At 36.3% G+C, this 1,153,433-nt stretch overlaps 4 protein-coding genes across 7 annotated transcripts; all 4 read right to left on the bottom strand.

The window, feature by feature from the left end:
- Positions 1-6,982: 6,982 nt before the first annotated feature.
- LOC145688404 (metal cation symporter ZIP14-like) lies at positions 6,983-518,678 on the bottom strand. Of its 4 annotated transcripts, none has more exons than XM_081762589.1 (8): positions 518,533-518,678; positions 247,882-248,041; positions 210,952-211,121; positions 175,326-175,442; positions 173,065-173,253; positions 101,447-101,645; positions 21,232-21,416; positions 6,983-7,287 (listed from the first exon to the last, which is right to left on the bottom strand). In XM_081762589.1, exons 2-8 carry the CDS (start codon positions 247,991-247,993, stop codon positions 7,132-7,134), a joined length of 1,128 nt encoding a protein of 375 aa, XP_081618715.1. In that variant the 5' UTR covers positions 247,994-248,041; positions 518,533-518,678; the 3' UTR covers positions 6,983-7,131. The 4 variants fall into 4 exon arrangements, with proteins under 4 accessions (XP_081618715.1, XP_081618714.1, XP_081618712.1 ...); XM_081762588.1 differs by lacking the exon at positions 518,533-518,678 and adding an exon at positions 512,224-512,305; XM_081762586.1 differs by lacking the exon at positions 518,533-518,678 and adding an exon at positions 364,306-364,726.
- Positions 518,679-781,772: 263,094 nt separating this feature from the next.
- Positions 781,773-955,967, bottom strand: LOC145688405 (uncharacterized). The gene is made up of 3 exons (XM_081762591.1): positions 955,811-955,967; positions 850,960-851,092; positions 781,773-783,949 (listed from the first exon to the last, which is right to left on the bottom strand). Exon 3 carries the CDS (start codon positions 783,912-783,914, stop codon positions 782,601-782,603), a length of 1,314 nt encoding a protein of 437 aa, XP_081618717.1. The 5' UTR covers positions 783,915-783,949; positions 850,960-851,092; positions 955,811-955,967; the 3' UTR covers positions 781,773-782,600.
- LOC145687411 (uncharacterized) lies at positions 933,320-937,482 on the bottom strand. Its single transcript, XM_081760869.1, has 2 exons — positions 937,419-937,482; positions 933,320-934,128 (listed from the first exon to the last, which is right to left on the bottom strand). Exons 1-2 carry the CDS (start codon positions 937,480-937,482, stop codon positions 933,320-933,322), a joined length of 873 nt encoding a protein of 290 aa, XP_081616995.1.
- Positions 955,968-1,069,712: 113,745 nt separating the features above from the next.
- LOC145687757 (E3 SUMO-protein ligase KIAA1586-like) lies at positions 1,069,713-1,078,950 on the bottom strand. Its single transcript, XM_081761203.1, has 2 exons — positions 1,076,657-1,078,950; positions 1,069,713-1,070,809 (listed from the first exon to the last, which is right to left on the bottom strand). Exon 1 carries the CDS (start codon positions 1,078,914-1,078,916, stop codon positions 1,076,658-1,076,660), a length of 2,259 nt encoding a protein of 752 aa, XP_081617329.1. The 5' UTR covers positions 1,078,917-1,078,950; the 3' UTR covers positions 1,069,713-1,070,809; position 1,076,657.
- Positions 1,078,951-1,153,433: the final 74,483 nt, after the last annotated feature.

Here is a 1,153,433-nt window from a genome sequence, read left to right on the forward strand (position 1 = left end):
ATGTGATATTCTTTGGAAGGTAAGGCATTGCTTTTCAAGGCCATAGGGACGATGTTTGTGCGGATAATTGGATCTCAGATGGTGACGGTGCAGAAACTAAGTTCAACGAGGGCAATTTTCGAGAATTGCTCAAATTTAGAATGGCTTGTAGTGACGATCTCTTAAAGGATCCCTGGAAGAAAGCACCGAAAAGGACCATTTTTGCCAATAAAACCACACAAAATGCCCTCATTGAGGGTTGTGGATGAGAAATCACGTCTGTAAAATTGTCAATCGAGTGCGAGAGGATCAGTTTTATTGTATTATGTTTGATGAGACTACGGTCGTTTCGCACACATCTCAGCTGTCTTTGATTCTAAGGTACGAACACATGGGTGAAATAAGAGAAGATTGCTTCGGTTTCATTAATCCTCCACCAGCATAGCTGAAAGGTTAGGGCATGGGTTCGATCTCGGAATCCGAAGACGCAGAACCGCGCGAACTCTCACTGACTGGAGGGAAAATTGGAGAAATTGTTCTACCTTTGCTACGAGATTTCTCACTCGACACGAAAAACTGCGTTGATATTGGTACAGATGGTTGCGCCGCCACAACCTCTCAAAGTCGCCGAACAGTGCAGGAGATCCAGACGGAGGCTTCAATCGCGCTGCACTGTTCATATTGTAGTCACAGCCTCAACTTGTCCACCTTCAGGTCGTCGTCAGTAGAGTGCATGAGGAACTGTCTGGGAACAGCGAAAGATATCATTGCGTTTTTTTACCGCATCTCAAAACGTAATACTGCCCTTAAGCTTACGGTTAGTGGCCAGTTGGGGACATTGTGTGAAACGAGATGAGTTGAACGAACGACGCGGTATTACAATTTCACGTGAAATTGCAATTAATAAGTGAGGCTCTACAGTGTGTTCCAAGTGGTCCGAGTTAGATACAGCAGCCAAAGCATGGGCCCTTTCTTCTGCCATTCACGACATCGAGTTTATCGTAACTATTACGTGTCTTCAGGATGTTCTCACGATAACCCTCCCCTCAATCGACTTTTGCAGAAGACAAATTTAGACATGAACGCAGCGTCAGATGCCATTCAAGACACTATCGCAGCATTAAACAAGAAACGTTCAAACAGCAAAGAATTCAAGGCAACTTTCGAAGCAAAATCCAGAATGGCTGCTAGTGTCGACGCGCAGATTCAAACTCTTCGTCTCACTCAAAGACAAACACATCGTACGACCTTCAGGGTAGATGACACGACATTTTACTATTGAAGAACTGTTTACATTCCGTTGATAGAGTCGGTTGTAGAAGACCTCAAAACTCGTCTTGCGCAGGAAGTTTTAAAAGTATAAGGACTCAAAATTTTATTGCCAACACGCGCAACTGACTAAACTCTGAGCAACAACTTCCGCATTCTAGCAGAAAGATTTTACAAAACTATCGAAACTCAAGAAAAAATGCTGTTTTCCCTCTTTAGTTCTGAATTTGCAATCTGCACTTCTAAATGGAAGAGAATTAAAGAAAAAGGTGGAACTTTATCACGGACTGCGTTGGAGGCCTTGCCCATCAGTGACGAAGATCTTCACGTGACTATTCGAAAACTGCTTCGCATACTTGTAACCTTGTGTTACGGATTCCACGTTAATCAGTAGGTCTCATATAGTCTCGCTGCTGAAAGGGACATTTAACTCAACATCAACTCAACTTGTAACCCTGCATTCGAGCGTGGCCAGTGCAGAACGATCTTAATCCACATTGTACCGACTGAAAACGTGGTTGCGATCTCGTTCTGGCGAAAAGCGGCTGAAGGGACTAGCACTTTTAAATGTCATAGGGACACTGTCGTAGATCACGACAATATTATATCGACAGATACGGTTTGAGTGGTATTCGCCGAAAAGCGTGTTTGAGTGTAACTTGTAAGTTCTTTTGTCCTTTTGTTTAATTCATTTCACTAAAATACAGAAACATTATGAGCGTTCTAAAAATGTTTAACCTGATATTTTTTCTAGCGAAATATTTAGTAAAGCATAGCCACGACCAGGCCTGTAGACAGAATATCTTTTTGGTAGAGGGAGTATTGTGGGGAAAATTCCTTAGCAATTATATCTTTCACCCTCTTTTCCTGAATCCGTTTTACCTTTCTTTTTTGGGGGGATTTCGGGGAACTATCCCCCTCCACAACAAAGAGCCCCCCTACCTTCAGATTCATGATCAAATGTGCAAACATTTGTTGTAGATTTTGGTTAATTGAAATCAAAATGAATATTTACCATTTTTCTACGTTGTTATAGTTCTGTTATAGTTATTTCTAATAGTTTAACTTCATCAAAACTTTCATTGCTGTTAACCTAACCTCTATGTATCTTTAAAATGTAATTTCGTGATAAATGTTCCAACGTTATTTCAAATAAGTATACTTAATATTTACTTTTAAAGGAATCATAACACAGCTGAGCTGACTCACTGTGGAAAACAATGCAAGTACCAAAAGCAAAAGTTACTCTAACAGTAGAAACAAAAGATAGTAAATTGTGCTCAAGCGTCACAAAATAGAAAATACTATTGCTTAGAAATACAACCTAGCATATAACGAAGTATGAAAATCTAACGAAGCCATAAACGTATTAAAACATATTAAATAAGTGAAACAATTTCAAGGTGGCACCTACATTGTTTTCTACAGCGAGTCTTCAATTTAGCATTTTTTGACCATTTCCTTTCGATTATATATATATATATATATATATATATATATATATATATATATATATATATATATATATATATATATATATATATATTCACTGCTTATTTCAATTAATAAGTGATAGCAGTTGACAAGCAACTTTATTTCCTGGCCCAAATTACTTGCATGTTCGGAATGATAGTCAGTACAGCAAATCCCATGAAATCAAATTTAGCGTTTTGCAGTAGGTGGAGTTTATTTATTTATTTTAGCAAATTCATATGTTTTCTTTTCTTTTCTTTTTTTTTCTTTTTGTTTTTTGTATTGCTCAACTAGGGCTTTTGGAAATTCCGTTATGAGGAGAATAGTGTTTAATCATCCTCATTATTATTACCATTATTGATTTTAGATTTTAAGCGATCCATATCATAGTTCATGCTCAGACTTGGAGACCTGAGGTTTTCACCCTTTTGAATCGAGTCCAGCTTTCCACGCGTCACGAATCTGGCAAGATGGTGCTGCCAGGACTTCGCCTTTGCTTTTATGATGTGAAGGCCACGTTACTGCCATGATGTGTGAGTTACATGTCTCTTACACAGGCTATAAACAAAAGTCAAGCTCCTGGAAACAATATACAGGGTGGACAATTTATCTGGAACATTCGTGATAACGGAGAAACCAAAGGAGGGAGAAAAGCGAAACTTTGCATGAAGCAACTTGTAGAAGGACAGTTGCACCTCTCCTTATTTCCATATCATTAAATATTCATTAATTTACATATAACTAATTCTTATATTTTCTCATTTTCTGTTTCTTGTATATATAATTCTTTTTTGTCGAACCAGACAGGGGTATAATGTAGTCTACAATCATTTTGATCCTTACTAGGATTTGATCGAGAAACGTATAACCGTAAGACCTGGTTTACACATATCACCCATCGGGATTGACTGAGAAGTCCAGGATCTCTTATTGCCACATCTTGAGCACACTGCCCTGTCTGAACTGCTCTATTAGAACTTTTATGACATCTTCAACAAATTTTGATGCCACGGACTAAGGGGAGCTGATAGATTGGGGAAAATGTAAGCTGTCTTCCACCTCCAGTGCTCGAAAGCTTGATATCACTTATGTATGACAAATCTGGTCATGAGTTTGACTTTTTAAATTTTCCATGCCGTACTCAGGAAGTTGAAAGATGGGTCAAACTTGTCACAGAGTCTACAGGAAAAGTGTACGGACTAGAAAACAGAGATGGCTACATTTCTGCAACTTTGCTCTCAAGACGCACAATGAAAAAAAAAATGATAAAAACCTGGACTTATGGCAATGTCTTTGAGTAAATCAACGTAATTTAGCACACCCTAATTGGTAGGATGGTTGGATAGGGTATGGGTGAAACTCAAATTGCAGCCACCTCCTCGTGATGAGTTCTGAGTCATTTAAAGAAAAAAAAGTTCTTGAGAAATGGGCGAAAAGCTGCAAAATCATTATGAAAATAAAATGTATAAAATCACTCACATTAACGAATTATTAACAAACATGACCTCACACAACCAAAATAAAGTACTTAGACGCAATAGAAATGCAGAAAAAAGTAATCTGTAATTTTCTTACGTAAATGTAAATGTTGGTGTCTTTCGTCATTGCTTTTAAACTTGAGGCCGTTTGCGCGACCTGAAGACCCAAAGTGTGATTTTCTTTGTTATTTTTCCATTGATTAGCCCGCAAATATGCAACTTTTGAGCCCTATTAGAATTCGATACTCGAAACTCTGAGTTTTTCTCTCCATCCTAGTAGGCATAGTACCGAAGTATTTATGACTTGTTTTTGCACATTTTAACACTTTCAATCCTGGGTTAATCTGACCTTGTTTATTCCAGTATCCTGGGGTTTTTATGCTTTAAAAAATATAGCACATTGCTAAATAATAATAGACGCGCTAAAAACAATGCACACAAGTTTTTGGACTGCAGATTTTATTATGAATATATACTTTGGTGATGCAAGAAGGTGTAGTTTGCTACACTGCTGTTTGAAATATGTGCTTTTTGAGCGAATGAAATAGAAAAAATAATACTCCCGCTGCGTGTGAAGCGTGAGCAGTGACAATGGTGTGTAATAAAAAGCGGGAAATATGCGGGAATTGACCGCTGGGTTCCGTTATTGTGAAGCGACGATTCTGTGTGATGCTTTCCCGAACAAGGTCCAGAAGGTCGTCTGTGATAACGGTAGACCTCCCACTGCGCTCCTCATCATGCACAATTTAGCGTCCTGCTGCAAATTGTCTACACCAGCAACACACTATCTGCTTGCTTATGACGTTAGGCCCATGGACCTGGCACAGCTGATTATGGATTTGAATCGGCGCTATGCCCTGTGCATTGAAAAACTTTATAACTGCTTGCACTTCACACGCGACGGGAGCTGGAATAGGAAACCACTTCCATCTTCAACCTCTGCCACGACGCTTCTGAGAGCACTAGAAATGTTCCGTTGGAACATGCGCCAAGGACCTTACTCTCTCACGTCAATGCAGTCGCTGCGCGCCACATACAGATTCCTAGCCGTGATACGCGTGGGAAAGTTACTTTCTGGCTGGGACTCGTACAAATATTTGTATATGGATATTCTCATGTACAGTACCATGCCGAGAGGCGAGCGGGGCGACGGCCACAGACGCCGAAGTAAGGGGGCCAAAATTCGGGAGGAAAGACAAAAGATATACATAAAATGGAAGGAAAAGTAATAAAAAGTGGTCAAAATAAAGGAAAAGCATAGTTTATTTTTGAAAATTTTATTGGGCTTTGCGCCAACGTCGGTGGCGCTTCGCGGGAGGTCTGTCGACTTTACTCTTATATACGGGGGGAGGGTGCCAACGTATACTCTCGTCCGGGGAGCTAATTTTCCACGGCACGGCACTGCTCAGGTACTTACTTTTTAAAAAAAAAAAAAAAATCGAATTCAGGTTCCAAATCTAAATCATCAGTTAACCTTCAGAACGGGATCTAAATTGTACTCTTTCGAAAATCTCTGATATTTCTTCTATATTCATTTTACTTGTTTCAAACAAGACAACTTCTGAAAAATAGTTTTCGAAACAAAATATTCCACTATATTATGGAACGTGCTGCAGTCAAACGCAGAAGGTTTATCACAACAATTAACCTGCAAACGTTCGTTTACTCTTCGCTGGATGTCAGTTGAATAGTATTTTTTGAAGAACTGAGTCTCGGTAACTAGTTAATACGGCCGGAAACCGACCGGAACACGTAATAGGTTACATAGGGTCTATTACGTAAAAAGTGAGTTAGACTCGGGCTACGGCGTTTTGGAATAAACATAAAGAAAGAAAAAAAAAAACGAATCTGACTCGGGCTTAGGAGTGTTAAATTGCGTTACGCTCTGCAATTTCTACAAAGTCTGGCACGGAGTGACACCTTTGAAACTGTAAGCAGACGACTTAATATATATTGTTACCGTCAACACAAAATTAATTGTATTCAGTACTATATTTTATCATATTCACTAGCTACATTTTTTTTTCAGTATCTGTTTTCAGATATGTAAAGGAAAGAATATAATACTCAAATAACAATATTTTACGTTGTTCATATAGTGTTTTGATACTACTTTGGCCCTCTTTTTGGACATTAACCTCCAAAATAGAACAGATGGGGTAAATTTGAGCGAAACGAGACAAATGACTGATTTGTATTTATGTTCTCGTTTCACCAAAAAAAAACTATATAAGAAAAGACCTTCTTTTAAACTGGGATCTAACCACGGTAACCGATGAACCAAAAGCACACACCCTGTCCAGTATACTTAAGAAAAAATTCCATTAGTATTTGTGACTCAGATTGTGCTATTAAGCATTGTACATTCAAGTTTCAGTGACAAATTCAAATGTTTCAGAGTCAGTGTGCCTCTTCAAAATGTAATGTTAATTATGATATGATATTTGGAACACAGCAGAAAACAAGACAGAGTATCGAAGGCTTATCTTGGGAGGATGTTGCGAAAGGAATCCTACAAAAAGATCTCAAATTTACATTGTATAAAACTGCATACTAAGTCAATATTCAATTTATATATATATATATATATATATATATATATATATATATATATATATATATATATATATATATATATATATATATATATATATATATATATAAGGGCTATAATGTAGTATAAACATTTTATTCTACATTAGCTGTGATAAATGCTTCAGATTTTCAGGATACGCCACTGGATTTAGCTTACAGTTTTGCCATTTTTGTAATAACAAAATGAATAACTAATGAATGGGCAAATGTTTATTTCCAAAATAAGTTACACACATAAACACATCAATATCAATCGTTTTGATAGGAACATTCTAAAACACCCTCACACAACACATTTCAGCATTCAAAGTAAGACATTTGAGAATTTCTTAGTTTATCAGAAACCAAATTTTAAAGCGTCGTTATATTTTGTGATTAAATAAACAATTGTTGCTCCTGTAAAAATTCCAATATTCTGCATCAATAACGCAAATGCAACTGTTCGTGGGCCTGATTCTAAGGCATCTTCAATCATTTGGCCGAGTTCTGCCATCTGGAAAATAATTAAGATAAGTTACATTATAAATATATTATCGTGATCTTATTACTTATTTATCTCAGTAGGGAATCAAATTACGTTAATACATTATCAAGGAAAGAAAATTAAGACGATAATATTTTAAACAGAGCTATTTTCGTATCTTAGAATATGCGAAGGAGATATAGCGATGAAGTGTCCACATCTGCACACACTGTAATACATTGTCCTAGTTAAATTAAACATATTCTTAAGTCATATTTTTCGGTATTACTCACATACAATTCATAAGATTAGAAAAGAAATATTTGCTAGCTTTTCAGCTAGCAAGAATGACACCTACTATTAGTTTTATCCATTCAAAGTATGTGACTAGCTCTGCTTCCGGAAAGTAAAAATTCCGGAATTGGCCATCACTACTTCAGAGGAAAGGCATAATCTGTTAACAACAGTAAAGCTGTATATTTTTGTACAGTTAAAACACAAATAATAATAATTGCAAAAATACCAAAAGCACTTTTTTTTTTAATTTTTAACCATATAATTTATGTGATAAAATGATTCTACAAAAAGAAGCTTCAAAAGTGTCATCATTGTAACTTATGAACAATGACAAAATTTGTAAGAAAACCTAACACTGTAGTATTTCCGTATATGTAAAATAAAAAAAATACACAAAATAACAAAAACAAGCTTTTTTTTAACCATATCATTTATGTGCTAAGATGATTCTATACAAAAAGTTTCATAGTTGTAACACCAGCAATGGCACAATTTGTAACAAAACTTAAAACTTTATATTTCCGTACATGTAAAATACATGTAATTATATATATATATATATATATATATATATATATATATATATATATATATATATAATTACAAAAATACCTAAAGCAGCCTCGTTATGTTTAATCATATCATGTATGTGCTAATATGATTCTATTTAAAAAGTTTCAAAGGTTTCATAGTTGTAACTTACGAACAATGACATAATTTGTAACAAAACTTAAAACTTTATATTTCAGTACATGTAAAATAAAAAAAAAATGCAAAAATACACAAAAAGCACCCTTTTTATTTATAGCCATACCATGTACGTGTAAAGATGAATGTGCAAAAACGTTTCAAAAGTTTCATAGTTGTAACTTTTGAGCAATGGCACGATTTGTATTAAAAAAAAAAAAAAACTTTGTATGCCCATTAATGTTTGACAGTGGAATCTTTTGCAAGGTTTCTTAGAATCAACCTTTCATTTGACACCTGGATGAGTCCAATAACTTTAAAAATAAGGACGTTATGGTAATTTTAGTTCCATGATGCTGAGTGTCGGAAAGTGAAATTGAAGGAAAATTCACATTTTTTAAAAAATTCTCCCCAGTACATTTCTCATCTAAAAATCCGAAAAAAAATAATAATTTAACGTAATTTCATTTGTATTTATGCATGAAAAAAAAATTTGAAGAGAATCTGAGAAATTGAAGCACGGCCATGTTTTAAAATTAGGTGATTTGGTGTGTAATAACCCATGTCTTATATCATCTAAAAGACGAAACATGCATATACACATTTTTTTTTCTTGATTGCAAAGTTTGGCACGATACACATACTAGTTGCGATGGTCATTTGTTCTTAAGATGAGAACGATGATACGATTAAAAGACCCATCTTGAAGTGGGTGCAATCTATATTCCAAAGTTATTAAAAACGCTTTCGGGACCCCGAAAACTATAAATTCGACAAACAGTCCAGTAACTTTTGACATGTTATTGGTCATATCTCCCAGCCCCTCATTCTGTGAAGATGAGGATGAATTTGGATGTAAACGCCATTGAGTGCATCACTATTCATCTCAACGACCCAGAAAACTATGGGTAACACTCTCGAATCAGTCCTGTGTTTTTATATGACACTCTTCTCAACTTCCATCCCTTGGAGTATCTGACTACCACACCGGAAAGTGGTACAGGAATTTTTTCTTGGATTGAAAATAATGTCTACCACGTTTGATAAAAGTTGTTCCAGACATTCCGGAGATTCGCTGTAATATACACTTATACATACATTAAAATATTTAGAGTTGTGTGAGCAACGTCTTCGACACTGCCCATGTAAATTCTAATCCAGGTGACGTGCTCGGTCATTCCAAAACGTGACATTAAATGCCATTACAATTCTAACAGTTTGGCAAACCCAAACTATGGATTAAGCACTAATCTCAGTCACTTGAGACATTTTGTTTCTCATCCTTTATCGCCCGCCATGACGATGGTGTTTGAAATGTTTGAGTTGATTTTCAAAATGAAAATGAAATGACATCTTTGAGTTTTACGTCCCACGCTTATGGCGGCTAGGCTAAAATAGACGGTGATGATGAGAAATGAATGAAATGGTGAAATAAAGAAAGTGGGAAGAAACGGGAGAACCCCGAGGAATCCCACGCACGCGGTGTTTGTCCACTTGTAAGCTGCTAGCCCCACTAATTGTTTTGCATATCAAAATGTAATATGGTAATTTACATATATAATTTAATATAATTTAAAAGCCAAATTAAATAATAATTTTAATTATATTAGGATTAATTCAGACATATAAATATGTATAAATTGAAGTATTTATATTCAAAAAGGGTATTCATATTAGAGTTCAAACGTATTACTAAAAAAATCTCTAAGAAGCACTCATCTTCACAAAATTTCAACTTTGGCATCACATAACTGGAAAATTCGAGAAACCAAGAGTTCAATAACCTTTGAGCTAACATAGTTGCTAACCTAAAGTAAGGGGCATGTCCAAAAAAAAAAAAAAAGGTTTATAAGGTATATTCTATAAGGAACAGAAATCAGAGAAATGAAATGAAGTTAAAAGCATTGACCAGCAACTATTGTTATTTCCAAACTCAACCCTATTGTCTGCGGGTACACACTTTAATGCTAAATTTTTGTGACAATAGGTGCTAAAAATCCAATCTGACCTGTATTTTTACACCTCTGAAAAAAAAACCGTTATGTAAAACTTGGCTGGTAGGCTAGCCTGACAGAAAAAAATAAAGAAAACATAGCATTTATGTGAGGAGTACCAGATTTAAAGAGTATAATATTAATAAGTAATATTTAATATTAAAATGTTCTTGGAAATTCCGATACCAATTAATAAAAATGTTTTACGCGGCCCCGCATCGATACTTCGTTTCAAACATGCTTTCCATTCAGTCAAAACTATTTTCGCAGCCACTTCTGAATGAAGGCAGGTGGTGTGTCTGGAAAGGGGAGCAAGCAGACAACTCACTACCAAGACGGATTTTTTTTGTTTATCTAGCATCTGAAAGGATGACAACTCCAAAAATTAAAAAAAATAAGTAAAACAATTATGTGTCATGTTGTACTTAGGGTTATTGTTTGTCCTATATAAAGGTTTAATCTCACTTTATTTATATCTTGATAATGTAAACAATAGTGCAGACGAATTCTTCTTCAACCCGCCACCTGAGCGTAGTTTAGAATTCGGCCGCCAGAGGCGGCAAACATCAGGGGCAAAAAGCTTCTGCTTTTCCTAACTGTATCCACGCTCTATACTACAAATAAACAAGTTGTAAAAACTATGATTTGAAGTAACGAAAATAAAGTTTGGGAAAAGGGAACATACTGGTGTGGTGAGAATAAGTTTCAAGTGTATGGGTGAATAAAGAAAGTAAAGTGACAATAAGTAAACATTTAATTATTTACAAAATTTGTACATATGACGCCGTCTCAAGTGAGGGTGGCACATCACAAAGGGAAAAGGTCAACAACCCCAAAAACAATGAAGGAGAGAGAGTCTAAAACTATTGAGAGACAACCAGCGGAAGTAGATACAGAAACTCAAGGGATAAACAGTTAATTCGTGGTTAGCCGTAAGTTCATCGACTTCAATTGTATTTTCTTCTTTCAGAAACTGTGTTCAGTTTATTGTTGTGGTGATGTAGGCATGGACAGTCAGTGGACCCTGGTCCAGAGATCTATTGAGGTCGTTGTGAGGACGCGGAGAAATTGAACAAAGCTAGTTATTACTTTAAAAAAATGGATCTTTTTTGAGTGATAGTGCAAGTATCTGTGCTACCGAACGAAGTTGTAAGTGTTTCGTGAAAACTATGCGTACATATTTATCTAGATATTTTAAAAATTAAATAAATAAATAAGGTAAGGAGTTATTAGCCACGCTAATAAAGAAAATGCGGAATTGTAAAAAAAAAAATAATGCACAATTGGCCTGCCTCAGAAAAAATTTTCCTTGAGAGAGTGTAATGTAGGCAACGTATAGATCACAAAAGTTCTTTATTTCTCTTATAAAGCCTATTTCGGTGACCAAGTTCCCGAATCCAAAATTTCTAAATCAAGGCAAGAAGGACTTTGTCATAAGCCTTGTTGTGGAGGAAGAGAACATATTCACCACCCTTCGAAAGGAGAGCGGCGGAACACAAACAGGAGCAGAAGATATAAGATTAACCCAAAATTGGAAAGGATAAGATTTGGAGAAGGAAACACAAAGAAGAGGATCACTTATAGTGAGGAGCGAAGGGAAAAGGACAAATCTTATAGATATGTACACATAAACAAACAAAAAGAGAAAGAAAGGACTTTACCCAAAATTTAAAATTCATACATTGGATCGCTCGATTCTATATATACATACATATATATATATATATATATATATATATATATATATATATATATATATATATATATATATATATATATATATATTGTGTCTGTGTATAAAAAGTGTATAGTGCTAGTGAAGTAGTGAAATAAATCCATGTCTTGTGATAATCCGATCTTGGTGGTATGATCTTTTAGATGCTTACAACCATCCTGGAGGCAGAGGTGAATAGCCTACTTTTGCATGTTTGCTAATCTCTTTTAGGGGTACCGCTTGGCCGGGTCCAGAAGAGGCTGTGAACACGCTTTCCCAGTCTTCATCTAAATTTTTATCTGATGGTAAAAGATTCTCTGGCACAAGATGGCAGAAGTAAGTGAGTTATAATGGCCATACCAGAGAAAGTCGTCCAAGGGGCAAGGCGACTATAAACTTTGAACTCACGTGGGAGGAGGATATTAATTTCTAAAAAAAAAAAAAAAAAAAAATTTCATAAATCATTTTGGCTTAATTTTATAGTTTCAGTTCGTATAAATCCCAATTATAACCTTGTTAATCTTTTAAGCTTATTAGATAAGTACATTACAAGTGTCAAAATTTCCTCCACCCATCTCTTATGTGCTGGGAAATTTGAGATTATATTCATTGTGGTGACTTTAAGTAACTACTTAACGACGACCATCCTGCTCTGAACACGAGAGAGCCCTTTACATGGGGATTATCCAGAGTGATGTCCTTAACACACTATAACCGTCACCAGGTTATAGAAGTATTTTTTGTGGACTCTCTATATTTCGTAAAGACAGTGATTATTTTTTCGATTTATACGTTATTCTGCGACGCAATTAAGCTCTTTCTTCGGTGGGAATTGCTTCCTTCTCACGCAACTGGACAAAGAAGTCTTTCATTGTTTTTCATATATATATATATATATATATATATATATATATATATATATATATATATATATATTTAAACATTGCTTTGTGCTGAGAACATTTCAGTAAACGGCAAACTTTTTCAGTTTCTCCCTGACATATTAATATGCACAGTATATATTCTACAGTTATTTGGAACTGAATTAAGTGCTTTCTTTAATCGTTTATGGAAATATTGCAGTAGATTAGAGCAGACCAGAGTAGACCAGGTGTTCAAGCGTCAGATCGTCGCCTGCAACATCGCTTTACCAGATCGTTATCTAAATGTTTCCACAGTCGAGTTATCGCAATGTCTCGTGCGTCCTGAAGAGTGGACTAAAATTATCATTAACTCTTTTTTATGTTCTATTTGCATGTACGTACAGGTGATTTAACCTGAGTGCTTTTAAGAATGAACTGCCAACATTAATTAATGAACCAATGCAGCTCGTATCTCGAACCTCTTGGTTCGAGGATGTTACTCCACGTTTCGAGGCAGCTACCACGCACGTTGTGTCGAGCATTAAGTATAATATTTTGCTAAGGGCCATAAGCTATTAGCCGGTGAAGGATGTTTTCTTACGGCTAGCCCCAATCAATAAGTCCCAGGTTCATTGTACCTAGTGCGTTAAAGTTATAAACGCGCCCTCCAACATTAGCATTCCAATTTGGAGACTAGGAAATTTCGTTGAAGACTCGTGTTGACTCTTCACGACTGTTTGAAGCAGAGACTAGATTACCACGCGGGATTATCCCGGCAAGACTTTCCCCAGTGCGTCAATGGTGTGAGAAAAGCATTTATAGTGAAATCTCAATTATATTCTTCTGTATATATATCAAAGTGATAAAGGGCTACAGTATACTGAAAAGCAAAGTGTGATTTTTATAAAGGAAATAATTATACATAATCAGTGTTAAGTGTTGTGATTGTTTCTCTTCGTTATTTTTCTTTTTAATTGTAATCTAATAAATAAGTATAATGTCATTTAACCCAGTGTGTTTTCGTTGTGTGTGAGTGATGTTTTTGTGCGTTATTGTCTCGATGACCATCTGATCGTCCGTAAGGTTTTCGAGACAAGACATCCGAACTTCTCGGCGCCTAATGCTCATCTCATCATTGAGTTCGACGAGGAATTTGGGAACAATTTTTAATCCCTTCTTGGAGAGGTCTTTCAACATCCTACCCAGGTAAGTCCAGGCCTCAGGAGAATACTCACTGGCAGGACCACGGAGGAGAACGATGGACAGGCAACGACCAGGCGATTACAAATATATGGTACCGACCCGATACCTGGGCTATTACACCACCACAATGAATTGATTTTGAGTTTAACGTCCCGTTTTGCAGTGAGGTTATATGAAACTTGGACCTACTAATTAATGTAGAATCCGAACCACATGAGCTTCCGCTGGTGGCTGAACCTGGGTCTCCCACGCCGAATGTAGGTACACTATACGCTTAGCCACAAAGGAGCTTTACGATGGGAGTTGAATTTGGACTTTAACGCTATCTGAGTTGTAATTATTACCTGCGACAACAAGAACTATAGATTCGATACTAATATCGATCGCTTTTACTGTATATATATATCCCCCTCCAACTCCCAATAGCTTATCCCGACAGTACACTTTTTTAAACTGTAAGTACTATATGTAGGATTTTTAAAATTACTCCCGCATGCCAGAATTATGATGGAACACACACACATACACACACACACACACACACATATATATATATATATATATATATATAGGGTGTTCCAAAAGTAATGGTAAAAATTAAACCACAGATTCCTTGTACCAAAACAAGAAGAAAGTTTATTTGACATATAATCCGGAAGTGGACGGGGGCACATTTAGACAGCTGCGAATATGGGGAGAAATGAACTTCGCACTTAGGGAATGGAATTTACCGATTTACAAAACCGCATTGAGGAGCGTGTGAACGGTTACACAACACACCGGGAGTGATGGAGCGCATTCGAAACTCAAGATTGGCACTTTTGCATAGATGTGGGAGGACAGCACTTTGAACATCTTCTCTAGGTACGTTTATTGTTAGCGCGTATGACTTAGTAGTTTGTAATGCTATTCTGTGTAATATACTACGTTACAAATATAGCACGTCGTCGTGGATTTTACTTGTTATTATATGACACGACTAGTTACACTTGTTCTTATTTCTACCCTCTCTCTGCAAGTTTCTATCTGGTACACAACTTTTCATTGCTCCCTGCGATTATGTAACAATGCTAAGTGGACTTTGCTTTAACTCGCGTTCTAGATGCGCATGGAATCGTGCCATGGATAACAACCTTTTTCTGTATGGCTTCCACCTTTACTGCACTGTTTCATTACCCCTGCCGTACAGACATTCGGTGAATCTCTAAATGTCGTATGGAAAATCTCTAGCGCATTTATGTAACATGCGTTTAAGATGTCAAGCCGATATGATTTTTATGTCTTTCTGAACCCCCTTCCTAGCTCTTATCACTATTACGCTGGCAGCTGTGAAGTTCCTTTCCCCTACATTTGAAACTGTCCGCCTCCACCCTTGTCCATTTCCAGACTACACGTCCATTTTTCTTGTATTGATGCCAGGAATCTGTGGTTTCGTTTTTCACCATTACTTTTGGGACACCCTATATATATAAATGGCGCAGAGAAAGAGACCACTTCCACACACAAAAGCATTGCAGAGTATTGAACTGAAATCCTTTGGAAAGAAATCCTATTCTGCCTTCTTTCTAAAGTATAAAGAAGTTTCTTAGACATGACTTCGTGTTCGTAGATTCCCTGTTTACATGGTTTTGGGGTCGTAAGTTTTGTGTATCGAACCGAGATTCGAGTTTGTATAATTTATGTTAATACCCGCATATTCTCTTTAACTTTCAAGGACGTAAATCACTTGCTGTAATGAGAATATTGAGAAGTAACCTGAGTATGACAAATAGCTGCAGATAAATACACTACACAACTTCTTTATTGCTTTTAAACGATTTTCTTAATTCGTATTTAATATTCACATATAATATACCGACATTGTGTCAACACCTCCAACATCTCAGATCTTTCATTTTAAACATAATGATTACTCACGTCCTGAAATGGTTATATGAATATATATAGGAAAGTAGAATTTCGTACACAAATTTGGTCCAAACTTGAATTAAACTCACGACCTTACGATTTGATGTTTCACGGTATACCACTGAGCTGACATAACGACTACGGCCAGCTTTCTCCTAACGATATATAGCTAACTGAAGTTCCAAACAATGGCATTTTTATCCGCTGCAAATTATGTTGCTTTCTTTCTCCTTTCTCTTTTTAACTTTACTATGCATACGAGAACTGTGTTCTCTGTGTTTGCTTTCATTGGAAAAGTTCCTTTACATAAATAAATGTCCTTTTACATATGGAAAGGTAAACGACAAGCATGCATGTGCTGACATTAATATATGGTTCCGAAATATTGTATCATTAAGTATTTCACTCAATGTTATTTTTTTTTCAACACTTGGTGACAAGTCTTATTATATTTAAAAGAAGAGAAACATATCTGCACAACTTGACTTGATTACGAAGGTTGGCTTTGTAACGTACATACATTAGCTTATGTAAATATATTAAAATCGTGATATGCATATAATTATTTTTGCCTAAAATTTACATATTCACATATAATTCATTAAATTACTTTATCTTTTATATTACATATTTTGCTCTACCAACATCTTAAACTTAAAAGCTCTACCGACTTAGCTAGTTATTTACATATTCATCAAAACATTTGCATTTCAAAAGTAGTATATTCAAATTTATTTAAATTTTAATTTAATTTACATAGTAATTAATTTATTTTCCACGCTACGGCCCTTCCCCTTTAACAGCTTGGAGATTCGAACTTTGTTTACTTGTTTCCGAAGATACCCGAAGTTGGACTTCGAAAATTTTTGCCTCAAAACAGCAATAAACAGTGCGGTCATTCTTTACGGAACAGCATGTACATATTTAGAAAGTAGTCTATTTTGTAGAACAACGTTTAGTTAAATCTACATGTTTTGCAACTTTACGTTTTGTGCATGTTTACAACATGTAATATAATTTTTAAAAAATGCTCAGTCTTCTCCAATTGTGGTTTTCCTTAAATCCTTTCCATTTAATTTCCGTCCGACATTAAGACCCCTTACTATCCGATATTGGGCAACCGTTTTTCCAAACTAGAAAAATGCTAATTTGTACCAAAGTGTATATATATCTTTCTTTTAATATATTCTTATTGCTTCGAAAGCTTCAAATTATGATCTACGAAGGCAACAGATCATTTCGAAGAGGCTACATCAATTAAATATATGTTGGTAAAGTTTTTATTCCTTTTTTTTAAAATAGTATCCGATATTAAGCCCTTTCCTATATTAACATTTATGTGCAAGCGTACATCAAGGTGTGTGAATGTATTTGCAATTGAACTTGTGTACCAGTTTCCCTTTACCCTCTTAGAAAAAGCCCTACGAGCGTCTTTATATCAGTATACTCTAAAAAAGTCTTCTGCCGTTTATGAATACAGTATTGCGCATGTATGTACAATGGTTCATGGTATAATTGTAAATTTTTGGCCCTTCGCTTATGTGGAGTGAAATTTCCAGAACTCATTTAAGTGAATACGATAAACGCACTTTTGTGTCAGGAACTTCATCTATGTCAACTGTCGTGCATCCAACAGTTTGGAAAAAAAACTTCTAGTAATAGCAAAATTGATCTTTCACTTTGTCCCCCATTTAGTTCTTCTTCTTCTTCTTCTTCTTCTTCTTCTTCTGAATGCTATTTTCAGATTGGCTGAAGGAAAAGAAAAAAAAACATCCACGTACAAAATCTAGTGTGATCATGTCTTGCGACTTAAAAATAGCGCCTGACGCTAATAAAATGCCACCTTCTCCTCCTTTCATTGTGGAGTTTTCATAATTTGTGCAAGTAAATAAGATATGCCTATTCTGCCCAAAGTTTGTTCATGTGTATCGAGTGGATCAAACGAACATGTAATACTAGAATACTTTGAAGATATGATAAAAAAAAATTAAAAAAAATAAAATTGTGAAATTGTTTAAATGTCTTGTGATCATGCCAAACATGATCGCGATCCAGGGAATAATTGACTTGACTTTATTTGAGTTCAGCGTCAGCACTATATGAGATGTGGACCTACAGATTAACGAGGGATCCCAACCACATGAGCTCTCGCTCGAAATCGAACGCGGCTCTTCCACGCCAAAGGTGCGTACGCCATCCGCCGAGCAACGAGAGAGCTCAAGTAATAGCTATACAGTGTGTTTCAAAACAACACCGACAACGTTTGGGAGGTGATTCCTGATAAGGCAAAAGGTATAGACCAACCTGGGAGTACAAATGCTTCCTTTCGGAGTTATAGGCTGCCGAAAACATGAAAAAATGAACTTTAAAAGGTACATAGCTCCTAAACTATAGGACCTACCATAGTCGGGTCAAGAGTTCACTTAGGAAGTAATATGTGCCCTATCCAAGAATCCATGTTTCAGAATCCTAAGGTACTCACGCAACAACTTTTATAGAGACAGTTTGGCCCCGGGTATATAATTTGAAATACTCACCAACTACCTGTATAAAAATTGTTGCGGAAGTACCGCAGGATTCTGAAACATGGATATTTGTATAATGCACATACTAGTTCCTAAGTGAAGTCTTGAACCGACAACGGTATGCCCCACAGTTTTGGAGCAATGGACCCTTAAAGTTCAGTTTTTCATGTCTTCGGCAGCCTGTAACTCCTAAAGGAAGCATTTGTGCACCCAGGTTGGTCTATACTTTTTGTCTTATCTTGGTGTCAGGAATCATCTCCCAAACGTTGTCGGTGTTGTTTTGAAACACTCTGTATATAAAATTAAAGAAATTAATGTTTCATTAAATAATAAGATTATTCACCGATCTCTCTGGGGATTAGAAAATTCAAATACTAAATTAAACACAAACCATCTGCAATGATGATTTTTTATGAGAAAAGAAAGAGAAACATGATGATTTTAAAGTATATTTTCGATTGAAACTACAATATAACGATAAATATAAACACCTGAATAAAATTGAATCTACCGGGGTTAATACGGTATGAGACGACCGTCATTAGCCTGCAGCTCTGATTCGTCACGATATGGAGATGCACATTATGAATGTTTTCAGAGAAATATTACACAATTTCTCTTAGTGTATTGCTATTTCAGAATGCGTTTCCGATGCGTTACCCCCGCAGCGAACGCGACCAAGGTGGCTTCTCGGTGATTTTACTTTCGCCAGAGTTATAAATCATACTGTGAGTCAGGGTTTACAGATTGTTTTTTTCAAGTCCAGGTCTATAATAGCAGAGTTCCAATACTCTGCACATAGCATCTTCCAAGCAGTTGTTTCTTGCTAAAACCCCCTTGCGTGGCAACATGTCTTTTCTTTTTTACTTCCTTTAGACATCTTTTAAACAGCAAGCGGTCTATTCTTCCGAAACGCACCAAATACGCTCGAGCAGACGTTTTCTGCGCGTTTTTATGGCTTTCGCGTTTGCAGCGCATTCTGATTAGCCACCCATATTTAAATACATGGTCAACGTATTCCAAGCGTACGCATCAGCCATAAAATCGTTGCGTACGTTTCTATTAGCCGCGCAGTTACAGCGCAACACTCAGTGTCAGTTCCGTCTGTGTGTTGGGAGGAGAATGCAAGGCACTTGGCCCCTAACGGCATTTGGAGCGTCATTACGGCCAGATTTTGAGCTCCAGAATTTTCCAACAGTGTATGTTAGGATATAAACATCGCTTTTAGAAAATATCTACATGTTCGAATGACTTACGAAAAATAAAAACACTACTGTCAATATTTAATATAAAAGACAGACAAGTGTATAAATAATGCAGTTCCTCATTATGAAGTTTCCGCCATTCCCCATTCTCATTCCACTTGCGTCCGAATATTCGTTCCAGGATTTTATTCTCAAATACTTTCAGTCTGTGTTCTTCCATCAGAGTAAGCAGCCATGTTAGGCAACTATGCAGCGCAACAGACATGATTATAGTTTTATATATTTTAAGCTTCAAATTCCTCGACACAATTCGTGACGACAAGATTTCGTACTAAATAATAACACGAATTTCCTTTCAGTTGACATTTATCATTTCTTCGTGGACATGACTTTGGTCTGTTAACACTAACCTTACATATCTAAAAGTATCTACTTTGTCGAAAGTATTATTTGATATCTTAACGCATTCATAATTTGCAGTATTACGAACCCAGCGAACTTCCACGTATTTAGTTTTCTCTGTATTAAGATCTAAACCCATGTCCTTGTAAGTGTTGCATTTCTTTCTATTATTCTCCTATCAACCCCTGTTATATTTATATAATCAATAAACGCCATAATCTGATGAATACCATTCAGCTCTAGGCTTTGGTTCTTGTATTTGATTTTTCTTATAGCGTTCTCCAGAACAGAGTTGAATAACAATGGTGACAACGCATCTCCTTGTCTCAGGCCTGACGGGAAAGCTCGTGGGCAAGAATTCATTTACAGTTTACTCGGACTGCACTTCATAATTCATTTAAATACAGCTTAATGAATCTAACTTTTTTTTTCGGTATTCCAACCTCTGTAAGAATGTTGTACAATGTTTCCCTCCTAATCGAGCTGGACGCTTTTCTAAAATCGATAAATAATTAATGTACAGAGGAATTGTATTCCCGTTTCTATTCAAGTATTTTTCAAAGTGTTAATCTCTGGTCGGCAGTTGATCGATTTTACCTATATCCGCACTGGTAATCTCCAATAATCTCATCTGTGTGTGGAGTCAATCTTGATAATAGGATGTTCGAAAGGATTTTATAGGATGTTGACAGAAGAGAAATGCCTTGATAATTATTACAATCAGTCTCATCGCCTTCCTGTAAGCTGGAACAACAATTGATTCTTTACCCTCCTATGGCAATTCATCCTTGTTCCAGATAAGGAGAATGAATTTGTGTATTGTGTTGTACAATTTTTCCTCTCCAGCTAGATCCCAAATGTAATGTTAGACTCCAAATTAACATCCCGAGAAGTACGTCGAATATGATCATCGAAAAAATAATCATAAGATTGTGGCATTTTAAATTGATAGTTTTAATTTTAACTAGTGTAAGTTGCTTTCCCGTACATGTACATTTCCCGCACAATAGATTATCTACAATATCCAGTATGTTAATATTACATTCAATTAGATTGTGAATTAATATAAAAATGAAAATCAAAAGCTCCCTCAATACATTGATTAGCTGTTTATTAACAATGTCAAATGTAAATTATTATAAAATGAAGCTCAAATGGAACAAATAGGATTCTTACCAAGTCTGCTAGAGATATGTACAAGAAAAGTCCTCCTGCAAATGCGAATATGTAAATGTTAGCGTTCAGTTCTCCAAGTAGAATTCCGGCAATAAGACCAATAAAAGCCGTGCACGCAGACAAGAAATTAAGAAGTACAGCCCTTTTCATTGGCATTCCAGACTGAATCAAAACTGCAAAATCACCTGAAAAAGAAAAAAAATGTTTTTAGATGCCCACACATTACGTATATAAAATGCTATCATATGTCACGAATAAACTGTCACTACCACAGAGTCACGAATATTTTCATTGAATATCGCCTACGCGAAAAATTACGACTATAAAAAAAAAATAATCAATAATACGAACAGTATTTTTTTTTACATAACAAGCAAGATTAGAACGTAAACTGGCATGTCGTGTTAATCTATCAACTATGTGTCTACAAACGCAAATACAAATCTCTAGATATGTTTGATATATATGCATATTAAATATCCGTAGAACCGAAATTTATTAGTGCAAAGTTGCCCAAAATCTATGTAGATCTTTCTGTGAGAGTACAAGGTGTAATGGATGACATTCATAAGTCCTAAACGGCATAAGTCCTAAAAATATAAGCACTAGCCCTAAATTTTAGAGGTCTTGTGCCGTTTAGGACTTGTGCCGCGAAATGATTTTTAGGACTTGTGCCGTTTAGGTATTGTGACTTTTTCATTCACTTGCGTTAGTTCTGAAATTCGCCACCACCACACGAAATTGCGACGATGCAGCAACTAGTAGACGATAATGTTACGAACATAGCTAATTCCAACGGTAACATCTATATTTGTACGAGCTCGTACTACTAAGATTATTATTATCATTATCTGTTCTGCAGTTATACATGATATACATTGTATAATCTATTTCATTCTAAGAATTAATCATATAATTTTTAAAAAATTTGTTTCTTTCAAACGGAGATACGAGAATCCCAAGACAAATTCCTAAAAAAAATATAAAATAAAAAATAAATAAATAAAAATGTTAAAAAGCATATTATACCAGACTTCGGAAACCAAGCAAACATTCAGAATTGCAATATATACTGTGTGGAGTGTATTTTATTAAGAGTAGAACAAAAATCCACCAAAGTTTACTTAATTAGTACAATAGCTCGCTAGACATTTCATGAGTGAGCATTAAATATCAACTGTATACATTAAGAACGCAGTAAATTTAAAATTGAACAAGGAATATATATTATGCAATACAGTTACTATATTTCACAGTGTGTTTTGATAGAGTTGATATGTATAAGCAAAAACAAACAAAAAAATCAACAAATGACGCTAAATTACTAATGTAATATGCAATGCAATACGTTTACAGCAACTACTACATAGTCATTTAGGGGATGTAGCTTTCAAATTTGTCTAGGGCAGCAGGCTTTTTATATATTAAAAGCAACCCAAAAGTTTATTTCCAGATTACGAAAGCTTCAATAATTCCCGTTCTGCGTAATCTTTGGAGGTGGGGAATTTTGTGCAGGGAGGGATTTCTTCTAGGATTTTTTTCTTATTTGTAAGATATTATATAAGAATAATACCTATTTCTTCAGGTTTCATCATAAATTTTAAATTTTATTCTACTTGTTCTTCTCGGAGAAATGAGTAGATACAGTTTTGTTATTAGCAATATTATTCATATCATTTTTAGTAAAAATGAATGCGATTTTTTAAATACCTGCAGAAAAATGGAAAATTGATTGACTCAGTTGCTAGAAAGTCGTTTGCCATTGTAACTGAAACAAACATAAAACAAACTTAACTCGGTCTAATATAAAGTGATTTCAAAACATTTTTTTTCAGTTTTCCAGTAATTCATGTCCAGCATGCTAAGGTTAGCAGTAAATAAAATGTATCATATTTCAAATCCGCAAGACATGTTTGGCCATACATTAAACAAATAATCCAAGAGGGTGCATAAGACGGCCCTTATCCCCGATTATCTGACCTTTTGATTTGGTTGGAACTCTATAAAAGCATACAAGTATTTGAATGTATGGTATTGATATTTTGTATTGGTGCTATTTACAAGCTTGTACATTGACAATATAAATATTTGAATAAAAAAATGCTATCGCATATAGTATAGAATTATATATAGAAGACAAATCAACTGATAAGGTGATGCTGAATAAGAAGTTGTGATGTACAAGATTAAGACTCTTTCTTAAGGGCCTTCTTATGCGTTCTCTTGCATTGTTACTTAATATGTGGCCAAACATCTCTCAAGGATGCGAACTGTGACACATTTTACGTACTGAGAGCCTTAGCATGTTAGAAATGAACTTCTGGAAAACTGAATAAAATTTTGATGTGAAATGACTTGATATTAGGCCGAATTACGTTTGTTTTATGTTCGTTTCAGTCACAATGTCAGACGGCTTTATTGCAACTGAATCAATCGATTTTGCATTTCTGTGCAGGTGTTAAAAAATTACATTCATTTTTACTAAAGTAGGTGTGAATAACACTGCTAATGACAGAACTGTATCCTAGTCATTTTTTCCGAAAAGAACAAGTAGAATAATATCTAAAATTTATGATGAAACTTGAAGATATGGTTATTCTTCTTACAGACTTTATTAGAATTACTAAACAGATTATTACGAATGCAGGACAAAATCCAAGAGGACAAGACCTTGAAAATTCTGACAAAATGAACTAAAATCAAACGACAGAATCATAGGCGCAGCCTAATAAAAGGATGATTATTCTTTTCTTCAACTGTCACACACCTTTGACAGAGGGAAGGTTGAAGGAGACTACAATTGATGGACGATATCAAAACAGAAAAATCATACGTGAAGAGAAGGACGTTAGAGGAAGACCGTGGAGTACGGAATCTTCTCAGCTGCAGCAAGTGACTTGCCAATAATGGCAGAATACCTATGATGGTGATGCTGTCATGCACCTAAAATGTTATCTGTAATTCTTCACTTTATTGAAGAACCTTTTTAAAAATACTGAAAACTCAATAAAACACGTGAGACTGTTGTACAGACGCTCAAACTATTAGACTCACCCTCGAAAAATGTGAAATTGATGTTGGAGTCCTACTTTCTGAGTTCTTGAACATGTAATTTAATTGTTTAAACCACCAATATAGGACCCTTCGTTTGTTTACTGTACACTTGAAGTGGTGATATCACCGTTGAACAACAGTTGGTATTAGTAGAGAGGGGGGAGAGTTTTGAAAGTGGTATTTCAGTTGTAGACAGCTATTGTGGTTTCTAACAACAAGTTACAATCTGAAGTATTATGCTTACAGTCGTTAGTAGTTACCACATTCAAAGCGTTCAACAGCTCGAATGGCCCAGTTCAAAGTGATCTTGACGTGTTTTGTCTATTAATCTTTTATTCTATGAAGTCCTGTAATCGCGGCATAATTTGAAAATCCAGAGACCTTTCTTCCCGTAAAGTGAAAGTTGTCAAAACACTTTCGGCGGAAGGAAGACATACACAACGACAAATTGCTATTAGAGTTGGGGTAGGGCAAAAATCTGTGAGTAAAGTCTCCGTTACGATGAGCAAGAAACAAATGTATCAGCAAAATAGGCTTTGGAAGTGTGGGCGAGATCCAACGCTATCGATAAGAGGTATCAAACAACTAAAAAGATTGGCTCTGGGGAACAGAAACGCAACTTCTGGAGAATTAAGCATAAAAATGGATGAGTATGATGTAGACATTTCGACTGAAAATGTTAGAAGGATTGTTGAAGCACTCAGACCAAGAAAGAGTTGAGTTGATTTTGGTTTAACGTCCCGTTCAGCAGCGAGGCTATATGAGACGTGGACCTTCTGATTAATGTGGAATCCGAACCACATGAGCTCCCGCCGGGAATCGAACCCGGGTCTCCCACGCCAAAGGCGCGTACTCTAACCACTTAGCCACGGAGGAGCTCCCAAGAAAGAAAGCAAAAATTACTCTAATCATTGCAAAGAATTCCCTCGAATGGGCACGAGGCCTAGATCATTGGACTGCTGATTGTTGGAGAATAGGAGTTTCAGTGAAGAATCATTTGTCTTCATGTCTGGTGAATGTTCAAAATATGTGCGACGTCGACCTCTGGAGGAATTCAAGTTGAAATGCCCTCAACAAACAGTGAAGCATCCTACTTCAGTCATGGTCTGGGGTGTGATGTTTGTCTTCGGGCCTGGGAAACTCTATAGAGGAGCTTGCCCCATTACTGGGCTCTTCACAATTCCGGACAGTACTAGTTTTAGCAGTCCGGCGTTAGGGGGCAATAGCTGTTCTACATGCATCTGTAGCATTTGCCAACAGGGGTGATTGTTTGGCTCCACTTGTCTGTCGTGCATGCCAGTCTCAAGTAAATCGCTGAAAATTGATCCTCGCTACTATCTTGATTACACATGTAACTTTTACAGAAGATTTGCACTCTCCTCAGGTAAGTGAACTAAATTTATCTTACTCTCATAATATTTATTAATAATTAAAGAAGCGTGCAGTGTGGAAGCATTAACTAAAATTTCCATGGTCTTTAGTTGGTAATATTTTTTTTAATAGATCGTGTGGTCCAAATACCGGACATTCCGAATGTTCCCAGTACCGGACAGAAGAAATTACCCAATTAGTCTTAGCTGAGAATATATTTAGGGTAAACTTGATATTTTGGGGAACTTGATACAAGGATGGCTACATAAAAGAAATGGAAACGGGATGAAGAAAGTATGAAGAAAGCTGTGGATAGTGTGTTAGCGGGAAGCTGTATTGTTCACAGAGCTACTGGACAAAGCAGAGGAAAATATTCTCACGGAGTGTCTTATTTGTGGAGGTTTCAATGAGGATTGAGTACAGTGCTCCAATTGCCGAGGATGGTCACATGTTGGGTGTAACGACAGTGAAAATGTTGATTACTTCATTTGTGAAAATTGTAAGCTTACTGAGATGAAGCACTTAATTTGAAAAATATTTTGGCTTTAATTTCCTACACATTATTTTTACTATAGTCTTAGTTTTAGTATTATTGTAGAAGCTTATAAATATGTTGCTTGTACCAACTCTTGTAACAGTAGTCACTTCTGTGTACAATTTAGTAGCGAGAGAAACATTGTTGCGGTGAAGTGCTATTTTATTTTATTTTATTTTTATTTTCTACTCAATTTTCATACTTTAAACCGAAAGTACTTATAGAGGGTATAGCTCATCTTGTCAGCTAATATTGTAAGAGCTGCATTATGTAATACTATTAACATAGCAAATAAATTGCATTTCATAACTACAACATACCATTTGCTTGCATATTTACAACCACTCCTCGCTTTGATATTTATAGTAATCTGTCCGGTACCGGGAACAGTCTTTTGACCATGCAATTTTGAGCATTTTAGAAAATTGAATAATTTAATGTTGAAATCTTATAATAAAAATGTTATGCTGTGATTATTGTCAGTGTGTTTTCTTCTATCGATTTGTTGATTGATTCTTACGCAAATTAAAAAAATGGTTAGGTGCCCGGTACTGGGGCAAGCTACCCTATATTAGAGGGATCAATGAAGCACGAAACATGAACTGAAATGAAATCTTTAAGTTTTGCGTCCCACGGATATACCGGTTAGGCTAAAGGAGACGGTGATGATGAGGGATGAGTGAAATGGTGGAATGAAGAAAGTGGGAGGAAACGGGAGAACCCCAAGAAAACCAACGAGTACGGTGTTTGTCCACCACAAAGTCCACACGGCGCGAGCTGGGATCGAACCCGGGACCCCAAGCACCAGAGGTGAACGCTCTACCACTGAGCCACCGCGCCCCCAATGCAGCACAACCAATATATACAAGTTATTCAAGAAGAACTGCTTTCCCAGACTGCAATCTGGTTTGATGACGCCCACTTCATCTTTATGCATGATGGAGCGCCATGCCACCGGGCAAAACCTGTCACAAAATTATTCGAGAACAACGAAATTAGTGTTCTTCCGTGGGCGGGCAATAGTCCTGAAATGAACCCGATTGAAAACCCCTGGAGCTTCATGAAGGAAAAGCTAAAGAAGAAGCATATTATAACCAAACATTAATTGATCGAAGAGATCAACAATTTGTGGTATCATGATGCTGAATTGAAGTCAAAATGTGCTAAAATCGTATATAGCATGACACAAATGATAAAAGACTTAATAGAGAATAACGGATTTCATACGAAATATTAATCTTTGTATGAGAGATCATTTTCTTGTAAGTATTCCATTTCATTTTTTGTTTCCAATTCAGATACACACACCGTAATATATTTATATTTAAATGTCACGTACGCATTTGTTTAATTGATATTGAAAAACATATGCCATGACCACAAGAAATTAGAACAGAGTTACAGAACAGTAATTTGGACTAAGTTCAAAGGCGTTTTCTGATGTAATATTGTAAGAACTGGAAAATATTCAGAAACTGAATGTTGAGTCTAATCATTTGAACACGTCTGTAGTAAGTATAGACTATATTTCAAATTTTGATCTCTGCTAAAAAAATATCTTGATCAGTATTTCAGAATTGAAATAGATAAATATTTATATAACGCTCAAAATAAGGCTCCTATATGCTACGTCATGAAGATGAATATTTAAAAATAATCAAATAACATCATAGTTATTTTTCACAATTAAAATCAATAGTCTAACAATAACATGCTGATCGTATCTCAAATGTATTAAATGTATAATAAATAAGAGTACCCAGAACTTTTCATGTGGGTGTGTGTGAAAGTAATTAAAGCAAATCTACCCTTTTATTATTACATTTTTAGGAATAAGTTTTATTGGGTTTTCCGTATTTTAAAAGAAAGAAAATGTAACAATTTGTCCCCGCTCTCGTTACTACAGCCATCATATGCACCTACATGACTTCCGATGTGCATAAAAACACTCTAGGAGTCAAGCATTTCGATGCTACATTTCCTTTAAAAAATCATTCCAGCATAAAATTCCCTGTCTCGAAAGATTAGTCAAAACGGGAATTCCCGTACTGCTTAAGATAAGATCATTATAATATTTTCTACGAAGTGCTGGGGGCCTTTAGGCAGAACGGGAATGGATCATGAAATCGAAACTAAAATTTCTAATATGGAGACGTGTTTATATAAAACAGACCTTTTTCTCTACATTAATAAAGGCCAGAACACTTGAAATTTTATTTCTTTTTAAAGATGTGGCAAATGTATCCGGAACTCGTAAATTTGAGGAAAGAACTTCCATAATAAACTCTCAATGGGGATCGAACTTGAGACCCTATGTGCGAGTCACACGCGCTAGCAACTACACAAGCGGGGAGTACTGTTTCAAGTAAAAGCTTCACCCTCTTCCTACAGAAGAAGAACTTCTTTGTAATTCACTTGCATATAATACCAGCATGTAACACTTCCCAATGGTAACATTCCGATTTTGATAAAATTTAGCAGGTAGATACTACACATAAACTAAACGAATTCGTTTTTTTTTTTTTACTTTCTGTAGAAAAGCGGTTTTAGAGAGTAAAACCCCCATCAAAAGTTTTGAAAGTTGACGCCCGAAAGGCAAGAAGAAGTGGATCGAAGTGAATGAAATTGTGCACAGATTTTGTAGATGTAAAATTAAAGAATACATGTTTTGTATTTTCTAAAAAAAAAAAAAAAAAAAAAAAAAAAGGTTCTGTGGGGCACGGATCCCCCCAAACCTTTGATCACGAAATGTCAAAAGTGCTAAATACAGTATGTCAGAAGTGTCTAAAGTACATGTCGAATTACAACGAAACTTTGTCGTGACAATATGCAAAAAATACATAAATAAAATAAAAAAAACGAATACGTTCTTATTTTTAATTGTCTGCGTTAAAACGGTGTTTGGGGTAAAAGCCCCAACCCAAAATTTTAAAAGTTACACCCGAAAGGAAAGAAGTGGACCGAAGTGAATGAAACAGTGCACAGATATTGTAGACGTTAAATGAGGGAATACGTATTTTCCTTAAAATATATATATATATATATATATATATATATATATATATATATATATATATATATATATATATATATATATATTGGGTGGGGTACTCACCTTCTAAACTGTTGATTGCGAAATATTAAAGGCGCAAATAAGTGTACGTTAGAATTTTCTAAAGAGTATGAAGAACTACAACGAAACTTTGTCCAAAAATGGGTGGGGATAAGGCCCCCCTCGTAAAAACACGTGTTTTTAGTTTGTCTGGAGAAACAGTTTTGGGGATAAGTCCCCATCCGAAAAAAGTAAATATTACCGTAGTAGCGGAGGAAGGAGTAGACCGAAGCAAATGAAATTGTTTGTAGATGTAAAGTAAGGCCTCTCTGGTTTCCCAAGTGTCCGCATCCAATTTGCTTCAAATTTGGCACTTCAACAGTAAACAGAAAATAAATCGACACGTGTTTTTGTTTATGCGGAAAAACATTGTAAGATTAAAGGGGCCTCCCGAAATATTATAAAATACGCTATACTGTTTGTGCTTACTGTTGATGTGCCAAATTTGAAGAAATCGGATGGGGACAATTGTTGAACACGAAAGGCCTTATTTTATTTATAATGCCTACACACAATTTCATTCGCTTCGGTCTACTCTTTCCGCCACCCAACGCTTCGGTCCACCCAACAGTTTCTTCCTTTTCTTTTTTTTTCAGGAAAATACGAATCGCGTATTCCCTAATCTTATGTCTACAATATCTGTGTAAAATTTCATTCACTTTGGTCTATTTCTTCTTCTTCTTGTCTTTTGGGCGTCAACATTCAAAATTTTGGGTGGGGACTTTTGCCCCCTAAAACCGTTTTTCGCATAAAAGGAAAAAAGACACATATTACGTTTCTCCGAAGAAAATAAAAAAGAGCATGTTAATTTATTTTTTGTGTTGTCCCTACACAAAGTTTCGTTGCAGTTCTTCATGTCCTTTAGGCACTTCTGACATACTGTTATTAGCATTTTTGATATTTCGTAATCAAAGGTTTAGAGGGGTCCGTGCCCCACCCAACCGTTTTTTTTTCTAGGAAAATACGAAACACGTATTCCCTCATTTTACGTCTACAATACCTGTGCACAATTTCATTCACTTCGGTCCACTTCTCCTTGCCATTGGCAATCTGGCAATCTTACAAAGTCGAATCCCACCTCCGTACTCACGACGTTGAATAAGGACGCAAACTCAGAAGCTCAAAAAAACAAAAAAAAAAAGCTATTGCTTCTACAATATTTCAACGGTTCGCACTTTAATACATCCATTCCCTAACCATGGTTGCGGCATTGATTAAACGTAATGTTCTTGTATTAAATAGATTTATTTTAAATATATATAAGTTTCTCATTAATTTCAATTAAGTTGCTGTTCAAAGATCCTCAAAATTTCAGTGACGCACTATGGGCTATAATCCATTCTGTAGCCACCCCTGCTACAAACTACAGACTTAAATATTCGAGAAAGCATTTCAGTAGTAAGTAGATGTCACAATACTATTATGAACGTACACTGAAAAAAAGGTTTGGTCAGATTGACCAAAAAATAGGTACTGGTTACCAAATCGTTTGGTCAATATAGCGCCAACCAAACGTTTGGTCACCAGCTCGAAATCATTTGGTTACGATTTGTTTGGTTGCAGAAACCTAGTATTTGGTCATCATTACCAAATATGCATTTGGTAATTTTGACCAAATAATGACCAAATAAGTAGGACTTGGTTGGGAATACCAAAAATTTGGTTAAAATTATCCAGGTTTGGTGCTTGGAACAAAATAAATTGGTTGTAAATACTAAACCTGCATTTAGTGAATTTGACCAAAACATTTGGTAACAACTACCAAATACTGTTGGTACAGGTACTAAACTGAAATTAAAAATAGAAATGTCACTCTTTTGATTCTATTAAAATGGGTAAAAACTTCCTTAAACCTCCTAACCCGTTCCTACCTCTACCCTACTTATACCTATCTTACTCTACTGTGTCCTATCCTATCCTACTCTACTACACCTTTTAAAGTGGTCGTACATATCAATGCGCAGCTGGAGCGTGTATTGTAAAGTTTACTTAAGGCGCATTTGTTGTGCCAAATTTACAGTCAATAAAGTAGCCAATATGCGTTAACTAACAGTAAAGTAACACGAACGAAAAGGTAAGCTCACCTCGAAACACGTTGACTAGCAGCGGTAAGTTCCAAGTTCTTAATGTATTGCTCACGAGATCCATTGTGTTGCTGTCAGGTGACAATTACTTATCACTTCACATCATTGAGACTTTGGTGTTGAAAGTTGAATAGTGTAGACAAAAGTCTGTTTCACACACATCGTTTGAATTTTGAGCTGTGTAAACTTGTGATGGTTAGATAAACGTCTTATTTGTTTTTCTTTGTTTTTTTTTCTTTTCGGTAGAAACACTATATACTTTCACTCATACGATCAAACCCGATCCACACCTTCATACTCGCCATGCTTACCCAGAAATCAAATGGATACATGTGACCTTGTAACTAAACATTTTGGTCAGGGAAACCTAATCACTAAAGATTTGGTTCGCGTAACAAAATTAAACAACTACTATCGCTTTGGTGAAGGAGGTCACACAAGTTTATTTACGTCTTTTGTTCACATGAGTTCTGGATTAAAAGGTTTCCCAATCATCCCCCTCACCTGGAAGTATATACATGCTTTGCCAACCTCTGCTTGAGCTTGGGAATGACTCAAGTAGAAGGATTGGTAACAACGTGTTTGGTCGCGTCCGAACTATCCAAAAAAAATAAAGATTAGCGAAAAATGTTGATTTTTACCTTTCTCGTTTGAATGAAAAGTTTGTCGCGAGGGATAGTTCACTACACAAGCATGATTGAGACTGGGTACGTTCCGCGACCTACTCTCGCGTCAATGTCTAAAACTAAAGACAACAACAACAAAAAAAAATATAAGGGAAGCAACAAGATTGAAATGCCGGGACTTAATTATTAACTGTTCATATTTAACAAGAAGCAAAATTGACAATCTTACATGCACTGGTCTCTACATGGAAAGTTTTAGTATCCATGTACACATGAACTGAAATGAACAACAAGCATTAAACATGAGCACCGTAAGACAACATTCTCATCATTCGTACACACACAACGTTAAAGTTCCTATTTTGAATAACGACTTTTTTTTCATGAAATTTCCTAGCTAGCTAAACACTGTTGAAGAATATCAAATTATATACAGAAAGTAATTATACACATGCGATTTTACTTTGTGGTGGCCTACATTTATTATTATCCTTTTTTTTTAAGCCGGCGTTCGCTATTAGTGGAAGGCGATGTATTGAGCGTATAAAATCACTATTCGAAAGACACGGTCACTCTCACATTAAACTGTTGATATATTCCTGAGTCAGGCGGATTTTGGATAATGCTCGCACGAATCACTCGATGATTGCTCCTACCACATCAATTTACATTACTTACAGTTTGGTCTTCCAAGAGATGGTAAGCTGGTTCCGTTGTCTTCTCGGGCGTGCTAAATTACAATTCGATAAAATTTCTTGTTTTAGAACTTTCCTTGATAATACTGCAACTATTGCATTTAGTCGTCACTCACACATGTTAAAGTTACTTATCCACACCAACTAAGCATCGATGTTCTATTAGAATTACACTTATAACAAGAAAATGTCTCGCGACTCGGGTTACGTTTTGCACCCTTCAAATCCCAGATCTCGATTACTTGGCGCACTTCTTGATTGCACAAAGCATGTGAGTAGAGTATACTTGGGACGTAACACAGTTTCTGATTGGTCAGTAATTGAAAAGTTGTCCAATGACCACTAACTTTAGGAAATCACCGGAAATACGAAATGATCCAGTAGTTTCTGGAATGTTCTCGAAGCTACACAACCGGAAGTTCCAATGTCTTCGAGACAAAGAACCATTGCTCTGCACACACACACATTCACAAGGAAAGTCAGTTTGTGGCGTCGAGGAGATGTCATGTACTGAAAGAACGTGATCATAGTTGCCAACTGCTAGGTTCATTACCCAAAGTCGATTATGAATTTAATAAAATGTGCACATTAATTTTTCTTGCTTCGATGGTCGATAGCACAACCAAATGTTCTAACCAAAATATATAGTGCTCATGACCAAACCTGTTTGGTATAAATACCAAATTTTGGTTAAACTAACCACATAAAGTGACCAAATGCCCTGGCCAAAGAAATTTGGTATTCCTGACCAAGTCTTTTTTTTCAGTGTATTTAATTCCAACGGAAACAGGTATGTTAGTAAATACTAAAATTATTATTAATAATGATAACGAGTAAGAAGTAGTTAATTGCGAGTATAACAACTATTTGCTACTGAAAGACTTATATAGAATAAATATATGTGTAAAATAATTTACTTCAGAACACCACAAGGAAAGCAAAATTTATGACGTACATAACTAAAATACAATGTAATGTTACTAATATGATGTCAATGGTGTGGAAATGGAGAAAAACAGACATTATGAAAGATGGTAGCGCCATAAGAGATTTTTAGGTCCAATGCTGTTTAGGACTTGTGCCGAGAAATGATTCTTAGGACTTGTGCCGTTTAGGTTTTATGCCGTTTAGGTCTTGTGCCGTTTAGGACTTGTGTCGTTTATGACTTCTGCGTCGTCCCCGGTGTAACAAGTGTATGTAGGCAAAGTAAAATCAAATTACTACATTGATTACACTGTTCAACAACGAAAATTTAAATTGAACAAAATCAGCTAATTCTTATTGATTTTGTGGTGCTGATCACGAATTTGAAAGTTATTTTCGAATATTAGCTCTACTTTTCGTTTTAAGGCATGTCTAATAATAACGCTTTAAAAATAAATATATTCGCTTCGTTTGGGGTAAAATGTTTTACTGATCCGGCAACACTGGAGAAACTATATGAACGCTTGGTTTCATTGTGTTCCTTATCTCTGTAGTGTTCTGCTATTGTTAGAAAATACAGGTTTAGTGCAGTTATCAGCGTTTTGGGTGTGACGTTTGTGTAATGCAGGACATAAAAATACAACTACAAGTACGCAAAAATACTGGTATTTCGAATGTATATTTTTAATAGTTGTCGGAACTATTTCAAGTGACATTTTGAGAATTTCAATAAACAAAAATGCCGCGAAATTGTGTAAACAGTGCGGATAGCTTCTGCTACGGGTGTGGGGAAGTGACATTTTCCTCACAAAAGCAGACTATAACACCACTAATAAGAAAAGCCTATCAATATTACTTTGGTTGTAAAATTGGAGACCAAGATAAATGTTGGACATCCCACATTGTGTGTAACACTTGTGCCAGCAATCTAAGAAATTGGATTAATGGGAAGGGGCGCTCAATGCCTTTTGCAGTGCCCATAATTTGGAGGGAGCCAAGCGACCACATCAGAGACTGTTATATTTGTATGGTTCCTTCCGTCAAGAAGGGAATTTCCACGAAGAAGAAGCGGGCCTTGATCTATCCTAACATTCCTTCTGCAATGCGCCCTGTTTCACATGGAGAAGGACTACCTGTTCCTGACCCACCTAAAGAATACGATCTTTTTTTCTGATTATGATCAAGAAGTTGAAGCTCCTGAATCAAGTACTTCGAAGGACCCTACGTTTGTTGTAGAAGAACCTCCATGTGAACCACATAGACTTACTCAAGAGGAACTAAGTGATCTAATCAGAGACTTGGACCTCTCGAAAAGCAAAGCCGAAATTTTAGCGTCACGCTTAAAGCAATGGAATTTATTGCAGGAAAAAGTAAATATTTCAGTGTATCGGAATAGGGAGAAGATGTTCACTTCATTTTTTACTATGGAAGACACACTTGTGGCATGTACAGATGTAAATGGTCTCATGAGGGCACTTAAAATTAATTACGAACCTACGGAGTGGAGGCTCTTTATAGATTCGTCCAAGGTGAGTATAAAGGCAGTGCTTTTACATATTGGAAATGAACTTCCTTCAATTCCTGTAGGTTACGCAGTTCATATGAAGGAATCTTATGAAAACTTGAAACGTTTACTTCAAGCCATTAAATATTACGATTTTCAGTGGCTCATTTGTGGTGACCTTAAAGTAATAGCACTGTTGCTAGGTATGCGGTTAGGGTATACAAAGTATTGTTGCTTTATATGTGAATGGGACAGTAGAGATCGTGGATCTCATTACCGCTAAAGTGATTGGAGTACCAGAGAAACTCTTCAGCCGGGAGTGAAAAATGTGCAGCATGAACCACTGGTAGATCGTAACCGACTTTTGCTTCCCCCTCTACATATTAAATTAGGTCTTATGAAAAGTTTTAAGAGCATGAACCAAGAGGATGAAACCTATTAGTACCTAAGAGGACAATTCCCTCGATTAAGTGATGCCAAAGTTAAAGAGGGTGTTTTCATAGGGCCACAGATTAGGCAACTATTCAAAGATCACAAGTTCGACGAAATTCTCCAAGGTGAGGAGAAAACTGCGTGGGAAAGCTTGAAGAGTGTTTCTTCACAGTTCTTGGGAAGACACCGAGCAACAAATTACAAACAACTGGTAGCAAAGTTGTTATTGTGCTACGAAAATCTTGGTTGCAATATGTCTCTGAAACTCCACTTTCTTCATTCAATCTAGACTTCTTTCCCGAAGATTGTGGAGCAGTAAGTGACGAACATGGTGAGCGTTTCCATTAAGATATTGCAGCCATGGAGAAGAAATATGAGGGAAAGTGGAGTTCTAACATTTTGGCCGACTACTGTTGGACTATTGCAAGGTATGCTCCAGATGTAACCTACAAAAGGCAAGCCAAGCGAAGACGCTCAAAATAAAATAAACATAATCCTGTACAAGGGATCACTTGAAACTTTTGTCTACATTGCAGTGTAGTTCTTGCACAAAAAGGTATTTGTATATATTTTTCATGTTTTGATGTTAATACTGATTTTTATTACGGAATTGTTAATGTTTAACTTGACCACGGTTACTTTATTTTCTGTATCGTTGTGAAACTGGTATTTGCGCAATTTTGAGAAAGGAAGTACAACGGTATAGAAAGCTATAGGTTAGGGTACTTCTTAACTCCCCAGCTTATCACATCACAGTGAAATAGATAAAAAAGGGAAATGTAGGTTTTTACAATGATTTTGCTTAAATGTTCTATAAATATTAATACATTTGTATATATACAGCTACTGTTGTACAAGGGTTGTTTTTTTTCACAACCTGAGCTAAGAAAATTCTTCTATTATCATTTCCTTTCATATTATGCTTAAATGAATGTAAAAATCGCAATTTCAAATAATTTACATACTTTCGATCAAAACTTGTTGAACAGTGTTATCAAAACTGTAGTATGTCAGCCTATAGAATAATGCAAAATAATACAGGAAATTATTGATACACACTAAGTATCTTCTACCCAACTGACATATTTTAAAATCTAGAACTTAGATATAATTTAAATAATGTTGAAAGAACCAATGATTGTGTTAAGCTTTCAACCACACATGCGTTTCTGTTTCGATTTTTTTTTTTTTTTTTTTTTTTGCGTGTTTAGTTTTACTCACATTCCACATGCACTTTGTAGAATAATGAAGACAGTGTGTTACAAGTAGAGGCAAATACAAATGTAACATCAAACATAATTTATTCTATACTTGTCTCATTCCAAGCCCTTAAACGTTTGAATTTTCATTTAGTAGTTATCTACGTAGCTAAATGGCTAACGATCGTGGTCTCTGTGTCTGTGGTCCAGGGTTTGATCCCTGTCGCACTATTTACTGGAGATAAAAACTGTAGTATATAGCCACGGTGCTGAAAATAATGTTAAACTTTAGTCAATTAATCACTTAATCAATTGATTTTTTACAGAACAAATTAACATTTTTAAAGTTGATATCTTTACCTCATTCAAGGAATCAAGGTTTCTTTCACTTTAATTTGTAATTGAAACAAATGTTATCAAAATAGCCATTACTTGCTTTATAACCAGTGATAACAATATTCCAATTTTTAATTGAAGAGTCAATAAATTAGCAAATTGTATGGAAATAAGAGACAAAATGATAGAACAACTGCACTAAACTTTCTCGCTCATATTATTTAAATTAATCATATCGTGATGTAGTTGTTATGGAAACGTTTATTTACGAAATATGAACAAGATTATAATAGGCGTTTTCAAAGCTTGTGCAAAATATAAACTTTCTTTTTTTTTAATTTAAATGATAATTAAGTTATATGTTGTACAATGAGAAAATCGCCCAGAGAGATCACATTACCAAGAACTGACTACTCCTTCAGGAGTTTTTTCCTTCTGGGGAATGTATTAATAATTTATATAATATTAGGTTGTTATTAAATTATTGATATTGAAAACATAAAAAAAAAATCGCTAGATCTGTTATTGACAAAACTGCAAGTTTTGATTGTTATCCTTCTATATTATTTGGGGGAGCGTAAGAAAAAAATATAAGGATCTCCTGGAGAATAAACACCGACGTTTAAAGCCTGGACATCATACATTGAACTGTTTCCCCTTTTGGACGAGCGTACATACATCAGGAGAACGGATAAATAAGCATACGAGATCCAATAAGCACTCTCACGGCATGTAGGGGCAACGAAACATGATAATACATTGTAACCTCGCATTCGATTGTTTCCACAATCACTATACTTTCATCTCCCTTATCGTTGCTCACTAGTAAAAACCAAATTTCAGATTTTGTATTTCTCTATTCTGTCACGGAAATATGATTTCTTCTATAATTTGTGTTCCATCAACAAGCGAGACCTTTGCCCAACAAAATTGTTTTTATAAACGCCACAGTATTCTCAAGCCTCCGATTTCGTGTCAATTTACTACTCTTTTCTCAAAAGGCTTATCAGATTCTAATGCTGGAAATAGTCCTGTTTCTTTCGCAGAAATAGAACTCTGTATTGGCGACTACAGTAGCAGATAAGCTGTGGTTTAATAAAGACTTGACCTAAGGTCCATTGACTCACCACCTACTACAATCCCTGCTACACTGGACTAATCACCTACTTTGACCTAATCTTACCTACCACATATTACAGTCCACTATCACTTATTGTAACCGTGAGTCATGATGCACCACAGATTGACTAAAGAAAGTAAGTCTATGTTTGCAGCAAAAATACTTGTGTTATTACTTATAATGTAATACATTATTATATTGAATTTTACGTCCTAAAAGGAATATGTAATGAACGCTGAACATTTTGTTGTCGCCCAAAATGTGAATATCAAAGAATGTCACTCAAATATCGTTAAGACATAAATGAAAGAAGATAAGAAAAAACTATAGTGACACATAGAGGCGGAAGAAGAATTCAAGATCGAAGAAAAAAGGAAGAAAGGCTATTGACCATCATATACAATGTACCGGCAGCAACGATAGATACGGATAACGTGTCCACAGTAATAGAACAAAACTCGAAGATTAGGATGTGGAATTGGCAAAGAAAGAAGTAAGATCACAATTTAGAAAAGGGCCAAAGAACGATACCAGATGTCATTCGGTAATTCAAGATCCTCTTGATGTTGAAAAAAAAACTACTGCATACAAATAGGGAATATAATTTATACGAAGCACTAACCATCAAGGATACTGTCTCCGCTCCCTTGATGTGGGACATATCCAAAGATTTTGCAGAGAATACAAACCAACATGTAAGATTTGCGGATAGAAAAATCACGAGAAAAACCTTTGTCCAGAAAAGGATAAACCCAAAATGTGTATACTATGCTTAAAAAGGAAGAAAAGATGTACGGCTTTCAACGAAAAGGGGTGCCTAACATACAAACTGTTGTGTGAAAGAGAAGTACGCCGAGTTGATTATGGATAAGTAGTACATTGAACTCATTTTGAGTAGCAACAAAGACTATTCTAGTAAACCTGAGAAACGAAACAGAAGGTGGAAAGTTTGATTCTGACGAGTAGTAAAGAAGACCGATTATGGATGAGCACGTAGATTTAGTTATTAATTTGTATGAATATATTTTTGACAACATGGAGGATTATTCTCAAAATTGTATTGATTCAAGCAGCAGGAAAACGTTTTCCGTTTTATATCGCAATTCTAGCAGTATATGTATTTTTTTAAAAAATGAATTAGAACTAACTACTGTTAGAAAAAAATACATATAGTTGAAGTTACATCGCATTTTGGTGAAATTGAATTTTACAGTATTAATAACTACAATAAGTGCTATGTATATAGGGACCATAATTGGTGTGGATGAATACTTGTTTATATTAGTAACAAATTAATAAGTAGGCTATTATATATTATTATAGATGAGGTACACGGTGTAATTGGAATATAAATACATTGTAAATCAAAAGGTTTTACACTAGTTAGTGCATACAATATGAACAAGTATATCATTAATGGATTGATGGACAACATGAAGAATGTACTAAGGAAATTTAACATTGTTTTACCAATGGTGCGATTGAAACATTGAAATATCTACAGTTTTGTGAAAAGTATGATTTCTTCCTGATAAATATCAAATATCCGACCAGGTTAACAGGTAATAGTAAAATTTTGATTGATTATATGCTAGCGAATAATTTAAGTGAAGTTATCACTGTTAATATTAAACTAGTTAATGTTAGTGACCATAACATTTTAATATAAAACATGACATTTCAACGTGAATATTATTATGAAAATAGTAAGAATCACTTAATTTTACCTAAAATTGATTACAGAATATTGAAAAATTATCTTAGGAATTATACATATATATATTTTTTAATGCTAACAGTATTGATGAACAATATAGTCGTTTGATAAGATATTTAACACAACAAATTCAAATAGCTAAATATAATAATAAACGCAGTCTCCAGAAAAAAAAATATATATACAAACCCAAGTCATATCGGGTAAATGAGGATTTGTTAAACTTGCAAAAGCCAGAGATAAATAATATTCCCTGATTAGAAAAAATATTGTAAATATATGTAATCAGCCTAGGGAACTTAGAAATTTGATAGCGAAGTCAAGACAACAACTAATGAATAAGTGCTATCAAAAAACATGCAGGAATCATTGTCTAACAGTAGGATATTGTGCGGATGTATTAAAATTATTAACCAATAATAATAATAATAATAATAATAATAATAATAATAATAATAATAATAATAATAATAATAATAGTAATAGTAATAATAATAGTAATAATAATAATAATAATCAGGATTGTATACGATTAAAAATAGGGAATACTTTAGTTGATAATGAACACACACCTAAATATTGAATGAAATTTTGTAAATATTGTATTTGTATTTATTTACTCCATTTAAAACCAATATACATTTGGTATTTGGAGGGTTCAGACAGTCCTCTTTCTTACAGTAAATACACTTAGAAAAAGAAATATGTTACTACTATTTAATATACATTATTGTAAAGATAATCTGTTACGCTGTAATATACTTTATCCACCAGGAATCTCTTGAGTTTCTTTTTAAAAACATTTATATTTTCTTCATTTTTTTTATTTCTCTGGGCAGCTTATTGTAAATTTGTACTCCCATATGGCTTGGGCCTTCCTGAACTAATGTTAGTGTTGTAAAATATTGTCGTCTTTCATTTTGTTGTCTGGTATTATATACGTGAATATTGTAAAAACATTAATATCAAAGATACCCACTTTGGAAAATAAAGCGTTCAATATGGGTATTCTAATTAACTACTCATTCTTTTTCACTCCAATTACCCATGTGGAAACTATTAGAATTATTTGTACTTTAAAAAGAAATGTAAATGAAACGCGAAATGGGTTTCATAATGAAATGTTAATCAGGTGCAATTACACAATAATTCTAACAATACCAGAATAAGTTTTTTTTTTTTTTTTTTTTTTGCTCTAGGTGAATTTTCAACCTAATGCAAAGTTGAAAGTTAATTCCAATTTATAAAGTTGGTGATAAGTTAGATCCAAGAACATATGGAATTATATCTATATTATGCTGTGTTTTAAAAGTAATTAAGAAATGTGCTTATAATGCAGTGGTAACATATCTGGATTCTATAAATTATTTTTACAAACATCAATATGGTTTTAGAAAAAAATGAATAATTTCAATGTTGTAATTGATATAGTAGTAGAAATTCAAGAATGTCTAGATAGCAATAAACTTCAAGAAGAATTACTTATTAATTTGATAAAAAGCATTTGACACACTCAAGCATAAATATTGCTAATAAGAAAGCTAGAGAATACATGATTCAAGGTATATATATTTCTTGGTTCAAGAGCTATCTGTCTGATACGTCACAATATGTTTTAGCAAATGGAAAAAATGAAGTAATAATGTGAAAGTAGAATATGGTGTATCGCAAGGTTCCATATAGAAACAGTTACTCATCATAATCTAAGTGAATAGTGTACTATTACTTAAACTAAGAGGTAGAATCATTTTGTTTGGTGATGACAGTGTTATATTTTATAAATCAAACACTATAGAAGAATTGATATCATATATTAAGGAAGACATGTCTACAGTATATCAGTGGTTATGCAAAAACTCTCTGTCTTTAAAGTTAGAAAAGTCGAATTATATAATGTTTCACAAACCGTTGGCAAGATAACTTTGACATAATTTTTATTAAGGATTTGGAGATGAAAATAGTAGAATGTACAACATATTTAGGAATAGCAATAGATCAACATCTAACTTGGAAATTGCACATTAAAAGTTTAGAAAAGAATATAAATGTAGGGTATTTATTATGCATCGCTTTAACAGTTCTAACAGCAAATATAAAAGGAATGGTGTATAATGCATGCATACAAGGTCCTTTGATATATTTGTGAACTATTTGGGGACATACTAATAAATCAAAAATACAATCACTCTTAATATTACAAAAGAAATATATATGAGTTATGTATGGTCATAATAAAGAGTTTGTTCATGGAATCAAATATACTGCCATTTGACTAATTATAAAAATTCATTCTTGTATGTATGCGCATAATGTACTTACGCGTAACATACGTAATGATTTGCTTCTAATAACGGAGAAAGATATCTATAATTATACGAGGAGAAGGGTGAAATTGAAATAGAAAATGTTAATTCAACAACTAATGGTATAAATAGTGTTATGTATAATATCATTGAAACTTTTAATAGGCTACCTCCACAAAAAATGAAACATGCAGAATAAATATCAATATTTACAAAAGAAACTTTAAAAATACTTTTGGAATAAGTATATTGAGTAAAACATAAGTTATAAACATAAAAAGTAGATGTAGAGATATTGATACAAAAATACGAAGATATTACAAGACAAAAACACAATCTCCTAACGCGAGCTAATGCTCGCTGGGACTACCTGATTCTCATTCTTTGCTTTTCAATCTTCAATACCGGTCAATATTCCATATGGGAATGGGAATTTTGGAGTAACCAATTCCACTTATGAAATAAAATATAAAATATGGGAAATCTGGAGGGTACCAATTTCTCTTTAAGTAATTAAGTAATAAAATAATGAAGTTTTTTTTTTTAAATATAATCCCGAGGCACAGTAGTGATGGATTCCATCTTTATGATGAAAATAGAGTTTTGTGTAGTCATGATCCACACATTATGTCAAACTTACATGATTATCACCCAGTCATCCCGTGTTCATACTTTCTTTTGAAGAAGTAATTCTGATAACTGAAAGTTCGTTTGCACTACTGATATTGGCCATATTGCACATAAAAATGTTATTTATCCAAATTAGAAATCAAGAATATTATAACTTACATGCATATCTGTAGATGCATTCACCCGAGGAAAAGAAGTTATATCTTTGAAGATTTTTTACATTACTAAAAATCTTTATATATACTCACAGACAGTTTTAGTGTGCATATCAAAAATAATTACTGATTAATCTTCTTAATGCAGAGGAGCGGAAAAATAATTTAGAATTTGGTTATCCCTCTTTTGTATTTCGACTCCATATTGGATAAATAAAGAAATAAAAAAAGCTTTTGAACATCTCTGTCTTTAAATCTATCTTCTGTGCTGGAAGTAAAAGGCATTAATTAGTTGATCTATCGAAGTATTCTTGAATTAGGGCACAATGAGTTAACTACTTGGATGAAGCTCTCACCAATGATTGCTTTAATCTGCTTCAAAGTACTTAGCAAAGAAACCAAATTTCATCTAAATCTTCCTTTCATTCTAATCCTTTTTTTCATCCAATCTTACGATAACCCGGACTCAGAAACAGTAGGAAATGTATATAACATTTTTTATATGCGAGAAAAAAATAATTGCTTACAATTTCCTTGTTATTGTTGGAAGTCATTCTTTTATTTGCTGTTTTCAGGTAAAAGGTAATAGCCATAAATAACTAAAGCAAGCAAACAAAATAATGCTACTGGCAGTTTTGTTGCTAACTAAGAATTGCTTATCTCTAATTGGCAAATGAGAAAAGAATTATCAAAGCAATGATACGATATAAAAGCTGCTTATATTGTGCTTATGTTTAAGGGGAAAACGGGAGTGTAAGAATATTAATAGAAACGTGAGGTAAAGATTAATCGACTCATTTTTAAGCAGGAAGCAGAAAAGGAATTCCCATTCAGTTCCAGCCATTTTGCCAATGATAATAATAATAATAATAATAATAATAATAATAATAATAATAATAATAATAATAATAATAATAATAATAATAATAAACTAACAAACTCTATGGCCTATGGAACCCGGAGATTCAATGCCGCGTTCACAAAAGCTCTCCACTGACTTCTATCCTTAGCTAACTGCATCCAGTTTCTACTTTGTATTCCGATCTCTGCGAGATCCATCTTAATATTGTCCTCCCATTCTCGCCTAGGTCTTCCTAATGGTCGTTTTCCGATTGGTCTTACAGTCAAGACTTTGAAAGCGTTTCTACTTTCTTCCATTCTAGCTACATGACCCACCCACCTAAGCCTCCTAGACTTGACGACCCTAACTATGTTGGGTAAACCATATAAATTATGTAGTTCCTCGTTATGAAGTTTCCGCCATTCCACATTCCCATTCCTCTTGGGTCCGAATATTCCTCTCAGGATCTTGTTCTCAAATACTTTCAGTCTATGTTCTTCCCTCAGAGTAAGTGACCATGATTCGCAGCCATACAGAACAACAGGCATGATTATCGTTTTGTATATTTTAAGCTTCAAATTTCTCGACAGAATTCGCGACGACAAGAGATTTTGAACCGAATAGTAACACGAATTCCCTGATTTTAGTCGGCATTTAATTTCTCCGTGAATATGATTTTCCTCTGTTAATATTGATCCTAGATATTTGAAACTATCCACTTTATAAAACGTATTATTTAATATTTTAACGCATCCATAATTTGCTGTATTCCGGTCCCGACGCACTTCAATGTATTTAGTTTTCTCTGCATTTACTTCTAAACCCATGTCCCTGCAGCCGTTTGTTAAGATCTCTGCATTTCTTTCTATTGTTCTCCTATCATCCCCTATTAAATTTACATCATCAGCATATGCCAAAACCTGGTGATACCGTTCAACTGTATGCACTGGTTTCTATCTTTGATTTTTCTTATGGCGTATTCCAGAACGAAGTTAAATAATAATGGCGACAACGCATCTCCTTGTTTCAAGCCATTTTCTACGTGAAAGCTCGTGGACAAAAATTTTCCTACCCGTACTTTACTTTGGGATTCATTTAAACATATCTTAATTAATCTAATTAGTTTTCTCAGTATTCCAAGTTCTGTAAGAACGTTGTATAATGTTTCTCTCCTAACCGAGTCGTACGCCTTTCTAAAATCAATAAATAGTTGATGTACCGGGGTATTGTATTCCCACTTTTTTTCGAGTATTTGGCGAATGGTAAATATTGGGTCCATAGTTGATCGATTTCGTCTAAATCCGCACTGATAATCTCCAATAATTTCATCTGCATGTGGGATCAGTCTTGCTAATAGAATATTTGAAAGGATTTTATAGGATGTTGACAGAAGAGAAATGCCTCGATAATTATTACAGTCAGTTTTGTCGCCTTTCTTGTGAATTGGAACAATGATTGATTCTTTCCACTCTTGTGGCAATTCTTCCTTGTTCCAAATAAGGAGAATGAGTTTGTGTATCTTGTTCCTCAATTTTTAGCCTCCAGCTAAAATTAACTCAGCCGGAATTTCATCTACACCCGGAGATTTGTGTTTCTTTAATTTCTTTATAGCGGTTTCTACTTCTATTCGGTTCTGGAATATACGGTTCTGCGGTGTGTATCTCCTTTTCTCCACGCACACTAGTTTTTGGTTTCGTGTTAAGCAAATCGTCAAAGAAATCTTTACATCTATTTAAGATGCTATCCGTGTCTGTGAGAACTGTACCGTCAGATTTCTTTAATATATAAGCACGAGGTTGATAGCCTTTCTTAAATTTGTTGATTCCCTTATACATGTCCCGGATGTGTTTATTTTTACTATTATCTTGTATTATTTTAGTGATGCCTTAATTTTAGCTTTCAGAAAATCGCGTTTCTTTGTTCTTAAAGTTTTGGAAGTTTCCCGCCTAATATCTGCGAAATTTTGTGTAGTTATTTCATTCGAATTTTGTAGCCAGCATAATTTTGCCTTTTTCTCTTCTCTGCTATTTTTATGAATTCCTGGTCGAACCATGGTTTGTTCCTACGATTTCCGCGTGTCCCAAGTTTTCTTTTGCTGAAATTTTAATGCTATCTCTATTTTAAATACATGTATCTCCAACACTAGTGGACTCCGAATCTTCTAAAGCCGAGAATCTATTCGAAACTTCAATCTGGTATTTCTCTCTTCTAATTTCTCTAAATTGAATCTCTCTGTTTTCGGACAATGAATATTACCTTTATACAACGATAACCTCTCTCGTATTATCGCTGCTACCAGGTAGTGGTCAGTGTCACAATGAGCCCCTCTAAACGACTGGACATCACTTATGCTAGATTGCCTTCTTCTATCTACTAAAACGTGATCAATTTGATTATGTGTTTTCACGTCTGGTGATGTCCAAGTGTATTTATGAACGTCACGATGTGGGAATTTTGTACTCTTCACGATTAGGTTTTTGGATGTTGCAAAGTTCACGAGTCTAACACCGTTGTTATTACTTTCCTTATGCAGACTTTTGTTTCCTATAATCGGTTTGAAAATATCCTCTCGTCCTACCTTCGCATTGAAATCCCCTAATAGAATTTTCATATGGTATCGCGGGAGTTGGTGAAATATTCGTTCCACTTCTTCGTAAATATTGTCTTTTATATCGTCATCCTTATCTTCAGTTGGGGTATGTACTTTTAAAACAATAATATCACACCACCGTCCCTTAAGAGTAATAAAAGAAAGCCTGTCAGTAACAAATTCAACTCGTTTAATTGTTGGTAATATACATTTATGAACGAAACCATGTTCCTTACTGGTGATTTGTTTTCCTTCCCCGTAAAAGAACGTAAAATTTCCTGAATTCACAGATCCATTTCCTTCCCACCTAACTTCCTGAACTCCTACTACGTCCATCCTGTATTTCTCTAACTCAGTCGTTACGGTTTTTAACGCGCCTGCCCTATAAAGACTCCTAATATTCCATGTTCGAAATCTCATGTCCATTTTCTTTGGCTGAGGTCGTGCCAAGTTATCAGTTCTTGTCCGAGGCTTTTGTGGATATTTCTGAACAAGTGCTTTTTTTATAAGATGAGGTTGTTAGTAATACCCAAACCCCCAAGCTGGAGGACCACTCCTAGTCGACTGTCCGTGACTGCTTATTCAGTATATTCGCAACTAACATCTATATCTAGAGGCCTTCTCCTCGATCCGCAACCTGAGGACGCGCCATGCCGTGGTGACAGGAACCCACGTTACACGGAATAATAATAATAATAAAATTAATTATAAACACACCTTTGGAAGAATCAAACATTGAATTCATAGTGTTAAACACAATAAAAATATAATTTTGGAAGGTTACATTTATTTATTTTCTAATATTCATAGGGGAGTAAAAATATCTGTTTTTGTACTATGACGTTGATAAACAAAGAAATACTGCAATCAAAACAAAAATGCATTCTAAAGTACTCTGATTCTGAGTTTTCCCTCTGATAATTTATGCTGAGTTAAGTTTCAGATGAGGAACAGGACATTGACTCCAAACATGTTACATGAACTTAAACTACAATGTGGTTCATATTACAGTAAGTGTGTAATAAAATTATGTATTTCAAAATTTTATACAAAAAATGGTATAGTAGTACTTGTACTACTTAGATATAAATCGATTCATAGATAAACACGTTTTCTGCTGGAAAAAACTGAACTGCTCAGATATTCTTAAAAGGAAAAAAAAAAACACGATTGTTCTTTTAAAAGACTTTCTATTGTACTCATAAATGTGGATTTTAAAAAAAAAGAATCTTGCCTTTCTAATAAAGGGCTGGTACAGAGAAAATAAATATATTACGTATTTTGTCTCCGTCTTGTCCAAAACTATAGCTGGTTTAAACCTTACTCAATACTCTCTTCTTGTTCATCTCAACCATAGGTTGGTGGGCAATATAGAAATTTTCAAAACTTTTCTCTCGCTTGGGAAAGCAGTTTTATAATTTGATAAGGCCTCTTCTTTCTAACTGCATCTAGATATTCTATCCTTGCTCTTCTTCTTCCTGGTTTTCCTTCTGCCTTGCCCTCTATCAGCACAGTGATCCAATAGGAATGCGCACGCGGAGCAATGTTGGGGGGCTGCAAGGCCGGGCGTTATGGAGGGGAGCCTTGGGAACAGGTGTCGACCGGCGGCAGTCGCCTGCGTGAGTTAGTTGAGTGTGGACCGCTGTGTTAGTGACCTCCTGTTGTAACGCCTCATCGTCAGTTGCGATGGAGCGAAATTTGGAGCAGTGGTACGCCATCAAGTTTTGCGTCAAACTGGGAAAATCAGCGACCGAAACCAAGGACATGCTTACGCAGGGCTAAAGGAGGATACCATGAGCCGCACAATTATCCCGTAAAAAGAAGGTCAGAATGTCGAAATCGAAAGTGAAATCGATGTTGATTGCATTTTTTACCGTCGTGGCATTGTCCATAAGGAGTTTGTACCTCCTAAACAGAATGTAAATGCAAAATTTTACGTGGAAATGCTCACACGACTGCGAAATCGGATCACACGCGTGCGACCAGACCTGGTGGGGAAATGGAAACTCGACCATGTCAAGGCGCCGTGCCACGGCGCGTAGATTATGAGGGATCTCCTGACCAAATTCGGCGTTCCCACGTTGCCTCACTCCCCTACAGCCCTGATGTGGCACCGCCAGGCTTCTTCCTGTTTCCCCGTATCAAGAGGCAGCTCAAGGGGTATCGTTTCGACTCGGTGGAAGCAGTCCAAGTGGCAACGACGAGGGTGCCGAACGGCATCCCGGAGGACGACTTCCAAAAGGCCTTCACGACCTGGAAGGCTTGCTACCAGAAGTGTGTAAATGCCCAAGAGGCCTATTTTGAAGTGTATGAAGTCGATGTACCATAATGTTCAATATTTTTTTTTTTAAAAAAGCAGTCCTATTACTTCTGGATACGACCCTGTATTATTCAGCTGTCTCTGTAATCTACTTTCAGATTCTTCAACGCTCTAAACATGATATTCCAATCTACGTTGTCAAAAGCTTTCTCTACATCTACAAATGCTATCACAATTGTATATTATGATGTGCTGTTCCATGATCAACTGTAGACTCAGTATTGATTCCCTTGTTCCTCTTTTCCTCCTGAATCCAAACTGATCCTCCGATAACCGTTCTTCGATCTTCCCCTTTATTCGTTGTGCGATAATTTTGCACAGTATTTTTGATTCATGGGAAAGCAATCTTAACGTTCTGTGATCTTCGCATTTCCGTGCGCTTTTCAGTCTTCTGGATAAGGCATTGATTAAGAAGATTTGTTTGTTTAAATTATTTATAAGCTATACATATGGTTGATAGTTGAATTAAAAGTTTTTACCCACCATGAGATCCGTGAAATTTTATTCCCAAGCAACTACAAGGCTCTTCAAAGTAGGATGGGTAGCCAGACATTTTGGAAACCTAAATGTGCACATAAGAAGGAACATTCAGGGGTTGAGTTTCAATAAAAATAGATACTCTAACACATTGACCGCCATGTGAGCTATATGTGGCTCACACCAAACTGTTAAGTGAGGCCCCGTGAGCCATATATGGCGCACACTAAACTGTTAAGTGAGGCCCCGTGTGCCATATATGGCTCACACTAAAATTGACCGTGGGGCCCCTGAGTCATATATGGCTCACGCGTTGACTTTTGTTTAGCACTAATCTGAGGCCCTACGGAAAGGATTATATTTTCTTTCTCAATACGATGTTTTGGGTCAAGTTTGTGACTATATTGCATGTCCACTAGCTCTTCAAATTATACACCCATATACATGGGAATTTTATGAAAATGTTAACTTCCTGAAAATGCGAAAATACAACTTGTTTGGGCTTTTATTCATCTGTGGTACTGCGCATTTTAGAATTTACCATATTCAAATAAGACGTACCTTTAGACCTCAATATTCAATAATCCAAGTTTCTTTAAACCAGATCTGGCTCCTAGGGAAAAAAAGAAACGTGCGTGTGGCTCACGCATTTTGTTCAAGCCAGGAACCAGATCTAGTTCAAAAGAGCTTGAAATACAAGGTTTGTCCGGAAAGTAATAGGACTGAGTCGATTTAAAAAAATATATATTGAGCCAATCGTTACAATTCTTTAAAAACTTTCAAAATAGGCTCCTTCTGCGTCGATGCCGCGCTGCCAGCTCGATTTCCAAGCATTGAAGGCGTCAGGGAAGTCATTCTCCGGAATAGCCTTGAGAGCCGCGGTGCAAGCTGCTTGGATCCCGTCTGTCGTCTCAAAATGCTTGCCTTTCATCGGGCGTTTCAGGCAAGGAAACAAAAAGAAGTCCGGGGGCCACATCTGGGCTGTAGGGCGGCTGCGGAAGCGTTGGGATGCCGGCCTTGGTCAGGTAGCAAGGCGGTGTGAGCCGGGGCCTTGTCGTCGTGTAGCTTCCAGTCGGCTCCGATGTCTAGTCGGACCCGATTGACCCTTCGTTTGAGTCTCTTGAGCACTTCCACGTAAACCTTGGCGTTGACGGTTTGTCCAGGAGGAACAAATTCATGGTGGACGATGCCTTTGATGTCAAAAAAGACAATGAGCATCGTTTTCACTTTGGATTTGCTCATTCTTCCCTTTTCTGGGCGAGGAGATGCCGGCGTGTGCCACTCGGAAGATTGCCTCTTTATCTCGGGATCATACTCAAAGATCCATGATTCGTCACCTGTGATTACGTTATTCAAAAATTGGGGGTCACTTTCACACATGTTCAAATTTTCTTGGCACAATTCCATTCGCCGCAATTTCTGGTCTTCAGTGAGCACTTTTGGGACAATCTTCGTGCACACCTTGCGCATGTTCAAATGCTCCGTCACAATTTCAAGAACCACAGTTTTTGGTAAATTTAACATCTGGGCAATTAAACGAATACTTAGGCGACGGTCTAAGTTCAAAACTTTGCGCACACGAGTCACATTGTCGGTGTTTGTCGAAGTCGAAGGTCTTCCAGCACGGTCTTCATCGGCGACCTCTTCCCGGTCCTCCGAAAAGGCCTTGTGCCACCGAAACACACCACTTCTTGCTAAAGCATCATCTGGGTAAGCCTGCTTGATCATATCAAACGTCTCTGTCGCAGATTTACCGAGTTTAACTCAGAATTTAATCGCGTACCTTTGCTCTAACGAACGCTGCATCTTCGGCTTGCACCACTCACAGAAACACGTCGCGCGAAAAAGCCTGTTCTGACTCTCCGTGTGCTCGGAGACAACTGACCAGCCGCTCGTTCGTTAGCTAGGAACGCCCTCTAGCGGATCCAGTCGGTGCACGCACGCTCCGAAGTACAGTCATGGCGGAATAAAATCAGTCCTATTACTTCCCGGACAAACCCTGTATTGAATACTGAGATCTCTAGGTACGTGTTATTTGAATATCGCTTTATGGCCTGGTGGTGACCATAAGGCAAACATATGTTGTCTCCATGATCCATCCTCAAAATGACCGTAAGGAGTCAAAGTGTTAAGTACCTAGGATAATAATGTTGCCACATTAAATAATACTCTTTAGGGAATTGCTCTATACTGAACAGACTTCTCATGAACCTATTTGAAACATTAGTTAATTCCGTAATGACATTATCTGCTTCGGAATGTGATTTTTCAAAAGAAAAGTGTCCTTGTGTGTGTGTGTTCGAGATAGAGATGTTACAGACAAACGAACAGAAGGCGTTACGTAGAAAACAGACAGGTAAATCGAGGATATTCGTTTCGAATATCAAGTCCGTTTCTTGATAGTTAATTTCCTTCTCGAAATGTAAGCTGTTACAGACTATCATATGAATAGAAAGACAGACAGGCAGTCCTAGAGATTAAAAATAGCCAAATAAATCAACTATACTGATTCCGAAGCTAAAGCTTGTTAGTTCTTATCGTTATTCAGATGAAGGTAAAGGGCAATACGGACATAACAATAAGTCAGAACATTAAAGAAGACCAGAGTAACGAAAGGAACCCGTTTCTTATATGTAGTCAATTTATCTATCTGCAGCACATTTTGTTCCGGGACGCAGGTAGTTACATAACTTATATACACAATAACGGATAGGTCATGAAGTTGATGTCGAGTCTGGTGTTCATTTATTTTTCTAATGTGAAATTTAAAAAGAAATACTCATATAAACTCCCATTTTCTGTCCGATGTACTTATATTGGAAATGACAAAACTGTTGCAGAGCTCCCTCGTGGCTAAGAGGTTAGCCTACGCACCGTTGGCGTGGGAGACCTGGATTCGATTCCCGGCGGGAGCTCAATGTGGTTCGAATCCCACATTCAGCTGTAGATCCTTGTCTCATATAGTCTCGCTGCCGCGAGGGACGCTAAACTCATAACGAAATCAAATCAAACAACATTATTGAAGTGACTTTACTTGTGTTGGCAAAGTTCTCCGTTTGAGCGTTCTGTGAAAGAATAGTTCTTTCCAGAAGCATTTACTCCCACTGACAACTAGTGATCTAAGGCATTAGATTTATCCCAACCCCCCCAAAAAATACTATCTTGGTTCATTTTAGAAGTACAATGTAAATGATAAACCACATATTCAAGTTATTAAATAATTTGATTTACGGTCATGTCACCTAACTTTGTGACCTCAAATACTTCCGAAATAACAAAAAAAAAAAAAAAAAAAAAAAAAAAAACATAACAAATGCAGTTACCTAAGAATGTACACGTGTCAAGGGCCTATAAAATTATGTTAAACAGCAAGGTCCCAGGGGTCACATCATAGGGCCCCAGGGGCCAACTCTAAAAATTTCAAATGAAAACCCCTACTTTTATTGCAGATTCTGATTCTACGATCAAAACTAAGCAACTTTTACCTGAAGCACTTTTTCGTTGTTTTAATACATAGCGTTGTAATCATAAAATGAATATCATCGTACGTACGTCCCCTAACTTTGCGACCTAAAATATTTCCAAAATGACAAAAATGTGACAAATCTAGTTACGGAACAATGTAGTACCCATATCAGAGGCCTATAGAATTCTGTAAAAAAAAACAAGTGCCCCCAGGGGACAAATCATAGGACCCCAAAGACGAAAATTTCAAGTGGAAACCCCCTATTTTTATTGCAGATTCTGATTTTACGATCAAAACTAAGCAACTTTTACTTGAAGCACTTTTTCGTTATTCTAATAGATGTGGATGTAATCGCAAAAAAAAAAAAAAAAAAAAAGACTATCATCGTACATACGTCCCCTAACTTTGCGACTTCAAATATTTCCGAAAAAAAAAATATAACAAATCTACTTACGTAAGAATGTCAGGGGTTTATAAAATTCTATGAACAACAAGTGCCCCCAGGGGTCCCACCATAGTGCCCCAGAAGCCAACTTGAAAGTTTTAAATGAAAACCCTTATTTTTATTGCAGATTCTGATTCTGCGATCGAAACTAAAGAACTTTTAGTTGAAACACATTTGCGTTATTCTACTAGCTGGAGCTGTAATAGCAAAAAAAATTGAATATCATCGTACGTCACCCAAGGTTGGTGATAATCTAAATACCTCGAAAAACACACTTGCAATTTAAGTACGTGTCCAATCATTTTGGAAGATCTATTCAACTAACACAAAATTAAGTTAGCTTCATCTTTCTAAAATTCCAAAGATAAATCTTCTCCATGAATGCACGCAACGAAAACACACTGGGATAAATGACACTATACTTATTTATTAGAATACTATTGAAAAGAAAAATAACGAAGAGAAACGATCACGACGCTTAACACATATTTTGTATAATTATTTTTGCTTTATTAAAATCACACTTTAGAGAAGTATACTGTATACTGTATCCCTTATCACTTTGATATATAGGCCTATATATATATATATATATATATATATATATATATATATATATATATATATATATATATATATATATATATATATATATATATATATATATATAAGATTATAATTGAGATTTCACTATAAATACTTTTCTCACACCATTGACGCACTTGGGGGATTAGCACTGGGTGGGGAAAGTCTCGCCGGGATAATCCCACGTAGAGTCGACACGAGTCTTCAGCGAAATAACACAGCCTCAAAAGTGGAATGCTAATGTTGTAGGGGGCTTTTATAACATTTTAGCGCACTAGGCATATGAACCTGGGACTTATTGATTGGGGCTAGCCGTAGGAAAACGTCCTTCACCGGCTAATATCTTATGCCCCTTAGCACAATATTATACTTGAAGCTCGACGCGACGTACGTGGTTGCTACCTCGAAACGTGGTGTAACACTCCCTGAACCAAGAGGTTCGAGATACGAGCTGCATTGGTCCATTAATCAATGTTGGTAGTTCATTCTTAAAAGCACTCAGGTTAAATCACCTGTATGTACATGCAAACAGAATATGGAAACGAATTGATGTTAATTTTAGTCCACTGGCCACGACGCACTAGACATTGCGATAACTTGACTGTGGGAACATTCAGATAACGAACTGATAAAGCAATGTGGCTGGCGACGATCTGATGCTTGAACACCTGGTCTACTCTGATCTGCTCTAATCTACTGCAATATTTCCATAAAAAGATTAAAGAAAGCACTTGATTCAGTTCCAAATAGCTGTAGAATATAGACTGTGCATATTAATAAGTCAGGGAGAAACACTGAAAATGTTCGTTACTCACTGAAACGTTCTCACCACAAAGCAATGTTATATATATATATATATATATATATATATATATATATATATATATATATATATATATATATATATATATATATATATGAAGAAAAAACAGTGAAAGACTTATTTGTCCAGTTGCGTGGGAAGGAAGCAATTCCCACCAAAGAAAGAACTTATTTGCGTCGCAGAATAAAGTATAAATCGAAAACATAATCACTGTATTTACGAAATATACAGAGCGTCCACAAAAATACTTCTATAACCTGGTGGCGGTTATATACTCTAGCTCTCCGTTGGGACACGAAGTTTCAATTAATAACCGGGCATAGTGTCAAAAGGGAATTAAGTTATTCATTTTTGCCATGTTTATGTAGATATGTATAATACGATTTGATTTGAATATAGACCATGCGATTTTACCTGAGAGGTAAAATTGAAACTGAACACGTAAGGTTGATCGGTAGATCTATTAAAGTTTAAAAGGGCATAATTATTTTGTTGTTATGGTTATGTAGATGTGCATAATTACGATTTGATTTGAAACTGCATATAATTCCATTTGAGAAGTGGAAGTAAATATGAACATGTAAAGTTGATCGGTAGATCTAAGAGAGCAAATAGGCTCTTATAAATTTAGTGGAACAAATAACATTTGACCAAAAGACACATGTGTGTCACCCCTATGTCATGTTCTGTAAATACTTACGGTTGATTGTAAATTACGGTCCAGCAACGTAGACGCCATGATAAGATATTGGTAGCAGTAGGCATTATTACAGAGAACCTCTCAACACTAAAGCTGTATTTCTACTGTATATCAACCGCTCTGAAAGTAAGTTCTAACGCTCTCGATGATACGAGGATGAGCAATAACCAAAGGTCATGTGCTGAAGTAAGGGTAATATTTAACGAAATAATTCACGTTCCACACAATCCCATTTCGAGACCTACTGTCGAGTGTATCGTAAGACGCGTCGAGAAAACGGTATCTATAAAGGATTGTAACATTCCTGGTCGACCGAAATCGGCGACAAACAGCTTAATGTTGTTGTCATTTGTTGAAAATACTCAGGATTCATAAAGCTGCGGAACAATATGACATTAGTTCATGTCTGCGAGAAGAATGTAGAAGAAAATGAAGTTCCACCCATACAAAATTCATGTGATACACCAACTGAATGAAGATGTCTTTGATCGCCGTGTAAAATTTTGTAAAGATATGACGAAACAAATCAATGATGATCCAACGTTTCTTACCAGCATTGTGTTCTCTGATGAAGGCACGTTCCATCTAACGGTTACATTAACAGACGTAATAGCAGGTTTTGATTTGACAGCAATCTCATTGGTCCTTTCAAACACACTCTACATCCTGAAAATTTGAATATCTGGACGGCAGTGCTAAATATACAATAATTGGGTCTTTTTTTATTAATAACAATTTGACTTCTTAACTGTGTGAATAGATGATTCGAAATCAAATAGTTCCAGCAATGAGATATACTACAGAAGACAATTTTGCCCACATATGGTTTCAACAAGATGTACAAGACCGCTCAACGGTGTAAATATGCGGCAATTTCTTAACACGACATTTCGAAAATAACGGATTTGCAAAAGAGGTGAGATTGGGTGGCCCGCTCGTTCTCTGTTCCCCTGATTTTTCGCCACTATACTACTTTTTCTGGGTTTATCTAAAACTCCGAATATTTTTTCTATATCAAACAATACGAACCACTTCGGATAATCTTTGTCAACGGCTTGTTGATGAAGTTGTACTTATTGAACGGAACGTCACCAGGAATGCAGTATTTGTGTTTTACCGTCGAATTGCTCACTCCAGACCACGAAAGGTGTGCAGTTTGAGCGTATGTTGTGAAGCATCAGTTGCACTTTGTTCATCTGCCAATTTTAGACAACTAAGTTGAGAGAGGCAAGCGGACTCATGATAATCAAGTTCTTCGGGGGAAAAAAAAGGAAGACACTACGTGGCTGGTAAAGCTGATGTGTAGTTACACATTCCGTAACTAGGGTAACATTAAATTTAGATAGCAGGAAACGAAGACAAGACAACGTTTTTTTTTCTTTTATTCTCTACTTTCATGTGAAACGGAACTTTCAACGAAGTTAGGGTTATGTTAAATCCAAATGTATCAGTCACCCCTCCCTAACAATTTAACTGAACTTTGAGAACGTATTTAAGAAGCAGATGGATTTCCTGCCTCTGGAATGTAAAAAAGAGTGTGCCAAGAATTATACTATCAAACTGATGTATGTTGAATTACAAACGGCGCTCAACTTGAGCAGCTTTGAAAAGGAACATAACACGCATGTGTTTATAAACAGAAAATAATTTTGAGTTCTCTCTAATTTAACATAAGCTGCATGTCATTGTGACTAAGCAAACTTGAGTTACTAACCTTTGAAATCGTGAAGATCATTTAAATAGCCCTGTATATAGGTTAAAATTCTTTGGGCTTTATCCAGGTTTTGTAATTTTTTCTCCTGTGAAATCTCCTTTGTCATTTATGCTTTTACGTACTAGTGTGAAATAATGATTTTATTCAATCTGTCCATGTCACGTGATATTTAATAAACATATTGGTCTACTTGACCTTTACAATTCTAGGGAAGATGTTTCTTGCTGCAAAATACATCATTCTTTTTCATATCGTAATTGTCTATCATGGTCGCATTGAAATGTAAATGAAAACAATTTTGTTTTATACTAAGCCTTTTTAAAATATTGGTCACATATTTCGTGCTTTTTAATTGCATGTGTATTTCTCGAGTTATTTAGTTTATCATCAATCCAAGGTAGTGTACGATGATATTCATTTTTTACGATTACAGCGCCATCTATTAGAATAACGAAAAAGTGCTTCAAGCAAAAGTTGCTTAGTTTTGATCACGGAATTACAATCTGCAATAAAAATAGGGAGTTTCCATTTGAAATTTTAAAGTTGGCCCCTGAGGCCCTATGATGGGACTCTGGGGGCACTAGTAGTTAACAGAATTTTATAGGTCTCTGACATGGGTACATTCTTACGTCACTAGATTTGTTACATTTTTCGTTATTTCGGAAATATTTGAGGTTGCAAAGTTAAGGAACGTACGTACGATGATATTCATTTCTTTTTACGATAACAGCGTCATCCATTAGAATAACGAAAAAGTGCTTCAAGTAAAAGTTGCTTAGTTTTGATCGTTGAATCAGAATCTGCAATCAAAATAAAGGGTTTCCATTTGAAATTTTAGAGTTATCCCTGGGGTCCTATGATGGGACCCCTTGGGGCACTTGTTGTTTACAGAATTTTATAGACCCCTGACATGTGTACATTCTTACGTAACTAGATTTGTTGCATTTTTTGTTGTTTCGGAAATATTTGAGATCGGAAAGTTAGGGGACATACGCTCGATGATATTCACTTTTTTACGATTGGGGACGCGGTGGGTCAGTAGTAGAGCGTTCACCTCCGGTGCTTGGGGTCCCTGGTTTGATCCAAGCTCGCGCCGTGTGGACTTCGTGGTGGACAAACACCGTGCTCGTGGGTTTTCTCGGGGTTCTAGCGTTTCCACCCGCTTTCTTCATTCCACCATTTCACTCATTTCTCATTATCACCGTCTCCTTTAGCCTAACCGGCATATTCGTGGGACGTTAAACTTAAAGGTTTCATTACATTTTTTACGCTTACAACGCCATCTATTAGAATAACGAAAACGTGCATCAAGAAAAAGTTGCTTAGTTTTGATCGTAGAATCAGAATCTGCAATAAAAATACAGGGTTTCCATTTGAAATAGAGATGCAAGGGCTCAAAAAAAAAAAAAAACGTTTATTTTTGGAAAAAACTCGTTTTTTTTTTGCTTCGCTTTTTTGCTTGGGAAATTTTGGGCTTTTTTTGAAAATTCTGCTTTAAATTGATAAAACAGATTTTCTTTCGCTTCTCTATAACACAAAAAGTCATTTAAGTAGTGGTTGATGCCAACACTAATGTAAAACCTCGAAAATAAACCATGAATTTCGAAAAGATATTTCAAACAGTTTCAGTTCTCAACATATTTACATTATGAATTCCAAAGTATTAACCAATGTATATAATAAGATTTTTTTAAAACCTCCTACATATAAAAGTAAGCAGGGTTGGCAAGAACCATGGTTGTTTTTGAAAATGCCAAAAAGCCCGTTTTGGGGGGGAAGTTTAAACGAGGTTTTTTGGGTTTAAACCAGGTTTTTTTGGGTTTAGATATTTTGCTTTAGGTATTTATATCACATATTGACAGAAATAGGTTTGTTTCGCCGTGGTGTTATTATGCAACAACGGGGTTATGGTGGAAGAGGTCACATAAGCTTAAAGAAGTCCGGTCAGAAAATTTCTTAAATTGAGAAACTCCCGCCCTAGCCACCGGGAAAATCCCGTCATTACTCTAAATGTAAAACAATAACGGAAAAATCCTGTTATTGCTTTGCATGTAAAATTTGAAGGTCAACGTATCATAATCAGTACGCTAAAACTGAGGTATTAAATTACAAATTTAGTACGTACATATCATTGAAAGTACAATCCAAGCTAATGTTGGAAGCTACGTAGGCAATTTATGTCAATATATTTAAGCAACCTTGGCTTCTTTATAAAACAACAGGCATTCAGGCATGCATAAATATACAATTTAGTTTCGTTTCGTATGTTCAGGCTTAACATCCTTACGTAATACCGAGGTTATCAAGGGGAAGACTTTCGCTTAAAGTTACATCCGAACCGCTACTTTGTTTACGCATGAAAGAAGAGTTGTGGTTCGACCGAGAATTGAACATGGGACACCTTGATTAAAATGTAAAAAGGAATCAAAACTAATGCAGATGGTTTGATGTGTGGAAACGTCACCATGAAGTTCACACGATTCTCATTTTTCATTCTTTTTATTTTGTTTTTATTTTTTGGTTTAAACCAGTTGCTTATTTTAAAAAAGAAAAAAAAGCAGTTGGTGTAAACCAGCCAACCCTAAAACTAAATACTTCTTTTAAAAAATACTCAAATAAGTAGCAAAATTCTATGTAGTTTTTTTTACTTCAAAATATTCCATACCCTCTTTTTGGAACAAAATAAAATTAAAATAAAACATAAGAAAAATACTTGATTAATATGATACGCTTAAAGGCTGCACTACTAGAGCTTTTGGTTTTGTATATTCTTGAAATTCTACAGTTTTATTTAAGCACCATCACGGTTTACTCATGCCTCAAGTTAGGGGGGCACGGTGGCTCAGTGGTAGAGCGTTCACCTCTGGTGCTTGGGGTACCGGGTTCGATCCCAGCCTCCGCCAAGTGAACTTTGTGGTGGACAAACACCGTGCTCGGGGTTCACCCGTTTCCTCCCACTTTCTTCATTTCACTCATCTCTCATTATCACCGTCTCCTTTAGTCTAACCGGCATAACCGTGGGACGTAAAACTCAAATATTTCATTCCTCAAGTTTTCTGTATGTTTAACAAGAGAGATTCAACATATGAACAGTGTGAGGTAAGAACATGGTAACCCAAAATTTTACTATTTTAAGAAATTAGAAATTTTCTGCTGCACAATCCATTTTGAAAGTCGTAAAGCTGATTTTTCACATAAGACTATACATGAAGGATTAAACGAAGCGGTATGCGTTGCTGTCTATCTGGTGCTGCATAACTCAGCAATTAAAAAATTGTTAGTTACCATGTCCTTGGCTCACACCCTTCATATCTTTATGGAACTCTCCCCACCCCACCACCACCACCAAAAAAAAAAAAAAAAAAACTACGGAATATATTTAAGATAAATACAACTGCACAACAAAGATGACTGAGTGGAGCTTTTGCACTTCTATCGGGAAGTCCAGGATTCAACTCAGCATTCGACTATTCTGACAAAACTTTCATTCATTCCATCTATGAAGTAGAAACAGTGCGTGTACTGTGAGTTGGCCGACTTCATTTCTTATTGTTTTTAAATCGTTATTATTACTAATTACCAGCAGTGACGGTTTTGCGAAGGTTACGGGGACGGTCTTTCGGACTGAAGCCTGTTCCCCAAAATTACGGAATGTCATAAACTTTAAGCTCCCGTCAAATAAAAATTACGAATGTTTAGAAAAACTAAACATTAGTAAGAAAAAAAGCCTCCCAAAATACTTTTCTTGATCTGCCACTGATTTTCAGTATAAAATGATCTTCAACATTGTATCCGGAAGATTATCTCTAAATATATAAACGAAACGAAATACAGTATTAGTTATGCCTGTACTCATAAACTTCAAGCTCCTCCCAACTAAAATTATGACATTTTAGAAAACGAAACAATCAGAGAAACCCACCCCAAAGTACGTTTCTAAATCCGATACTGATTATTTGTATAAATTAATATTCAAGGTTGTATCCGGAAAATTATTGCTAAATCGTTGCACAGCTACAGTATAACAGAAATGTGGAAGTACGGTTTGACGGATATATTGAAAAACGTACGCTTTGACGGATATATAGAAAAAGGTAAGTTTAACTTTTGCGCTAGAAGCTAGAGTACTAAGCTCTTAGAAATGAAACACAGATGACAAACTGAAATGATCCCGAGAAGAAAAAAATGACGATAACTCAAAAGTTAAAATAAAGTTAAACATCCTCTAAAATTGCCCTCAAATACTACATTCTTCATGTTAGCTTTAATTCGTAAAACATGTGCTTTATCCATCTTGATGGTGAATTTTAGAGCGAAATATGGCATTTAGGTCATGGAATCCTTATCTAACTATAGAATGTACTATGAGAAAGCTATTTAGATAGAAAAATCATGAAAATGGAAAAAAGCCAAAATTTCCAAAATTCTCGTTTTTTCCCAAAAAAAAGCCAGCTTTTTATGTGAAAAAAAACCATCGATTCAAAAAAGCCGGCTTTTTTGCATCTCTAATTTGAAATGTTCAAGTTGGTTCCTGGGGCCCTATGATAGTACGCCTTGGGACACTTGTTGTTTACAGAATGTTTTAGGCCCCTGGCATGAACACATTCTTGCCAAACCAGATTTGTCGATTTTTTTGTCATTCCAGAAAAAATTGACGTCGCAAAGTTAGATGAGACACCCTGTATATATACAGGGTGTAAAGAAAGATTGTTTACAACGCTTGGGAAGTGATTCTACAGATGAAAACAACTAAAAATGTCTATGTAACACAATGTCCATCTCGAGCTCCCTCGTGGCTAAGCGGTTAGCGTACGCGCCTCTGGCGTGGGAGACCCGGGTTCGATTCCCGGCGGGAGCTCATGTGGTTCGGATTCCACGTTAATCAGTAGGTCCACGTCTCATATAGCCTTGCTGCTGAAAGGGACGCTAAACTAAAATCAACTCAACTCAACAATGTCCATCTCGGCCTCCTAACCGAGTTACGGACGTCCAAAAGGGTTGGAAAATAAACTTTGAAGGCTAATTTTGGCAAAACGACAAGAGATAAAAGGGCGGTGTTAGGCGGCCCACACAGACTCTCAACATGGACTATCCAAAGATACTAAGATTAGATGTGTACAAGGCCAGAGCAAGGGATTCCCTAAAGGATGCGAAGCATGCCGCGGACGTTATGAGGACAAAGTGAGGTGAGAGGATGTATGTGAAATTTTCATGCATACAAAAACGAATAGCTGAAGTGTGTATGCGTATGCAAGATGGCGGAAGAAGTGCGTGGTTGCATAACCGCACAGAAAAGATGAGCAATTTCAACAGGTTTATTCAAAGTATGTGTTCGAGAAAGTAGAAATGGTAGTCCGGATTTGTGATAGGAACATACAGCGCTCTACATAGGGTCGACAGTTGCGTAAGTAAAAAGCGCTAGTAGAGAGGTGTTGAAACGTTTACGATAGAGGAACCGAAACTGGTTCCGGTGATAGTACTTGTAGAAGACAAGCTGCAGCTGATTACTACAATTGCAATACAAACAAAAGTAATGAAAAACTGAGTAAAGAGATTCACAAAGTGCGGCAAGATGCCGAGGCATGGCAAAAGTTTGAATTGGCATCCATGATTCAACGTGTGATTCTGCGCGTGGAGAGTTAAAAGGCAATTCGATAAGCATTTAATAATGATAATAATAATAAGAAGAAGAATAAGAATAAGAATAAGAAGAAGAAGCAGAAAAATTAGAAAGAGGAGGAGGAGGAGAAGGTGGTGAGGAATAAGAATAAAATTAATGTATTATTGTATTAGTATTTAGTATTAGTGTTAGTATTAGCACCGTCACTACCAGCATTGTACTAGCTACCTGTTGTCTCAAATGGACCGACATCAAACTATAATGACCTCCCTAAATATTACAGATGCATATGTAGAATATGCCATGTGCCTCTCAATGTTATGTGCGCATGCGTACAAAGATTCATCGAGACACTCAGCGTGTGTGTTGAAACTGTCCTCCATGAGCAGCATTGCACAAGCGACATCGGTTAATAACAGAGTGCCTGGTACGGGCAAATAGTTCCGGTGAATCGGAAATTCGCGCCGCAGCAATAAAAATACGAGCCACGAGTTCTTCGGCTGTTTGGACAGGTGTTTCATAGACAATCAGTTTTATTTCACCCCAGAGAAAGAAGTCTATGGGTGTGAGATCTGGCGAGCGAGGTGGCCACAATACTGGACCACCCCTACCAAGTCATTGATTACCGAAAGTTTAACGCAGGAATATCCGTACACATTGGTCAAAATGAGCAGGCGCGCCGTCATGCTGGAACCAGAGCCGCTGTCTCAATGCCAAGGGTACATCCTCGAGAAGTAGAGGTAAGACCTCACGCAATAAGGTAAGATAATTGCCACCAGTCAGACGTTTAAATAAGATGTACGGTCCAATCAGGTAGTCATGTATGATGCCACACCAGACATTCACAGCAAACCTGTGCTGATGCTGCTGCATAAGGGTTGCGTGAGGATTATCCTCAGCCCATACATGACTGTTGTGGTCGTTTAGTACGCCTGCTCTGGTGAATATACTCTCGTCCGTTGAATCCCGGCTGTCACTTATCGCCTCGCGATATATGAGATGCGTATCAGCAAGCTCAGTAAAGGAGTAGACCGCCATTCTATCAGTTGCACTGTCGTTCACGGTTCTGGGAGTACCACAATGATAAGCGGTAAAACCATTTAAATGATTATTGTTTCTATTGTTTCTACTATCATTCACGTGCGAGTTATCACTTGTCCAATTCTATACACTGAGGCCCTTTACACTTTACGCGAACACTCACACACGCACACAAACACTCGCACAGAAGCACCAAAATAGCATTTACTTGGCGGCATCAACTATCAATGCAGCTCCAACTAATTGTGGAATTCAGTTACGAGCCCTGTGCATTAGATACGGCACTTAGTGTCAAACCAGAGACAGAACCACACATGTTGCTTAGTGAACGAAGCAACTACGTCACTTGCAGCCCGGGGACGCAATTCCGTATTGAATCATGGAGAAACTTATACATATACGGATCCTGTCATTCATAGCGGTGTTTGTGTAGGGCAAAATTAACGAGTGATGAGATTTTTTTTTTAGAAGTACTGGAATTACATATGAATCTACAAATGTATTACTAGTTACATGTTAAGATAGTTTGTTTTTCTTTTCTTCTAAGCTCCGCAAACGAAACTGAGCTCCTAAACTCACCCTTGCGATTACGTGTAGTATGAACGTTGAACAGTTTTGGTGTGTAGTAAATCTGGATGATTTCTCATGGTGTGGATAAAATAGATGAATGCAAAATCAGCGCTAATGTCTTCGTGTTGAATTATTTTCCTTCCAGTTTTTTTTACCTTAAAAGGCTCGATACTTAAGCATAGAGTTTTGCTATTTACTTAAGGCCCTTCTAAACGTTCCCCACAACTCCCCTCCCCCGATTTATGAAATTCGAGTGAAAACTGAATAAAATATGCAGGTTTTGGAAAGTGTGCTACATAGTGGTTATAATACTTATAAACTAAGAAACGATTCAAATAACATTTGAGATATTTGATAGGACAGCCTATGACAATCATTTGGCTGCCCTCAAAGGTATCGAATATCTTTTCTGGAAATCAATTATTTAAGATCACTTCATAGAGTTCTATGATCAATGTGTGGCCGAATTTTCAAAATTCGACTACTTACTTTCGTTTTCCCACAATTTTCAAAAACCGAGAAACGTTGTGGGGAGCGTTTAGAGGAGCCTTACAGAGAAATGGGAAGTCCTTAAATTCCACAGTAACCTTGTCATGTCGTGGATAAATCTTGGAATAATTGATTTGCTGTGTATCAAATTATGTTAATAAATAGTAAATATCTTGCTAGACGTGACGCTTAAGAAACGCGACCACACTTAAGTCATAGTCTGTCGGTTATAAAGAGCTCTGCTTTCTCCTTTCGTAATGAAAGGCAAGGTTGCCAGATTTCCAACACTCCTCAGAAAGCTATCCCTAAATCTCCTGGTAACTTTTCGCTTTAGAGGTGTTTTACTGCTTCATAAAACAGTGGGCGCTGTTGGTTGCCCGACGCGTCAAGTACGCGAGAGGATCATTTATTATTATTATTATTATTATTATTATTATTATTATTATTATTATTATTATTATTATTATTATTATTATTATTATTTAAATAGTCATCGAATTGCCTTTCACCCACACGTTCAATCCCGGATGCCAGTTCCCACTGCTGCTGTGTCTCGGCATGTCCGTACTGTGTGAATCTCATTGCGGGTGAATTCCAACTGAAGAACACTCCATTTGTGTGGATAATTTCGTCGAAACAAGAAGTAGTTTAAAATTGTGCAGTCTCGCAATATCTTTTATACTTCTAACTACAGTTTGAAAAGCTTAGTCACTAAATAAAACTTGCTTCAATAATAAGAGACAAGTAGAACCACTGTTCAAGCTCAGTTCATTATCGAAAATCCTAAAGTCTCATTCAAATGCTCTTTTTAAACAACAATGGCAATGATTAGGAATATTTTACTTTTTTCAATGCATAGTTCAATGCATAGGTAATCTACAATTATCCGAATTCACAACTGTGTGTAATCCATAGTATTGTCATAAATATCCTCATTTTTTTTAACATTCTAACGCAGTGGTCGAATTCAGCCTCAACTATTCAGTTTTCTTTCTTGCTGTTTGTATTGTAATTGTAGTAATCAGCTGAAGCTTATATTCTACAAGTACTATCACCGAAACAGGTTTCGGTTCCTCTATTGTAAACGTTGCATCACCTCCCCATTAGGGTTTTCTAATTACGCAACTGTTGACCCTATGTAGAGCGCTGTATGTCTCTATCACAAAGCCGGACTCCCCTTTCTACTTTCTCGAAAAAATGTTTTGAATAATCCTGTTGAAATTGCGCTTCTCTCCTGTACGGTTATACAACCACGCACTTCTCCCGCCAACTTGCATACGCATACACACTTCAGCTATTCGTTTCTGTATGCATGAACACTTGACACACACCCTCTCCCCTCACTTTGCACTCATAACGTCCGCGGCATGCTTTGCATCCTTTGGGGAATCCCTTGCGCTCGCCTTGTACACATCTAATCTTAGTATCTTTGGATAGTCCATGTTGAGAGTCTGTGTGGGTCGCCTAACACCGCCCTTCTATCTCTTGTCGTTTTGCCAGAATTAGCCTTCAAAGTTTATTTTCCAACCCTTTTGGACGTCCGTAACTCGGTTAGGAGATTGCCATTGTGTTACATAGACATTTTTAGTTGTTTTCGTCTGTAGAATCACCTCCCAAGCGTTGTAAACAACCTTTCTTTACACCCTATATATATATATATATATATATATATATATATATATATATATATATATATATATATATATATATATATATATATATATATATATATATAGATAGATAGATATAGATATAGATATAGATATATGGGCGGATCCAGGATATGATCAAGGGAGGGGCTACACCATATTTTGCCGTTTTATCCAGTGTAAAGCAGGATTGGATCTGCCACTGTATATATATATATAAGGATATGTCTTATTTTAGTTAATTCCGTGTTGCGACACATACACCCCCAATGTATTCTATGTAACTATAAACACGCGTTAGTGAAATAGCAGTTGTCTACTAGAACGTTAGCCCGTGCCGACTTGATGATAAAATCATGAAATGATGTTTTAATTTTATAATATAATTTATAATTTCCAACCGTGATAATGGAGAAACTAAAAGAGACAGAGAAACGAAACTTTGCACGAAGGAACTAGAGAAAGGGGACAGTTGCCCGTGTACTGGCGAATATCATTGGATGAACAGTGTTGTCTGCTCAAGAGAATTTTTTTTAAATAGTATGAAATAAATTGGATATCACCGTTGGAAGCAATTATGAAAATAAAGACTAAAGAGACTGTAAATGCAGAACAGTATTGCAAACTTCTCAAGAAAAAACGTGAAATATGTGTTACCGCACACAGGGAGTGAGATACTAACGTTGGTTGCACTTTAAATCAGATATTTACAAGAACTGTTTACGCTTACTCTAAGTCTAGGGGGATCCGCTGAACATTGTTGCCATCAACAGAAGGGAAAAATTGAGTTTGGAAGAGATACAATAACTCGCAAAAGGTCTAGTGCTGTATGGTTTAAAACCTATAATGCAAGGCAGAAGAGCATTAGGAGTAGTGCCGTGGTTATGTGAGATTGATAACTCACGTACTGCCGGATATATTCGGTATCTTGTTAAAGCATATAACTAAGGTTTGTAAAAGATGGCAACGTTGCACAGCGGCGGCTTTTTTTTACTCTTGATGTCGTCATAGTTATCAGCGTCCTCAAAAGCCCACGAGTACATAATCTAATGCAAATTGAACGCTGTTTTCATATTTTAACAGGTTGTTGGTATTCCAACCCGCTGTGCAGCGTTGTCACCTTTCACAAACCTTACTTGTCAGCCTTTACAAGATATCGTATATCTCGGTCAGTTATCGATCTCACATAACCACGGTTCTACTCCTCATGATCTACCGCCTTGCATTATAGGATTTAAACCATACAGCACTAGTGAACTTTTCCGAGTTATTGTAGGTTTCCCAAACTCTATTTTTCTCTTCTGTTGACGGCAACACTGTTCAGCGAATCCTTCTAGACTTAAAGTCAATGCAAACACTACTTGTCAATATCTGATTTAAGGTGTACAAAACGTTAGTACCTCTCTCAACACATATTACACGTTATTTCTCGAAACGTTTGCAACACTGAACTTCGTTTACAATATCCTTTGTCTTTATTTTTATTGTTGCTTCCAATGCTGATATTCAATTTACGTCATTCTATTTACAAAAGCAAAACTTAATCTTGGGTTGGCAACACTGTTCATTCGGTGCTGCTTTTCAATACACGAACAGATGTTGCTCTTTCTCAAGATGCTTCGTGCAAAGTTTCGTTTCTCTGTCTCTATTAGTTTCTCCGTTATCATGGTTGGAAATTCTAAATTATGTCATAATGTGGAAACGTCATTTTATGATTTTGTCGTCAAGTCGGCACGGGTTTGAAGTTCTCGTAGAGAGCTGCTATTTCAGTGATGCGTGCTTATGGTCGCATAGAATACATTTGGGGTGTGTGCGTATCGCAACACGATATTATATATATATATATATATATATATATATATATATATATATATATATATATATATATATATATATATATACAGTGCGTTCCATGAATAACACTAAGGTCCATCTTCTGAAGAAACCAAGGCAGATAGAAACATGAAACCTTTTGGAACCTTCAAGGGACATAAAAGACAACATTATTCTGAGAAGGAGAATCCCCCACAAGGGGGGCTAAAGGGGGTTACTGGGGGTAACTCAAAAATTTTGAATAGCAACCCCCATCGTGTGGTACCTCGTTTGAAAGTTATCACGTGTATTGACCTGTTCTGGAAAGTGCATGTTGATTGCATGTCCGTAGCCAACATGGCTGCCATCCGTAAACTATGATCGAAGAAACATTGCAAACCTGTAAGCAGAGAGTAACATAGTATGATTTGGATCATTCCTCATTAATGCAGGAAATGCTCGAAGTGTGCACCGCCCACTTCCTGGCAGTAATGTAAACGTTGGACGAACTCCTCTCGAACACGGGTAAAAGTCATTACCGGTATAGAATGACAGGCATCAACTATGCGTTGGCGCAACTCCGCAATGCTGTTCGGCTGCGTGCGGAACACTATAGTCTTCAAACAGCCCCAGAGAAAAAAGTCGGGTGGAGCAAGGTCTGGCGAACGGGCTGGCCATTCAATGGTGCCGCGACAACCAATCCATCGTCGCGGAAACTCACTATCTATATAGTCACGTACAAGGCGGTGAAAATTGGCAGGACAGCCGTCATGCTGAAAAACGGGCGGAATCTCTCCAAATTCTTGCGGATTCTCTTCCATTGCCTCGACAATCAACGGTGCCATAAAGTCTTCCAGCAGCGCCAGGTACTTCTCACCCGTTAATATTCCATCGATGAAGAGGGGCAGATTATGTGATTACCTAAGATATCCGCCCAGACATTCAGCGACTCTGGGTGTTGAGTGTTGCCTTCACGAAATACATGAGGGTTTGTGTCACACCAATATCGGCAGTTATGCCTGTTGACCTTGCCATTCAAGTAGAACTTACTCTCATCGCTGAAACACACGTTTGTCAGCACAATGGTCCCACGTGCCAATGCCTCACACATCTGCTCATAAAACTCGATACGCATATCGGGATCATGTTCACTTAACTCCTGGACCATATGTAGTTTGTATGGATGGAAGGTATGTTTTTTTTTTTTTTTTTTTAAGATTCTGTATGTCGTTGTGCGTGACACACCACACGTTTGAGCCACAGTTGTTATGGACTGTTGAGGATGCGCATTCAGCTCCGCCAACACTTGTATCTGTGTTTCTTCCGTAGCAACACTAGGGTTTCGAGGCTTTGGGGCATGGTCAAACTGCCTGTCGTAAAGAATTTGATTAATAAATGGCGTACAGAAGAAACACTAATTGGGTTCGCACATTTTGTTCATTGAACAACCGTGCTGTTGCACTGTACGAACGATTCGTAGCACCAAAGAGTAACACAATTTCAATTCTCTGTTCAAGAGACCACATTATGTATGCAATGTAGGATGATCAAACGCACCAGCACAAACACACGTCTACGTCCGTCAGACCTACTGTTCCGGGTTGTAATATAGCGCACTGTTGGTCGGAAAAGCACATCTGATAGTGGTGCACAAGTAAACAGAGTAGCTTTGCTAAAGTACATGTGTCCAACACCAAAGCGCCACCACGGGCAACTCGTCGTCATGAACTACATCTCCTCGTCCGTAAGAGTAGCAGTTCGACAGTAGCGCAATGGTAAAGTGTTGGTTCAGTACACGTGCGGTCCGGGGTTCGAGCCTCGGAGGGTTCAGATTTGTCAATAATATTATGGTGCTCTCTTTTCTATCGGTTTCAGTTCAATTTGCATGTTTTGTATTTGCAATACTGTTATAGTGTTAGTTGTGTGGTATGTGTATTATGCATTCGTTCCAAACTAGACCTACGTTAGACTTTAGAGTTTGTTGTGGACACGGTTTGGCTCTATACGCGATTACTTTTCCAGAGAGGTACCACACGATGGGGGTTGCTATTCAAAATTTTTGAGTTACCCCCAGTAGCCCTCTTTAGCCCCCCTTGTAGGGGATTCTCCTTCTCAGCATAATGTTGCCTTTTAAGTTCCTTGAAGGTTCCAAAATGTTTCATGTTTCTATCTGCCTTCGTTTCTTCTGGAGACGAGCTTTAGTGTTATTCGTTGAACGCACTTCGAAGATCCTTTACGGATGGCCGCCATGTTGGCTACGAACATGCTAGCGACTTACAATTTTCACAAATGGTCTTTACTCATGATTACATTTCAAACGAGGTACCACACGATGGGGGTTGCTATTTAAAATTTTTGAGTTACCTCCAGTAACCCCCTTTAGCTCCCCTTGTGGGGGATTCTCCTTCTCACCATAATCTTGTCTTTTATGTGCCTTGAAGATTCCAAAAGGTTTCATGTTTCTATCTGCCTTCATTTCTTCTGGAGACGAGCTTTAGTGTTATTCATTGAACGCACTTCGACCGTCCTTTACGGATGGCCGCAATGTTGGCTACGGACATGCTAGTGACTTACAATTTTTACAAGTGGTCTTTACCCGTAATTACCTTTCAAACGAGGTACCACAGGATGGGGGTTGCTATTTAAAATTTTTGAGTTACCCCCAGTAACCCCATTTATCCCCCCTTGTGGGGGATTCTCCTTCTCAGCGTAGTGTTGCCTTTTATGTCCCTTGAAGGTTCCAAAAGGTTTCATGTTTCTGTCTGCCTTGGTTTCTTCAGGAGGTGGACCTTAGTGTTATTTGTGGAACGCACGGTATATTAGTTCTTCATTGTCAATTAATAAATATAGTCCAAACAACTGGTAGAGACGTTTTAAAATATATTGTGTTTCTCTTTCAAGGTCGTAAGAGGCAAAGTTGTTTTGAAAAAGAAAAAAGTTAGATTGTTATAACTTCAAAACATCATGAAATGAAAAACAAAAACAAAAATAAAAAAAGAAAAGAAAAGAGCAAACAAAAACTTCTACACTGGAGACGGAGAATATTGCAAACTTAAATTATGGAATAACTCAATGTTTCCTTGGCAACGAAATTCATATTCTTCGTCAGCTAATCTAAACCACAAATAGACTGTACGTTATTCGTAAGATACACATTGCAAAACTTTTCAGAATGGAGCAAATACACAAGTCTGATATCTTGAAAGCCAAAGTCAAAGCAAATGTACCATAAGCCACTCATTTTCTCGTGTTTGTGAGAAAACACACGAACCTATACTGTTCCTTTTTACTCAAATTTCCAGATGAGTGAAAATATCGGCTACGTTTTTCAGAGATGTTTTGACTTTCTTTGGGGAAAAAATGTCGTTTCCATGAACATAATTGAATATGTTATTTTGTGTACGGTCTGTCAGGAATGTAAATGTCACTGTTTTTTTTTTGAGTCTGGCATTCCTGTGCTCTGACCATGAAGAATATGAGAATTAAATCAATCAAATATGTAGTAAGGATAAGGAGAACATTCTAACGTGAATAAGACATTGCAGAGGGGCACAAGCTGTGAATACGAATAGTGCATAGTGTAAATAAAGGACGACATCGAATAGAAAGCCAGAAACAACTGCTAAATGGAGAATAATAGTAAAAATTGTCGAATTGGGAACATAAAGTACAAATACAAACAAATACGCCGACACTTAAACGTCTACCAAACCCGTGATGTTAGTGTAGTGATTAAGGTGCTGAGTTACAAATGCAAAGGACATGAGTTCAATTCCACTTGAAGGGAATTTTTTATTTTTGTTAATACCGGTAATTAATTCAGTTCATGAGAGATGCTAAAAGAGATCGTATTACCCTTTTAATATCTTAAGTGAAAACGAGATGAAAATTTCAATGACATTTATTAGAGAAGTGAAACCATGAAAACGAGGAAGCAGATATATCTAATCAGAGGTATGTTTCAGAGGGCGGTGATCGAAAAAACGGAATTTTCCCGAATTTCGAACATGTGAACCTCTACAATAGGCAAATTTCTTCAGAAATGTGCCAGTTGCAAAGACCAATATGTCAGAAATGTTAGAAAATTTCTAGGCAATTTTGCCGATCATCCTCTGAACCAAAAAAAAAAAAAACGCTTTCAGTTAAAAAGTTACTATCTTTGTGTGTGTCTATCTATCTATCTATCTATCTATCTATCTATCTATCTATCTATATATATATATATATATATATATATATATATATATATATATATATATATAACGCTTATTGTGAATGCCATTACCACCGTAATTTTCAGCGCATTGAGACTAAACTTGGCACACAAACATTAATTGTTGAAATATCTTGAATGAGTTCGTTAGCCAGAATAATCAGATGAAAATGTTCAAAATGGTGGCCCTTCAAACTCTTTAAAAAGTTCCAAGGGAACCAAATTTCGCCCATAAATGGATATTCACAATGTTTGAGTGATTTTTCCTCTTTTACTGAAATACTTGTGTGTGCAGGGACTTATCCTCTTTTATTGAAATATTGGACCCGATTAATCACCTAAAGAAGGTTCACCCCCTTTCGCTACAGACAGGCATTTTTGGGGGGTGATATTTTCCTAACGGAACAAAACGATTGTTAGTGATGGTGTGAAGTTACACATTGAAAGCGAAGTAACTTGCGAAACGTGTTATTTGAAAGAATAATATAATATGTGTGCTTTCTCCTAACACAGAGAACAGTAAATCATGTATTTCGAGTTCGGGAGCGTGAATGGCGAGGAGTGTTATTTGATTTGCTTTTTTAGTAACACATTAAATTGCAAATAGTGGTAGGCAACATTAGTGGTAAGTAAAGTAATAATAATTATATATATATATATATATATATATATATATATATATATATATATATATATATATATATATATATATAACAAAAAGGTGTTGTTTGTGGCAACGCAATATCTTATTCAATTCTTGATCAAACGTAATGATTGAAACGCAATATCCCCCTTAAGGCAAAATATTAATAATTTATATCGAGAGAACGGGAAATGGTAGAGGGATGGGAGCAACGTTGAACAGTATGCACTCATATGACCCATAGAACAATAAGGGATTTCAATGCTAAAAGAACGAAGAGGCATTGGTATGGGGAATCATGGGACCACGGCAGAGCCCTCTTTAGGCAAAATGTCGATAAGTTATATCGAGAGAACAGAAGGTGATAGTAGGATGGGACCAACGTTGAACACAGTGGACCCATAAGGCGCATCGAAAAAAATATGAGGGGGCGCCAGCCAGCCTTACTTATTTCCACATGATAATATAAAATTATGCGAAATATACGCACTAGTTGGCTAATAATATTTATTATTATTATTATTATTATCAACAGCGTCTTTTCATTACGTGTGCATGTTCGACATGAAACCAAAAAGAAGATCCATCATTCGTAGAAAGAATAAGAATAGACCGTTACTTTAACTGTGAAGGACGACGAAAAATACGAAAATGTGACAACCTGTAGCGAAAAGAAAAAAATATTTTTCTTAAATGGATAAAAAGTCAAGCCAAGATATATTCAAACTCAGGTGGCCGGCGCGAAAAGCCAGTGCTTTGTGCACTCACACACTGTCTCGTTAGGGATTACAACCACTGCATTAACAGCTATCACTTCCGTGAGTTGTATAGTATGATCACGTGTTCCTTCTTTGCTGTAAGTCGACAATGTTCTTACATGTAGAAGTTAAACCTACATGCTATGTAATGCATGAGGTATTTAGACCTACATACTCTCCATATAATGTAATAAAAGGTTCATGCTGGGAATAAGAAACAGAACATTGCTTGAACAAAATGGAAACTATTCGCATCAGAAGAAATATTTATCTACGACGCATGCGCAGTAACATAATTCAGAATAGTTACTGTTTAGTTCAGTAAACGAAAAAAAATGGTATAAAAAACAAAAAAAAAAAACGTGCCGTATCAACGAAGTCGTCCTGAGTTGACAGACGGAAAGAGACGTGTAGTAATTCAACAACTTTGGTTAAATTGATAATTCGTTCTTTATCCTGTAATAGATTGCATCACAACTTTACGAGAGAGCAGAGAAAGCTTTACTAACCAGATCATATAGACACAAATGGATGTAACAGTGAGTACTAGACCTTGGATTTAACGAAAGCCGTTTAGAAATTCAGTGGTTTGCAGGGTTGTATATTCACTAAAAGATAAGACACAATACAATTCTTCATACCTCAGCTTCCAGTAGCTAAATACATGCAATTTCTGGTTAAATAATTAAACTGCTGTCGGATTTTAGCACATGACGTATTGCAGGATACAAAATGCTTTGCATTACTTGTTTGTTTGTACACAGGTATTATTTTAGTGTTCTCAAAGGTTGTGTGTAAACTAGGGATGGCCAATTCCGGAACTTTTACATTCTGGACTCCCGAAAGTAAAACCGGACAAATTCCGGAATTCGGAAAAAATCCGATTTGGGAAAAATTAAGAAATTAAAAAAATCCGGACTTTAAACATTCCGGAATTCGAAAAAATCCGGAATTTTTACGAATTCTGGGATTTTTTGAATTCTAGAATTTTCTTAATCCCAGATTCATTCTGAATTCCGGAATTTTACCGAATTACATTATTTTCCGAAATCCGGAAAGTGAAATTTCCGCTTCCGGAAAATTAATTTCTCTCTGTTAATATGTATTGTGGCGGACATAAGTCTTTGACCAGGTAATGGAGACTGCTTTGAAACAAATGCAGAGTATGAGAATTAAATTTATTATATCTGTAGTTTCGTGTGGAGAAGAAACAAACTTATGAACCAAAGGTTTAAGTGCAACTCATGTTATTAATATAAACTTTGCTGAAGATTATTCACTTATATCATCATAAAAGAAGTACGAAAGACGTTTTGAATCGAAGAAATATAACATACAACTTTGCAAGCGAAGACAAAGGCATCTAACGTAACCACACTAATCGTTTACCGCGTAATGATCTCGGTTCAGTGGTCAAGACGCTTCACCAGTAATCTGGAGGGTCTTGGTTCGAATCCACGTTGGACACTTTTTTCTTTACTATAGGATCTTTGATGTCGATTGATAGGCGATGACATGTGCTTTATTATATTCAGATATTTGAATACTCGGATGTTTCAATACTTGAACTAGCAAATCCTCAGGAATAATAATAAACTAATAATAACACTTAGGTCATACCATCACAAGCAGAAACGTGATATTTCGAAATAATATTTCGGTTTTGTTTAATGTTGCCCACAGGAAGAGCAATTTCTCATTTCGTGTCTAAAACAAACAAAATAACATGAAAATTAACATTTTACATTCGAGACGGGACAAGGCTAACTCAAATTATCGTCTCGCTTTGGAGATGAGAATCGAGACGAGATGAAAATATCGTAAACGTTTCTCGTCTTGTCACGATTCTCGAAATAGTGTATGTCCATTCCTTAAGTAACAATTGCTCTGTAGACTGAATCTTATAGGCTTTTTGTTACTTTGCATTTCAGAGCTCATTGAATTATGGTCTGCGTAATTATTTTTGTAGCAAAGCTTTTATATTTACCTCTGCATATCCTAAAAATTAGATTATTATATACCTTACTGTTGCTTGATATTCAGTTATTTTTATTACAGTTATTTTCCTTAAGACATACAGTAGAATACGTTCTACCTGAAATTTTAGTGGAACGCTTAATTTAAAATTTGGGTAGTTGCAGAGGTGTGTCGTGAAAGTACGAAACCCCTTCCCCGAAATCTCTATTTTTAAGTAAGTTTTGCCAAATTTTACGGCAACTTTAAAACTTTAATTACCATTATTATTATTATTAGAGGAAGAGGTACAAATATGGAATACTATTTACTGTTTGTTTGACGAAATCAATATATTTGCATAAATTAACACAAAAAACTCTGTAAATACTGTGTAACATATCCTTAAACAATATCCAAATTTTGTGCTGCGTAAAGGAATGGGAAATATTTATAAACATCAATTTCCAATAAAGTTGCAAAATTCTTACTTTAGAAAACGGGGTACAAATATGGAATACCTTGAACAGTTTCGAACAAACACTTTCAACAAGCAAAATTAGTGAGCTAAAAAAGTTGAAAATTAAACCAAGTTATAGGAGCAAAGTAGAAACCAACACCACTGACATATTACGTCATTGTACAGTTCTCTTACATAAGTCACAAACGTAATAACCATGTTCATAACCTACACAAGCAGTGTGAGCCCACTCAGTGCACATCTGGCACATAACACATTCTTCCCCTTCCTTAGCACATGAAAATTTGCCCGAGCAGAAGATGCATTCAGCGTCCTCACTATAGGGTGTTCCACCTTCACCAATATCAATATCAGAAGAGTCGTCTCTCACACTAAATGGACTATCACTATCACTCGCAGTGTCGGACGTTTCACATCTTGCTGGTCTTCGTTGTCTCTTGTTTCGTTTGGCACATTGCTTCCTTGCTCCCAGAGACATTTTAATGGACGCTTCATATGGTGATGAAGTCAGAATATTGGTAGTTCCTGATTTTCTTCCCCTTTTCTTCCCTACGTTGGGCACATGCGATATGTCCCATGGAGTAATCACTGCACTGCTGGTAGATGCTCCTGCTTCATCGCCACAAGAAACACTCCCACTGCTTCTCCCATTCTGCTCAGCTTCACTGACACAGTCCGTTGTTCCACTAGATGCAATGAAATCTGCGTCTGTGAAAACATTCCGATTTACTGGGTAGAGCCCTGTAATTCGAAAGCCATTCACGGCGATCTCACCAGTCTGGCATTTGAGATGGGCCTTACCAAAGAGTTCAGCAATGTCCATGTTAGTGAGAGGCCTATCATGAAGCCTTAGCCACATCCGCACTTCCTCGCTATAGTAAGACTTCAGTGGACTCATGAACGTTCTGTCCAGTTGCTGCATTTTGTGAGTAGCATGAGGGGAGAGGCACAAAATGCAGACATTATTCTCTCGACCCAAGTTAATGACATCTAAATTTCTGGAGTGGCTATAATGACCATCCAAAATCAAGAGAACAGGTGACTCAGGTGACGGTTTCACTTTGTCGATGAAGTGGAGGAACCATTGGGTAAAGACATCATTCTGAATCCACTCTGAGGGATGACAAGCAGCGACAGACCCAGGCGAGGCACCTCTCATTAGCTGATTGTTCATGTTCTTGTGGGGGAAATGAACATGGGTGGAACGAACATTACACTAGCACTCATGGAAGTTAGAACTGTCACCAGAGAACTTCTCTCAGCAGAACTTAGTGCTGCCACCTGCCGCTTACCCTTCACTGCAAGAACTCGTGGTACTTTGCTCTGCACCACACTCAATCCAGTTTCGTCAACATTAAATATCCTGTCTGCTGGATATTTTTTTCTTCTCCATTTCTTCAGTTAGGAGGTCGAAAAATTTGTTGACATTTTCCTTTGTGAAGCCGGTAGCCCGTTGGAAAGAAGTTGCTGTTGGCTTTCGAAACGAGCATCTATCCTTATGCCTTTTCAAGAAGAGGCGGAGCCATCCTCTACCAGCTCTGTCTCCCAGAAATGGATTTGGAATCCCGTTTCTTTTGGCTATCTGAAAGGCCATTGTTTGTAAGTCTTGTCTGGTCAGTTCAAAAAATTTGCTTTCCATTGTTAGAGCATATTGAAATAGTTGTTCTAGATATTGAAATAGTTATAGAAATATTGAACTAGCAGGTGACAATTTTCTACCTTTCGATGCTGTCGCCATATCTACAGTTGAAACACAGTTCTAGAATAAGGGTCTAAATATGGAATACCAGGTATTCCATATTCGAGCCACTACTGTCTTGCGAACCAAAACATCAAAACACTCACAGTTCGAACAATAGAAAAAACTAGATATATGGTAATGTCGCTACTAATGTCCTCTTTCCAAACGAACCGAAGTGTATTTGAGTAGGTACATGTATTAGAAATATACGACGAAATGCTCCCTACCTACAAAAAATTCACTTCACCGGGAAAACAATCAAAAGATACCGACGCGTTGCTTTCGGCTTTAAACTCAACAATGACTAGTTTTGTTAACAAAGGAAGGAAGGAGGGATTGTTTCACAGTTTTTTCGCTAGAGTACTCACGTTACATTACGAGATATTATAGTATTCCATATTAGTGCCCCTATTCCATATTTGTACCTGTTCCTCTATTATTATTATTATTATTATTATTATTATTATTATTATTATTATTATTATTATTATTATTATTATTACTGAAGTGTTGTGAATATAATGTTTCACCCTGTTCCACCCAGCTCCTGCCTAGTAGGCATTGAGCTGGACAAACACTGTGTGTGTAGGTTTGCTCCGGGTTCCGCTTCCTCCCACTTTCTTGATTCCAAAATTTCTGTCATTCTCATCATTGACGTCTTGTGGAGCTTACAAGCAACGTACATAACAACGCAGGATCAGATCCGACACAAACTTCGCCCAGAGAACACATAATAGAAAATAAGAAAAAAATGTCAAATTGGAGCTGCCCCATACAGAAACACCAGAGATATGCTCCGCAACATAGTGTACCACGCGACAATATGATATAAGGTTAACGTCGCAAGATACCCATTTATATCGAAAACGGAAAGGATGGGCAGCACCAGGATGATATCAAGATATTTGATATTTTATAACACTGACTTGGCGGCCATCCTGAAAGCCGCGATCTTGGATATAGCGTAAGGTATTGAAATGAGAAGCGGGTAATGTGATATATGAATGTGAGGTAAAATGCAAAAGAAAATCCAATGATGTAACAGCGAAAAACATATGTGTAATGTGTGGACGGGACGAAGTGTGGAAAACTCGGGCAAAACAAACGTGTGTTCGAAGGACAGAATAATAGAGCAAGACCCCACGACTTTGGTACGCGACAAGTAACTGCAACAGTGTCTGTGCATGGAAGTGCATCTGCTTTGACAGATTATGCATTTCGAGGATATTGGGATTACGTTTGGGGCAGCGGAAACCACAGTTGCGACCCGCGATACGAGCGCTCGTTTGGTGGACTACATAAACTACAAAGAACTATCTCTTATGGAACAGCAATTCGGCAGCTCGCTTCGGAGTGTAGGAGATATCATCTTGGATTGGTGATCAAAAACACGACCTACCTGGGATTAAAGCCCACTCCTGGACTACGTTTTGTACGTTTCATGTTAAATTTTCTTGCTGTTTCGTGTAAACAAAGGACATTTCGACCCACGTTTGCTTAAACAACACTATCTGAAACAAAGTGTATACGGATGAGAAAGCCCAGATATTTCTTTTCCTTTGCGCGGTTTGCTACACTGTTTCACAACGGTCCCAAACAGTCAGAATATCAAGAAAAGGCGGCATTCTGCATTGACTCGATGAATTCCATGAGTTGTTGCAGTCTCCCACTAGAAGGCTAGTTTACCACACAGTGAGCTCGAATTGTATCTACTGGTTTAATTGGCACATATGGAAGGAAATGAACATGCCAGCAGAGGCCGGCAAGTGAGAAGTGATAGTGTGTTTATGGCATACGCAAGCAAAAACGCGCAATATTCTGTGTAGTAAATGTGTCCACAGTATCGCTCATCTACAAACACCAATGTAGAGTTGCAATGGCGAACCCTCTCACTGTGGCATTACTAATGCAAAGTGTACTTCCAAAATAAGTGTACATCCAATAGATATAACCGACAGTGGATGAACGACAAGCAACTGAACCCATGCTGAAGAATTTGAACAACCATGGTATAACAAAAGTGAATGTGGATGAGACTCTCGAAACCAGTAGGCACAATTCGAGACGTCTCATTGTGTGGTAAACTAGCCTTCTAGTTTGAGACTGCAACGACTCATGGAACTCATCGAGTCAATGCAGAACGCTGCCTTTCCCTGATATTGTGACTGTTTGGGACCGTCGCAAACAGTGTAACAAACCACGCGAAAGAAAAAGAAACATTCGTAAAGAAATGTAAGCTAGAACTTGGCTGGGCTGGGTGAGAACATCCGTACACACTTTGTTTCAGATAGTGTTGTTTAAACAAACGTGGGTCGAAATGTCCTTTGTTCACATGAAACAGCCAGAAAATTGAACAAGAAACGTACAAAACGTTGTCCAGGAGTGAGCTTTAATCCTAGGTAGGTCATGTTTTTGATCACCTATCCATGATGATATCTTCTACACTCCGGAGCGATCTGCCGAATTCCTGTTCCATAAGAGATAGTTCTTTGTAGTTTATGTAGTCTCCAAACGAGCGCTCGTATCGCGGGTTGTAACTGTGGTTTCCACTGCCCCAAACTAATCCCAATATCCTAGAAATGCATAATCAGTCAAAGCAGATGCACTTCCATGCACAGACACTGTTGCAGTTACTTGTCGCGTACCAAAGTCGTGGGGTCTTGCTCTATTATTCTGTCCTTCGAACACACGTTTGTTTTGCCCGAGTCTTCCACATTTCGTCCGGTCCACACATTACACATATGTTTTTCAATGTTACATCATTGGTCATCCTTTTGCATTTTACCTTACATTGATATATCACACACCCCGCTTCTCATTTCAATATCCAAGATCGCGGAATTCAAGATGGCCGCCAAGTCAGTGTTATAAAATATCAAATATCTTGATATCATCCTGGTGCTCCCCATCCTTTCCATTTTCGACATAAATGGGTATCTTGCGACGTTTACCTTATATCATATTGTCGCGTGGTGCGTTATGTTGCGAAGCATATCTCTGGTATTTCTGGATGGGGGCAGCTCCAATTTGACATGTTTTCTTCTTTTCTATTATGTGTCCTCTGGGTGAAGTTTGAGTCGGATCTGATCCTGCCTTGTTCTGTACGTTGCTTGTTAGCCGGCATAATCATTACTTAAAAACAAATTTTCTTAGGGCTCTTGTGAGTTCAGTATTCTATTTTCAACATGAAATTTTCCCCGAAACATTCTGTTTAACATTTAGCTAGTTGTAAGGACGTATGCAGAGGAAATGCCCTAGGTATGGGCACGAGTCGAGTCAAAGGTAATTTTCTCGCGTCGAGTTCCGAGTCGAGTCACTGTTTTGAGGTCGAGTTTCGAGTCGAGTCGAGTTTGATAAATGGCTCGCTCGTTCAGCTCTTTTTAACTCGTTTTGAAATCATAGCCTGATTAGACTAGGAAGTGAACGCCATGAGAAATGTAAGCAGTAATGTGGAATAGTTTTAGTGTTGCTCACGACAGGGGTGTATCTCGTCTTGTACTTTAGTGCATCTTGTGGGGTACTTTTAATGTATCTCGTCTCTCCTCGCTAACGAGGCAACATATTTTTATAACGACACAGTCTTAAATGTCGTGAACACCAATATGCAGTTCTTAACATCAAGGCTGAGATTTGCACGGTTGAATTTTTTAGCCCAAGCAGAAGCCCAAGCCGGGTAATGATATCAACCGGCTCGGCTCGGTTCAACTGAGCGAACTGCTAGAGCTGGCTTGATTGGGATGAGCCATCGGCTCGATTGGGATGTGCCATCGGCTCGGTTGGGACAAGCCATTGGCTTGGCTTAGTTGAGCCGATGAATCGAGCCGGATCGGTTGGAATGAGTCACCGACGCGGCTTATGTGAGTCATCGGCTCGAGCCAGCTCCGTTGAAATGAGTCTATCGGCCCTGTTCGACTCAGCTCAACTGAATCGATGGCTCGAACTGACTCGTTGGGTATAAGCAATCAGCTCAATTCGATTCGGCTTGGATGAGCCATTGGTTCGAGCCACCTCGGTTGGGTGAGCTGTTGGCTCGAGTCACTTCTCGATTTAGCTCGATAGTGAATGAGCTATGTACCGAGCTACTCGAAATGTTGACAGCCCTAAATCCGGCCGTGTCAGCTCCTGGACAATATGACAATCGAACCTTCGGATGCTTTAACAGAAACTAAGTACAATTTGTATTCATCACGATACATAGTAAATCCCTTCCTTTGGGTAAAATACTTTAGATCATGTATGCGTTATATCGATATTTTAACAAAGTATGCATACAAATGTAAAAAAGGATGGTCCCTATTTACAAATTTTGGTTGAACAGATATATGGAACGTGTTGGAAATGGCAAACGAAAATATTGTTATTATTTCTAGCAGGAGTGGAAGAACTTAGAAACAATTCCACAATGAAACAATAACGTTTCAGACATATTTATGACTCATACTTTAAGTATTCATGAATTTTTACTAAACACGCTAAGTTTTCAGAGATTACGAATCGAGATTGTAGACTGTGACGTCACGGTGTCAGTATTTCCACTGTGAAGGAATTCGTTTCATCTCTAACTTGTAAGAACGAGAAAAATTGACTATTTTTCTTGTTAATATACATCAGAAATATCAACCTTGTAAATGATAAAAAATTCTTAATTGCCACAGAGGGAATCGATTCGCGGACACCTAAGTTACGATGCGAATGCTCAAGCCACTACCTTGAGTTTTATTGCACTTATATAACATGCAGAAAATTAACAACCATCGGGCAACTGCCGTAACAAATTAAATCAAGAGAGCAGCTCTAACAATAGCTGAACTCATTAAACATCAACACATAAGAAAAAAACAAAAACAAAAACAAAAAGAAAGAAAAAAGAAACAAAATTAAACAAAACGAGGCATTCTGAAGGTGACTCTTAGATTTTCGCCTAGATTCAGACGTACGGGAAGGAAAGAGTCTATATCAACACCACCTCTAAAAACCGACTAAAAAAACGCCGGTCCAACTCAAGAGGGAAGAGCTTTCAGCGAATGCGTCGCAAAAAATCAAAATACGTACAGGCATCTAACTAAGGCATGTAGCGCTGAAAATAAATTATCGTACACGCAATTAGGAAGAGCACCGCATGATGTTTCGCTGGTGAGAAAAAACGAAAATCTGGAAATAGCAAGTAATCAACAGTGAACTGATGCGGTGAGCGGCGGCTAATACGACCTAACATCTCCGTCAGACTTCTCCAAATTCAGGAAGTATCTGCGCACTGCGTATATCGAAGGTCCAATGTATCTTCTTTATTGCATTTTTCACAAATGGCATCAGAGGCGCGTTGAACAGCAAATAAACGTGCCCAAATAGGAATGAGCTGATGGACAACTTTAAACCAGACTTTGTGCATGTAAGAATGTAACACAGAATCAATAGTATTGACCCAGACTTGTGGACAAATCACCTGCGGGAAATGGTGGAGTACTCTAAGGCGCGTCTGAGGATGTGTTAACTCTGAAAAGGTACGATAAAATGTACGTGCGTTGTGACGGGCGGAGTCCATGATCATTCCAGTGTTGGACCAATTACGAATTAAGTTCATAACATAGGACGGACATTGGGCAGCAAACTATATAAAAGGAGGGTTCAGATGATTTTCATAACTCAGCCAGAAGCAACGTATCCACGGCTGTGTTACAGAGTCTCCAATGAGAAGAGCATTATAGAAATCGCACATGAACAATGTTTGGCATTTAAGGCGAAGGTGATCTAAAGTTTATCCGCCACGTAAACTCGGAAGGTAAAGTGCTGTACGGGGAATGCGGAAAATGAAGTCGCGCCAAATATGCCAAAAAACAGGGACTCAAACTTGCGTGCATACATTTCTGGTAGTGGGTAAACTCTCGCCCGGTACCACAGTTTGGAAACCACATAGTCGTTAATAAATGGAATACGATGTAATATATGTAGTCTTCGAAAACGCATGGAATATAAGAGTTGACGTACCTGTCATAACAGTGGGGACCAAAGCTCATCATAATGTTGAGTGGGACATGAAGTAAAGGGAATTCCTAGGATTGTTAAAGACGTGACATGAGGTATGGGTGGTGTACCAGGCGCATTTGGACGTAAGTGAAAACCATGGAACTGAGAAACTTGTGTTTTACGTATATTGTAGTGGAGACTGGAACAACGCGAACATCGCTGCAAAACTGGAAAACATTCTATCATAACTGCGGGATCCATTCCGGTGATGTTCATATCGTCAACATACGCAAACATATTTTGGCTGCGAAACATGGAGGGGCCAGGAAAAGATAATGTGGCCAATCGCCGAAGTAAAGTGTGTAGCACCAATGCAAAAAGCATGAAAGACAAACTGCAACCCTGGCGCAAGCCTCGTTTTAACGGAATAGCGGGGGATAAATGGTCATTAATCTGAATGCGAAAGTTCGCTGTAGCATAAAGATTGGAGACGACTTGCCGGAAGGCTAACGGGAAGCCCCAGGCTTCCAGAGTTAACGCTAGGTAGGCATGATCTACGCTAACATACGCTTTTTCCAGGTCCACCGCCAGTGCTCTCGTGACGGGAATGAAAATACGAAAAACATCTCTGAGTGAACGAAGAGTATACTGGAGGTTATGGATCTCATGGAGTGTCGCCTGAAAAGGAGTGATATAGCGACGAATAATTGGCAGTAGCCGCGAGGTGAGAACCTTCGTGAAAAGCTTTAGGTCGATTGGCAATAAAGAGATAGGGCGGAAGTCTGAAACCTCACATGTGGAAGATTTATTAATAAGTACCACGACAACGGTGTTACGCGAAAAGCTACTCCCGATAATAAATTGTTAAAGATAGTGACGAGTGTTGCACTGAGATGTGGCCAATAACGCCTATAAAATGCTATATTCAAGCCATCGATTCCAGAGGCACTACGACCTTTATCTTTCTTGAGAACATTGAAAATATTATTTTCAGTGATGGGATTCATTGATAGGTGACCTTCTTGATCCGTGAGTTGGTGGGGAATCGTGGGCAAGAATTCCGGTCCATAAGCATAATCCATCGGCTTTGCATTCGCAAAATCGATATAAAAGCATGTAAATTCATTTAAAATCTGGAAAGCTTCGTTGCTAGTCGTCCCGTCACTTAAAACAAGGCAAGGGATGTAAGTCGAACGCCTTGTTCGTAGAAGTCGGTCAACGTGATATATAGACGCAGTTTCCTCTGGGAAACAGTGGTAAAAATCCTCAGAAAAATAAGCTTGCAGCGATGAATGCATGTAGATCTGTCTCAATCGGAATTTAGATCGTTAATACGTGCTAAAGGAAAGCAGATGGAGCCCAAAGCTCACAAATATCACTATAAAAAAATTCGTGCAACTGACGAACGTCTTCACGCGCGACTCGACCGCGCCATTGAAAAAAAACTACGGATTTTGGGCTTATAATATGAGTTCCACCATGACCCGACAGTTGGGTTTTCTTTCTTTTTTCTTTCTTTTTTTTCTTTCTTTCTTTTTTTCATATTACACCAATAGACAAACCGAGTAGAAAACACAGCCACCACTTCCTCTCGTGACATAACTTCAGTATTAATTTTCCAAAAAGAAATATCGCGTGCTGCATCTATGAAAAAAGGCAATTTAAATGCCACTTCAATGTCGGAGTGGTCCGAAAAAGGCAAGGGAAGAGTAAGCAAATGGACCACTGTTGAACTTAAAGGTGCCGTTAAGTATGCGCGGTCGATTCTGCTCTTAGTCGTCGAACCACAGAAGGTAAAATCATGCGGCGAGTTGGAGACACTGATCGCATCATGTAGCTGCATAGCTCGCACAAGCTCCTCCAATGCATAACATGGAGGGGTGAGGGTGACACAATCTTGTGGGTTAATTACCGTATTAAAATCACCTATCAAAATACACTGATTAATACCGGGCAAAATTAAGACGGGATTGTGTGCGCATAAAACTGTTCCCTCCCCCGTACCATCAGATAGCCAGACGGAGCATACAATAGAAATCAACAAATATTTTGAATGAAACAACGAATGGCCCTCCCCTCGGAAGATATCAGCACTCTATCATACGTAAGACCCTTCCGTACCCAAAGTGCCACCCCTGTAGATGTTTCACAGTCAATTATTGCGTGGTAATCACTAAGAAAGTCTAACGACGAAAAAGTTAGTTCAAATATGCCACATACGTCGGGGTGACGGTGCTCAATAAATTGTTTAAGGAGGGCCTTATTAGACGCTGAACTGATACGATTGATGTTAAGAGATAACACTGTAAAGGAATTTACCGTCGACATTTCGTTACAAAACAAGAAATAATTAACAAAAATAACATACTCACTTCAAAAATAAGATTCGTCATCGTCGCACCAGAGTGAAAATGCTAGATGCAACCATTTCCCCTCGTGCAATATAGCTCTCTGGTGTCTCGTAACACAGAAAATAAAAATAACCATCAAAACATACATAACCAAAATATTGCCACAAACAAATGCGCACTGTTAGAATAAAGATTCCAAGGACAGGCACACCTACAGTTACGTGAGTTTCGAATCAGAAATAGTATGCACTTGCGACCTGGGGTAACGTGAGTGTTTTATCTGTTCCTTTAACTGCATCAAGAAGTAAACTCAATTCTTTTTTCTCGTTGATGACCTTGACACACTTCGCCTTTTTGTTGCGAAGCTGGGTCAGGAAAATCAGAAACATCACCTTGAGGAACTGTAGGAGAAATGATGACTTCTGCCTGTACTGGAGAGGAGGCACTCGACCCCGGAAGATTATCAGACAGCGAAACACTAGCTGACACTGGACGCACAACAACCAGTGGCGCATCTTGTGATGTTTGGGTTGTAAATTTGATACTGACTCCGCCGAAACTGCTTGCTCTGGTGAAAGCACCGATACAGGGCGTGGTGGTGGACTTTAAAAAAATCATTTGTTTTTCCACTAAAAAGTATCGATAATTCAACAAAGAAATAATTAGACCATGATAATTGAAATTCATCAAATTTTACCCATTACAAACACTTTGCCATTTTATATAGTAAATGTCAGATTCATCGTTATTGTAACAGAGCGGTGCTTGAGCGATTGACCGTAGAAATTCAAACTCCGATTAGTTAGAATTTCAGAACCTGATTTTATTATAAGTGTAAACTCTTTCGTCGGTAGAGAAGAGGCCGTGGATCAAGTGTCAGAGTTGATGACAATGTGTATTGGTGGGTCACTGGTTCATGGTGTGTGGTGGGTCAGAGTGGGTCATGGTGGGTGGTGGGTCAGAGTGGGTCGTAGGTCAGAGTTGGTCACGGTGGATGGTGGGTGGTGGGTCAAATTTTCACTGACTCACGACTCGGTTAACTGGTTTGGGTTCGGTTCAAACTTGAAACAGAATATGTCCGTTTATTTGAGAAAACAAACTGTAATTTGGTTCAGTTTTGTTTGAAAACAGACACTTTTCAGAATATCCGTATATATTTTACAAAAGTTCCAAACGATATGTAATGGCTTCGTTTTAGGTTAAGTTATTATGTGTCTACTGTTTCACTTTTGAATGGAATTACGATTCCCCATATTTTTTCTCAATATATTTTTTACGAAAAGACGTTAATGAGCAAAACAAAATATAACTGTTTTCGGTTCGGATTGGTTTGGGTTAACAGCTTGAAAATGTAATCTTTACTTTTAATGTCCCACGATTATGCCTGTTAAGATGAGGATAACTATGATTAAACCATGTGAATTATGATGTACGCATTGTTGGTATGAGAAAGTGGGAGTGTCCTGAGAATACCCACGAGCACGCTGTTGTCCGTCTCAAGCTTCCTTGCCTTGAGAGCCCACCAATCAGAAAGCTTAGTAGGCGGAGTCTCAGTTTCGGTTCCCGGTGGGATAGCCTTTGAAATATTAAATGTCGTCGATGTATCTGTTTTCGTGTCCCTGTCGTTCAGGGTTAACGGAAATAACTGTAAAACGAGGAAAAACGAATATAATAGAAATAAGTTACGGAGATATTTTCGGTGAATCAGAAAAAAGAGTGGCCTGATGCACCAGGGTCCAGCTAAGGATTCGAATTACTCTTAATTTCTTCTTCATGTTCTTGCGTGTTTGGAAGTCATTTTTAATTTAAATTTGAATTCTCTGGACTATAGTATTTTATCATGACCGAAATCAGTGTTTCATCGTTAATAAAATACTAGAATCCTTAAAGTGTTCAATTTGCTACATAGACGAGCGTTTCTTGAATTTTACTTAACACATCTGTCTCAGGGGAGTGGCTTGAGCATTCGTTTCGTAACTTAGGGGTGCGCGGATCGATTCTCTGTGTAGAATTTTTTTAAAAAAAATAGCATTTCCAAGGTTGAAATTTTTGACGTATATTAACATGACAAATAGTAAATTTCTTTCGTTCTTACAAGTTAGAGTTGAAACGACTTTCTTCACAGGGAAAATACTGACAACATGACGCCACAGTCTACAATCTCGATTCGTAATCTCCGAAAACTTAGCGAAAACTATTCATGAACACTTAAAATATGAGTCATAAATATGTCTGAAACGTTACTGTTTCATTGTGGAATTGTTTCTAAGTTCTTCCACACATACTAGGAATAATAATAATATTTTCGTTTGCCATTTCCGACACGTTCCATATATCTGTTCAACCAAAATTTGTAAATTGTAAGTATTCTTTTCTACATTTGTATACATATTTTCTTAAAATATCAATATAACGCATACATAATCCAGTCTTTTACCTACAGAAAGGGCGCTACTGTGTATCGTGATGAAGACAGATTCTACTTAGTTTCTGTTAAGACATCCGAAAGTTCGATTGTCGTATTGTTCAGGAGCTGACACCTTTTTCCCCTTCTTTTTCCTTCCAAAGTATCTTTATAAGGCAATTCATCCTAATAGAGGGTCAAAAAAATTCTTTTCATTTTTCTTAACTTCAGTTTGCTTATTTGCATTTTAATAGGACGTAATATTGAGGTCTCAAATATTCAGTAATAATAACAATAATAACAATAATATAGAAGATAAATTCCGTATGAGGACATACTGCATTAAAATCTGTAAAATCCCCCATAGCGTTAGGGAAAAGTTACAAAATTATGGGGATTGGAGAGAAGTGTCAGGATCATCAGGACATGTCCTCTGCATAGTTCCTACAACTAGCTAAATTTTAAACGGAATGTTTCCAGGCAAATTTCATGTATAAAGTAGGCTACTGAACTCACAAGAGCCCTAAGAAAATTTGTTTTTAAGTAATGGTTATGCCGGCTAAGAGACAGAAGACATCGATGGTGAGAATGAAAGAAATTTTGGAATCAAGAAGGTGGGAGGAAGCGGAACCCGGAGAAAAGTTACACACGGTGTTTGTCCAGCACAACGCATACTAGGCAGGAGCTTGGTGGAACAGGGTGAACCATTACATTCACAACACTTCAGTAATAATAATAATAATAATAATAATAATAATAATAATAATAATAATAATAATAATAATAATAATAATAATAATAATAATAATGGTATTAAAAGTTTTAAAGTTGCCCTAAAATTTCACAAAACGTACTTAAAAGTAGAGATTTCAGGGAAGGGGTTCCGTACCTTCAAGACACACCTTTGCAACTACTAGAATTTTAAACTAAAGAGTTCCACTAAAGTTTTATGTAGAAAGTATTCTACTGTATGTCTTAAGGAAAATAACTGTAATAAAAATAACTGAATATCACGCAACAGTAAGGCATATAATAATCTAATTTTTAGGATATGCAGAGGTAATTGTAAAAGCTTTACTACAAAAATACTTACACAGACCATAATTGAATGAGCTCTAAAATACAAAGTAAGAAAATAGCTTATAAGATTCAGTCTACAGAGCAATTGTTACTTAAAGAATGGACATACACTATTTCGAGTATCGAGACAAGACAAGAAAAGTTTACGATTCTTTTCGTCTCGTTTCGGTTCTATTGTCCAAAGTGAGACGATAATTTCAGTTAACCTTGTCCGTCTCGAATATAAAATGTTAACTTCCATGTTATTTTGTTTGTTTTAGAAACGAGACGAGAAATTCCTCTTCTCGTCGGCAACATTAAACAAAACCGAAATATACTTTCCAAATATCACGTTTCTGCTTGTGATGGTATGACGTGAACTTTAGTAAGCTCCTAGCTTTTATCTTGTACGAGAAAATAATAATTTTTATTAGTTTATTATTATTACTATTATTATTCTTGAAAATTTGATAGTTCAAGTATTGAAACATCTGAATATACAAATATCTGAATATAATAAAGCACATGTCATCGCCGATCAATCGACATCAAAAAACCTAAAGCAAAAAAATGCCCAACGTGGATTCGGACCGTGACCCTCCAAATTACTGGTCAAGCGCCTTGACCACTGAACCGAGATCACAGCGCGGTAAACGATTCGTCTTTGGACTAGTTACGTTTGGTTTCTTTGCCTTCGCTTGCAAAGTTGTATGTTATATTTCTTCCATTCAAAACATCTTTCGAATTTCTTTTATGATGATATAAGTGAATAATCTTCGGCAAAGTTTATATTAATAATTTGAGTTGTTCTTAAACCTTTAGTTCAGAAGTTTAATCCTTCTCCGCACGAAACTACAGATATAACAAATTTACTTCTCATACTCTCCATTTGTTTCAAAGCAGTCGCCATTACCTGGTCAAAGACTTATGTCTGTCACGAAACATTATTCTTGCATCTCATCTCTAGATGGAGAACTTTGAGCAAAGAAAATTGATCATTCACCTACCGTACAGCCATTATTTTATGCGAATAAAGATGTTACCTGGTGTGGAATCGAACCGAGGTTTTCTTACTGGAAGTCCAGCATGATACCCAGTGGTGACTTTAGAGGGTAGTCACGGGCCTACCCAAAAATTTAGATAAAGTTTTAAACGCAAAAAGATACTATAAAGAGTAAATATGCATGGTATGTCCGGAAAGTAATAGGACTGAGTCGATTTAAAAAAAATATATTGAGCCAATCGTTACAATTCTTTAAAAAAAATCAAAATAGGCTCCTTCTGCGTCGATGTAGCGCTGCCAGCGCGATTTCCAATCATTGAAGGCGTCACGGAAGTCATTCTCTGGAATAGCCTTGAGAGCCGCGGTGCAAGCTGCTTGGATCCCGTCTGTCGTCTCAAAATGCTTGCCTTTCATCGGGCGTTTCAGGCGAGGAAACAAAAAGAAGTCCGGGGGCCACATCTGGGCTGTAGGGCGGCTGCAAAAGCGTTGGGATGCCGGCCTTGGTCAGGTATCTGTTCACAAGAAAGGCGGTGTGAGCCGGGGCCTTGTCGTGGTGCAGCTTCCAGTCGGCTCCGATGTCTGGTCGGACCCGATTGACCCTTCGTTTGAGTCTCTTGAGCACTTCCACGTAAAACTTGGCGTTGACGGTTTTACCAGGAGGAAAAAAATCATGGTGGACGATGCCTTTGATGTCAAAAAAACAATGAGCATCGTTTTCACTTTGGATTTGCTCATTCTTCCCTTTTTTGGGCGAGGAGACGCCGGTGTGTGCCACTCAGAAGATTGCCTCTTTGTCTCGGGATCATACTCAAAGATCCATGATTCATCACCTGTGATTACGTTATTCAAAAATTGGGGGTCACTTTCACACATGTTCAAATTTTCTTGGCACAATTCCACTCGCCGCAATTTCTGGTCTTCAGTGAGCACTTTTGGGACAATCTTCGCGCACACCTTGCGCATGTTCAAATGCTCCGTCACAATTTCATGAACCACAGTTTTTGGTAAATTTAACATCTGGGCAATTAAACGAATACTTAGTCGAAGGTCTAAGTTCAAAACTTCGCACACACGAGTCACATTGTCGGTGTTTGTCGAAGTCGAAGGTCTTCCAGCACGGTCTTCATCGGCGACCTCTTCCCGGCCCTCCGAAAAGACCTTGTGCCACCGAAACACACCACTTCTTGCTAAATCATCATCTGGGTATGCCTGCTTGATCATATCAAACGTCTCTGTCTCAGATTTACCGAGTTTAACACAGAATTTAATCGCGTACCTCTGCTCTAACGAACGCTGCATTTTCGGCTTGCACCACTCACAGAAACACGTCGCGCGAAAAAGCCTGTTCTGACTCTCCGTGTGTTCGGAGACAACTGACCAGCCGCTCGTTCTTTAGCTAGGAACGCCCTCTAGCGGATCCAGTCGGTTCGCGTACGCTCCGAAGTACAGTCATGGCGGAATAAAATCAGTCCTATTACTTTCCGGACAAACCATGTATTTTCAACTTTTTATATTATGGTAGATAATTATTTAGCAAATAGCATCAACCAGTGATGTGAAATTTATTTCCTCCTGTCATTAATCAATCAAATGTTTATATGTATCCATAAGTGAGGGAGCAGGCCTACCCAAACTTAAAATCCGTCCCCTGATGGTACCGATACTCCGCAGTTTACTCTACGGAAAATGCGTTTTCAACAAATGGTGAAGTGATCCTTTCTAAGACCAATAACATGAAAAGAGGATACTTGAGATCAGTGAAGTTTCGAACGGCACTGGCATTTCCTGTAAGTGTTATTTGTCCTTTCCCAAACTACATTCTTAAATCATCTCCGTGATACAGGTGTGTGATTCCTCCCTCTTAAGGATTGCTCGTTTAGTATGAGAAGTCACTCTTCGATTCTGCATGACCGCTTTGTAAAAAAATCTTTGAGTTGAAAAGAACTTGAACCTACGTTGATTAGCTGTATTACTCCACCAGCTGTATTATAAGTCCACCATGTTACCCCTACACTATCTTCCCTCAGGAAACAATAAACTAAATATTAGTAAGTTCAGCCCTGATGTTTGGAGCGAGCCGGTAATGTTCTTCCTGCAATAACATTTCCACCAAAGTGCATGCCGAAAGTCATTTATTCGATGACCTGGAGACAAACTAAATAACATGCAATGCAGGAAAATTACAGAAATAATAACATATTATACAGTAATTTCGCCGTGCATATTCAAAAGTACGCTTATAATAATAATAATAATAATAATAATAATAATAATAATAATAATAATAATAATAATAATAATAATAGTAGTAGTAGTAATAAATATTCACCTTCACAGTATAGTTTTAACCTCAAAGAACTACTTACGTATTCGTGCGAGTGGACATTGTTTCGAGTCCATTGGGGACTATTCAACACAGTGATTCTTAATATAGTTTGACCACAACTGTAAGTTCCGTCGTTAGAAGCTCAGCTGTTTGTTTTAGTGTTTCTTAGCAATTATTATTGTTAATGTTTAGTACTAATAATACTTTTTGTCTTTGCTTATTGCTTTTATTCTTGTCTTCATTTCGAAAGAGAAGAATATCAGAACAAATGCCACCATAATTAATCTTATTTTGCATATAAACGCCATTCGCAATTAGTAAAGAGCAAAAATTGAACGTTCCGACGTAGCTGCAAAACGTAAAGTGGTGCAGGTCGAATCCATACTCATGGTCATTAAGAATACAATAATCACATGCCTTAATCCCTTGACTACGATTTCTACGCTGAGTAAAATATAAATTATCCAATTTCTATACTGCTCCCATTATACTCAAGTTTATACGGATGTTTTTCTTTCCTTATTACAAATAAGTTGAAGATGTGGAAATAATTTTGATATTGGCGATCAGTGACAAAAATCCGAGTAAACACTGTGTGCATTCTTTACCATAATGTGAATATAGGGTGCATGTCTTCATTCGTCTTTCTCTCTTCATGTCTTTCTTTATCATGTCTTTGTTTCCCTTTCTTCTCTCTCTATTTATCTTTATCTCTTACTCATTACTTCACTTTTTCACACCTTCTCTCTTCTCGCACGCGTGCTGCGTCAGAGTTAAACCGGACCTCTCTGAAAAACGTATTGACTAACCTAACCTAAACAGAAGGCTCGCAGTACTCAACGTAGAAATTGTAGTCGAGAGGTTTAAGGCATGTAGTGATTATACATAGAATGACAATGAATATGGGTTCGAACCCCTCCACTTCCATTTTTTTATTTTTTGCAGTTTATTCCCGAACGTTCAATTTTTATTCTTTACAAATTGTAAATGACGTTTACATTCAAAATAAGAGGAATTTTGATTGCATTTGTTCTAATATTCTTCTCTTTCGACATGAAGACAAGAATAAAAACAATACGCAATGACAAAAATATTATCAGTAATGAACATTGCCAATAATAATTGCTACGAAAGATTAAATAATTATTTTACCATCTCTCATGTGATGTATGCATTATTAACAAAACTTTAAAAAAAATTCCTTGCGGGGGATTCGAACTGACGTCCCTTGCATTTGTAATTCAGCACCTTAACCACTATACCAAGATCATTGCGTGGTAAACGTTTAGTTGTTGGTATATTTGCTGGTATTTGTATTTTATGTTCCCACTTCGACAACTTTTACTCTTTTCTCTCCGTTTAGCAGCTGTTTTGTGCTTTCTATTTTGGTGTCGTTCTCTATTTACACTATGCACTATTCGTATTCACAGCTTGTGCCCCTATACAATGTCTTATTCAGATTAGGCTTTCATTCTTGCCCCTCGGTAAACATTTGATTCATTTAATTCTCATATTCTCCAAGGCTGGAGCGCAGGAATACCAGACTCAAAAAACAGATGTACATTTATTTTCCTGACAGATAGTACTACTATGAGCAAAATAAATGACGCATCTCTTTATTTCGAAGTTTTTTGAAAATATCCCCGTTTTCTTTACACGTTCGAAATTTCGGAAGATTTCCCAAGCAGGACAGGTTACTAACAAATACGTTTTTTAATATTTGTGTTAGATATTAGCTTAAAATAAATAAATTAGAAGCAAAAAGACATTAAATCGACATAAATCTCGAGAATTACCAACTCTGCTAAAGTGGGAAATTTTCAAGAACGCCAGGGAATTATGCAGTTCAACACGAAGCAGCGACATCTGTGTCATTGAGAGAAATGTGGATTAAATCTACAAACAAACTTTTAACGAAATACTTCTAATATGTTTTATTATGTGCATTATCTGCAAACTCCAAATATATAAATCTATGTCAAGTATTAACGTAAAGATAGAGCAAAAAGTGGAAATTATCTATGGAAAAGGACGAATTAGTAGCGCGACCGTAATGAAAAATCGTCTTTACCGGAACAGGATCAGTTTACTTAAGAAAACAAAAATAGCTCAGTTTGTTATAGCAACGAGTCTTTATGCCGAATGTAGTGGGTTTGAACCTCATGGAAGTATCGCTGTCATTTTTATTACTATGGTTATTTAATTTATTTTCTATGTGGTAAAGAATCAAATTGTAATATATGTGTAAAATTCATGACGATACCAAAAAGAGAAAAAAAATATCGTTGTCGTACTTGCATTAGCGTCCCTAATTTTGTTTGCAAACAGTTTCGTAATTATTTCCCCTGTGCTTACTGCTCATTATATGCTCGCTGGCGCATAACGAATGTTTCCCAGTAAATGTTAATTCTAATTTGGAGAATTCTATAAAGTTTCACAATCTTTATCACTAGATAGTCTTCTATCTACTTTTTTCTACATTTTGATAACAGATTTCCCTATTAAATGTTTAATTTTCCCTATATATATTTAATCACGGAAAAGTTTTACAATGTATTTGTCTTAAATTGAAATTGTTTTGAATTTACCACATGAGGTAAGTAACCCGAGATACGGACAAAATCTCGCGGCCGTAACATCGCCGCCCAAAATCTCGCCGGCCAAAACCTCGCGTGGCCAAAACCTCGCGTTGCCAAAACCTCGCCGCGAATGAAACTTTTCTTTAAAAGTTACCCAATGAGTTTCTTAATATGCAATTCCACATTACAAATAATAATAATAATAATAATAATAATAATAATAATAATAATAATAATAATAATAATAATAATAATAATAAGAAGAAGAAGAAGAAGAAGAAGAAGAAAAAGATACAAAACATTGTGTGCGTGGGCTTTCTCGGGTTATTTCCGTTTCCTACCACTTTCTTTGTTCGATCATTTCCTTCATCCTGGTCATCTACGTCTCCTCTAACTTACAGGACATAATCAAGGGACGTCGTAAAAACTCATATATTATTTCATACTTTCATAAATATTATTAGATTTTTGTTAAAATTTTAAGTTTTTGGAAGTTCCAAAGTTCATTAAACTAACCCCGTTAGTTGCCATTACTTTTCTTATGCAGACTTTCTTTCCCTATAACCAGTTTAAAACATCCTGTCGCCCTACTTTCGCATTGAAATCCTCTAATACAGAAATAGAATTTTCATATAATACCGCGGGACTTGGTCAAATACCCGTGATACTTCTTCTGAAACAGCGTCTTTTATACCATCATCCTTATCATCTGTTGGAACATTTACATTTTGGTCAGGCGAGATTTTGGGTATGGCGATATTTTGGGGCGCGAGGTTTTGGAAGACGAGGTTTTGGCAAGGCGAGGTTTTGGCCCGGCGAGATTTTGGCCCGCGAGGTTTTGGGTGGCAAGGTTTTGGCCCCGCGAGATTTTGGCCCGCGATGTTTTGGGCGGGCGAGGATTTGGCCAGGCGAGATTTTGTCCCGCGAGGTTTTGGGCGGCGAGGGTTTGGCCCAGCGAGATTTTGGCCCGCGAGGTTTTGGGTGGCGAAGTTTTGGCCAGGCGAGGTTTTGGCCCCGCGACAGTTTGGGTGGCGAGGTTTTGGCCAGGCAAGATTTTGTCACGCGAGGTTTTGGGCGGCGAGGTTTTGGTCAAGCGAGGTTTTGGCCCGGCGGGATTTTGGGCCGCGAGGTTTTGGCCAGGCGAGGTTTTGGTCCGTGAGGTTGTCGCCGCGAGGTTTTGTATCCCAAACCAAATAGCCTGAAGGAGAAAAACTCAAGTAACTGATATTCTATGTAAAAGCAACCTATTGTAGAATGATGATACTTCTTATCTTCAGCACATAATCTTTACGTTAGAGAGTCAGACAGAAAAAAAATTCTGTTTTCTCCTTTCCTATGGCCACCCATCTTAAACCTCTATATACCATTGTTCGTCTCACAAAATTTCGGTGCTCCAAAAATATTCATATAATAATAATAATAATAATAATAATACTAATAATAATCCTGAATATGCCATCCTTACATAATGTAAGGATATCTTAGTTTCTTAGTTTAAATCTTAGATATCTTAGTTTAAAATGATTTCTTTAGTAATTATATGAGCAACCATGTATGAGAGGGTACGACGTTTTATTTTGCCCCTCTCATTTCAGTACCCTTCCAGCAGAAAATAATTTCTGATAAGCAGGGCAGACAAAATGAATAAGAAATATATTTACAGATTCTCTGCCCTTTCATGATTGGAATATCACGTAGCATTTTTTTTTTATTTTACCAAAGATGGCCCTGTGCGGTTAGAGGTATGTAACTAAATAAATACCTAATATATAGCGCCCCTTGATTGTAATATCCATTTCTTTACTTGTACGAGGGAGCCCCTACACAATCAAAGGTGGCAAAAATAATAGGAAAAGTGTCTATTGATTTCAGTGGAGGATCCAACACGAACTCCTGGGGGGGGGGGGGGAGTGAAAGATTGTTTTGATGATGTGAAGCTGTCAGAAATTACCATTTAACTAAACTAAACATAATAGTGGGGTGAACCGGAACCCAGTCAGTTTAAATTGATGTAAAGGTTTAATTTTTGGCTTCATATTAAAGTTTTGGTTTCAAGTGAGTATTTCAGTCCGAGTGGTCAATGATCAAATCTCGTGGGGGTTTTCACTGTAGGTTAATACGGCCCCCTTATGAGAAAAGGGAAAAATATTAAAATGTTATAATAAAATATTATAACTTTCGAATTTTTCGTCTATTTTAAACAAATTATTGGCTTCATATTAAAGTCTTGGCTTCAAATGAGAATTTCAGTCCGTGTGGAAAATGATCAAATCTCGGCTCTTCGGTGTAGGGGTTTCGGCTTCTTTATTGGACAAGATTCACATAGCTGATATTGCAAAATTGTTTTGTATACATGAGTGGAAACTTGCACCATTTGGTTAATTTTACCTCTTATATTTTGCAGATTCAAATTCCAAGCAATAGTTACTTCGCAAAGCTAAAAGAAGGCACTTACTGGTTTCATTAAAACGAAATGTCTTTTTTGAGAAGTTGTCATGGAGCAGACGAACGAACAGGCAACCAAATGTTGGTTGAGTCGGATGGTTGAAACTCGTTAAGCTTGCTTCAATTATTATTATTATTATTATTATTATTATTATTATATGCTCTATTATTATTATTATTATTATTATTAATAATAATAATAATAATAATAATAATAATAATAATAATAATAATAATAATAATACAGCATTCACCTTTGGTGCATGGGGTCCGTGGCTCGATTCCACTTCGCGCCAAGTGAAATTTGAGGTGGACAAATACCATGTGCATGGGTATGGGTTTTCTTGGGATTTTCCATTTTCCTCCCACTTTCTTCATTTCACCATTTCATTCATCACCATTCTCCCTTAGCGTAGGTGCATAATCGTGCAACGTTAAACTAGATATTCCATTTAATTTTAATTTCAATAATAATAATAATAATAATAATAATAATAATAATAATAATAAACAATTAATTCAACTGAAAGGACTGTAATTTATGTTGACGGCAATTATCATAAATATGCAACCATTATAAAAACAATGCTTTGAGTAGAAAGATAATCCTGTCCCAAGTGTTAACGAATAAGCAGGAGAAGAGACATGTCTCGAGAAAGAGACGAGACGCGCTTTGTGACATCTAAAATAAGATATGACAAATGTTTTGGACACGAGATAGCTTTTAAAATGTCTCGTCTTATATGGAATGTCTCGAAAACAAAAGTCTAAGTTTTATTTTTTTTTTTCAAGATTTTTCTCTCAAAAGTAGCTCTCTGCCTTAAAATTAATAACGGCATTTCTGATTTAAAAAAGATAAATAATACCTAAAGTTAATAGTTAACTTTTCGAAAAGAAGCTTCATTAAGGGTGAACCTGAAAGATGTCCACAAACTTTGGGAGATGATTCATGACATCAAAGGGAGACAAATGGTCCTCTTGCAGTTTTCGAATTCAGCTTCGTTGTCAAGATACAGGGTTGCCAACTGGCCGTGTTTGAGAAACTCACTGGGAATAAATACAACTCCAAGAATAAACTACAACTCATATATTTTTCAGGTCAATTGACTTATACCATGTTGCAAGGTTAAATATTTATTTATGAAGTGTGTACAAAATTTGCCTGTGTCTTTTCTGAGAAAATCGTCGAGAAAAAGTCACCTCCAAGAATAAACTACCCCTAGTATTTTTTTCCAAGAGAAATATCTGATACTGCAATATAGGGTTGTTAATTAAATATTGATTAATGAAAAATAAACAAAATTGTTAAAACCATTTTGGAGAAAATAGCTTTTTTTCGATTTTCGGCTGTTAGTAAACAACACTTATTTTAGGCGATAGGAAAAGAAATTCGAAAATATCCTGTAGGAATACTATTTAAACTCTAAGTTTAAAATCTGGTGTAGATACGTTGAACAGTATGGCCTCTAGGTGTGTGCACAGAAAAGTGTACCGAACAGACGTACCGGAAGGACGGGTATCGAAAAATCACATTATCGGCATGTAGATGCCATGAAGTATGTAAATCCGTTGAAATCTGAATTTGGTATACTATTTTCAAAATCACCATATTTTCTTCTTTTTTTTTGTCGCTCGAAAAAGAAAAGCCTGAGTTTACCACAAAAAGCTAGGGAGTTTACCAAAAAATATTCAATTACAGGGCCACCGCACTAAACTTTTTCAATTCAATTTCTTAACTGTGTTAGGCCACAGTTGTTACTGAAGTGTGTATTTGGATAATACGAATCGATTGAAGAAAATCCACACTACAAAACTAACTCACACTTTGAACACATTTTCATTAGACATATAATAGAGCAATTAATGCAATAATTGTTTATAAAATATGAAAAAAAATCAAATGTCATTTTTGAGAAAGTCGTTCAAAAAGAACACGTCAGGAGTAACTTACCTCTTGTGAATTGTTTCGAACAATGAGTTAAGATATACTTGGGTTATTAATGAAATATTTATTTGCGAAATTTGAACAAAATCGCCTGTCGTCCGAGAAAATTGTCGGGGAAATAAGCTTGACCCCCAAAATAAACTATCCGTTGTAATTGTTTTTCATAGAAATGTCTTATACTAAAATATAGGGTTATTGATGAAATACTCATTTATGAATTATCAATAAAATTGTCCGAGTAATTTTTGAGAAAATCGTGAGGGAAAAATGTGACTTGCTCCATACTTTAATTTTGCAGGTCAGTGTTCGAAGTTAAATTTGGAAAGGGAACAATCTTTATTTCATGGAAATAATGCACCAGAAAGACATCTTATTTTCGGGGCTCTTCGGAAGGACCCAAGGGTACCTGGTGGAAAAACTGACCTAGGTTTTTTTCCAGAAAGGCAATATGATATGGAATGACATATATAAGTTATAGATACCTCTCACATTTGAAAGGTCGTCTTATTTAGGATGAGTACAATTGACGTGTTGTGCACAAAAGCGGGCCAACACAATAATTTGAATTGGATCACTACGGTATTGCACATAACAGAAGATAAATTAGCTCAATGCAAAAAGAAACTTTGATTGAAATGAAAGGAAATAAGTTAACTTTTACTTGGGTCAGGTTTGTATTCAAAATAAACACTTTGTCGTCAGTATGGGTATAACTTTAAAAAGAGTGACAGGCAGGCCACTTTTGTGTCCAACGCGTCAATTTTAAACCTCTTCAATTTGACAAATTGAGGTGTACTCCTTGGAATGTACAGTACATACCTTAGGAAATGAAAATGGGTAATAGGGACTGGTAGACCTTTTGATTTGGCAGCTTGAGCTATACCCCTTTTTTGATAATGAAAACTTTGTTTAGAATATATTCGTTTTAGGTTTGAGCTGATAACAATTTTGAGAATTGTGAGAAATTGATATATTATTTTATTTTATTTTTGAATCTAGGACCAAGTAATGCTATTCCAGACGAGTGCAAGCGTTTGCGTAGCTAGATTTATTTATTTTATTTTATTTTATTTTATTTTATTTTATTTTATTTTATATTTTTTGATAGGGATGTTCCTTTAGTTCTGAAAATTGTTATGTAATATTATGTCAGGTTAGATTAAAATTATGAACACTGTTAGGAAAAACGATTCAAGTCAAAGGGTTTATATTTGAAACTATTTTGAAATACTTTATGTTTGTGTGGCAAAACAGGTCAAATTGAAAATATTGTTCCCAGCTGGCAATACTTGGTTATTCGTATACAATTTATTTCGTAAATTAATTTCCGACATTAGAAAGAAAGCGAACTGAGTTAATTACTATTACATTCCTTGGGTTTATTACATTAGTAATTTTGTAAAGCTCTTACCTAGTTCATGGGGAAATTCCTCACAAGCTATCGCGATGCTTATACTAACTCCTGTCAGTAAGCTGTCACTGAATCCTGCACCAATTGACATTCCGTCGACAAAGTTGTGAAGACCATCTCCAAAGATAACCATCCACGCAACAGTTGCAATAGAACCATTCTTTAATTTGTCAGCGTGATGAGTGTGGTTATGAGATTTCTGTAAAATTAAATAATAAAATATATGATTGGTGATCATTGTTTTCATAGAATCAACTTCCATAGTTTATAGCGGAGGTCCACAAGTATGCTTCGACAGTGTATTACTGTGAAATTCCTGTGTTTTCGACTAAAATTTGAAAAATTATCTTCTTTCAGCAATTTCTAGGTTATAGCTGGTTATGCTTACTGAAAGGTGATTCATAAAATAACTTTATAATTTGATTCACTTACAAACAATCCACTACAAATATGAGCAATCAGTTCTGAATTATACAACAAGTGTGTAGAATGAATTTTATTACAACAAATGGCAGAAGTTCTAAACGGCATACATCCTGAACGGCACTAGTCCTTAAAAATATTTTTTTCTACAATTGCGTCTATGCAAATAATATTGTATAAACTCTACACACAGATAACAAATGATACCATGTTCCATAGAATATTTAAGTTTGTAGTTTGTATCAGGGGAGCCCAGCAATGACCAGTTATTGAATCCGTTGCAGCTGAGGTTGTACAGAATATCTGCAATATCAATTCTTATAATCATGTGAAATATTCTCCTTCCTTTAACTTCTATCTAGAACAATTAGTTAACACTGCAGTGGTCGCGCGTTCTACTATTGTAGAACAGGGGTTTTATTTTTGAAATCCTGAACAATTGCCATCACGCTCGACCTTGAGCGGTTATGTACCTTTCTCCGAAAGCCTTTTGTACATTCCAGTCTATTTTCAGCCCTTATACTTGCAACTTCTCCGATTTGTTCCATGATTTCATTCGTGTTCTACTATTGTAGATCGCGCGACTATTGGCGTACTGGTTTGTTTCGTATTAGTGATTTATTTTGCTTTACATTTTCACGTTATTTTTGTCGAATACGTGATTGTATATATTTGGAATGTCAGAACATAACAGAGAACAGGTGCTTCTCTGGTTAGAGGAGGCAGAAAGTGACTATGAAAGTGTATTTGGGATCGAAGATGTGAAGGAGCTAGAGGAAGATTTTGTTGAATAAACAGTTGAGTGCAGTGATACCGAAGATGTACCAGACATTATACCGTAGGAAGAAGAAAACATTGTATAGTATAAGCCAGTGTTGAAGTCACGGGTCCTGCTAAACTACCTTCTCTCGACATACGTGCGTTTTATATCGGTAGGGAAAGAAATTTGGAACCATCTCGCTGGTATGTAGATCCCATAACGCCAAGAAACTCACGAACTCCCAATTTGAATATAATACCAGCTTTTCGTAGGCTTGGCCCACAAGACATTATGTTCATGCCTAATTGATGATGAGCGTACATGGTGTTAATGCTCTTAATACATTTAGAGCAAATAAGAACGATGAGAATGCCAGACGTAAGAACGTTCTACAGGATCTAACTTTGAGTTGATAAAACCAGTGAAAAACCATGGAATCCTTGCCAAACAGCTTCGACACAGAGGGAAACTTCTGCTTGGCTTCAGCAAGGGTGTTCCATCACCACAAGACAGAGCTTTCGGGATAGGAAAATGTTTCTTTTGAGGCCGTTCTCGCAACAACTCAACAAGAAAAAAAAATTTGGAAAATTCCAGAGAGGGGTGTGCCCAGACAACCAGAAAAGCCTGTGTGACGATTGCTTGGAGTACACAATCATTCAAAAAGATTACATGAAATCATTCTACCTGTATTATCTATCATAGAAGAAGGTTTATGCTGTTATTTCAACTTACACCTAAACATTTATTAGATCTTTCGTTCGAAATTGTTAATATGTTAAATAAGATATACCTAATGCTTATTTTTGTTAATATTCTCGTATTAATCAAATAAAATAATTTAAAAATATTTTAAAACCTGTATAAGAATATAATTAACATACACAAGATCGAATATTGCTAAAAGTCATAACACTATAGAAAAATACTGATGTTCTACAATAGTAGAACGCGCGACCACTCACGTAACGGTGGGGGGCGCGACCAACGCAGTGTTAACTTGATGATACTAAAAGAAAGTTTGCATTGGGTATTTAATAATATATTAATGTGATCTAATGTACGATATGTAATTAGAGTTTAATTTGAACTTGTTCTTGCTTGACATTTTTAAATCGAAAACCTCAAACAGCTCAACGTTGAGAAACAAACCAAAGTTCTTTGGTAGACCTGGCACTATCTGAATGTTTCTGTTATTGTGTAATGCCTTTATATCTGCAGTCAGTTCCACTTTACAGAGGGAAACACAAAACCAGCGTGACCGAGTGGCTGTCATATTGGGTTTTGGCCACCATCTTGGTTTTACTCCACCTGTGAACTTGAAGACATGCCAATGGTTCATTCTGACTACCCATGGGTAATAAATCAAAGGAGATAAGCTCAAGTAAAAGTTTCTCCATACATGTCTCTCTGGTCCCGGTCCACTCAGGAATGATGGTTAGTTAATACATATTTTGTAGGCCTAAATTATGCGCAATAAAATAACTGTAAACATAAAATATTTAATGTAACACATAATTCTTTCAAGTATAAGGATGTAAGTGTCAAGCGCCAGCGCCCTCTCACATTGTTGCGAGCGCTTCTTAGCCTCGGTACCCTATTCGGCCGCATATTTCACATGGGTTTTGAGCCAGTCCTGAGTATAAAATCTCTGTAGCAGATGTTTATTACTGTGACTGAGAAAAGAGCCAGCTGTCTCGCACTGTTTTACCATCAAAAGATTGGTAGACTTGCTTGATATATTACGAACAGTTATTAGCTCTCTCCGTAATGCCCTTTGCATTTCGAATCAAAGAGTTTGTTACCCAGTAAGCTCCTACTTAAAGAACAATAAAAGGAACACTTTGGGTAACAATTCAAACGGAAATTGAGCTCCCTCGTGGCTAAGCGGTTAGCGTACGCGCCTTTGGCGTGGGAGACCCGGGTTCGATTCCCGGCGGGAGCTCATGTGGTTCGGATTCCACATTAATCAGTAGGTCCACGTCTCATATAGCCTCGCTGCTGAAAGGGACGCTAAACTAAAATCAACTCAACTCAAACGGAAATTATATGTAAAAATGTAAAGTTTATATGGACAATATAATTATATTAATATGCAGTTTCAACTTTGTGTTTCTAATGCATCTATTTCAACTTTGTGGTTCGCCAATATAACTGTTGATTGAATTCTAATATAATTATTGTGTTAAACTCTAGGATTATTATATCATCAACAATAATTTATAATTTACTTATTCCTCATAAAATTTGATTTTTTCTTACTCTCATTTACAGTCAATCGTATCTAAATGAAGTTTTAACCAGTGGCGGCCCGTGGGGGAAGGCTGCAGGACTGCAGCCCCCTTAACGTAATTCCATACTTCCGATTCGTGACTTAATAATCAATCTTTATATATTGCACTTTTTACGCGCGTTTTGTTGTTCAATTTTTCACCTCTTAGAAGCAAATTTGTTGTTCCGCTTCACTCCCTGGGACTGCCAGTACAATCTCGCTTGGCCTTTCTTACGATGCTATGATTCCACTTCCTCCTCTTTTTAGCATGTCTTTACTGGTAACGTGTGGACTGCTTTACATGCAGTCCTTTCGAGTGCTTAACAGTTTGCGCAAGCGCGCCCTTCTCATTTTCTGTTCGTCTGCTCTGATCAACGATGAGTACGTATATTCAGGCTTGCCAACTCCAGGGAAATATCCTCTGGCGAATTCCATCCAAAAACTTTAGTTTCTGACTTTAGCTTCTTTGGTTAGCAACGTTGAGTATACTTATGTTGTTTGGGGTTTGTTTGTTTGTCTGCTGGCGGGATGTTTATAGTAGGCAGCTGATTTATTCTGTGCAATATTCGATTATATTTAATTCTTTGAAAATGCGATTATATTTAATTCTTTAATTCTTTCAGTATTTGCGTGGGGGACGCGGCAGAAGTCCTAAATGGCAGAAGTCCTAAAATGCAGAAGTCCTAAACGGCATTAGACCTAAAATGCACAAGTCCTAAAAATTATTTCGCGGCACAAGTCCTAAATGGCAGAAGTCCTAAAGTGCAGAAGTCCTAAAGTGCAGAAGTCCTAAAATGCAGAAGTCCTAAAGTGCAGAAGTCCTAAAGTGCAGAAGTCCTAAAATGCAGAAGTCCTAAAAGGCAGAAGTCCTAAAAATCATACCGAGGCAGAAGTCCTAAAGTGCAGAAGTCCTAAAGTGCAGAAGTCCTAAAAATCTCTTGTGGCGCTACCATCGCGTCCGTAAGAAGAATACTGTCAATCTGTTAGTCAAGTTTTAGATATACTGTTTCATATTACAGAGCCTTAGTTCTTACAAGTTATTTGTATAAATACATATTCTATCGTTCTGAAATAATAAATAAATAAATAAATAAATGAAGCCTATTGTCTTTTCTTACTCTTTCCATGATATATTTCTATGTTGACAAAATTTTAACTTTCTACCAAATGTGATTCCCAGATCTTTCATAATGTCTGTTTTTCTCTATTTCCACACCATTGACTTCATATTCGTAACATAATATTGTGTTTTAGTTATGTACGTCATAAATTTTGCTTTCCTTGTGTTGTTTTGAAGTAAATTATTTTTACACATATATTTCTTATACAGAAGTCTTTCTGTAGCAAATAATTGTCATATTCGTAATTAACTACTCCTGGGATACGGCTGTTTCGGTGTAAGACGTTTTGGTGCAGGGCGTTTCGGTGTACGGATTGCTCGGTGTAAGGACGTTCGCCGGTTAAGGTGAGGCTGGTTCGGTGTAAAAGTTCTAATGTTTACACCGAAACGTCCACTCTTCAAAATGAAAATTATTCGTTAGGGAGAAATAAATTCACGAAGTAGAATATATAAATTAATAAATAAAATAAAAATTAAATGTTTCTGTAATTGGCAAGGGTTACTTATTTATAGTGAGTCCCCTCGCTTCACTCTATGTCAGAACTTCTTATATCCTCAAATGTTATAATTATTAATTGATTGGGAAAACGTTTTACGGTAATGATATATAGTAAAAAAGTGTGTGATGCATAAACATTGTGTACACCACACACACCTTATTACGGCAATAACTGTGCACAAATCGCAAAATGCTGTACAATCTTTGAAAGAAAATTTTCAAACACAGATGGTTTTTCTTCCAATAACCGCTTTTATATCATGCATACCCAATAAGAAAACTGATTATGAATCAGTGATGAGATCTTAATTATATTATTACGGAGATGTAAATTCATGTTATAGTTGTAGAGAAGGACAGTGTCAGAAAAATGTCTCAATAAAATTTTTAACGGCCTAAAGAACACAACAAGAGGCTGAATCCTACCAGTTGTTCCTGCAGAAATTGTTTCTATTATGAGTTACTCTTTTGTTCTTAAACGTGTTTAATAATTACAGCAAATGAAGGATGTTTATAATAGAATGTGAAAGAATACAGTTTTAAAAGAATTAAACTACGTCAACATGTTAAAATAATTAAAAGAACCTAATTAATTAGCCACTTTGTACTCTCATTTGCTTAACTGGAATAACCGAGGCCTAAAGGAAAAGAGTTTTCTGCCCAAATCTTATAAGCAGTGGGATATTTTAATATTATAGAAATTGACCCTCCTTCCCCTTAGAAGTGTAATTTTCAAGATACTGAAACATATAGTATTTTATTACTTTTAGTTAAAAGTTCAAATACCGAGTTTCACGCATCTAGCTAAAACAAATCCTTCCTTAATTTATTTACATATTTTCTGAGTAAGTAATGGGGAATTCGAACATTTAAAAAGTGCTCCCTTTGCTCTTTCCTTTTTATGTGTTCAATTTTCAGTTTTTTTTTTTAACAGGAAAGATTATATGCCAAGTTTCATTTTACTAGCTTCAGAAACTACCCTTTAAAAAAATCTTGCCCCGCCCGTTTTACGATACTTATTTCCAAAAATTCTTTCTTATGTCCTGCTTTCATAAGAAAATTATATTTTATAATTAAAATTTAACGACTCTACTTGTAGTAGTATGCCCAAAAAATCACTCATCTTTACTCTTTTATATAAGAGTACAGAAGATAAATACAGTCAAACAAATGGATTTCCATGAACAGTTTCCGATTTCTTATAACTACCTGATTCGTACATTTCCCACAAGCTGTGATTTTAAATTTACGCTCTGCCAAGGTCCAGGTTTCAAAAAGGAACTAACTGGAAATATAATAATATTATGTATTTGTGTACATGTGTAATATGTATACATTTATTGTCTTATTGAAGCTTTCGTAATCTGGAAATAAACTTTTGATTTGCTTTTAATATATAAAAATCATGCTCCCCTAGAAAAATTTGCAGGCTACACCCCTAAATGACTATGTAGTAATTTCTGCAAAAATGGCACAGGACCTAAAATTTAGGTCTAATGCCTATATTTTTAGGACTTGTGCCATTTAAGACTTATTAATGTCACCCACTGTATTGCATAATAAATGTTCTTTGCTCAATTTTAAATTTACTGCGTTCTTTATGTATACAGTTGGTATTTAATGTTCACTCGTGAAATGTCTAGTGTGCTTTTGTCCTAATTAAGTAAACTTTGGTGGATTTTTGTCCTACTCTTAATAAAATACGCTCCGCACAGTATATATTGCAATTCTGAATGTTTGCTTGGTTTCAGAAGTCTGGTAAAATATTCTTTTTAAACATTTTTTTATTATTTATTTATTTATTTATTCTTGTTTTAGGAATTTGTCTTGGGATTCTCGTATCTCCATTCGAAAGAAACGAATTTCTTAACAAATTATGTAATTAATTCTTAGAATGAAATAGGTTGTAAGGAGTGCGATTTAAGTTAAGGGAACTTTGAATTTTTGTAATAACTTTTTTTATTTCTTCAGAAATGACAACGCATTTTAATATAATAAACAAATGATATCTGAAAAAAGAAGTAGTTTACTATTTGACGCTGTAGACCCCCTTGCGGCCAATTTCTCGAAGCTTGAACAGGAACTTCTGGAAAAGCGCTTGTCCACTACTTTTGGCACTTCTTTTGATATTTCCGACCACTTTGTTTTGCATATCTTTCACATCCTTGATGAAAGTAAGCTTTTTAGCCATTTCGAGTTTAACTAGAGCCCAAAAATGCTCAATGCTTCTAGCCTGAGGAAGTTCTGACGCATTTTCGTTTTTATCGACAAACCCGATGCCAGCATCAGTAAGCGCGTCTCGCACTTTTTTCACATAATGCGAGGATGCTATATCGAGCCAAAACACAATTTCATGTCCAGTGAACTCTTTTTGTATCCATAGAGAAAACCTTTTCAATGTACTCTAAATATTGGTCACCGTTGGTTGTCCCACTTCGAACAAGAGCAGACGAAACTTTACCTTTAGCCGCGATCGCTTGCCAGATCAAAAACTTTTTCGTATACCTGTCTTTAGGATTCACGAACTTGCTAGGATTAACTTGACGTTTACCAATGTACTATACATACTTGGAAACAGGTGCGAACGCTAAGGTTTGGTAATAGTAAGTTTCATAATCAATTATCACAATCTTGTTTGCGAACTTCTTGTCGGAGAGTTTGAGGCAGTTGATCTTAGCGCGCTTCTTCTGTTCGTCTGCATAAAATGGTGCACTTTTAAATTTTTAATCTTGAATCCGTATTCTTTCTTGATTTTCCTTACACTGAATTCAGAAATTTGATATTTTTGTCCTTAAAAAACGGTTTGACAAGTTAGGGTTCTTCAAGAGTTCTCGACTAATCAAAGTTTTCACTTTTTGTGTGCATTTTGAAATTGAGCAACCAAATTTCTTCTTTCGTGATGCTTCACCAGTCTCCACATAATTTTTGAACATTCTATGCACTGTACTATAAGGATATTCGCACTTAAAATGGTTTAAAGCAGCCGTAAAATCAGATGTGCACTGGTTCTCGTAAAATTGGATAAGCCTCCCGCGGACAGCCTTGCCCTGTTCGTCTGTCATTTACTTCCCGTTTATGTTTACGCGCTCACACTTAGCATACACTCGTAACATACTAGGACAAGCAAAGGGTGAAACTTTCATTGAGATCGAACGAGTGACTTTCGTTTTATGCGTGCTTTTTGCCAGTAACCTTAACTTAAATCGCACTCCTTATTATGTAATTCGTGTATAAGTGCAGAACAAATAGTGATAATAACGATCTTAGTAGTACAAATATAGCTGTTACTGTTGGAATTAGATACGTTCGTAACATTATTGCCAACTAGTTGCTGCATCGTCCCAATTTCGTGTGGGGGTGGCGAATTTCAGAACTAAAGCAAGTGAATGATAAAGGCACAAGTCCTAAACGGCAGAAGTCCTAAAAGGCAGAAGTCCTAAAGTGCAGAAGTCCTAAAATGCAGAAGTCCTAAAGTGCAGAAGTCCTAAAATGCAGAAGTCCTAAAGTGCAGAAGTCCTAAAATGCAGAAGTCCTAAAGTGCAGAAGTCCTAAAGTGCAGAAGTCCTAAAATTTAGGTCTAGTGCCCATATTTTTAGGACTTCTGCATTTTAGGACTTCTGCACTTTAGGACTTCTGGATGTCACCCTTTGCGTGGTGTCGTGCGAGTAATCTGGTGTTACGTGTGATTTTTATCTTCTGTATCAGTGTTTCCAAAATACAAGTGAAAAAAATCTATGAGATATGAAACTATAGAATTATATATTTTTATTTTTAAAGTTCTTTTAGAGTGGTGTGTTTCGTTCTTATGAGTGGCCTTGTTATTAGCCAAAGCCATGATGGCGCACCTGTAGTGAGTGGGGCTATAAATTAAGTCGAAGCAACAGTGAAAGAGGTGTATCCTAATGCTTATTTTGTGCACTGTTTTGGTCATCAATTAAATTTTGTAATGGAGAGAGCTACGAGACAAAACACTAAAGCCAGAATACTTTTTTTCTAATCGTTCTGCTATCCCGGTTTTCTTCTCGCTCTCATAACAGAACAGCAGTTTTAGATTCTTGTTTTACAAAGCGGATACCCAGATGAAATTTTAAATCTAGGACTGTTAATGTGGTATATAAAAAGCAGGAAGAACTAAAAGAATGTTTCCAAATTTTCTCAGAATCCGAGACCTCAAGCACTACAACAATAAATGAAGCGTCTGCCTTGTAGTGAGAGAGATATACCCTAATGCTTATTGAATGAAGAATTTTTTCTTAGTTACGCAACATCTAGATATTCTATATAACCATCACATAGTCATCATATAGATGCAGCAAAAGTTCAGTCATACTTATCTGCTTTCACTACTGAAATTAATAAAATCAGGGAATCAATAGGACTAGTTGATACCGAAACGTAAAATCAAAAACAAAAGATAATTGTTTCAAATATACAGTCAAGAGCAGACGCACCCAAAGAAATGTGATGTTATTTTAAACCAAGTAAACCTGCGCTTCCACTATACAGACCATTTATCTATATCTTCACTTCTGCAGAAATCTAATTTCGTTCAATTTAGAGTTTCGTTTTCCGAAAAAAATCTTCAATAAATGTACAGAGCTCTTTCCTGCTTTTGATAAACTCTGTGAAGTGCTAGGGGTCCCGGGTTCGATCCCAGCCTCCGCCAAGTGAACTTTGTGGTGGACAAACACCGTGTGCGTGGGTTTTCTCGGGGTTCTCCCACTTTCTTCATTTCACCATTTCATTCATTACTCATCATCACCGTCTCCTTTAGCCTAACCGGCATAAACGTGGGACGTAAAACTCAAAGATTTCATTTCATTTTATTTCAAACTCTGTGAACTGAACTTAGTGTAGTTTGTGCAAGAGAAGAGATCAGGAAACTTGGTGGTGTTGTGAATTTCCTTCAGTATATTATAAGCAGTGTTTCTTTCAGAAACTATGTTCCGTGGGGGCACACTTCGTATTCCGGGGGGCACTGCTGGTACTATTCTATTTATTATTATCTTATAGACGTAATATTTTGGTCTCCTCCGGGGGGGCACTCTCAGAGCTCCAGGGGGCAGTGCCACCCTAAAAACATGTCTGGAAGAAACACTAATTATAAGCAACAGTCTTGCTTCCACTTTTTCTGAAGAGCTAAAACTTTTGAAAATATTCATAACGCTGCCCCAAACTAGAAGTGAACCTGAATGATGCTCTTCTACCCTTAAAAGAGTGAAAACTTTTCTAAGAAATACAATGAAAGAAGAATGGTTAACGGCACTTGCCATGCTATCAATAGAAAAAGAAATGTTTGAAAAGATCCCTAACTTCAATGATAAAATTATCGAAAAGTTTACTATAAGGAATGACCATCGTATGGAATTAATTTCTAAATAAGGTGTTTTATTTTATGCAGCCCTCCTAAGTGTAAGTAACACGAGCCGCCACTGGTTTTAACGGAAAAGAAGGGAGAAGAATGAAGATGCCTTAACGTTTTAGAAAAATCTAAATATTATATTGTCTGCAGAAATTATTGCTTTATTGTAATGCAGTCTTGGGAAGTAACGTAATGCAAGTAACGCGTTAAGTAACGTTTGCTAGTAACGCGTTCCATTTTTTCCAAAGTAACTGTAACGGTAACGCGTTAAAAAATAAGTAACGTACCTAGTTTGGGTTACATTTTTCGCGTTACATTTCGGATGAGTAACTACAATATATGTATTTTTTTTCGGAAACAAATGTTTCTTTCCTTAGTGAATTTTTCAAAATGGAAGAATGGGACATGAACTACGTAAGTCAGTGACCGACAGTCAGTCACCGACACAAAGAAACAGACAAGATCATAGTGCCACTTGCTGTTCTTGGAAGATGAGGACAGCCTAAGGGAAATCACGTGTACTAATTGCAAGCATTTGGAAGATTTTGTCGTAGGTTTTGATAGCTCCAAATCAATACATTCAGTGAGTGAACTATGAGTGCAATTGTAGCGGTTGTCTATTTTACTTTCATTGGTGTTACTTTTAGAAAGATGAATAATTAAAATATTTTATTGTTCGAACATTTGAAAGAATACTATTTCTTAAAAGCTGAAGATGATGGTGGACAGATTTTAAAAGTAAAGTTGTGTCCCGGCGGAAAATATTTATCAATAATTAGAGTGCCATAATTAACGATATACAGTATGGAGTTAATATGAATAAACTGTGTTCTGATGAGCAGGCTTACTTTGTTGATGTAATGTTGGTGGTATGTAATATTAGGGTTCTTTTAGATCAGTTTGCATATCCTAAAGTCCCGTTGATTATAGAGTTTGGAACAACTAGCTTTAAAAAGCATGAATAAATTTTAGTTAGACTATTGGCAAGTTTTGATCTACATTCAGTGCCTGTGTTTTAATTTTGTTACTTGTAATGTTTCTCTATATTCTGTATTTTTAAATTTTACATTACAACATTTATTATTATATAATTAGTTTATCAGAATAATAATAAGCTACCATTTTTTTCTAACGCATGGGGATGGGCAGGAATGAAGCGAAAATTCGACTCGAATTCAAGTCGAGTCAAAGGTAATGTTCTCCAGTCGACTTCCGAGCCGATTCACTAGTTTCGGTGTCGAGTTTCTAGTTGAGTCGTGTTTGATAAATTGCTCGCTCGTTTTAACTCGTTTTGAAATCATGGTTTGATTACACTGGAAACCGAAAGCCAAGAGAAATGTAAGCCCAGCAGTAATGTGGAATACTTTTGTGTTGCTTACGAGAGGGGACACCGCTCGCATTTCGTCTCGTCTCAATAGCGAGACCACAAGAGATTTTTTAATAACAAGCTCAGCTCGGCACAGACCAACTGAGCCGATGGCTCGAGCCGGCTCATTTGGGGTGAACCGTCGGCTCGAGCTGACTTGGTTGGGATGAGCCATCTGCTCGGTTCGGCTCAACGGAGCCAAGGGCTTTAGACGACTCGGTTAAGTAAGCTGTTGGCTCGGCTCGCTTCTCGGTTCAGATCGATAGTGAATGAGCTGTGAGTCGAGTTGCTCGATTTGTTGACAATTCTAAACCCGGGCCGAGTAGTTCTAAAGATATTTGGCCAGTGTCCTACAGTATTTAACAGTGTTTGGCTCGAGCCCGAATACTCAACCTAGACTCTCAATCCAAATTCAGAAGCTCGTGAACTCTCAGATTTCACGACTACCGAGGTTGGCAATCAACTAGATTTTTAGTATTCAAATACAAACCGCCTATCTTTCATGTTTATACACAGTGTTGTAATAATAATAATAATAATAATAATAATAATAATAATAATAATAATAATAATAATAATAATAATAATACAAGTAGTAGTAGTAGTAGTAGCAGTAGTAGTATCATTAATAATAATTATATTGTCTATGTAAAATACTTGAAGAGAGTACTCGAAACTACACACCGGATTTGGCTCGACTCGACTCGAAACTCAACCCAAATTCGAGTCGAGTTGGAGGAAATTATTCGAGCCGAGTTCTCGAGTCGAGCTCAAAGATGTCTGTTTCTAGTCGAATCGAGTTTCAAAGAAAACTCGCTCGTGGCCATCCCTACGAGTAACGCAGTATGGCATTTTAGTCAATGTTACATTATATGAAAATGTTCATATAGCTGTCAAGTAAATATTTGTCCTTGCATTTAAATAAAGCGATTCAGAACGTGCAATAATAATAATAATAATAATAATAATAATAATAATAATAATAATAATAATAATATAATAGTGGTACTAATAGTAGTACGGAAAATTGAAATAATGTTTTTTTTTTACATATTCAAATTCCAGACCTAAAAGTAACGCGTTAGTAACGCGTTACTTTTGAAATAAAGTAATAGTTACTTTTTGGGGCAAGTAACGCGTTACATTTAAAAGAAAGTTAAGTAACTTGTAACGCGTTACAGTTTTACAAATAACTTACCCAACACTGCTGTAATGTTGGATTGAGAAAAGTATGATGTTTATAATTATCTCTCTAAACACAATCTAATGCAGTCGAAAATATGTTTCAATATTGTAAAAATGACAGAAGTAAATACTTCATCGTGCTACAGTTGTGACATTAATGTAAAATAATGTTATACGTTTATATCATGACCCTAAGTTCTATCTCCTAACATAAACTACTTAGAAAGCACGTAATAAAAGTTAGCTGGAAAGAAGTGGAGTAAATCACATATGAAGGTTTTACCTTAATAAACTAGCATATCATATGTTCGCTCTCCATGCTGGCTTCGGTATCATTCCTATAGGTAAGTGAGAGCAATGAGAGTGGCAAGAAAATAAGTAATACTAAAATAATACAACGGATATGACCAGGAATCAAACTCGCAACTCTGTACAATAAAGTTGTATTGTAGAGATATATAATGACTAACTGTATAACCCCAACGTATGCAACAAGACGTATTGCATTAATGTTGAATTTATTAACTTCATAGATGTACACTCATGTCCAAAATGATTGTCGCATATCTATAACTTTCTTTTTGTAGAATATAATTTGATAATGATTTTGCAGGATACTTTTAATACTGATACTATATGTGTAATCTGGAAATGTATATTTGTGGGAAATTTCATAGCAAAAGAATTATAAATATGCAAATTAGAATGAGTAAAACAAAATGTTGCTAAATAGGCAAGAAAGTTTTATTTTCGTTTTATTGTTCTTATTTACTGCTCTTGTGACATGAAATTTGCCACATACATGTCTTTGCCGATTATACACATACTAACATTATAAGAAATACCGGCCGAACTCGTTGCCAAATGATATTCCTACAACAACATATTTATAGACAGGCGACAAGAATTTTGGACATGAGTGTACGTACTTACTTGGCTATAGTGTAGCTAAAGTAATTTCAAACATTATGGTTGCTCACATACTGAGCTCCTATATACAACTTAGCAACAAGTTAACGGAGGAAACCCACTCCTTACAATAAAACAGGGATGACTTCCGAGGAACGCTACCCCCATTGGTAAAATATAAGGGTAACCAGGGCAACAGTGAACACTTTTTGTAAATCAAAGAATTGCGGTGGAATGGTGACAGACAAAAATGCAATATGTTCTCTATGTGAAAGCCTGTTATCTCTAATAACATACGCAGTTTAATTGCGGCAAATCAAGCAGAGGATACAGAGGAATAACATAGTTTTGACGAAGGAAAAATTTTGTACTCTTGCCCCATATGGTGGGGTAAGAGTAAACAATGGTTGGGGCAACGATGTACAGTAGAATCAAAACATAGGAACGTAGGCATAAACACCAAAAAATGCATTGAATCATAGATATATATGTACTGGTTACATGGAACTAAGGAAGTTATAAAATACCCAACAGATTAGTGTCAAATGGAACTGCCAACAAATGTTACAATACTGTATGTCATACATGTTATAATTACAAAATATGAAAATAGGAGAAATCGGTTCAACATTCTTCACAAAAATGTTACTTGCGGTGCACACAGTGGTCATACACGTACACAGACTGCCTTTAATTAAGATTGGAACATTATTCGTGAGACCACTCGCATATGATACAGGAAATCCTCATTTCACCGTTTGTTGTATCTGAAAACAATTCACAGCTGAATTGGGTGGGCGTACCCATGAGTGTGGATTACTTTGATGCGAATTTCTACTTCTTTTGTGTTCTCGTGCGACATGAAATATGCTCAACAACTCGGCCTGCGAAATTTTAAACGATAAATCAAACGTTTTGTTAGTAGTCTATAGCCGCCAACTTCTATCTTACCTCTGAAAATGTTTTTTACTCAATGTTACATGTTGGCTCCTACATTTTCTTTACCCAACTTTAAAGCAAGCAGCAAGTGTGAACGTTCAGACTTGCCCCGTACACTCTTGCCCCGCTTCAGGTATCTTCCAATTATTGTCTGCCATCTCCCGCCAGAGCACTTTTTTCTTTTGCGTACCACTGATAAGAAATAAAATCTTATACAGCTTTTCCAGGAAATATTTCCAATCTTGCGCCTTCCGCTGAAACTACATTATAAACTGTGACACTTACGACGAATCTTTTACTTCTTTCCTTTTGTAGCAAACTTTCTACTCTGCTGCTCTTCACACTGCACGCTCCAGGCTCCCCTCCTCTTCCGTTCCTACATGTGTCATGTCGAACTAATTTTCAACATTCGTTTGTTTACCGATGTTACCACTTCTTCGTCAATAGCATTTTCACTCTTGCCCCAGCGTTCACCTTTGCCCTGGTTACCCATAATCACTTATCGCTCCAAATGAAAAGAAGAACACTACCCTAATATACCAATTCTTGTATGCTTGCAATAATCACTATATGCATTAGATACGTTGTATTCCCTTAGCTAGTAGCAATTAAAGTTTAATGATTTACGGATGAGAATTTCATCAAGAGCTGTCACTGAAATGGACCAAAAGCGTGAACAATGACAACGTTAAGAGGAAAGTTATCATAATACACAAGCTATTTTAATAAGTCTACATCATATCTTATTTTTTTCTTTATCTCTGAATTAACTCTCTCTTCGTCACCAAGGACACAGGAAGAGTGGACCTATAGCATTAGATCAGAACCATCCCTGGAAATGAAACTTAAGTGTGACAGTTGCATCATTACCATTTTTATTTAATTTTTAAATAAATCTTTTAAATTCAATTTTGCGTATAATTATGGACATTAGTGAATATAATTTTCATTTTCATTTTTGTTTGTTTAAAGAGCCAAAGAACATTCTCTTTATTTTCCCTTACTATCCGAGAAGTAAGATGTTTTATTTTTTTTCTGTATACCTGTCCGTGCGGCGAGGACAGTTGAAAGACCCTTCCATTGTCTCTCAATACCACTGCCTAAGCCACATACGTAGACCACACACAGCAGAGTTCCCGGCGTGAAAGCAAGAAAGAAGAACAAAACAGCTTTTAGCATCTTTTTGTGAAATTGAGAAAAATAATAAAGTCCTAACACGTTGAATAGAATCCAAGTAGAAATATAATCTCTGCGAATTTGTCAAAATCACAGCATAGACCATATGTCGCCACTCAGAACCAAGATAAAATTTTAACATAGAACTGTGAAATGGTCCAAAACCATGCACGAGACGACTAGGAGCCAAATCAACTCTCATAAAAATTTTCGATATAACATGTGAAATTTGAAGGAAGCACGTACGTTAGAGAAACGACGCCCGAACACCGTAACTAGGCGGAGACCAAGAGAATCAAAATTTAGGACACCAAAATAACTTAACGAATAAGAGAGCAGAGACGAAATCGAAGACACCGTTAGAGGCGTATCCAAAAAGTTCGGCAGGCTAAAAATTCAAAACTCCAAGTGAGTCGTAAAATAATTCTTCACCGGGAAACAGCGTACCACCGCAACACAAAAACATACCCGGAACTTACACACACACTACAGTCATAATCAAAAGTTAAGTTCACAATAACAATGTGCGGCTAAACTCACCGAAGCCGAGTGTACGAAATTACAATCTTTCCTTAGCATAGTAACCTACACATTGATCTTCTTCAAAATATATTTATATATATAAACATATATATATATAAACTTTGTAACGCTGCTAATATATATATATATATATATATAGATCTCGAAACGCCTACAAACATTGTTTTTTTTGAGTGACAGAGTTTCGTACTTATAAACGTAATCACGAGCTATTACAGACAATTAGAATAACCTACATACGCACCGAAAGCACTTGAACTAGTTTTAATCATACATAATCAGTTTTGAAGTATTATACACAATGCTTAAAAACAATAAACACTGTTTATCCGTGTAACACTACACTTTTAACACCGAGAGTGATGTTGGTGCAGTGAGACGTCTGAAAGTGCTTTTAGTGAGAGTGCATCCTATCAGAAATGGACCAACAGAAGCCCCACCTTGATGGATCAGGAGACGCCCAAGAGCGACGCCCCTTCCAGTTTGAGAGGAGGACGCAGCGGGAATCGAAGAGAGGAACTCCGAATCCAGGACACTTCTCACGAAAGAAGGAAGCCAGTAAACGCAGGGACATCTGTATGTGTGTTGTGAGCTTGGTGGTGAGAGCAGTGTGTACGACGAAAGGCAGGACCCATCCAAATTATTTTTTGTTGATTCCAAAAGGGAAATTTTCGTCATTGAATAAAATGCAAGACGTTCGCGATATAAAGTCGGAACTATTTGAAAACTGTTAATGTATTTACACCGCGTGGAGAAAAGATTTTCCAACTCGAACTGTAATTGCTAAACAATTAGAACTTTTTTTTTCTTTTTGAGCAAGGCTTATTAAAAATAGAGATACTTTTTAAAATGATACTTATATATATATATATTCTGTGACTTTAGTGAATATGTCGTTGTTTTTATTAAGGAGATAGTAGTTTAGGTCATTTCTCTATTTGTCGCTTAGATTTTTTTTTGATAACATATAAAGAAAGTTAATTTAAAAGTAGATCGAATGACGGGTTGTAGACCTTTAACGATGAAAGAAGTATTTACTTTAACATATGGAAATTTGTATGAAGTAAAAATGCATCATCTGCACTATGTACATGTAATATGAGAACTTTAAGATAATTTTGAACAAGACATAATAGATATTCCTAGAAAATATATTCAAGACATTGCTTCAATTGTCCAAAGATTATAGTGTTTGTAAAGTAATTTTGCATAGAAGTGAACGTACTAAATGAGTCTATTTCGATCTATATATTAGTAAAACTCTAATAAATAATATTGTAATGAGTCATCAAATATATGTTACGTAAGAGAGCTAAAGGATTAATTAGTAACTATGATGTATATGCGACTAGTCTCGCAATTAATCATTTTCTTGGTTGGAGATACGTAATCCATAAATAAAGCGGAACCGACATTAGTACAGTCAGGTAGAATACAGATGAAAAATACGAAGTAGGCTAAGTAAAGCCGCAATTATTACGTCAGTCTGATCCTCTAACAATCGAGCGATCAGACGTTTATGCGCATAAACTAGACGAACAAACTAGAGGAATACATGAAAATGTCCGGCCGTATACCAATCCTATTAATGATAAAGAGAAAATCATGAAAAACTCAATATATTCAGATTAAAGAAATCTCGAGAGACGTCTTGACATTTATTATTTATATTCATGTGTTATTTGATTTTTTATGTATGTATGCATGTATTTACTTATGATTTTACATATATATATATATATATATATATATATATATATATCGATATATGTTTGTGTCTATTAATTTTCTACTTGTGTTAATATGAGTATATATATGTAGCCTTTATGCATAACGAAATGGTAATGCTACGCTCATTGATTTTATGTATTTGATAGTGTATGCTTGTTAGGTAAATGTCAAAGTGCATATTTAGTGCACTTATTCTCATTCTCAGTTATTAATTTAAATAATTAGAAATGGTTAGCAGTCAGGCAGTAGGTTTATTTAACTCCTTTGGATCATTCTATGCTTCTTTCATACTTCCCACAAATCTCAAATCAAAGTCATGACTTGTTTCTCAATTTATTTTATTTTAGTTCAAGTTACTTCAACTCATTTCCACTTACTTCAACTAGTTTAACTCATTTTAAATCATTTCAATACTTAGTTTTCACCCGAATAAAATATAGGTTATTATATTCAAAATTCCGTCTAGCTATGTAATATCTTAATCTCGTAAATATTAAAAAGGTTATAGTCAAAATAAATCAGCTAATCAACGTAAACTATATACTTAGCATATGATGTCAAATAATTAGGTATTTTTCAAATGCAAAATTGTAATTTAACCAGTTTGGTATGATATCTATGTAAATCAGGAAAGCTCTATATAGAATGTAAACAATGTAAGATTGCATCTAGCACTGGTTATAAACATCAATTCCACAGTTTGTTTATTTGTGTCAGGTTAATGATAACAATTCATTCACTACATAGTTCAAGAAAGAAAGCCCCGAGGTAATTTACTTAAATTGATTTCTTTTTGTGTTAAGGCCTTATGCCTTATTCTGAACATTTGTTGTCAGAAAACCCAAAATTCAATATTAACCTTCAGCTTGCTTAATTTTTTTTTAGAAAACATTTTTTTGTTATTGTTTTCATTTGCTCATTAAAACTTTTATTACATTGTTAATCAAATTCGTAAGCTTTTTCTTTCATAAACAAGTTGTATCCCAAACCTCAAGCATATCATTGGTTTCCAGAGGATCTGTTAGGCAAATTAGGCAATATTAGCATTTCTCGACTATAGTGGGGATTAGACTGATTTTCAAAATTTTCAACTAAACTCTAAATTCTAGATATTCGTTTATTTTCTGGTTTTATTCTTATTACTACTATTATTGTTCAGTCCACTTGGAAAGTGAGAGTCAGTCTAGTTCGTTCACACAAACCAAACATTAGAGCAAAATTCTCTTTCAGCGTTGCAGCATGTGAATTCAGGATACGTATGCGAATAATATCAAGTTTCATTTGCTTACACGGTTTTAGAGGGATCTTATTTCCCTAAAGCCCTGGGACACCGCGGGGAGATAGGATTTCCTAACCGTGAGATCAATCCTTATCGAGTCACAAACCATTTTAGTTCGGGGAACGAAGACTTTAACGGTGGTGCAAGGGAATAAATAGGGACAGACGGAATGTGAACCCAAAACCCGCTGTCTATTTTTTTATTTTTATCACTACAAAACTTGGCGCTACAAGCGATCACCACCGGGATCTTTCTCTTTTCATTTTTCAAATTTTACAAAGTTTTCTGCACAATGGGTACACAGCTCTCACATTTCAAACAACACTCTTTCTAAGTGGCTGGTTGTAAAGACAGCTCCATCAGATATCAACACCACATTGTGATTTCAGTATTATATCATCATTACCGCCATATTTCATTAAGTAAAAAGCGATATGTGACAAAACCATCTATTTACGAAAGATGAACAGATATAACACCATTTAGATTTTTTTACTGCTTTACAAATATCATATGTATACTTAGACATCGCTGAATGGTGTCAATTTCTGCTATACGAAAGTGATGTTATTGCTGGCCAAATTATAGCTGCCTTTTTCTTGCAGTAGCTGTTCTTTGGTGCGTTTGACTATCATACATTTCTCTTGACATTTCATAGATGGCAAGATTCGATATGGGACTATTTATTTCAACTTTTGATATTTCTCAAATTGATAGAAAATCCGGGTAAAAAAATCGCTGTGTTAAAAAATCTGCCCAGACGTTTATTTTTTTAAAATAACATTTCTCGCTAAAACAGGACGTATAATAACCCTGACCTGATCAATATCCACAATATTACAAAAACATTCTTGAATATTGTTACATGCTGATTGATGCTTGTACTATAAAATGATCCATAGAAGTCTACCAGATAAAATATCACGTCAGGAGTAAGCATGTAGAGAATTTTCTCGTATGTAAATTAAATATGATGTGTTCCTATTTCTTCCTGTCAGATAATCTATGAGCGATAATAACAAACAAGTTGATAGAGGTGATATAAGTGGAACCAATTAAATTACCAATTGCATCACTCTGATTCATGTTAACAAAAACAACAAACTTATAAATTCTGGACAAAAAAGTCGAATACACAAACACACACACACACACACACACACACACACACACATATATATATATATATATATATATATATATATATATATATATATATATATATATATATATATATATATATATATATACCCACTCCACCCGGAAAGTAAAATATACTGTTTGTATTATATTATTTTTCGCTAATTAAATTATATCGTGAGGCTCGCCAGTAATTATCACATTCAATGAATATACCAAGCAATTAAAGTACAGTAAATTATATTGAAAAACATGTTTACTGTAGGAATTAATGCATGATTATTAACAAAGTTTTATAATAAATGTCGACCATCATCCCATGAAGAAAAACAACAATTTAACATTTCAATTAGTGAGCTGTTTGTGTTTCACTTCAATAATTTTAAATTTATTTTTCACTGAGTTTCGTCTATAAATGTGGTTGGATATCTGAAATTGTACGATTCAGTAGTATATCGTTGACATTTCCTATTAAAATTGGATAAAATAAAGTTCATATATGATATTACATATTGCAAACATTAGTTCATTATTGCAAGTGGAAATCAATCCAACAATAATTAATAATAACGCACAATCAGTGATTATGATATTTGATAAGAATAATATACTTTGTTAATTAAGCTAGTCTAGTATTAGCACAATTTAAATAACATAGCACAACAAATATTTAAATAGCACACTAAATAAAAGAGTTAAATCTGCCCGTTAAGTTTATTGTAGTATTTTTTAAGCAGACTAATAAAACTTACACATTGTACTATGCATAACATAATATAGCGTTTGTATAAAGTACACTGAGAAAAATCCATTATCCGGACAGCGGTATATTGTACAAATACAAGGATTCGTTATGTTTACTAAGGAAATATGTACGGGGCGTACTTTATCCATATGCTACACAGGTATTGCCTTTTACCCGCTTAGATGTTACATTACGCTGCTGCAGGATATCTGACATCTAACAATCTTCTGTACATTACATACGTATACGTATGTTTCATATGTCAGCTATATATTGTATACGTCCATCTGTGTGTGAGATCCTGACCGCCTATAGACACTCTTTCTTTCGCCATGGCTGACGTCATTGAACTACCGTCTTTTGCTTGCGAAACGAGGTTGTTTACAAACGGAAAATAAGAGAGGAAGGAAACAAAAGCCTGGGTAAGTACAATAGTTAACTATTACTTTAGTTAAATATTCCATTAATTATATATTCTTTTAGTGTAACTTGCTTTAATATAGTACTAACTAAGTAATGTAGTTTAGGACAATTCTTACTATTGTAACTCGTTAATGATTGAGGAGAATGGAATGGGTGAATCTGAATTTTGAGAAATCTTTGAATATTAATGTTTTGAAACATTTTACGTTTCAAGGTAGCAAAATGAATGTTATGTGTTTATTCATTCCGTTTTATATGTGACGATTTATTACTTGGTGCAGATTTACTACAGGACTGCTTAACATAATTGCTAATAAACCGTTTTCAGCGCGAAAATTTCCTTGTGTAGTGAAGATTTAGGATTTAGATTTCTGGGTTTTCGACTTCAATGGCCTTGTTATTCCGTCACATATGAGGAATGACTTTCCTCGGTGAGTACACTATCCGGGGAAAGGAAGGGAAGAAAGGATTGGGGAAGGAAGAAAACGGCCTGGGACCTATATGTTAAGTACCACTCCGGCATTTGCCTGCTGTGAATGAGGAAAACCCAAGGAAACCTCATTCAGGATGGCTGGACTTAAAATCTTTTGATACTTTTTCGACCGAGTTCTCCCCCGGGATCGAACCCGGGACCGTTCGCACCGAAGGCGAGAGCGCTAGCGACTACCCTACGCGGGGCCACTTGTGTAGTCTAGAAAACTCATTTTTACTAGGATATTTGCAAGATTTTTTTTCTTTTAGTTTAACGCCCCATGATTGTACATCAATGTAAGAGAGAAGGTGACGATGAGATACATGATAATGGTGGAATCAAGAAAATGTAAGGAAACTGGAAAGTGTTAAGAATAACCACACCTACAGTGTTCACCAAAAGCCTATTTGTCGGGAGCAGGAATCGAACCAGGGACCTAACGCGTCTGAGGTAAGCGCTCTACTACAAAGCTTTCTTTTGTTTAAAGAACTTGTTTACATTGAAACATATATATTTTACGAAGACATTGACATATTTTACAGCCTCACTGAAATTAAAAAAAAAAGTAGTCAGGGAGAGTTTACTTGTCAGATTTTTATTTTTTAATTTAATTTATTTTTATTTATTTTTGCTTTGTTATGTTCCCTAGTTAATTAATGTTTGGGTTACTGAAAATTAAAACCTTTTTAGTATTATTGTTATGTCATCACTTTGGAACCAAAAAAGTTAGATTTTTTTTCTTGTGTTTTCATATAGGAAGTTGGTAAGTTTGTGCCTTAGCATTGGTTTGGTTTCTAGAACGTAATTGAAGGTCATGTTGAGTTGAGTCTTGGCGGGTTTGAGTTCGTGAAGTGTCAGGCACTGCTTGTGCTCCTGTCTTCTGTCTGTGATGTTTCCTGGCTTTGGGCTGTGAGGTACTTATGTTGAGGAGTACCAACGCAGGCCGCGTGATATACAGGTAGCTACAACACAGCTTCAACAGCTACGAGTCTCAGGTGTTTGAATTTCAGCTTTCGTTACGGCGTGACTAATGCAGTATGGTACTAGGTTCAAATTCTATGGGTGGTAAAAATGGTATATTACTTTCGTGGTGTGGTAAGAAATACAACGTAATTGTTATTAGTTTATTAGTGTTTCTTCATAGTATAGTTTCACTATTTCTAGAAGGAATTAAGTATTAACGAAGTAATGAATAAGCAAAAGCACACTTTGATTGACGTTAACTATTTCTCATACTCCATTGAGAATGTTTTGATCCTCAGTTGCGCAAACATCCAGTGTGCGTTTTTTTGTTTGCTTACACTGCCTTACAGATGAGTTCCCTCGTGGCTAAGTGGTTAGTGAACACACCTTTGGCGTGGGATACCCGGGTTCGATTCCCGGCTGGGGGCCGCGGTGGCTCAGTGGTAGAAGGTTCACATCTGGTGCTTGGGGTCCCGGGTTCGATCCCAGCCCCGCCAAGTGAACCTTGTGGTGGACAAACACCGTGCGCGTGGGTTTGCTCGGGGTTCTCCCGTTTCCTCCCACTTTCTTCATTCCACCATTTAATTCATTACTCATCACCGTCTCCATTAGCCTAACCGGCATAACCGTGGGACATAAAACTCAAAGATTTCATTTCATTTTTTCGATTCCCGGCCGGAGCTTATGTGGTTCGGATTCCACGTTAATCTGTAGGTCCACGTCTCATACAGCCTTGCTGCTGAAAGGAACGTTAAAATCAACTCAGCACTGTTTTACAGATGCAATTGTTCGATTCCAAGTTCGAATGAAGCTTTTTACGGGCAGGGGGCGACTTTTATATATACAATCCAAGGATTTTAGTTATCAGCCAGTGATGCAATATATAGACCTATATATATTACAAAATTGAAAGTGACTATGTTTGTGACTCTTAATCTCTTAAGAGCTGCGGTGGCTCAGTGGTAGAGCGTTCACCTCCGATACTTGGGGTCCCGGGTTCGATCCCAGCCCCCGTCAAATGAACTTTGTGATGGACAAACACCGTGTGCGTGGGTTTCCTCGGGGTTCTCCCGTTTCCTTCCACTTTCTTCATTCCACCATTCCACCATTCAAAGGTTTCATTTCATTTTTTCTTAATCTCTTTGGAATCTTGTACTTAGGTTTACAGCGGAAGCGACGAAATAACTCGACTCATCCATTGTAGCTCTTTTCGCAACCAGTGTTGCCAAAATGTTGGCAATAAGTTTGCGAAACGAGAGGTGACGACTCCAATTTTGGGTGAAAAGTCGCTATAAAAAATAATCGAGAAATTCATTGTCTATAAGCATTGTTTTAAAGTTGTAGATGTAAACTAAACAATATGTTCTACTCACTGGTGCAAATCCGGGGGGGGGGGGATGACGGATACATGTCCCCTCCAATCCTGGAACTGAGGGGGACTTCTCCCCAATAATCCGATTTGAAATGTGTTTTTTGGGAGAAATTTGATTATTTTTGTCCGATTGCTACAAAGGAACGTGAGATAAAATAGAAGTCCCCCAGAATAAGCCTCAAATCTGCAGCCTCCCAACGCTGAAGACAACTCTGATCCTCCACAACATTGTTTTTCAACTTCATAAGTATTTCGGACATCGCCAAAAAAAAGTATGGTAACGGTCTTACCCCCCCCCCCTCCAATGTTGAAGACAGATTTGCGCCGCTGGTTCTACTCACATCTTTGTAAACAGGGCGCAACCAATCCTTTAATTCAGGGATCATTTCAGGTTGTTTCAGGTACTTTTGTTCATATTGTGGTCAAAATAGTTCCGAAATAGTTAACACTACAGTACTTACGTTAAGCAATTGTTTTGTAAAAGAAAAAGTGCAGAATAATTAAAAGACCTCAAAGGGCAAATATAACAAACATCTTCTTCGCCTTTATTCACGCATCTATAGCTAATCTTGTTGCTATCGGTAATGATGTATTACGTGTGTCTCTCAACGGAAACTCTGCGAACTAAAGGACATCAAGTTTGTAGTTGTTCTTCGTTAGAGGGCAAGGGTAACATAACAATGCAGGATTGTGGGGCAGTGAGTACGCTGTATTTCCAAACTCTTCATCAGTTGCGCTGATTAAAACAAACAAACAGAAAAAAAGAACGTAAAAACTGTTTTGAACTAATAATGCTTCTCTACAGATGAACATTTTGTTTGCAGCAAAAAGTCGCTAAATGTGTAAGTAGGTAAATCGTCATTTAAAAATCACCCAAAAAAGTCTCCAATCGGAAAAAATATTTTTTGTCGCTATCGTTTTGACCGGGACAGTCCTGTTTTAGGGGCGTGTTCCGGCCGTCCCGTCAATAGATGGAAAAAACTAGTATTCGTCCCGTTTTATGTAAATGAAAGAAGTAAATAACAAACCCAGTACCTTTACTCCTCTTAAAAGTATTAATAATTAATAATAACAAAGAGGCAAAAATTGAACTGAAATTCCCTATATTAAACATACTCTATAGTTCGCAGTACTGCTCGAAAGGCAGCAGAGGTTTTAGCAGTTGGTTGTGTGTTGAACAAATTTCAACGTGTCTTTCCTTTTTGATAAGTACCCGCTCTGTAACAAAGAGAGAGAGGAGGAAATCTGATATCAAGGCACTGATAAGAACAAAGGTAGATCTAAAAGTCTAGGGTTGCAAGAACCTGTCCCGTTTTTAACTGAAAATTTTATGGTCAACCTACGCTATCGTTGAGGTCGAATTCCCCTTATTTAGCGACTTTACCCAAAATTGGCAACATTGACCCCCACCGAACAACACCCCGTTATCTTTAGCCTAGCCAGTATAATAGTGGGACGTAAAACTTAAAGATTTCATTTCGAACAACACTCTCAGAAACCTATTGTTATACCATTCCCAAAACACCCTTTTGTACAGTTCTCCCTATTCGAAAAAAATTGTAAATAGCAGTGTTCATAGATAAATATGGAACTCAATTTCCCTGAATTTTCCAGGTTTTCCAGGTATTAATTTTGCAATTTCCAGGTCTAGTGGAAGAAACTAATAGTACGAGAACACATAAATTTTAAGAATACTATATTTATATATTTGAGAATGGCCACCCTTCTACCCAATGAACGATTGCAATTAAATATTGAGTCACAAGAAAATAAATAATTAAAATAAATAAAATTTAAGTTGAAAAATATTAAGTTGAGAAGCCTACTAAGGGAATTATATAATACTTTTGTTCCATACTTGAATACATTGAAAATATACAAAAATATTGGCTTGGGGAAGAAAAAAGGGCCCGCGAAATTTTAACTGATTCTTATAGTACTCGACGACAGAAATAAATTACTGAAAGAATTTTCAAAATCGGCGCAGGTAAACATGCAGAAAATCATATTTTCATGTACCGGTTCAAAATGGGGAAGAAAAGACGACCGCGAGATTTTAACTGATTCTTGTAGTACTCGTTGAGGGAAATCGACTAGTGAAGGAATTTTCAAAATCGGCGCAGGCAAGCATGAAAAAAAAATCGCATTTTCATGTACCGGTTCAAAATGGGGAAGGAAAAAGAACCGCGAGATTTTAACTGATTCTTGTAGTACTCGTCGAGAGAAATCGATTAGTGAAGGAATTTTCAAAATCGGCGCAGGCAAACATAGAGAAAATCTCATTTTCATGTATCACTTCAAAATGGGGAAGAAAAAAGGACCGCAAGATTTTAACTGATTCTTGTAATACTCGACGAGAGAAATCGACTAGTGAAGGAATTGTCAAAATCGGCGCAGGCAAGCATGAAGAAAATCGCATTTTCATGTACCAGTTCAAAATGGGGAAGAAAAAAGGGCCCGCGAGATTTTAACTGATTCTTTTAGTACTCGACGAGAGAAATCGACTAGTGAAGGAATGTTCAAAATCGGCGCAGGCAAACATGGAGAAAATCTCATTTTTATGTTCCGGTTCAAAATGGGGAAGGAAAAAGAACCGCGAGATTTTAACTGATTCTTGTAATACTCGACGAGAGAAATCGACTAGTGAAGAATTGTCAAAATCGGCGCAGGCAAGCATGAAGAAAATCGCATTTTCATGTATCACTTCAAAAGGGGAAAGAAAAAAGGGCCCGCGAGATTTTAACTGATTCTTGTAGTACTCGTCGAGAGAAATCGATTAGTGAAGGAATTTTCAAAATCGGCGCAGCCAAACATGGAGAAAATCTCATTTTTATGTTTCGGTTCAAAATGGGGAAGAAAAAAGGACCGCAAGATTTTAACTGATTCTGGTAATACTCGACGAGAGAAATCGACTAGTGAAGGAATTGTCAAAATCGGCGCAGGCAAGCATGAAGAAAATCGCATTTTCATGTACCAGTTCAAAATGGGGAAGAAAAAAGGGCTCGCGAGATTTTAACTGATTCTTGTAGTACTCGACGAGAGAAATCGACTAGTGAAGGAATGTTCAAAATCGGCGCAGGCAAACATGGAGAAAATCTCATTTTTATGTTCCGGTTCAAAATGGGGAAGGAAAAAGAACCGCGAGATTTTAACTGATTCTTGTAACACTCGACGAGAGAAATCGACTAGTGAAGAATTGTCAAAATCGGCGCAGGTAAGCATGAAGAAAATCGCATTTTCATGTATCACTTCAAAATGGGGAAGAAAAAAGGGCCCGCGAGATTTTAACTGATTCTTGTAACACTCGACGAGAGAAATCGACTAGTGAAGAATTGTTAAAATCGGCGCAGGCAAGCATGAAGAAAATCGCATTTTCATGTATCAGTTCAAAATGGGGAAGAAAAAAATGGCCCGCGAGATTTTAACTGATTCTTGTAGTACTCGATGAGAGAAATCGATTAGTGAAGGGATTTTCAAAATCGTCGCAGGCAAACGTGGAGAAAATGGCATTTTCATGTATCACTTCAAAATGGGGAAGAAAAAAGGGCCCGCGAGATTTTAACTGATTCTTGTAACACTCGACGAGAGAAATCGACTAGTGAAGAATTGTTAAAATCGGCGCAGGCAAGCATGAAGAAAATCGCATTTTCATGTATCAGTTCAAAATGGGGAAGAAAAAAATGGCCCGCGAGATTTTAACTGATTCTTGTAGTACTCGATGAGAGAAATCGATTAGTGAAGGGATTTTCAAAATCGTCGCAGGCAAACGTGGAGAAAATGGCATTTTCATGTACCGGTTCAAAATGGGGAAAGAAAAAGGTTCCGCGAGTTTGAACCGCTACGATGTATGTTCACGAATGTGCCCGTCTTCTCAAATTTAGTTAATTACTGTGACACTGAAACATGTGACACAGAGTCACATTGTGGATGACTCTGCAATCGGCAACCACTGCACATATACTCCTCCCGCCCCACAGTTTGATTATTTCGATCCATTCCTCACGTGCTAACGGCATGGTTCAACATCTGCAAGAAAGAGGTCAATGTAACGTTCAATTGGCAATAGCTTTTCACCAAATTAAGCTGCATGAAATCTGATTGCATATTTGACATACTGAGAAAATTCTAGCCCGTGGCCATATGTATCACATATCCCATCAGTTCATAAAAATTTTGAACACAAAATTACGGTCGTCCGTGTGACGTACTCCCAAAAGGCCTAATGTGTATCACCCACCTCACATTCAATGAAACCACATACGTGTAGAATTTAGAAAGGAACTTCTTATGATGTATACAGGATGTCTCAAACGTTCCCTGATATAGGGTAACTCTGTTATTATCAGAGTTACAACAAAATGTAAGAGGAAAAACATCTCGAAATATGACGTTTTCAATCTAAGGTGAACACTTTTTAAAAAAATCGGACGAGATGTTTGTGCTGTATACTCTTTATGCACCCAATTTTAAATGAAAATGCAACGTTGTCATTTACCTGGACCCACAACATAAGTGAATGAAGTTACTGTTTGAAACGGGGGCTGGCCATCGACATGTTAGCGTAAAAGACAGTAACTTCACTCACTTATGTTGTGGGTCCAGGTAAATGGCAATGTTGCATTTTCATTTCACATTGGGCGCATAGAGAGTGTACAGCGCAAACGGGTCATCCGATTTTAAAAATTCCTTCACTTTAGAATGAAAACATTATATTTGGAGACGCTTTCCAAAGTAGTATAATTTAGTTTGTTTAAATTTACAATTTAATACAAGTAGATTCGGATTTACATGCGTAGGATTCTGTATGCATCTAACTAATGAATTCTTTATTTTCATGCTTAACTTAGTGACTTGGCTTTGGACTGCAACTGATTATTGTAACCCATTATTGTTTGAGAAGAAAGAAGATATCCGAATCTTCATTTGGAGAAATCAAACGTCTATTGGAAAGCTGGGGATTACATTCATTAATTTCTACATTTCAAGGTGCGTAAATTATATATTCTGTGTTTATTGTTAAATTACTATTACTATTATTGGGTTTAGAATCAATCAAGCACTTCATGATTAGGGATGCATTCGAGTCGAGTCGAGTCGAGATTTAAGCCTGTCTCGACTCGTCTCGAGAAAATGTTGTCTCGACTCGTGTCTCGACTCGAAAATATGTTTCTTTCTCGACTCGTGTCTCGACTCGACAGTCTCTGTCTCGACTCGACTCGAATTCGAGTCGAGACGTCTCGAAATTCGAGTCGAGACAAAATGTACGAGTTAAAATATACGCACACATCAGCCAGACCATCATGACTACCTACCTAATTGTCAGTATGTCGACTTTTGGCATGGATAAAAACGGCGACACGTCTTGGCATACACGCAATGATCCTTGATAGGTCACTGGAGAGAGCTGGCACCACATGTGCTCACTCAGGTCACCTAATTCCCGTAAATTCCGGGAAGGGGGGGCGATGTGCTCTGACGTCACGTTCAATCACATCCCACAAGGGACATCACTCAAATGTCCGGCTCCAATTTCAATGAAACTTTTTTTGCTGATAGAAGGCATGTATGCATCATTACTTGTGATGACAAATTTTTGCCATGGTGCATGTTTTCTATTTTTTTTAAATAACTTTAAAGAGTTGTGATGTGTTTATTAGAGATTACTACAGAAGTCCCTTACTACCCTTTGTAAACGGAGCGTTAATGAAGAAAAGTGAAGAAAAACCATGTGGATACATATAAGTTCTGGGGGGAAGTCGTATGGTAGATATGACCTTGATGGCAGCCATCTTGAAATCAACCATTTTGAATTAAGGTCAAGTTTTCAAAATGGGAATAGGGTAATATGATACATAATTTCAGGCTAGAATTTAATTAGAAAAATAATGGTGAGGTTAGTTTTAAGATATTAATATTAATTGTTTTTACTTACTGTGTGCGTAAGTCCCTTCTTACTTTCGTCTCAAGACCTGTAAATCGATCGCAACGGCAGAGCCCGGATTCGCACTAGTGTTTAGAAATCTTTAAACTCACTTGAGGCAATATTTGTGGATTATTGTATTGTATTTTGCCTTTAATTAAATTTGAACCCACTTCATGATCTTGTGTAAAGTATCACTAAAAGAGAATTTCTGTTTTATGGAGAACGTAAGCATGGCAATTATAAAAGGTGAGTAAGGTGCGTATGTATTTATAAGAAATTCTTTTGTGGTTCCGCCAACCTATTCTTTAGTTTTTTTTAAATACTCATATCTCATAAATAAAACAGCTATTATAAAATCTCTTACCACTATTCTTTAATACTTATAAAATTTTATTTATTGTAAAAGCACTGGCGAGATATTTCTTAACGCCCACTAAAATTATGGTGGAGCTCCTTCGTGGCTAACGGTTAGCATACTTGCCTTTGGCGTGGGAAACCTGGGCTTGATTCCCTGTGGGAGTTCATGTGGTTCGGATTCCACGTTAATCAGTAGGTCCACGTCTCACATAGCCTCGCTGCTGAACGGGACGTTAAACTCAGAATCAATTCAACTCAAAAATATGGTTTTGACTTTATTATGATGTCATTAGTTTAAACGCCCAACTGCCCAGTAATCAGAAATTAAAGATTATTCTTTGGGTTTTGGAACATTTTGAAAAACGTGAAAAACTGGTACTGCACCGATACAACACACCTTTTGGATTTGTCATAACATGTCTTACATAGCTTTGGTTCGATTCTCAACACGGACTGCAACTACCCGTTAAATTGTGCATCCGAAAGGCACTCTTTGTTAAACCTCGCTTATCACCGCTCATCTTAATAATATATATAACTTCACCGCGAAGCAAATGTTGCATTTCTCTTTTTTCATCCTAACACAAAACCAAACTAACCACAGCTGTGACACGAAGGAGCTATTTCGAAAAGAAACAAGCTGTACTTCATAGAGATGTGTACCAAATGATAGAAGTATAAAGTATTGTTTTCTTTCCTGTTTATTGATATCAGTTGGTGTTCTTAATGAGTTTACTCATTAGTTTAGAAAGAGTATATATGGAATTTGGACATATGTTGTACGTATTCTCCTGAGAAATTGATGAGACCAGAAAAGTTATAAGGACAGATGAAATAGGTTTAAGCGGATCTACGTGACTTTATCAAATATTTATTCTCCGTAATGGTACCACGCGGAAAACTTGGTATAGGCCTACTTTTATCTTTGCCTCCCTCTGTTAGCTGTTTTGTATCATATATATCGGATGGTTTTGATATTTCTTCTGATCATTAAAACAACAATGGTACCTGTGTCCGCAAAAGCACAAGGTAACTTCCTATTTGTTTTGGAAACAACAACCCATTTCACGTGTGCGAGAGAAATTGAGCACAGCGAGATCGGGTGTATACTCACGGTCAGTTCGCAGCAGGAGTCCATGGTAAAAGATTTGGCTATCTCGAAAACACTCGCAAAACCTTACAAATACAAAAAAACTGCGCTTCAAAAAAGTTTAGACACAGATGTTTCAATTTTCTTTTAGCATCTTTCTTCAGCAAAAGAGTCGGTTCATTGTATTCGAAAAAGGGAAGGGGGAAAGGGTGAATTTATATTTTATGTGGGGGGTAACGTTGTAAGTAGTATAAACAATACATACCGCTTCCGACTCTGTACTGAGGCACTTCCTTTAGCGGTATATCACTAGACCTATCCTGACCTTCATCCCACCTCAAGTTGTAAAGTAGAAAGGGACAGAAGTATTCAACATGACTGCGCACTTGAGTTTCAGTTCACAATACGAAAACCAGTAAGCAAGTAAACAGTCTTTTGTAGGATCATGTTTTACTTCTTGAATTTATTTTTGAACATTTCTGTGAATTCAACAACAGAACGCAGTAGAAATACGGACTAGTTTTTACTCCAACCATTACTTTCGCTCCAACCCAGGGATGCCACATTTATGATTTCGTACTAGATTTAGTGATTTTACTATTGAACTAGTGATCTAGTACGTACTTTGGGTAAATAGGAACATTCTAGTGATTTTTTTGCATTTTTTTCTGATGCAGACAAATGAGAAGGAAATGGTTCTTAAAATAAAAGGAAGAAGTATATTGCAGTTCAAAACAAATGTAGAAACCTTAAATTATTTTTCTTTTCCCTCTGACTGAATGAAACCGCTGCTGTGTAACGACCTTAGGTAAACAACGGCTATCTTTGGTCCGCTACCTCCTTTTGTTAGCCGACATGAGATGGGTTACTTTTTTTTCTGGAAGAAAGTGAAGAAATAATTATCCAGTACATTTACGTTTTGTCAGGCACACAAGCGCAGTCTGTACATGTTTCCTAACGAATTTTAGCAACATAACATAAATGAAACATATGTACCAGAAAATAGAGGCAGTACAAACGGAAATTTTCATCTGTGACACATTTGATGAGAAATATAGTTAGATGTCACGTGCAAGCAATCTAAACATGTCCTATCCTGTAATTCTATTCGTATGTTTATGTAGGTGAGACTGAGAAATCAAGAAACAATAATAACTGGTTTTCTTCCAGGGGAAAAATCTAAATGTGAAGGGGTGTTACACTGGGACTTTAATTGCGTCCTTTGTACAAGATTAACAAGTAATAGCAATTTTTTAATTTATTTTAGTTCTTGGGGAGAGGAAGATGGAAGCGAACCCTCGTAAGGATCTCTGCAAGGAAACATGAATACTATCCGCCACTGTTTGTTACATTACACAATATATATATATATATATATATATATATATATATATATATATATATATTGAGTTTTAGTCAGGGTTTTCATTCTGCAGGAGAGGGGGGGATAGTAATACCTTACGAACATTTTCTATTCACAGAGTGTTGCAATGATAGCATTTCCTCCATTATAACTTGGCCAAGCTAGTTGCATTTTATGTAAGGATTAAGTTAGCCTAAAAAGCTTAAATTTCTATGGCTGTTTTACTCTGTACCCATGTTTCTCATTTTCGGTCTACGGGACTCTGTGTCCGGAAATTTTCGATGGCTTCCAAGTCGGAAAATAAGTGTATCAAAGGTATATATATTATATCTATGGTTATATGAGGCATGGATCTACAGTTTAAAGTGGGATACCGGTAACAACTTCATGAGCTTCCACCGTAAATCGAACCAGAGTCTCCCGCGATCAAGGCGTATGTGTTAACCATACAGCCACGAGGAAATTCACATAAGCACACACACATATAAATTGTTGAGTTGATTTTGACTTTACCGTCTCTTTCAGCAGCGAGGATATATGAAATGTAGACCTACTGATTAAAGTGGAATCCGAACTACATGAGCTCGCGCCGGGAATTGAACCCGAGTCTTCCACGGCAAAGACGCGTACACTAGCCGCGGAGTTCACATACACACACAGAATCAGAGTCCTCACACACCAAGGGTGAGAGCTGTGCCACTGAGTCACAGCGGCCACGGGGCCAGGTCGAGTCCACTTTACGTTCATAGTTTCTTAGTACATAAATGTTACGATTATGAAATAGATTTTCCTTAATGAGCTGCATAAAAACAAAAGCTTTCGAAATGCATTAAACAATTAGCTCGATTTGAGTGTGAACTTAAAGTTATATCAGAGTGTAAATACGGATACGCACCAAAGCTCGAAAACTTAATACACTATTTCTCCTATATAGTCAGCATGTATCAAGCAATCGTTCAGCTTTCATTTGAGAGGATGGAAATCGAAGGCCCCTGAACAACTATGTTACTAATGTGCGGAATGTATTTATCTTACAGTGAACTGTTTTGATGCCAAGTGGCCTAACTCCAAAATTGAAATTTTCCAGGAGTGAAAGTTGAAGTTCAATATCTCATGAACAATCCATATTTCTTTTATGTTGGGAACCAAAACCATAACTACTGTATGTAGTTCATTGTTTTATAACTTAGTGTTTACAAAAATCCTTTTAAAAAATACCTATTCATATAAGTGAATGGTACTTATCTGTACTAGTTCTTGGCATCCAAGCAGTCCATTTATTGTAATACTAGTTTAATATACCCATTCTTCGCATGGGGGCTGTATTTGGAAGTCAACACCTGTGGAAGTATCACCATTCATTTCAGTGACCGGGAAAACTATGGATTTGACACTAGTATCAATCAATATGGGCTATTTATACATGTCTCGGTATTCCTCACCCGCTGACACCCGGCCCGCATACAGTAGTAGCTGAATTTGCAAGTCATCGCTGATGGAAGTGTCACCATTGATCTCAGCGACCGTGAAAACCATGGATTTGACACTAATGTCGATCAATTTGGATTACTTTTACTACATGTCTCGCTAAACGCCCCCCTGAGACCCCCTGGTTCCAATTTTGACAAAAACGCTTCGCCTTAGACTGGGACCTGGACCAAGGTATCCGTGACCAAAATTTGGTAACTCTCGGTCAACTTGTCTGGTCCCTAGGTCGGTCCCAGTAAACGTCCCCCCCCGAGACCCCCCTGGTTCGAAATTTAAAAAAAACGCTTCGTCTTGATCTGGGGCCTGGACTAAGGTACCCGTGACCAAATTTTGGAAACTCTCGGTCCACTCGTCTGGTCCCCAGGTCGCACACAGACAGACAGACAAACACACAAACAAACTCTTTATTTTATTTATATTAGATAAGATATACTATGTAAAATAGTCTCGTATCATAATATGTGATTTACAACAAATGTTATATTATATATTATCCGTAGCTCGTGATATGCTGCAACATATTAAAGCCTCAGAATAGTTGGGCAAGCGAATAATCCAGAAGTTACGTAACCCTATTGCGTTCATGGGAACGAAAACACAATAGTTATAACTATGCTAAATTACTATAGACTACCAACTGCTCATTCAGAGAATTTATGAAGTTCACTTTATCGCAATAGTTTTATACAAACTAGATTTAGACTACGGATAATAGTTTTATACAAACTAGATAATCAATTATTATTATTATTGTCATTATATTTGCAGTACAACCAAATGCAACGACATTAACTATTACTTCTAATTAACTGAATTGAGCTGAAAATTAAATCTTGATCTTTAAAGATTAACTATTAATTTTATGCGTTCTGTACCTTTCTGAAGGAATAAAAGCTGGAATTGGTTTCAAGGCTGTTTCTGAGTGAATACTTTCTTCAAAATAATATTAAAAATTATAGAAAGATTTTCGAGACATTCGAGTCGAGTCGAGATTTTTAAGAGCCGTCTCGACTCGACTCGAATTTTACAAAGTGTGTCTCGACTCGAATCTCGACTCGAATTCGAGTCGAGTCGAGTCGAGATTCGAGACATGTCTCGACTCGAGCGCATCCCTATTCATGATATTTTATGGGGATCAAGATGGGTGCCGGATAGATCAGTATTTGAGCGTCAGGCTCTTATTTCTTTTCAATTTAATATTTAATCAATGGTTATTTTTCTCCCTCATTATTCCACCAAATCGTATTCCAAGATCATATATCCATTTTTGATCGATATATCCATATTTTTGATCTCTTTCATATTTCTATATTTTCGATTTTTGATATTGTTTATATTTCGATATTGCTGTATTTTTCGATATTTCGAACAAGTTTCGATAGTTTGTCCATATCGATTATCTATATCTAAATTCGGATATCCCAAAGCCCTATCGAACCCCCTCCGAAATGAAGTTTTTGGCTATGGACCTGATTAGGGATGCGCACGAGACAAGACGAGACAGAATTTTTGTTACGAAATTCGAGACGAGATAGAGCTCTTCCAATAGAAATGGATCCAGTTTTCGAGACGAGACATAACTTTCGCGGCACCTTTTCGAGAGGAGACAATCTCAAATCTTTTCTCTTGCGCATCCCTACACTTGATCATGAGGTATCAAAAAAAAAAAAAAAAAAGTTAATGAGAAATACCGGTAACATGTAAATACAATATAGGTAGCTAAAACATTGTTGTTTTCATTCTTCAGTAATGCATTGTTATTAATCTCAGGGGGGCGCGGTGGCTCAGTGGTAGAGCGTTCACCTCCGGTGCTTGGGGTCCCTGGTTCGATCCCAACTCGCGCCGTGTGGACTTTGTAGTGGACAAACGCCGTGCTCGTGGGTTTTCTCGGGGTTCTCCCGTTTCCTGCCACTTTCTTCATTCCACCATTTCACTCATTTCTCATTATCACCGTCTCATTTAGCCTAACCGGCATAATCGTGGGACGTTAAACTTAAAGATTTCATTTTTTTATTAATCTCTGTATTTTATAGTGTATTCTCAAGCTTAAGGTGATGTATAATTAAATTTTGAATTCAGTTAACTTATTTTGTTTCTCAGATTGTTTTTAAAATGTATGTACAAACGTTTATTTTCATTCTTGAGAGTTTAAAGTGACGTATAGTTATTAAACATAGTATTTAATATTGTACTCTTAACGTGGAAGTGATATACAGTTAACTTTTGAATTCAGTTAACATTTTTCTCTCTGAAATTGCTTTAAAACGTATGTAAAAACGTTTTTATTTTATTTCTTGAGTGCTAAAAGTGATGCAAAGTTATTAAGCTTACTACTTTATATTGTATTCTTAACCCTAAACTGACACACAGTGCGTTTTTGAATAAATTATGTCAAGTTATTTGAGTGACGAACACTGGTAGAAAATCCTGACTACTACTGGAACATTTTGATTTTAAGGTGACGACTACTGGTGCAAGGATTTTAAAATATTGTTTTTCCTCCAACGGCTATTCCTTTTTTTAATTCTAACTACATGATCATTATAGGAAGGATCAGTGAGTCTTTCCAACTATGGTACAGCTCCGAAAGATTCACGATGCTCAGAGAAGAGACAAAATAGTGTTTTCAACCTTAAAGTGAGAACCACTGGCGTTTTTACCCTGCTATGCAAAAGTAAGTGAGTACTCCAATGGGGTTCCAATGCGGTACTTAATTTCTGCGTTTTAGATATATGGAAATACATGTCTCTAAAATGTAAAGAACTGATTTTTTTTTGTACTGAAAACTGCAACTCGGTAAGCCTTATGGATACCGAGGTATGGGAAAATAAACTATATGTATGTGGGGCTTGCATACTTGACGCTACAATTCGGAAATTAAATTAAAATATGACTAACGGCTATCAAGATGTTGTCAAATAAAGGGAGGACCAACACAGTTAAGGGGTTTTCGTGTTAGATGCTAAAATTTCCGAAATCGGTCATGGAAAGTTAATAAACACCAGTAGCAATTTCATCTTAAAGTAATTAGATATCTTCATGGAGTGTTAGAACATCATGGAGTATACCAAGATTAAATTTTAAAAGCTTTGAAAATATAATCTTACATTTGTAAACAGTATTTGAAATATGTGTTTACCCAAAACTTCCAGCTAGTACATCTAACATCTGGAGAAACACTGAAATAAAAGCGTACGAGATCTTGAAATTTCGGAAACAATTATTGGTGGCAACAAAATTAAATAAGATGGTACTTCTATGGGTTAAATGAGTACCTCAGTACAATTTCGATCGAAAGATTAGTTCAGTCCTAGGTTTTCTTCAGGCAATTCCAAGGGTTCATCGAGCTGTGCAAAAGAATTAAAATTCGCTGTCAATATCTAAAATAGTAACCAAGATATAAGGAATTATATATTTTATGACGTAAAATAGAGATCTTTACGGATTTGTACTTTTGGGTCTTTCCTATAAGAAAAAATTCAGAAAACTACTGTATATACCTTAATAGACAATTCAGTGGGCGGGGACACAGTAGCTTAGTGGTAGGGTATTTAACTAATCTTTTTTGCAGAAACTATTGGAGTATTCACTTAACCCGTAGAGATACGATCATACTTAACTCCCTATTTAATTTTAAAATTAAATAAAAGGAAATATTTCAGTGTAGCGACCCACGATTACGCATTTTAGTCTCAGGGAGATTATGATTAAAGCAAGTGAATGTTGTTGACAGAATTGATGGAATGCAAAGGTGGGAGGAAAGAGAGTACCCCGAGAAAACCCACGAATACGATGTCCACTACAAACTGACTTGACCGTGGATCGAACCAAGAACCCAATACACCAGAAGTAATCACTCTACCACTAAGCCCCCGTGCCCCCGCCCATTTAATTGTCTATTAAGGTATATACGGTTGTTTTCTGAAATTTCTTCTTCTTACAGCAAATACTCAAAAGTACAAATCCATGTGGGTCTCTATTTTTACGACGTCATAAAATGCATAATTCCTTATATCTCGCTTGCTATATTAGATATTGACAAAAAATGTTCACTTTATTTCAGAGCCCGATGAACGCTTGGAATTGTCCAAAGAAAATTTAGAGCTGAATTAATCTTTCGATCGAAATTGTAATGACGAGTCTGAGGTACTCACTTAACCCATATAAGTACCATCTTATTTAAATTTTGTTAGGATCAATAATTGTTTTCTGAAATTTCAAGATCTAATACGCTTTTATTGTCTCTGTAGCTGCTAGATGTACTAGCTGGAAGTTTTAGGTAAATACATATTTCTAATACTCTTTACAAATGTCAAAATATATTTTACAGAGCTTTTAAAATTTAATCTTGGTAGACCCCATGATGTTCTTAGACTCCATGGAAATACCTAATTATTTTAAGATTAAATTGCTACTGATGCTTATTAACTTTCCATGACCGGTTTCGGAAATTTTACCACCTAACACGAAAACCCCATAACTATATGGATCCTCCCTTTATTTGACAATATCTTGATAGTCATATTTTAATTAAATTTCTAAATTGTACTGTCTAATATGCAAGCTCCACGTACCTATGGTGTCGCTTTTTATTTCACCATATTTCGGTAACTGTTAGGCGTACCGACTTGCGGTTTCGGTAAACACACACCTCTAACGTTCTTTAAAACATTATTAAGACATATTTTAGAATATTTAGAAATAAGAGTTCTGCGAATATCATGGTACCGAAAACCCCCATGAGGGCGTGTGTAGTGTATTTAATTGAAACTACTTTTGAGGTGTTGTAAGCCCTCGTAATTACGTTTCCGAAACAGCACCACCTAGTACGCAAACCCCACACTTCTATGGTGTCGCTCTTTATTTTCCCATATCTCAATATCCCTAAGGCTTACCGAGTTGAGGTTTTAGGTAAACAAATGTCAGTTCCTTACATTTTAGAGACATACATTTCCACATATCTAAAAATACAGACATTAGGTACCCCATGGTACCCCAAACACCATTGGGGTACCCACTTACTTTTGAATAGTAATACATTTTGAGTTGTTCAGCATCAATAAACACTTTAGTTTTTCAACGTGCAACCCAAAAGTCCATACCTGACCGAATAGATTTTGTCCATTTAATCTCAAAAATGTTAAGATACTTTGTATTGTTAAGTACAACCAAGTAAAGCACACTGAATTTAATATTTTAAATATTTTCTGATTTTTGTTTCAGGTATTTCGTGCATCAAAACAAAACCAGGATTCTGCTTGGAACACATTGAAAAGAAGCAGTGTAGGTTGTGGCTAAAAGTACGTCCTTTCTGAAGACAGACCCAATTGTATTTACATTCTTTTGTACGAATATATAACCCTAATAAAGATACTGTACTACAAATTATTTCTTTCTTCCATAAATTAGAATAAAATATTATCTCTGTTTAAAGAAAATGTTTGTTAGTGTTAAGTCATTTCAACTCTTTTTCTCTGTAATAAGAACATTATCCCTCGCAATATTTTTTTATCTTTGTGCTATTACGATTGGATGAAGTAAAATTCTATACGAAGCACTATTATTTCAGACATGCATTAATAACTAATGCATTGTTCTGTATGTAAGGCAATGTGTATACTGAACATGTCTAGCGAAGGTGTTCTTTTACTGGGAATCCGAAGAAAGAAAGAAAAAAAAGTTGGACTTACCAACGTATACGTCTTCGAATTCTGGACTAATCCAAATTATGCAGAGAAAACATTATATATTTCTTTGTTGCTATTTCAGATGTATCCTTTATCCAAGTCATATGAAACGGAGACTTCATACATCGCTATACTTTGTATGAACTATGTTCCGTATTTACTTGATCACTTTGTAACTTTATCTAGTGTTGACAAGGCCGCAGGTGTTAATCGAATAGTTTAGTGTATCACTCATGTCACCTTGTGACTAAGGTAGGTCCTGTCGGTATATATATGGTACTGGGTTCAATTAGCGATAAAATACATTTTTAGCGTTAAACAAATGCAAAAATCTACACGAAATGAGATACCGTGATCTCTGACTTACGGGTAACACCAAGCAACTAATGGTACTGAGTGTGATTGAGTTTACTAATTACTATTTGGCTAAAATCAGTGTTCCTTTATGTATAGTTTTTTCGTGTTTTGAATTGCAAAGTTTAAAAAAACTGTTTTAAATTATTGTGTATATATATCTTCCGAGTAATTCTGAGAATCATTGCTCTTTCTTTAAGCAATGTATGAGACTGTTAAACTGCTCGTTGCTTAAAATGTTGCACTAAGAAGGATGCATCCAGGAAAGTCCAAATTTTGCAGAATGTCTAGAGCAGGGAAGAATAAATATGTTTAGTCGATGGCTGCACAACGCCTCCGCTGTCACCACGTTGTCACACAGCGAATACAGCGGACGTTTAAGAATATTCTGCACTTACTATTAGGTATCTGCCTGGGAACTTTGGTGCAGCTACCCAGTCTCCTTCTTGGTGTTGCATTTTTAATGGCGAGTACTGAGTAGGAATCATCTTGTGAGCGAACACGTTTTCGGCTGTCAGCATACTTTTAATTATTGCGACATAAAAAAACATACCTGTTAATTAAAATGTACACAGAAGTTATTTCTGGAAAATTCTATTCAAGCCTCTTGTGGTAACAACTGCACTTTAGAAGAAGATACTATTAAGGAAAAGAATGAGGTAAAATAATCTTTATATCGTACAAGCAATGGATGATAACAGCTTAATAAATGATTGTACGTAAATCTTGTTTGAGTTTGAATATAGGATTGTATATGACTGTGCATTTTGCATTATTATTGAAGTGCTGCAACTAACTGCAAACCATATGATAAATTCTTACAGTAATATATCACATATTGATTTACTCTGTATGAAAACGAAAATAGCTTAACATATGGTTAACCTTCTTTGTGCCCATAATTTTAAAATTAACGCTTGTGTCACTTTTCAACACTTGGCTTTGCAGTAGCTTTCCAACGAATTAGCAGGATGCCCAAACTTACAAAACACCCTGCAGGTAAATACATTTCTTTGGACAGTTTCACTGCTCTAAACTAAGATTTGCAAAGTGCAGCATTGTTAATTTTATTATTATTGGCACAATGGAGATCAACCATATTTTAAGCTATTTTTATTTCCATACAGAGAAAAACAATATGTGACAACATTACAGTAAGATTGTATCATGCATTTCTCAGTATGTTGCAGCACTTCAATAATGGTGCACTATACGTACAATCTAGATCCTGAATATGTCCAATCCATATATTACAACAAGGCAATACGTATGCGATACAGGTAAAATCCGTATATTTCATATGGACAATCTATAAGCTACATACATCCAATCCATACATTACATATGGCCAACCTGTACGCGACATACGTATAATCTATATGCTGCATGCAGACAGTCTGTAAGCTACATATGTGCACTCTGTATGGTGCATACGGATATTCTGTATGCTGTATCGGGACAAGCTGTGTGCGACATAAGGAAAATCTGTATAATACATACGTACAATACGTATACTGTATCTAGTCGTACGTACGGGGCACAAGTACAATATAGATGCTGTCTCGGGGTTGAACGCAAGAAACACACGTACAGAAAGTATATTGCATACTTCTTGAAATTATGCTCCGTCCTGATAGTCAGTGTGTGTCGTCATTATTAACCCACATGCTACATACGATCTTGACGTCACAAAGCTAGATATCACCTCCGTATATACTTGTTACTGAAGATGACGTCATACGAATGACGTCATTGCACTTATGCAGACAGTTTGTATAATACATACTTCTTCAGCTATACGTTTGCTGCAGGATGTTATATACGGTTGTACGTTAAGTCCAGAAACTACAGGAATTACGAATGTAACCTACGTTTTTAAGTATGCCACCTACATTTTTTTTTCTCAGTGTAATTACGGGATTTTAACTCTTGTCACTTGGCTTGTGTGCGAAAGAAATATATTTTTCTTTTTGCAGGCTGAGAAGAAACTGATAAAATTTGCCCTGGAAAGATGAAGTTGATTCGTCATCAGGTTTCACCTCAACCTGACTTTAACTAAAACTTTTGGCAGTACGGTATCGGATGAACAGTTTGATGATATTGATTACTGAATGACAGTGTTGTGGGACCACTTTTAGTGAACAAAATACGAACAGTGCTGTATACTGTGATATACTCGAGCGCTACTAATGAAACATAACATATCACCGTCCCATTTCAGTTGTCACGTTCGTGCAAGTATGGACAGGCAGTTTCTTGGCAGAAGAGGATCCATTGCTTGGGCTTTTCGTAGTCCTGACCTGACGTCTTTGAACTCTTTCCTTCAAGAGCACGCAAAAGATCTGGTGTACTCTCAGAAACTTAAAGATTCAAATAACCAAAAACAGCTAACGAAACTCAATCGTGTTCATCTCACCACCGGCTATGCTGCCAAAAATATAGCAGGATATATAATATATATTGAACATATGAAAGGGAATCTTTTATATACCACCATCCCCGAAAGAAAAATCAGGTACACCTTTTAATCGCATAACCCAATGTTTTTCATGTACCTACTTATATGATGACTGCATGAAACTCCAGATATATATATTTTGTGCACATCACGTATTACTCAAACTTCTATAGCTGATTAAAATATAACAACATATCAAGTTTGATTCAGGTCGGATGATTTCGGTTGAACTCATACGCTATACAATGATCGTTGATTTTTTCCCGTGAAAACTCATATAAGGATAGTAGTAGAAAATGGATCGATCTGGCTCAGCATTGGCCAACTCAGGAGCCCCTGGGAAATTGAGCACCTTTAACCGTGAACCCACGGTCTTTTACGACCTCCATTTTAGGGGTGAATTTGTTCCCTTTTATGAGGACTTTTAGGGGGTTTACTCGCTCTCTTTTATGAGCACTTTTTAGGGGTGAACTCGTTCCCTTTTATGAGCATATTTTTCAACCCCTAATTGAACATAGCAGATAACACATAAAATTACGAACACAAAGAAGAGCAGATAACACATAGCAGAGACTACGTAACATAGCAAGGGTGAACTCGTTCCCTTTTTCCAACCCCTACTTTAACATAGCATAAGACTACGAACACATAGAAGAGCATAAGACTATGTAACATAGCAGAGCTAATACAAGAGTATGGCTTATTTTCCAACCCTTATTTTAACATAGCAGAGAATAAATAATATTCATTCCCTTTTATGATCACTTTTTAAACCCCTATTGGAACATAGCAGATAACACATAAGACTACGTAACATAGCAGAGGTGTACTCGTTCTCTTTATGAGCACTTTTTCAACCTCTATTTTAACATAACAGAAATGACAAAAGAATACGTAACATAGCAGAGCTTATAAATGCTATGGCTTATTTTCAACCCTTATAAGACTATGTAACATAGCAGGGGTGTACTCATTTCAACGCTTATTTTAATATAACAAAATAGCAGACAATGAACAAAGATTAGAATCGAACACCCAAGGTCTACAGAGAGCCATTTTAGAGGGTGTATTCATTCATTCTTTTTGAGGACCATTTTTCCACCCCTAATTGAAATTACATAGCAGAGCAGATAATAATATTCGTTTCCTTTTATGAGAATTTTAGGGGTGTATCCGTTTTCTTTTCTGATTACTTTTTCAACCCCTATTTGAACATTTTAACAAAGCAGAAATTTATGAACACATTCTCCATTCCTATTTTAACGTAGCACTGATTTCGTTCCCAACCCCTAATTTAACATAGCAGAAATGACACAATCATGTCCCCAAACTACTGACCATCGTGAACAACGGTCAAACTCAAAAACAAACATCATATCGAGGTGCTCTTTCCACATGTAGTAATTGGTCATCAACTAGTACATGTTAAAAAGTACTGACCATCGAGGTCAAAAATCAAACTCAGAAAAGAATCCACATACTGAGGTGCTGTTTCCACATTTAACAAGAGGTCACTAGGTACTACATGTCTCAAAATTAGTGGCCATCAAGGTCAAAGTCAAAATACTTAAAACCTAATAAGTCGGAAACGGATCCACATATTGAGATGGTGTTTCCACACTTAGTAATTGGTCATCAACTACTACAAGTTCCAAAATAATTATCATCGAGGTCAAAGGTCAAAATACTTATAACCCAATAACTCGAAAACGGAGTCACATATTGAGGTGGTGTTTCCACATTTAGTAATTGCTCATCAACTACTACAAGTTCCAAAAATAATGACCATCGAGGTCAAAGGTCAAAGTACTTAAAACTAATAACTCGAAAATGGATCCGCATATTGAGGTGCTGTTTCCAGATTTAGTAATTGCTCATCAACTACTACATGTTAAAAGGTACTGACCATCGAGCAGAATTTCTGTACCTTTTTGGGCTATTCAAATGGACTAACAAGAAAGAAAGCAAAGATATGCCATATTAACTAGCTGAGAATTATATGTCATCTTTTATTATTTAAACAAAACGAAGGGCTAAATTTGAGAAAGCGAACATGGATCATTTTACTCAAATTTGGATGGAGTATATATCTTTGTATGAACCAGAAAAAAATGAATAAGGTCCATTTTAACTAGTTCAATATTTCTGTACAATTTTGTACAACACAAATAAACGAAAATTTATTTTTGTATCAATCACAAGAAAATCAAAGAAGTGTCATTTTAACTAGCTCAGCATTTTGTACCTTTTTGTGCTTTTCAAATAATAGAGGGAACAAATTTCAGTAGTCTATTTTATTTTTGTACCAATCAGAAGAAAAGCAAAGATATGCCATTTTAACTATTGAAACAAACGAAAGGATAAATTTGAATCACCTATTCAATTTTGTACCAACGAGAAATGCCCTTTTATCTAGCTCAGAATTTTATATAATTTTGTACTACTCAAATAAACAAAAAAACGAAGAAGGTTCATTTTAACTAACTCAGACTTTTATACAATTTGTACTACTCTAATAAACGAAGGAACAGAGTATTTATTTTTGTACTAACCAGAAGAAAAGAAGTGAAGATTAGGTGGATTATTTTCTTTTGTAACAACTGGAAAAGAGAAGAAGAGCCACTTCAACTATCTCATTATGTACTGTTTAAACCATTTTAACTAGCTCAGAATTTATGTAACTTTTTAACTACTGAAATGTTCTATTTTTATATCAATCAGAAAAACCGAAGAAGGATCATTTTAACAAGTTCATAATTTCTGTAACGGAAGAATAATTTCGATGTTCTACTTTTTTATACCAACGAGAAAAAATGAACTAGCTGAATATACGAAAGAATAAATTTAAGTGACCTATTGAATTTTGTACCAATAAGAAATGCCATTTTAACTGGCTCAGAATTTTATTACTCAAATAAACAATGCAGTATTTAGTTTTCTAGCACCGAGAGGAAACAAAGAAATTGCACCATTTTGGGGTATTCAAATAAACAAAGGACTTATAATTTGTGTCAACTCAAAATCAATTAAACGAAGTAATGTATTTGAGTGAGCTATTTAATTTGAAACACCGAAGCAGCATCATCTTACCTAGCTGAGTATTTCATACAATTTTATATTAACCAGGGAAAGCAAAAAAGGACCATTTTAAACTAATCTAATAAACGAAGGCATAAATATGAGTGAAACCAGAGAAAAAACGAAGAATTCCCATTTTAACTAGTTCAATATTTCTGTACAATTTTGTACTACCCAAATAAACGAATGAAGGGCCATTTTATACTTGTTTGTACCATTTAAAAACTGAGGATAACTTGAGTAGTCTAAGTTTTTTGTACTCATTCGAAGAAAAGTAAAGATGATACATCAGCTCAGCTGAGCTGTTTTAACTAGCTCAGCTTTTTCAAACCTAATGTTGCCATTTAAATATGGGTGTTCTAACCATTTATAAGAGGCTTAAATTTTTATGCCTTTTTGTAATATTTGTACCAAACAAAAAGAGCTATACAAATAAACAAAGGAATAAATTTGTAATAACCACAAAAAGCGAAGAAAGACCATTTGAATGGCCTATTGAATTTTATACCAACGAGAAATCTCATTTACAGGCCATGTTTTACTATGTAAACAAACGAAGGGATAAATTTGAAGAAGCGAACATGGACTCAGAATTTTATATCATTTTGTAACACTCAAATTTGGATGAATTATTTGGTTTTGTACCAAGCAGAGAAAGTAAACAAAGGTATAAATTTGTACTGACCAGAAAAGCGAAGACATTTAAAAATAAGAAATTTATTGGAGGTGTCCTATTTCCTTTTGTACCAACGAGAACCATTTTTAACTGGCTTTGAATTATATATCTTATTGTAATATTTGTAGCAAACAAAAAGCAAGGAAATACCATTGTAACTAGCTCAGAATTTCTTGACCATGTTGTACTATTTAAAGAAGCGAAGGGATAAATTCAATTTTTCACCAACGAGACATGCCAGTTTAACTAACTCAGCATTTTATACCATTTTGAAATTTTGTAAACAAAGGAATATACTTGTACTTACCAGAAAAGCAAAAAGAAGAACTTTTGTACCACTCCAATTAACGAAATAATAAATTTAGGTGTTCTACGTTTTATACCCACGAGAAAAAAATTAACATCCATTTTATTTAAATAAACAAAAGAATAAATTTGTACTAACCAGAAAAAGCGAAAAAGGAGCATTTTAACTGACTCAGAAGGTCTATACCATTTTGTACTATTTACGAAGGGATAACTTTTGAATTTTAACCAACTCAAAATTTTATAACATTTTATAATATTCAAATAAACGAAGAAATAAATTCGAATGGAGTATTTAGTTTTGTACCAAGCAGAAAAAGGAATCCAGCAAAGGCGAAGAATGTCTATTTTAACTAACTCAGCATTTTATACCTTTTTGTGCTATTCAAATAATCAAAGGAATAAATTTGAGTAGTCCATTTTATTTTGTACCAAACCGAAAAAAGCAAGGAAATACCATTTTAACTAGCTCAGCATGTTATAATTTTTTGTGCTACACATTTGAGTGGTCTACCCAATTTCTTGACCACGTTGTACTTTTTAAACAAACAAAGGAATAAATTTGTGACATCTTCACTTTTATAGCAAGCAGAAAAATGAAGGACTACATTTTGTACTAACTCAAACAAACGAAAAAATAAATTTGAGTGGCTTAAGCAAAGAAGATCAATAGTAACTAGCCTTTCTGTGTTATTAAAATAAACGAAGGGTTAAATTTGACTGACCTATTGAAGAATGAATAAATTTTGTTTGCTTCTTTACTTTTGTATTAGCAATTAAAAAAGCAGAGAAGGTCTATTTTTAAATAGTTCAGTATTTATGCACTTTCTGCACCAACCAGATAAAAAACAAAGAAAGATCATATTCTGCTACTCAAACAAACGAAAGAATTTCTATACCTTTTTGTGCTATTCAAATAAAGGAAGGAATAATTTTGTGTGACCTATTCAGTTTTATAGCAAGCAGAAAAAAAACCTTTTAACTTTATACCAACCACGAAGGCCCATTATAACAAGCTCGGTATGTTTATACCATTTGTATTACTCTAATAAATTTGGGTGGTCTATTTCATTTTGTAACAATCAGAAGAAAATCTCAGAATTTTATACCTTTGTGGTGCTACATTTTGTATATTTTTGTGTCATCCAGAGAACAATTTAAATTGACTCTCACTGACAATTCAGTTGCCGGTAATTCAGTATTTTAGCTCTAACTATTATTTACATGTGCTAGTCCAATGTTTGTAATCTATTAAATTTCTAATATTACAATACTACAAATTGATACATTTATAAAATAATATAGTTAGCAGTTCAATTCTCTGTAACCCTTTGTAATTTTAGCTATAATATGTTCTTCTATTCATACACAATCAAATGCATATGCTACAGTTCATTTACAGAATTAAATAATTGTTTATCTTTCTCTAAAAACATTTCTAATAGTTCTTTGATATAATAATCACACACTGTAATGTATTCATATACCAGATTATTTTTTTTATCCAAAGTATAAGTGTTTTTAATATTGCAACCTTTAAAATGCTTCTTTAAATAAAGTTTATAGATTTTCTCTGTCATTTCACGTTTAATTAAGATCGTCCACACCATTTGTACTAATTCGTAATCATACTGCAGCTAACAATTGTGATCTTTTTCATTTTTATTATGTTCAGAACATGCTTCGCATAATAATACTGAATTTGGTGTGTACTCATTAAATAATTGTATAACACATATATCACTAATACTTTCACTATTACAATCGCAATCATTAGCTTCCATTTGAAAACAGCTAATATTTGAAACACTGTCATCATCACTTTCAGGGAGTATTTCATCATTATATCTATTAAAGCGTTCAAAATAATACACTTCTTCTATTTCTTGTGTTGGATATATGATGGTTACTTTATCACGTAATTCATCTGGCAAATCCGGGTCATACGGGTGAATTAACAGTATAGGTTTTTCGTTTTCACGCTGAATTTCTCTTTCTCTAGGTGAAACATAAACAATCCCCATGCTCCTCAGCGAAAACGAATCAAAAAAATTCAGGTGTTCTATGCATTCTCCGTCTTATATTACAATCAAATAATATGTTTCAAGGCAATACAAAACAATTCGTTAATATAACATCATGATGTATGTTCTATTATTTTCCAAATATACTCCATAAACTTATATTCCATTATAATACATAAATGCAAAAATATATATTTGTCTTTTTGAACTTAGACGAGGAAGGGAAGTCTAAAAAATAATTGAATCGTTGAGCAATAGGCAGTACCTTAGGACCCTCACTATACTAGCAATACAAATGCTAGGTAACGTATTCGTAACGTTGCTTAAATATCTGCAGCAACAGAATGAATAATTCAGCACTTTTTATAGACGATGTGCAACATGGAACTTTGAAATCTTTTCTTTTACTTGATGAGTTGATTCTTCTGCTGTGATTCAAAATGACCAAGCATGCTGTCATGATTTGTCGTCCTTCATCAGTTTTCTTTAGTACGCTAATTGCTATGGAGTCTGTTCTACACAATTAGGTTAACATTGAATTATGACGCAACTCTGGTTTGTTAAATCTCACGTTCAAATATTTTATGAGCCTTACTTACTGATGGTAGAGTCAATTTAAATTGTTCTCTGGATGACACAAAAATATACAAAATGTAGCACCACAAAGGTATAAAATTCTGAGATTTTCTTCTGATTGTTACAAAATGAAATAGACCACCCAAATTTATTAGAGTAATGCAAAATGGTATAAAAATACCAAGCTTGTTATAATGGGCCTTCGTGGTTGGTATAAAGCTAAAAGGGGTTTTTTCTGCTTGCTATAAATGTGAATAGGTCACACAAATTTATTCCTTCCTTTATTTGAATAGCACAAAAAGGTATAGAAATTCTATCGTTTCTTTGAATAGCAGAATATGGTCTTTCTTTGTTTTTTTATCTGGTTGGTACAGAAAGTACGTAAATACTAAACTATTTAAAAATAGACCTTCTCCGCTTTTTAATTGCTAATACAAAAGTAAAGAAGCAAACAAAATTTATTCATTCTTCAATAGGTCAGTCAAATTTAACCCTTCGTTTATTTTAATAACACAGAAAGGCTAGTTACTATTGATCTTCTTTGCTTAAGCTATTCAAATTTATTTTTTCGTTTGTTTGAGTTAGTACAAAATGTTAGTTCCTTCATTTTTCTGCTTGCTACAAAAGTGAATAAGTCACACAAATTTATTCCTTTGTTTGTTTAAAAAGTACAACATGGTCAAGGAATCGGGTAGACCACTCAAATGTGTAGCACAAAAAATTATAACATGCTGAGCTAGTTAAAATGGTATTTCCTTGGTTTTTCGGTTTGGTACAAAATAAAATGGACTACTCAAATTTATTCCTTTGATTATTTGAATAGCACAAAAAGGTATAAAATGCTGAGTTAGTTAAAATAGACCTTCTTCGCCATTGCTGGATTCCTTTTTCTGCTTGGTACAAAACTAAATACTCCATTCGAATTTATTTCTTCGTTTATTTGAATAGTATGAAATGTTTTAAAATTCTGAGTTGGTTTAAATGCTCTTTCAAAAGTTATCCCTTCGTAAATAGTACAAAATGGTATAGTACTTCTGAGTCAGTTAAAATGGTTCTTTTTCGCTTTATCTAGTTAGTACAAATTTATTCTTTTGTTTATTTAAATAAAATGGATGTTAATTTTTTCTCGTGGGTATGAAACGTAGAACACCTAAATTTATTATTTCGTTAATTGGAGTGGTACAAAAGTTCTTCTTTTTGCTTTTTCTGGTAAGTTCAAGTATATTCCTTTGTTTATTAAAAATTTCAAAATGGTATAAAATGCTGAGTTAGTTAAACTGGCATGTCTCGTTGGTGAAAAATTGAACTTATCCCTTCGCTTCTTTAAATAGTACAACATTGTCAAGAAATTCTGAGCTAGTTAAAAATGGTATTTCCTTGCTTTTTGTTTGCTACAAATATTACAATAAGATATAAAATTCTAAGCCAGTTAAAAATAGTTCTCGTTGGTACAAAAGGAAATAGGACACCTCCAATAAATTTCTTATTTTTAAATGTCTTCGCTTTTCTGGTCAGTACAAATTTATACCTTTGTTTACTTTATCTGCTTGGTACAAAACTAAATAATCCATCCAAATTTGAGTATTACAAAATGATATAAAATTCTGAGTCCATGTTCGCTTCTTCAAATTTATCCCTTCGTTTGTTTACATAGTAAAACATGGCCTGTAAATGAGATTTCTCGTTGGTATAAAATTCAATAGGCCATTCAAATGGTCTTTCTTCGCTTTTTGTGGTTTTTACAAATTTATTCCTTTGTTTATTTGTATAGCTCTTTTTGTTTGGTACAAATATTACAAAAAGGCATAAAAATTTAAGCCTCTTATAAATGGTTAGAACACCCATATTTAAATGGCAACATTAGGTTTGAAAAAGCTGAGCTAGTTAAAACAGCTCAGCTGAGCTGATGTATCATCTTTACTTTTCTTCGAATGAGTACAAAAAACTTAGACTACTCAAGTTATCCTCAGTTTTTAAATGGTACAAACAAGTATAAAATGGCCCTTCATTCGTTTATTTGGGTAGTACAAAATTGTACAGAAATATTGAACTAGTTAAAATGGGAATTCTTCGTTTTTTCTCTGGTTTCACTCATATTTATGTTTCGTTTATTAGATTAGTTTAAAATGGTCCTTTTTTGCTTTTCCTGGTTAATATAAAATTGTATGAAATACTCAGCTAGGTAAGATGATGCTGCTTCGGTGTTTCAAATTAAATAGCTCACTCAAATACATTACTTCGTTTAATTGATTTTGAGTTGACACAAATTATAAGTCCTTTGTTTATTTGAATACCCCAAAATGGTGCAATTTCTTTGTTTCCTCTCGGTGGTACAAAACTAAATACTGCATTGCTTATTTGAGTAATAAAATTCTGAGCCAGTTTAAATGGCATTTCTTATTGGTACAAAATTCAATAGGTCACTTAAATTTATTCTTTCGTATATTCAGCTAGTTCATTTTTTCTCGTTGGTATAAAAAGTAGAACATCGAAATTATTCTTCCGTTACAGAAATTATGAACTTGTTAAAATTATCCTTCTTCGGTTTTTCTGAATGATATAAAAATAGAACATTTCAGTAGTTAAAAAGTTTATAAATTCTAAGCTAGTTAAAATGGTTTAAGCAGTACATAATGAGATAGTTGAAGTGGCTCTTCTTCTCTTTTCCAGTTGTTACAAAAGAAAATAATCCACCTAATCTTCACTTCTTTTCTTCTGGTTAGTACAAAAATAAATACTCTATTCCTTCGTTTATTAGAGTAGTACAAAATGGTAAAAAAATCTGAGTTAGTTAAAATGAACCTGTTTCGTTTTTTTTTTGTTTATTTGAGTAGAACAAAATTATATAAAATTCTGAGCTAGATAAAAGGGCATTTCTCGTTGGTACAAAAATGAATAGGTGATTCAAATTTATCCTTTCGTTTGTTTCAATAGTTAAAATGGCATATCTTTGCTTTTCTTCTGATTGGTACAAAGATAAAATAGACTACTGAAATTTGTTCCCTCTATTATTTGAATATCACAAAAAGGTATAAAATGCTGAGCTAGTCAAAATGACCCTTCTTTGATTTTCTTGTGATTGATACAAAAAAAATCGTTTATTTGGGTAGTACAAAATTGTACAGAAATATTGAACTAGTTAAAATATACCTTATTCATTTTTTTCTGGTTCATACAAAGATATATACTCCATCCAAATTTGAGTAAAATGATCCATGTTCGCTTTCTCAAATTTAGCCCTTCGTTTTGTTTAAATAATAAAAGATGACATATAATTCTCAGCTAGTTAATATGGCATATCTTTGCTTTCTTTCTTGTTAGTCCATTTGAATAGCCCAAAAAGGTACAGAAATTCTGCTCGATGGTCAGTACCTTTTAACATGTAGTAGTTGATGACCTATTACTAGATTTGGAAACAGCACCTCAATATGTGGATAAATTTCGAGTTATTAGGTTTTCGGTACTTTGAACTTTGACCTCGATGGTCATTATTTTTGGAACTTGTAGTAGTTGATGAGCAATTACTAAATGTGGAAACACCACCTCAATATGTGACTCCGTTTTCGAGTTATTGGGTTATAAGTATTTTGACCTTTGACCTCGATGATAATTATTTTGGAACTTGTAGTAGTTGATGACCAATTACTAAGTGTGGAAACACCATCTCAATATGTGGATCCGTTTCCGACTTATTAGGTTTTAAGTATTTTGACTTTGACCTTGATGGCCACTAATTTTGAGACATGTAGTACCTGGTGACCTCTTGTTAAATGTGGAAACAGCACCTCAGTATGTGGATTATTTTCTGAGTTTGATTTTTGACCTCGATGGTCAGTACTTTTTAACATGTACAAGTTGATGACCAATTACTACATGTGGAAAGAGCACCTCGATATGATGTTTGTTTTTGAGTTTGACCGTTGTTCACGATGGTCAGTAGTTTGGGGACATGATTGTGTCATTTCTGCTATGTTAAATTAGGGGTTGGGAACGAAATCAGTGCTACGCTAAAATAGGGGTGGAGGATGTGTTCATAAATTTCTGCTTTGTTAAAATGTTCAAATAGGGGTTGAAAAGTAATCAGAAAACAGAACGACTACACCCCTAAAATTGCTCATAAAAGGAAACGAATATTATTATCTGCTCTGCTATGTAATTTCAATTAGGGGTGGAAAAAATGGTCATCAAAGAGAATGAATGAATACACCATCTAAAATGGCTCTCTGTAGACCGTGGGTTTTCGATTGTTATCTTTGTTCATTGTCTGCTATTTCTGTTATGTTAAAATAAGCGTTGGAATGAGTACACCCCTGCTATGTTACATAGTCTTATAAGGATTGAAAATAAGCCATAGTCTTTTATAAGCTCTGCTATGTTACGTATTCTTATGTCATTTCTGTTATGTTAAAATAGGGGTTGAAAAAGTGCTTATAAAAGAGAACGAGTACATCTCTGCTATGTTACGTAGTCTTATGTGTTATCTGCTATGTTAAAATAGGGGTTGAATAAACTGCTCATAAAAGGGAACGAGTTCACCCCTAAAATGAAGGTCATAAAAGGGTTCACCCCATCTATGTTACGTACTCTTATGTATTATCTGCTATGTTCCAATAGGGGTTTAAAAAGTGATCATAAAAGGGAATGAATATTATTTATTCTCTGCTATGTTAAAATAGGGGTTGGAAAATAAGCCATACTCTTGTATTAGCTCTGCTATGTTACATGGTCTTATGCTCTTCTATGTGTTCGTAGTCTTATGCTATGTTAAAGTAGGGGTTGGAAAAAGGGAACGAGTTCACCCTTGCTATGTTACGTAGTCTCTGCTATTTGTTATCTGCTTTTCTATGTGTTCGTAATTTTATGTGTTATCTGCTATGTTCAATTAGGGGTTGAAAAATATGTTCATAAAAGGGAACGAGTTCACCCCTAAAAAGTGCTCGTAAAAGAGAACGAGTACACCCCCTAAAAGTCCTCATAAAAGGGAACAAATTCACCCCTAAAATGGAGGTCGTAAAAGACCGTGGGTTCGCGGTTCAAGGTGCTCAATTTCCCAGGGGCTCCTGAGTTGGCCAATGCTGAGCCAGACCGATCCATTTTCTACTACTAAGGATAAAAAACAGTTCTCTATGAAAAGAAATGACGGATTAAAATGTATATATATAATGCTTTATTTAGTAACAGTGGGAACGAATCAAATTCTTAGACCCATTTTACAACTATTAGACTAAATTACTGTATTTTAAATGCGGTTTTCGATTTCTAACTTCACTACTTTGGTGTATCTTTCCTGAAGCATACACACCAGATGCTTCACTAGGTAAGTATTTATTGATATAACATTTTTTTTAGCAATTAAGAAATTATGTACTCCCATGCGCAAAAAAAAATTGCGCGTATACTATAACGCACGATTTTTCTCAATTATTTCATTTCCCTTATGTTTATGGGTAAAATTCATTTATTAGTATGTGGAGATAATAGAAAGCAATCTATCTAAGGGGATATTTCCAAAAAATATAATAAAATAATAAAAATATAAGCAAAAAACAAAATTATGTTCGGTTTTGTGTATACTGGCAATAATGTTTTCGAGGGAATTTTTGGAGTAGCACAGCACGATTGTAGAGGGAATTACAGAATTGGTAACAGAACAGGGGGACAATTGAATCAAGGAACAGGAAAGTGGAGTAAAATATTGCATTTATTGACTTAAATCTAGGGTGTAGATTGTCTGCCAAATATGAATTAGCTTCTGTAACCAAAATGTTGTACGGAAATATATAAACAAAGAGAAAAATTGTTGTCTTAAGTTTGGAAGTGACATGCTCTATAGCCATGAGCATTTATTTCTTAAGAAAAAGATAAGCAACAAAAGAAAGTCTGTGTGGTCAACTGGGTAGAGTGACGGTTTAGTAATTCTTATACTGTTTTGACCCCAGATCGAATCTCGTCCGATCCTGTTCAAGTTTTTTTTTTACGAAACATTATAGAAGTGTATAATTTGTATGTTAATAAAATAAAGAAATAACTTTTTGTTTCCTCTGATGACGTATTTATTTAGAATTAGTGTACTATTAGTAATAGCCATTGGTTTCAGTTTATGCTGTTATATAGCTTCTTTTATCATCCTCTTTTCTTGAAAAACAAACATATTTGTATCCAATAAAGTATGAAAAATATATATAGACAGAAACAGACATCTTAGTATCAAACGTGATTTATCGTGATGAAATAAACAAGTTTCCCGTTATTAAAAAAGAAAACTATAGAAAATCATTGAATTTGGTCTTTAGGTTTTTAGTATGCTATATATATCCTTTATAAGACTATACTTTATAAGGCAAGATGTGCAATCATACACACAAATTTAGCTAGTGGTTGAAAGATGTTTTCGGCACAAATATTTTACAAGTCTAGGTGCATAAAACACCAATACGCCATGGTCTTGACCTTCGTTTTTTCACATTATTATCCGACATATCATAGCAGGTAAAAAGCAGCATCAATCGGCAAGAAAAACTGTAAGTTGTGGTCTTAGTCTGCTTTTGATGCTCCGGACTCGATCGCCTAGCACGCCCGTCTATACCTTGACTCATACGTCTATCATTCAGTGCAGGCACATATCCAGCTTTACTTTTCGGAGGGGGCCCGACACGAAAGCTCGTAAGCACGTAATTCTAATGTTTCAAAAATATCAATAATAATAATAATAATAATAATAATAATAATAATAATAATAATAATAATAATAATAATAATAATAATAGTGCAACAGTTCTGTATTTCTCTTAAACATTTCTTACTTTTCATTTATTACTTGTTTCTTAAACATTTCTTACTTACCGGTCAAACTGCATTCTAACACAAACGAAATCAAAAAAATATTTTCTAGAGACATGTAAGGAAAACTGTCTGCTACGTATATCACATAACAAAAATAGCAAATGGCAATGAGTGTATCGTTCTAATACAGTAATGTTAGAAACAGAACGGAAACGAAATTGTAATCCCATTTAAAAGTGTTATTTAATTCCACCTGGTATCAATGGCATTACGGTATATTCTTACAAGTAACACTTCCCAAGTGTAACACTCCGATTTTGATAAAATTTGACAGGCAGATACTACACATAAAATAAACGAATACATGTTTTTTTTATTTTCTGCGGAAAAACGGTTTTAGGGGGCAAAAGCCCTCACCCAAAATTTTGAAAGTTAACGCCCGAAAGACAAAAAAAAAGTGGACCAAAGTGAACGAAATTGTGCACAGATGTGGCAGACGTAAAATGAAGGAATACGTGTTTTGTATTTTCCTGGAAAAACGGTTAGGTGAGGCACAGACCCCTCCAAACCTTGATCATGAAATATCAAAAGTGCTAGAACGAAGAATTCCAACGACACTTTGTGTATGGACAATACGCAAAAACTAAAGGAATACCTGTTTCTTTATTTTCTGCGGGAAAGTGGTTTTAGGGGACAAAAGTACCCATCCGAAATTTTGAAAGTTGACGCCCGAAAGGCAAGAAGAAGTGAACCGAAATGAATGAAATTGTGCAAAGATATTGCAGACGAAAAATGAGGGAATACGGGTTCCATATTTTCCTGAAAAAAAACGTTTGGGTGGGACACAGACCCCTCCAAAACTTTGATCGTGAAATATCAAAAGTGCTAATAATAGTATTTCAGAAGTGCTTAAAGGACATGAAGAATTTGAACGACACATTGTGTAGGGACAATACGCAAAAAACAAACGAATACGGGTTTATTTTCTGCGAAAAAATGGTTTTAGGGGGCAGAATTCCCCACCCAAAATTTTGAAATCGTGCATAGATATTCTAGACGTAAATTGAGGTAATTGTGTTTCGTATTTTCCTGGAAAAAAACGGTTGAGTGGGGAACGGACCTTCTAAGCTGTTGATTACGAAATATTAAAAGTGCAAATAAGTATACGTCAGAAGTTCCTAAAGAGTATGGAGAATTGCAACGAAACTTCGTATAGGGACAATTTGCAAAACAATAAATGAAATGCGTTTTAATTTGTACGACAAAACAGTGTTGGGGAACGCCTAGAGCCCCTCAAAAAAAGTAAATATTACCGTTAAAGTGCAGGAAGGAATTGACCAAAGCAAATGATATTGTGTGTAGATATTGTATAGATTGTATGTAAAATGAGGACTTTCGTGTTTTTAAGATGTCCCTATCAATTTTGGCACATCAACAACAAACAGGAAATTAATCGGCACGTGTTTTTGTTTATGCGGAAAAACATTATAAGGGTTAAAGTTGCTTCGTGATATACTACAAAATACACTAACTGTTTGTGCTTGTTGTTGATCTGCCAAATTTGAAGAAATCTGATGGAGACGCTTGTGAAACACGAGAGGCTTTATTTTTCATATCCAATATCTACAGGCAATTTCATTCGCTTCGGTCCTCTCCTTCCCACACTCAACGCCTCGGTCCACTCAACAGTTTTTTTTCTTTCTTTCTTTTCAGGAAAATACGAAGCACGTATTCCCTCATCTTACCTCTACAACATTTATGAACAATTTCATTCAGTTCGGTCCATTTCTTCTTGCCTTTCTTGCGTCCAATTTCAAAATTCTGGGTGGGACCTTTTGCCCCCTAAAACCGTTTTTTCGCAGGAAATAAAAAAGCCGTATTTGTTTATTTTTTGCTTATTGTACTAACACAAAGTTTTGTTCCAATTCTTCGTGTAAATTTAGGCACTTCTGGCATTCTGTTATTAGCATTTTTGATATTTCATGATCAAAGGTTTGGAGGGGTCTGTGCCCCACTAACCGTTTTTTTCCAGGAAAATACAAAACACATATTTCCTAATTTTATGTCCGCAATATCTGTTCACAATTTCGTTCACTTTGGTCCACTTGTTTTTGCCTTTCAGGCGTCAACTTTCAAAACTTTGGGTGAGGGCTTTTGCCCCCTAAAACAGTTTTTCAGCAAAAAATAAAGAAGCACTTATTTGTTTATTTTATGTGTAGTATCTGCCTGCCAAATTTTATCAAAATCAAAGTGTTACACTTGGGAAGTGTTACTTGTTAGAATTATAACAACAACGCATTGTCCACAGTTTGGACACTGACTCAAAGTAATCTGACATAAAAGAACCTCAAAAGGGAAAAAGTAGGTTTATTAAAAAGTGCTTGAGGTTTGGTAAGGGACAGCTTCCAGGACCTCACGCTGGATACGTCACTGAGTCAATGCATGTATTTGTTTCTTGCAAAACATGATAATTAGATGCGTAATATGTAAAATTATATCATAGTTTGACTTTTAATAGGTCTTTCCTTAATACATCCATATTATCCGGCGTTCTGCCTGCCTGTTTCATGTCGGATAAGCGAAACTCTACTGTATTTTCAAAGATAGCATATACACACGGCCTAGAGGTCTGCACGGGCCGGAATTTTTAGAACGGACCCGGCCCGTCCCCTTTAATTTATAATCTATAGGCATTAGCGGATTAAGGGCGGAGCCAATGGAGCCCAGGCTTCGGGGCTCCAAACTCTCTTTAAAATCCCTCTGTTTAATACTAAAATATAGTAACCAACTTATTATATTATAGGCTTCAGACCGATGCTATTTTTTCCCCCGCTCGTTACGCTCGTGGTATCGCTAGATTTAAGTCTTTCTATCAGCAGCATTTACCTGTTAATAATGAATGCAATTATTTAATTGTTAATAATGAATTTAACTAAACTAATTATTCTAAACTTAGAGCACATTCAAATATTACAGCATAGTTCTCGGTAGTTCCATATGCCTATGAGGCTGTGGAAGGCAGAAAAGAAAATTTATGCACTGGAACTATTCTTAACATAGGGCCCCCTTAAAACAGTCGGTTCTAGGTCCCCAAAACCCTTAATCCGCCCCTGTCTATAAGCAATATTTCACGAAAAGCTGGTATTTTTTAACAAATGTGTTTGTCATCAAGTTTTCATAAAGTAGTCCCTTTCTCCTTTAAGTAATTTCAGAGCCCACGGTGTTTCAGTGGTAGAGCGTTCACCTCTGGTGCATGGAGTCCTTGGTACGATCTATGCTCGCGCCAAGTGAACCTTGTGCTGGACAAACACTGTGCGTGGGTTTTCTCGAGGTTCTCTCGTTTTATCCCACTTTCTTCACTCGATCATTTCATTCATTTCTTATCATCACTGTCTCCTTTAGCCTATCCGGCATAATCGTGGGACGTAAAACTTAAAGATTTCATTTCAAATCATTTCAATCAAAAACAGTTGCAGGAAGTATGTAATTTCGAATAAAACAAACTACTATATACAATTCTGAGTATATTATTCTTTTATGAAATTCTTGCGAACCTTATTTCTGAATCGAAGGGTAAAAAGACTAAATTCACTATCTTATTATTATAGATCCATTTCAATTGAAGCAGTTGGAATAGTTGAAAAAAAAAAAAAAACATACTCTATATTCCAGTGTGCCACAATCGGTATAACGCGGCACACTGGTGTGTCCAGCAAAGTGAATTGTGTGACGCAAACATTTTCCTATTACTTGCAAGAATATTTGTCGAGCTTCTGCTATTTATTATTATTATTATTATTATTATTATTATTATTATTATTATTATTATTATTATTATTATTATTATTATTATTATTATCAACGATTCTTCCATGGATCAGCTGTCTGTATACGGTTAAGCAACCACAAGTATCACATTGAGGGAATGATTATAATTATTTACTTTAATAGTAATACAAAATCTATTTGCTTGTATATTCTACCGGGAATAACTGCATCCGTCTAGAAAGCTAGGACTAACAACAAAGGGATCCGAAGTTGTGACCAAACACCGCCCCAAATCGTGAGTGCCACAAGTTCACTTCTACGCCTTAGCACAATAAGGGCTGTTGCGTTCAGGGAGAGAGAGTAACAACTTAATTCCATTGCAGTTATATGCTTATTAAATGTTAACTTATATTTATAAATTATGTAAGTGATCGTATCGTTTTCTGTTCATTATTATTATTATTATTATTATTATTATTATTATTATTATTATTATTATTATTATTATTATTAATTCTTATTATTATACATTTCTTATTACGTTGATTGCCATGTGTATGGAATTCCATACACACGGCTCTCCTGTGCAGTAGAGCGTGATTATTTTCCATACGCAAACAATGTAGATATTCCAAGTTTGTTGTGTTCGTTCTATAGCTGTGTATGTAATTAGATACATATGGCGTAGAAATCAAAATTTAATGTCCATGCCACGTATATGCAAAACCATACACAAAGACATTTATGAACAAAGACATTGAGTTTGAGTTTAACGTCTCGCTCAGCAACGAAGCTATATGAGACGTCGGCATACTGATTAACGTGGACTCCGAAGCACGTGAGCTCTCGCCGGGAATCGAAGCCGGGTCTTCCACGCCAAAGGCGCGTACGCTAACCGCTTAGCCACTAAGGAGCTCATGAACAGAGACATTTAAAAGAAAGGCGAAAACAAAGATGTGTGATGTGATTTTGAGTTTAACGTCCCTTTCAGCAGCGAGGCTATATGAGACGTGGACCTACTGATTAACGTAGAATCCAAACCACATGAGCTCCCGCCGGACGAAAACAAAGGCCTTTGCAATTGACAATAATCGTTTGGACATTTCAGTCGCACCTACCTATTATTAACAACATTTCTACGATAATTTCGTAACATTGTATTATTTCTTTTGTTGATTAGCTTGGTTAGGCTTATTTAAACACTTCTATCTTTGCACCGACGTGTCACATCTCTTGGATGAAAATACACTAGCTCTCACTGGAAATCAAATCCAGAACCAATGCACTTGAACCATTTGACCACAACAAGGCACATTTAAAAAGAAGTTTCGATTTTGTTCGGAAAATTGTGATTAGGTGTAACATTAAAAAATATATTTAAGAAAGAATACGGAGCAAACGCACTGTACTTTCTCGCTCGAATTTTTTACACTGACTTATGTTAGGCTGTAACTATTATTAAACATTTATTTGGGAAATTGCGAATAAAATAATGTTTTGGAAAACTTTGCTAGAAGAAACTTCAGGCCCAAAAGTAAAGTACCCATTTGTCATATTTTCGTTAGAAATAACTTGATCCATATATTAGAATTATTAAGGATATAATTGTATGTGAACTATAAGCAAAAGCGTCTGAGTAATTTCTGAGAAAATCATGAAAAAAGTCACCCCCAAGAATAAATTATCCCTTGTGGATCTTTTCAGGACAAACGAGCTATGCTATATTGTTAGTGTTTTCATAAAACATTTATTTATGAAATACGAACACAATCGCCTGAGTCGTTCTTGAGAAAATCGCAGGGTAAAACTTACTGTCAAAAGTAATATACCATTTCTAGTTTTTCCGGATGAGGGAATTATACCATATACCTAGGTTATTTATGTCACATGTATTTATAAAATATGAACAACAAACATCTCCTGAGTGTTTTTTAGGAAGGTCATCGGGAAAAGCTTACCCCCGAAGGTAAACTCTTCTATCTGTAATTTTGACAGTATATCGAGTAATTTTTAAGCAAATCGTCGGGAAAAAATTCACTGTCAAAGTATCTCTTTTGGATTTTTCTTTTCGGAACAAACGAGCTATACCATATTGTAAGATTATTACAGAAAATATTTTACTGAAATTAGAACAAATTTGTCTCAGTTATTACTGAGAAAATTGTCCAAAAAAATTCAACCCTTGAGAAAACCACTTCTTCTGTATGTTATCGGAATAAACGATTTATGCTGTATGTTAGTTTATTAATGAAACATTTCTTTACGAAATATGAACAAAATTGCCTGAGGCGTTAATGGGAAAACTATCGGGGTAAAGCTCACCCTAAGATTAAGCTACTCCTTCGAGTTGTTTGTTAGGTTATTAATGATACGTTTATTTATGAAATGTGGTTGAGAAAATTCTGCAAAAAGAACGCATACCATACAGTAAATTACACCATATATATTTTTTTCAGAAAAATTATTCATATGTGGTGGAGATTCGTTAATAAAATATATATTTATAAAAAGTAAATAAAATCGTCACAGCTTTTTTTACTTGAGAAAATTGAATTGTTTTAAATTTTAATCCTTCAGTAAATTACCCTTACTTTTAGATGTCGAAGGACATAAAATTCGAAAGATAGTATGTTATTAAAACGTTATGTCTAGAATTCGGTCCAGATACGTTGAACAGTATGGCCTCTATTTGAGTGCGTGTAAAAGCGTGACGAACCGAGAGACGAATAGATGGACAGACATCGAAAAATCATTTTTTCGATATGTAGGAGCCATGTAACTTGAATTCATTGAAATCCGGTATTCGGTTTTTATAACTATAACCACACTTTCTTCTTTCGTCGCTCAAATGTGAAAACGAATAGGCCTACACCGACACGTAATGTGATAATTTGTAATCCCAAAAATTTAATTTGTTATTTTTAATGTGTTGTCACGCTAGAAAAAGAAGCTTATGTATGTTAGATCATTTTATTATCAGTTTTTCACGCTACTGTATAATTCGTCGGAACCATTCGTGTTATTCACAAAGAGAGCAGTAAAATTTAGTTTTGTTTAAAGAAAGCATTCTTGATTTTTTTTACAGACTTCCATTTGTTGCACTTGTTGATATGAAACAAAAGGAGAGAGAGAGAGAGAGAGAGAGAGTCAATACTCTAAAAAGGAACACACACACACAGAAACACTAGAACAGACAACGAGCTATGGCTGTGATTGTGTTCGTCACGCTGTGTGTAAAGCTGCAGGTCGCGCTTGCTTTGTTTTCTACAGACACACTCGCAGTGAGTTGAAGTTTGAAGTTACTTCTGCTGTGTTAAAAAAAACGGAGAGGGAATGATTAAGCATACCATACCATAAACTAAAAACAATCGCTATTAGTAATAAATACTAAGCTAATTCTGAATAAATACGTCATCAGAAAAACAAAAAGTTATTTCATTATTATATTGTTTCGGTTCTTATTAGCATAACAATTATACACTTTCTACAATGTTTTGTAAAGCAAAACAAATTGAACAGGATCGGATGGGATTCGATCTGGGGTCAAAACAGTATAAGAATTACTAATCCGTCACTCTTCCCACTTGACCACACAGACTTTCTTTTGTTGCTTATCTTTTTCTTAAGAAATAAATGCCCATGGCTATAGAGCATGTCACTTCCAAACTTAAGACAACAGTTTTTCTCTTTGTTTATATATTTCCGTACAACATTTTGGTTACAGAAGCTAATTTATATTTGGCAGACAATTTACACCCTAGATTTAAGCCAATAAATGCAATATTTTACTCCACTTTCCTGTTTCTTGATTCAACTGTCCCCCTGTTCTGTTACCAATTCTGTAATTCCCTCTACAATCGTGCTGTGCTACTCCAAAAATTCCCTCGAAAACATTATTGCCAGTATACACAAAACCGAACATAATTTTGTTTTTGCTTATATTTTTATTATTTTATTATATATTTTTGGAAATATCCCCTTAGATGGATTGCTTTCTATTATCTCCACATACTAATAAATGAATTTTACCCATAAACATAAGGAAAATGAAATAATTGAGAAAAATCGTGAGTTACAGTATACGCGCAATTTTTTTTGCGCATGGGAGTACGTTTGGAGGAATGGGATTTCAGTGAAAATCATTTGTCTGTTTACTGTATTTTCAATAATTTTAAATAGCAAAGCAATCTAGATCTTGACTAGAGTGTTCTACTGTAAAATTTAGTGTTACTTCGTCGACCAAAAGTTAATGGAATGGAGCACTTAACAAATTAAAAAAAAAAAGATATCTTTAAAGCAATTATGTTTTCTAACTTAGATTGATGAGCATTTAATTATCTTTAAATATATTTTCTATCAAGACAACTACGGCGACAAGTTTTTACATTAGTTAATTGAAATTGAAATACATAAAGATAGGATTATAAGAACACCTTTATAACTTAGATCCACGAGGGGATCAGATAAGTTTCCCGCCTAACATAATAAGTTAATTCATATTTCGAAATACTTACAGTATGTTATATAACTATATTTTATATAACGCAAAAAATCGTAAATGTATTTCAAATACTTCTCTTTTGTTGCAGGTTTGAAGTGACCATGACGAAGCACATTGCGGCTTTTACCAAATATGAGAAGAGAATAGTACTTAAATACATCTTCTCAAAGAATATGGGAGCGAAGGAATTTTTTGTTAAATTGACACTGACAATGGTTAATGACTGTCCTTCATACAGCACAGTGAAATCGTAGGTAGCAGAGTTCAGGAGAGGCAGGAAGAGCACCGAAGATGAGGACAGGCAGCGAGAGAAGGTGTGGAAAACCCAAAACAGTGGTGACCGTGGAAACCGTGGGTCGTGTGCAAGACATGATCCTTGCAGACAGGCGAACTGGTCTGTCAAGTATTGCACAGAACTTCTTGGTATGACAAAATTGACGGCAAAAAGGATGTTCAAACTCCTCCAGCTGATCAGAAGCGAACAAGACAGGACTGTGGACAGGATGTGCTGCGTCGCTTTTTTGTGAGTGCTTCCAACGTTATTAAACAAACTGTTATTGTTGATGAAACGCGATTATACGTATGTGATCCCCAGTAGCGTAGCATTAACTTTCGCAAAGGGGAGACAGCACAGGCGCACCCACGAGGGGGCTGGGGTCAACCAGGTTCCGACATCCCCAAAACTTCTTAAGTCAATATATTTTATTAATTTTCTTAATAAAACTATGCTTGTTTAGTAGAGAAATTATTGATGTAGAATGAAAATTTGATCTTACATATCATCTTTAGTATTTCTCTTATAGAAACAATGTAGTTCCATATTTTTTTCTGAAAATATAGATGAAAGTACTTTACAGTTATTTGTCTTGTCGAGTGCAGAATAATATCCGTTCAATACTACATAAATGTAGTGGCTTGGATCCAGGGCCGTAACTTGTGGGAAGCAGGGGCAATTGCCCCCAAGAGAAGCTCCCCGCCGTTCGAGGGGGACCCATTTTAAGACAAAATTTGCTTACTCCATATACGATACGAACATGAAATTATAAATGAAGCATCAAACAGATTCACTACATTACATAAATAAAACAAGCACACAAAAGGAAATAAAAGAGTCGTGGGCCCATTTTAGTAAAAGAAAAAATGTCTGCTATTAGGGGTCCTAGAGATAGTATTTATTCGTAAGGCTTTGAGATTTGTCAATATTGTCCCCTTAATTAATTTGTCATGTGTGGAACGAGCCCAGAGGTGTAACTAACGGCCCCGCAGACCTTGTCGTACTTGAGGGCCCACAGGCTCCAGGGGGGTCATAAAGAGTAAGAGAAAGATGGAAAGAAGGGGCCCAAGAATTAGAAAAACAACTTTTCTAGGGGATCCAAATACGCGTATTAATCCTTGCCCCCAGAAAAATCTAAGTTAGGGAACGCTGCTTGGATCCCCCCAAACCCTGCACCCCTCCGCCATGAATGGAGTTAGGAATTGTCTACCCGGGCAGACCTTTTGGTCAGTGTCAGACCTGTGGAACACTTTCTACACAAATGTGGAGTTAGCATATAGGTGGCATTTTATTTTTTGTCAAAAAGTTGGGTGCAACTCCACCCTCCCAACAAAAAACTGGGTGCGTGCCTGGTAGATATTATTATTATTTCTTCTCGAGTTCGGAACCAACATTAAGTTGTAGGGCCATGTCTCATACAGTTTCGGTGATGGAAAGGAATATGAAACTCCTAACCTAATTTCGTTATAAACTGATTTTTGCGCGGTTGCACTACTGTATATAGCATGTGGAGACTTAATTTTGATCAACAAAACCCTCAACGTTTAAATCAAACAACTATACCGATAATAATTCATTCTGAAGAATCTCACAAGCAAACCTTACGTTTGGGTGAATCGAGTTGCTGACTGAGACACATATGAGAAAGTAGTACTAAATGTGGTCAGTATTTCAGTGAAGTTGTAGGTGCGAAGCTTCAGGGGTTTAGGAGATACAGCTTCCAGAACATCACATGGAAGTACAGAATAGTCTTCATACAGTTGAAGATAAAAGCTCTGTAAGACCTCTTGTAACGACAAAAGGTAAATAACAAATATATGGGTACATATTAGGACTAGGGGGAACCCATATAATAAGGATATACCTGACGGCGGTCATCTTGAAATCCGCCATTTTGAATTAAGGTTAAATTTTTAAAATAGGAATAGGGTCATGTGATACATGATTTAAGGCGGAAATTTAATCAGAAGAACAATGGTGACGTTAATTTTGATTTACGCGCAATTGGTAAAATGTTACAGGGAAATTTAATATTGTTGCAGCATATGTATGTCATTTACCCCACCTTGTAAGTTTTGTGTTAATGATAATAATTAATTAAAAAGCAGGTGGATAAACATTAGGTCTATGGTAAGAGTTGCCTTGATGGCGGCCATGTTCAAGTTCGCCATTTTGAATCAGATAAAAGTTTTAAACAAAACGCATGACATTGACACCTTATCAATAGCAAATTTTACCATTGACAGTGACAGTGAAAGGGTAGACAGTGTATCATAGCATTCTAAGCCACTGGTGATCCCGAGACCCGGATTACTCCGTATGATGTGGGTTCCTGTCACCACTGCGTGGCGCGTCCTCAGGTTGCGAATCGAGGAGAAATCCTCTAAATATAGAGGTTAGCTGCGAATATACTGAATAAGCCGTCGTGGACAAAGGACAAGGAGTAGTCCTCCAGCTTGGGCGTTTGGGTGAGGCTAACAACCTCATCCTGTAAAAAAAAAAAAAAAAAAGAAAGAAAAAAAGAAAAAGGAAAAAAACACTTGTTCAGAAACATTCACAGAAGCCTCGGATCAGGAACTTTGCATGACCTCAGCAAAGGAAAATGGACATGAGATTTGGAACATGGAAGTCTTTATAAGGCAGGCGCGTTAAAATCAGTAACGAATGAGTTAGAAAAATGGAGGATGGACCTAGTAGGAGTTCAGGAAGTTAGGTGGGAAGGAAATGGATCTGTGAATTCCGGAAATTTTACGTTCTTTTACGGGGAAGGAAATAAAAATCACCAATTATGAACAGGGTTTTTCGTTCACAAACGAATAATATCAACAATTAAGCGGGTTGTATTTTTTTTTATTACTCTTAAGGGTCGAAGGTGTGATATTATTGTTTTAAATGTACATACCCCAACAGAAGATAAGAATGACGATATAAAAGACAGTTTTTACGAAGATGTGGAACGGAGATTTGACCAATTCCCGCGATACCATATGAAAATTATTTTAGGGGATTTCAATGCGAAGGTAGGATGAGAGGATATTTTAAAGCCGATTATAGGGAACGAAAGTCTACATAAGGAAAGTAATGAAAACGGTGTTAGACTCCTGAACTTCGCTACATCCAAAAATCTAATCATGAAGAGTACAAAATTCCCACATCGCGACGTTCATAAATATACTTGGACGTCACCAGAAAGAAAAACACAATCAAATCGATCCCGCTTTAGTATATAGAAGAAGATAATCTAGCATAATTGATGGTCGGTGTTTAGGGGAACTGATTTTGACAGTGATCACTACCTGGTAGCAGCGATAATAAGAGAGAGATTGTCGTTGAATAAAGGAAATATTCAATGTCTGAAAACGGAGAGATTTAATTTAAAGAAATTAGAAGAGAGCCAGGTAAGAGAGGAATACCTAATTGAAATTTCGAATAGATTGTCGGTTTTAGAAGATTCGGAGTGCATTAGTGTTGACGATGGATTGAAATTTCAGCATTAAAATAGCATTAAAATTTCAGCAAAAGAAAAATTAAGACACGCGAAAATACGTAGGACCATGGTTCGACCAGGAATACATTCAACGGAGAAAAGAAAACAGCCAAATTACGTTGGTGACAAAATCCGAATGAAGTAACACAAAATTTCGTAGACATTAAGCGGGAAACTTCCAAAACCTGCAGAACAAAAAAATGTGCATTTTTAAAGCTAAAATTAAGGAACTTGAAGATAATAGTAAAAATAAAAACATTCGGGACATGTATAAGGGGATCAACGAATTTAAGGAAGGCTCTCAACTTCCTGCCTATATATTAAAGAAAGCTGACAGATCAGTTCACACTGACACAGAGAGCATCTTAAACAGATGGAAAAATTTCTTTGACGAATTGCTTAACATACAGCCAAAAATTAACGTGCGTCTAGAAAGGGAAAGACACACCGGAGAACCGTATATTCCAGAACCTAACCGAATAGAAGTAGAAATCGCTATAAAGAAATTAAAGAAACACAAATCTCCGGGTGTAGACGAAATTCCGGCTGAGGTAATTTTAGCTGGAGGCGAAAAATTGTGGAACAAAATTCCCAAACTCATTCTACTTATCTGGGACAGGGAAGAATTGCCACAAGAGTGGAAAGAAGCAATCATTGTTTCAATTCACAAGAAAGATGACAAAGCTGACTGTAATAACTATAGAAGCATTTCCCTTCTGTCAACGTCCTATAAAATTCTCTCAAATATTCTATTAGCAAGATTGACCCCACACGCAGATGAAATTATGGAAGATTATCAATGCGGATTTAGACGAAATCGATCAACTATCGACAAAATATTTACCATTCGCCAAATACTCGAAATGAAGTGGAAATATAATACCCAGATACATCAACTATTTATTGGTTTTAGAAAGGCTTACGACTCGGTTAGGAGAGAAGCATTGTACAACATTCTTACAGAATTTGGAATACCCAAAAAGCTAATTAGATTGATTAAGGTATGTTTAAATGAATCCCAAAGTAAAGTCCGGGTAGGAAAATTTTTGTCCACGAGTTTTCACGTTGAAAATGGCCTGAAACAAGGAGATGCGTTGTCGCCATTATTATTTAAATTCGTTCTGGAATACGCTATAAGGAAAATCAAAGATAGCAACCAGGGCATACAGTTGAACAGTATTCACCAGGTTATGGCATATGCTGATGATGTAAATTTAATAGGGGATGATAGGAGGACAATAGAAAGAAATGCAGAGATCTTATTAAACGCTTGCAGGGACATGGGTTTAGAAGTAAATGCAGAGAAAACTAAATACATTGAAGTGCGTCGGGACCGGAATAAAGCAAATTATGGATGCGTTAAAATATTAAATAATACGTTTTATAAAGTGAATAGTTTCAAATATCTAGGATCAATATTAACAGAGGAAAATCATATTCACGGAGAAATTAAATGCCGACTAAAAGCAGGGAATTCGTGTTACTATTCGGTTCAAAATCTCTTGTCGTCACGAATTCTGTAGAGGAATTTGAAGCTTAAAATATATAAAACGATAATTATGGCTATTGCTCTGTATGGTTGCGAAACATGGTCGCTTACTCAAAAGGAAGAACATAGATTGACAGTATTTGAGAACAAGATCCTGAGACGAATATTCGTACCCAAGAGAAACGTGAATCGGGAATGGCGGAAACTTCATAACGAGGGATTACATAATTTATACGGTTTACCCAACATTGTTAAGGTCATCAAGGCTAGGAGGCTCAGGTGAGCAGGTTATGTATACAGGATGTAAGAAACTAGGAACGCTTTCAAAATCTTAACTGGAAGGCCAACCGGAAAACGACCATTAGGAAGACAACATTAAGGAAGATGAGAGGACAACATTAAGATGGATCTCGCAGAGATAGGATTACAAAGTAGAACTTAATCCAGTTGGCTAATGACAGAAGTCAGTGGAGAGCTTTTGTGAATGCGGCATTGAACCTCCGAGTTCCATAGGCCATAGTGTTAGTTGGTTAGTTAGTTAGTGAGTTAGATCCCGATACCAAAACTCAGTCTATGCAGTGATATCATAATGGGTCATTAAGGCCGAAAAAAATGCCGCAGAGAAAAATCCGCTCGGGAAGTGATGGGTGTCATTTTGGGGGGTTGTGAGGGGGTAATACTGAGCGTATATCTGAGGAAAGGCACTATATTGAATGCTGGGAGATATGTGAACCTGCTGGAATAATTGCGTACTGCATTGAATAAAAAGAGGTAAGGAAATCTGTCTAAATGCATGGTCTTCTTGCAAGACAACGCTAATTGCCACAAAGCAGCAATCGTAATAGACGAACTATGTGAATTAACGTTCGACATCATTGACAATCCCTCTATTCTCTAGATCTGGCCCCCTCAGACTAATATTTTTTCCCAAAACTTAAGATGCACCTGAAGGAACTGACTTTAAAGACACTGATGACGTCATAGCAGCTGCAGAGGCATGTGTGCGGCACAAGACGAATTATTTTATTAGCATGGCATATAATTGCTGCAGGATCGTTGTATGAAGTTTGTCAACCTACAGCACAACCACGTTGAACGAAATGCTGTTAGTATGTACCTGACATTATGTTTTCACTCCAAGGCCATAAACTTATCTAACCCCTCGTACAACGTATATTTTCCTTTTCTAGTTGATGTTGATTTTCCAGCCAGTTGAGAACTCAAAAAAAATTAGTACTCAACTTATTCTACTACACTAACCTTGTTTACTGCATCAAGCTGGTCGAACAATAATCCATTAGCTAACTCGTATCCATTGATGTTTGCCTCATTTTTCGAACAAGGTAAAGATGAAACACTGAAACTAGTTTCAAGTTGTTTGATTGAGGTTTCAGTTGAATTAATTTGTTTAGCTACTTTCTTTAAGACAGGGCTTCGTTGACGTGGTTTCTGAAAGTAACACATTGCTATATATTTATCACATTTTGAAAGTGTAACTAAGAATATCGCATTATTGCAATATGAGAAGCAGAAATTGTTATGAGATATCTTGAGAATAATCAGTTGCCTTATGAATTACTACACTGGATTCCTCGAAATGGAACATCTTTGTTTATTAAAAAAATACTAGTTGTAAAATGCACTAGTTGCATTTTTTATACTGGTCTTCATAAATGAGTATTTAATATTATTATAACCAAATTTATAAATATTTCCATGCCAACCCAAGAAATTATATAGAATTATACATATGTAGAGAGAGATAGAGAGAGTTAGCAAATTAGTCAAGTTATATTTGTTTTGAAATTTGAAAAAGAAAGTGAAATGCTGTTGCGTTCCAACATCAAAATCTAGCTATTGTCAGTCGATTAACACACTCTGCTATTCACTAATCAAATACAGTGATGAAAAAACGCAAAATTTGGCACTCAACGAATTTGATCTTAACTGCCTTAAACTTTAGTTTTCTATATTCATTAGATGCGCTGAAAGGAATGTTGTGTGCATGAATACATTAAACTATAACGTGATGAATAATATCTGCAAATTTATAAGATGTTTCGAAAACATTCAGTTATTCTAATATTTTATGTTATTGGTACACTCACACAAGTGTTATACACATGGTAATCCAAATAGTGTGGATAAATTGAAAGAGCAGATTGAACATAACGTAACAAACATGTTCTTTCAGGATTGAATTTCGGTGGACTTAAGTGGCTAAACCAAATTTTGTCTGACTGATCCACTCAAATTGAACTGAACAATCTGACCTGTATGTGCGTGTGCTTCTAATGGAATATACTTCGCGCATACCATAATATATCTACACCTGCCAAATTCACTGGGTACACAACTACAGATTGACGGATTACGTTGTACATGTACCATTTAGAAGTGTCCCCCGCTGTACCACTGATGATGACTGTAGATAGTTTTCATTTCAAAAGTGAACATCGGTTATAGACAGATATATATATATATATATATATATATATATATATATATATATATATATATATATATATATATATATATATATATATCCATGGTGTCTCAAAAGTCCCCTGACATGGAGTAACTGTTACTATTAGAGTCACAACAAAATGTAAGAGGAGAAACCATCTGCAAATATGATGTTTTCAATCTAAAGGAAGACATTTTTTTTTTAAATTGGACGAGCCGTTTAGGCTGTAGACCCTTTCCGCGTCCAGTTTTAAAAGAAAATGCATCGTTGCCATTTAACAGGACCCGCAACATGAGCGAATGAAGTTACTGTTTGAAGTGGAGGCTGGCCATCGACACGTTAGCGTAAAAAACGGTAACTTCATTCACTTATCTTCTAGGTCCTCTTAAATGGCAACGTTGCATTTTCATTTAACATTAGACGCATAAAGAGTCTACAACCAAAATGGCTCGTCTGATTTGAGAAAACTCATTCACTTTAGACTGAAAAAGTTATATTTGGAGACGCTCTCCCCTCTTACATTTTGTTGTTCTGTCAGGAGACTTTTGAGACATCCTGTATACATACATACATACATACATATATATATAAATATAATTAATGTATGCTAGATTATTTTTTTTAAAATGTAATGATGTAATTTAGTTGGTTTACTTGGTAGTGTCAGAGAAACTTTTTTTTCTCACTTGACAAAACTAACAAATCCAGTCTTTCAGCTGAACATATAGAAATCAATAATTTTCATAAATTATATTTCTTAAGTATTTGACAATATTTACCTTTTTTTGTACAATCAAATTACATGTAATCACTGTTAAAGAGAATAAGCATATGAATGCATACGTGTCAATATTCTTGAGAACGCTTAATTAGGTAATAGTGTTCATCAGAATCATATGTGGACATCTGCCAAAGATATATTAGGTAGCCCATCAAGTTAATATTGTAATAGCAATATAAAAAGCATTACTAATGAAACTAGAGTTACAGTTTCTTTAAAAAATTTAAAAACAAAACATTAAATATAGTAAAATACGAATGTCGCGAAACATACCTTTCTCTCCTGAATTATTTTGCATATTACTTCAAACATATAAAATATCCAGAAGCTTGACCAAAGGTATAAGGCAGTGGTCAGATAATTCTCGTTAAATGATTTCAATTGAAATCCCTGCAAAATAAAAAAAAATAACAATAAACAAATAACTTATTTCTTTAGTTCATCGTTGTGTAGTACTGTACTTTAGATTAAGAAAGGGTGCAGAAAATATACTTAAATCTAAAAAAATAATAATTCTTCACCAAAAACCTTAAATGGTCTGTTTTAGGATAAACGATGTGTCAATAATAATAATAATAATAATAATAATAATAATAATAATAATAATAATAATAATAATAATAATAATAATAAGCAATCTCATTTTCCTTTAAAACATTCTAACCGAGAAGTAAGTATTGTATTTTGAATTTTGATAAATAAGCTGGCAAGTCAGGCTCAAGAGACACAAACACTATACATAAGTATATCCTTCAGAAATATAATATTTAAAATTCGTGGTTGCAGTGAAAGTGTATCGTACAATTGACATCTGCATATAAATTATGCGTGCGTAACTAGGAATAACTACTAGCGTTATTATTATTATTATTATTATTATTATTATTATTAGTAGTAGTAGTAGTAGTAGTAGTAGTAGTAGTAGTAGTAGTAGTAGTAGTAGTAAAATGAAACCTCTCAACTTTGACACTCGTCTACCTGGCATCTTCGACACACAAATTAAAAAAAAGAATCGAATATTTAAAAGAGACACCACAAAGATAAAGGATAAGGACCAAACGTTAACAGCAAGTTATGATCTGATGATTCGCGATATAAAATAGCTGGAATTCCGAGACGAAGTGACGAATAACGAAACAGAAAATATTACATATTATCCTGAGAGAACAATTGTGAAATTCTGAGAACATCTAGAGGATGGGTCACTAGAGTGGCCAGCTGTATTTAGTATGAGAAAATTGAAAAAAAAAAATCATATGAAATCTTTGAGTTTTACGTCCCACAGTTATGCCGGTTAGGCTAAAGGAGACGGTGATGATGAGTGATGAACGAAATGGTGGAATGAAGAAAGTGGGAGGAAACGGGAGAACCCCGAGAAAACCCACGCACACGGTGTTTGTCCACCACAAAGTTCACTTGGCGGGGGCTGGGATCGAACCCGGGACTCCAAGCACCAGAGGTGAACGCTCTACCACTGATCCACCGCGGCCCCTATATGAAAAAAATTGGTAGATAATGTGGAATAAAGAACAAGCTACAGAAGGGGAAATAAACCCTTGTAACTCACTTCTCCACGTAAAGTTCAAATTCTGAAAACAAGCATATACCGCAGTGCAATTTTGGGGGACATGGTAGCTCAGTGGTAGATCGTTGATCTCTAGCGCGTGAGGTTTCTGGTTTGATCCGTGGCCAAGTAAGTTTTGGTTGGACAGCATCGTGTCCGTGGGTTTTCTCGGGTTCTCCTCTTAACTTCTACATTATCATTCCAACAATTCTTTCATCATCATAGCCTAATGGGCATAACCATTGCATGTTAAATTGAAGGGTTTCATTTGATTTCTTTGAAGAGCGATTTTTTTTCCCTCGGAATGTTGTTTTCTTGTATGTGTGTGTATTTGTTACTATATGTGCTACTGTTCAAGTTAATTATTCAATGAATTTCTAATGTACGTACTTCGTACAGTATGCACCCTGTATTGTCTTGCACGTATTTCAATATGAAGATATTGTAAAAGTATTCAGCAAGATCACCATGATATGTACCCTAACAGCACAAGATGTGTTAGGCATGTGCCATTTAGGTGTCCCAGCTACTTTTTTTAGATACCCGATATTTGGCACATATGGTATTCATGTGCTAAGTGTATACTTCAACTAACTAAAGATTTAGGTACTTGTTACACCTAATTGATATTTGCGACTATGTACACTCCGCATCAAAAAAAAAAAAATGCGACAGCTAACGCTGTGCAGCAAGGTCATCCAATATACACCTTATTATCCCATAATCGTGTCAGGTAAAGAGACCTCCTCTCTCTTCTCCTTTTTGCCCTGCCATAATAAAATTAGCTAACAACATACGCGCAATTCTAATTTCAAACTACACATGTATTAGTTTAGATAAAATGAAATAAAACAGAGACGAAACAAGAATCATAAGTTGATGCAGGGAGAAACTGAAACACACACAATGAAAAATTTAAACCAAGGAATGTATATTGCACAGAGACACAGAAATCAGGCAGAGAGAGAGAGAGAAGAGGGGGGAAGAAGAAAAAGAAAAGGGAAAACAGATAAAAATGTGGAATTTAAAAGTAGTAAGAAAAGAACCTAACATTATAAAATTCCGTTTCGAGAAATCGAACTGTAATATAGAAATAACGTTTGTTTCTATATATTTTTTCAGAGCTATTCGAATATATAGAGGATGCTTTAAACATTCATTAAGTCATTTTCATAAAGGATAGTATACTCAATTTCAAGTAGAACTGTATATCTACAAGGCATCTAGGATGTCAAAAGTTTAACACACGCTTTGTTTCCGTGTGGTTCGGTTGCAAATTCTGTAGTGTTCATTGGAAGTGCTGATCCAAAATACATTATAATAAACCCAATAGGTAGCGTAGATCATATCCTCTATTTCAGACTACTAATGCAAACTAAACAAAAAAGAAACTAAACGAAAAGAGAAAGAAAGAAAAAAGAACGAAAGAAAGAAAAAAGAGAAAATTGAATGAGTGCTATTTTACTGTTACATTTCTGTCAGAAATATCATTTATTAAAAGTCCAAACTGTATCGTAGTGGAAACTTAAAAATGTTCAGAAGGAAAATTGGAGCTTTCTTATAGATGTAGCATGTTACAAATTTCAACGTGAATAAAAGAGGTTGAATTATAGGATGGAAACAAATTTTGTGCCGACATAGCATAAATAATATTTTGTTTTCAAATAACCAAAGAGGTTACCATCTTCTTGTCCTTTTCAAAGATTTATCTGTTCCGAAGATTCAGTATCGATTACATCTCTTGCGTATATAACGTATTTCGCACAGATAGAATGAACAGGCTACAGCTCAAACGGGTCATCGCGTCGGTCGGATGATGTAGGTTAGGCGATAGATCACCACTGGGTGGAGGATTCAAACCCGTAGTGACCCGCTAATTCGACTGAGACTCGGTACTCTAGTGGACAAAAAAGAAGTTTCACTTATCCCCTTAAATTTAAACAGTATTTCTGTTCGAGATAAGCAGGACTGCAGATGTTATCCCCAGAGCACGAAAAACACGATGCTGAAGTTCCCCGTTACCTAGATTTTCTTGCTCCGTTTTAAGTTTGGAACACGCATACGCACTTGAAGTGCGTGTGTGTGTGTGAGAGAGAGAAGGGGATAAGTGAAAAATGCAAAGACACGATCGGGAATGTCAAAAAGAGAGAGAGGGGATGAATATAAATATGAAACATACTTAACATTACAGTGCATGATATAGAAGGCACAAATCTTTTTATTCGAATTATCGCGAATGATGCACTGTAAGTTCTCCAACAGAAGATGAATCTCTGTTTGCAGCCTAAGTGGCCGCGGTGGCTCAGTGGTATAGCGTTCACCTCTGGTGCTAATGATCCGGGTTCGATCCCATTCCAAGCGAAGTGAAATTTGTGTTGGACAAACACCGTGTGTGTGACTCCCTCGTTTCCTCCTACTTTCTTCATTCGATCATTTTATTGAGCTCTCATTATCACCGTCTCCTTTAGTCTAACCAGCATAATCGTGAGACGTAAAACTCAAAAAAATCATTTTATTTTTTTCTGTTTGCAGCCATTATTTTATGTGAAAATCATAATGCGTGATGGGGAATGGAACCGACATTTTTCATTTGGAAGTCTAGCACTTTACCACTACACCACCGATTTCCTTACCTAACGTTGTTTAACAAGTATTGTAGTGTTTGTTTTTGAGAACGACAACAAGTAAAGTGTATATGCAGATCAATGATGTGTCTGGAATGTCCTGGTAATTACCTTGCCCTTTCCCAACCAACATTCGTAAATTGTCTCCACCATGATATAGGTGTTTTCTTCCACTTTCTTACGTATTGCTTGTCCAGTATGATAAGTCGATTCTTCACAATCACTTTGTAAAAATATCAACTTTGCCGTGAACAGGATTTGAACCTATGTTATATATTTGTATTATTCATAATGCCATTACGTTACTCTTACACTATGATGCGACCTGTAATTACAAGGAAAATATTACCTACTTTAGTCCTGACCTTTGGAACGCACCGGCTTCTTTCTCTAAGGTTATTTACACCAAAGTGAACAACGAAATTAATTTATTCGACTACCTACAGAGAAATTAGTGCCCACTAAAAGAGGAAAAAACATACAATCCAGGAAAAATTACAAAAATAAAACGTATTTTACAGTAATTTCGCCGTGCAAGTTCATAAGTACCCAAATAATAATAATAATAATAATAATAATAATAATAATAATAATAATAATAATAATAATAATAATAATAATAACCTATATTATCAATTGAAAGTAACTATGTTTGTGGCTCCTAATCTCTTGAACCACCCGACCGATCTCGATCAGATTTCCAAAATTGATAAGACTCTGACTTTGAAGCTTTTCTATCATTTCACTTTAGCAGATGAGCTTTGGGGAAGGAGAGGGGAGATATATGAAAATCAATAAAACGTAATAACTCTTGAACAACAAGAACGATCTCTATCAAATTTTCAACGTAGATAAGGTTTGGATATGGGACAACTTTTATCACTTCATATAAACAAATGCAAATGAAAGTGACTATGAGGGGAGGGAAGGGAAAAGTTAAAAAGAATGAATAAAACTCGATAACTCTTGAACCAAACGATCAATCTCCATCAATTTTTTTAACACAGATGAGGTTCGGGCCTAAGATGATTTTTATCATTTCACTTTCTCAAGGGGGAATTTAGGAGGGGAATGGGACAAGGAGATATATAAAAATAAATAAAACTTAATAACTCTTGAACCATCACACCAATCTCGATCAAATTTTCAACCTAGAAATAGTTCGAACCTGAGATAATTTCTGTCATATCACTTTGACGGTATAACTTAAAGGAGTGGAAGGGGCAGCGACATTTAAAACAGAACGAAAAATGACCGGTATTAGTGGCGAATCTATCATTCTTTGAGTTGTTGAGATTAACAGTTACACATCTGATGCTTTCTAAATCCAAATTCAGCCCCTGAAATTGGAGGAAAGGAAAACATATAAGTATGATCGAAATAACCAATATGAGTGTCGAATTCATTATTTTCCGGCCCGCTGAGGTGAACAATGACACTGCAGATCCCGTGTCCCACAACAAAGGTATGGGAAGGGGATATATAAAACTCATCGAAAATGTCTGATATCAAAGAGCGCTTTAGTAATAGTAGTAGTAATAGCGCTTTAGTATTAGTAGTAGTAATAGTGACTGAGTAGCGGAACATATTGCTACTTTCTTCTCAATTTAATCCAGCGAAGCGGGTAATTGATGCTAATAATAATAACAATATTAATATTAAAAATAATAATAATAATTGACAATTATACTGTGGATGAGAAGTTTTATTATTATTATTCACATAATTTTGAACTTGCACAGCGAAATAACTGCAAAATATGTTTTATTTCTGTATTTTTTCATGGATTGTATAATACAGCTATCTAACATAGGTTCAAAGCCTGTTGACGCCAAAGTTAGTTTCTTTACAAAGTGATTGTAAAGCATCGACTTATCACACTTGACAAGCAGTACGTAAGAATGTGGAAGCAAACACCTGTATCATTTTAGAGACGATTTACGAATGGTGGCTGGGAAAAGGCAAGGAAATTACCAGGACATTCCAAACACATCATTGATCTGCTGTATACACTTTACGTCTTAGGGGCCGCGCTGGCTCAGTGGTAGAGCGTTCACCTCTGGTACTTGGGGTCACGGGTTCAAACCCTGCTCCCGCCAAATGAACTTTGTGGTGGACAAACACCGTATGCGTGGGTTTTCTCGGGGTTCTCCCACTTTCTTCATTCCACCATTTCATTCATCTCTCATCATCAACGTCTCCTTTAGCCTAACCGGCATAATCGTGCGACGTAAAACTCTAAGATTTCATTTTTCACTTTACGTGTTATCGTTCTCAGAAAAAAACACTACACCATTTGTTAAACAAAGTGTGGGTAAAGCAATCGGTGGCGTAGTGGTAAACTGCTAGACTTTCAAATGAAAAATCTCGGATCGATTCCCCATCAGTAGTATGATTTTTTTCGCAGAAAATAATGGCTGCAAACAGAGACTTAACTTCTGTTGGAGAACTTACAAGGCATCACTTGTGATCATTCGAGTAAACAGTGGTGCGTTCTACATCATACACTGCAATGATAAGTATGTTTCATATTTATATTCGTCCCCTCTCTCTATTTCTTCACATTTCCCTACCCTGTCTTTGCATCTTTCACTTCTCCCCTTCTCTCAGTCTCACACACACATGCACTTCATGTGCATGTGTGTGTTTCAACGTTAAAACGGAACAAGAGTCCTATATACCTGATCTGGAAAATCAAATTAACTGGGAACTTCGGCATCGTTTTTCTCGTGCTCTGGGGTTAACATCTCCAGTCCTGCTTATCTCGGAGAGAAACATTTTAAACGCAAGGGAATAAATGAAATATCTTTTCCATCCTCTGGATTACCGAGTCTCAGTCGAATTAGCGGGTCACTACGGGTTTGAATCCTCCACCCAGTGGTGATCTATCGCCTAACCTACATCATCCGACCGACGCGACGACCCATTTGAGCTGTAGCCTGTTCATTCTATCTGTGCGAAATACGTTATATACGAAAGAGATGAAATCGATGCTGGATCTTCGGAACAGATAAATCTTGGGAAAAGACTAGAAGATGGTAACCTTTTTGGTTATTTGAAAACAAAATATTATTTATGCTAGGTCGACACAAAATTTGTTTCCATCCTATAATTCAACCTCTTTTATTCACGTTGAAATTTGTAACATGCTACATCTATAAGGAAGCTCCAATTTTCCTTTTGAACATTTGTAAATTTTCATTACGATAGAGTTTGGACTTTTAATATATGATATTTCTCATACAAATTTGGTAGTAAAATAGCACTCTTTCAATTTTTTCTTTCTTTCTTTCTTTCTCTTTCTTTCTTTTTCTTTCTGTTTCGTTTTTTGTTGAGTTTGTATTAGTAGTCTGAAATGGAGGATACGATCTACGCTACCTACTGGGTTTATTAGAATGTATATTGGATCAGTACTCGCAATGAACACTATTCGGAGTATATTGGGTGGCCTAGCTGCACGGCGTTAGCTTTCTCTTTTTTTTTCTTGCGGATTGTGCAACAAATGTTGCTTTTATATATCTGGCTTAGCTTCGCACTGTTACAGTCATTTGTCTTTTATTTCGTCACTTGGAACATGAGTGCAAACTTTTTTAGATACTTATGACACGTAATTGATACCTGCAGCGTCACAGGAATGACAGTCAGCTGTTTGCATTTGCTCATTCGCAGTACAATGCACGGTTCTCGGGCTTTCGTCTCCACTTCCTGTTTCAAATGGCAAGCGATAATACGTATCTGCGTGTAATTGTGAATAAAAGTAATAAGCCTATTACTATAAAGTGGTTGGTGCCTATAGAAATAGAGTTCTTGCCTAAGTCAAGATTGGTAGTGCTGGAGAAATTTTGTTTATGGCTGTTGAAAACACTGTTAATGGACTCTGCGCCGTTGTTTCTCTATTTTGTTTCTTGAAGTGTCAACTTAAACTACTCTTGCACTCAGGTACGCAATTCCTACATCAATCTCAAACACCCGAACCGCTTCTCTTACACAAATAGTATTAGAATAATGTGTCTGAGGAAGGCTATTATATATTTGTGTTATAGCCGAAACTGTAACACAAATATATAATATTAAAATATACTACTTTGGTCAGTTGGAGTTTTATTAGTTATCTTGAATTTTCCATAGCTACAATGAATAATTTATAAGCAGTACTGTTGGCGAAATTGATAATTTTCCGTACGTTCTTATTCTTTATTCTCAACATAGTAAATATTGAACTGATCACAAATGCATGAAAAATTCATCTTAATTTTTATTCATCAGTTATATGGTCACTTTCTTCTAAATTCATCTTCCAAATTTAAAGCATTTGTTGCTTCTTTTTTCTAAGCGATTGTGTACTAGCAGCAACAAATGCATCAAATTTGGCAGATTAATTTAGAAGAAACAGATGGCATAACTGATGAATAAAAATAACATGAGTCTTTCATATATATGTGATCAGATAATTATTTACGTATGTTGGTGACAAAAATTAGAACGTTCTCAAAATCATCAATTTCTACAAGTGTATTGCATACTTAAGGGGAGTACGATATACAGGGGTATATTTAACAAGTACTAGGTACATTCGTTTGAGGTAGCAGAAATGCATAAGGTACATGCTAGGCACATACATAGCATGTGCTGAACAGCAAAAGCACATGATCTGTACGTGGCTGGAATGTATCTAAAGTACTGTCGACGACATTTGCTTCTGCCAATAACATACTTAGAACATACTAGGCACGATACCCAGGTATATGTAAGGCATGTGCTTAGGAGCGGACATAGACAAGCCATCCATGACTATCACTTGCCATCTGTGTGCTTTCTCTCTCATATGTACACAAGGCACATACAGGGCACATTCCAGTGTACCTGAGTAGATTCTTGGCATCTTTTCGCCCAAATTATTGAGGCAGTTTGGATTGTAGCAGTTCCTAATGATATATTCCGTGGCGATTCGTGACATTTGACAGTTCTTACTGATATATAATAATTGTATTCACGGATGGTCCTTTTGTAGTGTGACAATTTGAATGAAACGTATACTTTTCGCGCGTATTAATTAATCACATTGTATATGTAAATCACACAGGCATATAATAAAAACTACGATAATATATGCACCTATGAATTACTAAGCGTACGGACGTTTTATACGGAAAGAGAATATGACGTATAATGGATCATTTCCGTTGTTGGAATTTTTAAGAAATGTGAATTCGACAAGCAGGATATAAAAAATCCTTTAGAAATGAAATATGCAGATCACACACGTATAACAAGTTAATATATTTTTGTTATACGTACTACTAGCAGAGACTGGAAGATTAGTAAGTTCTAACTTTGTAGTTTTCTTGTTTTGTACTTGTTCATTTTTATACAGGAAGGGACATTGTAAAGGAAATACATGTAGAACACATAGTAATTGTCGGGAGTATAAGAGGACGGAAGTGTTTGTCTTTTACCGCGATTTGATTGCGTATTTTCACGCATTGAAAACCATATCACTCGGTGTACTTATATGTAATTATAAAGTAACTAAGATATAGTATAATATAATATGAAGGCTACAGGGAAGCTAAATTTTTCATTGCGCCGGGACTCGAACAAGGATTCTCCCACGTGGAAAACCTTACGCTAAACCTTTTGCTTGCAGTGCGAACTTGTTACTTATATGTAGCTATGAATTGTGTAAGACTTATATCAGGTGTATATAAATTACAAACAAACTTATAATGGATAGGGAGGCATGACACTGCCGAGATTTGAACAAAGGGATTTCCAGCTAGAGTGTCGTACGCTAAACCTTTTGCTTGCACTGCGGAGGTTTCACTTATAAATGTTATAAACTTTACTGTATAAGAACAAACTTAGATTGGGCAGGTAGTTCGCAGAATCCGCACCAGGAATAGAACTAGAGCTCTCTCACATGCAAAGCCAATATGGTTGGGAACATTAGTGCTACATTGAATCTTATATTTTATGTTTCTTTTGTAATTTGAACAGTCGTAATACGGTAACTAATTGCATTTTTTGTTTGCTTTTTTCTGTTCTAGGTCCTGAAGCAAATATAAAATTATAGAAGCGAGAAAGAAGCAGGGAGCGACAAAAGACGTGGATTTGAATTGGATCATTAATTAAACAAGAGATAAACTAATATTCGGTATTATATTATTATTATTATTATTATTATTATTATTATTATTATTATTTTCAAAATTTTGTTCCTTTTCAGGTTTTTATTCATTGTATACATATATTGATTGCACTTTTCATCTTGTATTTTACAAAAATGGAGTTTTATTTTCAAGAGGTTAACGTTGTTGACGAAACAATTTTCCAGAGAAGACTGAGAGGCTGAGATATTGCTGATTGTTTTTTAAATGCTTGGCAACAGGTAGTTGATCTGCAAGCAGCAGGGTACATTGAGTCTCCCGAAACTGTAAGTGATCAACTATCGCTATTGTACTTATATTTTAAGAATAATCAACATATCGTATTGAATAATGTGCACTCAGCAGCGGACATTATTGATCTATTCCACCACGGTTTCTTCCGTGAACAACGATTGTATGATGCGGCATTTATGTCATATTTAAATTATGTGGCCTCTGAGAAGTAACAGGTAAAACGGGTTAGTGATAAAAGTGTACCTGAGTTTTTTTTCATTTATGGGAAATCGTGAAAATGCTCAATCAGAACATAATGATGATGACTCACTACATATTGATTGGGCATTATTAGATGAAATTAATTTGGACGATCCATTAGAAATTCAAAATTCCGAAAGAAATAACGAAACTGACTTTACAGAGATGTTGTGACAAAAATTGCAAGAAGTTGAGAAAAAAATGCGCGTATGGATCGACTAAATAATGCGCATTATTCAGAAGATATGCAGCCCACAAATTTTCAGCGCCCCCATTGCTAGGGCGTGAAGGGAATGACACAGATTGTAATGTGTTTGAAATTGTGGGGGAAAATGTGAAAGAGTACTCGCGTTTCAATATGATAGGGGTGGAAATTGTTCTAAAACCAACGGCGCAACATAACAAATCCCATGGTTTATATTACATCCATGATGGGTTACGCGCTCTCTACCGTTCTGAGGGATACACGACCCCACGATTTTGTCGGTTTAAGAACAAATTACGACAGAGATCTTCTGAATATGGAAGTGTTTATTTCTTGGCGAAACGTCAAAATTTGAATACCGATGTGGTTCTTACAACGGTGGAGAACGTAATAAATAACAACAAATTACTTCTTTTAGGGAATCAAATAGAATTTCGGTTTGACATAGTTAAAGGATTACACGGATAGGATGTACCTAAGCGCGCAGTGGTAAGAAAATATACCGAAATGAGTATTTTTTGAAGGATCATGTGGTGGTCGCAAAGGTTAGCGATTTATTCTGTCTGCCAAAATCCATAGTATATTGATTTACAAAACATGAAGAAAACTAAGGATTCACTATGCAATATGAAACTGCCTATGCGGAAAACATGGCAGAATAAAGCAGAGGAATTATGTAAGGATGCAAAAATGTACGTTGAACCGAAACAGGGATTTGATTTGGAATATGTAGTTGCTTTTCAAAATTATTTATTGAACAATAATTACCAAATTGTAGTATATGAACTACCGGATGATTCAAGAACGGCTGTGGTACGTTACCCAGAAATAAATGCGCAGAAAAATATATTTAATTTGTATCAAAGAGGGGATACTGTGGGCCATTTTCAACCTATTAAGAATATAAACGCATTTATGGGTAAGAGGAATTTCTGATTTTCGTGCTTAGACGGATATAATGCATCATCTACGGCTCATCAATGTCAAATGAGATGTTCGTTCTGCGAACATTCCCATATTCAAAAAACAGTACGAAATTAGTACATTGAACACAATGTAGTAGGAACTTTGCTGAAGGCACTTGTTTTAATAATCATTTAGCACTTAATAAAGTAAAGAAATCCACATGTGATTACGTGAAATTGTGCAATTCCTGTTGTGTAATTTACGATATAAGAAAAGTAAAATCAGCTCACGTATGAGGCGACTATTATTATAGTCCTTGTAAGGTGCACGTGACTGTTGGTCATCGATGTTTCGTTCAAAAGTGTAAGCTAAAACGCACTGAACGTTTTTTGTACATCATATTTGTCGTGGAAACAAATAGCACCAAATAAGAAAGGTGAACGGGAGCATGCTGTAAATTTGTGTTGTTGTTTAAATGTATGTTTTCACTGCATAAATACTGGATTAGATAGTTTGTGTTTTAAGTGTGTAGATAAAATAACCGGGAACCGTATGTTTTCTTTACAACCATTGAAGCGTTTCTTGAACATGTACTTATGGAAAGGCCAGAGTACCAGATCATTGTGGCACTTGACTACAACAATTCGCGATATGGTCTATTTTGTGTTCGACACTTATTGAGAAACAAAAATAACTCCCCATGTTCTTATGCACGGGCAAAAGATATTTCAAATCAGTATCAGTAATCGATTTTATTTTCGGGATAATTTTCTTTATCTTGATGTAAAATTATCCAAATTACCGAAAATATGAGGATTGAATGTTTAATTGAAAAAGGGTGATTTCCATATGTAGAAGAACATCAAAATTATGTAGGAGAATGGTCGGCATTGCATTACTATGACCCTGACTCACGTAGTACATGAGACTGGGTAGAACGTATGCTGTGGCATGAAGAGCGAGTACGGAATGGTTATGTTTTGATTTTTAGAAAGAATTGTTGGAGTACTGCCGTAACGATGTGCGTATTATGACGGAGGTAGTGATTAAATTTACCTCCATGACTGAAGAGAAAACGAATGGTATTCAATGTTTTCTTTCCAGCACAACTATCTCCAGTGTAGCAATGTTGACATACCGGTGTCATCAATTGATCGAAAACATAATTCCAGTTATACCTCCAAACGTGTTTCAACTTACTCAACAACAGAGTGTTAAAGCATTAAAGTGGTTGAAGTATATGGAACACGTAACAAATAGATCTATTGTTACTTCGAATAATGCGTTGGAGAAACGGTTTGGTAGATATAAAGTCTATGGTTTTGACCCAAAAGCAAGTACTATATACCAATTTATGGGATGTTACTGGCATTGTTGTAAATTTTGTTATAAAGATAATAGAAATAGCATTTTATGCAAAGAAAATGGTGCGTACAACACTTGACAAGATATAGAAACAAACAGTGCACTACCGCAACTATCTGAAAAAAAGCTAGGTTATAATTTAATAGAAATCTGGAATTGTGAACGGGAAGAAATGGTAAAGCGTGATAAACATATACAGGCTATCTTCGAACAACCGTGCAAACATATCCGTGATTCTCTCGTTCTGAAATCTGCATATCAAGGATGTAGAACAGAAAATTTTAAGTTATATATAGACTGTGCAGAGGACGAATACGTGGCTTGCGTAGATGTTACTTCGTTATACCCCTCAACAATTTGTAAACGAGGCATGCCTGTGAATGCACCTAAAGTACACTATTGATCCAATGTTCCCAATATGCGAAACATTCATGAGCTTGTAAAGTGCAGTGTTTCTCCACCCTCCGATTTGAATTTTCCAATCCTCCCTTACGTTACAGGGGGCAGATTGTTCTTTGGATTATGTAAATCGTGCATTAATGAACAAGATGATGGCAAATGTACGCACATAGATATTAAACTATCATTACCAGTACGTTCTGTACCCCGGAATTACACAAAGCATTAGACAATGGGTACGAGCTAATTGAAATTCACAAAATATGGGAATTTGATTTATTAGTCCCGGAAAAAGGTGTTTGTGAAGGATTATTTGGCTCATACGTCAAACGCTTTTTACAAATAAAACAATTAGATTCAGGATTCCCTGCTGAATGCAGTACAAAAGAGGAGTCGGAAAAGTATATTGAAGAATATTTCAGACATGAGGGCATGCAACTAAATTATGAAAACAGAATATTATCTAGGCCTACGCAGTACAGCGAAGCTGTTTTTGAATTCGCTGTACGGGAAATGAGGTCAAAGAACAGGCATGTCTCACTGCACAATTGTTGATACAGCAGATTTTTTTTTTACATTTTAACAGATCCTAATATGAATTTCAAGTTGTAACACCAGTTGGTGAAAATCATCTAATTATTCACTATAAAGACTGTGAGAAGAAAACATCCCATTGGCATTTTCAAATTTTGCGCTTGCGGCATTCATAACATCATGTGCACGACAGTGGTTGGATGACCGACTAACAAGTATTGGACAGCAGAATGTAATTATATTGCGATACGCACAGTATCATGTTTATACAAGGAAAAGATGAGCAACTTCCATTAAACTTAAGTACTTATTTGGGTGAGTCACAAATGAAGTTCCCGTGGGTTCGGAAATACGTAAAGTAATAGCATTAGGTACAAAGAATTACGCCTACGCTTTACGCAACCCTAGTGGAAAAATGAAGTATGTATATAAAATTCGTGGAATAGCATTAAATCACAGAACGAGTGATAAAATTAATTTTTATAGTCTTTTTGATTAAGTGACGGGGAATCGGTGGAAAACTGCAATTGAAACGCCATCCAAAATTTTTCGGAAAAAACAATAATTGCGCATCTTTTCTCAAAGAGAAATAAAAACACATCGAATGGTCACTAGTAAACGCAGACGAATAGACGCTGACATAGTGACTGGCGTACCAAAAGTGTTACTGTTCCGTATGGCTATAAATCTCATAATTGATTGTCCACATACTTGTTTATAAGGGAATAAAAAGCAGAGTTTTTATCACATTTTTCGTTTCCAACGAAGATGTTATGTTTTCAACATCCCGGCACTATTCTCGTCGCAGGACCGTCACGCGCTAGTAAAACTCAATTTGTCAATCGATTAATCAAAGAAAGAAATGATGTTTAATGTTTCCTTTAAAGAAATTGTGTGGTGTTTTGGCACAGTTATACCAAACTCGGACGTTGATGAAAAATACGTTTTCTGGAAGGAATCCATGAAATAAATAGTTTGGATATAAGTGGAAATTCGTTACTCATATTAGATGATTAAATGGCAGAAACAAATGACGATGTGGCCAAATTATTTACAAATTACGCTCACCATAAGACATTAACCGTAATATTTATTGTTCATAATTTATTTCCAAAAAGCCGGCATGCTCGAGATATTAGTTTAAATGCACATTATATAGTGGTATTTAAAAATTCTCGTGATGAGTTACAAATTGAATATTTAGCAAGACCAATAAGCCTCGTCAAAGCAAACAACTCGTGAACGTGTTCGAAGAAATTACACGGAAACCGAACACGTATTTGCTGTTTGATCTTACACAACAAACACATGATGCTCTACGACTGAGAACGAATTTATTTCCCGGAGAAATAATGCATGTGTACAGTAGTGTTAAAACCGCGGACGCCGTTTTAAGTTTAGTTGGCATCATGATATTGAGGTAAAACATCATTATAATACGCTCTGCAATCTTGCGAAATGCAAGCCATCCGATCGGGAACTTATTCTTCAAAACGCACCGTGTGATGTGATTCGTACCATATCACAAGTGGCCAAATACACTATAAAAGGAATTATCCCCATATCATTAATTCATAAGTAAAGGCTCCGTAGACATAAGAAGATCCCACGTGCTTTCCCGTCAAAACTTTCTTTTAAAATGAAAAAAGAAATTATTAGTACAGAAAGTTGGTGCATTCCTTACATTAATTCTCGGGCCACTCGTTGGTGCTTTAGCATCAACTATTTTTAGAAGATAACGTAAAATGTTATTAGTTCCGGAAAATGCACTTCATCGAATACAATCTAGTTTAAAGACGCATAAACACATCAACCAAAACTAGATAAAGATATTAGTAATATCTAACAACGAACAGATTTGAGTAGAGAACAAAAATGTAAATTGATTCAAGAAGTATTACATCAAAATGTGCATTCCGCATCAAAAAATTGCGAAAGCTAACGCCTTGCAGTTAGGCCACATATACACACCTTCTTATCCAGTAATTGTGTCAGGTAAAGAGACTCCCTCTCTCTCCTCCTTTCTTCTCTCCTATACTAAAATTAGCTAACAACATGAGCGTAATTCTTATTTCAAACTACATATGTATTAGTTTCGATAAAACGAAATAACAAAACCGGGACGAAACAAAATTCATAGGTTGATGTAGGGAGAAACTGAAACACACACAATGAAAAATTGAAACTAATGGATGTCTATTACACAGAGATTCAGAAATGAGGCAGGGAGAGAGAGAAGATGAGAAAATAAGAAAAAGTAAAGGGAGAACAAATAAAACTGTGGAATTCAAACCTAGTAAGAAAAGAACATATCATTATAAAGTTTCGATTGCATAAATCCAACTGTAATATAGAAATATCGTTTGTTTTTACATATGTTTTCAGAACTATTCGAATATATAGAGGATGCTATAAATATTCATTATGTCACTTTCGTAATGGATAGCATACCTAATTACAAGTAGAACTATAGATCTCCGAGACACATATAAGATAATGTCAAAGATTTAGCACACATGCTTTGTTTCCGCGTGGTTCGATTGCAAATTCGGTAGTGTTCATTGGACGTACTGTTCCAAAATACATACTAATGAACTCAGTAGATAGCGTTGATCATATCCTCCATTTCAGACTACTAATGCAAACTGAACAAAAAAGAAAAAAACAAAAAAAAAACGAGGAAGAAAGAAACAGAAAATAGATGACTTTTATTTTACTGCTAAATTTCTATCAGAAATAACCTATATTAAACGTACAAAGTGTATAGTAATGGAAAGTTACAAATGTTGGAAAGAAAAGTTTATGTTCCTCATGGATGTAGCATGTTTCAAATTTCAACGTAAAAAAACATTGAATTATAGGATAAGAACAAATTTTGTGTCGAACTAGTATAAATAAAATTTTGTTTTTAAATAACCAAAGAGGTTACCATTTTCTAGTCTTTTCCGAAGATTTATCTGTTCCGAACACCCAGCATTGATTTCATTTCTTCCGGATATAACGTAATTTGCACAGATAGAATAAACAAGCTAAGAGCTCAAACGGACCATCGTGTCAGTCGGATGATTTTGGTTAGGTTATCGACCAACACTGGGTCAAGGATTCAAATCCGTAGTGACCCGGTAATTTGACTGAGACTCCGTAACCCAAAAGATAAAAAAGAGATTTCACTTATTCCCTTGCGTTTAAAAAGTATTTCTTTCCGAGATGACCAGGACTGGAGATGTTATTCCCCAGAGCACGAAAAACACGACGCCGAAGTTAACAGTTAATTAGATTCTTCAGGCCAGGTATATCGGGCTCTTGCTCCGTTTTAACTTTGGAACATAAAGTGCGTGTGTGTGAGAGAAGGAGATAGGATGAAAAGTAAATTATGCAAAGACTGGATAGGGAAACATCAAGAAAGAGAGAGGAGAGACGAATATAAATATGAAACATACTTATCATAGAAGTGTATGGTGTAGAATGCACACACACTGTTTACTCGAACCATCGCCTGTGATGCCTTGTAAGTTCTGCATCAGAAGATAAATCTCTGCAGCCATCATTTTATGCGAAATAATCGTACTTCCTTGATGGGGAATCGAGCCAAGATTTATCAACTTCATAGTCTGGCACGTTAGCATTACACCACTGATTGCTTTAGCCAAACTTTGTTTAACAAATGGTGTAGTGTTTCTTTCTGAGAACGATAACACGAAAAGTGTATACTGCAGATCAATGATGTCTTTGGAATATCCTGGTAATTCCCTTGCCCTTTCCCAGCTAGTATTTGTAACTCGTCTCCATCATGATACAGGTGTTTGCTTCCACATTCTTATGTATTGCTTCTTTAGTATGGTAAGTCGATTCTCCACAATCACTTTGTAAAAAATAAATTTGGCGTGGACAGGATTTGAAACTACGTTCGATAGCTGTATTATTCATTACGTTACCCCTGCACTATCGTGCCATTTGAAATTACAAGCCAAATATTACTTACTTTAGCCCTGATCTTTGAAACGAACGAAAGAGCACAAACAAATTGACTTATTCGACGGCCAAGAGAGCAATTAGTGACCACCATTAAACCAAAAAGCATACAATCCAGGAAATATTACAGAAATGAAACATATTTTACAGTAATTTCGTCGTGCAAGTTCAAAAGTGATTAATAGTAATAGTAATAACAACAACAACAATAATAATAATAATAATAAATGTTCACATTCACAACACAGTAGTATATTATTATTACTGTTACTATTATTATTAATATTATTATGATTATTATCAACACCATTTACCTGCCTCGTTGGGTTAAATTGAGAAAAAGTAGTAATATGTTCCGTTACTAAGTTACTGTTTAGGATTACTAAAGCGCTCTTTGATATCGGTCATTTTCAATGTATTTTGTGTATCCGCTCCCCACCCTATGATGTGGGGCACGGCACCTGCAGTGTCATTTTTGATCTCAGCGACCGGGAAAACTATAAATTTGACACTGATATTGGTTATTTCGATCATTTTTTATATCTCCCCCTCCTCCAAGTTGAGGGGCTGAATTTGGATTTAAACAGCATCAGAAGTGTCATTGTTAATCTCAGCGACTCCAAAAATTATAGATTCGTCACTTACACCGGTAATTTTTTGTTCTCTTTTAAATGTCGCTCCCCTCCCCATCTCTTAAGTTACACCGTCAAAGTGATATGACAGAAACCATCTAAGGTTCGAACTTCACCTAAGTTGAAAAATTGATCGAGATTGATTTGGTGGTTCAAGAGTTATTAAGTTTTATTTAGTTTTATATATATCCCTCTCCCATTTCCCTCCCCAATTTTTCCTGTGAAAGTGAAATGATAAAAATCAACTCAGGCCCAAACCTCAACTATGTTAAAAATTTCATCGTGATTGATCCTTTGCTTTACGAGTTATCAAGTTGTATTTAGTCTTTTAAATCGTCCCTCCCCTCAACCCTAAGTTATGTCCTCAAAATAAATAGATAAATACCATCTTAGGCCCGAACTCCATCTATGTTGAAAATTTAATCGAGATCGGTCGGGTGGTTCAAGAGTGCTGAAGTCACAAATACAGTCAATTTCATTTTAATTTTTTTCACGTCTTCCCCTCTCCGGCCCCTGCGTTGCACAGTCAAATTTAAATCATAAAAGTCGTCCCAGATCCGAACCTTATCTATGTTGAAAGTTTGATAGAGATCGGTCTGGTGGTTTAAGAGTTATTACGTTTTATTCATTTTTATATATCAACCCTCCTACCCTCCTCTTTCCTCTAAATTTTACCGTTAAAATAAAATGATAAAGAAGCTTCCCAGGCCCGAACCTTATCAATGTTGAAAATTTGATCGAGATCGGTCGGGTGGTTCAAGAGACTAGGAGTCACAAACATAGTTACTTTCAATATTATAATATAGGATATTATTATTATTATTATTATTATTATTATTATTATTATTATTATTATTTTTCGCGTACCTTTCAACTTTCAGGGCGAAATTACTGTAAAATATGTTTTATTTCTCTATCATTTCCTCGATTGTATGTTTTCCCTTTATCAGTGGACACCAATTTCTCTCCAGGCCGACGAATAAATCAATTTCGTTCTGCACTTTGGTCCAAATAACGTTACAGGAAGAAGCCGGTTAGTTCCAAAAATCAGGACTAAAATAATATTTGGCTTGTAATTACAGATGGCATGATAGTGCAGGGGTAACGTAATAGCCTTATGACTAATACAGGTATCGAACATAGGTTCAAGACCGGGTTTACGCCAAAGGTGTTTTTTTTACAAAGTGATTCTGAAGAATCGATTTCTTCTACCGGACAAGCAATACATAAGAATGTGCAAGCTAACACATGTATCGTGATAGAGAAGATTTACGAATGCTGGTTGGGAAAGGGCAAGAGAATTACCAGGACTTTCCAAAGACATCATTTATCTGCAGTACACTTTTTTCGTGTTATCCTTCTCAGAAAGAAACACTACACCATTTGTTAAATTAAGTTTGGCTAACTAATCGGTGGTGTAATGGTAACGTGTCAGACTTCCAAATTGTAAAAAAAACTTGGTTCGATTCCCCATCAGGTAGTATGATTTTTTCGCAAAAAATAATGGCTGCAGAGATTTATCTTCTGATGGAGAATTTACAAGGCATCACTGGCGATAATTCAAATAAACAGTGTGTGCTTTCTATATCATACACTGTAATGATAAGTATGTTTCTTATTTATATTCGTCCTCCTTTTTCTCTTTCTTAACGTTTCCCTATCCTGCCTTTGCATCTTTCACTTCTTCCGTTCTCTCCCTCTCTCTCACACACGCACTTCATGTTCCAAAGTTAAAACGGAACAAGAGCCCGATATACCTGGTCTGGAGAATCTAATTAACTGTTAACTTCGGCGTCGTGTTTTTCGTGCTCTGAGGAGTAACATCTCCAGTCCTGGTCATCTCTGAGAGAAACACTGTTTAAACGCAAGGGAATAAGTATAATCTCTTTTCTATCCTTTGGGTTACCGAGTCTCAGTCAAATTACCGGGTCACTACGGATTTGGGTCCTCGACCCAGTGGTGGTCGATAACCTAAACAAAATCATCCGACTGACACGATGGTCCGTTTGAGCTCTTAGCTTGTTTATTCTATTTGTGCAACTTACGTTATATCCGGAAGAAATGAAATTAATGCTGGGTGTTCGGAACAGATAAATCTTCGGAAAAGACTTGAAAATGGTAACCTCTTTGGTTATTTGAAAACAAAAATTTATTTATACTAGTTCGACACAAAAGTTGTTCCCATCCAATAATTCAATATGTTTTTTACGTTGAAATTCGGAACGCTCTACCTATGAGAAACATAAACTTTTCCTTTCCAACATTTGTGACTTTTCATTACTATACAGTTTGGACTTTTAATATAGGTTATTTCTGATAGAAATTTAGCAGTAAAATAGAACTCTTCTATTTTCTATTGCTTTCTTTCTCTTTTCTTTTTTTCGTTGTTTTTCTTTTTCTTCGGTTTACATTAGTAGTCTGAAATGGAGGATATGACCAACGCTATCTACTCGGTTTATTAGAATGTATTTTGGAACAGTACATTCAAAGAACACTACCGAATTTGCAATCGAACCACGCGGAAACAAAGCATGTGTGTTAATCTTTTGACATTATGCTAGATGTGTCTCGGAGATCTAAAGTTCTACTTTAAATTGAGTATGCTATCCATTATGAAAAGGAATTAATGAATGTTTAAAGCATCCTCTATATATTCGAATAGTTCTGAAAACATATGTAAAAACAAACGTTATTTCTATATTACTGTTGAATTTCTGGAAACGGATCTATATAATGTTATGTTCTTTTCGTGCTACGTTTGAATTCCACAGTTTATCTGTTCTCTCTTTTATTTTTCTTCTTCTATCCTCTTCTTTCTCTCTGCCTCATTTCTCATCTCTGTGTAATAGACATCCATTAGTTTCAATTTTTCATTGTGTGTGTTTCAGTTTCCCCCTACATCAACATATGAATCTTGTTCCGTCTCGGTTTTGTTATTTCATTTTGTCGAAACTAATACATGTGCAGTTTGAAATAAGAATTGCGCTCATGTTTTTAGCTAATTTTAGTATAGGAGAGAAGAAAAGAGGAGAGAGAGGGAGTCTCTTTACCTGACACGATTATGGTATAAGAAGTTATATATTGGGTGGCCTAACTGCACAGCGTTGGCTGTCGCAATTTTTTTGATACGGAGTGTACATTATAAATCGGGTCCCAATCGGAAAATCCAATTGTTGACTCAGAAAATGCAAGTAGTCATACAGATAGTGGTATTTTAACTTGTACCTGATATATTACAACCAGTACCGAAAACGTTTCAAAGGAAAACGGATTTATTACTTTACCGATGCATTAATTCTCATAAGATATCGTGGGATCAAACAGGTACAGTGGCTATCCATGGAAATGTTCCCGGTTCCAATATTATCGATTTAGTGAATGATGTTGTTCGTTCACGGAAATATTCAACACAGCCAATAGAATTACAGCCATTTAAAACGTTATTGGATGATATTAATGTTCCTCGAGAATTTATTATTTCACCCACACCAGGAACACCTTCACCTGCTTTTGCAACCCCGAAAGTGACTGGCAGTAAAATTCGAAAACGGCATTCTTCTTCGACTGCACTATCTCCTGCAATAACAGCTAACGTATTCTGGTATTGGAAAGAATATAAAATGTAAATAAAAATGACAAAAATTATTAAAAATCTATTACAAGTTTCAGATCCTGCAACTTTACCCAGTATTAGTAAATTAGAACGTAAAACGAAATTATCCCGAGAGAAAATTAAAGAATGGTTAGCACCACAAGATGTACATACACTGCACGCCCCAATACGAAAAACGTTTCCACGGAAACAATACTATGTTAGTGGTCCTAACGAAACATTACAATGCGATATGGCGGACATGCAAAATATTGCAAAGTGTAATGATGGATATCGCTATATTTTATGTGCAATTGACATTTTTCGCGGTACTTGTATTGCATTCTTGTAAAAACAAAGAAAGGGCCTGAAATAGCTAATGCAATAACTTAATTTTAAACCAACTGCCATCCTGGTTCACGTTTAAACTGATTTAGGGTCAGAATTTTATAATCGCCATGTAATGAGATTGTTTAAAGATTTTGGAATTCATCATTATAGTGTACATTCGGAAATGAAATGTGCGTTAGTAGAAAAAATGATTCGTACCATTAAAAGTTAAATATATCGTTATTTTACTACAGAAAATACGTATCGGCACATTGATGTGTTAGATCAAATTGTACACAATTATAATCATAGTTATCATTTAACTATTAAAATGGCACCTGCAGAACTAAACGATTCAAATATCAATCAAGTGTGAAATACGCTGGACGGAAAGGCTGTAAATAAAAAGAAATGAACGTGTAAAATTGAAGTAGGAGATTATGCTCGAATTACTAAATATAAACATAAACATGAAAAAGGTTACTTGCCGAATTGGTCTCGAGAAATATTTATCGTTGATAAGTGTATGAAATCAAATCCTGTAACTTATAAATTAAAAGACTTAAATGGTGATAAAAATACAAGGAACATTTTATGGTGAAGAATTACAAAAAATATGTCTATGCTCAAACAAGACCCATTTAAATTGAAAAGTTCCTCAACGTAAGAAGGGGTGCGTTTCCGTGAAATGGTTAGGCTACCCAGAAAGTATGAATTCGTGGATTCGAGTATCTAGAATTCAGTCTGCATAATGAATTCGTCATTGAAACACACTTCATTTTAAACGTTCCCCTGGAAAATGAAAAAGCAAAATACGTATTACCAGCGGGGACTTGGGCTCCCCTTCTTTTCAGGTCCAGTTTATCAACGGGGTCATGGAATTGGTAGTATGTTTAAAAGTTTATTTCGTTTTACATTACCTTTATTAAAGTAAGGTGCCAAAGCTGTAGACCCTCAGGCGTTACAAACGGGAATACAAGTTGCAGGTGATGTATTGGAAGACCGTCCGTTTAAAGAATCCGTTCGTGCTGGCGTAGAAGAAGCTGAATAAACATTAAAAACGAAAGCTGCAAATAAACTTAGTTGTTAACTGGTAGTGGTAAGAAACGTCCACGAAAGCGTAAGGGTCCTGCTATTGTACAATTCGGTCCTCCGGTCAAACGTAATCGATAATATTCGGGTGATATATTTAGCTAATCATGGTTTTATTCACTGGAAGTAGTCCTGAATGTTGTACAAGTGAACTTGATTTGTTTACTATTCAATGACTGAAACTTCTATTGAGTCATCTTTCACTCTTGAATATCGTCCGGTTTCTACTTTATCGTCAGAAGGACCAATTGAATTTGTTGTACTTGGTGAAACTGGTAATTTTATACCCACTGCATATTTTTATCTTTATGTAAAATATAAAATTACAAAAACCGATAATACAAATTTAGTTGAGGCGGATATTGTTGCACATGTAAATAATTTTGTTCATTCGTTATTTAGTCAAGTTTATGTTTTGTTAATTGATAAATTAATTAGTACATCTTCTAGTTCATGTCCGTACCGTGCTTATATCGAAACGTTATTAAGTTATGGTAGCGATGCCGCTCGAACCCATTTAACTGGAGGATTATGGTATAAAAAAAATGAAATGAAATCTTTAAGTTTTACGTCCCACGGTTATGCCGGTTAGGCTAAAGGAGACGGTGATGATGAGAGATGAGTGAAATGGTGGAATGAAGAAAGTGGGAGGAAACGGGAGAACCCCGAGAAAACCCACGAGCACGGTGTTTGTCCACCACAAAGTTCACTTGGCGGAGGCTGGGATCGAACCCGGGACCCCAAGCACCAGAGGTGAACGCTCTACCACTGAGCCACCGCGCCCCCTATGGTATAAAAATACTGCAAACCGATTTAATGTATTAGGCAATGCAAATACTAGATTTACCAATCTTGCCCAGTATGTTAGAAACAGTGCATCATTCGACATGTATGGCCGCATCCATGCTGATATTGCTGGTGTGGGATGTATGCTTCCTAATGAAGTAAGTTTACGTGTAAAATTACATCGTACAAAAGATATGTTTTGTTTAATGTCTGCTGAAAATACAGCATATAAAGCCAAACTTGAAGACGTAATACTTCACGTGCGGCGTCTAGATATTGCCGACTTAGCTATGCAAATCAATCCTGGCATGGGACTCATTCCAGCCAACATACCTTTTACCCGTGTTGAAACTCGTACATATGCCATTCCCGCAGAAGTAAGTTCATATAATCTCGACAATTTTTCTTTGGGTAAAGTACCAAAAGGTGTCGTTATAGGCTTTGTATCAAACGCTGCATTTAACGGCCAACCACATGTGAACCCTCTTGAATTTCAACATTTTAACGTTAACAAATTGCAATTACAAGTTGGTTCAAAATCATTTCCACCGACACCCCTCACTCCTGATTTTGCAAATGGATTATATGTCAAACATATTCCACTCTGTTTTCCGGTTCCGGTATATATTATCAAGATCATTCACATAATATTTCCCGTGAGGAATTCAGACATGAATACACTTTGTATCCATTCATTCTATCTCCAACATGTACAGTACATTAGATGATCTGGGATATCATACGTGATTACCCTGCCAATTTAAAATTATCATTTTCTCAACCTCTACAAAGTTCCATTACATGTATTGTGTACGTCGAATTTGATTCTCTCCTTCAAATCGATAAATATAGGAATATATATACTGATCATACAATGTAAAATTACGTCATTTGAGTTCCATGAGGGTTATGGTTCACTTTTCCGCATTTAACGATAATGATGATCATATTGTTATTAAAGAACTTGCAATAGTAAATCCTGATATCCGCTTTGTACAAAGCTGGATTTTTAAACCACCATATCCATTACATGAATTGTGTGTGTCGCTCATACTTTCGAACAAACATCTAGTACAACATGATTACGGTATTGACTGGTACGATGGCGCTGTAGATTACTCGTTGTTACCTACTATACTGAAACAATATTGTGCTAATACCTGTACTTTGTATACTTATGGTAAGACACGTCATGACTAACTGCAACAACTATTGGAACGGACTGTTGTGAATTTAGAAGATTTATAGTGCCCAAAAGCTTCTTCCTTGGGATTTCATGTATACTCTTGTAATTATTTAAAACACAGATTTAAACAATTTAAGTGTTGTGCGTGTGAAGCTTTATTATATGCCGAATACTGAAAAATCTATGGTTATGTTTTATACGTAAATCCAAATAGTGCAACGTATGTTTCATCAAAAATAAAAAAGAGGAATAAAGTAAGGAAGAAATAGATTAATAAACATGGATAGTCATCAATTATTAGAAGTGTTACTAAAAGACTGTATTTGTGGTGAAAATGTGACTCGAATTTATCCCATTGATCCTTTACCTATACTTGTTCAACACCCAGTAGGGCTGATTATTAATTTGGACAAGTCTGATTTCCCTGGTAGCCATTGTGTAGCGATCTATATCGATAACAATAAACATGGGTACTATTTTGAATCTCTGGCACAGGGTGTGCGTAAACTAATTCAACAGATCCTACAAAGGAATTGTAAACTCTATTTTGTAAATACTGTACAGGTTCAAGATAATCATTCTATCATGTGTGGATATTTTGTATTATATTTTCTGTATTATATGATACGAAGTGTCTCATTTGAAAAATGTATAGCAATGTTTAATCATAAAAATAAAAGATAATGATAAGCTTGTCAAAAATGTAGAAAACACAATGAAAAAGTAGATGTTTGTAGATTTTTAGAAATAAATAAATACCATTTTTTAATTTTTTATGTTTTTTTTTTATTTCTCCATACAATATCTCTTTCTTATAATAATTTTAAGATTAAAATGAAAACATTAAACTTGCTATGTCCTTATTAAGGGTTGTGGATCGCTCCTTTTTCCACCAATAATTCAATTGCTATGCATTTCGATATGCAAATGCCGATTTTGATTCTGCTTGCTTATGAAATGAACAAATTTCATTACAAACAGTACATTGTAATTCTGCTAATGGTGGACAACCTTTTGTTTTCAGATCCACAAGGTTAGCTAGTGCAAAGGTTTTCTTTATCCAAATGGATTTTTCTCCACCTTTACATAGGAAGGCTGCATCTGATGCACAAAAATCATACATAATATTCCGAATATGTGATACGAGATAGCCAGTCTTACTAGACCACGACAAGCCATGTAAGTGGTTTGCAAGCCAATCGATTTGTTTTTTGACAACCTATTGGTAAATCGTTAAATTCACATGGTACGTTTACTAAACAATGGAAATTTAATGTATCATCACACTCAGTAAGACACAATTCATATATCATAAATTAATTCGGGGAAGTCTTAAATCCCTGAATGTCTACAATACCATTATGCCAAACTGAAGTTTCACACGAACGCTCCATGACAACTGGAATAAGAATTGTCCAATAAATTTAGTATTTTTTACTTTCAGCAGTTTTTAACATAAAGTTTGTGATTGAAATTTGACGATGCCGTTCATGAAGATTTCAAACAGTTCTACTAAAGTCTTATCATGCAACAAGTGTTTTCGAGAAAAGTTCCAGGATTGTGCTGCAACCACTTATTCCATTTGAGCGTAGGTATATAGTTATAGTTTGTAACACACAACTTTGACTAATGTTCTGTCCACAATTTTCACTATCACAATACATGATTAATAATAATAAACGAAGGAAATCAAACAATTAAAATTGAAAACAATACACAATTCACCATATGTCCACGTACTTCTCATAATCTTTCTATAGTAAAAGTTTCACTAGCGTCGGCTTATATTCAAAGTCCCACACAAGTCCTCGAAAACGTTCAATAAAGATTAATATGATCGCAAAAGGCTGTGCATGCTTTTTTCTGTAAATTGATAATAATTTTTCGCGAACCTGATATTTTGTTACAGCATCTACAGCTTTCCGTTCAAAAGATTCCGTATCCAACACCAAGCAATCATGTGTCCATTGACTGCCGTCTCCGAGCCCGCACTCGAAACAAATACATATATCGTCTGGTTTGCAGTATATTATACAGTCTTTTATACAATCCAATGATGTTCGTTCTTCAGTACACTCACATGGTAAATTCAAAAATTCTTCCAACTCCCAATTCTGCACCGAGGAATTACTGACTGTTGGTGAAGGTGTTGTGAGATATTCTTCTATTTCATGATCGGCTCACAATACATCAAATGACGGGAAAATTTCTGTTTCCAATGGCGGAGGTTGCGGGCTCACCACCGGTTGGGATGTCCCCGATAAAGACATCCAAGTTGGCCTTGGTAACTCCCGTTTCCACTTTCCAGTGGCAGAGGTTGCGGTTCAGATAAAAACTCTGTTCCCAGTAAAGATGTAAATACATCCAATTTAGACGGGGAAATTTCTGTTTCCAATGGCGGAAATTGTGGTGTCACTTCCTGCATTGTTGAAAACTGTGTCCGGCGAAACTGATGACTCTGTTAAATCACTTTCACCTCTTGTACTAAGATTCAAAGGTTTCGGTAAATCCTTGTTTTCAAATCAAATTATAACTCTTTTTCACTAAAAACACGGGTATTTAATATTCTTCGTCCATCACGTGATATCCCATTCCACATCATCCGATCTCCGCAAATATATTACCTTCTTACACGTGTATGATCTGCATATTTCATTTCTAAAATCATCTTATATCCTGCTTCTCAAGTTCGCATTTCTTAAACATTGTAACCACGGAAAACATTCATTATACATCATATTCTCTTTCCCTATAAAACGTCCGTACGCTTAGTAATTTATAGCTGCATATATTATCGTAGTTTTTATTATATGTGTCTGTGTCATTTACATATACAAAGTGATTATTTCATATGCGCAAAAAATGTATGTTTCATTAAAATTGTCATAATATAAAAGGACCATCCGTGAATACAATTATTATATATTATTAAGAACTGTCAAATGTCAAGAATCTCCACGGAATATATCATTGGTAACTGCTACAATGTCAAAAATATCGTCAAACTGCCTCATTAATATGGGCAAAAAGATGCCAAGAATCTAATTACCTGAGGGAACATGATAGGCATATGCCTGCTATGTAATTGTACTGTTAGGGTATGTACTGCTCAGCGCATAATATAGTATATTGATGCATGTAGTAGTGTAGTATTGTTTATTACGTGACAATGTGACATTCCTATGGTACAAAGTTCTACCCTTTTATCTTGGACAATAACACAATGAAATCCCTTCAATTTGGAGAGTTTTCGAAGGAACTGTAGGTGTTCAACTTAGAATGATTTCACTGAATTAGTATTATTATTTAAATACAAAACACGAGGTACATCAAGTGAATTTATGCCCCAATATGAGTCGTATGAAACACTTTCACTACTTGAGTGCCGTATATACTATATGAATAGAGTATTGTTAGCCTGGTCTACTCTAATTCAAAGTGAATGTGGGGGTTGTAGCTTAAAGGAGAAGACCAGACTAAACTTAGTGAAATATCTGAAATTTCTCTTATGAGCATGCCTTTAAAAGTTAGGCAAAATTGCGTGCAATGAAGCTAAAACTAATTCAAGTCGTGATTAATGAAACTGGTGTTCAATTTAGAGAAAAGCTTAGCATTCATCTTAAATCAATTTATTGGACATAGGACTCAGTGTTCCTAGATTGGATGTGTTTAGATGTCTGAAAGATTGTGTCGAATAAAAGAAAGGAAATCTGGCCAAAAGAATGTCATACCTCGAGCATTACTGAATCCATGTTGCCAAGAGTCCTTCTCTGCAGCTCTGCTTCAGATGTTATAAAATGTCCTTGGAAGAATGAAACTTGGTAATCGTATATCACTTGATAGTAGGAATGGTTTACAAATTTTCTGAACACTTTAAAAATTTAAATGAAATATTTTGTATCGTTACTTTGAGCGTGGTATTACTTCGAAAAGTGACATGCTTGTCTGTTTACGATTTACGACTCACTGCGTTTACTAGTTCGAAGCGTCTCTTTTAGTCCGCGCTCTCTCGACTCTCGATCCTTTACTCTCTCTGTTCCCGGTCTTTTACTCCCTCGGTTCCAGGTCTTTTACTAACTCCTCTCTTTCCAAGGAAACAGTTTTATGTAACTGAAAACATGAGAATGCAGATTTCGGAGATACTTCAAGACAACAATGGCTCCAGCCAGCAGTTGGAAACTCTTGAGAAAACTCAGTTGAAAAAGAACATTCTGCTGACCAAAAATCCTTAAAATCTCAAGACGCAATCTTCCGGATAATTTAAATTTTGTTAATCTAAGAAATTTCTGGAAGAGATGAATACAAAGATTCTTACAGAATTTCAAATATTTCCGTACACCATTCTGAAAGTAATATGCTGATTTAATAGTGATTATTTAACAGTTATATAATGGCCTCATTATGTAAATTTTCTTTAACGTAATGTAACTAAGTTGCAGTATTTGCTTTTCGTAACAAAGATAACAATTCAAGAACAATTTAAATAATTTTTATAACGCTATTTCCTCCTTCCTTTGTCAAGTAACGTGATTTAATAAACACAAGTGATTATGCAAATAAAATTAAGTTAAATTACTTTCAATAATATAATGTATCGTAGCGTTACCAAGAATTGAACCCAAGTACTATAGCATCTAATAACATCCCATAACAGTATATAGAAACTATGTGTGGAAGCTCACCAAATAATTTTCTTTTACAATTACTAAAATTTAGTTTCATAAAAAAAGAAAATAACTGTACATTATTATTTATAAGCCCCGAGGTTCTCTACTAACATATTATTTTTAGCATTATTATTAGTCAGCTATGAAATTTTCATGTGCATGCCCATCCATAGAGCTCGCAACGTCATATGCACGTGCGCTGATCCTTGAGCCGAGGTTGCACGTGACCCCTGGCAGTGACGACGCCAGCTTTAATTTCGTAGGGAGGTAAAGGAGGGGCAGATATATGTTTTGGGGGACAGCTATTTTTCATGCCAAAAATAATAGTTATATTATGTTTCACTTACATTACAGTATAACGTGTATTTCGTTGTTGTTCATTACCAATTGCAGTAAAAAAAAATTGTAAGCACATCTTATGAGGCTTCTATGCAAAATGGGTTCTACACGTAGCATTACATTGTGAACGGAACTCATTACTACGGTTGTTTTCATCACTTACAACGGCAACACTGGAAGAGCTGTGTACACAAATGGTCTTCGCAGTGTCCTCACGTCTATCCTCGTCGTTTCGATGGACAGTCTTGGGATGCTATTGTAAACTATTGTGATCATTTACAATGGAAATTCTCGAAAACACTACGGACACAAGTAAACATTACACCATCCACACATGCATCTTGTTTTTCTCTTGTATGCAGAATCCTTGTGCTCGAACATTTTGAGCTCCTTTCCGATTATCGCAGTGTCTGGCTAATTCGCGGATTCGAAGAGAAAATATTACGAGTCAATTGCAGGTATGTAAGTAAAAAATTAATTACGCTCTTTTACTGGATTAATATAATATTACAACCCAGGCATGCACCAAGAAATTTTTGTTCCAAGCTTTGGGGTGTTCCAACACTACAAGCCACTACGTATATGTACTATTAAACGTGTATTATTCTGTACCCGAAAAGCCGATAAGTAGCTGTAAAATACTTCCTATATTTTCAGAAATATTATAGAATTAGATTGTTTTTATAAGAGAAAGAGCACAGATGAAGTGTAGAATCAAATTTTCATGCCGCATCATCATTTTCATGTTCAACAAGTAAAGTTTTATTGACAAAATGTAGAAATATATGTTAGGCTAGGAAGACTTTTTTGGGGGGGGGGTTAGTGGTGGTGGACTTCACTCGTCTGTGCGCTCCTACTACAATCGGCATTGTCAAATTTATCTACATTCGCTCTCCGCAAACCAAGTAAATTTATCATCATCAACAGAGATATTTATAGCCGAAAGTAAATAAATAAGTACCACCATTTCATACCATTACTACGGAACTTTTTAATACGTACTGAAAACGTTCCTAGCTGCATGGAAGCCTCATTTAAGGTTACAAGTTTAAATAGCCTAAAAAGTATCATTCCCAGTACGTACGATAAAAACTGTTATAGACTGCTATTCTTGAATGTTTAGAAATATAAAACTATTTTTTTTTTCCCTTCGGATTGTTTTCCATTTTATTAAAACTACTTCAAATAAAATAGAAGCTTGAAACCAGTAAGGAACGCACGCTCTAAATGCATAACCTTGAGTAACATAGGGATAATACAGTACATTCCATCTCGCGAGCAACTTACCTAAGGCCTTCATGGATCCGTGGAAGAAAAATCTCGTAACATCGACTAACTTTGAGGTGTTAGAAATAATATTAGCGCCTCATATGAGGTTGTTATGCACGAAAGGGTTAATAATGAAATTCTTATTGCGTTTTCAGACCTATCTGAAACGATCGTGTGCCCAACCAGCGAACTTTAACACGTTCGCTGCTGAGAACAACCATCGGCGTCCAGTACTGAATTTGGCATATGCGCCGGACACCTTTCGGCGCTTGTCCCTACAGCTGATTCACTTTCCCGCCAGCGCTAGTGCAGGTATTGGCGGGAAAGTCAATCAGCTGTAGGGACAAGCGCCGAGAGGCGTCCGGCGCATATGCCAAATTCAGTACTGGACGCCGATGGGCGTCCTCAGCAGCGAACGTGTTAAGAACATCGAGATCACAGCTCTCATAAAGAGGTAAATTCATGAGGAAACCAGTGAATCAATATGGGACTCTCCTCCGTTATACACAATGGTGAAGAAATGAGTGGTACAGGATTTAAAAGTGGTGATTTTTCAACACATGATGCATTACATCCAGGATGACCAAAAGCAGTGACTGTCCCCGAGATCATGGATGCAATTCGTGACATTATTCTTGAAAATTGCAAAATTTCAGCACAATCTTTTGATTGTGTGTCAAAGATTATGGGCATTTTTATGGAACGTGTCGGTAGCATAATTCATAATGACTTGGGCATGCGCAAGTTATCGGCATATTGGGTTCCCAAAAAACTATCAGGAGATTAAACGAGTGAAAGAGGGACGACGTCAAAGGAAGTCTTCTCCCATTTTGACGATGATGCACATCAACTTCTGTCACGAATAGTAACCATGGACGAAATGTGGATGTTCTGGGTTAAAAGTGGAACTGAAAAGGGTGGGGGGAGGGGGGCGCATAACGTCACGCAATCAACTTTGTCTATCATTGCCCATTGTAATTCTTTTAGAAAGTGGGGGGACGCCACAGATATTCTCTGGAAGTGAGGGGACGAAGTCCTCCGCGTTCCCCTCTCTTTTACCCCTGGTTGGACTGCTACGATTCTGAAACAAAACAACAGTCAATGGAGTGGTAGCATTCATTTTCCGTCGCCCCAAGAAGTTCAAGAGACAGAAGTAGGCATTCTTCTGGGATAAGGACGGAGTCGTATTCATAGATTGCCTGCCCAAGCGTCAGACATTTAATGCAAAATCTCAGCATTACTCACAAAACAAAGAAAAATTGAAAATACAACGCCGCGGAAAATAAAAAGAAAGGAATTTTGTTCCTTCAGAAGAATACACCTTTTCATCAAACACTGCAAGCACAACTGACCTTGCATGATCTAGGATATCAATGTCTAGTTCATCCTTCTTATTCCCCAGATTTAGCTCTGTCTAACTATTACTGATTTCGCAAACTCAAGTAACACTTGAAAGGATGCCATTTTAGGTTTCACAAGGATGATGCTACGAACAATGGTGCGAGGAAGTCTCCAGATTTTTTTAACTGGTCTACAAAAACTGGAGCACTGTACAAGGAAGTGTATTGAACCTCGGCGAAAGTATATAGAATAACTAAAATTTTACCATTCCACGTACGAATTTTCTAGCAGTTCCTCGTACATTTCTACTCAATAGGTAGACGTTACGTCAGTGCTTGGAAGCAAACTAACTAAGCAAGCACTAATTACTAACTAAAGATCAACACTCTGACAATACGTTTCATTGAGACTAATCAATTTGATTCCATATCTTTATTATTATTTGCAGTAAGAAAAAGCACAACTCTTTTTATCTCCTTCATAAATTAACTTCTGGTACTCGCAAATTAAGCTGTTATAACATTAGACGGGTATTGAATGCTGTGAATAATGTTTCAGAAAAAAAATACAGAATCTTTAAATAAAACAAAATGTGTAACTGGAAACTTCAAACCTGGATCAACACACACGAGTTATTTAACCCTGGAAAGCTAACATGTTCAAAAAGTTACATTAAAGCTAACGTATCGTAAAATTTACGACTGGTTACAAAAACTTAACTACATACATATCTTTTTACAAACTGGGACTTTAATGATTACAGTTGGTAAGAATACATATGAGTGAACATTTTTGCAGCCAGTTTGGTTGTTCAAACTTTTTCCGCGCAGTACACACAGCATTTCCCACGTTGTTATCCGCAGATCGGCTTGTTGCAACGGCAGCAATACATTGACGTTATTCTCCTCTTGGCTGATGGACAAATACCACAAATTGTGCGAGTCTGGTTTTTGGACTGGACAGCATTCTTCTCTGGCACCGGTATTTTCAGGATATCAGCAATGGATTGCCGGAGTTTCCGGGGCAAATTTGAGTATTGAATCCGTTCTTGAAGCCATGGCTCAATAAGGCTACCGTGAATTTTCATGGCGAATTTTCTTGTAGAAAGAGGCTTTTGACCCATTTTCATAACGTTGTGAACATAAATGAAGTAGTTATTAACCAGGGTTATGTTTATGATCCCAAAAAGAAGACACACAAGGTCCATCGTTTGGTGTTACGGCTGCACGACACGTTTGGTCCAGTGCATCAACGCCTCCTTTCGTTGCATTATAAGTCTCGATAAGGTCACTGTCACCAATACCCGTTCGATTCATTTTTTAACTTTCCTTGAATAAATACTATAAAATAAAACCGACACTTTCACTAAAATGTATCTGCAAGTTCACTCTAGAAGTAGAAAATAATAGTAAAAATGTTAAAAAATCCAAGCGTTATTCCTAATGTATCGTAAATCTTACGACCGGCTAACGAGTTCATATAGAAATACAGTCAGAAACTAAGAAAAGTAAATACTGCCCAACAATGCAGGCTTAGTAGAAAACGGAACTCAGCGGACTAGTCCATTTTCGCCGGGCGAGGGGGAAGGAACATCAAAATATCACAACTCTCTCGTAAAATTTACGACACGTTAGCTTTCTCGGGTTAATGTATTTAATATAATTAACGATTTTACCTTCCTTCTGTTTCTAACAGGAGTTCATCCAATGCGTAGGAAACAAGTCGACCAACTCTATTGTTGTTATTTGCTAGGCACAATGAAAAGTTCTGTTTTCAGTTGAATCTGACATACAATGCTACCTATTCTCACTGTTGGAAACTAAAAATCATAAGAAAGAACTATAACTAAAATTTACCGGGAAAGACGATAAATTAGAGAACAGAAATATACGTGCATATCAAGATGCTCAAAGAAGAAAGCTTGAACACTAATCTGCCACGTAGTAAATGTATAGATAATATAATTTGCCAATGAGATTGGTTATGATACTGACGTATAAAAATAATCTATGTAGAATATTTTAAGATCGTAGAAGTCTGGGGGGGCCGTCCGGGTTACAGTCAGGGGGGCAGTAGTAACCACTACGAGGGCGCTCGCTTCCCTTGCCCCCCGCCCCTCTGGCGTCTTCACTGACCCCCGGATCCTAATACATTTGCTTGAACTTAAGCAACTGACAACAAAGATATCTATTTAATAATTTATGTCAATCGAATGACACTCGCGCCGCCATTAAAAGTAGAAACATGTTCTTGGTTTAACGCCCCACAATTATATCAGAAGGTTGAGAGAGACGGAATATCAACATGCTGTAACAACATGTTGCAACATACAAAATATGAACTTTGTATGAATACGCTTAAAATAATATTTTATTTTCAAAAAAAAAAAAAAAAAAAAAAAAAAAAAAACGGAAAACCTTGATAATCTGAGTAATTTGCTTAATAGTACACTTACCTCAGGTATTAGTTGAAAAGTTGATGTAGCTGTTAACGAGCCTACTGCAAGTCCAATGAATAAATACATCACACGTTTCTGATATTTTTCACTTACTAATGGAAAAAATCCAACACCAACAATCGATGACAAACTTATCAGACCCACGGAGAGAATGCCATATCCCCATACTAAAAAAGAAACAAACAATTGTTGCATTCTTAAGTATATAACTGTGACTACGTAAGGACTGATAAATAAGCTACAAACAATACCTCCACATATACAGAGAGATCACTGAGGCACAATTGCCACTGAGATTGTCAATTTTAGACAATGCAGGTAGTAAAATATCTAATAGCCACTGCTAAAAACTAAAGGCTAAAACAAAGAAATTATGTTTTATATCTAAAGCGGCATATTACAAGTTTCTTTCTTCTTTGTACACTTTTGATATTACTTTTTGCAGTGATAGTGATGCATTAACTGATATAACAGTTCATATTGGGCAGATACGGTTTTCCTAGAGACAGTTCAAGGAAAATAAATCAAACGTTACAGTCTGGGTGCTATTTGCTGCGAGGTATCATGACCGTTGCATGTTAGTGTTCGGGAATGTTGAAGTCGTTTCTAAGGACAATAATTCCGTAAAATGGTTTATAATATTGTATAATAATTATTAAACTGAACTAAAACTAAAATCTTGGTCCAACGACCAGGGTCTGCTAACCGACTTGTGGCATTGAAGTGATGTGTGGTCAGCACATTGACTCGTCCCTCAGCCCTTAATGCTGCATTTCTAGACATGAGTTCGCTATTCCTTTTTCTCAAAGCGTTGAAAAAGGAGATGGCTAGTTTGAACAGTCTTCGGTTTGAATAGAAGGTTAGTGGAGGAGATGAAACCTATTCTTACGACGCTAAATCAATTGCAAAAATCCACTTTTTGATATTTCTTACTACTTTTGACCTGATACCTGTCGAGAAATACACGGACCGGCGTACCGTTCTATGAGACTTTAGGCATTATTGGACAACATAGTTCGGAAGTCTGGTACTACTAGTAGTAGTAGTAGTAGTAGTAGTAGTAGTAGTAGTAGTAGTAGTAGTAATAGTAATAATAACAACAATAAAACAATAATAATAATAATAATAATAATAATTATTATTATTATTATTATTATTATTATTATTATTATTATTATTATTATTATTATTATTATCAGCTATTCATCCTTTTACGTTAGTGTACATGAAAAACATTTTGATACTGTGTGCAATTCAGACATGTGGCCTGAAGGAGTATTGTTCACAAGATTCGTGGGACGTTTGAAGGATGAAATAAAGGTACCCACGTCGGCAAGCGATCGGATTGGAAAAGAGCAACAACAGGTAACTAGTACATAATCAATGCATACGAGATATTTACAACTATACTATCAAAATTCTAATGGTTTGAACACAAAAGAAAAAGAATTTACAAATGAAATAAACTGTAAGAACTATGATTTTTATTGTATAACAGAAACGTGGTATAAAAAGGAAAACTGTTATCTTTCTCAAATCTCTAGAAACTACAGTGTGATACAAAAAGATAGAAATCTAACTCTCACAAATAAGTCTAAAGGTGGAGGGTGTTTACTTTAAAAAAAAAAATGAATATTCTTATGAAATCCTTAATCCCACTGACGAATCCTTAGACATTATTATAGCAAAAATTTTAATTCCTGACAGTACCCCATTGATTTTATGTTTAGTTTATTTCCCTCCTGACATGTTACTTCAAGATTTTAGTAACTACTGTGATTGGCTATGTTCTTTTGTATTGACGAAAGATTTTAATGTAATTATATTAGGAGATTTTAACGCAGGAGGCATAGATTGGATTTCAGGTAACATAACAACTAATAATTATTATTCGAAGAAAAAAGCAGAAAAAATATTTGAATTAAGCAATATTTTAAATTAAAACAGAAAAATAAGTCATATGACCATAGTAATCCGGGAAGAGTATTAGATTTGTTGCTGACAAACTTGGATAACAGTTCTATGCATTTTGATATCCCACCACTGACTAAAGTCGATCGCTTCCATCCCCCATTCATGTTTGAGTGGAAAATTATAGATAGTGGCAAATATTGTCCCGTTCCTCAGTACGATACATATAATTTCAAACAAGCAAATTTCCTAGGTATTTACAAGGGCATTAGAGAAATTAACTTAATAAATAATTGCAGTAACTGTGTCAATGAAACCACTGAAAATTTATATAATTTAATTTATTCTGTATTTAACGAGCATGTATCTAAGAAATCAATTGGTTGTAAACAAAAATATAAGGATCCATGGATGACGCGAGAATTGAAAGCACTAATAAACAAAAAAAAAAAAAACTAAATATTTTGTTAAAGCCAAAAGAACAAATGATGACGTATAGTATCAGAGATATTCAGACCTACGAAAACTTGTAAAAAAGAAATACAATGAAGCAAGAAAATCTTATTATTCAGGTTTAGAAAATAGTATTTATAAGAACAGCTCATATTTTTGGAACGTTTTTAAAAAGTCTGACTGTAAACAATTACCAAAGCAAATAAATTGTAATGGTATGCTAATTCAAGACACTATCGAAATTGCTGAAGCATTTAAGAGTGTATTTTATGAAGCTTTTAACTTAGAAGTAGGTCAAGAGGTACTGCCTGAGAATATCGTTGGTAATAGTGCTCTAATCGGAATTCCTACCGTTACTGATTTAGATGTAATGCAAGCAATTAAACTAATTAAACCGAACACTACTCCAGGTCCAGATAATATTCCTTATTATGTAATAAAAGCTTGTGCAACTGAACTTTCAACTAATTTAGGAAATATATTTAACCTTTCATTACGTACAGGTGTATATCCTTCAATGTGGAAGCAAGTATATGTTGTTCCGGTATATAAATCAAGTGATAGACAGATTGCAAGCAACTACAGGCCAATAACTCTTGTCACTGCATTCTCGAAGATATTTGAACTAATTGTCCATAATCACATATATTTTAATGTAAGAAACATCTTAAATGAGTCTCAACTTGGTTTTTATAAGGGCAAGTCAATTGTAACAAATCTAATTCATTTTACAGATTTTACCTATAACGCACTGAAAAATAAATTGCAAGTCGATGTAATATACATAGATATATCAAAAGCTTTTGACTCTGTCAGTCATAAGTATCTCATTAGCAAGTTATCAAATATTTGCTTGTCACCTTTGTACATTCGCTGGTTTGAAAGCTATCTGTCAAACAGAACTTACGAAGTTAAAATCGGACCTGTACATTCTAGTGTAGGCTATGTAAAAAACGGAATACCACAAGGGTCGCCCTTGGGCCCTCTCTTATTTTCATTATTTTTAAATGACCTGACAGAGAAAATAAAATACTCTAAAATTCTATACTGACGATATGAAGTTATTCAGATTGGTCAACAATGAGTTCGATAATTATTTACTGCAACAAGACTTAAATGCAGTAAACACGTGGTGTAGAAATAATTTTCTAAAAATTAATGATAAGAAAACAAAATTTATGACATACACCAATAAAACTCAATATTATGTCAGTAAACATGAGGTCAACAATGTACAAATTGAGAAAGTAAGCATTATTAAAGACCTAGGTATTACATTTGACAGTCAGTTAAAGTTTTCTAATCATATAAATTGTATTATACAAGGTGCCAGAAGGATAATAGGTTTTATTTTAAACAGTGGCCTGTATTTCAAAGAGATAAAACGTATGTATTTCTATATAAATTACTTGTAAGACCAAAATTAGGATTTGGTTCGGTAATTTGGAACAGCATTTCTAAAACTTCGACAAACAAGATTGAATCTGTGCAAAAATGTTTTATTCGACTGCTATGTTTTAAAATGAAAACGAGCTATTACTCACATAGTTATGAATATTGGGTTAATTATTGGGGTTTAGAGTCTTATGAATAGACGAAAAATTTCGACAGAGTATGCATGCAAAAAAATACTAAACATTTATATCAGTGAATATTGTTTACAAAACATAGGTTTTAAAGTGCCAAATCATAGCATAAGAAATACCATGATTTTAGTTCCTCTGAATTGGAAATGTGAAATTTTAAAAAGATTGACATATTCTTTAAGCTCATTTTAGACTTATTGTATTAAACAATGTGAAAGTTTTATGTGATCTGACTGATAGTTTTTAATCAATGACGTTTAGAAACATTAAGCCAAATGTAATTTTATGACTGCTGTTCTTAGCTTCTTGTTGGTTTAGATGGGTGGAAAACTTGGTAAGTTTTACTGCGTTGACAAGGAATTATTTCTGCTTAACTGACTTTTATCTACATTGTGTTTTATATTAGTACACTTCTTTTTATTGTTTTCTTTCTTATTATTTACTTTTAGTAGTATTATTCCATCGCATACTCTGATACCAAGTGATGTATTTTTGCCAAAAGCTGTTCGCGGCACTAAAATAAAGATTATTATTATTATTATTATAACTTTATTTTCAGTGCCGCGAACAGCTCATTGGCAAAAATACAGCACCATGTTAAGACTATTATACAATCATTTAAAACAGACCAGAAAATTTGTGATATAGAATGAATATTGGTAGGTTAAGACCCTTGTCAGAAGTTTAATATATTCACATTACAAGATTAAAACTGATTATAAAATAAGATTAAAATAGATACAGTCAATATCATAAAATACTATTAATAGAGGTATGGAAATTAAAGCTTCAATTAACTATCGTTTAAATAATGAGTCAACTTTGCTTAAAATTTCGTATCCTCTATGTAAAAGATCCTGATTACCTATTGTCATATTTCCACATAAAATATTGGTTCTTTGAATAAAATGTTATAACTAAAGATATTCTGAAGATATATAATAATAATAAAATCAAGACCCTTGTCATGAAGTTAAAACAGTTTAATCTTTGAAAAAAAATAATTAAATAAAATAATTGCTCTATTGTTTCTCCCAACATATGTTCATTTTAAACTGTTATAAGATTGTTATTGTCACTCTTAATATTTCACGTTTTGAATTTAGTACTATCAATGTTGATTGACTTCTTACACTATAACACGGCACTCTTATTCCTATATTTTCCAAGCCGTAATCGCTACTATATTTATTATCCAATACCATTTGAATAAATTATTTATCCATAAAATTTCTTCTTTCTGCTAGAGATTGAAGTCCCCAAAAAGTTAACCAATATTCATACTCGTGTGAATAGTAGTTCTTTTTTTTCATTTTATAACATAGCAGTCGTATAAAACATTTCTGTACTGCTTCAAGTTTGTTAATAAGTATATTAGACAAACTGTTCCAAACGACTGAACCAAATTCAAGTTTGGATCTAACAAGTGTCTTATATAAGTACACATAAGAACTACCATTTAAAAAATCAGGGCATTGATTAAAGATAAAACCTATTGTTTTTCTCGTTGATTGTACTAAATTATTTATGTGATTACTAAATTTCAATTGTCTGTCATAAATAATACCAAGATCTTTAATTTGTTCTACTTTGTTTATTTTTACTCCATGAATTTTATATTTACTGACAAAGTATTGAGTTTTATTAGTAAATGTCATATATCTAGTTTTTCCAGAGTTAATTGTTAATAAATTATTCTCGCACTTGGTTTACTGCATCTAAGTCTTTCTGCAGGAGATAATTTTCATACTCATTATTAACTATTCTAAAGAGCTTTATGTCATCTGCGTATAATTGTATTTTTGAGTATCTTACATTTCCTAGTAGGTCATTGATGAATAGAGAAAAAAGAAGCGGACCTAGGAGAGACCCTTGAGGTATTTCCTTCCCTATTTGACCTTGACTAGATGTTACCTTGCCAATTTTTACTTTAAAAATTATATTTGATAAGTAATTTTCAAACCATTTAATATAAGACCGTGATAGGCCAATGTTTGATAATTTATTCAGAAGTAATTTATGATCAATAGCGTCAAAGGTCTTTGACATATCAATATATATAACATCAACCTGTAAATTACTTTTTAGTGCAAAGTACGTAAAATCTCTAAAATGAGTGGGATTCGTTGCAATCAATCTACCATTATAAAAAACATGCTGCGTATCGCTTAAAATATTCTTTACATTGAAATATAAATGTTGGTGTACGATTAACTCAAAAATCTTAGAGAATGCACTTACCAAACTAATAGGCCAATAATTTTTAACATCATATCTATCGCCAGATTTGTATATTGGCACAACATATATTTGCTTCCATTTTGAAGGAAATACTCCAGTCTTTAACGATGCGTTATATATAATAGCTAAATTTGACGCTATTTTATTACTACAGCCTTTAATAATATAATATGGAATGTTATCAGGCCCAGGTGTAGTACTTCCCTTAATTTTACTGATTGTTTCAATTATTTGTTTTTGTGTGATAGATGGAGTACAAATTGGTACATAATTATCATCATATTCTGTGAGTTTCAGAACCTTACATTTTTTTTTTATTTTGGTTGGAATCAGAATTAAAAGAATTATGAAATACAACTTTAAAACATTCTGCTATATCTAAAATTTCTGACACTGATATATTATTATATTTTATCTGTTTTGGTATGTTTGTTATGTGATTGTTTGGATGTTCTCCAGAAGTACAAACTGTCATTACAAATACTGTTCTCCAACGTTAAAAAGTAACATTTTCTAGCCTCTAAATATTTCTTTTTGGACAACTTTCTTAAATCGGAGTACCTCTGATACCATATTCAATTATTTGATTGTTTGGCCTTTATAGAATATTTTGTTTTCTTATTTATTAATGATTTAAGGTCTCTATTCATCCACGGGTCCTTATATGTCATATTATTATTATACAGTTTCTTTGGTACATGGGAATCGAAAACTTCATATATTTTGTCATACAAATTTTCAGACATTTTATCTACATTGTTGGTAGGATCATTAATTTCATTTATTTTTTATTGCATAATAAACTTGCAAGAAATCAGCTTTTTTAACCCACAAAAACCCAAACATTGTTCAAGTAAGAATTTTTGAACCAAACTTTCATGGTTCACTAAATGAGGGTCTTAGATAACAGAAATGTCTCAAAAAGTGTTTTTCAATGAATTGGAAACCCAATGTGACACCTGTGACTCAGCGAGGAACAGACGTAGTTTACAACTTTAATTTAGCACATGAACAATTACTATTTTCCAGAGTAATTACTGACCCTTCTAGATACAGGAAAAATAAATTATTACGGATTTAAATACTTACTTATCATAGGAATAAATAAAATATATCCGGAAGCTGAAAGGGGCTCGAGAACTCCATCAGCCATATGCAGCTACTGACAAGAAAAGTTGAATAAAATTGCTAAAACCTGAAGAAAAGGAACGAAACAAAGCTTGCTACAAAGGTTTATGTGTGGCTTATAAAGTACAATGAGTATTTGTGTTAAACGTTTGAAACTAACTTTATAAGGTCAACAGGAAATCAATGTGACACCTGTGATACACTGGGGATTTGTGGGTTAAAGTCATAATTACTGGTCTGTTTTGTATTCTTTTTTTGATATATTGTTTCTTATAGTATTTCATGAATATACAAATGGTGGGTGGAAATGATCGATTTTAGTTAATGGTTCAACATTAAAATTTATTGTACTATTTTCTATATTCGTCAGCAACAGGTCAAGTACTCTATCTTTATTTACGGCATCATAGGACTTACTTAGATGGTTTAATTGGAGAAGGTTGCTTTATTCTATTACCTTTTCTGCTTTTTCCTTAGCATAAAAATTGCTAGCTGTTACAGTTCCTGTTTTCCAATCAATTTCTCCAGCATTAAAATCAGCTAATTTTATAAAATTACTTTTTATTGTCAATAAGTAGGAACACAACCAATCACAGTAGTCTATAAAATTCTTTAACGGTAGTGTAGGTGGAAAATAGTGCAAACATAGTAAAAGTGGTTTATTGTCAGGGATTAAAATTTTTAATACCATTACGTCCAACCTATCGTCAGGAACTTGTATCATTGTATACGAGTTTTTATTATTTATTAAAATCATACACCCACCTCCCTTAGATTTATTTTCTAGTGCCAGGTTTCTATCTTTCCTAATGATATTGTACTTATTTGATAATTGTACGAAATGTACATTTGTTTCCTTTAGCCATGTTTCTGTGGCACAATAGATATTGTAATCTTCACAATTTACTTCGCCCGTGAAAGACCGTTCTTTTGTATTAATACCATTTACATTTTGATAAAATAAGTGCAAGACACTCATATTTGGTTTAAGCTACAAATCAAGACAAATTTATTTACCTGACTTTTCTTCCTTTTCGCTCAATTCAGTTTCAGTTTCTTCTACAACTATTTCACTTTTTAGACGACCCATAAACCTAGTAAACAATACACCATCTGGCCACACATTTACATTACATACAGTATCAAACTCATTTTCTTGTACACTTACATAAAATGAAGAGTAACTATTATGTTTGTTTGTTTTTTTTTTTTTTTTAAATTTTACGCACTTTCCAACTTCAATATTTACACTTTCTTTCACGAACTCACTAACATCATTACAAGAAACAGTTGGGTCAAGCCGTGTAACGAATAAAGCAGCCACACGAGGGGGTTTCTTATTGACCTTTAGCTTATCAGTGTTCATTTTTTCTTTCATTAAATAGGAACGATTTCTGTTAGCTAGACCTGACTCATGCATTTGGTTTGTTTCTGTCTCTCTTGCTTGGATATTACGCTTCGAGCGTTTTGTAACAACCTGCCACTCACTATCACCCACACTTCTTCTTGTGAGTACTGCAAGCTTATTCATTGACCTTCCTGGTTGTGTTTATATTTTCACCTTGTACACCGTTTTCTTTGTTTGGCGATGGAGTATTCACTACCTCAGGAAATGTTTTAAATTTGTTTCCACTCAATATTAATTCACTCAATTTTATATTTTCTTACTTAACTGATATTATTTCAGCTTTCAATGAATCATATTTTTCATTCATGTCCTTAGGGGGGCGCGGTGGCTCAGTGGTAGAGCGTTCACCTCTGGTGCTTGGGGTCCCGGGTTCGATCCCAGCCCCCGCCAAGTGAACTTTGTGGTGGACAAACACCGTGCTCGTGGGTTTTCTCGGGGTTCTCCCGTTTCCTCCCACTTTCTTCATTCCACCATTTCACTCATCTCTCATAATCACCGTCTCCTTTAGCCTAACCGGCATAACCGTGGGACGTAAAACTTAAAGATTTCATTTTCATTTTCTTTCATGTCCTTTAATATTGATAACAGTTGACAAAGTTTATTTTTCACTGTGTCACAACACGTGGAACAATTTACATCATTTCTATTTAAGACTGTACCTGCATTTTCATCATCTTCATAATCACTTATTTCAGAGTCTGAATTCTTGCTCTAGCTGTCAATTTGTGTCTTAACATTCTTCGTCAGTATGGGGGTGACCATTGTGTTGTCGTCCCTGTTCCTTATACAATTTTGACATTTGTACGTTGATACTAACTAGAAAATGCCTCTATTAACTAGCTCACAAGGAAGGGTCACGCAGTGGCTCCGCTGAGATCCGAACGAGACAATTGTGTTTGCATTTGATATGCTATAACTAGATGAATCCCAAAGTTATACGTGCCACCGGGCGGAATATCGTGAGTTACAACATATTTTGTAATGTAAGAACTACAAAAAAAATTACCTGGCAGAACAGTTTGAACCGAGTCATTTGTTCGCAAACGGTTGGGTAAGAGGAAAGCTCGGACAATACGTATCCCATCATTTCCAAGGACACACTTTTTCGGATAAAAAAGTTTGCCCCAGGGTCTTCGCAGGGTCCCAGGCGGCGTCCAACTCAAAATTCTCAAATGGCAAGAGGGGTTAAGTAGCGCATCGTTTGAAAGCTGTTGTAAAATAAAAGAAAATGCAGCAAGTCTCGACTCTCTACGACAATCCAGTGCAAAATGGCGACGGGTCAAGGATAAACAAAAACTTAATTGAAAAGTCCATGGTCACCCCTATAAATCTTAAACGGTGTGACAAATGTGAAAACAGGAAAGGAAGTGTGGCACTATTTTCAAAGTACAACGATTTAAGTGAAAACGTCTTGTCCCAGCGTCCCCACATGGTCCCAGGTGGGGTCCAACTAGAGTTTCAAACGACAAGAGAGGTAGCACATCGCTTGAAAGCTCTTGTTAAATGACAGAAGATGGATGATCTCGACTCTCTACGACAACTCTGTCCAAAATTGCGGCGGGTCAAAATGTAAATAAAAGCTTAATTGAAAATCTATGGCCACGTTGAATGCAAGATGGCTGCTTAAAACCTATATCGAAAGGATAAGCATGCCAAACTGGTGAAGCTAGGAAAACCAAATTTGGCATTAATGATGATTAGTAGGTGACGAAAATATGCGAAATGTTCAAAAACGCGACATCTTGAGTTCAAAATGCCGCACTATGTATCGAACGCATGCTTTTATGGTATTTGTGTATTTGCGTTTATGGTTAATAGTAGGTATCCACAAAATATCAAAGAGTATAATCTGTAATACAATATGGCTGTCAGCGTAAAAAAGGAGTTCGTATATTAATATGTTATTTCTTGGAATACTGTGACCAAACTAACCAAGTTTTACGCAGCTCGATGTACTAAAATGACTTACACATGTTTGGTACTACTCGCCAATCTTGCAAATCAATCTTTTTTTGTATATTTGGCATTGCTTGAAGTATTGCAATCAAACCAACGAATGCCATACAAATGTAACCATCACGAATACGTTGCAATAGAGCCCCCAACCTACTGGTCAGCAAGTCCTTTATGCATGAACTACGTATGACAAAATTAGAAAAAGTACCCGAAGGTATTCAACTTTTGTTTAGCAGTATGATTAGGAACTACATAATTTATATGGTTTACCCAACATTGTTAGGGTCGTGAAGTCTAGGAAGCTTAGGTGGGCGGGTCATGTAGCTAGAATGGAAGAAAGTAGAAACGCTTTCAAAGTCTTGACAGGAAGACCAATCGGAAAACGACCATTAGGAAGACCTAGGCGCAGATGGGAGGACAATATTAAGATAGATCTCGCAGAGATTGGAATACAAAGTAGAAACTGGATGTAGTTAGCTAAGGATAGAAGTCAGTGGAGAGCTTTTGTGAACGCGGCATTGAACCTCCGGGTTCCATAGGCCATAGAGTTAATTAGTTAGTTAGTTAGTTAGTATGATTAGGAAGTCAGAGTTGTGTGTTCATCGCATATTCGTTATATTCAAGTAAATGATGTCCAGAGAACCGTGACGAACAAAACGTATGTGTTGTTACCGAATGAAATAATAGTTGAAGTGAATCGAAATTCAATTGTTCTTTACTCTTCCTATTGTTTATAATACATAATAGAGAAAAATAGAGATTCAGATTTGAACTGTTATGAATGATATAGGTTTTAAGCGGCCATCTTGGATTCAAGTTAGCCATAATTTTTCAATTAAGCTTTTGTTTACATTTTGACCCACCACAATTTTGGACAGGGTTGTCGTAGAAAGACGAGACTTGCTCCATCTACTTTCATTTAACAAGATCTTGCAAACGATGAGATACTTTACCTCTCTTGACATTTCAAATTTTTAGTTGGACTCCACATGGGACCCTGTGGGAACACTGGGACAAGACGTTTTCACTTAAATCGTTGTACTTTGAAAATAATGCCTCACTCCCTTTCCTATTTTCACATTTGTCTCACCTTAAGACGTATAGGGGTGACCATGGACTTCTCAAATGTTTTTGTTACATTTTGACCCTCCGCCATTTTGCACAGGGTTGTCGTAGAGAGTCGAGACTTGCTGCATTTTCTTTCATTTTACAACAGCTTTCAAACGATGTGCTACTTAACCCCCCTTGCTATTTGAAATTTTTGAGTTGGACCCCATCTGGGACCCTGCGAAGACCCTGGGGCAAACTTTTTTTTTATCCGGAAAAGTGTGTCTTTGGAAATGATGGGATACGTATTGTCCGAGTTTTCCACTTACCCAACCGTTTGCGAACAAATGACTCGGTTCAAACTATTCTGCCAGATAATTTTTTGTAGTTCTTACATTACAAAATATGTTGTAACTCACGATATTCCGCTCGGTGGCACGTATAACTTTGGAATTCATCTAGTTATAACATATCAAATGCAAACACAATTGTCTCGTTCGGATCTCAGCGGAGCCACTGCGTGAACCTTCCTTGTCAGAATTTATTTACCTTTTCTACTACTGCAACAAACGAAAGAATAAATTTGGGTGTCGTACTTTTTATACCAACTTCAAAAAGTGAAGAAGGGTCATTTACGACAAGCTCAGAGTTTTATACCATTTCGTACTATTTAAATAAACATAGGAATAAATTAGTACTAACCGGGAAAAGCCGGAAAAGGACCATTTTAATTAACTCAGCATTTTATACCTTTTGTTCTATTCAAATAAACGAATGAATAAATTTGAGTGGTTTAAGCAAAGTAGGTCCATGTTATCTAGCTCAGCATTTTGTATCTTTTTGTGCTATTCAAGTAAACGAAGGGTTAAATTTGAATGACCTATTCAATTTTGTAACAAGCAGAAAAATTGAAGAATGAATAAATTTTGTTGGCTTCTTCACTTTTATATTAACGATTTGAAAAGCGGAGAAGGTCTGTTTTAAATATCTCAGTATTTATGTACATTTTGTACTAAAACGAAGGAATAAATTTGGATGTTCTACTTTCTGTACCAACCAGAAAAAAACGAAGAAGGACCATATTCTATTACTCAAATAAACGAAGAAATAAATTTGGGTGATCTATTCAATTTTCTACCAACGAGAAATGCCATTTTAACTACCTCAGAATTTCTATACCTTTTTGTGCTATTCAAATAAACGAAGGAATAAGTTTGTACTAAACAGAAAAAGCGAAGGTCCATTCTAACTTACTCAGAATTTTATATCATTTTGTAGTAATCAAATAAACGAAGGAATAAATTTGTGTGACCTATTCAGTTTTGTAGCAAGCAGAAAAAGGAAGGAAGTGCCATTTTGTACTAGTCAAATAAACGAAGGAATAAATTTGGGTGGCCCTTTTAGTTTTGTACAAACCACGAAAAAAGCGAAGAAGGTCCATTTTAACTAGCTCAATATTTCTGTGCCATTTTGTGCTACTCAAATAAACGAAGGAATACACTTTTGTGGTCTATTTTATTTTTGTACCAATCAGAAGAAAATCAAAGAAGGTACATTTTAATTAGATCAGCAATTTATACCTGATTCTAGGGGATTAAAATAAACGAAAGAATAAATTTGAGTGGTCCATTTAGTTGTGGTGCTAGATTTTGTATAATTTTGTGTCACCCCGAGAAAGGGCACGACATTTAAGATTGTCTCGATCTATTGCCACCTTGTTATCGAGACGAGATGAGATGCGAGCAGTATCTCCTCTCGTAAGCAACACTAAATTAATCCACATTACTCCTTACACACTATTAAAAACACCATCTTAAATCTGAGAAACCGTTTCTTATCTGCTCACCGAGAATATCTTTTCTTAGAAACAAGAGTTTGCAACTTTCATCAATGAGAAATGAAGTAAAGTATACGAGGTTGTACAAAGCGGAACGAAAAAAAATACTGTTACTTTCCTCATGAATGAGAATTGCCAAATCTCATTTCTAAGAAAATATTGTCTCGGTGCTAGAGGTCTGCAAGGGCCGAAATTTTTAGCCCAGGCCCGGCCCGGCACGTGAGTTGATAATGAGAAACCCGACCCGAGTCCGAGATAAATTTTAGCCTTTAGGCCCGCGTCTGTGTGATAATCAAATGAGCCCGAATTACACCAACTTAATAATGAATGCAAAGTTGTATTTTTATTTACAGCAATTAGAGAATTAACTTTGGAGTTGTGTTTAAAAGTTCTCCAGAAAAAAAACGGTCCCATAAATATCGTTGGGCAGTATATTTACAAAGTTAGTCCTCGAAAAGCCCAAGAAATATGGTTGTATATTTAAAACTTTACGGCCCGAACCCGGCCCGGGCCCGAAGTGATCTATGCTTTGTAGGACCAAGTCCGGCCCACGGGCTCAGCCCAAGCCCATGCAGACCTCTACTTGGTGCACACATCAGAAACAGTTTCTCAAATTTAAGAGATTATTTTTAACAGTGTATTTTTCATGGCTTTCGCTTTCCAGTCTAATCAGGCCGTGATTTCAAAACGAGTTAAAACGAGCGGAACGAGCGAGTCATTTATTAAACACGACTCAACTCGAAACTCAACCTCAGAAACAGTAACTCGTCTCTGAACACGACTCGAGAAAATTATCTTTAACTCGACTCGTGCCCGCCAATATTTGCTAATTATTGGAATGTTGTTTTATACGTCATCAATGGAGCCCACCCTTTCCAACAGAATATACAATAATTTCTTTCTTGGGATACCTACGTAACAAGCCTTACCTGGGTACCTACAGGGTGTCCATAAAGTCCGTTGTCACCCCGTCTACCTGCAAAACGACTGTGAATATGATAAAACGCAGAAAAACGTCCATCATTATTTTAAGGGGTTGCAATTGGGTGTTGTAAAAGTTTCACCCCAGACCCTCCCCCAATAAGGGTATGGGAATAAACTTGAACATTTCAAATGGCAAAGCGGCCGAGTAATTCGAAGAGGCTCGACAAAAGATTATTTGCTGTAAGTTCTAAATTTGCTAGGTTACCGACATATAAATTGGCGATGAAATCAAATTTTGGAGTGAAGGCCTTTGATGAGTTTTAGATATCTATGGTTTGTGAATGTTGCCCTTCTAGTTGTTTTTTTTTTATTTGTAGGTAGAGTGTAAGTATCGTAAATACGTCTATAAAACGAGAAAATAATGAATTATTGGATGGAGACTTCGTTTCTTTGCATATTGTCCTAGTTTGGGAAACGGGGGCCCATTTTGCTGTTATAGGCCTACTGTATTGCCATGAGAATAAGGTTTTATGGAATATTTATGTCAAAAGTGGGAATAAAGAGTTGCGAAAATATCGACATCAGAAAAAAGGATTAGTACTACCGCAGTGTATAGAGAAATTTACACCCCTATCCCTATTTGGGGGTCTGGAGTGGAACTTTTATAGTACACCATTGCAACTCTTTAAACTAATAAAAGGCGTGTTTTACGTTTTGTTATATTCGCAGTTGTTTTGAAGATACACGGGGTAGCAACGGACTTTATGAACACCCTGTTTACGACAAACTATCATGCGACTGCCAAAGATTACACCTATGTAAATCGCCCGAGAGATCAACTAAACAAGTGACTCGAAGATGTAATGATCTGGTATATATATTACATTTAAATACCTTATTAACCCAATAACTTATTAATTAGAGATCTTACTTTGAAATATCTTATGCAGCAGCCATCTAGGCTGATTCATTTTCCTCTTCCGTATCTACAGTTCGGAAATTCTTCCTCGATATATTATAGATAACATAACGGATCGGTCTAATATAGAAAACCTAACAAACTGTTTTCCTAAACTTAGTGCAATATTAATAAACTACTTCAAACTGTAGGAGAAAGAACTATTTTGTGAAACATAGAAAACATTCTTCGGTAAGACTACTCAAGGAAAATTAATTACGCAAATATAAATGTGTAAATAGGTAGCAATACTAAACGGGAAAAAGGAGTTCCTAATAATATAACATTGCATTTTTTTTACCTGGATTCCTCCGAATGTCATAATGTATTTTGATGTTTTATAATTTCAAATTGATATTTCATTTAAAAAGGAAATACAATGCTAAGTGGTAGAGTTGTTGGAAATGATAGTATACAAATATATTTAAAATGTTAAGAAAATGGCTGCTAAACGCAAAATGACGGGATATTTCTTTGAAACTGTCGTACGGAAGTGGGGTGAGTAGTCTCGTTACAAATGATCGATCTTGAACTTCTGGGGAATGATTCAATTAATACTAATTAGAAACGTAAAGAACGTACGTTGTTTCTAGTTTATTTTTTCTGCATTTCTCTCCCTGTATTTTCCCACAAAATGGTGCAACACTACCTGCTAACTTCAATCTGCGTGGACTGTTACTTCAAGTTTATTTCCTAATTAGCTTTTATGATCATCCGGTGTCAGTTGAAGTAGCTAATAAATTGTTATTTGAATTACTTTGTGTTCCCAGGACTTTTGTTCCTACATATTGTTTCAATATCTGATAATTCAAAGGAAGTATCATCAAGGTTTTAAGATTTGGTGAAAACTCAGGCGCAAAATTAATCTTGGATACAATTTAAATCCTAAGAATTTTTTCGGGAATGAAAGAATCTGACGATGGCATACCTTTGGGAAAGAGAGAAAATGAGGAAGGAACTTCAACTTCCTCAACAAAAGAAAGTGAGATACATGTACAAAAATTAATATTGAAGTAAAAAAGTAAACAAATCCCACGTGCAGTGCCACTCATTCAAAATGTGTTCGTCGTAATAGATTTTTTTAGTAAACATTCCACTTAGCATTCTAATCAGCGTCTGATCTGAATTTGATTATACAAATCACCAAAATTTTTCTCTGGTACTCCCTTCTGGAACCCTGGATGTGTAGTTCAAATTGCAAACTTGCAAGGTACAGTACACTCTTCGAATTATATATATATATATATATATGTATAGTCTGCAACCGAAGATTTTTATCACTGTATATTGTATTATTTTATTCGATTTCAATTACTATCTCAGAATTAAACTACCGTTAAGAAAGCAAGTGATACATTCCTAAAACAATGAAGCTGACGATAGTTTTAATAGAGAAGAAAGTTATTTGCAAACAAAATTTCCGAAACGCAATATTAATAAACTACTTCAAGCCTTAGGACAAAAAGTAATCTATTCAACCGTAGAAAACATTCTTCGCTAAAAACCGCTCATGAAAAATTTCATTAGATTTGGTAGAAAGAAATATTCCCAGTGAATATTGGGTTTATTTTTCAGGGAAAGTATATGGTGTTAATGAACTGTATCGGAGAACTTTAAAAGGTGATTCTTCACGTCAACGTAATAAAGAAAGTTCATGTGAGCATGTGGGAAAAAATGCATAGTTACTTAGCAAGTGCCGTTCAAAACACTGAAAAAAATGCATCTGAGCACGCAACATTCCGAGCTTTAATGTGCCAGGGAGCTGGCGGTTCCTAACTGTTTCGACTTCGTGCCGATACATTCCGTGTTCGGTGCTATCAAGTGTTTTTTTTTGTTTGTTTGTTTGTTTAATTTGCACCTGCATTTAAATGCGTACATATCTGGGAATAATGTTGGGAGCATGTATGGGTATTTTGCCCTGTAAGGAGTCCTTAGAGCACCATTGCACATAGTTGAAATATGCCTTTTTAGGTGGAGTATGCGTGACTTCCTTTATGCCGCGTGTTGAAATTTATTTCTTCCACGTTTTTGAACGCCCCTTGATCTGAACCTATATGCTCTTCTCCATAGGTTCATATGAACTTTTCTTATTTTGAAGTGAGGAATAACGTCTTAAATTTGTCGGTATAGTTTTTTTTTTTTTAACGCAATGTATAATGCGCATATAAATGAGTGTATACAGAGTTTGCTATAATTTCCAAGCATTTGAGATTTTTGAAGAACGTCGAGACCTGTACTCCATTGTTTTAAAGGGATAACATTTTGAAATAAATAGTATCATCACCAAACAGGCAAACAGGTGAGCGGGAACAACTCAAATATTTTAAATGACAAAGGATATAGAGGAACATATCGTTCAAAGTAGGTTTAACAAAATAAGTAATGTGGTACAAGTTTTTGGTTGCTCGGTGGGGACTATCACAATACCAGATCAAAGTCAGGCTGTATAAAAGGTCGTTGTCACCTCTATAATTCCGAGCTTACTGGAAATATGTGAAAACTATGAAAAAAATCCTCAAGTTTCGAGGAGCTTTCCGAGCAAAATTAAAGTGATCTGAGGACGTACCTTAAGAGGGACAGAAAGACCTATTCAAAAATTGTAAATTGGAATATGGATTGTGTAATGCTTCATTCAGAAAGTCTTCTCACTCGAATCAACATACTGTAACGTCGGGATCGGTATGCTACCTATATTCGAAATGGTAGAGAATTGAACGTCGAGAAGAACTATTCTGTTGATGATGAGTAGAAGCGCTGACGAGAAGGTGAAATTTTTATTTTGACTGTGTGCTATTCTCATCTTCTACCTTGTTTTGAAAAATAAATAAATAAATAAATAAATAAAATAATAACAGGGATTTTGTGTGGATAAAAATGTACAATATCATTTACTTCCTTAAGCCATTTCAAACGAAATATTTATCTACCTCTTTGCTATTTAAAATATTGGAGTTACCCCCACCCATCTGTATGTCGATGTTACTGGTCGAATTCACTTAACTCAAAATATCAACCTCTTAAAATAGTGGGATACTGATCTCTGCGTTACTTGCAAATTCCAACGTTTCGGAATTATAGGGGTGGCAACTGAGGTTATGAACACTCTGTACACAAAGTGATTCAAATAAGAAAACGTTCCAAAATCAAACACAAACGGGGAGATTTCATCGGATAAGTGACTTGAAATGTATTTTAGCCTAAAGGAGACAACTAATGAACGTAAATTAATGGCTTCATGAGAAACTACATGCCTACATGGGAATGTGGGGGAAAACGAGACAATCCCGTGAACGCTTACGCTCCTTGGGATCTCATCTTGGCTACTTGATTTTACTTTTCAGGAAAAATGAGTACATGCACAAAAAGAGTACATACATTATGACGGAAATCTGGGTCGCGCCATCCAAATCGAAACTAATAAAAAACTAGTGATGATTGCAGAGTGAAATAAACTCTGGAAGACAATAAAAAGAATCATGCGCTAAAATTTCAATTCAATCTGGTAGATGTCAACCACTGGAATATGTTTGCTGCAATCTAACAGCGAGATGTGTAACCTCTACTACCGTTCTTCCACTACTAGAAAAAGGGGCCAGCAACGTTCACTGTTCTTGTGATTAACAGGCGAAATGCGCATGTGAACATGGCTTCCATTAATAGACCAAGCGTGCAAAAAGTAAATGCACGTGGCGTTTAAAGAGTTAAAGTCATATTTTTCCTTGACGATATTAATGGATTTATTCTAGTAACGAACTCGGCTTAAATAATCGCTGTAGCCATTTATTGAAAAGGACGGATTTTTTTTTTAATAGTTTCTCGTTCAAGAGTCGTAGTATGGAGTAACGAACAAACTAACGTTACATTTTCCTAAGTCTCACTCGTTTGATCCTAATAACCGATACGGATTAGTGCAAATGTTATAGGTATCCTCGTCGCCAAAAGTGCCTTTACATCACCATTACGGGTATGTGACCGCGCACTACTAAAAGGAAGGGATGGTTGCATAAGGAATTGTGATTAAATTTAAAGACTTTTTATTTTGACTAGGGAAATAACGTAGGTATAGGGAGTAAAGACATAGATTTGAAGCATCAGCGCACTGTCATCTCTGAAGAGATTCGTATTATCAGTTTTTCAATTTATTATCTTATATGTTAAGTTAATAACTGCTAAGAACTGCTACTAGCACTTTTCACTCTTCAGGAATATACTACAACATGTTCGCAGGACAATTTTGTAAGTAATAAATCTATGTGTAAATTATTTCATTCGCCTCACTGTAATTATTTGAGAAAGGAATATGTTTCGCTGTAGTAAAGCAAGGACCGTAATAAATATAGATAAAGTTCTTATTATTAAATAAAACACAGAGGTATTTATTCCCTGCATATAACAATATAATACAGTAACAAAGCAACATCATAATCACTAACGCCCGCAGGATTTTTTTCTTCCAACGGGGGGGGGGGGGCAAGACCGATATAGAGCTTTTCGTTTTATTGCACTATATATGTTAAGTTAAAAGTCATAACATTTATCATTTATAGCGTATAGCGTCTTTCGCAGCTGTAGCCTATTAGTCAGAACATCCATCTCCAGACATGATGTTGAGACAATAGAAAGAAAGAAATATGAACAATGGCGTAATTAATTTTACTTCGCCCTGGATCGATCGATCATCGGTTTACACATACCCCCATTCCCCCTGCCCCAGGTATTTCAGCTGCTGTGTTATATACGTATATGGTTCCATGTCAGAGGGGCCAGATAATAGGTCAAAGACAAAAAGGCCCGAGTCAAAACGGCCCGTGACAAAAGGGCCCGAGCCAAAAGGTGCATGCTTGAAACGGGCCGGAGTTGAAGGGGCACCTACAAAAGGTCCCGAGTCAAAACGGCCCACGTCAAAATGGCTCGATTCAAAATGTCTCCACAACAAAAAAGCAGGAGTCAAAAGGGCCCGAATCAATACGACCCTCATCAAAAGGGCCGGGTCAAAAGGTTCCCATGACAAAAATACCAAGTAAAAAGGGGCATGTCTCAAACGATCCCGGATCAAAAGGGACCCCGCTAGAAAAGGGCCCGAGTCAAAATGTCCTGCGTCAAAAGGGACCGGGTCAAAAGGTCTCCGCAACAAAATGGCCTGAGTCATAAGGGGTCGAATAAAAACGACCCTCATAAAAAGGATCCCAGTCAAAAGGCATTGTGTCAAAAAGACCCGGAACAAAAAGGGGCTTCGCTACAAAAGGCCTGAGTCAAACGGCCTCACGTCAAAAGGGCACGGTTCAAAAGTTCTCCGCAAAAAAGGGTCTGAATCAAAATGACCCTCATCAAAAGAGCCGGGTCAAAAGGGTCCCATGACAAAAAGGACCAAGTAAAAACGGGCATGCCTCAAACAAGCCCGGATCAAACGGGACCCCGATGGAAAAGGGCCCGAGTCAGAAGGGCCTGCGTCAAAAGGGACCGGGTCTAAAGGTCTCCGCAACAAAATGTCCTGAGTCAAAAGGGGTCGAATAAAAACGACCCTCAGAAAAAGGATCTGAGTCAAAAGGCATTGCGTCAAACAGACCCGGAACAAAAAGAGGCTTCGCTACAAAAGGCCTGAGTCAAGCGGCCCCACGTCAAAAGGGCCCGGTTCAAAAGATCTCCGCAACAAAAGAGCCCGATTCAAAAGGTTCCGAATCAAAACGCCCTCATCAAAATGGCCTGGGTTAAAAGAATCTCGCGACAAAAGGGTCCGAGTCAAAACTGTCCTTGTCAAAAGGCATCCACAAAAAAGAGCAGAAGTTAAGAGTGACCCCCCGCGACAAAGAACAAGAGTTGAAACGGACCAATGAGAAAAGGGCTCGGGTCAAACGTCTCCGGAATGAAAGTGTAGGAGTAAAAAGGGCTCGAATCAAAACGACCCTCATCAAAATTGTCGGATCAAAACGGTCCCACGACAAAAGACCTCGAGTCAAAGGGAACCTGCCTCAAACGAGCACGGATCAAAAGGGACCTCGCTACAAAAGGGCCCGAGTCAAAAAGGCCGGGTTAAGAGGTCTCCGCAACAAAAGGGCCCGCGTTGAAAGGCCTGAATCAAAACGCCCCTCATCAAAAGGGTCCGGGACAAAAGGTTCCCACGACAAAAGGGTTCGAGTCACAAGGGCTCTGCGTAAAACGGGTTCTCGTCATAAAGGGGTCCCGCTAAAAAGAAAGACCCGAGTCAAACGGCTCCGTGTCAAAAGGGACAGGGTCAAAAAGTCTACGCAACAAAAGGACCCAAGTCAAAAGGGGCCGAATCATAACTTCCCACATCAAAAGGGCCTGGGTCAGGAGTCCCACGACATAAGGCTCCGAGTCAAAAGGACCCTGCGTCAAACGAACCCGGGTTAAAAGGGGCCCACTACAAAATGCTCGAGTCAAAAGAGCCCCACGTCGTAAGGGCCCAGGTAAAAGGTCTCGGCGACAAGAGGACACGAGTTATAAAGGCCCTGTTTTAAAAGGCCCCGTTCAAAATTGTTCCGCGACAAAATGGCCCGAGTCATAAGGGCGCTGCGTTAAAAGGGTCCGGGTAAAAAGGTTTCTGCGACAAAAGGGCCTAGGATTACTGGGTGTATTAGGACCTAGGCTGCGATTTACAATGGAGGGCCTTCAGACTATAATACCAATTTCTAAAATAACGTACAATCAGTGGCGCAACCAGCTATGAGCTCGGGGTGCCATGTCCTCCCCGAAACCAATTTGGTCTATCTTATACAGTAGTCCTGCATACAAAATTTGGTGAAATTTAAAAATAGATCAATGCATATAGGAATATTGAATTAAGTCAAAGCACTGTACGAAAAGAGAAATATCTAGTGAAAATCCCTACATTTATTTCTTAGAGTAATAAATGTTAGTAAATAGTTCGTCATTTTATGCAAAAATAAAGATGTACAAAATAATAATTATAGCGCAAATTTTAAAACTTCTAACCATTAGTAATAGTAAATTTGTGAATTGGAATATTCATTTTAACGCTTTTTTAGCATGCTAATAAGGATAACTGAATTGTTTGTAATGAGGAAAATACAATCTTTCAATTTTGTCCATATCAAATGGTGCAGCACGTCGTTGGCCGACTACTGTACTGGATATTCTTGGCCCCTCCCGAAATAAAATCTTTTTTGCGCCACTGCGTTCAATGAACATCTGCGATGAGCCATCGCGTTATGCAGTTGCAAACTCGTTGTTACTTGACAGTTTTTGCAAGCTATGATTTATCATTGGTCATTGGAAATTTGATGTCACAGCAAGCACAGGATTTCCATAAACATAAACTTTCATGACAATATTTTGTAATTATTATCGTATTGCGACACGGGGTGTCTAAAAAGTCCCCTGACATAGGATTACTATGTTCTCATCAGAGTTACAACAAAATGTAAGATGAGAAATCGTCTCCAAATATAATGTTTTTAATAGACAGTAACTTCATTCATTTATGTTGTGCATCCAGGTGCGTTGCATTTTCATGTAACATTGGGCGCATATAGAGTGTACAGCCCAAACGGCTTAACCGATTTGAAAAACTATTTTACTTTACATTGAAAACATCATATTTCGAGACGGTTTCCTTCCTACATTTTGTTGCAACTCTCAAAATAAGAGAGTTACCGTATGTCATAGGACTTTTGAGACACTCTGTATAGTAGCTGAAACACTAAACAAATAATAGCCAATCGCTTTTTACTATGGAATAAACATGACAGCTTACTGAAAATTGTAACACTAAAAAACTAATAATAACTTTTGACTAGGGAATAAACACGACAGCTTTACTGAAAATGAAAAACACTGCTGAACCACTAAACAACTAATAATTTTAAAAAGTTAAGATTCTTTTCAGTTAAGATTATAAATTGTAGAGCTCCTGAATAACTTTTTTAACAGACACTAAATTTAGCATGTTTCTTTAAATATTCATTAGTAAAAATTTGTCCAAAATGTCTTCACACAAACTACCTCTGAGATTTGTTTACTCTCTAATTTTAACTTTGAGAAGCACCTTTCACATGTCACTTGCGTGCATGATAGAGACAACGCGTATTTGTATACAATGTATAAATTATTAAAACAACTAGACTGACAGAAATTGGTATAAAATTTTCCCTGTACATGAAAAACAATTTTTACACGGTGTTTGCAGCATCATTATCACTCTTGCCGTGAATCCCGTCCAAAGATGTTCCGTCTCCCATAGCATATTCAGATGCATAATCATCATCATCTTCTTCTACGGATTCAGGGGCGTCATTGTCTTCAGGATCATCACAAACCAGAACGTTTTGTGACAGAGTGTAATACAGGACAGAGAACTGCTGGTGCTCTTTGTATATTTCCTCATGTTTTATATATAGTTTTTTTCGCAAGAATTCTGAAAGCTCCTGCAGACACACCATTCTTCTTGATTTCCGAAATGTGCTTGGGATCCAACATTTGGAGTTCTTTTGGCTGCAGAAATCTATCGCTGACACATGTAACAGCTATATTCGGAATTTTCGTTGAAGTTTTCTATTCTGAATAAATCATTTTCACTTATATTTAAGTTCTTTCCCAGTTCATCTGCCGCAAGCTCCCCTGACATTTTCCTCTTCTTTAGGTTTCTTCTGGGCGGAAAGTCTTTATCCATTGCTATCTGTACACCAGATTGCGCAAGCTGTTGATTTATTTTCAAACAAAATATTTATATTCTCGAAAAGCATTAAACAGACATCTTTTGCCTCTATTTTCTTCTGAAGCTGCTGCTGCAAATATGGACAATCGTACAACCTTTAGACTTGTAGGCAATTTGTAGAAAATACCGTGTGACAAATTCGACTTCTAGACAAAATACCGTGAGACTGAAGGTATTTTGAAACAGACTCCGTTTCTGTAAACAAGTTTTGAAACACATAGCACATCATTACAGTGTTAAATTCTGTCAATTTATTCAGCTAAGTTTAGCTTGAAATTTTGATTTCGCATTAAAACTCCTGTCCTGTACGCCATCATTGCGGAACAATAAAAACGAAAGAAATCTTGATGATGATAGACCGTTTTCCAAGTCTTGGATTTATGTTTCGTAGCGAAAGTCGTTAGTGTCGACTACCGCATTCAGTGCCTTGTTTTTGCTCGACCGTCGTGTTGCACCAACTTCTTGAACTTTTCGTTGCCTGTCATGTCCCTCGTGGCTTGTATCAATTATTTTCTTCAAAACATCCTTTCTTTTGAAGTATTCAGACAGAACATGGCACCGGTTTCAACTACACAAAATAAGTTGCAGCTTCAGGAATGTACTCAGTCGAATTTGTCATAATCAAATTAAGAGCATGATACATGCATTGGGTGTAAATGATTTCACGATTATCTTTCTCCAGTAATGCCTTAACTCCTTTGTAGGATCCACTTAAGTTAGCAGCTCCATCAAAAAAGAAGCTTACAATATCAGACATGAAAATATTGTTGGCATAAAGTACTTTTTTTATTTCATTATAAGTTATTTGTCTTGTAGTGTCATTGTTTACGACAACTGCTAACAGCCACTCAAATACTTGACCTTTATAACGTAGAGAATTACTATAGCCAACTAATTAACCACTGAAACATCTTGGATAGATTCAACCATTATGCTGAAAATGCCCCACTTTCATGGCGTCTTCTACTGTTTTCTCCTGCAATTTTGTAAACGTTTTTGATAGAGAATATTTTTTTTAAAAAATGCGCGGTTTTTCCATTTTTGAGTTACCAATATTGACCTGCAACATGTATTAACATCCATAAAGGACCAATCAGTCTGTGGTTAAATATGTACTCAACTACAAACCTGGACCCAGTCTTCAACGATTAAAGGGCCCCAACTGCCCAACATAATGAAAAAAAGGTTCCAGGTCCGAACAGCTCAACATGATGAAAAAAGTGCCTAGGAACCCAAGTGCTCAATGAAATCAAAGAAAGGCCCCAACTGCCCAATGTAATGAATAAATGACCCAGGGCGCCAACTGCTCAATGTAATGAAAGATGGCCCAACTTTCCAATATATAGAAAGTAGGGCCCAAGGCCCGAGGTACAAACTATATCAGAGTTTCTGATAATAAAAGACCATAGTGAAAGATGGACCTAGCCACAAATTCAGTAACAAAAGAACCCTATTGAAAAAGATAACTTACTGATTGACGGAAGGATGGAAGGGGAGTGTGTGTTGGCAACATAATAAGAGTGATCTACCGAATTATTTAGCTTTCTTCTGTTTTAGCTTTTCTCTCCTTCTCTTTCTTTCTTTATTGTTTCATTACTTTTACTGAGAGGGCCTAGGCCACGAGTGTGGCCTGACGGCCCTGGTCAGTCCGCCCCTGACTCCCGTCTTTCTGAGTTTGTATTCTCGTGACAGGCCAATTAAATTTTATCTATTGTTGACCTTCCCCTTACTTCTAAAACTCCATTTCTATCCCTGAATCAAAATATAGTATGAAAAATATTATGTGGAAAAGATTAGATTAATTTTGCTGTGAGAAGATATAATGTATATATGTAAACAGTGTTAGTGAAAAGTATTGGGACAGAATAACAACGACATGCGTGGACAGAGGAAAAAAATGTTACAAATGGTATTATTGCAAAAAACTGCATTGATTTGAAGTGTGGTCACCATGGAAGGCATCTTGAATTCCGCCATATTGCGTATCACACAATATTGTTTTAAACATAAAAGGTTATTATATTACACTTCAACTTAGGCTTGAATATTCCCACAAATGAGAATATAAACTCATTTTTGACACATCATCTGTTTGAGACAGAATGCGCTATGTTTGACATATCTATCTAATAGAAAAATGTATCATGATATGCAGTAACAAAGAGACGCATAGACGGAGAAAAAGCAAATGTTACAATTTGGCATTGGTGGAGAAACTGCGTTAAATGATTTAGTGTACATCATGGCAGCCATCTTGAATTCCGCATTTTGTAAACCACACAATTTTTTTAAATAGAAAGAGGTATCTGTTGAGTTTTGATTTTGAGATTAACGTCCAGTTCAGCAGCGAGGCTATATGAAAAGAGGCGTGTGTGTCACATGAATTGATGCTAGAATCTTCCTATAAACTGCATTCATCGCCCGTTTCAAAAGCATCGAAGTCTACATTATTTATTATTTCCGTAATTTCTCCCGGAGAAAATACGCCATTATCATAAGAACCACGACTTGTCGCGGTGGTATTCATAGCCAAAATTTCAACTAAAAACAAGAAGTGAATTCTAAGCAAACTACAAGAAGGATGTTGAAACAACCATACACACTTCCACTGGCTAATGGAAAAAGGAAAACAAAAATAGCTACACGGTTTTGCCTTTTGATTACTTATATTTTTTTTGGAATATGTACTTGACACAGCATGCCATTTAAATCTACGCATTACGTGACCTGTACGTATGAAGGTGAAAAATATTCGTGAAAAGAAAACAGAAGCGACTAGTTGTATGCTGCTTTTGTTTTTTAACAGTAAATTCCGTGTTCCACTGCCGAAACTGTCCTTGATAGGTACGCCTTGACTGAACGCCTTGTGACAAGAGGGCAACTATAATTACCCATGGGTCCCTTGCAGCTATACAGCGAGCTGTGTTCGTACTGTGTCACTATCTCTCTGCCCCTGTCTGTGTTTGTGAAAATATTGTTTGATTTTCATGCTTTGGGGTAAGGGATAAGACACCCTTGCACACCTTTCGACTCTGGTCCGTTTGACTCAGGGCGCGTTTGACTCGGGCCCTTTCGACCGGGGTCGTTTTGACTCGGGCCTTTCTGGCTTTGTCCTTTTGTCTGGCCCTTCTGACATGGTATCATATATATAATGCAGCAGCTAAAACACCTGCGGAAGGGGGCGCCTGGGGAAGCATTAGTAAATCGATGGTCGATCGATCCAGGACGCAACAAAATTAGTTACACCGTTCCTTCTATTCTCTCGACATCATGTCTGGAGATGAATGTTCTGACTAATGGGCTACAGCGGCGAAAGACGATATACGCTATCAGTGATGAATGTTGTGATTTTTAACTTAATATATAGGGAATAAAACAAAAATATCTATATCGGTCTTTTGCACACACACCCCCTTCCGGGTAGAAAATATCCTGCGGGCGTTAGTGATTACGATGTTGTTTAGTTACTGTATTATATTATTCTATACACGGAATAAATACTTCTGTGTTTTATGTAATAATAAGAATCTTATTTACAGTTTTTACGGCCCTTGCTTTACGACAGCGAAACATATTCACGTTCAACGCAATCAGTTGCCATTCTCAAATAAATACAGTAAGGCGAATGAGATAATTCACGGACAGACTTAGGACTTAGAAAAGCGTCCTGCGAACATGTCGTAGTAAATTCGTGAAGAGTTAAAAGCGCTAGTAGCAATAATTAGCTCAGTTGGACCCTACAGTCCCTTAGTGAATTACATAAATCTTATAGATGTTGTATCTTTTTCTTTCTCTTCTTTCTACATCGTGTCTGGAGATTAATGTTTGGACAAATAGGCTTCAGAGGTAATTTTAAAAAGTAAGATGATATACGCTATCAGTGACAGATGTTGTGGTGTTTAACTTAACATATAAGGCAATAAATTGAAAAACGGAGAATACGAACCTTTTCAGAGGTGACAGTGCACTGATACTTCAAATCTGTGCCTTTACGCGCTATACCTACGTTATTTTCCCTAGTCAGAATAAAAACTCTTCAAAATTAATCACAAATTCTTATGCAACCATCCCTTCGTTAGAGTACTGCGCGGTCACATATCTGTCAGGGTGATGCAAAGGCACTTTTGGCGACGAGGATACATATTTAACCTCATGCCAACATATATATGCTGGTATAGATGATTGTGATGTATGTAAAGATCTATTCGAAAGTTTGCTTCATTGAGATGATATTTACGAATCTCTCACGAAAATACGAAGTGATGGATTCCGGTATTTAAAAAAAAGAAGAAGCTAAACGTCATTAGATTTGGAGACGCTCTGACTAAATACAACATAATTTAAATTGTCATAATAAGCATCTTGTCGTTTCATGCTAGGAAGTTCTCAGCCTGAAACCAAGAATGTATTTACTGACAATTCGTGATGCACAAAATACGAAACAACAGATAATTAAAAAATATGTGGCTGCAATGCCCATTTTACAAGAACAGAGTTATGTAAATATTACTGTTTGAGTTTCGGCTTGCTTTCATAAGTAATGTAAACTACAATACCACTACTTACCCATTTTCTAATAATCGGAACGTTGTTGTGTTCCATAAAGGAAAATTTCTACCTGGAACAAATTGCCTAACAATATTCATCAATTATTTTATCTGCAAATTTAGCCCTAAAATATGTTTCCGTTGTTTAAAAAATCAATAAAACGTGTGCGGCTATAATATTTCCTCAAGTTATAACAGCATTTTCCACATTTCAACAAACATAGCACTTACTATTTTTTTTTAAAATTAAGGGACACATTAAACAACTTATACTCTTTCCTTCCTTGACCTTATGTTATCAGATCTACCCTACTCCATATTTCGTTTCGACGCGGCACTTCTAACAACTATTAGAATCACTGAATTAAAAAGAAAATAATCACAGAAGACATATTTCCAAAATCATGAACATACCTGTACACAAAGCCTCAATAAAATGTCTAGAAAAGTTATTATCCAGTAATACTCTTAAAAGTTCGTAAATCATTCAAAGCGATCATTTAAAAACAAGGCAAGAAAAGGTTCATTTTGCTATACTGGATATACGTTAGGCGCTACTCACACCAGAAAGGTTGGGAACACGAACACAACTGGAAAATATGAACATTTGACCCACCTAACAAAAGAGCCTAATTAGAATAGCATGCATAAGACAACGCAAAGTCATCAGGCAGAGCAATTGCAAATTCATGTTGGTTGTTCAAAATGTCGAAGCGAAATGGCTATTTGATGCAGTATAATGAATATTCTCGGCTTAGTTTATTTTACTTTTTCAGTAATATTAAGAAATCTATCTTCAATGTACTAAAATTTTCCTCAAAATTGTGATCAATGTTGGCCTTGGAGTTTTACTCAGATCATTTAAAACAGATTGATTCAGAGGGTGCCTACAATGCGTGCGACCAGATAAATCTCACAATACATCTCCCTATACGAAGTTTTAAATGATTGACTTCCTTTAATAATAGTTTTTTTTTTTATTATAAAGGGCTTGAGCTAGGTAAATATTTAATAAACCATTCAAATTCTTATTTGGTAAAGGTAAACTAGGTGCCACCAGTCCACTGAAATGTATTTGGGTTAGATCATCCAACCATAACAAATCATTTTCGTTATTCTTTTACCGATTACCAGTGACATATGACGTTCGTTGAGCGGAAATATCACATTACTTTCTCATTAAAATTAATCCTGGATTTACATGTTCTTACCTAGTTAACGGGAGTGTCCAGGAAGCACAAACATATTTTTGAATAAAGTACGTTTGACTTAGAATGGTAGACTGTTCGAGTTTAGTTCAGTTTGGAAAATTATGTATAGTGAGTTCAGAGTCATAGCAAAAGTCTTAATATCCTATTCTCTCTGACTGCTCATGATTCGGATACAGGATCGACAGTTCCATAGAAATCAACACACAAAATCAATTATCATTTTCCCGATTTGTTTGATATTGAATATCTTTTGTAAATTTCCCTTGTCCAATTGCACAAAATCACTGGAGTCCGTTTAGCGCTATATTATCCTATTTGTAATAGAAAAACATGATAGTACATTAAACTAATTCCTAGTAGAAAACAGTCACGCGTATTGGTGTCACTGCTTGCCTGCCTAATATCAATATATGTCGCTAACGAACAGCGAATCTGCAAATTTAAAACCAATGTGACGATTTAATTGCAATTTAAAAGCTGAATTACTTCAATTTAATTACTTAAACATGAATAGTGTTAATACTGAACATGAAGGTGCTTTGCTGTTTATTGCCTGTACGCCACTAAAAATGTATCACCAAGGAGAGAAGATAGCAGCAAAAATTGGCAGGCAGAGCCCACATATTACAAGTAAAAAGGATTGAAGTTACGTTAATTGTAACGCGTGACAACGTGGAGACAGCAGGACAAAAATAGCGACGCTCTGTAGACCTACCATTGGTGGTTAGAACGGCTGCAAGACGGCGAGACGTCGAGAGTATGGTTTCTTTGGATGTTATTCTGGGGCATGGCAAGCTATGTGTCTTCGAACTATGGAACAGCTCATTAACTGTAGCTGGCGCAGTTTACAGGTGTGAGAGGCATTATGCATTTATTGACCAGATGTATTCAATTGGTGAGAAATCGAGGGAACGTGCTGGCTAAGGAAGCAGAGGAACACTATGTCTAGCCAGGAAGTATACGACTGTACGATTTTAAGGTGAGAGCACCTGTTATCTTGCTGGATTAAAGGCAGGACCTGCAACAAAGGGATTAAAATCGGTCCAACCCCGTAAATGCAGCATTGGCTGTTCAAATATCCGTCAATGCGTAGTGAGCACGAACGAGTAAGGAATTTAATGGCATCTGATACTACAATACCTAAACGTCAGTTAAGCTAAGGAATTCTCGACAGATAAATGTTTGTCATTGTGAATAAATTAAGAATGATCTAACAGCAGATCGTGGGCCTTAATAAGACTAGATTTATTTGATCAAGTTTTAACTCCAATGCATTTCACCCAATTATTTTATAAATGACAAAATGGTTGACTGTCTCTGAAATTTTGCAGCAAAAGCGTTTATTTCTTTACTGAGGCTAGGTCTTTGTTAGCGTAAGAGAAAACCATTGACTACCTGATGCTTAATTTTGTTAAATAATATTTACAAAGAAAAGAAAGAAAGTTAACTTTAATACTGTACGCTTTGACTTTGGTAAGTGAACATCGGGATCATTTTTTGCGAGGAGGTAGTGCACATTTAAAGAGTTGATATTACAAACTGGGAGAGCGCAATGGGCATAAATTAGGGAGAAAAACTAATTCTCAAAAGTTATCTACTAGCCACATATACTGTTCGACGCGCAAGCTTATCAAGTGATGACGTGGCAGAGTGAGAAAAGTGCGCAACTCATACACAGGGTCTCGGGTTCGATTCCGGTTTGCGTCAAGCTTTATTTTATTTTATTTTTATTTTATTTATTTTTTTTTTTTTTGCTTCAACTAATAAAGTAACCATTTGTAACTATAAATGAAATATTAATTCATCGTATGTTTATAATGAATAAAACAAGGGAAATTTTAAAATCACTTGTAAAATCTTTCAATGTTCCATGTTAACTAGCAAGAAAATTTAATCTATTCCGTACATATATTGATATCACGAGTTGTTTTATGGTTACGACAGTCAACGGCACCGATTTCTCTGTAAATTTGGGGGGCATTCATAAAAAATACATACAACAATACATGCAACAATAAAAAATACATACAAAAATTCATATTCATAAAAATACATGGGGCCGACATGAGCTTGGGGAGACAGTCCCCCCGGCCCGCATGATCACCACCCTTGACGACAATCGTTTTGTAATAAATGTTCTTGACGCTTTGTGTCTACATCTGTTGACAGATTGCGATTTACAAAGGAGTTGAGTGGGAAATCCCCTTTGATAATACTGGATGTTGCTATAACCAAAGCAGAATTCCCTTTCATTCCCCTTGTAATTCTGACACTGTCAACAGATGTAGACACGAAGCTTCAAGAACATTTTTTACACAACGACTGCAGTAACAATAATATTTGCGGAAAAGATTAAATTTTGTTCCTAGTTAACATGGAGCATGAAAATAATTTACAAGTGATTGACAATTTCTATTGTTTTGTTCATTATAAGCATATGGCAAATTAATATTTTACTTATAGTTACAAATGCCTACTTTATAGGTTGAAGCAAAAAGCAAGAAAAAAAGTCTTACTCGAACGGGAATCGAACCCGAGACCTTTGCACGTGAGTCGCTGATTCTTCTCACTCTGCCACGCCGTCACTTGATAATTTTGCGCGTCGTACGATATATCAGTCGAGTAGAAAACTTTAAGACGGTTTCTCTCCGTCATTTTTGCCCATTACGCTCTCCCAGTTTGTAATATTAACTCTTTGAATGTGCACTACCACCTCCCAAAAAATGGCCTCGAAGTTCACTTACCAAAGTGTGCCTTTTCCTTGTGAGTGTTGGCGACCAAGTTTCGTTTCGGCCATGACAGTCAATGATGTACTGCAGAGATGATTTACATTTTGAATGTTTTATAGGTCGTGTTCACTCCTTTGTTTCAACATTATGAAATGTATTTCAGATAAAATGTACAGTGTCTATAAATCACAAACGGTTGAAAATACAATGGTGGAAAAAGTGAGATAGGAATGTGTTAGAAAGCACTTTGAATAGACTACTCTGCTTGTCCACAAGCATCTCTTCTCATGTCTTATCGGGAGCTACCACAAAAGTATGTAATTTGATATATGATTGAAACAACTTTTGTAGGAAAGTATTTTTGCACACACATACACACACACACACACACACACACATATATATATATATATATATATATATATATATATATATATATATATATATATATATATATATACGCACGTGTATGTATGTGTGTGTGTGTGTGTGTATAGGCACCATTTACGAAATAACTACTACTTAACTGTGAGTTTATTTGTGGTAGAATTTATAAGGAAATCGTAAACGGAGTTTGCAAGGGAAAAAAAACTTTTTCCTACAAAATTAGTTAGTTGTCTATGATAATTCTAATAATGTATCAAATTACATACTTTTCCATTAATTTTCTGAATGCCTAAAGGGCACCATGATAAAAGTAGTATAAGGCAAACAGAGCACTTCATTCGATAGGCGAACTGAAATCTTATTTTACTTTTCGTTTCAACCTTCTCCCTCCAACTAAGTCTTATTGGAAGTTTTGTTTGAAAGTGTAAGAGTCCTCAACTGAAAGGTGGCCATTTCGTAAACGGTGCTTCACTCGAAATAATTTTTCCAAGAAAAGCTATTTGTTTTTTCTATTATTTTTTCAACTATGTAAAAAATACATACCTTTCATTTAAACTACTCCCAAGGCCTCATGAAATGGGGTTCTTTGTGACAAATAGAAGATTCTATTCAATGTATCCTCTGACATTTTACTTTCTTGCTTTTTACTTTCGAGCAATGAAAGGAGAAAATTAAGTATGGCAATCGTGAAAAGAAAATCGAGTTCGAGATATTAACGAATTTATACGTGTCATGGAGCATAGATGAAGAAAAAGTGATTTTATCGACAACTATCCGTCTGTTCCTCTATTTATTCTGATGTACATTCGACTAGAAGCCATATCGTTCAACGTACTTCAACAAAATGTTAAACTTACAGTTTTCATGTGATTTTCCAGGCTGAGTTTCGAAATTTCTTCCTACCTCTAAAATTAAGGGTGGTCTTACTGAAGAATGAAAACGAAAATTTGAGATTTTCTCGAAAATAGATCTAAGGATTTTCTTTATATTTCATAAATAAATTTCTCAATAACAAATAAATACTATAATATACGTCATTTCTCTGGAAAAATCGAAAATAGGTAGTTTACTATTAAGAATTGGTTTACGTATAGCCTATTTTTAATATATATACGATATTTTTAAAACCGTCTCAAGCGATTTTAATCAGATTTTACAAATAAATATTTCATTATTAACCTGACAGTATATCATTGTTCATTTGTCCTATATATCTACAGTGCTTACAAATATTACCTGTTTGATTTATTTGGGCTAACAATTCCATGAAAACATTAAATATAATGTTCTATCTTACTAATGAGCGTAATACTACTAAATAAGGATTTAAAATGTAAAAGTGTAATTTTTGCCATTTTAAATTTTTTGCTCTAATTATATTTATAGTTATCCAACAATGTAATGAAAAAAACAAAACAGAAAAATATATTTTACTTTTCAATAATGGAAGTTTATCTGAAACGAATGTATTTAGCTAAAAATACACAATAGAGTATGTATTTATAAACTATTCGAATAACATTATATATTTGAGAAAAGAAAAGTATTCTCTGAGTGAAAATTCACCATCCTAGCAATAACAGATAAATAATCGTCTTTGCATTCTAGGACCAAAATTTACATTATGGACCAAAAATGTCAATTCTAATAAGAAAGAGGAAACACGCTATGACATCTGTATCGTATTTTTTATCATTTGTTTTGTAACAAATAAAATACTCCTCGGAAACAATCTATTATCATTAAACTAAATATTGACCCTAGGTACAACAATCACCCCTCTGCAAAATTACGTTTCCGCCAAAAACTACTTTGGTATTATTCTCACTGATGCAGTTCTTTCGTAAATTTTACAGTATGAACCTGAAATATAAAGCTATCAGGAACATACTTTTTTCTTTATGTTTGCACACATACATCCACTCATATAAAGCAAAACTTGAAAACTGTTTTCGGAATTATCAACTTCCAGTAGTTCGCCTCTTTCACTGTATGAAATTTTTCCCTGAATTTGATATTTTCCCGATTATGGGCTTTACCTTTACGTTCTACCACTTCATCATATTTCTTACGAGTCTTCATCACTTATTGATAATTATTTCTCTTTACGTGATTCATTACTTGCTCATCAAAATATCAGACTGCAATTTTATTTCTCATGCAAATTGCTGGTAAGTCTTTAACGAGACGCTGACAGGTGTCCCATTTATGACACTTGACAACAACAACAACAACAAAAAAAAAACTCTGTTATTATGAATTAGAAATATGGATACTACTATTAACATGTCTTCTTAATTATTATTTTTTTCTTGTTTACTGAACATTATGCACACACAATTTTGGTTCCTGTAAATCATTTAACAAATTGGGTATAACAACGAAAATTGTAGAAATTATCTACAGGATGAATTAATTTCTTTTCGCTCCCAAAAGAGGTTTCCAATGAAAGTTATAAGGTACACATGCAGTTAGAAAGGAAAATATTATAATATGAAATTTTATCATAAAATGTCAGCTGATTTTATCATTTGAATAATTATTAACCACTTTAAAATATACTTCAATAAATTATATGTTTGAAATGGGTATGTTTTTGCCTCAAAACCTACTAATAACACCAAATAACTTCTGTTTTTTTTAATTTAAACTTGCTTTACATAAAACATTTTGTTATTAATCATACAAAAGCACAACAAATATGAAAAATAAGGACAGATTAATTGTTGGAAAGATACACTAATTAAAGCAATAAATACATTCTAAAATGCAATACATATTCACAAATAATGTAAGATATATGCAAATATCAAACGAAGTTTGAACCTCATAAATTTGAAACCAAAAGAGCGTACATTGTTTTTCTCTTGAAAGGACTTTACTCTCATTCCTCCAGAAGAAAGACAAATTGAAATGACATGCCACTCACATGGAGGGCACGTGCTTTATAGGAAACAGTATCCAGTGCAGCTCCCTTGCGATTTCATTTGGCAGTCGAACAAAAATTTTGAGAAAGCCTGAGAGTCTATCACTTAATACTTCATAATTATCCCCCAGGTCGAGCCAAGTGGGCTTTGCTGTTCATAAACACTGAGTGAGTGGGTTTTCTCGGGGTTCTCGCATTCTCATCGCCACAGTCTCCTTTAACCTACACGACACAACCATGAGACATAAAACTGAAATAGTTCATTTTCATTTCATTTGTTCATATTTTAGGCCTATCTGCAGTAGCAAACTCAGGGTGTACTTATGTGTCAAATTTGGACAAGGTCAAAAGAGCCCTATAAAGCACACGCGCACAATTTACAATATTCCATTTTAAATTTCAAATTTGAAACTGAATCACAATATGTTTGGAAGCAACAAGAAGATACACCAATACAAAATATGAAATGAGATTTCATGTGAATGTTAAGGAGGCCAAAGACTACACGTCAAACGTGATCAATGTTGGACACAGTCCCTGAAAAGTGGATACAATTTAGAGTTTTCCTCTTTTAAAGTCTAAATTCAAATATGAATCCTCATAATTTACACGAACTAAAGGAAGGTACAGTACTTTATCTCAAATTTGTTCTAAGCAAGTCAATGTCTGCTCAGTTACAAAATTTCGCGAAAGGTGCATACACGATACACTTCTCTTTCTTCCTTCCTTCCTTCCTTAATTGATTTCAGAATTAGTTAAATGAAAAAAAAATACCAAATTGATGTTTGCTTCATGGGATAGTTCCTAACGCACTACATCTACCTTTCTTGTTTCGATACCGTCCTATGACATTATTATTTGAACATTATTCTTAAACAAACAAAATGAATTTCGTAAGAAATATTCCAGTTATTAACATAGATTTTCTCATAACCGTGAATCAAGAGCTCAAACATAACTACTAATAATAACATATTAATTACCTTCTGCTGCTGTAGGCTTTAAGCCTAAATCTGGTACAATGAACGGATTTTCAAGAAGGCTGTTGTTGCTTCTATTATCTCCACGAAGCAGCAAAGAACAAACCTTTTCCATGTATTGCTCCTTTGATTGATCTTTGACTTTTTCATCCACTGAAGGGCACTGAAATTAAAAATACATTATTATTATTATTATTATTATTATTATTATTATTATTATTATTATTATTATAAGCGGCTGAGGACAACATGGAGAAGCATGAGAGGAGGAAGAAGTATGGCCGACCATAGGGCTCAACAACAGAAAGCTAAGCAATTATTCGTTCCGCGCGTGAATGGCCACAAAAACGAAAGTCAAATGTTTAGTAGTATATGCATGATAAGATCTGCTATGTTGGGGAACATGAACATCATGGCCACCATATTGAAAGTGGCCATGTTGAATTTTGATTCACAATGTTAAAGAAAAAGTAGGTTATGTGGCGTATCAAATAGCACTGAAATTCTACCAGGAGTTCATGGATGTTAACCATCCTGTAGTAACTCTACTGTGAGTTGAGAAGTTCCATGCAAGAAAGCTGTGAGGGGATGTTTGCACAAACGTCGAAATAATATGTTTGACTTTGGTACATTGTCAGGATACAAAACAAATAACCAGCAATATCTACGTGCAAAAAGCGACTTGTAACAGCCTGTTCTAATGAGAATGTCGAAAAGGAAATATGCTCTAAACCATCTACAACATGTTGGGACGGGATGTCTACAAAAAGAGTATAATGAGTAATTTGCTTGTGCAAAGAATTGGCAATATTTCAGTGCTAAAGATGGATAGTTGTCGTCGCGTTAAAACGCCCGAAACAAAGGAGGGCTGGGAATTACAAGTACAATTGAAGGGTCCAGGGGAATAATATGATAAGTCACATTTTGCAAATTTTACAGTACAACAAATTTAAAGTTTGAAGTTATATATTTTTCAAAATGTCATTACAATGTAATGCTTATTGTTGTTAACATTCATTTTAGTTATATCTTATTGTGATTGGATATTATAAAGTATGAAAAATAATATAGTAGTAATACTTTTTTAACAATAAAAAAGTACTGTGCTCTGTTTACCGGGCTTATCAGAGTTTTCCCCAAATAATCACTACTGTCTTGAAATTGATGATAATTTTATATACAAAATTGCTGTAAGAAATCTAATAAAAACACATCGTTGTAACACTTGTACATATTATGAAGTCTTTTCAATGGTGCTTTCTTGATTTACTGTGCCTTTGGAAGGTTTGTGTAGTACTCCACTGCTTTTAAAGAGAAATAGTTTTACAGTGACTGCAAATCTGCATATTTTTCTTGAGATATCTCCAGGAACCCTAAAAAATGATAGGCCTAGATGAGTGATGCTTTTAAAATTAGTTGAGGTGAAAACAAGATAGGTTAGAGACAGCATATAGAAGTAGTGCTGTCAATCGGGTCGATTCTGACCCGAATCGGGTCAGCTTTCAAAAATGAAAAATGAAATCTTTTAGTTTTACGTCCCACGCTTATGCCGGTTAGGCTAAAGGAGACGGTGATGATGAGTGATAAATGAAATGGTGGAATGAAGAAAGTGGGAGGAAACGGGAGAACCCCGAGAAAACCCACGCACACGGTGTTTGTCCACCACAAAGTTCACTTGGCGCAGGCCGGAATCGAACCAGGTCCCAAGCATCAGAGGTGAACGCCATTGAGCCACCGCGGTCCCCAGCTCTTTTCAAGTCACTGGTTGATCAGCTCGGGTAATGGATAGTCAGCTAGGGTCGTGTTACGGGTCAGTCGAGTCAGCTCGGATCGGGTCACGTGTCAGGTTGGTTCGAACATTTTTGTTTCGGATAAGGTTCCGGTCGGATTTTGGGTCAGCTTGAACCGAACCAAAACAAAAATGTTTGACCTAACCTGACCCGAGCTGACTCGACCAACCCGTAACACAATCCTAGCTGAATCTACTCATGACTCGAGCTGCCCCAACCAGTGGCCCGGCTCGAGTCGGAATCGACCCGATTGAGAGCACTGTTTATAAGCTAAGTTAAACATTTGTAGGCTAGTTTACGTTAGGGTAGGTTATGTTAGTTATTTTGTAACGTGTAATACGTTAAAACTTACCATCATAGGCCGAGGATTACCAGTATTTTTCAAATGTTTCGTAAGATCATCAACTTTTCCGCGATCAATAACATGAGGTGAAGCGAATGCAGCTTTACAAACAGTGACCTCCTCTGTCTATCCTTCTTGTACCACCCGCAGTCGGTATGAATATGATGCATCACAATAAGACGCTTCACTCTCGTTTTTCCTAGGCCTACGTCTCTGCACAGGTACTATTACAATTAGGCCTGACAGGTATATGTTAATTTCATCATTTGACACCATTTCGTTCATTCGTCTAATGATTTCTTGTTTTCCTACATCATTAACCTTCTCAAAACGTCGTTTGCAGGTGCACTCTGGGCCGGTCTCATGGCTCTGTCGTCTGAGTTTTGCATTACATCTCGAATTCTTCCATATGAAAGTTTTTTCTTAGATGTTGAAGGTGGAGCAGATTCTTCTTCACTCAGGGAATCATCCATGCTTTGATCATTACCACTGGCCACAACAACTAAAGAAACCCACGTTTATTGTAAACTTCACGTAACTAGAGCACGTTTCTGAACGGATACTGTGAACAAGTAATTTCTTAAATGGCCGATATCAATGCTGATAGTTGTATATACAACACAACAATAACCTGGACTTAACAGCGTTTTCCCCAGAAGGTCGTGGACTTAACATATTCTTCCCCAGGATGGGTTTTCTTTACTCGTAAATATTTTCGGACTTATCATAGTGTTCCCCTCGTCATTAAATCAACAGAAACGTCCGTTTTCATAGAACAACACTGCATCAAAAACAAAAAATACCGATTTTTGGACTTATCAGTTTCTTCCCCTGGACCCTTCAATTATGATGTGATTCTTCATAAGCACCACATAAGCAAGCATACTGATAAAGGTGCATACCAATCTATAAAGGACAGTTGATGTGAAGAGTATCTTTAAGAATGTGATGAAAGCACAAGAGCTGTTCACAGTGTCCACGCTTGACGGAACAGGGATTATTGCCTGATGTTCGTGACATTCTGATGATGTTTCATAATCAAAGAAAAGGACATTGAAGTCTGGAATTTTTACGGTTGCTCTTCAAGATATCCCAGCCATGTAGAAGGCATGTTTGAAACTGGTAACAAGGGAGCACTAAACTGGAAGTGCGCAAAGGCTTGGAGACGGTGAAGTTGTAACGATGCCATACATGAAACCCATCAATATGTAACGCAGGATCCGTGATAAACCTCACGTACTGTTTGTATGTGCTAAAGAATCCAACATCGAGAAGTTCAATAGGTCGAATGCATTTAGGGGTCAAGCCCGTAGCCAGTCCAAAACTGTGGGGGGATCAGTACATTCCCAAGCATTCCACAAAAATTTTAGGATGATCAGTAAAAATTTAGATTGAACCTGGGGGTACCAGTTTCTTGTGAAACTCAGTATTATTCGGAACACTGGAATGTATCAGTTTATCATCTTTCTTACAAGAAATGAATCAACCATCACCAAGAAGTGATTCTTGCACACATGTGCCAAAAAAAAAACTTCCTAAAGAAAAAAAAACTTCAAATCATCCTTGCACATATTTGCTGATTTTCTAGCAAGTGCTTTGATATTCGAAGGCATGTCAGGCATCTTTGCAGGAAATTGATGATCTTTCCCTTCTCTCAACTATTATGCATATAAACACACTTCTACTTTTGTCTGTGTACAAACCAGAGTTCTCCAAGCTTTAGTTTTCGCGTCATACTAGTGAGACTCACAGTGTTTCTATGGGTGCTTTTTACATGTTCTTCTCAACTCACAATAGAGTTACAACATAAGGGTGAACTCGAATGAACTCCTCGTATAATTTCAGTGCTTTTTGATATCCCATATAACCCACTTTCTCTTACATTGTGAATCCAAATTCAAGATGTCTGCTTTCAATATGGTGGCCATGATGATCATATTTCCCAACATATTGCAGAACTTATCATGCATCTACTATTAAACATTTGACCTTCATTTATGTGGTCATTCAAGCGTAGAACAGTAATTGTTTAGTTTTCTGTGTTGTTGAGCCACATTTCTTCCGCCTCTCATGCTTCTCCATGTTACCCTCAGCCGCTATAAATTTGCATATATATATATATATATATATATATATATATATATATATATATATATATATATATATATATATATATATATATATTTTCACACCTTGTTTCATATCTGATACATGTTGTTCGGCAACTCGAGTACCCCATTCGAACCCTTCCCTGGTAAGATATTACGATATAGATAGATAGATAGATCAACCTAGGTGTAAATATGCTTCTTTTCGGCTTTATGACCAGCAGAAAATTTATAGGGAAAATGGAAAAACGGTCATAATTTGAGAAGAAAATGTCGGACCAAAGTCGGGTGAAAAGAAATGTTCATTATCTTTGGTTGTATATGATGTTAATGCACAATTTGATGAGTAGCATAGGCGGCGCATTGGATATTTCCTGGGGTATTTTTTATCAAAAGTTGGATGAGAAAAATAAACAGAGATCAATTACATCATTTCAACAAATAAATATCATAGTACATTGTTCAAGTTAGAAGAAAACTGTTAGAACTCGACAGATTGTGAGACAGAGAGTTTTGGTGGTAGACATGTCAATCAGATGATAAATGTGTGTAGATTACTTGGTCTCAGTGTATCCTTTCATAATATGACTTCAAGCAATACCAGCAATGCAATGCCACCACGTATCATGATTTCAAGCAGTGCCATCGAAATCCAATCTCCGTAAGTATTGTACGGGATCCTTTCCATTTCGAAAGGAGCCATTGCCTCCTGAAACCCTTTTCCCGCAAAAATAACAAAACACGTATTTCCTACTTTGAGGTTATCTTTTTATCGGGAGAGTTTCGTTTCTTTAATGTAGCCCTTTTAGTCAGGGGACCTTTTTTTTTAAAAAATGGGCCCTTTGAACCCTTTAACCTATTTTCCGAAAGAAACAAAAAAAAGTGTCGGTTTATTTTCGGTCTAGTACATATGTGCCAAGATTGAAGAAAATCGAATGACGAGAAACGCTTTTGAAGCTACCTCCTTTGCACTTTCACTTTTTGGACTTGACGGGCTTTTACCCCAAAGTCTGCAATTGCATCTGAGAGTTTGCTTACTTAATGTAAGATGTGGAGACTGCGGAGGCACAGTGGTAGAGCATTCGCCTCTCGTGCGTGAGGTCTCTGGTTCGATTCCAGCTCGCGTCAAGTGGACCTTGTGTTGGACAAACACCGTGTGGGTGGGTTTTCTCGGGGTTATCCCGTTTCCTACCGATGTATTCATTCCACTATTTCATTGATTTCTTATCATCACCGTCTTCTTTAGCCTAACTGCGATTAACACTACTATTCTCTGTCCTTTTTGATTTTATTTGTTTCATGATACACTAACTGTTAATGTTAAGTGTGATATTTAAATGTTCGTGGATGTGAATTGTCTGAAATGAAAACTACACAAAATGTCGAGTTCTATGTCCTACATTTCTCCCTTTACGCATAAGGAAAAGGATGATAAACTAAAGTGAATCGTTACGAAATAATTGGGGCAACAGGAATGTGGGGGAAAACGAGAAAATCCTAAGAAAGCTAGGGACACGATTGTCCACCAGAAATTATCCTGGAATGGGATCGATTAAAGGACCCCTCTCACTAAAGACGAGCATTTTGCATTAAACACATCGTTCCTCAGTGAATGTGAAATTTCGAGGGAAAAGGAAGAAAGGCAAGTATTTACAAGAACATTTGAGTATGTCTGTCTCTGATTTGGATGGGTTTTATTACTGTTAAATCTTGAGCTTCTAAACAGACATTAGTGCCAGTAATTCTAGCTTTCGAACTGCTTTGCCTTAACTAAAAATGAAAACTGACTAAAGCAAATCACTTGTAATAAATAATAGTGTGATTAATTATTTGGTAAAAGTGATTTGATTTAATCAGGTTTTATTTTTAATTAAAACATTAGTACTATAAATGAGGGTGATGTTTATTGTTTTTATCTTTTTTCAATCTATTGGTATGTCAAACACACATAAGGATAGACCAATAATAAAGAATTTATTTTTTTTCAATCTATTGGTATGTCAAACACGCATAAGGATAGACCAATAATAAAGAAAGAGTTCAAAACGTATAGAAAGATGGTGGAAATTCTACACACAATTGTCGCTATCACACACACACTTACTAAAATGTGTTATTTAGCAGCTACACTATTACGTCAAGCAGTGAAAAGCAGTTCCTTCGTCGTTGTGTTGTGAAGTCGACTTTTTGTTGAATAGGAAAGAAAGTGTAAATAATCTTCGTTGCTTGGAAGTGGATTTCCAATTATGATTCTATATCGGGAATAGAATAAGGTGAGTGTTAGCAAGACTACACTTGAAATTACTAATTGAGCCTTCATAACACATAATAAATGAGTCGAGTAGGGAATATCATATAGTTTGCATTCAGAATGTGTTCACTAATGGTACAGAGTTGCGTACACTACTCTGCTGTATGATTAAATTATTAACCTAATTACCAGATTGATTAGCATAATAACGTAAGAATATTTTCAATCCATATCATGATATAGACCTTAGAAATTGAAATGAAGTCGAGCGTTACCACAGAGTATTCAATTTATGTACAGGATAATATTCTGTTCGATAACTAATAGCCTACAAGCTACACGATGCTACATGATTTAAACTTATTTTGGAACTTCCACTAACGCAATGTACCATGAAACACTCGTATGGTACAATTGTACCATGGGTTCCCCAAAGGGTTAATCCCGAGCAATCGTAATGAGGCAAATATTACATCGGTTTAATGCGAGAGCCATTCATACGTCATTTCATGACGTACGATCAAGCTCCTGTAGATGTTTCTACCGCAGTGTTGACAGAAAGTTCGGATCAGTGCCCCATTCTGTGCTCCGAAAGTGTGGAAGTTGAAACAACCAATGCTGAGTGGTATTGTCAGACACTGAAAGAAAACTAAAGTTTGGTATTCGCAGGAAGCAGCCTAGACTTCTTAAGTCTGACGTTCACCTTTTGGAAGATAATGTAAGATCACACTCAGCTGTAAAGTAAAACAATATTGCAACCCTCGATTGGGACCGCCTTACCATCCGCCGTACTGTCCTGATCTTGAGCCCAATGACTTCCATCTCTTTCTGGCATTAAAGACAGCTCTCAGCGGAAGACACTTTGGAAACAATATCGAATTTAGATACCCGCAAAGTTGTTTCCTAATGAAGATTTTTTAAATTATTTTTTTCTAAATAGAGCTACTCAAATGTGAAGCGGTGTGAAAAATCGATCAGAGATCTTGGTTTTAAGGTAGACAAATAAAGTAAACCTTCCTTTGTATTTTCGCAGTATATTATTTATCTTGCATAAACAGACGTATTCATAGCTGTCAGGAGAAACTGATTTTCTGACTTACCCTCGAACATTTAGTTGTAATTGTTCTTTAACTACACGTTATGTTAGATATGAAAGTTTCTAACAGGCAAATATTCGTATAAACCTAGTAACTGAGTTCCATTCATTTCCTTTTGCTAAAAGGAGTAAGAATGGGGCGTAAAATTCTGATAAATTTATTGTCCTTTTCTATTGTAGTTTCAAGTGTTTCAATTTTAGTGACAAATATTGTACGATAAGAGCAGTGTATTCAAAACCTAAATGTAAAAAGTGTACTCGCAGATCGACTAGAGGCTAAGAGAATCAGGATCGTCTAATGTTTGCAAGCACGATACAGAGTGCAGAAGAACAATAAGATCTATGGAGTTTAGAAGAAGTGTTGCACCAGATGGCAAATAATCCGTCTACAAATACAGGCCAAATTGGATAATTTATTGGCACAACCCACGTGATTATGTGAAGAGTTGTGCATGAGTAACAACTTTACCCATAGAATACGTAAAGAGTCTTAGCAATAACATAAGCTTACTACATCCCAAGGATAAAGTTTGCCCATTAGTTTCTGCAGTATTGTAACCAGTCTCCACAGTTCCCTTCGCTTATTGTTTTTACAGACGAAGCCATGTTTATGCGGGAAAATGTACACAACTACTGGCATTCGCATGTATGGACGAAGAAAACAAACATGCAGCAGTTTATCAAGGATATAAGCACAAACTCAGTGTCAATCTGTGGGCTGTTATTCTCAACAATCAAATAATTGAGCCATGCCTTTTGCGTTCACGTCTCAGTGAAGACATTTACAGATGTTTGACAGACGCGCTAACGGAATTGTTGGAAGACGTTCCATTAGTTATCAGTCAGGAAATGCATTTCCAACATGATGGAGCGCCTGCACATTTTGCGCAACTTGTTTAGTGCACATTTCAATGAAACATTTGGAGAGTGACGGATTGGACGCGGAGGACTTATCTCTTGGCCACCACGATCTACAGATTTCAACCCTTCAAACTTTTATATGGGGATATGTAAAACATCTTGTATGTCAATCATCCGTACATTCAAATGAGTAGTTGGTCGCTCGTATTACTTCTGCATGCGGTGGTGTTACAGACTTACCCAATATCATGACTCGACTCCATCACTAATCTATCGCTGTCACATCTGCATTGAAGTTCACAGGCAACATTTTAAACATTTCTTATAATTTTGAAGATAACAATTTCTAACGTAAGATGATAAGAAAATATATAGGCAGTTCAATAGAGTATTAGACCAGGAATAGAGACATCGAGGATATTGCTTATTTTTCTCACTGCTTAAAGTAGAATCTGAACCCGCTGGGATTTGTATTCAAGAGAAGTACCCTCATAAGATATCAAATCCGGGACCACGCCCATGAAAACCACCTGCCTTATTCATTCAGTCCCGAATAAATACACTGAGAACAAATAGTATACTCATGTCTATCGTATGATTCACGTGTCTAACACCAAAATTCCCTATTTCTCCATCTGTCGAATTATAACAGTTTTCTTCTAACCTGATAATGTACTATGATATTTCCTCGTTGAAATATTAATCCTGATTGCTTTATTTTCTTCATCCAACTTTTGATAAAATACCAGAGAAATTCCCCAATTTCTTTAAAGGTCGCTTTTACGCCGCTTCTGCACAACATTTAATTGTGCATTAATGGAATCTACGACTGAAAGAAATGGAAATAGGCCTACTCTTTTAGCCAACTTCGATCTGATATTTTGTTCTCTAGTTATTGTTTTTTTTTTTTTTTTTTTTTAATTTTCCGACAAATTTTTGGTTACTCATACCACCGAAAGGAAATATATTTTTGCGCAGATTGGCCTATACTTTTTGTCTTATCTTAGTGTCAGGAACCAATTCCCAAATGTTGAAACGTCCTGTATACATATAATTGTGAATGGAAAGATAATTTTCCATTATCTAGAATTAAATAACTGTAATTTAGGGATTTGAGTGTAATAGGATTTGGAATTTAACATTACTCCAAACATTTACTAACATAATGAGTATTGCAATGAAATAAATAGTGAGCTGTTATTGTGAATATTTTAATACAATACTAAGCATATTTCTGATAGGAATTCAAATTTTGATTTTCCGAGGAATGTAACATCCCCGTTACAAATGTAAGATAAACCATAAGTTATTCACCAACAGAATTTACATAACATATGAAAACGAAAAATACAAGATAAGACTGATTGAAAGCATATTACTTGGAATTATTACGAACGTTCTCAGTAACACAATCAAGCAATTATTTATCTGGAAATGACAAGATCTTGAATATCCTTTAAAAAAAATTCGCACTCGTATCGGCAGTATATATAGCTCTATTCAAGAAAAAGATAAAAAAAAGATTATTTATACATTATATTCCTGCGAAACAATGGTAGCTCTGTTCATAGTCTGTTTTACATACCAAACATACGTTGATATTTATTACACAAACATCAACAACCTCTCCCATTATTAACAAATTAAATGTTAGGCTTTGTTAAAATTAATTATGCTGCCGGTTCATAATTAATTCTAAAAAATATTTTTACAACAATAAACTGCATATCGATAGCATAATAAGCTATTTGTCCAGAAAAAGTGTAAATATTATTTTATAATTGATATTTGAAAGCAGAATAATACTAATATAAGTACTTCAGAAGTTCATATTTAAGGAAATAAAATGTATAATGTGGAATAAGTAGAATCCGCACCTGTATACTGTGTTTAAGTTTCAAGGCTCTCACACCGAAAATGGAACATGGGATTGTGTGTGCTAGCAAATGTATCAGCTAGATTCAAGCTGTTGCGACGGCTAATGCTCACCGAAAACAGTTGATTTAGTGCAATTAATAACTTTGCGGTTCAGATTTTTAGTTTCTCTTCCATAATATCGACTTTGCTTCAGATTTTAATGATAATAGTGTTCATACAAGTTAAGCGTTACATTTGGAGACATGTATGGAGCATGCAAGTACAAAAATAATTTTAAAAAAGGCACAATTTTCTCTACATTCCATTGAGGTAAACTCCTATGCATCTAACATTTTCAATCTGATACCAGTAGAATGAATTTGTCAATATTAGTTATTACGATATGATTTCTTTTATTATCTTGAAATGATAATAAGCGTCTTAATGTCAAGGAAAACCCCAGGATGAGATAATAAGAAACAAAATATGAGAACTTAAGTTCTGGTAGCTTATCGGTTAAATACCTATCGTCATGAAAACGTTACTTAACACAGCTTAAGGAGGATGATATGTATATAGACTGTTTTTGTATTTTTCTTAAAGTGTGAACTACTTAAAAGCCTACAGATTAACAGATATACGGAACCTCTCTTCCTTAACAACGTTCTACAAGGTTCCACAAGGCAATAGTTTCTCTTAAAATAGAATATTGTTCCTCTATCTGGATAATGTCAGGTTCTACAAACTTATCACGGCTAAACTCAGTTTTAAACTTCTTTCTGGCGACAGTACCTTTCAGAGTATCTCGCACACATGCGGTAAAACAGCACGAACTATTACGAAAACTAAATATTCAACTTCGTACGTGACACTCGTCATAAAATCGGTGACTTCAAATATCTCTACAAACTGACACATGGCCAGCTCAGATCTGAAACGTTACTTTCAAAATTGTTTCCAAATTTCATTCAGATAAACACATAACACACATCTTTTTCATATAGTACGACTTAGACTGTCAATAGTTGAGCGCTCTCTGTTCTACAGACTTCCGAAGTTATACAATGAAAAGTCACATACCCCGTACATTTATGTAATTCTGAAACTGCACATAACTCTGCACTACACCTTTTTAATGGATAATTTCAGGTCAGCAATTATCAATTTTTCTTATTATTACTAATGTTTATTATTATTATTATTATTATTATTATTATTATTATTATTATTATTATTATTATTATTATTATTATTATTATTATTATTATTATTATTATTTTGTCATCTTTTAGATTTGTTAAATATTTCAGTGTAAACTAGCGTTCAACAGTATCTAGATTTACGTTCGCAAATAAATAAATAAAATGTTTTTGCAAATCATAGTTCAGTAAGTAAAATACATGTTTTATATTAATAATACTATCGTGAAGAGATTCTGATGATTGCGTGTACTTAGCGTCACAATTGTAAGCAGTAAATGTAACGAAATCATGAAATTCCTAAGGTATTTTACAACAATGCTATAAAACAAGTCTGCGTGGATATTTAAAAAATCGCATCTGCATCCGTATCGCATCCGCAATATTTCAATCTGCATCTTCACCCATATTTGCAGCATCTTGATCCAGTACTATCTCTTTCTAATCAGTTGCTGTAAATAAAACGTATTAAAATTCATGCAAACAAACAAAAACAAATAATGGAAAATATACCTACTAACTCAAGTTCCCTTCAAATACAATATTTTAACAAGAAAATCGTCAATCTCCTGGTACAGTTCGCGGTATAAAAATTGTTACACAAATTCTAAGTCCAAATTAATAACAAACTCTTGTCCCGTTTTCTTATGCATCCAGAAATATATGTATCAATCGATTAGTTGCTTCTAGTATTCAATCCAACTCCTCCCCCTCCTCCACCTCCCCTTGTCTAAAGCAGTGTGTGATCCAGTACACTCTTTCCATTCAGCTGAGAAAGAAACAAGAATCAAATTTACAACGTTATATCTTTAAAACAGTCTTTTCCATTCGTTTGTTCTGAAATATTTTTAAGAGCCTAAAGTTAAAAAAAAAGTATCATAATGTTCCCAGAGCTTCATAAAGACCTTTAGTTTCATTCTTTCCCTTCTTTAAAGACTGCAAGCTAGTAAGATGTTCCCTAAAAATATATGGAAATTGCTAATAACGGCAGTAGGTTTTGTGCTTCCTAAAGACTGTAATGCACGCACAGAGCTCTAAACTATCTACTGACAGAAATGAGTGTTGTTCAATCATTCATTTCATTTCTTTTCAGTAATTGCAACAAAATGTTCCAGGGGGTCATTTGGGCAGAACAGGAGGGTGTAATTCTCCCTCCCTTGAGCTTCATAAATACGTATTGTTTGATCAAATGTATAGTAATACACTAAGAAAAAAGTCAAAATCTTATGTCGGCGGAGACTCTCCCCCTCCCCCCGAATAAAATCTAAAATGACACTGCTTTTAGCAACAAAAACTATAGAGTTACGAGGGCACATTGCTAGAGAGCTTACATTTGGTTTCAAGAGTCGAAAGTTTGATCTCAAGCCATATTAGTTCCTGGGCGACATTGAGAGAGAGAGAGGGAGAGAGAAATTCAAGTATGGAGACAAAGAGGAATGATTATTATACTCAGATTTAGAATTGGAGGAAAATGATCGGACAGCATTCGTATTATGAAGAAAATTGTGATTTTGTGAAACAGAAGAAGGGAAGGTTTCGAACTGGCAGGATCACATTAGGCAGTTGTCGAATTAAGGCGAAGAACTCTTTTTAGAGCATCAGATGATTACGAAGGCAGAGAAAGATCTTGAGAACTGAGAAATTAAGAATTTAAAAAACCTGAACCTCCTGAGAGGGGTTTCGAACCACGAACCTTGCAGTTAGTGATCCATGACTTTAACCATTCTGCTACGGAGAATTCTAAGTGCTCGTTTACATACGTTTCCTTTAGCTACGTTGAATACTAACTTAATGGGATATTCCAAAAGTTGACTCGGTGGATGCACCGTTCAGATAGGACGTAAACCTCTTGTAACTTAGTTACAATGTATCGTGGCGGATATAAATCATTGATCAGGTAATGGCGACTGCTTTGAAACAAATATAGAGTATGAGAACTAAATCAATCATATCTGTGGTTTCGTGTGGAGAAGAAACAAACTTATGAACCAAAGGTTTAAGAACAACTCAAGTTATTAATATAAACTTTGCCGAAGATTATTCACTTATATCATCATAAAAGAAATACGAAAGACGTTCTGAAACGAAGAGAAGTATCATACAACTTTGCAAGCGGAGGCAATGAAACCTAAAGTAAGGAGACTAAAGACGAATCATTTAATGCGTAGTGATTGTGGTTCTGTGGCCAAGGCGCTGGACCAGTAATCTGGAGGGTCTTGGTTAAAATCCACGTCGGGCATTTTTTTACTATAGGATTTTTGATGGCGATTGGTCGACGATGAGACACGTTTTATTATATTCAGATATTTTAATACGCGGATGTTTCAATACCTTAACTATCAAATCTTCATGAATATGAATAGTAATAATAATAAACCAATAAAAAATATTCTTATCTCGTAGAAGATTAAAAGCTACGAGCTAATTATCGCTCAGGTGACAAGCAGAAATGTGACATTTGGCAAGAATATTTTGGTTTTGTTTAATATTGCCCACGAGAAGAGGATTTTTTTTTCATCTCGTTTCTAAGACAAACAAAAAAAAATGAGAATTAACATTTTACATTCGAGACGGGACAAGGGTAACACAAATTGTCATCTCGCTTTGGAGATGAGAATCGAGATGAGACGAAAAGTATTGTAAACATTTCTCGTCTTGATTCTCGAAATAGTGTATGTCCATTCTTTAAGTAACAATTGCCTTGTAAACTGAATCTTATAGGCTTTTTGTTACTTTGTATTTCAGAGCTCATTGAATTATGGTCTGTGTAGGTAATTTTGCAGCAGAGCTTTTATAATTACCTCTGCATAGCCTAAAAATTAGTTTATTATATGCCTTGCTGTTGCGTGATATTCAGTTATTTTTATTATAGTTATTTTCCTTAAAGCTTACAGTAGAATACTTTCTACATGAAACTTTAGTGAAAGCTTTCATTTAAAATGTGGCTAGTTGCAGAGGTGAGTCTTGAAGGTACGGAACCTCTTCTCCGAAATCCCTACGTTTAAGTAAGTTTTGCCAAATTTTAGGGCAACTTTAAAACTTTTAATACAAGTATTATTATTATTATTATTATTATTATTATTATTATTATTATTATTATTATTATTATTATTATTATTATTATTATTATTACTTTAGTGTTGTTAATTTAATGGTTCACCCTCTTCCATCCAGCACCCGCCTAGTGGGCATTGTGCTGAACAAACACACTGTGCGTAGGTTTTCTCAGGGTTCCACATCCTCCCACTTTCTTTATTTAAAAATTTCTTTCAGTCTCATCATCGACGTTTTCTGTAGTTTAGCCGGCATAACCATTCCTTGAAAGCAAATTTTCTAACGACTCTTGTCAGTTCTGTACCCCGACTTTCTACATGAAATTTTGCCTCCAAATATTCCGTTTTAACATTCAGCTAGATGTAGGGGCGTATGCAAAGTATTAGTCCTGATGGTTTTGACATTTCTGTACAATCCGGCTATTTTGTAACTTCTGCGTAACGCTACGGGCAATTTTACAGATTTTAACACATTGAGTCCTCATGCAGAATTTGTCTTCTATATTATTATTATTACCATTATTATTATTATTATTATTATTATTATTATTATTATTATTATTATTATTATTATTATTATTATTATTATTATTATTATATTACTATTATTATTATTATTATTATTACTGTATATTTGAGACCTCAATATTACGTCCTATTCGAAAGCAAATAAGCATACTCAAGAAAAATAAAAAGAAATGTTTTGGATTCTCTATAAGGATTATTGCCTTATAAGAGATACTTCGAAAAGAAAAGAGGGGGAAAAGAAGGTGTCACCTACTGGACAATATGAAAATCGAACCTACGGATTCTTTAACAGAAACTAAGTTGGATTTTTCTTCATCACCATACATAATAGCACACTTTCTTTGGGTAAAGACATTGGATTATGTATGCGTTACATTGATATTTTAACAAAATATAGAAACAAATATATATAAAAAGGAATAGTTCCTATTTACCAATTTTTATTGAACGAATATATGGAACGTATTAAAAATGGCGAACGAAAATATTATTATTATTATTTCTAGTAAGAGTGGAAGAATTTAGTAACAATTCCACAATGACGTTTCAGACAAATTTATGACTCATACTAGGCCTGAAGGATGACCCGTTTGTATTCATGAATTGTTTGCGAAAGACGCGGAGTTTTCAGATAGTAGGAATCGAGATTGTAGACTGTGACGTCATGTTGTTAGTTTTTCACTTGCGAAGGAAGTCGTTTCAATTCTAAATTGTAAGAACGAAAGAAATTGACTATTTTTATGTTATCATACTTCAGAAATATCTACATTCTAAATTATAAAATTTTTCTCAATATCCTCGGAGGGACTCGAACCGCGGAACCCTAACTCACGATACGAATGCTCAAGCAACTACCCTAAGACCGCTCTTTTAAGTAAGACTCAAGAAATACTCGTCTATGTAGGAAATTGCAAACGTTTACGATTCCAATATTTTATTAACGATTAAACACTGATTTCGGTGATGATAAAATACTATAGTCCAGATAATTCAAGTTTAAATTTTTAAAAAGACCAACAGTATCTCCGTAACTTATCTCTATTATATTCGGTTATTCTCGTTTTACAGGTGTTTCCAGTAATGTTGAACGACAGGGACACGAACACAGATACATCGAGGACATCCAATATTTCAAAGGCTCTCCCACCGGGAATCGAAACTGAGATCCAGCCTACTGAACTATCTGATGAGTGGGGTGAATGGTTCGTTCTCAAGGCAAGTAAGCTTCAGACGGGCACATGGTGGGACGTGCTCGTGGGTTTTCTCGGGACACTCCCGCTTTCTCATTCCACCTATTCGTTCATCATAATTCACTTGGTTTAATCAGTCTTCCTCAACCTAACACGCATAATTGTTGGACATTAAACGTAAAGATTTCATTTTCAAACTGTAAACCCAAACCAATCCGAAACGAAAAACATTTGTATTTTCTATTGTTCATTAACGTGTTTTCACAAATTTTATATATAGATAAAAACATGGGGAATCGTAAATCCATTCAAAAGTGAAACAGCAGACTCATAATACTTTAACCTAAAACGAAACCATTACATATCGTTTGGAACTTTTCCAAAATATATACGGATATTCTGAAAAATGGAAATATATTGTCTAATTTCAAACAAATCCGAACCAAATTATCGTTCCTTTTCTGAAATAATCGGACACATTCTGTTTCAAGTTTAAACCGAACCTAAACCAGTTAACTCAGAGATTGCATGGGTCAATGAAACTTTGATCCACAACCCACTGACACAGCACCCACCGTGAGACCCACGACCGACCACCCACCGTGACCCAGTCTGACACATGACCCACCGTGGCCCACTATGGCCCACCACCCACTATGGCCTACTCCGACCCACACTCCACCATGAATTACTGACCCACCAAAACACGTCGTCATCAACTCTGACCTGATCCACGGCCTATTTACCAACTAAAGATTTTACACTTGTAATACAATCAGTTATGAAATTCTAACTAATCGGAGTTTGAATTTCTACCGTCAATCGCTCAAGCACCACTCTTACAATAACGATGAATCTGACCTTTACGATATTCAACGGTAAAGCGTTTGTCGTGGGTAAAATTACGATGAATTTAAATTAAATTATGATGGTCTAATTATTTCCTTGTTGAATTATCGATACTTTTCAGTGGAAAACCGATGAAATTTTAGTCCCAATTCAAGGTCAGTAGACCAACGTACAGAAGCTTATATTACAAATTTTATGTCTATTTTTCTCACAACTTTATGAGTTGCTTGCCATGTGCTTTAAGCGCTCCATATAATAAGCAAATTTCTGCAATTATTATAGTAGAGAGCGCATGGTAAGCAGGTGCGGATCCAGAGGGGCGATCGTCCCGCAGAAGAGTTAACTTTCTTATTTTGTATATAAATAAAACCCAGAGTTCGGAGCTCTTAAAAGTAGCTTTAAGTAGCAGTATTACAACCCATCACCCCCTCAGAAGTACGTCCTGGATCCGCCCTTGATGGTAAGCATATATGGATATATGATGCGAAGCACTGTATTGTTTGTGTCTCAACCAATATCGATTATTTTCGATTAATTTTACAAACTAACCGACTATCAATTTACCATATATAGAAATTGTCGCCCCTCCCCATAAACAAAAAGTTTAAAAAATGCTAGGAGACGTTCTGTTCATTTTCAATAAAGAGATAATATATTGAGTTTCAGCTCCGTAAATTGAAAGGCTTGTAAGATACTCATTTTTGTTTTCACCAAATTTCGGATCCCCTGTATTTCTAAGGATATTATTATAAAGAAAGCAATACCATAACATCCAAGTTTGAATTCCTTTCAACGCAGCTAAAGGAAAAGTATGTAAACGAGTACATATAATTCTCCGTAGCAGAATGGATAAAGTCATGGCACGATAACTACAAGCTTCGTGGTTCGAAACCACTTTCGGAAGCTTCAGATTTCTTAAATTCTTAATTCCTCAGTTCTCAAGATCTTTCTCTGCCTTCGTAATCATCTGATGCTCTAAAAAAAGTTCTTCACCTTAATTCGACAACTGCCTAATGTGATCCTGGCAGTTCGAAACCTTCCCTTCTTCTGTTTCACAAAATCACAATTTTCTTCATAATACGAATGCTGTCCGATCATTTTTCCCCAATTCTAAATCTGTGTATATAAATCATTCCTCTGTCTCCATACTTGAATTTCTCTCTCCCTCCCTCTCTCTCAATGTCACCCAGGAACTAATATGGCTTGAGATCAAACTTTCGACTCTTGAAACCAAATGTAAGCTCTCTAGCAATGTGCCCTCGTACCTCGATAGGTTTGTTGCTAAAAGCAGTATCATTTTAGATTTTATTCGGGGGGAGGGGGGAGAGTCTCCGCCGACAAAAATTTTTCACTTTTTATTAGTGTATTACTATACATTTGATCAAACAATACGTATTTATGAAGCTCAAGGGAGGGAGAATTACACCCTCTTGTTCTGCCCAAATGACCCCCCCTGGAACATTTTGTTGCAATTACTGAAAAGAAATGAAATGAATGACGGAACAATACTCATTTCTGTCAGTAGATAGTTTAGAGCTCTGTGCGTGCATTACAGTCTTTAGGAAGCACAAAACCTACTGCCGTTATTAGCAATTTCCATATATTTTTTTAGGGAGCATCTTACTATCTTGCAGTCTTTAAAGAAGGGAAAGAATGAAACTAAAGGTACTTTATGAAGCTCTGGGAACATTATGATACTTTTTTTTAACTTTAGGCTCTTAAAAATATTTCAGAACAAACGAATGGAAAAGACTGTTTTAAAGATATAACGTTGTAAATTTGATTCTTGTTTCTTTCTCAGCTGAATGGAAAGAGTGTACTGGATCACACACTGCTTTAGACAAGGGGAGGTGGAGGAGGGGGAGGAATTGGATTGAATACTAGAAGCAACTAATTGATTGAGACATGTATTTCTGAATGCATAAGAAAATGGGGCAAGAGTTTGTTATTAATTTGGACTTAGAATTTGTGTAACAATTTCTATGTCGCGAACTGTACCACACCAGTCAATTAATTTTAGAGAAAATTATTTTTCTTTGCATTTACTAATTCGTAAGACATAAATGTCTTTACTCAGAACACAATGGTAAAATGGAGTTACTTTAAAAAATGAAAGAGAAACTCCAGAAAGAATAGTAAGTCAGCTTACTCAATCCTCCATAAAATCAGATTAGTACGTTATATTTGTTATTGCGTTTAAATGCATATAGAGATAAAAAAAAAGAAAACACCTTAATTTTGTTCTGTCGGTTATTTGTTCCGAGATTATAATTACGCTTTTATTAAAAAATATAAATAATTAAAATCGTTGAGAAGAATGATCACTAAAATTCTTGTCTTTTCACGAATATCTGCATTTTTATCTGCCATCCACATAAAAACTAAAACATATATCCGCAGAAGCGATCATTGCACATGGAGAACAGGTTTAATGGAAACATTTATTCCCCTCCTCTCTTTAGAATGAAATTGTAATTATAACAGTCTGTAATGTCATCAATTTTCACCCAAACCTTTTACTATCTCTTTGGGGACAGGAGCTGAATTTGGATTTAAACTGCATATGGATTGTCACTATTTATCTCAGAGACCCCGGAAACCATATATTTCACATTAATACTGATTTTCTCAGATATCTCCCCTTGAAACTCCCACCCCTCACTCCCATGCCGATGGGGGATAAATGAGGACTTTATCGTGTACAGATCAAACAAATCGTTCACATTCTCGCCAAGCTCAGGCGTACCTCAGGGATCGAACTTGGGACCACTCCTATTTCCCATTTATATTAAAGACCTACCGGACTGTATAAGTAAATAACATAAGTTACTGTTTGCTGATGATCCAAAATCTATATGGAAGTTAACCCAGTTCAAGATTGTACTCTTTTGCAAGCGGACCTGTGCCACATAAGCAGTTGGTGTAAAAATAATTATATTGAACTAAATACCAACAAATGTAGTGTAATGTCATACACCAGAAGACATTCCTGTATTTCATTTGAGTATGTAATTAATGAACAACCACTACTTAGGAAAAATGTAGTCAAAGAACTAGGCGTGTACTTTGATCCGAAACTTAAGTTCAGTGCCCGTATTGAACATATTACCAAACGAGGCATTTTGCAATCTAGGACTAGTCATAAGGTTAGGTAAAGAATTTGAAAATATCAATACTTTGAAATCATTATACTATGCGTACGTATGCACAAAGCTTGAATATGCGTGTACAATTTGGGATCCTCAAACCAGTAAAGTTCATGCTCGAAAAAATTCAAGCTAAATTTCTGAGATTTTTAACGTTTAAGGACACAGGTTTCTACCGAAGTAAATTTAGCTCTGAAATAGGTCATCGTGATTGGGTAATTTTGTCGCTGACTCAAAATGAAATCTTTTAATTTTCATAATTTAGCCAAATATGAAATAAAAAATTAAATGAATTTTAGAATTATTGCTTCATACGTATGTTTTAGGTTTAACTAATTTATATCGGACTTCCGAACAGGAACATCAAAGCAGTTTTATGAATGTGTCTATAACGACAACTCCCAATCACGACCCATCTTCAGTTTTATTAGGAAGAGGCAAGAAAGAATGAGAAAGAGGAGAAGAAGGTAGCAGAAAGGAGGAAAAGAGGAAGAGGAAAAGGAGAAAAGAAGAAGGAACTAGATATAAAGGATTACTGGATAATTATGGAAATATAGTAACGGAATTTGAATAGTTATTAAGAAGGTGAATCATATTCGAAGGTTATTACTTTAGGATCGATTCTGAAGTGATCCCGAAGAGACGCATTTTTGCTCATACTATCTCGACCTGGATCAAGGCAACTGCACCAATGGGAGTTGCCCTAACCCAGCCCAGGTGACGAGAAGTTTCAATTTAATTGTTTGTCTATTATTTCGAAATGTTAAATAACCTATATCCAGTATCTAAATTTTCATAATGGAGATCGAACACCCATTTGAATTAGCCAAGAAAAAAATAAAGTAATAAATATATATTTTCCACAAATAGAAGTTTTGAGATTTCTGAAAAGACTGTCGTTATTAATGACATTCTGTTATTTTGGCTTCTCTCCCAGAGCCGATTTAAACTACTTTAGAATTGGTTATCTATCATGCCCTCCGTCATTCACTAATACATATAACAGGCTATTATACACTTATTATGAACACTATCATAGTAAATCAATATTAAATCCTACCACTTAAAACTAAATTTATTTTTTTACTCACGCAAACTCACACACATACAGGACAGCGTACGACATGGGTAAAAATAGTTTAAAGAAACCATCTAACTACAATTGGCGAACATTTATTATATCTATTAGGAAATTTAACACAGAATTGTATGAACATGCAATAAACATAAAACATACATATAAACTTATCATCCACACATGAGATTAAACAATAGCAATGTAATGATGTATATATATATATATATATATATATATATATATATATATATATATATATATATATATATATATATATATACAGTCAGATAAAAAAAGACAAAAAATATATTTTTATTTAACTTTTGGTAAATATTATATAAGTCCGTGAATAATTACAGTCTACAATATCATGAGTGAAAGAAAAGAAAAAAAACTTGAGATGTTGGTTAGAAATGAATCTTTATCTCATATATGAAAATTTTTAAAGTAATTATACGAGTCGACTCTCGTAGCTCTAGAAGAGCAATAATATCATATGTATTATTGAAGCACCCTTTCTGGTGTCGATACATTTCACTTCATTTCATTTCTTATACACACACATAAGATTACGTTTACTAATTGTAACTGACACATATTCTGTTCGTAGAAGTATTTGTCAATATATTTCTCCCATTTCTGGGGTTAAGAGAGTAAAGTTTTGTTACTAATATCCCAGTGACTAATGGTGCTTATTCTGTCATTCACGTACTATCCCATTCATTGACTCTCTTTCAGTTAATATCACCTTGTACTATCAGGTGCACACATTTATTTTTGGATTCACACCATATATATATAGGAACGAGAATTTTCCAAGTTCAGAAGGATTTTTGTTTGTATTGAGAACACGACTACTGAGGTGGAAAAACACTGGTCAAGTATGAGGATTCGTATGGGAAGGATGTAATCGAAATGTAGTTTTACAGAAGGATTTGAGTTTAGTAACTTGAGGGTAGATTTAATGATACATTAGGGTTACGATGACCTGCCTAAATCCCATGCTGCATGCAGTTAGTGTAATACAGATGATGTTAGTCATTACATATGTTACTTAATATTACAAAGATTGAAGAGAATATATATATATATTAGAGATGCAAAAAAGCCGGCTTTTTTGAATCGATGGTTTTTTTCACATAAAAAGCCGGCTTTTTTGGGAAAAAAACGAGAATTTTGGAAATTTTGGCTTTTTTCAACTTCATGATTTTTCTATCTAAATAGCTTTCTTATAGTATATTCTATAGTTAGATAAGAATTCCATGACCTGAATGTGATATTTCGCTCTGAAATTCACCATCAAGATGGATGGAGCACATGTTTTACGAATTAAAGCTAACATGAAGAATGTAGTATTTGAGGGTAATTTTAGAGGCTATTTAATTTTATTTTAACTTTTGAGTTATCGACATCTTTTTTCTTCTCTAGTTTGTCATCCGTGTTTCATTTCTAAGAGCTTTTAGTACTCTAGCTTCTAGCGCAAAAGTTAAACTTGCCCGTTATTCTATTTATCCGTCAAAGCGTACGTTTTTCAATATATCCGTCAAACCGTACTTCCACATTTCTGTTATACTGTAGCTGTGAAGTGATTTAGCAAATATTTTCCGGACACAACCTTGAATACCAATTTATACAAATAATCAGTAGCGGATTTAGACAAGTACCTTAGGGAGGGGGGGGGTTCAGATTGTTTCGTTTCCTAAAAAGTTCTAATTTTATTTGGGAAGTGCTTGAAGTTTATGAGTACAGGCATAACTAATATTTCGTTTCGTTTATATGTTTAGCAATAATCTTCCGGATACAACTTTAAAAATCATTTTATACTGAGAATCAGTGGCGGATTTAGAAAAGTATTTTGGGAAGGGTTTCTTACTAATGTTTAGTTTTTTTATACATTCGTAATTTTTATTTGACGGGAGCTTAAAGTTTATGAGTAAAGGCATAAATAATAGATATTTCGTTTGTTGCAGACATTCCGTAACTTTGGGGAACGGGCTTCAGTCCGAAAGACCGCCCCCCTAACCTTCGCAAAACCGTCACTGCTGGTAATTAGTAATAATAACGATTTAAAAACAATAAAAAAGGAAGTCGCCCAACTCACAGTACACGCACTATTTCTACATTCACAGATGGAATGAAGAAAAGCTTTGTCAGAATGGTCGAATGCTGGTTGAATCCCGGACTTCCCGATAGAAGCGCAAAAGCTAATCACTCAGTCATGTTTGTTGTGCAGTTGTATTTAGCTTAACTTAAATATATTCCGTAATCTTTTTTTTTTTTTGGAGGGGGGGAGTTCTGTAATGATATGTTGAAACCCTCTTGTTAAAAATTCAGAAAACTTGAGGATTGGGTAAACTGTGATGGTGGTTCTATGAAACTTAACTGTAGAATTTCAAGAATATACAGAACCAAAAGCTCTAGATGTGCAGTCTTTAAGTGTATCATATAAATCTAAGTATTTCTCTTATGTTTTATTTTAATTTTATTTTGTTTCAAAAAGAGGGTATGGAATATTTGGAAGTAAAAATACTACATACTATTTTGCTAGTTATTTGTGTATTCTTTAAAAAGAAGTGTTTACTTTTAGGGTTGGCTGATTTACACCAACTTTTTTTTTTTTAATAACTGGTTTAAACCACAAAAATAAAAAGAATGAAAAATGCGAATCGTGTGAACTTCATGGTAACGTTTCCAGATATCAAACCACCTGCAATAGTTTTATTTCCCTTTCACCTTTTAATCAAGGTGTCCCATGTTCAATTCTCGGTCGAACCACAATCCTTCTTTCATGCGTAACCCAAGTAGCGGTTCGGATGTCAGTTTAAGCGAAAATCTTCTCCTTGATAACCTCGGTATTTCGTAAGGATGTTAAGCCTAAATATGCGAAACAAACCAAATTGTATATTTCTACATGCCTAAATGCGTGTTGTTTTATAAAGAAGCCAATATTGCTTAAATATATTGATAGAAATTGGCAAAATTTATCGATTGCCTACGTAGCTTCCAACATTAGCTTGGATTGGACTTTCAATGATATCTACGTACCGGTACTAAATTTGTAATTTAATACCTCAGTTTTAGCGTACTGATTATGGTACGTTGACCTTTAAATTTTACATGCAAAGCAATAACAGGATTTTCCCGTTATTGTCTAACATTTCAAGTAATGACGGGATTTTCCCAATGGCTAGGGCGGGAGATTCTCAACTTAAGAAATTTACTGACCGCACTTCTTTAAGCTTATGGGAGTTCTTCCGGCATAACCCCGCTGTTGCATAATAACATCAAGGCGAAACAAACTTAGGCTATTTCTGTGAATATGTAATAGAAATACATAAAGCAAAAAATCTAAGTCAAAAAAGCCTGGTTTAAACCAAAAAAGCCTGGTTTAAACATCCCCCAAAAAACGGGTTTTTGGCATTTTCAAAAACAACCACGGTTCTTGCCAATTCTGCTTACTTTTGTATATAGGAGGTTAAAAAATTCTTATTATATACATTGGTTAATCCTGTGGAATTCATAATGTAAATATGTTGAAGAAAAATTGTTTGAAATATTTTTTCGAAATTCATAGTTTATTTTCGATGTTTTATATTATTATCAGCATCAACCACTAATTAAATGATTTTTTGTGTTATAGAGAAGCGATACAAAGTCTGTTTTATCTATTTAAAGCAGTATTTTGAAAAAAGCCCAAAATTTCCGAAGCAAAAAAGCGAAGCAGAAAAAACCGAGTTTTTTTCCAAAAAAGCCGGTTTTTTCCGAGCCCTTGCATCTCTAATATATATATATATATATATATATATATATATATATATATATATATATATATATATCATGTGGCGGTATCTTCTAACATTCATATTTTATATTTGTTGGATATTTCGGAACTATAGCAACCAAGGACCGTTCGGGGTAGGTACCAAAACACTTTACACATATTTATTTATTTAATTCACCATTATACATTTTACTTCTATATCATATTTAAATTCAACACATGTTTATATCTTAATATGCATATACTCGATAATCATTTAAACTTTCAACTCAATAACCCCAACAAATTAAATTTTTAGGTTGCAACACTTCAAACGAGAGAGTCCGAATATATCGCTAAATTAACTATCTGACCGCACATAATCATAAAATTAATATTCTCAAGCATTTTATTTAAACAGAAAGACATTTAATTCGCATCACAGGCACGTAAACACAGAATATGTATAAATATATGGTTCTAAAATGTTAACACTACTTTTGGGCCCAAAAGAACTACAACAACATTTATGTTTATGGCTACTAATAGAAACCAAAGTAGAAATGGCTGATAATCCGAAGGGGAATTCCGAACGAATAATGAAAAAAAGGTAACATTTTATCGTGTACTGAACCATCGCTGGCTATTGCAGTGGGTCACAATGTGATGGAAAAAGTATCCTTAATATTCAACACCAACGAATACCTCCACGAATCGTGTGTTGTGTCATCTCAGTTGATAATTCAGGTTTAATATATATATATATATATATATATATATATATATATATATATATATGTGTGTGTGTGTGTGTGTGTGTGTGTGTGTGTTAAATGGTTGATATATGTCAAGTTCAAAACTTGTGGGGGAGGATGAAAAATAAAAAATGAAGAAGAGAATAGAGGGAGGGATAGATAAGATAAATAGAAAGCGAAAGTGGCGCCAAAGGAATAAGCTAGGTCACTAAAACTACAAAGATAAGCGGTTGAATTTTGACATATGACATTCCGCAGCAAATATACTTTTATATGCCGAAAAAAGGTGGCCTACTAAATATGTAGCCTTAGATAAATATCTCCAAGCCTACGAGCTAGTCCGTGTCCTGCGCGAGATTTCCACAAAGACAGTGGCTTTATGGAAATCTCACTTCGCGCTGTGTTTTGCCGAAACCTTGGAGACTCCGGCACTACCGGGTAATCAGTGTGGTCTCTAATTTAGATTTTCTATATATAAAAAATTATCCGACACCTCAGGAACTGAGAAGAGTTCCGGGTAAAGTATGGAAAAAATAGAATAAAGTCAATAAAACAGAAGAAACTCTAACAGGTATTTGTCAAAATTTTAAAAAAATAAATAAAATAAATTTTGTACTAGTAAGTTATCTGCCAAATTTTACTAGTAGCTTCCACATCCGCAAGGGCGCCAACCTTGATGTGTCATTTAATTTCAATCGCTGCCTAGTTTAAAACTAAGGAAAACGAAAATATTTAGAGATGGAGGATAGACACCTTGGTACGGAATAACGAGCTTCCACTGTAATACATTTTCTATGTTATTCGATCATATCCACTTCGTCACTTCTGCGGATAGTAGTGAAGTTAGCTTAATTAGGTGCTGTGGAAAAAAATAAAGTTGCAGGGTAGTATCCCAAATATAAACTGAACGCGTATTTTTAAATTGTATCAATTCTGCAAACGGTTACTATGTTCCGTGATTAACTGGAACATAACCGGAATCATTTGCTATACGACCACTATCTGTATTGTCAGGAAGGATGATCAGTTATTATGTATGTTTGCTATCAAACGTCAAGCCACAAAGTGAAAATAAAATCCATCAATTTTCCACAGCACACTCTAAACACACAATACTCTGATGTAATGATTAATGTACTAATGTATTACATATATAAATACAATCAATCCCTTGTAGCAAAAGTCACAACTGGGCACATATACGCACAGGTGTCCTATTATTTATTCATCCTCACTACCATATACATATATCTCATTAATATCATCATTATTCACTTATATATATATATATATATATATATTCATTTTCTATAATGTCGATTTATTTTCAGACACCCTATACTCTACCATTACGTCCAAGACTGTTTAAAGCAGTCTTATTATGTATTAGAGTCAACAAGTTATTATAGTACATTAATTAATACGCGTGATTTCGTATGAACTGATATTAGATTCTGCCAAAGCAAACTACAGTATATTTCACTCCAAGGCCTCGAATTATTTTATATGCAATGAAAGTTCAATATTATTAGCTATCCTCTTAACTATATGCAATCATGTTTTCTGACAGTGTCAACAATGTGACCGTTCACAGAAAGCAACGGAAAGAGAATTTGAAACTGCAGCCTGACAACAAAAATAATGTCATATAGACAAACTTCAAATAAGAAGAAAAGCAAAGTTTACTATTATTAATAATTTGGTTACTGGACTACATAAATGACTATGCTTTCCAGGAAAGTTAAGTTACAATGTAAATCATCTAAATATCTATTCATATGGGCCAGAACTAATATTTACTCATCGTTTATTGCAAAAAAGGTCATTTTTATGTTGACCAGGTCGTTAAGTATCAGAGTAACAAAAAGCCAGCAGCGAATAGTTCTCAACTCGGCACGAGATGGCATTAGTAGTACGAAAACTAACTTTGCACTAGTAAATAACATTTGTACTTAGTCATCGGTAGCTATGAGTAATCTAATAAGTAATTACGGTACAGTGTTACCATGAATTTGTGTTGCGAAACGGTTTATCCATTTAAACTGGCTACAAGAGATGACTAATTAAACAATACACTGTCCAAAAAGAAATAAATCATACCTTCACTCACACATCACTACGGTCAAAATACTAGATTACTCACACATACATGCTATATCCCCCGTAAACTAAGAAAAAAAGTATTAATACACATCACTACACATGTTAAATCATCTTATCACACAGCTCAACTATACATAAATCAAACAAATTACTGAACTTCACCATCCTACACCGGTCCTATGCACTATGAAAAGAAACTGAATAAACAGAGCCCAATGGCCCTCCTATTAACTAAATCATGTTTTCCAATTACTATTAATGAAAAAGAAAGATAGGTCCCTTCCTGATGGGAAAAGAGCCCTTACCAAAAATCGTTCAATCCATTTCCGTTAGAGCTTTGGTCAATTTAGGAGTAAATGAGATTCCCAGTGCTAACTTACACTGACATCATAAAAATTAATTTAACTACAAAGGAACCTACATATAGCGCCATGTTATTTTAAAAATCACATATAGTACGTACAATATATATACAAAGTAGAAACTGGATGCAGTTAGCTAAGGATAGAATTCAGTGGAGAGCTTTTGTGAACGCGGCATTGAACCTCCGGGTTCCATAGGCCATATGGAAAGGCTACCGTAACGCTAAACTGAACTTTTGGAGGGTGAAGGGAATTCTTAGGGGAAAACATTAATCTCCAAAAACTTAATTTGAAATATCACACAACTGCAAAACCAATTCACTTTGATGCTGCTCCTGTACACAACTACTTGTTAATATAAAACATGGCGTCTGTCAAGCTGAAGAGTTGAATTCTATATTTCACCAATTTTCTGACTCGTTTAGCATGAAATTTCAATACTTTGAGACTCTTAACTGTTTCCTGGATGGTTTATTTCTTAACTGAAACTAATTTTACCTGGATTTTACTATTTTTCTATCCCAAAATCCAAAATTTTCTAGAACGAAAACAGACGTGGTCTTGTTCGAAGCTAGTCCCAAGTAGAATGAGAGGAAGACGTGCCATAATACTAAGACGTCAGAAAAGAGTCTTATCAAAGCAAAGCATTTTGGCGGTGGAGAATATAAAACGAATGAAAAATAGTAAAAACTGGATGAAACCGGATTTTGGGATGATATGGGCATCTCAGAGGGACAAAGGGGTCTAAATTATTCTGCCAAAGATAACATTGATGGATAGTTTCAAGAGTTTCTGTCCAATTGAGTGTCTATGTTTTTGTATAACATTAAAAAGAATAATTTCAATACTCATCCATTTGAAATGCCCATAACAAGGTTTACAATAAAATAATGTATAAATAAAGATAAAATTCCCCGAAATATAATTCCTACTAAATTATTCAAAGCTTCCACATTGATTTTGATTTAAGTAAAGAACGAATGAATTTACTACATGGACCTTAATATATATGTATTTAAAAATCTAATCTACAGTACACAGTACGTTCAAAAATTATTGGGTCCTTCCAAACAAAAATTTCATTGCCTCAACTGTAATGGTATATTACAGTTTATTTACCCTGTCTCGTAAATATAACATGTTAGCGTTGGAACAAAGAAGACTTGCAAATACTCCTTTATATTTATATAATATTTTGCATTCGAAAGTCGATTGTCCAGAAATTGTATCCAGCTTAAATATATCAGTTCCATAAAACACGGAACATGAATCATAATTTCTATAGTATCAATAAGTCACGCACTGACATAATGACTAAGTCACCGATAGTAGGAATCAGTGCTGTCTACAATAACACAGTCAAATTATGTCCAAAAATTGATGTATGTACAAACAACATCCGAACATTTAAGAGAGATTTTATAGATATAATGAGACAATACACCAAATAAGTAAACAACTAATTTTGGTAATCAACACATTATTGGGAATATTATACTTCTACTGTAGTAAGAATTATGTATAGTCCGAACACTGTAATATGGATTTATCCTGTTGTGTTCTATTTAATAAATTAATAAATAAATAAACGGTTTTATGGGTGTCACTATTCATTTTAGTGAATCTGAAAACTACGGATTGGGCACTACTATCGATCATTTTCGATTATATTTACATGTTACCCCTTCCCACTTCCACCTCTCAACCCCATGCATATGGACGATGAATTTAAGCTTCAAACGCATCGAGTATGTCACTATTCATCTTCGTACTTCGGGAACTATGAACTGCAGAGTAATATAGATTTTGTTTTAGACGTCACTCCATTGCCACCTCAATCCTTCTGGTCTTCATGTTCGCAATGTGATAGAATCTTAAACTGGGTCAAGACCCACTCATGTTCCGAAAATCATCAAATGCAGTCCACTGGTGCAAGTTGACAAGCAAACATCGTTACACTATTTTCATTTGCATAAAAATTGCTCTCCCACTCCCTTAAAACGTAAATATTCACAAACGCAGGGACAACGGTCTGCTTATTTTTAATGATAAGTTTATATACTGAGTTTTATTTTTCTTACTTATCGGGCCCGTGATGTGTTGCACTTTTTGCATTCACCTTTTAACTCTCTCTATCTTCCTAAGGATACACTCTTTGAGAAAACTTATGTCCAAAAAATTTGTTAGGCCATGGTCCACTCATGTAAAAAAAAAAAATAAAATAAATAATCGAAAACGGCTCTGCCGTCTAGGATGAGTTAAACGACAAACACTGAACATATCATTTATATATGCATATGTATATTATAAATTTAAATGCACAATGATTGAGTACAAAACTAATATAAATAAAAGACTCCGAAAATGAACTGTAGTAACAAATTTCAACATGCGTAATGAATTGAAATAATGATTACCTCGTAGAATAGCTGTTGAATAGAAACCTTTACAACCTTTAAGTTTTACGTCAAACGGTTATGCCGGTTGGGCTAAAGGAGACGGATTGCTGTTGAATAGAATTATTTTAATAATTTGAAACCATGCTTTACAGTTTATTCCATTTTTAAAAGCTGCAATGAGGGAGCGGTGGCTTAATGGTAGAGCATTAACACTAGAAGGACGGAGAACCGTCAATTGACGGTTTCGATTTTTTTACTACGTGTTATTTGCAAGGGTGTGGTATATCGTTTTCAAGGTTCTTTTTTTTACTTTTATTTATTTATTCTATGATTTATTGTGATGGTTTTTATTAAATATTACTGTTTAATACTTTTGAAAAAATTAAGGATTTACCATCGGGGATGGAATGCCGTCAATTGACGGGTTAGCCCTTTTACATAGCCCTTTTTTCTCTTTATTATACCGCTTTAGTAAAATGATCTTCCTTGTAATTTTGTATTTGTCAGTAAACAATGAGGCTTTGGATAATTTCTAATATTTGTTTTAGGCAACCTAACCAAGCACATCCATACTGTAACTACTACAACAATACATTTTCTTGCTGTCGGATATATGAAGAAAGTTCGTATACGCACTAAAGAGTATTCATTTCACTTGTTTTCCGGCAGGTAGTGCTGACGGTTTTTCATTGTTCAGTAGTTGAATTTTAGAGCGCGCCACGAAACTACACCAAGTTATGTAAACAAATCAATCAGTTACGTGTTACGATATTAGCCAAACGATCAGGTCGTCATATCCTTACATATCCATAAAATAACCTTACAGAGACAGAAATAATGTCAGAACTCCGGAAAATATCACCATCGGAATCTGAAAATGAGTGTGAAGATGTAAATTCCGACATTATTAGTGATAGCAGTGACGATAACTATTGTCCTTCATATTCTAGGTCTACCAGTGCAGACTGTGCTGATGAGGAAGATAGTGCATCAGGAGGCGTTAGCACTGGCGCTAGATCGACTTCATCAAGAAGAGCAGATATCGGAGCGGAGGAACGCTGCAAGAATGGAACTAATTGGGTTCGAATCGCACCAGGTCATTCAACAGGTAGGCGAAGTAATCAAAATATTTTGAGGAAAACTTAGTGGGCCGACTGGACATGCCAAACGATACATGAATGAAGATTCACCCGTTACTGCGTGGCGATTGTTCGTCACTGATTCTATGCTTAGGTTGATAAAGTACTGTACAGGAAAAGAGGCCCATCGTGTAACAGAGCATTCATTATGGTCTGTGTCGTTATGAGAAATAGATGAATTTATTGCAATAATATATGCTCGTGGAGCTTACGAGGCAAGAGGGCTAAGTATAAAAGATTTGTGGAATAAGAGATGGGGTCCACCATTTTTCTCTCAGACAATGGCAAGGGACAGGTTCCGCGAGACTATGAAATATTTTCGTTTTTATGATAAGGCAACAAGGGCACAACGAATGCAAACTGATAAATTCTGTCGTGTATCTGAACAGTTTCGCGACAACTGCATTGCGTGCTACCGAACTACAGAAAACATCACAATTGATGAACAACTGTATCCTTGTAAATGCAGGTGCCCATTCATCTAATTTATGGCGAACAAACCGGATAAATATGGTATAAAATATTGGATGGCTGCCAACTTAACCAATCGTTATTTTCTCAATGCTATTTCGTAATTGGGAAAAGATGAAACTAGACCTTTAGGACGGAGGGTGGGTGAGAGTGTCACTATACGACTTGTGAAGCCATTTTTGAACAAAGGCAGAAACATCACAACAAACAGCTTTTTTACATCTCTTTCTTTAGCCAAGAAGTTCAAACAACATCGCACTAGCATTGTAGGAACTTTGGACACGAATACAAAAAAGTGCCACCTTCACAACAGAAGCTAAAGAATCCCTTGTACATACAGTTGTGTACCGAACTAGTGACTGTACTTTGGCATCATACCAGGTGAAAGTTAGCAAACATGTTTTAGTTTCGAGCAGCGTGCACACTAATGTAGTAACTGACGAAGACAGCGAAAAAAAAAACTTATTCTGTAACCTTTTATAATGAAACGATGTGTGGCGTATATATAATTGATAAAATGGCGCGCAAATATAGTGTTATAGCAATGACTAGGTGTTGGCCAATGCATGTGTTTTACAATTTGCTGGACCTTTCCATGATAAATGCACGAACGCTGTACAATTTAGCATTTGAGTGTCGAATGTTTAAATATATAAGCATTTCTTTATTTTGAAAGTTATTGACGGGTTGGTACCTCCTGAAGTATCAACATCGAAGGTCATTACTCCCGAAGTGGTAGGCACTGTATCAAAACAATGGCAAGTAGGCTTTTGCAATAAAAAACACAATAAAACGAATGTAACAAAAGTAATGCAAAGATCTGCGAAAAATGTGAATAAGCATTACCGAAAATAGAGTTCAGAGCATTTTCTTTCTATTTCGACTGAAAATCAGAGCTTATCTTGTGTCTTACAAGGCTGTTACGTATCAGAAATGTATTTCAAAATTTTCCTTTTTATGTTGGTATCAGTTTCGAATATTCTTATTCCCTGATACATAAATAGATTGAATGTAAGTTTCTTTTCAAGTGTAGCTTCCATTTCATTTGGTATGTTATGTACTATTATTTGTAACAATTGATATATCGTGTTTTTCAAGGAAAGACTGACTAACTTGTATACATTAGCTTTGCATATTCTGTATATTGCAATTTTCTCAGGGAAATGAAACAGTTTTTGGAACGTATTGGTATTTATCCTTCTCAATCACCCATCTAACTTGAACAAAATTTATACTTCAGTAATACGATTTTATTAATTATAAGATCTAATTCAAATATAAACGCAAATACATAAATTTGCACGAAGTATTTGTAGTAAATGCATCATCCGTCAATTGACGGGTGTTCGTCCTTCTCGGAGTGTGGGTCTCTTCAGTCCTGCTAGTGTTAAAATGCGGAATATGAGGTCCATGTTTCATTCCCAGCTCTTGTCAAATGGGTTTTGTGGTGTATAAGCACCGTACACATGGGTTTCCTCTGTGTTCTCCCGTTTCCTCCCACTTTCTTCGTTTCGCCAGTTCATTCTCATTGCATATTCGAGGGACGTAAAATACAAATATAATTTAATTCAAAAAGTAACAGTTTATAAACACACACACACACACACACATATATATATATATATATATATATATATATATATATATATATACTAGGTAATGAATTCTAGGACCTTCAGCGAAGCAAAAAAAAAAAAAAGATCTAGTAAACAAAGGACCAAAATTGCATCCTTCAAAGTTGAAAGATGCCAAAAGCGACGGAAAATACATTTCAAAGATTCATGTCTCAAGACCTAGTTGACCTATCGTAATCGGATCAAGAAACTACACAGGAGCTTGCATACGCCAGTAGTAGGGGTTTTCGTGCTGCTAGGTGTCATAAAAAAATTGGATGGTCAGGGGTTAATGACCTAGGGGTATCTAGGACAACTCTCTATATTCTGGCAGACACACCTGAGCACATCTCCTAAAATTTGGGAGGGGTCCATAAGACCACCCAGTTTAAATTTTGTAAATTCCCAAATTAAAAAATTTCTTACTGTAATATAGGATCAGGGTAGGGTCTGTAATTTTGGGGGGTCGATATCACTAACTTTCATAGGTAGAAATGCCAAAAATCTAAATTTCGAAAGTTTTTTTTTTCTTTTACCTATTTTATGCTATTTGATGAGGCGTTATTAATTTATATGATCATATGGGTGAGTATAGCGGTCCATTCACTTTCAGAAGACATGGATGCATTGACGCTCTCTTTTTAAATGTTGGGAGGGGTACATTATACTACTCCTTAAAATTGAGAATTATCAGACAACAAAACGTGGTAAATATTTTCTAGAACCTACATATATACCTCCGTAAATTTGGATGGTTCATCTTGTTCCTTCTATTGCATTAACATTCTCATAAATTCAAAGTTTGGAGGCGTTCGACCTATTATATCATCTCCAATGAGACTTTAATGTATTATACGCTATACAGAAAGTAAAGGGGTTATTTTCTAAAAATAAGATCTGTTTACTATGATGCTCCCTTTCAAAATTTTAGAGGGGTACGTGAGACCACCCTATAAATTTGGGAATTGTCAAAAAAATAGTACTTGGCAAATATTCTCCAAGGCTCGAGTACATAACTTCGTAAACTTGAGTAGTTTTGCTATGGGATACTAGTTCTGCGTTTTAAAAAATGCCAAAATATTTATATTACCATTCGGTCGGTTATTGACCTAATCTATCTTAGATCAAGCTTCACTACAGTATATGGTTATATGATTAAGCACAAACTCGATTCTCTTTCATAGAACATAAGTATATCGATGCGCTCCTCTTAAATTTTGAGAGCGGAACATCAAACCACCACTTAAATTTAGGAATTGAAGCGCTTAGAAGATAAAGGTGTTATGTAACAATTGAATATGACGGGAAAATTGACTTTCACAACTAGACGAGTAAAATTGAGGTTGAACATAGAAGTAATTGTAATAAAAGGTATTTTTATTATTTCTGGTCTTATTATGTGTCCTGAATAACATATCAAAAGTCTACTAAAATCTCACTACGAGAAAGCCGCCATTTTGTGCCGCCATCTTGAATATTTTCATAAACCATTTTGATAAACGTTTCTTGTAATATCTTCGCAATGAATCAAGCTAGAGACTTGGTTCTTGTCCCAAATCGAAGATAATAAAAAATACAATTACGAAAATGTACAATTGGTATAATTGTGTGCAGAATTATTTAAATATGGTTACTGTTAGGCTGAATCGTTGTTGAATTGATCTTATTTTCTCATTTTCATGGCTAATAACTATCACATCCTCAGAGATACTGATAAACACCCCGAAATAGAATTAATAGATTCTCGTCTTACCTTTCCACCGACACCAAAATTGTTAACTTATGTCTAAAAGTAAGGGAGATACGTGGTTTTATGTGACACAGATGTTGTATTTTGAGTCACTCACATACGCAATTCAGGTGTTGTGGTTAGACATCAAAACAAGAAGAAAGTTGGCAGAAACAAGAAATGACATCTTAAATCGCTGGGTGAGAAAGGTCGACATATTGTGGAACATTTCACGTCTTCTAAATCCAAGTGTACCTGACTGCAGGGCGTGAGCCAACTATTTCACAAGGGTGAGCATCATATTGTATCATCTGTGGTTTTCCTCCCTATTATCGACATGGATCCAGCCAGTGGTAAAAGTGAGGGTGAACGCAGGAGAACGCCGTCTCCCCGCTTCCAGAAAACATCCACGCCGTTCCCCCATTTTCTAATGAAAATTCAATGGGCAGAGATAGGCAAGGGGGACGGCGTGGCGTCATACGTCCCCCTACCTTTTCAGATCCACTTTTACCCCTGGATGCAACCAATGTGTCTTGCATTCTGTCAACGCTGTTATTTTAGCAAAGCATGCAGCATGTTACAACCAAGTTCCAATAGTGACCTTTGATCAGCCATTGTACTTGAAAGCAGTTGGAACTGTAAGCATCGAATCACAGGGAAGTCCTTTAAAGATATGTATTCTTAGACTAGGAGGTCTGCACACGACTATGAGTTTCCTTGAGTGAATAAGTTTTGTCATGACTGGATCCAGTTTAGCTGAAATTTTGGAAGCTGTGTAGGCAGGAAACACAGTGAAGCTGTTGGACAAACCAATTGCCAGAGCTATTCGTGGCCACATATTGGTGTCATCAGTCCTTAATAATATTTTAGCTAAGGAAGCAGTAAGTACAGAACCTGAAAGCACCGATATAACCACAGAACGATTAACATTTGAACGAATTCTGAAAGAAGAAATGTTGGCTTCCAAAATTCTTAATGAGTAGGAATGTAATCAGTATGTTTTACAAGAAAATACATGATAAGATAATGGAACTGATAATCAGCAGAACTGCTGCACTGTGCATGGTGTACCTTGAAATGATGGACATCTGAATTCATTTATTAAAGCTGAAAGAACAGGAAATGCATTTGCATACGGTAAATGAAATGCTTCCTCTTTTCAAAGGATGTGGCCATAATTCGTATGCATGTTCAGCACGAATATACTTACAAAGCAAGTTAAAAGTTGAAGATGTGGCTCCAAACGTACACAGAGCTTTCATAAATGGACTACATATTGTAAAGCGGAGTAATAGGTTTTGGGCCGGACTCTCCACTGATTTGATAATTGAGCAGGTAATAATGAGGAACGTAAAATGCATTAGCAATGGGTTTACACATGGTAAAGGGATGACACAAGAGCAGCAGCTAGTATGGGTAATGTTGCGAACTATTTGTGCACTTCTCGACTAGGGGGTGCAAGAGTTTACTGGAATTCAACAGACGATGACTGAGCAACATATGAATCTGACAAAATCCCACGTGAAGAGGAACAACGCTGATGCACAAAAAATTGTGGAATTTGTGGAACAACTCAACGTTTTTCATCCTGATCAAAATCTAGCAAACGTAATTACAGGCATCACATATTCTGCAGAAATAAATCCTGTAATGGCTGGTGAAGTAGGGAGCAGAATTCTTGTTGATATCAACGATAAATTGGTTACACAATGTTCATTCAACAGAAACAAAATGATGAAACCAATGAGGGCAGTACTGGTAGTTAAGGCGAAGGATGAGACATTTTACATAGACCCTCAACTGCTTTCCCAGCGTCTTCTCATTTGTACAAAAAGCAGTGAATTCGATTTGAAACATGTTTTCCATTACGAGCTATGTACGTACGCAGCTTCGATATTTGACACACATGGACTTATGAGAGTTTCTGGAAAGAGGCAGCTTACACCGTACTTGCGTGACCATAACCAGGCAATCCCTACAACACCAGGAAATATGTGCTATATCATTGATGGTGGGTTGTTGCTTCACCATTTGCCTTGGAGCAAGCAACAAACATTTGAAGCAATCTTCCTTTCATACGTACAGTATATTAAATCAAAGTTCGAGCAAGCAACTATTATGATTGATGCCTACCAAGAAAACACTTATCAACAAAGTCTGAGGCTCACTGCAAGCACAGCAGAGATCTGGAGAGACCAAAGGTGTATGTAACTCAGTCGACGGTTCTGGTCATCACCAAGGACATGTTCTTGAGCAACAAAGAGAACAAGCAAATTTTTGTAACACTGTTGGCTAAGAAGTTTCCGAAAGCTGGGTATAGTATCAAACATGCCCCTAGTGTCGCAGATGTAGTGATTGTAAAATAAGCTATTGAAATATCGCAGCTGTGTCTGACAGCAGTTATTGGTAAAGACGCTGACCTTCTAGCCCTGTTAATCCACTATTTCGACAACAAACTCAATGATGTCTTCCTGTGTCCTGAACCAAAGAAAAGTTCCAAAAGTGTGATGATCAACGACTTTAGGGCAATGAAACAAACACTGGGTGATGCTGTGTGCTCACACATACTCTTTGCTATGCACTACTGGGATGTGACACTACATCCAAACCATATAAATTAGAGAAACGACATTCCATTCTACTCTTGAGAAAGAACTAATGTTTCCGAGAAATGGCTGCAATCTTCAGAACTGCTGGGAGAACACAAGAACAAATCAAGACATCTGGTAATAATGCTATAGCGTATCTATATGGGGTCGAATTGGTAAAACTCTCAATGACATTCACTGTCACAAGTTTATCTCCAAAACAGTTAAATCGACAGCTCAAGTGATTTTTGAAGTCTGCCGCCTACTGGAGATGCCTGCTACTATCATTATTATGTGTGTATCTTCAGGTTCAGACCTGGCTTTTCAACGATCTTGGTCCGCTCTAATGGGGTTAGGAACCCCATGATGGACATCTGTCACCAGTGAAGCTGACCCAATTCACCGCACCTGAACAGTTGTTGAAGTTCATAAAATGTGGCTGCTCTACAATTCTGTGTTCTACCATGCAATGCAACTGCAAGAAACATGGCCATGATTGCTCAAGTGCCTGCTCTTAATGCCATGGAGTCATATGTCATAATGTAGCAGATGCGACAGAACAGAAACCGGAAAGCGATGATGACTAATTCTGGTGCCATTGCTTCACCTGCTCCTTGTGCAATTATGATTGAAGAAAGATACTTTCCCTTGATTTTTTTTTTTTTTTTTGATCATGATAAATTATGAAAAGAGTGCATATTATCCTTCCTGGTATTCACTTTGTTACTTTTGTAAATTCTGGTTCATTTCAAAGCCACCACAAAAACTGATTTGTTCATTTGAATATGTTTCCGAGTTAAATAAGAAAAATCTCTTGCTGTTCACCTATATTTGTTATAACAACTTTGTGTGTTAATAAAAAATATTATGCATATAAACTATTCATTAATAGTGATAATGTTCTTCGCATTTAAAAATTAACTGTTATCATTACGGCATATAAGTTTCCTACATGATGTTTCGTATCAAATAAGGTAAATAAAATATATTTAATTACACATGTAATTGTAATTTATTGAAAATCCATATCTACACTGAGAAAAAAAAATTATAGGTGGCGCACTTAAAAAGGTAGGTTACATGCGCAATTCTTGTAGTTTTTGGACTTAACGTACAGCAGACGTATAACTGAAAACGAATGTTTTATAATAAGTGTTCCATCTATACGACTTTCCGTATGAAACAATGTAGGCGGTCATGATCTCACATACAAATGGACATATATATATATATATATATATATATATATATATATATATATATATATATATATATATATATATATATATATATATATACAACATATAACTGACGAAGGTAACATAAGTATATGCATGTGATATACGGAAAACTGTTAAATGTCAGTCATCCTGCAACGGCATGATGTAACATCTAAGGGCAGTGCCTATGTAGCATACGGATAACGTATACTCCGTACTGATTTCTATAGTAAGCAAGAGGATACCGTACATTTGTACAATATGCCGCTGTCCGGAGAATGGATTTTTCTCTGTGTATTTCTTTCATCTATAGCTTATGTCCTTTATCTCGGCAATAACTTGATGAAAATCGACCTTACGGAAGCAGAGTTATAGTTATCCTTTTTACCCAGCGATCCAAGATGTCATTTGTTGTTTCTGCCAACTTCCTTCTTGTTTTGAAGACTAACCACAATACCTGAATTGCGTATGTGAGTAATTCAAAATACAACACTCTGTATCACATAAAACCATGTAGCTCCCTTACTTTTAGACATAGGTAAACAATTTTGGTGTCGATGGAAAGGTAAGATTTGAATCTATTAATTTTAATTAAGGGTGTTTTCCAGTATTTCTGAGGATTTCATAGTTATTAGCCATGACAATGAGAAAATAAGATCAATTCAACAACGTTTTCAGCCTCACAGTAACCATATTTAAATAATTCTGCACACAATTATACCAGTTGTACATGTTTGTGATTGTATTGTTTATTAGCTTCGATTTGGGGCAAGAACCAAGTCTCTAGCTTGATTTGTTGCGAAGATATCACAAGAAAAGTTTATCAAAATGGTTTATGGAAATATTCAAGATGACGGCACAAAATGTCGGCTTTTCCGTAGTGAGATTTTAGTAAACTTGTGATATGTTATTCAGGACACATAATAAGACCAGAAATAATAAAAATACCTTTTATTACAATAACTTCTAGGTTACCCTCTTAATTGCCTTAATTTACTCGTCTAAACTTCGTCCGTTAGCACACCGGCTTCATCGTTTCTAAATATCCGCACTCAGACGAGGACTCACTAAATAATGTGTAAAGTAAAATGATTAACATATAACACGTGCCTAAACCGCCAGAACGCAATGGTTCAAAAAATGTAACACCTTTATCCTCCAAGCGCTTCAATTCTTTAAAAAAAAACGAAATTTGTCAAATGTTGTGTAGATCATTAAAAAATATATTTATGTATTAATATATTTGATTGGTGCTGCTCGATTCCATTTATGAGTGAACAATTGTTAATAATCAAAATTCGGAGTTTTTTTTTTTTTTTTTTGACATCCTATTAGATGAAAATTTACTGCGTTATGTGCTTATATAGATGAGGGGTCAATTTTTTCCATGAATATGGGTATATTAATGTCCTTTTTCTTTTAAAAAATGAGAGGATACACTGGTTCACCTCTTAGATTTGGGAATTGTCAATATATATAGGTAAATACTCTTTAGGACTTCTCTGAAGTTTGTTGGTCTTGCTTATTCCCTTTTGTGAGTGTAAAAAAATTAAATAATATATAGTGAAAAGTAACACTTGATGTTTGGCGGAAATTTTAAATTTTGACAAGAAATTTGAATTAGCATTAGATGCAAATTTTGAGAGTTGAGCTTATGTTCACTAAGTTCAATTGAAACATAAAATAATATGGATGAAAGCAATGTCTCGTTGTCTTTCATTGAACATGAGTACTTTGAGACTGGAGGAATAAAATTGGCTTACCCTTAAATTTTGGAATTGTCATAAAATAGAAAAATATAATTGTTCTCTAGGACTGGAGTAAATTTGGATGGTGCAACTTGAATCCTTTCATAGATGAAAATTGCCAAAATTCGAACTTGAGGATGTTGACCTAAAATATCTTCTTAACACTTTGAAACTTAGGGACAACTCACAGTCTAAGCTTACTGGTGTAAAAATTTAGGACTTGGAACCTGATAGGTAATTATTAAAACTAAGTAATATGAAACAGTAACAATTTCACACTTTTAACTTTAGTTGCAACTCGGTGTAACGTCATTATTGGAAAACTATTCTTAATTAGTAATGGCCAGATCCGGATCCGAAGATCTGGGTCCGGATATCGGATATCGAATCTGGATCCGGATCTCGGATTTCGGATCCGGATCTCGGATCAGGGTCCGGATCTTGAATCTGGATCCGAAATTCTAATCTCGGATCTGGGTCCGAAATCCGGATCTCAGATCTTGATTCTTATCCAAACCCACATCCCACCTACATTATGATAAACTTGAATATCTAAAATTGGCCGAAAGTAATTTCACGAAGACCTGACAGTGAAGAATAAAACAGAAAATTAAGACGAATATTGACAAGTCTATTTGTCTCCTTCATTCTACTCTAAAGATCAAATGCTTACCTTACCAAAAAAAAAAAAAAATCTGATTTGATCCGGATGAGAGCTCGAATGTCGAATCTAGGTCCGTCCGGATCCAGGATCGAGATACACACCTGGGATTTGGAACATCTAAAACCAGAATACATTTGAAACCGGAATACAAAACTCGAATATTTAAAATTCATCAAGAGACCTATTTCATTGACAATTAAGAAAACATAAACAGTTAAGACAAGTATTGACTAGATTTTACGTATATTCATCTTGCTCAGTCTGCTCAAAATATCAAATGTATACCTTAAATTAGATTTAATAATTATTTAGTAAATTACAATATGAGCACCGAGAATAAAGTATCAATTTTGGTGCCCCTTATCTAGATTTGAAATTTCGGATTCAAACATAGAATCAGGCTGAAAGATAAATATTTGAGACCTGGAAACCGAAACATGTGCTAGTACCAAGATCATAGACGTTGTAATGCGATCGGAAGGCATTTGCACTAATTCTGCGTGTACTTTGGGGAACACTAGAAACTAAACAAAGCTACATATTCTTTTTCAGGGGTAAGTTGCGCCTGTAATCGCGACTTGTTTGAAATAAAGGTCTTTTCATTTTTAACAATAAAGTTAGGTGCCTTAACATTGGGGAAAAATTAGCAAGGCACATTCCACCGATTAGGGTGCTGATTCTTATGGAAGCTTTCACTTGAACGAGAATATTTCCTCATGTGGGTATCGGATTGCCACAATTCACCTTGCTGAAAGACGTGGTTTAGCAGGAGGTCGGCCAAGATTCTTTTGGACTTAGCCTGTAGACTGCTTCTGGTCTTAATTATTCCCATATAACAAGACTAACCATATATAAGTTGGTACGAAATTATTTAAAATATCACTAATTGACCTTAAGGGGATAATCGCGATTTATATATTCGTATATCAGAAGAGATGTGAAAGTTAAGCGTTAAAACCGATAATTCCGGAATGAAGAGATTTATATGCAACCTAAAGATAGCAATAAAACTCCTTATGTAACATTTTCAAAGCTAAGATTAACAGTTATCCTTTTGAAGAGGGTTTGCGGCAGCATAGGGCATTATAAATCCAATTATTATAAGTAGTACCTCTGACAGCCCCGCATTTCACATCACAAGCGCCCTTTATCCTGACAAGTGGGCAATTCACTTACCCACGATGACTTTTCAGCCGTTCCAGTAACATCATCAATATTTCAGTTTGGGTTTGGGGATCATGCTTCAGTGAACCTTGACTATTACCATCAACAACTATTAGAGAATCAGAACTTATTTCTGTACTAGATAATATGGGTAACTATAGCTTTTCGTTTATAAAAGACGGAGAGCGTATGGTATTATAGCAGGAAATATTTGATACATAAGACTTAGATTGTCAGTATTTAGAAGCAACTTTTAAAATAATCAATTACCTTAAATGTGCTACCGCTTAACCGAGAATACTCGACAGCCATAGTCTGGTGGTTCGGCATTAGGCTGTGGATCGTTTGCTGTGAATGTCTTGGATTCGAATCCCGCTTCGAGCATAGGTGCTTTTAACTGTCCTCGTTTACTTCTATGTCTGTGGTGTCGTAATGGTTACAGTGTAATCCGTGCAAAGCAGAGTTGGCGTGGGTCAATGAAAACTTGACCCACGACCCACTGACCCACCACCCACCGTGATCCATGACCCACTGACCCACTCTGACTCACCACCCATCATGACCCACCGTGACCCACTCTGACCCACCACCCACCGTGACCCACCAACCACCATGAACCACTCCCATCCACTCTGACCTACTCTCACTCACCAAAATCCATCGTCATCAACTCGGAACACGATTTACGGCCTCTTCTGTACTGACTAAAGAGTTTACCCTTGTAATAAAACAAGACTGTGAAATTGTCACTAATCAAAGTTTGAATTTCCAGCCAACCGCTCAAGCACCACTCTTTTACAATAACGGTGGATCTGACCTGTACGACATAAAATGGTAAAGTGTTTGGCAGTGAAGAAATTGAAACAGTTCGAGGTGGGGGGAAATTAGTGTGTGCCTAAAATATACTGGTACTAAGAGAGTATTCTTGCAAGTGTTAATTTCTGAACGCATTCCAAAAGAAACTTCTATTCGCAGGAAAATACCTGTACAATATGGAAAAGGTTATGGCTTCTCAGTTCACAGTATTTCTCACAAAAGACTTGAAAAATCAGTTTTTCATAATGTATAAAGGTGCTCAGGTACCCTATGTGAGATCATCTCCATAAAGCATGATCATAATTGTAATTTGTGTAATCACTAAAACGCCACGTTAAATTTAAGTTACAAATATACATAATTGCAATTAATACGAATATTTATTCAAAGTAGTTTACCTAACGCAAAGAAGAGACTTACTAAAAATTAGGTACAAAGTTGAATAACACAAATAAGCCATTAGTAATACAAGTATACATTTTCCATAACTCGTAATTTTCCACCTTAAAACAAATCTGAAATCGGGTTTATTTCCTGTTGATAACTTTTTCGTGGTAAATCATCCGCAGCGGAATGATGTCCATCCTTCAGCCAAGAAATAACTAGCTCATCTATTTCAGCTTGTCTAGCGGTGGGCCATTAACATTGATGAACAACAAGTTAGACAATGTTTGAGCACTTAGTCTATTTCTAATATCAGTATCTGTAAATTCGTAAATGGAAATCCCGGTTCGCACTCTGTCATGGAAATTGATAATACTTCTGCCCGATTTCTGCAACTCCTCATCGACAATCTGCTTGTTAGGCTTAAGTTTGATAACGATTTGTCTTGGTCAGTTTTAAAATACTCAGCAAGAAGTATCATCTCTCTATCACCATACAACATCTTTTCCATATCGACCATGTCAGTTAGCAATGTCGACTCATGGAGAACAGAAACTTCGTCTACCACACCTTCGATAGGGAATCTTGTGAATAAATTATCAATTAAAGCCTGATAAACTGATGATTTCTTATTTGTTTATAAATTTAATTTTTGTAATTACACATGAAGGTTTGATGCCATTACCAAGTTCCCTACCCCGTCTAGAAAGCGAAAGGGAACGAGGTTCCTGGAAAGTGTTCAGAGGTGAATGGGAATTTCCCTCCTTCTTCCCCTTCAATTACCACACTGCTGTTTGCCATGTGCCAAATTACGTTGTATTTCAATTACATTGTCATAGTATAATTATTTCCTTGTTGAATTATCGATACTTTTCAGTGGAAAAAAGGATGAAATTTCAAAGTTCCAAATCAAGATAAGTAGACCAACGTAAAGCGGAAAAAAGTGTAAAATTTTCCATATAGGTATAATTATGCATAGAATCCAAACTTAAAATTTCCGTGTAATTAAGCTTACAGTACAAATTTTATGCCTATTTTTCTCATAACTTTATGGGTTGATTGCCCTGTTTTGTAAGCGCTCCATATAATATACATGAGCGTCAGCAATTATTATAGTAGAAACAATGGATATATGAAGCCAAGCACTGTATTTTTTGTTTCTGTTTTTTTTTTTCTTAAATAACATCGATCGTTTCCGATCATTTTTACAAACCAATTCACTACCAATTTTCCGTATATATAAAAGTGCCCTCCCCCCCATAAAGGAGAATTTTAAAAAATGCTAGGAAGCATTCTGTTTATTTTCAATAAAGAGTTAATACACTGAATTTTAGCTCCGTAAGTTTAACGGCTTGCGAGATACTCATTTTTTTTTCTAAAAAAATTCAGATCCTCACTACCTCTTTATGATATTATGCATTATAATGAAAGAAATATAACACCCCAGTTTGGATTAAGGTCTAACTATATACCAAAAGTAATTTCATTTGACTTCGCAATTTCACCGTGATAATCAGGCACACAGTTTTTTATATAATAATTTATATATTATAGTAATTCAGAAACGTATTCTTTCCAGTAGTTAGCTCCTCTAAAAACTCACAGGTCTCGAAAGCCAAGTAGTAGTATAAGTCCTATTGCTATTATTACAATTAAAAATATCAATATCTAAAAGTGCCTGAAGTTCATTTTAAACTTGGTTAAATATACACACCTCAGGTAAGTAGACAGAAACAAATTGGAAAAGGAAAGGAAACGAAGGTCTTGAAAGTAAAACGAAGACAAATTTACCAGTCTTCAGAAGATACTGTCTACAATGCAGTGAGCAGAGTAAGTCGGTAGATCATACTGAGTCGGTGGGTCACAGTGGGTCATGGTGGGTGGTGGGTCACAGTGGGTTATGGTGGGTGGTGGGTCACAGTGGGTCACATGCTGTTGACCCACTCAGAAAACTTGACCCATTTGACCCACTGACCCACTCCATCTCTGGTGCAAAGTGTTCAGCAGGTTAAATAATTTGATAAAAAGCTATTACCCTTTCATATATATATATATATATATATATATATATATATATATATATATATATATATATATATATATATAAAGCAGTATTAAGCGCGTGCCCTCGGTGCCCGTGGTCATGCGTTCAATTCCCGGAGAGTCACTCAAGAATTTCGGTGCTTACCCAGCATCGTGAGGACAATTGGGGAGTTATCTGAAGTAAGAGGTAGCGGACTCCAGTCTAAAAAGCCGGTATTAGGGACTTCGGTTGTCGATGTGTTGACTACACACCCCCACTTTGAACGTCTGGTAGGAACCAAAGGACTGTCGTGCCAAGAGTTTGGTTTGTTTTAATTATCATAAATGCCTTTTTCATTATTAAACTTTATCCAATATTTTCTTTCAAATGGTTTGCGAAATTCAGAGCTAGCTATTTGTTTTCTTTGTAATTCATGTTCATAATCAGCACAACTAGTCACTAAGGGAAAGCAAACTTTTCAATAAAATTCGTTTCGAGTTTTTCGTGGCTCTAAGTTTAGTTTGTTTAGCTTTTTTTAAGTTGAAGGGCGTTTTATCATTTACCCATCGTTTTCCCTATTTTTTTTTTCAAGTTTTACCTATGTTTCTTTGCACGGACATTGCACCTTTAGGCACGCGCTTAATGTGTATGTTTACAGAAGCGGGCCACTATAGAAAGTGAGGGTGCCCTGTATCAGAGAAATATTAATTGACGTATGTAAATGAATATATCTGTAATGAAGTCATAATTACTCAGTTTTTGCATCGTACATAGTTTCCTCATCCTCATTAATCTCTTCACCCCCGCTTCCTGATTTCTGGTTCTAGTATTCTTTCTTGAACAAGGCCCATTTAATGGGGGATTGATGTCTCATGTAACTATATAATCGGCAATAAAGAAAGTAGGGTTTAATTTGCACTAATTTTAGAGCATTACGTTAATTATTAGCTAAATAATAATAATAATACGGAGCGAGCTTAGGCTAGTTGTTAGGATTCTTGCTTCGCAATTGGGTAATACCGGATTCAAATTCGGAGACCAGCCATCCTGACTGAGGATTTTCCAAGGCTGTTCCTCAGTTATACTGGGCAAATGCTAGGTCAGTAGGTTAGTATCTAAAGCTCTGGAGACCTTCCTTCCATTCCTTTTCCAATGTTGTTTTCATCTGTTGATTACTACAGTGCAAAGTGGCTTCTCAGGATGTATCTGGTAGCTTATAGTAAATAAACAATAACGACATAATATATCTTCACGAAACGTGTGGGTTAATTTAACTATAGCCTCACAGTCTGAACAGATAACTTAAGTTTTAATATTAATTTCCAGACTGCTAACTACTATTTTCATATTGTTTTAGCTTTCAATTGTCTCATGTATGTTCCCACCGAGAATTGATGCTAAGATCACATGAACAAATGCGAATATGTTAAATATTTTTGAACACTTTAAATACAAAACACAAAACGCTTCAATGATACGATGCATGAATATGTTTTGGTTACGTCCTGCAATGTATGATTAAAGAAACCTGGAGGGTGAAGAAAAAATAACATAAATCTCTTCCTTTATTTACTCCTTCAACAAACCCCTACCTCAGAAGAGCAAGCCATAAGTTAAGTGATAAGGTCATACATCGAACACTTTTATTAATAATAATACTACTATACAACCATATCGCTCTCCTGAAATTCTCATGTGTATTTTTAAAAATCTACTGTTGTGCCACGCCAACCAGTCAATTTTTTGTACTTTCGAAGCGAAAGATATTCATTATTACATTTGTTGATGGTTGGACTCTAGTGAGTCAGAAACTACAATTAATAAAGAGTTTGTTTTGTCTAGTATTCCTGCAATTAAAAGGGCCTTATTTAAAAGATATTTCATTTGCATATGAGAAAATAGTAAAGTTTATTTTCTAAGAATAAAATAAATATTTTCAATGTGAAGCTAACATTAAGCTTTGAGGAGGAGCTAAACAGAATAATTTGTTACCCTTTACATAAGTTTTCAGACAGTTCACTATATTCTGAAATGAGAAGAAGTCAAACTTGGAAACATTTTACTAAAGAGACTTCGGCAGAAAGTGCAACATGCAAATATTGCAAGGTTAAAATAAAATAAAGAGCAAAGCTAGCACAAGCGTGTTATGGAAAAATTTAAAAACACAGCAACCTACTATATTGGTGAATCCGAAAAAAGTTTTGATGAATTTTAGATATTTAATTTTATCATCACAATTTCAGATGTAGGTTTGGATACGAATCAAGAATTGAGATTCGAATTTCGGATCCGAGATCCGGACCCAGGTCCGAGATCCGGATATAGGTCCGGATCCGGCAAGATCCGGATCCGGATCTCATTGGGTCCTGGATATCCGGATCCGAAAATTTTGGTCCATCCCTATTCTTATTGTAATCTGATTAGCTAACCACTTTCAAAGCAATAGTTAATTATTTTTCATTTCTTTGCAAAAGTTTTTAGTTTAAATTTACTTTTCTATAATTGTTTGATTTTTAAAATTCTAGTTTGAAATTTTCTGAATCCTAGTATTATGGTTACGACTCATATTCTAAGGTCTTTGGTGTAAAGTTATTCTTGGTGCAATCTAATTGGCTGATCACTTTCACGTGTTTCTTTAAAGTTTTTGAGAAGTTCATGTAAAATATTTAGTTTAAAAATTTTAGAACGTAAGTTTTGTAGCTACGACTGATAGCCTAAGGTCGTTGTAGAAAAATTTAGGACATGACACCAAATATGTAATTAATAAACAATTTTAATGTGTAACAATAACCATTTCACATTTTGAATTTAAGTCATAACTCATCATGTAAATCATTAGTGGAAAGTTAACTTTGGTGCAATCTGATTGGCTAATCATTTGAAAATTTTAATTTTAAAATTTTCAAACATTTTGAATATTTTCTTTAACACCTTAACTGCCAATATATCTGTTGACTGTTATCACTAGTGCGTCTGCTAGTAATACTTTGGTTTTGCCTTTGTTTAGCCGCATAAATGTAGAAATTTCTTTGTGTGTGGTTTTGCATATACGCGACGTGGATATTAAATTTTGTCTTCTACGCCATATGTAGGTCTATGTAATTGTATACACACCGTAGAACGAACGCGACAAAACTGCAATATATTGTTTGTGTATGGAAAATCATACACGTGGCGCTGCATGGGAGAACCGTGTGTATGGCATTTTGTTATACATGGCAGTCTACATGTTAAAATTATTTTGGTCACTTTTAAATTTTAGTTTGAAAATTTGTTGAACCTTAGAATTGTAGTTTCGACTCGCAGTCTAACGTCACTGGTGGAAAATATATCTTTTGAACCATGATAGGTAATTACATTTTGATGCGTAAAAACTATTATTGTAAAATTTACGGAAATTTTGAACCTGTTGGTAAAAACGTTTTTCCCGATTTCTTTCCGGAAAAATTGGGAAAATAACAAAAATCTTTGTATTAGGTTAGTTTTACTAGTAATGGATTTTTTTTTTTGGAATGCGTGAAAAATGTGAGTTGAGAAATGTCAATGTTGTGAATAATTAAAAAGAGAAGCATTCGAAAATAAAACTGTTGCAATTATTCTCGAAAACTAATAGTCTGCACTCATTTCCTTTGTGTGCCTGTTAGTCGTTTACTCCTGGTTGTGCATTAATTACAGAACTTTTACAATTGCATACACATCTACCATCATGAAGCGTTTCTGTTGCAACATATTGGGCTCTTGAATGGAACTGAGTTCTTAATGTGATCTTTGATCTGGTGAAATTTTGTTAGTTTTAACTAAATTAGTTCTTAAAAGAAAGAGCAGTAGGCAAATTTCAATAATACTCATAAACTAACAAGGAATCATCTTATATTGATAGTAGCATTGTCCAATAAAACAATGTGCAATCGATAGAGGAATGAAGAAAAGTGAGAAATCCAATGTTTTACGGGCCGACACCCAAAAGACAGGAGATACAAAGGAAAGAAGAATCTAGAATCATGTGAAGATAGCAATGCAAACAATGCACTGACACAAAAAAAAATTCAAAATGATTAAAGTAATCAATATGGTAATTACACAATAGTATAGTAAGCAAACATTGTACAAACAGACATGCTCAATAACATCATAGGTAATGCAGTGTTGCCAACTGAGCACAAAATGCAGTTTCATTAAATTGCACGGAACACAAATTATAACAAGTAGAAAATCTAATTATGATTAGAACCATACCTGTGAAGTCATGATGTACAGTGTTGCCAACATTTGAAGATAAGCCTATATGAATTATTACATGAATTTCGGATGTAGAAGAGTACATACATTACCAACACACTTCGGAACGCTTTATCAACAGCAACACTGAAAAATTGACTACCAATAATGTGTGAGATAATACAATATTACGTGCATCAGAAACGTGAGCCTGCTAATCAATTGTCAATCCAAGAGCATGCATCATTTCAGTTTTGTGTGTTGTGTTTGATACTATTCTGATTTTCCACTTGGGCAAACCTCCTTCGACACTGTGCTTCATCCCTTATTTTCGTGCTTCACTGCTTATATTATTATTTGTGGTCTCATGTTTTGGTTTAAAGTAGTTTGAAACGTATACCGCGTGTTCTCTTCTACATCCGATATTCATATAGGAATTCATATAGGCCTATCTTCAAACGTTGGCAACACTGTACATCACGACTTCACAGGTGTGGTTCTACTCCTAATTAGATTTTCTACATGTTATAATTTGTGTTCCGTTCCATTTAACAAAACTTCATTCTGTGCTCAGTTGGCAACACTAAATTACATATGATGTTATTGAGCATGTCTGTGGGTACAATGTTTGCTTACTATACTGTTGTGTAAATGTCATTTTGATTACTTTAATCATTTTGAGGTTCTTTCTGTGTCAGCGTATCTTTTGCATTGCTATCTTCGCATGGTTCTTGATTCTTCTTTCCTCTGTATCTCCTGCGTTTCTGCGTGTCGACCCATAAAATTTTGGATTCCTCACTTTTCTTCACTCCTCTATCGATTGCACATTGTTTGATTGGGCAACGCTACTATCAATATAAGATGTTCCCTTTAAGACATATAATTAGTATTATTTAATATTCAAATACAGACTTTAATATAAACTTTATGCACAAAATTTTGTATGTAAACAAATACCTCTTTTCTAGTGTGACAAATTACCTATATACAAATGAAAGTGACTATATTTGTAACTTAACAACTCTTAAACCACCAGACTGATCTCGATAAAAAATGTTCAACATAGATGAGGTTCGGGCCTGGGATGGATTTTATCATTTCACTTTGAAGGTGCAACTTGGGGAAGGAAGTGCGGATATATAATGAAAATCACCGATCTTAGTATCGAACCCATAGTTTTCGGGGTTGCTGAGATGAACAGTGACATTTCCGATGAAGCTTAAATTCAAATTTAGCACTGCAACTTGGGGGAAGGGAAGGGGAGATATACAGGGTTATTATAAATGATGGACTCATTTTTAAAAATTCGTAGTAATTAAAGTACAAATCCAAAATGAACAATCTTTATACCAATGGAAAGAGGAAGGTTGAAAGTTTCAGTGAGTAATGATGGTTCCCGAAACGGCCGGTAGAGTTTGCGCGCCAATAGACCGCCATTCGTTTCCTTCTCAGTTTTGAGTGAGATGGCTACCGTGGAGCACAAGGTTTTCTGCGTTCTTGAGTTCGCAAGAAGTTAGTCACAAATTGTAGTGCAGTGGGCATTTCGTACAAAATTCGGTATTGAACCAACAACTAGAAAAAGCATTAAGTGTTGGTGATTAAGCGGGACCGTATCACAGCTGCCGTGCACTCAGTAACAGTAGATACACTTGCTCGTGTGTGGGACGAGTACAGCTACCGCATAGATGTTTGGCGTGCAGCAGACGGTAGACATTAGTGCTATCGAACTTTTTTGTCACATTTGCAGTTTTCGGTTTTTGATAAAACCGGTTTTCTGGAAACCGAAACCGCAAATGCGGTTTTCAAAACCGACATTTCGGTTTTATGAAAATTAACTTTTTTCAAAAACCGATTTTCGTTTTTTCGAAAAAACCGATTCCGACAGCACTAGTGGACACATTGAACATTTATAATGTATTGCAAAAAAAAAAAAAAAAAAAAACTTTGAAACTTCCACTTTTCATTGGTATAAAGATTGTTCATTTTGGATTTGTACTTTAATAAATACACATCTTTAAAACTGGGTCCACCATTTATAATAACCCTGTATAAAATGATCAAAAATGACCGATATTAGTGCCAAATACATAGTTTTCGGGGCTGCTGAGATGAACAGTAACACTTCCGATGCTCTTTAAATAAAAATTCAGGCCCGCAACTTAGGGGAGGGGTAAGGGAACATATATAGGTATATACAAAGGATTATATACAAAGGATAGTCGATATTAGTGTCGAATCCACAGCTTTCGGGGTGGCTGAGGTGAGCAGTGACACTTCTAAAGCCGTTTAAATCCAAATTCAACGCCGTGACCTGGGGGCGGGTTGGAGGGGATATATACATATACATATAAATGATCGAAAATGACCAATATTAGTGTCGAATCCATGGCTTTTGGGGTCCTGAGATGAACATTAATACACTTCCGATTATGTTTAAATCCAAATTCAGCACTTGCAACTTGGGGAAGGGTGGCTGAAGTTCCGAAGCCGTTTAAGTCCAAATTCAGCCCCCATTAGTACTCCTAAAGGGGGAAGGCGACATGTAAAAGTAATTGAAAATGACCGATACTAGTGTCGAATCATACTTTTTGTGATCCCTAAGTTCATTGGTGACAGTTTTGGTCCCCCTTTTTCCCAAAATCAAATGTATTCTCTCCTTGTGAAGAACTGGTATTTTCCTAGTCTCTAATAATAACGAACAGAAGTTTCACATGTTAAATTCTTTAATATATTTGTCGCTGCACAAAATTTACGCACTTCTGTGGTATATGTGTGTATATGTAAATAAGATCATCTCTCTTTTTGAGTTGCTTGAAGAATATACAAATAATAAAGAGGGATTTTTACAAGAAATCAGAAAACTTAAAAGTAAAATTAAAACTTGTTGCTTTAACAACTTTTCCTGTTAGTGAAATACGTTGTATATACGAGGGAGGACCCAAAAGAAACCGGATTGAAAGAGCGCTGCCGTTCCTAGGCGTAGTAGAGAGTTCTCCTGCTAGGTGGGTCTAGTAGAGACCTTTCTAGATCAGTTGGCCGAGCGGCGTCTGCGTAGGAGGTTAACGTTTGATAGTATTATTTTTCTTCTCAACTGTTCTCGTTTGCTGCCTGCGAAATCGTTATGGCAGATTCAAAGGAACAAGGAGTGTGTTTCCTTCCTACTTGGAAAATCGGAAACGAAAACTTACCAAATGTTTAAACAGGCTTTCAAGAAGGATACTATGAATGGCACATAATTTTTTGAGTGGTTTGGGTGCTTTAAGTGTGGTGAGATGAGTGTTGAAGATCATGCTCGTTCTGGGTGCTCTTCATCATTTCGAAACGACGAAAACATCGAACAAATCTGCCCCAAAATCAGCGAGGATCGTCGTTTCATGATCGATGATATTTCAAAACAGGCAGGAGTGAGTAGGACCTCGTGCCAGCGTGAGGTTTTGCAAATGATACATGTTGCCGCTAAGTTTGTTTCTCGCCTGCTCACACAGGATCAAATCATTCGTCTGAATTTGAGCCAGGACTTGAAAAATCAGATTGGGAGCGATCCAAACTGTTTGACTATTATGATGATATATTCCGAGAATTATACAAAATCTAAAAGGAAAATGTTTTGATGGTGTAGAGGCTGTAAAAAAAAAAAAAAAAAAAAAAAAAGCTTCGCAGAGCGCATTGGACGATATAAAAGTTCCAGAGTTCCAGAGGTACTTCAAACAGTGGGAAAGAAGATGGGAGAAATGAATCGCATTTAATGGAGAGTACTTTGAAGGAGACTGAAAGAATTTTGTAAAAAAAATGTAATAAATTATGTTTTAGAACGAAAGTCTGAATTTTTTTGCGGGGGGGGGGGGCTTCCTCGTATGCTGCAGACACAGTACAGCAAATAAGATTAGCATCAGGCGAAGAATTTTCCAGGTTTTGCCAATATTTCCGAACAAAGATTTTTTTTCTAATGGGTTCAAAATTTCCGGATATTTTACACAGCACAAGGACGATAGGAATCTCCATAAAATATATATTTGATTTTAACATACTGGTATTAACTAAAATGATTCTGGTCCTGTTATTTTAACGCTTCCCTGCCATAAAACGGTAACTTTATAAGATTACTTAAGATAATTTAAATGCGTCTATATTAATTAATCTAACTAGGATTATATTTTAGTATCTATTGTAGCCATAACTCCATTCTATCGCTATATATTTGTTGTCACAAAATTTCCCTATTCTAATACAAGAAACATAACTACTCAATGATCTTAACTGTAAACTAGTAAATATAAAATAATTTTCATTTTAAAAGCATAATGTAGTAAAATATTCGTAAATTTCAATTTTTCCCAAATTTTCCGGTTTTTTCCAAGCTCGGGAAAAAACGGTAAAAAACTATTTTTTTACCCAAACTTTCCGTTTTTTTCAGGCCTTTACAACACTAGTAACAGCAACAATTTCACATTTGAACTTTGGTCACAAATCGTAATTCAAGAGCATTAGTGGAGAGTTATCGTTGGTTCAATTTGATTAGTTGAGCATTTCAAGTCCTTTTTTTTCTTTTTTTGAAATTTCGTTTAAAAAATAATCACCGTTTCATTTTTTTAATTTTAGGTTTAAAAATATTTTGCACTCATTGCTTTGTTTGTATATATATATATATATATATATATATATATATATATATATATATATATATATATATATATATATATATATATATATATATATATATATATATATATATATATATAATATTTCATTAAAGTTTGGAGATAGTTTGACAAACCATCGACGATTTCGTCATTCCTGGCCCAAATGCACCGCTACTTTTTTTCGGCTTGTTATGCAGAATGTCCTCAGTTTCGGTTCATAAAGAAACATCACTGTGTAGTCTAACATATTTACCGGAATGTATTGAGTTTGTGATGTTATACATCTGACCCTAGTTTCTTTGTGTTGTATTGCTGAGTTGTGTTTTCCACCAGACGTCAACTTGAATATTTCGTTCGCATCAACTTATTAATAGGATAAGAAATATGCTTTAAAAAAATAAACCACGTCAATACGATACATGCCTTATAAGCTACAAGAGTGATCTTTGATGATTCATTTTCAGCATTGACACGTGTGACCGCGCCACACAGGCATTCTGCATTACATCGACAAAAGGAGAACTAAATATTACTTTCATTTGAAGTGAATCATAGAAAAATCTTCAAATATATATATTTTTTTTAAGAAATATCCGACAAATTAAAATGTTGCAAATATTGTTAGTAAATTATGAAGAAACTGCGTTGTCCGGACTTTCCAAGTAATTGTTACTGAAATACTGATTATTAAATAATCCACTGTGTTACTCTCAAATGCCGAAAAGAACGTACGCAGCAACGAATTAATTACTTTACTCTTGAATAAACGTGTCCAAATTTGATATATTTTTCTTAATTCTATTTGCTTTTAATATATAATTTATAGCCATGTAAATGCAATGCCAAAACATAGGAGTAAGATACAGGAAGCTTAAATAGAGATACACACATTTTCGTTTCTTAATTACACGCTTTGTGTTGTGGCACTTTGTTATACTGTTAATATTTGCTTAATATGTATGAAATTGATATTGCTCGTTGCCTTTTCACAACAAAACGACGAACCGTTTGAAATATGTTTTTAAAACATAGCACTAGAGCCAATGGAGGATTTTATTAGATGACTTTGATAAGCAACGATCCACAAGTTGAGATAATTGGTAATCAAAAGGTCCATTGAATAATATGCTGAAATATGTAAACTCCTGGAAAGTTAGACAATCCACAGACATAGTTGTAAGAAATGGTTGCAGCGAAGCAAGCGAGTTCAGAAAAGCTAATACACTCTTAACTGAGGTGAGACTTGGTTCCACGGAAAACTCAGCGTGAGCCCTTTACTATCTCAACCCATTCAACTATATCACCCGACTTTCAATAGAATGATTTTGTGTTGTGTGGATATATTAATTTTGTGTTTATTTCAGTCCTATCACCATTATCATCTTCAATGACGATTAATACGCAAAGTGTTATAACTCTTAAGAATTATTAATTCTGAATATATATATATATATATATATATATATATATATATATATATATATATATATTGTTATATGTTTTGGAAAATAGAAATATCCTTTATCTTGTAAGCTTGTTTTGTAATCCTGAAACAGTATTTACAATGTTTAGGAAGTGTATAATTTAAATCTTTTACTTAATAGTGTATCTTTGTAGAAAATTACACTAGCAATAAAAGCGACAAAGAGTATTAAATCGATAATGATATTAAATGGTGTAGCCAATTTAATGAACTGTAGTGAGAGCAACTTTGACATTCAGTCAATGTCCTGATGCTACATAACTATATTTGAGTTCAAAGGCTTAAGATTTCGAATCTTAGAAAAAATAACATTTATCTTATATACAAATCATGGTACTTGTTTCTGTTCAAGAAACATTATTGTAATAAATATATTACAATATGGCATATTAGAACCTCATGCGACTTCAAGTTTTCTGTTTCCATTTCTTAAATTGTTTCATTACAAAACAAATTGAAAAATGGAAAAAAGTAAAATTATATCCTGAATTTGATTTTTATAACATATCATTAAGGTGTTTGGAAAAAATATCTGACGTCAGTCAATAATATTACTTACGTTATTACATATATTGAAGTGGTAACGTAACGTTTTGGTGAACACAAGAACAAATGCATAGTCCTGAAACACACTACCTTGTGTGTGTGTGTGTTTGTTTGTATGTGTCTGTGTGTTTTTTATCAAAAAATATATGTCATGTAATTAATGTGAAGACGGAAAAAAGTTGTCAAATGTATTTTAGTTATACTATCAGGTACACTGCAAAAAACAAGCTTATTTTAAAGGACGTAAATCACGGTTATCTAATGAGGATGTGCATACGTAAGTACAAGGTGACAAACAAAAAAACCAGATTGTACAAGTTTAGATACAATAGCTGCGTGTGTTCGAACAAAATATGGAACTTTGTGCCTGGGAGAAATTGTGGATATATTTAAGCAAGAAATAATTAGCATGAAGTAAAGTCAACATTCTTTAAACATTCCTTCAGACAACCGGTTCAGTTAGTCGTTCCACATGTTAAACGTACAATATTAATATTTTAAGTACATAATGTATCGTATTGGTATCAGAGTTACTGAAAACGGGTCTATGTTACATAAACTAAGCATAAAATGCAACGGTGCATGCATATGTATGCAACGGTGTACACTCACCCATCGCTCATAATGCACAGTCCCTTTTTCTGATGTGTCTCCCCAAATCAATTGGTGGCTACCTTAAAGTTTAATCAATGTTTTATATCTTCTTTAGTGTTAATATCTTCCTTTCCCATACACTGGTAATGAATAAACATTAGTTGAAGTAATTCAGAGGATTGCCCAGAATTTAAAAAAAAAATGAATTTACAAGTCATCTCCAAAATCAAGCACAATTACCCAAAATCATACTCATTACAAAACATTCGAGGTAGTTACAATGCATTATTCTTAGCTTCAAATGAAATTGTAAAATAATTTTAGACAGAAAATAAAATGTATTAAAATATTTATGTTCCTTTCTAGAAATTACTCATGACGCTGTATGTGTCATGGTACTCCTCTCTGGGCACCCATTTATGCATGCGTGTGATATATTTATCTACACAGAAAATTTGTGACCATTAAAATATCTAGTGTAATCACTTTAAACACATCGATGTACAAAATATGTTCTGTAATTAGCGTATTTAAATGGTGTCTACTTAGTTTCGACTTGCCAGAATGTACACTATGAACAATTTGTGAAATATATTCTCGATCTGATAATTTTTTATGTTTTACTATTGTTTTTACTAACAAACACAAACGAATGAATAATTATGTGAAGTTAAAATTTGTTTTCGTGCATGTATGTAGGTTTTAAACCACAAGGAAATACTCACAGACATAAAGAGGTGAATCTAGAAGTGCTGTATATTACTATTTTTGCCCATGAAAATCAATACTAAAACCGAAAATACTAGTAAATTAACATTTCCAGTTAAAGTAGAGTGTTACGGGTGTAAGTGGTATATTTTCTTGAGATGCTGCATGAATTCCTAGAAAAAGCTCGTCGCTATATATTACCATTTTTTTTATGTTTACTATATGTTTGTTTATGTTGTTCTTTATGTTTTTTTATGGCGTTCAACGTTGAAATCAGAAGTAGTCGGTTTCTACTATTTCCGGCCTGAATAGATTACTAATGTAGGAGATCGAGCCTATTCTTAGATGCTAAATCGATTGCAGAAAGTCTCTTCTTGGTACTTCTTACCGTTTTTACTCCATAGAGGTTAATATTGAAACCAGACATACTAGTAAATTTCTACCACTTCGGGTATCTGTAGAGTGTTACGGATAGAAATGGTATATCTTCTTGACATGCTGAATCGATTTTTAAAAATGTTATCGATGTATCTTACCGTTTTTGCTCTGATACCTGTCGATAGACGGACGGACACCTGTTCTATAAAACTTCAGTCACTTATGCAGAGCATAGTTTGGAAGTCTAATAATAATTCACTACACAAAACTGTATGAAAACAGATAGATATTCGAAAGCGTGGTTCTAGTTCTGCCCAGGAGACAAAAGTCGAGGCTGTAAGTTTCGAAAAAGTGCCATGCAAATGATGTGCCGTTTCGTATTTCGCCACGAAGATTGTCTCACAAAATTAAAACTTTTAAAACAGTCAAGTTTTAGGTATGATTTATTTATAGTTGGGGCGTTCAGAGAACAAAGGAATCATATCGAATTACCGAAGTTGTAAGAATAGGAGACACTACGCTTGTACGATTAAGTTAACCACATGGAAAAGTTTTGATTTTTTTCTATTTTTTGTTGTTATTTTATTTCAGTTTATTTTATTTACAATATAAGAGTTTTTTCATATATCTGGACGTAAGTTTTGAAACGAGCTTCAGATTGAGATCTAAAGATGAAACATGTCTAAAATGACCAGAAGTGGATTTGATTTCCTTGTGCATTGAACGTGCTATTTCTCAATAGTAAGTCGAAAAGAAGTGCCTACCTTTTTACCGCGGAAAATGGTGGACATAACGTTTCACAACGAATCAACACGTGTTTTGAATATCTTGCCACTACAAAAACAACACGATAAATAGGAAGGTCAACAGAAAATGTAGTTCATGTGCTCAGTGGATGTGAATCAACAGTTACCACAAACGGAAAGGGACAGTTAATAATCGGCACTGCTGATTCGTTAATGCAATAATAGATAGTGATGTGTGCAGCAGGAATCTCAATTCAAAACAGCCAGGATAAGATCGCGTTTGTGCAAACAAAAGTTATGCAGCGTATTTCAAAATGGTTTGATCGACAATAAATCGTGTCATAAGCATTAAAACAGTATTGACGATTAAAATTGGATTGAAATGCTTTCGATCACATCCTTGAGATTTGTTTGGCATGAGCATATTACTCTGCCAACTGATGGAAGAATTTCGAAATACTAAGTTCCAAAGTTGGTGCCTGTGGTGTAGACCAAACATTTTGTGTTCTACAATTTCATGTTAATCGGTATGTTGTGAGTGTCAACATGAAAAAATGAAATCTTTAGTTTTACAACCCACGAGTATCAACATGGGTTTCGTACAAATTTCCCTAAAGAACCACCGTCAAAAAACGCCATTCACAAGTGATATCAAGAAATCAAAACAACAGGACACATTGGCAAAGGAAAATCGTCTGATAGGCCTTCCAGCTCTGAGGCAATGTCGAGAGTTTGAGGTTGTTTTCAATGCAGCTCGCAAAAATCGATGCCGAGGACTAGCTGAGAACTTGAAATGTCTCGAATAACTGTGTGTACAAACCACCTTTACCCCTACACGATCGTGAGCTTCAAGAGCCAATTACTGCTGCAGTGCAAACTATTGACGAAAACCGTTGAAACTTGTCTGGGATGAATTCGATCACCAAATTAATGTATACAGGGAGACAAAAGGGGCTCATATAGAGCATTCATGAGTTATCCATTAGTTACGTACTACAACTTTCACTGCTAAAAGTTGATGAGTTATAGTACTTCTGTGTAAAATTTTAAGTTTTTCACAACTAATAAAAGAAAACATGTAATCATTAGAGTTATTCAAATAATTTTGAAACGCATTGCACTGATTTGATTTATTAAGAACTAAAATAAAACAAAAAATTTAGCGTACGCATAAAATGCGTAATAAAATGTAGTCGTATTAACGTGGATCATCGTAGTCGAACGAAAATTTGCATGAAAAGAGAAAATGGCATTCTGTTTTGTCTTGACCCTTCAGGAATCGTAGCTGGGCTCTCATCACTTTTTTTCAAAAAGAATCATGCAATAGAGAAACTGAACAGCTGTTCCGAATGAAGAAGGATTTTTCGAAAAAGATGATTGATGTTTTCACTTTCGAGTGGCAATATTAATGAAGTACGCCTTAGAATCATGAAACGGTAAAATCGGGATTTGAACGGATTTGCGTGTTTTGTAACTCCTACATACCGAACTAGATTTCCTTGAATATTTGTCCGTCTGTTCATCAGTGTGTGCTAAGGCAACTTCGGTCAAGGTATAGGTATGAAATTTTTAAACTTCCTCGTTAGACTAGTGACGGCCAGTGTAGTGTAGTCAAATAGTCTTAGGAAAAATATGAGTAGAAATTGATGTACTCCTTAAAATGATGTAGTTGAAGAAAAGTATTTTAGAGTGTTGCTTTCGTTTGCTTCTATAGCATTATATCAATAGGTTTTCGACTTTGTGATTACAGAAAGTTCTCGCGATTGTATAATTCTAAGCGGTGTTGCATGTTTTGCCAATATTCATCATATCCCCGGAATGTGTTAATATTTCAAATTATTATAAACAGCATTATGATATTTACTTTTATTGGAAACAATCTATGTGATACTTAATTAGTCACTTACTCGAACAAGTAAAATTTGTGGTTGACAAACACCGTGTGCGTGGGGTTTCTCGGGGTTCTCCCATTTCCTCCCACTTTCTTCATTCCACCATTTTATTCATCTCTCATCACCCTCTCCTTTACCCTACCCGGCATAACCGTGGGACGTAAAACTCAAAAATTTCATTTCAGTTTTTTTTCGCTTTCTCGAAATAATTCCTTTCGAAGAGGGTGAAAATTTTCAATATCTTATAACTTTCTTCTTACCTGTTACAAATACGTCAGATCATAATAATCGACGTTACAATACTTCCGATGTACATTGATAGGCCTACGTCTACCTCACTTACGTTATTACCACGGGCGAGGGATTCTAAATATCTACTCCGCCTCTGCAGTCTGAGTAGTCACGCATTCTGCTTACCCTCGTCACCTTCGTCAATTAATCACTGAGGCTTGTAATGATGTAACTCCAGAAACTCTTTAGAATATTCGTCATTCATGGAAAATTCGCCAACGGATATGCTTACGTGAGAGCGGCGAGCACATTCAATACATTTTGTAAAGCAATAACGTTGCACAGATTAAATATATCTAAAAACTAACTTCATATTTGTGTTTCTGGTTACATTCTAGCCTAAAATTATGTGACACGCATATACATTTTCATTTTAAAAATGACCTCATCCAATATGGTGAATACCAAGATGGCAGCCGCCATGGTCACCACAGCAATCAAGTCCCCCCTACCATACAATATTGCTGTATCCTCAAATCATGCCAATCTCTGAACTGCATGCCTCTGGTAAGGGCTCCTGAAAATAAATGTGTCTTACAAAGTTTACACTTAACATGCAGATTCGAAATGCGTAATAATCTGACGTAGTATGGTTTAAAAATAAGAAAAGTTTATGTTGGGTTGGCAACACTGTTCGACTATTGTTGTTGCAGATCATGTCGCACTATTTCTCTATGTTGTTGTTGTTTTTTTTTTTTAAGATTTCAACGTTATATATATATACAGGGTGGGCCGTAAGTCCCTTACCACCCCTTGTAAAATCCGTGTTCGTAGAAAATAGTGAACAACAACCATGTAGTACATAGTAGACCGAGGGGGAAGTCGGATTGTGATGGGGCCATCTTGAAAGCCGCCATCTTGAATTCACGTCAAGATTTTTAAATGGGAACATGGTCATGCGGCACATCATTTTAGGCTAGAATTTAAAGACAAACACAACGGTGAAATCGGTTTGTTGATATCTTAAAGTGTTCAAAAATTGCAGGCATTTCAAATTGGATTTCAATTCAACGAGACGTGGGCACCAATCATAAAGAAAGCATATATTAATACGACCAATCAGCGTCAAGCTATAAACCATCCAATCAGAGACACGGATTCTCAACCCCCCACTTTCCTCTCCTATATATAGTACACACGAACTAGTCTCAGTATAAACGCCCTGAAGACGAGAACGATGTTAGTTCTTGAAACTTCGGCTCTATCGTCAGACTTCACCTGGCTGATACCCCGAGAACATCTCTATAATATTCGCCGCCAGGAAAGCTTCAGTTTTTATATTTTTCTAGTTCCCTTTGACTAGAGATGCAAGGGCTCGAAAAAAACGGCTTTTTTGAAAAAAAAACTCGGTTTTTTCTGCTTTGCTTTTTTGCTTGGGAAATTTTGGGCTTTTTTCAAAATTCTGCTTTAAATTGATAAAGCAGACTTTGTTTCACTTCTTTATAACACAAAAAGTCATTTAATTAGTGGTTGATGCCAATAATAATAAAAAAATCTCGAAAATAAACCATGAATTTCGAAAAGATATTTCAAACAATTTTTCTTCAACATATTTACGTTATGAATTACAAAGGATTAACCAATGTATATAATAAGAATTTTTAACCTCCTATATACAAAAGTGAGCAGGGTTGGCAAGAACCATGGTTGTTTTTGAAAATGTCAAAACCCCGTTTTTTGGGGGAAGTTTAAACTAGGTTTTTTGGTTTAAACCAGGCTTTTTTATATAGATATTTTGCTTTATCTATGTATATTACATATTCACAGAAATAAGTTTGTTTCGCCTTGGTGTTGTTATGCAACAACGGGGTTATGCTGGAAGAGGTTCCATAAGCTTAAAGAAATTCGGTCAGTACATTTCTTAAATTGAGAAACTCCCGCCCTAGCCATCGGGAAAATCCCGTCATTACTTTAAATGTAAAACAATAACGGGAAAATAGTGTTATTGCTTTGCATGTAAAATTTAAAGGTCAAGGTATCATAATCAGTACGCTAAAACTGAGGTATTAAATTACAAATTTAGTGTGTAGATATCATTGAAAATCCAATCCAAGCTAATGTTGGAAGCTACGTAGGCAATCGATAAATTTTGCCAATTTCTATCGATATATTTAAGCAACCTTGGCTTCTTTATAAAACAGCAGGCATTCAGGTATGCAGAAATATACAATTTGGTTTCGTTTCGTATGTTTAGGCTTAACATCCTTACGTAATACCGAGGTTATCAAGAAGACTTTCGCTTAAAGTAACATCCGTACCGCTAGTTGGTTTACGCATGAAAGAAGGGTTGTGGTTCGACCAAGAATTGAACATGGGACACCTTGATTAAAAGGTGAAAAGGAAATAAAACTAATGCAGATGGTTTGATATGTGGAAACGTTCCCATGAATTTCACACGATTCGCATTTTTCGTTCTTTTTATTATTATTATTATTATTATTATTATTATTATTATTATTATTATTATTATTATTATTATTATTATTATTATTATTATTATTATTATTTTGTTTAAACCAGGTATTAAAAAAAGCTGGTGTAAACCAGCCAACCCTAAAAGTAAACACTTCTTTTAAAAAAATACACAAAAACGCAAAATTGTATGTAGTACTTTTACTTCAAAATATTCCATACCCTCTTTTTGAATCAAAATAAAATTAAAATAAAACATAAGAGAAATACTTAGATTTATATGATACACTTAAAGGCTGCACATCTAGAGCTTTTGGTTCTGTATATTCTTGAAATTCTACAGTTAAGTTTTATATAACTGCCATCACGGTTTACCCAATCCTCAAGTTTTCTGAATTTTTAACAAGAAGGATTCAACATATCATTACGGAACTCCCCCCCCCTACCAAAAAAAGGACTACGTAATATATTTAAGCTAAATACAACTGCACAACAAACATGACTGAGTGGTTAGCTTTTGCGCTTCTATCGGGAAGTCCGGGATTCAACCCAGCATTCGACCATTCTGACAAAGCTTTTCTTCATTCCATCTGTGAATATAGAAATAGTAAGTGCACTTTGAGTTGGCCGACTTCCTTTCTTATTGTTTTTAAATCGTAATTATTACTAATTACCAGCAGTGACGGTTTTGCGAAGGTTAGGGGGGCGGTCTTTCGGACTGAAGTCTGTTCCCCAAAGTCACGGAATGTCTAACAAACGAAATATCTATTAGTTATGCCTTTACTTATAAACTTTAAGTTCCCGTCCAATAAAAATTAGGAATGTTTACAAAACTAAACATTAGTAAGAAAAACCCCTCCCAAAATACATTTCTAAATCCGCCACTGATTCTCAGTATAAAATGATCTTCAAGGTTGGATCCGGAAGATTATTGCTAAATATATAAACAAAACGAAATATTAATTATGCCTGCACTCATAAACTTCAAGCTCCTCCCAAATAAAAATTAAGGATATTTTTAAAAACGAAACAATCAGAGAAACCCCTTCCAAAGTACTTTTCTAAATCCGCTACTGATTATTTGTATAAATTGGTATTCAAGGTTGTATCCGGAAAATTATTGCTAAACCATTGCACAGCTACAGTATAACAGAAATGTGGAAGTACGGTTTGACGGATATATTGAAAAACGTACGCTTTGACGGATATATAGAAAAACGTAAGTTTAACTTTTGCGCTAGAAGCTAGAGTACTAAGCTCTTAGAAATGAAATACAGATGACAAACTAAAATGATCTAGAGAAGAAAAAAAATGTCGATAACTCAAAAGTTAAAATAAAGTTAAATAGCCTCTAAAATTGCCCTCAAATACTGCATTATTCATGTTAGCTTTAGTTCGTAAAACATGTGCTTCATCCATCTTGATGGTGAATTTCAGAGCGAAATATGTCATTTAGGTCATGGAATTCTTACCTAAATATAGAATATACTATAAGAAAGCTATTTAGATAGAAAAATCATGAAAATTAAAAAAAGCCAAAATTTCCAAAATTCTCGTTTTTTCCCCAAAAAAGCTGGCTTTTTATGTGAAAAAACCATCGATTCAAAAAAGCCGACCTTTTTGCATCTCTACCTTTGACACAGGTCTTGAACATAAGTATTGCTTACTATCCAATTAAATGTATAAGTTGATATTAAATAAGAACTCAGTTTAAGATATAGCACCTGGTGTTTATGTTTTATGGACGTATAGATGTATTTAAACGTTATTCATCATGTATAGAGGGTTGTTTGGTTGACTTGAAATTCATTGTCATATTCAGCAATGATATAACACCAGACGTAGACTTACAGCTTAACTTGAAATTTAAAGAATATGAACTCCGACTGGAAATCGAACGCATGTATCCCGCGCCGAAAGCGTGCACGTCAACAACATAGCCATGAGTGATATTTCCATGTGAAACATTGTTAGGAAGGAAGATACTAAACACAATGAAACATTTTATTTTTAAGTATTGTGTGTGTGTGATGACAATTACATAGTAAAGCTAAAAACTTACTTTCATTATAATAGGTTGTTAAGTTCGAATCATAGAAATTTTCAAAGATAAATAAGTTCTATTCATACTGATTTTCTAAGGAAGATGTGGAAAGGAAGGAAAACATATATTGACAGAGACTTCAAGTTGTTTTCAGAAGTTTTATTATTATTATTATTATTATTATTATTATTATTATTATTATTATTATTATTATTATTATTATTATTATTATTATTATTATTATTATTATTTCAGGAAATTTAAAACTTTAGTAACAACACAATTGTCGATTTATCTAAGAAAATGAAAACGAAAGCATGTGCAGCAAAAGGTACAGGAAAGAAAATAGAAGACACCATGGCTGACATTTAGTAGGGCATCTTGGAACATGAAATTAGATCCCAATTGATTAAGGTAGGTAGTGAGGTGGGCTCCTGTTGTTTACAGGGAATAACTTCGTTAACCTAGATGGCGGGTTGGGGAGGGTTGGGAAGGGAGGCAAGGAAGAGTGTCAGATTGCTACAGAAAAGCTATTAAAGTTAATTTCCGTGTTTTTTAAAAAAATATATCTTAAGAGTTTCTCGCGTAATGGATTAAGTGCACTAAGTTAGTTAAAAGTAACAAGTTTAGTTTAGTATATATATTTTGAAAAATATACTGAATATTCAATACCGTATATTGGTATTGAATTTAAAAAGTCCGAGAAGTGTCATGATATACGATATTCCAGAAATAGTGACACTGCACTAAGCAAGAAAAAACAAAACTTGAAGCAGAATTACAAAATCACAAAAAAAGATGGTTTGAAATCATTAAATTACTCAAACTCTGTGAATATTCAAAGATTGAACACTACAAAATAAAGAGTTTTACGCAGTATGCAAATTGGTTTTGATTTGCATATAATCAGAGTGACCAAATAATAGTAGTTGTTCAATTAAAAAGTATTGGCAATTTCAAGAGTATGTTGACACATATATGTAAGAATGTATTATCTAAATATTTTAAATTGATTTCCTACCTCGTTCTGCAGAATATTCCGGAGGCAACTAGTGGGTTTACTCATCTGGACGTACAGCGACTCAGAACGAAAATCTAATTAATGGTTTGAATTTCACTTTAACAAAAAAGAAAAAAAGTGTTCTTTATGATCTCGCTGTCAATAAGAATACAAGGCAGAAATCACAATAATCGCAAAACTTAGAGGGGTTTGGATTTATTTCCAAATTTTCACTTTTTATATTTATGAATGTAGGGTAGTAAAACTAGACGAAATTTATCGTCTCGTCTCGATACTCGTCTCGTAAAGGAGAAGATAAATGCATTTTTATATTTGAGGTGAGACATGAAATATGACAATTCGTGGGCAGCACTAGTTCACCCAAGTCTTAAAAGACAAACACTGTCTTCCATGATTCATAGTATAAATTCTATAAATTGACAAACGATAGTCTGAACACAATGTTAAAGCATTCATTAACGTTTGAAGATACGTAAGTCATCACATAATTCACTCTTAACAATAATTATAGTTAAAATGTTGTTATAACATACCCTTTGTGGGCTGTTCGTGACGCGAGATGATACTGCTAATCTCTAGATCAAATTAAGAAAAAAAATGTGGTATAATTTTTATACATACATTTATAAAACAAGAGTATAAAAATTTTGAGACGAGAAGAGGAAACCTCACTTCGCGTCTCGTCTCGTGGGCAGCACTAAATACAATGGATGGCATATTTGAGTGAATGATGATACAAATAATTGGTGGAACGAAAAAAAATGAGGAAATTGGAGAGTATAAGGGAGAAAAAAATGGTTATGATGTTGCTGGCTTAGATACCTTCTGATCAAGCCTTTGTATCAGAGGTGTCTATCACCGTGATCCCTGATAATTGCGTAAAGGAGCATGAGTTTCACAGTTATAATTATCATATTCCATCAATCATTTTCAACTGGATGCTTTATGATGTCGCAGTGTGCCGCCCGTGTTATCGGTAAACCACGGAAACAAACCTAGTGTTGGTTAAACACACTTGTGACGGTCATCGAAAAATGCCAACATTTTTTCCACTTACTTCTTTCCGTTGCTTAACCTCTGAACATAAGAATACTCGGTGTGTATAATATTATTAAAAATATAGAATTCCGGGTATTCTCGTGTCAATTTCTGTGTACCCATGCATGTTCTAAAACGATAATTATACTCGGTTTCCCATGTTTATGTATGTTTCCGACACATAGTGCTGTTGAAGTTGTCGTTTACGTGTCTTTCCGTTAGATGCCACTGTAATCTCCTCTATCCAGCGTTCCGGTTTTGTTTCGTCTGCAGCAGTGGTTGTGATAAAACAAACCCTGGTGACTTTGTTTTCTTTCCTGTTCCTTGATGATATTCCTCTTGTATTTTGTGTTTATTTTAATTATTCAAATGCATTTTCTACCTTATTTTCGCAAATTTTGCAAGTAATATTGATGATCCCTTTGCGAGCATGATCATACTTGAGATTCTAGTTTAAGTACTTTCAAGATTTATGTATCTCATTGTTAACTTGTTAACAATTAATATTATTATCCCATTTATAATATTCTTAAATGATTATCTAAATTGAGTAATTAACCTATATTAAAACCCAAACACCCTTAAGTTGAAAATCTGTATGTTAAGAGGTTAAACCAGCGTTTCCCAACCTGTATACCACGGCACACTGGTGTGCCGCGAGGAAATCGAAACAAAATTAATAATTCTCTGGCAACCAAATTGCAAGACAGGAAAAATATATATTTGTATTTCACATTACTATGAACCTCTACAATGAAAAAAAAAAATACTGTAATTATAATATATTATTGCACATACATTACTGTGTAGCAGATAGTATTTTTCGGAAGCAGAATTTTATACAAATTTCCACGGTTAGCTCATATGTTACGCTTCAATTGAAAGTTCATACTAACACCGAGAAATGGAAACACCTGTACGGTACGCGTCAAGCAAACATTCGTAGAACACTCGTACGTAGAACACTCATTCGCACGTGAATGACAGAACAACATACGTGGCTTGCTAGAAAAGTATCCGACCTTATTTTTTCTTTCGAAAATCTGATAGAGTTGAAGCAAGCACGCTTTCGTGAGCCGACCTTGAACCTTCGTGTTCATGTGTGAATTTTTTCCCGCCTGTCGATAGCGTCAGTTGCTGGCAAGCAGCATCTCAGTGAGGTAGTGTGTAGTGCTGCTGCATGTAAGTGAAATGGCGGAGCGACTGGAGCAGCACTACTTGCATCAAATTTTGCCGAAAACTGGGTAACAGCCAGGTGGAAACCATTTGAAAGATTCAGACGGCTTTCGGGGACGATGCTATGGGCGTCACACAGATTAAGGAGTGGTACAACCGGTTTAAAGACGGACGAACATCGGTGGAGAGTAAGCCACGCTCAGGTCACCCATCAACTTGCCGAAATAACCAGGTCATTTCCAACTTGAACGCTGTGGTGATGCGGGACTGTCGTGTGACTATCCGAAAAATAGTGGAAGAGGTGGGCATAAGCACTTTTCGGTACATTCCATTTTGACCCAAGATTTGGCCATGAAGAGAGTGGCGGCAAAATTCGTGCCGAAGCTGCTAACAGCCTAGCAAAAGCAACTTCGTGTTGAAGTCGCACAGGACATCCTGGATTCCGCAAACACTGACCCTGACTTCATGAATACTATCATCACTGGTGACGAGTCCTGGGTGTACGGGTACAACCCGGAAACCAAATCCCAGTCATCACAGTGGAAGCATTCCTCGTCACCAAGACCAAAAAAAGGCCCAACGTTAAATAATGCTGACTGCTTTCTTTGATTCCCGCGATGTAGTATACACGATTACGAACCACAGGGTCAAACAATCACCAAAGAGCACTATAGGGATGTCCTCCGTTGCCTACGTGATGTTTTGCGGCGCAAGAGACCGGATTTGTGGTCAACAGGTGTGTGGTGCCTCCATCACGACAATGCTCCAGCACATTCCTCGCACTAGATTCAGACTTTTTTCTTATTGGCGCAACACGAGACTTCTGTGCTTCGACAGGCTTCTCACTTTCCTGATATGGCTCCCTGCGACTTCTGGCTGTTCCCTAAACTCAAGAGGTCATTGTAAGGCGGCATTTAGATTTGATGATAAATCATCGGGGGTAGAGATTTTTTTTATCATATGCAAGAGAGATATTTTCTATTCACACACGGCGATATCGCTCGGAGATATCTCTCGCAGAGGTCAATAGATTCTGACATCTTTCGGAGGTTATGCGAACTATTTAAGAAAAAAGCAGGGCCACGATGTTTGGTTGTGGTGTGTGTGTGTGTGTGTGCGTTTCTACCTGTCACTCGTGAAAGGACAATTCCTGTTTCTTCGTATTGTGTTCCCGCCGTAGTAAAATAAAGAGCTTGAAATGGAAAAGAACGATTATGCGGCTTTTGCAATTATCAGGTCCCTGGCAATGATAAAATTGTGTTTATGTTTTAAAAAGAAAAAGAAATATAGAAGGGTGTTACCTATTTAGACACTAAATTAAAAGATAAAATATACGTTCTTGCCCCAAATATTTAAACACACACACACAATATATATATACCTCGTATAAAAATCCATAACTACGCAACTTTTCGTTAAACCTTTTAGGATTCATGGTATCTTTAGATACCATGGCGTAAGTGTTGTCTTTGACCGCTTATTTAGATTCTATAACAGGTATTTAGGCAGGCTTTTTTATTGGTTAAGTCAAGAACACCCCAGATGCATTCTGGAACCAGATGGTCAACTTGGGGACGGAGGGAAGTGACTTATCCTTAAGGAAATTTCAAAGCTTTTTCAAACCTTTAGTTTCCAACATACCAGATTGAAACCTTGCATACGGATTGTGTGCACCTTTGAGTATTTCTCATTTTTTTTAAATCCTATGTGTACTCGGGCCCGAGCCTGAGGGTCGCAACTATTCCGAGAAGGCTATTTTTTTTAGAAAAAATTCCGATTCTCCCCAATTTTTCTTCTTTAGGTATACGATACGCACATGTGAGTCATACCGTTGGAAAGGGCTTGTTATATTGAAGAAAATAGTGTTTGAACCATGACTCTAGGCCAATTAGTAACGACGCAGTAAATTTTTATAATATGAGTTGAGTTGATTTTGAGTTTAATGTCGTTCAGCAGCGAGGCTATGTGAGACGTGGACCTACTAATTAACGTGGAATACAAACCACATGAGCTCCCACCGGGAATCGAACCCGGGTCTCCCACGCCAAAGGCAAGTATGCTAACCGGTTAGCTACATGTGTGTGCGTGGCCTAAATTCAGATTTTCAAAAAAATTTTCATCCTTTGGTTTTCAAGATACAAGATTGAAATTTTGCACACGCATTGTGTACGTAAGCATGTATTTTCAAGAAATTTTCAGATTCCTACGTGAACCCAGGGCCGGGCTAGAGTCAGTGTCGGAGGTAGAAAGTAAAAAATCGGGGAGCCAGCCAGACCCCAGACTATGATAGGTATATCATGACTTTACAATAAACTTTCAAACATATATAAATAATAAATATTTTTTTCACTCAAAAAACTGGGGTCCTAGGCAGGGCTGGATTTAGGGGGGTGCAAAGGTGCACGTGCACCCCTGCTTCGTTGTAAATATATCGGCCGCGGTGGCTCAGTGGTAGAGTGTTCACCTCCACTGCATGGGGTTCCGGGTTCAAACCCTGCTCTCGCCAAGTGAACTTTGTGGTGGACAAACACCGTGTGCGTAGGTTTCCACCCACTTTCTTCATTCCACCATTTCATTCATTTCTCATTCCCACCATTTCCTTTAGCCTAGCCGGCATAACCGTGGGATTTAAAACTCAAAAATGTAATTTCATTTCGTTGTAAATATACACTACCTAAAGTGAGAAGCTGGCAGTGAGTTTTGCAAAATAAATAGTTTAAGTAAATTTTCTGAAAGTCGAAGGAAACGAATTCATCGAGACCAGACACTTAGCATTTCCAAAGGAATTTCTCATTCACATCACAGATGCCTAAAGCATTTTAAAAAAACTCAAATTTAATTCAAATGTACTGGTAGTTATTGGTGCACCCCCTCAGAGAATCCTGGATCTAGGTCCCTCGGCCCCGGGCTAGATCAGCCACTGGCCAAAGTGGTTAAGTGTTTCGGGGGGATACTTTTAAAAAATCCGGGTTTTCCCGAATTTTCCGGTTTAGGTGTATGATACGGACATCTGAGTGGTACCGTTAGAAAGGGTTCGTTATACTGAAGAAAATGGCGTTTGAACCATGACTCTAGGCCAAATAGTAACGATGCAGTAAATTATATATATAATTTAAATTTTGCACACGTATTGTATGCATAACTCGTATTTTCTTTAAAAAAATCATATCCCTACGTGAACCCAGGCTCGGATCAGAGCGACGCAAAAATTTCGAAAAATCGTAAAATCTCCCGGTTTTCTTCGATTTTCCAGTTTCTGGTATATAATACGGACAAAGGAGTGGTACCGTTGGAAAGGATGCTTTACTCTAAAGAAAATGAGGTATAAACCATGATCCTATGATAAATGATCTCATGATCTTTCCATATTTCAGATTCTATCGAGAATCAAATTCATGGTGTAGCCTATATTTTAAAGTGAAGTTTCCCTATCTATTCAAGAAATTTGTATTTCAGCATATAGAAGCAAATATTTTTGCTAACTTCATATACCCTGCATTTAATTGCAGTTTATTTCATTATAAACTATTGCTTAATTCTATTGTAGAATTGCTCATAATATTTGTCAAATTATTTTCGACATTTTCAAGTACAAATGTATTATTTTTTTTCCATTTCTTTATATAACGAAATGTAATGCCATAGTGACATTTTGCACTATGCTCTTTGTTTCGTTAAGAGCTAAAGGTGACTTATTTCTAAACGAAAAATAAAATTAGTTATATTTATTTCCAGAATTAAAGATGATGGAAGCCAATGTGCTGACCACACACAAAACAACTTAAATCAATCTTCTTGACCATAGCTAATTATGAACTACAATTTAAGAGCATTCAATTTATTTTTGAGCTGTAAACTTATTCATAGTTTTTATTAATAGTAAAATCTAGAACAGTTTTACGCTTGTAAAATCCTACTTCATTTTGTTCGCTTGGCAATAAATATATAAATAAATACTAGCAGAATATCGAATCACACCTTCTCCTGTAACAATATTTTCCTCTTTACTGGAGTCCTATCTGATTGATGAAAAAATAAAAATAAAAAAAGTAGTAAAACGAAGACTCGAACACGGGTGTCGGAATGGGAATTTTGCACGGATCCAATGAGCTACGGAATAAGACACACAAGTCATTTACTATATATATGGTAATAACCCTAGGCTTCACGCTGTGAAAGAACGTTGTGTCACTTTTTTTTTAAAAAAAAAAGAAGAAATTCAAACCTTATAAATCGTTATGACAAATGTCTCAATTTGAATGGTGAATATGTTGAAAAGTAATGTAATGTGATATTTTTCCCATGTGTGTAATAAACATTTTGTATCTGCGAGTGTATGCCATTGATATCAAACGGCAGTCCTTTTTCGAATTGACCTCATAGTATTTAGTACATTGATCTTAATTTCAATGTGATTGATTACTCAAGCGACTCTCCAAAACCAGGACTGGAAGTCAAATTTATCTTGACATAAATTTGATTTCTCTAGCCATACAAACAAATGGCACAACCGAACAGTGGCGTAACTAAAAGCTTGGGGCTCTCCCGCAGACAGCATGGAGTGGGACCCCTTCTCTACGTCCCACTTCACAATTTTGAGCTTCCTGATGGTGTGGAGCCCCCACAATGCAGGGTCCGCGGGGCCCTTATTTACGCCTCTGCAACCGAGTACTGGAACTACGATAAGCGCATTAATTAGATTAATAATGCTGTGAGTTATAATGTAGATAGATATAGATATCATCTATTTAAAACAAAACATTTTGCTTGATTTTTCATTTCCGAAGTTTAGAATTTTGCAGTATTACGTTCTCAATGAATAACTGCAAATTAGAACATTAACTTTTAGCATAGAAATGAACTATGACTATTCATTTCTATGAACTATGAACTATGTAAAGCTCTTCAAGCGTTGTGAGATAAAGTTGTAAAATAACCATCAGCAGTGTTTTGTCTAATTTTGTTAATTTTGAGGAGAATGTAACACTCTAGAGGATATTCATGACTTTTTAACTTTTGTTGCAGGTATTTTCAAAAATCTTTGGAGGAATTCTACAACTTTGGGGGAGGGGAATCGTCTAAAAAACACTGTACTGTAATATATTTGCAAATTAGGTAGGCTATAAGCAATGGCAATAGATTTTTATTCATAAGTTATTTTATACTAGATGGAAAATTAATCTAACAACTCTGTTTAATTTGAATTATCTGTATTATCTGGGGAATCAAAAATATTATAAAATCATGATAACTATTATTTGTAAGCGTTGTCAGTCAATCCAATGTTTGTAAAGATCTTTCAACATTTCTCCAGAACATTCCCTCTTGGATAACTCTCTTTCAAATCATTCCTCAGTGCTTCTTAATTTCACCATACCATACGGTATCAGGGCCTCTTCTAGGTCACTTATTATTATTTACACATAAAATAACAGAACATATTATTGAGAGTGGTCAAAAGAGCAGGAAATATTTCAGACCAAATTAATGGAGGAAGTGGCCAGTGGACATCTTGACAGAGGATGAAATGGCAGGTGGATATAATGCTGGGTTTATAATTACAAGTACATTGCTATTTAATTGAATTTTACATTATAAAATTTCTAATTTATTGTATGCGCACATTTAATCATTGTACAAGTATATATATATATATATATATATATATATATATATATATATTATTACATATAATCTTAGAAGTTCTAGGGAGAAGATTAACTCGACTAACATAATGGTTAATGCGGTGACTTTTAGTTCAAATATTTTAATACGATATTTTAATTTAAGATACAATTTATATAGAAGTAAAGTAAGTATGAAATAACTATAGAATAAATTCAAAATTCGAAATTTTAATTATGAAGTATCTATATACAATTTTGGAATTCGAAATTGATTATAATAACATGAGATAAGCACTAAAGGGCTTGATTGACAAACCAGAGTAAGAACTGAAAATAAAACAATATTGAATAGGTTTACAACAGGGGTGGCTAGGCTTTCTTAGGTTTGAGGGCTACTTCTCATTTCCGAATTCTCTAGTGATCTACTAATCAAAATATAGATTAATAATGAGGACGTGATGGACAGTAAAGAAGAAGTAAATACGAACAATAAAATTATGATTAATTAAATATTTTTTAAAAACCTAATTAATTCATTTTTATTTTCTCAGAAACGTTCATTTGTTATTAGAAACTAGAAAACAGTCCATCGAGACTGATTGATACAGATAGTGTGACACAGACCACCGCGGGCTACCTCTCGCGATTGCCGGTAGGCTAGTAGAGACTATGGTTGATGTGTTGGCCATCTCTGGTCGGTTATAATGACTTGTTTCGAAGACATGAAAAGGGTTTCAATCAAGGACGCGTCGCTTCTGATGTATGTGGTCCAAGGTTTCAATGCCCGGTGCTAGTCGGTTTTATCTCATTTTAAACTATGGGTCTACCTTTGCTTTAGCCGAGGTTAAACTTCAGATATCAATGCAAACCAAATTGAACCGGTTAATTTGTTGTAGCTTTCGTAGTTTGGAAGGCTCCTCGCATTTCATGAACAGAAACTGGGGAAAATATATTTCTTTCCTTTTTGTCAACAGAACAAACCACTGGACGACAGGTATAAACAAATTCTTAACAAAACCTGTTTTTAACCAGATATTTCCCGCTTTCCTTCCAAGAAGCTGGCAGCCAAGAAGGGTTGGAAGCGGTGACCTATTCATTCCTTTGTTTCTCTACGGGGGGCTATACCTGGCTTGCATGCGATAAGTTGAACATGCCCAACTTATCGCACCGTATCATATGCAAGAGACATATCATGAGATAAACTAATTTAGACACGATGATTTCTGAAATTTATCTCTACCCTTGATGATTTATCATAACGTCTAAAAAGGGCCTAAGGAACGCTATTTCAGACCAGAGAGGACATAATGGCAGCAACGACAACCGAGATCAACTTCATTCCGAAAGAGGCCTTTTCCGCATGCTTCCAACAATGGCGGCACCGCTGGGAGGAGTGTGTGGAGTCCAAAAAGACCTCCTTTGAGGGTGATTAGGTGTCCAACGCTCCAGGTAAGCCAGTTTTTTTTTTCTTTTCAAAGGTCTGATACTTTTCTAAGGCCCTGAATCCTACCATGAATCCTAAAAGGTTTAACGAAAAGTTGCGTAGTTATGGATTTTTATACGAGGTGTATATATATATATATATATATATATATATATATATATATATATATATATATATATATATATATATATATATATATATTATGTGTGTGTGTGTGTGTTTAAATATTTGGGGCAAGAACGTATATTTTATCTTTTAATTTAGTGTCTAAATAGGTAACACCCTTCTATATTTCTTTTCTTTTTAAAACATAAACACAATTTTATCATTGCCAGGGACCTGATAATTGCAAAAGCCGCATAATCGTTCTTTTCCATTTCAAGCTCTTTATTTTACTACGGCGGGAACACAATATGAAGAAACAGGAATTGTCCTTTCACGAGTGACAGGTAGAAACGCGCACACACACACACACACCACAACAAATAACCTCCGAAAGATGTCAGAATCTATTGACCTCTGCGAGAGATATCTCCGAGCGATATCGCCGTGTATGAATAGAAAATATCTCTCTTGCATATGATAAAAAAATCTCTACCCCTGATGATTTATCATCAAATCTAAATGCCGCCTAAGAGACCACGTATTGTTTAACAGCTATGTTTTGACTTCGACGCATTGCAAGCGGTTGATTGCAATAAATATGGACCGGTTTGAGGTTAAAAAGAAAAGTTAAAAATACAAGAGATTTCTTTGTTCAATCGTTATTTAGTGATCTTCCTTCTTAGTGAAAAATTGGATACAGTTTTCGAAAAATAAAGTGTAGTTTTAAAAATCCGAGTCCTATGTTTCAATTCTTTCAATTGTTTTCTATTTTAAAATTAGAATGAAGAATAACCATAATGATTTACCACGGGGGAAAACCAGTGATCGAGCTTTTCTGTCTGTGAGAAGGAGATCAATAATCACAGAAAAAATTACCACCGTATTTTATATTTACAAATAATAATAATATCAATGAGTGTGCTGCAAGAATTCAAGTTATACCCGTAGTGCGCCGCGAGTTGAAAAAGGTTGGGAAACGCTGGGTTAAACTATTCTCTCTGTTCTGGCTCTGATCATGAAAGCTATCTTCAGGGTCATACTTCGGCCATTTGAAAACGTATGTTTATAATTATCCCTGCAGTTTTCCAGAAATATGCCATTTAAAATGAATGAAATTGCTCATTAACAGCGTACGGTAATTAAACTCACCTGAAAAAGATAATTCGTATACATTTTTCAAAACGTGTGAATTTAAACTAGATTATTTCCCTTCGCAAGTTCAAATATCATTCAATCAACCGTGTCTTATAGCCGAAAAAAAATGGCTACTTTTAGACATGAGTTCGTGCTGGCCCAGAATGTTTTCTTTGAGCAAAATAACTTCTTCATTAAATTTTCACGCTTTGGCAATGAGCCCAAAATCTTTCATTGTTAATTGAGTTCCATTTCACGTGGAAATATACGGTTTAGCACAGTATACTAGCATGAATTTTGGTTTGGTTTAATTAGCTGCTTCCAGGGCGTGAGCGAGAGGAAAATCCATGGGAGTTGTCACTACTTTAGTAGATGGTCAATGATAGTTTATATTTGTTCAAACAGAGAAAAATATGTTCAATATGAATCAACTGCATGAATCCTCTCATTAAATTTATGCCTATGGATCGATTGGTTTATTAGGTGGTCAGGCTTCTAATATTCTATTGACATGTATCACATTTTATGATCCATATGAGACTGTTTTCAGTTGTATGTATCAGATCATATCACATATAAAAACGAACACGGCTACTAGTCAGGAAACTTCTTCAGTTCGATAGCTAAGGTACTTACACAGATAACTTATCATGAAAACATAATGCGTAAAACAAGACTGGCTTTTAATCACGTCGTGAAGAGCAACATAATATTATTTTGTAAAGACAGAAACTTCAGATTGTCTTTTATCTCTCTATTTATATTTGTAGATTACAATTTGCTCTATGTAAAATATATAATCTCTAACCACGTACATTAATTTCAACTTTTTATTCTGTTCTTCCGCACTGCACACGATGTGCAAAAGTGACTAAAAATAAATATTTAACTGATAGAGGAGTTCGTACACATGACTTCGAAAGACATGAGATCTAAAACCTCCATATAAAATTTGTTTTTACAATCTGACACTTCTGTCTCGCAAAGAAACAAAGAAATAAAAAATACATTGTTCATAACTAGTGGACAACCATAACACTGTGCTGACCACAAGGTCGCAAGCCATCCCAAGAATGCTGGCAATTTTTTACTACATTAAAAAAAATCTCAAAATCTAGAAATGTGAAATACATATATCATACACTGTTGAATAGTTCAAATCTTCCTATTTATTTTGATATATAATACGTTACATTATAAGGACACTACTTTCTTGGAAGTGTTGTCATAAATGTGATGGAATGTACTAAAAAGAAACGTTAACGAAATAGGTGACATTCAAAATGAAAGCACATGTATAAAAATATCCTAACAGAACAATTAGGAGCATTTGACCACCATATAGTTACAGAATGAGAAACTATAATGTCTAAACATTACTCAGAACTGCTAACTCCGCAACTGCACGACAAATGACCTCTGAAATAAATTTTGAAATTCACTCCGTACATTTACATGATTCGCAGTTTAGAGAAGATCGAGCTTTCCATATATATGTACGTACGTGATTAGCACTGTAACTGATAAATTAATGTGAACATATTGAAAATAGAGGACATCGTACATTAATTCTTGTACAAATGTCCAAGTCTGCAATTATCTGCTATTACGTTGCTGTTAATCAAACGCCATACACGCGTTATTTTTGAAGACCAATAATAGGGTCTAATAATAATAATAATAATAATAATAATAATAATAATAATAATAATAATAATAATAATAATAATAATAATAATAATAATAATAAAGCTATAACACCTAGTTAATCAAAATAGCCGTCCTCTACAACCGCACATTTTTCTTATCTCTGAGGCAACGAATGGATTTCGTGGTGAAAGAAGGTTAAAAAAGAGATCCTCAACTTGTACCGCTAGATAATCATGGAACAGCGATGCCCATTTCCCATAAATGCTTGGAGGCAATCTCTCCCAAATTTATCACTATCCCTAAAAAAATGATAATTTGAATAATTTTGATTGATGATAAAACATCTTTCTATAACTTGTTAATGTTTTTCTAATACGTTAGAAAAGAAGATTTAATGCTATTACTGTTCTGTATGAAAAAAATATACAAATCACCACAAGAAGAATTGAGTGAACTTGGGACTGGTGACTTTTGCTGTTTCTTCCATGTGGTCATTATTTTATTGTAACTGTTTTAGTTTACATTATGCATCCAGTCCGAAACAATTCAAGTTTACCTCTTTAGGAAGTCCGCCCCACTCGAACTAGTCAATAAGGTGTCACAAATATCAAAGTGGAAGAACACTGATCTGGCGACAGCTTCTGCCATGTTTTCTGAGCAAATTCGCTCAATCAGTCGTAAGAAACGAGCAAGATTTTGGGGATGCCTGTTCTAACCAATGGCACCAATTCCATCGTTAGTGCTCCAAGTCGGAGGGCAAAGTTCACGCACCTATCTCGCTAAGAGGAAAACAATTTTGAGGCGAAGTGAGCAGAATTTAAACTTTTCTATATTGATATCAGGCTTGTCCATTTTGAAACTTCTAATAAAATTCTGCTATAGTCCACTGTACCCATAGTCGGACTCTCAGGGTATCGGTGTTTCTTCGCTGACAATGATATACCACACTTATGAACAAGTTCTTTCATAATGATAACGTTGCAGTGTTCGTAACTTCTAAACCAAGTTTCTGTTGAGAATACCAATCTGAATTGCGATGTGTTCACCATTTTCTCTTCTTTTCGTTCGTGACGCTTTAATTAGTTGTCCCCGTAATGGAACGAGACAGATTTTTAATTCATGATTGAGGCTGTTTAAGAGACAAAACGAAAGTGAAACACCTAGTGAATACTGCAATTTTGTTGTCGCTTATGATATGCTATACTGCGTTCCAACTGTAAATGTTTAAAAAAAATAATAATCACTTGTAACGGAACGGGAAAAACAACAAATTGGCATTTTAAATTGAAGAAAGGCATAATTATAGACCTTATTCATTTTTAAGATAAACCAATATATGTTTGTTTGTCGTGCTTATTACATAGTGAACATACAACATTTCACACACACGCAACCAAACCTTACCTTGCTAAATCAGGTTTATGTTGGACAAATTTTCACAACGTTTAGTATGTGGTAGCCATCTTGCTTTCAAAGGCGGGATTACACTTTGAATAATATTGTTAGTCAGTACTCGATGTTGTTACTGAAACTTTAATGGAAGTACTAACAAATTAACCAAATTTCTGAAATAAAATCCTATTTTGGTGTTTCACTTTCATTTTCCGTGGAATGACCTGGTACACTCCTGGTCATAGAAACCTAAACGGACCGTAAAAATATAAAAAAAAGTCCAAAAGATGAACCTAGATCCTTACGAATTCCCTTTATGTCTATCTCATTTTCCCCGGACTTCTGTCGCAGACAGGGGGTGTAAATTGAACGATAATATTACTGAACGCATAATGTAATTTTGTTTCTTGTACCTTTAGATCAAAACTAACTACCATACAGAAAAATATGTTAATGTTAATTTGCAAATTTAATATATGATTATATTTTTAATCTAGATCTATTAAAAAAAAGTCCGACATAGAAGTAGAGGCAACATCATAACTACAAATGTAGACTACGTCACTACAACAATTAAGCCTCTGTTCCACGCCAATTGTTTCTTGTTACACTACCAATTCGCGAAAGCAAGACCTTGCCCAGTTAGCTACATTGAAGCCAAACTAACGAGCAATTTATAAAAAATCTGTCGAAATCAGCAGGATAAAAGCAAGAATATTTGAAAAGACTCTGCTCTTTCCTGGTAACATATGGTTCATCCTATCCTGGGATGTATGAAGGAATTTATTTCGAAGAGGATCACAAGCTTCTCCGGTAGGACCAAATTCAATATCAAGACAAACTGTATTAAACTTTGTAAAATTGTCCTTCCAAGTAGGCAAAATTTGCAGGAAAGTTGGGATTTCGGAGGGTTTAGACTCGAGGACCCATTTCCTGCGTACATCCCTGGCGAGTTACTTTTTTCTTCATAACAAGAGAATCGCCGCACAGTGGAGTATTTAGTCTTGAAACCCAGACAAAAATATTTACCATTTAGTGTCATAAAATAATCGATTAAATTAAATTAATTTGTGTTTACCTACAGTTTTAAATATACATTATAGCCAAAAACTGGTTCTGCAGTTTTGAACAGTGAGGAAAATCAGGGGAATTATATTACCTTGTGTACTAATTATTTTTTATTCCTTTAAACTGTCTATGGTAAATAATTTGAAACATTTTAAGAGAAAATTCTTAGTTTTGCTATTAATTAACATTTACTACATCATATAATGGATAAAAATGGAACATAAACATAAAATAGAAACAGCAATACACTTGTTTAGATATACTGTACAGGGTGTAGACAAATTTCTGGACTGGGCTAAATATTTGAGAAACTGTAAACGCCGCCGATCCGAAGTCAATTTGGATCAAAGTTGGTGGTAGGGAGAAACATTATGACGTGGTTAAGGTTGTCTTCCACCATCTTGGTAACCACCATATTGTAATCAACTTGTTTATTTTAAACAGCAATATAGTCATGTGACATATTAAACAACATCTCCATTCAAAGGAAAATTCAATGGTAAAGTTATTTTTCCAAAATCTGCAACAGTTTTGAAGTTGTAAGTGAATTTAGGATAGGTTATGTTATCTTTCAGACTTAAATTTTGTTATGTGTAGAGCATTGTATGGACGAAAACTGACTGTCTCTATTTTTTCTTTGTAGGTGGGATGGGGTGTTAACTCAAGAGGAAAGAATCTAAATTATCCTTTTGGCTGGAGGACGCGATTAGGATGTCACTCATTGAAGACGGCTGCTATTATTGCTGAACTGCGTCATCTAAGTCGAAAATGTTTGTTTCTAGCCTCACATGCCTCCTCTCAGAGGTAGCATGTTTTATGATTGCTGGGCCATGAATTAAAACTTTATGTAGGGCTGAAGTCATCGAATACCAGGTATATAGTTTCCCATAAGTTCTATAGTGGCAGTAGCGAAGTTCTGAAATTTATCGACGTTTATTTCATGGCCACTAGAAATTGCCTAGAGAATAATATCGAAATTTTTATTAACAAGTTTAAATCCACACCAGTTATTCGGGCAGCAGTTTTGTGGTGAGCGAGAGACCTCTCTGAGGTGTTCTCATCGTTCGTATTGCCATGGTCTTGCTAGGGACGTCCTCTAACAAACCCATCTCTTCCCTGAAACTGGTTTGAATTTCTTTTATTCGTCTCTTTAACTATAGTTTTCTCTTCTTCTGATTTCCCTCGCCATTGTTTAAAAGAGATTTTGTAGGCTAAGTGTAATATTGATTCGAAAAATCTGATCCTTGTATGAAGAACTTTCAATCCAAACAAGGACAGACTACAAATTTTATACATCATAATTCATGGCGCAGTTCATGAACTTAAAAGTTTCAGTAAATGTCATTTATTATAGAATTAATTGCATGAAAACGTACTGGAAAAATTAATTCTAGTTTTATGTATAAACTCATTCAACTAAAGATAAAACTCATAGGTTTATGTCAGGGAACTGCTGTAAGGCCTTCTGAACTCACGTAAAAAACAAATTAGATGTAATTTATAAATATTTATTTTATTATCATGGGACAATTTTGGGCAAAAGTTTATTCTTGGACTAAGTTAACAAGAGATTGAACTTTTAAATGCAAAATAAATCATTGATCAACTAGAATCAGAACATATAAAAAATACTTCTTAACTTGTAAACTTTATATTCTTTTCTTGCAAAAAGCTCTTGACATTTCATTACATGTTTAAACACCAAGACTTAGAGCTAAAATATTCACATATCATAAAATTAAAACTTCTATCAATGTCCTTTAAAACAATACAGTTTTTTTTTATATTGACCTTAATACAATTATTAAAATTAATACCTCAAAAATTGTACGCGCGGCCACACTAATTTAAATTAGCATGGCCAGAAAAAATGAGTGACTTCAGCAATTATTATTACGTCCATATCATATTTTAATAATGGTATTTATGTTTACAAGATCCGTCAGTTATCTAAAAACAAGAAATAAACTTTATTTCATGTACTTTTCAATTTTAGTTTTTTCGACTTTTGTCCGGGATTTAGGGTCAAATACTCCACTGTGCGCCGCGGGGAATCAGTAGAATTTCTGTAAAGGCCGCATGTATCCCATGTGAACTACATGTCTACCATATGTTGCTACTTTTGTAAAAGGCCGTCAGTCAATCTTGGTGAGTTTCTTCTCATAGAATAGCGACCCCGAGGAAAGGTTTCCTGAAAACGGTCCAGTAAATTTATTTGTATTTTTTATAATTACATTTTTACTTGCGTTTCATACAGAAAGTTTAATGTAAGTCATATGAGATTTACGTGGCACTGAATTGTTTTAAAACTATTTTAATATTCCACTTATTAATGCAAAGCATTTTCCTGTATGAACTTTATGTCCTTAATAATTTCCAACATTGTGCTCACAGGTCATCAGAACAACATTTTAACCTACTTTCATGAATTTTTAAACATTGTTTTTCTATTATACAGTAATTATACACATTGGCTAAAGAATTTGAATAGTTCTATGTAAGCATGGATTTGCATAAAGTTCGTCAAAATCGTGTTCCGTTTTTCTTTATTCAGTTTATATACAGTGTATAAAGTAAATAAAGAAAAATGAAAAAAATATTTTGACGAGCTGCAAGTTTTAATCATAGCCTATTATTTGAACTATCAATTCAGTTATATTATTAAATGAAAAAAAAATAGCATAGTGGTAAAATGCATTAATGGAGCGAAATTATGAAATAAGAAAAGTGATACGCGTCGTTGACTTTAAAGATTCACTCAGGTCAGACAAGAAAACATTTCATAATGACGAAATTTAAACCAAAAACATATGCTGCATGCCAAAATAATCGTCTACCTCAGAGACTAGCAAATTGGTTAGCAGTCTCTCTCGATTTAAATGTTGAGAATAACCAAAACCATACAACGCATGAAAAGTAGTCGATTCTGTTGCTAACAAACGAAAAATGTGCTAAATCGCAGTGTTCGCACAACTATGCAAATAAGTTTTATTTACTTATTTATTTTAAGAATGGTTTAACTTTCTGATTTTAAACTTTATAATTCAATTTTCACAATGAAGTTACTTTTCTTTTAACATTCTTTGGTCTGAAAATGTATTATGAGACTTACGAGAAGAAACTGTAATTAAATAAAATCATGTTCTAGAAACGTAATAATGGAAAAGAATAAACTTTTAAACGAATGAGATATACTATAGTTTAACATTTTAAATTATTAAACATATATAGACCTCTACTAATGGTTTTGAATTTTGTATTGTATACGAAAAGATACATAACACGTCTAAATATTGTGCAGAAGGCTCACTCGTTCTCGGAATAAAATGGTGAAACGTTATTAAATAAAAATATGCTCTCAGTCACGTCTTCCCCCTGGTATAGTAGCTTTGGTGCTCGTCTTTGCTGTACGAGGTTTGGGTTTAATTTTTTTGTATGTTTACTTTGAATTTTGAACCCATAATAGTGATACGGGTCTACATTTCATACAGCCTTGGTGCCGAAAAGATATATTACACTCCAACCATCCAAACAAAATAAGCGAATTCGAATACATACATCGAGTCTCAATAGCAGACAGGTCGTTATTTTAAACAATCCCTTGGAGAATTTGATGTAAGTAAACTGTTAAATCTTGCTACAGTAACGAGAGGTTCTATCTTTGCCCGAGACCAGTTATTCTAATTGCTAGTTTATCTTTTTCTGCTTCATTTTTGCATACCTGTAATATTTAGAGCTTGGCAGTATTTCTGACAGAAATATGCTTTTCATTTTACGTTCGTAAAGCTTTTGGATGTATTTTTAAATAATAATAATAATAATAATAATAATAATAATAATAATAATAATAATAATAATAATAATAATAATAATAATAATAATAATAATAATAATAATAATAATCATCATCATCATCATCATCATCATCATCATCATCATAATCATCATCATCACGAAAATTGTTTCAAACGTGAACATACTGATCGATCCAGTTAGAGTTTAACTTCCCCTTCCAGCGCAGACAGGACCTACTGAGAAAATACTAACTAAATGCAGGGTGGCTCAAAAGTAGGTATACACCCCTGCATTGATCTAGTATAACATTCTAGTTTATGGGCTCATTTGTTTCGGCAGTTTCGAGCTTAAGGTGTAAGTAAAAGGACATTAAGAACAAATAATAAAGAAACGAAGTCTACCTGATGGATAAGAATAAGAAATTATATAAAATGAAATGAACTGATCAGTACGGTACTCTATAACTACTTTTGAGCCACCCTGTATATAACCGACAAATGACAATTATAAGAATTATGATTTCACAAAATAGGTTATAACATAGCAATTGTAAACATATGCTTTTTAGTTTCTTAAATCTATGATAACAATCAAATAAATGCTTTTAACCAAAGTTTTGAGGCATTCGGTCCCAATCATCTCCGAGTTCGATAGCCCCGCTTTCTTCCCTGAGGGAAAACTGCTAGCAGACGATTCATCACAAATACATATTTGGTGAGGAAAGAACTTATTTGCAAAGTTGACTAATCAGACAACTATAAACAATGGAACATCGTTGTCAGGTGATTCGAGAGCAATTCACTGCTCTGGTTGAATATGATAATATGAGTGTTACTGAAGCTGGTGAACAAATTGGTGTTCCCCGTGCTACAGCATACACCTGGTGAAGAAAATATAGAGAAACAGTTTACGTGGATCGAAAAGCCGGCACCGGGTCTCAAAGAGTCTCAACCCATGACCATGGGTAGTCCACCAAACACACAGGAGGACCTTCTGGTGCAGTGCTGCTTTCGGCTGTTTTAGAACCGATTCATGGGATGCTGACCAATGACAAAGGCACCGTGAGCTTTGCACAGGACCCACTCTCATCACATGTCAACACCCTGTCCAGAAATGGTTCCTTCCTCAGACGAGACAGCAAAGAAACACGGTGTCGCTCGCGTTGCCTTCTGGCCCGGACTCAAATCATGTGGGAATCATCGATCCAACTTGTAGTGCTTCCGAAGTGATAGAGGTGCTGCCGAATGATTTCTTTACTCACACTGAATCGTAGTCCCAGTTTCACACATGTCTGGCTACTGTTCGCCTCAATTGCTGCCTGAAGATCTTCATTTCTTTTTACATGTCTTGGTTTTCCGGCACGTAGTGCGTCTTCGAGTTATTCGTTACCGTCCTTAAACTTGATAAACCAGCGCTGCACTTTCCGCATAGTCACGACATCCTCAACAAATATTAATAATTATCTTCCGCCCCGTTGCAGCGGCACTTTATCCCAGTTTGAACTCTTACAGCGTACACGCCCTTATGAAGCTCTGTGGAGGTCCCATGTTCACTCTGTCCTTACGCAAGTTCACGGTGTAACTGAACTACCACAATCAGGTAGTATGTTGGATATGTCCACACCAACAACTGACCTTCACCTTATCTCCATTCGCATTCAACTCATGATGTGAAGGCCAATTGAATACAAATCTCCACAAACGCGACAGAATTTTCTTAGTTACTTTTATACAACGAAAGTTTCGACTAACCCCCAAGGTCCCCTTTTAAAAGGTCCTGGGAGGCAACAAAAAATGCTTCACTAGATTAACTCCCTTGCATTTCCTTATCTCCGTTTTCGTTTCACTCTTTTATGTCCAGTCGTTTCTGATTTATGGGCACTGGACGAGTATACAGACTCACCCTGTATACACAGACTCACCCTGTTCAGGCTTGTGATGATTTTTATTATTTTACTTTGATGGTGTAACTTAGGGGAGAGGGATGAGGGAAATATATATATAAAATAAAAATCAGATTAACTGTCTTTCTGACTTCATCACTCTTCAACCGATCTCGATGAAATTTTCATCATAGATGAGGCAGAGAACTGAGATTGTTTTGTTATATCACTTTGACGGTAAAACTTAGGGGGTGGAGGGAAGGAAGGGAGGAACATTTAGAAATGATCGAAAATGACCGATATTAGTATCGAATCTATGGTTTTCGGCGTCGCTGAGATGAATAGTGACACTTCTGATCCTGATCAAATGCAAATTCAGCACCGCAACCTGGGGGAGGGGGAGGAAGGATATATATATGTAAAGATGATCGAAAATGACCAATATCAGCGTCGAAACCATAGTTTTCAGGGTCGCTGAGATGAACAGTGACACTTTCGATCCCGTTTACCTCCAAATTCAGCCCCACATCTTCGGGGATGGGGAAAGGGAAATACAGAAAACAAATTAAAAATAACCAATATTCATGTCGAATCCATAGTTTCTGGGGTCGCTGAGATGGACTCCACTTCTGATGCCGTGCCCAAAACATGGAGGAGGAGGAAGGGAATATATATAAAAAATGATAGAATATGGCCAATAATAGTGTCTAATCCATAGTTTCTTGGATCGCTGAGATGAACAGTGACATTTCCGATCCCGTTTAAAACCAAATTCAGCCCTGGAACTTGAAGAGGGATATATATATATATATATATATATATATATATATATATATATATATATATATAAATGATAGAAAATGACCGATATTAGTGTCAAATCCATAGTTTGGGGATCGCTGAGTTGAACAGTGGTCTTTCCGATGACATTTAAATCGTGAAACTGCAAACGAAAACAGCATATTTCACGATACCAAACACATGAGATACGGAATTGTGCATTTAAATTTTCATTTTAGCCCAGAAAAGTGGGTAATCGATGCCAGTAATCTATAGATTATTGTTTTGTGTGCATTAAATCCAATCTTACTTGAGCTACCTGAACAGCATGATTTAGAAAGAAAAAGTGTATTTTTACAGTGTCTACATAGAACTATATTAATTAAAATAACAACAAACATTTGTTTCTACCGTCACATCCTTGTTACGAAGATTTGAGTGATAAACTACTTGCCACTATTATAGAGGATATATGTTTTGTGTTTGTGTGTGTGTGTATGCATACTTAGAGTGTTATTTTGGATGTAGTATTCTTAGGGAAGGTTAGCATTGAGCAGCTAGCAACTGGATCCTCTCCACGTTCCTGTGATAGATTGAGAAACGACAGCTGTGTTCCAGCTGTTTTTCCTCGTTTTCATCAACACATTACGCTCAAACCACCTTGAAGAAGGGTTAATTTCAGATCATAATGTAAGATCATAAACCTGCTACGTTTAATATTGATCAGTGGCAAGAGGAAACGCTGTTTACGAAAGGGATTCTTGCACTGATTTAGAACTACAATTATCTACCAAATGACAGATAAAATACACAATTACATGTGATCTGACTTAAAATTTTACAAAATATCAGATGGTAAGATACAACAATATTCTAAACTTACTCTCCTCGTATTCATTATATTGAATTTTATACAGGGGGGAGGGTGTTAATGAATATCATGTCTTAACGTAAGAGATGATTCTCCCCAACAATAAATATAAAAGATACGAACCATCGCACTAAACTATTCGCACAAATTTCTTAAACTAAATGACGTTCTTCTGCAGTTAAAACTGAAATATTTATAGGTGAATACGAAAAACAAATATAAGGCATTTTCGGGAAACTTCGTCGTGGAGACGCGCCTCAAAAGTAAATACCCCTTGGGTATTTTCACAAGAAATAATTTACGCAGCATTATAGGTAATTAATGAAATAAGTGTTTATGAAATATGAAGAAAAAATTGTGTTAGTTGCTTTTGCAAAAAACAAAAAAAAAGCAAAAAAAACTGAAAAAGAACTCGCCTCAAGCGTAAATTACTCCTTGTTGATTGTCTCATGAGAAGTGACTTATTGTGCATTGTGAGATTATTAAGGAAACATTTATTTAAGAAATGTAAACAACATTGACGGGAAAAGCACACAAGAAAATCCCCAATAGTACATTACCCCTTGTGGATTTTCTCATGACGAACGAATTATTGTCAGGTTATTAATGAAATATTTATTTACGAAATATGAACAAGATCGCTGGATGAGTTTCAGAAAAAATCACCCTAAGAGTAAACTATTCCTTACGATTTTTCTCGGACAAATGAGCTTTGTCATATTATGAAGATGTTAATGAAAAGTAAATTTATGAAATATGAACAAAATCGTCTGATTTATTTTTGAGAAAATCGAACGGAAAAGCTCACTCCCATGACTAATCTACTCCTTGTAGATTTTTTAAAGAATTCATTTATGCCAAATTATCAGATTATTAATGAAGTATGCATTTATAACACGCAGACAAAATGCATGAGTCTCATTAAAAAAAATGTCCGAAAAAGAACTCACTCTCAAGAGTTAACTAATGATTGTGATTTTTTCAGGAGAAATTAGTAATACCACATAATCAGGTTATAAATGAAATATTTATTTACGAAATTTGAACAAAATTTTCTGGGTCATTGTTAAGAAAATAAAAAAAAAACTCCATGACTAAACTACCCCTTGGGAATTTTTTTCAGAAATGATAACTTATGCCATATTTTGAGGTTATAAATGAGATATTTATTTATGAAGTGCGAACAAAATCGCCTGAGTCACTTTTGAATAAAAAATCGCCTAAAAATGTCACCAAGAATACAGTAAACTACCGCCTATGTATATTTTTCAAAATAATTGATTTATACAATATTGTTAGGTTTGTAACGAAATGTTTATTTATAAACTATGAATAAAATCGCTTGGTTCGCATTTTAGAAAATCGCCCTATGAATAAACTACCCCTTATGAATATTTTCAGGACAAATGAGTGAGTGATGCCATACAGTCAGGTTACTAACGAAATGTTTACTTACGGATATGGACAAAATAGCTTCATTCAATTTTGATAAAAATCATTCGAAAAACAAAACTCACCCCAAGCGCAAACTACCTCTTGTGTGTTTTTGAGGATAAATTATTTATATCATATTTCGGGTTAATAATGGAATATTTATTTGTGAAATATGAACAAAATCGCTAGGAACATTTCTAAGAAAATAGTTCAAAAATAATTCACCCCGAAGAGTAAACTACCCCTTATGCACATTTTCAGGACAAATAAGTTATGCTATATTGTTCTTTTGGGAAATCGTTCGAAATGAATTGACTACAACAGTAAGAGTAAACAATCTCTTTTCATTAAAAAAAAAATTCACATACTGCAGTATAGGACTGTCAATGAAATATTAATGTATGTAGTTTAAACAATATCATTAGAGCCGTTTCTTAAAAAAAAAAAAAAAAAAAAAAATCTATTTTGACACCAGTGAACTACGTACATTTAATCTTGGGGATGACAAATAGCAAATAGTCAACAAAACAGTTGCTGTAACTGAAAACTTTTACATGTGATTTTTTTATTATTTTATTTGTTATGTATAACTCATTCATTTTATTTTATGGATATCGTTTGTACTTTAAGTAAAGCTCCCTATTTAAACATTTTAAACAGTCGATATAAAAACAGGCCTAAATTTTACAATGTGAATAGAGTTTGGTATGTGTTCTGTGTCCCTTGAATGTTTGTGTAATTATTATTGTAATACATATAGTCTTCAAATTTGAAGAAATTAGTCAATAGTCCTGTTATATTCACGTGAACTTAGCAGGAACTTTACTTTTCGATTTTTTCGAATTTGTATCCCGTATAAAACAAACGTTTTACGGTACAATACGATACAAACGCAGTAAAAACGATTTGTACAGAGAAAAACTCCAAATTTGTACAAATTTAACAGTTGTCCTACTATCTTCACATTCACTTAGCAAGACCACTTTATTTTTCGATTTTCTCAAATTTGAAGCCGGTACAAACTATGTTTTAAGGTACAAATCAGTACGAAACGGAGTACAAACGTATGGGACGCGTGCATTTATAGCTTTCAAATGTTCTGCTAAGTTTACACAGGCGCTGAGAACTACTTCTCCAACATTTCACAAAATTGTATTTTTTTCATTTTATCAGATAATGAGAAATTGGAGATATTGCGAAATTAGGTATATTTGCTTTATTTGTATTCTATGTATCAGAAAGAGTTTATATGCCGAATAGCATGGCTTTATAATCAATGGTTGAGAATCAATGTGTAATAATATTAAATTTCCCCAGTTAATAATTAGTTGTTCATACATTTTGTTCCATCTTCTACGCTATTTGAATACTATCATGGAACGAACTCGTGACAATAGCTACCCGAGTATCATATCGAAGTAACGAGCTTTCCAATAAAAGGATTATCCAAATTAGTAGAGTAGCTTTGGAAATTATACTAAGCAACCCCTCGTGGAAATATATGGCAAATTACACTACTTCCGGTTTTCCCGCACTTCCTTTGTCCTCAATGTGCATATCGGTATTACTTCTATTATGAAAAATAAATATTTTATTTTTATGGTTGATTCTCAATTTATCTTGCAAAAAATTAAACCTCACAATGTATACTGGTATTTTGTGAATCATTCTTCAAAGATAACAACACTAATGTTATGGCATTCACAGTTTAATGTTGATTAGTTTATAATCAGTAAAACATACTTATTTTAATCTACTGAAATTGAACTTTGCGAAATAAAAAGGGAGAATTCACATGGACAAAATAAATAAATCAGCTTAGATTGGCAAATGGAGAGCAGGATATATATATAAAAAAACTCGAATGATAAGCTGCTGTTATCAAAATTGTCAGTTGCTACTTTGTAACCTCCTTATCGTCAAATCTTATCTATATAAACAGTATTTTTAAGAACATCCAAGAATACTGAACTGTCAATTTCAAATCCACATATTCTTTTCTATAAATTTATGGCACTTCACACAATGAAATCAGCTACAACTATATATCCGCAATAGGATAATGTTAGGAATTTCACACATTTGGAGTACTTTACACTTAGTAAATCATTCTTATTAGAACATAAAATCGATTTAATGATGATATGAAGTCTCTAGAATTTTCTAGGAAATAGTGCTTTTTTCCCCTAAAGAATAGCCACCCTCCTCCCTTCGGAAAAGCTGCATAGTCCGACACTTTTATTCATAAATGAATTTAAATGAAATAAATGTGAATCATATTAGGTTGTTTGAGATATTCATTTCAAACCTTAGTATTCAAATATCCCACGCGGTTATGTCCAGGAGACGTAGGTAACACGTGGATGGTCATCTTTTAAACATAATGGTATATATTTAATTAGTAGAGTATATATATTTTAAAGAGTACTAATACAAACTTATTTTGTTGAATAATATTAATTCACTACGACAATAGAAAAAAAAATATTCCTCAATTGTAGATTTACCTGAGCCTAGCGCACAGTCCCATCACACACGCTTTAATTTCGTAGGATAAAGAAAATCATTTTGAAACATGCTAAACGTGTATACTGCATAGTTTCTAGCGGAAATACATATTATATCTTAATCTTTCTTAACTATATATAAAACTACATGAGCTGACATAAATCGTTGAGCACTTCCTGTAGGGCTACAATGATTAAATTTGACATGATTGTAGCTTTCCGGAACTAACCTACAGGAAAATTACCAAAAGTGAATATTTGTAATTTTTAGGAGGTTTAAAGAGGGGATGAAGAATTTTCCCATGTTATTAAAATGGGTCTTTTTTAGAACCTATAATATCATGTTTTAGGTACTTAGAATTGGAATAAGAAATTGAAATTCGGTACGCTTGTACGTTTTCGTTAGTACTACCTAAGTAAATCAGTAAAAATAATAATAAAAAAAACATTAAAGTGGTTTTATAGGGAACTGAAAATCTTTCCCATGTTATTTATAAGGGACTCTTTTATACAACCAAATTATTGAGCACTTCCTGTAGGGCTATAATCATTAAATTTGGCATGATTCTAGGTTTTCGGGACAAACAGAAAAAATCCCAAAAGTCAATATTTTTAATTTTTAGGGGTCTAAAGATAGGATGAAGAATTTCCCCATGTTATTTAAACGGGACCTGTAATCTCATGTTTTAGGTACTTAGAATTGGAATAAAACTTGAAATTCGGTATGGTTGTACGTTTTCGTTAGCGTTACCTGAGTGAATCATCAGAAATAAAAATTTCCAAACAGAGAGTGCTTTTTTTATTGGGAACTGAAAAATCTTCCCCATGTTATTTATATGGGTCGTCTTCTACACCCCAAAATGTTTAGGCACTTCCAGCAGGATTAGAATGATGAAATTTGGCATGATTGTAGCCTTTCTGGACTAACCCACAGGAAAATTGTCAAAAGTGAATATTTTTAATTTTCTGGAGTCTAAAGGAGGATGCAAAAATTCCCATTATATTTAGACGGGTATTTACTTGGGATACAAAATCTTATATTATTTTAGATAGTTGAAAATAGGAAAAGAAATTATAGGATTGTGGGTTCAAGAGATGGGAGCAAAGACAGTAGGGGCGAAGCCCTCGGATAGGTAAATTCAGGAAATACGAGGAGCAAGTTCACGAAATTCAATGTTGATGCAAAGGCCGATAGATAAGAAATGCAAGACCGAAAGCAGAACAAAGTCGGGGGCTGGGGGCGGAGCCCCCAGCTAGCCAAAGGCTGTCCTTCCTATATAACTTCACTTGGATTGAATTAATTTTAAGTGTCCCTTTTAGCAGCGAGGCTATATGAGTAGGGATGCATTCGAGTCGAGTCGAGTCGAGATTTAAGCCTGTCTCGACTCGTCTCGAGAAAATGTTGTCTCGACTCGTGTCTCGACTCGAAAATATGTTTCTGTCTCGACTCGTGTCTCGACTCGACAGTCTCTGTCTCGACTCGACTCGAATTCGAGTCGAGACGTCTCGAAATTCGAGTCGAGACTAAATATACGAGTTAAAATATACGCACACATCAGCCAGAATATTATGACTACCTACCTTATTGTCAGTGTGTCCAACTTTGGCACGGATAACAATGGCGACGCGTCTTGGCATGGACGCAATGATCCATGAAAGGTCACTGGAGAGAGTTGATTGGTACACATAGGTAAGGGCGCCGATTTTTCTGTAAATGTGGGGGGCATTCAGATGCAGAAGGCATATATATGAGGATTTTAAGACAAATTGTATTCAAATTATGCCAAATATTGTATATTCATAAATACAATGCGGGGGCTCACATGAGCTTTGGGGGTGCCCGGGCCCCCTCGGCTCCCCAGGATCGACGCCCTTGCACACAGGTCATCTAATTCCCGTAAATTCCGGGAAGTGGGGCGATGCGCTCTGAAGTCATGTTCAATCACATCCCATTTGTGTTCGATTAGGTTCAGATCAGGCGAGTTGGGCGGCCAGCACATCACTTGGAACTTGTCCCTGTGTTCCTCGAACCACTCCATCACAATCCTGGCCTTGTGATATGGTGCATTATCTTTTCGAAAAATGCCACTACCGTTGGGAAACATGGTCGTCGTCTGCAAGCAGTGTGTGATACGCCTTGGCCGTCATGGTGCCTTGCTCGAGCTTCACTAGACATATAGATGCTCACGTGAATGTTTTCCGGAGCATAATTAAGCCACCGCCAGCTTGTCTCCGTTCCGCAGTACAGGTGTCAAAGAACTGTTCTCTTGAAACACGACAAATTCGCACCCTCCCATCGTCATGATGAAGAAGGTATCGGGATTCATCAGACAATGCAACGCTCTGCCACTGTGCCAAGGTTTAATGACGATGGTCATGTGTTCATTTCAGTCGCAGTTGCCGATGTCGTGGTGTTAACATTCGCACATAGATGGGACATGGGCTTCGGAGGACCATCGTTAGGGGTGTTCGGTGCACTGTGTGTTCAAACGCACTTGTACTTTGCCCAGTAATAAAGTATGATGTTAGTTCTGCCACAGTTCGCTGCCTGTCTTGTTTTACCAGTCTGCCCAGCCTATGACGTCCGACATCTGTAATGAGGTGGGGGCGCCCAACCCCTCGACGTTTGGACGTCGTTTTCCCTTGGTTTCGCGACTTGTTGAAGACACTCACCACAGCACTCCTCGAACATCCGACAAGTCCTGCAGTTTCCGAAATTCTCCTGCCGAGTATGCGGGTCATTGCAACCTGCCCTCGGTCAAACTCAGATCGCGCGCCTTCCCCATTCTACACACGGCCAGCACTCTCACTGATACTACATGCACCGTACGCGTGACTGACTAGCAGGCATTCGTCGGCAGGTGACACAGATATCGCCTGGACGGAAATTATATCGATAGTAGGTTGGTAGTCATAATGTTCTGACTGATCAGTACATACTAAATAAATTTAAAATGTAGGAAATTTTCAACATTCTGATTAACTTGCAGGAAATTTCACAATGAAAAGAAGCAACTGACTTGGACAAGACAACGGTTAGTTGATGGGGCAATCTTTTTTTCTGGTCTTTGAGGTGTGAGCTTTGACCATGCCTTGTGAAATTTTGATGTTTGGTGCTCATCAGTCGCGCTGCCATTTTTTTTCTAATTGTTCCAGTTCATGATATTTAATACATTGCGCAGTTCGAATACATGTTCACGTTTTCATTCAATCCAACTCAAGCCGCTTCAGATACTATAGAGTTGTATTTGTTTACGAAGAATTAATTGCGTATTAGAAATACACCCCAACGAAACATTCTGCGTGCTCATCTGCTCAGTATTCAAGGTTTTAATTACAACCTGAATTGTTAAAATGCGAACGTAAGTTGCATTAGATATCTAAGCAGTTCCTAGTCTATGGATAATTCAAGCAATGCTAATTAAGGTCTTTCTAGCAAGCACTTCTGCTGTTCATAAACCTTACGCATTGGAGTAGGAAAAAAAGAAAAGAAAAGAAAGAAAGAAAGAAAGAAGTAAAATTGGTAATTTTGCAACCGTGACTCACTCGGGCTCATGCTCTCTATCCTCAATGGAGCTCGCGTTCGCTAATCTCAATGAGGATCACACTAGTCAAGTTTCTCACTAATTCGAGCTTGAGCTTGATATTTACTGTGAAATTCTCTTCAGCTCGATCTCGTAATGCCACACGTCCTTTCTTGTTTTTACATTTGTCTCACCATTTTCGATTTATACGGGTGGCCGTGGACTTTTCAATTAAGTTTTTGTTTTCATTTTGACCCGCCGCCATTTTGCACAGGGTTGTCGTAGAGAGTCGAGACTTGGTCCATTTTCCTTCATTTTACAACAGATTTCAAACGATGTGCTACTTAACCCCCCTTGCCATTTGAAACTTTTTAGTTGGATCCCGTCTGGGGCCCTGCGGGGAACCCTGAGGCAAAAGTGTTTACCCCAAAAAAGTGTGGCCTTGAAAATGATGGGATACATGTTCACCGAGTTTTCCATTTACCCAATCATTTCCGAACAAATGACTCGGTTCAAACTATTCTAGCAGGTAATTCTTTAGCTATGACTTTTTAAATATCTAGAAATTGGCCAAGTTTTTGGCCAATATCACGGGAACGGTAAGCCATAGAGATATGATATTGGTGGTAATCAATCCCTAATAGAATGCTAAACATTTTTGTCCTGATATTAATTGGTGGCCACTGGCCAAACCACTGGCCAGTTGGACAGTGACTACCGGTTACTATTTGGTACCAAAATGTTTACCATCCTTTTAGATATTGATCAACACCAATATGATCTCTCTATGACTTACGGTTCCCGAGATATGGCTGCTTAAATTTCTGTAAATCGGTCATTTTTTGGCCACTATCTTGCGAACGGTTAGATTGGCGCGAAAAATTTAATCATTTTGTCTAATAGTTTTTGATGCTCTATCTAATGCAGTGTACAAAATTGAAAAAAAATGCAAATATCAGACAGACGGACAGATAGACACACAGACATAGAGAATTCAGTAACGAACTTTTTAAGTTCGTTGAATATGTTGTAACTCACGATATCCCGCCCGGTGACACGTATAACTTCGGGATTCGTCTAGTTATAACATATCAAATGCAAACACAATTGCCTCGTTCGGATATCACAAGGGAACCTTCCGAAAATGATAGCTGCAGTGAAAGGTGTGGCCTATGCCAATTGAAAGAGCTGTAACAGAGATGAGCATTCCCAAAAAATTAGCTGCCCATAGTAATAGGCTCAGGAAATATAAGGGGTGGAAGTTCGGGAAACAGCAAGGCTGGACAAGGGGGAAAAGTGCAAATTCCACAAAAAAAAGGGGGGGCACGGCAAAATACAATGCTGACAAGTGATGTATAGAAAGAGACTTGCCACAATAGGGAACAAATGAAGGCCACCAGTGGGGTTAACAGTGTTGCCAACTGCAATGAAAAGTACATGTTTTGCAAAGAGCACTATATGAAGTGAGTGCAATATTCAGTGTCAACCTGTCATGTAGAACATAAGATATGGCGTGTCTAATCAGTGGTACAATCTAACAAAAGAAAATAGAGAAAAACAGAAGTACGAAAAATACGGAAAAAACGGAGTTGGCCATAATGCGCCACATTTGATCAGGGGCTGTACATATTAGAATGAACAAAACAAGAAGCACCGAATATGCAGGAAACCGACGTACCTAGAGTCGAAAAGAAAAACGAGTTCCAAAGTTGGCAAGACTGGCCATGGACATCCAGACAAGTCTAATATAGTTAGGCCACTCGCTTCAGAAAAAGAAAATTCCGGCAACAGGCATCACTCGGATTGCATCAATGTTAGAGTGATTGAGACAATGTCAAGTCGGGGAACATGAAATGGTTGGGTTGAGCCAACAACCGATAATAGAAGTAGTGAACATTATGTCATGGTTGGGTCGTATGTGGGAATATGCAGGGTGTCCCATCAAACTTTGTGACCTGAAAGATTTGCGAAACGAACAAAAATGTGACGGATCCAGTTGTCCAGGAATGTACCAATGTCAGGGGGTGATAAAAGTCTGTGAGAAGCAAGTGCCCCCAGGATCCCCAACATAGGGCCCCAGGAGTCAACTTCAAATTTTCAAAAGGAAACAGGGACCGAGTGTTACCTCTCTCGATTGATCATGGAATGTGCAACAACATATATAGGAAACATTTGCTATATGAAGCATGTTTTTCTAAATGGACGCCACAAATATGTGCTGTCTTAACATGGCATCGAACAATGTGATCTCAAATTGCTGCGAAGCGAAAAGAGATGTTGCAAATCCAATTGCACAGGAATGTACTCATGTCGAGGGCCAAGAGAACTTTGTAAGAAGCAAGTCCCCCAGGGCCCCCATCCAGGGCCGGCGAGAGCGGTCGCGGGCCCCGGGGCTGAGCAATCCCGGGCCCCTTACATGTTTCCTTATGACTTTTTACGTACTTACCACTTAGGACGGAGGCAAACTAGAATGAACATTAAGGCTTATTTTGAACTCTTTTTTAGACCATTAATGCGTTTAATTTACATGTCAAACAGTATTGCTATATATATAGATAAGTGAATAATAAGAACTCTGAACCTAGCCTATGTTCACTGTTCGCTGGAAAAAAAAAAAAACTTCATTAATTCACTATTTATGATTTTGTTTAGACCCTATACTTGTTGGTTCTAAGATTTTTGAAGGGTTCAAAACTAAAATGAATAAATATATATATATATATATATTTAAATACAATGGTATCAAAATATAGAAAAAAAAGTAACTTATCTATTTGTAATAGCAAAAGTTCTCCCCTAATGCTCAATCAAATGCTCAAAACAAACTAATTTGTGAAGGAAATACAAAAAGAAAGTATTAAATAGTTAATAAAAGTTGAGAAAGTAAATGTTCTCAACCATCCAACCTGTACTATGCATATCTGTGCACAAATTGTTGCTATAAATAATTATATAGAAGTAAGCTATGCAGTTAGTTTCCCTTAACTAGAGACATGAGGAATTAGGCCTAATTTAGTTACTTCAATGAAATATTGCTCAAATTAACTATAGTGTGATTAATAATGTGATATTAATAGTAATTATCTGTAGGAGAAATTTATTATACGTATTACTACTAGACAACTGTTACAATGTATCCTTTTCTACGTATAGTTACAACAAAATTCCCTTTCTGGCTTTTTTTCAGGGTGAATTCATCAATGATAGCGTCCAGTTTGGTACACTTGATAAGTTCTGTCCCCACTGCCAACAAGCCTAAGCTTGATAATCTGTCTTGACACATTGTAGGGAGTAAAACATTTTTACTCTATTGAACAGAGAGAAAGAGCGCTCTGCAGTAGCAACGGTAGCAGGGATTGTTGCGAATATACGAAGGGCCACTGTCAGATTTGGAAATAAAGTTTCTAGATTCAAAGTTTTGGTGTTATTTAGGAGATCCCATGGTGAAAGAGTTTTCTCACCAAACTTGGCCCAATATATCAATTTCAGGCTATGCAGTTCATCAGAAAGATCATCTAAATCTTTTGGGTATCGCTGGACTAGTGCAGCTGCTTATTCTTGGATCTGGTCACCTGTAATTTCTTTGCAAGACCACAGTACAGAAAACTTGTTACACAAAGAGCGTACTGATTGGAAGCCCACTGAGTAAAAATATACAACATTTAGTAATTCTTTGTCCTCGGCCGCCGGGCCCCCTTCGGGGCCTCGGGCCCCAGGGCTCTGGCCCCTCCTGCCCTCCCCTCTCGCCGGCCCTGCCCCCATCATAAGGCTCAAGGGGATCAACCGCAACATTTCAAATGGGAATAAAAAAAACATTTGCTATATGAATATGAAACAGATGTCAGGCAAGGACAACTAGCGGTGTTTCCCATATGATCAGACGATGACTTATTTATGGCACGAGCCATAGTAGAAGGCGGCTGAGTTGAAGAAACTACACCCTCTCAGTAACCTAAATTGCACGAAAATTTCCAAAGCAGGTTCATTGACCTGACTACCGCATGTTGCCCACTTTGTCCAAGAGCGGGATGGTTTGTTTCTAACTTTTCTACCGAAAAGCATTTGTCTGGAATGGTGTTTCGGAGACAATAAAATAAAGAAAATATACTAGGCAGAGAGAGAGCAGGGAGGAGAGAGTGTACCAATTATTCTTTCCTCTAAACCAGCGTTTCCCAACCTTTTTCAACTTGCAGCACACTATGGGTGTAACATGGATTCTCGCGGCACAATTATAGATATTATTATTTGTAAATATAAAACACACTGGTATTTTTTTCTTTGATTACTGATCTCCTTCGCACAGAGAAGAAAGCTCGATCGCTGGGTTTTCCTCGTGGTAAATCACTATGCTTATTTTTCATTCTAATTTTAAAGGAGAAAACAACTGCAATGAAATGTTGGACTCAGGTTATTAAAAATACGCTTACTCTTTCGAAAACTGTATCCAACCTTTTACTAAGCATGAAGATCATTAAATAACGAACGAACAAATAAATATATTTTACTTTTAAAACACAAATGTAAATAATTTATCGAAAGGATTGAATGATATTTTAAATTTTCAAGTTACGAAATAGTCTATAACGATAAAGAAGCAATAATGGTCATAACAATAACAAATACTTTTTTCAACATTAGAAATGTACAGAGAAGTAACACGTCATGAAACTTAAAATTGTAGATTCATAGTAGAGGTTCATAGTAATGTGCAATACAAATATACATTTTCCCCTACGTTTTGCAATTTGATTGCTATAGAATTAATAATTTTGTTTTGATATCCTCGCGGTACATCAGTGGCCCATTCACGACACACCAATGTCGCGGTATTTTCACTGCTAGCTTCTCATTTTAGACGGGTATATTTACAACAAAGGGGGTAGCGTGCACCTTTGCACCCCCTTAAATCTGGCCCTATCCAGAAGTTATGTAGCCCTATATCGTTCATGGAAATAAAAACACAATAGTTATAACTATGCTAAATTACTATAGACTGCCAATTGCTCATTCAGACAATTTATGATGTTCACTTTATTGCAATGTTCTTATACAGACTAGATATAGGCTACGGATAATAGTTTTATACAAACTAGATAATCAATTATTATTATTATTATTATTATTATTATTATTATTATTATTATTATTATTATTATTATTATTATTACTATTATATTTGAAGTACAATCAAATATCACGACATTAATTACTAGTTTTAATTAACTGAATTGAGCTGAAAATTAAATCTTGATCTCGGAAGATTAACTATTAAATTTATACGTTCTGTAACTTTCTAAAGTAATAAATGCTGGAATTGGTTTCAAGGCTGTTCCTGAGTGAATAATTTCTTCATAATAATATTAAAAGTTATAGAAAAATTTTCGAGACATTCGAGTCGAGTCGAGATTTTTATGAGCTGTCTCGACTCGACTCGTGTCTCGACTCGAAAATTCGAGTCGAGAAACACGTTTGTCTCGACTCGTCTCGAATTTTACAAAGTGTGTCTCGACTCGAATCTCGACTCGAATTCGAGTCGAGTCGAGTCGAGATTCGAGACATGTCTCGACTCGTGCGCATCCCTATATATGAGAAGTGGAACTACAGCTTAAAGTGGGATCTGAACCACATGGGCTCCTGCCGGGAATAGAACCTGGGTCTCCCACGCTAAAGGTGAGTACGTTAATATCTATCTATCTCTCTTTCTCTCTCTCTCTCTCTCTATATATATATATATATATATATATATATATATATATATATATATATAGAGAGAGAGAGAGAGAGAGAGAGAGAGAGAGAGAGAAGAGAGAGATACTTTAAATAATTCGAGTAAATATGCTGATTTTAGTAAATTTCATCGAAACGTGGAGACACCAATTCCATATTTCCGTGACATAAATACGTATTCAAATAACTGACTATTGGGAAAAGAAATTGTAGACGGACAGATATTCATTTTTGTGACTCTACAAATATGTAAGAATTGCAAAATAAAATGCATTTGTTTTATTGCATATGATTGATTGTAAACTCTATTGATAAACATAGGTATTACTCACGATTTAATTAACAGTTGTCTAATTAAATGTGTTTAAAAAAGGAGAACCCCCCCGATGTTTTAGGATGCAGCCTTCCACTTATATACTGACCAGACAAAACATTACGACTCCCTACCTAATACCTGGTATGCCCACTATTGGCTCACAGGATAACAAGAATGCGGTTTAGCATGGACGCAATGACGTCTTTGTAGCTGGCTAGATACAGGATGCATCATATCTGCACACACAAGTCACTTAATTCTTGTAAACTTTACAGAGAAGGACATAAGCTCGAATTTGACGTTCAATGACACCCTAAAAAGTACAGTTGGGTTAAGACTGGGCAAGTGTAATTGCTGTAGAAGCAATTAAAATTCAATACTGTGCTTCACAAACCACTACAGTGTAACGTTAGTCTTATGGCAAAGATTTTACCCTGCTGAAAGATGCCATTTCCAGCTAAAGTATGACCCACATGAATAGGCGTATATGACTGGGAATGTCATATATAATAGCTAGGAACCGTCATGGTGTCCTCAACATACACTACAGGATCCACGGATGACAATGCGAAGATTTCCTAAATCATAATGAAGACACTATTGGTCTGTCGTCGTTCTACTGTGCACACCTCGATCAACTGTTCTCCCGGAAGACGGCGGATGAAGGCAGTATCGTGATTCATCGGTTGATGCAACGTTGTGCCATTGCCACGTAGTTCACAATGACACTAGACATGATCCCATTCCAGTCGTAATTGACGATGCCATGCTGTTAACATAGGTACGCGTATGAGAAGTCCGTTGCCAAGGTCCATACCTAACAATGTACGGTGAACAGTGTTTGCGCAGACACACTTGTGCTTTATCCGCTGTTAAAGTCTGTTAAAATATGCTGTTAACTGTACCATAATTCGTGCCTTAACTTATTGTAGCAATCTCGACAGTCAATAACATTTGACACTTTTAATGAGGTGTGACCGCCCCACGTCTTGTGGTTTGGTGTTAGTTTCACCATCTTTTCACACCTTTGGAATACACTAACCATGGCAGTTCGCGAACACACGTCAAGTAGGTTTGTTTCCGAGATACTTATTCCCAGATATCTAGAATTAAAATCTGGGCCCAATCAAACTCTGATGCATCTTCGACTGTCCTCATTCTGCGCACAAACATCTACCTCTGCCATTGTCTGGTGAGCGGTTTTACTGTACCCCGTGCTTCTCACGTCAGTCCAACGATTTTGTTCAAAAAGTAGCGGGTGATCATAATGTTTTGCTGTTGAGTGTATATTGTCCTTGTCATTGATTTTTGACTATAAACTCAAATCAAAGATGGAAATACGATGCAAGAACAGAAGTGGCAGTAAAGCAATTATTGTCTGAATACCAGATCATAAGTCCTTATAGAAAGTGTGTACCGAAATTAAGACGCAATACGGTACAGAGTAATAAAGGATCGTACAAGATAAGTGGTTATGGAGAACAATTAGATAGACATTCATTTAGGATTGAACTAAGATTGGCTTTGTTTATACACATACACAATATCTTATATAATAAGGGGGTTATTGTATATATGTAATTTAATAATTAAATTAAATTAATAAATAATCAGTCTTAACATGAATTATGAATAAATCTTATATCTCATGTCCTGTTGAATACGAAACTAAAGTTAACTATATATTGTCTTGATGAGGTATTGTGAAAGAGATGTTACAGGGAGTGTATCTATTTTTATTGAATGAACTCTATTTGGTCTTGGCTCGTAGGTAATCTTAGTCTTGAATTTAGATTTTCTTCTGTAAACATTAGTTTTATTTTGCGCGAAAGTACAGAGATCCCTCTAATATATGTGCTCAGTTTAAATTGTTTCGATTGGCTTTGTGGACTGAATTTTTAATCTAATCAGACTCATGTTTTATCCTTTTTCCCTAGTCAACAACAATAACAATAAAAAAAACTCAAAGGACATGGTAAATCGAGACAATTCAGTCTCTACTTCACGATCAAATACATTGGAAATGTATACAGTAATTGATACCGCAAATTATTATTATTACTATTATTTTATCGAAAGATTTTGCAAATCAAAGCTGGATTGATTTAAAAATGATGGTTTAGTTTTACTCTCTGAAGAACATTTAATGTGAATTTATTTTACATTAGTTTTATTTTATTTTTATTATTTATTTTTTTATTTCCTTTTTTCCTTTTCTATCACTTTATTTTGCTTCCCAAAATGTTGATGTAAAAATTTGGGAGGTTGAAAGTATACGCATATACGCACAGTATACACATATTATTCAGGGGTTAATGAACTATAACGACAAACTGTAAGAGTGGATTCCTCGAATCAAAATAAGAGAAAAAGTTCATATGAACTTATGGCGAAAACTGCATAATGTCAGAGCTAGGGCTGTCCAAAATCGCGAAAAAGCTAAATCTCAACAGGCCATATTTCAAATTCCAGAAACTGTGGATGGTGGTCCTTATCAGCGTAAAGGAAGCCACGCATACACAATCCAAAACTTCATATTTCATGAATTTTCAATAGGTATACAGGGTATTCCCTACAGGATGTAATTCTCAGATATGCTGTCAATAGAGTTTTCCGATATACACTGATTTCAAGGAAAGTCCAAAGTAGGCAGGAGGTAAGCCTTGACTACAATGCACATTCAATGCTTCGGAAGGAAATCGGAAGTGTTAGGAACCATCAGCTCCATGTTTTTTTGTGTTCAGAATAACGTGTGATGCGATGTATTTAGTCACGGTATATTTAACGTTTTCTTCACTTATAAGCCTGAAAGAAAACATCCCAGCATGCGCTTTCCCGAGTATGAGAGATCGTGTTGCTGACGATCCTTAACACTTCCGACATCGCTCCAAAGAATTCCGTGTTCACTGCTATCAAAACTTATCATTTACCTACTTTGGACCAATCAAAAGGTCAGAGCATCTCTCAAAATTCAGATGACGGCATGTTTGGGAATTTCACCCTGCAGGGAAAAATCTGTACACCAATTGAACATTAATGAAATATGCAGTTTTGGACTGCGTATGCATGACTTCCTTTACATTGATGAGGACCACCATCCATAGTTTCTGGAATTCGAAATATGACCTCTTGAAGTTTGGCTTTTTCGCGAATTTGGACAGCCCTAGCTCTGAAACTATGCCCTTTTTCCCACAGGCACATATGAACGTTTCCTCTTATTTTGTTTGAGGAATCACCTCCTACAGTTTGTCGGTTTAGTTCATTAACATCCTTTATAATGGAGTTATACTGTATATAAGACGAACCTCAAATATTTTAGCCAAAACAAAACATGGAAAACTACATACACAGGAACAATTCACATTAGCGGATCACAAAAAGAGAAGATATGCTACATTCAGTAAATTGATCCTGTGTAAGTAAATTATCCATACTTGTATCCAAGGTTGATACGTTGATCTACAGCTTAAGCTTAACCACTTCAGTGCGTAATTTTCAGATGCGAACCGCTGTAAAGAGTGTAGTTTTTTTTTTTTTTTTTTTTTTTTAGAACTTTGGAATTTGTTACCTTTTAATAACTTTTGAACCTCTCAAGCAATCACAATGAAATTTTCGGCATTATGGTCTTTGTTGCTTCTAATTAGCTACTATAACTTGTCATTGTCGTATTTATGGTTATCATCATCATCATCATCATCATCATCATATGGTTGGGTTACAAAAAATTTGGGAATGCCTCAACAGATCAAGTCCAATTTTTCAGTGTGGTCTCTTGGGGTTCCTAGGTGAGCGCAAACTCGCTAAATATTGTCGGGAATAACATTACTCATACTATGGGCAAGTATATTCGCCATACGCAATACAAAATAGACAAAGCAAAATAAAAGCGTATATATACGCCAACCGCACAGCAGGTGCGTTTTGAAGACACGAGTTAACTCGCCAACCACACTGAAGGGGTTAATTTCAAAGTATTATAGTACGTTCAAATTGTCAGGCTCTGCGGGCAAACCCGGAACCCCGTTCATCAAAGGCACACACGTTAATCACCAGACCAGCGGGGAGAACTCCAAGCTCGTGTCGGCAAAAGTGACGTCATTTCAAATCCAAGAGAGTACGAATACACATGTATATTGTATGTAGGCAAATGAACAGGAATTGCGTTCCTTTTCACTACTAGTGTTAAGTAGTGTCATTAGAGATAGACATTGTGAACTCTCCAGTCGTGTGGATTTTAAAAATCGTTTATTTGTTTAAGAAGCCATGAACTCATACTACAGGAGGAAATAGAGTGAGTAATAAGTAGAATGAAAATTACAGTAAAATACGCACTCAAAAACTGTCACTTTAATCATCTGTAAACAACAATTATTTTCAACAAGGGCAGCAACTAAACATAATTAATTTGACGTACTCACAAATTGTTCTTTTTCTGTGTGAAATTAAAGTTAATTATATCCTATAATTTTTCACGATATTTCCTTCAAAAACGTATACAACTCTTTTTTTTTTTTTTAAAAAAAAGTAATCTACAGCTGTCTTTAACAATATTAATACACGGTTAACCAGAGTAGTCACAGCTGGGTTGGAATAGTTGGTAAGGTGCTTACCTAGTAACCGATGGCGCAGGTTCGTTCCCTGGTGTGAGTGGAATATATTTTTTGTTCTAATAGTGCTCAGGTGCTCACCCACTCTTATCGATATTATCAAAACATGAACGCTAGTAAGCAAACTTCAAAACATTTGAGACTTACGGGTTGCGTAAATATATGACAAACGTAAGACATTTCTGTCTGTCGATGACGCTAATTCCTATTAGTTTAAAGGTACGACAATAATTGTCGCCAGCTGCACTGCCTCCTATCTGACGGCAATATATATCGCTAGGGTGTAGGCAATTTGTAAACGAACCGAAGCTTGAGGTGAACAGCTAGTCTCTGAAATGAGTACATGTTGGGATAATGACAACCGAAGTGTGGTCTTAATTACCTAATCTTCTATATGTGACGAAACTCAGTAACTATGACTCCTTTGATTTGTTCCTACTTAACGCCTTAAAAATGTGTGAAACTATTGAATCAACAGAGCATGTGAACGATAAATATGAAATATTTCCATTTTACGTCCCATGATTATGCCCTGTAGGCTAAATGAAACGATGATGAAAAATGAATGAAATGGTGGAATGAAGAAAGTGAGAGGAAATGCCAAAACCCCAAGAAAACCCACACATACAATGTTTGCCCACCACAAATCCCACTTAGTGTGAGCTGGGATCGAACCAGGGACCCCAAACACCAGAGGTGGGATGTTAATGAAATACGAGGTAAACAAACAGGTTCAATGATGCACAATAAGAATTGTATTACTAAATATAAGCAGATGTTCACGTGTCACATCGCACAATCAATACGAGTGTTTAATGTAAAACCAAACTATGTATACCGTAATATATTTTCGATAAAAAAAAACTTCACATTTCCTTTCCACATTAGATCATAAATACATTTGCATCGCCAATTTATCAAAAGAAGCATGCCAAAAGTTATGAAAACGTCCTAAGAACCAGAAATAAATTTCATTAATCTATTATGAATATCTCAAAAATAAGCTATAATACAGAAACTTCATTTTAAACATAGCCACTGTGTATGAAATTGGAAAATGTAAAAAGAAAGTTGGCGTATAAGAGATATAATTAACTCAAAATAACAAAACTATTGTTTCTATGGAAATACAATGAAATATTTTAGTTTAACGTCCCACTATTATGCCCTTTAGCCCTCTATGAATTTATGGTTACCATATGGCGGTGTCAAGTAGGGGCGGAGGAGTGTGATTTATTTTTTGTTAAGACAAATGTAAAAAAAATCACGCCTTCAGTTTTCAAGATATCAGATTGAAACTTTGAATACGGGTTGTGTGCTTCTTTGTGTATTTCTCAATTTTTTCTAAATCCCTATGTGAATCCGGGCCCGAGTCCGAGGGGCGCAACTATTCCGAGGAGGTGATTTCTTTAGAACTAAATCATTTTTTTTTTCGAATTTCCCGGTTCAAGTGTATGATACGGACGTGTGAGTAGTACCGTTGAAAGGGTTCGTTATACTAAAGAAAATGGCGTTTGAATTTGGACTCTGGGCCAAATAGTGATGACGCAGCAGTTTTATTATATATACATGGCTCAACTTCAGACTTCCAAAATTTTTCCTACCTTTGTTTTCAAGTTACAAGATTGACATTTTGCACACACATTGTGTACATAACTACGTATATTTCAAGATATTTTTAGATTCTTACGTGAACGCAGCCCCGGGTCAGAGGGGCGAAATGTTCCGGGATAATTTTTCGGAAAAAAATGCGTGTTTTTCCAAATTTTCCGATTCAGGTATATAATACGGACAACCGAGGGGAACCGTTGGAAAAGATGATCTATTCTTAAAAAAAAAAAAAAAAAAAAACGCGGCATGAACCATGACCGTACAATAAACAGTAAGGAAGAAGTAGCTGTTTGACTGGAAGTCTAAAATTTAGTTGGAAAAATGGAAATCCTAAAAGGGTTAGGCTAAGGGAGACGGATGATTAAGGAAAGTGAATGATCTTGAAAGAATTGATGGAATAAGAATGTGGGAGGAAATGGGAGGACAATACTGTCTAGAACGAACTCACTTGGTTAGGGATCGAACCAGGGACCCCATACATCAGGACCGGAGGTAAGAGCTCTATATCTGAACCACTGTGCTTCCCATATTGTTTCTATGGAAAGGTTAATAAGCATGTCTTAGTTTTTTTTTATTATTTATTTTTGTTTTGTTTTCTTGTTTATTTGCTGTAGTCTATCACCCCACTTAGCACAGTTCTTTAAAAACTCAAGTTCACATATTGTAAATATACATTATAACGTTAAAAAGTTCAATTTGTCATGTATTTAAACGGAACATACAAATATTTTATCACCTATCTCACAACTTTCGTAATTTGACTTTAAGCCTTTGTGCTGTAAACTCTCCATATGAGACGTAGGTCTACTGTACAGTTTAAAGTGGAATCCAAACAACCATTATGGATCCAACCCAAGAATCAAACCTACGGCCACGTTCGCCAAAGGCGTGCGCTCGCCACTAGATAAGAGGAGAGGGTTATATCACTTGTCTATATTACAAATGCAAGTATTTCACAAAAATTACAATGGGTAACTCATTAAATAAAAGAAGGAATAATCAACATAATCATCATCATCATCATCATCATTGGTATTCTGATATAAGTATATATGTGCGGATCTAGGGGGCTATAGGAGCTTTAGCTCCAAATTGGCACTGCATAATGTAAGCTGTTTACACGTTTCACTGGACAATAGAAAGACATGTTGGTTTATTCCAGAAACCGAATCGTAATTTGGTTCTATTAGGTTTGAAAACAAACACTAGGTTGCCACTTTTCAGAATATTCTTACATATTTTGGAATAGTTCCGAAAGGCGCTTTCTTTCCAGGTTAAGAATTGTGGATCTGCTGTTTCACTTTTGAACAAAATTACGATTCTCCATGTTCTTCTCTTAATATTTTTGGGAGAATACGTGAATGATCAATAGAAAACAGAACAGTTTTTCGATTCGGTTTGATTTCGGTTAACTGTTTGAAACTGATTTATATTACAAACCGTAACTGCGGTTTACGATTCCTCAAACCATCCAGCTCGTCTACACACCGCCCTTGACCATAACCTGAATCTGTGCTTATATATATATATATATATATATATATATATATATATATATATATATATATATATATTACAAAAAAATGTAATAAATACGGCCTCTTTCTAGGTCGGGGATGCCCAACGTTGTTTTGAACCCTTCGAGGCATTCGAGCAGATACGCATCGTGTTGCGGGCCAGAATGAAAAACAATAAAAGCAGTGTTCTGTATAAAATCCATTTTTTAGAAACTTTTGACGTTTTTGTCAAAGTTAGATACCAAAAACTGAAGTTTTGTAGTTTTAAATATACTCTAAATGTTAAAATTTGTTAACATGAATTTAAAATTTACTCCTTTAGCATTATTTGGAAAAGTGGCAACTTTGAGAAGACCCTTGTGCCTTAACATTTTTTTTTTTTTTTTTCATGATGGACATTATTAATACAATAGTTATTTATTTCAAAATTATTTTAGCTTTCTTTGGGTTGTAAAGTCTGGGAGCAGAACTATTTGCTTTACAGTAAGTGTTGGATATCTATATTCGTAATAGTAAAGAAAATAAAATTATGTTCACTGCAGTGAGTGTACTTTATTTATTTTCATTTGTCAGTACGGTATGGTTAATTGGGTATCAAATATATTTGCAATAGAAATGTATTTTATCAGATATAAAATTTGTCTGGTGTATACATTTCTAATTACATATTCATTTGCATTTATTTCAGTTTAATTGCAAACTCATCCAAGTGCCACGGATTATTCCAGAGGTTTTAAACCAAGAAGTCGAGTATTTGTTTTGGAACTAAAGGTAAAGTAAAAAAAAAAAAAGTAATAAACACCAAATTTAACACCAAAGCATTAAATTTGAAAACTACCTTTGTATAATAAATATTACACTTTTAATTGTGTCATCATAAAAGGGGCGTCATTTAAGAGGGCAAGAGGGGGCAATGCCCCCGCCAAGAGTTTGAGGAATACATGTACTTTAATGGATTGTCTACTAATATACTAGTACAAAATGTGAAAGTCTTGTGTCGGTGGTGCTCTTGCTTCCCTCAAGCGAAGTCTGAAATGACGCCCCTGCGTCAAAGCTTCAAGAATCGCCTGAGACCGATTTTCGAATCCTTGATCTTCAATTTCACAAGTTCTTTACGAAGATTCAGCGCCTCACCAAGTTCGGGTACCGCTGACACGTGTATTTCTTGCAACTGGTGTCTGTATAAAGAATGAAGGGAAAATGCTATTCCCTCTGTGCAGACCTGTGGGAATTGTGATGGATCTAAGCCCACTTTATGGACTTAGTCTCTGAAAGGGATTCTAGGGTTTTGAGAGCAGAAGTGTACATAAACAGCGGAAAAGAATGTGATTTAGACAATATGGCATCAGACAACGTTTTCACTAGCGTAGTACATTAAAACATTTTTCTTTCTTTCTTTTCTTTCTTTCTTTTTTTTGCATTATTTCATTGGGAAATTGTTGATTGTACACGTAAGGGGCGGCATTAGACTTTGTTTTCCATTCAAAGAACGCACAATGTACTCAACAATATGATAACTATGATACTATACAAAATATTCAAAATTTCCAGATAGCCCTCTTAAGGTCATTTCCTCCAACCTGCTTTACACTTAGTAGAAGAAATATTCAGTTCACACTAGTAAAATAACATGTTTAATGTTAACCGTGTTACTCTTAAACTGAGTCACAGATAGCTGAAGAATGTGACTCTTAATATTCATAGAAAGCATTACTTTCAAGGGAAGTTCACGAACTGGCTCCGCTGAGATCCGAACAAACCATTATGTTTGTATTTGATACGTGTGCACTAGACAAATCCCAAAGTTGTATGTGCCACCGGGCAGGATACCGTGAGTGTGAGCATGTTTTGTAATGTAAAAGCTATTATCTGGCAGAATAGTTTGAACCAGATCATTTGTTCGAAAACGGTTGGATATATGGAAAACAAGGTGAACGCGTATCGCATCATTTTCAACGGCACACTTTTTAGGGTAAAATTGTTCGCGCCAGGGTCTTCTCGCAGGGTCCCAGACGGGTCCAACTCAAAAGTTTCAAATGGAAAGGGGGCTTAAGTAGCACATTACTTGAAAGCTGTTACAAAATGAAAGAAGATGGAGGAAGTCTCGACCCTCTACGACAACCCTATGCAAAATGGGGGCGAACAAAAATGTAAACAAAAACTTAAATGAAAAGTCCATGGCCACCCTTAAAATCTGAAATGGTGAGACAAAAATAGGAAAAGTATGTATGGCATTAGTTTTTAAGTACAACGATTTAAAGTAAACACACCTTGACCCAGGGCCTCGCAAGATCCCAGCTAGGGCCCAACTGGAAGTTTTCAAATGGCTAGGGGGTTCGTAGAGTTTTCCATATTCCCAGTCGTTCCCGAACAAATGACCTGGTTCAAACTATTCTGCCAGCTAATAGCATTTACAAGTACATTACAAAATATGTTGTAACTCACGATATCCCACCCAGTGGTACGTAGCCTATAACTTTGGGATTTGTCTCGTTATAACATATCAAATGCAAACATAAGTGTCTCCTTCGGATCTCAGCGGAGCCAGTTCGTGATCTTCCCTTGTTAGTATATATTGTTTGTCAAATAATTTCAACTACGTGCAACAAATTTGGGACTATATTAAACTTACAGTAAGTAGTTTGAGATAAATAGGTTGATGATATTTTTATAGTTAAACATGGAAGTTAAGTTTACATTAAGAATATGGTTTGTGTCTGAGAGAAATTATCGAACGCAGAATTGCGTTTGAAGAAAGCACGCATGCAGTTTGTTTCAACTGAAATTATCAATAGTCACTTTAGTATAACTATTCTATCGTACTCATAGAAAAGCTGAGAAATAATTTCGGGCTTTCTGTAACCTGAATTCTAAATTTATCACAGTTACAAAGCATCATTGACCAATTTTAATGTTAAAATCGGAAATTTATAGTCATTGCTCAGACCCGTAGTTAGGTAAATCAACAGGAATATTTAGAATTCTATCCGGCTAATCTACAATCATATGTAACACCAACTAGAGCAATGGAAAATATATTTTGTATAAATAAAAATACGATATTTACTTCTTATGTCACAAGAAGAGGCGTAAAATTGGCTTTGGAGACTCCCCATAGAACCTTCCTACCCCTTCGGCTTTCATCCTTGAGTGATTTTACTTATTTATTTTTATTTTGAAGGCATTCTTTAAATTCTAATGCGAGCCACAAATATTACAATTTTTTTCGTTTTCAAGATTCAAAGTGATGCATTTTTTAAAGCTTTTTCTTTAATAGCCCATTTAGCAATTTATCGTTCTTTTAAATGCATCATTTGTAAAACATTTTCCTTTCGCACCGAAAGAGAGAAAAAAAAGATGAGTTTGTAAGTGACATAGGCAATAAATTCACAAGTAATGACTGAAATTCAGTACTTACTGCTAAGTATAATGTGTAAATTTCAATATTTTAGTTCAACCTTTCCCATCCAATTTCATGTCACGATCAGTGAAAATGCTAGAGTGGGGCTGCCGCCAGAATGCTCCCCTCGCCAAATATGCTGTAGTTGAAGGTAAGACAAGTAAGATAAAATACGTTTTCGGTATATGCAAAAATAAGTGCGCCACTAGAAATGTCTCTGCCCCTCCACAAATTAAAACTGGGGTCGTTAGTGAGGATGGCTCACCCTTTATCCTCTAGCCAGCAACCCCTATAAGTAATTTGCGGTTTGTAATAAGCTCTCATATTATTGCTACTTATCGCTCACTGTTGTATATGGGACGTTCAGTGCACAAGGATTCAAGTCCGTTTTATTATTATTATTATTATTTCAGACATATCACATACTTAAGATCTCTACCTGAAGTTGCTGTCAGTGTTTAAAAGATTTATGTCGTAAGAACTCTTCTTATAATGGTTAAAAAAAGCGCCGACTTTCTCGTGTTTTTAAACGGAGCATACAAATTTTTATGTCTCATTTCCTCACAACTTTGGTAGTTGGACTTGAATTCCTCGTGCTCTGAACGTCCCTATATACAGTACAAGGGAACATCGTATATAGCCCCTCGTATGTAGCCCTTACTGTGAATTGCATTTTAATATGTAGTTTTTCTTGTATTTGTATTTCACTAGTTTAATTACTCTTTAATAGTTTGAAATTCGGTTTAATACTTTTTTATTCAAAATTATCTTTAATGTTTCGTTTTTTCGCTACTAGATCCTGATTATATTTTTGTACCTCCCTTTGCGACCCACCTAGGGACCCTGCCCTCCAGGATGATCGACCCTGTCTTAATTTAATAAAACCAGGAATCAAAATCTTGAAATAGAACACTCCGAATATCATTTGACACATACCAATATGCTTGTCAGGAAGTGGATATGCCTAGTTTTAAAACCAGCTGCAATGCTGATCATGATTTGTAATTTATTCTTTTTTTTTCTTTCTTAGTTGCACCCACAAATCATTGTGCATAGTATTTTCTGCATTCAATTTGGAAGAGTTACAAATTCCATCATACGTTTTACTTACATCATTTAAAAGTTCATATAAGTGTATGACAACTGTGGGAGGGAAGAGATTCCCTTGTATGCATAATAGGAAATCAACTACTTAAGGGAGCCACTAAAAGTCCGCGGGGCTGTTGACGCCGCCATTGGTCACATGCTATTTATTTAAACCTAAAAGAACAAATGCCTCTGTACGTGTTGATTTGGTTTGTGTTGAATTGCTAGGCATTTTTAATGAAGGATAGGCTGTAAGCATTCACAACATCAAGAACAAAATGGAATAATAGCTAATTCATTTGAGTTTCATGTCACTTTTCAGCACAGAGACTATTATAATGATTCATCTGTGCTGTCTATAGTTTAATTAATAAAATTGCTTTTATTATTTTCAATAACTATTCTGAAACTATATATTGTACACTTTACAAACCTAGTTACGAAGGTGCTATTTCTTTGAAAAGTATATCGTTAAGGATAGAGAAGTACGTAGAACAAAATTTGATGCACCGTTGTATATAATGCTAAGAATTTCATGTGTAAAATGTTGACGAAATGAACCAGTGGTACCTCCTGGCAGAAGACGAATAGGCGAAAACTGCATTTTTATCATTACAATCTAATGGAGGAAATTTTGCATAACGCAATTTTTGTGTACAACAATAAAGATATGTGAATTTTCTTTCCTTAGCTTGTGGCGATAATATATATATATATATATATATATATATATATATATATATATATATATATATATATATATATATATATATATATAGGTAGATAGATAGATAGATAGATAGATAGATAGATAGATTAACCGATGTGATCTCTTAAGAGCTGCCAGTGAAATAAACATAGATTCGAATATTGTATAATCAACTGTTGTGTGTAAGTGTATTAATAAATCTAATGATTCTATTCTAATCCATTACCTTACGACCAAGTGTATATTCTTGCAATTTACTTCAAGATGTCATTGATACATAATTTACTAGATAATACTATTTACTAGAACATATTTTAATATTTATTTTCTGATGTTAAAAAGTTAACGTCTAACAAAAGTTGATTTTCTTTGGGGAGGCGTTAAAATTCTGATGGATATTTTCTTATAGCACTATGACTGATCTAATAGCGCGCGTCTTTGGTGTATAAAGCCCTGAACTCGATTTCCTGTGGTATGACGTCAAACATATTACAGTTGTTCAGTCCATACTGTAAATTATAGGTCTTCTTTCATATAATCTCGTTCCTGACAAAAAGAAGTTGATATAAATCAATCAACGAAAATTAACTGACACTTCAGCAATGAGAAAAACTAACAGAAATACAAACGTTAATGTTTCTAAGTCACTAATGCTGGTAGTAACTTGTATTAGAGTATAAAAACTGTTCTTTGCATGTGGTTCTATAGACTAATCTTGGCTAAAACCTGCAAAGTGCATTGATAAATTTGAAGACAAAGAAACTTGCCTGTTTTGAGAAGTAGCATACAGGGTTGTTTCCTCCAGTTTCATTATCACAGCTAGGAATATTGTTCTGTAGAATGCTTTGATTCAGCTGTTGTATGCGGCGTGATATGATTTCATTGTTGCTTGCACTATTGTCATCTTGGCCACAGTTCCAAAATATCATAAGGTCAACACCATCATTCTCAGATTTACCATCACTGTTCTCGTGCACGTCTAATACATAACCGTATATTGTATCTTGAAGCAACAATAAAATTAACACTGCTTTAAAATATCCCATTGCCACGATCTTGTCAAACCGATTGACAGTTCTCTCTACGGTGAACGTCGAAAACTCACTGTGCTACTGACAACCGAAGAGGGCGCTTGAAGACACAATGACCATTGACAACTACTAACGCAAATATACGTACTTGCTACTGATAACATTTACGATAAAGTGATTATACATTCCACTTTGTTTGCTCACAGCTTACTCCCGGTTTTCTTATTCTCTGCAATTATCGATCTTGTACTTGGCTGTAGAATGTTTAGTTTAAGAAAACATGTACTCTTGTTAGTCATACTATATTCACTTATGTCAATAATATGTTGAGCTTATCAAGAGAAAGACATGCCATTCTGACGTACCAAAGCATCATTAACCAGAAGTCGCTGGGGTCTTGTAATACACAAAGCAAAACATGTTTTTCTTTCGCATATCCGGATTAATAATCTAGTTGCACGTGTAACGACATAACTTATTTTGTGTACTCTTTCACATATTATTTAGTTTGAAACCTGATCGCTTTGCATGTACATCCTTGACAATCACAGTAATCATATATTAGGTTTTTAAGGGTGTTTAAACAATAGAATGACGTGGTCTGTCCAGTTCCTGGTGTGTAGACTCTTTAAATGCTTCAACTTCAAACTGGAGACAGGGTAACCTTTTATAATAATAACAATAATAACATCACGTTCCAATGGCAATTCTTAGGGAAGTCATATCAGTAGAATACAGGGGTGCCCGAAGAAAATTTTCTAGGGAGGGGCCCATCTTTATGGTTGTTATATTACGTCTGGTATTTCTGGTATTTAATATACGTGGTTTGCTAGGCCTATATTACGTATGCATTTTTGTGAGCCAAGGGGGCCCAGGCCCCACCCTGCCCTTCCCTTCGGGCGCCCATGGTAGAATAGTGTACTTTATTACTACAAGCTAAAGAAAGAAATTTTACTTCGTGTGTTACTGCTTGTATACATGAATTAAAAGATGAAGTAACTCTTCTTCTCTTAGCTTCTGCCATAAAATTATAATTTTTGCGAATTTGACTTCCCTCAAGAGCCACCACTGCAAGAAATAAATATTGTATAAACTGAATTGTTCTCATATTTGTATATCTCAGTTGCAATATAATTCTAGATTATATATATACCCACTGGGGGATGAATGTGGGTTTAAACAGCACGGGAGAAACGGGTGTGTCAGTATTCATCTCAACGGCCTTGAAAAGTATGGATTGGACACTAATATCGGTCATTTTTGCTTATTTCATGTCACCACATCTCACTCCCATAGGTGTGCTAGGAAGTATTTCCCTCACAGTATTATTTTCCACATTGTATATAGCATGTGTACCAAGTTTGTTTGACATTGCTCTAGACGTTCCAGACTTATGCTGGAACATATACGCATACTTCAATTTCTTTATACGAGGAGCAGTCAAAAAGTTCCCTGAATTTTGTTGTAGGTCTTTACTACAATATACTGTAAGTACTCATTTACTTAATCGCTCTTAAAGTAGGTACCTTCGGAACACAGATACCTGCTCCACTGCTAATGCCATTAATGAAAACACCGATGAAAGTTTATATATATATATATATATATATATATATATATATATATATATATATATATATATATATATATATATATATATATATATATATATATATATATATATATATATATATATATTCCGAAGTTCAGCTACCGTGTAGGTTTCGATCTCTTCTACGACAGCGAAATGGGTATCTCTAAGACACGTTTTTAGCTTTGGGAAGAGCGAAAAATCCGATGGTTCTAAGCTGTTTTTCAGGTTATTAAAAGTCCCTAAAGCAGACTTCCCCACTTTGCCCATGAACTTGATTTTTCCGTATTGCTCGAACTGCAACATTGCGCCAAGCTGATCACCGCACACACTCTTCAGTTCAACTACACTGTTCGCACTCTGCCTCTTAAGATCTGTTCTGTACAAGATTCTTCATTATGATTACATTACAAACACCGAAACTACAACAAAATTTCGGGAACTTTCAAACAAACTTGATACACATGCTATATACAACCTGGAAAATAATACTGTGGGGAAAGACTTCCTGGCACACCTAGGGGTAGTGGGATGGGGGTGACAAAGATGATCGAAAATGAGCGACATATGTGTCCAATCCATAGTTTTCAAGGTCGCTGAGATGAATACTGATACACCCGATGCTGTTTAAAGCCACGTTCATCCCCGAGCGGGATGACAGTTGAGAAGGTTTGAAAAACAAATATCCAAAATAACGGAAAATAGTGCCGAATTCAAACTTTTCGGGGTCGGGAAAACAGCTGGACCGTTTCAAATAACTTTCGCGAAAACACGTAATGTTCTTGTATAAATTACATACTTCTGCAGACAACATTTAATTATAAGTGATCTAAATGTCTCAATTCAATTCTTAATCCATAAGTTTTCCTACTGAAAATAAAATCACCATCCATAGATTCAATCAAATCTTTATTTAAGTGCACATTGTATTTACAACATTGCTGATAAACTGTCTCACCATGTACTTTCTCATGCCTTAGGTAACATTTAATAGGCTGCCTTTGTTAAGTTTAAACTCGAATTTTGATATCGGATAATTAAGGAAGTAAGGAGCTACACAGTAAAAAGTTTCAGATGTACATTAAGGAAGCCAACATCTATCAGTATGCTTTTTGACGAAAATCGGCTGACTTTTTGAGGAAGTACTATACATACTATCCTTGTGATACTGATTTAATATATATATATATATATATATATATATATATATATATATATATATATTAGGGATGGCCAAAATTTTCCGGAATCGAAAATTTTACTTTCCGTATTTCGGAAAAATTGCGGAAAACCGAAAAATTCCGGAATTCGGAAAAAATCCGGAATTCGGAAAAATTCCAAATTCCGGAATTTTTCCTATATCTGGAATTTTTCCGAAATCAGAATTTTTCTGATTTTGCTTGCCGGAAAGTAAAAATTCTGGAAGTGGCCATCCCTAGCTAGTAGCTGTTAAAATAATAATAAAAAATACACCATAATGAATATATACTTTAACTTGTATTAGTTTCTTGTAGTTGGAGATGCTATCACTTATACCACGTTTCCATTTTACATGAATCTTGTAACTGTCATAAAAAAAAGACCTTGCTACACCATCTTTCTATCTACTGTTTAGATTTTACAACTTCTTGTAAACAAGAAAGGTATCACCGCCCTTGCAGCACTGCACTTTAGTGGACAAACAATTAACCTCCTCATTAAAAACGTTAATCTTGGCGCACTTCCCCTCCCTGTCCAAAAGAATCCGTTGTTTCGGGAGCGGCGAAACTGGCTTTTCCTTTATGTCAGCGGGAGGGAGATAGCAGGTAGCAAGCAAGACGTCCCAGAAAGTTGGACACTGTTCGACTCTTTGCAAGATTAAAAAAAATGTTTTATGACCATTACAAGGCTATGTGTACACGGTGAAATATGGTAGGGTTTCAAGATTTTTTTATAACAGCTACAAGTTGTTCTAACGTGGAAACCCATCTTAAGTAGAGAATTGCTACTGCAGTTAGCCTATTTACTGCTTTATGAGGAAGGTGTTACTTTCACACACAAAAAGTCGCCAGTATGTCTCAAACATTATCGTGTTCCCACCTGCAGCTGCTCCAAAGCACCTCCAGTGATGGAAAATAAATCTCAAAAACCATTCTGGTAACGTTCGCTTATTGTCAGCATACCTATGTACAGTAAATAAAAATTTATAAGGGACATTCAAATGAAACCCGGTCACAAGTATTCGCGCCGAGTAGTGAAGCTTGATCTTAATCTATCGCTTTCACCACCCAATAGAAAGCGAGGGCGTGTTCCATTCGTCAACCCCCACCCATCAAATTTTGTCAATGTCGTCTCTCGCGCTACAGAGAAAACATCTCCAGAGAGTACATTGTTGTCGGATTGGTGCCAAGTTCCGTTTTGTTAATTGTTGTTTTTGTTGTGTTATATTTTCGTTGTTACTATTCGTGTTATTGTTACCGTTTTAGAATAATTGTTAGAGTGGTTATTGTTGTGCATTGTTATTATTGGTAATTTTTAAATGCTTTTTTAAATACTTATTTACTAACTCTTTAAAGTTTGGCAACATTGTTGGTGAATTTCAGCTGTTTGACGTTTCTCCAAGTAAGCGCTTGAGAAGCGTCTCCACGAATTGTACCGAAGTTTTCCGATGCATCGGAGCTCAAGCAAAATATTGCTGTGATTGGTTTAGAGCCCAAGCTTCACGATTAAGCGCGAATACTATACTATAAAGTAACGGTAGCGATTGTATTAACTCAGAAATGTAGTTATACACAGTACACATACTCACACATGTAGTGATATACAGTACACATATTCAAAAATAGTTGCCAAAACTGTTGGCACACATATCTCATTGCGACACTAGCCGGTCGATTCCATTCTTGAAGAAGCTAGTAGGCTGCTGTTGGATCCAGGCCTGCACCCAGTCACACACTTTGTCGTCCGTTGCGAATCGATGTCAGCGAATAGCTTGTTTTAGAGGTCAAAACACATGAAAATCACACAGTGAAAGGTCGGGACTGTACGGTGGATGTTCCAGCGTTTTCCACCGAAACTGCTGCAGTGTCATCTTCACCTCATTGGCCGTGTGTGGGTGTGCGTTATCATGCAGGAGGATAACGCCATTAGACAACATGCCTGGGCGTTTCGACTTGATGCCTCGTCTAAGGTTCTCTCAAGTGGCTTGACAACGCTGAGCATTGATGGCGGTACCCCGTTCCAGGAACTCGACAAGCAGTGGGCCCTTGTGGTAAAAAAGAACGACATCATGACCTTACCAGAACTGGTGTACACGGCCTTTGATTTCTTTGGAGGTGGTGAAGTCGCATGTTTCCACTGCTTGCTCTGACGGTTGGTTTCCGGTTCAAAATGGTGACATCATGTTTCGTCCCCTGTGACAATACGCGACAGAAAGCCGTGTTCCTTCTCATGATAACGTTGCAGATGACTCAAAGACAGCGCCATTCGCGTATTGCGCTCTTACGCGGTCAGTTGGTGAGCAACCCACTGCGCACAAAATTTTCGAAAGTTCAAGTGTTGATGCATTATGGTGTGGACGGTGCCCACGCTAATACCCAGTAACCGATGGATCTTGTCCACGGCGATTCTGCGGTTGTCCAAGAGTAAAGCATTCACTTCTGCAATCATTTCCGGTGTTATGACACGATGAGCATGTTCAGGACGAGCATCATCTTCCAGTGATACGCGCCCCTCAAGGAATCTTTTGCGACATTCAACAACACTTGCACGACTCAGACTGTACTCACTGTACACAGTCTTCATCCGTCGATACATTTCACGGCCTCGAACTCCTTCCGCCTCCAAAAATCAAATCACTCCTCGTTGTTCCTGCTTACGCCTGCGTCGCCTGCATGTTCGGTAGTGGACGATAACTTGTGTAACCACCTTCTCTTCGGCGTGAAACCACACTGGTTCTATGCAACGTTAAACGGTGCGCACGCGTCAGTCTCTCTATCAACCGATGGCGCCACCATACCCGTAGTTACGTGGTGCCACTTACATGTAAGGCAAAGTTAGACGCACTGAACAGATTTCATTTGAATGTTCCTCATATAATCAGTGTGGAAATTGAAGCACTTCGAGGTGGGGGAAAGTTAGTGTGGACCTAAAATATACTTGTACTAAGAGTGTACTCTTGCTGCAGTGGCGTATACTGGTTTGATGGCTTGGGCTACCACTAACCTTTATAACACCTGTACATTATTATTTTTATTATTATTATTATTATTATTATTATTATTATTATTATTATTATTATTATTATTATTATTATTATTATTATTATTGGACTTTAGTTTCCACGTTATTATACAATCTTCAAAATAAGAAAAACCTTACACCATCCTTTTATCAAGTAGATAAATATCATTTTCTCTTCACTAGCAAGACTTATATTATCTTATTAATATTACGGAAAAACGATCGTACATTCCTACCTTTATTTGTTGCATGAAGTGTCACTACATTTCGCATTGGATAGGTGGTAACCCTACACACTAGAGCAAATGGAAGCTGTCCAAGTAATAATGAACACTGAAATAGGCGATTAGGAAAGAAGGAGCCTCAGTTTGTAAGAGCTATGCAAACTACTGTAAAACACAAAATTTTCGTTGCGCTAACACAAATCGCTACAGAACGAGGCTCATGATGTCCAAAACAATTCCCAGAGACCCCCAAAATGAACTGTCTTTACTCGTACAATTTCCTTTTACTCTTCACTCATGCCCAAGAAACTGATTTCTCTAGAGCAGTGTTTCTCAAAGTGTGGGTCGTGGACCGTTCGTTTGGTGGATCGCGACAAGTGTTTCCTTTTAATTGTGAAAATTTTATTTTGAAGCAGAAGCAGATTTAAAGTAAGTAAAGTTCAGGAAATGAAACTGAAAGCGTTAATTAATGATGTGAAGAGTAAGTGATTACTCAGAGCCCTGCCCTATTGTACAGTCAGTAGAGATGCTGGGTTAGGATTGAAAGAAAATGAGTGAGTCAAAATCTGTTACGGGGTAGGGCATTGCGTTGAGAATTGTGTTAGCTCTTTACCTTTATATGGAAAAATTAGAAATATGATTTACAAAATTTAATTGGTTTGAAATACCACCATCACGTAAAATGACAATGTGTATTTGAATAAAAGTAGGTGGGCCACACAGTACTTTTTAAAATTCATTGTAGGCCGCGGTAACAAGAAGTTTGAGAACCTCTGCTATAGAGGCAACTGCTTTTACCTGGCGGCCCAATCGTACGCTGTGGGCGGAGATGGAGCGAAGGGGAATGCTCTGATACGATTCTTACTATAGTAGCTAAAGAGTGGTTTCTGCTGCGTTGTCATATTGAAGACCTCTGAAGTTCGCGAGACAGGCTGCAAAGAATTCAGTGTATCTTTTTAAATACATTCAATTCTCAGAAACTTTTATCATTGAAAGAAGATACTAAATTATAAAATTATTTATATAATATAGTTCATATTGTAACTTTATTTTGTAATATTCTAAGGGTGCTGCCGGTAGGCCCGGTAGTCCATAAAATACGCCACTGTCTTGCAGACTGTGTTGATTTCTCAACACATTCCAAAAGAAATTTGCACTCGCAGGAAAATACCCCTGTACAATATGGAAAAAGTTATAATTTCTCAGTTCACAGTATTTTCTCACAAAAGACTTGAAAAATCAGTTTTTCTAAAGTATATAGTGTATTTTCTGCGAGAGCATTGTGCTCATAATTGTAATTTGTGTAATCATAAGAACACTAACGTTAAATTTAAGTTACAAATATGCATATCCGCAATTATTATGAATATTCATTCAAAGTAGTTAACCTTCTAGTTTAAAAGAGGTGTATTATACAAAAAAGATGGAACACATATTCGTTAAAAACTTTCTTATATCCATTGTTCACAGTAAAATAGCTTCCAACGAAACATAGAACAAATCCTTAGAGACTGAAACACAAATCAATCTGTTCACTGTTCAGGAGATGTTACTTTTCAGCGTTTCGAATAACTCACTCTACTAGTTGGATTTTGTTTCGAGGAGGGCTATACACAATACGGGGAAGAAGGGGGAGAATTGCCCATCTGAGTTTGAGAATTAATATTTTAATCAATTGTCTACTAATTCTGTACTAGGATAAAACGTGAAACTCGTATGTCGGTGGAGGATCTTACCTCCCAGGCAAATCTGAAATGATGCTCCTACAAACATACGTTGAATATTTGAAATTTCATTTCAATTTAACTGATTGCAGTTTAGAAAAAATTTAAATATTCAGTTTTATTTGTGTAAGTTTTTACCTGAAAGAAAATGTTGCGACAAGTTGAAGCTGAAATATACTGATTTCAGTTTTAATGGCAAGAATTATAGATTTGTGAATCTTATGTGATATAATGCACAAAAATTTAACAGTGAATTTAACCATTTATTCTGTTCATAGAAGAAAAAGGAAGCATTTTATTGACGTACCCAACTTCCCGGGCTACTTATTTCCACTCTCGATTTTCTTTAATTCGAACATTTACCTTTCTTTATAACTAAACGATGTAAATATTCCTTTGCTATAATAACTAAAGTCCCATTATGTTGATATCTGTGCAAGTTGGTGTGGAACATTAGTTTCGCTTATCAGTTTCTCTTAGTTTTGGTGTTGCCAACGACGGCCGACTCAAGTCACAACCAACAACGGTCAAAACTATGATAGGGGAAACGAATTAAAGTAACAACCAAGAAAAAGAAAAGTAGAATTGACGAAACATAGAAAAAAGAACATAGTTCTTACATGGAATGAAATTTGACAAATACAGTATTAGGTCTATTTGTGAACATAGAGCATAAGAAAACGGAAAGTTAATGAAATTCTTAGAAATTATTAAAGGATTATTGTTGTAGCCCTACGTGGAATGCGAAAAACATCAAATTTATTTCGGGAGGGGCTTGAGCCCGATAACCCTCCCCCTAAATACGCCACTGCACTCTACTAAAACTTCTCGGAGTAAATTCTATATTGATACAGATTCCTTATCAGTAAGTTGAAAAACTTACGATTTTTATTTGTATATAAATTTAATTTTTGTAAGTACACATGAAGGTTGGGGTCATTACCAAGTTCCCCTCCTAGAAAGCACAAAGGGAACGAGGTTCCGGGGCAGTGTTCAGAGGCGTGTCGCCACGTTTGGCCTAATCCTCGTTTCGCCTAACCAATTATCTGACACTTTCACGACAGATAAATGATAAGATTTGCGTCCGCCATTTTAGGCGAAAAAAGGATCCTCGTTTGGCCTAATCCTCGTTACGCCTAAAATGGCGGACAATGAAAAAATCGTGGAAATTCAACTAGAGGGAAATTACAAGAGAAAATTCCCTAGAATTATTAAGAAATGCGAAATATATAGTTTCACCAATGAAAATAAAAAGTAGTTGATTATCTAAGAAAATTCAAAACGTAATGCATTGGGACGACAAAAGCATAAGTGAAGCAGAGACGTATAAAAAAACTACTAGGATATGAAGAATACTTGTTTATCTGGAGCTCCTTTCCTATGTGTTTGTGCACAGCTGACTTTAATGTACTTCAGAACATTTTGCAATAAAGAACACAAATACTGAAAGTAGTGAAAGAGCTTTGAAATCATTTCCTACATTTGAGTTTCTGAAATTTGAGTAAATACTGAAAAATAGTCCAATGTCATGTGAAATATACTTGCTAAAAAAAAGCCTTTACAGTAGATTATGTGACTAAATAAGATACATTTGAAAACAAAAATCTTTGAGTTTAACGTCCCACAATTATGCCCTTCAGGCTAAGGGAAACGAAATAGATACATTTGAATTGAATGAAATACCACGCTCAAGTGCACCTTACAAACATATTTGTAAGGTTTATCTTGGGCTTGATGCGTTTCCTTCCACTTTGCTTATCCCATCATTTTCGTTCATTATCATCACCGCCTCTCTTAGTCTCGGATTATTGATTGATTGATTTTATATCGACACCTCTTCTCTCATCTCAAATATAGCCACTATACACACTGTGAAAGCATTAAATTTAAATGAGAGGTATATCTAGTAAGCTGTTCTCAAAATGGAAAGAAAAAATAACCTAACATAACTCTCAAAGCATTTTCTAAATTACAAATTAGTTATGGTTAAATCAAAAATTTCTCAGTTGTTTACATAGTAGGGAACATTCTTTCGAAATTTCCCTCCAGTTTTATTTCCGCGATTTTTTTATAGTCCATCGTTTTAGGCAAAACGAGGATTAGGCCAAACGAGGATCCTTATTTCGCCTAAAATGGCGGACACAAATCTTATCATTTATCTGTCATAAAAGTGTCAGATAATTGGTTAGGCGAAACGAGGATTAGGCCAAACGATGCAAGATCGTTCAGAGGTGCCTGGGAATTCTCCACCCCTTCAATTACCACACTGCATATAATTTTTGACTTTACGAATTATACAATGTAATTGTTCAATAATTAAAATGAGCAGGCATTCATTAATTTATATTAATATAATAATTAATAAAACTAATAAGCAGGTGATTGATGGCTTAGTGGTATAGTTTCTATCTATGGTATTCTAACCCAGGTCATGTGGGTTTTCGATGGGTATGTTGTGTTTGCAAATTTTCCTGTGGTTCTCTTGGTTCCCTTTCTTGTATTTCTTCCATCATCACTCATTAATGAATTTAGTTTACCAAAACTCTATAGCCCTATATTCATTCTGTTCGTCAGTTCGTCAGGGAAACAGTCTCAAGAACTATTTGATGGATTACTATCAATTTTGGCCACGATGTACAGAGTCAATAATTAAGAAGTTCCCTGGTGAATGCAATATTCAAACCGGAAGCGGTACAAATCAACCATTCCCAGTTTTAACGTTAATCACTGTACAGTAAATATAAGAATAGATAGCAAGAAACTGTTTCCTTTAATCGACATATATAATATTCATGTAGATACAATGGTACCAAATTTGTGCATCTGCTGAAAATAGTGAGCTTACAAGTAAAGGTTCTCGCCCAAGAATCGGAGATCCGGAAACTGCGCATATATTTAGATTTATATTTAGAATGTCAATGTGTTAACGACTCGTGTCTGGAAAACGAATTGTACCATGGAAGTACAGTATCACTACACGTGTACGAAAAGCATTAAACGGTTCAAAATGTCGGCATCTGAAAACCAATATGGCCGAACAAAATCCTGAAGCAAACAGCTCGTACTACAAAAACGAAATTTGGTATAAAGGTCCATTACCACTAGTGGGTTGTATAGAGCATACAATATTTATTTACATATGTATTTGCATTTCAACTTTTTGGTTCATTTGCATATATGGTAATCTTTATGATTTGCGTATCAATATTTTAATTATATATATATATATATATATATATATATATATATATATATATATATATATATATATATATATATATATATATATATATATTAATAAAGAGTTAGTTGTGGAAGCATAATTATATATTTTAGTAACTTATATTGTGTGCAATTTTGTTTATATATTGAATCGGGGAAGGACTTAGACATTTTTTGTTTGATTAATTAAACATCATAGCTGCAGAATAGCTCAAATAATGAAGAGTTACATTGCTCCTTAATCATTATATCGAATCGTATGAAGCCTTAACATTGCTGAGAAAGTCACAGCGTAGGAGCTGTTTGAACATTGAAAAAAAGGAGTTTTAAAGACATAGTCTTATTTCCTACGTTAGCTGCACACTTGTACTGGCGAATCTAGAAAAGCGTTGCTAACTGGAATAAGTAACTTATGGGTGTTTGCTTCTACATCCGGCGTACAGATATAACTAAAGAATATAGTCGATAATATCACAATAGGAGGTCACGATGAAAGAAGGAGTCTTCAAGTCACATATAGCTATTGTTAAAACACACAAGAAAAGTTCAGAACTACATGCGAAAACACAGAAAACAATGAGGTGTTAACTTTCTGTGAGTTGACCAGTTTTCACATCTCGAAAGGGATTAGCGTCTCTCAGCAGCTATCTTAACCGTCAAGGAAAGCGAGCCTAGGATTTTGAACAACACTGATGCTTGCTTTGAAAGCGAGAGAGAGGGAACCAGTACTTTCAGATGCCTTCACCCCTGTAATGTAAATACACTTCCACAAATAATTCTTTATATATGTACAAATTTTCTTAAACCTGTCGTAATCGCAATATATACCTTAGCTTAGTCCGCATCTTGTTGTATATTTACATTTTAATGTAATAAATCTTATTTCAAATAGTAGTACTAACTGCAGCGGCCTCCTTGGGGAGGAATCATATTACTAGTAACAGTGGAAAGATGGCCGTCGCTATCAGAGGGTGTCTTGGTGAAAAACAGACACAAACAAAACTAAAATCTTTGAAATTCATTAAAATATATGATGACAGCTCTTCAGCGCATAACCATGTTTCTAAATATGTATATATTTAATTTTAATATTGTTTTAATTAATCTGCTGCTTAGTTGGTAATTAAACAGCAAGACTTTCAATAATAATACTTAAAACAGACGGGGATGCAAGGTGGGTAATCTTTGTTATACCCACATCAGATGGCAGCAACTGCTTGGACAAGGAATTATTGTGAGGTGGCCAATATTGTAGGTGATTGATTAGAGTTTTATAGTAATTTCAGTGCTTTAATCGAAAATTCTTACATTATGATATATATCCTTCAAAAGCTTAAACTTGTGAGAAGCCAGTGAAGGTGTTGAAATTTAAAACAGATCCTACATGTGAATATAATCAGTCTGAAAAACTAGTTAAGTGCTGTAATTAGGTCAGGCAGTTCAAAGAACTGTTGGTTGCAACCCTCTTCACCTCCACCCCTCCCGCCATAAGATTTCTATGAGCTTCGAAGCGAGCCCATGAAAATTCAGCAACCAGGGTTCGTTTTAAAACTAGGACTGGGTGGAGAGAGGACAATTCTGTATTTGGTCGCCGGACAATTCGAGTCTTGGTCGTCAGATATTGCAGTTTTAGTCATCGGACAATTCGTTGTTAAGCTGTGAAGCTGTTGAGTTGATCTGCGGTTAAAGCTAATACGTTGCGCTTCTACTGTAAATAAAAAATATTAAAAAATATAAAAAATAAAAATGTAACTTTAAAAAAATAAAAAGTTTAAAAGTAAAACTGAGAATGAACAATTAAAAAATGTAAGATGCAAAATGCAGATGTAAATCTGGAAAAATAAAAATACAATTCTAAACATGTTGACTTCATTAGATGAAACTCTATTTCAAATTTTGATGAAAGTGAAACTTTGGAAAAATAAAAATATTAGTTTAAAATAAACAAAAAGGTAAAATAAGTAAAAATATACATCTTCGCACTTTACTTTGATTTGTGAAACATTAATTTTAAAATCAATAAAGTGAAGTTCATTCGTGTTAAAGTTAAATAAGTTTATCAAAATTTTAAGTGTTTTTATTTGCCTATGTTAAAATCGTTTTATATTATTTTTCAATTCTTAACAGTTACCGTATTTTTTCAAGATGACAAATTGGTTCCGGAAAAATAATCTTAACCAATAATGCTAGATTTACTCATATAAAACAATAATAAAAAAAACAAATAAAATATATTAATAATAACGTTTTATTACATCATTCAAAATTAAATCATATTTATATTACAATAATGTTTATACAAATATTTAAATGAAAATAAGTGTTAACGCAGAACTTAAAATTTCATATGTCAAGTTTTCTTAAAATGCTTTTTAATACATTCATTGGTTACGAATTCGTATGCACAAGTACACGTCGGCCAATTTAATGCAGAAGGTAGAAGTTTTTCTGATTCCGACAACATAGACTTTCCGTCACATGAAACATCACTATGTTTTCCTGTTAGAGTTTTCGTTTTCGGTAATAACATTTTTCATTTTACTTTTTACTAAGTTTTGCAAATGTTTAAGTTCATTAGCACTGCAGTTCGTTGTCTCATAAATTTTATTTTATTAGTTTTCAAATCCAAAATGGTGCGCACTAATTATTTTCCGGAATATAAATTGAATATTTTCACATCACACATGTAATGTCTAAGTTTTTAATACGTTCATACAAAGTGAACGAATAAATTACGAAAGAATAACTGATAAACGCGATACAAGAAAAATGGTAAGCAAATAATACGTTAAAGATGGAAAGTGCCACACCAAAATTGCAAACATAGACGTGATAAGATACACGTAAACTTTACAAAAAACAAATGTTCTTGCAAATAGTAACATATCAATACGTAACATAGTAACATAAAGAAACATAGTAACATAACGAAACGTAACATAGTAACATAACATAGTAACATAAAGAAATTAAAGAAACACAAATCTCCGGGTATAGGCGAAATTCGATCTGAGTTAATTTTGGCTGGAAGGGGAAATTGTGGAACAAGATACACAAACTCATTCTTCTTATCGGGAACAATAAGAAATTACCACAAGAGTGGAAAGAATGAATCATTATTCCAATTCACAAGAAAGGCGACAAAGAGGATTGTAATAATTATGGAGGCATTTCTCTTCAGTCAACATCCTATAAAATCCTCTCAAACATTCTATTAGCAACATTGATCCCATACGCGGATGAAATTATTGGAGATTATCAGTTTTGGATTTAGACGAAATCAATCAACTATCGATCACATATTTATCATTCGATAAACACCCGAAAAGAAATAGGAATATGATACTCCGGTACATCAATTATTTATTGGTTTTAGAAAGGCTTACGATTCTATTAGGCAAGAAACATTGTACAACATTCTCTTAGAATTTGGAATACCGTACCGAAAAATCTGGTTGGATTAGTTAAGATATGTTTAAATAAATACCGAATAAAGTACTAGTAGGAAAATTCTTATTCATGAGCTTCCACGTCGAGAATGGACTGAAACAAGATGTGTTGCCGACATTATTATTAAACTTTGTCCTGGAGTACAAAGGCCAACCAAAGGAGCTATAAGGAAAACCAAAGATATCAACCAGGGCCTAGAGCTGAATGGTATTCACCAGATTATTTCGTATACTGATGATGTAAATCTGATAGATGATAGGAGAATAGAAAGAAATGAAGAGGTCTTATTAAACGCTTGCAGGTTTAAAAGTAAATGCAGAAAAAAACTAAATACATGGAAGTTCGCTGGAGTCGTAATTAGTGATGTAAATTTTCCGGAAAATTTTGAAACAGAAAATTTTCCAGAAAATTTTCAGGAAAATTTTCCGATTCATGAAAAGATATTCTACTTATTCCTACATCGTTGTTTAGCCATAAAATTTATTTGTAATAAATATTGTCTGAACAGTTTCATGAAGTGAAAATCTAACGGTTCTTCATTTCTGCAAAAAATCAAAAAAAAATGTCAATGTATTCTTCCCTCAAAATTCACCTTTGATCTTACAAAATCATATTTCGTTAATTTAATGCACTTAAGGTGATTATTTTTATAGCTTTAAACACAATAAAATCAAAGCATTTCTTCTTAATTTCAGTTACAAAAATAATCTTCATAAGGAACTGGGACTTTTATGTTTTATGTAGTTATATCATTAGGCAGGCGTATATGTGAAGAAATAGTGTAATTTTCTGTTTCTGAAATAATTCATAAATTCACAAAGATTTTTTTTCGCTATCTTGTTATAACCGCCATCAGGTTATAGAAGTATTTTTTGTGGACGATCTTTATATTTCGTAAAGACAGTGACTATTTTTTCGATTTATACTTTATTCTGCGACGCAAATTATTTCTTTCTTCGGTGGGAATTGCTTCCTTCCCCCGAAACTGGACAAAGAAGTCTTTCATCGTTTTTTCATATATATATATGTAAAACATTGCTTTTGGTGAGAAAATTTCTGTTAGTGACGAACCATTTCAGTGTTTCTCCCTGACTTGTTATTATGCACAGTATATATTCTGCAGTTATTTGGAACTGAATTAAGTGCTTTCTTTAATCGCTTATGGAAATATTGTGGTAGTTTAGAGAAATGCTGGCTGACCAGATGTTCAAGTGACCAAGTGACGCTAGTCACGTTGGTTTTGCAGTTTCTTATCTGTACTTTCTCACGCCCGAGTTATCGCAGTGTCTCGTGCATTGTACGCAGTTGACTAAAATTAATATAAATTATTTTCCGTATTCTGTTTGCATGTGCACACAGGTGATTTAAATGAATGGTTTTTGGAATGAACTGCCAACACTCTTCAGTAAACCACTGCAGCTCGTACCTTGAGTTTTGGTGCTCAGGGAGTTTGACTCCGGTATTGTGTGCAGCCGCCACGCACGTTGTGTCGGGAATTAAGTATGATTTTGTGTTAAGGGGCACAAGCTATTAGCCGACGAAGGACGTTTTCTTACGGCTAGCCCCAACTAGTGAAGTTCCAGGTTCTCAAACCTTGTGCGCTAAAACGTTATACACGTGGCCACCAACATCAGCATTCTACTTTTTTAAAAATATTTTGAAGACTCATCTTTACGCTTTAGGATTGTTTGGCGCAGCAACTGGATTTCTACGTGGGATTTTCCCGGCAACTTTTTCCCCAGTGCTAATCCCCCAAGTGCGTCAAGGTGTGATAGAAGCATTCATAGTGAAATTTCAGATATAATCTCATATATATATATATATATATATATATATATATATATATATATATATATATATATATATATATATATATATATATAAGGACTACATCATTGCATTTAAAAAGGCAAAGTGTGATTTCAGTGATGAAAATTATCACACATATTCTGTGTTAAGTGTTGTGTTCATTTCTCTTCGTTATTTTTTATATATATATTAGTATTCTAATAAATAAGTATAGTGTTTTTTAATCCAGTGTGTTTTCGTTATTTGTGTGAATGATGTTTGTGTGCGTTATGGTCTGGATGACCGTCTGATCGTCTATGAGGTTTTCGGGACAAGACATCCGAACCTCTCGGCGCCTAATGCTCGTCTCATCATTGAGACTGACGAGCGATTTGGAAACAATTTGTAACCTCTTCTTGGAGAGGTCCTTCATCGTCCTATCCAGGTAAGTTCCAGTCTCAGGAGAATACTTATTGGTAGGACCACGAACCACGAACAGCGACAGGATTGCACGGAGTGGTTACAAATAAAAGGCCGCCCGAACTGCCGACCCGAACATAGGATGATTACATTGTTACACTTTAAACAATGGGAGGGGATATTTGTACTCAACGAACTCGATTTATGTTCCCTGCACTTTACACACACACACACATGCAGAGAGAGACAAGGAGATAGATAGATAGATAGATAGATAGATAGATAGATAGATAGATAGATAGATAGATAGATAGATAGAGAGAAAGAGAGAGAGAGACTATGTAAGTTTTAACTAGCCAACTCGAAATACTAGATCAAGGCGGGACCTCATGTGGTTCGGATTCCACGTTAATCAGTAGGTCCACGTCTCATATAGCCTAGCTGCTGAACGGGACGTAAAAAATAAATAAATCAATCAAACCAATCGAAATACTAGAAAATTTTCCGGTTCCTGAAAGCTAATTGGAAAATTATAATTTATTGCTGTCTATTTTTTCTCTACAGGAATTTAATTTTATTAACACAATGTGCAGTTAAACATAGTGGAAAAGTTTTCAGCTAACACCACTGTATATACGTGATTCAAATTTGTCCGGGTTATGAAAAATTTTTTTTTCTTTTTTTTACTTGTTTTTACATCATCATAAAAATTTTCATAACCATGGAAATTCCTTTCACTCGTTTCTACAGAGAAATAAAACTTTCCGATTCATAAAAGATCGTTTTACTATTTGCTTCAAAATTATGAAAATTTTCCGACTTATAAAAAGTTTTTCAATTTTTCCATACACGACAGAAAAGTTTTCGTTTCATGTAGAATTGTTTCACCTGTTCCTACATAGTACAGGAAATTTTCTGAGCCATGAAAATTTTCAGATTCTTAAAAACAATCCTCCACTTTTTAACATTTCTATACATGAAGTCAATCAATTTTATGGTTAATGAGGATTTTTTTTACTTGGTCATTGATATTTGTTTAGAACGGAAAATTTTCCGCGGAAATATTTCCACCTCACATCACTAGTCGTAATACATCAAATGGTGGATGCGTCAAAGTATCAAATAATACTTTCAATAAAGTAGACACTTTCAAGAGACCAAAATCATACCCATGAAAAAGTTAAATGTCGACTGAAAGCGGGGAATTCGTGTTATTATTCAGTTCAAAATCTTTTGCCGTCGCGAATTCTGTCGAGGAATTTGATACTTAATATATATCAAACAATAATCATACATGTGTTCTGTATGGTTGCGAAACATGGTTGCATACTCTGAGGGAAGATCGGAGACTGAAAATATTTGAGAATAAAATCCTGAGACGAATATTCGGACCCAAGAAAAACAGGAATGGGGAATGGGGGAAACTTCATAACGAGGAACTACATAATTTATACCTTTATACCTTTATACTAAACATTGTTAGAGTCATCAAATCTAGGAGGCTCAGAGGCTCAGATAAGCAGGTCATGTAGCGAGAATTTAAGCAAGTAGAAACGCTTACAAAGTTTTGACTGGAAATCCAATCGGAAAACGTCCTTCAGGAAGAAGTAGGCGCAGATGGAAGGAAAATACTAAGATGGATCTCGCAGAAATATAGGAATACAAAGTAGAAACTGAATCCAGTTGGGTAAGGACAGAAATCATTGAAGAGGTTTTATGAATGCGGCATTGAACCTCCGGATCCCATAGTTAGTTAGTTAGTTCTTTTATGGTAAAAAATATTTTGTGAAATATAACGGAAATTCATAAGGACATTTCTTTGCGAATTTGTCAATATTGATGGATGGAGGTGAATAATGTTTAATGTTCGTATGCACAGAAAAAAATATCCTAGCGATACAAGTAGTTGATGGAGAAATGATCCCAATAAATTCCTTCAAATTGGAAGCATTTCGTATATCAATAGAACAAAAAAAAAAAAAAAAAAGAAAAAGAAAAAGAAAAAGAAAATAAAAATAAAAATCAATGGTAGTGTTCAGTCTTTCAAAAAGGCGAAATTCATTGGATTAAGTTCTGACACTTTTAGCCCCTGTTCTAGCATTGCTTCAAGTTCGAAAATATTATTCTCCTTATTTACCTTCATTTTTGATATTCTCGAGTAAACAGCAGCTTGCGTGTGTCTCTTCACTCCTCTCATTTTCTTACCTTTATTATCACGGTCGTGATTAATCCGATTGAATAGAAAAGTGGGATAAACTGAGCAAACTCATCACCATCACCGAACACATATTTCAGACTGACCGTTTCCGGTTTTAAAATGCTCCTGCATACACTATAATTAATTACAAACACTATAATTCATTACATATCACATCATTAAGAAATCATATATAAGTAATAAGAGAAAAAAAACTTGTGACTTATCGAAACGTTTGTATTCCGAGCTTAGCGAGCAAGAAAAAATCTAACAAATCTATTTGTTTGCAAACAACAATATTGAATTAATAGGGCGCCAATACTTTTATGGGCCGCCGCATCTTCTACTCTTTTTCAACGCTTTTTATTTCTTCTTGCTCGTTCGTCGCCCCCTTGCTCTCGGTGCCCGGAGCGACCGCCCCACTCGCCTCCCCCTAGCTACGGCTCTGACTGGACCATTCTGCATTAATATTTTGTGTTGTTGATTTTCGTACTGTCATAAATCATATACAAGTTTCCGAAGTTATAATTTGGTTGGATGAGTGAAAACTTGATTCCATACATTGGTTCGGATATATTAAAAATAATATAGGCTAGTTATTTTTCCCTCAACTAGAACGAAGGAAGCAGTAAGTTTAATGGAAGTTTCAGTAGCAGTTTGCTATAACTTGCAAACAAGCCGAAAGTAACACATACGTAAGACTAAAGCTTCTTGAAGTCGCTGAAGGCAAAGTGAACATAAACTTTGTCCATTTCTTAATCTCAATTCTTATCACTTAATCTAATAACTTTTCTTGGAAACTTTTAGTTCACCAACATATAAGCAGTACTTTGACTGCACAAATCATTTAAGGATTGGCGCGGTTTGCTTGTCAAACGATGAAATTGATTGCACTACTACTGTTTATTTTTATTTTATTTTTTTTATTTATTTTCTTTTATGTTTCACTTAGATCATATATCGCCATAACTCAACTTTATTTTTGTTTGTTTCTCGTATACTTATTAGAACGTTGGAAAAACTATGATCAGTAACCACTCTCACACACGTTGAGGTATTCAACGGCTTTAGATTCCCTCCTCAAATTAGTGGAATGCTACACTCATTTGGAGAATTTTTAGTAACACGCAATATGAATGTTCGACTAGTCTTGATATTTAAAATTTCAACTTCTTCTTTTTTTTTTACTGATACTGTAGACTCTGCTTTTTAATGATAATGGTTACACTACTTTGTAAGTAATAGAAATTACATGTTTTGAAGATTTATAATCTTCTGATCTGTTCAAACATTTTGCTTCAATCAAAAGTTCTGGCATGTAAAACTGGGGCATGCACAATACTATTTTTTTAAATTTAACGTCCCACGACTATCCACCGAGGCTAAGGGTGACGGTAATGATGAGGCGGATGATATGGTGGAATGAAGTAAATAGGGGAAAACGGGAGTACTCCGAGAAAACCCAAACAGACGATGTTTGTCCACTACGAAGTTCACTTGGCACAGGTTGAGATCGAACCAGGGATCCCACGCACTGGAGGTGAACACTCCACCACTGAGCCACGAATTACCTAAATATAGGATATGTACATTAATTATCAGAGGGTTTTGCCATTCCACCTTTCCTCACTTTGAATTATGTATGGATCTTGAAAGCAGAAAGTCAGATTTGTGAATTTCAGGCATTCGATATGAAACACAGGGGAGTGCTTAGAAGGTCTAGTAGGTCCAGAAACCCCGAAACTTTCTGTTTCTTACGCATATTTGAAGGTGTTTGAATAATATACTTGAAGACATAAATGTTTAATGATCTTAACATTTAATTTTTTTTCCTTTACAGTAAAACTATATTCTTTCTCACTTTCGTGTGGGAAAGAAGCGAAGAAAGTATTGTGATAGCAAAAATAAATAAATAAATAAATTAAATAAAAAATAAATACAGTAAATAGAGAGAAATGTCAACAGATTTGTTTCTTAACACTGAAGAAATGAAAAGTTTTTATTTATTTATTTATTTTTGAATCATCCGTTCATTTTTTTCTTTGTCTACCCATCTTTGGAGAGATTCAGAAGCAATACAATTTAAAATATCGACACAAAATATTAAACTTTAGGGTTTTATGAGATTTTCCTCAGATGAGCTTTCCACATTTCCTCTGCCCCAAAAGTATGTAGAGTAGTCACATGAAAGTTGCGAATATCTTGAAAATGTTTCTAACTGTAAAAGGTTTTGCTTATATGATGTTCCATAATTGAATTTTTCATTGACAGTCTAATAATACGGTATAAGTTATTTTTTCTGGAGAGAAAAGCGGAAGTAATTTACTCTTTGAAATACAATTTTTTGAAGGATTTTCTCCATAATGATATAGGCAGTTTTGGTTTATCTTTAATAATAAATATTTGATTAACAGCCTTACAACACTTAACTCGTTTTATTCTTATATATATATATATATATATATATATATATATATATATATATATATATATATATATATATATATATATATATATATATATATATATATATATATATATATATATATATATATATATATATATATATATATATACACTACCGATATATTTTACTGTTTTTTTTTTCGGAAAATTATTTTGGACTTGGAAAAAATCTACAAAGAAAAGTTCCTAGAAAAAGTGTGTCTTGCTATAACGATTTCCTCAAAACTGCCCTTAGTGGTTTTATTAATATTTCGTAAATAAACAATAACAACCAGATAAGATGATCGAATTTAGTTTTTCTCAAAATAATCAAGTAACAGAAGCTTACTGGAGAGGGTGTTCTTTTGGACGGAGCTTTCAGAAAACAGAAACAGTAAAATCTATAAAATTTATTGTAACAACACTTCTCTAAGTTGGCCAACTGCCTATCTTGGCCTCATTTTTGTCAAACTTTAATTTATTGTAAGACAAATGATTTACTCTGTAAGTTGGTCACTTGTTTGATTTGAAACTTAGCCACATCAAAGCAACATTATTCTTATGATGTTAACCTTAGATTTACTTCCGCATGTCGGACATCACACAGTCGACTGTGAGTGTGCTTTTTCTCATTTCTTCGAAATTTCATCAAAACATAGGAAAAATTGTCCATTGAAAGTATCTTCTTCAAAATTATAGGATATTAAAATGTTTGTCACTTTTTACGTCTCCTGTCGGCGAGTACACGAATATATTGGCACCATTCATACTGTGCATTACAAGACTCTTCGTGGTAGTCTAGTTCGAACGAATTCGTGTTCTATGTTTTCGTCATTTGCCTGAAGATTTCTGGAGACCACCTACAGAAAATATACTACAAATGAGAATTGAATTCATGATGAAAATAGTGACAGGGAAAGGAAAAATGAACTTGGTGGTCAAAACCAATTAGCAAAGTGTACGAATGTGTTTCTAAATTCAGAACTAAGTTCTGTTTAGACACTCAGTAAAGAGTGAGACTGTATGGACACTCCAAGTTTTTCCTGGAGCGGACGATCATAACTGCACTGTTTCTTTTCAATACTGATGGTATATTATGTGATGTGACCTTATAGCTTAACAGTAAGTACGCCAGAAATTTTTACTTGGGGGTGTGTTCAAAATAAAAGGGGAGCTGCTCTCAGAATAGTGATATAATTTTAAAACAAACTCATACAAGAAAACAGTATATTTTGTTACGCAACTATTGTAATACTACTACTACTACTACTATTATTAATAATAATAATAATAATAATAATAATAATAATAATAATAATAATAATAATAATAATAATAATAATAATAATAATAATAACTCTTCGCAGTGGTAGGTTCAATAAAGTAAGCTCACACATTTGAGCATTTATTCTTATTATGAAACTAAGTAATACAGTGAATCATCTAAAAACGGACATCGGTGGAACACGATTATTCGTCCGTAAATGAGAGGTGTCCCTAAAAGGAAGGATTCTCTCTCATAACACCACACCACACATATTTATGGAATGGAAGAATAAGAGTTTGTATTCTTATGAAGATGTCCATTATTGAGAGATGCCCGTTAAGAGAAGTTTTACTGTATTAGTAATTAACCTCCACTATTTTACCAGTAATTACACGTGAATTGGTTACATACGAATTATTATAATTATTTTGCAAAATTCTGCTATTATTTTAATTTATTTACCCCCAGCAAGTTTTGGTGGGTGATTTTTTTCCAAAATATTAATTGGGAAAAAATTCCCTCGTCCCATGCTGAAATCACATTCGTTTAGTAATTTATACTGTACATAGTTTCAATTTCATTATTTTAATATTCTAACCCTGTTGTTAACGTTAATTGTTGTAATATTATTTGATCTCTTAATCTCCGTTCCTGCCCCTTCCTGTCTACGTTATTCGCTCTGAATATCTTTCATAAGAAAATTATTCATTGATTTAGTTGTTTTCCAGAAATCTAGTTTTTCAATTTACAAATATTTCATATCTTTCTGTTTTGTCTTCTTTAATATACCCTAATTTTAATAATCCCAGGGCTCATAGTGGTCTGGTCTCTTGTAGTTGAAAAGTGACCAAAAATGACCAAAAGCACACGTAAAAGTGACCAAAATCTCATCATGCCCCTATTTTCCTTTGTCGGTTTCTCCATCACCTCTCTTTGTTGTTTCTTCTTTACTTCTTCTTTTTGAGCTTCCTCCTTTCTTAGGTTTTCATAGTAAACTTTGTAGTTACGGTAAACAGACGTAGCAGATGTAAAAAGTTTCTGAGTAAGTGGAACCAGTTCTGGCCTATTTCCGAATTTCTTCATCCCAGACATTATATTTAATTTCGCATTAAGAGTTCTCAAAAACGTGAAATATTCAAATTCATCACCTACTCTTAAGAAGAACATACAAGAAACATAACACGATGAACCAAACAGACATACACACACAACGTTGAACGGAGCGTTAACTATTACAAGAGAAAACGAAAAGATTATTATGATAGAAGAAAGAATAGACACAGAAGGGTTCTCAACCCCACCTTGAGAGCTTAAGCATCCACCAACCATCTATTGTGCTTTAGAAAGAATAAAAGCTGAAGTGAGAATAAAGCTGACTGTTTCACATGTGGCAGCAAGTACTGAAGCTTTCGGAAGAGTAATGAGTAACAAGTTTCTGCCTTTTCCATTTGTTTTTATATTTTTCTTAGAAAACTGCCAATGCAAAACGTAAATCACACGAAAAAGTTGCTTTACCTCTCAAAAAAGTAACTTTTAGTGACCAACTTTGAAAAAAAGTAAATTTTAGTTAAAAAAAAAAAAGTGACTCGCTATGAGCCCTGTTCCACTCAATGAATTTATGTGAATAAAAATATACTTACAAAAACTTAAGCTAGCGCCAAATGCGTTCCTGCATAACACTAGACTCAGTCTAAAATAAATATAATTCTTATTCCGATCGATCTCTTCATTTCTAAAAACGTTTTGACTACACCCTTCTAACGTCCGTCTGCTGATACACCACTTGCAGAGCAGGCTCGAAACCAGCCACAGAGCTTTGGGGGGCCATGAATATGTTAGGAGAGGCCAAGTCATTAAAAATTCTCTTACAAATATCTAAATTGTGCATTTTGTATTGAGGTCTGGAAGGGACATGAAAAATTTAGGAGGGCCAGGCCCTCTCTAGCCCCCCTCTGGTTGCGAGGCTGTTGCAGAGTAGCACTAACTGAATCTGGTATTGTCACATTTTTTCTTATTGAGGAGGAGGTAGGTGAATGACCGCTCAAGACGTTGCCAATTTCAGTCATCTGCATCTGTCCATCAATCTCTTTTCTCGGAAACGACCGCGGAGCCCAGGAGGGTAGGTATAAGCATGCCATGTGGTTCTCGTCGTACATGGGAACGAGGTCACTTTGTATTTTGAAGTTAAATAAATAAATAAGAATATTGCCTTCTTTCCTAAACGCTAAACCGTTTTTAACTTGATATAATAAATAACCTATATGATACTGTTTGATACAATTGGATTTGAGGGAGTATTCCTTTTCCATCCAGGGGTGTGTGTAAAGAAATTTGGAGGGGTGTTAGGGGGTGTTGGGGGGTGTAGATTACTCCCTGTAGCTTAACATTAATGTGTAGCTCCTTTAACCTACATGCAATGTATTATTGCGCATACATAGTTTGTACTATTAACACTCGCCCAACGCAGATCGGGTCATTTTTGACCCATAAATGATTTTTTAAACCTTTTTCCTATTTCTTCTTTCTTTTTCCGGTCATCGACCTTGGTATGCTTCTTTTAACCTACGTACCATGCAGTCAGGGACGTACGCAGGGGGTGGGTCCTGGGGGTCCGGACCCTCCCCCAAAATTTCGACTTTTGTGAAAATTTAACCTAGTTTTAGGGGCAATTTTAGGAATTTTAATATAAAATACAATCATATTGAGTTTAGACCCCTCCCGAAATAAATTCCTGCGTACGCTACTGCATGTAGTAACACTTATATTACCGGTACTCTAAAATTCTTTATTTGTCAAGCACAAATAAACAATTCTTTCTGTTGGTATTGAATGACCCGGTCTTCGCTGTTTACGTGAAGGATATTTTATTTGTCTTGCTATCTCACACCGACCAATTTGTTGCCATTTTACTCACTCTGCGTGATCACTTCTACTCATGATCACTTGCTCATTCCCTTAGCATACTTCAACATGTCAGCAATGTTGCCAAATGGCAAAAAAATTCTCACAAAACGGGAAATTCATATCAGTGGTGGGATGCGGGATAATTTCTTCCAAATATGTATAATATGAGATAATTTTCTTCAAAATATGTACCAATGGAAACGCATGGTAATATATATGCATATCTGGGTGTGTTTGTGTGCGTTATATATTTGTGGGAAACATTGAATCATATTAGAAAATGTCATGTCTGTACGGACGGGAAATATCCTTTCATGAACTGGTAACACTGCCTGTCAGAGTAAATATCAAACATTTTGGTCCAATTTGACTCATGCAGACGAAGAATGTAAATAAACTGTGCGCGTCGGTTCTCTGTACGGTAATAATGCCCTAGCAAAAGATTTTGAAATCTTCAGATGAGATATTTCGTGAACTGATTAGACAGCAACAAAAAAGTGCTGAAGCTATCATAGTCTGTGTTCTGGCTGCCCCCCCATTTTTACCTTCTAGATCCGCCACTGAAGACCAATATGCTCACCACTAATATTAGGGATGGCCAAAATTTTCCGGAATCCGGATTCCGGAAATTTTGTTTTCCGGAATCGGAAAATTTACTTTCCGGAATTCGGAAAAATTCCGGAATTGGGAAAAATTCCGGAGTTCAGAAAAATTCCGAATTTCGGAAAAATTCCGGAATTCGGAAAAATTCCGACATTCGGAAAAAATCCGGAATTTAGAAAAAATCGGAATTTTTCCGAGATCCGGAATTTTTCCGATTTTACTTTCCGGATTCCGGAAAGTAAAATTCTGGAATTGGCCATCCTTAGCTAGTAGCTGTTAAAAGAGAAACAATAATGAATAGGCTATATATACTGTATTAATTTCTTGTAGTTGGATATGTCTTTATCATTTACGTAGACAATTGCTACTGCAGTTATTTACTACTTTATGAGAAAGGTCTTATTTTCACACACAAAAAAGTCGCCGGTATGTCTCAAACATTATCGCGTTCCCACCTGCAGCTGCTCCAAAGCACTGCAAACTACTTTTTAACCAGGCGAAAGGCAGTGAAGAAAAATAAATCTCAACAAATATTCTAATAACATTCGCTTATTGTCAACATACCTACAGTGAGCGCAGAAAGTGTTCGTACACCGTGCATACTTTATATTGAAAACAGCTAGCATGAGAACGGGAGGTGGAAAATATATATATAACCAGAATTAAGACTACACATTCATACATTTTATTTCTATATACAAGAGAAAGGCCAAACAAACACAATCACTGTTTTGTTCAGAAGAAAAGAGAGAATTCCTTTTTTGTAAACGCAAAAAGTCACCGTACACTTATGCTTGAATTAATGCTTATAAAGTATATTACGTTATTTAATATTTTGTGGGATTACCCTGTGCGTTAATGATTGTCTGTAGTCTTCGTGGCATTGATTTCACCTGTAGTAGTTCGTAGTTCTGTAGCTTCGGGACTGATTATGTCCCATTCTTCTTGAATAGCTTTTCTTAGGCCTTCTTTAGTAGACAAACTGTGCCTTCTGATTCTTGTCTCCAGAACAGATCATAGATGTTCTATGGGGTTCATGTCTGGGGATTGGGGAGGTGTGCGAAGCTGTTTCAAGGTATTATAGAGTCAGTGGCGGATCCAGAGAGGAAACTCTTATTTTATATATAAATAAACCCATCCATAACAAGTTTGGAGCTCTTAAAAGTAGCAGTATTACCGCCGACCGCCCCCCCAAAAGTCCGTCCTGGATCCGCCCCTGGCAAACCTTGCAGACAGGCCTCGTTCAACAGTACAAACAATAATTGCGATGTATAATGTTTCTATCACTGTGCGAAACCATAAAAAAATAATAATAATAATAATAATAATAATAATAATAATAATAATAATAATAATAATAATAATAATAATAATAAAAGAACTGGAAGACCAAGAGTGTTGAGTGAACAAGTTAAACGTTACATTATTAGGGAAAGAAAAAAGGTTACAAAAAGTAGTGCTGTGCAATTGGCAACGGATCTGGAAACACGCGGTGTTAAAGTATCAGCCAGTACAGTGCGGAATATTTGCAGGGTATCATGGTCGGATAGCCAGGAAAATGTTCTGGGTGAACAAGACAAATCGTATAAAGAGACTAAACTTTGAAAAAGCGTATAAAGATAAGGGATCAGGCTTCTTTCTGGAATAGGGTCATATTTTCGGACGAAAGTAAATTTAATTTTATCGAGTCCAATGGGAGGCGTATGGTATGGCGCAAGGTGAATACAGAGATGAATCCTCAAAATCTCGTCCCTAAAGTAAGACACGGAGGAGGGTCCGTGCTCGTCTGGGGTTGTATGAGTGCCTCAGGAGTGGGTCGTCTCCACCTTATCGATGGAGTGATGATCCACAAAGTGTATATTAACTGTATTAAGTGTAAAGGAATATCTCCATACTAGTGCGCAGAAGATGGTTCTTGAAAACAATTTATTGTTCAGCAAGACAACGACTCCAAACATACAGCGGAAAATACTCGATTGTGGCTACTCTATACAGGGGCGGATCCAGGACGGACTTCTGGGGAAGGGGCGGTCGGCAGTAATACTACTACTTTTAAGAGCTCCAAACTTGTTATGGATGGGTTTATTTATATATAAAATAAGAAAGTTTCCTCTTGTGGGGGGGGCGATGGCCCCGATCGCCCCCCTCTGGATCTGCCCCTGAGGTTTGCTATCTTTCTCAAAGACTTACCCTTCTTATGCACTTTAATAATTACTTTTCTTGTCTCCTCATTTGTTTCTGTTCGGTTGCTTCCCATTTCGACAGCCCACCGTGCAGTTTTTTTCACTCCTATTCACAACTAAACTCATTCTGTTACTCGTCATGCTATACAGAGGTGTATACTCAGGTGAATACTAGTGAACCCCAGTTGTGGTATCTTTGTTTCGTATTCGTACGTCAGGTGTACGATCACTTTTTGCGTCTACTCTATACACTTTCTACGGAATTTATTTACTTTCTGACCATTAAACTTGTCTTTGTGGTTCTTTATTCATATATTCATAAAGCTAAGTTTTCATTATTCATATTGTGTGTGTTATTACACTTCTTAAATTTTCTGTTTCTTTTTCGCAGGCATTCTCGTTTCAATAGCATAGGTGTACGAACACTTTCTGCGCTCACTGTATGTACAGTAAATACAAATTTATAATTTTTGACTTTACGAAGTATACAATGTAATTGTTCAATAATTAACATAAGCAGGCATTCATTAATTTATATTAATATAATAGTTAACAAAACTAATAAGCGGGTGATTGATGACTCAGTGGTAGAGTTTCAATCTATGGTATTCTAACCCAGGACATGTGGGTTTTCGATGGCTAATTTTGTGTTCGAAAATTTTCCCGGTGGTACTCTTGTTTCCCTTTCTTATATTTGTTCCATCATCACTCATTAACGAATTTAGTTTATCAAAACTCTATAGCCATATATTCATTCTGTCCGTCAGTGAAACAAACAGTCTCAAGAACTATCTGATGGATTACCAATCAATTTTGGCCATGATGTACAGAGTCAATAGTTAAGAATCGAGTTCCCTGATGAACGTAATATTCAAACCGGAAGCGGTACAAATCAACCATTTCCGGTTTTAACGTTAATCATTATATAGTAAATATGGTAATAGATAGCGAGAAGCGGTTTCCAGTAATCGACATATATAACATTCATGTAGATAGAATGTTACCCAGTTTGTGCATCTGCTGAAAATAATGAGCTTAGGTATTTAGAGAGCATTTTCCGCTTTAGAAAATGTGTGCTTGGTAAAGAATGTAGAGAATTAGCTGAGTCAGGCACGTAGCTAGAATATGGTAATAGGAAGGGGGGGGGGTCTGTCACGAAATACTGTGGTTATTTACCAGGGGCTCAATCATTCTAAACTATTTTATTGGCAACATATATTGGTTCGTTTAGCCAAGATTTCTAATGGGGGCATGATATGAAATACTGTGGTTACACACCAGAGGCTCGATCAATCTAAATATTTTACTGACAACATACCCATATTGATTGGTTAGGACAATAAAATGAGGATATATTAGTAAGTATTTTAATAAGAAGCTATGAAGAAATCTCGAGTAAAATAATATAAAAAAAGTATTGAAAAAGATATCGTCTTCCGAGGTCATTCGAACGGTGTCGAGAATTTTGCGTCTGGGAAATTTGCGCCCTACCTCAAGAACAGGGAAAATTGCGCCTGCGATGTACCTCCACCGGGAAGTTTGAGCCCTGCGAAATAAAAAAACCTATTGGAGCTTACGCATTTCCTCGGAGGGGCTGACATTACAGCATAAACAATCCTCCCCCCACAACCATGCCATTTGTGATTTATTTTCATTGTGGCTATATAAGGGGAGAATAAACTTCAATATAAGCCAAAAGAACACAACGGATCAACGCAATCACTGCTTCTTCCAGAGATGATTTTGGGGGAACACTGGCCTCCCCAGAGCTCTCAGAGTGCCCCCTCGGAGGAGACCAAAATAATACGTCTATAATATAATAATAAATAGAATAGTACCAGCAGTGACCCCCCTCCGGAATACTAAATGTGCCCCCCGGAACATTTTTCCTGAAAGAACGACTGAACGCAATTGTGTGTTTGAAGTGTAATTCCAGCAAGTAAACACACTGTACATAGTTTTCTTGATAATATTACTGAACTGATTTTACATTCACTTTACATTTTCTTTTCTATATTTTGTGTCCTGAAAAGCCAAACAACTCGCAAGGATTGTGAACAGAGATATCTGAGTAGAGCCAAACAGCCTTTTGTAGATTAAATTATACTCTTTGATTATATTAATAAATAATTATATATCAGTCATTTATACGTTTATTGTAAATTTTGTAGTATAATGAAAAATTGTATTTGTATGGATTGCCCTTTAGTGAACTAAAATTGTATTTTTTTCATTTGTTCGGAATATTATAACGGATGGAATAACTCACTGAGACGATGAGAGGCAAGCCTAGTTCAAGTGCGAGTGGAAGTTAATTTACACAATACAATAATAAGTTGAATTGTAGGGCGCTAACATCCCAGTGCAAATATATAGCCGGCGCATTTTCCCCTCTTTCTGGGGTAGGGCGCAAACATCCCAGTGCAAATATATTGCGAGCGCATTTTTTCCTATTTTTGTGGTAGGGCGAAAATTTCCCGGGCGCAAAATTCTCGCATTCAAGGAAAATATAATGTCCGTGAAGTTGACAAGCCACTTATGTCAGACTCCAATTTCGACTTTAAACGTCGCTAGTGCTACGTTAGTGTTCGATGGTGACGCAAATCGTTAGTATTCCAACTGCATGCCAACACGCCCACTTCTAAGAATCATCTCAAAAATGAGGTTAACCGTTAGAGCAAGTAAGTGCTCATTGGTGCCATTAACATTAACGTTAATGCCTCCATCGTACGGCCCTTTGAGTAATAATAACACCACGTTTTTTGCTAGTCTCAATGCGTCCCTATATTCTCGCGAACATTCTGACGTGCCCAAGTTAGTTACTTTTTTTTTTTTTTGGAGGGGGACTATTGTTTATCTGTTATTGTTTATTGTTTATTGCTAGTCTGCAGAGTAGTCCTTAGATTAATATGCCATTGTCCTTGATAATCATTGCGTATTTACAAGCAATTTGTTATTACTGTTAGAAGATATCAAAAAACAACAGATAAAATCTACTACTTAACGGTTCATATTTTTCTTTTACAGTACATAAACGATTAATAATAATAATAATAATAATAATAATAATAATAATAATAATAATAATAATAATAATAATAATAATAATAATAATAATAATAATAATAATAAGACTATTCCAGCATAAAAGTTATCAATTGCATCACACTGGCAACAAGCGACGCATATTTTAACTTCATAAAAAATCGTTTCTCACGATTTTCTGGAAAACTACGTATGATAACATCTTCATTATGTCAAGTTGTTTATCTCAGTGTGATATATGTCTTACCTCTGGACAATATCACAGTAAAACAAAAATTAAATATTAGGAGTACATCGTACTTTTGGACTACATCTCATTAACCATGGGAAGATTGAGTAGTGTATACTTTAGGATGTAAGTTTCAGCTTAACTTGCATCATACATTCTTAGGATTACAAAAAGGAAATTTGTTCGTTTGCATTTGAACAAAATTCTTAGGATTACAAAAAGAAAAAATAATTTTTCCGAATTCCGGAATTTTTCCGAATTTCGGATTTTTTCCGAATTCCGGAATTTTTCTAAATTCCGGATTTTTTCCGAAATCCGGATTTTTTCCGAATTCTGGATTTTTTTCTGAATTCCGGATTTTTTCCGAAATCCGGAATTTTTCCGAATTCCGGATTTTTTCTGAATTCCGGATTTTTTCCGAAATCCGGATTTTTTCCGAATTCCGGGATTTTTCCGAAATCCGGAATTTTTCCGAATTCCGGAATTTTCCGATTTTACTTTCCGGATTCCGGAAAGTAAAAATTCCGGAATTGGCCATCCCTAACTAATATCAAACTTTAAATTAAGTAGAAATCTAGTAATAATACTATGTTCTCCTTAAAAAAAAAAAAAAAAAAAAAAAAACAATTAAAATGTTGATGGGTCAAAAATGACCCTATGTTCGTCAGATACGCGTAAGTTACTAGGGGGGACCCAAAATCCCAACCTACACCTCCCCGCGGGAGAAAGCGGGCAGCGTCTTAGGCGGCTAACGTAGGTGGGGACCGGCTGACTCCCGGAATAAGGAGTCAGCCTCAGCCAAGTGCCAACGGCCTTTTCGGACGGCGGATGAGCAGGTGGAGTTCAGTTCACCTTCTTGTCCTTAGGAAGAGAAACTATCCCAAAAGGCGGAAGAACCACAAGGTGATCAACGGCATGGAGATGTGGAAAGGAAATGGGAATACTACCACATTATTTTTTTTTTCATAGAAGGGACGAAGGAGGAGAATAAAAAAATATGATGGTTCTTCCTGAGGTAAAAAATTCCGGAGGTAAAATAGTCCCCCGTTCGGATCTCCGTGTGGAGACTACTCCGGGAAGAATCATCAGAGGAGAAAATAATAATAATAATAATAATAATAATAATAATAATAATAATAATAATAATAATAATAATAATAATAATAATAACTTTCATTTCAGCATAGGAACCTGGAGCGTACGAACTTTACGACGTATAGATAAACATGAAAATTTAAAAGTGGAAATGGACAAATGTAAAACGAATATAATGGGCGTAAGTGAAGTGAGATGGCCAGAAAAAGGTGAGACAGTATTGAGAAATTACACAATATTCTATTCGGGTGGCGTTAAGGCCGAGAATGGTGCCGCGATAGCAATGAAAAACGAAGTAGCAAGAAGTGTAACCAAAGTGGAACGCTGCAGTGACCGCTTGATGTTTCTAAAACTAAGTGCAAAACCAGTGGATATTGTGGTAATACACGTACACATCTGTATATGCCAACAAGCGAATATGATGACAATGAGTAGAAGTACTGTATGATGAGATTGGCGACATATTGCACCAGGAGGGAAGAGGTAAGGTCAATGCCATAGTAATGGGAGACTTTAGCGACATAGTAGGAGATGGAGGCGTGGATAAGGTGGTAGGACCATTTGGACTAGGTAGGAGAAACGAACGGGGCCAAATCCTTATCGACTTCTGTAGGCAACATGATATGGTGGTGACGAACACGTGGTTTAAGAAAAGAAAAGCCAAGCTGTACGCATGGAAACATCCAGGATATAAGAAACACTACCAAGTCGATTACATTCTTGGGAAGCAGCGTTTCAGGAATAGTGTACGAGACGTGAAGACACTACCGGGAGCGGATATCGATTCGGATCACAAGCTCCTAGTAGCAGAAGTGCAAACCTGGTTAATGACAATCAAGAAAAATGGGAGGAGAAATCGAAAATGGAACTTAGAGCGACTAACAAGTAGACCTCACCACTTCGCTGTTGCGTTAGCAAAAGGAAACAACTACTGTCCTAGAGTAGGGTTGAATATAAGATATTGACAAAAATTTTAGCTGCTAATGAGCACTAGAAATATGGGAAAACGAAATAGAAACATGAATGTGGGAAAGCCATCTACAGTATAATTTGATAGTTGCAAGACCGATATTTTTTCGAAATAGATGGAGGAACAATAGTTATGACTTCAACTATGTAAATCGAGTTAGGAGGGATGTTTCTGTGGCATTCCAAATCATGGCCGCCATCTTGAAATCCGCCATATTGGATCGACGTCAACTTTTTCAAATAGAAAGAGAGCCATGTGAGGTATCAAACAACAATGATTTTTTCCACCCAATCTTATACACTAATTAGTTTGTCCATATCTAGAACGGTTTACAACTTACAGTTCTTTCAATGTTGAAAAATTCGTTGTTTGTAGCAGATAACAGATAACTATAGTGACAATGAATATAGCTCCAGAGATAGCATTCTTACTGGACAAAATTACGGCAATTCAAGAAATGCAAGTCCTCAGCATTCATAAAATGGTCAAAACAGAATTTTGCAGAGTACCATGAGCACCTAATAAAAAATGAAGCACAAATATCACAAAAGTTAATGCCGGAAATATTGAAAGCATGCTTTTTCGGCACTTCGAACCATTCGATCGGCTCATCAATATATACTGATTTACAAAATGCTTATTGAATCATTCCTGTGAAGCGAGGAGACTGAAGTTGATTGTACACAAGGAATGCAGAGTGACAATAGTATCTCTGTCATGCAGTTTTGAATGGAAATGCTCGTCCTTTATTACATAATCACATATAGTACGCCAATGTTTTGTATTGTCTAAAAAAAATACATTGAAAGGTTGAAATATGCCGGTAGTACCTTTTGGAATTTGTCACACTTCCACTGATTTCCCAGGTGGAGCTATTGTACTTCACACCTCTTCATTATTAAATAATTCTTAGGTATCCAGCATAAGTGAATTCCTTCTCCCTGTATTCGACCAAAAGCAATTCACATGTCATTCCACCTCCACACTAGCTTCTTGATTGTTTATCTCATGATGTGCCTCCTCTAAAATATCCAGAGTGTATTCCATTTCGAATTCCAATTCTTCATCCGCTAGGAATCTAATTATGTCATCTGCGATTACTCTTTCCTGTTCTGATATATTTGTTGCATTGTGCTTGAACCGTAATGTCTGTAACTGCTGCAGGAGGTACAGAGCAATGTCTGCCTTATTTAACGCCATGGTGTGTCGTTTTTTAGTCTAGAATTTTTGCCTGCATACACTCTCCCTAACACACACACACGCACACACCTCACAGAATTACAGGCTTAATGCAATAAACGAAATAACTATTTTTCAAACACTTTCAAGTTCACGGGTAGAATTCACAGTGAGAATAATATATTTCCTGCACTTGTCTCCTTACAAAGAGTTTGTCGCTGTAGAATGGTACAGTATTCACATAAGCTTCCACCTTATACCATAACTGCTACGACCAGGAATGCCATTGGCAACCAATATTGCTATTCTCTTCATCGTGCTGCCCCAACTGCTTATAGTTTCAGTTTGAATCTACAAACGCACACACGAAGTGGCGAGGTCAGAACTACTTTATGAATGCTGAGGACTTTTATTTCTTGCATTGCCGTAATTTTGTTCTGTACGAATGCTGTCTCTGGAGCTATGTTCATTGCCACTGTAGTTATCTGTTATCTGCTACAAACAACGAATTTTTCAACATTGAAAGAACTGTAAGTCGTAAACCGTTCTAGATATGGACAAACTAATTAGTGTATAAGATTGGGTGGAAAAAATCATTGTTGTTTGATACCTCACATGTCCCTCTTTCCATTTGAAAACGTTGACGTCGATCCAATATGGCGGATTTCAAGATGGCGACCATGATCTGGAATGCCATAAAAACATCCCTACTAACTCGATTTACATAGTTGAAGTCATAACTATTGTTCCTCCATCTATTTCGAAAAAATATCGGTCTTGCAACTATCAAATTATATTATAGATGGCTTTCCCACATTCGTGTTTCTAGTTCGTTTTCCCATATTTCTAGTGCTCATTAGCAGCTAAAATTTTTGTCAATATCTTATATTCAACCCTACTCTAGGACAGCAGTTGTTTCCTTTTGCTAACGCAACGGCGAAGTGGTGAGGTCTACTTGTAAGAAGTATGGACAGGGATGTGAAAGAAGAGATTGAAGAAAAATTATATGTGATTGGCGATATGGTAGACAATGCAGAAAATGGTTGGGGAAAAGTTAAACAGATTCTACTTGACACACTCCAACAACAACATCGGCAAGATGCAAAAATCATTGAGAAAACCGTGGGTAACTGAAGCAATGCTTAAGAAGATGGAAGAACGCACAGGGGCGAAAAGCACGGACATGAAAGAATATAGAAGGCTGAATAATGAATTGAGAAGAGAGACGGATAAAGCCAAAAAAAGTACATGGAACAGATATGGGAATAAATAATGGAACTTCAACGGCGCAGCAGATATGATCTTATGTATCAGAAAGCACAAGAATTAGGACGAAAAACTAACAAATGCATACACACATTTTGAATCGAAGACAACAAGGGCATATAGTCACTGACCATCAAAGAATTCTTATAGTTTGGGAAGAGTACATAAAAGATCTGGATCACCAGAAGAACCTCTCCAAAGATATTGCGATCGAAGCAGAGGAAGAGGTGGATGATAAAGGAAAAGGACCCAGCATATTGAAAAGTGGAGCAGTACAAGCCATCAAGAAAATGCGAAGGAGGAAGACCACTGGGGACGTCGACATACCAGCAGATTTACTCAAGGGATTAGAAGACAATGCAATGAAAGTACTGACTTCACTTATTAACAAGATCTACCTGGGCGGAGAATGTCTAAAGGATTTTCTTGATCTTACAATGATAGCATTACCCAAGAAAAGTGAAGTAAAGAAGTGCAGTGATCGCAAAACCATTAGCCTTATTTCCCACACTGGAAAGATAATTGTGCGCATACTGAACAGACAGCTGGAAAACGAGATAGAACAGATGTTGAACGAAGATCAATTTGGATTCCGGAAAGGAAAAGCACCAAAGATGCCATTGAGTTGATGGGAATTATCTCAGAACGAGTTCTGGACGTAAAGGAAGAGATGTGTTTGTGGTTCATAGACTGGCAAATAGCTTTCGACAGGGTCAACTGGACGAAACTTTTGCAAATACTTAAAGAAATTGGAGTCAACTGGAGAGACCGACGGCTCATTCATAACCTGTACATAGGACAATGAGTCAAGATGCGCTTGAATGAAGGAGAAACGAATAGTGTGGAGATTGGAAGAGGACTCAGACAAAGATGTAGTATGTCGCCCCAATTATTCAACATCTACAGTGAATGGTTAATGAAGAAAGCATTAATGGGAATTGGAGATTTCAAGATTGGAGTGCAGATGATTTTTAAGATCAGGTATGCAGATGATACGGTTATTATATCTAAAACCGAAGAAGGACTACAGGAGATCATTGACAAAATAGTTTACACTGGGAAAGTATATGAAATGGAAATCAACATCGAAGAATCGAAAGTCATGAGAATATCCCGTGGAAATAAGCCCTTACAGATCAAAATAGAGCAAAGAATACATGAAGAGGTTTACCATTTCAAATATCTGGGAAGTATTTTGACGAAAGACGCGTACTGCACCAAAGAGATCAGGCTGAGAATTGCATAGCCAAAGAAGCGTTCAAAAGAAAAGGTCACTCTTAACTAGTAGCCTTAATATTGGACTAAGGAAGAAATTGGTCAAATGCACTATATAGAGCATTGGACTTTATGGTTCAGAGACTTGGACATTACGAAAGTTGGAGAAGAAATATTTGGAGAGCTTCGAAATGTGGTATTAGAGGAAGATGAACAAGATAAAATGAACAGAAATATTAACAAACGAAGACGTTTTAAAACGGATAGGAGAGAAGAGGACGCTTCTAGTCACCATCCTTCGTAGAAAAGCCAATTGGATTGGACATATCTTGGGAAGAAATTGTCTTCTTCATACCGCCATAGAAGGAAAGATGAAAGGAATGCGAGGAATAGGAAGAAGAAGAACACAAGTGATTGATGATTTGAAAAATTGAATAAAATATTGGGAGTTAAAAGAGGAAACTTAAAATCGAGAAACATAGAAAAAAAAAACATTTCCAGGTCCAAACTGAAAATTAAGAAGAAAATAAATAAGAAAAAGAATAAAAACTCACTAGTCTCAGGACCTGCCAAAAGGTAAAATTCTTAATAATAATAATAATAATAATAATAATAATAATAATAATAATAATAATAATAATAATAATAATAGTAGTAGTAGTAGTAGTAGTAGTAGTAGTAGTAGTAGTAGTAGTAGTAGTAGTAGTAATAGTAGTAGTAGTATAATAGTAGTATAGTTCAAATAACATTGATACGCAAAATCAATCATAAGCTTATCAAATTATGCTACTTTAGCAAATAATAATCTTATTTATATATGTCATTTTATTGCGGGAGGTAACGGGGTTAAGAGTTAAGCTAATAGTTTAATGATTACTTACAATGTCTTAGTCTATCATTTTATTAAAGATTGAATGACTAGTAAAAGAGAGGATGGCTGGCTTGGTCCTTACAACAAACTAATTTGAATACAACAAGACCAGATACAAGTGTCTGAATATTTATGGACCAATCAGCCTCAAAGATTACAAGAACATATAGCATTATTACAAATCGTAGTTACATGAATTCTTTCTCTCGGGCTTTATGAACCTGTAATATGGAAACCAGTGTAATAATCTAAATTTTCTCATGTTGAGTAAATTTATGCAATTTATATAATTTAGGTCCTGCTACATGGGCCTAAGGTTCTGAGGGATATTTTACTAGACTTGTACCACTACTGGCTATTATTTGGCGCAATAGAAATAGAAAACAATAAATAGTGCCAACTTACAATTCAGAATCCATACTGCAGTTTTTTTCGAAATGTAATTGGTGCTTCACAAATATATTGTAGGTCTTTTATCAAATTATAACTGCATAGATCGTTCTGTATAAAGGGTAATCTTCTTTAAAATGTGGAATTATTTGTTTGCGCGCATTGCTTATTACAGGAAATGTTGCTGCCCTGTGTTCGTTTGCATAACTTAAGATCATTGCGTATTTGTGAGCATGTATTATGTATATTTTAAATACTTGTTACTTCAAAGTAGTAATAATTTCAACTATGTGCAGGTAAATCTAAAAGATGAGGTTCTGTAGTAAGAAACTCTTTCATAATGATGCAGTTCCAACATTTCTTTATTTATTTATTTTGCCTGTTTTGACATACAATATGGAGAGTATCTCCTATAAGTTCTACAGTTGTCAAGTATATAAATGCAAATTGTAATTACAGCTTATTACACCATTTGAAGTATAAAATTATAACAAACAACACATGTTAAATTTGTTACATCATTACATCATATTCATACATCGTTATCATTTGCAAATTCCTGAACTGAATAATATGCTTTAGAAAGTAACAGAGTACGAATTTTGTTTTGAGTATTAAAATTTACCTCTTTATAATATGATGGTAACATATTATAAAGTCTCGTACAATTTAAATAAACATTTTTTTGGTACTTGGAGTAATTTTGTTGTACTACGTAAATGTCGTTTAATTGCTGCGTGTTGTATGCATGAATATCTCTTGTTTGTACAATCTGCGGCAAAAAACCTGCAACATGAGGATGTAAGTTTATTGTGAAACTACGCCTAACAGCACAGGAAATGAACATAACGTCTAAGTGGAACGAATCACGCCAAGATAAACCTCGGCGTCCTCCCGTGCACACTTATTTTGGAGCAAAAGACTTCGTCATTTCACAATAAACTTATATGCTCATGTTGCAGGTTTTTTGCCGCGGATTGTACAAACATCTGTTTGTTTTGTTTCACGAAGTGTATAGATTTATATATGTAAAGGCTTGCAAGGGTTAAATTTTTTTGTGATCTAAATATTTGTTTACATGATGTTCTTTTACTTAGTCTGAATATTATTCGTAGTATTTTCTTTTGTATCCGAAATGTTTCTTGACTGCATGCGGCTGACCCCCAAAAATAATTCCAAAACTGAGGAGTGATTGAACTTTTGTATAGTATATCGATAATAAGCTATTTCGTGAAACTGTATCACGTAACCTAAAGAACGCAAAACATAAAGTTGTCAATTTTTTATTTAATGTTTTAACATGGGTTTGCCAAGACAAATCATCATCGATGTAAACACCAAGTAATTGTGTTGCATTAGAATACTCAATTTGTTTTCCATTAAGTTTAGCGAAGGGAAGGATGGATTATTTCGTGAAAAACGAAAGTTTATTGCGACTGTTTTATCTGTATTTAGGAGAAGGTTATTTGCATTCAACCAAGTAACTATTTTCCTTATAACCTTTTCTGTCTTTACCAATACTAAATTTGAGTCTTGTTCAGTAATAACTATATTTATATCATCGGCATATAACATGCATTTTGTGGAGTGTAAAGTTTTTATCAGATCATTTATGTAAATTATGAATAGAGTAGGGCCTAAAATAGAGCCCTGAGGGACACCTCTGGTAATTTTTGTTTCTTTTGAGAAGAAAGTGCAGGATCGATTTGATTCAACTTTTGTTATTTGAAAAGTTTGGCACCTACTTGTTAGGTAGGATGAAAACCACTGGTTTGCTACGCCACGTATGCCATATTGAGACAATTTACTTAGCATAATATTGTGATCAATTTTGTGAAATGCCTTTGACAGATCGATGAACAAACGTATAACATAATTCTTATTATCGAGTGATTTCAGGACATCTGTAAGAAAATCAAATAAAGCGGTATCAATACTTTTATTCATCTGAAAACCGTGCTGAAAAGTCGAGATAATATTATGATTTATACAGTGGTGCCCACTCCCCCTTATGTCTATGACGCACCCCCCCCAATTGTCTATCCGTAGGTGTTCTTCCATGAAAAAAATCTTCTTTTCGATTAATTTTACCCCCCCTCATCAAACATATTTATATAGATTTTAACCCCCCCAAATATTTCAATGACGCAGTTTGCGTCATAGCCCCCCCTTCTGGGCACCCCTGATTTATAAGGAATTTGCTAAGACGTTTTGCCATGACTGGCTCAAATATCAAATATTACTTGGAATTACTTATGATTAGTGATTTGGAGCTACTGAAATTACGTCACTGAAAGCTTAGGTTGGCCACGACTATAGTAATCGGATGTTCATAATGACTCTGTTTATTTTACTGAAACTTATGTGTGCTTTAGGACAGATCGACAATATAGTGATGAACTATGCAATAGAAATGGTGGTTCTCTATTGCATATTAAAAGTCATGCTTTGTAAATGGCAGATTTGACATAAAAAGTATTTAAAAAATTAAAAAAAAAAAAAACGAATATGTTTAGATTGAACTAAATTGCAAATCAACATAAACCCTTCCAATATAATCCAATCATTTCCATTCTGGTTTCTTTTCTCAATAATTTGAGAACTATCTCAATTACTTTTTTGGAAAACTAAATCTCTATTACGATGTTCTGATTATTGCTGATTTTAATGTCTCAAAAATTGACTGTATTAACAATGAATCACTTCCTAGTATACATCATTATTCCACAGATAAATTCCAAGTTCTATAAATTTTCTTGGATAGTAGACCTGGTTATATACAATGCTAATGTTGTTTCTAACATAAATGGTGAACATACGGTAATCCCTTATGTATATCACTACTCTGTTGATTTTTTCTCTGTAAAGGTTATACATTACATGAAGTTCCTGAGCGTTTTCAATTTGGTAAAGGGAATTATTAATTACTATATTCCCAAATTACTGAAACTGATTGCTTTAATATTTTGTTAGATGGTGATATTATTGTAGTTGCTCGGAAAGTTGAAAATATCATAGTATCATCCATTAAAATAATATTCTTATGTCAAAATTAAAAAAGAGAAAAAAAAAGAAAAAAGAAAAGAAAATATTTATTATGGTACTCGAAAAATTTCATCTCCTTGATAGAAACAAGGAGTGTAAACGACAAGAAATATAAATTTACTCATTTTTTAAAACAGTTTTCTTACTTTTCGGTGCAGAGTTTTTAAAGGTTCAACTTAAATTAGATAAACTATCTATCATAGGAAGGTTGAAAATTATTTAAGTAATACTTATGATAAATTCTGGAAATATGTAAATGATATTAATTGTAATGCAATATCTTTTATTATTGATGATACTAATGTAATAACTAACCATAAACTATTGACTGATTCATTTGAATATTTTGCATAGTTTAACAATTCCCAGCAATAATGTTAGTGGTTTATTGTCATCCAATTAATTTTAAGTCAGGAAGCTATCTGTAATTATGATTGACCATATCTCATAAACTAATAAATTACTGAAAATCAAATCAGTTGGTGGCATTGATGGCATTCCTGCTTCTGTTATCAAAGAAATGACTGAACTTATTACACTTGCTCGAGCTTCTTTGTCTAATTGGAGCCTTAGTGCTAATAATATTTATTCTGGTATCCGGAAAAATGTAGACCAACACCTATTGCTAATACCAAGGGATATTGCATCAATGACTTCAGATCCACTTCTGCCAATGTTGTTCGTATGATTTATTAGAAAAGATAATCTATAGCTATATACTCCATACTACTAATACTACTACTACTTCGTGCTACCACTACTACTACTACATATATGTTACATATACTACATAATATATACCACTATAAGTATATGTATACTTGCACCTTCTTTGAATATGGCATTTTGCAAGCAGTATACAGCTGTCCAAATCGTTCAATGTATTACTGTATACGTCCATCCATAATGTTGAATAGTTGAAACACACTAAGATCTGTCATCCAAAATGTAAGATCTTTTGTTAAAATATACTGCGAGAATTGATATTTATATTTCAGAGTTTAATTGTTCTTCCAACTCTATTGAATACTGAATTGCAGCGAAGGGCATCAACCTAGTCGTTATTATTCGCAAACCAGAATGAAAGTATACCATAGATATATATTGACCGAACCAAACATTTATTTATTTCCAATCTAAGTATCATAATCAACACATTCGCATCAATAACAATAAATAATTTTAATTACGAACCAATTACGACTTCAACGTTAACCAATACTAGTTAGTCCTACCATGTAGTGAGTTTGACGAAGTAAGACGTGTTTGTGATTCGCTCCAATATGCTGTGAAGCGGAATGAGATGGGCAAGTCAGTGCAATAATAGAGTGACGATAAGTAGCTTCTGCGTCATCATCCGTGTGAAAAGTGCTGGTAGTGAAAGTGCTCCTGGTGACAATGTGTGTTATTCTGCATTTTGAATTGTCGTTCTTGCTCTACTAATTATAAACGGTGTTGAACAAAACCCGAGTCCCTCGAAGATGAATTAACAGTCTGAAATTGCGGAACTGAACAGGTGATGCTTCAAGTAAAAGCTTCCAATGATGCAATCATGAGCGAGGTAAAACAACTATCTCACCCTCTGAATAAACTTGTTGAAAAAGTGAAATACAAACAATTAGAAAAGGATGTAAACGAACTTCACTATTATATACAATCTCTCGCATACTATATTGATGATTTGGAAAACAGATCCAGACGACAGAATCTTGTTTTCAATGGAATATCAGGAAAATAACATGAAATATTAGACGACTTGGTTCTGGCTGTGAAAAATTTAATCGAAACAACCTACACCTTATGCTCCCTCCGGGCTTTTAATGAGGGCTCATCGTACCGGAAGGTCACGTTCCGGTATACTGAAGCAAACAATGTGCAACGTTTTTATATGATACACGTACATGATACAAGAAAACATTCTTAGAATCATTAATAAATTAAAAGGAACTACTTTCTATGTCAATTAGGATTATAATTAGGAAGTGAGAAACCAGCGATACAGGCTTCAAAAACATCTCATCGCAGCAAGACAACAAAGACGCAGAGCAAATGTGCAGTATTTAAACATCGATGTAAAGATATATATCATCTGGGACCTTGAGGATTGAAATTCAGGTGATACACGTGAGCTTTCAGTTGCTTCGAATTTTCAGAATCAGTGTTCCCTCCTCCACTTTCTCCTCGAAATGGAAATTTAACAACATCTTAAATAGCTGAAGCATCTTCCTTTGATGACCAAGAACGTGTTCTCCCTCTCCCTTCCAGTGGTGAGTGTACATCAACGAAAGAAAGCAACAAAGAACAACAGGTCCCTTCTCCCCTACACACGCACAAGATCTCAGCGAAATCCCACACATCACAGACAGAACATATTCTAAGGTACTGCCTGAGGTGAGACAGGAACAAGTGAGAAAAGTCACCCCTTCACAGGCAAGGAGGACAATGCAAACCATGTGATAAAAACATATTTATAATTGCATTTCAGAATGGAAGAGAACTACGTACTAAACTTTCAGGCTTTTATAAAAAAAAAAAAAAAATTTATCCAATGACTATAACGTAATATCTGTAGTTGAAAGCTGCTTGAAACCGGGTATTAAAGACGACGAAGTGCTAAATTTCACATTACCATATAAACAGGCATGATCGTGACATATCATTAGATAAAAAAAGATGGCGGTGGTATGTTTATTGAAATTCAAAATAAAATATTTTCAGTTCCTTTTGACTTACCGGACTTATCAATACAATGTGTTCTACTAAAACAAGTAATTAATGATATTATGACACTTTTCACATGTATAGCATATTTCACCCCCATCCTTCCTTATCGACATTCACCGCTTATGAATGTTTCTTTGATACTTCCTGCATAGTTTGTTCAGTGAGGTCACACATACTACTAATAGCTGATTTTAATTTACCGGAAGTTATCAGTTCTAACAACAACTTCAGTAAAGGTTCACAGAAATGTCATGCCCTCCATAACTTCATGTGCTATTACAATCTTACAAACAAAAGCAATGTCGTTGATGTCAATAACAAAACATTAGACTTAGCTCTCAGCAATATTGATGATGATTTATACTTACACAGCGATACCCAAACCCTAGTACTAGCTGATGGGCATCATCCCCAACTTTTCGTTGAAATAATTTATAATAAGAGTAACAAAGTAGGAAAAAGTAAACTCATTTATGTTGAAAACTTTCACCTTGTCGACTTTAAAATGATATATGAGGAAATACGAACATCCACTGGAATGACCTTAAGCCATAACTGCCCGAATTAATTTTTTTCCTGATTTTATAATATTTTCAGTTACGTTTGTTCCATATAATCGTAGTAAATGTGAAAATAACGAAATTTTTGTTGTTATTGTTGTAATGTGTTCACTGAGAGCCGTGTCACAAAATTCCACACACAAAATCTTCCAGGCATAAAAAGTTATCCATATTTGCGTGTCCATATGGACACGCTGGGAAGTAATGAGTTAAACGATGCCATGCATTTTTTTTTTTTTTTTAATACAAAGTTTAGAAGAGATATTTGAATAATTGTGCTTTCTAAAAGGATCTACAGAAGCTCAGCTTCCCCTACTGGTTCATGGAAGAATTAAGTAGAGCACTTAAAAGTAAACCACGTCATCAAAGAATTGGAATCGTTGTATAGAAAATGCTCATTATCATCGAAAACAATTTGAAAACTTACGTAGAGAATCAAAAAAGCTCATTGATGCGACCTGCAATAACTGCATTAATAAGCCGAAATTGACATCAATTTTGATACAAAAAAAAAATATGTCTTTTATATGTCATAAAAGTAGGAAAGACACAAACAACACTCTCACATATGAGAATGAAGCATTAACTTTGCAATAAGTATATTGCCAATGCATTTACCAAACAGTTTCCTTCTACTTATAAATCCCACCCTGCCACGTATGACTGTGCACTTCTTAAAGATCACGAAATGAATTAATTTCTTGACTCAAAAATTTGTACTATATGACATTTCTATCTCAGAAGTTAAGAAAGTTATAAAAAGCCTTAAACCCAAAAACGCTTGTGGTCCTGATGGAATCCCGCCATATATAATTAAGAGATGTATGCACCTACTTGCTGCCCTTCTAGGATGTATCTTTAACTTGTCCTTAACAGAAGGGAAATTCACGACAGAGTGGAAACCTACCACTATTTGCCCTGTTACTAGTGTAATGGAACTGACAAAATCGAAAACGACAGACCAATAGCCATACTTAGCGCACTAGCAAAGAATTTTGAAAATGTTCTTTATCAACAACTATTATTGCTCGTATAATCTCTCCTAATCAACTTTTTTTTTTTTTTTTTTTTTTTTTTTTTTTTTTTTTTTTTTTTTTTTTTTTTTAAGAAACCTAGCAGATCCACCGTTACAAACTTAAATTTTCTTACTGACTTTATAGTTGCGTGTGTTGAGGACAAAAATCAGGTTTATATTATACATGTAGGCATCAGTAAGGCTTTCGATCAGGTTAACCATGACGCCTTTTTAAGCAAACTGAAATGTTTAAACCCCACAGATTTGGCACTTTATTTCTTTCTTTTATTTCTTAAAGGTCGTTGGCAAAGGGTATCGTACGGAGGTATACAAATTGACGGTTACTTCAGACTTTAGTGCTCTCAGGGGTCCCTCAGGGCTCAAATCTTGGCTCACTTTTATTTTTAATTTTAATTAATGATATTCCCAATTGCTTGCAAAATTCATTCAGCCTTCTATATGCAAATGATCTAAAATTTGGAAGATGTATTAATGTCAATGACTCGGTATCTTTGCAAAATGATATAAATACGGTTTCCAAATGGTGTTAAAACAATGATCTGAACCTTAATGTAAATAAATGTTTTATAATGTTATACTCTCATACGAACGCATCTCTAAAATATAGAATATAGCTATTGCATTGGCAACGTCAATATTGAAAGGATTAAGGAATTTAAGAACCTCAGGGACACTTTTGACACCACAATAAGATTTTCCAACCACGGAAAAAAAAGCCGGGTGTACAATAAGAGCTGAAAGGGATTTCAAGGAACAAGCCACATTAAAAACGATATACAATGCAATCATTAAATCGAAATTAGAATACGCTGCCGAAATCTGGATTCATGCAAGCAAAAAATATAGCCGCAAAATAGATATGATACAATCAAAATTTGCAAGGTACATAGTTTTCAAGGAAACAGGCATATATCCTAAATTTGAAATATGTCAATGTTTAATTAAACAAGTGAACATTGTTTCTCTCAATAGCAAAAGGAAAGTTCGGTTACTCTGTCTTCTGTACAGAATTTAACCAAAAAATCCAATTGTCACAATTACTTGAACTTCCGAAATTTAAAGTTCCTAACGTCAGAACTCGTCCGAAAGCTGGTTTGTTTCACTGTAGAACATTGAAAAGCAATATAATGAAAAGCTCACATGTTTGGAGTATGTGTGACCTCTACAGCAAACTGTGTGTGGCTGATCCAAATATTGATATATTCAGAACACTTTACACTGAATTAAAAAAAAAAAAAAGTATATATTTTGAAAATGACAAATCGATGAATAACTAGTCATTAAAATTGTCACTTGTAAGTTTATCCCGTTGTTATATGTTTATCTATTTCTTGTGAAAACTGTAAATTGGTATCTACCTGTAGTATTCGTCCTTCTATAAAAATATAAATAAATAAATAAATAAATATTGCAATTCATTGTCTGATTGCATAAAATAATTTCCATAACCAACCACATAAATGCTGGCACCAATATGTAAACCTTTCATATCAACAGTTACTATAAAGATATTATTACTATATATATACTATATATATACAGAGTGGTGAAAAGTAAATGTTATGAACTCTGTAATATTGATTACTATTTATTATTTATTAGAAAAACGTGTACAAGTTCTTCTTTACCTAAGAAAGAGAAATATGTTACATTTCAACTTCTGTTGTTAACCAGTTAAGCAGCCAGGGATACAATTGATACTTGTCTAAAGAAAGTCACTGGGATGTTAGCAATAATTTCTTGAATCCTTGCCTATTTCCTCCACTGTGCAATATTTGGACTTGTACTCCTCCTCCTTAGTGTAGCTCCACAAGGAAAATGTCAAACGGAGTATGATCGGAACTTCTTGCTGGCCATTCGTGAGACCCAGCCCGTCCTAGCCAACGACCACAAAACTCCTTCATAAACAGATAAGCGATCCAAAACATGTGTTTACACTGCGCTTGCTGCTTCCAGTGGTCAGCGATTGAACTAAGTGAAGCAGGCAATGTTAAATATTAATGAACACTTTATATTATGACACTGTTTTTAACGTGAATTCAGTAATATTATAATGTTTATAGGGTATTAAAAACGTCTAGTAAACGTTCACCTATCTGGTATATCTTCATATTAAACTGACAAAGTAAGCATTCAACAAAGAAGCTGCGGCAATCGCTACAACAAAGCACGGAAGAAGCCATTGCTGATGCTGGAGTTAGTACTCGGTGAAGCCTCTTTTGGCAGCAGTAAAGATTTAACCGTACGTGTCGTGGTATCCAGTGAGTCGTCGATGACCTGTGACATGTAGTGCAATTCGCCAAAGAGTACTCAAGTAATTGCTTTTTTTTTTTTCGGGTCTGTATGGCCATTTGTGCAATTTTAGCTGCAGGGAGTGAGATTGAAATGTCTGAGATAGGAATGTCATAAAGTACAAATGAGTCAAGAAATTCAGTCATTTCGTGATCTTTAAGAAGTGAACAGTCGTACGTAGCAGGGTGGGATTTATAAGTAAAAGAAAAGTCTGCTGAATGCATTGGCAATTTCATTGTTGCAAAGTTAATGCTTCATTCTCATATGTGAGAGTGTTGTTTGTGTCTTTCCTATTTTTATGGCATATAAAAGACATCATTTTTTGTATCAAAATTGATGTCAATTTTAGCTTCTTAATGCAGTATTGCAGGTCGCATCAATGAGCTTTTTTGATTCTCTACGTAAATTTTCAAATTGTTTTCGATGATAATAAGCATTTTCTATACAACGATTCCAATTCTTTGATGACGTGGTCTACTTTTAAGTGCTCTACTTAAAATTTCCATGAACTAGTAGGGCAAGCTGAGCTTGTGTAGATCCTTTTAAAAGGCACAATTGTTCAAATATCTCTTCTAAACTTTGTATTAAAAAAAAAAAAAAAAATTGCATGACATCGTTTAACCCATAACTTCCCATCGTGTCCATATTGACACGCAAATAGGGATAACTTGGCATTGTTTAAGGTCATTCCAGTGAATGTTCGATATTTCCTCATACATCATTTTAAAGTCGACAATGTGAAAATTTTCAACATAAATGAGTTTACTTTTTCCTACTTTGTTACTCTTATTATAAATTATTTCAACGAAAAGTTGGGGATGATGCCCATCAGCTAGTACTAGGGTTTGGGTTTCGCTGTGTAAGTATAAATCATCATCAATATTGCTGAGAGCTAAGTCTAATGTTTTGTTATTGACATCAACGACATTGCTTTTGCTTGTAAGATTGTAATAGCACATGAAGTTATGGAGGGCATGACATTTCTGTGAACCTTTACTGAAGTTGTTGTTAGAACTGATAACTTCCGGTAAATTAAAATCAGCTATAAGTAGTATGTGTGCCTCACTGAACAAACTGTGCAGGAAGTATCAAAGAAACATTCATAAGCGGTGAATGTCGATAAGGAAGGGTGGGGGTGAAATATGCTATACATGTAAAAAGTGTCATAATTTCATTAATTACTTGTTTTAGTAGAACACATTGTATTGATAAGTCCGGTAAGTCAAAAGGAACTGAAAATATTTTATTTTGAATTTCAATAAACATACCACCGCCATCTTTTTTTATCTAATGATATGTCACGATCATGCCTGTTTATATGGTAATGTGAAATTTAGCACTTCGTCGTCTTAAATACCCGGTTTCAAGCAGCTCTATACTACAGATATTTCGTTATAGTCATTGGATAATTTTTTTTTTTTTTTTTTTTTTTTTTTTTTTTTTTTTTTTTTTTTTTTATAAAAGCCTGAAAGTTTAGTACGTAGTTCTCTTCCATTCTGAAATGCAATTATAAATATGTTTTTATCACATGGTTTGCATTGTCCTCCTTGCCTGTCAAGCGGTGACATTTCTTGCTTGTTCCTGCCTCACCTCAGGCAGGTCCTTGGAATGTTTTCTATCTGTGATGAGTGGGATTTCGCTGAGATCTTGTGCGTGTGTAGGTGAGAAGGGATCTGTTTTTCTTATGTACACTCATCACTGGAAGTGGGAGGGAGAACACGTTCTTGGTCATCAAAGGAAGATGCTTCAGCTATTTAAGATGTTAACTTTCCATTTTGAGGAGAAGGTGAAGGAGGGAACACTGATTCTGAAAATTCGAAGCAACTGAAAGCTCACGTGTATCAACTGAATTTTAATCCTCAAGATCTCAGATGATATATATCTTTACATCGGTGTCTAAATGCTGCAAATTTGCTCTGCGTCTTTGTTGTCTTGCTGCGATGAGATGTTTTTGAAGCCTGTATCGCTGGTTTCTCACTTCCTAATTATAATCCTAATTGACATAGAAAGTAGTTCCTTTTAATTTATTAATGTTTCTAAGAATGTTTTCTTATATCATGTACGTGTATCATGTAAAAACATTGCACATTGTTTGCTTCGGTTTACCGGAACGTGATCTTCCGGTACGGTGAGCCCTCATTAAAAGCCCGGAGGGAGCATAAGGTGTAGGTTGTTTCGATTAAATTTTTCACAGCCAGAACCAAGTCGTCTAATATTTCATGTTATTTTCCTGATATTCCATTGAAAACAAGATTCTGTCGTCTGGATCTGTTTTCTAGATCATCCATATAGTATGCGAGAGATTGTATATAATAGTGAAGTTCGTTTACATCCTTTTCTAATTGTTTGTATTTCACTTTTTCAACAAGTTTATTCAGAGGGTGAGATAGTTGTTTTACCTCGCTCATGATTGCATCATTGGAAGCTTTTACTTGAAGCATCACCTGTTCAGTTCCGCAATTTCAGACTGTTAATTCATCTTCGAGGGACTCGGGTTTTGTTCAACACCGTTTATAATTAGTAGAGCAAGAACGACAATTCAAAATGCAGAATAACACACATTGTGACCAGGAGCACTTTCACTACCAGCACTTTTCACACGGAGGATGACGCAGAAGCTACTTATCGTCACTCTATTATTGCACTGACTTCTTATCTGACTTCTCACTGACGTCTTACCTCGTCAAACTCAGTACATGGTAGGACTAACTAGTATTGGTTAACGTTGAAGTCGTAATTGGTTCGTAATTAAAATTATTTATAGTTATTGATGCGAATGTGTTGATTAAGAATTGTATCCTATGATACTTAGATTGGAAATAAATAAATGTTTGGTTCGGTCATTATATATCTATGGTATACTTTCATGTACCATATGAAAGTACAAGATTTTAGTAATAAATTCCTACAGTTTTATTGGTAAAGAACGCGTGAAAGGTGCAGTGCGCCCTTGCGAGACCACACCAAAGATGAACGATTTTATTTACTCTTATGTATACCATAGTTATGTACAATAAATACATATAGTTACTGTTGGTAAAAAAAAAAAAAAAGTGAAAGGTACAGTGCGCCCTTTACATAAGGTGCAATACGAAACATCACATTATAGATAAGTGGTTTTAGTTATCCTGTATACCAGTTCTGTATAATAAATTCAAATACTGACTGGTAGTACAGAACCTGTAAAGAATACAAGGCGTCCTTTACAGAAGAAGCCCTGCGAAATATCACATTATATATTTTTTTTATTTTATTATTCTGTATTTAACTTTTGTATTATAAATTCATACAGTTGTTATTGGCAGAGAACAGGTAAAGATTATATAAATATTATAAAGTTATGTAGCTATAAAACGAAATAATGTGATATATCAAGAATAGTTCGGATAGTCAAACGTACGATGCATTTATTTAATACTACACTGACACTAGTCTCTAATTTACGACTTTTACGCCATCGAAGCTTTCACAGTCTTAATATGCATTCATATATCCGAACGGATTGATTGTTCATGTGTGTTTTAAAACAGTGTTCGGATAATCAGTACCTATTGTATTTCTGAAATATAGCTTTATTAATTTCCGTAAAATGTGGTTTTCCTGTCACCACTGCACGGCGCGTCCTCAGATTGTGGATCGAGGAGAAGGCCTCTGGGATATAGAGGATAGCTGTGAATATACTGAATAAGCAGTCGCGAACAGACAATGGCTGATCCTCCAACTTGGTGATTTGGTATGGGGCTAACAACCTCATCCTGTAAAAAAAGAAGGATTGTTCAGCAAAGTTCGCAAAATCCTCTGATCAGAACTGATAACTTGGCACGAACTCAGCAAAGTAAAATCGACATGAGATTTGGAACAAGGAATATAAGAAGTCTCTATAGGACAGGCGGGTTAAAATTTGTAAAAAAAGATTTTAGAAATACAGGATTGACATAGTAAGATATCAGGAAGTTAGATGAGAAGGAAATGGAGGAGTCAAGTCGGGAAATTTTGCGTTCTTTTACGGGGAACTAATTAACAATTACCAACTAGGAACAGTGCTTTTCAAAAACGAATACGTAATATCAGCAATTGCATGGGTTGAGTTTGTTAATGATAGATTTTCTCTTACTTCTCTTAAGGGTGTGTGGTGTAATATTATTGTTTTAAATGCACATGCCCCAACAGAAAATAAGTATGTCGATAAAAAATACAGCTTTTACGAAAGAATAGAACGGGTATTTATCATCTCCTGCAATACCATACGAAAATCCTGTTAGGCGGTTTCAATGTGAAGGTAGGACGAGAGAGTGTTTTCAAACCGATTATAGGGAATAAATTTTTCCATAAGGAAGGTTGTGACAACGGTGTTAGACTCGTGAACTATACAACATCCAGAAACCTTATCGTGAAGATTACAAAATTCCAACATCGCGACATTCATAAATATACCTGGACTTCATCAGATGGAAAAACACATAATCAAACTGATCATGTTTTAGTAGAAAGAAGAAAACAGTCTAGCACAATTGATGTTCGGTCGTTCAGAGGAGTTGATAGTAAGAGAGACTATCGTTGAATAAAGGAAATATTCAATATCTGAAAACGGAGCGGTTTATTTTTTTTAATAGGGGAGAGTCAGGTGAGAGGGGAGCCAAATTGAAGTGTCGAATAGATTCTCGCGGTTTTAGAAGGTTCGGAGTGCGCTAGTGTTCAGGGTACTTGGTTGAAATTAGACGTAGCATTAAACTTTCAGCAAAAGAAATATTGGGGCACGCAGAAATACGTAGGAACAAACCATGGTTTAAACAGGGATGCACTAAAGTAGCAGAGAAGAGAAAACAGGAGAAACAGATTTGGCTACAAAATCCGAACGAAATAACTACATAAAATTTCATTGTCATCTGGCAGAAAACTTCCAAAACTTTTAGAACAAAGAAACGTGACTTTTGAAATTTAAAATTAATTATCTTGAAGATAATAGGGAAAACAAAAACATTCGGGACACGTATAAATGCATCAACGAACTTAAGGCTATCAACCTCGTGCTTATATATTAAAGAAAGCTAACGGAACAGTTCTCACTGATCAGGATAGCATCTTAAATAGAAGGAAAGATTTTTTTGACGATTTGTCCAACACTTAGCCAAAAACTACTGCGCGAGGAGAAAGTCAAATCCATACAGCATAACCGTATATTCGAGAACCTAACAAGACAGAAATAGAAATCGCTATTAAAAAATTAAAGAAACACACATTTATGGGTGTAGACGAAATTCTGATTGACTTAATTTTAGCTGGAGGGGAAAGATTGTAGAGCAAGATACACACGCTCATTCTCCTTATCTGGAGCAAGGAGGAATTATCACAAGAGTAAACAGAATCAGTCATTGTTACAGTTCAGAAGAAAAGCAACAAAACATATTTAATAATTATTGAGGCATTTCTCTTCTGTCAAGATCCAATAAATTCTCTTAAACATTGTATTAGCAAGATTAACTCCATACGCAGATGAAATTATTGGAGATTATCAGAACGGATTTAGGTAAAATCGATCGACTATCGATCAGATATTTACTATTCAACTAATACTTGAAAAGAAATGAGAATACAATATCCTGGCACATCAATTATTGATTTTAGACTTGAGTAGGAGGGAAACATTGTACAACATACTTACAGAATTTGCAATACCGAAAAAGGTAGATTAATTAAGATATGTTTAAATGAATCCCAAAGTAAGGTTCAAGTAGAGAAATTCTTGTTCACAAGTTTTCACGTTGAGAATGGCCTGGAACAAGGAGATGCGTTGTCGCCATTATTATTTAATGTTGTTCTGGAGAACACTATAAGGAAAATCGAAGACAGCAATCAGGTACTAGAGCTCAATTATATTTGCCAGGTTCTGGCGTATGCTGAAGAGGAAAATTTAATAGGGGATGATAGAACAATAGAAAGGAATGCAGAAATCTTAATTAAGCTTGCAGGGATATGGGCTTAGAAGCAAATGCAGAGAAAACTAAATACATGGAAGTTTTTCGAGATCGTAATACTGCATTTTATGGATGCGTTAAAATACCAAATAATATTTTCTTTCGACAAAGTGGATACTTTCAAATATCTAGGATCATTATTAACAGACCAAAACCATAATCACTAAAAAATTTGATGTCAACTGAAAGCAGGGATCTCGTGCTATAATTCAGTTAAAAATCTTTTGTTGTCACTAATTCTGTTGAGCAATTTGTGGCTCAAAATATAAAACGATAATCATGCCTATTGTGCTGTATGGTTGCGAAACATGGTCACTGACTCTGAGGGAAAATCGCAGACTGAAAGTATTTGAAAACAAAATTCTTAAACCAATATTCGAACTCCAAGAGGAATGGGAATGGAGAAAGGCGGAAACTTCATAAGGAGGAACTGTATAATTTTATACCGTTCACCAAATATTGTTAGGGTCATCAAGTCTAGGAGGCTCAAATGGTCAGGTTATGTAGCCAGAATGTAAGAAATTAGAAACGCTTTCGCAGTTGTAACTGGAAATCCAAATAGGAAAATGACCGTTAGGAAGACCGAGGCGCAGATGGGAGGACAGCATTAAAATGGTTCTTACAGAGATTGAAATATAAAGTAGAAACTGGGTCCAGTTGGCTAAAGACAGAAATCAATGAAGAGCTTTTGTAAACTCGGCACTGAACCTCCTACATCCATAAGCCGTAGAGCTGTATTAAGTTGTTGATACATTTAGCTTCTTTTTATTTGACAGAAATGTTGTTACAGGAACGAAAAAGTTTTTCTCTAGTAAAAAGGATTTCGATTGGAGGCTATCTATTTACGTTAATACTAAAAAGAATTGGTGGTGATATTTTATATATATATAATATAAACCGTATATTCCCATTTGTATGGGCGCCCTTTTAGTAGACTTTTCCCCGCCCTCATTAGTATCCCAGCACGGCCCAGGCTATAGGTTATCTTTTCTAATAAATCATAGGAACAACAATGGCAGAAGTGGATCTGAAGTCATTGATGCAATATCCCTTGGTTTTAGCAATAGGTGCTGGTCTACATTTTTCCGGATACCAGAATAAATATTATTAGCACTCATGTTCCAATTAAACAAAGAAGCTCGAGCAAGTGTAATAAGTTCAGTTATTTCTTTGACAACAGAAGCAGGAATGCCATCAATGCCACCAACTGATTTGATTTTCAGTAATTTATTAGTTTATGAGATATGGTCAATCATAATTACAGATAGCTTCCTGACAAAATTAATTGGATGACAATAAACCATTAACATTATTGCTGGGAATTGTTAAAATATGCAAAATATTCAAATGAATCAGTCAATGGTTTATGATTAGTTATTACATTAGTATCATCAATAATACCAGATATTGCATTACAATTAATATCATTTACATATTTCCAGAATTTATCATAAGTATTACTTAAATAATTTTCAACCTTCCTATGATAGATACTTTATCTTATTTCAGTTGAACCTTTAAAAACTCTGCACCGAAAACTAAGAAAACTGTTTTAAAAAAAGAGTAAATTTATATTTCTTGTCGTTTACACTCTTTGTTTCTATCAAGGAGATGAGATTTTTCGAGTACCATAATAAATATTTTCTTTTCTTTTTTTCTTTTTTTTTCTCTTTTTTAATTTTGACATAGGAATATTATTTTAATGGATGATACTATGATATTTTCAACTTTCCGAGCAACTACAATAATATCACCATCTAACAAAATATTAAAGGAATCAGTTTCAGTAATTTGGGAATATAGAAATTATTAATTCCCTTTACCAAATTGAAAACGCTCAGGAACTTCATGTAATTTATAACCTTTACAGAGAAAAAAATCAGCAGAGTAGTGATATACATCAGGGATTACCGTATGTTCACCATTTATGTTAGAAACAACATTAGCATTGTATATAACCAGGTCTACTATCCAAGAAAATTTATAGAACTTAAAATTTATCTGTGGAATAATGATGTATACTAGGAAGTGATTCATTGTTAATACAGTCAATTTTTGAGACATTAAAATCGGCAATAATCAGAACATCGTAATAGAGATTTAGTTTTCCAAAAAAGTAATTGAGATAGTTCTCAAATTATTGAGAAAAGAAACCAGAATGGAAATGATTGGATTATATTGGAAGGGTTTATGTTGATTTGCAATTTAGTTCAATCTAAACATATTCTTTTTTTTTTTTATATACTTTTTATGTCAAATCTGCCATTTACAAAGCATGATTTGTAATATGCAATAGAGAACCACCATTTCTATTGCATAGTTCATCACTATATTGTCGATCTGTCCTAAAGCACATATAAGTTTCAGTAAACTAAACAGAGTCATTATGAACATCCGATTACTATAGTTGTGGCCAACCTAAGCTTTCAGTGACGTAATTTCAGTAGCTCCAAATCACTAATCATAAGTAATTCCAAGTAATGTTGGAACCGCATCATTATAAAAGAGTTTCTTACTACAGAACCTAACCTTTTAGATTTTCCTGCACATAGTTGAAATTATTACTACTTTGAAGTAACAAATATTTAAAATATACATAATACATGCTCGCAAATACGCAATGATCTTAAGTTATGCAAACGAACACAGGGCAGCAACATTTTATGTAATGAGCAATGCGCGCAAACAAATAATTCAACATTTTAAAGAAGATTACCCTTTATATAGAACGAACTATGCAGTTATAATTTGATAAAAGACCTAGAATATACCTGTGAAGTACAATAATTCGTACATATGTATAAAATAGCTTGTTTTGTGTTGTACAGGTGGAATATGGCGTCTTGTGCGAAGGTTCAATGTTTGCTCACCTGCGTGTTATTTTCGATTACATAGAGGTCGCAGTTCATTAACTAGCCAAGCAAGGCAAATTCTTTTAAGCTTGTTTTCATATATACGATCTGCCGATCCCTGCAAGAGTGTGAGTGATGTTCTTAGTCTTACCACTGATTTGACAGGTGATTTTTTCGTTGAAAAAGGAATTCTTGGAAGAGCGGAAAGTATCATCACCCGTAAAGACAAGAGATGGGGTGAAAAATAAAGATGCACGGCTGGAAAAAATTGACGATTTCACAAAGCGTGTCATCTGTTAGAAAGTGCATAAATTTTGGTGCAATGGAAGCAAAAAGGCTCCCAAGGCAGAGCCGGTTCTAGACATTTCTTAAGTGTAAGCAATCGATATTTCGACGCCCCCACCCGAATGATAAAAGAGTAGATAGTTGTAATGGACAAAAATTCTTCAAATAATTGTTACAACTGCAAATTTCTTCAATATCAGTAGTCTCCCTGTGAATATTAACGAAAAATGGCGAAATTATAACTATTTGACTGTATATGAATACTGAACAAAGTTCCGATTTTAATAATTAATAATTAATAAGCATTTTTTATTAAATAAGCACATTGCACCACAACTAACATATACACATAAGATGTATTTTGACAGGTGCAATTTAAACATAAAAGTCAAAACAGAATAAAACTCAAGAGCTTCAAGTCTAACATTAGCACAGGTTTGATTTTGACAAAGAGGTATGTTCTTACAGGCCGGTACCCAGCCCAAAAATGTATGGGGGGTAGAAGTTAGGGGTGGCCAGATCCAACCATATTATAGTTTATCACCATATTATAGTTCATTTACAAGTCTATCATGAAAATTTTACGGGGGATGGTAAAAAATTAGGGGATCCGGCCCCCCTAAACCCCCCTTGGATACGGGCCTGTGTTCTTATACTTCATTGAAATCATACCTACATGGTATTTTCTAGTAATGTGATTATAGTAATTAGTTTAATTTCTCGTTTTCTTTGTTACTGAATAGTTCATGTTATAAAGACACACTTTTCTTGTTTTGAATTTGGCAACATCTTTTATTATAGCATCCGTATCCATTTCATTGAGTATGTCATTTTCACTAGCCATCAAAGCTAGTTCATTTAATCGTTTTTGAGATATAGATGATATCAAATAATTGTTTACTAATTGTAGCTGAACTTGTTTGATACACAACAAGTGACAAAAGTGTATGACTTAATCGATATTTTATTTGTCTTTGATCCAGTGGTAGAACTTCAAAATCAGGTCACTTACAAAAGTTCTTAACCTACCCCCGCAAAAATTATTTTCAGGACCCCTTAGGTCTATAAAACAATTCAGTCCTTTCATGTTTCTTTCCAACATAGACATTCGAAATCAGGCAATGAGTAACACAACGTAAACACAAGCAATGGCACACCCAAGATTTCTCTTTTGGGTCCGAAGATTTTTCGGAGTATCTTACAAAATGCAAATAGTTTTGAGTATTTGCCTTCTAAAATTGTGCTAATTTTCTTAAAAGTTAAAAGTTCTGGGGGATCCAGACTCTCGGACTACCTTAATCGGTGCATCCCTGGACACAAGTAACTAATAATCAAACTATTACAAAATGTTAAAAAATATCACTCCATCTGAATTTAATGCAAGAGAATGGATTGATAATGATTGTTACGTTGTAATAATACTACGAGCATACGTATATGCTGCTGTGATTGACAGTGACTGTTCCAAAAATAATGTTACTACGTATAATCCTAATGATCTTTCGATTACAATTTCAATTTCAGTTACCCTTTTCAGTCAGAGTTATATACGCATTTACTGCGTGAAAACTAATTGTATTCAAGCAAATTTGAAATACATTAATTTAACTGAGATCCATAACTGAAAAGGCCCTATCCATTCCATTTTAATTTAACAGTTAAGTTACTGTAATCAAGTAAAATAAACTTACAGTTTCAAAAGTTTGCCGACTTACAAAAGCTTCACTAACAGTAACTGGTATTGAAAACTGTCCCAACTCAACATTTGTATGATTATCACTTTGTAAATTTTGACCAAAAGTCGAATAAAATAAAAAAAAAAGAAAAAAAAACTTTTAGAGCCTTCGCTTACCTCTCATCATCTTCAAGTTTCGTAGTTTTCCGATAAAATGCTGCGCTTGGTTTCTTATCGTCGGCTATTATTATTACATGAAAAACAAATTACATACTATTGAAAAGTGAAAACATATGTCGTTATAAATAAAAGAAAAGCTAAAACAAAACGACTCAGGACAGAAACGAAAATGTTGAGAATAGCATTAAAATGTTAATGACTATTAGACATTAACAAAGTGATCATTAAGCAGTGGGCATCGATTTTGAGTCAGTCATATTAGGAACTTGAGTTAAAATTTCCCTCAGAAGTGACCAAATATTCCATTCGTACTGCCCATCTTTTCTTAGTATTCGCCCCCCTCCCCCCTCCCTGGACCAATGGACAACAAAACAAACAATGGACAGCAAATAGTTGCTCCAGCTTTGATAATGTGCATTTCATTTACACTGACCTTTCTCAACCCTTCGAACCACTATGCGGGGACACTGTTTATGAGAAGGTGGAGCCCTTTGAAGACAATTCTTTCTACTGTGATAATGCCACCCAATCCATAAGCAACACGTGCAGTTGACTTCCTTTTATTTCTGATCCATTCCCATTTCAAAGACATATTTGGCAATGACATCCTCTAGCAAGTTCGTGGAAGGGTTGTTGGGAGAGGAATGAAAAGTCTGTTATATTTGTATTTTGTGCATATTGTAGGATTGTGGAAAGAATTTCGCTGTCTTTAGTTGTCCTGCCGTAGTGCTTAATATAACATCTATTGAAACGCTAAATTTCCCTACATTTTATCTCATATTCGTAAAATCTCATTTTTCTACTTTTTTAAAAATCCTACGTCTCCCTGCGCCCCCGGAAATTTTCCTCGAACTAGCATGACTTGTGAGTGTGGCATTAGCACCAATTGATGTACGAGCCTATTTCAATTGTAAAGGGGGTGTTTTACAGCCAACTAGACAAAGATTCGATTTTATTGTCCTTTTCATGTATTTTTTTTTATGTATCTCAGTCTGTACAGTATTTATTTTAGGTTATTTGGAAATTTTTCATCATAACATTTTTTCTAATAAATATTTACATTTAAAACACAAAATTCCTTTTCCAGTTTGGCGCCCTGTTCACCTGGCGCCTCCTGCAAATGCGTAGTTCGCAGGATTCAAGATGCGGCCCTGTCCCAAGGTGAAGAAAATTTCGGCTGAAATGAACAGTGATTCTGATTTACAAAGAGAAAAAAATAATTTTTAAGCTTTAAAATACAATACGCTTTCTACAAACTTCAATGTTAACTACAGAAATAATATAAAATTTGCACAAGCTCTTGAGCTTCCTTCGTTATATGGTTAGCGTACGCGCTTTCAGTGCGGGAGACCCAGCTTCGATTTCCTCTGTGAACCTGTCAAGCTGTACGTCCATGCATCATTTTCCTTCAGTGTTGAAAGGAACTCACATGAGCGTAAATAAGGGCCCCGCAGACCCCGCATTGCGGGAGGGCCCCAAATCATCAGGGGGCCCCAAATAGTAAAGTGAAACGTAGAGAAGGGGCCTCACCCACGCTGTCTGCGGGAGGGCCCCAAACCTTTAGTTACGCCACTGGGAACTCAGATCCAACCAAACAACAATGCATTTTCAAATAAACACACATCAAAAGCACAAGGAATAGCACAATGTACTTTATTGAGATCCAATTTTCTGTTATAATTCGCATCTTTAAAATTTCCTTATTTACCACAAGGTTTCCCATAATGTATTAAAGACAGAGGCTTTCATCGTACAATTTACTGATCGCAACGCAACGTAAAAAGCAATGAGCAATTATAACTGCTATGCTTATTGCAAATTAAGATGTAATTGTTGCGTCGCCTTGACGAAAACTCTACTGCATAATTCCCAGGGAGACAAAGGTTTTTTCAAAAAAAATTAGATTTGTAAGCACTTTCATTCTCTCACATTCTATATGGGGGCACGGTGGCTCAGTGGTAGAGCGTTTATTCCTGATTGGGATTAGAAAGTGTATAAAGTTTGGTGCAATGGAAGGAACAAGGATTCCACGGATTAAGACATTTCTTTTGACTGTTTGTTAACTGATCCTCGACTGACTGCTATGTGATCGTCAATTGGAAGCTCTGTCTCGATTCCTACGTATCGCTTCACATACTGGCTGTCAGCTGTAGAAAAGTCTCCTAAACGCTCGCATGAATACAATACTTTCCTTCTGATTGTGAGTGGGCCAGTGCTTACGTCACTGCAAGCTTAGATTGGCCACGACTTTAGATTTCGGTAACTAAAATTAAATTGTAATTACATCAGAGACAGCGGGAAAAATATCATTACTTTTAGTTCGAAATCCGCCTATTCTGAAACCAAATCCTAAGATTTGTCATATTCAGCGTGAGAGTCAATATTATTAGTAGATTCGTTTTGATTATATAAATTTCCAAAGAAAATACTTATGAGAATACCATTAGGCTAATTACTGGTTCATTTATTACGAAAAACTAAGACTCATTCACCTCAACGTGAAATGTAGAACAGCAATTGCATTTAGTTTTTAATCTGGTACATACCACACTCTAGGATTTCTTTACCTAACTATATTATTTACCGCATTAACTGTAACTTGGGACTAATCCTGGTTACAAATAATGCTTTCCTATTGTATTTGTATACCAACTCAAAATTTATTGTATGAGTACAATATCCAACAGCAAGTTACCTTTGTTATTTTTTAGAGCTTAAACTCTGTAAACTTTTGGCTATGCAATTGGAGATATGTTTCTTATTTCTGGATATCACCTGAGAACAAAATTCAGGATTTTGATTCAAATGTACATCATTAAGAGATTTAGTGTTTACATTTGAACTTAGATGTTGTTTTTGATCACTAATACTAGAGAAAATTTCAACGTCTATTTCAGGTACAAAATTTGAGGTTGAGTTTCTTCAATTAGGTATATTTTTCCCTACTTACAATTACCTTAGTAATGTATTCTCTGACTTTAAGATAGCTATTTCTGATCTAGGCCGCTCAATGTCACATCAACTGTATTACAAACAAGAATAACTGATCACTTCCTCACTAGTATAAATGTTCCCATTACAATACAGAAAAAGGAAAAAAAAAAAAATATATCAAACAAGTATTATAGAACATACTTTACTAAACGAAGATTTGAAAGAATTCGATTGGAAACATATAGTATAGAGTAATTGCGTGCATACTGAAACTTCTAGTTTGATTAAAATAACTGAAAACTGCATAAAATAGTAAATATCGCAAAATAAAACCACGGATAACAAGAGGGTTAGTCAACTCTAAACGAGAATGGTATAGATTAAGTCGTTTTATAATAATAAGCAAAAATGATTTAGAACTTAAAAAAAAAAATATATAGAACACACAGAAATGTTACAAAATTAAAGAAAAAAAAGTTAAAAATTATTACCACAGGAAACAAATAACATAGTGAAACAACAACATAATTAAACTGTGGAAAGCAATAGCCGACGTTATATATAAATGTTAATAAACACGTGGTGACGTTTAAACATGATACGATGTTAACATTCGAAACTTTTTAACATCATACAAATTTATACAGCTACGAAACATGTTTAGTGTAAAAATATTACTTATAGTATATAATGCTCTTATAAATAGTATATTTGCATATGGCATATCAATCTGGAGAGCTGTTTATCCTACTCGTTTAAAACCACTGACGATACAGAAAAAGAACGTTGTAAGGATATGTTTGAAAAGACTAAGATATAATAATAGACTAGATATACTCTATGACGAATTTTCAGTGTTACCACTTTCAAAATTTATATGTAAAATGTATTAATGTATGTGAAAATAATAAAGGGGTAAAATTAAGCATGTATGCACAACTAGAAATGTAACTCACAAAAATTTAGAAGTTATTGAAACCAGAAAATTCATAACTCAATATCAAACATATTATAAAGCTCCGAAGATCTGAACTCCCAGTTCAAAATTACGAAGGAAGAATGAAATATAGAAAAGATTAATTTCACAAGGGATGGAAAAGAAAAACTAAATATACTTAAATTAAAAGAAAAAAAATATCGCGAAAAATAAAAATTACAAATTTTGCACATTGAGGTAAGAAAGACAACAGAAGAGTCAGGCTCATACACTCTTATATTATTTTATAACTATTTCATTTAGAAAAGTTTTTTTGTATCTCCAAGACGACGTATCTTCTGGAATTCCGAAGAGCAATGTTTCTGGAATAAATAATCTATTATTTGTATTCTCATTATTTTTGTTTCTCTCTCTTACACGGGATGTACTTGAACCTGAACCCACAAAGTAGGGGTGATGTATATATTTCCTGAAAGCTTGGGTCAAGGTAAGATCAAAACCGGTTACCAAAATTGGGGAAGTCTCAAGCATTTCACTTGAGGGCAGCAAGTTACTCATTTTTATTAGCACCTTTAAGCATGTCTTAAAGTCCGTTGCAACCCTGAAAAATCTGAAACGGTGAGACAGATATGAAAACAGAAAACCATGTCTTTCATCATTTCAAAAGTATAACTATCAAGATAAAATCAATTGTCCCAGGGTCCCCCACAGGTCCCAGACGGGGTCCAACTAAGAATTTTTAAATGAAAAGAGGGATAAACTTGCACATCGTATGAAAGTTGGTGTTAAATAAGAGAAGATAAATCAAAGTCGCGACTCTCTACGATAAGCCTGTGCAAAATAACGGTGGGTCAAAATATCAACACAGTCTTCTTTGCAAAGTCTATGGCCACTCCTATGTATCTGAAACCGTGGAATAGGTGAGAAACAAAAACACGGATATGTCATTATTTCAAAAGTATAATAATTCAAAGTAAAAAAAAAAAAAAAAAGTTCCAAGGTCCCTCGCAGGGTCCCAGACGGGGTCAAACTCAAAATGTTGAAATAGGAAGGGGTTCAAATTGAGTATCGTATGAAAGCTTATGTTAAGTGAAAGAAGAGGAAACAAGTCTGGACTCGTAATGAAGAAGTCTATTGCCTATTAATCTGAAACGGTGAGACAGGTGTAAAAACAAAACAAAACGAAAAGAAAACGAAAACGAAACAAAACAACCACTAGAATGTATCAAAGGTAAACAATATCCCAGTTTCAACTGCAGGATAACAGACGGGGTCCAACTCAAAAGTTTCAAGTGCCAAGGGGAGAGGGGGGGGGGAGGTAAATAAGCACATCACGTGAAAGCTCGTGTTAAATGATACAGTATTGGACATTGGACAAGTCTCGATTCTCGATAAGCATTGCAAAATGGCACGAGTCATTTCCTTTGATACATTCTAGTGTTTGTTTTGTTTTGTTTTTACACCTGTCTCACCATTTCAGATTAATAGAAGTGGCAATAGACTTTTTCATCAAGAGTCCAGACTTGTTTCCTCTTCTTTCACTTAACATAAGCTTTCATACGATACTCAATCTGAACCCCTTTTTATTTCAACATTTTGAGTTTGACAGCATCTGGGACCCTGCGAGGGACCCTGGATCATTTTTTTCTTTTTTTTTTTACTTTGAATCATTATACTTTTGAAATAATGACATATCCCTGTTTCTGTTTCTACATCTATTCCATCGTTTCAGATTCATACGAGTGACAATAGACTTTGCAGTAAAGATTGTGTTGATATTTTGACCCACCGTTATTTTGCACAGGCTTATCGTAGAGTCGCGACTTGACTTATCTTCTTTTATTTAACATCAACTTTCATACGACATGCAAGTTGACCACCCTTTCCATTTAAAAATTTTGAGTTGGACCCCACCTGGGACCCTGCGGGGGACCCTGGGACAATTTGTTTTACTTTGATACGTTATACTTTTGAAATGATGAAAGACATGGTTTTCTGTTTTCATATTTGTCCCACCGTTTCAGATTTTTCGGGGTTGCAACAGACTTTAAGACACAATTAAAGGTGTTAATAAAAATTAGTAACTTGCTACCCTCAAGCAGAATGCTTGAGACCTCCCCAGTTTTGGTAATCGGTTTTGATCTTACCTTGACCCAAGCTTTCAGGAAATATATACATCACCCCTACTTTGTGAGTTCAGGTTCAAGTCCTTTCCGTGTTAGGCATTTCTTACAGTTTTCGTACTATCTTTCAAGTTATTCACTTTTCTTTACTTTTAACATTTTTTGTGTTCAATTATATTATTGATATGTTACTTGTTAGAGGGATATGGTGTCCTAAACCGTTGGGACGGTGTGTCTTCTAAAGTTCCGAAGAGCATCACTCCTGGAAAATGGGGGTTGTCATACGTGTATATATGTAGTACACACACACACATTCTTACTTTATAATGTAGTTCCTTAATGATAGTTACATTGGTAAAAATTCCATATATTTTTTTTTCTCTTTTTCTCCTTCTAAATAAATTCTAATTCAAAATGTTTATAGCAATCGCCCTCTCATATTTTGTATTACCTTTTTCTCCTGCAGATAACACAGTACCTGGCGGAAACACTGATTTTCTTATATGTACATCAGTGGTGACACGTATTTCCTCATTAGAATAAGCAGTAGAGTAAGACTTTGTATTATAATTGTTAACCATGTGTAGTGGCGTAGCGTTAGGGAACGCCGGAATGCCTGTTCATAAGAAAAGATGCCTATTTTATTATGTATATAAATTGTTTACTTGTACTCAACTTATCACTATTATTTGTGTCAAAATTTTCTCTTCCGAATGCATCAGTCTCTCACCTTGCCTGGAGAAGCGGAATTAATGCACATGCACGTCGCTCAGATGCATGGTTTCTTTCTTGCCTCTTGTCATATGCCAGGTTCGTCGGGTGTCTAAGAGCTGCTAGAAGTATCGAGGTTTCTGGCAAAAGTTTTCTCCCAGGATTAGAATGCATGTGTACAAACACTTATTTTTCTACTCCTCCTCGTCCCCGAACAACTTACCGTTGTCCTCTATAGATGCTGGCATATTTCAGCATTATCAACTCATTCTCTCATTCTCTCTCTCTCTCTCTCTCTACATATATATATATATATATATATATATATATACCTCCCCGATAAACACCACCTTTACAAAGACACTTATGTATTGGGTGGGGAGGATTGCGTGCTACAGTGAAATTTAGAGCGATGCCGGTGATAGTTTACTACCAGAAGGGCCACCACTATCAGATTGGTCTAAATGGAGTAGCCAAACGAAGTGTGTTTCGAGAGAAGGCAGCAGTTCTCCAGTAGCCAAGTTGGCGGAAATCATAGTGATTGGTACGGCAACTTGGACGTTAGTCCCAGGCGTGGTCAGAGTGACTTTAATGGCTGGGATACTGCGGGTTGGAAGGCAACGGAAAACCACCTAGTTTGCTTTCAGCAAAAAGACAACATATGTACAATGGACTTTCGCAGGTCAAAATATAGTTCTGGAGGTAAAATATCCCCTCGTTCGGATCTCCAGGAGGGGGATGGCTTGGGAAGAACTATTGGACGAGAAAGTAACAAAGGGGGAAAGATAGACAGATAAAGATAAACAGGGAAGAGCAAAAGGTTTAGGATAGGCACATGGAACGTACGTACTATGTTACAGGGAGGAAAATTAGAAAATCTTAAAGAAGAAATGAAACAAAATGATCTAGATTTTGTAGGAGTTTGTGAAGTTAGATGGGAAAATAATGGGGTGTTGAACAGCGAAGGATATAGAATGTTTTACTCAGGTAATGAAAAGGGTGGTCATAATGACGTAGGAATAATTCTTGGAAAGCGCTTAAAGGAGAAGGTAGTGAAAGTAGAATTTATTGATGATAGAGTTATGATGTTAAGACCTAAAGGGAAAACGAAGGATCTAGTGGTGATAAAGATATATGCACCGACGACTTCGCATGCAACTGATGAAGTAGAGGAAAATTATGAGAAAATAGAAAAAGCTATAGATAAGGAGAAGAGGGGTGCATGAGTAATTGTAATGGGAGATTTCAATGCAGTTGTGGGAGAAAAACAGGAAGGTAGTATCGTAGGCAAATATGGTTTAGGCGAAAGAAATGAAAGGGGAGAGGGACTAGTGAATTTCTGTAGACAGAATTCACTAGTAATTGGGAGCACTTGGTTCAATCAGCACAAGAGAAGAAGATATACATGGAAATCACCAATAGACGGCGGAAGATATCAGATAGACTATGTTATGATTCAGGACAATTATCGGAATAGCTTAAAAAGTGCGAAGACCCTTCCCGGGGCTAATATTTTCTCTGATCATTATCTTGTGCTGGCAGAAGAAGATATTCAACTGAAAAATGTAAGCAGAAGAAAAATAGGTAACAAAGTGTTGAATACTGAAAAGTTGAAAAACGAGGAAATAAGAAATCTTTTCGTTGAAAAATTCGAAGAAAAATGTTCAAACGAGGAAAGGATAGGCGCAAGTAGTAACGCACGGTGGGAACATATTAAACGTTGCTTACAGCAGGCAGCAGAAGAAGCAGTAGGTTACCGCGAACACAAAACTGCTAAGAACCCATGTGTTTGAGAGCAGATGTTGCAGAAAATGAGGGAGAGGTAGATGTGGAAACAGGTTGATACAGAAGAGGGCAGAAAGATGTACAGAAAGTTAAATAATGAATTACGAAGAGAAACATACAGAGCGAGGGAAGAGTTTTACAAAAGAAAATGGGAGGACATAGAAGGATTAGAAAGAGTTGGGAAATATGAGGAAATGTACAAGGAGGTGAAATGTATGGAATTTCAGAGGAAACAAGGGGGTATTACGATGGAAGTATAAAATAAGAATGGGAAGGTAGTGAGCGATAGAAATGAGGTCACAGGAAGCTGGAAAGAATACGTTGAAGACTTATATGAGCATAGGAATAGGTCTTCTAGCCTAAATGTAAAGTAGAAAATGAAGTAGGGAAGGGTGATAAAGGATTTAGTATTCTTCGGGATGAGTTTGAAAAGGTTATATCCGAGACTAGGAATGGAAAGGCAACCGGGATAGATAATATACCAATCGAATTCATTTAAAAATATGGGAGACAAGGGAAAGGAAGAATTGTTCCGACTATGCAATGAAATATGTGAAACAGGAGAGTGGCCAAAATACTTTCTGAAGACCATCATAACACCGATAGCTAAGAAATCGAACCCAAAGAGATGTGAGGATTATAGAACTATTAGTCTCATATCTCATGCAGCTAAAATTCTGCTCCGAATACTGAACAGAAGGTTATATGGAAGATCAAATGAAGAAGTTGAGGAGGAGCAGTTCGGGCTCAGAAGAGGCAAGAGCACAAGAGATGCTATTGGATTATTAAGGGCAATCGGTGAAAGATTTATAGAAAAAGGGAAAGAGGTGTATGTTGTATTTATTGATCAAGAAAAGGCTTTTGACCGTGTGAATTGGAAATTGTTGTTGGGAGTCCTAACAAAGATAGGGTTGAAATGGAAAGATAGAAGATTCATAAGAAACGTATACATGAACCAACAAGTAAGTGTTAGGATAGGGGAAGAACTGACGGAAGAGAGGGCAATTGGCAGGGGAGTTCGCCAAGGATGCTGCCTCTTTCCAACACTATTTAATGTCTATCTAGAAGAGATAGTGAAAAAGAGCTTATATGATGACGGTATTCGGTAGGCGCTTCGACGAATGATTAGATGCATAAGATTTGCAGACGATATGGCGCTTCTTGCAGAATCTGAAAAGAAAATCAATAAAATGTTAGAAAAAATGAAGAAGGACTTTGAAGAATATGGGATGAAAATAAATGTTAGAAAGACAAAAGCCATGGTGATTGAAACGAAAGAGTCTGTGTCAAATATAAAAGTAGGAGGAGAGAAAATAGAACACGTGAATAGTTTTCGATATTTAGGTAGTATTCTTAATAATGACATGAAGTGCGAACGTGAAATAAAAGCAAGGATAGGAATGGCGAAAGAAGCCTTTAGGAGGAAGAAAAGTCTGTTTTGTGAAACCTTGAATAAAGATTTGAGAAAAAGACTCATAAAATGCTTCGTGTGGAGCGTTGTACTGTGTGGGGTGGAAACGTGGACATTACGTAAAAGTGATGAAAATTGACCTGGAAGCCTTCGAAATGTGGGTGTGGAGAAGAATGGAAAGAATTAGTTGGGTCGAGTGGAAAACGAAGGGGAGAGCGTTAGAAATGGTGGGTGAGAAAAGAACACTTTTAGATATTATTAAGAAGAGGAAGAGAAACTGGTTGGGGCATTGCCTAAGAAGAAATTGTATCATGAGGGACGTCGTAGAGAATATGATGGCAGGAAAGGGAGGGAGGGGGCGAAGGAGACTACAATTAATGGATGATATAAAAACAGAAGGATCATACCTGAAGACGAAGAGATTAGGTTAGGACCGTGGAGCATGGAAGCTTCTCAACTGCGGCAAGTGACCTGCCAATAAGGGCAGAATAGCTATAATGATGATCTATCTATCTATCTATCTATCTATCTATCTATCTATCAATATATATATATATATATATATATATATATATATACGAGGGGGAGTCAAATGAAAACCATAATTTTTTTTTAAATATTATTTATTGGTCACACAGGGTATAGAAGTAAATCACTTTTCAACATAGTCCCCTCCTCGTTCAATGCAAGTCCGCCAGCGCTTTGGAAGAGCCTGAATACCTGCAGAGAAAAAGTCTTTTGGGCGACGGCGGTACCGCGTTGCGTACCTCTTCATCGGAGTGGAACTTCCTGCCGCCACTCCTTGCTCGCTCGCTTTGTTTCAGGCTGATGGTAATGCACCCATGTTTCGTCACCAGTGACGATTCGTGACAGGAAGGCATTACCGTCACGTTCAGCACGCCACAAAAGGTCTTCGCACGCATCAACACGTCGCTGTTTCAGTTCAGGCGTCAGTTGTCGGGGCACCCATCTTGCAGACACCTTATGAAACTGGAGAACATCATTCACAATATACTGAACCTTCATTCGCCTAAAAAAGTCAATCGGTTTCACACCTTCACTTCGCAAAAACCGAATCACAGAACGCTGCTCCTCGCTGGTGCATGTGGCTAGTGGGGCTGCCATTTTGGAACTGTTGTTGCGCCGGTGTTTGTGCATCTGCCGGCTGCTGCCACCTAGGAGACATCCGGCATACTATCGTAAACAGGCATGCCAACTTACAGCTCACTGGCGCCATATGCGGATTTTTATTTCTACTTTTATGGTTTTCAGTTGACTTATGCTCGTATATATATATCTTGAACTAAAGTGAAGCTTTCTGTACAGAACCTAGGATCAGTAACGACAAGAAAACATAAACGACCAGTTCAGCGCATTTGGAGCAGCGGTGGATTAGTGGTAAAATGTTCACCTCGAATGCGTGGGGTCCCTGGTTTGATTCCCGCTCACGCCAAGTGAACTTTATGGTGGACAAACACCGTGTGCATGGGTTTCTCGTGGTTCTCCCGTTTCCTTCTCTTTCTTCATTCCACCGTTTCATTCATTTCTCATCATCACCGTCTCCTTTAGTCTATCCAACATAGCCGTGGGACATAAGACTGAAAGATTTTATTTAATTGTTCATTTTAATGCCTTTCTGAAACAAACTTCTTTCATAAATAATAGGAAAAAAGTAGTTTTGTCTTATATTGTAATCATAATTATAGAGAACTATTAATGTCCATTGCAGATACTTTATATACCGTTATGTTACTCTACTATACTTCTGCTTTTGATTAGCAATACTGCAGAAGGACTGGAATTTGCGGTACATCTAATGTTGTATATTTTATGTTTGCGATACGTTATTCATGTGTAAATTGTTGTTTTCTACTGTGAAGAAGATGCACATTTGCAAGTGAAAGACCAAAATCTGAAAAGTGGTCGGCTTCAACAAGATAACAATCTCATTTTTACGAAAATATTTTAGCAAATGATGCATACACAAGTTTGATGGAATTATTATTGACAACTCTCATACTTGGTTAACTTACAAACATGCTGATTTTTAAAAGGGAAATGACCTACGCCAATGCTTTCTGTGAAAACAAGAACTAGTAATCCTTCATGAACATTTCAGTCTTCATTGTATAATAGGATTTCTTGGCTTTCTGGATGCTCCTTAAGAAATAAAATTATCTGTTTCATCTGCATTGCGTTTGGGGCAAAGGATTGATTGATTGATTGATTGATTTTGAGTTTTACGTCCCGTTCAGCAGCGAGGCTATATGAGACGTGGACCTACTGATTAACGTGGAATCCGAACCACATGAGCTCCCGCCGGGAATCGAACCCGGGTCTCCCACGCCAAAGGCGCGTACGCTAACCGCTTAGCCACGGAGGAGCTCAATTTTGGGGCAAAGGAGTCAGAGTTTGTGATTTGAGTAATTTCATAAAGAAAGCTCTAAAGCATAGATCATAGAAACATTTGGTACAAATGAATCTCTCTTGTTAGAAAAACTCCTTCTTCTGTATTGAAAGGAATTTCTACGAATGTTCAGAATGATTTAATAGAAATAATAACTGTTGTCTTAAAGAAATTATACAATCTGAAATTCAGAACTCTTGTTTTGTATCAGCTCAAGTTGACAGCGTTTCATGCAAAATTCAAATGAGCATAGTACTGAATTTTTTTTCTTGTATAACGAATAGAGAGGAGAGGTTTATAAGTTTGCTCCCATAACTGGTATGAGGAATACCTGGTTAAATTTCATGTCACATGAGTTTGTGCACAGCATATATTTTCGGTGCTCTCCCACTTCGTCCTACATTACTTTCCCTCAACTGATTCATAATCATTCACATGGGCCGGGGTGGCTCAGTGGTAGAGCGTTCACCTCTGGTACTTGGGGTTCCGGGTTCAATCCCAGCCCCCGCCAAGTGAACTTTGTGGTGGACAAACACCGTGTGCGTGGGTTTTCTCGGGGTCCTCCCGTTTCCTCCCACTTTCTTCATTCCACCATTTCATTCATCACTCATCATCAACGTCTCCTTTAGCCTAACCGGCATAACCGTGGGACGTAAAACTCAAAGATTTCATTTCATTTCATTTTTTCATAATCATTCACTTATATATGTATATAAGTTACCAGTTACTTATATACAGTATATATAAGTTATATATATATATATATATATATATATATATATATATATATATATATATATATATATATATATATATATATATATATATATATATATATATATATATATAAGTTACATATATAAGTTACCAGAAACAGCAATATTTGTTGAAAAACATAATAACCTCCGTCTGTACTGTTTCCCACTGAAAATAGAAAACTGCTAAACGGTAGAAGTTCCTTTGATCTTGTTTTAAGAAAACCGCCTCTGTAAAAATATGTCAACCAAGAATATTCATAGGCCTGTCTGCCTATCTCCTATTTTAAAATTTGATGCAGACAGAAAAAAGGTTTGTTTGTGCAAAATCTTAGTCGGAATACTTGAAAGCATCTATTGTGATAATGCTAGCATATGTCTGAATCGCATGAGTAAAACGAAAACAAGAGTAAACTATTTATCATCATCCCATGTGATTGTTGAAAATTCAAACGAGTGATTTTTCCCCTTCCATTGATCTTTAGGTTTCTGATTTATTTTCGCCCTCTAAATACGTCCTTGCTTGTTACATACATTTATGTAAACTGAGAGTTTCATGGGTCTGGTGGTGGTTGCATGAGAGGCTCAGTCCCTATGACCACGCCCTCGCTACGGAACTATCTTCAATTGATGCACTGTGACGAAGATTATAACTATTAGTTTTGTCAAGTTTTAAGATGTGCCAAATATTTGATACACATAAATATTTAAAAAAGTTGTTACATACTCTTCTGCATAAAGTCTTTATATGATAAAACAGAAGAAAACTCACTTCGAAGACGAATAAAATAAAAAGTTTGTTCAAATGAATTTTCAAAAGGAAAAAATGCTGTTTACAGAAAAAAAATGACAAATGACTTCATCCATAGATTTCTCATTACATACCAAAACTGTATCAAAATAAATTTTTATTTTGTCAAAAAAGAAACTTTTACTACATCTTTTGCAATATCATTTCTTAGTTATTATCTTTCATAATACTCTTAAATCAAAAATTATACTGGCTTAGACGTGAAAATGATAAACCAGTATGTTAAGTCAAAGTCGTTTAGACTAGTGAGAATCCCTATTATATTTTTATACTATACTATATTTTTAAACTTATTACATGAGACTTATGCTTGGATGGCAATTTTACTGCTGTAATTTCATCTTCTGGGTGTGACATAGGAAAATTTTCTTTTGACTTCTTAATAGAGAGCAAATGACCTTTACAACGACATGTTAAAACTAACGCAAATTTTGTGCAAAGTGCATTTTGTTTACATAGCGATGAACAAATGTTTATTCATTTTAATGTTTAGCTTTGATTTTAGCTTTCACCTCCTAATCCACACCTTCCTTCCTTCCTGACAATTGCAGCGTTATCATAAATTTGCAAAAAATGAAATGAAATCTTTGAGTTTTACGTCCCACGGTTATGCCGGTTAGGCTAAAGGAGACGGTGATGATGAGTAATGAATGAAATTGTGGAATGAAGAAAGGGGGAGGAAACGGGAGAACCCCGAGAAAACCCACGCACACGGTGTTTGTCCACCACAATGTTCACTTGGCGGGGGCTGGGATCGAACCCGGGACCCTATCATAAATTTGCGTCACCAACATTTTCTCGTTAAGATTTTAAATCATATTCCGCTAATTCATTTTCCATACAGCCAATGTTAAAATTAGTAGATCCAAGAAACCATTCCTGAGTAATTATACCTCTTATTCTCATAGGGTGCAGTATGGCATATATTTGACATTTATTAGTTATGTCTGTAGTATGTCCATTATAATAGTTTATTTACTTATTTATTTATTTTTCGGACAATCATGTGTATCAGATGTGATGGTTCTGAATATCACTAGATAATTCACAAAACACTGAATTTTTTCAAATACGGGTTTGGTCTATCATTATATTCCCTAAGTCTATAGTGCATTGACTCGTGTTACAATACAAATATTAATAAAAACGAAAATTTAAGAAGTGTATCAGAAATCTAGTAAATAGCAATAAATAGTCTAGCAGTTCCAGACGTTTTGTTACAGTTCAGAAAATTTGTGGAACTTGACTAGAACGTTTTAATTTTACACTGTGCAGTATGTATATAAAAAAATCCCAATAATTTTGTAGTATATGAAAAATATTAACAATAACTGCTAGTTTGAATGAAATGAAATGAAATTGATATTAAACTTCGGACGATTATACTCTTTAGGCTAAAGAAGAGGGATGATGATTGTAAGTGAATGATTGTGAAATTAAACTTGTTTGTGCTCTCCCGGAAATCGAACGCGGAACTGTTTGCGCCATAAGCACACGTACTAGCCACTAGACCAGTAGGGAAAGATAACTATTAGTTTATTTAATATCATCAAATGTCTAGTTTCTAAAATTATCAAATATCTATTTTCTAAAATTGTCACATTATCATTACCAATTTATAACTAAAAAAAATAAATCATGGGGGGTAGGCAGTCCAAAAGAAGATATTTAATGGCATATTTACAAATTACTTTATCAGCAAATCATTTTTCTACTAATAAAATAACGCCATAGTTCATAATTCCAGTCAACGATGCCGACTTTCCAAAATGTATGTGGGTGCATATAAATGGCGGGACGTGTTATACGAGGGTGGACCCATAAGAAACCGGACTTTTGTACTAAAACAATAATTTCAGTCTCCTTCAAAGTAATCTCTATTAAATGCGATGCAATTCTCCAGTCTTCTTTCTCACTGAAGCATTTCTGGAACTCTTCAACTTTGATATCGTCCAACGCCCTCTGCTAAGCACTTTCTACACCTTCCACATAATCAAAACACCTCTCATTTACATTTTTTTTTTATTCTTGTTCATAAAAAAAAAAGTCTCACGGAATTAGCTTATCAAATACAGAGGGTAGGGAACGATGGCCTACTCATGAGAGCCCAAATATTCAGATCTTGTGTGAGCAGGCGAGGAACAAACTTAGCGGCAACGCGTCTCTACAATTGAAACAAACAGTTATATTTTAGATGTTAGAAATTTAAACTTCCATCTCAATGTTTTAATTGCTTATTTTTTGACAATTGCAAGTGAGAAATATTCATTTTATTTTGTTTCTACCAAACTGAAAATATTGTGGGTGCTGGAGCCCTGGAACACCCACGTAGTTGGCGCGCATGATTCTAGTATAATTTATGTATGTCTTACAAACACACACACACACACACACACACACACACACACACTCACACAAATGTGTCAAGCAAGCTGAGAAAAATACTTTTGCTGAGAAAAAAATAGTAGAGGGAAAAGAAAAGAAAAAAAAATAGAGGTATAAAGTGTCCAGGTGTGTGTCAAGTTGGAACTACTTCCTTTCTTCCTATTTGATGAAGTATTTAGCGAAAGTGCTTATAGTGTACTTTCTGGTTTGGATAATTTTTTTCCAACTATATATACTCTCTAGCTGAGATGATCTTTCTTCGCGAAGGGAGATTAGGTTTATGGAAAATATTGGAATTTCCTTTCCTCCTGAGAATGTTCATTTCAATGAAAATGTAATTATAGAGGCCCATAAGATACTTTATTCTGGAACAAATTTTGAATTCCCTTATTCCCTTAGGATGCACCCGTTAGTCAATGTGACATGATGGATACCATGAGGCAAGAATTATGTTCCAAGATTTACCTCAAACGGGTAATCCGTTTCCTGTGATGAAATCAGGAACAATAGGGAACGCCTATTCCAATATGGCGAAAAAAATATAGAAATTCTATTTTCCTCTTCTAAAACCAGAATTTTGGAAAATGCTGGGTCACGTGTCTGCTTCTTTTTAATGGGAAGTTTATATGCATATTTTCATCTTTCTAACTTAAGGGACTATTTTTCTCATTAATTTTGAACCTCATAATCCTTTGGCATACACTGTTTAATCCTAGTCCGAGATGCATACTAAGTATGCTCCAAAATTGATTTCAAAATTTCGTCCATTTCCTGTGGAGATCAAAAACAACAGAGAATATCGGTTTCAATGCGGAGGAAAATTATAGTAGAAAATGCCTCTTTCCTCTTAAAAAGGAAATTAAAAAAAAAGAAAGAAAAGAAAACAAATTAAACCCTGGGACACGCATCTGCGTGTTTTCAATGAGGAGTTTATATACCGAGATCCATGTCTCTAATTTCAGGGATTTATGTGGCACTCTATTCTGGGCAAAACAGTTGAATCTTTTTTTTTTTTTTTTTTTAACTTTACCTCCCTTTGAATACATATTTAAATGAAAGGAGAGAATAAACCTTCTTATTCGTTGCTCTCATAATAAAAGGAGCTTCTTAAAAAAAAAAACTTTCTACATATATTAACATGGCCTCAATTTTCAATAAATCACTTTCTGTCTTCCATATAATTTTATATTGCTCTCTCTCTCTCTCTCCTCCCATAAGTAGAGTTTTCGAAAAAGCTAAAATATGTGTTTCCCTTATTCTCAATTATGAATTTATACAACGAATTTCACACTTCCAACTTAAGCAAATCCTTACATTAAGCATTCTCTGAATAAATAATGGAAAATCTTAATATTATAAGAAATTGTCCCCTTTACTCCCATTAAATTTCAAAGGTTATTTCCCTCGACACTTAAATAATAATTTATTTTTTATATTATAAGATTGCGTTGGTGTTTGCATGTTTGAGGTTCCATGTTTGGTTCTTATGTAGTTATTATACCTATTGCAAAGATTGAGTCGTCTTAATATAGAGAATTGTGAAACAGTACTTACTATTAAAATAAAACAATATAGAGGTGCATTTAACCTAAACGTGTAACTTAAACCATACATAAAATTAGTTCAAGTGTTGCATCTGCAGCTCCGCTGTGATGTACATGGATAGTGTTAGGCTAAATAGTTATTTTTTTTTTTTTTTTTTTTTTTTTTTTTTTAGAATTTTTAATAATGGAATATCTTATAATGGTTTGGGGTATTATTAAGAACGATAGACTCTTACTCATAAAATGAACGTCACTTGGCTTATAAGATGAAAATGTAAAGTTCAGTATATAAACTCATATAAAAGTAAAGGAAAACATATTTCAGCGTTTGCGACGTTTCCACGCTTAAGAGCGCAAACTTTTAATGGAATTTTCGCAGCCGCTGAAATATGCATTTAATTATTTTTATATGGGAGTTCATGTACCGAATTTCACATCTGCTTAAATAAATGCTCACGTCGGATACGTTTTCAATAAAGGAAGAGAAATTTGGATGCTATTGGATCAACCCCAGCATCCCCTCTTAGAAGAATTTTAGAAAATGCTGAAACATGTTTTTTCTTATTTTTATATGAGTTTATGTACCAAATTTCTTACCTTCAACTTAAGCGAATACAACTAAGTGAATAAATAAATGGGAATTTCAATATTTGGAAATTGGTCCTTTTCAACCCTTAGGAGCAAAATTTTCAGAAACGCTGAAACACGTATTTTCTTACTTTTACTTAATAGTTTGTAAACCGAAATTCATATCTCCAACTTGAGTGAATCCTCTCACTGGGAACTTTCTCAATATAGAAAGGAAAATTTAGATGTTATAGTGGATGTTGTATACACCCCAATTTGCGCTCTTAAGCGTGGAAACGTCGCAAACACTGAAATATGTTTTCCTTTACTTTTATATGAGTTTATATACTGAACTTTACATTTTCATCTTATAAGCCAAGTGACGTTCATTTTATGAGTAAGAGCCTATCGTTCTTAATAATACCCCAAACCATTATAAGATATTCCATTATTAAAAATTCTAAAAAAAAAAAAAAAAAAAAAAAGAATAACTATTTAGCCTAACACTATCCATGTACATCACAGCGGAGCTGCAGATGCAACACTTGAACTAATTTTATGTATGGTTTAAGTTACACGTTTAGGTTAAATGCACCTCTATATTGTTTTATTTTAATAGTAAGTACTGTTTCACAATTCTCTATATTAAGACGACTCAATCTTTGCAATAGGTATAATAACTACATAAGAACCAAACATGGAACCTCAAACATGCAAACACCAACGCAATCTTATAATATAAAAAATAAGTTATTGTTTAAGTGTCGAGGGAAATAACCTTTGAAATTTAAAACTATGGTAACTCAACATTCAAAAAACATCATTAAGTACTTAAAACTGTACCTGTCTGACTTTTTTATTATTTTTTCTTCTTCCTTTTATAATTATATAATAACTACTACAACTATTCTCTACTGTTTTTTTTTCTTTTTTTCTTTTCTTTTTTGCCATTTTTAGCTCTATTCACTTGCACCTGGTAACCATTACTACATGAAATATATTCACCCTAATCAAATAAGAAAATAAAAACACAAAATTTAAAATGTGTAATCCTTCCATGTGATTTAACCATAAGTATCCGGAATAATAAAGGCGCATATTTAGAATATCCAATGATGATTTCAAGACATAAATTACTATCCGCTTTTGCAAAAATTTTGGAACATTAAATTTCCGATATACGGCTGAAATAGATTTAGGAATAAAGAATTTATGGTAAATGGCAACACGTTTAACGTTTTACCATTCTGAAAATAATTTCTTAACTGATCATATTGTTTTTTAGTTTTATCTTTTATTGCTTTTCCTCTTTTTATATTCATAAGCAATTATATATTATAAGCAATATTATAAGCAAGATCATAAAGCTTCTCAGCCTTTGACCCCGTGGTCGCTCATTTTTCATCAAGGATTTTGTTTTCTTCTTCTGGTCAACTTCCACGAGTGAGAGGCCTCTTCCTCCTCGTGATGGGACTGATAACACTGAGATCAATAAGTTTATTTTTCAACTTTATTGTTGTTTGTATGTTGCAGAAGGGATCTTCGGGGATCAAATAGGGTCTTTACCATCTTCTCCTTTGTTTGTGCTCTTCACTTGGTAGGTTGGATCGTGAGGTCTTCTATTTTATATCTTAATGCTGGTCGAAAAATGAATTCGTTGTATCTTTTGTTGTTGATTTTAGTTCTCATACTGAGGCTAGTAGTGTGAAGAATTGTAATGTATGTATGTATATATACACCTTAAATTATTTATTTTAGTTCCAACATACTATTGCTTCCTTACAGAGAATTGCCCATTTTGTAGCCAACCTATTTGTGGAAAGCAATAATCTATCAAGTGTAACAACTGTTTAATTAAATGTCACTTTAGCTGTGTCGAATCTCCTTCTAAAATGGATAGTAGTTCCTTTCAACTCTCTGATTTTTTATGTGACTTTTGCATAAAAAGAGATGGAATTTCTGAATCTAATAGGTCAGAACATATAAACATTTCATGTTTGCATGAGGGAAAAACAATAGTAATGTTCTAGGTGGGTTATCTGGTGAAGAGCTAATTAAGAGAGGCAAGTAACAAAAGAAATCCTAGTGTTAGCTCAAATGCACATGAAAGCCCACGAAAATTGGTTTCATGCTGTGGTGTAGAGAAGATTGCTTTAGTAATGAGAAATAGGTAAATATCTCTTTTTGTAACAAAATTTGTTTCAACTGAAAAAAAAAGTGATATAGAGAATGTGAATAAAAGGAATGAAACCTATTTAAGGTACACGAGATTAAAAAACTACATATGATACATATATGTCTTTTCATATTGAAGTATTTGATACATATTTTGCAATTATCTTCTGGCATAGTGGTATACTAGTTGATTCTTTGTACGGGAAACCTTTAACAACTAATATTGAAAAACAGGATAACAATAAGAATAATAATAACTAGTCTGTAATGAAGTTGCATATTTGATATCAAAATTTTGGAAGCTTGAGAACTAAAAGTAGTATATTTTATACTGCTGTTGCTGATTATTCATTTGATGTTACAACTGTAATGGAATCTTGGTTTAATGACAAACATTCCTATCCGTATTTTTCTGAAATATATAAATGTTTTCACTAGGATAGAGGTTATTTTTCTAAGCAGTACAGTCGTGGAGGTGGAGTTTTACTTGCTGTTAAAAGAAATATATGTTACCAACGGAGATTTAATTTAGAAATTAAGGCTGAATGTGTGTGAATTGAAATAGGTATAGTGAATGGAAAGAATTTGTTGATTGGATACTGTTATTTTCATACAACATACTCTCTTATAAAAGGTTTAAGTGTTAAAGCTTCGGTCTGAGTTGTATACCGATTTTTATAATTAAAGGCATCTCTGAATTAATAATCCAATTTTGACATCTTTATTTAACTATAGTTTAGCTTCTCATATTTATCCAAGCGTACGGAAAGTGGCAGCTGTACCTGCAGTTCCTGAATCTGATGGAAAGGCAATAACAGATTATAGACCAGTTTCTTTATTTGATGCTACACCTAAGTTTTTGGACCAACTTCTTTTTATGTACTTATACAACTCTGCTCGTCATCGCATTGTTTCCGAACAATATGTCCTTATAAAAGATAAATCAACTGAAATGAATTTAAATAGATTATTAAGTTTTGTTCCTCCTGTTGTTTCTAATATATGTCAAGTGGATGCTGCCTACTTTGATTTTGCTAAGGTTTCTGATAACATTTCTCATAATTTTTTCTCAAAAAGCTTTGTATTTTTGATATTCGTAAGTCTTTTAATTCTTTGGCTTGCCTGTTCTCTCTTTGGTCGTAAATTTGTGGTTCGGTATATTGATTGTAAATCATCTATGTGTAGTATTCCTTCTTGGTCCCACAAAGATCCAATTTTGGTCCGTTGTTTTATTATTATGTATGTGAATGATATTTGTAATTCTTTTAAATGTCTTTTTCTTTTATATGCTGATGACGTTAAGATTGTTTGTAGTATTCAAAATTATCAGGATCATTTAATATTACAGGCATATATTAACTCAATTTTTGAATGGTCTAAAAATAATTTATTACCTTTGAATATGAATGAAACTAAAGTAGTATTATATTCGAGGGAAACTAATATATAAGTTTTTCAGTACAATATTAATCATAAAATTGAACGGTTTCAATTAGCAAAGATTTTGGTATTGTTATGTATAATAAATTCCTGTTTAATGAACATGTTCATAATATTTTGCCATAGACAAAAGGAATTTAGGTAATATTAAATGGGTTGCAAAATACTTTCAAGATGTTTCAACCTTTAAAATTATATGTTGTGTTTGTGTCCGTTTCCACTTAGGGTATGCTACTTTTATATGAAATATGCATTCGATCTTGATCTCCCAAGCTATTTAAGCTATTCAAGTTTCACTCTTGGCTTGGCTTCTATTTAAATTTAATTTTAATATTTATACCAATAATGCTATTTTTCTGAAACTCAATTTAATTTCCCTCGTTTAAAGAAGAAATTTACAGCAGATCAAATATTTATTCACAATATAATTCATGGTAAGATTGATCTAATCGATTTTATACATCAGAGCTCCATCTTTTAACTCTAGAAATTTTCGACTTCATCTAACTATATTTTCATTGGTACTCTAATATATAAAAAGTATTCAAACGGTTAATAAGAAACTTATATATATATATATATATATATAACTTTTAATACTTATATATCTGGCAACTCTGGATTGTATATAGAAGTCTTCTTCAGATCGAGTGCTTAGAAATATGTAATTGTGTAGTTTCTGTGGTGTTGGCTGTAATATCTTTATACTGGAACAGTGCCGTAAGTAACAGTGAACATATTCAACAAATAACTATTAATATATATGAAGAATATTTACTTTTATATTAAAATATTTGAGTGTGACTGAATGTAAACAACTAAGCAAGGCCTTGTAAGGTTGCCAACCCACTTTATTCTTATAAGCACTTTCGATATATCGAAGAACTGGAATCGAAATGAGTTGTGGTGAGTGTCAGAAACCTGTCCCACGGCAGGAAGCTTTAAGCAAAGTACAGTGCGGAGCTTGTTTAAATTATTGGCTTGCTAAATGTGTTCGACTAAAAGAATCTGATGTTGACTATTTAAAAAATGAAAAACAATTGTGGTTTTGTAATGTATGCCAAAAGTCAAGACGTTCCAGTATGCATGGTGATATGGAATCAGCAGAGTATGCGACTCTCGCAGAAATATACGTGTTATTACAAAGTTTAAAGAAAGAAATAGGTGATTTGAAAAAGAGTAATACTGAAAGAGAACAGGAACTAGGTAAATCGTTAGACCTTGCGCATGAAAAACTTGACGAAACTATGAAGATAATTAAAAATCAATCCGAAACCATAGGTATGAAAACAATAGAACAGTTAAAGGAAGAAAATATTTCACTTAAAAAACAACTAAAGGATGCTCAGCTAGAAAGGGATGAAATTGAACAGTACGGAAGAAGAAATACTATCGAAATATATGGCATTCCGGAAAAACAGAACGAAGATACATACGAAATTGTAAAAAATGTAGGTAGGGTGTTAGATATTGATATTACACGGGAATCTATTGATGTTTGTCACAGACTAAAGAAACTTTCGCATCAAACAGATAGTGGCATTATTGTCAAATTTGTAAGAAGAGAAGATAAAGACAAATTTTTAGCTAGAAGGAAAGTAAAAAGAAATCTAAGTATAAATCAACTGGGCTATATGAATGAAGGTATTGTCTATATCAACCAGAGTTTAACTGCATACCGGAGAAAAATCTTTGGAAAAGCGGAAAATTGAAACGCGAGTAAAGTTATGCTTTCTTATGGGTAGATAATGTAGGACGAATATTTTTGAGAAAAAGTTAAGGTGATTCTGTGATACAGTTAAAAACATTAGAAGATGTAATCGCATTGTCGTAAAATATTTTTGTGAAGTACATAGAAACTGATAGTTAGTCCTGACAGAAGTACCTTAAATATCTACTATCAAAATGTTAGAGGATTAAGGACAAAAACAAACGATCTATATCTAAATACTGTATAATGTGATTATGATATAAGTATATTAACAGAAACTTGGCTTAAACCTGATATTGTCGACTCAGAAATGTTTGATTATAATTATAAAGTGTAAACGAAGGATAGACTATATAAAAAAGGTGGTGGAGTACTCATAGCAATTAAAAACAGGTTTGCAGCCACTAATATTGAGATACGTAATGAGATTGAGAATTTGTGTGTTAAGGTAGTTGCATATTGTAAAACATTTTATATTGTAACTGTATACTTCCCCCTGTTTCATGTTTAAATCATTATCTAAATTTCTTTCAAATATTTGAAGAAAATGACTTGTTTCAGGAAAATAACGTATTAATGGCTGGAGGCTTTAACCTACCACTAGTTACAGGTACAGACTATAATTTCTTGAACGGTGGTCAATGCTATCGATCATTAGCTAATTTTTTGAGCCTACAAAATCTTCATTCTTTAAATAATATAAAAAACTATTTTTGTAGAACTTTAGACTTACTGTTTAGTAATATTTCAAATGGTATTGTTGTACAAAGAATTGAATTGCCGATTATAAACGAAGATAACCATCATCCTGCTCTAGAAATCATTATTCCGTTTAAAGGGCAAAATTATCCACTAAAAAATGAAACAAAAATTGTGTTCAACTTCCAGAAAGCTATTTTTTTAAAACTATATCAATTAATTCGAGAATTTTACTGGTCGGTTTTAAAACAATTTAGTAATGTTGATGATGCAACTAACGCATTTTATGATATAATAAATAAAATAATCACTGATACAGTACCTAATACGCGAAAATGTAGTATGAGAAAATATCCGTGCTGGTTTACAAAAGATATAATAAACAAGTTATAATTAAAAGAACATTATAGGAAGCACATGAAAGACTCAGAATATAATTAACATATGTATAAGGAGATAAGAAAGGATACAAAGAAAATTATTCGTAAGGCGTATGAACATTATATTAGGGAAAGCGAAATTGAGGTTAAAAGGGATGTAAAATCTTTTTGGTCATATATAAAATGTAAACAGAATAATAATAATAATGAAAGTGGTAGTATGACGTTAAACGGTAATACATTGAACACAAACAAACTAATTGTTGATGGTTTTGCAAATTATTTTAAATCAGTATATGATAAAAATATATCATCATACAACCCTCCTGAGGAAGAACATATGGAGGTAAGCAACTGTTTAGAAATTGATAGGGTGTCGAATGAAGAGTATAGGAAAGCCATTAAGAAGTTAAAACCTAAAAAAGCATGTGGACCAGATGGTATTCCTCCATATGTGATAAAAGCATGCTCGGAAATACTATCTATACTTTTCAATTTAATACTTAAAACCCAAACGTTTCCTGAAATCTGGAAAATTACTGAAGTATCACCAATATTTAGAAATGGGGATAAGAGTAAAATAGAACATTATAGACCGATAGCCATAATTTGTGCACCAGTAAAAGTTTTCGAACAAATATTATATGATCGTGTTTTTAACAATGTAAAGAACTATATTTGTGAAAACCAGCATGGATTTTACCCTGGACGATCGACGGTAACAAATTTGCTTAATTTCACTCAATTCGTTCATGAAGCTATTCATGATCGCAAACGAATAGACACAATATATATTGATTTTGCAAAGGCATTTGACACAATTAATCATGACATACTACTTAGAAAACTCTCAAGCTTTGGATTCTCATCAAATTTACTAAAACTGTTTAAATGTTACCTGTATCAGAGAAAACAGTATGTATACTTCAATCACACAAGATCATTCAGTTAAAATATTAATTCCGGTGTCCCGCAGGGCTCAAACTTAGGACCCTTATTGTTTCTACTTTTTATGAATGACCTCCCAAAATACGTTAAATATTCCAAATGTCTATTATATGCTGACGATTTAAAATTATACAAAGATATACAGGGAAATCAGGATGTATTGAAACTGAATGAGGATCTAAATAATATATATCAGTGGAGTATAGAAAATAAATTATATTTTAATACTAACAAGTGTAAATTCATGATATTTTCAAAGCAAAGAAGGTTAACTAAAATTAATCCCTACGAGATAGATAACAAAGTATTAAAACGTGTATATACATATACAGATTTGGGTATTACTTTCAGTTGTGATATGTCTTTTAATAAACATACATTGTTGCTAACACATAACGCTTTTAAGCAATTAGGATTTATTATAAGAAACACGAAAATGTTTATAAACATTGATGTTATAGGAACTATTTTTAAAAGTATTGAAAGATCAAAGATGGAGTACGCCTTGGTGATCTGGACTACGAAATACGTAACTCAAAACAATCAATTAGAAGCAATTCAGAAAAGGTTTTTAAGGTATCTATTTGGTCTAGGAATTAATTCGTGCGGGTGGACAAGAGATGGCGCAAGGAACGGAGCGTCCCACAGTTCCGTGTATCCACACATGTGTTGCAAACCCCTGTCATCGCGTATCGTTCGTAGTATAGGGCAGTGGATTAAAGCGTCAACAACACCAGTTTGTAGTTAAGTGAACATGGCGCAATTTGTGCCTGATAAAGTGTTTTTGCGGGGTGTCCTGCTGCATTACTTTAACATGCAGAAAAGTGCGACTGAAAGTCATCGTATTTTGGTGGAAGTGTATGGTGACCATGCTCTAGCTGAGCGAACGTGTCAGAAGTGGTTTGCACGGTTTAGAAGTGGTGATTTCGGCTTGGCAGACCAAGAGTGAGCTGGACAGCCAAAAAATTTCAAGACGAAGAATTGACAGCATTGCTCGAGCAGGATTCGTGTCAAACGCAGGAACAACTTGCAGCAGCATTAGGCGTTGATCAAACAACAGTCTTCAAACGCTTGAAATCCATGGGAATGATTCAAAAGATGTCACATTGGGTTCCACATGAATTGAAAGACAGAGACGTTGAAAGACGAAAAACCATTTGCGAATTGCTGCTTCAACGACAGAGCAGAAAGGGGTTTCTGCATCGAATTATTACGGGTGATGAGAAGTGGATCCATTACGAGAACCCTAAACGAAAAAAGGCCTGGGTGAAACCAGGTGAACCAGGTCCATCACAACCAAAACGAGATATTCACTGTGCAAAGGTTATGCTGTGAAATGGTGGGATATGAAAGGTGTGGTGTACTATGAGCTGCTGCAACCGGGTGAAACTATGAATGGAGAACGTTATCGACAACAATTAATGCGTTTGAAGCAAGCTCTGGCCAGAACACGACCAGAATGGGAGAACAGACATGATAAACTTATTGTTCAACATGATAACGCTCGCCCACATGTCGCAAAACCGGTCAAAACCTATTTAGAAAATGTCGGATGGAAAGTTTTACCCCACCCGCCGTATTCACCAGACGTTGCTCCTTCGGACTACTACTTGTTCGATTGCATGAACAACGATTTGATTGGACAGCGGTTTACTTCTTCAGAAGATATCGAAACATGTGTCTCTGAGTGGATCGCTTCCAAGGATGAGGACTTCTTTCGCCACGGAATCCGTACATTGCCTGACAGATGGACGAAAGTGGTGGCTAGCGATGGACAATATTTTTCTTAAGGTATTTATGTATTTTGTGTTTGTACTACAGCTTCAATGTGTGCGTACCAACCGCAGGAATTAATTCCTAGACCAAATATACTACAAGAAAACTGAACAATCTGCAATTACTAATAAAATTTCGTATTCCAGACTACTAGGTGAATTCAATTACGCAACTTTTTCGGATAGATGTGTTATTCTACAAGAAATGTGTTTATTTAAAATAGTAAATGGTAAATTCGATAACAGTGAGCTTTTGCAGTATATCAAATTCAATATAAAATCAAGAACTTTAAGAACGAGGAAATTATTATGGTATGCAACTGCGAAAACCAACACATACAACAACTCACCTTTAATAAGATTATGTTCATTATATAATAATATAGCTGAGAGTATAGATGACATAGACTTAAGTTTGAAAGAAAAAGTATTTAAAAAATTATTGAACAGATATTTGTGCGAAATTAAGTTAAATGGAAAACGTAATTAATATTGGATATTACTATATTAACTACGGTAATGACATTTGATTATTTTCTATTTTCATGTTATTGTAATGTACAATATCAATGGTGAGCACATGAATGTGTGCATGTGAAATGTGCGAGATATGTATGTGTGTTCGTCCATATATATTTGCATGTATAAATATTGGTGTATGTATATGTATATACAGATGGTGATCAGAAAAATGGAAACACCTGCAGTTGGCAACACGTCAGATGTATGGGTTGGCAGTGGTGTCGTGGTGCCCGCAGCGCCGGACCGCTGGTGGTGGTGTGTTAGGTCGGTCTCCATACTACGTCAGGCGCAGTGGAACAGCAGTGTCCAGTGGCTGCAGCAGACAGAGGTAGTGTAAATTGGGAGACCTCTCAGATTTTCAAAGAGGGCAAATTGTTAGTGCGCGGTTATGTGGAATGAGTGTGACGGCAGTGGCTACTGTGTTAGGTGTGTCGCGTGGGACAGTGTCGAAGGTGATGGCGGCCTACACAACACACGGGAAAACCACATCGGGGAAGCGGAACAGTGGGCGGAAGAAAATCATGAGTGACAGATCACGCCGGGTATTAAAGCTCATTGTCACCCAGAATCGTCGTGCCATTGCGGAGCAAGTGACGGAGGAACTGAATCAGCACCTCCCCACCCTGTTTCGACAATCACAGTCCGCCGCGAATTACATGACATGAACTTACGGGGTCGTGTTGCACGGGCCAAACCGCTCATCAGAGGCCATAACGCTTTCGCACGCCGCAAATGGTGCCGCGACCATGCAACTTGGACCGTTGAGGACTGGAAACGTGTGATATGGTCGAATGAGTCATCCTTCACCCTATTCCCAACCACGGGCCGTGTTTATGTGTGGAGAACGCCCAAAAGAAGCTTATGATGTGCAGTGTCTCCGCCCAACTCTGAAACATGGCGGCGGCTCGGTGGTGCTGTGGGCCGCCATATCATGGTTTTTATTGGGTCCTGTGGTCACACTTAGCGGACGAATCACTGCCAACGATTATGTCGCAATTTTAGGAGACCACTTGCATCCTATGGTCCGGATGTTGTTCCCGGACAATGACGCCATCTTCCAGAATGATAATGCACCCATTCACACAGCTGGCGTTATTGCAGCGTGGTTTGAGGAACATCGGGATGAAGTTCAACACCTCCCCTGGCCCGCCCAATCCCCAGATCTCAACATAATTGAACATCTGTGGTCCGTCTTGGAAACACGACTCCGGCGACGATTTCCACCTCCATCCTCTCTCAGAGAACTGGCCGATGCCCTGCACGAGAAATGGTGTAAAATTCCACTTGCTACCATTCACAACCTTTAAGCCTCCATCCCACGTCGCATCAAGGCTGTTCTGAAGGCGAAAGGTGGCCCGACACCATATTAATCTGGTAAGTTTCAATTTCGTTCTGGTATTTCCATTTTTCTGATCACCATCTATATATGTATATGTAAGTGTATATATGTATTATGTATGTATGCCTATTTCTAGAATGAGAGCATGAGTTCGTGCTTCATAAAATGTATGCATTGATCTGTGGAATGTCCGTATGCAAAGTTATATATTATATTTGCTTATTGCTAGCTTAATATTCTTAATATTTTCATTTTTAATATTTTCATTTATAATTTTCTGTTTTACTTATTATTATTATGTAATAATAATGTAATCAATTGTGTACACCTCCTATAATTGGAGAGATTTCTCTGTTGGAGGAAATAAAATAAATAAATAAATAAATAAGGGGGTTGATATTTTAAACAAGCAATTTCCTCAAATTAGAAATCAATATCTCAAGTGTCTTAGTAACTAAGAAGTCATCTTTTTTCTCTAGGGCAATTCTATGTATTCATATTATATTATGTTGTCAATTTTTACATAATTTTCGTGTTTTATTACATGATTTTTTAAAATGTTTTTTAAATTTTTGTGGAATATGTTTTCCATTACTTATTATTTTCTTACTCGTGTATTTGTTTTTCTTATTTTGATGCAATTAATTGAATGCTTTAGTTGAATGTTATTTTCCTCAATAATGAGTAAAGAATGAAGAATTATTGTTATTAACATTGTACTGTATATGTTTTTTTCTCCTTTCTTCTTGAAAAAACTCTATGCAAGTACAGTATATTGTATTGTTAAAACTTACATAACTTTTCTGTTTTATAAATTATTACTTTATGTCAGTTATAGCATGCTTTTTAATTTTGTGTCATATACTTTTCATGACTTGTTTATTCCTGTATCGTTTTCTTTTGTGCGACCAAATCAAGGCTTTGGCTGTGGTGTTAATTTCGTAAATAAATAAATAAATAAATAAATAATAATTACTATTATTAGAGCTTTCTGCTGGTCTATTGGCTGGCATGTATGCTTTTGGGATACAGCGTCCTGGGTTTGATTCCCGAAGGGAGAAAATTAAACGCATTATGTGGTTCAGATTTTAAACTTAAATTATAGATTCACGTATCATACAACTTTGGTGCAGGAATACTATTATGAACAGTTTTAGTACCAGTACTACTGCGGACAATTTTATAGTAAATACTTAAATAATTGTGAAAGAAGAGCAAAGTATTACACTGTGTAGTGGACTCTAATCTGACCATTCAGGTTTAGTAGGATACAAAAAAGGCTTTTAGTCTGATAGTGAGTACCGGTACAAAACTTACAATATGTAACGTTATCAAGGATGCACTGCATGCACACAACATTCTCATACAATTTCAGATTCACTCGATCTCTCTAAAATGTGTAATGACCAGTGTCGGTGGTAACGTTTCCCAGACACCGTGACGTAGGTGACTCTGGGTTTTAGAGATTTCCGGAAGTTACGAAACTTGATTTGCATCAAGCTTCTTTTTAGTTCTGCGGGAGCACCAAAGCCCGCGTTTCCGCTTTGGTAATGAAAAAAGAAATTGATCTACTTACACACACACACACACACACACACACACACATATATATATATATATATATATATATATATATATATATATATATATATATATATATATGACATTTGGATGTGAATTACGAATTACGAAACTGTCTAGCGTAAATATTTGTTTGTGTAGCTATCATTCCCCACATATCATCTCAACAAAACGTTTCAAAATAATCCAGAACACTCACGTTGTCGGGAATATGTGCCTGGATTCCCTGTAGTTTGTGTAAAGTGAAAGCGGCTTCTTGAAAAAGATTTGGAACTTCAAAAGTCATACTGTCCGAATAATGATGTATGTTTCACATAGACAACAATAGCACACAAGAATAAACGAAAAAAACGTTAAACAGACGTCCCCGCCTCACCAAGACGTTTGCTACTGGTTTTAAATGCAGTATCTGTTTCTTTTATTACAGCAGCAGCAATGTTCTTCTTACGAGGAACAAGTGCCATCGGTTATTTCAAAAGCCAATGTCGTTTGGCATTATGGGTATTCAGAGCCATCAATTGATTTTTTTCCGATTTAAATGTAAGAAGATAAGTTTTCAAGAGAGACCCTCGTCATTGCAACAGAACATTAGTGACTTTTTAGTCAAGACGTAGTAATACGTCGTAGCAGTTTCCATTGCACACATGCCATGGCCTAGTACTACGTCATAACCAGTTAAAGGGTTAATAGGTTCTGTATTGCTCAAAGTAAGGTATTAACATTGGCGTGATATTAAAATATTCATACCTTAGTTTTACAATATCGAACAAGTTTGGTTTTCTTCAGTAGAGAACAAGGTTTTAAGGAATTGAAATATCACAGCCACGGACCTTCAAAATGCTTGGATATCCTCTCAGAAAAAAAAAAAGAAAAAAAAAGAAAAAAAAGCCATTCCCCCGATCTGTCCTCTCATCCTAAAACTAACAATTTTGTGTTTTGGTTCCTTCCTGTATAATAATATATAAATAATAGTAGCTAATAATAACAGTAACAATGGAAACCGATAAAATATAAGACGTGACACTAACCTTGGTAAAGTCTTCTCAGGAAACTACTTGCTTCCGTTTGCTCAATAAAACTCGAAGTGCAACTTTTAATTGTCCTCATACTTGTCACTAGAACACTCTTTTAATACCTTAAATATCACTAATAATAACACGAAACATAGAAAGCTTGAACAAAATAGTTTGAACATCCACTATTAACTTCCTCTGGAATAATAAATTTTTCCTCTGGAGCTATTCGTATCTCTTAACTCGAACCTATTCCTTACTTATTACATGAAAACTTCTAATAATTAAATAACAGTGGTAAAACATTTTTTAAAGCTTCAACAAAACAACGTTACTTGAAAAATCTTATTATTTACCTTCAACATTACAGTTTTTTTTTTTTTTTAATAGCTATTTGCAAGTCCCTTAACCCCTGAATTGCGGCAGTTTCATCAACATGGGAACACCTGCAGATTCTTTTTAATTCATGTTCTTGATGACGTACGTTTCCCTTAATTATAGTAGCAGAATCGAGTGCTGAAATGTCCCGCAACAATTTTTTTGTTTTCTGAGTCGGCGTCAGAACACAGTCTGGATCTTATTCTGTTTGTCACGCTTTGAATGAATTGACGAGCATTTATTGCAATTATCTTCATGCTGTGTTCCAGAATTACACTTTGAAACATATCATCCTTTACAGACTGAAAGGCTAATTCCATATGTTCACCTGGCTCATCTTTGTAATTTTCGATCACCGTATGGTTCGTTTCACTAGATGGTTAGCTCTTGGCAGCGTTATCTCTTGTGATTGTAACTCTTTTGACAGCATAACTCTTGCAAGACGTCACACATTGGTCCTAAATCCAGAAGAAATTATGGACTCGCAAGTTTTATCCTCAAACCTCGAAATGTTGCTTTCATGTTTGGATCTATTGTGCTGCCCTACAATGAGTTAGTGACTTGAAGATGGAGTGCTCCGAATGATGTCTACACAGTCAGCCTTTCTGAGTGTACTTGAAACCCATCGCATCCCAAGAGCTTGTCCTACTTTCAGAAACTACACATCAGACTCGTGGCACGCTTCTTCCATTGCGCGACAATACTTAGGGGATTGACTGTATAAACTATATAATTTGTCCATAAAAGCTTTGAAGTGATCAGTACTCTGAACATCGTTGATAGCATCAGACACTGATAGTTCAAGTCTATGGTTTAAATAGTGCCATGAAAATAGTTTAGGGTATTTCTGTTAAAGTCTTGTAACAGCTCTAGAACGTTTTCCAAGCATTACACTAGTGCTATCAGTAGCAATCGCAATCCGATTTTCTGTCAGATACTCTTCATGAAGGCCATGCATTTTTAAAGAGTTCAACAACTTGGACTCAATGTATTCGGCATCCTCGGAATTTAACTCGATTCAGTAAAAGAATACACAATTAGGAACATTACCTCCTAAAAGCACTATTACTTATACCACAAGTGCACTTTTATTTCCTAAGCTAGTTGATTCGTCGATAAGAACACTAAACTTTGATCGTGTAGTGATCATTGACCGTACCAATTGGTTTCTCATTTCTCCAGCAATATGAGAGATAATGTTGGTGGCAGTGTAGCGGGAATATAAAATGAAACCCATGTTTCATTTATCAGACTTGAATTTATCAGATTCAATTTATCTCCTGTAAAAGAGTAAAGTCCTCGTGATCTGAAAAAGTTTATATATATATATATATATATTGGAAGCAATTTTGTGGTCTTATGATTCATTATGTTAGTTTTATGTCGAAGCCTAGATAGCTGAGATGCTTGCTTGTTACTAAAGGCCTCAATTTTGTAGTGGCTCCACTGTTCTGAAATACGAATTCTTTCTTCTTTGCACACACTTAATTTCCTAACAGATAAACAAATACTACATCCAAGTTTACTATTTTCACCATCCCTTTGAACTCAAGCCACTGAGCTTCATCCCACACCTCAGGTCAGGGTTTTCGTTCTTCCACTCCCCTCCCCTTTGTTTGTTCGCACTAGCACACTCAAGTTCCAAATTACCTAACTCCTCTTCTTGTGATAGCTTCTTCTTCTTGCACTCATTATTCATATACACTCTCATAGCTCAGGAAAGGGATTGTTTTATAAATGGTGTTTTATTAGATATTGGATATAAATGGATTGTATTGGATATAAATGGATATTGAGGATAACATTTTGAATAAATTGTAGATAAATAGGCCCTATAAGTTGATTGAGTTAAATAATAAGAAACATAATCTAGAAGACGACTGGTTCGATAATTGGGCTAATAAAGATTCCAAGGAGAAAGGGATAGAATATTTTAAGAATAACCCTGTCAGTAATAACTGTCTATATGAAGAAACACTTCCTAGCAGCTTTGTATATTCAATAAAGGAGAATGAAAACTTACGAATTTCGTGTTCCGTTGGCGAGAGCAAGTCCTATGATAGATAGGAATATAGGAAGTGTCATCAGCCACTGGAGATCATTGCTAATGTTGTTGGGAAATGTTCCATGCATGCTACCCGTCGGATCTCTAGACATGACAATGTGGTTGAAATATTTTTGAGACATTTTCAAATTAATGATTTTGAAACATCGAAAGAGCCTGAATTAAATTTACCTTCTGGGGATACTCAGCCTTATCTAATTGTGGAGAAGGAAATGATCGATTTACATCAGTTGCAACTTTTGGATTTGAGGAGGGTCAAGCAAACAAAAGGTGTTACTTTTTAATAGTCACTAAACTCGTAAATGAAAATAATAACATATTGTCTCAGAAAATGATTCTGTGCGCTTAAGAGTTTTCCCCACACTTAATGCCAAAGTTTCAACAGTAAAAGACTTGGAATTTAAAACGTTAACTTCGTCAGATGTTTTCTTGTGGGATAATTATTCTCTGTACATACTAAGCTTCCTGGTTTCTCGTGAGCTCTTTCTGAATAAGCAGTTAGCGTAGGCGCCTTTGGCGTTTGCGACCCGGGTTCCATTCCCGGCGGGAGCTCATGCGTTTCGGATCCCACATTAAGTTGTAGGTTTACGTTTCATATAGCTTCACTGCTGAAAGAGACGCTAAATCAAATCAAATCAAACTAGCTTCTGGTATAGGAGTGAGGGGTTGAATTCCGGTGAAACTGGCTATGAATCAGAACCCACGGTTAAATGTAGATCCGTATCTCATATAGTTTGGTACTGAAACTGAACGTGAAATTCCGAACAGACAAACTTTTGTCATCTTTCCTGTATACATCATGTGAGGACTCGATCTTGGTCAGCAAAATCCCTATTGATTAAATTTAAGCAGTATAATAATTTGTTGAAGAAACTTGATTGAGTGTTGTTGTGTTGAGTTAATAATTTACACTCTCTAAGTCTGAATGTTTACTGCACCTACGTGAGTAGACTATATGTTACCCCGCTTTTGGAAAGCAATTGCATCTTCTTAATTAAATTCAAACTTTTTTCTTTTAATATACATGTTTATAGGATAATTTAGACAGACAATTTAGCAATAACTTGCCCAATATATAACTTGATCTTCACGCAGTACATAATAAACAGACTCACTCAATTACACGCAAATTCAACTAACACTTTTTTTTTTTTTTTTTTTTTTTTTTTTTTTTAAGAAAAGTAGAAGATTAGTAATACAACAAACTGCTAAGTCTCTTGCCTTAGTATTCAATATAAATTGAAACCAATGTTGTCACACTCCTGTATTAAAAATAGGGAAAAGCCGGACCTGGATCATGGAAGATACCGATTAATGGTGCTAAAATGAAAGAAAAAAATCAGCTATTTGTGCGGTACTAAATGATTAAAGTTTTTTTTTTTTTTTTTTTTTTAGTTTTATTTTATACTATTCCTTAATATTGTTCTTTGTAGCATTATCTATTATCTAAGATGCGAAAATCTATATTAAATTTAGATTTTCTTGATTTGATCAAGAATGGTTACAATATGTAACATTTGGAATTGTTTATTACCTTCACTTCACTTACGGTATTTTGGGCTTTCTTTTATGTCTTGACTGTAGTTTCCTAATATGCATCTTATATGATTGTTTGAATCCCTAATTCTTTCTTTCCTCTGGTATGTATGGTACTGTTTATGATACTGATACGAAACGTGACATACAAACCAGGGGAGAACTCTATCACATTGGCAACGATCCTTATACACATCCATCTTACATTAGATCCGTACAGTAACTTTTATCATCGGTCAGACTTTTCACTAGATTCTTTGGTGGTAGAAAATTTGGTTTTATCTGAGACGTTTCCTCCTGTGTTCTCACTATGAAAAGGATATTAATAGTAATATACATCTTCGACCGTAGCTTTTTCTTTTTCTTTTCTTCTACGCAGACTTGTTACCAAGGAGCTCTTTACTTCCAATACCCAGTCGTCCAGGATACTATGTTTAATATCTATTATTCTCTCCTGTAGCCAACTAAAATACTATATATATATATTAAATTTTTGGATGAGTTTAACGATATATATTTGTGTAGCTTGGGAAAACATAATGGTATGTCACATTTTATAAATTTCAAATACTCTGGAAAAGAAGATTCAACATTCTCATAGAATTCAAAACACACCAAACAAGCTTCCCCTGCTATTTGCAGTTACATTTCCGAACTACCTACGAACTGTTCTGTGTTTCGATGCCAACCCATTCCACCTAATAACTAAATTTCACCGGAAGTGAGATGTCATCATGTTCCCCGAACTGCTCTTATATATTGTTGTTCAAAGACAGGCTTAGATTTTTTTTTCTGAATATTAGATTTAGTCAAACGTGATTGTGCAAAGTCAAAGTGTAAGCACTACAGGTACTTAAAATTGATTTTAAAAATTTATTGTTGTGAAATCTATTATTTTCCTTAGGTACTAATTGACATTGTTGTAAGAAATCTATTATTTTCTTTTTCCACGGGGACTTGAACTCTAAAACGATCTGTCGCTTACGTATCGATGTTATTAAATTAACAAACCTACATTAAGGATAGACTTTGGCACTATATACAACAATTGGTTCTATTTTATTGAACAGCGTAGTCGAGAGATGCACTTTAAAACGAAACACAAATAAAAGCACACACAACACTAATTAAAAAGAAGAAGAAGAAGAAGAAGAAGAAGAAGAAGAAGAAGAAGAAGAAGAAGAAGAATAAACACTAAAATTTGCTCATTAAGGTGGAGTCATGTTTTTGCCTAGCATACATACACATCCTTTTAACCATGATCAGTTTAATCTATTTTGTATTCGTTTATTGAATGTTTTAATTTTTGCTATACAAGTTATGTCACGTGAAGAAGTTTCATAGTTTGGGTTGGAATAATATGAGGAATAGTAAAGAATGGAATGGGAATATAGTATGTTCGTTTCATATTTATTCCAAAGCCCATTTATTCACAAACCATAAAACACATGTTTGATCATAAGATCTAAATAGTAGCATTAGGTAGTGAAAATCAGTAAACTAATTGAAAGTGTCTTATTAAAAGAAAGGAGAGAGAATTAAAATAAATAAATAAACAAAATATTAACTTACATGTGAGTAATGTTTGTCACGTAGAATAAAGAACTACACTGCTAAACTACACTAATAGAATAATGAACTGTGCCACTCCCAACTATAGTAATCTAACACAGCATAACTGTTCTATATATTACACAGAACATATGTCGTGTCTTAAAGTAAATTAATTTGCATTTTCACCACTAAAAAAACAACATAATATTTAAAATTGTATTTCTCTTGATTCCATGTTCGTAAAAGTACAAACAAGGATAGTGCAATTTAATTTATGCCCAATTTATTGTCTAGGTCAAATCATAGTCAGACGTTTCAATTCAATTTCGTCTATTGTAGAACGTAGAACGTAAGTAAGCTTTAATGAGTTTTAGTTGTGAGAAATTAAACTCAGCTATTAATTGAATGACGTAGTAACATTAGTACTTCTAATATTACAGTAACATCAGGAACAATGTAAATTTCAACTATACAACGTAGCTCTTCACTTGCAAACGAATTTTCTGGTACTAGCTGAGAAAATACTCTAAACACAACAAATAACTCATTGATGTCAATGCATGTACTTTCTTGTTATGTTAGAATATTTTGTAAGTATTTTATGTTTGTTTAAAACATCACTCGATATCTCAGATTTCAATTTAGGAATATCACATAAAAGCGGAAACTGAATGGATGAAAAACCATAACGCTATAAATACCATTATGTTCGAAACTAAATTCATAGGTGACAACTACACACCACGAAATTGCAAAAGAATGTTATTCGTCACTGGTATCATTGCGTTTAATCTCACTTTTCTTAGGAAGCTTATGAAGTCCCTCAAATTAACTCGTTTCTCTGGGAAACAGATTTATTGCACTTATATTGTTATGGTTTTCATGTATTCATGTATAAACTCTAGTATTCTAATTGCTCAGATCTTTCGTAATAAAGCTCGTTGCTACTTCTTGTAGGTCTCATATCTGGAGAACTACATATAATGTAGCCAAACCGAAACTATCACTTTACTCAGTATGATGTGCTTATTCCGTAAAAAGTACGAAAACTCGATTTAGGGGCCTTCAAAAACTTTGTAGCCCCTGATCCAAAAACTAATTATTAGCCAAGATCGTAATCTTTTGATGCATTTTTTTTTGAATCGTTCCTAAAATTCTTGTTTTTTTCTTTCTTCTTTTAATGTAGATTGTACAATAAAATTTGTAAGTGTGATTTATCAACTCTGATATTCTTAATGATTTGAAAAACAATTTTAAAACTTGATATAATGGAAGACAATTCAATTTTTATGCTTCGTAATGGTAGCCGATTACATCAATTGCAAGTAAATCATAGTGCCATACTGCCAAACAACACATAAAGTTAAAATATACATGTAAGGTTAAGAACAAGAGTTTCAGATTCGTATCCCAATATTTTGTTCAATATGTCGACATTACTACTTTGTGTAATAGCGTAAAAAAAATGTGTCAATGTATTTTGAAGAACACACTGCTTCAGTTCTAATTTCCAGTGATTTTATTTAGAATTTGGGAGTTGCTTTTTTTTTTTTTTTTTTTTTTTAAAGAATTCCTCAAGTTAATGTTGATGTTCAGTGAAACTATTTCTTTAAATTGTTTTAAAGAATGAATCCTCTTCACAAGCTAATCAGTAACTAACAAGTAAGTTGCAAGACTTAGAAGAGTAAAAAAAAATCTTTAACTCAAATCCTTGGTCATTCAGTTTTGCAATGGATATATTCATACATGGTATTTAATAAACACTTTCGCTTAAACCTGGCAAGGAATTCTTCCTAGCTGTAAAATGAGTTTGGAAAATCTGAGAAATGGATTTAGTTGATCAGTTGAACGTTTTACTATTTGGAAAGCTGTAGCTGCTAGTGGTCATAAATAATAAAATCATGGCGCAAATAAATAAATAAATAAATAAATAAAATTGAGAATCCAGAAAATGGTAAAATTTGTACGTAAATCCATCACCAATCTAATAATATATGCAAAGTTACCAACTAATTAAAAACTTGTTTACAAATGACATTACACCACGTTATTAAATATTCAAAATGCGTGCACTGAACAAGCTAGACATCTACATTGAATAATTACACTGACAGAGTATGGGAAACTTGATGAAGAAAAAACGAAATGACAAACTGCTGAATTGCTTAGTATGCACAAGGTTAATTATAATGAGAAAGGGACTTTGATGTTCATGGAAGAAGTTCCGCAAAGGATTACAAAAACACATGAGCTGACTAAGCATTGTTGACTTGTAAAATTTATATTTCAGCAAATATTCCAACCTAACCTTACACACTCATCATCTGCGTTTCTTTCAAGTATACTTTCTGGGGGGGGGGGAAGGCTTTGCTACTTCGAGTTGGCTAACCTCTCCTCCCCTCGGAATAAAAATATATTAAAATGTGATTACATGTCACTCTTTGTCAAACTACGCCCTTTAGCAAATAGTGTTCCAGTGCAACCCACTCGCATTTTGATTTTGCCCCTTCGGACAATATTTTCTGGAAGACAACCTATTCATCATATTCAAATAATTAAAATCTTGCAAAGTACTGGCAAGTGGATCAGAGAATGCTAATAAATCATCAATCGATTATGCTATAAATGAAGAATAAAATGAAAATCTCTATTTGCTTATTTGCCCATATTAAACCAGCATGAAGCATCATCCTCGAGAAAGATATATCAAGCACTACTATCCATTTCATAAAGATAGGCCCCTGACTTCGCGGTGCTGCCGTGACGTCCAGTCAAAACTTATATATGATTGTCGTACCTCGTTGGAATTGCTGGAATGTTGTCTTTTCAATACTTAAGACATAAAAATTTTCTTTGTACTATGTAGTGAGAAAAAAATAAAAATTAATGAAAAAGTGCGTATTTTTTCGTACTTTTTTGGTAGATCAATGTTTATAGAGCTATATCTCAGAAAAGAGATCACGTGAAATAATTTCCTGTGTACAATACGTAGATGCATCCATTAACTATAAGTTGTGAAAAGTTCAATTTTCATCACTTGATATTTTTTGTGTAATTAAAACAAATGTACGACGCTCTGATCTCCTTTACCATGGTAGGTAGAGAAACGAACAAAACACTGTTCGAAAATTTGGAAGTCTAGTGTTCGAAATATTTGGAACTATTAACAAAAAATGGTTTAGTTGGTAGAGTATTTTTTTTTAAATGTTTACTTCAACATATTCTCTGCGTTAAGCGGTGAGCCATGTTGCAGCCCAATCTTTAAATTCCCCGCGCTTATATGAAGAAACAGCATACAGTAAATGGAAGTGCGGCAACGCTGTCGTGCAGTGTTGTCGCGTTCAGGAAGCTTGTACCGCGAAGCCTACTTCAAAAGAATGTAATAGGAAAAGTATTTATTATAACCTTTCACAACATCATAAAAATATTAATGCATGTACACTCATGTCCAAAATTATTGTCGCATGTCTATAAATATGTTATTGTAGGAATATAATTTGATAACGAATTCGCCTAGTATTTCTTATAATGTTAGTATGTGTATAATCGGCAAAGACATGTAGGCTATGTGGAAAATTTCATGTCAAAAGAGCAGTAAATAAGAACAATAAAACGAAACTAAAATTTTCTTCTCCATTTAGCAACATTTTGTTTTACTCATGCTAATTTTCGTATTCTTTTCCTATGAAATTTACCACAAATATACATTTCCCGACTCTACATATAGTATCAGTATTAAAAGTACCCTGCAAAATCATTATCAAATTATATTGTTACAAGAAAACCAGATATAGGTATGCGAGAATAATTTTGGACATGAGTGTACACATCTCAATGTAATCGAAATAAACGTTGAAGTAACACATCCAAAAACTCATCTCTTACTTCATTCACTTTCGTCATGGCTTTGTTGACTCATCACTGCTCCTGCTATCTTCCCTAATATTTATAAACAATGGCTCCATGTCTACCTCAAGATCTATCAGTATACACACTCTCCAGCTTACGAACATGTTAAAGGTTAAAAAGAAATGTACTGTAGCCTTGGCAATCACATGTTCACCCAAGTTCTGCGATCAATTCCCTGCCGAATGTACAGTAACACAGAATGGGTCCTTTGTTTTCTTTCAACGAAAGAAAACAATGCAATGAGTAGGTGACGAGGGCTGTATTTGCGTCTAATCACGTCGCACTGATTAAGTCTTCAACACTTCCCTTCGGTTCGTAGGCGTCAAAAACTTACACACGCACTCATATCATATGGGTTCATTGCAATGAGACGGACGAATGGGCATTTATATTTTCGTGAGTATATCTTGTGCTTTTTGATTTAAAAAAAAAATGGATATTCCTTCACGAGCGGCGGTATTACAAAAAGAAGAGGCAAAATGTTTAGCGATAATGAAATTGCAGAACTGATGAATGACTCCGACTCAGACGGTTATGAATTAGTAATTAATAGTAAGGACATTGATTATTCTGTGCTCAGTGGCGTATCCGGGAGTGAACAAGATAGTAACTCTGTTTCAAGTAAACCTGAGGCTGCGCCGAAAAAAAAAACGCGTCATTCCTATTCAAAGGCAGATTCTAATGTAGCTTGGAGCTCTTAGATCTAAAAACAGATTTTCTGTGAAGTGTAAACTCAATATTACATATCAACTAAGGTTGTATCATATAATAAACTTTGTGCGTGTTTTTGTTTCTGTGCAAGTGTATTTTGTACTGGGTGCAATAAGTGAAGAACTGACAAAAAGCAACAAATTTTCGAGGACCATCACATGCAAATCCAAACAAGATAAGAGTTCGCTTTTCTAATTTTGAACACTTGGTACATTTACTGTATATCCTGTTAATTTCTAAGAAATTGGTTTAAAATCTGTGAAGACATTACATTTTAAAAATATCTCTAAAAAGTGCCGGACACTTTGCGTGACAAGTTTAAATACCCGTCCGGCTGAGAGTGTATACGCGTCAGGAAAATGTGGCAACGTAGCACTCCGTATAAACTGCGATAGCGAAGGGCGCAAAGCAGAGAAAATCATAATGTCATATTTGTGATTGTTTATCTTTTAAAACAAGTCAAAACAGTTTGGTTGAAAAAGCAACTTTAAGATCTTTCTAAAAGTTTTTTCAGATTGTTAATACACCGCAGCAATTCAGAGATAATGATGTCTCACATTTTGCTGAATAACAAGAAAATTACTGCGTGTTGAGTAATGAAATTTTCAGAACTTGCAGGTAATATATGCATCTACATATCGTGCACAGGAAATTATTTCATGTTATCTCCTTTCCGAGATATAGTCCTATAAACATTGATTTACCAAAAAAGTACGAAAAAATACGCACTTTTTCATTAATTTCTATTTTTTTTCTCATTATACAGTACAAAGAAAATTTCTATGTCTTAAGTATTGAAAAGACAACATTCCAACAATTCCAACGAGGTACGACAATGCAGTATAAGTTTTGACTGGACGTCACAGCAGCACCTCGAATTCAGGGGCCTATCTTTATGAAATGGATAGTAATTCTCGAACCATGCATGGATTCTTGCGTGAAACTCTAGGTAGCTAATCAAATCAGAATGCATGGGTACTTGCAAATGAACCAATATTATTGTCTTTCCACCTCGTCTTTCTTTCTATCATTATTTGGTGATGCATGTAACACTCTCTAATCCACTGGTGTACATATCTTGTTCAGTATTACGTAAGCTTTTAAATGTTTAATAACTTGATATAGTGTCGTTTAAAAATAAATAATTTTCTACGTCTTTTGCAACATTGCATTACTTAGGACATTAATAATGACACTTGTGTAAAGCTTGTATTGCGGACAATATGTCACTGAAGTTTCTTCTTGATTGCTTGCGTTTATTTAAATAATTTGGATTTATCTAGAAGTGTTATGATTACATACTTTTTACGAAGACACTTGTAATTAAGTAAATTGCAATTTTGATGTTCCATCTATGCTTTGCCTATGCTATTTATACAGGTTTTACGAAAGCATTCGATAGCGGAAACTTAGTCAAAATAATTTGTCCGGATAATTAATTGATGTGTTTGAGTCGCAATTGAGGGACAAAAAGCAGTTTGTTCTACAAAGTCGATTGATTATTACAAAGAAGGAAATGATATATATCTATATATCTATATCTATATCTATCTCTATATCTATATCTATATCTATCTATCTATCTATCTATCTATATATATATATCTATCTATCTATATATATATATATATATTAACTGGAAATCCAATCGGAAAACTACTATTAGGAAGACCTAAGTGCAGATGGAAGGGCAATATTAAGATTAATCTTATAGAAATAGTAATACAAAACAGAACCTGGAGCCAGTTGACTAAGAACAGAAGCCAATGGAGAGCTTTGGTGAATACGTCAATAAGCCATGGAGTTATATATATAAAGAAAAGTTTTAGTGTCATTGTCCCCGAACACACTTTAGGATATATGGGAAGTGAAATGGGATGATAAAGAAGTAATTAGTTGAATAAAAAGTGCAATCGGAAGCAAAACAAAATCATAGAAACCCATGCATTCAACGCTGTTCCTTAGTAGCATTCATAGAGTATCAGGAATGGGTTAAGGAGTCCAAGCTCTTCTTGCTCAAGCAAGGGGACATATCGTTTTATGATTTTAATACAACATTCTACGAATATGCACCGAGGCTAAGGGAGGTGGTGATAATTAGATGAATGATAATGATGGAATATCTAAATGGGAGAACAGCATGAAAACCCACGTGCCAGTGTTTGTCCACCACAAATCTCACTTGGCGGTAGCTCGGAATGAACCAGGGATCCCACACGCCAGATATGAGTGCTCTATTATTGAGCCACTGCGGCCACTTCAGGATTCTTGTATATTTTACTATGGTAGTACGCCACTGTTATTCACTACAAAATGCATATATAACGGTGTAGGATTGAAACAGGAATTTAAACACTTCATTTTATCAAGCTCATTGTGCACCCCAGGCCCGTAACTAGGAGATAGTCAAAGGCTGAAATACTCCTTTGACCACTTGAGTCTCTGAAACCTTCAGTTGTTTGTTGGTGTATATGTATGAATATAAGGTAAACTGAAGTTAGACCCCCAAAAATGATGTCGGGTCCCTGTCTTAGTGTTACGTTCTGGTGCACTCTACCTACAATTTCACGGGGATATTTTCTGGTAGAACCACCTCCTGCTGTTCTTAGAAGCCATTATGTACTCATTTATAATAATAATAATAATAATAATAATAATAATAATAATAATAATAATAGTAATAATAATAATAATAATAAAAAAGGTGTGACTCGCAATTTCAAGTTCTTTTTTTTTTTAATGAAGAATTGCAAGCTTAATTCTCAGAGGCTGAATTTTGAGTTTATAATAAAAACATATATTTATATTTCATTTTCATATAACTATGATTTATTCTAGTAACTTACAACACTAATTCAACCTATTATCTATTAAACCTATTAACTGGTTTGTGACATGTGCAGATCCGCGGTGGCTCAGTGGTAGAGCGTTCACTTCTGGTGCATGGGGGTCCTTGGTTCGATCCCTGCTCACGCCAAGTGAGCTTTGGTGAACAAACACCGTGTGCGTGGGCTTTCTCGGGTTTCTCCTGTTTCCTCCCAGTTTCTTCATTCCCCCATTTCCTTCATTTATCATCATCACCGTCTCCTTTAACCTAACCGGCATAGCCGTGGGACCAAAAACTCAAAGATTTAATTTCATTTTCAACATTTACAGATTACACACTTCTTAGTGCGGCAACTACTTAACAGATTTAAACGCAATTATAAATCTATAAACTCGATAACCAGGATGAGTAGCAACCTTGAATTTGTTTTAAAACCAAATTTAGACATTTCTTCATATAGCATATGCTGTACGTATACCTTTAATAGACAAAAAAAAATAAATAAATAAATAAATAAATAAAAAGTAAAAAAATAAAAAATAAAAAATAAAATAATAATAATAATAATAATAATAATAATAATAATAATAATAATAATAATAAAATAAAAAAATCTCACATTCTCTAATTTTGATTGATCAGGATTTGTTACTGAGTGAGTAAATGCTTTTTCTCAAAAATCCGTTATTTATAAAGTTGGTTTTATTTTTCCAGTTTTCTTATTCTATGCGTAACGCTTAAGATGCTTCATCACATAACACTGAAAAATCAAAATTCTACATGAAAAATCAGAGAGCAAACATGTTCAGTTTTCGTAGAAAAGGAACTCTGAACCTTTTCAACACACAACAAAATTCCTTCAGATGGTAACTATGCTCGTATTATGTTTGGGAAATGTAAGGAAAGATTGGAAAGGGTAGGCCACAACTATTGACGCACGCACCTGTGCAATTGAAAGCAGCTCCGTAAGTTGTCAGGCTATAAGTAGTAAGATCACTGAGCTCTAAAAGGACCCAGTCAACTGTGTTTACACTGGACGGAGATGAAACTCATGAGATGGAAACAAATGCAAATTTGACGATCCATGAATCACTTCGAATCACTTCAGGCCCGTAGCTAGGGGCTCAGGCTCCCTGAAACTTTCAGGTATTGATTGGTATATTTGTATGAATGTGAACTCAAATTAGCCCCTGAATATTTTTTTCTACCCTCCCTGTCGTAGTGTTCTGGCTATAAGTTTGGTGCACTTCAGTATTGTCCCCCACATTTCAGGTTACATCAGTACTGTTTTTTCTTTTCAATTATTTTTGTTGATTAGCCCTTTAGTGGGCAGTGGTGCTCTCAAGCAACATCGTATTCTATTGCGTTATTCTCACGAATTATAAGTTCAGTGGTCATTTAATTGGCATTATTACTTTCATGCAATATTCATATACATGATTTGCGGCTAGCTTCTTTAGATACTTCTAATCTTCGTCAACAGGGGGCAGTCAAATTTAGTATTGTAGAAGCTTTATCTCCTACATTCCGCGAAAGTTCTTTTTTTTAAACTTTTTTTTTTAATTTGTGGTTTCTTGCTCTGTAGGAAAATATTTCAACGGAAGTGTTGGTAATTACTGAGAGTATTCTTATGATATTTTACCATAATAGGGCAATGTTGCTCAGTAGCTACACATAAGACCTATTTTATGGCAATGTTGCTTTGAAATAAACACCCTGTGTTTTGTAACCAAAGCACAAAAATACTTTAAAAATTACGAAATTATGATCAGGAAGACATGGTTCAACCATAAAATCAAACTAAACATTTTAATGGTAATGCTTGCCCATTAAAGAGTTAGTAAGGATGGATTGATATAAACCAAGATATGAAGGGCGAAATCGATTACGACTTAATTTTAAAATATCGGTATCAGAGGTAGTAGCCGCGACAGGTTAAATTTATATTTGTCTCCAGTTTTATTACTAAACTATTTTTAGCACTAATATTTTTACTAGCTTAAGAAATATTCACTCTAGGGGGAAAAACTTGAAAACTACTTCTGTGCAGTGTCTTAAAATTACAACTTCTGTTTTGTTGTTTTATTACAACAACAACTATGTATGTAAACATAATTATGAAAATGTTTTCTGTTTTAGTGAGTGTTTATCATTTTAATTTATCTGTTTGTGATTGTACCTTTTCTAACGTCCTACGAATATGGTCCGAGGCTAAGGGAGACAGTGATGATGATAATAAACATAATGGTGCAACGAAGAGATTGGGAAGAAATGGAAAAACCCCGAGAAAACAGGGGCGTCATTTAGGGAGCAGGAGTGGACAATTCCCCCCTCTCCCAAAGTTTGAGGAATGCATATACTTGTCTATTAGGCTACTATACTAGTATAAAACGTTAACGTCTTATGTCGGTGGTGCTCTTGCCCTCCTCAATCGACGTCTGAAATGACGACCCTGGAGGAAAAACAGACATGCGATTTCTGTACACTACGAAACTTACTTGGCGCGAGCTGGGATGGACCCCAAGCATCAGAGGTGAGTGTTCTACCTGAGCCCCACTAATGGTTTTGTATAGTGTGTGTTCTGTGACTATACTTCCTGCCTTAAAGTAATCGTGTCTTTTATTTTTCTGTTCGAATTTAGTATATGTTTAAAAAGTTTAGGGGAAGTAAAACACCTAAGAGTTTACTTAAAATACCATGTTACTAGTGGTAGTTAACGTTTTCTCATTAGATGTATTTAAAAGCTAACTACTTTTCTACATTCCCCTGGATACAAGGAACTAGTTTCGCGAAAGAGACAATCGCTATATTGGTAATGTCTTTGGACCTGATGCAAAATGGTAGAAAATATGTATACTATGCAAAGATATTGCCTGTTCTCCTCCCTTCTGAAAAAAAAGAAAAAGATTCCTAGTAATTCGTCTTTAAATTGAAGTATTCAAACAAGATAATTTGGTCAAGAAAAGAGCAGTAAACTCAGAGGTGGTGCTAGCACAATTATTTTTCTTCAGTTTTTCTGTTTGGCTCCCTTACTTCTTGTTTTTTGCTTACTTATGGCATCTACGGGTCCATATCTCCACCAATGATTATCATAACAATTTATTTGAAACTAAAAAGAAAAGAGGGTTGTAAGTTATGCTTATCTACAGCATACTCCGATAAATTGTTTTACGTTATTTTTATAAAAAGATAAATACAAAATAAATCTTTCACTTTTACGCCCCACAGTTAGGCTAAATGAAACGTTGATGATGAGAAATGAATGAAATGGTGGATTGAAGAAAGTGAGAGGGAGCGGAAAACAACCAAGAAAACGTACACAGACGGTATTTGTCTACAAGAAAGAAAGCCTACTTAGCGTGAGCTGGTATCGAACTTCAAACCACTACAGACCAGAGATGAACGTCTATCACAGATCCACCGCGGTCCCCAATTGAGAGCAGAGATTTATACCACAATGAGAAAATAATACTCCATCTAGAAGGAATTGCGGTAATATTTACTTTTCGTATTTTCTATACAGTGAAACCTGTCTATGTTGGCCACCATCGGTTCCATCGAAAAGTGGCCAACTTAGACAGGTGGCCAACTTACAGAAAATAAGTGTGATTTGTGTATTTTTAGAATAAGATTTCTAGTATTACTTAATTGTAAAATTTTAATAACCAGTGGCACGACACCTACTTATAAATAATGTATATAGAGTAATCATAAAAATATAAGTACTAGAAACTATTACTATAGTATGCGAGAGCGCCGATTTCTCTGTAAATTTGGGGGGGGGCATTCAGATGCAGAAAGTATATATATGAAGATTTTAAGACAAATTGCACTCAAATTATACCAAATATTGTATACTCATAAATAAAATAGGGGCCACATGAGCTTTGGGAGCCCGGCACCCTCGGTCCCCCCAGGATCGGCGCTCTTGATAGTATGTTTAATATATATCCATACCTTTCTCTTCCTGAAAACTAGTCTGGTACATTAGATTATTCGGATTGAAAACACAATAACACAAACAACCATGAAATAGAAGCGTATGTACGCAGTTTATTGAAATTGATATCTGAGTTATTCAGATTGAGTTATTCAGATTGAAAACAAGAAAAGCTAAGTTATAAATTGAGAAATTCATATGCAATTTATATGACTTCTTTTCAGTTGTTACTGAATGATGGTTCATTCTAGACATATTTGCTTTATTCTTTTTGGCAGATATGCACATTCTAATATTGTAGTTAACTACCTCTTGTTAATGACATAGAAGTGTTTCCTTCGGAGCAAAATATGTTTTAAGAAAATCTTGAGGGAATTCATATCTCAAAACCTCCGCTACCTTTTGACATGCAGTCAGGTGCCAATAAATGACAATTGAGCTTTAACCTTGAGAATTTTCCGGAATTGCTAAGACCTCCAAGAACAAATCGTGCAAATCTATGCTTCTTTGCGTCCAGTCACAAATACAGAACATCTGCCTCTCATATGGGAATTCGAAAGAGTTAAGAGAAATAACAAAACTGTATTTTTTGTGGCCAAGTTACGCAGGTAAATTTATCATTATCATCATAGGGTAAACATTGCTTCAGTGTGGCCAACTTCCAAGATAGACAGGTGGCCAACCTATAGAGTAGTAAGTAACGAAGGTCTTATGGGAAAATGCAGGTTCAAGACGAACTAGGCCAAGATAAGCAGGTGGCCAACTTATAGAGGTGGTCAAGTTGACAGGTTTCACTGTACATAGGTTAGGTACAAGACTTCTTTTTTGATAAAGAAATGCATATTTTTGATGACGTAGTCCACTGACAAATAAAGCTGAGGTATAAAAGTGCATTCCTTCTTGGTGAAGCTTCCACCACCTCTTTTCGGTTATTTTAAAAAATATTTTATGGACTATATTTATATTTTAAAATACATTGTATGCAGAAAAAGAAACTGTTTTATATCACCTTGCAATGAAGTAAGTTATTTTGTATAATTCATATATAACTGTAGAATAGGGTGGAGCGAAAAAATCAAATTTTCGAGTATCGAATTCTACTAGGGTTCAAAAGTTGCGTATTCACGCGATAATCAACGAAAAAATCATACTTTTGGATCTTCAGGTCGCGAAAACGGCCTAAAGTTTGAAAAATGGCAAGAAACACCAAAATTTGCATTTACAAGGAAATAATCAGATTTTCGAATATCGAATTCTAATAGGGCTTAAAAGTTGCGTATTCACGTGCTAATCAATGACAAATTAACGAAATATATCATACTTTGGATCTTTAGTTCGCGCAAGCGGTCTAAAATTAAAAAAAAATATTTAAAAAAACACCAAAATTTACCTTTACGCAAGAAATATACATATTACTTTTTTCATCTCAATAGCGTCTCAGTACTTTATTCTAGTTGTGTGAGGTCATCTTTGTTAATAATTTTAATGTGAGTGATTTTATGAGGTAGGTGCAAGTAAATAAGCCATGTTAAGGGTTTTGGATTTTTTATGACCTTAAGAGTCTTCATCCCGGCGAAATTAAAATACCGCTAATTTTACAGTAATTATGTGATATCTTCAAATAGATAAAAGATAGGCCTAATTGAAATATGGAACAAGAGCGCCCTAGACAATATTATTTTACATGATAAACCGTTATCACAAGTCACCTAGCGGCTTTCAGTTTTCAGCTGTTTAGAAACGCGAAAATAAATGCCGATATTCAAAATGGCTCGAAATCGAAAGCAGATAAGTGAGTCGTGATAACGGTTTCTCATGTAAAATGATATTGTCTAGGGCGCTCTTGTTCCACATTTCGATTATCTTTTATCTATTTCAAGATATCACATAATTACTGTAAAATTGGCGGTATTTTAATTTCGCCGGGATGAAGACTCTTAAATTTCATGAAACACAAAGACATGTACGTTGCTAAGTAGTCTTTTGCGTGTGTAGGAAAAATAAGTTGATTTTCAGTTTAACGTCCGTTTCAGCATCGAGGCTATATGAGACAGGATCTACTGATTAACGTGGAATCCGAACCACATGAGCTCCCGTCGGGAATAGAACCCGGGCCTCTCAATAGGAAAAAATGTGGCACTGATGCTATTCATTTCTATTTTGTACCCAAGGTAAAAGAAAAAACTGTTACAAAGTGGCGCATTTACCAACACGTGCAGGTAATTGTGCCAAGCCTAGGATACTACTAGAAGCCTGTAATACAGTGATTTATCCAGAATTTTGAACTTGGGGGTTGTTAAAAAAATCTGGGGGGTGCAATCGACTTTTTAATTAGCTTTTTTTAATTTTATCTTTTTTTTTTTTTTTTTTTTTTTACAAACTAAAATTCGTTGATACAACGAACGATTGCATTGGATTTACTTCCTCAGCAAGAGCCAATTAGCGTCAACTTTCTCATGCTTAGTGTGATGTCGAGATGAAATCGTTGGCAATCGGTTGATCAAACGTTGTTGTGACGATCACAGCCGTGTAAAGGTTGATTTCCATTCAATCTTGCGTTGCGTGCTTTGCTTAAATTATCTTGTCGAAAGTAAGTTGCTTCATTCTATTGGCACTTAAGGACAAAAATGCATAATCTTTTAAAAACCAAAATAGCAAGATTTTTAATGGTGTCTTCCCGTTCTGCCTAAAAGCCCTCCAACACTTAGTAGAAAATATTTTAAATGATCTTATCTTTAGGCAGAACGGGAATTCCCGTTCTGCCTAATCTTTCGAGACGAGGAATTCTGTCCAGGGAGGGATTTTTCAAGATAATTTTTCGTTAGTAATTGTAACAGATTCTATAAGAAGAATAACTTTCGTTAAGTTTTATTATAAATTTTAGATGTTATTCTACTTGTTCTTTTCGGAGAAGTGGCTAGATACAGTTCTGTTATTAACAGTGTTATTCACATCTATTTCAGTAAAGGGGGCACGGTGGCTCAGTAGTAGAGCGTTCACCTCCGGTGCTTGGGGTCCCTGGTTCGATCGCCGTGTGGACTTTGTGGTGGACAAACACCGTGCTCGTGGGTTTTCCCGGGTTATCCCGTTTCCTCCCACTTTCTTCATTCCACCATTTCATTCATTTCTCATCATCACCGTCTCCTTTAGCCTAACCGGCATAACCGTGTGACGTAAAACTTAAAGATTTCATTTCATTTTCATTTTTCTATTTCAGTAAAAATGAATGTGATTTAAAAAAAAGCTACCTGCAGAGAAATGAAAAATCGATTGACTCAGTTGCAAGAAAGCCGTTTGATATTGTAGCTGAAACGAAGATAAAACAAACTACTTCGGTCTAATATAGGGTGACCAACCGTTCCGTAAATACGGGATTGTCCCATTTTTTCACTACCATTCCCAGTGTCCAAAAAATCTCCCGGGACGCCAAAATGTCCCGTATTTACATTGGGTACAAAAAAACTTTCCAATCTCTAAAATTTCCTAATTTATATTATTTTCTAAGCTATGGAATTATATTTGAATATGTCTAATTGCTGAGCAACATCATTACGATGTTTGCGATGGTGAATGTGGTGACTGCAGTGTTTCCCCTCCCAGGCCTCCCCACTCCAATACTTCCACTCCGCAGACGACAGTGCAAGGGTCTGAAAGTCTTATGAAGAACAAATGTAACCTGTTTTTGCTCTCGAGCTCTTTCGTGGCTAAACGGCTAGCGTACGCGCTTTTGGGTTGGAAGACCCAGGTTTGATTCCCGGCGGGAGCTCATGTGGTTCGGGTTCGTTGTTAGTCAGTAGGTCCCGTCCCATATAGCCTCGCTGCTAAAAGGAACGTTAAACTCAAAATTAACTCAACTGATTTTGCTCTGTATTTTCGACGGTGGAAAATTGAGACGCTGTCGTCAGTACAGTCCAGTGTTTCCGTGATTTGACTAGACAATAATTGACAATAATCCTTTAAGTGAAGCATACCTATAGTGTATCCATAACCAGCTTAGTATCTTCCACCACGAAATTAAGAAAATTGAAAGGAAGTACAAAAAGAAGTGTTATGGAGGTCAATGATGTATTGGAAGGAATGCTTAAAGCTATGTCTAAAAGAAAAGAGGAACAGTTTTTATCATTTAATGTAAAATCAGTTCTTAAAAGGAATGAAATTACGGAACAAGACAAAATCAACTTCAAAAATGAAGTTCATGAGTTTTATGAAACCTGTATTTAATATCTTAGGAAATGGAGTGTATCGTTCTCTACTTTTTCAATATTCAAATGGATGTTGTTGAAGAACATCCCTAGTTTTGGACAGGTTGAAGATAGTGTTGCTTACTTCAAGGAGAAAGGCATTGAAATAAATGATTCTTTGTTTTTCGATCAAATGGCTTCGTTGAAGAATTTTATTAATAATAATATAATAATATAAGTGATCTGAAACGAGGGATCCCCGTAGCTTTATGGCTACAGCTCTCGAGTCCGGCGCTTGTGGTCCCAGGTTCGAGTCCTGCAAAGAGTCCAACGCCTCGAATACAAATCCAAGTAGTGGTTCAGATCCGACACTATATAGCACCGCTTCTGAAGACAAACGTAAAACCCAACAGAAACAAATGACCTGAAATACAACGTAATGTTATAATTTGGCATATACTTTATGCTTGATGAGCGACCTCTAAATCTTAATTAAAGTAGATCATATTTTGCACAAAAAGTTTCTTCTATACAAAGGAACATTTTTGGGGGTGACACATAAAAAATTCCAAATATGATTTCTTAAATCACCCTAATATATATATATATATATATATATATATATATATATATATATATATATATATATATATATAATTTGATTTCACATACTGACTGTGAGCTGTTTAAACCCGAAGAAACCAAATATATTCAAGAAGCCTTGGACGCTTGCGGAGCTGAAAACATTGAAAGCGTTTATCAATACTCATTTCAGTTCAATTTCAAAGATCATAACGAGATTAAAAGAGCGATGATTAGGACTTTGTAGTGCATTTGAGCTGTTTGATTCAATAACAAAACAGACGCCGCCAAGACCAATCGGACAAACATTTCTTCGAAACGCACAGTCAATAGACGTGAAAAATCCTGGTATAAAATACTTATCTAATGTAAATAAAGTGTTCTTGGGAACAACGACGCACGAATTTCAGATTTATCGGCAAGTAACATTGATTCTTTGTAATACTGTTCCTTCATTTTCAATGTACAGTAATGTTTAAACTGATAAATGCAGATTTTTGCCAGAAAACACCGAAAATTACGTAGTTGTGTATTGTAGCATGAATGCATCATAGTTATACACCAAGTATAACTTTTTTCTCTAAAGATAATAAAATTCCTCATTTAACTTAGGTTTCTATTGGTGCATATTTGCAATTTTTAGTGCATATTTGCGTATTTTCAGTGCATATTTTCGTGATTTTCAGCGCATATTTCCATGCATATTTTACTTTTTTGTGTGTGTATATCGATCTGAAGTCTAGTGATAAGATAGTTTCAATTGTCAAGCTTGCGAGAGCACTAGAGGGGGAGACAACCTACATTTTCTCCAATCTATCAACTCACTATAGTCCGTGGCATCAAAACTTATTGAATGTGTCATAAAAATTCTAACAGAGTTCCTCTTCGGATCTTGATTTCTTGCCTCTAGCACTCTCCTGTAACCCAACTCTTGTATGTGTTGTCTTTCATCCAGTCATAGCCAACAATATATTCTCTGGATGACAGAAGAACGCGTTTCTCTCAATCACAGGATCGATGATTTTTTTTAACCCTTTAAGTCATTTGTAATCATTTGTTTTCGTAGGCTTCTATTACTTTAATGAAACGTTTTATTGACGTTATTACGCATTGTGTCCATTTGGACGCACTTCCTGCTGATGTTTTGGGAGTGCTGCCATTATGTGTTGCTTTCCAGAAGGGTAGCCAGCAAAACAAACACGCTATACAAGGAGACGCTCTAAGTGGTGTATCATATACGAACTTAGGTTTGTGCATTATAGGGTTAATGTTGTTTGGCAAATGTCTTGTTGTTTGAACTACCTTCAAAATGTGTTTAGTTCCACTGAGTGATATCTCTTTTTATCGAACTAGACAGGGGCATATGTCTTTATAATATCGTGTACATAAGCACTTTGAGTTCGTTAGTACGATTTGTTTGAGAAACGTACAAACAGGTTTGCACATGTCAGCCATCGGGAGTACCTGAGAGGTCCAGGATCTCTTATAGCCACATCTTGAGAACACTGTCCTGTCTGAATTGCTCTGTTAGAACTTTTATGGTACCTTAAATAAAGTTTGATGTCACGGACTACAATGAGCTCGATAAATTAGAGAAAATGTAAGTTGTCTCCCCCTCCAGTGCTCGAAAGCTTTACAAATGAAACTATCTTATCACTTATGTATGATAAATCTGCTCATGAGTTTGACTTCTTAAATTTTCCATTGCAATACTCAGGAAGTTGAAATATGTCAAACTTGTCACAAAATCTACAGGAAAAGTGCGTGGACAAGAAAACAGAGATGGCTACATTAGAGCAACCTTGCTCTCAAGACTCACAATGCCAAAATTTGATTTTAAAAAATCTGAATTTAAGACAACGTTCTTGAGTAAATCAACATAATTTAGCACCCTAATTGGTAGGATGATTGGGGAGGGTGTGAGTGGAACTCGAATTGTAACCCCCTCCTTGTGGTGAATTCTGGTCCATTTGATGAAAAAGGAACGTTGAGAAATGGGCGAGGAGCTGCAAACTCATTATGAAAGTAAAATTTAAATGTATAAAATCACTCGCATTAACGAATTATTAAGAAAGATAACCTCACACAACTAAAATTAAGTACTTAAAAACTATAGAAATGAAAAACATAATCTGTATATTTCTTGCGTAAAGGTAAATTTTGTTAGATTTTCAGGTCTTATATTCGTTCCCCGCTTAATAATCTCTTAATCACGAAAAACCACCCGTTTTGTTGGATTGGAGAAAAACCTAAGACGACTTTGTTGATAAAGTGTTATATTCAACGTAAACCGCTACATCTCTGTGTCAATCTCAATCGCGATTGAGTTAAATTTGGACTCGCGCTCAGGCTCAGGCTCAGGCTGTGAACTATTTGCCCAGTGCGCTTGCTCAAAGCCGTTTGCTAATAAGAGATTTGCTGTAATGCACAGTGACTTTCTTTGTGTAGTTCATGTGTTTTTAATGTACTGTACTGGAGGTTCTATACGAATGAATATTTATTTGTGGATGTTGTGATAAACATACTTGTATTATGACTTCATGCCTTCATATAAATTATTTTGTGTTTCTTAGAGAGATAGCCATATGAACAATATCCGCCATATATCGCTTGCTTTTTTTTTTTTTTTTGGAAAAATTGCCTTACAGATATCCTTACAATTATAGATATCTTACTTGATACCTTACAATGCGAGACTCACATTTGTTGAACTTGATAAAACATTAAAGGCAAAAAGTAAATTTGCTTTACTTTAGTTTCGTTAGAAAAGTACATTAGAAGTAATACTTAACAAAGAAATCACAAAAAAAAGTCCGAAGGATCCCAGGTCAGTATTTGTAATACGCAAGTTCACATCGGTACTTAACGGTTTAGAATTCCTCGCTTTTCTAATTTTAAAATATGGCAACCCTAAGCATGCAAATACGCAACTTTTGAGCCCTATTGGAATTCAATACTCGAAAATTTGATTTTTTCCGCTCCACCTTACTTTAGTAGACCCTATTATTAAGATAGTTGTTGCCGTTGGAATTAGCTACGTTCATAGCAGCATTATGGCAACTCCTGTACCGTAACAATTCTGTGTGGTAATGACAAATTTAAGAACTAAATCAAGTAACTTAAAGGTCATAAACCGTAAACCGCACAAGCGCTAAACAGCGCAAGCAATAAATGGCAGAAGACCTAAACGGCAGGAAACCTAACATTTAAGGTCTGAACCCATACTTCTAGGCCTTGTACCGTTTAGATCTTATGAACTTTACTCGTTCTGTTCAGGGTGTGGTATGTCCCAGATTTCCCAGTTTAGCCAGGACAGTTCCGAATATACATAATTTGTCCTCCCGAAAAACGTACAAAATTTCAAATATTTTGTTCTTTCCTCCAAACTATACGTTAATATAATTTGATCGACATCAAACTTTTAAACAGAAGGACACAACTGCTGCAAGTCTTTAAACCTTAAAAGCCCAGCCCTTAATTAAGCTAGGAAGATAATTTTTGTACCAATGTATTCCTGAAGAATGAAGTTTGCCGCCGACATGCATTTTCTATATATGAGGGGTACCACTGCGAAGACGGAGTGGGGTAATTTTCGTATTTTTTTTAAATAATTGTATCAGCTTCTTGGAGGGCATTCCCCCTTGGGGTACAGTCATAAAAATTGGTATGTGAAGCAATGAAGTAATCCACTATACGCTAATATCCTGTAAAATTTGATGCTTATATGAGGGAGTAGGGGAGGGGCAAAGTTGGCCAATTTATTTTGAGTCTTAGTTAGTTTTTTTTTTTTTTTAACGTAAATTACGTTTATTTTCTGGGCGGTTACATATAAGAGATATTTTCACTGAATTGGTCTAAAAGTGCAATTCTGTGTTCCATAAGCTATAAACTATAACTTGTGTGTTCTGGGTATAAACACACGTTATGGAATCTGTGTTCTATAAGCTACTCAACAATGTATGAAATATGACTCTGTGATAATTAGGAATGTCACCAGGGCCGACCACGTAAAGGTCTGCAGCAGCCCTTCGAAAATGATATACAGGCCGTTTTTTTTTAAGGAATTTTGTTCGGAATTTTTATCTAGCTTTGTATTGCAGCAATGGATACCATTTTAAATATTATTGTTCCAAGTGTATTGCAAATATATTGTCTTCATTTTGTGAGCAAATGGTGACTGTAAGGGTTGTCAGGGACTCCGAAATTCTATTTTATCATACTTTTTACAAATGTTTATTTCTTCTTCTTCTTCTTCTTCTACAAATAGAGCGAAATCTACTGAATTTCACAAGTAACGCCTCGTTGAAATTAGTGTTTCCTAAACTTTCCAGCTAGGTATCAATTATTATCCTGTGATGACTCTAACAGCACAAGATGTGCTAGGCAAGTGCCATTTAGGTGTCCTAGCTACTTTTTAGGTACCCGACACTTAGCATATATGATATTCATGTGCTTGGTATGTGCTTCAGCTACCTACAGTTTTAGGTACTTGTTACACCTAATTGATATTTGCAACTATATACCACAAATACAGCATCAAATACCTGGTTCAGTTTCGCACTCTAACAATGATTTGTTTTTATGTCGTCACTTGGAACATATATCTGTCATGTTCTAGGTACGACCTTTAGGCACATATTGTTTCAGATACCCCAACAGCACAAGATGTACTAGGCATGCGCCATTTAGATGTTCTAAATTCATCTCCCACATTTGATGCATTTGTTGCTTCTTTTTCTAAGCGATTGTGTACTAGAAGCAATAAACGCATCAACTTTATTAGATGGCAACTGTCACCAATCATTTGAAAATGAATGTGGAAGAACCATGAAATAAAGTAAATATACATTCGTGATTTTGTTATAAAATTACATGGCGAGCAGATTTTATCTGACCCCAATTGTTATCGTCGAATATACGCGGTCAAAGGAGCACTCTGATTAGAAAAAAATAATAGACCTTATTAATTTACCCCTCTACAAGCGACGTTGTCTTTATCGCCTGCGTGGCCAAGTTGGAAGAGCATGCGGCTAGTTATGCAACGGTTGGTGGTTCGCGCCTACCATGGAGTACATTTTTTTACTTGTTTAAACTGTTGTTTAGACTCACCTTAATGTAAACACATTACTTATATAGGCGATTTAACATATTTGGGGGAAATAATTTTGTGGTTCATTGACGCTTACGGCATGGGGAACATACTAGGCACGTTTCCCAGGTACATATCAGGCATGTGCCTAGGGGCGGACATAGACTGTGACTATCACTTGCCATCCACGTTATTTCTCTCTCAGCGGTACATAAGGCACATACTGGACACATTCCCACGTACCTGAGGGAACATGATAGGCATATGCCTGCTATGTAATTGTGCTGTTGGGGAATGAGGGGGGTCACCAGAGTCGCCAATGTGAGAGTCTACGATTTCGTTCAAATCCCTGCCCGGTGTATAAAGGTTAAAACATACCACTTTCATTAGCCATTGATACTCAATTAATAAGAGTAAGCTACCCTCTGCTAATTACTTTGGTGAGTGTTGACCTATTATTTAATTAATTCTGATTCTGACATTTATTAGAAAACAAAATGTGTAACTGTAGCTATACTGTAAAGCTTTATAGGGTGTCCTGGTTTTTAGACTATTTTTTTTTTACGGTGTTCTGGAATTTTAATCTGGAAACTAGGGAGCTTTAGGAATGAATGTTAAATGTTATCCTTTTATCACTCATTCCATTATCGTTATTCATTTCTCATTATTTTATTTACCGTAAAGGATGGAAACATAGGACGTAACACTCAAGCATGAGACCAAATTTCTAAACACATAAATAAATAAAAATATACATAATATATCACTACCAACCAATTAGCTCTTTGTTTATTATTTTGCTTTGTACAGCCTATAAAAATCTACAGTATATTTTGGACCAAATTTCAATCTAGGACATAAACAAATACTCTGACGCAATCCACCATCTTACATAAGTTTGTTATTATAAGGATACTACTATACGTAATATGTATTGCGTGGAAGTGTCGTTATTCTGTTCTTATTAAGCAAGTCCATGCAGTAGAAACAATTCGCCGGCCATTGACCAAAAGGATTACTGAGAGGGTTTCGTTAAAACAATGCGCAAAGCAATAGTGGTAACGTGCACAGAATTTCAAAGTATAGCACATGTGAATCTTAATTAAAATACTCAGCACATGTTTGTCATCAGTCCATTATTCACACGGATGTTACTTTTGTTTCATTATGTTAGCTTTGAGTAAAGTTGTGACTTGACAGAGATTGGATTACAATAGAAATTCTAAACAAGACAAGCTTAAAAAATTATTTAATTTATCAAATCTAGACTTAAAAGTATTTTTTTTTGCTTCAAAACTGGTTGGGACTGTCAATCACAAACACAAATAAAAGGACAATAATTTCCCTTACGAAATAAATTTTCAATATTACTGACGAACAAGAAAATAATGATTTGGAAACCCTATCTGAAAAGCAGATATTACAGGTACTGCGTGAGTCAACTGTTAGAATTGCGTACGTCGCTTTTAGGATTATTTGTGTCACTGTTAGGATTATGTACGTCATTGCTAGGAGTATATGTGTCACTGTTAGGACTAAGTACGTCACTGTTAGGAGTATTACGATTATATACATCACTGTTACGAGTATATATGCCACTGTTAGGATTATGCACGTCACTGTTAGGAGTATATACTTCACTGTTAGGATTAATACATCACTGTTAAGAGTATATGTATCACTGTTAGGATTATGTACGTCACTGTTAGGAGTATATGTGTGTCATTTTTACGATTGTATACGTCCTATTAGGAATATATGCGTCACTATTAGGATTATGATGTCAGTGTTAAGAATACATGTGTCACTGTTTGGATAATATATGGCACTGTTAGTAGTATATGTGTCACTGTTAGGACTATTCAAATTACTGTTTGGAATGAAACGTGTCACTGTTAGTGTTATATACATCACTATTAGGAATATATGTGTCATTGTTAGGACGTATGTTAGGAGTATGTGCGTTACTATTATGATTATGTATGGCACTCTTAGAACTGTGTTTGTCACTGTTAGGATAAAATCAAACAACAGCAGATACAATCTGCTGCTGCGTATATTCTTTATATGCAGTAAATAAATAAATAAATAAATAAATAAATTATACTTTTCCAATATAACAATATTTATCAACTGCATGATATTGGCAAAGAATGGCATACTTTTAACGCCACCAAATTCGTTTTTCTCGACTTTTTCGGAAACTAGCCGTAAGAATTTACCCTCAAATATGTCATTTAGTTTAGCTCGATTTTCATTAATCCATTTCATTTGGTTCAGCTCATTGAGTTCTATCGACTGATATATGTTTCATTTTAAACTTTTGTTTTCGTAAAACACTAATAGTATTCTAGAACTATTATTACAAGCAACCGTACTTGTTGCATTTGTCAAGCACGGCACATACTAATTGAGTTTGATATCACTTTAGCTTTACACTCACCTACCACTTGGAAAATTCTATAAAACCAAGGAATGGCGTACGTAAAGGATGGTTGAAGAAGGGACATCCTCTACTTCAACAATACATTATAAATAAAAATACAACTAGATATACAAATTTGGTATACAAGATAGATTAACTGCAAATTTGGATCGTAGCGATCGACTTTTATTGATTATTCATATTTTTTTAGTGCATCAATTGTTTTCGTGAACAAACATGACATACAAATAGTTCAACTTAGCATATCAGCGAAAAGCATAATGGTTTTATAAAATTGTGTTCGCAGAACAAAACGAAAAGGGCTTGCTCTGTTTCTAATGTTTCTATTTCAGTTGTTACAATGAGAATTCACGCGCCAAATGCTTTTACAACTTTATGTCTATGGACATTTCTTTTTCCGGTGATTATTCCTCAATGGTATTTCTAATCGGAATATGTAACCCTTTACGACATTCAACTTGCATTCTCGAATCGCCATGTCAAATTTAGTTAAGAAAAGTTTAGGAATCTCGGATATCCAGACAAACGAACGTCTAAGTCGAATAAAGAGGAGCTTCGCTTTCAAAACTTGTGTTCGCAGAAAAAAACAAAAAGGGCTTCGCCATATTTCTAATCCTGAATTTGTTTCTCCATTGTTTACAATGAGAACTCGCGCACCAAATGCTTTTCCAATGTCAAATCTATGAGCATCCTGTTTTCGGTGATTATTGCTAAATAATAGGTCCGATCGGGACATGAAATCCCTTACGAAACTCAACGAGCGCTCTCAAATCACCATGTCAAATTGGTGAAGAACAGTTCAAGCATCTTAGAGATCCAATTTTCGGTGATTATTTCTGAATGGTATGTCTAATCGGGATATGCGATCCCTTACGACATTCAGTGCACCGCGGTTGCTCAGTGGTAGAGCGTTCACCTCTGGTACTACGGGTCCCGGGTTCGATCCCAGTCCCCGCCAAGTGAACTTTGTGGTGAACAAACACCCTGTGTGTGGGTTTCCTCGGGGTTCTCCCGTTTCCTCCCACTTTCTTCATTCCACCATTTGATTCATCTCTCATCATCACCGTCTCCTTTAGCCTAGCCGGCATAATCGTGGGACGTAAAACTCAAAAATTTCATTTCATTTCAGTGCGCACTCTTGAATCACCATATCAAATTTAGTTAAGAATGGTTCAGGCATCTCGGAGATCCAATTTTTCAGTGATTATTCCTGAAGGGTATGTCCGATAGGGACATACGACCCCTTACGACACTTAGCGTGCGCTCTCGAATCATAATGTCAAACTTAGTTAAGAACGGTTAGGCACCTCGGAGTAGTATCCGAAGAAACGAACGTCTAATTCGACTAAAGAGGAGCTTCGCTCTCTACGTTTAAAAAAACAAATAAAAGATAGCCTATGTTTAAAAAAAATATATGTATCTATTTTACACAGTTTTATTGAAAAGAAGAAAAGAAAATATAGGACTCAGGTCACATAATCATGAGTTCTCATTTCCAGACAATATAAAAGCATATTGCAATTCTATAAGTGGCTTTACTATATATCAAATCTAGTGGTTCTAAGTACCCCTGTCAATCAAACAAGAAAACAACATTGATTCTAACTAGGGCACATCTGATCTGATATTCATGTTATAAGCTAGCAACTGTTTAGCACATAACTACCGAAAATAGGATCAATTTCATTTCAAAGCCATCAGAACTTTGATTGCTAGCTCCGTGGAAAGTTGGCACATTCTATCCCGAAAAGTCTTATAGAAACTTGGCTAGGTGTGAATAGGAAAATGGTCACATACTAAAAGAGTAAAGCTTCGTTCAGCTCAATAAATGATTTTCAGTACTGTAAGAAGTGATTTCAAGATATTACGTATCTGATTTTGTATAATATCTCTGTATCCCACTGTTACTTTATTTATTTATTTTATTTTATTTAGTCTTTTTTTTGGGGGGGGGGGTACGAGAATGACGACCAATTCGAATATAATTCGCATGACGCACAACAGATGAGGTGCGCACCACTCTGGGAATTTATAACTATATCCAAGGCTGTGCCTATATTCTCTTACGGAAGAAGGAGGAATATATATTTTTTATTTATATATGTGTGAGAACTCTCAATGGAAGCAGTGATGCACTCTGAATATTTTGCTCGGAGGAACGGATAAAATACACTGCTCTATTGTATAATCCTAGATGTAGTTTTGAAAGATTTAGAAATATGACAACTATACGTATATTATTATTAATAATAATAGCGTTCAGAGAAAACATCAATATTATATAAATGAACTACAAATAATGCGTAAGGGACACAAATGTAAAATACCAACTAATCATGAAGAGTGAAAGATAATTAAATAATGATGAAAATTATATTTTAACACACAATTATGTGGTTTACGTTTCAGAAGACTGGGTGCTGTTGACTGCCTTGTCGCCCCAACAACAGATCAAAACAGAATCATATTCCGTATGTATTTGGCTGCGTACTTCGCAAGCTGATTTCTTCCCTGCAGTATTTTCCTGAATATAGTATATGCATAGACCAAGAGTTGAATTGAAATGGAACGAAATCATTTATTTTAACCACCAACTATTATGTTCTGCGGGCTAAAGGAGGTTGATGTGGAAACGAGTCGTAAAAAAGCATTTTTGGAAGAACGTAAGAAACAATGCGAGCATGAAGTTATCTACCACAAATTCGTATGGTCTTAGGAATATCGAATTAAATTTCCTGTCCTGTAGAGTACATGACAGCAAACATCAAGCTGAAAAGTAACAGGCGAATGGATGGCCCGGTTCATTTCCCCTAGTGCAGTACTATCGGAAATCGATTCTGCTTACATGTAGTGTGTTTCATTTATGATCGTCAGTGTTAGGTGTTTATTATTTTTTTAAATAACTTATGTAAAGAAAATGTAAGCCATATTTTTCTTTTGAACTTATTTTCCAGAAGCTTTATATTTAACCCTATACTATGAACAAATTAGCTGTATCTAGTATTCGTCACCTTGTTGAGCTCTTTTTCGTACATCCATACTTATCAGCTGTGGGTGCGAATAGAAAGTATTAAAAGAAAAAAAAATAGTGTTTGTTTATTTTCTTTTTCACTTTTTTTTTTTTAATATTATTGAATTGTTAACACGTGCAACTTCGGTTTGCATAATCCGTGATTCCACTCCCGGTAAGGGCACTACAGTTTACCGGTTTTGACTGCGTCATAAAGCAACTGGAGAGTTTTCTGAGATGACAGGTATCGAACTCTGGTCCAGAAAGCCAAAAATAATGGAACCTGCAAGGCGATGCATTGACCACATCGAGTCTCGCTGACCATATTCCTTCACGAGCTATAGCGAAAGTGTGTTTAGCTCAGGGTTTTATTCTATTTATTTTGTTGAAATGAAATGTTTCAGTTTTACGTCCCACGATTATGCCGGTTAGGCTAAAGGAGACGGTGATGATGAGAAATAAATGAAATGGTGGAATGAAGAAAGTGGTAGGAAACGGGAGAACCCCGAGAAAACCCACAAGCACGGTGTTTGTCCACCACAAAGTCCACACGGCGCGAGCTGGAATCGAACCAGGGACCCCAAACACCGGAGGTGAACGCTCTATCACTGAACCACCGCGCCCCCTATATTTGTTAGCTTGTTTCATCAATATTTCAATGACATATAACCAACAAAAATTGGAAGAATGTGCCTCTGGCCGGCCATAAGCCATATTACTCTCCCTCTCAGGTCAGTGTATGTGATGGTATACTCATAATGCTTACTGGATGTGTTCGATTCTTCGACATGGCAATTATTACCCTCCTCAATCTGTTTCTAGCTACATCAATGTATCTTAGGATCACAATTTTATTAAGTGATCACAATTTTATGAAGACAGGAACGTCAGAGAGAAGGTTGTCAATTAAGATGGTTCATTCATACATACTATGAAATCTGAAACGTAAAGACTGCGAGACAAGTATTCTACCGTTTGCATATACCACATCAGTGAGAGCAAAACATGTTATTACTTGGGTGTCAGTTACAGAGAAACTGTATATGAATAACTTTCTATTTCAATGAAATATATAGGAAATCTGGAAAACTCGCAAGCGAAAAGTAAAACAGAAAACGTGATCGAAAAACATCAGAGGAAAAAGGAAATAAAATGTATCTCACTGTAATCATTGACCTGATCACATCTAATCCAAAGAGTGACCTGTTTATCATGGTCCACTGCTGGAAAACATCATCAACCCCTCTACTTCCTCCTCAGTTGCCGACAGGCTTTTGTGGGAACTTTTACTACACGAGACCAAATGACCTTTTGTGAACTTTATTGTATTGTTTTCTTCCTTGCTGATGTTGAACTGTGTTTTCAAGAGTAACAGAAACATCATGTGCAGTACAATGTTCCTCTCAGATATCATACTTTTTTTTTCAATATTCATATCTACACCCAACTCATATATTATATACATAATGAGAGAGAGAGAGAGAGAGACAGAGGGAGTACTAAATTAGTTCTTTGTTTCGAAGGCAGTTCTATCCACGGATTTAACGAAATAAGTTGTAGATTCCTACCAGCGAACGAGTGATGATGGCTGCTTTTTGTAACAAATATGTAAATAATAGTATTAATCGGATAACTTGTACTTGATATATCACAGTTCCTATTATCCTGCTTGTAATAAGCTATTTCACGCACATGTTCAAGTTAAAACAAATACAGTTTCAAATGTTTCGGAAGGTATTTCCAGGACATTTTAAGTCACCATAAAAGATACAGATCCTTGATATTAATTTGAAAATAACTTGACCTCACTGTTGCACAAAAAATCATATCATCTCCGTGGCAAAGAAAACTGAATTAAACTTGATCGGTTCGATTCGTTTCGAAGTTATTGATGAGAGGAAGTGTTAAGTATGTGCTATCTCATTGCCCGAAGATAACACGGACAAAACAATTGGACTGAAATCATGCGGACGCTTCCTATACTTATTCATGAAGAAGATGAGTGCTGATGTTCAACACGTAAGTTCAATATTGTTTAAAAAAATCCTACCCAATCATTCTCTTGCAACTGTGTTTCTTCTCCTTTCAAAAGGCTAAGCCTTGTCTTTGCACTCACAGCTTCCTATTTTCAGCAGTACTTTTTTTTTATCTCCTTGCAGGATTTACATCCCATCTCATTAATCGTATTTTTTAAGATACGATGTTTTGGTCGTTCTCTCGTCACCTTCCCTCTCATATTTTGCCTTCAAAAATGTTTTGGAAAAAGCATCATACCGAAGTAAATGGCCAATGAGTTTTGATTTTCGTACTTCTATTATTTTGATTAGTTGTCTTCTCTCATTCACTTCTTGCAGTACCACCTTATTTCTCTTCTTTTCAGTCCAGCTAGTTCTGGTTATTTTTCTCCAAAACCACATTTCCGCTGCCAGAAAGGGTTTACTCCTGTTTTGCTAACGTCCAGGTTTCGCATCCATATGTCAAAACACTCCATACAAAGGTTTTTATAAATGTCTTCTTAGCGTGGACGTTAATGTGCTTATGCATGAGAAGGTTCTTCTTGTTCTGAAAGGCGTTCTTGGTCAGTGTTATTTTTCTCTTTATTTCACTATTGTTGTTTTGTTCTATACTTCTACCAAGATAGAAAAGTTCGGCCACTTTCTCGAGTATGTCTTCTCCTATTTTTACGTCCACTCTTCCTTCACCTCTCTTGTTATCTATGACTTAGTTTTGGTCTTCTTGGTATTGATTTTTAGCTTGAGCTTCATTGTCTCCTAATTTAAGACTCTGAGCATTGTGATTAGCTCGTTTTATGACTTTGCTACTGTTGCGATGTCATCGGCAAATCTGATTCAGTGAATATGTGTACCATTAATTTTCATTTCTTTTGTCTTTACTTTCATTGTTGTTATAGCCTCTTCGATGAGCATATTAAATAATTAAGGTGATAGAGGGCATCATTGCCTCACTCCTCTTCTAATTTTTGCTTCTTTCTTGCTGCCATTAACCATATGTAGCACATTTATATATTTTGACTTGGAATACAGATCATAATATTTAAAGACAATTTGACTTTGAATTGTATCTGCGACTAACAATAGAGTTTCTTTTAACAGAGGCGAGGGGAGGAATGTTTTGTTAAACAAGACCGTACATCCAATACGTTTAAGCTATAGGCACCTTGTGCCTCCAGGCTAAACTCAGTTCTTTCAGATCTATCGGCAATTGCCACTAAAATGTTTATCAATAGAAAAAGGTGTTGCCGTTATTGTGTCTTTAAAGATAGACAGAGAGATAACACTGGGATCCCAAATTTCAAAATTACAGTGCGTGTAAAAATAACTCATAGGATTTATTCTTTGTCCCCTGAATGCCAGAACCAGAGATAAATTCAGAGGGAGTCCAGGGCAAATTTTGTCGTCATAAATAAAAGTTGTGAATTTAATATGCTGTAGCAATGATACACTTGCATACCCATACGCTCATGTTTTATCAAACAACTTTAATACAGCTTACCAAAGAGCTGGTTTTCGATAATGATTTTCAAAGAAACACGCTCTCTAATGAAATTTTACAAGTTAATCCCGAAAGGTAAGCTTTCTAATCCAATAATCATATAAAAGTTGCTGGGATTTTTTTTCTTAACCTCCCTTCCCTCCAGAGGTTTCATATTCTTCGGAAAAAAAAATCTTAATGTAACGTTCCAAGGATGTATCCTTTATGCTGAAGGAGACTGTTAAGTAATGGAAGTGAATGATTGAAAAATTTACTTTTTCACTGATATAGACTACCACTTCACAGTTTCTCGAATTCATGTGTTGAAATGTAGCTTTTTTCACAATTTTGTACAACCCTAGCACTGAAACTATACATTTTCCCCCACAGGACCATATTTACTTTTAAAAAAAAAGTGATGTGAGAAATCACTTCTTAAAATTTGTCGGTATAGAGTATTATTAACGTCGTATAAGATTAGCGGCTCTGGTAAATATAATGGTATGTAACATTTTCTAACTTTCGAGTAAACTGGAAAAGAAGTTTGGACATTTCCATGCAATTCAGTGCAATGACACATAATAAACGAGCTTCCCCTGCAATCTGCAGGTAGAGCTCCCTCGTGGCTAAGCGGTTGGCGTACGCGCGTTTGGCGTGGGAGACCCGGGTTCGATTTCCGGTGGGAGCTCATGTGGTTCGGATTCCACGTTAATCAGTAGGTCCACGTCTCATATAGCCTCGCTGCTGAACATGACGCTAAACTAAAATCAACTCAACTCAACCATCTGCAGGTAGATTTCGGAAATGAAACTACCTGAATAATGTTCTATGGTTTGATGCCAATTAATTCCATGTAATAACTCAATTTCACCGGAAGTGGTGCTTACCATTATGTTCGCCAGACCCGCTCTTTCTCTCTCTCTCTCTCTCTCTCTCTCTTTCTATATATATATATATATATATATATATATATATATATATATATATATATATATGGGGTGACCTATTTTATCTTTCCACGAAAATATCTCGAAAACGGTTCAATATAAATGAACCGAACAAAACCTCAAATAGAAAATACCATCGGGTGTATCGAAGGACGTTTTCGTGGTGCCCTCCAGGGCCAACCTCATGGGACCCATGGCCCAACTTCCAAATTTTAACTAGAAACATGGGAGAGTTGATACCTCGTTCGATAGATCTTTAAGAACTAAAAAAGCGTTGGGGCAAAATAATTTTCATATCAGTCACCGTATTCAAAATTTCCGCCAAGACGGTGGGGTGCTGACTGCCATGGGTGCTGACTGCCACAGCCAATTATTGGTGCTGATTGCCACGACTAGCGCTGATTGCCAATATCAAGGTGCTGACTGCCACGATGGCGTGCTGACTGCCACGAGCTTGAGAGAAAGTTGCTAGACGTAACATTACCGGACGCCAAGAAGCATGAAAGAAACTAGATGAACCTTGGGATCTTGTTGTTCAGACCAACACCTAACAAAGGTAAACAGATCTCTGTATGTACACTCATGTCCAAAATTATTGTCGCATGACTATAAATATGTTGTTCTAGTAATATAATTTGATAAGGAATTCGCCCGGTATTTCTTATAATGTTAGTATGTGTATAATCGGCAAAGACAAGTATGTGGTAAATTTCATGTCAAAAGAGCAGTAAATAAGAACAACAAAACGAAAATAAATTTTTCTTGTCCATTAGTTACATTTTATTTTCCTCATTATGATTTTCGTATTTATAATTCTTTCCCTATGAAATTTACCACAAATATACATTTCCTGATTATACACATACCAGTATTAAAAGTACTCTGCAAAATTATCAAATTATATTCTTACAAGAAGACAGTTATAGATATGCGACAATAATTTTGGACATGAGTGTACTTCAGTTTTGTCAGGGAGCGGCGCGTACAAAATTGGTACGATTTATGTGTTCTCACTTGAATTCTTTATGTCAGCATGAACTGTGTACAGCTGCGCAAATTGTTTCGAGCAGCTCTTAAAAGTTCCATATAAAAAAAAAAAAAAACACACACACACACACACACACACAAAAAAAAAAAAAAAAACACTGCTGGCTGTCCCTCACAAGGGAAGTTCAGGATAAAGCACTTGCCTGCAGAGTCCCAAGTCCCAATTCATGCTAATTGCAACAAGCTAATAAAATTCCTGTACGGTTGAGAACGGTTCGAGATATTCAACTTGGAAATTTATATGAGAAAATGAGGATATACGCATTTATACGCGTTAAGTACAACATAATTAGTAACGAATATTTACATACGAATTGAAAGCTATCGGAAGTAACAGAAAAAAAAGTGTTTCGCAATAACTAACGGGTTTGTTAGATACAATTAGTCATTATATTGTTCACAATAATCATAGGTTAGAGATGAAAATTGATCAATGTTGTTCTTCTGCTTTATGAAGAAATGACGCAGGCAAAAGACTCCCTTGCACCATGAACATTTTATATGTGCAATTGCGTTGCATCCGTCAAGGGAACAGTTCGCAGAACCAAAGCAAAAAGCAAATTCGACAAGTGATTCAAAAGTTATAGGCCTATAATTTGTTCGTAACCTGCCTTGTAGAACGCAGACTGAAACAATCCAATGTATAGCGGTGATCGGAAGTGATTCATATGGACACGAACTTTATTTGATTGTTTCGTTGGTACATTATAACGTCCAGATGAAGAAGTTTCATACTATGTACAAATCTCCTGTCATAATCTTTGATTGATCGGAATCAAAACACGGTTGCACAAGTCGTGTGTAATTCTTTGGTATCTTCTCAACCATTAGGTCTTTGCCATCCGTCATGCAACTTGTAATGGCCATTTTGTCTGTGAATGGACCCCAGTGATCAAGCAATAGCAAGTTCAAACCATCAGGCTTCGCCATGGGTGAGAATACTTAACGCATTGAAACGCGCATCCACTCATTTTCTCATATAAACTTTAAGCTGAATATCTCGAACAGTTCTCAACGTACAGGAGTTTTATTACCTGTTGTAATCAGCATGAATTGGTCCTTCAAATGACATGGTTATTTCTCTGCAGGCGAGTGCTTCTCCCAAACTTCCCTTATCAGCTGGCTTCAAACCATCATATCCATTAAATAATACAATAAAACAATTAATATAAACAATGAAATGTGCAAATTGTACATATAACAGAAAAGACAATCCCTTTGTAAACATCCAAATGTATGTCGTTCCACTTAGTGAGCAACTTTGTAACTTAAAGGATGTCACATAGATTTGCTGTGGTGATTACTAAATTAATCCCTACTAAATTAATTAATAATCATAAATTTAGTATGAGGGATTAACTCTTCTCTTTCCAAATACAGTTTCTCCCAGAATTGTGGCAGTCAGCACGCCGTTGTGGCAGTCAGCACCTTCATATTTGCAATCAGCCACAGTCGTGGCAATCAGCACCAATAATTGGCTGTGGCAGTCAGCACCCGTGGCAATCAGCACCCTCCAAGATATGCTTCCTGTATCAGATAAGACTTCCAGTACCACTAAAATGTAAACGGTTCGAAATAAATGAACAGATGAAAAAATGAAACAGTAGAGTGGCATGGGGTCCGTCGAGTGATGTTGTCGCAGTGCCTTCTAAGGCCGCCTTTCATGGGAGCCAGAGCCCAACTTCGAAACTTTAAATGGAAACATGGGTCGAGTGATACCTTGTTCGATAGATCTTTAAACACTAAACAACGATGTGGCAAGAAAATTTTCATATGGGTATAGTTTTCAAAATGGCCGCCAAGATGTGGTTCCTCTATCAGATAAAACGTCCAGTGCCACTAATATAAAAATGTCGGAGATAAATGAGCAGAATAATACTCGTATAGGAAGCCACAGAGGGTATTTATCATTCCCTCTAGAGAATGATACTACAGAGAGGCTAGAAAATGATGCTACAGAGAGAAAGATGATTAAAGTAAAAGTGACTTAATGCAAAGGAGGAAATCTAATTCGTAGAAAATTACCACTCCAACCTCCCTCCGTTCAAGCAGGAAGGAACGGTGAAATTGCAAATGAGAACATTAGTTTTTGCAAATTGAAAAAAAGGAAATCTTTGAGTTTTACGTCCCACGGTTATTCCGGTTAGGTTAAAGGAGACGGTGATGTTGAGAAATGAATGAAATGGTGGAATGAAGAAAGTGGGAGGAAACGGGAGAACCCCGAGAAAACCCACGAGCACGGTGTTTGTCCACCACGAAGTCCACACGGCGCGAGCTAGGATCGAACCAGGGACCCAAGCACCGCAGGTGAACGCTCTACCACTGAGCCACCGCGCCCCCATTTTTTGCAAATTGACTCTACGGAACAAAATTTTCTGAAATAATGTTTTTTATAAGAGGTAGATGCCTCTGTAATGAAAAAAATTCGTTTTAAATGGCACCTTCCATTTTTATTGAAGGCAATGATTTGATACAAAATTAATCAACTGAAATGTGAAACAAAATTGTCGAACAATGCAGTTGATTCAATGTCGAACAAGGTATCATTCGCCCATGTTTCCAGTTAAAATTTTGAAGTTGAACCCTGGGTCCTATGAAAAACAGCCCTGGGAGGCATCGCGATAATATCATTCGATATGTCCTATGGTCTTTCTTATTTGAGTTTTTGTTCGGTTCACTTATGTTCAACCGTTTTCATATTAGTGGTACTGGACGTTTTATCTGATACAGGCACTATGTCTTAGCGGCCATTTTGAATACGGTGACTGACATGAAAAATCTTTTGCCACTACGGTTTTTAGTTTATAAAGGTCTATCGAACAAGGTATCACTTGCCTCATGTTTCGATTTAAATTTGTAAAGTTGGGTCCTGGACCCCCATGAAGAGCGACTCTGACGGGCACCGCGACATCTCCATTCGATATGCCTTATGGTATTTCCTTTTCGTTTTTTTTTTGTCCGGTTTGTTTACGTTCAACCGTTTTCGAGATATCCATGTGGAAATGTGGGAAGTTTAAAATGGGCCACCCTATATATATATATATTTCGAGAGAGTTTATATGAATATATGTGCGTTTATTTGTGCATGTGTACTTGAGCATAATTCTGCAACGCCGAACGCCAATGTCTTCAAACCTTCTGAATTTAACATAACATCTTCCTGAGATTGATCATAGTCAGGGTGCGAATTACCGGGGGGGATGAGGGGGGTTTCCCCCTCAATCACATTTTGTTCCCCCCAAAGAAGTCAGCTGAAGTATCTCCACAGCGGATGCTCGCTTTCCCCCCGAAACTATGCTTAGTATGATGCCAATTTCACTGATTTTTGACATTTTTTGTTAGTTTAATCTTCTGGCTGTATTTCAAAATGAATGATGTAAACTATTCAGTTTTGGTCATTTCTACTTACCATCTAATTACCCACTATTTTCATCGTTGTTTAGTTGAACTATATTATTATGACTACGGTTGTTACTTGCAACCGTACCTTCGTACCCTTCAGTTCGCCATCGTTCGTGAATTTGAATGTACTAATTGCGTAGTCACATATGAATTTATAAATGTTCTTAGCAGTTGGCCAAGAAGAAGTAAACAAAGAGCTTCCACCATGCTTGGCGAAGTTTAGACGTCATATTCATCCTCTACATTGTATCGAGTATCATCTTATTTTAATTTTTGATATATATATTTCATTTTCCAGTGTATTCTTTGTTACCACATTGTCCTCATTTCCTAGTAGTTTGTGTGTATGCAACTCAAAAGGTGCATTTAATTTGTGTAATTAGCATAGTAACCACTGCCTTTTACAGTTTACAGAAATGAACTTTTGAAACTGTACTCAAAATCTGAGATTCTCTTATATGTTAACGTACACACTGGAGATGCGCCCCTAGTAAGCAGACATGTTAGTGAAGGTGAATAAGCACATTATTGAAGATTTGTTTCAGCATTTGTTAATACGACTGGTTCTCCGTGTCATTGTCCGTGTCTGTATAACCACTTCAACTGGAGCGGGCTTTTTAAAGTTAACCCTTAATTTTTCCATCTTACTTTTCGCTGTACAGTTTGCTGTCCACGCCAATCGTGTCTGAAAGACTTCAATGTAAAGTTTTCCTTTATTTGAATAACATAACATAGTAAATCAACTCATCTCTAACCTAACAGTAAAGTAATTGTAAGTGTTGACTTCCTGAGCTCCGTCACGAAATCGATATTTGGAGAAAAAAAGCGTGAAAAGTGTAGCTTTAGTAGGGAGTAAGAAGTTCAAGCTCGAAATTTGAATTGAGAGGTTTTAAATATTTGGCCTTTGATTTGACCTTGATGCCAGAAGTCGGGACCAGCAACAATCCATTTATCGTATGATAGGCTAACACCTATGTTTTTTGAAAAATAAAAAGGTATGTCTGGTTTAACCGATAATTTTAGTGGTTTTCATAATACTGAAGTAGGTTTTCTTTTGCAAGCTGTTTGTAATAACGCGAAGTGGAAGATTTCAATATGAGTGCAAAAATTAACATATGCTAGTGATCATGGCTATCGCTCGGGCCGAATTATTAAGTAAGTAAACCTTAGAGAGCTACGGGGACAAGAGTGAGTAGAACATTTAAACACGTTATGTTGGCCTAATTTTACTCCCCCCGATAGAGATGATCTAATTCGCACACTGATCATAATTCATGATAAATTCTTGTATGGCCGTACTCGTGGAGGTGGTACCATTTAGGTGTCCTACTCGTCCTTCGATTATCCTTTCTACGAGTTTACGTGGATCTTTATTAAAAAGTTCCTGGAACTCTGCCTAATTATTTATCTTCTTGCAATTCCCTCCTTTGGTCTTCGGTTCCCTTTCACCAGGGGTCTTCTTTCCTTTAAGAATAGTAATTACTTCTTCATTCAACCCATCTATTATTTCTGGAGTTATATTGCTTTCCACACCCTTTATTTCATCTAACAGTTATTCGATCGTTTTTGTTTCATCATCCCTGAGAACATTCTCAATAAGATTCTCCACCTTTGTGTTTGTATATTTGTCATTTATATTTTCATATTCGTAACTAATTGAGGCCTATTCCGGAAGAAGGGCACATAGACCGTTTCCGTGAATGGAGAAAATGAGCCTTAAAGATTTTATCAGAGCATATGTTATTGTTATATGCTCTGATAAAATCTTTAAGGCTCATTTTCTCCATTCACGGAAACGGTCTATGTGCCCTTCTTCCGGAATAGGCCCCAATTGCATATTCTATATGGGAGTTCATTTCTGGATGCCAGATTAATTTCTTTACTTCTGTTTCTTTATGTTCTTACGTTAAAATTATTGAGTCTTTGCGATTTCCCTCACGATTACCCTCTTCTTTTTTTAATTTCCTTGGTTGTTTCTATTCGTGTAACAACTACTTCATTCGCCAACTTTTCTTCCATGTTAGATGGCGTTATGTTGATTATATCCATGGGCCACATTTATCAATATTTTTATTATCTGTTCCTACCCCCAGACTTAGTAGATTGGTATTTACTACTAATTTCTGATGTTTATATTCTTGAATGAATTTCTCTAAATTTTGAGTCTTATTTTAGGCCTCTTTGAATTATAATATATAACTTCCTTCTTTCATCTGTTGTCGAATTTCATTAATGATTTTTTCCCTACCAGCTAGCCGATCGGATTGCCTTCATCTTCTAAGTGAGGGCAATGTAGCCATTTTCTATTTTTATCAATGAGAATGACATTTTGTATTTTAAGTTTATTTAACTCATTCTGTAAATCTCTTAACAATAGCTCTTTCCTCTTACATTCTTCTAAATATCGTTCTACCCTTTGCTTCAGGTCTTTTCTCTAGGATTATATTCTGATAATTGTTATTCTTTACTGTTTAGTTCATGTTTTACTTTATTAAATTTTCTCATGCAACTATTCGTTATTACTTTACTGAGTCCATTAATAAGATTTACAATAGAAGTTTTCTAATGCCTCTATATTGACTACACCTTCCTTGGATATTGTTTCTTCAATTATCTTATTTTGAATATATACTAATTCTTCTTTATATTTATTTTCGAGATTCGATTTTGCTTCTATCTGCGTTTCATTTAAAGATAATTCAGTTCTTACTTTCAGACTACTTACTTGAGCTAATTTCGGTATTAAGCCTCGGGCTATTAATTTTCGTTTCTTATTTCTTACGTCTTGATGCGTATTTCCAGGTATCTCTTTTGCAATATATATATATATATATATATATATATATATATATATATATATATATATACGAGGGTCGGCTGATAAGTTCTCGGCCCGAGCCCCTTCCGAATGTACTACACTGATGTAATTGACGCCATGTGAAATGCTGATCTTTTATATGTTTAAGTACCACATTTCACGATTCTACCATGAACGGTTTTTATTTTACAGGTAATTGAATGAACCATGGCGGAGCCAGATGTCAAATTCACCAAAGAGAAGTTGCGAGGTGTAATGAAGTTCTTCCTGCAACAGAAGTTGCCGAGGGAAATCCATGGTTGCATTTTAGACACATTGGGTGGACAGTGCCCTTCATAGTCCACTGTGAAGAAATGATGTGCGAACGTCAAGCGTGGTGACTTTTCAACAGAAGATGGTGACAGGTGTGGCAGGCCAGTGTCAGTGTCAACTCCGAAAAAAGTGGACCAGATTCATGACCTGATTTTGAGCAACAGACGGATTTCGCTTCAGGAGATAGCTGACAAAGTGCACATATCCAAAGAACGTATTGGGTCAATAATCCATGATCAGTTGGACATGCGCAAGCTTTCTGCGAAACGGATTCCGAAATGTTTGAGCACGGATAAGAAACGCGAACGTGTGAGATCATCGCAGGTGATTTTACGGCATTTTGTGAACTCCAAGGACGATTTTTTGAATCGCCTCGTTACCCAGGATGAAACGTGGTTGCATTACTTTAATCCGGAAACCAAACAGCAGTCATGCAAGTGGCGCCACTCAGGATCTCCAAGGCCCAAAAAAATCAAAGCACAAAAGTCCGCAGGGAAGGTGCTTGCCTCAATATTCTGGGATAAGGATGGTGTTTTCTCTCAGACTACCTTCCAAAGGGCCAAACCATAACTGCAGAGTATTACTGCAGTCTGCTGGCTAAGGTAAAGGACGCTATTAAAGAAAAGCGCCGGGAAAGTTGACACGAGGTGTCTTGTCCTTGCATCACAATGTTCCCGTCCACAAGGCTGGCAGAACAATGGATTTTCTGAGGGACCTAGGGTTTCAGTGCATTGACCACCCACCTTACTCGCCAGATCTTGCCCCTTCTGATTACTATCTGTTTCCAAAACTCAAAACAGCACTAAAAGGACAGAAATTTCACAGTGATGAAGAGGTGATAACAGCTGCGGAACAGTTTCTTGCAGACCTTGAGATTTTTTTTTTTTTTTGGAGGGGTTGGAGAAGTTGCAGCATCGAAGTGCCAAGTGTGTTGACCTACACGGGGGCTATGTTGAATAGCCTCACACTTTCATGCCTGCAGCTCAAGTCCTTCTGGGTCGGGCCGAGGACTTATCAGTCCCCCCCCCCCCCTCGTATATACTCGAATTGCCTTGATATCGTTTAAACAAATTTATTACGCGTTCTGTTTCCCAGTTAGTCCATTTCTTTCCCACACTTTCCATGGCATCATCTTGTTTCACCTTATTTTATTTAGATGGGTGGCGCACATAACGTGATGCTTATGACCAGCTATTGCAGAAAATGATCTTCTACAAAAGGCATAGGTATATTTAGTAGGCTCTGTATTCATCCCGGACATTTAAGAAAGCAATGGGCCATGGCGTTATATTTTTTAAAATCCTTAGCACATTTATTGCAGGTATATGTAACAGCCTTATGGAGAGATTCAATTGTTTTCGGATATTCGCATTTGATAGGAATAACATTTTAGGATGTTCGTTACAGTTGAGTTCACTAATTGGGTACTCAACTCAGCAAATTTCTGTTTCTTGTTTCCTAACTTCATTCTGTGCATTTTCCACTTCATGATTCTCTTCTCCACATTCTTCATTGGCATAATCCGTCATTATCACTTATCATTTTCTGCTCATCCACAAAATTTATATCATCATACTCCATTTCCATTATTTACAATTCTTATCATACAATATAATATTCATCCAAAAATATATGAATACTATTACTAATCATATTATATTCCATCAGACAGTATGTCAGTACAATGTATTAAAATGGAATAATAAGACTAAACCTAAATATAAGTCGTATATATAAAATAAATACTTAATCTTATACGTTTAAAATCTCACATACGTCTTACGTACTATACACTCCTTGATAGCTTAATTAAAACTATTCAAATATCAAAATACTTAATCATAACATCCAATTTATAAAATAATACCAAATATCAAACTTTACTGATAAATGAATATTAAATGTATAATAAATCGAAATTTATATATATATATATATATATATATATATATATATATATATATATATATATATATATATATATATATATATATATATATACTATATAACGACACTCTTGTCTGCTACTCTTTCTTGAATTTAAAATCGTTATAATATATAGATTGTTCAAAGTCGTAAAACTAATTTGTGTAATTCAATAGAGTCACTAAACTATTCAGTGCATTCTTTATTCAATTGACGTTATCATCCATAAATATTAATTATACGTAACATTACTTATTTGTTTACAGAGCAGTTCAAATTTCTAATCAAATAAGAATGTATTCAAATTTCTTTATTTCACTTGATATTATTTCTTTCATTTATTCCCAGTATATTACTTGTTACGTACTCTACACCTTCATATAGATTTTAAAATGTCCATGACGCTTAGGCATCATTTGCCATTTTGGGGGCAGGGAAATTTAGCCCAGTAATTCGTCGTCTATCAGACCATCAATTATATATTAACAACGATTTTATTTACTATCAGTTGATGTAGTTTGCAATGTTTAAGGGATTCCGAGATATCGTCATCTTATTACAAAAATTGTAACTTTCATGTATTTTTCGTTCCACGTTTTTGGTCCCTTTTAAGAAAAAAAACAAAAAACAAAAACGGAAGCAACTTTTTTAATTATTTTAAATGAAAAGGCTAAATGCCAAATATTATGTTTCCAACCTTAAGGAATTTCGTGATATATCCTTCATATTTTAACAAGTACCTTACGTCCCAAATCCAACGCACTAAATTACAAGTTTATAGTTTAAGCAGTTTGGTCTTGGCGTTCATCAGTCACTCACTCAGTAAGGACTTCTTCTTTTAATATATATGAAATAAGAATATATATATTAGTGTGGTCCAAAATTTCGAAAGGTTGAATTTTTACCGTGGCACCCCCTAAATATCTTCTCCCTTCCAAATCAATAGCTCAATATCTAGAGGTTGCGCAATGGACTTAAAGTTTAACAAAATTAGTGCTCATTGTCGCTGTAACCGGAAGTAAGCTACCTTATATTGTGATGATGTGGGTGTATTTCACCATCATCTAACATTAAAATAGCAATCTATGATAGTGCTAGAGAAGTTATGCGAGAAAATATACAATTTTGGGCTCGGTTTGTATTCCAATTCGCGAGGAAAAGCATGTAATTGTGAAACTCGAAAAATTGAGAAACAAATGAGCAAATTTAAGGAAAAGCAAAAACTGAAAATCTACCAGACTAAAAGAGAATGAAGCTAGATTTGTTGCAAGTTTGAGCAATTTATTTGATATAGCACATGAAAATGCCCTTAGACTAATAAAAATAAGGAAAGACAATGACTTTTTCATTGTTCAAAGGGAAGAGAGACGACGTGGTTGTATATTGTCTGTGGAACGAAATACAGCTTGTTCTTGCTCAAAAGGAAGCCAATATGACAAACAAGATGAGAGGAAAAGATGAATTGATGGAGACAAATACTAGTGTTAGTACAGTCACTAACGCAGTTACGCTGTTTGTTTAGAGCAGCGTTTCCCAACCTTTTTCAACTTGCGGCACACTACGGGTGTAATATGAATTCTCGCGGCACACTCATAGATTTTATCATTTGTAAATATAAAATACTGTGGTATTTTTTTGTGATTACTGATCTCCTATCGATTACTGGTTTTCCCCCTGGTAAATCATTATGCTAATTTTTCATTATAATTTAAAAATAGAAAACTATTGTAATGAAATATTGGACTCAGTTTTTTTAATGCGCTTTCTTTTTCGAAAATTGTATCCAGCCTTTCACTAGGAAGGAAGATCATTAAATAACGAACGAACAAACAAATCTCTTTTACTTTTGTATGATATTTGAATGATATTTTAAAATTTCAAGGTACGAAATAGTCTGCAACAATAAAGAAGCAGTAATGGTCATAAGAATGATAACAAATACTTTTTTCAACATTAAAAATATACAGAAAAGTATAACATGGTACGAAACTTAAAATCGTAGATTCATAGTAGAGGTTCATAGTAATATAAAATACAAATATACATTTTTCCTTATGTTTTGCAATTTGATTGCTGTAGAATTAATAATTTTGTGTTGATTTCCTCGCGGCACACCAGCGCTACATTCACGGCACACCAGTGTGCCGCGGCACACCGGTTGGGAAACGCTGGTTTAGAGCATAGTGACAGTGATAGTAATTTGGAATAAAGTAAAACCTACTCTAATGTTGAATAGAAACCCTTGCAGTAGCATACCCTGCAGAAGTCCTCAGACACAAAACGAAAGGAGAAAACCTAGAAGAAAGTTGTTACTACTGAACTTGCTTCTATGTTAGGTAGATCGAAGTTAGTTGATGGAGAAACAACTTTCGTTATAGCAGAAACGACCAAAGGTTTGGACCATAATCTGAACGAAGTTACTCTCAGTCGTTCATCCATCAAAAGAGCTCGCGAATATAATCGTCTTGAGTTAGGTGCCATCATAAAGAACAAGCTGCAAGCAATAAGCGCCTTCGTTGTCCATTAGGATAGCAAAATTCTACCAAACATAACAGGAAAAGAAATCACGAAATATTACTGACCAGATAAATGGAATGCGTTTTGATACAACTGCCAGCAATACTGGTCGCTGCAGCGGCGCTTGTGTCATAATAGAGCGGGAAATTAAGAAAAACTTTTTGTATTTAGCTTGTCGTCATCACATACTGGAGATAGTTTTGGCTGCAGTTTTTAAGGAATTTATGCGTGGAGAAGTGGTTTAAAGAAACTTGGAACTCCTTGGATCACACACACTACGATTTAGCAGAAAGCCAATATCAAGGATGAACTTTAAAATTTCGCACGTAGCCATCTTCAATGTAGCCAGAAAAGGAACGACTATTGTGAATTATTGGAACTAGCTATTATCTTTATTGGAGGAATCTTGCCCCGTGGAGTGCGATTTGCACCAACTCTATCTGATTTGCTGTATGTATGCGATGTGCATTGTTAAATCAGTGTACAAAAACTTTTTTCTCGCTACAAGTGAATGCTACAACAGGTCAACGAAATATAAAAAAATCATACCAAAACAAACTACACGAAATCAATAGGCTCCGTTCAAAAACAATGTCACATGAAAAATATGGACGTTATCAATATGGTTGTGTAACATGCGAAAAACAACATTTTAGATATTAATGTTCAGCTAGCGTTGCGCGATGTAGGAATTTCAATAAATATAATCCTTTTGCACAGTATTGTCCAAAAGAAGCACACGAATAGGTACAAAGTAAGATTCAATGAATTATCTGATGAAGACATTCAGGTGGAAGACAATACCTTCATCCTTACTCAATTATAACAAGCATTAGATCACATAGAATCAATTGCGAATGTAGAAGGTGAAAAAAAAACTTTAATTCAATGGAGATTTTATGTTAAGCTTCATTCAGGTAGCCAATACAGAGACAAATGTGGTAATTCAATTTTTTATTTGAAATGTCTACGTACATTACGAGCTGAGAAAAATGCCTGGAATGGGTGGTCTGATAAACCCTGTATATACAGGGTGGGCCATTTTAATTAATCCACTGAAATATCTGAAAAATGATAAAGCATGGAAGAAATTTTTGAAGTACACGTTATATATTGCTAAGGGGGAAAACCAATTCCGCCAAAAGTACCCCTCCCCGCCCCCCGTAAATGGGGGTAACGGGGGGTAACTTTGAAATGTCAAATGGGAACATGGGTCGAGTAACAAATCGCTCGAAAGATCTTGGAAAACTAAGTAACGCTGTATCAAAAGATGTTTCATATTGTGCACCAGTTTCAAAATGACCGCCATGATATGGTTCGGAAACTCCAGTACCCGTAGTATGAAAACCATGGAAGGTAAATGAATGGAACAAAATTGAAATACGTAAATATCATAGGGCATATCGAATGATGTAATCCCTGTGATCCCAGTGGCCTCCCTGAAGGGGTCTTGTGGGCTAACTTCAAAATTTCAATGTCCGACCGGACAACGGTTCGGACGTACGCTTGACCTACCCAATGCTGTTTGGAAGGCAGACTTCATGCATAGAGAATTGGTGCACTAAGTTAACGCGGATGGCCACATTTACATTTTGATTAACTATTAGCATTCATGTCATATTGTGAGCTTGAGGGACGAAACGGTGTGTACGTATATCCCCGAAATGCTTTCTGAATAACCAGCACGCATTGCATAAAAGTTTCTCTTTTTTTTAGTCACTACAGCGTCATCCTTGCAAACAAATGTTTCAACCACACCATACCTATTTGTAAGATTAGCCTTAATTTACGAATTAAAGTAGAGTTCTCGTTTGAACTTTCACTTTACTTTCCACCCCACTCACATACAGAGCGCAGGGAGAGATTATTTTGCAGGACTTGGATTTCTCTCTATACATTATGGCAATTTTACTCTAATATTTTTATCTCTGTTGTATTATTCTCGAGCCTTGGAACGCCTCCGTGGTTTTCCTATTTAATTTTCGTTATTTTCATTTATGTCTAACCGTATTCATACTATGGGCACTAGACGTTTTCTTAGACAAAGTCACCATGTCTTTGCGATCATTTTGAAAACGGTGTCTCATGTCGAAAATTTTCTTACAGAAGCTGTTTCATATTAATTTGTCTATGTAACGTGATGTTACTCGCTTCAAGCTGCTATTTGAAATTTTCAAGTTGGCCCCGGATACCTTTCAGTTGGCCCTTGGAGTCACCCCGACAACACCTCTCGATGTGACTTACGTCAGTTAGCTACTCCAGTTTTGCTTTTGTTGATTTATCTCCAATCGCTTTCATACTACGGGTACTAAACCTTTTCTCTGACACGGACACTATGTTTCGGCGGCCTTTTGAGAACACTGCCATTTCACATCAATCGTTTTCTCCTGTAATATGTTAGATTTTGCAAGATTTATCGAACGAGGTACCACTCGACTCATGTTACTATTTGAAATTTTGAAGTTAGCCCCCAAGACCCCTTTAGGAGGCCACTGGGATCACAGGGACCACACCGTTCGATATGCCCTATGATATTTACGTATTTCAATTTTGTTCCATTCATTTACCTTCCATGGTTTTCACACTACGGGTACTGGAGTTTCCGAACCATATTATGGCGGCCATTTTGAAACCGGTGCACAATATGGAATATCTTTTGGTACAGCGTTACTTCGTTTTCCAAGACCTTTCGAACGAGGTGTTACTCGACCCATGTTCCCATTTGACATTTCAAAGTTACCCCCCGTTACCCCCATTTAGGGGGGGGGGGCGGAGAGGGGTACTTTTGGCGGAATTGGTTTTCCCCCTTAGCAATATATAACGTGTACTTGAAACATTTCTTCTATGTTTTATCATTTTTCAGATATTTCCGTGGATTAATTAAAATGGCCCACCCTGTATATATATATATATATATATATATATATATATATATATATATATATATATATATATATATATATATATATATATATATATATATATATATATATATATTCTGTGTGCGTGTTTTTAGATTCAAGTTACGTATTTTTCTCAAATCATGTTTAAACACGAATCCCGTCTCAACGTTTCAGTAATCCGCTCTTTGAGAAAGCTAGCTTTGTTGTTATTGAGAAGTAAACATTGGTGAAGCAATCGGTTGAACAATAGAGGGATATGAAATAGATGTATAGTCTGTTCATTCTACGCATTGACCTTTAATATGGCAAGCAAGTTGATAAAAGTGCAACTTTAGTGACAACGCAAGAGCAAGGCCCAAGGAATAGGTAAAGGTCTTATCACATTGGAGACTCATGCGGCGCTAGAGCATATATTATCTCTGATATGAGTACGTACAGTGAAGTAAACATTTCGTGATCAAATGTGATGTGCGCTTTTGAGTTGAGTCTTGCCAATAATAGTACATGGCTCTCATTACAATTCGAGGCGATGATTATTTTTAAAAATGGGCATAATTTACTAAAAGAAAATCAATTATAAACTGAGATTGATTGATGTACGTGTATGTCTTATGCCAGCAATGATGCTATACAATAGTATGAATATTACAGTTTAAAGTTAAATTTATACTAAATGCTCCTTCACCAGGAATTGATGTCGTGATGTCGTAGACAAAAGAAAGACGTGTTGGCTATGTAAGTATGAACTACATGGGCACAAAATCAAGAGATATTTGTGAAACAGGGACAGCTAATCATCTTTTTCATTAGGTTTGCATTGGAATTCTATAGGAGGAAGGTTAAAGTTTGTGAACATTAATTTGCATTTAAAAGAAATGCAGAAAGGCAAAGCCTAATGGTCACAACTTTATATATACATACATACATACATACACACACACACACACACACACACATATATATATATATATATATATATATATATATATATATATATATATATATATATATATATCTTTATTGCATTTTTTTAAATCTAGTACTTGGTGAATGTTATAGCTTCAATATAATTAACATAAATGTTTGCCTGGGTCATCACTCAGCAACACTACCACTTCTTTTAAAAGTAGTAGTAGTATTACTCTTCACGTCTTTCTAAAATTTCTCCCATCTACCATGAACACGATCCTTACGCCAGGATTGAATTATCAGTCACTCTCACTAAACGACTGCAACGTGACAGTGTGTCGTCTTTCATTTAAAGAAAACCGTTACTTTCTTTCATAATATATTTATTGGTATACAATCAATTCCTTATATCTTAAAAGGAAAGTTTTTTTTTCTCATTTTGCAAGGTCATTGTATTGGGCATCAGGTGAAAGATTTCGTATAGATTAGAGTTAGAATTTTCACAAGCTTACGTCATCATTTCCTTTTATTACGTACAAGTGAATGTTGTTTCTCCATTTATAAAGATGTATAATAATAATAATAATAATAATAATAATAATAATAATAATAATAATAATAATAATAATAATAATAATAATAATAATAATAGCGATCTCTGGTTTATAAGTTGCAGGTGCACTCGTCTTTGGTGCACGATGACCCGGATTTGATTCCTGCAGGAAAAACCTTGAAATCAGGAAGCATTGCCGTGGTTTGGATTTCATCTTAGGTCCATGTCGCATATAACATCGGAGCTGGAAAGGGCTACATTTCAATCTTCCAATAATAATGTTAGAAGAGAGCCAAGTGAGAGGGGAATACCAGACTGCAGTGTCAAATAGATAATCGGTTTTGTGTTTGGCATAGGAACAAACCATGGTTCGACCAGGATTGCACTAAACTAGCAGGGAAGAGGTAACAGGAAAAACTGTGATGGCTAAAAAATCCGAACTTATAATTTCATAAAATTTCGTTGACATCACTCGAGAAAATTTTGAAACTTTTAGAACAAATAAACACAATTTTTTGAAAGGTAAAATTAATGGAATTGAAGATAATAGTAAAAATAAAAATATTAGGGACAATTATAAGGGTACCAATGAATTTAAGAAAGTCTATCAACCTCAAATATAACATTAAAGAAAGCCGACGGAATAATTCTCACTGCAGCAGATAGCATCTTGAAAATATGGGGAGATTTCTTTAACAATTTACTTAATACGCAGCCTAAAAGCTAATATTTGTGTAGAAAGTGAAATGCACAAAGCGAACCATATATTCTAGAGCCTAACTGAACATAAGTAGAAATCGCTATGAAGAAATTAAAGAAACATAAATCTCCGAGTGTAGACGAAATTGTAGCTGAGTTAATTTTAACTGGAGGTGAAACTTGTGGAACAAGATACATGAACTCTTTCTCCTTATCTGCAACAAACAGAAATTGCCACAAGAGCGGAAAGAATCAATCCTTGTTTCAATTCAACTGATTGTAATAATTGAATCGATTTCTGTTAAAAGGGTGTATGTGCAGTAAACACAATTTTCAGGAAATGATAAAAAACTGTTTTTTCACGAGTCGATTCGGTTGATGAAAAAAAGAAAAATGTGTGTAAATGTACATGGTTACTGATTGTTTATTAGCTATATAGAATGTAACTGTGAATTATGGTTTATTCTACAAAAAAATATTAAACTTTGGACACATAAGCCCTTTTAACAGAAAACGTGGTGACTAAAATGTGAAACCAGGGTTTTTCTGAAATATACCTAAAATTTTAGACACTGTTCCATATGTAGTATATTAATGAAAGACAGAGATACTAATAATGGTAATCATTAATATTATTAATATTATTATTATTATTAATAATAATAATAATAATAATAATAATAATAATTTGAAAGCAAACATTTTCTAAAAAAAATACTTTAAAAAAATAATCCCTGTGAGGATAAGTTCTGAATTAACACTTGTCGTCACTCTTTCCCTTAATCTGACTTGTAAACTACTTTGAATCCATATCGGGGAATACTGAAGTTAATGCTGGAATGTATCTTGGCCACCTACATGCTAAACAAAAATCCTGCAAACCTTAATATTGTGCCAGAATAAAAGGTGAAATTTTCTCCGTTATCTTTTACGGTATCTAAAACTGTGGCTACAAAGTTGAGACTGATCTTCACCTGGTGTAACGCCAAAGCAGGCAATTATAAGTTTAGGTGGATTTTATTTATGTTGTGCGAGGAGACATAATTGAGAATGCAAGGAAGTAGCATTGCATAGGAATAAAATACTTTAGTGGTAGGATTTGTTTTTTTAACCTAAGCGAGTTTTCTTTAAGTTTTATTCCCCAAATTCCTGAGTGTTTGTCCAGATTCCAGTACAGGTGATAGACCAACCAACAGGGCACATTAATATTTTATAATATTTCAGTATAATATTATAGTAATATATTATATTATAATAATATAATTCAATGGCTTATATTTTCAACACGTTCCAAGGAATACACTTCCTTTTAACACAAACCGTTGCATCTACCTCTAAAATACTCAATTTTATTTTTAAAAAAGTGAAAATCGTCAAAAATGTTGCATACGCCGTTCTAACAAAAATCGATTGAATTATCGAGGCATTTCTCTTCTGTCAACATCCTGTGAAACCCTTTAAACACTTTATTAGCAAGATTAATTCCATACGGAGATGGAATTATTGTAAAATGTCAATGCGGATTTAGGTGAAATTGATCAACTACTGACCAGATATTTACCATTCGACAAATACTTGTACAGAAATAAGAGTACAATACCTCGGTACATGAATTATTTATTGGTTTTAGAGAGGTCTACGGTTCGGTTAGGAGGAAACATTGTACAACATTCCTTCATAATTTGGAATACCAAAAAAGCTAGTTAGATTAATTGAGATGCGTATAAATGAATTCCAAAATAAAGTCCGAGTCGCTAAATTCTTGTCGATGAGCTTTCACGTCGAGAATGATCTGAAACAAGGAGATATATTGTCGCTATTACTATTCAAATTGGTCCTGGAGTACGCTATAAGGAAAATCAAAGACAGGAACCAGTGCCTAGAGCTGAATCGTATTCACCAGGTTATGGCGTATGCCGTTTATGTAAACCTGTTGGGGAACGGTAGGAGAAGAACAGAAAGAAATATAGAGCTTTTCTTAAATGTTGCAGTGACATGGGTTCAGACCTAAATACAGGAAATAACTAAATACATGGAAATTCTCCAGATTCGTAATACTGCAAATTATAAATACGTCAAAATATCAAATAATACTTTCAACAAAGTTGATACTTTCAATATCTAGGGTCAATATTAACAAACCGAAACCGTATTCACGAAGAAATTAAATGTCGACTGAAGCAGGAAATTCGTGTTATTATTCGGTTCAAAATATTTTGTCGTCGTGAATTCTGTCGAGGAATTTGAAGCTTAAAATATATAAAACGGAAATTATGATTGTGCTGTATGATTGCGAAACCTGATCTGCTACTCTGAGGGAAGTGCGCAAACTGAAAGTATTTGAGTATAAAATCCTGCGACGAGTATTCGTATCCAAGAGGAAATGGAAATGGGGAATGACGGAAACTTCTTAAAGAGAAACTACATAATTTATAACGTTTATTATCATTGTTAGGGGCATCAAATCTAGAAGACTCAGATGGGGAGAATTCACATTAAATGTAAAATTCCCAAGTAAAATCCCAAACTCAAAAATATCCCTTCGTCTTAACAGTAGGAAAAGAGGAATTCCTATTTCGTCTACACTCTTGATAACGTAGAAATCTTGATAAATATTTCTGGGAGGCTAGTAGGCGGAACCAGAGTTGGCGTGGGTCAAGGAAAACTTGATCCACGACCCACTGACCCACCACCCACCGTGACCCACTCTGACCCACCACTCACCGTGACCCACGATCCACCATGACCCACGACCCACCGTGACCCACTGTGACCCACCACCCACCATGAACCACTCTTATCCACTGTGGCCTATTCTGACTCACCAAAATCCATCGTCATCAACTCTAAACACGATCCACGGCCTCTTCTGTACTGAATAAAGAGTTTACACTTGTAATAAAACAAGACTGTGAAAGTGTCACTAACCTGAGTTTGAATTTCTAGTCAATCGCTCAAGCACCACTCTGTTAGAATAACGGTGGTTCTGACCTTTATGATATAAAAAGGTAGTGTGTTTGTCAGTGAGGAAATTGAAACAGTTCGAGGTGGGGGAAATTAGTGTGTGCCTAAAATATACTTGTACTAAGAGAGTATTCTTGCAAGTGTTACTTTCTGAACGCATTCCAAAAGAAACTTCTATTCGCAGGAAAATACCCCTGTACAATATGGAAAAGGTTATGGTTTCTCAGTTCACAGTATTTTTCTCGCAAAAGACTTGAAAAATCAGTTTTTCACAGTGTATAAAGGTGCTCGGGTACCCTATGTGAGAGCATATCCATAAAGTATGCTCATAATTGTAATTTGTGTAATCACTAAAACACCACGTTAAATTTAAGTTACAAATATGCATAATTGCAATTATTATGAACATTTACTCAAAGTAGTTTACCTAAAGCAAAGAAGAGACTTACTAAAAAAAAAAAAAAAAAAAATAGGTACAAAATTGAATAGCACAAATAAGCCATTAATAATACAAGTAGGCTTATACATTTTCTATAACTCGTAATTTTCCACCTTAAAACAAACCTGAAATCGGGTTTATTTCCTGTTGGTAACTTTTTCGTGGTAAATCATCCGCAGCGGAATGATGTCCATCCTTCAGCCAAGAAATAAATAGCTCGTCTACTTTGAGCTTCTCTAGCGGTGGGCCATTAACATTAATGAACAACAAGTTAGACAATTTTTGAGCACTTAGTCTATTTCTAATATCAGTCATCTGTAAATTCATAAGGGAGAATCTCCGTTCGCACTCTGTCGTGGAAATTGATAATACTTCTACCCGATTTCTGCAACTCCTCATCGACAATCTGCTTGTTAGACTTAAGTCTGATAACGATGTTTCTTGGTCAGTTTTGAAATACTCAGCAAGAAGTATCACCTCTCTATCACCATACAACATATTTTTCATATCGACCATGTCAGTTGGCAATGTCGACTCATTGAAAACAGAAACTTCATCTACCACGCCTTCGATAGGGAATCTTGTGAATAAATTATCAATTAAAGCCTGATAAACTGATGATTTCTTATTTGTTTATAAATTTAATTTTTGCAATTACACATGAAGATTTGATGCCATTACCAAGTTCCCTCTCCCGTCTAGAAAGCGAAAGAGAACGAGGTTCCTGGAAAGTGTTCAGAGGTGAATGGGAGTTTCCCTCCTTCTTCCCCTTCAATTACCACACTGCTGTTTGCCATGTGCCAAATTACGATGAATTTCAATTAAATTATCATAGTATAATTATTTCCTTGTTGAATTATCAATACCTTTCAGTGGAAAAAAGGATGAAATTTCAAAGTTCCAAATCAAGGTAAGTAGACCAACGTAAAGGGAAAAAAAAGTGTAAAATTTTCCACATAATTATGCGTACAATCCAAACTTGAAATTTCCGTGTAATTAAGCTTACAGTACAAATTTTATGCCTATTTTAGTCACAAGTTTTTGGGCTCACAGATCTCGAAAGCCAAGTAGTAGTATATGTCCTATTGCTATTATTACAATTAAATTATCAATATCCAAAAGTGCCTGAAGTTCTTTTTTTCACTTGGTTAGATATACTCACCTCAGGTAAGTAGACAGAAACAAGTGGAAAAGGAAGGGAAATGAAGATCTTGATAGTAAAACGAAAACAAATTTACCAGTCTTCAGAAGATACTGTCTACAATGCAGTGAGCAGAGTGGGGCGGTAGATCATACTGAGTCGGTGGGTCACATTGAGTCATGGTGGGTGGTGGGTCGCAATGGGTCACGGTGGGTGGTGCGTCACAGTGGGTCACATGCTGTTGACCCACTGACCCACTCCATCTCTGGGCGGAACAGGAATAGACGAAGCAGGAGGACACCATCAACGTCAAGTTACCTGCCAGTACCTTCCCCTCTCACTGAGAAAGTGAGAAGTAAACGCCCTAACAGCACAAGATGTGCTAAGCACGTGCCATTTAGCTGTCCCAGATTTTACCCGACACTTGGCACATATGATATTCATGTGCTAAGTATGTACTTTGTAATCGCCCGGGTGTCGGGTCGCTGTTCGGGCTTCCATTTATTTGTAACCAATTGATTCGAGTCGCTGTTCGGGCGGCCATTTATATGTAACCATTCTGAGTTCGAGGTCTCTATTTGGGTAAACATTTATTTGTAACCACTCCGTGTAATCTGGTCGCTGTTCGTGGTCCTACCAATAAGTATCTTCCTGATACTTGAACTTACCTGGACAGGACGATGAAGGACCTCTCCAAGAAGAGATTACAAACTGTTTCCAAATCGCTCGTCGGTCTCAATAATGAGATGAGCATTAGGCGCCGAGAGGTTCGGGTGTCTCGTCTCGAAAACCTCACGGACGACCAGACGGTCATCCAGACCATAACGCACACAAACATCACTCATACAAACAACGAAAACACACTGGATTAAATAACACTATACTTATTTATTAGAACACTATTATATAAAAAAAATAGCGAAGAGGAATGAAAACAACACTGAACACTGAATATGTATAATAATTTTCGTCACTGAAATCACACTTTGCCCTTTTAAGGCAATACAGCCCTTTATATATATATGAGATTATAATTCAGATTTCACGACAAATGCTTCTCTCACACCATTGACGCACTTGGGGGATTAGCACTGGGGAAAAGTTGTCTGAATCGTCCCACGATGAATCCAGTTGCGGCGCCGAACAATCCTGAAGCGTAAAAGGTGATTCTTCAGCAAAATAAAAAAGAAGTAGAATGCTAATGTTGGAGGGCGCGTGTATAACTTTTTAAACGCACAAAGTTCGTGGACCTGGGACTTCACTAGTTGGGGCTAGCCGTAAGAAAACGTCATTCACCGGCTAATAGCTTGTGCCCCTTAACACAAAATCGTACTTGGTTCCCAACGCAACGTGCGTGGTGGTTGCGTACAATATCGGAGTCAAACTCTCTGAGCACCAAAGCTCAAGGTACGGGCTGCAGTGGTCAATTAAAGAGGGTTGGCAGTTCATTTCAAAAATCACTCAGTTAACTCACCTGTATGCACATACAAACAGAATATAGAAAACAATTTATGTTAATTTTAGTCAACTGCATATAATGCACTAGACACGGCGATAACTCTGGCGTGAGAAAGTACAGATAACGAGCTACGAAACAACGCAGTTGGTGCCACTTTGGTCACTGGAACATCTGGTCAGCCCGTATTTCTCTAATCTATTGCAATGTTTCATAAGAGATTAAAGAAAACACTTAATTCAGTTCCCAATAACTATAGAATATATACTGTGCATATAATAAGTCAGGGAGAAACACTGAAATGGTTCGTCACTAACTGAAATGTTCTCACCAAAAGCAATGTTTTAAATATATATATGAAAAAACAATGAAAGACTTCTTTGTCCAATTGTGTGGGAAGGAAGCAATTCCCACCGAAGAAAGAACTTATATGCGCCGTAGAATAAAGTACAAATCGAAAATAATAATCACTGTCTTAACGAAATATACAGAGTATCCACAAAAAATCCTTCTATAACCTGGTAGCGGTTATAACATCATCTACCTACAGTTTTAGGTACTTGTTACACCTAATTGATATTTGCAACTATGCACCACAAATACAACATTTATATACCTGGCTCAATTTCGCACTCTAATAGTCATTTGTTTTTATGTCGTCACTTGGGACGTATATCTGTCATGTTCTAGGTATGATATCACTGAGCAGTCGTACCTGAACTTCACGTAAGCAATGGTTTTGGACAGTTGAAAAAATAAAAATGAAATGAAATTTTTCAGTTTTACGTCCCACGACTGTGCTCATTAGGCTAAGAGAGACGATGATTAAGGCAAGTGAATGATAATGGAAGAAATATTGGAATGAGAAAGTAGGAGGAAACGGAGTACTCTGAGAAAACCCACGGACACGATGCTGTCCACCACATACTTACTTGGCCGGGGATCGAACCACTGACCACATGTACTAGAGGTAAGTGTTCTACCACTGAACCACCGTGCATCCTTTTTTGGACAGTGGAGTAAACGAGAATAATATAAATGTATGGTATTTGCTCTGATTCATTTACATTGTTCCTTCTTAAGCATGAAATTAACAGATAAAGGTTGAAACAATATTTTCAGTAAATATCTACCAATGGTCCTCTTTTATTTTCTTTCTAAACGATTCTTGTTTGTCTGCATGAAGTTCAATGGCTCATTTTCGTCAAAACCTTATAAAGCATTGATTTTAACCTGAGATCCGAGCTACAAGTACTGCCAAGTTTTTCTACACGAGAGCGTTAGAGCTAATCATTTATCTACGAGGAAGCTTGTAGAAAACATGATGCATTTTCTATCAAACATTTATATAAAATATCAGAACAACATACATTTTTCAGCGAAAATCGAACAGATATGTTCATAATACCTAAACATATAGGGCCTACAGCGTGTTTCAAAACAACACCGACAACATTTGGGAAGTGATTCCTGATATCAAGAAAGACAAAAAAGTATAGACTAATCTCGGTGCACAAATGCTTCCTTTTGGAGTTATAGGCTGCCGAAAACATGAAAAAAATGAAGTTTAAAGGTCCATAGCCCCCAAAATATGGGACCTACCGCAGTCGGATGAAGACTTCTCTTAGGAACTAATATGTGCGCTATCCAAAAATACATGTTTCAGAATCCTAAGGTACTTCGGATTCGCAGGAATTCAGAATCACGACAATTTTCATAGAGAAAGTTTGGCTACGGACACATAATTTGAAGTACTCACCAATTACCTCTATAAAAATTGTTGCGGAAGTAACGCAGCATTTTGAAACTTGGATATTTGGGCAGGGCACATACTAGTTCCTAAGTGAAGTTTTGACTACGGCAGGTCTCATAGTTTTTGAGCTATGGGCTCTTAAATTTCATTTTTTCGTGTTTTCGGCAGGCAATATATCCGAAAGGAAGCACCGAAAATTGAACTTTGTGGTGGACAAACGCCGTGTTAGTGGTTTTCCTCGGGGTTCTCCGTTTCCTCCCACTTTCTTCACTCCAACATTTCATTCATTTCTCATCATCACTGTTTCCTTTAGCCTAGCCGGCATAACGTGGGGCGTAAAACTCAAAAATTTCATTTCATTTTGAAACACCCTGTACAATATGTTTCACTGTTACATTCAAAAACTGGACAAAATTGGGAAGATGAGTATTTTGCAAGTAGCGAAGTAACTCATTAGAAAAATGTATTCAAACTTTAGATACCTAAGATACTTTAGCAGTAAATGAGTCATGAAAAAACTGTCTTATTTGTAAAATCAAAGATGCTACCTTTAATAGGTATTGTGAATTCGATCGAAACAGCTAAATGTTTTTGCTGTTTTCTTGTGTTGGTCGTAAGAGGGAGCAACTGACAAAAGTTGCAAGTGCTCAAGATTCGGTTATCAAGATTGTGTGATTTTTGCTTCGTATTCCCTGTCTCTAACGAACGAGTGAAAAGGGCAGGTGCGGTTTGCACAACGCGTGAGATTCAGGTGCGTGGATTAGTTAACGTGGACCAGTTTTCTTCTTAATCAGATATAAGTAAGCGTTCTTTTTGTGATAAAATTGTAGTGTTTTGTGACTTGTTATGACGGAAATATATTTAGTTTTCAGTCATGTGTAAGAAATGATGATATGGTGGTTATGGAAATAGCACAAAGACTATTAATTATGTGTATGTATCAGAACATTGTTTTATTATTTCTGCAGAAACTCCTGTTTGAACTACTATAATCCCTTCGAAGAATATCAACTATGTAGCACGTAAGTAGAACAATTCTCGCATATTATCAATGTTAAAGGAGCCCAGTTTGACAATAACAAGAATGAGAGCGTGGGTAGTAATACATACTACTGAGTTCAATTACACTGGTCGGCAAGATGAAACTTTTTTTTTTCGCTCCCACGAACGAAAATAGGTGATTCCTATAGGTTTCGAGCTCCTGAGTTCGAATCCGTAACCCGTTTTTTTTTCTCCAGGACGTACCAGTTCTCAGGGAGGAGGGGGCCATTTCAATATCCGCCCAAAGATGCTATTCTACACCCATAAAAATTTGCACGTTAGAATTTAAACATCAATATAAATTATGCAGATAAAATTGCATAAAAAGTTAAACACTTACGTGTCACTTGGTTTTCCTACTCCTCTTGTAATTACTACAGGGTGTCTCGCGTGTCACATTCCAACAGAAGTCTGCCAACATATTCACACTTCATTTACCACTGTAGCGCCTCTCCATGTTAGCTATTTGCTGGTGACACCTTTCCCAGTGTTCGTTAGGGACCTCCTCCAAATTATACATTTCAGGGAAGAAGTCCAGGTGGCAATGCAGGAGGTGTAACTTTAGGGACATATTACATCCTATGTTACGAAATGAAGTAATTAACCTGCCCACAATGTGTTTGTAATCAGGTGACTTATGATTCCCTAGAAAGTTACTGCACACTTCTCGAAAGGCCTCCCAAGCCTCACTTTCCACTTAATTAAGCTTATAAGAAAATATAGTATCCTTAAAAACGTCTCTGATATGAGGTCCCGTATAAACACCTTCTTTCACCTTGGCCTCGCTGAGTCTTGGGAATAGTTTTCTGAGGCGGATGATTAAATGCTTCACCATCCCGGTTCTGGTCTTTGAAGAAGACCTTCATGAGCTCTAATTTGATATGAAGGGGTGGTAAGAATATTTTCTCCGGATCCACAAGACGTTCATTAGTCACGTTCATCTCCCTGGGACCAGTTGTTTCCTTGGCGGCCATTTTGTGATGGTATACTGATCTTTGGCTCGACTATCCCAGTGACACAAGAAGCAGCAGTGCTTTGTGTAACCTCCTTGTAAACCGGTGAGGATGGCACGTCCGTGAACTTGGCCCCCCCACTTTGAGCACTAACGATAAAATTAGTGTCAATCGTTAGTGCATCGTTAGTGCTTCTTAGTGCACCAACCCCTAACGTTAGTGCTTAATTAGTTTAGGAGCTACAAGCAGAAAACCTTTGGGGGGGCCAAGTTCACGCTGCCCCCCCACTTCAAGCACTAACGAAATAACTAGTGCCATTCGTTAGTGCATCGTTAGTGCTTCCTAGTGCACCAACCCGTGACGTTAGTGCTTCATTAGTGTAGGCTCTAGAGCCAAAACAATGGTACACGCTGGCCCCCCACTTCAAGCAATAAGGAAAGGAATAGTGCCGTTCGTTAGTGCATCGTTAGTGCTTCAAGAAAATACTAAAAGTTTCGTTAGTGCTTCACTATTAGTATAGATATAGCCAATTATAAGTCACGAAACTCCCATAAGAAATGCATGGGGAATTTTTCATTGCGTCAAATTACCGCCAAATTCCTAAGCACTATTGACCTCTTCTAGTGCAATCGTTAGTGCATCGTTAGCGCTTCTTACTGCAAAAACCGCTAACGTTAGTGCTTCATTAGTGTAGGAGTTATAAAGAAAAAACATTTGGGGGGGCCAAGTTCACGCTGCCCCCCACTTCAAGCATTAACGATAAAATTAGTACCATTCGTTAATGCATCGTTAGTGCTTCTAGAAAACACTTATAGTTTCGTTAGTGCTTCACTATTAGTGTGGTTATGACTTATTACATGTCACGAAACTCCCATAAGAAATGCATGGAGAATTTTTCATTGCGTCGAATTACCGCCGAATACAAAAGCACTAATGAATTCTTGTAGTGCAATCCTTAGTGCATCGTTAGTGCTTCTTAGTGCACCAACCCTAACATAAGTGCTTCATTAGTACAGGAACTACAAGTAAAAAACACTTTGGGCCTAGCGTGAACTTGGCCCCCCCAGTTTGAGCACTAACGAAAAAATTAGCGCCATTCGTTAGTATATCGTTAGTGCTTCCAGAAAATACTAATAGTTTCGTTAGTGCTTCATTATTAGTGTAGATATAGCCAATTGTAAGTCACGAAACTCCCATAAGAAATGCATGGGGAATTTTTCATTGCGTTAAATGACCGCCAAATTCAAAAGCACTAATGATCTCTTTTAGTGCAATCGTTAGTGCATCGTTAGTAATTCTTAGTGCACCAACCCTAACGTTAGTGCTTCATTAGTGTAGGAACTACAAGTGAAAAACCCTTTGGGCCTAGCGTGAACTTGGCCCCCCCAGTTTGAGCACTAACGAAAAGATTAGTGTCATTCGTTAGTATATCGTTAGTGCTTCCAGAAAATACTAATAGTTTCGTTAGTGCTTCATTATTAGTGTAGATATAGCCAATTGTAAGTCACGAAACTCCCATAAGAAATGCATGGGGAATTTTTCATTGCGTTAAATTACCGCCGAATACAAAAGCACTAATGAATTCTTGTAGTGTAATCCTTAGTGCATCGTTAGTGCTTCTTAGTGCAGCAACCCTAACATTAGTGCTTCATTAGTGTAGGAACTACAAGTGAAAAACCCTTTGGGCCTAGCGTGAACTTACCCCCCCCCACTTTGAGCTCTAACGAAAAGATTAGTGCCATTCGTTAGTATATCGTTAGTGCTTCCAGAAAATACTAATGGTTTCGTTGGTGCTTCATTATTAGTGTAGATATAGCCAGTTGTAAGTCACGAAACTCCCATAAGAAATGCATGGGGAATTTTTCATTGCGTTAAATTACCGCCGAATACAAAAGCACTAATGGTCTTTGTTAGTGCAATCGTTAGTACTTCTTAGTGCACCAACCCTAACGTTAGTGCTTCATTAGTGTAGGAACTACAAGTGAAAAACCCTTTGGGCCTAGCGTGAACTTGCCCCCCCCACTTTGAGCACTAACAAAAAGATAAGTGCCATTCGTTAGTATATCGTTAGTGCTTCACTATTAGTGTAGATATAGCCAAATGTAAGTCACGAAACTCCCAGAGGAAATGCATGGGGAATTTTTCATTGCGTTAAATGACCGCCAAATTCGAAAGCACTAATAACTTCTTGTAGTGCAATCGTTAGTGCTTATTAGTTCACCAACAATAACATTAGTGCTTCATTAGTGTAGGAACTTCAAGTAAAAACCCTGTGAGCCTAGCGTGAACTTGGCCACCAGCTTGAGCACTAACGAAAATATTAGTGCTATTCGTTATTACATTATTAATGCTTATGGAAAATACTAATAGTTTCGTTAGTGCTTCACTATTAGTGTAGATATAGGCAATTATAAATCACGAAACTCTGATAAGAAGAACATGGGGATTTTTCATTAGGTCAAATTCTCACGAAATTCAAATGCAGTAGTTGTCTCTTCTAGTGGCATCGTTAGTGTTTCGTTATTGCTTGCTAGTGATCTCTGTGCACCATTAGTCAGTGTAACATTAGTGCACCAAGACCGAACATTAATGCTTCTCATCGTGAATGCTTTTATTGGCTAGCGTATAGTTAGCTCCCCTTAAGTTTTATTTTCTACCGTCCATACTCTTGATGCACTAATGTTTGGAGTTCTGCAATAAGAGGTACTAACACTACACTATACTATAACCATTACACTATATGTGGTTATTAGTGCTTTTAAATATGTGGGAAATTCACAAAATGAAAAATGCTGTGTCTAAATTTAGCCCCGCACGATTCTCAAGTGCTAGTAAAACTATTTACATGGTTAGTGCTAAGTAATTTCACATTAGTGCACTAAACAGTAACGATAGCACTATCATACTTTAGTAGTTATTAATGAATAACTCGTTCGGGGCTAACTTTAGATTTTTCAACTTTTACACATTTTTTTTAGTAATTGTGCCACAAAAGTGGGACTAACACCAGTGGGTAGTGCATTAATAGAGCCCTATTAAACACTAATTGCTGTCATAGTTTAGGAGTTATAAGTGAATAACACATTCCGGGCTAAATTTAAATTTATCGAAGTTTACAATAATTGTCTCACAAAGGAAAAGAAATCGTCAAAGGTTAGTACAGCGTTAATACTCCAAAAATCTCTAACGTTAGTGAAATTGTAGTTTGGGAATTATTAATGAATAACTCGGACGAGACTGAGTTTAAAAGTATCGAAAAACACTAATTTTCTCACAAAGGTAGGACAAACTTTAAAGGATAGCATCCTTAACACTTCAAAAATTAATAAGTACTAACGTTAGTGCTATCAGATTTTTGGACTTATTAATGAAAACTCAACCCGGTCTAACTTTAGGTTTTTCAACTTAAACAGTTTTACACTAATTGTAACAAAAAAGTATAACAAACACAAGCGCTTACTGCATTGCTAGAGCTATAAAACATTAAGAATTCTCGTTAGTGCTTTCATGAATAGTCCGGATAGGATTGAATTTAAATTTTCGAACTTCACACTAATTGTCCTACAAAGGTAAGATAACCGCCGAAGGTTAGTGATTGTTAGTGCTTCATGAAACACTAATCACTTAACGGCAGTGCCGTCACAGTTTAGAAGTTTTACCAAATAACTCGAGCGGGGCTAACTTAAGGTTTTTCAATTTTTACACAATTATTGTAAAATTCGATAAATTTTAATTGAGTTCCGTCCGAGTGATTCACTGATAACTCCTAACCTGTGATAGCACTATCGTCAATGCTTAGTACTTTGAAGCACTAAAAAAGCACCATCCTTTAGCGATTATCCTACATTTGGATTGACAATTATTGTGAAATTCGACAAATTTGAATTTAGGCTCATGCGTGTTATTCGTTAATAACACTTAAATTATGATAACACTAGCATTAGTACTTTTTCAGCGGAGGACTAAACGCTGGTTTGGTCCATTTTTGTCAGACAATTAGCGTAAAATTGTACAAAATTTAAAGATCTAAAGTAGCCCTCCACCCCCCGAGTTATTCATTTTTAACCCCTAAACTAAGATAGCAGTAACATTAATGCTTAGTGTCTTTCGGAGCACTAACGATGTACTCATCTTTGACGTTTATTCAACCTTTGTGAGGCAATTATTGTAAAATTTGCTAAAATTAAATTTAGCACAGAGTGAGTTATTCACTTATAACTCTTAAACTATAATCGCGCTAACACTAATGCTTCATGTTTCGGGAAGCAATAAGGATTCACTAACTTTTGACGTCTATCTCACCTTTGTAGGACAATAATTGTAGAATTAGAAAAATTTCAATTTAGTCTTGCAAATAATGTTCACTAATATAGAGTTGAATCAAAGCACTAACGTTAGAGTTTAGTGTACTAATGGGTACTAACGATGCACTAAACATGTCAAACGTTTCTTTAGTATTTGAGATGCGTGCGGGGCTAAATTTAGACACATAGCATTTTCCACTCTCTCAAATTCTTCCACCAAATTCAAAAGCACTAATAACAATATATTAGTGTAATGATTACTATTACGTTCGGGAATTTAACACAATGAAAAATACCCCATGTATTTCTTATGGGAGCTTCGTGACATATAATTGGCTATATCTACACTAATAGTGAAGCACTAACGAAACTATTAGTATTTTCTACAAGCACTAACGATGCACTATCGAATGGTAATAACCTTTTCGTTAGTGCTCAAACTGGGAACCAAGTTCATGTTAGGCTCAAAGGTTTTTTTACTTGTAGTTCCTACACTAACGAAGCACTAACGTTAGGGTTGGTGGACTAAAAAGCACTAACGATGCACTAAGGATTGCACAAAAACATCATTAGTGCTTTTGAATTTGGCAGTAATTTAACGCAATGAAAAATTCCCCATGCATTTCTTCTGGCAGTTTCGTGACTTACAATTGGCTATATCTATACTAATAATGAAGCACTAACAAAACTATTAGTATTTTCTGGAAGCACTAACGACATACTAACGAATGGCACTAATCTTTTCGTTAGTGCTCAAAGTGGGAGGTTAAGTTCACGCTAAGCTCAAAGGGTGGTTATTTGTAGTTCCTACACTAATGAAGCACTAACGTTAGGGTTGGTGCACTAATAAGCACTAACGATTGCACTACAAGAAGTCATTAGAAACTTAACGCAATGAAAAATTCCCCATGCATTTCCTCTGGTAGTTTCGTGACTTACAATTGGCTATATCTACACTAATAATGAAGCACTAACGAAACTATTAGTATTTTCTGGAAGCACTAATGATATAATAAGGAATGGCACTAATCTTTTCGTTAGTGCTCAAAGTGGGGGGGGGCAAGTTCACGCTAGGCCCAAAGGGTTTTTCACTTGTAGTTCCTACACTAATGAAGCACTAACGTTAGGGTTGGTGCACTAAGAAGTACTAACGATTGCACTAACAGAGATCATTAGTGCTTTTGTATTCGGCGGTAATTTAACGCAATGAAAAATTCTCCATGCATTTCTTATGGGAGTTTCGTGACTTACAATTGGCTATATCTACACTAATAATGAAGCACTAACGAAACTATTAGTATTTTCTGGAAGCACTAACGATATACTAACGAATGGCACTAATCTTTTCGTTAGTGCTCAAAGTGGGGGGGGGGCAAGTTCACGCTAGGCCCAAAGTGTTTTTTACTTGTAGTTCCTGTACTAATGAAGCACTTATGTTAGGGTTGGTGCACTAAGAAGCACTAACGATGCACTAAGGATTGCACTACAAGAATTCATTAGTGCTTTTGTATTCGGCGGTAATTTGACGCAATGAAAAATTCCCCATGCATTTCTTATGGGAGTTTTGTGACATGTAATAAGTCATAACCACACTAATATTTAAGCACTAACGAAACTATAAGTGTTTTCTAGAAGCACTAACGATGCACTAACGAATGGTACTAATTTTATCGTTAATGCTTGAAGCGGGGGGGCAGCGTGAACTTGCCCCCCCAAATGTTTTTTTCTTTATAACTCCTACACTAATGAAGCACTAACGTTAGCGGTTTTTGCAGTAAGAAGCGCTAACGATGCACTAACGATTGCACTAGAAGAGGTCAATAGTGCTTTGGAATTTGGCGGTAATTTGACGCAATGAAAAATTCCCCATGCATTTCTTATGGAAGTTTCGTGACTTATAATTGGCTATATCTACACTAATAGTGAAGCACTAACGAAACTTTTAGTATTTTCTTGAAGCACTAACGAACGGCACTATTCCTTTCCTTATTGCTTGAAGTGGGGGGCCAGCGTGTACCATTGTTTTGGCTCTAGAGCCTACACTAATGAAGCACTAACGTCACGGGTTGGTGCACTAGGAAGCGCTAACGATGCACTAACGAATGGCACTAGTTATTTCGTTAGTGCTTGAAGTGGGGGGCAGCGTGAACTTGGCCCCCGCGAAGGTTTTTTGCTTGTAGCTCCTACACTAATTAAGCACTAACGTTAGGGGTTGGTGCACTAAGAAGCACTAACGATGCACTAACGATTGACACTAATTTTATCGTTAGTGCTCAAAGTGGGGGGGGGGGCCAAGTTCACGGACCTGAGGATGGCAATAACCTTAAGGTCAGCGCATACAGACCACTGGAACTGTTCGTACTTTATTTTCTGCAATAGGTTTCGCATGTTCTCGTATTTTTATTTCATATGTACAGCATGAGCAATAGGGATGGCTGGCTTTTCATTGCTACTGTGTAGTAACACTGCCTTGAGACTTATCTTAGAGTAATCTACGAATAGCCTCCAATCTTCAGTGTTATAGTTCAACTTTAGTTGTCCCATAAGCGATGGAATGACACTGCAATACACCAAATCACCATCCTTTGTAAAATTAGGAACTAGGCTCACCTCTCTTTTCCTATACATCGATATATTCACATCTTGGTTTAGTAGGTTCCATTGTTGAAGTTGTGATGCAAGCAACAGGGCCTTAGACTTGGGAAGGTTTAAGTCTCTGATCAGATCATTCAGCTCTTTCTGACTTGTCACATGAGGTCCATTAGTGTCAGGCACTGGAGCGTAATTGAGATCTGACTGTATACTCGAAGATTGTGCAACATCCTTACAAGCAGCAGGTTCTTCATCGGATGAAACACTGCACAGGGTGTATGAGTCTGGTGGTACGGGTACAGGCAGACAAACATCATGTTTCACAGGTCTCCTCGCGCAATCCAAGTTAGTATACTGTATTTTATGCTTAATGTTTTTTGAGAAATCTTTTATATTAGTCAGGCAGAAGTAACAGTCTGAAACATGATCACGGGGCTCGCGCCAAACCATAGGTACGGCGAACGGCATCGATTTATTTGTACCTTTCAACCATCCTGTGAGAGTATGCGCACACGGGTTACAACTTTGTTTCGGAGCTCAAACGCGATTCTGGTCGCCGATTTTACACCCGAAGTACAGATGGTAGGCTGTCTTCAGGAACGGTGACAATGGCCTACTTTGTCCCTTGAAAATCCCTTCCCCACATATGTAGCAGAATAAATCTGTCGAATTGTTGCAAGTTCTCGGCATGTTCGTTTAACACAAATGTCAATATTTCAAGCAGAAATATTTTTTACCTACGGTATACACAGACACAGCGTAACACCGCCTTCTAACACGAAGATCAACTCGAAACTGAAATATTTGTTTCACGCGACAACGTGGTGTATGTCTTGGCGCCTTTTTCTCAACAATCTGTCTGTCGTCTAGACAAAAGGGAGCCGACGAATGATCGCAAGTTGATTACGAAACCTTTCTTCGTCAATAACGCCTAGGTTTTAGTGTATGCAGTGTGGAAAGACAATAAATTTTTGCAACCCAAGGGGAGGGGGTACGTATCAGGGGGGTCGTGAGCTAGCGAAAAGAATGTTCCTGGGATATAGCCTATTAACAGTTCTAGGATTAAGATAAAAATTCGGAATTATGCACTCCAAACACGGAAAACACATATTAAATACGAAAAATAAGATTTTTCTGTCAATTATTTAAACAGCACCCCGCCAAATATAGATATATTCTGGAAGTTTCTCGGTAAGATATTCGTAATCAGCTTCTCGAAATCTATCCGGTACACCCTTTCATCCTCGTAAAAATTCAGAATTATGCACTCCAAACACGGAAAAAACATTAAATACGAAAAATACGATTTTTCTGTCAATTATGGAAAAAGCACACCGAAAAAAAAAAAACTTTACGTGCCTGAACTTTCTCGATGAGATATTCGTAATCAGCGTCTCGAAATCTATCCGGTACACCCTTTCACCCTCGTGGGAGGATTTTCATGCCTGCCAGTGTTATTGAAGTTTTTTTGCTGAATTTAAAAAGAAAGGAAGAAAAGCACGATTCTCAGGTGAGAGTTGTAATAAGGGAGAAACTCAGTGGTAGATCTGACCGGGGGCCTAGATCCCCAGTTTTTTGAGTGACAAAATAATTTAAGCTATTATTTATATATTTTTGAAAGTTTATAGTAAACTCCTCATAGTCTGGGTTCTGGCTGCCCCCCGTTTTTAGCTTCTAGATCCGTCAGAGGGTAATCTAGAAAAAAATTACAAAATATCCTTACAATAAGCTCCAGTTAAAATAGGACCTGAAACCAATTAAATTAGTAGTATACATTTTTCGACTGCACCTGATTTTTATGTTTTAAATTTAAAATCATATTTCTAGTTTCCATGAGCGACCTTAAGCATTTCACTTGTTTGCTTGTTAAAATATCCCTTTTTACTGCCAAGGTTATATGACAGGTGAATCTACAGTTTAAAATGGGATTTCAATGGAGTTCTGCAGTGTCCGCCGTAGTGATAACTTTGTGTTGCTACAGTATGTCCGAACACACTTCTCACTTCCCCAACTTTTTGCTCCGACCGTCTGGGTATTTTCCCTCTTTCACTGTCTGAACTCTCTTCCTGATTTTGACGTTTCTTTTCCTGATCTTGTCCTTTTTCTTACCCGATTGTGTCCGTTTTACTGTTACAGTTCTCGGTTTATTTTTATTTATTTTTTATTTAATTAATTCTACTTACACACGGCTAATTCGTTCTTGTGGACGGGCCCGTTTTACAATTACTGCTTTAAAACGAATTTGATTTGACGACAAATTATTGTGAAGCAGTCGTTGACTGGACCATATAGTCGCAACTTTAATCATACCTACACCCGTATGCAGGGGCGGCTTTAGGGTTTAACTTTGAGTAGCTTTGGATACTGTATATACATTTGATTGATTAACGACAATAGGAAATTACTTTTACAGTAGTAGTTGATGCTATTTGTTAAATAATTATCTACCATTAGTATAAATAGTGGAATATATGGCAAGTCTTTACTTTGACTCCAACTGTGAATTTAATCAGTTCTTATAGGTTCAGTCACTTCCTGGAACTGTTTGTGCGTGAGTCACTTGTTGGAACTGTTCGTTCCTTTGGTGTGACGTCTTAGTTCATTTTTTTTCACATCCTGTTAATTTAGCGAGTCTACACGATTTCTACCTTTAGTCCATGAAGTGTTCATCAAACACAAAATTTGTTCTGCAAAGGCATGACTGAATTGAAAGTGACAGAGATGATGTCGGTGGATGAAAACTTGATCCACGACCCAACTCTGAAGCACGGCTCACCAAAACCTATCGTCATCAACTCTGACCCATGATCCACACAAACTCTCCACAGACTAGAAAGTCTACACTTGTAATAAAACCGGGTTGTGAAATTGTCACTAATCACAGCTTGAGTTTCCACGGTCAGTTGCTCAAATCCCGCTGTTACAATACCGATGGATCTGACCTTCACGATATAAAATTGTAAAGTGTTTGTCATGGGCTGTATTACGATTAATTTCAACTTAATTATCATATGTAATTATTTCCTTGTTGAATTACAGATAATTTTCAATGAAAAATAGTATGAAATTTGACGGGAAGGTTCTAAAACACAGGTTCCCCCATATAGGTTAGTAGCTAAGTTGGTTCCTTTCTGTACCAAAGTTGAATATTCGATTCATATGGTATCGCCGAGCGAGCGTCAGCCAGTGAAGGCGGGTTAGAGTCCCGCAGGGCACGTTGTTTTCTGTCTTCGTTACAGCTAAATGGGAAGGGGCACCTGTGTTCTAGAACCTTGCCAAATTTGACAGCCTCAAACCAAAGTAGGCCAACGTAAAACATAAAAAAAGTAAATAAATAAAAAATAAAATTTGAGCCTCGCGAAACCAAGTAGTAAATCCTCTTGCTAGCATTATAAATATCAATATCCAAAAGATTTAGTTTTTGTTTTTCTAGATATAGCAAGTCATCTCAGAAAAGTAAATGGAAACAAATGAAAAAGGATGAAAAATGTGGGACTTGAAAGTAAAACTTAGAGAAATTCACCAGTGTTCAGAAGATACTGTCTACAATGCACTCAACAGAGTGGGCCGGTGGGTCGTAGTGGATCGGTTGGTCAGAGTGGGTGGTAGTTCGCAGTGAGTCACATCCTGTTGACCCACTGACCCACTCCACCTCGGAAACTTATAACACACTTTAAGCTAGTTTAAGCATGTTCGGAGCACTAAGACTTCATACGTCTGCACTGGTTAGCATGGGCGCTCGAAGGTGGGGGCAGGGCGGGCCCGCCCCCACCCCCTTGGCTTACGAAAATGTATATGTAATATAGCAAACCACGTATATTAAACACCAAAAAATACCAGATGTAATATAGCAACCATGGAGATTGCCCCCCTAGAAAATTTTCTTAGGGCGCCCTTGCTGGTTAGAACACATTTTATTCAACAAATGTTCACCTTCTCTTACGGAGGATGCGATAAAATATTAACCATCAAATTTTAACCTGTAACTGGACAACCTTTTTAAATACCTGCTGCCGGGTTCAGAAACGGAAAGGTAGCAACCCCAGGATAAACCAGCCTTGTTATACATATGTAGGGTGGAAAACTTACGACACGCTCTTGTAACTTTCAAATTAATAGGAAAAAAAAGAAAATAAAACTATTAAATTTGTTCAGTACAACGCTGTCTAGCATACTCTGATGCCACAAGGTTCACAGTGTTGCCAACTCAATATAAATGTTTAATTGCACTACATCAGGTTCTTACACATTGCAAATCTACATATTAAATAAAACTTTGTAATGTTAAATTTATTATTCAGTGTTGCAAACTAAGAACGCTACTATATTACAAAACTTCAAGTTTTGGTGGCCTCTGAAAGCAAGTGACACAGACGGAGTAATGTATGTCCAAAGTACTTCAGCGTCTACAAGATATGAGGGATTTCGAATGAACATGAAGAAAGTTAAAAGGGATTAAAATTGACATTAAAAAAAAAAAAAAACTTTATTTCGAATAACTACTTAGATGAGTACCTAATACAATTGCGTATATGGTTTTCAATAGCTCTGAAGATTACAATGCCGTTTACAGAAACTTGATAGGCTATCTTAAACTGTTCTGAAGATAAAAAAAAAAAAAAAAAAAAAAACTGTTCAACATATGCAACTCTCCTTAAATTATATACATTCGAGAACATTTTGTAATTATACATACCAAATGCATTGTAATGTTACACATGTAAAGTAAATCAAAGTTGCTTTAAAGGGTTCCTATTAAATTTACGTAATATATATCAAACTTTACAATTTTTTCATACCTTCTGAATGGTTTGAGATCAAATTCTTATAAACTGAATTATGATCTCATGTCTATTAGAAACCGTGCCCGTGATTGGATGTGATACCTATCTAAACACTTTTTTTTTTCGAAATAAAGTCCTTCGAAAAATTGAATTTTAAATTACTTGTAACCTTGTTTCTACTTGCTCGAAATTCGTGATGGTAGTATTTGACATAAAGGTATTTCAGATGTACATTAACCCGCACGTCCTACTTGCTTTTTGTTGTAGAATTCTCTAAAAATTGGTTGATTTTTTATGTTTGTGATATTGCAGCGTGTTTAGTTTGCAACATTGAGTAGTAAATTTGGAATTGTCTGTTTTCCTTCTACATGTAAATTCCAAATATGTAATAATTTGACGTAATGCCATTTAAAAGAAATATGACTTCGTGTTGGGTTTGCAACATTCTTATCCTTGTAGTATCGCAGAGTATGCTAAATATTCTTCCGTGCTAATATTTGCATGTTGCAAAATTTGAGTGTCTTTTATCCATTAGTTAAAAAGTTACAAGGGCGTATCAATGGTTATATATAATATACAGTATATAACACGAAATAAAACTCCGAATGCAACGGCTTGTCTTACGTAGGCTATTATTGTGGAGAGTGTTACTGTCTGGATTGGAATACTTTCATTTGTTTTCGCTTCTCCATTCATAATTTGAACACAGTTTTAACTTGCAAAAAAACAGGACGGATTTGAATCGCGGAGGTAGAGGGGAGATGTAAAATGTTCGTAGTATATTTTGGGCGCCAGCATGTTTCCAAGTTACAAAATACGCCTACATAAATGTGATACCGCAGCATTTCGTAACTAATATTCAACGAATGCCAGTTCCACGTAGATGGAGTGGGTCGGTCGGTCAGTGGTTTGTGGTCAATAGTATGTGACCCACTGTCACCCACCACCTACCATGACCCACTGCGACCCACCGACTCAGTCTGCTCACTGCATTGTAGACAGTATCGTCTGAAAACTGGTAAATTTGTCTGCGTTTTACTTTCAAGACCTTCATTTCCCTTTCTTTTCCATTTATTTCTTTCTACTTACCTGAGGTGAGTATATCTAAGTGAAAAAAGAACTTCAGGCAGTTTCGGATATTGCTATTTGTAATTGTAATAATAGCAATAGGATTTATACTACTACTTGTTTTTCGAGGCCTGTGAGTTTTTAGAGGAGCTAACTACTGGAAAAATACATTTTCCAATCACTGTAATATATAAATTATTATATAAAAATTGAACGTAACTATGTGGGCCTGATCATCACGGCAAAACTGCAAACTCAAATGACTTTTGGTATATAGTTAGGCCTTAATCCAAACTGGAATGTGATATTGCTTTCATTATAATCCATGTCCTAAGGAGTAGTGAGGATCCGAATTTTTACGAAAAAAAAAAATATATCTCGCAAGCCCTTAAACTTACGGAGCTGAAATTCATTATTGAAAATAAACAGAATGTGTCCTAGCATTTTTTTAAAATCCCTTTTTTTTTTGGGGGGGGGGCTTTCTATATATGGAAAATTTGTAGTGACTTGGTTTGTAAAAATGATCGAAAACGATCAATATTAGTTAAGGAAAAAAAAAAACAAGAAAAAAATGCAGTGCTTCGCTTCATATATCCATTGCTTTCTACTATAATAATTGCTGAAGTTTGTTTATGATATGGAGCGCTTACAGCATAAGGCAATCAACCCATAAAGTTGTGAGCAAAATAGACATAAAAATTTTGTACTGAAAGCTTAATTATACGGAAATTTTAAGTTTGGATTTTACGCATGAGTAGGCCCTACATAGAAAATATTACACTTTTTTTTTTTCCTTATGTTGGTCTACTTACCTTGATTTGGGATTTTCAAATTTCATCCATTTTTTTCCACTGAAAAGTATCGATAAGTTTCTTTTGGAATGCGTTCAGAAATTAACACTTGCAAAAATACTCTTTTAATGCAAGTATACTTTAGGCACACACTAATTTCCCCCCACCTCTAAGTGCTTCAACTTCATCACTGACAAACCTTTACCATTTTATATCGTAAAGGCCAGATCCACCGTTATTGTAACAGAGTGGTGCCTGAGCGATTGACCGTAGAAATTCAAACTCCGATTAGTGACAATTTCACAGTCTTGTTTTATTAGAAGTGTAAACTCTTTAGTTTAGTCAGCCGTGAATCATGTGTCACAGTTGATGAAGATAGATTTTGGTGAGTCAGAGTAGTTCACAGTGGGTGAGAGTGGTTCATAGTGGCTGGTGGGTCACGGTGGGTGATGGGTCACAGTGGGTCATGGTGGGTGGTGGGTCAGAATGGGTCACGGTGGGTGCTGCTTCAGTGGGTTGTAGGTCACGATGAGTGGTGGGTCAGTTTGTCATGGGTCAAGTTTTCATTGACCCACGCCAACTATGGTTTTAGGCACGGCCTAAAAAGTCCCAATAAGTGCTAGTACACTTCTAGTCACGAAAACTAGTAATATTAGCCTTCTAGAGACTAATTTCAAAACAATTGAACTTAGATCCTCACATCCCTTGGAACTGTGCTTACAGGAAAATATATTTTCCCTTCATTCTGACGGTCTTACAGCAACAATCGACCATCTGCACGTTATCGCAAAGTAAATACATAGGCCTGATTGGTATATAGAATGCAATCTTAATATTTTACAAACCTCCGTCTGGGTAATACAGGATGATTCAAGCCTGTAAGAGATCAGCTAAGGAAGGAGTACTTGGTAGGTCATGCTTTCATGGTTTGTTGGTTAGCGTTAGGGAACTCCGCGGAACTAAGTACTTTAGCATGGATTCGAATCTTGTCTGCTATCATTGTTTTAAAAATATAATCTGCATTTTATTACAACGAAGATTCATGTATCATGTACCTTTGGAGTTGGCTGATAAATAGTACCAAATTGAAACAAAGGGCTGAATTCATTGTTTTATACCAGATATAGAGCCATGTATTATATATGAAACCAAAAAATGAAAAGTTCTAGAACACATCCTCCCCTCTTTCAAGAGTCCAAATCAAGAAACTGTTCTTTTTAAAAATTACTTTTTTTTAAAATATCCAAATAGGACCACCCCGAATAACCGTGGAAGTAGATGAAACTTTTCTCGCACGTAGGAAGTATAACAGAGGCCGCAAATAAAAAAGAATCATCTTGGATACGTATTGTAAGGAAACCAAACGCGCCTCTATTTCAAAGTGACCAATAAACCAAAACTGAATTATGGCCATATATATATATATATATATATATATATATATATATATAGCCTATATATATATATATATATATATATATATATATATATATATAACGAGGAAAAAATCAGTCATCTCCGAGTTCGAGTGTAAATAGTACGTTATAATAAAATATTAAAATATAAATTATTATATTTTGTTCACAACCGAAGGACGAGGAGTAGGAAACTTTTTACTAACACTTTTGAAAATGTGACAAGTAGTTTTTAAATGGTCCTGAATTGGGTAGAATTGTACCAACTTTTTCACAAAGGGGCTGAAAATGCCAGCGTTGTACAATTCGCGGCATAGAAATTGTTACACAAATTCTAAGTCCAAATTAATAACAGTCTTGACCCGTTTTCTTATGCATCCAGAAATACATGTCTCAATCGATTAGTTGCTTCTAATACGATCCAACTTCAACTCCTCCATTACTCCACCTCTCCTTGTCTAAGCAGTGTATGTGACGTAGTACTCTTTCCATTCAGACAAAAAGAAAGAAAGAAAAAAAAAACAGGAATCAAGTTTACAATGTTATAGCTATAAAACAGTCTTTTTCACTCGTTTGTTCCGAAATATCTCTTAAGAGTCTAAATTTTAAAAAAGTCACACAACATTCCCATAGCTTCATTAATACCTTTAGTTTCATTCTTTCCCTTCTTTAAAGACTGCAAGCTAGTAAGATGCACCCTAAGAAAAATATGGAAATTGCCAATAATGGCAGTATGTTCTGTGCTTCCTGAAGTTTGTAATGCACGCACAGAGCTCGAGAATATATATTGATAGAAACGAGTGTTATTCAATGATTCATTTAATTTCTTTTCAGTAATAGCAAGCAAATGTTCCAAGAGCGTCATTTGGGCAAGACAGGAGGATGTAATTTCCCCCCTTGCACTTCATAAATACATATTGTTTGAGAAAATGTATAGTAATACACTAATAAAAAAGTGAAAATCTTAAGTCGGCGGAGAATTCCCTCCCCCCCCCTAATAAAATCTAAAATGACACTGCTTTTAGCAACAAACCTATAGATTTACGATAGCACATTGCTAGAGAGCTTACATTTAGTTTCAAGAGTCGAAGGTTTGATCTCAAGCCATATGAGTTCCTGGGGACATTGAGAGAGACAGAGAGAGAGAGGGAGTGAGTTTGAAATATGGAGACATGTCTATTTGATAAGATAATGCAGGAGTTTTTCGTGCTGCTAGTCATTTATTGGCAAAAAAAGTTTCAGAAGTTAAGCGTAATCGATATAGCGCAGTTTAAAGAATTCAAGTTTATTTTAAGCTCTTTATTTACAAATTTGATTGTTCCTGTGTGTTTTAGAGCAGTGTTCGAACAATCAGTGCCCATTGTAGGCCTATTTCTAAAATATAACTATATTCATTTATTAGTATATATTTAGCTTCATTTCGTTGGACAAAAATTTATTAGAAGAAATAATAATGTTTCTCTGATAAAGACGTTTTCACGGTTTAGCTATTTATGTTACTAAATAAATTGGGTGAATTTAATACAGAAAATGGGGTCCTATATACACACGGTGTAACTTAATTATTATATCAAACCTCGGGCGGTGATTTCTGACACCGAGATAAAACGAAACATATGAACCAAGCTGGGTGTAAAAATACCTCCTTTCGGCACCTTGATCACCCCAAAATTTGTCGAAAAATGTAAAAACAGCCATAACTCAAGAACAAAAGGTCGGATCAAAGTCAGATAAAAGAGAATGTCCATTAATTTTAGATTCAGTTAGTGTACAATGGGATATAGTGCAATAGAGGAGCAAGGGGGACTCCCAGAGAAAGTGGAGTATTCCTTTGAATATTTTATCAAACGTTGAGTGAGGAAAATGAACAAAAAATCAAATTCAAGATTTCATCAATCAGAAATAATAGGGAGCAACTGGATTGCGCACACTCTAGATCCCAAATTGCGCACAAATCTCTGTTGGCCCTTTTGAACACAGATTTTTGTCTAACATTGCCACAATGATAGCTTTAAAATCTGTGCGCAAACAGGGTTTTTCATCAGACTAGGATAGAAACAAAAATTAGATATAAAATGCAAATTATATTGAGGCTTAATTAAATATAATTTGATCAGTAAATACAAGTCAAGGTATCTCCAAAACCAAGCTTTCATATTTATAATCCACATGCTAAATTGTTCCTGGTTTCAATTTTAAGCCTACAATTTTTAGAAATTTAATTCTCCTTATTTGATACTCTGAATATTTAAGTATCTGATACAGTTTCAATATTATGTCTCCTCAAATCTTCCTTTCTTTGTGTATTGGTATATCCTTTCGTAAATGATCTTAATTTCAATTTTGTTTCTGATTGTATCTTCACCAAAGATGAAATCACTTAAGAAATATTTGGACCCGGTGAATAGACTTGTTCATTGTAATGCTTATGAAATGCTTCGCCCTCATTCGTCGACCGAAGAGCTACTGAGGGTTCTGAAGCCCATATTCTAAATGGAAACCTAAATAAAACCAAGCAAACCATTACGATGACATTCTCAAAGTTATTATTAAAAATAATAATATAGACGGCATACTTCCCGCTACTAGCCAAGGACGATAATCTTAGCTTCTTCATTTGCAAATAGAAACTTTTTTTTTCATCATGACTTAACTCATCTTCATCTTCTCTTTCAACCGTTTGCTCAACAGCCTCTGTAATATTTCTCGGACGAACTGGTGTGAATTTTTTTTTTTCGAATACAGTACATCACTTATCTGCACTTCTTCAAATGCTTGTGTTAATTCCTCTGTATTTTCAGAATTACATCTGTCAATAAAGTCGCACACATATACAAACGCGACAAAACAGAAAATATTGTCCATTTGACAACGTTGCTTAATATTTTTGTACGCAATCTTGTACATTATGACAGCTTGTCAACAGCTTATCAGATAAAACTGATAAAACCGGAAAGGTGTGCGCAATTTCATTGCAGCCGAAATAATAGTATATCGTTCAAGTTAGAAGAATACTTATAATTCGAAAGGAAGAGAGATAGACATGTGTAATTGATCTATTTTGTCTCAGCACATAACAAACTCTCGGAAGAAAAAAATTAAATGAAACGAAATCTTTAATGTATCACAGTTATGTTTTCTAGGCTAATGGTGACGGATGATAAATGAACAGCTTCCTGTCCAAGTTGCGAGTGTGTGAAAATGGAAAAAAATAACTTTGATTAAGATTAGGTTTAAAACGACTGTGCATAGGACAGTCAGGCGGCATGTAAGAAAACATAACATGTAGTATCCACAAATGCAAAGATCATAAGCGATGCACGAATGTACAATGGATTCTCCACATAACACAAGGATTCCCAAATATTTCCTGAATATATATTTGTCAAAAGTAAGCTGGATTAAAGGGTTTCCTCCTCGTAATATGTAATTGCATGGTATATATTATTTCTGTGAACAGAAGCAACAAAAATAAACGAAGCACGAGATGTTGTACACTTTACATATCGATACAAAGAAATGCACTGACTAGGGATGATTCCATATTGGGACCAAGTACCTGGAAAAACCTATATATTGTCTGAAAGCTCTTGCTATGAGAAGTACGAAACCGTTTTCAAATCACGGGCAAACCCGCAACTTGACCCTATAAGGGGCCGGTTTGTTGGTGTTTTTGACCTTATGTATGGCATATTCGACAGAATAAAAATGAATGTTACGCATAAACGCCTGAATCCATCATGTTCCTTTTTGGCTCATTGCTAGAACGTGACTCGAGCAAGGGTTTGATAATATCACCTTGCACCCAGACATACCCATTTGGTCAGTGTTGCCAACGAACTATAAATACAATGTGGTAGATGGTTTCTGTTCCACTGGATGTATATAACACTGACAACCTAGAATGGTTGAAAGACTGTAACACTCAACGCCTTTTTGCTATAGTGTCGTGTAATGTTTCTGTCAAGTTTGATGTATAAATGTCTCATCGTACGGAACCTACTTTACAACTTCTCATTTTACAATTGGCTGGCAACACTGACAAACTGGAGTAGTTGGGAGAGGAATATGTCCACAGTATATTTTTTCTAATGACGAATGATGTTTATTCCACGTTTCATGGATATACATCCAGTGGTACAGAAACCATCTTCCACATTGTATTTATAGTTCGTTGGCAACACTGACCAAATGGGTATGTCTGGATGCAAAATGATATTATCAAACCTTGCTCGAGTCACGTTCTAGCACTGAGCAAAAAAGGAACATGATGATCTCAGGCGCTTATGCGTAACATTCATTATTATTCTGTCGAATATGCCATACATAGGGTCACAAACACCAACAAACCGGCCCTTTATAGGGTCAAGTTGCGGGTTTGCCTGTGATTTGAAAACGGTTTCGTACTTCTCATACTAAAAGCTTTCAGACGATATATATTTTTTCCCCAGGTACTTGGTTCCGATATGGAATCATCTCTAGTGAGACAGTATACTTGATTTATCCGTTAGGTGAATATTCTTCCACTGATACTTTCGAGGGGCTTTTCCCCTCCCTTAGATTTCGCAAACCGCCCCTTATCCGAGCTACGAAAAACTACATTGCTATTGTGAATATACCAAAATCGCGTCCTAGTATAGCTCACTTACATTCTGATGTTGTCACTGCTGTTGAAAATTTCTAGAAGAAAGCTCGTTGGAATTACATCCAAAAATGGGGGAAAATCTTTTTTCTCCGTTCTAATGTACCTTGTAGCTTGATGGAATACCTACATGGAAGAAAGAGAATGTGGCATTTTTCCGTACATGTAGCAGTACATACATAGCTTATAGTACTTTCACTAAGGGCATGATTCTTTGGTCGCACATTACGGAACTATCGTCCCTTATGTGTTAATTGAGAGTGGCTCACAGAAGACTGTCTTGCAGTTTTGTTGTGAAATAGCGTCAGTTAGCGTGGCTCTGTTATAGTGGACACGCAACTTGAGTGATATACATAGTCCGATGGAATTGCAGTATAACAGAATACAAAGAGATGCGTTCAACGTTAGAGGGTTGTGTCTAGGTATTCACGGTCGATTAAAAGTGTAGACGTTGGTGTTTAAGTAAAATTGATTGTGTTAATCTGTATGTGCCTGCGCAATGGCAGATTACCCTATCCATGAGCTGGCAGATATGCACCTCATTTATGGAGAGGCAAAAGGAATAGCCCAGAGGCGATTCGTTTATATCGTGACCGTCGCCCTCAAAGAAGACTAATTTTCCTTGTATTTTTCCCACGCGTACACATTCGCATTCGAGAGATAACGTCTCTGCAATTTACCCTACGTAAAATCGGAATCGCACCATGTGGGCAGTTGAATTTGAAGACAGCGAACTTGGCATGATCAGAGATCGTCCTGAAACTAGCAGTAGCCAAGTGTAGGGCACACAAGTCCACATGCAACTCTAGAGAAGGATCAGCAGCAGAGATTTAATGCGAGCGTGCCGTGCAGTATGGTGGATAATTTTGTGGTAGGACCTTATTTATTACGGACTCGCCTGTGTGGGAGGAGGTATTTTTTATTTTTACGTAATGTTCTCCCGAAATTGTTAGAACATATGCCCTTGAACATAAGACAGCAGATATGATCCCAGCATAACAGAGCACCTGCACATTTTAACAAAATATGCAGACCTACCTAAATGAAACATTCCAAATCTTTGGACTGGGGAGAAAAACCTGTGTTATGACGACCTCGTTCACCCTACCTCACGCCTCTTTGGTTCCTTTTTAAGGGGCTGATTGAAACGCGTTTTGTATGCAGCAACAGCTACGACGGCCGAAGAACTTGTTGGCCGCTGGTGGTCCACCACCAACCGACAGGAAACACCTCCGGATGTTTAAGACATTAAGTTATAACGTATACACACACACACACACACACACACACACACACACACACATACACACACACACACACACACACATATATATATATATATATATATATATATATATATATATATATATATATATATATATATATATATATATTCACGTTTGTATGGGCGCCCTTTTGGTAGACTTGTCCACCGCCCTCGTTAGTATCCCAGCACGGCCCTGCTTATATGAAACGCTTCATGATGGTAGATGTAGCGTTTAAAGTCCTGTAATCAATGCACAACCACGAATAAACGACTAAAAAGCACATAAACGAAATGAGTGCAGGCTCTTAATTTTCAAGATTAATTATGACAGTGTTATTTTCGATTGCTTCTTTCTTTAGTATATATTTATATTTGCAATATTGAAGTTTCTTAACTTACACTTTCAAGCGTTTGAGGAGAAAAAAAACTGTTCCATTACTAGTAAAGTGAACCGAATACAAAGATTTTTGTTATTTTCCCAATTTTTCCAGTTTTCCGGAAAGAAACCGAGAAAAAACTTTTTTTTTTTGTAACCAACGGGTTCAAAATTTCAAGAAATTTTACATCAATTTGCCTCCTTTCATGTACCCAAAACTTGCTTTTATTCAAATATAACAGGGGTATAAATTGCCTAGACAATAATTACTTATCATGAAGTCTTGTATATAGAATTAACATGAGGAAACCTTTGATATACTGACAACTGATATTTATTGAAATATGGGGGTGTGGGTATAAATTGTCTAGGCAATAATTACAGTCATGTAGAGTGTTTTGGTATCATGTGAACATTAAGCCAGTTTTGAGGTGCCGACAGTTTGTATTTATTGAAATATTGGGAGGGTTATAAATTACCTAGACAATAATTACCCTCATGTAGTGTATTTTTCTATTATATTAACATTAAGCTACCTGTGTTGTACCGACAACTTATATTTAATAAAATATGAGATCAGGTATAAATTACATAGGTAATAATTACCTTCCTATGGAGTTTTGTATATTGTGTTTACGTTAAGCTACCTTTGATAGACCGACTTTATTTTATTGAAATATAGAAGGGGCATAAATTGCTTACACGGGCGTCTCTGGCGGGGTGAACGAGGGGGACGCGTCCCCCCAATATTTTGAAGTATATACAAAAATATTCAATATTTTATTCTAATTTAATTTATTTACTAACTACAGAATATCATACAAATAATATTTTTTTATATTATATATTTATATTATATATTTATATTATATACAATAATAATTATATTGTAATATAATCAGGCTGTGAAACGATTGTAATCGAGCTCTTGATATACCTTTTAGGAGTCCTTGAAGGTAAGCAGAAAGGCAACAAATGGAATCGAAGTTAATAAACAGGTTGGTCTAGGTCGTACCATTTCAATCACTTTCTTTGATGTCCCCCCAAATTTTACATACAAGAGACGCCAGTGATTGAATAGGCAATTATTACGCTTTTGTAGTGCTTTTTGTGCGTTATGCAAACATTGAACCGCCTATGATATGCCGAGAAATTGTAGTTATTGAAATATGGGAGGCGATATAAATTCCCAGGAAATAATTACCCTCCTGTAATGTGTTTTTGTATCATTCTAACATTAAGCCACCGACAATTTGAAATACGGGAGGGGTATAAATTGCCTAAGCAATAATTACCCCAAGGTAGAAAGATTTTGAATTATGTTAACATTAAGGCACCTTTGATGTACTCACAACTTGTATTTACTGAAAGATAGAAGGAGGTATAAGTTGACTAAGCAATAATTACACCCTCCCGCCTGTAGAGAGATTTTTTATTATGTTAACATTAAAACATCTGTTGTGTATCTACAACTTATTGAAATATATAAATTGCCTAGGTAATAATTATCCTCCTGTAGTGTGATTTTGTATTATTTTAACAGTTTGCCACCTTTGATGTATACACTTTTGCATTTATTTATATACAAGATGTGAGTATAAATTCCCTAAGCAATAATAACCCATTAAGGAGTATTGTGTTGTACTAATATTTAGCTAGCTTTGATGTAACGATAACTTCTATTTATTGAAATATGGGAAGGGGTATAAATTGCCTATTCAATAATTACCCTTCTGTAGCGTTTTTGGCATTATGTCAACATTGAGCCACCTGTAATGTACCGAGAAATTGTATTTATTGAAATATGAGCGGGCAATAATTACCCTCCTGTTGTGTGTTTTTGTATTAACATTAAGCCACCTGTGATATACGGACAATTTGCATTGAAATATGGGGGTGGGTATAAATTGCCTAAGCCAGTGGTTCTCAAATTTTCCGAGAACGCGGACCCCCCTGTTTAGTTGGAAAGTGACTGCGGACCCCCTGGCAATGCTATCTGAAATTTCACATAGTATTAAAGCATATACTAAGTAGAATTACCAGCGAAAAAAAAAGATCAAGAAAAATAATGCAATAAATGATTTATTCTAAAGATGATGGGTTGCTACTGTAGGAAATTTCAATTGAAAATACGGTAACTTTCAAGACTGAAAATCATTTTGTTTAAGAAAATCCTCTTGATAAACAGTGTTCTCAAATGTGGAGTCACTAATGTGAGGAATGATTTCTTTTTTGTATATTTTTCATAATGATTGAAATCTGGAATAACTTTTGTCACCATCAATCTTAGTCCGATTCCACATTAAGACTATTTCGCTTTAATGCATCAATACAGCAAAGATCAGAAAAGGTTTGCTCACATAAAGTGGTACCGAAAGGCATCAAATATTGGAAAGCCTTTTTAGACAGTTCTTCATACTCACAGCGCACACGCAACCAAAAGCTACGCAGTCCGTTTTCTTTGGACATATTTTGGGAGCGGTTTTTCGCTTTTCCCCCAGAAATCTCGAAATTGGAGGGGGGCTGATTGATGTTTATAAGCATAGGAATGACTAACATATTGTAAAATTCTTTCTTTATAAGGGTAGAGCAATTAATGTACTCGGGATTTGGACTTTCCCTTCATCTTTTGTTATAAAAAGTCTTCTTAAATACAAAAATTATAATAAGTAGTTCCTCTAATATATTGGGTTAGATTAAGATAGGAACCCGGTGACCAAGCGTCGTGGGCTTAAGGAAAGGTACATCTCGGTGACCAAGCGTCGCGAGAGGGGTTTTAGGTGGTTCGATCAATCTGGGCAGATGGATGCTCGATGGTGCGTGTTGCTCTCTCTTATTCTGGAGCGTCGGCTGCCATCGGTAATATCCGTCTTGCCGACTGCTGGCGAATGTTGGAGACTCCTCCTCGGGTCCGTCGTCTGCGCTGTTTTTATTTACCATTAGCACGTGTTAGTACACATGGTTATCGCATGTAATTGGGACATGCGGAAACTTACACCCCCGGGGCGTAGAAAAAATAAGCCACAGGATTATTTTTTGCCATTATGTGGTATCTGCGTATTGGTCGCAGTATACACCGGAAATGCTCTAAAACTCTGAAACACAAAAGCAAAGTTAAAAGCACTGTTTACTGCTATAACACTATATGAGACACTATCATACAAATAAAGTTTAGAGTTGAAGCACTGACAGTTTGTCCTCTAACCTAAGCAGGATACGTATATTACGTCATCTCCCTCAAAGGGAGGCTGTCGAAGCTCTGCTGTTTACAAATAATAGTTATAACTACGTCACTGATGGGAATGTCCGTAGCATATTTTGTGAAGTGCGCACGCAATAGAGTGCTATTATAAAAAGTTTCTAATATCAGTCTAGTTCTTACTAGTAGTCCTAGCAAATTGATGACAGAACACACTTATATGAAGGTGAAAGTTACTACTTTGGTGAACGTAGTCACGACGGAAAACAGTTTGTCAACTGAAAATCCTGATTTTCTGAACACTCTGTATATGTAGGTCAATATGTCAGTGACAAGTACATGATTCGCGGCGGAGAAGCGAAAAAACATATTGCTGTTGGCCTTCTAAAGTTCGTTCGCTGGAGGTGGATAGAAAAATGCTGGCTTGCAATCTTGTTCGAAGGAAATTGTGTGCAGCCCGTTGGAATGGCTGAATGCAGGAAGGTGAGGAATTATAAGAGTGAAAAAAGACAAGGGATCTATTTCAATGTGAATATTAAGGTATGCATTAGATTTGATTACTTCAGAGGGGTAGCCTTGTTATATTTCATACCTTGTTCACTGATATCCAATGTTGTTTCTTTCTTCTTTCTTCTGCCGCTGAAACATGAAGAATGTTTTTCGCTTGTCGCCGGTTCGTATCTGTTGGGATCATGTTATTGTTGTTTGCCTCTCTTCTTATCTCTTCTTACTAGCTGTTCGGCTCATCATCATTATCCCTGTATGTTTTTCGGCGTTGTAATATGGTTTAATTCTGTCGATGAAAATATTCTGTTCTCTGTCCCTGAAATTAAGGGCCATGCGAACTCAATAGAGATTATTGTTTAGTTTCGAGATTGTAGCCGATCCGCAGTTTTATTGCTCCATTGTGATGACTCTCCAATTCTACGAAAGGGGAAGTAAATGAGTATTTATCTCCATTGTGGAAAGTTTGTTATTTATGTATTTTTATCAAAATGCTTCTTTTGTTGTTCGTGAGCTTTCAGTAAGTTTTGCCGCGTCTTTTCTCGAAGTTTTACGAGTTGATCTCGTTCTAGCTGTAGCTGAGGGGTAATCTGTAGTTTGCAATCGCGGATTGTATTGGGTTCGTACCCAAACATTAAAAAGAAGCTTGATTGTTTTCGTTCCTAATTGGACGAAACTGTTTAAACCAAAAGTGCTGTGAAATAATAGCTTTGGCCATGTTTCATGATTGTGTTGGACGAAAAATTTTAAAGAATTCTGTATAGCCATGTTCATGACCTCAACTAATCCTATGTCCTGGTGACTAAAAGCAGGGTAGAATTCAAAATTATATATTTCTGCTAGGTTTTGAAGTTTCTTCGCTCTGTGTACAGGATGTCTGTCGAGGTGAAGGAAACGAACGACGCCGAATTTCAGAATTATTTCTTCCAATTAGCTGTTCAATTGTCTCTGCCGTGATGCTATTAACAGCTTTCGTCACTATATAACGAGTACTTACTTCGATGGCCACAAAAACATTTTTGTTTCCCTTGTTCGTGTGGATAAGGTAATAAACCGTCGAACATCCATCATTCTCCTGTATGCCCTATCGGGTGGTGAAGAAGTTCTCCTTGTGGCTTTTTCGGGAGTTTTTTCAAGAGTTTACACTCCTTACAGTTCTTGATTCTGAATGCTAACTTGTAAGTATGATTTCATGTTTGGCATGTAGTATTTGTTGAGGACAGTCTTATATGTCTTCGAAAACCAAAAAATAGGGCGCTGACGGGTCTTTATGAATAGGTTTGAACCATGGCCCTGGCAAACTTTTCGGGATACACCAAAGATGAAGTAGCCCAAGTTCTGGATGTTTTTGTGTACGGTACAATATTTGTCTTTTAATCGGAAACACTTAACTGCTCTCATGGTAGAACCTTTAGGCGGTTCTCCCCCTTCCAAAACTGCTATTATATCTGCGTATGCGTCATCTTTACACTGCTCTTCCCGTAAGTTCTTCAAAGATCCTGAGTATTCTGTTTGAAGAATGGGTTACTCTAGAGAATTGGATCTGTATGCATGTAAATCTTCAGTTGCCTGATGTAGGTCCATGGGTTCTAAGGAATCATTGTTATTTTGCTCTAAGCGGCTGATGTCAGCCGGATGTTTCTTCCCTTTAATGTGGCAGATATTGAAATTATAGTCAGTTAAGAAAAGTCTATAACGATTGTATTTTGCTACTTTGTCCGAGTGTGTACGCAAAGAAGTTAGACATTTTGCATCTGTAAACAATTTAAATTTACGATTAAGTAAGAGATATCTAAATTTACGCAGAGCATAAATAATAGCGTATAGTTCTTTTTGCCAGACTGAGCTCTTGGTCTGTTTTTGTGAGACGCCTCCTACAATAGGAAACGATTCTTTCTTCGTTTGTATATGGGTCGTAACAAGCCAGGACCAACCGTTACTGGTGAGAGCTTGCGTCTGTGTACAGCCTTATCTCTAACTTTTCATCGAAATTATAGAGCGAAGGGGCATTCAAAATGTCTTCTTTCAACTTTCAAATAATTCATCACGTTTTTCGGTCCATATAAATTTGGCATTTTTAGTAAGGAGCTGCTGGAAAGGTTCTATCGTGGTCGTGAAGTCCTTAATATGACTTCGTAGATAAGAGCATAGGCTTATAAAGCTCTTAAATATGCGTTAGTAGTCGGCTTTTTAAAATTCTTGATCTTCTTTGATAATTTTGATGAAATGCTTATCTTTTCTCCGGTCTCTATATAGCAAGTGCGTCGTCTTGGGATTGGCTCGGAAATCGTCTCTCCGTAATTTTTGGAATAAAAGCTCCAAATCTGAGAGTTGTTGTTCCCATGTATATGAACCAATCACGATGTCATCAGCAAAATCGGTTATGCGTTTTGGTAATCAGTCTAATAGCATTTTAATAACAGTCGTTAAAGATTGGGAAGAAGAACAGTGTCCTATTACACATCTAGAGAATTTATAGATTTTGCGTGTATGATTCACCTCAAAAGTCTTCTATTTAGTGCTTTTTGGATGCAAAGATATTTGGATGTAGGATTAAGAAATGTCCAAGGTTGTAATTAGGATTTTCCCTTTTAAAACCTGCAAAACGTCTTCTGTAGACTGGAATGGTATGCTTAAATATTTGGTATACCTATTACATGCCTGTAGGTTCAACACAAGTCTGAATTCTGAAATGTTTGGTTTCTTGATCGCAATTAAAGGCGAAGAATAATTACTCGTCTGTGTCTCAGTTATGATTTTGGCATCTAAGAGTTGCTGTAACTTCTTATCAATGTGGTGCCTAATTCCTAATAGAATTGGTGGGGAACTGTGATGAAATGAAGCACTTTTATCTATACGAATTTTGTGCTGGTATCCCATAAAATAACCTATATCCTCTGGACTGTATGAAAACACATCCATGTATTTGTATAATAAGATAGTTACAGCTATTCGCTGGTATTCCAGTAAATCAGGATTTATATTAAAAAGGTCAATGTTAAAGGTTTTAGGGGTTTGTCTTAATCTTTCCTCTGTCTCTTCTTGAGTACGGAATTGGTGCTTTTTCTTTTCATCTTCTATTCTAAATGGAAATTCTTCCACATCCTTCTCTGTATACGCCACTAGTGTACCTTTATTTAGCATTATTATTCGTGCCGTAGGGTTGGAAATTAGTAACGAATGGTCGCCACTCACATGGTCATTGCATGTAAGCCATATCGGTCTAATAATGATTGTAGTGGAATAATATAAAATGCAGCATCACGAATTTTTTGTTTTGAATGGTTACAGGGAAGTAGAAATGTGATTTCGCCGGAATCGTAACTTTATTGGCTGTTGTGACGTTTGCATTCCTTTGCAAGTGCAAACAGTGAATATTTTTTGTGACATTTCTACCGATTCTTTTTCCATTGGAAACGTAGGTTTCCTAGGTTTTCTATATAACGATATGGACTTATTCTCCAAGTCTCTTTGAGAAAAAAGTCTTGAGAATGTCATTCCCAAAAATCGGTTTAAAGTCAGCATCTATGATACAGAGTAATGTGAGAAGGTAATGGTGCTAATTTTAAATTTAATTAAGCTTCTCTTTCAAAGTTAGAACTTTGTTAACAATGCCCTTGATACGAGTTTGAAATGGTATTAGCCGACATTTTGAAGGTACATCTCGCCTGGAATATAGACTGACTAGATCTCGTATCTATTATAACTGGTAGACTGCTTGCATTTACACTAATATTCAGCAATAGTTTTTTTTCTGTTCCCAGCTTAACATGTTCTCGGTGTTCATTATAGGTCGTCTGGGTGGAAAAATTGCCGTCCGTATCCTTAAAATTTCAGCTGTTGCCTGCTCTTCTTTAGTTATTACGTTTTGATTCAGGTGGTTCCTGTGTGGCCCGCGCCGACTTTTTTGATATGGCCCGCGAGGCTTGGCTTTGGTTTCCCTGGTTGGAATTTTAGGATTATTCCAACACGTGGATGCTCCGTGGTCTTCTTATAACAAATTGAGCATACTGAAATTTTATCGCCTTTTACAGAGTTGTCATTTTCCCTACCACCGTTATTTCCTTTATTGGTATTCTTCGCATCCGCTTTTTCTCAGTTTCCTTTACGATTTTTTCTCCGTTGTTATACCTTGGTCTTCATGGCATTCTGTGCCACTATTAATGATAGCTCGGCCATTTGGTTAGCTCTTTGGTTAGCACGGGCCTGAGTGTCAGGGATTCGTCGAGTCGAAGCAGATATCTAGGGTCGGGGGTATTGAAGTTACCATCGCGTAACAGCGATAACTTAAATTTGGCCCGCGCTCCTTCGATTTGTCGCGGAGAATAGCGAAGGGACCACCACGAACTATCGCCAGTCATGTGAATGCGGCTATTATTATATATTATTTTATCCTGACAAATTATTATAAGGACAATACTTGAGATGCGGGGGTCAAGAGTAACTCCTGCCTTTACATCATGAAGTGAAAAGTCTTGAGATGGGTGCGTATAATTGTGTGAATTTAGATGGCAGTTGTCGCCGATCACTAGCAAGTGAATATCGGAGATCTATGAAAAAAAGTTAATAGACGCTTGCCATTTTGTTATAAAATTACATGGCAAGTGCATTTGATCTGAAACCAAACAGTTATCGATAAATATACACGGTTAAAAGAGCACTCTGATTAGAAATATTAAAAAAAGACCAAAAATTTATCACAATACAAGGTGTGTTGGTTTCATCGCCACTGTGGCAAATTCGGAAGAACACGCGACTAGTAATCCTAGGGTTGGTACTTCTCTCCCAGCTCGGGGCACTATTTTTCTTTACTTTTTCAAAAAATGTTTCTAGACTCACCTTAATGCAAACAAATTACGCATATAGGCGATTTAAGGTATTTTGGGGAATAATTTTGTGGTTCTTTGGCGTCCCGTCGCTTCTCTGCCGCTGGTGGTATAATTTTCTAAACGGAAGTGGGGCCACCGCCGATCGTCGCTACGGGGCCGCCAATTTTTGGCGACATGCAGCTAATTGCCTATCGGTGGTCCACCGACGCTCAGGGCATGGGGTTTTCTCATACATCTTTCTCTTTCAGAGAAATTTGCAAAAAGGTAAAGGAAGCATATACTGTATTGAATCATTTTCTGTTAAAAGGACGTATGTGCAATAAACAAAAGTTTCGTTAAATGAGAAAAACTGTTTTCTCACGATTTGGTTTGGCTTATGAAAAAAAGGAAAGTATATAAAGGGTGCATATTGGTATTGAAGGTTTATTAGCTTGCTAGGATGGAACTATAAGTTATTATTAACCTACAAGAAAAATATCAAACTTTGAACACATACACCCTTCTCACAGAAAATGATTATATATAAAACATATCATGATGAGAAGTTAAGCATAATCATGCCAAAATGAGTTCCTTTTAGGTAGAATACTTTTCACTAAAGGTTTTCTCTGTGGCGATGAACAATCCTCATTCTTCTTTTTTTAAAAAAAACAGTTGAAGTCTATTTGGATAGAGAAAGTAAGTAAAAATAGAAAAGAAACATTAATTAAAACACGAAAGCATCTATGGATGCACTACACGTTTACTCGAAGAGTTAACGGAAACTACAATAAATCATACATTACAAAACACTTTGCCTAGACAAGGAAAAAGGAAAACTATTTTCGATATTTCACTGTTTATACGAACTGTTGGTAGACCAACAAAATAGCGCAAGCATTTAAGGCATTATGCTTGTAATCTAAAGGACGTAGGTTCAAGGCCCCTTTTTTTCTTTATAATTCTGTAGTTGGCTACGACTTGCGAAACACATAAATCAGTATAAGTATCGAAAGTGATATAATGCGTAGGTTAAAACGAAATACATCGTTGGACGCGACGTCTTGAACCAAGAGTCCATGAAAACAGCCTTTGGTGTAAATAACAGCCAATGAATACAACTGTTTCTATTGGTGTCAACATAAATAATACATTTGACTCAGACAAGCCAGCGGCGCAAATCTGTGTTCAACATTGGGGAGGACAAGTAAAAAGGTTTTTTCTTTCTATTTTTCGCTTTTTTTGTTAAGCGGTGCTCAAAATATTTGTGAAATTGAAAAACAATCTAGTGGAGGATCAGGGAGTATAGTTGTCTTTAACATTAGAAGGTGGGCGGATTTGATGCTTATTCTGGGAGGACATCAATTTAATCTCACTTTCCTTTAAAAATCGTCACATTAAAAAAAATATTCTCGTTTCCACATTATTAGTATAATTATTAAAACTGTTAGTGAATTGAGTGAGAGAGTGCTTGATCTGTTCACAAATTGATCAGCTACTTAAACGTTTTGTACGGCTACTGATATTTAAAGTTTAGCTAAGACAAAGTTACATAACTAAAAATATTGCAAAACTTCCCCGTAAAAACAATTTATAAAGCAAATTAGCTGCCACGAGGGGAACTCTAGCGTCCCGGCCATTTCCTTCCCCTCCCTCCCTCTTGTATTCCTTTTGTTTCCGCTTTGGGGAAATCAGGCTTGTCTGGGATATTCTATTTAGGGAAAATTCCGTTTACTTTTTCTTGGCAATCCTGATTTCTTGAAGAATCTCGTTTTCATGGGAAACCCCGTTTCTCTCGGAAATGCCCTTTTTATGGGGAACCTCCATGTTGAGGGAAATTCCGTTTTATATGGAATCATATTTTAATGGGAATACACTTTTTGGGTAAACTCCATTTTGAGGAAATCAGTTTTCCTGGGCAATACCCACTGCTTAGAAAATCCATACTTTTGCGAATACCAGTTTTCTGGGAAATCCCCTCTTTCTGGGAACCACTAATTTAATGGGGAATCCCCACTTTCTGGGAAATTCCACTTTGTAGGGCAAATCCCAGTTCCTAGGGAGTCCTTGTTTTTGTGGGAATTCCCACTTCCTAGGGAGTCCGTAGTTTTCTTATTGGGAAAATCCCGTTTTCCTAGGCATACCCACTTTTTGGGAGTATCTTACTTAGGGAAATTCCACTTTTTGGGGAATTCCTACTTTCTGGGGATCCCGTCTACCTGGGAATTCCTACCTCCTAAAGAATCTGCACTTTCTGGGAAATCCCCACCTTGGGACAATTTCTACTTCTAATGGAGTCAATACACTTTGGGGAACGTCACACTTTGTAGTATGCCCACTTTCTAGGAAATTCTCACTTTTTGTTGAATCTTCACTTTCTGGGAATCCCTTCTTTTTGGAGAATTTCCACTTTCTAGGTAGTCCACACTTTCTGGGGAATCCTCACTGCCTGGTGAGTCCCTACTTTTTGGGAAATTCTCACCTTCTGGGAATTTCTACTTTTTGAGGGAATCCCCAATTTATGGGAATTCCAACTTCCCAGAAGTCCCTACGTTTTGGGGAATTCCCAATTTTTGGGGATCCCCACTTTTCGGCAATTCCCACTTTTAGGGCAATCCCGTAACAGAATGACAAAACAGAGATAAATAACTATTTAATAGGGAAACCTGTTACCAAACTGTCCATACAAATAGATTGATTACAATTTAATAAGCGCTGTGAAAACTATTATAAAATTTTCTAAATTAGAATTACGATTTACTGGGAAGCATTTATTTATCAGCGAACAAGTAAAAATGAACATTTCACTTTTACAGGACTCGAAACCACTACCTCCTACGTACATACTCGCTGCTCTAACTTTTTTAAAGTAAAGCTCTTTATTTGGAAATCAGTTATACAGAGATAGAGTAGGTCAAGATAGGACACGCATAAGAAAAAAAAAAAAAACAGTAAAGAAGACAAATATGCATTTGCGATTGTCGGACAGACCTTATACACTAAATGTATTATAGTTAAAAAGTTAGCAAAATAGTTTCGTTTATGAACATGAGAAATGTTGTGAACAGACTGAGTGAGGTAACCAAAGTAAACATCAGAGTAATGTGGACCTGGTGTAATTAACACATACCTCGTTATGTCGTTAAAAGTTGTGTTTGTAGATGTAATCCACATTTATCTCAATGAAATAAATGAGACTGTTACTGATATTTAAAGTTTAGCTAAGACAGAGTTACCTAACCAAATACATTTGATATTCCGATGCCAAAATTTGATTTTTTCCTCACATAAAACAAAGAAAACTAATGATAATAAAAACATTTACTTTTACTGAGCTTAAACCAACTGCCTCCTTCATACAGACTAGTTGTTCTGACCAACTGAGTTTTGATTTCTTACGCGAAAGAAATCTGTTATATTACGAGGCATTCTCCTCATGATGATCGTGCTGTAAATTCATTCTTTTTGAAACAAATACGTCAAAACTGTTCGAAGCAATACGAACACGGCTTAAAGCTGTGCTCAACACTCGAAATGCGTTGGGATTTTTCTATATAGTAACATGGCATATTTCTTTGCAAAATATTATGAAAACTATTTATTTTATACAGTTCGAAATTCGTCCAAATGTTTGTTAGTATTAATACTGCATGTTCACTTTTACTTTTTCTTGCTAGGGTAATATTAGAGCGCGCTAATTAAAAATTAATTTTCTTCCAATTAAAAGCTGTTTAATATATGGCTGTACATTTTGCAACAACGCAGAACAGCAGATAGGAGGCTAACCAGGTAGGTTTCTTTCATTTTCTGCACCCCGCTAGGTCACGTGAACGAACTTCGGATTGTCCTCGGAGATAAAGAAAGCGGTGGAATGCAGATTGACAGCAGATAAGAGCAAAGTCTGTTTTCTTTCTCTTCATAGATCTTAAAGATTTCATTGATTTTTCGTAAACATCCCCACGAATAGTTACCTGTAGGTAGAGGCATATTGGAGCTAATGACGCACGAAAGTTTCAGAAAATCTGTCTATGTTGCTTTCAAGTGAGGGAAGTGTTCATTTTATAAAAGTAGTTTCGAACTGTGTAGTGTAGAGTAAACTCGCTTATTTGATGCATCAACTGACAAAAATTTACATCAAAGTGGATCAAAGTTGATTTACCATGTTGATGGATAGCGAACTCCAAAATAGTTAATACATGTGGAAGAAGAAAACGTCCGAGAACTGCTTTTCGATATATTTGATCGTTTTTGCTTTATGGAAATCAATATTGAAACCGGAAGTAGTAGTAAATTGCTATCAGTTCCGGTTTTAATAGAGAGATAGGAATGGAAATAGTATATTTTGTAGAGGCGCTGAATCAACCCCAAAACCAACATGTCGCTAGCTATTATAGTTTTTGATTTATGGCCCGTAAGTCGTTGATCTCTATTACTTCCGATTTATATAGAAGATTGACAGAGGAGATGGAACCTATTCTTACGATGCTCAATCGATCACGGAAAACCCTTCTCAATATCTCTTACCGTTTTTGGTGTGATACCTGTTAACAGACAGACGGACATTGCCGTTCTATTAGACTTCCGATACTTATGCATAGAATAGTTTGGAAGTTTAATTAAAAAAAAAGGAATATTACTCATCTAATCTATTTTCGTGCAGATTAAGAATATGAGAATTTCAAGGATCCTTTTACATCAGTAATTATGCCCTAAAGAATAACGGGGACCGCAGTGGCTCAGTGGTAGAGTGCTCAACTCTGGTGTGTGGGGTCGTAGAAGGTTCGATTCCAGATCGCACCAAGTGGGCTTTGTGGTGCTCAAACACTGTGCGCATGGGTTTTCTCGGGGTTCTCTAGTTTCGTCCCACTTTCTTCATTCCACCATTTCATTCATTCTCATCACCGTTTCACTTCGCATAACCGTGGGACGTAAAACACAAAGATTTCATTTTTTTTCTAAATAACCTAATGCATTCTACAGTGTTCTGTTCTTGGCTAATGCGCCAATAATAACGTACAGATTGATGATACGCTTGCAGATTGATATGCCATAAAATCGATTATTCATACAAAGAAATGCACAAATATCTGCCAGGTAGTCACTACAAGCAAGAATGCTATCTATTTCGTTCAGATAGTGTTCCCTATGAGACGAGACGATAGGAGAAGTAAGGTTTTCTCGTCTCCGCTCCTAAATTTAATAGGCCTTGTCTCGTCTCGATCCCCGAAGACCTCTTTCACTCTTGTCTCGAAATTTTATGGTTCCGTTTTCATAATTTATGTAAATATATATATACTCTAATTTTTTCTTTAATTTCATTTGGAAATTATCCCGACCGTTACGCGTCACGATTGGTAAACCAATAGTGTGATTTACTCGTAACAACATTTAAACTATATTTATTATTGGAGTAAATTATATAATGACTTGCATATTTTAAACTTAGATAAATGCTCTTCATTGCTTTCCTACCATCATTTTATCGATTTGTAGTTTTTAACGTATGAATCATGCAACATTAAAACAGTGTCTGAGAGCAAGATTTAGGTGAATTAGTGTTGCCTACGGGACTCGAGAAATTTCACGTCTTGAAACTAGACGGAAATTGTGTTTCCTTCCTCGTCTCGTATTTAGAAATGTACTTCTCGTGTGGTTTTGGAGATTATAGTCAGGACGAGACGAGAAATTTCTGGTCTCTTGGACAAAACTATGTTCAGAATAGGATCATCTGGTGGACTTGCGCGGTGATGTCTGTAGAGAGCAGGTGCGTTAGCAACGGTGGGTATGCACGTAAACTGGAAGTTTATCCAACCATTATGTGAACAAGAAATTAAAAAAAATATATATACGTTTCGAGTTGCTAAAATTTAAATACACCACGAATATCAAAACCAATGGCGTATTTAAAATCATGTTTCGGAGGGGAAGGCTTGAGAACCAGTAAGAAGGATTTGTGTTGTACGTATAATGCGAGAAAATACTAATGAAATTATTTCAGAGAAGGGGGGCTTGAACCCGATAGCCTCCTAAATGCGCCACTAATCAAAACATATTTGTTATAATTATTAGTGCATAAATGTAAATTACCTTTCATAATATTACTAAATACTTATGTTCATTGGATTGCTCACCTAGAACAATATCATGGTGATGGAGCAAATTTTTCAGTTGTGTATCTCAGTTACATGAGTTATCCACCTACATAAATAACTTCATTTCTTAGCTAACAGGTTTACCCGTAAATTTTCCAAAAACAAAGTGGCACCTCATTTTTGTCCTGCACCTCTATTTAATTAAATTACATGGTGAGTGTGAACTGTAAAGACATGTCTTCAATGCAAGTGTTATCGGGTCCAAATAATGTAGATCCTCAGGAATATTGTAATATTTATTTATTTATTTTGTATATTACTGTTACGCACACGCATGAAATGCCATGATTTGTTCTTTCATCTTGCCAGATGTTTCTTTTAAAGTTTCATTTTTTAAAGTTCTATTTCTTATTTTGGAAAGCAAAATATTGATGATAATGTTTTGGTTTTGCGTTTCCTCTTTTGTGTCTCCTTTTCTCACCGCGCAAGAATCAAGATTTGGGATCAAAAATGGTTGAAATAGAAAAATAGGGAAAGTGCACTTGTTTGAAAAGAAAGCTTGTTATCAATTACAAGTAAACCGATGTGTAGGTAGATGAGGTTGTTTCATTTTTGATAGCAGTCAGTCTTGCCTCCCGCAACCCTTTCTTCTTCCGAACCATATGATCAGCATGTCAACCAACATAACTTCGAAGATATGCATTCTTCATATTTTTAGATGAACGATCTTATCTCATTTCGTAACTTGTTTCCCTCCCTTACCAACTTTTTGAAGATCGGTGAGGAACAATGGTGTGAATGGATAAGGAATCTGCTTATATTCTTTCCAGTGTTGTCATATTTCCTTATAAAAAGTAATATTAATGAACTATAAGAGCTAGTTTAGAAATAAAAAAGTGAACATGTAGTACTGAGGTAGGTTAACATCTGGAGAAATTTTGAACTGCGTAAGACAAATAGTTTTCATAATATTTTGGAAAGAAGTTCACCATGTTATTATATAGGGATTGGTGATCTCAGCTCAAAACGTTAGACACGGCTTTAAGAACACGCACGGAACTGAATTACCACTCGATTGACCTTGAGGGCAAATTTCAAAAGGGTAGCTATAAACGTAAATTGAGGATGCAATTCTGTGGAGTTCTGTTCAGTATTCTGTTCAGTGATTCGCTATCTGCCAATCATGTTTGTTCTTAGGATAATATTTTATAAACCCAAGCTTAAGGTGTAATCATTCGACAGAGCGCAATAGCAGAGATCCCAATGAAAGGCATTCTTGCCCTTGCTAACGTGGGATACAGTGTCTCGCAAGCAGCAGTAAGTGTTGGGGTTAACCCAAGAAGAGCTCAACGGTGGGTGAAACGGTACCGAGAAACTGGGGAAGCTGGTAGACGCCCCGGTTGCTGGATGAAACGTGTGACAACAGAAGAGCAAGATCATCAGCTCATTGATGTTGCACAGCAACAACCTCACAGACCTCCCGACAGCTGATGCGAATAGCAAATTTTCCAGCTTCTTGGTTCACTGCTAGAAGACGTCTTAGGGAAGCTGGCCTTTTCGCGGCTCAAAAGGAAGTCCTCTCGGAAGATCACATTCGACTGCGACTTGAATTTGCAAAGGCGATCAGGCATCGCAACTGGAACGATGTTGTTTTCAATTATGAGTGCGTTTTCGTCTCTGAAAATTCAGGATTATTGTTATGTGTCGTTGTGTATCGTCCGCGTGGAACCAGGTATGACCAACGATACATCCATCACAGACGACACTGTGGCCGTGTGTCGGTGTCGGCCTCGGGATTCTTATCAAAGGGCCTAGGAGTACTCCATCGGAGAGAGGGACGTTTGACGGGTGTGCAGTATTTGCACATTCTTCAGAATGTCATGTTGCCATCTGTTAGGGAACTTTATCCTGATGGCGTAGTCAACTTTCAGCACGACATATCTTCCGTCCACACACGTCGGGTAGTTGAGAATTGTCTAGCAGAACAGGCTGATCTAGATGTTCTTGATTGGCCTCCACGTGGGGCTGACATACGAAAAATAATATGAATAAAGATATTATTTCCTGAAATATAATTTTCTTAATTATCATGAAGCTTCCAGATTAATTTTTATTTGGACAAAAAATAAAATGGATTTGATACGTAAACCAAAAAATTATACAGTAAAATACAACAATACACAGTACGGTAAAAAATATTGGGACCCCCAAAATTATTACCTCAACTGTTACTGAAGGTTACAACACTCATTACTGACGTGATGTATTAACAGGACCAGAAGATCAGTGTCATTACCTATAGGGCTCTAGGATACTATTGCAACGCCTGGTACTCTGTGCTCAAACAACTGGCTTAGGTTTTAAAAATACACATTTTCGTACGACTTCTCTACGTACCCTCCTTCAATATTTGATAGAAGCAGGCATGTGAGCCAAAGCAAACTGCAAAAACAAAAACTGTCTGTGACATAAAGAAAAGTAAGCAAGAACTTGTGAAGAAGCTTGCTCTCACATTCTTTTCGCGCATGTTATGTTAGGGTGCGATAGAGCATCAAAGCCTTATCCTCTAGGGAAATGTGACTATCGAAATGTTAAAGACGAAAGAGATGTTTAAACCACATGCTGCTGTTTCCAAGGCGGTTGGCAAATGGAAATAAGTAGTAGTTCATATTGCTCGTCACGAAAGTGTGGTCTACCTTTATGGTGGAAATTCAGGAGACACACTACTGTCTCACCCTAGGAAGATTGCAAAACGGAAATGACGTTCAACGAGACGTCTTACAGCGCGACGCTGCCACTTGTGAGTAGAAGATATCCGACTTGAGAAAATGAAAAAAAAAAGAAGAATATAAACCAAACAGCGCAGCGGTAAGCGACTCAATAACAATAATAATAATAATAATAATAATAATAATAATAATAATAATAATAATAATAATAATGCAAGAGGAAGTGTAATTACTTACCATACCTAATCTACTTCTGGAGGCAAGAAACACAGAAACCTTTACTCCACGCAAGTTCAGTGGGAGAGAGTTCGCAATGATAAGGGGTGTCGAAGAACTTCATGTCCGGCTTCTTTTGCAATGCGGTCAATTCTATAGGGGACTTCTATGTTAGAAGCAACTTTATATAATATTTCTGTTACTTCAAACTTGTTTCAGGTTGTATCACATTCAACACCTTTATTTTCAACCAATCTATAATTTCGTTTTTTAGGACATGATTCCGTAGGGATTTTATCGTCTTTTACTGAGTGTGTGGCAGGCCCGTAGCCAGCCTCGAAATTTAGGGGGGGCTAAATGTAAATTAGGGTGGGCACACACAGATATATTATATATATATATATATATTTGGTCTAGGAATTAATTCGTGCGGTTGGTACGCACACATTGAAGCTGTAGTACAAACACAAAATACATAAATACCTTAAGAAAAATATTGTCCATCGCTAGCCACCACTTTCGCCCATCTGTCAGGCAATGTACGGATTCCGTGGCGAAAGAAGTCCTCATCCTTGGAAGCGATCCAGTCAGAGACCCATGTTTCGATATCTTCTGAAGAAGTAAACCGCTGTCCAATCAAATCGTTGTTCATGCAATCGAACAAGTAGTAGTCCGAAGGAGCAACGTCTGGTGAATACGGCGGGTGGGGTAAAACTTCCCATCCGACATTTTCTAAATAGGTTTTGACCGGTTTTGCGACATGTGGGCGAGCGTTATCATGTTGAACAATAAGTTTATCATGTCTGTTCTCCCATTCTGGTCGTGTTCTGGCCAGAGCTTGCTTCAAACGCATTAATTGTCGTCGATAACGTTCTCCATTCATAGTTTCACCCGGTTGCAGCAGCTCATAGTACACCACACCTTTCATATCCCACCATATGCACAGCATAACCTTTGCACAGTGAATATCTCGTTTTGGTTGTGATGGACCTGGTTCACCTGGTTTCACCCAGGCCTTTTTTCGTTTAGGGTTCTCGTAATGGATCCACTTCTCATCACCCGTAATAATTCGATGCAGAAACCCCTTTCTGCTCTGTCGTTGAAGCAGCAATTCGCAAATAGTTTTTCGTCTTTCAACGTCTCTGTCTTTCAATTCATGTGGAACCCAATGTGACATCTTTTGAATCATTCCCATGGCTTTCAAGCGTTTGGAGACTGTTGTTTGATCAACGCCTAATGCTGCTGCAAGTTGTTCCTGCGTTTGACACGAATCCTGCTCGAGCAATGCTGTCAATTCTTCGTCTTGAAATTTTTTTGGCTGTCCAGCTCGCTCTTGGTCTGCCAAGCCGAAATCACCACTTCTAAACCGTGCAAACCACTTCTGACACGTTCGCTCAGCTAGAGCATGGTCACCATACACTTCCACCAAAATACGATGACTTTCAGTCGCACTTTTCTGCATGTTAAAGTAATGCAGCAGGACACCCCGCAAAAACACTTTATCAGGCACAAATTGCGCCATGTTCACTTAACTACAAACTGGTGTTGTTGACGCTTTAATCCACTGCCCTATACTACGAACGATACGCGATGACAGGGGTTTGCAACACATGTGTGGATACACGGAACTGTGGGACGCTCCGTTCGTTGCGCCATCTCTTGTCCACCCGCACGAATTAATTCCTAGACCAAATATATATATAATGTCTGTCTCTGTGTGATGATGATGAATAATTTCTTATGCTCTCAAAACTAAAACTACAGCGTCAAGGAATTATTAAAATTTTCCCCTATAGCGTTAGTACAACTCTACCTGAAAGCTAGAATACAGTGTGTTTCCTTTTTATTTATTTGTTATGGCAACAAAATATTTCTTCCGTTTTCTCATCTTCAAGGAAATGAAAAACATATATAAAAAAATAGTTGGCCGAACGAACCAATCATTAAAATTTCCAAAGAATTAGTACAGGAAATACGTTTTTAAATTTTTGATGGACTGAAAAAATATTTGTGAAACTCGAAAACATCTAGAGAGTAATGAGATTTAATACTATCTTCAAAGAGATTCTACAGAGAAGGGTCTCAAAATCTTAAATCAATATTTTGAAATACATGTGGCCTAAACAAATATATGCATATTGGAAAAAGCAAATTAACATCTTACCTGTATTATTATTTACATGTCCTTAGATACGAAACTTTATATTTCTTCAAATATTACGCGCTTTATTTTACACTTGTACTTCTAAACATTTTTTGATCAGTTTTTTATAGTGATGTTCAAAAGAAATAATGATATGTTTATGGGTTTTTGCTATCTACAAATTTATAAATTTTATAAGATTAAGAAACACAAACACAACACGCATATATACACTCCTCATGTTGGCACACTATAGTAGAAACAAGTTGAACATTTGAACAATCACTAACAACACAATCACAGTATAAGTCTCCTTGTTTTGGATGCTGCCAATCTTAGAACGATTGTGTCCACATCGAGATTTCTGGTGATGTCATTGTTGTAACTCAACAAAACAAGATCGGCACGGTCAGTTAATGTACAACTCCTTTTGAAAATATGCCCTAACAAAGAAGGAATTCCTCTCACCTGAAGTAGTCCTATATAACGGTTGACCGGCTTCAGGGCAGAAATTTAGTAAAGAAAATATTCAAATTTACAAACGTAGGTATAAAATCTAATTGCTTTCTTTTTAGTAACTGAAAACATACATTTTGCATAACAGCTGTGAGTTCCATTTTATCACAACACATTTCAATTTTTAGACGTCGCGGACCCCGTAGCCAGGTCACGCAGACCCCCGGGGCCCGCGGACTCCAGTTTAAAAACCACTGCTCTAGACTCTTTGGAACTTACTATCAACAATCATTTAGGACGATTGCTACTAAAGTCATGTTTAAGTAAAAATAATCTGTTACGTTTTGGTACTCGAGCATTCAAATAAGAAATAACTCCAAAAAAGTTCCTTGTTCTAGCGCAGTTACCTCCTTTCTCGAAACGAAATTGATAAGAGAAGTAACAGTTCATTAAATTTTCTTTGTATAGTACAATTCATATCAAAGTATACATGAAATTCTTCTTTACATTGTACAAATAAGAATTCGAGATCAGTTGCTTCCGTAGGTACTAAACATGTTTCAGTTAAGAACTGATGATTTAAACAGCCATTTACTTATTTCTATTGAAAACATCTTGTCTTCAAAATGAAACTACATTAACAAATTGCTACTTTTGTGGGCTACCCCGTAGCCTCATGGATTCAGCGCTCGCATTCAGCGCGTCTGGTTTCGGGTTCAAATCGTACTGGGAGTCCTCGGATTCAAACCCATAGTGATTTGGATGTTATTTTAAGCTATAGGTCTCGTGTCTATATTGCCTCCCTGCAAGGATGTCCTAGCCTCCCTGCTGAAGAGGGACGCTAAACTCCCCAACGCACCCTGTTTTAAGTCAAAGGTCAAATTTCAAATTTATAAAGCATTATACATATTATCATCCAATAAGGTTCAATTTTTAATTGAAAATTCTGTTTTTCCTATAAGTGCAACTACTACCTCCGTTTAATCCGCTACATTTTTTGTTTACATACCAGATTATTGCACGGTATTCTTTTACAAAATAGTAACTTTGGATGATTAGGCTTACGTCTGATGATCTGCATGAACATTTGATTCTGGCACCAAAGATTGGCAACAATTGTTAAATTATTTTAATAAAGTATCTAATAATTCATCCCCGAGAAAGATTAAGTGAATCGAACTTATTTTTAGTTTAAAGATATATTAAAAGTATTACTTATCTATTCCAAGTTATTTAACAAATAGTCAAGTTGCTGATACACTACAATTCTCATTCTTCAAGTTAACTTCGGTGCATCTTTAGAAACCAGCATCGTTCAACTTTCAATTACAACCATGTTCAACTCATAACACAACAAGAGTAAACACAATTCAGAAAAGGAAACTTTCTTACTCCGTTATCACGTGACATAAAACGTAGTCAAAATCCCCCCCTCTCCATATCCAATATACACAAAACAAACCCATACACCTGTGTGATGATTAGAGCGAAGCAGTTGCGACCCCCTGTTAAGGGATGCTGTCTTTTTAATCTCTCGCATATTGACCGAAAGCCAATGACTCACAGCAAAAGGATGTCTTCAGTTGCAAATTCCAAGAAGGACAGGAAGAAGTAAACTCTTCGTCCGCAGATTAAGGTAAAACTATGTTGTTTCTGAACACAAATGCATGTTTGCCGATAGAATAACCATAAATTGTTTTTCTCCTGCAGCGAGGGTCGTTTGCACATGAAGCATAAAAAAAAAAAGTATCACGCTCAAAGAAATATTAGCAATTCAAAGAAGCGTAGCGCATAAATAGGCCAATACTTTAAATGAGGATAATAAAAGTAAATTTTAATTCAGCACTCTAAAGTACATTTGGAAATACAATTTCTTCCAATATTTCAGTCAGTGCTCGAACTAAACTTTCGAACGAGAGGGGGATGCTTGTGTATTTTTGCTGTAAATGTAGAAGGCAAAAATTTATCCCAGAAATGGATGTTATGTTACTTCTGTGATGCGAGCCGGACATACATTTTTACCGAAGGGGAATTTCCCCGGCATCCCCCGTTAATTCGAACTATGACTTTAGTTAGGGGGCTGCAAAAAATTTAGGGGGGGCTGAGCCCGCCCTAGCCCCCCCTTGGCTACGGGCCTGGTGTGTGGGGTCATTATCAATAACAATCACGAAATTTGATGGTACACCTTGTCTCAAAAAGGTTGAGCGCATTCTTTATTGGTGTTTTGAGGCAAAAATTTTCTAAGTCCAGCTTCGGGTATCTTCGGGAAAAAGTAAGCCAGGTTCGAACCTCCAAGCCAGCCTTTGCAATCGGGAAAAAGTTTGCAGATGTGTTTTTCTTCTTTTAAATATAATAAGACTTGTTACCAAGTGTTTAAAAAAGCAACATTGATTGAAATACTTAATTATACAGTATTTCGAAACCTTTTATTAATCTGAGCACATGCTTGTTTGTCATTTAGCTCTCTATGCGTAATGGAACATTTAAATACGTTAAAGAATCTTTCCATATGTAAAAGAATGCTCAAAATTAATAGAACATAATTATCGCCTGAGTACTAAAATAAAAGTCAAAGTAGAACAGAAACAGCGTTTGTAATGGATATGAATGTCATAATTATCTTGAGATCCGTTATACATCGCTAGAAGCTTAGTTCTAGAAGTCCTTGTGTTAGCTCATTGGTAAGCTGTCGGATTTCAAATCATAAGGTTGTGAGTTCGAATCCCACCTGGGTCAATACTTTTTTTAAAATTATATTTCCGCAATGCATGAAAAATTATATAAAATAATTACATTAAAATACATAAGTTGTTTATATATAACATAATCATTGCAGAACATAGTAATTATTATGTTTAAAATATAACATCTAAGATAATTTTCACAGTAGGTCGGTATTATATATGAGAATGTTAAATACAAGTTAGGAAAATCGTTTAGTAGCAATAAATAAGTTGTGTAGTGTATTTATTTGCAGCTATTTGTCATACAGATTTAACTTCTCAATATTCTCATTACAGTATGTTATTTATATTCGTGAAATACAGTATATTCCTACGAATATAGAAAGTATATAAACAGAGTATCCAAAGTCGTATCCTGCTTCAAGACACATAACTTTTCCCGATCCCCTTAACGTCACGGGAAGAAACACAAATTCTCTTTAGAAAGGAATGTCGCTACTTAGAGTCTCATTCGAATACGTTGAATATGCTTTTGTGTATTCATCTCTCTCTCTCTCTCTTTCGCTTTGTTTATGTGTGTGCGTATGTGTTGCGGAATATCCCAAGTTTAATACAACATTTGCAAAGTATATGAGCATCATTGTCATCGAATACCAGAAATTGAAAGTCGTGTTTCTTCAGGTTGGGTTTGTGTGTTCATGTTAGCTCACTGGTAGAGTACGGACTTGCCACTGAAGAGATCTTGAGTTCAAAGCCTACAGCTAATTATCATTCTTTTGTTAGTAGGATTGCACAGAAATCGGATGCAAGGAGTGGTTTACTTCTAGAAATATTTTCAGAAGCGTTTAGGTAGTCCTGAACAGGGCTGTTTTCGGGAGTTAAGGCGTCGACATTAATATTGTGTCCAAGACCCTTCTGAATTTATTTCACGCTCCATTCTTCTGGGCATGGAATCTATTACATGGGTGACAAATCTATCTCCTTCCCCTACCTCCAGCCATGCTTCGGAAACAAGATGCCACAGGTCATCCTGAGTTCTTGGTGGATCTGCCTCAGGCCAACTTTCCCTTAGAGTACGCTTCATTTCTGCCCACATATTTTCCATGAGATTGAGGTCTGCTCCACGAGGCGGCCAGTCGATTAAATCAATCTCAGGGTGCCCTGGGAACCATTCCTGAACCACACGGGAAGTATGTATTGGCGACTGGTATTGCTGGAACTGAATTACACCATCAGGCTGAAATACTCGTACAGATGGCACCATGATATTACTGATAATGTCTAAGTACTGAGCATTCTCCAGATGTCCTTCAATTCTATGAAGCTGTCCTGCTCCGCGACTGGAAATCCAACCCCAACATAAAATAGATACATGGTCACTGCGATTGCAAGCAGCCACATATCCATGGTCATATCGGGTGCCTCTCGGACGATACACGAAACGGCGTCCCTCCTTTGATGTTGTGAATATGGATTCATCTGAGAAAACTACGTTTTCCCAATTGAGACCCACATTCGCCTGTGCAAACGCGAGACGGTAAATTTTGTGGTCGTCTGAGAGTTTTTACTTCACGGCAGCAACACGGCCACGTAACCCAGCATGACGAAATCAAAGACGTATGATATAAAACTAATGAGAACTGTATATAGAAATACTAGAAAAATACACATGAAACAAAACCTGCACATTGAAATACAATTAAAATTAAAACCTAATGAGATACCTAAGCATGGTGTAATTTCACTAGTGCAGCAATGCCCGGTTCAATCTTCATAACGAACATTATCAAGCCATTTTCAACTGATAAGCGATTTCTTATCTTTGTTTTAATGTTTACCATAAAAAAAAAACACACTTTCGCACAAGTACGATATAGCAAATGGAATTATTACTTTTAAAGCAGCAATCACCAGACCAGGATATTCTTCTCTCCTCATCAGGCAGAACTTGTCCAAGTCTTCGTTACAGAAAACCAGTTGCAAAGACTTGTCGCATGATCATTCTATTATTTGGTCAAGAAGTTGTGGGCTTAGATCGGATACGTTAATGGCCTCTTCAATGAAGGAGTTTAACATCCATCTTGAACCAGCACCTTCGTCATTGGAAATATAGATATTACAGTTACTGTATCCACTGTCAGTGCCGGGCGCCGAAAAGAGGGGCCACACATTTCCGAGGAAGTGTGTTACTCAAGTTAGGAAAGTGCATGTGCACATGTGTAAAATAGAAGGAAAAACGTAATAAAATGTGCTCAAAATTAAGGAAAGGTAGGGTTTATTTTGAAAATGTTATTGAGCTTCGTGCCAACCATGGTGGCGCTTCGTAGCTAGTCTGTCGACGTCACTCATATATACGGTGACATCGTACTATACTCTCGCCCCGGGCAATGATTTTCCATGTCACTGTTCACTATAAACAAAAAAATAGATTCTACTATTATAGAAATAGGTATGTTAAAAATCCCACACAAGCTTATTATAAAACAAATTATAAAGGGGTCGCTGGCAAGAGCGTGTGATAAAAGGGGATCGTGATAGGAATTAGATTGAGAACCACTAGCCTAGAGTAATTTTAACCACATTTCTTATAGTTTCAAAAAGAGTGCTGTCGGGTTACCTATGGTGAATGGGAGGGGGATACATATAAAAGATTGCTAGAAAATGATCGATATTAGATTCATAGTTTTCGGGGTCGCTTAGATAAATAGTGAGACTTTCAATTTCGCTTAACTCCGATTAAGCTCTCATTAGTAGGGATGGGCACGAACGACTTTTCTTTGAAACTCGACTCGACTCGAAACAGACATCTTTGAGATCTACTCTTGGACTCGGCGCGAAAAATATTTTCCAACTCGACTCGGATTAGAGTCAAGTCGAACCAAAACGAGCCAAATCCTGTGTGTAGTCCTACCTAGACAATACATAGACAATAATTATTCTATCATCAATTATACTACTGTTACTACAAATAATAATAATAATAATAATAATAATAATAATAATAATAATAATAATAATAATAATAATTATTATTATTATTATTATTATTATGACAACACCGTGTACAAACATGAACAGTTAGTAAAGGAATACTAAAAGCTAGTTGACTGCCGACGTCGGTAGTCATGAAGTCTACAAGGCAAGGACATCGTTCATTACCCTAAGCTGTAAGCGTTGGTGGACTACAGATGGTCAACTATTAACCTCTCGCCAGAAATTGGTGGCCCCGCAGCGACGATCCGTGATGGCCCAAGTTCCATTTTGAAAACTTTACTACCAGCGGCAGAGACGCGATGAAACGCCAACGAACCACAAAATTACTCTCCCAAAATATGTTAAAATGCCTATATGAGTGATTTGTTTATATTTAGGTGAATCTAAAAAACACAAAACAAATACCCCGGGGTGGACGCGAACTATCAATATTACGATTACTAGGCACGTGTTCTGACTTCCCCACGGAAACGATCATAAAAAGCTTGTTTGTTGAAGGATAAATCATTGACGTCTTAATTTAGCCAATCAGACAAACCCCTACATCTCGAGTTCTAGGAGGTCATACCGTGAACCGTTTCAGATTTATTGCTTTCTGGTGGAGTACTATCCATGCGCAAAATTTGAGCATAATAGCCGACATGCATCTTCGGTGCCTCTTATCTTTAGTACAATTTTAACCAGAGATGGTGTGGGTCAATGAAAATTTGATCCATGACCCACCATGACCCACTATCACCCACCACCCAAATGACCCATTGGCCCACTCTGACCCATCAACCATCGTGATCCACTCTGATCCACCACCAACTATGAACCACTCTGAACCATTGCGACCACTCCGACCCACCAAAACCCATCGACATCAACTCTGACCGATGACCCACGTCCTCCTCTCCATTGACTAAAGAGATTACACTTGTAATAAAACAAGACTATGAAATTATCACTTATCGGAGTTTGAATTTCTACCGTCATTGGCTCAAGCACCTCTTTGTTACAATACTGGTGGGTCTGACCTTTACGATATATAATGGCAAAGTGTTTCTCATCTTCCGAATTAAAATGAATTTAAATTTATCATATTTATTTCTTTGTTGCCTTACAGACACATTTCAGTAGAAAATAGGGTGAAATTTAAAAGTTTCGAATCAAGAAAAAGTAGACCAACGTAAAAAAAAAAAAAAAAAAGAGAGAGAGAGAAAGAGAGAAACTAATTTTCTATATAATTAAGCATGCCGTACTAATTGAAAATGCCCATGTAATTAAGTTTAGAATACAAATTTTATGGCCATTTTTCTCTAACTTTATGGCTTGATTGCCTTATGCTCGGAACGCTCCATATATTAAACACCAGCTTCAGCGATTATAAATAGAAAGCAGTGGGTATAAAATTCAAAAAGAACTTTAGTTTGCATTACTCAATTTTTTTCTCAACTAATATCAATCGTTTTCGATTATTTTTACAAATCAATCCACTACCAATTTCCAATATATAGAAAATTCACCCCCGTCCCCCGCTCATAAAAGACAATTTTAAAAAATGCCAGGGCATATTCTCTTTATTTTTAAGAAAGAGTTATATGCTGAATTTCAGCTCTCAGTTGAACGGCTTGTGAGATACTAAATTTTTCGCAAAAATTCGGACTTCTACTCCCCCTAAGGATATGTATTATAATGAAAGTGATACGCGTATGATAACTTCCCAGTTGGGATTGGAGCCTGATTATATACCAAACGTCAATTCATTTGACTTTGCAATTTGACCGTGATGATTACGCAGACATAGTTACTTTCAATTTTTTATGATACATATCCTTATTTCATATGTTACAGATGATTCAAAAATATTTTTTCAAGCAGTTAGCTCCTCTAGAATCTCACAGGCTGCATCCCAAAATCCAACTCCTACTATCCTATGACAATCCAAAAGTGACTGAACTTTTTTTTATTAGGAACAAATGACAAAAGAAAAATGGAGATCTTGAAAGTAAAATGTAGAAAAGCTCGGTGCCCCAATAACTACATATTTCTCCGCCCCTTCATTCCGAACTTAAAAATAAAACTTAATTCGAATATGGTTAATTAGTGAATTTATTACAGTTAAATTCCACTCACTACATGCTACAGCTACAACTATGTAACAAAAAATAACAACTGTGAAACATGTTCTGAATTACTATTACATTTCTTACGCTATTATTAAACATATTAGAATAGTAAAAGAGGATTGTTCGTGAAATAGTATATTTGCTCATGATTTTTAACTTTTTCATACGGAAAAAAATAATAATATTATTCAAGTTTTAAAATTTGCACTCTGCAAATATGTTGCCCTCTAGGCAATGGGACTAATGTGGACTCATGGGAAATGCTGCACTGTTAGCGGCGCTGAAAACTTACGATTCAATTCTAATATCGGTTGATTTCGATATCTTTATGTCGCTACGTAACCACCCTGGGTGCTAATGGGAGCTTAATTGGACTTGAATTGAAAGTAGAGTTATTCACCTAAGCGACCACGAAACTATGGATTCGATACTAATATCGACCCGTTTCTAGCATTTTTGATATGTATCCCGACAGTACCCTTTTTGCAGACTGTAAGAAATATAGTTAAAATTGCTCTAGATATATCAGAATTATGTTGAAACACACACATAAATCCACTTTTATATTCTGTATAAATAGAGAGTGAGTGAGCGAGCGAGCGAGAGAGGGCGACTCAAGGCATCACCACTTCCACATTGCAAAAGCATATATCAGGAATTGAATTGAAAATCTATGTAAAGACTTTCTGCTGTGGCATGCTTCATAAGGACAATTCCAGTCTGCTCACGTAATCTTTGGGGTTCATGAATTTTTTTGCGAGTGTTCCGACTTTGGATTCTCTGTTTATACCCTCTGTTTATGCATCGAATAACTTTTCAAGAACATAAATGACATTCTGTATTATGAATGTTGAGAACTACTCTCTATATGACAAATAGCTGCAAATAAATACCCTACATGATTTATTTATTGCTATTGAACGAGTTTCTTAACTTGTATTTACATGCTCATATATAATACCGACCTACTGTGAAAATTATCTTAGATGTTATATTTTAAACACAATAATTACTATGTTCTGCAATGATTATGTTATATATAAACAACTTGTGTATTTTAATGTAATTATTTTATATAATTTTTCATGCATTGCGGAAAATATAATTTTAAAAAAAAGTATTGACCCAGATGGGATTCGAACTCACAACCTTATGATTTGAAATCCGACAGCTTACCAATGAGCTAACACAAGGACTTCTAGAACTAAGCTTCTAGCGATGTATAACGGATCTCAAGATAATTATGACATTCATATCCATTACAAACGCTGTTTCTGTTCTACTTTGACTTTTATTTTAGTACTCAGGCGATAATTATGTTCTATTTCTTAATTTTGAGCATTCTTTTACATATGGAAAGATTCTTTAACGTATTTAAATGTTCCATTACGTATAGAGAGTTAAATGACAAACAAGTATGTGCTCATATTAATAAAAGGTTTCGAAATATTGTATCATTAAGTATTTCAATCAATGTTGCTTTTTTAAACACTTGGTAACAAGTCTTATTATATTTAAAAGAAGAAAAACACATCTGCAAACTTTTTCCCGATTGCAAAGGCTGGCTTGGAGGTTCGAAACTGGCTTACTATTTCCCGAAGATACCCGAAGCTGGACTTAGAAAATTTTTGCCTCAAAACACCAATAAAGAATGCGCTCAACCTTTTTGAGACAAGGTGTACATTCGAAAGTAGTCTTTCTTGCAAACGTTGTTCATATTTTGCTGCGACTAAATCTCCGTGATTATCACCTGTTTTTGTGCTGCGAAAAGCGAGGCCAGCTCCAGGAATTAACCAACTCTGTGATGATATGAATCACTATTACTCTCTCTCCTCCTTTCTAGAGGCGCCTTGAAGCCTAAAGACAAACACTCTCCAGCTTCACTGTCTGGTTTCGAAATTATGAATAAACGTTTAATAATATGATTTTTTCATCAGTAGAAAGAGGTTTCGTTTCTTTTGCTTCTTATAAGAAGGTGGGAATTTTCAGCGACTGTCTCCAAAAATAGCACTATAGCAGTTAAACACAAAATTAACTAATATGAGCACTAATAATAACTCACAAGTAAACCTTACGTTTGGGTGAATCGAGTTGCTGACTGAGACACATATGGGAAAGTAGTACTAAATGTGGTCAGTATTTCAGTGCGGTTGTAGGTGCGAAGCTCCAGGGATTTAGGAGATACAGCTACGAGAACATCACATGGAAGTACACAATAGTCTTCATACAGTTGGATGTAAAAGCCCTGTAAGACCTCTTGTAACGACAAAAGGTGAATAACAAATATATGGGTACATATTAGGACTAGTGGGAAGTCATATAGTAAGGGTATACCTGACGGCGGCCATCTTGAAACCCGCCATTTTGAATTAAGGTTAAGTTTTTAAAATGGGAATATGGTCATGTGATACATGATTTAAGGTGCAAATTTAATCAGAAGAACAATGGTGACGTTAATTTTGATTTACGCGCAATTAGTAAAATGTTGCAAGGAAATTAAATATTGTTGCAGCATATGTATTAATACTTTACCCCATCTTGTAAATTTTGTGTTAATGATGATAATTAAATAAAAAGCGGGTGGATAAATATTAGGTCTATGGTAAGAGTTGCCTTGATGGCGCCAATGTTTAAATCCGCCATTTTGAATCAGACAAAAGTTTTAAACAAAACGCATAACAGCGACACCTTATTAATAGCAAATTTTACCATAAATCCAAGGGTATAACCATTTTTACTTTATCATTAACCAGCACAAAATTAAATGGGAATAGAGTAATGCAATAGATGACTTCGGGCTAGAAGTTAATCAGAAATACAATGGTGGCGTTACAATGTAAGTTGTTTGATGCTGTACTTGCACGCCATTTCGTTGTTTTTCTTGTATCCTGTTCTCATCTATTTCTCGCTCGCTCTTGTCCTCACTATACTATTGCTCACCTTGTCTGTGCCACGCATATACGACAACATCTCTCTGGTTTGTTGCTATGGCAACTCTTACCATAGACATAATATTTATCCACCTGCTTTTTATTTAATTATTATCATTAACACAAACTTTTCAAGGTGGGGTAAAGGACTAATACATATGCTGCAACTATATTTAACATTTTACCAATTGCACTAAATCAAAATTAACGTTACCATTGTTCTTCTGATTAAATTTGCGCCTTAAATCATGTATCACATGACCCTATTCCTATTTTAAAAACTTAACCTTAATTCAAAATGGCGGATTTCAAGATGGCCTCCGTCAGGTATACCCTTACTATATGACTTCCCACTAGTCCTAATATATACCCATATATTTGTTATTCACCTTTTGTCTTTACAAGAGGTCTTACAGGGCTTTTACATCCAACTGTATGAAGACTATTGTGTACTTCCATGTGATGTTCTGGTAGCTGTATCTCCTAAACCCCTTGAGCTTCGCACCTACAACTTCACTGAAATACTGACCACATTTAGTGCTACTTTCTCATATGTGTCTCAGTCAGCAACTCGATTCACCCAAACGTAAGGTTTACTTGTCAGATAACATAATGAATAACTATAACAAGAAAATTATAAAATAACACAAAACAGAAGATGCGCGTACGAAAAATTCACTGAACTAGCACAGATCACAACGAATCCTGTCATACATCCCGCTTCAGAAGGACCCGCGATGTGGCAACAACTGAGCTCATGTTGCCAATTTTACCTTACCGCAAGAAGTTTAACTGATAAAGAATGAGTTAGCATGCCTCTATTGTTATTCTAACTGTCAGTCTTACTTTCTTTGCGTATCTGCTGCAGAAGTTGCTACATTTTAAAGAAAGTTTTTCGATACACTGATATTTGAGTGAGAGTAAATTTCACGATCTTGTCATGCTTCTGCTTTTGTCGTCGGCTACAGTTTGGGTTGCAAGTACTTATATTGATATGCTAGCTGAACGTACCAGCTACGCTAAACACACGAACAATTATAAACTGCCTTGCAAGTCAACTCTGAAGTTCAATTTGCTTTTGCCACAATCTTCAAAAACATTTTAAATTCTGCCACTAACCAAATTCACCAAAACCATTTCTGGTTTTAAACTGGCTCGGTTTTCTACTAAAAACAGTTCGGTTTTCTATTAAAAAATCGAATTTAGTTACAAACGCAACAGGTTTTAAATTCTCAACTATTTTCTCTGAAAATTTGACTTTTTTTTTGGTAATCTTCCGGTTTTTGAAAAGTCTCTGTCGGTTCTTTTAAAAACTAGAAAAAGCATTATTTATTTTCGCACCAGTAGTATGGAATACCACACAGGATAGTAGGTGGTCCGCGAACCCTCCCTTGTAAACGTCGTTTTAGGCTTCGTTTTTTAATAAATTTTAGCCTTTATATTCCACCACCTCTTCAATATCTTGTTCAAGCAAATTTCGTTTTCCTTAAAGATTTTCAATAGAGAAAGGGCAAGCGCATTTAAACATGTTTCGCATCATAAATAACAAATTACATTAAAAAAATAATGTACTGCAAATAAGAATAGCATAGGCTATTAACTTTGACAGTTTTAAAATTGGCTAGATACAATTTTGACAAATAGTAATGCAGGAATTTTAAAAAGGAGAGTTTCAGGGGCTGTATAGCTCCGGATCCTCCGTGGCTACAAAAATTAACATAGTTTAAATTTTTGTTATACTAGACCTTTAGTAAACCTCTCGTGATGAGGAGGTAATCTTATAAATTGTAGATGAAATTAAGAAAAAACAGGGCATAAATATACGAAATAATCCTAGTAAATCTTGAGATAAGACGAGAACTACTCCTTCGATAATCGAGACGAGACGACAAGAAAACTTTTTTTTTCTCGTCTCGTGAGCAACACTCTTTGGGCAGATTGGAGATTGTCACTATTCATCTAGCGACCCCGAAAACTGTGCTCTACACTAATCTTAGTGAGTTTGAACATTTTAATTTTCATCCCCACCATGGAAATGTGGGCTAAGCTTAGACTTGAACAGCTTCGGGAGAGTTACTATACATCTCGGTGATTCCAAACTATGAATTCTACACTAATATCAATCGCTTTCGATTATTTTTTACATATTAACCCACTACCTACTCGTCATACACTAAAAGTACGCCCTTCCACTAAAAAGGGAATGAATAAGTACGACAGGAACATTTACTTAGGGGTATGTTCAAAATAAAAAGGGGTGTATTCACAAAGAAATATATTTTGTAACTCAACTATTAGCGATAATAACTTGTTTAATGGTCTCCTCCCTCTCAACCTTCATTTATACGTAACAATTTGCTTAAAAAAGAAAGAAACTGACATGCCGTAATAATTTCTCGGAAGGGACTGCGGCGCTCAGAAGAGAAGGATTAAGCATGTCTATTTTGTTAATTGTCTTGGTCGAAACCCTGAAACAGTAAAATCATGTTTTTTTACAAAACCAGACAAGAGAATGTGTTTACATCGTATTTTGAAAGGAAACAAATAAATCAGCAAACCTAATATTTTTTTAATTGATGCAATAAACATATGATACTGATTGATGGAATTGGATTTGAAGATAGAATTGCATTCCTTTTTTTTATCTAGGGATGCGTGTAAGAAAATTAAATGTTTAGAAGGGTCTAGAATCTGAAGGGTATTATCAAAAACACTAAAATTGCTAGGATGTCTGCTTTTATTTTTTTAAAGGTCGAATTTAAGTAGAGTGGCTAGTGATATACTTTTTTTTTTTTTTGGTAAAAATTCGGACTCCTCCCCACTCCTTGGTATATTATTATAATTAATGTGATATAATAATTATGATTGGGGTCTAATTTAAAACCGAAATCTTTTCATTCTGCTTTGCCGTTTGGCCATGTATAAAATTGGATTACACACTAATAAGTTACTTAAGATAAATAACTACATAAAGTGACTTGGCATTCACTTCCCACTTGTTCTGCGAATAGAGGAAACCGTAGGGTTCGTAACCCTATTGTACGAGACTATATGCACATATATAAAGGAACAATAGTCTTTCATCGTTTTTGATAGAGACGTGCACTTTTTGTTACTGGCTACACTGGTTTGACGCGTTTGATGTACTTCTGTTTCATAATCTTCCTAGGGTGAAACAAAGAGTAAACGAAATGTGGTTTCGGATGTTACATCAAGGGCGACAAAATCAACACTTCAGGTGAAACAAGAAGGACTCCCTGGGTCAAATTGGGATCAATGTTATACAGTTAAAATCTGCGTTCTATAAGCTTACAACGATGTACGTCGTGACACTGTGGTGATCAGGATGGTTGCAGGGTTTTCTCATATAATGGTCTATTTCCTCCATTAAATTTGGGGATACAGGGTGAAAACAATGAGGCGTACGTAACATGTTGACTTCCTTTTCTGACTTTCTTCGAGAGTAGCGGCCTTCGTAATGAAGATATCTCTTCACTTCTTTTTTTATTAAAAAGATGGAAAATTCAGCATTAAATTGGTATAAAATACATTATCTATTTATTACCAATAAATATTGCACGAATATGCAAAACATCGTGACGTACGGACAATGAAATGAACATGGAAGTCAGACATCGAGAAAAAAAGGTAAATTCTGCTCTGCTTTTGTATGTGTATGCTCGAAGAAAATTGCGTTTATGGGTGACTATTATTATGTTATTTCTGCATTGGAACCGAGGTTTCCAATGCATTGATATCTTAGCAAAAAATACTAATTAGCGCGACGTACGCACATGTTTCGTGACGTACGTAACAGCGTGCACTTTGACTTTGAAAAAAAACAATTGTGCAAGTGAAGACTCTAAACTGAAATTCGTAAAGCTTATTGAAACATTGAGAATAACAGGCAAACATACTTCAGAGAATGCGAATAGAGATCTATTGAAAACATACAAGAAATGTACACCAATATAAGTTACTGACATTTATTGATGATAACGCACAGTCGTGTGAAAGTGGCAGATTACAAAATTCAACATAGTTCGAAAAAAAATAGAAAAATGTGCTTATAAACATACAGTGTGGCATTTTAATTAGTAATGTTCTAATCTTTCAGGTGCTCGTGGGCAAAAGTGAAGCGACCTCGTTTCTCACGGGGTTTTGGAGGAATTTTCTGGATGTGATTTCGTTCCACAGAATCATAGTCGTCTACACGTGAATGAAAAAAAAAAAAAAAAAGAATGTGTGTTTGCCCTGGTCATTTTTACATATGTATTTTATTCGGTAAATTCTATCACTTTCGATAGTATTTACGTTCCCACATACGTTTTATGTCTCAACCCGATTGCATACGTCACTGGAAGATAACTTCCTATCTCGAAGTCAACATGTTGGGAGGGAAGCAATTCGTCACTAACGCTTTGCGAAATATTTTTCTCAGATTCATCTGGATCTGAACATATGTCACTCCTACTGCTGCTGAGCAACTGTTCATCTGGCAGTGTGCAATTGGTATGAGTTTTTCCAGGATCGGCACTTGTGTTATCATATATCACAGCAACTGCCCTTTCAGTAAGAACAGGGTATCTTGCGGACTTGATTTCTTTTAGTTGCTGTAACTTAACGTCCGTGAAGTGTGTAACAAACGGAAGGTCTTACTTGTCTATGTCTTGGTGCGACATAAAAAGGAATCCAATTTGCTGGATATTTTTGACAGCGACGGAATGGAAATCATTAGCGTCTTTCCCTATTGTTTTACCTTGAAAAACACGGAACCAAACTGCCCTTTCCACCTTTGCTCAAACTCCATCATGTGCTCCCTTTCCGTGATAGTTTCGTGAAAGCTCCAGTCTTTTGGTATAATTTCATTTAACAGCATTAGATAGGCCATGGATTTCCGGTTCTGAAAATGTTGGCTCGCTTCGTCTGTTCATAAGTGATTTTTTTAAAATGGACATTTCAGCAAAAGGTTATTGATGATTAAATCATTGAAGACGGCTACTTCAAAAGTATCATAGATTTTAGTGTCAAATATAAATTTATTACTTCGCTCTTCATTGTTGAAGTATGCTACTGCGGTGTAAATTGTGACTGTAGGATCGCTGCGTTTGAGCAGTGGTGCGCCATAACTTCGTTTTGATGTTTAATTGCGTAATTTTCTGCGAAGTATGACTGCAGAACCACTTCATTCACATGGAGCCCCTTTTTATTTTTTCTTTGAAGGTGCTCAGTTCCCGATTTTGTCTTCTTACGTTGTATGTGTGACGCCGATATACTAGTAACTGTTTCTACATTTCTGTCACACATGATTGAAAGTCACAATGAACAGTTCAGTTTCTAGGGTGCCTTTCTTCCATTTATAAACTTCAATCAATTTCTCAGGATCTTCTGGTTTACACAACAGACCTTGGATGTAAACAGGGGTAAAAGTGTGGGGGAACGCCGTCCTCCCACCTCGAAAATATGTTGGGGTCCCCTAGTTTCTTAAAAAAATTACAATGAGCAGAGATATGCAGGGGGAACGGCATGGCGTCATGCCGCTACCTACCGTCACCCCCACCTTTTCAAATCCACTTTTACCCTCGATGTAAATTAATTTGCATTGCATGGTACTTGATATGCAACAGTTATTATTATTCACCGTGACGTACGTAACAAATACAGTTATGTTACGTACGTCACGCATTTAGTTCGTTGGTCACGCACTTTATTGGTTAACCAAATTTACAAAAGTTCCCTGTAAATTCCTACTGTTAGGAGGCATAATCTATTTAAACAATTTAACGAATGATCTCGCTTTTCATTGTAGGGGATAAACTTAACCACCTTCTCCGTGACGTACGTAACATAACACCACGGGTCTTCTATATTTCACTGCTACTAGCGATGCTTACCCACATAGAGCTGATAGTTTCCGTTTTGGCCTGGAAGGTAACATTCCATAGATGACATTTCTATGAAGAATAGTGAAAGTATTGCATACATGCTCAGTGGAAAAATAACTAAACGATGCACTTGCCTTTCATTTCACAACAGCATATTAAAGCACTTTCTGTTACAAAAAAAATTGATTACTTTACAATAGACAACAAATTCTGCAATAGATGTAACTACACTTCATTCTCTTTCTATAGATGTATAGCATGTTATGGTGGAAGCATTATGGTTTTTGCCCTTCAGTATCCTGACTTATTTGCTTTCATCCTACAACTCATAAAGGGTATCCCGTATCCCATATTGGGAAACTTTCATCGGCCTACATCTCAGTGACTGTTTTACATCTTACACACAAATGTGTAAGGTATGTAATAACGATTTTTTTTCTGTTGCGCTGGTGTACACAGTGTTGCCAGAGATGAAATATTTTCGAAAAATTGTTTTTGTTTCTAAATGTCTTCTTTTAGTCTGTGGACAAAATGGGAGACGATGTTACATCTTTAGAATCTGCGTTCCATAAGCTTTACATAGATGTATCACTCATTGCTCTATGTTAATTAGGAGGGGCAGAGGGGGCGCATAAGTGAAACTTTGCAAATAGTGGTAGCGCGTTGCGGCCATGTTGTAAAATTCTCCATAGTGGCCTTACCCCACCTGGAGAGTGGTGGACTTATCACCATCGTATTCCTCAGGTACTTTTCCATAAGAGCCCGTTAATATAAATTGTATTGCAATTTATTCCCGGATCAACAACAATTTGCCTAGATTAATTCTCTATTTGGTATGAGACATCACTCTTAGATTCTTCACGATCGCTTTGTAAATGAACTTTTGCTTTAACTGGATTTTAACCAATGCTGACTGTCTCTGCTAATTATAAGATAAAGCACGTTAGCCGAACACTATCTTGCCACCTGGAACCAGGAGCAAAATATCTTCAGGGGAAAGGAGTAGCTTCTTCCTTTAAGGTTATTTATACCGAAGTGCACGCCGAAATTAACTTATTCTACGACCTGTAAACAAATTGGCCTCTGCTATTAAGCGAAATAACGTACAATCCAAAAATGAAAGTTACATAAATAATAATATATAGTAATTATGTCGTGCAAGTTCGAAAGTACTCTTATAAGTATAATACTATACTACTACTAGTTCTTAATACTAATAATATATTTGCGCCTTCACTACATGGTTGTCACTTCAACAAACATAAATATGTTCCTATACATCCCACGTCATGCACATATACCTTACAAGGCGTCAATCACGCAAACGCGATTTCTCTTGAGATACTCTTGTGCCAATTTATCTTCCGTTTCCAGACAAGCCATGCACATGGTATTTGTCCAGTGTAAAGTCCATATGGGATGAGAACTGATCGGTCTTACGTACACATAAAAGTTGGGAGCAGTGCTACACACGTCATTGTCTAATAAGCTTATGTGCATCTTTACACAAAATATATACTTACGTCTTGGTGCGAGTGGGCATTCGATTCCTTTGGACTTATAACACAGTGGTTCTTAACATACTTTAGCCAAAATCATGAAGCTCAGTTGTTTTATCCTTTCGTAGCAATTACCGACAATGTTTAGCACCGGTAGGTTCTTTTTCTTTGCGTACTATTTCTATTTTCATTTTAATAATATATCCAAATAAATTCCAACATAATTCATATTATTTAAACCCCATTTGCAATTGGTAAAGAACAAAACTATAACATTCCGATGTAGCTGCAAAATAATAAAAAAGTGTATGTCTTAGGTTTTGAACCAATACTCGTGGACATCAAAACTATTAAAACATAATGGTAGGTAAGAATAAATTAAAAAGGGTTTCAGGCGCGTGTTTTATTACATTTCACACGTTTTTCCAGTAACTGGTAACGACAGGGACACGGACACACTAACATCGAGGACAGTAAAAATTGCAGTGCCTGTCCCACCAGGAATCGAACTGGGAACTCCGTACACCTGTCAGCCATGATGATTACTCTTAGTAGAATTTAGTTTATTCAGGTTTTGTACTGCCCACAATATAAAAAAATGTTTATGCGGATTTCATCTTGTCTTAGTGCAGGGAAGTTGAAAATGTGTGGATACCGATGCTAGCCGATGATCGGCAACTATCAGAGTAAACAGTATGCGAAAATTTTTTCCATACAGGGTAATAAGTAATTTTCATATTTACTTTCGTCTCTCTTTCTCTTCTCTCTCTCTCTCTCTCTCTCTCTCTCTCTCTCTCTCTCTCTCTCTCTCTCTCTCTCTCTCTCTCTCTCATATATAATATTCATCTGTATCTTTATATCTTGCCGACTCCTTTTCTCACACACCTTTTCCCTTTTTTGCTTCTGAGTGTTCGGAGCTAAATCCGGCCACTTTTCAAACCCTATTGGCCAGACATAACCTAAACATACGCATGCCGGTCCAAATCTTGATCCCGAATGACCCAATAATCCGATTGACCCGGTCTAAAAAATCTAACTGGAAATTTCGGCGGCGTATTTTGTATGCTCTGGGGGTAGTATGTCTGATACATGTCATCGGTGAAAGAAACTCTGATCGAAAGTAATTTGTTAAATTCTTGGAAGTTACCAGGTGGAAATCTCGTCACAAAGTCAGGCCTTACCCGAAGCCTAGATGCGGTAACCCAATGCCAAAGCTTGACTTAATTGACCCTGCGACTCAAGCCTACAACTCTGCTACAAACTACCAGCATAACACTTTAACCCGCACGAGCATGCGGATTGGTTCCCTTTAGCAAAAATTTTTACAGACTTGTAGAAATCCATATCATTAATAAGAGAGCTTGATTTTAGTAAGTAACCAACATACGAGTACGTAACAAGAAACTTTAGTTAAAATACGACGAAAATGTAACACTGAATATGTTCTGCATGAATTGTATATAAGCATATGTATATTTATGTTCTGTTTGTCATGTTGAATTATAAAATTAATACATTTGGTCTGTTGTAGGGACAAATCCAGTTAGGGTAAGTAATGTTACATTGAGGTAAGGTCATTTGTTGTCTGGTATTTTAACGTAAACCAGTCTGAACGAAGCTAACATAACATTTTTCAATAGCAAAAGGAAAACGTAAACCATAAATAGAAGTTTTAACATACTTCATGCATTACGACAGGGTAAACGTAACACAAATGGTAACTTGAAAGTTTGTATTGTTAGTATAAAAGTAATTTCCAGGATATCCGAACCTACAACCATATGAAAAGTACCCCAGAACTTGTATAATACAATATTTTATTATTTTGTATTTTTAGTTTTTATTTAAATTATTTTTACTTATTTGTTTCTTTTTTACTACTAAAACGAACATTGAGTCTTTAGTAACAATATGCATGGATATACATTACGAACCATATGTGCTAGATGAGCTACGTTGATGTTACATGTGAACTGTTAGGAAGTATTTTTATTTAATAGCGAGTGTAATCGCCATTAACTTGTATAACTGCTTGCAGTCGGTCTGGAATGGAATCGACCGGGCAAGCAAATATGGCTTTGCAGTGTACATTCTGTCCACGCATAATGAACCATAGTTAATTTCCAGTGCGTGGTGGATTCTGCAGCCAGTGTTCTTGAACTTCTCTTACAATACACTCCAAACTTTCTCAGTTGGGTTCAAATCAGCTGTGGGAGATACTCAGTCAACTCGCTCGACATGTGTTTCCTGTTGCAGATATGCTTGAATAGGATTGGAGTCGTGTACAGAGCTGTGATCCTATTGCAATTGTAAGATTCCGTTACTTAATCGAGCTCCTATCTCAGGGAGCGCATCCTCCAGTAGTTCCAGATATTTCTGACTATTGAACCGACCATTAATGCGGTTTGTCACACCGTGGCTGATACAGTGTTCCAGGTAGAGGATACACACCTCGGGGATTATAATTTGGAGTAGAAAAAAGTTTTCGTTTGTAAATGCAATACCGTTTCTTACACGACCAAAACTTTCATATGCGAACGGCCATCGATCAGCCATATGTCTATCCGACAATTGTTCTTTTCTGCAGCCCGGAAAGACTTTAGATTTGCGTTTCTGATGCGGTGCCGAACTTTTTGCATCCCCTGGAAACCTAGATGCCTCTTTTAGTTGTCAAGCAGACAGGAAAGGATGCCAACGGCACTCTTCAATTAGAGACCGATATTGAACTGCAGAGGAAGCTCGAGGCCAGCCAGAGCCAGTTTGGTGAGCAACAATTCCACTTTCCTGATAACTTTTCCACTACCTGTACGAAGTTGTACCATCAACGCCATATTGCATATCTGAATTGGTAACTATCATGCTGGCATGTTCAATGAGAGCCATAACACCCTGTTTAACAGCACTGTCGTAATGACGAGCCATGCTCCCAGAATCTCAGCAAACTATAATGAATATAGGATTCAGGAACAATAATACGCAGCCGCTCGTGACGTTACGAGAACAGCGAACGCGCATCGTAAGGATTCCTACTCCAAAAAGTGCCTTAGAATTAGATTCGTCTCCTCATATTTATATTTCCGAACGTGAACCTTTCTTGTATATTTTTTGAAGTCTTATTAATTGAAGTCGCCTAGCTTCAAAATTATCTTCATATTTGCAAGTTCTCTGGAATAAGAAAATAAAAAAATCCGCATGCACGTGTAACAATGGGGATACTACAAAACCTGAATAAATCCTACTAAGCGTAATCTTCACAGCCGAGTAGTTTTAGGGACTTGGTTATAACACTTATGATATCCATGAGTATGGGTTCGAATCCCCAAAACATCCATTTGTTTTTTCATTTTTTTTTACTTTCTGCATCTACTTCGGGACGTTACATTTTTTATTCTTTAGGAACTGGAAATGTCGTTCTCATTCAAAATAAGAGAAATCATGGTAGAATTTGAGTATATTATTAAAATGAAGAAAATAAATACGCAAAGACAAACTGTTACCGGTAATAAATATTATCAATAACATTTGCTACATAAGACTAAAATGAACAGCTGAACTGTGATTTTGGCGGAAGTATGTTAAAAACATTGTGTTCAGTGATTCTCAACGGACTTGTGCCTTAGTGCAAGTGGACATAGGCACGGGCTCTGATCCTGGGGGTGCCAAGGGGCCCAGGACCCCAAAGCTCATGTGCACCCCATGTATTTTTATGAATATATATTTTTCTTGTTATATATATTATGTATATTTTTTATTAAAGGGACCCGCGCAAAGTTAGAGAAATCGGCGCACTTGGACATAGGTTGAAGTAAATATTTTTGTAACTGTGCACACAAGCTTATTCGACAATAACATGTGTAGTACTGCTCTTGAGTTCTATGTATACGTAAGGTTAATCCCTCCTCATGCCATATGGAATTTACAATAGATAAATATTATATACGTGGCGTGTGTGGAAATGGAAGAGAGAACGGAACAAGAGCCTAATCTTCAAAGAATCGTTCGCGTGATTGACATCTTGTGCCTGTTAGTGGTGTCGTAAGTCTATATTTGTAACAACTATGCAGTGAAGGTGCAAATTTAGTGTTAATACCATTATACTTATAAGCGTACTATTGAACTTGCACTGTGAAATTTCTGCATAATGTTTTATTTCTGCAACTTTTCCTGGATTGTATGTTTCGTTTAATAGTGAACACTGTCTACAGGTAATCGAGTAAATTTTGGCGTGCACTTTGGAAATAATCTTACAGGAAGAAGCCAGTTCATCCCCAAGAACCGTCCTGAAATTAATATTTTTTCTTAGGGTTATGTGACGTACTTTAACTTACGAAGAATAGTAGATATTCAACATAGGTTCAGTCCTGGGTAATTCTTTACAACAGCTACTTCGCTTCTCCGGTGCACGTAGATACTTCTTATCAGGCACGTAGGCAAGGGGTAGGTCCAGGGGGTCCGGACCCCCCTTTTGGGTCCAAAAATGAAAAGTATTAAGAAAGGATTAAACAAAAAGAAACACAAAAAAAATGAATCAGCGTCAAGAATATAAAGCTACAGCATGCGTTCGGTTACTCTTTCTTATGAGGAGCTTTGTGTGGAGGAAACGGGGAGAGGTCAAGTTGAAAATTGATATTATTGTAACGAAATGTTCCGAATTCATCTAGCTTCATGCCGATCATATGGACTACAAATGACGATCGATAAACTGGTTCGATCAGATAGACTTTCAGGCAGAACTTAAGAAATGCCCAGAATCACCAATAACATGAGCCATTTTGAATTTCGCGGCAACATTAATCCATTTTATAAGATGTCTTTACTCCCGAAAGAGATCTTGTTGCTATCCTTGACGGCATTAAACGAAGAAAAGAAAAAAGAAGAAAGAGGACAAGTAGAACCGAGTTCGAATGACCTTGGACGACTATAACTTTTTCAATACTTCTTTATATTCCTTTACTCAAGATTTCTTCATTTTTTAAAAAAATTAAAATACTTACTAACAAATCCTCATTTTATTGTCCTAACAAACCAATATGCGTATGTTGCCAGTAAAATAGTTTAATCGATCCCCTGGTGTATAACCACAGTATTTTGTAACGGACTCCCCCCCCCCCCTGTTGCGAAATACCTGCTACCTGGCTGCTTCTTACTGCTGTACTACCTACAGAAATGATCCTAGATCATGTTCAAGTGGTAATAGAACACACAAGAAAGCCAGATCATGTTGTATTCGCACTCCAACATGGAGTGTATACAGCGTGATTTCGGTTTTTTATGTGTTCTATTACAACTTGTACATCAAATAGAATCTTTTTTCTCCGTAATACAACAGTAACAAGTATCCACGTGCACGGGACATGCTATATGGGTTCAATTCCCCCCCCCCCCACAGTCATACATTAAGTATAAGGGCACTAGAGAAACACACATTAAGTACAAGGGCAAATTTCAGGAATGCAACGAGAAAGAGAATAAGTACCAGGAAGCATTCATCTTATGACACATCTGGTCAAAAGTGTCCACCTCTTCTTTTGTGTCATTGTAGTTTCTAATTATTTACGGGTTTCCTAATGCCCCGCGGATAGTTGCATTTGAGTGCATAGATGAAACAGCAGTTACTAGCTTTTCAGATTTACGTCGAAAAGAAACTGCTATAAGATAATCATGGTGTAAGAAGGAACTTGTTCCAACTTTCCGTTCCTGGAAATTTATGTTGGTGAATCCTGCAGGAAATTTTTTCTTGTTTTTTTTCTTTATGGTTCCTACTACAGTGAGGTTTTCTCGCAAGAGTTCCTGTACTAATGGCACACTAACAAACCAATTATCCATTGTGATATTACGATTAGATCCCTTGATGGTCGATATAAGCTTTCTGACTAAATAATCAGGTACTGGGATTCCTGAAAGTGTTATTCCCTTTCCCAGATAAGATTCAGCGTCCATTATGTACTTCGATGAATTATCACACATCACAACTATTTTAAACCGTATTTATCAGGCTTCAATGGCAGAAACATGCGAATACACAGCGCCCTCTAAATCCATATAGTTGTTATATTGTGACGTAAGCACTTGGTTTGTAGTGTTTCCGGCAGTTACACATAAGCATTTCCCAAATATATTTTATTGGAGCAAGCCTGCTTTTTTTTTCTTCTCTACTTTCTCGGGAATCGAAACGAAGATAATTTATAAGAAATTTGAACCTAGTCTCTGACATAGTAGCTCTGAATCTGATACAACAGTAGGAACCATTAAACAAAAGTTCCGTTGAGAGGTGGTTGTTTTGCGAAGCTACTGCTAAAATCAAAATCCCAAATAGAGCATGTAATTTCTCAGAGGTGGCATCTGAGATATTAGGACTCGTCTCTTGATTGTAGTTTTTTTCTCTGTCGGGCTATCTCTTCATTCGTATGAAGAAGAATACAGTCAGAAATATCCTGTGAAAAGAATAGATTGAAGCAAGCCCGATTTTTGAGCACACCAGCCGCAATAGGGGTAGGCCCAGGTCTAAAATGAAGAATATTTCTTCTTGGGATGTTCCCACGTGAATCTGTCATTGAATTTCTCTTCCAGGAAAAAACATTCTTTCCTAGCAATTCAGTAACACCACTAACTTTCACTTGCCTTTAGTCAATTGGAAGTTCATTTGCCTTCTCATCTCTCAAATATACTGCCCTCCCTGTCTGATTTTGTCCAAAATCTTCTCTTCAATGCGTGGCGAGACTACTATTTTCGTTTTTACTACATTTGGCAACTTCCCGCTTTTTGGTTGGATTTGAGGTTTCACATTCAACAGTTCTAATAGCTGACACAAAATATTGTTCAATATCACTTTCGCTGGGATAGTAATCTGGATCTTTGTCGAAGTCCTCTGCTTCCTCTGATCTCACAACAAAGTTCAACGTTATCTTCCTCCATTTGTGAGTCTGATGTCTCTTTTAATATCAATAAAATAGCTTCCTCGCTATTTATTGCACCATACTCGTCCATTTTCTGTAGTGTTAATTAAGTCTTTACGAATGTCAATGGTCTATTGATGGTAAACATACGTAAAAAATGCGAGGAAGAAAACTAACCCTAAAGGTAAACACACGCTAAATTTACGTGTAAGATTTTATAGAACAGTATTTTAAAAGAAATATTAGAACAGTAGTATTGTCAACACCCTATAGGTATGATTTTCCGCATAGGCCGAATGGTAGTGTAAACAGATCAATATTTGAATTTAATATGCAGGTGGAAGAAATAATCTCTAGAAAGTACAGCCATGTTAAATTTGTTAGTTTAGGTGCATTGCGTAGACAGGATTACACTAGTCACGGCTTACATCTAAATGCAAAAGGAAAGAAAAGGGTCTGTGATTGGATTATTGAGGCAGCAAAGGCTTTTTTATAGGTTACGAGTTCTGCAGAAAAACGAAATTTATGACGTGTATTTCACTTCCTCAAAATAAACATAGAGAAGTTTCCTGTAATTGTTATGACAAAAAAAGTAATATAGGTTATGTGTGTTGTGGTATGTCCTCTTGTATCTCGGATCTAAATGTTGTAGATAATGTAAGTTGCCAAAGTAATACTCCCCTACTAAAAGCAGTAGATATAACTACCGGTAATGTTCCTAATCAAAAAGTAGAAGACGTAAGTGAGTCAAAAAAATACCAGTCTCCGAATCCTGCACCACAACGTCCAAGGATTAGGAAATAAAATAATCGAATTAAAAATTATTTTGGAAAATGAATTAAGTAAAATTGATGTCTTGTGTATATCGGAGCACTGGCTGAATAAAGAAGAAATAGAAACAATTTCACTCACAGGTTTTAAACTATCTACGTACTATTGTAGGAAAAATATATCCCATGGCGGTATTGCCATATTCGTCAAAGAGGACTTTCGTATCAAAATTCTAAGGAATACCCTTACATTGAACGTTGAGAAAACTTTCGAATCTGTAGCACTTGAATTTTGCGATCATAATTTAATACTTATCTGTCTCTATCGCACACCAGACAGTAATGTCAATGACTTTTTGAATAAATTAGAAAGGCTTATATCGGAATTCTCGTCCTCTAAAAAGTCGTTAGTAATTTGTGGTGATATTAATATTGATTTTTTACTAAATAATAGCAAAGAAAAAGAAGATCTCATTTCGCTCTGCACATCATTTAATCTGAAACCTATCGTCAATACTCCTACCAGAATAGGCAAAACAAGAATCTCTGCTCTTGACCAAATTATAATTCCACGTGATGATTTCGTATCTCATGTTGATGTACTAAACCTAGGCTATTCTGATCATAATGCTCAACTTCTGTATTTTTACACAGAAATAATTAATAAGAATACAAACGTGGGCGTGGAATGGTCTGAACGGCGTTCATTTACACCCACTAACGTAGCATATTTCAGATACTTGTTGAAAACTGAGTTGTGGGAGGATGTTTATATTGAATGTAATGTTAACGACCAATTTAATTCCTTTTTATGTATATTTACTCATTATTTTAATATTGCTTTTCCTAAACAAAAATTTAAGATAAATAAATCGGTAAATGTCAGTTCGAAGTGGAAGACTTTTGGAATAAAGGTTTCTCTAGAAAAAATGCGCTATTTACATCAACTATCCCGACGGTGCCGTACTCCCGTGTTTAAACGATACCACAAAATGTACAGACGAGTTTTACATAAGGTCATAAAACAGGCAAAAATGTTAGAGAATGATACTTACATTGGGACAGCTTCCAATAAAATGAAAGCTACATGGCAAATTATTCGGAAAGAATCTGGGGAACGAAAACCCTCCTCTAAGATAACTAGCGTTTCTTGTCAAAATAAAATTATTAAAAATCCGACTGAAATTGCAAATGCTTTTAACGATTACTTCACGAATGAAGTGGAAAAGCTTATCACTAATAACGTGAACAATAAACTACCTAGCAAACAATACGTTAGTAGACACAACGATATTTTCGAAAAATCATTGTTCTTGCACCCAGTAACTAGTCAGGAAATCTTAAATACTACACTGAAAATGAAAAATAAGAGTTCTTCAGGATATGATGAAGTTCCTGATAAAATTCTAAAGCAATGCTCCTATGAAATTGCTGATATCTTATGCTTCATAGTAAATAACTCTTTTAGTAGTGGCGTTTTTCCTGAGGCATTGAAGCTAGCAGTTGTTAAGCCCTTATATAAAAGTGGCAAGAAAGATCTTACATCGAACTATAGACCAATATCATGTCTGTCTACCTTCTCTAAACTTTTTGAAAAACTTATGTATATAAGACTAGTTAGCTTTCTAAATAATTTTAACTTAATATCTCCTACTCAAAATGGATTTAGATCAAACAAGTCTACTGAAACTGCTCTTTACTCCTTTCTCTATTCTGCTTTAAATTCAATAAACGCTAAGAAATATACAACCGGCATATTTCTTGATCTTAGCAAAGCTTTCGATACAATTGATCATCAAATTTTACTTAAAAAATTGCAAGATTATGGTATTAGGGGAAATGCTTATGACTGGTTTAAATCGTATATTTCCAACAGAAGGCAAACTGTTGAAATTAACTGTCAAACTCAGGGAGTAAGCAAATGTTATTCAGATACAAAAGAGTTAAAATTTGGAGTTCCTCAAGGTTCCATCTTAGGCCCTATTCTATTTTTAATATATATAAATGATTTGCCACAATGTTTAGACTCTGCTAAAATTGTTCTGTATGCTGACGATACAAATATATTAGTAACTGGAGAAACTCACGTTGAGTTATGTAATGCAGTAGATTCCACCATGTCTGCCGTCAGTGACTGGATGGGTAGAAATAAACTAATACTAAACACAACAAAGTCTTCGTGCATGTGCTTTCACGTAGTAAAAAACGAGATAAGAAAACGCCCTTGTGTAACAATTAACGGCAAAACGTTGAATTACGTCTCGGATATAAAATTTCTTGGTCTTTGGGTGTCAGATACATTAGATTGGAAAATTCACATTCAAAAATTATCTAGTAAATTGGCTCAAACCTGTTACATGTTAAAGCTTTTACGAAATAGTGTCAGTCAGCATGTTCTGCTCACAACTTATTTTGGACTTTTTCATTCTAAATTGAAATATGGTATTATATTCTGGGGATCTACTGCACTGCTAAATTCCATATTCGTTTTACAAAAGAGAGCTTTAAGGTTTATGACCGGAAGTAAACCTCGAACTTCTTGTAAACCTATTTTTAAATTTCTTGAAATCTTACCTCTTCCATGTTTATATATATATATGAACTTCTAAAATTTGTAATAAAAGATATACAGACAGATACAAGCAGCTTCCGGTTGAACTCAGATATTCATATGCATAATACAAGACAAGCGTCTGATCTTCATGTAGAGTCCTCACGTTTAAAAGTACATAAGAATAGTACATTTCCTATGGCAGTGAATATTTATAACAAGCTTCCTTCCACTTTGAAAAACAAAACATCTGGTTTCAATAAAGCAGTCAAGTCCTACCTACTCGAGTACTGTTTCTATTCTGTAGAAGAATATCTCGCCTGTAGTAAATAAGGTTTAAAGTATATATATTTTGTATATCTATAATGTAAGGTTTTATTAACTGTTATGTTATTTTATATCGATGTATGTAAATTAGAATAATGAAAAATTGTACCTTTTTTGTACATAAATTCACACTATTTTAATATTGCATGTAGATCTAAATGTATACATATGTACACATTCAGTGTTCTTATGACGTGTCCAACTCATACGTTCACGTTGTGAACAATTTGTATGGAAAAGGATGAAAATAAATACAATACAATACAATTTACGTTAAAAGGTAAACATACCCCAAATTTACGTATAAGGTTCTACTCTCAATCGTTTGGCACAGAGAACATAACACGAACCGAAGTTATTAACCTGGGAACTTCAAGCCAGCAAACCCGCGATAGCATATCTAGAGGTTGGTGCTTCTACACACAGATCTTGCTATGTCACACCAGTGTTTCTAACTAATACACGTAAAATTTACATAGTTTGCCTTTCTCGGGTTAATGTAGACACCACTTTGCTTTCATTTCATTTTCTGCTTGCTCTTCCAAAAGATCTATAAATCTGTATATATTCAAATGTGAATTCCCTGCTTTCTTGGTTATTTTGGGGTGGCATGCTTCCAGTAGATTAGTCATCATGTCTCCATTGTTATCGTACTGATTCCACAATTTTCTGCAAGAAAGAAATGAAATACCGGTAACAAGATTCTTGGAAATAGTGAACCGAAACAATTAGACACTGACAGCAGTTAATGACTTGTGAACAAAATAAGAATCTATACCTAAAAGTGTATCTAATCTCGAAATTTTGTTACAATAAAATTAACATTTGTTGCAGTTCTTCGTTCGTTACAAGGTTACTCCTGATTGTCTGTTCATAGTGTATTACTGAATGTATATAATATTTGCAATAATTGAAAATTAAATATATTATTTTTAAACATACAATATCATTACAATTCAGTAGCAGGCAGTGGCAAACAGGTAAAATAGAAAGGGAGCGAAACCATTGATTATTTGTTCTGTCCAAACTGAGTATGAGCAAAACGTTTATTCACCCATACTTTGTGTTGGAGGCTTTCTAGACAGTATCTGCCACGTGACTTCCCAGTTTGTTTTATGACGCTAAGTGGACAACGAAAATGTGCGTTACTCCAGAAGGGAATGAGTGGTAAACATACTATCTAACCTAAATATTTTTCTTCAGTCACCCTTCCTGTATGCGTCCGTGAAGTGTAATGTAAAAAAAAATGATGTTTCTGCGATTGTCGAGTGTACGACGCTTGTCATGAAGTTTCTCCTGTTCTCTTCGCAGCTACTGAACGTATATATCCTTATCACTTGTTGATCTTTATCTAGCCAGTGTTTTACATGGGCTGAATTCTCATAGATAAACCATTTTTCACCACATGTTCTGATAATATCTAAAAAAAAAAGACTTCCCTTGAGCCGACGTGTAGAGATTGACAAGGAATGTTCTTTGTTCCGTTCACGGATTTCGTGAGTTACTCATACTCCTAACTTGGTGATTTTCTGTAATTTCTTCAGGTTGCGGCAAACAGTTGATTGTGATGCATTTAACCTTTATGCTATGTCTCTTGTTGGTTTTATGTGACTTTTGCTTCAATATTGCCTTTAAAAGGTTATCGTTAAAATCAGAAGTATGTCTCGCCCTCGACTAGTGTTTTAAGGTTTTCCTCCAGAACGAAAATTTGCAAACAAATTGTTGACTGCCAGATTTAATACCAGTTCTTACCATATATACTGTATAGTTATAGCTGTCGCCGTATGATAACAAAACTGCTTTGTTTAAATTCCCAAAGCATCACGTGATGAATATATTTTTTTTTCACTCTCCATTTTCGGGAATACGAAAAACACTAATAAAAAATGCACCACACAACTTGACAGAACACTCACGGAACCCTGGTCTGTTTACGGAAAGCAACAAAGCATTTGCCTCTGCGGATCATGGTGGGTAGACAATACATTATATTCTGACAACCTCCATCGGAAGTTATGACTTGAGCTCATACTAGTAGTCTCTAGTACTTACTAGTATTAGTAGTCACGAGTAGTAGGGCAACAATAGTACTAGTAGACTTTAATATGCCTACCAGCCATTGTGTTCTATAACAGCTCTTAAGGCGTTTTTGCATGCTTTGTACCAGTTTCTCCATGTCGTAGTAATGCTTCCTTTGTTCTCTCCTGTTTGCAGTCTCATTCCCATACAATGGCGCCTTTAAGTGGCGAGATCTCGTTTGCCAGTCCAAAACAGAAAATTTCAGGGTGTTTATTTAACCACTCCGTAGTAACTCGTGTCTTATGAATGTTCCTGTTAGGAACAAAAGTTATTTTTGTAACAGTTATTCAGCAGGATAAACCATGATAGGATAGATTGGCTGAACATGCTCGTCAGTGTTCATCTTAGATTATACATCAACTAATTCCCGGACCCCATCTGCACTTACGCATGCCCAAACATATACAGAGACATGGCCTTGTCTATGTGTTGCCAGAAGGCTGTGTTGAAGATATCTCGTGTTATCCTGCCGCCGCATACAAAGGTCTCAACAAATGTTATCATCGTTCCAGACTATACGATTCCAAACGTCTTGTGGCTTGTTTATTTGCGTCCTTGCGAACTCTTAGCAAATATGTATATATGCGCATCTGTTACCTTGACCTGAAAAGTAAAACAAATAATCAGTATTCTACTTGTGAATTTTCTTGAATTTTTTAGAGGGAAGGCATTTTGTTGGAAATTATCCAGAGGGAGAAGACCAACTAAGTCCGTATTAAATGCTGACTATTTTCATGAATGTATGTATCATATACAAACCCTTTCATTTCTGAAAGTTAATAATACTAATGTGTTGTTTATACTACATTAGTTGAGATACAAATGATACTGATAACGTCTGCGAATTGTTAGGAAAATATCGAGAGTAATAGAAACCATTCTTTCCAGCCTTAAAAAGCAGTAATTTAGTTAGTGCCAAAGAAGAGAAAGAGAGAGGAAGAAATTTTCCTGGCTTCCGCTTTACAAATAAATCATTGGTTACATGTATTGAAATGTGAGATTATAGTTCACTAACAAGAGGTACTAACATGGAAAAGACGTCCTGTGAAGATAAATATTTTTAAAACAGTTCCTCAGTTTCCAAAGAATATATTTGTCTAGGCTCGATATTCATTAATAATGTTGATATGTTTGATAATTGACAAATAATAAAACTAATGTTTGCTGACTTTGTGCATATTTGAGCGATTGGTGAGCATACATAACACATTCTGTGAGATTTGATAGTGTGTTTATTTGCGATTTTTGTTCATGTAACCGACAAATTGTAAATGATGAGACATTTCATGCAAACCCAAAGTGCGACGATTTTTACGTAATGAGTAAGGACGTCGTTGTCGTAGGTTGCGTAATATTGACTCCACTAGATTTTTTCCAACATTCGTAAAGCTGCTGACGGAAGAATGTTAGATGTGTAATGTACCAGTGTGGTCAATTGTGTAGTAAAGCGTTCTCCACATTTTCCGCCGCGGCGCCCGTTTCAACTAATATTTTGTTGTGCAGCCCCAAGAGTGTTTCGTACTGTTTTGATTTTATTTTTTAAATCCTCTATTATGTTTATTATGAATATAATATTAAAGCATATTTTCATTCTATCTTCATTAAGTAGATAAATATCAGCTTTAAGTTGTGATAATTATTATTATTAGTTATAATATTAACCATATTCGTTACCAACGTACGAAAAGAAACCGAAAATTGAATAATTTAGAGTACACAGCCCTTCAACATGCATATACTTTCATTTGAGATTGTATAATATTTGTTTAGACTTTTAATATTCTAAATGTCAAGTTTATTCTCAAATGATGTCTTACTGGAAGATAACATCCAGTCTTTCTTCTTTTATGCTTTCGTAGTATTTTTTTTTCTTCTTGTAACTTAATTTTCAGAGCCAATATAGGACTTTGAAATATTTTGCCTTTCAAGTTTCTGCTGTAAAATAGGACAATATGCGTTGGTATGGAAATTGTTGCCAGCAGCTCCACTTCTTTGTATACGTTCTGACGTAATACTAGACATAAGCCTATGTCTTCATTAAAGGATGCCTCAATATATGACTGTAGAACATTGCTTTGACTTCATTATTCTTCTTAAAGAATACACATTTAATTTTATCGAATGGACTTGCTGTTAATTTTTGCTTGCTACACTTCCTTTGAGATTCAGATGATGGGGATGACAAAAGAAAACTGCATGCTTTATAATAGAAGAAACATTTTGTGAATTTGATTTACGTCGTTTGCTGTTGAAGGAAAAAAATACACTTTCGGTCTTATGCAATGATACATCTTCCGAGTAACTTCTACAGAAAACGAAGCACAAGGAAGAACTTACGAGGAGCAGTCAAAAATTCCCGCATTATGTGCTAGTTCTATATCACCAGAATATAAATACACATTTCAGGGTTCGATTTGTTAATTTACCAGTGTGGGGATAGGTGGATCACAATATGTAGTGCATTTGCATATACATTAGGGACAGTGGGGCTTCAAAGATGTGAGATGGCCAAAAATATTTCCTGGAGCCTTCTCTAATCAGTCATATTTTATGTTCAAAATCTAGCTAAACAAAATATTCAGTTATCAAAAGTAACAAAACAATAACAGAAAATGTAGAAAAGATAGAGTAATACAAAAAGTACGTACATACAACAAACTAAAGTTGTCTTTTTTAAGAGAAAAAACATTACTTACGTTTTAGTGGAAAAGGCAAATGCATGTGAACATTCTTCGGTATTCCTTGCTTTCCCGGTAGGAGTGTCTGTAGTACTGTGACGCTTCAATTTTATCCACATTGTTGCATATTTTTCGGCATTAAAGAAACGCAAAGGTGGACCATTTATATATACAAAAAAAGTTTGCTAAATGTTACAATCTGCATATGATTCCTCAGATCATTCAGTGTTTGACTCATAGCACTAAACCCACGTTCACATTCTGCAGTTGATATCGGCACTACTTCCACAGCTTTCTTAACTTCCTGAACAGCTGGAGGCATAGAATTTCGTTTGTACAAGAACAATCCTTCTTATTTCATTACGAATGAAACACCATTCATTGACTGTTTCAACAATTTGGATAATCGAGGGATGGCATCATCTCCTAAGAACACTAGTTCATTTTGATCAACAGACCAAGAAGCAGAGTTTAGCACTGAAGCGTCAACGAAAAAGTTTTTATTTGGAAAACGGAAGTTTATGTTGTCTAAAAGGGATTGAAGAAATTTCAATCGGAAAGTGTCATTTTGTGTTTTATCACTAGCAGTAGGCTTAGTGATGGACACTCCTTTGAATGTATTTCTTTGTTTTAATTCATTAAGAGCCTTTCTTGATCAAGAGTCCTTAACGCGCAAATTGATTGATATACCAAATCGATTTCTCGTTTGGCTTCAACTGCAGATGCACTTCTGTTCTGCAAATAGAGCGAAAGACCTTTCAAAATTTCAAGAACATCATAGATTAATATAAATTCTTTGATGAATAACCAGCTGGTTAGCTTCTTTACTAAACCCTCAAATTTAGATCTCTCACGCACCGGACGGGATGTATGTTTACTACATTTAGTCAAAAGATTGTACAATGCAATGTAACTTTCCCATAGTAAGCGCACAGAATTGAATGAAGATGCAATCCAACGTACTCCAAACACACGACCCAATTTCAGAATATTTGTTGACAGTTCCTCTGATAATTTATTGTTTGTCTCTGGTTTCTTGTGCTATGAGAAACCACTGAATATACAGAATCCATAAATGCTTGCATATGATACACATCAGAGACAGATTTAATCAATCTTGTACTGTAAGCTCAAGTTTGTGATTCATACATTGAACCACAATTAAGTCGTTGTTCAACAGTTCACATAATCTTGTTGCAACTCCACTGTAAGAATCCTGCATTACTGCCGCTCCATCTGTTGCTAAGCCAACAAGGTGATTCTTCTGAACGTTTTCCTTTATGCCATGGTTAGATAAAATCTCTAACAAGCTTTCTAATATATCTTCTGCTGTAATGTTGTCAAGTTTGACAATTTCAAAAAAAACAGTTACACGCAACACCTTCAAAAACTACACGAAAATAAATTATCATACAACATTTATTAGATTTGGTCGTGCTCTCATCGATTAAAATACTAAAATTTTCTGACTTCACAATAAACTTAGCAAGACTTCTTTTTTCATCTTCTCGGCAATAAACATTATCATGTTTCTGCACGCATGATCAGAGTATAACATATTTCCCACGGAAACCCCATTTAATCTCTGAAGTTCAACCAAAGAAGAATGTGTCGAGAAAGACTGATTTCCTTTAGCAATCATATATGCAGTACGCATGAGTGCTGCAGCTGTTATATTTTTTCCTTCATTTTGGAGTTGCCATAGACTCGTGCTTTTTTGTATGGATTCCTCAATGTGCTGTTTCTTCCGATTATCCATTATTTCCATGCACTTGAGGTGGGACTTGCATCTTCCATGATCACCAATTTTGTCATTAAGTTTCTTGGGATTAGTTGCAGAAACACCGTCTGTAAACGCATTGTCGATACGTACGCGTTCCATACTATCTACGTTGAGAGATCGAATTTCACTGCACACGAAACAAATAACTAATTTCATTTTTTTTTTTTTTTTTGCCAACCACGGTCTGCTCTTCTTCCAGTTATTAAAACGAGATAATTCAACACAACCACCGACATTTGCACTACTCTCGTTTCCCGACTCTGTGAAAATGATACTATTAGCATCACATTTAGCATGGTTTTCTACTGGTGGAGCTTCTATATCGGTATTCACATCATCAGAAAGTTTTACCTTACCCGATGATGGGCCTTCATTTGCTGTTGTATTTGGCGGTCTCTGTTTCTGTTGTTTCGTACTGGGAGCATAAAATGACAATATAGTTTGCTGTTTCTCCATTATGACGGCTGTACGTAAATTTTACTACAGACACGCACTTTAATGTTTAAGATTAGTTACACGAACACAAATGTTAAAAAAAATAATACACACGCATAAGTTTATGACTTCATAGAAAATTAAGAAACTACCAGAATATAGATCGATATAAGTAAGTATTCGGTTTACACCGGTATAAAATGCACTCCGCGCAAGAACGAACACACAGCTACCATCAACTCAACACGAGAGAACACTAGAGGGCTCATCCACATCTCACTTGCTGTGAACAACTCTAAAGTCCTGGCCATGCCTATTTCTTTTCTTTTTATTTAAAGCCAAATGGAACCTATATAACTTCGATTGTTTGAAAATCCAAATTAATCGAAATGGTGTATTGTTTTCAATTTAACGCCGGCCTCTATGTGGCTACGACCGATAGAGGAAAGCATCTATGTCTTCCTACCCCCAACGAGCAATAAAATTTCATGTCCTAAACGGATCTGTCACGGCGACAGCCGCAGATGAGAAACAAATATAGCATTAACCCCGCAAGCGCGAATGTATAGTACCTTGAATTTCTTCTATATTTGTAATTTTCCCCATTGCCTTTATTCCTTCTCAAGAACCATTCTATTCTAGTGATAGTATAGGCTTACAGTGTTCTCCTGAGATAAGTTTCCCGTTCTATTCCTTTATTAGCTATTTTAAAAAGACAACTCTAGATGACAACACAGACTTGTATTCATTGTTGCCTTTGCTTGGGGAGGCTGTAGGACCCAAAATTTCAAACATATATTGACAGCAAGAGCAATAAACATTTCTTCCTTCTGTAATGTGATGCACGGGGAAAGAGGGAAAACTCTAGTCCATTCGTGCTTTTGCTAGTACTTCAACTGTTTCTTTTCTTGTCGGCGGAAGAAGAAACGCATTATTAGTATATTGATGTCTGGTGCTCCGAGTTTCAGTGGTAAGCTGAAACACCAAATCTTCCCCTTCATCTTTGCTGACAAAAAGTAAGAGGCCTTACAAATATACTACAGACCTTGAAACAACACGCACTTTTTTGTTTTCTTGCAAGATTTGTTTAAAACTCCCCAAAACAGTATTTTTATGCGAGTAGCTAGCACAAACAAATAGAGCCTCATATATGAGAAAGGAGAAAAGGGAAGTGAGACGGAAGAAGCGTTATCCGAACTTAGAAAACAGAATACTCGAAGAGTGTGATCTTAAATATTTTCCATGATAAAGGAACTGTGTACAGAGAGGGAAAACCACTATCATCTCTGGTTGGGACGACATTAGCTAAACCAGAAGCCGAGATGATTTTTCCAGAGAGGGGAAATCCCAGGCATCTCCCCTACAAATCGAACACACACACATTTACTTAACATTCAAAGTAGGCTCCTTTGCAAACACACACACACACACACACACACACACACACACACACACACACACACACACACACACATATATATATATATATATATATATATATATATATACTTACACCGCCGCTTCTGCCATTGCTGGACGAATGTTTTCTTTTGCTATCTTCCGAAGTTCAGTCGCTGCGTTTATCTCTTCTGCGGTGGCGAAACTGGTTCTACTGGGGCTCACTTTCAGCTTTGGAGAGGGCCAAAAATATTATACTAAAATGTTTCTAAGCCTGTCAAAGACTCTGCAATGGATTTCTCCAATTTACACATGAACTTGATGGTTGCGAACTTTGTTTTGAGAAATTGGTAATCAGGTCCTCTAAACACATCTTCCTTGTCAGCACGCTCATTGCCCGGGATACCAACATGACCAGGCACCCAACGAAACTGGATATTACAGCGTGCCACACGTAAAGAGTCGCAGAAAAAGTAGGGTTTGCTGAATAGTCGGTGCACAGTCATCACATCAGTAAGGCCACATAGAGCACTGCTGGCTTCAGCAGAGAAGAACATAGCGAAGAAGGCGTCGACAAGTATACTTGATTTTGCAAAGTGGCTACTAATTCAGTAGCGTATATTGTATAATTAGGACGGAGCTTGAAACCAGTGCTATGACAAACCATAATGAAGGCACATCTAACAGTCTGTATTGTTCGAGCCATCATTGTAGAAGATAGTGAAGGTTCTATACTGATCCAGGAAAGAGGGATGACGAAATTCTTTACTAATGGCTACAGAGTTCCTAAACTTCGCTAGATGGAAACTTATGACTGGTGGAAAAATAGTCTACAGAGGAATGGGAAGGAAGCCCAATGAAGGAAGTGCAAGGATGTCCAAAAGAGGCCGCATGTTCCATAGCACGAATGCCAAGAGGCCGAACAGAGGTAGGTCGTGCTTGATAACGGCCATAGCGATAACCAGATTCAAGGGCGAATGCGGAAGGATGATCAGGTTGTACACGAATATGCCTGCTCCTGTACTATTACATCCAATCCCGACGGTGGGAGAGAAGGTTCATGAGCCTCAACATCAAGACGAGGAATTTTGCTGGTCCGTAAAGCTCCAAGGACTAGACGAAGTCCAAGATGATTAACACTATCCAGATAATGTAAGATGGAAGGTAGGGCAGAACCATATACAACACATTCATAATAATGTTGTGAGTGGATGAGGCTACGAAACAGACGCAGAAGGAGCACATGAACATTACTTCACGAAAGATGAGGCATCAAACATAGTAGGTTCATGGTGTGGATATAGCGGTATTTCAGGTCTCGAATATAAACAGCCCAGGTTAGTCATCTGTCAAACTCCAGGCCCAGACAACGAACATGGTTCACATAGGGCACGCTAGAGTGACCAAGGAACAGCTCAGCGCCATAGGCACTGTGGCGAAGGCGACATAAACGAACGCAGTATCTTTGTTTTGAGAGAAAAGTTAAAACCAGTATTGGCAGATCATCGGTGAAGGCGGTTGAGTGCGAACTACAACAGTCGAGTAATAGGACGGAGACCACGTGAGCGACAGTAGAGCGTAAAATGATCCACAAAAAGCAGGCCATGAACAGGAGTGGAAAGCTGTGACATCAAGCTGTTTATCGCCAGAGCAAAGTGACTCAACACACTGCCCTGGGGAACTCCGTTCTCCTGCGGAAGCTGAGCAGTAGTTCCAAGTTTGACTGTAACGCTATTGAAGAAAGTTCTGGAGAAAGCAAAGTGGCCATCTAAGCCCCAGATATGCAGTTGTGCAATACCATTACGTCGTGTCTTTTTCTATGTCAAAGAAGATTGCTATAAGATGTTATTGATGGCGAAAGGCATCGAGAATAGTACTTTGAAGATGTGCCAGATGATCAGAAGTGGAAAGAAAGCGCCGAAAGCCACACTGGAGGTTGGAAATGAGTCCGTGATCAAGAAACTGGATTAAGAGTGTATTGATCATCTGCTCCAGGAGTTTACACAAGCTAGTCAAGGCAATCGAGCTGTAGCTTCCACTGGATGTGGCAAGTTTGTCGGGCTTCAAGATGGGAATAATATATGCCTCACACCAGGCATCAGGTAGAGTGTCTTCAAGCCAAATACGATTGTACAGTTCAAGGTGTTGCTTGTCATATTTGGGAAGATGTCGGAGCATAAGAGATGCCATCAGGGCCAGGCATGTGTCCTTCGTGGAGCCGAAAACAGCATCAAGAACAACTGCGGTAAGAATCAGCATCCGGAGAGCGGAACTGAAGTGCTGTATGCTTGGTACGTTCTTTCAGAGTTAGGAGCTCTACTAAGTAGTGAGTAGAACTAGAGACAGCGGCAGAATGACGTCCTAATTCAGCAACAATCCTATCCTGATCAGTGACCAATAGACCATTGATAAGGTCAGGAGCTGCAACCAAGAAACACGCCTCTGGAGAAGACGAAGATGCGACCAGACCGCAGTCGTGCAACTACAAACAGTAAGCTATGATACATAAGTGCACCAGCTATGATGTTTAGTTTGTTTAATCAGATAAGAAGAGCGAGCTCGAAGGAGGCGAAACTGAGCCAAAGTAGCAGCAGTAGGAACACGATGAAAATGGATAGTGCTCGATGTTGGGCCAGAACAGCAAGGCGAATCTCCTCGGCATACCAGGGAACTGTTCATTTATACAGATAACCATCATAGATAGGAATAGTCATGTGTAGCTGCCAGTATGCTCTGCTGAAAAGCCTCACAATGGTCATCAACAGAAAAACGGGATTGTAGAGTAAACTGAAAAGTTGCACAAAAATTACCACAATCAGCTTTACAGAAATTATAAGCGGTGAAATGAGCCGACGGGATAAGCGGAAGTCCAGTGATAAGGAAAGGAAAATTGTCACTGTTACAGAGATCGTCATGCACGCGCTACGTGAGGTTGGCTCTCACTTGTGGACTACAGATGGATAGGCCCAAATTAGAGTATGTACTAGTAGCAGTAATTAAATTAGTAGGACTGCCATAGTTTAGGAGCAACATGTTAGCGTTTTCAAGGAAAGTGGCAATTTCTGCACCCCGAGGCTGATTACGAGAGCTCTACGGTGTATGGGAAGAATTAAAATCATCCACAAAAAGAAATGAGGCTGCAAGTTGACGGACAATGAGTTCAAGATCAGCAGCACTAAAGACGTCATGGCGAGTAAGGTAGGAATAACATAGTATCAGGTTTCCTCAAAACACAGACAGCTAAAAGTTGCAAATCACTGTTTACTTGTAAGAGAGCAGAGTGATAAGCAACAGGTAAAACAATTGCCACACCATCTTCTGCACGACCAGCAATTAGCTGATCATGACGATAAAAAGAGTAGCCAGAGAGATCTGAAGTGCTTGCAGCAGTAAAATGACTTTCCTGAAGACAGAAGATTGCAGGTCTAAACCAGGTTAACAATTGTTTAAATTCTTCACAGCGTGTGGAATAGCCATTCAAGTTTGTAGGAGGGACACACATAACAAGCGTCGAGAACTAGAAGCGGAGTGCTGCACTATCCTTTGTTACAGCATTCAACAAGAAAAAAGTTATCAAGCTCTTCCTCCACCATATCATCCATGAGAGGCTAATCACTAAGTAGACTTCGTGATAAGTGTTTGTTTCTTGGCCCCAGGCGGGATAGAAGATTAAGTGCGTTGAGATTTCTTTTGCTGATTTGAAGATGCAGCTGCTGAAGAACTGGAATCAGCCTTCAAGACTGAGATTGGGCCTGAAGCTCCTTTTTTAGTTGCTTTTGGATAGTTATTTAGCAGGAGACTGGCTGTTCAACTGCTTCAAGAAATGGTCTATCAACGAACGAGAAGTAGAGGCTGTCAGGGTGGAGTCAGCAGCGGGAGCGGCTGGTGGCTGCAAGACAGAAGTTTGCTTAGCTGCAAGAGGAGAGAAAGTAGCATCCTTGGTAAGAGTAGGCTGTAAGGCGCAAGAGGACTTGGACTGAGATAGGTATACCGAATTTGCCAGAGGTAGCAGCAACACTGGACTCCTTTGAAGAGAAGGGCACATTGGGAACATCAGGATCAGTTTGGGTGGAAGTATCAACGGTTTGGGTACATTGACACCGAGTTGTCTTCAAAAGTGAGAAGCAGGTGCTAAAAACCTTCGGTTGAAGTCTGCGTTTAGCCTCAGCAGCTGAGATTTTCTCAAGAATCATAAGCTCGCGAATCTTTTTTTGGTCAGAAATTTAGGACAATCACGTGACCAAGTTGAATGACCACTTTTACAGTTAATGCATGTAGTTGCGGCCGTAGCTGGCAATGAGCCGGTGTACCATAGTTTTCACAGATTGCAGAAGCATTACATGGTCGGGCTGTGTGGCGAAAATGCTGACAGTTAAAGCATTGTAATGGTAATGGAATATAAGATCTTATCCCGAAACGATGGTAAGGAACATTCAAATGCGTGGAAAAGATAGGCATATCAAATGTAAGGATGTAAGAGTACATTGTACCATTTTCCTTGATGGAAATCCGGTGCGCAGCAATGACATGGCTGTCCTTCATTTCTTCACATATTTTCACCTCACGTTAATCTTTCAGGTCGAAACACGTGATAGAACTCTTGGTTGTATTAAGTTGACGATGGGACTCACCTACAATGAGGACAGGGCCTAAATGAGTACTAGCTGATAGTAGTCGAGATTGGTTGTGGGGAACGGTTTGAACCAGTTAAGTTCCATTTATCAATTTTTTTGTAAGCCCAGGTGGAAAATTATCTGTTGCAATATGACATAATTGTCGATGCACAATAAATGGTGACAGTCTACTGAGGGCTCCAGCAGCGTCCGTTCATTTATCTTTGATAATTAAGTACCTTGGGTCGAGACCAAGCTTTCCTCCTCGCTGCGGATAGAAGCAGTATCCGTGTATTGTGTATGATGCAAATCCATAATTTATCAAAGTCCAAAATCCTCTCTTCTTCCCAGTCTTAGTTCGAAGCAGTCAACGAGGCTGGTAGGTCCTACCGGCATGACTCCTGTCAGCAAGTTCAACTATGACTCCAAGTCAAAATGGCGAGGAGACAGAGCCACTTGAACCACCGACTGATGAGTACTGGCGAAAGGATCCGCGTCCTACCGTGTGAAGGGAGTAAGCAGAGGTTCTTTGGAGGTTCCCAACCGCACTCCCAGCATTTACTTTCAGGGCATCACTCCATCCCCTTCTGATGGGTGCACATGCGATTCACTACTCCCTTCCATGGCTTCGGTTCCAGGTGTCATCCAAACAGAGCCAGGTAGCATAAACAGTCCATACCGAGGTTGTCCAGAGATCAGTCCATATCAGTCTTCTCATAAAACAGTATTAGATCTCAGGTTTTAAATGCCGGAGGATCAGGCCAGCATAACCCGCAACCTGGAAGACCAGTGGCTGACTGCAGTTCCGAAGAACTGGCGATGGAAATGACACATCCGAGCCCCTACTGGTGGAGGCGGTCCCGTTAGCTAGTCAAATTCTTCCATGCTCTGCAGGCATGGAGCACGAGCGTTTCGAGGCAAGCTCACCTTCCGCACATTCTCACCGTTACCTAGGTTCATAGGATTAGCTCCCATATGCTACCGAATCCCACGGAATGACAACAGCCCGGCAGTCTAGCCCAATCCTTGAGCCCTAGGCGTGCCTGAAAGAAGGCTTGATCGTTCCCCGCCCTGCCTACCTCTATCGCTCTAACCCCGCCAAATGAACTTTGTGGTGGACAAACACCGTGTGCGTGCTCGGCGTTCTCTCGTTTCCTTCCACTTTCTTCATTCCACCATTTCATTCATTACTCATCATCACAGTCTCCTTTAGCCTAACCAGCATAAGCGTGGGACGTAAAACTCAAAAAATTTATTTCTATCGCTCTAATAAACACCATCGTCGCGTAGAGATACCGCGCACACGTCGAGATATTCCCATATATTGTCACTTATCCAATCGTACGTGTTAAGTCAGTATTTCAGTTTGAACCCAGCCCGTATCCTCGAGTTCCCGTCGTTACCCTAGGATCAGAAACCGTTACCCAAATATGAGATAAGCACTTTTCTTCCAGTAGGCGTTCAGACCCCTGGAGGCAGAAATGTGTCATTTCTCTCCCGGTAGGAACCTCTAAACAATACGGGACTTCCTCTAATTACGGTAGAGATACACTGTACCACTATGAACAAAATAAATGACGCGTATCTTTATTTTGAAGTTTTTTGAGAATATCTCCGTTGTCTTTGTGTTCGAAACTTCGGAAGGTTTCTCCATTACGAAAAGTTAATAATAAACCCGATCTTAATATTTGTGTTAGATATTAGCTTAAAATAAATAAATTAGAACCAAAAAAAAAATTAAAACGACCGAAATTACGAGAATGACCAACTCTGCTAAAGTGGGAAATTTTCAAGAACGCGAGGGAATTCTGCAGTTCAATATGAAGCAGCGACATCTATGTCATTTAGAGAAATGTGGATTAAATCTACAATCGAAACTTTTAACGAAGCATTTCTAAAATGTCTTATTACGTACATTATCTGTCTTATGTCTTACCATGTGCAAACTCCAAATATATGAATCTATGCCGAGTATTAACGTATAGATATACCAAATAGTGGAAATTACCTATGGAAAAGGACGAATTGGTAGCACGATCGTAATGAAATATCGTCTTGGCCGTAGAACAGGTTCAGTTCACGTAACAAAACAAATAGCTTAGTTAGTTCAAGCAGCGAGTCTGTATGCCCGAGGTAGTAGGTTCGAGCCCCATAAGGTGCAATTGTCATTTTTATTACTATGGTTATTTTATTTTTTTTTCATGTGGGGAAATATTCAAATTGTAACATAAGTGTAAAATTCATGACGATACCAAAAGAAATGTAGTTGTCGCACTTGCATTAGTGTCCCTAATTTTGTTTGTAAACATTTCCCCTGTGCCCACTGCTCACTATATGCTCGCTGGTTCATAACAAATGTTTTCCAGTAAATGTTAATTCTAATTTGGAGAATTTTATAGTTTCACAATGTTTATCATTAAATAGTCTTCTATGTACTTGTTTGGATATTTTAATAACAGATTTCGCTATTAAATGTTGAATTTTCCCTAGATGTTTAATTACGGAAAAGTTTAGAATGCAATTGTCTTGAATTGATTTTGTTTTGAATTTACCACATGTGCTAAGTTGCCCGAAGGAGGAGAACTGAAGTAGCTGATAGTCTATGTAAAAGGAACCTATTGCATAATTATGATGCTTCTTTTCGTCAGCACATAATATTTACGTTAGAGAGTCCGAGAAAAATCCTGCTTTTTCCTCCCCTATGACCAACCATCTTAAACCTCTACATACAATGGTCGTCTCAAACAATTTCGGTGCTCCAAAGACATTCATATAATAATAATAATAATAATAATAATCCTGAACATGACATCCTTACATAATGTAGTAACCTTAGACATCTTATTTAAAATGCTTTCTTTAGTGATAATTTAAGCAACCATGTAAGAGGGGCATGACGTTTTATTTTTCCCCTCGCATTTCAGTACCCTCCCAACAGAAGGTAATTTCTGATAAGCAGGGCAGACAAAATGAATAAGAAATATATTTAGAGCATCCTCTCCCCCTTCATGTTTTGAATGTCACGTAGTATTTTTCATTCTACCGAAGATGACACTGTGTAGTTAGGGATAGGTAACTAAAGAAATACCTAATATATAGCGCCCGTTGATTGTAATATTACCGCTTCTTCATTTGTTCGAGGGTCACAAAAAGAATAGGAAAAGTGTGTAATGATTCCAGTGGCGGATCCAGCACGGACTTCTGGGGGACGGTGAAGTGAAAGATTATTTTGACGTGGAGCTGTCACAAATTACCACTTACCTAAACTAAACGTAATAGTGGGGTGAACCGGAACCAGTCAGTTAAAATTGATGTAAAAGTTTAATTTTTGGGTTCCTATTACAGTTTTGAATACAAATAAGAATTTCAGTCCGAGTGATCAATGATCAAATCTCGGGGGCTCTTTGGTGTTGAGGCTATGATCCTGGTATGGGAAAAGGCAAAATTTGAAAATGCTTATAATTTATGAATTTTTCGTCTATTTTAAAGAAACTTTTGGCTTCATATTACAGTCTTGACTTCAAATGACACTTTCAGTTCGAATGAACAATGGTCAAATCTCGGAGTGCTGTTCAGTGTAGGTATTTCAGCTTATTTATGGAACAAGATTCACGTAGTTGATATTGCAAAATTGTTTTGTATGCACGAGTGGAAACTTGTACAGTAAGGGAAACTTCTGGATGGCACAGCCAACCACAAAAGTAATCCCCCCTAAACGCTCTAATTCCAACACTTGGGGTCCAGGTCTTTTGCAGTTGTGAAAACGCCTAGACAGATGCAGCCCAAATTACACATAACTTTTCTCGGCACTAGCGGCAGTTGGTAGCACTGAGTCAAGTCGGTATGGAAGTAAAATTGTGAGTAGATGACGTGCGAAACATTTCTCCATTCTGAGATCAATCTCTGTGTTCTGAGAGTGTTGTCCAATGAACATCATATGTTAATCTCAATATTGCTGTGAATGTAATGTATTTTTGCATTATATACTGTATATTCAAAGAAATAAAAAAAAACACTGATCACATATGAATCAGAAAATACTTGAAAGTAGCTGAAGATATCAAACCTAGAACAACTACTGGAAATAACTTTGCAAATGATTGACTCCATTGAGAGATCTTCCCCAATTCTCCTCATTCCAACATCTTTTTCTTTCTAGGGAAGAGATCTTGCTTATCACACTGAGTATGCATTAAAATTGAAAGAGGAACACTTGAAACAGTTTCAGCCTCGCTGGGATTCGAACCCGAGTCTACCGAACAGAAGTTCAATGGGCTAACCACTCACCTACCACGCCACTTAACCTTCCACTAAAACTAATAACTAGTTAAAATCGTTTCATGGAAAAATATAAACAAGATGCTCAAATATAATAAAAACAAATATAAACAAAATATAAATAAGAAAATATAAGCAACTTGTGTAAGTGTCTTAATGACTTACTCTAGATTTCCTTGTTTAACTTAAAAACAAGTTATATACACGTTGCTCCATGAAGAAAGTATCACGAAATGTTCAAGTTGAGCCTACGTCATCGGTAGAGCCGTAACTTGTGGGGGGCAACTGCTCCTCAGAGAAGCTCCCCGCCGTTCGAGGGGGCCCATTTTCAGACAAAATTTTCCTACTCCATACACGATAGGAACATGAAATTAGAAATGAAGCATCAAATAGGGTCACTACATTACATAAACAAAAAATCACACAAAAGGTAAATAGAACAAAAATGAGTCCTTGGCCCATTTGAGTAATATTTGTTCGTATGGCTTTGAGATTTATAAATATTGTCCCCTTAATAATTTTGCTATGTATGGAATGGGCCCAGGGAGTAACTAAGGGAACCGCAGACCTTGCCGTGCGGGAGGGCCCACAGCCTCCGGTGGGCCCAAAAAGAATATTTCATTGAATTTTTAAACAGACCAATATTTCATTGAAAACATTGTTTTTCTTTTTAAGTATGCTCAGTTTCTAGTTAAGACATATAAGACAGACACTTGAAAGCGATTCACGTTGTATTGCTTCATTCTTCTGCTCAGTAATGACCAACCAACTTGCATATTCAATTACTTGCATATTTAGTTTCGGATGTAAGCTTATTTTTATATTTTAGTAATACAAAATTTAGAACACCGTTATTTTTGATCTACCTACTTGTAGGTAGAACCATAATTTCAGCCTTTATTATTATCTTAGACAAGAATAAGAAAAAATCTAACAGAATGAAACCATATATAAAACTCTAACACTACAAGTAATGGCTGTTCCTTCGGCGCAAAGAAAGTAGTAAATACTACAAGTAATAGCTGTTATTTCGACGAAAATAAAAGAGTAAATACTACAAGTAATAGCTGTTATTGCAACGAAAAGAAAAAAAATATGCGCTTGACGAACTTATTCGAACACGGCTCAGCTGATTGCTAGGTTAGAATATTATCTACTACTCCATATACTCAGGACCTTGTTTTCTTGCTATATACTTTAAACATTTAGCTTGTGATTTTCATTTCTGTCGTGTTAGCATATAACGGTTTTTCTACTTTCCCTGCTTGTCAAATTATTCGTGTTATTTGTTGTGTAGATTGCATTTTCAAAGGTAATGCATTTTGTAGTTTTACCAGGATCCATATCTTTAAAAGTTTTAAATGTCAATTACATTAAGCGAACTGATTTTCTCGTATCTTCCATCGCTTCAAGGGGCAAGAGATAGTATCCCGCAAAACATGCATTTTCTTATGTGACAGAGGATCTCTCCTATGTATGTGGCATGCAAATCAGTGTGGAATACATTATAAGAGGGGAAAAATTTCGCTAACAATTTAGGCACTCTTTTTCTGGTGGGGAGGGGGACAATGATAAATGTGGGAGAAATTTCGCCCACGCACTTAGACAGATGCACCCTGGGCCCAGGAATGGGGCTGCAATTCTTAAGTTGGAATGAGCTGGGCAAGATTCTCAGTTCTTCCTCATTGGTTACCGCTATGTTAGTTAAGTTTTATTTGGAAGAACCGTCTGCCGAAAACTACTGTCAAATAATCAGACCTAAAGCATAGCTAATATTAAAAATGGCAGAAACATGTGATATTTGTGAAACATAAGAGAGAGACAGAGAATCTGCCTGCACACAATAGTAACCCTCAGTTATATATTTAAACAAAGGAACGTTCTTCGTTAGGTTTCTTAGATGAGTTGTTAGCGCAATGAACTTGTGCGTATAGAGTCGCGGGTTCAAATCCACGAAAGGCACATTTTTTCCTGTTTTTCAGCTACATTTATTTTGAGCATTCCACAAGTTCTGTTGAGACTTACATGTAGTCTCAAGCAATTTGAGCCCAATTTATTTTCAAATATAAGACTCCTTATTACATGTTTTTCTCTTACTTGCAATATTTCAAATTTGATATCGAATCTTACAACGTTAATTCCACTTATTATCCCAAGTCAGAGTATGATGAACTTTTTCACAGCGACGACAGTGGGGTGACAATACAATACTCCATTCTTACTGTAATATGTTTAAATATAGTGAGGAATGTTAACTGGGGAAAAAAGTCTGATAACTCATACGGTACACTACATACCCCTGGAGGAATTTCATACACTCTTATCATAAGTATATATTACCAATGGAAATATTTGCTGTAGCGGAAAACACTAAAACCATCTCTGGGAGCAGAGAATAGCCAGGGGAAGGAAACGGGGTGTGTGGACCTCAAACTTCGTAAAAATATGTATAAGAATTGAGGTAAGGTTTTGTTGCACTTTCTGTTCTGGGAATAGTTCCGAGACAAAAGGATTAAATATCCACAAATTCAGAGAGGCACGTTTATAACAAATACCTAAAAGTGTCAAATTGGTATTGAATTAGTATAGTAATCAATAAATAAAATCCGTGAAGCAATAACACAAGAAGGCCTTGGGCCTGCCTACGGAATTAGCACAAGTAAAGGGAAAAAAGTGTGGGACCATGGCTTCGCACAACGGGGGAAAGGGTCGAAGTTGCCCACACTCAGGAGTTGTAAAACAATTTCGGTTCTTCCAAATACGTGTCAAAACATATTAGATTTACTTACATACTAAAGTATTCAACATATTTACTGTAGTTATGCAATGAGCGTAAATAATAGCTATTTTACATTAAGTATTGTGGGGGAGCCGTGGCTCAATGATAGAGCGGTCACCTCTTGTAAGTGGGGTCCTTAGTTCGATCCCTTCTCGCGCTCATTGGAATTTGCAGTAGACATGCACCGTGTGGTGTTTTTTCTTGGGGTTCTCCCGTTTCTTCCCACCCTTTTGATTCCACCACTTCATTATTTTCACCATTACCGTCTCTCTTAGCCTACTCGGCATAATTGGGGAACGTACACCTCCAAGATTTCATTAGATATTAAGTATTATATGGTTCAAGATGCGTGTATTCACAACTTAGCATACGTGACGTTTCTCAAAAGGCAATTTCAGTGACCATACATCCTAATACAATTCTCCATTGAGTTTCATGAGAAATAAATGTGCATCACGGTACAACCAAATGAACTTTCACCACCCAATTGCGGAAAGAATAAAATGATAGAAAGAAACTCGCCCTTGACGGGACTCGAACGTGGGACTGCTGGATGGAAAACTGGGAGTTTTCGAATGTATCATTACGACATTCCGGGACACATTTAGTTTATGTTCGTTAATATTTAAAAAAGAAGCATACTACTTTTCTACAGACATAATTACACGACCTGTTGCATTCAAATAGCAATTCACGTGGAAACGTGTAATATTTTTCTCATTTACGAACATGAACAATGTCAGAAACGTCTGACGGTTAGAAAGAAAAAGCAGATAGACCCACACCCAGAATGGAACGTAGTACCTTCGGAACGCGAGACAGCCGCTCTGATCACAGGACTACGAAACAGACACTTAGTATCAAGTCCCTGTTCAATTATTTCCAGCTGTTATTTCCAACCTTTAATTAGACCATCGTTTTCACTATTAGTAAATATATTGTTTTATGTTGTGCGAAGATGTCCAGAAATTAATATTACAGGTAACAAGCAGCGAGGGATCATTTTATGTTTATTGGGCAGTTATTTTCATTACATGTCGTACAATCACCTTGTTAGCAATTTTATGTTAGCTATTTTATCATACTACACACCCATTGTGGTAGAACACTCTGAATGCTGCTGCAAGAGAAAAAAACGAGACAGTAGTAAACAAAAAGAATTATCATCAATCACAATATACAAATCACGAAGAAAAAGCTCCACAATTTCAAAATACAGCAACAAAGCTTCTCGCAACTCAACTCAACATACGTGTAGTGTACTGCTTTTACTACGAGAATCGTGTTCAGCGGTCTCGGGTTCGAATGCACAATAGTATCACTTGTAATTTTTCCTCAACAAAAAGATATTTTTTTAGAGCTGCAACGTAATGTAGAAAACCATCATTTCCATGCAGAAAAACAACAATGCCCCCTTCAGAAGTGTCCTATTCAACAGCGATAATGTGCGAGCCGAGTTCAGTTACCAGGAATTTCAGACATCTTACCAATATATATGATTGAGCTGTTACTGGCCTCCCGCCCAGTGATCTCAGCAATAAAGTGAAAATTATATAAAATGAGTACAGGTAAGCACTACTTTCACGTCAGTTATTGACCATGTTTTCTTTGTATGTAGAAAAGTTATTGGACAGTTGGCTGTGAACAAAATTGGCCACATAGTTTGAAATAATTTGATCAGTCCGTAATTGTAGTAAATTTGCGTTGCGAACGTGTAAGGGTTGGGGTGCATTTTGTATGAACAAGCGTGTTTCCAAGATTCGTCAGTATTTGCATTATGCATGTATGTAAGTACAGAGAAAAATAAACATATATCAGCCGCACTCTTGTAGCCGTTTTTAGGCCTTTTTCAGGCTAGGTTCCAATTCGAGTAACGTCAGATTCGTAAAATAAGTCATCCCTCCCTCCCCCCTCTCTCTCTCTCTTTCTCTCTCTCTCTCTCTCTCTCTCACACACGCACACACACACACTTACTGTCTAGTACCTGGTTACGCCACTGCTTCATGTCTGAGCGCAAAATAACCACAAGAAAATACATCAGGTATACGACATTTGAGCAACCTACAATTGTCAGGGACGAAATACTTATTGTTTGAGAGTACGAAAATAACAAATCTGCCCCGGCCAGTCGGCCAAGTCATTACCGTAGGTTTTAAACATTGCCCAAATGCCCTCGTTGAAACGAGTGTAGCACAGAAGGTTGTTCGCTTTATATGCTGCCATTTTGAGAGGTATTTTCTGTCATATATGCTTATGTATTTGGTCTAGGAATTAATTCGCGCGGTTGGTACGCACACATTGAAGCTGTAGTACAAACACAAAATACATAAATACCTTAAGAAAAATATTGTCCATCGCTAGCCACCACTTTCGCCCATCTGTCAGGCAATGTACGGATTCCGTGGCGAAAGAAGTCCTCATCCTTGGAAGCGATCCAGTCAGAGACCCATGTTTCGATATCTTATGAAGAAGTAAACCGCTGTCCAATCAAATCGTTGTTCATGCAATCGAACAAGTAGTAGTCCGAAGGAGCAACGTCTGGTGAATACGGCGGGTGGGGTAAAACTTCCCATCCGACATTTTCTAAATAGGTTTTGACCGGTTTTGCGACATGTGGGCGAGCGTTATCATGTTGAACAATAAGTTTATCATGTCTGTTCTCCCATTCTGGTCGTGTTCTGGCCAGAGCTTGCTTCAAACGCATTAATTGTCGTCGATAACGTTCTCCATTCATAGTTTCACCCGGTTGCAGCAGCTCATAGTACACCACACCTTTTATATCCCACCATATGCACAGCATAACCTTTGCACAGTGAATATCTCGTTTTGGTTGTGATGGACCTGGTTCACCTTGTTTCACCCAGGCCTTTTTTCGTTTAGGGTTCTCGTAATGGATCCACTTCTCATCACCCGTAATAATTCGATGCAGAAACCCCTTTCTGCTCTGTCGTTGAAGCAGCAATTCGCAAATGGTTTTTCGTCTTTCAACGTCTCTGTCTTTCAATTCATGTGGAACCCAATGTGACATCTTTTGAATCATTCCCATGGCTTTCAAGCGTTTGGAGACTGTTGTTTGATCAACGCCTAATGCTGCTGCAAGTTGTTCCTGCGTTTGACACGAATCCTGCTCGAGGAATGCTGTCAATTCTTCGTCTTGAAATTTTTTTGGCTGTCCAGCTCGCTCTTGGTCTGCCAAGCCGAAATCACCACTTCTAAACCGTGCAAACCACTTCTGACACGTTCGCTCAGCTAGAGCATGGTCACCATACACTTCCACCAAAATACGATGACTTTCAGTCGTACTTTTCTGCATGTTAAAGTAATGCAGCAGGACACCCCGCAAAAACACTTTATCAGGCACAAATTGCGCCATGTTCACTTAACTACAAACTGGTGTTGTTGACGCTTTAATCCACTGCCCTATACTACGAACGATACGCGATGACAGGGGTTTGGAACACATGTGTGGATACACGGAACTGTGGGACACTCCGTTCGTTGAGACATCTCTTGTCCACCCGCACGAATTAATTCCTAGACCAAATATGTTTTCCGCGGATAGTATCTTGCCCCTTGCTGCAATGAAAATAAAATACTACACATTACCCCATATTATTTCACCAGTAGCTTTCTATTTGCTGATCAGTTAAAACAGTGTTCCTGGGCATCGTGGCGAAAAATGTATTTGCTTTTTCGTGCATTGTAAGAAAAAAAGTGAACGCAATAAAAACGAAACAATGAAAAAATACAATGTGATACGAAGTGCTTGGACTCTTTCGAAAAATTACTCAATGCTGCGCTTTCCTTGCAATCAGGTCATGATTGTGTAATCGGTAACACCGTGGGCTCAAGTTCACGGGGTGCTCAGATCGTTTCACCCTCAAGATATACTTTTTATTTTCTTTAAATCAATACAAGTTCTTTTAATTATCCAGTCATCCCAAAAAAACAAAATTGCGAAGAAACACATTTCACTTCTGTATTCACATTATCGCGAAGAAATATGATCATTTCTTGCAGTTCAAACCGTAGACAATAAGTTAGTGAATAATGTTTTCCCGTCTTTTTATAAATAATGTTTAGCGTGTTTCCGTCAGCAGAGCTCTACACTGTAGGCCTTAAAGTCGCACCCTCTACACAAATATTTCCAAATAATCCAGAATTATGTCCTTTAAATAAAGTATTACAATTATCAAGAATTTTATAAAAAAAGAGGAAATTTCTTTTCTGATCATTATCCTAACTGGAAGGGGAACCTTCTAAATATTTGAAATGGTAATTAACATGAGTAAGCTTTCATGAAATATTACTAAGATAAAACATTTACTCCGAATAGTCTCTGCAAGCAATTTGTAGAAAATGGACAGAAATAATGAACATAAACTATTAGTTGTCAACTAAAAGTGTAGTAGCGATAGCTCTAAACTCAAGTACAATACTCATTCTTTGCTTTATGAACATAATAAACATTTTACAAAAAATATTTTGGTTGTATCGTAAATATTTTAGAAAATAAATAAATAAAATACATATTATGTATAATTTATTCAAAGTGATTCGATAGCTGATTGCAAGGGTAAATATAGTGAATATTACTACAAACTCTTACAAAGCTAGGGGTCGCAGTGGCCCAGTGGAAGCCGGTGGGTGTAGCTTAGCAGCCTGAGGTGTTAGACTGACGATCGTAAGGTTTTCGAGTCACTCTGCAAGGGAGGAATTTTAACTGTCCTCGATGTTTCTATGTTCACGTCACTGTTGATTCTAGTAGTCCTGAAGTGTGGATGAAATAGAGGGAAAGTCAGGAAGTTCAAAAACAGTAGTAGGATGTTCAACACTGGTGCACGGTGTCCTTGGTTCGATCCCAGCTAGCACCAAGTGGTATTTTTGGTGGACACAGCGTGTGTGTGTGTCTTTGAGGGTTTCCTAGGGTTTCTTCTGTTTCTCGTCACTTTCTTTATTCCATTTTATTCATTTGTTATAAGCACAGTCTCCTTTACCCTAGTCGGCATAACTATCGGGCGTACAACATATTGCTTTTTTTTCCTTTTTTGTTAGAGGTAAATGACTGTAACTAAAGTACTTGTGGATATAACTTTGTACCCTCAGATAAAATATTAGCTTTGAACCCTTCTCGTTGGTCTAGCGAGTTGCACGTTCGCCTTTGGTGTATGCAGTACCAGGTTCTATTCCCGTTAGAACACAAAAATTATTACTTTTCTATATACTCTTATTACGTCTATCATTTCTTACCTGAAAACCATAAAAGTGAAACATTAAACTAAGTAATTAAGTTTCAATATTGTCCAATGATTTCATTGTCTCAATCATTAATTATTGCGATCGTTCTATATTCTACTATATGTACACAATTGGCTTGTCGCAGCTCATCCGAATTTCAATGTGGTGTTTTTGTGGTTGTTCAAAGATTCAATTCTTCTTTGTGTTAATTCTTCGGCTACCACTACTGCTGTGGCAAGCTGTCTTTCTTTTAGGCAGTTACCTGCGTGACACCATCTAACCACTAGCTTGTAGTTAGTGCCTACGTGTTCTGTGTTGTGCATAGTAATCTTAATACGAATAATGTAATCTTTTCCTTTCTACATGAAGTATATCACACAAATCAAATATAGGTGAATGTATTTAAAAAGGAAAAGTTTTCACACGTCATTCATTACAGAGGAACGTCTATTATCCAGGTTTGATTACTGGCAGCAGCTAATGTTTTATACTGAAAATTGACATTCAATGCACAAAGGAGTCAGGTTCTTTTTGGTATGAGACTTCCAAACTCTACTATGCATAAGTGTCTAAAGACTTATAGAACAGCTATGTCTCTTCGTCCACCCGTCTGTCGACAGGTATCAGAGGAAAAACGATAAAAGATAGAGATGACAGATTTAGCAATCGATTTCCCGTCATAATAATAGGTTTCGTCTGCTCTGTTTACTCTTTGTTCAAATGGGAAGTTGTTCAAGTTAATCATTTCGGGTTTCAACGTGTATCTCCATAGAACAAAATAGTTATTAGATACGAAGAAGTGGTTGTCTGCAAAGAATTCAGCGTTTGAAAGTTTTTTTTTAGCATATATTCAAGCCAGGTGCCATTCAAATTCAATATTTCCGATTTCAATCTTCAGCGGCATAGCACAAAAACAGTAAGGGATAGCGAGTAATGGCTTTCTGATATGGATTCAGTGACCGAGGAACAGATTCTATCTCTGATCTTACTAATCTATTGTAACCATTATTTATAAACGTCCCCATGCCGTAAGCATAGCGGGCCACCGATGGGCAACTAGCGACATTTCGCCAAATATTGGTGATCATGCAGCGATCTCACTTCCCGGTGGCCTCACTTCCCAGTGGCCTCACTTCCGTTTTCAAAATTATAACCCTAGCGGCTCACCAGTGGCAGGGACGCGACAAAACACTAATCAACCACAAGATTATTTCCTGAAAATATATTAAATAGCTCAAAAACGTGATTTTGTAACATTAGGGTGAGTCCAAAAACGCTAAAGGAGAAACTAACAGTACCCTTGGATCGACGCGAACAAGCAACTTTATGATTATTAGTCGAGAGTGCTTTCGATTTGGCACGAAGGTGATGCAGAAAAACTGGCTTCTAGAGGAGTAAATCATTAAGGTCTTTCTGATTTTGCTATTAAAAGTGCTTCTACAACTTGTATATTCGATGATAATGGTTTGGGATCATATAAAATGCATTCGCCATGTAAATTTATAACAAAATGACACGCGTACATTTACTTTATTTCAGAGTTCTCCCGTACGCATTTCTACTGTTCGGGAAGAGGTTCATTTGAGAAATATTTGGAAGGCTCATTTAAATCTCCTTCCTCCCCGTAGAATGGGTATTTCAATTAAAGTGAACTGATGAAAACTAAGTGGTAAGCAGATTTGGTAAATGAACTTCGTGGTCATCTTTCCTGAGGAAGTAGTGCACATTTAAAATGTTAATATCACAAACTGGAAGAGCACAATAGCCAGTGATATCAGATAAAAAGCGTCTTAAAGAATATATGATACGACGCGTTAAGTTATCAAGTAACTTCGTGACAGAGTAAGGAGCATATTCATCTAACGTGCAGAGGGTCCTGGGTTTGGTAGAGCGTTTGCCATTGTCATGATACATTACTTTGAAACGCTGAATCATTTGCAGAAAACTTCTTGTTGTTATTTAATAACCATTTTGTTCTATGGAGATAAACGTTGAAACCCGAAATGATTGAATAGAACAACTTCCTATTTGAACAAAGAGTAAACAGAGGAGACGAAACCTATTATTAGGACGGGGAATCCATTGCAAGATTCGATATCTCTTTATCTTTTACCGTTTTTTGCTCTGGTACCTGTCGACAGACGGACGGACGGACGAACAGACAGCTGTTCTATAAGTCTTTAGATACTTATGCATAGCACAGTTTGGAAGTCTCATACCAAAAAGAACCTGATTCCTTTGTGCATTGAATGTCAATTTTTAGTATAAAACACTAGCTTCTGCCAGTAATCAAACCTGGATAATAGACGTTTCTCTGTAGTGAATGACGTGTGAAAACTTTGTCGTTTTTAAATACATTCACCTACATTTGATTTCTGTTATAGAGTTCAAGTAGAAAGGAAAAGATTACAATATTCGTATTAAGACTATTGTGCTAAGCAGAACACAAAACACGTAGACACTAACTACAAGCTAGTGGTTAGATGGTGTCACGCAGGTAACTGCCTAAAAGAAAGACAGCTTGCCACAGCAGTAGTGGTAGCCGAAGAATTAACACAAAGAAGCATTGAATCTTTAACAACCAGAAAAAAAACACCACATTGAAATTCTGATGAGCTGCGACAAGCCAATTGTGTACACATGGTAGAAAATAGAACGATCACAACAATTGATGATTGAGACAATGAGATCACTGCACAATATTGAAACGTAATTATTTAGTTTAATGTTTCAAATTTATGATCTTCAGGTTAAAAATGATAGACAATTAATAAGATTACATGAAAAGGTAATTATTTTTTGTGTTCTAAGGGGAATAGAATCCGGTACCGCATACAACAAAGGCGAACGTGCAACTCGCTATTATAACGAGAAGGGTTGAAAGCTAATATATTATCTGAGGATAGAAAATTCTACTCATAATTATTTACAGTACTTTACTTACAGTCATTTACCTCCAACAAGGAAAAGGAAAAGCAATCTAAGTGTTACGTCCCATAGTTATGCCGACTAGGGTGAAAGAAGCGGTGGTTATGGGAAATCAATGGAATTGGAATAAAGCATAAAGAAATAAAGAAAGTCGCGAAAAACAGGAAAACACCGAGAAAACCCACACATACACACGCTGTGCACACCACGAAGTTCACTTAGCGCGAGCTGGGATTAAACCAGGGATTCTATGCACCAGAGGTGAACGCACAACTTTTTTAACTTCCTGACTTATTCTCCATTTCAACCACATTTCAGGACTACTAGAATCCACAGGAACATGAGTTAAGAATCATCGAGGACTATAAAATTCTCCTCTTGCTACTACAGAGGGACTCGATAACCTCACGATCATCAGTCTAATAATGACGTCCATCAGCTCGACTGGAGCCCTGAGCCACCGGCTCAGCTCGAGCTCAGGCTCGGCTCGGTTCAACTGAACCAACAGCACGAGTCGGCATGGTTTTGGCCCATGTTAAGTGAGCAAACGGGTAGAATCGGCTCGGTTGTTTTGAGACACCGGCTCATTTCGGCTCAGCTCAGGTAAGCCATCGGCTCGAGCCGGTTCGGTTGCAATGAGCCATTGGCTTGGTTTGGCTCGACTCATGTGAGCCATTGGATCTATTCGGCTCGGCTCAGGTGAGCCATTGGCTCGAGCCGGCTCGGTTGGAATAACCACGGTTCGGATCGGCTCAGGTGAGCCGTCGACTCAAGGCGGCTCCGTTGGGGTGAGCCATTCGCTCGACTCGGTTTGGTAAAACTCAGCCGAGGACTCGAGCTGGTTCGGTAAAGTGAGGTGTGGGCTCGGCTCATTTCTCGGTTCGGCTCGGTGGTGGCTAAGCGCTGAGCCGAGCCACTTGAGAAATTGACAACACTACAGTCTAACAGTAGGGTGCAGCGTTTTATCACTTTTTTCTCAGAACGAAATGTAATACCTGGCAAAAGTGGCCAATCCACATGGACATTTCAGGTATAGATTTTTTTTTCAAATCAGATAATATCTTCTGTGAGAACTATTGCCTCAAAGTTTCAAAATTTACCTGAAAATTGCAAAAAATACCAAAGTTGTTCATTAATTTTAGTTATGTTAAAGTAAACATATTTTTGGATTTATACATGTCAGCTGCTATGAAAACTGACATTCAAGTATAAAAATGCCAGTTATATGCACTTTGGGGGAATAGGGGTGCCTCCTCTGGGGCCAGAAAAGGGGGCAAATTCAGTACAGTTAAGCGGTTGTGCAGTTCCTCGCTCACCTGGCAATATAGGCTGGCGAGGTTACCTAGAGCCCACCATGTAGAGGTGGCTGCACCTAGGGCTCCTGCGCTAGGCCTATCCAATCAACCAACCATATATTGGGCCGGATGAACTGATCCGATTAGTCACTGTCAGGAAAAGTTGTCACAAATTGGGATTTTGATTGAAATTTAGACGCAGCTTGCCTAGAAAGTAGGTTGACCTGATTATTCCGCCTCTAACATTACTGCCACATACTCGGGAGGCTTCTTCAGTGACCAATTTCACTATCCGTTCTACTGCCACCGTGTGGCACGGATGGATGGTGAAGGACCATTCTGGCACATTGTTGTCAGGAAGTGAAAGTTTGACCACGAGCTGTTTGTTTGGTACCGTCCATAGAACTTACTGGTAGTACAGTTATTGAAACATCACTGCTTTCCCAAACGGTCATTGCAGTGTAACCGTTTGCCTCAAAATTCAGTCTGGGAATGATGTTATATCTAATGGAGTTATGGAAATTCCCTGCTTCGTGTTCTCGAGCACTAAGAATCTTATGTAATGCATCTTGTCGGACAGCAAGTCGACCATCAGTCATCATGGCGAGAAGAAATTTTCTGGGAGTGCAAAGAATGCATTCGTTTGAATGGATGAACGGATTACCGCCTGGTATTTCCTTGGTAAGTATCTAGACCTATGAATGGTCACAAAGACGTGAGAGGACCATCAGCAATGGAAGACTATGTTCTGATACGGTATTGCATAACCACACAGACTCTTAAGTATGAATGTCGCAATTTCTATTAATTTCTTGGTAGGTTTTCTGTTGCAATATACAATGTTAAAATTCTGTTTGCACTAGTCAACCAGCTAGCTTTGTTTAGTTTGCCAGAGAACATAGAAACAGCGTCCTCCGAGTATGCTCCGGAGTCAATGGCTTGAGATATCTGGAACAAGCATCTCAGGTCTTTACTGAGTTTTCTGTGCTCTTTTGGACTATGATGAGAAGTCAGATTTTATTGGTTTGAATAGCCACACTGAAAGCTTTTCACAGTTAGACAGTTTTGAAACTATGGGACCTGTGTAAGAATAGGGGCTTGAATAAGCGCCGTGAATATGCGTGAAGAGAGCTCGGAACAGCAGTTCATTAAAATGCAAGAGACAAATAGCCCATTGCATAGGTTTTCCTGTTAGTTCCTCTAATTTTCGAAGAACAACTCCATTCCAACCAGTGTTAGTGTATGTTCCATCACACACAAGAACCTCAACTTTATCAAAGCCAACTCTGAGTTGGTTCATGATGTATTCGAAAGTAGCTGTGGCCTCGTCATGTGCAGAGCCAGAGGATGGTGTTACGTGACCAACGTATTGAGAGTTAGGTTCAGCCGCAAGTGATAAGTGCTCTTCTCTAACGATGCCTGTGTGTATTTTAGTGTCATCCCTTCGATCATCAAAGTATAGGCTTTTAATGGGATCATCATTTCTAGAACTTTCTTTTAAATTACGAGCAAGTTTAAGTTTCGCAAGCCTTATTTTGTTTGTGTCTACAGTTAAAGCAGATGTTATGTGGCTAGATTTTTGAGAAATTATGATTCCAGCCTTTGAAGCTGCCTGACGCACCGTTGTTATATGTGCCACAGCCCTCTCGCTTACATTGTATCTCTGAGCACTCATAACAGTTTTAGTCAAAATCTACGAAAATCGTTCCGAAAGTAATGCCTCCTTTTTTATGGAAACTAATGGAGATACATAACTAACAACAACACAGCTAAACAGAGCAATATTTCAGCTACAGACTCATTTTTCCACATAGTTCCCACCATTTCTTATGCACTTTTGCCAACGATGAACCAGAGCCTGCATGTCGCGCTTGTAAAAATCGGCATTCCATGGACCGTCTTTTGGATTCCAGCTCGTAGTGATAGCACCAGTGACGATGCTATCCAAAAAGTTGTCACGTTCATCTTCATATTGGTCCAGCAGGTCCCGAAGGAAAAGGCAAGGACGAAAAAACTTTAGAAACGCTTAATTGTACTGAATTTACCCTCTTTTCCGGTCCCAGAGAAGGCCCCCCTATTCCTCCCAAGCGCATATAACTGGCATTTTGAGACAGGAATGTCAGTTTTTATAGCATCTGGCATGTATAAATCCAAAAATATGTTTACTTTAACATAACTGTACAAAAATGAACAATTTTGGTATTTTTTGCAATTTTCAGTGAAATTTTGAAACTTTGATGCAATAGTTCTCACAGAAGATATTATCTGATTTGAAAAAAAATCTATACCTGAAATGTCCATGTGGATTGGCCACTTTTGCCAGGTATTACATTTCGTTCCGAAGAAAAAGTGGCAAAACGACCCACCCTAGTCTAACACCTCAGGCTGCTCAGCTACACCCATCGGTTTCCAATGGCCACTGCGGCCCTTGCATTGTAACAGTTTGTAGTAATATCTTGACCCTCGCAATCAGCTATCGAATCACGGTGATTAAATTATATATATGCATTTTATTTATATATTTGGTCTAGGAATTAATTCGTGCGGTTGGTACGCACACATTGAAGCTGTAGTACAAACACAAAATACATAAATACCTTAAGAAAAATATTGTCCATCGCTAGCCACCACTTTCGCCCATCTGTCAGGCAATGTACGGATTCCGTGGCGAAAGAAGTCCTCATCCTTGGAAGCGATCCAGTCAGAGACCCATGTTTCGATATCTTCTGAAGAAGTAAACCGCTGTCCAATCAAATCGTTGTTCATACAATCGAACAAGTAGTAGTCCGAAGGAGCAACGTCTGGTGAATACGGCGGGTGGGGTAAAACTTCCCATCCGACATTTTCTAAATAGGTTTTGACCGGTTTTGCGACATGTGGGCGAGCGTTATCATGTTGAACAATAAGTTTATCATGTCTGTTCTCCCATTCTGGTCGTGTTCTGGCCAGAGCTTGCTTCAAACGCATTAATTGTGGTCGATAACGTTCTCCATTCATAGTTTCACCCGGTTGCAGCAGCTCATAGTACACCACACCTTTCATATCCCACCATATGCACAGCATAACCTTTGCACAGTGAATATCTCGTTTTGGTTGTGATGGACCTGGTTAACCTGGTTTCCTTTTTTCGTTTAGGGTTCTCGTAATGGATCCACTTCTCATCACCCGTAATAATTCGATGCAGAAACCCCTTTCTGCTCTGTCGTTGAAGCAGCAATTCGCAAATGGTTTTTCGTCTTTCAACGTCTCTGTCTTTCAATTCATGTGGAACCCAATGTGACATCTTTTGAATCATTCCCATGGCTTTCAAGCGTTTGGAGACTGTTGTTTGCTCAACGCCTAATGCTGCTGCAAGTTGTTCCTGCGTTTGACGCGAATCCTGCTCGAGCAATGCTGTCAATTCTTCGTCTTGAAATTTTTTTGGCTGTCCAGCTCGCTCTTGGTCTGCCAAGCAGAAATCACCACTTCTAAACCGTGCAAACCACTTCTGACACGTTCTCTCAGCTAGAGCATGGTCACCATACACTTCCACCAAAATACGATGACTTTCAGTCGCACTTTTCTGCATGTTAAAGTAATGCAGCAGGACACCCCGCAAAAACACTTTATCAGGAACAAATTGCGCCATGTTCACTTAACTATAAACTGGTGTTGTTGACGCTTTAATCCACTGCCCTATACTACGAACGATACGCGATGACAGGGGTTTGCAACACATGTGTGGATACACGGAACTGTGGGACGCTCCGTTCGTTGCGCCATCTCTTGTCCACTCGCACGAATTAATTCCTAGACCAAATATTTACTAAAAAATTACGATACAGCCAAAAAATCATTTTTTTTGTAAAATGTTTTTGCTTCATGAAAATAATAAGAGTGAATATTCTACTTTGGTTTAGAACTATCGCTACTATACTTTTAGTTGACAATAGTTTATGTTCATTATTTCTGTTCATTTTCTACAAATTACTTGCAGAGACTATTCGAAGTAAATGTTTTATTTTAGTAATGTTTCATGAAAGCTTAGTCATATGTTAATTACCATTTCAAATATTTAGAAGTTTCTCCTTCCGGTTAGGATAATGATTAGAAATGAAGTTTCCTCTTTTCATAAAATTCTTAATAATTGTAATACTTTAAGGACGTAATTCTAGATTCTTTGGAAATCTTCAAATAAACTAGAATGAAGACGATAATACTAAGCAACATTATTAGAACAATTCATTGCTGTTTAAGAAATTGACATAATCAAGCTTTTCTTTAAAAAAGGCATGGCGGGGTATGGGATTCGAGCTGATGATCGTGGATAGAAACAAAATACTTGGGGAGCTTCCGCTAACCGTCTACTGTACGAAGGTATGTTAAGGTTCATTCTCTTAATAAACGCATATTAGAAAATCACTACCACAAACTGCCTGATCGCTTTGCATATGTTGTGGTTTATTTCTTTTTATTTGTTTATGTATAAAATGTTTAATATCTATTATTATTGAAGCTGTGTAATATGTGCAGTAACTAACATTATGAAAGATTTACGTTGTATTTCTAATAAAGCATAAAATTCCCTCTCTCTCTGTCTTTGTGAATCTCGCCGCGCGTTTGCCACGCTTACGAAAATGGAACTTAGAATTTGTCGACGAGTTTCGTGGATTTCTTTTATTAATTACAACTTCATTCCTTATTTTTTTACAGAAATATTTTTAATATATATGGTTTCCCCTTTCTGTATATTTCTAAGAAGACATTTATCATTTTCTGTCATAAGAAATAGAGTTATTTCTATTTCTGTAATTATGAAAGACATGCGACAGAAGTTATGAACAGAAGTGTAGTTTCTTCTCATTTATTCTCCATTCCTAGACACAGGCAAAACAATTTTCCTCCATTTTATTGTTTTTTAAACAAATCACGTATCCCAGACAGCATGTTTGCTTACCGCAAGCTTGCCTGTTGCTTTTATTTGATTTTATTTCGCTTTGGCTTATACACAAAAGCTTATTTCTGCTTAGCGCAAGCTGTAGTGCGGGCAACCCACGCTTCACTTGCGAGACGCTTTTCTTTAGATTGAAGTAAAAACCCAGCGCGCGTTCGATTTTCAGTTGTTCTCAAAAACCACGTGACGCTGACCTCAACTTTCGGCGACAAGGTAGTGTTCGCGTTGTTAGCGTCTTGTTAGCATTCAGCTTGAATAAAGGACAAACTTAATTATTTTTTTTTTAATTGTGCCGTCTAGTACTCTAGTACTCTAGTCCCACGTACCTATAATGTCGCTCTTTATTTCCTCATACTTCGGTAACCATGAGGCATAACGAAATTTAGTATTTATGTATAAAGCATAAATGTGAACATAGATGGCAGCAGATTTGAGCCTACTTATTTCGCGAAAGAATACAGAACTGTTGCAGATATTTTAATATAAACTTCAAGTTTAACTCACAGTATAAACTTCATCTGAATGCTGTGTTTAAAGTATAAACATTTTTCTGCGTTTTTATATAAAAAAGGGTAGAAATTTCAAGTACTCGCGGCTAATATAACAACGTATTAGATATTTGTATGAAGCAACGACGCGTTACTTGTCTTCAAAAACACAAGCCATAGTTTTCTTGCCACGTAGACGCCGCTCTCGAATACATCGAAATCCGAATCTACTTCGTCTTCAGGTTGATCTTACGCCTGTACCCGTGTCAACCACTATTACGTATCTCGGTGTCATTTTTGATACTCATCTTACATGGATTCCACATCTTACCAAACTCGTAGGCCAAGCACAAAACCGACTTAATCTCCTGAAACGACTAGTTGGCACAACCTGGGGGCTTCGAGCACGTACCGTAATCAATACATATAAAACATTCATGCGGAGTACGTTAACATATGGACATACAGCTTGGATATCTGCACCGTTAAAATTCTACCAAAAACTTGCTATCCTCGAGCGTCATGCTATACGCCTAGCATATCGTATAAGACTGCCGCATCCAACGAGATTACTTTATGAGATGATAGACTTTCCGCCATTACTAAATCATCTTGAACAACTTCGTATACGTTATATCTGCAAACGATTTGCTCAGCACCATCCCCTGACGCTTGAAATCCTCCGCTACGACCGTGATAACGATGCACCGCCCAATTTCGTTGATACTCCTCTTCAGCACTTCATGACACTATATCATTTACAGTTAGATAACGATATGCTGGACCCCGAAATCTTTGCAATTTATCGCCCGCATGAATTTTCATCTCATATCTATCCATCATACGCACCGTAAGAACCTACTAACAAGGGCCTCCTCTGTCAATCATCAGTTTCTGAATCGCCCCAGGAACAGAAGATAACTTCATTCGTCTAAACTAACATAACCTAGTGTTGTGACGTCTAGAGCACTTCATTTCATCTATTTCATCAACTCCATTTGCACCTTTATTATTATTATTATTATTATAATTATTATTATTATTATTATTATTATTATTATTATTATTATTATTATTATTATTATTATTATTATTATTATTTGAGTCCAATTTACCTTTTATTCCATGCTTTGTGTTAATGTAATACCTGACAATGCTAACATGTTCATTTGTAGCACTTAAAATATTCCTGTTCATGTACGTGTTTTTCAATTTCTGAATAACTTCACTTAATCCATGTTAATATAATGAATGAATGAATGAATAAAGAAATAATAAATATGAAACCTCTTAGACCACCTATATTTCCTTCAAATCAATAAATCAAATTGAAGCACTTACCCGAAGAAAGGGCACAACCCTTTAACCGGGATGACGGACAAAAAAAAAAAAAGCGTTACTTGTCTACTACACCTTTTAGCAACTATATTTACGTTTATTCTCCGCACAGGTTATCTTCCCCCTCAGTGGAAGACTTCCAAAACACTCATGTTTGCTAAGCCACACAAACCACTAAATTCCGTATCATCTTACAGGCCCATACAATTAACTCCGACTTTCAGTAAAATATTGGAACGCATCCTAGTCAAAAGACTTCACACTCACTTAACAGCGAAAAATTTGCTACCTTTACATCAAGTTGGTTTCCGACCAGGATATAGTATTAACGATCAGTTACTTCGCCTCACCAACATGATCACTAATCATTACAATTCTTCCAAGCCTGCCTGTTTAGTTTTATTCGATCTCGAAAAGGCATTTGATAAAGTATGGCACCTGGGACTTTTATTCAAGCTTCTGTCTTTCCGTCTTCCAATCACGTACATCCGCTTCATTTTTAATTTTCTCTCAAACCGCCTGGCTTACATTTACATCAATGACAATGTCTCTTATCCTGTTTTTCTTCATAGCGGCGTTCCGCAAGGCTCTGCCTTGTCCCCACTGCTGTATCTGCTTTATGTTGCTGACATGCCGTCCTTACCGCAAAATATTCATACATTTCAGTACGCCGATGACACGGCTTTCCTGGCGTTAACAAAGACTATCTCTCAAATAAACACTGCGATGAATGAAGCTATCCGTCGCTTTAGCGATTGGTGTCGGACGTGGCGCTTAACAGTAAACGCTACCAAAACTCAGGCCATAGTCTTTATTCCACCAAAACGTCGATCACGAGTTCATCGAAACCCAGCTCGTCTTGCCCTTACCGTCAATGATGCTGCCATACAGCACTCAAAGACAGTGAAATACTTGGGTATAACATTTGATCATCATCTTACATGGCGTCCACACCTCGCTACCGTTGTAAGCAAAGCCAAAAATAGATTAAATTTACTTAAACGTCTCATAGGTACAACGTGGGGTCTCCATTCTTCTACGCTTATCAACACCTACAAGGTCTTCCTCCGTCCCGTACTTACATATGGTTTTACCTCCTGGATATCAGCAAGCGCAAAACATTACGAAAAGCTGTTAATAATGGAACGACATGCTCTCCGCCTAGCCTACCGCATTAAATTACCAAGTCCAACCCGTGAATTGTACGACCGCATCACATTTCCTCACCTACTTTATCATATTGAAGCTCTTCGTATTAAATATATAACTCAACGGTATGACAACGAACACGCTTTATTTTTTGAAACCGTTTACAGCGACGCTCCCTACACTCACAGCCATCACCACACGTCTACACCTCTCTCACTGCTTTTCGCATTATATAAATATACCGTACCTCCAAATCATCCGGACTATAACATCATTAGTATCCTCAGCACATCACACGTACCGGCCCATATCTCACCTTCATATCATGCACAGTAAACCCGCTTGTCACTAACAGGACCTCCTCACGTATAATAAAATAAATAAATAATTAAATAAAACTTATGGCGGTTTAATACAGTTCATAAATGTCTCTTTGCCCAACTGAAAATATTTCTTTTTCCGACACAAATATGTTAAATCTCTTTCCCTAATAGAGGGTGTAGCCCTCGCAATGGGTGCTAGCTACACCATAGCTAGCTAACTTTAAAAAAAAAACGTTACTTGTCATCTCAACTCAGAAGACAGAATCGATCCTCGATTCATAGGTCTGAGAAGAATTACTAACGCTCTGAGAGCTACTAATATTATTTTTGTTCACTCAGGGAGGATTGCTCTGCTACAGACAATCGACATCCCCTTGAATCCGTATTGTTGACTCAAGTGGGAGCCCGTGGCCATCATCATCTATTTTGTGGAGGGCCAGTGTTCGCACTGACCGACATGTCTGCGAGGACGTATTGCTGCCTCAAGTGAGAGCCACAGTGGGCTTCCCCTAGCACGTCATCTCATTGCATTTCCTGTCATCTTCATTGTCAGAGTCGTCTAACATCTCAAGGGATGGCATCAGGTGGCCATCCGGGACTACCACCGTTACCTCCGGGTCCGTCTATCGAACCTACCTCGGTGGGTAAGAAGGCCGACCGCAGACAGCAAACTACATCTCAAGGCAAGAATACTGGTAGATCCCGCTCTCGTACACCGGATAAAGCCAACAGCACTTCTCATCAACCACCGACTAAACGCCATCATACTGTAAGTGATTCTGAACAATCTGTCAGTTCAATGAATCTAGACGACGACAAAGAATTCCCATCTATTCAGGATACCTCCAAACCGTGTCTGTATTCATTTCTGCTCACCAATTTTGACACCAAGTTTGACAATACAAAGCTAGCCTTCCAACAACTTGTAAAATATCTGCCACGCGCTTCTGTAGCACAGATAGTTCGCACTCGAAACGGAATCATTTTCAAATCTTACGATTCTACTTTCTTAACTACTGTGCGAAATAAGTGCAGCTTTGAAATTTTTGGTAAGCACGCCAATATGAAGCGCCTCGAACCTAAGACATTTCGTCAAGCACCGCCACCACGTAAAACACCGGCTCTTTCGGTTGTCATTAGAGGGGTTGACCCTTCTCTAACCGACGACGAGGTCAAGGAAGAACTTACTCTTGAGGGACACTCCATTGTAAAATGCCTTCGTATTAAAAACGATCAAGGAGCTACCTATATGGTACGAATATTAACCAATTCTCAAACCACTATTGATGATCTTCTTACTCATGGCGCCCTCATCTATAAAAAGAAACATCGCGTAGAGCCATCGAAATCGCCGCCACCTTTACCATTAAGATGTGAGCGCTGCCAAGCATAGAATTCACATCCAACATCGAAATGCACGCAGCCAAGCAAGTGTGGGTACTGCAGTGGAAACCACGAAACGAAAGCTTGCAATAACCTAACGAAGCCACCTCAATGCTCTACGTGCCCGGAACAACACCCCACATATAGCTATCGCTGCAAAGCACGGCCAACGGCCGAACCTTTAAATCCGGAGCTCACTGTTCCGCTGCGACCCGTCCTGCCTGACATTCAACACAATGTACCACCCCAACCTCTTGGCGAAGCAATTTCCATCCATCAACTCCTTTCGTTCTTTACCATCGCATTGCAAAATATTCATCCTTTTCTACGTCAACATATTCTCCAGGTGGTCAATCACGCAGCCCGCATCATCTTTAAATATTCTTTCCAAGCTACTTACTCTGGACCTCATGTCTATTTTCATGCCACCCCTCTTGACGAATTACATGTCTCCTCCGACACTTCCAACACTACTTCTGCACCTTAATCATGGGTATTTCATTACTGTTTCTTAATATTCGGTCACTTACTTCCCAGTACACTCTCTTCGAACAGCTACTTCTAGAAGAAACTATTCAGGCTTTCCTTCTGAACGAAACTCTCCTTACTCCATCTATGACGTTCAGGATACCTCGCTATACCCTACTCCGTTCAGATTCTACCATTGCAGCACGCCGAGCAAACGGAGGAGTGGCCATTGGCTTCCATCCTTCGATTAGTCACCGCCAATATCATCCTGCATTGATTAATGTTCCAGAGTATCTCATTACTACGTTGTACTTCCACTCCCTTTACGTTACCATAGCTACCATATATGTACGCCCTGGACATCCCATCCCACGCTCATTCTTTCTTTACATCTCCAATAACTTTAAATATTATATCATAATGGCCGACATCAATATTCACAGCCGTCCAGCTAATCAGAAACAAAGCTTCCTTGACTTCATTACTACTCATACCACCGGCCATGTTTTTGATATACCTAAAGCAACCAGACCCATCACGAATACCACACCTGACGTAGTTATTTCTTCTGGCAATCTCTTCCAGCGTTGCACACTTGAAGTGCTCGATTCCATAGGTAGTGATCACCTTCCTATCAAACTTCATATCGATCAACCGCAGGGTCCTACTCTTCGTTTGCTCCCTGAACCTCGTCGTGTTCCACGATTTGATCAAGCCAAGTGGGATGACTATCGCACTACTATTGCTGAAGATTTGGTTACCATCGAGCCTCCTACTACCGAAGATGATCTCTACGCACGGGTCTCTGAAATCACTCATTCCATTCATCACGCTTCTGACCTTCATATACCCACAACTGAAATATCCAGGTACCAACCACGTTTACCGCCAAACTACCTACCTCTCATACATCGTTCTCGCGAATTCTTTCGCGAATATCAGCGCACTGGTAACCTAGAAGCTCTTCGTCATCATCGCCAACTTCAGCGCACTGTACGTAACTACGTCAAGGCACATAAGCTTCGCAACTGGGTGAAGACGTGTAACAACTTAGCTGAAACTTCACACCCTACTAAGTATTGGAAGCGATTTCATATGTTGACTGGGAAGCTTACTCGCACACCATATCCGCTGTTAGTAAATAACCAACCATTACACACAGACGAAGAGAAAGCGAACGCCTTTGCAGACCACCTGCAGACTACCTTCACCCCATTCCCATCTGATTTTGTTCAAAGACATCCTACTGATCGCTTGAACTTATCATCTTCATATCTACAACCCAGCGCAGCACACATTCTTCCAGACGACAATCCTCTCACAGCTCCAATTTCTACATCTGATATCGCCACCGTCGTAAACCGCAAGCGCAACACAGCTCCTGGTATCGACCACATAACTTATCGTCATATCAAAGAGGCTCCTTATTGTCTTCTTCTGCTTCTTTCATATATATATTCTTTTATTCTCCGGACCGGCTACATCCCCTGTGACTGGAAGACTTCTTCCACTCTCATGTTTCTTAAGCCCAACAAACCTCCAGATTCTGTTGCTTCTTACCGTCCAATACAATTAACCTCCGTTTTTAGGAAAATTCTTGAGCGCATCATTGTCATCAGACTACATCACCATCTTTCTCAATATAATCTCTTGCCTGTACACCAAGCTGGTTTCCGACCTAACTTCAGCATCAATGATCAATTGCTCAGACTTCTCAACCTAATCACAAATCATTATAACACTGCTCGGCCTTCATGCCTCATTCTTTTTGACCTAGAGAAGGCTTTTGATAAAGTGTGGCATTTAGCCCTCATGTTCAAACTTCACCGTTTTAGGCTTCCACTCTGCTACCTCCGTTTCATTTTCCATTTTCTTTCTAACCGCCTATCTTATGTTACCATCAATAGTTCTTCATCACATCCGATCTTTATCCATTCTGGTGTACCTCAAGGCTCCGCTCTCTCGCCTCTTCTATACCTTCTGTTTGTAGCCGATATGCCAACCCTTCCTCCCAATGTTCATACTTTTCAATATGCAGATGACACTGCCTTTCTTTGCACAGCCAGAACTATTCAACAAATCAATTCTGCACTCCGCCTAGCAATAGACTCTTTTCTCCGATGGTGTGCTAAGTGGCGCCTTCATATAAACTCGACTAAGACTCAAGCTATCGTCTTCATACCACCTCGAAAACGTTCTCGAGTTCAGAAAAACCCCAATCTACTTAATCTAGAGGTTCATGGCACACGAATATCACCTACTAAACAGGTTACCTATCTTGGTATCATAATCGATCATCACTTAACTTGGCGGCCCCATCTTCAAGCAATCATTCGTAAAACGTATGCTCGGCTCAATTTACTAAAACGTCTAGTTGGTACCACATGGGGATTGCAACCCACTACAATCCTTAATACGTATAAGGTATTCTTACGTCCAGTTCTAACTTATGGTCATCCCGCTTGGGTTGCTGCACTACCTTTTTTCTATCAGAAATTACAAGTTCTTGAAAGGCACGCATTTCGTCTGGCTTATAGGATCAAGCTTCCCAGTCCGACACAGGAGCTTTACGACCGTATCTCTTTTCCTACCATTCTCCGTCATCTTGAACAGTTGCGACTAAAGTTCATCACAAACCGGTTTCAGCAACGTCATCCATTACTTCTAGATACTATGGATGCCGACCGCCACTATGATTTAGGATATCAATTTTCTACTTCCCCTCTATCCCTACTCTTCTCTTTATATCTCAAAACCATTCCACCAGACCATCCAGATCATTTTGTCGCTTCAGCTTATTCTTCTGATCACCTTCCATTTCATATATCACCTACATATGCTGCACCGTAACCTATTGTGCTAACAGGGCTCCACTTGTCTACATTACTGTCCAGAGCAGCCCCTGGACAAGAAGATAATCTGCATTCGTCTCACTAACATATCCTTGTGTTGTCCTGTCATATGCACTTCATTGTCATTTTTTTCCCAGTTCTCATGATTATGAACAAAGTTCATAATGTCCAATGAAATTGAATAAAATGCAATAAAAGCAATAAACTGAAATTATGATCTAAATAAAATAAATGATTCTTTCCGCTTACTCTTACTTCCCATAGACCACCTCCAATATCCTTCCTTCCCCAGTCTCTGCACTCCCCACCCCGGATAGAGGGCGTAACCCTCGCAAGGGAGCTAGCCTTCGGCTAGCACTAAGAAAAACGTTACTTGTCGAACTGGCCACCTGGAATCTCTAACCAGGTAAAAAAAATAGGGTATTCGTAGCTGGCGAAGAAAAATAACCAAGTCACTTAGTGTGTCCATCCCCATTGGTTTATTTTAGTCGCGATCTTCGTATATACGGTTGGATTACTTGCCTTTTTCAGGTTAAGGAAACAACCGTCGAATTGACTATAAGCCTCCACGGAGGTAAACAAACGAAATTGATCCTAAGTTGACGACCTTGGCTATTTCTTTGGCTATTCGATTTATTCTCTCCTCTTCGGAGGCGGAGATACTGGAAATCAACTGTGTGCTGTTTATCGCTTTATCTGCAACTTCTTACTAAATTTTTGACAAGGCAGTACTTAAGTAGTTTCACTAATGCCGGGTTCTGATCCGCCGGACCGTCGAGTTGAAAGGCATAAAATACCGCCAACTGTTATGGGTCCAACAATAGACCGCCCACGGGCGCATGCACGTACAGCATCTCATTCATCTACCTCTAGCCTCTCACCAACTCGCGAACCAAACAGAGACCGTTCACGCTCACCTAAAAAGCTTAGATACACTGATGCTTTGCGCAATCCTCCTAGAACCAGTACAGCCAGCATCCAACTTGAATCTACTTCAGAAGCTACTATGGACATTGTTCCTACTCTCATTTTTACAATTCTATTTACTAATCTTTCTGCTGAGCTCATGGACATCAAAAAATTTTACCAAAAACTAATACGATACTGTTCTAGACTGGACCTCCATCAATTAAACAAGACCTCTAACGGAATCATCCTAAAAACAAAGAACCCCGATCTTTATAAGCATCTCATCTATAAAGTGGGACCATCAATGTTTGGCGTTAACACGAAAATTCAACTCCTTAAAACTCCTCATATCAAAACACCACCTCCGCCTCGGCGTACTCCATTACTCTCTGTAGTTATCCGTGGAGTTGATCCTACCTATACCGAACAAGACATACTAGAGGAACTAAAGCAAGATGGGATTCAACCTACTAGAGCTCTCCGTATTAAAAATGCTAATGGCCCTACATATATGGTCAGACTACTAACAGATGATCCAGCACTGATAGACGATCTTCTAAATAACGGTGTCTACATCTACCGTTGCCACTATCGGGTCGAGCCTTCACGCACACCCCCGCCTCTCTCACTACGGTGTGAAAATTGCCTAACTTATAATGCGCATCCAACGAACAAGTGCACAAATCCTTCCGTCTGCTCCCACTGCAAAGGAGATCATAAAATAAAGGAGTGTCCTAAGCTCAATGAACCCTCCAGATGCAACACTTGTGACGGGGAACATCCAACTTACTCCTACAAGTGTAAGGGCAAACCTAAACCACTTCCAGATAAGCCCGAGACTGTTGTACCTTTACGCGTTCATGTCTCATCACGTCCGACTAGTACCACAACGACCACACAAACATCTTACTTACCACCACCTACTGTGGAAAGTATTTTGAAGTTCATCACTATCGTACTTCAAAATGCCTTTCCCTTTCAGCGTGAGGCTATACTAAATCATGCAACCAAAGCGGCCTTCGATATATTCCAGCTCCACATGGCAGCTACATATTCCGGACTCTCAATCTACTTCCATTTTCATACAGACACCCATCATGAATAGTACAGGTCAGAGAAGGACGACTATTACATTGCTATTCTGCAATATTCGTTCGCTACCTACCAACCGAGTTCTCCTAGAAACTTTAGCCACTCAGCACAATGCAGATAGTATCCTTCTTAATGAAACCTTTCTAAAACGATCTGACCGCTTCTATCTTCCACGTTATCATCTCATACGCTCTGATCTGCCACAAAACATCGCACGTGGTGGTGCAGCAATAGCCGTTAAACATTCTATTCCACGGCGCCATATCATACCACCTTCTCCCGGGCAATATCCCGAACACGTCATACAGACGCTCTATTTTCCAGCTACTACTATTACCATCGCCACCACCTATGTTCGATCTACACAGCCACTTCCGTATCGTTTTCTGACATACTTAGATCTCAACTTTAAAACATACATCTTCTTAGCAGATATCAACTACCATTCTCGTACAGCAGCTCAGAAACAACGCTTTCATGATTTCCTCCAAACTACTCATAGTTCTTTATTGCAGCTGCCGCATCCTACTCGTCCGGAAAGCGACACTAGTCCCGACGTGGCAATCATTTCCAATAACCTGTTACCACTTACTACTATAGATGTCCTTGGTTCCATAGGTAGTGATCATCTCCCAATACTTCTCTCTATAACTCCACGTCTGACATCCACTGCATCTGCATCACCACGCACACCCAGATATAACTTTAGCAAAGCTCGGTGGGATCAGTACAGCACTTATATTACCGAAAATCTGCCGGCTACTGCACCTACTCTCACAACAGTTGCATCTATTGAAACACTCACACATACTCTGACTGATATAGTCTCTCACGCTACGGATTACGCAGTTCCTAAATGTACCACCACATCATCTAGACATCGTATACCAGCACGCGCCCTCGATCTTCTCCGGCGCTCACACGAGTATTTAACAGAGTTTCGTCGCACACATGACCGCCGATTTCTTCTTCTCCATCGTCAATTCCAACGAACGGTACAGAGCTACATAGTAGCCCGCAAACGACTAGACTGACGTGCCTCCTGTAATGCTTTGCGCCAAGAAACAAATCCTACTAAATTTTGGACTACCTTTAAACGTCTAACATTTCAGAAACAGGGCCCACAATACCCCATCATCTGTGCTGACCAAGTACCAACGACGGATGAAGAAAAGGCAACTGCTTTCGCTACATATCTTGAGGAAGTCTTCACTCCACACACTACACCTTTGTTCACTTGTCCTACAGATACCCATATCTCACACGCTGGTTCTCTAGTGCAGCCATCATTTCAACCTGATTTCAACTACCACCTTGATCCCACAAATCAGCTCACTGCTCCTATAACATCAGATGATATTACAGCTGTCCTTAAATGCCGTCGCAACACAGCTCCGGGGGCAGACTCAATTACGTATCGTCAACTGGTTAAGGCACCTGTGGTGTTTCTAGTCTTACTTGCTTCTTTGTATACAACTATTTTATCTACAGGCTATTTTCCAACTACATGGAAACTTGCTAAAATTGTGGTCTTTCTAAAACCTCGCAAAGATCCAACTGCTGTGTCATCTTACAGACCCATTAGCCTTACTAACGTGTTTAGCAAGACACTAGAACGCCTTCTGGTAAAACGGCCCCATCACTATCTACAAATCACGAACAAACTACCAACTATTCAAGCTGGATTCCGTCCACTATATAGCACTGCTGATCAATTACCCAAACTTTCTACACTACTTGCCAACCATTTTAATAAGCGTTTACCATCTGTTTTGATCTCATTTGATATTGAAAGAGCGTTTGATACTGTTTGGCATGAGGGGTTAATTTACAAACTCAAACGTCTGCTTTCTCACAGCTATGTCCGATTAATAGCCAATTTTCTACATCAGCGCCAGGCTTTCGTTCAGATCAACAGGGCAAAGTCACGCATCTTTCAACTCCGCGCCGGTGTGCCCCAAGGATCTGTTTTATCTCCTCTATTATATATTCTTTATGTAGCCGACATGCCTCAACCTCAGCCCCCACTATATGCCTTACAATTTGCTGATGATACCGCTTATGTCGCATTGGGATCTTCTGTGGATCGCATTAATCAACTCCTACAACCAGCTTTGGACAAACTAGTTACATGGTGCCTGAAATGGAAGCTCAAGCTGAATTCAACTAAGACTCAAATGACTCTCTTTGGGCTCAAACGCAATAAATACTGTCACAATCGCAATCCGGAACGTCTACATTTAACCCTTTTTGACTCTCCAATCCCAATTCAAAACAGTCTCAAATATCTGGGAGTAATATTCGACAAACATCTTACTTGGAAGCCTCATCTAAAACAATTGGAAGCTAATATCCGGCGCCGTTTGAACCTTTTACGAAACCTTAAAGGCACCACGTGGGGTCTTAATACAAAACTTCTACTGCTAACATATAAAGTCTTCGTACGCCCAGCACTCACGTATGGACATCTAGCCTGGTTATCAGCAGCACCAACTTACTATGAACGTCTGAAAGTTCTCGAAAGACATGCCTTACGTCTGGCCTACTCTCTCGCTTTCGATACTCCCACTGCTGAAATATATCGTCGTGCGCAATTTCCAACTATTTTGCCACACCTCTACCATCTACGCCAACGCTACATAGCGACACGAATGCAATTGGCACATCCCATCGTCCATGAGCTGTTAGACCAAGTTCCTGCTGTACCACGCTATGCCTACCCACCACTGGATCATCTGTTAGCAATATACGAATGCACCGAAGCCCTAGATCAGTATAATCCTGGCCGCCGTATCTACCACCGAAATCCACATATATATTGCTCATAACCTCCGCACATGTACCCAAGAAACATTTTAACACAATAGCCACCTCGTACACATCCTCGTCAACTTGATTTGCTATTAGTTCCTTACTTCAATCCACATTATTCTATAGCCTGAAATCCTTCTCCATGTCATCTAATTCAAAAAAGTTGAAAATATCTCTGGCCACAGAGAAGGTGTTGCCTTCTACGGCCCGCCCATCCATTGGATGGGAATGAAACTCTTGTTAAAAAAAAGCGTTACTTGTCACAACTAAAGCGTAACAATTTTGCTTATTTTGATGTTTTGCAGAAGCGGTTGGGAGACTTGGCTGTTTTCACCGTTGTGCATTTGCTTCAATAATTGGGAAGGCGAGGGGAAAATATATTGTAGCAAGATTTAGTCAGACGGTTAAATTATACTGAGTTCATACTGTTTTATCTAAATACGCTTACTGCAAGCTTCCATATAACTTGTTTGGCGCGTTTTCGCTTGCAATAAGCTTAATAAAGCTTGCCATTGATGAGAATACGCTTATACTTAGCTTGCGTTTGAGATAATTTGACTTGAGTTTAACTTGTGGAGACAAGCTTGTGCAAGCCTTGCCCAGATGTAACTAACTAGCTTGCTACAAGCTTGCAGCAAGCTAATTGGCTTGCATAGTATAGCTTGCGGCAAGCTAATTTACCTTGCAACAGCAAGTTTGTGGCAACTTGCAGCAAGCTTAAATTGCTGTCTGGGTAACGACCCATACCTTTGGTTCGGTCTGACTTGTTAGCTCTAAAATTTATGAGTCTCGATTTTTTTATTATTTCCTTTTCTACTTGTGCTCAAGAAACAAAAATGGTTCTGCGTGCGCGGGAATCGATCCACGGACTACAATATCTTCAGATCACCTTGTTATCGAATACTCTACGAGGAGGGGTGGCCAGAGCAGAAAAACTATTTTTCTTTGTTCAAGAGACATACGCACATCATTCTGGCTTCGTTACCTCGATCTGTGTGTGAATTTACACAAATAACTTGGTCTTCAAATTTTAGACGTGATTTCGCCAACAAGTTATTATTAGCTTTAACGCTACATGCAACGTTAATAAAGCATTAACAGAATAACACAAATTAAAAATAGTGATTGAACTTAGAACTCCAGTCACAAGAGCGATTCTTTTCAAGGTGTCGCCTCACCGTTGTGTCTACAAAAAGACCCCGGTTCGACCCCGGCAAGATGTCATGGGGTTCGGATTCCATGTTAATCAGTAGTTCCCGTCTCATAGCCTTGCTGGTGAACGGGACGTTAAACTCAAAATCAACTCAACCTATCTAGAAAAAGGGCGAAGAAAACTCATTATTGCTACCAGCTAACAAATATTTATACTCCATTTCTTGTTATAAATTAATAATTCTGTCAATCCATAAATGTAATAATATTATTACGTTCACGTGTAAACCTTAAAGGAATCTGGCATAAAGTATATCTCTTCTGTTCCTGTCAATAGGTTCGACTATGTGTCGTCGTTTTTTGTCATTCTGATAATAATAATAATAATAATGGACACTGTTTTTTTTTTTCAAAACGTGCGACTTTAAGGTCTACAGTGTAGAGCTCTGCCTACAACAACACAGTGGGCATTGTTTATAAAAAGACCGAAAAATCATTATTCACTAACTTACTGTCTACTTTTGAACTACAAGAAATGATCATATTTCTTATTGATAATGTGAATACAAAAGTGAAATGTTGTGCTTTAACACAATTTTCTTTTCTCGGATGACAGGATATTCTTTTAAAAAAGCTTTTATTGTTGTATAGAAAATAAAAAGTATATTTTCAGGATGAATCGATCTGAGGACCCTGTTAGTTCCCTTATCTATTGTTCTATGTCTTTCTGCTTCCATTTTTATATGGAATAGCATAGTACATTCCTTTTTAATCATAACGCCGTTCACACTTTTTAGTGTTATATCCAATATGCCAAGAAATTTCATACATATGGAACTCTACTATTTCCGATCACTGTATAACTATACTATACTTGACTAGTTAATCAAACAAATTCAGACTCATTACGCACTAATAAACGTAAACGTAGTAAATTAATTAAACTAAATTGAATTAATTTACAAACTGAAAAGAAATGAAACTGCACTTTCACTGTGCCCTCTGGTATCCATATACCGTACTGTAGTTTGTAGTGCACCAAACTGGCTAAGTTCAACAACACCTTTATATCAATACCTTAGTTACAGCAATGCTGTGACTTGCTGAAAAGCAGATCACAACAACTTTCTACAGATGAAAAAAACTAACGAAAATATTTCACACGTACCCTACTTTGTAACGCTGTTTCCCCTATTACAATACCTGATTCCAAATATATATTGAATATTTATATACTACCTAAGATTATGATAAAATCACACCACGTGTATCCACTTCAGAGTATATATTTCGTACTATATATCGAATTTGTCACATTGAAATAATGAACAATCACATTCCTACAAGATGGTTCTTCGTACTATATTTCTTAGTTACCATATCAGTTAAATAAACAGGTTGTCATAGCGACGAAAAACAAGTAATATATCGATATAATACAACATATTTAAAATTATTTCTTTATATATTTTCCTTCTTTTCTTCTTAACAGCTTGTGCTTTTAAGATAGCACTTTTGGCCGTAAACAGAAACAATACTTAGAAGTACATAGAAAATATACATTATCGTTGTATGTAAGGCTCCCGAACTATAGGGCTTCTTAAATTGATTACAATTGAAGAAAAAATCCTGGACGGTTAAGCATTTCATACACATAGTTACCTTACTTTTTGAATAGCCTTTACATATAAAAATTTCAATTTAAAAAAATATATTATTTCCATTTTTATCTCAATATCATTCTTATATTTGTCTATTAATCAATTTTATTTTAATTTTATAAAATTATCGATGAGAAAGACATATTCAAGATGTGGTAAGTTTGTTGATTATAGGTTCTTTATTTCAATACGATTTATACTTGTTAACAATAAAGTTGATGCAAACTAAAAATACAACATAACCTATTTCACTCATTCGTGCATAGCTAGCATAACTTTGGTAAACAATATTTGTATTAAAGTATAGATGTGATTGCATAGAATTTGAACGAAGTAAAAATTACAATGTAATCATAATATTCAGTGAAACAAAACAAAAACTAATTGATATCACAAAAAATGATCACACAATAAAATAATGATTACACTAAGGATTATCTGGAATTTCGGTATTATCTATATTGATTTTAGATAAAACTTTTAACATAATTTTTCAACTAAATGTATCCATTTACTTTTGATATTCTTTGACGGACGCCATAACTTAAGTTCATCAATAATTCGTAAAACCCAAAAGTTTACCAGCATTTACTTCCTTTATTTCGAAAACCTGAGGTTAACTTGTCTAATACATAAATAAGGTCCAGCATATAAATCGCAAAACTTATAAATTCTTTTCAATGACGCATTACTTTGTGGATGTAAGCTCACAAAAACCAGATCATTGACTGAATTTTGGATCTACGTGTTTTTTGATGTTCGATCTCTTGGTTTCTCAAAAGAAATTTCGTGTTCTACGAATACGTACCATACTGACAAGGTGTGAATAATCCAATTCACCATTCTCATTAAGTTTAACATTAAAATGCTGTTTTATTGTTTTTATTGAATCAGTTCCATTATGAATATTCGCCGGAGCAGCCCCCAAGGTATCAGAAACGGAATAATTTAAAAAGTAGGTAATTTCCGTCACATACTTGCGATCGGTGTGTTTGTTTTTGCAAATTTCGAAATAACATACCGAGATTTCGATGAACATTTTGAACAATAGAACTACTTGGATGCTATAGAATAACGAAATGTACTTGAAAGTTGCCATTATTCGTCGCACGAAAAAATAAATTACTACGAAATTGTCTACCATTATCACACAAAGTATGTTCAATTGGCCCACAATGTGGTATATACACATTCAGAATTCGATGCACAATCGCACACCACTAAATATCTCGTAGAAACATCCATAACCGTAAACAGAAAAGTAATACCAGTAAATGCTCGAGGAAGAGGTCCATACAAGTCAATAGAAATGAAAAAGTGAGACCTTTTGGGCATGATTGACTGGAAATTATGCTTAATTCTCATGCATTTCTCGCAATCATTAATATAACTCTTAATTTGCTTTCAAATAAAAGGATTTACTAATTAGTGAATATGCTTTCAAATATCCAAAATGACCAAAATCGTCATGATATGCTTTTAATATACGAGGCACCTGTGTCGGGGTAAATCAAAAGTACTTCATTCGACATTTGGTAGAGTAAATTTCAACTACGAGGACAACCACAATCCTGAGGGCAAGAAGTGAAATGATACATGAATTTGGAATAATCTTCATAATTCTTTTGTTCTTCTTTCAATTCATCCATGTATATTTTAGCTATCTCATCCTGCAAAAATGTGAAGGCATTTATAGACAACACTCGATGAATATCGTCTGGAAACAATCTTGACAATGTGTCTACCGGAACATTACTTACACCTTTAATATATTGTACTTTAAAATCAAAAATTGAAGTACCAGTGACCATCGCAATAGACTGCTGTTGTACCCTCAAACTTTCTTAAGATGTCGTAAGGAATTATAGTCGGTCAAAATTATAAAATGACAACCACTTACATAGGGAGCAAACTTCTGGAGTGCAAAACGTACTGCAAGTGATTGAACTTCAGTTGTCGTATACCCTTTCTCTGAACTCTTCAGGGTACGACTAACTCAATGTGTGACTGTTGGTTCATCTACAGTAGGGCTAGGTTGCCACTAAATACCAGAAATTCCAGACAACGATCCGTCGCATTGTATATAAAAAGGACGATCAAACCTAGGGTGATTCAAACGAATATTTTCCATAATACAAGCTTTCAGTTTGTAAAAACTCCTTTCTAGTAGAACACCCCATTGCCATGGAATCCCCTTTTCAGTTACACAGAATAAAGGCTGAGGTAATTCCGCAAACCGAGGTATGTTTTCTAAACCAATTGAATAACCCTAAAACTTGTCGAGTTTTTTTAAGATTTGCTGGATGTGGCAGATCCTTTATAGCTTGTATTTTAGATTTGCTAAAGCACATTCATTGAGCATCTATTGTATACCCCAGAAATTCAATAGAGTTCTTTAAAAATTTCATTTTTCTGTCAGACCAGCGTTTCCCAAACGTTCAAAAACAATATCTAAATTTTTTCAAATAATCCTCAGGTGTTTTTCTCATAGTTAGTATATCATCTTCATAAAAAATTAATGGAAGTGCCGCTTTAGGTTCATGTCTAAATAAAGTGTTAGGACAAGATTTACGAGGAAACGTAATCAAACTAAAGACTACTCGACTAACTGTCCCTCAAAGGAAAAAGCTGTGCACGGTCTAGAACTTTTATCTAATAATACTTAGTTATACGCCATCACGAAATCCAGGTTTCCAAATATAGTATGCCATCGCAAGGAACTAAGGATTTCTTCAACAGGAGGATATCTAACTTGTAGTTTTATATGTTTATTTACTTTCTCAAATCTAGCACAATTCTCAACCGTTTGCCATCTTCTTAGACAACTATACGTAAGGGATTTAAATGAACACACTGAGAGGTACTTATTATACCCTGTTGTAGCAATTCACTAATTTGTTTTCTTATATCCTCTCTAAATCTATATGGTATTATCTACGGTTTCGTTAAATTAAGAGTTTCAGTATCCACCACAATATCATACACAAAATGTTTACAACATCCAGGTCGTTTAGAAAATACATTTCTATGATTATAAAGAATTTCTTTGAATTGGGAAATGAAATGTTCATGTGCTTTATCAATAGACCCTACAATTTCATCTACACAATTATCAAATTGGCTATCTCCATTGTCCATAATAGCCTCTTCATTCGTATGTCCCCCCAATCTATTTTATGATCATCGCAATCATTTCCACTTAAAACAATATTATGTATAAGAGGTTGGTATTGGCAAGCAAAATCACTGGCAGGGATCTAATCTTGGGTGATTTTATCGTTAAGATTTCGTATAGAAAATGTCTTGTTCTGAAAATCCAAATCCGCTCGTAATTGTGTAAAAAAAAAAAAAAAAAAAAAAAGTCCTAATATTTTTTTACATTCAATTATTTTATAACCAATATAGGAATCGAAATTTCGTAGTCTTGTATACAAATTACTATTTGTGTTTTCCCCGTAACTCTTTTCTTAGGTACTCGTGGGTTTTCTTGGGGTTCTCCCGTTTTCTCCCACTTTCTTCATTCCACCATTTCACTCATCTCTCATCATCACCGTCTCCTTTAGCCTAATCGGCATAACCGTGGGATGTAAAACTTAAAGATTAAATTTCATTTTATTATTTTCTAATTTTTGCCGACATAATCAATTAAAATTAAATTGTCTACTTTTTGCAGCCTAGGATTAGAATATTCTTTTCCCTTGCAGCCTAGGATTAGAATATATAGAAATTCACACTAAAATGAATACGAAATAAGTAATACAGAAGCGCCAGTATCGATCAGAGCTTGAAGAGGGATATCATTAATTTTGATAGGTATTTTAGCTGTACAAAATGTTTATAAGAAAACAAAATCATTATCGGGTAAACACACATCTTCTACATCATCATCAAACGTCTAATGGCAATTACTTACAGGAATATATTGAGGACTATGACTATAATCTAAAGCTTTAGAAATATTTCATGTATAGTAAAGCTAATCAAAGAATTTCCATATGAATTTAAATCAATATATTGTTGGTTGCTATCATTTAAATGATTTGAAGTATTGTCATTTAAATTTAAATCGCTGTTTCTATATTCTTGCGGATAAGTTGCTGACGTGGCTTTAACCCGTTCCACGTCAGCCGAATCTACATTTAGGCATTGTCAAAAAATTCGATTAGATTGCATTGAATGGCACAATGTTGAATACAGTAATATGTTATTTACTTCACAAGTTCTTTGGTTCCTATTTTGAAAATTTCTGCCACCTATGTAATTATTACGAAATCTGGGACTACGTGGAAAATTAAATCGATTGTTTACATAATTCCTAAAAGCTGTACGATTATTTCTGTTTCTTCTAGAATTAGGTTAGGTCGTATTGCCATTACAAGAAAATCCAATATTACCTCTTGCATTATAACTGCAATCTTCTCTAACATTGATGTTTCGCACGGGAATATAATTAGCTAGATTTCTGTTAGTATTACATTGCAATCTACACTAACTCTCATAATTTTGAACTATCATTATTAAGTAATTAAAATTAATACACTGCGAAGAGGTCAATACTTGCTGTAGCCTAAACGGTAATAATATTCTTATTGATGCAATAATGCGTGATTCCTGCTGATATGGATTGATCTGTTTCAAGTCATTATATGCTGAAATTACAAAATCTGTAAGACTTTTGCCCACTTTAGGATCAAAACTTCGGTTTCTAATCTGGGCATCCCGGTCTGCTAACATAAAATCGTTTTCAAAATTTGCTATCAACGCATTTTTAAAATCTGAATAATTAGGCAGACTACCTCTGATTGCTTTATACTGTACCGAACAAGGTGGTAACAAAATATGTGGCAATATTTTGAGGAAATTAGCTTTTATATATACCAATTAGTTCACATTCTTCATTTTTTTCTAAAAAGGTACTCGCTAGGATGTCTTCAGATCTACCGCTGAATTTAGTTAATCACATTTCACTAAATCTCACACGAGAATTAGCACTAAAATACCTTAGACATCTAGGTTTTACGTGTGTATGGTTCCTTCGACGTTGTCTTCTTTCTTCGTCCTCGATATTAGAGATGGTATCCTCCCTTTCAGAATAGCCTTCTGATGAGTTGCTGTCTTCTTCACAGGGTCTTGATTCAGTTTTCCTATGTTCTTCATACACTACGTTGAGGGCAGGATCAGGATTACACTTTGCTGTACTGATTTTCTCTTTGGTGGCCTGTACCTCTTCTTGCAAACTCCAATTTGGTTTGTATGTTCATACACTTGCATTTCTACTACATAAATTGTACTTCTCACCACTGCAAAACTACGAATAATTTGCTCTATCCTGTTGTCGTTTATTTCCAGTTTGGTATTTATATGCTGCGTTACTTGCTCCAATTTGGAATCCATCTGCTGTCCTATTTGTAGTTTTACTTGTTCTAATCTGAAATCCATATGCTGTCCTATTTGTTGTCACTTTCTCCAATCTGGAATCCAAATATTGTTACTTGTTCCAATTTGGAATCCATCTGCTGTCCTATTTGTTGTATCACTTTCTCCAATCTGGAATCCAAATTTTGTGTTACTTGTTCCAATTTGGAATCCATCTGTTGTCATGGAATTCATCTGCTGTTCTAAGTGTTGTAAAAGACCAATTACATCCGTTGATGTCTCAGTTGCTGGAATATTGACATTTTCAACTTCTGTACTGATATTCATTTAAGATCTTCGATATATTTTTATGTTATTACGTAGTAAAATGTAATCCGTGGTGTTAAAATAGTTTACTGAAAATTCTAATCTCATGTCTCCCACGGTTTCGGCAACATATAAATATGTAACGTCTTTTTTCGTTACAATCCCTGATTCCAAATATATATTGGATATTTATATACTATGTAAGATTATGATAAAATCACACCACGAGTATCCACTTCAGAATATATATTTCGTACTGTATATCGAATTTGTCACATTGAAATAATGAACAATCACATTTCTACAAGATGGTTCTTCGTTCTTTCTTAGATACCATATCAACTAAAAAAAAAACAGGTTGTCATAGCAACGAAAAACAAGAAATATATCGATATAATACAAAATATTTAAAATTATTTATTTATATCTTCTTAACAGCTTGTGCCTTTTAAATAGCACTTAAGCCCGTAAATAGAAACAATACTTAAAGTACTTAAGAATATACATTATCATTGTAACTTAGTAATGTGTCCACAACCCATCGTTGTCCAAAACGTCTTGCAGTCGCTGACGCATGCTGCCAACTAGCCTGCTGCATATTCCGGAGCGACGTCGCAGCGATTCCCACACTTCGAACACATGTTCCACCAATGCCGCCCTTGTTTGCCTTTGACCTGGATCCCAATCTCTAACCATTATGGCCCAAAGATTTTCAATGCGATTGAGGTCAGGTGATTTTGATGGCCACTGCAAAGCTTCGATTTCTGGATGTTGTAATAACCAGTTTCTAGTGTGATGAGCAGTATGCGCACTGGAGTGGTCATGAACAAAACGAGATGTGGGCACTTCTTCTTGGGGATATATTGCCCTAAAACTGTCCAGTAAATATGTTTCCAGGATTGATGTATATTTCTCGGCATTCATCCTTGGAGCTTTCACAGTCAAGTCTCCGACTCCATATGCATTCATCCAACCCCAAACAGACACGGATATTCTTCCTTGTCTTTGTTGTTGCAAAACATATGCAGGGGATAGTTTTGTGTTGCCTTGTCTCCAGACGAAAAGCGAACCTCTTTCGTCTGTGTAAATACATATTAGGATAGTGCAAAAGGAAAATTGAATTTTGGTTTTAGCGAACTTTTAGTAAGGTTGCGATATGTCTGCTATTAACTATGTCAGTTGCTCAGAAGTGTCATTATAAACCCTCTTACTTAGCAACCTATCCGAAAATTCTTCGTAACGCTATATACAAATTCCACGCTTCACTTTTTCTTGGAACATAATAGCCAAAAGTAAACCAAAATACCTAATCAAAGTAACCATTTCAGAAGCAGACTTTCAAAGTTTCAAGTTGGATCCTCCCACTGTTAATGCATTCACAGGCTTAGACGAAGAATCCGAACCGTAATCAAAATTAAACAACCGAACTCGGACAATATTCAATGGAACTAGTTCTGCTTTTTGAACTAAATAAGTAATAACAAAATTCATTACGTAACTACAACAACCTTCTAAGTAGTCATGTAAAATATCTACTCCTACATGACCAAAAAAAGTTTAAATCATTTAAATTAAGGGGAACATATTTCTCCTTTATACCTGTTCTCGACGTATCATTTAACAATAAGTGTTGCTCATAATTTTCCATGTTCCTCAATGATGTTTCATCTTAATACAACATACTTTGCATCAGCTGTTTGCTACAAGTACAGATTCTACAATAATAATTTGCCACAAAGTTCTCCACAAAACCCAACATGCCATTTAAGGCTAAATTATCGCCACATAAACGCACAACATGAAACTTAATAACTTCTATGAAAACATTGGTGGCCACTGATACACCCGTATGATGTAATTCATTTAGTATTTCAGTATTCCCTGGAAATCTATGCATTGTTCAGCGATATGGATTCTATCTCGTACTGCCACTATACTACTGAAGAAACAGTTGTTCTTCTGTGGACAGAGGTATGAAAAATCATGTAACAGCTGAAAAGAAAATTGTAGACATTAAAATACCAAGAGAACAAAAAAATAAATAAGTACATACATATATTCAACCAACAGTTGGACAGTTTTACGATTAATTTTTGCAGCTATTTCACAAATATTTCAATACTATGTTAATCAATATGAGACTGAGTGTAATATTTTGCAAGAAATTAATACTATAAGAAATCTACCCACAGACGCGATATTGTCCGCCACAAACTAACTTGCCCGGAGATAGAACAAAGAACCCACGCACCAGAGGTGAGTACCACTGAGCCACCGTGCCCCCCTAACTAGGAAACAAAACAAGTTTTAATCACAAGACCTGTAAAGCATTACAATCATTGTACATCTTAAAACTATATTTACCTTGATTTGCAATGACTTAATAGACGATGAATATTGATATTGTTTAAGCATTTTAATTCACTCATTTCATAATTAGCATAAAATTTTTTTTAATCGTTTTATGGTTCTATTCTATACGTGTATATTCGTATCATTGAATTACACGACCAAGAGTTGTATTATTGATTTTAGTTCTCAGCACGTTATTAAAGATGATAATAATAATAATAATAATAATAATAATAATAATAATAATAATTATTATTATTATTATTATTATTATTATTAAAAAACAAATCGAGTCATACATTTATAAATAATTTATGCCAATTAAAATTTATTAAAATATACTATGGCACAAGTGCAAGGATTTTAGCTCCGTTATGTTTGATGTTATATTTCTTCAAAATACATAAAGAAATTAAACTTTTCTTATAATAAGTTAATAAATAATTCTAGTTATACCTCCAATGTGACATTTGTGTGTGTTTAACTGGTTCGTGGGGGAATAGTTGATAATGCAAGTCTTATTTCTTTTATTGAATGATAGAAGTCTCCATTTTTGACGCTTTAGTTTCAGGCTACGTCGAAAAACCCAACCGTCACAAATACAATGCAATTGAAAATTAATTCGAAGTAATTTCAGCAGGGAAGAAGGTTTCAAATTTAACTAATAGCTGACGCAGGTCTATTTTCATAATATACTTGCAGGAAGCATTAACAATATTTCGGGTATTGTATATGGATTCTTGGCCTTTATGGTAATTTGGCTACCTTATCAGTAGCTTTCTGAACTATTTGCGAAAGACATAGTATTAGAGTCCTGCCAGTTTTTTTTTTAATCCAATAACTTTCGAAAAAAAATGTACAGGAAATTAAATCCTGGTATACGAGGGAGTATCAACAAGTTCGTACAATCACCTAGAATGTGACGAACAACAACCCCCCCCCCCTTGGACATGCATTTTATAGTTAGGTCCTCGTATGTTAACCATGCACATGCTGGACTCGTTACAACTTTTTTCCCCAGATAAATCACTGAAGGTGCGATGATTGGCAAGCTTGAAGCATGAAGCGTCATTAAGTTCCTTCATTTGCAGGGGAACTCACCAAAGTAGGTCCATGAAGAGACTAAAGAAGTCTATGAGGATGAAAGCCCATCCTGTAGAAGCATCCAAGTGGAAACCAATTCCAAACTCACAAATGACCACCGCGGACGCCCCTAGATCTGGAAGACCATCATTCACGGATGATGCCGCCTTGACGGAGAGTTGAGATACTAGAAGACAGGAGGATAACCATTAAAAATGTTCTGTGTGCATAGATATGGATTATGGGTGTACCTGAAATAATATTCACAACCAACTGCATTTCAGAAAGTGTCAATACGATGGGTGCCACGACTGCTCATATCATTCCAGAAGAAAGGTCGCGACGACGCTGCAAAGAAATGTTGCATCGCTGTGAGGTGGATGAAGAGGACCTTCTTGGCAGACTAATAACAATGGATGATAGTTAGTTTTACCTCTATGGTCCAGAAACAAAGGAAATGAGTAAACAATGGAAACACGTCTCCTCCCCAACCCTTAAAAAGGCACAAGCACAGAAGTCGGCCGCCAAGTGATGCTTTCCGTTTTCTAAGACTGAAGGGGTCATCACGAAGGTTGCCTACGACAGGGAAAAACTCATTATTACATATTATTCCCATCTCCTGACAAAGATACAAGAGGAATTGAAACATCGTGGATTGGTCAGACAAGGGATTCTGCTGTTGGCAGACAATGCACCAGCTCATTCCACCCTGCGTCCATGATGAGGGCAGCGGAATTTGAATATGAAATGTTGACCCACCCCTATACTCACTGGACACAGCACCATGTGACATTTCTCTGCACAGAAATGAAGCATCCACTCTCAGATTATGCCATTTTGACAGTAGAAAAGACGTTATTTCTAAGGAACTATGGTTTAAAAGATAAACTTCAGACTTTTACAAAACGGGCTTAGGGAAAAAGCAGAACCGCTGGCAATATGTGTCGCAAGGCACGGTGACTATGTATGAAAGGACAAATACCATTCTGGTGACAATTCTTCAGAGTGGATTTCTTTTAGGTGATTGCACTAACTTTTTGAGACCCCCTCGAAACGCATTAACAAGGATAAATAGTTCAATAATGTCTTACAATGGTTAAACTTTTACGTGACAGCTTTCACCAAGGCAAAGCACATCGGTGTTCCGCGACACACTTGTTGCGGAACACTGCTCTAGATGAATTTAGAATCATATAATCATCGTATTTTGATAAACATATTAAAATGTTGAGTTGGAGACACTCAATATTGAAAATAAGATTAATTTATTATATATAAACTTACAACACTTACTGAAATCCTTGAGTTTATTTTAGGGAAGAATATGTTAAAACAGTCCATGACAGTTCCTGCACCATCTTCGACTTCTCGCATCAGCTAAAGAAGTGTGTCGTTCCAATTTATTTTAAATAGTACCCATGGATTGATACTGTTCTGAGACCACTGAACTTTTTAATCGGATTATCTAGAAATGAAAATCCACAGTATAACTGACCATAAAGCCAAAAATAGAAAGATAAGGAATTATACAGTCTACTTTGGGTATTTCAAATATTTCCAGTGTTCTGGCCGAAAAATGTTCAGGAAACTATCGTGAACGAAAAAAATGTGAGTGCCACATACGGCTGTATGCTATGGTATTTAATGACCTGTAAAATGTTAAAAAGGCAGTTTCCTGTATGCTAATAGAAATATCACAGAAACTAGTGGACTAAAATATTAAAAACAAAACAATAACCAAAAGAATGTTTTCTGAACGTTATTTCCCTCAGAATGTCTGTCTTAATCCACTATTTTGGCGTGTTGGCCTCAACTCCTCACAGCAAACCCTTTTCTCATATAGTTTACCGTAGTATACACTTATTTTTACAGTCGCATTACATTTATACAGAAACAGTGGTAAGACCAAATATCAGAGAGTAACGTGTTTAATGTTCATGCTCTCACATTTGATGTGCTACTGTCTTGACACTTCAGAGGTATTCAATGAAGGTAAACTGTATATAAAATAACTATTTGCTTTCTCGAACTAGTTAGTTTCTCAGTAGGTTACCAGTTAGGATAATGCGTTCCCTGCTTTCTTAAATAAAGACGGTGATTTCCCGCCCTTTTTCCAGCAAGACGGGGCTCCACCTCACTATGCGTTATGTTCACGACAATGGATCGATAGACAATCTCCGGGAATTGGTTACGGCAACGGGAACCGATAAAATGGCCACCACAATCCCCAGTTCCTGTAGACCTTTTTCTCAGGCCACCTGAAGAACCTGGTTTATCAAGAACTCATCCGTGATATCCACCATCTGATGCACCGAGTTCTGCAATGTTGTGAAACTGTCGACTCGGGTATGCTGTTACGAGTCCTTGCGGATTGGCAGAGGCGTCTTGCAGTGTCTTGCTCAAGAAGGATAGCACATAGAGCACATGCTTTAATGCAAATTTTTCACCCTTTGTGACGCAATAACTTCATGAAGAACGGTAGGTGAGAATAAACTACATCACTGTTTTTCTGAGGTCGTGTCAAATGATACCCCACATGCCCCCCTGCTCATTTAAAAATCCAAAGTTGGATCCAAAATGGCGGCTTCCAAGATAGTGGCCAGGACAACCATGTCATGTAATATGGTCCATTACCCACCCTAATAACGTACATCATGAACCAAGTGTCAACATTAAGTCGTTCGTATGCTACAGGGGTGTTACCGACTTATGTCTCGGCCCGTATATCATGCAGACGACTGCAATCTTGGATTCGCTACTTGAAGAATTCCCTGGGACATGGATTGGTCGACGTAGGCCAGTTGAATGACATGCCCAATTACCAGACCTAACGCCAATTGATTTCCACTTTTGGGGATATGTTAAGTCTATGGTTTGTCCTGTGGACATTTGCAAACTTTGTCACCTCGAACAACGTATCGCCGCTGCATGTGCGCAAATTTCATTCGATATCCTGCTTCGTGTCCCAGCAATTGCTCAGCGTGGACATGTGGAACTGGTAAACATACCTTTCAGTTGCCAATATCTTTACACCATAATAAGTTACATGAAATTTGATTGCATACTTGACACTCCATAGACAACTCTAACCCATGGTTATGTATCCCACTATCCACCTATTGTTAATGATAACAATTTTGAAGTTAGGATTGCGGAACAAGATAGCGGCCGTCCGCATGGCATGCTTCCAAAAATGTCATCCTGGACCTAATATGTATCGCCCATTTCACATTCAATGAAATGACATCCTTGTAGATTTTAAAAAGGATGGTAAGAATTTTTTGATACATCCTGTATATTATACAAAATAGCTCTATCAATTGTAAAATCGGAAACACGTAACACGGTTCAATGTATCGAGTTCAACAAGTGATGTGTCCTTCTCAGCAGGACCAATTAGGTTAAAGTTTACTATCTTCTTCAGTAGCAAGGGTAGATGAGACATGAACCTAGGGTTTTGATGGAACCCGAACCCCAATTCTATGTATATTCTGCCAGCAAAAATCAAAGTTCTCACCAAGTGTACATACGAGCGCGCAATAACAAACCAGTGGATAGTGCTATGTGATAGAAGTCTACACGGGCTGGAATTTTTAGCCTGGGCTCGGCCCGGCCTGTGAATTTACAGTGTGAGGCCCGACCTGAATTCAAACTGTTTTAGCATTTAGACCCGAGCTCATGTGATAATCAAATGAGCCCGAAATAGTCCGAAGTACAGAAACTTAATAATTAACCAAAATTGTATTTTTATTTACAGCAATTAGAGGTTTAATTTTGCAGTTGTGCTTTAAAAGTTCTCCAGAAAGAGCTGTGCAATATATCATTGTACAGTATATTTACAAAGTTACACCTAAAAAGACCCGAGAAATATGGTTGTATATTTAAAAATTTACGGCCCGGGCCCGGCCCCGAAATGGTATATGCTTTGTAGGTCCGAGCCCGTGCAGACCTCTACTATTTGAGGTATCAAAACCTCAGCACATAGTGATTTACAGTCCATTTTGAACAACGGAAATGGTCTATTAAACGCCATCTTTGCACGAGGCTGAATCGAGCCAGAGATGGAGTGGGTCAGTGGGTCGTCGGTCAAATTGGTGAAGATTTGTATGTTAGTGGGTCAACAGAACGTGACCCACTGCGACCCACTACCCACCGTGACCTACCATTTCAGTTCCTTTTTCATCATTTTATATTTATTACCTGAGATGAGTATATCTAAGTGGAAAGGAACTTCAAGCACGTTTGGATATTGATATTTGCAATTGTAATAAAAGTAATAGAATTTCTAGCATTCGAGACAAGCGGTGCGTTTTTAGAGGAGCTGACTATTAGAATAAATGTATTTTTGAATCACCTGTAATATGTGAATTATTATGTACAAATTGAATATAACTATGTGTGCATAATCATCACAGCCAAATGAAATGACTTTTGGTATATATTTAGGTCCCAACCCCAATTGGGATATTATCATTTCTCTTTCATTATAATACATATCCTAATTGGAAGTAGAGGTGTCCCAATTTTTGCTAAAAAAAAATGAGTATCTCTGGAGCTGTTGAACTTAGGGAGCTGAAATTATTGTGCTGCCAAAATGTCTTGAGCCGTGGCAAAAATGCGAACTAAAGCTCTCACCCTCGCGTTGAGCCAATAAAGGTTCAGCTGTTGCTAATTGAGAGAAAGTGAGTGGAATTCTTTCAGACGATAGCAGCGCTTGCAACGGAAGACTAGGGATCAAGTCAATGTGGTATAATAATAATTATGTTGACTATTAAACAGAGCGTGTCCTAGCGTCTTTTGAAATTCTCTTTTAATGGGGTCTGCTTTTATATGTAGGAAATCTGTAGTGGGTTGATATGTAAAAATAATCGAAAGCAATCGATATCAGTTGAGAAATAAATTGAGAAACAATTATTAATTGAGAAAAAGTACAACGCTTCGCAAAAGTACAGCGATTTATATCCATTGCTTTCTATTATAATAATTGCTGAAGCTTGTGTTTATTCTATGAAGCCTTTAGAGCACAAGGAAATCAAATTATAAAATTGTGAGAAAATATACAAGATTTGTAGTGTAAGCTTAATTACATGCAAATTTTAAGTTTGTACGGTATGCTTAATTATATGGAAAATTTTACAGTTTTTCCCTCCTTTACGTTGATCTACTTTACCTTGATTTGAGACTCAAATGTCATCCTATTTTTCACTGGAAATTTATAATTCAACAAAGAAATAATTATATTATATGATAATGGAAATTCATCGTATGACAAACACTTGACAATTTTATATCGTAAAGGCTAGGTCCATCGGTATTGTAACAGAGCGGTGCTTGAACGATTGACCAAACTTAAACTGGTAGAAATTCAAACTTCGATTAGTGATAATATCAGAGACTTGTTTTATTACAAGTGTAAACTTAGTAAAGCTAGTAGAGACGATTGCGTGGATTATGGCGCAGAGTTGATGACAATGGGTTTTGGTGGGTGGTTGGTCAGAGTGCAACACGATGGGTGGTGGGTGAACTTTTTAGACGCACGCATCTCTGGATCGAGCCATTCTTCCCACGCACCAAAGAGTTCTGTCACTTTTGTAACGCCTTAAACTACTATAAGAAAATTTATATTTCCAACCAGGCATAGGTAAACTTGACAATCGAATCGCCTGGCTAACTATAAATTAAGCATGTTGGAATAAAATTGAGCGTGAATTCCAAAATGTGTATTTTCTATTTAGGGAGCAACAATTGACAAGTTACGTAAGAAGCATGGTATTGTATATTCGTCTTTTTTTCATATATTTAGAACTGTATTATAATGCATCTGAAGTGGACAGGACATTTACATATAGGCAAAACATAAACGTAAAAGAAATAGTAATAATGTAAAATACACACATTAGGTTAAATTTCGTTACATTTTGCATATTATTAAACCTTAAATTTTGTACGATACAGTAGTAATTGCGTTACTTTGCCTAACTTTTTGGCCCCTGGGTCCCTGCCTCAGGACCCATGGTCCCTGGCCGGGGTCAATGACCTAGGACCACCCCCTCTAAATTTTGGCAGGGGTACCTTGGCCCACCCCCTAAATTTTGGCAGGGGTACATAGGACCACCCCCCTTAAATTTTGGAAATTGCCAAATCTAAAAATTTGGTATGGTAGCCTAGGACCATAGTATGTACCTCTATTAGTATTGGGTGTCTATGTCGTTCCCTTTCATGGGTAAAAAATTGCCAAAAATTCAAATTTCGGGGGGTTTTGACCTAATTTATCCCCTTGGATGAGGTATTATTACCCTATATAGTTATATGGGCGTATACAGGGGTCCATTACCTTTCATAAGACATGGGTATATTAATGCACCCCTTGAAAAATTTGGGAGGGGTACCTTGGCCCACCCCTTAAATTTTGGAAATTGCCCAATTTCAACATTGGGTATTATAGTACAGGACCCTAATATGTATTATGATAAATTTGGGTGGTCCACCTCATTCCCTTTTAGGGGTACATAGGACCACCCCCTTAAATTTTGGAAATTGCCAAATCTAAAAATTTGGTGTGGTAGCCTAGGACCATAGTATGTACCTTTATCAGTATTGGGTGTCTATGTCGTTCCCTTTCATGGGTAAAAAATTACCAAAAATTTAAATTTCGGGGGTTTTTGACCTAATTTATCCCCTTTGATGAGGTATTATTACCCTATATAGTTATATGGACGTATACAGGGGTCCATTACTTTTCATAACATATGGGTATATTAATGCACCCCTTGAAAAATTTGGGAGGGGTACCTTGGCCCACCCCTTAAATTTTGGAAATTGACCAATTTGAGCATTCGGTATCATAGTACATGCCTCAACATGTATCATGATAAATTTGGGTGGTCCACCTCGTTCCCTTTTAGGGGTACAAAATTGCCAAAAATATAAACGTAAGCAATACGTTATACCACGTGTTTGATTTTTGGTCGATTTTATCCCCTTTGATGAGATGTTATTACCTTATATGGTTATATGGTCATGTATAGGGGTCCATTCCCTTTCATAACATATCGGTATATTTGTACACTCCTTTAAAAATTTGGGAGGGGTACTTTGGCCCACCCCTTAAATTTTGGAAATTGCCCAATTTAAACATTTGGTATTATAGTACCGGACCTTAACATGTATTATGATAAATTTGGGTGTTCCACCTCGTCCCCTTTTAGGGGTACAAAATTGTCAAAATATAAACGTAAGTAATACGTTGTACCACGTGTTTGGTCTTTTGGCCCAATTTATCCTCTTGGATGAGGTTCTATTACCTTATATGGTTATATGGTTATGTATAGGGGTCTATTCCCTATCATAAGACATAGGTACATTTGTGCACTTCTTTAAAAATTTGGGAGGGGTACTTTGGCCCACCCCTTAAATTTTGGAAATTGCCCAATTTAAACATTTGGTATTATAGTACCGGACCTTAACATGTATTATTATGATAAATTTGGGTGTTCCACCTCGTTCCCCTCTAGGGGTACAAAATTGTCAAAATATAAACGTAAGCAATACGTTGTACCACGTGTTTGGTCTTTTGGCCCAATTTATCCTCTTGCATGAGGTTCTATTACCTTATATGGTTATATGGTTATGTATAGGGGTCTATTCCCTATCATAAGACATAGGTACATTTGTGCACCCCGGGAGGGGTACTTTGGCCCACCCCTTAAATTTTAGAAATTGCTCATTTTATATATTTGGTATTATAGTACCGGACCTTAACATGTATTATTATGATAAATTTGGGTGTTCCACCTCGTTCCCTTTTAGGGGTACGAAATTGCCAAATTTTAGTACAACCACGTGTTTGGTCTTTTGGCCCAATTTATCCTCTTGGATGAGGTCCTATTACCTTATATGGTTATATGGTCATGTATAGGGGTCCATTACCTATCATAAGACATAGGTACATTTCTGCACTCTTTAAATTTTTTTGGGAGGGGTACTTTGGCCCACCCTTAAATTTTGGAAATTGCTCATTTTTTATATTTGGTATTATAGTACTGGACCCTAACATGTATTATGATAAATTTGGGTAGTTCACCTTGTTCTCTTTCATGCGTAAAAAAAATTGCCAAATTTTACTACAACCACGTGTTTGGTATTTTGGTTCACCCCTTGGATGAGGTCCTATTACCTTATATGATTATATGGTTATGTATATTGGTCCATTCCCTATTATAAGACATGGGTATATTGATGCACCCTTTAAAAAATTTGGGAGGGGTATCTTGACTCATCCACTCAGTTTTAGAAATTGATTAATATAAGCATTTGGTATCTTCGTACAGGTCTTCAATATGTACAACTATAAATTTGGATGGTCCACATCGTTCCCTTTCATGGGTAAAGAACTACCAAAAATCAAATTTCGGATGTTATTGACCCCTATTTAATACGTTATATGGTTTATTACCTCTATATGTTTATGTTCTCTTTTAAATTTGGGAATTATCAAATAACAAAATTCGGTAAACGTTTTCTAGGACCCATTGGTATTCCTCTTATGGCCAAATATTCAAAATTTAAAGGTTATTGACCGGCTTTATTATTGAATAAGTACAGGATTTATTACTTTTTCATAAGACACAGGTGTATTTGTGTACCAATCTTAAATTTTGGGAGGGGTACATTTCTTATTGTCATATCAATAATTGGTAATTGTTCTTTGGGTAAATCATTGTGATCACGTGATCAGTTATTGACCTATGATGGGATTAGGAGTCCAGGACATTGGTACATTGAAACTTTGTAGGATAATTTGAGAATGCGTCATTGGTATTGATTATTACAGCCAAATATAAACGTAAGCAAGACGTTGTACCACGTGATTGACCTTGATGAGGTAGTGTACAGGGATACATAGCTAACCTTATTGAATCTTATGACTCATAGTCTTAAGGGAATACATGCTACAACACTGGCAAAGTTATTGTTAATGCAATTTCATTGGCTGATCACTATCTTTTGTGCAATCTGATTGGTTGATCACTATCTTTCGTGCAATCTGATTGGTTGATGAGTTTTAAATCTTTGCTGTATTCAGTTTTTAAGTTTTGTTTTACATTTAAAAATCTTGTTTTCGTTCAACATTTTGCACTCAATGATAAATATGATCAAAACCGTTTATTTGTTAATCGAATAGTTAAAAACCGGATAAAGTTTGACGGTTAACCGTGAAACGTAAAAATTTTTTAGTTTGAAAATTTTTTGTTTGAAAATTTTTGTTTGAAAATTCTTGCTTTCAAATTTTTTGTTTGAATTTTTTGTTTGAGAATTTTGTTTGAATTTTTTTTGACAACTTTTGTTTCAAAATTTTTTGTTTAAAATTTTTTTGTTTGAAATTTTTTTTCGTTTCAAAATTTTGTTTGAGATTTTTTCGTTTGAAATTTTTGTTTGAAATTTTTTTCGTTTGAAATTTTTTGTTTGCAAATTTTTGTTCGAAAATTTTGTTTAAAATTTTTTTTGAAATTTTTCGTTTCAAAATTTTTTGTTTGAAATTTTTCGTTTCAAAATTTTGTTTGAAATTTTTTTCGCTTTAAAATTTTGTTTGAATTTTTTTTTGGTTTGAAATTTTTTTTTTCGTTTCAAAATTTTGTTTCAAAGATTTTTTGTTCTAAATTTTTGTTTCAAAGTTTGTGCACCCATTAGTAAAGAACTGGAACTGTTTAGAACAAAAACCTTTGACAACATTGTGGTGCAATAGTACACGTCAGAACCTGGGGTTGTACTTGAAATGAAAAAACACAATTCATTGAAATGGATCATTTTATTACACTCCACATACATCCATACCAGATAGTGGTTCTGGATATTGTCGATACAATGTATTTTGAACTTCTTGCACTAGTTTGTCTTTAGCATATAATTTTAATTCCAGTTGAAGTCTTTTAAGGTCTAATGCAATATCAATTGGTGGAAACTCAATGTCCATTTGATTACAAATAAACTGTTTATCAATACAGGTATGCACCCACGAACGATGTTGACAACCATCACAGTATCTAGATACATGTTGTACAATATGCATAACACATTTTTCAAAATAGTACTTTTTCAGGAATATACTAGTTTTGTTGCACACTTCCACTGCATGTTTCACACACTGGAATACGCTGATGAATTTGTTCCATTCTGTTTGTGTTAGATACACCATGTTGCGAGGGACATGGAATGTACTCTTTTTACGTAACAACACCATCTTCTCTTCGAGGACTGTACGCATCACCACTTCATGATTTGAGCCTAATGATTTGACTATGGTCACATTTAGCTCATCATGAAAATAATCGTTCATTTGGTCGATTCGTGACATTCTTCACAGGTCAGTTGTACACCAAATTGTTCTGCTTTGCCCAATCGAATCACTGGTTCAAATGTTCTTGCACTGATACCAATCATCACATGTTTTGTTTGAAATATATTTATTGGATAATAGCTTGCGAAGATGGACTCTTTATCGTTAGAAGTACACATCTTTCCTCCTGAAAAGCACTTGCTCAAATGATTTCGTGGGATGACACTGTATTTGCTGGTTTATAGTTATTGCTGACGTCATTGGAAAGGAATGTGCTGACGTTTGAATTCATGATTTCATCACAGTTGCTGACGTCATGCCGACCAACCAAATTCATACAACTACGGCTGACGTGCTGACGTTTGAATTCATGATTTCATCACAATTGCTGACGAATCTGGCTGTGTACTAAATTCAAGTTGATGACTTCGACCCAAGAATCCTTTGTAACATAAAGATACAGATCCAGTATTTAAGAAACGCAGCAGTTCTTCTTGTTTTGATGCTTCCATGGGTAAATATCTTGCTGGTAAAATTATATTCTTATCATTTTCAAGCTTCACTACGATTCTTAATCCAAACTTTGTAGGGATCATTTGGCTAGCTAAGATTGTATAAGGTACATTCTGTTGTAAATCAGTAATCTTGGTAAATGATTTCATCACATCACGCGTGTTTAGAAACTGCAGACAAGTAGCCATGATGATGTTATCATGAATACTAACTTGAACGATACTTATATATGAAGAAAAACTGATGACGTTGCATTATCATGTTCTGACGTGTACTATTGCACCACAATGTTGCCAAAGGTTTTTGTTCTAAACAGTTCCAGTTCTTTACTAATGGGTGCACAAACTTTGAAACAAAAATTTAGAACAAAAAATCTTTGAAACAAAATTTTGAAACGAAAAAAAAATTTCAAACAAAATTTTGAAACAAAAAATTTCAAACAAAAAATTTTGAAACGAAAAATTTCAAACAAAAAATTTTAAACAAAATTTTCGAACAAAAATTTGCAAACAAAAAATTTCAAACGAAAAAAATTTCAAACAAAAATTTCAAACGAAAAAATCTCAAACAAAATTTTGAAACGAAAAAAAATTTCAAACAAAAAAATTTTAAACAAAAAATGTTGAAACAAAAGTTGTCAAAAAAAATTTCAAACAAAATTCTCAAACAAAAAATTCAAACAAAAAATTTGAAAGCAAGAATTTTCAAACAAAAACTTTCAAACAAAAAATTTTCAAACTAAAAAATTTTTACGTTTCACGGTTAACCGTCAAACTTTATCCGGTTTTTAACTATTCGATTAACAAATAAACGGTTTTGATCATATTTATCATTGAGTGCAAAATGTTGAACGAAAACAAGATTTTTAAATGTAAAACAAAACTTAAAAACTGAATACAGCAAAGATTTAAAACTCATCAACCAATCAGATTGCACGAAAGATAGTGATCAGCCAATGAAATTGCATTAACAATAACTTTGCCAGTGTTGTAGCATGTATTCCCTTAAGACTATGAGTCATAAGATTCAATAAGGTTAGCTATGTATCCCTGTACACTACCTCATCAAGGTCAATCACGTGGTACAACGTCTTGCTTACGTTTATATTTGGCTGTAATAATCAATACCAATGACGCATTCTCAAATTATCCTACAAAGTTTCAATGTACCAATGTCCTGGACTCCTAATCCCATCATAGGTCAATAACTGATCACGTGATCACAATGATTTACCCAAAGAACAATTACCAATTATTGATATGACAATAAGAAATGTACCCCTCCCAAAATTTAAGATTGGTACACAAATACACCTGTGTCTTATGAAAAAGTAATAAATCCTGTACTTATTCAATAATAAAGCCGGTCAATAACCTTTAAATTTTGAATATTTGGCCATAAGAGGAATACCAATGGGTCCTAGAAAACGTTTACCGAATTTTGTTATTTGATAATTCCCAAATTTAAAAGAGAACATAAACATATAGAGGTAATAAACCATATAACGTATTAAATAGGGGTCAATAACATCCGAAATTTGATTTTTGGTAGTTCTTTACCCATGAAAGGGAACGATGTGGACCATCCAAATTTATAGTTGTACATATTGAAGACCTGTACGAAGATACCAAATGCTTATATTAATCAATTTCTAAAACTGAGTGGATGAGTCAAGATACCCCTCCCAAATTTTTAAAGGGTGCATCAATATACCCATGTCTTATAATAGGGAATGGACCAATATACATAACCATATAATCATATAAGGTAATAGGACCTCATCCAAGGGGTGAACCAAAATACCAAACACGTGGTTGTAGTAAAATTTGGCAATTTTTTTTTACGCATGAAAGAGAACAAGGTGAACTACCCAAATTTATCATAATACATGTTAGGGTCCAGTACTATAATACCAAATATATAAAATGAGCAATTTCCAAAATTTAAAGGTGGGCCAAAGTACCCCTCCCGGGGTGCACAAATGTACCTATGTCTTATGATAGGGAATAGACCCCTATACATAACCATATAACCATATAAGGTAATAGAACCTCATGCAAGAGGATAAATTGGACCAAAAGACCAAACACGTGGTACAACGTATTGCTTACGTTTATATTTTGACAATTTTGTACCCCTAGAAGGGAACGAGGTGGAACACCCAAATTTATCATAATAATACATGTTAAGGTCCGGTACTATAATACCAAATGTTTAAATTGGGCAATTTCCAAAATTTAAGGGGTGGGCCAAAGTACCCCTCCCAAATTTTTAAAGAAGTGCACAAATGTACCTATGTCTTATGATAGGGAATAGACCCCTATACATAACCATATAACCATATAAGGTAATAGAACCTCATCCAAGAGGATAAATTGGGCCAAAAGACCAAACACGTGGTACAACGTATTACTTACGTTTATATTTTGACAATTTTGTACCCCTAAAAGGGGACGAGGTGGAACACCCAAATTTATCATAATACATGTTAAGGTCCGGTACTATAATACCAAATGTTTAAATTGGGCAATTTCCAAAATTTAAGGGGTGGGCCAAAGTACCCCTCCCAAATTTTTAAAGGAGTGTACAAATATACCGATATCTTATGAAAGGGAATGGACCCCTATACATGACCATATAACCATATAAGGTAATAACATCTCATCAAAGGGGATAAAATCGACCAAAAATCAAACACGTGGTATAACATATTGCTTACGTTTATATTTTTGGCAATTTTGTACCCCTAAAAGGGAACGAGGTGGACCACCCAAATTTATCATGATACATGTTGAGGCATGTACTATGATACCGAATGCTCAAATTGGTCAATTTCCAAAATTTAAGGGGTGGGCCAAGGTACCCCTCCCAAATTTTTCAAGGGGTGCATTAATATACCCATATGTTATGAAAAGTAATGGACCCCTGTATACGTCCATATAACTATATAGGGTAATAATACCTCATCAAAGGGGATAAATTAGGTCAAAAACCCCCGAAATTTAAATTTTTGGTAATTTTTTACCCATGAAAGGGAACGACATAGACACCCAATACTGATAAAGGTACATACTATGGTCCTAGGCTACCACACCAAATTTTTAGATTTGGCAATTTCCAAAATTTAAGGGGGTGGTCCTATGTACCCCTAAAAGGGAATGAGGTGGACCACCCAAATTTATCATAATACATATTAGGGTCCTGTACTATAATACCCAATGTTGAAATTGGGCAATTTCCAAAATTTAAGGGGTGGGCCAAGGTACCCCTCCCAAATTTTTCAAGGGGTGCATTAATATACCCATGTCTTATGAAAGGTAATGGACCCCTGTATACGCCCATATAACTATATAGGGTAATAATACCTCATCCAAGGGGATAAATTAGGTCAAAACCCCCCGAAATTTGAATTTTTGGCAATTTTTTACCCATGAAAGGGAACGACATAGACACCCAATACTAATAGAGGTACATACTATGGTCCTAGGCTACCATACCAAATTTTTAGATTTGGCAATTTCCAAAATTTAAGGGGGGTGGTCCTATGTACCCCTGCCAAAATTTAGGGGGTGGGCCAAGGTACCCCTGCCAAAATTTAGAGGGGGTGGTCCTAGGTACCCCTAGGTCATTGACCCCGGCCAGGGACCATGGGTCCTGAGGCAGGGACCCAGGGGCCAAAAAGTTAGGCAAAGTAACGCAATTACTACTGATACCATTATTAAAATAGTTGAGAGTAATTTTTATTTGCAGTGTATGCAACGGCGTATTTAAGGGGGCTTCCGGGCTTAAACCCCCCAAAATTTTCTTTGCCATATTACAGTAAATGAAATATCTTGCAGAATTTTCACATTCCCAGGAAGTAAGTTAGCAAAGCCCACGAAACAAAATCGTAAACACGCGACTGAGTGTATGTAGAAATACTTTTGTACTACTCATATATATATATATATATATATATATATATATATATATATATATATATATATATATATATATTGTAGTGCTAAAAACCAGTAATAGCACTGATTTACTGTAGATCATGTATTCTCATGCGCAATAAAAATTGCACGTATACAGTAACTCACGATTTTTTGCATTAATTCCATTTTCCTTACGTATATGAGTAAAATTCAGTTATTAGTATGTGGAGATAATATAAAGCAATCCATCTAAGGAGATATTTCCATATATATATATATATATATATATATATATATATATATATATATATATATATATATATAATATGTAATAAAATATAAGCAAAAAATTATGCTCGGTTTTGTGTATACTGGCAATCATGATTTCTAGGGATTTTTTTCAGTAGCAAAGCACGATTGCGGAGAGAAATTGACAATAGGCAGGGAACAAGCTGGCGGAAGAATCTGAAAAGTGGAGTAAAATATTTTTTTTTTAAAAAAAACCTAGTGTCTAGGTGGTTTGCCAAATATAAATTAGCTTCTGTAACCAAAATGTCGTAGGGAAATATAGAGACAGAGGAAATCTCCTGTCTTGAGGTTGGAAGTGACATGCGCTATGCATATTAGCATTTATTTGTTAAGGAAAAGAGAACAAGCAAAAAAGTAGTTTCCGTGGTTAGATGGGTAGCGTGGTTGAGTAGTAGTTCTTACACTATTTTGACACTAGATCGAATCCTAGTTGCGCCTGAGTTTTCGACGAGGCAACACGTCCTGTGTTGCTTGCGCCTTGGTGCTGATTCTGCCAGTGGTGATAGTTATTTTTTTTTGTGCGAGTTTTTGCTGTGCTTTCTGGACTTCACCAGAGTGAGCTTACCACTTGATTTGGGTGATTTCTCCCCGTTTTTCTTAAGTGAAGTACAAGATTACGACTGATTACGATGGCGAATATTAGGCTTAACACTCTTCGCATTAGTTTTCAACCTGTCTCCAAAGTCCCCAATTCGATTTGGCTCCATGAGTGGATACGAACCACTTTTGAGCTTGCACAAGATGCAGTATTAAGTATTGAACTAGACTTTCCACGCAAACTTCTACTGTATATATCAAATTAATTACTCAACAGCTCTGTGAACAGATCATTACTAAATTTGACAATAAAGTAACGTATTGTAGATGCAGAAGGTACTTACGACTTTCCGCTTGACTCGGCTTCTCATCCAATTAAATTGGTACGTATCCACGTGGTACCTATGAAAATTTCTGATAACCAAGTGAAACAAGTGCTTCAAGTTTATGGTGAAATTCTTAGTGTTAGTGACGAACTTTATACTGATGGTCATTATTATAAAGTACGCACTGGCCGCAAAGTTGTGAAAATGATTTTAAAAAAGAATATCCCTTCCTATATTACTCTCAGTTCTCTTCGTTGTTGGGTGACGTATCCCGGGCAGACAAAAGCTTGTGCGAGGTGTGACAGTGAAACGCATTTGGTGTCCCAGTGTGATCGCCGAACATTTAGCGCCCGTTTAGAACATCGGTCCAGTGATCCTTCTGGAATTTCTACTTTGGGTAGCCGAATTGCTCGACCTATCCTACAACTGAAGGATGCGCCTGCTATTTACAACTATAGTGTGTTACCGGTTTTGCCGACCAAAAGCGGGCCCGCTACTACTACCATGCCGACAACTCTGGATGACTACCCCGCCAGTCCCCTGCGAGGCAGCTTCTGTGTCCCGACCCTCACAAGTCCCGTTTCATGACGAGGGTATGGCCAGCCAAATTCTTCCTGAGGTTAACCCCGACGCAAATAAGGTACGTGACCTATCTGATAAGACTGAGTGTCCCGGACCCCAGCCAATGGCTTTCGATACTTCAGCACCTGCTCGGCCTGAACCTGTTGTTAGTGATTTCCTTGACACGGTGTCTCCTCCCTCCGATGTGCTCGACTCGACTGGTAGTGGTTCCCCAGCTACGCCTACATCCAGTGTTGATGACATTCCTGAACCCCCTATTAGTGAACAACTGAAAAAGAAGAAACGTTCCAGTCACGAGGTGAATACTGGGAAAGTTCTGAAAGTGACCGGGAAGACGTATGATTCGACCAGTAGATTAACCCGCACTAGATTACGACAGATGTCTCAATTAGATGCTACTACATGTAATGATGGGGAGGTTGTCCCCGAGACTTTGGACAGACCCGCTACGCAGAGAGAATATGCTAGTGGTCTGTTTGGAACTTTTGTTTTTGTTAATATTGCATCTTTTTGCTGCTTTCCTTGGGCCTGCCGGTTTTTTTTTGTGTGTGCCCTCCGTGGCTAAGCGGTTAGCGTACGCGCCTTTGGCGTGGGAGACCCGGGTTCGATTCCCGGCGGGAGCTCATGTGGTTCGGATCCCACGTTAATCAGTAGGTCCACGTCTCATATAGCCTCGCTGCTGAACGGGACGTAAAACTCAAAATCAATCAATCAAGTTTTTGTGTGTGCCGTTTCCTCAACACCGAGCCTTTCCTTGCAGCTCTTAATGTACTCTTTTAAAATAGGAACGGTCAATTTTAATGGTCTAACATCTCCTACCAAGCAAAGTGCTGTTTTGGATTTCATTCAATGTTATTCTCTTGATATACTGTTTGCTCAGGAAGTGACCTTGACCGACCTTCAAGTCCTTTATCAGCACACCTTTTTTTTTTCTAACGAAACTGTTAACGGCATGGGTACTGCACTTATATTTCGTAATGCTATAGAATTTGAACAGTTATACAAACATCCCACCGGCCGGATTATTACTGGAAATGTGGCCAATATCCGGTTTTGTAACTCGTATGCCCCTGCAGGTTCACACAGACGGCGTGAACGTCATAATTTCTTTAATTCCGAGGTAGCCTCCGCCTTACATGGCAGTTCTCGTTTGATTATATGGGGTGGAGATCATAACAGTATAGTTTCCGCTCAAGATTCCATTTCTACTTCGAACTTCTGCCCTACTTTATTACAGGTGATTAACCAATTTAATTTATGTGATGTGTGGCGTCATTTTCATCCCCACAATCCTGGACACACTTTTTTCTACGCCACTGGATCTTCACGCCTCGATTCTTTTTATATCTCACGGTCATTACTTCCACATGTGCAATCTGTGGAAGGGATTCCTGTTTGTTTTTCGGATCACATGGGGCTAGTTATGACTATCCAGCTACCGCTTCAAAAGCTTCTGAACCATAATAGCTTATGGCACCTCAATACCGGCATCCTTTCTGAACCAGAATTCCAGCAGTTGGTACGCCAACGCTGGAGAGAAATTAATCAGCAACTTTTGCGACGGAACAATATTATGCAATGATGGGAACAACGGGGCAAACCAGCTTTGAAACAAATCTGTAAAGAATACAACAGAGAACTGTCACAGCGATTCCATGAACAATATAATTACTACTCTCAGCTTCTACGCAACTATCATAAGGCATTCCTTAACGGTTACCTGTACTTCCTCAAATTAAATAGGTAAAGGCTTTCTTGTTAACATTACACCGCAAAAGACTCCACGGTATTACTGTTTGCAGCAAAATCTCATCAATGTCACCCACTGAGCCTCCGAGTCTTGTACATATCAGTGCTGAACGTCGCAGAGGCAAGCAACAGATTATTCATAATATACTGGATGATAAAGGTGTTTTATATGAAGGAACTAATATTATTCCATACTTTGTGCGCTATTTTGCTGATTTATATCGCAACCATGATGTTCCAGCTAGTACTGACGGTGTTTTCGATACCTTGAACCCTCTCCCAGTTGAAGTCCAAGCAGAGCTTGATGCTCCCTTTACTGAAGCAGAAATTCAGCATGCCCTCCACCAGGCAAGAAAGAATAAATCTAGTGGCATTGACTCCCTACCTTACGAATTTTACCAGACATTCCCAGATCTTTCCATTTCTTTTTTTTACTGAACTTTTTAATGCCTTTCGTTCTAATTTACAAGTCGGCAAAACATTTACACACAGTATTATAGTGATCATTCCTAAGCAGCCCAAGAGCACCCGCATCAACCAATTTAGACCTATCAGTCTCGCATGTTGTGATTATAAACTTCTCGCAAAAGTTCTAGCAGCTCGGTTACGTAATATTTTAAGTTCCATTCTGTTACCGGAACAATTTGGTCACGATCAGCAGCATCCTACATTTCTGGCTTTATCGAATATTAGGGACAAGATCACTTATTTTGAAAGTCGTCCGAAATTAACTGCAGCGCTTTTGAGTACTGATTTTTCTCAGGCCTTCGATAAACTAAGCCATCAGTACTTATTCACAGTTCTTGAGAGGCTTCATTTCGGGCCAGTATATTCAAACATGGTTAAGACGTTATACTCCCAGCGTACTGCCCAACTTATACTGAATGGAGCCTTAACGCGGGTCTTTCCAATTCACCGGGGGCTTCAGGCTTTACAGCATTGCCGTTATGCCGGTTCTGCATAAGATCCGGAACGAAATAACGGGATTGTGTGTTCCTCCGGCTACTATTAAAGTTCAGAGTTTCATAAATGATATTTGCTTTTTCTTTCGCTCCCAGCGTGGTTTAGATACTATCCTTACTAATCTCCAGATATTTAGTCAACTGTCCGGTGCGGAATTACATCCCACGAAAACCAAATTACTTGTTTTGAATGATACGTCTTCTTGCCTTTTTGTCTCCCCCTTCCCTGTCATTAACACTCATAAAATTCTCGGCATTACTTGGCATACCAATATAAAAGCATCTATTCAGGCAACATATGGAGTGGCTGTTCCTAAGGTCATTAACTTGCTTTATAAACACAAAGCTCGCAATCTTACCTTACATGAGCGAGCGACCTTCTTAAATATTTTTGCCTTCAGTCTATTGTACTATATAATGCAGATTTTTCAGCTTTGTCTCAGGCGCTAACACACTTAACAAACATCTGTTTGCCTTTTTGTGGTATCAGTCGACACTGCGAGTACATCGTCGAACTGTGTGTACGACCAAGCAAGTAGGAGGGTTAGGTATTAAAGACGTGGCTCTTCAAGGCCGTTGTATCCTACTGCACCGCACGTGTCAGCTGGTAACTTCCTTTTCTGAGTCTTTCTCCGCGTGCTATATCATGCGTTGCCTTCGGCACGTGACTCTCAGTTCACCTGTTTCTATTCTGAACTGGTCCCAACCTTACCATTACCTGCGCACCGTCATTCTAGACATTTCGTATGCTCTTATCAGTCACACAGCTATTGAAGATATGACTGTGAAGAAATTGTATACTTATTATGCAAATTATCTCTATACCCCCCTAAATGTGTTACTCGCCATCCCACTTGCTCTTGGGCGCAAATTTGGCATAATATTAATTCCTCTTTTTTACCCCTTGGAATGAGAAAGTTATGGTATAGGTTAGTGCATAATGTATTTCTTACTAACCATCGAGCATGGGAACTCGATTTTCGACCAGATGCTCAATGTATTCGATGTGGACAAGCTGACACACTCATCCATCGCTTGCAAACATGTCCATCCATCGGCGTCGCTATACACGTATTATAGCACGAATACTTCGTGTTGATCAACAGATTATTAATAGTGAGCCGTTTTTTCTTTTGCCTGATTTCGAATACTTCCCACGTCCTAAACACAATATCATAGTGTGGTTAACTATTCACACAGCGGCTATCCTACTTACCGAAAATGAGCTGGTGACACAAGCCATGTACATTTTTAGACTACAGTGCACTTTAACAACAATGCCTTCAGATCTACGCTTGCGTCATTTTGCCCACTACCCGACTGCTGTTTACTATTTTTTTTTTTCGTGTGTGTGTTTGTGTGTATACTTCATGTGATTGATTTTCAATTGTATTGCAGTGGTATCCTTTTGGTAATTTGTGATTACTCTTTTATTCTTATTATATATACATATGCGTAATGTAATTTCTCGCAATAAAACTGACTGTTAAAAAAAAGAATCCCATCCCATCTTTTTTTCTTTTTTTTTTTACAAAACATTATAATTTTGATGTTAATAAGAACCGAATCAATATAATAAGGACATAACTTATTGATATTTTGTTGTAATGACGTATTTATCCAGTATTAGAGTACTATTGGTAACAACTATTGTTTTCAGTTCATGCTGTTATATAGCTTCTCTCATCCTGTTTTCTTGGGAAAAGAACAATTTTGTCTCCAACAAAGTCTGAAGGATATATGCGCACAAAAAAGACATCTTAGTACCAAACGTGATTTATCGAGATGAAATGGACTAGTTTGCCATTACTAAAAAAAAAAAACTAAAATAGGGGAAGGTCGTAGGGGAAGGGGGTATCGGACACCTTAGTTTTTTTTTTTTTAGTTTGACATCCTGAAAAACAGCTATATCAAATTAATGAACAAAATGATAGCTTGGTATCTTACACACAACATGTTAAAGGTGATTTGATAGGTAAAAACTAATAACATGTATTTATGTAAAAAAAAAAAAAAATATATATATATATATATATCAAAGGTAACACAAACAAGCGTTCTTAAAAAGTGGAGGGTGGTATCGGACAAACATAAAACTATAGAGAATTGGTCTTTTGAGGTAATTTAATAACAGAAAAAAATGCAAATATTAGCTGTTTACTTACAGGAGTTCTTGCACAAAAAATACAGTTTCATTACGCTGTGAAATATAGCCTAAAATAAAAGTAAGAAATATATCTTAAAATTCTTAGTCTCATCAAGAGTTATTTTTTATTCTGACACACACGACAACGATAAAACAGTCTGCCATCAAACTTTTCACATTGTTCATGGACCAAGTCTATACATATATTGCGCAGTATCCAATCATCAAAAGACTCCCCGCAGAATATAATGTTTAGTTTTCTTGCTAGTTCGTAAACTAGTTTTAAAAATTCTGTTATTCTTAGTGGCATTAGACTAGTTAACTATACAAAACCTTTAAATGATTGTATGATATTTCTTCTTGATCACGTTCTACTAAATGTGCCTTTGTTATCCTTGCAGCGAGGCTTAGCTCTTGAATCTATCCCTTTCTACAGTTTTTCGACACGATCTCCTTATGTACTCTAAGGAACACCATATCTAGCATTGGCCGCACGTGCTTCTTTGGAATTGTCTATGGCCAACTTTATATTTTCTTCATCCTAATTGCTACGTATTTTCCCCATAAGCCAGAAACCATTAAAACGTTAAGTTTGCTTACCAGTTTTGCCGATACCACCTGATTCCAATTTGTCCGATACCAGCCGAACGACTTGCAACTTATGAATGGCTATCTACCGGCTTGTAACAACACGAATGCAACTATACGCCCAACTTACACCCTAATAAATACTGTGATAGCAATAATATATCAATGCATATACTTTGTAATGAGTAGCAGCCACACAAAGCTATCTCCGTGCACCTGATCACTCGCAAAAATAATAATAATAAAAAAAAAAAAACCTTGAAGCACAAGATACACCGTTCATCGGACAAATCCACTGTGGCGTGGGGTTGGCTAGTTTATTCCGATCAACTCACTGTATGCTTGACAGGTGTCGCCTTAAGCAGGAAATAGCGAAAACTAGTTTTGTCCGATACCACCCGCTTTCCGATACCAGACGACTTTCCCCTAAATTATTCAAGTTGGCTTCTCTTTAGCATTTAGCTATTTTTTTTCTTTATAAGACTATACTTTATAAGGCAAGGTGTGTGATTACACCCACAAATTTAGTTAGGGAGTGAAAGATAATTGTTTATACAAACATTTTACAGGTTTAGGTGCATGAAACACCAATACACAATGATCTCGCTTATCCGATCTTGCTTTGTTCCACATACTGTATGATCCGACACACCATTGCAGATAGCACCAATCGGCAAGAAGAACTGCAAGTTGTGGTCTTAACCTATTTTTCATGCTCTTGAGTCTGTCGCCTAGTGTGCCCGTCTACACATTGACTCATATGTCTATCATTCAGTGAAAACAGGTATCCAGGTTTTCTATTCGGAGGGGAAACAACACGAATCCTAGTAAGCACGTAATTCTAATGTTTTCAAAATATAAATAATAATAATAATAATGCAATAGTTCTCTTAAATTCTTCCTACTTTTCATTTATAAACCGGTTTACTTTGGAAACTGCATTATAGCAGAAACAAAATGAAACATAATTTCGAGAGAAATGTAACTAAAGAAAACTGCTTGCTACGTATATCACATAACAAAAATGGCAAGACGACATTGAGTTTATCGTTCTAATATATTAAAGTAAAACACAGAACAGAAACGAAATGTTAATCCTAATATTTAAAACTGTTCTTTAATTCCATCTGGTATAATGGCATTATGGTATGTTCTTAGAATTATAACAAGACAACAGCACATTGCCCAAAGTTTGGACACTGACTCCAAGTAAACTGATATAAAATAACCCCAAAAGGGTAAAAACAAGTTTATTAAAAAGTGCTTGAGTTTCGGAGGGGGACAGCCCTCAGGCCCCCACGCTGGATACGTCCCTGATTCAGTGCAGTGCATTTATTTGTTATAAAACATATGATTATTATATGCGTAATATGTAAAATTATAAGTTTTACCTTTAATAGGTCTTTTCTTAACACATTCTTATTATCCGGCGTTCTGCCTGCCTGTTTATGTCGGATAAGCGAAACTCTACTGTATTTACAAAGCTACCATATATATGAACTAGAATTGTATCGTCCTAGAACAAGCAATAGTGTGAAATGTTTATATTAAAAGGCTGGAATAAAAAAAAAAAAAAACATAACTACTGTTTTGGTAGCGTGAGAACAAATTAAAAACAATTCAATATATTTCCTAGGTATCAGATTATCATTTTACTGTGTCGATGTTTATTATTTTTTAAAACAGTTTTGAAAGTCACACCATTCGCAATATTTCTAAGGAAATCGAAAGAAAAACTCCTATGTGCCTCTTGTCGCAAAGTGGCTTAAGTGCATGGTCCGAAACCGATTCACACGTTAAGGTATAGATAGAGTTCGCACATTTTTAAAATGCAAATCCGGGACGCTGCTAACTTAGGGGAATCTTTGAAATGCTTAAAATTGAAAGAAGTGTTGATTACTAATTTATTTATTTATTTATTTATTTTGACTTATTTTACATGTCGAGGTTAAGGCTATATGTAGCCTTATCTACCACCTAAACATGACACAAAATTGAAAAATCAAAGGATATAGCTAACAATAGCAAAAGAAAAAAAAAGTTAGAAAGTAAAAAAAAAAACACACAAGAAACAGATTGTCACTTGAACACACACACACACACACATACACACACACACACACACACAATATAATATAGTGCTACATGAAAGTACATACATGTTATAATATGTGATAAGTGTTGAGTTTCATATCTTTATGACAGGCTTCTCTATTGGCTCTTCTGTCTGTGTCCATTCAACCCTGCTTCGATAACAATAAATTATAAACTGCCCTTTTAAAAAATGCTAAAGATTTTGACTCACGTATCGAGGTTGGCAAAGTATTCCAATCACGACACGTTGAAATTATATATGATTTGGATAAATAAGTTGATCTATGAATAGGAATTGCAAGTTGGCTATTAAAACGTGATCTTGTGTCCCTCTCATGGAAATCGCTTAAAAAATTAAGATGTTTTAGAAGATAGGAAGGTTCTGTAAAAGTAAGTGTTTTATACAGCAGTACCAACGAGTGCAATTTTCGCCGTTGCTGCATCTTCAGCCATTGCAGCTTTTTAAAGAATGGCGTAACATGATTTGAGAATTTTAAGTTAAAAATAAAACGTATACAAGCGTTTTGTACTCGCTGCAAACGCTTTTGTAAATGTATATCAGCGTCAGTTAAGGCGGTGTCACAGTACTCCAAATGTGGTACCACTAGGGTTTGAACAAGTGTTTTTTTCAACTGTGTTGGTAAAAAGTTTTTTAATTTGCTGAGAGAATGAAGAATTCCAAAAGCCTTCTTGCATGATGCGTTAATTTGATCGGACCAAGTTAAATATTTGTTAAGTATGACGCCAAGATTTTTCACAGAGGAAGAGAAGGGAATATTTACGCCTTCTAAAGTTATATTGGGAACAAGTGAAGCATCTATTAACGTGGTTGCACGTTTGGAAGTAATTAAAATTGACTTTGATTTGACTGGATTTATAATCAAACAATTATTTGCTGACCATTTAGCCAAATTACTCAAGTCTTCGTTCATCTTTGTTATACAAGTATCTATTTGCTTTGGTGAAGAAGATAGATACAATTGAACATCGTCCGCATACATGTGATACTTACAGTGTTTTAGAGATTGTGCTAAGTCATTAATATAAAGGCAGAAAAGAAGAGGCCCTAAAACACTACCTTGAGGAACCCCACAAGGAAGGTTACGCTGACCAGAAACTAAGTTGGCAACCACCACATACTGTTTTCGGTCGCATAAGTAATTTTGAACCCACTTAGCAGCTGAAGTAGAGAAACTCCTCCATTAGATAGAGTTGTTCAAGTATTACGTTATCACATTTTTATTCATTTCACTAGACCTTCTTCCAAGGGCGCCGATTTCTCTGTACATTAGGTGGGGGGGGGCATTCAAATGCAGAAGATATATATATGAGAATTTTAAGACAAATTGTACTGAAATTATGCCAAATATTATATATTCATAAATACAAAGGAGGCCCACATGAGCTTTGAGGGGCGGCCCCCCAGGATCGGCGCCCTTGCCTTCTCCCTATTTAAGCAAACGTAAGCAGATGATATACTCCCTCTCCCCGGTAAGCAAAATTATTTTTTTTTCCTCAAGATCTGTTGTGTTTCCTGAAATAACAGCAGCAATTTCCTGATTACTTAACTATCTAAATGAATGTTTTCACTTAGAGCCATCCCGTCGATTCGCGTTACCTAGGACTAAAATAAATTAAGGGTCAACAATGAAGATAAGACTTCCATATCAAACATGAAGAGACATGTGGATCGGAGATCTTTCTTTGTTCGAACTTTTTTTTTTCAAATCCATGATAGGAAATTATATTATGAGTACAATTTTTCAAACAAATAGTATACAATCGTAAAAATATCTTACAAAACGATTATTTATTCCAATATACTTTGACTCACACAATAAATTACAAATAATAAACTTGTTTCTTTTCCTGAAGAGTCTGTCTTGAATGAGACGGAAGCTCTCGAGCGTAGTGCTTGGAACGATTGCCTCACTTGTCCTACCTTCCCATGGGGCAGCCTTGATTCGACTTGATCCTAAACGGATTATTCAGTAATCGAAGTCGAAAGATGTTCCCTATTGTTCCAAAACACTGTTGGTCGATTACAATCTGCCTCACTTGTGAGGGGATGACCCCATACCGTAAGAATCGGTGGACCACCGATAGGGAATTAGCAACATGTCCCCAAAAACTAGCACCGATGATTGGCGGTGGTCCCACTTCCGTTTTTAAAACTATACCACGAGCGGCAGAGAAGCGGCGGAACGCTAACGAACCACAAAATTGTTCCCCTAAAATACGTTAAATCGCCTATATGCGTTATTTCTTTGCATTAAGGTTAGTCTAAAAATATTTTTTAAAAGTAAAAAAAAGTGCTCTGAGATGGGCGCGAACCACCAACCTTAGGGTTAGTAGTTGCGAATTCGCCACGGAGGCGATTATTAAGTGATGAATCGTTGAAGTCTTTTTAATATTTCTAATCAGAGTGCTCCTTGAACCGTATATATTTGACGATAACTGTTTGGAATCAGATCAAATGCACTCGCCATGTAGTTTTATAACAAAATGGCAAGTGTCTATTTACTTTTTTCATAGTCCTCCCATATTCAGTTGCTACTGATTGGCGACAGTTGCAATGTAAATTCAAACAATCATACGCACCCAGCTCAAGATTTTTCACTTCATGATGTAAAGGCAGGAGTTACTCTTGACCCCCGGAGCTAAAGTATTGTCCTTATAATAACAATTCGTCAGGGAAAAATAATATAAAATAATAACCGAATGCACATGACTGGCGATAGTTCGTGTGGGTCCTATTGCGATTCTTCGTGACAAATCAAAGGAGCGTGGGCCAAATTTAAGTTATCGCTGTTACGCGGTGGTAACTTCAATACCCCCGACTCTAGATATCTGCTTCGACTCGAATAATCCCTGCTACTAGTGACACACGAGCGGCAATCCTTTGACGTGTCGCTATATCGACGATCGCCATTTACCGGCAAGTGGTCCACTAGGTGGTGTCATCGTTTATAGCATGGGGATGCTAATAAACAAACAAACCAATAAATAAATCTAAAGCTTTATAAAAAGTTTTCCCAAAATTTACATCTAGCAAAATCATTTGTTGGTATTCCAGAACTGTAAATTCACCTATATTCATACTTCACTTCTATCGTAATTTTGATATGAGAATGATATGTCTGAAACTGTAACACAGGTCATTAATACGTTTTTTTTTTTTTTTTTTTTTTTTGCTTCAGTCAGATTTAGCAGTTTTACTTAAGTCAGTCAATTTGGATCTGTGATTCCAGAATTTTAGAGATTTCCTTAAATTTTTCATTTCTACAACAGTTTGCAACTAACACCATTCACGTATCTCTTTCGATATTTCCATAGGTAATGGCTTGGTCATTCCCAGTATGTTTTAAACAATAAACTATTTACGGTGTCCTACTCCATTAATTCGAACTACATTTAATGTCCAACAACTCTGTGCATTTTCCCTTAAATCTGCAAACTTTCTACTGGGTTAAAACTGAGCATTTTCTATTTTCTTCCTTTCTCGCTAAAACAGAAGTGTTCTTTAGACAACCTAGAAATGGCGACTTTATACTACATTATGTTGCATAGAACATTTTATGTAGCATATCATTTGACAGTTGGACACTTTCTTCCTATATTGAAAGCAACAGGGATTCAGTCCTTCTACATTTACATGAGAAGTAAACAAATTCTTTTTAATTCATGGAATAGTGCCAATGCACTAGATCCAGAGACTTTTAAATTTAAGATTATTATTGTTGTTGTTGTTGTTGTTATTACTATGTCATTATTGACTTAGGTTTTCCTGAATATTAAGCAATATTTCACAAAAATGTGGTATTTTTAAACAAATGTATTCAATATGAAGTTTTCACAAAGTAGTCACTCTCCTATAAATAATTGCAGAAGGACTGCGGTGGCTCAGTTCACCTTTGGTGCATGGGATCCTTGGTTCGACTCCAGCTCGCACCAAGTGAATTTTGTAGTGGACAAACACCATGTGCATGGGTTTTCTCGGGTTTCTCCCGTTTTCTCCCACTTTCTTCATTCCATCATTTCATTCGTTTTTCATCATCACAGTTTTCTTTAGCCTAGCCGGTATAACCGTGGGTCGTAAAACTTAAAGATTTGATTTCAAATAATTCCAACCAAAACAGCTGCAGGAAGTATGTCATTTCGAATAAAACAAACTACTCTATAAAATTCTTAGTATTATTATTTTTATATATACAATTCTAGCGGACCTTATTTCTAAATCGAAGGGTAAGAAGAATAAATTCACTCTCTTATTATTATAGATTCATTTCAATTGAAGCAGTTAAAATAGTGAGGAAAAGTTTGAAAGCCATACCTTATATTCCAGTGTGCCACAACCGGATAACACGGCAAACTGGCGTGCCCAGCAGAATGACCAATGTGACGCAAACATTTACCTATTAATTACAAAAATATTTGTCGAGTTTATTTATTATTACCAAAGATTCTTCTACGGATCAGCTGTCTGTATACAGTTAAACGAGTATCACATTGAGGGAATGAGTGCAATTATTTACTTAATAGTATTAAAAAGGTATGTTTTCTTGTTAGTCCCATCTTTCTAGACCGGATGCAGTTATTCCCGGTAGAAAATACAACAAAGGAACCGGATGTGCCAACCACAAACCACCCTATAGTCGTGAGTGCCAGAAATCCTTTTCTATGTCTTGGCACCCTAAGAGTTTTTGCGTTCAAAGAGAGAAAGAAAGAAATAGCTTAAGCCCATTGCACTTACATGCTTAAATAAATACATTATGTAAATAACTTTCGTTTTCTGTTTATTATTATTATAAATTTGTTAGAGAGTTGACTGCCATATGTAAGCACACGGCTCTCCCGTGCAGCGCCTCGTGTATGATTTTCCATACACAAACTATATAGTCCAAATTTGTTGTGTTTGTTCTATAGGTGTGTTTGCAACTAGATGGCGTAAAAGTCAAAATTTAATGTCCTCGCTACGTACATGCAAAACATAGACAAAGAAATTTATGAACAAAGACATGGCGCTAAAACAAATTGCAAAAATAAAGAACTACTGGCGGATTGTTGCCTGTAGTACACAGGTGATAACGGTTAACAGTGTTAAACTTAAACAAATAGAGTTTTAATTAAGCACGAATTTAACTTATAGTGTACAGTGGGGAAGGCTCTGGAGTTCGCTACGATCGTTACAACATCGAACCCCGTGAAATGCACTGCAAACCTGTCCGCAATCCCCCCGTAATGTTCAACAGATATTGTGTAATGCTCATTTCAGTTCAAACCTATATAGGCCTACGCATTTCAATACTCAACGAAGGTGCAGACTATTCATGAGTTGCAGTATTAAACTCTTTCACACACTGTATTCTCCTAACATGTCTCCTAGTTATTACAAGAGTATCACTTCCTAGTAGGATAACTTTACTTAAAGTCCACTGATTAGACTGGTATTGGATGTTTCACTTTCTTACATTTGGAGCTGACAGTCATCAGTTGGACATTTCACACGCAAATATATATTATTAACAACGTTTCTTCTATAACTTCGTGATATTGTATTATTTCTTTGTATTATTCATTAGCTTGGTTAAGCTTGTTTAAACACTTTTCTCTTTGCACCTACTTATTACCTATTCCTTAACGCTGGATAATAATACACTAGCTCTCACCGGGAATCAAATCCAGAACCAATGCACTTGAACCATTTGACCACAACGAGGCACATTTAAAAAGAAGTTTCGATTTTGTTAGGAAAATTGTGATTAGGTGTAACATTTAAAAATATATTTAAGAAAGTGTACAGATGAAACGCACTGAATATATATCGCTCGAATTTCTAAAACTGACTCGTTTTAGGCTGCAGCTATAACTGCAACATTTATTTGGGAAATGCGAATAAAATAATGTGTTTGAAGCAACTTATGTCCAAAAGTAAAGTACTCGTTGGTCATATTTCTGTTAGAAATAACTTATGCCATATATTAGAATTATTAAGGAAATAATTGTATGTCAACTATGAGCAAAAGCGTCTGAGTAATTTCTGAGAAAATCGTCAGAAAAGTCATCCCCAGGAATAAAATATCCCTTGTATATCTTCAGGACAAACGAGTTATGCTATTTATGAACTACCAACAAAATCGCCTTAGTTGTTCTCGACAAAATCATAGGGTAAAACTTACTCCGAAAAATAATATACTACTTCTAGCTTTTTAGGATGATGGAATTATACCATATCGTTAGGTTATTTATTTAACATTTATTTATGAAATATGAACAAAATTGCGTCAGGCATTAATGGGAAAATCGTCGGAAAAGAGTAAACTAACAAGTAAGAGTAAACTACCCCTTCTAAATGTTTACTGGTCGAACGAGTTGTCATATTGTTAGGTTATTAATGGTAAATTTATTTATGAAATGTGATTGAGAAAATTGTTCGAAAAAACGCATTCCATACAGTAAATTACACCTTATGTATTTTTCAGAGCAATGATTCATACTACGGTGAAGAGTTATTAATAAAATATATATTTGTATAACATAAAGCAAAATACTTACAGCTGTTTTTGAGACAATTTAATTATTTTAAATTTTCATCCTTCAGTAAACTACCCTTATGTTTAGGCGTCGCAGGATATAGAATTCGAAACGATAAAATGTTATAAAAACTTCATGTCTAGAATTCGGTCCAGATACGTCGAACAGTATGGCCTCTATTTGAATGCATATAAAAGCGTGACGAACCGACAGACGAAGAGATGGATAGACATCAAAATCACCTTTTCTATATGTGGGGGCTTGGTACTTGAATCATTGAAATCTCGAATTCGCTTTTTATCACTATCACTACAATTGCTTCTTTCGTCGCTCGAACGTGAAAACGAATAGGCATACTACGACACGTAAGGTGATAATTTGTAATCCCAAAAATTTAATGAGTTACGTTTAATGTGTTGCCATGCTAGAAAATAAGCTTATGCCTGTTTGTTATATCATTTTAATATCAGTTTTCACGCTACTATATAATGTAGAAATATGGTATGATTATAATTCATATTCATGTTATCCTTTGGAAATATTTTTGTTCCGCATACATAGATCTGTATAATTTAGTTTCGTTGAACAAAAGCATTCCTTTTTCCTTACATAGACTTACGATTGAATTTCTTGCACTTGTGGATATGAAAAAAAGAGAGAAATTCAATACTCTAAAAATAAGAAACACAAGCACCCACCCACCCCCCACACACAAAAGATAATTTGACACAATCTCTTTCCTTTCTTCCTTCTATCATGACAAGCTATTCAATCAATGTAACGTCTTGTCGATTTAACAAGGGGTAAGACTGGAAAGACTGTCAAGATCGCGTATGTTCTTTTTCCTGTTCCTGACACACAAATCCGAAATGAGTTGTCTGCTGTTCAAGAACGGGCAGGGGAGGTGTAACATACAAGATCATGAACTGGAAGCAATCGTTGTTTCCAATAGTAGGCCTACACGTATTCTAATATTGAATAAATACGTCGATACTGAATAAAGCATACTATCAATAAGTTATTTCCTTATTATATTGTTTCGGTTTTTATTAACATCAAAATTATACACTTCCTATAATGTTTTGCAAAAAAAAAAAAAAAAAAAATGAGAAGGGGTGGGATTCAATCTCGTGTCAAAATAATAAAATAACTGCTAGTCCGCCACTCTATCCACCTAACCACGGAGACTTCGTTTTGTATGCTCTCTTAACAAATAATGCTCATAAACATGGTGCATGGTGCATGGCGCATCGAACCTTAAGATAAGAGTTTTTCTGTTTAATTCTATATTTTCGTATTACACTTTAGTTACAGAAGCTAATTTATATTTGGCAAACCATCTAGACAGTAGGTTTAAACCAATAAATTTCATATTTTACTCCACTTTACAGTTCCTTCCGCCAGCTCGTTCACTGCCTATTGTCAATTTCCCTTCGCAATCGTGTTCTACTACTGAAAAATCCCTCGAAAGCATGATTGCCATTATACACAAAACCAAGCATAATTTTATTTTATTTTTTTTTTTTTGCTTATATTTTTATTTTATTATTTTTTGGAAATATCTCCTTAGATGTATAGCTTTCTATTATCTACACATACTAATAACTGAATCTTGCTCATAAACGTAAGGAAAATGGAATAAATGCGAAAAATCGTGAATTATAGTATACGCACATTTTTTTTTTTTTTTTTTTTTTTTTTGCGCATGTGGGTACAATTTTAATGTAGTTAGCAATTCATGTATTCCACTACCGACCCTACCAATATTCGCTGTCCATTTGTTTCTGCTGGGTTTCGAAGTCGTGAGCGCATATAGAACTTACAAATTGTTATGTTTGATTTGATTTGTAAATTTTATAATAAGAAAGAATTGAAACATATGTTTAAGTTCTTGAAAAAGGACATTCAAAGACCAAACAATGATGAGTAAGAGAGAATCGTAATTACATGAAAAAGTGAAACATACACCGACCTATGCTTTCTTTATGTACCGTAGGTGTTGTTCGCAACGGAAAATGTGAATTTCATATCCTTGTACTTAGGTTGGGAGCGGAAATGACGAAAAAGCTTGACGCATTCATTAAGATTTCGGAAAGTGCACACTCTTGCGCCGTAGGCGCAAACCCCACGAGCTAATTTTCTGCCTTCGCTTCGTACAATGTCCGAAGGGTCACGAAGCAAATCCTCATCAACATACCTACTATTAATTGGAGGTTACTAATTAGTAAGATTTAAGCCATTAAGTGGTGATTTATGCTGAGAAAATTCTACAGTCACAGCAAGCTTGGTTCCTCTCAGCTTCATATACACACGTATTGCAAACGGAATACAGTAGACTCCGAGTATCCGGCCTAATGTGGCGGAAGGGCAGGCCGGAAAAAACAAAAGCTGGGTGGGCCGGAGTACAGCATACATTAACAATACCCCAAGAACAATTTACGTATACAGTACTGTAGAGTAATAATCAGGAACAGCGGAAGCGTACTATATTGAGGTCAGGTACACACTGACGAAACAATGAACAAGGAGAAGAACGCTGATCTTGAAAAACTTGTAGTCAAGAAGGTTGCGAACCATTACTTATGTAGTCAAAACTTGTAATCCGTTGTGGGAATAGGATTTGGTGACGAATTAATTATATTTCGAAACGGAAATAATCAAAATTAAAAACTGAAAGAAAAATGTCAAAGTCGCAAAGTAAATAACTAATACACAAGATTGGAGCATGTTAATGATGCAATCCTCCATACTCAGGGACGTAATGGATCTCAAAATCAGGGTCGAGTGTATACCTACCAAAATTTTTAGCATTGCATTACTAATCAAGCTTTCATTTCAACGATCTCCTACAAAACTTATACTTTATATTCCATTATCTCAATATTCCAAAAGTATATTTTTAAACTACATTTTAAAAGTAGAATAATACGTAAAAAAATAAGAACTCAGAATTATGTAAATATATCAGGTAAGTTGGTGAGGGAGATCGGGGTTCGATTTCCGGTGAGAGCAAATGTGGTTCAGATTTCACGTTAAACTGTAGGTCCATATTTCATATATCCTCGCTGCTAGAACAGACACTAAAGTAAAAAATAGATTGAGAAAATTCTTCTACTAATTTGTGACATAAAAAAGAGGAAACTATGGCCTTAGCGTAACCTTAAATGAAATATAAGAGAATGACTTACACTAGCGCCATCACAGAGAAAAGGCAACTTTCCCAGACGACCTAATGGCTAGCACATGTGATGTTGTTGCACGTGATCCCTGATTCGATCACTTTCAGAATCACTCACTTTCAGTAATTATCCGTCACCTTTAGTCTAAAGTCCATAATCCTGGAACGTTAAGATAAAAATGATTTAACAGAAAAAATACATACATTGTACATTATAATTACATTACTAATTTTCCTCAATTAATAAACCACAAGTCATCACACAAGCGTGGTTGGTTTGAAATTTAGCGTCTAATTCAGTTCCAAGGCTATGTGAGACTTGGGTCTAGAGATTAACGTGGAATCCGCATCACATGAGCTTCCACCAATATTCGAATGAACGGGAGGATGAGGAACATTTCTCCTCTCCCCATGTAATTTCCCGGGCTCGTCAAAGAATTTGTGCCTTACCAGGATAATATTTTCCCTTATTTCATATTATTTATAATATATATTACACGAGGCTCGCACTAAAAGTTTCGGGAGTCACGTACTGGAAACAACGTAATCTAAATGTAATCTGTTAGATTTTATTGTAGCTATAAACTGTTATCTTTGCTCACTCTAAATGGAAAACCGTATATAAATCAGAATCTTTGTGGTTGCAGGACACAAATTTTAATTGAGGTGGTCGTGATCAAAAATGGACCTGATGAGAAAGCACTTCCGTGTTATAATTTATTACGATTTTCGGCAAGGGTTAACACAGCAAGTGTGTTCGTCAGATGACTGATACTTTTTCCTGATGAAGCCGCATCCCAGACAATTTACAGGTGGTTTCAGGAATTCATGTGTGGTCAGGTCAGCCTGAGAGATGAGGATGGTACAGGTCGTCTATCGACACCCATTGTGCCCAGGGGTAAAAGTTAGGGGGAACGCTGGGAGACACCGTTCTCCCGCCTCGAAAAAATATGTAAGGGCATCCTCCCAGTTCCTAAAAAAAAATACAATGGGCAAAGATAGGCCGGCGGAACGGCCTGACGTTACCTACCGTCTGCCTACCTTTTCAGATCCACTTTCACCCCTGATTGTGCCCCAAAACGTTGAAGCTGTTCGTGAAATTAACACTGACTGACATGTGACTTATCGCGAAATTCAGGGGATCTTAGGCATTGGCATGTATCAAACACAAACAATATTCCACGATCATTTAGGTGTGAAAAAAACTTTGCGCTCGTTGAATCCCACAGAATTTAAACACGTCCGTGTGAAGTGGTGCAAAGTTATGACGAAACGGTTCAAGTCCTGGTCACCTAATTTGGTGTTTAACATTTGGTGTTTAACATTTGGTGCAGACTCTGGTGGCGGCTTGCATGCATACCCGTGGCTTTCAACTATGGTTTGGTAACCAAATCAAGTGCCAAGAAATATACAAATCGCAAACATACCAACATCCCATATCAAGTTAAGGCAGATGTGGGGGGTATACCTAAATTCTAAATTTATGTATCCAAAACGATGATAAAAGTTTTAATTTTGAAAATTGCATTTTCTAGGCCAAATATAAACTAACCAGTGATTTCAAGGAACCAGTTTGTCATGAGCTAGAACCATCGCACACTACTAACTGTTCAAAATTATATTACTAATTCCTATTTCAAACTACTAAGGCAAGGGAATTGGTTTAATGTTTGTGGATGCTAATTTGAGCTCACTTTACTTTCATATATGCATACCAACAAACAACTGAAAGTTTCAAGAAGGCTTGAAGATGGTCGAAAAGGGTTCTGAAACCCTCCCCGCTTTCTTACATCCTAGTTACGGACGTGACCGTGTTATACTACTCTATATGAAGATACTTTCCTCTACCAACATAGGACATTTTTTTTCGATAATGTACTTAAAAATAATCATTTATTTTATGCAAACTATATACCTTTGTGTAATTTCAAAATGCTCCAATAGTTTCGAATCACTTAATCCAAGAGTCAATACTATATGATATGTACGTTATGAAATAAGAGCTGGGACCATGGTGGCTTAGTGGTAGAGTGCTCACTTCTGGCGTGAGGGATCCCTCCCTGTTCAATCCCTGTTCCCGGGTAAAGTTCCATAAACCTCGTCGGTCCAAACTTATGTACATGTAAGTGAACGGGCAAAAGTGCACTTTGAGCACAACATTCGTAGGATCCAACACCAAAACGAGCACTGCGGGGCTCCTAACCCCGTTCGCTCGCTGTCGCTCCCTCGGCTATATTTTGTTTATTAAGTAATACTGGAGATCTTATATTTGAAAGATTGGGGAGAAATTAAAAGATACCCAAAATCACTTGTTCTTCTCAAAGTGCACTCTTGCCAGTGAACGAAAATGAAGCAAACCTAACCAACATATATTTATACGTAATTATGGCAAGTTTTTTTTTCTTTTAAGAACATTCGTCTGCACCACCACTGAATCGAAATAAAGAAAACAACCTGGCTACTAACCCTCTTGACTCGCTATCGCTCACTTGGCATTACTATGTGAATTGAAAAAAAAATGAAATCTTACGTCCCATGGTTATGGCGCTTAGGCTAAAGGAGACGGTGATGATGAGAGATAAAAGAAATGGTGGAATGAAGAAAGTGGGAGGAAATGGGAAAACCCCGAGAAAACCCACGAGCACGGTGTTTGTCCACCACAAAGTCCACACAGCCCGAGCGCTATGTGAATTGAATATTCAGCTTTGATAAAGAAAGTAACCATTCTGGGTACTAACCCAACTTTACTTATGTATGCGGACAAGCATTCTAGGACCTTCCCCGTAATTATTGTCAAGTTGAAAAGCTGTTGGGGCTTAACGGAATAAATACAATGTTCCCAAGTGCTTTGTAATGAACAAACACAATGGCCCTTTTTTCAGAGTTCTCTCGTTTCCTCCCCCTTTCGTTGTTCCACCACATTCATTCATTTCATAATCAGTCTCACTCAGCCGCAGTGCATAATCGTGGGACATTAAACTTTAGAAAATTAAAAGCTTTCTGGAGTCTGCACAAACTGCTACTTCTACAAACAGCTTCGTACATTTACGTAAATAGAAAACAAACGAACTTACGGAATCTCGCGGCACTGAGGTGAAAGTAAAACAAAACAACAACTGAAATGTAAAATATTAGATTTTCTAGTACTGGAAAAACAACTTACTTGAAATCCTAGGTGTGTGACCACGATCAGAAAGGCTTTCACTCTCCTTCTTATACTAATTTTGCACATCAAATGTCAAGCGAACACGAAGCTAAATCGCTTCTATACTACTGAACTCTGGGTAATACAAAAAAAGACAACTCACCCGCTAATGCTACCAATGAAAAGAATCCACCAGTTAGTAACCCTCTACGGGCAACTTTATTATTAGGCAATGAAAGTAAAAGAAATTGCTTTTTATGACAAGCAACTGCTAGCAGATGCCGATACATTATTTGTTTGTTCTTTTCTGATTTTTTTTAATCTTTCAACACCCACTTATTTTCTGTAGTAGTGAAGGGTAATAGTATAAATGAGACCGCCCTTGTTTTCGGTGCTCCAGGATACTTCTTATTCTTGCATTACGTAGGAAAATGATGGTATTTCGTGTAGAAGTGGTAACAGAACACATTGGAAACCCAGATCATGTTGTATTCACACTCCAATATAAAGTGTGAATACACCCTGATCTGCGTTTCTTCTGTGTTCTATTTCCACTTCTACACGAAATACCATCAATTTTCTACGTAATGCAAGAGTAAGAAGTATCCATGTGCACAAGACATGCTATATGCGTTAAATCCCCCCCCCCGCACACACACAATCATAAAGTACAAGGGCACTACACAAGCATATATAAGTACAAGGGCAAAATGTGAGGAATGAAACTAAAAAAGAATAAAGAGCAGAAAGCATTAATTTCGACTCACCATCAAATAGTGGAAGGATATATTCGGGCTACTTCCAGGAGAAAGTTGTGAAACCGCGTTTCTAGGGGATACTTTTTCCTGAAAAGAAAGGAGGCCAGATGTCCGACGAAATGGTGTCTTTTGTATCCATATCTCGGAATGCTGTTCTTCGCGTCTCGCCACAACCGCTCGACATTTTGCGTATGGGCGCCAGTAACGGGATCTACGAAATTCAGGCTATGATTCACAGTGAAGTGCTGAAATCCCACCTCAGCCAACCTATCATATGACTTCCAGCAGTCGCTATGAATGGTTGTACCAGGTTTCACCCACTGCTGAAGAACGGTCAACAGCTCTTCAACACTTCTGTTCTTCACGACACACATGAATACATTCCCTGAACCAACCTCATAACCTCCAAAAACCCAGGTGCCATCGATCGCACGACCGCAGTGATTTTTCCGTCTCCCGAACTTGGATTCATCTATCTGAACTGTTATTCCTGGACCACCAAGTTTAGTAGAATAATCCATAGCCCAGCACACACAAACCTCACGGCAGAAACTAAACAAATCGACACATGTTTTGTTTGCAGATATTCAGATTCCTAGTAGCATTACTGATGTTTGGACGACTATTCAAACACCAGTAACCCATAAGTCGCATCACCGTTAAAAAATCGAGTTTAGCTCTAGAAAAGAACGTTCCATTGAAAAGCGAGGAGGAAAAACTGCACCTCGTCTTCCTCCTTGAATTTCCAATGAAACGTATTTTCAGACAGCTAAACACGTTCCTTTCCCTACTAAAAACAGCATCCCTACCACATCCAGGACACAATTTACTTACTGGTAGTAGCCCGTGCTTCTGTAAGACTGCAATGCTTTCACTTCCTTTTTCTTTCGTAGTAATTTCTACAATCCGGTATTCGCTCAAAGAACACGTAACACAGCGTGGAGTTACCATCACTATTCCCCCGGCCATGTTTGCTTCTTTCTCGTACTACTGCACCATGCTGCCATCTACCGGAAGAACAACTACCGCTGCGACAATGTGCGCAGACCCTTCAGTACGCAATGGCACCTGCACGGAGAACACACCTGTGGTTAGAGTTGCAAGATATAATAGGACCAGCAAGGATTTATCCTCAATTTATAAGAACAGCCTTTTGGAGAAGTAACCTCAAATACCATGACAGAATGGTGCTAGCAACCTTCGGTTACGTCAACGAAGTACTACTATGAGCAAAATAAATGACGCGTCTCTTTATTTTGAAGTTGTTTGAAAATATCTCCGTTTTCTTTATATGTTCGAAATTCCCGAAGGTTTCTCCAGCAGGACAGGTTAATAACAAACACGTTTTTAATATTTGTGCTAGATATTAGCTTAAAATAAATAAATTAGAAGCAAAAAACATTAAATCGACAGAAATCTCGAGAATTACCAACTCTGCTAAAGTGGGAAATTTTCAAGAACCCGAGGGAATTCTGCAGTTCAGCACGAAGCAGCGACATCTATGTCATTGAGAGAAATGTGGATTAAATCTACAAACTAAACTTTTAACGAATATTTCTAATATGTCTTATTACGTGCATTATCTGCAAACTCCAAATATATGAATATCTGCTAAGTATTAACGTAAAGATAGAGCAAATAGTGGAAATTATCTATGGAAAAGGACGACTTGGTAGCACGATCGTAATGAAATATCGTCTTTACCGGAGCAGGCTCAGTTCACGTAAGAGAACAAATAGCTCAGTTAGTTAAAGCAACGAGTCTGTATGCCGAAGGTAGTGGGTTTGATCCCATGGAAGTGCCGTTGTCATTTTTATCACTGTGGTTATTTTATTTATTTTTTTATGTGGGAAAGAATCAAATTGTAACATATGTGTAAAACTCATGGCGATACCAAAAAAAGAAAACATGCCGTTGTCGCACTTGCATTAGCGTCCCTAATTTTGTTTGCAAACAGTTTCGTGATTATTTCCCCTGTGCTCACTGCTCACCATACGCTCGCTGGCGCATAACGAATGTTTCCCAGTAAATGTTAATACTAATTTGGAGAATTTTATAAAGTTTCACAATATTTCTCACTAGATAGTATTCTATCTACGTGTTTGGATTATTTTGATAGCTGTTCCTATTAAATGTTTAATTTTCCCTAGATGTTTAATTACGGAAAAGTTTTACAATGTATTTGTGTTGAATTGAAATTGTTTTGAATTTACTACATAAGGAAAGTTGCCCGAAGGAGGAGAACTGAAGTAATTGATATTCTACGTAAAAGCAACCTATTGTAGAATCATGATGCTTCTTACCTTCAGCACATAATCTTTACGTTAGAGAGTCAGAGAAAAATCCTGGTTTTTCCTCCCCTATGACAACCCATCTTAAATCTCTACATACCATTGTTCGTCTCACAAAATTTCGGTGCTCCAAAAACATTCAAATAATAATAATAATCCTGAATATGTCATCCTTACATAATGTAAAGATATCTTAGATTCTTAGTTTAAATCTTAAATATCTTAGTTTAAAATGCTTTCTTTAGTAATTATTTGAGCAACCATGTAGGAGGGGTACGACGTTTTATTTTGCCCCTCTCATTTCAGTACCCTTCCAACTGAAAGTAATTTCTGAGAAACAGGGCAGACAAAATGAATAAGAAATATATTTACAGCATCCTCTCTCCTTTGATGATTGGAATATCATGTAATATTTTTTATTCTACCAAAGATGGCCCTGTGCGGTTAGGGGTAGGTAACTAAAGAAATACCTAATATATAGCGCCTCTTGATTGTAATATTACCCTTTTTTATTTGTACGAGGGAGCCCCTACACAATCAGGGTGACGAAAAGAATAGGAAAAGTGTCTATTGATTCCAGTGGCGGATCCAGCACGAACTCCTGGGGGAGGGGAGGGGAGTGAAACAATCTTTTGATGATGTGAAGCTGTCACAAATTACACCTTAACTAAACTAAACAATAGTGGAGTGAATCGGAACCCAGTCAGTTTAAATTGATGTAAAAGTTTAATTTTTGGCTTCGTATTAAAGTTTTGGTGTCAAATGAGAATTTCAGTCCAAGTGGTCAATGATCAAGTCTCGTGGGGCTCCTCAGTGTACACTAATAAGGCCCCCTTATGAGAAAAGGCAAAAATATTAACATGTTTATAACTTTCGAAGTTTTCGTCTATTTTAAAGAAATTATTGGCTTCATATTAAAGTCTTGGCTTCAAATGACAATTTCAGTCCGTGTCTACAATGATCAAATCTCGGAGGGCTCTTCGGTGTAGGGGTTTCGGCTTCTTTATGGGACAAGATTCACGCAGTTGATATTGCAAAATTGTTTTCGTACATGAGTGGAAACTTGCACCATTTGGTTAATTTTACCTCTTATATTTTGCAGATTCAAATTCCAAGCAATAGTTACTTCGCAGAGCTAAAAGAAGGCACTTACTAATTTCATTAAAATGAAATGTCTTTTATGAGAAGTTGTCATGGAGAAGACGAACGAACAGGCACCCAAACGTTGGTTGAGTCGTACGGTTGAAACTCGTTAAGCTCGCTTCAATTATTATTATTATTAATAATAATAATAATAAAGCATTCATCTTTGGTGCAGGGGGTCCGTGGCTCGATTCCCATTCGCGCCAAGTGAAATTTGAGGTGGACAAATACCGTGTGCATGGGTATGTGTTTTCTTGAGATTTTCCATTTTCCTCCCAATTTCTTCATTTCACCACTTCATTCATCATCATTCTCCTTTAGCGTAGGTGCATAAACGCCCAACGTGAAACTAGATATTGCAATTTCAATAATAATAATAAAAATTAATTCAACTGAAAGGACTGTAATTTATGTTGACAGCAATTATCATAAATATGCAACCATTATAAAAACAATGCTTTGAGTAGAAAGATAATCCTTTCCAAGTGTTATCGAATGCTTATGAGATAAGACATGTCTCGAGAAAGAGACGAGACGCGCTTTATGACATCCAAGATAATACGAGGCAAATGTTTTGAACACGAGATAGCTTGTAAAATGTCTCGTCTTGTCTGGAATGTCTCGAAAACAAAAGTATAAGTTTTAAAATTATTTTTCAAGATCTATTCTCTCAGAAGTAGTTCTCTGCCTTAAAATTAATAACGGCATTTGTGATTTAAAAAAGATAAACAATGCCTAAAGTTAATAGTTAACTTTTCGAAAAGAAGCTTCATTAAGGGTGAACCTGAAAGATGTCCACAATCTTCGGGTGATGATTCGTGACATCAAAAGGAGACAAATGGTCCTCTTGCAGTTTTCGAATTTAGCTTCGTTGTTGAGATCTGCCAACTGGTCGTGTTTGAGAAACTCACTGGGAATAAATTCAAGTCCAAGAATAAACTACTATTCATATATTTTTCAAACCAATTGACTTATACCATGTTGTAAGGTTAAATATTTATTTATGAAGTGTGTACAAAATTCGCCAGTGTCTCTTCTGAGAAAATCGTCGAGAAAAAGTCACCTCCAAGAATAAACTACCCCTCGTAAATTTTTCTAAGAGACATATCTGATACTGCAATATAGGGTTGTTAATTAAATATTGATTAATGAAAAATAAACAAAATTGTTACAACCATTTTGTGGAAAATAGCTTTTTTCGATTTTCGGCTGTTGGTAAACCACACTTATTTTAGGTGGTAGGAAAAAAATTGGAAAAGCTCCTGTAGGAATACTATGTAAACCCTAAGTTTAAAATTTGGTGTAGATAAGTTGAACGGTATGGCCTCTAGGCGAGTGGATAGAAAAGTGTGCCGAACGGACGGACCGGAAGGACGGGTGTCGAAAAGTCACATTTTCGGTATGTAGACGCCATGAATAATATAAATCCGTTGAAATCTGAATTTGATATTATTTTCACAATCACTATATTTTCTTCTCTCTTTTGTCGCTCGAAAAAGAAAAGCCTGAGTTTACCACAAAAAGCTAGGGAGTTTACCAAAAAATATTCAATTACAGGGCCACCGCACTAAACTTCTTTAATTCAATTTCTTAACTGTGTTAGGCCGCAGTTGTTACTGAAGTGTGTATTTGGATAATACGAATAAAATTATCGTATGGTTCAAATACATCGAATGTCAGATTATCGAAGAAAAAACTTCGATTGAAGAAAATCCACACTACAAAACTAACTCACACTTTGAGCACATTTTTATTAGACATATGATAGACCAATTAATGCAATCATTGTTCATGAAATATGAAAAAAAAATAAATGAGTCATTTTTGAGAAAGTCGTTCAAGAAGAACTCGTCAGGAGTAACCTACCTCTTGTAAATTGTTTCGAACAATGAGTTAAGATATACTTTTGGTTATTAATAAAATATTTACTTGCAAAATTTGACAAAATCGCCTGTCGTTCGAGAAAATTGTCGGGGAAATAACCTTGACTCCAAAATAAACTATCCGTTGTAATTGTTTTCCATAGAAATGACTTATACTAAAATATAGGGTTATTAATGAAATACTTATTTATGAAATATCAATAAAATTGTGAGAGTAATTTTTGAGAAAATTGTGAGGGGAAAAATAACTCCCCGTGAGGGGAAAAATAACTATCTCTTGAGGATTCTTTCAGGGTAAGCGAGTTATTCCATATTACTAGGTTTCTAATGAAATATTTATTTCTTAGTACGAACAAAATTGCTTGACTCATTTTTGAGAAAACCGTGGAGGGAAAACACCCCCAAGAGTAAACTACCCCTCGCATATCTTTTCAGGACAAACGAGTTTTGCCAAATTGTTCGGTTATTAACGAAATACATATTTTTGAAATACGAATAAACTCTTTTGAGTAGTTTTTGAGAAAATGGCTCAGACAACACTCCACCAAGAATAAACTACCCCTCGCATTTTTTAAGGACAAACGACTTATGCCATATTGATAAGTTATTAATGAAATCTTTATTTTTGAAATATGAACGAAAACACTTGAGTCCATTTTGAGAAAATCACTGAGAAAAAATTCACCCCCTTAGTATAAACTACCTTTTGTAGATTTTTCTCAGATAAATGCCTTATACCACAAAATAGGGTTGCTAATTAAATATTGATTTATAAAAAAAGAAAGAAAACAAGATCGTTAGGGCCAGTTATGAGAAAATATTTTTTTCTATTTTCATCGTACAGGAAACTACTCTTGTTTCGGGAGTAGGAGGGAAATAAAAAAAACTATAGGAAATACTATAAAAATCTTAAACTAAAATTTGGTGCAAATAAGTTGAACGATATGGCCTCTAGGCGAGTGCACACAAAAGTGTAGCGAACGGACGGACGAACAGATGGACATGTATCGAAAAATAACTTTTTCGGTGTTTGGGGCTATAATACGTGTAAATTCGTTGAAATCTCAAATTTGATTTTTTTTTCCAACACCATACTTTCTTCTCATTTGTCACTTCAAAGTAAAAGGAACACAGAGCTACAGATAAGAGACACCTACTTTTACACATAGACATTTATTGATTTAAAACTTTTAGTTTGTGTCATTTCACTTCCAATTGAAAGGTTTTACAATGATTAACGGCATACCAATGACGAGACGGAAGTTTTCAGGAAGTAAATGCATTCAGAAGTCTAGACTGCATTACACCTATCAGCCTGTTTCTGCTTCTGCAGTTCCGGGGCACCAGAGAAAGAGAATCGCCAAAACGAGCATCAAAAAGTAAATTTTATAATGTGTTTTCTACTGACGTTTTTTGGTTTATATTCTTGTAAAATAGTGTCAATTACATGATCTTTTTCCATTTCACTATGGAAGAAGAGAATTTCATAGTACTGAGGGGGCTGTATCGAAAAATGGAGAGATGGCATGTAGAATGGAGAGTGCCGGGAATTAAGTATTGTTTGTTTGTTTGCTTGAGTTTAGCGTTCCACGGTTATGCCTTAATGGCCAAGGGAGATGTGGATACTAATAATAGTGGAATCCGAAGCACTTTTATCGTTCAACAGTAATCCATCGGGAATTGGACCTGGTACCACAGAAGGCAGGCGTGCTAGCCACTAGACCAGGGGGGGGCGGAGTTCGTATTGTTTATAGCGGGCCATATTCTTTGTGAAGTTTTCCTAGGTAATGGATTTCTTTTTGAAAAATGGGTTTAAAACAGGGGCGTCATTTAGGGAGGGCAGGGAGGGGCATTTGCCCCCCTGAATTTGAGATGTATATAGATTTTATCATTAGAATAGTAGTAAATCAGTGAAAAACGCGAAATTTTACTTATATCAAGAGGTCTTGCTCCCCCCCACCAAGCAAAATCTGATATGATGCTCCTGGTTTAAAATATTAAAAACACTATGATAAAATGTAAAATATAGGCTAGTACTAGGGGGAGGGCGCCAGAAAGTCACTTTGCCCGTGTGAAAATTTGGCCTGCTCCGCCCCTGCGTACTTTTTGTATAATTTTTGACCTTGCAGCTTGTGCGGTCCCCACGCCACAGGGTTGCGGGGGCGCTATTTACGCCTACGCTTCGAACGTAATTCAATAACTGCTTAAGAAATTCTACAATCAGTGTAGAAACGGGAATATATTTTTCTAATAGTCCCATAGAACTTTCACTCAGAACGCCAGATGCAATTTTTCAGAGTGGGCTCTGGCTAAGTAGAAGGAAGGTCTGTTTCCTAAGTAAGTTCCTTTCAGAAAGTTTGCTATTTCTTTAACGGTGATGTAAATAAACATACTCATCATTATTAGCTTGACACCAAACCATCCTGGACAAATCCCTCTAGAACAATGATCATCAAGGGTTATTCTGCCTAATTTTATAAGCGACTAAAGGGTGAAACACTTGTTAACGAAAGCAATGCTGTGTATATACTGCCTTGTTTCTGACAAAATATAAAGTGTTTTGTAATCTTTAGACACATTTCCTATTCTTTTTGTCACCCTTGGTTGTGTAGGGCAGCCTCGAACAAATAAAGAGGAGGTAATATTACAGTTAAGGGGAGCTATAAATATATTAGGTATTTCTTTTGTTACCTAACCATAACGGCCTAGGGTCGTCTTCAGTAGAATAAAAAATGCTAAGTTATATTCCATTCACGAAGGAGGAAAGGATGCTCTAAATATATTTCTTATTCATTTTGTCTACCCTGCTTCTCAGAAATTATATACTTTCTTTTGGAGGGTGCTGAAAATAGAGGGGGGGGGATAAAACGTCGTTCCCCCTCATACATTTTAAATTTTGTGACGTGGTTGCTCAAATTGTTACTAAAGAAAGCACTTTAAACTAAGATGTCTAAAGTTACTACATTATGTAAGGGAGGCATATTCAGGAATAATAATAATAATAATAATAATAATAATAATAATAATAATACATATGAATGTCTTTGGAGAGCCGAAATTATGTGACACGATTCATTATAGGTAGAGCTTTAAGATGAGTGGTCATAGGGGAGGAAAAAACATAATTTTTCTCTCTCTGACTCTCTAACGTTAAGACTATGTGCTTAAGGTAAGAAGCATCATCATTCTACAATAGGTTGCTTTTACGTAGAATATCAATTACTTCAGTTCTCCTCCTTCGGGCAACTTTCCTTATGTAGTAAATTCAAAACAATTTCAATTCAACACAAACACATTGTAAAACTTTTCCGTAATTAAACATCTAGGCAAAATTAAACATTTAATAGGGACATCTGTTATCAAAATATCCAAACACGTAGATAGAAGACTATGTAGTGAGAAACATTGTGAAACTATAAAATTCTCCAAATTAGAATTAACATTTACTGGAAAACATTCGTTATGCATCAGTGAGCACAGGGGAAATAATTACGAAACTGTTTGCAAACAAAAGTTAGAGAGACTAATGCAAATGCGACGACATTTTCCCTTTTTTTTGGTATCGTCATGAGTTTTACACATATGTTACAATTTGTTTCTTTCCCAAATAAAAATAAATGAAATAACCTTAGTGTCAAATTGACAACAGCACTTCCACGGGGTTCGAACCCACTACCTTCGGCATACAGACTCGTTGCTTTAACTAACTGAGCTATTTGCTTTCTTACGTAAACTGAACCTGTTCTACAGTAAAGACGATTTTTCATTACGATTGGGCTAACAATTCGTCTTTTTCCATAGCTAATTTCCACTATTTGCTCTCTCTCTACGTTAATACTTAGCATAGAATCATATATTTGGAGTTCGCTGATAATGCATATAATAAGACTTATTAGAAATATTTCGTTAAAATTTTCGTTTGTAGATCTAATCCACGCTTCTCTCAATGACATAGATGTCGCTGCTTCGTGTTAAACTGCAGAATTCCCTCGCGTTTTTGAAAATTTCCCTCTTTAGCAGAGTTGGTAATTCTCGAGATTTCTGTGGATTTAATGTTTTTGCTTCTAATTTATTTATTTTAAGCTAATATCTAACACAAATATTATAAACGGGTTATTAACCTGTCCTGCTGGGGAAACCTTCCTAAATTTCGAACATATAAAGAAAACGTAGATATTTTCAAACAACTTCAAAATAAAGAGACGCGTCATTTATTTTGCTCATAGTAGTACACCCTGAGCTGCTCACAGATGTACTGCGGGAACTGGGACCGCTAAGGAGAATCCAGGGACTGAAAGAAAGGTAAGAGCCCTATATGACTACTGGGACGACGAAACCGAAGGCCAAAGCAGAAGATCAAGGTACTTCTCTTTTGACCTAACCATCGGGTGTGTGACAGACCTGAATAGTGTTCCAAAGAGAAGACCTCAGAACTCGTAATTCAACAAGTAAGTACAAAGAAATATTCTTTCTCTTACGTAATTCTAAGCATTACAATTCGCATGCAAATTACCACAAACTAACAGTGAACAAAAAAAAAAAAAAAAAAAAAAAACGCGTTCCGTTCTCTTCACGAAAACCTGTACGAAATGACCCCCAAATTTCCGCTAAGCAATCATGCTTGACCTGGTACTACTCGATACATCTCAGACATTTGAACATCAGAAAACGCCAACATAAATAAGGTCAGAAGAACAACAAACAGGTACTTTGTTTCTTTTTTTTATTTTCGTATCATCGAGAAGTAAATCTAAATCGGTTTGTTACCCCCTTGGTAAGTTCGTAGATACTCAATGAATAATCCCTAAAAGTATGAGCGTCCAGCTCCTTCTGGAACTGACGCGGTTTTACGTATACTATATCCTAGTGAAGTTATCAGAACACAAGATATACAGGGAGAAAGATATAGCACGAAAGCTACTAGGATATATTAGACGCAGATCCATAGCTTTAATTCAAACACATTAGGGAGCACGGTGTCTCAGTGGTAGATCGCTTGTCTCTGTGGCGTGAGGTCCCTTGTTTTATCAGCGACCAAGTAAGTTTGTGGCGGATATCATCGTGTCCGTGGTATTTCTCGGGGTACTACGTTTCCTTCAACATTATCATTCCATCAATTCTTCCATCAACATTCACTTGCTTTAATAATCATCTCCCTTACCCTAGCGGACATTAAGTATGGGACGTTAAACTAAAAGATTTCATTTCATTTTTCAAACCACAGTACCTACCATCGAGAATCAAATTTTGCCTTCTGTATAGGCAGCGAAATTCCAACTATTTGGCCACGAGGAATCCCATCGATGTTGTATGGTTTTGTCAAGAATATATTTTCCTTCTATAGCCTACTCCTTTTCTTATTGATTGAATAATATAATAATAATAATAATAATAATAATAAGCTCCTTCGCGGTTAGTGTACGCGCCTTTGGCTTGGGAGACTCGGGTTCGATACCCGGCGGGAACTAGTGTGGTTCGGATTCCACGTTAATCATTAGGTTCCGTCTCATGTAGCCTCGCTGCTTAAACGGACGTTAAACTCACTCAACTCAATAATAATAATAATAATATACTTGCAGAAATACTTTATTTGGCAAATAGGGGTGGCTGGAAATCGGATGATTAGTATATATGCTTAATATACATAAAACCAAACCTAATAGACGACTTGTTAGCTTCCATGGGCACACGTTGTACGTTGCTGAAAGATCAGTATTAGTATATAAAGGTAATTTGGAAAATGGTAATATAAAGAAGCAGGCAACAATCTGATCCTGGTATCTTATGCGTTCATCACAGAGATGATACCGCATTGTAATATACATAGAATATCGGAATAGCCTATAGTTGTTTTAAAACAATGGAGGACTCTAGTATAGGATGTAAAACAAAGTGCTTTTAAGCGATAAACAATTCTCACCTGTAATCAGTACTCGAACTAAGTTTATGTATCTTTTTACAAAATATACATTGGGACCTTGTGAAGTGGCGTCAACTGCCGTGTCCCCGTACGAATGTTTCCAGTTAACACAATGCTTCTTCACGAGTTCCGGATACTGAGAGTTGCTCGAGATAGTTGTTCTAAAGCTGGTTGTGGCGGAGACTGTTTTAGTGGAAGCAACTGCAGTTGCCCGTCCAAATGCCCTAATTTAAGCAATAGCTACTTCATAGGCAATGACGTAACTCGGTGGTTGAGTGTTAAAAGGACATTAGAAGAACTAAAACAATAAAATTAAGTAATCGAATTTTCCGAAGAAATGATAGTTTGGTTTGGAAAAAATCATCGAAACTAGACTTTCCTTTCAATAAATTTGAAGTCACTACTCCAAAAATGAAATTAAATGAAATCTCTAAAGTTTTAAATCCTACGGTTATGTTGACCAGGTTAAAGGAGACGGTGGTCATTAGAAATTATTGAGATTGTGGGATGAAGAAAGTGGAGGAAATGGTAGAACTCCGAGAAAAAACACGCACACGAGGTTTGTCCACCACAAAGCTCACTTGGTGCGAATTGGGATCGAACCAAGGACCTCATGCACCAGAGGTAAACGCTTTATCACTGAGCCATCGCCGCCTCTATCAATAAAATTGCAAACCCTTATTTATGTTATAAGCATACAACATACAGTACATATATATACATTATATTATGTATACCTTTTATAAATTGAGATGTAAATAATGCCATGGACTTTCTAACGTCGTAAATATATTTCACGTGAATTACTTTTCTATATTGACAGTATTTATGACGAAAACCTATCAACCCAATATTTCCAGATTAGGAACGTCCAAAACTGGAAGGTTACACGCTTAAAAGTAGGTTAGATAAACTAATAAATTTGCATGCATAGTAAAGATGAATTAAGTAAAGTTGACAGATAATAACTCCCTCCTCATTACATTTGGTGCCTTAACCCCCTTTGCTCGCCTATCTTCACTAATTGATTCCTTCCCTTCGCAGTGTTTCACGAAACAGATCTTGAACCCGGTAGAGCACTCACCTCTGACGCTTTGGGTCCATGGGTCGATCCTAGCTACTGTCAGTGGCTTTCTGATAGACAAACACTGCATGCGCTGTTACTCGCAATGTTCTCCCGTTCCATCCCACTTTCTTTATTCAACCATTATCGCCTATCTCATCATCACCTCGGTGAAAGAACGCAGGACGTTAAACAAACAGCTTTTCATGAAAATATCCTAGCAAAAATGGCTAACAGTCTTTTAGACTACACGGAGACGATATTCGTGCTGAAAACGTTTCTAAACAAACATGTTATAAAGTTATGGTAGTTACAATGCTATGTTATAGTAAATATCTTCCGAGGAGTGGAGCGTCTAAAAAGAAATAAATAAACACTCAACGTTTACTTTGCGTACCTTGAATGTAGAAAAAGTTTATAAGCGCCAATATTGAAAGAATTATCAATATTCAGATTAGCCTATTCCTTTCTTCTTAAACAACTAACGGGGGTTACAATAGGAAGAGTTGCAACCATAAGTCATGTTGCCATGTTAGTAATGTATTAAACTTAAAGCAAGCTATACTAAAGTAATCGGTACTTAAAGGAATATTTAATTAAAGTCAGGGGTGCCCACAAGGGGGGGGGCTATGACGCAAACTGCGTCATTGAAATATTTGGGAGGGGTTAAAAACCTATATAAACATGTTTGAGAAGGTGTAAAAATTAATCGAAAAGATTTTTTTTTTCATGGAAGAACACCTACGGATAGTCAATTGAGGGGGGGTGCGTCATGGACATGAGGGGGGTGGGCACCACTGATTAAAGTTATAGTTAACTATTGTACTTACCCAGGATTTTGATTTCCATCCTTTTATTATTTTTAGTTGTAAACAAACCTCGTTCAGAAAATGATTATTCTTCACCAATTTAATGCCCGAAGCTATAATAAAAGCATGTTACGTAGTAAAGTATTAAAAGTATATCATGGAAGATACAGGATGAGAGGCGTTACGACCTCCAACGCCGTGACGGGATATGCATAAACAGACTCGCAAGCAAACGACAGTTGTTCTTTTCTCGATGACGTCACTCATGATGAATGAAAGAAGTGTTCATAGGCGGTCAGAATCTCACATACAGATGGACGTATGAAACATATAACTGATGTATATAATATACGTATACATATTTAATATGAAGCTTGTTAGATGTCAGACATCCTGCAGCGACATGATGTAATGTCTAAATGGGGGGAAAAGTCAATTATGTAATATATGTATAACGTATGCTCCGTACAAATTTCCGTACTAAACGTAAGGATTCCATATATTTGTACAACATACCACTGTCCGGATAACGCATTTTTCTCAGTGCAGCTTCAAAACAGCCGAAACCAGTACTGCAACAGGAGGAGGTCCTCCTGTGTGACGGGTGCACTACTCGCGTCATAGTGCATCGGGAGCTGCTACCAGCTGGTCAGAGAATCAATGCTACTGTGTACTGTCAGCAGCTGAGCCATGTTCCAGAAAACCTCAAAACTCGGGAGCCAGCACTTCGGAATCGCAAAGGGGTTCTCTTGTTACAGGACAACGTTAAGCTCCAGGTAGCTAGGATGACGCGGGACACAATTCTGCGGCTTGGATGGGAAACATTATTGCATCCGCCGTACTAACAGGACATTGCACCGTCCGATTATAATCTGCTCCATTCCTTGGACAATTCCCTTAGAGGACGATAGTTCAAATCCCTAGTAGTGGTGCAAAATGCACTTCATACATTATTTGCTTCACAACCCACCAAGTGTAGTGTGATGGAATTCATAGCCTTCCAGGACTTTGGCAGAAGGTCGTCGATGCTGATGGGGACTGTTTGATCTTCAAGGTACGTCTCAAGTGAGATATGAATGTCCGAAGGTGGTGGGTGAAAATGCGACAGAACTTTTTTGCTATCTTTGTAGTACTTGTAAATCTGTTAGATAACAATATAAAATGTGTGTTCAAGAGTGTTATGAATGTTAGTATTCAAATAGGTCAGCTTAGTGAATTTAAGTATCATCATCATAAAGTCTGTTTCAAACAACAACAAAAAATATTTATTTTAAACAATGTAGTCCTGACACATTTTCTCGCCCCGTGCAAATGCACGTGTTACACATACGGTAGAGCCGGCCGTGATCGAGTGGTACATGCCTTTTATATTTTGACCACGTTCCATTGAAATATAAAGTTTGAGTTAATTTACCTTAGACAATATATTTTAACCACATTATTATGCATTGTGGTCCCGCTAGTGGCATAATGAAGAGCTTAATGCAAATAGTTTGATTTCAATATGTGATTTGGTTCTCGTATAAGCATAGTTTTCTAGGTTTAAAAAATAGGGATTTTTCTCCATTTTCTTAAGCTATATTCACACATATAATTTTGTTCATCTCAGCTTGTTGCATAGATTTATATATATTTTAATTGAGAGCCTTTTGTCCTTAAACTGTAATAATTTTTAATCCATCATTTCATTATTTATTGCAATACAAAATTCTATTTACTTAGGGAAGCGGACTTCCTTACGTTCCATGGACGACACGCCCTTTCTATAATGATTACTTGTATAATTTTAAGTGCTTTTTTTTCTTTTTTTTTTCTTTTTTGAACTTCAGGTGGAATTTCCTGTAAGATTTTACCGGTCTTTAAAATAATTTTGTTACCTAAATTAGATAATGGAGAAACATGCCTTGAAACATTACCAAGTATGTTTTGTTACAGTTTTTTTTTACATAGAGCGACAGCATTGACAGAATAGTTTCTCTTTCGATAAAATAGTCAATTTTTAATTCTAACCATTCAGTCGTTACGCATATGATTCTGTATAATTGGACTTCAATTTTTATTGTCAAGGTTAAAGGTGGGAGCAGTTGGTAGAAGACGGAACCTACTTACTAAAGTGGAATTTAGAGCACTACTCGTGTTTGACAAACTTAAGCATCCCACCTCATTTTTAATTCAGTTGAAGTTTCAGCACCAAGGCTGTAGAAGACTTAGCCCTACAGCTTAACATAGTATCTTAGCCACAAATGAGTCCGGAAAGCGATGACGGGTATCCCATAATCAAAAGTGGATATACTAACCGTATAATCACTAGAAAACTTCACCGCACTGGGAATAGAACCCGGGATCACAGATGCAGATACTATGCACATTATCTACTTTGCCACAAAGTAGCGTGCATATAAATTAGTCAAATGTGCTGGATTAGCAGTAACTTCATTTTATTTAGCTGTTCAACAGCTTCGTTTTGTTACACTAGCTACAATTTTGCATTGGTTGCGTCACGTCCACACTTTAGAGAAATGTGTCATAGTAAATTGATTTTGCTAAAGATGTTACATTACACACTACCTCAATTTCGTGACACAGTTAACAGTAAGTAAAGCTTTCTTTGTGTTTCATAAAAGAACTAACAGTAAGTTGAAACGTGACTGACTTCAGATTTTCTTCAGTAAGCGCAAGTCAACGGGAAAAAAGTAGAAGAAAAGTACATTGGCACACCTAGTTAGTGTTGTAAGGAAATTGCTTCCCATATACAAGTATATGATTGATCAGCCTTTTTTTATGTTAAGAATGAAGTCACAGATGAGACTAAGGAAATGTGTTTTTTCTATACGAATTGTTTCATCTTTCTGTGAGATTATTAAGTAATCGTTGTCATGGTGTGACGCTCGGGAAACAGGAAACTTACGTTTTTTTGCACTGTCAGATGACTTATTTCTATGTATTCCATGAGAACAGACAGCAGGTGCCAACTCTTAAGAGAATATTTCTCTTGTGTTAAAACACGCTATTTTATCGCAAGAAAGAGAAAATAATAAAAAGTTGTAATGCAATCACTTCATGTGTATTACGAAGTATTAAAAAAGTCCCAGAAAAAGTTTTTGGCGTTGAATATTTAGAGGAACTAAATGAAAACAAATCATATATGATTTATCCAGACGCAATCATTGCATAAGTATGTGCGCTTCAGAAGCCGAGCCTGACGTATGTTTTTCTATGCTTTTAATAGAGTTTATAATAGTCCATCACCCTAACACAATGGTTCTCAACCAATGTATGGCGAAATTTTAAAGTTAAAAATCATGAACCATTTAATAATTTGTTAAAATCAATTTTGAGATAACCAGTCAACGCCTTCAGCAGCAGTAGACAGTCATTATCTTATAGAAATGTATGGTATCACTATTGTAATTTATATTATTATTAATAATAATAAATCAAACAAGTATGTCGCGATGTCGTGGGGATTCAGTCAAGAACGTCATCAGCCAGAAAATGTTAATGACCGCTGTCCTAACATCAGGGATCGTGAGGTACAATTTTTGGAATAATTGTTAAGTCCTCGTCCCTCTCCTCTTAAGATATATCATATCTTAATGAAAGTAACATTAAAAAATTCCGATTCAAGTACAGTATAGTACAGTACAGTACAAGTTTGAAAAAATTCATTCCAAACTGTTCATCCTTTTTCCAGTGATGGTGAAACAGACAACGTCGATTTCAACATGCCGGAAATAAATATTAAACTTGGTAATGGCAATCAGCGCCATTCGTGGCAATCAGCACCCCACCCAAGGTGCTGATTGTGACGAACCTGACAGAAAGTTGCTAGACGTAATATTACCAAACGCGAAGAAGCATGCAAGAAAAGTGATGAACCTTAACACACTACATTTAACCCATACTTTCAGGCGGCTCTGATAGGAACATTCACTTGCTTCCTTCAATACACACGTCGTCCTGCACAATTGTGTCAGTACACACGTCATCAAGTAAAAAAAAAAAAAAATCATTACAAATATATATCTAATATATACTGGCTAACATTACTCTAATTTATGTATGCATGTAGCTCACACTTCGAAGACCTTTTCTCAAGTCACCACGGATTTGCAGATCTTGTGGAATTACTTGGATCCTGTCGTCAACTTTTTTTAGGCTAGTTTCCTCTTCTTCGCTGGAACTTGTAATTTAAGTTTGCTGTAAGTAAATTGATTTGATTTTGCGTCTTCCTTTAGGTTCTTGAGTAGTGTGAAAGCATGTGGGGAGTTCTTGGAAATGACATTGTTTAACTTATGGTGCTATCCTTCTACATCATTGTTCGTGTGGTGCCTCTGGGCGCTGAAGTTCGAAGTCTTGACAGGTATGTTAGGGTTCTCCAGCCATTGCTGCGTGAAGTAATCACTAAAGGCCTCAACTTTTTCTTCACGTGAGCACTGCTTCGTAATAAGTAACAAACCATCAACAAATTCAATATGTATAAGTGTTAGTGATGCACACATACGGATGCGGGGGCGCAATTCTTCATTGTGCAGGTAGTCGCTCACCAAACATATATCCTGCACTTCCCACCAAATGTTTTGGTTAAAGTGAAAGTTGCAACCGGATACCTCTGAATTTGGAATTACATAATTTAATCAATCCTATACTTCCGAAGTCCACCTTTAGCACACTATAATCGTGTTGTGAACAAACGATTATATATTGAAGAAATGTAAACAGGTCTCTCTATGCACTTTCAGTTTTGTCAGGGAGCAGTGCGTACAAAATCGGTACGATTGACGTTTTCTCACTTGAACTCCCTATTTAAGCATAAACTGTGTACAGCTGCACAGATTGTTTCGAGCAGCTCTTGAAACTGCCATTAAAAAAACATTGTTGGCTGTCCTTCAGCGCTGGTTTCAAACCACCATATCCATAACAAAAAATCCGTTTATTCTGTTCCAATCTGTCGTACCGCAGAAAAGAAATTTCGTCTTCGAAGCGAAGAAGATCCTCCGGAAAACCTAGATCTTTATATGTGGAATTTTTTTGCTCTATTCCAAAAAATGTTCTAGCATTCTTTAAATAACCCTTGCTTTGACTATACAATGGAATTGCAGTAGCAAGATCCAGTCCCTGGTTTATAAGAAAATACATATCTTCTGCGAAAATTTCAGACATATGTGTTAGCATATCCACTTTTCTTACAGTTTGCAAGTCGCTTTCTTTACTTCGCAAGCTGCGAGATCCGTCATGCAAGTGTGATTACTCACTAGACTTTGTGCAATGTCGTTTCTTTTTTCTCTTTTCTTGGACGTTCCATCATTTTTCCTATCACACATAGCTGAAAAGACAAGAAAAAAAACTAAAATGTCGAAACCATGTTTGAACCAAGTTTAAAAACTATTCAGACAACACACACACACTATCCACAATATCATTGGACTGCTACACCCTTCCAGGACAAGTCCTTAGTCAATTCCAATGGTCTGTTAGGCTTTTCAATACTGCGCTTGTTCTAAATGTTTTCAAACATATTTGAAACAAATTAGAGAAAAGTAAGAAATATTGAAAATAAATAAAAATAAAAAGCTAAATCAAATGCCTTGCCCATACAGTACTGTCTCGATTCTATCTTTGGAAATGATACTGTAATCCATGTACATTAAAAAGGATTTTCGTATATAAGACTTTGTAAACTCCATTTTAAACTTCCGAATGATATTACAGCTTTTTTTTTTTTTTTTTAGCTAGCCGGAACTAGCCACCCGCTCGAGGGTTACGCACTCCATGGGAGAGAAAAATAAAAGGAAGTGGGGGAAAAGGAGTGGGAGATGATCTAAGTGATGTTCAACATTTTATTACAACTTCATTTCATAAACACTGGCTTACAGTGGTTTTGGTGCCGGGTGTTTCTTAGCTGATTTGAAGTAGAATTGGGACGCTGAATCCAAATATGGCGTTAGTTTTCCCCTAACAGCTTTAGTTTTTGAGATATAGGAATTGCAAGACTGACCTGCTACAACGTTGAAAATTGCATAGGTGCTGTTTTACTGTAAGTGAAAAGAAAACTATGACATTTAAATCTGTTATTTGGAACACTTTGAAAATAATGAAAACCATATAAACACAAACATCAAGTACATAATAACTCTGTAACTACATTTTATAATAGTTTTTATGAATAGAAAATCAAATAATTTGTTCAAAACGATCTATTCAACACTTCGGAAGCTTCGTTTTCGTGACATCCTTGAATGTTTCTTTGCACAGTCTCTTTTTAGGTTCCAGCAGTAGTCTGCCATCATATGGGCATCCCATCTTCCTTGGTAGCGGTCCTCCATTGTTTTAATATCTTGGTGAAATCTTTCACCTTGTTCTTCACTCAGACTGCCTACGTTGTCTGGGAAACGGTCCAAATGGCTGTGCAGGTAATGAATTTTGATACTCATATTACATCCAAGTTTTGGAATGCACTAAGCATCTGGTTCACTAGCTCAACATAATTATCAGCTTTATTATTGCCAAGGAAATTCTTGATAACTTCTACAAATGAGGTCCAAGCTCTACGTTCAGTCTCATTCATGGACTCCACGAAAGCCGGATCTTTCATGAGTTGTCTTATTTGGGGACCATCAAATATTCCAGCTTTTAATTTTTCTGTGCTGATCTGAGGTAGCTTGTTTCCCATGTAAGCAAAGCACGGCCCGTCCTTATTTAGCGCCTTTACAAACTGCTTCATCAAACCGAGCTTGAGATGTAGAGGTGGCAAAATGATTTTGTCACACTCAACAATAGGCATGTTAATAATATTTTTCTTACCAACAACCATGTCGTCTCTCTGCGGCCACTCTTTTTTTGACCAATGGTTTGCTTTGTCTCTGCTATCCCACAGACATAGAAAACAAGGATATTTTGTGTAGCCACTTTGCTGTCCAAGAAGAAAGTTCACCATCTTTAAATCCACACAAATCACCCACTGATGGTCCTGATATTTAATTTTTTCCATAACCAAAGCAATTGCTTCATATTCTTCTTTCAGTCGTGTTGAATGAGCGATTGGAATTGAGCCATATTTATTGCCATTGTGTAGAAGGACGCATTTTAAACTTCGCTTGGAGCTATCAATAAACAGGCGCCAATCATCTGGATTGTATTCTGGAAGACCCATGTGTTCTAGAAGACCTCTAACATCGTGACAGAATACGAGATTTGTGTCTTCAGTGAAAAATGGTAAAAACTCCTTTTCCCTTGTTCGGTAGAATGTGATTTTAGTTCCTTGTTCTAGTACGTTTTTCTCCTTCAATCTGGAAGCAAGTAATTCAGACGATTCTTTTGAAAGATTAAGGTCCCTAACTAGATCATTTAGCTCATCTTGATTAAACTGTTGAGGAATTGTTGACATTCCCTCATAATCACTGTCACTTCCATCATCCATGTCACAAGAATGTTCACTACGTTCGTTTTCAGTCTCACAAAGCTCTGGCAAGTGGTGAAACGTTGGGATTGGTATTTCATCGGAATGAACAACTGGACGTCTTGCTGAAGGCAGATCAGGATATGTCCACTTGTTCCGGTTATTTCTATTCATACCCGTAACATTTACCAGGCAGAAATAACAGTCATCAACATGGTTTGTGGGTTCCCTCCAAACCATTGGAACACCAAACTTAAGACTTTTTCTTTTTCCAGTTGTCCACTGTCGCAAGTGTTCAGTACACATTTTACACACAATATGTGGAGCCCACGTTTTATCTTGGTCCCCTAGGCGTACACCAAAATATGCATGATATGCTTTTTTTTACAAAGTCACTGATACGTTTTCTATTGTCTTTAAATGTGTACTCACCACATATGTAGCAAAACACATCAGGATGGTTAACACAACTTCTTCGACTTGAACTCATTTTATGTTCAGGCCACTAACACGGATGTTAAATATAAAGCCTTAGTATACGCGATACAAGTTATGATTTCAGAACAAAACTCACATGTTCCAACATGTCACTCCACCTGCAAGACAACAACTACGATCCACTAGCCAAGTAGAATACCAATGCAATCTAGTGGACGTTCCTGGAACTACTATATGACTAGTTTCAGTTTAGTACCGACAGATAGCAGCACTAATGAGAAAAGAGCGCCGTTCTTCCAAATAGAAATCTCTATAGAGCACAGTAGGATTTATTTGAGTTGCAGAGTTTATAAGATCATATTCAAACTTGTTATTACGAGAATATTTGTATTTCTTTTGCTTATTTTGTATACTATTGCAAGAAGCATGCAGAAATAGTGGTTACATCATTTATAATTTACATATTTATTTTGGATTGTAATATTTCTTCCACATACATTGTAACGTAAATAACACTACTGGTACAGTAGCCTGTATCTACCAAAGTAGAGCTGATAGAAAAAAAAACTGCTTACATTATTGGATTCAGCGCCCCACACATAGTTAAAATCAGCTCTAAAATTTTAGGCACCAAGAAATTTTTTTTTTCTGTAGACCTGTGTTATCTTAATTATTTGGACATTACGATCTTTACGAACGTAATCACAATCAGGGTGGAGAAAATTGTACAATGAATTATATACAATAATGAATGTACTGTGATTATTTCATGATGATGAGAGTATGAGTGAAATAGCAACGAAATGAGGTGCATTTGGAGGAGAAAACACGTACTATATTGTAAAATGCAGCTTAGTCTTCTCGCTTGGGGGCTACTCCAAGCATTAATGATACAGTGGGAAACCCTGTTAGTGGCAGAGGAATTACTGTGCAGAGAACATACTATGATATGTTGTGGAGGATGATCGAGAAGAAATGTTCTGGTGAGCGGAAGATTTGGATAGTTTGGTGGTAAGGAATAATGATACATCGCAAAGAGAAGGGAGAGGGGGAAATGATTGAGGTAGGTGATATCAAAATTGGTGTGGGCACTGATGGTATCGACGAGGAGCGGATGATGAGAATGGAGGCGTTGCTGAAAGTATGAGGCGGAGGTTTCCTAAATTGAACCAAATGTGAGGGGAAAGTCATGCGATCGTAGAGCTCTGCAATAGGACTGGGAAGTTTGATTCGGTATACAATTCTAAGTGCGTGACGTTCGAGAACTTTACGTGATTGATAATAAAAGAGAAGTGCCGAGACCCAAACAGGATGTCCATAAGTAAGCACTGGCCAAAAAAGACTTTATAAGTGTTTAAGAGTAGCTCTGCAGGAAGACCCCAAGTGGTGGCAGTAAGCCGTTTTAAGATTTTAAGTCCATTGTATGCTTTCTTGGTGATGTCCTGGAGATAAGCGTTCCATGTGAGGTGCCTGTCTAAGTATTTAACGGTGTTAGAGGTTGTAAAACGGGTGTCTTTAACAGTGACGTGAAGTAAGTTAGGATATTCGGTGAACTCTGGAGCGTTTCTTAGGAGACAGGAATACTATAGTTTGGGTTTTAGCGGCATTGATCTTTAGTCTACATTTATCACACCAGAGAACAAGAGTGTATATTGCTAGTTGTGAGGTTCTGTTGAGTTGAAGTATAGTGGGGCCAACTGCAAGAAATGTTGTATCATCAGCGTATTGAAATGCGTGAATATTTTGAGTGAGTGGAAGCATGTCAGCTACATAAAGTAGATATAATAAAGGTAATAGTTAAGAGCCTTGAGGTAAGCCTGAGCGCAGAAATATGGGATGAATGTTGGTTAATGTATACGTAAGCAAGGCAGTCGAACAAGAAATTATAAATAAAACTGATATATGCGATTGGAACGCGAAAGTTTAGCAGTTTTGAAAGCAGACCCGGATGCCACACTTTATGAAATACATTCTCTAAATCAGAGTTACCAAACAGGATGACTTGGTTGTATTATACTGATTATTGATGTAATTGAGGAGATGCAGAAGCTGATTGTTTATGCTAAATTGTGCGCGAAAGCTTGCATGATGGTGTGGTAAGAGATGGTAATGAGAAAGATGATCGTGAAATCGTTTGACGATATTTTTTCTAGGATTTTCGTAAAGACAAGGGTGAGCTGTATCGGACGGTAGGATGAAACGTCACGAGCAATGCGTAACTACATTGAAGCAAGTGGAGTAGTTGTTGCAGGGCACACAGTAAAAGGGCGAAAAGAAAAGAATGCGGAAAACTGTTCCTTGTGCAAAGAACGTTTGAAAACATTTCAAAAGGTAAAGTATGACTATTAGCAGTTAATTGGCAATAGCCGATACCGGGTGGCGGATCCAGGAATCTTTGATAGGGGCGCAGGTCTTAAAAATAAACTTGAGACATTTTTCGATATTTGGTTCGGTAACTAAAAATGTGAACTGCAGTGCTTCATAATACGTATTTATCTTCACCCTTCTGGAGGCAGCATTGAGGAAAGTCATGTTGTTCAACACGAGAGAATTTAGGATTACCATGAACTGGGAACGCATACCTTTATGTGCAGTGAGTGGAGAATGCACTTAGCATCTTCCTTTACAGAGAAATTTTAAAAGTTATTTTTCCACAGCTTTTGAACACGTGCTTCATTAGGGACTAATTTATAAATTATAGTCTTCATGGAGGCGCACAAGCCTCGTGCCCCCTTTCTGGATTTCTACTGCGTGATACCTGGACAATGGTCTTTCCATATCAATTTAACGCAGTGACTTAACCTCACCATCTCAGATTTTAATAAAATTTGGTACATAGATGTCCTCTAAATAGGCTAAGAAAAATACCAAATTCCAACTTTATATATGGAACGATGTTGAAGATAGGGCTACGTAAAGTTTGGAAAAAATGCCCAAAACAGTATGTTCAATGTAATTTGAAATTGGAATTGCAGCTCTCTTAATTGAGCTAGCGAGTTGGTTGGTACCATTTTAAATCATTCTTCACGCCATTTCCTGTGGTATACAACAGCATATAGGCTAATACAAATTTTCATTTTAAAAATCAAAATCAAAATTCATTTTCTTTTCAAAAAGTACACACTTTAAAATGTGTAATTCCATGAATAGATAGTATTGCTGCAAAGCACCTGACAAAATTAAACTTGGGATGATAGTGGGTTCATTGTTTAAAAAAATCAAAACTAATACTTATTTTTCAAGAATACTTTGTACGTAGGGTAATAGCACAAGAATACTAAGTTTTACACTTCTGTGAAAATAAAAATGAACACTAATATGAAGAAAGAGTACAGATGATTTCATAGTAAAATTTTCAACAATTAATAAGATATGTTTATCACTTAAAATTTGAGAAAACCACATTTGTTGGGCATACATCACTTTCAAAGAGAACATAACTTCTTCCATCGGGAGTTACGGGATTCACTTTTTTCAGAACGTCCACTACAAACGTCCACAGAACATCAGCGTTTCTTAAATATGAGAATGATGGAGATGGCCAGGTGGATGAAGAAAAGTTATTTTTACTTAATCAAGTTCTTCATTTTTCTGTAGAACATATCCGAACCAATAATTTCCTTTATAGACAGCAGTGACATAGCCTGATTATGTCTTCTAATTGAAGTTAATTTGGAGATTGTTACACTTCCTTTTCCCAATCCTGCAAACTATTTGAGAAGTGTTTCACCAATAATATTGATGCAGTTTTGGGAATGAATGTGTGATATTGCTGTGTTCCTTTTGATAGTCAATGCTTGATCGATGCGACTTTCCAGGAACATTTCAGCTTCAGTATATTCCTCTTGGGTCGCTAGGCAACATTTACTTTGGTAATGTTTTCTACTGCCCACTCAAAAATTTGTCTTGGGGTTTGAATTTGATTGTTGGAGGGTCTCTTTACTGAACCGCCTACTCCATCGCAAGGCCCTTTGCCATGTGCTATAGCCGAGAAGAAAATCCTTACTTTCACTTTAAAAGCTGCTTGATGAAAGCAGAAGTTCGAAAATTTTATTTTTCCATTGATCGGTAGACCTGTCGGAAAAATAATAAAAAAGAAAACTTGTTTGGAAGTTTTTGAAATTCGGATGACACATGATAAGAGTCTTGTTTTGAAAGGTGTAAACTGGAACTGTATTGTCCTCCAGGCAATAAGAAACAATTACATATTTAACATGTTCAACTTCGTTTACCTGTTTGAAATGTGAAAGAAAATGATAGATTGTGACCTGTTAGTTTGTCCAGGGGTAGTTTTGTGCTTTATCTTGCAGCGCTGTGCAATTTTTTTTTTTTAAATCACAGATGACAGCAAATTGTGATTCTTCAAGAGTGTCTTTAATGTAATTAAGGAATGCTCCCTGTTGCTTGGCAATAAGCTCATACCTATCCGCTAAAGCTGCTTCAATTGGTTTGGTTTGTTTAGGCTTCACGCCTTAGGTAACAGCAAGGTTGTGACGGATTGGACATATTACTTGAAGCAGAGCCCTGCACGGGCCGGGCGCGCCCGGTTCGGCCCGGTGCCCGGCCCGGCCCGACCCCTTTCAAGTAATATCAAACTGGACCGGGCCCTAACCGGGCCGGGCACATTTCGGGCCGAACCGGGCCGGGCACATTTCGGGCCGAATCGGGCCGAACCGGGCCGAGCACACATCGGGCCGAACCGGGCCGGCCCGGCTCGGCCCGATACTCTGAAAGACTGTTCGGAAACTAATGTTGTCAGCCTATTTGTTTTTTTAATGTCCTCCACTACCTCTATTTTTGCCGTGTTTGTACGGTCTTACTGTCAGCCTATTTGTTTTTTTAATGTCCTCCACTACCTCTATTTTTGCCGTGTTTGTACGGTCTTACTGTCAGCCTATGTTAATCGTAATGTGTTTGGGAAAGTGACTCTTTATTCAAGACTGTGATGTACTGGTAATACTATTACTATTACTACTTCTACTACTACTATTAATACTTCTACTATTACTACTACGACCACTGCTAATACTACTACAAGTGCTACGATTTTGCGTCAGAGATGACATGTCTGGTGGTACCGGATTTATCTTCTAAGTACAGAATAAAATTGAGAAATGCTAGTTATTATGGCCGGTCTGCGTAGAATGTGAACCGATGCTTGATCTACGAGGGAGAATAGTGGCTCAATAGAAAAAAACACTCACATCTGGTGCTAGAGGTCGTCGGATCAATCCCTGCTCATGCTATGTGAGCTTTGTTGTGGACAAACATCGTGTGCATGGGAGTTTCTGGGGTGGTCCCGCTTCCTCCCACTGTTTTCTTTCCACCAATTCATCCCATCATCATCCATTCAGCCTGAGCCGTAGTTACCTAAAGAACGTATGGTAAAGTCAAGTACTTGACCTAGTAAGTAGAATTTGGTACGCTACCATTGGACCACGGAGGGCAAAACCATAAACTGGCGTGCTCATAAGATCAGTGCAATTTGTAGTAATGTTCAATTAGCAAGGCAAATATCGAATGGTGTTACATGTTCATGTATTGTTTATAGTATGATGCTACAAATATAACAAAATATAATGATCAAATAAATCACCAAATCGCCAGGGTCGATTAGGTGTTCCTGGAACGGTGGCTCAGTGGTTGAGCGTTCACCTCTGGTGTATGGGGTCCCTGGTTTGATCCGAGCTCTCGCCAAGTGAACCTTGTGGTGGATAAACACCGTGTGGGGATTCGCGGCGTTCTCCTGTTTCCTTCCACTTTATTTATTCTACTATTTCAATTTATTTCTCACCATCGTCTCCTTTAAGCTAGTTGGCATAACTTGGAACCACCTATCAAGAAGAATAAACTAATGGATTGGGAAGATAGACATTCAGTCTCTGGTGAATTTGATGATGAAGTAGACATCTACCTCAACATGTCATCATGTGTAAGAGAACTAGATATACTGCAGTGGTGGAAGCAACAAGAACAAACATTACCAAAATTTTGTAAATTAACACGTCAGTATCTCGTCATCCCTGCTTCTAGTGCGTCTACTGAAAGAGATTTTAGTACTCAGGAACGGAGAAATGCTCTAAAGCCTGAAACTGTTGAATCTGTTTCCGTGCTATTCGATGCGTACAAGGACATACAGTAAAGCGATGTTCATTTTGCACTATTAGTTTCTTAGGAAACCTTATATTTTCATTTTCTTAATATCAAGAGCTCCTCCGTGGCTAAGTGGTTAGCGTACGCGCCTTTGGCGTGGGAGACCCGGGTTCGATTCCCGACGGGAGCTCATGTGGTTCGGATTCCACGTTAATCAGTAGGTCCACGTCTCATATAGCCTCGCTGCTGAAAGGGACGCTAAACTAAAATCACCTCACCTTTCTTAATATCAACTATCCCTTCTATTATATGTGATGTTAAGAGGCATTTTTGATAGCTGATATCTATACATTTTTCATTCAGGGGACTTTTGAGGTATTTTTTGATCAACAATGATATGTGTGGATTTTGTTTTGATTTACTGCCTCGCATTCGGTCATATAGCTCTGTTATTTACTTGTTACGCACCGTTCCAGGAACACTTCATCGATCCTGGGGTCTGGGTGATTTATTTGATCATTGTTTTTTGTTATTATTATTGTAGCATCGAATTATAAAGAATACAGGAACATGTAATATGATTTGGAATCTGCCGTGCTAATTGAACATTACTACAAATTGCGCTAATCTTATGAACACGCCAGTTCATGGTTTCGGTCTCCGTGGTCTAATGGTAACGGAACAAATTCTAATTAGTAGGTCAAGGACTTGACTTTCTCATATGTTCTTTAGGCAATTACGGCTCAAGACGTATGGATGATGATGGATGAATTGGTGTAATGAAGACAGTGGACGAAAACGGGCTAATCCAAAAACTCCCACGCTCACGATGTTTGTCCACCACAAAGCTCACATAACACGAGGAGGGATCGATCCGACGACCTCTAGCACCAGAGGTGAATGCATTCTACTGGCCAGACTACGCAGACTGGCCATAATAACTAGTATTTCTTCGATTTTTTCTGTACTTAGATTGTAAAGTATGTACCACCAGACATGTCAACTCTGACGCTCGTAGCAGTTGTAGTAGTAGTAATAATAATAGTAATAATAATAATAATAATGATAATAGCAGTAGCAGTAGTAGTAGTAATAAGAGTAGTAGAAGTACAGTACTTTACAGTCTTGAATAAAGAGTTAATTTCCCAAACACCAGTGGCGGCGGTTGGACGTTAAAAGTGAGGGGGAAAGACATGATCTGAATATTTGTATATAAATGTTAGTTTTCCTGGTTGTTTCTAACATTTTGTTTGACGAAAGGTTGTATAACTAATAGGATACTATATTTTCAGTTAAAATACCGTATATCGTATATAATAGTTTATTAAGTAAATTGAGGAGAACAACGCAAGTAGATACTAGCCCTTTGTACTCTTAAACAACGAAAGTGTAAGAAGAGATTTGATTCCTTGCTCATGAACATCTTAAAATTCTGTCTGGAAAATTGTGTGATCAGATTATTTAATAAATTTGCAAAACAAATAAATAGAAAGGATAATATTAATCATAGTAATGAATAATGATGCTTGTTTTGCAAAAGTTATATTGAAACTGAGGATTAATGAAAAACTTAATATTTAATTCCACACATGCTATTAAATGTATGTTATTACTCTTAGAAAATGAAAGGCAGTAAATACTACAAGCATATGCTACGACATTTAAAGAAATATTTGCTTTTGCAACCTCTTGAAATATGTTCGTTGCCATTAATTGCAGTTTTCACTTTCTTGGAGCACATCAAAACACAACAATACTTAGAATCAATCCACACTTCAGTTATACAAAATAAACTTATGTTCAATTTACTAAATTTTATTGTATATACACTCGTACATCCTTAAACACAACACTTCACTCGTATATTACACTACAAAACAATGGAAAAGGTAGAAGTTGTTTCTTATCACGCTCTTTTTAATCGATATTCCTTACTTTAGAAAGAAGAAAATACATTTTAGGAACTGTCAATTTTTGTGCAATTAAAGAATAACTTGTGAAATAGGCCCTACTTTTTTGCATAATGTTCTTTCGATTAGCTTCAAAGCGGCTCACTAACATATCGAGCCCTTGTAAGAAGAAATGAAAGTATGCTGAAATTGTGCTCCAATAGGTTATTTTTTGGGGTTATTTTCTGTGGCGATTAAAACGCAATTACTGTAGCTTTCTTTACTCCACGGGAAGACAACCAATACGTATTCACGCAACAGCAAATATTATATGGCAGCATTTTTTCCTATTAATCAGTAACACATACAAAATCGTTACATTTCCAAATGAAACTATATACATTAATTGGTTACTTCAAAAAAGTGCGGGGGCAACTGCCCCCCTTTGCCCCCCCTAATCGCCGCCCATGCCAAACACATTACGATTAACACAGGCTGCCAACATTAGTTTCCGATCCGTCTTTCACAGTGTTCGGGCCGAGTCGGGCCAGCCCGGCTCGGCCCGAAATGTGCCCGGCCCGGTTAGAGCCCGGCTCGAGATTCGGGCCGGGCCGGGCAGGGTCGAGCCGGGCACAGAATTCAGATCCATTCGGGTCGGGCCGGGCCGTCTTCGGGCCTTTGTTTGGAGGGCTCTGACTTGAAGTGGCATCTGAACCGTTACTCGATTTCCACCTGGGAGACATTTTGTGGGCTCATCGGGACTCCTTAATTACAAGGGGAATATTCGATTCAACTAACACAGATGATTCGACATATGTGAAAACGTAACTATAAAATTCATGTGGCATTTGCGATTACGATTTGTGGCATTTCTGCATTATTTTTACGCCAATTTTTTTTTTTTTTTTTTTTTTTTTTTTTTTTTTTTGTATAGTGTAATGATTTGGTAGAGTCAATAATGGACTGAAATTTATTCCCTTCATCAGCTTATTATAAAATTTGTTAAATACAGATGTCTTTGATTACAGAGACTAAAATAGTGTCTATCTTGTTATTGACCGGATGAGAGGAAATAGGCGTTTTGCACGGTGCCCTTTCTCTCAAGGCAGTCTCCAAGGCACCTGCTGGTTCTGGTGAGTCTTGAAGGATAGCCCCTTCAGCTCAAGGCAGCTTCGCAAGGCTTGGTTCTAGTAAGGATCCCTAGTCCAATGCGACCTCGGGTAAGGATAGGTGTACACTCATGTCCAAAATTATTGACGCATGTCTATAAATATGTTATTGTAGGAACATAATTTGATAACAATTTCGCCCCGTGTTTCTTATAATGTTAGTATGTGTATAATCGGCAAAGACATGTATGTGGCAAATTTCATGTCAAAACAGCAGCAAATAAGAACAATAAAACGAAAATAGAACTTTCTTGTCCATTTAGCAACATTTTGTTTTACTTACTCTAATTTTCATATTTATAATTATTTTCCTATGAAATTTACCACAAATATAAAATTCCCGATTATACATACAGTAGCAGTATTAGAAGTACCCTGCAAAATCATTATCAAATTATATTCTTACAAGAAGACAGTTATTGATATGCGACAATCATTTTGGACATGAGTGTACCTCTACTCCAGTGCGACCTCAGGGCTGGTGTAGGTTGTTTGGTCAGTTGGTCGACTGATGTTGGATTCCTCGGTGATCGGGATCCTTCCGTGAGGTCCGTCTTCTTTCGGCCTTCCTCTGTGTCTCGTGTCGGCTTCTTGTCTGCTACGCTGTTTACAGTCAATAGCACGTGTTATGTTGACATGTGCTTTTGTCATGATGTTGGGATCCTTACACATCCCACACTGGAAAGAATAATCTGGAAGATTATTTTGAGAAAAAAATACGCAATTGTGATTAGAGATATTTGTCGGCACTACAACACTGACACATGTGGAGAGACTGCATGGACTCTAGAAAACACTATAAGCACTATGATACATTGAAAAATCACTTTGAGAAAACTTGTTGCGATACCTACATGAAATGGTAATAACACTAGTTCTGTTCCAGCTAAGCAGGATCAAAACAGTCTATCATTTCCCTCAAAGTGGGCAGAAGTGTCATCACTGTGATTAATAAATATATACAAGTTTATTAAGGGCTGGTCTCTATGTATATGTCACATCCGGTATTTGTAGTCTATATCAGTGGAGTCTCACTTTTGTAGTATTAGTAGTAGGCGCCAGTCAATTGAGTCATCCTAATGGTGAAGATATGTTTAGCCAATCGGTTAACTTCTGTTGTGTAACGGGGCTTGTGAAAGGTGAGGCACAAATTATTTATTTATTTATTGAGCAAATTCCCAGATACAGTATAACTTTGCCATTTTACAGAAGGAAATGTTAACAAAACAAAGAAAAAAGGAAACAATACAAGAATAACAACAACAGCATAGAATAGTATCAAAAAAAGAGTGTAAAAGTAATATTATTCAATCAAAACTCGTGTAATTGCTTTTTCAAACACCGGGTAACTCGAAAAAAATGTCCACGTTAGTTGTTACTTGATTATAACAGTTTGTTATTCTGTATAAAATATACTTCTGTATACTTGCCAACCTAGGAAGGGCAAGATGGAATAGGTGGGTATTTCGGGTGATGCGGAAAGGGACACGTAAGGATAGTTCCTGAAGTAATATTTCCGATCTTAAATTTCCATTCACAATTTTATGAATATATTTCATGTCAGAGATGAATAATAATTCTTATTGTCAGAACTAATGAAAGGAGAATAATCGGTTTGGAAGTTGGAAACTTTTCTTTGTTTTTTTTAAAGAAGGAAAAAATAGGTATTGTGAATTTGTGGTCACTCTGTAGAATGTCAAGAGCCTGATTTTATGAATATCCTGTATAAGGAGAAAAAATGACGTATTAAGCATGCATGTACTTTGCAGTGAAGAAGCAATGCTAGAAACAAGAAAGCATTGTATTTCGACCATGCAAAGATAAATGACTTTTGAAACTAAAAAAAAAAAAAAAAAAAGAAAAAGAAAAAATGTTGATCTTGCATTTTGCGAGAAGAACGGAAATACTAATGTAGCGAAGTTAAATAACAGAATGAGATACTGTTTATAGTTGAAATAAAGAAGTGCAATTTTATGTTAGTGCATCATTTCCATTTTTTTTCTCGTTTCTTCTGTTGTTGGTCTTTCTTCTGTTCCCGGTAAGTACTTGGAATTTTATTCTTCTTCTTGAATTTATACTTTCTCTTCTTAATTTTGTGTTCCCTCAGTTTGGTCTGCGTAGAATGGATTCAAACGATCTACCGCAATTTCTTATATTTTGTGTTTGATTTTAGGTGGTAATTAGACTAGATATAAATTTGAATTAAGCTTCTCTAAGATTCGTGCCGGGCTTTCGTAGTGAACGGTAAAATGTTCGGGTAAACCAATTTTTTTTTTTTTTTTTTTTTTTTTTTTTTTTTTTTTGTAGGGTAATGAACTAAAACAAGGTCCGCTGGATTATAAGATTTCTGTCTATGGCATTTGTCATACAATTTCTTTTGACTAAGATATGCTTGTTCTAGGTTATTTTTGTACTTTGTTCCTGGTGGTTGCTAATTTATCTCAGTCAATTTGTATGTTTTGATTCGAGCGTACATTCTGTTGGGATCCAAGGTTCGTAACCAAATAATAAGCTTACTGAGTATTTGGTCCCTCCTTGTACGTAAGTATTGATGCCAAAAATAACGTGCGGTAACCATCTTTCCCAATCCGTATGGTGTTCTTGTACGAAAAATTTGAGAATTCTGTATAATTTTGTTGGTTTGTTCTACCAATCCTATGGAAGCATGATTATATGCGGGTGAGTATTTATAGGTGATATCGTAATTCTGCGCTAAATGTTGTAAACGAGTAGCTCCATGTACTGGGCGTTGATCACAATACAACGTAGTGAATGCTCCGAATTTGAGAACATCATATTCCAAGAATTTCACTATGTTTTCCGCGTTTATGACGTCTACTGGTTTTGCGATCACATAACGTGTAGCTAAATCTGTGGCTACTACTATATATTTATTTCTTCCTTCTTTACTTGGGAAAGGCCCGAGTTCTACATCACCCAGTAGTAGAAATAGGAACATGGGTCTATGACGAAGTTCGGCCTGCTTCTTTTGTGGTAGTTTCTTTAACGCTGGCAATCTTGGCACGTACGTATTTGCGAGATAATTTTTGAGGTATGGCATATAAAATTTCTTTATGGCGGTTTTATATGATTTTGAGAAACCGAAATTCGGATTGGTCACCTGGCGGTGGAAGGTTGTGGACCACAAATTGGCTAGTTACTTCGGTATACATAGAAGATATAACAAGCCATAATCAGAATGGTTTTATTTCCTATATAGTATGCCGTTTTAGAGAAAATAATCTTGCTGATCTGACCGTGGATATCTTCTCCGGTTCCTTTCCTTCTAAAACAAAAATCATGTCTTTGTAATTGTAGTCTTCACGCTGCTCTCTTGCGATGTTTGGTAAAAGGTTGTCATATCCTGCTTCTATGATATTAACTAGAAGAATATTTGATATAAAATCATGGTAGTCTTCACCCTTTTCTTCGTTCTCCCCATTTTTTCTTCTTCTTTCCTAATATCTTGGGTTTATTCGGGCCTACTGATTATATCTGCTGGATGTTTGAACCCAGGTAAATACTGTATGTTAAAATCATAATCAGCCAAGAACAGCTTATATCTTGTATATTTCCCGACCATCTCAGGTTGTGTGTTCATCGTCGCTATACACTTTGCATCTACGTATAGATTAAATTTTCTATTTAGTAGAAAGTAGCGAAATTTGCGCAATGTATATATGAGAGCGTACACCTTTTTTTGCCATATGCTGGCTTTCCCTTCACTTTTTGTTAGCCTTCGAGAACAATAAGCAACCACCTTCTCAGTGTCTGTTTTCGGGTCATAACAAGCTAGTATTCCGGCTATTCGCATTAAGCTGCTATCGCTATAGACGCGTATTTCCAGCGAGTACTCAAAATGAGCGAGTGGTGGGGCGTTTTATGTCTTATTTCAATTGTTCAAAGAGAACATCGTGCTTCTCTGTCCATTTAAATTTACAATTAGATGCTACTAATTGTTGGAAAAGCTCAATTTTCATCGTAAAATCTTTGATGTGAGCTCTACGGTATGAACATAGGCCGATAAAGCTTTGAAAATCCGCTTTGTAGTCTGTCTCTTAAAATTTCGTATTTTCTTGTCTATCTTTGGATATATTTTGATGGATTCCCCCCAAAAAAGTTGTCCTAATACGTTAAGCTCATGGTAACCGTTAAGCTCATGTCTTTTCTTGGGTGATGCCCGAAAATCATGTTTTCGGAGCTTTTGAAATAGTAATTCTAAATCATGTAAGTGCTGTGGAAAATTATATGCACTGACAGCAAGGTCCTCGGCAAAATTTGTAATCCCATCGGGTAATCCTTTCAAAATCATCCTCGTGGCGATAAACAAACTTTGACTGGAAGTACAATGGCCCATCGTGCACTTCAAAAATTCGTATGATTTTCTGGTATGATTGAGCTCGAAGGTCATGTATTTGCGGCTCTTAGAATGCAATAAAATTTGGAAGTATGAATTCGGGAGATCGACAGTTGTTACGAAGATTTTCCCCTTTATTGTGTTTAAAACATCTTCTGTTTGGAACGCAATGGAGACATATTTGTTGAAGGTGTTGCATTTCTGTAAATTGAGAACTATCGTAAATTCTTGTATGTTAGGTTCTCGGAGCACCAAAAGTGGAGAGCAAAATTCATTATTGTCTGTAGGCCTGATTATTTTTACCTTGATAAGGACTTGAATCTGTCTACCTCGTTTCTGATGTGTAATGGAATAGGTGGGGAACGGTCGTGGAATACGGCCGACTTAGAAATCCTAATTTTATGAACATATCCCCTAAAAATTCGATGTCGTCAGGAGCATTTGCAAAAACATCTTCATATTTAAACGATAAGTCATAAACTGCTTCCTTTTGCTTTCTGTCCAGATCGAAGTAAACGTCAAAGAGCTCTTTATTGAAAAGTGTTTTTGTGTATTTTAGGAGTTCTTCCATTTCCTCTTTTGTCTTAAACTGATGTGCTGTTTCTAAAAATGGCTCTTTTTAGGCGTTGAATAAAACTTCGTGCCCTTCCTCAAGAATCGCCACTGGTGTATTCGTTTTTATAGTGATTCTGTTGCTATTGAGATTTGGAATTAAAATTATCATTTTGTCTGCTTCTATCTTCTCATCGAGGGCATTTAACCTGTTTCTCGCGTATTCCATGAAGCAATTATATATATACAAGAATTCCTTGTCAACTATTTTTTTTTTCGTTTCCTGCCACTTGTATGAATGTATGTGAACGTGGAGGTAAAGTTATTTGCTTAGTCACGTAAAAACAGTTGTGGTCTGTCTGCGATACTATCTGAGTCGTAAAAGCTGACAGCGTATTTTCTTTGCTCTCGAGTGGTAGCTGCGGTTCCCTTGGACGTTTTAAGAAGATTGTATTCTTCTTTAAATCGATGGTGGAATGCGAACGTTGGAGAAAGTCAATCCCTATATTTATTGGCATTGTCCTCTCAATTACTCTAAAGTAATGAGCAAATGTTGTTTGACCTATTTTAAATTTTACCCGTTTCAAACAAATATTATTTCCTGAGATTCCTGTCATTATTGTCTGGAATGGAATTAGACTTGTGTCCCAAAAAGTGTTTTTTTCCTACTTATAAATTAAGTGCTGTGAACCTCTGAGTCCCCCCTCTTTGGTAGTACTAAGGGCTCTTCACCGCATACGGTAATTGCTATATTCCAGTATTTTGGCTACTTATTTTATTTTCCTTTGAAACAATTTTGGCATTACAACATGCAGGGGGACCCTGAGGTATTATTCTGGTGCAGTGTTACCAACTGCACATTATGAAAATTTAGTATATTGTAAAAATCAAAAATAGAGTTTTTGCTCGGGTCGCCAGATTTGTAAAAAATTAAAAATAGAGATGTATGGGATGTTGTTAGGAGCGCCAAATTTTGTAAAAGTTGAAGAGGAATGTGAGATGTTGCATTTTGGGTTCGTGTTCCGGGTGCCAGAATTGCTATCATGTGCACCACCGTTGAAGTCTTCGTTCTTCGAACTAAAATGGCTTATGACTCGATCAAAACTGATTTCACGGTTTGGAAATCCTATCTCCCTGCGGTATCCCAGAGCTTTACTGAAATAAGATCCCCTAATCCGAGAGAGCAAACGAAAATGTATTTTATTTGCATCTGATCCGTGTACTCACATGCTGCAATGCTGAAAAATAATTTTTGCTCTAAATTCTAGTTTGTACGGACGAACTAAACTGACTTTCACTTTCCATGGAAATTGGAGAATAATAATAATAATAATGCAACAAATAAACAAAAAAATTGAATTTAAAATTTTGATTGAGTCATGAAAATCAGTTCAATTCAGTCAATGGTAGATAGATTTGAAAAATTACTACATTGCCATATTAGTTTATCCTAAAAAAAAAACCCTTGAAAACAAATGTTATTCTTGAGGTGAGGGATAAAACTTGTTCATAAAAAAAATCGCGAAGTTATGTTAACATATAGTAAAAGCTTTAATGAGTAAAAACAAAAAAAAAGTTTGAATATCAAGCAAGACGAAAATTAGCATTGAATTTGGAATGTTCTGATAACAATTATGAAAAATAAGGCATAATGCCTTAGCACCAAAATTAAACGAAGTAAGTTACATTTATGTTTTATTTCTTGACCTATAGCTTGAATGAATTATTATAAGTAACCTGATACATCAAAAACTAATGAAACCAATATCCATAACCAGTTCTAGGTGAGATTTATGATTATTTACCGTTACATAATGCGCTTTCATAATTATGTACAATACAAAACTGGTTATCTTACAACCTAACAATTTAAATACCTATGCACGTGACATTGGATAATAAACATATGATTAACGTTGATCATCTGATACTTTATGACTAATGACATTTAAAAAAAATATGAATTTAAGAATTGTATAATTTTATGGAATCTGAATTTAAATACATACGATTTAGGTTCAGTGAAGTTAAAAATAGTAAGTGTAATAATCTAGAATACGTGGATAAGGTGAAATAAGTTGAAATAAATCATGACTTCGATTTGAGATTTAGTGAGAAATTTTAAATGAAAAATGGAGTGACCTAAGGAAACGAGATAAGCCTATGCCTGGCCTCTAATCGCTTCTAATCCTGACTGAGATTAGGAAATAATTACACCATATATGAAATTTGATATCAACATAAACAACGAGAATACACCATACGTGCATAATATCAATGCGAGTAGTATTGTTATTTAACCATGCATATCATATACACACATATTGACGAATATAGAAAAATAACAAGAAACAAAAATATATAGATAAATCATAAATATAGGCATGCATACATACATGCAATACAATTAATACTCAAATATTCATATTAAATGCAAAGGCGTCTCTTAGGAGATTCTCAGACAAATGTGTCTAGTTTTCATGGTTTTTCTTATGTTGCAACTGTAGCATATTCATATAGCCGAAGGTTGTCGTCATTAGTGTGATCTATGCGCATAGACTTCCGATTGCTCTATTGCAGCGTTTCCCAACCGGTGTGCCACGGCACACTGGTGTGCCGTGAATGGGCCGCTGGTGTGCCACGAGTAAATCGAAACAAAGTTATTAATTATATAGCAATTAAATTGCAGGACATAGGGAAAATGTATATTTTTATTTCACATTACTATGAACCTCTAATATGAATATACAATTTTAAGTTTTATACCTCGTTACTTTTCTGTACATTTTTAATATTGAAATCATTGAATTTTTAATATTGTTATCATTGTTATGACGTTATGACCATTATTGCTTCTTTATTGTTGCAGACTATTTCGTAACTTTAAATTTTAAAATATGCAATCCTTTCGACAAAACAAACATGCATACGAATTACCTACATTTGTTTTAAAAGTAAGAAAGATTTGTTTGTTCGTTAGTTATTTAATGATCTTCCTTGTAAGTGAAAGTTCGGATGCAGTTTTCGAAAAAGAAAGCGTATTTTTTAAAAACCTAAGTTCAATATTTCATTGCAATTGTTTTCTATTTTTAAATTAGAATGAAAAATAAGCATAATAATTTACCATGGTGGAAAACCAGTGATCGAGCTTTCTTCTCTGTGAGGAGATCAGTAAGCACAGAAAAATATACCATGTTATTTTATATTTAAAAATAATAAAATCTATGAGTGTGCCGCGAGAATTCAAGTTACACTCATAGTGTGCCGCAAGTTGACAAAGGTTGGGAAACGCTGCTCTATTGTTTAGAGAATCAGAATAATACATTAAATGCGGCTTTGCTTAGCCTAGTTTATGGTCACTACCCAATAAGTATTCTTCATGACAGAATATATGTTACGTTTTATTGACAGATTCCGTATCTCTAACAAAAAATGACTGATCGTGAGATTATTTGCGTTTTTCTAATCACTAATTAACCATTGAGCTCTCTAAGTCAAATTCCTTCATTGACATGCTACTGCAGATTATTCATTAAACTACTATTAGCAGATTGATTGAAATAAATTCATTAAGTTACCAACTTTTCACGGTTAGTTTTACCGGGGTTTGAATCCAACTGGAGTCGAACCTCGGTTCAGCTGAAAACGCTACAGATGCGAGGATTCGTCCGCTTGGCCGCCTGAATATTACTCCACCTCCTACTTCACTCCTAGACCAACCTCTCTCCGAACGGATTCCAGAGCTTTGGAGAAAGGAAAGTCTTAAAAGTGGAATAAAAGAATTGCGAGCCCCAAAGAAAATGTTTTGCTCCCGATCTTCTTTCATATAACACATGCTGCACGGCTGAAAAAGGAAAATGTTTCTCTAATTTTGATTTTCTGGGAATAGATGCACTGACTTTCATTGCGCTGTATAATTGCTATAAAAAGAAAAATTGGTAGCCAGAAAAATTATTAGAAATGAATTAACGAAAATTACCAACTAGCTGAGCTGACTTTCACTTAAACATTATTTTTTTATAAGTTACTTATAAAAAATAATGTTTAAGTGAAAGTCAGCTCAGCTAGTTCCTTATGTAGCAATCTCTAAGATTTGTTGTTCTGCCTAAATTGAGATTAGAGGTAATCTGAACTTGATTTAATAGAAAAGATAACACAGAATTTGGATAGCATTGATAGAATTTTTAATTTAGATAAGAAAAATTAGAACAGTGAACAACATCTGATGAAAACATCTGCATGTAAAAAAATGACACTTATTCTATTGAACGTTTACTATAAAGGTTATTATTTTTTAAGTGAATTTACTACATGAACATTGAAATAGCTTTTTAAATTTTAAATGTCTGCAAAATTACATAATACTGATATGTAATATTAATACAAACTGCATTTTAAACCAAGTTACGATTGTTTACCTCAAGAGCCAGATTGTAACAAATTTTCGAATTATAAGTTGATTGCTATAATTTTTTTCTGATAATTTTGAGCAGTTTTCCTACTGTATATAAATTGCTTACATTGACAATACCAGATATTGAATATATAGAGAAGCTGTTTGATTAGTTTCATCAGTTACTAGAATGACGGAAAAATTTTAGAAGAGTAATTGAAGAATAGCAAGATAGAATATTGCTTAATGAAAATTTAAGATTATAGGGGTCATGACCTTTAATTTTGAGAGTTTGAAAGAGGATTAACGAGGAAAGTGAAATGTAGTAATTAATATATTTTGGAGTTAGAGTATGAAGATTGAGTTCCCTCATTTGCTTTATGTTTATCTAAGCAGTTAATGACCAATACAAAAAATTTATACGATAAAATCACACATGAAAACAGACATACATGAATATATATTAATACCAGGAAAATAAATCACAAAAATACAGATCGCTCTTTCTTGGCCAAAGTTTACATTCTCACTTTAGGTCGTCGACGCCTAGTTTCTCTAACAACCACTTATATAAAGTCTAAAGTCTAAACATTATTTTAAAATTAAACGTACTACTTTATGATAGCTCACAAACATCCCGTCATATGTATTCAATTTTCTTTACGTCGTACAATAAACAAGAATAACCTATACTTTCTTCCAACAGAATTTGACATGTAGTATGTCAATAACAAAAGAAATACCTCGTGTTAAAAAAAAATGTATACAGTCGCTTCAGTTACTTTTATCTTAATGAACTAGATATGTTAACAGTAACGAACTAGATTTGGGGTATTATTATTCAAAATAATTTATCATGAGTAAGTTACATTTCGATTTTTTATATGTATCATATCCATTAGCAATGAATATGTATAAAAACTTTTGTTTCCAGCTTGCTATATAAAATAAAGTAAAATATTTAAAAATAAGGCTAGTTTCCGTAGTGACTAGATGATTTAACTGCACTTGAAAATTTTCATAACTCTCTTCAGGATTCTCTCTAAAAGACATACAGAAAAGTGTATTTCAAAAGCACTGCATGATGAAACTATAAATTAAAAAAATGAGTAGTGTTTCTGGTAAGTATGCCACTAGAAATCCCTCAAACATTAATGTTCTTCCGTCACTTCAATTGTGGGAAATAAGTGTTGAGTCAGTAGCAGTCAACCTCTGAATAAATGTGCCAATAAAAGGAGTAATGTAAAAACAGAAGTCTCATTACGATCATCTTGACACTTCCTTACTGACCGATATAACACGAATTGCTTGGCGTCTCTTTGGAGTTTTGTAAGTATGCGTGCCAAGAAAGATTGATATGAAAATGAAAACTCCTCCCAATATGAAAGCCCCACTTGGAGTCCGGAGTTAGAGCATCCAGCCGGACCTCGCACTCGCTTCGTGGAGAAGACAGAGAGTCTTTGCACCATCTTACACACACACAAACTGTTCATATTAATAACGAGAGTGAGTTAGAACTATGGAGAAATTCAGGCTACAAACACTTTCGTTGCAGCCACACTAACAAAAAAGATTTAGCTGAAGCACATACTTGTATAATAAAGATAAACAAAAATATACATGCGTCTGCAAAGATGTTGTGAAAGCATTGTTTCTAGTGTTCTCGCTGCACATTTCCTGTAGCAACTTGTAACGCCCACTTCCGCCTAGCCTCCTCCATCCGAATCCAAATCAAGAGTTTGAAAAAAAATAAAAAAAAATAAAAAACCAACTAATAACACAAACTGTCAAACTGGGCTCACCCGGATAAAGCCTGGCAAAGCGAGCTTGATGGGGCTCCTCCTCGATGCAAGTAGCAGACAATCGATCCAATATTTCACATAAAAAATATTAAACAAGGTAAACACTTCAAACGTTAGCAGACCAAACAATCAAAACACAATGTTTCAATTTTTCATAAATAACAATCTTATTGCAAATGATATGAGCGTGGTGTATATGCACTAAAACGTTTGAATAATACATATACACAATATTCAAATAACAAGTCGATTATCTAGTCTGCAAATCATTTGTCCAATTTCAATATAATTAATTTCATCTCTGGCTTATAATCTCAAGTATTATTTAAATTCCAATTCTATCAAAACACTTCATAAATAAGCAGTAGTTAATAGTTCACGAAAAATTAGGAAATCTATAAAAATATCAAAACTGGAATTCTTCTCTTACAAGTTTGCTCCTAATCCTTATTCTCTGTCGTCAAAATTTAGCTAATGAACTTTGTCTAAATCAGACTTCCTATATTTCATAGAACAAACGCTGTCTTTAATAATAATTCGAAAAATTTACTAACTTTCAGCATTAATTAAAATATCAAATCTTGAACCTCTTGACAACTGGAGACAAATCTACTATTATTCATTTTATTGTAAGTATTGATTAGACTCTCAATAAAAACATAATATAATAGCTGCAAAGCAAAACATAATCAGATTATGAAATATTGGATCCAGGGATGGTTCGAGTTTCAATCACGTGGTCACCGTTATTATTAAGAAATATACTTCGCCACTTAATTTGGAGGAATATTAAGATTAATAATAATAAATGCAAAGGTCCGCGAATTTTTCCCTCTGTGGAACCTATTCTACAGACGACCTCTAAAATTAACATAGATCACGTGACACAACTACTTATTTAATAGAAATCAAAATTGTCACTCACCTCTGCATAGATTATTTGGTTTTTACCTTTAGTCAGTCTCCCTTCAATAGAAACCTTGGCTCCTTTTGACTGGACAGATAACCAATAAATAGAGCAATTCTTTGTTCAGTGCCAGTCAGATATTTCCTCAAAAATATCGCGAATATAAACTATCCAAGTAATAAATTACTAATTGAATGAAGTTTAAGTACGGACAATTCTTTCGATTTACTGGTCGAAACAACGTCAAATCCAGCAATCTTGCAAATAGGGAGAGAAATAACTGTAGTGGACTATTACGATTTCAGACTATTATTTTTTAATATTTCCAAGAAAGTAACAACAAAGAAAGCAATCGTAAAATATACTTAGATTTAACTCTTGGAGCACCAAAATTAACGAAATCTGAGGGATTCGAAATCACTTTGTTCACTGCCCTCTTTGGCCACCAAAATCCCTCTCCGGTTCCGTAACTTTCTTACCTCAAAAATTTCACTCTTCTCCAAATTCTTCTCGAATCACAAAGAACTTATTCCGAATTACGAAATGTAATATAACTTTCAATTCACCAAGAATAACGAACAGTATTAAGCTCACTGGCACGGAACATCGAGTTGCCCCACTCGCTCCATTCAAACACATATCCTAGCTACCACAAGCAATTGAAGCGGAGATCGCGACAGCGAAACAGACCACCATGGGTCTATCAAAAAAAAAAGTCAACGCAACCAGGAGTCACGCTGGTACGTAAGGATCGCCGAGTTAGGACCCGCCCCCACAAGTTCGCGTGCATAGCTCTTCTTCTTCAGTTGTCAATAGTTACAATATTCTCAGTCAATTCCTCCACACATTTTTCTTTCAATCTTACTTTTTTTTCTTTTTTTATAACAAGAATATTTAACAAGAATAAACTTCTAGTTACTTTACACGTTCCTTTCCCTACTAAAAAAAAGCATCCCTTCCACATCCAGGGCACAATTTACTTACTGGTAGCAGCCCATGTTTCTGCAGGATTCCGATGCTTTCAGTGGCTTTTTCCTTCGTCGTAATTTCAACGATGTAGTATTCACTTAAAGAACAAGAAATGCTGCATGGCGTTATCATAACTATTCCGGCCATGTTTCCTTCTTTGTCGTACTACTGCACCATCCTGCCATCTACCGGAACAACAACTACCGCTGCGTCAATGTGCGCAGACCCTTCAGTACGCAATGACATCTGGACGGAGAACACACCTCTGGTTAGAGTTGCAAGATATAATCGGACCAGCAAGGAATTATCCTCAATTTATAAGAACAGCTTTTTGGAGAAGTAACGTAAAATACCATGACAGAATGGTGCTAGCAACCTTCGGTTATGTCAATCGGGTACACCCTGAACTGCTCATAGACGTACTGCGGGAACTGGGACCGCTAAGGAGAAACCCAGGGGCTGAAAGAAAGATAAGATCCCTATATGACTACTGGGACGACGAAACCGAAGGCCAAAGCAGAAGATCAAGGTACTTCTCCTTTGACCTAACCATCGGGTGTGTGACCGACCTGAATGGTGTTCCAAAAAGAAGACCTCAGAACTCGTAATTCAACAAGTAAGTACAAAGAAATATTTTTCTCTTACGTAATTCTAAGCATAAAAAAATAACCAAACTTTGCGTTGCGTTCTCTTCACGAAAACCTGTACGAAATGAACCCAAAGTTCCTTTCTGTCTGCAAACACCGCTAAGCAATCATGCTTGACCTGGTACTACTCGATACACCTCACACATTTGAGCATCACTAAACGCCGATGTAAATAAGGGCAGAAGAACAACAAACAGGTACGTTCTTTTTTATTTTCGTATCACTCGAGAAGTAAATGAAAGTGGGTTTGTTACCCCCTTTCTAAGTTCGTAGATACTCAATGAATAATCTCTAAAAGTATGAGCGTCCAGCTCGTTCTGGAACTCTGACGGTCTTACGTATACTATATCCCTAATAATATATATTTTTATTTTGTTTTATTTTGTACGCATCCATTCTTCATCATTCGTAGCAACTCAAAGGGATGGCATGCTACAAACTGAACTAGTTTTCAAAAATTAGCCTTTTCTCTCCTGTTATTTTTTGATTTTTTTCTGTGTTTGTGTCTGTTAAAATGGCCTGGGATTCTTCGCCACCCGAGAGTGATAAATTGCCATGGTGACAGTAAGGCTCCTTGGATCTTCAGCGAGGTGACCACTGCTCTGGATCCTAAATATTTTTTCTTCTCTTCTCTGTCCAGACTCCAAACAGAACTCGAAAAAAATGCATACAAAGTGAAACCAAAATAAAAATTACAAATTGTATTTAATAATACATAAACAATTGTGGGAAGTGACAACTGTCATTAACTCCTGTGTGAATAACTTTACAGTGATTTTATACAAATTAAACAATACAATGAATTCACTTCTAGAAAACATATCAAGCTTTCTTTTTAATTATCTTACCTTCAAAGAGTGCCTGTCAATAGCGTAGATGGCGCACTTTCACTCCATGCAAAATTTATACATCCTAATCTAAATACTTATATCGCCTTCTCTTCATGGATCGAATTGTGCAATTTTTGATAAAAGTCTACATGATATTTTGTTTACATTTAGTTTCTTTCTTTATCCACAATTACGAATCATAACTGACAATCACGGGAATTAATATGTCTTTCGTGAGAACGATGCGGCCACTAATATCACATAATATATAAGTAAAATTGCCAAAGTGTCTCTAGAATTCAATGTAAGCCGACTGTAAAGTAAACATTTTAATCTTTGATAGCTAATGTTCGAAATAGAGTACCTATTCTCAATGCGATGAAATTAAGTTTTTGAAATCTCAACTATTTCCGGCTTTTATTTTAGTACAGAGAACTTCTCGCATCTTTATTTAATGCTGAGAATCGCCCTTTCAACACCAATAAATAATTTAGGTTGGCCCTACCTTTCTGTCGTCACTGCTCTGACCACACATACACAGAGGTCCTTACTTATCCTTGTTTCGTGCCTGCGCAACGAATGTCATGGGTCCTGAGTTCTCTCCTCGGACTTCCTCTGTGCCTTCCTCCTAAACTGCCCAGGGGCGACACGCTTTTGTCTATCTATCTCCAGCTTAACAGGGCTTCCGTCGATCCATCTCTTCAACAATGCACTTTTCTGTAGTAGCACTTGCAAATAACACACTGCACTAACATCACTCTTTCTATCGTGAGTGTAGTGTTGAACGGACTAATTATATTAAGTGTTTTAGGAAGTGTTCATGTTGATGCGAACTAATCGCCTCTTTTTAAGGGTAGTCTAAGTGCTTTCTGGAAATGTATAAGCAACGTTCAAGTTTATTTTCCCGGCTCGTTACTAATCTTAGATAAACCAGCTCGTTAACGCTTGTTGTATGGAATTTTTCGTAAATATATGTATATGCGTGAAAATGTATCACTCTCACAAAAGGTATGTAAATATTTTATCGTGTTTCGGAGTTTTAAAGTTTTTTATAGCTAAAGAAAATCTACGTATAAATCTCTTTACTCTAGTGCTGTCGAAAATCGTGCACTGGGGTGTTTTCTAAGTTAGCTATTCATCGTTGTAGTTGATGTGTGTGGTATATTTTTCAGTGTAATGTGTGGAATTTTTGCGTACGACCGAAGTTTTGTAACGCACTTGTTCCCGCTCTCCAACTAACTACTACTGACTTGGAATCTTGAATTCTCAACTCGCCGATCTTTTAGGACACGCTTCTAACTGCATTTTTGATCTCCTCCTTTTTCTCTAATTTGTCAAATATTTTGGTGTCCTCAATTTTATTTTATTCGTATCCGCCCATTTACGGAGCTCTAGCGTCGTCTCTCCAAAGTACATGATTTCTTTAAATTTAGCAAGTTGTGTCTAAAATTTTTATGGAAGTTTATTTGGAGACTTCTTGGCTGGTTCGTGCTCCTGGACCAACTTACAAACCTGTGCCAAAATTTTATCTAAGTTCTACATGGAGAGACATCCTGACGGAGATGTGAGTTTAACAAATTTACTGGGGTTATTTTGCACTATGATTTTATTCACTTTGACCAGACTTTAATAGTGTTCTCCTCTTTCACAGAAATATGTTAAAAGCTCTTCTGTTTCTTTCCTTGGGTTCACGAAGGGTCCTCTGTATTTGTGGTCTTGTGTGGCTTCAGACGTTCAGCGAGAATTCTTTAAGAGACAAAAGAAGTGTAGCTTGACATCCTGGTTGCAACCACAGGTATACAGAATGAAAAGCATCTTACATTTGGATAGGGAAAGAAAATAAAGAATCCTATTTCAGTTCGCTTTGCTTTTTAAACACACAAAATTTAAAATGACATTCGCTAAAGTTGTTTTAATAATATGCATAATTGAATTAAAAGAATGTATTTAAAATTAAATGAAAACGAATATCAGGCAACTGTCAAAATATACATTTTTCCTGATTGATTTTTTGATGCATATAAATATTTTATTTTCTATTAGTTTATTCCCTCAAACCTGCTAACACCTAAATATGTCACCTTGTATTATAATCAAACACACACACACACTCATATATATATATATATATATATATATATATATATATATATATATATATATATATATATATATATATAGAGAGAGAGAGAGAGAGAGGATGCTTCAATAGTGATTTGGAAAACTAAGATGCTTCACCTCTGGTGTAATCAAGTATTTTAAATCATAGAATCTACGAGCAGCAGCCTGCAACACTGACTGAAGACGCATATTTTATAGGAAATTGTCAGTTCGTTATTCTGTGACTCTGACTGACTGTATGTGGTAATCTCCAGCAGCATTGGAACAATGGCAAATCGTGCTCTTCGCCAAAGTTCAATTGAGAAAGAACTTAAAGAACTTGTAAATGAATTTTACATAGAAGAGAAGGGAGTGGGCTCGAATATAGCAAGGTGGAAATAACCCTGTCACGTTTTGATGCAAAAGACAGTGATTTGAACATTTTATTTTATAATGCAAATGGAAGCAGTGGTAGGTTTCTTGCAATGAATCCCTTGTAATATTCATGATGTAGTGATGTCAGTTTACATAACTGACAGACAAGTCGTAGGTTGTTTGCTTACGTTTTACATGTTCATTCCATAGGTGCAAAAACCTGACGTTGTGCTACTAGAAAAAAATGTAACTTGTGTTGGCAACACTGCTTCTCTGGTGGCATCTCCTACAGTGTCCAATGAACGTCTATTACACTCTCTATATTTTCGTGGAAACAACATTAGAAAGAATTGCGCTATTCCAAGGATAACCGGGAGGGAAATACAAAAGATTAATCCTGAGTACATTGGAATACTGAAGTATACCCTCCTCTTCCCCATTCTACCTCACTTTACTGCACCGCCAACAAAATGCTTTTAGAAGCCGCCTTTGTACACATACTACACTGTGCTAAGTCGCTATTGATCTGTTTGATAGTTTCTCTACACAAAGAAATAAAATATCTAGGTCATAGTTACTGACAAATAAAAAATGTTAATTTAAACAATTACACACATATAGTTGGCAACACTATACTTAGAAACCTATTAATATTAATAATAATAATAATAATAATAGAGAATACATATATTATATCTTATACATCCCAAGTTCATATCATACAAGATGAATAATTTTCCGTGAGAAATAATGACCTTTATGCTGGGGCCTCAGAGCCCCCGTCCCCCGTTGGTTTCCATGTAACCCAAAAATACCTTCGTGTTCCTAGGGTTAATAAGTGTGCGTTGTATGACTATCACCTAACTCATGGCTTGCACTTCTGAGGTGGGGGATTTGTTGAAGGAGTAAATAAAGAGATTTCTGTTATTTTTTCTTCATCTTTCAGGTTTCTTTAATCAAACATTGTAGGACGTAATTAAAACATTAATGCATCGTATCGTTGAAGTGTTTTGTATTTTGTATATTAAAGTGTTCAAAAATGTTTAACATATTCGCATTTGTTCATGTGATCTGAGGTTCAATTATTGGTGGGAACATACGTCAGACGTTAGAAGCTAAAATAATATGAAAATAGTATTTAAAAATCAGGAAGTTGATATTGAAACTTTAACTATCTGTTGGGGCTGCAAAGCTGTAATTAAATTAACTCACGTTCATTGAGGATACATTATGTCTTTGTTGTTTATTTAGTATAAGCTATCAGATACATCCTCAGAGGCCGTTTTACGCTTTTACTATTAACACAACATGGTAAAAGAATGAAAGGAATGTCTGCAGAGGCTTAAAGTACCAAGCTAGCATTTGCCCAGTATAACTGAGGAACAATCCTGGAAAATCCTCAGGATGGAAGGTCTCCGAATTCGAACTCGGTATTACCCAATTGCAAACGAAGAATCCTAACAACTAGCGTAATCTCGTTCCGTATTATTATCTAGCTCATAATTAACGCAATGTTCTAAAATTAGTTCAAATTAAACACAACTTCCTTTATTGCTGATGATATAGTTAAGAGGCCTACATGAGACGTGAGTCCTTCATTAAATGGGCCTTGCTCAAGAGAGACTACTAGAACTGGAATTCAAGAAGCGGGGGTGAAGATATTGAGGATGAGGAAACTATGTACGATGCAAAAATTGAATAATTATGACTTCATTAGAGATATATTCACTTACATATATCAATATTTCTCTAATACAGGGCATTCCTACTTTCTATAGTGGCAGGATAAAGATCCGCTTTTGTAAACGAACACAATAAGCACGTGCCTCTAGGCGCAATGCTCGCGCAAAGAAACATAGGTAAAAGTAGAAACAAATAGGGAAACGAGGGGGAAATGGTAAAACATCGTTGGTAATAAATAAATGTGTATATATAAATAAAAATAAAGCTACGGAAAACGCGACAGGAATTTTATTGGAAAGAGTGTTTTTCCTTAGTGATTACATGTGATAACTATGAACGTCAATTAAAAAGAAAACAAGTAGCTATCTGTGATAATCGCAAACCAACTGAAAAGAAAATATTGGATAACATTTAATAAAGAAGGCATTTAAGATAATTAAAACAAACTAAACTCAAGGCACGACAGTCCCTGCCAGCGGGCTTATGTTCAAAATGGGAATCTGTGGTCAGCGGAACGACACCCAAAGTCCCTAATGTTTGCTTTCTAGTCTAAAATCCCCTACATCTTACTTCAGATATTTCCCGAGTTGTTCTCATGATGCTGTGTCAACACCGAAATTTTTGAGTGCCTTCCGGAAACGGAACCCGTAACCACAGGCACCGAAGGCATGTGCTAATCACTGATTTCTTTATTAAAAATGTAACCGCTGAACGCTTTGCACAGATTACACTGTAACCATTATGACACCACACAGATACGGAAGTAAACGAGGGCAGTTAAAAGCACCCATGCCCGATGCGGGATTCGAATCCACGACACTCACAGCAAATGATCCACAGCCTAACGCTTTAGACCACTCGACTATGCCTATTGTTTTTTCTCGGCTAAGGGGTAGTACATTTAAGGTAACTGATTATTTAGGAGCAACATTTAAAATACTGACAATCTAAGTCTTATGTATCAAATACTCCCTGCGATAATACCATTCATTCCCCGTCTTCTATAGACGAAAAACTGATTACCCACATTACCTAGTACAGAAATAAGATCCAATTCTTTATTAGCTGCTGATAGTGATAATCAAGGTTCACCTAAGCATGATTTCCCAAACCCAAACTAAAATACTGATGTTACTGGAACGGCTGAAAGTCATCGTGGGTAAGTGAATTACCCACTTATCAGTTTAAGGCTTAACTTTCACATCTCTTCTGATTTACAAATACTTAAATCACGGTTGTCCCCTTAGGGTCAATTACTGATAATTTAACTCATTTCGAACCAACTATATTTATGGTTATTCCTGTTATATGGGAATAATTAAGACCAGAAGCATTTTATAAGCTGTCCAGAAGAATCTTGACGGACCTCCTGATAAACCACGTCTTCCAGCAAGGTGAATTGTAGCAATACGATACCCGCATGAGGAAATCCCGATTTATTGTGAAAGATTCCCTAAGAATTATGGTGATGGGATGGTAATAATCAGTGGAATGTGCCTTGCTAATTTTTCCCCAATGAAAAAGTGTGTAACTTTATTTTTAAAAATGAAAAGGCCCTTATTTCAAACAAGTCGCCACTACAGTTTTTGGATTTGACCACAAAACTCATTAAAAGTCATGTTGAAACGCGACTTACCCCTGAAAAGGGTATTCATGTGTTTTCAGTTGCTCGTATCCCACAAAGTACGTGTCGAATTAGTACAAGTAACTTCCGGTCGCATTAACTTGGCTACGATCTTGGTACTAGCACATGTTTCGATTTCCAGATTTCAAATATTTATGTTTCTGCGCGATTCTCTCTATGAATCCGAAATTTCAAATCTAGATAAGAAGCACCAAAATTCATGCTTTATTCTCGATGTTCATATAGTGGTTTACTAAATAATAATTAAATCCAATGGTAAGGTATACATTTAATATTTTGAGCAGACTGAGCAAGATAAATAGACGTAAAAACTAGTCAATACTTGTCTTAACTGTTTGTTTTCTTAAGTGTCAATGAAATATTTCTCTTCAGGAATTTTAAATATTCGAGTTTTTCATTCCGATTTCAAATGAATACTAGTTTCAGATGTTCCAAATCCCGGTTGCGTATCTCGGTCCTGGATCGGGGTACGGACCTAGATTCAACATCAGAACTCTCATCCGAAAGAAATCAGATTTTTTCTTTCTTTTTAAGTAAGGCAAGCATTTGATCTTTAGAGTAGACTGAGGGAGGCAAATAAACTTGGCAATATTCGTCTTAATTTTCTGATTTCTTCTTCACTTCCAGGATTTCGTAAAATTACTTTCGGCGAATTTTAGATATTCAAGTATATGACAATTCGGGATAGAGCTTTGGATAAGAATCAAGATCTGAGATCTGGAATTTGGATCCTGATCCGAATTTTGGACTCAAATCCGAGATTAGAATTTCGGATCCAGATTCGAGATGCGGATCCAGATACGAAATAATACGGACCCAGATCAGAGATCCGGAACCAAACAGATCCGGATCTTCGGATCTAGCTAGATCCGGATCCGGCAATCCCTACTAGGTATTCATTTTCATGTGCTTATGATAATGATGATATAAAAAAGAGACAACAATATACGCCCCTGTGTGAATCTACTGCTAAGTGTAATACACCGCTATACATTAAAGATCAGGAAGATGGTGGCAGATTCCCTCCTTGCCCTTCTACTCTCCACCCATGTACTTGACCATGTTCATGATATATTACTATGTTATTTCCCTCAAGTCCGGCTTGTATGTATTCATACCTACTATCGAACTTCTCCCCTACGCTATATATTCCACGTTTACCCGACCTCCTTTGTCGTTACGTGTTGCGCGGCTGCCCACACTTATCAGAGTATTATCGAATGTAATGTCGCATTGTAGTATATGTTTAACTTCGCTCCTATGCGTATTTTCATCGAACTGGTGCCATATTTCGTCTCATAATCCACAATTTGTTGTGTTGGCAGTGCCCCTACTTCCCCTCCCCCATAAGTACGGAACGGTTGCGATCGAGAGTTTTTCTCGCCTATATGTTCTCTTGTTTACTACCATAAATCGATTGACCATAGTCTCGTTCCACATTTCGTGAGACACCGGAAGAAGGTCCCTTGTAAGTAGAAGGGTAAACTTTTCTTGAAAATACCATGCGCTTGTTCTCTTGCATCTTTAACAACTAAATATTATGGGACATATTCCACGGTCTTTTCATATTCCGTTCTCAAAAATTGTATCTGCATTTTAAGTGGAATTGCTGTTATGTTAAAATAGTTACAATCTCTTTCACTTCTCCATTATTCTGGAGGACCAACAAGGCTGGGAGGTGCTACGTACCACGACTCTTGTCAAGAAGCTGAGCGATGACTCAAAGCCAAATGTGCGAGGAGCCATCGCCACTTTTATTCCCGACTGGCGGATCGGCGTACACGAGTCAAATCGCAGATCATAAATCGTTGCCAGGTCACAAGAGCGCGTTCGTCCGGCGTTATCCGAATCAAAGTGAATTGTCAGAACAAGATCACAATAGAAAATCAGGTTAGCTTCACCCCAGGCACTACATTATACAGTTACTTCATTCCCGTAGGGCAGATCAGCGAACGAGACCATAATCTTGGGAGGGGTATTATGGGAAATGCGATCATCCTCCTATATCCCTGGCGGGAGCTCATGTGGTTTGGATTCCACGTTAATCAGTAGTTCCACGTCTCGTAAAGCGTCGCTGCTGAAAGGGACGCTAAACTAAAATCATCTCAACTCCTCCTATATCCCAACCTGAAGGACCGCTTGCTACCACTGCTGCGAAGAACTAGGTGGTAGAATAATCAAATTTCCAACTCTGATAGCATAGTAACAAAGATTGGGACGTGTATTGACCAGAGGATAGGTGGAGACCAGTTACGGAAGCAAATGTGGATTTATAACATATATAATACAAGCATGTTGTGTTAATTAAAAATGTGCAAACATTTGGAGAACTTTAAAAAGAAAGCTATTCAAGACAAATAATGAAGTATGTCTTTACTTTCGATCGTTTCACATCCGCCAAAGATTTGGAGCGAAAGCGAATACCTCAGGATGTTATCATGTCACTTGCATTTTAGATATCTTACAACAGTAACAGTTAGCAGTCTCAAGAATAACTCAAATTCGCTCAGGACATCGCAAGAAACTCTAGTTTTTCCGCAAATCAAACATGAAAATAAAATTTATTAGTTGTGTAGCAATTAATTAGTGGTTTTGCAAAAAACTTCATGAACGAAGAACACATCAAATAACTACGTAACAAATGGCAGTATTAACAGTAGATCTAAAGTGATGTAAAATAATTATAACCTCAAACACTATATGTTGTGCTCCAGTATACTGAATATAGTTTGAGATTTTATGTACACCTTGTCTCAAAAAGGTTGAGCACACTCTTTATTGCTGTTTCGAGGCAAACATTTTCTAAGTCCAGCTTCGGGTATCTTCGGAAGAAGGTAAACCAGGTTCGAACCTCGAACCCAACCTCTGCAATCGGGAAAAAGTTTGCAGATGTGTTTTTCTTCTTTTAGATATTATAAGATTTGTTACCAAGTGTAGTGAAAAATCAACATTGATTGAAATACTGAATGATACAATATTTCAAAACCTTGTGTTAATGTCAGCACATGCATTTTGCACTCCCTACGTAAATGTACATTTAGATACGTAAGCCAATCTTTCCATATGTAAAAGAATGACGAAAGTTGAGACATATGATTGTTGTGGATAACGAGAAAATATATTTGATAGAAAAAATGTAATAGAAAACTTTCTAAAACATCTACAAAAACGACGTCCAAACGTTTAATCAATAACATGTATTGCACAAATTCTAAGGGCTATGATGTATATTTCATCATTAAGACCATGGTTGAGAAGATGGATTGGACTCCGGAAGTGATCATGAATGGGGCGAAAATTCTCTTAGAGAACGTAACTTTTATTGATTCACTAAGTTTTCTTCCTAAGACCTTAAGTAAATAAAGTGGTGCGTTTTGTCTTCAATCATGCAAAGGATATTTCCCACACTTTTTCAATCGACGTGAGAACCAGACATTAGGTATTATGGAGCAGACGCCATGAAAGTAGACGAAAGACGCAAGTTTCTGCAATGGTATACTGAACATCGAAATAACACATTTAAAATGAAAGAACTCATCAAGTATTGTGTACAGGATGTCGAAGATTTACGCCAAGAATGTATTTTATTTAAGAATACATTTGAATCTGAAACAAATGTAAATCCCTTAATTGAATCCACTATAATCGCTAGTGCATGTAACTTGGTGTATCGAAGAAATTTCTTAAAGGAAAACACGATTGGTATCATAGCAAAGAACAGGCATCGATGGAAAGATGTACAATTAATTGAAGCAATGCAATGGATAGCTTGGGAAGAAAGGGAAAACAAGAAACATCCAAATTATCAATGCTGCACGTAGTAAGGAAAAACGAATTGCATCAATGAAAGTAGATGGTGAATGGACAGATTCCGATACAGGAAGAATAAACATATGGGAGAATAAAGGATGTTGGACCCACGGCTGTATTTTCTGCTACCCTAACGACAGAGATAAACCCTTATATAACAATGCTACAGAAACCATGGAATTTTGATATGAAGCAACAAAGATGATGATAAATAAAAGATTTTGCATGTGAAGCGCACGAAATATGGGGCTGTGAATCAAAAAAAAAATAATTAGCAGGAAATGAAGAGATGAAGAGGTATTTTAGTAATCATCCATACACAAAGCAAACACCGTTGAATCCTCGTGACGCTTTTATGGAGGACTTGTGAATGGCATACGTTTGTATCATAAAGCACAAGAGTCTGAAGAAGAAACTGTTACAAGGATGTTATAGTTTATATCCTTATATAACTAAGACTAAGAAATTTCTAATTTGTCATCCCACTATCTATCTGACTAGAGATTCAAATATCCCAATATTTATGAAATAGAAGGATTAGTTAAGCTAAGTATTCTACCTCCGAAAACTGTCTTTCATCCGATTTTACTTTACAAATCAAATTATAGATTGATGTTTCCACTTTGTCGCAAATGTTGTGATGCATTAAACCAGACACCTTGTAATCACAGCGATGAAGACCGAATTCTACATGGTACATAGGTAGCAGGTAAAGTAAGAAAAGCAATTGAAAAATGATACAAAGTAATAGATATTCATGAAATTTGGGCATATGATGTTGTTCAATATGACGAAGAAACAAAACGTGGCGGCTTGTTTGCAGAGTGCATAAACACCTTCCCGAAAGCAAAAACAGGAGCTAGTGGATTGCCATCATGGTGTGAAACAGATGAGTTAATGGAGAAGTACATTCAACAATTTTATGAAAAGGAACGAATACGTAGAGATGAAAAGAAAATTAAACATAATCCAGCATTAAGGAGTTCAGCTGAATTAATGCCAAATTCATTTTGGGGAAAATTTGATCAACGTGAGAAGATGGGTCATGTAAGCATTATTAATGACCACAAGGAATTTTATGAGCAATTAACATATCATGATGCAGACGTACATCAAATATTTCCAGTAAATGATGACATGATATATGTATATTGGTAATACAGAGATGAAGTTCCTGTTTCACTACCGACAGTAAGCGTAGTCATAACTGTGTACACAACAGCACAAGCAAGATTAGAATTATATAAGTATTTAGATCTACTACAAGTATTGTATTTTCATACTGATTCAGTAATTCAAACGCAAAAACTTGGTGAAAGTACAGTTCCAACTGATGAATTTTAGGTGATTTAACAAATGACGTACTCGAATATGGTAAAGAGGCCTATATTTCAGAATATGTCTCGGCTGGACTCAAGAACTATGGATTATGTATTTTTGATCCCAGAACGAAGTTGTTTCAAGTATGCAAGATACGGGGGTTTTGATTAAACTATAAATTATTTAACGCCTAAATTTTTATGTAATGAAGGAAATGATAGTAGATAATGAAGATGAGGCGGAAAAAGAAGAATCACATCCCACTGAAGTCAAAATTACCAACGAAAAAAATTTGCCGCAGGAAAGATCATACTATTATCAGCATACCCGAAACAAAGGTTTAGAAGATAAATTGTATAAAACGACGAAGAATTCCAAATTCATATAGAACTCTTCCACATGGCTACACTCGTTCCAAGAAAAGACGACGACAAATGTAATATGGCCTTAATAAATATGTTCCTGAAGTGAGAATTATCATACTTAACATGGATACGACGCGGAAAAATCCTTTTTCATGTATTGTTGCAGGACCAAGCAGATGTGGAAAAACTTCCTTTGTAATACGATTCCTGTCTAATTTATCACGTATGGTTAATACATCGTTTCCTCAAATTTATTGGTACTATGCAGAATGCATACAGAGAACTTTCCACAAAAGCACAATTTTCTGAAAGATTACCTCGAACAAAATATTTACCTGAAACTGGACCTTATTATTGATCATATGTGTGAAGTGAACCACAATATTGTTTATCTTTACAAAGGTTTCTCATCATAGAAATCTTAGTGTACTATTTATTACACAAAACCTACTTTATCAAGGTAAAGGAAGCAGAGATATAAGCTTGAATTTTTCTTATCTCGTATTATTTAAAAACCCAAGAGATAAATCGCAATTAAACATATGAGTTATCAACTAACTCATGAGAATCCAAAATTTCTTCAAGAAACTTTCAACGACGCAACAAAGTTAATATATGGATATTTATTTGAGTTAAAACAAGATACCCCGGATGAACTTCGTTGTTAACCCACAAACGCCCAAGACCAGTTTTATTCGTTAGCAACTGCCTTGAACAATACCGTGTTACATCGAAAACCTGAGAAGAAAACTGAACGAAATTCGTACAACAAGAGAACGGGTAGTGTGCCTGAAGTGGAACAACGGGGGTTTGGCTAAATGAATGATATAGCCCATGTAACGTAGTGAAAAATAAAGTGGGTCACTGGTGGCACAAGGAGCGTTAACAAATATCTTTCCTGATGAAATTTTTCAATACGTTTATGTTCCAACGAAATAGAAGATGAGTTTATTATGTTAGGTTTAAACTGTGTTTATTCTGGCAATATGCCTCCAAGAGTAAAACATGGAGATCTTCGTACGCTGAGCAAAGCTAATCCTAAACTACGTACAGCTATAGTGGCCAATGCAGTGTCTTCAGTGATTCGTAGTATTTGCGAATGTTGTTATAATGTGTTAAAGGGGAATGTACCTCAAGATTAAAGCGATACAAGAGGACGCTTCGATATCTTGTGAAGAGAGGAAACTCCATCGAAAAGAAGAAGCATTTGTTAGTGCAGCAGGGTGATTTCTACCGGCATTATTAGCGCCTATTTTAAGTGGTGCAATATCAAGTTTACTATTCTGTTAGTGCAATGGAACACCCAAAGAAAATGCTTTTAGTTCCATCTGAAGTTCTTAATCGTATACAAATGCCATCATCATCTTCAGCCCTGGACATACGTGAATCTAGTTTGGATCAAGAAATGCAACATATTTTATCTTTATAATCGCTTAGTGATGAAGAAAAGTAGAATCAATATAATAATTGTCTTCAAAAATGTTTACATTTAATACGAAAACAAGACGAACCTGTGACACTTTGGATTACGTCAACTGAACCAGAGAATCCTGAAGTAGAAGAAATATTTTTATCTATACCCAAGATGTTTCGTAAAAGAGCTGAATTACTATTACGTAGAATGAAATATGATGATAATATCACGTGGTATAATAAAGGAACTGTTTACATCAAAGGTCATAAACTAGAACGATCTCACATTTTAGATTTAATTTGTGATGTGTCGCGACCACGGAAACATACAAAATTGTTCCCATCCAGATGGATTTGTCAATATTTATTATCTAATAGCACACCTCAAGAACTTATTGGGAATCCAAAACGTTTGTCATATATTTTACGACGAACTAAATCACCACCAGTAGCATCATCAAGGAAAAAATACATCTGAAATCGTTTGCAGAAGACGACGACAACGAAGAAGAAGAAGAAAAGTAGTGTCCTATAATACCGGCCATACATTGACGTTTTTTTCCGACGCAGCCATAAAATTTCATGCGCTACTCTTGTTAGCTGTTGTCAATACGTTAGTGTATGGGACCTGGCGTACGTTTACGTACCGAATTTTAATACGCTGGAAAAGTCTGGCTGCTTTTAACTTCGAGCGTAAATACGCCGCGTAAAAACGGCTCAGATGAAAGGGTTTTCGAGCAGCAGGTGGTCTCTTGCCCTTTCTACGGCCTTCTCCCTGGCCTGGTCTTATTGTTTTCAGAAGAGAAAACCTGTTCTTGTGTTGTCTTCGCGAATCGTTGCTGAGGTTTGCTGGTAGACTCACCAGAAATCATGATTCGAATCTAGTTTCAGTCTTCCCATACAAGATACGATTTTGGCTAAATTAATATTTCCTATTCCACAAAACGAGACATTATTTCCTAATTAAAATTCATAATTAATTTTGAGTGCACAGAGAAAAAAGGTATTTAAATCCAATACTTCCTAATCTGAATTCGCAAATTATGAGAGCTCCTCCGTGGCTATATAGTCAGCGTATGCGTTCTCGGTGCGGTCCGGGTTCTACTTTTCATATAGGCTCGCTAAACTTATCGAACCTGATGCCTTTCGACTAGGAATTTAAGATTTAATTTAATATTTGGACATAAGTTTTTTTTTCATACAGGTAAAGGCGCATATAAAGATGAAGTCACACCTTCAGAGTTACCCATGTTGTGATACTGAAATGAAATCTTTGAGTTCAACTTCCCACGATTATGCCCTTTAGACTAAAGGATACAATAATTAAGGCAAGTGAATGATTAGAAAATTGGTGGAATAAAATGTGGGAGAAAACGAGAGTACCCTGAGAAATCCCACGGACATGATGTTGCCCACACAAACTTATTTGCACGGGGATTGAACCAGGGACCCCACGCACCAGAGATAAGTGCTTTAGCACTGAGCCGCTGTGGCCCTCTGTTGTGATATATTTTTTAAAAAAGTATGACTGTCAATAGCATTTGACTAATTCTTGCCGAATTGAAAATTATCTATAAATCATATGTTGCGCCCACTATTTAGTATTGTTCTCCTATCTGGTCTATGGCCTGCTCTACTCATTTAAAAAAATAATAAATTCCGTAATTAATTTCTTTTTAGCCATTGTATCCTACCGAGTACCTCATTTCCGAACACTCCAAAAAATAATGTTTTAAAATCCCTCAATATCAAACTTCCCCTAGTGAGAAACAAAATTTCTGACCTAATATTTTTGCAAAAAATTGTAAATGGCCACATATCATATGAACAGTTGTCAAGTCAGAACAATTTTCGCGTACACGCTAGAACAACACGGTCTAGTGATCTCTTTTACACTCAAGTGGTGAGAGTTAATATTGTCCACAGGTCCCTTCTAAACAAAATTATCAGTACCTAGTACCTATAATCAGTTACCAGAAAGTGTAGACGTTTTTTCAAGTGAGTATACTTTCAGAGCATCTATAAATACGCTATTTTTGTAATGTTAAAATGTTTCAGAGTAAATTGGCCTAGTGCTGTATCTGAAACCTGTTTTAATAAATAAATAAATAAATAAATGATGCCACGATATTTACAAAAACGAAAAAAGAAAAAGAAAGAAAAAGAAAAGAAAAGTGAAAGATAAGTTTAGCACAACCAGCAACAATGTTTCTTCCAGGCGTACTTTCAGGAACTTGGTTCCCTCCGGCCGAACACAAATAAACCTGATCCCAATAACAAAGATAAATTACATTTCACTCTTGTGCAGGGCACTCCTTCACCAACTAATGCAAATATTTTTTTATCCGACGCTTCCCTGAAAAAAATATTCGAAGAAAGCATCACCAGTATTAAAGCTATAGCTACCTACGAAGTAAGTTTAAATAGTAGTAATCCTGACCTTGAACACGATACTATCCGATATTCCCCTGATAACACGGAGCAAATAATTGAGTTTGAATATCGAAATTCGATGACGATTCTTGCCATTTTGACAATGTGCTGCTTGTTATTTTAAGTACTTTCTCAACTTTACAAGAATTTATAGCGAAATAGATTCAGAAAGTAACTATTTTTTTCACGCGATCTTGGCATTACTCGTAAAAAAATATATAATGTTTCTTCCTTCGTATATTATTCCAAACATAGGATTATTATTAGATTTAAGTATTTGCACAAACTGATTTCAGCATTAATGCTTACATAGTAAGTCAAATAGCAAATCGCTGTACAGCTTTTTTGTGTGTGGTTGCTTCCCAGCCGAAAAAGTTCTGGTTCAATTCGAGGTACCGGCCATGTTGAATATTTTTCAACATTGTATTATATCTCATTATGATGGGGATAGGCTATGTTTACGAACACTTACCTAAGTATTCCTCGTCAATGAGCGTGTGCGAAACGGTCGATTTTGATTAAATATTTAATCAACTAATATTCTGCGAACTACAAGCTTTTCTTAATGACTTCTTAAACAAGGAATTAAGTAATTTCAGAACAAGTAATTACGTAAATTATCATGCAAAACTAATAAATTTAAATAACTTCTCTTTCGACAGGAGGAATAAAAATGGGCTAGCATCTACGGAAATTTCCCTCACTAGAAATTTTCTGGGATAAATGAAATTAAATAATGGACAAATCTGCAAAATAATTACAGTAATTCTGATGTAATTTACATGTATTTCATATGTAATTAACGGATAAACTAGTGGTTAGCAGTATCTCTAATATTAAATAGCTTTATGATTATAGATGCTCGTATACTGACATTTTGAATTCTTTATATCGAGGCAGGCTAGTAAGTGTAATGAAATGAAAAATGTGGCAACGTTGCTGCTTGTTATCAATAGATCTTCTCGTGCACGCGTCCGCAATTGGGACTAACAAGTCTGGTTGCATCGTAATCGAGGCATGGAAATTCCAAACAACACCCGTTCGTCCGCAATTGGCACGGATTCGCCTGCACTGAGTGATAAACATATGAGTGATGGTGTAGAAGGGCGTGCTAGGCGATAGAGTCCAGAACATCAAAAACAGACTAAGACCACAACTTGCATTTCTTATTGCCGATTGATCCTACTTTTTACCTGCAATGATATGTCGGGTAATACGGTATGTGGAATAAACGAAAGTCAGTAACACGATTTGAATTGTGTTTTGGGGGAGAAATGTGATGGTTTGTGTCCGATTGTCACTTCATCTACATCGCCAAATAATATACAACAGTTTCACCTCAGAAATCTGATTCATTTACCGTAATATGAGTCTTATCTCCCTCCCTTCACAATAAGCCTCAAATATGCCCGCCTCCCAAAGTTGAAGACAATTCTCCTCCTTGATCCTCCACAGTTTTGTTTTTCATCTTAAAAATATTTTGAACATCTCTTAAAAAATACGGGAACGATCTTACTCGTCCCCCTGCCCCAATGTTGAAGACAGATTTGCGGCCCTGGTTTGAGGGTCCTCGACCCTAAACTTTTTTTTTATTTTCTGAAACATTGAAATTTGTTTTACCAGCACGAATACACGAATATAAATTGCTCATAGATACGTCGAAAACGAAGACATCAATGTCAAGTAATGTTAACGCGACAAGTAAAGTTTGATGTGACTGCACTGGCCCCAGAGAGTACTCACCGTTGTGAGGAGCGAGTAAGGCGGCACGTTTAGCGGGTGGCAAACAAATGAAAATAAAAGCTCCTACGAAGTAAAATCCCAAACTGAATTGAAATAGGCCTTCCTGAACGTGTTCAAGATTTCAATACCGACTCACTAAGACTTTTGTGTTAAATAGTATTCCTTACAACCTATTTTACTCTCTAAAATCGTGAGTCAAGTCAGATGGGCATGTTTACTGCGATACTGGAGTTAGTAATAGCACACGACAATTATAATAGTATAGACGGTCTTAAGACAGGTTTAAAATGGCGGCGTGATTTTCCTAACTTTCACTAATCAAGTTTGAAGAAAATGTTTTCTCTTTCACTTGTGTTACCCCACAGGATGTAACGAAAGCGATTAAGAGGATAAATTCCTCTGCTATAGGTGCTGATGAAATAAGCATAACATTGATCAAGGAAATATTACCTTTCGTCCTCTCCCCAGTTACCAATTTATTTAATCTTTTCCTTACTACCGGAACATTCCCAGTCTTGTGTAAGACAGCACGAGTCCTGTCTCTCCCTAAGACTGAGGATGTCCGGTCTGCAGAAGACTTAAGGCCTATTTCAATATTACCTGTCCTATTTACAGCTCTTGAATATATTGTAGGCGACCAAATATGTGAGCACCTTCGAACTTACAACCTTTTAAGCACTTCTCAATCCGGGTTTCGTAAACATTGCAGCACTTCTTCAGCCCTTACCAGTATTACTGATGATATACGTTCGGCTTTGGATAAGAGAGAGATAACCATACTTACCTTACTGGATTATAGCAAAGCATTCCAGTCAGTAAACCACGACATTTTGCTACAGAAACTTGTACAAAAATTTAGTTTCTCTATTTCAGCTGCGAAGTGGGTCCAAAATTATTTATGCGACCGAAAACAGTATGTGGCGGTTACCAACTTAGTTTCTGATCAGCGTAAACTCCCTTGTGGGGTTCCTCAAGGTAGTGTTTTAGGGCCTCTTCTTTTCTGCCTTTATGTTAATGACTTACTACAATCTCTAAAACACTGTAAGTATCACAGGTATGCAGACGATGTTCAACTGTATCTATCTTCTTCACCAAGGCACATAGATACTTGTATAACAAAGATGAACGAAGACTTGAGTAATTTGGCTAAATGGTCAGCAAATAATTGTTTGATTCTAAATCCAGTCAAATCAAAGTCAATTTTAATTACTTGCAAACGTGCAACACGTTAATAGATGCTTCGCTTGTTCCCAATTTAACTTTAGAAGGCGTAGATATTCCTTTCTCTTCCTCTGTGCAAAATCTTGGCGTCATACTTAACAAATATTTAACTTGGTCCGATCAAATTAACGCATCATGCAAGAAGGCTTTTTGAATTCTTCATTCTCTCAGCAAATTAAAAAACTTTTTACCAACACAGTTGAAAAACTCTTGTTCAGACCTTAGTGGTACCACATTTGGAGTACTGTGACACCGCCTTAACTGACGCTGATATACATTTACAAAATCGTTTGCAGCGAGTACAAGATGCTTGTGTACGTTTTTTTTAACTTAAAATTCTCCGATCATGTAACGCCATTCTTTAAAAAGCTGCAATGGCTGAAGATGCAGCAACGGCGAAAATTGCACTCGTTGGTACTGCTGTATAAAACACTTACTTTTACAGAACCTTCCTATCTTCTAAAACACCTTAATTTTTTAAGCGATTTCCATGAGAGGGACACAAGATCACGTTTTAATAGCAAGCTCTCAATTCCTATTCATAGATCAACTTATTCCTCAAAATCATATATAACCTCAACGTGTCGTGAATGGAATACTTTGCCAACCTCGGTACGTGAGTCAAACTCTCTAGCATCTTTCAGAAGAGCAGTTTATAGTTTGTTATCGAAGCAGGATTGAATGGACACAGAGATAGAAGAGCCAATAGAGAAGCTTGTCACAAAGATATAAAACTTAACATTTATTACATATTGTAATATGTATGTACTTTCGTGTAGCACTATATTTGTGTGTGTTGTGTGCGTGTGTCTGTGTTCAAGTGACCGTCTGTTTCTTGTATGTTTCTTTTTACTCTCTTACTTCTTTTTCTTTTGCTATTGTTTACTATATTTTTTATTTTTTTTAAAATTTTGTATCACGTTTACGTGTTAGAGAAGGCTTCATATAGCCTTAACCCCGACATATAAAATAAATCGAAATAAATAAATAAATCGTTCCCAAGTCCTAACACACTTATATTAGATATGATAATAGTCCTATAAGAACGTTTTTGACGGAAAGTGTAGAAAAAAATGGAACTTAGCATATTTCAATTACGACCGTATTTACTATTATGTTTCGACGCTAGTAATGGTGATGCTATGATTGGCTCCAGAGACAGTAACAAAAGCGTGATGAAATAAAATGTTTTGGCCGTCGTGTCGCCAGGTCGTGTAGTCTTATAAAACTACAGAAAGGGTACTGAAAAGGATAGCGAAATGTGTTTCTTAGTTGACCATTGAAAAGTAATTCAATCATGGCATAAGTTGTGAGAGTAATTTTGTGTTTATTGTTCAGCAACATTTTTTTATCTCTATACTGTTTCATGTGATTTCTTTTCTGTCTGATGAATTAGCCAAGTAGGTAAGACGCTGGACTTCTAACTGGGCATGTTCAAATCTCCCTGCAGCTAACTTTTTTCTCCCACTACCGAAACCAACACCGTGTGTTGTGTTGATTTAACACAAAGTGGTAGTCATGCTGGGTCACCGCATTGTGTTGAACATGGACGGAATTAGGAATTGTCGGCTGGGTGGCAGACATTTTGGTCGGTCTCGGACCTGTGGAATACTTCCTAGACGAGTGTGGAATTAATGTGAATATCTCATTTTTTGTCAAAAAGTTGGGGGAATACTCTCCATGCCCCCATAGCTCCGCCCATGCGGTTGAATCAACACAGCTATTTTTTGCTATGCAGAACATGCGTTGTAAAAAGTAAGGTTAAGGTCGTATACAAAAGTCATCAAGGGCAGGGGTTCCAATTCACAAATACGTGAAGAAATTTCATGGCACCTTTACTACTGACAATGAAATGCAATGGAACCAAAAGTTAAATTTCAATTATAAATACTGAACTCAAATTACTGTAGGAAATTAAGTAGTGTATACTAGACACAGCCGAAAAATTAAACATGAAGAAAAAATTTAATAAAAACAAGCTAACAAGGCTATCACACTTCACTTTATTTTAAAAAAAAAGAGAGAGAAAACGCGGAGCAAACGTAACGGTTTCAATGTTCTAACATCTTAATATGTCATCCGAGTAACATCGAAAATGTTACGTTTGCCGTGTGTTTTAAATTCAAAAAACTGTGTTTGCAATTTCGAGACACGAGACGAGACATTTCACGAGACGTCTCGTGTAGCCTCCTGTCCTGTCTCGAAAACGAGACAAGTATTCTGTCTCGTTTTGCACCAAAGAGTTCTGTCTCGTCTAGTGGCAACACTAAAATTAGCTAATTTGAACCACTTCTGGCTTCAATATGGACTTAACGGATAAGATGGAACCTATTCTTTGGATGCAGAATCGATGGCAGAAAATCAGTTCTCACTTACTTTCTTTGCTCTGGTATGTCACACACACACGGATGAAACCACGCTATAAGACTTCCGACTTTCATGCATAAATATTATTAACACTAACATATCAATAACAAAATAGCTAATACTAGGAGTACACACGGCCCATTACTTTGATAGAAGAGGCAAATTCAACACACATGTTTACGTATAAGACTGATGCCTCAGGCACTTAGTAGAAGGCTTCACTGGCTGGAAGCAACATAGCAACGTTCTACGGCAAAGAACGCTGTGCTATGTAGAAAAAAAAATGCTCTGGGTTGTTCTATCAGTTGTGTGTATGGAATACAAGTTCGTTCGTTTGTCTGTCTCTGTGCAGCCTGGGAATCAGACGAGTTGAACGAAAGTTACTAAATTTTGTTCAGGGATACCTTGATCCAAGCTCCAAACCAGGACGAAGCGTTTTTTTTTAATTCGAACCAGTTTCACAGAGGAAGGGAGCGTTTACAGGGGCATGTAAAAAATGTAGAAAATGACCTATATTTGTGTTGAATTCATAGTTATCGCGGTCGCTGAGACCAATGGTGACACTTCCAATAGCGATGACTTTGAAAATCAGCTACCATTGTATGCGGGTCGGTGTCAACCAGGGATGGGGTACCGAAATATATAAATATGTTCCAAAATGGCCAATATTAGTTTCAAATCCTTAGTTTTCACGGTCGCTGTGAAGAATGGTGATTCTTCCAGAGGCGTTGACTTCCAAATACGGCCCAATCGCCTGCGGGCGAGAGGCGTTCTTTTAAATTTCAAACCAGAGGGTCTCAGGGGGAGTTTACCGGGATATGTAGAAGTAGTAGAAAATGGCCGATATCTTTTCGTGTCGTTGTTCAGTTTGTTTACATATACATTTTTCTGACCCATGCGAAAAGTGGGTATTTCAGCTTGTTATTAAAACATGCAAGAAATAAATTATTAGTAATATACAGGGTGGCCCGAAAATAAGTATACAGTACCGTACTGATCAGCTCATTGCATTTTATATAATTTCTTATTTGTATCCATCAGGTAGACTTAGTTACTTTATTATTTGTTCTTAATATGTTTTTACTTACATCTTAAACTTAGAGCCGAAGCAAATAAACTCGTAAACTAGAATGTTTTAGTTGATCAGTGGAGAGGTAAGTGCCTACTTTTGAACAACTTGAACAGATAGGAGTGTATTTTGAAAGAAAGAAACGAAAGTGTAAACATACATAACCGTATTTCACTTTATATAATCCATACTAAACCACGGTCACTAACCTAAGATAATGTAAGAAAAATGCAAGAAAGTAATTAATAATAATAAATATGAGCATATAAAAATATATTTTGAAAGAAAAAGGTCCCATGGCGGAACTTGTTTACTCCAGATGTCGAAGCGTTAATCAGAGTTGGAGTGGGTCAGTGAGTCAAATGGGTCTAGTTTTCTGAGTGGGTCGTGGGTCAACAGCGTGTGACCCACTGCGACCCACCACCCATCATGACCCACTCTGAACTTTTGTGAGCAACTCCGACCCACCAAAACCCATCGTCATCAACTCTTACCCATGATCCACGCTCTCTTCAAAACTAAATAATTTTTACAATTATAAAAAATCAAGGCTGTAAAATTATCACTAATCGGAGTTTGAATTTATACGGTTCAACGCTCAAGCAGCACTCTTTTACAATACCGGTGGATCTGATCTTTACGATATACAGTGATAAAGTGTTTGTCATGGGTCAAATTGCGATGAATTTAAATTTAATTATCATATATAATTATTTCTTTCTTGACAGACATTTTCAGTGGAAAAATGGATGAAATTTGAAAGTCTCAAACCAAGGTAAAGTAGACCAAAGTAAAGAGAAGTCTAAAATTGGCCATATAATTAAGCATCCCCTACAAATTTAAAATTCCCACTAATTAAGCTTACAGTACAAATTTTATGTCCATTTTACACACAACTGTATGACGTGATACTCTAATGCTGTGAACGCTCCGTATATAAACACAAGTTTCAGCAATTATTATAATAAAAAGTAGTTGATGTAAAATGCATAAAACTGTAGTTTTTGTTTCTCAATAAATGCTTTGCAATTTGTTTCTGAACTAATATCGATAGTTTTCGATTATTGTTTTAGAAATCAACTCTATATATAGAAAATACCCCCCTCTCAATAAAAGGGTTTTAAAAAATGATATTGAGATCAGGGCCTAACTATGTATATGCCAAATGTCATTTCTGGTGACTTTGCAATTTGATCATGATCACACACACACATAGTTATGTTCAATCTTTTCTATAACAATTCATACATTATAGGTGATTAACAATTTTTTTCAGTAGTTATCCCCTCTAAAAACTCACAGGATGTGTTTGAAAAGTCAAGAGGTAAGTCCTATTGCTATTATTACAATTCCAATATGGTCAATTGCCTGAGGTTCTGCAAGACTGCCTGAAGTTCTTTGGGCCTTGAAAGTAAAGGTAGAAAAATTCACCAATGCTCAGAAGAAGCTGTCTACAATGCACTGAGCAGAATGGGCCGGTGAGTCAGAGTGAATCGGTGGGTCAGCGTGGTTCAGAATGGGTTGTTGGGTCGGAGTGGGTCACATCCTGTTGACCCACGACCCACTTAAAATCTTAATCCAATTGACCCACTGACTCACTCCATCTCTGGACTGCACACACGGATAAAGAAGCCATATATTTATCTTAACCTTCCTGACTTTACTTAACTTCCAGTAATTTAAGTTAATCTTAAAAAATGCAATAAAGCAATTATTAGTGACAAATACAAACATATAGCAATGTATTTTGAGAGAAAGAAAAATCAGACAAACAGCCGAGATTTAAACCCGCGTTGCTCCACTCAAGAAGCAGACACCCTACTGACTTATCCACGGCAGAACTTGTAACTTCAGGTTTTGAAGCCTTATTTAAGTTGCGTGTGTTACGTAACAACGCTACGAGATGTCATTACTGTTGCGACGACCTCCTTCAATACCCGTTTCGTAAATTTACGAAATAACTAATTTAATACTTAATCAATCCGATAATTAATATATATCTCGGGTGATTCCGTTAGTCCGTACCAGGCCTTTAAATCGAAAACGGTCCGCGATATGTAGAAGCTGAAAAACACGTATCCCACTAGCTGCAAACTACAGAGCAAAGTAAAAAGTTTCGTCCCAGGGTCCCTCGTAGGGCCCCAGACGGGGTCCAACTCAAAATTGTCAAATGGAAAGAGGGCTCAAGTGGTATATCGCTTGAACTTATTGTAAAAAGAAAGAAGCTACAACAAGTCCCGATTCTCTACGATCACCCTATGCAAAATGACGGCGGGTCAAAATGTCATCACAATTTGCATTGAAAACAATATGGCCACCCCTATAAATCTGAAACGGGCATCCAGACGGAAAAACTGAAAAACAAGTGTCACATGATGTTCAAAGGACAACAGATCGAATTAAAGTTTTGCCTTATGGTCCCGGACGGGGTCCAACTCAAAATTGTCAAATGTATATATATCGCTTGAAAGCTCTTGTAAAAAGAAAGAAGTTACAAGTCCCGATTCGCTGCGATCACCCTATGCAACATGGCGGCGGGTCAAAATGTCATCAAAAGTTGCATTGAAATGAATGTGAAAAAACATATTCCAGTGGAATAGTAGGTAAAATTGGTGGACAGTGCCCGGTAGCCCTGGAGAGTTGTAGTGTTCATCATAAAAACACATCAGCGAGTGGTGCACACAACCGAAATATTGAGTTAATGACACTAGTCGGTCGGGAGAAAACAACAGTTTTCACTTTGCTTGCGCAGAATTCTTCGAGATGTGGAACGAGGCAAGCATGCTTTACCAATGTTTCCTGCATCTGTTTTGTAAGAGGTATGGTGTTCTTCCCAGATCTTGATCTTGGTGTCCGCACAGGATGTGTGTTTGAAAGCCCTTTGTCGGTAGTTGTGATGTTGCTTCTTAGGGTGGCCTCTTCCCTCCCAGACCTCCGACACTATGGGATCAAGGAAATTGAACACTGTATCCTCCCGACTGGCTAGTGAAACGGACGAAATATTTCGGCTGTGTGCACTACGCGATGATTTGTTACCATGATGCACACCATAACTCTCCAGGGTACAGCAATTATACGGAACATTCCCCTTGGACATGTTGTTTTGCACCATTTGCCCGCATTCAGCCCAGAATCCAAAACGGTGGTATAAATAGATCTGTATTCTGGACTTGCCATGTGCTATCCAATGATATATAAATCTAGCCAATCCCCGAGTGTCACGTTGCGACCCTCTCCGCGTTATTGTGTTATTTCCGTTCGTGAATGCATCCCCCCCAATTCCCGACCTAGGCTTGAGTGATGTGACTGCCTGGTTCGTCTGTATACCTATCTTAAGCTCAGTGTTCCTCAGTAACAACAGGCGAATAATGGGATTGACGCAAGGTTCCAGCCCTGTCCTTACCTGCCCTTTTCTTCCCTATGCATCGTGTAAAAGTGAAAACCATGAGCATTAATGTCGTGAAACGTATAACTTCCAATGAAATACCGAAAGGAATAAACGTACACATCTTTGATAACTATTACTGCAACTGGATTGCGTTTGCTGGTTTATGTTTGTTGTATAAAACATACGCCTCTCGAGAGAAACAGTCGCAGACAACCTTGAATCGAAAGGCACGAACGTGAGGTACCCTGGAACACAGTTTGTTCTACAGCAAGTTGAGCAGGCTTTGCTGAAGGGTCGTTAGTATGAATTGTAGTGAAGTACTTGTGCTGTGCAAAAGTAATACACGCTACGAATTGATATATATATATGTGTGTGTGTGTGTCAGAAGGCTTCCATTTCCTTGTAGAAGGTGGCATGTACTACTCTAATATCGTGTGTTAGTGCAGTGTCGGCTAAAGATAGCATTGTATTGGACAATGCCATATACGAACGCGGAGGCATTTGACATCTTAATGGTGTTAGGGCAATGTAGGCAAATCTATAGAGCTGCAGCCCGAATTTATAACGCAAGGTTCCCACAGCGACAATCAATTTCCCATAATGTACTTCGACGGTTAGCCAATCGTCTGAAACAAACAGGGCGCATATCTCCTCAATATGGGGATCACAAACATGCTCCAATTGTAGATGACAACGATATCGTTATTGATGTTTTGGCTGCTGTCGAAGTACGTCCTAATGCATCCTCAAGAGATATTGTCCCGGGATCGCGGAATTAGTCAAACAAGTGTAATGCGTATACTGTGGAAGCATGAACGCAACCCGAATCTCATATCCTTGTGCCAGGTGCTAACAGATGTCGACCGTAATAAGCGCCTCCAGTTTTGTAATTGGGCCCGTCAGAAATTGAGGACAAACCCAACGTTTTTCAGTATGTACGTGCTGTGGACAGACGAAGCAATATTTACAAATTCTTGACAGAACATCTACCGAAACTGCTGGAAAACATCCCACTTCATGTGCGGCGTAATATGTGGATGCAATTGGATGGTTGTCCAGCACATGCTGCTCGTATATGCAGAGGTGCATTAAATACTTTATTTCCGCACCGTTGATTAGGAAGAGGGTCAAATACTCCTTTCCCTCCTCGCTCTCCAGAACTTACGTGCATAGACTATTATTTCTGGGGTCGACTTAAGGAGCTTGTTTACACGAATAGACCAACTACACCAGACGATATGAGGCAACGTATAAATAACGCATTTCGAAGCATAGGAGAGGCAGAGCTTAAATCTGTGGGCTATAATTATCGCCGTCTGGACAGTTGTATTGCTGTACATGGACGACAATTTCGGTAAAACGTGCTGTGTGAAGTGCACATCTGTTACATAACGGACGGCAGCCGTCTCCAAGGTAAATATGATATATTCTTTGTACGTTATGTGATGGTAAATTGATTCTTAGAACAATGTTAGACGTTTCAATATAATATGCTTACCTGTCCACCATTTCCATATTGTGTATGTTACCAGTGTTGACTACGAGACGAGACAAAACAACACTTTTCAGTAGTATCACGAAAGAGGACTGAACAGTCTCTGTAGTATTGTACCTGGAAAACGTATGTTACCAAGGAAGTATAGCTGTTCAAAATGTTCAGGGTCTTCCCTCCAGCACAATCAAACAACTGCTACTTTGGAGGTGGACCCTGCCTGGATATCTACCACTGGTTACCGTGATATGTTGTAATGTTGAAATAATGAGACACTTGTTTTTTTTTTCAGTTTTTACGTCTGGCTGCCCGTTTCAGATTTATAGGGGTGGACATATTGCTTTCAATGCAACTTTTGATGACATTTTGACCCGCCGCCATGTTGCATAGGGTGATCGTAGAGAATCGGGACTTGTTGTAGCTTCTTTCTTTTTACAAGAGCTTTCAAGCGATATACCACTTGACCCCTCTTTCTATTTGACAATTTTAGTTGGACCCCGTCTGGGACCCTGCGGGGGACCTTGGGACGATACTTTTTACTTTGCTCTGTAGTTTGCAGCTAGTGGGATACGTGTTTTTCAGCTTCTACATATCTCGGACCGTTTTCGACTTAAAGGCCTGGTACGGACTAACGGAATCACCCGATATATATACAAGGTGTCCGGTGAGGAAATGCAAAGATTTTGGGAGGTCATAGGAGAGGTCATTCTAAGCCAACATACCTATATGAACATAGGGTCTAATCCCCTTCGTTTCGGAGATATGGGTGAAAGTAAGTTTTTGCCGCTTACACTTCTCAAGTTCCGTGTGAAAGCTTATAGAACGCCCTGTGGTTGGTTTTACGTTAAGTATTATACCTCATTTTAAAGCTACTGAAACAGGCTTTCAGACGGTGTACAGTTTGTCCACGTACTGCATAGAAGAGGGAAATAATGGAGGGAACATTTTCGAATTGTACTATAAAATTCCCATTTTCAAACAATTTTTCGCCATTCTTGGGTGGAAAAACTGGAGATAGAGTAACAGGATCTAATTGGGGGAAACAATGCTGTATACCACAAACCCAGGTGAAATGTCAATTTTATGTCTTCATTAGAAAGCAGAGAAAAATGCTTACGAAAGAATTTAATCGTAAAAGAAAGATTTCTACTGGAACCAAACAATTGTGTTGATTGAACACTTATACAGTAATTATGTCCCTTATTGGAATGTTATTGGTATTACTGTATTATTCGAAGAATTGTGGGACCTGACAAGAGTCAATCTACAATCACGTAGATTAATACCATTGTAATATTTATGAGTTTAATAATCGTCGAAAAGTACATTAATTAGAGCACAATAGGAATGTAGTTGAATACAATGGCAGGCACGAGGGCAGACCCAGACGAAACACTAGTAGCGTTCATCTTCAACATTATTATTTGGAGCGTGCAGCACATTTTCAAAGATATCACCTTCCTCCTGAATGCACTTTGCAGTGCGCCTCAGGACATGTATTGTTGCCCGCTGGATGTCTGCTCGTCGCTCTTTGACGGTATTGAATGCCTGTTGAATATTCTGGAGTAAGTCTTCTCGTGAGTTGGCCCTCCGTCTGTACACAATGTCCTTCAACCACTCCCACAAGCAAAAATCCAAAGGTGTAAGATCCGAAGAGAGGGGTGGCCAGTGAATCAGCGACCTGCGTCCTCCGCGACCTATCCAACGATTAGGAAACTTGGAGTTAAGATAGTGACATACACGTCGTGTGTCATGGGAAGGAGCCCTGTCGTGCTGGAAGTACATAGAACCCAAGTTTCCAAATTCACATCTGCCAGCAGTACCGGCAATTCGTGGCGCAGAAATGCAAATAATAGTCACCACTCAAACGCTGGGGCAACACAAAGGGACCGATTATCTGATCACAAATAATCCCCGCCCAAACGTTGACAGAAAAGCGTTCCTGATATTGTCTTAACAGTGATTGCCCTCGGATTTTTGTAACTCCAACGATGCCAGTTGCGGGTGTTGTTTATCCCATTCCTTGTGAAAGTGACCTCATCAGTGAACAAAATGAATGGCAAAACATTCAGATGCTCCTGTATCCATTGAGAAAAAGAAACACGTAGTTCTCTGTCTCCTGGATGGAGATGTTGCACTCTTTGAATGTGGAACGGATACAGCCCCTCTCCTCGAAGCATATCATGTACATACGTACGTGGAAGTTGATGTTGAGTAGCAAGTCTCCTAACGCTGGTTGTTGGAAGTTGCGTTGCAGCCTCAATAACGTTGTCTTCTTGCTCAGGGGTGTATTTTGAAGGTCGTTCCGACGTTAAGTTCACGCTGGGAAGCTCACCAGTTTCACGCAGTTTAGTATAGAGGTTTGTGAAGACGCGTTTATTAGGGACTCTGCGGCCAGAAAATCTACGCTGGTATTCATCCACAGCACCTTTGGTATTAACATCACAAAACCCTAGACATACATCATATCTGCATATTCCGCGTGTGTGTATTGGAACGGCATTCTAGTACTACACCGTCTTCACAGTCACCACACCAACTTCGTTCACAGTCTACAAACACGCACTGTATTACACTTACTAGCGGTCTCGACACTCCAGCTATCACATGAATCCACGACACAAAATAGCAAAGCGAACTTTCAAGCTGGTGAGTTGCGGTACGCAGCTTATAAAAGAATGTATGCCAAAACATTTCCAGGAATTTGGGCCGAACCGTGGCAACGTCTCTGTTGCGTGTATGTGAGATGATTAGAATGTTTGCGTGCACTGCACTGGAAACAATTATTTACCGCCTTCGACAACTGTACTGCAATGGATGCTCTGGTCTCGACAACTGTACGAGTATTTCACTTCACGTGGACTTTGCTGCTGCCATCTATTGTTCGCACGATTATAACATTTTTCTTGGATAGAAATGTAGAGCTGTCAATATTAGATAATAGAATTATATTCCCACTCTTGCTTAAACACGCGTTTATTAACATTCGTGACCTCTATAAGTTATAGCAAATTCGAATCTTGTAATAGTGATTAGTAAGAAATGTTCTCTTCGTTCTAATGAAGACAGTACATTGACTTTCACCTGGGTTTGTGGTATACAGCATCGTTTTCCCCTAATTAGATCCTGCTACTCTATTGCCAGTGCTTCCACCCAAGAATGGCGAAAAATTGTTTGAAAAAGGGGAATTTTATCAAGGGTGGATAACTTAACGAAATGTGCAATATTTACATTTTGTTATCTGTTACGGTTACTATTTTGTAACCCATTTCTGCACCTAGTTAATAACGTTATTAGTCAGTGTAACTTTTAAAATGGTACGCTCTGAATTATGTTACGCTGAGTAACGTTACTCAATGGAACATTCTGCATTTTGGTATTGTAGTTACGGTCACCAAGGGATTAGCGTTACTCGAAATACCCACGTAGGTCGTACCTGCTTGAGATTGTTAAGATAAAACTGGTTCCACTGAATACCAGTTCTCTCTCGAACCCAATGGGTTTTGTTCCTTGATTTTAGCGATATGAAACGTATTGAAATTCTGCAGAACATTTTTGTGTAAGTAGACATATTTTTGTTATGATGAGTACCATTTCTATGTTTCTCTTTTCTTTATCGGTTACCTTTTGTACCTGTATTTCATCTGCTTCAATTCTGATGGTCTTGGAGTTACGCTTGAGTAACGTTTAAACATCCTTGGCGACAGGGAGTCTAAGGTTGGCTTTAAAATAATCTCCATTATACTAGTAAATAAATTCCACGTTTTTCAGTCTGATTTCTTTTTCCTCATACTTAAGATTCAGTAAACACCTTAGGCCCCCCAGGCACATGTCCTTTGAGAATAGCATTACTTTGATTGCTCTGTATTTAAAAAGAGGTAAAAGAGAAATGATCAAAGAGTGAAGTTTTTAATGTAAGCTTATTGATAAGATTTTTACTTCTTGTGATGACACTGCCGATAGCTGAGTTGATTTGGAGTTTAACGTCCTTTTCGGCAGCGAGGCTTTATGAGACGGGACCTACTGATTAACATGGAATCGAAACCACATGTGCTCACGCCGGGAATCGAACCCGTTTCTTCCAGGCGAAAGGCGCGTACGCTAAGCGCTTAGGCATGAAGGAGCTCACTGCCGGTAGTCACCATATATGTTTATTTTACAACAGTCTTGCACTGACCAATGTGGTTGAAGCTCGAGCTCACTTCCCAACAAGGATCGAACCCGGAGCTACATACACCAAAGTTACACATATACTGGCCCCCAGGGAAGCAGGAAGTCCATTTCATTTGCTTGCAAGCAATTTAATTTATAAATCAAATACATATCAGACATCAGTGGCGTAGCGAGAAACCCATCAAGATTTGGTAGAAAGGATCTTCTGAGGGGGTGCACCAATAACTACCAGTAGGCCTACATTTGAATTGAATTGAATTTTTTAAAATGCCTTTAGCACCTGTGGTGTGAATGAGGAAATGCCCTGGAAATCCTAAGTATGTTCTCGGTGAATCCTTTTGTTGAACGTTTAGAAAATTGACTTAAACTATCGATTTTGCAAAACTTCCCTTTGATTTAAGCCCAAATCGAAACATGACAGAGGAAAATTTCGGAAAGTGTTGCTATTTTCACTTCTAGCTTCTCACTTTAGGTAGTGTATATTTACAAGGGAGGGGGTGCACGTGCACCTTTGCACCTTTAAACATATTTCTATTTTATCTTATTTTTGTAAAAAAAAAAAAAAAAATAAAAATCTGCCAGAGAAAGAAAATTGTCAAAAAGTGCTACCCATTCAGAAGACTATTTTCTTCTCATGTGAATGTTTTGACTTCTCGTGGCAATGTGGTAATCTACAGTTTATTTTGTCTCATTTTCTCCCTTTGATTTTTAATGTTCAATTTATTGTTTAAATGCTTATAAGTTAGCTTGCAAGAAAGTGTCATAGTCGAAGGTTGTACTACTTGTAGAACTGATATTAAAAAGTAAATAAAAGAATTATCATGGAAACAAATTTTCCATGTTGTATTCAGAAAACAAACATAGGGTTCTTGCGGTTCTAAATTGCGGTTCTGAAATTAATATATCGCAGGCATTTGTTGATATAGTAGCCAACATGTTGGTTCTCACCAGGTATATTCGTGAAGTGTCCCCTCGAGTCGAGATTCGTGTAAAATTGATTTAAATACAAAGTTCTCTGCTGTCTAATGTGTATTGTACTAAATTTAGCTGCCCATGCCGGTAATTGGCATATTTATGGGCCTTCATATATCCGGAATTCTATCATACACTACCATAACGCTCGGACACAAAATTTATTTTAGTTTCTTTAGATGTTACTCACTGAACATGAATATGGGCATATGAAAAACAAATTGGATCAAGTACTGCTTCTGACACATGTTACCCATCCCGGCCGCCATCTTAGATCCGCCATATTATATTTTACTTTTGGTTTTTCAAATGGAAATAGGTACAAGTGTTACATCGGACATTTACGTTTACATTCACTGGTGTAATATATTTTACCGTAGCTTGTACCATTTGGAAGGTATTACATGTTCATTCCCTCCAGCCACTTTGCGAATAGACATTGCAGGTTAATATTAGTTACGCTTACGTTTTTGATGTTGACAAATCAAAACAATTTCTAACTGGTAAACTCCTTAAAACAATCTTATTACATTTCCATGAGTGATTGTTATTACTTCCATGTTATATTATAATAAGGAAGTATTATATTACTGTCAAAATGCCTAATGTAGATCCAGATACGGCCAAATTTGGGTAAAGACCTACCATTTCCGTATTGACATCTGTGTGTCTGCATGTATATAAGTTCAGAGAATATTTCATCAACGATAACACATAAAAGATTGCATATACACACGGGGCCCTGCACAACTTTCTATTTGGTTCAATATGAAGTGCTTGACATTTACAAGCTACGATAAAACTCAGTACACCAATGAAATTCCGAGAAAAGTTTACATTAATTTGATGTATCATTTGAACCTATTGCCATTTGAAAAACCGAAAGTTAAATCCAAGATGGCGGCCAAGGTGGGTAACATATGTCAGAGAAGGAGTACTTGATTCAATTTGTTCTGCATATGCCCATATTCATGTCCAGTGAAATCTAAAGAAACTAAAATCAACTTTGTGTCCGAGTGTTATAGTAGTGTATGATTGAATTCTGGATATATGAAGGCCCATAAATATGGAAATTACCGGTATGGGCCGCTTAAATTAGTACAATACACATTGGGCCACGGAGAACTTTGCATTTGAATCAATGTTACACGAATCCCGAGGGGACACTTCGCGAATGTACCTTGTCAGTCTCTGTACAACTTGGAATCGCTTAACATTAGTTTTACGGGAAGAAAAAACGACATCATTTGGAACAACTTTCCAGTTTCGATCATCTGTATTTCCTCCTTATTTATTCGGTGTAAGGACCTCAAACTTATTTTGTTGGATCTGGCTTATCGAAAGGTTTTTAAAACTGCCTTACTGCCCCCAAAGTCTGAAATTCAGGGTGGGGTGGGGGCGGATGCCCTCCTGCTCCATTGACGCCCCTATCTAGCGGCTGTCATATGAAACTATCCCACGGCCTTTAACGTGGTTTCAGTTATACTTATTGCGGACTCTTGACTGCGAAAATATTACGTTTGGAAATAAAATTCATTTGCTGAGCAAACCTGAACCTTATTGAAAATGGACTTGGATCCATAGTGCTCTGAACGCCTCAAATATTACTTTTCTTCAATGAATTATTGACTTAAAAAACAACCAATTACATAGGCTTGCAGAAAATATTCTAAAGTTAGCACAACATGAAGTGTGCTTCAAACTATCATTACTTTTCGAAAATTTATTATTTTAAGATAATTTTATTAGCATGAGTGTTCTGAAATAGTAATCAAATTTTTGCAATTAAAATTCACACCCGCCTCCATGAAACGCGATTTTAGCCCCTAAGAGCATAATTAGGAAATTTTCAGAAGCAGTAACTCCGATAGACTTGTTTTAAGCCTAAAGTAACCGCACAAGCGTATTTCTGGTAAAGTTCTAGACTTAAAACACGTAACATGACTCCATTTGTATTTGAAATTTTGAATTCCAATCAAAGATGGCAGCCATGATGCTTGATAGCACTATCTGATGTGTCAGACCACTTAAAAGTTTCACCTTTCTCCCTCAATCCGTTCTCAACGCACAAAGGTGGTGAGGACTTTTGTTTCACCATGCATATTGATAGATTGTGTGAAATCTCCACAGTAGGTAGATTTTAAAATCTACCTAAAAAGCTAATTACAACCAAGAAAGTACTTATGAGAATCACTGGCAAGAGGGTGTAATAAAAAGGGGTTGGAATATGAAATAAGTTGAGAATTACTAATCTATACTGAAATATTCTGTACCCAGCACAGTGTTATAAATCAGGATAAAATAAATGAAAAGGTCGGTTGCTAGTAAAGAGCAAAAAGTCCTAAGAAATAAGTTATTACATGATTTTGAAACATGTTAAAAATCGTGTTTTAAACTGTTAAAAATGTTTAAAACATGTGTTTTTTTCGTCTGTGTTTTAAATCATGTTTAAAACGTTTTGAACATCTTTTTTTATGTTTAAACACATGTTTTGTTCTTTTTTTTTAAAAAAATAAAACTATTTTTCCAACTCTTGTCTGGTGCTTAAGTAATATAAAACAAAACCATGTACCAAATTGGTCGCCAGGTTGGAATTTTCGATCGCCAGATCGCCAATGATGACTGAATATTTCAGTTTGGCGATAGACATTTGCATAAATTATATCTTAAAAAAAAAAAAAAAAACTATATGATCTTGTTGCTGGATTCAGACTTGAGGTTTCGTGGCGTGCCTGTAATATATAGCAAATCAATATATAGAAATCATTACATATGCCGGCATGAAAAGGTAAGAAATATGGCGTTTGAAGCGAATAACTGACAATGTACAGGGCCAAATGAACACATTCTCACACCCAAAATTATATTTCAGCCCCTCCACCTTCCGTCAAACAAAATATATTCGTAGTTCTTTTGTTGTTGTAAAGGCGAACCTGTCCTTTGCCCTGTCGCTTTGTAAAATATAGCGATCTTTATTCTTTGGACAATGGGCTATCTGCGCACCATATTTCGATTATATTCAGCCAGTAGTTACGGAGAAATAAAATAGAACATATAAGGCAAGCCGAGCCGAGCCTATCGCCGGCCGAGCTCGGCCATCACATGTAGTGATCTTTATTTCTTAGATGATTGGGTATTTTCGCATCAAGTTTGGTTTAAATTTAGCTGATAGTTACCGAGGAATAAAGTAGTACATACACACACACATAATTACAGTACATCTGGAGTAAAAGTACAACATCCGGTCAGCTTACGCCGGGAACTAAAAAGAAAAGTTCTAACACCAGGATCACAATTAGAACATACTATATGTAAGCGGAATCCACTTTCAACATCGCAATACTAATGGGGGGGGGCTTGAGCCGGGTGATCCTCCCTGACTACGCCACTGTCAGACATGACCTACAGCTTAAGGGGATGTCTTCCCATCATCAGAGGCTTCAGAATCTTCACAAGATAACATGTAAAATTTAATTCATAAATATCTTAGAAAATACTGCATTTAGGAACTGGTAATTTTGTTGCCAAAGAGTAATACAATTCAGATGGCTGTCACAATTTTGCACCTAATTACTTAGATTAATTGTAATGCATTCTTCCGTATTGAGTTACTGCAGGTAAAGAGTCAAAAGACCACTTGTAAACCTCATGAATTACTATGGATGACATTCTTTGAAGAACAAATGCTGAGGAGGGATGTACTATGATAATTTGAAAAGTGAAACCCGTGTCTACCCCTCCAGTTTCATAATCATTTATGCCTTGAGCAGTCTCCCTTCCCACTCCCACTTCCTACTGATTTCCCACAACTTTACGACGCAACTATCTGAATGTGCTTCTTCGGCGTAAGTTGGTATGATTCACGTGTCAACAAAATACTTCGTAGAACAAAGATAATGATCTTTGAAACCTCAGTACGGAATGTCTTTCCAATTGCTTTTCTACGGGTCTAGGAAAATTCGGTGTAAGAAAATTCGGTGTAGGAAAATTCGGTGTAAGAAAACTCGGTGTAGGAAAATTCGGTGTACAGAAAATTCGGTGTACGGAAAACTCGGTGTGGGGAAAATTAGGTGTAAGGTAGATTCGGTGTAATACATATTGAATATTACCACTTACGATAATTTACGACACTTCATATTGTGTAAAAACGAAAACTATAAAATGTAACGAATAAAATGTTATTACCTATTTCAAAAAAAGGAAATTATTATTATTATTATTATTATTATTATTATTATTATTATTATTATTATTATTATTGCCTTGAGTCCAATACCTCTTGCATTACTATAAACTACTTTTCATCACACAATGAAGCTGACACTTTTTGTCAGAAATAAAACAATTATAAGTTCAGAAAATAGTTATAGGAACAACTAAAAACATCTTTCATATAGTACATCATAGAACATATACAAGGTGATTCTTTTAAAACTCACGGATTTCATTTCGGTCTAGAATTTCTAACTGAAGTCCGATTTTCATGCGGTTTGTGGCAAATGATCAAAGAACGTTGGGAGATTTATGGAACTATGTTTACTGGTTTAAATTCATTTGGAGTAATATCGGCCACGCCTCTAGAAAAGCAGCAAATATTCGCCACTGTACCGAATTGGAATTAGATGAGGTGCGATGTGGAGATTTGAGTTTCTTCGTTAGATGGCAACTTCGCGGCGGTCAATAAGAAACAGGAAACTGGGCCGTTGTATTGAGAATTATGCTGTGCTACTGTACCAATATCATCAGGACACAGTTACAATAATGTACTCTTTGGAGCAAAGTGATCTTATCGTTAAAAATATTTTGGAGACCGGGATCTGTTGTTGCTACGCAAAGGGCAACTTTGCCTCACGTTCTGCCCCAGACAGGAACATAATATGGTCGTTAGTGTATAAATTGCAGGAAACAGGATCCTTCTGAGTAAGACAGGGAAGCATCGGATCCCGCTGGCGGATGTTGTGGAAGATATCAGTTACCGACTCTTTAAGTCGCCCAAGAAATCTCTCTGTCGTTTGTAGCGAGAAACCGGCTATTCAACATGTGATTTATGTGTGTTACCACTAATACTTAATTTGTATTCTCACTAACACTTAATTTGTATTCTTCAATTTCGCTTCAAATATCCAATATCTCATTCGAACTGTAACGTACAATGGCGAATATTTGCTGTTTTTCTTGCGGCCTGCTCGATATTACCCCGGATGAATTTAAACCAGTAAACATAGTCCAATAAATTTCCCCTCCTCCCTTGATGATTTGCAACAAACCGCATGAAAACCGGACTTCAGTTAGAAATTCTAGAGCCAAATGAAATCCGTGAGTTTTGAAAGAATCACTCTGCATATACATACGTAAGATGCAAATATATATTGATCAAAAAAGTCTTAGTGAAAAGGGAAATATAAAGCGGGATGGTTTTATCAGATAATATTTGTACAAATAGTTGACTTCTCCTCCAATCAGACACTTTAGTTTGTTTGCCTTAAGTTAAGGTAAACAAGCACTGCAACCCTATTGACTCCTTATTGACTTCTCCTCCAATCAGGCGTGGGTACTTTAGTTGAGGCATTTATTTTTACACCTTTGAGTAACATAAATAAACTATGTCGTTTTTGAAGAATTTAGAATTTATAAAATAGACATAAATTCGTCAGAATATTTTTGAAAAATCTACAATTTTCAACTTTACCCGTTCTGTAACCTACTTTTTTTCTTTTTGAAGTAGAAAATTCTAGGAGACATCCTCCAAAACAACATAAAAACTTAAGTTTTAAATTAAATGTCGATTAGTAGCGATGGTCGCTTCGCTAAATCACACGAACGGACATCAAAAAACAAATTTCTCGTCATGTAAGCTCCATGAAATGTTAAAATCCGTCGAAATCTAGAATTCAAATTATTTCACGATCACAATTTTTTAAAATTTGGTATAGTAGACAGTAAAAGTATGTTCTACACAAAGTTTGAACTTAAAACTAATACGCTCATTTATCCTCAGTTGAGTTTTTAATAAATCCTACGCTCTACTACAACGGATCTTTCTTTACACCTAACATTCCCCACACCGAGTTTTCCGTACACCGAATTTTCTGTACACCGAATTTTCCTACACCGAATTTTCCTACACCGAAATTTCCTACACCGAATCTTTTGTTGGTTGAAACGGATGGATTCTCCTTCGAAGCAGTAGCTTTAATCTCTTCCACTCACAAATGTACAACCAAAAAAAGTCTAAATGTTTCTTATATATTTGCCTATTTCTTTTGTTTTCTGGAAGGATAGATTTCTTTTCATTTTATAATATTTATCACAAAAACGCACACAGTACTATGTTTCTGTGGTTAGAACGGATTAATTGTGTGCAGGGATGGCAAAAATCAAGTTTTCGTTGTTGTTTTTTTTTTTTTTTTTTGAATAACTAGAGTTTGGTTTATCAAAACTCCATTATATATTTACCATATTCGCGTGTATCCGTGTGTGACAAAAAGTAAATAAATAAATAAATAAATAAAGTATTTCATGGATCATCACCAAATTTGGTAAAAATACAAAGAGTCAAGAATTAGGAAGTGAGTTTGTTATTAAAATAGTCTTCTCAAACCGAAAGTGGTTTAAATAAACCATTTCCGGTTTGATCATTGATCATCATAGATCGAAAAACGTAATACGTATTAAGATTTGGGTTTCTGTTTCGTAAGAACATATTTAATCTCTATTATTAACTCTCTACTAAAACCGAAAGTGGTTCATTCAACTATAATTTTTCGTTTCAATAAATATTGGTCTACATAGAGCAAGAGCGGTAAAAGATAGATGAAAGCAGTATTCTCCAATCGAATAGCTCCCAAGTGTCTCAAAAATGCAGTGGCGTAGTCAGGGGGGCTCACCCGCCTCAAGCTCTCCCCATTAGTGTTGTAATGTTGAAAGTGGATTCTGCTTACATGAAGTATGTTCCATTTGTAATGTTAGAACTTTTCTTTTTAGTTTCCTTAGTAAGCATAAGGGGGCTTGTAGTTTTACTCCAGATGTAATTAAGTATGTGTGTATGTAGTACTTTATTCCTCGGTAACTACCAGCTAAATTTAAACCAAATTAGATGCACAAGTACCCAATCATCTAAGGAATAAAGATCACTACATGTGATGACCGAGCTTGGTCGGCGATAGGCTCGGCTCGGCTTGCCTTGTATGTTCTATTTTATTTCTCCTTAACTACTGGCCAAATATAATCGAAATTTGGTGTGCAGATAGCCCATTATCCAAAGAATAAACATCTCTATACTTGGTGGCCGACTCGGCAAAGGACAGGCTCGGTTCGGCTCTGTTTGTATGTGGTACTTTATATATACTATAAATACTATAAATAATCGGGGAGAGGGTAAAACCACTAAGCTATTTTTTTACTGATTTCTGCTCCATGTAGAGTGAATGATTAGGAAGCCTTAAGGAAAATATACGGCATATTACACTAAAATCGAACAGTTATAACCGGGGAAGGCGACTAAACGCCTTACCCCACACACAAAAAAATATCTATGGCATTCCCCACTTCCTAAAAAAAATAAAATGGGCAAAGATAGGCTCGGAGGACTGCATGACGTCATGCAACCCCCCGTCCTTTTCAGAAAAAAAAATAAAATGAAATCTTTGAGTTTTACGTCCCACGGTTATGCCGGTTAGGCTAAAGGAGACGGTGATGATGAGTAATGAATGAAATGGTGGAATGAAGAAAGTGGGAGGAAACGTGAGCATCCCGAGAAACCCCCACACGCGGTGTTTGTGCACTACAAGGTTCACTTGGCGGGGGCTGGGATCGAACCCGGGACCCCAAGCACCAGGGGTGAACGCTCTACCACTGAGCCACCGCGGCCCCCCTTCCTTTTCAGATCCACTACCCATACACTGAGAAAAATTCGTTCTCCGGACAGCGGTATATTGTACAAATATACGGAATCCACTTGCTTACTACAGAAATCAGTAGAGAACAAATGTTATCCGTATGCTACATAGGCCCTGCCCTTAGATGTTACATCATGTCGTTGCACGATGTGGGATATCTAATAGTCTTCCTTATAATATACATATATGTATGTTACCTTCGTCAACTATATGTTATATACGTCCATTTGCATGTGAGATCCTGATAGCCTATATTGTTTCATACGGAAAGTACGTACAGATAGAATTGGAGTACTTATGCAGAAAGTATTATAAAACATGCGTTTTCAGTTATACGTTTGCTGTACGTTAAGTCCAAAAACTACAGGATAATACAAATGTAACATACAATTTTACGTATCACTCATTTTTTCTCGCTGTAGTTGTAACGGAAATTATCGAGAAAAATGTTTTTTAAGTTCAGGGGGAAGAGGGTTGAATTCACCGCTCATTCTTGAGTGATTTTAATTCCAAGCACTGGGGATTATGGAAAGAGTGAAAAAAAAAAACATTATATTGTATCGAATAAATTATAGAAAATTTACCATTGAACTCTAAAAGAAATGCACGGGGGCTAGGAGGGTAAACCCACTAATTTATTTCTTATTGCTTTTAACTCAGAGCAGAGGGAATAAAAATCGGGAAGCCTCAAATAAAAGTACGCCAAATTACCCCAAAATCGAATACTTTCTAACGAAAATTATCGTTGACCATACATACATTTTTTAAAAAATTTATGGAGAAAGGTGAACTTAAACTTTTATTCTTGGCAGATTTTAACCTAAAATTGAGGGATATACAAGATGTCATAAAGAAAATATAGTATATACCAACTTTTGTCATAAAAATATTTTACATAGTTTAAATTGAAATATTGTTTTCCATGTACATGTGTAAACTTGCAACATGGGATTGAATTTACTCCCCCTTTCTCCGCAGTATACTTTATGAATTTTAACTCTAAACAATAGCATTATTGCTGCAAGTGAAAGGAAGACACATAGCACGTAACCAGACTCCGCTAGTCTACCGTAGTCTTAACTTAGGAAGTTTTCCCATTATCTCAAGATGCTGGGTAACACTTTAGCTCCTACTGAGAATTGAAACCAGGAGCTACGTGGGGTCTACTGAATTCAGATTCCCCGCCCTCACTAAACTTCGTAGGTCGACGAATGTTTGTGAACTTTCTTAACACAAGTATATTTGTTTCATATCGAAATGAATGATATGGCCTAAAAATTGTATTTTATATCTCTAGCACTATCATTTTTTCTGAGAAATAGGAGGCACTAATTGACAATTACTTAGTCTTTTCAGATGTTGAATAACACAGGTTAAATACTACAATATACGTATAAGACCCCCCAAAAATCTTTGGATCCAGAAAATAATAATAATAATAATAATAATAATAATAATAATAATAATAATAATAATTGGACGCGTGCCTGGTGTGCTCTAAACATTCATTTAATTATGTAACAATATTTCAAATACAGCCTCTAAGGCCAATTTACAACAGAATATTTTAACATCAATAGTGGAAAAAGGAAAGAAGAAAATCAGGCAGGATTTATGCTTAAAGATAGCATCCCGACATTCACCTTCTGGAACCGCGAAAAAACTGGTGTAACTAGTCAGGGTAGCAAGCCACAAGCTTTGCACCTAGGATCTCCCTTTTGCGAAGGAAGAACGCTAACCACTAGCCTACGCTCGTTAGAAATAATAATAATAATAATAATAATAATAATAATAATAATAATAATAATAATAATAATAATAATATCTTTACTCAATATAGTGAACCAATTGGGGATCTGCCGGGATTAAGAATCAGCAAACTCCGCTGAAATACCCCGTGGCCATGCATCACACAATTTTCTAGCTATTTTGTGGGTTGTATAGAACTGTAAAGTTTTGTTTTAGTAATAATAATAATAATATGATTTTCACAGGCTTGCGCCCCCATTCATGGAGCAGGTTTCACATCAAATAATCCTACTCTTGTGGACAGCGAAGAGCGCTATGAAAACAAAGCAAGATGAAGAATGAAAGACATTGTCTATTTTTCCCTCTCCTTTGCCACTTTTGGCTCACTCTATGCTTCCCCCTGACCCTGCTACCCCTTCCACGGTTCCACCTGCCTTGTGACTGACTTTCCCCTGTGATATTCACAGAAATCGATCAAGTTCCTTTTTCTCCTTACTGCTTTAGATTTGCAATAACAACATATGAAAGTGAAATTTCTTTCTGCTTCACCACCTGAAGAACGAAGTTCAATGTGACCCTCTGAAGAACAATACAATTGAAACCATGGCCAAGGAACTCTCCAAAGATCTGATAAGATCTGTAACTGATGAACACAATACCTTTACCAAACCTATCTGATCAACTGTGTTACTCATGTGGCAAATAGTCTTTGTAACGAAATAGCTTCTGTTCCGCACATTTTCGTTCCATTAGATACCCGCATAGGAAAGAATCTCATTCTGGTGGTACGAAAGCTGGATTTTTTGCCCAGAGGAGTTATAAAGCATACCAGAAACAGATTTGTTCCTTCAATTAGTTACGGTACAATAACGTTACATGCTCGAATAACGTTACGGTGTCGTAACAAAAATTGGTGGTATACCTTGTACCTACCTACATTAAATAACCAATAATTTTGTTACACAGAGCTATTTTCGTTACGTTACAGTTACGTTAAGTTATCCACCCCTGAATTTTATAGCACAATTCGAAAATGTTCCATCCATTGTTTCCCTCTTGTATACAGTACGTGGACAAACTGCACACCGTCTGAAATCCTGTTTCAGTAGCTTTAAAACGAGGAATAACACTTAACGTAAGACAAACCACAGGGTGTTCTATAAGCTTTCATACGGAACTTGAGAATTGCAAGCGGCAAAAACTTACTTTCACCCCTATCTCCGAGACGAAGGGGATTACATCCTATGTTCATATAGGCATTTTGGCTTAGAATAACCTCCCCTATCACCTCCCAAAATCTTTGCATTTCATCACCGGACATCCTGTATATATACGATGTGTGTGTTTGTGTGTGTGTGTGTGTGTGTGTGTTCGTGCACCCAAGAGATTAATTCATAATAGATTAATTTATTCTTGATTTTAATCTACAGATCAAATGCTTTTAATGAAAACGTAGGGCCTGTTGCTAAAGGCCGTAGCCATCTGAAAACGTAGATGGCTAAAGGCCGTAAATAAAATTCAAACTTCAAGTGTAACTGGGGTAACTCATCGACAATGGCTGATTTAAGACGTTTGATAACAGCGCGTGTAGTGGGTGATTTATATACGCAGTTGATAGTGCCTGTGTAGATAAGTGGGTACCGAGTGTGACTGTCGTTCTAAGGATTCTGTGTTCGAGTCTCAGCCTAGACCGAGTTACATTTTTTTCAAGGAATTAAAGACTATAAATGATTTTCGCGTTTGATACTGAAAGAGATTTATAAAATGAAGGGAGAAAAACCAAGAAAATACAGGGGGAAAGATGGAGACTGTTTATCCTTTAGTGTTAAAATTTAATTTATTCCCATGTCTTTTGCTCTTTCCTTTCCCTCTTTCCTCATTTTGTTTAGTTTTCCACACTTTTTCGGTCTCTGCATGATGCGTATTATTCTTTTCGTTTCCTTTGCATTAATTTCTCTCTCTTAGAACTTAACGTGAATGGAGTTTCTACAGATTTATCTCGTGGTTGTTTCTCTAATTGATGCTCTGATAAGTAAACCTTACGTTTGGGTGAATCGAGTGGCTAACTGAGACACATATGAGAAAGTAGTACTAAATGTGGTCAGTGTTTCAGTGAAACTGTAGGTGCGAAGCTCCAGGGGTTTAGGAGATACAGCTACCAGAACATCACATGGAGGTACAGAAGAGTTTTCATACAGTTGGAGGTAAAAGCTCTGTAAGACCTCTTGTAACGACAAAAGGTGAATAACAAATATATGGGTACATATTAGGACTAGGGGGAAGTTATATAGTAAGGGTATATCTGACGGCGGCCATCTTGAAATCCGCCATTTTGAATTAAGGTCAAGTTTTTAAAATATGAATAGGGTCATGTGATACATGATTTAAGGCGCAAATTTAATCAGAAGAACAATGGTGACGTTAATTTTGATTTACGCGCAATTGGTAAAAAGTTACTGGGAAATTAAATATTGTTGCAGCATATGTATTAGTCCTTTACCCCACCTTGTAAAGTCATGCACTCTTTTCTGAACTACATATTGATTGTAGGCCTACTAATTGAGGACTTTTCTGGAAGAAAAACCCAAGTTCAATTATGACTCAATTCCACTTTGGTCATTTTTCCTTAAATTAGCAACTTGTTTATGCGATAACAAATGCTGGTTAATGATAAAGCAAAAATGGTTATACCGTTGGATTTATGGTAAAATTTGCTATTAATAAGGTGTCAATGTTATGCGTTTTGTTAAAAACTTTTGTCTGATTCAAAATGGCGGATTTGAACATGGCCGCCATCAAGGCAACTCATACCATAGACCTAATATTTATCCACCTGCTTTTTATTTAATTATTACCATTAACACAAAATTTACAAGGTGGGGTAAAGGACTAATACTTATGATGCAACAATATTTAATTTCCCTCTAACTTTTTACCAATTGCGCGTAAATCAAAATTAACTTCCCCATTGTTCTTCTGATTAAATTAGCGCCTTAAATCGTGTATCACTTAACCCTATTCCTATTTTAAAAACTTAATCTTAATTCAAAATGGCGGATTTCAAGATGGTCGCCGTCAGGTATACCCTTACTATATGACTTCCCCCTAGTCCTAATATGTACCCATATATTTGTTATTCACCTTTTGTCATTACAAGAGGTCTTACAGAGCTTTTACCTCCAACTGCATGAAGACTATTCTGCACTTCCATGTGATGTTCTGGTAGCTGTATCTCCTAAACCCCTGGATCTTCGCACCTACAACTTCACTGAAATACTGACCACATTTAGTACTACTTTCTCATATGTGTCTCAGTCAGCAACTCGATTCACCCAAACGTAAGGTTTACTTGTGAGATAGTAATACTTTTCCCTCCAAGTGGAGGAATATCCTGGCATGTTATGTTTTCGGTCATGTATTTGCTGTCATGTTGGTTGTCCAACTATCAGATATACAGTGAAACTATGCTGCTACTGGAAAAAGCTATCATTTCTTATATATCCAACCTCCATTTTCTAATGTTTGTGGCTGTACATAGTCCTGTTATTTCATAACAACTGCCCGCTATTACAGTTATGTAACTCGACATAGCAAATGTAAATTCCTGCGCCATATTGACATTGTTGGCGATATGACATTTCCGACAACAAATCATTACCTGCTGTTCATCTAGCCGTCCAACCGTGCAAATTGGGACCCACATTTCGGCAGGAACTTTCCGGGGTTCCCCATTTCCTTTGGAGTCTCCCTTTGCCACGAATGTCACGCTTGTAGCATAGGCATTTTTGGATATAAAAGGTTCGGTTTCTTTGACATGACCTCGCCGCCTTAGCTCTGTCGTTCAGGATAGTGGAGATATGGGGCTCTCAAGCTTATGTTCCCACGATTTCAGCGCCCTGTAGCGCCCAAACTATTGATCGGCTCGCATTTGTTCCCAAGACTTATGATACGTACAGGTGTCTGGAATCACGTGCCGAAGTTCGTCCACGTAGTTACCGTTCACCCTGTATATAATAATAATAATAATAATAATAATAATAATAATAATAATTAAGGACCGGATTTACATGTAAAAACAGTTTTATTCCAAAAAGTTACGTAAATAAATATTTTGGACATTTCGGTAATAAATACATATTTTTAACAATTTTCCGTTATTTTATTCTAAATTTCACAACGATTTTTTTAAAAAAATTTCTCTCGAAAGAAATTAACATCGGAAAAAGAGTAGGCTGCATAAATCTATCCATCGTATTTATAAGCAATTTCCAACCTGCAGAAGCAGCGTTATCATAAATTCTGCTTTTCAACGCTGGACTAACTTATGCCAAACAAAGGACTTCTGAAGGAGTTTGTACTAAAGTGAACAAGTTAGTGTTAAATGGGAATTTTTTTTTCGTAAAATTGCCAACCAGAATTGAACTTTTAAAGAAACAAATCCGATCTTTCACTTCCTCCAACACCCGCAATCACGAGGTGGGATACCTGGCATAATGCAGTATTAGATTATGTAGAGAATTTTGAAACATTTGTATCTGTACTAACTAAACTAAACCCAGACGATACTTTATCCATTGAAATTGTTCAAAATTTAGTAATTAATTGACCAGGGTTTCATATCTGCAAATTTTTTGTTTCTTGACTGACTCTATAAAGAAACTAGAAACTACGAGAGATTTATTGAGTACTTCGGTTAAAGAAGTACACGAAATACAGTGCATTGAAAAAAAGCTGAATGTTCTTTCTGCTTTGAAAGCTGAAGTCGTAATTTAAAAAAATAAGCATTTGTATAAGAAAAACATTGGGTATAAAACCCTATGTAAAATACATGAAGTATTGGAAGGCCAAAACAAGTGAAGTTGATGGTGTCATGCCCCTTTTCAAATGCGCGAGGTTAATATCGTGTGATGTAGAACGTTCCTTTTCTCAGTATTAAGGCATTATTCCGCGACAATTGGCATGACTTTACGATGAAAAATTTGGAAAAGACGCTAGTTATTCACTGCAATGACCATGCACTTTCATCATTTGATGAATAGGAGCTATTGGTATGTACCAGCATTTAATTTTCTTCCGTTGGGTGTTTTCTATATTTTTCCTTCTTATTTCTGTTAAACATTTTTTTTAAATTTTAACAAATACTTTGTTTCATTTTTAACACATAAAAAATAATATTTTACAGTTTCTAGAACATAAAAATCCGGGCCCTAATAATACAGAAATTGCCTCTTATCCTTAGAACCGGAATTTAGGAAAATACTTCTTGTTACTTCTAATGAAAAGTATATAAACCAAGTTTAATCTCTCTGCCTAACTTTAGGAATTTATATGGTACTCTATTCTGGCCAAAACATCTGAACTTCCCTTAACTCCGTTAGCATACGTGTTTCAAAAAATTATTCCTCTTATTCATTGCTCCGGTAACAATCTTTTTTTCTGCGCGTGGGGTAACCACTTCTTTGTCATGTGACTGCACAAAAGTAATTAAGACTCAACAATCCCTCTCACCATAACATTTTCATTCTCAATTTATTGGGTTTTAAGTGGATTCAAACTCTCATAAAATGTAATTTCAATTAACTGTAGAGTTCCAGATAATGTTTGTAGTGCATGAGAATTAAAAAAAAAATACTCCAACCATCTTATGATGATGTCCATGTGCACACCCCGATATAACGCACATGCTTGACAAAATCCCACGTTCTTAAGGATATTAATTTGGCCTGAGTGACTATGGGACAGTCGCTTCGACTCTGTCATAGAGTAGTGCAGATTGTTCCCTTTCCCCTTTCAGGATCGGGATTTTTTAAACGTGTTCCCTCACATTCAATTAAAAGTTTATATAAAGAATTACACATCTTTATCTTACACGATTCTCTCTCGAAGCATTTTCTGAATAAATAGTAGGAAATTTTAGTTACATAAACTATTCGTCTGTCCCCCATTATAGATAGTATCCCCTTTTTCCCATTTAGAAGCGACCTTTTTGCAGATGTTCAAACAATAATTCAAATATTTCTAGTTAAGAACTTAGACACCAAACTTCCGAACTCCAGCCTAAAGCTTCACATTGGGCATGCTCTGAATAAATGAGAAATTTCGATAAAACAAGAGTTATCCTTTACTTTGGTCGGAGCGGAATTTCGAAAACTCAAACACACACTTCTTTGTTTATTCAGAAAATGTACAAAGCAAGAATTTGCTCAAGTGGATATTTGATACTCAGTATTTTAAAATAAAAATAAAATAATCTCTAATTTTAATATTATAGAAACTGCTCTCTTTCCTCCTTAAGAGTGGCAGAATATTCGCGAAAACTTGTGAAATTCTGTATATAAATTCATTGAAACAAATGCTATCCCAATTTTTAATCTCCAGCTTTAGCGAATCCTGACATTGAACCCTTTGTCAATAAATAAAAAAAAAAAAGATAATTTGAATATGATTGAAATGACCGCTCCCTCCCTTAGGAGTAAAACTTAAAAAGTTTTTAAATACGAATTTCCTTACTTGTAATTAGAAATCTATATGTCGAATTGTAGATTACCAAACTAAGTTAATTCTTTCATTCGGCACTTTCGGAATAACCAAAGAGAAATTTGACTACTTAAATGTCCCTCTTTTCTCCTCAGGAGCAAAAGTTTTGAAAACTTTTAGACATGCATTTATTTCTTTTAATGTACAAATTGTATACCGAGTTTAATCTTCCTAACTTCGGAGACTAGTGAGAAGCACTATTCTTGACAATAAAATTGATCCTCCCTTTAGCACCTGAGGGTATGCAGTTCCAAAAATCGTTTCTTAACCCTTACTTTCGTGACAAGATGAATATTCTATCCATATTTCACGTTTCTACCTATAGTAGTACGGTCTGGGACACGATGAGTCACACTTCTATTCTTTTACATAAAATGTAGATAATTATTGAAGATTTGAAAAATCAGTGCCTCATCTGAAATTCCAAATGGGCCAGACAGAAAAATGTATGAACAACGAGGGTAAAGAAGGAACATGAAGTATGCAGTATTTACAAAGGAGGCGCCAGGTAAAAAGGTTGTAAACCATTTCTCTAAATATAGATATGGGTTGAAGTGTGAAATTTGGGATTTTGATTTTCCCTGTTTAGTAAGAATAAATAAACTCACGATAATGGAGTAGTTGAATCCATTGTAGCTGATTCGTACAGTAACTCGTCCTGCCAGCGAGTGAGCGGTTATATGCTGCATCACGCCCTGATTTCATGAAATCGATAGTAGCGAAAAGAGTACGAAACTGTGCGAGAAGCTGATTAGTAAATAGTAAATTACAATTAGATATAAATTGATGAAGTTTAGTGTACTGTGTATATATTCTAAAGCAAGAAGATCCAACATACTACTCGCTTGTTGTAATTCAGTATTGTAGTCGCAAGGAAAGAGCGATACACCCTTTTAAATTATTGGATACACATTCATGCAAGGGACTCCGTAACATTCAGTTGCATGGAGTTTATTTTCACTCTGAAGGGATGTGGAAGGAGTAAATAAGATATTACATATCTACTGTTGGAATTTAATACTAAGTACGAATACAGAGAGTTCAGTTTGAGTGTGTTTGTAATATCTACTTTAAAGTGGGGTGACAGTGAATTTTTTTCTTCTTGGGCTGTTTTGAAATAATCACCATATTTCTCATACACATAATACGTATAGTCTATCTGATTCACTTTTATGAATTCATGAAATTTCGCTCCAACAAAACGACCAAACTGGAGCTAATTCGGCCTGTGGACTCAAGGAAATAACGCTTTTCCAAATTTGAGTTGGCTGTAAAGTCGTGAATTCGAACTCCCGTCAACGAGCTGTTTGGGCCTAAAGACAGATACTTGTGTTTCAATTTTTTTTCTACCTATTGCTAGTCTAACAAGCACACTTCAGTCAGTATCCTTCGTGTTCATTTCGAAGGAAAGGCAACCGGCAATCACTCATTACATGGCGTGTGCCTCTTCATGTGATAAATCATTATTGTGTATTATTTTAGAGGATATTGTATGCTCTATCTAAATTGAAACCTTATTGACATGTTGAATATATTATGGGAGCTGGAAGTTCATGTAACTTGTTTACACGGAATAACGCCGAGCAGTCTCCCTCAGACGAGAAGTGGTCTAAGAATACCATCAGATTATACCGTGAAACTACTTATATTACTGTGGTGTGTATTTTATCTCGCTTTGCGCTAAATATATACGATTTCTTAAAATTACCTTTTCATCAATGAAGTTCATATCATATTCACGGGATGTGCTACAGTCAGTAGTTACCTCAAACCCCCACCGTGAATAGTCCAACCAGTTTACTCATTACTTCGAATGACGCAACGAGATTATTTTGGAACTAAAATTAATTGATTATTAGACTTCTTATACTTACACGTAATACAATTTGGAAGTCTTATAGAACTGGTCTTGCCGTCTATCCGTGTCCATATACCTTTAACAAAAAAGTGGGCTCGTAGCCAAGGAGAGAGCAAAACAGGCAGTGTCTGCTCCAGATTTTCTGTTTTTTCTATAAAAGAACATTGTTGATAATTTCCAAATTGAAGCAAAACTAGATGTATCATTTACGAATTAAATTCAATTTAGTACATTTTAATATTTTCTGAGCAAAATGATGCTTTTTGCTAGATGTACTCTCATGTCCAAAGTGATTGTCGCATATCTATAACTTTCTTCTTTTAAGAATATAGTTTGATAATAATTTTGCAGGGTACTTTTAATACTAATACTATTCGTATAATCGGGAAATATATGTATTTGAGGTAAATTCCATAGGAAAAGAATTATAAATGCGAAAATTAGAATGAGTAAAACAAAATGTTGATAATGGACAAGAAAGTTTTATTTTCATTTTATTGTTCTTATTTACTGCTTTTTTGACATGAAATTTGTCACATACATGTCTTTTCCGATTATACACATACGAACATAAGAAATACCGGGCGAATTCGTTATCAAATTATATTCCTAAAACTACATATTTATAGACACGCACAATAATTTTAGACAGCAGTGTACCAGACACATTGACTTCGGCTTTTTTTTATTCTAATAATTTCAAACTTAAGTATATTATTACACTGTGACAAGCATCAAAGATTGGGGATTAAACGCATCTCCAAGGAATAGCTGCATTGAGTTGCAAAACAGTAACTGCGAACATAAATGAACTACATAGCTAGTCCGTAGGTAGGGGTAGCTAAGGTGTTTCGGCACCTCCCTGCAGCCATCTTCGGTCCTCCTGAAAGTTTCTTATTTGTTTAGATAAGCATAATTTCAGAAAATAAACAGTCCAGAATGTTAGAGGAAAAGGATGTGCAGATTCCATCAATAATACATAGTGTTTTGATATCTTTCCGTGTCTACTATTGTCCTCTCAGTATTAATGTCTGCTCCTTCTTAAGAAATCGGACTGTCCATGAGCCCGTTAACAGGTGTCAGAACGAAATCTGACGTATATAGCGAGAAATAACTTTTAATATGGATTCTGCGTCCCAAGAGTAGGCTCCTTGTCCTGGTTTGTGTTAATTGCCGTATAACAAAACTGGTAGCAGATAGCTTCATGCAGCATTAGAATATATAGTGAATTCATAGTCTCCCGATTCGAGTTCTCAGCAAACGGAACTTTCATCAGCAATTATGGGACACTAATAAATCTCAGGATCGACTCGCAGTGGGGATTATACGTCCTATTTGCATAAATTTTATACCAGGCAAACTTACGTTTTTCTAGCAAAAACAGAAATTAGATGTTACACCTATGCAAGATTTTGAAGTAAGTTTTTATGCTTCTACTCTCATACCTTGTTAAGACATTGGAAGATGTTTTTCTTTTCTGGTTCATTAAGCTCAGTTTGCACCAAAAGAAAGTTCCGCTATAAATTCTTGAGTTTGGTTGCTCGAGATTCAATAAGTAACGTAAATAAACAATTTATTAATTATAATGTATATTTAATATAATAAAAGTAACAAATTTTAGCACAATCGAGATCGAATATTATCGAATTTTACATCTCGCTTGTGGTAAGGAACAAAGCTAAACGTGTGACAAAGTGAATCAGTCACGCAATACAGATTTGTACTTTTCATATAGTAAATTATTCATTACAAGTTGAGCCATTAGATTAAACTATACTGATGTATTTGTCAAAAATCCTAAACTGAATAAAAATGTATGTTCTAAGGCAATACAGATTTTATAAAATGATGTACAGATCATGACAATATACTAGTTACACTTTTAAGCTCCATTTTACATGCTTCCAAATAATCCTGTCAATGTATGAAACAAGTTTATATACAAGTGAGCTTCCTAGCAATTGAATAGAAGCTTATTGTAGATATATTACGTACATCCTTTTAAAGATTTGTACTTACAGAAAAATAATTGAATAAACTAATATAATATTCAAAGTAACAAAACAGCAACTAAATATAATTTCATTCAAACCACTCACACAATCATTGGTGCAAATGCTGATTTTAAACATTACAACATGCATATACAAAACATTAGCATTTTGTTATGAATTTTCGTTCTCGAATTTATCATAAATATTTAACAACGAAGTTTTGAATAAGACAATAATAAATTAATGTTTCAAGAACTATCACTAAACGCATTCCAATCACTTTCATTGTACTTACTGATTTCCATCAGTTTGATGCCAGATTTATATCAAATATGAAACCTTTGTATCATGTTGTAGATGTAAATCACGGTAACAGATAAATAGGGGAAACACGTAATTTAAAATATTACTTTCTTTTCTTTTTGCCCCAAACAGCACAAGTAGGGGTTTTATTAAAGTCATCTAGTCGAAATTGTTCACCAGCTTTACATGGTCCCTGTCTGTAATGTTCATAGCATTTTCCATCGGGTATCCAATAATGAGCAGCCATGGAAGATGAACAGTGACATTGTAAGTTACCTGTAACAGGATCTTCGATAACAAGCTTCCCTTCTGCACATGGTCCCCTAGTGAATTTCTCGACGCAAGTACCATCTTCGGGATTGAACACGTAGTTTTTAAAACAACTACACTCGGTCTTCCCTGACGTATGGTTATACGCGAAATAATGACCTACAGGACAGGGGCCAATCGACTCCTGTTCGTAACATTTACCATTTTCTGGCCAATAGTAAGCATTCCATTCTTTTTTACAGTAACATCCAGATTCGCCTGTGTTAGTATTCAGATAAAATAACTCTCCTTTCGGGCATGGGCCTTGTGTATATTGACGGTAACATCGCTGGTGTGCTGGCCAGTAAAACCAATTATCAAATCTGTTACAATAAGGTTTCGTTTCGCAAATAGCCTTTTGATCCTTGAAAACTAACCACTCACCAAACTCACATGGCCCCCTAGTATATGGTTCATAACACTTTCCATCCTCACTTAAAGAATTAGAAGGCAAACACTTGCACATTGTTGTTAAGCTCTCTAAACTTCTCATGAAACACGGCACGAAAGCGCATTTGGTGTTGTTGCATGGGCCTTGGGTATTCAGTTCGTAACACTTACCATCAGCCCATTCAACAAAACCATCTTTACACATGCATTGAGGTTTCAAAGTTTTGTAGTTAAATTTCATTAAATGGCCATCTTCACATGGCCCTTGTTTGTATAGTTCGTAGCACTTGCCTGTTTCCTTATAATAATGCATAATCATACTTGTATTGCACATACATGACCCACGACCAACATTCACGTCATATGCAAATAGTTGACCTTCAGTACACGGGCCCTGAGTATATTCCTCGTAGCAGGCATTATCAGACCAAGTTGTCCAAAATGCGGGACATCGACACTCAGCAGCTTCTATAGTTTGGTTCCAAACAAATTTAAAACCTGGCAGGCATGGACCCTGTGTAAATTCTTGATGGCACAACCCGTCTTTTGGCCAATACAGATGATAAGGCTTGCAGTTGCACTCCAGCTTTCCAGTATCACTGCTGACAGACAACACATATCCTTCGGGACAGCTTTTAGTGACTGGAAGTTGACGATTTGCTCGAGGTGCAGTGAGCGATGGAGTTAGCAGACAATACAGGACAATAGTCAGTAACATTTTTTTCTTTCTTGTCAGGGCTTGGATTCAGTCTTCTGAAATCAAAATAAAGAAATTATAAGATCGAAACAGGCAATATTGTAATTGAAGTCCACACTAATCAGTAAAGTTCATATACAGTATTAATACTTCTAATAAAGGACTAACTTCATTAAATCTAGTTAGTTCTAATTTCTGGAGACATAATGTTGGTATTTTCTTACAATATGAGTAGTACTGTTCTAAAATTGAAAATGCGCGTAATTGTTGTATCTTTGAAAAAAAAATACTATAAGTAACTTAATTCTGTTTTGTTCCTTAACAGCATTGGAAAAGTATTGCGCAAATCATATGGTGGAAATAAACCAACACTACACCCCATATAGCAATAGTATTGTAATGTTTTAAAAAATCTGAAATAATTAAAGCTTATTTTTAGTACGTTATACTTAATCAGATTCTAAATTTGTATCCGGTACTAGCATAAAAAAATAATATGAGCTCCTTCGTTGCTAAGCGGTTAGCGTACGCGTCTTTAGCGTGGAAGACCTGGGTTCGATTCCAGGCGGGAGCTCATGTGGTTCGGATTCCACGTTAACCAATAGGTCCACGTCTCATATAGCCTCGCTGCTGAACGGGACGTTAAACTCAAAATCAACTCAACTCAAATTACATATTTCAAATTGATAACTGTAAAACTAAAACAATTGTAAGGAAAAAATATATATATACATCGGATTAATATATTCAGGAAGCAATTATCTTAAAGTTATGGAAAATTGTGTTACTGCAAATGATTCACTTGCAGTTGCCGACTTAATTTGTTGACACACACACACACACCTACACAGAAACACACACACACACACTCTCTCTCTCTCTCTCTCTTTCTTTCTCTCTACTTCCTTAGCTACTCATATGTAAATGTTTTATTAGCAGAGTGAGTTGCTTCAAGCGGAAACTCCTTGAAAGCTGCTCCGTGTTTTACAAGAACAAAGTATTGTTTCTGTTACAACGACAGTTATGAAACATGTTATTCTTTCTGATACAACAGACGGAAGCCTATTCATTCATTTCGCGTGACTGCATTGAAAATACTACAATGACAGAAGAGGAAAACTAAAACCATACTCCTCATTAAGGAGGATTTTGAAACTTAATAATAACTTTTTCTCTGTATGTAAGGTCTAATGACCGAATTCGAAGTTACTAGGGGAAACAAATGGCATTCACATAACATGTGTTGCCACCAAACATTTCTTCTATTTTAAAGATTCATGAACAACCATACGCTGAAGGAAATCCCTTAGTGGTAGGGGAAATTTTTGATGCGAAGGGTCGCAAGTTGTGTCTCATCATCAGTAGTTACTTGAGTGCATAACATCTTGTCTCTGATATATGGGTAGTTAAATTTTCTAGCTTCATTAGCGTCAAATCATTTATGCACCTTTAGCGTGCATGGAATAAACGAGAAACAAAACCATAAACGGTCATCAGGTCATTTTGATTGCAAGGTAAACAAATTAGAGAAACCATATTTCATCCAATTCTCAGGATTTTACCTAAGGGGATTCTACTTTTGTATGTCGTTTTAACATATGAGTTTAAAGAACTATAAATAACAGATTAAACGTTAATTACTAACACTTATCTCTATAAGAGCTATTTACTATACAATTGCATTATATAAGCGTGCAAAGTTCGTAATATCATTACATTTGAGAACTTTGTCGTACGTTTGGTTGTTTCTAAATAATTCAGGTGAGTATTTGGTTTAAAGAATTTTACGCAGTTAATGAGTAAATTACTGAATTTTCGTTTTACCGTTAAAATTAGATTTGAAAACTTTAATTTGAATTAAGCAATCTTTCTCTGTGTAATATTAATCAAGTCAGTTTTGATCTAGGACATAGGAATTACACTTTACAAATGTTGAAATTAAAACAGTTGAAATACAGTTTCGTTTTTAAGTTTTAATATATCTCATTACGGGTCTCCGTAGGCTGAAATATTAGTTAGCCTATTGGAAAATCTAGACCAGGATAAGAGTAATAGTTTCTTAACTGTGCAAATTATATATACTGTATATAGGGTGTTTCAAACAACACCGACAACTGTTGGGATGTGATTCTTGACACTAACAAGGCAGGGACCCAGGTGTAACACACCGATTGTGATAAGATTGCTCAACCATAAAAACATCGACAAAGAAGCGACACGTATTTTTTTTATATCGGCCAACAACCACACTGAAATGGTCAAATAGGGGCATACAATGGGGTCAAAATGGGATTATGTTGAATATAGCGAGAACGAGAAGTGATATCGGAAAAGTTTAAATGTACGAAATACTACCCATAGTCGACGCAGTTCAATGAGGTATAACGCACCCATGAGAAAAACAGAACATCCGAAAATGGACCAATCACGTGTACAACATTGTCACAATGTGTTACGGAAATGAGCGAAAAGGGTGATAAGGAGCAGGAAGATAGAAGAAACGAAAACAGAAAATACGTGTTTTTTGCTTTGGGTGTGTATGTTGCCCGTATCCAATCGAGACGCATATTTATCTTAATACCCGAAGATGGGATAACACGCAGGAAGGATGCAAACGCCGTTCGTATAGACAGCCAGCGAGACAGCACTGCGCGGTGGGTTGCATATATCGCGTAATGAGAACGATGAGATGCATGTTGGAAACGAAAATGTGTGTAGGCAGTAGTAACACAAAAACAAAATTGTTACTATTACTGTTGTGTTGTACGCGTATTTTCGTAGTGATATAATGTTGACACTCATGTGTGGCACTAATATTAATGTTGCTGTTTATCCTAAGTATATAGACCACCTGCTATTACAATCTACTGTGCTATGAATTTTTTGTTCCCATTACCCGATATATGCAACCCACTGCGCAGTACTGTCTCGCTGGCTGCCTATACGAGCGGCGTGTACATCCTTCCTGTGTGTTATCCCATCTTCTTGCATTGAGATAAATCTGCGTTTTTCTTTTTTTCGCATATGGGTGATGTATGCACCTAAAGTAAAAACACGTATTTTCTGTTTTCGTTTCTTCCTTCTTCCTGCTCCTTATCACCCTTTTCGCTCATTTCCGTAACACATTGTGACAATGTTGTACACGTGATTGGTCCATTTCCGGATGTTCTGCTCTCTTCTCATGAGTGCGTTCTACCTCATTGAATTGCGCCAACTATGGGTAGTATTTCGTACATTTAACCTTTTCCGGTATCTCTTGTCGTTCTCGCTATATTCCACATAATCTCATTTTGACCCCATTTTTATGCCCCTATTTGTCGCTTTCAATGCGCTTGTTGGCGGATATAAAAAATACGTGTCGCTTCTTTTTCAATGTTCTTTATGTCTGTGCAATCTTATCACAATCGGTGTGTTACACCTGAGTACCCTGCCTTATAAGATAAAAAGTACAGACCAACCTGGGTGCACAAATGCTTCCTTTCGGAGTTATAGGCTGCCAAAAACATGAAAAAATGAACTTTGAAGGTCTGTAGCTACAACACTATGGGACCTATCGTAGTAGGGTCAATACTTAACTTAACTAACTGGGAAACTAGCAAACTCATTTGGCTGAACAGCCAATGATGGACTTTTTTTTTTTTTTTTTTTTTTAGCACAAGCGGATCTGGACGGGGAGGGCACAAACGCGTGGTCTTCTTTGCAGTGTTTTGATGGTGAACTTTATGTCTCCTTTTACAAATCTTTGGGGGCTTTCTGATTAAGGCCTGGAACTTGTTCCTAAGATCCGATTCTGGAACCGGGTTTTCCAATCCAGGTCTGGAACTTGTTCCTGAGATCCGGTTCTAGAACTGTTTCCTAAGATCCAGGTCTAGAACTGTTTCCTAAGATCCGATTTTGAAACCGGGTTTTCGGATCCAGGTCTGCAACCGGTTGTCAAAATCGGATCTCCGAGAAACCGGTTCCGCCGGAACCGAAACCTTGTGGCCATTCCTAATAATTACTACTAAGTCCTTGTGCAAGTAGCATCCCTAACTCTAATTATCTTTCTATTTATGTAATATATTTAAATTCTATTATTCCGTATACAGGGTGTCCCAAAAGTAATGGGGCAAATGAAACCACAGTTTTCTGGCACCAAATGACATACAGTTCGGAAATGGATAGGGGCGGAGCTAGACAGCTTCGAATGTGTGGGGAAAGAAACTTCACACCTGCCAGCGGAATAATGATAGTAGCTCGGAAGGGGATTCAGAAAGACAAAAAATCATATGGGCTTGATGTGTTAAATGCGCGCCAGAGATTCTCTGTATGCCTTTAGGAATTCGCCTAATGTGTGTACGGTAGGTGTAATGAAACAGTGCAGTAAAGGTGGAAATCATACAGAAGAAAGTCATCCATGGCACGATTGCAAGCACATCTACAATGGGAGTCAAATCAAAGATCCCTTAGCAAGGTTGCATAATCTTAGGGGGCAATCGAAAGTGGTATACAAGATAGAAAGTTGCAGAGAGGGTAGAAATAAGAACAAGTGTAACTAGTCGTGTCATGTTAGGAAATAACAGGCAGAATCCACAACGAGAAACTGTATTTGTAAAGTGGTAACTTACACAGAAGAGCACTACAAACTACTAGGTCATACGTGCTAACAATAAACGTTCCTAGAGATGATGTTCAAAGTGCTGTCCTCCCACATCTATGCGAACGTGCTAATCGTGAGTTTCGAATGCATTCCATCACTCCCAGTGTGTTGCATAACTGTTCACATGTATCTTCAATGTGGTTTTGTAAATCGGCAAGATCAATTCCCTAAGTGTAAAGTTCCTTTCCCCCCAAATTCGAAGCTATCAAGCTCTGTCCCTGTCCACTTCCGGACTATATGTCATTATAAACCACTTTTTGTTGTTGTTGTATTGCCAGGAATCTATGGTTTCATTTTTCAACATTACTTTCAGGACACCCTGTATACGTTTGGACAATATGTTAAAAACTGAGTATCCTATTTTGGCTTTATCTAATTAGATAAAAGGGATGGGATATATTATTAGGACAAACAAACAAACAAGAAATAGGAATCTTTAGTCCTACTGACTAAGGAGAAATTAGACATGATCGAGATACAGACTGTCAATTTATATTTCTGGTTGCATTTATTCCAGCATTATCTAGCATATTGGGTATCTACACTAAAATACGAATTTATTTAACTTTGAAAATAAATGTAAACTATCGATATGAAATTTCTCTTAATATTTTAGTTGCAAACACTTTTCAATATTTGGATATATGAAGGAAATAAATCTCGTCCGAATTATCTCTAAAAAGGCAGTTTCATTAGTACACGTCATAGCTGTCTCTACAGTCGACGTCTGTCTTTGCCCAACGTAGTGTGCGAAACTATATAATTATATTCTTATGAATGCTGCAGTCAATGGATATCAATGTAGTTAGGGAATTATGATTCCTAAAGACTGATCCATTCAATATCGATTACTGCGGAGCTTAAAATACGAAGAGTACTAAAGATATATATAGTGATCCTTGTAAAAAAAAAAAAAAAAAGCCATGGTGATAGAAAACGAAGCGGTTGATGTCAAAGAAGTAGGTGGGAAGAACATAGAAAAAAGTATCTAGTGTTCAATACCTGGGTATTATTATTAGTGATGATATGAATTTTGAAGGTGAAATAAAAGCAAGTATATGAATGACGAACAAAGCCTTTAGGAGGAAGAAAATACTATTTTGTGGGACTTGGAATAAGGATTTGATTTGATGTTCCGTTTAGAGTCCCGTTCATCAGCAAGGCTGTATGAGATGTGGATCTATAGTTTAACGTTGGATCCAAACTACAGCTCCCACCATCTTTAATAAAGAGTTAAAGAAAAACTAATAAAATACTTCGTGTGGAGTGTTGCACTTTATGAATAACAAACCTGAACATTACGTAAGAATGATGAAAAACGACTGAAAGCTTTAGAAGTGTGGGTGCGGAGAAGAATGGAAAACATAGCTAGGTCGAGCGGAAAACGAGTGAGAGAGTGTTGGAAATAGTTGGGGATAAACTAACAATTTTAGATATTATTAACAAGAGGAACTGGTCGGGACACTGGCTAATAAGGAACTCTATCATGAGAGACATGCTAGAGGTTATGGTGGAAGGAAAGGGAGGAAGAGAGCAAAAGCGACTACAATTAATGCACGATATCAAAAAAGAAAAATCGTATGTGAAGACGAAGATGTTAGTGGAAGAGCGTCGAGCATGGAAGTTTCTCAACTGCGGTAAGTGACTTACCAATAATGGCAGAATATCGATGATGATGACTCATACAAAGAACCTCTCATAATCAGAGTGAATGAACTTAACTGAAAGATGAAAATGCAAAGACACATGCATTAGCAATTACACAAACTGGGAGGACTTGCAAGTGGTCATGAGTTCGATCTCAGATATTGGGGCCGCGGTGGCTCAGTGGTAAAGCGTTCACCTCCAGTGTTTGGGGTACCTGGTTCGATCCCAGCTCGCGCCATGTGGACTTTGTGGTGCACAAATACCGTGCTCGTGGGTTTTTCGGGGTTCTCCCGTTTCCTCCCAGTTTCTTCATTCCACCATTTCACTCATTTCTGATTATCACCGTCTCCTTTAGCCTAACCGGCATAACCGTGGGACGTAAAACTTAAAGATTCCATTTCATTTCGATCTCAGATAAGGGGAGTAAATCTGACATTCGTGGTACGTTAAAACTAATTTCATTCTTTTTTATTACGAAGAGACAAGTGAACTAGTTACTTTTGTATAAAATTTGTTCAAAAATCTTAAATAAGATCGATAATCAAAGAATAACCAATAACGAATATTCATTTCGAATCTCTGTAGGGGCTTCCGGAAACTGAGATACAGCATTCAGCTCTTGTGCGTGGGGCCCCTGGTTCGATCCCAGATTGCATCAAGTAAGTTTTGTGGTGAACAAGCATTGTGCGCTGGCCTTTCTCGGGGGTTCTCTCCTTTCCTCATACTGTTTTTCATTGTTTTCCCTTAATTCCACCAATTCATTAATTCATTCCTATAATCACCTATTTTTAGATTATGTGGCATAACCATGTGACGGAAGACTTACGAGGAAGGTCCATAAACCGTGAAAGTTGAATTTTGATGAAAATTAGTGACAAGACTCAGTTCGAGATTCTAAGTAACGTAGTAATAGTCACTCGATGCGCAAATGCTTCGTTGAGCTGCTACACTGACGCCATCTTGAATTCAAATAGGCAATGTCCAAGAATACCCTTTTGGCATAAAAATGAAAACGTTTTTGGTAGATCTGACTTCAACATTGTAAACCGGGATAGGGCATCTATATGTGGGATTACTTCCAGTGCATGACTGCCATCTTAAAAGGCGCCATATTGAATCCCGCTCAAATATGATAAATGGCAAGGGGGTCATGTTGGGTATCAAATAGCACTGGAATTTACTCCTGAATTCATTTCCGTAACCAATGTTTACATATCTGTTTTCAGTTCAGAGTTAGGAGCTCTCTCACCTACAGGAACATATAAAAATTGTTCGAGTTAGATTTGTGTTATGAAACATGGTCGTGCGAGTAAATGCAGGGTTTTAACTAATGCAGTAGTAGTCATTTGATCCACAAGGGCCACTATACCAATAAGATCTTGAGCCTAGTTACAGAAATCATTAATTAAATTGAAATGCCTGTAGTGAAAAATGGAATAGCAGCACTGTAATAAATTATACCTATTTCAAAGTGTGATGGAATAGACTGGTGGTCGATGAAACACTTGTTTAATAGTGCTGAAGAGCAGAGAATACCAAAGGGATTGTTCATATATATATATATATATATATATATATATATATATATATATATATATATATATATTAGAAAATCCACTATAATCAGTAGGTCCAGGTCTCCCTTAACGTAGCGGGCATAAGTGTGGGACGTTAAACTGAATCAAACTAAAATTCTATTTTAGGCAGTTTTACATGGTCCATTATATTGTGTTTCCTTCTCCAATCTTGAAACCTTACGCAAATTCCCTCATTGTTGCAGAATATTGCGTTCCTTTCCAATACTCATATTTGACAACCTATAATTTACCGTGCATATTACGAAGTTAAAATTCTTTAATGCATTTATTGTCAGTTTGTCTAAATAAAATCGATTTATCGCTGACGCATTGAACAATGAAGGGGATTTAAATTCAGTTCACAGAATTCACTTTTTCTTCTGTCTGTTGGCTTTTCTGCTATTAGTGATAAGATAATGCATACACACCCGCTAAGAAGAGTGGCTATATGATTATTACAAGATTCAATATCAAGTTGCAATCCATAAAAAGATCCTCTTCTTGCTTTTTCCTTCAATATTAAATAATTAAATATATGCATCTTTCCACCTTTAACGATAAAATACTTGCTTATAATAAGGGCAAGACTAGTTTTCATATCAAAACTGTGATAAATAACTAATTGTAGCAGGTGTTTCGAGGATTTATTTATTATTTAAATCACGTACTTGACAACTCAAGAAATTCATTTTGGGATTTGTTTATTCATGTGCTTTAACACTCACAGTGATATATATCGCTCTTTTTTGTGTTTGAAATACTCTATGGGAATGTGCTGAATTTCCCCAATATTGTACTCCGTACTATTAAAAACGAACAAAGTGGACTTATTAGTTCTCTTGACTTTAGACTATTGTTTAGGGTACTAAGACATAGCACGCAGAATTTAGAGAGTTTTCCTACAGGCAATAATTGCAACATTGGTGTGCAGTGCGGTGTATGGTGTCTGTCTCCGAATGACAAACGGTAGTAGTACAGCAATTTTGGTGCGGGCAGGCGTGTGACGTCCGGTACGAACGTATTTGTTGGACCAGTGAAACATTCGTTCCGTGCATAAAATGCGAACAATTAATCCAATAAACGTAGTCAACATTTTAAATCAAGCAGTGGTGGAAAAGTATAGTGTCGTGAGTGAGAATGGGGTAGAAGATAAGACATTTGCAGGTACATTGCTTGCAATGATAACAAGCAAATATGATGGTAACATTTCTCTAACAGTGAGTGACACATTAGATGTAGACACTGACACAGAGAGTGAGCGTGAAGATTCGACAAACGAAATGGATTTGGAACAGATAACTAGTTCATCAATTAGTGAAAGTGAGCCTTCTACGAGCGAGTATGAGATGTCATCTCCAAGCCGGACAAAATCTGTACGTGTAAACGAAGCTGTCGTTAAAAAGTACGAACAAATTCAGGAGCATGTTGCATTGTTGAAAAAGAATGGGAAGCGCAACACAGTTGCAGCTGCAGCGAAGAAATTCAAATGCAATACGGCGTTTGTGTATAAGGCTTTGAAATTCCGCAACAAACCCCCTCGCTCTCATGTCATTAGAGATGCAAGGGCTCGGAAAAAAACCGGCTTTTTTGAAAAAAAACTCGGTTTTTTCTGCTTCGCTTTTTTGCTTGGGAAATTTTGGGCTTTTTTGAAAATTCTGCTTTAAATTGATAAACCAGATTTTGTTTCGCTTCTCTACAACACAAAAAGTCATTTAATTAGTGGTTGATGCCGATAATAATATAAAACCTCGAAAATAAACCATGAATTTCGAAAAGATATTTCAAACAGTTTTACTTCTCAACATATTTACATTATGAATTCCAAAGGATTAACCAATGTATATAATAAGATTTTTTTTAACCTCCTACATACAAAAGTAAGCAGGGTTGGAAAGAGCCATGGTTGTTTTTGAAAATGCCAAAAACCCGTTTTTGGGGAGGAGTTTAAACTAGGCTTTTTTGGTTTAAACCAGGTTTTTTTGGGTTTAGATATTTTGCTTTATGTATTTATATTACATATTGACAGAAATAAGTTTGTTTCGCCTTGATGTTATTATGCAACAACGGGGATATGCTGGAAGAGGTCACATAAGCTTAAAGAAGTCCGGTCAGTAAATTTCTTAAATTGAGAAACTCCCGCCCTAGCCATCGGGAAAATCCCGTCATTACTCTAAATGTAAAACAATAACGGAAAAAATCCTGTTATTGCTTTGCATGTAAAATTTGAAGGTCAACGTATCATAATCAGTACGCTAAAACTGAGGTATTAAATAACAAATTTAGTGCGTACATATCATTGAAAGTACAATCCAAGCTAATGTTGGAAGCTACGTAAGCAATCGATAAATTTTGTCAATTTATATCAGTATATTTAAGCAACCTTGGTTTCTTTATAAAACAACAGGCATTCAGGCATGCAGAAATATAAAATTTAGTTTCGTTTCGTATGTTCAGGCTTAACATCCTTACGTAATACCGAGGTTATCAAGGAGAAGACTTTCGCTTAAAGTGACATCCAAACCGCTACTTTGTTTACGCATGAAAGAAGGGTTGTGGTTCGACCGAGAATTGAACATGGGACACCTTGATTAAAAGGTGAAAAGGAAATAAAACTAATGCAGATGGTTTGATGTATGGAAACGTCACCATGAAGTTCACACGATTCGCATTTTTCGTACCTTTTATTTTTTTCGGTTTAAACCAGTTTTTTTACTTTAAAAAAAGAAAAACAGCTGGTGTAAACCAGCCAACCTTAAAAGTAAATACTTCTTTTAAAAAAATACTCAAATAAGTAGCAAAATTCTATGTAGTATTTTTACTTCAAAATATTCCATACCTTCTTTTTGGAACAAAATAAAATTAAAATAAAACATAAGAAAAATACTTAGATTTATATGATACACTTAAAGGCTGCACACCTAGAGCTTTTGGTTTTGTATATTCTTGAAATTCTACAGTTTTATATAAGCACCATCACGGTTTATTCAGTCCTCAAGTTTTCTGTATTTTTAACAAGAGGAATTGAACATGAAGGGTGTGAGATAAGAACATGGTAACCCATAATTTTACTATTTTAAGAAATTAGAAATTTTCTGCTGCACAATCCATTTTGAAAGTCGGAAAGCTGATTTTTCACATAAGTCTATACATGAGGGATTAAACGAAGCGGTATGCGTTGCTGCCTATCTGATGCTGCGTAACTCAGCAATTGAAAATTTGTTAGTTACCATGTTCTTGGCTCACACCCTTCATATCATTATGGAAATCTCCCCACCCCACCTACACACACAAAAAAAAGGACTACGGAATATATTTAAGTTAAGATAAATACAACTGCACAACAAACATGACTGACTGGAGCTTTTGCGCTTCTATCGAGAAGTCCGGAATTCAACTCAGCATTCGACCATTCTGACAAAACTTATCTTCATTCCATCTATGAAGTAGAAATAGTGCGTGTACTGTGAGTTGGCTGACTTCATTTCTTATTGTTTTTAAATCGTTATTATTACTAATTACCAGCAGTGACGGTTTTGCGAGGGTTAGGGGGGCGGTCTTTCGGACTGAAGCCTGTTCCCCAAAATTACGGAACGTCTAAAACAAACGAAATATCTATTAGTTATGCCTTTACTCATAAACTTTAAGCTGCCGTCAAATAAAAATTACGAATGTTTGGAAAAACTAAACATTAGTAAGAAAAAAACCCTCCCAAAATACTTTTCTAAATCCGCCACTGATTCTCAGTATAAAATGATCTTCAAGGTTGTATCCGGAAGATTATCGCTAAATATATAAAAGAAACGAAATACAGTATTAGTTATGCCTGTACTCATAAACTTCATGCTCCTCCCAAATAAAATTAGGAGATTTTAGAAAATGAAACAGAGAAACCCGTCCCAAAGTACGTTTCTAAATCCGCTACTGATTATTTGTATAAATTAGTATTCAAGGTTGTATCCGGAAAATTATTGCTAAATCGTTGCACAGCTACAGTATAACAGAAATGTGGAAGTACGGTTAGACGGATATATTGAAAAACGTACGCTTTGACGGATATATAGAAAAACGTAAGTTTAACTTCTGCGTTAGAAGCTAGAGTACTAAGCTCTTAGAAATGAAACAGACGACAAACTGAAATGATATCGAGAAGAAAAATTATCGATAACTCAAAAGTTAAAATAAAGTTAAATAGCCTCTAAAATTGCCCCCAAATACTACATTCTTCATGTTAGCTTTAATTCGTAAAACATGTGCTCCATCCATCTTGATGGTGAATTTTAGAGCGAAATATGGCATTTAGGTAATGGAATTCTTATCTAAGTATAGAATATACTATAAGAAAGCTATTTAGATAGAAAAATCATGAAAATGAAAAAAAGCCAAAATTTCCAAAATTCTCGTTTTTTTCCCAAAAAAGCCGGCTTTTTTGCATCTCTACATGTCATGTCACTACTAAAATACGAAGTACTAAAAACATTCAACATTTATCGCACTAAAGGACTTACGGTACATGATTATCATTTAAAAACGTGGATGTTGCTGACAGCGAGGAAATTGAACTATCCATTCCGTGCTTCTCGTGGTTTCATTAACAAATTTAAAAAAGAGCACATGATTCGCTTACGAAGGATTACTCAATTTGTAACGAAGAAAGATGTTGAAAACGAAGGTGAATTACTTGATAATGCCCAAAATTTTGTGATTAAACTTAATAAAATAATACATGAGAAACCGTACAACAGTGAATGCATCTATAATACTGATCAGTCTAGGTTCGAGTACGAAATGACCTCTGGTAGAACTGTCAGAAATAGGTGAGAAACATACCACAGCAGTCGTTCAGTCTTTGGCCTCAGTGTCCCACGCATATACCATCCAAATTCACATTTCCCCAGTACGGCTAGGCATATATATATATATATATATATATATATATATATATATATATATATATATATAATATGTGTGTGTGTGTTTCCAGGAGCCTAAAGGCGTGTTCGGACCCAAAGTGAAACAACAGCTAGACAGACACCTTTCAACATTGTTATTGATGCGAGCAAATCAGGTAAACTCACTCGCGAACACGTCAAACGGTGGCTAAAAGACGTGTTTATTCCTGATGTGAAGGAAGATTCCCTGCTGTTGCTTGACTCGTGGAGTGGACACAGGCACGTAGCCAAGGGGGGGGTCCGGGGGGTCCGGACCCCCCCCTTCGAGACCAGAAATGAAAAAAAATAAGGATAAAACATAATGAAATGACGAAAAGAAGGATCAGCGTTAAAAATTAAAAACAAAAATACAGGAAGCTTTTGCTTACTCTTTCTTATGAGGAGATTTGTATTGCTTGCAATATGGTGACGAGGTAAGCGAGATATTCTGGAAGAGTCAGGGAATTTGAAATTTCAAGAAAAGTTATGGAATTCTCAGAATTTCTGCTACTAGTCAGGGAGATTTCAAGCTTTCGAAAGCATAAGTGCCGTTGTGTAACAGCGTGGACATTTTAAATCATAATTTTTCGTTATCGCATCCTTGCAGTATCAAACATGTTATTTCAAGGACAATTTTTTATTGCTCCTTTAACCTGTCATTTGGAGCCGACAATAGTTCACGGAATAATAAAAACAAAAATTTATGTTGAAAGAAAGTTCTGTTAGCATTTGATTCAACAGAGAAAGGAACGTATATATTGTAAAACTAGTTGAACATACACATGCTTCGCACAGGGGCTGTATTTGGAAGTCAACGCCTGTGGGAGTATCACCATGGATCTCAGCGACGGCGAAAACTATGGATTTGATACTAATATCGGTCATTTTGGGCTATTTTTTACATGTCTCGGTATCCACCCCCCGCTGACTCCTGGCCCGTATACAATTGTAACTAAATTTGCAAGTCATCGGTAATGGAAGTGTCACCATTGATTTCTGCGACCGCGAAAACTATGGATTTGACACTAATATCGGTCATTTTGGATTACTTTTATATGTCTTGGTATCTCACCCCCTCCGGTGACCCAAGGCCCGGAGCCGAATAGCGTGAATTTGGAAGTTAATGCGATCCGAGTGTTACCATTGATTTCAGCGATCGCGAAAATATGAATTCGACACAAATAGCTCAAGTGGTAGAGCGTTGGCTTCGCATTCGGGAGGTCGTGGTTTCGAATCCCGCTGCCGACCATCCTGAGTGAGATTTTCCACGGTTTCCCTCAGTCCTACCAGGCAAATGCCGGGATGGCACCTACTAAACAGGCCCTGGCCGATACCTTCCTAAATCCTTTCCATTGTTAATGTTGTTGGATATCCAGTGTAAAATGGCCTCTGAGCTGTATGTGGTGATTGTTAAATAAATAAATAAATATCGGTCATTTTCTACTACTTTTACATGTCCCGGTAAACGCCCTCCTGAGACCCCGCCTGGTTCGAATTTCGACAAAAACGTTTAACTCTGATCTGGAGTCTGGACCAAGGTATTCGTGACTAAAATTTGGTAACTCTCGGTCAATTTGTCTGGTTCCCAAACCGGTTCCGGCAAACGCCCCCTGAGACCCCCTGTTCCGAAATTAAAAAAAAAAAAACGCTTTGTCTTGATCTGGGGCCTGGGCCAAGGTATCCCTATCCAAAATTTGGTAACTCTCGGTCCACTCGTCTGGTCCCCAGGCCGCACACAGACAGAAAAACACATAAACAAACTCTTTATTGAGTATGTACTTTTTATAATAATTGAGGTTATAACGAAAGGAAAATTGTTATATTTGAATAAACAGGAGAAGGACGTAAATATTGTAAAATCTTTTTCAATACTTTTTTTATTATTATTTTGCTCGAAATTTCTTCATAGTTTGTTATTAAAATACTTGCCAACATATCCTCATTTTATTGTGCTAACAATCCAATATATGTTGATAGTAAAATAATTTAGATTGATCGAGCTTGTGGGCCTTCAGAATTTCATGTCACTTCTCCCCCCCCCCCCGTTACGAAATCCTGGCTAAACGAACCAATATATGTTCCAGTAAAATAGTTTAGAATGATCGAGACCCTTTTGTGATGACCACAATATTTCATGTCACGGACCCCCCCCTTCACGAAATCCTGGCTACGTGCCTGGTGGACAGACGAGTGAAGACGTGCGAGAATTGTTACATGAGAAAAACATTCGTGCTGAAGTTATACCCCCAAAGACCAAATTTATTCAGCCTCTTGATGTATACTTTTTTCGGCAATATAAACTGGTAATTCGGAGACTTGAGGATTATTTTCGACATAAATTCATTGTTTCACGTACACCGAACAAGTTATATGACAGAATTTTCATAATGAAAATGCATTCTGTTGTGTATCATCAATTTTGTGCGCCAGTCCTAAAGGACATGCTTGCATATGCATGGCAAAAATGTGGGTACGTCACCAGAGCAATAGTTGGTTCATTTACAAATGCTCTGGAGACTATGTTGCAAGTAGAAAATAGTGTCCGTGGTTATGAAGGTTGTGACGAAAGTGCATTTGTTAAGTGTTTGTACTGCTCCATGATGCTGTGTGCTAATCACATCGTTATGGATCTCCATCATCACAACTGAAGAGCAAAAGGTCAGTAGGTTAATATCTGCTTATGTGCACCAGTTTATATTATTTTTCTGATAATTTATCTATTAATTTCTAATAACTTCAACACATATCCTTGTAAAATCACATGTGCCGTTGCACCTAACTTATATTACAATATATAAGTGCTTATAATTTGTTACAGTGCTGCTATTCCATTTTTCACTAGAGGCATTTCAATTTAATTAATGATTTTTCTCACTAGGCTCAAGATCTTATTGATATAGTGGTTATTGTAGATCAAGTGACTACTACCCTGCAGGCATTAGTTAAAACCCTGCAACTGCTCGCATGACCGTGTTCCATAACACAAATTTAACTTGCACAGTGTTTATATGTTCCTGTGGGTAAGGGAGCTCTTAACTCTGAACTGAAAACAGATACGTAAACATTGATTACGGAAATGAATTCAGGAGTAAGTTCCAGTGCTATTTGATACCCCACATGACCCACTTGCTATTTATCATATTTGACCGGGATTCAATATGGCGCCTTTCTAGATGGCGATCATGCACTGGAAGTACTCCCACATATAGATGCCCTATCCCGGTTTACAATGTTGAAGTCAGATCTACCAAAAGCTTTTTCATTTTTATGCCAAAAGGGTATTCTTGGACATTGCCTATTGGAATTCAAGATGGCGTCGGTGTAGCAGCTCAACGAAGCATTTGCGCATCGAGTGACTATTACTACGTTACTTAGCATCTCGAACTGAGTCTTGTCACTAATTTTAATCAAAATTCCATTCTCACGGTTTATGGACCTTCCTCGTTAGTTTTTTTTTTTTTTTTCGAAACTCGAATGGAGTGATATATATAAAAGATCAAATTTGTTTTTGTTTGATTCGTGGACTATGTTGATTTCAGGATATAACATTTGCATATATTTCAAATTTTTAAAATGTGCGTGATGTCAATATGAAATACTGTGTTTGTCATGCACACTTTATTCATGGTGAAGGCCTAAACTGATAAACAAGGTAGGTGTCTACGAAATTTGACCCTTGGTCATTTTTTTCAGAAGCAGTTCGGAGTAGGAGGTTTCTTATAACACGTAGTGCATATATGGCGGGGACCCACTGTTTGAAGTGACGTGATAAATAGGTGATCCCGTGGGCAGGGCCAGATCAAAAATTTTAAATGCGAAACTGTCAAATTGAATGGCATTCGAAACCACGTAAGAAACAACGGTTGGTAACGTTCATCCCATATCGATAAAGCAAAAGAGTCACGAATAGTGATAGATCTAACAATGTTAGAGATTGAACTTGCAATTCGATCTATCACCATCCTAGACTGCTTTGGTGCATCGATATAGGGTGAACGTTACTAAGCGTTGTTTTAGGTAGTTTCTAATGCCACCCAATTTGGTACACTTTCTCATTAGAGGTTTTGTTGGCACCTGCACCCGGCCTCTCGGGTTACCCACTTACCTCGAGCACTTGAAACAGTGGGACCCCACCGTACATGCACTGCCTGTAAGCAGAAATCTCCAACTCTAATTCCGGGCCGTTTCCTCAGAAGCGGTTCAGACTGTGGACAAGCGATCTTTAATAAATTACATACTTCATGAAAGAAAGGGGAACAATATAAATGAACTGTGGCAGTGCAAAACTAATACGTTAATAAATCGTTTGCAATAAATTTGAACCGGCATATGGGATAAATATTTCATATAGTGAGGAGGTTCAATACTTAGTATAGTAACGTGCTTTAATCCTGTTTTTGTAATCGTAAAATTAGAACAACATAGTGTACTCTATTGACCTACGCAGTTCAGTCTTAGGTGCTATTGTTTATTATTATTGACGAGTACATTTACTTTAACGTATGCGGTGAAAAGAAAATCATACGTGCAGTTTCACAATGTTCGCAAATTAAAGAAAAAAAAACGCTATATATTATGTATCTGGATAACCCTTAGACTTTCTATACACTCATGGTCTCTTCGGCACCATTACTTACGTCATTTGTTCAGAAACTCTCAAGTCCTTTTCAGTGGGCGAAGCTTAGAAAAACTTTTCAAGGTCAATCTACTTCGTTAATATTGCACATGTAAAAGAAAGAAATGTATATTTCTTTATTCTGCACGCTGTTCTTTTAAATTAAATAAAAAATAGTGGAAATGCCCATCACATAATTCATATTAAGAGGCGTCTACGTCCCACACTTTTATGTTCAATGTTCAATACAAGGAAAAAAAAAGGATGAAAATTTAGAATCCGTAATGGTATAATGCTTAATTACAATATAATCTTTGAGGTGTAAACCCCAGTATAAATTGATCCTAAACTTGTGTTCAATCATGCAATGCTGTTTTAAGTTATTCTGCGGAAGGCACTGATTTTAAATTGCTGTAGGCAGTGACAGCCATTAGGGAGCAACAGGGGGCAGTTGCCACAGCTTTTGTGAAATTACCATTTAATGTATATAGTTTCCTTTGGAAATACAAAGTTTTTGTATATATTAATGGTTCATAGAAAGAACATGGTGCCATATAATATTTGCCGTTCCGTGAGTACGCATCATTTGTCTTCCTATGGAGTTAAGAAAGCTACAGGAATTACGTTTTAATGCAAATTCAAAGCAGCTAACATTGCAGTTGCGTATTTCTTTAAATGTCGTAGCATATAATTGTAGTATTTACTGTCTTTCATTTTCTAAGAGTAATAACTAGAGCAACCCAAATCATAAAAAGCATAACAGCAGTTTACACATATGGTTGGTACCTTAAACATGGTTGTGGTTGTCTAAGGGTCCAGAAGAAACTAATTTTAAAAGCGTAATAAAGCATAATTTTAGAAAATAAAGCATAAAACATAATTTAAAATATATAGCACAATTCTTGAAAACTCTTTTTTAACTACGAGTTTAACATACTGTATTAATATTTTAAAGCCAATATTTTTAAAATACAAAATCATCGAGAACATAACAATGCAACAATGAAAAGCTGATTTTTATTTCTGTAAATTTTTTGGTGTAATCCTTTGATGTTGAGAAAAAAAAATGAGAAGAAAACTTCGGCCAACAATGAATAGTACACAAGAACTCCACACTGTATTGTTATGTGTACCTCTTGAACTTGAGCGCTTTCTGTACTTTTTGGTGGCATCTTTTACTGTCCATTTCTGTATATATGCACCTCTAAGGCGCACACAAGTGATAAAAAAACTGACTCGAGTACAGGGACGGCGTTAAGGGTGGGCGGGGGTGGGCAACCGCCCACCCGATGGATGGCCTCGCCCACCCATCCGCCCACCCCAACAGAACAGGGTTGTCATTAAGGGGGACAGGAGGGGGCAATTGCCCCCACAAGAGTTTGAGGAATACATATTAGTGCTGTTGAATTTTTGTGACATTTGCGGTTTTCGGTTTTTGAGAAAACCGGTTTTCTGAAAACCGAAAACCGCAAATGCGGTTTTCAAAACCGAAACCGCAAATGCGGTTTTCAAAACCGAAACCGCAAAAGCGGTTTTCAAAACCGAAACCGCAAATGCGGTTTTCAAAACCGAAACCGCAAATGCGGTTTTCAAAACAAACCGCAAAAGCTCTTTTCGAAAGCGAAAGCCCCCGAAACCGTGTTTGCGGTTTTATAAGGGATTGCCCTTTTCAAAGCAGAAACAATGTTTGCTGTTTTTAATTACACCTTTTAACAATTGTGAAAGCATCTATCGATCGAGACAAATGAATTGATTTATGTGTGTGTTTTAACTTTTTTTTTTCTCCAAGGCTATTATGGTAATATGTGCAGCACAGTGCGAAAGGGATAGTTCGATGGTTGTACAAGTCACAGTTAAATTAGGGTTGCCATATTTTAAAATCAGAAAAGTGAGGGTTCTAAACCGTAAGTATTGATGTGAACTTCCGTGTTACAAATACTGACCTGCGATCCTTAGTACTTTTTTTTTTAAGTTATTTCTTTGATGACACTTCCAATGTACTTTTCGGCTGCAGGGAAGCAAATTGGATCCTACCTGATTTTCATATATGTTGTAAATTAGACCACAAGGAACACGAATATGAAGGAATTTTGACATTTCGAATGTCGGAACTCGAGATATTCGAACATAAATTGACCATGGAAGCAAACTGGACTCTACCTGATTTTTATATATTTTGTAAATTAGACCACAAGAAACACGAATATGAAGGAATTTTGACATTTCAAATGTCGGAACTCGAGATATTCGAACATAAATTGACCATGGAAGCAAACTGGACTCTACCTGATTTTTATATATTTTGTAAAGTAGACCACAAGGTACACGTACCTGAAGGAATTTTGACATTCCGAATTTCGGAACTCGAGATATTCGAACATAAAGTGAACACGGAAGCAAACTAGACCCCAATTGATTTTTATATATTTTGTAAACTAAACCACGAGGAATACGAATCTGAACGAATTTTGACATTCTGACTTCCCGAACTCGAGATACTAGAACTTATACAGTAGTTTTATGTAATATGTAAAAAAGTAACGAAGAAAGTTTTGTCGCTTTTTGACCTATGACTTAGAGCATCGATATATCACCTAAGACGTACTACCATGAGCAAAATAAATGACGCGTCTCTTTATTTTGAAGTTTTTTGAAAATATCTCCGTTTTCTTTATATGTTCCAAATTTCGGAAGGTTTCCCAGCAGGACAGGTTAATAACAAACCCGTTTTTAATATTTATGTTAGATATTAGCTGAAAATAAAGAAATTAGAAGCAAAAAACATTAAATCGACAGAAATCTCGAGAATTACCAACTCTGCTAAAGTGGGAAATTTTCAAGAACGCGAGGGAATTCTGCAGTTCAACACGAAGCAGCGACATCTATGTCATTGAGAGAAGCGTGGATTAGATCTACAAACGAAAATTTTAACGAAATATTTCTAGTATGTCTTATTATATGCATTATCAGCGAACTCCAAATATATGAATCTATGCTAAGTATTAACGTATAGATAGTGCAAATAGTGGAAATTACCTATGGAAAAAGACGAATTGTTGGCCCAATCGTAATGAAAAATCGTCTTTACTGTAGAACAGGTTCAGCTTACGTGAGAGAGCAAATAGCTCAGTTAGGTAAAGCAACAAGTTTGTATACGGAAGGTAGACGGTTCGAATCCCGTGGAAGTACTGTTGTCATTTTTACCACTAAGGTTATTTTATTTATTTTTTATTTGGGAAAGAATCAAATTGTAACATATGTGTAAAACTCATGACGATACCGAAAAAAAAGAGAGAAAATATCGTCGCATTTGCATTAGTGTCTCTAATTTTTGTTTGCAAACAGATTCGTAATTATTTCCCCTGTGCTCACTGATGCATAACGAATGTTTTCCAGTAAATGTTAATTCTAATTTGGAGAATTTTATAGTTTCACAATGTTTCTCACTACATAGTCTTGTATCTACGTGTTTGGGTATTTTGATAACAGATTTCCCTATTAAATGTTTAATTTTCTCTATAAATATTTGTCTTAAATTGAAATTGTTTTGAATTTACTACATAAGCAAAGTTGCCCGAAGGAGGGGAGCTCAAGTAATAGATATTCTACGTAAAAGCAACCTATTGTAGAATGATGATGCTTCTTACCTTCAGCACATAATCTTAACGTTAGAGAGTCAGAGAGAGAGAAAAATTCTGGTTTTTCCTCCTCTATGACCACCCATCTTAAACCTCTACATATCATTGTTCGTCTCACATAATTTCGGCTCTCCAAAGACATTCATATTTATTATTATTATTATTATTATTATTATTATTATTATTATTATTTAACACTCTTTATTCTACATGCCATCTCTCAATTTTTCGATACAGCCCCCTTAGTACTATGAAACTCTCTTCTTCCATAGTGAAATGGAAAAAGATCATATAATTGCCACTACTTTATAAGAATATAAACCAAAAACGTCAGTAGAAAGCACATTATAAAATTTACTTTTTGAGGCTCGTTTTGGTGCCCCTCTTTCTCTGGCGCCCTGGGCAGTCGCCCGGCCCTTAGTCCGCCCTTGAAAGTACGGACGCATAACTAAGGACTGCGGAGGAGAGGTTAACCTTCATGTTATGCCACTGGTTTGACGTGTTTGAAATGTTCAGTAAGTGATCAGTTGGTGAAATAATTTCGACGGTTACTGATGTTTAAAGTTTAGCTAAGACAAAGCTACCTAATCAAATACATTTGATATCGCGATGTCACAATTTGATTTTTCCTCACATAAAAAAGATAAAAACAATAGTAATAAAAACCCTTACTCGTACTGGGCTCCTAACTAACTAACAACCTAATTCTTACAGACTAGTTGCTCTGACCAACTGAGTTTCGATTTCTTACGCGAAAGAAGTCTGTTATATTAAGAGGCATGCTTTTCATTATCAAAACTGTTCGAAGTAATACGAACATGGCTTAAGAACAGAGACGGAACTGAATTACCACTCGATTGACCTTGAGGGCAAATCACCAAAGCGTAGCTATAAACGTAAGTTCAGCATGCATTTCTCTGGAGTTGTGTTCAGTATTCCTATCTGCCAGTCATGCTTGTTCGTAGGAGTAATATGTTACAAACCTAACCTTTCGATAGAGCACAATGACAGAGAATCAAAATTAATGAATTCTTGCCCTTGTGAACTTGGGATACCACCATGTGCAATAAAACTGTCGCGTCTTCTGAAGTGATATTTTATCGAAAATAACTCGTTTTCCTTTATATATCCGAAGTTTTTGAGGGTTTCAAAATGAGGAAACGTTACTGACAAACAAGGACGCATTTAGAGGTGGGTCCAGGTGGTCCGGACTCCCCTCTGAAATCCCAACTTCTCTGTAAATTTAGCCTAAATTTAAGGATTATCTTTTAAATTTTATTATAATTTATCCTAATATTGAAGTCGGACTTCTCCCGAAATAAATTACTGCATACATGCCTGCTGACAATTTTCAATATATTCCTTAAATAAGTAAAATAACTAAATTAAGAGCAAAAAGCTTCAACACGGGCTAACTTTTGTCCACTGCCAATATTGTTAGAAGGGATATTAATAGCAAAAACTGCTAGGCAATGCTGAACCTTGGAACTTCACTCCGAACAGCAAGCTTATTATTGAGAACTACATATGAAACATTTTATCAAAACTTATCTAGCTTTTACCTGGCATGAAATTATTATATACACCAAAATTCACTCTCCTAAAATGTGTATCTAAACATTGCTCTACGTATCTACGAAGCAATGAAAATTATTTATCGAAATATGTGAGCAGGGAATTCTAACAGCCAGCCATTTTATTTAAATCGTAGTAAACCCTGTAACCGGGCGTTAACGTGAAGACAAAGCTTGGTCCATTGGTAAAGTGTTGGAAGAATATAAACTCGATGTTCGTAGGTTCGAATCTATCCAGTCACCATAACATTTTGTTCTTATGTGTAACGATGAAATAAGAAAGAAAAAATGTATAACCGTTAAGACAAAACTTCAACCAAGTCTGAAGAGAACAATACTAAAATAGTAATACAATGGCGTCAACCAAAGTTATTTCATGTAGCATCATATGAAAATTACAGCTGTTAACAATTGCAGAAATAAAAACAGGCTGTAATGCAGTCTAGACTTCTGAATGCATTTACTTCCTGAAAACTTCCGTCTCGTCATTGGTATGCCGTTAATCATTGTAAAACCTTTCAATTGGAAGTGAAATGACACAAATTAAAACAGTTTTAAATCAATAAATGTCTATGTGTAAAAGTAGATGTCTTTTATCTGTAGTTCTGAGTTCCTTTTACTTTGAAGTGACAAATGAGAGAAGAAAGTATGGTGTTCGAAAAAAAAGTCAAATTTGAGATTTCAACGAATTTACATGTATTATAGCCCCTAACACCGAAAAAGTTATTTTTCGATACATGTCCATCAGTTCGTCCGTCTGTTCGCTACACTTTTCTGTGCACTCGCCTAGAAGCCATACCGTTCAACTTATCTGCACCAAATTTTAGTTTAAGATTTTCATAGTATTTCCTATAGTTTTTTTTATTTCCCTCCTACTCCCAAAACAAGGGTAGTTTCCTGTACGATGAAAATAAAAAAAGATGTTTTCTCATAACTGGCTCTAACGATCTTGTTTTCTTTCTTTTTTTTATAAATCAATATTTAATTAGCAACCCTATTTTGTGGTATAAGGCATTTATCTGAGAAAAATCTACAAGGGGTAGTTTATACTAAGGGGGTGAGTTTTTTCTCAGTGATTTTCTCAAAATGGACTCAAATGTTTTCGTTCATATTTCATAAATAAAGATTTCATTAATAACTTATCAATATGGCATAACTCGTTTGTCCTAAAAAAATGCGAGGGGTAGTTTATTCTTTGTGGAGTGTTGTCTGGGCGATTTTCTCAAAAACGACTCAAAAGAGTTTATTCATATTTCAAAAATAAATATTTCGTTAATAACCGAACAATATGGCAAAACTCGTTTGTTCTGAAAAAATATGCGAGGGGTAGTTTACTCTTGTGGGTGTTTTTCCTCCACGGTTTTCTCAAAAATGAGTCAAGCAATTTTGTTCGTACTCAGAAATAAATATTTCATTAAAAACCTAGTAATATGGAATAACTCGCTTACCCTGAAAGAATCCTCAAGAGATAGTTTATTCGGGGAGTTATTTTTCCCTCACGATTTTCTCAAAAATTACTCGGACAATTTTATTGATAATTCATAAATAAGTATTTCATTAATAACCCTATATTTTAGTATAAGTCATTTCTATGAAAAACAATTACAACGGATAGTTTATTTTTGGGGTCAAGGTTTTTTCCCCGACAATTTTCTCGAACGACAGGCGATTTTGTTCAAATTTCGCGAATAAATATTTCATTATTAACCAAAAGTATATCTTAACTCATTGTTCGAAACAATTCACAAGAGGTAGGTTACTATTGACGTGTTCTTTTTGAACGACTTTCCCAAAGTGACTCATTTGATTTTTTTTCATATTTCATAAACAATGATTGCATTAATTGGTCTATTATATGTCTAATGAAAATGTGCTCAAAGTGTGAGTTAGTTTTGTAGTATGGATTTTCTTCAATCGAAGTTTTTTATTCGATAATCTGACATTCGATGTATTTGAATAATACGATAATTTTATTCGTATTATCCAAATACACACTTCAGTAACAACTGCGGCTTAACACAGTTAAGAAATTGAATTGAAAAAGTTTAGTGCGGTGGCCCTGTAATTGAATATTTTTTGAGAAACTCCCTAGCTTTTTGTGGTAAACTCAGGCTTTTCTTTTTCGAGCGACAAAAGAGAGAAGAAAATATAGTGATTGTGAAAATAATATCAAATTCAGATTTCAACGGATTTACATGTTTCATGGGGTCTACATACCGAAAATGTCACTTTTCAACACCCGTCCTTCCGGTCCGTCCGTTCGGCACACTTTTATATGCACTCGCCTAGAGGCCATACCGTTCAACTTATCTACACCAAATTTTAAACTTAGGGTTTACTTAGTATTCTTACAGGAGCTTTTCCATTTTTTCCTACCACCTAAAATAAGTGTGGTTTACAAACAGCCGAAAATCGAAAAACGCTATTTTCTCAAAAATGGTTTTAACAATTTTGTTTATTTTTCATTAATCAATATTATTAACAACCCTATATTGCAGTATCAGATATTTCTCTTAGAAAAATTTACGAGGGGTAGTTTATTCTTGGAGGTGACTTTTTCTCGATGATTTTCTCAGAAAAGACCCTGGCGAATTTTGTACACACTTCATAAATAAATATTTGACCTTACAACATGGTATAAGTCAATTGACCTGAAAAATATATGAGTAGTAGTTTATTCTTGGACTTGAATTTATTCCCAGTGAGTTTCTCAAACACGACCAGTTGGCAACCCGGTATCTCGACAACGAAGCTGAATTCGAAAACTGCAAGAGGACCATTTGTCTCCTTTTGATGTCACGAATCACCTCCCGAAGTTTGTGGACATCTTTCAGGTTCACCCTTAATGAAGCTTCTTTTCGAAAAGTTAACTATTAACTTTAGGCATTGTTTATCTTTTTTTAAAATCACAAATGTCGTTATTAATTTTAAGGCAGAGAACTACTTCTGAGAGAATAGATCTTGAAAAATAATTTTAAAACTTAGACTTTTGTTTTCGAGACATTCCAGACAAGACGAGACATTTTACAAGCTATCTCGTGTCCAAAACATTTGCCTCGTATTATCTTGGATGTCACAAAGCGCGTCTTGTTTCTTTCTCGAGACATGTCTTATCTCGTGCGCATTCGTTAACACTTGGGAAGGATTATCTTTCTACTCAAAGCATTGTTTTTATAATGGTTGCATATTTATGATAATTGCTGTCCACATAAATTACAGTCCTTTCAGTTGAATTAATTATTATTATTATTATTATTATTGAAATTGCAATATCTAGTTTAACGTTGGACGATTATGCACCTACGCTAAGGGAGAATGATGATGAATGAAATGGTGAAATGAAGAAAGTGGGAGGAAAATGGAAAATCTCAAGAAAACACATACCCATGCACACGGTATTTGTCCACCTCAAATTTCACTTGGCACGAAGTGGAATCGAGCCACGGACCCCCTGCACCAAAGGTCCCTGCAATGCTTTATTATTATTATTATTATTATTATTATTATTATTAATAATAATAATAATAATAATAATAATAATAATAATAATAATAATAATAATAATAATAATTGAAGCGAGCTTAACGAGTTTCAACCGTACGACTCAACCAACGTTTGGGTGCCTGTTCGTTCGTCTGCTCCTCTCATAAAAGACATTTCATTTTAATGAAACTAGTAAGTGCCTTCTTTTAGCTCTGCGAAGTAACTATTGCTTGGAATATGAATCTGCAAAACATAAGAGGTAAAATTAACCAAATGGTGCAAGTTTCCACTTATATATACAAAACAATTTTGCAATATCAACTACGTGAATCTTGTCCCATAAAGAAGCCGAAACCCCTACACCGAAGAGCCCTCCGAGATTTGATTATTGTCCACACGGACTGAGATTGTCATTTGAAGCCAAGACTTTAATATGAAGCCAATAATTTCTTTAAAATAGACGGAAAATTCGGAAGTTATAAGCATTTTCATATTTTTGCTTTTCCCATAAGGGAGCCGTAGCCCCCTATACTGAAGACCCCCCGGAGATTTGATCATTGTCCACTCGGATTGAATTTGTCATTTGGAACCAACACTTTAATACGAAGCAAAATATTTCTTTAAAATAGACGAAAAATTCGAAAGTTATAAACATGTTAATAATTTTGCCTTTTCTCATAAGGGGGCCGTATTAGCCTACACTGAAGAGCCCCACGAGATTTGATCATTGACCACTTGGACTGAAATTCTCATTTGAAACCAAAACTTTAATATGAAGCCAAAAATTAAACTTTTACATCAATTTAAACTGACTGGGTTCCGGTTCCCCCCACTATTGTTTAGTTTAGTTAAGTGGTAATTTGTGACAGCTTCACATCATCAAAAGAATGTTTCACTTCCCCTCCCCTCCCCCAGGAGTTCGTGCTGGATCCACCACTGGAATCAATAGACACTCTTCCTATTCTTTTTGTCACCCTTGATTGTGTAGGGGCTCCCTCGTACAAATAAAGAAGCGGTAATATTACAATCAAGGGGCGCTATATATTAGGTATTTTTTTAGTTACCTACCCCTAACCGCACAGGGCCATCTTTCGTAGAATAAAAAATATTACGTGATATTCCAATCATGAAAGGGGAGAGGATGCTGTAAATATATTTCTTATTCATTTTGTCTGTCCTGCTTATCAAAAATTACTTTCTGTTGGAAGGCTACTGAAATGAGAGGGGCAAAATAAAAAGTCGTACCCCCTCCTACATGGTTGCTCAAATAAGTACTAAAGAAAGCATTTTAAACTAAGATATTTAAGATTTAAACTAGGAAACTAAGATATCCTACATTATGTAAGGATGGCATATTCAGGATTATTATTATTATTATTATTATTATTATTATTATTATTATTATTATTATTATTATTATTATTATTATTATTTGAATGTTTTTGGAGCACCGAAATTTTGTGAGACGAACAATGATATGTAGAGGTTTAAGATGGGTGGTCATAGGGGAGGAAAAACCAGGATTTTTCTCTGTCTGACTCTCTAACGTAAAGATTATGTGCTGAAGGTAAGAAGCATCATCATTCTACAATAGGTTGCTTTTACGTAGAATATCAATTACTTGAGTTCTCCTCCTTCGGTCTACTTACCTTATGTAGTAAATTCAAAACAATTTCAATTCAATACAAATACATTGTAAAACTTTTCCGTAATTAAACATCTAGGGAAAATTAAACATTTAATAGGGAAATCTGTTATCAAAATATCCAAACACGTAGATAGAAGACTATCTAGTGAGAAATATTGTGAAACTTTATAAAATTCTCCAAATTAGAATTAACATTTACTGGGAAACATTCGTTATGCGCCAGCGAGCATATGGTGAGCAGTGAGCACAGGGGAAATAATTACGAAACTGTTTGCAAACAAAATTAGGGACGCTAATACAAGTGCGACAACAGCATTTTTCTTTTTTTGGTATCGTCATGAGTTTTACACATACGTTACAATTTGATTCTTTCCCAAATAAAAAAATAAAAAAAATAACCGTAGTGTAGTGATAAAAATAATAACGGCACTTCCACGGGATCGAACCCGCTACCTTCAGCATACAGACTCGTTGCTTTAACTAACCGATCTATTTGTTTTTTTACGTGGACTGAGCCTGTTCCGGTAAAGACGATATTTCATTACGATCGTCCTACCAATTCGTCCTTTTCCATAGATAATTTCCACTATTTGCTCTATCTTTATGTTAATACTTAGCATATATTCATATATTTGGAGTTTGCAGATAATGCATATAATAAGACATACTAGAAATATTCGTTAAAAGTTTAGTTTGTAGATTTAATCCACATTTCTCTCAATGACATAGATGTCGCTGCTTCGTGTTGAAATGTAGAATTCCCTCGTGTTCTTGAAAATTTCCCACTTTAGCAGAGTTGGTAATTCTCGAGATTTCTGTCGATTTAATGTTTTTTGCTTCTAATTTCTTTATTTTAAGCTAATATTTAACACAAATATTAAAAACGGGTTTATTATTAACCTGTCCTGCTGGGGAAACCTTCCGAAATTTCGAACATATAAAGAAAACGGAGATATTTTCAAAAAACTTCAAAATAAAGAGACGCGTCATTTATTTTGCTCATGGTAGTACCTGGAAGATCAAAAACAGTACCCATCAGTATCAATGACCTTCTGCCAACGTTCGGGATGGGCATGGATTCCTTCGCGGTAGAACTTGGTTTGCCGTGAAGCGAAGAAGGTATCAAGTGCATTTAGCACCTCTACTACGGAGTTGAACTGGAGTCCTCTAAAGTGAGTGTCCAAGGAAAGGAACAGGTGATAACAGGACGGTACAATGTCCGGACAGTATGGCGCATGCAATAGTGTTTCCCATCCAAAACGTAGGATGGTGTCCCGGCTCATTCTAGCTATGTGGGGTATAGCGTTGTTCCGTAACGGGGGAACCCCATAGCGATTGAGAAGTGTTGACTAGAGGGGTTTTGAGTTTTTCTTGAACACGGCTCAACTGCTGACAGTAGACAGTTGCATTGATGTTCTGCTCTGACCACCCGGTAGCAGTTCCCGATGCACGATGTCGTTAACAGTCCACCAAACACACAGGAGGACTTTCTGCTGCATTGCTGATTTCAGCTGTTTTGGAACCAGTTCATGGGATTTTAACCAATGATGACGACGCCGTGGAGCTTCGTACAGGACCCACTTCTCAACACATGTCAACATCCTGTCCAGAAATGGCTCCTTCCTCAGACGAGACAGCAAAGAATCACAGGTGTCTGCACGCGTAGCCTTCTGGCCCGGAGACAAATCAGTGCTTCCCAAATTGATAGAGGTGCTGGCGAATGGTTTCTCCACTAACATTGAATGTTAGCCCCAGTTCCTCACATGTCTGTCCACAGTTCGGCTCAACTGCTACCTGAAGATCCTCATTTTGTACATGTGTTGGTCTTCCGGCACGTGTGGTGCGTCTTTCGTGAGTGTTTCGTCACCGTTCTTAAACTTGTTAAACCACCCTTGCACTGTCTGCGTAATCACGACACCTTCACGAAAGGCCTGAGGTATCTTCCGCTCTGCTGCAGTGGTGTTCGATCCAAGTTTGAACTCGTATAGCATACACGCCCTTATGACGCTCTGTGGAAGTTCCATATTCACTCAGTCCTTACACAAATTCACGTTGTAACTGAACTGCCACAATCAGGTAGAATATTGGATATACCCACACCAACAACTGACCTTCGCCTTATATCCATTCGCATTCAACTCACGGTATGAAGGTCAATTGAACACAGACCTCCACAAAAAGCGACAGAACTTTCTTGGTTACCTTTATATATCTCACAGGACATAATATGTTTCGTATAGAGAATATTGTGTTTTTTCATATAGATAGATAGCGTCTATATTAAACTTTAAGTTTTAATATCTCGAGTTCCGAAACTCGAAATGTCAAATTTCCTTCAGATTCGTGTTCCTTGTGGTCTAATTTACAAAATATATAAAAATCAGGGGAGGTCCAATTTGCTTCCCTGCATCCTACTTTTCAAACGAAACAGTTTTCCAGAGTGTACATTTTGCTTCAAACTGAGTTCTGCCCTGGCTAAGAAACGTAAATTCGCTTCTATAAGAGTCTTGAAAGTTACACTTGAAATTGTCGTTCGGCATTCTTGTAGCTTATGAAGGCATGATTAATTCAAGTATGTTTGTCACAACATCTACAAACGAATATTCATTCGTATAGAATTTCCAATACATTACATTAAAAACACATGAACTACACAAAGAAAACCATTGTGCATTAGAGCAGATCTCTTATTAGCAAATGATTCTGCACACGCGCACTGCTCAGATAGTCCAGAGCCTGAGCCTGAGCCCGAGCGCGAGTCCAAATTTAACTCAATCGCGATTGAGATTGTCAGAGGTGTAACGGTTTACGTTGAATGTACCATACCAACTAAGTCCTCTTAGATTTTTCTCCAATCCCAAAAAGCGGGTGGTTTTTCGTGATTAAGATATGTTTAAGCGGGGAACGAATATAGAACCTGAAAATCGGGTGGTACCCGCTAAAATGGGGTAATAAGCCAACACTAAGCTCAATAGAAATGAGGTATATCCCTATACACATGCAACTCATGAAATTCAATTTGAAATATCATCCACTTAGACAGACATCTTTTATATTATTGTTACTCTTTCCCCTTGTTTTTAAAAATAGTACTGCCACTCTTTCTTTTGTTAACAAAAAGGCACCACCTCCCTTTCTTAATAAAAAAGAAAAAAAGAAAATCTCTATCTCAATACACAATTTTATTGTTGATTTGTTGCCACTCCGATAAATGTGAATGTTGTGGTTTTGCATTTGTTGACTGGCTTCTTATCGCAAGTCCCAGCCACCTGCAGTAGTTTATACGTGAAGGAAACACCGATCATATTTTATTCTATCTTTTTACTTCCCAATAACGATAGCCGTGCCTCTTTGAGAAATTGCAACTTATTTTTTTATTCTGTCAATTGTAAAAGTATATTCACCAAGAATTTTCCCACACTTTAAGACATTTTAAGAAAAAATATCTTTTTTTCCTTCTCCAAATTTTGATCATTTTTTCCCTACGCCGAGGGAAATTTCCCTCCATCTAGCAACTGTGAGCCGGAGTGGGGACAGATTCTTTGCTGTTTTCTCGTCGTTACTTGATATTAGTGCTGTCGTATTTTTGTGACATTTGCGGTTTTCAAAACCGAAACTGCAAAAGCGGTTTTCAAAACCGAAACCGCAAAAGCGGTTTTCAAAACCGAAACCGCAATTGCGGTTTTGATGAAATTTCACTTTTTTCAAAAACCGGTGTTCGGTTTTTTCAAAAACCGATTTCGACAGCACTAATACATATACTTTACCGATTGTCTACTAATACACTAGTACAAACTGTGAAAGTCTTATGTTGTTGGTGTTCTTGCCCCCTCAGCGAAGTCTGAAATGACACCCCTGCAACAGAAGTAGAATAATGAAGGTGACCAGTACCGGATTTAGGTTTGATGGGGCCCTCAGCTATTGAAGTTAATGGGACCCTTTTATTTCTAGCTTTCTTTTTCAGCGACAAAATTTCGCCTTTTCTGTTTGAATATATGCTATATGGTAATTTATGGATCTAATACATATCTAAATACGTTTTAGTGAATATTTCGTTAACTTAACTTACTGTCTTGAATGCATTAAAGAAAAACTGTAAAATTTGTAAAATTAGCGTTAGTTTAATTTGGTACCAATAAAGCCCCTTGCCGGTCTTCTCTGTTTTCTTTTTGCACCAACTATGATCAACGCTCCACGCCATGCTTCTACAATATGTGGATACCGCATCATTTCTCATTTCAAGTTGTTTCTATTCAGTTGGGTAAAGTTTGAAAAGTTTCCAGGGATCCGTGTAAGTAAATACAGTCTAAATATCATCCAGGGTTGGTAATTACTGCCTGAAGCTCAACTAATCGTGTGAGCTTTTTCCAGGTCAGGTTACTAGAGTAACTCAAAATGGAATGCAACCCTCAAAGATTACACAAGGTGTAATACGACACAAATTCGCTGGAAGCAGAGGCGAACCTAGAAGGTTAAAACTAGAGAAGGGGTAACTAAAACCCAGATTATGATAAATATATCGTGAGTTTACTATAAACTTTCAAAAATATGTAACTAATGGCTTCGATTGCTTTTGTCACTCAAAAAAACTGGGGTCTTAGACCTCTCTAGCCCCTGGCTAGATACGTCTCTGGCTGAAAATCATAAAAATATCGTTAAAAAACCTAACTGTTGCACTAAAATTATTATAAGACCTATAAATGTAGGTAGCATCCTTTTACTGCGACGTGAAAAGATGTTGGTACGTTGCCTTGCTATGTAGTAACTAGTGCCGATAACCTAACGCACTCAGCCTGCTGCATACTAACTTACACAAGGTAAATTCGGGCAGTTCTGAACGTAACAATACATAAAATACTGTTAATATATACAAACGAACGACTCATATGCCTAGAACGAATGGATGAAATCATTACGATTCGTGCTCCTATTCTTTCCTTTAGTCAGGGGCGGATCCATTCTAAATGTTTGGGGGGGGGGGGCAGTCGTTCGAAGTCAATAAGATTTATTTTACGTTTATAATACAAAGGTGGAAATTCTTAGGATAGGTTTTATTTTTAAAATAAAAACATATTCAATTCTGGGAGGCGATCGCCCCCTGGATCCGTCCCTGCCTTTAGTGATCCATTATTGCACTCTATAGATCACTATATGAGCTCCTCCGTGGCTAAGCGGTTAGCGTACGCACCTTTGGCGTGGGAAGTCCGGGTTCGATTCCCGGTGGGAGCTCATGTGGTTCGGATTCCACGTTAATCAGTAGGTCCCGTCTCATGTAGCCTCGCTGCTGAAAGGGACGTTAAACTCAAAATCAACTCAACTCTATAGGATCACTATGAATATCAGTGCCAAGTTCTGAAAGTTATGAAAATACTTCTGCATACTACTTTTCATACTTACTGTACGTACAGCGAAATAAAATAGCTATAATTTCGCGATGTAAAGATTATTGCCCCTTAGGGCTGTAATTCCTTTATATTTTACTATTATTTCGCGAGCTTGTCGTTTCATGCCGCCTTCTTATGTATCCACTGTTACCAGACAATTTCTTGTCGAATTCCAAATAGTACGTGAAAGAGTAGCACTAGAGTTCTATCCGCATACAAGATACTGTATCACTTATGCTGTGAAGTCTTATTAAAGTAGCTAAGTGTAATGGCTGGAAAACAGGGTCCCGATTACAAATGGAGCTCTGAAACAAAATCCCCATTACAAGCGGAGCTGGTAAACGAGGTTTCCATTATAAGCGGGGCTGGGCAACAGAAATCCCATTGCAGGCGGGTTGGAAAACAGGCTCATGGAAAACTTGCTTCATGAGAGCTTAATACATAACAGTACAGAACACCGTTGTTGTATGTGCGTTTTATCTTATTTGCTTTTTCTTATTATTTGGAAATGACATTACAGCCACTTTTTCTTTAAATTTTTGGGGCCCCCAAGAGAGCGGGGCCCTAAGCTATAGCTTGTTTAGCTTATATGCAAATCCGACACTGAAGGTGACATCCTGTACTTCAAAAGCAATAGGTATTACTTTCGATTGTAATGTAATAGGTTCTAGGACTCTGTTTAACTCTGCAATGCACAATGATTTTAAGACAGATACTTGTAGTAATATAATGATTCCAAAAGTCGTGATTAATTAATTGAAGTTTAACACACACGCACAATCGTGCTATTGATACGCCAGTGTTTGTATGTGCTACACTGAAAATGAAATGAAATCTTTGAGTTTTACGTCCCACGGTTATGCCGGTTAGGCTAAAGGAGACGGTGATAATGAGAGATGAGTGAAATGGTGGAATGAAGAATGTGGGAGGAAACGGGAGAACACCGAGAAAACCCACGAGCACGGTGTTTGTCCACCACAAAGTTCACTTGGCGGGGGCTGGGATCGAACCCGGGACCCCAAGCACCAGAGGTGAACGCTCTACCACTGAGGCACCGCGCCCCCTGTGCTGCACTGAAAACAAAAGTAAGTGCTTTTTAAAAAGTCGACTAAATAATGGACAGGACTGGCCAGTATTTTCCATTGTCTCATTTCAGAAAGAGAGAGAGGAGAGTAGTGCTTTGTGTCAAGGGGGGCCCGAGGGGGCACGATTCTGGGGGGCCCGAGCTCCCTCAAAGCTCATGTGCGCCCCGCATTTTATTTATGAATATACAATATTTGGCATAATTTGAATTCAATTTGTCTTAAAATCCTCATACATGCCTTCTGCATCTTAATTCCCCCCTCCCAAATTTACAGAGAAATTGGCGCCCTTGCTTTGTCGGCGCGATAGCTTCTTATAAGAGAGTTGCAACTTGCAATTGTTTACAGCAATGTACCACATGTCTTACCCGTGTGATATTAAACAGATTTGTAAAAACCCTTATTATAGCATTGTTGAGTTGATCTCTGTTGCGTTCAGAAGTCTTGGCGGTCGGTGCTTGTTCAACTAATATGTCGGAAAAACTTATCAGCGATTTCTTCTCAGGCTCAGTGTCATTCTCGTGTTCAAAGAAGCGCGATTTTCAATCCGTTAACGTTAGTGATAATCCTTCTTCAATGGGGTAAAAGACAGAAAAACACAAATACATGTGACAACCACGATTCGCAATTTGAAGTGTTTGATTTCGAAGAAAGTGAAAATGAACTAGATGTTGGAGAGAGCGAAGACGACAGCGTTGCTTCTGAAGTTACTCATTTATATTTTTTGTATCTTGCTTTCTTGTAATAAACACTTCAAAGACAAAAATGTTTGCAGCAGCCTATTTTATCCTTGTTTTACTTTACCTACTTATTGTGCATTTTATGCTATTAACGAAAAGTAGAGTATTATCTGTTAGTCTGTGTTGTTTGAACCTTCTTTTATTTCTGTGCATTCACGTGCATTCTTGGAGGGAGAGGAGATAAAGCTGTCTTGAACTTCATCGACTACACAGTACACACCGTTATTATTGTTTAAAACAAACTGAAAGTAGAGGTAGTGTGTGTGCCACGCCTAATTCGGTAGGTCGAGCATATTGCCACGAACTCCCGCGGCCCATCCTAAGTCCTGCATTTCTTCAGTCTCACCAGGTGAATGCTGGAATGGCACTTTCTATAAGGCCAACACAGCTGTTTTACACATCCTTTTTTCTCCCCTATTTCGGTCTGAGCCTTAGCTAACTAAAGAGTATAAAAATTGAAATTTAATTATTGTCAACAAATGTCTACATTGCCCAGTTCTCATTTTCATTGTCCGCCCACCCAGCAACTAGGTCCGCCTCTTTCCGCCCACCCCATCAAGCGTTCCTGGCGCCGTCCCTGCTCGAGTAAAGCATCTCTTTACAGTGCATTAAACAGAAAGTTCGTTAAATATGAAATAAACTGGTTGCACAAAATATTAATAAATAGATCAAGATATTTAGAATATTTAATGTATACTAAATATTATACATTATACACGATTAATGTAAAACAACGATTGAAATTAATAATAAAGCATAATTTAAAAAAAAACATAATTAAACAAAAAAATAAAGCATAATGTGGGTTGCTCTAGTAATAATCTACATTTAATACCATGTGTGGAATTAAAATAGTATATGTTGTTCATTAATCCCCAGTTTCAATATAACTTCCATAAAACAAGTCTCATTATTTATTAGTATGTTTTTTATTTATTTATTTATTTATTTTTTTGCTATGGAGATTTGTTATTAAATAATCTGATCATATAATTTCCCAGACAAACGACGGATTTTTTTTTTTAAAAAAAGGAGGTTCTATTCCTTTTTCATGAACATTCTTCTTTTAAAATTCTAAGAGTACAAAGGACTAGTACCTACTTGCGTTGCTCTTATCAATTTACTTAATAAAATATGAAATACGGCATTTTAACTGAAAAATATAATATTCTATTAGTTATACAATCTTTCGCCAAACAGTGTTAGAAATAACCAGGAAAACATTGATATACAAATATTCAGATCATGTCTTGCCATCACTTTTAAAGTCCAATCTCCACCACTGGTCCTAGGAGCCTTGAAGTGACAATGTTGATACTTAAAAACCATTGTGTCAGACTCCTCGTGCCTATGCGATGATTCTAACGCCTTTGGCGCGAAAGAAAAGTGTTAAATTCCCAGTAGAAGCTCGGTTGGAAACCTGGATTCCATGTGGTTCGGATCTCTCGTTAATCTGGAGGTCTACACCTCAGAGGGGGGCTAAACTTCAAACCAACCGGTCAAATTATCAGTGTCGATTAGGATTTTCTTTAGTATGACACATAAAAGATTTATCATACTGAGGAATGGACTCGAGCAAGCACTTCGGGACGTAAGGCAAGGAAGAGTAATTGGGATTAGTGTCGCTCATGAGACTAGAATTAACTTTGAAATTCATTACTGGACTAACATGAAAATTTTCACCACGTTTTGAGACTAGACTTGAGACGACGACGAGAAAGGGCATGGGCGGATAAGTATAGTGAAATGGCCGCAGATGGATACTGGGACTACAAGTAGGTGGTATGTAGGTATCCCCAAGGTGCATTAATCCCTCACATTTCAAACCTCAACTCTTATTGGTTCATGAGAAATGACGCAAAATCCGAAAAGTGGGATTAATTATTTCTCAAGAATGGCTCGATCGATTTTGTTCAAACTTGGATGTATATATAGGTGTATGCAAGAGGTTTGTCTAAAAAAATAACAACTATTACCGATCCTTTTTCCCCCTCAAAAAATTCGATTCAATATTTTGAACCCCTTTTGACCTATGATGGTCTGCGAGCACAATTGTAAAAATATGTCCCTTTAACCCTACAATCACATGTATTTTTATTTTCAAAATTGTATCACGCGTACGCCATGCTTAAAATTAGCCAAAACCAATCATACCACACCAGTAAGAGAATGAATGCAAAAAGAACAACTATTGATGTAGCTTGAGAATATTTTCTACGCGAATGAATGAAAAATCACATCTGAAGTGCCAAATTTAGTGAGGCTCCATTTGATGGCCTGTCGCACCCCCATCCCTAGTTTGGGATATAGTGAAACTGTTGATATTTAACACTATACTTGGGAATGAACACCCTTATCACTTTAAAACAAACACGAAAAAAATGAATCTTTGTGGTTGTATGAATTTGTCGCGAAGAAAAACTAATACTGACGGCTAGAAGCGTCTTTTTCGAGTTTTCTTAGGGTGAGAGGGGCAAACTCCCATCTACATAAGAATTGTACGTTTTATATTAGTAAATTAGTAGTTAATGGATTAACATATAGGCCCCGTACATCTTATATTGAGGACAAAGGTTATGAAGTTGCTATGTCTGCATTTAAAGGCAAAATCACAATTGTTCACTGCAGAAGCAAATGGTACAGGCTTATTACAAGAATTTGTTGGGCCGTTGAAGCTATACATGAAATGCTGAAAGAAAAGTATCGTCTGTTGGATGAAATATTTAACTATAAAATGATAGTATCGGGCCGTATTATAAAATTGCTAGTTCTCTACACAAATTATTCATAGCCTACGTATGACACCAAATGAAAACCATTCCTCAATCATGAAATCTGCGAAAACTTCAGGGGACGAAACAACTATGCCGCCTTTGTTGAACGGAAGAAATTGCAAACAAGAGAACTTTCGTTTACATCTATTTCTTTACAGGATCTTGAGCATTTTCCTCGAATGAACGAAACATATTTAAAAGGATTGTTTTGTGGATTCTTCCAATATGAACAAGCAATATGTTATTTGGCTGAAATGTTGGATGAAAGAGGTAATATGCAGTATGTTAAAGACAACAACACGATATTGAAAACGACAGTGCATTCAAGACATAGGCAAAGCAAGGCATAATGCTCCTTCTGAAACCGTATTAGTTACAAAAGTGTCATTAGGTATTATGGAAGATATTTGTGGAGGATCCAAAAAACAGCACAAATATTGAGCAAAATATTCGATCACAGCAACATTTGTGTGGTCATAAATGAAAACCGTGACAAGGACTGAAGTACGTACTACAGTGTTCATTTTATCCTTATTTGTTTACACATACTCCTTATTTGTTTACTCTGTACATGTAACTTACTTTTCGTTTACAATATATTTTCTTCTATTTCTTGGATGAAAAGTACCTTTTATTCAAATGTTGCAGTTTTCCACTACGCTACTTCTTATCCCCACCCATTTCTCAGGACCTATGGGAGACACTACAACAAAGGTTGCATTACATTATGGTGTTGTTAATAGTTATTCTTTCCAACTCAGGTTATTTCACTTTGATTTTACACTGTAGGTATAGGTAACATTGATTTTTCTTATATGCATACTCAGTGGCGAAAGGTCGTAAGAGGCCTTGAGGCCTGGGCTACCCATTTACTTTCAGGAATTATAATTTATAATTAATTCATTTTCTTTGCACAGACTGTATGATAATTTTCTAAATTAAAAAATATTTTATTGTTCGATTAAAAAAATCGTAGTGAGTACCACTGCTGGGAGTCTCAGGATGCACTAGAAATACCGCCAAACTACTCAGAAAATCTCGCAAGGGAACGTGTTGGTAATAACATGCGAAAGAGACCGGCCTCAGCGCTTATCGACTTTCGTTTCTACATAAAGCATTTCTCTCAAGACTTTCGATTCGATATGTCAAACAAAGAGAAAGAGAGCGTGGGGGCTCAATTACGTACCAACTTTGCTTAGTTTGCGGATTCAAACCCAACGTAAAAGCTGGAACAAGTAGTTCTAAGGTTCTGTGAATATTATCGCAAACTAATTCCCTTTTATTCCGTTACGTTGACACAAACACGTACGAAATCAGACTCGTTGTGTTCATTAGAATTGAGTAGAGAATGTATGTTTTTGAGATTTTGTGGGTGATTTGTTTTCATTTGAAAAAGTGAACAAGAGAAAATGCCAGTTAAGTGCGGAATATGAAAATAATATAATTCCTATTAAAGAATCGTCAATGTCAGTGGTCTTTTGAAAATTAATGCTATTAAGGAACGAAGAGTAACTCCTGTGTTGAAAATAGAATAAACAGAGGACAAGGGTTCTGCATGCATTGGTACAAAAGTTTGTTTGCAGTTGTTGACATATACAGTGCAGCGTGTATATATATATATAAGTCTGATTCTGTTTTTAAAGGGGAATTAAGTGACATACAAAATGACTTGATTGAATGCTTGTCATGTGTTTTGAACAATATAAGTAAAAGCGAAATTTTAAAGCAGAGTTTGTTTCAGTATAATAGACGAAACACTAGTAGGTATTATTATTATTATTATTATTATTATTATTATTATTATTATTATTATTATAACATTGGGCCTACCTCCTTGAAACTATCATCCTTCGTCACTGAATACTCGCACTGAAACTTCAGGCATCCTCAAATAGAATATCTACGGGGGTCTAATGTCAATTTTAACCTGATATTCATATTCAGGCTGATTGATTCATATGAAATAAACACCAATATCAACAGTTTCACTTTGGCGTCCCCACACCCATTTTCAGCCATAGGCCATCAAATTGCCATAGACCTCAGTGAGTTTGGTGTTTTCTAGGTGTGATTTCTCATTCATTCACGTAGCAAATATTCTAAAGCTACATCAATAGTTGTTCATTTTGTAATTGCCCCCTTATAGGTGTGGTATGGTTGGTTTTGGCTAATTTTGACAATGGCGTACGCGTGATAAATTTAAAAAAAAAAATACATATATGTGATTGTATGCTTAAAGCGGCATCTAAAATTAGTTTTCTCATAATTGTGTTCGCAGTCCATCATAAGTCAAAAGGGGCTCAGAATATTGAATCGATTTTTTTTAGGGGGAAATGGTCGGGGGAGCTGTTATTTTTTTCTGTTTCAGACAAATCCCTTGTATACACCTATACATACATCCAAGTTTGAACAAAATCGATCGAGCCATTCTTGACAAATAAATTAATCCCACGTTTCCGATTTTACACCATTTCTCATGGGCCACCAATACAGAAGACATAATCTATTCTTCGGACAATGAATCGATAGCAGAAAACACCATTTCGATAAAACTTAAACGTTTCTACTGTGGAAATCAGAATTGAAACCGGAAGTAACAGTAAATTTGATCACTTCAGTTAGGAATCCTATTGTTGCCTTTTGAACGAAAGGAACTTTGTCACGTTACGTAAGAAGGCGGAGGTTCCTCCAATCGCCGTAGACAATATCGTACGCCTTCTACTGGATGTTAATGAATTTTGTCGACAAAGCACGCCGAGAAATGACTTAAATTAAGGATGCAAGAATTGATATCAAAGTTAAATATTGCAACCTAAATGAAAGGCATGTCATGGTGTATCATGTGTCTAACCAGCTGTAACTACTTTTAATTCAAAACTGAAGTTTTCGAATGTACGCTACCAGTGTAGCTAATAAAAAAACAGAATAGTCAGCATTCGAACCTAGGACTATCTAAATAGGAGTCCCTTACACTAGTCATTTATCTAACACACAATGAAGTAAATTCGCTATTTTTAAAAGTTATAGGTTCGCATCCAGGTAAGACTCGTACGCGCATTCCACTTTATATATAATATAGGAAACACTTTTCCTTTTCAAAAGTCTAACATGTTTACGACGATTTATTTTTACTAAAGATGCACAGGTGATGATTTATGTCTGAATGTTTGGCACTACTTTAACGGACGGTTCTATCAAATACAACACGGTAGTAACTAACTTACACTGCCTTAAGAATCTTCTTGAGGAAGTTCATTATGAACCATATAACTAAGCTACAAGAAGTCTACATTCAATGTCAACGGCGTATTCACCGAGTCAACTTTTGGAATATTCAATTCTGAGTCAACGTAGCTAAAGGAAACACAGTATATAAATGACTGCATAGAGTTCTCCGTGGCTGAATGGTTAAAGTCATGGTTCGATAGCTAAGAGATTTGTGGTTTGATACCAGTCTCTATAGCTGAAGACTTTTTAAATTCTTAATTCCCCAGATCTTAAGATCTTTCCCTTCGCAATCGTCTGATACTCTAAAAAGATCATCTATCTTAATTCGACAACTTCCTAATGTGATCCTCGCAGTTCGGAACTTCCCTTCTTCTGTTTTACAAGATCACAAATTTCGTCATAATATGGTTGCTGTCTGATCATCTTTTCTCCAATTATAAACTTGTAAATCATCCTTGTCTGTCTCCATATTTGAGCCTCTCCCTCTGTGTCGTCCACTATGAACGCACATGACTTGGGATCAAACCTTTGACCCTTGAAACCTAATGTAAGCGCTCTAGCAATGTGCTATCGTAACTCTATAGGTTTATTTCTAAAAGCAGCGTCATCGTTGATCTTCTTCGAGGGGATTCTCCGCCGACATAAGAGTTCCACTTTTATGTCAGTGTTTTACTATGATTTGATCAATACGTGTTTATCAAACTCAAGGGAGGGGGAATTACACCCTGCTGTTCTGCACAAATGGCGTCCTGAAACATTTACTTGTAATTACTGAAAAAAATGAACTTAATCCCTGAATACCACTCACTTGTCAGTAGTTGTTAGTGCTGAGTCTGCATTACAGACTTTGCGAAGAACAAAACCCACTGCTGTGGTTGACAATTTCCATAATTTCACAAGGAACATCGTCTTACCTTGATGTGATATGGAGTCTTTGAAGAAGATAAAGAATGCAATCGAAGACCTTTATGAAGCTATGGAAATATTTTTTTGACTTTTTTATTCAGGCTTTAAAAAGGCCTTTCAGAACAGACGGATGAAAGACGGTTTTAGAGCTATAAAGCTTGCAAACATGGTACTTGCTTCTTCCGTCTGAATGGAAAAGTATATTACGTCAGACTAACTGCTTTAGACAAGGCGAGGAGGGGGGCAAGTCGCATAGTCGATCGAGACGTGTGTTTCTGAATGCACAAGCACGCAGCGCAAGAGCTTGTAAGCAATTTAGACTAATATTTTTTGTAACATTTTCATTGCCAAGTACTGTACATTGACCCTGCCTAAGGTTCAAAATGTGAAGTTGTTGTTCTGAAGTTTTACTTTAAAGACAATTATTTTTGTTGATTCCCAAATTTAAGAGGTTCACACCATGATGACTGAGTCTTGTTCGAGAGAATGGACCTCTGCGCTCATTCATATAACCATATTGTGCAATAAAGCCTTTTGAAAGAGGATAAACTAGGTCAATAACCTACGTATCTCGTGATAATACATATCAATTACGCTTAATTTTGGAAATGTTTTTGCTAACCGAGACAAACAGGACCAACTAAATTTATAAAAGTACATACTCTAGACCTAGATGAAAATTCACCAATATTTTCTGACAGTTCTAATACTGAAAGGATAGGTCAATGTACACTCATGTCCCAAATGATTGTCGCATATCTATAACAGTTTTGCTATGCAAATATAATTTAATAATTATATCGCAGGGCACTTTTAATACTGTTACTATGAGTATAATCGGAAAATGCACTGTATATTTTTGTAAATTTCATAGAAAAAAATATAAATACGAAAATTAGAATGAGTATAGCAAAATGTTGCTAAATGGACAAGAAAAGTGTTTTTCGTTCTATTATTCTTATTTACAGCTCTTTTGACATGAAACTTATCACATACATATCTCTTCCGATTATACACATAGTAAGAGTGTTAAAAGTACAATGAGAGATCATTATCCAATTATATTTGCACAACAAAACTGTTACATATATGCGACAATCATCTTGGACATGAGTGTACATCTCCCGAAATTAATCAGGGAGTAACAATATATTCATGTCACATAATAAAAAAAAATAACCCCTATATTTACACCATACAACCATATGCTACAATTGAGCCTCGCATGAAAAAAGTAATAATAGGTCAAAAACCTTGGAATTTTGACCTTTTTTGTGTTCATGCAGAACCAAATTTATAAAGATATCTATTGAAATCCTAGAACATCTAGCATATTTGGCCCCTCGCAAAATCTAGGATTAACATTAATATATTCATGGGCTATGAAAGAGAATACACTACTGCAGTCAACTATATAACGTGATAAAGCGTAATTTTAGTGAACCTTGAAGCAATACATTCAAAATAGCGCTAATTTATCTCATGCTAATTGAAATTTACGGCCGTGTTGCTTTATCTGCTTCTATGATTTAAAAAGTGACAATAATATACTAAGTGAACCAATCAAATTGATAGTATGTACTTACATCCTAAAAAAAACATTTGCAGATGTTTACTGTTAACAATTCTCAAATTTAAGGTGTGGTCGTATGTCCTCTCCCAAATTGAGGAGTGTATCAATGTATCCACGTATCATGAAAGATCATGAAGCCCCATACTCTGCTAGAGAATGTGATAGACTTATCAAAGAAAATGAACTAAGTGGATAACAGACCCCATGCCGAGCACATAGCATTTATTTTTGGCATTCTTTTACTCTTAGAAGGGTACGAGTGCGGCGAACCAACTAATATATATATAATAAATGTGAATGTTCTCTAGGAATAGAATGAATATTTTATTTCCTGGAAATTTCCAAAATTGAGTGGTGGTCCTAAGTGCCAGTCCCGAATTTTAAAACGGTAAGTCAACGTACCAGTCTTATATGGATGAGTACAGATGTTGACATCTTTTCGTATAAGATAAAAACCTCGAGATAAAATATGTAAAGAATACCTGAAATTTGCATTTTTGGCTACTTATACCCGTAAAAGGGAACAAGATCGTCCACCTAAACATAAAGGAACATACCCCAGCTCCATACTATCGAACCGTTTTTTTTTTTCTTTTTTCTTTTGTTTTAGTTTTAGCAATTTTCAAACTTTAAGGGGCCTAGTATCCCTCTCAAAATTTATGGAGTGGACAAGATAACCTTGTCAAAACCAAGTTCACACTGACACCTCTGACATCATACATAATGATCGAGCCACTTGACAATCTTCAACTAGTAAGAGCCAAGTATCTTCAAGTGTCCCAGTTACTACTTTCAGAATTCTTTCAACATTCCTAATAAGTTGTTAGTGCTGCCTTATTTCATGACGCACTTTTACTTTATTTTATTGGAGGCATCACTCTATTTACTAGAGTTTGTAGCAACCTTTTTACTATTGATACCTTACTTTGTTCAAATTAAGCAATCATATTCTTATACAGAAGTACCTGTCTTAGGAAAAGAAAACATACAATACTGATGATTGCGAATGCAGTAGATTGCGTAGTGATGATAGTCAAAGAAGGTTTGAAACCACTGGCTTAGGCTGCCACACCTTACTGAAGGCCAACGACATCACGACATACTTGTTTGAGCTTTTAATTAATAATAATATAAATTACAGTAGTGTAAGCCTGTAAATTTCTGTAAAGTAGTAACGGTGTAATATTTAGCATTCTTTCTGCCCTCGGAGAAGCTGACTGGTATAGTCTCTCAAAATTGATTTTAACTATTTACTAAATGCTTCACGTTTTAAATTCTAAAATTTCGCGACACACTCGATAAGACTTCACGACATACCCGTATGTCGCGACTAGTGTTGAGAAGGTCTGAAAAGCACCGAAAGGGTGTGGGTGGATAAGTATAGTGAAATGGCCCTAGATGAATCTTGGGACGACAAGTAGGTGGTATATAGGTACCCCCAAAATACATTAATCCCTCACGCCTCAAACCTCAACTCTCATTGGTTCATGAGAAATGGCGCAAAATCCGAAAAGTGAGATTAATTTATTTCTCAAGAATATCTCTATCGATTTTGTTCAAACTTGGATGTTTGTATAGCTGTATACAAGAGCTTTGTCTGAAAACATAACCAGCTCTCCCGCACTATTTTCCCCCTCAAAAAATACGATACAATATTTTGAGCCCTTTTGGACCTATGATGGTCTGCGAGCACAATTATAAAAAGAATAATTTTAGATGTCGCTTTAACTCTACAATCATACATTTTTTATCAGAATTGTATCGTGCGTACGCTATGGCCAGAATTAGTCAAAACCAAAAATAGTGGACCTATAAAGGGGCAATTGAAAAAAATGTAGCTTTTGCATATTTGCTACGTGAATAAATGAGAAATCACACCTGAAAAGCGCTAAAATAACGGAGGCCTCATTTGATGGCCTGTGGCGTCACCACGCTATTTTCAGTCAAAGTGAAACTGTTGATATTGTCTCATGGGTCCTGGGAGTAGATGAGGATAAGAAGTAGAGTAGTGGGAAAACGTGATCTACTAGTTTGTCGAGGATCCCAAAACCAGCACAAATACTGAGCAAATACCTTTCATAACTTAGGTAATGAATAATGACTGCAACATAGGAGCTAGTGCCAACTGTTCGGAATCCATTTGCAAAGTCGCATTAATACCTAATGACGCTTTTGTAACCATCTGTATGATCTGTTTAGTTTAAGCATTTGTATGTCTTGCGTTGCGCATGTCTTGAATGCACTGTCGTTTTCAATATCTTGTAGTTATCTTGAACATATTTCATATTAATATTACCTCTTTCATCCAATATTTCAGCCAAATCTCATATTGCTTGTTTATATTCGAATGATTCACTAAACAACACTTTCTTCACAGGACCTTGAGGATTTTCCTCAAATGACCGAAAAATATTTGAAATAGATGTAAACGGAAGTTATCTTGTTCACATTTTCTTCTGTTCAACAAAGGCTGCAAAGGTGTTTCGTCTTCTGAAGTTTTCGCAGATGTCGTGATTGCGGTGACCGAGGAGTGGTTTACATTTGGTGCCACACGTAAGAATAACTTGTGTAGAGAACTAGCAGTTCTATAATACGAGCCGATACTATCATTTCATAGTCAAATATTTCATCCAACAGACGATACTTTTCTTTAAGCATTTCATGTGTAGCTTCAACTGCCCAAGGAATTATTGTAACAAACCTAGTATCATTTGCTTCTGCAGTGGACAATAGTGATTCTTTTTATACTTTAAATTCATTCATAAGAACTTCATAACCTTTGTCCTCAATATAAGTTTTACAGGGTCTATATTTTAATCCATTGACTACTAATCTACTAATATAAAACGTACAATTCTTATGTAGATGGTTGGGGGGGCTCTTGACTCGCAAGAAAAATCGCAACAGACGCTTCTGGCTGTCAGTATTCCTTTTTTCGCGTTAAATTTACACAATCACACAGATTCATTTGTTCGTGTTTGTTTTAAAGTGACAAGGGTTTTCGTTCCCAAATAAAGTTTCGTTAAATATCAACAGCTTCACTACAGAGATGGAGTGGGTCAGTGGGTCGTGGATCAACGGCATGTGACCCACTGTGACCCACCACCCACCGTGACCCACTGCGACCCACCACCCACCGTGACCCACTGCGACCCACCGACTCAGTATGATCTACCGCCCCTCTCTGCTCACTGCCAAGGTATATAAAATAACAGGTAGCCTCAGTTCGCGATTAGCGTTCTGATTGGCTCCCTGTCCGTGACGTCATGGAGGTATCGGTGAAAATTTTTTTTCGCTTGCCTGCTTGTTACACTTCGCGCTTTATTCGTAAAACTGGATTCAAAACATAGTTATGATATTCCTTGTCCTTCCAAATACAAATAATTAGTTATTTCTACTCACAGATGAGACAATATAATGTAATAAATATATAAATACCGTCAATAATGATTAATTATCTATATAAATAAAAATGAATATAATGTTTACTCGATAATTCATTCTAGAGCTTTGGATCGATTTTTATAATTTTTAGTACCGTACATGAGTTGACCTGGCCCTTATTACTTTGATTAAAGGGCGAATCCTAAGGGGTAGAAGGGGTTCAAAATTTGTACCTAAACTACAGTATCTCACGAACCTATCAAGTTAGAAAGATGAAATTCGGTATATAAACTCCTCATTAAATTTAAGGGAAAACATGTCCCATTGTTTTTGAAAATTTCCGTTTTAAGGAAAGAGGGAGCATTTTATATCCATTTAAATAACAATAATTGTAACAATGTTTGACGGCTAGCTCATCCTCGACCAATTTTAATTATATTTGGTATTTTAATGCAACCAGGTCTAACTTAGGATCTTATCATATTTTCGGCTCGGAGATGAGAAGAGGTAGGAAGGGGACGACAAAGAATCGAAAACAGCCGAAATTGGTGTCCATTCCATAATTTTCGGGGTCACTGAGAGGAATAGTGACCCTTCCAGATACCGTTTAAATCCAAATTCATTCTCTTTGGGCGTGGGGAAGGGGTGGCATTATGAATTTTTGTCATTGCGCTTTCATTGAAACATGAATTCTAAGGGAGGATGGTGTTCAATACTTTACAAAAATCTATCCTCTCCATGAGAACATTTCAGGTAGTAAAATACATAAATAAACATAATTCAAAATATTCAGAGTATATTGAATTAACTGTACGAAATAATTGCAAGAATCCATGGGCACGAGTCGAGTTAGAGCTCGATTCGAAACTCGAGTCGAGTCAAAGGTAATTTTGTCGAGTCGAGTTCCGAGCCGTATCCCTGTTTCTAAAGTCGAGTTTCGAGTAGAGTGTAGTTTGATAAATGGCTCGCTCGTTCAGCTCGTTTTAGTTTTGTTTTGAAATCATGGTCTGATTAAACTGGAAGGCGAAAGTCATAAGAAACGTAAGCAGTAATGTGGAATACTTTTAGTGTTGCTCATGATAGGGGGTACTACTAGCATCTCGCCTCGTCTCGATAACGGGACGACAATAGACTTTTATAACGAGACAACCTCAAATGTCGTGAGCATCAATATAAATATATAGTATGGTTCTTACCATCAAGGCTGAGATATGCACGGTCTAAGTTTTGAGCCGAAGCAGAAGCCCAACCCGGGTAGTGATATCAACCAGTATGGCTCGGTTCAGTTGAGTGAAAAGTTCGAGCCAGCTTGGGTGGGATGAGTCATTGAGTCGATTCAATTGAGCCGGTGGCTCGAGCCGGCTCGATTGGAATGAGCCACCGACTCGGTTAGACTCGGCTCAACTGAGCCGTTGGCTCGAACCACCTCGGTTGTGGTGAGCCATCAGCTCGGTTCGGTTCGGCTCGGGTAAGCCATCGATTCGAGCCGGCTCGGTTGGGTGAGCTGTTGGCTCGGCTCACTTTTCGGTTCGGCTTGATAGTGAATGAGCTGAAGCCGGACCACTCGAGCTGTTGGCAACCCTAAACCCGGGTAGAGCAGTTTTGAACATGTTTGGCCGGCGCCCTATAACTTTTAACAACCTTTGGCTCGAGTCCGAACACTTGCTCCTCCGGAACTCAAATCCAGAACCTCGTGAACGACGTCCTTGCTTCCTGAAGACTTTTCGACAACCGAGATCTGCAGTTGACTAGTTTTAAGTATTGAGATGCAAACCGCTTACCTTTCATTGTTATATGCGATGTTGTTATAATAATAATAATAATAATAATAATAATAATAATAATAATAATAATAATAATAATAATAATAATAATAATATTATTATTATTATTATTATTATTATTATTATTATACGTAGTAGTAGTAGGAATATCATTGATACTAATTATATTGTCTATCTAGAATACTTTAAAATAGTACTTGAAACTACACACAGGATTTACCTCGATTTGGCTCGACTCGACCTGAATTCGAGTCGAGTTTCGAGTCGTGTTGGAGGAAATCTTTCAAGCCGAGCTGAAAGAAGTCTGTTTCGAGTCGAGTCAAGCTTCAAGGAAAACTCGCTCCTGCCCATCCCTATCTATCTGGTTACTTAATTAACAAATGCACTAAATGAATGAAACGTTCAGTGAACTTCTTAAAATTTGTCAATTTTATTTTGCAGTTTCAAACAACAATGCAGACTGTTTTCTTATAATACACTCTCAGTGAACAAACACAGGAAATAACCTATTACTACAGTCAGTTAAAGCAATCATTGTAGTAAAATATAATTTCAAACATGCAACTTGTGAAGAAATTTACAATACTCGTTACAATAAAATTCTAAATTTTTGCAGCAGAGGAAGATGCCAACTCTCTCTTCTTTCTTGCGGTACTCTTTTCCATGGATAATATTTTCATTTTTTTTTTTTTTTTTTTTTTTTGTTGAATACGGATAAATGTGCGTGTTCTCACATAGATGGAAATAACTTCTTCATGTACATCTGGAAATTTAGACTTTATTATTGTAGTTAGAGTTTTCATAACGTCCTTAGATTTTGATATTCGTAAACCATGAAAACTTCCAAATATAACTTCAAATTCTTTCACTTGATTTAACCACTTTTTGGTTGGATATGTGATCCCTCCCTTCGAAATAATTTTAAGCCAATCATTGCTCTCTGTCGGAGATATGATACAATTTTCGTCACGAATACCTAAACTGTTATCAATTGGATTACATTTAAATGCCAGGTAGCCAGCAAGATATATTAAGGCATCATGATTAACGTCTTGCGTTTCAATTGAACCTTCTCCACATTCTACATTTAGCAATTCTGCTTCTTCTGTGTTAATGCTGTTGGGAATGGCAGTTGTTGTTGCTTGATCAGTTACTGTAATGCACAGTTCATTGGTAATGAAAGACATAAAATCTTCGGAATCGTTCGAACTTGCGGTACTTGTCGACGGATGGATATTCATTTCACACACATAACTATTACTGGAAATAGGAATATCATTAATATTGCCACTAAGTAACAAAAGGCGAATTCGATTTTTCACTTCATAGGGGGTAGGGTTGTTGTAAAAACTACCCAAACCTCGGATTCTAGAGAAAAAGTTTTCAAGGCAATCTTGATTTAGTCTGGATGTAAGAATGTATGAGATTCCTTGGTTTAGCTTTTTCATATCTTGGAAAAGTCCAATAACCGATTTGATGGATATAATAAATCCCTTCTGAAATGGTAGCAAACCAGTTCGTTTTCCAACACGCATCTGAAGGCAAACATCCATAAACCGCTGCAATGTGTTTTCCTGACTTCAATAATATAGTCCAAATCCACTTCTGAGAGGAGTCCTTTCATCTTTTGGCATTCTCGAATTTAATACGTAGAAAGTGTCGCTCACTAATTCGATAAAAGTGCTTTCTTTTTGCTTGTTTAAGATATATTTAATGCCCTGTGCAGTACGTCGCGAAAATAGTTGAGCTGCCATTAGAACATTTTGCCGGGCTCGCCCTGTCACACTAAGGTGTGATTGTGATATATGGTGAATTATACTTAGGTCTTCTTGATGTTCTAAAAGTTGCTCTAAAATATCTCTTTTTAGTTGAGTACCATCTGGAAGAAATAATCCATCGTCAAGCAAATGATTTCTCATCAATTTTAATAGATGAGGCACATCACAAAAAAAAAAAAAAAAAAACAAATCTTATTATTGTTAACAGGATTTATAAAATAAGTTTTATCCATGCAAATGTCTAACTCTCTGAACACTTTTTGATTTTTGCCACCCATGTCGCACGTTTCTCCGACAATTTTTATTCCACAAGATTCAATCTTACGAATTATGTCAAATAATAACACATAATTCATAGGGACATCAAAATCATAAAAAAAAACAGGTTGTTTCCAATTATAAAACATGCTTCGAACCATGACCATCTGTACGTTATTGCAAGGTCCCAGAATAACATCGTTGGATTGATCATAGCAAATACGCCCGTCTATATTCATCTCGTCGAACGTTAAAATGGCGTATCGTTCCACATCTTTAAAATTTACGGCTCTAGCTTTAAACAAATTCAGGACTTCATTTAAGATGCCTAGCTGGAATTTACAACCCTTAATCCATCTGAGAAGAGTGGAGCTTCCTGGCAGTGGAATATTACGCTTTCGCAAATATTCATAAGCTTTCTTTGAAAGAGCTCTTAATGTGAGGGCATTAGCAATATCTTCTGACAACCATTTTACTTTCTTATTCGTTAGAAGGGATCTTATTTGCCCAGGTGTAAAACACTGGGAAAGAACTCGCTGCATTCTCCTACTAATATTTTTCTCGTGGATAGCTTGTACAACTTTTTTCTTAGCTGCTTTGTTGAGGTTTGATTGTTTTGCCTTTCTCAAAATTTCTTCATATTCTTTAATTTGATTCAAATTTGCCTTGTTTCTTTCTTCCAGTTGCTTAACCTGCTTCCTAAGATATTCAATTTCCTTGTCCTTATCATCTGGTATGCTCGGAAGCTGTACAGTGTTCGTTGTTTGGTCTATTTTTCGCTTCTTTGGTGATAAGGTTTCTAGTCTTACCAAATCTCTTTTCCGAATTTCCCTCGCTTCATGTCTCGATTGACGATCACTTAAGATCTGTGGAAAGTATAAATCAGGAATTTCCATTTTATACGTTTGAAAATAAAAATGGGAATATTTGCAATTTAAGTAATGTCTAATTAGTTAATTTGTTTGCCATTACAAGATTTTTAAAATTTCATTAAGCCATCTTTCAAAAATAAATTTCAATTGCCGAAAAATTAAAATACCAGGAGAGTCAATGTTTATAGATAATATTAGGAATTCAGTATTCATCTTTCTAAAGTACGCGTTTACGATTATGAAGTCTATGTCTATTATGAAACGCATTAACTTTAATCAGCCAATGAATTACTTCCTTAACATTCTTAGGAAGTATTTTCAGCTTTATATATGTATATATACACATGGTTATCAAACTAATGGAAACACCCGTAAAATGCAACACTTAAGATATGAGAGGTAATAACATTGAGGATATGTGTGCAGCGATTGGTCGTAGTTAGCGATGTGTTACGTGATTCTGTAGATCTTCTGGTAGGGTTGAACGAAGAGGTGTGTTAAAGCATGTAAACAGTGATTATAGAAACTAGAAGACTTCTCTGAGTTTCAAAAAGGGACAAATTGTTGATGTATAGTTAGTTGTTGCAAATATTCCAAGTTGACTCGTGTGTTAGGAGTATTGCAAGGAACAATGTCGGAGGTGATGATGACCCACAGAATTCGTGGTCAAAAAACATCACAGGAGAGTAATATTGGACGAAAGAGAAGTGTTACTGACAGGAATTCGCGAGCAATGTAGAGGATTGTTACTAAGGACCATAGAATGAAAGGGCAACAGTGGCTGTGGGAATTCAATTAGACCCTGCAGCAACAATAATACTCCGACATGGGGTGCATAATCTAAATATCCGTGGTTAAGCTGGAATTTCCGAACCGCAGGTTATCGCCAACAAGGCATTAGCGGAAAGAAAATAGTTCCGATAACATGCAAAATTGGGGCACCGATAATTGAACATATACAATATTTTCTTACACTTCATTTTCACCCAGCACCAATCATACAATTTCATCAACAGGAGGAAGGGGGAAATCAAGCCCTTAATCATTTCATTTCTTGCTATACAATATAACTTAATATCGTAAAAGTTTATTTTGCATATCTTGTTCAAGTGGGAGAGTTAAACTCCGAAATCTTTTTTTGTGTAAGTCACTGTTCCAACAACATGGAGTGTTTGCGTATGACGGAAGAAGCTTATGCTCCGAATTGTTTCTACCTTTCTATCGTGAAATATGGCGTCGACTGTGATGCTGTGGTCATTTGTGACTTATGGTGGATCATCAATATATTAATAAAAATTTCATTTTCCTTAGGTATTTCCATTATTTTGATAACCATATATAAATGTAGTTTGAATTACTGGTTTTCCAACGTATAATAATTAATAGCACATTATTAGTTTTTCTTAACATTACTTAATATTAAGAATGTGTGTGATGTCTATGAATTAACTTATATACGAGTCGTCCAGTTTTAAAACTGTTCTTGTTCATTTACAACAAATCTCAGAAAACTTAGGAAAAATGTAGGATCTGCATGTTTTGTAGAATTGGAAATATTTCAGTGTGTTCTTGTGAGAAACATGAACTTCCTCAAATGTTTCCAATTCTACAAAACGTATCGATCCTACAGTTTTCGTTGGTTTTCTGGGATTTGATATAAATGGACAAGAGCCGTTTTGTAACTGTATGACTCATACAATAATTATTTTCCTTCTATTTCTCTCTAAATTTGACCCTTGAATACATACCCCAAGTTTCCGTTCGTGCATATGGTTATTGTTACAAGAGATAAGCGCTCACCAGGCACAATTACATTTCCAGGTATAATTGAAATAGGAAATAATTTCGAAATCCGTATTCCAGTAATTTAAAGGGATGCCGTTTACTTGATCCCCTCTACAAACAAACAATATGTTCCTTGAACGTCTCTGCTATTTAAATTATTTGAGATCAACTAACTGGATGGTAACCTGGTTAGATTTACTGCCTTACCTTTAAGTTAATGGAATAAGGGCTTCAAGATTTTTCCTATTTTAATCCTGCGAGAAAATATGAGCGATATGTTCAGACCTAATTTGAGAAATTAGCTTGTACGTCATTTCGGCTAAAGGTTACATAACTACAAAGAAATTTCAATAGTTTGGTTATCTTGTAATGACATTCCAAATTATCTGTCTACTCGACTCTATTTACCATTTAAACTTTAAATTGCCCCCTACAACATATAAAGGTAACCAAGAAAGTTCTGACCCTTTTTGTGGAGGTCTGTGTTCAATTGGCCCTCATACCGTGAGTTGAACGCGAATAAAGATAAGGTGAAAGTCAGTTGTTGGTGTGGGTATATACGCATGATGGCATCTGATATGAAAGCTGTACAAATCCTTTTCCAATGAATTATTAGAGGTCCTTGGTTAGCGTACGGACTTTCGCGTGGAAGACCCGGGTTCGATTCCCGGCGGGAGCTCATATGGTTCAGAATCCACGTTAATCGGTAAGTTTCGTCTCATGTAGCCTCGCTGCTGAATGGGACATTAAACTCAAAATCAACTCAACTCCAAAGAGGTATTCAAAGACACAGTGGATGAAACTGACAGTAAAGTGAACATGCGAGAGATGACGGCTGTCAGAGTGTTGGCTATTGAACGTGAGTTCATCTCGATTAGGTGCAACTACTCATCTGGTAGAAGAAAATTCGTGTGTTCCAGAACCGCCCAGGAATACGACGCAAATGTGTCCGCTACGGATGACCTATGGCCTCTGATAGCATTAGCGTGCTGTATCCTGATGGTAGGAAGATCAACGATCTGAAGTATCGTGATCTGCTGAAGATATTGCTATTTATTTCATCCGTGTACCACCCATTCTACCGAAATCTGAATTCAGATCATAACGCAAAAAATATTGATACAATGTAATGCTGTAATGATTTACGTCATTCAACCGGCAGTTACGCAAGGATGGGGAGTTCGATGAACTGTCATATAATACTGGAAAGCTGTTACTGCATACTCGGAAGTAGTGTGCTTTACACCTGTAACAAATTAAATTAGGTTGGGATAGGTTAGGTTAGAAATCTAATCTATCACAACCTAACATAACCGAACGTATCTAACCTAATTAGGTTAGGTTACGTTAAGTTAGGTTAGAAATCTAACCTAACCTTTTGTATTTAGTGTGTATTAACCACACTGTCAGATATCATCACTGCAAAATATTTCCTTTACGTTATTAGTATTCGTTTATTACTATTAATACAATACACTTTACATTATGGATTACAGATTACAAGTTGCACATATATCTATAGAGTGATATAAATAAATAAAAGAACCACCTTCACAGGAGAAAATTTGCAGTTATTTGTCCTACACTTTACCCTTCGATTTCTGGGAATTTAGGTTTTGTGGCTTGGTCCCCTTTCTTGGTTAGCCCTTCAGCCATAATTGTAAGAGTGCACTTTGAGCAGAATAAGTGATTTTGTCACAGGATGTGGCATTGAAGAAGGAATAAGATCAAATGATGCGATAATTTTGGAACTGGGGAACCAAAATCAGGTAAAAAAAAAGTTTAAAGAAGAAATGAGTTGATGTTACGTAAGGGTAATTACTAAGTACTAACATAACATAACATAACCTAGCATAAACCATCAAAAACAGAAGATATACGAAGAAAGTACGAATTTTAAGCAAAAAATTCTGGCCACTCAAATCCAATAATCCTAACCTAACTGGCCTAAATTAACCTAAACCATGAAAAGTACAGAAAGTACGAATTTTAAGCAAAAAGTTCTGACCCAACAATTCCAAAAATATGCCAGTGTGATTTGTCTGCAATAGTTACGGTTCGGTTAGACAAGATTAGGTTAGATTAGATTAGGTAAGGTTATATTATATTAGGTTCGGTTCGTAATAGGTTCCTATGAATGTTCTGCTAAAAGTGCAATTTTGCCAGAATAATGATTCAGATACTCAACAAAACTTAAGAAATGAAATGAAATCTTTGAGTTTTACGTCCCACGGTTATGCCGGTTAGGCGAAAGGAGACGGTGATGATGAGTGATGAATGAAATGGTGGAATGAAGAAAGTGGGCGGAAACGGGAGAACCCCGAGAAAACCCACGCACACGGTGTTTGTCCACCACAAAGTTCACTTGGCGGGGGCTGGAATCGAACCCGGGACCCCAAGCACCAGAGGTGAACGCTCTACCACTGAGCCACCGCGGCCCCCAACAAAACTTAAGAATATCATTAAACTAAAGAATATATGAGAATATACATTTATATTCTCGTTGGTAGCCCTCTCCACCTCGCTTTACCTGCATGAACTCCTTAAGTTTTAGGTCCTCAGAATCAAATGCCAATAAATGTAAAATAAATTATTATTGTTACACACCTGTTCTCCAACTTGACTAGTGTCTTGTTTAGTTATTTCCCCATGCCAGTTTGGTATTAATAATGAGGGAACAGCGTCTGATCTTAAGTATTTCTTTTGCTTTAAACCTAAAAGTTCATTTTTCAAATCCCTGCGATAATCCTGAAGAGAAAAGTGAGCCGAACATACTCGTGCATTATTCACATTGAAAGTGTCCATTCGCTTACAGCGGGAAACCCATATTCTTTTAAGTGCTTCACTTTTAGGAAACCTATGGAATAATATTTCATTGGTATTACTTCCTCTATTCTTACACTGAGCTACTGCACAAGTAAGATGACTTTTGCCCATCTTGAAACAGTAGTGTTATTGTTCATTCACTATTTCACTTGTTATTTTGATACCGCGATACCTCCACCTGACGTCACTGACCGCAAAGAATTCTGGGAAAAATCAGAGCAGAAAGGCTATCCCGAGAGTCCCCTGAAAATAACGCTCACTGCATTGTAGACAGTATCTTCTGAAGACTGGTAAATTTGTCTTCGTTTTACTTCCAAGACCTTCATTTCCCTTCCCTTTCCACTTGTTTCTGTCTACTTACCTGAGGTGAGTATATCTAACCAAGTGAAAAAAGAACTTTAGGCGCTTTTGGATATTGATATTTTTAATTGTAATAATAACAATAAGACTTATACTACTACTTGGCTTTCGAGATCTGAGAGTTTTAGAAGAGCTAACTAATGGAAAAAATACATTTTTGAATCACTGTAATATATAAATTATTATATATAAAAAAAGTGAATGTAACTATGTGTGCCTGATCATCACGGCCGAATTGCAAAGTCAAATGAAATTACTTTTGGTATGTAGTTAGGCCTTAATCCAAATTGGGATGTTGTATTGCTTTCATTATAATAGCTACATATCCTAAGGAGGGTGAGGATCCGAATTTTTGCGAAAAAAAATTAGTATCTCGCAAGCCGTTATGCTTACTGAGCTGAAATTCAGTGTATTAACTCTTTATCGAAAATAAACAGAATGTGTCCTAGCATATTTTTAAATTCTCCCTTATGGAGGGGGGCACTTTCTATATATGGAAAATTGGTAGCGAGTTGGTTTGTAAAAATGATCGAAAACGATCGGTTTTTTTTTAAGAAAAAAAATCAGAAACAAAAAATTACATGCTTTGCTTCATATATCCATTGCTTTCTACTATAATAATTGCTGAAGCTTATGTTTATTATATGCAGCGCTTACAGCACAGGGCAATCAACCCAAAAACTTGTGACTAAAATAGGCATAAAATTTGTACTGTAAGCTTAATTACACGGAAATTTTAAGTTCGGATTGTACGCATAATTATATGGAAAATTTTACACTTTTTTTTCCTTTACGTTGGTCTACTTACCTTGATTTGAAACTTTCAAATTTCATCCTTTTTTCCACTGAAAAGTATTGATAATTCAACAAGGAAATAATTATACTATGATAATTTAATTGAAATTCATCGTAATTTGGCACATGGCAAACAGCAATGTGGTAATTGAAGGGGAAGGAGGAGAGAAATTCCCATTCAAGTCTGAACACTTTCCAGGTACCACGTTCTCTTTCGCTTTCTAGACGGGAGAGCGAACTTCGTAATGGCATCAAACCTTCTTGTGTAATTACAAAAATTAAATTTATAGACAAATAAGAAATCATCTGTTTATCAGGCTTTAATTGATAATTTATTCACAAGATTCCCTATCGAAGGCGTGGTAGATGAAGTTTCTGTTTTCAATGAGTCGACATTGCCAACTGACATGGTCGATATGGAAAAGATGTTGTATGGTGATAGGGAGATGATACTTCTTGCTGAGTATTTCAAAACTGACCAAGAAAAATCGTTATCAGACTTAAGTCTAACAAGCAGATTGTCGATGAGGAGTTGCAGAAATCGGGTAGAAGTATTATCAATTTCCACGACAGAGTGCGAACGGGACTTCCCCTTATGAATTTACAGATGACTGATATTAGAAATACACTAAGTGCTCAAACATTGTCTAACTTGTTGTTCATCAATGTTGATGGCCCACCGCTAGACAAGCTGAAAGTAGACGTGCTACTTATTTCTTGGCTGGACATCATTCCGCTGCGGATGATTTACCACGAAAAAGTTTCCAACAGAAAATAAACCTTATTTCAGGTTTGTTTTAAAGTAGATAATTACGAGCTATAGAAAATGTATAGGCCTACTTCTATTACTAATGGCTTATTTGTGCTATTCAACTTTGTACCTATTTTTTAGTAAGTCTCTTCTTTGCTTTAGGTAAACTACTTTGAATAAATATTCATAATAATTGTAATTATGCATATTTGTAACTTAAATTTAACGTGGTGTTTAGTGATTACACAAATTACAATTATGAGCATACTTTATGGAGATGCTCTCACATAGGGTACCCGAGCACATTTATACACTGTGAGAAACTCATTTTTCAAGTCTTTTGTGAAAAAAATACTGTGAACTGAGAAACCATAACCTTTCTGCATATTGTACTTCTTTCCTGCGAATAGAAGTTTCTTTTGGAATACGTTCAGAAATTAACACTTGCAAGAATACTCTCTTAGTGCAAGTATATTTTACGCACACACTAATTTCCCCTCACCTCGAACTGTTTCAATTCCCTCACTGACAAACACTTTACCATTTATATCATAAAGATCAGATCCACCGTTATTCTGACAGAGCGGTGCTTGAGCGATTGACTAGAAATTCAAACTCCGATTAATGGCAATTTCACAGTCATGTTTTATTACAAGTGTAAACTCTTCAGTCAGTACAGAAGAGGCCGTGAATCGTGTTCAGAGTTGATGACGATGGATTTTGGTGGGTCAGAGTGGGTGGTGGGTCACAGTGGGTCACGGTGGGTGGTGGGTCAGTGGGTCGTGTGTCACGGTGGGTGGTGGGTCAGTGGGTTGTGGGTCAAGTTTTCATTGACCCACGCCAACTGCTTCACTATATCCCAAACTAGGGATGGGGGCGCCACAGGCCATCAAATGGGGCCTCAGTGAATTTGGCATTTCAGGGGTGATTTTTCAGTCATTCACGTAGAAAATATGCTACATCAATAGTTGTTCTTTTTGCATTTATTCCCTTATTGGTGCAGTATGGTTGGTTTAGGCTAATTTTGACCATGGCGTACCCATAACACAATTTCGAAAAAAAAAGTTGGATTGTAGGTTTAAAGAGACATCTAAAATTTATTTTTTTTTTTATAATTGTGTTCGCAGACCATCATAGATCAAAAGAGTCTCAAAATATTGAATCGAATTTTTTGAGGGGGAAATGTTCGGACGGAGCTGTTAAATTTTATATATATATATATATATATATATATATATATATATATATATATATATATATATATATATATATATATATAAGACAAAGACGTCGTATACACCTATACATACATCCAAGTTTGAACAAAGTCGATCGAGCCATTCTTGAGAAATAAATCCCACTTTTCAGATTTTGAGCCATATTTCATGAACCAATGAGGTTTGAAACGTGAGGGATTAATATATCTTGGGGGTACCTATCTACCACCTACTTGTAGTCCCAATATTCATCTGGGGCCAGTTCTCTATACTTATCCACCCATACCCTTTTGGGTAAAAAAAAAAAAAAAAAGTTTTTGTACGGTTTTTCCCGGGCTTGGAAACAAAACGGAAAATTTGTGGGGAAAAAATGAAATTTTCGAATATTTTATTACATTATGCTTTTAAAATGAAAACAACTTCATATTTATTAGTTTACAGTAAAGATCATTGAGTACTTACGTTTCTTGTATTAGAATAGGGAAAATTTGTGGAAACAAATGTATATGCACCACTCCTTTAAAGTTAGCACCATGATAGAATGGAGTTATGGCTACAAAAGATACAAAATATAATCCTAGTGAGATTAATTAATATATATGCATTAAATAATCTTAAGCAAGCTGTTGAAGTTCTGGCTTTACGGCAGGGAAGTGTTGCAATAATGGGGGCCAGAATTATTTTAGATAATACCGGTATTTTAAATCATATATATGGAGATACGCATCTCCCTTGTGCTGTGTAACATTTCTGGAAGTTTTGAACCAATTAGAAACAAATCTTTTGTTCGGAAATATTGGCAAAAAGCTGAAAAATATAATTTAAAAACTATTTCTTTGCTTGATGCTAATCTTAATTGCTTTAATATGTGTGCAGCATATATACAATGTATTTCGCTGGCAGAAAAGAAAATTGAAAGCAACAGGTTCTAATTGTACTTTTTAGTTATCTGATTTGTGGTAAAAATCCCGTTTTAGTATTTGTAGTTTTCGAGCAATTCAAAAAGAGAGATGATCTTGTTTACACATACATATATATACACCGCAGAAGGGCGTAAATTTGAACAGCGAGAAATATATCAAATAATTTAACATGTGAAACTTTCGTTCATTATTATTAAAGACTAAGAGAATACCAGTTCTTTCCATGGGGAGAATGTTTCATTTTGGACATAAAGGATACCAAAACTGTCACTAATGAACTTAGGGACCCCAAAAACAATGAATTCGATACTAGTATCGGTCATTTTCAATTACTTTTACATGTCACCCTCCCGCTTTAGGAGTATTAATGCGGGCTCAACTTGGATTTAAACGGTATCGAAAGTGTCATTGTTCATATCAGCGACTCCGAAAACTACGAAATCAACAGTAACATCAGCCATTTTGGATCATTTTATATATCTACGACCTTCTTCTTCTCACACATTGGAGTGTTGAATTTGGTTTTAAACCACATCGGAAGTGTTGCTGTTCATCCTAAGGACCCCAAAAATTATGGATTCAACACTAATATGGGTCATTTTCGATCATTTTTATATATATCTCTTCTCCCTCGCCTCCAAGTTACGCGGATGAATTTAGAATTAAATGGCATCGGAAATGTCACTATCTTAACGACCCCGAAAACTGGATTCAACACTAATATCCATAATTTTCAATCATTATTATATATCTCGCCCTTCCCCAAGTTGGACCCCATAAATCAAAGGCGCACGTGCTAGCCACTAGACTAGCGGGGAGGGCACAACTGAGCCCCCGCCTCCCACTCAGAAAATTACAGTACGTCACACACACACACACACACACACACACACACACACATATATATATATATATATATATATATATATATATGTGTGTGTGTGTGTGTGTGTGTGTGTGTGTGTGTGTGTGTGTGTGTAATATGGCGGAATAGTATATTCGAGAAGAAAACACGAATAATGAAATTCCTAATGGGGAATGAACTTGGAAAGTTTTTTTCTTAAATTTGGAGAAAATGCCAGTGCTGATAGTGGGGCGTCTGGATAAATTGGTGTATAAGAGGCTGACACAAGTATGCGAAAAAGCGTCCATTTCAGTTCTATTCGCTATTCGTTGCTTGGTTCATAGCCTTATTACAAATCAGAATGAAAGAAGCTGACCAAATAAAAGTTTCAGCTTCTCAGATTTTTTTTCTTTTTATTAATTTGATTTTCATAGATGGTTTGTTAAATTGAATTCAAAGTCAGTACAATACAAAGTCCAAATTATACAATATAAAATCCTGAAAGAGATGCGACCGTGAAATCGACAGAGAGGCTTTTTTTTATTTGCATCAATTACATATTACATTTGGCTACAAAATAATATCGAAAACTGACTATTTTGTGGAGAGGATAAATTTGCTCTTTAGCAGCATCACTGTCATCTTGGTTTTATTTTAACCACTAAATCGATCACTATAATTAAGAAGCCGTAAGACATCAGCGGATACAAACGTGGGCGTCATTAAGGGGGGCAAGGGAGGGAAATTGCCCCCCCCCCCACCCGAAGAGTTTGAGGAATACATATACTTCAATCGATTGTCTACTAATATACTAGTACAAAACGCAAAAGTCTTATGTCGGTGGTGCTCATGTGCGTTGGAAAAGGGGTCGAAGGTGTCGGTCAACCCCACTGGAAATCTAGTTAATATTACCTTGATCTTGAAGTAGTCAAGTATATATACTGAACTTAGGAGTTGTTTCCGGAGACAGGATCTTATTTTCCCTCCGTAGCACTTCACGATAATTCCTGTTTTCAAAATCTCAAACGTTGAAAGAATCAAGCAAGTTATCCTCAATCGTTCCCATAGAAAATGAAGAGCCACGTCTTTTAGTACTTCTGCAGTGGTTTCCTTTGTAAAGCAGAATAAAAGTGTTTCTCTGACTCGTTTGTCTGACCTTTCCAACAATCGGAAAAGTATGAGCATGTAACACATATTGATGTTAAAAATAACCCAAGAATTCTGTTTGTGAAAGCAATAATGTCACTGACTCCTCTGCACCTGTTTGCTCTTTGGCTGTAGCAAGGTGATCCTGAATGACCCCGCCTCCTTTTAAACCAAGAATCTTGATGGATTACAGAAAGGGGAAGAGGTCGAGTAGACAAAACTGCAAATGGAGCAGCAGGGACAATGATTCTAATGCTGTCAAACATTGTCTTTCTTGTTCTTAGTAGCGTTCCGAGCAGAAAGAAGTGAGCTTTTTTCCCTATGAGACCCCGCGGTTTAAAAGTGCAATGTTATTTTTAGCGGGTAGGATGGAGATTGACCCTTTACAAGAAGACAAAGGTTTAGTTTTGCATAGTTGGTTGTGCGCAGTTATTGGAAATCCGTGTTTCTGGTGTGTCATATAGGCGGTTTTCGTTTTCAGAACTTCAAAGTTGCTCGGGAGTGTCGGAAAGTGATAAACGTGTGGTTTTCGATCTCTGGTCTCTTTCAGAGTTTAGTGGATGTTTTCCCCTTAGTTTATAATTTATTTAATATCGCATGTGTAGATGAGTGAATTAGAAAGAATTGCTTTCTAAAATTAATCATGCATAAGCATAAGCAAATGAAACTCAATGTTTTTTTTTCTAAAGCAGGAAGTGTCCTCAAAATTGGGAAACACCAAACACGATATTCTGTGTGTTGAAAATCTGAGCGAAGAAAGAGAGTTACCGGAGGGCAATATCATTAGCATACCTTCTCCCCAAATATCCCCTTGTGCAATTTTATTAGGTGAGGAGACGTCCTGGGACCCAAAAGACATTGGCAATTATGCAGACTTAAATTTGCAGTCAAGTTTGTCGGACACTGGTCGATATGAAATATATATGTCGCCGTGGCAGCCGACCGAAACATATGCTTTTAAACAAAATGTTATGCCAGGAAAACGCCCATTTTTGTATAAGTGGTTTGTTGAATTTCCATGGCTAACATATTCTAGAAAGTTGCGAGGGGGCTTGTGTAAGCAGTGTGTTCTTTTTCGATCTCCGGTAAAAAATATATATATATATATATATATATGCAAGGGCCTTTTATACTAACACCGTTTAGGAAATACGATGATTTTTTTCATCTGCTCGACAGCACGTACAATCTGAATGGCATCGGGAGTCCACAGAACGTGCTAAATTATTTTCGAATATTATGTCTACGAAAATTTGTCCGTTGATTTGAAAATTGATGAAGCGGCTCGGAAGCAAGTTGAGGAAAACCGAAAAAACTGCCGTCAATCATTGAGACAATTGTCTTTTGTGTGACACATGATTTATCTTTACGATGAAACAATGCTAAATCTGGCAATTTCTATGATCTTCTCCAATTTAAAGTAGATTCAGGAGATATAACATTAAAGCAACACTTCGAAACTGCTGCTCAAAATGCAAAATACTTATCTGTGCAGACTCAAAATGAATTGATATCAGTTGCAGGCAACACTTTATATGAACAGTATATAAAGCCTAAAATTGTTTCTTCCCACTATTATAGTGTGCTTGCAGATGAGACAGCTGATATTGGGGGTGTAGAACAATTGTCTTTAGGTATTCGGTTTTATGACACTGTTGAAAATCAGATGCGAGAAGATTTCGTAAGGTCATTCCATTAGGAGAGTTAAACGCCGCATATATTGCTAGAATAATTCCAAAAGCATTGGAAAGACGTGGATTATCTCAGTGCGAACTTGTAGGGCAGGGTTTCGATGGTTGTTGTTCCACCATGGCTGGATGTAGTAACGGTGTGCAAAGCATCATCAGACGACAATTCCCAAAAGCGTTTTTTTTTTTTTTTTTTTTTTTTTTTTTTTTTTTTTACCATTGTAAATCACACAAGCTTAATCTTGTCGTTAATAAGCTATGATCCGTTTCTTACATACGAAACACAGTGGATACTATCAAATAAATCACAATTTTCTTTCGCGAGAGCCCATTAAGAAGAAAAAAAATTCCAAATATCCGACTTGTTTCTGAAACCCGCTGGACTTTTAAATACAGCAGCATCAGAAATTTTTCTGAGCATTTCATAGAAATAGTGTGTGCGTTAGAAGAACTGCCAATAAATTCTACCGTTTCTGAAACTAGAAGCAATGCTTATCGTCTTTTTTGTGCAGGAACAACAGGAGCCTTTATTGTTTCTTAGTCAGTTATCAGTCAATATTCCTCGCACCTTGAGGCAGTAGCACAAATTTTGCAAGGGGTTCAGTTGAACTTAATGGTGGCAAAATCACACATTTCGGAGTTGATTTGTATGTTCAAAGAACAGAGAGATACAGCTGAAGTTACATTTTATTCTATCTTCGAAAAGTGTATTTGTGTTGCTGATGAACTGAATATTCAACTGTCAGTTCCCAGACTTGCATCTCGAGAAGTTCATCGTGCTAATCCTCCATACACTAATGCGGAAGAATATTATCGGCGAACTATATTTATACCGTACATAGATTCTTTGTTACAGTCGCTAAATAATAGATTTTCGGAAGAACATAGTCCAGGATTTTCACTCTTCACACTGTATCCCCGTGAAATAAAAACACCTCTAAACTACAATTCATGAAGATGATGGATGAAATAAATGAAATTTATGAATTTGACAATTTCCTTCCTCAAGCTGAATGCTGGTATGATTTATGGAAACACAGAAACCTAGATGCAGACAGTTTAGAGAAACTCTCTCTTTTTGATTTGATTGATCACGCCACATTTTATTCGGCAATAAAGCAAGGAATACAAGTAATGGTTACCTTTCCCGTTACAACATGTAGTGTTGAGAAGTTTTAGCACCCTAAGACGTGTGAGAACGTGGTTAAGGTCAACTATCTCTGAAGACAGATTGACAGGATTGTGTATGATGAGTCTCCATCGGGAACTTATAAATAAAAATAAAGCACAATTCATATCAGACGTGTTGGATGCTTTTGGAAAAGAACCAAGGCGTATGCAATTCTTGTTCAAGAAGTAGACCTATATGACATGTAATAATGCTTATCTATATATAGAGATTTTTTATGTGCACTTTCCTTTATATTGTGTGTTCGTTTTTTTATATAAATATAATTTGATTGTTCTGCGTTTTGTAAAGTGGTTACGGAAGAAAAAAGATTTTGTGCATTTTTTGTGAACTTTATGAAACAAAACAAGGAATTATTTCTACCTGGTGGCTTAGTTAGTTACAAACACGAAGATGACGATTTTATCTTATAAAATCTGCTCTTTTCCTGTTTGGTAAGTAAAATCGTAATATTTTCGTAAATACATGTTTGCATCTGTTTTTTTTTTTTGTTTTTTTTAATTTCTATTTATGTGAAATGATTAGGTTCTGATTTTCATGCACAAAAAATATTTTCTTGTATTTATCGAGATCCCGAGAGCAGTCTCGTTGTTGCATGACTTCGCAAAGGACTGATAAATAAACAGTAAGAAACACAGTACTGTTATAAACTTTTCTCTTTTTGGGTTGGTATATTCTGAGTTTAGTGTCCCTTACAGCCCCGAGGGTGAGATGTGGACCTAAAGCCTCATATGGAATGCAGACTTCATGAGCTCAACTTCTACCGGGAATCTAACTCGAATCTTCCACACCAAAGGCACGTACGGTAGCAACATAGTCACGAACATGCATTATTTATTTATTTCTCTCTCTCTCTCCTTGATTCTTTCAACGTTTGAGATGTTGAAAACAGGAACTATGAAGTATTAAGGAGGGAACATACGATTATATCTTCGGAAAGTTCTTCTAAAGTGAACATTGTATATGTACTTGCATGACTTCCTAATTATAATATTGTGATTTTGTTTTATATATATATATATATATATATATATATATATATATATATATATATATATATATATATATATATATATATAATATGTGTGTGTGTGTGTGTGTGTGTGTATTATTAGCGTTTGTTCTTGACTCCCCCTGCGAAAGTTTCTGGCGACGCCCATGGTGGTGCTCTTGCCCCCCCCAAGCGAAGACCGAAATGACGCCCCTGGATACACATGTAGTGTTCCAACTAACTCGTATCGCACCTACTAACTCTGCTTAGCCCACGGAGTAAGAAAAACAGATCACGCATACGTGGCGTGAGAAGGCTTGAATGTGTTAATTTATATGTCGAATCTCTACTTAATATACAGACGCTTTTTCGTAATAAATACAGTAGTATAAATATTGCAGTTAGAAATGTATTGAAAAGTAGACACCTTTATTATTGTTATAAGCGGTAAGTCAAACACCCCAAATTTGATATTTTTTTCTGACCCCTTGGGCGGATAAGTTCAAAAAAGTTTCTTTAAGCTCAGTGTTCTCAAGTTAGTACAAGAAGCGCAATGAGAAATGTATCCAACCTGGGCACTTTCGTAATAATAGCGTGATCGAGTGTTCTATCATCATTGCAGTCATGCCGCAGGTGCCTAATAATTGAGTGTAGGTGTCCTATTTAAATACCACGAGTGAAAATTTTCAGTTCTCCATAAAAGCCCACTAAATTAATTTTATTTGTGATGATTTATTTAACCTATCACAAACCTACAAAATTTCAAGTTTTTATTCCATTCTATTATCAGATTTAATGCCCCCCCCATTGGTATATTAAAATGATTTCTAAAAAAAAAATCTTACCGCCAGAATATGAAATAAATAGTCTTAACCGGAAGTACGTGTGATTTTTTTCAGTCAGTTCATATAGCTTTATACGTTGATGTAGGTGTATCGATAAATTACCTTTACAGGCACAAAGCATACCTTAATTTAATCCTACTTCAGCATCTAAAACTATTTAAAGATTTATAACTAAACAGCAATTTCTCACTTACTTAATGAACTCGTGTAGTAACACGATGAGAAACACGACCTAATGGAAATAAAGTAGGGCAGGATTCAGGTGTGAGCCTTTATCGTTTTCATTTATCCTTTAAGTTGTCAGTACTCTGAAGGGGGAAAAATAATCTGAAATAAAAATCAAAGATAGATTAGCATTAAGAAAGAAGTAGGCCTATTACTAACAGCATTCACTACATTTAATAAAACGTCTCAAATCTGTAAACATACTGTACATCGTCAATAAAGCCTGGTAATATTACCTATAATATTAAACATAATTAGATTACCTCGACATTTACTAAATTTTTCACAAATGAAATTAGATTAGTTGAAAAATAACTAGTAATATATAAATATTCAAATTGGGAATTCATATCTGTTATATCTTGCGACAATATTGTGAAATGAAATCTTTAAGTTTTACGTACCATGGTTATGCCGGTTAGGCTAAAGAAGACGGTGATAATGAGAAATGAGTGAAATTGTGGAATGAAGAAAGTGGGAGGAAACGGGAGAACCCCGAGAAAACACACGAGCACGGTGTTTGTCCACCACAGAGTCCACACGGCGCGAGCTGGGATCGAACCAGGGACCTCAAGCACCGGAGGTGAACGCTCTACCACTGAGCCACCGCGCCCCCCTGCGACGATATTGTGGAACACACAAACACATACACGCGCGCGCGCGTTATAACCACCAAAGTGTCATCGTATCAAATGTTACAAGTACGTTAAAGGTTCATGTAAGGTTATTTCAGAATTTTAGTTTTAATTACTACGCACTTTGTTGAAAACTGAAAAAAAAAATCAGTTATCATAGTCTGTGGATTTTCTCAGGTTACTCACATTTCCTCCCACAATATTATTCCTCAATGATCCGTCTGCTTTAGCCTGAAGGCCATAATCGTTGAACGTTAAACTGAAATGTTTTATTTTCAGTATATATATATATATATATATATATATATATATATATATATATATATATATATAGTGTGTTTGAAAAAGAACTCCCTAGATTTAACTTGTCCTAGAATCTGTACAAAGTGACATACACTATTCTATTTGTGGTGTCTGATTCATCAACTCTCCAAGTTCGGCTCCCCTGCAGTTGGCAGGTCTGCTTCACTTTGAGACGGCACCATGTTTTTCTTTCTTTCTTTCTTTTTTTTTTTTTTTTGTTTCCTCAATTCAGTCCAGGCAGGCGTGCAGTGCAGAGCAACTCAGCAACAATATGTATTCCGCAACAGAAAGCGCAGTGTTGTATTATTATTATTTGGCTTGTGAAAACTGAGTTATAACAGTGCAACGTAGTTTTAGACGTCAGTAAGGTGGTAAACCACCTACAGCACAAACTATCCGTCATTGGCTAAAGTATTTCAAGGAAATCGGTAGTGTTTTAAAAGCAAAATCACCAAGTAAACGGAGAACATCTGAAGATGTTAACAGATCTATGTTTCTTGTGTTCGGAGCCCGAAGAAGTTATTGGCCAGACGTATTCTACAATTAGGAGTATCTAAAGGTACTGTGTATGATGTTAAAGACTTAAGTTGCGCGCCTACAAATTGCAACTGTTACATGAAATTAAACTTATTGATAAAATCGAATGGTATGAGTTTGCTGCTGACTTTCTGGACTTTTTGGGGGGTAGGCACATAAAAAAATGTGTACAGGGAAAAGATCAGAGACATCAGTCATTTACGGAAAAGAAATGTCGCGGCGGTTGGGGCAGTTACACCTGAAACGTTGGTGAATACGTGGCGAGAAGTGGAATATCTTCTCGACGTGTACAGGGCCACAAAAGGATTCCACGTTGAAGTCTACCAACATTAAACAAAACTTGAAGGAATTCGCTTTCATGATATGTACTCATTGATGTAAGTTTTCGTTCGTTTCCCAATTAAATTTATACTTAAAACTACAGAGTTCTTTTTCAAACACCCTGTATATAATATTTTCGTGCCCTTTTCTTAAGAAAAAAACTTTAATGAAAGACTTTATAGAGACTCGTATTTTTACATCACACGATTGTCCCCTGTGGGCTAAAGGAGACGAATGATCAGAGTGAGTGATTGTGGATGAATTGTTAGAATAAGAATATGAGATAAAACGGGAGAACTGAAAGCCACGGACACGATGTTATTCATGATACACACAAGACCAGGGATTGAACCAGGAACAACTCCTCCCATCAAACGTAGGGGTGTTCGATAAGGCTGAGGTCCTATCGAATTTCGGGAGTGAAAATTTAGCGAATTGTCATCGGTTGCTCGAAACTGTTAGAGTATTTGAAATTATCGAAATTTCGGGTTTTATCGAAAGTTCGAATATTATCGAAGTTTTGGGTATTATTAAAAGTTCGAATATTATCGAAGTTTCGAATATTATCGAAGTTTCGAATCTTATCGAAGTTTCGGGTATTATCGAATGTTCTGGTTTTATCAAATTTCAGGTAATTTTGAAAATTTGATTATTACAGAAAATTTGATTTCAGTGGAATTGCTTGAAAGAGTGAGTGATATGTTGTAGATATTGTAATCCTGAGAAAAAATCTCAATGGACACAACCACCAATCACTGATAGTTTGGCCACTACAGGGTCATTTTTTGAAGCAGCCAAAGATAACGATATTCTGGATTCGGTGGAAATGAAAGTGTAATATGTTGATGTTGGATCAATCCATCTGAAGTGGTCCAATAATGGCAAAACTGTTGCTAGACCATCTCCGAAAATTATAGAAATTGGAGTGCGATAAACCATGTGAATGAGAAGGTCAATAGCATCATTCACGTTGTCGTATGTACAATCCGCGGCAAAAAACCTGCAACATGAGGATGTAAGTTTATTGTGAAACTACGCCTAACAGCACGGGGTATGAACATAACGTCTAAGTGGAACGAATCACGCCAGGATAAACCTCGGCCTCCTCCCGTGCACACTTATTTTGGAGCAAAAGACTTCGTCATTTCACAATAAATTTATATGCTCATGTTGCAGGTTTTTTTGCCGCGGATTGTACAAGCATTCCTGAGTGACGGTCATCTTTGATATCAGTGGAGTGCCATTTTTTTTTTTCATTTGCAAGCATTTACGAAAACAGTAGTCGCTGAGGACATATGGATCAGATGAGCACAAAACAGAAACGAATGTTTAGAGGAGAAACTGAGATACACGAAGAATATATACTCTTGCTTCTACATAAATATTCAGGGTTTCAAGCCAGTACATGAAATCACTAGAAAAAGTACAAAACATACTCTTTTAAAGGAAATGTAACTTTTAGTGTCATAAAGTGTAGGGGGCTGTTCATAAGTTTTGTGCTGAACACTATAGTCCAGTAAAGATAGGATTGAGAAAGGAACAAATTAGTAACAAGCTGAAAATTGGTATGGAAGTAGGGGGATGTGTCAGGAATAACATACTAAAAGTCACCTAAAATCCCACTGTAGCTTTTCCCGCAATTTTGAAAAATGTCCGCCATCTTTAGACGACGACAAGGAATTCATGGAAATCGTCACCCTTTATGTTTATTCCTCTAGCCACCGTTCTAATTATCACAAAGCCATGAATTATATATGGTTGGAAAGCTTGAAAGGCAGAAAATCTAAGTAAATAACATTTATGCCCATCGTGCTAAATTTATAGAAGAAGAGGAAGAAGAAAACAGCTTTCTTATTTAAAAAACATATATTTTCAGAAATCATGAGAAGTTTGCAACACTGACAGTTATTGCACACCAACGAAACACCACCAACAGGTGTCCTGGACATTTATCTCAATCATAGCCAACAATGACATAAATCGGTGCAATACAAGCCGAGAAAAAAAAATATAACTTATGTTACTTTCTGACCTCTTTGTACAAAAGTGCATAAGGTGACATACACTTTCACGGTTCTAGTCACCTTCTTTTATTACATAGGACCAAGAGTTATATATCATTGGAAATCTTAAGAAACGTAAATTCGAAAGAGGTAACACTTATACTAATCAAGCCCAATTTGTGGAAGAAGCGCAAAACTCAAAATTTCGGGACAAAACGTGATTTTCGCAATAAATTCTTTAAAACTTGCAACACTGACAATTATCGTATGTTAACAAAACTCAGTTACCGTTTTCACTATCATCATTATTAATTTACTCTTAAAATGGCCAACGTTTTTCCCAATGGAGTAAGCTTTCATAATACATAGTTTTACATAGTTCTACATCATTTAAATATAGCACAAAAATCATTTATTGACAGCATTAGAAAGTAGCAGAAATTGGTAGTCTCCTATTCATAGGAAAATCGTAATTCACACACTAAAAATAACTCTCAACTACAATAGTCATTTGAATGTATTTTTTTTTTTAAAAAAATGTCTTGTTTATAACTAGAATGCAATTTTCCTCCTAGTATTCTTCAAATTAACTTAATATTTACATTACACGTTAGTATGCACTTTAAGAACATCCGAACTTATTTTATTAGAAATCGATGAGGTTATCATTATCTCGTTCATCTCTATGGTCTTCATCATTTGGTTTTGCATTCATGCATCCAATTCCTCGACACTGACATAAATTAGAGCACACAATTCCTATTTCCCGACAACCATACATACTTTTACAGCCCTTTTTACAGTTACGGGATATTACACGGAGCAGGTTCCTTGGTCATTCTTGCTGGTACAAGAATACCTCCCAATGTTGTCCATTCATATTCAGTCGCTTGCATATCATTGAGCAATACATGGGCTCAAAAAACATACACTGTCAAAGAATGAATGGAATATACCACTTTTAACGTACACACGCAAAGGTAATGGTCTTTCGGATTTAATGATTGAAGATATAAGATACCTTCGTGTTCTGAATATCCAAACTGAAATCCACCTTCTGTACGATGTAACATGGATGATTCTCAAGTGGTTGAAGACACCAACTTGCCCGAATTGGAATGGATTTATGCAGCTGGTGACAAGCAACAACCATAAGTACCAAGCATATTAAGTAGTAATTCAACCTTTAATATTCTTCAGCCAATAAGCATAGATGCTGTATACTCGGCGCTTATGTTTGCCAGCAAAGAATGTGCAGAAAAGAAGCAAAAAAGCGTGTTTAGTCACGTTGGATCAACCTTTGTACTCTAAAGCATGTGACATTGTAGCAGCATGTAGAAATTCTGGTGAATTACCGTCAATGATTGTTAGACTTGGGGGTTTTCCACACTTTAATGTCATTTATGGAAACAGTTGCTTATATAATGAAAGGTAGTGGCATTGAAGAACTTTGGTCTTGTGTGTATGCTAATAACTCCATGCCACAGATAAAGCCAGGCCATTCTTATTGCTCGTGCTTTGCGAGCTATTTTTTTTTTAAAACACAGCAATTGCAATATATACGGTTTATTTAATGAATCAGACGCCACTGAGAAGTTTGAGCGTCAATTGCGAGATGTTTGTATTCCTCTGATGACTGAAGAAGATATCGATACTGATGTAGTGGTTCAACATTCAAACATAGCCAATCAAGATTGCAAATGACCTGAAGTTATTCATTGGCGCTGCTCCAGAAACAAGCCGTATCTCTAAGTTATTCGCTCTGTACTTTCAGCTTGTAGAAATTATGCGTCTTTTAGTTCGAAAGAACTGGAGACTTGAATCTTCATCTTCACTGCATGTGAGAAATGTTACCATACTTCTATCCAGCTGAGCATCTTTTGTATGCCAAGTACGCACATCTGTACTTACAAGAAATGTTGCGGTTTGATGAAATGGATCTTCATGAGTTCCAGCTATTTACAGCAGACGGTTACTTCACTATTCGTAGAAAAATATATATTTTGGAGATATATTTTGGTCTGATATGACGATTGAGCAGGTTTTAGCGAGAGCAATGAAGAGCAGCGGTGGACTGACCCATACACTGAGAAAAAAAGGACTAGGATTTCCGTGTGGATACATCGTATTTACGCGGGTGCGCTCCTTAAGTAATGTAATTTCATGTATAAAAGTACAGCAAGTGGGAACACCATGCCAAGTCTGGAGTTCGGCATCGAACTAGACTCGCTGTGATTGGATAATTTTATTCACATGATTGGTTTCGCGTTAAAAACTATTACTCTCGTAAGGTAGGGAGTCACAGATTTAGAAAGAAGCAGGACGGAACAATCGTAGGAAGGTGGTAACAACATTATATACGTAAGTTACCACCGTCGGAATGGGTATGGCGTTAATTCTAGATTTGAAATGGTGGTCCTACAATACAAAATTTTCGCTGGACGGTGGTGTAGACAGTACTACGGATGAAACAACATTACTTAATGAGGTGACGCGCGTAACCTGGTAAAAACAGCATTTACATGCCGACTGGAGTATGCATTTCTCTCAGTGTAGGAGAGGCATATCTGAAAAGATAATATCTAGGTGTGTGTCAAGTATGCCAGCAGCGTGCCACTTACGAAAATGTCTTGAAAAATTATGAAACAAAGATAGGCAAGAACTTCATACTGGTCGGCATGTGGACCTGTACTAAAGCAGTCAATCGATTGATATATTACATCTAAAGAAATTCTTGCATTGGTTTCGCCAGCATTCTCCATTCCCTTCATATCCGGAGCTCGCGTCCCTAAGCACAGGCATGGTAGGTAATGAAATGGTCAACTGATAAATCGAAAGAAATCGGATTGGCTGCTATGGAAGGAATGTTTGGACGGACTTTTGGAAATGTGAAACTTGAACAAAAAGATGCGTATCCGTGATGAGCCACTGGTTCTAAACACCATACTTCAACTGAATCATATGAGTAGAAGTCCGAAAAAGAACTCCAGCAGTGTTTTGTTTACGAGCTTGCACCCTATTCACTTTCTCTTTTCACAGAGATGTCCATGAGAAAAACGAAAAAGTCCGCTTTGTACGACATGTTTGAATATCGGACAAATTTTAAAACTCAATTTCAAAACACTGTGAACGTTATAGATGGAGGCTGGCTTCTACATCATGTTTGGCCACAATATGGAACATACCTTGACGTGCACAACTCGTATGTGTCCTATGTACTCACAAACTCAGGAACGAAAGCAACAATTATTTTTTTATGGGTATTGCACTGAAAACTGTACAAAAGCCGCTGAGCGGGAGCAACGTGAGTCAAAGGTTCAATCAGCTTTGGTGTTATTCACAAATGAAACTACATTATTAACAAAAAAAGATAAATTCTTAGGTAATTTCAAAAATAAGGATTGTTTCGCCCGTGAATTGATGGTTCATTTGACACAAGCTGGAATTCAAACCCAGCAAGCAAGAAGTGATGCTGACGCACTTGTAGCTAAAACTGCTGTAGCCAAGTCTTTAAATCCTTGTAAGCACGTCATGATAATGTTGACATGATGTTGACGCGAGGATGTTGACATTTTTATCATTTTGCTTGATCAGTACGACATCACATTTCGAAAGCTTGGACGTCTACAAGACGTGAGTAAGGAATTTAGTACTAAGAAGTTGTAAGATACACAGGCAAATATACTAACTGGTTTGCTCAGCTACCATGCTTTAACTAGATGCGACACATCATGTGGTTTGTATCGACAGGGAAAGAAAAAGCCATTCTGATTACTTCCAAAATGGGAAGATTTATGCCGATCACTTGAAGTTTTGAACCATGATAATGCTAGTGTACAATCTATGAAGGTGGCACATTATTTCTACTAACACACTGCGATTCTCCAGCAATAGTAACCTTACTGGATGAATTCCAGCATCATTCATACATCCTTGCAGTAAGTCGCTCCCCATTCAGAACGAAATACAATTGGCAAAATTGCCACCCACCAGTGATGCTGCGAAACACCATATCATCAGGTTCAACTGTACTGTGGAAATGATTTGCGAGCGACTGAATATGGATGGACAACATTAGGAGGTATTCTTGTACCAGCAAGAATGACCAAGGAACCCGCTCCGTGTAATATCCCGTAACTGTAAAAAGGGCTGTAAAAGTATGTACGATTGTCGGAAAGCAGGAATTGTGTGCTCTAATTTATGTCAGTGTCGAGGAATTGGATGTATGAATGCAAAACCAAATGATGAAGACCATAGAGATGAACGAGATAATGATAACCTCATCGATTTCTAATAAAATAAGTTCGGATGTTCTTAAAGTGCATACTAACGTGTAATGTAAATATTAAGTTAATTTGAAGAATACTAGGAGGAAAATTGCATTCTAGTTATAAACAAGACATTTTTTTAAAAAAATACATTCAAATGACTATTGTAGTTGAGGGTTATTTTTAGTGTGTGAATTACAATTTTCCTATGAATAGGAGACTACCAATTTCTGCTACTTTCTAATGCTGTCAATAAATGATTTTTGTGCTATATTTAAATGATGTAAAACTATGTATTATAAAAGCTTACTCCATTGGGAAAAACGTTGGCCATTTTAAGAGTAAATTAATAATGATGATAGTGAAAACGGTAACTGAGTTTTGTTAGCATACGATAATTGTCAGTGTTGCAAGTTTTAAAGAATTTATTGCGAAAATCACGTTTTGTCCCGAAATTTTGAGTTTTGCGCTTCTTCCACAAATTGGGCTTGATTAGTATAAGTGTTACCTCGTTCGAATTTACGTTTCTTAAGATTTCCAATGATATATAACTCTTGGTTCTATGTGATAAAAGAAGGTGACTAGAACCGTGAAAGTGTATGTCACCTTATGCACTTTTGTACAAAGAGGTCAGAAAGTAACATAAGTTATATTTTTTTTTCTCGGCTTGTATTGCACCGATTTATGTCATTGTTGGCTATGATTGAGATAAATGTCCAGGACACCTGTTGGTGGTGTTTCGTTGGTGTGCAATAACTGTCAGTGTTGCAAACTTCTCATGATTTCTGAAAATACATCTTTTTTAAATAAGAAAGCTGTTTTCTTCTTCCTCTTCTTCTATAAATTTAGCACGATGGGCATAAATGTTATTTACTTAGATTTTCTGCCTTTCAAGCTTTCCAACCATATATAATTCATGGCTTTGTGATAATTAGAACGGTGGCTAGAAGAATAAACATAAAGGGTGACGATTTCCATGAATTCCTTGTCGTCGTCTAAAGATGGCGGACATTTTTCAAAATTGCGGGAAAAGCTACAGTGGGATTTTAGGGGACTTTTAGTATGTTATTCCTGACACATCCCTCTACTTCCATACCAATTTTCAGCTTGTTACTAATTTGTTCCTTTCTTGGCAGAAAAATGGGCTATCTTTACTGGACTACTACTACATGTAAAGAAACCGAAGAAATATCCACAGCTATGATACTATTGCCGTCATAGATTATGGGGTCCGAAAGTTGAAGTCTGTGATCTTGATGCAGTTTTGGGGGCGTAATATCTCAGGAGGGAAAAGTGCTAAAAAAATGCTGCTTATGCCAAAAAGCAATTCTGTATGTGAATAAACTATTGCAAGAAAACAATTATGCAATAGTTTCATGCAATAGAATTCAGCACGAAACTTATAAACTCCCTCTGTATGCCATTCCAAATTACAGCCCCTTTAAACGTGTATTTTTTGTATCTTTTCTAGTGATTTCATCTATTGGTTTGGAACCCTTTATATTTATATAGAAACAAGAGTATATATTCCTTATGTACCTCAGTTTCTCCTATAAACATTCGCTTTTGTTTGGTGTTCATCTGATTTATATGTCCTCAGCAATTGTAGTTTTCGTAAGCGCTTGCAAGTGCAAAATAATAATAATAATAATAATAATAATAATAATAATAATAATAATAATAATAATAATAATAAATAAAACCAACAAAGATGGCCACCATTCGGGAACACTTGTACATACAACAACCTGAATGATGTTATTGACCTCATACACAAGGTTCGATCACACTATAATTTTTATAATTTTCGGAGATGGTCGAGCAACCACCTCCGGACCACTTCGTATGGATTGACACTGTTGTGATCCGGAGGAAAATTATCAATGGACACAACCATCAATCACTAACCATTTGGCCACTAGAGAACCACTTTTTAAAAACAGCCGAAGATAACAATATTGTGGATGTTGTGATTCAGAGAAAAAGTGTTAAGTTGTGGCATAGCATTTGTTCACATTCGGGAAGTTTGGCTCGGGCTGGCCTTCCTGGCTGGGGTTTCCCTGGATTTTCCCTTATCCCGCAAAGTGAATATCGGGATGGCACCCATGATTAAATGATGTTGACTGCTACTCGCTCCAACGCATTTCCGTGTTGTATAATAGCTTAGACACGTCATCCCTCTTACGTAACGGACAAAAGTCGAAGTCTGTGCAAGAAAATGTAAATGTCAGTTGTTAAATTCATAGCTGCCGCCGTTGTCTACTAGCTGGTGTGCAGTGGCACTAATTTAGCGCTCTGAACACAGGTGGATTCAATCGCTGTTGCAAACACTCTGACTGACGTTTTCCAATTCTTTTTCACACATGAATATCCTTATGGTACTAGAATGACAGGTCTTGTCATTAACACCGCTGTCTCGATAGTCGGATTAGTGTTCGCCTAAAATTGTTACACCATTGGCTTGACACGTGCATCCATCACAGTCGCCAAAGAAGTCTAGAAATACCAAAGAAGCTACGTTGAACATCATACTTATATTCAATGAATAAAATCCTTTGCTAGTTTATATATATATTATATGTATAATATACTGTGTATATGTTACACCCAACAGACACTAATGCGGGTTTGTGCTCATTCGTGACTTTTCCTAAGAATGAGAAAATCTAAACCTTTCACGGTATCATGCAATTCCACCAAAATCTCAGGATATCATTGTCTTCGGGTGTTTTCAAGAAAACGGACTCGTAGTGGCCGAACGGTCAGTCCAGACTTTTCCTCAAGATCACAATATCTACAACAAATCACACTTTCATTCATTTTCACCGAAATTCAGAGTATCGTTATCTTCGGCTGTTTTCAAAAAACTTGGCCTCGTAGTGGCCAAACGATTAACGATTGATTGTTGTGCCCATTGAGACATTTTCTCAGGATCACTATATGTACAATATATCAAGGTTTGAAGCAATTCCACCGAAACCAAATTCTCATAAGGATTGTGCGGGGCCATTTTGGGTACATTCCAAACTTCAAATACAAATATTAACAAAATTTTTGGTATACTAGGCACTTCGGGTATCAAAGTTTCGAGAGCTATCCAAACTTTCAGTATTATTGACATTTAGGTTATTGTCGAACGATTATGGAACTTCATTCGTCAAGTATTCAAAAGTTTTCGAATATCAGCAAATTTTGTCAACCATGATTTATTTCTTTATTTCTTTTCTTTAAGTGGATCTAGGCCCGCTTCTTATGCGTGGGGCTAATGGGGCCAAAAAATGCCATACTAGCATCCGGATCAAGGACCCCTAGCTTCGGAGTGGAGCAAGCTAAACCCATTTGCTAGAAAGGTCGGCATGAAATCTTAAGTGCCGGTGATAATGTGTAAATTAATATGTCAGGTATGAAGGGAGAAAATTGTTTATTAATGCTTGCTTATTTTTCCAGTAATTTGAGAGGTTTAGAATTTATCAATGTCGCCCCATATGAAAGAGTGTGGATGCTAGGTGGTGACATGGCTTCCCCCCAGAAAAAAAATGGTTCAAATTCAAACCTTATAGCCATCTAGCCGTCCACTTTGATTCATTTTTTTTCTGTCCTCTTTAGCCTGCCCTATAAGAAGGGACGGGCTAATGTAACGGCTCGCACCGTGTATGTATGTGTGCGTGTGTGTGTGTGTGTGTGTCTATGCCGTGCAAAGGGCACCAGATAGAGCAATGCGCTTTTGCAGACACAATAACATTGTAAGTTAATTCCACAAACAACAGAACCGGCCCGATAAAAATTGTCAGTCGCACCATTTCAAGATGGTGGCCAAAAGAAAATGGAGCCAACGGGAAAGTGAAGTATAATCGCGCTAATATTCTAAACTGGTGAACCGAATTGAGTGACGCTTTGCACGATTACTTACCTTAGTCACTTACAGGTTACAGGCTTGTAATTTCATGGTGGGCGGGCTCCTGTGGATACCAAAAGGAATGTTTGAAAACAGCAAAAATGAGAGTTCGTTTGCGAACCTTCTTATTGGAGAGGGAAATGGGTTTGATTACTGCGGTACGTGGTCATAGGCATTTCAGGATGGTAGCAAAATTGAAATTTTGGTCATAGAAAAGCATGCTACAAATAGAAAGACGGTCTCAAGTTACGATTTCTAATCGTCACGTATTACTGCAGTACGTGATCATAGGCATTTCAAAATGGCAGCAGAGAAGAAAATGGAAGGCAATAAGATGGTGCTAAAAAAGAAAATGCGGACACTGAAGGAATGGCAGGTCTAATTTCTTTTTTTCGCTCAGATGCAGCAAGTATATGATTGAAAGAGATCTTTAGTAATATAATGAAATTTAGTTTTCAGTTACCATCGCAGCATTCACGTTTTTTGGTTGTAGTTAAAATTTGTGTTCTATAACTTAAAACTATTCTAAAACATATCAATAATTTAATTTAAAATTCCTACTTCACATGAACTACATAATACCATGAATCCACAAAGAAGAAAGAATAAAGGCTGAAATATCTATCTATTAAAATGCTACAAAAGCAATAAAAGCATTTTTTAGTGCTAGCTTGATGGCTAGCTTCCCCAAAGGGTTATGCACTTTATATGGGAAGAGAAAGAAAAGGATTGTGGATAGGAGGTACATAGTGCTGGTCTATGAGTGCATTCTTTATTTATTAGTTCAATAACAAACAAACAAAAACAAACAAACAACATATATATTACGAAGGTAAATATAGATGTGAATATATAACAGCAGGCATTATAGCATTATGCTATAATCATAAAGATGGGGAGTAGGTACTATTTCAAGCGATGGCATTGCCTTTATTGTTGTTCTTCCTTGACTTCTATCCTTAGCCAACTACAGTAGATCCAGTTTCTACTTTGTATTCCTATTTCTGCCAGATCCATCTTACTATTGTCTTCCCAGCTGCGCCTAGGTCTTCCTAATGGTCGTTTTCCGATTGGATTTCCAGTTAGAACTTAGAAAAAATTCCTGTTTTCTTCCATTCTGGCTACATGACTTGCCCATCTTAGCCTCCTAGATTTGATAACCCTAACAATGTTTAGTAAACCGTATAAAATTATGCAGTTTCTCGTTATGAAGTTTCCGTCATTCCCCACTCCCGTTCCTCTTGGGTCCGAATATTAGTCTCAGGATCTTTTTCTCAAATAATTTGTTCCCGACGCGATTCCATGTTAATCAGTAGGTCCCGTCTTACATATCCTTGCTGCTGAAAGTGACGCTAAACTGAAAATCAGCTCACCTCAAATACTTTGTCTACGTTTTGCCCTCAGAGTAAGTGACCATGTTTCGCAACCATACAGAACAACAGGCATGGTTATCGTTTTATATATTTTAAGCTTCAAATTCGTTGACAGAATTCGCGATGGTAAGAGATTTTGAACTGAATAATAACACGAATATCTGCTTTTTAGTCGAGATTTAATTTCTTTGTGAATATACTTTTGTTAATATTGATCCTAAATATTTGAAAGTATCCACTTTATCAAACGTTCTGCACCATTATTTATTTGTAGGAAGCAGCATTTATATAATGGCCCAGGGCAGCAAACAGTTAAATACGTTCCTGGTTGTGTGCTTAAAACAAGATGGATTGGCGTGAATTTTTAAACCAACCCTCGTATTATTCCAACATCAATTCTTGGAAATGAAATGCGACTAATCAACAGTTGGAGAAGAACAATGCTCAGGAATTTCTCACCCAAAAGTTACCTCACTTCTCCAGACAGCTCTACTTCTTCCCATCAGTCCATATAAGGTCGAAAAATTTTGCTACTCTCGAGAGAAACGCCCACGCAGTGAACTCTCATGACGATGACAGATTTCTACGTGACAATGTGAAAATTACTAATAATTGTCAGTTCCATAACTTATTGGAACTATCAGTGTTTTAATGTGATTTCTATTAACCTGTGAACCATTCATTGTATATAATCAGCAATATCATGAAGTAAAAACTTAATGTTTTCTACGAACTATATTTTAATTTGTTAGTGTATTCTTGCGCTGCTAACTGGTAACGATGTGAAGCGCAGAAGAGTAGCTCTCACTCATTACGTAAGAGTCAACATGTGAGTGCGTTAGTAGTTTTCACACAAACAAAATCTTCTAAGAACTCTCAAAAGAGAGCGTATTATTCTTTCCAAAAGGTGAAAATTAGAATATTTTACAATGTCAAGCTAGCGCAACGTACTGAACTTCCATTCTCAAAGATTAATCTGCATCAAGTACGAGTGTAATTAACAGGAAGAATGTAATGAATTCACACTACGTAAATCCTGATAGTCTACTATTCAAATAATAATTTTCACGCCGCCTAATAAACAAATATGTTTTGTGAACTTTATACAGCGATCGAAGTGAAGTTTCTGCAATGGACTGCATAGCCACTAACCGATTCAGCATCTTCGTTCGGTCGAAGCTTCGCGTATTATTTCGCTTACGTGCCGATTCGTTTATCGCAGTGTTTCGGCCATCTTTTTCGTCTAAGTGAAATATTGTGTCTTGTGCTGTCATACGTTTGTAAATGTTTTATATTCATTGAAGTTTAAATCAAATACAAATGTTTCGCAAATATTTTCTTTTTAATGTGCAGTGAAAATAATACTTAATGATTTCAAAGTGTGTAACCTATATTGTCTCTTTCTCAGCAAATGGAGAATGTTACTTTTTAATAGTGTACATGGCTTAGAGTAAAACCAAACAGGTAAGGTATTTCTAAACAGTGGAGAACAAACGTTACTTTCGTATCTCACTATCCATCTGGCGTAAATCATGCATGGCTGTCGTACCTTGCACTTTCTTATAGGTATTGACCAGTGTAACTTGGAGCTGACGCAACAGCGACGGTGGGTATACGGCTCATGCCTCTGATATATTTAACGCCCGAATCCTAGGACCGTGGGAGTGAGACTATTTGTTTACTTGCCAGTTCCTTATTGGATCTATTAGTCTTTTACAAATGAATGATGTTAAGGAAGACTCTAAAAGAGATCCAAGGTTCGAATCCCAATATTATTATATCTGGCTTTCGTCACGGGAACCATATCCTCTTATATTGCAGGAATAAACGGTAGTCGAACGAAACTCCTCTTATATGCTGCAGTTTAGAATGTTCAATCTTTAATGTTACTTTCGGCGCCGTTACCTGGCTCTCCCTAAGCCAAATTTCAGATTCAAATTGAATATCACTTTTTTAGGCTAGTTTTTGTCATAAAGAAGTGAAAGTTAATTGAAGTGTAGAAAGAAAAAGTGAAAAATCAAGATTGAATAATAATAATAATAATAATAATAATAATAATAATAATAATAATAATGAATATCTATTTAATATTAAAATGCTACAATAGCATTATTATTATTATTATTATTGTCGTTTACCCGGTTAAAGGGTTTTGCCCTTTCTTCGAGGGAGTGATGCATGAACATTTTGGATGTCATAATATTGTAGTGGGTCTAGGTGATTTGTCTTTATTCATTAATTATTAAATAATTCAAACATACAATGAACAGCAATATAAATCTAAGGAACTATAAATGAACAATAACAAAAAGTGATATGTGCAGTAAACCAGTAAATAAGTAAAAAGAACAGCAATAATATATGTACATGAAGGCTAATAAACAGAAAGAATGCAAGTATCGAATAGAAAACATAATATATAAACTGAAAAGAATGATATGATGATAATGAATGAATTGTACTAGACGCCACATCGCTAGGTTTTGTTACCAGACAGATGAAGTTATCTTCTGTTCCTGGGGCCACTCAGGAACTGATGAAGACAGCGGAGGCCCATATTAGTTGGTAATCACTGTGCGTATGATGGATAAACATGAGGTGACAGATGACGTGGATGATAAATGGCAAATACATGAGGGTCTCTGTTGGCAGGATCCAACTGGAGATGATACAGTGTCATATAATGTTGCAGCGGAGAGTCCAAGTATCGTGGGGGGTGCATCGTTGTCTCGATCGTAGAATAGGATGTCTTGTAGCATTTCATGGTGTAACTCGAGACGTGTAGTAATGTAGCGGATTCGAAGTCGTTCCAAATGTGGGAGTAAAGACGGAAAATCAATAAGGTTGTACAGGAGCCTATTTGGACTTGGTAACCTAATGCGATATGCTAGCCGCAAGGCATGCCTCTCCATGATACACAACTTTTGATAATATTTGTCACAAGCGGAGACCCAAGCCGTATGACCATAAGTTAAGGTACTTCTCATGAAGGCTTTGTAGGTATGGAGGACCGTAGATGGTTTTAAGCCCCAACTTGTACCAACTAGCCGTTTAAGCATATTGAGTCTGTTTTGGGCTTGAGCGACAACCTTCTTAAGATGTGGGATCCAAGATACCTTGGCATCGTCTTTGACAGTAAACTAAGTCAGAATCGAATGAACCGGAACTGGTGTATGTTCTACATGGAGACGAACTAAATTCGGGTTTCGGTACACTCTGGAGCGCCGTCCTGGTGGTAAAAATACAAGTGAATGTGTCTTCGCAGAGTTAATACTCAATCTCCATATGTTACACCAGTCGACAAATCTATCAATAGCAGATTGCATAAGTCGATTAATCTGCTGAATAGTACGGGCTGTTGAAAGACAAGCTGTGTCGTCAGCAAACTGATAGATTTGGATGTTGTCTGGTAATCTCAGATCGGCAACGTATAAGAGATAGAGGAGTGGCGACAAAGACGAACCTTGAGAAACTCCAGAGTGTAGGAAAATCGGATGAGAAAGAGCTCTGTTTATGGATATATATGCCAGTCGTCCTGCTAAGAAGGAATTGATGAAGCGTATATAGGAAACAGGTAACATATATTGATGGAGTTTGTATATAAGCCCAGGATGCCAAACTTTATCGAATGCTTTCTCGAGGTCAAACGTGACTAAACAGGAAGGAAGGCCTCGGTTATATTGGTTATAGACGGCAGTTGTAAGTCGAAATAGCTGATCTAAGGTGCTGACATGAGGCCGGAAGCCAGCTTGATGGATTGGCAGAAGATTGTGACGTCGGATATGATTATGAAGTCGGCGAACAAGAATCCGTTCTAAGATTTTGCAGAGGCAGCTAGTTAAATGAATTGGTCGATACGACTGAATATCCGGTGGTGGTTTCTTTGGCTTCGGAAAGAGTAGTACTTTGGAGTACTTCCAATCAAGTGGAAAGAAACCAGTTCGGAGGATGAAAGTATAAAGATGGCTGAGAGATAGAATAAAAGTAGGAGACGCATGTTTGATGAGTACATATGTGACACAATCGAAACCAGGTGCAGTATTGCGTTGGTTTCGTAGAGTTGAGGCGATATCGTCTGTTGTTATAAGCTGCGTAAGCGGATTATTTAGTTCGAGTAGATGATTTTCCGACGGTTGTAAGTGAGCTGTAGTCGGATCAGTTTGGCGGTTGATGATGGATTGAAGTTGTTGTGGAGTGTGCAGCCAAGTAACGGAGTGAATATATCTTGAAAAAAATAATGCGAATGTATTTGCCTTCTCAGTGTCAGTAGTGAGAGCTTGATTGTTGTAAATAAGCGGATATGGCGTGCGTAAGTTGTGCCAGTAAGTTGATGGAACTTACACCAATATTTGCTGGGATGAGTTTCGGTAGTCAAATTATTGCATGTACGAATCCACTGTCGTTTCTTGTACGCAACTATGTAGTTATGTGTTATGCGTAGGTACTGGCGATGCAGTCGAAGGGCTTCCAAATTGCCGCTCAATCGGTACTCTCGATAAGCTCTACGTAACGCTGTTATTAATGAAAGGTATCGTGGCGGTAATGTAGGTTTATGAAGATGTGCGGTAGTAGTAGGAATGGATCGATCAACCGCATTTTGAACTGCTTCAGTTAGTGCAGTGGTTACTAGATCGAGGTTATGTTGTGAATTAGGCACAGTGAATGGAATGATAGCAGCGTCAAGTGCTGAACGGTATTGATCCCAATCAGCCTGATTGTAACAGTAGACTTTCTTGGCTGGCAATGGATGTGAGAATTGTGCAGTGCAGCGCAACTCTAACTTAATAGGTACATGATCACTTCCTATAGAGTCTAGTATCGAAATGGTGATAAACTGAGTCAGAGAATATGAGGTAGTAACAACATCAGGAGTAGTCTTACTAGCTGGCCGTGCAGGTTTAGGTAGAATATGAAATTCGCCGGTAGTGGTATTTTGAACAAAATCAAGAAAGTGCTGTTTGTCTCGCTGGGTACGACTATGGAAATTTATGTCTGCTGCCATAATGATGTAATGCTTTGAGTGGGAGTCAATGAAACGAAAGAAGTTATAGTTCAGTTGTTTTCCAGGGCGAAACTAGATTGCAGCAAAGGTGACTGTACGACCTTGAAAATAGATAGTAATTATGTTCAGGAAGAGTAATATTATGAGGTATTATGGTGGATCGATATGGCAGGCGATTGCAAATACCGATATCTCTGCCATCATAAAGACTTGGTCATGACGGGGCATCGTGACGGACTAAGGTATACTTCGGTATGTAGCAATTCAGGTAAGGAGCCAGATATGTTTCGTTCAATGCAAAAGCTGATATGTGTTCCTCTTACAGTAATTGGATGAAAGGTACTTTATGGGTCAGTAATGACCGGATATTCATAAAAGTAAGGTGTAAGCCATAATAAATACACAGAAAAAAATTGATATGAATTTCGCCATATTAGACATAAACTTCAAGGGGTTGGATTTGAAAGTGTACTGTGGGCTCAGAATAGGTGGCATGAAGCTGAATATTAAACAGTATTTTAGCTGCGTGAATGATTTGAGTAAGTATGTGGTTTTGAAGAAACGGATGAATATTTTGTAAAGTAATGGTTAGAAAGCGTAGTAAGTCTTCAACAGTAACGGGATGAAAAAAATGAAATGAAATCTTTGAGTTTTACGTCCCACGGTTATGCCGGTTAGGCTAAAGGAGACGGTGATGATGAGTGATGAAATAAATGGTGGAATGAAGAAAGTGGGAGGAAACGGGAGAACCCCGAGAAAACCCACGCACACGGTGTTTGTCCACCACAAAGTTCACTTGGCGGGGGCTGGGATCGAACCCGGGACCCCAAGCACCAGAGGTGAACGCTCTACCACTGAGCCACCGCGGCCCCTAGTAACGGGATGAAGTAATGAATTGGCGGGTGGAGTCGGAGGATCAATGGAGCGGATAGGAGCAACCACTTTCGGCTTTGAAGGTTCAGGTTGTGGTTTGGCTTTGCATTTGTAGCTGTATGTCGGATGTTTTTCAGGACATGCACTATATTTTGGTGGTGGCTTTTGATTAGGGCATTCCCTGGTAGGATGTTGCATGGAAAAATAGCCACATTTAATGATATTAGTGCATTTCGACGTGGGATGAGAGTTACACTGCTGGCATCGCTCACAGCGCAATGGAAGAGGTGTCGGTGTACGGGATGGCTCGACCTTATAGCGTCTGTGATAGATATACGCTCCTTTAGACAGAAGTTGATCGATTAGTTGTGGTTGGTCTGTAAGCACTCGTACAAGATTTGTTGCTCCTAGGTTATTCTTTATTCGGATGCAACGTTTTACAGGAAACCCTTCTTGTTGCAGTTCCTCGTAGATTTCTTAGTCTGTGAGGTCTGGTTCGACTCCGCGTATTACCACCGATAACATCGGTGGACGTTTAGGAGGCGGAGGTGTTTTACGTGTGGTAGGAGTCAAGGCAGAGAGTTTTGGTTTTGGCCCAAAGATTTCGAAAGTGGCCTTATTCCGTACATGCGTCGCAAAATTAGACCTGGTTGATTTTATGATAATGCCTTTACCTGTTTTGATAATTTCACGGATCTCAGGTCGTGGTACAAATTTGACTAATTGGTGAAAGACGGCACGTACTGAATCGTATTTGGTGTCAAAATCGGTTAATAAGAAATTATAGATGATGTCTTGAGTAGGTGTTGAGGTATCTGATCTATTAGTGTTTGAAGCCCAATCCATGTTATTTGGTTGCTGGTTGTCGTCAGTACTAGTGCGTGGCCGTTTTGGATGATCAGATGTAGAGTCACGCCCGTGTGGTGATCTAGAACGGGTTCGTTGGTCTCAAGGTGAGCTGTCCCCGGTATCAGTGTTGTCCCCTGTTTGTGCATTATTGTTTTCCTTGGTGCCAGTAACAAGACGGGGATGAGTTTTCTGACGTCCGTTCGGTCCGATATTAAGAGGAATTTGTTGATCGGGATACAGTGGTCCGGTAGCGATGCCAAGGTCCGTCATGATTACAATAGAGCCTAGGGCCGAAGCCCAAACGAAAATAGAAGCGACATGAAAGATGATGTTCAAAAAGCAAGCTTGCCCTCCGAAAGTGAGAACTTTCGTCAATCCTCTAAGTGCGTAAGTGTGCTATGCTCACAAGTACGTTTTGCAATACTTGGTCCTCGCTGGCACAGTAACTAACACAAGAGAGGCTAGGCTTCTTGGTTAAGTAAGAGTGCGTGAATAGCAATTAAAAGCGCCTGAGCTCCAACCTATAACTTTCAAATTTTCATTTACAGTTATGTGTGATTTCACGTTTAACATAGACAAACATTTTAAGTATTTGTACTTTAAATAGTCTAAATTAGTTAACTATATCTTTTTCATAAAGTTTATAGTATAACATTATTGTTCAAAACCTTTGTATTTCAATAAGCCTTCTCTAAAATCAATGCTTGTGAATTGTGCTTCCATCTTCCGAGTTCTTTTAAACTATATGTTGAGGACGTTTATATGTTTGTGGTCTAATTTTTCGACAATGAGATCTCGGAAACTACAGGCTCCAGAGAGATGACGTTGTCACTGATCGATTGGAAATTTTGCGTAGATTGTCCAGTTCTAATTGAATATTAAAAAAGAAAACATGGCCATTAATTCTTCATTACATTTTTAGGGTACACTGGAAGCGTTAAAATTTAAAAAAAAAAAAAACTAAAGCATCACATCCTATGCGTTATACATTCCAACATCACATTGTTGTATATTGGGGTTGTATATGTCTCAGGCGTTTGTATCATGGCCAAATAATAATGAAAAAGGAATGATAACCATTTCTCGAGTTGAAGATAAATCTTTATTTTTTTGAGTATTTTTCCCAATGATCACCATATATAACTGTCATTATGATTGTATATATAATGCATTTGCTTATTACATACTACATGCAAGAAGAAAGAAAACGCTGGTCATACATGAATTAGAAATTCCAAACGGAAGTAGGCTCAAATCTTGCAAACGGTGCGAGATAGGAGATTTTTTTCGATTATTTTTTCTCAATGTTTATGATACCCCTTGCCGATTTTTTTTTTTTTTTTTTTTATCAAGACGTCTTTAACTTGTGCCTGAAAAGGGACATGTACATATGTTGTGAGGAACGAGAAGGAGATATATGCGAATGATGCTCTCTGTAGAGAGCGCAGGTTCAGCTAGTCTATATAATAAATGCTAGGTTTATATCTTTGTCCCCAAAGAAAAGTTTGTGTTTGTCTCCAATCCTTTCGACAGTGAGATCTCGAAAGCCGCAAGCGCTAGAAACGTGCCATTTTCTCTGGCCGATTTCAAATTTTATGTAGATTGTCCGATTCTAAATGAATATTACAAAAACGTGGCTTTTATTTCTTTATTACGTTTTTAGGGGTACACTGGAAGTGTTTATTTTTAAAAAAAAAAAAATAAAAGCAAAGCAGCATATCCTGTGAGTTCTTCATTCCAAGACAGCATAATTGCATATATGGGTTGTATAACCCTAAGGCGTTTTTTCGAGGCGAAATAATGAAAAGCGAAGGATAACCATTTCTCCGGGCTAAGATGATTTTTTTTTTGTTTGAAATGTTCTGTCCAATGAACCTTATATATCACTGGCATTATAATTAATTGTGTATGTAATGTATTTGCTTATTAAATACTGCATGGAAAAAGAAAAAATACTGATCATGCATGAATTAGAAACTCCAACTGGAAGTAGTCTCAAATTTGCAAACGTAGCGAGATATGAGAAAAAAAAATAATTGAAAAAATCTCCCCTTGCCAAATTTTTATCAAGGCGTCTTTCACTTGTGTCTGTAAAGGGACATGCACAGATGATGTGAGGCATGACAAGTAGATTCATGCTCAATGTGAATGATGTGCAGCGTACAGAGCGCTGGTTTAGCTAGTCGTATTAAAAAAAAAAATCGAGATTGCACTTTTAATGTATCCTGTAGTATAAGGCCTAAATTACGGCATTTCAACGCTGTTACTTGTTAAATTTGTTGATTGAAGTGCGTTGGTTGAAACCCAATGTTAATGTTTCACATCTCTAGGGAGTATTTGAAGTTAAACTATTTGGTTTAACTGCTTGCCAATTAATTATTAATATAGTATTTTATGCACATACAGGCACTGTGAACGTTGGCTACGTTATTATAGCAACGTGCAATCATGACAATTTCTATAATTGATTTCGTAATTTCCAAATCATTATTGACTTGATTCATTTTTCAGTTTAGCGTCTCTTTCAGCAACAAGGCTATATGAGACGCGAAACTCGAACCACATTAGTTTCTTCCTGGAATCTAACCCGGATCTCATATACCAAAGACTCGTACGCTAACCAGTTATGCATCCAATGATTTGGACAATCTTCCTCGTATCTTTCGTACTGAAATGTGTGTGTCGTTGCAGTTACATATTTTCGTCATAGGAGACAAGGTTACAATTCCTGGTGAGAGTTGACGTGGTTGGGGTGCTCTGTATATCCCTGCATCGTATACTATTGATGCTGAAAACATATGCTTATCTCCTAAAAGACAAAAAGAAGCCTACCTTATGAAAATAATTCAGTAAGGAGTCATTATAGCTCAGTGATAATAATTATTAGTTGTCAAAGGCAACATTTTTAAGCATTGTTTATATAATGAAAATGAAAAATGAAATGAAATCTTTAAGTTTTACGTCCCACGGTTATGCCGGTTAGGCTAAAAGAGACGGTGATAATGAGAGATGAGTGAAATGGTGGAATGAAAATGGGAGGAAACGGGAGAACCCCGAGAAAACCCACGAGCACGTTGTTTGTCCACCACAAAGTTCACTTGGCGGGGTGTTTATATAATGAGTTGAGGGGGGAAAATGTGAATTGATACTTACAAAACATGCAATGTGTAACATAGTCAGTCTTAATCAGTTCCCAATATTTCAGTACAAGTACAGTTGGAAGTTGCAAAGTTCATTACGAGCTAATAATCCATAATAAACCATAATAATGTCCTAGCTTCTATATGTCCACTCATGTCCAAAATGATTGTCGCATATCTATAACTGGTCTTCTTGTAAGAATATAATTTGATAATGATTTTGCAGGGTATTTTACTAGTGATACTATGCGTATAATCGGGAAATTTATATTTGTGGTAAATTTCATAGGAAAAGAATTATAAATATGAAAATTAGAACGAGTAAAACAAACTGTTGCTAAATGGACAAGAAAATTTTATTTTCGTTTTATTGTTCTTACTTACTGCTCTTTTGACATGAAATTTTCCACATACACGTCTTTGACGATTATACATATACTAACATTATAAGAAATACCGGACGAATTCGTTATTAAATTATATTCCTACGACAACATATATTTAGATATGCGACAATAATTTTGGAGATGAGAGTACCTGTGAACATATAAAAGTAAAATCTCTGGTTTGTAATGTTATTTTATACTTTAAACTATGAGGAAACAGATTTATGCCAAACAGGTGAAAATAGACATAAGATTATTTGGTTATATTTGGTTACAACTGTTCAACACGTTAATCTATATCAAATAGCCATTTTCTTTCTGTAGACTCGATTCTTAATAACAAGTTAGAAGAGTCGTTGCTTTGCATTGTCAGGGAAAATAGCACAGCTGGATAGTTTTTCAGTAAAATTGATCCCCTCTCAAAGGTGGAAATATATTCACTGAAATGTATACTTTTTTTCAGTTAGTTTGTGTGGCTGACTTAGTTTATTGGATTAGTTCAATGACCTTTCATTATCGGGGCTGTATGAGCCAGAAACAACTGCTTAAAATGGAATACAAACCCAACAGTAATTTTGATCCGAACGGTGCACTCCCGTTGGGATTGACCTGAAACCCAAACAACCTGAAACTATGCTCGCGTAAAGCATGTGCGTTAGCAATTTGACTTTTATGGTGTACTAACGATTTCTGTTTTCGCGCTTTCTGTTTTCGAACACTAACTTTCCACATCTCCAATAATCATGCATACATACAAGACGTGTAAGTGTTCAAAGTAGCATGGAATTTCATTTTAAATATTCATCATGTTGTATAATTGTATTATGATGATATTCCTTAAGAATAATTACGTGTTAGCAGCATGAAACATTTCCGCTGAATTGTCAGGAGTAAAGATTTCCTTTGCAGTAAACGAAGCAGTAGTTCCGGCAGCTGTTAAACACTTCCTACATTAGCAGACAGCTTAAAATAGTTTAATTGAAAACGTTGCAATGCAAGAGTGTCTTGACATCCTTGACAGAATTCACAGAACTACTCATTGATAATGATTCAGGAACAACTTCAAGATTTGCTTCCAACGTATCTTAAATTAGTAAAAAAAGTAATATACATGTAACATGATTGGAGAATATTGGCCCAATTCTTTGATATTGTGTGAATAAATAAAATGAAAAGAAGTTGGTTAGAATATGTCACTATTATTTGCAAGTAATTCTGTAAATTTAGAACTTAAGTATAAGATCATTTTGTAATCAAGTCCTAAAGTTAATTGATCAAATTAATTAATAACGTGAAGTTAGTGTTAATAATACTAGTTGATGCGCCCGAATCGTTGGCTCACTGTATATTATGTCACAATAAGGAATGCATCTTTTTTGCGGAAATGATATCTCTTGCTCCTTGAAACAATGGAAGCTATGAGAAAATCAATTTGCTTAACAATGCAATTGACCTTAAAAACTTTTAAAGCTGTGGATCCTGGTAAAAGAACAAAATATATTAGCTACGTTTGCAAACGCAATGTACACAATAGTGTGATAAGCAGGGAAAGCTGAGAAACTGTTACAATTTATGGTAAGTCAAAGAAACAAAAGTCACAAGCTGAATGTCTAAAATAGCAAGAAAACAAGCACCTGATTATGTGGCGTAGTAGGTAACGTTCTAACCTACAAATCAGCGGATCCATGTTCGAATCGTCAAGTATATTTTATTTTTGTCGGAGGAAGAGTCACTACTTGCAATATTAGTTTTATATACAGTTTCATTCTGTTGGATTTTATTTTTATTCTTTTTCTATGGTAATAACATAAGGCTGCAAGTACGATTCTACGTAGATAGATGAAAAGTAAGGGTGTTCTAGATTTCTTTCCATTAATAAAATATAAGCTTACATCCGAAGCTAAATATACACAAATGAAAGTAGCAAGTGTCTGCCAGCTGATTTAACCAGAATTTGTATCTGTCTGTTTCACCATAGCTCTCGTAAAACTTATTTGATTTTAATTAAACTTGGTATATGTCTTCCTCCAATCTTTGAAAGTAAATTGGTTTGATTTTGCATGAATCTATCAAAATAAGGGATTAACGGGGAATAAAATCCTCTCTGTACTGCAGGTTTTCACATTCAGAAAATCGTTTTCTAGTAGAAACTATACAAACATGATTTGAATTCGATAAAACGGAGCACATTTTCTTTAGTGTATCCCAATCGTTCCCAATGGTTGTAGTTGAAACCGATGAAGGATAAGTTGGTGTAAGATACACGTTCCCAAAACTTCGAAGGTTTATTATTGAAATAATATGATACTAATAAAATAATTTTCTTTGATAACAACAATGATTCAATTTTAATGCAATATGGAATATACTTTCTTTATAGGGTTTCCAATCACCTCATCCATGGGGCTAAAGTTCGAAAAAAAAAATAAAGTTGAATACCGAATGAAATATATATATCGGTTAGGGTGTCCCTTATTTTAAGTAATTTCCTGTTGCGATACGCACCCCACCAAATGTATTCTATGTAACCATAAACACACATTAGTGAAATAGCAGCTCTCTGTCGTCAAGTCGGCACGGGTTAACGTTCTCGTAAAGTCATGAAACGGCGTTTCCACTTTACAATATAATTCAGAATTTCCAACCGTGATAACGGAGAAACTAAAACACACAGAGAAACGAAACTTTGCACGAAGCAACTAGAGAAAAGGCGACATCTGCTCGTGTCTTGGCAAACAGTACTGGGTGAACAGTGTTGCCAACCTAAAACAAAGTTTTTTTTTAATGGAATGACCTAAATTGAATATCATCGTTGGAAGCAGCAATGAAAATAAAGACAAAAGGGATTGTAAAGGTAGATCAGTGTTGCAAACTTTTCAAGAAATAACGTGTAATGTGTGTTGTTGCACACAGGGAGTGAGATACTAACGTTTTGTACACCTTAAATCAGATACTGACAAGAATTGTTAAGGTTGACATTAAGTCTAGATGCTTCTAAACTCCGAAAAGGTCACTAGTGTAGTATGGTTTAAAACTTATAATGCAAGGCAGAACAGGATGAGGAGTAGCCGTGGTTAGGTGAGATTGATAACGCACGTACTGACAGCTATATTCGGTATCTTGTTAAAGCAGAGAACTAAGGTTTGCAAAAGATGGCAACCCTACACAGCAGCGGCTTTTTTACTCTTGATTTCATCATGGTTATCAGCGTCCTAAAAAGCCCATGCAAATTGAACGCTGTTTTCATATTTTAACCAGGTTGTTGGGATTCCAACGCGCTGTGCAGCGTTGCCAATTTTCACAAACCCTACTTGTCAGCTTTTACAAGATATCGTACATCTCGGTCAGTTATGGATCTCACTTAACCACGGTTCTACTCCTCATGCTCTACCGCCTACCATTATAGGTTTCAAAGCATAAAGCACTAGTGAGCTTTTCCGAGTTATTGTATCTCTTCAAAACTCATTTTTTTCTCTTCTGTTGATAGCAACGATGTTCAGCGGATGCTTCTAGACATAGTCAACGTAAAAAAATTCTTGTCTATATCTGATTTAAGGTGTACAAAACGTTAGTACCTCACTCCCTGTGTGAAACAATACATACTACTCGTTACTTCTAGAAAGATTTTCAACGTTGATCTGTCTTTACGATCTCTTTTGTCTTTATTTTCATTGCTGCTTCCACGATGATATTCAATTTAGGTCATTTTATTTATAAAAAAAAAAAAACTTTGTTTGGGTTGGCAACACTGTTCATCCGGTGCTGTATGCTAAGGCACGAACAGATGTCGCCCTTTCTCTAGTTGCTTCATGTAAAGTTTCGTTTCTCTGTTTGTTTTAGTTTCTCCGTTATCACGGTCGGAAATTCTAAATTATATTGTAAAGTGGAAACGCCATTTCATGACTTTGTCGTCAAGTTGGAACGGCCTAACGTTCTCGTAGAGAGCTGCCATTTCATTAATGCGTGTTTATGGTCACATAGAGTACATTTGGAGGGTGTGCGTATAGCAACACGAAATTACCCAAAATAAGGGACACCCTAATATCGGTGTTTGCCCTGTGGAAAAATAAGGAACGGAGTACAATGAATAACGAAATAGAGTGCCAGTATTCACATCAGTAACTTCCAAAACTATGAATTCGATAACTATGATTCGGTTCATGTTCCAAAATAAGGAACCTAATAATATAAATAACAAGGAACGCTCTTGATGTTCCCCTACCAAAAGTAAAGGATTAAAAAAAAAAAAATAACCACAAGCAAAGTCTTCAGCGTTGCCCTGTAAATTTCTGAGGCAGATGTCATGCCTGCTCTTGCCTTAACTTGGGCTTAAACGCCATGACATCAAAAACTATGAATTTAACAGTCTAGATCGTCACTTATTTAAACCACTTTTCACCCTCCATGGAAATAGAGTCTGAACCTGGAGCTTAACGGCATCGTGTTTGTCACTGTTCATCTCAATGACCCTCGAAACTATTTATTTGATACTAATATCAATCACTTTCTTTTTTTAATTTTACACTTTTCCCCTTTCTACGTACTCTTAGGGACATCTACCCCAACTGAGAGCTGAACTTGGACTTGAACGGAATCGAGACTGTCATCAGTGAAGTTAAAAACTGACAGAAAACGGCAAATATTAGTGTCTAAGTCACCCACTCCTCTTAGAACTGCAGGGATAACACACTCTGTACACACATTTCTTACAGCTTGAAAAAGAGAAGTGTACTAAAGTTTGGTTGAATTTGTTCGATGCATTCCAGACTTATACTGAAACACACACAAATTTTTGATATCTACCTTCAGAATTATATTCCTCATATATTTCATACTAATATAATTTAGCATTTTTCAGAATACGCTCAGAAGCTCGCAAGTTCCCTACCGTGTTGTAGACAATGGTCTCTCCAATGTTGAGATACAAGGTGAAGCACTCAATTCTCCAACTTTAGACTGAGAGTCGTCAATGTAGGATAATAATCAAGAGTAGAAAATTATGAAGAATAGGACAAAAGCCCCAAGGGCAATCACTACGACGGGCGAAAGCCATGCAAAGTTTTAGATCTTCACTAATGAGGCTATCAATTTATTAAAAACTGTGTTCATTTTGTTTAGCTTAAACTACTACATTTGATACATTTCTCCGTTTAATCACCATTGCCTTTGTCTTGAAAACTGTTCCACCGGAAACGCAAATCTGTTTTTTAAAAAAATAGTGATCCATATTTCTTGTACGTTTATTACTTCGTTTGATCAAGAATAAAACAATGATCTCAAACAATGCCAAGCTGTATTGAAATTTGGAAACAGGAAAATTAAATTTGCAACTTTAGTGCTGTGCCCCCAAATAGCGTAGTCGCTTACGCTATCGATTTTGGTGAGAGTTGCCCCGGGTTTGATTGCCAGTGAAGAAACTGTGGCAAAAGGTGAAATCGGGATTTTCAGACCTGCCATCCTATGTTAATTTTTCCCCAAACAAATACTAGATAGGTACCAAAGATACAGGTCTCAGCAGTATCGTACTGGCCACGTTGGCTGCTTGGCGATCGTCAAGGGACTGAGGGGCCCAGGAGTGATAAGGCGCAGGATCTGTAGACCTTGGTCGAATTTTTGCGATCGTAAATGCTTTCTTGAGTCTTCCTACCAGAAAGGTTGCGGGGCGGAAGCCTATGTTCGTTTTTCTGAAAGAAGTCTTCTCGAGCTCCTCTTGCTCATATCAGTACGGCCATGGGAGCAAGTAAAACTTCGTACTTAATGAAGGTTCCCTCTAGTCCGTAACGGCATTCGCAACAGAGTGAATTGTTCAGTAATTCGCACACTGCTTTCAAATTTCTTACCCTCCCATATACTCAATGTGAGAGGGCATTTTCTAAATTGAAAATTGTTAAAATTAGACTAACATCTAAGATGTCAAAACCATTTATATCCATTACTTTTTTATGTTTACAAAAAAAAAGGTTCATTTCAGAATGCAGACAAAGAAATAGTAATTGATTTGATCGAGTCATCAAATGAAGTGTGTAAAAAAAAGAAAAAAAAACTGTCGAAGTAACTCAAATAACCGCACGATTACGTATGATTGTCTCAGTATTTTTGTAACTTTTTTTTTTCGATCTGTTTTGTACTACATACTTATTCAAAACAGAAAATATTTTGTTACGTTTTGCAACTGACGTGTTAAGTTATATAATGTAATATGGGTGGGGACCCTTTGACCCGCGCCAAGGCCCCTCAACTAGGCTAGTCAGACACTGGGTCTCAGGCCGCTTCCTTCTTCCCATTATTTCTTCTTTCCCCATTCCAAGAATAATGCGTTTGCCGAGGGACGTCGTCCTTCATACGTGATGAGTTTTTCATGGATTCCGTTAATGCTGAGCAATATGTAGGGATGAAATGGAGGGTATACGCGGATATATGGCGTATACCCACCTATAATTTTGGGAAACTATCGTATAGCCACCTAAACTTTAGGAAGTACGCGGGTATGCGCTACATTCGATCCATGGTACGCTCACTTCATTGGAGGAAACAACACCTATTTTTCACCTAATGTATTTCAAAGCGAAAAATCTTGTCGTCAGGTTGTTGCCACGAATGATGTCTAAATTCTTTTCAAATGTTGGGGGCCGCGGCGGCTCAGTGGTAAAGCGTTCACCTCTGGTGCTTGGGATCCCGGGTTCGATCCCAGCCCCCGCCAAGTGAACTTTGTGGCGGACAAACACCGTGTGCGTGGGTTTTCTCGGGGTTCTCCCGTTTCCTCCCAATTTCTTCATTCCACCATTTCATTCATCACTCATCATCACAGTCTCCTTTAGCATAACCGGCATAAGCGTGGGACGTAAAACTTAAAGATTTCATTTCATTTTTTTTTTCTTTTCAAATTTTTGTGTTTTCGGGTTGTGGGAATAGAGTTTTCCGAGAATCCCTTCTATAATGGAAAACAGCACTCTGAACCTGCAATGTTTTTTCATCAAGATGTCACATACTCTGTCTCTATCTTCTGAAATCTGACCTGTAGTATTATAATAAAGTAAAACCAAGGTGTTTCCAAATGATTTTATTGGAAAGTCTCTTGTTTGTATAGGTCGGTGGGAGATAAAGTTGAGCGGTGAATAGAGTGAGGAGTAGGACCTATATTCCTATGGTGACATTGAAGTTGTTCTGTTTGAATGTGGATCAAAAAGGAGTGAAAAGTGTGGTCACCGCTATGTCAAAAGTTTACCAATTTTATACAATTTTAGCGAGGTAATACAGGGTGGAACCACTTCTTTTCTAAGCACGGAAGGAGATTTCGAAAAAATGTGCTCTTTACTTTAGTTCATGGGTTAAGAGGAAGTTAAATAGATAGATTTGCGCCAAGAAATCGTTGATCTCCAAAAATAGCAAAAAACGTGTCCTATCGTCGATCTAGTTTGAAGCATTCATCTTCGTTAACAATATCATCAACTACAACAGCGAACCTCGGATTAGTACTGCTCATTTGTAGCCGCAATTGTCAGCAAAAAGAAAGGAGCGATTGATTTCGATACTCAGCAGCTAGTATTAGTAGTACGTAGTAGTTTTTCCGCAAACTACTGGGCAAAAAAGGAGAGTAAAATAAGCATTTTTCTTTGTTTCGTTTTCGTTCTGAAAAAAATATTTGAAGAAAAATTGTTAATAGAAGAGGGTAGAAAACAAAAGTCAGGAAAGATTTCTAGCGTATGAGAATGTCTCAGCAATCCTTGATGATTTAAGTACATCTGTCAAATCGAAAATATTTGCTTAGTAATGTGAGTTGATGAATTAAGAGTTGCTACTCAATTTGTAAGATGTCGAAGAAGGTGTTAGAAGATTGGTTAAAAACGAAGAGAGACAATAGCTGTGTGAATTTTGTTGACGATAATGTAAAAGCAAAGACATCGAGAAATAGCGAAGAACAATCCAAAGAACATGTTAATTTGCCAAAAAACTAAGTACTTTTATTTATTTATTTCACATCATAAAGGCTGTTATGGTATCTCCAGATTGATGATAAAGATATCAGAGGGATAACGTCCTTCGTAAAAGGCATTGGAAACGAGACTACTTGGGGCTTATAATTTAGGTACCATCCCGACATATTGTCTGGTGTGAATGAAGAAAAATTTATCTTAGGATAACTGATCTGCAAAGTTTTTTTCATACCTTCTTGAACAATTTATTATTATTATTATTATTATTATTATTATTATTATTATTGAAAGTTACATCTGTGTGAACGCCCTAGGTTTAAATTTCGCAGGAAACAACTGCTCGAGTAATTCTATTTTTAATTAATCTGTAGCCATCCATGCTCACTGGTTTTTCCAAGCTTTTCTTTCACAGATTAAGTAATTGCTGGAATAGTACATCAGTTTACAAGTCCAGGCAGAGTCTAACAGTGCACTCACGCTTTAATAATTTAATGAGTAGTGATGAAACACCTTTCAATATCTGAGAAAATGTCTGATCACGGAAATTGATATCTACCTAGAGGTTGGGATGGGCACGAGTCGAGTCAAAGGTAATTTTCTCGGGTCGAGTTCCGAGCCGAGTCACTGGTTTGAGGTCGAGTTTCGAGTCGAGTTTGGAAAATGGCTCACTCGCTTAGCTTGTTTTAACTCGTTTTGAAATCATTGCCTGATTAGACTGAAAAGCGAAAGCTATAAGAAATGTACAGTAATGTGGAATATTTTCAGTGTTGCTCACGAGGTGAGACACTGCTCGTATCTCGCCTCGTCCCGATTAACAAGACGACAATGGATTTTTATAACGAGACAGCCTCAAATGTCGTGAGCACTAGCATAAGTATATACTGTAGTTCTCACCACCAAGGCTGAGACCTGCACACTGAAATTTTTGAGCCGAAGCAGAAGCCTAACCCGTGTAAGGATGTTAACCGGCTTAGCTCGGTTCAACTGAGCGAACAGCTCGAGCTGGCTTGGTTGAGATGACGCACCGACTCGGCTCAGGTGAGCCATCGTCTCGAGCCGGCTCAGTTGGGGTGAGCAATCAGCTCAGTTTTTTTCGGCTCGATCGTGAATGAGCTGTGAGCCGAGTCGTTGAGGACCCTAAGCCCGGACCAAGCAGATTTGAACATGTGTGGCCGACGCCCTCTAACTATTAATGATTTTTGGTTCGATCCCGGATACTTGCTCCTCCGGAACTCCAACCCAGAACCTCATGAACGATGTCCTTGCCTCCTAGACTTCACGACTACCAAGGTCAGCAGTCAACTAGTTTTTAGTATTCAGATACAAACCACCTATCTTTCATGTTTGTACATGGTGTTGTTGTAGTTGTTGTAATTATTATTATTATTATTATTATTATTATTATTAACAATAATAATAATAATAATAATAATAATAATGTTGTAGTAGTATCATTGGTAATAATTATATTGTCTATGTACGATACTTGAAGAAAGTACCTGAAACTACACACAACATTTGGCTCGGCTCGGCTCGACTCGACTCGAAACTCGAATCAAATTCGAGTCGAGCTGGATGAAATTTTTCGAGCCGAGTTCTCCAGTCGAGCTCAAAGATGTCTGTTTCGAGTCGAGTCGAGTTTCAATGAAAACTCGCTCGTGCCCATCCCTACCTAGAGGAGCAAGACTTGCGTATTTTCATATTTGATTACTCGGTTTTAATAATAAAAATGAACTAACTTAAAAATTCAAATTTGAATTTGTAAAGTGAAAGAGCTCCCATTTTTTAGTTTACAACTTTTATTTCTTTTAGAAAACTTTTAGGAGGAGAGCATTTTTAGTCTTTATCTACAATGTATTTTTTATTTTTTTCCAGGGTGTGTATTTATTTTGTTTACTTACCAATGATCACATACCGCTCAGAGGCCATTTTATACTAAATATCTAACAATAACAACGGAAAGGATTTGGAAAGGAAAAAAAAAAACGAAATCTTTTAAGTTTTACGTCTCACGATTGTGCCGGCTAGGCTAAAGGAGACAGTGATGTTGAGAAATGAATGAACATTGTGGAATGAAGAAAGTGGGAGGAAACGGAAGACCTCGACAAAACTACATGCAAGGTGTTTTTGTTCCTCAAAGTTTACTTGGCGCGAGCTGAAATCGAACCAAGGACCCCATGAACCAGAGGTGAACGTTCTGCCACTTAGCTACCGCGGCCCCAGGATTTGGGAAGATATCGACCAGACTGTTTAGTAGGTACTATCCCGGCATTTGCCTGGTAGGACTAAGGAAACCCTGGAAAACCCTAGTCAGGATGGTCGGCAGCGGGAATCGAACCAACTACCTCCCGATTGAGACTCTACCAGTTGAGCTACTTCGCTCCATAAGATTGTCGTTTGTGATTTTTTCCTTCCTTTTTGAATTGCTGCTGACGGGAAACCTAAGCCTGGAATCGAAATAAATTATTGGACTAAAGTTTTAGATGGGAATACCGATACTAACAGATTCCAACTTGGCACCAGGGCTTAATTCAGCCATAAATTTTCGTCGATTTAGAAGTACAACTACTTCTACAGCCTGGCCTGCTTAGCACACAAAGCCAAATAAGGTATTAAATTAATCTATAATACAGAAGGTAATCTTTTATTTAGTTTCTGGTTGATAGATTAAGTGGTTCGGTAACTATTCTCCAAAATGCAGCTCTCCATCAAGATTTTTCTTCTTGTTACCTCGTACACAAATCAAGGTTATGAAATATCCTTGCTTATAGGCAACTCACACTGCCTTTCTGCTCGTATCGGTTACATAACTTCGAAGATCTAACTATCTGATAACTATAAGGACCGATTATTCATTAGTATTAAATGAAGAAATACTGCTTGGTAGGGCAACCATAAAGCTTTAAAATGCATAACAGTATATTTCACTCATGGTTTGTACCTTATTTCTAGTTGTGGCAGTTACTTATGTGTATGCAAGTTTGATATCTTTAACAACATTATAAAGCGTAATGTTCCAAAATAAAGTATGAAGCTTTATTCCTACATTTGAAAACTGTGTTCTCAATTACTTTCTGCAAAATAAACGTTTATTTAAAATGGTTTAGTAAAAAGAATGCTCCAAAGATAGAAACCACCAGTGGACACGATAACTAGCAAAAAAGTTTATTACACCAAAGTTGAAACCTGCGTCCTTTCAGAGTCTGAAATTCACCATACTACTTCTTCTAACACCACCAGTCTTTGCGCTATTAAACATCAGAGTTCAATTTTTTGCACTTCCCCGTGCTCATAACTCGGAAAGAACGCCGCTTTCAACTTCGGTGTAATAAGATATATATATATATTTTTTTTTTTAGAATTTTATGCTTTTTTTCGTGTCTATTTTCAACCTCTATGCCCTATAATAGGAATTATGAAACACCCCGTATATATATATGTCCAACAACAGATAGAGCGTATACCCACCTAAAAAATTAGCATTACATCTCTAGCAATATGTATACGCTATGTGAAATATGCAGCTTGAGGCGATGCAAGTCTATCGAGGCGATGCTGTAAAGAACTTCTTTTCAGCATAAGTTTGGGAATTCGATTTTCTAATATTTATATTTCCATAGAACCTGGCATCATTTGAAAATACTTAAACAGAAGATTTGAACTCCGTTAAAAATAATATGAAAGAGGGTTTGAACTACAATAAATTTCAAACTGGGAATTTGGAAATCGGAAAATTTAAATTTGCAAGTTTAGTGCTCAGAGCAAATCCTGTACGGAATCACCTCGAGGGACTTTTTTGCCTTGGAATTTGTTCTTAGCATTAAAGTTGCATATTTTGTATACATATGTTATGGATCTATGACCTTAAGCCCATCACGAATAAATGATTACGTCCCTCGGCAAGTACAATATCCGGGAAAGGGGGAAGGAAGAAAGCGGCCTGGGACTTACATATTAGATATCATTCCGGCATCTGTCAGGTGTGAATGAGGAAAATCCAGGAACGACCTCACTCAGGATGGCTAGCCTGAGAAAGCGGTTATAACTGTCACCTCCGACAGTGTACCCCCACCGGAAATGAAACTAGGGACTGCTCGCACCAAAGGCAAGTGTGTTAACGACTATGCTACGCGGGGACACAGCATTAAGTTGCAAATGGAACTTATCATTTCAGATTCCTTCTTTCCTGGCTGAACTGGCCGAACTAATAAATATACGAGAACTTGGTTTCTTTTTTCACATTATTTTTGGCGGGATATCGCTACTTTTTAAAAAGCATTCAAATCTAACCTAGCCTAATCCAACCTAACCCCATCTTTACAATCTAACCTCTAATCTAACCCAGTATGTGAAGCGGCAAATAGATCGAAAGTTAGTATATTAAATAGTAAGTGATGAAAAGTCAGTATTTTTTTCTTCTCAGGTTATAGATAGTATTTTCCTTTTTGTTCTCAGTGACAGTACGTTAAACCTTAACATACCAAGCTTAAGTCGTCAACGTTGTATACTAAGCTGGGGTCTTCTGAGGACCCCATGATAAAAAAAAAAAAAAAAAAAAGTAATGGTGTAGAAAGTTACTGAATTAGGTTCTTTGAAAGTCTTAAAGTATATTTAAGTTAAATAAGCATTGCTGACATGAAATAATACACAGGGTCGGCCGAATGTCAGATGACAGTCCTGTAACAGAATAGTCTGTTGGGCTAGAGGTACACATTGGCCATAGATGATGATTGGGGGTAGGGAACCTACAAAAGACATGTAACCACCACGACCGCCATGTTGAATATATATTTTTTTTTTTAATTGGAAGGTAGGCATGTGGCAGATGTTTTAAGAATTTTTTTTTTTTTATCAGGGATTAATTTTCTTGTATCACGCAGCCATGTTATATGGACGACGACGAGTCAACAGGGACACCAAATTTGTTCATTTTCCTTCCAACTTTACAGCGAACTCATTCATCGAAATCCCGATCCAAATGTTCGCTGCCAATGTCACTTTCTTCAATTCAACAAGGTTATCTTCTTCTGATTCTGACGCATCTCGTTCTGGAATAAAGTCTTCATCAGATTCGCTCAAGATATCTGTCGGATCACTGAGTTTCATTTATCCAGCATCCGAACAACGTCGTCATCTGAGATTTGCTTGAGGGTGATTTTTGAAAATTTACAGCGTTCACATTGTGAGAAAAACATAAAATAAAACCATCAAAATAAGTAACATAGTATACCAAGCGGGGCCCTGCCGGGACCCTAACTGTTTTGATTTCTTTTTATTTTTTAACGAGCACATCATAGACCTAATTATGTAATAAATATCTTAATCAGATGCAGGACACACATACAAATCAAGAATAAATTAGTTCTTATTGTTGCAGCAGTATTACCAAAGTCACTCTCTGGGGTCCCTAGAGAACCCCGCTTAGTATGTTAAGGGTTAAAATTGTAGAATGGGTTTGTAAGTTGCTATCTGTCAAACAACTAAATGCACGTTTTTCGCGGGATAGTATTTTGCCCCTTGCTCCTATCGATGGTATGAAAATAAAATACTACACATTATCCCGTACCATTTTGCCAGGAGATTTCAATTTTCTAATCAGTTAAGACAGTATTCCTGACACCGTAGCGAAAATGCATTTGTCTTTTCATGTATTGTACGAAAAACACAAAGTGAACAAAATAAGAAACGAAAAAAGGGAAGAGATCCTATGTAAAATGCTTTGCCTTTCTCGACAAATTACTCAATATACCCTTTTCCTTTTGTAAGCAACGTCTCCGTGGAATAATAGATAACAATGTGGACTCGAGATCGTAGGGTTACCAGTTCAATTCCCGCTTAAGACGTATGTTTTGTTGTCTTTACCACAATAATTAAAAAAAAAACAGTCATACGAGAAAAAAAACAAACAAATTGTGTAGAAACACAATATTTCACTTTGGTAGACACATTGGCGCGAAGAAATATTTCCATTTCTTGCAGTCCAACCATGGACAATGAACTATTAAATGGCGTTTATCGGCCTTTTTATATTCAGGTTTCGACATACATTTTTTTTGTTTTTGTTTTAGAGCGACAGAAAAGAAAGGAAAAATCTCACAGCCCAGCTATTGATAGGAATAGAAAAGATATATGTCAGATGCGGGGGATTTAGAATTTAGAATTCTGGGCTGTCGGCGTCGGCGGCCATGTTAGCCCGTCACGTATAAGGGATGACGTCCCTCAGCGAGCACAACATCCGGGGAAAAGGAAGGGAGAAATCATTGGGGAAGGAAGGAGGCGGCCTGGGAATTGTAAGTTAGGTACCACTCCGGCATTTGCCTAGTGTGACTGAGGGAAATCCAAGAAAACTTCATTCAGGATGGTTGGCCTGAAAAAGCTTTTTACACTTTTTCGACTGACTGCCCCTACCGGGAACGAACCCGGGACCGCTCATGTCTAGGGATGGTATCGAGACGAGACGAGACTTTGTACAGTCTCGGTCTCGTCTCGGTTGATAAGTAGCAGTCTCGGTCTCGTCTCGGTTGTTAAGTAGCGGTCTCGGTCTCGCCTCGAGTCAAAAATCAACGTCTCGGTCTCGTCTCGATCAACAGATGCCTGTCTCGATCTCGGTCTCGAAAGTCTCGAAATATATAGTGGAAATTAAAATTGTGAAAGTATTATTATCGTACAGTATCGTTTCCGCTTCAAATTTATTGCCTTCATTCTTGATTTAGAATTATGGTATGATGTACCTCTTCGTAGCTAATTTGCTAGCGCTAATGTTTTCCATGTGTGTGTTCCAGGTTCAATCCTTAGTGGGTATAACATACACGGGATAAAATCCTAATAGTAACTCATATTTCACTTTTAGCAATAGACTTTGTCTCAAATAGCTTCAGTACTGCCTATACAATTAAACTCTATTAAATTAACCCCAGTACTATACAGTAGTTTATTTCCTTCCTTTGAATCAGAATTGTTCAATACCTCCTAACGGATAACGCAACACCTCGCAGCACGAATGTATTTAATCGTACCGAAATTTAAATTTTACAATTTCTCATGTATTATTCAATTACATTCTGCTTTGACTGTCATTTTAAACACATAATATAATATTCCTTATCTTAACAAATAGAGTAAATTATTACTACAATATATTTTGTTTCAAATTGTTCAAATGCTTTATTACCGTTTCACATCTCAGTGTTTAATTGACACTTTAAAACACGAACTTCCTTAACCTTGTGGTGGGAGCTACGCTACTCATCTTTGCTATCTATGGTCTCGGGTTGGATCACCAAACAAGTTAGATTCAAAGTCCGATGTATCGTATAGTTCATGTCTCACTTTATGTACATTCTGTTTCTTATACAAGTTCATAATAGACAAGTATACAAGGTCGTAATGTATTACATAAGCATATATACAGTGCAGTAACATAGATTAAGCTTATTCCTGAGCTCTCAGCGGTGCATGTGATCTTTATCCAAGAAAACTAATCGTGTGTTCATTATGTTGAAATTTTATACTGATTGAAAATTACTTGCGAAACATGGACATACATATTATATAAGTGTATAGGTAATTCTAGCTATATGTATCTATTTTCTCTGTCCCGGCAATACGGGTGATTCTTAACTTTCTAGTTTTCTTTTCTATTAATTTTCGTAGTTTTGCTACAGTATGAGGAGTCAAAAATTTTTTTTTTCGCTGTACGAATTTAGTTAAATTTTGGATCCGTTTTTACCCTACCTTACCCAGTAAAAGTTTATATATATATATATATATATATATATATATATATATATATATATATATATATATGAATTTAGAGGTAGACTATGCTAAGTCACTTTTTCGTCGAAATTGATTTAACAATACTTTTTAAATAGACTATGTTCTTTCTAGTGGTGTAATAATATCTCTAAAAGCATCCTACTACTTTCTAACTATTTAGTATATTTTAAAAAACAGTACTATAGGTCTTACTTAAGGAACCGGTTTTTCACTTCTCCTGAAAAATTATAACTTGGTTTAGTTTGTCTCTGAGGTCTAGATATAATTATATCATAACCATAATCATAATCAACAATTATCAACCCACTGCTGGATGAAGGTCTGTCCAAGTCTTCTCTACAACTATTTATCTTGAGCCATTCTTTCTCAGGTTACTCCCCAGTTGTTCTTGATTTCGTCAAAATTTCTTGTACAAGAACGTTTTCTATGCTGTTTTTATCACGTGGTATCCTGTCTAGAATTGTTTTTGTTCATCGATCATAATTTCTTGCAATATGTCCAGCACATTTTCCAGTCCATGTTAAAAATAATTTCATTAGTACCAGTCATTAGTTGCCAAATAATTCATTTCTACTGTGTATATTTGGCCTACAAATAGTTCAAATCCGCTACTTTTGGAGTACAGACAGGCTAGTTCTTTTTTTTTTTATCTTCGAATCTGACAACACTGACTCAATGATTTAAATCAACACAATGTGAGGACCTTCATTTGGTCTAGTGGCTAGCACGCTTGACTTTGGTTCGCGTCGTCCCGAATTCGATTTCCGGTGAGGGTACAGTTGAACGACGAAGTGTTCGGATTCCATTATAATCGTTAGCTCTACGTCTTATTTCGACACCCCAGCATAATCGCTGGACGTTAAACTAAAACAAAACAAACCACAAATCAACATAATGTTTATTACTAACGGTACGTCCTTTAATAATTGCATATAGCTATATGGTATGGATCGAGTTTGAGGTGTTCAAATTAAAACAAGTGAAATGTAACTAGGGTGTAATTAGAACCTTTAATTAACCATCGTTTTGTGTACATCACGATTAAGGCTTAGGACAACAACTAGAGTTACTGAAAAGTTATCAGTTACATTTAATTTCAGTTACAATTTGCATTTACATATATTGCTGGAACCATAACTTTGACATTAACATCATAAAGACTACGAAAAACATCGTCTTTTGAAAACATTCTTGCAGCATAAAACAAATTGCGAGTAATTTAAAAATATTTTGCAGTTTAGCTACGTTATTTGCACTATATTTAGATTTAGCAATTTATTTAAGTTGGCAACACTACTTAAAATAATGGAACTGCGACTTGTAATTAAAACCACTGAAAACTATTGTTGTAATGTTATAGAAGCAAACTAAAGCAACAATCATCATAAAAATTTAACACAAATACGTTATTTTAAGCATTACAACAATTACTATCCATGTGTTTGGTATCTCAAAAAAGGTTTGAAATAACAATTGTTGTAAATGGCATTATGATCACTTAAGTCTTCTGGAAGCATCTACATGATGAGACGTGATATGTCAACACGTTTTCGAAGTGAAGTCTTTAGAAAAAGTTATTTTTTCCATTTCTTTTAACTTTGATCCTTTATTCATTCGAAATGCATTATACCATGATCATAGTATTTGACGCTAAGATACAAATGATGCACATTGCACGTCTTTGTCATTTCAGTTATTAGAGATCTCCAAAATGTTGATGTTGGTGATACTGTATTGTCCTTTGTTAGACTGAATGATGTATGTGGTATTGTGGTTTTATTTAATATCTAAATTAGAAATAGGTAATACCTTACATAGTGCAATTTGAGAAAATACAACTTTATTTTGCGGTGGCAACACTGCTTGTTTATCTAGTGGCATTGCAGAGTATCTAGAAGAATTTTCCCTTCAATATTTCACCTAACATGATAGAAATTTTCAGCATTTTAAATATATATATATATAGGCGTGGATCCAAGGGAAAGGCTATAAGGGCCATATCCCCCCTTAACGCTCAGGTATACACTGAATAAAATAAACATCAATCCTGCTTTACACTCGATAAAGAGGCAAATATATATATATATATATATATATATATATATATATATATATATATATATATAATGTGTGTGTGTGTGTGTGTGTGAGAGAGAGAGAGAGAAGATTATATACAACAGCAGTGGATTTTATTTCGGGAGAAGCTTGAGGAACGGGTAAGAAACATCTGTGTTGTACGTGCAATGCGAAAAAACGATCACAAATTTATTTCGGGAGGGGATTAAGCCCGACACCTACCCCCTAAATACGCCACTGTACATCAGTCAACCGTTCCCATATTATCTCACACAGCAGCGAAACAAATTTTGAGTAATGGCAAAATAGCTGTCAATATTCGAGACGAGACCGATACTTTCGAGACTGACCAAGGTCTCGTCTGGGTATGTAAAAGTCCGTCTCGGTCTCGGTACCATCACTACTCATGTCAGATGCGTCTTAGGTTTATGCATGAACATAATATTTTTACATTTACGGATTTACAAAGAGGACTATCATTTCATGACGACAAGAAGTGGAATAGAAATATTTGTTAGCTGCCTAGGTAGGAAGACAAGGTGATATGTTGAACAAAACACTTCTTGTGACTATGACTATTTGTAATTTGTGTCGTTCCTTTTTAATGCTTTATGAACTGTGTATGATTAGTTAATAATAATTTATTGATGAAAATAAGAGTAAAACTCTAAGCTGAGTCAGCTGTGTAAATTCTGACGTAACACGGACAGGGATTGAACCAAAGGGGCCGGAGTAGTGTGTGTGTGTGTGTGTCTGTCTGTCTGTCTGTCTGTGTCAAAACAAGCCAATCAGTTTTTCTCTTTTAACTATGGTTACTCGTGGAATATTAAATAGCAAGGTAGCTTGAAGATCGTGAGGTCGGTGAATCGATTCTAACTCCCCCCGTAACTTTTTTTTTCTTGAGCACAAGTAGTAGAAGTAAAAAAAAAGAAACTTTCTATTTTACATGAAATCTATGGAGTTCAGCTGAACCAAAGTTAAGAGTCATTACGCGACTGGTTTAAAGAAACAATAAAATAGTGGAAGGAATGTGTTATCTCTGTCTAGGAAAGCAAGTATAAATGCTAATAGAATAGCTATGTTCTGTTGAAATAGTTCTAATATGGAGGATTGCGCTTACTCTTAATAGAGAAATTAATAAAACATAATTAAAACACATTAAAGAAAAATAAGATCTTTTGAATTTGTATAAACATGAGAGGTAATTCTGCTCTCATGTTTCGAAATATCAACAGAAAATGTAATAAACTAAAACATTTAGATTTGAGACATTGATGTAATAGTTACTCAACTGTTAAAATATCATAAAAACATGCTAATGGGGAATACTTAAAAAAAATGACGGGACCCTTGGAGCCAGAGGAGAGCGCTCTACCACTGAGTCACTTGCGCCAATATCATACAGACGTTTCTTCGTGTTGGCTACCACATTGGAACACATTGCCGGATGCAGTTGGAAATGATCCCAGAGTTCCATGATGTGAGCCTGAATAAGTTCTTGGTCCCGGTTCTGTCGACATATTTTCAACTCTTGAACCATTGAAGTTAAAACACATTATATGGGGTTAAGATTAGGAGATTTGGGAGGCCAATCTAGGCAGATCAGTTCGGGATAATCACCGAGCCGTTCTGTTATCCATCTTGATACATGAACAGCACTATTGCCGTGCATGAAATGAATTAATCTTGTTCCTGGAAATGACTTTGAAGGGATGGCAGCAGTATGTTCTCTAGTAATTAAGTATAGGTTACACTTGTCATCATGTCAGAAACCGGTGAGCTCACCAGGACCCGCAGCTTTTATATAATCCCAAAATTGAGCTGACAAGGGAACCTTCCGAAAATGATAGTTGCAGTGAAAGATGTGACCTATACCAATTGAAAGAGCTGTAACAGAGATGAGCATTCCCAAAAAATTAGCTGCCCATAGCAATAGGTTCAGGAAATATAAGGGGTGGAAGTTTGGGAAACAGCAAGATTGGACAAGGGGGAAAAGTGCAAATTCCAAAAAAAGGGGACCACGGTAAAATACAATGGTGATAAGTGATGTATAGAAAGATATTTGCCACAATAGGGAACAAATGAAGACCACCAGTGGGGTTAACATTGTTGCCAACTGCAATGAAAAGTACATGTTTTGCAAAGAGCACTATATGAAGTGAGTGCAATATTCAGTGTCAAACTGTCATCTAGAACATAAGATATGACGTGTATAATCAGTGGTACAATCTAACAAAAGAAAATAGAAAAACAGAAGTACGAAAAATACGGAAAAGACGGTGTTGGCCATAATGCACTACATTTGATCACGAGCTGTGCATATTAGAATGAAAAAACAAGAAGCACCGACTATGCAGGAAACCGATGTACCTAGAGTCGAAAAGAAAAACGAGTTCCATAGTTGGCACCACTGGCTATGAACATCCAGACAAGTCTAATATAGTTAAGCCACTCGCTTCACAAAAAGAAAATTCCAGCAACAGGCATCACTCGGAATGCATCAATGCTAGAGTGATTGAGGCAATGTCAAGTCGGGGAACATGAAATGGTTGGGTTGAGCCAACAACCGATAATAGAATTAGTGAACATTATGTCATGATTGGGTCGTATGTGGTAATATACAGGGTGTCCCATCAAACTTTGTGACCTGAAAGATTAGCGAAACGAACAAAAATGTGACGGATCCAGTTGTGCAGGAATGTACCAATGTCAGGGGGTGATAAAAGTCTGTGAGAAGCAAGTGTCCCCAGGATCCCCATCATAGGGTCCCAGGAGCCAACTTCAAACTTTCAAATGGCAACAGGAACCGAGTGTTACCTCTCCCTCGATAGATCATGGAATGTGAAACATCATCTATAGGAAACATTTGCTATATGAAGCATGTTTTTCAAAATGGCCGCCACATATATATATGTTGTGTCTTAACATGGCATGGAACATTGTGATCTCAAATAGCTGCGAAGCGAAAAGAGATGTTGCAAATCCAATTGCACAGGAATGTACTCATGTCAAGGGCCAAGAAAACTTTGTAAGAAGCAAGTCCCCCCAGAGCCCCCATCATAAGGTTCGAGGGGTCAACCGCAACATTTCAAATGGGAACAAGGGCGGATGATATTTCTCTTGATAGATACAACACCGCCTATAAGAAACATTTGCTATATGAAGCACGGGTTTCAAAATGGCCGCCAAAAATGGACGTTGTTCTTGTCACCGACCATATATTTTTGGCGGCCATTTTGAAATCCCATATAATAAATATTTCTGATATGCGTTGTTGCATATTCGCAGAGTCGCAGAGTTAGGTGGGATACTCTGGATATATCAAATAGGCGGTGATAGTACTGCAGACAGCAACACACAGCAGATCAAGCCTTTGATTATGTTTACTTTCTACAGGTGTGGATATGTGATAGAAAGACCACCAAAGGTTCCGGCACCTCTAGAGTACTGTTTCGAGACATTCACAGGCGATCATTGTACATGTGTGAGGGATTGGTAGTATTCCGCTGTGCTCACTGCAAATGTATCTTCTGTTTGGACCAATGTCTCATCGAACAATTGCACGTACAATGTGGACGAGCATGTAAAAATGATGCGAAGGCTAATGCCTCTTGCCAGAATTCTCTTTTTGTGAAGCGAGTGGCCTAACTATATAAGAATTGTCGTGATTTTCACTTCCAGTGTTGCCAACTTTGGAACTAGTTTTTCTTTTCGACTCTAGGTACGTTGGTTTCCTGCATAGTTGGTGCTTTCTTGTTTTGTTCATTCTAATATGCACAGCTCGTGGTCAAATGTGGCGCATTATGGCCAACTTCGTCTTTTCCGTATTTTCGTACTTCTGTCTTTTCTATTCTCTTTTGTTAGATTGTACCACTGATTATACACGTCATATCTTATGTTCTAGATGACAGATTGACACTGAATATTGCACTCACTTCATATAGTGCTCTTTGCAAAACATGTAATTTTCTTTGCAGTTGGCAACACTGTTAACCCCACTGGTGACCTTCATTTGTTCCTATTGTGACTACTCTCTTTCTATACATCACTTGTCACCATTGTATTTTGCCGTGGCCTTTTTTTTTCGGAATTTGCACTTTTCCACCCTTGTCGAACCTTGCTGTTTCCCGAACTTCCACCCCTTATATTTCTTGAACCTATTGCTATGGGCAGCTAATTTTTTGGGAATGAACATCTCTGATACAGCTCTTTCAATTGGCATAGGTCACATCTTTCACTGCAACTATCATTTACGGAAGGTTCCCTTGTGAGACTCGGCCAGAGTGCGAAGTTCGAACTACGTTTTTCAGCTGATAACGTTCCACAGATGGTTGGTATAATATTTCTCTTCCGTGTTGGTCCGAACGGAATACCTTCTCGTCGGACCAGGTGACTAAATCCCAATATGCTTGGAGTATTCACATGCAACTGAGCCCATTCCAGACGCCTTGCCTTGTGCTCTTCTGTTAGAATAGTTTTCTTTGCGGGACGTGCATGGCTGATTCCAGCACATTTGAGACTTTGTCTAATTCTTTCGTGCAACATGCATATTCTACTGCTTTATCCCACAAAACGGACCATGACGCAACGGTTGATTTCGCAACTCGGTAATAGGATATGCGCCCGGTTGATCTGCATGCTCTTCATAAACAGGTAATATTGACATTTTTATAAATTTTATCTTCACCAGATATTAACATTTGCGGGATTTCAAATTCTTTGTTTTCGATGAAATATCCGATTGTAAGAGTTTCAATTAGTATTTGAGTGTCCCGGATATGAAAGTTTAGAGGAAAGATTCTTCTTTACATGCTTATGTTAATATGTAATTTTGAGTTCACACCCTTGAACGCCCACCTTGAAAAGGGAAATTTGGAGTCATTCTTTTCACTTCATTATATATATATATATATATACAGTGGCGGATACAAGGGGGGCTATAGGGGCTATAGCCCCCCCTTGACGCTCAGATATACACTGGATAAAATGAGCTTCAATCCTGCTTTACACTGGATAAAACGGCAAAATATGGTTCAGCTCCTCCCTTGATCATATCCTGGATCCGCCACCGTATATATATATTTCTGTTAAACTCAAAGCATGCCCGTTTGCAAGAACTATCCTGTAGGTTTGGAATAGTTTACAGAAGCGACGTACAATATGAAACTTAATTTTGACCCTAAATTTCCTCCATAGAGGGGAGATTTCGAGTTTTAGGATTATCTTACTCGTACGACAAAACCTGCATTTTTCAAATATGAAGCTTTCATGTCTTCAGAAAGCATTAATTTCCAGTCATCGTCTAAAGTGATGTTCCAATATGTATGTTTTGCTTTCTTTCACTAACTTTTCTCCATGGAGGGGGAAATTTCGAGTTGCAGGGCTTTTTTCCCTTTCTTTCTACTACAAATCTAACACTTGCGCTAAATTTAAAGTTCCTATGTTCATGGGAAGTATCCTTTATATTTTAAATTGTTGCCGTAATTGAAGTGACTATATAATTTTGCTCTTTCCCCTAATTTATCTCCTATTGAAGGAGGAACTTTACAGTGTCCGAAGTTCTCCCTTTTATTTGCTTCACAAATTCTACCATTGTGAAAATTTGAAGTTTCTATGCCTACAGGAAGTAACCTACATGGATCGAATGGAAATAAAACACTGAGCTGCTGAACAAGACCGTACTATTTATAAAAAATAAATACTTTGATGAGGATCTTGGTTAGAAGATCGAAAACGTAACATGTAGACACACTGAATCTGCTTACAATGCACCCATACTAATATAATTGCCACAAAACCCACCTGCTCTCTCATTGGTTGGAACAAATAGCCAGTCAACGACGCACAGTAGGGCCAAACACCCGTTTTGTGGACAAAATTTTCGATAATAGTGTAATGTTGGTAGAAGAAACAGACGGTGTTGTGCTCCCTTGTATGTTGTGGTGGTGTATCAAATGAAACCATTTCCGGGACGTTACGACCGACTGCACTAAAGATTTTGCGAGATATTTGCACAAACAGAACATTTAAATTGAACCGTGTGAACCTCTCATGCATACAATGGATGATGCTAGTCGGAAATATTAAAAAGAAAAAAAAATAGTAGAATTGGAGGAAGCCCGACTCTGCATAATATTGTAGAATAACATAGAGGAATAAGAAAAGGAAATCATAGAGAAATAACATATACAAAAAAGTGTGCTAAACACAATATTTTGTTATTTTATCTTAATTATAATACAGAGGAACTGTACATTTATATGAGTGTTTTGACAAGTTCGTGACTTGGAAATTACAAAACATAGATTGCAATCTTCAAAAACAATTTTTGTATATTTTGAAAGTGAAAAAGTAACTTGCTTTATTTATGTCGGGAAAAGGCTGTTTTTTCCTATTAACAACGGTGTAAAATTATATATTCTTCTTTTATGTATAACACACTTTAAAAATAATTTACAGGAGGAACTGAAAAGACAAGTGTTTTACAAAGAAAATCTAAATGAATAATCCTGTAGCTTCAGTACTCAAAGGAAAACGTAACTTTCCTGAGGCCCGAACTAAGGAAGAAATATATGTATCTGGCGACTCGAGGATTTTATGGAACGCACCTTCATTGGTGGCTGTACGGGAACATTTTCTTGTGTGGTGAACCTGTAATCCTTATAATCTTTATAAAGAGTTTCTTGCGCTTCCTCTGAAAGTAACCCGAAATTCAGGGTTGCAGCTTCTGTTATTTAGGCCCCATATATCAATACCTTGTGCACTGTGGAAGCTATATAGCACCACGGTTATAACTGTGTAGCTAATTTAGCCATTTCCGCTGTGTACAATCTAAATTTATCCGAATCAATTGCAGAGTTGCTGTTGATTACCTCAGTATTATAACAAGCCGGCGAATCAAGTTTTCATCTATGTGTGTAAACTGCTATTAGAGAAAAATATCGGAAAAATATCCTGAAGGTATTTCGTCGAATCATAATCCTGTTTTACGACATCAACTTTAATCCCGAACTCATTCATGAATCGTTGTTGGATGCGTTTCTTTGAAATTTCTTTGATTGGGAGAGTATCTTTCGTAGTCCTACACGACTTGAATTGTTGATTGTAGTAGCTTAGATTTAATACATCTTCCATGAACTTGATTCGAGCATAAAGAGGTGAAATCCCAAGCTTCAGTCCTTTTTCACTAGATTCCTTCAGATCAAGTTTCGATAAGACGTTCATCTCCGATGGGCGAGCCACACAAGTGAAGCAGTTACTTGCTGCAAATGTCTTACTAATATGTTGAGCAACTTTTCCGTCCAACATTGTTAAATGTAAAACAAGTTTTCCAGTGATACAGTTGAGCCCTAGGTTCAATCGTGTTTCTTGCAAGTTTTCGATTTCCCTTTCAACCCACAATTTCTCAGTTATTATTTCAGGTGTCTCTTTTATAAATTGATATCTGAGTGATCGACAGTGTCGCATCAAGGAAGGTCGAGGATTAACCCACATTGATTTATCTTCATTCCCAGGTAGGGTTATTTGCAAAGACACAATAGAAGTCATAAATAAATTAGCATCTGGCGTCACTTTCACTCGCAAACCGTTGAGAGAACTCGTTCTGACCAGACGAGCCATCAAAGCCCCATTTTGTATGCATTGTCAGTCCCTGACAGTACAACTTTTGTAATTCCTTCTCATTTATTATTTTTAGGATCCTTTCTGCTATATGGTTAAGTAAACTTTGGAGCGGGACTTCTGGGTAGGTCTCCGTTATTTTGATAACATTAGCCGGACAATCATTCTTTGCGCGCTAGATTTTTTATAGCTGGGGAAAATATTCAACCTTGTTTTTTTTTTCTTTTGTAGCAGCTCCAATTACCTTGTATTGATATTTGGAAAGCTTAGCCTGTGTAAAGATTGATAATGCAAAATCAGCACTGCAACTTTCCGATGTGTTTTCTGAATGCGACGAAGCAGCAGCACCTATTATGGTTTTTGAATGTGATGCTCTTAGATCGTGAAATTTACGTCTTCTCTCACAACAATCTTCAAAACCCTTTTTAGGACTTCCAACAGGATTGGAAGACTTTGGGGAATGAGCATCATCACTGGTGGAACTAATGAAAAATTCGCGATAATTCTTGCAAAAATATGTTTTACTATGATTAACTATTTTTAGTTTTTGTACATAATGCGGCAAAAATCTTTTCTTTATTTCATCACAAATTCGAGAAAGTTCATCTTCATGCATGTGCTAATATCTTTCGCGAATAAAACATTCCACGGATCCACCTATAAATAGCACTTCACAAAGTTTGGCATATTTTACTACTTTTTCCATTCTGCGGAAAGAGCGCAAACTCTCACTGAAACAACTACTGTAACTACTGAATAGAAACTTCATGACAGCTAATTGACTATATAGTACTCGCTGCACATGGTGCTATTTATTCTAATATGTTGCACCACGTCTATTGAATTTACTTAACGCAGTCAGCCAGCTTACACCGGTGCTATGGCTATATTTTACGGCATACTGTGATGCAGTTTACAGAGAAAGTACTTTACTACAGTAGTTTCAAGAAAACGTTTTAATTAGAGCAGAGTTCAGCGGAGCTTTTATTATAAGCCTAGACATGTGAGCAATTCCGTCAAAAATTCACTATTTTGCTCAAAATTACCCCTCATAAGTAGCTTTCTTTGGCGAAACAATTGTTTGTCACATCCTTGCCTGTATTAACATCAGGAACGTTAGGGCAGCTATTTTTTTTCCATAAACCAAAACTGTATTTTACTTCTCAATAACCTAAGTAAATTCAAAATTGCTGCGTTTTAAATACAATTTACAAATTGCAAAGGAATGCTAGTTGTAAAATCATTATCTCAACCTCATTCCTCGGTCCATTTACTATAGAAATTATATAGATTATCACCCAAATTGTCACTTTCATGACATTCCATTTTGTCCGCCTTGGTCCTACTGTGCGACGTCCGTTGAAGACCCCCTATGCCAATCATAGACTTCAAAATCTATGACTACTCGACTAATAAGAGAACACTTCAAAATAACAAGATAAACATCATGAAGCAGCATTAACATATAATTCCCTGTGTTTGCCAATAAGCGTTTTCCATTCTTTATTAATACTCAAGCCTTTACTCCAATTCATTAAGTTCGTATCTCCCTTTTTTATCCACCATGCCTCCTTCCGTTTTCTGGGCAACACACTTTCTTCATATTCTAAAACAATAACGTTATCCCAGTCAACCTTATGTCCTTTTTCTTTGATATGTTTGAATGTAGCATTATCTTCTGTACTATATTTTATCACTATTCTGTTTAATTCTTTCATTCAAAAATTTACCTGTTTCTCCAATATATTTAATATCACATATTAGACATTTTGTACAATATACAACACCTTTTTTCTCCTTTTTTTCTATCTCCTCCTTTATTTCTTACTAACTCTAACAACTTCCTACTGCCTTTTCTGTATACTCTCACATCCTGCTTTGTTAGCATCTTTCTTAAGAACTTCTGTCTCCTCCTCTAACCCAATAATACCTTTCCATATTATCTCTTTACCTTCCTCCCCTTCATCTTTCCTGGAACCCACGGAAGCTTTAAAAATATCGCTTCTACTATACCCATTCTCATATAACAGTTTTTCAAATTTTTTAATGTTCTTCTCTACATTTTTGTTAATGTTGGTAATTCTTGTCATCATATTTCTTATAAAATTAGATTTTGTGCTTTTGTCCACATTACTTTTCTTATTACAATAAATACTCGCATTGTGATATTTCCGGTACCATTGCATTACAATTCTCCTTCCTGCTTTACTCATCAAAATATCCAGATAACCAAGACTACCTCCCTTCTCTACCTCAAGCTCTACTTCTATGCTTTCTTTCCCTTATCCTAAATGCTCTTTTTACAAAATTCAGCAACTCCAAAATCTCAAGACCGTCATCAACATATCTACACAAATACCTAATCTTCCCTTCTTCTCCCATACATTCATAATGATATCAGATAACACAGGGCATATCTTAGACCCCATAGTCAAACCTTCGTTAATTCTATATATGTCACTATTCACGTTACAAAAACTAAAATCCCATAACAAGTTGAGAGCTTTTCTTACTTGCTCCAATTTTTCGTACTTTCTTCCCCATAGCCCCCTTAATAACATCCAATATGGCGCCCTTCTTTCAACTCGGAACATAGCTTCGACATCCAGACTAAATAATATAAAATTATTTTCAATTACAGCATCAGTTATGTAGTTTATTACCTCACTATATTCTTCAACTGCCAACGAGTCCTGCCTGTCTCTCACCCACTCCAACACTGGTTTCAATTCACTCTCCAATGGTTCAAAATAATTCTTACAATCCATCACTGGTTTTAATTTCATTTCCTTTTTCTGAATCTTTGTAAAACCTTTTAACACTGGTATTCTCCCTTCTTCATTTACCCACTTTTTTTAGCCGCCGCTTCTTACATTCTTCCTTTCCACTAATTCATAATGACCATCTATTAGCTATTTAACCGTGTCATTATACCACCCTATATCCATAACCACTGTTGCCCCTTCTTTATCACCTCTCTCTATTATTACGTATTTCCTTTTTCTTAATCCTCTCGTAACTTCTTCTTTCTTCTTTTGTTAAATCCATAGTTCTTCTGTGAACTTCCATCTTTACCAACGAAATCGTCTGCCTTCTAAATCTGTCTGTTTTCTTTAACCTCCATCAGTGATTCCTCTATAGAATACACCATATCATCAACCTTTTTATTCACATTCAACTTGCACCCTAATGAGAAAAAACTCTTCTTCTATTCTGATACATATATGTCCCCTATCACCACTACTATTCAATTTTACTTATCACAATTCCTCAGTGCTATTAATTTCTTTTTTAGTCTCTGCTTTACTTTCCTACAGAAAAAACACTTCCCATTACTTTAAATAGTTCACTAACCAGCCCCTCAAAAATATTGATGCTACCACCTATCATGCTTCTCATATTTTCCATTTCTGTCCTCGTTGGAAGTGTCTTTAACCTCTCTTTTCGCCCCTTTATGTTCTTCATCTGGATTCTCATACTTCTTCGTATAATCTTCTCTTCTTTGTACTTCTATAAAAAAAATAAAGAAAACACTTGCTGCTTCATGTTGATTTCCTTCCTTCTATAATTCTATATTTTTTTCTGATTATTTATGTAGATGTGTTAATGATTGTTTTGGGATTTGAGAAGGGTCTAAACGAGAGTTGTTGAATTTTGTAAAAAGCATTGAGGATAAGGAAAAAAGCATAGTTAGAGCTTGAGATAGAGAAGGGAGATAGCCTTTGTTATCTGGATATTTTAATGAGTAAAGAAGGGAAGAGAATTAGAATGTAATGGTACCAGAAAGAATGCAATGCAGATATTTCTTGCAATAAGAAAAGTAACGTGGACAAAGGCACAAAATCTAATTTTATAAGAAATATGATGACAATTACCAACATTAGTAACAAAAATATAGAGAAGAACATTAAAACTATCGCTCCTACTATACGCATTCTCATATAACTGTTTTTTTTTTTAACTTTTTAAAGCTTCTGTGGGTACCAGGAAAGATGAAGAAGGGGAGGAAGGTAAAGAGGTAATATGGAAAGGTATTATTGGGTTAGGGGAGGAGAAGGGTGTGAGAGTGTACAGAAAAGGTAGTAGGAAGTTGTTAGAGTTAGTAAGAAAAATAAGAAAAAGGAGAAAAAAGGTGTTGTATATTGTATAAAATGTCTAAATTGTGATATAAAATATATTGGAGAAACAGGTAAATTGTTGAATGAAAGAATTGAACAACGAAGAGTGATGTAAAATATAGCAGATAAAGTAATGCTATATTCAAACATGTCAAAGAAAAAGGACATAAGGTTGACTAGGATAAAATTATTGTGTTAGAATATGAAGAAAATGTGTTGCCCAGAAAATGGAAGGAGGCATGGTGGATAGAAAAAGGAGATATGAATTTAATGAATTGGAGTAAAGGCTTGAGTATTAATAAAGAATGGAAAACGCTTATTGGCAAACACAGGGAAATATATGTTAATGCTGCTTAGGGATGCGCACGAGACGAGTCGAGACAGTATTTTGCTGACAAAATTAGAGTCGAGGCACGGCTCTTCCAATAGAGAAATATACATTTTTCGAGTCGAGACATCACTTTTATAGCACATTTTGGAGACGAGACAGCAACAAATCTTGTCTCGTGCACATCCCTATTGCTGCTTCATGATGCTTTTCTTGTTATTTTGAGATGTTCTCTTATTTGGTCGAGTCGTCATTGATTTTGACGTCTATGATTGGCTCAGGCTGTCTCAACGGACGTCGTTGACTGGCTATTTGTTCCGACCAATGAGAGAGCAGATAGGTTTTCGTGGCAATTATATTAGTATGGGTGCATTGTATACAGATTTGGTATATTACTGATGAGGATATTGGTTAGAAGATCGAAACGTAACATTTAAATTATTATTTTTATCAATGGTACAGTCTTGTTAAGCAGTTCAGAGTTTTATTTCTGTTCTTATTTCCTAGACGTGCAGCAATGTTGTGTTGTCGGTTTGAATCATTGTCATAAGTGACATGACGATATGTAATGTTCAATCAACATGCTTCCTAATTTTCCTCCTCAGAGACGGAGATTGACTTCCCGGATCTTTTTCTCTCCTTGTAACACAAATGCTAAGTTGGTCAAATTTTAACTTTCCATGTATGTAGGAACTGTTCTATAGGTTTCGAATCAAAAACTTAACTATAATGTAATTTTGCATTTGTTCATAATTGTTCACCATGGATGTAAAAATTTTCAGTTCTCTGATATTTTTTCCTTTATTTGTGTCACTAATTCTATGTTTGTGCCAAATTTTAAATTCCCAGAGGAAATTTCAAGCTTTCGGATTCACTCCTTTCTTTGTATCAGATATCTTACATTTTGTCGGATTTCAAATATCCATGTGTACAGAAAGTATTTCTGAGGTTTTGAATATAGTAACGTACCTATACGTAATTTTGCCCTTGCTCCCTAATTTTCGTCTTCAGTGCAGCGAAGTTAGTTTTCGAGATTTCTCTTTACATGCATTACAAATCCTACATTTATGCCAAATTTCAAGTTTATATGCCCACAGGAAATCTTTGAATCATCTGATGTAATTTTGGCACCGCCCCTATTTTTTCTCTTCGGAGGGAGAAATGTCCGGTTTTCGGATTTTTACCTTGATTTGTATGAGAAACCGTACATTTATGCCACACTCCATTGAGCTGATTCTCCTACGTTAGGGAAACAGTTTTAGATGTAGAGTTCGTGGATCCGGGTAGTAGCGTTGCAAAGGTCCGGGTCCCCTGAGCACAGTAGTGATATCAGAAATGGAACCCGAGACCCAAGGGCCCCAAAATAGTGTCCTCAACTTTTGTGTTCGGGTTCCTTCTATTCGCCTATTAAACATTGAGATGTCAGATGCAGTGATGGCGTTTGAAAGGCTCGGGTTCCACATGGTTTTAGAAGAGAGACTTGCCTGGGGGTCTGGATCATGGACGTTGTAACGATGAAATTATTATTGGGGACAATCCATGCAAAGTGATAGAGAAAAAAAAGAAAAACTACTGCTCAACCTTTTCAAAAATAATTTATTTATTTCATGAATGTTTATCCTATATCAGGGTACTTCAAAACCCCAATTAATTATTTTTTTTACAATATTTGTTTCTATTATTTTTCTATTAATTTTCTAATAACTTCAAGACATATTCTTGTAAAGTCATTTGTGCTGTTGTACCTAAGTTATATTACAGCATTTAAATGCTATGCATAATCGCAACACACACAGACTCATATATATAGCGCACTTTGAAATAGGTATAATTTGTTACAGTGCTACTATTCGATTTTTCACTACAGGCATTTCAATTTAATTAACGATTTCTCTTACTAGTCTCAAGATCTGATTGGTATAGTGGCTATTGTAGATCAAGTGACTATTACTGCATTAGTTGAAATCCTGCGAGCGCTCGCATGACCGCATTTCATAACACAAATTTTAATTGCTCAGTTTTTATATTTTCTTGTAAGCAAGAGAGCTCTTAACTCTGAAGTGAAAACAGATATGTAAACTTTGGTTACGGAAATGGATTCAGTAGTGAATTCCAGTGCTATTTGATACCCCACACGTCCCCATTGCCATTTATCATATTTGACGGCGATTCAATATGGCGCTTTTCAAGATAGCGATCATGCACTGGAAGTACTCCCACATATAGATGCTCTACCTCGATTTACAATACTGAAGTCAGATCTATCAAAACCTTTTTTCATTTTTGTTCCTAAAGGGTATTCTTGGACATTGCCTACTGGATTTCAAGATGGCGTCGGTGTAGCAGCTTAACGAAGCGTTTCCGCGTCGAGTGACTACTACTACGTTACTTAGCAACTCGAACTGAATCTCATCACTAATTTATCAAAATTCAACTCTCACGGTTTATGGACCTTCCTCGTTAGAGGTAAGCTGCTGCTTCTTCTTACTCTGCTGATACCAGAAGTAGTTGAAGGTAGTGCAACTTTCAGTTTTAATATTGGTTCTTATACCCATATTATAAAACAAGAAACATATCAATATGTGATTAACACTAACGTTCATACTTCAAAACGTTTGATTTACGTGTTGTATAAACTTCTAGGCGAAATATTTAGACATTTTAAATCCTTAATACGAAGCAAAAACATATCACTATATCAGTCATTATAATTTTCAGCACAGCTAATAGTTGTTCCTAGGTGCCTCCGGCATGACGTCACGATATGTGACTAGCGTGCAGGCGATATTCTTAATGAGTTGAATGCTTGGGGGTAATAAATAGTAATTAACACAAATACTTGAAAGAGTGAGAAACTTTTTTGAACGCTGAATTCGTATATAGTTAGTAAAATAGCATTCTATGCCTGACCTTATCCTTCTATTACAACGAAATATACATCATCTGCTACCGGTTTCAGTATTGATTTTGCATAGTTGGGAAGCTGAACGTGGACTTACCCATTGCTTCATTATCTAAATTTCATTGATTCTTGACATTACCTCGTATCCCAAATTTGCTAACAAAAGTAAATTCCCAAAATTTAAGGGATGGAATGGAAACATGTGCAATAATAATAAATAATATTTTTACTATATTGATTTACGTAAGAGTACCAAAAATCGATCCAAAAATATGTTTTCCTACCCAGTGACATCTTGCTTCCTTGCTTGGGATACTTTAACTTATATATATATATATATATATATATATATATATATATGAACTGCAAATAAATTTATTTATATGTTACTACTAGCAAAATTTTAATTTTCTGTATTAGTTTAAACCTCTCACATAGAGAAGTTCCTGTATTCTCCTTTAATTACGAGACTGTATACAATTCTACTGAAATTCATTTGGAGATGTCGTGGCGTGTTTAATTTGTATTCCTAACCAATAGCGTGTAAATGTTCCCTTCTTTCTTTATCTCGCAATACTTACTTAGGTTGTAAACCTTAGCTATTAGAGTGCGTTTCACACGCTGATGTTCCAGTATATGGTTTGCTCTTGCTGTGAAATTTCTTACATGAAAATTAGAGAAAACATTTAATGAAAAAGGAAAAGTTGTTCTTCCACATGTGAAGACTTTCTGTTAACATACATACAGTATACAACTTTCCAGACTTCAAATAATACATCAGTGTCCACTTTGTTCAATTATTCATGGCTCTATTAATATAAATCTAATATAGACATATTAATATAAACAATGAACTACTGTAAATCTTAAGTTCAAATACAAAAGTTCAGCATTTAAAATATATAGATCCAAATAGAGAAATTGAGTCTTAACAAGGGTGATTCTATGAACTTTTTTTCTTGGGAGATTTTCATTTATATCACGATAACTGCGTTTATATATATATATATATATATATATATATATATATATATATATATATATATATATATATATGCGTTTATATGCGTCATTTATATAACTGCGTTTAAGTAGGTCTAGCTACTTTACCAGCTTTACTCAGACCAAGAGAGTCCAAAATCGAAAGTCAATTCTCGGATAACTTGAAAAATTAGGAATGTCTGTTCAGGACAAGCTTTTATCACACCCTCCCCTTTAAGATAGTTCATGTAATTATGAATTTACAATATTACTGAAATTCTGACACTTCTTGTGCTGCAAGGGTCCTTTGCAATTTCTTGTACATTGCTATGTTGTGAAATTGATGATTCAGGAACAGTACTTGTAAATTATATGGATAGTTGGGGTAAGTGGGGACAGGTGCGTTTTCTAAAATCTGATAAAAAATATGAAAACAGTTTATCCAAATTTGAAGAGTGTGGACATGGTGCCATTCGTCTGGTAGAGTGGTTTTAACTAATATGGAGAGTATAAAAGAATACCCCTATGCCAAAAATGGGTCCATGTTTTACCATGCAATCAACTTTCGTAGATCTTGAAGCGTTTGGCTATCCTGAGATAATTGTCACAGAAGCATCTGGGGTAGCCATTCTACAGTTAACCCTCCATGGTCACACTTATTTTTTTGTGACACGGAGGTCACACTGGAGTCCACAGGACCCCACCACCTTTTTTTTATCTTATTTATTGTTTGAAATATATTTTAGCATTTTTTTTGTTTTTAATGTTCTGTGATACGTTCTATTTGCCATAAGCAATAAATTTGATCTTATAAGCGATTTGGTTACTGTTATTACTGTTTTCATTAACAGTCAGAAGGAAAAATACGTTGCTTTCACTTTATCAAAAAAAAAAAAAAAAAAAGCTAAAAATCTCAACACTTTAGGGATCATTTGTAATAAAATATATGCATATTATATACCAACATAAGAAACACGTGCTATACAAAATATGAAAGAAAAAACTCCCTTACACTATCTTGCTAAGAACGGTAAAATGAACCTTTTTCAGGACCGACAGGGATTTCAAAAAAATCATAGACATTTACGTCGGCTTCTCTAGTACCCCTTCTAACTGTCACAGAGATATGAACTATACCTCGTTGTAAAGCTTACGTAACACAGACTTCAATCAGCTAACATTTGTGCCACCCGTGCCAAACCATTAGAAGAAGAATGTTTTTTTTTAAACGAGAATTTACTTGTTTTGGGAAATTTGTGAAAGACTTGCAACATTTTTACTTGTCGTACGGAGGAAAAAAATCACTTGTACGCCAGACATTGGGTACAATCACGTAAACAAATGAAGGGTGAAAATTCAATACCAAGTGAGAAAAAATTTCGAACATGTTTCCTGAGAGAATCATCCTGTATATATTTTATGAAATATTTTGGTCTACTCTGACGTCGGCTGCCCTAGGTACGCCCCTAATTGTCACAGATATATAAACTATACGTGGTTGGAAAGCTCATGGAATACATATTTCAACGAGATATCTCTTGTGTCCCCGTGCTTGAGACAAATAATGTTGACAGCGTCCCACAATTTTCAGGTGTAAAAAAATAAACACTGAAAAAGGGTAAATTCAATATCCCCCCGATTCATCCCTTTAAAGCCCAATGGCCATACACAGGGTATCACTAGTTAGTATGCTCATTTATCTTTGTTGATGCCACCTTTTATGCTTGTAGCTCCTTTGGGGAGAGAGTTTCTCCCCTAAATGCTGAGGGAGAGGGGAACTAATACATCAATTTCCTCCCTTACCTTTCCATTGAGAGACCCTTGATGTAGATGAAATGCACACCATTGGAACTTTTCATCCCTCCTGAAGAGATATACACCTAAATCATCTCTCTACGTTAATTAGGAGCCGGACTACGGAGGTTTAAACTACTGGCTCGGCGCTTGAGCCGTTGGCCCTGAAAAGGTTAACGCTTTGGTAATTGTACTTTAAGAAAATACTAAAATCTTCTATACCACTGTCACCATCATTATTGACAAGCAAAAGTTCAAGTATTTCATCTTCTTTTAACTTACTCTGAGCCATATTTCATGAATAGAAATGTCAGAGATAAAGGAAAATAGGTGGAATTAGAAAGCAAACAAAAGAAAAAAAAACGCTTACGTGCCGGTCACACTGGGGTCTGTTGGACCCCAAACACACTTCACAACCATCTTGTATAGCACACAGCTCGCAATTGACACAGTTTACCAGCCATAACAACAGGCAGTGTAACCAATTGAATTTACATGGATGTAAAAGTTTTAAAAAAGCAACAGAAAAACATCAGATCAAAAATTAATTTATCTGGGGTCTGTCAGACCCCAGAGTGACCACGAAGGTTTAAGAAGAGGTGATAAGGTACTTAAAAAAATTGATTGTACTGTGTTATATTTGTTAGTATATGTATAATTAAGGCGTCCCCATTTACCCACATTTTTATACAGTGGGGACACAACATTCATACGTGTAAGGTAAGTGGGTACACGGACAGAGATGCAGGAATTTCCGATAATACGTCGAAAATGATGAAGACAGTGCGATGCCCGTTTTAGAGCAAGTGGAGGAATATGAGTAGTATGCAGCTGATTACGTGAAATACTGGTATATTGGCAGAGTCAAACGTCAGCAAAAATGTGTATGGAATGAAGTTCATTGAACGAATTGGCATGCAATTCCGTTTTCCACTTCGAGAAGATGTAGATACTGTGCACAAAAGGGCTACTTTCTATGGCCCTGTTAAGTTTGACAGTGTGATACCTTTCGTAATTAAGTCTTCTATTCTAGCTAACTGATAAATACCTATCGTTTCTGTAAAGTAAAACTATAGACTACAAATCTAGTTTATACAGTCAATGTTTTGTGTAGACCCTATGTGTATCCTATAAACTATAAGTAGATTTGTATTAGATGCCTTACAATGTTCAGCAATAGTCGTCACTTTTTAATTCATAGACATATGAATCTACATTGGCTTCAGGATGTACTCTACATTCATTCTTATTTGTCCATTTTTAGAACTGTTAACCAAATACTAAATAGTAACAAATTTACTGGTGCCTATCATACTTCAGAGACGTGCCTCATCAGGAGTTCTTTTTCTAATGCGACTAAAGCTTATTTTGTTTGTCTCCACTTTCCCCGTACCAAATATCAAGCCTCAGGGCAAAGTGTAATCACATATTTTTACTATTTCAATGCTTCTGGGATAAGTAAATGATGTCCAGCAAATACTTTTAATATGTTTTTTTTTTCTGAAAAAAAATGAAACATTTTTAAAATACTGACATTACTGTTTTATTTTTTTTTTTTTCTACATTTGCCACAGCATCATTTTCCAAATGTAGTATCTCTGGCTAGAACTGCAGTAGAAATATGAAACTCGGACCTATCAGCAGTAGACAGCAGGTACTCTGTCCCCACTCTCCGGTCTTTCTTGCCCGTGTTAACATATGGGAATAATAGGGTTATCCCCACTTACCCCAAAAACGGGATAAGTGGGGACAGTAACTGATTTTTAATAAGCATTTTATTGCGTAACAAGTTTTCATATTGCTTCAAAATGGACCATAAGCTTATCAAGTGTACAATGCGCGGCAAAAAACCTGCAACATGAGGATGTAAGTTTATTGTGAAACTACGCCTAACAGCACAGGGAATGAACATAACGTCTAAGTGGAACAAATCAAGCCAGGATAAACCTCGGCCTCGTCCCGTGCACACTTATTTTGGAGCAAAAGACTTCGTCATTTCACAATAAACTTATATGCTCATGTTGCAGGTTTCTTGCCGCGGATTGTACAAACGAAAGTTAATATGACCATACTTTCAGTTTGATAATCCGAAAGCTATTACTGGTACAGTAGTTGAAAGTTGTTGAAGGTTGCAAAATGTGTCTCCAGTTACCCCAACTACCCCTATGCTTTGCAGGTAAAAGCACAGTGTTGCATTACATTTAAGATTTTCCTCCAATCTAGAAAATTCCAAGTAAAACGTGTCTTATATTTTAGAATCTAGTAAAACAATAAACCAACACGTGAAATCGAAAGTTTTTTTTGTTTCTTTTAACAAAGAAAGTTTTTCGATGCTAGAGCAGTCATCTGCAACTTGAACAAGGATGTTCGCTCCATTCATGTGAATCTTGGTTACTTCATTTCAACCATGTAAATGCTGTCTCGTGCTCACCATTTAACCCGTACAGGAAATACCAAGTTTTTCGGAATTACTCTTATACAGTTTTTTTTTTTAACATAGAGAAAAAAAGAAAACACGCATTTTTTCTATGCAATTTACTTGAATATGAAATCTGCTGAATTAAGTCAATAGGTGTTGTCAGTTCCAATAGGTAAATAACTTATCTGGAAGTAGTCAAGGGGTTTAGACTGGTATAATAGCAAAATTGGTACTGTGTGTGCATTACGCAACAAAACTTTTCTACTTTCTTAAAAAAAAAAAAAAAAAAAAAAAAAAAAAACTTCATGGTTTGTAACTTGTCAATCATGTAATAATTTTAATAACCGTTTGCCTCAGTTTAAATAATTGTGTTAGGGAACTTAGACATAATTGAGGGAATTGAAATCTAAAATTAATCTGAGAATTGTTTCGAATTAACAAATGGATAACGGTTGTTTTATTATGATCTCATACAATATTTGTATAAAGTTTTCCAAATTTCGGTAAATGTTTTGCTCTATAACATTACTGAAAGAAAGTTAAATTTAATTAACAGGTAGAACGAATAAAAAAAAAATGCAAGTACTCATATCATAATGCTTGTCCACTGTAAAGACTACATTGCACATGATGCCTTCATACATCCCAAGCTTATGCAATTAAGGAGAACTTCTTCACTAAACTACCACAGCTTCTAGCACAGACCGCTTGTGCTCCTAATTGTCCATGGCTAAGACATTAGTGATATTCTTTCATGATGATATATGCGCTTGCCGAAATAACTTTCTTCGAAAAGTGAGAATGCTACGATTTAGATTCGTCAATCGTATGTATACTACATGTAAAAAAAACTATAAAAATAAAAATAAATAAATAAATAAAAATAAAAAAATCGGTATTATTAGTTTTCGTAAGCGACTAGTTAACTAATATACTCAACATTGTCTAATGTATGCATATATTGCCACTAAAATGCTTAATTTAGCCACTATTGGCAGCTTACGATATACAATCTAAATATTCGACAATATTTAAATGCGTTCTGCATATTTACACTTCTTCAACATGTAACTGAACATCAAAATTTGCCGTTTACATTCATTTTAAGTATGTCCCTAAAACTATCATCAGTTTGTGGAATTTTAGAATGGAGCTAATGCAGTACAAGTTTTCGAAGAAGACATTAAATTTCCATCGTAGCATTTCCTGGTTCGTGGACACTTAATACCTGTAAACTTGTTTCTACACTAAGACAAATTATGTATCACGATGTTCCATCCACTATTTTTCCTCAGTTATGTGCCATATCGAAATGGAAAGAATTTCTGTCATACGCACGCGATACATCCGCCACACTTGATATTTTCTTTCAAGGATTTCCTAATACTCTAGTAGAGCTTACAAAAATACGAAGGTCGTAACTCTTTCGAGTAAGTTTTTAATAAGCTCAGCACAAGGCAGCTTCCTTCAACAACGACTCGCGTATCAAACTGAGGAAGTAAATTCTGTTCTTGGTAGTTGTTTTAGAGATCATCCTAAGATTAGCCAGAGACTTAGTACAACGGAAGTCTAGAAGATGTTTTTTTTTTTTTTTGTTTTGTTTGTCTTTAAAATGTGTGCCTCTCCCTCCAAACAAAAAGAGACATATAATTACTTTCTTCAAAATGTGTGTTATTTAAAACAAGCCTAACATAACATGAAACCTACTTAATGCAGTTATTCTTTCCATCATGCTAATTTCGATTACTTTGAATTAGCACATAAACGAATAATCTTTTACAACCCCTAATAGTAAAATATCTCAGCGTTATATGAAAAATGTAGTTGAAATGTCCAATGTCTAACGGATATAGAAATTTGCGATTATTCTTGGCTTAGAAGCTTTTATTGTCTTAAAATAGGTATGATTAACGTCAAATTAAGATTGTCACATGTCAAAAATATTAAGAATTAGCTTTCATTATATATATATATATATATATATATATATATATATATATAATATTCAAGCCTGGATAAGAATAATCGCAAGGGACCGCACACTTATTCTAACTTAGAGGTATCTCACAGAGTTTATTAATAAAGTTAAAATAGCCGATGCCCAGTTATAAGGTAACTTTGAAGGACAAGATTGCCAGTAATACACGTTTCTCAGCCATTCAGGTCCCACATTTACAGGTTACATTTATCAATTTAATAAAACAAAAGTTCAACTTAAGAGATTATGCTAGCAAGTTAGATATTACACAAAACTGCGTGTAGGGCATTACTTATTTTTTTTAACAAGACAGTACATCGTATGTTGACATGTTTTCAAGCAAAGTTGCCATATTACAGGATGATAATACATTCCTTTGTACAGCTAGAGCTGTTGTGGCATGGTTTGAGGGACATAGAGATGATTTCAAACACCTCCTCTTTTCCACCTGATCCCCTGAAACTTGATATAAGTGATCATGTGTGGTCCATTTTTAGACATGAATCCGGCACAGATTTCCATCTCCACCGTCTCTCACGAAACTGTCCTCCCACCTCTTCTTCAAATGCCTTGTACTGTTGCCCAAAGTAGGAATTAAATACATGTAAATCTTCTTTGGCTAGTCGAGATATTTATCTGGGGCCAAAGCGTTACAATTTCTGTTTCCAGAATATGTACTTCTAAAAAAAGGTGGGCTACTAAGATTTTTTTTTTAAAATAAGACTGTTCGTGGTTCCCTAAAATGGCGACATAATCAAGGGCAGTGACACGATTAGTAAACGTCAGGACCCACTGAAAACGGGATAGCGTGGCCCACAGCAATAAAGCTGCAGCCATATTTCAGTTGGGCGGAGACATTCCGGATCATATGCTTCTTCGGGCATCTACCACAAGTCATGGCCTGTGTTTTGAAATAAGGTGAATAATGACTCATTTGACTATATCAAAGTTTTCAGTAATAAGTGGTACATGTTACATGTTCATGGCACTATTGGTGTCGTTCTAAAGCGACATTATCCTTTATCAGTGGTTTCACCCGTGCAACCCGATACTGTATGCCCATGTCACAGTAATTGTGGTGAACTGGGATTGTAGGATGTGAAAGGTGGAGCTTAAGTTCTTCCGTCCCTTGCATCACAGTCTTACGATGGTTCTGAGTGGGAACCTGTTTAATTGTTCGGCGGACCTGGCCACTGAGGGCTTTTGTCCGACCAGTTTGGTCTTCACTGATGAATTTTGCCGTGAATTTTGTTGGCCATCGTCAGCTTGGACACTGTCCCTCGGGACATACCTAACACACTTGCTACTTGCTTACGCCTGTATCATATAGCTGAACGCCAACAATTCATCCTCTTTGGAAATGAAGAATCGCATCTTTCATACGATCACCGTCTACTCAGTCTAGTCCACATTGCAGTTTTCTGCTCCTCACATAGTCCAATATTTGCCGTCCGTAACACGACACTACCACAACCATTTACCCAGCGCTTTGGTTGCATCCTGACCATTGCCAATCTAAACATACCGTATGAGTGTTCATGTAGTTTTATAAATTCTTTTCCATTAACACTGTTTCTAAAAATAGTCCGAACTTCCTAGTATTGTTTCTAATGTTGAATGTGGTGCATCGCTAATATTATAGTAAATATAAATTTGTATATATAAAATAATATATGCACCAAGCACAATAAGAAATTTGAGTTACACTTAACTCTGACATTCGTTCAGTATGAAACCAGATATAAACTATTGTCAGTTGAGTTATTTTCCAAATACATATATAAATAGGTTTGAAAAAAAAAATGTAACTACATTTTTCAAATCCTATTTATATATGCATTCGGAGAAGCAGCTTGTTGAAAGTCATTTTCTTTTCGTAAGATGTCACGAATACCTTGTTTTTTCACTACTAGAGCAGTTCAGATCTCCAACCGTGAGAAGGCGGAACGTCTGCTTTAGCGGAAACTACTCCAGCGTGTAGTGAATGACCTCGTGGTTTCCCGCTACTTTTTCCTCACAAGGGAAGTTCCGAAGGAAACACTGCAGCGCGAAACTACAGAGCTTCAAACACCAATGCAACTGAACAAAATTATAGTATTCTTTTAAGGAATGGAACTGTAGAATTAACTTCATGATGAAGTTGTTGACGCAAGAAACTTCATATTCGTAGAGGTTTTTCTTACGCATATGAATTAGTTTGCTCTAATGATAAGCAAATTTTGAAATTAAGCTAGTATACACTGAAGTGGTTTTCTATGATGTAATAAAATATATTTATTTATACATTTGTGGGACTTTAAACTGAAACATTTCATATTTTCAACTAATGATCATGCCACTAGTAAAAACTTCCCACGTTCGGATAAATTTCTAATTGTTACTTTTATATATACCAGTAAGAGGATGTTGCATCCAATCCAACTACATTTACGCATGTCCGTCCTAGGGGTCACGATAAAAGTGACCTTAAAGTCCGGATATTTAAAGTATCGCTTATGTCAGTAGTTAAAAAAAACAAAGCTTTGATAAATATCTAATTGCACTTTCTATAGTAGTTTGCGGAAGCTGGATTCATTGAAACTATTTTTAAACATCTGTCCATGGGGTTCCTAGAAAAACGATCTCAAATGCGGATATAAATAAATATTCCACGATTGAGGTAATGTTTCTCGGAACTCCATAGATGATGATCAATAATCAGTTCCATTGAATTCACCATCCTAAAATTAGTATGTAAGGTGATATTAGAAATGTATCCAAACTTGACTACTTTCACCACTGGCATAGGCTATGACACAAACACATCAACTTTGAGGTCATTTCCGATGTTGCCCCATAGACGAATGTCTGTGAAAATGTCATTGGATTTAGTATCCCCAAATTAATATAAAAAGCGTAATTAGAAATTTATCAAAGCCTAAGTGTTTTTTTTTTTACTCATGGTATATTTGTTAAGTTCTTTTTAGAAGAGTGAGTTGAAAATTGACACTGCTGGAAGTTAAGCAGGCCACACAATGACAATTGCTCCTCCTTCGGGAAAGGATGCATACCTTTATGTGCATTGTTTTTAAAACAGAACTCTGTAGACTTTACGACTCTTTTCAACGTCATATGTCAAGTCCGAATTCAAATTTTGATGGCCAATAACTTGGAAGCCAACGGCTTCCACATCTCAGTATATATGAATACTAAAATAGTCAAGTACCAGTATTCCAATTTTCCCGGGTTCTGCTAGGTTCCATCCATCGCGTATAGTATATATTATACATGTGATTAAGGTTTTAATCAGGGGCCGCGGTGTGGCTCAGTGGTAGTGTTCACCTCTGGTGCTTGGGGTCCCGCGTTCGATCCCAGCCACCCAAGTGAACTTCGTGGTGCACAAATACCGTGTGCGTCGGTTTCCTCGGGGATTTCCCATTTCCTCCCACTTTCTTCATTCCACCATTTCATTCATTACTCATCATCACAGTCTCCTTTAGTCTAACCGTCATATCCGTGGGACTTAAAACTCAAAGATTTCATTTCATTTTTTGAGTTTTTTTTAATCAATGAAGGACGAATAATATTATAATACTTATTTATTTTATAAAAACGACAATTTAATGTTGAAGAAAATCTGTTTGCGTACGTTTCAGTTAGCTATCGATTGAATATCTAAGATCGATCACCAAAGCGACTATTACCTCTAAAGTGAATTTTACTGAACCAAATTCAGAAACGGTACATCAGTCATGCTTGAGTTTTGCGTGGACGGCATTTTGTGAATAGTAATAGGAATATTGATCATATAATAACTATTCCATTAAACCTGTAGAAGTTGGCAAGGTACGAGTTGATCGTTTCAAACATTTATGTCAATCATACTTCTCCCTGGCCAAATTGGAGAACGCGTAAAATCCTTAGTTCTGTCCCGGCGGAGGCGCTTCCACTGACTCGATCCTGTTTTAAGTAGTAGATGACATTTTACACAAACTCTGTTATATATATATATATATATATATATATATATATATATATATATATATATATATATAATGTGTGTGTTTATGTATGTATGTATGTTAGTAACTACTCCCTTTTATATTATAAACTCGCTGAACATTAAAAAATCAGAATGTGTCTAATTTTCTGAATAATATATATATTCTTGCTTTGCAATCTGAAGGTCCTTCCACCCGAGTCCTTGGATAGTTATCCTGATTGAAGTTTATCCAGAGTTTGTATTTTCTTAATCAGGCAATTTCTTGGGTAAAATCATAAAATACACGCTCTAGCGGCGTCCTTCTACGGTTCTCATGTATTTCATTGTTTCTAATGTAAGATGGCTTTATTGTTACACACGAAATATTCATCATAAATAGTGGTGGTAAATACTAAATATTGCACTCAGTTTCTCGTGTAGAGAAACTTCATACAGAACACCTTTCTACTATTATTCGCTGAGTTTTATTTATCTCAGACCATTATATGGCAATGACAGTGTAATTTTGAATCAGAAAATTAGACTTCCAATACTGTGATGCGCATGAGATGCACTACCTGCATATGAAACTAAATCTTTACCGTCCGGCCTTCATAGATTAAATGACATAACAACTCTAAAAATTGAACCTGGAGACCTTAGCACTAACGGCGAGTGTTGAATCGCTGAACCAATTTCCCTCTATATTAATATTCGGACCTACGCGTTATACTAAACGCTGACAAATTTTTTTCCTACTTCTTGCCGCTTTCATCACACTCAAAACACACAATATAAGGGTAAATCAATGCCAGTAAATTATTCCTTTAGAAGAATGGACTTGAGCAAGTTGTTGATGCCTTCATGTAGTTGGAATAGATTATCTGGGATTCAATTGACGTACTGATAATCGTAGATCCTATTTTTGCAGATCTAAGTTCCACTGAACAAATCACAAGATAGTACTTCCAATATTTAGACTAGCTTCCAAAATTCTGTTTCGTCGTGTGAATGAGTCAATTTACTGAAAAGAGTTTCAAGTACGGGATGTCTCAAAAGTTCCCTGACATAGGGTACCTCTGTTATTACCAGAGTTAAAACGTAAGAGGGGAAACCATCTCGAAATATGATGTCTTCAGTCTAAAGTGAAGGATTTTTTTTTTTTTTTTTTAATCGGACGAGCCATTAGGACTGTACGCTCTTTGTCAACGTTGCAGTTTCATTTAACATTGGGCGCATAAAGATTGTACAGGCCAAACGGCTCGTCCGATTAAAAAAAAAAAAAAAAGGAGTCATTCATTTTAGATGAAAACGTCATATTCGGAGATAGCTTTTTCTCTCACATTTTGTTGCAACTGTGATAATAACAGTTACCCTTTGTCAAAGGACTGACACACCCTGTATATCAATAAAGTATACATTGAAAGTAAAAATGTAAATTGGAAATTTTGAGTATGTCTCTTATGAAAATTCAAAATTTCTATCCAGGTTTATTTCACTGCAATGAGAGAGAAAGAAAGAAAGAAAGAAAGAAAGAAAGAAAGAAACAGGAACTACTAGAATTTCTGGTTCTCACATCTGAATTCGGAGCTTCCCGATCGAAAGCAAGAACCTAACAAATCATCTACGTATTTTATTTGAAATATAATGTTCCTGTGTAGCATATATATAAGGTTTTACATGAAGTTCAAATTACGAGTGATTGGAACAGTGTTTCACAACAAAAGCTAAACATTAAGCCATAAAAAAGGAGTTCATTTCCATTTCCTTCCCTGGGTCGTATTTGCTCCTTCAAATTTAATATTCGTAAGTTGGCATAAGTTGCACATACTATTTTTGGATGTTGAACTTGTTTTTATAATTTAACATTGTCATAAATATCTTGTAGAGCTTAAGGAAATGTAGTTGGAACTAGTGACGTGCATATAAGTCTTATACTCTAGTTTATTTAGCTAGAGCCTTTGTATTTCAACTGTGCCCCTTCTGGCGCTGCTGTCGATATCATAGGTGGAGATAGGAATTGTCTGCTAGAGGGGCAGTGGGAGGCCACACCTTTTGGTCGGTCTCTGAGGTCTTAGTAGGTGGCCATCTTATAGTGGCATTCTTATTTTTTGTCAAACAGTTGGGAGGGGCAATGCCCCCATAACTCCGCCCATGGTCGATATGTGATTTCCCATACCTCACTCGAAAGAGGAGGGACAATTTGGTGCGACCGGTATCCTTCAATTGTTGAATGCGGACGCGTTGCCACAGTGAATTATTTCAGAGACTGCGGTGTGCTCTGCCTTACTAGCCACTCTAAGTAACCTACGATCTTCGCTCGTCAGGACCAGCTGTGTTAAATGACAAATTGGCAGCACAGCTGAGATCATTCGCTTCTTTTCCCTAACCAAAGGGAGGGTTTCATTCGCCAGAGGGTGGCGCGGGTGGGGCCGTAGTATAGTTCGCTTAGTTTCTGAGGGCACAGGTTGAATAGACAGGCTCTAATAGAGCCGCTCTATCACAATGCTATTACTGACTTCCGCTTTTCACCTTCGGTAAGCACTAGGTGCAGTTATGAGCTCTCGTCTAAGAAGTCTCCTTTGATTTGCTGTTGTATACCAGTGGACATTTGAGGAAGATAGTTGGCGTGGGAGACCCGGGTTCGATTCCCGGCGGGAGCTCATGTGGTTCGGATTCCACATTAATCAGTAGGTCCACGTCTCATATAGCCTCGCTGCTGAACGGGACGTAAAACTCAAAATCAATCAATCAATTGAGGAAGATAGTAATACTCAATAGGGTGCCAGAAACACCAAATTGATAACTTTTACTTTCGGTTTTTCAATTTGGCCTAACAGGTTCTGACTTGTGGTGTTCGATAAGGCTGAGGACCTATCGAACTTCCAGACTGAAAATTCATAGAGTTGTCATCGCTTACTCGAAACGGTCGAGTATTTGAAATTACAGAGGTTTCGGGTATTATCGAAGTTTCGAGTATTTGAAAGTTCGGGTATTTATTACAGGAATTTCGGGTATATTCGAAACTTCGGGTGTTATCGAAATTTCAAGCATTATCCAAACTTTCAGTATTAGACATTTGGTTATTGTCGAACCATTACGAAAATACATTCTTTGAGTATTCAGATGTTTTCGAATGTCACCAAAATTTGTGATCCATGATTTTCTTTCTTTCATTTTTGACAAGTGGTTTTAGGCCTGCCTCTTATGCGTGAGGCTGATGAAGGCCAAAACAAAATATGTATGCCTGATTAAATTCGAATTAAGGACCATTAGCTTCGGAGAGCAGCAATCTAACCCCTTTGCTAGTAAGGTCGGCATGAAATCTTAAGTGCCGGTAATAATGCGGAAATTAATAACATGTCAGGTATGAAGGAAAAAAAAAAAGGTATGAAATTCATGCTTCATATTTACCTGTAATTTGAAAGGTTTAGAATTTGACGGGTGGGTGTGTAAAGTGCGTTAAGTCAAAAGTTACTGTTTTAGACAAGCTGCATTTGTAAGTTCAGATATAAATCCAAAAATCCGGTTTTGGGTTTCAGGCACAAATCCAAGAAAACAGTCCTATTAACATGAAGAGCTACAACAGCTAATAATTTTCCCAAAACCGGATTTTGGATTTATGGCTTAAATTTCAAATGCGATTTCTCTAAAGCACTAATTTTGACAACACACTTTACACACCCAATGTCGCTCTATAGAAAAGGGGGGCGAAATATATGTTAACTTAGCTTCCCCCCCCAAAAAAAATGATTCAGATTCAAATCTTACAGCTATCGAGCCGTCCATTCTGACTTTTTTCAGCCCTTTTTAACCCGCCCTATAAGAACAGACGAGCTAATGTAACGGCTCGAGTGATGTCAACCGGCTCGACTCGGTTCAACTGAGCCAACAGCTCGAGCCGACTCGGTTGGAATAAACCATTGGCTTGAGCTGGCTCGGTTGAGATGAGCCGCCGGCTCGGTTGAAATAAAAAATTGGCTTGAGCTGGCTCGGTTGAGACAAGCCGCCGGCTCGGTTGCGATGAGCCATCCGCTCCTTTCGACTCGGCTCAGGTGAGCCGTCGGCTCGAGCCCACTCGGTTGAGATGAGCTATCAGCCCGATTTGGCTCAGTTCAGATGAACCATTCTCTTCAGTCTGCGCGGTTGAGGTGCGCCATCGTCTCGGTAGACATGATAGTGAGTCGACCCATTTAAACGAATTGCACAATTAGAGTCGGCAACTTTCATTCAAACATTCAAATGGATCGAGCTTGGTCGCTAGAGGTTAGATCGGATGTCGCTATTATGGAAGTGATTTTATATCCGGCTTAGTGGCTCGTCTTGTATCTGACCCCTTCTTAAATAAACCCTTAGTTTAGCTGTGAAGAGGACTGTTTCGAAACAGTTTCCAACTCGATAAATTTCTTGTATAGCTATCTTGAAGAATTAATGAATTTAAGAAGTGTTCAATAGCTTTCATCGGTTCAGGTGAGTAAGGCCATGGTTTGCTTTCCCCTCCTTTGGTTATGACCGAGTACTCTAAATCATATCCTTAACTTTAAGAGCTTTTTGAGCATACAGAAAACAAACTGGAAAAAGTAATAAATCCCCTGTAACCGCTTGTTGAATGTGAGTCAAGCTAGTTCAGAGAATAGACCCGAGACTCACACGTAGAAGGCAAATACGTTGTATATTCGCCATTTGTCAACTAGTGATGTCAACCAGCTCCCTTCGGTTCAACTAAGCCAACAGCTCGAGCCACCTCGATTGGAATAAAACATTGGCTCTAGCCGGCTCCAGTGAGATGAGCTACCGGCTCGATTCGGCTCAGGTGAACCATCGGCTCAAGGCGGCCCGGTTGGGATGAGCCATCAGCTCGGTTCGGCTTGGCTTAGGTAAGACATCGGTTCGAGCTGTCTCGGTTGATTTTAGCCATCGGCTCGGCTCGGTTCGGCCTAACTGAACCGGGGACTCGAGCAGCTCAGTTGTTGAGCTAACTTCTCGGTTAGGCTCGGTGATGACTGAGCCGTGAGCCGAGCCGCTTGACATATTAACAACACTAAACAGCTCGCGCCGTGTGTGTGTGTGTATTGTGTGCATGCGAAGGGCACAAAATAGGACGATGCGCTTTTGCCCGCACACTTAACACAGAACCGGTATGGCAAAACTTGTCAGTCGCACCATTTCAAGATAGTGGCCAAAAGAAACTGGAAACAACGGGAAAGTGAAGTATGATCGTGCTAATATTCCAAACTGATGAACCGAATCAAGCGATTCTTTGCAGATTACTAACCTTAGTTACCTACAAGTTACAGGCTTATAATTTAATGGGGCACAGACTACGTACGACGGGCGCCAAAAGGAATATTCAAAAACGGTAAATCTGGGGTTCCTTCTGCGGCTTTCTCATCGGAAGGGGCAATGGGTCCGATTACTGCGCCACGTAGTCATAAGCATTTCAATATGTCGGCAAATAAGAATATTTCGGCCATAGGAAAACGTGCTAAAAATTAATTGGCGTTCTCGAGTCCAGATTTCTAATCGTTACGTATTACTGTAGCACGTGATCGTAGACATTTGAAAATTGCAGCAAAGATGATGATGGTGACAAGAAATAAATTGCGAACATCTAGCGGAAGGGTGAACCTATCTTGTTTTTTCACTCACATGCAGCAAATATTGGTGGAGAGAGATATTTGGTGATCTAACGAAATTTATTGTTCTTTCTATTACCATTCCAGTATTCACTTTTTCGATTGTATTTAAAATTTAATTGGATTATATAACTTCCAACTAGGGCTGCTCCCGATAATCGAGTAATCGATAACAATTCGATAAAATTTCAAAATATTTTCGTCGATAAAGAATTTTATTTTTTTCGAATTATCGAACTTTCGAGACTCTAACACTTTCGAGTGTCTCAAACGTTTCGAGAAATATTCAACGACTTTGGGAGACTCGAATTGTTTGAAAGCAGCAAATATTGAAAAATCTGGAAGAAACAATGCAATCGACGTTATCATAAGTGTAGGCCTATATATGAACTACATATACACAGAATGTTCATTTTAAATGTTGCCTCCCTTGAAATGAAGTGAAAGAAGAGTTTCTACCCACATGTAAGACCAATCTTTGTGCATGTACAAGGATTAAGTAGTAGGGAAGAGAGAAAGAGAGGGAGAAAGAGGGAGATATGCAGAGATAGACAAAAAGAGACAGAGAAAGGAAGATAAAACATGCATCACCCAAACAGGATTGGAATCCAAGATAACATGGGCCAGTGTCATATTAAAGAGTTCGACTAACATGTTTCCTGCAGCAGTCAGGTATTTAGTATGACGCTAATTATACGTCAAAACGACTCTGCATAAGACCCCATTAGTCTACAAACTGCCACTTTACCGATTGTCAACAACAGGGTAGGCAGAAGAAGGAAAAAAAATATCTGGTTTCGAGGATTTAAATTAAAGTTCTGGATGGAGCCAGCTTCTAATATTGGTAGAAGTAAGGAAGTTCGATAAGGCTGAAGACTTATCGAACTGAGAATTTATCATCCGGTACTTGAAACCCCTTGAGCTTCGCACCGAAAATTTCCAAAATTTGTTTCAGTGATACTCGAAGTCCAGACATTACACGAAATTTAGACAGCCTCTAATACTCACTCTCGATCGCGCTGTCTCTTGTATGTGATGTCCGACGATAACTTTCAAACAGATAGTAAGATTTTGATGGAACTTAATTTAAAATGTTCATCTTTGCTTTCAACATGCACCTGTTGTTTTCGGTTGCCTTACGACAAGGGAAACTTCCTTGAATTCGAGTATTTGTTCTTACTTTGAGAGTATTCGTGATGTTATGACTATTATTAATATTACTGTTTTCTCAATATTAATATTACTACTACGTATATTACTATTACCACTATAATCTTTTACTGTCTTTTTATGGATTTGACGTTTAATACGTTTCAGTGGTATACTTCAGTCTTTTTCCTTTCTTCGTAGTAGACTCGTGATACCATGTGTTATGTGAAGTAAGTAGATTTTACACCAAATTATTGATTTGATAGTTTATATAACCCAACTAAATTTTAACTAGAGCTCCTTCGTGGCTAAACAGTTAGCGTACGCGCCTTTGGGGTGGGAGACCCGGGTTCGATTCCCGGCGGGAGCTCATGTGGTTCGGATTCCACGTTAGTAGGTTCACGTCTCATATAGCCTCGCTTCTAAACGGGACGTTAAACTCAAAATCAAGTCAATTCAAATTTTAACTACAATCAAAAAAGGCGAATACTGCATTGGCAGTAGAACAATAAATTTCGTTACATTACTAAAGATCTCTTTCCATCAAATATTTGCTGCATAAAAAACAAGCTAAACCCGCCAGTGTTCGCCTTTTCTTTCTTCTTTTTACCATCATCTTGTTGCCCTCCATTTTCTTCTCTGCTGCCATCTTGAAATGCCTTTGATCACGTACTGTAGTAATACGTAACGATTAGAAATCGGGACTCGAGACCACCCTTGTATTTTTAGTGGGCCTATCTATGAACAAAATTCCCCTTTTGTGCCATCTTGAAATGCCTGTAACTACGTACCGTAGTAATCGGATACAATTCCCCCTCCGATAAGAAGGTTTGCAGAAGAACCTTCATTTTTGCCGTTTTCGAACATTCCTTTTGACACCCGCCGGAGCCCGCCCCCTCATGAAATTATAAGCCTGTAACTGTAGTCAGTCCTAATCGTGCAAAGTATCACTCGATTTGGTCCACCATGTTGAAATGAAATAGTGCGACAGACAACAGAATCGGCACAGTAAAAGTTGTCAGTCGCACCAACTTACAATGTTAGAGCGATGCGCTTTTGCAGGTACTATCTGGTGCCCTTTGCATGGCACAGACACACACATACACGGCGCGAGCCGCTACATTAACCCGTCCCTTCTTATAGGGTGGGCGAAAAAGAGAAAAATGGGTCAGAATGGATTGCTCGACGGCTATAAGGTTTGATCTTTTTTTTTCTGTTCTGTAAAACCATGTTAACGTCTAGTAGTATTCATTTCCTCTCCTATGGGGCGACATTGATAAATTCTAAACTTTCAAATTACAGGTAAAATATCAAGCATTAATAAGCACTTTTTCTCTTTCATACCTGACATAATTATTGATTTCCTCATCGTTACGGCTACTTAAAATTTCATGCCAAACTTGCTAGCAAAGGGGGTTAGCTTGCTGCACTCCGAAGCTAGGAATCCTTGATTCGAATGTCATTCAGGCATATATATTTGCTTTGGCACCATTAGCCTCGCGCATAAGAGACAGGCCTACAACCACAAAATAATAATAATAATAATAATAATAATAATAATAATAAAAGAAACAATGGTTGACAAAATTTTGGTGACATTCGAAAACTTTTGAATACTCGACTAATGAAGTTTCGTAATGGTTCGACAACAACCGAAATGTCAGTAATATTGAAAGTTTGGATAATGCTCCAAATTTTGATAATACCCAAACTTTCGAGAATACCAGATATTTTGTTATTATTCTGTTTCGAGTATACCCGACATTTCTGTAATAGTCAAATTTTCAAAATTACCTGAAATTTTGATAACACTAGAACTTTGATAATATTCAAACTTTCAATAATATCAAAGTTTCGAATATTTGAAAGTTTTGAATATTACCAAAAACTTCGATAATATTCCTACTTTCAATTAGTGATGGGTAGTTCTAGAACGATTATTTCCAAAAGAACGAATCCTTTTGCGGAATGAAAGGATCGAATCTCTGAAAGGAAGCGGACTGACTGGCGGAATCAAAAGACGGATTTGCTCAGCGGAAGGAAGAGACTGATTGAGACGGTGGATTCGGTTAATGGAACTAGAGGACAGAACCAAACAACATAAGTTCAAGAGTAGACCCAGTTGATGGATTGATATAGGTGGAATCAGACAAAAGCAGTACTGCAAAACAGATGGACAATGTATGACACAGAGAAGGAAAAGGTCCTACTGCGCATGCCTACAAACAATCAAGCCTTTTTTTCTGACTTTTGTGTCCCTACTAAGAATTATCTGATCACGAAACTCCTCTACCAATGAAGGGAGTAGGAAGGGTAGCAACTAGTCTTATCAGAATGTTTGTTGACTTTCTTCTCTTCCCCAGGTGTTCAGTATTACCAGGTCTACTGATGTTTTGTATTGCAATTCAGAAAATGAGTATTTTTGGTGTAACTTATATTGATGCATTATCATGTATCCTACTGTAAAATTCACAATCGATTGTATGATTGGGTATTAATATTACAGTTCAACACAAAAACTATATGGGATAAGCCCTATTTCATAAAGTGAGATTTAAAACATTACTCTGACATTTCTCAAAGGCAAGCATTTTCATTGGGATCGAAACCGGAACCATACGGATATTAAGGACTTCGCTTAGCTCTAAGTTAAAGGAAAAGTTAGTTTATTGATTATCTCATCTTTGTAGGAATATTTGGGATAGGACTCTCTCATTTCTGTATTATTGGCTGACATATCATGCTGTAAGAGAGATATTCGTTTATTCGTAGTGAAACAGAGACCGGAGGAAAAATGGGATTGAAGTATTTTCTCTCTCTTCTATGTCAGGTGAATTAGTGGTGTACGCAATGGGGTTTCGGGATTTTAACATCTCTTGATTAAGATGATAATGGAAAAATAAACATTCTATGTATAATATTTTTATATGTACAAACACATGAAATTATATGAACTTGGGAGCTTAAAGCCGTCTTGGCCAACATTTGCATACGCCGCTGGGTGAAATAATATACTTTCCAAAATTCTGATCCTATTACGACTAGGTTTCTAAGTCAAGGTGGCTACTATTTAACTTTTAATGTACGTTTTAATAAGCCTATATATAAAATATGCAGCACGTTATTCTGAACTGATGTAAAACTGTTACTATTTTAGGCCTACATTATTCGTCCAGGAAACAATCTGCCCCCTCCAAACGACGCTTCTGGTTCCTCTAGTGTGTAAGTTCATCATAATGTACAAACCGACTGTTTAGAACATACACTGTGTAGTATCGTGACAGCGAATATATAAATAATTCCGTTTTTCATCTTCATAATTAAACTCAGTGATAATTTCAAAGTTTCCCCCGGGTAGACTTACCATAGGTCCGGGACTCAATCCTGCGTCCGGAAAATTGTCTGGAATTAACTAATGTCCGAAAGTTGAGGGGAAAATGGAAGGTCGGGAAATTTCACTGCGTTTGGTCAAATGGTTGGCTTGGATTGATTGAAACGGTTTATATGGGCGCGTCGACATCGAGGTCTTTTGCACCCTTCTCTCACAGAAAAAACTAAGTACCCAAGAACAAAAAAGCATAGTATCACAGATATAATAAAGTAAAAGCAAAGCCTGGAGTACGTAAAAGGTGTTCGGTCATTTATATATTAAAATGTCATAGCATTCAAGAAATGTGCAAACTCGATACACAAACACAAGGACGGGTTAGTACACAACAGCATGTTAATCTTCTCTGCCGGGGCAGCTCGGCAATAGGTGCACACACGTGGGGCAGCCCATAATTAGTAATGAATATGACAGTGCAGTAAAGAAGATAAAAGCAAGGAAATGCTATGACAAGCATAAAACCACCATGAAAAAACACAAACGGTAGATAAAAGCAGAAATAAATTAATTAAAAGAAATGTGAAAAATGCATTCACAGATCACGCAAGACGTGCAAAAGCTGCAAGTAGGTGAAAACTTGCTGGATCATCTGGACATCGTCTCCAAGCAAGGTAGACAGATCAGCTGGTAAGCCAAGGCGGGCTCGCTCAGGAGCAAGAGGAACACATTCCACAAGAAGGTGGCGGATGGTCAGGAATGTACCACACTGGGTGCAGGAAGGCGGGTTCTGACGACGTAACAGGTAGCCATGGGTCAGATGGCTGTGCCCGATACGTAATCGTGCCAATCATCGTTCTTCCAGCCTTGAAGGACGAGAACTCGTGGCCCAAACACCAAGTCGCGGCTTGACAGCATGCAATTTATTCTGAAGGTGCTCATCCCAGTTTGGCTGCCAGCGCTGAAGGAGAAGATGGTTGATTACAGGGCGAATATCAGAGCTGGGGAGCAGTGACTGATACTCAGGTCCTGTAAAGGCAGCTTCTTTGGCAACACGGTCGGAATGCTCGTTCCCTGGAATACCAGCATGGCCAGGCACCCAACAAAATTGGACATCGCAATCTGCAAGTCGTAAGGAATGGCAAGAGAGTAGAATTTGCTGAACTATAGGGTGCACAGTTGACACATCCGTGAAACTATGTAAAGCGCTGCTGGAGTCAGAGCACAGGAGAACATGTCGGAAATGGCGTCGACGAATAAAATGCAGAGTCTCCAGAATAGCAACCAATTCAGCAGTGAACACAGTGGAAGTAGGATGGAGCTTCAAGCCAGCGCTATGAAGGCACAGCCAACAGAATCTTCATGCTTCGAACCATCCGTGTAGAAGACAGCGTAGGTACGGTACGCATCCAGGAAAGAGAACTCCTGACAAAATTGTTGATTGCTGGTAACAGACTTCTTAAATTGCGTTAGATGAAAGCTGACAACTGGTGGAAGAACTGTCCATGGAGGAATGAGCAGAAGGCCCAATGGATAAATGGCAGGGACATCGAGTCCAAGAGAAGCCCCAAGGTCTATAGCACGAATGCCAAAAGGCCGGGTAGCAGTAGGTCGTGCTTGATATCTGTCTTAGCGAGCACCAGCCTCAAGGGCAAAGGCCGAAGGATGGTCAGGTACGGCACGGATATGAATGTAATAGCGCAGGAGCAGGCAGTCCCGACGGTGGGAAACAGATGGTTCATGAGCCTCGACATAGAGACTAGGAATAGGGCTAGTTCGGAAAGCTCCAAGCGCCAAACGAAGGCCAAGATGATGAACAGAATCCAGATGACGTAGGATGGAAGGTCGAGCAGAACCATATGCAAAACAGCCATAATCCAATTGGGAGCGGATGAGGCTACGATATAGACGCAACATCACCACACGGTCAGCACCCCACGAAAGATGGGACACTAAACGTAGTAAGTTCATGGAGCGGAGACAGCAGTACTTCAGGTCTCGAACGTGAACAGCCCAGGTAAGTCGTCGGTCAAACTCCAAGCCCAGAAAACGAACATGATCCACATAGGACAATCGAGAACAGCCAAGGAACAGCTCAGGATCATAGGCACAGTGACGAAGGCGACAAAAATGTACGCAGTGTGTTTTGGTGAGAGAAAAGCTGAAACCAGTAGTGGTAGACCGTCGGTGAAGGCGGTTGAGCGCTAACTGCAACTGGCAAGTAACTGTACGGAGAGCACGTGAGCGACAGTAGATAGTAAAGTCGTTCCACATAAAGCAGCCCAGGAACAGAAGGGGAGAGCAGCGACATCACACTGCTCACTGCAACAGCAAACAATGTGACACTCAACACACTACCCTGTGGAACGCCATTCTCTTGTGGAAACGGAGCAGAAAGAGTAGCTCCAAACTTGACTCTAAAAGAACGTTGTTGGCTCTCTTCATCCAGAATTTTCTCCAAGTGGCTACGTAAGCCCCAGAGATGGAGTTGCCGCAAAATGCCATATCGCCAAGCGGGTCAAAGGCCTTTTCAAGGTCAAAGAAGATGGCTATTTGATGATCTTGATGACGAAATGCATCCTGAATAGCACTTTCAAGATGCGCCAAATGATCAGTAGTGGAACGGAAGCGCCGAAAGCCACACTGAAGATTGGAAATGAGGCCATGGTGTTCAAGAAACCAGACTAAGCGGGTATTGGTCATCTTCTCCAAAAGTTTACACAAACAGCTAGTCAAGGCGATCGGGCGGTAGCTTCCACTGGACGTGGCAGGTTTAGCAGGCTTCAAAATAGGAATAATGCATGCTACACGCCAGGCATCGGGGAAGGAGTCTTCAAGCCAGATGCGATTGTACAAGTCAAGATGTTGCTTGCCATCGTCAGGCAGGTGCCTGAGCATAGCATAACAGATGCCATCAGGACCAGGTGCCGTGTCCTTCGTAGAATCCAAAACAGCAGCAAGTTCAGCAGTAGTAAAATGCAGATTATAAGCTTCAGCGGTTGCAGAGCGGACTGAAGTGGCGTACGTTCGGTGCGTTGTTTATAAGCGAGGAATCCAGCTGAGTAGTGAGTAGAACTGGATACATCCGCAAAATGACGACCTAATGCAGCAGCAATTCTGTCCTGATCAGTGACCATTACACCATCGATAATAAGGGATGGAACCGCAACGGAGGAAACATGTCCCTGTAGACGACGAATTTGCTACCAGACCGCTGTCATGGAGCTGCCAGCAGTAAGAGAAGAAACATAAGTGCGCCAGCTATGACGCTTAGCTTGCTTAATCAGATAGCGGGCTAGAGTACGAAGAAGACGAAGTTGAGCCAAATTATCAGCTGTAGGAGCACGATGAAAAGTACGTAGTGCTCGACGTCGGGCCAGAATAGTGTCACGAATCTCCTCAGACCACCAGGGAACGGTGCGTTTACACCGGGAACCAGCATAGACAGGAATAAAGTCGTGTGCAGCTGCCAGGATACTCTGCTGAAAGGCCTCACAATGACCATCAACATTAAAACGAGGTTCTAAAGTGAAATGAAAAGTGGTGGAAAAATGATCCCAGTCTGCTCGACGTAGATTATAGGCAGTGAACGGAGCAGAATGGATGAGCGGAAGACTATGCACAATAATAGGAAAGTGGTCACTGCCACAGAGATCATCATGCACGCGCCAAGTAAGATGGGCACCAAGTTGAGGACTGCAAATGGAGAGGTCCAAATGAGAGTAGGTACCAGTAGCAGTAGTAAAATGTGTGGGACTGCCATCATTGAGGAGCAATGAGTTTGTGTTGTCAAGGAAAGTAGCAATCTCTTGACCTCGCGGCTCAGTACGAAGGGAGCCCCACAGTGCATGGTAGGAGTTAAAGTCACCCACAAACAGAAATGGGGATGTAAGCTGTCGGGCAATCTGTTCAAGATCGACAGCAGTAAAGACGTCATGACGCGTAAGGTAGATACAACAAAAAGTAACAGGTTGTCTTAAGAAGACACGAACAGCTATAAGCTGGAAAGCATTATTCACATGGATGAGAGCAGAATGGTAAGCATCAGAGACCCCGAATGCTACACCACCTGCTGCACGACCTGCAGTAAGCTGATCATGACGATATACAGTGTAACCAGAGAGAACTGAGTTGATAGTAGAGGTAAAATGCGTTTCCTGAATACAGAATATGGTAGGATGAAACAATGTCAATAACTGCTTAAATTCCTCGTAGTGAGTGGAATAGCCATTTAAATTCCATTGAAGAAGAGACATGTTCAACGAGCATCGAGAACAAGAAGCGAGGTACTACGCTTGCCTTTTTCACGGCCTTCCACAAGGGTAAAATTATCGAGCTCCTCCTCCACCATATCATCCATAAGAGACTCGTCATCACTAGGTGGACTACGTGACGTATGCTTCTGTTTCTTCGCCCCAGGTGGGCTAGAAGACTGGGTGCGTGAAGATTTCTTCGATGCCTTGGTAGAAGAAGCTGCGGAGGAGGGAGAGGCAGCCTTGGAAGCTTGAGCCTGGAGCTGTTTTTTCCGTTCCTTCTTAGTAGGTAGGAGGCTGGCTGTTTGACTGCTTCAAAAACTGGGTTATGGAGTGATTAGAGGCAGACGACATAGAGCCAGCTGCCGGAGCGGCAGGAGGCTGAGAAGCAGGAATTGGCTTAACGATTCGTGGAGGCGAATGATCATTCAATGGAAGCTTAGGCTGCGAAGCGGATGATGATCGGTGCTTCGTGCGGGATAGTCCTGGGTTCACAGAAGAAGCAGTGTTACGGGACGCCTTGGAAGAGACTGCGCACTGGGAACCTCAACGTCAGTCTGGGTAGCAGAATTGACTATCTGAGTACCTTGTGATCTGCTGGTCTTTAGAAGGGAAGAGAAACTGGTGCCGAAGGTAACTTTCGGCTGTAGCCTTCGTTTAGCCTCAGCTGCGGAGATCTTCTCGATTACCACCAGTTCACGGATATTCTTCTCAGCCATAAAATGAGGACAGTCACGTGACCAAGCTGGGTGGCCACCTTTACAATTAGCGCACTTCGATGGGGCCGCACATGGGGCCGGAACATGAGCTGCGGAACTACAATTGCCACAGATGGCAGAGGCATGACAAGAAGGGGCTGAGTGGCCAAAATGTTGGCAGTTAAAGCACCGTAAGGGTAGTGGTATGTACGGGCGGACCTTCAAACGGTGGTAAGCAACGTTCAAATGCGTTGGAAGGTCAGGTAGAGCGAAAGTAATGATATAGGAATCCGTGGGCTGTACTGTACCATTTCTCTTCGTAGTAATTCGATGGACGTCTGTCACATGGCTATCCGTAAGTTCGGCACATATTTCCGCCTCTGGTAACTCTCTCAAATCGAAGCATGTGATGACTCCTTTGCTAGTATTTAACTGCCGATGAGGCTCAACCAGAATAGGAACAGGTCCTAGCTGAGTACTAGCTAAAAGTAATTGAGATTGTTTTTCTGATGTCGTTTGAACAAGTAGCGTCCCATTTCGTAATTTACGAATATGTCCAGGAGGAAACGTTCCTGTGGCTTTAAGATGAAGCTGACGATGAACTATAAAGGGTGACAATTTAGTTAAGGCTCCAACTGTGTCAGTTGATTTGTCTTTGATAATTAAATATCTTGGTGCAAGACCAAGCTTTTCCTCTCTCTCTATCCTGGGTGGGTGGTTGATGCGAAGCCATAACTGAAGAAAGCCCAAAATCCTCTCAGGTTCCCCGTCGTGGTTTGAAGCGGCCAACGAGGCTGGCAGGTCCTACCTGCATGACCCTTGTCAGCAAGTTAAGCTGTGACACCAAGTCTAAATGACAAGGAGGCAGAGTCACTTGTACCACCGACTGATGGGTACTTTTGAGAGGATCCACGTCCCACCGTCTAAGGGGAGGGACCAATGGTTCATTGGAGATTCCCGCGCCGCAGACTCCCAGCATTCCCTTTCAGGGCATCACTCCTTCCGGTCCTGCTGGGTGCGCATGCGCTGCACTCCTCCGTCCCACGGCCCCGGGTCCAGCGTCATCCAAGAAAATCCAAAAGCAAAACAGTCCATAGCAAGGTTGTCTTCTAGAAAGAGCAGTCCATATCCGAGGCTTACATTTTAACGATGCTCGATCGCAGGTTTTAAATGCCGGGTGATCGGCCCGGCACAACCCCCAACCTGAAGGACCAGTGGCTGATTGCAGTTCCGAAGAACTGGGCGATGGGGGCGCCACATCCCGACGCCGTTATGGTTGGCTTGGAAATCTGTCTTCTGCTGATATTTATGAAAAAAAAATCAGTAGTGATAAGGTGTCACGGGAGATTTTGAATACACAGAGGGTGAAAGTAGCAAAAATACTGGTAACCCAAGGTGAACACGATAAGACACATGTTTGTCGGGAAATGTCACTCCTGAGCAATCTCCTGAAATCAACATTGATTTGATTAACATTTATTGTACTGAAAGGCGAAAGGGGTAGTTTGCGACCAAAGCATCTCATATCTGTTTTTGACAATGTATGAACCTTTGAGAGAGAGAAAACATGACAGAAGATAATACATTTGGTTAAAAAAAAAAATACAAAATTTTAGCAGCACCATCATGATTAATATGGTTGAGGTGTTGGACCGTATACTATATTGAACGAAGAACAAATTACCGTATTTATACGTTTAAGACCATATGTCTGGCAACACTGATACAATAGGTGGTCAGCAAATAAACAAGAGTTAGAATTCAGGAAGACATTGAACTTCCTGTATATGAGTATGTGTGTATCGAAAACGCAGTCCCTTTCTGCACGCCATCCTTTCTCCTCACAAATACAACTTTGCAATAATTTACCAGATGATAAATGTTGTCTGATTAGTTTGGTTGCAAGAAGGAATCATTGGATGCAAGAAAATTTCATGATATTCGTACTTTCAATAATATCCGAAACTTCGATAATTTCAGATACTCGAAAATTTTCGAGTAACCGATGACGATAAATTTTCACTCCCGAAGTTCGATAGGTCTTCAACCTTATCTAACACCCCTACTTTCAACTATCCTGAAATATATCAATAATTTGGTGTAATATCTACCTACTTCCCATAGCCTACATAATACAGGGTGTCCAATATACAATGCAACCCGGAGTTTGGGATAGTAGAACTTTTAAACCTAAAATGGTACACGAATAATAACTATTCCAAAATCGAGCCTTATTCATGTATATATTTTTAAACTGGAAAGCAACGACTGAAGTACGCTAGGAACCACACAGTGTTGCCAGATGTAATCCATTTTTTTTTTTTTTTTTTTTTTTTGCAAAACATGTAAATTGACTCATAACACATACGTATGGGTGTTCTGTCGGTAATTTTCAGTTTGCTTTGTTGGAGTAGCTTGGAAACTATGGAGCAGAAAAAAGAATTTTTCATTTCCACCGATAACTAATCGGAAGAGGCCTTTATAAAGGGGAACTAGGGAAATCTTAGTTTTCATAAATTAACACACTGCATTGGCAACTTTGCTGATATTTCAGTGCATCAAAAGGTGTGTTAAGGATCTGTCTACATTATGCAATTCCTGCAAACAATGAAAAGCAAACTTTGAAATATCGTGATAAAATTTTTACTTACATGCACCCGACAAAACTGCTATTCATTTCTATGGGGCTATTTAAAGCAAGAGGCATACAAGAAAAATTCTCGAAGTACTCAAGACCTGGAAACGAACATTCGCAGTGTCATTGAGAACATTAACACTTCTAATCTTCGTAAAGTTGCTGCCAACATGCTGAAACGTGTGAACCAGTGTTTGAATCAAAACAGGGAACACTCCCAGCATCCACTGTAGAACTGTTAATTCATTTTTGATAGTAGTAGTGTTGCCAGGTGCATATAAGTAAACGTTTCATCATGATGATTTCAAAGATTTTTTTTTCATTGTTTTCAAGAATTGCATAATATAGGCAGATCCTTAACAGCCTTTTGATGCACTGGAACATCAGTAAAGTTGCCAATTCAGAGTGTTAATTTATGAAAACTAAGATTTCCCTAGTTCCCCCTCGCAGAGGCCTCATCCGATTAGTTGTGTGTGGAAAGGAAAAATTATTTTTTCTGCTCCATAGTTTCCAAGCCACTCCAACTACACAAACTGAAAATTAACGACAGAACACCCTACGTATGTGTTATGAGTCAATTTACATGTTCTCCAAAAAATAAATAAATAAATAAATAAATAAAAATAAAAATAAAAAAATAAAACACCTTCGGTTACATCTGGCAACACTGTGTGGTTCCTAGTGTACTTCAATCATTGCTTTCTAGTTTAAAATGTATGCATAAAGAAGGCTTCATTTTGGTATAACCATTATTCGTGTACCATTTTAGGTTCAAAAGTTCTACTATCCCAAACTCCGGGTTGCGTTGTATATTAGACACTCTGTACCATGAGTGCACAAAGAAGAAAGGAAAGTCTAAAATGCACTGTTGAATCGTATTAAATGTCAGATTCAAAAATGACAGTAAAATATAATAACGATGGTAGTAATAGAAGTAGCAGTAATATTAATAGTGAGAAAACAGTAGGGCTAATATTAATGATAGTCGTAACATCGCGAATACCCTCAAAGCAGGAACAAACACTCGGATTCAAGGGAGTTCCCCTTGTCGTAAGGCAACCAAAACCAATAGGTGTGTGACGAAAGTAAAGTGGGAACATTTTAAAGGAAGTTCCATCAAAATCTGACAATCTGATTCAAAAGTTATCGTCGGACGTCACATACAAACAGGCATAATTATCTCGAGTGCCGGATAATACATTTTCAAAATCGAAGTTCGGTAAGTCTTCAGCCTTATCGAACTTCCCTCAGCCTTACCTATATCAGAAGCTGTTTCCATCCACAACTTTAAATCCTCGAAACCAGATAGAAAATTACCCATTTTCTGCTTGTCCTGTTGTTGGTGCAATCGGTAAAGTGACTGTTTGTAGATTAGTGGTGTATTGGATTCCAATCACGTTCATATAATCTCAATTGTATTGTTTCTTTCAAGCACACCGATAATTCCGAAGTTTCAAAATATTCAAACGACTAGATAAATTGCGATCATACTGAGATCTTTCAGTATCTGCTGGTTTGAAACAATCCGAGACTCACGAACAGTGCGAGTGTCTCACATTCGTCGAATGGTTCTAACATTTCGAAAACGTGAATACTTTGATTGTCTCGAAATTTCGATAATTCGATAAAATTAAAATTCTTTATCGATGAAACGGTTTTGAAATTGTCAAATTGTTATCCATTAGTCATTATCGGAACAGCCCTAGTTCTGTGTGTTAGAGCGAAGTAGCATGTAACAGCTTATTTTCTACAAAATACGAACTAAAACATCAGCTCATTTCGCAAATAATGTTTTAATTTCTTTAGCGGCAATTGGGGCTAAGACTTGCATTACAAGAATGAAGGCAGTTTAGATTTAAGAAAAAAACCGCAATCTAACGTATTGTGCAATTGATAATAAAACTTGACCGTTGTAAAAATAAGAACATGAACGTATCTTATTCCCCTCTCTCACTTGTTTTCACAAGAACTTTTTTATTGCCTCAGTAACAAGTATTGGGTGTCTTTCTTACAGATGTTGCAGAACTAAAGAATTTATTTTTTGTCTTAGTTTCTTCAAGCAAGAGAGAACATCTTTGTTGCTCATTTTCACTGATAAAGGAACATAAATTTGCACTCACTAGGAGATTCAGTTGCTGAATGCTGCAATAACTAATGCAAAGTCTACTCAAATAAATGTTAGCAGACTAATCCAGATGGCTTCCGCAACTACGTAAGTTCGGACTTCATTTCTAAGCATGAGAAATTGATACAATTTCTTAGAGAACGGTAATTAAGGGCGAAATAGAAAGGTAATGATCAATATTGTTTTTTCTTATCCTGAAATATTTGGGTATTGTTTTATTCCAATTGATCACTTGACTTATTTAGGGCTTCATCATTAGGGCCTTTGCATTTGTACTCTACATGAATGTACAAAACTTTTTGAAAATAAACACAATACAATAAATACAGTAATTTCAATACATACATTCTATAGGAATGTTTGCCATTGTCGCACAATGACAAACTGACATGTGAAGCAATATATTCATCCATTATTCCTCGTGAGTTTTCTGGTAACCCATCTATGAATGTGTGCGCCTTATACTTCGACTTTTTTCTTATTCAACTAATACGCAAAAACAATTCACAAGCTTTTATGACTGCAAAAGCAATTCATGAGCTAAACTGTCTATTTTGTAAAATGAAAATTAATCTACTTAGTTCGCAAACTCAACTCTGAAATAATACAAAGTAGTAACTGAAATGACCCTTTAAAGTATATGATTTAAAAACTAGAATTAATGTGTAAAGTTAGGAATTGCACGCATAGAACACACAGATTGAGTGTGCTATGTATCGAACCACAGCAGAGTTTGGTTTAATTAGATTTGATTTTGAGTTTTAACATCTCTTTCAGCATCTAGCCTATATGAGACGTGGACTTACAACTTAACGTGAGATCAGAACCACATGAACTCCTGTCAGAATCAAACTCGGGCCTCCAACGCTGAAGGTGCTTACGTTAACCACTTAGCTACGAAGGAGATCACTGTTTGGTTTAAAATAAGTTGGTGTTTCTACCAGTATTTCGATTTTTTTTTCAAAAATCGTTAATGTAAAAACGTTCTTGTAAATTATAATGTTAAACTATTCAACTTTTCGTTTCGAGTAATATTTCTGCTTTGGATACTGAATTGTCACTCACGATTGAATGGTCAGAATGTATGTCGCGGAGCTCGCAGTTCACCCTCTTCATCTATCATGACACAAACCTTTCAGCAGTAGAGCGCTTAAGCTTGATGTCAAGTGTTCCTGGTTTAATCTTAATTCTCATGAGTTAGTGATAGATGTAATTATGTCCGTGACCTTTCTCGAGATTATCCAATCGTTTCGCTCATTTCGTACGAATTCTTCAATGAGCTCCTTAGTGGCTATGTTTATGGTACGCGTCTTCGACACGGGAGACCTGGATACGATTTCCGGTAGGAGCTCATGAGGTTCGGAATACATATTAAGATGTAGATCCACGTTTCATATAGCCTCGCTATTGAGCGGAACGCTAAACCCCAAATTCAATTCAAGGAATTATTTCATATTTTTAAACATTCTCACTTTGCCTTCAGAGCACAGCTGAGATGTGAACTAGGATCGATGGTTCATTTTTATGTATCCTTCTCACCCACTAAACGACACTTTCATTCAAAGGAAAGAAACAAGTATCTAATGCCTGGAAAATCTTTCGCCATTTACAAAATGCATGACACATTATTTTATAAAACACTTAATGCAAAATTCAAAGTAATGTTACTAAGCTTACGTTATGCAAGTTCTTTCCTGTGAGTATTATGGTATTTACACTTTTGTGATCATTTTGATTAATTGGCGACCAAATTTCTACTATGAAATGTAAAATAAGCTATTAATTTGGAGACGAACAACGTTCTGAGTTCAAGTCGTGCATGAAAAGCCTGAACTGTTTGTCAACAAATTATTTAGCTCCTCGTGACTATATGGCTAGTAGAGATGGCCAAAAAGTTCCGGTTCCAGAACCGGTTCCAGATCTGGATCTGAAAACCCGGTTCCAAAACCGGATCTTAGGAATCAGTTCCAGACCTGGATCCGAAAACCCGGTTCCAGAACCGGATCTTAAGAACCGGTTCCAGATCTGGATCTGAAAACCCGGTTCCAAAACCGGATCTTAGGAATCGGTTCCAGATCTGGATCTGAAAACCCGGTTCCAAAACCGGATCTTAGGAATCGGTTCCAGATCTGGATCTGAAAACCCGGTTCCAAAACCGGATCTTAGGGATCGGTTCCAGACCTGGATCCGAAAGCCCCCAAATACCCGTAAAGGAGGCACAAAGTTCACCTTCAAAAATAATGCAAAGAGGACCATGCGCTTGTGCCTTCCCCGCCCAGACCCGCTTGTGCCCCCAGAAGAAAAATTTTGGTCCACCAGTGGGTGTTTAGCCAAATGAGTTGGCCAGTTTGCCTGTTTAGCCAATGAGTTTTGCCAGTTACCCAGTTTATTTAGCCAAATGAGACAAGCTGCCGCCGCCTGGGCGCCTGCCTGTCGCTTCCACCATTTCATCTAGCATACTGTTCACAGCTTGCCAGCAGCTCGCGTTTAGGTAGGCATGGTAACAAAATTTCGGTTCCAGACCTGGATCCGAAGAACCGGTTCCAGACCTGGATCGGAAGAACCGGTTCTAGACCTGGATCCGAAGAACCGGTTCTAGACCTGGATCCAAAGAACCGGATCCGTTCAGACCCGAAAACCGGTTCCACCAGGAACCGGTTCTGGCCATCCCTAATGGCTAGCATATGTTTCCGGCGCGGAAGACCTGGGTTCGATTCCCTACGGGAGCCCACGTATGTGGTTAGGATCCCAAGTTAAACTGTAGATCCACGTTTTATATAGCCTCGCTGCTGAAAAACTCTAAACTCATATCTAATCCAAAGCGAAAACAAAATTGTGGGTATCATAGACCTTATACTTCCCTGATATGTGTTTACAGCTCGTATTAGTAATATCAGGTTTTAAGTTAAGGATGTTTTAGTGATGTACGAATCTGACAACCGAGACCAGTTACTGACAAAATTCAAGACTCAGTGCTGAGACTACAGTATAAGTTTCTGCAGTAGACTGGGGAAGTGATTGTAATAATGTCCTTCTACACTGTGATACAATACGTTGGGTATTCCCTTGTTACAGCTATTAATAAGTATTGATTAAATTCTCTGAAGGCACACGTTTGTAAAGGTAACAAATTATGTAACAGTAACCACTGGGTTTATTGCTCACTACTAAAGAAAGAAAACTCTCTAATATTGTTGTGTCTGAAATGAAATGCAGAGAATATTTGCCCCTTACATGCAGTGTGTTTAAAGTTCTGTAATATCAAAGAACAAGCCATAACTTTCTCAGTGTGTTACCACGTATGTGTTATTATTGTATGTCACGTGTTCCTCTATGGCTGTTATTGCGTTCTTGTCATGTTCATGGAACAGTTTCAGTGCGTCATAGTAATCGGAAGACTGATATTGTTTTTAATTTTCTATTATTGTTATTTAGTTAGGAATTTTTGATCTCACACGAAACAAATGCTGGGTGAATATCAATAAATGGAACATGATGACGCCTATTTTTTTTTTTTTTTTTTTTTTTTTTTTTTTTGGAAAGATTCTTAATCCAATTACAATGCCATTAGATTGATATTAGCATAGTATTTTCCAATCCTTTCGTCATTCGTATGTATAGTTTGTGTTGATCAAATTGCCCTGTGTCAAAGTATCAGAAGAATTACATAATCACTGGCATTCTTTTGTCAGATTGGTAAGAAAAATCGAAGAAAAAAATAACCTTCCAAAAATATACATAGAACAAATTGATGCTTCACCAGTGATTTTTCCGCACGATTGACGTGGCATTGTTTCTTTCAAGATTACTTTACCACAGTATGGGAATGGCTTGCTAGTTTTTCGCATAACCCTGCTCCATTACAGAACTCTTAGTACAATTATATAATGTAGTCTAACAAAGACATTGTTTAGAAGCAGCAAAACGTGATAAGAAAAGTCAATTTTACTCATGCTACGCCTTTTAAGAGTAAACTATCTTGTTTACTTTCCTTTGGTAAAATGTTTCTGCTTGTAACAGTTGTTCGCGCGCTATGCGTTTGGTTGATAGAAGTAAAACTTTCGGCGCACGAGCAAAGGTTGGGTGAGCAACATGTAAGAATCTGTTTAATCTCTTTCGAGCTGAGTGTTCGATATGTTCAACTTTTCCTAGTATCTTATCACTATTGCATTCTTTGGTCTTCCATGCCCAATTTTTCTTTGTTTTTCACCATATTAGTATATATGGCATTTTTTTTTATAACATGGGCAATAACGGAGTCTGAGGCCTTAGATCCTTTCAGGCCATTCAATATTGTCGGAGTCTGATTCTCCCCATGTTTGTGCCTTTTTTTTTTCACAGAACTATTTTCGTTAACCTCTCTCTCTCTCTCTCTCTCTCATATATATATATATATATATATATATAATATGCATGTATGTATACTAGATGGATATAATATCAGTGCTGCGAATAGTTCATAGCCAAAAATACAGCACTTCTTTAAAACCTTTTATACAATCAATTACAAGACCAGATGATGTTACACTACATAATGAATATACGAGGGGTTGACTCAACTGTTTGAGTCTATAATAGGAACATGGATATTGATATTTGAAAGTTTTACTTAAAAAATTAAATAAGTGTTTAAGCGTTTCTTGGTATTTGAAAGAGAGAAAAAGAGGGAGAAAGAAGTGGAAGGGAAATAGAGCTCTCGCCGCAATATTGAAGGATGTTTGCCGATGACGTACGAAGTGTCACGAACTGCCACACATCTTGGAATGTAATGTCTTATACGGCGTACACCCACCTAATACAGTGAAACCTGCCTTTAGCGGAATCGAGCGGGACTGGCAAAAATTTCCGTTTAAGTCAGGTTTCCGCTTAATGGAGGTAGACGTTTCCTTTTTTTCCTTTTTTTTAAAAAAAGTAGATGTTTATAATGGACATACTGAGAAAATGTTCTACGTGCCTTTTTCAATTACAACATTTCTTTCTTCTACGAATTAATACACAGAAAGTTTAAAATTAATACAAAATATGCTATGCACATGCTTTCTTTATTTTTTCCAGTAGTCAAACAGAGTTTTCTGTATACATTGCTGCTTGGCTGCTCTACTTTCCGCACACACTTTAGCCTGAGAAATTGCACTAAGTAAATCAGAGTCATTTTTTCGTAAGGGAAATTGTTGTAGTTCCTTTAAACTTCTCAGAGGATCTTGATAGTCTCTTTTCTACACTTTTCTTCGAACTCGGTACCGTATTCCTCTTCTTCTTTCACCTCGTCTTCTCCTTTCCGACTTTCCGTATGATTCTTGATTAAGGTGAGGGGATTAAAGAAACATTGTGGGGGTGAATATGAGTAGTGGTTGGGGAAGGTCAACAATGCCGAAAAAGATTTAACAAAAGAACGAAGAATTTATCGCAGACATACAATGTATACATATTTACCCTCTCACAGAATGTCTAAACATTTTCTAAACGCTGTAGTCCGGAACTCAGAATTTTCCGTTAAAGGTTTCTTTTGCTTTCCGTTGTCCGCATAATAAAGTTTCCGCTTAATGAAGGGACTTTTACACGTTTTGTACTCCAAAATTCATGGGACCGTGAAATATTTCCGTTTAAGACAGTTTTCCGTTTAATAAGGGGTCCGTTGAAGGCAGGTTTTACTGTATTTTTTATAGTTCAGCGTGTACTCACCTCAAATTTATGAAAGATGGAACGTATATGGCGGTGAATACATGGGCGGCGATTAGGGGGGCAAAGGGGGGCAGTTGCCCCGCACTTTTTGAAGTAACCTATTAATGTATATAATTTCATTTGGAAGTTAGTTTTCGTATGTATTACTGTTTCATAGAAAAAAAAATGGTGCCATATAATATTTGCCGTTGCGTGAGTACGTATTGGTTTTCTTCCTGTGAAGTTATGAAAGCCACAAGAATTGTTTTAATTGTCACGGAAAATAACCCAAAAATTGACCTATTGGAGCACAACAATTCCAGCATTCAGGGATATAGAAGCAAAACTTGTTAAATCAATTTTTCAATTTTCTCAGGAAACGAAGAAGTGACGCCCTTTTGTTTCAGAATTGTTGAACAGGTTTTTTTTTTTTTTTTTTGTTTAGTGGTCACTACTTAATACAAATGAGTGAAATCAACCACTAAACAAAACAAAACAAAAAAAAGTTGTTCAACAATTCTGAAAACATGAGGGCGTCACTTTTTCTTCGTTCCCAGATAAAATTCGAAATGGGATTTAGTTGCTTCTATACCCCTTTCTTACAAGGGCTCGATATGTTATTCAGCCGCTTTGAAACTAGCAGAGAACGTTTCGCAAAAATAAATAAATAAATAAATAAATAAAATAAAATAAAGTATTTCACAAGGTATTCTTTAATTGCACATAAACTGACAGTTCCTAAAATGTGTTCTCTTCTTTGTAAAGTAGAATATTGATTAAAAACAGCGTAATAATAAACAACTTCTACCTTTTTCATTGTTTTGTAGTGTAATATACGATTGAGTGGTGTGTTTAGGGATGCATGAGTGTATATACAATGAAATTTAGTGAACTCAACATAACTCTAGGTTTTAGGATTATTTTCTAGTGGAGTGATTCTAAGTAGTATTGTGTTTTAATGTGTTCCAAGAAAGTGAAAACTGCACCTAATGGCAACAAACATATTTCGGGAAGCTACAAGAGTATATATTACTTTAAATGTCGTAGCATATGCTTGTAGTATTTACTGTCTTTCATTTTCTAAGAGTAATAACATTCATTTAATAGCATGTGTAGAATTAAAAATTAAGTTGTTCATTAATCCCCAGTTTCAATATAACTTCTACAAATCAAGACTCGATATTCATTACTATTTTTAATATTATTCTTTCTGTTTATTTGCTTTGTAAATTTGTTACTAAATAGTCTGATTACACAATTTTCCAGACAGAATTTTAAGATGTTCGTGGGCATGGAATCAAATCTCTTCTTACATCTTCGTTGTTTAAGAGTACAAAGGGATAGTACCTACTGACATTACTCTTGTCTATTTACATAAAATATGAAATGCGATATACGGTATTTTAACCGAAAAAGATAATATCCTATTAGTTATACAACCTTTCGTCAAACAAAGTGTTAGAAATAACCAGCGAAACTAACAATGATATACAAATATTCAGATCATGATCTCCCCCCCCCCCCACTTTTAACGTCCAATCGCCGCCACTGGGTGAATATATACTTTTACAAAAACGATCGAGCGTATATACATATCAAAAAATAGCACATCATGCAGATACGTAAGGGTATAAATAGATCACTTGAATGCCAAGTAGTAGGGCTCCAAACTTTTATAGAGAACTTTGAAATTCAATATTTCATTGAAAATTCATATTTACTTTATAGTTCCAACCATAACACACTATTATCGAGTTTATTCTCCAATAGTGACAGTGAATAATATTCTCTTCATATGAAATGTTGAAGTTCAAAGTTCTCTTCTAGAACCAGGGGGGATCCAGGGGGGAGGGGCGATCGGGGCAATCGCCACGCCCCAGAAGAGGAAACTTTTTTTACTTTATATATAAATAAATATATAGTTTATTTTTTGACACTCTTAAAAGTAGCTCTAAGTAGCAGTATTACAACCGACCGCCCCCCAGAAGTCCGTCCTGGATCCGCCCCTGCCTAGAACACTTCAGACTTGGAGTTACATCACTTGGCATCCAAACGGTCCAAATGTAGTCCTCACTAAATCATTATGCTCGGGCTAAGAACAGAAGATTTTGCTACTATTTTACAACCAGTAGATCTGTAAAATGTAAATGTATTTAGTATGATAGATTCGGATGTGAACAAAGGGTTGTTAAAGGTGGTTATTCAAAATTAGGATTTGCTAGTTGAAGAAAATTTCAGTTTTATGGTATTTTTTTCTTTATTATTAATATTCGTTCCAATTCCATTGACGTAGAACACGAGATTTTATATCCAGAAAAAAAATATATTATTAATAATAAAGAACAAATACCATAAAACTGAAATTTTCCGCAACTAATATATCCTAATTTTGAATAACCACCTTTAACAATATGTATTCATACGATGTGATGTAATACTTTCCTAAAACAAGATTAATTGTCCCTAGATTATGGTTCATATCTCTTTCTCTTCAGAATAAATAAACCTTTCAAAATGTACCACTCGCATGCCAATATGATACACTAGAAACGGAAAATTACGGAAAATTCGGGAAATTTTCCGAAAAAAATCAGTTTTGAGACTTCTCAGCCCCTCGAGCCCAACCCCGGGTTGACGTAGAGATCTCAAAAAAAAAAAAAAAAAAAAAAAAAAAAGCTAGAGGTGTACATAATGCATGTACAAAATCTCAGTCACTATCTTGAAAAGTAATGGTGGAAAAACATAATTTGGCTCAAGGTCAAAAGTATGTACAAGGTAGCCGTGAAGTAGGTATACACCTCTGCATTGATCAGATAGCACTGTAGCTTATAGCTTTATTTGCTTCGGCTGTTCCGAGCTTAACCCTTGACCGGCACACATTTTTTGTTACACTAAAGGAATAAATGTGCCCCTGGGACCCAGCATAAACTATATATTTTTAACACAATACGCATACATTCAAAAATGATTATAACACTTGTGAATGCATATGTGACTTTCTTGAAAATATTGACACTCTTGTTTTCTGAGTTTTTAATGAAATGCAAAATTTACAGATAAATGCTCTAACCTATTTGTTAATACTCGAAGGAATACATTTACAATTAAAGTAAAATTATGGTGCCAAAATCACGCTTAAGACATATAAAATTATTTTGAACTCGACCGTCCATTATCACATCTTACTGCAATAGTTTGATTGAGTTCTTAATACAGTATAAAACTGCAAAGTGTTCCGAAAGCAAATTGAAATGTAGCATTTGAAAGGGAGATGACAATTCTGATTTTGATATTTGCAGTGCTTTTCCTATTAGGTAAGGTAAATGCCATTTCATTATATTATGTTGTGGTGGTATACCGCGGATTGAAAGCTTATTTGTCCAATTTTATCGATCCTTTTCATAAAAAAAAGTGAGTCAGTAACCACTTGATAGTCGCTTTCGTATGCAATTTATTCAGACTCAGTTTCAGGTTCACTGCACTCACTCACTTTTAGACCCACGAATGTCTTCATAGCCACTTGACACTTCACGAAGTACACGTTCTACTTCTCTCTCTACAATAATATTAGCAGAAGCTACTCCTCTGAACTTCTGAAGCACTTGTAAAAATGTTACACTAAAGGAACATATGGGTCCCCAGGACCCGAACAAAGCCAGTTCACAGAAACCGTAGACACAACAAGCACCTACCTTATACTGTCTGAATGAGAATTGCAGCGTACACAAGTACTGCGATAATCACTGCAGTACTGCCAATACAAGCGGAAAGAGAGGCAAGACAAAATTAGCTTGGGTCCCCAGGACCCATGTATTCCGGTTACGAGTTAAGATATAAGTAAAAAGACATTAAGAACAAATAATTAAGTCTGCATGATGGATAACAAGAAGAAATGATATAGAAAGCAATGAATTGATCAGTACGGGACTGTATACCTACTTTTGAGCCTCACTGTATATAGATTTATATACGTAGAACATAATGTAAAAATGTTCACTGAGTCACTATTACTTGCCCTAGAATCATGATTTATACCTCATTCTCTTTATAATAAAGAATTATTTCAAAGAGTACCACTCATATGACCATGTCATACACCAGAAACGGAAAATTAGGGAAAATCCGGGTAATCGTCCGAAAAATTACCCTTTTTCAAACCTTTGAGGCCCTCGGGCACGGGTAGAGATTGACTTAGAGATCTCAGAAAATGGATTAATACTAGTTAGAAGTGTAAACAATATTTATGCATGCAAAATTTCAATATGATATCTTGAAAGCTAAGGGTGGGATCTTTTTTTCTTTAATTGCCTCAAAAATAAAATAAGATGTCACGCCCCTCTGCCCCAGTTTGACGCCACGAAGTTGACCATTTGGCTCCAGAACGCATCTGGAGTGTTCTTTGGTTCATATCTCACTTGACCAATTAAAAAACCGGCTTAGATGTATGTTATATGACCTAAAATAATCGGTTAAAGATAACACTGTATGATGGTACGAAAACGTACCATGGATCGTAAAAGAGTTAAACAACATATATAAGTTTTCCATCCCTCTGCTTTACCATCTGAAAATGTTTTATATGTATTGTTAGAATGATTTCTCTTCTGAGAACACCTTGCAACAATTTTCTATTCACTGCTGTTTTGAAAAGTGACCGTCATTTTGAAATTTTACGCTGGATTGCCGCCAAAATATATACAGCTAATTTGGAGTCTTGTGCTTCTTCTCTGAAAATTTCAACTTATAAAACCGGAAATGGCGGCCATTTTCTTTCAAAATAGCGGGTATCCACGCCGCAAATTTGAAAATTTACGTTGGTATGCCGCCAAAATCTGTAAAGGAAATTTAGTGTGTCTCGTACTTGCACCCTGAAAATTTAAACTTACAACTGAATACAACTTTCCATCTTTTATGTGTGATACAGGCAGACGAACGAAAAAAATGTAGATCGAATCATCGCAATAGCCTACGAACATCAAATATATTAATTTAAAACAAAACTATAACTCATGTTTTATAAAATAAATGTTTCAAAATGACTTAAATAAAATTAAATATTTTCTAGCGTAAAATACATGGTTTTATTGTTGAAGTTTACTTCCGATACTTTGTGCGTTCAATTACGGGGATTTCCCGACTACTTATTGCAAGACCGTTCTCCCAGAAAATTAATTTAAAACAACAAATATGCAGGGTGTTTCAAAACAACACCGACAACGTTTGGGAGGTGATTCCAGACACCAAGATAAGACGAAAAGTATAGACCAACCTGGGTGTACAAATGCTTCCTTTCGGAGTTGTAGGTTGCCGAAATTATCAAAAAATGAAGTTTAAAGTTCCATAGTTCCACAACTATGGAGCCTACCAAAGTCGGGTCAAGACTTTACTTAGAAACTAATATGTGCGGTATCCAAAAATACATGTTTCGGAATCCTGCGGTACTTCCGCAACAATTTTTATAAAGCTAGTTGGTGAGTACTTCAAATTATATGCCCGTAACAAAACTCCCTCTATAAAAATTGTTGCATGAGTACCGCATAATTCTGAAACATGTATTTTTGGATAGTGCACATATTAGTTCCCAAGTGAAATCTCGGCCCGACTACACCTAGGTCCCATTGTTTTGGCGCTATAGACCTTTAAAATTCATCTTTTCATATTTCCAGCAGCATATAACTCCGAAAGGAAGCATTTGTGCACCCATGTTGGTCTATACTTTTGTCTTATCTTGGTGTCCGGAATCATCTCCAAACGTTATCGGTATTGTTTTGAAACACCCTGTATAATTCATATTTCATAAAGTAAATGTTTCAATATGTCTTAAATGAAACTAAATATCTTTATTAAAGCGTAAAATAATTAGTTTTATTAGGGGCGTGGTGGCTCAGTGGTAGAGCGTTCACCTCCGGTACTTGAGGTCCTTGGTTCGATCCCAGCTCGCGTCGTGTGGACTTTGTGGTGGACAAACACCGTGCTCGTGGGCTTTCTCGGGGTTCTCCCGTTTCCTCCCACTTCCTTCATTCCACCATTTCATTCATTTCTCATAATCACCGTCTCCTTTAGCCTAACCAGCATAACCGTGGGACGTAAAACTGAAAGATTTCATTTAATTTTTTCGAATATTTTTATTCTTGAAGTATTCAGTTCCGATGATTTGTGCGCTCAATTGCGGGAATTTCCCGAGCACTTCTTTCACGACGAAGTATTATTATTATTATTATTATTATTATTATTATTATTATTATTATTATTATTATTATTATTATTATTCGAAAATGCAAGCTTTCTTTACTGTATATCGAAACTTCCAGTAATACGGAAGTTTGAATTCAGCACTTGACATAGTAAGCGTTACGTACTCTTCGAAACTCCGAGCATTAAGCTTCTTAAATTTGACAAGAATTTTTACGCTATTGCTGCTGTTGATTCTGTAGAATGCTTATTTGAAAAGTAGCAACAAATAACTGAACTAAACTGTTGGAAAACCAAATTTGACTGAAGAATACTTGTGTTACCATCAAAGGTAATAAGTAATACTACTAGTTTTATTAATACACTACATATTTATTAGTAGTACCAGCACCTATAGCCCTAAACCTATCATACGTATCAGGGATAACGTCCTTCGGCGTCGCGAAGTAGGCGAGCACACTATTCACGCAAAAGTATTTTCTAAAATATAAAATTGCATATTTTATTTCAAATAGGCTATAAGCACAATCAATACATTAATTTGTCCTATAATTATCTCAATCTAAGGTACGGCTTTTCTTTATCCATTCAGTGCATTCAGAACTTTAAGGTATACAGCATTCAACGAAAGACCTTTATAAAGTGAAAGCACCTAATTCGCCGAAGGAAAGTTTAAAATCTGATAATCATTTGCAATGTGATCACCTTAGTTGTGCCAATAATATACTAACGAAAAGCGCAAAACCCCAGGTAACTTTTAAGGTTTCTTTTTTCTTTTTAGGTGGGTCCAACCCAAAAAAAAACGTTTTTTTCGGTCTGTGCCCACTTGGGCAAACCCTAGTCAAGAGTCAGTCAGTTCATGTAACTTTGTATATTATTGATTTAAAACAAATGTAATTTTAAGAATTCATGCGTCGCCACTAGTGCAGTGATTGAATGTTAATAAAGATTGTTATTGATAGTGGTAACAACAATTAAAAAAATACCCGCATGCCACGACAAGAAGTTCGCGCCTTATTTCTGCTAGTCACGCCATAATATATTTGCATAAAATTGAACATAATATAGTGCCATAATCAGTGGTTTAGATGATAATTTAGTGGGGAAAGTTTCTATTCAAAATGACTCATATTCACATTAAAAATTTGTATTAAAATGTCCATTACAAGGTGAATACTTTCTATGTAAGTGTGTATATGTGTATACATGTTCAACCATACGCAAAGTCTTCAACCCCCGAGCCGGAAAAAAAAATACTACTGCATACGCGCATAGACTTGGTGGATTCAAATTTGTGTATAAACTTCGGTGGCTCTAGGTGAATTCTTTCTATGCGAAGAGCTGATGTTACCAACACAGACATACTAATTTGATTAGTAATAATAATAATATTATAGATTAATAAAAAAGTGTGCCATTAGATCATACAGGTATAGTAAAGTGTGTCTTCAGTTAAGAAGGGTTGGGAATCACAACCGTAGAAAACCATGTAAGAAACAATAATTTTAGGAATGATCCAAAAAATTCCGATGTTGGCCAAGAATTTTAGGAATAATCAAAAACTGGATCAAAAGATTGTGGTAATGGCCAATAATTAGTTTTTGGATCAGGGGACACATAATTTTGGAACAGACCCTAGAGTTTTTGTATTTTCTACAGAATAAACGCATCGTAGTTTGGGTTTGGTTACACTATATGTAGTTCTCCAGATATGATGCCTACAAAGCAAGCTTTTTGATTGAACTATATTGAATCTTTGATCCAATGAACTAATTACGTACTGCTCTGCTTGCTTAGCGGTCGCCGATAATTTTGTTTGGGGAAGTGGACTGGGATCAAACTTTGCACAGACCACTCACAGTCAAGACACATCCTATGACTATTATGGTTAAATAATGTGTGTTAACTTGCTCATCACATATTTAAGATATCTAAATAATAAAGAGGTACACTTATTACTTCGGATAGGCAATAGTGCCGTACGGTCAGTGGGAAGATATGCTTTATCTTTCATAATGTCTGCACAAGTAGTGGTGCAGTCAGCCCACTACTAGTCTCTGTTGCCCTCTGGTTACTTCAGTTATCCGTTCCACAGAGGCTGGATGAATCCCTGGGCCGGATTTTGGCTACGGTGGGATGAGAGAATAAATGCGATTTTACCGGAAATACTTGTGAATGCTTTGTATTTTAAGAGATACTTAATTCATGTTTTGTGTAGTATATTTGTATTTTCCAGTTATCTATTATTAAAAAATACATACTATTAACCTAATTCAAAAACAATGCTAAAAAGCGAAAAAATAGAACTCCGTCTTTTTAATTGATAATAGTATTTTTTCAGTTTTTGAAGATGTGGATAACCAACCAAATTATTGTCTAATATAAAATTATAGTCTCGATGTTAAAGGCAAATATATTAACGCCTAATAAATAAATTCCAGTTTCGATGGTGATTTTATGAGACATTAATTTATTTGGCTTTGTACAGACTTCAATTTTTTGTATACAATAGTAAAGTGCGTCAGAAGGAAGAAAATAGTGCATTACGTTTTCTTTTTCTCTCTGTTTAGAGCTTCTGATTTTTTCCTGTGCTTATTAGTGCTGGTTTTGAAGTACCGGTAGGTTAAAATTATTTTCCTCAAGTTTTAATTTCTGCTTTTAAATGCGTTTTTGAAGTCCGTTGTTTTAACGTTGTATATTATTTCCACTGTTTAGTTACCGCAGTAGTTCAGTTACATTCCTAAATTCAGTTAAGACACAAAATTCCTATAAAATGACTGGCCTGCGAATCATGTGTGAACATTTTTTGTTTTAACCAGCCGGTATGCTACATAATTGTAGGTCAATATAGCAGCTATTAAGGAGTGCCATGGTCTAGCTATAGAGATTGTCAGATCGTGATGCAATTGATATGGAACCAAACAACCTGAATGTGTTTTTCGGTCCTTTCGTTTCCTCCTATATGCGCATCATTTATCCCACCATTTCATTCATTTTCGTCATCTCAGTACTCTTTACAATACTGCATAATTGTGGGACGTAAAAGCGAAATAGTTTCAAAGACTATACTTTATCGCTGGTTCCGCATGAAAATGAAATAAGACAAAATCACCAAAATTGGTGATGATGCGTGATTACACACAAAGCTATGGTATTAATGAGTTAACTCTTGAAGAGTTTCATTGTCTAGTTTCAAAGAACATCATTAGATATTCATTACATTTGCATGACGTTACTGGAAATTAATACTCTCTCTAAGAAAATATAATCGAAATGAATTTTATGTTGAAATTATAAGTGAATTTACGCATATTGAAGTCAGTTAATTACGGTTCTCACTCTGCACTCGTTCATGTTTTTCATGATCTTTCTCCGAAGAATTACGTTTTAATGAAATGTATATGGGATTACCGGAAAAGTACTCCTTCGAGTAAGAAGAAGAAATGAGAAGAAAATCAAAATCGGTGTACTTACGTTGATGCATGCATGAATGTAACCATAACATACACATGGGTCGAATTTAAAACCTTTTATTTTTTTTAGGTATGCAAACAAATGTTTGGCAATTTGATGCAGTGGCTACTTCGCGTTGGTCCCCAGTGAATGAAATGCATTCGAAATCACAAGTTAAATTGAAGGTTATGGTTTGGTGTAGTCCTGGGTTTAGGAAGAGGTCATTAAGATCAAATGGTCAAAATGTAAGTTGTTGCTGAACGTCCTTCCCTGGTATGCGTCTTTCGAATCACTTAATAAAGTAAGTCTACATTTCTTATAGCTGGTGTCGAAAAATTACGTCAACAAATATTTCAAGGGAATAATGTTATAATTTATATAAATTCAAAGAAAACATCTAACCATTACAGTCATCCTAAATTAGAATGCGACTAGAAAAATGTGTTAATGGACAATTGAAACACTAAGGTAGGAAATAGTATTATTAATAGTCGAAATGAAGATTGAAATATTCAATTCCTGTACGAAACACTTACACAAACGATATTCATGACTACCTATGGGTATTTCGTTTTAAATATACACAAAATATATTTAACTGAAGAAACTGAATAAGAAGAAAAGAAACTGGAGATAAATGTTAATCGCTGCTTAACATACTGAGGTGTAACAGTAGAACGCGTAATCAATAGCACTGACTAGAGAGTCCAAATCCCGGCTGCACCATTTAAAAAAGAAAGAAAAATAATTAAATTTGCATGATGCAGGGTTTCTAGTATGAAAATCGTTATACAAATGAACTTTTGAAGGATTAACGGCTAATTGAAATGCCAAGTTGTCAATGGAAAACTTGGGATTATTTATGGACTCGACACGTTCATATAACTTCTTAAAGTATGTTAATTATGTGAAATTGGTCAATTACAAAACTTATTTCCACAGATATATATATAAAATAACTTGATGTGCATTCATGTTTGCGGTATTTAAATAAGTTTCTGTTGGGAAATTACGTTGCCAACATTCTGACTGCGACGTAGTGCAGTTTGTTCAAAATAAAATCTGTACCTTTTGACTTTCCCGCTCTCTTATAAATGTTAAAAGCATACAGCAATTTATATCAAGTATATTGTGCCGTATTCACCAGAGAAAATATTCAATACCACTGATTACACAACATTTGCCTCTGCAATATGCATGCATACATAAATTATATTTGAGCTCCCTCGTGACTAAGCGGTTAGCGTACGCGCCTTCGGCGTGGGAGACCCGGGTTCGATTCCGGCGGGAGCTCACGTGGTTCGGATTCCACGTTAATCAGTAAGTCCACGTCTCACATAGACTTGTTGCTGAACGGCACGCTAAACTAAAATCAACTCAACTCAATAAATAATATTTGTTAAATTTGTCAATTATACAAATTAGTAACTGTTGGAGACCGACTCTACTTTGCAGAGATACCTCCTGATAGTTCTGTTTCTTTTAATTCATATTTGCGGAGAAGTATCTACTGAGATACCTTCAACTTCAGAAATACTCAAGTAATTTACAGTTATAAACCGAACACAATGAAGTAATCAATAAGGGTATGTTTCACAATGTTTTAAATTCGAGTTATATCGCGCAAATATGCACTTCACCCACCTCATAGCAAATTACGTAATACAAAAACTAACAGCCATACATTGTTTTTTTTTTAACACGTATGTATTTGTATTTATTTGCATCCTGAAGAAAAAATCATCTGCAGTTTGATTTACCACCATAGAAAAATTGAACCAATAAAATGTTTGTTTTTTTTTTCTCTCTTTCTTTAGGGAAATAGTTGTCAGTTCTAAGTTTTTGAACACGAATCCTTAAAGAGAACGTCAAAATGATCTGTGGTAGCAAATGCAAATAATCATAATCATTTTCTGTGCTCTGCACTGGGAAATATTACAATGCCTTCTAAAGCACTTCTCTTATGTATCCTTTTTCTCTTGCAAAGAAATGTTTCAATAAGAAAAATACAAATACTCGAATTTTAAAGTTAACGCTTAAATTATTGGCGAAATACAGTTTAACAACAAAGTTTTAAATATAGACACCAGTAACACGGCTAGTCGGATTCGACAGCAGAGAACACACAATTTAAAAGTAAAACAGTTTGTATTATTAAATAAACTTAACATTTGCGTTACAGAAAAAAAAATAAATAAATAAAAAAGTTCCTACTTACAATGTTTGCACAATGTTTAGTGCCAATCCAACATGAAGCTCAAATCAACAGCTGTTCCGAGCCCTGACAGTACAGCGGCTTGACTGGCGAAGCAACTTTCTCGCTGTGGAACTGCAACGCACTATCAACACCTGACTTCCTATTGGGTGAATGTATCCAACCAACCCACAAGCAAACAGAACTGGAAATGTTCTCATGAATAGATTACTATCCATTTAATGTCCTTGTGCTCATCACCAAAACAGGCAGAGGTGTCAGGAAAAGTTAACTTATTCATTTTCTAAACCATGAAAAGGCTGTTTCCCTCATTATGCTATATTACATTACACAATAGTGTATTATTGGTAGTGAGAACCTAAGTGATTTGTCACGATTTCATTTTTGACAATCTTAAGTCTAATTTTAAAAGATCAAAGTCGGCAAATAAATGTGAAGAAAAACAATAAATTACGTGTAGTGATTATTATTTTGGAGTACTAGATCAAATTCACTGAAGTGCCACTGGATAATACACAGTGTTCTTCAAAATAAACTTATCTGGAACATTTATTTTATTCTGAAAGCTCTTTCTTCTTCATGGGTGGTGCATGTTCATACATACTCTTATAGAGGAAAAATATATATACCAATTTATACAGTAGACCCAACAATGGACAAATATAGAGAAATGCCTATATATATATATATATATATATATATATATATATATATATAGGGGCGGATCCAGGATATGATCAAGGGAGCCGCTAAACCATATTTTGCCGTTTTATCCAGTGTAAAGCAGGATTGAAGCTCATTTTATCCAGTGTATACCTGAGCGTCAAGGGGGGGCTATAGCCCCTATAGCCCTCCCCTTGGATCCGCCACTATATATATATATATATATATATATATATATATATATATATATATATATATATATATCGGGTGTTGCAAAATAAATGTTACAACTCTTGGGAGGTGACTTCTGCTACTGAGACAAGAAGAAAAGTTCTCTTGAACTTTCGGGTATCGGACATAGTTTCGGATCTACAAGGCGCCGAAAGCGTGGGACAATGACTTTCGGACTTCAATAGTTCGAAAACTATCCAACGTAGAGAGGGCGGGTAAAAAGTTCACTGAAGAAATCATACCTGCTGTATTGAATTTTGCATGTTTCACAATCCTACCATGCGCGCGCAAGGGATTCCCCAAAGGAACGTAGGGAGTCCCGGATAATCCGCCAAAGGAAAATTGGTCTAAATGGATATGAATGCATAGGGCTTCTACCAGGCAACACTAATTCGTTTGTATTAAGTCGATATCTAGAACAAATACAAAATGGCGGACACCTTTATGCCCGTTGTATGTGGTTGCATAATCGCCAGATACGGATGCTGGCCAACAGTGACGTTCTGAGTATTACGTGTAGCGAATTTGTACTCAAACGCTCTAGAAAGACCTCTGGAGTGTCGGTAGAGAACAAACTGATGAAGCAGGGTGATTCACACATGTGGAAACACGTAACGAAAAATGCCCAGAAATAAACACATACTCAATAAACGTGAGTTCAAAGCGTCCGAAATGTAAGGAATAGCATCAAGAACATGAAAGCCATTGCTAATTCACCAATAATATTCCATCAATCGGATGCAATATGATGTGCACTATTGCATACCAATAAGGATGCAAAAACTGAGGCCAAGTTGAAATTGTGCAAGGGGACACACAAAGAAACTGGGTAAACTAAATGTCACTAGTCACTAGTGGGACCGCATGATCGATATTGAAATATGGCCAATGTATGTGTTGATATCATGTAGCTAATTTACAAATGTCAACATGTCCTAGTACTGCTGGAACACCGTTCCACGTGTGAAAACTAGGAAAAATAGCGTTGTACATTCTACTCTTACATCTGGTGCACTTTTGGGTAGAACGTAACTAGAACACGATTGTATCAATGTCCCTCATTGTTTGGGACATTGTCTCACAGTCGACACATTCAAAAAAAATCTCTTAATCCATGGTTCAAATTCTGATAGAGCGTGAAAATAACAAACTTGTACTATGTCCCAAGTCTTCTGGGATATATGACGTACTCGAAATATAGGAAAATACCTCCAGAAATTCGTATCTTACACACAGTGTGCATGCCAAGACAAAGACGAAAATGAACCAATCTGGCACATGTAACACTACTGCTGGAACACCATACACATGGAAAATAAAACGACATGAGAAGTAGGAAGAAACGTCTCAAAGCTCTGATTGTTTACAACTGTGTAGTAAGAGTAACAAAATGAAACACACAAGCATGTCGGAAGGCTGTACGAGAGCGTTTGACAAACAAAGTGGGTACTCATCAAAGAAATGTATAAAGAGAAAGTGAGGCTTCCTCGAAGCCTCACGCTAAGATGCTCGCTTTTGCTCGTGTTGTCGCAGTTTCCAATCCTACTTGGAGCCCACGGCCTCAGATTCAATACCCGAGTAGTTATTTTCCTATTTTCCCTATTTTTCCTATTTTTCGGACGTCGGACGGTGTCCCAGCAGTAATGGGACATGTTCACATTTGTCCATTAGCTGCATGTCGATATCAATACACAGGTTGGTCACATTTCAATATCAATCATGCAATCTCACTAGTGACATTCATTTACTTTACCCAGTTTCTTAGTGAGTCCCCTTGCACAATTTCAACTTGGCCTCAGTTGTTGCTTCCTTATTGGTACGCAATAGTGCACATCATATTGTATCGGTTTGAGGGAATATTGGTGAATTGGCAATGGCTTTCATGTTCTTGACGCTAATCCTTACATTTCCGACGCTTCCAACTAACGTTTACTGGGCATTTTTCGTTACGTGTTTCCACACATGTGAATGACCCTGCTTCATCTGTCGTGCTCTACCGACACTCCAGATGTATTTCTAGAGCTTTTGAGTACAAATTCGCTACACGTAATACTCAGAACGTCACTGTTGGCCAGCATCCGTACCTGGTGATTATGCAACCACACACAACGAGCATGAAGGTGTCCGCCATTATGTATTTTTTCCAAAATATCGACTTAATACAAACGAATTATTGTTATCTGGTAAAAGCCCTATCAATTGACATCCCTTAGGACCAATTTTCATTTGGCAGATTATCCGGGACTCCCTACGTTCCTGTGGAGAATCCCTTGCGAGTGCATGGTAGGATTGTGAAACATGCAAAATTCAATACAGCAGTTATGACTTCTTCAGTGAACTTTTTACCAGCCCTCTTTACCTTGGATAGTTTCCGAACTATTGGCGTCCGAAAGTCATTTTCCCACGCTTTCGGCGCCTTGTAGATCCGAAACTATGTCTGATACCCGAAAGTTCAAGAGAACTTTTTTTCTTGTCTCAGTGGCAGGAGTCACCTCTCAGGCGTTGTAACACTTATTTTGCAACACCCGATATATGTATACAGGTTGTTCATGCATGAGTAACGGAACTTAGGAGAAGAATCTACAGGTAAAATTAAGCAAAAAATGTCATATGAACATTGGGTGAATGCGGCTTCGTTTATCCGCTAGAGGTGTTTGAAATGTCACCTTCCGCGGCGGCAATTTGCAATATCGCAAGGACGGAGAGAAACACGAATGTTGGGTCAAAAGATATCAAAGGAAACCCCATCCGAAGAATCCAATTATGCATAAGTGATGGCGAGACAGTGGCGGCGACAGAGCGGCACAAAGAAAGTGAATGAAACATGGAGAAAAGTGAACAATTTACACTGAAAAATTGTAGGAGGGGATGGTACTTGGAACATGCAGCAAAAAATGTTAATGAACAAATTCCACAATGGCTACGCTGTACGGACATTATGGAAGGCGGAATGTAGGAATACAGTATCTGTATAGCGGAGAGAAATAGGAATGTCGGGTAAGAAGATATCAAAGGAACATCCATCTGAAGAATCCAATTATACGTAAGTGATGGCGAAGCAGTGGCGGCGCAAGGGGCACAAATAAAGTGTAAGAAACGCGGATAAATGTTCTAGTACAGATGTTGTTCTCAGATGAGGCATTCATACGGGATGCCATCACAAATCTACAATGACCTTCGATGGACACGCAACAACCCGCATGCAATTTTCAACGGTTATCGTTGTTGTCAATCTGTACCTGTTTCATGAAAAGGATCAGAGGCGTCATAGCTGAGCAGCTATGCGAAAAAGAAGATAAAAAGAAATGTCTTGAGGTTGCTAGGTAGAAATAATAAATAGATATGTGTGAAGAAAGTAAGAAGTAAGTAACGATTATTGACTGTAATGTGGTGAGACTTCTTTTGAAAATAAAAAGGTGAAATCTAGTTACCCTCGAAAAGGATTGTGTTAATTTGCTAGTATAATAATTCTTCTGATTACTATTTATCCATACGTATTGACTTGCCTTATTATGTTTATAAGCATTTGTCCTTATATCTTTTTGGTGCAACGAAACCCGGGACCCTGTACAAATCTTGAAGTAAAGTAAAGATAGGGTCTTAATTTTTATAAAAAAAGGACGTATGAATATTGAATGTACTTTTTTGCGTAGTGGCAGAAAAATTATACGCCAGTCAACTATGACTAATATACACAGTGATGATATGTCTGTAATTGATAATTCAGAAGAATCTGTGTCTGAAACAGTAAATACTAAGCAGATCTTAGATATGGGCCGACAATTAAGTCAATCCTTGCAATCGAGGGATGATAACTTGATACAACAAATTAATGATGTTGCTGTGAAAGTTAATCAACAGATGTCTAACGATATTGCACTGAAAGTTGATGAAATTAAACAAAATACAAATCAACAAATACAGCAAATATCTCAGGAAATTAAACAAAATACAAACCAACAAATACAGCAAATTTTTCAGGAAATTAAACAAAATATAAATCAACAAATACAGCAAATTTCTCAGGAAATTGATGAGAAATTAGATGAAAAATTCCAACAGTTTGCTGATAAATCGTCACAAGATGTCAATACTTTGAAAAGGTCTATAGAAGTTTTGGAATCCGCTTTAACACAACAAGCAACCCAAATGAAAGACATGACTTCTAAAATTAATAATCATAGTCTACAAATAGAGGTTTTGGAGTCCGTTACTACACAACAAGCGACTCAAATTAAGGACAATATATCTAAAATTCACAACCATAGTCGTTTGATACATGATGTGCAGGAGGAAATCAGATCGATGGAACAAAGGCTAAGTAACAGGAATAACGCCTCAGTTCCTTCCAATAACGAAGAGACGCTTCATCAACAGGAATTCCCTATCATCGAGTGTGATTCTACATGTCCTTCAGTTTATTCGTCGGAAGATAATATAGTACAAGATACTAATGCAACGGCTGGAGTGAGACCAAGAAGGCGCATACATGAAAGGAGACAGGATCCACAAATGCCAGAAGTACGGTATGTTAAACGGCAACGGAAACGAGATATTGGAGAGTCTAAGGTTTGTTTTAAAGTAAGTGAAATTAAGGCGATGACCAAATTCAGTGGGAAATATAATGAAATGACGGCCAGTTCTTTCTTAAAACGTTCTGAAGATGAGTGTAATCTAATGGGAATCGACCAATCTAAATATCTGAAATTATTGCCCCATATTTTACTTCCACCGTGTTACACTTGGTACGAAGCCGTACGTAATAGAATAAGTAATTATGCAGATTTCAAAAGAGCTTTATTTGCGAGCATACAATCATTCTCATAATTTGCAAGTAAAGACGCAGTGGTTAGAAATAGACCTTATAACTCCCGAATTGATAGATCCGTAACAGACTTTGTAGTGAATACATATAACGAATTGAAAAATATAAATCCGTTGCAGCCAGAATCTAGAATTATAGCTTCTATTCGTATTTTGCTACCGTTCAAGTTACAGCAGGTTTTATTATCAACTCAATGCGTTAATTTCAACCATTTGATCATGCTAGTCCAACATTTTGAGAACCAATTTCAGGTACTAAATTGCAATAGTAATAATAATAATAACAATCGTGGACCAGGAAACTACAATCGTAACCAAAGTAATCCAAATCAGTTAGCAATCAGAAATGTAAATATGAGAAATGAAAAGACAGATTGTGCTCGATTTAACAGGAGATCTAATAGCGTCAATGGAACTCGAACTCAGTTTGGAAACAGTGGTACTCGATTTTATAATAATAGACGAAATTTTATGACCAGGCAAAATCGTTGGAATAGTGCAAATAATAATAATAATGTAGGCAATAGATCTAATTTCTTTCGTAATAGAAGTAACTTTGGTGCCAGAGAGAATAGAAATGATCAGAGTGGTGATAGTGTAGAACATACACCTACACAATATCGAGAAAAAAATCAGGATTGCGGTGTACAATGTACAATACTAGAATCTTTTGACGCTCACAATTTAAACTAATATCAGCTGATGTGGTTGAGGTTGAATCCATATCAGCCAATAACATTTATGATTATCCTTTTTTGAATGTTTCTAATAAATCATCTATAAGCAATAGTGAAAACAGAAATAGTTTGGATACATTAAATAAGAGTTGTCAGTACCAATATATACCTATTGTAAATTATTGTTGGATGAATGATAATGATATCGATGATACATTCACTTGTGATACTGATTTTGTATTTTTGAAATCGTTTTGTACAGCAAGAATACCTGTAAAAATTAACGGTATTTCGTTAAATGCATTAATAGATACGGGGGCAAATGTATCCCTGTTATCATATTCTTTCTGGTGTATAATTGCTAAAGACTATTCTAATCCACAGTTGCATAAGTTAGAAAATTTAATATTAGTTGATTATACTGGCAAGCACAAAAAGAGAGGGATGGGAAAAACTCAAATCGTTTTATCTGTACAAGACCTGGATATTCCTATACCAATTTTAGTCGTGAATGAATTGAATGAAAATTTATTAATTGGTTTGGATTTTATAACACAATTCCGTGCAATTTTAAATTTTGATAATAAGACTTTTACATTGCCTGGGATACCGGATAATATCGTTCAAAAATTAATTTATATTACGGAAGATGTCGCGTCACAATGTGCTCTGGTTAATAACCTAACTATTGATGGCAATGATGTATATCATTTTGACGAGTATGTTCAAGAAATTATAAATGGTGCGGGAATTAAAGATGAAGGTTTGATAACTCAATTCATTGGTGTTTTGCGTAAACACCGGAAGGTATTTTCTAAACGCCCGGGTTGTTGTAAAGATTTTACGTACTCAATTGAAGTAGAAAGCAATAGTCCGATAGTCACGAAACCATATATAATTCCTTATAGATTCAGGGATAATGTAAGGCAGCAAATTTTGGATATGTTACGTGATGAAATAATTAGTCCATCACAGAGTATTCATTTAAACCCAATACATGTAGTACCAAAAAAGGATGGACGTCTCAGAGTAGTAATGGATTTGAGAAAATTGAACTCTCGTATAAAACTACAACAGGTTAGATATCCACCTGTGGAAGAAATATTGAGTACATTACAAGGCAATGTTATTTTTGGAAATCTGGATCTGGTAATGGCGTACAAACAAATCTTATTAGATAAAGAATCTCGGCCTTATACAGCGTTTTCTTTCGAGGGACACCTTTATGAATATAATAGGGTGGTTTTTGGATTGATTAATGGAAGCGCTGCACTAGCTTCCTGTTTAAATGAAGCACTTGGTCAAGATCTTAGAAGCAATGTAATTGTATATGCTGATGATATACTAATTATGGGAAAGGATCCAAATGATTACTTAAAGTATCTTGATATTGTATTGGATCGTTTAGAGAAATCAGGCTTTACTATAAATTTAGAAAAGTCACAATTTTTCAAGAGATATGTAGAGTTTTTGGGTTATCAAATTGATGCATCAGAATTATGTTTTGGTGAAGCAAAAATCCAAGCTATTAAAGATTTATCTCCGCCCACTAATGTTAAGCAGACCCGGCAAATATTGGGACTATTTAATTTGTTCAGAAAGTCTATACCTCGGTTTGCAGAAATTGCACAGACGTTGTTTTCAATTATAAAAAAGGGTATTCCTTGGCAGTGGGGAATGATACAATAAAGAAGTTTCAATAAACTAAAGGACTGTGTGATGCAAAATATTCATTTGAATCACCCTAATTATGATGTACCATTTTTTGTACAATGTGACGATTCCATGTCCGGAATTTCAGGAATTTTGTGGCAACCAAATCCCACAATCGAAAAGCCAGCTGTCATACACTGTGTTAGTAGGACCCTCAAGAAAGCTGAGAAAAGTTATACTACAACAGAAATTGAACTTTTGGCTGTGCGTTTTTCTATTCAAAAGTTCGCACCATATATACAGGTGTAAGTGGATGTCATTTTACTGTAATCACAGATCACAGTTCCTTGCGTTATTTACGAAGTATTAGAGGGTATAACAACAGGTTATTAAGGTGGTCGTTAGAACTGCAATCATTTGACTTTGATATAAAACATATTAAGGGTATAGACAATGGTCCAGTAGACACTTTGTCGAGAATATTCCCAGGGGAAGAACAGCGTGTTTTGACTATTAATGTATTTAAAATTCTTCAGGATGAAATTGCTCATGTTACTGTTGAAGATTTGATGAAATATGAAAGAGATCATGAAGAACACATGAAAATTATTGATCATTTAACGTCGTGTACTTCTGAATGTAACTGTCCTAAAAGGTTGAATTCTTTGTTCGAGTTGTCAAATGGGATATTATTAATTAAAGACTTTAAATTTAAAAATCGAAAGAAAATTTGTGTACCTCCCATGTTAGTACCACGAATTTTAAAGGCTTATCATGATGATTTTGGACATTTTGGTTATATAAAGGTTTTAAATTTAATCAGTAAATCCTTTTATTGGAAATCGCTTAGGATAAATGTTAAGGCATATATAAATGATTGTGAAGAATGTATGCGTATTAAGCATAACTATAAAGCCATCAATAAGCCAATGCTATCAATAATGCCCGATAAACCTCATTCTTTTCTTTCTATCGATTTATATGGGCCCTTACCCAGAGTATCAACTGGCGAAATTTATTTATTTACAGTGATGGATGTCTTTTCTTGATATATAGTGGCCTATCCTTTGCGTAAAGCAACGTCTACAGCTATTGTGCACCGTATTTTAAACGTATATATACCGCATTGTGGACCAGTAGAGCATGTTTTATGTGATAATGGACCTCAATTCCGAAGTGACAAGTTTGTGCAATCAATGAATAGTGCAGGTATTAAAGTGCATTTTGTCACTCCTTATCATCCGAGTAGCTCGGTGTTAGAAAATGTTCATCGTAATTTTGGCATGCTGTTTCGACATTTATGTAAAGACAAACATTCCAATTGGATAAAATATATCACGCAAATTACCTACTTCCTAAATTATTCTATTCCTGATACATTAGGAGTAGCTCCAGCGAATATTCATAATGGATCGGATACGTTATATTCCATTGAACATCATTTTAATGTAAGGCTAATGGATTCCGAGAATATGGACCCTTCAAAACTTGTGAGTATGGTTCAGGTGCGTCGTTTGCAAAAATTTCAGCGACGAAATAAAAGGATTGAAATACAACAGGAGGGTAAATATAAAGTTAATGATCTTGTGTTTGTGAAACTTCATCCTCAAAGTAATGCCAATTTAAAGAAGATTTATAAGTTTTGCGATGTTTATACAGGTCCGTATATATGTGTTAAACAAGTAAATCCTAAAGTGTTTGAATTGATAGATGCTAAAACGGGCAAATTCATTGGACTACGCAATATTGATGAATTGAAAGTATGGCATCCTTCTGAAATCACTAAGAACAAATGGTTAAATCTTGTAAAATCCCTAATTACTCCTGAAATTCTTGTTAATTTGAATTTAAATTATATTCGTTAATCCATCTTTATATGTACGCGTTTGAGTATGGCTTGAACTTGATATCGTATGAAATGATTGTATAGTATATATGTTGTCTTAATTATTTTTTTTGTTAATTTATTTTCTCATTGTAATGAATTTTAAATGTTATGTTTATCTTCATTTTATTTTAAATGTTATGTTTATCTTCATTTTATTTTATATGCTCAAGAGAGGGCAGATTGTATTCAGTTAAAATTCCTGACATCGTTTTTCAATTGAAGTTCCTTTAATTTACTATGTTATTTGCAAAGTTCAGATAATTAAATTCTATTTTTGTAACCTCAGTTACTAACGCACTAAATGGTGATCGCTAGTATGTTTGCATGCTATATTGCCTTCTGATTTTGCTAAACTTTAATATGATTTATAATCTTTATTTGTAAACAATATCGATTATACATGGATCTTATCGCATATTGCAGGAAGGAATAGTTAACTAGTAAACTTGCAGAAACCCTCAGTTAGGTTTAATTTTGAATAGATCTATTGACGTTTTTAATATATGGTTATATAAATAATTGTAAAATAAAAGAATATAATATTGTAATATTGTATATATATATATATATATATATATATATATATATATATATATATATATATAGATAGATAGATAGATAGATAGATAGAGAGAGAGAGAGAGAGAGAGAGAAATGGAGAAGTAAATGTTCGCGTCAATGTAACATTATTTAATACGAGGGCTATTCCAAAAGTGAATGTTCTGTAATGATTAATCCAGGGTTCTTTCCTTCGTAGTAAAGCTACTGCGGAATTCCCGTCCATGGCGACATAATACAACGGTTATCGTTGTTGTCAATCTGTACCTGTTTCATGAAAAGGATCAGAGGCGTCATAGCTGAGCAGCTATGCGAAAAAGAAGATAAAAAGAAATGTCTTGAGGTTGCTAGGTAGAAATAATAAATAGATATGTGTGAAGAAAGTAAGAAGTAAGTAACGATTATTGACTGTAATGTGGTGAGACTTCTTTTGAAAATAAAAAGGTGAAATCTAGTTACCCTCGAAAAGGATTGTGTTAATTTGCTAGTATAATAATTCTTCTGATTACTATTTATCCATACGTATTGACTTGCCTTATTATGTTTATAAGCATTTGTCCTTATAAATTGTGGGGACGAATCATCATGAGCGTTTCTAATGCATGTGTTTGTTGATATTATTGATGACGACTTTGTGGAAAACACTTCTTACCACAGCGATTGAACGCAAGCAATATCGTATCTCCAATTTCTGACCTAAAGCCTACCAATTTTACTTAATGACATGCCACTGAGGACACGACAGTGTATGTGGTTTATGCATGATGGCGTCCCTGCCCATTCATTGACACTATTCGTGCATATCTAAGCGGAACATTTCCACGCAGATAGATAGATCGTGGAAGCAAAGGAGCATGGTCCCCACGTTCAGCCGATCTGAATACCCTATATTTTTTTGCTGTGGAGTTACGTGAAGATTCTCGGGTATACACGGTCCGTGAATGGCATTGAAGATCTTCGTTAACGTGTATGAGCTGCATTTGCCACACTACGGCAAACGCCAGCGTTATTGCCAAAAGTCAGCATTTTCTTACGCCATCGTGTAATTGTCTGTCTCGAAGAATAAGGAGGACATATTGAGGACCTTCTTTAGGACAGCATTATGTTGACCACGGTAAGTACAATACCTCTTGTTTTTACAGTACACTGAGCCACATTTTCCGTACGTGCTTTGTAGGATCTGCACGTATCATCACTAAGAGTGTTTAACAGTTTCTTTGTAGTTCCGATCCGCCGCCACTGTTCCGCAGTACGTGCGCATAATTGGATTCTCTGGATGGGGTTTCCTTTGATATATTTTGACCTGACATTCCTATTTCTCACCGTTACCAAGATAATTTATTCCTACATTCCGCCTCCGATAGTGTCCCTACAGCGTAGCCATTGTTGCCTTTGTTCATTAACGTATGATGCTGCATGTTCCATGTAACATCCCCTCCGACAGTTTGTCACTGTAAATTGTTCACTTTTCTCCGCGTTTCATTCACTTCGTTTCTGCCCCCTGGTACCGCCACTGTTTCGCCATCACTTATTCATAATTGGATTCTTCGGATGGGGTTTCCTTTGATATCTTTTGACCCGAAATTCGTATTTCTCTCCGTTGTTGGGATATTGCCAATTGCCTCCTCGGAAGGTGACATTTCGGAGGCTTCTGGCGTCCAAACGAAGCCGCATTCACCCAATGTTCATATTACATTTTTTCTTGTTTTATCTGTAGATTCATCTCACAAATTTTCCGTCATTGATACATGACCATCCTATTTATATACAGGGTGGGCCATTTTAATTAATCCAACGAAATATCTGAAAAATGATAAAACATAGAAGAAATTTTTAAGTACACGTTATATATTGCTAAGGGGGAAAACCAATTCCGCCAAAAGTACCCCTCCTAGCCCCCCCTAAATGGGGGTAACGGGGGTAACTTTGAAATGTCAAATGGGAACATGGGTCGAGTAATACCTCGTTCGAAAGGTCTTGGAAAACTAAGTAACGCTATACCAAAAGATGTTTCATATTGTGCACCAGTTTCAAAATGGCCGCCATGATATGGTTCGGAAACTCCAGTACCCGTAATATGAAAACCATGGAAGGTAAATCAATGGAACAAAATTGAAATATGTAAATATCAAAGGGCATATCGAATGATGTAATCCCTGTGATCCCAGTGGCCTCCCTGAAGGGGTCTTGTGGGCTAACTTCAAAATTTCAATGTCCGACCGGACAACGGTTCGGGCGTACGCTTGACCTACCCAATGCTGTTTGGAAGGCAGACTTCATGCATAGAGAATTGGTGCACTAAGTTAACGCGGATGGCCACAGTTACATTTTGATTAACTATTAGCATTCATGTCATATTGTGAGCTTGAGGGACGAAACGGTGTGTACGTATATCCCCGAAATGCTTTCTGAATAACCAGCACGCATTGCATAAAAGTTCCTCTTTTTTTCGTCACTACAGCGTCATCCTTACAAACAAATGTTTCAACCACACCATACCTATTTGTAAGGTTAGCCTTAATTTACGAATTAGAGTTCTCGTTTGAACTTTCATTTTACTTTCCACCCCACTCACATACAGAACGCAGGGAGAGATTATTTTGCAGGACTTGGATTTCTCTATATACATTATGGCAATTTTACTCTAATATTTTTATCTCTGTTGTATTATTCTGGAGCCTTGGAACACCTCCGTGGTTTTCCTATTTAATTTTCGTTATTTTCATTTATGTCTAACCGTATTCATACTATGGGCACTAGACGTTTTCTTAGACACAGTCACCATGTCTTCGCGATCATTTTGAAAAATGTGTCTCATGTCGAAAATTTTCTTAGAGAAGCTGTTTGATATTAATTTGCCTATGTAACGTGATGTTACTCGCTTCAAGCTGCTATTTGAAATTTTCAAGTTGGCCCCGGATACCTTTCAGTTGGCCCTTGGAGTCACCCCGACAACACCTCTCGATGTGCCTTACGTCAGTTAGCTACTCCAGTTTTTCTTTTGTTGATTTATCTCCAATCGCTTTCATACTACGGGTACTAAACCTTTTCTCTGACACGGATACTATGTTTCGGCGACCTTTTGAGAACACTGCCATTTCACATCAATCGTTTTCTCCTGCAATATGTTAGATTTTGCAAGATTTATCGAACGAGGTACCACTCGACTCATGTTACTTTTTGAAATTTTGAAGTTAGCCCCCAAGACCCCTTTAGGGAGGCCACTGGGATCACAGGGACCACACCGTTCGATATGCCCTATGATATTTACGTATTTCAATTTTGTTCCATTCATTTACCTTCCATGGTTTTCACACTACGGTTACTGGAGTTTCAAAATGGCCGCCATAATATGGTTCGGAAACAGGTGCACAATATGGAACATCTTTTGGTACAGCGTTACTTAGTTTTCCAAGACCATTCGAACGAGGTATTACTCGACCCATGTTCCCATTTGACATTTCAAAGTTACCCCCCGTTACCCCCATTTAGGGGGGCAGAGAGGGGTACTTTTGGTGGAATCGGGTTCCCCCCTTAGCAATATATAACGTGTACTTGAAACATTTCTTCTATGTTTTATCATTTTTCAGATATTTCCGTGGATTATTTAAAATGGCCCACCCTGTATATGGTAACTTCGGCAAATAACGCCGCCAATTCAACATATTATTCTGGTGTTCAAGTGTTTTTATATCTAGAACCGTTCAAACGACATGGAAGATGGAGTGAACCCTCCGCTATAATGCAATGAGGAAACAAAGATCCTACACGCACAATGTCGACCACTATGTACTGAGAATCGGAGTGAGTACGAGATGGCGTTATTACCAGACGTGTCGGCAAATAACGCCACTTCCTTTACAACAACGGAAAGGTGTTGGAATCGTAAGGAAATGCATTTTGAACACAACAATGTTCTTGGCAATGTGTTACCTGCTTTGCTGGTACACGAAACTCATAGTCATCGTACATGTCGTTAACCGATAACTCTTCTGATGATTGCAAACCTCTTAACAGCTGCAGTCATATGGAGCACTACTCGTCGGATCCAGACAACAATGCACAACCAGCGTCACAAATGTTCAGAAGCCACGTTTAACAATGCTGTCAGAATCGCACAATTCGTGAAACCAAATCTTGCATTCAGTACAATGAATCCACGTTTTAAGACCTCTGAGAGCATAATAATATCCTCCACATTCCCCACGGATTATATTTCCATCCTTCGTCTTTCCAGCGGATGGTTGTTTCTTCGTACCGGAAGAAGTGAAAGAGCCGCTCTTGCGAATAGGTTTAGTGTCACCAATACTCCTCTGGCAGTAAGAGAAATCCACCTGGGATGAGATTTGCTCCTACTTATTTTAGTTGTAGGCAGAAGCTCGTGGATGTAGTGGGCACTCGGTGGTGTTGAAGGAGAGATGGATGCTGTTCATGTGCTTGGAGGTGTTGGTGGAGGTTGATGTTGCTCTGAGACATCGCTTGGGGGGAAAAGCGTTATCGGGTATAGCATTTTTGTTAAAATGATGTCCTGTAGCGCTGAAGCATGAAATTTTGGTCTGAGGTGTTGCTGAACGGAACCATGCCTGTGAAAACAGTTTTGGAAACTGTAGCTTCCCAAGTGTTATTCCGGGATGCGTTCGTCTGTAACTGTGAACTGCTTTAGAGCAGTACAATTTTAACGATTTGAGGAAGCTAGTGTCGAGAGTTTGAAGTTCATGGGTGCAATGTGGAGGCAAGCACAGCAGTTTAATATAGATGGTCTCGGCAGCATTTAAAATGGTAATATTAAGATGACTGCGATGGCAATCCACAATAAGTGCTCGTCAGGAATCCGATGTCTGTTGAAATGTTCCAGAAATGTACGGAATTCTCCATTTGTAACATAGCCTTTAGGCGTCATTGCATAGGTGTTATCTGGAGGAAGATCATCACCAAACTATCTTTTCATACTTTCCCTTGTATAACACCATCGGAGGAATCTAATTTGAACCTGGTACATTAGTGCACGCAATAACACTCACAGTTTCACCTTTTTCGCCATGTGTGGTATTAAGTACTCGCTTGCTCCCTTTCTTTGCCAAAATTTTTAGACATACTGTTGTACGTTAGTTACAGTCCTGCATTTAATCTGCATTGTAAATAAGTTCAGGATTGTCACAAAAAGTTCATAGCATCAAGTGTATTTCCCAATAGCGTATACAATTCGTTCACTTAGTTCTGTTGAAACGCATGAATTTACCACAGCTCAAATTATTCTCTTTTCTGCACACGATATTCGAGTGTCTTGTCATGAAAGCATAAACTAGACTTTTCAGGCTCTACCACTAGGACAAAGAAAAGCAAACTTTTAACACTAGTATTAGTTTCTATTAGCGATTAGATGGAGTGGCGTTATTTCCCGACGCGATAGCGGCGTTATTTTCAGAAACAGTAGACTTCGTTCTAGATATTATTTCTATACCAAGAATAGCGGTCCTGCATATTTTATCTATATCATAATATTATGCAAGTACGGCCCTATCAACGCATACCTTTAAGAATAGTAAAATCTCACTTTTGCCTAAACAATTCGCCTACCTCGTTTGACACACTAAACATTTGCGGGCTGTTTCCTCTGCTCCGCGGTTATCACGTCAACATTTATTCACCGGTTACTCTTTACTGATGTGTGGCTGACCTCTAGTCTTTGTGTCTACAGAGACAACAGGCATCACTGTTTATCACACACTCATAAGCGGTCACCTTACGAACCACGTGTTTATGCTAGCACTGTGGAAAGCTTTAAATGACGTTATTACCCGACTGGCGTTATTTGCCGAAGTTATATATATATATATATATATATATATATATATATATATATATATATATATATATATATATATATATATTATTATTATTATTATTATAAAATTTGTACAATGGACACCTATGGAGAAAATACACAAGACAATTTTAGTCGAAAATTTTATTTTATATTTTTATAGTATTTATTAAACAATTTTATATGCACAGTCTGTTCAGCGGGGAAGGGTGGGTAATGACAAATACAAGATAGGACGTTGTGGGCTGGTAAATTACAATACTGTTTCTTAACACACACACTTTGGGGCACATTCCGTACCAGTCTTCGCAAAATGTTGCGCAATGTGAGGCAAAAGCTAAAACAATCAGAGAGTTATATGGCGATTATAGCAAACTAAAACTATTATTTAGCGTTGCAAAAATCTTTGAGTTTTACGTCCCACGGTTATGCCGGTGAGGCTAAAGGAGATAGTGATGAAGAGTAATGAATAAAATGGTGGAATGAAGAAAGTGGGAGGAAACGGGAGAACCCCGAGGAAACCCACGCACACGGTGTTTGTCCACCACAAAGTTCACTTGGCGGGGGCTGGGATCGAACCTGGGACCCCAAGCCCCAGAGGTGAACTCTCTACCAATGAGCCACAGCGGGCCATTTAGCGTTGCGTTGACGCATATTTATAAGTAATGAATTCTCCTTGTCTGTCAATACATGCATTGAAGCAGTTGTATTTGGTGAAGCAATCTTGGTATTCCTGTTTCGGAATTGCCTTATCGATGTCGAAGGTTTTGAATATCTTAAATTGTTTCTAAACCTTTTCCTTTGGACGTAAATTTCAGATTTGGAAATTGCCATGAGTCCCATTAAGGCACCTCAATATAATATTCGATCCCTGCAATTCTTTTTTTCGACCACAAATCGTCCCATCATCTTGCTCTTGTGCATAGGTATATTGTCGTGCAACAGACCACGAGTCTTCTTGCCAATATTCAGGTCAAACTTAGCGAATTCTATATAAGGTACAGCAAATCCACATAGTACTCGGCATTGACAGTGCAAGCCTCTGGTGAGAATTCTTTGCAGGTGATCCTTTTCGAATCGAATGAAACAGTAAGCAGAGTTTTGATTCGGCCCTAGACCATCCCGAACACTTACACTCACTCACTTGCGCTCACGAACACTATGGCTCAATGCCTCACTACTTTAAATTATGTTTCAAATTGGGTAAAAGTAGAAAATAGACGTTCCAAATGATTCGAACTATTAATGTTTCCCCCGTTTCTCCATTGCTATCTTTCCGATATACGTACAGTAGTTACCGTCTGTCACAACATTCGTACACATCAACGGTCACTGCTAGCATTGGGTAAATAATTGTACAGTATATGGTGATAAGTTGCTGCTACTAGCCCTTTGCAATTTTGACGGAAGATAGCAGAAAAGTGACACTACGTAGTCTATATACTTATGTATAGATGGCATTAGTGTTCCCGTGATACAAAATTTGTCCCACTCTGCCGGCTATGTATCCATACTATGCCGTACGCAATGGTGGTTTCGGAGTTTGACACTTCCCTTGAGCAAGTTATGAAAATTCAGCATAGGAAAATATACAATACAAAAATGACACTTGCCCTTAAATAAAATTGAGTGCTAGAACCCCCTCTTGATAAAGTTGTGTGTACGCCCCTGTATCCACACTTGCATACATACCCATTTTGTTTTTAATATAACAGGTATTATCATTCATAGAATGTACGGCACTGTGTGGAATACAGATGCAACCTTTCCTAATCTACAGTGGAATTTCATGTTGAAACATCAATTTATAAAGCAGTTGTTTTATAAAAAATGGGTAGAATATTTTCAGTATTAAAGTGTATTCATATATAAAAATCTAAATATCTACGATGAGAAATCTTACTTGTCACTAATAAAACACACTCATACACATTATTTGTTAGATATTCCAGTGTAAACTGGCGTTCAGCTGTATCTGGTATTATGTTTGTAAATAAATAAGTAAATAATAAAACTTTATAAAAACGAAATTATAATAATAAAAATCAAAAACAGCTACAATATTCTGAAATTTACAGCAGCAAAGTGAAAATAAAGAATATAACACATGAACGTAGTTGATATGTGGGCTGTACTGGTGACATCAATACATTTCTGCATAATTAACTTTCCGCTGGCAGGTGGTAAATGTAAATGCCCGCACACTTTGTCTTGATAAACTGTGTATTATCTGTCAATAAAATTTTAATCTGAAAACGAATAAAGGAAATATCGATTTTACTACTGTTAGTAAGTTTTTTTTTATTTTTTTCATACGTAATGGAAACATTTAGTATAAGGTAAGTTTGGGTGAATCCGGACAGTTCAGATGTTTTTCTTTTACTACTACCCTGCTAAACGAAAATATCCAATACTTCGTCATACTATTTAATTATATGTTGGTAAGCATGTACAGCGAGGGACACTTCTGGACGGTACAGCCATATGGAGGTTTACGGCTAAAGTGCTCCACCAGTTGAGTCCGAAGCATTTGCCGGGAAGTATTGCAACCGAATTAACTTTAAAAGAAGGCGGGTGACATAAACGCCAGCCACTGAAAATTCCCGTACACTTGGGCGAAATTCCCACCATCGTCTACAGCATCATTTCTCCAAATGAAATGAATCTACTTCTTAGGGCAAACACATTACTTGATATTTGTTCTATTTGTGGAGATAAATTGAAACAAAAAACTCAAGTCCAATCCTGTTGCTGTTGGAATGAACACTCATTCTGTCGTTCGATCTGAAATGACTTTGCAGAGTCTGAATAAATATTCTGTCACTGCAGGAGGGTAGGAAGAGCGGATACCCCCCCCCCATCAGTGTGAAAACACATACATTTAATCAAATGCTTAGTGAGAGTGAGCCCATTGGTATAGCACTTTTATGATTTCAATCTTTGCTCCCAAGCCATCTTATGTCATAGCTGATGACCTTGGAAAATGAGAGATGCAAATATGATGAAAGAGAGATACAGTCACATGCGCAAATTTAGAATTTGAGACAAAATGATCGGATAGCATCCATATTTTTCGAAAATGTTGATTTGGTAAGTAGACATGTAAAAGCTCACCCAAACCTGAGAGAATCCCACTACCAATTGTTGAATTCAAGTGAAGAACTCAGTTGAGAGCATAAGATGATTACGGAGGGGGCGAATCATATTCAGATATGGGAAACAAATAATGAAAAAAATGAACTGCTTTGAGCAGGACTCGAATCATGAAACTTATGATTACTGAGCAACGACTCTACTCACTCATCCGCGGAGCCACACTGAACGCTAGGCAGTCATACGTCAGGCACAGAACGTTTGTTACTTACAAAAAGTTTTTGTAAGGGGGAAAGCTAAGGAAATTCCCCGTTTCTAGTTTTTCATTCCCTGGCACTAACTTAATTACTGTTGTCTCAGCATGGGAAGAATATTTTCCACCCCTCCATAAACTTTCCTAACAATTTTCATACATTTATATATAGCAGCACAAAACATTTATCCATGGCTGTTCTGCACAATTATACATACACAAAACAATTTCTTCCAATTTTATTAATTCCAGTACCAAGTAAACAGAAATACTGCATATGAAATTCTATATTTTGGCAATAGTCTTGCAGAAAATATAGAAAAAAAGTCAATTTTTATATTTGGAACAGGGGGACCGTACACGCAAGTTGCGCCCATGAGATTTGTTTTGCGGAGGAGGGGATAGAAATTTACATTGAAAATGGCAAAATCGCACGTTTAATTATAACATAATTTTATTTTTAAGAATGCCAAATGCGAAGGAGAAAAATGTATTCTCTTTGGCTTGAAAGAATAAAATTATGGCTGAAGGTAGAAGTGAGCACAGACTGATGTTTAGGAAAAATGCATGATACCAATCAGTGGCGTAGCCAAAAGGTCTGGAACCTCCGGACATTTGCACAAGTTGTTAAAATAAGGCCCAAGGGTAGAAAGAAACTGAACAGACCTTGTGATCGAGGTCGAGGTGTCACTCTCGATACTGGCACAAACACATGGGTTCAAATGGGTATGCACATGCGGGTACGCTACATTGCGATCTAGAGGTCGACCGCGAGGGCGAATCAGTGGTCGCGATGATAAACAACAGAGTTTGTTTGTCGAAGTCCGAAAAAGTGAGCCTAGATCCGTCACAATTCCCGCAGATTTATGCACGGGGAATTGCATGTTCCCGCCGTTCTTTATATAGACACTAGCTACAAATCGTACTGTCATCCGAGAGATGTGAAAATGTAAAAACAAAATCAAACTACTTTTTTTTAGATTAACATTGATTGCACACCTCATGCACAGTTCCAATATGCAAAATCAACCATTATCTTAAGCAGAAATTGCTGAAAACGACAGAAAATGGATATTTAAACATCCAAGTAGAAACATGTGCTGGAGCGATTCTATTATCAATATTATAATACAAGCTGTTGCAAGTTGCGTCTGTGGTCAAGCGGGTTTAGTACTGCTATTGACATTTCTGAAACGAAAGATGACGGTTTGAGCCTCCATGCGGAAAGTTAAAGTTTTTCTTCCTTTTTTTAAATATATGAGAACTTTTTTATAAATATAAATTTCTACTGTGAAGTGGTTGGAAACACATTATCCGACAAACTGTCACTTTTCAAATTCCTGTCCCATTTACTAGCCCGCCATGTCCATAATTCATATACGAAAACGCTAAAAATGAGAAATATGAACACAGTTGAATACCTAAAACCACACGTCCAAAATGAAAATTACTCATATATATATTTCGGGGGGCTTTGCTAACTTCACTCTTGGAAATGTGAACATTCTACAAAAAATATTTCATTCACTTTACAATATTTTATTTGCATAAACATAAATTTTGGGGGAATCAAGCCCGGAAGTCCCCTAAAACACCCCATATATATATATATATATATATATATATATATATATATATATATATATATATATATATATATATATTTGGTCTAGGAATTAATTCGTGCGGGTGGACAAGAGATGGCGCAACGAACGGAGCGTCCCACAGTTCCGTGTATCCACACATGTGTTGCAAACCCCTGTCATCGCGTATCGTTCGTAGTATAGGGCAGTGGATTAAAGCGTCAACAACACCAGTTTGTAGTTAAGTGAACATGGCGCAATTTGTGCCTGATAAAGTGTTTTTGCGGGGTGTCCTGCTGCATTACTTTAACATGCAGAAAAGTGCGACTGAAAGTCATCGTATTTTGGTGGAAGTGTATGGTGACCATGCTCTAGCTGAGCGAACGTGTCAGAAGTGGTTTGCACGGTTTAGAAGTGGTGATTTCGGCTTGGCAGACCAAGAGCGAGCTGGACAGCCAAAAAAATTTCAAGACGAAGAATTGACAGCATTGCTCGAGCAGGATTCGTGTCAAACGCAGGAACAACTTGCAGCAGCATTAGGCGTTGATCAAACAACAGTCTCCAAACGCTTGAAAGCCATGGGAATGATTCAAAAGATGTCACATTGGGTTCCACATGAATTGAAAGACAGAGACGTTGAAAGACGAAAAACCATTTGCGAATTGCTGCTTCAACGACAGAGCAGAAAGGGGTTTCTGCATCGAATTATTACGGGTGATGAGAAGTGGATTCATTACGAGAACCCTAAACGAAAAAAGGCCTGGGTGAAACCAGGTGAACCAGGTCCATCACAACCAAAACGAGATATTCACTGTGCAAAGGTTATGCTGTGGATATGGTGGGATATGAAAGGTGTGGTGTACTATGAGCTGCTGCAACCGGGTGAAACTATGAATGGAGAACGTTATCGACGACAATTAATGCGTTTGAAGCAAGCTCTGGCCAGAACACGACCAGAATGGGAGAACAGACATGATAAACTTATTGTTCATCATGATAACGCTCGCCCACATGTCGGAAAACCGGTCAACACCTATTTAGAAAATGTCGGATGGGAAGTTTTACCCCACCCGCCGTATTCACCAGACGTTGCTCCTTCGGACTACTACTTGTTCGATTGCATGAACAACGATTTGATTGGACAGCGGTTTACTTCTTCAGAAGATATCGAAACATGGGTCTCTGACTGGATCGCTTCCAAGGATGAGGACTTCTTTCGCCACGGAATCCGTACATTGCCTGACAGATGGGCGAAAGTGGTGGCTAGCGATGGACAATATTTTTCTTAAGGTATTTATGTATTTTGTGTTTGTACTACAGCTTCAATGTGTGCGTACCAACCGCACGAATTAATTCCTAGACCAAATATATATATATATATATATATATATATATATATATATATATATATATATATATATAATATATGCATGTATATTTTTGCATTACAAAACCTTATGGTACCTCATAATCTGGATTCTTATAAAGCAATTTGAACAATTATTTAGAAAATATGTACTGCTTAAAATCGGATTAAATTGCAATGCCAGTAGTCGGTAATATCTTACATTTTTATTTATTTACATTGAATGTGTACTTGTTTTATACTGTATAGCATGAATATTAGCTGCTACATAAGAAACAATTATCTATAATTGACTTTAAGTAGGAAATCAATATTGTTATTATAAGAAGCAGCTTGTGAAAATGAAGTGTATAATAATGGTTGTATCTGAAATAGATGTTGCGTAATGGTGTAGTTGGTTACACCACCAGCTTTGGAATACTGGGCTTTTCAAACTGTATATCCTTAGACATGCGCAGAGTCGAGTCAAAACAGAATTTTCCTGACAAAATTCAAGTCGAGACACAGCTCTGCCAATAGAAAAATATACATTTTTTGAGTCGAGGCATCACTTTTACAGCATATTGTCGAGACGAGACGACCTCAAATCTTGTCTCGTGCATCCCTATCCATCCTACCTACATAAAATCAATTTTGGATACGAATATTCAATTTCTTTTAACGATAATTGTAATCTACGATACAGATTGAAGTAAGATATTGGCTTGAACTGCTTTATTACCCACTTAACCTTCGTATACTGCAATTATATCCAAGTTTTGCATAAATATTTATTATTATTAGAATGTAAATACTGAAGAATATATATTAACACACAATGAGGAAGAACTCAATGCTCGTAGTAATTAACAAATTGGTTGCATGTTTATTTAAAACTAACTCTCTTGAAATCTAGATAATCATTATTAGAAAGAAAGCAAGAGAACCGTTTTGTTAATTTGGACATATTATAAGAAATTGAGGAATGTGTATGTAATCGAACAGAATATATGAAACTAAATGGAATGGCATGTGGAACTGAACTTGAAAGAGGATAGGATGTGTAAATGAAAATTAAAGAAACCAATGGTTAACAGCAGTAGTCACTACTTACAGAAGATGAGTGAAATCTCGCCCCCCCCCCCAAAGTTCAGCCATTTTGAAACATAAGGGCGTCACATTTCATTTGTTGCCTGACAAAATTGAAAAATGGATTTTGCATATTGTTCGTCTATACCCCTTCCATATAGTTAGCTAACAAACCAAGTGCGATCGACTGACTAGACGTCACGCGAGTGAAATTTATATAGGAAGTTTCGATACAGCGTTCACTGAAGTGACGCAGACGTGGTGTTGAAGCTTGTGGTAGGTCCTATTTCGTAATGGATTTTAGGTCAGTGAGATTTCTTTATACGTATCAGAATGCTGTTTAACTCCATACTAAAGCCGTGTCGTATAATTTATTCAAACCGTCAGGTATTCGGACAACCATGAGCCCAATTCGTTTTGCTTCACTGCTCACAAGTTTAACTTGAAATAAATTCTTACTTTTCCACGGAAACACAAACTGTTTGGATGCTCATTTTATTATGGGTGAAATGTATAATTCTGCAAGTAATAACAATGTTCACGTCCTTCTCCGAAATTCGATCCCTCGCCCTTTGGCTCAGCAGTTCGACACGTAGACAACTAGACCAATTGTCGTTGTGTAACAGCTTGGAGGAAAATCGGTTTCAACTGCACGAAGGAAATTGAGGGCATTGGTTATAGCTGGATAGAGGGAAATACCATGTGCTCCCAAGTTCGTAGTGCCACTTCCTGTTTTTGGAAGATGAAGACAGCCTTATGGAAAACACGTGTACTGATTGCAAGCACCTGGAAGATTTTGTTGTAGATTTGGCAGCTCCATATCAATACATTCAGTGAGTGAACTAGGAGTGCAATGATACCGGTACTCTATAAAAAAACAACACCAATCAAAGTAAAATAAAGATGGAGAACGAAAATATTTTACCGTTCGAACATTTGAAAGAATACTTTTTCTTAAGAGCTGAGGATGATGGTGGACAAAATTTAAAAGTAAACAGTCTGAACCGCCCCGGCGGAAAATATTTATCAACAACTAGGGTGAAATAATTAATGATTTATAGTAAAGGGTTAATATGAATAAACTGTGTTCTGATGAGCAGGCCTACTTTATTACTAGAAAATAGTTTGTTGATGGTATGTAACATTGGAGTTCTTTCAGATCAGTTTGCTTATCCTAGAGTCCCGTTGATTATAGAGTTTGAAACTAGCTTTAAATAGCGTGTATCGATTTTAGAGTTACTGGCAAGTTTTGATTCACTCCCAGTTCATGTGTTCTCATTTTATTAGTTGTAGTGTAATGTTCCTTTATATTCTGTATTTTTAATTTTACATAACATTGTTATTATTATATAATTAGTTTCGCAGAATAACAATAAGCAACAATTTTTTCTAGCGCATAGGGATGAGCACGAGTCAAGCTAAACCTCCACTCGACTCAAATTCAAATTGAGGTTCGAGTCAAGTCAAAGGTAATAACCTCGAGTCGAGTTCCGAGCCGATTCAGTTTTTCGCGTCGAGTTCAGTCGAGTTTGATAAATGGTTCGTTCGTTTTAACTCGTCTTGGAATCATGGCCTGATTACACTGGAAAACGAAAGCAATGAGAAATGTAAGCCAAACAGTAATATGGAATACTTTTAGTGTTGCTCACGAGAGGGGACAGTGCTCACATCTCGTCTCGATAGCGAAACCACAGGAGATTTTTCACAAGCTCAGCTCGGCTCAACTGAGAGGATGGCTCATCCGTACCAAGCCAGCTGGAGCCGATGGTTCACCCCAAGTGAACCGGCTCGAGCCATCTGCTCGGTTCGGCTCAACTGAGCTGTGAGTTGTTGGCTCGGCTCACTCCTCGGTTCGGGCCGATAGTGAATGAGCTGTGAGCCGAGCTGCTCGAGTCGTTGACAATTCTAAACCCGGACCGAGCAATTTTGAAGATATTTGGCCAGTGGCCTATAACTTTTAACAGTGTTTGGCTCGAGCCCGAATACTCAACCTAGACTCTCAACCCTAATTCAGAAGCTAGTGAACAATGTACTTGACTCCTAGACTTCACGACTACCGAAGTTCTCATTCAACTAGTTTTTTTAGTATTCAAATAGAAACCGCCCATCTTTCACGTTTGCATACAGAGTTGTTACAATTAATAATAACAATAATGATAATAATAAAAAGTTGTAGTAGTAGTAGTGTCATTGATAATAATTATACTGTCTATGTAATATACTTGAAGAATATACCAAATTTCACAATAGTAAATCCTCACGTTAAGCGGGTTTCCACATCCAGGCTTCTAACTATGAAAACATTTACGATCACTCCCCCAATCATTTCATAGATTCAACCTGTTGCATATAAGTTATTAGGACGTAAAACTGAATATAGTTTATACGAAAAGGCCTTTATGCATTGCAAGTCCTGTAACGCCCAAATATTCACCACAAACTTATAGTGGTATCGACATAAACAAAGTGTGGAGCAGGAAAGTACTTTACACAAAAGTGTAAAGAAACTCGATGAAGACGTACCAACTGGTCGAGCGGTTTGAGTCAATAGTCTGTCATAAGTTTATGTTCATATCCTGTAGAAAGTATTCGTTTTGTTTTTTTTTTTCCTTAAAAGTGTGTTCCATATTTTCATCAGAGGACTGAAAACATTTCTTTGAATAAATCTTTGGCAACTACTTTTCTCTCAAATTCGATTAGAAAGGAACATTATATGAATTTGCAAATTTAAAATACAAAACTGAAAACAAAATATTAAGTATGTTCAATATTTCATTATTATCTTTTGATTTGTAATGAAAAACTAATTATAAGCATTGATGATTTCAGAAGATTCTCCCCGTGTTATGGTCAATATATGAATGAGAGGAAATTGATAGAACATTATTAGTCCACTTTGAGCATGATCGAAGATATGGCCACGAATTTATGTCGACAGGGTCTCAAATTCTCCCACAGGTCATGCCCTGGAATCGTCACTGTTTCAAAGGTTTCCTTAACAAATACCTAGGTAGAATATTACATTTATTTCTCGTTCTACGTTTCGAAATGACAAAATTATAATTTTAAAGATAATTATAATAGATAAACATAAAGGTTTATAGAACTAATGAAGTAAATAGTATTGTGTAAGTTATCGGTTTCTAATCGGATTAAAACTAGAATATTCATTTGCATCGCATTTTAAAGTAAATCCTCTCTATATATAATTCTTACTGGAAAGCATGTTTAACTCCAATTACTTAATCAATATATTTAATAATATATTTTTATTATAATATTTTTACTATTCAATGTCATATACACTTAATTTCCCAAAGCAAAACCTCGCAAATGCATAGTGTGCTAGTGAATATTATCAAATAAATTATCATTTAGTTTACGTAAATACTGCATCACCTGATTTGAAACTTCGTACTTTACCTAATAATAATAATAATAATAATAAAATCATAGCCATATCTTATAAGAATTTCAGGCTTACTCAATAAATGAATTCAACGTGGTCTCTATTGAAAGTTCTATTTATTCGAATCCGATAGAAATACAAAGAGAAACTTCGAAAACAGGTAAAAGAAAAATGTTACTTTGGTGGGACTGGAACTAACCTTTAAGAGTTCCTTTCAAGTTACAAATGCCTTAGACACTTTGCTTCTTGTCTTTAAGTTAACTGATTCACTGAACGTATCTGAGTAAGTTGTATTTATTTTCTACTCGGTTATACACGTTTTAAAATAATTTCTTTTAAGCTTGAACGACAGGAACACGAATACAAAAACATTTAGGTCAATTAAAATTACCCCACCGGGAATCGAACCGGGGACCCCTTACACCAAAGGCACACGTGCTAACCACTAGACCAGCGGTAAGAACGAGCAAAATCTGTTTTGAAGTGTCTGAAATTTATGCCTATTTCGCCCTGATGTAATATGTATATTGATGAAATGATGAGGTGTATACGGTTTGGGGTTGATATAGTTGTGGTTGCAGAACCTAAAAAGAAAATTAATAAGATGTAGAAAACTTGAGAAAGGCTTCTGAAGAATATGGGATGAAAATAAATGTTAGAAAGACAAAATCCATGATGATGGAAGCGAAGCGATCGGTGTCAAATATAGAATTAGGAGCGGGAGAAAAGAACAAATGACTAGTTTTCTATATCTGAGTAGTATTATTAGTGATGATATGATATGCAAACGTGATAGAAAACCAAGGATAGAAATGGCGAAAGAAGCCTTTAGGATGAAGAAAATACTATTTTGTGGGACCTTGAATAGAGTTGAAAAAAGACTCATAAAATGCTTCGTGTACTGTATTTTACTGTATTTATAAGGCAGAATCATGGACATTATGCAAAAAAAAAAAAAAAAAAAAAAAAAAGAGAAACAATTGAAGGGCTTTGAAATATGTGCGTGGAGAATGGAGAGAAATAGCTGGGTCGAGAGGAAAACAAACGAAAAGGTGTTAGAAATGGAGGAGAAAAATATTAAGAAGAGGAAGAAACATTGGTTGGGATATTGGTTAAGAAGGAACTGTATCATGAGGGATGTGCTAGAGGGTATGGTGGCAGGAAAGAGATGGAGGGGATTAATAAGACTATATAGAAACAGAATTAGGTTATTGGCGATATCAAAACAGAAAAATCGTATGTGAAGATGGAAAGGTTAATAGAAGATCTTGGAGCATGTTAGTTTCTCAGCCGCGGTAAGTGACCAGCTGGTAATGGCTGAACACTTCTGATATAGTGATGCCGATGATGCACAGTAGAAACAGAAAAATCCACTATACTGGCATTACTAATACGAATCATAATGCAAATTTCTACAGGCTGTGGGGGCGCGGTGGCTCAGTGGTAGAGCGTTCACCTCTGGTGCTTGGGGTCCCGGGTTCGATCCCAGCCCCCACCAAGTGAACTTTGTGGTGGACAAACACCGTGCTCGTGGGTTTTCTCGGGGTTCTCCCGTTTCCTCCCACTTTCTTCATTCCACCATTTCACTCATCTCTCATCATCACCGTCTCCTTTAGCCTAACCGGCATAACCGTGGGACGTACAACTCAACGATTTCATTTTTTTCTACAGGCTGTCAAACGGAAGCAGTGTTTCCCAACCTAAGGACGCGCAGCTTCCACCTGGTTAAGCATGACGAGGGAGTAAGGGGGCTAAAGCTACTGGAATAAATGAATTGTGAAATGAATAAATAAAGCACCACTTGTAATGACTCTTTAAAATTTAGCTTGACAATTTTATCATGACCGTTTAAATAATAATACTGTACTGCGAGGGTATGCTAAAGACTTGCTTTAAATAAATATAAATACCTGACATTATTATTATTATTATTATTCTCCCACTTCTTGGCCGAGATGGGAAATATTCACCACCTTCTTCATATCACTACATCAATTTCTTCACTGTTTTCTTGTCACAGCCCATACCCCTAGGTATGTGAATTTCAGTTTGTCCCATACTTACTCGACCTATGATTTCCCCTCTCATAGTAACAGATAGTTCTCTACAGCCTTTAGAGCAAGGCATTTTGACAGCCTGTAGAAATTTGCATTGTGATTCGTATTAGCAATGACAGTAAAGTGGATTTTTCTTTTTCTACTGTGCATCATCGGCATCATTATATCAGAAGTATTCCGCCATTACCAGCTGGTCACTTACCGCGGCTGAGAAACTGCCATGCTCCAAGATCTTCTATTAACCTTTCCATCTTCACATACGATTTTTCTGTTTTGATATCGCCAATAGCGTAATTAGTCTAATTAATCCCCTGCCTCTCTTTCCTGCCACCATACCCTCTAGCACATCCCTCATGATACAGTTCCTTCTTAACCAATATCCCAACCAATTTTTCTCCTCTTCTTAATAATCTTTTTCTCCTTCCATTTCTAACACCTTTTCGTTTGTTTTCCTCTCGACCCAGCTATTTCTCTCCATTCTCCACGCACATATTTCAAAACCCTTCAATTGTTTCTCATAAATTTTGCATAATGTTCATGATTCTGCCTTATACAGCAGTTAAAGTTCCATGTGTTGTTCCTTTCCCATCAGGAGTGTCCTCTGCAAAATCTGTGTTATCGACTGCAAAGAACACAAAGGCACCCTTCTTTAAGAATGGTGGTACATACACACCTTCTAACTGTCGCGTGTTTTCTACAACAGCGTTAGCCAAAGCAGTTTCCAAAAGTAGAGCACGGCCATAAGGAACACAGTACCCATGTGAACTGAGAAGATTCATCAACTTCTTATTGCGGGTGTTCTGATAAACGTTCAGCGACAGTCCCAGGACCTGTGGGTTTTCTCGTGCATGGGGTTGTCTGAACACTGATGATTCGTTTATTGGCTTGTAGTTGGCCTGACGCTTCGATTTTAATTCATACATGATATTTTGACTCAAAGTCAGTGCTGCTCGGTCAACAGCGTTGGCCTCCTTTCAGTTTTAAGACTGTCAATCGGTTATATGATGATCCATCGGATAGCGGTGTACAATTCGGCTGGAACATGTATATCACGGGTAACATCCAGAAGTCCTAAACGGCAGAAGTCCTAAAAATATAGGCTAGACCTACATTTTAGGACTTCTGCCGTTTAGGACTTCTAAAAATCATATCGCGGCAGAAGTCCTAAACTGCAGAAGTCCTAAAATTTAGGTCTAGTGCCTATATTTTTAGGACTTCTGCCGTTTAGGACTTCTGCCGTTTAGGACTTCTGCCTTTTAGGACTTGTGCCGTTTAGGTCTTGTGCCTTTTTCATTCACTTGCTTTAGTTCTGAAATTCGCCACCACCACACGAAATTGGGACGATGCAGCAACTAGTTGGCAATAATGTTACGAACGTAGCTAATTCCAACAGTAACAACTATATTTGTACTACTAAGATTATTATTATCACTATCTGTTCTGCACTTATACATGAGTTACATAATACAACCTATTTCATTCTAAGAATTAATTATATAATTAGTTTCTTTCGAATGGAGATACGAGAATCCCAAGACAAATTCCTAAAACAAAAATAAATAAATAAAAAATAAAAAATGTTTAAAAAGCATATTTTACCAGACTTCTGAAACCAAGCAAACATTCAGAATTGCAAAATATACTATGGGGAGCGTATTTTATTAAGAGTAGGACAAAAGTCCACCAAAGTTTACTTAATTAGGACAAAAGCTCACTAGACATTTCACGAGTGAACATTAAATACCAACTGTATACATAAAGAACGCAGTAAATTTAAAATTCAACAAAGAACATTTATTATGCAATACAGTGGGTGACATTCATAAGTCCTAAACGGCACAAGTTCTAAAAATATAGGCACTAGACCTAAATTTTAAGTCCTGTGTCATTTTTGCAGAAATTACTACATAGTCATTTAGGGGTGTGGCCTGCAAATTTTTCTAGGGGAGCAGGCTTTTTATATATTATTGTTATTTTCACAACAGATAGAGGCCAAGAGTTTTCTACTTCTATTAATTTTGTTCCCAGTAAATGTGCCTCTGCCAATTACTGTAGATTTTAGTTTAAAGAAATATTGCAAGAACACTGATGCTGATGTTGGTTTGCATTATTTGGAACAAATGGTTGTGCATTTGAATTTAATTGAGTGTTTGAATTTCCTTGCCATGTACTGTATTAATGATGATTACAACATGATGTTTGATAATTTTGATTATTATATGGCTGATATTGATAGTTACTATAGGTGGGCCTATTGCCTCTGAAATATCTACCTCTTTAAAAATTTTTATTTCCTCTCTGTCTCTGCCGCGGTGGCTCAGTGGTAGAGCGTTCACCTCTGGTGCTTGGGGTCCCGGGTTCGATCCCAGCCCCCGCCAAGTGATCTTTGTGGTGGACAAACACCGTGTGCGTGGGTTTTCTCGGGGTACTCCCGTTTCCTCCCACTTTCTTCATTCCACCATTCCATTCATTACTCATCATCACCGTCTCCTTTAGCCTAACCGGCATAACCGTGGGACGTAAAACTCAAAGATTTCATTTCATTTTTCAAAATACCTTCAGTCATTACCAAAAATAAAATAAATAGATATTGATAATAGATAGTACACTACATTTTATACCATCATTATTCCAGATAATTAAAATAAAACGCGGATCAAGGTGTATGTGTATATCATATATGTGTACAATGCTAAAATAAACAACAATCGTGGGTGGGTGGAAGGGTTGACTGTCATGTTATCTGACAGTCATTCAAAATAAAGATGTAGATCTTGAAGCATACTCTACCATGTTCTGATGGGTTAATGTAAGTGTTTTTAGACGTTTGGGGTCGTTACTAAGGCGCAAGCCTCAGAGCTTTCTCCACCATGCCTTAGTGGGTCTAAATACAGTTAATACATGTAAAAATAAATTCAGGATAGTACAACGGCGTAAGCCACAGCATACTGCACCATGTTAGCCTGGTCTACTCTTGTTTGAAGTGAATGTAGGGATTGTAGCTTGAATGAGAAGACCAAACTAAACTTAGAGAAATATCTGAAATTTCTCTCTTAAACATACCCCTGAAAGTCAGACAAAATGCGTAACATAAAGTTTAAGAATAATTTAAGTTGTGATTGATGAAAATGTTATTGAATTCAGAGATAAGCTCATCGTTCATTTTTTAACAGTTTATTGGTCATTGAAACTAGTGTTCTTAAATTTGACTCGTTTAAATGTCTGAAAGGTTGTGAGGAATGTAAATAAGGAAATCTGGCCATAAGAATATCATACTTTGATTGCTTCTGGTTCTATGTTGTCAGGAAATCTCCTCTGCAGTTCAGCTTCAGATGTTATAAAGCGTCCATGAAAAGATGAAACTTGACACTCGTAAAATATTCGTGAATAAAACTTGTGCACGAACTTTCCGAAAACTTAAACTGAAATGTCTTATTCCGATCCGTTACTTTAGATATAAGTTCGTATTGTAAAGTAACATGTCAGATTACTATTTCGACACGTGATCTAATCGATATGAATCTTAACTTAATCCACTTGATAACTGATTTCAATCTGCCTTCTATTTCCAACGAAACGGTTTTATATAATCGAGAAATGAGGTTGCAGATATCAGAGATATTTCATGACAACAACAGACTCCAGTTAGCACGTGGAATTCTTGAGAAAAGTCAATTGGACAGGATATTCTGCTGACCAAAAATCCTTAGAATCTCCAGACACAATCTCTCGGATGATTTAAATTTTGTTAATCTAAGAAATTTTTGAAGCAAATAAATACACAATTCTTACAATATTACAGACATTCTGTACTCAATTTTGAAAGAAAAATGCTGACCCAATGGTAATTGTTGGACAGACATAATAACCTCATTATGTGTATTCTCTTTTTAACATAATGCTAACTAGGTTGCAGTATTCGCTTTTCGTAATGAAGATGATAATGCATCAGCAAAGTAAATAGTTTCCATAACATGATGTTCTTCTTCTTATTTGTATGACATGACTTTAATGAACAAGAGTGATGATATAACTAAAATTAAGTTAAATAACATAAAATAATATAGCTTTATCAAGAATCGAAGTCTAGTACCATAACATCTAATAATATCCCATAAATATCCTACAACATCCCATAACATCCTATAACAATATTAAGAGCAAATCAAAAGTTTATTTCCAGATTACGAAAACTTCAATAAGACAATAAATTTATACATATTACACATGTGAATAAATACATAATATTATTATATTTCCAGTTAGTTCCTCTTTGAAACCTGGACCTTGACAGAGTGTAAATTTAAAACCACAGCTTGCGGGAAATGTACGAATAAGTTAGTTATAAGAAATTGGAAACTGTTCATGGAAGTCCATTTGTTTGACTGTATTTATCTTATGTACTCTTATATAAAAGAGTAAAGATGAGTGATTTTTGGGCATACTACTACAAGTAGAGTCGTTAAATTTTAATTATAAAATATAATTTTCTTATGAAAGCAGGACATAAGAAAGAATTTTTGGAAATAAGTATTTTGGAAATAAGAAAGAATTTTTGAAAACTATGGATTCGCACTGATATCGATTATTTTGAATCATTTTAATATACCTCCCCCTCCCTCAATTTGCGGGGATAAATTTAAATTTTTAAACGGTATCGAAAGTGTCACTGTTCACCTTAGCGACCTCTAAAACTATGGATCCACACTAATGTCAATTATTTTTCATCATTTTTATATACCTCCCTCAATTTGCGGAAGTAAATTTGAATTTAAACGGCATCGAAAGTGTAACTGTTCACCTCAGTGACCGCAAAAACTATGGATTCGACACTTATAGCAATCATTTTCGATCATTTTATACATCTTCCTCTCCTTCCCCCAAGTTGCAGTGCTGAATTAGAATTTAAGCTTCATCATAAATGTCAGTGTTCATCTCAGCAACCCCGAAAACTATGGGTTCGACACTAAGATCGATAATTTTTAATATATATCCGCACTTCCTTCCTCCAAATTGCATCTTCAAAGTGAAATGATAAAACCATTTCAGGCCCGAACCTCATCTATGTTGAAAGTTTTGGTCGAGATCAGTCTGGTGGTTTAAGTGTTGTTAAGTTACAAATATAGTTACTTTCATTTATATATATATAGTTACATTCTTTCATTTCTAGTCTAGTTAGTTACATTCTAGTATACTTTCATTTATATATATATTTATAAAAAAAACTCAGCTATTGATTCTGCACTATTTCAATGGTTCATTCTTTAATACATTCCTTCCTCAACAATGGTTGCGGAATTGATTAAACGTAATGTTCTTGTATTAAGTAAATTTATTTTAAATATATCTTTCTCATTAATTTCAATTAAGTTGCTTTTCAAAGATCCCCTAAAATTTCAGTGACGTATTATGGGCTATAAGCCATTAACTTCTATGGCCAACCTGCTACAAACTACAGACTTAAATATTCGATAAAGCATTTCAGTAGTAAGTAGTTGCACAATTCCAATATGAACGTATTTAATTCCAGCGGTAACAACTATATTAGTAACACTAAAATTATTATTAATAATGATAACGAGTAAGGAGTAGTTAATTACGAGTATGACAATTATTTGCTACAGAAAGACTTCTGTACAAGAAATATATGTGTAAAAATAATTTACTTCAAAACAACACAAGGAAAGCAAAATTTATGACGTACACAACTAAAACACGATATGATGTTACTAATATGAGGTCAATGGTGTGGAAATAGAGAAAAACAGACATTATGAAAGATCTGGGAATTACATTTGGTAGGAAGTTAAAATTTTGTCAACATAGAAATATATCATAGAAAGAGCAAGAAAGGACAATAGGCTTCATTTATTTATTTATTTATTTATTTATTTATTTATTTATTATTTCAGAACAATAGAATATGTATTTATACAAATAACTTGTAAGAACTAAGGTTCTGTAATTTGAAACAGTATATCTAAAACTTTGACTAACAGATTGACAGTATTCTTCTTACGGACGCGATGGTAGCGCCACAAGAGATTTTTAGGACTTCTGCCGTTTAGGACTTCTGCCGTTTAGGACTTCTGCCTTTTAGGACTTCTGCCTTTTAGGACTTTTGCCGCGAAATGATTTTTAGGACTTCTGCCGTTTAGGACTTCTGCCATTTAGGAGTTGTGCCGCGAAATAATCTTTAGGACTTGTGCATTTTATGTCTAATGCCGTTTAGGTCTGGTGCCTTTTAGGACTTCTGGCGTTTAGGACTTCTGCCGCGTCCCCTATGTCACTGGTGACCTGTATGGTGTTTTTATCCGTGAGTGGCTTTGTAAAGTTTGTGATGCTCTTCCTTATCAATTGTGCTGCTTCGTAGATTTTCTGTATGTTGTCCGCATCGTCATTACTATTTTCCAAAGCAGAATGAACCATGAGTTCATCACAGGCCTCTGGGGAGTAAAGAACAGCTGATTACCTTCGTTTTTTGAAAGACAGGACTTCAGATGTGGCAAGGCATTCATAATCATTTCTTTGAGCCATTTTCTAGTTTATGTAGGTTTGTGCTTTTCCAAGCCTTCTGTACCAAGCATATTCAGATAAGTGGTTTCGATATCTTGCATAGGTAAGTATGCTTTGTTCTGTGTTTGGATGCCAACTAGGTTTATCAACTCGAGCAGACTTGCACTCTGTAACAAGGGCTCTTTGCGGTCTGCTCTGCTGGTGCGGCCTTCTCGTTGTCCATGGAAAACATGCTTTGTCCAACAAGATTTGTCAGAACGATGAAGATGAGAAGCCTTATCAAGTGAGGACAGTCAACGCTGGGGAATCTTTAAAAGAAGCTGCTAAAAGATCTGATAATTTAACACTGAAAACAAGACTGAACACATGCATTGTACCAGGGGATGCACATGCAATTGACGTCCGGTACCACAAAAGAAACATTTTTTCTTATTCAGTGGGCATGTATGTGACCTGGTGAATGGTGAAGAAGAGTCAGATGTTGATGAACCTGTTTCGTCCGTTTCAAATCTTCCTCCTTTGAATCCCCGTTTCTTGGGCACGTGTCTACCACTTGCTAATGCATGTGCATAACGGTCTCGGGCACGTTGGATTTGGTCGTTGTTAACTGCATTTGAATAGCAACTACGATGGTAGAATGTTTGGTGTGTACAGAGTGCGTCTCTCCCGCTGTAAATTCGTCGATGGATATCAACGTACTTACCATCTTGCAAACTGGCTCTCTCTGCTACAACGTCCACAATGCGCTGGTAAGAGTGCATCCGAGGATTTTGCACCAACTTCTCCTTCTCATCAGAGAACTGACACAATATACATAGCTTCCAGTTCACAGGTGATTGACCTTGACAAATAACTTCAGCAGTTTGTGGTTCTTCACTCATGTTCAGGCCCTGCAATCATAAAAACACGACTTCAACATATGATTGCTGCCATAACAATATAACATAATATAATTTAAAATCTACAAAACGCTTATTAAAATAAACAAGATTGATTGAACAGTCGTTTTTAGTTTGCGTTGTATAACTAAGAATTACATGTTTTAGATCGGATTTACAAATGTTAATCTCCACACGGGCTCTAGCCTGGAAAATGCATGTTTATCTGTCAAAATTATATTTTTATGTTGTTTAGAAGCTCAGATATTAACAAAAAATGTTTTTACGTCAGCCATTTTGAAAAAAACAAGATGGCATCCACGTAGGACTCGTAGGAAATGTAAACATTGCTTTTCTTATTGCTTATACTATAAGCTTTCAAGAAATGTACACTTTTCAGACTCTCCACAAAGTTCCCGCGAAGTTATATATCATGACACAGTGAACCTGACTATTAATAGGAAAGACAACTGACTCGCATATATATATATATATATATATATATATATATATTGCCTTCCAGGTCCTGCTGATTGCTCCGAATTTGTTTTCTTCTTCAAAGTTCTGGTGAACGTGTCCCTGATATCCTTCCATTTCTTCATGAGTTTGTTCCCTAAAAAAAAGAACAGAAAAAAAGTATTACCCATTCATATCCACCACAATTGAGTGCAAATGAATTGCTTCTGCTCTTCGTACGTTTAAACATATCTCCAATAAGTTTTAAAATTTCCCATGTTATTTTCCCTGAAGTACAGTTTATCCCCTCCCTACAATGCCCCTTAGTTCGCACACTGGTTATAATGTACATGATATTAATGTATTACAGCAAATTTCTACTTTGGAAATGCAAATTATGGACGCAGACGTTGGATGAACTTTTATTCCATTGTTACAGATACTTGGGAAGTGGATGCTATCTTCTTGATTTACATTATTCCTACAGAATTGGGAACTCAGCTGTATGTAAAATAACCAGAAAAGTGTGTAAAGCAATCAGGGATATCTTAAAAGAAAAAAGTTTCCCTGGATTCACTGAAGAAAGATGGATTGAAATTTCGGAGGGTTTTTTTTATATAAAAAAGCAAACTTTCCCAATTGTCTAGGATGTGTCGACGGGAAACACATTAGAATTGTGAAACCAACCACGACTGGATCTTTGCATCGCAACTATAAACAATTTTATTCTATCGTGTTGTTGGCGGTGGCTGATGCAAGGGGCGTATGGTAAAGACTCCGATAGTTCAATATTTAAGAACTCTCGTTTTTACCTGCAGATGCAGAACAATTTTCTAAACATTACGAGAGGTAAGCCATTTCCGGGAAAGGAAGTGCCTATTATGCCATATGTGTTTGTGGAAGACGAAGCTTTCGGCTTATCTAACCACATACTTCGTCCTTCTACTGGTAGTTTTTTTTTTTTTGTCACCTACGAAAAGAGTGTTTAATTATCGTTTGAATCGTGCATTGTTGAATGTGAATTTCGGATTTTATCCAATAAATAGGGAATTTTGCACACAGCTTTCAATGTTAAGTCACATTTTGCAGTAGATATTGTGAAAGCGTGTTGTGCATTGCACAACTATGTGCGTACTAGAGATGGATATTTGTTTGAAGATACATTATCTATAGTAGGACTGGAAAACGTTGAAAATGTTGACTATGTTGTGCTTGGGGTAACTTATGCGAATCAAAACAGGAACAGATGGGCCGATTATTTTGTTAGTGACATTGGAAAATTGCCGTGGCAAGATAACTGTATTTGAACATTTCTGAAGCATGTGCTTCTGTGACCTAAGATTTGAGATGGAAATTGAAGTCTTGGTGGCAAATCAACAGATGTCAGTTTTCAACAAGGTTCAGTTATAACTAGTTTTCTGGATAAACTGAACCTTATTAAAAGCTGTCATCTGCTGTTTTCTCGCCAAAGTCTTCAATTGTCCTCAGATTATGTGCGAAACGTAGATGGTAAGAAAAGATAATAAATATTATTGAGATCATGATGATGATAAATAAATGATGTTCAAAAACCACTTACCAAGTTCATTCTTGTCTTGCTCCGACTTCTCACTAAAGTTTTCTTCCACTATCTCACACACTTTTATCCACGCTGCTCTTTTTTTATTTCGGTCATGATATTATTCACAGGATAAGTCCCACAGTTCAGGAAAATTTCTAATAGCGTCAATAAAACAGATCCGTATCAGGAATCTCAGAAGCCATCCTCGCTGCGGTAACAACTCGGAACAATGCAACGCTGTTACCGCTTCCTCATAGACTGTCGAACGATATCGCAGCGAGTGGGCAGAAACCGCAGATCACTTTGTCGCAGCTCACTGCGAGTTCGCGACGATTTCCGACGAGAGTGTATTGCTCCGTATAAAGTAATGCTCTGCCTACTCCTACGATAAAATATCATTTACGACCTTAACGACTTTTAATTGTAAATGTGTAACAAGCCTTATTAACATTCAACGGTTAGAGGGACGTAAACGTTTCTCGAAATATTACAAGAACGAGGTATATCACTTTTTCGCGACATTCGGCAGTAATGAGAAACATCTTTAGATGATCCTGATAAATATCACTAATGATTTTTGTGTGATAAATACATTAATACGCACATAATAATAGCTTGTACTGCACGCCTCTGCTGCAAAAATGTTTTTTTTTTAATACATCGAGGCAGAAGGTGAGAAGCTCTAGGGAAAGGAGATTCCTCACGATTCAAATTTACCTTACAGATCCCTAGAAATCACTATTTTCTTGTACACTAAGGGACACTTCTGGACGGTACAGTTGGAAACTTTAGAACCTGGAGGTTTGATATATAAGAAATGATAGATAGCTTTTTCCAGTAGCAGAATAGTTTGACTGTATGTCTGATAGTTGGCCAACCAATATGACAGCAAATACATGCCCGAAAACATAACGTGCCAGAATATTCCTCCAGTTGGAGGAAAATTATTACTATCTGAGAGTATCACTTACAGAAACAACCACGAGATAAATCTGCAGAAATTCCATTCACGTTAAGTTCTAAGAGATAGGAATTAATGCAAAGAAAACTATAATAATAATACGCATCATGCAGAGACCGAAAAAGTATAGAAAGCTAAACAAAACGAGAAAAGAAGGAAAGAGGGAAAGGAAAGAGCGAAAGACATTGGAATAAATTAAATTTAAACGCTTAAGGATAAACAAACTGCGTCTTTCCCCCTGTGTCTGTCTTGGGGTTTTCTCCCTTTAAGGGATAAATCTCTTTCAGTATCAATCGCGAACCTCATTTACAATGTTTAATTCCTTTCAAGAAAGTAACACTTAATTCAGGCTGGAATTTCAATACAGGAGCCTTAGAATGACAGTCACACACGCTGTCTACTTAGCTCCACAGGCCATATCAATCGTGTTCTTAATTCAGCCATTACACCCGCTATTATCAAACGTGTTAAATCAGTCATTGTCTGAGAGTTACCCCAGTAAGATTTCAAATCCGCAAGATTTGAATTGCAGACCTGAATTGCAAAACATCCCAAGTCCACTCTTTTTCTTCGTATTTTCCTTTTTCTTTCTTTCTTTTTTTTTAATGTTAGCATCTATGTTTCAGGGCTATTCACTTGCATAATCCGTAAGTCCAAATCTAAACTTTTTAAAACAAAATCAAAATAATTTCAGCTAAACAGAATAGCACTCCTGCTTTCATAAAGGCATTTGTTCTGTAGATTAAAATCATGACAAATTAATCTATATTCTTGGGAACTTGCTGTTGCATCAACACACATATATACAGGGTGTAACAAAAAGGTACGGCAAAATTTCAGTGGTGGATTCCTGCTGGGTAGACAAGCAAAATCGTTCATATGACCATATGTCGGAAAGTGCATGATTACAGAGTTACGGCCATTGAGCCGCCTAATGGTGGAAATAGTCACATTCTGATCGCTCCTTAATGTGACTCAATTTAAACCTCAATAACTCAGAACCTAATTAAGGTAGGAAAATAATTTTTGTATATATGTATTTCTGAAGGACGATGCTTTCCGCTGATATGTGGGGGAGTACCACGGTGGACATGGGAGGGTAATAACTTGTTTCATTTGTTTTTTACAGCAGCATTTTGGGGATGGCATTTCTTCCCCCTTGGGGATACACTCATAAAATGCATATTAGCGGAAAACTTCATTTTTGCAGGAACACATTGCTACTAAAATTACCTTCCTATCTTAATTATAGTTCGAGATATTGAGGTTTAAATTGACACACATTAAGCAGCGAACAGAATGTGATTATTTCACACCATTAGGCGGCTCAAGGGCCGTAAATCTGTAACGATGCATTTCCCGACATATGGTCATCTGAACTTTTTTTTTGCTTATCTACCCATAAGGAAGCCACCCATGAATTTTTGCCGTTCCTTTTTGTTACACCCTGTATATACAAGATCCTTTTTGTAAATTTACGAAATTACTCTTTTTTTCCTCAATCAATCTACAAAACGGGTCTTGAATGAGGTGGTGGCACTAGTAATTACATCTCGAAGCGTCGTTACGTAACTCACACAGTGTAAATAAAGCTTCGAAGCCTCAAATTGCAAGTTCTGCCGCGGATAATTCGGTAAAGTGTCTGCTTGTTGAGTGAGCAACCCAGGATCATATCACGGCTGGTATGGTTTGCTTTTTTCCCATTGAAAATACATTTCAATATGTTTAAATTTCTTCTTAATAATTACTTTCTTGCATGTTTTGTAGATTATCTTAAGTTAGTGGGGGTTAAGTAGTCAGAAGGTTGAAATACATATATGACTACTTTATCCGTGTGTGTAGTCAAATATGTATCTTTACATATTTGTTTCCTTCTTTCAACTACTGTTGCCACGAGACGAGACAGAACCCTTTGATAGAGACACGAGACGAGACAGGCTACTTGTTCCCGTATCCTTTCCGAGATGAGAAGGGACGTCTTTTGAAATGCCTCGTCTCGTCTCATCTCATGTCTCGAAAATGCAAACACAGTTTTTGAAATTGTTTAAAAATTTATTATCTCGGAATATATTATTGCCTTCGAAAGTATACCAGCGTTAATTATTTCAAATGAGTACTATCCTAAAAGAAGAAGGAAGACCTAAAGTTATTTTTTTAATGATTCTTACAAACAGGTTTCATTTCCATTTTCCAACCAATTCAAGTTTAAATATTTAGTGATACTGCTCCAGATTCAAGTAGATGTTAAACCATTTATCGAGATCAGTGTTTCAGAAGATTTCATTCCGAGGGCTGGTGGTTATTCTATGTATAAAAATCCTTTATAGAAATAAAAGTTCTCTTAATGCCAGTTTCATCAGTAACTAACCATTGTTTCATGAATTTTCTTGTTCCGAACAAAGACAGAAACGTGTCAGTCTTTTTATGTACTGAGTTTGAAAGGATGCTGGTTTGACAATAAAACTTAGTTTATTTTTATTGCTTTATGATGTTATTCGAACCAAAGCCATTTTTGAAATCGGAAAGTCACATAGACCTTCTTATTTTTTGAAGTGGCGTCAGAGGTTTTGAAGAAAGGATTTCAGAATAAGTGGGGAAGGCTTGCCTTTCGACTGTACCGACGATATTTAGAAATATTTCTGTCGTAGTAATTCATTACTAGAAACCATTGGCGCCCGAAGAAAATTTTTAAGGGGGTCATCTCCATGGCTGCTATATTACGTCTGGTATTTAATATATGTAGTTTGCTATATTACGCGTACATTTTAGTGAGCAAGGGCGGGGCCTTGCCCCTTCCCTTCGGGCGCCGGTGGTCGAGACTAAGCAGTCGTTGTTGGAAGCAGTGTTTCTTCCAGACATGTTTCTGAGACGCTGCCGCCCTGGAACTCTGAGAGTGCCCCCCACGGGTAGACCAAAATAATACGTCTATAATATAATAATAAATAGAATAGTACCAGCAGTACTCCCGGAATCCTAAATGTACCCCCAGGAACATTTTTTTCTTAAAGAAACACTGAATGGAATATTGTAGTCGTGTCGTGAGTTGTGCTGACAACCAAACCAAAATGGATAAAAGCTGTAATTTTAACCACTTGGCATAACAGCTCTTTTTGTGGGCCTCGGCCGCTCTAGTGTTGCCACGTTAGACGAGACATGGGACGAGACGAGACAACCTGAAGTACCGTCTCGTCACGTGAAAACACTACTTTCGACCATGTGGGTTACTGCCCCGATCTCGGAGATGTCCTCGAAGGGATTGTGCTACGAATAACAGATTTTATTCGAGCTAATTGACCAACTCCGATGCCCTATTGTTCCAATTTCGCCTATTCGCAATGTAAATGGAATAGACAAACATACGTTTATACGGTTACGTGAAAGCACTCCCGTGTTTGATTCCTGGTGAGGGCACTCGGTCGAAAAAATTTAAAAGTTTTTCAGGCCAGCCACGCTGAATGAGGTTTTCCTTGGTTATCCACATTCACACGAGGCATATGCCGGGGTGATACCTTAGGTCTCAGATCGCTTCCTTCCTTCCCCAATCCTTTCTTCCTTCCCTTTCCCCGGAAAGTGTGCTCGCCCAGGGACGTCATCCCTTCAACGTGACGGGCTAGATGGTCTCAGATGCCGAAAACCCAGAAATCTAAATCCTAAACCCTAAATTTACAAGGTTACTTTGGGGGAACATAGTTCTATCAAAATATATTTCTATACGTTGATATTTATTATTATCAATTGCTTTCTTGCATCTTCCCTACATTATCCTAGGTTAGTTACCATCGGTTAGAATATATTATGTAAAGTTAAATACGGTTATGTATGTTTACCGTTTCGTTTCTTTCTTTCAAAATACACATCACACACATGTAATCACGTGTATTGTTAGTAATTTATTTGTTGCATTTCTTAATAATTTATTCATACACACAACAGATAAAACAACTCATAGCATTTTAATTACACAGCACATAGTTCTTTAACATAGAGGGAAATCTCCTTTGGTTATAGCAATATCCAGTATTACCAATGGGGATTTCCATCATCCCGCTTGTAATTCGCACACCGTCAACAGGTATAGATCATTATTGAACATTTCTCGAACCACTTCATCACACTCCTGGCCTCGTGACATGGTGCATTATCTTCTCGAGAATGCCTACCATTGGGAAAAATGGTCGTCATGAAGGGGTGTACGTAGTCTGCAAGCAGTGTGCGATACGCGTGGGCCGTCATTGTACCTTGCTCGAGCTCTACTTGATACATGGATGCTCACGTGAATGTCCCCCAGAGTATTATTATTATTATTATTATTATTATTATTATTATTATATTTGAAGTACAATTAAATATCACGACATTAATTATTAGTTTTAATTAACTGAATTGAGCTGAAATTTAAATTTTGATTTCGAAAGATTAACCATTAAATTTATGCGTTCTGTACCTTTCTAAAGTAATAAATGCTGGTATTGGTTTCAAGGCTGTTTCTGACTGAATACTTTTTTCAAAATAGTATTAAAAGTTATACAAAGATTTTTGAGACATTCGAGTCGAGTCGAGATTCTTACGAACAATCTCGACTCGAAAATTAGAGTCGAGAAATACGTTTGTCTCGACTCGACTCGAATTTTACAAAGAGTGTCTCGACTTGGATTCCAGTCGAGATTCGAGACATGTCTCGACTCGTGCGAATCCCTAAATATTCATATTTTAAATGTGCAATACTGCCTCGCGGAAAATGACCGCGAAGTTAATTTACCAAAGTCTACTTTCTTCTTGTTAGATTAGTGATCGTGGTTTAGGATAGATTATGTAAATTCAGATATGGTTATGCATGTTAACACTTTCGTTTCCTTCTTTCAAAGTGTATTCCTATCTGTTCTCATTTATTATTAATTATTAATTTCTTGCATTTATTAATAACTATCTGAAAATTGCATTATTCGCATGGTGGCTGTATTTGGAAGTCAACGTCTGTATTAGTATCACCGTTGATTTCAGCGAGTGCGAAAATTATGTATTTGACATTTTACGGATGCAAACAAATATACGAAATTTGAAAATTTTAATGTAGATAAACATTTTGAAAGTAGCATAATAGAATTAGTGCAATGTAATTTCGATATAGTATGTGTATATATAACACCTGACGGTAACTTAGACTTATTCACAAACAAACTGGAAATAATTGTCAGATATTACCAAGAAAGAAGAAAAAACGTAGCAGTAATAGGGGATATAAATGTTGATTTTTTGAAAACTGAAAAGATTGATTTTAAATTTAATGCTATGTTAGAAACGTATGGCTTGAAAGCAATTGTACGAACACCTACTAGAATAACCGAAAATAGCAAAACAGCAATAATAAATAGAAAATAGCATAAGCTTCTGATAAATGACTTAATATTAAATAGTCATGCTAGGTTAGTAAACACTGGGTTTTCTGACCATCTTGGTCAACTCTTCACTATTAATGTACCAATAAATAAAAGTACGTCTTTAAAACGAAAACAGGAAAAAAATACACACATATAGGCGGAATTTCAATACAAATAATATTATGCACTTTAAAATGCTAATTAAAGATGAAAATTGAGAAGAAGTATTTTTGCGCAATGACGTAAATGAAGCCTGGAAAATTTTTCTTTAACTTTAGTTACTATTTCAATGTAGCTTTTCCCAAAAAGAGTGTTACTTTACAAACAAAAGCTCCCAAACAATGGTGTACTCAGGGTATTAAAATTTCCAGTCAAAAAATGAAAACACTAAACTTGTTAAGGAAGGAAGGAAATTCTACTAAAGCATTCGAAAAATATTACAAGAAATACAAAAGTATATATAAACGTGTAATTATAGCAGCAAAACAAATGCACAACGAGACTATAGTACAGCATTCGGCTAATAAGACCAAAGCGTTGTGGTCATTAGTAAATAATGAACTAAAAATAAATCAAACAAGAGAAAATATTACTGAAATAAAACACAATGATGAAGTAATTCATAACCCACAAATGATTTCAGACACATTCAATTCTTATTACACAAATTTAAGTAGAATATATGACAAATACAAAAATAGCAACCAATTTGGGAAAATTAACATAAGAAATAATCTAAATTCAATGTATATATATTCTGTAAATATGACCGACGTAATTAAAATTATCAATCAAATGAAAAATAAATGGTCAGCAGGCATTGATGAAGTCCCTCCTGTGCTTATCAAAAAAGCTGTAAACAGTTCTCTAGCCGAAGTTTTATGCTATTTAATAAACCTTTCTTTCCAAACAGGAGTATTTCTTGATAAACTAAAGTTACCAAAGTCAAACTAAGTTATAAAAAGGGGGATAAAATGGATATCAGTAACTACAGACCGATTTCTCTTATTACAACATTTGCGAAAATATTAGAATTAGCAATGAACAAACAGGTTACACTGTATTTACAAAGTACTAGAGCAATTTCACAAGATCAACATGGATTTATTCAAGGAAAATCAACGGCAACCGCTATTTACCAATATCTGAATTACGTAAGCGAACTACTAGATAAAAGAAATAAGTGCATAGGATTGTTTTAGACCTTACAAAAGCGTTTGACTTAGTGCCTCATAGAGAACTTTTATATAAAATAGAGAAATGTGGAATAAGAGGAGTAAAAGGAAACTGGTTTCGGTCTTATTTGGCAGATATAATGCAGGTGGTGGAAATAACTAAAGTAGATGGGAGAAATCCAAAATTAACTACTTCCACATCTACAATGAATAAAATAAAATGCTGCGAACCACAAGGATCAATTCTTGGGCCATTACTGTTTTTGATATATATAAACGATCTCCCTGACAATTTAAACTTTGTAAAAGCCACATTATTCGCGGATGACACAAGTGTAGCAATATCAGGCGAAAACCATCAACGATTAAATAGTAACATAGAAAACACCGTAAAACAGCTAACAAACTGGTTTGATCATAATAAGTTAATAGTAAATTCAGAAAAAAAAACCTTTTCAATAAGCTTTAATTAACAAACAACAATCTAGATCAAGGAAGTATAAAAATAGGAAAAAACGAAATAAAAGAAGATAGTTCTGTGAAATTTTTAGGTGTACATATATCAGCAAATTTAAAATGGGATTATCATTTGGAAAAATTGCGAATAGGTTAAGAAAAATGTGTTTTGCCGTACAAACCATCAAAAATACTATAAACCGAAATACAGCAAAAATATTATATTACTGTTCATTTGAATCTATATTAAGATATGGATTAATATTTTGGGGAAATACTGTAAAAAGTAGAGATATTTTTGTTCTTAAAAAAGGGTTGTACGAATCCTAGCAGGTGTAGGAATCCGAGAGTCCTGTAGGAAATATTTTAAAGAACTAGCTATACTACCTTTACCATGTTTGTATATATATTGCTTAATAGAATTTGTAAGATCCAATATAAATGAGTACACAACAAACGGCGACGTGCATGGTTATAACACAAGAAAAAAGACTAATTTTCATCCACCAAACCATAGAACAGCAATGTACGAAAAGGGAGTAAAGTATGCTGGTATTATGCTATACAATAAGTTACCAGACAAATTAAAGGTAATCAAGTCCAATGTTACATTCAAAAGAAAATTAAAAGAATACCTATTGTCACATTGCTTCTATACAATAGATGAATATAATCAGTTAAATAGTCACAATGTAAATAGTAGTAGCAAAGTAACAAGATAGGTTCATTTATGTATAAGGTATGTTGTAGTATTGGTATAATGATATTTCAAATTACTGTAATGTATAAATGTATGAATTATGATTAACAAATGTGTCTAATATATGTACTGCATCAATTAATTTTCCGATAGTGCATGGGATTCGTCATGGTTATTTCCAAGTTTGTACAGAATGGAGGATAAATAAAATGAAATGAATGAAATTAAACATTAATATCGGTCATTTTGGATTATTTTTACATGTCAGGGTATCCCCTTCCGGTACCCCGACCCGCAACCAAATGGAGTTAATTTCGAAGTTAATGCAATCGGAGTTTCACCATTGATCTCAGCGACCGCCAAAACTGTGAATTCGATACTAATATTGGTCATTTTCTACAGCTTTTACATGTCCATGTAAACGTCTCCTGAGATCCCTCTGGTTCGATTAAAAAAGCTTTGTCTTTATCTGGGACCTGAACCAAAGTACCCGAGTTCAATTTTTTTTTTTTTAACTCTCGGTCCTCTTGTCTGGTCTTCAGGCAGCACACAGATAGATACATACAGACAGACAGACACACAAGCAAACATTTTATTTTATTTATATTAGATTAGGTGTATTTCAAACAGTGTTTCTTCCAGAAGTATTTTAGGGGGCACTGCCCGCCCGATGCTCTGAGAGTACCCCCGGAAGAGACCAAAATAATACGTCTATAATATAATAAAAAATAGAATAATATCAACAGTGCACACCGGAACATAGTTTCTGAAAGAAACACTGATTTCAAACACAACAGATAGAAGCAACGGCGCCGACTTTCCAAAATATATGTGGGTGCATGTCAATGGCGGGACGTGTTATATGCTTTCAGGGGAGTCTCGAGTTTGTTTTTGATTGATTTCTTTTTAGTTAAAATCTTTTATGAACACCATCATAAAGGGCTGTGCTGTGATATAGTAAAACATACCGGTAATATAAGGATAAGTCGGGGCTGTCCTAGCTCAGTCGGTAACACGGCTGACTTAAACGTAAAGAAACAGGTTTAAACCCGGGTTCAAGTTTAATTACTGTAATGCATATTCCCAACATATATAATCGCGATATTTAATGTATATTTTCAACAACTTATATGATGCGCAATGAGTGCAAGAGGCAGTGATATTAGGAACACGTTACTGAAAGAAAATGCTACATTCATACAAATTAAAATTAAAAAAAAATAATCATAGAAGCAAATAATTTTAATGGTATTGCACAAAGAACTTGCAAGGATTTTGTTGTGAACATAAAGTATAAAGTGACTAACTTAGTGTGTTCCTTGGTTGGCTTTGCACAAACACACTTTAAACAAACTTAGAAATTTTAACTTCCATCTCTATGTTTTAATTGTTTATTTTTTGATAGTGGCAAGTAAGAAATATTTATTTCATTATGTTTCTATCAAACTAAAAGTCTTGCCTGCAGCGCCCTGAGAAGATTATTTGTGTGAGTGCTGGAGCCAGGGTGCACCCACCTAGTCGGCGCGCGTGGACAGAACAACCCCTAGCATTTCTTACACATCAAAGCGTTTTTGACATAGAACGTTGCTACTGTACTAGCGAGTTCCAGCTAGTTAAGCCTTTTATTAACAGCCGGAGGGAGCATTCTGTTATATCGTTGTAGTGAGTCGCGTGTTAAAATACTCCTAGAATCAGCCTTTTCATTGTTCTATTGACCTCGAAGGACCAACAAATGCCTTTCGAGGAATACAAGTTCCCTTTAATTCATGAAGTTTATATAGAAATGACCTTCCAACCTATGCTGTGCATAAATGTTGGAAGTCTTATAGAAGTTTTATCCGTCTGTCTGTCGAAAGATAGAGCAAAGACAGTAAGTGATATCGAGAAGCGATTTTCTGTCATTGATTCAGCGTCCAAAGAAGAGGTTCCATATCATCCGCTAACTCTATATTCAAGTAGGTTGTGCTTCAAATTAAATATTTCCGGTTTTAATATTTAACGTCATAGATTAAAACGGCAACTTACAGGGAGAAGTATTTTTCTGCAAAGAATTTCTCGTACGAAAACATGATTATCCTAAATACTCTACCAAAACCGTAAGTGGTTGAAATTTACTATTATTTCTGGTTTCAATACGGATTTCCGTAGAATAAAAACAGTAAATGCTTCAAGGTGCGGTCTTTTGCAATTAATTAGTCTTCCAAAGAATAAGTTTCATTTCCTCTGTTAAACTTCCACTCAAACTGGAATTTGTTCGAATTAATCATATCCGATTTCAACGTTTGGCGCCATAGAAAGAGCGATAACATTTAGCGAGAAGCGGTTTCTGCAACGACTCAATCTAGAGACAACATATCATGAATATCTAAAATACTCGACAAAAAACAGATGTGGTTAAAATTTACTGTAGTTTCTGGTTTCAATAACGGCTTCAACGTTTATCGCTAGGAAAACGAAAGCCTCAACAGACAGCGAGATGCGGATTTTCGCAAACTATTCTTTTTCTCAACAAACATATTGCTATTATCCACATAATTCTACCAAAACCAAGAAATTCTTCAAATTTACTAGTACTTCCAGTTCCAGTACTGATTTCCATAGAGCAAAAGTTTTTTTTTCTTTTTTACAAACGATTTAGCGTCTCAAGAGAAGATAACTATTGCCAACACTTTACCAAAACAGGAAGTGGTTCAAATTATCTATTACTTCCGATTTCAATACTTAATTCTATAGATCAAAAACAATAACGGATATTGAGACACGGCTTTAAGCAATCATTCCAGGGTCCCAAGAAAATGATTTTTCAAGATTTCAGCGTCCCAGAAATATTTTCTGCCAACCCCTATTCAAACCAGAGCTGATTGAAATTAGCCATGTTCAGTTTCGAAGTTTATCGCTTTAGAACGAAAACGATAACAAACAGAATTGTTTGCAAATGTCAGATTGCTATGTATAGTGATAATATGTTGCCAGTGGAAGTAATTCTACTGCAAGAAGCAATCAGAACAGGAAGTGATTCAATTTTCTATTATTTACGGTTTGAATATATTAAAAACCCTTAACGTAATAGAATAAATGCAGTAGCAGATAGCGAGAAGCAGTTTTATGCAACTAAACACGTTACTACGATGTAATTCTTAGCTCTGATCATTATCCCGTTGGTCACTTGCGAGGTTCCTTTCCCTCACAGTCGAAGCTGTCTAGCTCCGCTCCTGTTCATTTCTTGAATATGTTATATATTTTTTACTTGTTTCGGTGAAAGGAAACTGTTTCATTTTCTATCATTACTTTTGGCACACGCTGTATAATGACTATCAACAACCACTGTTGGGTAAGTTACTTGTAAAAATGTAACGCGTTAAAGTAACTTTATTTCTCTTAAAATGTAACGCGTTATTTGTCCCAAAAAGTAACTGTTACCCTACTTCAAAAGTAACGAGTTACAAGCCCGTTACTTTTATGTCTGAAATTTTGAATACGTGAAAAATCTTATTACTTTAACTTTCTGTACTACTACTACTACTACTACCATCACTATTATTATTATTATTATTATTATTATTATTATTATTATTATTATTATTATTGAATGTTCTGAATCGCTTTATGTAGGTGTAAGAACAGATTCTTACTTAATGGCTAAATGAACATTTTCGTATAATGAAACACTGAATAAAATGCCATACTGTGTTACTCGTAGGAAGCCACATCGAGCCAAATCATGTGTGTAGTTTCAAGTACTCTCTTCAGGTATCCTAAATATACAATATAATTATTATCAATGATACTCATACAACTAATTATTATTTGTTATAACAACACTGTATAAAGATGAAAGATAGGCGGTTTGTATCTGAATACTCAAAAACTAGTTGATTGCCAGCCTTGGGAGCCATAAAGTCTAGGAAACAAGGGCATTATTCACGAGCTTCTGAATTTGGGTTGAGGGTATGGTTGAGTAGTAAACCAAGAGGTCGACTTTGTTGAGGTCTCGAGCCAAACATTGTTATAAGTTACAAGGCGCTGACCAAATCTGTTAAAAACTGCTCGGCCCGGGTTTAGAATTGTCAACGACTCTAGCAGCTCGGCGCACATCTCATTCATTGTCGAGCCTAACCGAGAAGTAAGCCGAGAAAACAGGTCACCCAGCCAAGCCGGCAAGAGCCCTTGGCTCAGTTGAGCCGAACCGAGCGGATAGCTTATCCAAACCAAGTTAGAGCTCCTTCGTGACTAACCGGTTAGCGCACACGCCTTTGGCGTGGGAGACCCGGGTTCGATTCCCGGCGCGAGATCATTTGATTCTGATTCCACGTTAATCAGTAGGTCCACGTATCATATAGCATCGCTCTTGAAATAGACTTTAAACTCAACATCAACTCAACTGCAAACCAAGCCGGCTCGAGCTGATAGTTCACCCCAAGCGAACCGACTCGAGGCATTTGCTCAGTTGTGCCCAGCCGAACTGAGTTCTTTATAAAAATATATTGTGGTCTCGTTATCTAGATGAGACGAGATGAGAGCAGTGTCCCCTCTCGTCAGAAACACTAAAAATATTCCATATGACTGCTTACATTTCTCATGGCTTTCACTTTGCACTGCATTCAGACCATGATTTCAAAACGAGTTAAAAAAAAAAAACGAGCTGAATGAGCGAGCCATTTATCAATCTCGGCTCGACTCGAAACTTGACGCCGAAAACAGTGACTCAGATCGGAACTCGATTCGAAAAAAATACCTTTGGCTCGACTCGAAACTTGATTTGAATTCGAGTCGAGTTTTAGCTCGACTCGTGCCCATCCCTATGCATTAGAAAAAGTCGCTGCTTATTATTGTTCTGCCAAACTAATTATATAATAATAACAATGTCATGTAAAATTAAAAATGCAGAATATAGATAAGAGTAGGATCTGATCTGAAAGAACTCCAATATTACATACCATCAACAAACTATTTTCTAGTAGTACAGTAGGCCTGCTCATCAGAACACAGTTTATTAATATTGACCCCTTACTGTATATCGTTAATTATGGTACTCTAGTTTTTGATAACTATTTCCCGCTTGAACACTTCAGACACTTCACTTTTAAATTCTGTCCACCATCATCTTCAGCTTTTAAGAACAAATATTCTTTGGAATGTTCCAAAGGTAAAATATTTTTGTTCTCCATCTTTATAAGAACAACACCAATGAAAGTAAAATCGACTACCGATACAACTGCGCTCGTAGTTCAGTTAATGAATGTATTGATTTGGTGCTGTCAAAATCTATGACAAAATCTTCCAGGTGCTTGCAATCAGTACACGCGATTTCCCTGAGGCTGTTCTCATCTTCCAAAAACGGTGGCTTCGCGTTTGGCCTATTCCCGTTTTGCCTACAGACCTTCCAGCAATTTATAACATTATCTCAATGTCATCTTATCTGTAAGCAAAACGATTATTCCCGTTTCGCCTACGCACACTAAACGAGAGATATACTGTTCGAGGGAATTTTTGAGTGTTCGAGGTGGGAACGCTATATAAAGATAATGAAAATATTAATACACCTACTAAATGCAGTCATTCCATTTTCAAGTTAGATCTGTATAAATTAGTCAGTCTGAGGAATAATAAATTAAACGAACAGCAAAGAAAAGTCCAGAATTAACATTGCATAGTAATCCTTTTATTGTCTAAAGTTCTCATACTAATCAATAAGTATTGCAGTGCGTTTGTCTTTTCTCTAAATTGTTTTTAAGTTACAATGCTTAAATTTCTGAACTTATGATTTTTTAAGCTTATGAGTAAGGTAAATTAAGTATCATCATAATAATTTTAAATGCGATTCAGCAACGTTCAAATCCGTCGTTGTGTTATCATATTTACTTTAAGAGTTATGCTGGGGGGGGCGCGGTGGCTCAGTGGTAGAGCGTTCACCTCCGGTGCTTGGGGTCCCTGGTTCGATCCCAGCTCGTGCCGTGTGGACTGTGTGGTGGACAAACACCGTGCTCGGGGTTCTCCCGTTTTCTCCCACTTTCTTCATTCCACCATTTCACTCATCTCTCATCATCACCGTCTCCTTTAGCCTAACCGGCATAATTGTGGGACGTGAAACTCAAAGATTTCATTTATAAGCGTTATTCTTTGTCCCAAGGCTTATCCTGGCTCATCAACCCTATAAAACTAATTCCTTCATCAAGAGAAATTTTGTATAAAAATTAATAATTTAACTAAAATAAGTTTAAAGATATTGAGAAGATAATTAGCGCCCATTCGAGCTATTCTGCCCTTTATTCCAGAGCTGCGTTAAATACTAAGGTAAGTTGGAGGAATATGGTCACATGGGGAATATGAGCAATATTAAACTTATACATTCACAGCTCCTGACCGTGAAGATGAAGATATTCGAAATGACAGTTGGCAACAATTGTGGAATGTAATCGCTTGGCGGGTGGTCACTGCTTCATGCAACTCTGCATTTAGAGGGATTTATAAAGGAAGAAAAAAAAAAGACAATTATATTTCAAATTTTGTATCTAAATGTTGCATGAACTTATAATATGTTCACAGTAAGTAAGATTTTGTTGCAAAATGTAATCTAGGTCCCACGCATTTAGAGGAAACAATGCATTGTGTGATGAACGGCGCGTGGAGCGCGCTGCTATGTTGTGCAAAGCAGTGTTTCCGTCTAATATGAAAGTTACCAATTATCGAAATATGAGCAAATCGAATCGGGGTAAAATTATTAGAACAATGTTGTTTAAGAAATTGACAGAATCAAGATTTTGAAAAAAAAAAAAAGGGGCATCGTAGGTTATGGGATTCAAATTGATGATCGTGGGTAAAAACAAAATACTTTAGAAGCGTGCGACAGTCGTCTACCCTACGAAGGTATGCTAAGGTTCAGACTTGTAGTAAACACGGATTAGAAAATCACTACCACAAACTGCCTGATAGCTTTCCATATTTTGTACCTTATTTCTTTTTTTGTTTGTTCACGTACAAAATATTTAATATCTATTATTATTAGAGCTGTTCAATATGTACAGTAACTAACATTATGAAAGAGGTGCTGTTCTTCAAGATTTGAAGTTCTTAAGATATATTTCAGATTCTATCGATAATCAAATTCAAGTTATATATTTGAAGGTGAAATGTCCCTACCTATTGAATAAACTTGTGTTTTAGCATATAAAGACAAATATTTTTCCTAACTTTCAATCCCTTGCAGTTCATTGCAGTTTACTTTATTTAATTTATTACAGAGGTTGTCACGTTATCTTCGACATTTACACATATAAATATATTAATTTGTTTCAATTATTTATGTAAAAAATATGGCGTAGTGACATATTGAACTGCGTTCTCCGTTTTGTTTAGAATTAAATATGAGTATTTTATATCTAAAGAAAAAAAAAATTTAGTTATATTAGTTCCAGAAATAAAAATTATAAAGGGGAATGTGCTGACCACACTCAAAATAACTGAAACCCATCTCGTTGATCATAGCTGTTTATGGATTAAAATTGAAGATAATTCAATATATTTTTCAGCTGTAGACCTCGTCATAGTTTTTAATATTAAAATTTAGAACGGTCGTTACGTTTGTAAAATTCTACATCTTTTTCGCTTGATAACAAGAACAACAACAAAATTTGCAGAATGTTGAATCAATTACAATTTAATCATATTTTTCTTTTAACAGAAGCAAAGCAGGAAGAAGTTTCGAACACGGGTCATCTGGATGGTAGTTCTGTACGGATGCAATGAACCATGGAATAACGCAGCATAAACTCCCTACTTTGTAAATACACTGGTGTCCAAAAAGATAGCACAATTACGAAAAATGGGAAAACTTGGGAACACACAATGGGAACGTCGGCATACAGCCGTCATAGAACAGTGCGATCAGAATTGACCTTGCACACAGAAGAAAGCGTACTGAAGTTCATACAAAGGCTGCTGGAAAGAGACGAGAAATGCCCGAAGAAGAGCTGATAACAGCACACCACACCACAGTAGATTGCTGAGTCGTTTGCAAAGCAGACGTGTTGGCATTAGTGTTAGTGTGTCGTGAAGGCTTCAACATGTCACGAGGATCCACATTAGACCCTGTCTTGCGGGGCAGGACAATCGGGCGGCTGGAAGCTGGGCAAACACAAACGGAAGTGTCCAGAACATTGAATGTACCACAAAATGTGATCTCACGTCTGTGGCACAGGTTTCAAACCACCGGCAACATCGCACGTGCACCAATTCCGGGTCGCCCAAGAGTCACAACGCCTTGACATGACCGGTATATGTCGGTAAGAGCACGTCGGGATCTGTTGATATCAGCACAACTGACATCAGAGTTTGCAGCTGCTACAGGAGCACATATTCCAAGACAAACGGTGTACCGGCGGCTGCATGAGAATGGTCTTTACGCAAGGCGAACCGTCGTGTGTGTCCCTCTTTCTCGTGTGCAACGCATAGCCCGCTTGAGGTGGAGCCAAGAACATAAGCACTGGACCATGGAAGAGTGGGGTCACGTTCGGTTCTCGGGTGAGTCGCGATTCAGCTTGCAGTCAGATTCTCGACGGACACTGATATGGAGAAAACAGGGGACGCACTATAACCCGCAGAACATCATTGAAAGAGACCAATTTGTTGGTGGTTGTGTGATGGTTTGGGCGGGCATCATGCTGAATGGACGTGCTAACCTATACGTCTTTCAGGGCGGGACTATGACTGACCAGAGGTACCGTGATGAGGTGCTGGAACCGTATGTGAGACAGTTTCTGGGTGCAGTTGGATCATCATTCATATTCATGAATGAGAACGCACGTTGTCATCGGGCAGGTGTGGTGTATGATTTTTGGAGGAGTAAGATATTCGACGCACGCCGTGGACTGTACGGTCTCCAGATGCGTTTTAATAGAACATGCCTGGTATGCATTGGGAAGGCGGATTGTAGCCCGACAGCCCCCACCACGAACGATTCCGGAAGTGTACTGCCCTTCGAGCGAAGTGGCCAAGGATACCGGAGGACATTATCAACGAAGTGATCGGAAGCATGGAACGATATTGTAAAGCCTGTGTAGCCGCGCTGGGTGACCACACGCCTTCTGGTGCTCTTGATCCACCACAAACTCATTTATCTTCTCGCCACACACATTGGGTCATTTTCAACTATGGGAGGTTTTATCAAATAAAGGTGTTGGAACTGTGTGTTGTGTGTTTTCTTCTTCCCTTGAACACTTTTTTTTTTCACGCAGATGTGCACGTTTTGGATGTGTAGGATCAGTCAGGTGTGTTTGGTCAATGGGACTAGGATTATGCTATATTTTTGGCTGTGAACTAGGATTATGCTATCTTTTTGGACACCAGTATATATATTGCTAATATTCGTAAGTTTCAAGCTTGTAAATAACGTAGCTGGTTTGCCTTTCTATTAAGGTTTACGATATTTCTATCGTATCTTGTCTGAGCTGCAAAACGAAAGATAATACATTTATCGATTTATGGTTAGGGATTGGTCCTTTTAAAACATTTAATTAAATCGAGAGGTGATACAAAGATAGTATCCCGCGAAAAACATTCATTTTCTTTTGTGACTGATGATACTACTACTTCAAGTTTGACTATTGAATTCATATAGTTTGGAAATCTTCGTTTCACACTGTGAAACGATACTCACTTCTTTTATTTTAATATTGGTAACTCGTCTAATATATCCAACAAGTTGACACTGCCATAGATTAGAAACTTGTAACAATACACGTTGAAACCGAACATGGCTAACTTCAGGTACTTCTGGTTTGAATAGGGATTGGTGGAAAATTTTCTTGGGGTGCTGAATTCTTGGAGGAACATTTTTACGATTGTAAAAAAAAAAAAAGCCGTATCTTGATATCTCCTCTTGTTTTGATTCCTGGAAACAAGAATTGAAATAGGAAATAATAGTTAATTTGAACCCTTTTCTGTTGATCGTAAAAAAGCAGTATCCGGATATATCCTATTGTTTTGATCTATGGAAAAAAGAATTGAAATAAGAAGTAATAGTTAATTTGAACCACTTCCTGTTCGGGTAGGGTGTTGACAATAATTATGGTATGTTGCCTTGAGACGCTAAATCGTTTGGACAAAAATGTTCTCGCTATCTGTTACTATTCTATGGTGAGGAACGTTCAAACATAATATTGGTAATTTTAACAAATTCTGCTTTGATCAAAGCTGCCACGGAGATGGAGGAAGCTATTCTTGAGACGATGAATCGATTGCAAAAAGGCACTTTTTAATATCTTCTACCGTCTTTGCTCTACGGAAATCACTATTGGAACCGGAAGTACTAGTAAATTTGAACAATTTCCAGTTTCGGTAGAGTTATATGGATAATAACGTTATGTTTGTTGAGAGGCTGAATCATTGCTTAATACTGGTTCTCGCTATCTGCTGCCGTTTTCGTTCTATAGCGATAAACGTTGAAACCGCTCTTGAAACCAGAAGTTTCAACGTTTATCGCTATTATATATTTTAGTAAATTCTAACTACAGCCGAATTTAGTGGAGTATTTTAGGTAGTCATGATACATTGTCTTTAGACTCTAAATCGTTTGCAGAAACCACTTCTCACTATCCGTCATCATTTTCTTTATATATCGAGAAACGTTGAAACCGGAAATGAAAAATTTGAACCAATTGCGGTTTGAGTAGAAGGTTAACGGAGGAAATAAAATATATTCTTTGGACACTGAATTAATTACAAAATACCGCATCTTGAAGCATTTACTATATCTATTAAGCGGAAATTGGAAATTTAAACCGGAAGTAATAGTAAATTTCAAGTATTTATGGTTTCGGTAGAATATTTTGGATACTCGTGATGATGTCTCTAGATGGTAACTCGTTTTCAAAAATCAGTTCTCGCTATGTTACCGTTTATTACTATGACGATAAAAGTTGAAACTGTTATTGAAACCAGAAATAATAATAAATTTAAACCATTTTCCGTTTTAGTAGAGTATTGTGAATGACCATGATATGTTACCTATACACGCGCAAGATTCCATATCATCCGTTAACTGTATACTCAAACCAGAAATTAGCAATTTCCTGTTCTAACATTTAGCCCATAGATGAAAACCACAACATAGAGAGAGAAGAAGAATCAATGGCATTAAACTGTTTCTCTATATCACTTCTGTCTTTGCTATGGTATATGTCGACAGACACACGGATGAAACCATTCTGAAAGATTTCAGACTTTTATGCACTGCATAGTTTAGAAGTTTAAAACCAGTCTTTGGTTCCATAAATATTATTAGCACTAACATATCAATGATACTCTTGTGTATAATTCAAAAAGTTAGCCGTGAAATTTATGCCAGATTGGAAGCAGTTGTCGGAAGGCCTCTTGCTATATCAAATTTGTGGGTGTTCAGGTAAAACAATTTTAGTCTTTCTGTTTTACATCGGGTTAATAATGCATAGGTCATTTCTACTGTATATCAATTTCACGGACAAAATCGACTCGTGACTTCATGAAAAGACATTTTTTGATTCTTCAAGGTCAATAACAACAAAATAGCTAATACTAGGTATACACGCGACCCATTACTTCGATAGAAGAGGCAAATTCAACAGACGTGTTTACTTATAAAAGACTAATGTCTTAGGCACTTAGTAGAAGGCTTCATTGGGTGGAAGCAACATAGCAACATTCTATGCGAAAGAACGCTGCTTGTTCTATTTGTTGTGTGTATGAAGCACGAGTTCGCTTGTGCGGCCTGGGGGTCAGACGAGTTGGCATAAAGTTACTCAATTTTGAACACGGATACATTTGTCCAGACCCCAGACCAGGACGAAGAGTTTTTTTTTCAAAATTGGAACCAGGGGTCTCAGGAAAGTGGGCGTTTACCTGGACATGTAATATTAGAAAATGACCGATATTTGGGTCAAATTCATAGTTTTTGCGGTCACTGAGATCAATGGTGACATTTCCATTAGCGATGACTCAAAATCGGCTACCATTTTATGCGGGCCGGGGTCACCGGACGGGGTGCCGAAACACGTAAAAATAATCCAAAATGACCTATATTAGTGTCAAATCCTTAGTTTTCATGGTCGTTGAGATGAGTGGTGATTCTTCCAGAGGCGTTGACTTCTATGTATAACTCCCATCGCCCGGGAGCGAGAGGCGTTCTTTTTAAATTTCGAACCAGGGGGTCTCAAGGGGCGTTTCCCGCGATATGTTAAAGTAGTAGAAAATTACCGATATATTTTCGTTTCGTTGTTCAGTTTGTTTACATAGATTTTTTATCTGACCCATGCGAAAAATGGTTATTTCATCTAGTTATTATTAAATCAGAGAAATAAGTTATTAATAATATACAGGGTGACCCAAAAGTAGGTATACAGTACCGTACTGATCAGCTCATTGCATTTTATATAATTTCTTATTTTTATCCATCAAGTAGTCTTAGTTTCTTTATTATTTTTTCTTAATATATCTTTACTTACATCTTAATCTCAGAAGAGCCGAAGCAAATAAACTCTTAAACTAGAAAGTTAGCGTTGATCAATACTGAGGTGTATGCCTATTTTGGGCTACCTGAACAGCTAGGAATGCATTCTGAAAGAAAGAAACGAAAGTGTAAACATACATAACCGTATTTGACTTTATATATTCTATCCTAAACCGCGGTCACTAATCTAAGATAATGTAGGAAAAATGCAAGAAAGTAATTAATAATAATAAATATGGACATATAAAAATATATTTTGAAATTAAAAAGTTACCCCGGCAGAATTTGTTTGCTCCAGACGCCGAAGCGTTAACCAGAGTTGGAGTGGGTCAATGGGCCAAGTGGGACGTGGGTCAAAAGCATGTGACCCACTGCGACCCACCACCCAGAATGACAACCTGCGACCGACCACCCACCGTGACCCACTGCGACACAACACACACCATGACCCACTCTGCTTACTCCATTGTAAACAGCGTCTTCTGAACAGCAGCATATTTTTTTCACCCTCGACTCTAGTCATAGAAATTAAAAACTAAAAAGAACAACAACTTTTAGGAAGCAGTTGAGGTTAAATTTATATCACGGCAGTCAAGGTGGCTATTATCAAGGACTGCCTAATATCAATATTAGGCAGTCAACTAATATCAATAGTTCTCGATTATTTTAGAAATCAATCCTATATGTAGAAAATCCCCCCCCCACCCAACAAAAGAGAGTTTTAAAAAATGATATTGAGATTAGGAGCTATATGCCAAATGTCATTTCATTTGACTTCGCAATTTCATCATGATGATCACACATAAATAGTTATATTCAATTATTTATATAACAATTCATACATTATCCCCTTCAGTGCGTAATTTTCAGATGCAAACCGCTGTAAAAAGTGTAGTTTTTTTTTTTTGAGAACTTTGGATGTTGATTCTAAATCTGTTTCAAAATCACTTACATCAGAATCACTAATTAATAACTCTTCCTCTATGTCAACATCGTTGAAATATCATTTTGAAGCCATTACTGTGCTGTCTGCTCTCAAACAAAACAAAGAATGAAAACTGTATTTGAAGAAGCCCAAACTCTATTTTAATTTCTTTCTTTTTCCTCTTCTTCTTTTAATTAAGCAACAATTGAAACTAGCTGAGCGCAAACTCGCTAAATATTGTCGGGATAACATTACTCATACTATGGGCAAGTATATTCGCCATACGCAATACAAAATAGCCAAAGCAAAATGAAAGCGTATATATACGCCATCCGCACAGCAGGTGCGTTTTGAAGACACGGGTTAACTCGCCACCCACACTGAAGGAGTTATACGTGATTCAAATTTTTTTCCAGTAGTTAGCTCCTCTAAAAACTCTCAGGTTGTGTCTGAAAAGTGAAGAATTAAGTCATATTGCTATTATTAGAATTGGAAATATGCTCAATTGCCTGAAGTTCTGGAAGAGTGCCTGAAGTTCTTTCTTCAATAGAAACAAATGAAAAAAAAAAAAAAAAAAAAAGAAAATGGGATGCCTTGAAAGTAAAGGTTGAATAATTCACCAGTGCTCAGAAGAAGCTGTCTACAATGCACTGAGCAGAATGGGTCGGTGAGTCAGAGTGGATCGGTGTGTCAGCGTGGTTCAGAATGGGTTGTTGGGTCGGAGTGAGTCACGATGGGTTGTGTGTCGCAGTGACTCACATCCTGTTGACCAACGACCCACTTAAAAATCTTAATCAAATTGACCCACTGACTCACTCCATCTCTGGACTAAACACACGGATAAAGCAGCCATATATTTATCTTAACCTTCCTGACTTTACTTAACTTCCACTAATTTACGTTAATCTACAAAAATGCAATAAAGCAATTATTAATAACAATTACAAACATATAGAAATATAGTTTGCAAAAAAGAAAAAAATGAAATTGAACCAGAAGAAAATATGAACCCGCGTTGCTCTACTCAACAAGCAGACATCTTACCGACTTACCCAGGGTAGAACTTGTAACTATGGTTTTGAAGCTTTATTTATATTTGCGTGCGTTACGTAACAACGCTACGACATGTTATTGCTGTTGCGACGACCTCCTTCAAGACCCGTTTCCTAAATTTACGAAATAACTCTTTTAATCCTCAATTAAACAGATATATAATATGTGTGTGTGTAGGTGTGTGTCTGTGTGTTGGTGCACCAGTAAGCTCGTAAAAGTATAGATTAATTCATTCTTGATTTTAATCTAGAGAACAAATGCTTTTAATGAAAACAAGGGGCCTGCTACCGTAGATGGTTAAAAGCCGTAAATAAAATTCAGACAAGTGTAACTGGATTAACTCACCGACAATGGCCGATCTAACACGTTTGATAACAGCGCGTGTAATGGTTGACTTATGAACGGAGTTGATATAGCCTGTATAGATAAGTGGGTAGCGTGTGTGATTGTTGTTCTAAGGATTCTGTGTTCGAGTCTCACCCTAGACTGAGTTACATTTTTTTTCAGGGAATTAAACACTATAAATGACGTTCGCGTTTGACACTGAAATAGATTTATCCTATGAAGGGAGAAAAACCAAGACGCAAGGGGCAGGGTGAAAGACGCAGACTATTTATCCTTTTGTGTTAAATTTTATTTGTTAACATGTCTATGGCTCTTTCCTTTCTTTCTTTCCTCATTTTGTTTAGCTTTCCATACTTTTTGGGTCTCTGCACGATACGTATTATTATTTTCATTTTCTTTGCATTAATTCCTATCTCTTAGAACTTAACGTGAATGGAATTTCTGCAAATTTATCTCGTGGTTGTTTCTCTAAGTGATTCTCTCAGATAGTAATACTTTTTCCTCCAAGTGGAAGAATATCCTGGCATGTTATGTTATCGGGCATGTATTTTTTGTCGGTTGTCCTACTATCAGACATACAGTGAAACTATTCTGCTACTGGAGAAAGCTACCATCTCTTACATATCCAACCTCCGGTTTCGAAAGTTCGTGGCTGTACAGCAATATGGAGATTTACGGCAAAAATGCTCAACCAGCTGAGTCCGAAGTATTTGTCGGGAAGTATGAAAACGTATTAGCTGTAAAGGAGGCGGGAAGCGTAATCGTCAGGTACTGAAAATTCCCGTGCACTTGGGCGAAATTCCCACTACCGTCAACATCATTTCTCCAAAACGAAATGAATCTTAGACTTATATCAAGTAATATGTTTATCTTCACAAATAGGACAAATAGTTCTTATGGTAAAGTGAAACAAAAAATTAAAGTCCAATCCTGTTACTGTTGGAATGAACACACTTTCAGTCGTTTGGTCTGAAATGATTTTGCAGAGCTTGAATAAATATTCTTTCACTTCATGAGGTTTAGGAAGACCGGATTCCCCCCTCCTACGGTGTGAAAACACACACATTTAATCAAATGTTTGGTGAAAGTGAGGCCATTGGTATACCACTTTTATGATTTGAAGTTTTGCTCCCAAGCCATCTTATGTCATAGCTGATGACATTGCAGAACGAGAGATGCAAATATGATGAGAGATACAGTCACGTGCGCAAATTTATATTTAGAGACAAAATGTTCGGATAGGATCCATATTTTGTCGAAAATTTTGATTTTGTAATTAGACATGTTAAAGCTAATCCGAACCTGAGAGCATCTCACTACCAATAGTTGAATTCAAGTGGAGAATTCAGTTGAGGGCATCAACTGATTACGGAGGGGGAGATAAGATACAAGATACATCTTAAGATACAAGAAACAAAAAATGAAAATATTGAACTTACCTGGACAAGATCCGATCCATGAAACTCACGATTTCTAGCAACGACTCAACTCACACATCCACGGAGCCATTCAGAACGGTAGGCAATCATACTTCAGACACAGAACGTTTGTTACAAAATATTTATTTATAAGGGGGAAAGCTAAAGAAATTCCCCGTCTCTAGTTTTTCCCTGGCACTAACTTAATTACTGTTTTCCCGGCCTGGAAAGAATATTTTCCAACCCTCTAGAAAATTTCCTAACAATTCTCATACATTTATAGCAACAGAAAACATTTATTCATGGCTTTTCTGCACAATTATACTTACACAAAACAATTACTTCCAATTCTATGAATTCCAGTACCAAGTAAACATAAATACTGGATATGAAATTTTATATCTTGCCAATAGTCTTGTTTTGGCCATGAGATTTGTTTTGTGGAGGAGGGGACAGAAATTAACATTTAAAATGGCAAAATAGCACGTTTAATTATACCATAATTTTACTTTTAAGAACGACAAATGCGAAGTAGAACGAATGTATTCTCTTTGTGCCAATAATGCAACCGTGACTTAAAACTCAACCTCGATCGCGAGGTCTTTTCGGTATGTTTTCTACCCTTAGGCCTTTTTTTTTAACAAGTTATGCAAATGTCGGAGGTTCCAGACCTCCTGGTTACGCCATTGTTTGGTAGCATGCATTCTTCTTAAACAACATCAGTCTCTGTTCACTTTCACTTTCTGCCATAATTTTATTCTTTCAAACCTACACATGGATTCAAATAGGTATGCTCATGAATAAAGTATTCATTTGTTTAAAATTTCGTCTTCAGAGGATTCTGTATGCCTACACTCGAGAGGTTTTCATGGACTGTTAAATTTGATTATGAAAGACATATTAATAGAACTAGTGAGGAATGTTCCAGCAATATGGGATAAGAAACACAACATAATACACATGTTTTACATAGAGAATAGAAGAAAATATCAACTGAAATGTGAATGTCAGGTAAGTTATTCATATTTATTTGAGAATTATACAATAGCTTATTATTTTATAAGACAGTGGCGGTTACAGGAAGGGGGCTTTCGGGCTGAAGTCCGTAAATTGTGGAATTTCTAAAGAAAAAAAGAAGCTACTGTTAATTATATCTATGCTTAGAAACTCCACTCCTCTCCCCAATTCCGATATTAATAAAAAAAGTTTTTTTTTTCTAAATTCGCTACAGATATAAGGTAAAGAAATACCTGTAAAGAGAAGCACATACCCATATGGAGAAAATGTCGGATAATGAAATTGCAATAACGAAACTTCATTTGCTGCAGTTTTTACCGCCTCCAAACCGAAACCTGAAGACATGCCTGTTTCTTTTATATTTTTTACTGCGAAATGATTTCCCGCTTGAGTGCTAAACGAGGGCATTTCATCACAGAATATTGAAAAGATGTAAAAGTCTTTTATTTATTGACACGCAAATATTTTTCATAAACAGGAGACGAGATTTTAGCATTTCACATGTCTCGTCTTGCGTCCATCCCTATTTATAAACTACCTGGTCCTTTCAATTTCAAAGTGCTGTTTTGCAGTCATTTTTATGCAATAATTTGAGACGCGTTAGAGTAATTTTTCTCCTCAAACTGAGGACTTTCAGCGAGCGTGCAACCTGCTTCTTATGTGTGGCCTTCATCCATCTAGACATCCTCGTTATTTGTGCCCTAGACATCGAGGTATCGACCAGTATTTAAACCTCGACCTCAATCGCGGAGTCTCTTAGGTATGTCTTTACCCTAAGATCGCGGTTTTATTCAAAATTTATCCGGGTTGAACGCCGGATTTCCCCCAAATGAACGTTTAGCCAGCGACCCCCCGAAATGAAGTTATGGTAACGCCCCTGCTACCAAGTAATGTACTCTTCTATGTATGTGACATGCAAATCAGTGTGGAATTCATTAGAGGAGGGGAGAAATCTCACTAATAATTTAGACACTCTTTTCCTGTGGGGAGGAAGAGAATGATAAGTGTGGGAGAAATTTCGCCAAAGCACCTGGAAGGATGATCACCGCAGGCCCAGGAGGGGAGCTGCAATTTTTAAGTTGGCAAGAGCTAGCCAAGAGTTTGTTCTTTCCTCTCCAGAAAATCAGTAAACAAAACATTGGTTACTACTGTGTTAGTTAAGTTTTATTTGGAAGAACCGTCTGCTAATAACTACTGTAAAACAATGAGACACAAAGCATAGCTAGTACTCAAAAATGTCCTAAACATGTCATATTTGTGAAACATGAGAGAGAGAGAGAGAGAGAGAGAGAGAGAGAGAGAATTAGACCTGCACATAATAGTGTCCCTCGGTTATAATTTTAAACAAAGTAATGCTTTCCATTAGGTTTCTTAGATGAGTGGTTAACGTACTGGACTTCTACATATGGGGCCACAGTAGTAAGGGGTTGATCCTATCGCACCCTGGATTATCCAATTTTGGTGGACCCATGGACTATACAGTTAATTAGGGATGCTTTGACACATTCGCACCAGCATGCATGACCCCGGAGTAAGCATAATCAAAATTTCAATAGGTGACGCAATTCCGGGCCAGAGGTACCTTGGCCTGGCTAATGCGTTTCCCTGACGTTATTGAATTGGGATTTTTGGATCAGAGGACTTGTTTTTCTTTTATGGATATAAAATAATTAAGAACATGGTCTTTGATTTCTTTCTTGATGATTTATTACGTTATGAATTAGTACAGGTTTATGAACGCTTTTTATCGTTCCCTTTTATGGCATAAAATTTGGAGATTTATATCCCTTTGATGAGATCGCTATATGTCCCATCCCACATCGCTATATGTTGGAACTAACACTGGTACAAATGAAAAATGAAATGAAATCTTAAGTTTTACGTCCCATGGTTATGTCGGTTAGGCTAAATGAGACGGTGATGATGAGAAATGAATAATATATCGAACGAATAGAGTGGGAGGAAACGAGAGAACCCCGAGAAAACCCACGAGCACAGTGTTTGTTTACTACAAAGTCCACGTGGCGCGAGCTGAGACCGAACCAAGTACTACAAGCACCGGAGGTGAACGCTCTACCACTAAGCCACCGCGCATTTACTGGTGTGAATGAATTAGAGGTATTTGGCCCGAGCTAATGTGTTCATATGACGTTACTGAAATGGGATTTTTAGCTTGATGGTTATGGTGGTTTGTATCGTTTCCATTTATGGGTATAAAATTACTAAAACAAGGTCTTTGATCTCTTTCTCGATGACCTATTGCATTATGAATCGTAGACTCCAGTAATAGTATGAATTAGTATTAATATGAAACTCGAAAATTTTGGAAGTCCTCCGTGGCTAAGTGGTTAGCGTATGCGTCTTTAACGTGGGAGGCCAGGGTTCGATTCTTGGATTGAGTTCATGTGGTTCGGATTCCACGTTAATTAGTAGGTTCTATCCTTGCAGCTGAACGGAACGTTAAACTCAAACTTAACCAAAAGTTAAGTATTCCTCCAAAAGTAGTTTAAGGTATAGTTTTCATTCACGGGACTTATGGGACTCGAACCACGATATTCAATTGTCAAAAATTATGTCCAGGAAAGCATACATTTATTGAGACGCATAAAAAAGACGGAGGGACGATCCCCGACCTGGATATCAACATTAATTTATATCGGTTTTGTTCGCAGAGTAAATAAAATGTTGAAAAATGGAAAATCTTCTTCGTGCATTGGCTTATAACACTGTTCGGCAAAATCAAACTTTTTTCGCTCCCACGAACGAAAATAGGTGATTTCTGTAGGTTTCGAGCCCCTGAGTTCGAATCCGTAACCTGGTTTTCTCAAGGACGTACCAGTTTTCAGTGGGAATGTTTCCCAAATATGCTATTCTCCACCCATAATAATTTGCACGTTATAATTTCAATATCAATGTAACTTATGCAGATAAAATTGCATAACAAAGATTAACACTTACGTGTCACTTAGTTTTCCTGTTCCTCTTGTAATTACTACAGGGTGTCTCGCGTGTTACATTCCAACAGAAGTCTGCTAACATATTCATGCTCCATTTACCAAGGAAGCGCCTCTCCATGGTAGCTAATTGCTGATGAAACCTTTCCATGTGTTCGTGAGAGACCTCGCCAAGCTGTACCCACATACACAAAAAATACGCGTATACTGTAATCACGATTTTTCGCATTTATTCCATTTTCCTAACGTTTTTGAGTAATATTAAGTTATTAGTATTTGGAAATAATAGAAAGCTATCAATCTAGGGAGATATTTCCAAGAAATATAATAAAATAATAAAAATATAAGCAAAAAACAAAATTACGCTCGGTTTTGTGTATAGTGGCAATCATGCTTTCGAGGGATTTTTCAGAAGGAGAGCACGGTTTCGAAGGGAAATTGACAATAGGCAGTGAACGAGGGTCGATAGAAGAAGGTAAGTGGAGTAAAATATTGAATTTATTGCTTTATACCTAGTGTCTAGATGGTTTGCCAAATTTAAATTAGCTTCTGTAACTAAGATGTCGTACGAAAATATAGAATTATACAGAAAAACTCTTATCTTAAGGTTCGAAGCGATATGCACCATGGTTATGAGCATTATTTGTTAAGAAAAAGAGAGAAAACAAAACGTAGTCTCCGCGGTTAGGGGGATAGAGTGGCGGACTAGCAGTTATTTTATTATTTTGACACGAGATCGAATCCCATCCCATATATATATTTTACAAACCATTATAAGAAGGGTATAATTTTGATGTTAACAAGAACCGAAATAATGTAATAAGGAAATAACTTATTGATAGTATCCTTTAATCGACGTACTTATTCAGTATTAGAATACGTGTAGGCCTACTATTGGAAACAGCGATTGCTTTCAGTTTATGGTCTTGTATGTCACACCTCCCCTGCCCGTTCTTGAACAGCAGACAACTCACTTTGGATTTGTGTGTCAGGAACAGGAGAGAAAAACATACGCGACCTTGAGAGTCTTTTCATTCTTAGCCCTTGTTACTTCGACATGACGTTACATCGAATGAATAGCTTGTTATGGAAAAAAGGAAGAAAGGAAAAAGCTGATGTCAAATTATCGTTTATGTGTGTGGTTGTGTTTTTTTTCTTTTGAGAGTATTGACTTTCTCTCTTTTTTCCATATCCACAAGTGCAAGAAATTCAATCATAAGTATATGCAAGAATAAAGAATGCTTTCGTTCTACGTAACTAAATTATACAGATCTATGTTTGCGGAACGCGAATATTTCAAACACATAGCTTGAATATGAACGATAATCATCCTGTATTTCCATATTATATAGTAGCGTGAAAAACTTATATTAAAATGCATCAACAAGCATAAGCTCTTTTTCTAGCATGGCAACACATTAAACGTAACTCATTAAATTTTGGGGATTGCAAATTATCACTTTACGTGTCGTTATATTCCTATTCGTTTTCATGTTCGAGCGACGAAAGAAGAAATTGTAGTGAAAGTGATAAAAATCTAATTCGAGATTTCAATGAATTCAAGTTTCACGCCCCAACATATCGAAAAAGTGAGTTCGATGTCTGTCCATCTGTTCGCCTCTCGGTTCGTCACGCTTTTACATGCAGTCAGGGGCCATATTGTTCGACGTATCTGAACCGAATTCTAAACATGAACTTTTTATAACAGTTTATGGTTTCGAATTCTATATCCTCCGACACCTAAAAATAAGAGTAGTTTAATGAAGGATGGGAATTTAAAATAATTAAATTGTCTGAAAAACAGCTGTAAAGATATTGCTCATTTTTTTTACAAATATATGTTTTATTAGTAACCCTTCACCGTAGTATGAATCATTGCTTTGAAAACATACATAAAAAGTAATTTACTGCATTAGATGCGTTTTTTCAAACAATTTTCTAAATCACATTTCATAAATAAATGTATCATTAATAACCTAACAATATGACACAAATCGTTCGTCCCGTAAACATGCAGAAGAGGTAGTTTACTCTTAGTTTACTCTTCTCCGACGATTTTCACATTAACGCCTGACGCAATTGTGTTCATATTTTATAAATAAACGTTACATAAGTAACCAACTGATATGGTATAATTCCATCATCCTAAAAAGCTAGAAGTGGTAATTTACTTTTCGGAGTAAGTTTTACCCTAGGATTTTGTTCGTATTTCATAAATAGCATAACTCGTTTGTCCAGAAAAGATATACAAGGGATATTTTGTTTTTGGGTATGACTTTTTTGACGATTTTCTCAGAAAGTACTCAGACGTTTTTGCTCATAGTTCACATACAATTATTTCCTTAATAATTCTAATGTATGGCATAAGTTATTTCTAACAGAAATATGACCAATGGGTACTTTACTTTTGGACTAAGTCGCTGCGAACAAAGTTTTCCAAAACATTATTTTATTCGAATTTACTAAATAAATGTTTCAGTAACAGCTACAGCCTAACACGAGTGAGTTTAAGAAGTTCGAGTGAGAAATTTCAGTACGTTTCATCCCTACCCATTCTTAAATATTTTTTGTCAATTTTCCTAACAAAATCGAAACTTCTCTCTTTGCACCTACTTATTACCTATACCTTAATGTTGGATAAAAATACACTAGCTCTAACCGGGAATCAAATCCAGAACCAATGCACTTGAACAATTTGGCCCCAACAAGGCTCATTTAAAAAGAAGTGTTTAAAAAAGCCTAACCAAGCTAATGAATAATACAAAGAAATAATACAATATTACGAAATTATAGAAGAAACTTTGTTAATATTAGATATTTGCGTGTGAAATGTCCAACCGATGACTGTCAACTCTAAAGGTAAGAAAGTGAAACTTCCAATACCATGTTAATCAGTGGTCTCTAGGTAAAGCTATCCTACGAGGAAGTGATTGAGATGCCAAAAAATGTTGTAATCGATGGGAGACATGTTAGGAGAATACAGTGGTGAGAGAATTTAATACTGCAACTGATGAATAATCTGCACCTTCGTTGAGTATTGAAGTGCGTAGGCCTATGTAGGTTTGCACTGAGATGAGCATTAATACACAATATCTGTTGAATATTACGGGAGCTTGGGGACAGGTTTACAATATCGAACCCCATAAAATGCACTGCAACGATCCTAGCGAACTCCTAAGCCTTCCCCACTGTACACTGTAAGTTAAATTCGTGCTTAATTAAAACTCTATTTGTTTAAATTTAACACTATTAACCGTTATCACCTGTGCACTATGAACAACAATCCGCCAGTATTTCTTTATTTTTGCCCTTTGTTTTAGCGCCATAAATGTCTTTGTTCTTAAATTTCTTTGTCTATGGTTTTGCATATACGTAGCGTGGACATTACATTTTGACGTCTACGCCATATGCATCTATAGAATTACAAACAGATCTATAGAAGGAACACAAACGACTTGGAATATTTAGTTCGTGTATGGAAAGTCTTGCACAAGGCGCTGCATGGGAGAGCCGTGTGAACATATGGCAGTCAACTTCCTAAGAAATTTATAATAATAACAATAATAATAATAATAATAATCATAACAATAATATAATAATAATAATAATAATAATAATAATAATAATAATAATAAATGGAAAACGAGAAAGTTATTTACATAATTTATTTATTTAAGCATGTAAGTGCAATGGACTATAGTTATATCTTTCTCTTTCTCTCTTTGAACGCAACATTAACCCTTAGGGTGCCAAAACGTAGAAAAGTTCTTGTGGCATTCACGACTATAGGGTGGTGTGTGGTTTTAACATCGGGTTCCTTCGTTGTGATTTCCACCTTTCTAGACCGGATGCAGTTATTTCCGGTAGAAAATACAAGAACATATACCTTTCTCTTACTATTAAAGTAAATAATTACACTCATTCCCTCAATGTGATATTTGTTTGTTTAAGTGTATACAGACAGCTGATAAAGCTGGAAGAATCGTTGATAATAATAAATAAAATAAAATCGACAAATATTCTTGTAAGTAATAGGCGAAAATTTTGCGTCACCCTCTTCATTTTGCTGGGCACGCCAGTATGCCGTGTTATCCGGTTGTGGCACACTGGAATATAGGGTATGGCTTTCTAATCTTTCCCAACTATTTTAACTGCTTCAATTAAAATGATATTATAATAATAAAAGAGGGGATTAAGTCTTCTTACCCTTCGATTTAGAAATAAGGTCCGCTAGAATTGTATACATAAAAAAATAATAATACTAAGAATTTTATAGAGTAGTTTGTTTGATTCGAAATGACATATTCCTGCAACTGTTTGGGTTGGAATTATTTGAAATAAAATCTAAATTTTAAGCCCCACGGTTATGCCGGCTAGACTAAATGAGACGGTGATTATGAGAAATAAATGAAATGGTGGAATGAAGAAAGTGAGAAAAAATGGGAGAACCCCGAGAAAACCCATGCACTTGGTTTTTGTCCACCATAAAATTCACTTGATAGAGCTGGGATCGAACCAAGGATCCCATGCAGCAAAGGTGAACACTTTATTAATGAGCCACCACGGCCCCTATGAAATTATTTATAGGAGAAGTTGACTACTTTATGAAAACTTGATATCGAACACATTTGTTTTAAAATACCAGCTTTTTGTGAAATATTGCTTAATATTCAGGAATACTTAAGTCAATATTATTATTATTAATAATAATAATAATCATAATCATAATCATCATCATCTTAAATTAAAAACTCTTTGGACCTAGCGCTTTGGCATAATTCCACGAATTAAAAGGAATTTGTTTACTTCTCATGTAAGTGTAAAAGGACTTATCCCTGTTGCTTTCAATATAGGAAAAAAGTGTCCAACTGTCAAATGATATGCTACATAAAATGCCTTATGCAACATAATGTAGTATAGAGTCATCATTTCTAGGTTGTCTAAAGAACACTTTTGTTTTAACAAGAAAGGAAGAAAATAGAAACTCCTCAGTTTTAACCTAGTAGAAAGTTTGCAGATTTAAGGTAAAATGCAGAATTGTTGGATATTAAATATAGTTCGGACTAATAGAGGTAAGGCCAACATATACTAGCGTATTTTCAGCGCGCATTTTCGGTCCGTAAGTTGGCCAATACACCTAGCGTAAAAATAGGCGCGTAAAAGAAGAAAAAGAAGCGGTCATTTTTCGCTCTTCCTCTTGCCTGTTGTTTGAGCACGCGGTCGTTTTCCAGTTTGCTGAAGTTGTTTGAATAGGACGCATATATCTTCTAAGTGCAGGTCCTACAAACATTATGCTATTAAGGAAACGAATAAAAAGAAAGAACAACAGAATAGACTTGGATAGGAAGTGATATTCAAATGTAGGAGTACTTTTTGTTTCTTTTTCGTAGTATCGGAATGTGAAATTCCCATAGAATGTTTTAAGAAAGTGAAATCAGATTTAAAAAAAGAAAAAGGAAGAAAGAAAAACAAAAGCTAAATGCATGATTTTGCGAAAGCAGTATTCAATTTAATAAATTTTCTCACTAAATTTGTTAGGCTTCTCGAACAAATAAATAAATCTACTCTCTTGGCGTAACATATATCATGGAACCAGGGCCTACCATCCACCTTGTGCCACTCATATCTTTAGGGCAGGGTGCGAATACCGGGCCGGAATTTCCATGTATTTTGTTTTAATCCCTTCCAAAAGCAACAAGTTGAAACATTGATCGCTCACAAAGCAATCAACTATATCCTGTTAGGAACTATTTTATTCCCCTTCAAATATACACAACCTAATTTGCGCACTGCTTTTGGCTAATATATGCTCAGCACATCTGCTGCTCTTGTAGAATCTAGTCCTTAATGAAAGGGTCAAGTAAAAGAAGTAAAGTTAACCGTCTCCAAGTACAAACAAACCAAGTTTTATTTTCAAAGTGGGACTTGACAAGCTATTTAAAAGTTACAAAGAATATCCAGAATAATTAAAATTTAATATTTAGAAAACGAATTAACACTTGATCTGAGGTACGTACAACATAACCAAATAAAAACAATATTAATTGTATTTTTGTACTTTACTAATATGAAAGGTGGCAACTAATTAACTCTCCTGTTTTCTTTCACGATCTTTGAAGCATAGCATTTGTTCTAACAGTGACGATATTAATGCGCCATGCTACATTACATTGGATAGTACATTTGCTCATAATAATAAGTTGCTTGGAAGTTAAAATATCTTTTTAAGATAAAAAAATACCTTAAATACAACTAATTTTTAAATATATAAGTGCTTGTGCTATCTCTTATCCGTTTAGCAACTGTAGAATAGATTGCTTTATATTTAGAATAGTTCTCATCAAAGTCGTAACTAAGTTGGGGGGCCAGCGGGGCGGTCGCCCCGGGCGCTGATAGCAAGAGGGTGCCGAAGGAGCAAGAAGAAAGGAAAGTATTGGAAATGAAAATAGATTTGTTAAAAATGTTCTTGCTCGCTACGCCCGCAATCCAAACGTTTCAATAAGTCAGAACAAGTTTTTACTTATTACTTAAAAAAAAAGCTATTATTTCTTAATGACGATGTGACATACATGCTGCCAAGTAATGACTTACAGTGTAAACAAGAGCGTTTTCAAAATCAGAAACGGTCACAGTCTTGAATACGTACGAATTACGCATTTTGATGATGATGAGTTTGGTTAGTTAATCACGTTTTTCTGACCAATCGTTTTAATCACGACGCTGAGAATAAAGGTATGAAAAATGAAAGGAGTGAAGAGACACACAAGTTGGTGTTCGCGCTGGAATATTAAAAATGAAGGTAAACAAGGGGAATAATAACGTTCTTGAATTTGAAACAGTTGTAGAATAGGGGCTTAATGGGTTAGAACTTTACCCCACGAATTTCGTCTTTTTCAAAGACTGATCGTTACCAGTGTTTTTATTATTATTATTATTATTATTTCATTTACATATGAAATGCTTCCAATTTAAAGGAATTTATTGGGATCATTTCTGCATTAACTACTTGTATCGCCAGGATTCTTTTTTGTGCTAACGTATCTAGTTGTATGATATTTTTTTATTTATCTACATACCTACAAAATACACACACACACACACACACACACACACACACACACACACATATATATATATATATATATATATATATATATATATATATATATATATATATATATATATGTGTGTGTGTGTGTGTGTCCGTGTGTTTTAATATGTTTATTAATAAAAGTAACCTTAAATTCAAAATTTTCAGTCATTAAGAAATTAATTAAGTACTATAATATTGAACATACACTATGCGATCAAAAGTATCCAGATACCCGGATGAAAATGACTTACATGTTCGTAGCGCTTTCATCCGTACTGCTGGAATTCAATATGGTGTTGGCCCACCTTTAGCCTTGATGACAGCTTCCACTCTCCAGGCATACTTTCAATTAGGTGCTGGAAGGTTTCTTGGGGAATGGCAGCCGATTCTTCACGGAGTGCTGAACTGAGGAAAGGTATCGATGTAGGTTGGTGAGGCCTGGCACAGTCAGCGTTCCAAAACATTCCAAAGGTGTTCTATAAGATTCAAGTCAGGACTCTGTGCAGGCCAGTCCATCACAGGGATGTTGTGGTCGTGTAACCACTCCGCCACAGGCCATGCAGTATAAACAGGTGCTCGATCGTGTTGAAAGATGCAATCGCCATCCCCGAATTGCTCTTCAACAGTGGGAAGCAAGAAGGTGCTTAAAACATCAATGTAGGCAGCGCTGTGAGAGTGCCACGCAAAACAACAAGGGGTGCAATCCCACTCCAAGAAAAACACGACCACACAATAACATCACCACCTCCGAATTTTACTGTTGGTACTATACATGCTGACAGATGACGTTTGCCGGGCATTCGCAATACCAACACCCTTCCATCGGATCGCCTCGTTGTGTATCGTGATTCATCACTCCACACAACGTTTTTCCACTGTTCAATCGTCCAATGTTTACTCTCCTTACACCAAGCGAGGTATTTACCTGCATGATGTGTGGCTTATGAGCAGCCACTTGACCATTAAATCCAAGTTTTTTCTCATCTCACGCCTAACTGTCATAGTACTTGGAGTGGACCCTGATGCAGTTTGGAATTCCTGTGTGGTGGTCTGGATAGATGTCTGTCTATTCTCTCTTCAACTCTCTTCAACTGTCGACGGTCTCTGTCAGTCAACAGACGAGGTCGGCCTGTACGCTTTTGTGCTGTACGTGTCCCTTCTGTTTCTACTCCACTACCACATCAGACACAGTGGACCTAGGGATGTTTAGGAGTGTGGAAATCTCGCGTACAGACTTCTGACACAAGTGACACCCAATCACTTCACCACGTTCGAAGTCCGTGAGTCCCGCGGAGCGCTCCATTTTGCTTTCTCACGATGTCTAATGACTACTGAGGTCGCTGATAATGATTACCTGGCAGTAGGTGGCAGTACAATGTACCTAATATGAAAAACGTATGTTTTGGGGGTGTCCGGATACTTTTGATCACGTAGTGTATGTAGTAGCCAAACTACATTTTGGATTTCAAGTACAAACATTAAACATATTATTTACCTCCATCGATCAATGTTAAGAAATTCCCAAAGAAGGTCCCTTCAGAGTTTCCGTTACATTTCACAAAATATTTTTAACCGTAAAACAATCAAAATTAAAATCTTCTTTATGTGCTCACATACAGAATATCATAAAATTACAAAAGTTTACAATTATTACTGGAAATTGATGCTGTTACCCATTTCGAACATTTTTTAAATCACAATTGCTAACGTATTAAAATTTCATTTCTTATATATAGTATGAAACGTAAATAGTTGTAAATTTTCATAATTGTTCTCAAAGTGGAGTTGTGCACAGCAAAGGCAGTTTCGTACCTTCAACAAAACGTCCAAAAAGAGCCTCTTGAAAACAGCTTTTATTTGTAAAAGAATAGAGAATGATCACTTTTGGCTGTTGCAATAGTCTGTGCAAGCAGCATAATAAAAATTCAACGTAGCATAACAACAACAGCTGTTTCTTTTATTTGTAAAAAAAAAAGGAAGCTTGATAAGGTGAGTGTAGGGGCGCCGATTCTACTTCGCCCCTGGCGCCGAAATCTCTACCAACGGCTCTGTTTTTCATCCACCTTCTAAACGTTTGTATTGTTTACTAACACTTATCGATTCGACTGTGATATTCCTCATTGTTGTAAATATATATATATATATATTAGGTATATGACTTTTTCCAAATTGAAAAGCCTGGGGTGGCAAACAATGAACATTTGGCTTCAAACCCCGAAAATGTCTTTGATTTTGTTTAATTGTGAAAAAACCTCCCGCACCTACATTGATGCTGTTTTAGCATTAGAAGAAAATTCGCCTACTTACACAGTCTGCATTTGGCACTGAATATTCTATACAGTACATTAGTAAAGTTGTTTTAAATTTGTTAATTACTGTTAATGAACTTGCTGTTGAGATATGTGTCACTTTTACAAGTGTTGTGATGCTCTTGCATCACTTTCATAGCTCACTCGGCCACATCGAGGCACATCCAGCATAGAACGTTCTTTTACCAAGTGAGCAGAAAAATACTTTAAAGCTTTAGGACACATTAGGTTTGAGATTGCAGCATGCAATTCATTGTATATGTCCTCTGTATAGTGCTGAATTGAAAACCATACCTTTGTCCATCTAGTTGCGGTGAAGTCGTAAGTACGTTGTTGCTGATCTCTTCGTTTTGGAAGGAGAAAAAAGGCAACCATGCATAGATTGCACGTGACTTCCATCTACCATTGTTGAGGAAGATAGCTTCTGCCAGTTCAACTGAGGCCACTTGTTCTCCTTCTGGTAGAAATTATATCTTTCACGAAGTTCAAATAGAAAGCGAAAATTATTTCTCCATTCTGTGTTTTCACGTGGCGATACCTTCCCTGTGCCAGAATAGTTTTCTTCTAAATCCTCATACCCAGCCAAAAAAAACTTCAATGAATTGATAGTTGAAGCTGGATGACCGTGATTTTATTGGGAATACTGAATCCACCCAATGTCGCAGAACCAGGTCAAGAATATGATGCTGACATCCTATAAACTGAGGCTCATCGAAACCCATTTGTTTAAAATGTCTCTAGAGTCTAACAACAACACCACTTTTGTGTTCTATATTCAATGCTGTGGTGTCAGAAATGATCATTTTTAATATTCATCCATGCATTATACTCATCCAACAAGGCTTGCAGTAAGATATAGATGTTCTCGGCGGATCTAGTTTCACAAACCAAAACTCCAAGGCGAAGACTTCTTTCACAATTATGCACTTGATAATCTTTTCTTCCTATTCTGGCCCCATCAAAATGCAAGCAGAATTCCTGTTCACCGACAATTTCTTTAAGTCGGTTCTTCATTGTTTCAGCTTCCTTGATCACTCGACGCAAAATCCCCGATTGTGAAGGTGTGGGTACATTTATTTCTTCCTCAGCCAAGTTCTGAAGAATTGTCGCTACTTATCTTGTAGACAGATACAGTTTTAACACGAGTTTGACTGCAGATTTTATTGCTTGATACTTACGTTTCATAGGGGGAAGCAGTATGATACTTACGTTTCATTACGCTCTTCTGTAAATTCAGAGTCACTGTTGACCTTACGTTCTTGAGTATCACTGATACATGTTGCACTTGGCTTGTACATCCACCAATTGAGCTACTTCGCCTTTTTGAAGGATGGATCGTTGATATAGAGGCAACTTTTGCGGTAGTGTATCCGACTCGGCCACCAGATTCAAGTTGTTTTCTATACAATTCTTCACTGCAAAGCCAGTTTCCTTTTTCTTTTGTAATAAAGAAGACACTAGTGAGAGATTTTTCAAACACCTCATTCCTCCTTTTTCTATATTTTACGAACAACTGTATCAGCTTGGCAACTTTTGCTGAAATTTGCTGCATAGTAAGCAAAAGAAAATTCAGCTTTTCCCAAAGCCTACACAATTCTTAAGAGATTATATTTATTCTATCCGACTGCCCTTTCAGTTCATTGTACAACCCCAAATATCTACCAACTATGTCTCTGTTTGTAGGCATTTTACACATTTCACTCACGTTCATTTTCATTTCTGGTATGCTGGGACGGCGTTTTCTACATGTCGCTAAATTCTGTGTTCACTTTTCCAGCTGATTCAACTGCTGATTTTGATCTTTTGGTTTTGAATGACATTTTTTAATCTAAAAATAGAAGAGATCGCAATTAAAAAGACAATTGAGGGAAGCACTGTTGCAAAAATATATAAAAGCAAAGAATACTAAAGTTTTATCACCGGCAAATCAACCTACTAGGCTCGTAACACCAATAAAACTGATTTGCAAAAGTGTATAATGTGCATAGAATAATTAAAATTTGGAAAATAACTTGTATCTATGTTGCTTACTTATAACTTATAACAAAACATAATGTGCTATTTACATAGGAATCTTTGAATTTCTGCGTGCCTGATAGGTTGATGTGCAGACAAAGACCTGTACATTTTGATTGTAAATATACGATAAATAGATTACGTTACCATAATTTATATTATACCAACGTCTATTAAGCCTTTCCTAGATGTCAGACTTCTTTTCATCATCATGTTTTGCGAATCAAAAATTCTTATCATATATCGTTTTTTTAACTTTCCTCGCATATGACAATAGATTAGGTGCGGGACGTTTTTCCAACCCCGAACGAAAATAACGCCAGAGAACTAACGTATAGACAAAAGTTCATTAAATACAATATCAGGAAAATTAAAATTTTGTAAAAAGTTAAAAAGTCATATCCCTAATATATATATATATATATATATATATATATATATATATATATATATAAATTTTTCGAACTTTTAATATTCCTCTTCACCGGACGCAAATTCTTATTAATTAATACACTGAGAAAAATCCGTTATTCGGACAGCGGTATATTGTACAAATATACCGAATCATTATGTATACTACAGAAATCTGCACGGAACATACGTTATTCATATGCTACAGACTTTCCCCGCTTAGATGTTACATCATTCCGTTGCAGGATGTATGACATCTAACAGTCTTCCATATATCACATACGTATACGTATGTTACATATGCCAGTTGTATGCTACATTCATATATCTATATGTGAGATCCTGACCACCTATATACAGTTCTTTCGTTCGTACAGAAAGTACGTTTATTTGAAACATGTATGCGGAAAGTATGTATAAAATGTACTTTTTTCAGTTATACATTTGCTGTACGTTAAGTCCTAACACTACATGATTTACACATGTAACCTACGTTTTTACGTACGCCACATACATTTTTCTCAGTGTATAATTTCACAATACGCCCTCTGTCCTCCTCTAATGTTAATGTATAAGATATAAGAAATTTACAACATTCAATGTAGGGTCTACTGAAAACCTTGTGACACAGTAAGCAGACACTTTTAATCGATGAAACCAACTTTTAAATTTAAAAAAAAATGATTGATTCTAACGACTGGAGCAAACCACATGTTCAAATTAAAATATAACAAATTTGGTGTTTTTTTTTTAAAAAAAAGGTCATTTATTTAATTTTAAACAAATTAATTTAAGTTGTTGGCCAATGTAATGACTATTAGTGAATATTCTACATTTGAACGCATCGTTTGATGATTAACAGTTAATGAAAATATAATGAAACTAATTGTAGATCTGAAGTGAAGTAATTCAAATAAAACCGTATAGATCTAATTAAATACTACTAAAATTATTCCTCAACAATTTCTTAAAATTCACTTAAATTGGGAATATTATTAACAAGTTTGCTGTCCATTGGCGATTAGGGGCGTGGAGGTAATTGCTGCCCCCACTTTTTTGGCTTTACACTATAGCCTAATTACATGCCCCCTTACTATTAGTAGTGTTTTGTCCCCCTTTCTAGTGTTTATACCCAATTGCCGTCACTTACCATTTCCGTTGGTACTTTCCATTACAAGCGAATAGATCTGTGTTTTTGCGCAACTACAATTGATTACGGAAAGTAAGATAAATTTAACGCTTTATTAAAATTATTATAGTTATTTAGTATACTAAATATTAAATTTGTCTAAAAGAAAGATGTTTGCACGTGTATGTTATATGGGAACATAAAAAGCTGCAAATAATAAAATGTGGGGTTGTTACAAATGATTGTAGCTGTTTCATGAATTTGGCGTAGCTATGATATTTGGCATATTATCACGAAGCTTTACCATAATATAGACCTTAATTTATTTAATTTCGAACTTGTAGTAGTCAAATTCCGTTCAAACATTAGCTATTCACAACTCTCTATTCTCCAATTAAACTCAGATTAGGTTATTTTCAAACAAAGTTAAACTATTCTGAACGACTGGTTTGTTTAAATTTTACTACATGTTGGTACAAACATCCAACTGCTTATTAAAATTAACTGAGAGCTACCCAATCTTAGTTTAGATTTTTTTTCAAAAGAAGTTTAAACTGTTAACTCATTAAAGACACTTTGAACCAAATCCATTCGTTCGTTTAAATTTATTATTATTATTATTATTATTATTATTATTATTATTATTATTATTATTATTATTATTACATTTGTTTCACAACTTATGAACCAATGATTTGAAGCAATCTAAGTCAGAAGAGTTTCCATTTACTGGTTCAGAAAATAAACAGATTTGTTTTATTTTAAATTTTCATTTTTCTCAGTGTAAAGAGCCCGTCGTATTGTATGTTTTTAATACTCATAGTTTTTATATTCATTACATAAGGCATATTTCACTGAGTGTAATCCTATTTCCTGCAAATGGGTGTCATTTCAATTTTGGCGTTAGGCATGTTCTGTTTTGAGTCTACATAAGCTTTTCAAATAAGTGTTGGCACAGTCCCCGTCATGACGAAATATAATAAAATGTTGAAAAATATTCAACATAGCTGGTACCCTGGATTGAACTTGAACTTTTAAGACTGAAAAGCAAGCACACTAAAACGAGCGGTACAATGATTGTGCTATTTAGACTTAGTATGTGAGCACTAATGGCGAAATAGGATTATTAGGTCTATTAAATTTAAATAAATGTACAATCTGAGGTTTGAAATAATTCACAAAGAAAGAAACACTAGCCTAGGTATTGTGGTTTATCACATTTTCTTTTTCACGAGTAATGTTAAGATCACGTGAAAAAAAAATAATGACTTTCTGAACCTATTTTGTTACAAGTTCTTGTAAAATTGAGAAGGTACTTAAAATAACAATCAACAGGTGGTCGAAATAGCAAAAAAATTTCAGCGAATGTCGATAGTCAAACGCAATTTTTTGCTGTTTTATCAGGCAGATATCGAGATAGTATCTTGTTGAAGTATCTTGGGACTAATTGTCAAATATTAAATTTAATGTTAAATTCGTAGTCGAAAGACATCATGCTCGATTGGATTGGGTTTGACTTGAGCGACCTCTTAGACAGCGAGGCTATATGAGAAGTGAGATCCAAACTGCGTGAGCTTCTGCCGAGAATCGAACAGGATGTCCTGCGCCGGAGAAGCTTACGCTGACCATATAACCACGGAGGAGCTCTCATCATTTGCGAATTCTGATTCTGAAGTATTGGATTTAAATACCTTTTTCTCTATGCACTGAAAATTAATTATGAATTTTAAATAGGAAATAAGGTCTCATTTTGTGCAATAAGAAATATTAGTTTAGCCGAAATCGTATCTTGTATGGAAAGACTGAAACTAGATTGGAATGATGATTTCTGGTGATTCTACCAGCAAACCTCAGCAACGATTCGCGAGGACAACACAAGAACAGGTTTTCTCCTCTGAAAACAATAAGACCAGACCAGAGAGAAGGCCGTGGAAAGGGCAAGAAACCACCTGCTGCTCGAAAACCCTTTCATCTGAGCCGTTTTAACGCGCCGTATTTACGCTCGAAGTTAAAAGCAGCCAGACTTTTCCAGCGTATAAAAATTCGGTACGTAAACGTACGCCAGGTCCCATACAGTAACGTATTGACAGCTGCTAACAAGACTAGCGCATGAAATTTTATGGCTACGGCGGAAAAATACGTCAGTGTATGGCTGGTGTAAGACACCGTAGCTTATTGTTTGAAATACTGTTCGAAAACAATGTTTGAAAATTTGGTTCGAAAAGTTTTTAGTTTTCAAATTCGGTTTGAAATCTTAAGTTTGAAAATTTTAAGTTTAAAAAGTTTCGTCCAAAAAGTTTGATTTCATTTTTTTTAGTTTTATATTTTTTGTCTAACTAGGTCAAAAATCAGATCATCCCATCCCTTTTATCCTTCTTAAAGAATAAATATATCCTTTCAAAGTAAACCATTAACAATTAAATACTGTATATGTTCAATATGCAATGATACTGACAACGAATGCGTAAGCACATGTAACACAATATAGCTGACATTTGCTTCTAAACATATGATTATAAGCCAATGCACAAAGAAGCGTTTTTAAACTTCGCAACATTTTTATGTAATCTGCGAACAAAAACTATATAAATTAATGTTGTTAACCAGGTCCGGAATCGACCCTCTTTTACACATCTTAGAGATATTCAATAAACGAACTGACATTTTACTCTTCGTAAAAGCAGATTCTGCAGTTTCACAACAAACTCGTATGCGTAACAACGAGCAGAAATGTGTAATGTAACATAACATTTCCATGTTCTTTTCATATGTGAAATTGCTCACACCGAATGGAGCACGGTGGCTCAGCGCTTGTCTTGGATGTGTGAGGTCCCTGCTTTAATCCGCAAGCAATTAAGTTTATGATGTTTTCTCATCTCATCATTACTCATCATCGTTTCCCTTAGCCTCGAGGGGACGTTAAACTCAAAATTTCCTGAAACTAGCACCAAGGATTGAACTCGGATGACTGCAATGTCTATAACATAATAATCAGTATATGTAAGGCATGCCTGTTCATCCCTGAGGTGGAGCGAAATGGATCACAAGGTACATATCAAATTTAAGGAAATAATCTTAAGTACACCTCCAAATAATCATATAACGTAATAAGTCTCCAAAATCAATCAATGATACTGATCAAAGGGAAGAAAAAGAAATTAACGTGAACTATACATACAACCTATAAGGTAAGAAATAAAGATAACAATCTCCAAAATTTTATACCCATAAAAGGAAACGAAATAAACCCCTCAGTGGGACTACCCCATAAAGGTGGAGCGTGGCCTAACATCACGTGACCACCTGACGTAATCCTAAAGGCGATGCAAAGGTGGGCGCAGGGGCGACATTTTTTACCCATCAAAGGGAACAAAAATAAGATAGGCTTTACATACACCCTATAAGGTAAGAAAGGGAATAGCATTCTTCAAATTTATACTCATAAAAGGAAACACAATAAACCCATAGGTGAGACTACCCCATAAAGGCGGAGTGTAAAACTATGTAAACTAGAGGGGACGGGGCGCAAAATTTCGGTTGTCGCCACACTCCAGGGGCGCAAAAATTAAAATCAGGTACCACAAAATGGGCTATACATACATCCTAAAAGGTAAAAAAGGGAATAACAATCTTCTAATTTTATGCCGTAAAAGGAAAAAATCGACCCCTTTGGTGGGACTACCCTATAAAGGCGAACGTGGTATGGCCTAAGGGCGCCGGAGCGCAAAAGTTGAAATCAAATACGGAAAGGTAAACTATACATACAATTGTATTCTATCAAAGGTAACAATCTGCAAAATATTATGTCGTAAAAGGAAACAAAATCAACCCCCTCCGTGAAAGTACCCAATAAAGGCGTGGTCTAACATCACGTGACCCAAAAAGGCGTGGCCTAACATCACGTGACCATATGACGTCATAACGCGTGACCCCAAATAAGCGTCGGGCGCCCGGGGTGCAAAATTTTGGCGGCGGCGGCAGGCGCCATGCTCCAGGGGCGGAAAGTTGAGATCAAGTCAGGCCATTACTACTGTCACGGGTTCGGGTCCACGCAAAGGACATTGTTTTTAGCAACATTTATTCTGAGCATTCCCCAAGTTCTGTTAAGATAAATGTAGTTTCAGGCAGATTGAGCCAAATTTATTTTCAAGTATGAGACTGCTTATTATATGTTTTTCTTTTTCTTGCAATATTGCAAATTTGATTTCAAATCTTACAACGTTAATTCCACTCACTGTCCTACGTTAGATTATGATGAAATTTTGCACAGCGACGGCAGTTGTGTTACTATTATATTTAATTCTTAGTGTGATATGTTTAAATATAGTGCGGAAACGTTAATAAAAAAAAAGTCTGGTATCTCGAACAATACAGCATAGAACCCTGGAGGAATTTAATAGAATTTTAGCATATACATATATATTACCAAAGAAAAACTTTACTGTAGGAGTAAGACACTAAAAGCATATCTGGGAGCAGGGGATAACCGGGAGAAGAGTTTGGGGTGTGTGGACCTCAAACTTTGTAAAAATATTTTTAAGAATTGAGGGTAGGTTTTGTTGCACTTTCTGTCCTGAGAGTAGTTCCGAGACAAATTGATTAAAAATCCACAAATTCCGAAGGGACATCTTTAAAACTAATACCTCAAAGTGCCAAATTGGTATTGAGTTAATATTATAATCAATAATAAAAATCTGTGAAGCAACAACACTAAAATAGCTTAGGACTGCCTACGGAATTATTATAAATAAAGGGGAAAAAGTGAAACCATAGCTTCCCACAGCCGGGGTCGAAGTTTCTCCAACTCTGGATTTGCAAAACAATTTCAGTTCTTTCTAGGTACGTGTCAAAACACATTAGATTTACTTACACACTATAGTGTTGAACGTATTTACTGTAGTTACGCAATGTGCTTAAATAATAGCTGTTTTACATTAAGTATTGCAGGCCGCTATGGCACAATGTTAGGATCGCACTAGGGACCCCACTTAAAAAAGTGATCGCTCTATCTCGCGCCACATGATCTCTGTAGACAAACATGGTGTGGTGTTTTTTGGGATTCTCTCGTTTCCTCTCAGCCCTTTGATTCCATCATTTCATTATTTTCATCATCACTGCCACCCTTAGCCTACTCGGCATAATCGTGAGACGTAAACCTGCAAGATTTCATTTTGCATTAAGTATTATGTGATTTAAGGTCTATGTATTTGCTACTTAGGTTACGCCACGTTTCTCAAAAAGCACTTTGTGACCATACTTCCTAATTCATGTCTCCATTGAATTTCATGAGAGAGAATTGTGCATGACAGTAAAACCAACTGAAATTTCAAAAAGGATAAAATAACAGAAACTCGAACTTGGGACTGCTGTGTGGAAAACAAGGAGTTTTCCAATACGCCATTACGACACTCCACGACACATGTTATTTATATTCGTTATAATTTGATAAAAAAAAATAGCGTACTACTTTCCCACAAACATAATCACATGACTTGTTGGCTCCAAATTGCAATTCACCTGGAAACGTATAATATTTTTTTTCTCACGAGCATGAACAATGTCAGAAACAATTATAAAAAACAGAAAGACCCACACCCAGAATCGAACCTAGCACCTTCGGAACTTACGACAGCTACTCAAACAACACGACTACGAAACAGCTACTTCGTAGCGTCCTTATTCAATTATTCCCAGCAATTATTTCCAACCACAAAATTATCTATTACACGTAACAAAGAGCGAGGGATCATTTTGTTTAATTGGCACTTACATTCATAACATGTAATGTAATACAATCAACTTGTTAGCTATTTCATCATACTGTACACGTGTTCTGTTAGAACACTCTGAATTCTACTGCGAGAGAAAAATGCGAAACAGTAGTAAAGAAACAGTATTATAATCAATCACAATATACAAATCACGATGAAAAAGCTTCGTAAGTTCATAATATATCAACGAAGATTCTCGCAACTCAACATGTGTATAGTGTAGTGGTTAAGCCACGTGACTCCTGATCAGCGGACTCGGGTTCGAATCCATAGCAGTATAGCTTGAATTTTTCCTCAACAAAAAGACATAATTCTTGAAAATGGCTGACATTAATGTAGAAATCCGTCAGTTCCATGCAGAAAAATAGCAATGCAGGATTCAGAAGTGTTCTATTCAACAATGGTACTGTGCAAGCTGAGTTCAAATACCAGGCATCTCAAACATCTTATCAACATACACTATGTGATCAAATGTGTCCGAACACCCCCCAAAACATAGTTTTGTTATATTAGGTGCATTGTGCTGTCACCTACTGCCAAGTGCTCATTATCAGCTACCTCAGTAATTAGACATCGTGAGAAAGCAGTGGGGCGCTCCGCGGAACTCACGGATTTCGAACGTGGTCAGGTGGTTTGGTGCCACTTGTGTCAGAAGTCTGTACGCGAGATTTCCAGACTCCTAAGCATCCCTAGGTCCACTGTGTCTGATGTGATAGTGAAATAGATACGTGAAGGGATACGTACAGCACAAAAGCGTACAGGCCGACCTCGTCTGTTGACTGCCTATTACACTTTACGACCCTTTTCAACTATCGGCGGTCTCTGTCAGACATCTATCCAAACCATCACACAGGAATTCCAAACTGCATCAGGATTCACTCCAAGTATCATGACAGTTAGGCGTGAGGTGAGAAAATTTGAATTTCATGGTCGAGCGGCTGCTCATAATCCACACATCATGCACCTAAATGCAAAACGACGCCTTGCTTGGTGTAAGAAGCGTAAACATTGGACGATTGAACAGTGGAAAAACGTTGTGTGGAGTGATGAATCACGGTACACAATGTGGCGATCCGATGGCAGGGTGTGGGTATGGCGAGTGCCCGGTGAACGTCATCTGTCAGCGTGTGTAGTGCCAACAGTAAAATTCGGAAGTGGTGGTGTTATGGTGTGGTCGTGCTTTCTCTTGAAGGGGGCTTGCACCACTTGTTGTTTTGCGCGTCCCCCTCACAGCACAGGCCTACATTGATGTTTTAAGCACCTTCTTGCTTCCCACTGTTGAAGAGCAATTAAGAAATGGCGATTGCATCTTTCAACACGATCCAGCACCTGTTCATATTGCATAGCCTGTGGCGGAGTGATTACACGACAATAACATCCCTGTAATGGACTGTCCTGCACAAAGTCCTGACTTGATCCTATAGAACTCCTTTGGGGTATTTTGAAACGCCGACTTCGTGCCAGGCCTCACCGACCTACATCGATACATCTCCTCAGTTCAGCACTCCGTGAAGAATGGGCTGCCATTCCCCACGAAACCTTCCAGCACCTGATTGAAAGTATGCCTCCGAGAGTGGAAGCTGTCATCAAGGCTAAGGGTGGGCAACACCATATTGAATTCCAACAGTACCGATGGAAGGCGCCACGAACTTGTAAGTCATTTTCAGCTAGATGTCCGGATACTTTTGATCACATAGTCTATCTGAGTGAGTTATTGCTGGCCTCCTGTTGAGTGATATCACCAATAAAGTGAAAATGAAATAAAATGAGCAGAGGCAAACAGTACTTTCATGTCATTTATTTGTCCACGTTTTCTTTGTAGAAAAGTTATTGGACAGTTGGCTGTAAACAATATTACCCATCTAGTTTCAAATGATTTGATCAGTCCCTCATTGTAGTAAATTTCCTTTGCGAACGTGTAAGAAGTAGCTGTGCATTTAGTAGTAACAAGTTGGTTTCCAACATTCGTCAATGTTCGCATTATGCATGTAAGTAAATACAGTAAATGAAATATATATTGACGGCACTCTTGTAGCTGTTTTCAGGTCTTTTTCGGGGTAGGTTCCAATTCGGGTAACGTCGGATTAGAGAAAGAAGCCCTCTCTCTCACACACATACATACACATTTTACTGCCCAGTACGTGGTTATACCACTGCTTCATGTCTGAGTGCATAATAACCACAAGAAAATACAACTGGTATGCGGTTTGAGCAACCTACAATTGTCAGGGACGACATAATTATTGTTTGACAATAAGAAAACAACAAATCTGCCTCGGCAATATGGCTGTCATTACTTCTAGGTTTGAAACATTTCCCTAATGTCCTTGATGAAACGAGTGTAGTACAGAAGGTGGTTCGCTTTATATCCGACCATTTTGATAGGTACTCACCCGTAGATATACCGCGCTGCCACAACCCATCATGTTCTGTTGGACCCCTAGTATTGTGGACTATTGCAAGGCATCTCCGTTTTCACTGCAACTATCTCCGGCGCAGTACAAGCATGGGAAATCTGTTCCACTTTTTCCCACAATAATTCCTTAGATCATTCAAGGGGCACAGACCGCTATGTTGAAGACGTCGTTTCAACAGTCCAAATGCTCATAAAATCCACTGGGCTGGTATCTGAGCTTTTCATAGAATTGTCTCCAAACTGAATGACACGAATTCCTGAGTTCTTTGCTATTTTCTAATAAAATGTAGTAATGTTCTGGTGGTATGAATCGAAGTCTTGTTCATATGGCTCATCATCTGGTCCGCGTCCATTCCATACAATTGAGGGATGACTCTCCGGTAGATAGGTGTCCGAATGGAATCTTGGAAGTATCTGGCATTCACCTTCATGTTTTTGTCCACCTTGCGTATCATCAATTTATTCTCATATCCGAATCCCGTAACGACCGCAAAAAAAAAAAAAAAAAAAAACATGCGCGGACAAACAGTTCCGATACACCCTTTGTCGTCCATATCACAGCATGTGATCGCCCGTGTGTGACCACCAGCAGTGAGATGGACAAAAGATGCATCCATTGTGACGACTTTCTTCCATTCAGAACCCGTCAGGTATTTGTTCATACAGTTTCATACAGTTCGCATTCCGTTCGACAATGTAACGCGGTAGAAGGTGGTATACATAGACCTTCCGCACACACTTCAACCGGAGTCGCTTGGGAATTGCTTGGTTCACAGTTGACGGTGCGAGGTTAAATTTTTGACCCATATCACGTTGTTAGGAAATTCTCTTGGCACGCCAATCAACGGATACCGCTTAACACACTATGTGTGACTCTGTTTGCAGCCCTTCTCTTGATGGTTTTCATGGGTGAATGTTTCGCAAGGGGTTCCTGTTGTATGTAACAAGCCACAATAGTTTTCACAGTAGTCTCCTCGAATGTTAACCCCGTTCTCGCGACACATTTTCACAATACGTATGCACAAAAAGATGGAAAGGGGCAATAATATAACCCTCTCAACAGCGGTTGCTTTTCGTCGCCATTTTATAACTCATCACCAACAATCACTCACCTATAAGGTCAAACACAGCAGTACTCTCACCGACAGACACATAGTTCCAGCTTGGAACGCTAGGTGGCAGCATCACATCACAAATTGTTGGAAGTAAAGTAAACAATCTTCTGTATTTAACCCTACAATCACACCGTGGGGTCACCGGCGACCCCAGTGCATATAAAATCCGTTCTGCGCCAGCGCCGTTGTGAGACGGAAACACAACACTTTGTCTAGCTTCAGTTCAGAGCATGCTGTTGACACTGCAAGTTGCATTGTTGTGTTGGTGCGGAATGTTCTGTGTTATTTTGAGTGCTCGGGTCATATATGACCCCACGGTGTGATTAATGAAACATAGTTTGTTTTGAATAGACATATAACAAATCATTTTCTAGTGGGCGATTTTTATTACGAATGGCGGTATCAAGGAAGTTTTCTAACCAGGAAGATATTGTACGCATTTTAGAAGAATCAGATGATGATTTGTCCGATGCTGATGAACTGTTAAGTGAAAATGAGGATAATGAGGAGCAGGATGATCAATCGGAGGATGAATTTGAAGCTGATGTTGATAACGATGATGTTGCCGACTTGTTACAACGTCATTTATGGGAAGAATGGCAGTAAGTGGTACACTAAACCCTTCAAAAAATCCACTAGAACGTTGAAAAAAACATTGTTATTCATCTCCTAGGGCCCAAGAAGGAAGCGAAACAAAGAACCAATGCACAGGACATTTGGTTATTGTTATTTTCAGATGACATTTTGAACACAATTGTGATTTTTACTAATGAAGAAATAGAAAGACAAAAGTGTGACTTCAAATCAGATCAGAGTTATCTATCCCCCACTGACAAAATTGAATTGTGCCTTATTTGTTTTGCTTTATCTAGCCGGTGTTCTAAAAAATTCTCACCTGACAGTAAGTGATATGTGGTCTGAAGCGTTTGGTCCACCTGCATTTAGGAGCACTATGTCAAGAAATAGATTTGAATTTCTCATAAACTACTTGCGCTTTGACGATAAAGCTACAAGGGACCAAAGGAAATCTATCTAGTCTAATAAAACGACTCTCCAGACTGGGGTCGTATATGACCCCACGGTGTGATACATGTCCTAATAAAAGCACGGTGTGGTTGTAGGGTTAAAATAAGAGTAATGTTATGCATTCACAACGATGTAATGAGACTTGCAGTGCTGTGTGAATTCGTGTATCCTGTATATTTCCATGGATTTCACAAAGAAAAGTGTAAGCTGACGTGAAATAGGGCCTACTTTGGATTCGATCTCATTCTGCTTCACTATAAAACTACTGATTGATTTAGTGGATGCCGGCGGAAATGGCCGAGTATTCTTGGGCGTATAATAATAATAATACCGTTAACAATTTTTCTATCTTGTAGCGCCTTTCCGTAGTACCATACCGTATAATAATTAAATAATTGTCCACTGAAGACGTTAAATAGTTCATTGGAGCAGTAGAATATGACAGGGAAATCATTTGCTATGGTTGTCATTTTTATTATTATACATTTTCCATATCAATATAGTTATTTCCGTCAATCACCTTTAGTCTCTGATCACCCACCTTGCACAATTTAACAACAAACGCAACACGAAATTAGAAAAAAAAAACTTTGTTAAAAATAGTAACTACAATATTATTAGATTTTCTGTACATTTGTATAAATATCATATGCTATCCATATTGAAATAAATTTTCTAATTTCTACGAAATACGTACTTGTTTTTAGTTGATTTTCCTTCGTTTTTAGTTTGTGTACAGACGTCGGGAGATTGTAAATTTTTCATCTGTTAGAAGTAAACATTCAAGGATGTTTCACACATACCCTACTTAGTAATGTGTCTACCACCCATCGTTTTTAAAACGTCTTGCAGTCGCTGACGCATACTGCCAAATGCCAACTAGCCGGCTGCATATTCAGGGCGACATCGCAGCGGTTCACAAACGTGAAACACGTGTTTTACCAATGCAGCCCTCGTTTGTCTTTGACTTGGATCCGAATCTCTAACCATTATGGCCCAAAGGTTTTCAATGGGGTTGAGGTCAGGTGATTTTGATGAACTATGCAAAACTTCGATTTTTGGATGTTTTAATAACTAAGTGCTAGTGTGATGCGCAGTATGCACACTGGAGTTGTCATGAGCACGAAACGTGGGTACTTCTTCTCGGGAATATATTGCCCTAAAACTCTGAAGTAAATGTGTTTACAGGATTGATGTATACTCCTCGGCATTCATCCTTGGAGTTGTCACGATCAATACTCCGACTCCATATGCAATCATGCAAAGCCAAACAGACACGTATATTCTTCGTTCTTTATGGTGTTGCAAAGCATGTCCAGGAGATAATCTTGTGTTGCCTGGTCGCCAGACGAAAAGCAAACCTCTTTCGTCCGTGCAGAATACATTTTCGTCACTCCAAACAAAATTGTTCCAGTAACCCTGTTGGTTTCCTACGTGTTGCTGGGGAATTCTAATCTTCTTACCCGGTGACGATCATCCATCGACACCTGCACCGAAAGAGAAAATATACTGCTATTACTGAAGCTTGTTTCATTTGCATTAAATGTTTATATGCAGTATTGCAAGACCCGAAAGTGTATGAGAACATGGACATTTATAGTTGTTGCTGTGAAACAAGTGTACACTCTCCTCATGGCAGTCGTTTTGTATCTTTACAATTTCAGTCTTGTAATATTCTACTAGAATGGTCTATTACTATTGAACTTCACTGCTTTCTTCAATGGCCAGCGTTTGCAGAATTGAAAGTTGACGGCCGAAAGGGAAGACGAAGTGGAACGAAATCAATGAAAGTGTGCAGAGATATTGCAGGCGTAAAACGATTCAATACGTGTGTCGTACATTCCTGAAAAAAAAACGGTTGGGTGAAGCACAGACCTCTCCAAAGTTTCGATCACGAAATATCAAAACTGCTAATAACACTACGTCAGAAGTACACTTCTGTCCACACTTTGTCGAATTTGGTTCGATCCCAGCTCGCGGCGTGTGGAATTTGTAGGGGACAAACGTCGTGTTCGTGGGTTTTGTCGGGGTTCTCCTCTTTCCATCCACTTCCTTCGTTCCACCATTTCAACTATTTCTCTTCTTCACCGTCTCCTTTAGCCTAACGGAATAACTGTGGGACGTAAAATTTTAAGCTTTCATTTTTTTTCTGTCGCATGTCTTTAGAAATAACATAAATGAGACATGTAGTGTGTAAGAAATCCGTAACACGAGGCGGAAAAAATAAACTATAATATTAAGGATAAGCATGCCTAGGGTTTAAAAGACATGACATTTTTTACTCATAAATAATTATGTGTTCCACCTACTACTTATTGTACTGACTTTTTTTTTATTCTAGAGTATATTCCTTCTGCTTTAGTGGGTCATGATCGAGAGCGTCTTTCAGGCCCGTTCACAATAGACGATGTCAAACTGTCCATGTGTTTATGCAAGCTTGGAAAATCCACAGGCATTGATTCTTTGCCATTACAATCTCGTGTTACATTTATGGTTATTTTAGCTCCCTTCCTCGCTGTCGTATTTAATGAATACCACAGACATATTGTTTTAGGACAGTCTCTAAGAACGGGCATTACTGTTTTAGTCTTCAAATATTCATTAGCAGCTATTGTTACCAGTTTTCGGCATATAAGTCTCTTGTGTATGGAATTAAAACTATTAACTAGTTGTCTCATAATTATAGTGAAAACTTCTTGAATAGCCGTTAAGTACTTAATAATATCATCTTGGATACAATAACCCTATTTATAAGACTGTCAAATCTCGGGGCCGCAGCGACTCAGTGGTAGAATGTTCACTTATGCTGCAGGGGGTCCCCGGTTCGATGCCAGCTCGCGCGAAGTGAACTTTTTGTTGGACAAACTGCGTGCGCTTGAGTTTCCTCGCAGTTCTCCGGTTTTCTCCCACTTTTACATTCCTTCATTTCATTCATTTCTCATCATCACCGTCTTCGTCAGCCTAGCCGACAGAACCGTGGGATGTAACTCAAAGATTTCATGGCTTATTAAATCTCGTAGATTTTATTTCTTTTCATGAATCTGTAACAATTTTATCTACGAATTATTCCAAGGCCTTTGACAGAATTAATCGCAATTATCTCTTCCAAGTTTTAACTAAATACGGAATTGGTGATGTTTTCCTTTCTCTTATCAAAGGGGTATATTCAAAACGAATTACAACTTTAAAGCTAAATGTTTATTCGGATGCTCCCATCTCAGTTTATAATGGTATTCTACAGGGGAACACAATATTCAGTATTTTATTCAGCTTATCTTTAGTATCAATTTTAGGCAGCAAGCTGCCTATTCCCTGGTATTTCTGTGTATAATAACAGTCTAGTAGTGCAACCATAGATAGAGGATACTATTGCGCAATGAAGCAGATCTGGACTGTATACAGCACCTACTAACCCTATATCAAAACGTCTCTTGCACGCAACTTCATAAAGCAAAAACCAAAATATTGTGTATGGATGAAAAATATCAGTCCCTGTATAGATTAGCTAACAGTTCTACTGAATACAACACCAAAGAAACGTTTGCAGAACGTTTGAGAAACGTTTATATGTGCCCTTGCGCGATGTACATCTACTTTCAACGTCAATCGAGTGATAATTGTTTCAGTCGTGTTCGTTTTGCTTGGAGCAGTTTCACCGTATTTATTTTGTTTCCCAAACGTTAGTCGTATGGAAGATATAGGCAGGAATAAATTACATCTATTTTATTTTCATGTATTAGTATTTCCTTGCAACAGTGAAGCTGTGTGAGGCGAGTCATGACACGTGAAATTTTACTTTGGAATTCGTAGGGAAAAAGACTTTTCCCTTTCCTCTTTGCAGAAATTGACAGAGGGGTAACGTAAGAATATACTGTATATCATGACGGGTTGATGCATAATCATTTCGAAAGGAATACCTTTTAAGTAAAATGTATTTCACTAGAGATTCTACTTTTGTGATGATGAGCATTCGATGTTCGTTAGTAATACGATAAATTCAAAGAACAAAAATAAACGTATTTGGAAAAAAGAACGGAGATAAATATAGAAAAGAACGAAATAAAACACGAAAGCATTATTTACTTGTTAGAGAATTTCATTATGTATGAATACGTTTCCTATTCAATCAAAATATTGACAGCAACGAGAATAAATTACTCGTATTATCAATAATTTTCCACAAGGTAAAAGAACTGTTCAATACTTCACGGTTTATGTAAAGTGTTAGTAGGTGAAAAATAGCGCAGTTGTTTAACGCATAATGTTTGTATTCTCACGGACGGGTGTTCGAGTCCCCTTAGAGTAAAACTTTCGTTTTCTTTATTTAATGCAGCATTTTTCTACGCCTTACGAAATGTTCATTGACAAACACAAAACCAGTTGGGAAGTATCAGAGGTGACAGAATTTGTAAGTAAAACGCAACACAAGGTTGTTTCATGATGCCAGTTTTGAACCAAACAAGTCTTTGAAAACTTTAAACACTTTCATTGCTTGATGTGAACGTCTGTAATACATTCGACTCAAGCAGAATGTGGACAATTACTGTTATTTTTTTTCTAAAAAGCTTTTCTTTACGCTCTTAGGAACTTCATTTTGTAGATTAGAATTATATTTGTTAATTTCTTCATATAAACTACATACTAAATTTCATATCTCTCACTGCTGGCGCTTATGGAATTAAAAGAATATACTCCCGTCTCCACCTTAGTCACAACCTTTCTAAAATTGTTACCGAATAACTAAAAACTATTAAAAGTGTTCGAAATGCGACATGTGTCAGGAATTCACTACTTGTTCATATAATTAAAAGTTTTCGACTGCTACTGATATTTAAACGTTACCTAGGACAAAGTTATTTAATTTAATAGTGTGACCACAAGACGAGATTGTCGGCTGTTTCGTATGGTGTCGTGCAAATGCCATCTCGTCCAGAAAATTTATAACTGTCTCGTCTTGAAGTCTCGTTATTTATTTATAAATATTTATCGAGACGGTACACGAGAAATATTATGTTTTGTGGAATTACTAGTGCTGCCTCGGGACGATACGAGGCAATATAAAATCTCTACTCGTCTCGTTTCGTTAAAATACTGTCTTCTCTCTTAAGTTATATGACTATCTCTTCTCGAAATATCACTAGTTAATTAAATATGTTTTAGAACTTTTATCTCAAAAAATGCTTACAAAGAAATAAACGTTTACTAGGGAAGTAAATGAAACAAGTAGATAGAGGGAGAAGTTCTATAGTGCATTGCATTAAGTAATGCTGCCACGAGACTAGACATTCATATACATTTCGAGAATATACGTAATGTGAAAATTGATTAACAAATTCTCTACATTAGTGCTTTTAAGAAATAAAATTTACTGATAAGCTTTCTTTAGCAAAATGAGCACACTTGCAGCACATACGAAACCTTTGAAACAGAAAGTGAAGAGTAATAATAAAGTTGCGAGATGACATTTTTTTCATATTTTGATATCGTGATGAGTCTTAAACATAGAAGGTTAATTGTTTCTCGCATACAAAAAACATCAAGTTATAATAGCTAAGAAATTTCTTAGTACGAGGTCCGAACAGCTTACAATCACATTTACTGATTGACTACAATTTCACGTTAATCAGTTCTGCTATGAATTTCTTACACGTGATGTCCGTGTTCTACTAGAAGACATGCTTTTCGTTATTATAGTGTTCAAATTCGTCCTTTTGATAGATAATTTACATTGTTTGCTTTATTTATATGGAGTCTGGAGATATAGGAAATGTTAGAAATGTTTGATTAAATGTTTTATTTGTGGATATGAATTCACATTGTTCGCACTGTCAGTGACGTAGAGGTCTCCGTCACATGTTGAATTACAGAGTCCTTCCTCAGTCTAGAAAAATACTCCTTTCAATAAAGTTGATAATTTTCGTAATATTGGCCAAATTAAAGTTCTTTGCTTCTAATTTCTGCATTTTAAAGATAATTAAATATAAACATTACAAATATGTTTGTCATTAACCTTTCCTGCTGTGGAAACCTTCTAAACTTTCCAACAAATGTAGATATTTTTAAACAACGTTCTCTTGAAGAGACTGATTCATAAGCATATCCTAAGAGGAGGAAGGGTGCTCAAAAATACAGGTATGAGCAAAATTATTTATCCAAGTTGAACGAGAAAACCCAAAGCCGGCTTCTCACAAATTAATTTTAAAGTGTTTAACTATTGTGTGAATTTAACTATTTTATAAATAGATAATGGAAATTGAAAATATTGTAGAAATTGATCTTTTTCTTCTGAAAATCAAAATTTTCGAAGGTGATGGGACTAGTATTAACTTGCTCATATACAGAGTTTGATCTGTCCATCTTAAATGGATTCTAAGATATATTTTGATGTTGTGATCAGTGTTGTGACGTTGATTTCCGAAACTTACGGTCGCATATAGGTATAAAAGTTGAAATATTAATTGTTGTTTTGTTGTGATGTTTCTTTGATTCTGGAACACCAATTCTCGATGCCTCTCAGCATTTTTGCTCTATGGTTAGTAATATCTAATCCGGAAATACTAGTAAGTTTTACCACCCCCGGTTTTAGTAGAATAACAATGATAAGATGGACCCTTTTACCTGAGACAATAAATCGAAAACCCACTTGTCGCTTCTATTACCGTTTTTGTTCTATGACGATCAACTATGTAACTAGAACTCTTTATTACTTGCAGTATTGGTTTGAATAGAGGTTGACGGAATAGGTGGAACCTATCCTTAAAACGCTGAATCAGTTATAAAAAGTATCGCTTCTCGGTATCTCAATATTTGTGATCTGAGAGGCGTCGGAGACTTTCGATATTTAAGTATAGCACAGTTTGCAAGTCTAATATCCCTGCAGGAGCAAAGTCATAACTATGTTGATTTCAGACTCTTCTGACATTTTCCTATGATGATTAGGTAGATAACTTTAGAGTTCATGTTCATATAATGAGAAAAGTGTTATAGTTATCTAACTATATATTTTATATTTTCTTTAGGTTTAATCTCCCACGATTATACTCTGAGGCTATGGGAGACGGCGATAATGAGATGCATGATAATGATGGAATGCAAAAGTGGAGAAAATGGATGAACCCCAGAAGACCCACGCTTTTTATAAAATTCTTGATCATTGTAACATTCTTTGAAGACATAATTTTGAATTTTTTGAAAATATTTATTAAAAACTTGAATGAAGAGAATAATACTAAGAAACATTATTAGAACAAAACGTTATTGTTTAACGAATTGACAGAATCTAGCTTTTCTTAAAGAAAAGGAAAAAAAGAAAAAAGAAAGAATGAAAAAAATACAGTATGGTATGGGATTTGAAATGACAATTGTGGAAAAAGTTGAATGTCCAACGAACACGCTTAAACCAAATACTCTATGAATGCAATTTAATATACACTCACTTGGTACTTGGTAGTAACATCCACTCATTTATAAGGAAAGCAGTGACACAAAATGCATGATCGTTTCGCATATTTTGTGTCTTACGTGCAAGTCTAATTCTCTCTCTCTCTTATGTTTCACAAATATTACATGATTGGGACATTTTAGAATATTAGCTATCCTTTGTCTGATTATTATAGAGTAGTTTTTAGGAGACGGTTCTTCCAAGTAAACCTTAACTAAGAGAGTAGTAACTAAGTTCTTACCCCTCCAGAAAATCAGTAGACAAAACATTAGTCTCTTGTATAGCTCTTGGCAACTTAAAAATTACAGCCCTCCTACCTGGGAGATAGGTGACTATCCCACCAAGTGCTTGGGCGAAATTTCTCCCACATTTATCATTCTCCTCCTCCCACCAGAAAAGGAGTGCCGAATTTGTTAGCGAGACTTCTCCCCCTCTAATGAATTCCACATTGATTTGCATGTCACACACATAGGAGAGTATATCATTTGGTAGCAGGTGCGTAACCAGGATTTGATGTCGGGGGGTCGCTAGCTAGACGTTCATTTGGAGGGAATTCGAGGATCCATTCCCAATAAAAATTTGAATGAAACCGCAATTTGAGCCTTATTTTAACAACTTTTACAAATGTCGGATGTTACAGACCTTTTGGCTACGCCATTGCTTGGTAGCATGCATTCTTCCTAAACATCACCAGTCTCTGTTCACTTCCACGTTCAGCCATAATTTTATTCTCTCAAGCCAAAGATAATATATTCGTTCTCCTTCGCTTTTGGCGTTCTTAAAAGGAAAATTATGGTATATTTAACGTGCGATTTTGCCATGTTTAATGTGAATGTATGTCCCCTCCTCCATAAAACAAATCTCATGGGCGCAACCTGCGTGTATGCTCCCCCTGTCCCATATATAAGAATGGAATTTGGATATTTTCTGCAAGACTGTTAAATACTGGATATGAAATTCTATATATCTCTATGTTTGCTTGTCACTTTAATTAATAGAATTGGAAGTAATTGTTTTGTGTAAGTATAATTGTGCAGAACAGCCATGGATAAATGTTTTGTGTTGCTATAAATGTAAATGAAATTTTTTAGGAAAGTTTCTAGAGGGGTAGAAAATATTCTTTCCAGTGTGAGACAACAGTAATTAAGATAGTACCAGTGAAAAAAAAAACTAGAGGCGGAGGGTTTCCTTATCTTTCCCCCTTACAATAGCGTTTTGCAAGTAACAAAAGTTCTGTGTCTGAGGTATGACTGCCCATCGTTTTGTATGGCTCCGTGGATGAATGAGTTGAGTCGTTGGTTCGAAATCGTGAGTTTTACGGATCGAATCTTGTCCAGGGAAGTTCAAAATTTTGTCATTCTTTGTTTCCCATATCTTAAGATGTTTCCCCCTTCCGTAATCATCTGATGTTCTCAACTGAGTTCTCCACTTGAATTCAACAATTAGTAGTGAGATGGTCTCAGGAACGGATGAGCTTTTACATGTCTACTTACAAAATCAATTTTTTTCGACAAAATATGGATGTTATCCGATAATTTTGTCTCAAACTCTAAATTTGCACATGTGACTCTATCTCTGTTTTATCATATTTGCATCTCTCGTTCTCCAATGTCGTCAGCTATGTCATAAGATGGCTTGGGAGCAAAACTTCAAATCATAAAAGTGTTATTCCAACGGGCTCACTCTTACTAAGTATTTGATTAAATGTGTGTGTTTTCTTATTGAAGGAGGGGGATCCGCTCTTCCTACCCTCCTAAAGTGACAGAATATTTATTCAGGCTCTGCAAAGTCATTTCAGATCAAACGACTGAAAGAGTGTTTATTCTAATTGCAACACGATTGGACTTCCATTTTTTTGTTGCACTTTATCTTCACGGATAGGACAATAATCAAGTAATATGTTTCCCATAAGAACTACAACTGAGATGCATGTCATTTTGTAGAAATGATGTTTTTGACGGTAGTGGGAATTTGGCCCACGTGTATAGGAATTTTCACTAACTGGTGATTATGCCACCCGCCTTCTTTTAAAGCTAATTCGGTTGCAATACTTCCCGGCAAATGCTTCGGACTCAACTGGTGGACCACTATTGCAGTAAATTTCCATATGTGTGTACCATCCAGAAGTTTCCCTTACTGCATATGTGTATATTGTTGCTTCGCTCGTCAACAATTCCGTACACTGATTGAGGGAGCATTAGTGGGTTGTCTGTATATTTTGGGAATTAATTTTGAAAACGTAAAATTTCTTTCAAGTTACTCTACCTTCGTGACTGAATTCCTAGGGATCCGGAAGAAGTAGTAGAAATATGGAGTTTTTTCTTCAGAACAGCAGTTGCAGCATCTCTTTGTATGGAAGGAAAAGATCTTGCCAAACGAAAAAGAGGGCGCCCGTCCTCATCCATTGACTGAGAATTTCAAGAGAAGAGGCGTGGTAGTTCAGGGCGGAAATTCCGAACACTGAAGTGTGCACAGATACAGTAGTTCACTGTCCTCTTATGAAATCAAGGCAGCGTTGCAAGAAGCCAAACTGGAAGGGACATACAGTGATGAACATTACATTTGGAACACTTGATCTGTGTGTGGACAAGAAAAAAGTTTTCCTGGAATTCCATGAGCAGTTGAAGATACAACTGTGGGAAATGTGACACGAAGTTGGCAAGTCACATGATAATAAATAAATAAATAAATAAATAAATAGTCATTTATAAATTCGTAATATTCTCAATGTAAAATTTATAAGTATTATTACTTTTTGTGTGAAGAGAAGTTTAACCTACCTGCCGAATGTCTCGAATTTGCTACATACCGGAAATACATAATAAATAATTATTTCTGCATATTTATCAGTTGATTCAACTTCAGTAACCCTAATCCATGTAGAATACCTAACTGAATATTGTTTTTGAACTATTTTAAGTAATTTCGGCGTTAAGGGGATTTTATGTATGTATGTATTTATTTATTTAAATTTCAAATTCCTCGAGAGAATTTGTAAAAACAACAGAACAAATTGAACTGAATAACACGGATTACCTGCTTACATTAGAAATTTAAGCTCTTCGTGGACATACATTTTGTGACAAAAAAAAAAAAAATCGTTCCCTACTTTACTTTCACAAAGTGCGTTCCGGAAAATTTATCCTGAAAAGCACGTTTTGTTCATATCCATGAAGTATACTAAATAATACATACCATATTATTGAACACTATATTAAACAAAAATTAAAACTTAACAATAAATGATAATTTTAGAATATTTTTGTGTACTCTTGGTTTGCTAATATCATAATGAACAACGTAATGACGACATAATTTAATATTTGTTTCATCTTAATAAGTGATTTGGTTCCGGCATACAACTATTTTTATATATTTACGTAGAAACTAGTTTCACTCCATTTTCTTTAAAATTGTGTATGAGCTTTTTCACTCACATATCATTTGGTTTAGCCTAATAGCATCAATCATTTAGTATACAAATTATATTTTGACATTTTCTTTTTGAGCGTTAAAAGCTAAAAATATTGTGGAAATTTATTCGCAGAAAAAAGTCTTAAATCAAGCTTTTTATCGGTTGCCTGACTGCGGTAGTGATGAGCGATCTGAGAATAATTTTTGGGATTCTCTCAGAGTCGTCTCCTAACATTAAAGTGAAAAGAATAAATGAAATTATAACACTTCATCCTCAAACAATTGTATTCTGAAAGCACACTTTTGTATGAGCTCATTCAACTTAGCTTTCACAACCTGCTCAAAAGACAATGAAAAATCGTTTCACAACAAATTACATCATTCTTGTCGTCGAAAGCATGATTACTTTCAGTTAGTTTCATTTTGTTGTTTGAGAGCCAGGGGAAATGTTTTGCGGATGATATGCATAACATTAGTATTCAAATTAAAGTATAGTAAAATAGAAGCATATTAGCAAATTGTCCTGCTCGTCACTAGCTCTATGTCGCGCTGCTAACGTCAGGTCTGTACACATTCAACTTTTGTCGTGTTATCGTTAAAGTATATGTATTACTATTCGGCGTGCCGTAGATATATCTTCGGGCATTTTCTTTAATTACGTAAATATCAAATCAATCACATTGACACCTGGTATGCTTCAAGTACAGTAAGAAATAAAATACTATGTATAAGCTATGAAATCATATAGTTTCTCGAAACTAAAAGGAAAAACGAGAAAATCAGTTTATCTCAATAGATAAAAGATACATAAACTCACTCACACACAAAATCATTGGCACTTCCGTTTGGCGTGAAGAACTCCATCGTGGCTAAGCAGCTAGCTTACGTGCCTTTGGCGTGTGAGACTCAGGATCAATTCACGGCAGAGCACACATGGTTTGAATGCCACGTTAAGTTGTAGCTTCACGTCTAGTATAGCTTCGCTGCTGATAGGGCCACTAAAACTCAAATCAAATTGTTTGACGTGCAAATGTGAAATTTGACATGCTTACAGGTTTGAAAAAAAAAAAAAAAAACTAAATATTGTCAAAAACATAACTTTTGCATTTCTAGGACTTAAAATGTTTAAAAACACCCATCTAAATATTTTTCCAGCCCCCTTTTTATGTTTTAGATAATTGGAATTACAGTAAAAAATTAAAATTTGATATGCTTGTAGTTTTTTGATAACGTTTTCTAGGCAAATTATCAAAAACAAAAACATGAAAATTTCTAACTTTAGTAAGGTTTTATGGGGAACTTAGAAATCTTCATATTTAAATTCAACGCCTTCTACATATCTCAATTATTAGGCACCTCTAGTAGGACTACAAAAAATTAGGTATGCTTTGTGATTTTATCCCTTGACTTGCACAGTAAATTCTTGCTTCCTGTCAATTTAGTACATTTTCAAGACATACGAAGTATTTCACTGTATGGAGCAGAATCTGGACATTATACAGAAGTGAGGACAAACAACTGGAAGCCTTCGAAATGTGAGTGTGAAAAAGAATGCAGATAAATAGCTGGGCTGAACGGAAAACGAATGAAATCGTGTTAGAAATGGTGGGGGAGAAAAGAACAATTTCATATATTATTGAAAAGAAGAAGAGAAACTGGTTGGGGCATTGGCGAAGTAGAAATTTCATAATGAGGGACGTGCTAGAGTGCATGCTGGCAGGAAAGATAGCAAGAGGACGAAAGAAGCTACAATTGATGGATGATATCAAAACAGAAAAAAAAAAAACGTACGCGAAGACGACGAGGTTAGTGGATGACTGTCGAGAAATGGAAGCTCCTCAGTTGTAGCAAGAAGGCTACCAATAATGGTAGAATACTTCCGATGATGATGTAGTGTTAGGTAGTGAAAGAAAAACAGGCACGCAAAATACATGGGAAATAAATATTTTAAATTCAACACAATATTTATTAGTATTGTTCGGTGAAATTGATAGAATAGTGGTGCTGAGCATTGTTAAGGTCTCCGATCTTTCCTCTTAATAATTTCAACTACAACCTATAGAAATAACTCTCTAATCTCCTACAAAACACACAATAAAACTGACCTTTTTAACTCTGAGTTTTGTGTATTTGCGGAATTTTGTTTAATTCAGCAAAGTGCGTTACATACGGTATGATTAGTGCAAAAGTGGTACCACGTTGACTTATTTCAACTGCATGCAGTTGAGATGATTGGAAATTCTAAATAATAATAATAATAATAATAATAATAATAATAATAATAATAATAATAATAAAATGATCAAAAATGTATATTTTACGTAAGTTATCACATCATTTGTATCTAAATTTTTATGGGGTGTAGGCGTTTCCTAGTATCTGGTTTGATTGGGTTCAACTGCAGAGTTTGGGGATTACGTGTAAACCTCAATAAATACTCACATCATATTGCTTTTAAATCTAATATTTCGAAAGTTACCACAGAACATATTTATTTTTCTTTAAACCTGAGGGAATGGCTTACACTTTCGTTCTCGAATGATTAGCAATTTGAATGATTTAACATAGACCAAGAAGTGAACCAAAATTTCATCAGTATGGCATATTAATTGGTGCTGGAAGATTTTTATATTATATATCTATATAATATTGTATTAGAAAACATTACAAAACATTGCGTACGCACGTGTTCCCAATCCTTAGTACTAAGCCAATATAAAATTTTCATAGAGTATGGCGTATAGTTTTTAAGGCCTCGCTATCTTTCCGCTTCTTCCATTTAATAATCATTCAAATACAGGGTGCAACACTTTAATTTTCACGAAAATATCTCAGACTGTTGAACATAAATGAACCGAACCAAACCCAAATAGAAAATGCAATGGGGCAAATCGAATGTTGTTGTGGTGCACCCCAGAGCCGCCCTTCATGAGGCCCATGGCCCAACTTTAAATAGAAACATGGGGCGAATAATAAATCGTTCGATAAGTCTTTAAAAAGTAAAGAGCGCTGTGACTAAAAATTGTTAATATAGGTCACTGTTTTCAAAACGAACAAGACATGCTGCCTGTGTCAGATAATACGTCCAGTGGTCATAAAATGAAAACGGTTAAGGATAAATGAACCAAACAAAAATTCGAGAAGGAAATCACAGAGGATATTTATCATTCCATGACTCGAGAATGTTGCAACAGAGGAAAAGATTATTCAGTGGTGCCCACCCTCTTATGTCCATGACGCACCCCCCAACTGTCTGACTTAGCAGCCCTCCCAGCCTGATCGTATAATTATGACAATTCAATTAAAATGTTATGTACAGACACTTTCTCTTGCCAAATCGCCTGTTCTACTACCCATAATTTTAAGTTCAAATACAAAATTCTTCCTGCCTACCACAAACAGCTCTCAGCAAGCAAAGAACAAAGAACACCAGCTAAAATTCAGGCACACCTACAGTATGCCAAAAGTTAAAAAAAAAAAAATCCTGAAACAGCAACTTCCATATATCAGTAGCCTCATATAAGATATTCGTTATCCTGAACCGCTATGTTGAAACTGTCACTATAAAACGTTTAAAATGTTATTACATAAAATAACTACTATAACCGACTAATTCATCATTTCTGGTCTGATGCAACGAATTTTAACGCATATAAAATATAAATCAAAACAACGCTTTAATCAAAGAGGATTGATGACTTTGCCTCTGGTTAAGCATGGACAAGAGTAATGACTGGTAATGACTGTCTAAATACCACTTTCCATATCTCTGCGGTGAAATAATATCCCATTATGAAAAATAAATCAATACGTTCGAACCACTATCCTCAGCATAAGAAATTATTAATCAAGACTTTTATAAATGCAACCGAAAACCTTAAAACCCTTTCAACCATTAACCAAAATTGTCAGTATCGTGGTATAAAGGATACAAGAAAAATTGTATGCATTGTGTTATCCGTAGGTGTTCTTCAATGAAAATAAAATAATCTTTTCCATTAATTTTTACAGCCCCTTCAAACATATTTACATATGAACCTCACCCAAATATTTCAATGACGCAGTTTGCGTCGCAGCCCCCCTTGTGGGCACCACTGGATTATTAGAGTAAAAGTACCGTAATGCAAAGGAGGAAATGTAATTCTAAGAAACTTATCGTTCCAACCTCCCTCCGTAAGTGGGTGAAGCGGGAAGGAACGGTGAAATTTCAAATGAGGACCTTAGGTTTTGCAAATTGAATCTACGCAACAAAATTATGTCAAATGTGTTTTTATACGAGATAGATGTCTCTGTAATAAGAAAAAAGTAGGTAAAATTCCAGTTAAATGGTACCTTTAATTTTTTGCTGGCAATGATTTGATGCAAAAACGAATAAATTGATATGCGAAACAAAATTGTCGTACAATGCAGTTCTTAGAAAAGCGTGTACACACGTTGGTTTTGTTCAACCATCGTCTGCACGATATTCGTTAATTCTTTTCCTTCCATATCTTATTGCATTTGTGACCAGTAGTGACATTTATAGCTATTGAATTCACCAGTATTTCGAAATGTTGCTTCGTCAGAAAACACGGCATATCTCAAAACCTTGAAACATTTCTATGCATATCCCGTGCCCACTGACAAAATTCTAAACGGCATAACATGTTTGAAGTAAGGGCTTAAATTAAAGTGATATGCACGATATTTAACTTTTTTCTTTTCTCGAATCTAAGGGTAATTGCTCTAGGTATTCCTATTGCCCTTTCAATTACTCGGCCACTAATATGAGGATCGTTGTGAATTGCTAAAATTATTATTCGTGCATGATCATAACAGTTGCAACTCGACATTTCACACGTCAGGCGGCCGCCAAGGGATGTTAATTTCAATATATCGGATAACTGTATGACTTGGTCGCCGTCGATTAGGATATCGAGTTTGATACAAAACAGCGCCTTGACGATAATTTTTGCAATATTCACCTAAAATAAGGATCATACCGATCATTTCGTTTGGGAGTGTCATATTTATTATTTTACGACAATTTGTTAAAGAAAGTCAATAAAATGAAAGTAAGTCATAATATTAATAATAATACAGACAGAAAATTATCTTTCCGGCCCTACTTAGATTGGATATACGTTTAGATTGGTCACAAATGTAAATGTGTGACGAACTCTTTTTCTTAATATTTTTTTTTTCCCTAAGAATTAATTGCCTTCTTTGCCTAACGTCACTTTTACTTTAATAAATTTTGTTCTTTGATGCATCATTCTCAAGTCGTGGAATGATAAATACCCTCTGTGATTTCCTATACGAGTTTTATTCTGTTATCTCCAACCGTTTTCATATTAGTGATAATGGATGTTTTATTTGATACAGGCACAATGTCTTGGCGGCCATTTTAAATACGGTGACCCTCATGAAAAATCTTTTGCCACAAGGGTGTTTAGTGATTGGAGGACTATCAAATGAGATCACTCGCCCCATGTTTCCATTTAAATTTTTAAAGTTGGGCCCTGAGCCCGAATGAAAGGCGGCCCTAGGGGCACCGCGACAACACCATTCGATGCGTCCCATGGCATTTCTTATTTGGGTTTTTTGTTCGGATCATTTATGTTCACCCGTTTCCAATGTATTTCTATGGAAATATTAAAATGGGCCATATATATATATATATATAATTATAAAATTGTTGGATCATTTTGTTTTAATCTGACGTGAGGAATATCCCGTACCTGATTAGACTGATAAACTCAACGCTCATTATTCACTGTTTATAATCCTAAGCAAAAGGGATTACGGAAAAGTCAAATAAGATATGCACACACACACATCAAAACCGAATGAGTTTTATATTTATCATGGAACAAAGAAAAAATCGAGGGTTGTAATACCACTACTTTATTCTTTATTGATTTCATCTCAATATAGTGAATGATTGTGAAATCATAAAGAAAATTTATCATTTATTACACCAAAATCAAACAGTTACAGCGGAAATTATCGTGTAACATATCATGTGATCTATTGATTCCACATAAAGAGGATGCATTCAACGTTCTTTGACGGGTAGGATGCATTGGGAATTACCGAAAATGTCAAATAAAATGCACATTACACAGTATCAGAACCGAATGAATTTTTGAAAAATTATCGTGGAATTTTAAGAAAAAAAGAGGGGTGGGGATAGGAGGGCAAATACACTCTTTTATACTTTACTGATTTTAACTCCCTGTTGCAGAGGGGATAGTTGGAAAGCCTGAAAAGAAATCAACATATTACGTCATAATCGATCTTTAAAAAAAAAAAAAAAAAACTAAAATTAAGGAAGAAGTTGAACTCTCACTTTCAGTTTTGGTAGATTTTAACCTTAAGCTCCGGGATATGTCCAATGCCACAATTGAATATTTTGTGGTGGGCATTGTTTTTTTTACGTGGTTTGTTCGAAAATTGTCTTGCATGTAGTACATGTGTAAGCTTGCAACGTAAGGTGGATCTCCCTTCCTTACACTTGATGGATTGCAACTCCAAATAACATTATTTCTGGAAGTAATAGTAAGGCACATGCGTTTTATCAAAATCGTACATGCAGGATGTAACGCCGAGAGGTGATCCTGATACCGATATATGCAAAAAAAAAAAAAAAAAAAAAAAAAAAAAAAAAAAAAAGAGTAAAATTAATATATAGCGTGTTGGGCATATTGGCAGATTTGGCGACCACCGAAAGTGTGGGAACAGTAAATTCGCTTTCAGATGGCAGTCTAAGAAAGTATAGAGGTGGCGCTGGGGTTCCATATGTAGTTGCTCGCTTCATACACACAGGCGACCCTTGTGTTCAGGATGATGCAGTACAGGAGCAGTGATGCTAGGTCCTCGAGCTAAGATTTCCCTCAGGAATGTTCGAAAAATTCCATTTTTAAGATAACATTTCCCTAATTTTCGTATATATTATATATAGGCTATAGTCATTGTTTAAAGAGAGAATTATTGCGTATGTATGGATTATACTGTGCTCATATCTCCACAACATACATGTGTGCTTTTGATCTTCTGTTATTACTTCAATGTTATCTTGTATAATGACATCCTCAAGCCAGGCCGCAGGAGGCTTGTAGAAAAAAAGTTTTGTCACTTTGTGTGTGATTCGTCATACTGCCGCAATGCTTAGTAACATAAGATTTGTTGAAAAGCTAAATTTCCCTACATTTTATCCCATATTCATAAAATCCCCATTTATTCCTCCTTAAAAATTTCTTTGAGGGAAATTTCCCGCGGCGTAGGGGAATTTAGCAAACTAGCATCACTGTAGAGGAGTGCGGTCAGTTTACTACGAGTGTTGAATAGGACAGGTGGCAGTGGTCGAATAAAGCATTGTGCGGTATGCAAACCGCGAACAGACCGACATGTTATTCATGTGCGTTGGTGCAGATGGCAATGGACGTGAAGCAGCATGAAATATGTTCACAAAGAAGTTTTGTTCCAGTTCAACAATTTTGTTACAGCTTATATTAATGTACACCTCTAATGCTTCTCTTTGGTATGGTTTGGAAGAGTTGGAAACCTAATATAAACAAAAAAAGTTTTACCATTTTTGTTTTTTTTTTTTTCTTAATAATATCTTCAAAACGCCAATTCCTCACTTTGCTGCATAATTAACTATATCTGGTGATTTTCTAAGAGGTTGCAACACTGCTGGCAATGTTCGCCTCTAGTACATATTTTCTTTTTTCATAAGAATTCAAAATGCTCGACGGGCACCAATTGTATGATTTAAAATGAAACAGCCCTGGTGGTCTACTATTTGACTCCATTGTCAGTTCTAAGTTGTTGTCCATTATTTTGTCAATGATCCTGGGTTTACATGATATATCCTGGGTCTTTGCATATTGTTTAACATTTTTGTTTTCTCTGTTGAATTTATTTGCTTTTTTTTAACTTTCATCTTATCTCTCTTGTTTTTGTCATATTTTTTTATTTCTGTTTTTTTTAAACATCCATTATTCCATCATTAATTTATTGATGCCCAAAGAATTTAAAATAATATATTTCTCCAGAGTACATTTTGGAATTCTGTATATAGTCCATAAATCTATAATTGGATGAGTATCCTTCATCGAATTCATGATCTGCTTAACCTCTGTCTTCCTGCTCGTCTTCTAGAAGTATATTTTCAATACATTTTATCACTGAACGCCAATGCTGACCAAACAAACCAATCCAACTGAAGAAACTTAGTAGATTGTCGATGGCCTCTTGTATGGGCAGAAAATGGCCTAGATTTACCTTTCGGTAACCTTTCTCATAATTCAATAGGCGTTGGAACCTATCTTGCACCACTTGAATTTGAGTATCTGACTAGACACTAGTCATCATCTTGTCAGGTGATTTATACTCAGAATCTGCATTTAATACATTATAAGTGGAATCTGAAGTGGTGGATAAATTGCCTTGATTTTCCTTGTTCTTTTGATAAGTTTTCTATGGGTTTTCCATTTAGTTTTTTTAGCATCCCTAAAGTCTTGGATGCATGATTTGCAATAAGGCTTCTGATGTCGTCGATGAATTTTCCTTTTCTTCGAAAGAAATCTCCATTCTGTCCTGGGTAGCCTTTATAACGTTTCTGTTTCATGTTTTCATCTGAACTTCTTCTTTTTATAGTGGTTATACTACCCCATCTCCGGTTTTCTTTTCCAACATCATATATTCTAATAATTTCCGATTTTTTTGTTGTCTTCAGCAATATTTTTTTTTCAAATCATCTCTGTCCTCATCCTTTTCATCAATCATTATCATCACTCCCATTACGAACCTGTAGTTCAAGCTTGTCAATCAGGTCATCATCTTCAGTTAAGTTTATTGTTAAAATCTGCTCAGGTGAGGAGGAAGAAAAGAACGAAACTCCAGTCAATGTCTTAAGTTCTCTAACCCGTCTCTCTCTTTTTTTTTTTCAATTTTGATTATCATTTCAGCTTCATCTTGATTTTGCTTCGTGGTGACATTCTCCGATAGTCTAAGTCACTTACAGTTTAAGTTTATATCATTCTTCCTCTTCATTATTGGAATCATATTATTTTCTCATTTTTCTTTGGAACCAACTTTCCTCTTAACTGGTTTCTCTTCTCTGAAGTCGTCACCTGCTGTTGCGTAGTCTTTTGGAATTCGTCCTATACGGATTAACTGCTTTTCCTTACCTCTTATTTCACTAGGTGACCTGCCTTCAAAGTGGTCATCTAGGATTGTATTCAAATCTGTTTCCTCGTACTTCAGCATCAGTCCACTTCTTACTAGATCGTAGCATCTTTCTCATTTTTCTCTAATTTATAGGAAATGAAAACTTATTAATCTGCCATCACTGTGGACAGCTCACAAGCAGTGGAGAATCGAGAGAGAAATTGCGCTTGATATTATAAAAAGATTCGATTTTAGTATGAAATACGCTTAGATACCTTAATTTAGAAATTAGTATTCTTGCGCAAATTCCTTGCTATAGTAATAAGACACACACTCTTAAAAATTTCCTTGCTCAGAAATGAGAAAAATGCATGTTCAAAACAAAATAAGTACTGTTTGCTCATATTTGAGGAAAAATGTCTCATTATTTCCAAATGTGTTTTAATTTGTGAGCTCAAGGGAAATTTTCAGGTTCCCATTTATGAGATTTTCTCACTTCTCAAAAATGAGAATTGAATAGTGCGTGATTTGCAATGTCATAGATGATTAAAAAATAACGGTAACATTCTTACCGAAATAATATTACTATGCTTTACTAGGGAGTAATATTGCTAGGGCTTAATTAAGGAAACGAGATAAAGGATTTCAGCTGTAGCAGAGTGCGAATGGATATGAGTACGCAGTAGGTGATGCAGCTGAGGTTGCGTATGGATACATGTCATGTGACAGCGGCGAGGAGCGGCATACATATCAACTTTCGAATGTAAGTTTGGGTGAATTGTAAACATACTACCATAGACTAAAAGTTAATGTAGTACATTCGTTAGTCTGCAGAACGCTGACCCCCCTCATACAGGTTATAGGCCTATCGGCTATAGCAGTCAGGTTGGCTCCTTTATGTATCAAAGCTCAGTACACAATTCACATAATAAGTGCAGGAATAACAAGTGAAGGCCGGTCAGAGGGATATTCGGACGTTGTTTTCTAGGGCACGTTATTTTCTATATTACAATAGAACGGGGACGCATGTCAATGTTTTACACCCTTCACCATTTGTTATAATGTGCAAAATAGCTTATGTACGGAAACAAAGAATGTATAAGTCATCTGTGTAGTTAGAAACAGCGTTACAAAACAACGTGCGATTTATTATTATAGAATTGTAATAAAAGGTACTTTGTACTGATCATCGAGCATAGATTGGCGCCACTTTTTCTTCACCACGTAATCGTTTTAATTATACACGTTTGCAGGTTAAATTAAGAGCAAATGCGTACAGTACTATGCCACAAATAAAATAGGGGCTGCGGTAGCACACTGGTAGAGCGCTCACCTCTGTTGCGATGAGATCCTTGCTTTGATCCCAGGATTCCCAGCTTGCGGCAAGTGGGCTTTCTGGTGGATAAACATAGGAGAACCCCGAGAAAACGCATGCACACTATTTCTTCCCACTTTCTTCATTCCACTATATTTTTCATTCTCATCATCATCGTCTCCTTTAGCCTACCCAACACAACTGTGGGAAGTGAAACGGAAAGATTTCATTTATTTTTTAAACCAACGTCCCACGATTGTACTCCAAGACTAAGAGAGACAGCCTCGCTGTCTCTCATATAGCATCGCTGATGAACGGGTCGTTAAACTCAAAATCAACTGAAGTCCAGCAGATATTGTTGCCGTTAATCTGAAGTAGACGAATAATTCTTGAATCTGAATTATCAAGAAGTTGGTATAATATTGGAGGAAATGGTTGAATCTTGAGTAAACCACGTTGATGAAAAAGAAAAGTCGTGAGAAAGTGCACAGTGATAAAAAGGAAAATGTTCAACTGTCTGGTGCAGTAGGAATAAGTAACGCACCACAAATACAAGTCATCGTGGTACTCGTGGAATTTTCTTAAGTTGAAGTGAAGAATTAAATGCGTTATGTTTTAAACAATATCTATAACTGTAGGTGTTCATTTAATATAAATTGTGGGTGTACTAATAGTTTGAATTTTTTTGCACGTTTATATTATTTTTATATTCTTTTACGTCTTCTCGTATTTGAGAACCCTGTTTCTGTGCACCGTTTCTCGCTTTTGATGAAGATATTTCTCAAATATTTTTGATAAATGTGTTTCTCAAAATTGGGGTTATACATCTCATTTCATCAAATGTTACTTTCTCAATATTAAGAAAAAATATTTTTTTCTCAAATTTGAGAAAGCATTTGCACGCTCAGAAATGAGACATAATTCCTCGCATTTGAGTCATTATTTCTCAAAATGATTTGAGAAAGTCGAAATCTCACTTTTAAGAATGTATTACTCGGTGCACAGGTAAGAAACGGATGTTCTCAAATACGATATTTTTTTTCTCGAATTTAAGAAAACTTAAAAATATGCACTGTTAAAAATGGTTTAAGCGTAGATAACTCTAAAATTCAAGATGAATGTGTATGTTTAAAATTACTATTTGGACAGCTATCTGGCAACGTTGAAGGCAAGAGACTATCGAGAACAGAGGACAGGAGAACGATTTGCGTTTTAGTACCAACAAAAGACTATCGATACAGTAAACAAAACACAAATCTTAAATTACATATAGCATTGCCGTCTCATATTTAAGCTTTAAGAACCTGTAACTTCATTATTAAACCAATTTTTACCACTTTTGCGCACAATAAGCACCGGAATGACATCTTCTGAAATAATAGTTATATATATTTGGCGATATTTGACAATAAAGCAAGACACTATATATTATTATGGGAGAAATGCTGCCTATAACTGCCAGTAAATTTAAATTTGAAACGGCAAATAAACATAATTAGTGTTCATATAATCACATTCTTAATATTCTTGTACAACGTTTTAGGTGCTGCCTCATTCCTTCAGAACTTATAACTTCACTGACTCCTACAGCTAGTAGCACTGTTAACATCTGACAATCATCCAAAGAATGCAATATACGCTCCGAAGCCAAGCAACCTTGTTCCGAAGCTAGCACATGAGTATCATTCATCAAACAAATGCGAATCACTCCTTAAAATACAAACAAATCTGTTATATTCATATTTAACAATAAAATATCTATAACATTTTTATTTATTAAAAATAGAATATTAAAATAATCAAGTTAAATTAATTAATCAATTTGGTAAAATTAATGAAATTAACACACGATAAACAGGAATAACGGCTGGACCAACTGATAGTTAAGTCTTTTCAATATTCAAACAACAAAAATTCTTCAGTTTCAAACACCATGTATTTTTATTGAAAATAATCACTAATATTAAATTAGCTGTATCTTCGCAATTACTTGAGCAATTTTCTGGCGAAAAAGACTGTAATAAACTGCACATAACATAATTTATGGTAGTGTTTTTTTCCTGTTTATAACAATGTAGGAAAACTCAGAAAAAATACAATCTTGCGCCACTTGAATGTAAAAAGAAATCATGTTTACGAATTGCCTTTCATCGTTTTTGAAAATATTTTGAATATCTCACAGTATATAATGAGGTTTCACAAAACAATGCTGCGAATATTCATGCAGCTTCAGAACACTAGATTGCTGCACGGAAGTAGTTTTTACCATAAAAAATGATGTAGCAGAGAGTAACAACTGATCAATTTCCACTGTTTTCCCGCGTTAGCTTGAATGAGTTTGGTCTACATTTATTAGCCTTGTACCAACTCATCCTACTGCAAATTCTGGCATTCCAAATCGTATTTCCTTGACACTGCCAGTACGCTTGAAATTAAGAATATGGAATATTTAAGTACAACAAAGACAGCAATTAATAAACATAGGGAAGAGCCATAGCAATTAACAATTTTAAACGTTATAATTTTTGAAGACTGAAGCATTTTGAAACTTAAGTCAACTATCTTAAATGTTTCAGGGAATTAAATGGTATACATATAGCACACTCTTTAACAGAAGTTGTCAACCTTTTCCACTGCCGTTTTACCATAAACTGTACGTACCAGCCAGCAACCACTCACTTACCACAGATTGAGAATCCTTGGTCTGCAGAACAAAAATAGTTTCGTTATTCTTGTATGGTATATCTTTTAAGGAGATATAATTATCATGCACCAACTTTACTCCATGGCGACTGCTTAAACACCTTCTTTATTCACACAACGATCCTCGCACGAAACTATATTCTCATAACTATAAGTAATGTTTAATATCAGTTCATCTGCAATTTCATACATGACCTCATTAATAATTTCTGATTACAAGCAGTTCTTAATTCTGAGAGGACGATGAAGTTGATTGGTGATCCAACCTGTCAATAATAATAATAATAATAATAATAATAATAATAATAAAAATAATAATAATAATAATAATAATAATAATAATTATTATTATTATTATTATTATTATTATTATTATTTCCATTCACTTCTATTTATTGATACGAACTCCACGCGTATCAATTCATTGGGAGTTACCTCTTCTTTATTTCTTTCACATTGTCTGCTTCTAGCATTACATCATTAGGAAATAGCATTCATTAATATATACACAATTACCCTTACCCCAGATATTTCGTGCACCTCACACCGAAAATTTTATGTCTCCAGGTCCTCGAATGAATTAATTTCGGCGTTCACATTTCTGTAAATAACGTTACAGGAAGAAGCCGGTTCGTTCCAAAGAGCAGGACTGAACTAAGTATGATTTGAGGTATAGTTTCAGTTGGCTCCGTAGGGTAGGGGTAACGTCCTGTAATTACGAGTAGTAGAGGTTCAAAGCGTAGGTTCGAATTCTGATCAAGAGAAAAGTCTTCCCTTTACAAAGTGATCGCGAAGAATCGAAGAGTGACTTGTCATACTAAACGAGAAACCCGTAAGAATGTGGAGCCGAACACCTGTATCATTATAGAGAGGATTTACGAATGTTGGTTGGAAAGGGCAAATAATAATTATGGGAGCTATTAGGACAATCCGGAACACTTAATTGTTCTGTAATATCCACTTTTCATGTTATTGTTCTTAGAAAGAAACACTATACCTTTTGTTAAAGCTGTTTCGAGTAGAGTAACCGTTGGTGTATTGGTACCGTCCTGGACTTCAAAACGGAAAATCTCGTTCGAATCCCCATCAGGTATTTTTTCCTATAGAACTTTCGCTACCAACGTTGGTTGGAGAAGCTACAAGGCGAAAATTCGAATAAACAGTCTGTGCAGTCTTCATGATACAGAGTAATGATAAGTAGTTTTCATAGTTATATTCGTCTCTCTTTCTCTATCGATCTTGACGTTTTCTTATAATGTGTTAAATCTTTCTCTCTCTCTCTCTCTCTCACACACACACACACACACAAAACCACACTCTATGTCAAGGAAATATACAGCCTCTTTTTTTTTCCTGTAGGTTACAGAGTTTCAATCGAATAACCGCCTCACTACGATGACCCGTTTCAGTTCTAGTGTGTTCATTCTGTCATTGCGAATTATAGTGTTTTGTCCGCAATAGGTGGAATCGAGAGTGGATATTCGGAACAGATAAATGTTCAAAAATGACTAGAAAATGGCCCCCTTTTAAGTTATTTCAAGGGATATTTTATTTATATTTATTTCACTCGAAATTCGTTTCGATCCTATAATTCTTCAATTTGTTTTACCCACGTATGAACAGCGAAAAAATGCAAGATTTGCTACGTCTATAATGAACCAATATCCAATTTCCCTTTTAAACATTTGTAACTTTTCATTATAATTTCGACTTTCAATGTAGACTCTTTTTAATAGAAATTTGCAGTAAAATAGGGCTCATTCAATTTTTCTTTCTGTTCTTTTTCTATATTTTCTTTTTCTTTTTCCTCTTTTCGTTCAGTTTGAGTTAATAGTCTGAAATGGAAGCTATGACTTACGCTAACTACTAGGTTTATTATAATGTATTTTAGATATGTACGCTTAATGAACACTACCGGACTTGAAACCGAGCCACGCGGAAAGCCAGGGTGTGTGTTAAACTTATGGCAAGACCTAGATGTGTCTCGGAACTTTCCAGTTTCAATGGAAACTGAGTACTTAATTTGATCACCAAGTTTGGAATTCATTTTGAAAGTGACCTAATGAAGTTTTCAAGTATACTCTACGTATATATTCCAATAGTTCTGACAAAAAATAAATAAAAAACGTTATTTCTAAATTACTGTTGGATTCTAGAAACGGAACTTTATACTGTTAGGTTCTTTTCTTACTATTTTTAAATCCAATATTTTTTTTCTGTGCTCCTTTTTTTCTTCTTCTATCTCCTTTTCTCTCTGTCTTACTTCCGTACCTCTAACAGATATCTATTGTTTTCAATTTTTCATTGAGTCATGTTTAAGTTTCTCTCTACATCAACTCATGAATACCGTTTCGTCTCAATTTTAATCTCTAACTTTATTAATACTAATACGTGTATATTTTGAAATTAGGATTGTGCTCATGTTTTTCCTGATTTTAATATAGGGGAGAGGAAAGGAGGAGAGAGGCGGTCTCTCTACCAGACACGATTGTGGGATAAGAAGGTATATTTTGGATGACATGCATCATTTCTCGGATCTAGGCCTGTGCAATATGCCAATATATTGATATTGACACATATTAACATTTGATATCGCATATATATCAACATCGATATATCTATATCCTAAATTTTCGATATTAATCTTGGGGGCGGGGCATAGAGGGGCCCTAAGACTGCGATAGGTGACGAAACAAAACTTAGCTTTTACGATAATGTCTTCCAATGACATTTTTTTATTGCCACAAATAACAATATAAATAAATCTACATGCAAATTTGCAATCTTGTATACTGTAATTTCTCAGGTACCAAAATTTTCTTTTCCCGGAAAAGAAAGAAATAAGCACTAGTCAAAAACAAGTGCTTCGAACTTTGACCTAGAATTTATCATCAAATGTTTTTGTTCCTCTCTCTCCGAGATTTCCATCCCATTTGGCCTTCGAGACCGTTCATTGACAAAAACTGCACACATGACCGCCATATGCAGAAATGAGGCAGAATCAGAGATTGGGAAAGGAAACGAGTTTTCAATAATAATAATAATAATAATAATAATAATAATAATAATAATAATAATAATAATATAACAAACTGACGGGATCCTACTTGTATACCCAATTATCTTATATGGGAGGCCCACAAATCTACTACGCTAATGGTGTCCCTTAGTCTGTGTTTGCCTTAGTTCTGTTTCCGTTTCCTCTGCTGTTAGGCACTTATATTAAACCTTTGCATTACGTAACTTTTTTTTTGTTATTTCCAAGTTTTTTTTTTAAGTAAAGAAACTGCTTTCCTCTAATACACTATGTGATCAAAAGCATCCGGACAGCCCCAAAACATGTTTTTCATATTAGGTGCATTGTGCTATCACCTATTGCCAGGTACTCATTATCTGCGACTTCAGTAATTACACATCGTGAGAAAGCAGAATGGGGCGCTCCGCGGAACTCACGGACTTCGAACGTGGTCAGGTGATAAGTATGTTTAGGAATGTGAGAATCTCGCGTACAGACTCCTGATACAAGTGACACCCAAAGTCCACTGTGTTTGAGTGTTACTGAAGTGTAAACGTGAAGGGATACGTACAGCACAAAAGCGTACAGGCCGACCTCGTCTGTTGACTGACAGAGACCGCCGATAATTGAAGAGGGTCGTAAAGTGTGGAATTCCTGTGTGATGGTCTGGATAGATGTCTGCCTATTAAACTGCATCAGGATTCACTCCAAGTACCATGACAGTTAGGCGTGAGGTGAGAAAACTTGGATTTCATTGTCGAGCGGCTCCTCATAAGCCACACATCACGGAGGTAAATGCCAAACGACGCCTCGCTTGGTGTAAGGAACGTAAACATTGGACAATTGAACAGTGGAAAAACGTTGTGTGGAGTGACGAATCACGATACACAATGTAGCGATCCGATGGCAGGGTGTGGGTATAGCGAATGTCTTGTGAACGTCATCTGTCGGCGTGTGTAGTGCCAACAGTAAAATTCAGAGGTGGTGGTGTTATGGTATGGTCGTGTTTTTACTTGAAGGGGGCTTGCACCACTTGTTGTTTTGCGTGGCACTCTCACAGCGCAGGCCTACATTGATGTTTTAAGCACCTTCTTGCTTCCCACTGTTGAAGAGCAATTCGGGGATGGTGATTGCATATTTCAACACGATCGAGCACCTGTTCGTACTGCACGGCCTGTAGGGAAGTGATTACACGACCATAACATCCCTGTAATGGACTGTCCTGCATAGAGTCCTGACATGAATCCTACAGAACACCTTTAGGATGTTTTGGAACGCCGACTTCATGCCAGGCCTCACCGACCTACATCGATACATCTCCTCAGTTCAGCACTCCGTGAAGAATGGGCTGCCATTTCCCAAGAAACCTTCCAGCACCTGATTGAAAGTATGCCTGCGAGAGTGGAAGCTGTCATCAAGGCTAAGGGTGGGCCAACACCATACTAAATTCAAGCAGTACCGTTGGAGGGCGCCACGAACTTGTAAGTCATTTTCAGCCTGATGTTCGGATACTTTTGATCGCATAATGTATATCTTACCATTCATCTTGCTTAAGTAAGATTATTTTGTAACTTTTTATGTCATCCATTTCCCTCACAATAATAAAGCCGTCATTTTAAACAATTTACTTTATTCTATTCTTTGCAGTTTGCCACACCGATATATTTGTAACATAATTGAGGTTTGGTCCAAAGGAACTGCCGAAGTTTTTGAGTTGCCTGCCATTGCAGGAAAGAAATGAATGTGATAATACACTGTTGGAGTCGTGTATACCGTACCTCTCTAGAACTTACTTAATCCCTAACCGTGGGGAAAAAATGATTAATAATTACGAGTAATTCGAACTGGTTCTGTGCCGTTAAATTTTGTACCTCAATTTTGATTTGTAAATCAGGGTGCGAAATCGTTTGAAAATGGTGGGGGGGAAGAAGTTTGGCGATCCACAATAATGCCTCACTGTGCTTCACACGAAGTGGGGGCTCCAAAAACTTGAAATATTCATGGATTATTATTATTATTATTATTATTATTATTATTATTATTATTATTATTATTATTATTATTATTATAAATGTTTAAACTAGTCGTCATTGTTATTTAAAATACTTTAATAATGTTAATTATTCATTTAACCTAAATTGGTGCGCTTATCTACTGCATTTAATATACACTTCGATGCGTATGGTCTAGGGTTAGACTCCCGTGGGAGCACAAGCCTCTTGTGTTTACTATCATATTGAAGACTACATTCACGAAAATAGCGGAGAAATAATAGCGGCTGAGAACCGATGTGCTAACCAACGAAGCTGAAGCGCTCCCTGGCCAGCCATAGATCCCCACGAGCTGTAGAGTCAGAGTACAGTTATTATTATTATTTATGAAAATACCGTTTCTTCGCTAAGTATTTAGTGTTTCAGTTTGGTCGCTCAGATATCCGGTCACCTATGTAAGTCTAAATAATACTAATCGTGGGACGTAAAACTCAAATATTTCATTTCTAAATAATAATATATATCTATATTGTATTATTAGCAAGAATATATTATAAATAACATATGATTTCAATACAAATATTTGATAGACAACGATAGTGGTAGAGCGCTCATCTCATGCGCGTGGAATCCCTGGCTGGATCCTAGCTCGCGGCAAATTCTGCTTGTGGTATACAAACACTGTGTATGTGAGTTTTCTCGGGGTCCTCCCGTTTCCTTCCACTTTCTTAATCCACCATTATCATCTATTTCATCATGACCGTCTTCCTTAGCCTTGGTGGATATTCGTAGGACGTTAAACTTTAAAAAATGAAAGCATAAACACAATAATACGATTGATTTGGTGATTTTAGTTTAGCGTCCCTTTTCAGCGGCGAAGGTATGAGATGTGGACCTACAGTTTAAGGTGGCATTCGAACCACCGTAATCGTTCAAATTTTTGTAAGGCGCTCCCACCGGGAAACGAACCCGGAACCCCGTGCACCAAAGATAATGCGCGCGTGCTTGCCACTAGACCAGCGGGGAGAGCCATACTAATAGTAGTATTGAATGATTGTGTTACTGTATTATAGACCTAAAATATAGTTTGCAATAATGTTTCTTACCTTAGAGAAAAATTTTAAGATTAAACTTCTCTTCACTTTCTTTCCGTGTGTAACGAGAATCGGACAAGTGATGGCCGGACGAAACCCACTTATCAGCAGCAGTAACAGCATCCCATAATTTTAAAGGAGGTCCATTGAGTTTAATTGTCAATAGAGATTGCAAGGTACTCGCCAACATACGGTTTCTTTCGGAGCTTTTAATATTATGAGCAACACTAAATCCACGTTCACAGGCAGCAGTTGATAATGGTACAGAGCGAACTTTTCGCGTTAAGGTTTTAAGAGCTGGAAAATCATTTAAAGACTTAGAACTTGATTTGTACTCTCTCCATTCTGACACTACAATATCAGGATTCAATCCCAACAATTGAGCTGCTTTATATACGTCTACATTACCGTATAAACCACTCATGCTATCACGATCTTGATTTTCAAACACTGAAAAACACTTTAGCACATCATTAGAAGGAAACCTTCTTTCCACTTCGTCTATTAAACCCTGGATTACCTGCCCCCTTATTTGGTCGAACTCACCATCATCACTCCCTATATCAGACGCTTGTCTGCAGTGCACTAAATACTTTTCTTTACAAAGACTTAGGTAGACACCATCTCTCACACGCATTTCTCTCAGAGCTTGAATTGTAGATTGAATTTTTTTCTCTATTTCGTTGTACGAAACTGCTTCCTTTTGCATCGTTTTGCTAATATTACACAAAATGGACGCAATATCCAGAAGAAAACCTAGCAATAGAATGTTCTTTTTCTCCGACAGTTTTTTGTAAATGCCACTCAGTTTAGAGCGGTCTCTGCTGAAATGGTCAGTATTTTCACACTCCAGAAGTAGGAATTGCATTATAGAAGAAAAATCTGTAAAGACTGCCAATAATGCGTCCCTCTCACTTGAAATCCAACGTATGTGGAACAATTTTTTGATTTTCAGCAGTCCTGCGGCATTTGTGACTGTCGCGATACTTTTAAGCTTTGCAGCTGCAGATGGCTTACTGAACACTTTGTAAAGTTCGTCTATCAAACATTCAAAGTTATGAACAGCATTCACAACACCAAAAACTCGTTCAGAAACAAGATCCATTCGGTGTGCCATGCAGTGTACGCTAATTAGACACGGGTTGATATTCCTTCTAATTCGAGCGGCAACACCTTCATTTCTCCCAGTAAACACTGCAGCCCCGTCTGAACCAAATGCAACGAGCTTTTCTTTAAGATTTAAAATATCTATGCCATCTTCGGAAAACGCTTGAATAATTTTCTCTTCAAGGGATTTTGCATCGGCATTTTCTACGGTCACTAATTTATAAAAACAACAACAAGGGTTATCTTCTTCGTCCACATATGTCACATATAACAGCAAGTGCTTATCCGCAAACCTGTCTGTAGATTCGTCCACTGAAATTGAAAAACAATCTGTTTGCTTGAGAAATTTTACCAATTTTCCACGCAACTGATCAGCAATAAAACATGCCATAGTTGCCGCAGTTTTATCTGTATGATGATGTGTTCCCATATCAATGCCATTTTCGATCTGCAGGTTTATTAGTTCGGGGTGGTCGCGGAAACTCCACTCTCTTTTTGCCGCCACATAAACTGAACGTAACACTCTGACGGTTGTTTCCAGCTTTTCTTTCTGGTTTTTTATACACAGTTCTCGAGCAATTTCTGAACACTTCTGAAAATTATGTCTTTTACAAATTTGTTCCTGCTGCAAACACTGAGAATGCACCACACTTTTTTCATGCTTATATATTGCATCAAGATTCTTTTTCTTACTCTTTTTTGACACACCCTTATTTGCCCAAGGTAAGTCATGGGCGGAAGTCCCTACACTTTTGGATACTAGATGGGAATGCTGCACACAAACACTACACAACATAACATCTTCACCACTGTCTTCATGATTTGTGAATATCAGCCACGAGCGGTCCTTTTTCCAAGATGATGAAAAATTGGTCCATACAACTTCAGACGTATCACTTATTGATTTTGACGTTAATATAGGTGGCGTATAATCACTAAAATGAGACTGACTTGGTAGTTGCTCCTGAGGAAGGGGGGTATCTGCCTCCACAGTGTTCGATAATTCCAAGTCTATTTTACGCACCTTGTCACTTGTTCCACGATTTTCACTCTCAGTCCGATTATCGTCACATCTGGTGAATTGTTCTGCGATCTTCGGATTCGTTTTAAAAAAATTAGTAATTAAGCCCGATTTCCCGGATACACCGCTTTTTGCTCGCTTCATAGTTACACGATATTTTCTATTTATGAAAAGAACGACATTAACATCCGAACGAGTTGAAGCAATTCTTGTAACTGAATTTTATTCTACATTCTGCATTCTTCAACTAAAACGAGAGAAACGGCAAATCTTTGTTTTTAAGTCCCTCCCTTCGTCGCCAGTCCTCAAAAGTGACCATAGCAAAGGGAGAAAGGAAACCTGTCACTTGTAAGTTATTTCCAAGAATTTTCGGAAGGACACTTGACCCAAACTGCTCCTCTGCCCTGGACAATGCGATACTTCACGCTGGTAAAGCCCGTCCGTCAATGTGGTGCCAGAAAGGGACGTTGCCTAATGTTTTTCCAAATTGTAAACAAAGGATATTGCATAGAAAGGGATCTAAATGGTCCGTGGACTTTCCCTCGTTTTGTCAATGTGTTTTCCTTATCCGTATCGCAACACACTTTTTCTCTTTCTTGAATATGCATCCAAAATCTTTCCGAGGCTGCTTGATGGTGTGTATTTGTTTAAAAAAAAAAGAAAAGAAAAAAATGCTAGTAAGAAACCCCTAATTGCTAGAAAGACACCCCTTACAGCCTATAAGGAAGTTAAACCTGTTTTATACATACATTACTGATTTATTTTAGCATTATTTAGAAGCTATGAGCATGAAGATTTTTTATTTTTATTTATTCATATATGGCATTTGCTTTCCATCTCTCCCTCTAGTCTAATGGCTAGCATGCCCGCTTTTGATGCACATGGTCCTGAGTTCTATTGCTAGTGGGACAGACATGAAATGTATACATAGTACGATGATTTTAATTCACCTTAAAATGGAGGTCTACGTTTCATATACCGTCGGTGCCAGAAACGGACGCTGAACTCAAACTAACATTTCCTTTCCAGTGATTTATAACACAACTAAAAGGTGCTCACGAATCCCTTTTAGTTGGTTGGTTAGAGTTACGTCCTTTCCAGCACTGAGGTTATATAAGACATGGACCCACAGTTTCACGAATCATTTGTACACAAAACAGGCAGTAAACTCATTCTGACCTCATCAGCTTTTATTTTGATTTTACTTTTTTTTTCTCACACTTCCTGTCTCGAATATATTTTGAGTAGTAGTTCTGAAACCACTTTAAGCATTAGGTACCGTCCTATTCAGCCTGTGCGCTGCAAAGGAACACTAAATACGAATCAATCCAAACAAATAACACAGTACATTACTGAGATATAAATCTCTCTGTAATAATTTTTAATTAATCTATTATGAATAGGCTACTTATTGGCAGAGGTTTTGAGAGAGGAGAGACGCTGAAGAAAAGCATTATGCTAAGGAACGGCTGTTTCTGTTATGTATTGTTTCACTGTATTATATTAGAATTAATATTCATAATTTGATTTCAGTTTTGTGTCTATCCTTAAATTAGGGTCTATATTTCTGGTTCTCTTTTCTCTTCTCAGATAAATTTGGCACTACAACCCTGCTTATTGGGAATAAAGTATTATTGTGGCCTGTGTCCATTGTGCCTTTTGATCAACATAAATTAAAACATGATTCCGAGTTGAGCAGATAATTTCAAATTCAGAATATTTCAAAAGGAGGATCGGGGATATTATAACTCAAATACAATAACCAGTTTCACAGCAAAACCAGAATACTGTGACACAGCAACCGAAAATGTGGCCCTTGAACTCCGATTGAAAATTATAGCAATAGAATAGTAAGCAGCGGCGCAAATTTGTCTTCAACATTGGGGTAGGGGGGTAGGGGTATGACCGTTCTCGTAATCTTTTCTTTTTCTTTTCTTTTCTTTTCTTTCTTTCTTTCTTTCTATCTTTCTTTTTTTTAAGCGATGTTCAAAATATTTATAAAGTTGAAAAACAATGCTGTGGAGGATCAGGGGAGCAGAGTTGTCTTCAACATTGGGAAGTGGGCAGATTTGAGGCTTATTCTCGGAGGAAGTGAGACTCATATTACGTTAGATTAATCTGATTTCTGAGATGAACCTGTTTTATATTATATATTAGGCGATTTAGATGAAGTAGCAGTCGGACAGAAACCATTTCTTCCCATAAAACATATTTCAAATCGGATTATTGGGGGAACTGTCGTCCCCAGTTCCATGATTGAGGGTACATGTCCCCCTCATCCCCCGTCGTGCCAGTGATAAGTACTGCATAAATACTGCATAAATAGTAACAACTAACTTACCAAACAAAGAAAAAAAAAGTTCTATAATAGACGCAAATGTAAAAACTTTTGGTAAACGTTTAAGTCTATTTTGAAACAAAGATCGACTAATATATCTTAATAATAAATGTGTACAATACATTCTATCAATAAAAACGGAAAATTACTCGTAATTAGCCCTGAAGAAAGGACGCAGAATTGAAGTAACAATGAAATCCGAAATTTTAAACTGCAAATCGAACAACAATAAAATTTGATACAATATTTCACGATTTGAAACATGTGAAAAGCTGCATATCAATGTCCCTCACGGAATGTGAACGCTCTACTACTGAGCCACCGTGCCCTCTATACTATATTAGTAATTTTGTAACTGTTTGTTCATAGTAGAGGTAACAATTACTGTTTTCATTTAGATATTTTTTTATGAAAGGAAACAACTGTAGAAAAAAAACAGGAAAAAGAACACGCCCTATAACAGCAAGAAAACTGTCAGCTTCCTCTTAACCATCCTCATCGACTCTACTCCGACCAGTCATAAATAAGCCCCCATACTAAGTTTGGTGACTTCCTTTACCACCTACGGTGTGTCGACATTGGACAAACATTGTACATAAAGAAAGTGAATGAACTTTTCTCTTGGATAGCTCTAGAGGATAAGGGTCTTCATCTCGTCACAACGGAAAAACCGAAAAAGTTTACCTGATCCTTTTTTTTTTTTTCTTTTTGAGCGAGCATGCATTTAAAATTATTGTTTGAAAATTTTCATTATACTTATATTTTCATATTAGGTGTTCCCCCCTACAGATTTTGGTGGGGGGGAAATGCAAGCATATTTTTTGGTGGGGGGAAATTCCCCCCGTCCCCCCGGGATTTCGCACCCTGTTGTAAATACAGGTAAATACTTCTTGCAAAATTACTATGCCTAACTGCATGAAAAATAGGTAACAGTTTACGTACTGCAAAGAAATGAAATTCCCAGGTTTCCATCCTGATATTCTCGTAGCTGAGCTGTTAGCATACGTACACCGCTTTGGTTTGTTTCGATTTCCGGGAGGAATTCATATTGTTAGGATTCCACGTTAAGCTGCAGGTCCATACGCCTCGCTGCTGGAAGGGACTCTAAACTCAAAACCAAATCAAAGAAAATAAGATTTTCATCGTCAAATAACAATGGAAACTTGTTCATTTTCAACCTGTTGAAAACATTGAATTAAAAGTTAGAGCTTCTCTGTCCATAATTATTTTCAAAAATGTGTGTCGGTATGATCACTAACAATGACTTTTCAGGATCTTAATTTACGTTTGTATCGAGCTCCGGGAGAACAATACTGGAAAGGGGGGGAGCTAGTTCGCAAATAGTATTAGTCTCTTATTTGGTGAAGAACAAAATTTATTGCATATATTTGTCCCCAAATATCTTATGACCCGTTGTTAGTCACTAACTAAACTTTTGGTGTGGGACACCCGAGTTTGATTTCCATTGAGTGCTCGCGTGGTTGGGATCCCACGTAAAGCTGTAGGTCCATGTCTCACATAGCTTGACCGCTGAAAGGAACGCTAAACTGAAAATTCAGATCAAATAATTAACTAAAGAACTACTCCCAAGTACGGCATCAAAAGTTAAAACCCACCTAGGCGAGCAACGACTTTGATAGTGTCCCCTACTGTACCGAATAGTGATTTAGGTAAACACTTTCGTAAATAACGGTGAGTAATTATTAAGCATTATTACCTGCTGTATTATTTGCCGTGGCAACCAATTATTTTAAAATATTATGCATGCTAATTTCTTCTTCAGAATTAACACAGATTAGTGAAAACATCATAATGGTATAATTCAAGTTGGATTCTACCATTTTCATTTAAAAAGAAGCACCTCCAAATGAAATTCGTGAGCGCAACCTGGATTCTAAAACCTGGCTGTGGGCACCTCTGTGCGTAATGAATTGAATTGTTTTTAAATTTAGTATCCTTTTCAGAAGGGAGCTAGATTCAGTGTTGTGTGCCACAGTATTGTTCTCTCTGATTTATTGTATATCATAATCATGAAGATTTATAGAAAATCGACTCATAAACTGAGGGTTGCCAGATGACTATATTATAACAATCTGGTCTATTGTATTTATAAACAGAATAGATACATACAATACAAACGTTCCAAAACACGGTTACTGCTTCTATTCCGTAACCATAGTTTTAACTATTCATTAGACATTTCTCTCCAAAAGGTATTTTTGGAATGTTTTAGTTTATTCTCAAAATTTAAATTATATCTGAATGTTCCATTTCGTATCATCTGATTCTCCATTAGCTATTTTAGTGAACTTAGCCTATGTTCTTGCTTGTTTAACATTAGACAGGACTCGATCGCTTATTAATTTATGTTTTAGTGGGTTTGTATAGGATAATTCTAGCTCAATGGTAGAGCGTTTACCTCTGGTGCGCTGGGGTTGCCCCGCGTAGCGTAGTCGCTAACGCTATCGCCTTTAGTGCGAGCGATCACGGATTGGATTCCCGGTGGGGGCACTCGGTCGAAAATGTGTAAAACGCATTTCAGGCCAGCCACCCTCAGTGAGTGTTTTCCTCATTCACACCAGGCAAAGGGCGGAGTGGTACCTAACTTACAGGTCCCAGGCCGCTTCCTTCCTTCCCCAATCCTTCCTTCCTTCCTTCCGGATTGTGTGCTCGCTGAGGGACGTCGTCCCTCAAAACGTGAAGGGCTAAATTGCCTTAGATATGCCGAAAGCCCAGAAATCTAAATCTTAAAATTTGGTGCGCTGGGGCCCTGGTTCGATCCCAGCTCACTACAAGTTGACTTCATGATGGACAAACACCGTGTGTGTGGGTTTCCTCAGGATTCTTCCGTTTTCCCCACTTTATTCATTCCACTATTGCATTTTTTCTCATCATCACCGTCTCCCTTACCCTAGCCGGTATAACTGTGGGACGTAAAACTGAAAGAATGCAATGGTGTAATGATAAATACGCAAAGCCCACTTCGTGCGAGCTGGAATCTAATGGGAGACCCCAAGCAGCAGAGGTGAATGCTTTACCACTGAGCCACGTTACAAAATGTCAACTGTAACACGTCTTTCTCACCTCAACTATAGGTTGTTGGGCAACATGGAAATTTTAAAACTTTTCTCTCTCTTAGAAGAGTTACTTTATATTTTGATAGGGTATCTTCTTCGTAAATATTAATTTACGATGGTCGAAGTTGATGTCATATAGTCCTTCCGCTATTTCTAACCCATTTCTAATATCCCGTAGCAGGCTTTCTATAGAGTTAATATACTAGAGAATTTATGTACCCAGAAGCATGAAATAAGGTGATAATTATAACTTCACATCATATTTTGTTCTTAGTCCTAGGCCGCTTCTATAAGAGTGCAGAACGCTTTGTAGTGGACGAACACCGTACGCGTGAGTTTTCTGGAGATTCCTCTGTTTCCTCACACTTTCTTCAATACACATTTTTTCATTAATTCTTATCAGCATCATTTTCTTTACCTTACATGACATAAACATGGGACGTAAAATTGAAATATTTCATTATTTTTTCTTAAATATATAAAATCCAGTTCTTTAGTCGTGCAGCATAACAAAAAAACAGAACATTATGTAACAGGTAGTGATATAAAGGACTCCAATTTATTAATTATATATTATATATCAGTTATATCAATGAGAAAAAGCAATTACATCAATTTGCTAAGTTATTGTGATATTAATGATGATTTGTGTTCATATGTTTCGAGCTTAATATTCTCTTTGAAAAGTGAGCAGCTCCGTATGTTAGATTTTTTTTTCTGGGGAAGGAAGTGTATTAATATTTGGTCCCACGCCAAAATATATAGAAAAAGTTGTTTTGGGTCCTCCCGCAAAATTCGATAATAGGCTCCTTCTTTCCATCTTTCTCTTACTCTATGTGGGCTCCCCGCAAGCCCCTAGGCCTGTTCCAAATATGACAAATTAATGGGACAATATTGACAAAACTAAAAGCAACACGAGTAAATATTATTTCTAGGGCCCTTAATAGAATTTTTTTACTGAAATGGGCCCACGACTCATTTTTGTTTAATATCCTTTTGTGTGCTGTTTTGTTTATGTAATGTAGTGAACCTGTTTGATGCTTCACTTATAATTTAATGTTCGTATCGTATATGGAGTACGAAAATTTTGTCTTAAAGTGGGCCTCCTCGAACGGCGGGTAGCTGCCTTGGGGGGCAATTGTCCCCTGACCCCCACAAGTTACGGCCCTGGCAGTGAATCTGATGAGTCCTCTCTCGTCCCTAAGGCGAGAACACTTAAAAATTTGATCCAGGGGATCACAAACAGAGGTGCCTGGCAACCCTTCCTTTTTATCCATGTGTTTGTGAATCTTCAAGATAATGAGATCTGATAAGATCGGAATGCAAATGCTGTGGCAAAATCGTGGCAAATAACACGCCACTCATGAGAGCTATATGAGACATGGACCTACAGCTCAACGTCGAATCTGATTCATATCTGCCTCCATCGAGAATCGAACGTGAGTCGCCCGCGCCGAAGACACGTACGCTATCCACATGGCTGCGATAGAACTTCTGTGCGTAGTGAAGTAAATATTCTTGTCGTTTTAAAATAATATAACATATACTGCTGAAAAGTTTATATATATATATATATATATATATATATATATATATATATATATATATATATATATATATATATATATATATATATAGTAATAGTGTTTATTATTGCGTCTAGTTTTTATTTTTTGTGGAAATTTTGTAATTTTCACTCTCCGTTATTGACCTTCGATTCGTGTGTTGAAATCCACAGCGGAAGAAGTGAAACCACAGACCTGGTACATATATATATATATATATATATATATATATATATATATATATATATATATATATATATAATTTACCGCTCCATGCAAAACTTAGTAACAACAAGAGGAATTAGAGCATAAGCTTTTGAAGAAGCTCACGTGTTTCGAGAATGAGTGCTCTCATCCATGAGGTTTTTGTATCTTCCGTTAGTGTGTGTGTATGTCCTCGCCCCCTTTAGCCCGTTGAAAGAATAGTGGAAATTCGTCTCTGTGTGAACAACTCGCGACAGAAGTTTCGTTTACACAAGGTCTTCACTTTTTTGTGTGTGTTTGTTGGAACCCACTCGACACAATTCGCACGTGAGTGGATATCTGGATTCTTGTGTTTACATGCATTTCGATGCGCTGTCCTCCCTCTCAGTCTGTTGTTTATATATTTGGATGAGATCGGACAGCATCTCAAGGTAAACAGGTGTGAAGAGGTGGAAGGTCGGAGATGTGACGTTCACGTGACCTCATTCAGACCATGACTCTTTCATCCAGAAGTAAAAGATTCTTACTGTGCACTCATGGTAGAAATTGTAAAACGTCTAACTTAACTGTTTCCTGTTTCTTTCCATTCTTTGTCCATTAGTCAGTCAAAACCATTTACATGTCATTTGGTAATTTATATTGTGGTTCATCTTGGCTTTGGGGTTTGGAATGAAGGTTCAGTTTCTCTTTGCGGCTGAACAGAAATAATATATGTTCTAATCACTTCAATGGCATCCGCCTTAACCTAATTCTATACCTGGAAGTTAAATGCTTAGAAATGATGCAAAATATGATGAGATACGGTGTAATATGTTAAAGTTCAGAAGATAATTACTTCAGGTCAACAATATTAGATATACTTACAACAGTTCCTGATATGTTTCGATGATAATACTCTAAGAAGATAATCCATGCTTATGTTAGCGTAAAATACCCCACAAGCACACATGAAAACGAGCCCGTGGTTGGGTCGAATTCGTAAGAGTCGAGAAAAAACTCAGTAGAACGCTTGTACATAGACAGTTCACATATCTAATCATCCATAATTATTAAATGATGGAGAAAAATGGAAAGGTAATTCTATATGAAATATTTACAAGTTACATATGCTTTACTATAATTTATTTAATCGGGCCGTGGTAGCTCAGTGGTAGAGCGTTCACCTCTGGTGCTTGGGGTCCCGGGTTCGATCCCCGCCCCCGCCAAGTGAACTTTGAGGTGGGCAAACACTGTATGCGTGGGTTTTCTCGGTATTATTCGTTTTCTCCCACTTTCTTCATTTCATTCATTACTCAACATCACAGTCTCTTTTAGCCTAACCGGCATATCCGTGGGACGTAAAACACAAAGATTACAAAAAATGAAATGAAATTTATTTACTAACTTCTAACAATAGTTTCATTTTATTTGTCTCCAGTAACTTATTAGTTGGAAAACTTTATTCAAATAATAATAATATTATTTTTATTAGGTGAGGGGGAAAATCCTCGTACCCTACAAGATTTTGTACTCTGACTCGTAACTAGAAGAGCGTTCCCAGGAGGAGATGAGCAGAAAAATTCATACTATAATTCAGCATAATTAAGATGGGCATGGAATATTAAGGGGACAATGCTTTCAGCACCTTTTATGTTATGCCAAGTCCTTTTCCAATGCTATACGTAGCATAGATATATATATACTATTGTAAAATAGTAGGGTAGATAATTTAGTTTGAAACCCACGCATTTTTTTTAAAGAAAACTAATAATAATAAAAAGAATGATGAAAGCCTGTACAAAGCAAATACTAACGGCAAATAGTCTGATATACTTTGAAATACCACTAGATGAACAGTGTTGCCAACTTAAATTTGTAGTTTTTAACTGTCACTACTTCAGATTAAGTATTTACAATCTGTATTTAAAAATACACAATCTGCAAGATTTAAATTTGTCACACAATGTTGCAGCCTATTATCACTACAGGAATACGAAAAATTACCATTAAAGGCCTCTTACAACCGTAAAAGTGTAAGAAAGTCCATTGGAAGACCCACACAAAAGTATAAGGCATCCTTTATTGATATGAAAGCTAGTCTCTTTCATTACGGATTAACACAGTCCCAGGTATGAGAGATTGAGATATGACTCTTTGAATATTTTTGGTATTTTCAAACTGCTGCTCATGGAATCGCTGTCTTATAATTTATCGTAGGTGTAAGAATCATAATTCCGCTTACTAGGAATTGATATCTCATAACGTCCCGGATACTTGACAATATGTGTAAAGTTGGCAGTACTGCTTAAAATCCCCTCCTCGCAAAATTAAAATTATTATTATTATTATTTTAAATTCAGCAACATCATAACATGAAGATAGAAAAACAATAAAAAAAATACTATCAATATTTCAAGCAAACGATAAAGAACTACTCAGAAGCCTTTCGGCGAATTTCAAACTTGATTTATCTTTATTTGGAGCATTACAGTATACGTGTTTCAGCCTGAAAGGAACATGAGGAGACTACAAAAATAAATTTAAAAAAATGGTTTCAAGATATGGTAATTGCTTTGAACAGGAGATGAGACATTTGAGAAAGAGATCAGTGAAAAAACATTCTGAAAGACCATACAAATAAGATACTACCCACAACACTAAACTTTTTCATAGCTTGAATCGTATCGTACTGCAATTGTTACTGAAACATTTAAATACGAACAAAATTAACTGTTCACAGAAAACCTGATTCCAAGAAAATCGTAAGTTCACCGTTATAGATAAGAATAAACAAATGAGACTTACACCAATGAAATACGAACAATCAAATGAGACAATCCAAGAGTAAAGTAACACTTCTGTATTAGAAAAATTACTTATTTTACGGAGTTCCTGAAAAAAAAAATATTGCTTTCTCGCTGCTGATAGGGCTGTGCGATATCGAAATTTCGATATCGACATTCGATATTTTTCTGATATTGATATCGAATAGATATATCGATATCGACAATATCGAATGTTGATATCGACAATATCAATATCCACAGTTTCGAATGTCGATATCGACAATATCGAATATTGATAGTATCGAATATCGATATCGATATTATCGAATGTCGATATCTGCAATATCTATATCCAATATCGACAATATCGAATATCGATATCAACAACTTCCAATATTGATATCGACACATCAAATATGAATATTCAACATATTGATTGGTCTTAAATACTCATGTTGATATAGACAATCTGATCTCAAAACGTTTCAATGAGGGATATATCAGAATACTTGTTAGTCACAGAAAACAGACTTGTGTTCCTTCTAATCCACCACTCTTTCCTCCGAAAAGGTTAATAAAAATAGTCATTGAATTGTCTTTCCCAGCTATCATATTGGTCATCATTGCGGAAATAATGAGAGTGAAACAGGGTGATAGAATATGCGTGTTGTATTTGTGTGAAGGTGTTTATTTCATGTATGTGCATTTGTGAATGTGCACATGTGACGCTATGTGTTTGAGAGAGAGAGAGAGGTTATTTCTATAACATAACGCGTGCGTGTTATTTAAAGTCACACTCAAACAATACTTGATCTAGATATGGACGAATGACGTACCCGATCAACAAAAGCGAAATCGGAGAATCCCCGTTTCTCTTTTATGCTGATCATTTGATGCCTTACTGCAACAAAAAATCGATGCATATCTTTCAGTGGCATCTACAGACAGTAGCGCTATTCAGCCGGTTCGCACCGGTTGGCTAGAACCGGTTGTTAAAATATTTCGAGTTTGATAAACCGTTTGTTATACCCAGACATAACAATAAATCTTACCCAGTTATACCCAAGAACGAGTAAGTTTTAGTTTGTTTAGCTTTATTCTCAAAAATTCTTACAGCCACAGGGTTAAATATTTGATCTCTCAGAATAGTATAAGCGATTATTTCTTAATTTCAAATGGGTTGGTTAGATATCAAGAATGAAAACTGGGACCGTATGAGTGCAGTGGTGAGGGTTGTTTACATTTGAAACGCATACATATCATTATCAACAATTGTTGATCCATTAATTAGATTGCTGTGTAGGTCTTTACTTGTCACTTGTGGTATCCAGTGAAAAATTTGCTTTTGTCTATCTTGTATGATTTGTTTCCTGAGAGAGAGAGAGAGAGAGAGAGATAGTAGATGGATAGGTAGAAAGATATCTCTCTCCCTTTATATAATATATATATATATATATATATATATTTAAATAAAATATATAATATAACCAGTTGTTAAAAAATTAGAATAGCACCACTGGCTACAGATGTGGAAGAAAACCCCCTTCACTGGGGAAAATCTCATGACAGTGACTTTCCAAAATTAGCTCCTCTGGCTCGTAAGTATTTGTGTAGGGTACCATCGTTATATCGGAAAGAGTATTTAATTGTGGATACAATATCGTAACTTAAGCTCATACTTCACTTAGTGCAGAACATGAGAAACAACTGATTTTCTTCCCATGAATAAAAAGCACGTTCCTAAATAGCAGTGTCATGAACTTTAATGCAACATACATTTCTAGTTGAAAACTCAGTCCTAATAGACATATTTCTAAACAAGACAGTTATTGTTTATTCTATTCTCTGTGTATGTGTGTATTTGTGTTGTTCTAAGCTAATCCGTTGGCTTTACAAATTTAACACTTATTCTTTTGTAGTATTCTATTTTAATATTAAATTTAAAAAAAAGCACGCGATCAATCCAGATCGCTTTCATGTTATATTAAATTGATAATCTTTAGTATTAAAGAGCTTTACGCAAAGACGTGATATCTCCCACATGAACTGGTGAGGTTTCTTGTTATTGGTTTTGTGCAAACTCATATCTAAAAGTGTTTGATGTTTTCATTAAATTTAGGCTAAAGTTTACGTCTTATACAATCATTCAGTTTTGCTTATGAAATCAATTTAGTCATTCCTAATAATAATGCACCTAATAATGCATATTCTAATACTTTAAAAAATCCAAAGAAATAGGGAAGTGTTGATACTACCTAAACAGAATATGTAGGTCTGTGTAGTGAAATGACAGAATGGGGGCTTTTTTTTATTTTAGTGGACTGAGTTATGTGGCTCAACTTACATCAAGTAACCACATACAAATAAACGGATAATAACTACTTTGCACAAAAAAACGGTTAAATTCTTGTTTTCCTGTCTGTCTAGATTTAAGCAAATATTAGCACTGGCATTTGATTCTTTACTCGCAATGGCAATACAGCACAAACATTAATTGTAGTCAGGATATCAAGTTGACTCGGTTAAGGAATGCAGCCATGCTACTGATCAGAAATATTTTGGGGAGCATAGCTCCCGGCTCTGCACTGCTTTGACTCTAACTTCGAAAGGGACAGAATTTCTGGCCCATACAATTTTTGCACAAAGTTTAGTTTGATTCGGTGAAGAAGTGCAGCCGATAATACAAGTTAAATACACAATATTTAGGTGGGTTAGGTAGACGTAGAAACATCCTTATCCCATCACTGATTTGGCATATCTTCAAAAGGAACTGAATTTTTAATCCTGTGTAAATTTGGTTTCATTGGGTTAAGAAATGCAGTCAACAGCGAAAATTAGATATTAACATAGAATATAGGGGGCATATTACCCAAACCCTACATTAATTTGACTCATGGAACGGGGCATTTTTCTGCCTCATATGAGTATCGTGCAGTCTGGTTCCATTCGGTTAAGAAATGCAAATGCAGCTGCTATCGCGAGCCAAAAAGCGTTGTTGATATAAAGCAAAACCTGTCGCCATTTTTTTTCAAGACAGTGTCAAACACCAATATCGAATATCGACAATATCGATATCGACGACATTGATATCAATATTAAATATCGATATCGAATACCAACGATATTAGATATCGATATCGACGATATCGACATACCGACGTCGATATTTTTGCGGTATCGATATCGACGATATCAATATATCGACATATCGCACAACCCTAGCTGCTGAACTGTACGCTAAAATCAAACTCAACTCAAAATATTGCTTTATGAAACATAATTACAACCGTTTTCAAGACAATCACATTTTTTTCACCCTTCAGTAAACTATCCTTATTTCTGGAGTTAGGAAGACAAGTCGAATTCCCCTTCCCCTGCAGAACCTTATAAAAGACTTTAGAATTGGATTTGGATATGCTAAACGGTATGAATCGTATGCGAGTGTACAGTCACCGACAAAAGTTCTTTCTGTTTGATGGAATCAGTCTCGTAAATAACTTCAGAATGGAAGGACAATTTTGAGTACAGTTTTCAGTAAGTTGGAAAGAAAAAATGTAATTTTCTGTACGTTTCAGCGTTTTAAAACTAGGTAAAACTGTAAGTTTCACCGTTATTCTGAAAATAAGTTTTACCAAATGTAAAGAATTTTTGTTGCTGACTATACAAACATCGGAACAAACTGACAAGCATCTACAAATCACTTTTTTTTTTCGTATGTAGGGTCCATGAAACTATTAAATAAGTTAATATCTGTTGATTAGATTTTATTATTACTTATTGTTTTGAGATCACCACTTTTCTTTCCTATCGACGCTCGAAATAAAAAGTAATTGTTTAGTTTAACGTCCCGTCTCCTTAGGCTAATGGAGACAGATGATTAATGAAAGTGAATGACTGTTAAATTATTTTTTGTGCTCTCCCACCGTGAATCAAAACTAGGAGCACATGCACGCGCTCTACCCACTAAACCAGCGGGAAGCGCTCTATCGTCGTTCGGAAGCAAAACAAAGGAAGTCAACCGTTAACAACGTAACATGACATTCGGAATGGATCGATGTTCAGCTTTGAAGGGAAAGAGAGATCAGGGGCGTCATTTGGGAAAGAAAGGAGGTCAATTGCCTCCTGAGTTTGAGAAACTCATTAAAAAAATAAATTGTATACTAATGTATTAGTGGAAACGTAATTCTTGTGTTGGTGGACAGTCTTGTTCTCCCCCCCTGGCAAAGTTTGACACGATGCTACTGAGTGAGATGAGGACCCCCAAACACCCATATATAATAATGTGAAACCTCAAAAATGTATCGTGCAATGAATAAAACAACTATCCTGCACAAGGAAAATGATTTAGAACGTAACCTTCAAACCAGAAAGTGTAAGATAAAATGACTACCAACTTTAGGTATAGGTGAAGAATTCGGCATTTTAAATTCGGTCTTACAAGGCTGATACTTTCAATATTCTGCGGTATCCTTAGCATGGCATTTCTTCCAGAAATGTCATAATCTTCCGTTAGTTCGTTTTCGTGTTTAATGTAAAAGAGTTTCATCAAAATTTCTAGGCTAATTAGCATTGATTGCAGTTTTTGCAGTTCAGGTAAAATGAAATTTTCAGGCGTGGGACACGTATTAGCATACGGGAAAAGGAAACGAAAAACATAAAATACAAGGGCCTGTAAAGAAGAAAAAGAAGCAACTAAGACAACTATTTCATGACTTGACTCTTAATAGCATTTCCTTTTTTTAAGTACTATTAGCCATCACACAAGCTTTGGCACATGGTCTCAAGTTCCAATTTCCGCTGTTTACACTTTTTTCTTTTCTTTTTTTCTTTTCTTTTTTTTCGGTTGAGAAGCTATTGAATAACTTTGGTTTAGATTGGAACAGATGAAACCTACACAACTACAGAACAGATGAAACCTAGTGCTACAGCTAACTTTGTGTTTAAAAGACTTGATTTTAAAAGTAGTGCAGTAAAAGAAAATCCAATATAGATCCTCCCCCCCCCTGTGATCAAGTGTTTTAGAGCTTTCGAAGTTGCTGCGGTAGACGCAGTTTCAACAATCCCAAGTGGAAATATACATGATTCAAATACAATGTTACCTTGTTCGTCCACCCCTCTCTTAGCCTTTAGGTTAATACAGGGCGTTGAAGGAAGTAAACCAAATTTCAGTAGCTAAAAACAATAACTGGACCAATTATCTGATACAATTGTTTATTTCATGGTGCAGTAAACTGGACTGCCCAGCTAACAATGCAGTGTATAATGTACCCGAAGTTAAGTCAGAGCTTTCTAATGCAACTGTTGTTCTAACATCTTCGGCGAGAAATAATATTTCCTTCTTCGATTCTTACATACAGTGGTGGACTGGGACGTGAAGTGAGCAGGCGAAAATTAATCATGTAGGTCTATATTATAAAAATTAAAAACATATTGTAAACATCATAATGTAAAAAGAAACGGCTGAACCATTTGAAAAGAATTTTCGAAAATAGCTAGTAACTAACTTGAACTCGAATTTTATGATGATTTCTTTTAAATTAAAATACAAATATTGCAGGAGGAAAGGGGAACTCAAAATTTATGCCAAAAGTACAGTATCTCAGAAAATCTTCAATTTAGGAGGAGGAAATTTTGTATCTATGGGAAAGTATGTATTTAAAGGTAAGCGAGTACGGATCTCAACGATTTAAAACATTCCACTTTTAAGGGGAATAGACGAATTTTTCTTTTTTATTTTTTTTAGGCCAGTCAAATCAAGTATCTCTCGTGGACATAATTGGTAATGAATTTAGCTCTTCACAGGATTGTTGTAGTAGTGGTCCTAATCAACATACTAAAATCCCGAATGATTCGCCTTGTGCTAACTCCACCATCTTGGTAAATGGTGGACGATCACAAATCATCGGTTTTCGTTTAATTTTTCAAAAAACGGTTAATTTTAGAAAGAAAATGAACTACACCAATTTGAAAGAGCAGAAAATTTCGTATTAGATAGAACTTATAATACCTACGTTTGGAGAGAAATGTATATCACCATCCACACGGCACTTTTTGGTAAGGTGGTATGTGGTCAGCACACCGACACCCCTCGAGTTATATTTGATTTTCTTCCTTGCTCTTATGTAACGAAATTTTCTCTTCACAAGATTGTTGTAATTGTGGTCCTCATCAACATAGTAAGGGTCCTTAATGATGCGACTTCTGCTGACGCTGCCATCTTGGGAAAATGGCGGACGATCAGGCATCTTCATTCGGTTTCTGGCTAATTTATCTAAAATAGCTAACTTTAGATCGGAAATTAACTGGACGATTTTGAAAGTCTAAAAAAATAATCATATTAAATAGAACTTTGACCACAATTTCTGGAGAGCCGTGAGTATTGAATAAACATGTGAGTTTTCCTGTCTTGAAATTATAAATCAGCCGAAAATTGTCTTTGTTATTGGAATGTTGTATATTTCTTTATTATTTACAGAATCTGTATTTTATTTTTGAATTATCGAAACCGTAATTTTTTGTTTAATTTTTGTGTGCTTAATACAGGCTCTTTGCGAGGTACTTTGTTTCATATTAATAATTAAAATTGAAGTATTTATTTACGCTACAGTTAATATTCACAACTAACGTTTTGATCTATGATACCAAGTCTGGAAGTGCAGTTGGTATCTTTGGATGCTTGTCATGGTTGCAGTCAGTGGCGTATTTAAGAGGGGGGCTTTCGGGCTCAAGCCCCAAATTTTGTTTACTAGTTTAAAGTAAATAAAATATCTTGCAGGATTTTCACTTTTCCAGGAATAAAGTTAGCTAGACCCCCGAAACAAAATCCTAAATACGCCACTGGTTGCAGTAATAGGGGTACAAGTTGAAATTCATGAAATGGGTAAAGGCAATGGAAGATGTTTGGTGCATCTACCTAGAAACATATAATTTTGCATAGAAATTAGCAGAATTCGCAAAGTTGAATTCATTTACTTAATACTCACCAGATACAGCTCAGAGGCTATTACACATTGGATATCTAGCAACAACAAAAACAACCATGGAAAGGTATCGGTCAGGGCCTGCTTAGTAGGTACCATCCCGGCATTTGCCTAGTAGGACTGAGGAAAACCTTGGAAAATCCCATTCAGGATGGTCGGCAGCGGAAATCGAACCCACAACCTCCTGAAAGCGAAGCCAACGCTCTACGACTTGAGCTACTTCGCTCGGTAAATATAATTGCGAGGATTTCATTGCTTTTGTGTCAGTTTGAAAATGCTCTTTAGCGTTACTTTTAGAGAGGGCAAAAATAATTTAGGCGCAATTCCCACTCAACCCCTCCCTGGCTACGGGTCTGGTACAGAGTACGCCATATAAAACAAGTTATTCATGTATAGTGTGTAACTTCAGTAACTGCAGTACGTATATTATAAAATTTAAATATATTAATGAGTATAATATTTGAACAAGCAAATATGAGTTGATAAATTTTGAACAGCTCCAGTAACTGAAAATCCGGGCGGAAATCGCCCTGATGGCGGTCATAATTTCGACATTGTCTTCGATTCTTTTGAACTTACAAAAAAAAAAAGTTATGCATTTTCATCTGTTTTAGTATCTCTTCTCAAAATTTGTTCCTGCTATTCATGATGATTCGGCGTGCAGAATCGCCCAAGAAGAGTAAATGAAAGAGAAAGTTTACAAGTCTCTTCCTAGTTTCTTCCGTTTTACAGTGAACTCACTCCCACTCACGATTTTAATGATTGACCGTTTTTCCCCTTTCTCTCTCGCTACTTAGTTACGTTCGTTAGTTAAGCATGTTCTGCCATCTCTTGTGCAGCCTTATAACTACCATTTTAAGATCAGTGCTGTAGTGCAATCTAGCGGGACTTCGAGAAAGTATCTCGTTCAGTATTTGCACAGTTTTTTTTTTTGTTTTGTTTTAATTGTCGATTTCATAGGGAGAAAGCAGTTGAAGTTCGTAGCATGGGCGGCCATTAGGGGAGAAAAGAAGAGGCAGTTGCCCCAATCTTTCTGAAGTGACGCGCTAATTTATATAGTTTCATTTGGAAATGAAAACAGGGTGTCCACACAATTTGGAGAAAAAATCTCTGACTTTTCCTTGACTTTCCATGACGAAAGTTCCAGATTTCCCTGACCCCTGGATAACTTTCAAAAAATATAGAAAAAATAAGAAACCCCAGCCTCAACACTCCCCATAGTTAACCTTGTTCTCTTCCGCTTCTCTCTTTTTTCCAATTTTCTTTCCAAAGGAATGTAAATTTACAAACATGTGCATTAGACCGATATTGGTTAGGCCTACAAATTACACAAAATGTAAAAATACAAACGAAAGTGTGCAGTATACAGAGTACTTACGATATGAAAAAATTACACATTATAATACCAATTACAAAGCATTATAATATTGCCTATAGTAATAAATAGTTCATACTTGATTTTACTGATTATTAAAAAACAGAAAAAAAAACACGCATATTATGTAACACATATTTTTTTGCTGGTGTACTTGTTAAATGCAACCCGTTTAGAAATTTGTTTTCATCCTTTCTCGCATAGTGATCTGAATATCATTTTTGTTGCGTCCGCAGTTCAACTTTCTTCTCTTCTTCCTCCAGCTCCTTTAGTTTTTGCTGAATCTTCCGTTTCTCTCTCCTCTTCTCGCCTCCAGCGTTTCTCTTTTATTTTCCAAATACACCTGATATTGTCTCCTTGAACTTCTCACTGAATTTATCATACCTCTTGTAATTTTTAATCTTGATGATCCACCTATTCTCATCACAGAACCATATATGATCCGTTGAGCCACCAGAGATTCTTCTTGTAAATTGTCAACAATGAGAATTTTATTTATTGTGAAAACACTTTCAAAAAATGCGTTTCCGTGAAAGAAGATAAAACACAATTTCATTACTGACCATAAGTCAACGAAGTTCTTCCAATTTCCTAAGATTAAGTAAAAGACTCAAGTCCAATACCATCTCTGTCACTGGCTATGCATTCATTCGAGTGTTCCTTAAATTCTTCAGTCTGAGCTTTCACTGTGAGATGGATATACTATTTTTTCGCGTTCTCAGCCACTTGTCCAGATATCCCCTTGGCACCATGTAATTATTCTAGTACAGCGTCTACCCTTTTGAGCAAATATGCCAGGATGCAGTTAGATGTGTTTCTCGCAGAAAATTAGTATCAACAACTATATCAGAGAACACTGACTCCCTCAATATCATCGTTGAGAACACCACATTTTGCATCCAGTAAAAGTAAAGAAATCAACTCCCCTCCATAAATTCAGTAACTGAACAATGGAATTAAATCAATTTTTCACTGACTTTCCTTGACCAATCTGCCATTTCCCTGACTTCACCTGATACATTTTTACTTCCCTGACCTTTCCCTAACTTTCACTTATTTTCCAGAATGTGGACACCCTGGTAAAGGTTTTGTATGTATTACTGTTTCATAGAAAGAAATAGTGCCATATGATATTTGCCGATGCGTGAGTACGTATTGGTTATTTGTCTTCCCGTGAAGTTAAGAAAGCTACAGAAATTGCGTTTTAATTGCAATTCAAAGCAATTAATATTGCAATTGCATATTTCTTTAAATGTCATAGCATATGCTTGCAGTACTTACTATACTATTTCATTTTCCAAGAGTAAAAACATTCATTTAATGGGATGCGTGGAATTAAAAATATAAGTTGTTCATTAATTCCCAGTTTCAATATAACTTCTGCAAAACAAGCGTCATTATTCATTACTATGATTAATATTATCCCTTCTATTTATTTGTTTTGCAAATTTATTAAATAATCTGATCACACAATTTTTCAGAAAGAATTTTAAGATGATCATGAGCAAGAACTCATTTTTTTTCTTACACTTTCGTTGTTGAAGAGTATAAAGGGCTAGTACCTACCTGTATTGCTCTTATTTCTATTTTATTAAGTAAATTCATAAGATATACGGTATTTTAAGTGAAAAAAGATAGTATCCTATTAGTTATACAACCTTTCACCAAACAGTGTTAGAAAAACCAGGAAATCTAACATCGATACACAATTATTCAGATCATGTCTTGACCCCCCCACTTTTAACTTCCAACCGCCGCCACTGGTTCGTAGTAATAATTTCAGAACAATTTCCACATAATTCGCCCTATCAGACATACCTAAAATTTCCAACTTGTTCCGCACAAGGTGGGTCCGTCGGACCCTCATAGGTTTAATGTTAATTAAAGACACTATCTGTATCAAATTGCGTATCATCATATTTCGTTACATGAAAATATTATTGTACATTCAAGAGAAACCATTTTTTTCTTCTTTTTACTGGTAACCTACCGGGCTATGGTCATCTATCGGATTGTATCTATAAGTGATTTTTGTTCAAAAATTCTGAAACTTAGGCATTGCATTCACTATCATACTCTAATGTATTCCGCTGAGTTTGGTTCCACGGAACCCTACGGTTGTGACGTCACAGGATGTCCTTTTTTATGGACAAAGTGACTCAATGTTATTATATTGAAAAATATCACCAAAAGTTATCATATTGGTAAAAGCGTAGATAAATATTATTTATTAAATTAGTGAGTGCTTTTGAATGGTTTTTGTTAAAAATAAGCCTCCATTGTTGCATAAATACTAATAAACATGCTATACTAAGCGTTATCTTGAGCTTTATGATATACGAGGGTCAATACATAAGTTATAGCCATTATTTTTTTTTCTCGCGAATGCTTGATAACAGAGAAACGAAAATATATGTTGTAAACTAAATATTCGATTTTTGTCATGACAATTCACAAGAAAAATATATTGCCATGATTTACGATTTGACCATCGTTTATTTGAAATCTCAGCTCATGTTGGGTACATCAGTTCATATGGAAGTTTCAAAAGCAGTTTCTGTTCTTCTGCAAACATAAGTGCACTTTGCATTTGTAACAGTACCAGTGCGACTTTCCCTTGCACCCTTCAACTTTGCATCGAGTGGCCTCCTTCTTCTTAGAATGTATTGGCAAGTGGTCGACTGAGTCCATTCGAACCTCCTTCGACGGTCTCACTTCCTGTCGATTCTTCTTTGCAGGAACATCTTCTACGTAGGACTACTGTCGCTACTAGGACGTCCTTTCTTTTTTCCCATTGTTTTTCCGACATTTACTAAAGTATCTGCCACTCTCAATCTGAAATGCAGCAGATCAAGAGTATCCTTCTTTGGTAGGCCTTGTTTTCTAGCAGCTTCCTTGTATTCTAACCAACTATTTACCAATGCTAAATCCGCTGCATGAAAAATCATTTTCAGTGTCCATTTGCGTGACCTCAAACTGATACGATAAATTCTTGAGTTGAGTTGAGTTGATTTTGAGTTTAACGTCCCTTTTCAGCAGCGAGGCTATATGAGACGTGGACCTACTGATTAACGTGGAATCCGAAACACATGAGCTCCCGCCGGGAATCGAACCCGGGTCTCCCGCGCCAAAGGCGCGTAGGCTAACCGCTTAGCCACGGAGGAGCTCACGATAAATTCTTATCGAAAAATCAAGTTTATCAACACCTCCCATTGATGCATTATAGTGTTTTACTACTTCAGGCCTTGGAATGCCTATATATTTGCCCTCCTTGCTATTCCACCGTTTTGCTGTATCTTCATTGCCTTTTCCCACAAAATTGGAAGCAAAAACTACAGGTCTGTTATCCCACCATTTCACCATCATGATTTTCCCATCTCTGCTACATACCTCATCACTGAATCCTTTTGTTTTTTCTTTATTTCGTTGTCAGTCATTAGAGGAGGGTTGTGGAAACGGTTAATGCGCACAGTCCCAGCGCCCAGAATGTTCTTGGATTGTAATGCCTCTAATAAAGTGTAAGAAGTGAAATAATTGTCAAAAAAAAAAAAATCGATGATTCTTCAGTGATATCCGTTCGCATAGCCTCCAAACAATCGCCCTGGAATGACCAAATGTTTGTACAGCTTGATTATCAAGTGTATCTCAAATCTTGTATACCTACAAATGGCAACCAACTCCGTTAACAAGAGTCATTTTCTACTTACACCTATTATTTCTAATTTATATTTAAAATTTAGTAAGTCCTTCATTCTCATCAGTGACACCCTTGAAACTGTCCCTGAAAAGAAGCCAATGATGTGCTGTTGACTAACCAAATATTGCATACTTACAAATGGCAACCTGTGCCCTACAGCAACTCAATTTCTTTTTAGCAAAATCTGACAGATAAATGAGAAATAATAATTAAATTCTCTATTCTTATCAGCGTCAACCTTGAAGCCGCCCCTGCCCCTGAAACAAAGAGCCAAATACTGCTTATTAACAAAATCTGAATATCTAAAATGGCAACAATCTTCCGTAAGCGAAGTCTTTCTTCTTGCCAGTATGGAAGATAAATGAAAAATAATAATTGAATAAATGAAAAATAATAATTGAATTCTCCATTCTTAGAAATGCCAACAGTGAAACCTCCCCTGAAACAAAAAAGAATTATATACTGCTTACTACGTCATACCTACAAATGGCAATCAACCTCTAGTATTTAGCATACAATGCACAATTCGAATAATATTACCTACAATTGCAACATATCTTTGGTTAGTGGTAAAGCATACATTGAGTCACAATGTCCAAGATTAAGGACATACAATTTCAAACACATATTGCGGTATAACTATAGCAGCTATTGTCCAAAAAGAAAATTCGCGTTAAAGTAATGACATCACATGTGATGGTTCCTTAAAATTACAAGTAAAGGGGTTGGAGAAATAACAAAAATAATGCATATTTATAATGCTTACCTCCACTACTTTTCGTGTTTTTCTCCATCGTATAACTATGACGTCGCTGCACAAGCATGGATATATTTTGATTACAGGTAAGAATAATAGAGTCCAAGCACTAGTACAACATGCCACAAAGGATATATCAAAATAATCGGTCTCATAACAACGGCGTAAAATTGATGTCCACGAACGTGGACACGATGATCGAAAGGGTTAGACTAAGCAGTATTTTTAACTGATAGGTTAGGTAACTTTAACATTAAACTCCACGAAATGCAGTACTAGGGTATACATGGAAAAAAGAAACAAATACTAGGAGATTGTGTGTACCAATTATGGATGCATACGTACGATAGCTCACCAGTTAGAAGAGAGACAGCCCAGTAGGTCACCAGTAAGAAAAATTCCCCTGTTTATTAAGTCTCTTACAATTGTGAGTAACATTGCATGAGAATAGCTACAGTTTTAGATTTTGTTTTCGTGCTCGTACTGTAAATGTTATATTTCTCTCTTTTTGTGTATGGCATGCACATTCTCTTCCAAATTGAATGTTCGTAACAAACATTTTGGTTACAGATTTGGCAAACTTGCTTTTGCTTTCGTGCCTTTTTCACATCACACAAGTAACACCTTTTTTCTTTTTCCGGCAGTGGATTTCACTTGAGATGTAGATGGTATTGTCTCATTTCGTAGCGACTTCACATTTTGTGCAATGTTTTTCGGTAAACCACAAAGAGAACGCTATTGAATATGCTCAAGCCCTAATGACTCCGCAGTCTGGATTAGAATAGCTTCCCTCCTTTTCGTCCTGTTCTTCAGATTCCAATCGGGATGCAGATTGAGATAAATTACCTAATCTACTACACCAATGACGCCTAAACAGTTCACGAAAAACGCCATAGGCAATTTCTTTGTCTTCCGTTTCCACGAAACTGCATGAACCATTTGGTCGAGCGAAACAACCCCTCCTTTCCTTTGGTTATAATATTGGACGATTTCTGGTTTCTTTTCAACGTTGTCGCCTGTGACCTTTTCGTGATGCATACTAGATAGTAATAACACTAATTTATTTTCCTTAGGAACGTGCATAATCAGTGTACGTTCTTTGGCAAATCCAAATCGTGTAAAATTAATCTCACAGGATTTTGCATTTAGAAATTCAGGAAGAATGAATGTTTTTTACGAAATGGACTGACATGTGTAGGGACAGCAAAGAAGAATGTGTTTTTGCTAAATTTAGATCTGTAAAAAAAATGTCGAATGCTACATTTCTGTTTTCCAAAAAAGGGCTGTGTAAGCTCAGTTACTACTTTGTCAGAAATATTGCTGGTCTTTTAGCACTTTTAGAGGGATGCCTTTTAGAGGGTAAAAGGTTTCACTATCACACACACACCAAATCTCAAAAACATATTTGTCTGGTTTTGATGGAATCTGTTGACGAATGGGACAACGACCACGATAAGGAACTAACTGTTCATCAATTATAATGTTATGGCCGGGAAGATAATACTTCAATAAAGACATACAAAACTTTACCCAAACATTCCGAATTACAGCTAATTTGTCCTTCTGTCTTCTAGGTGAACGTGTAGTCTCATCTTCAGAACGCATAAATGTCATGAGAGCAACACATCTAACATGTCCCATGGTTGCTCTAAAAATATTCGAACCTTGTGGATTAAAAAGTATGGGCCGCCCATCAATGAAATGTGATCGAAGATTTTCAGCTGAAAGCAGTAACCCAGAAAATGCTCTTATTTAAATCTCGTCACAAGGCTTCCACTTGTTTGCGATATTTTTGTTTTAGTAGTTTACATGACTCCAAAAGTGCATTACCACCTGCAATTCTACTTTTCCTGCAATAGCAGGCAACCCAAAAAGCTCGGCGGTTAAGTTGGTTGCAAATTCGAAAGGCTTTGAACTAAACCCGAATTTTGTCACAAATATATCAGTGTGGCAAACTGCAAATAGGAGAATAAAACAAATTGTTAAGAATGACAATTTTATTATTGTGACGGAGTTGGATGACATCAAAAGTTACAAAATGACTTTCTTACCATTCATCTTGTTTAAACTGTTTAAGTAATAGATATAAGAAGAAAGCATTTCTGTCTTTCACCCCACCACATCCAAAAAAGAAACTCATAAAAAGAAAAAGTTATGTAATATAAATGTTTCATATAAAAGCCTCACAGCACAAAAACAAATAGCAAAACGAAAGGAAAAAGAGACAAACACAGAATAGGGGACATAAGTGGCGTAGCAGACTTGCGGCCCTCCCATGCAAGATAAAGAAATGGGACCCTAGTTGTAAATCCCATTGTAATAAAAATAATAATAATAATAATAATAACAATTATTATTATTATTATTATTATTATTATTAAAAAGTAATTTCCTTTTCAAAATCTCTGACTCTGCCTAAGAGCATTAATGCATATAGCGATCATGTGTGCACGTTTTGTCAATGAGCGGTCCCAAACGCCAAAAGTGGTGGAAATCTCCAAGAGAGAGAGAGAAACAAAAAACTTTCTTATGGTAAATTCTAGTTCAAAGTTCGAAGCACTTGCTTTTGCACATGATTTTGTTTCTTTTTTCAGGGAACAGAAAAGTTCTGGCGCCTAAGAAATTATACCATATAATACTGCAAATTTGGAAGTGGATGTATTTACATTGCAATTTATGCTAATAAATATATTTGATTAGAAAAACAATATTGTAAAAAGTAAGTTTCTTCATCCATCGAAAGTCTTAGGCCCCTTATACGTCGCCAACCCCCGAATATCGATATCGAAAATTTAGAATGATATATTCATGTCTATATGTTCGCGATACCGAATGTTGATATATGATAATATAGATATCGACGATAGCGATGTATCGACATATCACAGGCCCAGGTCCGAGAAGTGATATTTAGAATTTTGATTGTTGATTCCAGTATATTTCAATAAGTTCTCCATTTCCGTATTCAATGTTGAGGGGAAAGGGTGTGAACCCGAATAGAAATTTTAAGAAAAACAAATGTTAACATAAAAGTAGGTTTTCCGTCTCCCCTTGAATACTAAATTAACAGAAAACTATTACTGTAATTTACCTTTTACTTCTGTTTCTAATTGTTATCACAAATCAGCGACAGTATACATACTTCACATAGTATACCAACACACTCTATAACTTTCCACAACCAAGCAAGCCGGAAGATGAATTTACTGTGATATTAAACTGGAATGTTCTACAAGATAGTCATAATTCATTGGCCATATTTCTATCAGTTCTTTGGTACGGACTAAGAGCTACAAGACTAACAGAACTAGAAACTAGAGATTTCATTCTTTTTTTTTTTTCTCTCAGACTAAAAGACTTCTGCATTTTCCTGAGAGTTTCATTTTCTTAATATAAGTCCCCAATCCTGGGCTAATTCTGGCTACAGCGGTTTCGAAAGAGTAATCGAAAGAGTAAACGAAAGAGTAACGTTTGTCGACTCTCAACTCTCGACAGTTTGTGAGAAGATATTTTACAGCTCATGTTGTTATTTCTTCGTTACAAAAACACTTCTTGTTGACTCTATTCATGGCGAATTACTGAACTTATTAACACTTAAAAATAATTATTCATTTTTCAATAATTTTAAGCATAGAAAGTCGTTACAGTTCAGTAGAATGCAGTAGTAGATGGAAGTGAATGAAAATATTGTTTATTTGTTGAGATATGCAAACTGAATGTGAATAATAAGTGTTTCCCATTCTCCTGTCCAGAGGCGGATCTACGATCAACTTCTGGGAGCTCCGTGGTTTGTAATACTCCTAATTAGAGCTACTTTTAAGAGCTCCAAACTATGGAATGGGTTTTATTTATATATAAAATAATATTTCTTTTCTGGGAGGCAATCGCCATGATCGCCCCCTGGATCCGCCCCTGCTCTTGTGTAGTAGACTTTGAAGACATTTAGTTCGTGTATGCTCCTGACGATGGTGATTAGGGATGGCCACATCTGAATAATTATTTATTCTGATATCGGATTGATACGTCCCTATCCTATATTGTCTTTTTAAAGCCATATACGTTATCCTGATATTATCCATTATCCGTCATCCGTATATTATCCGTTATCCGTCATCCAGATGGTATCCGTTATTCGGATATTATCCGTCATCCGTTATCCGGATATTATCCGTTATCCGTCATCCGTTTTGTTATCCGGATTTGCAATATCCGCTTGAAGGATAAGTTTCTGTCTTTTCTGCTCATGGAGTTATTAGAAGACGATAACCGGGCAGTGATCTTTAACATTTAAATATATTGCTTCTTAAAATGTTTCCTAGTAACTTCCACTTTTCTTCTCGTTGTGGGGCGCAGTGGCTCAATTGTAGACCGCTTACTCTGGTGTGTGGGGTCTTATTGTTTCGATCCCCGACCTAGTAAGATTGCGGTGAACAAGATCGTATCCGTAGGCTCTCTCAGGGTACTCCCGCTCCCTGCCACTTTTCATTCTATCAATTCTTCTATTATCATTGACTTGCTGTAATTATTGGGCGTGGTGGTTCAGTGGTAGAGCGCTTTCTGGTGCGTGGGGTTCTTATTCTTTCGAACTCCGGCGAAGTAAGTTTGTGGTGGACAAGATGGTATCCCTGGGTTTTCTGACGGTACTCCCGCTTTCTCCCACATTTCATTCCACCAATTCTTCTATTATCATTAACTTGCTACAATCATTGGGCGCAGTGGCTCAGTGGTTGAGCGCTTCCTCTGGTGGGCTATTTAAGTTTGTGGTGGGCAAGATCGTATCCGTGGGCTTACTCAGGTACTACCATGAGCAAAATAAAGACGCGTCTCTTTATTTTGAAGTTTTTTGAAAATATCTCCGTTTTCTTTATATGTTCCAAATTTCGGAAGGTTTACCCAACAGGACAGGTTAATAACAAACCCCTTTTTAATATTTGTATTAGATATTAGCTTAAAATAAATAAATTAGAAGCAAAAGAACATTAAATCGACAGAAATCTCGAGAATTATCAACTCTGCTAAAGTGGGAAAGTTTCAAGAACGCGAGGGAATTCTGCAGTTCAACACGAAGCAGCGACATCTATGCCATTGAGAGAAACGTGGATTAGATCTACAAACGAAACTTTTAACGGTACATTTTTAAATGTCTTACTACATGCATTATCAGCGAACTCCAAATATATGAATCTATGCTAAGTATTAACGTATAGATAGAGCAAATAGTGGAAATTACCTATGGAAAAAGACGAATTCTTAGCACAATCGTAATGAAAATTTCTCTTTACCGTAGAACAGGTTCAGTTCACGTTAGAAAACAATTAGCTCAGGCAGTTAAAGCAACTAGTCTGTATGCCGAAGGTAGTGGGTTCAAACCCCATGGAAGTGCCCTTGTCACTTTTATTTGTATTGTTTTTTATTTATTTTTTATTTGGGAAAGATTCAAATTGTAACATATGTGTAAAACTCATGACTCAACCAAAAAAAGAGAAAATGCCGTTGTGGCACTTGCATTAGTGTTTCTGATTTTTGTTTGCAAACAGTTTCGTAATTATTTCCCCTGTGCTCACTGCTCACTACATGCTCACTGGTGCATAACGAATGTTTTCCAGTAAATGTTAATTCTAATTTGGAGAATTTTATAAAGTTTCACGATGTTTCTCACTTGATAGTCTTTTATCTACCTTTTTGGACACTTTGATAACAGATTTCCCTATATATATTTAATTACTGAAAAGTTTTACAATGTATTTGTCTTAAATTGAAATTGTTTTGAATTTACCACATGAGGTAAGTAGCCCGAAGGAGGAGAACTGAAGTAACTGATATTCTACGTAAAAGCAACCTGTTGTAGATTGATTATGTTTCTTACCTTCAGCACATAATCTTTACGTTTGAGAGTCATACAGAGAAAAATCCTGTTTTTTCCTCTCCTATGACCACTCATCTTAAACTCTACATGTAATGATTCGTGTCACATAATTTCGGCTCTCCAAAGACATTCATATTTATTATTATTATTATTAATGTTAATAATAATAATAATAATCCTGTATATTCCACCCTTACATAATGTAGTAACTTTAGACATCTTATTTTAAAGTGCTTTCTTTAGTATTAATTTGAGCAACCACGTAACAAAATTTAATATGTATGAGGAGGCACGATTCTTTATTTCCCCCCTTTCTTTTCAGCACGTCCCAAAAGAAATTATATAATTTCTGAGAAGCAGGACAGACAAAATGAATAAGAAATATATTTAGAGTATCCTTTCCTCCTTCCTGAATGGAATATCACGTAGCATTTTTTATTCTACCGAAGACAGCTCTGGGCCGTTATGGTTAGGTAACAAAAGAAATACGGTACCTAATATATTTATTGCGCCTCTTGACTGTAATATTACCTCTACTTTATTTGTTCGAGGTCGCCCTACACAACCAAAGGTGACAAAAAGAATAGGAAAAGTGTCTAAAGATTACAAAGCACTTTATATTTTGTCAGAAACAAGGAAGTGTATACACAACATTGCTTTCGTTAACAAGTGTTTCACCCTTGAGTCGCTTATAAAATTAGACAGAATAAACTTTTGCCGATCATTGTTCGTTATTAGCCCGACACCAAACCATCCTGGACAAATCCCTCTAGATGAGTATCCGGTATGTTTATTTACATCACCGTTAAAGAAATTGCAAACTTTCTGAAAGGAACTTACTTAGAAAACATCAGATCCTCCTCCTACTTAATTTCATCTAGCGTTCTGAGTGAAAGTCTTGTAGGATATTAATATATATATATTCCCGTTTCCACGTTGATGGTAGAATTTCTAAAACAGTTATTGAATTACGTTCGAAGGATAGGCGTAAATAACGCCCCCGCAACCCTGTGACGTCGGGACCGCACAAGCTGCAAGGCCAAAAAATATACAGAAAGTGGAGTACAGAAAAATACACAGGGGTGGACCAGGCCAAATTTTCACCAGGGCAAAGTGACTTTTTGCCTCCCTCCCCCTGGCACTAGCCTATATTTTACATTTTACCATAGTGTTTTTAATATTTAAACCCATTTTTCAAAAAGACATTCATTACCTGGGAAAACTTCATAAAGGATATGGCCCGCTATAAACAATACGAACTCCGCCCGCCCCCCAGTTTGGTCTTGTAGCTTGCATGCCTGCCTTCTGTGGTACCGGGTCCAATTCCCGGTGGATTACTGTTGAACAATAAAAGTGGTTGGGATTCCACTATAATTAGTATCTACATCTCATTTGGCATAACACCGTGTGCGTGGGTTTTCTCGGGGTTCTCCCGCTTCCTCCCACTTTCTTCATCCCATCATTTCATTCATTACTCATCATCATTGTCTCCTTTAGCCTAACCGGCATAACCGTGTGATGTAAAACTCAAAGATTTCATTTTTTCTCCTTTAGCCATTAAGGCATAACCGTGGAACGCTGAACTCAAGCAAACAAAAAACAATGCTTACTCCCCCGCCACACTTTATTCTACATGTCATCTCTCCATTTTTCGATACAGCCCCCTAAGTACTATGAAACTATCCTTTTCCATGGTTATGTAATTGCCACTACTTTACAAGAATATAAACCAAAAAAGTCAGTAGAAAACACGCTGTAAAATTTACTTTTTGGTGCTCGTTCTGGCGCCCCTCTTTCTCTGGCGCCCCGGGAAGTCGCCCGGCCCTTGGTACGCCCATGAATGTACGGACGCGTAACTCAGGACTGCGGAGGAGAGGTTAACCTTCATATTATGCCACTGGTTTGACGTGTTTGAAATGTTCAGTAACTAATCGGTTAGTGAAAATATTTCGACGGTTACTGATATTTAATGTTTACCTAAGACAAAAGTTACCTAACCAAATACATTTGATATCGCGATGTCATATTTTGATTTTTCCGCACATAAAAAAGGGACAAACAATAGTAATAAAAACCCTTACTCATACTGGGCTCGAACTAAAAACCTAATTCGTACAGACTAGTTGTTCTGACCAACTGAGTTTCGATTTCTTACGCGAAAGAAGTCTGTTATATTACGAAGCATGCTTTTCATTCTCAAAACTGTTCGAAGTAATACGAACATGGCTTAAGAACAGAGACGGAACTGAATTACCACTCGATTGACCTTGAGGGCAAATCATCAAAGGGTAGCTATAAACGTAAGTTCAGTATGCATTTCTGTGGAGTTCAGTATTCCTATCTGCCAATCACGCTTGTTCGTTCGAGTAATATTTTACAAAAGTAACCTTTCGATAGAGCACAATGGCAGACCAAAGAGAAGGAATTCTTGCCCTTGTGAACGTTGGATACCACAATGTGCAATAAAACTGTCGCGTCTCCTTGAAGTGATATTTTATCGAAAATAACTGTTTTCCTTTATATATCCGAAGTTTTTACCGGTTTCAAAATGAGGAAACGTTACTGTCAAACAAGGACGCATTTAGGGGTGGGTCCAGAGGTCCGGACCCCCCTCTGAACTTCCAACTTTTGTGTAAATTTAGCCTAATTTTGGGGATTATTTTTTTAAAATTTTATTATAATTTATCCTAATATTGAAGTCGGACCCCTCCCGAAATAAATTACTGCATAGGTGCTTGCTGACATTTTTCAATAGGGTATATATTCATTAAATAATAAAGTAAAATAATTAAATTAGGAGCAGAAAGCTTCAACACGGGCTAACTTTTGTCCACTGCCAATATTGTTAGAAGGGATATTAAAAGCAAAAACTGCTAGTCAATGCTGAACCTTGGAATTTCACCCCGAACAACAAGTCTATTATTGAGAACTACATACGAAACATTTTATCAAAACTTATCAGGCTTTTATCTGGCATGAAATTATTATATACACCAAAATGCACTTTCCTAAAATGTGTATCTACGTATCTACGAAGCAATGAAAATATTTTATCGAAATATGTGAGCAGGAAACTCTAACAGCCAGCCATTTTATTTAAATCGTAATAAACCCTGTAACCGTGCGTTAACGTGAAGACAAAGCTTGGTCCATTGGTAAAGTGTTGGAAGAATGAAAACTCAATGTTCGTAGGTTCGAATCTATCCACTCACCACAAAATTTTATTCTTATGTGTAACAATGAAATAAGAAAGAAAAAATGTATAACCGTTAAGACAAAACTTCAACCAAGTCTGAAGAGAACAATACTAAAATAGTAACACAATGACGTCAACCAATAATTATTTCATGTAGCGTTTGGATGAAATTACAGCTGTCAACAATTGCAGAAGTAAAAACAGGCTGATAGGTGTAATGCAGTCTACACATCTGAATGCATTTACTTCCTGAAAACTTCTTTCTCGTCATTGGTATGTCGTTGGTCATTGTAAAACCTTTCAATTGGAAGTAAAGTGACACAAACTAAAACAATTTTAAATCTATAAATGTCTATGTGTAAAAGTAGGTGTCTCTTATCCGTAGTTCTGAGTTCCTTTTACTTTGACGTGACAAATGAGAGAAGAAAGTATGGTGTTCGAAAATAAATCAAATTTGAGATTTCAACGAATTTACACGTTACACGAGATTTCAACGAATTATAGCCTCTAACACCGAAAAAGTTATTTTTCGATACATGTCCATCTGGGGTTCGTCCGTCCGTTCGCTACACTTTTCTGTGCACTCGCCTTGAGGCCATACCGTTCAACTTATCTGCACCAAATTTTAGTTTAAGATTGTCATAGTACGCATTACCTATAGTTTCTTTTATTTCCCTCCTACTCCCGATACAAGGATAGTTTCCTGTACGATGAAAATAGAAAAAAGGTATTTTCTCATAACTGGCTCTAACGATCTTGTTTTCTTTCTTTTTTTATAAATCAATATTTAATTAGCAACCCTATTTTGTGGTATAAAGCATTTATCTGAGAAAAATCTACAAGCGGTAGTTTATACTTAGGGGTGAGTTTTTTCTGTGATTTTCTCAAAATGCACTCAAGTGTTTTCGATCATATTTCATAAATAAATATTTAATTAATAACTTAACAATATGGCATAACTCGTTTGTCTTAAAAAAATGCGAGGGGTAGTTTATTCTTGGTGGAGGATGTTGTCTGGGCGATTTTCTGAAAAACGACTCGAAAAAATTTATTCATATTTCAAAAATACATATTTCGTTAATAACCTAACAATATGGCAAAACTCGTTTGTCCTAAAAAAAAAGAGGGGTAGTTTACTCTTGGGGGTGTTTTTCCTCCAAGGTTTTCTCAAAAATGAGTCAAGCTATTTTGTTCGTACTCAGAAATAAATATTTCATTAAAAAACTAATAATATGGAATAACTCGCTTACCCTGAAAGAATCCTCAAGAGAGAGTTCATTCGGGGAGTTTTTTTTCCCTCACGATTTTCTCAAAAAATAGTCGGACAATTTTATTGATAATTCATAAATAAGTTGAGGATACTTGGATTGAAATTAGAGATAGCATTAAAAGTTCAGCAATAGAAAAAGTGGGACACGCGGAAATACGTAGGAACAAACCATGGTTCGACCAAGAATGTATTAAACTAGCAGAGAAGAGAAAACATGCAAAATTACGGTGGCTACAAAATCCGAATGAAATAACTACACAAAATTTCGCAGATATCAGGCGGGAAACTTATTATTATTTAACTTTTAGAACAAAGAAACGGGATTTTTTGAAAGCTAAAATTAAGGAACTTGAAGATAATAGTAAAAATAAAAATATTCGGGACATGTATAAGGGGATCAGCGAATTTAAGAAAGACTATCAACCTCGTGCTTATATATTAAAGAAATCTGACGGAACAGTTCTCACTGATACGGATAGCATCTTAAATAGATGGAAAGATTTCTTTGACGATTTGCTGAACACGCAGCCAAAAACTAATGTGCGTGGAGAAAAGGAGATACACACCGCAGAACCGTATATTCCAGAAACCAATTTTTTTATAGCGGCTTCCACTTCTATTCGATTGAAGAAACACAAATCTCCGGGTGTAGATGAAATTCCGGCTGAGTTAATTTTAGCTGGAGGCGAAAAATTGTGGAACAAGATACACAAACTCATTCTCCTTATCTGGAACAAGGAAGAATTGCCACAAGAGTGGAAAGAGTCAATCATTGTTCCAATTCACAAGAAAGGCGACAAAACTGACTGTAATAATTATCGAGGCATTTCTCTTCTGTCAACATTTTATAAAATCCTTTCAAATATTCTGTTAGCAAGATTGACCCCATACGCAGATGAAATTATTGGAGATTATCAGTGCGGATTTAGACGAAATCGATCAACTATCGACCAAATATTTACCATTCGCCAAATACTCGAAAAAAAAAAGTGGGAATACAATACCCCGGTACATCAACTATTTATTGATTTTAGAAAGGCTTACGACTCGGTTAGGAGATAAACATTATACAACGTTCTTACAGAACTTGGAATACCGAGAAAGCTAATTAGATTAATTAAGATATGTTTAAGTGAATCCCAAAGTAAAGTCCGGGTAGGAAAATTTTTGTTCACGAGCTTCCACGTCGAAAATGGCCTGAAACAAGGAGATGCGTTGTCGCCATTATTATTTACCTTTGTGCTGGAATACGTCATAAGGAAAATCAAAGATAGCAACCAGGGCCTAGAGTTGAACGGCATTCACCAGGTTATGGCATATGCTGATAATGTAAATTTAATAGGGGAGGATAGGAGAACAGTAGAAATAAATGCAGAGATCTTATTAAACGCTTGCAGGGACATGGGTTTAGAAGTAAATGCAGAGAAAACTAAATACATGGAAGTGCGTCGGGACCGTAATACGGCAAATTGTGGAGGCGTTAAAATATTAAATAATGCTTTTGATAAAGTGGATACTTTCAAATATTTAGGATCAATGTTAACAGACGAAAATCATATTCACGAAGAAATTAAATGTCGACTAAAAGCAGGGAATTCGTGTTACTACTCGGTTCAAAATCTCTTGTCGTCGCGAATTCTGTCGAGGAATTTGAAGCTTAAAATATATAAAACGATAGTCATGCCTGTTGTTCTGTATGGTTGCGAAACATGGTCGCTTACTCTGAGGGAAGAACATAGACTGAAAGTATTTGAGAACAGGATCCTGAGAAGAATATTCGAACCCAAGAGGAACGAGAATGGGGAATGGCGGAAGCTCCATAAGGATGAACTACATAGTTTATACGGTTTACCCAACATTGTTAGGGTCGTCAAGTCTAGGAGGCTTAGGTGGGCAGGTCATGTAGCTAGAATGGAAGAAAGTAGAAACGCTTTCAAAGTCTTGACTGGTAGACCCATAGGAAAACGACCATTAGGAAGACCTAGGCGCAGATGGGAGGATAATATTAAGATATATCTCGCAGAGATAGGAATACAAAGTAGAAACTGTATGCAGTTGGCTAGGGATAGAAGTCAGTGGAGAGCTTTTGTGAACGCGGCACTGAACCTCCGGGTTCCATAGGCCATAGAGTTAGTTAGTTAGTTTAGTTAGTTAATTCATAAATAAGTATTTCATTAATAACCCTATATTTTACTATAAATCATTTCCATGAAAAACAATTACGACAGATAGTTTATTTTGGGGGTCAAGGTTTTTCCCGACAATTTTCTCGAACGACAGGCGATTTTGTTCAAATTTCGCAAATAATATTTCATTAATAACCAAAAGTATATCTTAACTCATTGTTCGAAACAATTCATAAGAGGTAGGTTGCTCCTTACGTGTTCTTTTTGAACGACTTTCTCAAAAATGACTAATTTGTTTTTTTCATATTTCATAAACAATTCTTGCATTAACTGTTCTATTATATGTCTAATGAAAATATGGTCAAAGTGTGACTTAGTTTTGTAGTGTGGATTTTCTTCAATCAAAGTTTTTTATTCGATAATCTGACATTCGATGTGTTTGAATAATACGATAATTTTATTCGTATTATCCAAATGCACACTTCAGTAACAACTGCGACTTAACACAGTTAAGAAATTGAATTGAAAAAGTTTAGTGCGGTGGCCCTGTATTGAATATTTTTTGGTAAACTTTCTAGCTTTTTGTGGTAAACTCAGGCTTTTCTTTTTCGAGCGACAAAAGAGAGAAGAAAATATGGTGATTGTGAAAATAATATATCAAATTCAGATTTCAACAGATTTACATACTTCATAGCGTCTACATACCGAAAATGTGATTTTTTGATACCCGTCCTTCCGGTCCGTCCGTTCGGTACACTTTTCTGTGCACTCGCCTAGAGGCCATACCATTCAACGTATCTACACCAAATTTTAAACTTAGGGTTTACAATGTATTCCTACAGGAGATTTTCCATTTTTTTCCTACCGCCTAAAATAAGTGTGGTTTACTAACAGCCGAAAATCGATAAAAGTTATTTTCTGCAAAATGCTTTTAACAATTTTGTTTATTTTTCATTAATCAATATTTAATTAACAACCCTATATTGCAGTATCAGATATTTCTCTTAGAAAAAATTACGAGGTGTAGTTTATTCTTGGAGGTGACTTTTTCTTGACGATTTTCTCAGAAAAGACACTGGCAAATTTTGTACACACTTCATAAATAAATATTTAACCTTGCAACATAGTATAAGTCAATTGACCTGAAAAATATATGAGTAGTAGTTTATTCTTGGAGTTGAATTTATTTCCATAATTTTAAGGCAGAGAGCTACTTTTGAGAGAATAGATCTTGAAAAATAATTTTAAAACTTAGACTTTTGTTTTCGAGACATTCTAGACAAGACGAGGCATTTTAAAAGCTATATCGTGTCCAAAACATTTGTCACGTCTTATTTTGGATGTCACAAAGTGCGTCTCGTCTCTTACTCGAGACATGTCTTATCTCATGAGCAGAGCATTCGCTAACACTTGGAAAGTATTATCTTTCTACTCAAATCATTGTTTATATAATGGTTGCATATTTATGATAATTGCCGTCAACATAAATTACAGTCCTTACAATTGAATTAATTCTTTATTATTATTATTATTGAAATTAAAATTAAATGGAATATTTAGTTGCACGATTATGCACCTACGCTAAGGAGGAATGATGATGAATGAAATGGTGAAATGAAGAAAGTGGAAGGAAAATGGAAAATCCCAAGAAAACTCATACCCATGCACACGGTATTTGTCCACCTCAAATTTCACTTGGCGCGAAGTGGAATCGAGCCGCGGACCCCATGCACCAAAGATGAATGTTCTATGTTTATTATTATTATTATTATTATTATTATTATTATTATTATTATTATTATTAATAATAATAATAATAATAATAATAATAATTGAAGTGAGCTTAACGAGTTTCAACCGTCCGACTCAACCAATGTTTGGGTGCCTGTTCGTTCGTCTGCTCCATTACAACCTCTCATAAAACTACATAGATTCATTAAAATGAAATGTCTAAGTGCCTTCTTTTAGCTTTGAAAAGTAACTATTGTTTGGAATTTCAATCTGCAAAATATAAGAGGTAAAATTAACCAAATGGTGCAAGTTTCCACTCATGTATACAAAACAATTTTGCAATATCAACTACGAAAATCTTGTCCCATAAAAAAGCCGAAACCCCTACACCGAGGAGCCCTCCGAAATTTGGTCATTGTCCACACGGACAGAATTTGTCATTTGAAGCCAAGACTTTAATATGAAGCCAATAATTTCTTTAAAATAAACGAAAAATTCGAAAGTTATAAGCATTTTCATATTTTTGCCTTTTCCCATAAGGGAGTCGTAGCCCCCTATACTGAAGATTCCCCCCAGGATTTGATCATTGTCCACTCGGACTGAAATTGTCATTTGGAACCAACACTTTAATACGAAGCCCAACATTTGTTTAAAATAGACGAAAAATTCGAAAGTTATAAACATTTTAATATTTTTGCCTTTTCTCATAAGGTGGCCGTATTAGCCTACACTGAAGAGCCCCACGAGATTTGATCATTGACCACTTGGACTGAAATTCTCATTAGAAACCAAAACTTTAATATCAAGCCAAAAATTAAACTTTTACATTAATTTAAACTGACTGGGTTCCGGTTCACCCCACTATTAGGTTTAGTTTAGTTAAGTGGTAATTTGTGACAGCTTTACATCATCAAAAGAATCTTTCACTCCCCCCTCCAGAAATTTGTGCTGCATCCGCCACTGGAATCAATAGACACTTTTCCTATTCTTTTTGGCACCCTTGTAGGGGCTCCCTCGTACAAATAAAGCGGGAATATTACAATCAAGGGACACTATATATTAGGTATTTCTTTAGTTACCTACCCCTAACCGCACAGGGCCATCTTTGGTAGAATAAAAAATGCTACGTGATATTCAATCATGAAAGGGGAGAGGATGCTGTAAATATATCTCTTATTCATTTTGTCTGCCCTGCTTATCAGAAATTAATTTCTGTTGGAAGGATACTAAAACGAGAGGGGAAAAATAAAACATCGTACCCCCTCCTACATGGTTGCTCAAGTAATTACTAAAGAAAGCATTTTAAACTAAGATATCTAAGATTTAAACTAAGAAATTAAAATATCCTTACATAATGTAAGGATGGCATATTCAGGATTATTATTATTATTATTATTATTATTATTATTATTATTATTATTATATGAATGTTTTTGAAGCACCGAAATTTTGTGAGACGAACAATGGAATGTAGAGGTTTAAGATAGTTAGAAAAAAAACTGTTTTTTTCCTCTCTGTGACCACCTCTCTAACGTAAAGATTGTGTGCTGAAGGTAAGAAGTATCATCATTCTACAATAGGTTGCTCTTGCGTAGGATATCAATTACTTGATTTTTCCTCCTTCGATCTACTTATCTCATGTGGTAAATTCAAAACAACTTGAATTTAATACAAATACATTGTAAAACTTTTCCGTAATTAAACATCTAGGGAAAATTAAACATTTAATAGGGAAATCTGTTATCAAAATATCCAAACAAGTAGATAGAAGACTATCTAATGAGAAATATTGTGAAACAATAAAATTCTCCAAATTAGAATTAACATTTACTAGGAAACATTCGTTATGCGCCAGCGAGCATAACGTATAGTGTGCAGTGAGCACAGGGGAAATAATTACGAAACTGTTTGCAAACAAAATTAGAGACGCTATAGCAACTGCGACAACGACTTTTTTTTTTACCGTCATGAGTTTTACACATATGTTCGAATTTGATTCTTTCAAACATAAAAAATAAAAATAAATAACCATACTAATAAAAATGACAACGGCACTTCGAGGGAAATTCGAACCCACTACCCTCGGCATATAGACTCGTTGCTTTAACTAACTGAGCTATTTGTTTTCTTACGTGAACTAAGCCTGTTCCGGTAAAGACGATTTTTCATTACGGTCGCGCTACCAATTCGTCCTTTTCCGTAGATGATTTCCACTTTTTGCTCTATCTTTACGTTAATACTTGGCATATATTCATATATTTGGAGTTTGCAGATAATGCATGTAATAAGACATATTAGAAATATTTCGTTAAAAGTTTCGTCTGTAGATTTAATCCACATTTCTCTCAATAACATAGATGTCGCTGCTTCGTGTTGAACTGCAGAATTTCCTCGCGTTCTTGAAAATTTCCCACTTTAGCAGAGTTGGTAATTCTCGAGATTTCTGTCGATTTAATATTTTTGCTTCTAATTTATTCATTTTAAGCTAATATCTAACACAAATATTAAAAACGGGTTTGTTATTAACCTGTCCTGTTGGGTAAACCTTCCGAAATTTCGAACATATAAAGAAAACGGAGATATTTTCAAAAAAAAACTTCAAAATAAAGAGAGGCGTCATTTATTTTGCTCATAGTAGTACTCCGGTTTCTTCATACTTTTTATTCAACCAATTCCTCTATTATCATTGACTTTGTTTGATCATTGGTAGCGGTGGCTCAGTGATAAAGCGCTTCCTCTGGTGGGCCAAGTAAGTTTGTGGTTTACAAGATCGTATCCTTGGGTTCTCCCAGGGTACTCCCGCTTCTTCCCACTTTTCATTCCACCAATTTCTCTATTATCATTGACGCTTTAATCATTGGGCGCGGTAACTCAGTGGTAGAGCCCTTTCGTTGTGCATAAGGTCCTTATTGTTTCGATTCCCGGCCTAGTAAGTTTGTGGTGGACAAGGATTTATCCGTGGGTTTTCTCAGGGTACTCTCGCTTCCTCCCACATTTCATTCAACAAATTCTTCTATCATCATTGACTTGCTTTAATCATTGGAGAGGTCTTGGTCCTTCGAGCATTGCGGTGATGTCAGAAATCAGATTCGGTTCCAAGCATTTGAGTTGTGATGTAAATCTGTGCTGTGGTTCAATCTCAGTATTTTATTACGCGAGATATACCATCCATACGGCTATAAATGCTGTTCTATCTTGCTCTACCAGGTATTGACATTGAGCCAATTCGGAACCTCATATCTGGCGCTTTGAGGCCAGGAACCGATTTCGGACATTACGCTGATTTCAAACGACTAGGATCTTTCGAATGTTACCATTCGCGTCCAACAACCCCATGTTCAAAAGGGAATAGAAAGGACCCGCGTCTAAAACTTCGGGACCCAGTTTTTTGAGGTTCAAGGCTAGGGATGGATTTCTGATATCACAATTGTGCTCAAGGGATCAAAACCTTTCAAATGACGCCAACGCCGTCCAACAACTTCATGTTTAATATGTGAACAGAAGGGACCCGAGCCCATAACATCAGGACCCCATTCCTTGAGCTTCGTGGCCTGGGCCTGATTCCTGACATTACTACTGCGCCCAGGGGCAGTGGTAATGTCAGAAATCATTAACCTAACTAAGTGGGCGAGTGGGTGTCCTCCCCGCTGGTCTAGTTGCTAGCACGTGACCCTTGGGTACCCTAGAGGTTTTCAATGAATGCATTTTTTAGTAATTATACTAATTTTTCTTTTAAAAAGGTGCAATCAATACGTTTGTTTATTTAATACGTAGTCACTCTTGAACAAATTCTCATTTTTATATCTGGCAATAAGACCCCCTCTCTTCTGTCTCTAGACCCAGTCATATTTAATTTAATAAATGCCAAATTACGATTTTTATCAAGAAAGAGAAACTGGTAAGAAATAATAATAATAAAAATAAAAATAAAAATAAAAGCACAGAAAGGAAAAGTCAATGCTTGATAAGGTGTGTGTCGGGGAACGCCGAATTCTACTTCGCCCCGGGCAAAGAAATTTCTAGCTACGGCTCTGAGCTCCAAAACTTATCGGTCTTTCAGAGTCTCATCCCTTACCTACAACAACGTAGTTTGATTAACCTGTTATACCAAAACTTTTGGAAAGAACCTATGAGTGTGACTTATTGATAGCTATGCAATATATTGACAGAGTGCTAGTCTTCAGTTTAGCAACGAACTTGCCCTTAGGCTAAATATCACGTTGCTCTCTACTTTTGTCGGTGCCTTGTAAATAGTAAGTTTTGTCTAAATGCAAACAGAAACAAGGTCAGTTATCAGTTGTTCTACAAAGAACTAAACAAGACTTTTGTGCCTTTTACACAAATACGTTTTGCCAGATTGCTGTTTGGAGTCTTTTTCATTATACAGTTTAAAACAACATATCTAGATTCAGAGAATCCCACAGAAATTTTAAAGAAAGGTGAAAAATATCTTTATTATTCAGACGCTATATTATTAATAACATATAAGAGAAATACCTTTTTGTTGTTATGCTACGCTGATTTTTTTTTACCAAGCCGCTATGACAGACAATTCCAACAGCCAAAAGCGATCGTTATGTATTCTTTAACAAATAAGAGGCGCTCTCAAGAGGCTTATTTTAGACTTGCTGCTAAAATTGACAAAACTACCTTGTATACAAATCCATTTGAAGAATAATTATGAAAAAAGCATGCAGTCGACTCTCCTACGTCAGAAGGAAATATGTTACACATAGAGTTAGTGGACGCGAGTGGTAGCGTTGGAAAGGTCCGGGTCCCTTGAGTGCAGTAATAATGTCAGAAATCAGGCCCAGGCCACGAAGCTCAAGGAATAGGGTCCTGACGTTATGGGTTCGGGTCCCCTCTATTCACCTATTAAACATAAAGTTGTTGGACGGCGTTGGCGGTATTTGAAAGGTTTGATGCGTTGAGCACAATTGTGATGCCAGAAATAGGTCCCTAGCCTTGACCCTCAAGAAACTGGGTCCCGAAGTTTAGACGCGGGTCCTTTCTATTCTCCTTTCGAACATTGGGTTGTTAAACTACTAGGATCTTTCCAATGTTACCATCCGCGTCCGAGGAGAGTGTAATGTCCAAAATTGGTTGCTGCCCTCAAAGCGACAGAAATGAGGTTCCGAATTGGCTCAATGTCAATACCTGGTTGCGCCATATAGAACAACATTTATAGCTGTATGGATGGTTTTATCTCACGTAATAAAATACTGAGATAGAACCATTTCAAAGGTTTACATCACAACCCAAATGTTTGGAGCCGAATCTGATTTGACATCACCGCAATTCTCAAGGGACCAAGACCTCTCCAATGATTATAGCAAGTCGATGATGATAGAGAAATTGGTGCAATGAAGAGTGGGAAGAAGCGGGAGTACCCTGAGATAACCCAAGGATACGATCTTGTAAACCACAAACTTACTTGGCCCACCAGAGGAAGTGCTCTAACACTGAACCATCGTGCCAATGATTAAAGTAAGTCAATGATAATAGAGAAATTGGTGAAACGAAGTGTGGGATGAAGAGAGAGTACCCGGAGAAAACCCGTGGAAACGATCTTGTCCAGCACAAACGTATCAGGTCGGGGATCGAAACCGTAAGGATCACACGCACCAGAGGAAGCGCTCTACCACTAAGCTTCCGCGGACAATGATTAAGATAAATCAAAGATAATAGAGGAATTGGAATGAAAAGTGGGAAAAAGCAGGAGTACCTTGAGAAAACCCACGGATACGATCTTAACCACCACTAACGTACTTGGCCCGGAAAGGAAACAGCAAGGACATGACACACCACAGGAAGCGATATCCCACTTAGCCACCCCGCCCAATGATCAAAGTAAGTCAGTGATAATTGAGGGATTGGTGGAATGAAATGTGGGAGGAAGCGAGAGTACCTTGAGAAAACCTACGGATGCCATCCTGTCCACCACAAACTTACTTGGCCGGGAAACGAAACAATAAGGACCCCACGCACCAGAGAAAATGTTCTATCTCTGAGCCACGGCGCCGAATGATTAAAGGAAGCAAATGATAATAGAGGAATTGGTGGAATGAAAAGTGGGAAGAAGCGGGAGTACCCTGGGAGAACCCAAGGATACGATCTTGTAAACCACAAACTTACTTGGCCCACCAGAAGAAGCGCTCTACCACTGAGCCACTGCGCCCAATGATTAAAGCAAGTCAATGATAGAGGAATTGGTGGAACGAAATTTGGGAGGAAGAGTGTACCCTGAGAAAACCCACGAATACGATCTTTTCCATTACAAACTTACTTGGCCCACCAGAGGAAGCGCTCTACCACTGAGCCACCGCGGCCAATGATTAAACTAAGTCAATGATAATAGAGGAATTGGTTGAACGCAATGCGGGATGAAGAGGGAGTACCCTAAAAACACACGGATACGATCTTCTTCATGACAAACTTACTTGACCTACATGAGGAAGCTCTGTACCACTGAGCCACCGCGTCCAATGATTAAAGCAAGTTAATGATAATAAAGAAATTGGTGAAATGAAAAGTGGGAGGAAGAGTGTACCCGGAGAAAACCCACGCATACGATCTTGACCACCACAAACTTAACTAACCGGGGATCGAAACAAAAAGAACCCCACGCACCAGAGAAAGCGCTCTACCACTTAGCCACCACGCCCAATTATTAAAGAAAGTCAGTGATAATAGAGAAATGTGTCGAATGAGAAAGAATGAGAAGCGAGAGTACCCTGAGAAAACCCGCGGATACGATCTTGTCCACCACAAACTTATTTTGCCCGGAAAGGGAACAGTAAGGACATGACGCACCAGAGGAAGCGATATCCCACTTAGCCACCCCGCCCAATGATCAAAGTAAGTCAGTGATAATTGAGGGATTGGTGGAATGAAATGTGGGAGGAAGCGGGAGTACCTTGAGAAAACCCACGGATACGATCCTGTCCACCACAAACTTACTTGGCCCACCAGAGGAAACGCTTTTCCACTGAGCCCAAGGATTCAGGTAAGTCAATGATAATAGAAGAATTGGTGGATTGAAATGTGGGAGAAAGCGGAAGTACCCTGACAAAACCCACGGATACGATCTTGTCCAGCACAAACGTATCAGGTCGGGGATCGAAACCGTAAGGATCACACGCACCAGAGGAAGCGCTCTACCACTAAGCTTCCGCGGACAATGATTAAGATAAATCAAAGATAATAGAGAAATTGGTGAAATGAAAAGTGGGAAGAAGCGGGAGTACCCTGAGAAAACCCACGGATACGATCTTGTCCACCACAAACTTACTTGGCCAGGAATCGGAACAATAGGGACTCCACGCACAAGAGAAAGCGCTCTACCGCTGAGCCACCGTGCCCAATGAATAAAGTAAGTCAGTGATAATAGAGACATTGGTGGAATGAAAAGCGTTCAGAAGCGGGAGTACCCTTAGAAAACCCACAATTACGATCTTATCCACAGCAGAACATAGTTGTCTGGGGTTGGAAAAAATAAGGACCCCACGCACGAGAGGAAGCGCTCTACCACTGAGTTACTGCGCCCAATTATTAAAGGAAGTCAATGGTAATAGAGGAATTGGTGGAATGGAAAGTGGGAAGAAGCGGGAGTACCCTGAGAAAACCCACGGATACCATCTTGTCCACCACAAACTTACTTGGCCGTGGAGCGAAACAATAAGGACGCCACACACCAGAGTAAGCCACCGAGCTTCACAACAAAATCAAGAAAATTGGAAGTTACAAGGAAAGATTTTAAGAAACAATATCTTTCAATGGTAAAGACCACGGTCCGATGATCGTCTTTTAATAACTGCATGAGCAGGAAGGACTGGTAAGTCCCTCTCCTATATTGTATTTTTTAAACCATGCACGTTATCCGTATATTATTCTTTATTCGTCATCTGGAGGTAATCAATTATCCGAATGTTCTATTATCCAGATATTATCCGTTATCCTAATTTTATAAATTATCCGGATAAACCAATTATCCGGATATTATCTAACATCTGGATATTATCCGTTGTCCGTCATCTGAATATCATCCGTAATCCGGACCATATCCGTCATCCGGATATTATCCGTTATTTGTTTTGTTATCCGTCACCCGGATATTGCAAATCCGGATAAGTTCCTATCCGATATCAGAATAAATAATTATCGAGATGTGGCCATCCCTAATCACCATCGTCAGGAGCATACACGAAATATATTGCTTCAAAGTCTACTACACAAGAGCAGTGGCCTATCCAGGGAGCGATAATGGCGATTGCCCCCAGAAAGGAAATCTTTCTTGTTATATATATAAATAAAACCCATACCAGAGTTTGGAGCTCTTAAAAGTAGCTCTAAATGGGAGTATTATCAACCACCGACCCCCCAGAGGTCCATCGTAGATCCGCCTCTGAACAAGAGAATAAAAACACTTATTATTCACATTCAGTTTGCACATCTCAACAAATAAACAATATTTTCATTCACTTCCATCTACTACTGCATTCTACTGAACTGTAACGACTTTTTATGTTTAAAAATAATTATTCATTTTTCAATAATTGTAAATGTTTATAAGTTCAGTAATTTACCATGAATAGAGTCAACTAGAAGTGTTTTGTAACGAAGAAATAACAACATGAACTGTGAAATATCTTCTCACAAACTGTCGAGAGTTGAGAGTCGACAAACTTTTTCGTTTACCGATTACCTCGAAACCGCGGTAGCCAGAATTAGCACACGATAGAGGACTTATATTAAGCAAATGAAAATCTCAGGAAAATTCAGAAGTCTTTTAGTCTGAGAAAAAAAATGAATGAAATATCTAATTTCTAGTTCTGTTAGTCTTGTAGCTCTTATTCCGTAACAAAGTCATAATTCATTGGCCATATTTCCATCAGTACTATCTTGTAGAACATTCCACTTAAATATCACAGTAAATTTATCTGCCGGCTTGCTTGGTTGTGAAAAGTTATAGAGTGTATTGGTATACTATGTAAAGTGTGTGTACTGTCGCTGATTTGTGATAATCAGAAACAGAAGTAAAAGGTAAATTACTCTAATAGTTTTCTCTTAATTTAGTATTTAAGGGGAGACGGAAAACCTACTTTTATGTTAACATTTGTTTTTCTTAAAATTTCTATTCGGGTTCACACCCTTTCCCCTCAACATTGAATACGGAAATGGAAAACTTATTTAGAATTTGATTGCTAATTCCAGTATATTTCAAGCATCACTTCTCGGACCTGTGCCTGTGATATGTCGATACATCGCTATCGTCGATTTCTATATTCTCATATATCAACATTCGATATCGCGAATATATAGACATGAATATATCATTCTAAATCTTCGATATCGATATTCGTGGGCGGCGAGGTATAAGGGGCTTCTAAGACTTGGGATGGGTGAAGAAATTAAACTTACTTTTTGCAATATTCTTTTCCTATCATAATACCACAAATTGCAATGTAAATACATCCACTTGCAAATTTGCAATATTATATGGTATAATTTCTTAGGCGCCAGAACTTCTCTGTTCCCTGAAAAAAAAGAAACAAAAAATCACGTGCAAAAGCAAGTGCTTCGAACTTTGAACTAGAATTTCCATGAGAAAGTTTTTTTTGTCTTTCTTGGAGATTTCCACCCCATTTAGCGTTTGGGACCGCTCATTGACTCTGCCTAAGAGCATGAATGCATATAGCGATCATGTGTGCACGTTTTGTCAGAGATTTTGAAAAGGAAACGACTTTTTAATAATAATAATAATAATAATAATTATTATTATTATTTTTATTATTATTAATAATATTATTATTAATATTAATATTTTTATTATTATTAATAATATTATTATTAATATTAATATTATCATAACAATGGGGTTTACAACTATGGTCCCATTTCTTTATCTTGCATTGGAGGGCCGCAGGTCTGCTACGCCACTGGTGTCCCCTATTCTGTGTTTGTATCTTTTTCGTTTCCTTTAGCCATTTTTTGTGCTGTTAGGCTTTTATATGAAACCTTTATATTATATAACTTTTTTATGAGTTTCTTTTTTTGGGTGTGGTGGGGGGAAAGAGAGAAATGCTTTCTTCTTATATCTGTTTCTTACCATTCATCTTGTTTGAACTGCTTAAGTAAGTCATTTTGTAACTTTTGATGTCATCCAACTCCGTCACAATAATAAAATTGTCATTCTTAGCAATTTGTTTTATTCTCTTATTTGCAGTTTGAAACACTGATATATTTGTGACAAAATTTGGGTTTAGTCCAACGCCTTTCGAATTTGCAACCGACCCAACCGCCGAGTTTTTTTGGGTTGGCAGCTATTGGAGGAAGGAAAGAATTACAGGTGGTAATGCACTTTTGGAGTCGTGTATACGTCCCAGCCTCCAAGTTGGTATATTTTACAACATCCTCAATGACACCTTTTGATAAAAGCAACAAATAAGCATCATTTGGAGTTTCAATATGAGTATTGTGTGGAAGTTGCACCTTGTGATGTTTGGTGCGAATAATATTATGAGACCTCACCTTAGTGTTGGGATCTGGCTCTGATGACCATTCCGTCCTCATCTTTGTAAATATGATGCATTTCTTCTTCCGCTGTAGATTTCGATCCATCAATCTCAACACGAACGATGTTCGTGAAGAGATTGACATCGTAGAAAAAGTCTTCAGACAAATTGTCTTCCTCTCCAGAGCTAGAGAATCAGGTACGTAATCAGAATCGACATCTCCGGCATTAAGAACAGAGCCATCGTCCAGGAGCGTAAATAAGGGCCCCGCAGACCCCGCATTGCGGGAGAGCCTCAAGCCACAAAGGGGCCCCAAATCATAAAGTGGGACTCAGAGAAGGGGCCGCTCCACGCTGTCTGCGGAGAGGCCCCATGCCTTTATTTACGTCACTGCCATCGTCTTAGTCCTCTGCCAAATCTTGTTCTAAAATTCTTTGAAGATGACACATCTTTCTTCGGAAGACATTCAAAGTTTCACTAAATATAAAAACCACTGGAGCAAAGAAACAGAATCGCAAAAAGCGTTCTGTAGCAAAACCAATGCAAACGGAAGACGGAATACAAACAACACTCCTGATTATCAAGAATACTACACAGATACCGCCACAACCTTGCCAGGTCTTAAACAAAACCGTATCGGCATTCACAAAGAAAATTACATTAAGGCTGCACAATAATATCAACTTACCTGTTCAGTTACTATTGTTCTAATTTATTTTTGAAAAAAAATAATAGTAATAATAAAATTCCATGAATTCAATAGAAACAATGTGTAACTTGTCACAAGACAATACACTAAAATCTCTAAACTTTTACCGAAAGCTTTCTAGCAACATACAACTGCACACAATGCAGGATTACACAAGGAACAAATAACGATATGCACAATGTCGTAGTGAAAATTTATTATTTGATCAGCTTAAAAATAATCACTCAAAGCACTTTCTAATAATCAAGCAATCCATATTTATATGACGGTCCATTGGACCAACCTTCTGTATCTACGTTACATTTTTACTTTTTCCGAGATTCCTCTTTATTATATCAGAATAGTTTTGGGATATTTTACGCAAAACACTATTTATGTTACCGGAGAAATATTTTGAAATTCATATGACTTCAACAAAAAGTAAAGAAATTACAAACCATATTACATGCTTAGGGGTCCATTGGACCCACCTTGTATAAAATAGGGCTAAATCATAAAACTCTTCTGGTTTTGCGTAAACATAAAAGCGAGTGAACACTGATAGATTCTTTTTTTATGCAGAAACAGAGGCAAATATTGAAGGAAAGCAGTCACGTAGGTAAAAATGTAAATGTTGTCCCTGTAAGCTATACGGAAGAAAATTTCATACAGATTCAGAAGGCTGCACAAGAACTAATGCAGGAGGACACTTTGGCTCAGTGGTAATGCGCTTACCTCTAGTGAGTGGCGTCTCTGGTTCGATCCCTGACGAAGTAAGTTTGTGGTGAACAACATCGTGTCCATGAGTTTTCTCAGGGTACTCCTGTTTCCTCTTATTTTCTCATTCAACTATTTATTGCATCGTTCATTTGCCTTAATCATAGTGTCCCTTAGCCTAAAAGGCATAATCATGGAATATTAAACTGAAATATTTCATTTCACTTCAAAGAATTAGTGCATTGGATGAGCATTCTTCCCTTAATTTATAGCGATTTTCACCAAGATGACTTCCTCAAAGAGCCGCCAGTGAGTAGGAAGAAACTATTTAGTATATTTTGTTTCCTTTTCAGTTCAACGTCTCAGGACTATGTACCTAGGCTAAGGGAGACGGCGATAATGAGGATGAACGAAATGCTAGAAAACAGGAAGTGGGAGGACACGAGCACCCCGACATATCCAACCCCACTGTTTCTCATCCGTGAAGCCCACTTGACAGCTGGGATGGAACCAAGAGCCTCGCAAAGTAGAGATGTGCCCACTTCTACTGACCCACCGCAGCCCAACTTTGTATAATTCTTCTTACACTTGACTCAGAGAACAGGCATTTTCAGAAATGATGTAACTTTATTTGGCTGAGCGGAGTCAAGTTTCTTAACCCATTGACACATACGTTCTCTGAAAATTAAAATGCATTCAGGCAGGGATTTCTCGTACTTTTACATAACGTCTGACACACCGAGCATTCTATTTTATAATTACTAAAGGCTAATATGAAAGTCCTGCATGGTCCTGCCATCTACTAATGAGCAATCACAACATATAGTGATGAAATGAAATATTTAACTTTTACGTCCCATGGTTATGCCGGGTAGAATTGAAGAGACGTAGGTGAGAAATGAATGAAATGGTGAGATGAAAAAAGTGGGAGGAAAGGGAGAATCCCGAAGAAACCCACGCACACAGTGTTTGTCCACTACAAAGTTCACTTGGCGCGAGCTGGGATCGAACCAGGGACCCGAGACACCAGAAGTGAACAGTCTACCACGGAGCCACCGCTGAACCCACATAGTGATGATGCATGCAACATAGTATTAACAGTTGGATTACTAGGGTGACAGGACAGAGACACATGAAACGCAAAATTTCCTGTACGTCTGCCTTTTGAACTTTAACAAACACGGAACTTTCACGTAAGTCTGCGCCAATGGATTAATGGGGTAAGTCACTGGATGGAATCCTACTTTTGAGTACTTGCTTGTTTCCAAAGTTTTATCATTCCCAACAGGGAATACTGGGATTAGCCTAGAACTTCGTATTTGGGCTTTGTCTATTCCAGTATTCCCTACCTTTCAGCTAATATTTTCACCGTAAGTATCCCCATTACTGAATTGAGTATTCGGATTCCCCACATTAGAAATTTCTACTAAATTTCAAAGACTGGAACATGTAAAGAGTGAATGAAAAATCGAACCCCAGCTTCCGATTGATAGTACTGGTGCTCTAATTAACATGCTAATCATTTCGCTTTCCAAACAGTCACACATTTGCAGCCTCGTGGTAGGCATTGGGGCCATTTAGACTATAGGAACTGAACGCAGATTCGATTTTGGTTCAGAGAGACCGCGGAGGCTCAGTGGTAGAGTGTTCACTTCTGGTGCTTCGGGTCCCGGGTTCAAACTCTGCTCCCGCCAAGTGAACTTTGTGGTGGACAAACACCGTGCGCGTGGGTTTTCACGGGATTCTCCCGTTTACTCCCACTTTCTTCATTCCACCATTTCATTCATCTCTCATCATCACCGTCTCCTTTAGCCTAACCGGCATAAGCGTGGGACGTAAAACTCAAAGATATCGATTTTGGTTCAGTCTTTTTTTTAAAATATTGGTATTCCATTAAATTCATAATTCGGTACGACACGATACGAGGATTTTTCATTTGTTCTACTCATCACTTAAATTGTATCTAACGTGCTCCGAAACTTCTCATGGTTAGATGCATAAACTAATGTGCTAATTCCGGAATAATATTAACTACTTAACCTGTTTGATACATAAGGAAGATCCATTTGACTTATCAATCTTCTTCAGTATTCTGATTTTTTTCTTGGTGGTTCAGTCTATTCTCAAAACTTGAAACCTTAATTTTACTCATTTTCTTACGTCAAACAATGATTAAATTTTGCAAAGCGACATACGGCTGATGGCAGTACTATATTCCACTAACTTTCGTATACCTGCTCTACTAAAGATAGCAATTGACGATATCAAATAGCAGCCATGTCTGTGGACTCCATATAAAGATGCTATGTAGAGTACTTGTTCTGAGATTATGCTTTAACGGACCAAGTTATAGGACATTCGCATCAATTAAAAATTACCAGGTATGTGCTTCATTGAGATCTGTCAATTACCATGTATGTTACAACCAGGGTTTGAAAAAAACCCGGGTTTTTCTAAAAAAAAAAACACCTGGGCTCATATGGGTTTTCTCTGGTATTTTCGGGTTTGCTTTCTTCGGATTTAACTTTTTTTTTAATATTTCAATATCTCTGGGGTAAAAGTGTTACATTGGACCGCCAAGAAAATCTATACAGCAAACTTAGAAAGTTTCGTGTTTCTACCTTAAAAATTTCAACTTAGATGTCTGAAAATTGCACTCTGTAGTGTGGATACCCGCTGTTTCGAAAATGGCCGGCATTTTAAAATTTTACCTTTGATCGCCGCCAAAATATATCCAGCTAATTTAGTGTGTTTCGTGCTTCAATTCTGAAAACTTCAACTTAAAAGTTTGAAAGTTGCGCTTTCTAGCGTGGATACCCGCTATTTTGAGAAGTGGCCGTCATTTTGAAATTTTACGTTGGTGTGCTGAGAAAATCTATACAGGAAATTTAGTGTGTGTTGTGCTTATACGCTGAAGATTTAAACTTAAAAGGACGAAAGTTGTACCCTGTGGTGTGTGTGTGTTGTACAGGCAGATAAACGAACAAATGTAGATCGAGTCATCCCAGGAGAATCAGTGACGTTCGCCAAATATGAATATCAAATATCTGTATATTAAAATGATAGGTTTAAATGTTTGTCTCTAATCCTATTGACAATGAGATCTCGAAATCTCAAGTGCTAGAAACGTGCCGTTTTCACTGATCGATTTCAAATTTTGTGTAGATTATCCAGTTCTAATTAAATATTTCTTAGAGAACGCGGTTGGTATCTCTTTACTAACATTTTTTTTTCAGAAGTACACTGGAAGTTTTGTACACTGCTCCACAAAACTTAAGCAACTCGAAGAAAGTGGCAGAAAATAAAACGGCACCATCACTGCACTAAGTATAATGAAGAAACCGACGGTCTAGATGCACAATGCAACACAAGTGAAGACGAACAATACAGTTAGGATGTACAGAGTGACCAAAAAGTTCAGCACAACAATACCTCAACAGGTGAAGCTGTATTGTGCGAGGGCATAGGCAGTCAATATGGCCTCCATGCTCGTATGTGACCACCACGAATAGCTATACAGGCACGACATCTGGCTTCCATGCTGCAAATCAGAGTGTTGATCAAGTCTTGTGGCAGATGTTGCCACTCCTCGAGGAGAGCTGCTCCCAGGTCAGGGAGAGTGCGTGGTGGTGGACTGTACTGCGCTATTCGCCGTCCAAGAGCATCCAACACATGCTTGATGGGATTCAAGTCCAGCGAATATGCAGGCTATGCAATACGCGTAATGTCTTCGCTCTCCAGATAGTCGGAAACAAAATGTGCACGGTGTGGGCGGGCATTGTCATCCATGAACAGGAAGTCTGGGCCAAATGCTCCGCGGAAATTGCGCACATGTGCATTCAGAATTTCATCCCGGTACCGTTGTGCTGTTAAAGTGCCATGTTGCACAATATGGAGGTCCATTTTCCCATTCAGCATAATTCCACCCCACACCATAATGGAACCACCGCCATAGGAAGGCCGTTCAGCAATGAAGTTTCAATGATAGCGTGTTCCTGGCTCTCTCCACACTAAAGTCCGACCAGAATCATACGACAAACTGAATCTCGACTCATCGGAGAACATGACACGCGCCCACTGGTGTTCCCCCATGCAACATGTTCCTGACACCATGTGTAACGCGCACGTTTGTGCTCCACTTTCAATGGCGCACACAGCACAGGCCTTCCTGCATAGAGTCCTGCTCTGTTGAGCCGACGACGAACAGTTTCACGACTCACGCGTTGTTATGTAGCCTGAAACAACTCATTGGCCAGTTGAGAGCGTGACTCTTGACGGTTACGTTTGGCAGAAATTGTGAGAAATGCGTCATCGACGGCCGACGTCTTCTTCGGACGGCCTCCTCCATGACGTCTACTGACTTCACCTTCATTTTGGAAGCGACTTCACAGCCTTGACACAACGCTTTTGTTCACGTTGATTCCTGCGCCACTTCCACTTGCGATCGACCCAATTCCAACCGCCCAATTATTCGCCCACGGTCAAAGTCACTCGAATGTCGTCTATCAGTCATTGCAAGGTGTGTACCCCACACAAGAACCACTAACACAATGCTTGGAGCCTCGGACACTACTAGGCTGTGGTGTACGCCTCATGGCATAATTTGTTCACCGCGCTTGAAACGGTGTTGCTTATGCAATAGAACGTGTGCTCGCCTTGCCTGTGTGTCTCTGACGCGTCTCTGTGTATGTGCATGCCACTAACCAGTGTTGAATGGGCCCCTCACGTCGCTTATACCAGGTTCTCTCGGGTTGCTTAAGTTTGTGGAGCAGTGTATTTTTTTAAAGTAAATCATCATATTCTATGAGTTATACAACCCCTGCATACAACTATGTTGTGTTGAAATGTATATCTCTCGGGCGTTTGTTTCATGTCCAAATGAAAAAAAAAATGAATTATTTGAGGTTTACGTTCCAAGTTCCACGGTCATGAAGCCTAGGCTAAAGGAGACGGTGATGATGAGAAATGAATGAAATGGTGAAACGAAGAAAGTGGGAGGAAACGGGAGAACGCCGAGGAAATCCACGCACATGGTGTTTGTGCACCACAAACTTCGCTCATTGCCAAATGATAGTGAAAAACGAAGGATAGCAATTTCTGCAGGCTAAGATGAACCTTTATTGCTTGCAGTGTTCTGCCCAATCAACACCGTATATCACTGGCATTATAATTAATTGCGTGTGTAATGTATTTGCTTATTACATACGGCATGCAAGAAGAAAGAAAACTCTGATCATACATGAATTAGAAACTACAACCAGAAGTAGTATTAATCTTGCAAACGGTGCGTGCTATTGAAAAAAAAAATAATCGAAAAAATCTCACCTTCATGATATCCCTTGCCGATTTTTATCAAGACAACTTTAGCTTTTGTCTTTAAAGGAACATGTACAGATGTTGTCAGGAATGACAAGTAGATTCACGCTCATATGTAAATGATGCGCTGTGTAGAGAGCGCAGGTTCAGCTGGTATTAACTCAAAACAAAGATATAATTCAAGTTTTATAAAATAAATGTTTCAAAATGTACTATATGAAATTAAATATCTTCCAGCGTAAAATAAAATGTTTAATTGTTGAAGTGTTCATTTCCGATAGATTGTGAGTTCAATTACGGGAATTTCCCGGGCACTTCTTTCACAAGGTTTTTTTTTTTTTTAATGCAGCTTTATTTACTACACATCGAAACTTCCACTAGTACGGAAGTTTGAATTCAGCGCTTGAACTACAGTCGGCGAGAAGTATCTTGGCAGTGACGTCAGCGCTCTCAGTTGCAAGCCTACCAACTTATGCTATTCACAAATAATGCTTAGATGGCACACTGAACGCTTCATACGTCACCTCGTAACTGCAATTTAAAAAAATGCTGGTAGCAAACTGGGGAGAATTTAGATAACAATGTATTTGTATTTATATAATACTAGTATATGCGTGTATTGTTATGACAAAGAAAGAAAAAACAAGATTACGCTAATAATTATTAGAATATTTTAAAATGTACACAAGAAATTATAACAATAAACGTAGTAACTTTAGTCTATGATTGGTGAGCACCCGAGATCGTCTGAATAGTTGCTATAAGTTCCAGGTCCGTCATCCCGATCACTATCTGTTAAAGAACTATCGGGTTCTGAATGGCTTCCAACACTCACAATTAAATTGTCAACCTATCCGTCCATAAGACAGTCCTTTTCCCAGTAAAACTATTCCCATTTACGCGAGTTTTCAACAGCCTTCCCAGGCCCGTATCCAGGGAGTTTGGGGGCCGCCCCTAAATTTTTGCTGCCCCCCCTAAAATGTTCACGGTAGGCTTGCAAATGAACTATAATATGGTTGGATCGCGCTCCCCCTAACTTCAGCCGGCCGGTTTAGGGAGTCTAGGATCTATATACATTTGTTTGTCTTTTTTTATTTATTTGGTCTTGCTTTACCGGGTGTTACGGCAGGTTGTCCTGTATTTAGACTTTTCTCCTTCTCTTTCACAATTCGCCACACGGATCTCTCACTGACATATGTTGCTCGGGAGATTTTACGAAGACTCAGATTTATTATTGTTTGTTTTTAATGTTTACAACTTTTCTACAGCAATGTCTCTTGCATCACTATGCAACGGCTTGTCCTTTTTTATGGTACTATCACCCATTCTTATACACAAAATTTCGAGAACGAGAACCAAACAAAGGATTGACAACTCTCACAAGTCACCACACTGTATAGCCCTATACAAAGAAGAGACGCGCTTTTCAGTTCAGTTCATTTCAGTTCGCTTTTGTTTTTTGGTTTGTTTGTTTGAGTGTGTGTGCCCGTTTCGGTTAAAATCTTGAGGTGCCGAAACCGAAGAGGCGCGTCTGAGCAATAAAAAGCATTAGATACAAACCGGCTATCTTTCATGTTTATAAACAGTGTTATAATAATAATAATAATAATAATAATAATAATAATAATAATAGGTTGTAATAGCAGGATACTAGAAGAGAGTACTTGAAACTGCACATAGAATTTGACTGGTGGTTGCTCGACTCGACTCTTTCGAGCCAAGATCTGGAGTCGAGCTCAAAAATGTGTGTTCCGAGTCGAGTCGAGTTTCAAAGAAAACTTGCTCGAACTCGCTCGTGCCCATCCCTGAATATAAATTATGACCATTGATGTAATTATGTTACTATATCATGAAAATGCAACTTAAAATATGTGTATACTTTCGTCTTAAAAGGAACTAACTAGATGTTTCAAATATAGAAATGACATTTTTAAATAGCTTTTTCTAATATATTAAAACAAGGGAACCTGGTCTCATGTTATTTCTGCAATCATAGATTCAACTGAAGATAAAATGAAGTGAAATTTCTAGTTTAATGTCCCATGACTATGCTCCAAGGCTAAGAAAAATGGAAATTTTGACAGTAAATGTAACGGCGGAATGAATGAAAAAAGTAGGATGAGACAGTAGAATCCTGGGAAAACCCACGCACTTGGTGTTTGTTCATTACAAAATTCACTTGCCACGATCTGGGATCGTACAAGGGACCCTACTCACTAGAAATGAGCTCTCTACTACTGAACTACCGCGGCACTTTTGGATACTAGTACATGCTCTATCTACTAATACATGCTTCACAGTCGTACTGTATCTTCGCTACTAATATCTTCATATAAAGGAAAGCTAGATATTGCAAAGAGCATTAGTGGTCCTTCATAATCAAATGGATAGTGCACGCGTTTTATTTTTTTTTCTTTCTTTTTCCTTTATATATTTATTTACGTGCATAGTGCTGAGATTGGTTCCTGGTAAGTTGTTCGCCTTTGATACAAACCCGAATAGTCGTTTGGATTCAACTTTAACCAGCAAATGCCGTCTTATACAGGGTGTTTGAAAACAACACCGACAACGTTTAGGAGGTAATTCCTGACACCAAGATAAGACATAAAGTATAGACCAACCTGGGTGCACAAATGCTTCCTTTCGGAGTTATAGGCTGTCGAAAACGTGAAAAAAATGAACTTTAAAGGTTCATAGGTCCAAAATTATGGGGCCTACCGTAGTCTGGTCAAGACTTTAATAAGAAACTAATATGTCCTCTATTCAAAAATACATGCTTCAGAATCCTGCAGTACTTCCGCAGCAATTTTTATAGAGGTAGTTAGTGTGTACTTCAGATTATATGCCCATAACCAAATTGCCTGTGCAAAAATTGTTGCGTGAGTACCTTAGGATTCAGAAACATGTATTTTTGAATAGATCATATATTAGTTCCTAAGTGATGTCCCGATCCCACTACGGTCGGTCTCATAGTTTTGGAGCTATGGACCTTTAAAGTTCATTTTTTCATGTTTTCGTCAGCCTATAACTCCGAAAGGAAGCATTTATGCACTCAGGTTGGTCTATACTTTTTGTCTTATTTTGGTGTCAGGAATCACCTCCCAAACGTTATCTTTGTTGTATTGAAACACCCTGTATAGTTGGTGATGAGAGTTGAAGTTAAACTCAATCATTTAGAATGAACATTCGAATGAAAGCAAGAATGAATGAACTCATGTCTCGAAGTGTTTTGGATTTACAGATATCGACATCTGACTTTCGTTTTCGTCTTTAGTTAATAGTGATATGTATCTTCACGGGCTTTGCAATTACACACGATATTATTTGAATGTTTGTGGAATGGTTGGTTGCTTTTCTTTTCTTTTTTTCTTTTTCTTTTCTTTCTTTTTTTTGTTTCAACGTTCAAAATATTATTTAGGAAGAAAGCTAAGAGAGCTATGCCTACACTGCAATTGTGGTTTTCAAACATAATTTGCCACCGGAATACTGTAGGTCCTGAGTCTGACACAAAAGAACTAGAACGCTAACGATTTAACGGATTCACGTAGACTTTTTTTAGGCACACACAATCCTTATGCAAAATTTTAATATGATACCTTGAAAACTAAAGACGTGATTTATTTTTAATTTTCCTTAAGAAAGAAAGGCAATGTTACTCACCTCCGCCCCACTTGGCGAAGCCAAGTTCACCATCCAGTTCCGAAACACATCTGGGATATTCTTTGGTCCGCGCTTGACTTAGAAATATACATTATTTGAATGTGAAACTTGTACTGTAAATATATTTTATAATTTGTTTTATGAATGACCATTGTTAACCCTTTTAGGATTTATGGTAACATAAGTTACCATAATGTAATATTGTATTAAACCTTATGAAACTCGTATAACACATACTGAAACCGGTTGTTTTTATTGCCATCTACTACAATTTCAATTAGGTGCAAATGACTTAAAATACTAATTCGATGGATATTCGTAAGAAATGTTGATGTAGGAGTGGCATATATTATTAGACATTTCCGTATTAGTCCGGCGTGTGTATATTGTATAGAGGTGATAATAAATTAATAATAATGACTGATCGATTGATTGGGATTTAATATGCATTTTCAGCACTGAGACTATTAGTCCAGTAAAAATAGGATTGAGAAAGGAACAAATTAGTAACAAGCTGAAAATTGGTATGGAAGTAGGGGGATGTGTCAGGAATAACATACTAAAAGTCCCCTAAAATCCCACTGTAGCTTTTCCCGCAATTTTGAAAAATGTCCGCCATCTTTAGACGACGACAAGGAATTTATGGAAATCGTCACCCTTTATGTTTATTCCTCTAGCCACCGTTCTAATTATCACAAAGCCATGAATCATATATGGCTGGAAAGCTTCAAAGACAGAAAATCTAAATAAATAACATATATGCTCATCGTACTAAATTTCTGAAAGAAGAGGAAGAAGAAAACAGCTTTTTTATTTAAAAAGATATATTTTCAGAAATCATGAGAAATTTGCAACACTGACAGTTATTGCACACCAACGAAACACCACCAATAGATGTCCTTGATATTTATCTCAATCATAACCAACAATGACACAAATCGGTGCAATACAAGCCGAGAAAAAAATATAACTTATGTTACTTTCTGACCTCTTTGTACAAAAGTGCATAAGGTGACATACACTTTCACGGTTCTAGTCACCTTCTTTTATCACATAGGACCAAGTTTTATATATCATTGGAAATCATAAGAAACGTAAATTCGAACTAGGTAACACTTATACTAATCAAGCCCAATTTGTGGAAGAAGTGCAAAACTCAAAATTTCGGGACAAAACGTGATTTTCGCAATAAATTCTTTAAAACTTGCAACACTGACAATTATCATATGGTAACAAAACTCAGTTACCGTTTTCACTATCATCATTATTAATTTACTCTTAAAATGGCCAACGTTTTTCCCAATGGAGTAAGCTTTTATGATAAATAGTTTTACATCACTTAAATATAGCACAAAAATCATTTATTGACAGCATTAGAAAGTAGCAGAAATCGGTAGTCTCCTATTCATTGCAAAATCGTATTTCACACACTAAAAATAACTCTCAACTATAATAGTAATTTGAATGCATTTTTTAAAAAATGTCTTGTTTATAACTAGAATGCAATTTTCCTCCTAGTATTCTTCAAATCAACTTAATATTTACATTACACGTTAGTATGCACTTTAAGAACATTCGAACTTATTTTATTAGAAATCGATGAGGTATCATTATCTCGTTCATCTCTATGGTCTTCATCATTTGGTTTTGCATTCATGCATCCATTCCTGGACACTGAAATAAATTAGAGCACGCTGCTTTCCGACAACCGTACATACTTTCACAACCCTTTTTACAGTTACAGGATATTACACGGAGCGGGTTTTTTGGTCATTCCTGCTGGTACAAGGATACCTCCTAATGTTGTCCATTCATATTCAGTCGCTCGCATACCATTGAGCAATATCTGGACTCAAAAAACGTACACTGTCAAAGAATGAATGGAATATACCACTTTTAACGTACACACGCAAAGGTAATGGTCTTTCGGATTTAATCATTGAAGATATAAGATATCTTCGTGATCTGAATATCCAAACTGAAATACACCTTCTGTACGATGTAACATGGATGATTCTCAAGTGGTTGAAGACACCAACTTGCCCGAATTGGAATGGATTTATGCAGCTGGTCACAAGCAACAACCATAAGTACCAAGCATATTAAGTAGTAATTCAACCTTTCATCAATCTTCAGCCAATAAGCATGGATACTGTATACTCGACGCTTATGTTTGCCAGGAAAGAATGTGCAGGAAAGAAGCAAAAAAGCGTGCTTATTTACGTTGGATCTACCTTTGTACTCTAAAGCATGTGACATTGTAGCAGCATGTAGAAATTCTGGTGAATTACCGTCAGTGATTGTTAGAGTTGGGGGTTTTCCACATTATAATGTCATTTATGGAAACAGTTGCATATATAATGAAAGGTAGTGGCATTGAAGAACTTTGGTCTTGTGTGTATGCTAGTAACTCCATGCCACAGATAAAGCCATGCCATTCTTATTGCTCGTGCTTTGCGAGCTAATTTGTTTTAAAACACAATTAGCAATTGCAATATATACTGTTTATTTAATGAAGCAGACGCCACTGAGGAGTTTGAGCGTCAATTGCGAGATGTTTCCAATGAGAGAGAGATTGCAATGATTGTATTCCTTGATGACTGAAGAAGATATCGATACTGATGTAGTGGTTCAACATTCAAACATAATCAATCAAGATTGCAAATGAACTGAAGTTATTCATTGACGCTGCTGCAGAAACAAGCCGTATCTCTAAGTTATTCGTTCTGTACTTTCAGCTTGTAGAAATTATGCGTCTTTTAGTTCGAAAGAACTGGAGACTTGAATCTTCATCTTCACTGCATGTGAGAAATGTTACCATACTTCTATGCAGCTGAACATCTTTTGTATGCCAAGTACGCATATCTGTACTTACAAGAAATGTTGCGGTTGGAGGATGAAATGGATCTTCATGAGTTCCAGCTATTTACAGGAGACGGTTACTTCACTATTCGTAGATAAGATATATTTTGGAGTGTCACATGGTCTGATATGACGATTGAGCAGGTTTTAGCGAGAGCAATGAAGAGCAGCAGTGGACTGACCCATAGGAGAGGCATAACTGAAAAGATAATATCTAGGGGTGTGTCAAGTATGCCAGCAGCGTGCCACTTATGAGAATGTCTTGAAAAAATTATGAAACTAAGATAGGCAAGAACTTCACACTGGTCGGCATGTGGACCTGTACTAAAGCAGTCAATCGCGTGATATATTACATCTAAAGAAATTCTTGCGCTGGTTTTGCCAGCATTCTCCATTCCCTTCATATCCGGAGCTCGCGTCCCTAAGCACTGGCATGGTAGGTAATGAAATGGTCAACTGATAAATCTAAGGAAATCGGATTGGCTGCTATGGAAGGAATTTTTGGACGGACTTTTGGAAATGTGAAACTTAAACAAAAAGATGCGTTTCCGTGATGAGCCACTGGCTGTAAACATCATACTTCAACTAAATCATATGAGTAGAAGTCCGAAAAAGAACTCCAGCAGTGTTTTGCTTACGAGCTTGCACCCTATTCACTTTCTCTTTTCACAAAAATGTCCATGCGAAAAACGAAAAAGTCCGCTTTGTACGACATGTTTGAATATCGGACAAATTTTAAAACTCAATTTGAAAACACTGTGTACGTTATAGATTGAGGCTGGCTTCTACATCATGTTGTTTGGCCACAATATGGAACATACCTTGAGGTGCACAACTCGTATGTGTCCTATGTACTCACAAACTCAGGAACGAAAGCAACAATTATTTTTATGGGTATTGCACTGAAAATATTACTAAAGCCGCTGAGCGGGAGCAACGTGAGTCAAAGGTTCAATCAGCTTTGGTGTTATTCACAAATGAACCCACATTATTAACAAAAAAAGATAAATTCTTAGGTAATTTCAAAATTAAGGATTGTTTCGCCCGTGAGTTGATGGTTCATTTGACACAAGCTGGAATTCAAACCCAGCAAGCAAGAAGTGATGCTGACGCACTTATAGCTAAAACTGCTGTAGCCAAGTCTTTAAATCCTTGTAAGCACGTCGTGATAATGTTGATATGAAGTTGACGCGAGGATGTTGATATTTTAATCAATTTGCTTGAACAAGGTAATAATCAGTACGACATCACATTTCGGAAGCTTGGACGTGTACAAGACGTGAGTGAGGAATTTAGTACTAAGAAGTTGTAAGATACACAGGCAAATATACTAACTGGTTTGCTCAGCTACCATGCTTTAACTAGATGCGACACATCATGTGGTTTGTATCGACAGGGAAAGAAAAAGCCATTCTGATTACTTCAAAAACGGGAAGATTTATGCCGATCACTTGAAGTTTTGAACCATGATAATGCTAGTGTACAATCTATGAAGCTGGCACATTATTTCTACTAACACACTATGATTCTCCAGCAATAGTAACCTTACTGGATGAATTCCAGTATCATTCATACATCCTTGCAGCAAGTCGCTCCCCATTCAGAACGAAATACAATTGGCAAAATTGCCACCCACCAGTGATGCTGCAAAACACCATATCATCAGGTTCAATTGTATCGTGGAAATGATTTGCGAGCGACTGAATATGGATGGACAACATTAGGAGGTATCCTCGTACCAGCAAGAATGACCAAGGAGCCCGGTCCGTGTAATATCCTGTAACTGTAAAAAGGGCTGTGAAAGCATGTACGGTTGTCGAAAAGCAGGAATTGTGTGCTCTAATTTATTTCAATATCGAGGAATTGGGTGCATGAATGCAAAACCAAATGATAAAGACCATAGAGATGAACGAGAGAATGATAACCTCATCGATTTCTAATAAAATAAGTTCGAATGTTCTTAAAGTGCATACTAGGAAATATTAAGTTGATTTGAAGAATACTAGGAGGAAAATTGCACTCTAGTTATAAACAAGACATTTTTAAAAAATTACATTCAAATGACTATTGTAGTTGAGAGTTATTTTTAGTGTGTGAATTACGATTTTCCTATGAATAGGAGACTACCAATTTCTGCTACTTTCTAATGCTGTTAATAAATGATTTTTGTGCTATATTTAAGTGATGTAAAACTATTTATCATAAAAGCTTACTCCATTGGGAAAAACGTTGGCCATTTTAAGAGTAAATTAATAATGATGATAGTGAAAACGGTAACTGAGTTTTGTTAACATACGATAATTGTCAGTGTTGCAAGTTCTAAAGAATTTATTGCGAAAATCACGTTTTGTCCCGAAATTTTGAGTTTTGCGCTTCTTCCACAAATTGGGCTTGATTAGTATAAGTGTTACCTAGTTCGAATTTACGTTTCTTATGATTTCCAATGATATATAAAACTTGGTCCTATGTGATAAAAGAAGGTGACTAGAACCGTGAAAGTGTATGTCACCTTATGCACTTTTGTACAAAGAGGTCAGAAAGTAACATAAGTTATATTTTTTTCTCGGCTTGTATTGCACCGATTTGTGTCATTGTTGGCTATGATTGAGATAAATATCAAGGACATCTATGATTGCTCTTTTTTTGTTCCAGTATATCATTTGGAAATGCGAACGCACCCTGTGGCATTTTAATACTCAGTTTGAGAAGTACTATTTTAAATTACTAAGAATAAAGTTGAAATAATAATGACTATGTCAAAGGAATAAAGCAATTTTTACTGCTTATAATGTAACTACAAGCCGAAACCACACAAGTAGCACATGTCGGTGGGCCGTTGATGGGTAAATGGAAAACTGCGACATCGATCCATATGGATCTCGAGGTTGATCCTCCTAGAACGGTTAAGAAGTCATCCCATTACAGATGGCGCGATGTCAAACTACTAAGAATGATACAGGCTAGGTAAAACGACATTGTACGTTAACGTAACTATAAGACGATTTCAGCCAATGTAGCAGTCGATATGGGGCAATGTCGTCCAAATTCCGAAAGAAATTAGTAATTAACGTTCGAATTCGGCGGAATCTGCACGAATCAATAAATAAGGGTTATATCGTTTATCGACATGGGTCTGTGAGGAGACCCATTTGGACTCTGCTGGGCACACTTAAATTCTACATGATCGATATGGAAATTACTAGGACCCCATGAGTGACCCGGGAATTTTTGCTACTGCGTTTTACACTCAATTAGTTAGTTATCCTATGCCGTAAACATCGTCAACACTTAGTGGCCTATTTGCCGGTAAATGGCGATCGTCGAAATATCGGCGTGTCGAAGGATTGTCCCTAGTGTGCCATTAGGGTCATGGATTCGTCGAGTCGAAGCGGATACCTAGAGACGGGGGTATTGAAGTTACCACCGCGTAACAGCGAGGACTTCATTTTGGTCCACGCTCCTTCGATTAGTCGCGTAGAATCGCGAAGAGAGAAACACGAACTATCGCCAGTCACGTGCATGCGGTTATTATTATATATTATTTTTTCCCTGACGAATTGTTATTATAAGGACAATACTTGAGATCCGGGGGTCAAGGGTAACTCCTGCCTTAACATCATGAAGTGAAAAATCTTGAGATGGGTGCGTATAATTGTATGAATTTAGATGGCAACTGTCACTGATCACTAGCGGGAGAACTACGAAAAAAGTAAATAGACGCTTGTCATTTTGTTATAAAATTACATGGCAAATGAATTTGATCTGAATCCAAACTGTTATCGCCAAATATACACGGTTAAAGGAGCACTCTGATTAGAAATATTAAAAAAGATTTCAGCTATTTATCGCTCTACAAGGTGTGTTGGTTTCATCGCCACAGTGGCGAATTCGGAAGAACACGCGAATAGTAATCCTAAGGTTGTTGGTTCGCGCCCAGCTCGGGACACTATCTTTTTACTTTTTCAAAAATGTTTTTAGGCTCATTTTAATGCAAACAAATTACGCATATAGGTGACTTAACATATTTTTGGGGAATAATTATGGGTTCATTGGCGTTCCGTCGCTTCTCTGCCGCTGGTGGTATAATTTTCTTAACAGAAGTGGGGCCACCGCCGATTGTCGCTGAAGGGCCGCCAATTTTTGGCGACATGTCGCTAGTTGTTTATCGGTGATCCACCGACGCTCATGGCATGGGGTTTTCTCATACGATATCTTTCCCTTTCAGAAAAATTGACAAAAGGGTAAAGGAAGCATATACTGTATCAGGGCCTAAAATTCAACGAAATCACAGCTCTACACTGGTAAAAAAAATTATATGTCAAAACAAATGCTGACTAAACTAGTTTTTCTATACTATATAATCATTGTTCTGACCAGTACATCATGTTTACCTTCGACCAAAATATTATTATTATTATTATTATTATTATTATTATTATTATTATTATTATTATTATTATTATTATTATCTTCATCCACATATACCAAATCAATTTTACTATATAGGCTGGTATTGTTAGAATTAAAAAAAATTACATATTTAATTTTACATAATTGAGCTGAGCGAAGCGAAGCTCTTATACTCGGGTTAGCCGTTTGGTTGTCCGCGAACTCCTCCTAGACCGTTTGGCCGATCTCAACCAAACTTAGCACACTGATAGAGCATGTCGTGCTGAGTGACAACATAGGTCGAAATCAAAAATCCGATGTACCATCGAGGAATAATCACCGAAAAACGCTTCCTCCTAGACCGTTTGGCCGATCTCAACCAAACTTAGCACGCTGATAGAGTATGTCGTGCTGAGTGACAACATAGGTCGAAATCAAAAATCCGATGTACCATCGAGGAATAATCACCGAAAAACGCTTCCTGATTACGTAGTTTAAGCTCGCTCAGCTCATTTCATTGCAATCGGGTATATACATTGCATTCCTAGTTCTAACAATGAGAACTAATAGCAAACATCATTTGTTACTTATCTCTGAAAGTACGTTTTATTCTGTTTATCTGGTTACGATTTTTTTTTCTGCAACAAAACAGAGGTCTCGGATCATCACCAAAATCACATTCTCTCCCCCCCCACACACACAGACAGACAATATATTCACGATTGCAAATTATCTGTTAGCAGTTACTTTATGTTTATTTGTTACATAAAAAGTTATTTTCGTTTGCTTAAAAATGCATGTAGCCTCAGCTTTATAGAGTACTAGCAGCGTTCACCCCGCTTCGCTGCGGTCACCCCGGAACGCAATAAACTTTATTACTTAGATAATTTTTACTTTTTCGCTTTCAAGTGATATGATAAAAACCATAGAAGATTGCAGTAAATGTTAACATTATATCGCCTGTCATTTATGTTAACCCGCCCCGCTTCGCTGCGGTCACCCCGGAACGCAATAAACTTTGTTACTTAGATAATTTTTACTTTTTCGCTTTCAAATTGCAGTAAATGTTAACATTATAGCGCCTGTCATTTATGTTAACCCGCCGAGTGACACGGTCATGCGGGTTGCATATAAATACGTTTATTTTTATACCTATGATGAACTAACAAAGGATTTGTACGTTATGGACACTTGAATGGTCAATTATCTCAAGACACTGGTAATTAAAAATTAAAGTGATATGATAAAAACCATCTAGGGTCCAAATCCTAATAACCCCCCAAAAATGAAAGAAATTGGTTCAGCCGTATTAGCGTGATGAGCTAACAAAGGATTTGTGCGTTCTCTTTTATATAATAGATTAATGTAGCAAAATTATCGCTCTTATTTTTGGGACGAACTCAATGAAATAAACAGAATTTAAAGGATTTATTTCCAGAGGAGTTTTGGACCAGGAATGACTGAAGAAGAATATAAAGGTTCATAAGAACACATATAGCAAAATGAATAATCTTCGCATCTTTATTCTAAACTAAGATAAGTAATAATTTTAAATTGAGACTGATATACAACAGTTCAACCTTAATTAGATCGCCATATCAGTGCTAGGCGTACTCCCGACTGCCGTACTTGTGCCGTACAGGTTCGTCAGTGTCGAATCTGAACATGAATTTAACAACTGGTACCACTATCACTATCGGATTTAGCAGCTTTCATTATTCATCTATAAATTACATTAATAACTTAGCCATCTTGGTTTCCACTCCCCCCTTCTACCAGTATAATAACCTTTTGCGGTGATACTTTCAAATTCTCGGGATCACCGTGACATCCCATAAATGTATAGCGAAAATGGTATGGCAATTTTTAAAGGCAATTAGTAACAGCTGGCTGGTATTTCAAACATAAATTATCCCTAATTATATTTTTCTAAAGATAAAACTCATGTACTAAACAAGTCAGGCCAAAGCCCTGTGGAGACTGTTCTCAGTTCAAATGTTTAACTTTATGACTTAAGTACTATGGAAATTAAAAATGTATGTGTGTGTGTGTGTGTGTTGAACATCCCTTTTAAATATTATACCTGGTTATGCCAAACGTCAGCTACGTTTAGTTTATTTTACCCAGAGTTTAAGTATTTCACTATAAACATTGTAGATTCCGCATAATACTATCATTGATATGGGATTAGGAACTGACAAATACTGTTCAACCTGATGAACTTATTGTGATTTACCAATTACCATATTATGGTCACCGTATTAAAGAGGTAAAACTAATTCAAAAGTTAAGCCCTGCCAATGCTGGCAAAGATCTCGCACAGCTTCCATGATGTGCACATAGTCAAAAAAGTATTTATTTCTTGATTTTTTTAAAGGGGGAAATATGATTTTCTGTTTGAAGACTTAGGAAAGGGTTTTCAGATTTCACAGGTATTATACTGTTTGCGATTGTACGTTATACAGTCAAAAATTCAGATTTTTAACTGTTATCATATAGATTTGAGTAATTTTGCACTTAATGTGCTTTTGCACTCACATTGACATAAATTGTTTTCAGCCTGTAAAAACACAGTAAGTGGCATTTCTTGAAGTAAAACCATTAAAAAAGACGTAACAATATTTAACAACACTTGTAAACTCAACATAGGCCTATAATTTTAAAAAAAATGAAATATATATACGTCCGTACGTATGTATGTATGTATGTATTATAGGTTCATAAAAGCGATACGGGGGTACTAGTCTACAGCATTCTACTTACTCCCCATTATCACTGCAACATTCATGAAAAAATGGAAAGTAATGACGAAGAAACAGAAACAGATGTTACGTTTCTTATATTAGTAGGCGTATACCTATTTTCAGGGATCCCTCCACATGGGGCGTCGTTCTTCGCACTTAACATCGCTGGGACGCAGCCCCCCACTAAAATTCCGCCCTGCACTTTACCCGCACTTAAAATTGCCGCGTAAATACGTGAAAAGAATAAAAAATACTCCGAGTTGGTGAAGCATTTCTCCACTGACAAGACCATGTACTTTTTTCGCCAACATGCCAATTTGGCTCAAATTTACTGCGTTATAGGCTACTGCCTACTGTACCTGTGCATACTACTGACTGTGAGCGCGATTTCTCAAAACCGGGTAATATTTAGTCAGTAGTGGGTGTCCACGCTAAGAAATTCCTGGAGGGATCCCTGTATAATTTTACTGAGGCTTTGAATCCCAATGTTCCATATAAAAATAAATAGGGTATTCAATTTACCATGTTGTTGGGCGTTGGACATTACATCTATGTTGCTTGTAGGCACAAAGTACCGGTAAATCAACTAGATGAGAACCATGTGTTAGGTGTCGTGTCTGCAAGCATAAAGAAGAAGTAAAGGAACATTGGCTTACTTTTGTTTCTTTATTTCCTTCCTCTGTTCCATTTTCGTTATTGTTTGTAAAGTAATGAAATTACTTTACCAAAGACAACAATGCATCGTCACCAAACAGCGAACACTGATCTATAGACAAAAGAATTAACCCGGACCGGCTAGCAAGATTTTTTTACCCATGAAACTTACGAATGTATAATATTTCCTGGGTTGATTGGTTGTTGAGAGTCTACGGTGCTTCGGCTAAATTTTTGGCAGTTATTGATGTATGTTATCTCTGGTAGTACATATTTCTATAACGGATTCAAAGGATCGTGTAATTTTTATCTACAAAACAACACATTTTATTATATCAGAAAAGTGTAATGTCCTATTGGAACAACAGATAAACGTGCAGTTAGTTGCATATTTTAAAACTATATGAATGCAACCGAAAACGTTTGAAAACTAAATATAGCAAAAAAAAAAAAAAAAAAAAAAGCTCCTTCACCTCAAAATTGGTAATGGTTTTCCCTGTCATCTAGTAGACACATACGTATTAACTCTGGCTTAATCTCATACACTGGCAGTTATATGGAATTGAGTAACCCATTGCATAATAAATGCATTGAATCAGTAAGACTTAGTTTGACACACTAAACGCGTTTAAATGCATAATACGAGAAAAGTAAGGTACTCACATTAATACCACTTCACACTTTAAGAATTATAGTTCCACACTCCTTTCCTACAGTTCCACAAAGTGTGGAGTACTCCACTCAATTTTAGGCCCTGTTCTGTATTGAATCGTTTTCCGTTAAAAGGCCGTATGTGCAATAAAGAAAAGTTTCGTCAAATGACAAAAAACTGATTTCTCACGATTTGTTTTGGCTTATGAAAAAGAGAAAAGTATACGTAAAGGGTGCATATTGGTATTGAATGTTTATTTGCTCGTTAGGACGTAACTATAAGTTATTGTCAACTTACAAGAAAAATATCAAACTTTGGACACATACGCCCTTTTCACAGAAAACTATTATTTATAAAACTTATCATGGTGAGAAATTAAGCATAATGATTCCAAAATGAGTTCATTTTTTTGGTAGAAGACGTTTCACTAAAGGTTTCCTCTGTGGTGATGAACAATCCTCATTCTTCTTTTTTGTTAAAAAAAAGCAGTTGAAATGTATTTGGATAGAGAAAGGAAATAAAAATAGAAAAGAAAGAAACATTAATTAAAACACAAAAGCATCTATGAATGCACTACACGTTTACTCGAAGAGTTAACGGAAACTACAATAAGTTATTCATTACAAAACACTTTACGCTTTATTTCTTTTTATTGTTTTTAGACGACAACAATTAAGCGATTCGGTGACTACAAAACACAGAACAAGCGAGCGTCACCACCACTATTTCTTTAAATTTATTTTACAAAAATATATTTTCAGGTGCAGTTCATTTGTAAGCAACTGAACTTATAAGCGGTTCATATATGCATTGTTCGCTCTGAAAATAAATACATAGAGAAGAGAGTCAGTCTTTTCTTTCAAAATGGATCATCATGAACGTGATGCGGATAGAATTAGAAACACGTTGCTAGAAGTTCTGGCTGAAGACGATAATTTAGATGTTCCGGATATGGAAGATAGCGATGAAGAAGATATCGTTGAAGAAAGCGACCATATCTCTGCCAGTGAAGAATCAGCAGATGAAGGTGAAGTGTTGCCACAAGCAGATCATGTGGAACCACTCTCAAATACTACTGCACGGGGACCATATCTTCTAGGAAAGGACAATGTCACTAAATGGTACGCACATGCTCCACGGCAAAATATACGAAGAAGAAGTCAGAATATTTTGACCCATTTACCAGGAGTCAAAGGACATGCTAAAGAAGCAAAAACGCCGAGCGAATGTTGGAGTTTGTTCTTTAGTACGTCTATGCTGGAGAGAATCTTTGAATTTACAAACCAGTGGATTGAAACACATAGGGACGCTTATAGCAGAGAAAGAGATGCTCAAAATACTAATATAACAGAAGTAAATGCCTTGCTGGGCCTTCTATATCTTGCAGGAGGACTGAAGTCATCTCATACTAATCTGGACGATCTCTATGCAAAGGATGGGACTGGAATTGAATTCTTCCCAGCAACAATGTCTCTTAGAAGACTGAGATTTCTTCTACAAGTCCTTCGTTTTGATAACAAAGTTGACAGATACGAGAGAAGAAAGTTTGGCAAGTTTGCACCTCTTCGAGATATTTTTCAATAATTCAACTTGCACTGCAAAAATTGCTATTCTGTTGGAAAATATACCTCAATTGACGAAATGCTTGAGCTTTTTCGAGGACGATGCAGTTTCCGTGTTTATATGAAGTCTAAGTATGGAATCAAAATATTTGCTTTGTGCGATGCAAGAGTATTTTATGCTCTCAACATCTAGGTATATGTTGGTCAGCAACCGGGTGGACCATTTCAGACGGACAATAGACCCCATCAGATAGTACTTAGGCTAGTTGACCCTATAACCGGAACAGGAAGAAATGTCGCTACTGACAACTGGTTTAGTTCTATACTACTGGCTGAAGAACTACAAAAACGTGGACTGTCTCTAATTGCCACTCTGCGGAAGAATAAAAGAGAAATCCCTGCAATATTTACTGAAGGCAAGCGACGTGAGAAATGCAGTAGTTTGTTTGGCTACGGTGAAAATATGGCTCTCCTTTCGTATGTACCGAAGAAAAATCGAGTGGTTACTCTTATCTCTTCCATGCGTTTTTCTGATGATATTGATGAATCCTCCGGAGAAGCCAAAAAGTCAGAAATGTTAACTTTTTACAATGTAACAAAAGGAGGTGTAGATACGCTAGACCAAATGAAAGCCACATATTCTGTATCTAGAAGAACTCATAGATGGCCACTAGCTGTCTTCTTTGCTTTGATGAATATCGCCGGTATAAACAGCTTCATAATTTTTCAGTCCAACACACAGAGTAACATGAACAGGAAAGATTTTCTGAAAGTCGTAGCTAAAGATCTTTTTTTGGACAACATGAAGGCAAGAGTAAGTCTGCAATATCTCCCCAGAGAATTAAAATCAAATATCCGAAAGTAGGCAGGAATACCAGAAGGTCCATCTACTGTGTCTGATCCAGTTCCAATTTCAGGGTGTTGTGCTTTCTGCACGAGGAAAGGAAACAGGAAGACCAAATATTGTTGTGTCAAGTGTCAAAAATTTATGTGCGGTGTGCATAAAGAAACTGTCACATATTGCAAAGAATGTGTTGATCAAGATAGAGTGGAGGAACTTGAAGACGAGGATATGTAAGTAGGATGGATATGTAAACCGAGAGGCAAAATCATAATTTACATGAACGTTTCAAAATACATAAAAACTATATTTCTTATCAGGTCTAACTATACATATTATTATTCTTGTTTTTTGAGAAAAAAAACAATAGTTTTTTTATTGTTTAGGTATTTATGTCTAACGTATTTTTATATTAGTTTAGGTCTTAAATAGCATAAAATAAATTAAGACGCCTATTAAACAAATATTGTAACCTAAAATTAAATCAAAATTAAAAAAAAAACAAAAAACAAATATTACACGAGTTTTACTATGTAGTTATTATGCGGAACAAAATTCCGCACGCGACTAATTAAGTAACTTTTTTCACACGACTAGTTAAGGGGTAACCTAATCTGATGTGTGTATCCCAAAATAAAGTAAAGTGAAATATATGGACACCGTAAAAGGGTGATTAGAAATTTTATGTGATATTAACTCTCATCTTGAACTACGAGATAGGACTCGTAAATTTCCTCAAAATTTTCATATAGGAGATAAAGACTCATTCAAATCCTCATATAAAGTGTTTTCTTTTTATTCATTCATGATTTTGTAAACTATAAATGTATTTCTTAATTCGTATCATATTTTCCAAAAGTTAAACGAATATATATATAATATGGTGTACCAGACCACCCCGTCCCAGGCATTTTTCTCGGCTCATAGTGCACGTAGATACTGCAAACAAAAAACTGAATGACCAAATCGAATGTCGAAAATCAAATGGTGATGCTTCCATATCCAGTGCCGTAGCGGAAATATTTCCACGGGGTGTTAACTTCAAAATTTCAAATAGAAAGTGATATCAACTTCAATTTGTTTGGAAGTATTATTGAAAAAGAAAGAACTTTTACAGGAAACACTTTTCGTTAAATTCTACGATTTTGCATCTATGTCTTATTTATTGTTTAATTGTAACTACAGAACAAAAGCTTTACGAGGGGGCACTGAAAGTCGTGAGCAATATTTTTTCTCAACCGTGATCTTTATTTGTAAGTGAAACCAACTATATCGTCTCAATCTATAGACCTTTCCTTCCCTTTTCTACATAGTCTCCGCTCTTTTGCGCACATTTTCTCCGTCGTTCTCCAAGTTTGAAAGTACCCTTGCGATAGAATTCCGTTCCAGCTGCCCATAGGCACTGACGCAGTGCTTGACGAATATCTCCAATGTTTTTTATCGATAGCCTCGTATCTGTTCCTTCACCAAACCTTAAAGATAGTAGTCAGAGGGTGCCATCCCGGAGCTGTAGCGAGGATGTGGAAGTGTTTTCCACCCAAATCCTCTGATCTGCTCCATAGTGGAACGAACGCACATTATCCTATTTAGGGATGATCTTTCATGGGCGCTTATCACGCAAGGCACGACGAGCTTCAAAATTGCCTGGTTCATTTTCTTGAGCCTGGACAAACCATAACTTCTGACCGCTACATCCAGATTGCAACCCTGTGCATCCCAGAAGACGCTCGCCATAACTTTTCCTATCGATTGCACTTTCTTGGTTTTCTTCGGTGGTGAAATCAAGTGGTGTCATTCCATACTCTGTAGTTTTGTTTCAGGTTCATAATAATGGAACCATCTTTTATCTCCAGTCACAATACTTGTCAAAAGGTCATCACCTTCATATCAAAATCTCTGAAGAAGGGCTTGGGCAATGGTTAGTCCCTGACGTCTGTGGTCCTCGGTTAATAACCGTGGGACCCAACGGGCAAAAATCTTCTGATAACCTAACCTGTGAATCATTTCTTGCACCGCTCTAAGTTCAACACCAAGTTTTGCAGCGACATAATTCACAGTGATAAGTTTTACCCCTATCTCCCCTAATCAGTTCATCAACCTTTACCTTGTTTCTTTTCCAGAGTGCGTGCTGCATGGCTGATCGATAATCACGTTTCCATCCTTAAAATGTTTCACCCATCTCCTAACACAGCTGGCACCCATGCACCCATCTCCATAGGCACGCTGCAGTCTGCGGTGGATTTCAGAAGCAGATTGGTCCTCTTGAACAAGGAATTCAAGCACAGCACGTGTCGAAAGGAAACATCGCTGCAGGCCATTTTGGAAATCCTGCCTGTGGTTACGTGCTAGCAAAAAACAACGTCAACGCCTGGAAAGAAAGAAAGAAAGAAAGAAATGTCGGTAGATTGAGATAATATACTTGGATTTACTTACAACTATAGATTACGGTTGTGAAAACATGTTCCTCAGAGAGTAATTATATAGTATAAGAGGTTTCAGCTGCTCTTCCGCTGAAACTGTGGAGACCGTAGCACCAACACTCAAGGATGTTGGGTACTACGAACTATTAAAAACAAGAACGAATCAAATCATTCAGAACGCCTGAGTCTGATAGAATTAACCAGTGATGCACTTAGCTACTGCCAGTAACTGACGATACAGTTAGTTACAACTCTAGCCGATAATGTCACAGAATCACTTTCGTTGCAATGGGAAAATGTCAATTCCCATTAGTTATATAGGAAGTAGTTCATTAGGGTAATCAATGATGTTTCTCACGACTTTCAGTATGCCCCTCGTAATTGGCAGTTACTTTAAAAGAACACCAGATAACATATGTTATATCAAATAGCATTGTTGTTGAAAACTCTTGATATCATTTAGTGTCAAACGTTATGGCATATCTGTTGTACGTATCAACAAACGAAAATCTATATTGCAGGACAGTATAGTTTAAATTGCGGAATCGGAACTAATTCAAAATAGAAAAGCAAAGAAAAACACTCACGGGTTTTAAGTTAAACTACGCACGAAACAAATTTGATATAAAGTATCAGCAATAAAACAAAAAACAAAAATTAAAATTTAAAAGTTATGAAATTTTTGCCACTCTCCA

The sequence above is a fragment of the Thermobia domestica genome, chromosome 6, assembly GCF_964235325.1.
Source record: "Thermobia domestica chromosome 6, izTheDome1.hap1.1, whole genome shotgun sequence".
Classification (NCBI taxonomy): Eukaryota; Metazoa; Arthropoda; class Insecta; order Zygentoma; family Lepismatidae; genus Thermobia; species Thermobia domestica.

Excerpts from the sequence above, each read along its gene's own strand:
- LOC145688404 (XM_081762586.1), bottom strand. The coding sequence starts at position 364,584 with ATGGGATATTTTAAAGCAGTGTTAATTTTATTGTTGCTTCAAGATACA. Across the intron at positions 175,443-210,951 it reads CTTTTCAACTAATACCTGAG|GGATTTCAATTGAAATCATT; the intron begins GTAAGTGTACTA and ends TTTATTTTGCAG. Across the intron at positions 101,646-173,064 it reads AGCTTGATGCAGTAAACAAG|AAATCTCATAACCACACTCA; the intron begins GTTAGTGTAGTA and ends TTAATTTTACAG.
- LOC145688405 (XM_081762591.1), bottom strand. The coding sequence starts at position 783,914 with ATGTTACTGACTATTGTCCTGTATTGTCTGCTAACTCCATCGCTCACT.
- LOC145687411 (XM_081760869.1), bottom strand. The coding sequence starts at position 937,482 with ATGGGTAATTTTCTATCTGGTTTCGAGGATTTAAAGTTGTGGATGGAA. Across the intron at positions 934,129-937,418 it reads GGAAACAGCTTCTGATATAG|TTCATCGTCAGCTTCATCTT; the intron begins GTAAGGCTGAGG and ends CACCCTTTATAG.
- LOC145687757 (XM_081761203.1), bottom strand. The coding sequence starts at position 1,078,916 with ATGAAGCGAGCAAAAAGCGGTGTATCCGGGAAATCGGGCTTAATTACT.